This window comes from Bombyx mandarina, chromosome A1, assembly GCF_030267445.1.
Source record: "Bombyx mandarina strain Sakado chromosome A1, ASM3026744v2".
Lineage (NCBI taxonomy): Eukaryota > Metazoa > Arthropoda > Insecta > Lepidoptera > Bombycidae > Bombyx > Bombyx mandarina.
In genome coordinates this window covers 1,589,550-2,742,982 of record NC_143234.1, presented here as the reverse complement: position 1 = coordinate 2,742,982, position 1,153,433 = coordinate 1,589,550, and the positions used below count along the sequence as shown (strand labels likewise).

General features: G+C 38.5%; 19 protein-coding genes, 3 long non-coding RNA genes and 3 other non-coding genes across 88 annotated transcripts; 14 read left to right on the top strand and 11 right to left on the bottom strand.

Moving 5' to 3' along the window:
- Window positions 1-39,917: 39,917 nt before the first annotated feature.
- On the top strand, window positions 39,918-44,837 carry LOC114239621 (trypsin-1). The gene is made up of 5 exons (XM_028169912.2): window positions 39,918-39,993; window positions 41,317-41,689; window positions 42,498-42,756; window positions 43,745-43,894; window positions 44,682-44,837. Exons 1-5 carry the CDS (start codon window positions 39,918-39,920, stop codon window positions 44,835-44,837), a joined length of 1,014 nt encoding a protein of 337 aa, XP_028025713.2.
- Window positions 44,838-57,461: 12,624 nt separating this feature from the next.
- On the top strand, window positions 57,462-217,070 carry LOC114239600 (uncharacterized). 9 transcript variants are annotated; one of them, XM_089739658.1, is made up of 10 exons: window positions 57,462-58,822; window positions 124,607-125,218; window positions 127,914-127,973; window positions 128,500-128,601; window positions 130,148-130,240; window positions 176,725-176,956; window positions 212,074-212,258; window positions 213,546-213,711; window positions 214,825-215,046; window positions 215,121-217,070. In XM_089739658.1, exons 2-10 carry the CDS (start codon window positions 124,691-124,693, stop codon window positions 216,113-216,115), a joined length of 2,583 nt encoding a protein of 860 aa, XP_089595784.1. In that variant the 5' UTR covers window positions 57,462-58,822; window positions 124,607-124,690; the 3' UTR covers window positions 216,116-217,070. The 9 variants fall into 9 exon arrangements, with proteins under 9 accessions (XP_089595784.1, XP_028025687.2, XP_089595785.1 ...); XM_028169886.2 differs by having other exon boundaries at window positions 127,911-127,973; window positions 128,500-128,571; window positions 130,148-130,216; XM_089739659.1 differs by having other exon boundaries at window positions 127,911-127,973; window positions 128,500-128,571.
- LOC149499461 (uncharacterized) lies at window positions 112,806-120,906 on the bottom strand. The gene is made up of 2 exons (XR_016325688.1): window positions 120,165-120,906; window positions 112,806-114,580 (listed from the first exon to the last, which is right to left on the bottom strand). It is a non-coding gene; the product is annotated as an uncharacterized LOC149499461 (long non-coding RNA).
- On the bottom strand, window positions 118,743-119,944 carry LOC149499462 (uncharacterized). The gene has a single exon (XM_089739670.1). The coding sequence runs from the start codon at window positions 119,942-119,944 to the stop codon at window positions 119,075-119,077; it is 870 nt and encodes a 289-aa protein (XP_089595796.1). The 3' UTR covers window positions 118,743-119,074.
- A 29,887-nt stretch (window positions 217,071-246,957) lies between the features above and the next one.
- LOC114239569 (zinc finger protein rotund) lies at window positions 246,958-472,747 on the top strand. Of its 7 annotated transcripts, none has more exons than XM_089739668.1 (8): window positions 246,958-247,178; window positions 256,034-256,659; window positions 305,654-305,750; window positions 307,841-307,968; window positions 332,593-332,673; window positions 346,452-346,572; window positions 348,813-348,952; window positions 469,719-472,747. In XM_089739668.1, exons 2-8 carry the CDS (start codon window positions 256,486-256,488, stop codon window positions 470,730-470,732), a joined length of 1,755 nt encoding a protein of 584 aa, XP_089595794.1. In that variant the 5' UTR covers window positions 246,958-247,178; window positions 256,034-256,485; the 3' UTR covers window positions 470,733-472,747. The 7 variants fall into 7 exon arrangements, with proteins under 7 accessions (XP_089595794.1, XP_089595793.1, XP_089595789.1 ...); XM_089739667.1 differs by having other exon boundaries at window positions 305,651-305,750; XM_089739663.1 differs by lacking the exons at window positions 246,958-247,178; window positions 256,034-256,659 and adding exons at window positions 299,942-300,310; window positions 304,687-305,331 and having other exon boundaries at window positions 305,651-305,750.
- Window positions 297,454-297,526, top strand: TRNAM-CAU (transfer RNA methionine (anticodon CAU)). Its single transcript has one exon. It is a non-coding gene; the product is annotated as a tRNA-Met (tRNA).
- Window positions 472,748-475,143: 2,396 nt separating the features above from the next.
- Window positions 475,144-586,840, bottom strand: cher (filamin A protein cher). Of its 8 annotated transcripts, none has more exons than XM_028169794.2 (21): window positions 586,604-586,840; window positions 544,691-544,803; window positions 544,184-544,234; window positions 510,915-511,055; window positions 509,324-509,493; window positions 508,474-508,599; window positions 507,698-507,811; window positions 506,875-507,063; window positions 505,653-505,755; window positions 505,058-505,200; window positions 504,426-504,534; window positions 503,296-503,460; window positions 502,463-502,559; window positions 501,060-501,202; window positions 489,429-489,619; window positions 481,518-481,673; window positions 480,954-481,023; window positions 480,226-480,344; window positions 478,932-479,028; window positions 478,183-478,389; window positions 475,144-477,021 (listed from the first exon to the last, which is right to left on the bottom strand). In XM_028169794.2, the coding sequence occupies exons 3-21, from the start codon at window positions 544,185-544,187 to the stop codon at window positions 476,837-476,839; spliced, it is 2,529 nt and encodes an 842-aa protein (XP_028025595.2). In that variant the 5' UTR covers window positions 544,188-544,234; window positions 544,691-544,803; window positions 586,604-586,840; the 3' UTR covers window positions 475,144-476,836. The 8 variants fall into 8 exon arrangements, with proteins under 8 accessions (XP_028025595.2, XP_089595932.1, XP_028025593.2 ...); XM_089739806.1 differs by lacking the exon at window positions 586,604-586,840 and adding an exon at window positions 562,816-563,085; XM_028169792.2 differs by lacking the exon at window positions 586,604-586,840 and adding an exon at window positions 545,750-545,891.
- Window positions 573,119-579,092, top strand: LOC114239554 (uncharacterized). Its single transcript, XM_089739809.1, has 6 exons — window positions 573,119-573,176; window positions 573,591-574,362; window positions 574,705-574,804; window positions 577,228-577,332; window positions 577,865-578,020; window positions 578,890-579,092. Exons 2-6 carry the CDS (start codon window positions 573,602-573,604, stop codon window positions 578,941-578,943), a joined length of 1,176 nt encoding a protein of 391 aa, XP_089595935.1. The 5' UTR covers window positions 573,119-573,176; window positions 573,591-573,601; the 3' UTR covers window positions 578,944-579,092.
- A 5,813-nt stretch (window positions 586,841-592,653) lies between the features above and the next one.
- Magi (membrane associated guanylate kinase, WW and PDZ domain containing protein magi) lies at window positions 592,654-629,730 on the top strand. The gene is made up of 22 exons (XM_028169838.2): window positions 592,654-593,679; window positions 594,088-594,287; window positions 597,891-598,000; window positions 600,622-600,721; window positions 601,328-601,459; window positions 601,982-602,111; window positions 602,521-602,711; window positions 603,245-603,360; window positions 604,939-605,040; window positions 605,976-606,087; window positions 606,354-606,467; window positions 607,695-607,778; window positions 615,815-616,045; window positions 616,442-616,561; window positions 617,633-617,768; window positions 618,827-618,944; window positions 619,626-619,761; window positions 621,320-621,444; window positions 622,455-622,537; window positions 623,374-623,460; window positions 624,143-624,279; window positions 625,959-629,730. The coding sequence occupies exons 1-22, from the start codon at window positions 593,465-593,467 to the stop codon at window positions 626,138-626,140; spliced, it is 2,961 nt and encodes a 986-aa protein (XP_028025639.2). The 5' UTR covers window positions 592,654-593,464; the 3' UTR covers window positions 626,141-629,730.
- On the bottom strand, window positions 627,163-634,574 carry LOC114239612 (trypsin delta). The gene is made up of 5 exons (XM_028169903.2): window positions 634,427-634,574; window positions 633,597-633,768; window positions 632,750-633,005; window positions 631,500-631,608; window positions 627,163-630,564 (listed from the first exon to the last, which is right to left on the bottom strand). Exons 1-5 carry the CDS (start codon window positions 634,470-634,472, stop codon window positions 630,332-630,334), a joined length of 816 nt encoding a protein of 271 aa, XP_028025704.2. The 5' UTR covers window positions 634,473-634,574; the 3' UTR covers window positions 627,163-630,331.
- A 5,351-nt stretch (window positions 634,575-639,925) lies between these two features.
- Window positions 639,926-753,485, top strand: Itpr (Inositol 1,4,5,-trisphosphate receptor). 11 transcript variants are annotated; one of them, XM_089739939.1, is made up of 63 exons: window positions 669,352-669,494; window positions 670,457-670,681; window positions 676,194-676,314; window positions 676,933-677,003; window positions 677,865-677,980; window positions 684,137-684,256; window positions 684,865-684,982; window positions 685,762-685,874; window positions 687,977-688,207; window positions 689,163-689,275; window positions 689,829-689,969; window positions 690,280-690,364; window positions 690,899-691,059; window positions 691,772-691,937; window positions 693,047-693,190; window positions 694,483-694,627; window positions 695,813-695,969; window positions 697,073-697,175; window positions 697,978-698,156; window positions 698,697-698,852; window positions 699,941-700,138; window positions 700,859-700,965; window positions 702,111-702,137; window positions 702,454-702,533; window positions 703,412-703,540; window positions 704,452-704,609; window positions 706,313-706,360; window positions 707,408-707,567; window positions 708,132-708,273; window positions 709,671-709,792; window positions 710,218-710,349; window positions 710,884-711,021; window positions 711,721-711,924; window positions 712,439-712,554; window positions 713,568-713,703; window positions 714,153-714,303; window positions 714,589-714,732; window positions 715,528-715,544; window positions 718,966-719,086; window positions 720,721-720,863; window positions 721,440-721,621; window positions 722,298-722,409; window positions 722,884-722,992; window positions 723,924-723,950; window positions 725,139-725,279; window positions 726,340-726,431; window positions 727,186-727,312; window positions 727,440-727,553; window positions 728,411-728,553; window positions 729,834-730,014; window positions 735,167-735,396; window positions 736,414-736,512; window positions 738,705-738,842; window positions 739,648-739,840; window positions 740,601-740,723; window positions 741,985-742,157; window positions 743,066-743,230; window positions 744,260-744,437; window positions 744,904-745,127; window positions 746,388-746,553; window positions 747,569-747,729; window positions 749,005-749,169; window positions 749,725-753,485. In XM_089739939.1, the coding sequence occupies exons 2-63, from the start codon at window positions 670,678-670,680 to the stop codon at window positions 749,815-749,817; spliced, it is 8,253 nt and encodes a 2,750-aa protein (XP_089596065.1). In that variant the 5' UTR covers window positions 669,352-669,494; window positions 670,457-670,677; the 3' UTR covers window positions 749,818-753,485. The 11 variants fall into 11 exon arrangements, with proteins under 11 accessions (XP_089596070.1, XP_089596065.1, XP_089596068.1 ...); XM_089739944.1 differs by lacking the exons at window positions 669,352-669,494; window positions 670,457-670,681 and adding an exon at window positions 639,926-640,102; XM_089739942.1 differs by lacking the exon at window positions 702,111-702,137.
- On the bottom strand, window positions 643,341-646,817 carry LOC114252239 (uncharacterized). Its single transcript, XM_089739743.1, has one exon. The coding sequence runs from the start codon at window positions 646,815-646,817 to the stop codon at window positions 643,341-643,343; it is 3,477 nt and encodes a 1,158-aa protein (XP_089595869.1).
- LOC149499460 (uncharacterized) lies at window positions 659,310-661,618 on the top strand. The gene is made up of 2 exons (XR_016325671.1): window positions 659,310-659,903; window positions 660,587-661,618. It is a non-coding gene; the product is annotated as an uncharacterized LOC149499460 (long non-coding RNA).
- TRNAM-CAU (transfer RNA methionine (anticodon CAU)) lies at window positions 737,041-737,113 on the bottom strand. The gene has a single exon. It is a non-coding gene; the product is annotated as a tRNA-Met (tRNA).
- On the top strand, window positions 741,026-741,098 carry TRNAM-CAU (transfer RNA methionine (anticodon CAU)). The gene has a single exon. It is a non-coding gene; the product is annotated as a tRNA-Met (tRNA).
- A 3,703-nt stretch (window positions 753,486-757,188) lies between the features above and the next one.
- Window positions 757,189-766,766, top strand: LOC114239613 (trypsin, alkaline B). Its single transcript, XM_089739959.1, has 8 exons — window positions 757,189-757,346; window positions 759,751-759,881; window positions 760,463-760,548; window positions 761,638-761,702; window positions 762,694-762,893; window positions 763,693-763,852; window positions 764,480-764,631; window positions 766,631-766,766. The coding sequence occupies exons 1-8, from the start codon at window positions 757,259-757,261 to the stop codon at window positions 766,730-766,732; spliced, it is 984 nt and encodes a 327-aa protein (XP_089596085.1). The 5' UTR covers window positions 757,189-757,258; the 3' UTR covers window positions 766,733-766,766.
- A 2,126-nt stretch (window positions 766,767-768,892) lies between these two features.
- Wnk (Wnk kinase) lies at window positions 768,893-832,922 on the bottom strand. Of its 7 annotated transcripts, none has more exons than XM_089739950.1 (35): window positions 832,765-832,922; window positions 830,058-830,698; window positions 812,197-812,319; window positions 809,755-809,889; window positions 806,536-806,673; window positions 805,823-805,916; window positions 804,677-804,785; window positions 803,859-803,961; window positions 803,206-803,378; window positions 802,356-802,466; window positions 801,273-801,382; window positions 799,952-800,109; window positions 799,393-799,481; window positions 798,737-798,880; window positions 798,010-798,174; window positions 789,385-789,481; window positions 788,882-788,976; window positions 788,532-788,712; window positions 785,995-787,993; window positions 785,363-785,574; window positions 784,885-785,031; window positions 783,587-784,404; window positions 782,816-782,925; window positions 781,487-781,573; window positions 780,684-780,836; window positions 779,629-779,778; window positions 778,594-778,709; window positions 777,810-777,893; window positions 776,565-776,675; window positions 775,879-775,957; window positions 775,715-775,801; window positions 773,942-774,141; window positions 770,943-771,107; window positions 769,986-770,115; window positions 768,893-769,049 (listed from the first exon to the last, which is right to left on the bottom strand). In XM_089739950.1, exons 2-35 carry the CDS (start codon window positions 830,349-830,351, stop codon window positions 769,000-769,002), a joined length of 7,017 nt encoding a protein of 2,338 aa, XP_089596076.1. In that variant the 5' UTR covers window positions 830,352-830,698; window positions 832,765-832,922; the 3' UTR covers window positions 768,893-768,999. The 7 variants fall into 7 exon arrangements, with proteins under 7 accessions (XP_089596076.1, XP_089596077.1, XP_089596078.1 ...); XM_089739951.1 differs by lacking the exon at window positions 832,765-832,922 and adding an exon at window positions 832,374-832,725; XM_089739952.1 differs by lacking the exon at window positions 781,487-781,573.
- Window positions 832,923-833,838: 916 nt separating this feature from the next.
- Window positions 833,839-886,374, top strand: mon2 (Mon2 homolog, regulator of endosome-to-Golgi trafficking). 2 transcript variants are annotated; one of them, XM_089739957.1, is made up of 38 exons: window positions 833,839-835,412; window positions 835,957-836,088; window positions 838,551-838,733; window positions 839,649-839,778; window positions 841,134-841,234; window positions 841,585-841,710; window positions 842,820-842,899; window positions 843,667-843,805; window positions 844,133-844,247; window positions 845,016-845,147; window positions 850,430-850,526; window positions 851,902-852,030; window positions 852,595-852,665; window positions 853,030-853,151; window positions 853,715-853,834; window positions 854,520-854,706; window positions 856,371-856,504; window positions 857,282-857,393; window positions 857,527-857,568; window positions 859,104-859,231; window positions 859,780-859,992; window positions 860,528-860,703; window positions 863,846-864,008; window positions 864,718-864,862; window positions 867,103-867,245; window positions 868,257-868,364; window positions 868,945-869,079; window positions 870,341-870,488; window positions 871,227-871,329; window positions 872,383-872,530; window positions 873,642-873,803; window positions 875,306-875,404; window positions 875,854-875,957; window positions 876,592-876,737; window positions 878,120-878,227; window positions 878,803-878,902; window positions 879,176-879,288; window positions 881,301-886,374. In XM_089739957.1, exons 1-38 carry the CDS (start codon window positions 835,293-835,295, stop codon window positions 881,408-881,410), a joined length of 4,824 nt encoding a protein of 1,607 aa, XP_089596083.1. In that variant the 5' UTR covers window positions 833,839-835,292; the 3' UTR covers window positions 881,411-886,374. The 2 variants fall into 2 exon arrangements, with proteins under 2 accessions (XP_089596083.1, XP_089596084.1); XM_089739958.1 differs by lacking the exon at window positions 857,527-857,568.
- A 6,818-nt stretch (window positions 886,375-893,192) lies between these two features.
- Tua1 (alpha-tubulin) lies at window positions 893,193-894,701 on the bottom strand. The gene is made up of 2 exons (XM_028169961.2): window positions 894,483-894,701; window positions 893,193-894,400 (listed from the first exon to the last, which is right to left on the bottom strand). The coding sequence occupies exons 1-2, from the start codon at window positions 894,601-894,603 to the stop codon at window positions 893,274-893,276; spliced, it is 1,248 nt and encodes a 415-aa protein (XP_028025762.2). The 5' UTR covers window positions 894,604-894,701; the 3' UTR covers window positions 893,193-893,273.
- A 2,180-nt stretch (window positions 894,702-896,881) lies between these two features.
- LOC114239654 (uncharacterized) lies at window positions 896,882-946,333 on the top strand. 3 transcript variants are annotated; one of them, XM_089739938.1, is made up of 14 exons: window positions 896,882-896,901; window positions 935,754-935,851; window positions 936,895-937,043; window positions 937,589-937,718; window positions 938,302-938,415; window positions 938,889-938,940; window positions 939,339-939,496; window positions 939,681-939,778; window positions 940,185-940,339; window positions 941,131-941,255; window positions 942,035-942,132; window positions 943,171-943,365; window positions 944,142-944,354; window positions 944,852-946,333. In XM_089739938.1, the coding sequence occupies exons 2-14, from the start codon at window positions 935,767-935,769 to the stop codon at window positions 944,999-945,001; spliced, it is 1,722 nt and encodes a 573-aa protein (XP_089596064.1). In that variant the 5' UTR covers window positions 896,882-896,901; window positions 935,754-935,766; the 3' UTR covers window positions 945,002-946,333. The 3 variants fall into 3 exon arrangements, with proteins under 3 accessions (XP_089596064.1, XP_028025760.2, XP_028025759.2); XM_028169959.2 differs by lacking the exon at window positions 896,882-896,901 and adding an exon at window positions 899,914-900,083 and having other exon boundaries at window positions 941,134-941,255; XM_028169958.2 differs by lacking the exon at window positions 896,882-896,901 and adding an exon at window positions 899,914-900,083.
- Window positions 946,334-947,718: 1,385 nt separating this feature from the next.
- Window positions 947,719-974,327, bottom strand: LOC114239571 (uncharacterized). Of its 3 annotated transcripts, none has more exons than XM_089739935.1 (10): window positions 974,154-974,327; window positions 962,630-962,704; window positions 961,329-961,461; window positions 959,071-959,150; window positions 958,192-958,237; window positions 957,695-957,793; window positions 956,989-957,067; window positions 956,089-956,242; window positions 955,332-955,449; window positions 947,719-955,258 (listed from the first exon to the last, which is right to left on the bottom strand). In XM_089739935.1, exons 1-10 carry the CDS (start codon window positions 974,214-974,216, stop codon window positions 954,219-954,221), a joined length of 1,887 nt encoding a protein of 628 aa, XP_089596061.1. In that variant the 5' UTR covers window positions 974,217-974,327; the 3' UTR covers window positions 947,719-954,218. The 3 variants fall into 3 exon arrangements, with proteins under 3 accessions (XP_089596061.1, XP_089596062.1, XP_089596063.1); XM_089739936.1 differs by having other exon boundaries at window positions 956,089-956,233; XM_089739937.1 differs by lacking the exon at window positions 974,154-974,327 and adding an exon at window positions 973,740-974,125.
- Window positions 974,328-977,733: 3,406 nt separating this feature from the next.
- dop (microtubule-associated serine/threonine (MAST) protein kinase dop) lies at window positions 977,734-1,081,353 on the top strand. 11 transcript variants are annotated; one of them, XM_089739918.1, is made up of 38 exons: window positions 977,734-978,122; window positions 1,008,012-1,008,097; window positions 1,009,583-1,009,657; window positions 1,023,552-1,023,688; window positions 1,031,854-1,031,929; window positions 1,041,092-1,041,192; window positions 1,041,753-1,041,878; window positions 1,042,656-1,042,778; window positions 1,043,501-1,043,582; window positions 1,044,631-1,044,735; window positions 1,045,198-1,045,362; window positions 1,046,453-1,046,568; window positions 1,047,478-1,047,615; window positions 1,048,943-1,049,048; window positions 1,050,262-1,050,461; window positions 1,051,341-1,051,411; window positions 1,052,019-1,052,128; window positions 1,052,893-1,053,010; window positions 1,053,989-1,054,113; window positions 1,055,582-1,055,684; window positions 1,057,213-1,057,355; window positions 1,057,928-1,058,017; window positions 1,058,538-1,058,668; window positions 1,059,342-1,059,478; window positions 1,060,549-1,060,675; window positions 1,061,105-1,061,231; window positions 1,062,744-1,062,845; window positions 1,064,210-1,064,281; window positions 1,064,736-1,064,861; window positions 1,065,685-1,065,776; window positions 1,066,130-1,066,273; window positions 1,069,281-1,069,394; window positions 1,069,869-1,070,102; window positions 1,071,252-1,071,427; window positions 1,072,205-1,072,428; window positions 1,073,265-1,073,420; window positions 1,074,576-1,074,734; window positions 1,075,238-1,081,353. In XM_089739918.1, the coding sequence occupies exons 1-38, from the start codon at window positions 977,990-977,992 to the stop codon at window positions 1,075,358-1,075,360; spliced, it is 4,773 nt and encodes a 1,590-aa protein (XP_089596044.1). In that variant the 5' UTR covers window positions 977,734-977,989; the 3' UTR covers window positions 1,075,361-1,081,353. The 11 variants fall into 11 exon arrangements, with proteins under 11 accessions (XP_089596044.1, XP_089596051.1, XP_089596043.1 ...); XM_089739925.1 differs by having other exon boundaries at window positions 1,042,653-1,042,778; window positions 1,074,576-1,074,722; XM_089739917.1 differs by having other exon boundaries at window positions 1,042,653-1,042,778.
- Window positions 1,000,371-1,002,606, top strand: LOC149499459 (uncharacterized). The gene is made up of 2 exons (XR_016325675.1): window positions 1,000,371-1,000,943; window positions 1,002,253-1,002,606. It is a non-coding gene; the product is annotated as an uncharacterized LOC149499459 (long non-coding RNA).
- Window positions 1,002,821-1,004,107, bottom strand: LOC114252798 (uncharacterized; the record flags this gene model as incomplete). Its single annotated transcript, XM_028187442.2, has 1 exon — window positions 1,002,821-1,004,107. A coding segment is annotated over exon 1 (723 nt), but the record flags the coding sequence as incomplete, so codon positions are not given.
- Window positions 1,081,354-1,083,678: 2,325 nt separating the features above from the next.
- Window positions 1,083,679-1,152,881, bottom strand: LOC114239568 (uncharacterized). Of its 12 annotated transcripts, none has more exons than XM_089739926.1 (15): window positions 1,152,685-1,152,881; window positions 1,142,116-1,142,242; window positions 1,112,109-1,112,220; window positions 1,109,788-1,109,915; window positions 1,108,103-1,108,195; window positions 1,104,433-1,104,583; window positions 1,102,164-1,102,275; window positions 1,100,109-1,100,469; window positions 1,099,555-1,099,685; window positions 1,098,983-1,099,191; window positions 1,098,200-1,098,325; window positions 1,093,252-1,093,434; window positions 1,091,255-1,091,485; window positions 1,090,359-1,090,436; window positions 1,083,679-1,087,613 (listed from the first exon to the last, which is right to left on the bottom strand). In XM_089739926.1, the coding sequence occupies exons 2-15, from the start codon at window positions 1,142,170-1,142,172 to the stop codon at window positions 1,087,207-1,087,209; spliced, it is 2,379 nt and encodes a 792-aa protein (XP_089596052.1). In that variant the 5' UTR covers window positions 1,142,173-1,142,242; window positions 1,152,685-1,152,881; the 3' UTR covers window positions 1,083,679-1,087,206. The 12 variants fall into 12 exon arrangements, with proteins under 12 accessions (XP_089596052.1, XP_028025617.2, XP_089596055.1 ...); XM_028169816.2 differs by having other exon boundaries at window positions 1,091,285-1,091,485; XM_089739929.1 differs by having other exon boundaries at window positions 1,100,109-1,100,310.
- Between the last annotated feature and the right edge of the window lie 552 nt (window positions 1,152,882-1,153,433).

Sequence of the window (1,153,433 nt, the reverse complement as noted above, 5' to 3'; positions counted from 1 at the left end):
ACCCTGCCTATTTCTGCCGTGAAGCTGTAATGTGTTTCGGTTTGAAGGGTGGGGCAGCCGTTGTAACTATACTTGAGACCTTAGAACTCATATCTCAAGGTGGGTGGCGTATTTACGTTGTGTCTATGGGCTCCAGTAACCACTTAACACCAGGTGGGCTGTGAGCTGGTCCACCCATCAAAGCAATAAAAAAAAATTTATGAGTTCGACATTCAGTCAATAGTTAAGACAAGAGAGCTATTGTGATGAAAAAAGTTATATATTGACTTCGCCAATGTCACCTGTACCAAGAAAGGTATATGACTAACATATACTTGTCTCCACTCGCAGATAACAAATACATAGGCTTAATTACAAAAGTATAATCCATTAGCTCAATCCATTTAAGTCTAATAATTTTATACATTCCAAAGAAAATTGTTTCATTAACTCATTTCCAAAAAAAACCGCTGAAAACACAAAAAAAAACATTCGTCTAAATCAAAACGAAAATCAAAATTGTAAACATTCGTAATGTTCAAAGCATAAAAAAACGATCGTAAAACCTCAACATTAACAACCTTTTCTTCTCACCCTTTAAAACTCCTTCGCCATTGTGTCCTGCGTTCATTAAAACTGTAGAAAAACACCTCTGCGAGGGGAGGCCGCCCCGCGGGGGAGACACCCCCTCGGGCAGTCTGAAGAAGAAGAAATATGGATCAATAAAGAAATTGCTCGGTGCCCAATAGAGGCAGCGGCTAGCACTCACACACGCGCGTACGTCAACGCCACACGGATATCCGCGTGTTCGTGGCCGCGGATATTTTTTGTTCGTTTCGAAATTTAAAAATTTGATTATTTAGATTTTACAATTACGATTACTGATACATACGATTACGATTACGATTTTAATATGACAATTCTTATTTTGAAATCTGGCGAATGTTTTTGACCTAAAGCTTCGAGATTTAATTAAGTACCGTTGCCAAAAAAGAATAAAAATAAAAGAGTCCAAACACATTATATAGATAACGATATTTTTGTTGGCAAAGTAGATTTTTTTTTGCGAATGTATCGGTGGTCAACTGTAGGGTTGGCATGGAATTTTTTCTTTTACTATTATTATTATTAGTTTTGTGTACACGGATGAATGAGGTCACGGCGCACCTGGTGATAAGTAATTAAAGGAGTCGATACCCATCCTGAGATATAAGATCGAAGTTTCGATTCCATAGCATAACCACTGTCCCATCTTTCAAGCCGAGCCGCCTCGATTCTCCACGTCAAATATAGACAGAATGCTGGTACTTATCTCATCTTGGATTTTAGCTTAGCCACCAAATGCTGGTTGATAATAGTTCAACGTTCAAAGAAGGCTGCTGTCCATTCTTCAGTGAATCGTCAAGTCGTCTTTTCCGACAGCCCCAGGTAGAGCTGGAGTGGTATTATTCTAAAGACTGACACAACCTTTTTGACAATACTGCTTGGATTGCGTTGTGTGTGTGTGTGTGTGTGTGTGTGTGTGTGTGTGGGTGTGTGATAAAAAATCCTGTAAAGGACTTCCTTTACTGAAAACATGAGGAAGAAATGTGCTTCAAACTAAACGTAATGCTTTTGTTTCGCGAGATGAGAAATTTTTATTGAATTACTCATTAAGCAACAGTATACTCATACAACGACGTCATACTTAATGTACCATACATCGTCCAAGACATCTTGCTCCATCTCTGACTTAACATTTAAAAAAAACTCTCCAATGATTCTGAAACAAATTTCAGTTCTGCAGTTCAAGTTATAATGGCCGGACGTTTTGTTCGTCGGCAGCGTAAATGATGCAAAAACCCTTAAGAAATAAGGGTTGATGTACAAAAGGGGATGAGTTGTTATTGTTTTCGGGGGTAAGATGGATGGTTGAATGTACATAATTACCATAAGAATATAATGTATGTTTAATTGAAATATTAATTTTACATTAAGTTTTAGTTGCAATATACCATAAGATAGTATTGTGCCTATACCAGTACCTTCAGGCTCTATAGACTTTGACTCTGAAGCGATTTTAAATTGTGGCAATCTAATTTGGAATACGCAAAAACGCTTTTGAAGTCGTCGTGGCCTACAGGATAAGACGTCCGGTGCATTCGTATCGAGCGATGCACCGGTGTTCGAATCCCGCAGGCGGGTACCAATTTCTCTAATGAAATACGTACTTAACAAATGTTCATGATTGACTCCACGGTGAAGGAATAACATCGTGCAATAAAAATCAAACCCGCAAAATTATAATTTGGGTAATTACTGGTGGTAGGACCTCTTGTGAGTCCGCACGGGTAGGTACCACCGCCCCGCCTATTTTCTGCCGTGAAGCAGTAATGCGTTTCGGCTTGAAGGGTGGGACAGCCGTTGTGACTATACTGAGACCTTAGAACTATATCTCAAGGTGTGTGGCGCATTTACGTTGTAGATGTCTATGGCCAGTAACCACTTAACACCAGGTGGGCTGTGAGCTCGTCCATGCATCTAAGCAATAAAAAAAAAAGGATTCCCATCTCATCTGACATCAAAGCTTACTAAAACTCGCTGTTACTACAAGAGTGTGATGCTCAGCCTGATACATGAGAGTGATTGGTAGTACCGCCCTTTGAAATAAAATGCATATTAAGACATATAGCCACCATCATCACGCTGGTATGTACCACTAATTAAGACATATAGCCATAATCACCACGCTGGTATGTACCACCATCTCGCTTTCTTCCACCGCGAAGCACTCGCGCGATTTGCTTAGAAGGTTAATATAGTCGACAAAATGAACTTGGAGCTTTGAAATCTCGCACGTTGGGTGGTTGAATTCCCATTTTGAGGTCTACGGGCTGCAATAATCAGGTGGTTAACGAGATACCTCGGGACTGTCTATTGCTGTTAATTATTTTTTTAAGATTAATTTAATTTGCATTCAGTACCTGTCACTTGTTTTTTTCTGAAAAAGGTATTAATTCGTTTTTTGAAAAAAAAACCACGGCATGTTCTAAATTCGAAAAGCTTTTATTTAAAAGCTTTTAAAGAAAGAAGAGATTATTAATGTTACGCTTAAAATACGAAATATATATGTATGTATGTACGTAAATGTCGTTCTGTCTATGTGGGCTCTGTATAGACTCTGAAACCACTGGATAGATTTCGAGATAATATTCAAGAACTTTTACATAGACCTACTACTGGATAGTGATGGGATCGAATCAAATCAATCAAATCAAAGAGCTGTCTACTATTATTAGCTTTATAACTTCATTTTTTTCTTTCTATAGCACAAGGATTGGCTCGTGCGACTACCTAATGATTACTAAAACAAGTAACAAAACTTGACCGAGAAAACATAATTCAGAATGAAATCTTGACGCTGGTGGAAATAAGAACGAGCAGATACGGAGGCTCTTAGCACTCGGTCGCACAATGGCGGCGAGCTCAAGAAATATGTAAAACGCTACGGAACCGACGGCGATAGCCAGGGACGGAATGAGAATTAAAAAAAAAAAAACAAAAAAATTAAAAATCGAATCTAGGAAAAATAAAATCTTCTTTGTCTCCTCCTTATCCCACTAGGTAGGGTCGGCATAGCGAATTTTTCTATTCCATTCTCTTGCATCAGTCGTCATCTCAACACTCACTCCTCTCTTTATTTTTATTTTTTTTTAATTCTTAGATGGGTGGACGAGCTCACAGCCCACCTTATGTTAAGTTGTTACTGGAGCCCATAGACATCTACAGCGTGAATGCGCCACCCACCTTGAGATATAAGTTCTAAGGTCTCAGTACAACGGCTGTCCTGCCCTTCAAACCGAAACGCATTACTGCTTCACGGCACAAATACGCAGGGTGGTGGTACCTACCCACGCGGACTCACAAGAGATCCTACCACCAGTAAAGCGGCAGTATTAGTTGAATAATTTCAAACTGGTAGCTCCGTAATAATCCTCTAGCGAAGTCGACACGTCCGGATTTCCTGTTACGACCAGTAAAAGGTATTTTAGCTAAGGGTCAATCTTGAAATTTATCTAACTCCTTTTATTTTATTAATTATTATCTATCTTCCAATGCCGTCCAAAAATATTAGTTAACTTCACGAATGCTTTTAGCTGACTTTGACATTTGCAGTTCTGCATATCAGTATCGCTAGAGATAGAAGTATCGCTAGAAGCAGATAAAGATCTTGCTAGAGAAAGTGATACAGAAGGATAATCACGACCCTCAGAAGAATACGACGCGAGGAGCATATCAGCAATGGCTGGTAATCTGTTTAACTCTGGGGTCTCGTTTCAGACTTCGTTTGATGGTTATAAATAAAGAATAAGAAAAACATAAATAAGACACTCTCAGTCCACCCCCACGCGGGTTGCTGTCCGTGCCGAGGGTGGCGCGGGTCGAGGGGTGTTGGGGAGGGGGTGGCGTCCAACGCGGCGCTCCTTTTTACGTTCCATGCCGCTTCAGAGGAGCACAACATTTTCTTGAGTGTAACGTTTTAAGAAAATATCTTTAATGGTTTAGGTAAATCTTTTTTGTTGCTGTTACCGGGGCTGGCTCAAAAACTATTCTTTTACCGTAGTCTATAGTTATGAGCACGTTGAAGCAGGTTCTTAACCAATTTTAACCGGTTTCCACCAGTTTGTGCAGCGAAATGTTGCACAACATCAGTAGCTACACAGTGCGTTTCCAGAGATCTTTTTTGCCACGTACCATCCGGCTATGGAATGAGCTCCCCTCCATGGTGCTTCCCGAGCGCTATGACATGTCCTTCTTCAAACGAGGCTTATGGAGAGTATTAAGCAGTAGGCAGCGGCTTGGCTCTGCCTCTGGCATTGCTGAAGTCCATGGGCGAAGGTAACCACTCACCATCAGGTGGGCCGTATGCCCGTCTGCCTAAAAAGGCAATAAAAAATAAATAAAAAAAAAGCTACAGCTATGCAATTAACACCGGACTACTTGCTGATACACTGCGGAAGAAGAAGAAGACTGAATGGTGGTAGCCATAGTATCATATATATCATATCATCATCCATATAAGATAATAAATATGATGCATTTAGCTCTAACACTAGGAGCAGACTCAAAGACCCTCGGTAACCGTGTTCGTCGAACTCGGCAAAGAGGTCGACGTGCAATCTAACCCATGCATCAGAGCCCGCTGAGTTTCTCGCCGGATCTTCTCAGCGGATCGCGATTCCGATCCGGTAGTAGATTCATTCGCGAAACAGCTGCTTTTGAGTTGTTAAGTCTCCTTTGGAGGCGCTCGGGTAGGTGTTTTTATTTTTTATTGCTTAGATGGGAGGACGAGCTCACAGCCCACCTGGTTACTCGAGCCCATAGACATCTACAACGTATATACGCCGCTCACCTTGAGATATAAGTTCTAAGGTCTCAGTATAGTTAGAACGGCTGCCCACCCTTCAAACTGAAACACATTACTGCTTCACGGCAAAAATAGGCGGGATTAGCCAATCCCACCCCTCCTGGCTGAGCTCTTGTTCGCCCACCTGTGCTGGTGAAACTGGAAAGGCCTCCGGGCACCAGTAATGCCTCGAACATAAAAATAGACAATAAATATGACAACCGGTTAATTATTTTAATGATGTAACACCAAATGTTTATCATCCCCGACGTAAGAAGGTGTGAGCTCGGCGTCGCCTCAAGAATGCTACAATTTTCCTGAGTTTTCCATTTCTCGGCCCTCGCCCCCCTCTACGACTCCTCCGCCCCCTGCAGCGGCCGGTGGTGGGGGGCGGGCTGAAAAAAGAAAAGGACCCAGTGTTGCCTGGCAACGGAGACTGGGCGAATTATGTACTATAGATTCCTTCGTAGCTCTTTCGGGCGGAATTACTTTTTTATGTGGCTTCGAAATAATACGACATGTGAGGTTTAAGGCCGAGCTCACAGCCCCTCCCCGAGGGGTGTGGAGGTGCCGGATACAACGTCCATCGCTCAGGTAACGTTAAGTCAAATGATCGAAGTATGAAGTCGGTAACTATCTTTTACGTTTCACTAGATGGATAACTCGATGTACATGCTAAGTTTTTAAGAGCCCACGGACATAACAACGTAAATACCGTCGCTTTAAGACATGAGTGGATATTGGCATAGCCTTACTTAATTGAACTGAATATGAAAGAAATGGGAATAGGCCGAATGGTATCTACTCATATATCCTCATAATACTAGTATTACTTAGGACTAGTATTTAATCATTAAGTAGACAAAATGATAATTTAAGCGCTCATACGTGATATATTCTACAAAAGCGATAATATTTGACATTGACCAAGTCTTTAGTATAACAAAAAAAAGAAAAAAAAACTAATTTCACTCAGTAACAAAGTGAGAGATTGAAATTGACTCGATAATGCGAGATATAGGTTTTTATTTAAAATCACGCATTTAAAATAGTTTACATGTCGCATTTAGACTTGTTTTGAAACAATTTCAGACTTGGTGCGTGTAAATATTAATTATTAATATTATTAACACAACACGGCTAAGAATAATTAGTTGATATTTTAAAGAAAATGGTAATCTATGTATCTATATATATAAAATGAATTGCTGTTCGTTAGTCTCGCTAAAACTCTAGAACGGCTTTTTAGATTTGGCTAATTTTGGTCTTGAATTATTTGTGGAAGTCCAGAGAAAGTTTAAAAGGTAGATAAATAAGAAAATGCTCGGAATTAAATAAAAATATCAATTTTGTTTTTCCATTGATGTGTTCATGCGATGAAAAGCTTAGGTCTTTTATTTATCGATTGAGGCACTACGAAGTCTGCCGGGTCAGCTAGTCGAAAAAAAAAAAAATTAATGTGATTTTAAATAAAAACTGCGTTGGGTTTACGCGCGCTAAAGTACTTGTAAGAAACGTACAAAAAAACTGAGGAAACAGCTTATGTCCGACTCTTTGTATGCTAGCTAAAGTAACACTTAAATCTATGAAAATAGACTTAAAAATCGCTTGCAGCGAAAACTTTTTCTTTAGCTCCAACCATCAAAGACAAAAAGGCGTAAGTTAAATTAGTTTTATACGAATGTGTCCCTTGCACTAAATGCTTTAAGGATCATATTCGTGTGTTCGCTACTGGAGTTGTGAACCGAAATTATGTTCCGAGTTTCCCTAAGATGGAGGATTCCTCAATGTCGGTGCAGACCCCCTTTTTCTTAGCTGAGTTAATTTACATTTTAAATTGCACTTACATAGCCGGGCGGCGAGTTGCTATGTTTTATAACGGCCTGTATAATGTGTGCTTTATACAGGGTGGTGGAGACGGTTAAAAAGCTTTTTATTACTAATTTGTTCTTAATACAAACAGCGAACTTGAAGAATATAACAAAAAACATGTAACTTAAATCTTTGTGCCGTCGCCTTTTTCTAATAAACGTCTATGACGTACAGAACATATGCATAAACCTCGAACTACTGCCGGCACGCCGAGATTACATATTGAATAAATATTATTAATTGTTTACGTCACGTTAGTCCAGGCATAAAAAATGGCTCCATAGCATCCTGTGTTTTTGGAAATTTGTTCCAAAATAATAAAAGACATGCTTAAAAATTACCTACGTTCAAACTCACAATCAAAAAGAATCATCAGAATATCCCAGTCAAACAAACCCTTCCTCCCTTTAAATAATAATAAAAAAAAAACATTTCATAAATCGAATCCGGAAGTGGTGCTTCAATAAAAATACGTAAACGATACCGATTAGTTCTTGACAAGTTCAAAAGCTTTCGATTTTCAAAAACTGTCATGAGCATGTGTTTTTAACGAAAAAAAATTTACATTGACTGTCAATGATAGTGCAGTAGCTCTAATACTAAAACAATAAGGCCGAAGTTCGAATAATAAACAAAATTTGTTGATTTTTAAGTTGGTAACAGTGTCCGACGGAAGATCCAATTTTAAAATTCAATAAGTTAACGTTCTATAAATAAAGGTTCGACACCTTGTTAACTTATCATAGATTAGTTAATTTTAGATGTTCTAGTAAGAAATACCTAATAGCACTTATTTTTGACAATGATATAAATGTTTAAGTAATCTCTTTGATGCTCTATTCAGTGAACTCGTTGCTATGAGAGGCAATTTTAAAATGTAAGATCATGTTTATTGTTAGTTTTTCTCTCTTTGTATCACGCAATATTTTTTACTTTACCAAAGCGCTGATTTACATTTTAAAACGCGAGAAACCCTGATCGCTAATGATTCAAGCAACTCGAAATAACTTTTCTGACTCTCCGAACTTTGTCAGGTCAAATTTTGCTTCACAAAGTATTTGTTAGGCCAGAATCGGATTACAAAGAAAAACCTATTATAGAGGTGGAGTTTTGTTGATAGCAGGAATAACGATTACGTATCGAATATCCAAACTTGACACACTTTTAGAAATATGTACGGTTTGTGCTTTAACTTTTGGTTTTTAGGACAAATAGAAAACCGATCGAAATTGTATGTATCAGGTTGTCTTTGGCTTCTTAGACTTTTTAAACGGCTACAGATGCTAACACCGCTTCATTCTGTCGCTGCAATGAAGGGATCGGTGAGTAAACTAACCCGTAGACACAGCCCACTGAGTTTCTCCCTGGATCTTCTCAGTGGGTCGCATTTCCGATCCGGTGTTAGATTCTGCGAAGCACTGCTCTTGTTAGGGCTAGTGTTAGCAACGCCTCCAGGTTTGAGCCCCGAGAGCTCACTTATACGTTAGGGTTACGCGTCATAGCCTCTCAAGGCTACCAGCTTAGGGAGGAAAAAAAAAGTTTTGTACGGTTTTGAATTTTTGTTTTATTTTTGCTGTATAGTCGGGTAAACAAAGTCATGACTCACCTAGTGTTTAGTGGTTACCAAATATGATAAAGGCCACTCTTTGAATTTGATCATATGAGAGGGAAGTGTCAAATTCTTAAAAATAGAATTCGTTTGCTTGCTCTTTGATTTCAGATTGCATGACTTTTCAAGGCATAACAATATTGGAACGAAGTTCCTTATCGCGCGTTGTGAAAGGGGGCTAGACGGAAAAAATTCTTACGAAAAGTTGTCACGACACTTTTTGCTATAAATTCTTACGAAAAGTTGTCACGACACTTTTTAGATCCGTCATTCTGACCAATCAACGTGTAGGCGCTTATCGCGTGACATTGCTCGTATCCGATTGGTCCGCGTAATGAGTACAGTTTCTCGAGATAGCGTTTCAACAATAGTAATTTAGTTCATAGTATTGTCTTTTTCTTCTTCATAATGCCGTAATTTATTATTATATCTTAAAAAAAAAATTACAATTCCTTCACTAATTAATCGAAAGGAACTTCGTTCCATCCGGGTGTCCCTTGACACCTCTGAAGTTTTTTTATAAAGCTTAAAGGCTAATCAAAGCCTTAAAGTGAGTTTCGAAGTAGCTCTAACTACGCATCTACAAAATCATCTATTCTATGCCCAATAAAGGCGTGACCACACGTCGTCGCCGCGACATGTTGTAAGCAACTGTGCGTCACCTGTTGAATATTGATAGTGTGCTGATAGCTTTATGATGGGTTAACATAATGTTCTAAGATTTTGATAATTTTTTTTTGGTGCCACCTGGGCAATGGGATTTCGTTTTCTATATTATGGATATGATTTTTTATATTACAGAAGAACAAACAAAAGCTTTCGTCACGTTATACTTTCGCTGGAGAGAAAGTCTGTAGCTTGTCAAGAATCTATTGACATTTTAATTCTTTATTTTTTAAATTATTATTGCCAACTGACTTTGAGTTGACAGCAGTTATTAGGTAAGCACTTGTTTATTTTGACATAGACAGTACAAGTAGCTTTTATATAGGCATAAGTAATATTAATCTATGATTACTTATGTATTTAAATAGCGTTCTAAATTAGAAACATTGGCGTACTTAATTTAAATTAATTGCGATTCGGTAACGGCACATTCGTGCATCACAATTCCGGAACGCGCCGGATAACCGCGAACTATTTGCGAGGCAAATTTTTAGTACGACGTCACGGATATCCGGGGCGCGGAACCGTTCCCGGATAACCTGTGTAAATCTTACGTTAGAGTTTTACGTGTGCGAGCCGTGGCTATGTAGGAACGACTGGAAACACACAGTGAATATAATTTTTTTTTTTCTAATTCGTAATTACATATTTGAATTAGACTGTATATTTGTATCAGCACAGTAGCAGGCAAACAAAAACAGGGATACAACAGTTAAAATATATATTTTTTTAAAGAATTTTATTATATTTTATTTTAATTTTTAAAGAAAGTATGTGATATTAATTTAGAATACATTTTAATTGTATGCTATTAGTATGTTATTGGTTAGGTACGTAAAGTTCTAATAATTAATCGTACAAATAAACATATAAAAAATATATACTTTAGCGATCTAACTAAAAAATAAAGAATAAAAACAATAAATAAAAAATTTTATGATTCAGAATTTATATTAAGTTTATTTATGAATATTGAATTTTAAATTAATCCGCTATGATTACATTTTTTAATCTTGTCCTAGGAAATTCAAAAAGGAAAAAAAAAACAGAGTATAAAAGCAATAATATTCTATGGAACATAGTAGCAATATAAAAACGTTGTTTTAATTCATCCAGTTCTAAAATTCTTATTTATTCTAAAATGAAGTTCTTAATTCAAATCTTACGTACTGTTCTAATCTAAGCCAGCCAGTTTACGTACGTAACAATACAGGAAGGCGGCAATAATTCGCGGCTGTTTTCGCGAATTCTTCCCGCCTCGCGAGTCGACGGGTCGCGCCGCCGCCTTTCCGGTTCCGTGATATCTGAAACTCGCATCTATAACTAGTCACTTGTTACGATTTAAACATGGAAAGCGGCTAGATAAGCTTCGGTGGAAATTCGAAAATGGAACGGAATTTAGTATCTCGTTAGCCGACTTAAAAAAAAGGGATATTTATAATTTAAATACTGCTATTTAGTATTTTTTTTTGTTTTTGTTATTAGATTATTTTACTTTGGTGTTCTGATTCGCTCAAAGTCAGTTGTAACGTACGTCACAACTCATTTTGAGGCTTAAAACGATTATCCTTTTAATCCCGCTTAAAATTAGATCTAAAATAATTCGTACCAAAAATAATGATTACTATAAAAATATACCGGTTTGATTTTACAATTTCATTAACTCATATGCCTCAAGTACCTACATTTTAACATACCATATTTAAGAGCATTGTCATTCAAATACACCGCGCGTCTTACTCATTAGGCTTCGACGCTTCAACGTATTTCATGAATGACGAACAAACGCTCAAGTTTTCCTAAGTCTTCGTATTAAATTCGCTTTCAACAATACAAACAAGGTAAAAATAACCCTTTTCAATAACAATCAATAGACAAAGCGTGACCAACCCTTTGGCTGCGGCATATGGTCGCAAGGACCGCGGATGACCGTTGCTAGGGCTGTCACAGATATCTTAATAAAAAATAAATTTATTTTCTGCGTTAATAGTTTTGCTTTTTGTGGAGTGAAAGCTGGATTAGAAATGGAATTTGATTTTGAGCTTGCTGTGTATTTTTTTGTAAGCTATTGAACGTAGAAATTAGAATATTAAGAATTAGAATTGGAATATTTAAAAATTTGGCATTGTTGAAGTCAATTGGCAACGGTAACCACTAACCACCAGGTGGGCTGTATGATCTCCTACCTAAAACAGCAATAAAAAAAACTGAATTAAGTTTTTTATGGTACCTAAGTGTAATTTTCAATTTTACACAGTTGCTCTTTGGTGGTAGGGAAGATATTGAGACGACCTGTTTCTTCTTCTTATTAAGATAATGGTGAGCTTAGAAGGTGGCTGTTTCTAAAATAAAACAAAATAATTAAGATCGCATCGTGCAACCCTAAAGTATTTGTACAAAATATGAATTGTAGCTTAAAAATATTTAAAAACTAAATGTCTGCTTCCGTAACTATTGTTCGAATTTCGAAATATCAGTCATCAGTTTATTGGTTGGTTGTTGTGTGACCAACAATTATTGGTTGTGGTTTCTCGGGAGTTTTGAAATAAATTTGGGAAAATGGTTTTTTTTTCTTGACCCTTTTTAAATGTGGCAAACGATCTAGTTGTTACTGAATAACAAGCACTCACCTTCTCCTCGTCTAACTAACCTTTATAATAATCTAGTCAGAAAAGCTGAAAACCTTGACATATTTGGCGATTCCCTTCCAATATTCAGGAACAAAATTATACAAAGTTCTTGTTGAACCTCAGCCTCAGCCTTGGTCTGAGTACTCGGGTATTACTGTCCTTATTGTCTTTCTTTTGTTTTTAATTTATTATTATTATTAATAGTATTGTTAATCTCTATTGATATATTAATGTAATGCATGCTGTGATTGCCTCTAATTAGAGTTGCAGTTATCAATTGCTCTATACATGTCAATGTTATTTTATGTCTTACTGTAAACCCTGTCAGTAATCCTTAAATAAATAAATAAATATAGAATGCATAAATTACGTTTTATAATTACGGTTTTCAGTTTGATAAGATATCTGCGTCTGTCTCCAACTACATATGATATTCCGAAATGATTTAAAATCATATCGTATTTACAAGCTTCGATTGCGCGACCAGGTGGACCAAAATACCAGTTTGAACAAAACGTTTTTTATTTTATTTTCGTCATCAACAACGGTCACCATTGACCATCGTAAGCCGATAAAGGAGTAACAACAATAAGCTTCTATTACAAGCTGTACAGAACCGGTCACTGACTGACCCTTTCTTGCGGTCCCTTCGTTACGGGGTGAAAGGTCGCGCAGATGTCGCGGCATATTGTAGGAATTTTAATGTCCTTTTTTTAAAACATTAAATTTATTTTATTCAAATATTAATTTAGATTTTCGTAAAGTTTGTCTTGGCTCGAATGGGCCAATTTGCTCAACGCTAAATCTTTGCGTGTGCCCATGAAATTTGTGACGCCACAGCAAGCGACTTTTCTTTTTTTTTTCTACCTCTGCTGACAGCCTTGAGAGGCTATTTCAGCTTTACCCTAGCATGTAGGTGAGCTCTCGGAGTTCAAACCGGTGGTGTTACTAACACTGGCCCTAGCAGCTTCACAGAATCTACCACCGGATCGCAAATGCGACCCTCTGAGAAGATCCGGCGAGAAACTCAGTGGGTTGTATCTGTGGGTTAAATTATCATCGAGCCCTTCATCGAAAACGACGGGTTCGGCGAGGATGATGACCGGTGCTTGAGGTATTTAATGACTGCCAAACGCCGGAAGAAGCGGTTTCTAGGGTAGCTCGCTTAAAACTTCCCACAGAAGTCCGCCTACATTAGTGTCTGGCTTACTTAAAACTTCCCACAGAAGTCCGCCTACATTAAACGCGTTGAACAATGACTTAGTCGAACTGTAAATCCTGTTAGAAAACATTCGGTACCAGTCGGATACAGAACGTGTATATAAAACAATCGATGAAAAACCGGCATCTTTACGTTTGATTGAAATTTTATAGAGCGTTCGCGTGGTTCGGGACTATCGTACCGATTTATCGTTCAGGGGTGGATTCAGAAACGTAAATTACTTTTTTAAAAATTTGGTTGTTTGTAAAGTCGGTTTTCGGACGATACGTGATAACGTCAGTTGCAGAACTAACGGCCGTCTGGTTTAGTGGTAAGTGACATGGTCACTACACAAGTGGGTCGCGGGTTCGAATCCCGCCAAGGGAAGGATATTTCTATGATAAATATAAATGTCTTATCCAGGGTTATGGATGTATATTAAATATGTGTATAATAAAAATCTTACATTTATTTCCGTTATCTGGTACCTGTAACACAAGTTCTTTACGAACTTATCACGGGACCAGTTAACGTGGCGTGACTGCTAGTAAAATATTTATTTATTCGAAGTGCTAGCTAGCTCTGACGTCACACGAGAAGAGAGATAAACGTGTCACAAGCCAACACTTGGGCCGATCGTGCCTCTCTATCGCTTGTTCCGTGCTCTCGCTTGCACGCTCATACTCAGGCAGAACGTGACACTTTTTCGTGCGTGCAGCTGGTGTCGATTTATGAGACATTATCACGTACCACGTAAGTAAATGACCCAATTGCGGGTCATAACATCTCATAACAATCGACCGGCTACATGTCGGATGTTACTAACCTTTATAATCTCTACTGCTGTTTCTCAAATAATTGTCCGTGATAAAAAAAATATCACAGAAGAGAAAAGTCAATCAAAAAGTGCCCATTCTATTCCTCAAACTTACTCGTGCTCACCCTAATTGCCCTATTGAGTTCTGGCATTTAACTCACCAGGAACTTTCCTGTTCCTACCTTAGTAAGTTTTAATGCGTTAGTATTACGATTCTAGATTCTAATGCAATTGAAACCTGTATTTTAATGGGAGTCCAATGAGTACGATCGAGTAGATCTTATGATTTTGAAGTTCCCTTAAATTTACGATAAAAACAATTTATTATTATTTGCCATGATTTATGGATACATTTTTTAATGTGTTAACTTAAAATTACATCCCATTCGGAGCGCATTCTCACGACATCCGGATATTGACATAAAGGGAGTTTGTGTTGGAATGGAATGGGAAAAGACAAGGTTAAATTTAGATTATTGCAGATTTTGTTTTTCTTTTTTTTTATTGCTTCGATGGGTGGACGAGCTCACAGCCCACCTGATGTTAAGTGGTTACTGGAGCCTAATTTACAACGTAAATGCGCCACCCCCCTTGAAATTTAAGTTCTAAGGTCTCGTATAGTTACAACGGCTGCCCCACCCTTCAAACCGAAACGCAATACTGCTTCACGGCAGAAATAGGCAGGGTGGTGGTACCTACCCATGCGGACTCACAAGAGGTCCTACCACCAGTAAGAAGAATCCTTTTGGCTCGCGTCTATTGATAAAAAAAACGATTATTGCCATGCTGCTAGTTATGCCATATTTTAAGAGTTTATGCATGACTTCTACCAACCTCCATCCGGGTCATTGATAAAACTGATTTAACATCGATATTAAGCAAATCGTTTTTGAGAAATCCTCGAAGTGAATACTTAGATCACGGAGTTGTTCTAACTTAGCCTCGATTGAGTCAAGGCCGAGGAAGTTACGAGGTATCATCCCGGAATGCCAAATGTTTTATAATGTAGGTAGTATAATTATTTAACAGCATCTTTCGACTTTTCCAAACAAATTAAATTTACCATTACCATATAATATTGAACTAAAACATCTGAATACGTGTCTGCGTCCGTTTGAAATACGCAAGGGCATGTGAGTAGCAGTGTCGTGTCTATACAGTTTACTAGGCTTTTTATTCTACTTCGTTTCATTGGTAACGACTTATAAAATTGCGTACCTATTCCATTTAATGGTACCACGTTTGATGCGGGCCGCGAATGTCAAACTTGACCTTGAGCTATCTGTCAATTTTTTCAGCATTTTTTTTAAATATTGCTTAGATGGGTGGAATGAAACTAACAACTTCGTCTACAACAAATATTAAATTTGTTTAAGATTTTTTAAAGACTTTAAAACCTCAATGAAGGTCTACGCCGGAATAATTAGAACTATGTTGAACATAATTGGTACCTGATCTCTTTTTTTTTTTTTTTTTATTGCTTAGATGGGTGGACAAGCTCACAGTCCACCTGGTGTTAAGTGATTGCTGGAGCCCTTAAACATCGACAACGTAAATGCGCCACCCACTTTGAGATATAAGTTCTAAGGTCTCAGTATAGTTACAACGGCTGCCCCACCCTTCCAGCCGAAACGCATTACCGCTTCACGGCAGAAATAGGCGGGGTGATGGTACCTACCCTTGCGGACTCACAAGAGGTCCTACCACCAGTAATTACGCATATTATAATTTTCGGCTTTGATTTTTTTTATTACCCGATGTTATTCCTTCACCGTGGAAGTCAATCGTGAACATTTATTAAGTACGTATTTCATTTGAAAAATTGGTATCCGCCCGCGGGTTTCGAACACCGTTGCATTGCTAGATACGAATACACCAGACGTCTTACCCTCTAGGCCGCGACGACATCAAAACGGCGGAAAACTTACAGCGGATGAATGATTTGTGGTACAACAATAAATTTGTTTGGGTTATGCTATAAGAGTCACAAAAGCACGGTTACCCTGTTATCAGGTGCTCTGATGGCAAGGGAAAGGCGCAAATGAAATTGGTTTAAAAAAAATGGTTCGACCAAACCATAATTCTGAAGTTCTTAGAGATCTTATAAAAGAACTTTTCGCGGATCATTGATGAGATTGCCAATTAATTTTGTTTTTACAGTAATATGGTAGGATGTATTTGCAGTTTCATTAGTTACGACAAAAACTAAAGCAAGTATTCAAGATGTTTGAACATTTTTTCACAAGCTTCATCGTTCTAGAAACTTCATCGTGGAGTCGAGCTTGAGGCATCGTAGTCTCAATTGTATTGTCTCAAGCAACAAAGCGTATTAATGCTTGATCATTTATATTTTGATTCTTTTCTATTATATTATTTAGGAAAAGCTGTCTTCTGGAAGCCTTGATATGGTCACATTACTCCTTGCGAATACAACCTTAACCACTAGATAAACGGACTAGATCTATTGACGCTTCAGTGGTTTTTCTTCTTAAAAGCCATAAATACGTAAATACGCAAGATTCTCTGAAATTATTATGGTAACTTAATTTGGAATATTCCAATCTCCACAATCAATAGATCAACACCGGAACTCTTAGTCAGGGTCGAGTGATGACTTCATAAATAAAAATAATCGCCGTGTTTTTGTAAAAGCAATGAATCTAACGACAAAAGAGTTTGGTAAAATATTTGATAAAAAATTCATACGTTAAAAATTTCGAGATATTCATGTCATTTGCGTAAAAACCGGTTCTGCAGCAGCTGCTAAAGCAACACTTAATACGCAAGGAAGGGTCAGCCGGAACCAGAATGACCAGTTGATAGACAATAGGGCCTAGATTTGACCCTTAGGGTTGACCGTTCCAAAAAACCGGTATCAGGTTTAAAGGGTTAATACATTGTATTATTATTTTTGACTATCCAATTCTAATGGTCAGTTGTGGATCGGTTCTTAGTTGGGTTTGTTGTTGGAGTTGGTGGAGTTGTAGAATATTCAGAGCACGATAATTGGACTAAATTAGATTTTCTTTATCGCTATGTAGCTTAAATATAAATATTTATTGTGCAAATTAGAATCAAATAACAAATAATAAAGCTATTATTCCGAGCAAAAACTTAAAAACAATAGAACAATCAAGTATATTAAAGTATAGCGAAACGAATATATTTGGTAATAATAAAACAAAACTGCAAACCAGTGTTAGAAAACATAGACCATCTTATCTCAAGAGGTATCTCGTCAAAGAAATAAAATATATATTAGACGAGAAAATTGTGAAATATAAAAATAGTTAATTTTGTGTTTTCGTTAACATCTACAGTGCTAAATAAATGCGGAATGTGTAAGGTTTTTTTTATGATAAAAACATTGTGATGTATTTTTTAACAGGTAAGCTTGATTTTGGACTGTTTGGCGGGAACGCAATTAGCGAAGTTGTATTTTGTTAATTTAGTGTTTCTTTTGGTTCAAGTCGGAGTTCAAAGACGGGTAGGTACCATCATTCCGTGTATTTTAGAACGTAGACCGGCATTTTGGCTCAGTACCTAAACACTAAGATTGTTTTAATTTAATTTGATATTGATTGATTTGAAAATGCATATACAGTTTTATTTTTGAATTCTAATTGAGAAAAGTTGCTTTTCTCGCTAAAAGATTCAAAATGCAATCTTTTTTTTTATTGCCCGAGCAGACAGATGAGCGTATGGCCCACCTGATGGTAAGTGGTCACCGTCGCTCATGGACGTCAGCAACGCCACGGGCAGAGCCAAGCCGCTGCCTACCGCTTTTTGTTTTATTGTATGTTGTTATATTGTAAGCCATATGGAGAAAATACGATACGAAAGCCAATTAAATATATATAAATAAAAAACTGAAAACGAGGGACTGACATATGTATGTGTTAACAAAATGTTGGCATTCAAAAATGTCGAGCGGAAAATTGAAAAAAAAAACCTCATTCCTTCGTCCCGTGTCAAAAAAAGTGTCCCACAATTATCACCTCCTCGTTTTACTCGGCAAATAGAATTAGGCGTGAATTAAATTAGCACCGGTATTAACAAGGATAATGCCGGGTTCTTTCCGCATTTTTTTTTTCTCATCTCGTTCGGGCTGTGGGTTATTTTTTCCCTGACATCCCCTGACGCGGGAAATTTACCCGCCAATTTGAGAGACAAACGCTCTTCTCTTTTCAAACGTTTTTTCTCTTATTTTTTTTTCTTTTTCGTTTAGGGCCGTGGTGTAAGTGACTTTTCAACTTAACGATCTTTTTCATTTTATATTTGGTTGTTAGAAAAATGTTTTTAGGGATCTTTTGATTGTCATGAGAGTAATATTTTGAGTTTAGTTTAATTGTGAACTAGAGGTCCCGCAGTATTCGAAATTCGACTATAATTAATTGGAATTGTAAGTTTGTACACTATTATGATTGTATTTTATACTTCTATAATCACAAATTTCGCCAAGACTACACTATAAAAAATATTAACAAAGACAAACAATATTTAATCTATTCTCAATTTGACAACAAAATCCAAGAACAAAAGTTTGACAATAAATAGTATGCATGCGTGTGTGCGTCAAATACATGGTAGGTAGTGTGTGTAATGTTTTCTTTATTGATTTAATGTATCCTTTATGCATTATTTAAAAAAAATATTAGCATTGTGCACTTCTTCTCTATATTATCTGTAAGTGTGCAAAATTTCATACTCCTCCGTCCGCGCAATTTTCGTAAAAAGGGATACAAAGTTTTTGCTTCACCTATTAATATATAGATAACTCGAAAATCTGACTTTCTTTCGCTTGTATGACGATGATGATAATACCTTTGAGATATACTGTAGTGCTTTATTAAATGCCTAAACAACGAAAGCTCAGTACGATACCTCGTTTCGCCAAGTGTAAGCAATTATGTATTTCATCAAAACTGGTAAAAAAAAAACGACCTATGTATGAACCCGCCATAATTAGTGACGTTTAATTTTCAAATTTCAATTTGGAACAGCGCGAATGTCGCAATCACAACATTTATCCATAGAATTAATTAAAAAAATAAAACAAAGTTTTTAGTGTTATTAGATGAATTTTAAAGTACATTAAGACTCCTTCGATCGTTCCATCGGCAATAATAAGCGTTATTTGTCTTAAACTGCTTTTTAAGGGTAACATTTACATGAACATAGTATGATATATGGAACAGACATGACAATTAAAAAGTTTTTTTGTTTAAATTGTTGTGCAAGCTTCGGAAGTGTCAAAAATGATTGGGCATATTCCCACACGGGTAAATAACGCTATCCTAACTTTTTTTTTTCTACCTAAACTGAGAGCCTTTAGAGGCTATATCAGCGTAGCCTTAACTAGTAGGTGAGCTCGCTGGGCTCAAACCTGATGACGTTGCTAACACGAACCCTAGCAAGAGCCGTGCTTCGCAGATTCTACCAACGGGTCGAAAACGCGACCCACTGAGAAGATCCGGCGAGAAACTCAGTGGGCTGTGTCTGAGGTTTAATTTACTCGTCGAGCCTTTCGTCGCAAGCGATGGGTTCGACGAGAACGATGACCGGTATCCTACCTATTTTTACCACAAAGCATTCGTCTGTTCTGGCTTAAAGAGTAGTAAAGCCGTGAGGCTTCCACATCATGTCTCAAAATAGGTGACCATTATTATGATTCGAGTATTTTTGAGTATCTAACCGCTAAATAGCAGATGGCTGATGAGATACTAACTCTGTCAAAGCTTTTAAACGTAGTGTAATGTAGTTTCTAAATGCAATAGGTCTTATAAAAATAAATGTTTAACTAACGGCTTCCTTGAGACTGGAGATTGATTCGAAAATCACAGGTATCGGAATTAAATCAATATTTCTCTTTAGGCAAGAACGAGCTAAACATACAATACGTACCAAAATAATACCATGGAACCATACCATACCATAGCAGCAGAACTTTATCTCGGCGAATTAAGTATTAAGAGAGTATTAAGCGGTGGGCAGCGGCCTGGCTCTGCCCCTGGCATTGCTGAAGTCCATGGGCGACGGTAACCACTCACCATCAGATGGTCCGTATGCTCGTATGTCTACAAGGGAAAAAAAGCGTTAAAACACAAGCAAATATTAATTACAAAAAACGTATCGAAACATATACGGCTCTATTATTTTTTAAAACACCGTACAAAACTGCAAATACTATAAATCATCTCTAATATGATAAACTCAAAAAGTTCGATATTCAAAATTCTGAAGTAAATTAAATTCATTTAAAAAAAAAGAAGAATAAAAGACTAAAAAATGCATAGAAGGACATTAATTAATTGTAACACTCAGAAGCTTTCTTTGTCTCTGTCGTCGCTGTCTCTAACGTAAGGTTAACGAGTATTCGAGTTTGACAGCCTGTTAATAATACAATGACATTGTTAATGGCACGATTGGACCGTTAAGTCGCTAGCTGGTTCTCTAGGTAAATTGATTTTTCTAGCAGTTCTAGCAAGTTCTGAACAAGATAAAAAAGCTAATTTGAGAAAAACTGTTTTGCATAAGCAATCTCATCTAGATTTTCAACTAATTCCAAGTCTACAAAGGGCTTAAGAAAAGGGGTCTTTAAAATGTCAAAAGAAGGCGAATTTCCCTAAGGGTGAACCACCCCCTTAATTATATCTTTTAATGTAATGACTGAGTGCATTTTTACCCCTGCTGTACATAATGTATCTAAGGGGAAGAAACGAGGGTGGTTTAGGGTGTTCCGCTATTAATTGTAGATTTCTAATTTTTTCGAGGGCTGTGGTTTTACTTTTTTTTTATTTTGATTTTCGTCCATTTTGTTTCATTATTGGCTAAGTGGAAAATAGTTCTGGCCAACGTAATAATATAACTATTTAACCTTACTAGTACAGGACGGTGCTATGCGAAGAGTGAGGTCAATGACCTGCATCAGTTAGATGCAGCTTTATAAGTAGATACGATTTGATTAAAATGTGAGAGTTTTATCTTAATCTATTGATTATAGAAATATGGCATATTAGTAGATGCCAATATTAAGTTTTTTTTTTGTTTCTATTTCATACCCATATTAAATAGAATTCGAATTTGGAAACAAAAGAAACAATTCGATATCCCATAGTTCTTATTTTGATCGCGGAATACGTATCACGAATATTTGTAATTATTTATCAATTAAACAAATGGCGGTTCTGAGCATATTAATTGAGGTTATGTAAAAAATGACAGTGATACGATTACTGACGACAGTCGCACGTGCTCAGTCGAACCCGCGACTTCTCGCGAGATTGTTACCCAGGATACGACAGGGCTATGCACAAGTATAATTTATGATTTTAAAAACATAAATTGCCTCATCTATACTAATATATAAATCTACAGTGGTTTATACGGATATTCGTTATAACTACTGAAACATGCATCCGACTGACTTGAAACTTGGTATCCATGTACTTAATGGATAGGCTAATATTTATATGAGCGTTGGACTCCCTAATAATAATGATAATAAATAATAATGTTAATTTTAGATGCCCAGCGAAGCGGGCAATACGGCTAGTTATTCATAATATTATACATACTTTTTGTTTTGTTCTTATTTAATTTTCTTAATTTTTTTGCCTTCGGGATCTGCAAATACCTTTCATTTTTATTTTCGTCAGATCGGCCGTATGCTAGTCTGCTTACAATGGCAATTAAAAAAATCTTGGTTCTAGTATGAAAATAATCGTCCTAGTGTTGTAAACCCCAAAACTATAGATGCCAAAAAACTTAAGTGAAGGCTAAAGACCTTCAATCGCGCGCTTAGTCTCAATTGCATTGGAACATAGGCGTCTGTTTCATTTTAGAACTCGACATATTTAGTTGAAGGGAATCTTTTCGTTCGTAATTTAAAAAATGATTTTGAAAATAAGACAATTGCAGAAAATGTTATAAGACGCTTCGCTTTATTGCGATCCGAAGAGTGCGCCATTATTTTTTTGCCCCGACAATAATACCAAAAGGATAATTAATCGCACGGGTGGTGCCCGCCTTAATTGAATCTCTTACTCCCTTCCCCCCAGAGTCCCCTACGAAAAACAACCCTTTCTTATTTTTCCACTCTTTCCCCCTTGCAAGACGATAAATCCTTCTGAGAGACAGCCCGGAGATAACTTACCAAGTCACTTAACGTTTGCGTGAAAAAAAGTAATGCACATTACGAACCTTATCACAAAGAGGTAATAGCTATACTGTTGTTTCCTTCACTCTACGTCTTTTTAAACGAATTTAATCTCTAATGCAATGCAATAAAGTTACGGTTTGTGTGCATTTCTAAAATAAACGGCACATATAAATTTGTTATTCGAAACAAGAAAAAGCCTTTGCGATTCGTCATTGGAATTCCGCGGGCGAGTTTCGGCGCGCTTCCATTTTCAAAGCGGGGTAATTTTGAAATTAGAATCGATTTGTTTTTAAAACGTTGCACGGATTGATTACATAATATTATTTTTGTGTATCTTATTAATACTAGAGGTCCCGCAGTAGTCGAAATTCGACTATAATTAATTGGAATTGTAAGTTTGTACACTATTATGATTGTATTTTATACTTCTATAATCACAAATTTCGCGAAGACTACACTATAAAAAATATTATCAAAGACAAACAATATTTAATCTCAATTTGACAACAGACGTCAAGAACAAAAGTTTGACAATAAATAGTATGCATGCGTGTGTGCGTCAAATGCATGGTATGTAGTGTGTGTAATGTTTTCTTTATTGATTTAATGTATCTTTTATGCATTCTTTTAAAAAAATATTAGCTTTGTGCACTTTTTCTCTATGTTCTCTATAAGTGTGGAAAATTTCATACTCCTCCGTCCGCGCAAATTTCGTAAAAAGGGATACAGAGTTTTTGCTTCACGTATTAATATATAGATTTTTCTTTTTGGTTTTTTGACATTCTCTGTTTCGAAGTACATATTTGAATTTGATTGTGATTTTTTAAAATGTTTTCAATGAATATTCTTTTCAAGTGAATGTCATTTATCATTAGAGGAGAACTAAATGTCATAACTCTTATTTAAATATTAAAAAAATGCCTATGTTTACTGAACAATAATTTTTAATTAGCTCTAGATAAGAATTGACGAATCCTTTTAAAAGCTAATCAAGATTAGTTAATAATATTTATATATTACTAGCTGACCCGGCAGACTTCGTAGTGCCTCAATCGATAAATAAAAGACCTAAACTTTTGTATAAAATAAACTTAAAACAAACAAAAGGAATCCGTCCGACGGTGGACACATCAAAGGGAAAACAAAATTGTTATTTTTATTTAATTCCGAGCATTTTCATTCATTTATCTACTTTTTGAACCTTCTCTTGACTTCCACAAATAATTCAAGACCAAAATTAGTCAAATCGGTCCAGCCGTTCTCGAGTTTTAGCGAGACTAACGAACAGCAATTCATTTTTATATATATAGACTAATCGAAAAACACCAATAAAAATATAATCAGATTCTACCTAGGTGTTTATTTTCGTTCCCCGATTCTACGCGACGGACCCAGCATCAAGAATCTGACATTTAACAAGAAGACATTATTTGTAACAATAATTTTAATTAGGAAATTTTAATCAAAATTAAATTTTCTTCCTCGTTGTAAGATCGAGCGATGCGCACGTAGGAAATTATAGTGATTATATACATTATGGTATTAGGTACATGCCTTAAATACTCAAAAATTAACTAAAGTACGTATTCATATCATGTTCGTAAATAAGAATATTTTTTACTGGTGGTAGGACCTCTTGTGAGTCCGCACGGGTAGGTACCACCACCCTGCCTATTTCTACCATGAAGCAGTAATGCGTTTCGGTTGGAAGGGTGGGGCAGCCGTTGTAACTATACTGAGACCTTAGAACTTATATCTCAAGGCGGATGGCACATTTACATTGTAGATGTCCACATTTTTTACATTGTAGGGCTCCAGTAACTATTTAACACCAGACGGGCTGTGAGGTCGTCCACCCATCTAAGGAATAAAAAAAAAGATCAGGTACAAATTATGTTCAACATTGTTCTAATTATTCCGGCGTAGACCTTAATTGAGGTTTTAAAGTATTTAAAAACTCTTAAGCAACGAAGTTGTGAGTTTCATTGTGTAATTCAATTTGAATAGTATTAATACTAATTAAAAAGAAAAGCCGTTATAGAATTCCAAAATAGAAAATTTAATTTGAAAATCACGTTACAGAATAAAAAAAAAAATATCGACCGAATTAAAAGAAAACATTATAATTCAACAGTACAATAATACAGACCCTGACCTAAATAACGTGTTTAAACCAAAACACATCATACATTGACCCACAACCGAACGTATGTGAGGGTAAAGACCTCCGATATATTAATATTGTTTTACGAAAATTAACCTTAAGTTTGTATTGTGTTGATGTCAATTTTCAATGAGCTTTGTTCACATGTCTATTTTAAGTGTAACGTGATTCGGAAGTTTGAAGTTTTGTTTGTATTGACTACTACGATTGTGTTATGTATCTATCTTGAATCTTAAACTACATAATTTAAGAATCAATCCTTATCAAAAAAAGTCTTGTATAATTTTTGTTTTCAAAATCTATATTAATACTTTGAATTACAAATTTATAAGCGTTCTATAAATTTCAAAACCAAAACAATTCCACTGATATTTTGAATTTAGAATAGAATTGTTCTGGAATCGAAATTCGAATAACAAACATCGAAGTTGTTTATGTATGTATGTATGTAAGAATTATTTTGAATATAAATAAAAATGACAAAGAACACTCGGTTCGAATTTCGAAAAGCAATTTAAATGCGGAACGTTATCGAACGGCGTGAACAAAGCCCCCGCGCGCGAGATCTTGGCCCCCACCGCGATCTGTCTACTGAAAGGTACGGCGCACTTTTATTCTTGAGGGGCCAGCCCGTCCACCCCATTTAAAAGAAGCCATCTTGGGATTGGGTACCGAGGGGCGCACCCCCACGGAGGGGGGCGAGGGGACAGGGAGAACCACTTTTCTCGGCAAAGTGTTGTTTTAATTCCACCGAATATCTTTTCGTGAATACCTCAGTGGAACTTCAGATATAATTTTCTTGGGTAATATTTATACGTTTTAGGTGTATACTTGGTTGAGTTCTGGGAGACTGTGCAGAAGGTTTCGCTAATAATAGGACGGGAGGGCGGTAAGTTCGATGCGCAAATTTAATATTATTTCAGTTTGGTTTTCTAATGAGAGTTTTTAATCGATTTTATTAATTTATTATTCGAATGATATAAAATGATTATATACGATTGAGTATTCGACTTCAAGTGTGTGAGATCCTTTGAGTACCGGATTCGCAATAAGAACGTCGGGTATTTGACAACAAAAAAAAACAATCTGAAATATGATTAGATCTTTTAGTTGCGTTAAACAAAATTTCTTAATTACGATTCAGATTTCAATTAAAACTAAAGCTGTTTTAGTATTCACTCATTTAAATGAGAATAACAATTTATAATTAAATCAGAAATTGCGTTGAAAATTACAGAGCTCTGTATGTACACTTAAACAGATGCTACGTAAAAATAGCATTTTAAAAATGTTGACAGCATGCTTTTTTTTTGTTTAAATTTTAAACCTATCTTTTTGGAAATGCTTATTTAAAAGCGGGTGCTATTTTTACACGCTTTATATTAGCTTCACTTGTATGTATGTTTGTATGTTTGTACCTGACTCGTTTAGACGCGATTTGGACCCACTTTAAACGGGCAGATTTCATTCAAACTTTGTAGAGTTATCGAGGACCGATGAGAATTCAATATTTAAAAAAAGGGAAAATAAATTGATGACAAAATAATTAAAAAAATTTAAATTCAACTAAAAATGAAAAATGAATAATAGTTTAAAAGAACTAAAAAACACGCTTAGCAATGCGCTTTGCAACAGTGTAAAAAAAAAAATTATTGTAAAAAAAGCGTGGGGTGCATGGTGTTATTGGTTATAAATATTTTTCTGGCAGATATGAGTAGAAGAATTACTATTTCAATAATATCTTAAAAAACACCCAACGCTTTTTTTACAATTTTTTTTTTACACTATTTTCAATTTAAATTTATTATAATTTATTTTCTTTTTTTTGTTGAATTTTATATAAAGCTTGTTTTTTAGTTTTTTTAAACTATTATTTTTATTATTATCAATAATTAAGCGGTGTTCTTACAGATATATAGCTTTTCCTTCGTCATGGCGAGACGATATTTTATCTATCGATTTTAAGTATATTAATTAAACATGTAGACAAACCTGGTAGCTTATTAAAACTAGTGATGTTCGTTCTGTTGTAACGCAAAGCCATGTTGTCTTTTATTAGCTTGGTATATAGGTAACTTTGTATGCATCGGAAAATTTGAACGTCATTTTTAACGACTTTAAGACATCCCATAAACTTGGCAATTTCTACGCGTATTAACAACCTATGATAATGACAATAATTTTATAATTTCGCACTAATATCATGGCTGATATTAACATGATAAAAATAAAGATGAAATTAATAGCCAGTTGGATTTGCTACTTAAGCGTGCTTTTTAGTCACTAAACTACACATATTGTGTTTTCAAATTCATTTTCCATGGACTCCAGTAAATCGTCTTCAAAATTAATAACATATAGCATAAAATTAATTAGCATAAAATGCATTTTTTTACTGTTAATATCTGTTAAAAATTATATCAGTATGACGATCTTACGAAATGATTATTTATTGCCAGCGTTGAATTAGATTATACCTTAATTTATACTTACTTAATGGTGACTGAAATAAAATTATTTCGAACTAATATTGTAAGTGTTCATTGAAATTTCATAGGATAGAGTCATAGGATAGAGCTATTTATAAAACTATCATCACATTTTTATGTTTTAATGAACACTAAATTGAGTAAATAAAAGTATTTTAATTGAAAAATACAAACGCGTTCCCGCCACGCCATTTTGCAAATTCCAGAATATTCAATTTCGAATCAAAAGCTGTGTTCTTTTTCTAAATTCAAAAAATATAATAATAAAACAAAAAAACTTCGATTTCGGAACAATTAGCTTAGAAAATCGATTCTAGAACGTGGAATTGTAAATTCGAATCGTCCCCACTTTGTGATTCCACGGCATAGTTCGGCAAAGGAATTCCACTTGGGTCCACTAGCGGTGCGGTCCAGGTAAATTTTAATTTCTATGCAAATGTAAGCTTTCGTTCGGGATTTAATCTACGAGCTTTGTCGTTGACTGTGATAGAGCTCAAACTTAATGAAATAGTAAGGCGCCCGTCTTTTATGTTGTCGTTCCGTTTAGTGTTTGAAAATATTTAAAAAAATTCGTTATTATTTTTTTGTTGGTATTAAAACTAGATGACGTAGCCGAGATTAAATGTGATAATGTATGCGTCCCTGCGTTTGCCGCTAGGGGCGCTATTCCAATTCCATACAAATTGGAGTTAACTTTTACGCGATCGACAAGTTAAAAATTCGCACTAAGCACACTGATCGAGCTTTTACCTTGTGACTTAGACGTCACATTTGGAGACGGAAGTGGTAGGCAGCGGCTTGGCTCTGCCCCTGGCATTGCTGAAGTCCATGGGCGAAGGTAACCGCTCACCATCAAGTAGGCCGTGTGCTCGTCTGCCTACAAGGGCAATAAAAAAAAGACAATAAGTTGGCAGTGTCTACGGTGATACCAATATACATTTTTATATATTAGACCTATTTTAGACTTCAAACCGAACCCCTTGTGCTCTTTGGAGCCACACATCGACTCTACACACACACACATTCACAATTGAAATGAACACGTACAGTTCATACTTTAGAACGCGGATTACCTGCACATTACGGATGTAGGAAAACTGCGAAAATATAAGAGGAAAGTCGATTATAACTCGAACTGGGAGTGGCCGAAAGAATTCCGAGCGTTCCGAATGTTACCGCTACTATTTGTTCTCGATTCTATTAGATGAATTCATTGCTATTTTTGAGAATTGGCCAACAGTTACCATGGAAGTCGTCGTGGCCTAAAGGATTAGACACCCGGTGCATCCGTATCTAGCGATGCAACGGCATTCGAATCCCGCAAGCGGGTACCAATTTTTCCAATGAAATACGTACTTAACAAATATTCACGATTGACTTCCACGGTGAAGGATTAATCGTGTAATCTCTATGGGCTCCAGTAACCACTTAATACCAGAGGGGCTGTAAGCTCGTTCACCCATATAAGCAATAATAAAAAAAACACTATCCCTACCAAGAGCAGTGCTTCGTTGAACCTACTACCGGATCGGAATAGCGATCCACTGAGAAATTCCGGCGAGAAATTCAGTGAGTCTATACTTTATTGCATGGAGTATAATAAAAAGTAATCTGTCTGTTTATTGTTTCAGATTTTCTTGCAGCATCGATGCCTCTTTTATTGCCATTTCAAGGCATGCAGTCCATTCGATGGTGAGAAGTCATACGTAAATGCCAGGCGCACAGCTAAGCCGCTGCTTAGCTTCTCTCCTCTTCTGCTACTCAACGCAGATTTCCTTTGAAGAATGACGAGGCATCATCTAAACCAATTTCTCAGACTTTTCGCTAATGCGTAAGAAGGTTTAATAATAATAAACGGCTTTTTGTTTCATTGTACAAACAATAAAAAACGAATATTAAAATAGTTTAGTGTGTTTCATTTGAACTTTTAATTATTTCTTAAATGGGTGGACGAGCTCACATCCCACCTTGTGTTAAGTAGTTACTGAAGCCCATAGACATCTACGACGTAAATGCGCCACCCACCTTGAGATATCAGTTCTAAGGTCTCAGTATATTTACAACGGCTGCCACGCCTTTTAAGCCGAAACGCATTACTGCTTCACGGCAGAAATAGGCAGGGTGGTGGTACCCACCCACGCGGACTCACAAGAAGTCCTAACACCAGTACCTCAAATTAGTTGTAAGCATTTTTCGCATCAAGCATTCTTTTCGGATGAAAATTTCGAAAAAGGTTTATTTATTGAATTGTGTTAGATTTCGACAAATCGAGAACTCGTAGTAATTTAGTGTCTCGATATCTAAATCTCCAGACCGATTATCAGTTTTTGTCCTATTCATTTTCGTTCGAGCACCGTTAGTTGCAGAACGAGCCCGCACCGAAAAGCCGGCGAGATCACGTATGCCGATAACATTACCAAGTTTTCGCATTAGTACAACTTTTATTACACTTATCTTGCAAGGGGGGTAGCCAAAAATCTACTTAGATCCGAGCGATCTTTGTAAGTTCTAGAAGAATTTCGAAATTCGAACACAATTGTTCTTTTTTTAAATGTTTTTTATATATTTATTTATTGTTAAAGTAGAAGTAGAAACACAATCATAATTTGCTAACTAGCTGATAAAACCTGTATCTCAAGCTGCATGAGTGCTCCACGTACAAAGAATACAACAGCTTACTTCAGATACACAAAAATAGAAAATTACTAAACAAAAATTCAATTCAAATTCATGGATTGGATAAAAGTGACAATATGTGAGCTTAAAAATATAACAATTAACATTGTAATTGTAATTGTAGTATTTGTAGTAGTAATTGTAGTACCTAGTACTATTCTATCCTTATTGCGTGAACTAGTAAAATCTACCGTAAGACATATGATCGAACTCTTAATAGTACTACATAACGGCTGTCTACACCTACAAGCTGACAAGACACCTTCGAATCAGTAAAAACAAAAATAATGATTATATTAACAAACCTAAAAACAATGAATCTAGAATGATCTATGAACAAAAATTTCAAAATTCGAAATATCGAATTTCATGACATTCACACGACGTAGACATAAAATTCTATTTTTAAAAAGTACGTACGTATTTATAACGACTTTAATATTTTTCTTTTTTCGAGATTTCTCTTTTTATAATTCAGACGTAACTATTAAAACATTAACAAAATATTATACAAGCTTAAAACACAGAATTCGAACGAATGACCGAAGCTAAGCAAGTACGGAGAGGGAGTTTACGACAATGCCTATAAGAAAACGGGCGTTGTGTTATAAAATTTGCATTCGGCTGGCGGCGGGTAATGCAGGCGCAGGGAGGCTCGCTAATAAGGAGATAGCTTTTTAAATTAATAATTTCTTTCCACTTTTATTCCCGCTTTTTTACAAGATGTCCCTTGTCACTTGATCCAAATTAAATTTACTCCTGCCACTTATGACTACCAGAAAGAGAAGATTAGCGTGTATCTTCTGATAAATTTTGTTTTTAAATACTCAAAACATACTGGGTAAAATTTGACATGTCATGTTTTAGTGTAGTTTTTAAATTTGAAGGCTTCTTCGTAAATTTAGTATTTCTAGTACAACTTATTGCTGTCTTGACACTTAACATTTATAACTTTATTGCTATTTAGGTACAAAACGCACGTATTTGTGATCGTGTGTGATTAAACTAATGAATTTTGTAATAGTGATACTTTAGTATGTTTCTCAAAGTTTTTCCTCGTTACGTTATCTTTTATATAATATTATATTAAAAACGTTTCTTTTCTATTGAATTCGTACCAGATATTAGGATAATTCAGTGAATATATCCGTCTCTATTTAGTGAAAGCATTAGAAGAGGACGTACAAAGTGTCAAATATTAATAGCGAAAATTTAATTTTTGCATGTGTATATGATTTACATGCAACTTATCTTCGTTGGCTAGAAAGACAAGTTTTTAGTCCATCTGATGCGAAGCCGCCACCCGAGTCCCTGATACGACAAGATAAATTTACTCACTTCGATACACTGAGTTTCTCGCCGGATCTTCTCAGTGGGTCGCGTTTCCGATCCGGTGGTAGATTCTGCGAAGCACTGCTCTTGTTAGGGCCAGTGTTAGCAACACTTCCGGTTTGAATCCCGTGAGCTCACCTACACGCTAGGGTGAAGCTGAAATAGCTTCTCAAAGCCTTTATGGTAGGCAGCGGCTTGCTTGACTCTGCCCCTGGCGTTGCTGAAGTCCACGGGCGACGGTAACCACTCACCATCAGGTGGGCCGTGTGCTCGTCTGCCTACAAGGGCAATAAAAATCAAAGCATGCAAAGAAAAACTCAATCCGAGACTAGTTTGGGGCTCCAATTACTTTGTTCCGACGTGTGTCGCATTATCCAAACTAGGCCACGGTAGTTGCATTGCGACATCATAGCACTACGAATAGTCGTATTCATGAGTTTCGTTAGCTCCTTGACTTGGGCGATCGAATTAATATTTTTTGCAAATGTTTCATTCCACCTCCACGCTATGTCAGTATGAGCGGGGGGGTGTCCGACCTCTCTCCGAGGCGGAGGGGTGTACGTAACAGGAAAAAGGAGGGTTGGAAAATTTCCATTTTCTTACGTCTTTCGTACTCTGCAGCAGTTTTTGATTAACGGACGTCGAGGGCAAAATTTCATTATGTATTCATCCCCTTCGAGGCTTATTTACCCCCCCACCCCCCAACCCCCTTTATTGTTGTGGTTCATTATAAAGCTATTGTTTACGCAATTCTTAAGAATCGTGTTACTATTTTTGTAGATTCATGTGTTGGAAGATGAGCTGTTGGCGCCATAGTCATCCGTGTAGGAGACAAGGAACTTGAACCACAGAGTGAATATCAAAATATTTATAGTAAGATAGGAGTTGCAGAAATGTTTTTATAACGCTCGGAGAATAAATGAAATAAGAAGTGAAATTTCAATAAAACTTAACTAATAATTATGTAATGCTTCTTTCTGTATTTCCGAGGTAGAGGCTGTTTTCTTAATATCAAAATTGACAAAAAACGCCAGTTTTTAATACGCTTTTATTAGCTTGAGACGTATGTATTTTAGTATGTAAAGGAATCTTTGAACGTGATTTTGACCCCCTTTAAAACGTCGGATTAACTCTAAATTTGGTATACTTATTAAGAACCGATGACAATTCAATATTAAAAAAAATATTTAAAAAATTGAAGATAGAAGATAGATAGATAGAATAAGAGTTTAAAAAAACTAAAAAAATACACGACTTGTATAGAAAATCCAACTAAAAAATAGAAAATAAATTGCGTAAAAAAAGCTTTTTTACAATAAAATCATTTTTTCTTACACTATTTTTAATTCAAATTTATTTTCTATTTTTTATTTGGATTTTCTATAAAAGCGTATTTTAAAAAAAAAATAAAGTTTTTTTAAACTATTATTTACGTATTTAAATTAGTGTGCCGGGCTTAATCTGACAGATTTAGATCTACCTGTGCGGACTCACAAGACGTCCTACCACCAGTTTTTCCATTCAGGCCCATCATACGTCATCTCTGCATTCACACCCTTCTCTCGCGAGTACTGCTTCACAGAGTCCATCCAAGTTTTCTCAGAACGCGTCCCGGTAGTATAGACAGGAGATAGAATAGTATATAATATCGAATAATACATTGGAAATTGGCACGTACACTCAAGTACGTAAAGTCGAGAGTAAGTTAAACATATCCGAAATACAGGGTGGCCCATAAGTCCTTTGAAAAGTAAAATTTGAATAAAACGAACAGGGCGCGCGTGAGCGGTGCAGGGGAAGCGTGGGGAGTAACTTCGGTTTCTGGGAATTTAGTCGCGATGGAGCGTTTTACCGGAGCGGACCGTGCGTTTTGTGTGCGCGAGTTTTATAAAAACGACAATTCGGCAACCGTTGCGCGGCGTAAATTTCGAGAACACAAAGGTTTACACAACTTTGACGACACTCCAACTCTTCAAACGATTAAGAACTGGGTTGCTAAGGTCGAAGAGACCGGTTCGACGTTAGATAAACCGCGGTTGGGTCGCCCAAGGACGTCACGTACGGAACAAAACATAGACACAGTGACACAGTCTATTCGCGAAAATCCGACACAGTCAACTCGTAAGCGATATGTGGCTATGATCGAAGAGTTTTTCATACCAGAATTGCAAAACTTTTCAGGCTTTAATGCCAGGACGTGGTTTCAACAGGATGGGGCCACTTCTCACACCTCTAACACTGCTATGCCCGTTATCCGTCAACTTTTTCCTGGCAAAGTTATCTCTAAGAGAGGAGACATTTCCTGGCCTCCACGTAGTCCAGATCTGACGCCGATGGATTTTTTTTTGTGGGGCTACCTTAAGGCTAAAGTATACGACACAAACCCGCGGTCAATTGAGGCCCTAAAAGAAATCATCCGCAGAGAAATGACAAGCATTTCAGCAGTGACGTGCCGCGCAGTCATCGACAATTTTAGACGTCGTTTGCAAGAGTGCCGTGATCGCAACGGATTACATTTAGGAGATGTTATTTTCAAAAAATAATTCCCGTTTTTTAAGCTTTTTATGTAAATAAAAATTTAATTCATAATGTAATTAGTTTTATTTTAATAATTTTTTTTCATATCAAAGGACTTATGGGCCACCCTGTACATAACTACGTTTTGACATTAACATGTAGATCTCTATCGATGTGTGGAATAAAATAAATTCATATACAAAAAAATCGATTGTCTATGTAGGTTCCCTGTAGACGCTGTAACTGTAGACGATTTCGATGAAAATTTCAGGGAATCTTCATATCAGGTTGCTCTAGAAAATGATTTTGTGAGATCTGGTGGCGAATCAAAGAAAATTGAAGATCGGCAGAATTCACCGAACTCTGATCAACAATTGACTAGATTAACTACTAGATTTATATAGACTATTTATCCTTACTATACTAAATAAAAGTATATATATTTGTATCATGTATTATAATATGAGGTAAGTTATAAGTATCTATATGTATTGTTTGGTATCTTGTAATCTATACTAATATATAAATATACAGTGGTTTTTACGGATGTTCCGTTATAACTACTGAACTATGCATCCGATTGACTTGAAACTTGGTATCCATGTAGAAAATACACGTATATAATGGATATGCTAATATTTATATGAGTGTTGGACTCCCTAATAATAATGATAATAAATAATAATGTTAATTTTAAATGCCCAGCGAAGCGGACGAGTACAGCTAGTATGTACATATTATTACATGTAATGCTTACTGTATGCACTAGGTTTGTGTTCCTTCTCCTTTCCTTCTGCGAGCCTACTCGAAGAGATTTCAACATGAAATATGTGCCCTTTTACCCTGTATCCTTATTGTCGTGTTTCTTCTAACAGCTGTGTGTACAAAATATATTAAATAAATAAATAAAATAAATATATTAATAAGATTAATAATTAGAATATCATAAGAGATCAGCTAGGTAACGTAGCCAGTATCTAGGGAACTGTGCCTCCTTCAAGCGCATTGGAAGATCTGTTCTACTGTGTGAGTTGATTTATGTTAAATTATTTTGATTTGTTATAGAACTTTCTAATAAATAAAAAATAAATAAATAGATTTAGATACAAATTTTTTAAATGAACACTCTATAAGTTCTTAGTAAGAATCTTTGAACGTCATTTTGACCGACTTGAAGATGTTCGATCATAATGAAAATTTTCACACGCATCTAATACATGACGATGACAATACAATAATTAATACGCTTTTATTAGCTTCAGACGTATGTATGTTTGTAACGGAATCTTTGAACATGATTTTGACCCCCTTCAAAACGTCGGACTAACTCGAAATTTGGTATACTTATTAAGGACCGATGATAATTCAATATTTAGTAGGTAGCCGTTGTAACTATACTGAGACCTTAGAACTTATATCTCAAGGCGGGTGGCGCATTTACGTTGTAGATGTCTATGGGCTCCAGTAACCACTTAACACTAGGTGAGCTGTGAGCTCGTCCACCCATCTAAGCTATCAAAATAAAAAATAAAAAATCATGCCTTGTCGGATCCCCCGGATTTACTCTCGGTGCTTTTAGGTACCTCAAGCACGGGTTATTGTTCTCGTCGAAGCCGCCGCTTGCGACGAAGAGTTCGACGAGTGAACTAACTCATGGACATGGCCCACTGAGTTTCTCGCCGGATTTTCACAGTGGGTCGCGTTTCCGATTCGGTGGTAGACTCTGCGAAGCACTGCTCTTGCTAGGGCCAGTGTTAGCATCACTCCGGGTTGAGCCCCGTGAGCTCACCTACTAGTTAAGGTTACGCTGAAATAGCCTCTCAAGGCTATCAGCTTAGGTAGGAAAAAAAAAATAACTGGTCTTGCTAGTGTTAGCAAATTCTCTCAGGTTGAGCCCGTGAGCTCGCCTACACGTTCGGGCGTAGCTTGAATAGCCCCTTATGCTACCAGCGAATAGGTAGAAAAAGAAAAAAAATTGACGCCTAGCCAGCTTATAGCGGTCCTAACAGTGAATTTTTCACAGCCGTGGACAAAATGTCACAGCTAAACAGATAATTCATTGGCAAAGGATAATTTTCATAGCTCGGTTTTAGCCTTTATATTTGCAATCCTAATATATTTACGAAAAATTGAGGAGAGACGAATGAGAAAATAATTTTGCAATCAATTACAAACAGTTTCGACGGTGGTTTTAAATTTTATGAATGAAGATATTGAAGGAATGTGTCTGGCTAGACAAAAGTTTCGCTATTCGATAACAGATGGCAGGACCAATACATTATTTTTGTTTTGTATAGAAAACGAAAAAAATCAATATTATAGTGAACTTGATAATATTTTTTTCTTTCAATTCACCTTTATACAAAATTATCGTAAAATATCTTATACTTAAAAAGTTTGGAAATTTAAGTTCGAAATTATACTAAGAGATGGCGTTACACTTTCGTGTATTTTATCGTTTTCATAATAGCGTAATAGATGTCGACACTCGCTTCCAAAAAGCATTTTTGTTAAGGTTTAAATTAGTTAAAGTAAACATTTTTTTTTTATTTCGAGTTCGTAACCTGTTAAGACATATTGTAATCTTCTTTGGTCGTGAAATTAAGATCTATGTTTTTTTCCCTACCTATGCTGATAGTTATAGTCTTGAGTTGAGAGGCTATTTTAGCTTCTCCTGGACTTTTTTTGTTTTTTTTTATTGCCCTTGTAGGCACGCGAGCATACGGCCCACCTGATGGTGAGTGGTTACCGTCGCCCATGGACTTCAGCAATGCCAGGGGCAGAGCCAAGCCGCTGCCTACAAACGCTGCCTATGTGTAATTGACTTTTCAGAAATTCTGGAAAAGTTAAAAATACAGCAGGTATGTTCCGGTGTACTATTGGCAATACATTATTATAGAAAATGTATACACATACTAAATCAATAGTATGGAAATGATAGAGCATATATGTACAACAGCTTAGCCCTTGCCAAGACGTGACGAATATTCAACCCACTTAGTTTCTCGCCGCATCTTCTCAATGGGTCGCGTTTCCAATCTGGTGGTAGATTCTGCGAAGCACGGCTCTTGCTAGGGTTTGTAGCAAGTTCGTGGGGCTTCGTACATCGTCAGGTTTGAGCCCTGTGTTACGTTGAAATGGTTTCTCTAGAATACTCTAGACCATCAACTTAGGAAGGAAAAAAGAACGGACATTGCACTGGGCCCAGCCTTCAGAAAGGAAGAAGAACTCGTCCAAGAAGCAGAAGATTATCTATGGCTCCCTATTAAATACCCCTTTACTTATAACTCAACACACCGACTTCTACTGTACAAACAAAACTATTTTTACGGTTTAAAACTTCTTTTATATTATATATTATCTATATATTAATACGTGAAGCAAAAACTTTGTATCCCTTTTTCCGAAAATTGTGCGGACGGAGGAGTATGAAATTTTCCACACTTATAGAGAATATAGAAAAGAAGTGCACAATGCTAATATTTTTTTAAAATAATGCATAAAAGATACATTAAATCAATAAATAAAACATTACACACACTACATACCATGTATTTGACGCACACATGCATGCATACTATTTATTGTCAAACTTTTGCTCTTGACGTCTGTGGTCAAATTGAGAATAGATTAAATATTGTTTGTCTTTGTTAAAAATTTTTTAGTGTAGCCTAGGCGAAATCTGTGATTATAGAAGTATAAAATACAATCATAATAGTGTACAAACTTATAATTCCAATTAATTATAGTCGAATTTCGACTACTGCGGGACCTCTAGTTATTATTATTATGTACAAAGTTTTTATTCACGAATTTATATGAATTTTGGTAAATACTAAAAACCACGGGCCCAAGCAAAGTGTAGTTCATTTTCAGTTTTAATTTCGCCTGGTGTTCCGTACTACAAAAACTTCCGAACAATCCGGCACGTGTTTAAAATTGTGGCTTTTTATTATATCAGACGCTTGGAATAGTGTTTGCAAAAATCGACTCGCATAAAGCAATAGAATTAAAATCAAGAAAACGACTACTTTATTATTATTGGAATTTCTTTGTTACATGTTTCGTTTTTGTGGAGTAAAACTACAGATTTGTACGCACAGCGTTCTACAAAGTCGAAATTAGCCGATTGTCTCTTACTAGAAATCGATGTGCAACATTTATCGCCGGGTACTGTACAAGTGTTTTGGAGAAGCAGTGCAAGGACAGAACCAGGTAGCTGTTTACTTAAAGTGACATTATACTAGCTGTAATAATACTTTTAAATGTGACATACACTACCACCACAAAGATAGGTAGTAATTTAGTGATAAAATGGTCGGGTTTTGACGATCAGTACAATTAGTTGATTATTTACGGGGATGTCGAATGCCTTTATTATATCCCAGTTGTGTATTGTGGGTAATTTTTTTGCGTTATGCATCAAGCTCTTCAAGGGTTAGTTAGTTTGTGCTGATACAACATTATTTGTATCTTTATGTTATTATGATCATGGACTTTTCCTTTATACATAGGTAAGTAAAAATTTAACGTAAACGTTAATAGATAAGGAACGAGCGAACTAATTATAGAATTTGCAACGTCGATTTCTACATTTCACAGGTGTATTTTTCGTAGTCCTTTCAGACATGCCTGGGAATTCGTGAGAGAGATTGAGAGATAGAGAGAAATATAGAGAGAGAGTTGGAGAGAGACCGAGAGATGGAGAGAGAGAGAGAGAAAGAGAAAGGGAGAGAAAGAGAGATAGAGAGAGAGGGAGAGATAGAGAGAGAGAGAGAGAGAGAGAGAGAGAGAGAGAGGGGGATAGAGAGAGATAGAGAGATGGAGTATACTAAATTGCACGCCCAAACACAACAATGAAAATCAACCAATAAGGCTAGTATATTAGTATTATACGATATGCGTTTTTATCGCTAAAAGCGATCTTTTCCACGCGACCGTTTCTATTTAAAGAAATTCTGAAAAAGATACAGCGGGTATGTTGTGGTGTGGTAGCATTACTAGCCATGTTAAGAGTGAACTTTTAAAATAGACCAAACCTTTAAGCGTATTATTAAATAGGTAATGAAGAAAAAACAAATACAATATAATAATATATGATTATAAAAACATATTCTTCCAATTTCTCAGTTTCCTCTTTGAAGCATAATACCCATAGACACGGTCTAGTAGCTTCTCTCCGGATGTTCGCAATGGGTCGCGATTCCGATCCGGCAGTAGATTCAGCGAAGCACCGCTTTTGCTCGGGCTAGTTAGCAAATTCTCTTAGCTTGAGTCCGTGAGCTCACCTACCTGATTTAAACTTCAAATCCGACACCCCTGTATCCAAAGAACCAACACACAACCAGCACACTACAAAGGCCATCAATTAATGCGACATCCTATCGGGTCCAGCTGCAAATACCAGGTCTGAAAGGCAGATCAGCTATATCACAATACAGTACCCGGAGCTAAATGTCGCACATCGGCAATTGGAAAGATTCAATCGGCTAACTTCGGGTTCGTAGAGTGCCGTCTCTGTCGCACACTACGTATGTGACTTATTTATGATTGAGGGCTTACTTGTGGCCCAGAGGCCTTTCCAGTTTCACAAGGATAGGTGGGAGAGCCAGCTCAGCCAGAAGGGGTGAGATTTGCTAACAGATACCCGAACGCCTCCAAGGGAGACCTAACAACTCAAGAATAGCTGCTTCGCGAATGAATAAACTACCGGATCGGAATCGCGACCCGCTGAGAAGATCCGGCGAGAAACTCAACGGGCTGATGCTTAGGTTAGGAGTCGGACTGTTAGTGTTTCGCCAGACAGAGACAACGCTTTACAAAGTCGAAATTAGCCAATTGTCTCTTACTAGAAATCGATGTTCAATATTTATCGCCGGGTACTGTACAACTGTTTTCTGTCGCTGATGGAGGAGCAGTGCAAGGACAAAACCAGGTAGCTGTTTACTTAATGTCACATCATACTAGCTGTAATAGTACCTACTTTAATGTGACATACACTACCACCACAGAAGATGAGTGGTAATTTAATGATAAAATGGTCGGGTTTTGACGATCAGTAAAATTAGTTGAATAATTTACGGGGATGTCGAATGCCTTCATTATATCCCAGTTGTTAGTTTAACAAATAGTTTGTTTAGATTGCAAGCGTGACGAATCTCCGACGAATGATAATTTAAGATCGTTGACGCATTCCAACTGTGACGCATTACGGTAGAAACATGAATTTCAATTATACTAATCGATTTAAAGAAAAAAATAATAATAATAATAATCACCATACGATGTGAGTACAATCTGTAAATCGATTACACGCTTAATTAAATTTTTATATTCGATTTATAAAACGTTGAAGTCGTAAAAGCGCTACGTACGCCCCGAACACGCCGGTTGCTCGTGTCGTGTCGCTTGTTGAGGAATGGCTTGTGTTAGTGTTTTTTGCTTCGTATACGCTTTCGTTTCGTCTGCTCTCGCATCGGCCGTTGATTTGGAAAGTATGTTTGCCTTAAAAGTGTTTTTATGGTGCATCTATTTATTAGTAATTTATCTTTATATATAATATTTCTTTTGTGCGTGTGTTTGTCACTGAACTCCTCTTAAGCGGCTGGATATTTGAATCGGATCGGATCGATTTGAATGATTTTTTTTTGGGTTTGGCAGATGAAATAGTTTATATGGCAAAACAACGTTTGTCGGGCCAGCTAGTTAGTATATATATTAGTTATTTATTAGTATTAAGACTACTGGATTTACGCGAATAAGAGTTTTTTTTTGAGAATAACATAAATCGTATAAAAATGAATTATTTGTATATTAAATCAACTTTGTAGAGTAACATTTCGATATTGAGAACAATGGTTTAGTTGTGCAATGAAGGCATGCGAAATTCGTTTAGACCAAATCTACATCAGACGTCATTGAATTCTGTGTTGAGATGTTTGGAAAAGAGCAATTTTTTCGTTACCTATTGATACTTTAATACAAACTGTATTCCTATTCGCTGATAAGGCCACGTCTGTACAATCGATTTTTGATAGCACCGTTTTTATTAACGCTAAAACTCGTACAACTTTACGAGACCTAACTTACTTTATAGTAAACGTTTTTTTTTTTTTTCATTCTTTATTTAAGCCATACACCTATTAGGTTAAGTTGGCTATTATATAACAAAACAAAATAAAAATAAACATATTTAAACACATTGAAACAATAAACTTAAACAAAAACATTTAAAATAACTATATCGCTTAATTTACATCTTTCTAGAAAGAGCAAACTAAAAAACTCATAACTCTATCACTGTAATCACATTTAAAACCTGATACAAAAATATTATTATTATTATTATTTTATTGCTTTAATGGGCGAACGAGCTCACAGCCCACCTGGTGTTAAGTGGTTACTGGAGCCCATAGACATCTACAACGTAAATGCGTCACCCACTTTAAGATATAAGTTCTAAGATCTCAGTATAATTACAACGGCTGCCCTACCCTTCAAACCGAAACGCATTACGTTTCACGGCAGAAATAGGCAGGGTCGTGGTACCTACCCGTGCGGACTCCCAAGAGGTCCTACCACCAGTAATTACGCAAATTATAACTTTGTGGGTTTGATTTTTATTACACGATGTTATTCCTTCGCCGTGTAAGTCAATCGTAAACAGTTGTTGAGTACGTATTAGAAAAATTGCAACCTGCCTGAGTTCCGAACACCGGTGCATCGCTCAACACGAATATACCGGACGTCTTATCCTTTAGGCCACGACGACTTCAAAGACTAGACGTGTGTCTAATACGTATAATTTTGTGTTACAGACTACGATTTAATTATAATTCCATGGCAGCCCAACCCCAGACCAAGTCTAAGAGCTTTGGAGAAGTCCTTAGAGGACAGATTTGCGGAAAGCTTCGGTGAGGCCATTTCGAATGCCGATTATCACACGAACCACAAGAGATTGGACGTGGAAGTTTTCCGGCCGTCGCCTGTCCCTCCAGAAATAGACGAATACGAGACGAGCACAGTAAATCCCGAAAGAGACGAATATGATTATGGTAGTTTTTCGGGTGAAAGGATCGTCGGTGGTACGCAAGTCGATATCAACTTATATCCCTACCATGTCGCGTACGGCGATAACTGCGCAGGCGCTATAATCGATAAGAAATGGGTAATCACTGCAGCGCATTGTAAGTGAGTATGTACGTTATCATTTACTTACAAACAAATTGCTTCAACGTTGCTTTTTTTTATGAATGCTGGATTACTGGTGGCCCGGAGGCCTTTCCAGTTTCACCAGGATAGGTGGGCGAGCAAAAGCTCAGCCAGGAGGGGTGGGATTTGCTAATAGCTGCCCGAGCGCCTCCGAAGCAGATCTAACAACTCAAGAGCAACTGCTTCGCGAATGTATCTACTAGCGGACCGGAATCGATACCCGCTGAGAAGATCCGGCCAGGAAATCAGTGGACTCAGCATGGGCTAGGTTGCATCTCGAAATCTTTGCCGAGTTCGATGAGTACGGTTACCGGGGTCCCTACGCCTAGTGTTAGAGCGGAAGGCGTCTAATGCAAGGGCTATTGGATCTGCTGGATCCTTATGGACGTGGCTAGGGCGTCGAGGGTGAGCTTCAACGTATCTAAAGTCAAAACTATTATGCATTCACTTGGAAAGCATACTTATTGTTGGCAAACGAGATATTGTTTTTACCAGCTTAGTTTTTGTGTTATGCTCGAAGAACCAACAATCATATATGCAAACAAATAGACTGTACTTTTGTATTTATCTTTAGGGTTATACTTCTATAATTATATAGATATTAGATAAACAATAAATTGGTAACATCCCCAATCATTTCATCAAGTGCTTCAGAGTGAAATTTCTTGCATAGCGACATGCGATTTGGTGTTACCGTTTCCTTAACTTCTGATTTTACTAAAATAAGTATCAAAGGACTTTCGTGATACATAATAAAAATAACGTCTCAATAAAATTTAATTCTCAGCAAAAAGTCGACATTCATTAAGGCCGGCTCTAAGCACATACACAAAGGGAAGAAAGTGAAGATTAAGGAGCATTACATACATCCGCTCTGGGGCGCCAAAAATAAGGACCATCCGTTCGATTACGACTTCCAATTGCTGGAGCTGGCTGAGCCTCTGAGCTTCGACGACAATATTCAGTCTTTGAAAATAGCGCATATAGAAGATATGGTGGTCGGGAAGATTATAACGGTCACCGGTTGGGGTAACATAGAAGAAAACGTGAGTTTATCTGATAAATTTCTATGGTATCTTAATGTAGCCACGCCCTGAACACTGATCGTGTTAGGAACATAACCATACTCAACGTTACAAACTTTGGATAAGAGTTATTCGAAGAAACACACTTTGCACCATGCAGGAATTGAAAAGGAGTTAATAGAGAACTAGGAATGGAGAGAACTAGGAACTCTTTATTTATTTATTGCTTAGATGGTTGGATGAGCTCACAGCCCACCTGGTCTTAAGTGGTTACTGGAGTCCATAGACATCTACAACGTAAATGGCGCAACCCACCTTGAGATATAAGTTCTAAGGTCTCAAGTACAGTTACAACGGCGGCCCTACGCTTCAAACCGAAACGCATTACTGCTTCACGGCAGAAATAGGCAGGGCGGTGGTACCTACCCGCGCGGACTCACAAGAGGTCCTACCACCAGTAATTACGCAAATTATAATTGTGCGGGTTTGATTTTTATTACACGATGTTATTCCTTCACCGTGGAAGTCAATCGTGAACATTTGTAGAGTATGTATTACTACGTACGTAGTACTCTAAGGATTGACTGTGCTCCTGGCATTGCTGACGCCCATGGGTGACGGTAACCACTCAGCATCAACTGGGCCGTATGCTCGTCTGCCTACAAGGGCAATAAAAAAGGTAAATCTGCAGAAATACATTCAGTCAAATAATAAAGCTTTGATTTAATGTTGAATGGTAACGTGGCCAAATGAAGGTTAAATAAGTGAAGGAGAAATCGTATTTGTGGGTAGAGGAATTAAATCATGTTATCACAATTTTACAATAAGCTAATATTGTTACATAAATTCGTGACATACTTGAAGGGTTAGCAAAAGACACTATCCTCTAACAGTATAGTCCTAAATTTAAGCAGCACTGGCCTGCTGTAGTGATTTTGTTATTATTTATACCGAAAGCATTCATCACACTCATGAAACAAATACAATTAAAAGCTTTAAATATTTTCAGGGCCCCTACTCGAACGTGCTCCGAGCCGTAAGGATTCCTATAATATCCAAATCAATCTGCCAGAGTGTTCCATTTCCGTATTTCAGAGGAACTTTGTCATCTCGGATGTTCTGCGCTGGGTTTGCTGAAGAAAAGAAGGATGCTTGTCAGGTATGTCTTTGGCAATGTTAATCAGGATATTCTGTGCATGTTTGTCCTGGTTATTGATTGGTTTTATTATAGCAACGCTATAGGCACAGTCGATGTGCTACCCACTGCTGCGTGCTTTCCCCAAAGCTCGTTTGAAGAAGGACATGTCATACGCCTCTGGCAACTTCGTGGGTGGTAATTTGGAAGTCTGTTTTTTTTTATTGCTTAGGTGGGTGGACGGGCTCCCCGCCCACCTGGTGTTAATTGGTTACTGGAGCCCATAAACATCCACAACGTAAATGCGCCACTCATCTTGACATATAAGTTCTAAGGTCTCAAGTATAGTTAGAACGGCTGCCCCACCCTTCAAACCGAAACGCATTACTGCTTCACGACAGAAATAGGCAGGGTGGTGGTACCAACCCGCGCGGACTCACAAGAGGTCCTACAACCAGTAATAAAAGTCATTTGTTTCCACATGATATGGTCTCTTAATTTATTACAATTCAATAGATAATGGCACCTTACAGTATAGACTCACAAAAGTACTATCACTAGTGTAATTAGGCAAATTCTATTTATTGCAGTCTTAATTTTTATTAGGTGCATTACTACTAGGTACTACACGATTAGGTTCTACACGATTTTATTCTTTCATATTTTTATCATTTGTTTCGTGAGCATCTGTTACAAGCTACATCGAGTTTCCCTTTAGCTCCCCTATTAAGTCAAAAGCCCGGCTTTTTGGTCATAAAGTAAGGATTATAGGAAAATACGTAATTGTAGAAGTAATGTAATATCTTTCCAGGGCGACTCAGGCGGACCAGCGGTTTCAGACAATCGTCTTTTAGGCATGGTGTCCTTCGGCTACGGCTGCGCAACCCCAGGTTCCTATGGAGTCTACAGCAAAGTGGCGAAAGTCAGGCCCTGGATAGAAGAAGTGACCGGCCTAAAATTAGATTAGTCTTGTATTTACATAGTTATTGTTGATTTTGTTTTTTAATCTTATTGAATAAAGTTTATATAACATTTTCAAATAGTTGTGGTCGTTTATTGTGAATTTTAGTACAGTGATACCATCTGTTTGTCACAAAAGATGGAATCACCGTATCAAATATCAAAAATGTTCGCTTGTTTCCTGACTCAAAATAAGAAAGAACATAAAATGGGCCGTGGCGTAATTCCTAAGACTCTTGGTTTACCCGTAACGAATGCTATGAATACGTCGGGGCTTGAATGGGGGTCGAAAATGTGCCAATTTCGTCCAAGTACGTACCTGCCGTGTTCACGAACTAATTTCACGACGTAATTAAAATCACACGTGGATTATTTTTTTAATTGCACGGCTACGGGGAGGTAGTACCGCTCTGCCTATTTCTGGTGGTACGCAGTTTGGGCGTTCTGTTTTGTGGGGTCGAACACCCGATCTAGGTACAATTGGAACGTGGACCTGTTACAAGGGGATGGTGGTATTATTACCACCAGTGTAGACAGACGATGAGACGGATCCCTGGTAATTGGTCAACCTTGCTTGTGGACATCCGCAAAGCTTTTTTTTTATGATTGAAAGATTACTGGTGGCCCGGAGGCCTTTCCAGCTTCACCAGAACAGGTGGGCGAGTAAAGGCTCAGCCAGGAGGGGTGGGATTTGCTAACAACAGCCCGAGCGCCTCCGAAGGAGACCTAACAACTCAAGAGCAATTGCTTCGCGAATGAATCTACTACCGGATCGGAATCACGAGAAGATCCGGCGAGAAACTCAGCGAGCTGATGCATGGGTTGCACGTCGACCTCTTTGTCGAGTTCGACGAGTATAGTTACCAGTACGCAAAGCTATGGCCGTACCCAAGCCGTTTCGTTGCAATCAAGTTGTTATGCATACCAGATCTTTAGCTGCACATGCACGATATTTTACTGGTGGTAGGTACTCTTGTGAGTCCGCGTGAGTAGGTACCACCACCCTGCCTATTTCTGCCATGAAGCAGTAATGTGTTTCGGTTTGAAAGGTGAGGCAGCCGTTGTAACTATACTTGAGACCTTAGAATTTATATCTCAAGGTGGGTGGCGCATTTATGTCTATGGGCTCCAGTAACCACTTAGCACCAGGTGGGCTGTGAAGTCGTCCAACAAGCAAAAAAAAAAAAAAAATAGCTAGGGTGCTGGTGTGAGGACATAAGATGCCCTATCTTATCAGCACACTTTTCAGCACACTTTGAAGTTTTTTTTCGAAGATAACCTTCAGTTCAGTTTTGATGTATAAAACAGAATCCGAAACATCGATTTTGACTTGAACGAAGAAGGTATCAAATATCAGTAAAAGCCTCAGTGTTTTCATATTCGGAAAGCTTTATAGACTGAATAACGTAATTTTCAAAGCCACATACTTAAAAATTCACGCCACAGACATTTTCTTTTAGATAATAATCTTATATAGAAAACGATATATACCTATAGATATATACTGGTGGTAGGACCTCTTGTGAGTCCGCGCGAGTAGGTACAACCACCATGCCTATTTTTGCCGTGAAGCAGTAATGCGTTTCGCTTTGAAAGGTGAGGCAGCCGTTGTAACTATACTAAGATCTTAGAACTTATATCTCAAGGTGGGTGGCGCGTTTACGTTGTAGATGTCAATGGGCTCCAGTAACCACTTAACACCAGGTGGGCTGTGAGGTCGTCCACCCATCAGAGCAATAAAAAAAAAAACCAAAAATAGCTTTCTAAATAGCCTGTGTGTTTAAGGTATTTCCTGTACTTTCATATTAAACCGATTATAATTTTTTATTGTGCCGTATCAATTAATTTTCCTGCTTTATGTTTAATGAGGCAACGAGCGATACAAATCGATTTTAATGCGGCTTAATTTACATTTCACTGTTAATAAAAACATCGTGGACTATTATCATGCTTAGACTTAGTTTTTTTTGCCATCGCACATGTTATTCCAGATCAAGGAGACCTCTTTCTTTTCCAATTGATGGGCTCACAAGTCTTATCGACAGTACTTATCGAGTTCGTCTCAAATAATGCAACAGCCGTGGCTAAATAAATATTTTTTCGTACCTAATCGTCGGTAGCTTAAGGTGTTATATCAATTATGCGCGATCTTGGTGGGTGAGCTCACTGGCTCGATCTAAGGCAGCTAACACTAGTCATGTTAAGGCCAGTGTTTCACTGAATCTACCATCAAGCCGGAACCGAGACCGACTAAGAAAATAACTAGTCGTCGTGGCCTAAAGGATAAGACGTCCGGTGCATTCGTATCTAGCGATGCAACGGCGTTCGAATCCCGCAGGCGGGTACCAGTTTTTCTAATGAACTACGTACTTAAGAAATGTTCACTATTGACTTCCACGGTGAAGGAATAACATCGTGTAATAAAAATCAAACCTACAAAATTATAATTTGCGTAATTACTGGTGGTAGGACGTATTGTGAGTCCGCACAGGTAGGTACCACCACCCTGCCTATTTCTGCCGTGAAGCAGTAATGCGTTTCGGTTTGAAGGGTGGGACAGCCTTTGTAGTCGATCTTTTGCCGCCTGTTGTTCCGGTAACGACCCATGTCAATAGCACCAAATAATCACAATGGACGATCTTATCTATAATTCTTGTAGCACCAACAAGACAGCCACGCGGCAATATTAAATTAAGAGGAATTTCTATTGAATTCAACACGCACACAAGACAAAGACAATAAAGCCGTTGGCTTCTGTAGTCACTAGCATAAAACTAGTTGCATACAAAGGCCTGTTATCAAACATGTTCTTGAAGCTGCCTTGAAGCTTAATGGTTAACACCGTTATGTTAATTAAAGTTATAAAATGAAGTATGAAAGTTCGTCATCATATCTCAAGATGGGTTTCGGTACTCGCTGAGCGAAAGGTAGGATTTTTTTATTGTCTACTTGGGTAGACGTGCTCAATTGCCACAGTTTGGTATGGAACCACAAAAATTATCATGTTTGGTCTTGAAAGACTTCCAGAAAACGGCTTTGGCGTACAGGTAACTTAAGTTCATAGACATCATTAACGTAAATGGTGCTACATAGATTAGTACCTACTACATTCGTCGACATAATTCGTCGAATAGACCAGACCCACAGATAGCGCCCAATGAATTTATTTTTTATAACTAAATAGCGACCCGCCCTCGCTTCGCTTCGGAAACTGTAATTTATTATTGATTTCTCCACTATTTAATGGAGGTTATTATACATGATAACATAAACCTTCCTCTTCAATTACTCTATTTATTAAAAAAACCGCATCAAAATCGGTTGCGTAGTTTTAAAGATTTAAGCATACATAGGGACAGACAGATATAGGGACAGAGAAAGCGAATTTGTTTTATACTATGTAGTGATAATAATTTTTTTTTTTCCTACCTATGCTGATAGCCTTGAGAGGCTATTTCAGCTTCGCCCTAACGTTTGTAGGTGAGCTCACGGGGCTCAAACCTGACGACGATGCTAACACAAACCCTAGCAAGAGCCGTGCTTCGCAGAATCTACCACCGGATCGGAAACGCGACCCACTGAGAAGATCCGGCAAGAAACTCAGTGGGCTGTGTCTGAGAGTTAATTTGCTCGTCGAGCCCTTCGTCGCGAGCGACGGGTTCGACGAGAACGGTGACCGGTGCTTGAAGTACCTAAAAGCACCGTTAGTGGATCGGGAGGATCCGAGATGACGTGTTTTGGGCGACGTCGACTGCTTTCCATTCTGCCCGCAGGATCGGGAATGTAGTTACCGACGGCCACGATGAGAGGGTTCTCGTGTCGTGCCGCTTTATCGAAGTGGCGCATCGACGCTGACTGCAAAAACTTACTGACGGACTGTAAGTCCAGGTCGTCATGGAGGTCGACGTTCCTGACGAGCCACGGGGCTCCGACGGCTATCCTGCAAAAACGGGATTGAATAATCTGGAAGGATTTTAAGTGAGTGCGGGCCGCGTGAGCGAACACTACACTTGCATAGGTCACGACGCGACGGGGCGTATGCAAGTTTTGTAGAGTGTCACCTTATTTCTAAGGGATAAAATTAAAATATCATCCTAAAAAATTTATCCTAAAAATTTAAATTTGTCCCATAAGTATGGGTTTGATGCATTATAAGTTTGTCCTTGAAATATGCAATCACAGCACACTTGACACGTCTCCCGCCACTCGTGCTTACCTTAAAATTTGGTGAAGTCGAATTGAAACAAATGTCGTATAATGTGGTATCTATTGGGGGTTATCTGTGACCAGACCCCTTAATTAACCTTTAGGAGCCAGGCACTTCGAAATATAAATGAATTGCTGTTCGTTAGACTCGCTAAAACTCGAAAACGGCTGGACCGATTTGGCTAATTTTGGTCTTGAATTATACGTGGAAGTCCAGAGAAGGTTCAAAAGGTAGATAAATATGAAAATGCTCGGAATTAAATAAAAATAACAATTCTATTTTTCCTTTGATGTCCTCCCCGTCGAACCGATTTCTTTTGTTTGTTTTAAGTTTATTTTATACAAAAGTTTAGGTCTTTTATTTATCGGTTAAGGCACTACAAAGTCTGCCGGGTCAGCTAGTATTCAATAAAAATATTCAATAAACTCTAAGTCTCCTACACCAAAAAGCATCAACTATTAAGCGTTATAACAACATTGCGCGTCAATATTTGTCACATGTATTTCCGGATCAATAGATTACTTATTCACCCCACAATGACCTGACGTGACGGAGCTTTTGAATAAACTATACGTGTTAAGGCTCAGACCAGAGCTTTCCTAATTCGAACGACGCTTACATATTTTGGCGTAGTTTTGGAGAGCTATAAAAACGTAGGGTAGTTCTTTAGTATTTGTACTGGTATGTTACGAGGTAGTGGTCAGTCTGTCTATGCTTCTTGTGCATCATACGGTCCTCTGTCTAGGGTAGGACAATCTATCTAGTTTAATCTGACAGGAAAAGTACTTAAATGTCGTTAAAAGAAGAAATACGCCAAACATCATTGCATTTTTTTAATTGAATGGGTAAATGGTTTTGAAGACGTATTTGTTAATACCTATGGACATTACTATAAATGCTTTCTTAGGAATACTTGTGATTAAAGTAAAATAACAAATATCTGCTCGATGCGGGAATGCACCACTTAATCGAACACTTTTTTATTGATTAGATGAGAAGGATTGAAAAAAAAAGTGCGTGCGTACAAAGTACACATGTCAGAAGTGAAACTTCTTTGGCGAACTAATTTATGAATCTTGCTTATATTTATACAAATCTAAAACTTTGGATTTCCGAGACTTAGAGGAAGGGAAAAAGGAAGATATGTTAGAAATTTATATATTTATTTACAACTTCATATACTAGAAAGTATAAAGGCGGACTTAATGCCATAGGCATTCTCTAACAGTCTACCTTAGGGGAGTGCAGAGATGAACCTTGGTAGGTGTAGTATGGTATGTGTATATATAACATACACAATATTTATAGATACAAATACTCGTACTTAAATAAATACATAATTAATAATTATAAATTATATATAAATAATATAATTAAAAATAAATAATTGTCATTAAAATATTAAAAGTGTTGAAAATGAATATAAAGTATAAATTTAATTTTTTTAATTTATTTCTTCAATATTTACATTATTCGACGCGATTTCTATTGGTATTGTTGTGACTAAAGCATTATGATATGTAAAATATGCAATATAAGTTCGTGTTTCAACATTATCTAAATATCTTGTAAAAATAGCATCTATTGTCGTTCCTGAATTTGTACTTGGTGTGTTTGGATTATTATTTAGCTATCGACTAAATTTTTCTTCTAGAAAGTTAATTAATGGTTTGGAATTATCAACTGCAAAATTTATGTTAAAGTCACCACTCAAAATTGACTAATTTAATTTCATGCTATTTGATTAATGTTCCAAATTCTTTTCATTTCATTTCAATTCCTATTAACATTTTTCACAAAAAAATTATAAAATATTAGGCTGTATGGTATGATACATTTGCCTTTCCAGTTGGAAAAATACAACAACTACTACTACTGACATTTGACAAGTACTTAATTTCAATAGTAGTTTGATTTACTGGCGCCGTTTCTCATGTTTCCGATTGAGTGTTAAGTTAATTGGTGTTAAGTGGTTACTGGAGCCCATAGACATCTACGGCGTAAATGCGCCACCCACCTTGAGATATAAGTTCTAAAGCCTCAAGTATAGTTACAACGGCTGCCCCGCCCTTCAAACCGAAACGCATTACTGCTTCACTGCAGAAATAGGCAGGGTGGTGGTACCTACCCACGCGGACTCACGAGAGGTCCTACCACCAGTAATGAATATAGGCTGCTGCTCATCTCAACACAAAACTCTCTGAGTACGACGGTCTTTGTGAAATTAGAGTAAAAAAAATCGAATGGTTTTTTTTTGTGAAAACATCAGGAGTTTTATTAGCAAGTTGCTCCAACACGCCAGTTCCAATGAAATGTGAGGCGCCATCGAATATTCGATAACGCCTATAAATATTCGATAACGCATAAAAGTGTTTTAGATTCGTCCATCAGAAAGGCTTTATGGAAAAATCCTTTGGAAAATGTTTCCCTGTACGCCGACCCACCCTCTCTGCGCCCCCAATCCCCGCGGTACATAGCACACGTCCTGAATATAAACGTGCATACCAGATACCGCTGTCTGTACAAGTACTCTACTTATCAGAGGCTGAAATACATTATTTTGTCTATAAACAACTGTTTGCCGATTGGAAATATCTCACATAAGATTTACACTCAATACATAAAAAAATCTCATTCGCGAAGCAATTGCTCTTGAGTTGTTAGGTCTCTTTCGGAGGCGCTCGGGCAGTTGTTAGCAAATCCCACCACTCCTGGCCTTGCCCTTGCTCGCCCACCTGTCCTGGTGGAACCGGAAAGGCCTCCAAGCCACCAGTAATCTTTCAATCATAAAAAAAAACAAAAAAAGCTTTACAACGATACCTAAAATCATAGTTCAGAATATGTCATTTTAGGATGTGTATATAAAATTTCCTATAAAGTTTTATATTAAATCATATTTATTAACGCTTTGTCCTGTGTGGTACTGAGAACACATAAAATATCTTCCACAAAGATGATTTGATTGGCACCTGCAAATATTCTGTTAATTAATTGTGTCTAAGTTCTATTTTATCTTAGCACCACCCCATTTCTTTTCATAGGTATCTTATGGACTAAGGGATTCATCGAAGAATCAGTAACCAGTAATTACTAGTAGAATGAAATAAGCCTTAAGGGATATCGGGGATGGAAGCTTGTCTGGAAATAATTAAAAAAAAAATTAGGTTTTTCATTATTATTTTTCCTACCTAAGCTGATAGCCTTGAGAGGCTATGTCAGCGTAACCGGGTGAGTAGGTGAGCTCACGGGACTCAAACCGGAGTGTTGGTAACACTGGCCCTACCAAGAGCAGTGCTTCGCCAGAATCTACCACCGGATCAGAAACGCGACCCACTGAGAAGATCCTGCGAGAAACTCAGTGGGCTGTGTCTATGGGGTTTTTCATCTGTAATATCTAAGATTATCAATATCATTAAGAGTGTTTAGCAAATAAAGAAATGTTGGATACAAGAAAATACCACGATTTAGACTCGTCAGGCAACCAGCGATCCGCTGGTAGAGAGCATATTTGTATGACGCAATCTTGTCATATACCAATATGTTGTGTACTTCGGCCATAAATAAATCGTGCATCGCTTTGACCAGGACCACTGAGACCATTGAGACTTTGGTCTCGAAAATCCGGTAACCACTTAAAATCACTCTTACTGGTGATAAGACCTCTTGTGAGTCCGCACGGTACCACCGCCCTGCCTATTTCTGCCGAGAAGCTGTAATGCGTTTCGGTTTGAAGAGTGGGGCAGCCGTTGTAACTATACTGAGACCTTACAACTCATATCTCAAGGTAGGTGGCGGCATTTACGTTGTAGATGTCTGTGGGCTTCGGTAACCACATAACATCAGGTGGGCTGCGAGCTCGTCCACCCATCTAAGAAATAAAAAAAATCATCAGATAGGTGACGTGTCTCCATAAAATCACAAACTGTGAGAGCATCCACGCGCGAAACATGGCGCCATCCTATAATGTAATGATCTGACGATTTTGTATAAAATACGTATGCCCGACTGACTATGTATGCAGTTATTTTATATATTGACAGGGGGGCATCAGTGGGCCCCGGGGGATGACGACGACTGCGCGTGTGCGAGAGAGACGAAACACAATGATTAATACTAGTGCATATAGCTATTTCGCCCATCATTACGTTGTATTAAATCAGAGTTTGGTGCGTGTATATTTTAGGTTCTTTAATAAATACGTATTTACGTGCTTGAGCCGTGTAGCGGAAACATTCAATGCAATTTTTACTAACATTAAATCATTCGATAAAACTGGAAAATTTGGACTCGTATCAATGGCTGGCTGCAAGAATCAGGATTTGAGGAAAAATTGGCTTACCTTTAAAGTTCCTGTTTTCCTATACATATATAAATAGTGTTTGCTCGTGGCACGGAATTCCAGCTACTGCAAAATCGGGAGTTATGTAGTTTTACCGATGAAAGTTAGACCTTAGAGTCGAAAGAATATAAGTTTTATTCCCATGAGCGTTCGTGAAAGCGTATTATTTACCCGATTAAATTTGTTGCCTTGCTAAACACAAAAATATTATAATAATCTATATATAAATTATACGTGAAGCAAAAACTTTGTACCCCTTTTTACGAATATTTCGCAGTCGGAGGAGTATAAAATTTTCCGCACTTATCTATACTAATATTATAAAGAGATTTGTTTGTATTGAATAGGCTCCGAAACTACTGAACCGATTTGAAAAATCTTTCACTGTTTGGAAACTACACTATTTCCGAGTGACATAAGCTATAACCTTATTTGAAAAAAATTAGGGATCCTTACTAAAGCTCCAATAATGTAACCCAAAGTGTAAAAAAATTACCTAAAATATTCTTTACATCGCGTGCCCTGCGAAAAGTATTGATGATAGAATAAAATAATATACTACGACTTTGTAGAACACATTATTATTTACAAAAAGTTTAACGACAGCTTATTTCTAATTATTATAGTTATGCTGCAATAAGTGTTCTTTTATTTAAAAAAATTAAACAATGTTAAATATCGTTGAAATTTTTGTTAAAGACCCGAGCGGAGCCGGAGCGGGCCGCTAGTAGAGAATATAGAGAAGGAGTGCAGAATGCTATTATTTTTTTAATTACGCATAAGAAATACATTAAAATAATAATAAAAGCATTATACACACTACCATCTATTTGACACACACGCATTTATACTCATTTGTTTATCGTAGTCTGTGATCAAATTAAGAATAGATTAATATTGTTTGTCTTTAATCTTATTTTTCTATATAGTGTAGGAGTGGTAGGACCTCTTGTGAGTTTGCGCGAATATGTACCACCACTCTGCCTATTTCTGCCGTGAAGCAGTAATGCGTTACGGTTTGAAGAGTGGGGCAGCTTTTGTAACTATAATTGAGACCTTAGAACTTATATCTCAAGGTGGGTGGCGCATTTACGTTGTAGATGTCTGTGGGCTCCAGTAACCACTTAACACCAGGTGAGGGTCGTGAACCACCTTGAGACATGAGGTCGAAGAGTCACTATACTCTATACAAGCGGCCCTACTCTTCAAAGCATTTCTGCATCTCGATAAAAATAGACAGAGTAGTGGTACCCATAAAAGCTAACAATAGTCCTCGACCAGTCTCAGTTAATATCCTTGAAATAGTAGACGACAGTATCACATAGACATGGTTTAAGCAGATTGCTTTAATGCTGAATGAGAACCACTCCTCACAAGGTAATCTCTAAGCTGGTAATCACTACTAACTGTAAAGCTTGCCAATTTGACTGTTCCTCAAATTGTTGCCTTGGATGCATGACCGTGCTAGTCAGAGCAGTTTTTCCAATGCAACTTAAAGTTTATGTCAGTGCAGTTTTTCCAATGCAACTAAGAATTAATTAAATTGTTTCAAAGTCTGTCTCTGCACACGAAATGGCGTATCTATAGGCTCTTGTGATGTTAAGATTATCACTAACTGCGGTGCCTATTATGTGGAGTCGACACATCTTTTTTTATTGCTTAGTTGGATGGACGAACTCACAGTCCACCTTGTGTTAAGTGGTTACTGGAGCCCATAGACATCTACAAAGTAAATACCGCCACCCACCTTGAGATATGAGTTCTAATGTCTCAGTATAGTTACAATGGCTGCCCTACCCTTCAAACCGAAACGCATTACTGCTTCACGGCAGAAATAGGCAGGGCGGTGGTACCTACCCGTGCGAACTGACAAGAGGTCCTACCACCATTAATTACGCAAATTATAATTTTGCGGGTTTGATTTCTATTACACGATGTTATTCCTTCGCCGTTGAAGTCAATCGTAAACATTTGTTAAGTACGTTTTTCATTAGAAAAATTGGTACCCGCCTGCGGGATTCGAACACCGGTGCATTGCTAGATACGAATGCACCGGTCGTCTTATCCTTTAGGCCACGACGACTTCGCATGGCATCTGATTTTTGATGCCACTATGACAATGAACTATGACAATAGCTTTACCAAGTTTCACCCTAATCAGATAATTAGGATCATACAGAGGACAAACATACAAATAAATGTAAAGAAATGTAAATGTATTTTGGGATTTTTCTTCAAACAAAAGAAGAAAAGAAGAAAAAGTTGTTTGAAGAAAAATCCCAAAATACATTTACAGTTCTTTCTCGCCAGAGTCTCGTTTCGTACTTTGAGATTGTAAGTTCTATTGACCATACAACTTACACTTTATTTTTACACTTTACTCCCATAAAGATAAGCTTTCTAAATCCTTGCATAGAGGATGTTTATAACACAAAGTGCATCCATTGCCAAAATTCCAACCTAGCGCTTTCGGGCTCTGCCTATAAGGATCAGACATTTTTGTATTTAGGTATATAAAGACTACTCCATTGCAAAATGTTAAAGTAGATGTATTGTGTCATAGTAGAGTTTTTTATGTGAAAATTGGACGAAGCTCTGTGAAGCTGCCTGGGTACGGTCAGCAAAAAAACTTTAATAGAATGAATTACTTTTAATGCCGGTTTTTGTGGTAATTAACACTTCAAAGTCCTTAGTGTAGCCAATTAAGTTAAGCTCACACGGATTTCTGGAGAACCTTGAAAATTTGAGGTCTCGAGTATCAGAACCACATACATGAGCAAGTGGATCATGAGCCCATGAAGGCATCCTTTAAAACATTGCTCTCGAAATTAACAAAAGCACCTTGGTTTTCAAATAGCAATATCCTTAGATGGGTATTGAAATCTAAAAGTGTTGGTAATATACTAGGCTCTTTATTGGTGGTAGGGTGTCTTGTGAGTCCACATGGGTAGATACAACCACCCTGCCTATTTCTGCCGTGAAGTAGTACATCCTTGGGCGCAGCCTTATTCTGGCTCTTGGCGTCTGAGGACTGAATAAACGAAAGAAAAGAAGTCAATAAGCCCAGATTTAATTATAAATCAATGAGAAACTGTACACAACTTGTTGCTTTGGTTTTGTTTATTTCTTTATTGCGTCATTAGTCAAACTCCATGTACCACAGCCAGGGGCACAACCAACCCGCTGCCCACCACTGCTATTATTTTAGAACCTCGTTTCATGAATCTCCGTAGGGAAGAGTACGGTGGAGGTAAAATAATTAGAAATCTGGATGATCTTTGGCAAAAAATATTTCTGGGAACCCACTATGGATGAGGGTAGTGGTTCTAGACACTACGTACCAACTCTGACAGATGGTGCAATGGTATTTACTGTTAGGCATTCAAACAGTTATTTGAAAGAAAAAAAAGTTTTCTTTGCCGACCGTCCAATAACAGAGTGTGCACTTAATTATGAAATACACATTTTTGGGATCGCTACTTTGCATCATGGATTACCTACTCGATAGCTCGCAACGTGTAAGCGATATTGTGAATCTACCATACAAAGCTCGATTATGAAGCGCAATGTATTAATTTTTATGCGATTTACATTACTGCTTTGAAAGGCTTTCAGCAAACCACGTCTTCTACAGAAAACTCAACTAATTTCGGTTTGGATATCCGAATCATATTTTGCCCGTGTACCTACCAGTTCATTGACCTTACCGCCCTTGCTTGGCGTACATAATGTAATAATCTGCTTGCGCTGCAAAACCTCATTGTGCGTTAAGTTCGTACGTACTGCTAAATATCGATCCAAATTCATAAAAGCATCAACGAAATTTAATTACGTAAATTGTGTGTACCCAAATACGACGCACACACCAACAAACGACCGCGCTTAGAACGCTAGCTTGTCTAAAGCGAACGAGTTTTATTATATGTATGAACAAGTAAAATCATTATTTGATGATTCCGAGGTGTGTACAGTCATCGGGGTGGGTCGGGGGATTCGGGGGGACAGGGGTCCCTCATACCCCAGGCACAGGGAGGCTAGCCCAGTGCAGCAGCATTGCAACCAAGCGATTTCAGTGTGAACGGCGAGGTCTGTGACGCCGCGTGCTTTCCACCTACGCAACGCGCAAAAAATACCCCAAAAAGAACTATACAAAAGACTCGACCAAACTGTTCGGAACAAAAACGCAAAACGGCCTAAACAATTAAAATAATTATTAAAAGGAAGAATAAAAATTAAAACGAAATACATAAACCAATTTTTTGGTGTCAAAATTTCAAAAATCCGCGCGCATGCGTTCCGTTCGTCTATCCGGCCGCCGTCACATTCGATAGTTTTATGCAATAGACGCCATTCAGTTTTTTTTGTTATTAATATTCACATAATAATCATAAATAGTTGATAAGTGATTTTTAATCCGTATTCAGCAACACTTGAACTCTTGCCATAGACTTTTAATAAAGACCGGTTTTTTTTTTCTCTCGAAATAAGCTGTAACTCTAGTGTTAAGGGCAACTGAGGACGCTCATCTTGGAACCGTCAAAAGGGCTAAATACAACATCAACGACCTTCCGGGAGGAGCATCCTGAAAAAAGAAAAGAAATCTTCATGAGATCGCACAGGAGACGCACAACTCACACATGCGGTCCACAGTAAATTAAATGCGCAAGAAACACAAAAGACCGATGATTTCATAACAAAGAAGATAATTAGCGCATAAATAATTAAAGAAATCGCCATTTGACGATAAAGAAAAACGTTTTTTCGCAATAGAACAAGTTTTATGTTTATATCAACAGTTTTTACAAGGAAACAATAGAAAGAAGATTTTAAGCATTTGATTTCTTTAAGTATATTTAAACAACACTGGTTAATTTTGGAACTTTACGATTGATTTCCTTCAGTTTTTTTACACAAACTCTCTATATCTAGTGAAAAGTAATTTTAGTGACTCCGGACCTACGTTTAAGGCTAAGTATTATTAAAAAAAAGTTTGGCGAAGATTTGGATGTATTTAGAACAAGTTCATCGACCGATCCCGACTAAACGGAAGATGTACAAACACTAAACGAAACAAAATATTGTGCCTTAAATTGGCCTTAAAATTATTGTTAAAATAAGAAGAAAAAAATACGCCAAAAATTAACAAAAAAAAAACAAAAATACAAAATTTTATCTTGTTAAAACGACTTCTACATTTCTTTAAGAGTACAAAATTAAAGATAAAAATTACGATTAAGAATAAGTTCAATGTTTGCTTTATTATACCCGTAATTTTTTATATGAGTATGTAAAATTTAATGGGCTTAAAAGGGCTACATAGAAAAAAATCGACAATACCGTAGTAGAAGACATAGAAGAAGATATACAACTTCAAGAGGGAACAAAAACATCGAACTCTATCGAAAACACAGAGATTGGATCGAAACAAACCAGACTAGAATCGAAGGTAAGAATTATTGTACCATTTTTTCATACTCAATCGACAATATTCTGTTCTTCTGTAGTTTCGGAGGAAATGTGCCCGCAGCTACAATTAAAGTCATCGATTTTGTCTCATAATTTCTACTTAAAAATTTCGTTAATTTAGCCCAGCAGGTTAATTTTATGAAATACCATTATATTTCATGTAATGGCGACTAGCATTTACAGTTTGCGGTCTCTATCGTGTGTCTCGCTCGCTCTCGCCACGATTAAATTAAAGCGTATATTTATTGTCCTTTTTTAATTTTACACGTGGTATTCTGTCTTACATTGTTTTTACATTAAATACCTTTAGCATTAATATGACATAAGTATTTCACTTCTAATATCTATTCAGAATGTATTTAGTGCTTAAGTCATAGAAAATACTAGAAGTTCTTTTTAAGATGAAATTTTAATCTCCCAACTTATGCAATAGTGATATGGACGGTATCGTCGACTGCCAAGAATGAGAGTAGAATCATTTGGTTCGAACTTTCGTTTTCGTGAAGTCCAAGTTCAGGCGTTGTCGATGACTCGTGGCGGCTCTAGTGCGCATGCCCAAGTCATCGCAGTCATTGCCCAGCCGAATTATTGATTTCGGCCATGTTGGAAAACTGCGGGGCGCGGGGGGAAGCGTCATTTACCGACGTGATAGTTTTCACAACGCTCAATTATGTACGCAGGGTGGGGTGGTTGGGGGGAGAAAAAAAATACGTACATCAATATAGCGTCAGTGGTGTATTTTGTATTAAATTCTATAGTGCACGCCCTCGATGATCGAAATTTACGAGGGTACGTCCGATGCGCGATAGTTAATTTAATTATTGGAGTTTTCGAAATGTTCAGGGTAGTTTTCGAGATATTGAACATTCAGGGAATGCGATTGCATTTGCAGACAGACAGATTATAAGCCATCAAAATAATATTTAGTCGTTCGTGCGTTAGTGTTGCATGAACCTATCTCTTCTCGAATTGAAATTTCTTCTACTTGTCGCGTCGATTGAAAGAAAATGATCTTTGTTCTTTAAAACATAGGGTCAAGAACATGATTTTAAATAACTAAACATTAGAAAAATACAGTTAAGTTTGCTAGCTAGAATGCTGAGTCCTAAATATAAAAGTTCGATAAGGTACTTTTTTATTAACAATAAAAATATTAATAATATTCGAATAACTTGAGAATAATTGACTAATGGGGATCGGGTGATGGTGATTGGGGAAGTGGCAGGAGTTTAGTTGGGAAGTCCCACAGACACAATGCCCAGTATAATATACTAAATTTTTCTTCGGTTAAGGTAATTTGGAATTAGCGGAATCTTCGTAATTTTGCGTCGTAATTATTATTGCGTATTATAATTTGCGTAATTACTGGTGGTAGGACCTCTTGTAAATCTGCGCGGGTAGGTTCCACCGCCCTGCCTATTTCTGTCGTGAAGCAATAATGCGTTTCGGTTTGAAGGGTAGGGCAGCCGTTGTAATTATACTGAGATCTTAGGATTTATATCTCAAGATGGGTGGCGCATTTACGTTGTAGATGTCTATGGGCTCCAGTAACCACTTAGCACCAGGTGGGTTGTGAGCTCGTCCACCCATCTAAGCAATAAAAAAAAAAGTCAATTGTATCGCGAGATCTGACGGGATGGTTCTCCCGTCCTGTGTGCTAAGAAGTCGTATTCATTGAACTTCAATAAAAACAAATCACTGTAACATTCAAGTTATTCGAATTGATTCATATTGGCGTGTGAAAACGACATAATCGATTGAGCTTTTTTCTAGCTTTCCACATTAAGCTCGAGCCTCGTCGAGATCATTCAAGAGCTTTTTTCCGTGGCACGTGTACTGCGGTATTTTAATGGGACGTCATCAATTTCTCGCTCGTGCAAAAAGTAGTTTGCAGCGCTTCGTTTCGTTTCATTATTACTTGTTTACAAGGACCGAAATCATATTATGTATATGCAAGTAAATAGAGTTAAAGTCAATTTTTTATTTTTTTATTGCCCCTGTAGGCCGACGAGCATACAGCCCACCTGATGGTGAGTGGTTACCGTCGCTCATGGACTTCAGCAATGCCAGGGGCATAGCCGAGCCGCAGCCTACCGCTTAATACTCCCCACAAGCCTCTTTTAAAGAAGGACATGTCATTGCGCTCGGGAAACACCGTGGAGGGGAGCACATTCCATAGCCGGATGGTACGTGGCAATAAAAACCTCTGGAAACGCACGGTGGATGAACGTAGCGATTCCAGATAATATGGATGAACTCTGCTCCGATGGCGGGAGGTGCGATGATAAAAAGGAGATGAAGGGATCATCTCAAACAATTCCTCAGAGCACTCCCCATGGAACATACGGTACAAAATACAAAGGGAACCGAAGTCCCTCCGCAAACCCAGAGGTTCCAAACGATCCGTGAGGATGGGATTATCGACAATCCGGACGGCCCTCTTCTGTATGGAGAAGTCAAATGGAAGAAGCTGGATTTGGGAGCCCCGGCCCAGAGATGGGAGCAGTACTCCACGCGAGGCCGGACTTGTGCTTTATAAAGCAAAAGTCTTTGTCCAGGCGTGAAGTACCGCTTCGCTCTGTTGAGGACTCCCATCATTTTGGACGCCAACTTGGCTTATATATGAAATACGGTTTTAATTCTAAGCTTGTTTAGGTTTATTTTGGACATAACGGAATCAATGAAACACTTTGATAGCCTTTTGTTAGACCAGCTTAAACTCTGACGAATTACCCACTGAGTTTCTCGCCGGGTCTTCTCAGTGGGTCGCGATTCCTATCCGGTGGTAGATTCTGCGATTCTTCGTGCCAAGGCCAGTGTTAGCAATTTCTCTAAGGTAGCTCTAGCTGTAATAGCTTCTTAGGCTACCAGCAGATATGTAGGTAAAAAATCTGAAAATATTGTTAGTAATTTTTAAGTGATTTCTCTGAAAGTATTGTTTCCTTTTAAAGGTTAAGACATTCGATGTCGGCACCAGTATACCAGTGTTCGAATCCCACAGGCGGATACCTATTTCTGTAATGAAATACGTACTTAACAAATGTTCACGTTTGATTTCCACGCTGAAGGAATATAAACATCGTGTAATAAAAATCAAACCGGCAAAATTACAATTTTCGTAATTACTGATGGTAGGACATCTTTTGAATTCGCACGGTCGGGTACCACCACCCCCATATTACTGCTGTGAAACAGTAATGCGTTTCGGTTTGACGGGTGGGGCAGCCGTTGTACTGTAAAAACTGAGACCTCAGAAATCATGTCTCCAAGTATGTGGCGGTATTCACATTGTGATATCTATGTACTTAACCACGTAACCACTTAATATCAGGTGGCCCGTGATTACGGTGACTCGCGTAAGCAATAAGAAAAGCTTTTTTCTCAGTTCAAACCTCTTCACCGACGTGATGTCAAAGCTCTTCGCATACAAAGATGTTCGCATCAAAGCCGGACAGGACGTGGCAAAAATGATCAGTGTTAAAAGGCTAGTGATGTGACATAAAATAAATCATTGGATCATATCAATGAATCCGAGTAGTTTTTGCGATAAACAGTCAGATAGAATAACCTCTGCTTTCGGATTGCCAACCGTCATGTTTTCCGGAATTATATTCATTAGCGACCTAGGTTCTTAAAGAAATTTCATGGTTATTAATTGAATTGCAAATATTAAAGGAAAATTTTCGAATTCACATTTTTAATTATTTCTTAAATGGGGCTCAATCACTTCAGGCAGTGGTTACTTTATGATTCAGTCCTTAATTTCATTACAACCGTAATCTAATTAAGAATATTAACATATGTCATCCATTAGCCCTCTATAAAATATCTAATATTACGAATTAACTCTTATAGTTTGTTTGCGGTATTAACCCGAAATATCTTGTTGTACTTAGCAGAAGGCAGTGGCTTTGCTATGCTCCTGGATTTACTGATATCCATGAGTGACTGTGAGCACTCACCACCAGGGACTAAAGAATTTCTACGTTCTAATCATGCAGAACTTAGGAGAAGTCAAAAAGCTTTTACCTGAGAATAAGACCTCAAATACTGCTTTGCGTCTTCAGCACCATGATATATGTCAATCAATCAGGATTTGGATTCGGTAGTCGATACTACTGTATCATCATACAACACAAGATATTTGACAAATGCCTGAATCTCGCTTACGACATTTTCAAGATGAGCTTGCATATACCTAGTCAGGTCATAAATTCTGTCACATGTTTAATGTAAAATAATTGAAACAAGTTTATTCATTATGTAACCATTCATATACCAAAATGAACTTAACAAAACATAGATTCTTATGACACTAAAGTTTATTCAAAATGACCTCCGTGATTTTGAATACAGGCCTTCAATCTGCGCGGCCAGTCGTCTATCGCAGCACGAACGAGGTCCATGTCAATATCGGCGGCTGCCTAAATCGAGGATGTCTTGAGTGACTCCAAATTGGGATGAGGCTTTGAGCACGCCTTTTCCTCCAAGTGTTGCCATATCTTGTAATCTAACGGATTCAAATCTGGACTGGAGGAGGGCCAGTCTTCGTGCCGGATGAAGTCGATTTCACGCACCGCCAGCCAATCTTGTGTGCTCTTCGCTCTATGAGCTGGCGCCGAATCTTGTTGGAATACCCAGTGCCTGTTATTGAACATGGAATGAGAAACAGGTTCCACAAGGTTCGTCAGGACTGTATTTTGATACACAACTGCATTCGTTTTTACACCTTTCTCACAAAAATGTACCTCTGTTAAGCCCCAATAAGAAACTCCCCACCATATCATAAGCGAGGATGGAAAATGACCTCGTTGGACACGCGGAATACGGTTGCTCGCTTCTTCACTACTGTGTGCGTACACCTTATCATTTTGTTTGTTGTAGCTCTCTTCTACGGTAAAAAATTTTTCATCCGAAAAAAGAATTTCCCGATATTTTTTTCTCGCGTACCGCTCCAACAAAGCGTGGCATCTCTTCAGTCTCAGGTCCATTAGACGAGCATTCAAACGATGTCCTGTTTTTTTTCGATATGCCTGAAGCCGTAAGTCTTCATTTAACACCCTTTTCACCGTGGTTCTGCTTAACCCCATCTGAAGGGCCAACAGTTTCTGCTGACGTTTGGGATTTCTTTGAATTCGCGCCTTCACAGCTTTTATCACTGCTGGAGTCCTAACAGACCGAGAGCGACCACTTCTTGACCTGTCATCTACACTAGAGTCTTCATTGTATCGTTTGATGGTACGATAAACCGATCTTTCGGTTATATTAAAATTTTTCAGTATGTTAAAAATTTGAATTGGCGCGTAATCGCACCGATGCAACGCAATAACGGCAACACGGTCTTCTTTAAGCGTCCACTCCATATTTAAAAATGAGTAAAATTGTAAAAGTATAACATTTTTATTTTCATGAACAATTCGAAATTCGAACTTAATAAACTTTTTTGTGGCCAGCATTCTAAAAGAAAAGTTTTAACTGTGTGACAATACTTATGACCTGACTAGTTATACAAGTTCCGAACAACAACATTCGGACCGTCGGTCTACCGAGCAATATCACCACCTCCGTGGTAGATCTTCTCTTTGTCGTATACCTACACTACGAACCACTGCTCTAGCTAGGGCCAGTTTCAAGATGAAACCTATGAACTCATCTACCAGCCATAAAATTGCTGGAATATCCTCTTAGGATACCAGCGAATAATTAGCCCAAAAAAAGGAGAAAAGAGTTTTTGGCTGTAAGCACCTGGTTACTTATGCCCCCAGACGCTGTCAATGTCAACTGGCTTTAATGTCATTTAAATAGCCCGTCATATGAAGTGTCAAGTGTTGAATTCGAGTTTTTTTTTATCTGTAGTTAAAGTCTATTGTTTGATGCTAATTACGTTTGAGTAACTAGGCTCTTGTTGTCTGAATACTTATACACACAAATCTACTATGTCAGATATTTTTCAAGTGTGTTATGTAGAGCTCTCGAGTGCTCACTGTTGACACGTCGCTCTTTTTTTTGTATTTCGTTTGTATTTCGCAAGCCATTGACATAATTAAAACTATTTTTCGAAACTTCAGTAATGATAGGTTTAATTAAAAAATAAACTTAACAAAATTAGTTCATTAGAGAGTAAAATTCCGATTCGCATAAAAAAAATACAAACGAATTGAGAAACTTCGATTGTGATTGCGTGCAGCAGAGATGCGAATAATATGTGTATATTGTGATGGATATGTGGAGTAATGAATATGTTAGAGGAAGTCTGAAAGTGGCACCTGTGACAGAGAAGTTGAATAGTGCCCGTTTGGAATGGTATGGACATGTGATGAGACGAAATGAAAATGAAGTTGGTAAGAGAGTGCTAATTATCAATATGGAAGGATATAGAGGAAGAGGTAGAACTTAGAAGAAATTGATGGATTGCGTGAAAGACGATATGTGTAAGAAGGGAGTGAGCGAAGAAATGGTATATGATAGAGGAGTATGGAAGGAGAAAACATTTTGCGTCGACGCCAGCTGACTGATAGAAGGGCAGGAGAATGATGAATTGAGACTACCCTCAACACAGCCCAGAGCTTCTAGCCGGATCTTCTCAGTGGGTCGCGTTTCCGATCCGGTGGTAGATTCTGCGAAGCACGGCTCTTGCTAGGGTTCGTGTTAGCAACGTCGTCAGGTTTTTGCCCCGTGAGCTCACCTACTGGTTAAGTTTACGCTAAAATAGCCTCTCAATACTGTCGGCTTAGGTAGGAAAACAAAAAATAAAGAATTGAGAACCTTCCTTTTATGAAATCAGTCGAAAATATTTTTTGTTACTTTCAACTTTGTCGTAACCATAACATATGTTTGTCGGCTTTTTTTACTTGCACTATTTAAATTGCTTTCTTATTTTCAAATATCACCACGCAAAAAGACATGTATTCTAATAATTATAAATTAACGAACATAATTCAAACGAAGAGAACCATTAAATAAATATATTAGTGACTTGATATAACACGCCGTAATACATCTTCTAGAGATTTCTAATGTTCGCTGTGTCCCAGAAACGAATATACGCCTACGGACATTCAAACATTTCTTTCTATACCTAATACCTCTATATCTAGCTAAAATTCTACCAAGAACAGCCTAGCTTCTAAAAATCTAATCGCTTCCAAAATTACAAGCGACTTCGAAACTTCAAGCGATTACAAGCTGTATTCGTATCAGCAACAGAAACGGATTTTGTCTGAGATCCGTGTGGTAGTTAGGTTGTTTCAGTAGTGTTTCAGACGCGGCAGTACAGGCCAATGCACGATGCATACAACTAAGTAGGGACGGGAAGTGACTTATCTAACAACGGTTTATTACGGAGTGCTATTTTTTTATTATTATTTAACAAATTCTGTTTTTATACAATTGTTTTTTTTATGCGCGTAGATACGGGGAGACGAGCTTACATAACATTCAATGTGATGAGAATCGGTTGCCGGACCTTAGTGATGCGCGAACGTGGAAACAGACATTAGGTCGATCTTTTTATTAGAGATGGTCTTCATAGCCTTTCTGTCCTTGAAGGCAGAATCAGAGCTTTCTGCGCGGCAGAAATATATAGTAGTACCATAGGCAGACTCAAAATAAACTCAATAGCCCCCAAGATAGGTCTTTTTTTGCATTGATGCGCGTACTTTACTAATATTACTAACACCCAGCCCGTGAAGTGTTCAACACTATGTCGCAAACATAGCCAATAGACCTAGGTGAATGCCATCAATAACTTTTAGTCTCAATTGTACTGTGCAACGGCTGCCTCAAACGTCAGACTGCATCGTGGAAGAAATTTGCAGGATGGTGGAACCTGCCCACGCCCTACTACCTACCTACTCCTACCTACCTACAGTACTCAAGTACTTTGGTATGTACTCGATATATAACAGATACGTCAAATCATTGTTTCGTATTCTCGGAGAGGATTAGGTATCATATCAGAGAATGGGATTTATAAGTAGAAGAAGAAGATGAGCACCAAAATAGCAGAAGACACCGCTGGTGGATCATGGAAGACCCGTAAAAGGGGAGAATATAATATCAATGCGATCTGTTTAATATTCTGAAAATTTCCGAGTGTGACCCTCTGACTTCTAGTGCAGGATAAAATTCTAAAACAAACTTAAAGCAACAATAACGTTTTAACTATTAGAAAGGATCTCATTTTCACCACCTCTTTGTTTAGTAAAAGTATTATTAAAAAGTAATTAATAAGATTTAAATCACGGCAAGTATAACAGATATATGTAGTAACAGATACGAAAGTAGCAAGTATGCAACCGAGTGTCGTGCCCTGCCCCTAAGCGCTCGATATAGGCTAAAACATATTATTATATGCAAGACGTTTCTTGTACTACGCGAATTCTAGGGTTGTCGACTCGTCACAATGTTGCTTATTTTATAAATATTTTAATTTAGAAACCGTTCACGCTTTGTTGAGTTATTATTTTAGTTTTGTATGTTCTTTTCCTGATTTGTATATTGTTACTTTGTTGTTTGAGTGAAATTTACCCAAAAACTAATAAGTGTTTGACTCAATTTGGTCGTCTTTATTTAATTTTTTTAATTGGTTTCTATATTTCTTAACTAAAATACGGTTATTCGTAAATTAAAGTCAAAGCATTTTTAATTAAGTACCTAATTAATATTTTCTATTATGAAATCTTTACATGAGCTATCAATTTTAGCATTTTTTCTTCATTAATTCACACTAAAGAATACATAAAGATAAATTACGGCATCCATTGAAATAAATAAATCATAGTTCATTGTAAAATCTTTTTAAAGATATCAGATAAGTGAAGTAAATGTCTAACAAACGGTTAATACCTAAGGTCCTAGTACAGCCCTAGTCCCGCAGGCAAATATGAACGAATGTAAGTTGACTTAGAATAAGTATGTTCTGCAATCGAGGGACCGCCAGTGTTAGATCATAATGTGTTGAAACAGCATGCGCGCTACACTACACCCGTGCCACAATGAAAACTTTCCGATAATAACGAGAAATAACAAAAAAAATAGCATACGAATTAAAAAAGCGGCTAATTAAAAAAGCAATGTTAAATATAACGGGTGCGGTGCGACGCGGCTCGTAACGCGTTAGAAATTCGAAAATGTGAATTTTTTTATTTTTGTAATTCGAATAACAGTGCGTTTTTTTTTTTTTGTGAATCTAAAAATAGCTTGTCAATAAATAGTCTGCATTTATTAAATCTTTATCAAGTTCAAGAGTTCAAGATTTTTTTTAAATTGTCTTCGATATTTTAAATGGTGAATCAGTCGATAGACGCGCCCGCGTTATAATGGCCATATAATTGCGATTTTAATATTTGAATCACAATAATATTAATAAACATTTATTTTAAAAAAAATGTTCTTCGTTTAAAAAAATGTGAAGGAACGCTTTGTGAAGTGTTGGTTGGATTCTAAGGTTGGTTTTTATGTTTATTCCTGCTTAGGATAACTAATCGTGACGCCATTTTATTAGTATGCCAATGAATAAAGACTTTTCCTCTTTTACTTACCTCGTGAACAATAACCTAATGATACAGACGGAGATATCATAGTACTATTTTGCGGTCGATCTAAGAACATTACGTCTCTTAAACACATGAATTAAGAGTAAAATGAGATCAGAATTAACTCAAACTTATCAAAAATTCTGTCTAAAACCTCCCACGCATGCTTATATTAGATTTCATTAATAAAAATTATATGCATAATATATCAGTCACACAGCTTGCGCGGCAATTAAAATAATATAAAAACATCCTTAATTACTAAATGAACAAGTTTAATTTTTAAATAAGTATTAAATGAGAAAAATTATGTTAGCGATTCTCCATAATATACTTCAAAATATTTCAAGACCAAAAATATTAATTTTCATAAAAAACAGATTAATTTGAATTCGATTACGTAATGTATGGAACACGTAACTCTTAATTCGAATATGAAAATTATGTTCTAAATTTGATAATAATAATACACAAAAAAAATGTCTTAAGAAACGAGAATAGTGAAGCAAAGGTATATAGTGTGTCTCATTAGTTCCCGCTCCACGGAAGAGCTTGCCAGTATTGTTTATTCATGAAGAAAAGTATAGAACATAAGATACATATTAAAATCGAGAATGCTTAGGAACAAACTGAATCTCAATCCGAATCAAACCTAGCGCCATAATGTCGGGTAAATGCAAATTTCAAAAATGGAACGAACAAATTCCGCGGGAATAATAAAATAGTAACCCGCCAGGCGTAAAGGGACTTATCACTACGCATTAGAGACTAAATTAAATAGATAAGAGCTACAAGAAGGCGGGAAATTCGAAAAAAATATTTTTTGTTTATTGCTTAGATGGGTGGACGAGCTCACAGCCCAACTGGTTGTTAAGTGGTAACCGGAGACCTGTACAACGTAAATGGGCCACCCACTTTGAGATATAAGTTTTAGGGTCTCAGTATAGTTACAACGGCTGCCCCACCCTTCAAACCGAAACGCATTACTGCTTCACGGCAGAAATAGGCGGGGTGGTGGTACCTACCCGTGTGGACTCACAAGAGGTCCTACCACCAGTAAAAATAATATATTGTATTGCACCAGTAATATATTGCATTCTACAGGTTTTTTTTTCATGTATTGGCGTCTTTGGCTCGGTCAATTGAAAAATTATAGAATAAAATCTTTGTCATAGCATGTAATAGAATGAAAAAGTAATAGAAGTAAATAGTCTTTAAGTGAGTTATGTTACATATATCGCAACTCTATCTAACCCTACAGCTCCCGTTTGATCTAAGCTTTATCTAAATACATAATAAATGTGAAAGTTTGTGTGTTCGTTGAACAAGGCCGAACAGGATTTGGATGAATTTCGCACGAAATTGTATTCAGTGGATTGTGGTCGTGACTTAACACAAACAGATTTCCCTCTGAGTTTTTTGTCTCTCTGTTCCCTAGCGGCAAATGAAAGCAAGCTGTTCTAACTAAATACAAATTTGAGTTAACTTTAACGCGATCGAGAACTAGAGAGAGAGAGAGCGAGAGAGAGAGACAGAGAGACTAACGCTACGCACACTGCTCTAATGTTTTGGTCGAAAAATCAATTGACTGTCGCTCGAGATGATTGAACGAGCTCACGGCCAGCCTGGTGGATCACCAGAACCCAGTCAATTGACGGAAGGTGGACCTCCCTATTTCTGCTACGTCTTACAAACATGAAGTTGAGCACGAGAATGAGTTGCTCGCTCCGGGCATTTCAATATTGCAATAATTGTTACGTTATAATACCTCTTGTAAAAATGCATATTTAAAAAAAACTAATATAAAAAAAAAATCTAATCTATATCAAATCAAATCAAAAAAAAAATATTCAACATAAATGAAAGTACATACTTGTGGAACGTCAAAAAGAACTACCGCCATATATATTATTTATATGTAAAAATGAATTGCTGTTCGTTAGTCTCTCTAAAACTCGAGAACGGCTGGACCGATTTAGCTAATTTTGGTCTTGAATTATTTGTGGAAGTCGAAAAAAGGTTTAAAAGGTAGATCAATTTGAAATTGTTCGGAATTAAATAAAAATAACAATTTTGTTTATCCTTTGATGTGTCCCCCGTCGGACGGATTCCTTTTGTTTGTTTTATGTTTATTTTATACATTAGTTTTGGTATTTTATTTATCGATTGAGGCACTACGAAGTCTGCCGGGTCAGCTAGTATTTAAAAAAAAGACACGCTTGCCGAGTTTCTTCTTCTCAGGAGAGAAGAAGAAACTCAGCAAGCGTGTCTTTTTTGAGGCTAGTTTTTGTGAATTGGCGGTAGTTCTCTTTGAAGTTCAACAAGTATGTACTTTCATCTATGTTAAAAAAAAAAATTCATTTAAAGTTTCAAGTCAATCGGATGCATGGTTTAGTAGTTATAGCGAAACATCCGTAAAAACCACTGTAGATTTATATATTAGTATATAAATATAGATAAGCTTAATTAAGGTATGAAGAGAAAATATTTTATTACAAAACTAGCTGTTACCCGATTTTTCGTCCGCGTCTTAAAATAAAAATGTTACTGTAGTTTCCCGTAGGAATGATATGATTTTTCCTGTTTAATGATAGCCTATGTCACTCTATGATATAAAACTATTACGAATATCATTTATATACGTTGCGTGAAAACGAATAAATAAATAAGGGTTTTATTTTTATACGAAAATCGTCATCACTGAAGTACTACTGAAGTACATCACTGAAGTACTACATAGTTCATTTACAATATACCTTAAAATTTTACTGGTGGTAGGACGTCTTGTGAGTCCGCACGGGTAGGTACCACCACGCTACCTATTTCTGCCGTGAAGCAGTAGCACATTTCGGTTTGTAGGATGTGGCAACCGTTGTACTCTGAAAACTGAAGTCTTGTCTCCAGGTGGGTGGCGACATTTACGTTGTAGATGTCTATGGGCTACGGCAACCAATTAATACTAGGTGGACCATAAAATATCCTACGAGTACATTTAACAATGCGTCTTCGTCGCAAGTGGCGGGAAGTTTGATTTACCTGTCAATATTCGTATTAAATTTGTGGAAGAAATTGCTAGGGTCGTGCTAAAACTATTTTAAACTTTAGTATATTATTCTGTTTGTGTATTAATTAGGGCTGAGTTTTTGATAATTAGATTTAACTCCGATCCAGTGGTAGAGACATTTGCCAAGCGACTGCTCTTGAGTTGTTAGTAAATCCCACCTCACCTGTGCTCGCCCACCGATCCTGACGAAGCTGGAAAGTATCCATCCAGTGAAAAGTGAAGTGTCCGTCTAGACAATTATATTATGTGTATGCAAAAAACAAACAAACAATTACTATTTTCATGCAACTATGATAATACGAAAGCAATTATTCTTAAATAACTTTTTTTAAGTGTCGCCGAAATTTAAATTTCTTTATTTTGAATTATCCAAATATTTAAATTGCCGCATATCGCGATTTTAGGTACAAGAATGAATTCGAAAGAAACAAAAAAATATATGATTTCTCCATTACTAACTACCCTTCATATTGCGTAGACAATTCCAAATTACTTTTACCGTACTTAAGAAAATTTCGTGGTTCACGGCCTAATGTTGTCATTGCGTTAACTTAAACTAAAAAATTTCTATATTGATTTATTTAAATTATAAAAATTCATTATCTCGATTCAATCATCGCAAACCGTATAAAACTTTGTATTCGGTATCCAAGCAATATTTATAAGCTCCCCGATGACCCCACAGAAAAGAACTCAGCTAATTAGTAATGCTCGACTCATTGCCCTTTATGCTAAAATCTAACTATTTAAAATGCGGGCTGATGCAGCGCTAGGATTTTTGCCTAACTGTACTGTGATAGGATCGACCTAACCGTACTTTGAATGTTGAGCGCCTGAGTTTTTGAATAAAAAGACGACCTCGTCATACAGCTGAAGATATGCGATACTACGCGACGCTTCAAGAATATTTAAGATAAATCTATATGAGACCCTCACCACATTTCTCAAGGTAGACTGTGGATAAGATTAAGAACAAACTCAAACTAATAGTTTTATTAAAATTACAATTATCTAGCGATGCGGCTCAGGATTCGTTATGATAATCAATAAAATATTAATAACACTAATTCATTAAAACCGGCCACACGCTAAGTAGCATATGTACATACGTGCTAAAATCATTTCTTGGACAACTAAACACAATAAAGTTACGACTAATTGTAGAATAATTAAATACCTTCATATTATTCTAATTTATATTATTCTTTTATTATTTTTTATTCTCATTGTTCATTATTTCTGATGTATCAAATACTTCATAGTTTGCGCGGTGGTGGAAGACTAAGTTGTTGTAGTCGTTGACATTTGAATATTTTGGTGACTATAAACTATTTTTTCTAATATAATTCACAGAAGAAAATATTAAATTGTACCTACAAATGACGTGTATGAAATCCGAATAAACTCGTAACAACAGACGTCATTTATTTCATGAGATATCCTTAGCTGGCGATATCTTCGCTGGAAGTATAAAACACTCTTAACTAGGATATTGGCAGGTACCCAAGTCAAACCGGTTTACCAATATACTCAAGATATTTTACATACATATTATGTAAAACTAATTGAAAAATAGAATGTTATGGGGCTGTGTGTTAGAGAACCTTACTATTTTTTACAAAAAAAAATTTCACATTTACGACTGGATGTTATAAATCAGAGAGGGCATATCAAATATAGCCAGACGAACATAAGGCTTTTACGATTACTTACGAAGGATTACGTGAAAAATCGCGTGGGAAAAAGTTTTTGGTTTTTTTTTTCTGGATGAGTATGTGTCGCCAGATTTTCGATCCCCGACGGCACAACGGAGGCCATTGACTTGGAATGAACTAAAGCCTTCTTTTGCACGTCTAAGCCTCAAAAGTGGCGATTGAGGCGTATCGTTTCTCTCTGTGCTCATATTTACCCTTCGTACCGAGGTTTTGCAACAAGCAAGCAGATATTAACAACAGTGACTATTTATTCTTATTTAATTATATTATATTATTTTTAATTAATTATTAATTAATTAAAAATAATTTTAAATTTAATTATATTATTTTTATTTAATTAATTTAATAATGTCATTTTGTTGTCCTTTTCATAACTGTTTTTTTTTATTTTTTTATTATTCATGTTCTTTTTATTTTTTAATATATTTTACAATGATGTGTATTGGTCGGTCTGATGCTGGTGTGCGCGTCACTCCGCAGGTGCCGGCGGAAGATCAGCGCCGCAGTACCGATTGTCTCGATACTGTTAGGCATTGCTGAGCCGGTAACCATTTCCAAGCCTCGTTATTTTTGTTATCTTTTTTATTTATTTTTTGTACTTAATTTGTGTTTGGAATAAATGTTTATTATTATTATTATTATTATTATTCTACAGCCAGAGATCGTTCAACCTTTGACGTCGACAACAAAAAACACAAACAAATATTTGTGCTCTGGTTCGGTCCAATCACCCGTGGAATATAGCTGCCCTACCCTTCAAATCGAAATGGCTCTACGGCAGAATTGATCAAGATGGTGATACCTACAATAGGCAGCGGCTTGGCTCTGCCCCTGGCATTGCTGAAGTCCACGGGCGACGGTGACAACTCACCATCAGGTGGGCCGTATGCTCGTCTGCCTACAAGGGCGATGAAAAAAAAACCTATTCGCGCAGATTCGCAAGCTCCCTACCACCAGTAAAATCCCATAATTTCCATTATGCCACACTAATACCCGTATTGATTTCTGGGGCAGAGTTTGCTTATATAGATATAAGATCTCGAACATCTGTTCTTTATGAATATTTTAAACATTTTATTACACATCATCCAGCCCCTGAATTGGCGACCGGTTTTTTATGCGATCGTTAGGAATATTCTGCCCCAACAAAGGCTAGAGGATTCAATATTAAGGACGCGACGTGGTTTATGCGACGCTAACTAACCTAGCGCAAAACAACTGTCGTTCTATTGTTGAATTTTTCCGGTAAAACCATCATTCGACGTGGTATTATCAAAACATCAACTATTGTTCGTCGTGTTTTAGAAATTATCCACTTTCTAGCTTATAAACTTGTAGTACAGGCCACCGGATCTGACTCTGTCTAATTTTGTTGAAATACTAACCTATTACGAACAGTTCGCGGCTTAAGCAAGCGCAATGTGAAAATCTTTTACGTACAACTTCTCTGTTATACAATCCACTCATTGGAATCTAAAATTCAACTTAAGTACCAAAAAAAGCTACACTCCTACGAGAAACTCGTTCTGCCGATGTCCATTGGCAACTGTTGAATATGGTCTATTTATACCGCCAACGCCTTTTCGAGGTCTAAGCCTGATATATAGTTTAAAGGATTTTTCTCCCTCTTCGAACCAGAACGCATTACTGCTTCACGGTATAAATGGGCAGACTTTTACCATAGCACCACCCGCTACCGAAGTAGAGTACTTCCATAATACTTGAAGCCACTGCGTTCATCCACAGTGCGCTTCAAGAGATCTTTTTTGCCACGTATCATTCGGATTTTGAAGTCGTCGTGGCCTAAAGTATAAGACGTCCGATGTATTCGTATCGAGCGATGCACCAGTGTTCGAATATCAGGCGGGTACCAGTTTTTCTAATGAAATACGTACTCAACAAATGTTCACGATTGACTTCCACGGTGAAGGAATAACATCGTGTAATAAAAATGAAACCCGCAAAATTATAATTTGCGTAATTGCTGGTGGTAGGACCTCTTGTGAGTCCGCGCAGGTAGGTACCACCGCCCTGCCTATTTCTGCCGTGAAGCAGTAACGCGTTTCGGTTTGAAGGCTGGGGCAGCCGTTGTAACTATATCCACAGTGCGCTTCTAGAGATCTTTTTTGCCACAAACCATCCGGCTTTGCAATGAGCTCCCCTCCACGGTGTTTTCCGAGCGCTATGAGATGCTCTTCTTCAATCAAGGCTTGTGGAGAGTATTAAACGGTAGGCACTGGCTTGGCTCTGCCCTTGAAATTGCAGACGTCCATGATTGACGGTAACCACTCACCATCAGGTGGGCCATAGGCGCGTCTGCTTACAAGGGCAATAAAAAAAAAGACAGAAATGTCTCCAACCGTTAATAAATTCATCACGTTACACGGAAGCCATAAATAAATCCGGCAAATGTAATCTTTAGTTTAAAGTATAAAAAAATCTATTTAAAAAATTTTCACCTCCTATATTAAGTAATAAAATATAATAATTTAATAATGTTCCAACTGATTCGTGCTTAGAACGAATTACGTTGGATAATGAAATCATATCCGAGTCTGGTGACTCGAATGACAAGAGATATAAAGTCGTACAAGTATTAGTCGACTATAAAAAATTTAAAAATACATCTAAGTATAATACACACTAGAGATTTTTTTTTATAATTTGTGTTTTTTTTAAATTATATTTAAATACGAATTACATATTGATATTATATAATATTATTTGTTATTTTCTTTCAATAAAAAAAAAAAAGTTTTTGTTTAAGTTGATTATCGATAAAGTTGGTTATCGAAAACACGAATAAAGCAACATTTTCTGAAAATAAATCATAGCTAGATCAATTTATCGCCCCCGAAATCCTCTGTATGAAAATCGTTAGAGCCGTTACCGGTCACCGTCCTGTTCGAGCCCGTCGCTTGCGACGAAGGGCTCGACGAGCGAATTAACCCATAGACACAGCCCACTGAGTTTCTCGCTGAATCTTCTCAGTGGGTCTCGTTTCCGATCCGGTAGTAGATTCATTCGCGAAACAATTGCTCTTGAGTTGTTAGGTCTCCTTCGGAGGCGCTCGGGCAGTTGTTAGCAAATCCCACCCCTCTTGGCTGAGCCTTTGCTCGCCCACCTGTCCTGGTGAAACTGGAAAGGCCTTCGGGCCACCAGTAAACTTTCAATCATAAAAAAAAGAAAAAAAAAGGTAGTGTATGTAATGTTTTCTTTGTTGATTTGTTGTATCTTTTATGCATTATTATTTTAAAAAAATATTAGCATTGTGCACTTCTTCTCTATAATGTCTATAAGTGTGGAAAATTTCATACCCCTCCGTCCGCGCAATTTTCGTAAAAAGGAATACAAAGTTTTTGCTTCACGTATTAATATATACATAAGATATCTTCTATGTGCTAAATCTGACAGTACTGCGTGATACATCAAATTTCTTTATTTATTTTACATACTAATGCCTGTTGTGTCTGAATGTGTGCGTGAACAGTGCTGGATGCATCAAAACGATGTTTGGCGTCCGTGCCAAAAAACACAAACGAACTACGTGAGGAATTAACGGTTTTGATACTTTAAGCAGATTTCGATGGAGCCATGTGGTTGTCATAGAATATTGTCTTACAGGTTCAGCTATTGATAGTGAACAATCCACCACATTGATGACCCATTTTTTTTTCTTAGTTGGGTGGACTAGCTCACAGCCCACATGGTGGTTACTGGAGCCCATAGACATTTACGACGTAAATACGCCACCCACCTTGAGATATAAGTTCTAAGGTCTCAGTATAGTTACAACGACTGCGCACCCTTCAAACCGAAACGCATAACTGCTTCACGGCAGAAATAGGCGGGGCGGTGGTACCTACGCGTGCGGCCTCAGTAACAGACCTCTGTTGGGTGTACGACCCAGCATGGGTGGCTGGCAAGAGCTGGATGAGAGAAATCGAGGATCATGCTCAATAGCATGCAATTCGAGAGACCTATGTCCAGCAGTGGACTACTATGGGCTGATAATATAATCCACCACGTCCAGCTTGGAAGTTTATGGGAAACAATAAAAGGATAACTTTCCACCGAACCGCTTTGTTGAACCGGCAGACTTTCCCTCGCAATGCTGTCATTCAGGACTCGTATTTAGAGCTATCCTGCAAATGCCGTTAGCGCGATTTAGCTTTATACCGAATCTTTTCTGTTATATGAATTATTTACGGCTGAATTATTTATGATTCCTGGAATTATGACTAATAACACCCCAACGTTCTTCTTAATAGTGGTTTTATTACGCCACCTAATGTGTAAAATAATGGTTTAATAATTGAGCGCTCGTTGCCTAGCATTGGAAAACTATCCGACATTTAGCTGAGTAACTAGCTAGCGAAGTAGCTATTTCTGCCGTGAAGCAGTAATGCGTTTCGGTTTGTAACTATACTGAGACCTTAGAACTTATATCTCAAGGTGGGTGGCACATTTACGTTGTAGATGTCTATGGGCTCCAGTAACTACTTAACATCAGGTGGGCTGTGAGCTCGTCCACCCATCTAAGCAATAAAAAAAATAAAAAAACTATGGCTAATAACACCCCAACGTTCTTCTTATTAGTGATTTTATTTCGCTACCTAATATGATGGTAAAATAATGGCTTAGTAATTGAGCGCTCGCGCTCAAGCATTGGGCTACCAGCTAACATCAGATCTAGCTAGAACAGTGCTTCGCTGAACTTACGATCGAATCGGTCAAAACTCAGTGGATTGTGTCTATGGCATTACCAATGGAATACTGTATTTAATATTCAAATCTCACTTAAAATCCCACATAAACCGCCCCATCAAAATTAGCAATATCAAACAAAACAATAGACGAAATTTGTTTCTTTCAAATTCATATTTAGTTTTCAGATTACTTATCTAGCATATTATTATGCGATTTTCAACTACAAATTGAATGCTATAAAGATATAAATTGCTTGAACTTGTTCATAAAGATTGTTCCTGCATGGTACGTCATAGATGTTCATTTTATGTAATTATTCATAAAGAAGCACTCGTCCGTCCGTGTCTCGTAGAAATAGCACACATTAAAAAGAAACCTGTTTGTTTTTCTCATTTATCTTAATTATTGTAATGTTTTTAGTGTATAACACATATTAGTTAAAGATTATTATCGTAAGAAAATAATTGTTTTTTTTTCATAATCTTATTGCTCGAAATGGGTAGATTATAGTTAGTATTTGTGTTGCCGGTTACGGATAATTACGTAACTAAGAAGAAACAGTGCGTATTTTTTAACGTTCTCGATAGCGTAAAAGTTAACTCAAACTTGTGTGGAGTTGGAACGTTTGCCGCTAGGGGTGCTGTTTCAACTGCATACAAATTTGAGTTAACTTTAACACTATCGAGAGCGTTAAAAAACTCGTACTAAGCACACTGAGCATATGAACATTAACGCTTCTTTAGAGGTCTCCAATAAAAAAAATTTTACTTAAATATTTCTGTGTTATACTATTTTAATATTTGTATTTAATTTGTACATGTGAACCCCGTACTACTGTTTTCCAACTTAAAATGTTTGTTTACTGTTCACTTTAACGAATGTCGTCTGTCTCGCTCGCACCTTCAAATTTATGAGCGGGACGAATAATAAAATCTAAGTTGATTATCTTTAATTTATTCATCTAATTTAAATCGCGGATGTTAGATGCCGTTTCTATTTTTATGTTTCTTTCCGTAATGGTGTCGTCTCTAATGCAATAACTGAGTAATAAACAAAGTATTTGTTATTTACCGGAAAAAATAATGGTCAAAACTTAATAACTCTATATTTTTAATCATCGTTGCTCTTGTCGGTATATTAAGGCCAAAGTAATACTATTATTGTTTTGGCATCGGTACTTGATGCAAAATTCCAAGTTAATCGAACAAGTCTTGTAATCGGTAAAAATAGCTTTGTTATATTCCGCTACAGAACAATAGGTGTAAGGTCAGAATGACAATTAAACTTAAATGGCGGCCATCTTGTCGTTCTAGAAGTACATGGAAGTGGGGAAGCAAACGGTATTTTTTTTTAATTGCTTAGGTGGGTGTACGAGCTCACAGCCCACCTGGTGTTAAGTGGTTACTGGAGCCCATAGACATCTATAACGTAAATGCGCCACCCACCTTGACACATAAGTTCTTAGGTCTCAAGTATAGTTACAACGGCTCCCCCACCCTTCAAACCGAAACGCATTACTGCTTCACGGCAGAAATAGGCGGGGTGGTGGTAACTGCCCGTGCGGACTCACAAGACGTCCTACCACCAGTAAAGTAAGTTAAGTTAGTATATTATTAGACTTCACTGGTGGTAGGACCTCTTGTGAGTCCGCACGGGTAGGTACCACCACCCCGCCTATTTCTGCCGTGAAGCAGTAATGCGTTTCGGTTCGAAGGGTGGGGTAGCCGTTGTAACTATACTGAGACCTTAGAACTTATATCTCAAGGTGGGTGGCGCATTTACATTGTAGATGTCTATGGGCTCCAGTAACCACTTAACACCAGGTGGGCTGTGAGCTCGTCCACCCATCTAAGCAATAAAAAAAAAAAAAAAGACTTGTATACTAGCCCTTACTTCTTTGATACTAATGGACGTTAGCGTGCTTTTGATACTACCGCTAGCTATACGAAACATACAGACAACTAAACATCATGTGGAGAGGTTAAAGGATATTTTGTTTAAGCGCTTAATATGCCACATTTATCTTTGTAATGAAAGGTCCGTTTTATTTGATATCTGGTATTTAGCATCAACAATTCGATCTTTTTAACTGAGCCCATTCAAATAGCTAAAGAAGTTTTTTTTGTCATGATATTTTTTCCAAATTTTAGACTTTAAATGGCTCTAGTAATAAGTTTCAAAAATGTCTTTTAAGCCACATAATCTTTCACACCTCGATATATGGTTGATACAATAACTGAAACTTAACAAAAAGTTCTAATAATCTGTACGTATCTAACTGTGTGTAAATTCATCACAACCGTCTTAGAAACACCTAAATAATGAACCTTGAAAACACACCTTTGTATTTTGAAAGAATAGTTCAGAAATTCAATAAACCAACCAAGCGATATTCATTACCTCGATGTACTTGAATAATATTGATCATAAAATTTTAAATGTTGACCTAAAAAGTATCAAACACGTTCAGTCGAACTATAGTGGGGATAAAAACTTGCTCATACAAAAATAGATTGACGAAAAATTTACATTACCGTTTGTTTAGGAATCTCCGTGGCGCGTGCGCACCAATCGCGACCCACAGACCCATGTGTGCGAGGATTTAGGATATTTTTTACGTGTGTGCGTCATAGATTAGATAGATCCGACAATGTTTGGTTTCACAACTAAAATTCCTGTGTTCGAAAGAGATAGACATATTTTTCTGGTTCCCAGCGTTCGCTTTGATGTCTGATCGTGTTTCATATCTTATAAATTACATTTCAATATGTATTCGTACTATTTATTTTAAAATGATGGCGTTCTTAATTGAATACCTGCAACATAGATGTTTTTACTTCGTCTAATAAAAATCAGTCGATATTGAAACCGCCATTATCCGGCGGCCCATTTCTACCGCGAAGCTGACACTTTCAATTGAAACTTTAAGGATTTTAGGAAGATTTTAAGGTGGGTGGCGGCATTCACAGCCCTAGTTACTATTTAACAACAGATGTACCTTCATCTCATCCGCCATTCCGATGAAAAAAAATAAACCGATTTAAACCAATACCTTACAATAGCATCCATGAAATACCTACGTGGAAATTGAACATTTGCATTATAGATCGTGCACTAAACACATTTAATAATGTATATACCCATCGCTGTCTATCTTCAATTTAATCTATTTGAAGGTCAATCAGATCAAATAACTCTTGCATTAGACGCCTTTTTTCCTACCTATTCTAGTAACCTCAAGGGGTTATTCTAGATTCACCGAGCTTGTAGGTGAGCTCTCGGGGATCAAACCGGGAGTGTTGCTAACACTGACCCTAGCAAGAGCAGTGCTTCGCAGAATCTACCACCGGATCGGAAACGCGACCCACTGAGAAGATCCAGCGAGAAACTCGGTGGGCTGTATCTATGGGTTAATTTACTTGTCGAGTCCTTCGTCGCAAGTGACTGATCCGGCGAGGACGGTGACCGGTGCTTGAGGTACCTAAAAGCACAGTTAATGAATCGAGAGGATCCGTAATGATGTGTTTAGGGCACAGTTCTTGCTAGGGCCAGTGTACTCCCAGTTTGAGCCCCGTGAGCTCACCTACACGTCAAGGCGAAGCTGAAATAGCCTCTCAAGGCTATCAGCATAGGTAGAAAAACAGAAAAAGAAAGAAGAAAGACGAACTATAAGCTTAATAATCAACTATAAACATTATCGGACAAAGGTTGAGTCTGGCCATTCAACGGGGAAATGCCGCTAGCTTCTTGGGCACGCTACCCTGCGAGCGCAGCAATTTGGTGTCGATTTTCTAAATTTTTTTTTTTTTTTTTAGTTACAAAAAGAAAAAAATGTTTGGTATAAGTACCTATAGTTTATTAAGTAGTTTCTTGTTAAATAAATAAATGTTTAAATAAAAATTAAATTAATTCTTAGAATTATAAATGTACCTATAGGTACTGCAACAAAATATTAAACTCCAGCATTTAATAATAAATTAACATTGTAACTACCTTAATTTTTAAATCCATTTAATGTATTATAATTTTTATTTTGTTGTACATATTTTTTTTACAAAGTCTAAAAGAATTTGGTATATTCAAATTGATTCTTCATAGATTATTAATTACCAAAACTCGTCAATAGGTAGTTACCAAACAAAGAAAAGGTTAGACAGACAAACAAACAATGTAATTTTTATCGTTTTTCTTCTATACTAATAAATTCTTTTTCCATTAGAAGCCGACATTGTCATATGAACTGATGAACATAGGCTACTTTTTTAAAAAAAAATTTTTTTTTTTTGTTTCATGTGTGTTTTAATGTTTCCGAAGCGAAGCGAGGGCGGGTCGCTAGTTATTTATATTTTAGAACTTAGATCGCGTACTGATTTATAATACATTAGAACGACTAACAATTTGAAAGGTGAAATCTTGGATGCTTGATCTCACGGCTCTAATCTCGAGGTTCGTGCTCGGCGAATAAACGCCTATTTCTCATCGGTCTAAGGTTCATTCCGGCGTGCAAGGACTTCCGATTGATCACCTTTCGCGTATGCGTTGGGTTAAATTCAAAATTTTATGATTTCGTTTGCGAATATTTTCTGTGGCGCGGCTTCGTGTGAGCATCGGCGCGCGCCGCGATATTTTTAACATTAACCTTGGAGTTTTAAGATATTTTTGCTTCGGCACCTACTGCACTTGGCTTGGTTTCCAGCGAGGAATTCTCTTGAATACACACGGCCGATGCGATCGTCGGGTCAAGATCTGAAGCCGAGCAAGTTTCTTTGGGACCTCCAAATAAATAGTAACTATTTTTACTAATTACTAGTTGATCGTCGGGTCAAGATCTGAAGCCGAGCAAGTTTCTTTGGGACCTCCAAATAAATAGTAACTATTTTTACTAATTACTAGTTGAACCGGCAGACTTCGTAGTGCCTCAGTCGATAAATGAAAGACCTAAACTTTTATATAAAATAAACTTAAAACAAACAAAATTGTTATTTTTGTTTAATTCCGAGCATTTTCATATTTATCTACCTTTTAAACCTTCTCTGGACTTCTACAAATAATTTAAAACCAAAATTAGCCAAATGAGTCCAGCCGTTCTCGAGTTTTAGCGAGACTAACGAACAGCAATTCATTTTTATATATATAGAAAATAGAAGATTAAAGTTTCACTAGATTTGAAGTGCTTACTGGAGTCCCTAACTAAGCGAATCCTGCCACGCGCCTACAGACGAGCTGGAAGTTCAATACAGATCATAAAGCTTTGAAGAATTAATAAATGCGCCACCCACCTTGAGATATAAGTTCTAAGGTCTCAACTATAGTTGCAACGGCTGCCCCATCCTTCAAACCGAAACGCATACTGGTTGACGGCAGAAATAGGCAGGGTGGTGGTACCTAACCGCGCGGACTCACAAGAGTTCCTACCACCAGTAAAGCCTGTATCTCTCCTCTGCCATAGTCTAGTCCGCCCCATTAAATGATCCCCTGGGGGAGGGGAGAGGGACGCTTATTACTGCCCTTACCACAATGACATACCTAATAAATAATATGAAAATAAAAGTACCTAATATGAAGAAAAAAAAACGTATATTGAATGACGCACCACACAGTCACAGTTGATAGAAATAGGAGCATCCAAACTCCTCCTATGCGAATAAATAAAACGTTATTCAGCGTTTCCTGCTTATAACCGATTCTATATTTAAAATTTCAAAAATGGCGGTCGCTCCATCCGCCTCGCCTCACTCGGCGTACGCAACGAAACCGTGATAGAATAACTTTTGTTCGTCGAAATATTAGGTATAGTTTTGACGGATCGATAAACTATGGTAATATTAGGTATTGTCGAATTTAAAAAAAAAGTGTACTTTTGTGTTTTTTTTTTTACTAAAATATTTAAGTCCACAGAGTGCACACGCGCCGTTGTTAGCAGTGTAACATGAAATAGATGTTGATTTCATTGTTACAATGGTTTCCTAACACAAATAGCCAACTGAGTTTCTCGCCGGATCTTCTCAGTTCGTCGCGTTTCCGATCCGGTGTTAGATTCTGCAAAGCACTGCTCTTGCTAGGTCCAGTGTTAGCAACACTCTGGTTTGAGCCCCGTGAGCTCACCTACATGTTAGGGCGAAGCTGAAATAGCCTCTCGAGGCTATCAGCATAGGTAGGAAAAAAATATATAACACAGACCTTGTGGTACCCACATCAAGCAAGACGACCAATAGAAAATTCAGCAAGCACGGTTTGTTTTCAAGTAAGCTCTGAAGAACATTAAGATTTTTTTTGAATATTCCGGAATTTTCAAGAGTAAAAAATTATGTTTTCTGGTCACAAAGCAACAGCTCTTGATCCTGGCTATAACGCTAATTCGTTTCGTATAATCATCAAGTTATCATCGCCAAACGATTGTAACTTCTGGAAGTGACTAAGGACTGAATTAAAATGAATTAAATATAATATGTATGAAAATGTAACAAAAAAAATTATGTTCATTTTCTTGTTAAGCCTTTCTATTTATTGAAAACATTGGTTGTTGTTGCGATAGATACCTTTGCTTAAAATCATTAAAAATTATCACCTATGTGCAATAAGTGTTCTTTCATTCCTTCATTAATTGTCGATAAAAGGATAAAAAATGAACTATTACGTTTAAGTATTTTAAGTGTTATTTGTGTTCAAACTTATTTCTAACATTATAAATTCTGAATTAAAATATACGTAGGCAAAGTCGCGTGCAAACACTCGTTAGAACATAAAACTGCATCGCGCGTATAAACCGATCTAAACATTAAAAATAGAAAGCTGTAAGGCACGGTGTATACTGATTTGCAAAAACGTCTAGAAGCAAAACGTATATGTATTATTTAATGTAACAAAATTCTAATTGTTACCTAACACTATTTTTGGTAACAAAAGTTAGTTTTAATCGAGAAGCAAGATGTGTTCAAGAGTACACCGTACTACATCATAAATAAACATGTTACGAAAGTAAAAAAAAATGACATTAAAAAAATAACACCGCATATTGGTCTTACGTGATTTTATTTGGGCTCTCTTGTCTACTGTTAGTAGCATTGGGGGGCTATTCTGGCTTCACCGGATGTGTAGACTACCGCTATAAACAGTATCGAACATATAAAGTACATAACTGATACTCGACTAATAAATACTAGGTGCTTAAAAATACTAGGTGTCCGTTATCTAATCACAGAACGGTAATTAAATATACCATATAATTACCTTATTCTGTGTGTGACGAATGAGTTGACAAGGCAACTGTACTCGTCGAACTTGGCAAAGAGTTTGGCGTGCAACCCAACCCATTCATCAGCCCGGATCCTCGCCGGATCTTCACAGTGGGTCACGATTCTGATCCGGTAGTAGATTAATTCGCAAAGCAGCTGCTCTAGAGTTGTTAGGTCTCCTTCGGAGGCGCTCGGGCGGCTGTTAGCTATCCCATCCCTCCTGGCTGAGCCTTTGCTCGCCCACCTGTCCTGGTAACACTGGAAAGCCCTCCGAGCCAACAGTAATCCTCAATCATAAAAAAAAACGAGTCGACAACACCATTCCATATGTCTAAATTATTTTAATTCAAACAGATAAATTGTAACAGACAGACAATTTTTTTTTTATCGAAACTAAATAAAACAAATGATTAGCTTTCAATTATTTAGACTGACTGAGTCTACTCGTAAATGACATCTTGGGCGGTTCTGACTTTTGACCACAATTATTTTAGAACACTATTGTAAAATAGAGTCGATAGGAATGTCACATACATAAAAAAAAATGGAATATTTAGTCATTGTCTTTTTCTGATCATCCGATCGGTTATTATCTCTTCTATTGATCTAGATCATCTATGGCTTAGCTTTCGGCTCTACGAACTCAGGTGTCTTGTCGATCAAAAGAAACACTCACGAAATATGTGCTAAGTTTCTCTTTTTTTTCCTACCTAAGCTGATAATAGCCTTGAGAGGCTATTTCTCCGTAACCTTAACTATGTAGTAGGTGAGTTCACGGGGCTCAAACCTGACGACGTTGCTAACACGAACCCTAGCAAGAGCCGTGCTTCGCAGAATCTACCACCGGATCGGAAACGCGACCCACTGAGAAGATCCGACGAGAAACTCAGTGTGCTAAGTTTCTCACGAAAGACGCCGTCAGCTAAGTGGAATTCAGGTCCTTGACACATGGCAGGGAAGTCCCAATTGTTCCGTATAAGAGCTGCCTCACTCTTCAAGCTGAATACACGATGCTGCCGCCTAGAAATAACCAGGATCGGTTTTACACATGTCGCTGCAATTCCGATTTTTATCGGAAACCACATTCTATTCTACAAAAAAGCCCTCGAAAATCGTTCCTAAAAGTCCATTTAGCATCGACGACAAATCGTTCGATTACGCAACGATAAAGCTTAGCGTGCAGTCTGTTCTCGGGCTAACGAACACCAGATTGCCTTCTTTCGGCCAGTTAAAATAAACATTCGCGATATTTCCCAGCTCTTTCGAATGCACTCTAAGGTTATATACATCGGCAGTTGCTCCGTTTTGGTATGCTGCAGTTTCATTTCAATAACGGACATTTTCTAATAAAACGATTTATAGCAATTACATTATGATTTATAGAATGTTCGGCTAAGTCGCGTTTGTAGCTTAGCGACGCACCTCAGTCTCAAGATAGGTCTCAAGCTCTTCTATTCGTTATTTCTACTTAATGTTTACATCGGTGGTTTTTTTATTTTTTATTGCTTAGATGGGTGGACGAGCTCACAGCCCACCTGGTGTTAAGTGGTTACTGAAGCCCATAGGCATCTACAACGTAAATGCGCCACCCACCTCGAGATACAAATTCTAAGGTCTCAAGTATAGTTACAACGGCTACCCCACCCTTCGAACCGAAACGCATTGCTGCTTCACGGCGGAAATAGGCGGGGTGGTGGTACCTACCCGTGCGGACTCCCAAGAGGTCCTACCACCAGTGATTACGCAACTTATAATTTTGCGGGTTTGATTTTTATTACACGATGTTATTCCTTCACCGTGGAAGTCAATCGGGAAAATTTGTTGAGTACGTATTTCATTAGAAAAATTGGTACCCGCCTGCGGAATTCGAACACCGGTGCATCGCTACATACGAATGCACTGGCCGTCATATCCTTTAGGCCACGACGACTTATAGGATTTTTTTTATATTGCTGTCATCGATTTTGTTAGCCGTCTTAAGTGGGCTTTGAAGCTTATATTTCCAAATACTTCAGCTGTAATTCATTATGTTATCATATTCAACATAACTTAACGGTGCTTCGATAGAATAGAAATAGCGCTAAAGACTTGATAAGCTTGCGTATATTCAAGTTCAAGATTGTCTGTCTACAGGGAAATATCACTTGGGGACTACGGGGAATTGCCCTAAACGCTTTTAAGAGAGAAATAAGTAATTATTATAGTATAATTGCGAATTGGTCGGTCGTTTTGCGTAATGTCTTGAACGAACTAAAACCCGCTACGGTATGTTCTAGCTGCATTACAATAACGTACACAAGTCTAATGCAGATCGTAATGTACAAAGAATTGTTTATACGCACGGTCTGTTTGATGTTATAGGATTCAGTTGGACCGCCTTATAAATGTAGAGGTTTATTGATAGTACAGTATTGTATGTTGAGCTCTTAGAATAATTGTAAGGTTGAGCATTAAGGTCTCTGTGAGCTTCGTGAACCGTACTCGTCGAACTCGACAAAGAGGTCGACGTGCAACCTAACCCATGCATCAGCCCGCTGAGTTTCTCGCCGGATCTTCTCAGCGGGTCGCGATTCCGATCCGGTAGTAAATTCATTCGGGAAGCAATTGCTCTTGAGTTGTTAGGTCTCCTTCGGAGGCGCTCGGGCAGTTGTTAGCAAATTCCACCCCTCCTGGCTGAGCCTTTGCTCGCCCACCTGTCCTGGTGAAACTGGAAAGGCCTTTGGGCCACCAGTAATTTGTCAATTATAAAAAAAGAGCTTCGTGAAATCTATATATATTAAAAAAAATGAATTGCTGTTCGTTAGACTCGCTAAAACTCGAGAACGGCTGGACCGATTTGGCTAATTTTGGTCTTGAATTATTCGTAGAAGTCCAGAGAAGGTTTAAAAGGATAAATATGAAAATGCTCGGAATTACATAAGAATAACCAATTTGTTTTCCCTTTGATGTATCCCGTCGGACGGATTCCTTTTGTTTTGTTTAAGTTTATTTTATACAAAAGTTTAGGTCTTTTATTTATAGATTGAGGCACTACGAAGTCTGCCGGGTCAGCTAGTACTTAATATAAATGTGATGAGCTCAAACTCAAAGACAATATCAAAGTTAAAATCTGCGCGAAAAAGAGAAAGCAACTATAAAAACTTCACTAAAAAACTTTATTAATTATCTATGCTAATATATAAATCTACAGTGGTTTTTACGGATGTTCCGTTATAACTACTGAACCGTGCATCCGATTGACTTGAAACTTGGTATTCATGTAGAAAATACATGTACTTAATGGATAGGCTAATATTTATATGAGTGTTGGACTCCCTACACCAGTTGCGGGGGCGTTAATGATGAGAATCTTTGTGGGGGTGAGAAATAATAACGTTAATTTTAAATGCCCAACGAAGCGGACGGGTACAGCTAGTTTATGTATAGTTTTGTTTCTTAGATGAGTGAGCGAGCTCATAGCCCACCTTTTATTAAGTGGTTACCGGAACCCATAGACATCAACAACGTAATGCCGTCACCCACCTTGAGTGAGATAAGTTCTAAGTGTCAGCTTTACAGTTCAAATGCCTAAATATTCAACCGTATTCCAAACGTAACCAGATTTATCTCATTAAATAATATCGCGATTTAAATACTAAATCGTGGAATTTGAAAGTTTAAGACGTCTAAAGCCTCGACTACAACAAAGAATGAATGAGATAATATTTTTCGTTAACGGCCCATTGAAAGCGTTGCGTCGATTTAAAAACAACATGGCGTCTAACGCCTAATAACGCCATTGTCTCGCACCGGTAGAATTTTGGTTGCAAAACTAGCGCCCGCGCACACTGAGTCACACTGTACTGTGCCACAGTTGAGATCGATTCAGTGGTGAAGGGAACAAAACTATTGCATTTCTTTTTTCTCATTTTGTGAAAATTAATTTTGATGTTTAATTCAGTGGCATTACTGCGATGTTCATTTATCTTACAGTGAAACGTGGTAGATTTAAATTATAATGTAATTTGAAACTTTGGTAGCTTTGTAAGTGTTAATTTTGAAGAACATAATTCAGGATTCTTGGAGGACCAAGGACTTAAACAACAAAAACCTTTTTCGTTTATTTTCATCTAACCATCTTCTGACGCCATGCTTATTTCTGCTGTTACTCAGTAAACAGTCGACGTCGCCCAAAACACGCCATTTTGGATCCTTCCGATCCACTAAAGGTGTTTTTAGGTACCTCAAGCTTCGCTCATCCTTCTCGTCGAACCCGTCGCTTGCGACGAAGGGCTCGGCGAGTAAATTAACCCACAGATCTTCTCAGTGGATCACGTTTCCGATCCGGTGGTAGATTCTGCGAAGCACTGCTTTTGCTAGGGTTAGTGTTAGCAATGACGTCAGGTTTGAGCCCCGAGAACTCATCTACTAGTTCAGTGAATCTAGAAAAACCCCTCGTAGTTACTAGAATATGTAGGAAAAAAAGAACTATACTCATATGAGACTGTGATTTCGAACGTTTTTATTTAGAATTAATTAAATTTTAATTAAAAATTTGTAACATAAAATTTCGAAAATAATAATTTTAAATGTTGAATCATTGAGCTTACTGTTCGATATGAACTATGTCTGTAAGTGGGGGTACGGTGGGACCCGGTAGGCTGTACCTATACATTTGTACAACGGTGAATGGTGGTCGCTAGAAAAAATTGCGTCATCATAACATTAAGCGATTCTAGCCTCTGCACCTATACTTATAACGATCATAATCCCGGTTTTATTGCGTCAATATATTGTGCATGTGTTTGTTGATTTTCAATTAGCGTTTTCGTAATTGGTCGCTTGTGAAATATTTAGTAGTCGCAACGCTTAGGTTGATGTCACTTTAAAAAGTCACATTGAACAGATTGCTATTATAATTGATAATTAAACTATTAGCTGTACTAGTGGTAGGACGAATTGTGAGTCCGCACGGATAGGTACCATAACCCTGCCTATTTCTGCCGTGAAACAGTAATGCGTTTCGGTTTGAAAGGTGGGGCAGCCATTGTAGCTATACTGAGACTTTAAAACTCATGTCTCAAGGTGGGTGGCGGCATTTACGTTATAAATGTTTATGGACTCCGGTAACCACTTAACATCAGGTGGCCCGTGTGCTCGTCCACCCATCTAAGTAATAAAAACTAAATACAAAAATTATAAAATATTTTTGTCTCACTTTAATAAATTTCAATTTAAGAAGACAGGTACCTATCGTTACAGAGCAAATACAATGAGTATATTTGTTGATCCAATTAAAATTTGTAATTTATTTACAGATATAACACCGTATCTTTTGAATAGGTACTCACAATATGTAAAATGGTCGTGTGCTTATTTGACAAAGACCAAAAAACCATTCTAGAAGTTTCAACGTTGCATCCGAACTAAGCAAGATTGAGAAGCAATGTAACTGTAAAATTCATCAAATTGATAATAAGGCGCGTCTACCCTCGTATTAAAAAATAGTAAACAGTTACGATATGGTCTTCGGTTATTACGAAGACTATATTTTTATATGTTGTCAGCACGCGGGTGCCTATTTTGCCTATCCTTATAACCTTTCGCCTCGTGTGCTCAAGTATTCAGTTATCTTTCTTAATTACCTCTTCTTTTATTATGATTGATGGATTACTAGTGGCCTTTCCAGTTTCACCAGGACAGGTAAGCGAGCGAAAGCTCTGCTAGAAGGGGTGGGATTTACTAACAGCTGCCCAAACGCCTCCGAAGGAGACCTAACAACTCTAGAGCAGCTGCTTCGCGAATGAATCTGTTACTGAATCGGAATCGCGACCCGCTGAGAAGATCCGGCGAGAAACTCAACGGTCTGATGTCTAGGTTAGGTTGCACGTCGAACTCTTTGCCGATTTCGACGAGTACGTTTACCGGGGTCCCTAAGCCTGCTCCTAGTGTTAGAGCTGAAGGCGCCTAATGCAAGGGTTATTGGATCTGATGGATCCGTAAGAACGCGTTCTTCTTTTGCTTCCAAACACAATCTCTCGCTCATAATCTTCACTGCTTCGACTGCTTTGTTAGCACGAACTTTCAATTTCATTAAGCCAATCAATTCTCCAGTACGCAAACATTAAGGCGTATAAAATTAAAACTAAATCTAGAATACTATTTAAAGTATACAATGTTTTATGCTAGGCCGGTGGATGTAATGCGAGAGGGAGCCAACTGGTTCCGAGCTACGGTCGCATACTGTTATACTTACTTGTTATGTTACTTTACGTAACTTGTAGTCCGTTTTGTACATCAACGTTAATGAGTTAAATTCGTTTCAATTTTGATATTTAAATTCCAGAAGATTTCGCGTTAGAATAATTATGTCCGGAATGTTTAAGTGATCAATGACAGAGACAAGACAGGAGATATGGTCCGATTAAAAAAAAACAACTTGCAATAATCCCAAATCCCACATTTGACGGCCTTGCTTAATGTTCCCACATTTGTGCACTTTTGCTAAGGCTAAGCGGTTAATAAACCACCGTTACTACCCGGTTACCAAATAAACACTAAATTAATAAAATAAAGCAATTCACATAGTTTCACTGCTGGCGTTTTCCGCCAAATAGTCCACGGCTATTTGTAATAGACCCAGTTTTAAGGGTTTTCTAGGAAGCGTCGAAAAACTCCCGATGAACACAAAATCAATCTGAATTTTGGACAGAAGTTTTGTGTGGTTAATTAGTTTTATAGTATAAACACAATTCCGGCTTAATTTACCGCATAATCGTGAGAATGAATGAGATGGATCATTTAAAAAAGAATGCTCGTGAAATTTTAGTTCAATCTACATTTGACTTTCGGTTAATAATGTATTTACCTACCTACGATACTGAGGCTTAGTATACGGTTATAGTTTTTTGTTTTATAAATAAATTTGAATTTACATCAATCAAAATATGCATCTATGGTATCGATGCATTTCTGTCAGTGCAATAGTAATTTTTCAATGCCCTTCTTATAGAATCCAGGTATACAGAAGCTAATAAACTCTTCTTCTTCTGAAATTTTGCCTGCCAAAAAGTTGTCCGATTTTTGGAAAAAGTCAAAGTCTGTCGGCGCAAGGTCTGGTGAGTACAGTGGATGACGCAAAGCTTCCAACCCTGCCTTTCGTAGCTTAGAAACTGTCTGTTGTGCCGAATGAGGTCTGTCGTTGTCGTGTGAGGACGGGCGATGAACTAAGGCTGGCCAGAGATTCCCGAGATTCTCGATCATCACCATAATCGGTTGCTCTTGGCAGAGCAGTCGTGGTCATGTGGTATTTTTGCTTATTAAAGCCTTGACAGATGTTCTCCATAGTTCGCGAACCGAGGCCCGGCACACACACTCGTTAAGTGGGGTTTCAGTAAGGTCTTTCACCTAATCAGTCCAGTGCATGGAGATTCGTCCACGAGATCTATTACCATTGCTTCTCGATAACTGTGTCCAATTCCTCACATCCACAGTAATGCTAGTACCATTTGGTAACAGGCAGCGACGAATTATACCGGCACAAAACGAGATCACCAAACAGTGACCATGACTTTGAGAATTTCGGGAGTCATTTTAGGCTATAAAAATTAGGGCTTCACCACCTCCCTCCTTCTTCGTAGTCAGGTACTCAAGAGCGACTATGGTCAATTATGGAAAGCACTTGACCATCAAAGCTGGGGCTTTGTGCTTAACACACTAAGGCCGGAAATCCAGTCTGGACCACTCCGTAATGAACATAGACTTAGGACGCTTATGTGAGAAAACTGTTGAATCTTCTTTATTAGTAATTTAGGATTCTTCTACAGAAAGTCTTCATTTTTGCATATGCAAATCAAAGTAGGATTAAAGGCTGTAAAAAAGACATACCTACTATTATATCTTCCATCTGTTTCTAACTGGACTATTCTTTATCATTTTGTTCCAGTTACATTAGAATTAGAAGTGGATTTCAAATTAATAATAATTTATTTCAGTTTATGTTTTTTATATTACCAATTCTGAAAACATTTATGTATTTCATTGCTTTGATGGGTAGACGAGCCCACAGACCACCTAGTTTTAAGTGGTTATCGATGCCCATAGACATCAACAATGCCGACATTGAGACATAGCTTCTAAGTCTCGATTTTACTGTACAACGCCCCCACCTTTCAAAGCGGAACGCATTACTGCTTCACGGCAGTAATAGACAGGCTGGCGGTTCCTACCCTTATGAATTATGAACAGAGCGATAGATACATTAAATTTGGGCAACGCATGCTATAGTACCAACTATTAACTGATTATTAACCTTATCACGTGTTTTGCAACATAAACGATATGTAACGGATTTTTTTAAATAAATTATAGTCCATTCTCAGTTTCCGAATTCGAGGCCTTGAAGAGAAAAGTAAAAAGCTTTTCATAAATATCCTAGCTTAATACGGAGCTGTCCACGGACCACATGAAACTACAGCTGGATTATTAGCCCTTCTAACTCAAGACATTAATAATCAACGGACATTCCCGAGAGCTATAAAAGAGTCTAGAAAAACGATCAATTAAAACCGGCGATGGATACTAAATCACCGAGAAGACAATTTCATTACGACTAAACAAGATGATTTCGATTTTATATCGTAAGCAGTAAGGTTTCGATTCGCTTAGGTGTTATCATGAGGAACTTGAGGCTGTAAAATTTCAACACCATAACTCTAGAAACCAGCTCAAAACTGCATGTTTACGATTTTCATGAAGAGTCCAACAGTCGATGGAGATGTATCTTATTGGTTCATTTAACAACGAGCTCTTGGTCTACGTGGCTTTATGTTTTACAGGAGACAGTTAAAATTAGAAGGTGAATTCTGGCAACCCTGAACCATGAGGGTGGTTCACACTTGGAATGACTTTTGTCCTATGAAAATCAAACAAGCTACTGTTTGCTTCAAACTGCTTTTACGGTTTGATTGTGCGTTTTTTATGGTCAATTAATCTTTTCGAGTTATTAAAAAAAGACGGTAGTTGAAACTAGACTAGAAATAAGTTGAATGAAAACTGTAAATTTTTTGAGACGCCGGAAATAATGTGGTGACAATGATATTATTGCCTAGAAGGTAGTTTTTAGGATTTTGTTGTGAGATATCACATGGATGCTACATGCTAGATATGAGATCGAAGTTAGCGGTATTTTAGAGCTGCTGTCTAACCCTTCAACCCGGAATTCACAGTAGGTCAGTCGAGAATGGTTGTGCCTTTCCGTACGAACTAACATTAAGACCCGTAATAAAATAGACTTTTTTCCCTATCTATGCTGATAGACTTCAGAGGCTGTTTCAGCGTAACCTTAACCAGTAGGTGAGCTCATGGGGCTCAAGCCGGAGTGATGCTAACACTGATCCTAGCAAGAGCAGTGCTTCGCAGAATCTACCACCGGATCGGAAATGCGACCCACTGAAAAGATCCGGCGAGAAACTCAGTGGCCTGTGTCTATGGGAAAACAGTCTAATAATTCATGATGATTCTAAAAAAGTTCACTCAACTAAATTCTAACATCTAATAATATTTAAACGTAACCATATACAGTAATAATGCTCAACAACAGAGCGAAAGTGGCGGCACGTCTCCGCAATACTATAAAAATAAATTCTTGAACTAAAACAAAATTCCAATACCATAAACAAAACCAGGAAGACATTTTGTGCACCGCAGCGCTCCAAGCGGCAACGCTCGGTACTAGACGAGGGCGCGCGAACGACCGACTCTTACGTACGCTTTCTTTTCTCCTGTCCCTCTCGCGCCAACAAAAACATCCATAAATATTCGGCGCGAGAGCGAGACGGACGAGAAAAAATGGACGCACATGTGCGCGGGCGCGTGTTTTTGGTTTTATTTTTCGCAGTTCATTCAACTTTAAGAATATTCGCAGTGTGCGTTTTTGCTATCTTTTTTTATTGTTTTTTATTTTCTTTTCTCGGTGTGAGTCCTCTCGGAGATAGGTCGGCGCGTGGGCTCGTGCAGTGTATCTAAGGATTTCAAACGCGTTTTATGGATGCTTTTTAGAAGTACACAAGCCGGTTTGAATTTTATAGAAGTGCATTTCTCGTTCGAAAGAATCTCGGGCTCGTCAGGTGTTGCCAGCTTTAATATGTTAACGCCTTTTTAGTTTTGCTGTGACCTAGTAGCATTTAAGTGACTGTACATCTCTTCTTACAATTCGTCACATCACACGGATTCGCTTCTGAAACGGAGAAAAATAACAACTTGTCATTTATTGTAAACTAATACTTATTGGTCTAACCCACAAAAACAATTGCTGTTCATTATTGAGTGACAATTTCATTTAATCTCTTTTACAGCGGAATTCCTATCGACTCCTTAAATGACGTAGGTACATACAGATCTTTTATAATCACAATTTTAAGTCCACACTTGACCGGTTCATACGTGAATCATTTGCTTGTTTTAAACATTTCACTTTGAACGCACAAATCGGGGAATAAAAATGAAACCTAAAATATAAATAGTGTTGCCAGTGGCTGTATATCGAGGTATCCTGTGGTCTCCCTTGATGGATATCACGATTCCGGCTTGAAGCATAGCATAACCATTGCTACTATGAATTGCGGTGTATCTATTTCCCTGGTAACACCAGGCAGGATGTGAGAGCTCTAGACTTTTTGGCGGGAACACGAGGAGTGAAGTTGTATGATTTGTTTTATTTTGTCTATTTGATGTTTCTTAAGTTTAAATGTGTAATAATGGTGGTTTATTAACTGTTTGATATCTGTGAAAGTGCATAAATGTGGGAAAATAAAACAAAGCCGCTGGACGTAACTTTTCGGGATCCTCCAAAAAGTCCACTGAAGAAATCTCAGTAAATGACCACCATTTTACTGAGATTATAATATATGTCATCCCATATCATCTCATCTAATTTCATTTAATTTCATCCCAGTTGATTAATGTCTCAAATTAATAATCTTCATTTCATTTCATTTCACTCCATACATTATTCATAAAAATAAGAATATGAATTAAAATAAGACATGACTTAAACGTCTTAGTTACCAGGTCATAAAACCCCTTAAAAAAAGATGTGAGAGCTCTGTGCCTATATTTAACAGTTTTCGTGCACTTTTCAAACTTCCGTCCGACGCGGTATGTCCTTTTGTCATGCTGCGAAGGAATTTGACATGAGTTTTACATTCACTGCCTCTTTGACGTCAATCCTCCTTGGGTTATACCTGTATGTAGGTATCCATTGCAACGTGCCATAACTAGAGCCTTTTTTTGTTTTTTCTTTTTGAGTTTATCTTACTTCATGTGTACTTTACAAGCATGAAGGTGCTTTTTATGCTTACGTATCTGCTAGTAGCTTACAGGGGCGGTACGATCAGCACATACGGGAAAAAAAGTATTTTTGTTTTTTTTTACAATTCACATTCAAAATACGCCAGTTAAAGAAATGGCACTCACCTCGATTTGATCTCACGGTCAATTTAGGTAGGTACTCCGCATGTTTGTTTAGCACGTCATCACACCTTTCTTGCTTAAAATAGAAGTAAAATGTTTTCTTGTTCTTAGCAATTGATCTTCCTTTTTTATTAACCACTTCGTCACCATGGCAACGCCTCCGAAGATTTTTAATATTGTTGTAAGAGGTCCGATAGGATTTGAAGGTGCCACTTGACAGATTTCAAGTCGTCAGCATCTGGAGTGAATTTTTAAAATGTGCTAATAAAAAGATTGTCGGGACCATACAGAGGCTATTCTGGCTTCGCCATGGTTGGTCAGTGAACTCGAAGCTCAGTTCGAGATAATCTTCTAGCATCTGCAAGAGCAGTACTTGGCGGAATCTACCAAGGAAACTGTAGGTGCGATACTTGATCTTTCTATGCAGTAAAGAGCCATTCATTTTGTTAAACTATCCTTTAAGCGTTAAGATTACCGACGAATAATCCTATAAGGCGTTAGTGAAGTGTCATAAACAATGTAACACGTGTGGCGAAAACGGAACCTCCCTTTTTTAAGGTCGCGTATCAAATATATTTTCCTAAATTGTAAGCACTGATCCACAATGAATAACATAGTTTTTTTTTTTCAATAAAATTATTAGCAATATAGTGTTTAATTAACGGAATCAATTAATATAGGAATTTTCTAATCAATGTGCTGTGTAAAAAGATTTATCTGTTCAACCATGGGCAGGGTTGGCGATTCATTTGAAAATTATCGTGAATTTGTTACCTCGTTAAGCGTGTCCGAGATGATTGTTAGTTTGCCCTAGATACTTTAAATCCCCCGGCTTGTTGGGTAGAGAGATTGCTGCGCCTTGTTATAATATGTTATCGCTCTCAATTGCCCGTGATCGGACCAAGGTATCACATCCTCAATCTTACTGGACATGCTTAAATAATACATTTGTTATAATATATACACTTTTATTATGTTGTATAGATATTATTTGTTATTTATATTAGATTATAATGTACTATAAGCCCACGTGGGTAGCATTCTGTGCTTGATGGGTGGGAGTTTATCAGGCACTGGAATGAGCTATCTTCCGTGATGTATGCTAATGTTCGCCCCGAGTGCTATGACACGTCTTTCTTAAAACACGGCTTTAAAATAGTCCTCAGCGGTAGACAGGATCTAAGCTGTACCTCTTGCTTTACTGGAATCAATGACTAATGGAGATCATTCTCGGCCTCCGTACGTAATAATTAAAGAATATGCAGTACCTAACCGAAAATACATCCACTGGTGTTAATGACCACATCGAGTTGTTTATTCATTCCTCATTGTTTCTCGGGTCGCTTGGATAAAGCATCATCATTGTTTGTTGTCTTGGATTGGGCGATTTAATTTCCCCGGGCGAAGATCCGACGTCGGGTGAGAGATGCAAAGGTCCTTTACGCCCACTGTGTTTCTCGCCGGATCTTCTCAGTGGGTCGTGATTCGGTAGTAGATTCTGCGAAGTACTGCTCTTGCTAAAGCTAGTGTTAGCAAATTCTCTCAGGTTGAGCCCGTGAGCTCAACTGGAATATCCCCTTAGGCTTACCAGCGAATAGTTAGGAAAAAAAGAAAGGTCCTTTAGCTTAAAGCTTACCCGTTGGGCTGAAAAATATTATTAAGGGGTTTTTTCTTCCACGCTTTGTTTTTTTTAAAGTACCTCTGGCTTGACTTGTGTCCTTTCGTTGACCACATCTAGTTGATATCAATATGCAATTTCGAGGATGCGTACTCATCCAGTCTTTGATACGGCATACATCCAGGAACAGAGTGCCGGCGAAAACTAACAGGACGATAAAATAATAAAACAAAATTAAATAAAATTATTAAAAAAAAAATATATAATTAATTTTGTAGATAATCACAACCCTGTTCGACTTCAACGTATTTTACCGTTAGCCGTAATCTAGGGTTGTGTAATCGCAATATCGTTATATTGTAACTGTTACTCAGATTATTTCATTGTAATTTAGAAACTATTACTATACTTCACACGACTATGGGATAGCAATGTCTTAGGCTTTAATATAAAATTCTCTTAGAGTAGTCGATGGCTAAATTAGCTAACGGCCCGTCTGGTGGGCTGATCCAGCTCATAAACACGACAACCTGAATACGTTAATGCTTGACATTGGTAGTAATTAGGCAATGTGACCATAGGAGATCCTAAAATTTTTTTTTTTTTTTAATGCTTAGATGGGTGGACGAGCTCACAGCCCACCTGGTGTTAAGTGGTTACTGGAGCCCATAGACATCTACAACGTAAATGCGCTACCCACCTTGAGATATAAGTTTTAAGGGTCTCAGTATAGTTAAAACGACTGCCCCACCCTTCAAACCGAAACGCAGTACTGCTTCACGGCAGAAATAGGCAGGGTGGTGGTACATACCCGAGCGGACTCACAAGAGGTCCTACCACCAGTAAAAAGTTTTAGTTCAAGGTCCGAAAAGAAATTCGCGTTTCAATGATTCTGATATTAATATGTCTTGTAACGTTCATAAGTTCTTTGCGATGGACCAAGGTCTAACTCAAACTAATGAGATCGAGAATCTAGGTTAGATATCAGAGAATCAGTTAATTCATGTGCCATTGATCTGACCAAAGACAGCAAATGGTTGTAAAGTTGCAAAGTAAATAAAACAACATACGTAGCGAAACGATATTCCTAGTCATATGAATTACTAGCCGTACTCGCCCGCTTCGCTGGACATTTAAAATTAACATTTAAATTTTAAAACATTATAACATTAAAATTAAAATTTGAAGTCGTCGTGGCCTAAAGGATAAGACGTCCGGTGCATTCGTATGTAGCGCTGTACCGGTGTTCGAATCCCGCAGGCGGTTACCAATTTTTCTAATGAAATACGTACTTCACAAATGTTCACGATTGACTTCCACGGTGAAGGAATAACATCGTGTAGTAAAAATCAAACCCGCAAAATTATAATTTGCGTAATCACTGGTGGTAGGACCTCTTGTGAGTCCGCACGGGTAGGTACCACCACCCCGCCTATTTCTGCCGTGAAGCAGTAATGCGTTTCGGTTTGAAGGGTGGGGTAGCCGTTGTAACTATACTGAGACCTTAGAACTTATATCTCAAGGTGGGTGGCGCATTTACATTGTAGATGTCTATGGGCTCCAGTAACCACTTAACACCAGGTGGGCTGTGAGCTCGTCCACCAACCAAAGCATTAAAAAAAAAAACATTATTAATTATTGTCATTACTATTAGGGAGTCCAACACTCATATAAATATTAGCCTATCCATTAAGTACTTGTGTTTTCTACATGGATACCAAGTTTCAAGTCAATCGGATGCATGGTTCAGTAGTTATAACGGAACATCCGTAAAAACCACTATAGATTTATATATTAGTATAGATTGATTCAGGAAACGTGATGAAAACAAGGATAAGGAGCGTGGCTGAAATTATAGACCACTATTATCGAATAGAACATAGTCGGTCCTAAGAAGAAGTACTCACCTTCAAATGCTATACTAAAGTAGGAGATTCAAGGAAAATTGAACTTGACTATATCGCTTCTATGGAACTGGCAATTTGAGGTACCAGTTACATTAAAATTTCCACTTACATACGTCTATTGTTCGTGGCCTATCCTCTGCAAAACTAAGCCGAGTTTTATTGTACTACGTATAAGATGCATTATATCACTGCGAAGTGTAGATAGAAATAGCTGTTATCTAGACTTGTGGAGCCACGCATACATCGGGGTAAACTGATAAGGAATGTTTATTATAAGAAATGCTTTATTCATAGTCTAGTGGGATGTTTTGTGGATAGGATGTTACTATTGGTTGGTCACCACCCTTCCTATTTCTGCCGTGAAGCAGTAATGCGTTTCGGTTTGAAGGGTGGGGCAGTCGTTGTAACTATGCTGAGCCTGATACCTTATAAGACCTTATAACTTATATTTCAAAGGTGGGTGGCGCATTTACGTTGTAGATGTCTATGGGCTCTAGTAACCACTTAACTCCAGATGGGCTGTGAGGTCATCCGCCCATCTCAGCAATAAAATAAAAGATACTTTACTGTGAATATATAAACGTAGATAATACGATAAAACGTCTCCTAATATAGACAGGGTGTTTCAATCAATAGACACTAACTATGATTTTGTAGGTGACAAAGCCGTGTTTTTTGCGCAAATTAATATTTTTTTACAGGTTTGAATTTTCTTAAGCGATATTCCTTCGCCGTAAAAGACAGTAGTGAAAATTTTCTAAATACGTGGTTCATTAGAAAAAATAGCACCTACCGACAGGATTCGAACCCCGACACATTCGCATCTCTCGATACGAATTTAACGTCTTATCCATTAGACCATGATGACGTTTGCTTCTTTTAAGCTGATTTGATTGTACCGTAGTCAAATAGTGGGTAATACCAGTTTGCAATGCAATGCAAGTAAGGTACTGTTACGATACCCTCTGGTTCCTAGCTTTGCTTTCATCATCACCATTCCCGAATAGCGTCAGCACGTATGATCCTTTATTAGAGAACAATCCCCTCCCTAGTCAGTCAGTGCTATTCCTAATTCCACAAGGCACGGTTGCCGTCATTGTCGTCGTAAATCTTTATGTTTCTATTCCGTCAATAAAATACTTTTTTTAAAAGATCTTTTCTCAATTCCGTATAACAGTACACATGTAAGACATACCACTAATAACGAGGCGTGTGACTTCACAGGGGTAGGTTCTGATGATTTTGGCTATGAAGGACTAATGCGTTCCAGTTTGAAGATTAGAATTGTTATGAGACAGCACATAGCTTATAGTTTAATATTTTATCAAATAGACCATTTAACTAATTTTTTAAAACAAACACGATTCATATTCACCGTGAGCTCGCGATTGACAATAATTCATTGTTTTTTTTTATTGCTTAGATGGGTGGACGAACTCACAGCCCACCTGGTGTTAAGTGGTTACTGGAGCCCATAGACATCTACAACGTAAATGCGCCATCCACCTTGAGATGTAAGTTCTAAGGTCTCAAGTATAGTTACAACGGCTGCCCCAACCTTCAAACCGAAACGCATTACTGCTTCACGGCTGAAATAAGCAGGGTACCTATCCGCGCGGACTCACAAGAGGTCCTACCATCAGTAAAAAAGTAGCTATCCGTAACGGAACTTTTTAAATAATTCCAAACATGAAGCGTCTCAATATGACTGTTATCTAAATGCGGCCTACACACGACTACCAAAATCAGTGGCGATACAGACGAGGATTACTTTAGAAATGTTAGTTCTTTTCTAGTAGCTTTAATCAGCTTACGAACTTGTAGTATATAGATCAAAGTACGGCACTATGAATGGGGCATACGAGCTTTTTTTCCCGCTCGCACCGGGGCGGGGTTATCGTGGAAATGCGGTGGATTTTTCAAAATTTTATCTACCTTGTGTGCATACAGTGCGCACACACACAATACTAGAGCTGAACCGAACACCGATGTATGAATCGATCGATTAAAACAAAACGTTTGCAATATTATCACCAAGGCGCTGCGTCTTTGATTACTTGAGGCGATTTAACTAATTCTCATGACTGACGGTGCGTTCTATACAATGTTGTTTGTATGTTTTGTTGTTGAGTGCATACTACACATTACAATAGTTTTTTATATGTAATTTTTAAATGAAGCTAAGGCCCATCTTAAGTTTATCGAAGGTAATTGAAATCTGTCTTAGCGTTACTTTACGAAGAATGTTTGATTTCCCTGACATCCTAGTAAGGCATTTAAAAAACCACCTAGTGAGTTAAGATCAAACATTAAATTATCTGGTGTAATTCATTCGTATGGGCTGATAAATTTAGTATGCCGGTAAAATACTCAGAAAACCATACTACTTATCCTTTGTGGAACCTTATCCAAACTACACCTATGAGAAGAGAAAATATCTTCTACGGGTCAAACCTCATCACAACACAACAACATAGTTCAGTCATTGTTTGTTTCACGCAGAAAAACGCTATTAAGACATTTGAAAAAGTAAATGGTCTGTCATTTGTTCATAACATGAGCATAGTTAATAAAGCAGAAATAAATTTAGGCCTATTAAAGAAAATAAAATAAATAACTATATTTTTGAATTAATAATTTAATGTAAGTGAATGCTTGGGCGCATCTAAAAAAAATTTTTAAATTATTTATGTAATGGTTTTTGCCAATCTTGTAAAAGTTTTAAATAAATCATTTAAGCAGATATGTTAGACACCCACTCGGTGCTTTGGGTTAACTTTTGTATCCTAAATTGTGTTATTCTATCTTGAAAGTACCTAGGCATTTGCTGGATTATTTCAAAGCTGACTTGATCCAAGAGTTCCCTGTTAGTTGCAGAAAATATTTCCCTAGCATCGTCTTTACAGGATCAACGAAATATATTCATGAGTTGGCATTTGATGGTCTTCGAAAGCGTCTGCGCATCTGAGCATACCAATCGCTGTGTTGGCAAAGGCCTTCCGTATGGGCCAACTCTATTCAAAACTCGTTCAAAATTTCAATGGAGGAAAATTGAACTGTAGGATTAAGTGTATCATAGTTGAGCGCAGGGGTTCAAGGTAGAATGACAGTCTGTACCTAACTACCTACTGCTGGCGGGTGGTGTGACGGTAATCAGAAAAACACGAGATCATCTCAAAAAACTACACAGAAAAGACGATTTAGTGACGAGTCGCTAAGCTTATTAATGTTTTTTAAGGGTGGGGTATTTTGAGGCTAAGTTAGCTGCTTTTTTAATTTTTTTCCTCTACCTAATTGCTGGTAGCTTCAAGGGGTTATTCCAATTACGCGTGGTTTTGGTAGGCGACCTCACGGGGCCCAGCCGGCGAGGACTTGCTAACATTAGGCCTAGCAAGAGCAGCGCTTCGCTGAATCTGTCACCAGATCGGAATTGTGAATGAGCGGATCTGTTGAGAAGCTCAGTGGGTTGTGTCTATTGGCCCTTTTTATACTTTTGATTGCCCTATATGCCTTAGTTAGGGCGTACTCTCGACTTATCTGGTTTAAATAGTTTCCGAAGTAATTCCAAAGTGAATGAGATATGTTTTCTTGACCTGCCTTAATTTTATTGTATGGAAACTTTGCTATGGAAACTTCGATTTTAGTGTTACAAGTTGATTGATTATAAATAAAATTATTCTCACTCCAGTCGATGTGTACGTGTCTGTTAGAAGGACTAAGGTCCCATCTCTATAAAATAAACTAGACCAACCAATCCGATATATATTTATAAAGGACTTAAATTACTACTTCAAGCAAGGCAATATTATCTTAATTGATATGTATTTTAAGAATAAAATCCTATGAGGTCTCTAAGCAATTACAACACGTAAAGTCGAGACAAAAATGCATTTTTTCGTTAGAAAAAAGATAATAGTTCTCGATGTTTTAAATGGAAATTTTATATGAAGACTCGTCCCGGGGTGGTTGCTGTTTCCGCTTCGTCAAGGTATTTTTTCCATTATTATGTAATTCACAATTTCCATTTGTTTTAAACTAATAATAAGATAATTTCATTCGGTTTTTTTTTCTTTTTTGTGTTTTTTTCGTTTACGTAGATAAATTTTGCAAAAAAAAATTAATTTTTTTTTTCAAAATTTCCGAGTAATTTCGACTTTTAATACATTTTTTTTTTGTGCACTTAATTTTTTTGTTGTTAAGGTTGACGTGTGAATCTGTAAGGGCCGTAACCTAATTTTATGAACTTTGTACCTTTATCAAAATAAGTACTAAGATAAGAGTGCTCATTCTTTGCCAAGTACTTACGCGAATATCCGATAAGATCTAATAACACATTCTAGCGGAGTCTAATAAGAATTTATCGAAATTCTATCCAACACTAGATGTCGCGGTATTTTTTAATCGTGTAGCTGGCAAAGGGTTACTGTATTATTATGATAATGCTAAAGGCACGACCACACTGGCACATATCTTTTAAATATTTTATTTATTTATGAACTATACCTACCTATAAAATTTAATAGACGCAAGTTTCCTAATATATTTGGACTTGGATGATTTTAAGATGATTCAATAAGGTTACGTTTTGATGCTTAGGTATACGTATGAAGCTTAAATAAATTCCAAAAAAAGCAAAACGGACTGAAACAACTCATTTTTCAAAGTTATTTGATTGGCCTACTTTACAATACGAGGTGTTTAGGTACAGTGCGTAATCGCCGTTATTTCGATATTATGGAGGAATCGATCTGATGTCTGACACAGCCCATTGAGTTTCTCGCCGGATCTACTCAGTCGGTCGCGTTTCCGATCCGGTGGTAGATTCTGTGAAGCACTGCTCTTGCTAGGGCCAGTGATAGCAACACTCCCGGTTTGAGCCCCGTGAGCTCACCTACACGTCAAGGAAAAGCTGAAGCGGTAGGCAGCGGCTTGGCTCTGCCCCTGGCATTGCTGAAGTCCATGGGCGACGGTAACCACTCACCATCAGGTGGGCCGTATGCTTGTCTGCCTACAATGGCAATTAAAAAAAATAGCCTTTCAATGCTATCAGCATAGGTAGGTAGGAAGGGTAAGCTATTTATTATTGGTTTTGAAAGTAGACCCATAAGGCTTAACGCTAGCTTGTGGTCATCATTGTCTATGGGAAACAGCCGCTGTCTACAGTTATGGACTTTTCTCAAACTTTATTTGTACAAGGACATGGAATGCAGCTCAGACATGAACTATCTTTGGTGTTTTTTTTACAAGGGCCATGATATTTCTTGATAACTAGGTTTGAAAGGAGTCTTAAGTGACAAGCGCCTTGACTATCTCCTAGTATTTGCATTGCTAAATTCTACTCTCAAAGGCAACAAAAAAAATAATCTGTGTGGTTATTTATTAATTACAAACGGACGGAACAGAGTACACTAAATAATTAAATGACGAAAAATTAGAGATTCAAACTTTTTTTGATCGTGTCAAATATCACGATCCCTAATAAAAAGTTACAAAAAGACTTTTTTTTTTAAACATTAATGTTTCGACAATTGGATAACGTGTGTTTTCGTAATTGGGGCAAAAAATTCACCCCACGCGACGAGCAATAAAAAAAATCGATCTCCCCTATCGTTTGGGGCGCGAACCGCCAATTAGATTTTTTTTCTTTCATTTTTTTTTCACCGACGGTCGCGCGTTTTTTTCTCTATTGGTGTAATATTTTGGGGAGTTTTTTTTACTACTAAATGCCAACACTTTTTTTTTCAAAATTTTTGACACATTCACGGCTTAGGGTTGATACTTTTTATACTGATTGCTGGGTAGGAAGAATGCTACTGTTTTAACGGTCGATTTAATGAATCGACACGTGCTATTTGTTTAATATTAGGGTAACATTTCATTTTGACCCTGATAATAGTTTTTTTTTTTTCTACATATATAAACGAGGTCACAGCTCACCTGGTGTTAAATATCGGAGCTCATAAGCATCACAGTATGAATATTAGCACCCCACTTGACATGAGTTTCATGTCACATGTGACATGAGATTCCCTGATTTCGGAAATAAGATGGTCAATTGGAGTCATTTAAATATCATCCAGTTGTATGCTATATATGTGTGTATTTATTTTTCCTTTTGTTACATTTATCACGATAGCTGATAATAAATTGTTTTAAAACTAATAAAGTATAACTATTATAAATATGATATTGTTACGAGTGACGGTAATGATAATTTGAATTTTAATTACAAATTACTTAGAGATGGTACTTAATATATTATAATAATATAATGTAGAGCTTTCAATGTAATGAAGTCGTCGTGGCCTAGAGGATAAGACGCTCTGTGAATTCGTATCTAGCGATGCAACTGTATCGGTGTTCGAATCTCGCAGGCGGGTACCAATTTTCCTAATGAAATACGTAGGTACTTGAGAAATGTTCACGAATGACTTCCACGATGGAGAAATGACATTGTGTAATAATAAAAAATATGCAAATTTGTAATTTACGTAATTACTAACGCGGGACATAGACCTCGGATACCAGTGATATGTTTATGAGCTTAAAACCGGGCGGTCTGCGAACTTCTTCACTTTAGAAAGCTTTGATGGAAGAACCAGCTCACAGCTTTCCAGGTGTAGGGTAGTTAGCGGAATTGCTTAAAAGTTTTGTAACTTTTTATGAGACCACCCAGAAAGCTTATGTTCTGTCTATTAGTTTAGTATTCTGAGCTACGGCCGTTTGTAATAACAAAAAATCTGCACGAACTATTTTTGTTTTTGCTTTCGAAATTAGAGATGAGTGATGCGATACCAGGAGACAATCAACTGATCTTCTCAGCGGGTCGCGATTCCGATCCGGTAGTAGATTCATTCGCGAAGCAGCTGCTCTTGAGTTGTTAGGTCTCCTTCGGAGGCGCTCGGGCACCTGTTAGCAAATCCCACCCCTCTTGGCTGAGCCTTTGCTCGCCCACCTGTCCTGGTGAAACTGGAAAGGCCTCCGGGCCACCAGTAATCCCTCAATCCTAAAAAAAAAACAATCAACTCCATCAGAGAATCGTATCCGACGTACAAAATTAATACAAGTTCGTTGTTTTTAAAACTTGTGTTATTTCTATAATATCGATCGGACAAACAGACTTACAACAGCTCTGTATTCGGACGCCGGCAAATGTCACGGAATCGTACCATCAATAATATCGAACGGGTTAAGCTAACTGTTTACAGAGATGGACTATTTAATTTTCTTTAAAGAATTAACTTTATTTTGTTCTCTTTTTTCTATTCTATCTTCCAAAAATGATAAAACATTATGACGAAGGCTGTTGACACGGATATCTCAATTTTCAAACAGTTGACGGGGATATCTCAATTTTATGTCTCTCCATATAATTGAGTACGTATTGAAATCGGGAAACGATATGTTATGTTCCTGTAATGATTCTATACAGAGTCGCGTAAAATTTGATTTTAAATCTAGAATATTCTGAAATGTTAGTTAACTTTCTTTGTTTATACTAAAGCAAAACGATATTCAACATATTTTTAGTATTAAATTACATAAATGAATTATGAACTAACGCATTAACTTAAAGAACAAATTACACGTCATTACGGGTTCTCCCAATCCATTAACGGTGCTTTTAGGTACCATAAGCACCGGTCACTGTCCTCCTACGTCGCAAGCGACGGGTTCGACGAGTGAATTAACCCATAGACATAGCCCACTGAGTTTCTCGCCGGATCTTCTCAGTGGGTCACGTTTTCGATCCGGTGGTAAATTCTACGAAGCACTGCTCTTGCTAGGGCCAGTGTTAGCAAACTGATTTGAGGCCTGTGAGCTCACCTACACATTAGGGTGAAGGCCTTAGGTGTTAGCCTTGAGAGGCTATTTCAGCTTAGGAAAAAAATATATATTAAAAAGTATCTCTCCGCACTATCGAACTTTAACCCTTAACGTTTTCTTCCAAAAATGATTAAAAATAGGTCGCGGTGCGTGAGTCGGTCATTACGACCCCTTCCTTCGTTTTTATTGAACAAACCGTTTCGATAACGTTACAGTTGTACTACCCAACATTCTGTATTAAATATAACATTATTTGAGCGTACAGTTTTATTCTATCGTATTGTTTATACAAACCGTTAGCGTTGACGTAAAAGCTCACTGAGTTTCTCGCCGGATTTTCTCAGTGGGTCGCGTTTCCGATCCGGTGGTAGATTCTGCGAAGCACTGCTCATGTTAACGTAAATGTTAGCAACGTCGTCAATCTTGAGCCCCGTGAGCTCACCTACTTGTTAAGGATACGCTGAAACGATCTCTCAAGATCATCAGCTTAGGAAAAAAAAGTTGACGTAAATTAAAACTAGATGAAACGAAAAAGCGACACTAAAAAGAGACATACAGGATTTGGCACGCGAGAGAACGAGATAGAATACTTCGCGTTTCACTAAGAACGCCATGTGAAGTTCACGTATTATTTTTTAATTATCGACGCGTGCTCACAATAAGTCACGTTGAAGACTGAAATCAGAGGTCGGACTAGAGGAATTCGTTGGGAAATATTGTACGTTAATTATGAAGTAGATGAGATTCATGTCGCAAAGTTTGCGTGCTGGTCAGACTGTATAGGTTCTGTCTCTTCTAGTGGTCACGGTAACAATGTCGCATTCTTATTTTCATTCTTCATACTTCAATAATGACAGTATAATTTTGTTATTTAAGTCTATTGTATTGTAAATCCGTGCAACCGACGTATCGTAAATAAATTTTAGCGGAAACATTCTGCGCACTAAAGATACCGATTTTTTTTTCTTACTACATACATATAAGCACTAAAGTTCGGGAAATTTATATAGTGAAGGACATGTAACAAAATTTATCTTTTGACTAAGACAGTTTTTATGTATAAATCCTAATTAAAATTTTTGGAAACCGATTTTAAAAGTGAACTATCATGTCACCTTAATATAACAGTAAGCACAATATTTCCAACAACAAAAAAATCAAATTCGATCCTTATGTGATGGAGAAATTTACGAAGAAGATACATTAAAAACACACACATTCAATCGAATATAGAATATTCTTTTATAAATCAATCCAATTGTATTAAATCGGTTAGAAGTATCTAATCTCGATACACCGATTAAAGTTTATCGGCTTCTATCTGTTTGTTTGTTTGAGCGTCATGCTAAAATAGCTGTGTTAATTTTTAGCTTATCGTTTGAATTAAAAACAGTTAGGTAGATTTATTTTATTAACATCACAACTAATTATAAAAATATAACAGACAAGCGGCCCGCTCCGGCTTCGCTCGGGTCTTTAACAAAAATTTCAACGATATTTGACGTTGTTTAATTTTTTTAAATAAAAGAACACTTATGCGGCATAACTATAATAGTTAAACATATGCTGTCGCGACATTTTTTGTAGATAATAATGCGTTCTACAAAGTCATAGTACATTATTTTATTCTATCATCAATAGTTTTCGCAGGGCAAGCGAAGTAAAGAATATTTTAGGTAATTTTTTTACACCTTGGGTTACATTATTGAAATTATAGTAAGGATCCCCAATTTTTTTAAAAAAAGATTATAGCCTATATCACTTGGGAATAGTGTAGTTTCCAAACAGTGAAAACATTTTTCAAATCGGTTCAGTAGTTTCTGAGCCTATTCAATACAAACAAACAAACAAATCTTTCCTCTTTATAATATTATAAGTATAACTATAATACTATAGACAAAATTCCCGAGTCGTAGATGTTTAAACGAAAAATATGTAAAAATTAAATTGTTTTTTTAGGACATTCATTTTGCCTTCACCTACCACAACTGTAATTACGGGTTAGTGATTAATTAATAATTCATCGTCGATATGTTTCGTTCGTTGATTAATTACGAAAAATCGATTTTATTGATATCAATATGTGGTATAAGTTGACATTAATACAAGTTTTGAATAACAACATTAGGACTGTCGGTCACCTGAGCAGTCGCACCCGTTCGGTGGAAGATCTTCCATTAACTTAAAAACTCTTAACTTAGATATTTGTTACAAAAAAGTTATCATTCCAATAATAAAGATAATAAAGTATTAAATAATAATCATAATAAAGTAAGATAATAATAAAGTAAAGATAATAATAAAGTAAAGATAATAATAAAGTAAAGATAATAAAGCATTAGATTGCAGATATATGACTTTTTTTGCATATATTGATAGCCTTGATAGCTATTTCAGCTTCTCCTTGACGCGTAGGTGAGCTCACGGGGCTCAAATCGGAGTGTTGCTAACACTGGCCCTAGCAGTGCTTCGCAGAATCAACCACCGGATCGGAAACGCGACCCACTGAGAAGATCCGGCGAGAAACTCAGTGGGCTGTGTCTGTTTTCCGACGACCGTAATAACATCTTATAACAAAAACCAAACGCGAGATAAAATAGTAAAAGGAATTTTAATTATGTTGTCGACTAAAAACCGAACAGAGCACCATGACAATTATATCTATATATTAATACGTGAAGCAAAAAATTTTGTATCCCTTTTTACGAAAATTGCGCGGATGGAGGAGTATGAAATTTTCCACACTTATAGAAAATATAGAGAAGAAGTACACAATGCTAATATTTTTTTTAAATAATGCATAAAAGATACATTAAATCAATAAAGAAAACATTACACACACTACATACCATGTATTTGACGCACACACGCATGCATACTATTTATTGTCAAACTTTTGTTCTTGACGTCTGTTGTCAAATTGAGGATAGATTTTTATAGTGTAGTCTTGGCGAAATTTGTGATTACAGAAGTATAAAATACAATCATAATAGTGTACAAACTTACAATTCCAATTAATTATAGTCGAATGTCGACTACTGCGTGACCACTAGTTTCATTTAAAATTAGAACTATTTATTAATAATGTTGTGGCAAATTTTGTTCTCACACCCGATCTCTTAACTTACGAACGAACGAGCGGAACGTACATTTGTGAACAAAAAAAACGGATAAAACGTACATTTCGTTTGAACACAAAAGGCAAACCGGTATACGTACACAACTAGTTGCAATTGACAATGTACATTAAAAAAAAAAAAAAACAATTATAAAGAAGAAATAAAAGAAAACAATGACAGCTCATTTGACCCTTCCCGAATTATGCAAATGGCGGACGAGAAACACTTTTGATACCTTTTTTTGTTCTTCGATAAACAAATGATTTCTATTGAACCGGTTTTATAGATTTTTTGCGGACGTCTTTGTCTCTACCCTATTTCTATGGGAATATTAAGATTTCGCGATAAACGGTGGACGGATGTGAGAATGTGGTCCAATTAATAGCATCATGATGCGAGTCTTTGTTCTGAGGTGCATAGGAACTCATTCTTGCGTACGTGTCAGATGTACCTTGCAGATATATCTTTAAATATTTTTCCAGCTCTTCAAAATTGATCTATGGATCTGGCTTCTCTTTATGTGCGCAATTTTTAATTCTCAATTCCAGTAAAATAAAAAGAAAATACTATAGCTCAACCGACTCAAATGCAATGCTCTAAGACCCAAATCAAAATGAATATACATATAGATGTAAAGAAAAAACCTTTATTATTTCAAAACTATTTAGTTTTTAAAAAGGATTTTTATTCAGTGTCATTCAGTCATGGAGTAAAGTCTGTAATTGAGTAAAAAGGGAGTTGAGTTTTGTATAGTTTATTTTAATAATCTTTGATATTTGATATTAACTTTAAATAGAGATTAAGGGCTTGAAATTTTATTTCTTATTATATAACAGAAAACGCAATTAACTCTTTTATTGTTTATTCATTCTAAAGAACTCCATATCGTTATATAGATACCTAGAAAATACAATTAAAATCACCTAATTTGCACAAGAAAATCTCGGAAAGAATAAAAACGATAATCAGCGCCATCTACGTTCAGATTTTCGTAGGCCCGTGTCTAGCCACCGTGACGTCACACCCACACGCCACGCCTGTCCACCATTACAAGAACAATGCCTTGCTGCACTGGAGTTCCACTTCAAAGCTATACGATTCGATTCTATACGATATTAAAGAATCATCTCTTAGCTTTACACGGTTAGGGCCTTTGACAGAGTATCAATATCGCATACCAAAATGTACTTTAGTCAAAATCACACATGCCCGGAGCCAAATAATGTTTCGTCCGCTAGGCGTTTTAAGTTTAACAGCACTTGGGCGCGTGAGATGTTCTATTGTAACTATTGAGACCTTAGTACTCATATCTTAAGGTAGATATCTATGGGCTCCGGAAACCACTTAACATCCGTGAGCTCGTCCACCCAGCTAAGCAATAAATAAATCACAAAAAAACACGTGAAAAGTTTTTAAGATTCACGGACTGCAATATATTGTCGGTTAAGTTAAAAATGACAAAGGTCATTCATTACCTAGGTTTTCTTCTCTCTCTATTTAACAGGGAAGACAATTCTGTACATTAAAAAAGTTGGTTCCCGCAAACAGGTTTTATCATATTACGATTTTTACTATATCAGGGTCGTCCAGATAAACCCCAAAAAATATTTCATTATTATTTTCCATCGCGTAACTATCGCCACGCTTGCCCTGTGACACGCGCATTAATGATTTCTTGACATTATCTGTTTAAATCAAAGTAATTTGCGCTTTATAAGCTCACAATAATAATCAAATTCCTGTTGTTACGCGGTGAGCGGTTTTGTAGTTTTAAAAAAAACTTTATTTTAATATACACTGAATTTATTTATCCTTTACAAAAATCTGATGTTACACGGACAGAGTTACGATGTTATGAGCTTGAAGATTGATGACGAACTCTTTGGTTTCAAGGAGAAAGAGAATTTATACATGAATAGTATTTACTAAACAATTAGTAAATGAGTCATTTAGACTATGAACCGTATTGGTAAACATATTTAGAATCCGTAAGGACACAATTAGTAAATGACGGAATTTTACCGATGTGAAAGGAATACAATATTAACTAATGTTCTAATTCCAAATGAAGATCTGATGTAAAGTAAACAATATACATATGATTTAGTAACATGAGGAAATAAGCATGTTATATAGTAACATGATTTAGAACTTAAGAACTAAGAGTTAGAGTACATTATGTGTTTATGAGAATTGATATATGACTTAGGTACTAGTGTGAGGGGCATAACATAACACCTCCCCCCTTAAAACAAAGGTTGAGCGTTGGTGCTCGAACTTTGAGAATTAGGATTTTCTGGATTTTCGATGTCATCTTCGTCTTCGGAGATGCATGATGTAGGATGACCCATGTTGGTCATTGGAATTGAAATTTGTGTATTTCTTCTTCTTGAAGAATTATCAAAGCAATTGTTAAAAATCTGGATACATCCGCTATTTGACCTTCTTCGGGTTGCAAATGAGCATGGAAAATTCTTGAAGATTTTGTATAAGATGTATGTTAGCATTGTGATTCCAATCGAGAAATAGATCCATGAAAAACTTGATTCATGTTTCTTCATGAAATTTTGTGTTTTGATTTTCTTAATTTCCTCTGAATATTTGTCAATATGGTGCTTGATTTGTTGTAACGAGTCCAATGAGATCTCATTGATTGGAATTGGAATTAGATGTGGTATTTCAACATTTTTTAATTCATGGAAACAATCGTCAGTTGTTATATCCGGTGTGACGATTGGATACGTGATGTTTTCATTTGATGATTTAAATGCTGTGAGCGTGCTGTAGCCAGTATGGAGCTTGCAAGATGCTGGCAGCGTTATGATTCCTGATCCATAGAGTTTGTGGTTCGACACTTCACCATTACATTGAAGTACACATTGAGTTTCTGTGCTTAATACGTAGAGCCATTTATCACTTTCTAACTGCTGAAACGTTGCTATTTCCGCAGGAAATGATGTGACAGTGCATGATTTAGGAATTGATTTTGATTTTGCTAGCAGGACTTCAAGTTCACATATTGGTCTTGAAGTAGATTCATAGACGACCATATTTTTGCATAACCGTTGTCTCGATGCGAAATTGTTGCAGTTTTCCAACGAACTTGTAGAAACATACTTTTCTTGATTTTGATTAGTGGCTAAGAATATATGCTCTGGTAGGATGGTGGAGTGATATGAGGAATTAGGATGTTGTACAGGGATTGAATAAATATGATATAATTTAAAATTATCGATTGTAACTAAGGGAAATTCTAAGATGTATACGAGGCGATTTGAGTAAACATAAGCTGATAAGGTAGAAGAATCTAATAAGGTATGATTTTGTTGACCGTACATGAGGAAGACGTGAATATTGTGAGGATACACTTTCAAAGTTTTTAGCAAGGCGTACAAGAGATTCGTGAGATATGAATAGGGGTTTAAGATCTTTATATATTACTAATTTCCATGATTCTTCGTATGGGTATAATGTTCCTTCATCTTTAAAGAACAAACCTGATTGCGAGGTTAAAGGGTTGATGAAATTTAAACTTGCGTGGATTCCAGTGGTTGCCCTGGAATAGGCAAAATATTTCGATTATAATGATTTTGTATAGAATGTTGAATAAATTTGTAAACTTTGTAAATAAGGAGGTATATAAACATTTTAAAAATCGAACAAATAATAAAACTAATATAAGGATTTGAGAGGGTTTGTATAAAGGTATTTGTATCTTGGATGGCTGTAGATTGGCCTATCCTGTAAAGAAATATTTCTAACTTAAAAATAGAATATGAAATATAGTAGACTATAATTTTAACATAAATGAATGAATTTTGAAATATTAGAATTTAGGATGAATTATCGTTATTAGGATAAGGTCTAAGACGATTTGAGTGAACTAATTGGGTTTTTCCACCCTTTTTAATTAGGAAATTTTCATTGAAGCCAACACGAACTATTTCGTATGGGCCTTCCCATTTAGAATCTAGATTGTTAGGATTAGGAACTTTTAGCATAACTTTATAACCTATTTTATATTCTACAGAATTCTTAATTTGATTGTCATAGCGTTCTTTCGCTTTTTCTTTCATCTTTTCTAAATTTTGTAAAGCAGTTTCTCTAGAGACCTTTAAACGTTCGTTTAAGTCTTTTAAATAATCGCAAGCTGTGTAATCAGAGATTGGTTTTAGCGAGTAGAATGGACGAGGCTTAAAACCAAATAAGAGTTCATGAGGAGTATAACCCGTGGAAGAGTTAACTGAGGTATTATGACATAAAATAGCGAGAGGAATGATTTGATCCCAATTTTTATGACGACGATTGCAATACATGCGTATATGATCTCGAAGAGTCGCATGGAATCGTTCGAGAGCGCCATTTGTTTGAGGATGATATGCTGTATTGAATGTGTGATTACATCCGAGAAATTTTGTTAGTTGTTTAAGAACGTTATTGGTAAATTCGGTACCTTGGTCCGAATGAAAACGCTTTGGAACACCGAAGTGTTGGCAGAAATGTAAGATTTGTTTAGCAATAGTGACTGCTTCTTTGTCAGGAATAGGATATGCTTGAACAAATCTTGTGAGATCGTCTTGCAACGTTATGACATATTTATTATTATTATCACTAATTTCTGAGTATGAGACTAAATCCATTGATATACGCTCAAATGGTTCAGTAGATTGAGAGGTTATGACCATAGGTGCTTTAAAAGACTTACGTTGAATTTTATTTCGTTGGCAAACGACGCATGATTCTATGTATTCTTTAATGTCGTTTGTCATTCCTTTCCAGAAATATTCATCACGAATTTTCCTGGTTGTTTCTAAGATTCCACGATGTCCTGATAGAGGTTCATCGTGATAGGTTTTGAGAATATTAGGAATTTCTTCAGGCATAGGATAAGATATTTTATTTTCACAAATTATAATTTTACAATTATATGATTCAGCGATGTATGAAGATATATAAAGTTGTTCGTTGATTTCTAGTTTACACGTATTATCATTTTTAAGATCTGGAACGTACAATGTATCAATTTCATGTTTTTGGAGACATGAGAGAAGAGATTTAAAATAACTTTCAGAATCCCATGGATCGAAGTGTCTGGGTCTAGTGCATGTAAAGAATAAATTTTGATTATGATTTGAATTTAACAAATATACTTCGTATAGAGAGTTTTGATTTTCTAAAAATGATTCAGTTTGTGAACATAAACTGATAGCTTCATGAAATAGATTATTTTGTGAAGGAGGTTCACATGACATAGGAATAAATATATTTTTGTGCTTAACATCTAACAATTGATCTGGAGACATTTTAGTAAAAGAAGTATTTATATTGGTACGATCTAAGGATTTGTAATGTTCAAAATTTATTTGTAGATAATCGTCTTGATCATCTTGACTTAAATCTATTACGTTAGAGTTCATAATAGCTGGACGAGACAGAGCGTCCGCATTAGTATTCATTTTTCCTGCTTTATAAACTATCTCGTACTCGTATTCTTCGAGCTTGAGACGCCATCTTACGAGACGACTGCCTGGATCTTTGATTGAAAATAACCACGTCAGAGGTTTGTGGTCAGTAACGATTTTGAATCTTCTTCCGAAGAGATAAGGTCTGAAATGCTTAACTGCCCACACTATGGCAAGCAACTCTCTTTCGATAGTTGAATAATTAGACTCGGCTTTATTTAAAGTACGTGAGGCATACGCGATTGGCAAATCTTTGCCAATATCTCCCTGTGAGAGGATAGCACCAATAGCATGTAACGATGCATCGGTAGTTAATACGAAATCTTTGTTGAAATCGGGATATTGAAGAATTGGAGTCATGGTTAAAATTTCTTTACATTTATCGAATGCTGACTGCTGATCTTTACTCCATATAAATGGAACATCTTTCTTGAGTAAGCTCGTTAAAGGTTTAGTGATTTTGCTAAAGTTAGGTATAAATCTACGATAGTATCCTGCGAGACCTAAGAATGATTTTATATCTTTACACGATTTAGGAATAGGAAAGTTTTTAACTGCTGAAACCTTTTCTGGATTTGGTTTCACGCCTTGATTTGTGATGATGTGACCTAGATAGGCAACTTCTTTGCGCATAAATTCACACTTGTCGGGTTGAATTTTGAGACCATATTTACGGAGTCGCTCTAAGACTTCAGTTAGTTTTTGTTCATGTTCCTGAAGACTAGAAGCAAAAACGACTATATCATCTAAGTACACGAAACAACGCTCTCCCTGCAATCCGTACAGAACGCTATCCATAGCGCGTTGGAAAGTAGCTGGAGCATTTTTGAGTCCAAAGGGCATTCTTAAAAATTCATAGTGACCATAAGGAGTACTGAATGCTGTCTTAGGAATATCCTTTTCATCAAGTTCAATTTGGTGAAAACCTGATGCTAAATCTAGGGTAGTAAAATAAATAGAATGACCTAACTTGTCTAGGATATCGGTGATGTTTGGCAAAGGGTAACTATCTCCAATAGTGATTTCGTTTAATTTCCTGTAGTCTATAACTACACGCCATTTCTGTTTACCAGAAGCGTCAGACTTTTTAGGGACAACCCAAATGGGGCTGCTCCATGGAGATGAACTAGGTTGAATAATTTTTTGGTCTAGCATTTTTTCAACTTGAGATTTTACCTCTTTTTGATGAACAAAAGGAAACCTATACGTTTTGGTATTAATCGGAATGTCAGAAGTAGTAGGAATTGAATGTTTTGTATTGTTACTAAAAGACAGAGGTTCGTCTTCTAAATAAAAGATATCTGAAAATTTTGAAATAATTTTGTCTAGAGATTTTAGTTCTTCGTTATTTAGATGGTCAGTTCTCACGAGTTGACGAACTTTATCTCGTTTATCGTGGACGCCATTATTTAATGAGTTTGTAAAGTTTATTTGTGAATTAGCATTATTTGAGTTATTAATTAATGATAACGATTTAGTTTCTACTAATGGTAATGATGTGATCGTCTTATCACGGTCGCTTGAGTTGACACAAGTTATGAGGAATCTTCCATTGGAAACTGAGATAAGTGCATTCGGTATGGTCAACTCTTTGTCTAGGGATTGCTTCTCGACGAACGCATTACCATTACATATGTCTTTTGTAAAACAAGCTATGACAGTTTCAGATCGCTTTCCTAGAACTTGTTTACAATCGGACGGTGACTCATCTTTATCACCGAGAGTTGTTAACTTGTAATTTTTGTCTTTAAGACGCATGGTCTTAGATTGAACATAAATGGTAGCATTGAATTTGTTCATAAAATCGTTACCTAAAATACCATCTACACTGATATTTAAGTTAGCAACGTGAAATTTGAATTTTGATAGATTATCGAGGGACAGTTGTGCTGTACCAAAACTACGAATGGTAGAGTTAGTTCCAGATATTCCCACAATAGACACGATGTTCGATTCATCTAGAGGGGCTGTACCTATTTTGTTTCTATTAATAACAGAAATAGCAGCGCCTGTGTCGATAAGAAGGGTTACTGGTTGTCCTTCGATGTGAAACTTACAATAAAGTAGATTTTCTGGTGGTACATTGAATGATGATATTTTGTAAGTTTCTATATTAGATTGTTTTTCAGAGCTAGAAGTCGATTTTGACTGTGAATTCAAATTAATGATTTCGTTAGATTTAGGATTCGATTTAGAATTATATTTAGTTTTTGATTTAGAGTTAGATTTAGTTTTTGATTTAGAATTAGAATTAGATTTTCGTTTAGAACTCGATTTAGAATTTGATTTTGTGATTTTGTCAAGAGGTTCTGATGATTTTTGAGTTGAAAAAGCTTTAGGGTCTACAAAGGTCTCGAAGTCACTGTCTTCAGTTTGAGTCGCAACGTCACTAAGTTGTCTCCGATAGACTGCTGAACTATGTGAGCTATTGTTCTCGAACTGAGGGGTGAAAATAGCTGTTTGTTCCCGATGAACTGAATTAACAACATTATTTTCTGTGACCTGAGTTTGATTTTTATAGTCTAAGGCTTTTTGCTCATTGTGTTTGTTAAATTGGTTTAGAACGTCGTTTGATTTAGTATTGGGCTTTAAATATTCGCGGTTTCCGAAGCATTGCCCGTGAGTTCGGCCGCCTGTGAGTTTAAATTATTTATTTTAATTGAATTGTTGGGATCTTGTTTGTTTCTTTGATTATATTGTCTCTTACGACATTCTTGAATTAAATGACCAGGCTTCTTGCAATAGTTACATGATTTTAAGGGAGTTGAAACATTATGGTTGCCAGAGTTTGGTTGTGGAGTTCGAATATGTCTGGATTGACCATGATTTTGATATCGAATAGTGCTAGGGTTTATATTAAAAAGTTTTTGTCTAGCACTGTTCATATTTCGAATTTTCTCTTCCTGTATAGCAAAATTTCCGGCGTCAGTTAGATTGTTGAAATCTCTGGTTCTAAGCATTACGCCTATGTCAGAGTTTAAGCCGTTAATAAAAACATTGAGAGCTGTTTCCTCAGCAGTAATTTTACGTCCTTCTAGGGTGTTATCGTTATATTCGATACACAGTTTTTCTATTATTTTACTTCGACAAAGATTCACGCGAAGAAAATAGTCAGTTACAGTTTCTTTTGATTGTTGAAACATAGATTGTAGTTCTAACATAAGATGTCCTAACGTTTTGGTTTGAGAAAACTTTTGTATTAGGAAGCATTTTAAGTCAGACCACGTTGAAAACTGTTTGGCATGAACGTCTGATGAACTTGGCCCTGTGATTTTATTTAACGCGTATATTAAAAGAACCATCTGTTGTTGAACAGAAGCTAAACTAAACGCGGAGTCGCACGATCTGATGAATCGATACACTTGGCTAGGAGATGATGTATTGAATTCTGGTATTAATTGTAAGAGTGTAGCAATCGTAATTTCTAAAGCCATATTTTTGTTTTCTGCGCTAAACATTTTGAATGGCTTGATTTAAGAAAATGTATAATTTAAGAAATAATGAAAAAATTCTACCAAAAGTCGCGAATTTGATTTGATTTATGATGATTTAAGATGATTAAAGATTTAAGATTTGATTTAAGATTTTGTTCAATATATATGATTTAGGAAAGAGATTTAGGAATGTGTAACAGATTAAGGATTAAGGATGAATTCAGAGCATATAAAAACCACTTACCACAGTACAATAAAAATTAGATTCTGCATGTGGGCTCTCGTCTGTTCGGCGAAGTTATTTCAAAAGCCTTCAGCTACCGTGCTTGATTCACGTCGTCTTGCGGTTGCTGGCTGCTGCTGGGCGATGTGTGTCCCGTAGTTGCTGCTGCTGCTGTTGCTTGGCGATGTGAGTTCCGTCGCGATGCGGTGATGCACGTTAAAACTTCGTCTTGGCGATATTTCTATGCGGAATCCTACCGACTGCGCCAAATTTGTTACGCGGTGAGCGGTTTTGTAGTTTTAAAAAAAACTTTATTTTAATATACACTGAATTTATTTATCCTTTACAAAAATCTGATGTTACACGGACAGAGTTACGATGTTATGAGCTTGAAGATTGATGACGAACTCTTTGGTTTCAAGGAGAAAGAGAATTTATACATGAATAGTATTTACTAAACAATTAGTAAATGAGTCATTTAGACTATGAACCGTATTGGTAAACATATTTAGAATCCGTAAGGACACAATTAGTAAATGACGGAATTTTACCGATGTGAAAGGAATACAATATTAACTAATGTTCTAATTCCAAATGAAGATCTGATGTAAAGTAAACAATATACATATGATTTAGTAACATGAGGAAATAAGCATGTTATATAGTAACATGATTTAGAACTTAAGAACTAAGAGTTAGAGTACATTATGTGTTTATGAGAATTGATATATGACTTAGGTACTAGTGTGAGGGGCATAACATAACACTGTATTCGTTTGTGTCATTAATTGTGATTACATTCTTTCATGACCTCGGAATTATAATTGTGTCTAAGTAGCAAGATGGGTGTGGCTTCATTCGTACTAAACGTGTTATTAAATCATTAACTAAACTCTATGACTATTTGATAAGTCATCTTGAATCTATATATTAATACGTGAAGCAAAAACTTTGTACCTGTTTTTACGAAAATTGCCCGGACGGAGGAGTATGAAATTTCCCACACTTATAGAGAATATAAGGAAGGAGTGCAGAATGTTAATTTTTTTTCAAATTATGCATAGAAAATACATTAAATCAGTAGAAAAAACATTACCCATACTACCATGTATTTGACACGCATATATACTCTTTTGTTTATTGTTAAAGTCTGTGGTCAAATTGAGAATAGATTAATATTGTATGTCTTTAATATTATCTGTCTATAGTGTATGTAGGCTTGGCGAAATCTGTAATTAAATGTCGAAGTATGATCTTTGACAATAGAACCATGATAATGTTCAAGCTTACAATTCCAATTAATTATGGCCGAATTTCGATTACTGAGGGACCACTAGTGTTAGTAATTGTTTAAGGCTTCTTGTACACCGTAGATACTTAAAGGCGTGGGTCCCGGAGAGCCAAGTGTGGAAATAGCGTAAATTTGTTTTTACATAGAAGCCACGGAAAACAGCTATATAAGCTACAGTACAATATCAGTATTTGAAAAAAACTGTATAGGTACCTACAGTACCTGGTGGTAGGACCTCTTGTGAGTCCGCACGGGTAGGTACTAACACCCTGCCTATTTCTGCCGTGAAGCAGTAATGCGTTTCGGTTGAAGGGTGGGGCAGCCGTTGTAACTATACTGAGACCTTAGAACTTATATTTCAAGGTGGCTGGCGCATTTACGTTGTAGATGTCTATGGGCTTCAGTAATCACTTAACAGCAGGTGGGCTGTGAGCTCGTCCACACATCTAAGCAATAAAAAATTGTCTGAAGTATGTCGGGAATTTATAGAATAATTTTCGTCTCAATTGAGACGGCTGATTTGAAAGGGGGGTTCTTACGTTCGAACGTGACGTGAGTCGATCGGGCACGATTTTCAAGATGTTATTGCTGCAGCATTTGAATTCAAACTATTTTGTAGCTGATGAATCTGATCGATTTTCCAAATTATAAATCGATATTTTTCTATACGGATTATAAGGCTGGATTTACAATATATCCCCAAACTTTCTTCACTCAGCGACACACTAACTAAAGTTAGGTACCTACTATACGGACAGGAAAATCGATTTTTTCTAAGTACACCCAGAAGAGTCAAGCTCACCTTTAACCCTTTAACTTTGGTTGCAGAAATTACTTAACTATGAGACATACTAATTAAGTAATTATGTAACATTAGCTTATTATTGAAAAAATTGTGATAATTGTCGAAAACCGATTAACTTGAAAATTTCCACAAACTTCAAAGACCGATGACTACACAATTTCATTATCTTACCTTAATAATTGTGGCTTGTGGAGAATGCTTAAAGGTAGCGGTTTGGCTCTGCCCTTGGAATTGCCGACGTCCATGGGCGACGGTAGCCACTTACCATCAAGTGGGCCGTATGCTTGTCTGCCTATAAAGGCAATAAAAAAAGTAACCAAGATTACATGCATAAAAGCAATACTGTTTTTTTTAATGTCGATTTTCCAATAAAGCCAATGTCTGTTCATTATTGAAGTTACTTAATATAATAAAACTAATTCGGAATTAGTACTACATTGTTCCATCTTTCCCTATCTTCATATCAACAATAGCTGAAGAGTTAAAAAAATCAATTTAAAACGATACGTTCAAAATAACTAAGTCCTTCATAATCCTTATTTCGCTGGACCTCTTTGGAATTGGCCGAGTATACTTTGACATTAAGATACTTTGACATTTGACAGTAATAATGTCACCACGACTTCCGAGTTTGAAAAAAAAAAATTATTGATTAAAACTAGGAACGGCAAAAATCATTGGCAAGCACGATATTCGAATATTTTTTTAGAACGGTCGGTCGCCAAGTGCCATCTGTTATATGAATAACTGAACTAAGGACATTTTCATTTATTCTAAAATTAATCAAAACATTTATTGAGATATCTTTTATTGTTTTTTAATATAAATATTTCTTTATTATATATATATAATTATAATAAGAGTGCGGCTAAACAGACAAAAGATTACTTAACTAAAAACATTACTAAAAAATATTGATTTTGTATAATTTTTGTGTGTTAATTTTTCTATTAAAATAACTAAGTACCATCACTAATGTATAATGTTATAAGTAAAAAACATAACAAAAACTATAGGTAATACCAGAACTGATTCGATTTACTAAAATAAAACCGAACACGCTATAAAGTCTCAAAAAATAATAATTTGTTTTCAGTAATAGTAAAAACAACAAATACTATTTAATTGTAAGTAATTTTCTTCGTAAAACATATTTTCTAAATGCAATATTTTCGAAATTGCAAGAATTCAATGTCATTCAGTTTGAGGGTTTGGCTCTTAGTCCGCCATCTGTCGTGGGGTAGCAAAACAACAGTTTCCCTCCTCGGAAAATATTCACAGACTTCTGAGAACCTCTCAAATTTCGATACGAACCCTGCCAATAAGTTATTCAAAAACTCAAAACATAAACATGTTTTTAAGCACCAAAAACGAATGGACATTAAATACTTCAAATAATATTATAAATAAGCATTAATTGTTTTTTTTAAGTTCCTTGTCCGATTTAAAGTTCTGCCGGTGTAAGAGACGGTAGAAATAAAAAGTTTACATTTTCCCGTACGTTTTCTCGATTTTAGGTAAAAAAGGAAAAACTTGAATAGCATTAACACCGTTGGCTAGCCCCACGAGCCAGGCCCCGCCTGGAACGTAACAAAAAAAAAACCCAATCAGTCAAGAGGCGTCACGAAAAGAAATCCGAAAAAAAACTTCACGCGAAACAGAGCTATACGTAACGTGCGAGTGCGAGCGAGACGAATGTCATTAAGAAAAAATCACAAAGAAACGGATTCTTTTTCATTTCCTCCCTTACTAATAGCGGCTTAGAAAAAAACGGGGAGAGCTATCCGTCCCGCTTCGGCGTGCAGGGGAAGGATGGAAACGGGGTCGGTCGAGCGAGAGGGGCGAACACCCTGCGGCGTCCTTAGCGCCCTTTTAATAGTTGTTATGTCGGCCGTGGTCCGAGCGGTCCGCGATGCGTTTTTGGGGAAATCGAGTCCGAGTGTCCGGCGGGGCGCGGGGGCCGGGGCGCCGCACACGGGCTCCGTCGGTCGCCGGCCGCGCCGTCTTTTCCTTGACCGGACGCATTTTTCCGCGGAAAAAACGCGGGGCGCGTGCGCCCGGCGCCGGTGGGGATGTTCTTGGCCGCGTCTAAGGCGGCGGGGGCGGCGCCGCGTCTTGCTAGTTGGACCGGCGTCTTCGGCAGGCGCGCGCGTCCGCCCCACCCCGCAAGAAAGCGTCGCGACGCTCAAGTTTTCCACCAAGAAGTTAGTCGTCGCCCGCCCGCGTCTCAAGGAGGTCTCGCTTCCGCTTTCCTCGGCCTGACCTTCGCTTTTCCGGGGGTGACGTGACGCGAACTCTTTGAAAAAAAAAAAAGTTTTCGAACCGCGCGCGAACGTTCCGAAGTTACAGGCCGCACGTTGTTTGCAGGTCCGCGGAGACACCGGGCCGCAGCAGTGATACCGCGAGAGATCGCATGTCCTCGTCGTGACCATACGTCCGAAACTGGAATTAATGTTGAAATACTTCAATGAGAACATATCCCTAGCGCTGCAGGAGAGGTACAGGGACCTCCATGAGTATCGGAAGACGGAAGCGGTAGAGGAGGGTTCACCGAGGGAGGCCAAAGTACCGAAAATAGCGGAGGAAGGCGAACAGGTCGGCGGCGAGGGCGCCTTTGAGCCGAGCCCTGCGCCGCCGTACGGTCGCCTGCTGGAGCCTCCCAAGGAGGAGGACAGCTTCGTCGCCAGCTGGTTGCAGAACTCGTTCAAGATGACAGCAGCCGAAGCTAGTGGCGAGGCGGCCGCGGCTGGCAGCGCGCTGGACCTCAGAGCCGCGCCGCTGTCTCTCCACATCCCGACCCTGCAGCCGCCTGAGCCGCAGCGCTTCAAGATGCAAGACTTCTGGAGTCGCAGCCGGCCAGCCTCCCCTCACGAACCCATGGAGGCCCACAACCAGCCAGGCCCGGCGCCACCGACCCCACAGCCGCCCGCCACTCCAGATCACAAGATGATCACTGAAAAATTAGTCAATGAAATACAGGTGAGTGTTTAATTTATTTGCAAAAAAAAAACGCGCAATTTTTGTCCTACAAATTTGTTCTAAATCTAGAAATATGTTAAAAATATAGTTAGCAAAAAACTACAATAAAATAGGAATAAAAAAATTTTAGATTATATCACATAATCATATTGTTACGATATTATTCAATTAACGAACGCAACTTGTAATTGGTGAAAAGTGTTAATTGAATCCCGACGAAGCTTATAATTTTCTTTACGAGTTTTTCTTGTTCCGTCGGCGAAAAGACGCGCGGAAGAGTTTCAAACTTACCTGAATTTTAACTTTAGGTCTGCTAACGTTTTCCTCAATACTTAAAAAATCGGACATATAAATAGGCATCAAAATTTGTAGAAACAAAAAAAATTATGACGTCACAATTAAACGCGCCAATCACTATTAAACTCCTCGGAAATGTTTGTGATTCAAATAAAAATCGAACGTCTGTTCGACTGTAAGATATTCGTCGAACTGACCTCAGAAAAATCAAAAAAGGTCTCACAGAACACGTTCGAAATTCAAATGATCCCTTCTTCCTTAAAAAAAAAGATACACGTCGGGCAACATATTGCGCGTCTTTTGATGAACCAAGGAAAGGGTTGCGGGGCCGCTGCTTGAGACTTGTTATTAAATCGTTTTTGTCCTCGGCTCGCATCCGGTTTCGAAAAACGAATATTTAAATTACAATAATCTGTGATAATTCTATTATACGGATATTAGGCTATGATCAACTTGTCTTCGGTTTGTTTTTTAATGCGACAAATGTTTGTTTTGGCCATATGTCTTATTAACGGGTTCGATTACCTTTCCCTTAAATTTCGAACTTTTATTACACGTTCCGTTTTCGATTAGGCTGTTATATAACCGTTTTGTTATTACCGATTATTATGAATAATCTAAATGAAGGAATTACAGTTTTATTGTGACGAAATTTTAGTGCGCCAAGACGATTAAGCGTCATCTCATTATTTATAACATGTTATTATTTGGAAGATTACTTTGACAAAAAAATTGTTTAGTCTCGATCATGGTAAATTTTAATGATCACATGGTAAAGAATAGTCAAAACTCCTTGCGCGTAGAAAACTTTATAAATCGGATTCTAAGCCGACGATTGCCTTTGGATTCGTAATTCAAATGAAAGTTTTAAAACAAAAACAAAAAAAAACGGTTAAAGAACATTCCATTTTAAATTAGTTTCGGATACGCTCACCTTGCATTTGTCTATTTCCCACGGCAAGGATTAGGGGAAGCGGAATTGTGATTTCAAATATTTTTTATAAATTTTTTTTTCTACCGCTCTTTTGTTTCACGGAGGGGTGTTGACAGTTCGTTACAGCGGATCCCGTTCTCGTTTCAAACATATTTTTTTGTTTTAAAATTGTCAAGTTTGAATTTCGAACCGGTTCTATTTCCCGGTTTCAATTCTCATTCATTCGGAATATTATTTGTTTTTTTCGTGATGGCGAATTTAACGGTTCGAAAGCTATGTTGCAGTTTTGTGGTTTTTTTTTCACTCTCTCGTAACGCCTAGTTAAATTTTGTTTTGATTTATTAATATGTTCTTTGTTACGTTCTCGAGAGTTTGTTTTGCGAGTTCAAGTACGTTAGAAGAATTTATGATTAAAATCCCAATTAATTCTTAAATATTTTTTCTGTTGTCAAAGAATTATTCCAAGCGCACCTATGTACATACATATGTCTAATCTACAGCTTTATGCCTATTTACGGAAACCAGTGTAGTCCACCGTAACTTAGTTGGGGCTTGTAGATTTAAGCACTTTTTTCTAGAAGGATTAAATGTCCATTTATAATAAATCTCAGAGTCGATAAAACGCTATTTTAACCTTTATAATACGATTACGTAGATACCAAATTAACGACTTTTCGCCCGTGATAGTACGTCATGTGAGTCCGCACGGCTACCACTAGCCTGCCTATTTCTGCCGTGAAGCAGTAATGCGTTTCGATTTGAAGGGTCGGGCAGCCGTTGTTACTGTAAAAACGGAGACCTTCGAACTCATGTCCCGCGGTGGGCGGCACTTACATTTCAGATGTCTATGGGCTCCGGTAACGACTTAGCACCAGGTTGACCGTGAGTTCGTCCAGTCGTCTAAGCAAAAAAAAAAGAAAAGAAAACTTGATCTGCCCGCAATGGTTACCAAGTCATTGTGTTCTATAGGATGTTTAGCGTACTTGTGTCGAGTGATGCGATCATACCGGCGTTTAAATCTCAGCTAGCTAGGTAGCGGATTGGCTCTGCCCCAGGCATTGCTGAAGTTCATGGGCGACGGTAGCCGCTCACCATCAGCATGGGCCGTATGCTCGTCTATATACAAGGGCAATAAAAAAAGAAGCTACCAATTGATCTAAGGAAATAAGTACTTGACATATTTTCACGGACGACTTCCAAGACAGGCAGAAACTATGTGGAATTAAAAACAATTAAATTCTATTGTAAACCCAGATGGGTAGTTGCCATCATACTGCTTGGTTCTCTAACTAAGCTGATACGGTTCTATTTGAGGGCTGCTGTTATACAATAAATATGACTTCACTGCTTATCACTAAATGACCTGTGAGCTCGTAAAACAATCATGAAATGAAATCGATGTATATGTGTTTAATAATCTTGCGTTTTTTTGCACGCTTCTCCGCCTCTGTCCACGGTCAGCAGCAACAGTCGCCGTCAGCTGATTCTACAATGAGCGAGAGATCGCTTGTTCCGTTCGCACTGGTAATTACATATATATTTATTTTACTTTTTTTTTAAATATCCTATATGAATATCTAAAACGGGTCAATGCTTGAGGCGGGTACCGATTAATAAAGTACTAGCTGATACTTGCGAGTTTACCCGCGTGTTTAAGGAAACTGTCAGTGTAATTTCCGCTGGCTATGAATTGTATGTTTGGGATAAAACGTGGCCTATGTCCTAACACTATCAACGGAAAGAAGGACAAATACACTGTGTCATTGATAATGTGGCATCTAATAAAAGCTGATGACGTCACTGGTGGTGAACAGTCACCGTCGCTCACAAATACGACCGCACAAATAACGTCTGGAAATGCTTTGTGACGAAGCAGAGCTTCCAGGGTGTGGAGCTACGGTGATAAAGACGCTTACATTCCAATATCCAGAACACAGACTTCAAACGGATTCTCTTATATTTTACTCGGTAAAGAAAAACGAGGTATTTAGTTATAAATTAGCTTAAAAATAATACTAATAATAGTTTGTTTGTGTGTTTGTATGTCCAGCCCCAACAACAGTCGCCAACGACGGACGGGGCGCCGCTCGGAGACCGCGCCGCCATGTTGCCGTTCGCTTTGGTAAATTTCCTCAATAGCCTGAATATCGATGTAATTATTGTTTTATTTCAATTCTATCACTTCACTTCTCGCTTCCGTTACGGTCATTTGGAAATAGTCGAAAAACGATCCCAGATTTTTTTTAAACTAATCGTGGCATTGTAGTATCAAATTTAAAAAAAGAATCTGGTTCTCAATAAGATTCTAATTTGATTCGTCTAAAGATTTGAATAAGGAATACCTTTTTTGGACGTACGAGAAACTAACGAAAACTTTTTTCTATTTTCAAAATACCGTAACTTTTTTTTTAGTAAAATGGATTCTGCCTGTTTTTTTTTGGTAGAACATAAAAAAGATTTGAGAATAGCTTTATGTAACATTTGTATGACACTGCTTATAATTATTTTTTTATTGTGCTGATGGACGAACGAAATCGCAGCCTACCCGCTGTAAGCGGTTGCCTGAGATCATAATCATCAACTTGGGAAAGTTAATGAAATTGAGCATTATTTTTTAAAGTCAACTGAGTATTAAAACTACTATCAATGACTTAACATCTCAATAATTAAGAAAACTTTTCTGATTTCTCACTCTTTGGAACTGAGATAATAGGATGGTTGGCGGTTTATAATTTACAAAGTATTTAACCTCTTTAATTATTACGTGAAGATTAAAAAGAAGCAGGCAGAACTTGTTTGACTTTATTCTAGATATAGAATTCATATACTTCGCCACTTCTCGTAAGATCTTCTTGATTGCAAGTAATGCTCATAAAACAAAATCAAATGAATGAAAAATTTCCATATTTTTTTTCAAATTAATGGAACGTATTTTTATGTATCCAGTAGATTTTAATAGAAGCTTCACTGTGACTAGCGTTTACTGTAGAGAGAGCATCCATGTATTGTATAATTTTACATATGTACTAAATGTACTAAATTTTCAAAAAGGCCTACGCCATTATGGTCACGTTTGACATTTAACTCGCCGAATGCGACGAAGGATTTGACGTGCTACTTAACTAACAGGCAGAACGCACGGAGTTCTTTGCCGGATCTCCTTAGTGGGTCGCGATTCCGATCCGGTAGTAGATTCAATGAAGCACTGCTCTTGCTTAGGCAAATATTAGCATAGCCTCTCAGGCTGAGCTCACTTACCAAGCCGAGCGTAGCTGGAATAGTCTCATAGGATACCAGCGACTAAGTAGGAAAAAAATAATTACATTAAAAACATCAAAAGAGCATGACCATAAAGGGTACACAACATCTCTCGTAAAATTATAATTGAATTCACTTAAACAATAATTGGATTACCGAAATTCAATTATTTTCAAAATTAACATTCAAAAATACCTTCGGTTATTTTTATTTTTTTTAAACATAACAAAAATTATCGCTTTTAACCTTTTGGAAACTAAGTTTTAAAAGAGGATTGTTACCTTTTGAATAATAACGTGAATATTTCAAATGAAAAGAACAAAGGATACGTTCAAATACGTTCTTAATTTAAATCTATATAGTTTCAAAATTTAAAATTGTAACTAAATGCTCGTTAGTCGTTCGAAAGTCGATCGTGACGCGTTTGTTTTGTCTCACAGCAACAAGCGAGATCCGGACAGAGCATCAGCGAGAGAACGCTGGAGGAATGCTGGTCGACACTTCAGCGAGTGAGTTGGCATCTGTTTCAATGCGTATTGTTATCTTCCAAGAGTAGGGGTCGCGTTGTTGCCATTTTCATTGACGTTCTCAATTCAATTTTGAATGATTCTACGTTCTTTTTTTTAATTTGGTAAACATTAAATTTGATTTTCCTAAAATTATTTTCTTAAGTTTTTGCGTGAATTTGATATCGTCATAAAAATCGTTACAGCGCGAGCTCTAAAAGGGGTATTTATTAAGTTAACTATTTATTTTGAAGGTGAGTTCAAACTTTTTCAACTTAATCTAGCTCTAAGGTGTGAATGCAAATGTTTTATCGCGATATCACAGCCGATGGGCGGCAAAGGAAACGCCATTGTAAAGCCTAGGTTTTTTTTTTTTTCTATCTCTTATGAATATTCATCGGTAGGAAACGTAGCGCAAATAGATTTCGTATTCCGATTAAACGCCTCGAGCGATGAGAATTTGTTTTAATTTTACTTTTTGCCTTCATCGCAACTGTGACCATCTGCTTACAAGGTGGTGTATGATCCAGGAAGCGTATGCCTTCATTCGAGGTGCATCTGCTTTTACTGAGACAGTTACTTCGAATCGTTTTATGGAGAAATAATTTTGTATATATATGCATTAAATACTTACATTTTTAATGCTCTGCTCGCGTTACATACTCAAAATTATTTGTGTATACAAGCAATTGAAATGGGAATATTCTGTTTAATCTAAAAAAACTATTATCTATATCTATATATATATAAATGAATTGCTGTTCGTTAGTCTCGCTAAAACTCGAGAACGGCTGGACCGATTTGGCTAATTTTGATCTCAAATTATTTGTGGAAGTCCAGAGAAGGTTTAAAAGGTAGATAAGTGAATGAAAATGCTCGGAATTATAATAAATAAAAATAATAATTTTTTGTTTTCCCTTTGATGTGTCCCCCGTCGGACGGATTCCTTTTGTTTGTTTTAAGTTTATTTCATGCAAAAGCTTAGGTCTTTTATTTATCGATTGAGGCACTACGAAGTCTGCTGGGTCAGCTATTTTAGTGTAATATATTTTTTATTATTAATTTAAATTTAATTTCGTTATTTCGATAACATAGAAGTTCCTAAACGCAATAGGTTTATTTTAATTTTCAAATGATTTTATCATCAAGATTATTAATGATAGATACATTACGTTGCGTCAGTTAGGTTATATTAAAAAAAAATATTAAAATATGAAGAAACTAATATTACAATCGAAGAGAGACAGGTGGGTGTTTGAAATTTAAAAAAAAAATACAACCGACGCCCATCGCGTTACGACGGATGGAACAACAATTTAAAAAAAAAAAAATCGCAACGTACACAAGATTTGTACTTGATCTTTTCAAAACAGAGTTCGATGGAGTCGATGTCATTAATAAATTAAAATAGTTTTGTTTTTTTTAAAAAACTTAAGCATTTTAAAAATGAATAATTTTGTCAGAAATAGCTAGTGTTTTAAGTTATTTTTATGAGCGTTATTTAAGGGCCTCTTGTGAGTACCACCACCCTGCCTATTTCTGCCGTGAAGCAGTAGACCGAAACTTGAAGGGCGGGGCAGCCGTTGTAACTATACTGAGACCTTAGAACTCATATCTCAAGCTGGGTGGCGGCATTTACGTTGTAGATGTCTATGGCCTCCAGTAACCACTTAATACCAGGTGGGCTGTGAGCTCGTTTACCCATCTAAACAAAATATAAAAAATAAAAAAAAATTGAAATTGCATACACAAAAATCAGTGCACGAAAAATAAGTATTAGTAGTTTTATTTTGGTCTAGTTCGAAGTCAACTTGCGCGAATATGGCATGGGCCTACTACATACTTTAACCGTGAATGACAAACAAACTGCTACACACTGCATGATTAAATAGATATCCTTGTTTACATATTTTGAGGCACCCACGCAAGAAATAAAAATAAGAAAAAAAAAAACATTAGGATCTTCTCCACGAGGCCGATGTTCCAAACACAAAAGGCACGATTCAAAATTCGAATGTACATTTAAAAAAAAAAACTACAACATTTGCATGTCGATCTGCAATGAATTTATAGTTATTGCGAAGAGATTTATTATTGCACCGCTTTTACGAAAAAATCACAAACAAAAATGGACGATAGCCCAATTTGAAATTCAGATGTAGGGTGCTTTTACTCGAATAAAAGATAATATACACTGGTTACACTGCAAACGAAAATTGACATTAATACCAACGAAATTAAGTTGATATTCCAATCGCAATTGAAATACTGATAAGAGTTCACACTGACGCAGCAAAACATTGTTCCCTTTTTAAAAATGAGACGACTTTTGACGTTCAAGACATGTGTTGGTACTTTTTTTTTTCTTTTTTTTTTTTCTTTCTCGTAAAAGTATATCAAAAGTATTTTAAGCGATGCGGCCTCTTTTAATGTATGTACTTTTTACGTCGAGACGGGAACGTGTGTCGTGTTGGTCAATGTCAATTTTGAATTTAGAACCGTCTTATTTAAATTTGACAGATCGACTTTTTTTTTGTTTTATAATTAATACAGAGTACTGGTTGTTTTCCCAATCTTTAAATATAATTGAAATCGGATAATAGCTTTATTTTAATATGTGAAATAAAAGCAGGCACAAGTTTTTTTTCAAACGTAATACTTAAACATAACATTTGATTCTCTAGTAAATCATTGTGATGTTAATTTTGGTTAGTAGCTGGCTTTACCATCCGTGATCGTAAAGTTAAAAGTCCAATCATATTTGCTGAAACACATTTTTTAATTACTAAAAAGACATCTTGTTAGAAACTGTTCTTAATGACTTTTTTCAAGTCGAAGGGGTGGGGGGTGCGGGGCGCTCGGTAATTATGAAAAGTGTCCAACTAGGGTGGAAAAATATGAGCCGAGAACGTTTAGGAGATACCCGGTTCTTTTTTTTCAACTCCCTTTTTTGACCGGTTAACGAGCGAGAGGCTTTTAAAGTTAATAGGTTCGGAAAGCTTTTGATATGCTTTAAGTGAGTTCTAGGTTTTTCTTAAATGGCAATGAAATATATGCTATAATGTAAAACAGTGCTTTTTATTTTTTCGTTTTACTAAATGGATAGTAGAGCTCGCGGCTCACCTGGTCTTAAGTCGTCACCGGAGTCCATAGAAAACCTAACGCGAATGCCGCGCCTTTAAAGTATGAGGTCTGTCTCAAAGCTTATAACAGCTGTGTTATACTCATGGTAGTAATAGGCAGGAATATAATGCCGGCACGTATGGACACACAATACGCATCATCACCAGAAAACGGTGCTCTACGAGTCAATCATCTATATGAAGATTTTAGATAGAGTTTGTCGAACCTAAGACAATAGTTTTAAATAAAATCGGGTGAGGAAAACAGTATGTTCATCAAGGTCAAGCAACGTTAGGCGCGGTCAGTATTTGGATGGGTGAATATTTTCTTACGAATGTGAAATTATGAATATAATTTTAAATTTGGAACGCGAGTTATATATTAAATAGATTTTTCTATTTTTATTGCCCTTGTAGGTAGATGAGCATACGGCCTACCTGATGGTGAGAGTTTATCGTCGGCCATGGACATCAGCAATGCCAGGGGCGGAGCCAAGCCGCTGCCTACCGATTTCTTTGTATAGGATAACACTGTTCTATTTAATATAGATCATTTAACGAACTTGTTGAATTTCCAAGCGAAATAGCACGACTGTACAGATGTTGACTGTGTCATATCGAAAAACCTGAGAGTCGAATTCGAGGGTTTTTTTTTTGTTTTTTCATTAAAATCTAAGTCTGTACACACGTACCTAGCCTTGATTCCCGCAATTTAACCAAAGGGGAATGGGGGTGACTGAAAATCAGGGCTGTTCGATTTATGGACTTTGAACAGCATTAGCTAAGCCACCTTTTTTTTATTGCTTAGAGTTGGATGAGCTCACAGCCCACCTGGTGTTAAGTGGTTACTGGAGCCCATAGACATCTACATCGTAAATGCGTCACCCACCTTGAGATATAAGTTCTAAGGTCTCAGTATAGTTACAACGGCTGCCCCACCCTTCAAACCGAAACGCATTACTGCTTCACGGCAGAAATAGGCCTATAGGTGGTACCTACACGTGCGGACTCACAAGAGGCCCTGCCACCAGTAAAAAACCACCTCTCTCCTTTTGCCTTTTTTTTTTCTTTTCATTTATTTATATTTTATTTTATTTACTGTGAAAGGCAATAAATTTTATTATTATTATTATGCTTCCAATGCGTCCATAGTCGGGATGTGTCAAATAATTTAAAAATAAAGTTTCCATTACATTCCTTCTAATTACATTATTATCGAGTTTCAAAAACCTTAGATGTTCCAAGTTATCAGTTACAGAGTCAAGGTCAAGTGTGTCGCGTAACGCATGAGCCACGAACGGAACCTTCCTTTTTTCAAGTCGCTCAAATAAAACCGAAGCGAAGTTCCGCATTTTTCCTCATCTCAATCTCATTTCTCCTCTTAATCTCCCTCGATCTCAACCCGTAACTCATCCCGGTGAGGTTTTTTAGAGTAACCCGCAAAATTTATATCGCAATTAGCGGTGGGACACTTTTAACTGGGTACATTATTAGAAAAGTTTGTTGGGCGTTTAGGAGAAAAATGAAGGCGGAGCGTTACGCAAATGAAAAGTGAAGCTAGCGCGAGCTTCAAATGTTACAGCCTCGATTTGTCGATATCTCTATCTATACTAATCTATACTTCTATATCTATACTATCTATACTAATATTATAAAAAGGAATAATATATAATATTATAAAGAGGAAAGATTTGTTTGTTTGTTTGTATTGAATATGCTCCGAAACTACTGAACCGATTTGAAAAAAGTGACATAGGCTATAATCTTTTTTTTAAATTAGGGAAAAAAATTAGGGATCTTTACTAAAACTCAAATAATGTAACCCAAGGTGTAAAAAAATTACCTAAAATATTCTTTACATCGCGTGCCCTGCGAAAACGATTCATGATAGAATAAAATAATGTACTACGACTTTGTAGAACACATTATTAATTACAAAAAGTGTCGCGACAGCTTAATATGTCTAACTATTGTAGTTATGCCGTAATAAGTGTTCTTTTATTTAAAAAAATAAAACAACGTCAAATATCGTTGAAATTTTTGTTAAAGACCCGAACGGAACCGGAGCGGGCCGCTAGTCTCAAATAAGTTAATGCGTGACTGTTTGTTCACTGAAAAATATATTTATTAATGGATATAGTGGCTGGCGTACGTTTCGGAAAACGGAACAAATATCAAGCCCACAAATGTTCTCAGACAAAGTAAAATCCTTCAGTTGAGATAATCACATTTTTCAGACGAGTTATTTTACCTTAACCCGTATGTTTTTGGTTTAGTCGCTGCTAACTTGCATACGTGTCAATAGTCAAATCTATACTACCTAATATCTACAGTGGTTTTTACGGATGTTCCGTTATAACTACTGAACCATGCATCCGATTGACTTGAAATTTGGTATCCATGTAGAAAATACATGTACTTAATGGATAGGCCAATATATATATGAGTGTTGGACTCCCTAATAATAATGGCAATAAATAATAATGTTAATTTTAAATGCGCAGCGAAGCGGACGAGTACGGCTAGTAGTATATATATCAAGTCATAGTTAAATTTCGTTATATTTTTACCATAGAACGGTAACATGACATTTCAACAGCAATATTAACAAAGATACCTAACTCAGACTCTAATTAAAGAATAATCTAGACGGACAATCGGGCGTGCTCTTTTACTAAGTACAAAATGTTTGGTTGTGGTATGTATCCATTGAATTGACTTTTTTTAAGTGGAAAACTTTGGACTTTTTTATTACTGGTGGTGGACTCTTGTGAGTCCGCACGGGTGGGTACCACCATCCTGCCTATTTCTACCGTGAAGCAGTAATGCGTTTCGGTTTGAAGGGTGGGGCAGCCGTTGTAACTATACTGAGACCTTAGAACTGATATCTCAAGGTGGGTGGCGCATTTACGTCGTAGATGTCTATGGGCTCCAGTAACCACTTAACACCAGGTGGGCTGTGAGCTCGTCCACCTATCTAAGCAATAAAAAAAAAGGAAAGTATATTCTTGAGCATAGCATCCATATTTAGAAAAGTCTGCCTCACTTTGTTTCTTGCGAACGCTCCTCAACATTCGAAACTTGTAAAAACATAACATTTTTACGCGTTTTCGGACACCTGCCCCGTCGTTTTAAAACCTATGAATTTTTGATAAGTGAAATATTGTTTTTTACGAGTTCCTCGCGTTTTCGAGTTTGTGAATTCCAGAACAACGTCAGTCTGTAATTACAAAGGCAAAAGTTTCATAAATTTTAGACAGAGCATACACAGTTTTTTTTTATTTTTTTTATTGCTGAGATGTGTGGACGAGCTCACAGCCCACCTGGTGTTAAGTCGTTACTGGAGCCCATAGACATCTACAACATAAATGCGCCACCCACCTCGAGATATAAGTTCTAAGGTCTCAGTGTAGTTACAACGGCTACCCCCACCCTTCGAACCGAAACGCATTACTGCTTCACGGCGGAAATAGGCGGGGTGGTGGTACCTACCCGTGCGGACTCCCAAGAGGTCCTACCACCAGTGATTACGCAAATTATAATTTTTGCGGGTTTGATTTTTATTACACGATGTTATTCCTTCACCGTGGAAGTCAATCGTGAACATTTGTTGAGTACGTATTTCATTAGAAAAATAGGTACCCGTAGTACCCGCCTGCGGGATTCGAACACCGGTGCATCGCTACATACGAATACACCGGACGTCTTATCCTTTAGGTCACGACGACTTTTTATTTTTTAAGGCCACGACGAAATCTAATAAAAGCAATATAAAAAAATTGTCTATATTCAACTCTGATGGCCAATTCTAAAACGGATAAACAGAAATCTCATAAAAGCAAGTAAAAAAAAATTGCCTAAATTTGACTCTGACAGCCCATTCTAAGTTCTAAATATTCCATAAAAACTACACTTAAAATGACGCCACAAAAATATCACGTAGAAGTGGTAAATCTCAAAGCTCATTACACTCCCGATATTTAAATTCTAGCTATACAAAATGCAAATTCGTTATAAAATACGTCCCAATTAAACTTCTGTCTGGGGAAAGGTCAAAGGACTTATGGTGACGCTTCCAACAGCATACACAGGAAGACAAGAGCACACCGCGCCCTGGGTCCACTCGAATCAGAGAAAAACTCGACAAAAATTAGATTTCTTCGGGACAACAACGATTCAACCGTCTTGATACTTGTATAATTAAATTTGAAAATATTTATGAACGAGTCCTCTGGAGCTGTTTTTAATTTTTGTGTTGCGATAGAGAATTTCATTCCGGAAAACTAAATAAATAAATAAATATTTACTAACAATCAGGCCACGTTAACTGGTCCCGTGCTAAGTTCATAAAGAACCTGTGCTACAGGTATCAGGTAACGGAAATAAATGTAAGTATTTTTATCATACACATACATATATTTAATATCCATCCATAACCATGGAAAAGACATTTTATATTTATCATACAAATACCTTCCCTTGGTGGTATTCGAACCCGCGACCCCCTTGTGTAGTGACCATGTCACTTACCACTACACCGGACGGCCGTTGAAGTTAATGAACTAATGTTGTTGTAATTAAAGTAAGCATTTGTGATTTAGTTTGTTCAGTGGTTTTTTTGTATTCGATTTTGATTAGCCGTTAATTTCCTAAGTCGATATTTATTTATTTAGTTGCACCAAACAGTGATCATCAATACAAACCATTAATAAATTATTAATAAGTACATGACAGATGTCACTTCAATTATAGGTGCAATCGACTGCGCAATAGTTGATATACATAATAAGAATAATAATTCATGATAATATGATAATCGCTTATCAATGTAAACCTCATAACGATTGATTCCACGGCTTATATTGTTTTTTTTTTTTACCACACGTCTATAAAATAAAGAATAAATATAACAAAATTCAATGGAGACGTGTCGATAAGATTTTCGCTTTTTTTTATTAGTTGACAGCTCACAGCACCTTAGCGTTTTAACTGTTCAACTGTTCATAAGCTAAGCTCATCATCATCACAATCATAGTTTTCGGCTAGCAAAACAGTTAATTCGATTTTTTTTTTTTTCTTAGATGTGTGGACGAGCTCACATCCCACCTGACGTTAAGTGGTTACTGGAGCCATAGACATCTATAACGTAAATGCGCTACCCACCTTGATATACAAAGCTCTGAAGTCTCAGTATAGTTACAAAGACTACCCCGCCCTTCAAACCGAAACGCATTACTGCTTCACGGCAGAACTAGGCGGAGTGGTGGTACCTACCCGTGCGGACTCACAAAAGGTCCTACCACCAGTGATATTCGATAACGCGTTAACAAACAACATATTGATGTTGATTTTTATGTCAAGTATCAAAACCATTTGGTCGTCCTTCGTTCGGGAGCTAATGGCTCGTGCTCAGTAAAAAAGGCGACGACGCCGCGACGCCGGTTGAAGATAAAAATTAGCTGAAATTAAAAGAGGCTAACGAACGCTATTCTTGGCCGCCGACTCCGCGAGATCAGAGGACGCCTTTTCAAACACTTCTACTTAATTTTCTCGGTAATGTTTTTTTTTTTGCATGGACGGAGCAAGTTATTATGAATTTTAAGTGCCAGTAAAAGTAGATTTGAATTTCGTTTAGTTTTTTTTTAAATGTAAATTTTCATTCTAATACGATTTGTCAGCGGTCTCTGAAGTTATTAGCGGGTCGTATCGCAGAGGACCAACTAAAGTTTTTTTTTAATAGACTCATTACATTTGTGACGTACAGTTCGAACTAGGAATAACAAAGCATAGTTCAATTATTATGTAATTTGGCAAATGAAAATTATACTAAAGCCTCGGAATATATTTTTGTATCTATTTGTGTTGAGTGATTTCACTCATTTGGATTCTCTTCTCTATATTCTCTACTATCGGCCAGCTCCGGCTCCGCTCGGGTCTTTAACAAAAATTTCAACGATATATGACTTGTTTTATTTTTTAAATAAAATAACATTTATTGATTCATATCTATAATTGTTAGACATGAGCTGTCACGACACTTTTTGTAAATAATAATGTGTTTTACAAAGTCGTAGTACATTATTTTATTCTATCATCAATAGTTTTCGCAGGGCACGCGATGTAAAGAATATTTTAGGTAATTTTTTAATACCTTGGGTTACATTATTAGAATTTTAGTAAGGATCCCTAATTTTTTTCAAAAAAGATTATGGCCTATGTCACTCGGGAATACTGTAGCTTCCAAACAGTGAAAGAATTTTCAAATCAGTTCAGTAGTTTCGGAGCCTATTTAATACAAACAAACAAACAAATCTTTCCTCTTTATGATATTACTATAGAAGTATATATAAGTGTGGGAAATTTCATACTCCTCTGTCCGCGCAATTTTCGTAAAAAGGGATACAAAGTTTTTGCTTCCCGTATTAATATATAGATTTTTAGAATTCATTATTTAGCTGTATACACTAAAACGCGCTGTGAACTTCCACGGATACACACCACTGCTTACTTCTACAGCGGTGCGAATAACAATACTTATTTCGGTAACAACTTAACCAGTAACAAAACTGAGTGAATAAGGCACACAAAACGGCCAAGTCGCTAAAAACCAGTTACATAATAAGCCGGTTAAGTCACAGCGACATTGTACAATAATCGAGCGACGACAATATCGCCAACCTCTCATTAGGCTAACGTATCATTTTCACTGCACTGTTGGACTCCGAGTAAAAAGACCCGGGTCTTTGTACGTCCTAGGAACCCTACGCAAACAAAACTAAAACACCTGTTATTAATTCGTTTCACGGTTTTCTGTTACTAATTGCATTTCGATTTTTGCATTGTTGCTTCAATGTTGTCGATTTTTTTTTTTTTTTTCGATTATTCGCGTATTCCGTTCGAATTATAAAAATGGTTATTTCAACCGGTGCCTAAACATCGTTGCTAGCTTGCTTGTGTGGGTTGTCGTAATACAATATCGTCGGGCGACACTTTCGTAATGTCGCGATCATATTTAACTTTAATAGACAATGCTAAGTAATCAAAACTGCTTTCCTACGTGTCCTACGTGGGTTTTTTTCAATTTTGCGGTTAATAAAGTAACGATTTCATGAATTTAAACTTTCTCTAATTTTCCATTTTTAATACGCTTTTATTAGCTTCAGACGTATAGGTATATGTAACGTAATCTTTGAACATGATATTGTTCCCTTCAAAACGTCGGATTAACTCGAAATTTGGTATACTTATTAAGGACCGATGACAATTCAATATTTAAAAAAAATATTGAAAGAATTGAAATTCAACTAAAAAATGACATTTTTTTATAATAAAATCATTTTTTCTTACACTATTTTTAATTCAAATTAATTAAAATTTATTTTCTATTTTTTGGTTGGATTTTCTATAAAAGCGTATTTTGTTAGTTTTTTTAAACTATTACTTATTTTGTATTTAGCCATGTTCAGAATAAAAAATGCTTCATCACAATCAAGTCAATCACTAATTTATTGATAAATAATATATAATATTCATATAGATTTTTCATTTTACGCATTTGATAACGTCAACACGGATGATAATTCAAGTAGGACCTTTTTTTAAAATTTTAGAAATCGTACTTCTTTTGTATTTAATAATATTCTAATATCCAGGTAGTTTTCCTTTATTATTGTATTATATACTGATTATATTAAATTGTCGAATTTCAACTCGCATTATTAGAAAAATAGCAAACAAGATAGAATTTGAATCAGTGATTTACCTGTAGGAGGTAGGACCTCTTGTGAGTCCGTGCGGGTAGGTACCACAGCCCTGCCTATATCTGCCGGGAAGCAGTAATGCGTTTCGGTCTGAAGGGTAGGGCAGCCGTTGTAACTATACTGAGATCTTACAACTGATATCTCAAGGTGGGTGGCGCATTTACGTTGTAGATGTCTATGGGCTCCAGTAACCACTTAACACCAGGTGAGCTGTGAGATCGTCAGCCCATCTAAGCAATAAAAAAAATATATATATACGAATGAGGTTTGGGGTAGTTTTTAATGTATAACTCCTAATTTAATAGTGTTCACAAATATATGGTTATAGGACCACGTGCCTGTTGTCATGACAACAAATTTACTGTACTTATAATTACGGTAATATTAAGGTTATGAGAATTAAATCGAATAACTCGCTTTTGGCCCCAAATTTGAAAACGACCCTCGTTTACTAACTACAGATGACATGGACGTCGACGATGGACTGTAGTGTCAAATTTACTATAAAACTTCTAGACGCTTCTTGGCTATTCCAATAATGAAAAGGAGATAAAACCGTTAGAATTGTTTTAATTGGTCTAAGACTCACGAACAAACCAAAAATGTGGGTACATAGCAATAATTCGATATTTTTTTTGGAAAATACAGCTATTTATTTATATTTATATTGTATGTAGGCAGACGAGTACACGGCCCACCTGGTGCTAAGTGGTTACCGTCGCTAATGGACATCAGCAGTGCCCGGAGCACAGCCAAGTCGCTGCCTACAGTTGTAATTTCGCTTCAAAGCAATTATAGTGCCAATACTTTAGAACAGCATCACTTATTGCAATCGCAGACTTCTTACCCATTTAGCTCAATGAAAAAGTCGGTAAAGTTATTGTCGTCGAAAACGTAGGCACGTCATAGCGACTTCTGAATCGCACAGACAATGTCAGTGTCATAAACAATAAAGACTTAAAAGAATGACTTAGTAAGAAACACCTGGTTGTTCTACACGTGGTAATTTTGTTATTACCTCCGGCGCTTTTGCGGTGAGATTAAAATTATCCGCGTAAGCTTAAATATAAGCTTTTGAACGTAAACTTTTATCAAAGGCGGTTCAGTAGTTTCTGCGTGGTGATCGAATACTACACAAACAAATGATACACATGATTATTGGTTAAAAATCGGTAATTTTCAATCAAACAACGGTTAAGCTTTCAAAATTATATACATTGCTGTGCTTGTTGAAGTGCAAGCGGTAATGGAACGTACCTAAATTGCTCTCTATCAAGAGAAGACTCACTACTTTTGGTTCGAAGACTCTCATCCTCAATTAAATCCATTCCGTATACCTTATTGTAGACACATACCTACATCAAAAATCTTATAAATGCTGTAGTCAGATATGTAACTTGATACAAATAAAATCCTCTTTTTTTATTGCTTAGATTGGTGGACGAGCTCTCACAGCCTACCTCGTGTTAAGTGGTTACTGGAGCCCATAGACATCTACAACGTAAATGCGCCACCCACCTTGAGATATAAGTTCTAAGGTCTCAGTATAGTTACAACGGCTGGCCCACCCTTCAAACCGAAACGCATTACTGCTTCACGGCAGAAATAGGCGGGATGGTGGTACCTACCCGTGCGGACTCACAAGAGGTCCTACCACCAGTAATTACGCAAATTATAATTTTGCGTGGAAGTCAATCGTGAACAGTTGTTGAGTACGTATTCCATTAGAAAAATTGGTTACCGCCTGCGGGATTCGAACACCGGTGCATCGCGCAACACGAATGCAGCGGACGTCTTATCCTTTAGGCCACGACGACTTCCAGTCATGGTTCTCATGTCTGAGAGTCGTGACTGCCTTCATCCATGACTTTCCTCCACATGATGTTGTGTCATATTATCCTCTCTTTTACTCGAAGAGCATCGGTGGAATCAAAGCTGGTTCGGATCTGATCAGGTCAAAGCATTAGGCTTCGCCATCGTGATCTTTTCCATGTCTTCCACTTTGCCAATAATCATAATAATAGTCTGACTTTAATTACAATACATGATCTGACCTACTGCTACTACTTCCTTGTCCATGGTCATATTTAAATATCATCAGCTACTCTTCTACCTATGTAGAAGGTAAGGAAGCACGTGCTTATCATTAGACCTTGATTTAGTGTTTGAAAGGAAGCTGGAATATACGAAGTGTCTGTCAGAGACACGTACTCATCGATGGGGTTAAAAGTAGCCTATAAGAATATAGGATCCAAACCATTTCCATGACAAACTCTGCCAAAGTCGGTTCTGTCGTTTGAACGTGAAATCGTACCAAAGTTACTTACGTATATGTAAGACTGATTTGGATTAATTACGACTTGAACCTCTTATCGTGAGCACCCGTAACTTATTACCAATCACCAAATCAGGTATGTACTGAATATGTATGCTCTGAATCAGGTATGTACCAGATTCAGAGGACCAAACGTTAGTTCAACATACTACATCAGGTATGCACTGAATATATATGCTCTGGTACGTACCTGAATCATATGTACCTGATTTAGAGGACCAAACGGTCGCCGTCACCCAAAACACGTCACTTCGGATCCTCCCAATACACTATCAGTGCTTTAAGGCACTCAACACTTCAGTCCACGTTGCCATCCACACAGTCTAGGATAGACAGGAGAAAGTTATTAGAGGAGGTCACGACCCTCAGCATTGAGGTTTATCGACGCAAGAACGAGGAGGAGGACGTACTTCAAGCACCAGTCACTATTCTTGTCGAGCCCCTCGAATGCGACGAAGAGTTGGTCCTGAAAATTAACCCATAGACCATAGACACTGAGCTTCTCGCCGGATCTTCTCAGTTAGCAAGTCGTCAGGCTAAGCCCCGTGAGCTCGCCTACAATTCAGGTGAAGTTAGCATAGCCCCTGTGGAGGTTACTATGTAGCATAGGTATGGTATAGGTAACGCCTCCCTAAAGTTTGTTTGTCAATCATTTGTGTTTAAAAAATCATTGTTTTTCGAAAACCAATATGGCCACGGTGTCAATCGAACAATCAAAATGATCGCGCATAGTACATCTCTAAAACGCAATAGAGTAAACAAGAAACAGGACCACCTACGTGCTTTCGTGTTAAAAATAAACAAATAAAGTACATTTCTATAAGAAAGCTTCGAATGAGTCAAGTTATAAAAACGGATCGCGGAAAAAATATGCGTCAGTACTCGAGCGGTGCAATGAAAAACTGCACGTGTTGCCGTCTCGCTCGCACGCTCAGCTATCATCTACTGCGACCGATTGACGTTAATACTTTAACTGGAAATTTTGATTTCGTTCAAATTTTTTTTTTTTTTTTAATTTACTCACATATATTTAAATATCAACAGATTAATTGTTTTATCGAAAAAAAAATTTTTTTTTTAAACTTCAATTAAATAACGTATTTTTTGTCACAAAGTTTAGCTTCAAATAACGATGCGTCAATCGCCCTGTCGAATTTGTCGCCTCGAAAAAAGTTTGATCATGAAAAAACTCGGCGTTACGTAACAAAAGTATCAAGTGACATCAAAGGTCGATCTTTGAACTAAGGAACGGCGCGAACACAGCCAACTATAATAAAAAACTTAGCGGAGAGTACCTACACATAAGTGCATAACCTACACACAGGCCATAGTATAAGCAGCACGCCTACAAGCCACGGAGGAGCGGGCAGAAATTTTTTGCTGCACATTTGAAAAATACATTTTGACGTAAACAGACCTGCGGAACGCCGATAGTGTAAGAAAAAAATATGTCAAACTTTACGTTCTAAATTCGAAAATTGCTGACGTGTTCCGATTATCGATTTTAAATTCAGTGACTTTTGAGATGTGCCATCGATTAATTGTGATAATATCGGATACGATCGATCCATGCAGGTATTTATATTCACCATTTATTTATAAAAAATTCAAACAGTATCCTCATTGATGTTTTTAAATTAAAAGTCACATAAATTGCTCAACTTAACCTACATTTTTTATCTACACGTCCTATATAGAATTTAATGTAATTAAATTAAATCGTGTTACTTATTAATTACATACATATTTCATTTAAAAATAAAATATAATTGAATTTGAAGTCAAGCGATTTTACCCTACGACCTTGAATTTAAAAAAGTTGACTTCAAACTTTTTTCTTCTCATATTAGTCGCATTTTCAAATTTAGAATTACTTTAAGGATTTTTTTTAAAATTTGTAGTCACCTTATCGTATCTAGATTCTATTAATCAATGGAAATATTGGCGCCGTTTTTTACTTAAAAATATATGTTCCCTCTTCGAACGATGAACCTAAATGAAAGCTTATAGCATTACAGCTTATTACGATCAAAGCCTCTAGTTAAACGTGGTCAAAGTGACTCGGTAAGACGCCAATGGCTCAGTGCTATTACAACTACGGTCCGGGTTGAAGTTTCTCGAGTGTCTTAAAACTATACTATTGTGCACAGCGTGCTTGATCCCGCTGATGACTGTTGATAGCTCAAAAATGCCGCTTGTCTTGCGTCTGAATTATGGGAATGATGTCCAATATACGGATGGTGAGATGAAGGTCGGGTCAAAAAGCGATACGGCTGACCGTTGCTTTTGATTTTAGGGCTACCGATTTCATGGTATTACTACTGATGGTAGGACCTCTTGTGAGTCCGCACGGGTAGGTACCACCACCCTGCCTATTTCTGCCGGTTTGAAGGGTGGGGCAACTGTTGTTACTGACACCTTAGAACTCATATCTCAAGGTTTACGTTGTAGATGTATTTGGGCTCCATTAACTACTTAACAGCAAGTGGGCTATGAGCTCGTCCACCCATCTAAGCAATAAAAAAAAACTAGTACCTCTTCTTTTTTCGGCCGTGGAATTGAAGTTGCACTACACTATTATTATTATTTTTAAATCACATATAAGTGAATTACGAGAAATATAAAGCGGAAGACAACGTATCAGCAAATGTGCCTATTGACGTCTATAAAGTGACACGCGTTGGTCAAATTTGATGCTTGTCGAGTAGTGTGTGACGTCAGTGTTAGTACTTGAATCGGTAGAGTAAATTTTTGTTGTCGATATTTTTGACATCACTGGCTGAAATACGTTAGGTATCTATATATTAATACGTGAAGCAAAAATTTTGTATCCCTTTTTACGAAAATTACGCCGACGGAGGAGTATGAAATTTTCCACACTTATAGAGAATATAGAGAAGAAGTGCACAATGCTATTTTTTTTTTAAATAATGCATAAAAGATACATTAAAGCAATAAAGAAAACATTACACACACTACGTACCATGTATTTGACGCACACACGCATGCATATTATTTATTGTCAAACTTTTGTTCTTGACGTCAGTGGTCAAATTGAGTATAGATTAAATATTGTTTGTCATTATTAATATTTTTTTATATATAGTGTAGCCTTGGCGAAATTTGTGATTATAGTATGTGTACAAACTTACAATTTCAATTAATTATAGTCGAATTTCGACTACTGCGGGACCACTAGTTTAATAAAAAGCGTAGAACAGTTGAGTTTGATTTAAAAGAAAAATAGCATAGAGTCAAATTGTACTATAAGTATTGCGGCAGAAATAGGGTTGTTGCGTTCCGTGTTGAATCTAGGGCTTCGGATAAAAAAAATCGGATATATTATAATTTTAATAATACAAACCAACAAAACTTCGAGGGCGTTCTTTTTATAAACATAAAAACCTGAAGTCGAATGTTTGTATGTACCAGATTTAACAGATAACCCTGACGGCGCTCGCTTACAAAATAAGGTTATTTTTGAATAAAACGTGTCTTTTAGTACGACGTAAGGATGGTTAATTACCATGATTTTTTCTTCGAAGAAACAATAAATCCATCAGTTTAGTATGTAAGCGACTAAACTCACCTGCTGGTTAGTGGTTAACATCATCCGAAGCTCTAGAGTAACTATAGATACTCTATAGTGAGTCTATAGTATATCTATAGTATAGTATCTCTATAGTACTCTAAGATAACTATAAACAATCCAGTTCTCAAATTCTCATAGATTTGATATGACCATCGTAGCCAGAAAACTTATGAGTTAGGTATTTACTAGTGAAATTCAGCCACCCACCTTGAGATATGAGTTCTAAGGTCTCAGTATAGTTAGTTACAACGACTGCCCCACTCTTCAAACCGAAACGCATTACAGCTTCGCGGCAGAAATAGGCGGGGTGGTGGTGCCTACCCGTGCAGACTCACAAGACGTCCGACCTCCACAAAGAACCTGTTACCGGCAATCGGGCTTATTTTAAGCCGACGTAGATAGGTAACACCATCCTGCCTATTCCTATCATGAAGCCATGAGCTTTGGTTTACAGAGTGGCACACGGTGCACTGTCGAATCTACGTCCTCATGATGCAAGGGGGACGGTGGCTAACCATTAAACATTAGATGATCAACTAAATGGAAAACAAGTAAAGAAATTTTATTAATCATTGTCCAAGGTATACCAAAGTTTCACCTGTACGTGAACCGCGCTACGAAAGAACCCAATACTTGCTTCGAAAGAGGCTTGATACTGTGGCATGGCTGAAGTCAATTGGAGTTCAAGTCAATTGGCTTCGTTAATCAAGATGTTCCTGTCCAATCTTGGACAAGAACACCAGCGATTTGTAACCAAAATCCACAATAAAGTTAAAATAAAGGATACGTGCCGTGGTTAGTATCTCGCTAGCGAATCCAAAAGGCGTGGCCATTTTCGTACTGGTGGTAATACGTCTAGTGAGTCCGTACGAGTAGGTACTACCATCCCGCCTATTTCTGCCGTGAAGCAGTTATGCGTTTCGGTTTGAAGGATGGGGCAGCCGTTGTGCTGTTAAAACTAAGACCTTACATCTCATTTTACGTTTTAGATGTCTATGGGCTCCGTTAACCACTTGCGTTTCGGTTTGAAGAATAGAGCAGCCGTTGTAATTACAATGAGACCTTAGAACTCATATCTCAAGGTGGGTAGCGACGTTTACGTTGTAGATGTCTATGGACTCCGGTAACCATTTAAGACCAGGTGGGCCGTGAGCTCGTCACCCGTCTAAGCTATAAAAAAGAACCTATGTACTTAAGCATCACCTACTAGTAGGTACCTATGTACTTACTCAAATAAGAAAACATTACATTGATAAGTCTTGTTCTGAAACTTTTTTTAAGCATTGGTATCTGGTTCAAATTGATCGTATTAGACATTTTGTAAGCCCAGCGGCGTATGTGACCGTTTGCCAAAACAAATATCCCGTGCATCATATGCGTTGAGATCCACTCCTATCGCAAGCTCCATAGCAGTACGTACCTCTAACTTAGCTTCTGAAACTGCGTTCAAATGTCCTCCAGTATTCCCAGAACGATTGGACTACAAGATATCTAATAATGAAAGCTTTCGATTTTTGTTTGTTTAACATCCTTGACAAAAGTTATCTGCGTGTGAAGTCCTCATGGTTTTTATTTAATGCGCACATCGTCGATTTGATGGTGATGGTTCTCAAATATTAGATGGCTTACGGTTTTTTTTTATTGTCTAAATGGGTGGACGAGCTCACAGCGCACCTGGTGCTAAGTGGCTACTAAATAAAGCCCATAGATATCTACGACGTAAATGCACCACCCACCTTGAGATATAAGTTCTAAGATCTCAAATATAGTTACGTGCCATTAGTCCGCCATCCTTGCGCATGCGGTACTCAAAATAATTAAGAAAAGAACGTATCCTCGTCGCTTGAGTCGCAAACGTTTTAAAGTCAGGGGTTAAAGACGTGAGCCCCTTTTTTCAGTTAATGAGTGAAAATTGAGATTTCTCTCTCACGGTGCTTTGTTTCTGAAAATGGTTTTAAAGTAAAAGTGGAACTATTTGTCGGTCATTTGGTATCTAGGGGCTTTCTGGGGCGATTTTTAAAGCGCTTTATTGGACAGTCGGCGTATACGAACCCTCCTACGAGTTAATGTTAAATGGTTACCGTAGCTAAAAATATCACCACGTAGGGAACATTACCTATCAAGCGTAGATGCGCTGGCTGCTTTAGTTACCCCGCGGCAGAAGTAGGCAAGATCGTTGTAGCCGGATAGCTGTCTGGACTTGCATAAACCCTACCACAATTATTGCGCATTCTTTTTAATTTCGTTATTTCCCTATCAAAATAAGATCCTGTTCCTTAAATTGTAAAGTAGTTCATAAGCATGGCATTGGTACGTATTTACAAATAATTAATGTTGTACACAATCTGAAAAGAAATCCTGGTGACCATGCTCAGAATTTACGGTGCAAGTATTAAAATTATCGTATAGTTATCAGTCCTTAATATGTGTCCAAAATTCCATGTTGGTAGGACGATTTGAAGTCATTGGAAATGACGTTCAAAGATTCTGTTACATAGATAGATAGGTCTAACGCAAAACCGCTGTCGTCCAAAGCATATCTTGTTGATGCTTTTAGACTCTCCAAGCTTCTCCGGTCCAAGAATTTGACGTGTAACTTGGGATAGGTTAGGTACAAGCCCACGGAGTTTCTCGCCCAATCTTCTCAATGTTAGCAAATTTACTCAGGTTGAGCCCGTGAGCTCAGATACCCGTCCAGGCGTAGCTGCAATAGTCCCTTAGCGTACCAGCGAATGGGTAGGAAAGAAATAGATTGATACGGATAATTGAAACGTGTTAAAACAGACATTCTGACATGATATTTGAGTCGCATCACTCACTATTAATAAGCCACGAAAATTCTCTACCAAAAGTGAAAGTCAAAAATAGTAAAGTATCTAGGTACATGCCTAAGTAACTTTTACTTGAGGTAAGTTTAAGTCACTTTCTCCGGGCACTAAGTTGGGCTAAGTAAACAAGTTCGCATCGAGTTCTCATTGACGATGTACATTAAAGTTTAGTTTGAGACATTTTTAGAATTTTCCGACAATTTTTAATTCACAAGCTATGACAACAATCCGATAGATACTCGTAACTAAATCCATCCAAGTATTCCCGCGCTCTTATATTTTCCTACCTAAGCTGTGTAGGTGAGCTCACGGGGCTCAAACCTGACGATGTTGCTAACACGAACCCTAGCAAGAGCCGTGCTTCGCTGAATCTACCACCGCATCGGAAACGCGACCCACTGAGAAGATCCGGCGAGAAACTCAGTGGGCTGTGTCTGTGGGATAATTTACTCGCCGAGCCCTTCGTCGCAAGGGGTTCGACAAGAACGATGACCGGAAGGTAGATCTCCCGCGATCCAGTTCGCTTAATACCAGATCGGGCGAGAGCTCGTCTACCCAAAAAATAATAATCGTCTGGCTTATAGTCTACTAGATTGGATCACCTTCATATCATTCAATTATTTATATAGCTGAATTGAACCGACTTCCTCGCCACGAGACACCACAGTGTAATCTGAGCCGCTTCTTTGACTAAACATTTCCAGAAGTACTCTGTACCGCGACCGTCCGCCTGCTTACGTCGACGTCACGGTCACTGACCCCGTTTTATCTCCTTATCAAATTGCAAAAATATCTCGTGCTTTGTGTGTTGTTGTAAAAAAAAAATGACTAACGCACACAGCGTTGTAATAGGTCAGGTATAACGCACACAAGCGCGCGTGCGGATGTAGATTGCTTTATTGAATTTTTTTTTTTATTTTTTTTATTGATGCTTTATTCAATGCTGGCATCGCGCACAGAAAAAAACGTGTCCATTGCTGCGTACGCGTCACACGAAAGATCCAAACGCCTCATTGGAATATTTGAAAATACATTGCGGGTTTTTGAGGCGATTGAGACATCGACCTCATACCTCAAGTCGCTGGTATTGATTGACCCAAGATAACGGCTACCGATGCTACAATCTTATTGCAGCTCACGTTTACTATTTCGGCGTATAATTGCCAATGCGGTCATGGTTGTCACGTGAAAGTTTTTATAAATTCTTCATACAAGTTAAGACCTTATTTATGATTGGTAAAATAGCAGATTGCAAATATTCACTAATAAAAAGAATTGAAGAGTAATAGTTCAAGAGGATTACGAGGATTTGTAGCCAGCGGCTTGACTCTGCCCCTGGCATTGCTGAAGTCCATGGGCGACGGTAACCACTCACCATCAGGTGGGCCGTATGCTCGTCTGCCTACAAGGGCTATAAAAAAAGAAAAAACCAAAATCTAAGATATCATCTACGAGTCGTATCTTAAAGAAGAACTGTATGTTCGGACACAAAGTTCTGCATGCGTCCTTAACCCCCAATTGGGGATTATCTATATTTGGTGTCTTAACAATTGGTGTCTTAAGTGTATGTTAAGGCGAATTCTCATTATTTTGTTCGATACAAGAAACTCACTTGTTGGCAACCCTAGAAATAAATCGATAAAATATGTTCAAAGGTTTTCACGAGTCAGTGATTAATGATACACATACATAAAATTGAGGCTCACGATTATTTTGTACAATTCACGTTATTTAGATTTGGAAGGTAGGCTTTTTAGACGATAAGTAGATTTTTTTATTGTTTATAGAAATGTTAAAGGCAATATGTAATTGTTATTATTACTATTTAAGCTTTCATTTTTTTACGATATAAGTTAGTAAAATCAAGCAATCTAATCCACACGCGATCTTTTCCTTAATTATATTTCATAGCGTGCAAAAAAACAGTTAAAAAAATTTTTTTTGCCTTTCCTTCTGTCTATCTCGCTTAGGGTTATCACGTCACTTTTTAAGCATTAAACATGAACCTTAAGGAGAATTTAGTAATTTTTGTCGGGCTTAGCGTGTCATAGACCTAATTAAAAGAACTTTAATGGCGGTAAGTGGTCTTCGTCGTCCGTGACCATTAGAAGTTTGGTAGTAGTCCCTCGATCACCGTCCTCGCCGAACCCGTCGCTTGGAACGAAGGGCTCGACGAATAAATTTACCTATAGACACAGCCCACTGAGTTTCTCGCCGGATCGTCTCAGTGTGTCGCGTTTCCGATCCAGTGGTAGATTCTGCGAAGCACTGCTCTTGCTAGGGCTAGTGTTAGAAAATTCTCTCAGGTTGAGCCCGTGAGCTCACCTACCCGTCAGCGCGTAGCTGGTATAGATCCTTCTAGTGAATAAGTAGTGAAAAATGTAACCTTTTTTTGTTTGTTTGTAAAGACGAGAAAAATATCTGCCTCGCTAACTTCATCAATAAATAAACAAAGTAATTCCATGAAAATACCATCATAAAAACCGGTCACTGTTCTGTAACTTTATATAATGTACAATCGTTAAATTATCACTTGCACAAATTATCGAAATACTCGCAAAATTTTTCAAGTATTATTATGAAAAATATGAAGCTCGCTACGTTCTATAAAAATATCATTCAATTCGAGTCCTTGATAATCAACAATCGGACAGAGATAATTGAGTAAATTAATTCTAATTAATAAAAAAAATATAGTCACTCGATACTTTGTTGCCCATCTATAAATATCTTAATACGAGTACTTGACCTACGACTCTGTCTTTGACCTACATTAACAAGTATCTAATATTTTTTCATTGCGACCATAACATATATTTGGAGAAACGTAGTATTTGGAATAATAAAAAAAACGAGCAGTTGTTTTTACGTAGAGATAAGCGAGTGCTGATAATGTTGACTTCATAAAAAATACTCATCTAATATTACTAGAGGTCACGCAATAGTCGAAATTCGATTTTAATTAATTGAAATAATAAGTCTAAACATTATTATGGTTCTATTGTCAAAGACTATTATAATTCTATAATATAATCATAGTTTTCGCCAAAACTACATTATAGATAAATAATATTAAAGTCAAACAGTATTAATCTATTCTCAATTTGACCACAGACTTTAAACAATATCAAGGAGTATATTTTTATATATGGGTTGAGTCAAATACATGGTAGTGTGTGTAGATTTTTATTTATTGATTTAATATGTTTTTATGCATAATTAAAAAAAAAATTAGCATTCTACACTCCTTTTCTATTGTTCTCTATAAGTGTAGGAAATTTCATACTCCTCCGTCCGCGCAATTTTCGTAAAAACCTTGTATCCAGTTTTTGCTTCACGTATTAATATGCCTATTAGTATAATTAAAACTAATTTTACCGTGTCAAATGTCGATGAATAAGATCTTAGTGGTACACTTTAATGAAAACCGTAAAGTATATTCTAAAAGTCACAAATAATACAATGACATTAATAAACTTGAGATAAAATCCGTAAAATTATTTTTAATTATGCATACGGCTCACTAAAGTCGAAGCAAATACTTCATCTAATAACTTAGTGGCCAAGCGCTTAACAAAGTAACAAACAATGGTTTTTATTTATTTGGGAAACAAACAGTACAATACAAAAATATTATAATATTTTAAAAAAATTGCTCAAAATTCAAATTCAAATTCTAAATCATTTATTTCAACTTATATGTCAGCATAACACAATTGTTAAATGTCAAAATATAAATAACAATGTTAACTCTACCACCGGTTCCAAAAAAAGCCTCAGTCCTGAGAAGAACCGGCGAAACAAACTCAGCGGGCTAAGCTCAGCTAAAACAATAACCAAATATGTTTCCACAATCAAAATCACATATACATAGATAGAAAGTGAACAGAGAAGAGAAATTTAGAAATTTAAGTTACAAAAAAAATACAAAAGTAACACGATACGCACATACCTATTATTTAAAAAAAATTTTTTTTTTCCGATAAAAGTATAGCCATGATGATATACAATAAGGTAGACTGAACAAAGTTGTAGGTGTTTGTTCTGGCTTCGAATTTATTACAAAGTACTAAACTTGTATCAAATAAACTCACTCATCAATTAATTTATTTTATTCTGGTACTCGTTCGAAGCTTTTCATTGTATCAATAAAACGCCTTGATTTTATTGTTGTAAAGGCAGTACTTCGCCAGAAATAGCGTCGTGATGCGTACGGTCTCCGACTGCGACTTATCATCAGGTCTACCGAAGAGTTTGTAGGTTTGAAAACCAAAAAAAAACATACTTAAAAAAAAGTGCGTGCGTACAAAGTACACATGTCAGAAGTGAAACTTTTTTGGCGAACTAATTTATAAGTCTTGCTTATATTTATACAAATCTAAAACTTTAAATTTCCGAGACTTAGAGGAAGGGAAAAAGGAAGATATGTTCCCGCCAAAAGTCTGTCAAATGTCAATTTCAAACCTCAGTGTTGACAGTCACAGTATGTTTAGATTCCTAAATTGTAAATGACTAATATTTTGCCAATTGAATTGACTAATTTAATTTCATGCTATTTGATTAATGTTCCAAATTCTTTTCATTTCATTTCAATTCCTATTAACATTGTTCACAAAAAAAATATAAAATATTAGGCTGTATGGTATGATACATTTGCCTTTCCAGTTGGAAAAATACAACAACCACTACTACTGACATTTGACAAGTACTTAATTTCAATAGTAGTTTGATGTCACTTCCGTTGCATACCTGCGTGACGTTCTGTAAAAATTTTACCTTCATGCTAAAGAAGTTTCACTTCAAAAAAATACATAATTAAAAAAATATATAGTTTTTTTTTGTTGTTACTGCTATAATAGAGGGTAAGTTTGATGTTAAAGCATTATTGTGTTGCTCATAGACAACAGAAATCAGGGCATAGTCGAGTCAAAATATCCAAATTTTTCAATTTTTAGTTATTCAAATAGAACTAGCTCTTTTCGTTTTGAAATTAACTTTTGTTTCGATTTGAAGGCAGCCGTTGTTACTATACTGAGGCTGTAGAACTTATATCTCAAGGGGGGTGGCGCATTTACGTTGTAGATGTCTATACGCTCCAGTAACCACTTAACTCCAGATGGGCTGTGAGATCGTCCAACCATCTAAGCAACAAACAAACAATTTTTTTGGCTATAATTTAATTTCGCTTAAGAGTAGTTTTCGCGACACGCGAAAAACTGAAAAGAATATCAACTAATTAATTTACGAATTATATTAATTAACTCCATAAAATTGTTAGTGAATTCAAAGAAAAAAACAAAAAGATTTTGTTGAAATACAAATTATAAGTCGATTTTTTAACAGATCATATCCGACTTTTTGCCTCCAGAGAATAAATATCCTTCGGGATCGGTTGTTTTAGAAAATAAAAGTCCCCGGGTTAAGTGTTAGACGCGTGTGCGTCTGCGTGCTTGTGTGCGTGCGCTTAGCCCGGCCGGGTCAACGAACTCGGCGACTCGCATATATTTATTTATGTGTACACGTGCTCGGCGCAGGACCCGTTTTAATTCCGTATTATTCCTCTTTTCTTTTGAAGCCGACTTAAAATCGTCGAAGCTGGAATGCCGGGTCTATTAGTTTTATGTGGGCATTCAGACGTTGTACATAGATTAAAGTATTTTTAATGGTAGGCAGCGATCTCTGGGCCGGGGCTCCCAAATACCAGCTTCTTCCATTTGACTCCATACAGAGGAGGGCCGTTCGGATTGTCGATAATCCCATTCTCACGGATCGGTTGGAACCTCTGGGTCTGCGGAGGGACTTCGGTTCCCTCTGTATTTTGTACCGTATGTTCCATGCGGAGTGCTCTGAGGAATTATACGAGATGATACCGGCATCTCGTTTTTACCATCGCACCGGCCGCCACCGGAGTAGAGTTCATCCATACTACCTGGAGCCACTGCGGTCATCCACAGTGCGTTTCCAGAGGTCTTTTTTGCCACGTACCATCCGGCTATGGAATGAGCTCCCCTCCACGGTGTTTCCCGAGCGCTATGACATGTCCTTCTTCAAACAAGGCTTGTGGAGAGTCTTAAGCGGTAAGCAGCGGCTTGGCTCTGCCCCTGGTAATGCTGACGTCCATGGGTGACGGTAACCACTCACCACCAGGTGGGCCGTACGCTCGTCTGCCTACAAGGGCAATAAAAATGGTCGAAGTCTGAGTTGTGACGAAACTTCAACTAGCAGTGAATTTGCAGTAGTTAGGTAGGACGTCTTGTGAGTCCGCACGGGTAGGTGTCACCGCCCTACATATTTCAGTCGTGAAGCAGAAATGCGTTTCGGTTTGAAGGATGGGGCAGCAGTTGTACTTTTAAAACTGAGACGTTACAACTCACGTCCCTGGTTGGGTGGTGGCATTTACGTTCTAGATGTCTATGGGCTCCGGTTACCTCATCCACAAATCTAAGCATTAAAGTCTACATAACCATGGTTGTGCTAAGCGAATAAAGCCTAAAAAGGCATCAATTCAAATTCGATCTTTTAAGGGGACACAACCAGGCATATCACTCGATTTTTTATTTGGTCAAATGCGATCGATCGGATAGCTAGAGAGACGAACCCTAGATTTGACAATGATTACTCCGGGTCATATGTAAATAATAATATGTGGTTTTATTGACGCGACCGCCCAAATAAGGAGTGTAATGTTTTCAGAAGTATATGAGTTTATTAATATGCAACATAACTCCTGAATGCTTCGACAGATTTGGATGAATTGTCGTTCGAATAGGCAGTACTGGATCGGTCGTTGAGGCGAAGCTTGGGGCAAGCCTACGCCCAGCGTGGACGTCTTTGGGCCAAAAGATAGTATAGTGTAAATTTTGGCGAAATCTGTGATTATTTTATAGAAATATAATAGTGTTTGACAATAGAACATAGTGATGTTTAAGCATACAATTTCAATTTATTGTAGTCGAATTTGGACTGTAATTTTTAAAGACTAGACGATAACCGAGTTTTGCTTGTTTTTTTTTTTGATAACGCCATCTTGTTGTGTCTTTAAAGCGGTTAGTTGCCCTCAATTAAGAAAAATAGTATTATTATTCGCCAATAGATGTCGGGAAGAGTTGATTATTGAAAACACGAATAAAACAACATTTTCTGAAAATAAATCGTAGCTAGATCGATTTATCGCCCCCGAAATCCCCTGTTTCCCCTAGTTTCCGAGATTCATATTATATATATTTTAATATACAAGAATTGCTCATTTAAAGGTATAAGATATAGTGTGAATTACTCAAAATATAACGATAAGTATCAAGTACCTATGTAGGAAAAAAAATCTCCCATCCGCGATCTATTTTGGTGTGCACCCCAACAACCGTTGGAATTACACGTAGATGTAATGTATAATGGAAAAGTTTATCTTAAATAGTCCTACAAAAAAAACCAACGGTATATATTTAGCTTTTAATTGTAAATCACAGTTCCCAAAGCGAAACGAGAGGGGGTCGCTAATGCTTCATATTAACAATCGATCAGTCTTTATCACGAAAGCAGTCGACGTCGCCCAAAACACGTCATCTCGGATCCTCCCGATCCACTAACGGTGCTTTTAGGTACTTCAAGCACCGGTCACCGTTCTCGTCGAACCCGTCGCTTGCGACGAAGGGCTCGACGAGTAAATTAACTCTCAGACACAGCCCACTGAGTTTCTCGCCGGATCTTCTCAGTGGGTCGCGTTTCCGATCCGGTGGTAGATTCTGCGAAGCACGGCTCTTGCTAGGGTTCGTGTTAGCATCGTCGTCAGGTTTGAGCCCCGTGAGCTCGCCTACTAGTTACGGTTACGCTGAAATAGCCTCTCAAGGCTATCAGCTTAGGTAGGAAAAAAAAAATCCTTATCACGGGTTCCAACATAAAAAAGGCGATTATTAATTTTAAAAGGTATTAATTAAGTGATTAACATACAATGTAATTGCAACGGCGCATTATCGATTAAAAATGCATATATTTTTAAGTCGATACGATTGTTTTAAAAAAAAAAACACGACAGAGTTCGTCGCCCGTGACCTTAACACTGATTTAAATGCAGCCGAGGCGATCGTAAGTGACCTAACTCAATGTATGCGTGATTGGGTCGAAAAGTGTAGGTACATTTTTAGCACTGCAGAGCGTAATGATCGTGTATACGGCCGTCTGGTGTAGTGGTAAGTGACATGGTCACTGCACAAGGGGGTCGCGGGTTCGAATCCCGCCAAGGGAAGATATTTGTATGATAAATATAAAATGTCTTTTCCAGGATTATGGATGTATATTATATATATGTATGTGTATAATAAGAATCTTACATTTATTTCCGTTCTCTGGTACCTGTAACACAAGTTCTTTACGAACTTAGCACGGGACCAGTTAACGTGGTGCGATTGTTATTTTTTTTATTGCTTATTTGGGTGGACGAGCTCACAGCCCACCTGGAGTTAAGTGATTACTGGAGTCCATGGACATCTGCAACGTGATTGAAGCCACCTAACTGGAGCCGTAACTTCTGCGAACAGTAATTACGAAAATTAGAATTTTGCGAGTTTGATTTTTATCACGGCTGGACCGATTTTGACGAGACTTTCACTGATAGGTAGCTGCTGATATAAGGAGTAACTTGGGCTACTTTTTTAGACTAGCTTCGCCCCGCGGCGTCGCCTGCGTTACGACAATAACCGCGGGTAACATCGCGGAACTCAGCTTTTTTTTTATTGCCTACATATGTGGACGAGCTCACAGCCCACCTGGTGTTAAGTGGTTACTGGAACCCATAGACATCTACAACGTAAATGCGCCACACACCTTGAGATATAAGTGCTAAGGTCTCAGTATAGTTACAACGGCTGCCCCAACCTTCAAACCGAAACGCATTACTGCTTACGGCAGAAATAGGCGGGGCGGTGGTACCTACCCGTGCGGACTCACAAGAGGTCATACCACCAGTAATTACGCAAATTATAATTTTGCGGGTTTGATTTTTATTACACGATGTTATTCCTTCACCGTGGAAGTCAATCGTGAACATTTGTTAAATACGTACATACTTCATTAGAAAAATTGGTACCCGCCTGCGGGATTCGAACGCTTTTGCATCGCTCAACACGAATGCACCGGACGTCTTATCCTTTAGGCCACGACGACTTCAGCTGTCAATAATAAAATTTAATGTCTAATGTTCGAAGCGAAGCGAAGCGAGGGCGGGTCGCTAGTTTAATTAAATAAAAGTCAGGCTCTGTCCACTTCACAACCGACCTTATGCAAGTCGCGTTCACACTCAAAAAGGGTGAATTCAATAATGTATTTTTTTTTCTCTATTTAAGTTAGATGTTTTAATGCGTGCTGATTTTATCTAAATGTAAGATAATAAATAAAAAATCTGTACCAAGTTTTGATGTCGCCAAAAATGACGTTCAAAGATACGCGTGACGTACAAACAAACATAGCTATTAAACGCCTTTCGATCTAAACTCAATAAACGTTCCAGCTAGAAGGGTGGGGGAGATATTGTACAGTATGACATATCCTTATTCAAACGAGGCATGTGGAGAGTACTTAACGGTAGGCAGCGGCTTGGCTCTGCCCCTGGCATTGCTGAAGTCCATGGGTGACGGTAACCACTCGCCATCAGATGGGCCGTACACTCGTCTGCCTACAAGATTTTTTTATTGATGAACGATGGATGAACGAGCTCACAGCCCACATGGTGTTAAGTTGTTGCTAGAGTCCGTATCCATTGCGGCAATTAACATAGAGCTTTCGGTAAAAATTTAAAAGTCGTAGGAACAGTGTTCATTTCCTACTAGCTGGTGGTAGGACGTCTTGTGAGTCCACACGGGTAGGTTTTTTTTTTTATTGCCCTTATTAGCAGCCTAGCTAAGTAAGTAGAAAAGTTAAGACTTCGTCTATTTTTGGTGGCCACTTAACATCAGGTTGTTTATTTACTGCGCTAGATGCCGTAGGAGGAAGCATTTTGACAGCTGGTCGACCAGTCCTCAAGAGAAATATGATGTTGATGAAACGTCACTCACTCGCTCGAGTCCCCTAAGACGACTCAGGAGACGGGTCACAGAGTCACCGCGGCCCCCGATAACGCACAAAGAGAAAGCTAACGACCTCAAAGCCTTGAGGAATATTTTTATTTATAAACATTCTCGGTAAAATAAATGTTTCCGAAGTGAAGGAGGAACGCGCGAGCTGAGCCGCGCCGCGATCTCATTGAAGCTATTTTTAATAAGCTATTGCATTGAAGGGATATGGCAATTTTTGATGTAGGTACGATTTCTTTTTGGCCGCCATGCTGACTCGAAGCTCATAATTAAGCTGAAGGGCGATCGAACTTTGTAATAATGTTGTTAATAAATAGGATTAATTTTAAATAATAATAAAATATGTAGGTTTTTCTTAAGTGGTTACTGTAGCCCATAGACATCTACGACGTAAATGCGCCACCCACCTTGAGATATAAGTTCTAAGGTCTCAGTATAGTTACAATGGCTGCCCCACCCTTCAAACAGAAACGCATTACTGCTTCACGGCAGAAATAGGCGGAGTGGTGGTACCTACCCGTGCGGACTCACAAAAGGTCCTACCACCAGTAATTACGCAAATTATAATTTTGCGGGTTTGCAACTTAAATGTCATCAACATTTAAGTTGTTGATATGAGCTCCCTTAGCCTTAGGACCCTTAGCCTGTTCACCGAACTAAGCAATAAAAAAAAAACATAATTGCTCTCATTAAAAACTAATATTTCTCTGATTTTGCGTGAAAATACATCGACTATTCTCTTGGTGAAGCGTTTGCCATATTCGTGTAAAAAAAAAACAATAAATTTATAAGCCTTAACAGATAATTACTTTAAATCGAGACAATAAATCAGAATTTACAAGTGGGGGTTTCAAATAAAGAATGTCCAAGTAAACATTATTATCACGGGCCCTTGAAAACTACGATAAAAATGTTAAATAAACAGCTAACAACGAAAGTAAGATAAAAAAACATCAAGCTGGCAAATTTCATACATTCGTGTTTCGGGTTGCCGTATTCGCGGACAAAAATACCGCGTTCCCTATATCTCGGGGGTGTTGCAAGTGCTATCGTCACGCGTAGCCCGAAGACTACAGGTAAGATTTTAGGAACAGAAAAATCTGTAGAGCTTCTTTTTAGACGGACCAGATACGCCTCACTCTCAACACTTCAGTCTAAGTTGGTACCCACATAGCCGAGGATAGGCAGGAATGGCGCAGGATAATCCAGAAGAATGTTAGAGACCCTCAGCACTGAGGATTATCGACGCAAGTAGGAGGATCAGAATCGGGAAAGGTGAGGTAAAGCGGGCAACACACTGATATTTTTCTTCTCGCTGATAGACTTTTAGGGACTATAAGAGTTATTCCAGCTACGCGCGGACGGGTAAAGAGCTCACGGGCTTAATTTAAGCATTTTTACACGATTTTATTTCTTCATCGTGGAAGTCAATCGTGAATATTTGCCAAGTACGTATTTTATTAGAAAAACCGGACGTCATATCCTTTAGGCCACGACGACTTCATAGCATTGACAACCCGCCTAATACATAAGCCAACCCCCTTCAAACCGAAACGCATTACTGCTTCACGACAAAAATAGGTAAGCCGGTGATACCTATCCGTGCGGACTCAGAAGACGACATATCACCAGTAATTACGCAAATTACAATTAGCACCGAACTAATCCAACATAATTGACATGAATATAATTATCAATTCAATTTCTTTCGTTGATAATATACGGCTGTATAGAAAGAATCCTTTGCCAGCCCTGTTTAAATAAAAAAAGTCGAGGCTCAACCGTCTCCCGTCACAGCACCGTTCTATAAATACTCAATAGAATGGTTATTGCATAACATAATATAAAAATTCATTACACGTTCATTTTTCTTCGATATGAACGTTAGGCGTTGCATCACCGCTCACACACACAGACACACACGCTCGCACACAATATATTCGCTTCACAAACTTGCTGTTCGTATGTCACGCGTGCACACTCTCGTCTGTGTTAGTGAGTTTTAAAAATGGAATATCCTTTGGTGTTTTTTTTTCGTTGTTTCACTTTCTTTAAAAGATTGTTCCTTTTTCGAATTTCTTATTTGTATCTGAAGCCACAATGCGTTGACTTTTAAATGCTTTCGCGCCAAAATCATTGTTATTATTAAAATGCATTAATACACGCTAGTACAATCTTTGTATTTAATTGAAAACACAGATACTACATAATTTGACTGTTTTAATCGGCTAAATGTTTTGAAGCTCCATATTTCAGAGCGGATGATTTCAATCTTGTGTACGAGTTGTTTCGGTGTGCGAGAGATGTATACGTGTGAGTGATATCTCGGAAAGAAATGAGGTTATCTGAATGCGCCTGTCATTGTCTGCTTGTTAGCACTCGACGCGAGAACAAAAGTGGAATGGAGTTGAAAACGAAAGCTTTTAAATTGCAACATCCGCTATCTTAAGTTTAAGCTAAGGCTTATTAGTGATGTAACATTAAGTCGGTCGAGTAGCTCAGAGCTTATATGATGCCAAGTGAAAGCATAAAATAAAATTGATATCAGCACATAAAATGGGCAGATTGAACATGATTATTTCATTGTCAAACGTAGAGACGTCATCAGTATTTAAAATAGAAGACGATTCGTATTTAGAGAGTGAGTATTAAAATAACAAATAATTCTAAGGACGAATTATGGAGAAGACAAGATTGTTTATGCTATATGATTTTCATTTTTGACCATTTTAGTAATCAGGTGGTGTTCCTATTATTTGTTTACGTTATAGTTAAATTGAAGCAAACTAAAGCGCATGTATATAATTACAATACAATTAGAAAAAAAAATTAAAAAACAATTTTTTTTAGTACTAACATCGACTCTTGGACGTCGCGTCACGCACACACTCGCCGCTCCGTTTGTTGACATAGGTCAGTGTCGGCCGTTTTTATTGTGTACTTTTTGTTTGCGGCGCGGCGGTCCATTCTTGTGTGGACACCTAAACGCGGAGCCGGGGCTCGGTTACACGATTTTAGCGTCTAGTTTCTTTTGTAATTTGAATTGCGACGTTCGATTCACATTGTCATATACTTTACGAAAAAAAAAAAAAAATGGTATATTAAAAGCGAATTTTGAAGGGTCGGTCATTACGGATCCTCCCGATCCATCAACGGTGCTTTTAGGTACCTCAAACACCAGTCATCGTTCTCGTCGAATCCGTCGACGAAGGGCTGGACGAATAAAGTAACCCATAGACACAGCCCACTGAGTTTCTCGCCGGATCTTCTAAGTGGGTCGCGATTCCGATCCAGTGGTAGATTCTGCGAAGCAGTGCTCTTGCTAGGGCCAGTGTTAGCAACGCCTTCAGTTTGAGCCCCGGAGCTCACCTATACGCTACGATAACGCTTATATAGACTCTCAAGGTTATCAGCATAGGTAGGAAAGAAGAGTGAATTTTGAAGGGTAGCTGTAATTTTGTGGGCACAGGTCTGTCTATTTCTAAAGAAACAGTCGTCACTTCCGGTTAGCGCGGCGGGAAGGTCATTGAACACATTTGAGACTCACGCAAGACTGCGATGTTTGTGAGACTAATAATTATAGGCACATAACTTCCTTTTTTATTTTTTTATTGCTTAGATGGGTGGACGTGCTCATAGCCCACCTAGAGGTAACTAACTGGTTACATCCACAACGTAAATGCGCCACCCACCTTGAGATATAATTTCTAAGATCTCAGTATAGTTATAACGGCTGCCCTACCCTACCATCGTGAACATTTGTTGAGTACGTATTTCATTAGACAAATTGGTACCCGCCTGGGATCCGAACACCGGTGCATCGCTCAGCACGAATGCACCGGACGTCTTATTCTTTAGGCCACGACGACTTAATAACTTGTTTAATTCACTCTTGTGTGTGTACTGAAAGAATGAAACCAGTAATCATACATTACGATTCCCTTGAAGATCTATGCGCTTCAGCCAGTGTATCCGTTTGACATAATCGCCGACGATTGCACGCGATAACAGAAAAGTACCAAGAAGATTCTAGGCCATTATTTAATCACGAACTGATTAACTTCAATCGCACGGGGAAGGACTAAAAACGATTTAGCGCTTATTTACGACGATCTAAAGATGTTGTCACAATTACTGAATGGTGAGTGCGGAAATAGAGTGCTAACCCACACAGCCCACTGAGCTTCTCGCCGGTTCTTCTCAGTGGTAGATTCAGCTAAGCACTGCTCTTGCTAGGGCTAGTGTTAGCCAATTCTCTCAGGTTGAGCCCGTGAGCTCACTAACCGTCTGCGAGTGTGCATAAGGGCAATTATTTTTTAATCCAAGATCCCAGAGTAGGCAAATGTAACGACGTTTGGATTTAGTAAAGGAGCATTTGGAGGACAATAACCTCACCCAGACGAACCGACCAAATAAAGGCAGCTCTAAGCGGTCCCATTAACGAGTGCACAAGACGCGTTGCCGTACGCGAGGAATGGCAACGTCTGGTGAAGCGCACCACCCGAAGTAATGACCACGACCACTCTGCCAAGAGTGCATGCGACTGAGAAGCGAGAAGGATGCCGAAGACTGAGAAAAGTGGAGTGGTTTAAGTAAGAAAGCGGACCTTGGCACTAAACTGGGAAAACGCTAGGAAGAAGAAGAAAGAAAGAAGGAATAAGATCCACACGGTGAAAAGTGGATACCGGGGGCTTTGGCATTTGAGCGCGTTAACTTTTATATTGCTCGCGCCGGTCAAGGCCGGTTAAGTATTCACCGATAAAAATGACTAATGTTTACATTCGCAGATACAATACTCTCTCGTGTTTACTTTAGATTATTAAAAGTTTAATTACGTATAATATAAAAATGAATTGCTGTTCGTTAGTCTCACTAAAACTCGAGAACGGCTGGACCGATTTGGCTAATTTTGGTCTTGAAATATTTGTGGAAGTCCAGGGAAGGTTTAAAAGGTAGATAAATATGTAAATACTCAGAATTAAATAAAAATAACAATTTTGTTTTTTCTTTGATGTGTCCCCCGTCGGACGGATTCCTTTTTTTTTGTTTTAAGTTTATTTTATACAAACGTTTAGGTCTTTTATTTATCGATTGAGGCACTACGAAGTCTGCCGGGTCAGCTAGTTACGTATAAAAAACATTTGCGTGTTTGTTCGGCTGCTACGGTATGACATGTTTTTGAGTGTGATTTCGAAACTAAAAAGTTTAAGCTTAGAATTGAGTTGTTTTGTGTTACCTACTACACATGCGTCGCGGCTTCACTCGTGCTATTCCACTCGCTAAGTTGTTTGTTTCTCTTGTACATAAAATACCCATCATATAGCAATGTATCTTTATTGTTACTAGTGGTCGCCTAGTGGTCGAAATTCGACCTTTTTTTTTATTGCTTATTTGGGTGGACGATCTCACAGCCCAACTGGTGCTAAGTGGTTACTGGAGCCCATAGACATCTACAACATTAATGCGCCACCCACCTTGAGATATAAGTTCTAAGGTCGCAAGTTTAGTATAGTACGGCTGACCCACCCTTCAAACCGAAACGCATTACTGCTTCACGGCAGAAATAGGCGGGGTGGTGGTACCTACCCGCGCGGACTCACAAGAGCTCCTACCACCAGTATATAAGAGGTCTAAAACATACATTAGCAAATAACAGTAGATAAAGTTAGGCAATCCAAGCGCTTTAGTAACAGAAATCAACGTAATTACTTCAGTGCGCCGCGTAGGGCACCGGTGACCTACATCGCAGTCAATGTACGGCAGATGAAAAAAATTGATAGGATTTTTAATGGCACATTCCATTCACGTAAAATACGCTCCTAGTGGGCGTCTATTCCAAATTCAAAATCTAACCGACGCTTATAACTCGGCGATCGTTGAGTCGTATTTCAAATTTCGATTCGATTACTATTTTTTTTTAAAAGATTCCAAAATCGAATATCGTTTGTTTTCTTCTTTTCTTTTAAAAACAAAACAAACAATCTCACACAGCGAAACAACGCAACCCGAACAATTTAAAACAACATATTGTCAAACTGTTATTAATTACACGTCGAACAAAACAACGACTGTAAAATGCTAATAGTTAATTTAACAGACTGTTTAAGCAAATTTCAATGACGGCGTTCCCGCCTTTTTTTCAATGCACGCTTAAATACCGGCTAGTGCGGGAAGTGATAAGTTGATAATTATCGTATCGACACCTGTTATCAGAGCGACAAGGTAAAAAGTATAAAACTGTCGCCATTTTGAACGCGTGGGAACTATACGCCTCGGGCTGTTTTTAATGATTTCTTTGGAGGGTGTTTCTTTTTTTTTTACATGTTTCATAAGAGTTTTTGTTGGTGCAATTGGCGATCAATGAACTTGATTGTAAGCAGTCATTTTACTAATGACGATATTGTGGCTCGCACGGTTAGGTACCCCGACTCCGCACTTATGCTGCGAAGCAGTGATACGTTTTGGTCGAAGAATGAGGCTGCCGTTGACATCTGAAAACTGACAATGTCAAACAGGCTTCGCAAAGTTTTTGCTGTTTGATATTGCTACCAAGATTAGAGAGCTTCTATACAAACTGAACTTAACTGATGCTTTTAGCTGTTGATTACCAAACGAATCAGAACGAACGAAGCTGACTATATGACTATGAGAATAGTTGTTCAGGAAAGTTAATTTAAGATGATTAACTTTGTGGGCTCAAGTGTAGCGCCCCCCTAACCCCCCTCAAACAAGATACAATTTTCCAGCATCTCTCTTCTTTAACCTGCTAAAATGCTAAGTGCACTCTTCATATGCACTAAATTCTTTTCGGTGTTTTGCGATCAATATGAAATTACAGTTATTTAATAAAATTGTGTGGAAGGGAGTGGAAGGAAAGAGAAGTCGAGGAAGATCGCCAACCAGGTGGACGGACATTTTTTTTTATTGCTTGAATGGGTGGACGAGCTCACAGCCCACATGGTGTTAAGAGGTTACTGGAGCCCATAGACATCTACAACGTAAATGCGCCACCCACCTTGAGATATAAGTTCTAAGGTCTCAAGTATAGTTACAACGGCTGCCCCACCCTTCAAACCGAGACGCATTACTGCTTCACGGCAGAAACAGGCAGGGCGGTGGTACCTACCCGAGCGGACTCAAAAGAGGTCCTAACACCAGTAAATTTGGACATTGTCAAAGAGTTCAAAAACACCAGCGTCCCGGGCGCCATTAAGCAAGCCGAATGCAGGCAACATTGGAGGAAGCTGATGCAGAAACTAGACCAAGATGGTCACGACCCTCAGTCATAAGGAAGCGAAGAAGAAGAATAAAATTAAGAAGAAAACAACTCCATTGAAATTTTTAATTTCCTCCAAATTTGTTTCCCGAACGGAAAGGAATGATGAAACAAACAAAAAAAAAACCAAAATCGGTCAACACAGCGCCATGACGCACCTTCGTGAACTTGACTTATTTGCGTTTGAGCTCGGATATAAAAATAAAAGTGCATTTCGCAGCCCAGTGCCCGAGTGACCGATATTTTTTTATAACGTTGTGCAACGCCCTCGATTGTTCAGTGATTCATAATTAATTGTTTGCTTCAACGCGATCATTTTTACAAGTCATTGATTTTATGAAGAAAAAAAAATGTATAATTTCATCGAGTGAAAACTTTTAGAGCCGCTGTGATTTCGAACTCGTAGTTAGAGACACAACGTTGAAAAGAGACAAACATACAATAGAACAGGGACAGAATACGTCATCTAAAGATTACGCTTCCAATACGGGTGAATCGTACTAATATTTCTTTGCAATAGATGGGCAGATGAGCTAAACACAAAAAAAAAAATTATTGCTTATATGGGCGGACGAGCTCATAGCCCCCCTGGTGTTAAATGGTCACTGGAGCCCATAGACATCTACAACGTAAATGCGCCACCCACCTTGAGATATAGGTTCTAGGTTTCAGTATAGTTACAACGGCTTCCCTACCCTTCAAACCGAAACGCATTACTGCTTCACGGCAGAAATAGGCGGAGTGGTGGTACCTACTAGTGTGGACTCACAAGACGTCCCTACCATTTGTAATCGGGACTATTAGACGCCAACCAATTCAAATCTAAATTTAAATCGAATCATTCCAAATTGGTTGTTCTAAATTCAAAGTTTGAACTGGCGACCGAAAATTTCAGATTCTCAATTCAAAAAGGTGCACGTACGGTATAGAAAAAAAGAAAAACTAAAAAAAAAACTTATCGACACTGCTGCTTTTCCCGGAGGGTCGAAACTAATTTTTCTTAATAGACTCACAACGATTAAAACGGAAAAATTAATGTGAAATGTCCGGGGCATATTTCACGGATTTTTACGTCGGCGGCGCTCGGAAATTTTTACGCCGCGTAATTAACACGGAAGGGTTTGTCTTGTCCTTAATAACCGTGTCGCGTTTTATGAACGTTTAAAAAGTTGAATCTTTCTTTTTCGAAATTCGAATGTCCGAATTTTAACAATCTCTGGTTTATGTTAATTTAATATATCGAGTTTTGAAAGGCTATTCGGTTTAAGCGTCATTTTGCTTAATACGCGACATTCATCTTTACAATTAAATATCCTTTTTTTTTTTATTGCTTAGATGAGTGGACGAGCTCACAGCCCACCTGATGTTAAGTGGTTACTGCAGCCCATAGACATCTACAACGTAAATGCGCCATCCACCTTGAGATATAAGTTCTAAGGTCTCAATTATAGTTATTTGATATTAGCATCAACAATTCGATGTTTTTAATTGGATTCGGCATCAAGCAGCGTCTATTTGCTATAGTACAGTCTCAAATGGTGGACTTCTTCGGACACGTTTCGCGACGAGATGGCCGGTCCATAGAACGCCTCGTTGTACAGGAAGCGTTGCTGGTACAAGACCGCGCGGGAGGCCACCAATGCGGTGGACCGACCAAATTAAAACTGCAGTGGGAGGTCCCCTAAATGAGTGCAGTAGAATGGCCTCGAGCAGGGAGAGATGGCGTGACATCGTGAGACGCATCAAGTCTGCCCCTTCCAACACTACATGACGATCACGACCACTCTGTCAAGAGTGACACGATTGAGAAGAAGAATTGGACTCCAATTAAGTTTACCGGATTCAAATAGCTGAAATTTTTGTTATGATATTAGCCCACGGGGCTCTAACCTGACGATGTTCCTAACACTAGCTTTAGCAAAAGCAGTGCTTCGCAGAATCTACCACCGGATCGGAAACGCGATCCACTGAGAAGATTCGACGAGAAACTCAGTGGACTGTGTCTACGGGTTAATTTACTCGCCGAGCCCTTCATTAAAATCTATCGTGGCAAGAATGTTATCCTTATTTTTCGAGTTTTGGAATTTATCCTTATACTGTTAGAACAAGATATTAATACGAAGTAACTGTATCTGTCCGTCTGTATCGCGCCTAAGCCATTGAACCGATTTTGTCGAAATTAGATATGGGAAATAGTTTGAACTCTGGGGAGAAATATAAGCACTTCGCGCTACGCGGATATCGGTCTCCGCTCGCGCGATGCTAAGTCCAAACAGAAGACGCTGCAGGTTGAAAGCTAGTTTTAAATAAAAAGATACAATTGGTAGTTTTGTAATTTTCTATTTATCTTATTCTGCATATTTTGGATTATAGGTGAATATTTCGAAATCGTCAATAGTGTATCGCGACGAAAAAAGTTTGAGAATCACCGATATTTGATAGCTGAACTTAAAGTTCATTTGCATTTCAGGATATTAAACTAAAAATCACTTCGAAGCTTGCCCTTCCGAATTTTGAGGCGCTTAAATGTAGTTTATTTAGACTTGGTTTCGTCTTCATTCAGAAATAAAATCTAAATGCATTAGGAACTTAAATTAAATACAGCCGAGCTTAGAATCCGGGACCCCTCGATATTTTAAGAAACATAAATTCTTTCGCGATTTCTTAGTTGCGTGACGGCGACGTGTAGATCCACTTTCTAACACGCGTGAAAGGGTTATACTGCAGAACAATAAAACTGGACATTGAAAATATTTTATTTTTTTTGGAATTCTGTTGATTACGATGATGTCGCTTCTGCTTCAACATGTCTGAGGTATACGGAACCTACAGATTTTCAACGCTACCCATCCAAAGGGGACTGCTATTTTAAGAAATAAGTAGTAAATTATACTGATATCTTGATGGAATTGTTACTTAAATACACGATGTAGATGCTAAAAGCATACACTTACACGTAATAAAAGAGGACGAGAGATAGAGAGAGAGGGAGAAAGGGAGTGAGAGAGACAGTGAGCGAGAGAGCGAGAGAGAGAGAACTGATTCAGGGAATATTATTAGTTGACTACATGAGTGAAACTAGTACTTAGTGTTAGGGCATACTCATCACCATGCAAATAATGCCAATAGAAAATATTCTAATTATTTACATAATGTAAACGATTCTTTTTTTTAAACAAATTGTTTAATACATATATGTATTAATTAGCTATTCGTTTTAATTATTAACAATAGATAATTGTATTAAATGATACGTTTAATACATTATCCTGGTAATAACAAAACATTGTTCGTTCAAAACAAGGAAATCGATTTGAAAAATAAATTGACTTTAATACAAATTTTTTTAATTAGATTTATGTAATTATTATTGGTTTTATAAAACGTTTTTCCTGTGTTTTACTTTAGTTGCCTTGCAGACTTTGTCTTAGATCGCGGCGTGTCTGTGTGTGTGCGTGCTCCACGATGTGGAACCATAATTCGGATTTACTATTGGAGGTAACAATCTTCAGCATATTTGGCTTCTCGAAGCGCAACCCTATCCCGGAGGTATTTTAAAACCAATTAAAATATCAATCGGCAAACAAGAAAGCTCTTATAAAAAAACTGTTGGCATGTTCCATCGATTGAATTAATGACGAACTACGATAGATTACAGATAGTGGTTTTTTTTTGTATTTCTTATCTTTGTTCTAGTATTTCGGTTTTAAACATTAACAGCGCAAGGAATGTCAAGATGTTCCTGAAAATTTCAAACTATGATACACCGCGGCTCACTCATATATCTATATATGTAAATGAATTGCTGTTCGTTAGTCTCGCTAAAACTCGAGAGCGGCTGGACCGATTTGGCCAATTTTGGTCTTGAATTATTTATAAAAGTCCAGAGAAGGTTTAAAAGGTAGAAAAATATGAAAACGTTCGGAAAAAAATAAATAAAAATAACAATTTTGTTTTTCCTTTAATGTGTCCCTCGTCGGACGGATTCCTTTTGTTTGTTTTAAGTTTATTTTATACAAAAGCTTAGGTCTTTTATTTATCAATTAAGGAACTACGAAATCTGATGGGTCAGCTAGTATTTGTATAAATATATATATTTTTTGGAGGAGACCGATTAAATCGAATAACCCGCGCCACACTGAGATAATATTTTATTTTGATATAATACAAAATGTTTTTATCTTTTTATAATGCCATAAATAAAACTTACATTTCGTCTTGTGATAAAAAAAATATTTCGTCTAACTAAAAATATGTTCCGATTTATTCACTTCGAAAGCTTAACCTATTTTCGTGGCCGCCACTGTACGATTGCGTGTTTCGAGTCGTTTCTTTGCGAGCGATCTACCGAAGGGCTTATATACATATAATACGTATATGCCAGTAGATTATTACTAGATTAGAACAATTTAGAAACATGGCTACAGGATATTGATAAAACTGTAAAGTGGGTGACCTCGTGTATATTTTTATTGCTGTAGATGTGAAGAGTTCAAGGCCTATCTAGTGTTCAGTGATCTAATTCCATAGACACCGTCGCATGACTGTCGTCAAAATCGTCGGATTTGAGACCAGTGGTCGAAGTCATCATGGATTAAAGGGCAAGAAATCCAATTTACTAGTTAAGAGCGATGCTCCTATCCTGGCCTCTTAAACCAGGGTCGGCAGGTACCAATTTTTTTTATATCACGCTGTTGGAATAACATTGAAAATGTAATTTGAGTAATACTTAGAATACAATACGGCATTCACGAAGTGATGTCCACGGACTTCAGTGACAACTGAAAACCAGAACGTGAGCTCGTTCTACCCTTCTACGGTCTATGCAAGAGTAAAAAAATAGGCGATACTCTAAATTGCACACGGGTAAAAACGTTGAAACGACAACCCTACAAGACTTGTAGAAGATATCGACTAGCGTACGACGGTCGAATTATTCTAACATTTTATACATGATTTAGTAAGTTTCTACGCATTAAATTGTTACTAGTAGTCCCACGGTAGTCGAAATTCGACTATAATTAATTGAAATTATAAGTTTGTACACTATTACGATTCTATTTTCAAAGACTATTATACTTCTATAATCACTAATTGCGCCAAGACTACAACACTATAGGAAAATATTAATAAAGACAAACAATATTTAATCTATTCTCAATTTGACCACAGACGTCAAGAACAAAAGTTTGACAATAAATAAATAGTATGCAAGCGTGTGTGCATCAAATACATGGTAGTGTTTGTAATGTTTTTTTTTTATTGATTTAATGTATTCTTTAGGCATAATTTAAAAAAATATTAACTTTCGGCACTCGTTCTATATAGGTATAATTATTCTCTATGTGTGTGGGAAATGTCACACTCCTCCTTCCGCGCAATTTTCGCAAAAAGGGATACAAAGTTTTTCCTTCACGTATTAATATATAGATAACTCACGTCAAGGACCTCATGTAAGGAGGGATAAGGGTAAGCAGAAGTAAATTGTTACGCACTACCTCAGTGAATCGTGATTCCGACCCGGTGGTAGATTCAGTGAAGCACTGCTCTTGCTAGGGCTAGTGTTAGCAATTTCGCTCAGGTTGAGCCTATTAGCTCACCTTCCAGACGAAAATTAGTTGAAATAGCCCCTTAGCCAAACTATTAGGTAGGGTAAAGAAATTACGCATAGAGCTTATATTGACCTATAAACATTTGTCCCAAAGCAAACATACTTCATTGGATCAAGCATTAATAAGCTCCTTCTTCGAATGTAGCTTAGGAATTTTGTAGGCAGCGGTATGGCTCTGCCCCTGGCATTGCTGAAGTCCATGGGCGACGGTAACCACTCCCCATCAGGTGGGCCGTATGCTCGTCTGCCTACATAGGCAATAAAAAACAAGAATAGTCCTTACGTACGTCCTAAGCAGCTATATCACTGGAATAGTCAAAAAACATTGGTCACAGCTCACTATCAGACAAGCAGTATTTCTGCCTCTGCCTTCAGCGCAATACAAAACTGATACCAGCTTCAAGGACTCATATTTTTTTCCTACCTATGCTAATAGCCTTGAGAGGCCATTTCAGCTTCACCCTGACGTATAGGTGAGCTCACGGGGCTAAAACCGGAGTGTTGCTAAAATTGCCCCCAGCAAGAGCAGTGCTTCGCAGAATCTACCGCCGGATCGGAAACGTGACCCACTAAGAAGATCCGGCGAGAAACTCAGTGGGAAGGACACATCAGAAACTCTTCCAGAAAGTAACTGATAAAATCACAGGTCTCAAACGGCTTAAATAAAAATATAAATGAACGTAAACCAGAAACCACAACGTCCTTGTTCATAAACATTGTTTATAACGACCTTATTAACTAATGTATATTTATAAGTTCAATGTTTTGTCCTTTTCGTTCACGGGCAGCTTTGAACGCGATCGAATGAGACAAGGCACGGTTTGAGCTTAGGATACACACTGTATTTTATAGTAAAAACTTCCCGCTATCTATCGTTTATAAGAATTGATTTTAGTGTTGACCGAATAGCGCCTATTTTATACAGTACTGGCATTTAAAATTAACATTATTATTTATCGTTTTTATTATTATTATGGAGTCCAACACCCATATAAATATTAGCCTATCCATTAAGTACATGTATTTTCTACATGGATACTAAGTTTCAAGTCAATCGGATGCATGGTTCAGTAGTTATAACGGAACATCTGTAAAAACCACTGTAGATTTATATGTTAGTATAGATAGTATTAAAGGGACGTATATATTTAAGATCGGCTGTGGCTTTTAGAACTAGAGTTAAGTATACGTGCTGACGGGTTTGGCAGGGCTTGGATTAGCTTTTTCCTGTACTTTATCGCTAGCCTAATGGACTATTCCAAATACTCACGGATAGGTGAGCTCACGGGCTCAATCTGAGAGAATTGCTAACACTAGCCCTAGCTAGAGCAGTGCTTCTCAGAATCTAACACCAAAACCGCGACCCACTGAGAAGATCCGGCGAATAAACTCAGTGGGTTTTGGATCAACGGTTGCTTGAGTTTCAATAAACTAAAATACTTAGTAATTTGGTGTTCAAAACAACTTCACTTATCTGCACGTTGTAATAATCTGTCTCCTCGACTGCTTCTCTATCGGTTTAAGTATCCGTTTTCCTTCTGAATTATTAAACTAATCATAAAATCGTGTAACAAAAAATTGCGATAATTAATATGAACAACTAGCTGACCCGGCAGACTTCGTAGTGCCTCAATCGATAAATAAAAGACCTAAGCTTTTGTATAAAATAAACTTAAAACAAACAAAAGGAATCCGTCCGACGGGGGGACACATCAAAGGGAAAACAAAATTGTTATTTTTATTTATTTAATTCCGAGCATTTTCGTATTTATCTACCTTTTAAACCTTCTCTGGACTACCACAAATAATTCAAGACCAAAATTAGCCAAATAGGTCCAGCCGTTCTCGAGTTTTAGCGAGACTAACGAACAGCAATTCATTTTTATATATATAGATAGCAATTCATTTTTATATATATAGATAGAATAGATAGATTACGGTAATACATAATTTGCTTCGCGCTGTCAGATTATACAGTATTTACTTTAATACGGTGTTAAAATTGTTAATATCAAACTGTCACTTAAATATAGATACGATAGTTGAGTTAAATGAAAAAAAAACCAAACCTAACTTAATTACAAAAAAATGTTTAACAGTAATTCATTCGAACTGTGTATAATATTGCTCGAACTGTGTATAAATCGTACACAGTGTAGTTTATGTTGTGTATAAGCGGTGTTAGGTTTCGCGCGATCCGGCCTATAATTTTGCCTGGGTTTAACGCATTGCTTCGAAAACACAGCTTAGATAAGGTCGAATTATACCGCTCCGAAAATTATTTATAGCCATATTTGTGTATTATTTTGTGTAAGTTATAACGTTTTTGTTCGCTAAATACACTAAACAAGTTTAAGGAAACTTAAATTTATTTTTCTTCTTGCTTTAGTAACGCGCGCGTCGTGCCTTATTGCCTTAATATATTTTGATTTGACTTCTTGGAACCGATCATATAGTTATTTTACGTAAAATACGTTCAAATATCGATATAGTAAAATCAAGCAGGAAGGATGTTTAAAAAGCTTTTTTAAATTTCAAAATTAATAAAATATAGTATTTTGATTGGGCCTTAAATTTGTTCCTCTAGATGAGTGGATGAGCTGATGGCGCATCTGGCATATATCAGCGCCCTTAAATAAATATATTCTGATAAATAAAATAACTGTATAGGCATGGTTAAGGAATAACATCGTGTAATAAAAATCAAACCTGCAAAATTATAATTTGTTTAATTACTGGTGGTAGGACGTCTTGTGAGTTCGCACGGACAGGTACCACCACCCTTCCTATTTCTACCGTGAAGCAGTAATACGTTTCGGTTTGAAGGGTGAGGCAGTCGTTGTAACTATACTGAGACCTTAGAACTTATATCCCAATCATCACCTATAACATCAAAACTTAGTGAGCTTGAAGTAAAATTATCCAGGACGGCTGGTCGACCCAAAAGTAAAGCTACCACAAAATCACTTGAATACCATTCCAAATAATGAATTAATTTTTATAGATAGCATTTAATAAAACATAGTACGCTCTCTGTCTAATTCGGTATTTAAATATTACAACAAGACTAATAGTTAATCGATTTTCATTGTCCAGGACAAAAACTAGCCCTTTATCGATATTTTATAAATTGCGTAATTACTGGTGGTAGGACCTCTTGTGAGTCCGCACGGGTAGGTACCACCACCTCGCCTATTTCTGCCGTGAAGCAGTAATGCGTTTCGGTTTGAAGGGGGGGGCAGCCGTTGTAACTATACCTTAGAACTTATATCTCAAGGTGGGTGGCGCATTTACGTCGTAAATGTCTATGGGTTCCAGTAACCACTTAACACCAGGTGGGCTGTGATTTCGTTCACCCATCTAAGCAATAAATAAAAACAACACTTTGAAAGCTATGAAATGGTGCTTCTCATAACTTGTTTTTATTCGCGCCAAGAAGTGATCTTGGTGATTTCTTTAAATAATCACATGCGATTAATTACTATGTTTGTCAAATATTAAAATCGGGTAGAGAGTGCAATGCCCGATTTTTTTTTTATTGCTTAGGTGGGTGGACGAGCTCACAGCCCACCTGATATTAAGTGGTTACTAGAGCCCATAGACATCCACAACGTAAATGCGCCACCCACCCTGAGATATAAGTTCTAAGGTCTCAGCATAGTTACAACGGCTGTCCCACCCTTCAAACCGAAACGCATTACTGCTTCACGGCAGAAATAGGCGGGGCGGTGGTACCTACCCGTGATTCTAATGATTACTAAGATAGGCATTATTTCTCCAATGTAATCGAGATTTCAACCTAGTCTATATCTAGGCGGTTTTATTACAAGCACCGCTTACCGCCGACCACCATGAACTCATCTTCCATAAACAAAAAAAAAAGTATCAAAATCACAAAAGTATCAAATTATTTTTCTCCGCAGATATTCATGCACAAAAGCGCCATGCAGATGCACGCCCGGGAGCTCCAGCGGGGTCTGGGGGGCGAGGTGAAACCCCACCAGTGCCAGCAGTGCCTCAAGTCGTTCAGCTCGAACCACCAGCTGGTCCAGCACATCAGAGTCCACACGGGCGAGAAGCCGTACAAGTGCTCCTACTGCGACAGGAGATTCAAGCAGCTGAGTCACGTCCAGCAGCACACGAGGCTCCATACAGGTCAGCTGAGTGAACAATCAAGTTACGCTTATCAGTTCGAAGAGTGCATTCAAAAATGAATTTAATACTTAAACGAATAAGCCATAAATTAGAACGAACATCGAATTTTTTTAAAACAAATCGATTATTTGAAGTTAATCGCGCGTAATTCTGTCATACAAAAATCGTATTATGGCAGAACCTTTTACCCTTTATACCAGCGGTCTGGGAGCCGGGGTAAATTACCCCAAATGGGATAAAATGAAATTTTAGGTGGTAAAAATGAAACTTTTGTGAGTACAAAAAAACATATAAAAGTGAAACTTCTTTAGAATGGTTAAATCTTTAGTTATTGTTTTCTTTTCAAAATTATCATGGGGGCTATAATATGAAAGATACTAAAAAGAAGCGATTTGGTTTTTTTTTTTGCTCCGCCAACTTACACAAAAATATTTTGGGGTAATAATTAAAAAAGTTCCCCGACCGCTGCTGTATACTAACGAATGGCCGCAGAATGCGTTGAGAACAAACATAAATCTTGATTATCGATAATTATTCGGGAAAACATCGATTTTTTTTTACTCTCCTGGCGCTTGGCTTTATGGCACTATCATAGAAACCTTCCCAAACAGCTGTACAAAACAATACTACGGGCTAAGCGATCCGGTAATACAAAGAACACAACCAAATGTTTGTTTCAGAACTTGTCTACGACAGTCGTATTCGAAATTCGACCGTAATCTTTAACACCTAAAGACTTAAATTCCTTTGATGTGTTACATTTAAATTTTTCCTTTATTGAAACTTTAAAAATAGAATTACATTTTAATAGCAAGTCGAAATTTATTTATTTACTTTTTCATCGGTGTAAAGACCCGGCAAAGCAAAGAACACAAAAAAAATGTTTAAGTACAACACTTGTCTTCGACAATCGTATTCGTAATTCGACCCTAAATCATTGACTTCACAAGACTAAAATTCCTTTGATACATATTTAAGTTATGACATTTAAATTTTTCTTTCATTGAAACTTCAAAAATAGAATTACTTAAATTTTAATAGCAAGTCGAAATTTAAATATGTTTTTTTTTTCATTCTATTGAGTTTGGTCAGACTATGTGGGCAAGAAAATAAAATGTTTAGCTATATCAAATTCTTCTTGTGCGTATGTTGTATTCAAGTTAATCGGAAGTTTTTAAATCGATGAAAATTACGTTGATAGGTGATGTATTTTGTATGATTAATAAATAGAGATAAAATTAATTGAAGCTAGTTAAAAAAAACACGGACCGCTTCGAAAAATTAACATCACCTATTTATATTCTATTTATGTAGTTACGTATCAGTGTAGATACCTATAATTCCTCTAAAATTTCGAAAATCCACTTAGTAAATATTTTTTTTAGAGGTACCGATCAGCTGATTAAGAAATTTCGTTTTGTTGCCGGTTACGGGTTATCATCAAATTTTCAAAAAGCCCGCCAATTTTAAACAGTACCCACCAATACAGGTATAACTGAATCTAAAAACGCGAAGTCGAATTAAAAGCATTCTAGAAACATCGATTACAACGCGTTCGGAACACGCGGAACGCGGGAACCAGACATTCCAAATTTAAACGGCGTCCGTCTCCATCGAATGATATTCGAGTCTTAAGTCTTAACGTTTATGATTCCGACCGTTAAGTGGAACGCTTGTATTCATTCGAAATAAGAATCAGAATTTACTGTATCAAACGGAACTATTAAATAAAGGATTTACCTTCTCAAATAGGTACCTATATTATCATCGATAATTATATTGTGCCAATTTGTATCTCAATGTCGTCACGTATTCTAAATTTGAAAAGGGGACGTTAAACCAACTCTAATGTTTTTTTTCTTCTGTAGTACCCGCTTATCATCAAGCGAGTTTCACGCTAAGAAGTTCATAAAAAATAAATTTAAGAAAAAAATTAAAAGAAAAAAAATATTATTAATAATTTAGTTTTTACAACCATTCCAAAAATAAAACGTTTTCAACTACTATATTGCTTACGTCACAAAACCGATTTATTTAGACTCGATTACGTTAGAAGTCATACAATACACACATCGCGTAACTAACGCCGAATCAATACATACATCGCCTTCTAAGAAATCGAGCGAGTGGAACGCTAAAATCTAGTTAAACGACTTTTGCAATTAGAACGTCGCACGACACTATTGGTCGGAGTTTTCACGTGAAAAAATACGACACGCCGTATACGTGAAAAGAGTAGGAAAAAAAACCGGCCAATGGCCACGGGCGGTTCGCGCGGCGGCCAATCACGGGCCTCGCATAGCGAAACGTAAACGTACGGCAAGAAAAAAATTGAACAGAAAAAAAAAACGAGAGTCGTTCACGTGTTTTTCCACGTTTCGTCTAGCCAATGGGAGGCGCTGACGTACGCGCGCACATTCGTTCGCTTTCTGAATTTTGTGGGAACTTCTATCCGCATTCGAAAATTTTAAATTAGTTTTTGGTTAGTTCGGTTCTAGTCAATTAATTTCGACGAGGTTTTTTTTTGTGTTCGAAATTTGAATAAACTTGCGATATTTTAGTTTCGAATTTCGAGTTGTACCTCATGCAAACTTTTTTTTTCATAGCAATATTTTTAAGGGTTTTTATGTCCTGGTAACTAAGACCTTTAGGTCATGTCTTATTTTAATTTATAATCTTATTTTTATGCAGAATGATTATATGGAGTGAAATGAAATGAAGATGATTAATTTGCGACATTAATCAACTGGGATGAAATATAATCTCAGTAAAATTGTGGCTCTTTACTGAGATTTTTTTGGAGGATCCCGAGAAATTGCGTCCAGCGGCTTTGCTTCATTTTCATACATTTGTGCACTTTCACAGATATTAAACAGTTAATAAATCACCGTTATTACACATTTAAACCTGAAGAAACACTAAATAGACAAAATAAAACAAATCACACAACTTCACTCCTCGTGTTCCGCCAAAAAGTCCCATAGCACTATCTATAGAAAACAAAGCTCAGATTATGCAAACTTCAATTATACCTTTAATGTTGCCAGCGACTTTAATTAAAGACCTGCCCATAAATGCAGGTTTAAATAAAAATTGTCGTATTTCCCTCGCAGGCGATGATGTCTGGTTGTCATTATGTACGTAATGATTTTTTAATTGTCGTCAATTACAGAGACAGAATACACGCGACACGTATTTGTTCCAATTAACATTTAAGGAAAATTATTTAGTTGTAAAACGTTTTTTTTGGTTTACTATATCGCTTATTGCTACAGATCGGTAGACGGCTCACCCGATGTTAAGTCATTATCGGAGAAATGTGGTCGAACTCTTAATTATATTATGTAACAGCTTTGAACCAAAACATGATTGCAGAATTTAGTATAGTATAGTGCGCACTTAAGTGCTTTGAAGCATTCCCTGCGACTATTGACGGTCAAATATCAACGTAAACCTTAATAACGCTCTCTTTTTTTTTTCAATAAGGCAATCGGCTTTATTGTTGCCAGTGTCAACTAAAAAAAAACCCTCAATCATTACGCAGATATACTTAAAACAACATCATTCATCGCGTTCCCGCTAAAAACACAAAACTTGTATATTTAATAAAACGGAACCATTCTAAATTTAAAAATGTTAAATTTGTGGAAAGTTTTGCCGATTTTCCCGCGTAGTTTTGCACTTTTGTACGTAGCCAATATTTTTTTCGTGGAATCTTTGATGACTCGTTCATAACAGGACGCGGCTTGAGATAATCTTATTGAAGGAGTTTTTGTAGGAAAAAATGTTTCATAACATTTTATGCAATGACTACAATACTACTAATTGTAGTACTATAAATCAAGATACCTAATTACCTAATTTAATACAATTTTAATTTTTATTAAAATTCTTCTTCTTCTTCTCAGTCGTGTCACTCTTGACAGAGTGGTCGTGATCGTCATGTAGTGTTGGAAGGGGCAGACTTGATGCGTCTCACGATGTCGCGCCATCTCTCCCTGCTCGAGGCCATTCTACTGCACTAATTTAGGGAATTTATCGTCATGGAAGTAAACATTATTATTAAAATAGATCATGAAAATTTGCTTTTGCTCCAACGAGATTGTAACTATCCGAATTAATTACGTAAATGTAAAAAGGAGACTCCAAATTTAAAATTCGAAATAAAAATCGAATTCCGTCAAGCGAACGTCAGTCGGCAAACAAATACAGGAAAGATAAAAGATGGCGTAGGTATTCTTTTTTGTTTATTATTCGAACAGGTCGATTGATTCGTCGGCCGCGGTCCGCGGGACGCTACGACGAACTTCGCGTACACACAGAAGTTTTTGTTTATCCGTAAGAAAACTGATGGAAAAACGTTCGACGTTCGAAATTTATTCTTTTGTATTTTCGTTTTGAAATTTTGAATTGTTCCAGAATTGTTTGTTTTGTTAATAGGTATGTACGCGGATTGAGGATTACAATTTGTTTATTTTTAGAAATATATATTTTTATTAGTTTGTTTGTTATGTTTTGTTACGTACTTTGTTACGTTTTGAATGTTAATATGCCATTAATAGATATAGGAAAATAACAAATTTTATTTAATAATTGTCATTAACTTATGACTGTCATCAGTAAGCGTTGTAGTGTAATTTTCGTAACACATATATAATGCACATACATTGCCTTAATCTCGAATATTTAAGGACTATATTTACGAAAGCACCCATGAAATACCAGCTTAAAACGCTTTATTATATTCTGAGTATTAGCTATGTATTTGTCGATGTCTTTACGTTTAAGCAATGGTGTTTTTATATAAATATCAGTAGCGATTTAAATAGCACTATCAAAAGTATTAAGAGATGTTTAAATTACAAGGATATTAAGAAAAATCTTTTTTTACGGTATTGCTTATTGCTACAGATAGGTGGACGAAAATACGGCTCACCCAGTGTTAAGTCGCTACCGAAGAAATGAGGTCGAACTTTTTTTTATTGCTTAGATGGGTGGACGAGCTCACAGTCCAACCGGTGTTAAGCGGCTACTAGAGCCCATAGACATCTACAACGTAAATGCGCCACCCACATTCAAAACAACCACTCTTAATTGTATTATGTAACATTATTATTGCTTTGAATCGAAGCATGATTGCAGAATTTAGATATAAATAAATATCAGTAGCCATTTAAATAGCATTGTTAAAAGTATTGTGTGATGTTTAAAACGGAATTCCAAGGATGTTAAGAAAAATTTTTTTTTTGTTGATATCCATATGTCCACCCTATGAATAATAAGAACCACAATAGATGCGAGCACCGCTGAGCGCTCGTGATAAGGCCATTTAATTGATTAAATTAAAAATTTTAATTTACAATTTAAAAACATCTTCCAAAACAAAAACTCGCAGGTGAGCAGACGAAGTTTCTTGAGCTTCCGCTCAGGAAGCTCGATATTAAAGGAAACTTTCAGTCGAACGTGAAAAATTCGGAAAGAACAAAGGCTTTTCTTCTAGAGTAACAATTCTAGTAATATCTTTAAGATTTTTCCGGAATGTTTCATTTAGATTCACGCCTTTGTTCTTTATAGTAAAAACGTTAACCTAAAAAGCTATTCTAGGACTTCTGACGCGTAGTATTCATGCGTTCACGGTTCACCATACACTAAGCGTTCACCGGTTAACCTTTCTCACTCTTCCGGGAGCACTACTCAATTCAAGACCTTTTTTTTTATTGCTTAGATTGATGGACGAACTCACAGCCCACCTGGTGTTAAGTGGTTACTGGAGCCCATAGACATCCTACAACGCAAATGTGCTACACACCTTGAGAGCTATAAGTTCTCAGTATAGTTACAACGGTTGCCCCGCCCTTCAAACCGAAACGCATTACTGCTTCACGGTTGAAGTAGGCAGGGCGGTGGTACCTACCCGTGCGGACTCAAGAGGTCCTACCACCAGTAAAATAACACATCATTTAAAACAAATTTTACGGTTTTTATCACGACAACTGTCGTCCGTGACGAAGCGCGAACTGTAAAGTAATCGAAACGTTTTAAACATAACGGCCGTCTGGTGTAGTGGTAAGTGACATGGTCACTACACAAGGGGGTCGCGGGTTCGAATCCCGCCAAGGGAAGATATTTGTATGGTAAATATAAATGTCTTTTCCAGGGTTATGGATGTATATTAAATATATGTATGTGTATAATAAAAAATCTTACATTTATTTCCGTTATCTGGTACCTGTAACACAAGTTCTTTACGAACTTATCACGGGACCAGTTAACGTGGCGTGATTGTTAGTAAATATTTATTTATATTATTTATTTATTTATAAAAAAACCGTAAAAGTTACTTTAATTATGACCAAAACCGAACGACATACTTGTCTAACAGAGTGTGGGAAAAATAAAAATAAAAAACTCGCCGTCGTCGTAATAAGGTGTCATTATCCGAAATCATCATTAAGTCGCTTATGTCCGTTCTGAATCTGGTCGGCCTCACACCCCGTGTAAATAATTGTATGTACCGGTACATAGCTGCAGGGGTGGGGGGGCGCGGGGAGCGCGGGGGACGCGGGATAGTGAAAATCAATAAAGTCATCGGAGAGCGCCGATGATTCGCCTGGACGCCACTTCATCTGTGTACTATAGTTTTTATCATCACGCCATTGGCACGAGAATGGGCGCGACAGACGCGTATGTTTTTAGTTCCGCAATGATTTAAGGCAAAAGGGGCAAAAGTGTACGTTGTACCACCTTGGTATATGAGGTCTAAAAATTCTAGTCCTTTTTTTTTATTCTTAATGCACAAAACAAAACTTGTACACAGGCGGACTTAATACCATGGGCATTCTCTTCCAGTCGACCATAGGGTGGTGCAGAGATAATGCATGGTAGGTGCATCAAACAACAACAACAAAACAAAAAAAAGAACAAAATCAAAACAAAAATCTTCCTTAAAGTAACATCTCAGTGTTATAGAATACACAATATAATCTTAAATAAAGGTACTTGTATAGATTACATATGACTTTGTATGCATAAATAAGCATACTACAATTGAATATACCTATATATAAAATAGTAAAATGCATACATACCTACACATAATTACACACAATATAATATGCATGTAAAGTAATAATATATAAATACACATGAAAATACACAATTCAGTATTATAGTTACCTTTACTGGTGGTAGGACGTCATATGAGCCCGCATAAGTACCTTTCCTATTCCTGCCGTAAAGCAGTAATGCAATTTCTTTTAGAAAGGTGAAGCAGCCGTTGTACTGTAAAAACTGAGATTCGGAACTCATATCTCAAGGTGAGTGGCGGCATTTACATTGTAGACGTCTATTGGCTCCAGTAACCACTTAACACCACTCAGGCCGTGAGCTCGTACCCATCTAAGCAATAAAAATACAGGGTACCAACTTATAATCAGTCGGTCATTAACTCCTCTCCCTTCATAAGCTTACAAAATGAAATGTGTCTCCAAATAAAGTTTCTCTTATTAGCATGTCTTACTTACTAAAATTTTACATCAGAGATGAGACCCTATTTTTTATTGCCTTAAAAAAAGTCCTAATTAAAGGAAGTGTATTTTTCTATGTATCTTACCTGAAAGCACCGTCATTTGTAATCCTAACAAAAAAATGGTCCCGTAAAAATTTCATTAAAATAGTTTTGTTTTTAAATCAGAAATAACCGGATAAATACATCATTCGACATAATTCGTGTTTTACTAATGTAAAATTACAGGCTATATGTAATTATGATGTAATTAATAATTAATTTTCAAATAATAAATTCGTTTTGTTTCAAAACCACAATATTTAAATCAAATTACTAAAATTGTAATTCCATTTTCAAACGTAGAGCATTAAATTTAAAAATGTTTTTGTGTAACGCACGTCATAGAATATTTCGAAATTGGAACATCGATACGAATTTAAAAGACAAAAAAAAACACAGTCAATTCAAAATACATTTTTAGAAAAATTCAAATTTAGATCGGTATACGTTTCATTTAAATAAACCCTACAGCTATTGCAATATAACTTAAATTCCCTTAGCACGAATTTAATAAAACAAACTAAATTCGTACATCAAATTCGCGAACCGCAGCTTCGTGTATAAGTATTAGTGTATTGCCTAGATGCAAAAACCGCAATGCTCGAACGTGTTACCTTTATACCATATTAATATTCGAATTATGAATTTTATGCGAATATCAGAGCGAAATGATTATGCTAATTGAATTTCGATCTTATGTTTGAGGTAATTAGATTAGATTCGAGTTTAGCTTTTCGTTGTCGTATGCGCCCTGTCTTCATCGGAGCTGATACGTATTATTATTAATCTAAATAAATACGTGTTCGCGACTGGTCCTTGTGCTGGATGTTTCTGAAAATGAAATCTTATGTTGCTAGTATGATGGTCTAATGTTCTATGGACATTTTCTTGTCACTGATCCCTAAGGCCTATGTACACGCGTGAATAGTATTTGAGATCGTAAAATAAGGTTGTCACGTATAACGGATATGTCGAATGATGTTAAAATAAATAAAGTTAATATGAATTGAATTGAACTAGAGGTCCCGCAGTAGTCGAAATTCGACTATAATTGATTGGAATTGTAAGTTTGTACACTATTATGATTGTATTTTATACTTCTATAATCACAAATTTCGCCAAGAGTACACTATAAAAAATACTAACAAAGACAAACAATATTTAATCTATTCTCAATTTGACAACAGACGTCAAGAACAAAAGTTTGACAATAAATAGTATGCATGCGTGTGTGCGTCAAAAACATGGTATGTAGTGTGTGTAATGTTTTCTTTATTGATTTAATGTATCTTTTATGCATTATTATTTTAAAAAAAATTAGCATTGTGCACTTCTTCTCTATATTCTCTATAAGTGTGGGAAATTTCATACTCCTCCGTCTGCGCAATTTTCGTAAAAAGGGATACAAAGTTTTTGCTTCACGTATTAATATATAGATATCGAACACTGATATGACGGCCTTAACTCAAAATTGAAGTTATGTTTTTTATGAAGTATTTTCCGCGTCTTTTCGGGTATACGATTAAAATCACTTTTACGATTTTAATCTCGCGTTTAAAATATATTTTACGCTTTGGACGTCACGGATGATTGACTCAGCAGTAAAGCGCGGTAAATACGAGTTAAGTCGAAAAGTATTATAGAATATTCTTTTCGTGGTAAGATGAAACCAAGAGAAATGAATAATTAACGCGCCGCAGACCACCATTTTGAAAAATCCTCGCAGCAGGGAACGAACCACAGTCCTCTGGGACCGCGAGTAATTCGCGCACGTAATCCATCTTATCATTTACGAAAAATTTTAATGGAAAAATTTGTCCGGGCGAAAGGAATCCACATCTCGTGGGAGTTGTAAAGATTTGGAGGGGGAAATGTATGTACCTACATACAGGATTTTTTGTTTTCATTATGTAAATATGTTAATATAAATCGCCTTTGAAAAATGTTTATTGTTCTAGACGGCTGAAAAACTCAAAGTCTGTTTCTTTTGTAGTCGTTATTAGAGTTATGAGGCGTTACAAAGCCAATGCCATCACCCACCTTGAGGCATGAGGTCTGTTTTCTCTCCGATCAAGATGTGTCCTACTTTGCGTCAGAAACAGTGTAAGCTTAATATTTCTCAAGCGATTCTATTATAGATCAATGCTTTTTGGAGACCTTATGCTAAATGTATCTAGAAAAAGACGGGACCAATTAAAATTGACACTTCGAGCTGATGTCTTAACGTAGTGGTCACTTATGACTGAGCACGTTCAACTTTAAGACTAAAAATAACGCGAGAGATAAAAAAAACAATAAGTGAATTGCGCTCATGTTGAATAAGGGGTCTTATTGACCCCTCATCTATGCGACCATATAACATATATCACAGACCGATAATATTTCTAATATTAGGGTAGATAAAGATTATTTTCATGGCATACCCAACGCCACGTCAAAACTGTACTGTGTAAGAATGGATACAGATGGAATGGATACGGCCCTTTAAAATGAAAAGCACGTGTATATCTTGTACGCTGACACATGTCATATCGGATTCCCCGATATCTACTCTCGGTACTTTTAGGCCCCTCAGACACTGGTCACCGTCCTCAGAAAACTAACCCATATACACAGCCCATTGAGTTTCTCGCCGGGTCTTCTCAGTGGGTCGCGACTCCGATCCGGTGGTAGATTCTGCGCAGCACAGCTCTTGCTGAAACCAGAGTTAGCAATTTATCAGGTTAAGCCCTTTAGGGCACCTACCGTGTGCGTGTTGCTAGAATAGCCCCATAGGCTCCCAACTAATAGGCAGAGGAAAATGTAGCAGTACCACCAGTGGACCTAGACAGGATCTTAGTAAAAAAAATCGAATGAAATACGTAGGTAGATAACAAATGTTCACAATTGACTTCCACGGTGAAGGAATAGCATCGTGTAATAAAAATTATTATATTATTTTTATTAAATTATAGTTATAACTATACTGAGATCTTAGAACTGATATCTCAAGGTGTGTGGCGCATTTACGTTGTAGATGTCTATGAGCTCCGGTAACCACTTAACACCAGGTGGTCCGTGAGCTCTTCCACCCGCTTAAGCAATAAAAAAATATACCGCTAGCCGAGCTTCCAGTATTCATATTATTCCTTCTCTACGGTTAGAACTCGATAATTATTTACCACAAATCGGGTTCAACACAAAGTTTACATAAAGAAAAAACCTTAAATTTTAATTAGTAAAATGTAAAAGGAATACACCAACTAAATTTCGCTAAGACTTTATATTTAAAAAGCTTTGGTGAGCTTTTTCGTAAAATGAAAGCTTCGAAACGAAAACATTCGTAATTTCCATTATTGGTTCATCTCGAAGGGCTTCGGTTATCTTTTTTTTTTGTCGCTTTCTACGTTTTCCATTCAGTCCTTGCGCCGCCCTCCAGAAAAGAGGGTACAGTACAACGCACTCAAACAAATAAGATACTTGAACATATCTTTTTAAAACAAATATGTGGTCTTTACTTACATACTTACTATGTACTTACTACTCTCTTTAATATGAAATTTAAAGTACGGGAAAAAATCTTAGGTACATCTATTATAACAATTTTTTTTATTGCTTATATGGGTGGACGAGCTCACAGCCCACCTGGTGCTAGGTTACTGGAGCCCAAAGACGTATACAATGTAAATGCGCTACCCACCTTGAGATATAAGTTCTAAGGTCTCAGTGGTCCCAGTGTAGTTACAACGGATGCCCCACCCTTCAATCCGAAACGCATTCACGGCAGAAATAATCAGGGCGGTGGTAACCTACCCGTGCAGACTCAAAAATCAAATCTCACTTCAAATTTAATGTTATAAAATATATTGGAAAACTAAAGCCTTATTATTGGTCTTTCAAAAACGGACATAATTTTAATGGAGTTGCCGCAGTTAATAATGCGGCAAGTATCAACATTGTTAGGTCAGTCTACACGTAGTCTATTTACAGAAGGCCGAGATGGAAAAAAGGTTGTTTCGCGCGATCGGCTTTTATTTGATTTCACCAATGTTTGTGATCAAATTAGTGCGCGCTGCTACTTCTTGTTACTGACTTGGTTAAACAATTTAACTCGGTTTTAACTTTAAAAACCATCGTTTTTTTAAATAGAAAACTCTTTATTAGATAAAGAAAAGAAGTATTAGTACTGTATAGTATAGTATTGATAAATAGAGCATTTCGGTGGTATGAAGTCGTCGTGGCCTAAAGGATAAGACGTCCGGTGCATTCGTTGTTGCGATGCACCGGTGTTCGAGTCCCGCAGGCGGGTACCGATTTTTCTAATGAAATACGTACTTAACAAATGTTCACGATTGACTTCCACGATGAAGGAATAACATCGTGTAATAAAAATCAAACCCGCAAAATTATAATTTACTTTATCACTGGTGGTAGGACCTATTGTGAGTCTGCACGGGTAGGTACCACCGCCCTGCCTATTTCTGCCGTGAAGCAGTAATGCGTTTCGGTTTGAAGGGTGGGGTAGCCGTTGTAACTATACTGAGACCTTAGAACCTATATCTCAAGGTGGGTGGCGCATTTACGTTGTAGATGTCTATGGGCTCCAGTAACCACTTAACACCAGGTGGGCTGTGAGCTCGTCCGCCCATCTAAGCATTAAAAAAATTAAACCTGGAATTCCGTCAAAATTTAATAAGCCATTTTTGTGTGTTTGTATAACAGACAACATATATAAACATGTTTTATATATATTTACAATAGGTATATTAATCTACTAATGCTAGCTTTACACGGTACCAATATACTTCTCGACGCCTATTAAAAGAACACATCAAGCATCGCAGCCCAATATAAAGGTTACACGAGGTTACAGAAAGTTCATAATTTAAAGTAAACGAAAGCTTTTAACCCTTGCTTTTTTTTGGACCCGAAAGAAAACGAAAAGTTATCTTTCAATTTAGTTTTCTGATCGATTTTCGTTGGGATTTTTTTAAAAGCCAGTAAGATGTGTTTTTTGAAGTGAAACTTCTTTAGTCGTCGAACCCGTCGCTTGCGACGAAGGGCTCGACGAGTAAATTAACCCACAGACACAGCCCACTGAGTTTCTTGCCGGATCTTCTCAGTGGGTCGCGTTTCCGATCTGGTGGTAGATTCTGCGAAGCACGGCTCTTGCTAGGGTTCGTGTTAGCAACGTCGGCAGGTTTGAGCCCCGTGAGCTCACCTACATGTTAAGGCGTAGCTGAAATAGCCTTTCAAGGGTATTTCAGCTTCGCCGGTAGTAGATGAATTCGCGTAGTAGATGATCCGGTAGTAGATGAATTCGCGAATCAATTGTTCTTATTCTGATAGGTATCCTTCGGAGTCAAGCAGCTGTTAGCAAATCCCACCCCATCTGCCTGAGATTCGGATAAAACTGAAAAAGACTCCCTCAGTAATCTTTGCTTCCTTAAAAAAATTACTGCGACCTAGTATATGTTACTACAGAGCGACGAACGTAATTCAGAGGTCATTGGTGACCATGAAAAGCTTGTGATAGCTTCAAGAATGTTCTGCATATATAAGTATAATGGAATTCGAATAAAATTTAAAAACAATATTAAAATGTCGACTAAATAATTTAACTTAGTCGTCCGCGACCACGTAAACTGAAAATCGAAACGACACAAAAAAAGTAGGGTGACAATAAAAAAACGCGAGACTAAACCGTAAAAGTACTTTTAATTTTGTCCTACGACTTAAGAAAACCGAAAGTAACACAACTGTCTATGTCAATGTCGTTCTTACGCCGGTCTAAAAGGTTGGGATTCTGTTTGACTAAGCAATTGACACTCCTCATGACTCAAGATGGTTCATCAATCAAACGAGGATTGCAGAGATTAATCAATGGCTCAGCAACTTTGCTATGCCCCTGGCATTGCTGACATCCATGAGCGACGGTAACCACTTACCATCAGGTGGGCCATATGCTAGTCTACACACAAAGGCAATAAAAAAAAAACAGAATGTAGCCACATCAATCGGCTTCCGCAACCACTTACTAACAGCGACACTTCTGCATATACAAAACGTAATTTCCGAAGATATACCTAATGCTTACCGCCCGTCTACTTCCAAGCACTCAGATGTTCAAATATCATCGAAGGAGGCCCCCCAGACAGAGCCCCCGGGCCCCAGATGTCGCGAACCATTTTTGACGGAATGGGCTTTTGCCTAATTTATTTTTTGTCACCTTCTTTTGCCCGGGTAAATATTGACGTGCCCAAGTCGGGAGTAATGTGGATGCTCCTTTTATTATACTCGACTGTGATAATCGAATCGTATTGTCAAACGATTGAATATATCGTAACTTCTTCATAATAGTTAAATCGCTATATGAACATTCTTAATAAAGGAAATAAACGGTAAATGTAAATTATTACATCATTTTATTGATGTCCTGTGTTGCATGGACGAACCCTATTGGAGGGGTTAAAAGCTATTTGGTTTAAGCGACATTTTTGCAGATTTACAGGATAACCATTTAAGGTTTAAAATTTAGAAAAAATATCAAAACAAAAAACTTTTTCAGTTATTCGATTGGAGTAAGCTTAATTGAAGTTCGATTAAAAACGTTGAGTTGTTGATGCTAATACTAAATAAAATGCACCTTTAATTACAAAGATAAATGATGCGTATTAAGCGAAATGTCGTTTAAACCAAATAGCTTTTTACTCCTCAATATCATCTCTCAGTGTGGCTTACATTCCAATGTGATTGAAAATAAACCAACGTTTTATATTGTTTTCAAATTTGATAGAACACTTGGAGGATTTTTTCAAAGATTTTAACAACAAAAAAAACTGTAAAAACCATCAGTCATCAACTAGTCAAAAATACTCTCAGACACAGCTCACTGAGTTTCTCGCCGGATCTTCTCAGTGGGTCGCGTTTCCGATCCGGTGGTAGATTCTGCGAAGTACGGCTCTTGCTAGGGTTCGTGCTAGCAACGTCATCAGGTTTGAGCCCCGTGAGCTCACCTACTAGTTAAGGCGACGCTTATATACCTAGCCTCTCAAGGCTATCAGCTTAGGTATGAAAAAAAAAATTAAAACAAAAATCCTATCCACGTTAACACATTTCTTCGATTCCTTCGTTTCGTATCTCAGTTCTTTTTTTTTCCCCGGAACCGGACGTTCGGCCCGGTGATTAGGAAATTATATTGGGGCGCGAAATTTCTTCCATTTTTTAAAGGTGACGCTCGATTGGTTATTAAATCTCTCCCTCTTTTAATTGTCTTTGAGGATATTTTTTTTTTATTTCTTATAAATTTTCATGGCAAACGAATTCTATGACATTAATACAATTCTTTATTGGCAAGTGTTCAAATATATGATGTGTCTTTGAGTCACACTGCATATATTTTTAATATTAGTCCTCGATTTTTTTCTAAGCGCATACAATATTGGTGAAGCATTATTTTCTGTTCCAACGTACAATGGGGTACAAATTTGAATTCGTATCAAATTTCGTATAAGGGTAAAGGAGATGCATGATCGCGTTACAATTCTTTTTTTTTTCATTGCTTAGATGGGTGGACGAGCTCACAGCCTGGTGTTAAGTGGTTACCAGAGCCCATAGACATCTACAACGTAAATACGCTACCCACCTTGAGATATCAGTTCTAGGGTCTTAGTATAGTTACAACGGCTGACTTACCTTTCAAACCGAAACGCATTACTGCTTCACGGCAGAAATAGGCGGGGTGGTGGTACCTACCCGCGCGGACTCACAAGAGGTCCTACCACCAGTAAAACGCCTAACACATTTATGTTATACTAGCGGACCCGGCGAACTTTGTTCCGCCACACGGTTTGTTTCAAATGCATCAACCGGTCAACTTCAAAATTTTACTTTATTTAAACATAGAACGTTTAGCTGTCAGTTGCGTTTTGTTATTCCATATCAGTTTCGTTTTGTTATACCACGTTTTAAGTCACGTGCCACGGGAACGTGATAAAAAGTATCCTATATCCTTCTCCTGGTTCTAAGCTACCTCCTCACCAATCTTCAGCCAAATCAGTTCAGCCGTTCTTGAGTTATAAATAGTGTAACTAACACGACTTTCTTTTATATATATAGATGTAGATGACAATACAAATTCACTGTTAGCTGTAATAATCCATCCGAATTCATAGTTTAACTGAAATAGTAAAACAAATATTTTATTTTGTATAACGTACCTACGTAAACCTTCGATATTCGTTGCCCATCTATTAGCCGTCCGATCGCCTAATTGATTTGTTTAAAAACTCTTTACTGTATCAATTGAAAGAAAAAACAACTTATTTATAATAATAGATTAAAAAATTTATTGCACGCCGAAGAGAACACCACTCCAAAAAAATTAACCGCAAGAATCCAAGAAAAAATCCAAGAGAAAAACGGTTGATTTGAATAATATCGAACACATTTTTTTAAATTTCGATTCCTTATAGAATAATATTTCAAGATTTAAAAACAACAGCGACTGATTCCCCTTGGGCCATATGGCTCGACGGCCAAAGGGTTCTTGGAGACGGCGTTGAATAAAAATAATAATTAAAAAAAAAACCAAAAATTGTCGTTATTAATAACCTTAATTAATTCACTTCATTGTTACGTAATCAAATAAAACAATTTCTTTTGTTTTGTTTTGTTGTTGTTTTTGTTTCATTGTATTTGTTTTTATGCTTCCCTCAACGTGTAGCTTATTGTTTTGTGTTTTGCAAGTTTTCGAACAACGTTGAGAACACAGCTTTACGAAGTGAGAGTCTCATACTTATTTTCGATAAAGAATTACTATCTGGTATCTAACCAGTCACTTTTATTTTAATTCCCATTACAGATTCTCATAATAGATACTGCAACATTAGTAAGCATCTGCTTACTATGTATATATTTTTAATACTGCTTATATTCGTTATTTACCTAGTCGTCAATACAGCTATACAAACTGAATTTACATAACATTTTGCTTATCATACAAGAACAAGATAATCATGAAAACAACTAGCCCACTGAGTTTCTCGCCGGATCTTCTCAGTGGGCCGCGTTCCGATCCGGTGGTAGATTCTGCGAAGCATTGCTCTTGCTAGGGCCAGTGTTAGCAACACTCCCGGTTTGAGCCCCGTGAGCTCACCTACACATCAAGGCGAAGCTGAAATAGCCTCTCAAGGCTATAATAATAGGTAGGAAAAAAAAACAAAGATGTCGGATACATTGCAATTGGCGCCAACTCTTAACCGAAACAGCGCCAAAAAACATGTCGATTCGTTAACGTTTACGTATTTGGGTTTAATTGATTAAATTTGTTTTTTTAGACTAAAGATCTGGACTTGAGGTAATAACTATCGTTCGTAATCAAATGAAAAACTTCAAAATCATCTAAAAAGGATTTTTGCAAGTCGTCGACGTATGTATGTGTGGATATAATAAGTTTTTAATTTCGTTTCTGTTTTATTCCTTTTATTAAATGACGAAGGTACGTGAACAACATAGTCGTAGACATATAACAGATTATACGTCTTTTGGCGCCATTTTTACTAACGAATGTCGAATAGGAACAAAATTTATTATGTTAAATTTATAGTTCTCAATCGTGATCTTTAATGAGGTTTATATTACGGTAACATGTGCAACGCAGTGCACATGCTGTTTAAAATACCGGTACAAAAAAAATCTGTACGTCCGTAATGACGGTAGTTTTCCGGTATTTACGGGAGAAACGCCGAATTTATTTTCCACGGGATCGGACGCGCAGCTGTCGCACGAATCGATTTACGATTATTCGATTTTGTTAAAATACTTTATCGAATCGATAAAACCGATCGAGTTTTTTTTTTGTTTTTGTTGTCATATAAAAAAAATTATCACATTTAATTACATTGATCAAGAACAGTACAGAAAATTAAAACAAAACAAACTTTTAAAATTCGAATTTCCAAAACAAAAACAAACAAAACGTTTTTTTTTTTTTTTTCAAACAATTCATAAAGACAGGAATCCCGCAAAGTGACGAGAACACGCAAACTCGCTCCCGTTCTCTTTTCAAACCGACGCTTTTGTTTTTTTTTTTTTGTATTCTCTTCAACTTGCTACTTAAGACAATTCTTCCATTCTCCCAAAGCCGTTTCTTTAATTAGCAACAAAGAATAATAGGTCTGCCTGTTCCTTTTTACTTCATTTTTTTTATTTAATTTAATTACAAGCACTCGAGAGAAGACAATGGTTTTAATGCGTTCAGCCATTACGAATTGTTGTGACATGCTAATTTTTGTAAGTCCTTTGTGTGTTTTCGTAACAAACGTTCCTTGTCACGGATCGATGGATCATTTTTGTTTTAATGATTTTATTGTGTGGTAGTAGTCGAAAATTATTTTAATTAGCGATACACAGGGGCAACCATATTAATTTCTCTCGCACATTCTATAGAACAAATTTAAAACTATTAACATTTGCAAAATGACAACATGCAAATAATTCGATTTGAGAGAGAGAGAAAAAATCAGTGCTACCAATACCGCGGAGTTATAATTATAAAGGCTCTTACATACGATGAACGCACGAGATCCAATCAATAAGTCGGTCATATCTTCATAGTTCTCAAACTAAACATCCCGCGTTCGCAGGTAAGTGCACTATTATGTTATTATACACGTTCAAAGTTTCATCACTCGCCTCGAAGTAACGGTACGTGACTAGTTTTGACACAAGCTTGACGCTGTACGTAGGGATGATCCTTTATATTAGAGACAAAGTGAGTTTCGATTTATTTTTAAATTTGTTCTATTTTTATTCGAATTAGTTATGATTTTTTTTTCGATCTCTATTTGTTTAGCCCTTTGACTGCCTTGTAGGTCACCGGTGACCTACGCGGCGCACTGAAGTAATTACGTCATTATCCTGTTACTAAGGCACAGGAATATCTAGTAGACCTTGCAAAAGACGAGTCCGTAGATACTAAGAATGAATCTATTTCTAAAAGACCCTAAAACACATAAAAGAAAGCAAATTTAGGAAATCCCGGCGACTTAGTAACAGAAATCGACGTAATTAATGCGCCGTGTAGGGCACCGGTGACCTACATAGCAGTGAAAAGATTAAACTAGTATTATCTGGTTTAATATAAATCTTCAAGCGGCTTGGCTCTGCCCCTGGCATTTCTGAAGTCCACGGGCGACGGTAACCACTCACCATCAGGTGGGCCGTATGCTCGTCTGCCTGCACGGGCAATAACAAATAAAAAGAAGACACAAATACGAGGCAATAATCTTTACACGCAAATCCCGAAAATTAAATATCTTTGTTAGAGATCTTTATGGAGTCATAGTCGGATACGGATGGTACCATATGAATACTAGAGTCTTCAATTCCGAGTCTCAAGGTGGTGGAATTCACGTAATGCTTCCCATGGGCTCCGCAAAAGCTAACCACACGACTAGCCCGCGACTTGTCATCAAACAAAAATGACCCGTATACTCAAATCAAATAGACTATCATTTAGATTATCCGAACCTAAATGTCACTTATAGACTTCCAAAGCAATGTATGCATTACTAATGTAACAGTTATGTACTATTACGCTACCTAGAAACAATAAAAGTAATAGCTCAATTGTAATAGGTAATACATAATTTATTCATATATTTTTTATTCAATTGTAGACGGTTGACGATTGAATGAATTCAATCGCGATCACGAAAACTGTAAAAGGTTTTTTTTTTATTGCTTAGATGGGTGGACGAGCTCACAGCCCACCTGGTGTTAAGTGGTTACTGGAGCCCATAGACATCTACAATGTAAATGCGCCACCCACCTTGAGATATAAGTTCTAAGGTCTCAGTATAGTTATAGATTCGAGATATTTAAAAAAATATATGTCCAAAACAAGAGATGAAATCGTAAAATTAATTTTATTTGAATCTATGTTCTGCCCAACCGAAAAAAATACTAAATGTCTTAATTAATTATAGTGTTGAGACATTAAATCGAGGTAGATACGTGAAGAGGCAACCTCTAGCAACAGATCCCGTAAAATCTATTTTACAAATTGTTTTAATCACTCTTTGATTCGATCTATCGCCCTAACTTTACGCAACTTTCTAAAAAAAACTTTCTCCTAATAATTCGCTCATCCGAAAGACGTTTTTATTTTACTTTTTGCGCTTAATTTAAACTCAATAGATACTCGAGTTAATTGCTCTTCGCTCCTTTCAAGGATCGAAGGCGAATGGTTTTCATCATTTTCCCTATATTTTTTGGCATTCTTCAAGGGGCGGGGCGTAGAGACCATTGTAAGAAATCGGTGATTAAAATTCAATTTTCGAACAATCGGGCCCGATGTGTTCGCGACGTGGAGCGGTGCATTTTAATTGGACGAACCAATTGTGACGTAGCTTCGCTAATTATTATTATTCGAATAATTCGAATTTAGATAAAAAAAAAAAGAACAAACATTGTTACGTTTGGAACGCAAAACAAATTTTAATCCTGTGTTAAACAAAACAAAAAAATGTTTACCACGATTTTTTAAATTTCGAACGCCCAACGACATCTTTATTGCCAACGTTCTAAATTCGAAAACGGAATAGTATGTACAATAATTTTTACAAACACAAAAAGTTTACAACAATAAAAAGTAAGAATAATAAAAACAACATAACAACCGTAGTAACTTAACCCTTCACCGGCGACCATATGCGCGGCGATCCATCAAATTAGTTACGTTACCGATAAAAAACAATACTTCCTTCCAAAGCCGGGGTCCGGTCACAATGACCCTTTCCGCTATAAAAAAAACATATCTATCTACCTGCGAAACACAAATTTGGATTTGCATAATAATGTGTTTTGCACACTATTATTTCGGGGTTATTGGCTAACAAATGCGCATTGTGGTCATGCAGCTGCTTGGGTCATTGTCCACTGGAATTCGGATGCGCTTACGGGTATAAAGTACCCTTGTCATAGGTCAGAGGGTTGGAGCCATTATTATTACGCGATGAGCTCCAAACGAGACATTCTGTTACAAACTTATTCGTCGCATTCATTAAAATTATTATAATGAAATAGGTTTACTGGTATCAATCCAGCTTCATTACAATTAATTGTTGGGTCGATATCGTATAGACTTGGGTGTGTAGAAATCGTGAAATTATTGTTCTGTGCATAGGATTCAGTGTTTTATTAAACCATTCAATGGTAGAATGAGTTGGTATGACCTGTGACAAAGAACCCCGTTTCTAACTAACTATAATTCGGTAAAAGACGCGTTTTGTAAATATTTTACTACAAGTAACTTAAGATTATGTATAGTCTCAAAGCAAGTGGCGTTCGTGTTACGATGTCCATGGGCTCTTTTAAATGTGTAACGGTTTGCGCTGATTTTCTAGACACTAACGTAAGTCAATCGAAAACCAAAAAAAGGAAAGAACCAACATCCTAGAATAAAAGCAAAGAATATAATACGTATTCAAAATAATGCATACGTTAACGGTCGAACATTAACAGTTCCCTTTGCATTAGTATAGTAATTAAAAAAGCGAAAGAAGAAAAAAAAACTCGGCACAGATTGACAAGCCGGACCCTTCGAACCGGACGAGCCAGGTAAGGGTTAAATTGAATAAAATCGGGAGACAAAAAAATGTTAATAACGAGGGTTAAGTTTTAGCAGAATTTTATTAATGCTATTTGATATCGTAACATGCCGAGTCTATTTTATTATTTCGTCACTGCCATAAATAAATATCGATTGTGAATTATTTATTCGTATTATCGAATAAATAATTCACAATCGATTACACGGCTAATCAAACTCGAGAATATCCGTAAGTTTGTGAAATAAAATCGATTCATGAATTATAATGAACATAAATACATCAATAACATATAATTCATAATAATAAAATGACTTCGACCTTTTGAACAGAAACAACAAGAAATTTTGAATTTCGAATCGAAAAGAATTCAAAGTTGAAACATAAAAAAAAACACTGCTGCATTCAAATCTTTCATTTCTTAGTTAAGAACTAAGCAAAATGAGAATTCAAAAAAAAAACCACATCTCGAGCACTGAATGCTCAATTTAACCTGAAGCTGCCTTTGAATTTTTAACACTCAGAAGTCTGAAGCCTCGTTATATTCTTTGCGAAATCTTCGAACTAAACTAGGGCTGTGGTAAAAATTGGCGGGAAAAACGAGCTTGATTTTCTTCGTAATTCCAATTGATTCTGAATTTAAATTTGTATTTTTTTTTTCGCTGCCACATATTATTACGGCAAACAATAATCCAATGAAATTCTGTTCTGATTTTAAAATCGCTTTGACATTAACAAAATGAATGATAAATAAATTATTAAAAGTTCTATGATTCTCGAATGTTCGATCGGAACGTTTTATCTAACACAAATAAAATAATGATGGGTAACAAAATTTATATACATATTTGCATGATACAAGCAAAACATATTTGCATGATACAAGCAAAACTTCTCTCTCTCTTCTTCAACCCATGTCAACCTAATGCAATGGGTGTTGCTATCTGTACTCCATTCCATTGTATTACCAGGTATTTTGACCAGGTCCTTTCTTTTTTTTTTAGATGGTTGGACGAGCTCACAGCCCACCTGGTTTTAAGTGGTTACTGGAGCCCATAGATATCTACAACGTAAATGTCGCCTTGAGATATGAGTTCTAAGGTCTCAGTATAATTACAACGACTGCCCCACCTTTCAAGCTGAAACGCATTACTGTTTCACGGCAGAAATAGGCGGGGTGGTGGTACCTACCCGTGCGGACTCACAAGAGGTCCTACCGCCAGTAAACCACCAGTCTTTGGTTACATACAAACATAACATAACCTGATTCTCTTTCAACGTCACACAAATTTGTTAATATCCAAATTCAACTTTCGAACGATGGACGCGCATTGAAAAAAAAAACGGAAACCGTAAAATTACCGATAAACAAAAACCCTAAGTAAAAAAACAAATAAACAAAAACCGCCGTCGTCTAAGCGTTAGCCCTGTCCTACGAGAAAACTTGCCGAGACCAACTTTGCCCGTTCGCATTTTTCCCATCGCTCGGGCTAACGGGCATTTTCTTTTTTTTTTTAATTCTATTTTTAACTGAATCTCTCCGGGAATCTTTTTACTCGTTGAAACGTGTAGCCCCTTTCAGGAGTTGGCTGGCTATCTTTCTTAACTTGACTCGACTCGAACAAAACGTTACAGAGTCGAATTAGATGTTTTTTTTTTATGCTAAGTTTTTTATGTTATGTCGTCGTGGCCTAAAGTATAAGGCGTCCGTTGCATTCGTATCTAGCGATGCAACGGAATCCCGCAGGCGGGTACCAATTTTTCTAATGAAATACGTACTAAACAAATGTTCACGATTGACTTCCACGGTGAAGGAATAACATCGTGTAATAAAAATCAAACCCGCAAACTTATAATTTGCGTAATTACTGGTTGAAGGGTGGGGCAGCCGTTGTAACTATACTGAGACCTCAGAACTTATAACTCAAGGTGGGTGGCGCATTTACGTTGTAGATGTCTATGGACTCCAGTAACCACTTAACACCAGGCGGGCTGTGAGCTCGCCTACCAATCTAAGCAAAAAAAATGCTTTCTTAAACTGTTTGTAGCGTTAGGAATTCTAATTCATTTTAAACTCTAAATTCAATGGCGACTATTCTTGTGTCTCGGTGCTATTCTAATATCGGTTAAGAACGATATTTAGCAGACCGTTAAGGCTAAAATAAATCCAAAAAAAAAACTAACTAAGAACTATATTTATTGTTAGTACAAATTTTCATTAATATGTCTCTCTTACACCTTAGCACTCTCATCAAATACAAGACAATTAAAAATTGAAACTTTATATTGAACGTACGAAATTAACATTAACGCGAATAATAAATCTTAAATAAGTCTCCACGGTTTTTTCTGTCGCTCGGAAACTCCTTAAGTTTTTATTCGACCACTGAAGCATTCGCGAGATAGCGCGCGCCGCGATGAAAATTAAAAAAAAATGCGAAAAAAAAAAAAGAAGAAAAACCAAAGACGACGCCCGGATAAAGCTCGCCGAGAACAGAGGAACGATACTTTTTATCGCTTTTAACTTCGTTAAGGGAATTCTTGGAGTAACAGTTGTTTTTTGCGCGAATACAATTAAAAAAGTTTTAAGAACGAATTTCGTCTTAAACGATCGGAGTGGTCTTGTTCTTTAAGATTTCTTTCAATTTTGGACCATCGATCGTCACGACACAAAAACACACACAAAAAAAGTTTATTCTAATACACACTGAATTTATTTATCCCTTACAAAAATCTGATGTTACACGGAGAGAGTTAGGATGTTATAAGCTTGAAGATTGATGTCGAGCTCCTCAGGTTACAAGGAGAAAGAGAATTTATACACGAATAGTATTTACTAAACAATTAGTAAATTAATAATTTAGACTATATACTTTTTTGGTAAACATATTTAGGATCCATAACGACACAATTAGTAAATGACAGAATATTACTAATGTGAAAGGAATACATATTAACTAATGTTCTAATTACAAATAAAGATTTGATGTACAACAAACTATATACATATGACTTAGTAACATAAGTAAATAAGTATGTTATATAGTAACAATGATTTAGAACTTAAGGACTAAGAGTTTGAGTACTATGTGTTTATAAGAATTTATTTACTAGTGTGAGGGGCATAACATAACACCGGCGAATGGATAATAAGAAGTATAGGAAGAACTTTTAACGAAGCACGATACAACAAAAGAAATGTGTTTCGGTTTGAAGGGTGGGGCAGCCGTTGTAACCATACTGAGACCTCAGAACTTATAACTCAAGGTGGGTGGCGCATTTACGTTGTAGATGTCTATGGGCTCCAGTAACCACTTAACACCAGGTGGGCTGTGAGCTCGTCAACTCATCCAGCAATAAAAAAAAAAAAAGATTTGCTGTTATTGCCTTAATAGGCAGACGAGCGTACGACCCACCTGATGGTGTGTGGTTACCGTCGCCCATGGACGCCCATGGATGACAGACCCAAACCGCTGCCTACCGTTAAGTACTCTCCACAAGCCTCGTTTGAAGAAGGACATGTCATAGCGCTAGGGAAGCACCGTGGAGGGGAGCTCATTCCAAAGCCGGATGGTACGTGGCAAAAAACATCTTTGGAAATGCACAGTGGATGAACGCAGTGGTTTTAGGTAGTGTGGATGAACTCTTCTCCGGTGGCGGGCGGTGCGATGGTAAAAACGAGATGATGGTATCATCTCAAACAATTCCTCAGAGTACTCGTTCGAACCACAGTCGTGTTTAAAGTAATTGCTTCAAACTTTATTTCGTTTTAGCGAGATGAATACTGTATGTGACGCTTCAAAACCAATTATATAGATGTATTGACAGACACGCAACTATTTATATTAGTAGTCCCCCAGTAGTCGAAATTCGACTATAATTAATTGAAATTATAAATTTGTACATTATTATGGTTCTATTGTCAAAGACTATATCTATAACCACAGATTTCGCCAAGGCTAAACTTTGGACAAATATATTAATAAAGACAAACAATATTAATCTATTCTCAATTTGAAAAAGTTTGACAATAAACAAATAGTATGCATGCGTGTGTGTGTCAAATACATGGTAGTGGGTGTAATGTTTTTTTTTCGATTTAATATATTTTTATAGTAAAATTAAAAATATTTTAACATTCTGCACCCCTTCTCTATATTTTCTATAAGTATGGGAAATTTCATAGTCCTCCGTCCGCGCAATTTTCGTAAAAATGTATACAAAGTTTTTGCTTCACGTATTAATATATAGTATTAACATGTACACGCATGATAACCGAAAACAAAATGGCGACGTTATCCAATATTTAAGCGCAGTTCAATTGGACTGCCGCTCGCATCGCAGGTGGAATACTATTATATTTTTTACGGCCGCTGCCCACCCCGAAATAGTTGGGGGCGAGGGGGCAGATAGTTGGGGGTGCGTGACCCGCCCACCCCCGAGGGTGGCGCGCGCGGGGCGCTCCCCCTGCAACCATGTGTGCACGCAAATTCACGCTCACCAAAGTCCGATAATTTAAATTTTCCCCAATAATGTCGTGATTATCGTCGCGTTAATATTTGTTTACGGACTTAATTATTAATATTATTATTAAATTCACTTATATCAGATATTAATGTTAGTAACAGTGATTTCTTAAAAAACTGGTTCTTCTTTACTGGTGGTAGGACCTCTTGTGGGTCCGCACGGGTAGGTACCACCACCCTGCCTATTTCTGCCGTGAAGCAGTAACGCGTTTCGGTTTGAAGGGCGGGGCAGCCGTTGTAACTATAATTGAGACCTTAGAACTTATATCTCAAGGTGGGTGGCGCATTTACGTTGTAGATGTCTATGGGCTCCAGTAACCACTTAACACCAGGTGGGCTGTGAGCTCGTCCACTCATCTAAGCAAAAAAAAAATAAAAAAAATGTTAGTAAAAATGTAGTGACAAAAAAAAGAACAATATACATACATTAAAATTGTAATAGTTGATCATTACGAGCATATTTTGTGGACCTCTCTACAATTATTGAGAAAAGTTCCATCAAATCTCGAAAATATCATCATAGGACGCTGTTGTTTATTTTTTATGTAGGTATAGTTACATTATGTAGGTGTGTGTCCGTCTTACTATACCTATCTCATCATTAACGCAATTTATATTATTATGACTCTCAATAGTTTAAGATCAAAGTTTGAGGGGCATACCTAGTGCGACACAGCCTAAAAAAAAGCAAATTTTGGAAATAAAAAAAAACTAATATATCAATGTGTATTGAAATATAAAAGGTATGTTTGTACATAATTTAAGAATAAACAGTAATATTCTCTATAAAAAAAAAATTAATGTTTTTCGAGTTACACCTGATCTCCGACGGAGCTAAAAAAATTGTCCTTCACTGGAAAAAAAAAACAAGATTTATACAATAGAGAAAATCGGCCAGAACAAAACAAAGTAACATATGAATGTAATTAACACGGTCGGAGTCAACTGAATATGCAATATGAAGGATACTTCTAATACTACTTAAATTAAACTTAAACAGCATAAAAAATGAGAGCAGCTTTCGAAGAAAAATCATACGGAATCGGTTCAACCAAAAAAGAGTTTTAAAACTCTTTAAAAAAAAGCAGTCAAAGTCAGCTAAACTTGATTTTGATTATCCGCTAAATTTAATGACGACATTGTATCTTAAATACAAAAGTTTCGAGGTATTAAATCCTCCTGAACATGATGTGTTTACTAAGTACAGTTTAGAATATTTTTTTATTGCTTAGATGGGTATACTTCACACAATTCAAAGTCCTAAACAGGACATAACATAAAAACACATCAGTTAAGGAGGCTTCACTGGTGGTAGGACCTCTTGTGAGTCCGTGCGGGGAGGTACCACCACCCTGCCTATTTCTACCGTGAAGCAGTAATGTGTTTCGGTTTGAAGGATGCGGCAGCCGTTGTAACTATACTCGAGACCTTAGAACTTATATCTCAAGATGGGTGGCGCATTTACGTCGTAGATGTCTATGGGCTCCAGTAACCATTTAACACCAGGTGGGCTGTGACCTCGACCCATCTAAGCAATAAAAAATATTAACGAATATTTTAATATCATATTTATTTCCCAGCTAACCGTGTACGGACGGCCTAACATTTTCATAATGCTTAACACAAGAATGTTTTATGCCTACGCGTTCAAAAGGCTCTTGTAGTGCAGGGAAGTACTTTTGTATGTAAATCAAATGCGTAGGCATTAGACTGCCTAGGTCCCAGCCGGTTGCCTCTAGGTTTTACCGTATCTCAAATAGAGTTATTCGTATAGCAGATTTAAATTTTCGTGGCTTTATATTTTTGATTTCTTTGCTTGTTTAGTTGTTTCATTCTGACAATTTAGACTTTAGTTTTTTTTAATATTTCATTTGTGTAACATAATCTATATATTGCATAATACATGAAGCAAAAACTTTGTATCCCTTTTTACGAAAATTGCGCGGACAGAGGAGTATGAAACTTCCCACCCTTATGTTGATATTTTTTTTTAATTAAGCGTAAAAAATCCATAAATCAATAAAAAAAAACATTACACACCCTACCATGTATTTGACAACACGCGCATGCATAGTATTTGGTTATTGTCAAACTTTTCTTATTGCTTATAGTCTGTGGTCAAATTGGATTAAATATTGTTTGTCTTTATTAATATTTGTCTAAAGTGTAAAGTCTTGGCGAAATCTGTTATTATAGAAGTTTATTAGTCTTTGACAATAGAATCATAATAGTGCACAAACTTACAATTTCAATTAACTATAGTCGAATTTCGACTACTGGAGGACCACTAGTATTACTTAGATACGTAATCACAATGTCAAATTTATTTTCACTTTTATTTAATCCATTTAAATATTATTATTTTAGTATGTATCTTTGATGTCATTATTTTATGTGCAAGAACATAGAATGTTATTTAAACACATAAATAAGTTACGGACATTAAATAGCAAAGATTGAACGCGCCAATAAAAATGAACCATTAGAATTAACATGGCGGGACTGTGTAGGGTTGCCAGCGTAAAATATTTACAGAAAATGTATATTTTTTTTCTTTCTTGCGCGATCTCTTTATTTGTGATTGTTTTAAAGCCTGGGATCTTAAAGGAATCTCAGTTTTTAGCCAAGATAGAAGTTTATGTCCCTAATTATGGCGATATATATGTATTTTGTTATATTTGATTAGAAATGGTGGTGTTGAAAGTCTCATTAAAAGAAAAACACGATTTCTTGTTTTAAGTAATTATAGTAAAGTAATTTATAGTGTTTTTTTTTTGCCTTTACTGCCTCAGTCTATAAAAATCCTTCGTCTTAATAAACCAATAATGAAAAGTTTGTTTGTAACTTTGCTTATTATGAATTGAACAATAACACGATGGAAGGGCACTCTTCTGAAAACGTAATAAGAACAAAAAAAGAGTTCTAGTAAGTTTTTCATGACCAATTAAATGTTTGCCAACAATAGATTTATGACTGCTACAGACAATCAAATATATTATTATCTTAGATTTTATTCACGGCAAAAAGTAGGGGCCGCGTTTTTTTTTTTTTTAAATGTTAGCTGGTAACCATAGATACCATCGCGCATCGTGAATCGTCGAACTGTGCTAAGGCGAACGCCTTTCCCTTCGTCTGCGTTTATTCATAGTGAAATAACAAAAATAGCCATAGACAGACCGTCCAATTGAACTTGAGCTCCGATTTCTCTCGCTTGTATTAAAATGTTAGCGATTTCTCTCTACAGGAAATCTTGATGAATTAATGTTTTGTAATGCTATTCAGGATTTTCTAATGCCTTTATATTTGTTATTCGCTCGGGTTGGCAACACTGAAGTTTCTAATTCAACAGCGGTATATAGTTTGAAGGGTGGTTTGACAATTCAACCCTGATTTCCGTGGTCCTTAGGATGATTGAAGATACCTCCCAAGAATATTAGTATTGGTATCGATAAGCATATAGATTACCTTACGTTACTTACCGGAGCATAAAGACAACCCCAACTAGCTTCCACTCATTCTGAGGAATGACATAAAATTGACATTACATTCCTATGCAGTTGTGCTAAGGGCCCGCTTAGATAATATAGTGTAAACGCCACCCTAAACTATAAGGATTAAAGTCTAAATTCAAATGGAATAGATCAAAGTGACAGCTTCGCGAAAGACACAAGCGAAGCTATAATGGTGGCTTTCATAATAAATAAATAAACCCGGAAATTTAACTATTTTCTTTAAGTTTTAATATTGAGTAGTAAACTTCACAAGGGGGTAGGGTAGGGATGAACCTAGTCGCATAGATACAATATTACTATCCCCCACCCTGGCCAATACCCTGAGCCCCGATTTGCCGAAGTCGAGCGAAACATAAAGCTTTTTCTCATAAATTTTAAGAGACGGAAGTTGTCTAACACACCGTAGGGTCAAGATAAACTGGTGTTCTAACGCGTAGGTTGAACTGCTTGAAAAATGGCGATCGAGCCACAATACACAGTACAACGAACCTGAAGGAACTCGCGCGAGATTAATACGTATTTAGAATTTAGAAGAATCAGAATAAAACATATTACAAAAACTAAAACTTAAAAAATAAACATATATATAAATTTATAATATCTAAGATCTGCCTCAAGAGGATATTTGAGTTCTTCGGTCGCGTTGCCAGAAAGAGCGGTGACAATCTTGAAAAATTGATGGTAGCTCGCAAGGTTGCTGGCAGAAGATCTCGTGGCCGCAATCCAATGCGCTGGTCCGACCAAATCCGCACCACTCTGGATACAACAGTCTACGATGCCATAGACACGGCCGAGAACAGAGGAAGATGGCTAAACATCATCCAGAGAAGGATAATAGGAGGAGATGGTCACGACATGAGGAATGCGACTCAGGGAGGAGGATAGCATAAAAGACTAAATACCATTTTCGTTTTTTCAATCAAAATTTAAATAACACCAGAACAAAAATCGAATTGGTGATATACTTTTATTTTGGCGTAGGGTTCAACATACTAAAAACGCGGGTAGTATCATAGGTTGCGGCTTGGCTGTGCCCCTGGCGTTGCTGATGTCCTTGAGCAACGGTGCTCATTCACCATCAGATGAGAATGCTAGTCTGTCAAAAGTGGCAATAAAAAAAATCGAATATACGTTATAGTTAGTTTGTAATTTGTAAGCCCGTAATGTACAGCAAATGTAGGTGAAGGACTGCCCTAAACACGTCATTACGGATCCTCCCGATCCATTAACGGTGCTTTTAGGTACCACAAGCACCGGTCACCGTCCTCGTCGAACCCGTCGCTTGCGACGAACGGCTCGACGAGTGAATTAACCCATAGACACAGCTCACTGGGCTTCTCGCCGGATCTTCTCAGTGGGTCGCGTTTCCGATCCGGTGGTAATTTTTTTTTTATTTTTTTATTGCCCTTGTAGGCAGACGAGCACACGGCCCACCTGATGGTGAGTGGTTACCGTCGCCCATAGACTTCAGCAAAGCCAGGGGCAGAACCGAGCCGCTGCCTACCTCTTAATATTCTCTTCTGCGAAGCACTGCTCTTGCTAGGGCCAGTGTTAGCATCACTCCCGGCTTGAGCCCCGTGAGCTGACCTACACGTCAAGGAGAAGCTGAAATAGCCTCTGAAGGCTATCAGCATAGGTAGGAATAAAAATAATTAATAATTTCTTAAGAACTTGCTTTAAAACCAAACTGTATCAACGGCGTCGAGGGAAGGATATGACATCTGATTCAGCTACCTAATGACATTGACTATATTGAATATACCGCGTTCATTATAGACTCGCTTCATTATAGTTATATGCAGTTTAATATAATAGGTATACTATTTACTTTTTTACGTGGATCTCCGTAACAGAAAATACCAATTTACCTTAATTAAGTTGCATAATGTTTTTTTTTCATTAGCGTAATTATTCATAATTAAGCATAAAAAAAGAATAAACAATAAAAGACTTAATTGTGTTTTTTGTGATATATTAAGAAAAAAATATTTAAAGCCACTCTCTCTTTTTAAAAAATTAATATTAACAATTAAACATTATTAATAAACTATACAAAACTGGAACTCTCTTTTTACTGAATGACAGACTTCACTCCGTGACACTGAAGACAAAATCCTTTTTTAAAACTAAAGAGTTTTAAATATTAAAGGTTTTTCTTTAATATAAATTGGATTGTAATAGTGATTGTTCTAAGATTTTGAAACCGAACTTACCACAGTTTTTCTGCAGAATTAGGCAAGAGTAACACATTTACTCATGAATGTGTATCTTAACGTTTCATTCAGAGCACTCTAAGTCTAATATCTACCAGTTATCGCTCAAGCGAGGTCACCTAACATCTCCTGACCTGTACAGTCGTAACAGAGTATCACCAAAAACAATGTGCGAAATTTATCGCTAACGTATTTACGAATTTTTACCAAAAATCAATATCAATAAAGCCTTGTTCGGACTAGGCGAGTATTTTAGTCGAGTACCGAGTAATTTAGTAGCTAAATGTGTCTGAGCACCAAAAATTTAGTCGTGTAGGTTAGTAAATAATTTAGTCAAGTCAATCCATTTTGTTCTATTTTTTTCGGGCGAGTAGCGAATAGTTTAGCCACTAAACTACTCGACTAAAATACTCGCCTAGTCCGAACAAGGCTTAAGAGTGCGTGTTAAATTTTCGGAAAGCTTTTTGAACCGAGCACAGATTCGAACTCTCCTCCCTTTGTTAGCTGCAGTACGGCCACGTTTTAACCACGTAATAGAACTCAAAGATACAGTTATAAAATTTACTGCCTATAAATATAGGGATCGAACTATGAATGCTGCACAGCGCACATACTTCGAAACGAATGGGCCGATCACATGTTTTGTGGGTATTAATGAAAATTCTGTAATTTCTTCAGTCAGCGCCGCTAAGACTAATCGCTATATAAGTTCAGCGTGAGCTTTCAGAAATGGAAATCCCTTAACAAACAGCGATTGAATCTATTATAAATACATAATACATAGAGCCGCAGTACATAGCACATAGTAATTCCAATCGTGAAGGTATATATATTATTATATATTTTTTTTATTGCCCTTGTAGGCAGACGACCATACGGCCCACCTGATGGTGAGTGGTTACCGTCGCCCATGGACTTCAGCAATGCCAGGGGCAGAGCCAAGCCGCTGCCTACAATATATATTATATATATATTTAGATTTTCGCTTAAAACGCTTCTTATTACATACAGTTTTGTGTTTTAAAGTCATTGTTATGCATTACCAAAAATTAACCATCTATTAGATTTTTTTTTATTACGATTTAGATATTTTGCATACTTGATGTTTTTGATAATTATGATGAAAAAAGTAAAAAAATAATACTATTATTTAATACAACTCTATCACCGATACCTAAGGTGATTTTTAATTAAAAAACACATAAATTAATAGATACCTTTTCGACAAATATAAAATATACAAAAGCTACTTCAACGTAATCACGTAATAAATAACAAAAAAAAAAAACATATTTTTTTTCCTTAATAATTTGACACAATCATCGACGCATTGTCGCACAGTAACAATACCAATTCGAGCATGTATATCTATAGTACTCATCTAGGAAATAATTCTGCAATATCTTTGTGCATGCGTACATACTAACGCATTCTTCGCGAACATGCAAACACACACGCACATACAAAATAAATGTACTTAACCGACACAGGCACGCGCGGCTGTGTGCGTCAGTCAATGACCTCTGCATGCTTGCACTACAGGCTAAAAGAGCACGCTCGTTTTATTATGGTCTTGTTTAAAAAAAAAATTATGTTTAAGCGACCATTTCTTTCAGCGTTGGGATAGGTCCAGGATTTCGCGCGAGCTCACTAAGCCGTTTCGTAACAAACCAATTTTTTTTTTTGTTATTCACTAATATTAGGGCGTGACTGTTCAAAAAATTATTGTCAATCAAGCATTGTACGGGAATTTTAAATGTATCTGTATTTGAAAATGGAACGAATTGTTTTAGTTTTCGATTGTATAGGGCTGCGTTTTTGGCGCGCGAAAGAATCCGATCATCCAGGTCATTGCTCTCGGCCGAGTAAAAGTATTTCGGTTTTGTTTTAAAATCGGAACCGAACGGTCGGTCCGGCATTAAGGTAGGTCAGAGATTCGTGACGTCAGCAATTCAAAACAGTTTTTTTTTCTTTGTAGACAGACGCACGTAACTTTTAAAATTACGCCACCGGAAATTATGGGAATATTTTAACAGGATTTTTTTGTGTAAAATTAGTTTGCCATTAAAATAAAGTCTGACACGTAAATTAACTTTAAGCATTAATTAAAAATTTTAAACATGAACAATTACGTAAGCAAGTAACTAAACTTAATATTAACGTGCGGCTTAGTCCCAAACACATTTTTTTTTATTTCTCTCTTTGTGTTCGTATAGGTCGTGATTTTGGCGCGCAACTGAAACGATCCGGGTCATTCGGTTGTGGCTCAGGAACCGGTCCCCCGTGACCGTGGTTGCGTAACCCTTTCGGTTACCGTTAATGTCGACGCTCCAACCGGGAACTACACGTTCGATTTTCGTATTTTGCATTTATTAGTCGCCATCACCGGCCGTTTGAAAATCAGAACGATTTTATTGAATTTCGAACGTTTTAAAAAATCGGTTTCAAATTTTGTTCGAAGACGTATAATGGGTTTTTATGATAAGATTTGTAGCTGAATCGGTGTTTGTCAGACAAATGTGACCATTTGGCATATTATGTCAATGTCTAAGTTCGAATTTGACGTCAACTGTCCCGCCATAGAGATCAGATTCAAACAGAACGGTTTGAACTCAGAAAGCGCGTTACAATTATTATGAACTGAAGATAGGGAGAGTAGTAATGAAAGTTGTATAGATTTTTCTATACTAATATTATAAAGAGGAAAGATTTGTTTGTTTGTTTGTTTCGAATAGGCCCCGAAACTACTGGACCGATTTGAAAAATTATTTTTCCTTTAGAAGCCGACATTGTCCCTGATGAACATAGGCTACTTTTTAAAAAAAAATTTTTTTTTTTTGGTTTCATGTATGTTTTAATGTTTCCGAAGCGAAGCGAGGGCGGGTCGCTAGTTTTCAAATAAAGCTACCATTTCGTACGAGCATCGAAACAGTGCAATATTTTGAGATCACAGGCCCGTATCTCCTGTTTTATGGCTGTTCACATTATCAAATCTAAATTTAAAGTTGAATCACTTATACAGAAAGTCGAATTAAAAATGAATTGCTGTGTTTTTTATTTATTAGGTCGTGCTATAAAGCTATTGTCATCAGTCCTCGATGCGCGCGTGAATTTTCAAGTCGATCAGAGGTCTTGAAGGTGGTCAAAAATTATGTTGAAAGATTACGTTACATCGATAGAGACGGGACATGATAATTAAGAGCGTGTTAAAATTAAAATTTGTCTGTTTGTTTGTTTGTTTGTCTGTGGTGCATTTATACAGCTGTTCGATTACCTAAAGCGTTGTGTAGCCTCTGTTGGTCCTTGAGAAGAAAATTTGTAATATTATCACTATCGTTCAACAGATGGCGCGCGCTGATTTCAAATTCACATTCCGTACCTACTTATTAATCCTTTTTGTTTTATTGCTTAGATGGGTGGACGAGGTCCCAGCCCACCTGGTATTAAGTGGTTACTGGAAATCATAGACATCTACAACGTAAATGCGCCACCCTCTTTGAGATATAAGTTCTAAAGTCTCAGTATAGCTACAACGGCTGCCCCACCCTTCAAACCGAAACGCATTACTGCTTCACGACAGAAATAGGCGGGGCGGTGGTACCTACCCGTGCGGACTCACAAGAGGTCCTATTCATTCATACAATTCATAACCAATTCACAAAAAGACTGTTTTTAACACTGGTTCACACGGTTCCCTTCGCCACCAGGCGAGCGGCCATATAAATGCCATCTACCAGACTGCGGGCGGGCCTTCATCCAGCTGTCGAATCTGCAGCAGCACCTCCGGAACCACGACGCCCAGGTCGAGCGGGCCAAGAACCGGCCTTTCCACTGCAACATCTGCGGCAAGGGCTTTGCCACGGAGAGCAGTCTGAGGACCCACACGGCCAAGGTCAGTATTTAATTACAACTGAATCTTCTCTTCTTGCTTCGGTTTCCTCAATACTGAGGGTCGTGACCACCTCCTCGCAACAAGAGCTTTTTTTTTTTTATTGCTTAGATGGGTGGACGAGCTCACAGCCCACCTGGTGTTAAGTGGTTGCTGGAGCCCATGGACATCTTGAGATATAAGTTCTAAGATCTCAGTATAGTTACAACGGCTGCCCCACCCCTCAAACTGAAACGCATTACTGCTTCACGGCAGAAATAAGCAGGGCGGTGGTACCTACCCGCGCGGACTCACAAGAGGTCCTACCACCAGTACCCTTCCACTCGATTTTCCTCTATCTGCCGCCGAGTGTAGAGCATCATGAACTGTGGTGTCGAGGGTAGTGCGGTACTGATCAGTCCAACGTGCAGGGCATCTACCTCGTGGTCTTCTTCCGTTTACCTTACTTCACACTTGTATCAAATTTTGAGAAACAGATGCCTTCAACGCCACAATAAAAGAATTACTGTTACGAAACCAAAATTTAGTTTTTAAACCTCCATAGAGGTTGCGTGAAATGTGAATACCTCTTTAGCATTTTATTGGCTATTAACAGTGTCACTGGCAATGGCACTTTGGTCTTTCGGTACTGAAAGCTGATGGTATACCAACCTCATACTTACTACCTCTTGTATGAGATCCACGCTTGACCGCGACTCACTGGCCTGTCTGTGATAGCAAGGGTTGTCAACATTGACGTAAACTCTCTTTACTAGTAAAGGCTTGATCATTAATGTCATTCTATACATTTGAGACTTCAAGCTCTCGTGTCTCAAGACAAGCTTAAGCTTAAATTCTCGTGGACTTTGATAACCATTCAATATAAAGCAGTTATAAAATAATATTTTGCGCTAATGTCTCAACCCTAGTCCATGGACGTAATATCAATTTATAATTCAGCTCGTCGTAATATACAAATGTTCAATTTAGGAATGTTTTACGAATTCACGTCATGGCTCTTTCCGGATCATATAGTATTTAGCTAATAAATTAATTAATTAATTTTATTATTTTTCACTGTTATAAAACTTTTAAAAATTATTTTTTTCAACTTTTTTTTATAGAAATAAATTACTTTTTTCGTTTCATTCAATTTGTAAACGTTAACTTTTCTTTATTTTCAAAAACGAAATTCAAGTTTTGGCTAAAATTTTTATTTCAAAATTCCCTTTCGACTTTTTTAATAATGTGTTATTTATTTGTGATGCTAACATTTTGTGCTATGCCCCCATCGCCTCCTCGACGGCACAGGAGCTTCAGCTGCACCTTGGTGTTTTGCAGCAACACGCGGCTCTCATGATAGGTGGCGCTACTGCCACTCCATGCCCGATATGCCACAAAGTTGTGTTCGGGGGCGAAGCCCTAGTTGAACACATGAAGAATACACACAAGGACCCGAACGCGTCCGGCGTTGCCAGTAAGTTCGCCGAATCGGACGTTCGGTTTTTAAATTTAAATCTCTCTCGGAACAGGATTTCGATTGTGTGCAATGTATTCTTTTTTTTTTGGAACGTTTTTCAAAAAAAGAACATCAGTTTTCCAATCGAACTGTATTTTTTTTTGAAAAACTTTCGAATTCTAAATTTAGATTAAGAATCGTCTCGTTTGTTCGACGCTTCGAATTTAAATTTTCGATATTTATTCTTATCATAATACTATTATTAAAATTTTTCACTAAAATCGGACGTTTACAAACCAGATTTAATAGTATTTAAGTCTAGCCAACTGGATGTTTGTTTACATAAGAAGGTCTCGCTCCGGTCATCGTCACATATATTCTTTTGGACGTACCGTACATAATAGGTGCTTACGAACATCGGGACACAAAGTATTTTCGCATTACAAAAGCTTCCAGTTGGCACGAAGCCACAAGGGGTGTTGGTTGTGAAATCAACGGCGAAACAAAAACGTATCGTTTCCATAAATTTTAACATGTAACTTAATAAATAAGTGCCGTCGGAACGCCATCCCAAGCAATGGATGTTGTTACAGAACCATTATAGGGTTCGCTCTGTGTTTTCCAAACATTTCGTCTTCGTTATATTCAAATACACATTCTTCGGTTCGCGTTCCGAAACTATCACAACACAATCATGTTTACGTTTTCTTATTGACATTTCGTTGTTTTATTTGTTACGTTTATCAGTTTCTTGTTATGATTTGCGTAAATTGATTTTGTTAATGCCTACTGGTTTTGTTATTTTATGTTACGTCATTGACGTTCTGTTTCGAAATTCAAAACGATTTCGAATATTATTCGTTGGTTAATTTTTTTTTCTTTTTCTTTTTATTCCGACCACTCAACAAATTAGCTTTAGAACAAATAGAGTAAGACAGGCGACTTTTTGTGTGATATCAATAAATCTCTTACAAAATAAAGTTGCACAAGCTCACCCCCCCCCCTCTACAAACAGAAAAAGTCGTCTACTGCAATATATTAAACTAACAGCAACTAACCTGAGTTTTTTTCTTTTTTTCCCCTCCTCCCCCTTACCTAACCCACTAACCTATCCTGGTGGTGTCGGCACAGGTCCTCCTGCGACATCACCGTACCCAGCTCAAACTAAACCTACTGATCCTTATATAGCCAAGCGGCGGACCGCGAACCACCCGTGTCCTGTCTGCGGTAAACATTACGTCAACGAAGGGTCCTTGAGGAAGCATTTGGCCTGTCATCCAGAGACGCAGCTCACCAGCGGCCTGCGTATGTGGCCTTGCTCCGTCTGCCAAGCTGTGTTCACGCACGAAAGCGGTGAGGATGCGTGCGGTCTTTGAAACAATGCCGTCAATAGACTTGGTCTTATAAGTGTTTATATCTGATTACAGGACTGCTGTCCCACATGGAGCATATGAGGATGGAGCCTAAACACCAATTCGCGGCTCAGTACGTGCTGTCCCGCGCGGCCGCCGAGCGCCGGGAGCGAGACATCCTCGCGGCAGTGTCGGCCTCCGCTGGAGGATCCGGCCTCCTCAACCTCGCGCCGCCCTCCCCCGCACACTCAGACTCCTCGTCTAACGGGCGACTGTCTTCATCAGCCGGCTCCGAAGCCGGAGCGGCTGTCAACAAACTCTCAGATTTATTGCGCTCGGCGAACAACGGGCATCAAGCATACGGAGACGAGAGGGTCGCGGCCATCGCAGCGGCCGCAGCGAACATGATGGCGCAGCCCGGGGAGGGGCCGAATGCGGTACAGGTGGCCGCCGCGAACCTCGTGTCGGCCATGAGGCAGCAGCTCGCCCGGGAGCCGCCGCCGACGCAGCCCCCCGCTGATAATCCACCCGCGCCCTCCGAAGCCGCCCTCAGGATCCAGCAAGCTGAAGCCCTACTGCGGAGTCAGGCCGAGGCGTTGCGACTGGCCGTCTCACAGGCCGCGCAGGCGCAGGCGCAGGTCCACGCCCCTGAGGCCGTCAGTCCCTTGAGACACAACGGAGGATTCCCACCGCAGCCACCGAACGACGCGACTGGGCAGCTGTCCCCAGAGCTGGTCGAGGCGTTCCGGATCGCGCAGGAACAGAGACTGGAGCAGGCGCTGCGGCTGCACGACCCGAGGATGTTGGGCTTCAACCTGCCATCGCCCGTGCAGCAGGCGGCACAACAGGCGGTCGCGGCACAGCAGGCGGCTGCGGCACAACAAGCCGCGCAGCAAGTAGCACAAGCCGCCCAAGCCGCCCAGGCCGCCCAGGCTGCCCAGGCTGCCCAGGCCGCCCAGCACGCGGCCCAGCAAGCCGTCCAACAACAGCACATGCAGCAGCAAGCCGCCCAGGCCGCCCAGCAAGCAGCGCAACAAGCTGTCCACCTCCAACAGAACCCGCAACCATGAAAATTCACCTATTACTAATCCGACGCGATTTCAATACATCCAATAGTAGTTAGTGATTTATGGAATATATACAATTATTAATTTTGCGAACGAAAAAAAAAATAAAAAAAAATATACATACATACATATATATATTTCCATAGTATTTTTAGAACGAAACATTTATTTGGTCTATCGGAGCATAAATCGAAATCGCCTCTGGTTAGTAATCGATTTTATTAAGGCTACGATTTTATTCAATTACAATCGCCATACAATCGAAACAAAATCGTTGAGTTCACTTTGACATTACATAAAGAAAATTCAACAAACGTAAATAATTGATTATATGTTTATACATATATAGCTCTAACCGTTGTATATAGAGGAGTTAGCGGAAACAATTAATGTAATGTAAATAATAAATAAATAAATAAATATATATGTATTAAAAGTAAAATTGACAAAAGGAATTAAGAAAAGGAACAAAAACTCGCCCGAACAATTTAGATATAGTCAGACTTCAACAAAGGTTTGTATGATTAGTGCAATCTTTTTAAACATAATTATATTGTTTATTTGTTTTTATTGTATTTTACACTTTGTTTTTCGTGTTTAGTGCCCTTAGTGCTAATTTATGAAGTGCCAAAACTGTTTTTAAGCACTCTCTTTAAGCACCGGATGGAGCTTTGCGAACACGTAATCGACGATTGGTAGTTAAAAAGTTTTTTTTTTGTTTTTTTTTTTTAACTTTTTCATGCAATAACACGTCTTATGCTAGTCACATTTTGAAGCGCGCATATATTTATTTTCATATACATATAATATAAAACATACATATTTTTTTAATTTTTATTTTCTGTTTTATAATTTTTTTTTTGTTTTGAACATTTTATTTTAAAAAAAAGTTTCATATTATATATTATTTCAAATGCCATACTAGATAATAACAATTGTAAATATATTTAAATTAAAATACAAAAAGCTCTGTAAACAGCATCGAAGCTTCAATGATTGAACTTTTAATTTTATAATTCGAGATAGATAAAATTAAATATTTGAACTATTTACAAAAACAAAAGTCTGTATCGAAAAAATATTTCCATACAGAAGACTGCCGATTTATTATCAACATATTAATTATTATTTTGTAAATACATTTTTTACTAATACAAAAAAAGATATTGGATTGAATTTATGTAACGGAAATTCAAATGTTTTATCGAAATTCTAATTTTATACGATAGCTTAATGCCATTAAGTGGTAATGTACAAGAAAATAGCGACTTCTCACTGAACAAGTCACGTAGTCCACCAACGGACACTAGACGGGGGCGGCGCCCGGGCCCGCCGGGACCGCGCCCCCGACCCGACACGAGACCCACACGAGACATTCTACTCAACACGGATGCTCAGCCCAAGTTCATAATTATACATAATTATTTATCGTTTCATTTTCACATTACAATACGTATTTTTAAATGTACACACAATAGCCCAGATGATCATATAAACAAATACATTGGAGTACAATCATGTGCTCGGAGTTGCCATTGCAATAGTCTTACAGTAATATTTCGGGTCCGCGGACAGCTTGCCCCCCCTTGGGAGCTGCCCCCCGGGGACGATGGGGGACAGGGGGGGGGGCAGACTTTGCGCGGACATTTTTTTGTTTTTTTTTTAATACTAAGGGAATGTCAAGTGTTGCCGAATTTATTTAATGTATTATCATCATGTCTTATAAATGTAAGGAAGAGGCGGACTACAATGATTTTTGATTAGAAAGACGTTTCCTGTTCGTTGTTTAAATCGATCGAGAATTCTTGTAGTCCGCGCCGTATGTGCGTATATTCGTAATAGTTAAGATAAATAGTAAGCTGAACTTTTAATGTACGTAATTATTTCATACTTGTATTATCAACATCGGGACGGATGGTACGGGAACTCGCATACCGAATCGCCGTGCCGATGGGACGTAATAATAATAATAATAAAAAAAAAAAACAAACGAACAATAGCCCGAATATTGTATTTTATGATTTCACTTGATTTCTCAATTATTATTCGTTGAACACACAAAAAGATTTGGCGGGTTTTTTCTATTATTTTTCTTTTTATTTTGGTGTGAAACGGCCAGCAACATCGGACGCGAAGCTCTAACTATTGGTACGTTTTCTCGGAAACGTTTGGAGACGAGAAAAAAAAATGAATCCACGACCACAGAATAACAAACAGATTATGACTAAACATGAACCAGCATTTGAAAGATGATCGCTATTTATGTAAAAAAACACACACACACACACACAAAAAGGTCCTCATAAATAAATACTTGTAAAAGATAAATTTTTTAAATGTAACAACAAAAGAAGTTCCTATCAAAATATTGTATAAAATGTATTGTTTTTTAAATTTAGGTCTTAGTGGAGAGAGATGGAGGTGGTGAAAAAATTTACGAACGTTCGGATATTTTTAAAAGTTATTTAAAACTAAAAATACGAAAAAAAAAATTATAATTAAAATTAATAATAATATTAATATTAATGAAGAATTATTGAAATTTATCGCGTCCGGGCACCGAACCCGGGCCGAGATGTACAAAAAGAAAGCACGGCTCGTGAATCCTAAGATTAGATGTGTAGATCGCGATTTACGTTTCCCGGGAAAGTGTTCAAATCTGCGACGCGATTCCGTGGGATTAATACACACTAAAGCATGCTTGTGATTGAAAAATTCAAGCATGATTTTGGGAGATTCAAAATTTAGACGCGGTGATGTGACGCGTAATGACGCGGTCACGCGGAATCGTGACGCAGCAAACTGTGATCAAAAAAAAAAAGCGAAATAGTCATATCGTGTCAGCGAGGATGTCCGTTACCTTAAGTTTTCAACAATTTTTCAATGTAACAAAATAACAATAACAACAAAACAAAAAAGCAAAAAAAACATCTTTTTCTACGCGTTTCTATTTTATTCTTTTGTTTTTTTTTTACGAAAAAAAATTAAAAACCTATCTTCTTAATTAATAGATAAATACGTACATAACTAAAACGCGGTTCACGCGTTGTTTGCGCGCGTTCTCCCGTAAGCGTCCGCGTTATAAGCGCTCGCGCTATAGCGGCTCAGCTTTACGGAAAACGCTTGTATTAGTGTCAATAGGTCGGATTTCTTTCGAATTAATAAACTACGTGGTATTTTTAATGGCCACGTCGCGTGCGTCATGTGTGCGCTGTCAGCTGACTCTTTACATTTAAATGGATACGACACAATTTTTTTTTAAATATACTTTAGTTTAATTGGCTAATTAAAAAAGTTGATTCGTTACGTTTTTCAAAGGTTTCGTTGTTAAAGATGAAGATAACGAAAAGATAAATAAATAAATACAATAAAACGCGAATGTTTTTCAATAAGTTACCAGCGCGCGCTGCTTCTCGCGTTGGAACTGATGATTAAATTTGAGATATTCGCGTTGGGACAAACATCGATTCGGGTCTGACAACGACGTATCGATTACATTACATTATTTTTGAAGTGAAACTTCTTTAGGCGCATGAGGGCAAAATTTTTACAGAACGTCACGCAGGTATGCAACGGAAGTGACATCGAACTACTATTGAAATTAAGTACTTGTCAAATGTCAGTAGTAGTAGTTGTTTTATTTTTCCAACTGGAAAGGCAAATGTATCATACCATACAGCCTAATATTTTATAATTTTTTTTGTGTAAAATGTTAATAGGAATTGAAATGAAATGAAAAGAATTTGGAACATTAATCAAATAGCATGAAATTAAATTAGTCAATTCAATTGGCATAATATTAGTCATTCACAATTTAGAAATCTAAACATAATGTGACTGTCAACACTGAGGCTTGAGATTGACATTTGACAGACTTTTGGCGGGAACATATCTTCCTTTTTCCCTTCCTCTAAGTCTCGGAAATCTAAAGTTTTAGATTTGTATAAATATAAGCAAGACTTTAATAGAATAAATAAATTAGTTAGTAGAATAAAGAAAGAATAAATTAGTTCGCCAAAAAAGTTTCACTTCTGACATGTGTACTTTGTACGCAGGTACTTTTTTATTATTAATTAATTTAAGAGTTATTCAAACGATGTGTTGACGTTAATTGACGAAGTTAATATGAAGTTTCAGAAAAATCGGTTATTGTTGTCGATAAATACGGGGGAAATGCAATAGTACAAACAAGCCTTGAATGAAGGCGGATGATCAAGACATCCTCTGTGTCTTCGTACATGAGACAATATGAAGTCACGTCAACACGTTAATTGTTGATTAATATTAATTTCGTTTTGAAATAACTTGCCGTTGATTTTCCATTAAACATCCTTATTGTCTGTTATGAAAGAAAAAAAAAACATGATTTTTATAAACGCTTTTTCGTTTAAGTTTGTCGTGATTCAGCTTATTTTTTATACAATAGTTGAATTTATATTATATATTATTGAATTTATAGTAGTCAGGATAACCAAGTTTTCAATTAATATATCACAGTAGTTGCAATGTATCTTATAAGTAAGTTAGTTATGTAATGTAATGCGAGGGGGTGGGGGTAGAATTGAAAAAAAAAACAAGATTTTTTTTTTTCAAGTCGACTCTGGATGATGGAAATTAAGCAAGTCTTTCGTAACCGGTCAATGAACGTGCTTAGTTTTCGTCATTTTTAGACAACGAAATAAGAAAAAAAAACAATAAAACATTAAATACAAAAAAAAAATAGTGTTCGTGTATGTACTTAATGCCATAGTTAATGACAGTTATTACTCGTGTTTAAGGGAATACGCCCTACAAACAGCGTGTCGTATCCATTTCGAAGTGAAGAGCCACAAAAGTAACTATATAATTTTGGAAAACAATAAAAAATACATTTTGACGACAAATTTTTTATTTTTGTTTTTCATGAGAAAAATTAAAAAAAAAACAACAAAATAAAATGTTCGAAAATTTTAAATTCACATAACGGTAATGTTTATTGTTCGCTGACAGCGTATTTAATATTGTGTCTACTAAATCGCGCGCCTAGACTCGGTGTCACTATGGCATTTACGTTGTTACGTTGTGTAAACAAAAAAATAAAAGTTTTTGTTAATGGTTATAACGAATTAAGCGTTGATTTGTTAGCGTTAACGAACTCGTTTTCCAATTGGTGTAATTTCTAGTCTTGTTTTTTTTATTTTTTTTATTTTTCTTTTGTTTGTTCACCGTGCGTGCACCAAAATCGTGGTTCGAAACTAAAATTAATTTTCGAATTAAAAAAAAATGTAACAATAACAAAAAAATGTTTCGTATAACAATAAAAAAATTGTTCGGTATTGGGAACGTAACAAAAACGATGTGTATATTAATAATAATAATAATAATAATAAATTCAAAATTTCGGTGTTGAAAAAATTGAGAGAAACTTGTAAAAATTCGATTTGTCTAGACGTTTTAGGATTAAAAAAAAACTACTTATTAGATAAATGAAATTCGTTTTCGGCATGTGTATTCTGAATGTAAATAAATATTAGAAGAAAAGAAGAAGTTAAGAATGTTGTAATCATTGTAGGTGATTACTGAAGTACGTGTCGGCATAAAGACTAGAGCTTAATGTTACAAAACGTAAACAAACAAAATAACGCTCTCGTCGCAAAAAACAAAAAAAAAAAACTATGATATCACGAGTGTTCACAAACTTGTTTTGTTAATTTTAATTAAGTTTTATCTTTTTAAATCGTCTCATTCTGTATAGAGTTGTAATTCGAAAGTTTTTATTTTAGTTTAGTTTAATATAAAAAAAATAGCTTAAAGTTAAAGATGCCATGTTTTTTTTTTCTAACTAATTAATTATTTCTAGAGTTAAAATTAATATGTTTATAGATTCTATTTTTTATAAAGGTTATATTTTTTTTTTCGTAAATCTAGTAGTCAGTTCGTAAATAAAATAATAGTGTTGAATTTATTTTTTAAGCGATATATATATTACATTTAACGTATAAATTTTTCTTAATTAAACAAATTAATTAACCCTTTATATTTTTATTTTATTTAAAATGTTATTTTGTGTATTATTATTTTTAACAACGGAAAATGCTTATTGTGTCATTGAGAATAGTGACTATTATCGCCGAAACGGTTAGCTATAATTATTTAAAAAAATAAAAAAGATGATTCAAGATGTGGCATTCTTATTTACCAAAAATAAAAAAAATTAAAACGAAAAATATGAATTATTCTAATATAATATTTTTAAGTTTACTGTCCGCCTTATAATAGTTGCAAAGGCTCATGGGCATCAACAATCAAAGCCGGTCTGCTAAAATTTGTACTAATTGATGTACCTAAGTTTGCTTAGTCTAAGATTTAAAGACATAAATATTATAGAACGTAAAACTTATAATGTATTTACTGAAATAAAAATACGAAGTAGCTATTAAATTATATTGCTATTTAAACAATTGAAAACATTGAATTTTCCTCGTGTTGCCGTAATGTGAATACCGCCGCCCGGCTTGAGATACGAGCTATAGGTATTATTTTTTTCCCTACCTATGCTGATAGCCTTGAGAGGCTATTTCAGCTTCGCCTTGACATGTAGGTGAGCTCACGGGACTCAAACCGGAGTGTTGCTAACACTGGACCCAGCAATAGCAGTGCTTCGCAGAATCTACCACCGGATCACCACCACTGAGAAGATCCGCCGAGAAACTTAGTGAGATTTAGGTACTGTGTAATTAGTAGAAATCTATACTAATATTATAAAGAGGAAAGATTTGTTTGTTTGTTTGTTTCGAATAGGCTCCGAAACTACTGGACCGATTTGAAAAATTCTTTTACCATTAGAAGCCGACATTGTCCCTGATGAACATAGGCTACTTTTTTTTTTTTTTTTAATTATTTTTTTTGGTTTCATGTGTGTTTTAATGTTTCCGAAGCGAAGCGAGGGCGGGTCGCTAGTTAATTGATAAAGCAAGAAAGAATCTTCGTTTGAAAACCGACCTTAGAAGATAGATTCTGATAATTTATTTAGTTTAAAAAGTAATGAAAATACAATTTGTAGTAGATAGCGCCTATTTCAAAGTTTGACATAGGTATTATCATTTCGTAGTGAAAGTTAGAAATTTTTCGGAAGATAACAGCTAAATACGGGCACGGAACAGCGCCCTCTATTATCTGATAGTGGAACTGCAAAGTTTTAAATGAAAAATAGTATGTGTATAGTTTTCGTCATCTAAATGGCAATGGGATTTCGTGGCATTTTTTCAGTTAGTGAGTTTGCCACGCTTTTCAAATAATAATAATTATTATTAAATAATTATTATTATTTGAAAAGCGTTAAAATTGTAATTAGTGTTTTATTGGTAAAGCGCCATCTCTTAGGAGATTATGAACCATTTGTGAAATTGTATGAAAGCGCCATCTACAAATATAATAAGCAACTACTAAAGAGTTCGTCTGAATTCACTAGCTTACTATAACTGATCACAGATGTCACAATATCCAACAATAGAAAAATATTCTTAAATAACAGATGGTGCTGTAAAATACACAAAAATCACACCTAGGCATGTGAAAAGCTCCTACATAGAATCGAAAGTCAATGAATGTAATTTATAATAAGGAAGTGAAAAGAAACACAATTATTAACCAGTAGCGTAAATAAAGGATACAAATCTAATCAAGTTACACTACATTTAACTAGCCTTTTGTGTATGGGCTTTAAATGATAATAAATTTGAATTAAAAATTGTGTAAGAAAAAAATATTTTATTGCAAAAACCCCTATTATGGATAAAATGGATGCCATTTTTGAAAAAGCGGAGCAAGATCGTTACGACGTAACTAAAGAAAACAGTTTTGGCGCATTTGAAATAAACTGGGTACACAAAAAAGCTTGAAGTTGTCGTGGCCTAAAGGATAAGACGTCCGGTGCATCCGTACCGAGCGATGCACTGGTGTTCGAATCTCGCTGGCGGATACAAATTTTTCTAACGAAATACGTACTCAACAAATGTTCAGGATTGACTTCCACGGTGAAGGAATAACATCGAGCAATAAAAATCAAACCTGCAAAATTATAATTTGCGTAATTACTGGTGGTAGGACCTCTTGTGAGTCCGCACGGGTAGGTACCACCGCCCCGCCTATTTCTGCCGTGAAGCAGTAATGCGTTTCGGTTTGAAGGGTGGGGCAGCCGTTGTGACTTTACTGAGACCTTAGAACTATATCTCAAGGTGTGTGGCGCATTTACGTTGTAGATGCCTATGGGCTCCAGTAACCACTTAACACCAGGTGGGCTGTGAGCTCGTCCACACATCTAAGCAATAAAAAAAAAAAAAAAAACTCGAAATTTGGGTGCCTCACGGGCTCACTGAAAGAAACCTAATGAACCGTGTACTCGTTTGTGATTCTTCGTCACGACGTAATGAAACCGAACCATTTTTGAAGAAGCTTATAACTGGTGATGAAAAGTGGATCACGTACGACAAGAACGTGCAAAAAAGGTCGTAGTCAAAGGCCGGTCAGGCTTCAGAGACTGTGGCGAAACCCGGGTTAACTCGCAACAAGATGAGGCTGTGTGTGTGGTGAGATTGGAAGGGCATTATTCATTATGAGCTGTTACCACCAGGCAGGACCGTCGATTCAGAACTCTACTGCGAACAACTGATGAGATTAAAGCAAGAAGTTGAGAGAAAGCGGCCGGAACTAATCAACAGAAGGGGTGTGGTTTTTCATCATGATAACGCCAGACCCCACACAACTTTAGCCATTAAAAAAAATTAATAGAGCTTGGCTGGGAAGTGTTAATGCATCCGCCGTATAGCCCTTGCACCTTCACATTTCCACCTGTTTCGGTCTCTTCAGAATTCTTTAGGCAGTGTCAGGTTAACATCACGAGAGGACTGCTAAAACCATTTGTCGCGGTATTTTGATCAGAAGCCCAAATTTTCTATAGCAATGGGATCGTGTCCCTAACTACAAGATGGCAAAAAGCTATCTAACAAAACGGTACCTACATAGCTAAATGTAAATAAACTATATTAAAAAATGTTGTGAATTTTTATTTTATTTTTTTATTGCTTAGATGAGTGGACGAGCTCACAGCCCACCTGGAGTTAAGTGGTTACTGGAGCTTATAGACATCTACAGCGTAAATGCGCCACCCACCTTGAGAATAAGTTCTAAGGTCTCAAGTATAGTTACAACGGCTGCGCCGCCCTTCAAACCGAAACGCATTACTGCTTCACGGCAGAAATAGGCAGGGTGGTGGTACCTATCCGTGCGGACTCACAAGAGGTCCTACCACCAGTTTAAAAATTTCATAAAAAACTGCGATGAAACTTTTCCCCAACCTATTATTATATTGGTCTTATATATATATATATATATATATATATATATATATATTGTTTTTTCTTCTCATAAATACAAAGTCTCATCAACAAAGTCTACGAACCGTGTTAATTGTTATAATATTAAATAAATCGCACTAGGGAATAACAAAACTAAACATAAAATACTAATATGTTACGTATTTACGTTGACTGTTATTTATCGAAGTTGGACTTACGTGGATATGACTTTTATTTTAATTATCATCTCGATATTAGCGATAATAAAAAGAACGTATAATACTGCAATTATTACAAACCTGCTTCATTCTCAATCAAAGAGGATGAACTTCCAAAGCTTAATCTTGTTTGTATCTCAAAACAGTATGTCAGTAACGTCGAAAATACGATGCTCGATGTCTTTAACAAATACCAAACCAACCAAAAATAATGTTTTGTGATATCCTTTAAACTAATACATACTACAGTGAATATTATTTTATTTTTCATTTACAAATATCTTGTGTGGCTAGTAAACGTATCGTGCTGATGTCCAACACCAGCACTAATGACTTAACATCACATGGTTAGTGTGCTCTTCCGCCCACAAATAGCAATAGAATATGTATTTATTTTCTTGAACTGGGTGCTATAAATCATACGGTCTATTGTCCTAATGTCATAGAACCCTCACGATTTTTTTTATTGCCCTTGTAGGCAAACGACCATACGGCACACCTGGTGGTGAGTGGTTACCGTCGTCATGGACTTCAGCAATGCCAGGAACCAAGCTGCTGCCTACCGCCAACCACTTGTCGAATTTTAATTAAAAAGAAATAGTGTCGACTTAACTTAAACATTACACAATAGCGATATGTTATTCTGATGCAGCTGAGATTTCGTCTACATATCTTAAGGAGGGCAGGCAGTCTAGAAGGGCAATTTATTAAAAAGAGGCAAATCAATTTTAATTTTGTTCAGATATTAATGCTACTGACAGAGTATAGCAAATGATAGGGAAAAATGGTAGAAACTAGAAGAGGCCTTGACCAGTGCCAGGGCCCATTAAAAAAAGTCCTACCATATGGTAGCACTTCTTTTAATCTATATTAAAAGGAAAATACAAGTACTAGCAAATAAGAACCAACTTTTGTATTTAGATTTACTATGTTATTTATTGGAATCGGGAAACAAAGGCTTTTATTTTTATTGCTTAGGTGGGGGGACGAACTCACAGCCCACCTGGTTTTAAGAGATTAAAGGAGCTCATAGACATCTACAACGTAAATGCCGCCACCCACCTTGAGACATGAGTCCTAAGGTCTTAGTATAGTTACAACGGCTGCCCTTCAAACCAAAACGCATTGCTGCTTCACAGCAGAAATAGGCATGGTGTTGGTACCTACCCGCGCGGACTCACAAGAGGTCCTACCACCAGTATGTCTTATCATTTAGAACACGACAACTTCTGATATTAATGATTTTATGATTATTTTATATTAAAGTTACCAGGCATATCCACGCTATTACCTCAGTTTGCGTGCTGCAGTCTACGCGCACAACGTTCTAGGCGTGTTTTTTTTCTGAAGTTTTTTTCAAACAGACCACATCCATAATTTTCATTCTCGCGAGCTTTTTTCAAGCATCAGGGGCGCTTAAACTTTTTTCTTAGGTAATTTTTTCATGTATTTTCATAACGTATTTTTCTGTTTGTTATTATATGTGATGTATATATCTTTTGCATCTTTCCCGTTTGTTTTAAGTTCTTTGTATACATTTTATTTTATGTTCATATTATTTATCATCATATTTAAACGTTTCAAGGAAGAAGGTGCAGCCGATCTGCGAGGTTTTCCGTGGTGATGGATCCAACGCGTGCTTTTCCGGAATAAATTGATAATTATATTAGGGGTGTGAATTTTTTTGAATAAAAAACAAATTTGAATTAAAAATAATTCAAACGCAATGACTTTTATTCGACGCTTTTCGTCTGGACTCTTTATAGTAGAATTATCATTGGAGGCCAACGAGAATCCGGCACGCCTGATGGTAAATAGTCATCGTCGATTATGGATATGAGCAATAGAGCTAATCCTTATGTATACTCTAAGAGAAAATCTCTTAAAAGGCACTGTGGATGAACGCAACGATTATAGGTAGTATAGATAAACTTTGCTCTGACAGCTCTGCTGCAAGGCGATAACAAAATTGATGAAGGGAGCACTCCCAAAAGGAACATTCGGTACAAGGACACAGAGAGTAAACAAAGCACATAAGACTACGAATACATTTGTATGCTGTACAGGTCTTGGATTCTTCTTCTTCTCGTTTCGGCTGCCTTCACAGTGAGGGTCGTGGCAGCCTCCTTACAATAAGAGTTTATCCCGGACAATTCCACGCCATTTGCTTCTATCTGCCGCTGAGTGTAGAGTATCGTGAACTGTGGTGTCGAGGACAGTGCGGATCTGGTTAGTCCAACGTATCGGACCTTGGGGTAGCTGATCGAAAATTCAATTTACTGCGCTATCCCACATCCTAGTGGTTTCTATTGCCCGGACCGCATCTTTTAGATACGGTCTGTGGTATCTGTAGTGTCATCTGGTATTTATTGGATCTAGTATTTGTAGGATCAGGTATCTGTAGTATCTGGTATTTCTGGTATCTAGAGGTAACGATCATCCACGCAGCTCAGATTCGATTCGCGCCAGTAGTAGTAGTAGTTGTGGTTTAAAGATATCTCCCATCGGCTGCGTTCTATCAGGGCCTTACAATAACCCCCCATTATTATTTATTTATTTATTTATTTATTTATTTGGGAAACAAACAGTACAATTCAAAACATACAATATTTAAAAAAAAAATAGCTAAAACAATAACCAAATATGTTTCCACAATCAAAATCACATATAAGTAGACAGTGAACAAGAAGAGAAATTTAGAAATTTAAATTACAAAAAAACAAAAGCAACACAATACGCACATATCATTTTATACATTAACTCACACTATAAAACTACAACACTTATCGGGCCAAATCACCCTATAAACACTCCAAAACAGCTTTTCTATATGCTACAAGTGACAAGCAAAAGATATCAGCATTAGAGAACTTAGCATCATACAATCTACAAGATCTACGGACAAAAGAGTTAGAAGCATATTTCGTTCGAGCCGTGGACATGTGGAAGGTCTGTTTAGAACGCGCGGAAATACGACTACATTTAAATGAAATTTTGGAAAGAAGATAGCTAGAATCAATCTCGTTATTTATTATTTTATATAAAAACATTTGATCCCTCAGTAGCCTGCGATCCACTAGAGAGACAAATTCTGTCGGTTCTGGAGAGTTAAAGCGACGACAATGGTATAAAAGATGCTTAAAAAACTTTTTTTGGACTCTTTCTAGTCGCTGAATATAAATATTATATTGGGGGTTCCATGTGACGGAGCCATATTCCAATATAGACCGTACAAAACTGTTGTACAACAGAATCAAAGTAGATGGTCTTTTAAAGTCTTTACCAACTCTAAGTATGAAGCCTAACATTCGAAAAGCCTTATTTACTATTTCATTAACATGAAAATCAAAAATCAAACTGGAATCCAAATAAATACCCAAATCACGAACAACTGTGGTCCGTACCAAAGTTTGACCATTAATAGAATAGTCATACAATATATTCGATCTTCCACGTGAGAATGTTATAATAGTACACTTATTAGTATTCACTGTGAGTAAGTTATTTTGACAGTAAACAAATAAGTTGTTCAAATCATCCTGTAATTCCAAACAGTCGTTTAAGGACTTTATAACTTTATATACTTTTTTGTCATCAGCGTACATAATGAATTTGGATTTCCTGAAAACATTCGAAACGTCATTGACATATATATTAAATAACATAGGACCGAGATGAGAGCCCTGAGGAACTCCCGAGGGAACAGGTGCAAATGATGAACAAAAACCATTGAAAGTCACAGCCTGACTGCGATCTCTAACATAAGACTCAAGCCATCGCAGCAAATCACCGTGGACCCCAAGTACATGCAATTTCTCAATCAAAATGTCAAAATTTATTCGATCGAACGCTTTGGAATAATCCGTGTACACCACATCAACCTGACGACCATCCTCCATGGAGCTCAATAGATAATCCAAAAACTCACAGAGGTTTGTCTCAGTAGATCTATTATCTGACACTTAGTGCTTAAATGATTTTCGTCATAAGATTTTATCTATTAATTATAGTTTAAAATGAGAATATATAAATTAATATCACGCACTATCATCCGGCCCAAAATTAGGAATCCCTCTATTACAGGTACCAGAGACTGACACACATACTTATATACGTTTAAATATATACGTATATATATATAATAAAGACCCAGACATAGAGCAAACAAACCTGTTGATCACACGAATGTTTGCCCGATGTGGGAATCGAATCCACGACCCTTGGCACAACAGTCAGGGTAACTATTTCCCCTCCGAGTCATTTTATATACTACATCTTGAAAGTCTGACCGCCAATGCTATTTCAACATCTTCCTCCAGTCTTTTTAGAACTAGTGTCTCTTCAGTGGGACAGTTATCTCTGAGCTCCTTTTTTTTCCTACCTATTCCAGTAACCTCGATAGGTTATTCTAGATTCGCCGAGTTAGTAGGTGAGCTCACGGGACTCAAACCGAGAGTGTTGCTATCACTGGCCCTAGCAAGAGCAGTGCTTTACAGAATCTACCACCGGATCGGAAACGCGACTTACTGAGAAGATCCCGTGAGAAACTCAGTGGGCTGACATGAGCTATGTCAACTGATCATCATTAGGGGAACGTAATCGAACTTTTTTTTTTAATTGCCTTTGTAGGCAGACGAGCGTACGGCCCACCTGATGGTAAGTGGCTGCCGTCGCCCATGGACTTCAGCAATGCCAGGAGCAGAGCCAAGCCGCTGCCTACTAAACCTTGACAGATTGACGTGACAACGTCTTGTAATTCGATGGAGCCGGCTGCGTGCACGCAAAAATGAAACCATTCCATCAGTATTTTCTTATGACGTTGTCACGTTCAACTATCGTCAGTAAACCGACTTTACAGACAACCGATTTTTGAAGTGAAAACTTCTTTAGAATCGTTGTGATTTTAAACCGGATGCAACGGAAAAAACGACAGGTAAGAGAGACAAATACAAAAATGTGTAGGATGAAGCCAGCAAAGAATGAGACAGAAATATACATACTATTTAATACAGCGCCATCTGTGAGATTTTTTAATACTAACGTGTGTATGAAAGCTCTTGTAGTGAATTTTAATTTAGGATTATACGTGAAATTAAAATATCAATTCACAGAGGGCGCTACCTTACAATTATTTACTAATGACAAAATTGTACATATACTTAAGACGTTTAGGATAATTGTATTTTAATTTTGGAAGGTTTCACTTCTACCACGTGTGAATTTGCACACATTTTGTTTTTTTTCAATTTTTTTTTTTACTTTCAAATGTTCACATTCCCTGCCTTCCTACACGCCCAACGCTTTTCTAACAAATAATATTATTATTTCAATCGCATATTAATATCTTCGCGTTCAATTATAGTACATTAAAACTACTCTATTAGCGGTATGCATGCAGAATTCAACCCTATTCGGAACGCACAAGAACTTTATGAAAGCATTAAGTGACATACATCATTGCTTCATTGCGATGGACGCGTAATGTCAAAAGTTCATTGGCTTTTTTCCTTTGAGTGAGTGTTTTTGTAGAAAAATAGTAAGCTCGAGTTAATAGATCGTCTAATTATTGTTACATTGTTTCATATGCGGTCATACTTATATTGCTCGGGTCAATGGATTTTATCAAATTAAAAATTTATGTGTGGGCGATGTTCGATGTAAATACGCAGAATAAAAGAAGAGGGTCGTTTTCAAATTTGAGGCCAAAAGCGAGTTATCTATATATTAATACGTGAAGCAAAAATTTTGTATCCCTTTTTACGAAAATTGCGAGGACGGAGGAGTATGAAATTTTCCACACTTATAGAGAATATAAAGAAGAAGTGCACAATGCTAATATTTTTTTAAAATAATGCATAAAAGATACTTTAAATCAATGAAGAAAACATTACACAAACTACATACCATGTATTTGACGCACACACGCATGCATACGTCCGGTAGTAGATTCATTCGCGAAGCAGCTACTCTTGAGTTGTTAGGTCTCCTTCGGAGGCGCTCGGGCAACTGTTAGCAAATCCCACCCTTCCTGGCTGAGCCTTTGCTCGCCCACCTGTCCTGGTGAAACTGGAAAGGCCTCCGGGCCACCAGTAATCGTTCAATCATAAAAAAAAAAAAAAAAAAAAAACAAAAAGCATGCATACTATTTATTGTCAAGCTTTTGTTCTTGACGTCTGTGGTCAAATTGAGAATAGATTAGATATTGTTTGCCTTTGTTAATATTTTTTATAGTGTAGTCTTGGCGAAGTTTGTAATTATAGAAGTATAAAATACAATCTTAATAGTGTACAAACTTACAATTTCAATTAATTATAGTCGAATTTCGACTACTGCGGGACCTCTAGTTCGATTTAATTCTCATAACTTTAATATTACAGTAATTACAAGAACAGTTGTTGTCATGACAACAGGGACGTGGTCCTATAACTATTTATTCGGTTTTTTTTTTCCTACCTAAGCTGATAGCCTTGAGAGGCTATATCAGCGTAATCTTAACGACATTTTACTTCGCCTGCATATCATCGGGTAGATATTCGTAAACACTTAAATTAGTTTTTTTTTAAGGTATTTTATGACCTGGTAACTGAGACCTTTAAGTCATGTTTTATTTTAATTTATATTCATATTTTTATGAAAAAATTATATTATGGAGTGAAATGAATAAAGATGATTAATTTGAGACATTAATCAACTCGGATGAAATTAAATGAAATGAAATGGGATGAAATTAATCTCAGTAAAATTGTGGTCATTTACTAAGATTTTTTCAGTGGACTTTTTGGAGGATCCCGAGAAGTTACGTCCAGCAGTTTTGTTTCATTTTCCCACATTTGTGCACTTTTACAGATATTAAACAGTTAATAAACCACCGTTATTACACATTTAATCCCGAAGAATCACTAAATAGACAAAATAAAACAAATCACACAACTTCACTCCTCGCGTTCCCGCCAAAAAGTCACACTTAAATTATGAGCATACATTAAAAACTACCCCAAATCTCATTCGTATCACTGGTTGGAAATTCAATTTCTAACTTGTTTGCTATTTTTCCAGTAGCGCGTGTTTAAATTCGGCAAGTTTATTTAATCAGTACCTATTTAATACAATAACACAGGAAAACTAACTGGATATTAGAACTTTATTAAAAACAAAAGAAGTACGATTTCTAAGCTTTTAAAAAAAGTTCCTATTTATATTGTCATCCGTGTTGGCGTTATCAAATGCGTAAAATGAAAGATATAAATGAATATAATATTTATCAATAAATGAGTGATTGCCTTGATTGTGATGAAGCATTTTTCATTCTGAACATGCCTAAATATGGAAATGGAAAATTAGATAAAGTTTAAATTCATGAAATCGTTACTTTTTTGTCCGCAAAATTGAAAACGACCCACGATCGCCTCTGAGGCTGAAAATGAAATTGAATAATAATAAAAAAAACTATGATTTTACCGGTTCTTATTACGTTTTTCAATTTAAGTGACGTATGACCGACTATGATTCTGTCTATCATGATCGTGATGACATTTACTGGTGATAGGACCTCTTGTGAGTCCGCCCGGGTAGGTATCACCACCCTGCCTATTCTGCTGTGAAGCAGTAATGCGTTTCGGTTTGAAGGGTGGGACAGCCGTTGTAATTATACTGAGAACTTAGAACTCATATCTCAAGGTGGGTGGCGCATTTACGTTGTGAATGTCTATGGGCTCCAGTAACCACTCAACACATAGGTAGGATGTGAGATCGTCCACCCATCTAAGCAATAAAAAAAATATCCTTAATTTCGCTTTTGTAATACTTTACAGTTTTCGTGGTCAAGTTCAGTCATCCGTAAATATAAACGCAAGATTAAACCGCGGTAGTAGTGAGTTAGTTATTTATATCTAGGACCTGAATCGATTAAGCTATTGCTTGGACTAGGGTCGGACTCACGCAAATGTCGCGTCACTCAGTAGGGATGTCTTACCTTTGGGGACACGGGCGATTGAGATCAGTGGTTCTCAGGATTTTCTTTTCATCGACCCCTTTCAAAATTTAGTTGGTTCCGTAAGACCCCCGGTAGGTACATTAGAAAACTCCCTATTCGGGGCGGTAAAAGTAAATAGAAAAATAGCTTAATATATTTTACGTGTTATCTTTAATAAAATATGTAATTTTTATTCTACTATATATTTACTTAATGTGTAATTAAAAAAATTACAATGGTTTTTGAAAAAGTTATTAAAAATACATTTTTTTTTTCAAACCCTGTATAAAAATAGATTGCCGCTGATGGTAGTATCTGCGACACAAGCCATATGTGGTGAGGAGTCCAGAGTGCGAAACCTCTTCACAATACGAGCAGTATCTGGTATAAAACTGACCCCTAACTCAGCTAACAAAATTTTCTTAAGGTGTTTATCGAAGCTTTTCGCTATCAATTGTTATTGTTGTTATTATATTACAGTCGTAATATACTTTTAATATAAAATTAAACATTAATAACCTACAATGACAATCACAAAATAGGCATAATTTTAATGGGAGAGATGTACGTACTCAACAAATGTTCACGATTGACTTCCACGGTGAAGGAATAACATCGTGCAATAAAAATCAAACCCGCAAAATAATAATTTGCGTAATTACTGGTGGTAGGACCTCTTGTGGGTCCGCGCGGGTGGGTACCACCGCCCTGCCTATTTCTGCCGTGAAGCAATAATGCGTTTCGGTTTGAAGGGTGGGGCAGCCGTTGTAACTATACTGAGACCTTAGAACTTATATCTCAAGGTGGGTGGCGCATTTACGTTGTGGATGTCTATGGGCTCCAGTAACCACTTAACACCAGGTGGGCTGTGAGCTCGTCCACCCATCTAAGCCATAAAAAAAAAAACTTGATGGATTGACAATTTACAATCGAAAGTTAATAAATTTCCGTGGAACCCCGCTTACGATTTGTGAACCTACATTTTTTGTCACACCAACAGGTATACTCCGGTCGAGTCTCCCGCGGACTCCTGAGGATCTGGACCGCTCTGGGAACTAAGGATTGAAATGAACGCATCCTAGAACGTTTCCCCTCTCTACCATTAAAGGTTAAAAGCATTTAACAGTTAATAATAACGTGTAACAAAAAATAATAAGACAATTAAATTCATCCAGGGAGCTGATATTCTCATATGAGAATTAATTTTCTATGCGTCTATTGTTTTAAGCTGTTGTAGATAGTATGAAGCGCGGAACAGTGAGGGTGACTGTGAGTTTTTCCATTTCCGTATAAAATTCAGATAGATCCCGATTTTTAACATGCTGTTATTAGTTTCTTATATATGTTTTTGTTTGTATATAAAAATGCGTATGAAAAATGTATGTACTTGGAATATAATTTTTACATACTTCAAGAAGTCCGATTAATTATTTTTAAACATATGGGGAGTGCTCTGAGGAATTATTTGAGATGATTCTATCATCTCGTTTTTACTATCGCACCGCCCGCCACCGGACTAGAGTTCATCCACACTACCTGGAGCCACTGCGGTCATCCACAGTGCGTTTCCAGAGATCTTTTTTGCCACGTACCATCCGGCTTTAGAATGAGCTCCTCTCCACGGTGTTTCCCGAGCGCTATGACATGTCCTTCTTCAAACGAGGCTTGTGGAGAGTATTCAACGGTAGGCAGTGGCTTGGCTCTGCCCCTGGCATATCTGAAGTCCATGGGTGACGGTAACCACTCACCATCAGGTGGGTCGTATGCTCGTCTGCCTACAAGTGCAATAAAAAATATATTCTGCTATACTGACGATGTTTAAATGGTAATTTTAAATAAAATTTCAATGATTCTATGTAGGTACACATCATTTGTTTCTGAAATAAATTATTTTCATTCATTCATTAATTCATTCAGTCATTTCAATCAAGCGTGGCCATTTAAAGTTTTTACAAAGAATCATCCGACATCAACCACAGATCGCGACTGTACCTACTTTTTCAGTTCTAAATAAGACTTTATTCATTTTGAATTGTCTCCTACGATACAGATAAAGTGTGGTCACCAAACAGGCTGTATATATAGAATGCAGTCACGTAAAATCGATTGTCGCAAGTATCAAAACGGTTAGAATGTTTGTATATAATGTCTCACCTGAGCGCAAGCGTGAAACATTGTTGTGGTGTTGAAAAGATAAGGCGTATCGATGTAATTACTATATTTTTTTTTATTTTAAGTTCGACATCTGTTCATAATATGAACAGTTTATCTATTAAAGTTTTACAAAAAGTATAATTGCGTACACACGTGCCCCGCGGTTACACTTGAATAAAATCGAATTTTATTATTTTCTTATTAATTTTACCTCTTATCTTGCTGTATAGGGATTTGGCATGAGTTTTACGATCAGCTTGGCTTTTTTTCCTTAGCTATGCTGATAGCCTTGAGAGGCTATTTCAACGTTGCCCTAGCGTGTAGGTGAGCTCACGGGGCTCAAACCGGGTGTGTTGCTAACACTGGCCCTAGCATTAGAGCAGTGCTTCGCAGAATCTACCACCGGATCGGAAACGCGACCCACTGAGAAGATCCAGCAAGAAACTCAGTGGGCTGTGTCTATGGGTTAATTCGCGGACGACGGACGAGGACGGTGACCGGTGCTTGTGGTGCCTAAAAGCACCGTTAGTGTATCGGGAGGATCCGTAATGACGTGCTTAGGGCGACGTCGACTGTTTACCATTCGGTCTACAGGATCAGGTATGGTCGTGAGTTAAATTTTTACTCTCAACGAGCCTCAAGAAGTTTCACTTCAAAAAAATTAAATATGTTTTTTAAACTCGGAATTTATAATGCAATTGAGATTTTAATCTCGAATCTCAAGTGCCGTTGTGTTGTCTACGCGCTTAGCATCAGGTGGGCAAGGAACTGAGCCTGTCTACTGAAAACGTTCGCACAGTAAATCGACTGTTTCTGTCCACCTCGTTAAGCAGCGAGCGTGAATGTTTTTAAACACGTATAATTTTGATATTGTAACGTCTTCGCATATGAACCGTGGATGATATAAGAACAATTTTATTAGAAAAAACTATAGAAACGATTCTTTTTTTTCAAACCTTAGTTTTCTTAATAATACATTGCGATCATTGTGCATCTTGTTACTTACTTTAAAAATATTTTTTGGTTATGTCACAGAACTTGCCGATATCTTCATTATTTCTTGACACTTGGTGGGTAGTCGTGCAAAGAGATTGCGCAGCACGGAACGACGACAATAACTTTTTTTTTTCCTTCCTAAGCTGGTAGCCTTGAGAGGTTATTCCAGCGTAACCTTAACTAGTCGGTGAGCTCACGGGGCTCAAACCTGACGACGTTGCTAACACGAACCCTAGCAAGAGTCGTGCTTCGCAGAATCTACCACCGGATCAGAAACGCAACCCACGGAGAAGATCCGGCGAGAAACTCAGTGGGCTGTGTCTGAGGGTTAATTTACTCGTCGAGCCCTTCGTCGCAAGCGACGGTTTCGACGAGAACGGTGACCGGTGCTTGAAGTACCTAGGAGCACCGTTAGTGGATCGGGAGGATCCGAGATGACGTGTTTTGGGCGACGTCGACTGCTTTCCATTCTTTCCGCAGGATCGGGAATGCGACAATACCGAGACGACTTCACTCTTCCTAAGTCAGGCAACGAATGTGATTCAATTCAACCCGAGCGAGGACACCTCGACTGCCGAAGCACGTCACCCGAAGTGAGCCGATGTATGACGAATTTTTTTTATTTATTGCTTAGTTGTGTGGACGAGCTCACAGCCCATCTGTTTGTTAAGTGGTTAATGGAGCCCATAGACATCCACAACGTAAATGCGCCACCCGCCTTGAGATATAAGTTTTGAGGTCTCAGTATAGTTACAACGGCTGCCCCGCCCTTCAAACTGAAACGCGTTACTGCTTCACGACAGAAATAGGCGGGGCGGTGGTACCTACCCGCGCGGACTCACAAGAGGTCCTACCGCCAGTAATTACGCAAATTATAATTTGCGGCTCGCATCCACTAGGTGGCGCGCTTTTGCTTCGTTTGTCGTGTCCGGACGCGACATATAGAGACTTGTCTGGAAGAGATCACTGTTATTCATAACACTATAGTAGTTTGTTTTGTCAATTGTGATTGTCACATAATATTAAAACTGGTACGCATGATGCCCATATGATATAATGCATTCATTGTACCTCATGAACTTCAGCAATATCAGGGGCATAACAAGCTACAACTAGAAGCTAGAGCACCCTATGATTAAAAAAACATAACCTTTATCAGCCTCGAGGTTGACTCCCTTCCGGTAAACTGCTTCCGTTTGTTTTCAAGAAATTCCACAACTATAAATTGATCTTTTATCGACGCAAATCCATTGCCAGTAAATACGGTAGGCAGCGGCTTGGAGCTGCCCCTGGCATTGCTGAAGTCCACGCTAGCCTCTCACCATCAGGTGGGCCGTATGCTCGTCTGCCTGCAATGGGCAAAAAAAAACGATTGATCATCACAATTTCGAACTAACATAGCAGCGACTCTATTCTATTTCTAATCTAAGGGCTAAGCCACACGCCACCGAGCGGAAACGTTGACATTTCTATAAAGATACAAGTTACGCGTTTTAATAGGTCTCTATCGTGCAAAAAACAGGTGTATTACCGGAAAGGTCAGGTGTGCTTGACCTGCGAGCCACAACGGCTTAACGATAACGCAAGGAAATATAAGGTTTATTTTTATTTTTATTAGAAACGGTGTAGTATGGTTTGACCTTTACAAAGATGGCTTCGTTTTGGATGAATAAGCGCCCTAGGTAACTATGATGATGTGCTGACTGATACTTGTGGTAGGACCTATCATGATCCGCGCGCGTAGGTACCACCACCTAACCTATTTCAGCCGTGAAGTAGTAATGCGTTTCGATTTGAATGGTGGGGCAGCCGTTGTAACTAGAGATCTTAGAACTTATATCTCAAGGTGGGTGGCGACATTTACGTTGTAGATGTCTATGGGCTCCAGTAACTACTTAACACCAGGTGGGCTGTGAGCTCGTCCATCCATCTAAGCAATAAAAAAATAAAAAAAAATACAGTAAGTAGGGCAGAGCAATTTGTCTGTTCATCCGAAGATTATTTGAGAGGGCTCACCGTTCTCGTCAAAGAGAACTGAGTAACTGGTGATAGTATTGACTGGTAGTGAGCCCACACGGGCAAACCTATTTCTGCGCTCAGGTGTCCCAGTTTGAAGGGTGGGAAGACCGATATATCTCGGTATGGGGGGCGGTGTTCACGTTGAGATAACCATAGCGTCCACTTTCCAAACACTAGTTTGGGAGTCAAGTTGCCTATTCAAGTGAAATAAACAAATGAAGAAGGCGGCGATAATCTATCATCATCGGATCCGTGGTTTGGTGGTTGGTATTGGTGGATTGGACGTATTGGACATATTGGTGGGTTGGTCGTATTGGATGTATTGGTGGATAGGATTAAAAATCTATGATGATAGCAGATCGGTTGTGCTTATGCCCAATTTAATAACGGTAAGATCTACTTTACATCATAGAAGCCCTATATTTATGAAAGTAAGCTAAAAACGAACAAAATAATGTTTATTTGTCGTCTTTCGGCTAATTATGTTTCATGAAATATAACACGTCAATATTGCATTAGCCTAATTGCATTATCCCTATATATACATAGGCATAATCGAAGCTTTTCTTAAATTATATATAAATACTGAAATGTCAAGTTCGGCATTTTCAATCCGATCTCCACCCGTTTCTTTCTTGCTCGTTTAGCCGCTATAAACAGAGAGGGACACCTACATTGAATCCTATCTTCAAACCGAGATCCGTGTTGCCTCTTAATAAACGACCAGAGAAGCTTAACTTTTTGACTGCCGTGTAGGTCACCGGTGCCCTACGCGGCGTACTGAAGTAATTATGTCTATTTCTGTTACTAAGACACCTGTATTGCCTTCTTTTGTATGTTAATGTAGGTTTTAGTTTTTTTTAGGTCTCTTAGAAATAGATTTTTAGAATTTTATGGTAGGCAGCGGCTTGGCTCTGCCCCTGGCATTGCTGACGTCCATGAGCGACGGTGACCACTTACCATCAGGTGGGCCGTATGCTCGTCTGCCTAAAAGGGCAATAAAAAAACTAGATCATTCTCAGTATCTTTGGATTCATCTTTGCCAGAGTCTACTAGATATTCCGGCGCTTTAGTATGAAGATCGAAGAAAGAAATCAACATAATTACTTCAGTGCGCCGCGTAGGGCACCGGTGACCTACACGGCAGTCGAAGGGTTAATGAACAAATAAATAAGAATCGACTTTTTATGATTGAGGGCTTACTGGTGGCCCTGAGGCCTTTCCAGTTTCACAAGGACAGGTGAGAGAGTAAGGGCTCAGCCAGAAGGGGCGGGATTTGCTAACAGCTACCTGAGCGCCTCCAAGGGAGACCTAACAACACAAGAGTAGCTGGTTCGCGAATGAATCTACTACCAGATCAGAATCGCGACCCGCTGAGAAGATCCGGCGAGAAACTCAACGGGCTGATGCTTAGGTTAGGTTGCACGTCGAACTCTTTGCCGAGTTCGACGAGTACGGTTACCGGGGTCCCTAAGCCTGCTCCTAGTGTTAGAGCGGAAGACGTCTAATGCAATGGTTATTGGATCTGATGGATCCGTAAAGACGTGTCTAGGGCGACGACGGTGACTGGCTCCTGCGTGGTCAGGACTCAGGGAGTAGTCAGGGGCGGCAACGATAAGATATAAGAATCGACTGCGATTGTATGATCACAAACGAGCCGACAATCCTGAATTTGAGAATCAAGTTCTGCTTTGCTTTAAGAAACGGCTTAGTAAGTGGGTCGTGTGCTTGTCTTCTATGCATTCATGGTAATATTCTACCAGAACAATATTCTCTTGGAATTTTCTTGTTGATAATAAAAAATATTCGAACGAGTGTGAGTAGGCAAGGGCAGTGATGGTTCTGTACCCGAAAATAATTTTTTATTACCTATTTACTGCTAGTAAGCCGCAAAATTATAATTTGCGTAAATACTGGTGGTAGGACCTGTAGTGAGTCCGCACGGATAGGTACCACCGCCCCGCCTATTTCTGCCGTGAAGCAGTAATACGTTTCGGTTTGAAGGGTGGGGCAGCCGTTGTAACTATACTGAGACCTTAGAACTATATTTCAAGGTGTGTGGCGCATTTACGTTGTAGATGTCTATGGGCTCCAGTAACCACTTAACAGCAGGTGGGCTGTGAGCTCGTCCACACATCTAAGCAATAAAAAAAAAATTAGTAACCTCAACAAACTTTATCGAATGTGAGTACATATTGAAAGATAGGATTTAAATCTCAATCGTATTGTTTAGTGGCCGTTGTAGTCATGACATCGGATCGCTTAAGTAAGCTATAGATATAGGTGGCATACCGGTATCTCTCCATAATGCAATAAACATTATTAGTTGAGAAAATTTGCGATTTCTATTACAAAAATATTAGTGAATGTGGAACCATATTGCGTATACGTTTTCAGAGGAATTCGCCTGTAGGATGTGAACTACGTCATCGTCGAATCGATACGAGTACCTATATAATAATAATAAAATCATTTATTGCTTTTTAGACAGATTTCGATTAAAACATATAGATAAATAAAATAAATCTATACTAATATTATAAAGCTGAAGAGTTTGTTTGAACGCACTAATCTCAGGAACTACTGGTCCGATTTGAAAATATCTTTCAGTTTTAGATAGCCCATTTATCGAAGGCTATAGGCTACATAACATCACGCTAAGACCAATGCAAGCGGAGCATCAATAAAGAATGTTTCAAAATCGGGATTTTAATCCCTTTTGAGAGCTTCCGTTGGGTGCGCTGCGGAAACGGTTAAAGTTTCGCGAAAATAATGTATGAGAGAATTGTTGCCCTTTAAAAAATCTAAAAAAAAGTCCAGCATATTTTTTTTTCTTGCTTAGATGGGTGGACGAGCTCACAGCCCACTCCTCACTCCTGAGGATCGCGACTGCATGTGACGTTCCCTTCCCCCACAGTGTTCAATCATGGGTGGTGTCGTTTCGTGCAACCTCTTTGACAGGACATAAGACCTACGGCGACTAGACGCAGACTAAGAGAGACACTTGACAAGAATTCAAAAATAAAGAGAGAAATGGAACGAGGGCGTACGTCACTAGCGGCAGGCAGTACTTTTTCTTACTTCCTAAAAGACGGACACGAACCAGACGACAAGGAACTAACCGACCGTTCAAGCGGTCCTTCGACCGTTCAGGTGGCATGGACCACGTCGTACAGATTACCACCAAGTGCTTTCCTTGCTAGATATAACCATCTGACTGGTGTTCTGCCCACGGCGCGTTTGCTCTCTATGCGACCCGCAATTATGAGCTTCTCTAATCCATGTCTGGGAGACCGCAAGATGTGTCCGAAGAAGCTCATAATACGCTCCCGGCAGATGGTTAATGTGATTACGGAACCCTAAATATGATTCTGTAATTGGTTTTAAACTAGGGTGACACGATCACATAGTTACGATGCGACAGCCGATGTAATCTAGCGAAAGTTTGCCGACTTTTGTGAGAAATAATAGTTTTTATCAATTTTGATTGTAAGCGATGTGCGTGTGAAATTAATATGGTTACGGCTTGTTATTCGTTGAGTGGGTAGGCAGAAAAATATTTGTTTTGCTCTTGTAGGCAGACGAGCATACGGTCCACCTGATGGCGAATGGTTACCGTCGCCCATAGACTTCATCAATGCCAGGGGCAGAGCCAAGCCGCTGTCTACCGTTACGTACTCTCCACAAGCCTCGTTTGAAGAAGGACATGTCATAGTGCTCGGGAAACACCATAGAGGGGAGCTCATTCTAAAGCCGGATGATACGTGGCAAAAAAGATCTCTGGAAGCGCACTATGGATGAACGCAATGGCTCCAGGTAGTGTGGATGAACTCTACTCCGGTGGCGGGTGGTACGATGTTAAAAACTAATTGATGGGATTATCGACAATCTGAATGACCCTCTTTTGTATGGAGTCAAATGGAAGTACCTGATATTTGGGAGCCCTGGCCCAGAGATAGGAGAAGTACTCCACGCGAGCCCGGACTTGTGCTTTATAAAGCGAAAGTCTTTGTCCCGGCGTGAAGTACCGCTTCGCTCTGTTGAGGACTTCCAGCATTTTGGACGCCAACTTGGCTTTGCCTTCTAAATGACTCCGAAATTGGACATAGCTCGAAATGTCCCAAGTAACCCGATACTCTCGGAAGGTTACAGGGATACTCCTTGGAATTGCGGCGCCATGACAAAGAGGTCCTTGCGAACGCACAAACTTGTGTCATTAACGGGTTGAATTGAACCAATCACTCAGTTATCATGCTTTATTAGTAAGGATTTTGGTCCAACAAACTTAATCGGAGTATGCTTAGCTAGAAGCCGACGGACATACCATGGATACGAATTTAGATAAGAACTTAATTCTAAATTTTATTTATTTATTTATTATTTATTATACTTATTAAGCCCTTCAAACAGGCTCCCATAAATAGTTTGCGGCCGAAACAGATCGAATATTAGTGTAAGGATTTACTTAAAACACCTAAGTTGAACGATCAAGCTTACTATTAGCGTTCCTTATAGTCCGGCCACTATAAGAACATGTTTCTGGCGTGTCATTTTGTATGTAGCTTTTACGCAGCTTTGAGTTTGCCACGAAAAAGAATTGTTCACTTGATCATTATTTAATTGAGAAGTGATTATCATTGACCAATAAATCATTGTGTTAGCTCGGAATGGATATTGTTGATCGCGTTTAAGTTGTTTGGTTGATTACAGTTTCTCTGCGGCCGGACTGTAGTGTTGAAGTGACCTGCGATGACCTCAAACAATTCTATAAAGCTTCTTTCATATTATTATCCCGTTCATCTGATTATTAACGTCGCACATTTCGCAAATTATAATTTGCGTAATTACTGGTAGTAGGACATCTTGTGAGTCCGAAATAAGCACGGCCCTGATTATTTCTGCCCTGAAACAGTAATGCGTTTCGATTCGAAGGGTGGGTGTAACTATACTAAGACCTTAGAACTTATATCTCAAGGTGGGTGGCGCATTTACGTTGTAGATGTCTATGTCCAGTAACCACTTAACACCGGGTGGGCTGTGAGCACGTTCACCCATCAAAGAAAGAAAAATAAAAAAGAGCAGAGTTCATCCACACTACCTGGAATCACTGCGTTCATCTACAGTGCGTTTCCAAATATCATTTCTGTCACATACTATTCAGCTTTGGAATGAGCTCCCTCCCCTCCAGAGCGCTATGACATGTCCTTCTTCAAACGTGGCTTGTGGAAAGTACTCAGGAGTGGACAGAGGTTGGTCTGTGCTATTGATACACCATCAGGCAGACTGTATGCTTGTCATCAGCTAATAAAGGCGTAAAAAAAAAACCTATTTTTTTTTATACTTGAGACATGTCTTTGTTAAACTGAAGAAGACTTTTTGGATAGTATTAGGGGTTAAAGTATGAAATTTCCGATTTGTCCTAAAAAATTGAAATTCGTTTTTTTTTTTTCATTAACATATTTATTCAATCAAAATATCTACCATTATTATCTATATATCGTAAAGAATCCATTTTTCATCACATGTCACAATTCGATTCAATACTCCTTCATTTCTGTATCGATTCAATAAGGCAACTCAAGTTTCAACACGCGTTTCTTTCTGCAGATCAGTTAAATCATGTTTTTATTTTTTATTGCCTAGATGTGTGGACGAGCTCACAGCCCATCTGGTGTTAAGTGGTTACTGGAACCCATAGACATCTACAACGTAAATGCGCCACACACCTTGAGATATAAGTTCTAAGACCTCAGTATAGTTACAAAGGCTGCCCCACCCTTCAAACCGAAACGCATTACTGCTTCACGGCAGAAATAGGCGGGGCGGTGGTACCTACCCGTGCGGACTCACAAGAGGTCCTACCACCAGTAATTACGCAAATTATAATTTTGCGGGTTTCATTTTCTATGTCAATTCGAAGTACCTATTACAATGAAACGGCAATTTCATACTTTAACCCCTATTATAATAATATTGGCTATGCTACGAACTGCCAACGTATAATTTAAAAATGAATATAAATCGTTCTAGAACGCCCTGGCAACATTATAGTCAAACATAATCTACTGTGGATCCGTGGTCTAGGTGTTTGAGTCAATCGCTAGATTTTATCTTCAGCTCCTTGGCACCCACTGCTGGGCATAGACCACAACTTTTTCATGCCATTCATGTTTTAAAAAAAAATTCCAACAGTTTGATCGGGATTTTTTTCTCTTGTCGATCTTACAGGTAGCCTATGATAGAGCCTGTTGGTGTGTTGGATTCACCCACAGTACACACAGCTGAAACTGTAATAATTTCCAAATCAGAATCAGTATTTGAAAGAAAAAAACATTCTTATTAAATTAATCTTCATAATCTAATTACCGTTTTTTTTTCTGTGCTACAAAAGAATGAATGTACAGACATACGTGCGTCCCTCTCTAACGTGGAACGTATGTGATGAAAACGAGCCGATAGTTGGGTACCTCCTTTTTGCGCGTAGTCTGCGCGCTTGGGCGGCACATTTCTGTTCAGACAGCGACGTGCAAGGAGTCTCCTTAGTTATTTTTTTTATTTATTTTTTTAAATTATTATTTAGTTAATACACAACTACCCGTAAGTTCTTTAGGGTCATATATTTTTTAGTACAGATACTCGTATTTTAACAACAGTGACAGAGAGGTATATTTTTAAATCATGCACGATTGGTGGATTACTTGGCTTAAAAATTATTTAATATTGCATTGTGAGAATCAGCCAGTGAAAGCACATATAAAATCAATAAAAATTTCGACTGTCGATACGTAGTTGAAATAACTTTTTTGGAGTTGTTTTCTTCAGACAAGAGCAAGCCTTGAATTAGCTTTGAGGCTTGTGCATCTTAAATCTTAAATTCATTACGACAGAATACAGTTTATAAATTTGAAGTATAGTCTATAGTTTATTTATCGAATAATTGAACACTTTGATGATTAAAATGACATTGCTCAGGGCTTGGCTTCATTTCATTCACTCGTGCTCAATTATTCCGGACAAGAAATGACTTCTTGTAAGTACTGTCGTAATATGCTCATCTTATCTATTCTTCTTATATTATAACTATTTATACAATTTATAATCTTATATTATATAATATCATCGCCTTTTAAGTCTGTTACGCTGACTACTGCGAATTATGGGTTCCATCCCCCTTTTAACTTTGAAATACACTTATTCGGTGAAATAATTCATGCACGCCTAATCATACAATGAAAATTAAATGAACTAGTCGTGTATATACATCGTATATGAGTTAATAGACAAAGATATAAATGTTATGAAAAAATATTAAAACATTTATTTTATTGTCATATCGACTCCATGCATGTCTTTGCCTTACGCAGATGACGGGCGGCATCGCGCGGTCAGTTTTTGCCCATCATCCAAACTGGACGTTCCAAGTTCAAATTCGAAAATTGGAATCCAAGGGTGTACGATATTTGAAATTTTAAATTTCACCATCAAAGAATGACCGTTGGTATGTATTCGATTGAAATTGTTTTTTTTTGAAACTTTAATTTTATTCTATTTTCTTTTCTTTGTTTTTCTTTCAACCGAATTCGTTAATTTCAGATAATAACTTTTTATCTTATTATCTTATTAACAGCAATGATATTTTCTAATTTTTATTCTTTCATTTTGTTTTAATTTCAATGCGAGACAAAATTGTCATGAATAAAATTTAATTGTCTAACTTTTTTTTTAAATATCAAAACTCAAATTGTTTGTCTCCATTTGAACTTTAAATGTATTGCTATCAAAAATAGTCAATATACATACAGTTTATTCAAAACATTTTTCTTTGATTGCAAAAAAAAAAAACTCCTCCATTGGACATTGCGTAACTATCCCATAACCTACCACAAGCGACGCGAATTAAAATCGAACACACCACGTCTCGTAGTTAGTTATAGAAAAAAAAAAAAAAGCTCCAACAGAGACAGCGCTCCGCTGAGCAAAAACTGGCTGGACGGCATGAAATATTGGTAGAGCGAGCCTTCTGCTGTCCTGAAGGCTGCTTTGCAAACTAAGGCCCCACCCACACTAGAACGCCCACAAGCAACGCTACCATCTCGCTCTTACACAACCGAACCTATACTTCCGTCTCTTCCTAGCAAACGACGCCCATAGACTCGCGGCCACAGGTTTTTAGTACAGGCAAAGGCATCGCCGCGGACGGCTCTGGCTCGGTGGAGCGCAGATAAAAAAAAGGAATCGAAAAAAAAAAATGTTGAGTTTTTCACGATGTTTTTTGTCTATGGCTGTGTGATAAGTGAATAGTGTCAGTGGGTTGTTTTGACTGGTTTTTTTTTTTGGATTCGTGATCTTGCAATGGTTTTCGGTTTGAAAAGGTACGTACTTACGTGTCCGGGATAGTTTTTTATATAAATCGTGATATTAAATTTTAGATCTAGGTACATATAAAGTTGACTAATAATCTGGTATTTCACATATAAACGATATGAATGAGCTTACGTTTTGGTCATAAGATATGGAGGGTTTTGTGCGTATTATATATACTACGCAAAAGAACATAGAACCTAACAAGTAATGTTGAACTATAAAGATAAATAAAAAAAATAGCATTTACGTACTAAAGTAGTCGTTATTGTTTAAAAAAAAGTTATTTTCGAAATCGTGGCCTAATTGATAAGATGCCCATTTCATTCGGGTCTGGGGAAGCGACTATACCGGTGTTCGAATCCCGCAGGCAGGTACTAATTTTTCTAATGAAATACGTACTTAACAAATATTTACGATTGACTTCCACAGTGAAGGAATAAAATCTAATAAATTTGCTTAATTAGATATTAGTGGTACTGCATTGTAAGCCAATTCGGGTTCTTATCACCAATCCGCTTATTGCTTTTACGAAACAGTTTTTTTTTATTGCTTAGATGGCTGGGCGAGCTCACAGCCCACCTGGTGTTAAGTGGTTACTGGAGCCCATAGACATCCACAACGTAAATGCGCCACCCACCTTGAGATATAAGTTCTAAGGTCCCAAGTATAGTTACAACGGCTGCCCCATCCTTCAAACCGAAACGCATTACTGTTACACGGAAGAAATAGGCGGGGTGGTGGTACCTACCCACGCAGTTAGTAGGTAATGCGTTTTGGTTTGAAGACAGCTGTTTTACTATTAAAACTGAGATTTAGAAATCATTTCTTAAGGTAGCGGAACTTACACTGTTGATGTCCACTTGACGAAAAAAAAACAGATTGGACTACAGTCTATTATTATTATTATTATTTTATTGCCTTTATAGGCAGACGAGCATACGGCCTACCTGATGGTGAGTGGTTACCGTCGCCCATGGACTTCAGCAATGCCAGGGGCAGAGCCAAGTCGCTGCCTAAAGCAATAATGCCTAAAATAATTAATGCAGTTTGAAAGCTGAGATTGCTGTCGTGCCGTTGGGACCCCAGCCTCATGTCTCAAGAACGACAGCATTGAGGTTGTGATGTCTACTTAGTAATTCCGGGTGCTAGCTAGCTCGACCTGTAGTGCACAGTGCAATTGGGTATTGAGAAATTCAATCATATAGTCAATGGTTTTTTTTCCTAACTGTTGATAGCCTTGAGAGGCTATTTCAGCTTCACCCTCACTTGTAGGTGAGCTCACGCGGCTCAAACCGGGAGTGTTGCTAATACTAGCCCTAGCATGAGCAGTGCTTCGCAGAATCTACCAGCGGATCGGAAACGCGACCCACTGAGAATATCCGGCGAGAAACTCAGTGGGCTGTGTCTATGGGTTAATTCACTCGTCGAGCCCTTCGTCGCACGCGACGGGTTCGGCGAGGACGGTGACCGGTGCTTGTGGTACCTAAAAGCACCGTTAGTGAATCAGGAGGATCCGTAATGACGTGTTTAGGGCGTCAATGATTGGTAAGGATGCATGTAAAAGCGAGTGATATTCGAATTCTGTTTCCAGCGAGCCACACCAGCTTTGGCAGCCAAAGTTGAGCGATCGCTCGTTGCTTATTTCAAAACTTTTAAATCATATAGCGAAGGGTGAATCAGTTTATTTTTCTGAAACTACGTTACGGTAATTAGGTACGTACCTATAAGATTTTTAATGGAAATCTTTATTAGCGAATCTTGATTCGTTCAAGATTATCAAACTTGAGATATAAACTTCAAATCTATAACGCACTGGCTTAGAGTTAATTATACAGTATGAAGTATCGTGAATTTTTTTTTATTTTTATTTCTTAGATGGGTGGACGAGCTCACAGCCTACCTGGTGTTAAGTGGTTACTGGAGTCCATAGATATCTACGACGTAAATGCGCCACCCACCTTGAGATATAAATTCTAAGGTCTCAAGTATAGTTACAACGGTTGCCTCACCCTTCAAACCGAAACGCATTACTGATTCACGGCAGAAATAGGTAGGGTGGTGGTACTTACGCGCGTGGACTCACAAGAGGTCCTACCACCAGTAAAAATAACTGCTAAATTTTAAAATGACGGCGTTCCATCCTTCTAAAGGGAAAGTTTAAATAAATCCTTTCTTAGAGTATGCTTAGAATATAAAGGTTGCGACAGCCATCGAGTCTGTAACGAAAGGTTGTCGATTCAGAGTTAATTAATCACTCAATAAGGTTAAATTTTTATTTTATTGCGTAGATGGGTGAAGGGCCTCTTACTGGTGGTAGGACCTCTTGTGAGTCCGCGCGGTTAGGGACCAGCGCCCTGTCTATTTCTGCCGTGAAGCAGTAATGCGTTTCGGTTTGAATGGTGGGGCAGCCGTTGTAACTATACTGAGATCTTAGAACTTATATCTCAAGGTGGGTGGCGCGCTTACGTCGTAGATGTCTATGGGCTCCAGTAACCACTTAGCACCAGGTGGGCTGTGAGATAGTCCACCCATCTAAGCAACAAATAAAAAAAAGGAGCTGACGGCCCGCCTGGCGTTAAGTGGTTACCGGAGCCCATAGAAATCAACATCGCAGTCTGAGATTTTTAGTACAATGCCTGATCTTCACGGTATAAATAGGCAGGACAAGCTTTCGGGCTTTTCGGTAGGCAGCGGCTTGGCTATGCCCCTGGCATTGCTGACGTCCATGAGCCACGGTAAACACTCACCATCAGGTGGGCCGTATGCTCGTCGGTCTATAAGGGCAAAAAAATAAACAAAAAACAAGAACCCACCAATAATCACACGATGGTATTCTAATCTGTACTAGGTAGGTATCCCTTCAACGTGGAAGTCATTCGTGAATATTAGCTAAGTAGGTATATATATCATTAGAAAAAACCCAAAACACGTCACCTCGGATCCTCCCGATCCACTAACGGTGCTTTTAGGTACCCCAAGCACCGGTCGTTGTTGTCGTCGAACCCGTCGCTTGCGACGAAGGGCTCGACGAGTAAATTAACCCACATATAGTCCACTGAATTTCTCGCCAGATCTTCTCAGTGGGTCGCGTTTCCGATCCGGTGGTAGATTCTGCGAAGCACTGCTCTTGCTAGGGTTCGTGTTAGCAACGTCGTCAGGTCTGAGTTATTTTTAGTGACAGGTGAGCTCCCGAAATTTGGGGGTTCTGCAAGCGTCGTGACCACGTGTAGACCGGTGAATTTAATATGTTAAGAACTGATAAGTCTGTCTTCAAATATATTTTTTTTATTTACTTAGTACTGGCATAAAAAAAAAACGTATTCAATTGAAGTTCAAATAATTGACGAAGTTTTATGGTTACGATATTTATTTCAGTTTTTAAAATTTAAATGGCTCTCTCTCTCTCTCTTTTGAAATTGAAAAAATATCACTTAAACCAAATAGCATTTTAACCCTCGGTATGTGGTTTAAAAACACTAAAAGGGTACGCATAAATACTACTCGAATTAAAAATTTCATATTTTTTCTTTAACCTATTGATACAGGTCATTAAATGGACCAGATATTAAAGGCAACGTTATAAAATTATTTTATTGTCATCGTTGCTTGATGCATGTGCAAATATCTATGTATTAGGTAATACGTTAAGCTAAAACTTTGTACCCCTTTTTACGAAAATTGCGCGGACGGAGGAGTATGAAATTTCCCACACTTATAGAGAATATAGAGAAGGAGTGCAGAATTCTAATTTTTTTTTTTAATTATCCATAAAAGATACATTAAATCAATAAAAGAACATTACACACACTACCATGTATTTGACACACACACGCATGCATACTATTTGCTTATTGTCAAACCTTTCTTATTGCTTTATCCATAGATTATACACTTAATATATTCGAGGCTTTATCTATGGTCAAATTGAGAATAGATTAAATATGGTTTGTCTTTATTAATATTGGTCTAAAGTGTAGGTAGTCTTGGCGAAATCTATGATTATAGAAATATAATAGTCTTTGACAATAGAATCATAATAATGTACAAACTTAAAGTTTTAATAATTATAGTCGAATTTCGACTACCGGGCGATCACTAGTTGAAGTTAATAGGATAACTTATCGTTCAAAGATTCCATTACATACAAACACACATACATAAAAGCGTGTTAAAAATATTATTTACTCGTAAATAGAGACAGCCTATTATTTAAGTTAAATAACTCCAAGTTCAATGGATACACAAAAAAATCTAATTAAACGCCCGTTCTGAGATTTATAATAATTATTGTACAATTAAAATTTGAACAATGGAGTTCACGGATAATCTGGACGATTCATTTTAAACGAAACGGCTTTTAGCTGCCGCTTGTGACGTTTGGTTTAAGGCATAAACTTTCTACACGCTATAGACCAGGGTAGAAGCCTTTAAAAATAATAAAAAGTGAAAAAAATAACTTATATACCTGAGTGACCTAGCCCATCAATAGGTATCTGAAATATATGAAATATAGATGATAATCGACCAAAAGTTAGTACTATTATTTTTTTTGGTTTTAAAAATTATCGACACTGGTCCACTAAGACCATAGTTTTGACAGACAAAAATATTTGTTATTTAATGAATATGTATCGAAAGGAATTAACTAGTGCGAGTCGCATCTGGGTATTGGATTAAGCGTGCACTATATAATACGTTTTCGTTAAAAATAAAGAGCTTAATAAGGTTCGTCGATTACTACGTTCAATGTCAACTAATTGTAACTGTTGTGTTGTGTTGTGTATGTGTTGTGTTAATAATTATAACAAAACACGGCTGTACATTTTTTTTAATATTTAAAACGCACCCGTTAATTTTGAGCACATTAAAAAACATATAAGTACGCTAAAAGACATAATTACGAATACTACATTACAGATTCATCTCGAGTTATTATCACTAGATAATGGCCGGTTTTTTTTTTATAAATTGTATTTTTTAGAAATTATATTTAAATACAATTAACATATTGATAAAATGTTTAAATATGAATAATATTTTTCGATCTTACCGACAGATTAATAATAAAATATGAACTGGTTGCTTAAAGAAAAAATCAAAATTATCGATAAAGTTGATTATTGAAAACACGAATTAAAACAACGTTTTCTGAAAATAAATCGTAGCTAGATCGATTTATCGCCTCCGGAATCCCCTGTATACTAAATTTTATGAAAATCGTTGGAGCCTTTTCTGAGATTCAGATTATATATATATATACATATATTTATATACAAGAATTGCTCGTTTAAAGATATAAGATATATCGGACATCTTGAATACAGTTACAGTTTTCGTGGTCACTTCAAATTAGTTTAAATTAGGTAGAGGATAAAACAACAATAAAAAATTTCTAGAGAAAAACTGACTTTAATAGGTCTCTACAGACTAGGTGGTGTGATGACCTCCGAAGGGTAGACGGCAAGACGTCGATGAGGATTAGGAGAGGCCTATGTCCAGCAGTGGGCGACTGTGGGCTGATGATGATGATGATGAATAGGACTCTGAGTACCTTGTAGGTACAAAAAGTTGAGTCCGCGATTACATGAATGTAGCGATCAATTTGCCGTTAGCGAATAGAGTAAAACCTTTTTATTCGTGGGCTGTATGTTCCGTAAATATGCCGAGGAAACAGAAACCGTGGATATGCAAAAGCGCGTTTACAAAGCATATTCGGTTGCATACCTACATATTGGAATCCTTTTTATCAATGTGTATGTACCGATGTAAAGATTGTATTCGCGAATAAAAAAAGTTTAGCCACGAATAAGGGAATTGAGAGCTTTTTTTTAATCAGCAAATAGTAAAACCGCGAATGAAGGAAGCGCGAATAAGGAGCTTTTAATGTACTCCGCCAAACTGACAAAACCGCTTTGAGCTTTAAACTTGGACCATCATAATTGAGACTCATAATTGATCCGTTAACAAAATGTTCGTTTTATTTCACGATTCACTTGTTCGATTATTATTTGACGAGTTAATTAATTTCGTGTTGGAAACAACTGCATTATTGGATAAGGTTGCTTATTAATATTAATTCAATTAAAATTTTGAAATTCGTTATGAAGTGAATTGTCGCAATTGGAATTTTATGTTAGGAATTATTGATGTTATCAATATTGTATTTACGAGCATAGCAATTAAATTGTATTCAAACAATTTTTACGGCTTAATGTTACGTTTTAATTTTTTTAATTACATTATTATGGATTTTTCGAATACTTTTATAAAAATAAATAGTAAATATATATAAATATTTACTAACAATCACGCCACGTTAACTGGTCCCGTGCAAAGTTCGTAAATAGCTTGTGTTACAGGTACCAGATAACGGAAATAAATGTAAGATTTTTATTATACACATACATATATTTAATATACATCCATAGCCCTGGAAAAGACATTTTATATTTATCATACAAATATCTTTCCTTGGCGGGATTTGAACCCGCGACCCCCTTGTGTAGTGACCATGTCACTTACCACTACACCAGACGGCCGTTAAATTTTTATAGCTTTATAGTTTTGGTGGTCACGGATGACTAAAGTGTTATTCATCATATTATGCTATACCGCCCGCCACCGGAGCAGAGTTCATCCATACAACCTGGAGCCACTGCGTTCATCCACAGTGCGTCTCCAAAGATATTTTTTGCCACGCACCATCCGGCTTTGGAATGAGCTCCCCTCCACGGTGTTTCGCGAGCGCTATGACATGTCCTTCTTCAAACGAGGCTTATGGATATTACTTAACGCTACGCAACGGCTTGGCTCTGCCCCTAGCATTGCTGAAGTCCATGGGCGATGGTAACAACTCACCATCAGGTGGGCCGTATGTTCGTCTGTCTATTAGGGCAATAAAAAAATAAAAAAAGCCTAAGAGGCTATTTCAGCTATGCGCGTACGGGTAGGTGAGCTCACGGGCTTAACGTGAGAGATTTTGGTAACACTTTGGTAACACTTTCTCCACTATTTAATGGATGTTATTATACATATAAAGATGGATCGACGAAATAATAGCAGCAACTGGAAAAGAATGGAGAAACAAAGCCAAGGATAGGGAAGAGTGGAGCAAGCTGGAGGAGGCCTAGACCCGAGTGGGGTTCCAAACACAAGTTTATATTTAATTTTGTAATTTTTATTTGATAAGGTGTTTTTCTTCTTTTTCTTTCTTTGTTTTTGGAAATAAAATTGACTTATTATTATTATTATTATTATACATATAAACCTTCCTCTTCAATCGCTCTATCTATTAAAACAACCGCATCAAAATCCGTTGCGTAGTTTTAAAGATTTAAGCGTACATAGGGACAGACAGATACAGGGACAGAGAAAGCGACTTTGTTTTATACTATGTATTGATAATGATCTGTTGAATATATTTCAAATATTCCATTCAACTGATACTTACTTCGAACCAATCATTATTATTATTATTATTATTATTATTATTATTTAGTCCGCAAGTGAACCATGGTGCAATGGTTCAAGTACCGATATTAGAATTATATTTGTCTATAGTGTAGTCTCGGCGAAATCTGTGAATAAATAAGTATAAGTCTTTGAGAATACAACGATAATAATGTTCAAATTTATAATTTAAATTAATTATAGTCTCGTATTTCGACTACTGCGGGACCATTAGTATCTATAAGAGACCGCAAAATTATAGGAGACAATGAACTGATTACCGCTTCCCGTAATCACAATACGATTACCGCATTTCGTGCTATCGCTTCGATACCATTGTGGGAGTATGCTGTGTGATCAATGACGTCATCATCGGAGGGCGGGTCCGGTGGGCGTGCCGAATGGGCGTGGCTTAGCGGTCAATGAACCGCACTTACACGTATAGTTCACATGTTTATTGTCGATTTGCAATTCAATGGTCGTACGCCGTTGATAAGGCGCTAAGGTATAGCCGGTTCGAGTCCCTGGTTGAATTAATTAATGTACCATCGATGGATAATTTAGATTCATGGTTACTTGACTGGTTTTTTTTAATGCCTAAACAAGTAGGTACATTGTTGCAGCGCAATGTAACGCGATTTTGGGAATCGTGTCTCAGGGTGGAACCGGCAATGGAACGCGAGCTTACAAAAATAACTTTTATTTGTGGTAGGACCTCTTGTGAGTCCGCACGGGTAACCACCACCCTGCCTATTTCTGCCATGAAGCAGTAATACGTTTCAGTTTGAAGGGTGGGGTAGCCGTTGTAACTATACTGAGACCTTAGAACTCATATCTCAAGGTGGGTGGCGCATTTACGTTGTAGATGTCTATGGACTCCAGTAACCACTTAGCACCTTGTGGGCTGTGAGCTTGTCCAACTATCAAACAAACAAAAATAAAAATTGGATACTTTTAATTGAACTTCAATTAAGTTGACTCCATTCAAATACCTAAAAAAGTTTTATTGTCGTGATATTTTTTCTAATTTTTAAACTTTAAATGGCTCTCCTGTAAAGTTGCAAAAATGTCGCTTAAGCCAAATATCCTTTCACCTTTCGATATTATAACATACATAAAGTTGCATAATAGTTTATATCAGCATAGGTAGGAAACATAGGTGTTACTATACTCGAGACCTTAGAACTTTTATCTCAAGGTGGGTGGCGCATTTACGTTGTAGATGTCTATGGGCTCCAGTAGCCACTTAACACCAGGTGGATTGTGAGCTCGTCCACCCGTCTAAGCAATAAAAAAAAAGAAAAAAGAAAAGTATAATGAAATATTATCTTAACATGTTCAAAATAAAAGCCTTAAATAAGCAATTATTTTTTGTTACAAGAAAATAAAAGGTATTTTTTTTTGTTTGTTTCAGATGCATACGTGGCTGCAAAATTGTTTGACAATACATAATATAGTTTAACTAAACCTCCGAGCGCAATGAAGTTTATTGTTGATTTAAAATCGAAATAAAAATATTGGTGCCCTGCTCTCGTCAATGTCAAATAAAAATATCTCGATCATGCTTGTTCAAAGTACGGTTGATGTTTGTATTTAAAATACTTTAAATTTTGGTGTAATCAAAAGAAAAATTAAAAATAAAATGACTTACTATAAAAAAATAATTAAGTAATAGTTTTTAAAACAATATTATAGTGAAGAACATTAGATAAATGCTCAAATAAATGAACAAAAATCAATGTGACAGTGAAGATTTGTAACTTTAAATTTCTAATAAATACCCAATGTTCTATTTCATGACTTGGTTCTCGTTTGATTAGCCATTTTCCACCTGAACATTCCAGAATTAAATTTGAAAATGGATTTATGAGTGTTCGCGATACGAACTGCAGCATGTACACCACGTGGTACAGCCGTGGTGAAAGTGGGATGCATCACCACCAAATGGGGATGTACCACCACGGACCCCCCATGATCAAGACCGAAGCGGGGGTGAACAGTGACTGCATGATGGCAGTCGATTACGCCCCACCGATCAAGGTAAACCTTTTTCCAATTAACCTATGCGCCTATTTTTTTTTCCTACCTAAGATGATACCCTTGAGAGGCTATTTCAGCGTAACCTTAACTAGTAGGTGAGCTCACGGGGCTCAAACTGGAGTGTCGCTAACACTGACCCTAGGAAGAGCATTGCTTCGCAGAATCTACCACCGGATCGGAAACGCGACCCACTGAGAAGATCCGGCGCGAAACTCAGTGGGCTGTGTCTGTGGGTTAATTCGCTCGTCGAGCCCTTCGTCGCAAGCGACGGGTTCAACGAGCACGGTGACTGGTGTTTGTGGTACCTAAAAGCACCGTTAATGGATCGGGAGGATCCGTAATGACGTGCTTTGGGCGACGTCGACTGTTTACCATTCGGTCTACAGGATCGGGTATGTAGGGCGCCTGGGATGAATTGGGTTAGGTATATAGTTTTTACTTTTCCGATTAAAAATATGCAAGTATCATTATTTTAAGGGGACACAAAAATGTCAAATAACAGTCAATAAGGAAATGGCACATTGACGTTTATGCGCTGACAGGAAATGGAGTGCAAAACTGCAAATCTAAAATTACTAACCACTTAATATCAAATGATCTGTATGTTTATTAGGCCATCTATAACAAAAAATTGGCCCCTATCTTAATGGACCACAAAAGATTTATCCCGGCTGGTAAGCTGTAAACAAAATACTGGACTACATTGGAGTATAATAGAAGAATTACAAAGATCCACTTATCATCAAGCGGCTAAACTACTCAGTAGTCAAACGCTCATGACAATTCAGGGCAGTCGTTTAAAGCTCTCAATTTTTTTCTCCTCAACAATTTATCATCAAACGTGAAAATCTATTAGTGACATGAAACGAGCTTTCGAACGAGCTTCTGAAGTTGCGTAATCAACCGTTAAGCTTTGCTAATTAATTACAAACGATTAATTGAAAGCTTCAATTAAATTTAAACTATTGTTACCAGTGATTACGTGTTTTATTTAGGGCCGATTTGAATTTTTATAATTTCAAGAGATAGCAGGTGAAAATTTCGGTCTTGTTTTTACCGTACTAATAGAATTTTTACTTTCTGGACGCTTTTATATCTAAGTTCGATCTAAGTGTATTTTTTTTATTGATAGGTGGACGAGCTCACAGCCCACCTGGTGTAAGTGGTTACCGGAGCTCATAGACATCTACAACGCAAATGCGCCACCCACCTTGAGATATAAGTTCTAAGGTCTCAAGTATAGTTACAACGGCTGCCCCACCCTTCAAACCGAAACGCATTACTGCTTCACGGCAGTAATAGGCAGGGTGTGGTACCTGCCGACTCACAAGATTTCTTGCCATCAGTAAAATGGAAGAAAATATCTGAAAGTGACATCTCGAGGACTTTTAATAGACATTTATTTCTTTTAATTTAGTTTACCTGCGGACTCACAAGACGTCCCACCACCAGTAATACGCAATTTATAATTTTGCGGGTTTGATTTTTATTACACGATGTTAATCACTTCATCGTGGAAGCTCTTCGTAAACTTGTGTCCAGTACGTTTTTCGTTAGAAAAGATTAATATTAGGTAGTTTAAAACTTATAACACACACTTAAATAGCAAATGAAAGAAACAATTAATTTCATATTTTCTTATTCTGTTCTTATACTGGTCAAAATATTAGCCTTAGTCTTAGTCATCGGTTTTTGAGGCATATGGCAAATATTCAAATTTATCGAACGTCTTCAAGTCCTAGAAAATAACATTTAAAAAAATTCTGTTACCTTCGAAGCTAATAAAAGCGTTTCAAAATCGGTAACCGTCTGCGGGATTCGGACACCGGCACATTCGGACTTTTTGGCGGGAACGCGAGAAGTGAAGTTGTGTGATTTGTTTTATTTTGTCTATTTAGTGTTTCTTCAGGTTTAAGTGTGTAATAACGATGGTTTATTAACTGTTTAATATCTGCGAAGGTGCACAAATGTGAGAAAATGAAACAAAGCCGCTGGACGTAACTTCTCGGGATCCTCCAAAAATTCCACTGAAAAAATCTCAGTAAATTACCACAATTTTACTGAGATTATATTTTATCCCATATCAGCTCATTTCATTTAATTTCATCCCAGTTGATTAATATCTCAAATTAATCATCTTCACTTCATTTCACTTCAGATTATTATTTTTCATAAAAATAAGAATATAAACTATAATAAGACATGACTTAAAGGTCTTATTTACCAGGTCATTAAATCCCTAAAAAAAAAATAAAAAAAACCGGCACCTTCGCATTGCTCAATACGAGAGTGCACCGGGCGTCTTATCCTTTAGGCCACGACGGTTGCATGGTTCATTGCCTCGTAGCGTGATCGCCCTCCCTGTACGAAAAGCCATAGCGACTCCGAAGCCTCCTCGTTCATTCACTGGACCAGTTCATTCATCAGCATCCACCGGAACAGGTGTCCAAAGTCAACAGTTAACTAGTTGATTACCCACGTATTCGAAACGTGACGAGTTTTTGTCAGACCGCAGACTCCGCCGCATGGACCCAATAGGAAGTCAATCAAAAATAAAGAAGAGGCTGTGAATAAATTTCGTTAAGTTAGAAACGGTTGTTTGCTTGTGGTTCCGTATGCTGATTTTGAAATAGAATTTCTTTGGAATAAGCTTACATCTCAAGGTGGATGGCGCATTTACGTTGTAAATGTCTATGGGCTCCAGTAACCACTTAATACTAGGTGGGCTGTGAGCTCGTCCACCCATCTAAGCAATAAAAATAAAAAAACAAATTTCGACCAAGGTTATGGGACGCGATTTCTTTCGACAATGCAACGAGTAACAATTGTTCATTTTTAAGTACATACCTTTTTGGCTTTGCGAAGCAAAAGTTCAGTCTTGTTTGGAAAAGGGCTCTTTCACCTCTGGGCTGAGACCGAATGATATTATTAAAAAAAAAAACTAAAGGAGACTCTGGAACATTCTTCCAAAGGGACTTAATAAATAAAAATCAAGTTATATTGTTTCTCTTTAGTAAACCAACCGGCGAATTTGCTGATTCAATGAATAACGCGTATTGAAGAGTTTGCTTAAATTACCTTTTGAGGTTTTGAGGGCAGGAGCCAAAAAATATTTAATTGCAACTACGGGAGGTTTTCTATAGGAAATCGTTAAACTAAATTGAACAATGATATCACAGTTCATTTTAACAGTCTGCTCTGTCCAACCTGAAATGGAAAAGGTTATAACTACTTAATTTCCGAGATAATTTGATATCTTGTATCATATCGCTTGTATTTGCAGCGGTAGTTAATAAAGAACATAAGATATTCGATGGATTCCTGAACCTTACCGACGACATTTTCAAGATAATCTTGAAAAAGGAAGAATAAAAATTTGACCGACGGTCTACTGAGAAACCTCACCCACTCGATGGAAGATCTTACTTTTGTCTGTGACCCTCATATTTATGATTGGAACAAAGTCCATACAAGTTTCCGTGTTTGTTTAAAGCTGCTTTCAGATTACGTTATACTATAGTACCATATATATTATATGCAGCGTATACTTAGCCAATAATATATGTAGGATTGGTAAGAACGGAACGTATGACAGAGTGTGAAACGGAGCGTTAAGATGTGAGTGAGAGAAAACGGAAAGAAAGGGAGAAGAGAATGACAGACAGAATGACAGAGAATTGGAAGATGGCGAAGACGGTTGAAAAATGAGCAAGACGTAATAAAAGTGTTCATTATTAATTACCTGATTATTATTATAATAGAAGATTTTGGAACAGAGGAAATTTTATTTTATGCGCTGCGGTCCCTGTTGTACATTTTTATAGTACAGTACAATGTGAACGTGTCCATAACGTATGGTGTGTGATATTGTTGTGCTATGAGCTATATACTTACTATATGCGATTATATTATAGCGTAGTCTGAAAGCAGCTGAAATCTAACGCTTTTTGTTTCGCTAATAGAGTCAATTCAATTTCGTATTCGACTAAGCGAGTCATCTGTTTGATGTTCACGAATAGAGGTCACGAATCGCTTGGTATAATGTCATTAGTGGAGTACATAGATGAACACTATGATGAGGTCCATTTTTTTATTTTATTTTTATTGCTTACGTGCGTGGACGAGCTCACAGCCCACCTGGTGCTAAGTGGTTACTGGAGCCCATAGACACCTACAACGTAGACGCGCCACCCACCTTGAGATACAAGTTCTAAAGTCTCAGTATAGTTACAACGGCTGCCCCACCCTTCAAACCGAAACGCATTACTGCTTCACGGCAGAAATAGGCAGGGCGGTGGAACCTATCCGCGCGGACTCACAAGTGGTCCTACCACCAGTAATTACGCAAATTATAATTTTGCCATAGACGCCCTAGACGAAACGGTCCAAACAAAACCACTTCGCGGTACCCTGATCGCGCTTGATGCCAAGCCATAGACAATCGCAAGCAACCGTGCGTGACAGTTTTAAGATAACAACACAGGTTGTTTGCGTTTTTGTCGATGGTTTTTGTTGGTGCGGAGTCATGGACCTGAGCTGTAGGAGACCAGGGAAGTGACAGGAAGGCACGCGCGACCGTGTGACGTCATTGCTTCATAAACTTGCTCGCATTGAAGATTTTATTGAGTACTGGCATTTTTTTTATACTGATAGCTTTGAGAGGCTATTTCAGCTTCACCCTAACATGTAGGTGAGCTCACGGGGCTCAAACCGGAAGTGTTGCTAACACTGGCCCCAGCAAGAGCAGTGCTTCGCATAATCTACCACCGGTTGGGAAACGTGACCCACCGAGAAGATCCGGCGAGAAACTCAGTGGGCGTGCTGGCATAGTTGAAGTTCGGTACCAAAGATCGTTTGCTGTATTTATAATCCACGAACTGTGATTTCACGTAGTATCGTAGGTGTCCACGTTCGTATTTTGAAGAATTAATATTTTATTTTAATTTTTGTCAGACAAACAACAGTTGAAACTATTGAAAATTATAAGAGGCGCCAAAGTGGTTGATGAATGAACAAATTTGTTATTTTTATTTAATTCCGAGCATTTTCATATTTATCTAACTTTTAAACCTTCTCTGGACTTCGACAAATAATTCAAGACCAAAATTAGCCAAATCGGTCCAGCCGTTCTCGAGTTTTAGCGAGACTAACGAACAGCAATTCATTTATATATTATATAGACTATATATTATTATATAGATGAAAATTTCGGATTTATAACATTCACAAAGGACAGTCTATCGAGTCCATAAGTAATATTAAATAATAACAATAAAAACACGAGATTAAACCTTACCGTTGGCTTTAGTTATGCATAAGTCCCGCCAAAAGCCGAAAGAAATGCCATTACCGAGGTAATAAGCTTAATACTGTCGAAGCCATCTCTAAGTTCAGGACCTTCGACAATCCGAACTAGCTTCTATCAATAGTATAGTATCGTAGCAAATCATAGTAGCCGGTCGATAGATTCGATTTAATTTCATTTTATTATTGTGTTACTTTTCTTGAATTTGACGGAGTTTGAAGAAACAATCGGGTCTTGCGGTACGTTTGTGTGACGACGTCTCTGTGAGATCATTAATCAACCCTCCAATCGGGGGTTGGATGTGAAGGCTATGAACATTGTATGTGACAAAATATATACACGCCAATATTTAAGCATATTAAATTTATACAGCGTTTGATTTAGTTTTCACTTATATTTTGAGGTTTGAGTAATTTTGGCACGCAATAGAGATTTCGACTTTATGTATCAATGTAGAAGACGGAATCGTACAAGGCTAGCTTGTCTGCATGTTTGAAGGAAAGCAAATCTATACTTCTATACTAATAATATACCTATATTATAAAGCTGAAGAGTTTGTTTGTTTGGACGCGCTAATCTCAGGAACCATTGGGCCGATTTTAAAAATTATTTCAGTGTTAGATAGCCCATTTATTGAGGAAGGCTATAGGCTATATAACATCATGCTAAGACCAATACAAGCGGAGCACGAATAAAGAATGTTTCAAAATCAGGTTTTTTTCCCTTTTGAGAGCTTCCGCTGCGTGCGCTGCAGAGACGGTTAAAGTTTCGCAAAAATAATGTATGACAGAATTGTTCCCCTTTAAAAGATAAAAAAAAGTTCGCGACAGCATATGTCTATATGTTAAGGTTCGCTCACTATAACGTTTTTTATGCTAACCAAATTTGTTCTAAAATAAAGCATTACTTGTGAACTATTTCACGCGGACGAAGTCGCGGGCAAAAACTAGTATAATATATGCGTAGATTAGGTTATTAATGTTCTGAAGGGAAACAATCATTTCCCTGCACCCTGTATATGGTTCGTTGATTGAAAACATAAACACTTTATAGCTAAGCATTTAAAAAGACTAGAGGTCCCGCAGTAGTCGAAATTCGACTATAATTATTTGGAATTGTAAGTTTGTACACTATTATGATTGTATTTTATACTTCTATCATCACAAATTTCCCCAAGCTACACTATAAAAAATATTAACAAAGACAAACAATATTTAATCTATTCTCAATTTGACCACAGACGTCAAGAACAAAAGTTTGACAATAAATAGTATGCATGCGTGTGTGCGTCAAATACGTGGTATGTAGTGTGTGTAATGTTTTCTTTATTGATTTAATGTATCTTTTATACATTATTTTAACAAAATATTAGCATTGTGCACTTCTTCTCTATATTCTCTATAAGTGTGGGAAATTTCATACTCCTCCGTCCGCGCAATTTTCGTAAAAAGGGATACAAAGTTTTTGCTTTAAAGTTTACTGGTGGTAGGACCATTTGTGAGTCCGCGCGGGTAGGTACCACCGCCCCGCCTATTTCTGCCGTGAAGCAGTAATGCGTTTTGGTTTGAAGGGTGGGGCAGCCGTTGTAACTATACTGAGACCTTAGAACTTGTATCTCAAGGTGGGTGGCGCGTCTACGTTGTAGATGTCTATGGGCTCCAGTAACCACTTAACACCAGATGGGCTGTGAGCTCGTCCACCAATCTAAGCAATAAAAAAAAAAATTGCTTCACGTATTAATATATACTTAGTAGATACAAAGTTACGAAATAATTTACGGTCCACTAAACAATGTTGATATATACAGTGGTAAGTTTTAATTATTTTACGATTTACCCGATCAGTGGCTCGTGCCCCGGTGATTTTTTTAATTAATGTCCATAAATAATTGCCATTGACTATAATTTATTTAATTTGAAACAAGACAACCGATGAAAAATAATCATGACGGATTTATCTATGCAGATCGGAACAACGTGTAAATAGAATAAAATGGGCAGTGTTTATGAACTACGCCATCCGCTTAACATCAGATAGATCGTGAGATAATTCAACAATCTATGCTGCTGTTTATCTAAATTGTCAGATTTTTGTACAGATATTAAACAAAAATACAGTAAGCAAATAAAATAACGTTCTACTAATTTGATTTTTTGTCGTATTATTTTTCTACTTAAAAAAGGAAAGAATTGTTCTTCTTTTCTGACTATTGATCAAAAGGTCTATGCATCACTCATATTACCCCCTATCAGGCAGAAATCCTTACAAAATCTCATTTTAAGAACACGTCGTAACACTTTATAAACACCAAACAGAGAAGTGAATTTTTCTATTTTTTATAGGTTAGGTGGGTGGACGAGCTCATAGCCGACCTGATGTTAAGTGGTTACTAGAGTTCATAGACATCTACAACGTAAATGCGCCACCCACCTCGAGATGTAAGTTCTAAGGTCTCAGTATAGGTACAATGGCTACCCCACCCTTCGAACCGAAAGGCATTACTGCTTCACGGCGGAAATAGGCGGGGTGGTGGTACCTACCCATGCGGATTCACAAGAAGTCCTACCATCTTATTTACCTCAATATGCCTGAATACCAGTTCTGTAATCGAAGGTTTCCAGCGCAAAGACAGCTGGGTGCTCGTCACCCTTTATATCAATGAAAAGTTTCTCTGTTGTCTCATGCGACTGCAACAAAACAGTAATCCCACGTCATTACGGATCCTCCTGATTGATCCATTAACGGTGCTTTTAGGCACCACAAGCACTGATCGCCGTCCTCGACGAAGGGCTCAACGAGCGAATTAGTCCAAAGAAAAAGCCGACTGAGTTTCTCACCGGATCTCCTCAATGGGTCGCGTTTCAGATCCGGTGGTAGATTCTGCGAAGCAATGCTCTTCCTAGGGTCAGTGTTAGCAACACTCCGGTTTGAGCCCCGTGAACTCACTTACGTGTCAAGGCGAAGCTGAAATAGCCTCTCAAGGCTAATTTCAATCGTGAGCATAGGTAGGGAAAAAAACAGTTCGATTTTCGTACAATTAAATGTGCTCACCGGCGCTCAATCCTGGCTGCCTGTAGCGATGTATTATCAGTGCTAATGCTTGAGCAAAAGTTACGTTAAAGCCGTCTCATTTGTGACAGTTTATTGAACCTTTATCAGGCAACAGCTGAACAATATTAATAAAACATTATCGCTGCGATTAAAAAAAGCAATGGACATTGATATCGCGCCGTGGAACGCTATTCATTGCTTAATTCAACTTGTTAATTTAATTACCGAGCTAGTTAATTAAGTAAAAAAAATATAAAGCTATGATTTATTTTACGATCCAATTTGCAGTACTTACGTAGTTTGAGTATGGCATTACAAGCAGCTTACAGCAAAATTGATGTTAAGTACTTTTCATAGCCGACATACCTTCGAAACTCGAAGTCAAAAATTAGTATTTAATTTATAATCTTCGTAGATGACTTACGGCCCAATGGCGGGAGGTTATGAGGGGCATAGTCAAGCCACTGCAAATCGCTCAACCGAATTGTTTTATTTTACCTATCTGCCAGTAGCCAGTACCTAATGAGAAGACGTGAACGGTAGGCAGCGACTTGGCTCTCTCCCTGGCATTGCTGACGTCTATGAGTGACGGTAACTACTCACCGTAAGGTGGGCCTTCTGCTCGTCTGCCTACACGGGCAATAAAAAAAAGACGCGGCGAGAAATCCAGTAGATTGTGAGTGCGACTCCAGTAGAACGTCGAATTTTCGTTCGAAGAGTTCGACGAGAACCCTGATGGGTACTTGGGAATTCCTCAAAGCATTTGGCTTTGGAATGAGCTCCCTCCATGGTGTTTCCCGAGCGCTATGACTTGTCCTTCTTCAAACGAGGCTTGTGGAGTACTCAACAGTAGGCAGCGGCAAGGGCAATAAAAAAAAACAACAATAGTGGATCAGGAGGATCCGAAATGACATGTTTAAGAAGAAGAAGTGGCTGTCCATTGCCCCGTTGTCTGAGTTAGGTATCTACCTTGAACTGCATTCTAAAGGTAGCACATATTTCAAACCAGAACGCATAACTTATTTTGAAGAACAAATTAGCGGTTATTACGAGTTGTTAATTCTTTTTTTCCCTACCTATTCGCTGTTAGCGTAAGTAGTGCTTCGCAGAATCTACCACCGAATCGGAATCACGACCCACTCAGTGGGCTGTGTCTGTGGATCCGTATAAAAACTATGTATATAGATTATTGATTTAACAAATAGAAAATCCGTTTACAACGTTCCCACCGGTGACCGGGAGACGGAAATGTGTGTGATCCATCGAATCATTTCGGTTGCGCTGTCCTCGCGTTACGATGCCATTTGGGGAATTGGGGAATCGTAGTGAATCGTCTCGATGATGACCTGAATGGATACACTTTTCATTTGTCGCACACTCACATGCTTGCCATAACGATGGTAAAGGTAACGCGTAATAATGTAATAAGCTTAAGCAGAGTTCTAATAATATTAATATTCTGAGGAATTGTTCGAGATGATGTCGGCATCTCGTTACTACCATCGCACCGCCCGTCACCGGTGTAGAGTCCATCTATACTACTTGGAGCCACTGCGGTCATGCAAAGTGCGTTTCCAGAGGTCTTTTTGGCACGTACCATCCGGCTACGGAATGAGCTCCCCTCCACAGTGTTTCCCGAGCGCTATGACAGGTCCTTCTTCAAACGAGGCTCGTGGAGAGTATTAAGCGGTAGGCAGCGGCTTGGCTCTACCCCTGGCATTGCTGAAGTCTATGAGCGACAGTAACCACTCACCATCAGGTGGGCCATATGCTCGTCTGCTTACAAGGGCAATAAAAAATAATAATAATAATAATAGGCTACCAATAAGTTACTAGATAGGGTTAATTGATTCATCTAATTATTTTTTTATGCAGCACTATGAGATAGCTTTTTTTCCCCAACCTATTCGCTGGTAGTCTTAGAGGCTCTCCCAGCAAAGCTTTTTTTTTTCCTACCTAAGCTGAGAGCATTGATAGGCTCTTTCAGCGTAACCTTAATTAGTAGATGAACTCACGGGTCTCAAACCGGAGTGATGATAACACTGACCCTAGCAAGAGCAGTGCTTCGTAGAATCTACCACCGGATCGGAAACGCGACCCACTGAGAAGATCCGGCGAGAAACTCAGTGGGCTGTGTCTATGGGTTGGAGCAAAGCTAGCATTCGTCTGTAGCTACTACAACAGAAACCTTTAACTTTAAAAATTTATTTACTTATAATTTTCAATGATACATTTAAGCTTCTCACCAAAAGCTTACAAAGTAATTTTCATTCGGTATATCCGTCCCGTCAGCCACAGCTCCGTATTCTTAGGGCTCGCACACACGCGCGCGTCTCTAAAACAATTAATTTAAAAGACTAACCGTGTTCTTTCAGCCGCACGTCACGATCATTAATATATACCGAGCTTTAGGGTTGGCAAAGATACGATTATTTCAACAAGACTTGGATAGATTAGGAATAACGTTTTCGTTTGGTGTAAACAGGGAGAACTAATTGTAAGCGTGAAGAGATTCAACTAGAAATAAAGCTTCATTAGCTGATTAGGGGATAAATTTGTACTTTATTCCTATACAGATGCAGTCATCCTTAATGTCAGGCGATTGTCCAAGTTTTTAGGCAACACAACGGTGTTCTTTTTATTGCTTCATAGGGGAACGAGCTCACAGCCCACCCGGTTTGAAATGGTTGCCAGAGCCCATAGACATCTACAATGTAAATGCCGCCACCCACCTTGAGATATTAGCTTTAAAGTCTCGGTTTTTAAAATACAACAGCTACCCCTTCCCTTCGAACCACAACGCATTATTGCTTCACGGCAAAAATAGACAGGGTGGTGGTACTTGCCCGTGCGGACTCACAAGACGTCCTACCACCAGTAATAAAAAATAAATATCAAAGTGTTTTGTGACTAACTCTTTGTTAGCATAACCTAGTCTATATTTGGCGTGTTCCAATCACGCGAACCAGTCTGAAGACTGGGGCAGCTGTCTAAAAGATACAATTGTGATCTCAAACTCATGTATCAAGGTGAGCTTCTATAGGATCTAGTTTCAATACCAAGCATGCTGATCTGATTACTTAGGTTTCTTCTTCGAACTATTGACAAAGTGATAGGGGTCGCTATGAAGCTCTTCGTGGATATAGCTACCTTGATGACTTTCTTAAGTGGGGGGCATGTCTTATATTGGCCAATATTGGTCTAAACAAGGCTACATTACTTAGCCCTTTGACTGCCATATAGACTGTCATATAAAACTGTAAAGTATTTGTCAGAAAATACAAGCACAAGACGAAACTGTAAAAGCAGTTTGAATTACGACTCGTCAAATCAAAGGAAATATCTAAAAATCTATACTTAATATTATAAAGCTGAAGGGTTTATTTGTTTGAACGCGCTAATCTCAGGAACTACGGGTCCGATTTGAAAAAGTCTTTTAGTGTTCGTTAGCCCATTTATTGAGGAAGGCTATATGTAATATACCATCACGGTAAGACCAATACAAGTGGAGCACCAATAAATAATGTTTCAAAATAGGGGCTTAAATAGCTTATTAACATTCTATAATTCAAAAATATTTTCACTTTCTATGTAAATGAAGTGGTAGGTAAAATTGAGCGTTATGCCAAAGTAACTATTCCACGCGGACGGTGTCGCGGGCAAAAGCTAGTAAGATTATACATGTATTGGTCGTTCGCGAAATAGGAGTTCTATTACTGAGTCACCTCCGTTGAAATTGTATTGTAATGAGGAAATAATCTCCGAGGAATTCAAAAGAAACTGTCTGTGCCCAGGCAAATTGTGGTTACAAAACCGGATTGTGTTATCGAGTAACAACAATACTTGTCAGTGCTGCGTAATAAGATGAAAAAATATGAAAACTGTTTTCGTGTTTAGTGCGTTTTATTGTAAGGTTATACGAAGTTTTTTTTATTGCTTAGATAGTCGGATGTGCTTATAGCTCACCTGGTGCTTAAACCTAACCCACCTAAGGAATAAAAAAATAAAAAAAGTGATTGCCTGAGTCCATAGGCATCAACAACGTAAATGCCACCACCTTGAAACGTAAGTTCTAAGTCTCGGTTTTTTAGTACGACTGTCCTACCCTTCAAACAGAAATTACTGCTTTATGATAGAAATATGCAGGGCGGTAATAGCTACGCGTGCGGGCTCACAAAACGCCCTACCACCAGTTTTTTATAGACAAACGATCTGGGTCTACTTGGAGTTAAGAGCTTACAAAAGCTAAGATAAATTAGAAATCTAGTTTCACCGCCATCACTATATATCAATAGAAATAGCAGGCTATGACTTCACTTGCATTAGACCGTATGGTTTTTTGTGGTGAGGCTTCGGAGAGCCCTATGTCCAGCAGTCGACGTCTGTGGGCTGATAGAATAGAAATAGAATAGACCGTGTGATTAGAGAAAAGCAATAAAAATATTTTCCGACATTTAACCTTGAATGATGAACTAGACAAAAATAAAGAAGGCGAGGGTGCGCATTAATTTGGTTTTCGTCTTGAGCGATACTTCTCCGTCATTCTTTTCTTTTATGATTGAAGTATTACTGGTGGCAAGGAGGTTTTTCCAGTTTAACCAGGACAGGTAAGTCTCAGCCAGGAGGGGTGAGATTTGGTAACAGTTGCCCGAGCGCCTTTTTTTATGATTGAAGGGTTACTGGTATCATTTGATTGTTGGTTTTTGGAACGAAGTTCCTTATGGGACGATGCGGAGGGTTACCCTAACCGGGAAAAAACGCCCGTAACGTAAGATTTTTATAAGTAATGCACACAGTGTACGACTTAACTTTGTAATAACGTACAAAAAATTACAGTTTTTATCGTTCATTGACCACGATCTCAGAGCATTCGTTTGCGCAATACACTGGCCGTTTTCCAATTACAGCACAAGAGCGCATTATGCGGCATAATGCTCAAGTAAGCTTCAGCATAATTCGGCATTTAGAAAACTACCATTAAGTAATGGTTAATTAAAGAGCATAATGCAACTCAGTGACTCACAATGCCGAATTATGCTGAAGCTTATTTGAGCATTATGCCGCATAATGCGCTCTTGTGCTGTAATTGGAAAATGGCCACTAACTCTTATGCAAACAACCGTGAATGAAGTGTACCACAATAAGTTCGCGCGTTACCGTCCGTTACCGACCATGGGTTGTTGCGAAACCTCCTATAATAAGGAACTTAGTTCCTATCCGTTGTCCCACGTCACCACACATCTTTTTTTTTTGGTGTGTTGCTTTGAAATATTTACCATTTAAACGTTAATACCAATCAGTGTATTATAACAATATCAAAAACAAAAGCCGTAAGTAACCGCGGCGAACGCGATCAAACTATCAAAGTCCGTCTTTCCATTCAGAGCGAGGGGATGATAGTGAAAAATCGTTTTTCCGCTTTTTTTGTCGTCGCCCTGCGGAGGATGTGTGCCACGCCTAAACTGGGACATCTCAGCGATCTGTTATCATCACGCTGAGCGATTAGGGGAGCGCGCAGAGAGACGTTGCGTTAGATTTGAAACTGAACCCCACAATAGGGATGTTGAGTCGTGCTTTCTGTTTTTAATTTGTCATGCAAAATGTATGTTGCCCGAAATCGAAATAATGTATGAGTGACTTAGAAATCTTTTGATTCTGTTGCTATGATCTACTTATGTTGCGTCACTACTATTATGAAACGAGCCGATATTCAAAATCTTTATTTTCATGAACACTAGTCTAAAACGAAGCTCTTATTTATCAAGAGGGTATTCGAAAATAAAAAAGTTTCGTTCAAATATATTTTTTTAATAAGAAATACATGCGAAGGCTCGAACCCAAATACACGTAATACATACAGGTTTACGAATAACTTCAACGTTAACGATTAACATCGATATATTAATATCGATAGCTAAAATCGAATCGACAAAAAATATTCAATTACGTTAATACAACTAATTTATATCAAGATTAAACCTTGCTGAAGGGATTTTTTTTACCTGGGGAACTGAAATCACGCCCTCTTCTCGATTTTTGACATCGTAAGGTGTGAGAAACGAGAAAAAAATTCCCTGAAAAAAAGCTTTAAAACGACGCCGCTAGATGGCGCTGTACAACAGGTAAATTATGAAATCGTCTTTGGTGAATTAATTTCTTCAAATAACAACGTCAATTAACAGTCACCCTTTTCGACAATAGGAATAAGGTCGAATATCCAAGGGCTGTAATTTCATACTGAAAATTTCTTATCTATTATCTATACAGCCCTTTCAAGTTAAAAATTCAAATATTAATTGATCGTGGAATTATCGTCCAAAGCTTGCTGTACTCTGAGAAAAGATATTCATTTAAGTATTTATATATAAAATTTTACAAGTTTCTCGTCAAAAAAACACAATTTTACGTATGTATCCGAATTAATAAAATAAAAACAAAATTTTTTTGTAGCATAGAATATGATCCTATTGTCTGTCACGTAATTTTCTTTAGGTCCCTTTTTACGAAATGGCGTATCATTAATTGTCGTGTCAATAACGATGTCCGTAGATTTAAGCGCGGCTTAAATTCGGATCCTCATATTCTTTGCATTCTCCTTGAGAGAACTAAAAACATCCTTGGAAATAGTTAAAGCACTGTTACTTTGAAACCTAAGCCATGGATGTATTACTGCGCTATGACTCACCGGATATGACAGCCGTTGTAACTATATTTGAGACCTTAGAACTTATATCTCAAGGGGGGTGGCGCATTTACGTTATAAATGTCTATGGATTCCAGTAACCACTTAACACCAAGTGGGCTGTGAGCTCGTCCACCCATCTAAGCAATAAAAAAAAGTATGCATATGTAACAAAACAAAAACAAACACAATCAGATCACGTATCGTCTTAAATCCTCTTAAACAAAGATACTGAGTCACGGAATCAAACTCGGAACCCATGGCGCAAGGCACAGACCAACTAGTATTAATATGCTTTTAAAGTAATATACTTTTTGTTTTTTTTTTTCCTCTTTATGGCTTACGAAGTGTATATCTGCAAAAGAATTGCGCTTTTTTTTTTTTTAAATCTGATTCAAATTTATTTCGAAAAGCCACGGGTGTGATACTTTTGTGTTGTTTGTTTTGTGCGCTATTCTCAAAACTTGTCGAGAAAGATTTGAATCGATCATTAGGTGATATTGGTTGAGAATAAAATTAATAAATTTGCTGCATAAAAAGCAACGTGGAACATTTATTGGAGCAGCTAGAACAGAAGACGGCTGACAGTACCCAGATTTTTTTTTTCCTACCTGTGCTGATAGCCTTGAGAGGCTATTTCAGCGTACCCTAGCTTGTGTAGGTGAGCTCGCGGGGCTCAAACCGGAGAATTGCTAACACCGCCCTAGCAAGAGCAGTGCTTCGCAGAATCTACCACCGGATCGGAAGCGCGACCCACTGAGAAGATCCGGCGAGAAACTCAGTGGGCTGTGTCTGTGGGTTAATTCGCTCGTCGAGCCCTTCGTCGCAAGCGACGGGTTCGGCGAGGACGGTGACCGGTGCTTGTGTTGCCTAAAAGCACCGTTAATGGATCAGGAGGATCCGTGATGACGTGCTTTGGGCGACGTCGACGGTTTACCAAACGGTCTACAGGATCGGGTATGTAGTTTCCGGCGGCCACGACAAGAGGGTTCTCATGTCGTGCCGCCTTCTCAAAGTGGCGCAGCGATGCCGACTGTTGATACTTACTGACGGGGTCGAGCTCCAGGTCATCGTGGAGGTCCACGTTCCTCTGGAACCATGGTGCTCCGACGGCTATCCTGCAGAATCGGGATTGTATAACCTGAAAGGGTTTCAAGTTGGTGCGGGCCGCGTGAGCGAACACTACGCTTGCATACGTCATGACGGGGCGTATGCAAGTTTTGTAGAGGGTTACCTTGTTACGGAGGGACAGTTTGCTTCGTCTACAAAGCATTGGGTAGAGTCGTCCTAGTATAAACGCGGCGCGATCGCGTACCGTTTTTACGTGGGGACGGAATGTCATCCCTCTGTCGAGGGTGACGCCTAGGTATTTGACCTTCGAGGCCCACGGTATGGGCTGGTCAAAGAGAGTGATGGGGCTAACGGCGGAGGTGTTTACGCGCCTATTGGGGAGTGAGGTGCTCGAAATGGTATTCGGAGGGCGACCCCTTTTGAATAGCACCGCTGTGCTTTTCGTGGGGTTGATGTCTATTCGCCACTTCCGGAACCACTGTCCCATGGTGGTTACTGCGATCTGGAGTCGCCGATGAAGCAACGACATCTTCCTACACGAGTAGTAGATAGCCGTGTCATCGGCGAAGAGCGCTAGATGGGTCTCCGGAGACCGGGGTATATCGTTGATATACAAGCTAAATAGTAACGGGGAGAGTGCGGAGCCTTGCGGGACTCCGGCTGTCAGATGACGGGGACGAGAACGAGTTCCCTCTACTCGATATCGAAACGAACGGTTCGACAAGAAGTCTCGTATGATGAGCACGAGTCTGTCTGGCACTCCCATGTTGTACAGTTTGTAGATCAAACCGTTGTGCCAGACTTTGTCGAACGCCTTCGCTACATCGAAGAAGAGGGCGCCGGTCGGGATTTGTTTACGCCTATTTAGCCCTATTAAGATGTGCTCCGTGAGGCGATGCACTTGTTGTACGCACGAGTGTTTGGCGCGGAATCCAAACTGCTCGTCTATTAGAATTTTATTCGCGGTAACGAAGTCCCAGAGGCGTTTCCGAAGGAGCCGTTCGTAAATTTTGCCTATCGCTGGGAGGAGACTAATCGGACGGTAACTAGCGGTTTCATTATTCGGTTTGCCCGGCTTGTGTATACCGATAACGTCCGCTTCTTTCCATACCGCCGGAAAGATGCAGTGCGTCATAGCGGCATTTAAGATGGTAGCCAACATTGTTATCAGTTGGACTGGTAAGAGTTTTAACGCGCGGTTGCGGATGCCGTCGGAGCCGGGTGCCTTCTTAGGTTGAAGGTTATCTATTACTTCTCTAACTTCGTCAGAGGTAATGGGGGGTAACGCGTCCGAGGGTGGCAGGGAAGCTCTGCGCTCGACCTCCCTGTCGACTGCCTCGGAGTGTTCGGGGTCCACGTATTGAGCACGGTGGTGCACGGTGGTGCACTGCTCTTGCAGTGCATCGGCCAGCAACTCTGCCTTGTCATCGTCATCGAAAGCCGGTGGTTGGCCTGAAGGGCGTACGAGAGGAGGCATAGTAGCGGTAGTTTCGGACTTGAGAGTCCTTGCTAGTCGCCAGTATGCTTGATGAGAGGGCGCAGTACCCAGAATGGTGCTTTAGCAGTTTTAAAGATTACTGTGTGTGCTTAGTGAGAGTTTCTTAGCGTTCTCGATAGCGTAAAAGTTAACCCAATTTTGTATGCGATTGGATCAGCGCCCCTAGCGGCAAACGTACTGTTATATATCCCTACCGAACCCTAAACTGCTGACACCCTCGAACCGCTGACTAGACGGTCCGAGGTAGAGACTTGATAGGAGACCGGAGAACGGGCAGTAGTCAGTGAACTGTGTTAGAGTACGGGTGCGGCTGCCGGGATTACTCTGAGAGTCATTATCCAATTGTTCAAAATCCAATAAATAGTTGTATCCTAAGAGTTTTCCTTTTTTAAAACGACCTCAGAGAGAATTCCCATAGCAGTACGCAAACGATCACGTTCTATACAAATATGAGGTAACTTTTACGTTATCTAGAACGTTAAAAAACTCGCAATAAGCACACTGCATACACAAGTTTCGACTAACATTAGGAGCTTCGGTATTGCGAGCAAAATCACCAGCTCTGCCCTTTATCGTTCCAAAAAAATTAACATTAGCTAAGGTTAACAAAATTAATAGTGGTTTTTGTTAATTAATATTTCCTTCGTCTTATTCATACACCGTCAGCTAGTGTTTCATTACGTACTGAAAATCATAGACAATTTAAAATTTATATTCAATTATTTGTATTTTGTTGTATTACGAATCACTAATGCTATATTTTTTTATTGCTTAGATGGGTGGACGAGCTCACAGCCCACCTGGTGTTAAGTTGTTACTGGAGCCCATAGACATCTACAATGTAAATGCACCACCCACCTTGTGATATAAGTTCTTAGGTCTCAAATATAGTTACAACGGCTGCCCCACCCTTCAAACCGAAACGCATTACTGCTTCTCGGCAGAAATAAGCAGGGTGGTGGTACCTACCCGTGTGGACTCCCAAGAGGTCCTACCACCAGTAAAAAATCTTCTTTACTTCGATACTTAATAGGATCTACTTTTTAATACACGACTTTTTATCGACTACTTCAAAATATGTCTCGTTAGCAGCAGCGCTCCGTCGAGAACGGCAAAAGCGAAAACTAATAACGAAACGTAAGCCGACCTATTTAAAAAGTCTCTGAAAACATGAAATCTCTCTTTACCAACGCCACCTCGATTCGGTCGGTTATTCCTCAACCCTTTACTGCGCATGCCTTCATACAAGTACGGCGAAGGAAAAAAACACAAATTTTATACCGGGCAAAGTTTAAACCTATACTTTTTTTTCCCCTCTCGAGCATTTTTATGTCGAACCTTTGTATGTGTGAGTTCGTCCGGTTTAATTACGTATTGACTTAATTTGCCTGTGAACCTTGTATCTGGGCAGTAGCCGGCCAGGTTTTCGTGTGAAAAATCCAATTTCCTTGCACAGTTACAGTTTCTCAGAGGCCGGTTCAGTGCATTCTCGGTTCAAGTGCGGTTTTAGGTTATTTTTGGTGGGAAAATTTCGGTGGTTTTTTTCGTGTGTAAAGTGCAGAAATGAGAACGTTTTAATTAATGGGCTGTCTGCGTGATCCCGTTGGAAAATGTGAATCAGGTGAGTCGGTTTCGTTAGGGCTTGTATTATTGTTTTCCTTTTCGCGGATCAAATTTGGTTGGGCTTGAATCAAATTGAAAGATCAAAATCTGTTGTCAAATAATGTTATGGTTTGTTGATAGTATTGTAGTCTAAGAATATACTAATGTAATTATGTGTAAAATAAAAATGTTTGTTGCTTGTTTATCAAAACTTAATGACTCTTATATTGTATGAATAGATACTTTTAGTTAAGACATTTTAAAAGTATGTAAAATGAGCCACCTGTTTGTTAGCATGAAAATTTAGTTCTTCTTAAAATACATCAGAACATACACATCATATACATCAGAAAAATCAGATAACAAACAATTTAATTTAGGTTTTTTTTTAATTTTAAATTCACGCCTAGCGTGGACTTTAGGCTTTTCTTGATTACGATAAATCAGTGCCTAAATTAAGAAGTCATAAACAATACGATAGTAAATAAATAAAAACAAAAAAAAATACAAAACTCACTACAAGTGACGTCATTTAGGGTTGTGACAAACTAGGAATTTACCATATTTTTTAAACTCACAAATACGACTGGTCTTTTGATGCGTTGTGATAGACGTTTAGCTTGATGTTTAATTCGATTTCATGAAGGTATAGCCGCATTATCATTTTGATGTCTAGTCGCCCACCTATCAAGCACATTTTTTTTAATACATAGTTTTTAAAATGATTGATACTTGAGAATTAAAAGTAATTGAGCGATCCTTTGAATTAGAAAAAACTATACGGCCCCTTAAGGAGTTCGTAGCGATGGGCATAACTTACTGAGTTAAAAGAAGGTGTTACCTTACTATTTTAAATTTGTTTGTTATATTTTGTATTTCTTGTATTAATTCTTATTCAGTAGTACCTACATGCAGTCGCGAAGTATCTGCCCTCTAGCTGTCAGATCTCCGCGAATTCCGTAACCCATTGATATATGAGGGTCTACTTCTTCTTCTTCTGAGTCGGTCTATTCATTGCTGAAGGTCGTGTCTAATTTGAAATGTGGACCACTCGATGCACAACGCTTCCCCACGTCTTCCTCTCCTCAGCGGTCTTTATAGCCTCTGTTTTTTTTTATTGCTTTGATTGGTGGACGATCTCACAGCCCACCTGGTGTTAAGAGGTTACTGGAGCCCATAGACGTCTACGACGTAAATGCACCACCCACCTTGAGATATGTTCTAAGGTCTCAGTAGAGTTACGACGTCTGCCCCACTCTTCAAACCGAAACGCATTACTGCTTCAACGGTAGAAATAGGCAGGCCGGTGAGTGCTTTAACCAGATATGAGATATGAGGGTACAGTCTGGTTTATAGGTAAAGTTGAGGCTGTTACGCTTTTCGAACGCGTGAGGCTTCGCACCAGAAAGAGGCTGGATGTTGGTACCTACCCATTCGGGCTTGAATCTAACTAATCTAATCTAGGTTGAAGTTATCCCAAATGGTGTTACGTACTTATGGGATTTACAAAAAAAAAGCGGTTGCGGAATTTGAACACGGGCTCAGTCGCATCGCTTGGTACAACATCAGACGTCATATCTTTTAGGCCATTACGATTCCTGTGTACCTTTTTCGTCTAATTAATAGTAATGTTGCTGGTTGATTGGTAGAAATTATCTTAGGCATTCAGTCCGCCAAGACATGCATGAAGTGTAATTTTTTTTTTATTGCTTTTATTGGTGGACGAGCTCACAGCCCACCTGGTGTTAAGTGGTTACTGAAGCCCATAGACATCTACAACGTAAATGCGCCACCCACCTTGAGATATAAGTTCTAAGGTCTCAGTATAGTTACAACGGCTGCCCCACCCTTCAAACCGAAACGCATTACTGCTTCACGGCAGAAATAGGCAGGGTGGTGGTACTCACCCGCGCGGACTCACAAGAGTCCTACCACCAGTAAAAAAAAAAATTCACCTCAGCAGCTCTAGCATGCCGTTTTTGCTGCGAGACAACAGCGAACAAAACGCGATTTTGATTCGAGCGTGGGTTAAAGTAGCTTTTTAATGTTTCAATCTTCAGTGCCACGAATTGACATTGTTCAGCCATTAATTTGAAACATTCGAATTTTCCTGTGCTCTGTCTCTTTCACATGCACATAAAAAAGCAAGTGAAAAAAACCAACCCCTTCGACATTCGATTTTGGAATTCGACCTCAAAGAAAATACGTTCGGAAACGCGTAATACCCTAAAATTTAAAGATATTTGTGATAAAGAAATCATTCCTCACTACGCTCAGTATTCTAACTTCGAATCACTCGTTAAACTCGTGAATCAATCATAGAATCCTTCGCTTGCTCGGAATTCAAAATCAACACTCCAAACAATAAAACAACTTTCTTCGTCTCTTGTTTCACAAATAACTATTATAATACCAGAGTATATTGGTGTGTGCTCATGGCTGCGAGACTGCTACAGTTTGTCAAATATAACTTGATATTTGAGAAGAAAAAAAAAAACATTATTCAAACATAGTGCACTAGGTTTGTGTTCCTAATTCTTCTTTCCTTTTGCGGGCCTACTGGAAGAGATTTCAGCATGAAATAAGTAGTGCCCTTGTACCCTGTATCCTTATTGACGTGTCTTTTCTAACAGCTGTGTGTACAAAATATATTAAATAAATAAATAAATAGTTCGATTATCGAGTTTTTCGAACTTAGCTATAACAATTTCACTCTATTAATTGTCCCGCGTATCAAGCCATATTTACCATACTATACCTATGCTTATGAACATAGATTAAAGTTGAATTGCGTTTGCTTGTTCTTAATGCGGTCAAAACCTTTGTAATGTTCTGATTGTGACGTCACACAAAGCTATCGATTAGATTCAGAACGAAACCTGAAGTCTACATTTGCTCTCTTCAACTTAGTCTGGGTTCGACGATGAATCCAGACCTTTTCGGCAGATGGCGCTAATCTTTAAGTATGTTCTAAATTTGAATTTGTGGTAAACGTATTTTTTTTTTTTTTTTTTATTGCGTAGATAGTTATACGAGCTCTGACCCCACCTGTGTTAAGTGGTTACCGGAGCCCATAGACATCTAGAACGTAAATGCCGGGTTGTTGCTTTTTTTTCCCTACCTAGCTGAGAGTCTTGAGAGGCTATATCAGCGTAACCTTAACTAGTAGGTGAGCTCACGGGGCTCAAACCTGACGACGTTGCTAGCACGAACCCTAGCAAGAGCCGTGCTTCGCAGAATCTACCACCGAATCGGAAGCGCGACCCGCTGAGAAGATCCGGCGAGAAACTCAGTGGGCTGTGTCTGTGGGTTAATTTACTTGTCGAAGCCTTCGACGAGAACGATGACCGGTGGTTGTTGCGTTTCTGTTTGTTGTTTTTAAGTAGGCGAACACACGCGGTAGCGCAAGTTGTGCTTTAAAGCTATCAGAACGTGTGAAAAGCTTTATATTTGTTGCAATTTTTACAAACCAAACATTTGCCTTGAACCGCCAACACTGTTCTTCGGGCAGTATTTTTTTTTATTTATTTTTTATTAATTTATTTTCGTACGTAATGAACCGAATGTCTTACAATACCATAAAAACATGTTTTATACGCGGTCAACGTTTATGGGTTACGCCTTCACGCGAAATCTGTACGATGGTGAGTCGTGTAGAGAACACAGGATTTCACTTTTAAATTTGTTTCACAAAATCGTATTATATTGATTTTTTTTTATTGCCCTTGTATGCAGACGAGCATACGGCCCACCTGATGGTAAGTGGTTACCGGCGCTCATGGACAACAGCAATGCCAGGGGCAGAGCCAAGCCGTTGTCTACCGTAAACTTACTTTTTACTTTAAACAGACTTACGTGAGAGCGTCCCATTTAATAATTGACGTTCGCAATATTTACCCGATTTCATAGACAAGGGTTAATCTTCACGGTACCTTTTTAGCGCTCTGACATTATGTCAGACAGAGACTCAGCTGGACCATTGACAGTATTAATGTCCCTGACACCTGGTGTTAAGTGGTTGCTGAAGCCAATAAACATCTCCAACGTAAATGCGCCACCTACCTCGAGATATAAGTTCTAAGGTCTCAGTAGAGTTACGACGGCTGCCCCCATCCTTCAAACCGAAACGCATTACTGCTTCATGGCTGAAATAGGCAAGGTGGTGGTACCTACCCGTGCGGGTTCATAAGAGGTCCTACCACCAGTACCACCACTTGATGATAAAGTTCTACAGATTAGTGGTAGAGCGCTTAATTAACTCGCACTAGAGTACCATCGTTCTGTTTCTGCCGCGAACCAGTCATACGGCTTGTTATTGCTTAGATAAGAGGACGAGCTCACGGCCCATCGGGTGCTAAGTGGTTACCGAAGGCCAATAACAACGTAGACCCACCTTGAAACATGAGTTTAAGTGTCAGTTTTATAGTACAACGACTGCCCTACCTTTAAAATCCAAAAATTACTGCTTCACGACAAAAATTGGCATGAAGGAAACCACCATCCTGTTTGACAAGTCAATATTAATGGCAACGCTTGATTGATATTTAAACACTCTGTCATAAGGAATCAAACGAATAAAGAGAAAGGGAATTGGACAGCATTTTTAATAGGTTCTTAATACTGTGCGATCTTTTTCGGGTGGTGAGTTACTAAGTAAAGAAACAAGAATATTCTGACGTGAATTGCAAAGATGATGAATTTGTATTCTTAAAAAATATTGGGCTTTAACTTAACCAAATGATTATTAATATTATATTACCGAAAACATCTTTTTTTTTTATTGCTTAGATGGGTGGACGAGCTCACAGCCCACCTGGTGTTAAGTGGTTACTGGAGCCCATAGACATCCACAACGTAAATGCGCCACCCACCTTGAGTTATAAGTTCTAAGGTCTCAAATATGGTTACAACGGCTGCCCCACCCTTCAAACCGAAACGCATTACTGCTTCACGGCAGAAATAGGCAGGGCGGTGGTACCCACCCGCGCGGACTCATAAGAGGTCCTACCACCAGTAAAAATCTTAGATGCCGCTCGCAACCCCAGATACCACTATAGATAAATAAATATGTTATGTTAAATATTTAAACTTATAATTTCTATGGTTGTAATTTGTTATGTGCATCAATAAAAAAATAGATATTTAGCAATAATTGGTCGCATAGTTCGAGATCATATATCGTCATCTTTGGATTAGTTTTATTAGAGTGTCATTGTAATATGAGATTCTGATTCTGATATGAGATACAAGCCCACTGAGTTTCTCGCCGGATCCTTTCAGTGAGTCCCGTTTCCGATCCGGTGGTAGATTCTACGAAACACTACTCTTGCTAGGGCCAGTGATAGCAACACCTCCGGTTTGAGTTCCTAGAGCTCACCTACACGTTAAGGTCAAGCTGATATAGCCTGTCAAGGCTATCAGGATAGGTAGAAAAAAAAGTTAGATATAATTGTGTTGAAACTACTCTACGGGGTTAGCCCCTATAGTTTCTTATGTGTTCACTTCAGCTTCGTTTCGCTTCGCTTCAGCTTCAGCTGCATTGTATGCTACCATCTCGTTATTCAAATAAAACCGTATAGGTAGTCAGCGGCTCATATTTCCAGGATCTTATTACCTCCCCGAGCATATTCACAAGACCATAAGTAAAAGATGCCTGGAATCATCCATGCGTTCCAATTTGAAGGTTTTGCTGTGTGCTATCTATACACAAATGATACTTTGATTTACGTCCAGTGATTCTCCCGTTGCTGTGACTATGTGACTATTTTCTTTTTCTTGGCCTTATTTCATATTATGTGGAGTCGGCATGGTATATCCTCTTGTCACGCTACATAGGAATTTGAGATATTTTTTACGACCAGCAAGAATTTGGGATGAGTTTTACGGCCCTATTGGCATTTTACTGTTACGAACTTTCATAATCTATATATATAAAAATGAAACCCGTTTTCCGTTGTCACGACATAACATGAAAACGGCTTGACCGATTTGGCTAATTTTGGTCTTGAATTATTTGTGGAAGTCCAGAGAAGGTTCAAAAGGTATAAAAATATGAAAATTCTCGGAATTAAATAAAAATAACAATTTTGTTTTCCCTTTGATGTGTCCCCCGTCGGACGGATTCCTTTTGTTTGTTTTAAGTTTATTCTATATAAAAGTTTAGGTCTTTTATTTATCGATTGAGGCACTACGAAGTCTGCCGGGTCAGCTAGTTTACTTATAAAATCAAAAATATTTAATTCGTTTTTTTTTCTGGATTTTCACACTTTTTCAACTTCAAAACGCGACGATTCTAAGATCCAGTAACAAACCGACGGTCAGTTTAATGACTATTTCTATCCAAACATCCTGGGCAACTTCTGAGACCACCACGCGGAGAGCTTTCGAAATAAATTAAACAACAACAACAACAACACATTTTGTTCGCGTAACCATAAAATCAGCATTTCTATTCATCCTCGAAGGATTGGCGCTCGTAAATAAATAAGCACTCCCAAGAAGAGGCGGTGATATATAATGCACACAAATCGTTTACAAGTACCACACAAATGATTCACGATGGGAGATGAAGAGTTGCGTTTTAACCGTCTCGTTACATTTTATTTGCATATCAAAATACCGAAGTGGTTAGTGCACTTTTAAATCTGCGATTTGTCTTATCGGCGGGCATTTTTGGGGCTACAAACTTATTCACTGTTTGATGTTGTGTGGTTACGAAGCTCATAGATACCACAACCGTGCTAGAGACATGGGATGTAAGTGAATTACTTAAAGGCACTGTTTATTGTTCGTTGTGTCAACAGACTATGCGCAAAATAAAACCGCGCAATATTGTTTCCACATATTACTAAATATAACCTTGGTCAATGCACATTGACACGTGCCCCCGGATATACTCGACATAGCGTTATCAAAAAACGTAACTCTGAGCTTACACTCGATCGAAGTAGTTTCAGAGTTAGATTCAGACCACCGTCCCGTCGTTATGAAGCTCGGTCGCGCTCCCGACTCCGTTCCCGTCACGAGGACTGTGGTGGATTGGCACACGCTGGGCATCAGCCTGGCTGAATCTGATCCACCATCGCTCCCGTTTAACCCGGACTCTACCCCGTCTCCTCAGGATACCGCTGAAGCCATAGACATCTTAACGTCACACATCACCTCAACATTAGATAGATCATCGAAACAAGTTGTAGCGGAGGACTTCCTTCACCGCTTCAAATTGTCCGATGATATTAGGGAACTCCTTAGAGCTAAGAACGCCTCGATACGCGCCTACGACAGGTATCCTACCGCGGAAAATCGTATTCGAATGCGTGCCCTACAACGCGACGTAAAGTCTCGCATCGCCGAAGTCCGAGATGCCAGATGGTCTGATTTCTTAGAAGGACTCGCGCCCTCCCAAAGGTCTTACTACCGCTTAGCTCGTACTCTCAAATCGGATACGGTAGTAACTATGCCCCCCCTCGTAGGCCCCTCAGGCCGACTCACGGCGTTTGATGATGACGAAAAAGCAGAGTTGCTGGCCGATACATTGCAAACCCAGTGCACGCCCAGCACTCAATCCGTGGACCCTATTCATGTAGAATTAGTAGACAGTGAGGTAGAACGCAGAGTCTCCTTGCCACCCTCGGATGCGTTACCACCCGTCACCCCGATGGAAATTAAAGACTTGATCAAAGACCTACGTCCTCGCAAGGCTCCCGGTTCCGACGGTATATCCAACCGCGTTATTAAACTTCTACCCGTCCAACTCATCGTGATGTTGGCATCTATTTTCAATGCCGCTATGGCGAACTGTATCTTTCCCGCGGTGTGGAAAGAAGCGGACGTTATCGGCATACATAAACCCGGTAAACCAAAAAATCATCCGACGAGCTACCGCCCGATTAGCCTGCATCGATGCATCGATGACATTCCGCCCGCATATAAAATCAGTCCGTGACCGTGCCGCGTTTATTCTCGGTAGACTCTACCCCATGATCTGTAAGCGGAGTAAAATGTCCCTTCGGAACAAGGTGACGCTTTACAAAACTTGCATAAGGCCCGTCATGACTTACGCAAGTGTGGTGTTCGCTCACGCGGCCCGCACACACATAGACACCCTTCAATCTCTACAATCCCGCTTTTGCAGGTTAGCCGTCGGAGCTCCGTGGTTCGTGAGGAACGTTGACCTACACGACGATCTGGGCCTCGAATCTATACAGAAATACATGAAGTCAGCGTCGGAACGGTACTTCGATAAGGCTATGCGTCATGATAATCGCCTTATCGTAGCCGCCGCTGACTACTCCCCGAATCCTGATCATGCAGGAGCCAGTCACCGTCGACGCCCTAGACACGTCCTTACGGATCCATCAGATCCAATAACCTTTGCACTAGACGCCTTCAGCTCTAGGAGCAGGCTTAGGGACCTCGGTAACCGTACTCGTCGAACTCGACAAAGAGTTCGCCGTGCAACCTAACCCATGAATCAGTTCGCTGAGTTTCTCGCCGGATCTTCTCAGCGGGTCGCGATTCCGATCCGGTAGTAGATTCATTCGCGAAGCAGCTACTCTTGAGTTGTTAGGTCTCCTTCGGAGGCGCTCGGGCAGCTGTTAGCAAATCCCACCCCTCCTGGCTGAGCCTTTGCTCGCCCACCTGTCCTGGTGAAACTGGAAAGGCCTCCGGGCCACCAGTAATCCTTCAACTATAAAAAAAAAAAAAAAAAAATTGACACGTGCCATATTCGTCCAGTTCCAGCTATATATGTACTCATTTAATATCTAATATAGATTTTATGTACTCTGATACGTTTGGAAAGCGAAACCCTGATTTTATGACGTTTTCTTTCTGTTATAAAAACTAGTTTCGGAATCAATCGATCACAATAATGTTAAAGCACCTCTAACAGTCTGTTCATAGAAAATTCTTTTTTATTTTAATATACCGTAGAACTGACGGTCGCTGGAACAGACGGGTTCTCGAGTGGAGCCCGCGCAGTTTAAAACGTGGCTAGGTGGTGCGATGACCTCCGAACGATGACCGGCAAGAAGTGGATGAGCAGAGACGTAAGACCGGGCTCATTGGTGTGGATTGGGAGAACCTATGGCCAGCAGTGTACGACAGTGGGCTGATGATGGTGAAACGTAATGTCAGCTTAGATGTTGTATTCTGCTTACTTGCCGTCTTGAAGATCAGCATACCTGTTATAATAAAGAATCGACCATTTCTCTCTCATTAGCAAGAGAGGCCCAGGAATTTCGGTAACCTATTTTGTCGACTCTACCTTGTCTCCCGGTCGATGAGCATTATGATATTAAACAAGCAATGGCTATCACGCTGACCGCAAAAGTCGACCGCAACAATTCCACTGCTACCGGACGAGAATGGTGTAATCACAGTGTATTTTATACAAATAACAGACTATAGTGTAGGGGGTTTTGAAAGGTCTGGTTGGTACAAATCAAACGAATGAATTATGTGTATTTTTGTAAATCCAAACCAACCCAATGCTATTGTGTCCAAGGTCACGTCACTGACGAATCAAACCAGCATTGATGATTGGAAATTATACAATTATAAATTCCCAAAAATTTTTACAGCCTTGTGGCAGTAGTAATGGTCACAAAGCAATGGTTCATGATGTCACATCCTTGAAATGGGGATATGCGAGGGAAGAAGTGAGACGTTATTGAGACTATCCATTATATTCATTTAATTTTCAATTCATTATATTTTTTACTGGTTGTAGAACCTCTTGTGAGTCCGCACGGGTAGGTACCACACCCTGCCTATTTCGGCAGTGAAGCAGTAATACGTTTCTATTTGAAGGGTGAGGGCAGCCGTTGTAACTATACTGAAACCTTAGAACTCATATCTCAAGGTGGGTGGCGCATTTACATTGTAGATATCTATGGGCTCCGGTAACCAGTCAACAGTAGTTAGGCCGTGTGCCCGTCCACCAATATAAGCAATAAAAATATATTTAGAGGTGCTTTGTTATCGCCATAGTAGGCAGTCTAACACCGCGAATGGTTACCGTCGTAAGGACATGTCGTAGCGCTCGGGAAACACCGTGGAGGGGACCTCATTCGAATTTATTTCACGTATATATCTAGTGTTATAGACTAACATGAAGGCTTATTCTTCTGCTGACTTATACGCATTAAAGGGTAAAATATAAATAAGATCATGTCGGATTTCTTAAATTTTTAAATTATTTGGTGTTCGACGTTTAATTCGGGCATCCACATTACGCCGCAGGTCATTACATGCATTAAAAACAACCAAAAACAATACCGTCTTGATGACGGTAGGAAAAAAATTCAAAAAGTACATTCGTTGGCGCGAGGGAGGGAGACAAAAAACTGTAACTGTTGCCATGTCGGAAAGAGATAAAAAAAAGAAGCGTTGAGCGGAAGTCGAAAACGGATCGAGATTGCGGAACGAATTTCGGTATGATTAAAGTTTCTTATTAGCTATTTTCGTGTCTTACTTTTGTGTGTTTGTTCGTGTTTGTTATAATTTTGTTACTCCGTTATATTAGTGACTACCTTTTGCCCACGACTTCATCCGCGTGGAATAGTTCACAAATAATGCTTTATTTTAAAACAAATTTGGTCAGCATAAAAAACGTTATAGTGAGCGAACCTTAATATATAGACATATGCTGTCACGGACTTTTTTTAGATCTTTTATAGGGGAACAATTCTGTCATACATTATTTTACCGAAACTTTAACCGTTTCTACAGCGCACGCAGCGGAAGCTCTCAAAAGGGAAAAAAACCTCGATTTTGAAACATTCTTTATTGGTGCTCCGCTTGTATTGGTCTTAGCGTGATGTTATATAGCCTATAGCCTACCTCAATAAATGTGCTATCTAACACTGAAAGAATCGGACTCCCTACCGGACAAATCGGACTAATAGTTCCTGAGTTTAGCGCGTTCAAACAAACAAACTCTACAACTTTATAATATTAGTATAGATGTACATGATTATATCGTTAAGATGATAATGATCGTTCTCACGTTAAGTCATATAATAAATAATCTTCAAGGTCCTAAAGATCTTTATGGGCATGTTAAAATTGTTTTTATTAGATTATTTGGACAGACGAGAGATATTTCATTTTTCGAGTGAAATTCATTTTAGTGGTCAGTTTTGTTAAGAATTTCGGAAAATTAAAAGCGTGCTTATATCTTGTAATAAAATGTAAATAAGGAAAAAAATATCCGTTCAGCACGAGAGCTTCCGATGAAAGTCAAAAGCTTTAGTCAAAAGCTTCAAAGATAATTTTGTGATCTTTTCGGCGTATAATTTCAAAAAGCGATCGATATTAAATTGATTGCCTGTAATTTTGTGGTTATTTTTTTTAAAGCTACAGAGTAAACAGGTCGGTTGGTTCTTAGTGGTCGACTTTACTGATGGAGAGTGCTATACCACAAAGTGCCACTAAGTTAGTCGAGCCGAGAAATTACTTCTATTGTTGGACATTTTACTATAATAATAATAATAATAAAAGCCTTTATTCAGACGCAAAGGATATTTACAAATAATAAACTTAAATTAACGACTCTGCCGAGTCGATGACATCGACAACTTCGTCTGTTTGCCCAGCTTTGGCAAAGGCCTCCTCCATTTCTTTCCACTCTACTCGGCTTAGAGCTTTCCTTGTCCATAGTTTTCCTGCTACCGTCTTTATCTCGTCTTCCCACCTCCGAATCTGTCTGCCTCGTTTCCTTTTTCTATCTCTAGGGTACCAAAACACTATGCTTTTGTTCCATTTTTCGATGCCTCTTATTGTATGTCCTGTCCATTGCCATTTTAGTTTCCGAATTCTAGTTGAAACATTTTGTATCTTAGTGCGACCTCTAATGACTTTGTTTCGTACTCTGTGGACATTTTACTATAACGTCCACCAAATTTGTAGGCGAACAAAACTTCAAACTTGAATATCCTTGGAAACGATTTTATAGGATCTCGGATATAGGGTAAAAGTCATCATTCCCGAAACAAAAACTGGGATAATATACACATTTACTTATACCTAGCCAAAGAACATGAACATGTACGTGCCACACTTGCTTGAGACGTGAGGTCTATGTCTAAATTGCACAACGGCTGTCCCACCATCGAAACAGAAAGCGGTAGGCAGCGGCTTGGCTGCGGTAGGCAGCGGCTTGGTTCCGGTAGGCAGCGGCTTGGTTGTGGTAGGCAGCGGCTTGGCTCTGTCCCTGGCATTGCTGAAGTCCATGGGCGACGGTAACCACTCACCATCAGGTGGGCCGTATGCTCGTCCGCCTACAAGGGTAATAAAATAAAAAAACGCATTACTGCTTGGCGGCAGAAATCGGTAACGTGGTTTTTTTTATTGCTTAGTTTTTTTTTATTGCTTACATGGGTGGAGGAGCTCACATCTCACCTGGTGTTAAGGGGTTACTGGAGCTCATAGACATCTACAATGTAAATGTGCCACCCACCTTGAGATATAAGTTCTAAGGTCTCAAGTATAGAAAGCATGAAAGAATTTTATGAATAAACTAGCTGACACGGCGGACTTCGTAGTGCCTTAATAAAAAATAAAAAAATTTTTTTATACTATTAATTTATAGCAGTTGCAGTCAGCATTACAATCAAAACGAAGCTTATTAGTGGAACATTCACTTCATAAGTCGTGAATCTGCTATTGAATTCAATTACATGGCGGACGGTGACCGCGTGGCATTTGATCGGTATATGTCAAAAGTTTTGAGTAGAGATAGAGTTGTTTTGACTATCTCTACTTTGGAGTCGCTGAACAATGTTTAGGATTCGAATTTGTTGTCTTCTTTTCGATATCAAAATTCAAATTTAAAATTAACAAAACTAAAACACTACTACACTATCTTGAAGTGTCTGAACGCACTAAACATGGAATTCTTATAAAATATGGCAATCGAATTTTCTACAACAAAAAAAAACTACCAAATTAAATAAAATATTGATATAACATTCCCGATGAGATGTCCGTCAACACAAACTTTTGACAGCGGCATATTAAAATGAAAGGTCTCTTAGAAATCTTAATACAATAAGTATTAACAGCTTGATATAAATAGGAATATATACATAATTCAATCACAGCAATCACTTTTCGATTTTTAAACCTTTTTTTTATGAAATAGAACATAAAAATGTATCATATAAGCAATATATTTCATACCGTAACTTCTCTCGTGCATTATCCGAAACTATAAGTTATAGCGGAAGACGGGGTACGGTCCGCAAAACAAGAACAAAAAAATTACGTAAATTTCATGTGACTGAAGTCAAAGTTTTACGGAGATTTATGTATTTACGTATGTACGAATTGTATATTAGTCTATTTCACGTTATTCTTTAAATACGTTGTTTTATTTTAACTAGTGGCCCCGCAGTAGTCGAAATTCGACTATAATGAATTGAAATTATAAGTTTGAACATTATTATGGTTCTATTATAAAAAACTATTTATTATACTTCTATATTCACAGATTTCGCCAAGACTACACTTTAGACAAATATTAACAAAGACAAACAATATTTAATCTCTGAATTTGACCATACACTATGCAATAAGAAAAGTTTGACAATAAACAAATAGTATGCATGCGTGTATGTGTCAAATACATGGTAGTGTGTGTAATGTTTTCTTTATTGATTTAATGTATCTTTTATGCGTTATTTTAAAAAAATATTAGCATTGTGCACCCCTTCTCTATATTCTCTATAAGTGTGGGAAATTTCATATTCCTTCGTCCGCGCAATTTTCGTACAAAGGGATACAAAGTTTTTGCTTCACGTATTAATATATAGATAAATAAGGTTTCACTTAATCTAATTTAACATTCTAAGGGAGCTAAACATCCGAAAAAGGCTCTCTTCCATCTGCCGGGAACGCGTTATGAGCTTCTTCGGACACATCATTCGGTCTGCCAGACATGAATTAGAGAAGCTCATAATTGTGGGTCGCATAGAGGGCAAGCGCGTCGTGGTAAGAACACCAGCCAGATGGTCAGATCTAGTAAGGAAAGCACTTGGTGGTAGTCTGTACCATGCGGTCCATACCGCCATGATCGAACACAATGGAAGAACGTTACATGTGGTCGCGATCCTCAGCAGTGAGGGAACGATACAGAAGCAGAAGAATTTAACATAGACTGGTACTGGTACTGGCGTACAATAAATATTGATGTAAAAGATTTTGCCACGGCAGAAATAGGCAAGGTGGTGGTGGTACCTGCTTGTGCGGACTCACAAAACACCCTACCACCAGTTAGAGACAAAGTGACATATTAGTTATTAGATTTATATTTATTGCATTTAATACCATTATACATTGGGCGAAAATTGGGCAACGTCACAGCTTAGAATGAATTAGACCGTAACTTTATCGAGTCTGAAAGAAAAAAGTTAACATTAAATAGATTTATCAAACTGTACTTTTTAACTATTTTTCATATTACGATAGAACATTTCAAATTGGTTCTAATGTGTTACCGTTAAGGACGATGTTTCTTTGAACGCTTGAACTAACAATTGTTATCTGTGGAATGAATGTTATTTCAGCAAAACATAGATCTTAAATATTTTTTTCTTGCTCCTCGTCATAATTGTCTATGCTTTTGTAATTTTTTGCCCCTACCTATTCGCTGTTGACTCCCAATGTCTATTTCTGAGATCTACCCACAGATATTGCAAAGTTTCATGTTAAGCTACAGCGTAGTTGTATCTCTCTCTTTTTTTTTCCTGCCTAAGCTGATAGCCTTGAGAGGCTATTCCAGCTACGCCAAACGGATAGGTGAGCTCACGGGCTCAACCTGAGAAAATTTGCTAACACTAGCCCTAGCTAGAGCAGTGCTTCGCAGAATCTACCACCGGCTCGGAATCGCGACCCACTGAGAAGATCCGGCGAGAAACTCAGTGGGCTCTGTCTATGGGTTAGTTCGCTCGCCGAACTCTTCGTCGTAATCGACGAGCTTGGCGAGGACGGTGACCGGTTCAATGAATCTCGTATCTACCATATGAATAGATGTTCCATTATTTGTCATACTAACTCAGTGATGACTGGGTCTAATACAGTGATTCAATAAGCATATTATTTTTAATAACTATGTCATCGTTCATTCAAATTACATTAGAAAAGTTTTTATTTCACGCCTTACTTAATTTAGTGAGTATTTTTGCTTTTCAAGATCAAGGATTATGTGGATCAGCTAATGAAGGTTGATCGTTCTTTAACTTATCCAAAGACAGAGGCACAGACAATCTACAATCTAAAATGATACGAAGATGTTTGAGGATTGGATTTACACTGACAGTAACATTAGACATCAAGATAAGCTACCATAAGTGAGCAATTGATTGATTGATTGAATTGAATTGAACACACTGTTTGTACGATTTGGCTATAAAAAAAAGCAAACATCTTATAATGATATAAATTCTATATAAAAGAAGTCTTTGTGTAGAACTGAAGTAATACTAAAGGAAAGTACTGAAATAAATTCATTGAATTTTTCATGTATTTTCGGACCGTACCTCCGCCTTACAGTGCAAGACATATTAAAAGGAATGATTCGAATTTATAATTTTAAATTTTTATTCTTTGAATTCGTAATACGTAATTTTATATTGATTTAGGGTATCAAAGCTTTCCTCAATGTAGTAAATTAAGAGTATCATATCGCAATCAACATTTTACAGGTATTTGTTGCCAACTTTCACCTTTTTCTAGAATTTATATTTCGTACCTATACCACACTAGGTATGCCCACAAGTGCTGAGCCTAAGTAGAAGTTGAAACTTTATTAACGTTGTTATTGATAGTAATAACAACGTTAATAATAATGTTTCTATACTAATACTAGCTGACCCGGCAAACATTGTTTTGCCATATATAAGATTTCTAGGAAATTTCTAGTGTAGAAAAAAAAACTATCTTATTGTAAGTGTGTAAGGATGTGGTAAATGAGTGAAAGAAGTATGTAGTGCTGTGAACGATGAGGGAATATATAATAAAAATAACAAAACCTCAGTCAACCACATAATACCTCATTATAACAAAAAAAATATTCAAAAAAAAAATAGGTTAGGGGTGGACAACCCTAATCACTTAGGGGTATGAAAAATAGATAGTAGCCGATTCTCAAGCTTACTGAATATGCATAAAAAATTTCATGAGAATCGATCAAGCGGTTTCGGAGGAGTATGGGAACGAACATTGTGACACGAGAATTTTATATATAGTTATTAGATTATAAAGAGGAAAGATTTGTTTGTTCGTTTGTATTGAATAGACTCCGATATTTTTTTTTATTGCTTAGATGGGTGGACGAGCTCACAGCCCACCTGGTATTAAGTGGTTACTGGAGCCCATAGACATCTACAACGTAAATGCGCCACCCACCTTGAGATATAAGTTCTTTGGTCTCAGTATAGTTACTATACTACTGACCAATTTGAAAAATTCTTTCATTCTTTGGAAGCTACAGTATCCCCGAGTGACATAGACTATATTCTTTTGTTTTTTTTTTAATAGGGATCCCTGCTAAAAGTCCAATAATGTAACCCAAGGTTATTCAAAACTATGTTTATAATTTTCTTTTTTTAGTAAGCCGACGCAAATAGAAGGATTGATGTGTGTGTATTATGATTGTTAATTTGGAATTTTTTATTAAAGACCCGAGCGAAGCTGGAACGGGCCGCTAGTAATAAATAAATCAATCATCATTATCCTGCCCTTCTCCCAGTCACCTGGGGTCGACGCAACATGTTTTCCCCTTTCACACTCTTCTATCATATACCATTTCTTCGCTCACTCCCCTCTTACCCATATCGTCTTTCACACAATCTATCCATTTCTTCTTAGGTCTACCTCTTCCTCTATATCCTTCCACATTCATAGTTAACACTCTCTTACCAACCTCATTTTCATTTCGTCTCATCACATGTCCATACCATCCCAAACGCGCACTCCTCAGCTTCTCTGTCACAGGTGCCACTTTCAGTAATAAATAAATCAATAATAATAAATAAATAAATGCAGGCATTCAAGCTGCTTCTTGTCACCCAGCGTAAAGTATGAAAAAAATCCCAAGCTATTTATGAGAGGATAAAATGGTTGTTTATAGTTCTGGAGTCAAGCAGCTGCTTTTTAAACTACATAAGTACGCAAAACGAGCTTATTAATGGCTTCGATGATTCGAGCAACTTCGATTTTGACGAGCCCTAGACATAATTAAAACTAATTTTACGGCTTAATCTCGCGTTTTTATTGTCAGTATATTATGCCGACCTCTCGTATACGGATGTCCGAATTGTATCGTATCATGTCGTGTCGTATACGTGTTGTCCCGGACGATTTTTTTTTCATACGTGTCTGTTGACGTTTGTACAGCCTACCGAGATTTTAGTGGTTATAGATGGCACATAGATGTCATGACATTAATTTCCCCTAGCTTACTTCTTCAAGCTCGATATACACTCGCGAATCTAGCTTAATATGATCTATAATATATATAGATAGATAGATATATAGAAACTATAAATCCCCTTTTAATTACCTGTGCAATGTCGTACAGAAGGTAGGGGCCTTATCATCGTATTTTAAGTGATAATCATCACTAGATGATGACGGAGCTTTGCTCGGTTTTTTTTTGATAGCGCCTTCTTGTTGTGTCTTTAAAGCGGTTAGTTGCCCTCAATTAAGAGAAATAGTATTATTATTCGCCAATAGATGTCGGGAAGAGTTGATTATAGAAATAACGAATAAAACAACCTTTTTTGAAAATAAATTGTAACTAGATCGATTTATCGCCCCCGAAATCACCTGTATACTAAATTTTATGAAAATCGTTGGAGCAGTTTCCGAGATTCAGATTATATACAAGAATTGCTCGTTTAAAGGTATAAGATTATAATGGTAGATCTCTAAGCAAAGAGAAATCTTACACTGCGATATCATTTCAATCGAATTAATAATGATAATATCGTTGATAAGGCATTTACGGTTTTAACGCATGAACACACACTGTCTGTACATGCAACATTACTAATTTATAGCTACAAATATGATTAATTAGTTTGGCTATCGATACTTTACTTGATACCTAATTGGATGATACGGCATACTTGCATAAGCTGATGAAATTATGTTCAAATCTTTGTTACCTTTTCCCTAAAGATAACATCCCGCTTATGACATTGAGTGTCAATTTTAGTCTTTCTTCAAGTGTGGTATGAAAATATTCATCATAGTCAAAAAACGACTTGTGTGTGGCTCTAATATTGGTGTTGATCATGCTATGCCTTCCCAGGACGCGGAAAACATCGTAGAGCTGTGTTTGTTCCAAAGCTAAACGAATATATGGCAAGAAGATCTATGGAAACGGACAGTGATTATCGGAGTGTTTCCAGGTAGTATAGATGAATTCGACTCTGACGGTGTATGGTAAAATGGAAATATGGGATCGTCTGAAATAGTTCTCTAGAACATTCCCCAGGTGGATCAACAAAAGTCAGTAAGAACAGAAGTCCGTAGACTAAGATCCTCCAATTGATCTACTTCAAGATTAAATTTCTTGGTATTTTCTTCGGTTTCCACGTGTCGCGAACAAAATGGTCACGGATTACGAAAATTTGTGGGTTTACGTGACCACAAAAAGTGTAAAGCATTTGCGACACCTGAAACAATGTAATGAGAATAAAAAACTTTAATGTAAACCCTAAAAATAGTTTTCCTTGTCTATACTAATATAAAAATCTACAGTTGTTTTTCCGGATGTTCCGTTATAACTACTGAACTATGCATCTTGACTTGAAACTCTGTATCCATGTAGAAAGTTCATGTACTTAATGGATAGGCTAATATTTATATAAGTGTTGGACTCCCTACACTAGTTGTGGGGGCGTTAATGATGAGAATCTTTGTGCGGGTGAGAAATACTAATGTTAATTTTAAAAGCCCAACAAGGCGGACGGGTACAGCTAGTTAATTTATATGAACAAAAGCGATCACGCATTAACTTTCTATCATCATCGTCATCATCATCAGCCTATAGCAGTTCACTGCTGGACATATAGGCCCCTCCAATGGCATGCCACTGAGCACGATCCTGGGCTTCTCAGATGCAACTCTTACCAGCCACCCTGCATAGATCGTCAGTCACTCCACCCAGCCTGAGGGCGTCCTGTACTACGTCTGCCAGTTCGCGAACTCCACTCAAAAACACATTTACTCCAACGGTTTTCGGTTCTCCGGCCAGCCTATTACCACTTCAGCTTACTAATCCGCTGTGCTATGTTGATAACTTTCTATACCGCATACTTTTCATCGTGGGCGTCTCATAGCAAATTGAACACACGTCAAAAAAAATTATATCAATAATGAAAAAAAAATGTCTACCAAATATTAATAAATTTTAGTCATTTTTTTGTCTCGAAGTGTATTCTCAAGTCGCTCAAGCTATAAGGGCGTATGTGTGATATGAGTTCGGATCGTAGTGTACACGTGACTCGTATGTGTGTGTGCGCGAGGATTATATTTTATTATATACTAGAATTGAAAATATTTTTTAATGGAAACAAAGGATATTTTTATTTTTCTGTTTTTATTCGTTTCTTCCATGAGTGAACGAGCTCACGGCTTGCCTAGTGTTGAGTGGCTACCAGATCCCGTAGACATCAAAACATGAGGCAGAGGTCTCAGTTACATCGTATACCTGATGCGTAGCGGATATAACCAGGACGGTGGTACCTACCCAGGCAGGTCTAAAACTAGTGATTTTTAACACGACCTTTAGAATCTACCAACAAGGGTAGGCATTTACAATGAGAATTTAATGAAGATCCGATTCTCAATCTAAGCACTGTCAGATAAAAAAATGGACATTTCGTACAAGAAACACTATTGACATCCAAAGTATGAAAGTATTGTCATTACAGAACTTCCCATAGACACAGCCCACTGAGTTTCTCGCCGGATCTTCTCAGTGGGTCGCCTTTCCGATCCGGTGGTAGATTCTGCGAAGCACTACTCTTGCTAGGGTCAGTGTTAGCAACTCTCCGGTTGAGCCCCGCGAGCTCACCTACAAACGTTAGGGCGAAGCTGAAATAGCCTCTCAAGGCTATCAGCTAAGGCAGGAAAAAAAAAAAAACAAATCAATATTAAGTTTTCTTTTGATTTTTTTTATTTATTTCAAATATTCCATATGTTTTCCGATTTTAAAGTTGAAACACGGTATTCTTTTTTAAAATTCAAATCAGTAAATTAGTTCCAAAATGGAAAATTAATAAAACCTCACGCAGTACATACAGCCAGCACTCCAATGCAATCGAGTCCAAATGAAAGTACCAACTGGGATTAACTTGGGAAACGAAGGCTATTCTAGCTTAGTGCTTTATCTAATATCCCTGTATTTTAGAACTGAAGCTGGATACGCTCACATGCAGAGCGTCACCTATTTTGGTCTAGGAATACCTAACAGAAGAAGGAGTAGAGACGGTTTATGTTGATAAATTTTAGGTCTATTAAAATAATTTAATTTTTGACGATCTTTGTCGGTTAAGATGCTATCTCTGAGGCTTTGCATGTTTCAGCGCATTCATCAAAAGACAATAGAGCCAAGAAATACAATGTCATTGTCATGTACGTGCACGTCGTTATAAGAACGCAATTTTTTATAATAACTAATCGTGGAAATTGCACACTTCTGGTCCCAAACTAGGATTCTCTGTATCTGGGAACTCATAGGTATAAACTTAAATACGTATAAATATTCATATATTTATACGTTATTATTATTTTATATTTATATATGTATATGTATGTATTTGTGTAAGTGTATTTGTGCATATATGTATTTAAATTTACGTTTATGTATGGTACGTATATATTTTTAATTTAATATAGATTTCATTGCACCTACCCCTATTTTCTCTACACCTTTGGTTGACTGATAGACAATGCCTTAGGCATTAATTCCCCCAATGTAAACTTTACATGAAGTACCATAAATAAACATATTTATAGATAGTAAACATTGAGATAAAGAGTTCGTTCGGTCTGGGAAACGAACTCAGGAGCCAATTAAGGCGCCAATAGCTGCGCCGCAAGTTCTCTAATATTTCAAATGCTTTACAGTTTTCGAGTGGAACAATTCAGACATATCAGAAAAGTAATATTAAAAGTGGTTTTAATTAAATTTGATCCTAAATAATTTTTTTAAATACGACTAACCGCTCCGTTGTAAGCTCTGTTCCGACGCACACAAACAAAACACAGGGAAAGCGCACCTGTGTAGCGCAGTCTTGAGAATAATTTTGTTGCTTTTATATGTATTATGTATGTATATGGATATACATTTTTACTTGCATTTTACGTTTTTTTTTCTGTGTACACATATACTTAATTTATTATGTTCGGTTCCTAAAACTGTCCACATATCGAACTAGTGAGCGAAATTGGAAAATTGTGAGAAAAAATGCTTAGAATAATTATGAAAACAACATTTCTATCGAAAAAAAGTATTTATTATAAGTCATCTTTCAGAAGTGATTCTTATTTTTGCACACAAAGCTGTCGGCCTCGGTAGCGCAGTAGGCAGCGCGTAAGTCTCATAATCTTAAGGTCGTGAGTTCGATCCTCACCCGGGGCATCGTTTTTTGTGTCATTTTCCTGTCGCCATTTAAAATGGTGCATTGCAGTAAATAATAATAAATTTGGAATATGGAATGAATATTTTTGAAAAAAAAAACTTCAAGAAATCATTACACACTTTTAAGTGAATCCTTGAGGGGTTTTTTTTGTACGCCGACTTTATTTTATTCACTTCGGATCTTAAGATGCACTATGAAAACGATCGTAGATACATCACCAAGCATCAAGATAATATGTTCTCTGGTCTCAGCTTAGTTTAACACCACCTAATCTTTTCCCGAGAGTATCACAAAGGGCGTCTAAGAGTTTGATCGGAGAATGAGCAGCAGCGCTCTCTGAGTTTTGCACCACCAGACTGCGACTACCAGCCTAGATTTACTTATGCTAGGTTAAGAGTATTGTAACTATCTGTTTCTACCGCGAAACAGTCGCGCATACAGCTTTAAAGGGTGGGGTAGCCGTTGTACTAAAAAACTCTGTCTTAGAATTCATGTCTCTAAGACATAAACCATCTTAGTGGAGGGCGGTATTTACGTTATAGATGTCTATGGGCTCCGTCAGCCACTTAAAACCAGATGGGCCGTGAGCTCGTCCACCCAACTAAGCAATAAAAAAGCTAAAAAGAGATAACCATTTTTGTTTGCTTAGATGGGTGGACGAGCTCACAGCCCACCTGGTGTTAAGTGGTTACTGGAGCCCATAGACATCTATAAAGTAAATGCGCCACCCACCTTGAGATATAAGTTCTAAGGTCTCAAGTATAGTTATAGTCTAGCCATTATACGATATAATTGAGGCTTCCATGATGTCTCGATGTGGGTAGCGCCATTGATTTTGTTGATGTCTATGGGCGCCGGTAAACGCTACTAACGGGTGAACCTAGAGCTCCCTCATGTAACTATGCATTTTTTTCCGAACACACCCTTGATTAACAAAATGTTTTCTACCCGTAATATGAATTTATACCGTAGTTTCATAATCTCAGCCTGTCTACTGTCCACTGCTGAACTTAGGCATCTCCAACTGATGTCCAGTGCTACCGGTCCGTTGTCACTTGCATCCAACGTACTGGTAGAGTAACTAGTAGAGGGCCGTCTTATACTGCGCTTGCCAGTACGGGGTTTAAGTGGTTTAAGCATTGGTAAAGAGAGACTTAGGAATGATTGAGGAATTATTCGAGATGATACCATAATCTTCTATATCAATATCTATACTAATATATAAATCTACAGTGGTTTTTAGGGATGTTCCGTTATAACTATTGAACCAAGCATCCGATTGACTTGAAACTTGGTATCCGTGTAGAAAATACATGTACTTAATGGGCTATAATATTTAGGCTATAATATTTATATGAGTGTTGGACTCACTACATCACTTGCGGGGATGTTAATGATGAGAATGAATGAGGTGGCAGGACCTCTTGAGAGTCCGCGCGGGTAGGTACCACACCCCCGCCTATTAGTGCCGTGAAGCAGTAACGCGTTTCGGTTTGAAGAGTAACTATACTGAGACCTTGGAACTTATATCTCAAGGTGGGTGGCGCATTTACGTTGTAGATGTCTATGGGCTTCGGTGACCATTTAACACCAGGTAGGCTGTGAGCTCGTCCACCCATCTAAGTAATAAAAAAAAAAGTTTAGAAATTAACATCGAACAATCACAGGCTTGACCGTTTCATATAGGATGCGAAGGAGATGTGTTTTAATAGATGCATAAGGCGCTATGTAGCTATGAATAGAACGGGATTAAAGTCTTAAAAAAGTTATCAAGATGGCTAAAATTTTCAAATAAATATTTCAGACGTGCACTCTCATCACTTCAATAAAAAATACATTAAAAAAAGGAAAACCATAAAAGCTGCCGTCTTGCAATGCGTTATCATTTTTATATGTTCCCCCCCTGTGCCGTTCAACCCCGACCCCCCTATGCACACACTCAAAAACCTCCCATAAATGGGTTAAAGAAAATGTGTCTACCTGGAAATATATAGTGCATGCTTTTTTATTCCTCCTACATTTTCTTTGCCATCCAAGATTCTCATATCGCCGATATAAAACTGAAAAATACATGTGCATAAATCAAACGAGAATAAATCTTAGCACACATAGAATAAGTTCGAATATGGAACACTTTATATAGCGCACTCACACACGCTCGAGCTTCACGAAACGAGTCTACTTTTAGAAAAAAAAAAGTGCACACATATAAATTGCATGCAGCTCGAAAGGGATGCACTCATAGTCGTAAAATACACACACTAACATGCTAGTCGACGCACACATTGATAATACGTTTCCAGTCTAGACACACGAACGTTATAATACATGAACCCGAGCACATGTGTGCCTAAGAAACCCTTCTATGTGTTGCGAAAATGCTTTTCCTTGCAGCAACCTCACGGGAAGAGTTCCACAGCGAATACCTCGCGGTAAAGACTGCTCGTTCTGAAATTTTTTGAAATTCGAAAAAAATATTCCATAAACAATAATAATAGTAGGGAATTCAAAAAACGAATCAATTGATTTGTCGCGGTGCTACATTCAAAACGCTTCACCCGCTTCGAAAAATGCGTTCCGAATTTGAAATGAATTTTGAACAACAAAAAAAGCCGTCGGTGCTAAGATGAAAAAATGTCGTTCGCGCCAAATAGCTGATTAGTGATCGATTGAAATTAACGTTTAATTGAAAATTTTTGTCTTTGGTCGCCGACTCGAGGCTTAAAGCGCGTGTTTACCGAATTAGTGATGTAAATGTGTTCGTTTAATGAGTGTCCGTATGTGTGAGTATCTGTGTGCGTTGTCACAGAGCTGTGAACATTACGTTCGCGTGATAATATTCGCGGCATACGATTGCGACTCATGCTAACTTCAAAACGTCCGTAATTACAAATTTAATTATCTTGTGTATTGTTTAATTATTTTATGTTTGTTTCGATTGATTTTCGTTATTTACATAAACAATAAACAAAACATTCAAATGATTGTTTGTATTGTTGCGAAACATTTCCATAGTGAAGATTTGTTTTAATTCAAAATGATTTTGCACGAGATATTAGTATTCCTTGCTTCCGTTACAACAGTGGCATTATGTTTCATATTTATATATTTAACTTCAAATTACATTACATGTAAATCTTTGAAGCGCTTTTAAATTATTAGGCATAATAATATTATGGGCGTCATTGTTTTTTCCAATCCACTTTTTATCACCATTTAGCAAGCATTATTTTCAGATTGAACGGAAAATTATCCAATCCACATTCTTATAATATAAACAAATTCCAACAAGAAACTGTGCAAAATTTCTTGTTTGATGATAATCCTTTTTTGTAAAAACTCTTTCTTGTACAGAATCTTATATAGCAAAAATAGCTTACAATAGGAGCTTTATTGCTTATTAGAAATTCACATTTAATAACCGTAAATTCATTTTATTTTTTAATATTATTATTAAAAGTTACCTTGTCTGCCGATATTTTTGAAGGCTAAATATTTGTTCTATGGCCTAATGACCTAATCATGACATTATTAATGAACATGACAGTGAATAATGAATTAAAGAGTAAAATCATTTGAATCAACAAAATCGAATTATAAGCACACAGTAAAGTTGTGTGACTGAAATGATGATCAATAAGCTTGACCATCAAATTATAAATAAAGGATACCATAGTGTAGATTGTTACCCTTAGTTCAGTCGTGCTCCCCATGTCTTTTTTTTTATTGCTTAGATGGGTGGACGAGCTCACAGCCCACCTGGTGTTAAGTGGTTACTGGAGCCCATAGACATCTACAACGTAAATGCGCCACCCACCTTGAGATATAAGTTCTAAGGTCTCAGTATAGTTACAATGCACCCTTTAAACCGAAGCGCATTACTGCTTCACGGCGGAAATAGGCAGGGCGATGGTACCCACCCGCGCGGACTCACAAGAGGTCCTACCACCAGTAAAAAGTGTCTGAGGGTCGTGATCACCTCCATCAATGAATGTCGTCCTCACGATGTTAAGCCATCTCACCCTGTCATCTACTACTCTGAGTGCATTGTAGACTGTGGGATCGAGGATGATGTGGACCTGGTGAAACCAATGCATTAACTTCGTCCCCGCGATCTCTTTCTAGCTTTTGATCTAGTTATTCAAGATTGGGTCCGTATTTCTCTTTTTTTTTTCTACCTAATCTGATAGCCTTGAGAGGCTGTTTCAGCGTAACCTTAACTAGTAGGTGAGCTCACGGGGCTCAAACCGGAGTGTTGCTAACGCTGACCCTAGGAAGAGCAGTGCTTCGCAGAATCTACCATCGGATCGGAAACGCGACCCACTGAGAAGATCCGGCGAGAAACTCAGTGGGCTGTGTCTATGGGAAGTTCTGTAATGACAATACTTTCATACTTTGGATGTCAATAGTGTTTCTTGTACGAAATGTCCATTTTTTTATCTGACAGTGCTTAGATTGAGAATCGGATCTTCATTAAATTCTCATTGTAAATGCCTACCCTTGTTGCCCGTTAATTCGCCCGTCGAGCCCGTGACCGGTGCTAGTGGTACCTAAAAGCACCGTTAATGGATCGAGAGGATCCGCAATGACGTGTTTTGGGCGACGTCGACTATTTATCATTCGGTCTACAGGATCGGGTATGTCGGATGGCATATTTTAGTATCACTTGCCAAGCAATTGTTGTAACATAAAAAAAAACAATTCCCTTCTAATACGAGCATCGAAAGAATCGATACGAGTAAGATTTTTATTTAAGTATGCAGGTCGTCTAGATATTTTTAGGGTGACAAACATTTTTAGCCCAATATAGCTTGTGACCTAGTTTCAGTCATTTCCAAATGGTTTTTCCAACATTACTAATGGACAGCTCACCTGTTGTTAAGTGGTAACCGAAGCTCGTAAACAGCGCAATGTAACTGCCGCCAAATTATATTCTGTGACGGATGTGTTCCAATCTATTTGCTTGATGGCTTCGTGATAGAAATAGGCAAGAGAGTGGTATCTATCCACGCAGGCTCGCCTGTAAATGCGTTACCTGTAGCAAAACAAATCAGGCATTTGTTTTTAGTTTTTGACGTGACAACGTCTTATAATTCGATGGAGCCGGCTGCACGCACGAAAAAACATGACTCATGCGGCGTTACCTCGCTCTGAGGCGTATTTTCTTATGACGTTGTCACGTTCAACTATTGTCAGTAAACCGACTTTACAGACAACCGATTTTTTATTATTATTATTTTAATCTCATTATTCTTAACGAATACTCCACTGTTTTTTTGTTCGCGGACGATTAAGGTGTTATTCCTCGACATATTATTTTGTTATTACTGGTGGTAGGACCTCTTTTGAGCCCGCATGGTATGTACCACCACCCTGCCTATTTCTGCCGTGAAGCAGTAATGCGTTTCGGTTTGAAGGGTGGGGCAGCCGTTGTAACTATACTTAGACCTTAGGACTTATATCTTAAGGAGGGTGGCACATTTACGTTGTAGATGTCGATGGGCTCTGGTAACCACTTAACAGGAGGTGGGCTGTGAGCTCGTCCACCCTTTCTAAGCAATAAAAAAATATTATTTTGCTAATTAATGTCTAATTTGCAGAAAATTATATTGACTAACGCGAAAAAAAAATTAAGCGTAAAAATTATTTTATTATTATTATTATTTTATTATTACTTGCGTTCTGGCAGATTATTATTATTATTTTATTTTTATGTATCCTATTTTTATATACCAACACTTAATTAATGTATTCGTTCAATGCTGGTAAATCGATAAATCGGGATAGTAATTAACTATTCAAAGTAGATATGTTAAAGTAAAGATAGTGAGTTAAGGCGATCCCTTCAAAGTAAAGTTGAATTACGGTGTATTTAACCAAACAAAGATTCGGTTATTAAAATTAAAATTAAACGAAACACATCATATATCAAAGAACAAATTATACAACAAATAGAAATTATAGAATATAAGTAGAAATTAAACAAATTTCGGATAATATATTAACAACTCCACGTACCATCCGGATTTGGAATGAGCTCCCCTCCACGGTGTTTCCCGAGCGCTAAGACTTGTCCTTCTTCAAACGAGGCTTGTGGAGAGTACTTAACGGTAGACAGCGGCTTCGCTCTGCCCCGGGCATTGCTGAACTCCACGGGCGATGGCAATACTTTTAAAAGTCGTCGTGGCCTAAAGGATAAGACGTCTAGTGCATTCGTGTTGAGCGATGCACCGGTCTTCGAATCCCAGGCGGGTACCAATTTTTCTGATGAAATACGTACTCAACAAATGTTCACGATTGACTTCCACGGTGAAGGAATAACATCGTGTAATAAAAATAAAAAAATAAAATTAAAACTCACCAACAGGTGGGCCGTATGCTCGTCCGCCTACAAGGGCAATGAAGAAAATCATAAATAAAATACAACACAAATAATGCTTGTTGTCTTTTTAACAATGCTTATAAAATATGCTAGAGTTATTGAATATTGTTGCATTTGACAGATGACCAGTGTAATGGGACCTGGGTCCGAACGTAGCTTAGCCCCTTAGCTAACAATGAACATGCAGGAAGAAAAAAAAATTAAAAAAAAAAGTGACTAACTTTAGTTCGTATAGGAATCTTATAAGATAAACAAAAATATGTTCTAACTGGATACTATCAATCTAATTGGATACTCAAATGCAAAACTCTTAAACTGACTACTGCAGGTAAACAAGCGGAATCAGTCCATCATGCAATGTCGCATCATGCAATTTTCGAAAAAATTACCTTCACAATGAAATGTTTTTCAAAGTGGATTCGTATGATTGGAAATGCGCGTTACAATAATATATACATAAGAGTTAAATGGAATCTAAGCATTCTGTCGCACCAATTAGGTTTTAAAAGCAAAATTTTCACACATTCGTTTTATAAAACGCATATAACTTTTGACATTAGGTTCTGATTTTATTTCGAGCATCACTCTTTATTTCCTCGGCAAGCTATCTTTAACTGTTTAAATAACTGTATAATACAGTGAGCACATCTATACAGAGTAGTAAAGCCTAGAAGTGGCATAGTGTCGATCAAAACTCAAATAATTACAGTTATTCCAAGAAACGGGTGAAGCGTTGATAGTGTAACAGAATTAATAAACATATTTTACTTTCAACAGCTACAGTCCAGGCACTTCCTACCCAACGATAGTTCCTATTAATACCTACATTAAAAAATAAGAAATATTTATTTTTATTTATATATTCAAAGAAAATTATATCAAAGTTAAACATTATATTTGTATTAGTGTTAGTGCCAATAAAACAAAATGTCGGTGAAGTTATCAAACGTATTCCTGAAAAGTCCGATTGACTTACAAATGAAGAAAGAATTCGAAGAATTTACAAATGAAGACAACAAAGTTGATCAGAATGACGGCAATAATTCAAGCGATTGTATATCTGAAGCCAGTGATCTAGAAAACAATGGACCTAATGATGAATCAACTAACACAGCTTTAGATTATACAGAAAATACACTATCGTACAACCCAGTTGCAGATTTCATCAAGAAAGAGTTACTACCAGAGTTTGATTTCGCAAATCCATTTAGAACCCAAAATTTGGCGTTCAAAGATGACTTCCAGAATTGTCGATCTCCGTTCCTATTGCCTACTCAGCTGTATAAGAGTTTCCTGGCCAGTCTTGGCAAGAAAAGGAGAAACGTAGCAGATTGCTATCCTTTGTACCCGACTAACATGTTCTTTGCCAATGGTTTTGGGTTCGAAACATCTGACGAAGAGAATAACGACACAATGCGTGAGGTAATTAACGTAGTTTGGGCGGCAGGCTGATTTTTTAAAGCAATATCCATGTTATTATTGGCTAAAAGTTTGTGTATTGGAAGTTGCGTCAAGATTACAAATAAGATAATTAAATCGGCAGATAGAATTTTCGGGATCTTCCAGCTGGGAGCTTCCAATAAGTCCAACTTTCTAATAATATTTGTCTAATTAAACCAATTGGAACTACATTCTATTTTAAATATTTCGAATAGCAATACGGAATCGAATGATATTATACTAGACATTTAAATAGATCTCTTTAAATTTCAATGGTAATACAAGATTCTGATTGTTTCAGAAGGCGGGTGCATCATCGGCGTTTGTTTGGAGCGGAGGGGGGGTGACCGGTGGAGGGGGCCAGGAGCAGCAGACCGCGCAAACCGCCGCCGTGCCAACAGGTCAGTACTTTCGACATCTTGATTTATTTTTGTATTAAAGTATAAAATATATTTTTTTTTTTCTAAAAAAAAAAATACTTTTCATGCCACCACCCTGCCTATTTCTGCCGTGAAGCAATAATGCGTTTCGGTTTGAAGGGTGGGGCAGCCGCTGTAACTTACTTGAGACCTTAGAACTTATATCTCAAGGTGGTTGGCGCATTTACGTTGTGGATGTCTATGGGCTCCAGTAACCACTTAACACCAGGTGGGCTGTGAGCTGTGTCCACCCTCCTCCTCCTCCTTGCGTCGGTTTCCTCATTACTGAGGGTCGTGGTCATGGCCTTGAAACAGATTGTTTTTTATAGTGCACCGCCATCTGTTCCTATCTGCAGCTGAGTGCAGAGCATCGTGCACTGTGGTATCCAGGGCTGCACGAATCTGTTCCGTCCAACGGGTCGGGTTCCTGCCTCTTAGTCGCTTACCCTCGACCTTTCCAGTGACCATCAATTTCTCTAAGTTGTCACTGTCTTTCCTTGCGATGTGGCCAAAGTATTCAAGAATCCTTCGCATGCAAATGGTGGAGAGTCTAGTCCGGATCTTCAACTGAGCTAGGATGGATAAATTGGTGCGGCGTGCGGTCCAGGGAATACCCAACATCCTCCTCCAGCACCACATTTCGAAGGCATCAATCCGATTGCTGTCAGCTTTCTTTATAGTCCATGTCTCTGCTCCGTATATGAATATTGAAAACACTAGTGTGCGGACTAGGTTGCTCTTGGTGTTCATAGAGATATTTTTGTCCTTCCATATTTTGTCCAGCTGAGACATGGCATCTTTTGCCATCCCAATCCGTCTGCGAATTTCCGGTTCACAAGAGCCATTGTTGCTGATGTTGGAGCCCAGGTAAACAAAGTTGTCCGTTACTTCTAAATTAAGTGTACCGCTGAGCTCCAGTCTGCCTGTGCGATCAACGATCATGACCTTTGTTTTAGATCTGTTTATCGCGAGTCCGAGGTCTTTGCTAATGCGCTCCATCCTGTCCAAGAACTTGCCCATCTCGATTTCGCTGGCTGCCAGGAGAGTGGTGTCGTCAGCGTAGCGTAAGAGATTTTACAGCCTCCGACGGTAATACCACCATCCCATCCATCGCATGTTTTCCTGACGATGTATTCGCCGTAAATATTGAACAGGATGGGTGACAGGATGCAGCCCTGCCGCACGCCCTTGTGAAATTTGAACGAGTCAGATGCAGTCCTATCGATTCTCACTACTCCCTGGCTGTTGTAGTATAATGACTGAAGGAGTGCAGTAAGGTGGCGAGGGACCCCCAACTCTGTGAGGACATCCCACAAGCAGTTCCAGTCAACACAGTCAAAAGCCTTACTATAGTCAACGAAACACATGATGACCGGCGTGTCGAATTCGTAGCACTTTTCCACAATCTGTCTCACGTTCAGTATTTGCTCCCTCGTGCCCTTGCCTTTTACAAATCCAGCTTGTTCCTGCGGGATCTGCCAGTCCAAATAGTAACGAACCCTGCTGTTTATTACATGCAAAAGAATTTTGCTAGCGTGAGAGATGAGGGCCAGGGTGCGGTAATTATCACATTTTCTAGTTGAATCTTTCTTGTGCAGTGGGATAATTACAGACCGCGTCCAGTTTTTGGGCCATTCACCGTTTTGCCATACGTGATTGCAAATCTTATGGAGTACGTCCAAGCCATTGTCACCAAGAGCCTTGAGGATCTCCGATGTGATATCGTCAGGTCCGGGAGCCTTCTTTGATTTGAGCCGGTCGATTGCACCTGTTACCTCTGATCTCAGGATATTAGATATTAGATATTGTGTTCACCCATCTAAGCAAAAAAAAGATTTCGAATTGCTTTCAGGATGAAGCAAAGATGTAGTGTAAAAAAATAGTCTAGTACATTGTCGGATTGATTCTATCCAAGATGGCCGTTACTACATTTCGCTCTCGATCGAGACTCCCTGTCTCATGAAATTTCGCTGGGTGATGGTTAAGAGTTCGGTAGTCACCGAGGATGGAACGAATGTCCGGCCAGTGGTTGGCAAGGGTATCCAAATCCAATCCAAACTTACTTGTTTCAGGCACGACAGGCGGCGGCGGGGCTCAAGGTCTGGTGCACTGGATGTCTGTGATGGCAGAGCACATGGGAGGGGGACACAATGACCCCTCCCATTACGCGCTGCCTCCATGGAATAACGGCGGAGTCGATGTGAGTAAATACAAAAATATAAAGTTTTTTTGTAGACATTTCAGAACAGAAGCGTCATCTCATACCTGCCAATGGTATCTCGGCTTATATAAACATACATAGCTGCTTAAGCCGTCGTCCAATGACCACTAAATATATTATTATGATAAGACAAGTACGATCATTATCTTTTAAACGAAGTCTCACCTAAATTCGCATAGTAATATGTGTTCGAATAAGAGGTTTAATTTTTATGTAAGCGAAATGATCGCATGTTTATTTAATTGTAAAGAGGAGGGATGCCATTAATAATGGAAAACAATATCAGCTAAATGACTGCCAAGGCTATGCTTACCGGACCGTATACTTTTTCTAAAATTTTCCCTTACCAAACCGCACATTTACGGCTGTTTGTCCTCAATAATTTCACGAATTATATATTAGAGGCCTTAAATCGATTCCAGTCAATAATATTGGCAAGTACCTTGTCTTTCACGTAGATACAAAGAACAACAATCTCAGGATCAATAAGTAAATAAAGAATTTGCGTTGTAAAAATGTCAGTTGAGATGACCACAATGCATTTGAACTAAATTATAACTTGAAATAGTTTAACCTCTAATACTCAACTAGCATTATTAGACCCCTTGGCGTTCTGAAGAGTTTTCATCTATGCTGATATCCATTGGTACTATCGCAACAGTCATAAGTTATTCTTGTAGGCAACGGAGTAATCTAGAACCTGATTCGAATTTCTTTAAAATTTCTGAACCTGAATTTTGTAGTAAAACTAGATATCATTTACCAAGGTAGAGAATGTGCCGATCAACACTATCTATGCCTAATTATTTTGTGTAGCTAAAAATGTGGATCAATTCGATGACCAAGGACCATAGTCTCCAGTAATTATTTAACTTAAGCCGCAGAATCAGCTAGTTTTCACGTTTAAAAGAGAAAATTTCGGGGCAAAACTACCTAATCGAGAAAAGATCTCATTTTCAGAGTCAATAACAAAAGCACGAAATTCTCAAGCTCTGCGTTTAATAGCAGTTGGTGAAGTTACATTAGTTTAAATATTATGCAAATTGAATAACGTTGGCCATTATCTACAGATTCCGTGTTAATTGTGTGAACTCTTTGAATGTCTTGCGATATGAATTTCTGCGATCGTCAGTTTGCGTCTAACGGATGGTAAGGGCAGGTGCAAAAAGGCCAATCGTGGAACGTTGCTAACATATGACATGTGGTTCAATATATATATAATTTGTTTTTATTGCTTATATGGGTGGAAGAACTTACAGTCCAGCTGGTTATTAAGTGGTTACTGGAGCCCATAGATGTCTACAACGTAAATGCGCCACCCACATTGAGATATAAGTTCTAAGGTCTCAGTATAGTTACAACGGCTGCCCCATCCTTCACGGCAGAAATAGGCAGGGTGGTGGTACCTACCCGTGCGGACTTACAAGAGGTCCTACCACCAGTATTTACCAATATAACTCAGTTGCTCCAAGTCGCATATAATTGAATAAGTACAAACCCAGTTGTTTCTTTCTTTTGTATCTTCATAACCGAATATACTTCTGTGTCAAGGAAAACGTTAAATTTTTTTCTCACGTCAAAAAAATAATTTGCATTCCAAACTCGAACTAGATCATTTATTACTAAGCGAAATAATGAAAAGAATAGAAATCGTGCATCTTTTAACAAACAGACAAAACCTGCTTAGAGATTTTGTACGCGTCATTACTGTAACGCAAGAAAACATAGTTAATTTAAAGCTGTGAAATAAAGCTGTGATCTTTAATTCGTTTCAGATAAATACTAAAATCGTTTGTAACATTGGCAGAACGAATTGTCAACCCTTGCAATTTTGTGATAGCATGCTGTGACGAAAAATTATGCAAATTTGTTATGGACTTCCTAATTTCACATAACCCTTAAAGGTTTGCGATTACGAACCACTTTTGCTTGCGCTATTAGGATCGGGCCAGTTATCTAACTGTAGTAGTTGGTACTGTGTGATAGCGTGCATTTTTCTTTGGATCTCGCTCAGTTTTATGTAAAGTGGTGATGGATTAGGCAAATGCCTTGATACTCGCAAGTACCAACGTTATTTGATTAATCATTTCCTATATATTTTGAGGTCGTTTTAGATTGTTCTCACATATTATTTTGCATAATACTTGCTCTGAATATTTTGAAAATATGCAATTTAATGTATGCCACGAGGTCATTAAGTGCAGATTATTGATGGCAACACTAAAGCTTGGGGCAAACTGTATAAATTTAAAATTCGTGGGAAATTTTCTAGAATACTCTAATGATATTATAATTGCAATGAAACTACATTTTTTCGAACAAGTTTATAGGGTCAAATATGATGTTCCAATACAGAATCATTTTTTTAAAGAATTAGCTCCAATGTTCATCAAGTCTTTTTTTTTATTGCCCTTGTAGGCAGACGAGCGTACGGCCCACCTGATAGTGAGTGGTTACCGTCGCCCATGGGCTTCAGCAATGCCGGGGGCAGAGCCAAGCCGCTGCCTACCGCTTAATACTCTCCACAAGAGACATATCATAGCGCTCAAAGTATTTCCCCACTGAAGTATCAGTTCGGTTGTTACTTGTTACGTCCATGGGTAACCGGTTAAAACCAGATAAATTTAGAGGGATTTTTGTAAACAAAATCTAGGAGGTGTTTCTTTTTAAATGAAAGAATGAATCAACAAACCTTCAACAAGATCCAAGAATTACAATCACCCATCACAATTTACTAACTAATAATTAAAATATGCACATACATTTTTAATACAAATATTTTAATGCCGCGATGATAATCACGAACACGCTAAATACAGTTATATCGATTTTATCTAATGAAAACGTATTGTGTACACAATATTCTGTGTACGTGCGAAATTTTCGCTTCCCCGCCTCGATACACGCGAGCGAACTCGCGCGATTTAATTACATATGAAAATTGTTATCATTCGTATGTAATTAGATTTTATGGGCCTTTTATTTTGTATTAGTTACATTGCAAGTGCCCAATTGGCATGCGGTAGGAGGTTTTAAATATAATAGTAATGAATAACGACGTGATCTACTAATTAGTCAGCTTTATTTTCTATGGTAATACAGTTGAAGCGTGATTGAGGGTAGGTGGCAATAATTTCTGACATTAATGCAATGTGCCCAATAAAAATACTATTTATTATTGGACTGGACTGGGTCCATATCTGAGCCCATAGATATGACAACGATAATGGCACACCGGTCACCGTCCTCGTCGAACCTGTCGCTTGCGACGAAGGGCTCGACGAGTAAATTAATCCATAGACACAGCCCACTGAGTTTCTCGCCGGATCTTCAAAGTGGGTCGCGTTTCCGATCCGGTGGTAGATTCTGCGAAGCACTGCTCTTGCTAGGGCCAACAACACACCCGACTTGAGCTCCGTGAACTCACCCACACGTCAAGGAGAAGCTAAAATAGCCTCTCAAGGCTATCAGCATAGGTAGGAAAAAAAAGAAGATAATGGCATCATCCACCTTGCACTAAAGGAGGTTCTCTATAATACTGCATTATGCCTGGCTTATCGTTAACACAAGAGTTCATCGCGGCAGAAATAAAACAAATGCTTATATATCTTGCGTGTGGATTTTTAATACGAACAAAACATGTGAGAAATTAGAGAAAGAATGTCGAAGCAGAATCGGGGATGAAGAAAGAAATCGGGATGACATCACTATGGATAGATAGATCGCTTCTAATGATAGAAAATCTGTCAACATCGTCTATTGTGCGACAGGCCTCCAAACAAAACAGTAAGACTACTATAGTACCTACCACCAAAATCTATTCGCTATTAAATAATATATCACGTTTTTTAATAAGCATTTTTATGTTCTCAATTCAAAAAGACTTATCTCGCGTATCGTCCTGTTCGTGAATTACAACACCGCGCAAACAAAACGCGATTATAAAGAAATACATTTTTTCTTTACGATAAAAAAATTGCCAACAAACCGTTTCTTGACTTGTGCGTGTAACGATAGTTTGATGGAACCGTCTGTGCGTAGAGAGAGCAAAAAAAACAATACAGAAATGATCACTGCTTTATTACACGGTGGGGTCGCCAGATATTCATCAAAAGTTTTGTGTAGAATAAAAAAAACTTGTCCCAAGTCTTTTTTGTATGTAATTAAAGATCGGTTTTTGCGAGACGTCCTCGTGTCGCTACCGTTATTTATAGATGTAGGCAGTAGGCAGCGGCCTGGCTCTGCCCCTGGCATTGCTGAAGTCCATGGGCGACGGTAACCACTCACCATCATGTGGGCCGTGTGCTCGTCTAGGCAAGGACAATAAAAAAAAGTGAAGAATTCTAGGGTCTGATTGCCAGGAACCTCACTTGAGGCAGGATTCGGACCTCAGTAGTGTGGTCTAAAATTGTTTCTCCCTGTCTCTTTCAGGGGGAATCTATTATAAGGGCAGCACTACTATACCATCACAATAATAATTGAGATTTTTCCTTAGTCCCTGGCTGGATAGAGGCCTTAACTTTGGGATGTCTACGTCATGCCAAGTGGGGCTAAGCTCTTGTACCTAATGGAATATTAAAAAAAAAATATGTTCACATACCACACAAATCTTCGTAAGGAATGTTTTCATAATCTGATAAAATACCTTGAAAGTCTAAGAAATACGAAGTCTTCAACGGTATTTGGTTGTTCATACGTCTCAGACCTATTGTTCAATAACTGATCCTAGCTGTTTCTGCCTCACTTCCATCTAAAGTTCTATAGTGAACTCCCATTGTGGTCTTTTGGAGTTTCTGTACTAAACTGCCCATTTAAAAGACCATAGCGAAATAATGCAGAGCTAGCTAAACTGCAATATTTTCTCCGGGTTTTCGCTAGTGTTCGAAAACATAATACGAAGATAATATAATCAAATAAAAAAAAACGAATATATCGGAATACTTTATAGTTTTCGTCGTCACGGACGATGGAGATATTATTGATCGACATTTGAATGTTATGCTGTCTATCTTTGCTATGAACAAAACGAACTACTTCTAGTGGTACTGGTCTACTGGTGATAGGACGTGTTGTGAGTCCGCACGGGTAATTACCACCACCTTCTGTTGTCTGTTTCTGGTGTGAAACAGTAACGCGTTTCAGTTTGAAGGGTGGGGCAGCCGTTGTACTCTTAAAACTGAGATCTTTTTTTTTCTTTTTATTGATGGACAAAACAAATTTCAACCATAGAAATTTAAGTTTAAATGTTTAACATAACAATCGGGATTGCAATTCAAAACAGGTAAAAATATATAAAAAAATCTCATAGCTCTTGTCTCAAATTTGGTGGTGGCATTTAAGTTGTAAATGTATATGGTCTCGGTAATCATTCAACACCAGTTGGCCGCGTGTTCGTCTACCCATCTAAGCAAATAAAAAATAATAGTTTAAAAAAACTAACAAAATATGCTTTTCAGGATATTATCAAAATAACCCTTCTACTCATATCTGTTCATAAAATATTTATAACGACTGATACCATGTACCACACGCTTTTTTTACAATAAAATCATTTTTTCTTACACTATTTTTAATTTAAATTTATTTAAATTTATTTTCTATTTTTTAGTTGGATTTTCTATAAAAGCGTATTTTGCTAGTTTTTTTAAACTAGTATTTATTTTTCATTTGTTAGTTAAATTTCAAAATTTTCAAATTTTTTTTTTAATATTGAATTGTCACCTTTCCTTAATAAGTATACCAAATTTTGAGTTAATCAGACGTTTTAAAAGGGGTCAAAATCATGTTCAAAGATTCCGTGATATCCTAACATACATACGTCTGAAGCTAATAAAAGCGTATTAAAAAGACTTTATATGTTCGTCTTCTACGCGTTTCTAAATCATTATTCTGATTGTAAAGTAACTTGAGTATTACCTGGAAAGCTGCAGGAATGGCCTCTGTTATAGTGCCGTCAAAATACGATACATAACACGTGTGTAATGCCGAAGCATTAATGTTTTTCATACAACTTAATCAAGAGCGGGGAAAGACAACTTTTTTCGAAAAAAAAAGTATGGCTTCTTTATTTTTTTGTATGAAATAACAATGTTTTGCTTATATGGTTTTAAACGGTTTTTGTTCGTTATACATATAATAGTTCGTTAATTTGGAATGCACATCTATCTATAGTATTGTTAATATATAAGGATATCTTTCAGGCTAGGACAAGCTTTTAATTGATCAGGTATCTTGTCGGATCCTCTGCATCCATTTACGCGGTTTTTAGGTTCTTCAAGCACCGGTTACCGTCCTCGTCGATTACGACGAAAAGTTCAAAGTGCAAACTAGCCCATCCAAGCCAGTCAGTTTCTCCCCGGATCTTTTGAGTGGATCGTGATTCCGATCCAGTGGTAGATTCTTAACTGCTCTTTATAGGCCCAGTGTTAGCAAACTCTATCAGGTTGAACCCATAAGCTTACCTACCGGACCGTAAGTAGCTGGAATAGCCCCTTAAGCTATCAACAATTGTTTTGGGGGAAAAAATGACCGGGTAATAATACAAAAAAAATGACGTTAATATTTTCTTAAATATTGCACTATTTGTCTTACAAACATTTCCAACTAACTAGAGGTCCCACAGTAGTCGAAATTCGACTATAATTAATTGGAATGTAAGTTTGTACACTATTATGATTGTATTTTATACTTCAATAATCACAAATTTCGCCAAGGCTACACTATAAAAAATATTAACAAAGACAAACAATGTTTAATCTATTCTCAATTTGACCACAGTCGTCAAGAACAAAAGTTTGATAATAAATACTATGCATGCGTGTGTGCGTCAAATACATGATATGTAGTGTGTGTAATGTTTTCTTTATTGATTTAATGTATCTTTTATGCATTATTTAAAAAAAATATTAGCATTGTGCAGTTCTTCTCTATGTTCTCTATAAGTGTGGAAAATTTCATACTCCTCCGTCCGCGCAATTTTCGTAAAAAGGGATACAAAGTTTTTGCTTCACGTATTAATATATAGATAACTAAAAACTTCATGTGCAGTTTTACCCCCAAAATAATGAGAACTATTAAAATGTTCTCACAGGAAAGGCGGTTGCCACCGAACGCACCATCAAAGATCAGCTTAACAATTATTAAATCTTAACCAACTGTCAAATATATATAACATATTAATTACTGCACGTCAAATCCAATTATGCACGTGCATTATTTGAATAAGACGTATGTTAAATCATTCGTCAAAATCGCCTTAGGGCTAAAGATTGTTTAATATATATTTTTTTGAACTACCCTTCACATTGTTTTGTGGGGATGTGCGCTGAGCCGAGTCATTTTTCGTCTGTCTTCGCAAAGATTTTCCGGTTGATTTAACGATAGATCTCTATTGTCATGTTTTATGAAATATCGTTGGTTCGTACCAGGTGTGGTTAATGGTATTATCGTGAGACTATGCTTGTTAATATTTCATTAATTGTTGTTAAGAAATGATTTTCAAAATGTTCGAGTTTAGGGTTGGACCGACTCATTTAAGCTCGTACCTATGGATGACGTCAGAAGTGACTAAGGGTTTTCTTATGTCCTCGTCGAACCCGTCGCTCGCGACGAAGGGCTCGACGAGCGAATTAACCCATAGACACAGCCCACTGAGTTTCTCGCCGGGTCTTCTCAATGGGTCGCGTTTCCGATCCAGTGGTAGATTCTGCGAAGCACTGCTCTTGCTAGGGTCAGTGTTAGCAACGCTCCGGTTTGAGACCCGTGAACTCACCTACACACGTTAGGGTGAAGCTGAAATAGCCTCTCAAGGCTATCAGTATAGGTAGGAAAAAACAAAAAGGCTAGCATCATAGGACAGTAGCAACCCTGAGGAGGGTTGTGTGTTGAAGTCAGGCAGGCGTCAGTCGTAAAACTCATGCCCAATTCCTGCGCAGCACGATAAGAAGATATGCTGCGCCAACCGCACATAAATTGGTATAAGGACAGGAAGAAGAATATTTGAAATTTATGAAAAATTGCCATCTGAAACGGGTCGGTGTTTTCGCAAACATATCCTCAACAAGACTAGTGTTTTCTTTAAAAACGTAGTCCCTGAGAATTTCTAAAATCAATTTTCGAATTGTACTAATGACTTCTTCTTCGAATCGCCGTGAATAAAGCACGACAGAGGTTTCTTATTTCAAAGTTTTCTGCTCCAAAATATACTAAAATTAATTAAGCAATAATTTGATCATACTTGTATGTTATGTTTTAGTCAACAAACCAATGAATACTCATTAAGCAACAACATCACTTGCCGGTGTTTCTAAAATAAGTATTTAATGTATAGTATTAATATATAGACAAAAAGAAAACAGTTAAGCACAATTTTCTCGGTGGTTGTTATCAGACAAGCACATTTTTTTAAACACAAACCAAATTTATTACCAACTAAGGCTTAGATATACTCTATTTCTTTTTTTAAAGTCACAAAGATAGATAAGAGAATATCCAATTAAATTGAATCTAATGTTAAAGGTGCCGGAGATTACGTTCCTATTTCGTTTATCAAGAGACCACTACTTAAAAGACATAAGGTAGAGTTTCGTCTGACTTAGGGTCGATTCGACCAAACAAGAGTAAATCTTATTCTTAGAATAACTCGTCAGTTAATCGAGAGTAAATCAATTTTACGTTTTACCATCTACAATTCTAAGACTATTGGGCTAAAATACGCCAAAATCGAGTTGACGCTGCGTACCTAGTCAGGTCATAAGTATTGTCACACAGTAAAAACTTTTCTTTTAGAATGCTGGCCACAAAAAAGTTTATTGAATTCGAATCTCGAATTGTTCATGAAAATAAAAAAGGTATACTTTTAGAATTTTACTCATTTTTAAATATGGAGTGGACGCTTAAAGAAGACCGTGTTGCAGTTATTGCGTTGCATCGTTGCGGTTACGCGCCAATTCAAATTTTTAACATACTGAAAATTTTGAATATAACCAAAAGATTCGTTTATCGTACCACCAAACGATACAATGAAGACTCTAGTGTAAATGACAGGTCAAGAAGTGGTTGCGCTCGGTCTGTTAGGACTCCAGCAGTGATAAAAGCTGTGAAGGCGCGAATTCAAAGAAATCCCAAACGTAAGCAGAAACTGTTGGCTCTGCAGATGGGGTTAAGTAGAACCACGGTGAAAAGGGTGTTAAATGAAGACTTAGGGCTTCGGGAATATCGAAGAAAAACAGGACATCGTTTGAATGCTCGTCTAATGGACCTGAGACTGAAGAGATGCCGCGCTTTGTTGAAGCGGTACGCGGGAAAAAAATATCGGGAAATTCTTTTTTCGGATGAAAAAATTTTTACCGTAGAAGAGAGCTACAACAAAAAAAATGATAAGGTGTACGCACACAGTAGTGAAGAAGCGAGCAACCGTATTCCGCGTGTCCAACGAGGTCATTTTCCATCCTCGCTCATGGTATGGTTGGGAGTTTCTTATTGGGGCTTAACAGAGGTACATTTTTGTGAGAAAGGTGTAAAAACGAATGCAGTTGTGTATCAAAATACAGTCCTAACGAACCTTGTGGAACCTGTTTCTCATACCATGTTCAATAACAGGCACTGGGTATTCCAACAAGATTCGGCGCCAGCTCATAGAGCGAAGAGCACACAAGACTAGCTGGCGGCGCGTGAAATCGACTTCATCCGGCACGAAGACTGGCCCTCCTCCAGTCCAGATTTGAATCCGTTAGATTACAAGATATGGCAACACTTGGAGGAAAAGGCGTGCTCAAAGCCTCATCCCAATTTGGAGTCACTCAAGACATCCTTGATTAAGGCAGCCGCCGATATTGACATGGACCTCGTTCGTGCTGCGATAGACGACTGGCCGCGCAGATTGAAGGCCTGTATTCAAAATCACGGAGGTCATTTTGAATAAACTTTAGTGTCATAAGAATCTATGTTTTGTTAAGTTCATTTTGGTATATGAATGGTTACATAATGAATAAACTTGTTTCAATTATTTTACATTAAACGTGTGACAGAATTTATGGCCTGACTAGGTATGCTCTTACACTATGCCGTTGAACAACAACATTTATTTGCCGGATTTTATTTTCGTTCAGCATTCACTCTGCTATTCGCGTATTGTTATTCCCAGCGTAAGTATACTATCGTTTACGAAAAACGCCTATGGATTTACTCGAGATTAAAATCATGGAATAGGTTATTCCTCGTATAGTTACTCGTGTATAAATTTAAGCTGGGTCGTATCCACCTTTAGAGATAGGCGAGGGACTAAATGCATACCTTTGACGTAATCTACTAAGCATTGCCAACCCGCTTACGTTCGCAAACCCGCGAAATACCGGTACTACGAGTATAATCGTAAATAACACTTTCAATAACACCCAATACCGTATAATTGTATCGTTCAAGCATTTAACACGCGATGCTGTCAAAACACTAAATTATACACATACATTAGGCACGTCAGACATGTGAGCGCATTTGTTACATTACTTCTATATTTAGTTTTCATTTCACACAGTTTTTTTTTTGTAATTTCGTTAAAGTTCAACAGTGATTGTTACGGTCGTTCACTAAGGGACTTGGAACTCACGCTGCTGCGATCTTCAACTGTTCAGATTTACCTTACGTAAACCCGTGCTCTTTGTAAACGTGGGGCAACCTGAATATGTACATTCATCTATACTATCTATATATATACTTCTATACGTGTATACTTATACTTTACTTACATATATAATATTATAAAGAGGAAAGATTTGTTTGTTTGTTTGTATTGAATAGGCTACGAAACTACTAAACCGATTTGAAAAATTATTTCACTGCTTGGAAGCTAGACTACTCCCGAGTGGTATAAGCTATAATATTTTTTGAAAAAATTAGGGATCCTTACTAAAACTCCAATAATGTAACCCAAGGTGTAAAAAAATTACCTATAATATTCTTTACATCGCGTGCCATGCGAAAACTTTTGATGACAGAATAAAATAATGTACTACGACTTTGTAGAACACATCATTATTTACAAAAAGTGTCGCAACAGCATGTCTAACTATTATAGTTAGGCCGCAATAAGTGTTCTTTTATTTTTAAAAATAAAACAACGTCAAATATCGTTGAAATTTTTGTTAAAGACCCGAGCGGAGCCGAAGCGGGCCGCTTGTTTTGTATATTTAGTGTTTAGAAGGCCGAAGAGATTTGCGAGCCTTTAAGCTCTAGATACAAGCGGAGAGAACGAACGAACGAACGATTCTAGATTAGTAAGGTCGTGAACTATTATGGCGATGCTAGTTCTCATCGAGCAACCTCCTTCCGAATTCAAAATCTCCAAATTTAATAGTAAAGATTCAATAGTTCCGTCGTTCGAACTAAGATCACAAAACGTAATAAACTTATCGACAAATAAGTCTTCGCTCACAATGAGAGTTCACGTACACGAGACTACTGTGGCCACAGTTTTGACAGCACGAGAGACCGGCCCGGGAAGATTAATGAACGTTATACTCATCGCCGTAATGACGCGCCCTCCGTTCCTCTAATGACGTATAGTGCGAGGTGACCATGTTTTGCGGGAAATTTGGGAATTTATTGGGTAGAAAAGGATAAAGTTTTTGTGGGCTTAAATTTTGTTGATATTAAAATGTTAGGCACGTGTTTTGACAAGAAAATAAACGAGTATTTAATGACATCAACAGGTACTCCTAATTATTTGGCAATTACGAATTTATTAGCATTTCAATTCTCTTTTTTTTTCGAATAGATGAGAAAACGTGAAATGATGTAGAAGTAGGTCTTGCATTCTCCCGTCGCAAAGCTGTCATGTCTTCCAGTGTGAAGGGTAGTATTGCCTTTGTGTTGTCTGTAGACTCCGGTAACCACTTAACACTAGATGAGCTATTTATCCACATAGTAGAATAAATTCATTTAATAATACAATAAACAACTCTGTTCCATGGTTTGTTTTTCCTGAAATTCCCGCCCACGTAGTGAAATTCAAAGGCCTATGTGTAGCAAAGCTTATATTTTCGACGAAAACTAGTTAAATCTATGGAACAATATCAGTAAAATTTGATTTTTAATTGCTTCGATCAATAAGACAAACAGTCCGCGACAGTTCATTAGTGAAACAAAAGCGTGGTCACAACGTAGCCATCCTTGCTTAATGTCTTCGGCGTTGAGAAAAAACTCTGGCATGTTTATCTTGGCTCGGACGGAGCGCCATCGCGAATTGCCCCCGTGAATTTCGTGTTGCTTCGAACGTATTTAGAGCTTTAAGTTTAGGGTATTATAAATTGCTTCAGCTTTCATGAAATTGATTTATTACACTAATATTTTACTTTACTGGTAGGACCCCTTGTGAGTCCGCGCGGGTAGGTACCACCACCCCGCCTGTTTCTGCCGTGAAACAGTAATGCGTTTTGGTTTGAAGGATAGGGTAGCCGTTGTAACTATACTGGGATCTTAGAACTTATATCTCAAGGTGGGTGGCGCATTTACGTTGTAAATGTCTATGGGCTCCAGTAACCACTTAACATCAGGTGGACTGTGAGCTCGTCCACCCATCTAAGCAATAAAAAAGAAAAACAATACTACTATGCTTGGAACATTACAATTTTGCCCACTCAAAAAACATTCGCTTGCAATACAAGCATAAATAAGATTTGTTTTTATTTATTTATAAATAGACAATGACAAATCAGTTAATGATGCCTTTTAATTAATTTAGTTAATTTGATAATTGTTGACGAGTTTTAATTAATTTTTTTTTAATCGAAATACGAAACAAAATTATAAATCACTGGCGACCGGCCCTCGCTTCGCTTCGGAAACTGTAATTTATTATTGATTTTTCCACTATTTAATGAATGTTATTATACATATAAACCTTCCTCTTTAATCACTATCTATTAAAAAAACCGCATCAAAATCTGTTGCGTAATTTTAAAGATTTAAGCGTGCATAGGGACAAACAGATACAGGGACAGAGAAAGCGACTTTGTTTTATACTATGTAGTGATTAGATTTGTTTTTTCGTTTAGGCAAAGGAAAAACTTTGATGCACTATTTTTTCCCGTGTTTTCCAACCGTATCCCTTGTAAAAACAAAACTTAAGCTAATCACCTTCAACACAAAAGTAATTTCAATCTTGTGGTGCCAGTGATGATGATGGTACAGCCGCGATGCCATTACATAGTACTCAAATGATGTCTATGGGCTCCAAGAGTCGTGTACTACCTGGCAGTGAACTGATCTATAAATCATAGACCATAAATAAATAAAAACATGTTCCAAAACGTTTTTATTCATATGGCCAATAGCTGTAGCTAATCTGTCAAATAGATACCGGAATTAATTGCGAATTGAAAATTCAATTGATTATAACAGTCGACAATGCATATCGGCAAAATAATTTCAAAAAACAATAATGAACAATTATATCAAATAAATAAATAATAGTTTAAAAAAACTTACAAAATACGCTTATAAAGAAAATCCAACTAAAAAATAGAAAATAAATTTTAATAAATTTGAATTAAAAATAGTGTAAGAAAAAGTGATTTTATTGTAAAAAAGCGTGGGGTGCTCTTCAGGATATTATCAAAATAACCCTTCTACTCATATCTTTTCATAAAATATTTATAACTATTAATACCATGACATTTTGAAGGGGGTCAAAATCATGTTCAAAGATTCCGTTACATACTAACAAACTAAATATACATACGTCTGAAGCTAATAAAAGCGTATTAATAACTTGGATCGCTCACTCCGGCCCTGGATCGAGTTAATCGATTTTACTCAGGACGAGTCTAATTTGGTGGATTAATCGTGGACACCCTTGTGCACGCCTAATTTCCTTGTCCATGGCTCGTTGTAATTGAGTATTGTTTTGTTATTTCGACCAATACATTGTTTTATATTATCCGCTATGATGTACCAAACTAGAATATGACAAGGAATGTTCAGTGGTGTGGCTTCACCAGAATGAATGCACCGAGCTTTTAATCGAGTAGGTTCTGCCGTTTTTTTGTGTCAGGCAAAGTATCTACTGTGATCTAACCTCATGTTGAAAAGTTTGAAGTTTGTCAAAGGTTTGAAGGGTGGGGCGACCGTTGTAACTATACTGAGACCTTAGAACTTATATCGCAAGGTGGGTGGCGTATTTAAGTTGTAGATGTCTGTGGGCTCCAGTAACCACTTAACAGCAAGTGGGCTGTGAGCTCGTGCATTATGCTCATGCATGAGGTTTGCGAGTGCGTGGGCTATTGGATATTTGAAGCGGATCGCGGGCCAAAATATGTTTTTAAATTTTGTTGGTAGTCCCCGCACCTCTATAGATGATTTTTTTATGCCACGTTCGCCTTACTAAAACAACTTACCCGTCCGTTGAAACAGGCTTTTTGTTTTATTTTACTCATAATAAATTCAAAGCATTTAGTGACTATAATACTGACGTAACAGATCTTAGGTATGCAAGCGTTCCGATGGCCAGTTACTGACTCATTAGCAGCTCAATTATGATCAGCTCTATACTACAAGTAAGATCATATAATACTATAATATTGTCACGTTTCATGATGATACTGGTGGTGGGATGATACTAGTACTGTCAACCGACACTGTCACCACCACTAAACTGTCAAGTTCGAGCGCTTCGCTTAAGTTAACTAGAGACGTAACTAAATAAATAATAAATAAATAAATATTTACTAACAATCACGCCACGTTAACTGGTCCCGTGCTAAGTTCGTAAATAACTCGTGTTACAGGTACCAGATAACGGAAATAAATGTAAGATTTTTATTATACACATATTTATATATTTAATATACAAAGGAAAAGAGCCCTGGAAAAGACATTTTATATTTATCATACAAATATCTTCCCTTGGCGGGATTCGAACCCGCGACCCCCTTGTGTAGTGACCATGTCACTTACCACTACACCAGACGGCCGTTAAAGTATGTTAACAACAAAAATACTAACGCATTAAATAAAAGTTATTCAAAGAAAACATATTATTATGTAGAAGAAAATCGGCACACCGTCAACAGACTAATAACAATAAAAAAGTTTCGTGCAGTTTATAGCCGTGAGGAAGCCATATATCGATTTTCGAAGTGTTTGCTCATTGCTGTAGTTCCTTAGACTGGACTCTTGGGTGCTCTAAGGTAGTTTAGTACACTTATTGTATAGGTTAGGCTAGCTATATAGCTATAGTTGATACAGTTAGAATTGATTTTGTTTTTTTTATTGCTCTTGTATGCAGACGAGCATACGGCCCAACTAATGGTGAGTGGTTACCGTCGCCCACGGACTTCAGCAATGGCAGGGGCAGAGCTAAGCCGCTGCCTACCGCTAAGCGCTCTCCACAAGCCTCGTTTGAAGAAGGACATGTCAAAGTGCTCGAGAAACACCGTAGAGGGGAGCTCATTCCAAAGCCGGATAGTACGTGGCAAAAAATATCTCTGGAAACGCACTTTGGATGAACGCAGTGGCTCCAGGTAATGTGGATGAACTCTTCTCCGGTGGCGGATGGTGCGATGATAAAAACGAGATGATGGTATCATCTCAAACAATTCCTCAGAGCACTCCCCGTGGAACATTCGGTACAAAATACAGAGCGAACCGAAGTCCCTTTACATGGCTCTTTTTTTTTAATTGCCTTTGCAGGCAGACGAGCATACAGACCCGCTGCCTATAAATCACAAGTAGTCACCCAATGAGTTTCTTGCCGGATTTTCTCAGTGGGTCGCGTTTCCGATCCGGTGGTAGATTTTTTTTTTTTTTTTTATTGCTTAGATGTGTGGACGAGCTCACAGCCCACCTGGTGTTAAGTGGTTACTGGAGCCCATAGACATCTACAACGTAAATGCGCCACCCACCTTGAGATATAAGTTCTAAGGTCTCAATTATAGTTACAACGGCTGCCCCACCCTTCAAACCGAAACGCATTACTGCTTCACGGCAGAAATAGGCAGGGTGGTGGTACCTACCCGTGCGGACTCACAAGAGGTCCTACCACCAGTAATTACGCAAATTATAATTTTGCGGGTTTCATTTCTATTACACGATGTTATTCCTTCACCGTGGAAATCAATCGTGAACATTTGTTGAGTACGTATTTCATTACAAAAATTGGTACCCGCCAGCGGGATTCGAACACCGATGCATCGCTAAACACGAATGTACCGGACGTCTTATCCGTTAGGCCACGACGACTTCTAAGATTCTGCGAAGTACTGCTCTTGCTAGGGCCTGTGTTAGCAACACTTCCAGTTTGAGTCCCAAGAGCTCACCTACACGCTAGGGTAAAGCTGAAATAGCCTCTCAAGGCTATCAGCGTAGATAGGAAAAAAAAAAAAAACAAGTAGTCACATCCTAAATGTTTTGTTGTTCATTCGTATCTGTTCGCTTAATTACTTTTGACTTAAACGTTTTTATTGAATTTTAATTTGACCCCTGATACAGTACTTACATCACGATTTTTTATTATAGTATAACATATTTTTTTTATTATGAACCTTTGGGTCTACGGAAATACTTTGGTTCTCTATGTGTTTTGTACCATATGTTCCACTTGGAGTTCTCTGCTCCATTCCTCTTCTTTTTACCATAACAACTGAAGGAAAAAACGCCGTTGAAAATTTCCATACAAAATATGTTGCGTTCGTAAATATGTTTAAAGTAATGTCGATTAAGTAAAATAAAAAATCTATAATGCCATTCGATTCTATACTCTGACATGATAAGAATAAAGGCCAAAAAACTCAAAGAGGACAACTGTAGTTACGACACCAGAAACAAAACAAATTGCAATTGTGCATTTTTAATATTAAAAATAACTTTTTAAAAGCTTCAAAAAAAAACATCTGATCTCCGCACAGAGTGAAATTGAACTTCCAAAAAAACATCGGATCTCCGCACAGAGCAAAATTGGTCCCTGAACTTAAATAAGACATAACTCTAACACCGGGCCACATCTATCATCACATTTATCAGCTTATGACGTGATATATCAATGATAGACAATAAATAAAGCTTCAATTCAATATTATGATGCGCTCTACAATAGCTTAGTTCATAACGCGTCGTATTATTGGGGTTGTAAATTTTGAGGAGAAAGTCTTTTGACTTTATTTGGATAGGGGTGATGTTCTTAGGTAAGATTACGCTGACTGAATGGATTTGATACTATAGTTTAAACATTTATCAATCTGCGGAATTAATTTCAATCACAGAGATATATAAAATTTACTAGCGATTTTATTGTATGTGGAAACAGAAAAATAAATTCGACTATAAATATTGAACACGACATTAAAACAACGGGAATTATTATATTAAGAAGTATCAAACTAAGTCGATCGCGCTATACTATAAAAAACAAATTCTACTATTTAATTCTCATATGGTGACAACATAATTTAAGATCTGCAAGGGTTACATAACCGCTACACGCTTTTGTTTATTTTTTTTTAAAACACTGTCAATAGGATGTTTTTATCCAAGATTTTAGTTCTTTGTGTGCTTGAGTTGTGAGATTATGATGATGCTGGGAAGGAAAAAAAAACGACGTTTTTTGTCAGAACTGTTTATAGGATTTTTTAGTATATAACATTCTAATACAGGCCTTGACCTGGCACGATTATAGTCTGAGGACAACTTTTTTATGAAATTTTCTGATTTATCTATACTTCTATACTAATATTATAAAGAGGAAAGATTTGATTGTTTGTTTGTATTGAATAGGCTCCGAAACTACTGAACCGATTTAAAAAATTCTTTCACTGTTGGCAAGCTACACTATCCCCGGGTGACATAGGCTATATTTATTATATTTTCAAAAAAATTAGGGACCCTCACTGAAACTCCAATAATGTAATGCCGTGTGTTAGTTCATGTTTAGTGCGTTTACTCTTCGTACGATATAAAATTTACTTTGCTACTTCAGTAACTGTTGCAAGCACCCAAGATGAAAGACAGACATGCTCGGTTTAAAATTTGAGAATTATATTTTTTTAAGATTACCATGCAATTTTCTGGAACATAACAATACTTCGACTTTTCCTCCTACTACGTACATCCTAGCCTATTCTCATTTCAATCTATTTTACATCAAGGACACCAGATAGGCAACTACGGAACACATTATTGTAAGTGGTTACATACGACGAATGAGACGAGCTTTACAATGCAGGAATAACGTCATGTAATTAAAATCGCAGATTATTTATCTGATGATGGAATAATGGTTTTTTTTAAAACATTGCTTTTTATTCGGGCAAATTGATTTTTGAAAAATCTAATGATGCAATTATATATACATTGAACTTTGAGAGTTTGAGTCTCATTCACCTAACCAGCCATCCAAGATCCATCCACTATAAGTAAATCACGCTGTATTTTAGTTGAGTAACTACAGAAATAACTATGACGAAAACTCATTAACAAAACCCGGTGCTAAATTGTGACGAACAAATAAATATCCATTTTACGCATCACAGTTGCAAACAAATAAATATATTGGCTCACCACACCGAGTATCATTAGCTCATATCGTTGCGAAGCGAAACAATGAGTAATCAATTGCATAGAAAATGTTAGCGGATAATTACACCGAAACGTGCCGGCTACATGCGACGAATTTTATTCGACGCGAATAAATTCAATATTGCTGATGTGTTTGTAAGTGAAAATATAAATTTGTGAAACGTTACAGGCTGACTATTGCCTATAGCAGTGTTCCATGCCATTATCAAAATAAGCGAACAGTTGTAATTATGCTGAGATCTTAGAACTCATATCGTATCGGGTATTGAAAAAATTACCTATAAAGCGAAATTACATGACAGCTTTTCTGCTGCAGTTGGTAATCCGGTGTTACCTCACCCTCGGTAGGATACATCATGCTGTATCATTAACAAAAATATAATGTTTAGGCGATCAGAATTTTCATAAGTATCTAACTTATTAGCATTATTATATCTTCATATTCTTCTATATATAAAAATGAAATGCTGTTCGTTAGTCTCGCTAAAACTCGAGAACGGCTGAACCGTTTTGGCTAATTTTGGTCTTGAGTTATTTGTGGAAGTCCAGAGAAGGTTTAAAAGGTAGATAAATATGAAAATGCTCGAAATTAAATAAAAATAACAATTTTGTTATCCCTTTGATTTCCCCCCGTCGGACGGATTCCTTTTGTTTGTGTCTTTTATTTATCGATTGAGGCACTACGAAGTCTGCCGGGTCGACTAGCTTAAAATATTTATTGTTCAATTCGTCGTGCAAAGTCGGCACGTATTCCGCAGGCGATCTGTCTTAGGGCGTGGACAGACAAACAGGGCCGACTCATCACATTAAATTGTTACAATGTTCATCTGAGTATGTGCTAGTGAATTTGGCGAAACTAGCGTTATTCATTAGTTTTAGTAGGTTTTGTTTTTCACTGGGACCGTCCAAACTCAAATAGCCGCGGGGACCTTGTAGGAGGTTTGGCCCCCGGCACAGAAAAAGAGGTTTTTTTTTACTGGTATCTATAGAATCAGGATTTTTTGAGATTCAGGGTGAACCAAACCTGTAGCTTTATGGAAGACAGCTTGAAGGCCAACGAATTTACTGAAAAAAATACGGTTATGAGACTAAACATGTGTATTTCTAGCGATAGCCATCACAAAAGGGAAGACATTTGTTAGATAAGTTTACATATATGCAAGCTCTGAACAACAACAATCGGGCCATTGGTTTACCAAGCAATTTTGCCGCTCGATTGAAGATCTTCCCTTTGTCGATTACCTCCGAATATTCAAAAGTGGAAAACTAAAATGTAGGAAGAAATATTGTAACGAAAATCGCCTGCATTGTATTGGATTCTGAAAACATTTATTGTTTACCCATCCAAAAGTAGCGTTATTGTTTTAATCTTCCAATGACTGACATCATATTTGTCAAAATCTGATACTTGTAGAACGTTAGATCATCTTATATCAGAACGGCGCTATAGCCTTCGACTTTACCGGTAATGTTCAAAATCAGCCCGACATTTTTTTCTTAAATTCTTCTCGTTAGGCTTATTAGTGGCTTAAACTAAGAAATTGTCGAACGGGCGTCACCCGGATAATCCGACCGGAAATCTCGCCTCGGGCGGTTCCTAAGGACGCCACATAACCAAAAAAATTATAAATATTTTGATCATTTATAATTTATATATATATAAGTTTAAGTTCTGTTTTGGTAGGCAGCGGCTTGGCTCTGCCCATAGCATTGCTGAAGTCCATGGGCGACGGTAACCACTCACTCACCATCAGGTGGGCCGTATGCTCGTCTGCCTACAAGGGCAATAAAAAAAATATTGGGGGCTTCGGTTTCAAAATGGTCTACTCAAATAAGATCGTCACACGTCGTATGGCTTCAGTAAACTCCTTTTGATTCTAACTCGAACGGTTCTCAGAGTGATCCATCTTGGAAAACGTGGACAGAAACTCCCTTGGACTTGTTACTCCTTGGGTAATGTGTCGCTACACTTAACGTCGACAATATAGAAGAGCTCGATGAACTATATTTAAATCGCAATATCTATTCAATCTAGCCTTTATCCTCCAAGAGTGGAATAAAAAAAACAAAAAAAAATTGCTAATGACTTTATCACCGGTTCCGTCACGGAGAAGCAATCAAAATCTGTAGAGAAATATCGTCAACCCTGATCCGGGTATAATCTGTAGGCCGGTATATCTGTCAACGTCACGGGCAGACGAACATGTCTGATCGTATCTTCCGGGGAGACGTTGATGCGATTTTTTGATGGCTTCAGGACTGCTAGCCTTCAGAAACTATTTTAGTTGGTCATTATAAATCGGTGCTAAGCCTACTTACGAACGTAACGGAAAAAAACAGGTTTGAACATTTTCTACATTATAACTCCTCTTTGAATCGCCAAGATCTTTTTTTAAACAAAATACGAACTTTAAGAACTTGACTGAAGTTATCACGAAAATTAAACAAATTAAAATCAGAGGATAAGAAATACATCAATTATGGTAAAACGTCGATTACAAGATGCACCCTAAATATTTCAAACTAATAATAAAATATCCTATTATTCAAAAAATTTCATCATCAGAGAACCATCATCACCAATCACTAATTACTGAATTTGTCAATAATAATTCACTTTGATCATCAGAAGAACCACCGTCATATCTAGCAGTCGTTTACCTAATCTATCGAATTTAAGACGCACTGTACGAATACGTATGAAAAATCACGTAAAAAAGTGTATATTTCTTAAAGTTTTTAAAACAAACCACCAATTCTATTTTCATTAAATAAATAGTTGTATAATCTGTATAAATAACATATCGAACTATTACTTAGATAGAATTAACTTAGTTGTCAAAAGGTCGTTGTCCCGAGGCGTCGCCCCGCGTGTCTCCGTGATGTATGGTTTGTGATGCGGCTGCGCTGCTAATGACAGCATCCGAGGGAGGGAACTCGGTTTGACACATTTCGAAAAATAAAAATTAACCAATAAAAGATAGGCTGCTTCTCTTAAAAAAGAAGGCAAAGGGAATTTAATGCAAGTATTTTTTTTTATTGCTTAGGTGGGTAGACGATCTTACAGCCCACCTGGTGTTAAATGGTTACTGGAGCCCATAGACATCTACAACGTAAATGCGCCACCCACATTGAGATATAAGTTCTAAGGTCTCAAGTATAGTTAAAACGGCTGCCCCACCCTTCAAACCGAAACGCATTACTGCTTCACGGCAGAAATAGGCACGGTGGTGGTATCTACCCGCGCGGACTCACAAGAGGTCCTACCACCAGTAAGAGTTAGACCTAATGTTTTCAAGTGCACGTAACATTAGGGCCATATCCGTGAATGCTTTCTATTATTATTGAGTATCTCAAAGCTGCCTAGTTCTGCCGCGAGGAAGGCGTTCATTCCGGTTTGAAAAATACAATTTATACCTCGGTTTCAATGGCGGGGTTCACGTTGGATCATCTCGCATCTACACAATCATGTAAAAAAATGTTCTCACTATAACTCAGTAGCTTTCGAATCCAACGCGTATTATTTTTTTCTATAGGGCTATATACCAGTTGTAATCTGTGGTTTGAGTATCCTTGGAAGTACGCGAGCTCCCATTGAGGATATGTGAAAAAGATATTATATATAATCACTTCTATAATTTTTTATATCCACAATGTGTGGTTTAAAATTATCCTTGAAGCTATTAAAATATCTTGCTTAATAGAAACTGACCGACCATCTATGTCTTAGATCTATCTCGAGACACATCTTAGGAATAGGCATCGAGTTATCAGGGAAAGGGTAGTCATAAGTTTTACGAAGGACTAGGAACGACAAACTCAACGTAGTTTTAATTTGTTATCAAAGACTATACAACGTTAACGCCGCCCCATGTTTGGGACACAAAGCCAATAATACTTCAGTTGTAACAATACAATAAAGAACATCACCCTTCAAGCCGTAACGCGTGACTACATCACGGTATAAATAAGTAGGTTTGCGACACCTACCCGAGCGAACTCACAATACGCCTTACAACCAGTAATTTCTAACAATAGTAATGAAACTAATCTTAGACTAGTTTTCTTTGCAAAATGAACCAACCAAGAATTTATAATTCTTGTTCCGAGTGAAGATTCGCGAACGCTTAAAGTGACTATCTCACTGTCCAAATCTGACCTTCCAATAATTTAGTATGACGTCTTTAATACGCAGGTTTGAAGTAACTTCCCGAACCAAATATATTCTAGGGCACAGCGCTCCCATGTTATTGATTATCTATACAATGTTATTTCTAGACACGACAGCATAATATTTTACTACTCTACACACATGCACTATACACACACATACAAAGGCTTATATATATGACACACTACCGCAGCGTATGTGTTGAACGTATAGAAGAAAAATACTCGCGTCTCGCAGTTTTCTTCGGAACATAAATTCAGTGGAGCGGTGTTTATATCAGAAGTTTTTGTTAAAATTTTTGATCCGTACTTTTGATGTACTTTGAAATAGGAATCAATAGATGCGTTCATTGGTGTCCGGGAATCGTGGATAAGACGCGAATGTAGACCTTAGCGAAAATTCCGATTCCTATAATGTGACGTTACGTTGATCAACATTGTTTAAAATTGGACTCTTTGTTTAAAAATTAAATCGGCAATAATCCTTTCAATTTACCTATTCTCTGCGCTTATAGATAACTATATGTTAAAGTTAACGAAAACAAACTTAATAAATATATTAAAAAAATGCACAAAAAACGACTCCACGCATCTCGATGCCTAGAAAATTCCGCACGAACACAAGCCCAAACGTCACACACGATCGCCTATCTTTTTTACACGTGACCTGCTAGAAAGAGACGAAGGAACAAGAAAGGACTAACATTTTATATGTTGGCCGGGTCATGGATATAAAAATCGTTTTGCACATACGTATACTGTATATGCTATTACAGCCGCACAGGAAAGCATTAGAAATCTCCAATAATACAGAATTATTGCTGCGAGCATTGTGCGACGCCATTTTATATAAAAGGATTTCATCTTAAGCGTTATCTTTTCTTTCATTTTGACAATTTCGTGAAAATAGACTGTTATATTTCATATCGTCTAAGAACAATTATTTTAGCGTCCGAATGATAGCTTTTTACATTAAATGTGATAGAAGTGGCCTTGGTGCGCCTTTCTTCCTTCCTTCCTGGTGGCATTTCTGGTTTCCTTGAATGACTGTGACCAATTATCAGCGGGCTTCGTCTAACTTCTAAATCAATGAAAAATACGACAGTAATTTCAACAACAATTTTATTTTGTGATAATAAAATCAAATTTTATTGTAAAATTAAGTACGAAGGTAACATTAGAATTCAGCTTTATGGAAAGTGACGTCATAAATCGCTAAACACATGTTTTTGCTAGTCACCATAGAAATCATTGAAATTAAAAATGCCTAACTCATTTGTTTCGGAACGTATTAATAATGTTTTTGTAATAAGAAATCATACTTTTTGATAAATTTGACAGAACCGTAACGTCATTTGTCCGTGTCACGTAATTAGAAGCAACGATTTTCTTAACCTAAAAAGTTTTTCTAGTAATTCAACCATTACCAAGTACATTGACAAACATGAGATCAAAGTCCCAATTGAATTGCATAATGCTTGTCCCGCCCTTTGAACCAGAACGTCTCACTGCTTTGGAGCATAAATAAGCAGAATGTGGGTAGTGATACGTGACGAATATTTTAATAAAAAGTAGAGATGGGACTGGTGGTAGGACTTCTTGTGAGTTCGCACGGGTAGGTACCACCGCCCCGCCTATTTCTGCCGTGAAGCAGTAACGCGTTTCGGTTTGAAGGGTGGGGCAGCCGTTGTAACTATACTGAGACCTTAAAACTTATATCTCAAGGTGGGTGGCGCATTTACGTTGTAGATGTCTATGGGCTCCAGTAACCACTTAACACCAGGTAGGCTGTGATCTGGTCCACCCAACTAAGCAATAAAATAAAATAAAAAGATGGAAGTAACATAAGATTTGTTTGTCCAACAGCACTGTCAACAAAAGGATGGTCTGGAATACGCCGCGTGGTCTCGACCACGGGGCGCTATGGCCATCAAGCAGGGCTATGAGGTGAGATGGCGTAGATATTGACGACTGATAGAATGTTCATTCCATAGATGAAAAGTTTATTAAAAGTAGATAGTGTAATTAGATTGCAAGAATGCTTTTTCGAACGGAAAGCTTATTAGACGTAGATACTGCAAGCTCTTAAAATTCTTCTTTATTCTTTATTGTACACACAGTTAATATAATAAAATAATTGCGAAAAGTTATAAAATGGCGAGCTTAACTCAACAATTGAGTTATCTACCAGCTAACCGTTCTTAAAGATGGAGAGCTTTACATAATTTAAAATGTTCATTTTAAATTTCACTCAGGCTTCTATACGGTTGATTGCTAGAATGTTCATTCCAAAAATCTACCGTAGTTTATTAGGCGTAAATGAAAAATTATTGTACATAGATGCACATGCTCTTTTGTTTTTTAATTCAGTTTATAAGATGTACCACTTCAATGTATAGTTTATTTTCAAGACTAAGTGTGTGTTTTTTTTTTTTTTTTTTTTTTTTTCCTACCTATGCTGATAGCCTTGAGAGGCTATTTCAGCTTCGCCCTAACGTTAGTAGGTGAGCTCGCGGGGCTCAACCGGAGAGTTGCTAACACTGACCCTAGCAAGAGCAGTGCTTCGCAGAATCTACCACCGGATCGGAAACGCGACCCACTGAGAAGATCCGGCGAGAAACTCAGTGGGCTGTGTCTATGGGTTAGTTCACTCGTCGAACCCTTCGTCGCAAGCGACGGGTTCGACGAGGACGGTGACCGGTGCTTGTGGTGCCTAAAAGCACTGTTAATGGATCAGGAGGATCCGTAATGACGTGCTTTGGGCGACGTCGACGGTTTACCATTCGGTCTACTGGGTCGGGTATGTAATTTCCAGCGGCTACGATGAGAGGGTTCTCATGTCGTGCCGCCTTCTCAAAATGGCGCAGCGATGCCGACTGTAGATACTTACTAAGGGAGTCGAGCTCCAGGTCGTCGTGGAGATCCACATTCCTAAGGAACCAAGGCGCTCCGACGGCTATCCTGCAGAATCGTGATTGAATAACCTGAAGGGATTTCAAGTTGGTGCGGGCTGCGTGAGCGAACACTACGCTTGCATACGTCATGACGGGGCGTATACAAGTTTTGTAGAGAGTTACCTTATTACGGAGGGACAGTTTGCTTCGACTACAAAGCATTGGATAGAGTCGTCCTAGAATAAACGCGGCGCGGTCGCGTACCGTTTTTATATGGGGACGGAATGTCATCCCTCTGTCGAGGGTGACGCCTAGATATTTGACCTTCGAGACCCACGGGATGGGCTGGCCAAAGAGAGTGATGGGACTAACGGCGGAGGTGTTTGCGCGCCTACTACGGAGTGGGATGCTCGAAGTGATGTTCGGAGGGCGACCCCTTTTGAAGAGCACCGCTGCGCTTTTCGTGGGGTTGATGTCTATTCGCCACTTCCGGAACCACTGTCCCATGGTGGCTACTGCGATCTGGAGTCGCCGATGAAGCAGCGACATCTTCCTACACGAGTAGTAGATAGCCGTGTCATCGGCGAAGAGCGCTAGATGGGTCTCCGGAGACCGGGGTATATCATTGATATACAAACTAAATAATAACGGGGAGAGCGCGGAGCCTTGCGGGACTCCGGCGGTCAGTTGACGGGGACGAGAACGAGTTCCCTCTACTCGATATCGAAACGAACGGTTCGACAAGAAGTCTCGTATGATGAGCACGAGTCTGTCTGGCACTCCCATGTTGTACAGTTTATAAATTAAACCGTTGTGCCAGACTTTGTCGAACGCCTTCGCGATGTCGAAGAAGAGGGCGCCGGTCGGGATTTGTTTACGCCTATTTAGTCCTATCAGAATGTGCTCCGTGAGGCGGTGCACTTGTTGTACGCACGAGTGTTTTGAGCGGAATCCGAACTGTTCGTCAATGAGAATTTTGTTCGCGGTAACAAAATCCCAGAGGCGTTTCCTAAGGAGCCGTTCGTAAATTTTTCCTATCGTCGAGAGGAGACTAATCGGACGGTAACTAGAAGTTTCGTTTGTCGGTTTGCCCGGCTTATGTATACCGATAACGTCCGCTTCTTTCCACACCGCGGGAAAGATGCAGTGCGTCATAGCGGCATTTAAAATTGTAGCCAACATTGCTATCAGTTGGACTGGCAAAAATTTTAGCGCGCGGTTGTGGATGCCGTCGGAGCCGGGTGCCTTCCTAGGTTGTAGGTTGTGGATCGCGTCTCTAACTTCGTCAGTGGTAATGGGGGGTAACGCGTCCGAGGGCGGCAGGGAAGCTCTGCGCTCGACCTCCCTGTCGACTAACTCGGTGTGTTCGGGGTCCGCGTGTTGAGTGCTGGTGGTGCACTGCTCTTGCAGTGCATCGGCCAGCAGCTCAGCCTTGTCATCGTCATCGAATGCCGGTGGTTGGCCTGAAGGGCGTACGAGGGGAGGCATAGTAGCGGTAGTTTCGGATTTGAGAGTCCTAGCTAGTCGCCAGTATGCTTGGTGGGAGGGCGCGAGTTGTTCTAGATAACTATGCCAATTATCGTTACGCGCGTCGCTTAAGCGGGAGTGGACTTCGCGTTGTAGACGACGCATCCGAATCCGGTTTGAATGCGTGGGAAGACGATCGTAGGCCCGGATTGCCGCGTTCCTAACTCTTAAGAGATTCCTAAGATCGGGGGACAGTCTGATGCGGTGGAAACTGTCCTCCACATCGACTTCTTTAGAAGATCTAATAATCGCGGAAGATATGTGATCGGTAATGATGTTTATGGATTCGACGGTGTCCTCGGGGGATAGATTCGAATCCGGGCCGTAAGGGAGGATTGGCGGAGCGGTGTCGGCTAGGCACGTGCCCAGCTTATTCCAATCCACCATGGTCCTCGTAACAGTGACTGGGTTGTGGGGGCGACCGAGCTGCATAACGACAGGTCGGTGGTCTGAGTCGAGCTCTGACATTGCTTCGATGGAACGCAAGCGCAGAGTTACGTTCCTAAGCAATGCCAGGTCTATAGTGCTCGGACGGAGCGCGATGTTATACGGATAACATGTTGGAGTTGGGGGACCGACTATTTCAAAGGTGAGGTCGTCTATAAACGCGTCGAGACGCCTACCGTTAACGTTAGTACGATGGCAGTTCCACCTAGTGTGGTGGCAATTTAAATCGCCTGCCAGGATGACGGAGTCTCCCATGCCGAACAGTGACTCGATGTCACTGCTCAGAAGGGGCTTGTCCGGGGGGAGATAAACGGATGCGATGACGATCGGCTGGTGTCCCGTCAGCGAGATACGGCACACTGACGCCTCGATATGTGAGAGCGAGGGAGTATCGAGAGGGACAACGTGCAGGGCCCGCCTATAGTAAATGGCAGTCCCGCCTTTGGAGGCGGTGAGTCTGTCATTCCTAACCATGACGTAATTCGCGACTTTCGGGTCGCGACGCGAGGGCTTCAGACAGGTTTCCTGCACTAGTAGAATATCTACAAGATTATCGCGGAGGAATTCGAAAATTTGATCGCGTTGCCGCGCGAGTCCGTTAGCATTGTAGAATGCTAACGTAAGGGAATACGGTTTTTCTCTACCTTTTTGCGCCATTGATTACCGGTAAAGATTTTTATAAAGTGCGGGACACGGACTCGTATACGTCCATGTGATCGAACGCGGCCGCGAGTCTCTGTTCGGGGGTTACCGACCTACGTATCGCGTCTGCGAACGATCGCAGACGGTCGAAGTTAACAGCGGTGACGAAGTCGCGCACGAGCGCGAAGTCGTTGACGGCAGAGGGTTGCGGGGGGCGGAACGCGGGCGCGGGGCGAGGTGCGAGCAGGGGCTGGGGCGCGGGGCGTGTCGCGAGCGGGGGCGGGGGTGCGGTTTGCGTTCCCGCCTTCGTATACGGCAGCGGCTTTTTCCACGCTGAAACCGTGGGAACTGCAGCCGGCACGAAGGCAGGTTTCGGCACTGAGGGTGCCGAAGTCTTTGGGCCGACGGTTCGCGGAGCTGGGAGGGTTGAACGCTTGCGCGGAGCCCTAGGACATCCACGGTAGTTCGCGGGGTGCCCTTGCTTAAGGCATAGGACACAGCTTGGAGGTTCGGTCGCGGTTTCCCTAACACGCGAGCAATCTAGTGTGGCGTGGTCGCCGAGGCACTTTACGCAGCGGGGGCGCGCGTGGCAATTACGAGCCGAGTGGCCGTAAAGCTGACATCGGTAGCACTGCCCGGGAGTGTCACGCTTATGGGGGGCTTCGATCGAGATCCCGGATAGGCCGCAAATTGTCGTGAGACATGCGATCTTCTTTTTGGCCTCCGGGGTGGGTTCTAACGCCACGAGTATCATATTATAGGGCTGTTTGCCCCGCCCGCTGTGCATCCGGTGCACACTAACTATCGGGAGGGCCTGAGCGGTCAGATCCTCCTTAACATAGTCTATGTCCAACTCCTTGGGGACTCCGCGTACTACTACGCGGAGCTCGCGGTCCTCCTGAAGAGCATAGGTGTGGAAACCTATGTTCTCCTTTCGGAGGTATGCTGAGAGGGCCCTATGGTCGCCCGGCGTTGCGACCTTAATCTGAATCCCATGCGCGACGTTACGCGCATGGGTGTAGTTAATTTTATTTGCCTGAAGGGCCTGGGACACGCGATTCCACGCTGTCTTCTCTTGAAGTATCAGCGGGGGCGGGGCAGCTACTTTGGGAGCGGGCGCGGGCTTGGGACGCGGCGGCGGGGTTACGCGGCGAGCGGAGTCCGACTCCGGTGTCACGACTACCTGCGGGCGGGAGGCGGTCGCGGATTTAGTTTGCTTCGTCGTGGAGCTCCGGGACTCCACGGCGCGAGTACGCTTTTTTCCGCGCGTTACGGTTTGGAACCCATCCGAAGTTCCAGGCTGAGGGCTTGACGCGGATTCGAAATCCATCTCCGATTCGGTATCGGAGCCTGAACTCGAAACGATCGAGGTCGCGACGGATGAAGCGCGCGATGACGTAAACGACGCGGGCGCGGGGGTGGGGGTAGCGTTAGGCGCTACGTGAGCCGCATCGTGGGAACGTGCGCTCGAACTTGACGCGGCGGCGGGGGGCGCGCGGCGTGCCTCCGAGGCACGTTTGAGATACGCGGCGACGGACGCGGGGGGGGAGGGATTGCCACGGGCGGCCCTAAACTCTAGGTACTCGGCCCTAATTGACGGGTACCTATCCCGGAGGAACCCGACAATATCACTAGCGTCTTCTTTCTCCATTCTTCGGTCTTCTTGCCCGGGGGGGGCGGCCCCGGGACTTTTGTTGAACTCGCCGAAAGGCGAGGCCCCGGATAGGATTTGTAACCCCCCTGTGCTGCAGGACAGCAAGGAGCAGGGGGGGGGAATGCCTATGCCGTGAAAACGGCAATCGGCGGGGAAAAGGAAAGGAACCCGCTCGGGCTGTATAGTGCTACAGCAGGCAGAATCGCGAGCGGGGGTCTAGTCTTGAAAAAGACTGTTGTTTTTGGGAAGGGTTAGGAAATCGCTAGCCTGTGAGTGCCACAGGAAGCTGAACGTAGCGATTGGTTTTGCCTTGAAAAAGGCAGTTGGTAAGGGTGGGTTCGCGGTTACAAAACTTTAGCGCACAAAAATGGATCTCGATACGCAGATCGCAAGCGACCAACGGATCGGCACGTCCGCACTACTGAATTGTACGCACGATGTATTCACGGTCACTACACTGTCGAGCACAACTGTGAGTTCAGAGACGTAGCTCGCAAGCGGGCCACGGATCGGAAAGCACGTCCGCGCACGACCGAGTCGTGAGCGAGAATGAATTGTGGTTTTTAGTATATATATACTACCACATAAACCCATCCTAAGAAGTTTAATTCTTAGTTGCATGTACATAGACATATGTGTAGAATATACTGAGACTATACTGAGACCTTATAACTTATATCTCAAGGTGAGTGGCGCATGTACGTTGTAGATGTCTATGGGCTCCAGTAACCACTTAACATCTGGTGGGCAGTGAGCTCGTCCACCCATCTAAGCAAATCTTTGTACAATAATAGGAGAATGGGCAGTTTTTGGTCAATTTTCACGTAACGTTAAACACGTAATGTCAAATGTTCCGTGAAGCATTCGTGGCCTAATTAGCAAGACGTTCTGTGTACTCGTAACGAGAGATACTACTACGCACACGTCCTTACGGATCCATCAGATCCAATAACTGTTGCATTAGATACCTTCAGCTCTAGCACTAGGAGCAGGCTGAGGAACCCCGGTAACCGTACTCGTCGAACTCGACAAAGAGGTCGACGTGCAACCTAACCCATGCATCAGCCCGCTGAGTTTCTCGCCGGATCTTCTCAGTGGGTCGCGATTCCGATCCGGTAGTAGATTCATTCGCGAAGCAATTGCTCTTGAGTTGTTAGGTCTCCTTCGGAGGCGCTCGGGCAGTTGTTAGCAACTCCCACCCGTCCTGGCTGAGCCTTTGCTCGCCCACCTATCCTGGTGAAGCTGGAAAGGCCCCCGGCCACCAGTAATATTTCAATCATAAAAAAAAATAAAAAAAATAACTACTACGCTGTGACTTAACCTAAAAGTGTGCAATATCTGTGGATAGATCTCAGAAACAGACATTGGGAGTCAGCTAGACATAAAATCTGTATTTCATCTCGCATAACCTTGTGCATATGCTACGTCATCAAGGCACAGTATTGTAAATATTTTTTTTTTTTTTTTAATAATAATAATAGAAAAATAACAATAATGGTATCGCCGGTTCTGAGATTCCGAGATACATTATTAAACGAGGCTTGTGGAGAGTACTCAATGGTAGGCAGCGAATTGGCTATGCCTCTGGTATCGCTGACGTCCATGAGCGACGGTAACCACTTACAATCGGGTGGGCTGGATGCTCGTCTGCCTACAAAGGCAATATTTTTTTTATTAAAGTACGTAATGTAGCTCAGTCATGATGAGTGATGATGGACGGTGATAATAAGAAGAGATCCAGTCTTGTGCGGCATTCGGATGCTATATTTATTTCGTGCTGTGAGTCTAACAACGGATGTCTCACATAATATGCTTAGTTCGGCAAATCGATGTTATTAACCGACTTCAAACAAAAAAATAGAAGGAAGAATTTTTTTTGTAAAATAAATTTTACTCTGCATTGTATCGAGTACTGACTCAAAAAAAATAATTGTTGTCTTTCATCTAAGAGGTCAATGGCGTTCGTTTAAATTTACTTCTGAATTTAGTTGATGCGTGTTGAAGTCTTGGTGTAGGAAAATTTTTGAAAATAGATTTTTTTTTTAACTCCCTGCACATTATTTAGTTGCAACTAATTAAGTAAAATTTTTAATCATTAACTTTCTTCATTATTGATCTTGTTTTTGTTTTCAATATTTTCTGTAAATGTAGCTGATATTAATTATTAATGCAATTTTTCCCTTTTTCATATAATTATACTATGTATGTTTGTAATGTGCATAGTAACTGAGTGACTGCATTCATCATGTACTGTGTAACTCCTCCGGGTATATGACAAAAAGGTCCTCATTTGCAACTGTCCCCCGCAGGCGGTCACGCCCACGTCCGTTGTTCCTTGCACTTCTGTAGGGCCCTGTCATCTGTCGTGAATCCCCCTCTCAAGACTCATCTAATTCCTCTTAACTCCTAAATCATTGCTCAGCGGAAAACTTGAGTTAAATTTACCGGTGGTAAAGACGTCTTGTGAGCACGCACGGGTAGGTAAAACCGTCCTGTCTATTTCTGTCGTAAAGCAGTAATGCGTTTCGATTTGTGGTGTAGCACAGTGTGCTTAGTGCGAGTTTCTTAACGTTTTCGATAGCGTAAAAGTTAACTCAAATTTGTATGCAGTTGGAACAGCGCTCCTAGCGGCAAACTTACGCAAACGATCCCATTCCATACAAATATGACCTAACTTTTACGCTGTCGAGAACGTTAAAAAACTCGCACTAAGCACACAGGTTTATAGTATAAAACTGAGACTTAGAACTCATCTTTCGTGTTCTCGCGAAAAACTACTAATAGTTCCTATTGCACTCTTGAATGGAATAAAGAATGTCACTTGCGTCTAGAATAATCTGTTTACGGATTGGTTAGCTTAACATTTTAAAATTCCTTATAAAATACCTGTATTAAATAAAAAATGTTTTTCTTTTGTTTAAAGTTGCCATAAGTGGCGGATAGATGGCTCTTTACTAAAGATTTATTTCACCGGACGTTTTTACGACCCCACTGTAAAAATTCGCCGACGAATATCGCGACCTAAATTTACTTTGTTGCATTTTATGTTAACGCTGCATTATAATCTAGATTCTGCAATAAATAATTAAGTGCAGTCGCATTGACAATGCACGCTTAAATAGTTGTAGCAACATACCCAAGCTCAATAAAAAATCCACTGCATTTTTCGAATACACTTCTGTAACTAAATGTACATGCGAGATTATTAATGAGTTTGTTTGCGTTGCTTTTATTGATTTTCCTTTGAAAATTTTCGGTGAAAACTGATCATGACATAGTTTTGTATTTATACATATTTCGCCTTCTGTAACAACTTAACACATGGGTGATGGATCTAACTTGAGCACACGTCATTACGGATCCTCCCGATCCATTAACGGTGCTTTTAGGCCTATGCGCCACTCACGGTGTCTCCCGAGACGACGTCCTCCGGGATCTTCCCGGGGATTGGATCCCGTCCTATTGTCAGGACGGGTACCGGCGACGGCGAGCCTGCGGCGCGCATAGTGCGGTACCGTAGGTTTCGTGGAGTCGGAGTGGTGGAGCTCAATGGAGTTTAGTCGGTAGTCGGTTTTGCGGGGCGGGTCCTGCGTGGTAGACGCCGGGCAGCGCCTCGCGCGCCTTTCTCAAGACGTAGTTTCCCGGTAGGAATTGGAAGAAGAGGAGGACTTTGGTCTTCCTCTTCTCCCTCTTCTTCTCTGGAGGCGCCGGAGTCCGACATAACCCGGTCTATTACCCCTCTCGACCGGGTATCCGTAAATGGATTCCCCAGCGTATAAAAAAAAAAAAAAAAAAGGTACCACAAGCACCGGTCACCGTCCTCGTCGAACCCGTCGCTTGCGACGAAGGGCTCGACGAGTAAATTATCCCATAGACACAACTCATTGAGTTTCTCGCCAGATCTTCTCAGTGGGTCGCGTTTCCGATCCAGTGGTAGATTCTGCGAAGCACTGCTCTTGCTTGAGTGTTAGCAACACTCCCGGTTTCAGCCCCGTGAGCTCATCTACAAGTCAAGGCGAAGCTGAAATAGCCTCTCAAAGCCTATCAGCATAGGTGGGAAAAGAAAGCTTGAGCAATAAAATTTATCATAGAATTTTCCGTGCGTGAAACTTTGATCTGTGAGCTTCCATGACATTCAATACAGAACTAGAGATTAGATTCCCGATAATTTTTGTCTCAGAGATTGATTGGAACCTCTGGCTATAAGGCTTATGCGGGAATTCCTTTAGGATGTCATTTAAGAAAATTCAAGACCCTGGTTCTAAAAAAAATTTTTTTTATTTAAGTCTTTATTTCACCCCGCTACTCACCAGCCAGGTCTGTAATTCCAAGTTAGGGTGTATCAGTAGAGGTACGGAACAAGTTTTCAGCTTGCCTCAAATACCTCTACCCAAAAATTGTTGCCAACTTCTCCTACTATTCGCGCAACCTAACAATGGAGTTCACCCCCGAGGTCCTAATTAACCTACATTACCGTTCTAGATATGTTGTTTCCTTTATATCCGCCAACCTTACTTATCATTACCTTCCGAGATTGAAGCCGTGTCATTTAGTTTAGCGTTCTCTGTGGTGAGTCAAAACTGAGCTTGAATGCTGCGTCAGTGCTGTCAATAGGTCATGTGATGCAAAGCTGCCACGACGGAGATGTTTAACCTCTAGATAGAAGCTCCCCGTTACAAGCTCTCTTGTCCAATATATGGCTAAAAGTTTCCCTTCAATTGCGTCACGAAAACTATTCGTAAATTTCACTTACAAATTAATTACAGTTCTCGATCTTCATACTCATATAACCCTTGAATGTCCGAGGGAAAATTAAATTTCAGATCTCGTCGCCAGAGGGCGTTATCGCGGGCCTAAATTAATTTGTAATGTATCGGTCTTTGGGACCGAATAGTTCCGCTGATTTATCGTTGTTTTGTCTCGGCCGTGGCGGGGTTAAGTTATTGCGTTACTTATCGTAATTATGTATGTTCGTATTTGAATATCGGTGGTAGTTATAAACTGCGATGATACCACCACCCTGCCTACTTCTGCCGCAAATCACTCACGCGCTCCAGTTTGAAGCCTCAAAAATAATACGGAAACAAAAATCGTATAGGGGCACGACATGAGAACCCTCTTGTCGTGGCCGCTGGAAACTACATACCCGACCCGGTAGACCGAATGGTAAACCGTCGACGTCGCCCAAACAACGTCATTACGGATCCTCCTGATCCATTAACGGTGCTTTTAGGCACCACAAGCACCGGTCACCGTCCTCGTCGAACACGTCGCTTGCGACGAAGGGCTCCACGAGCGAATTAACCCATAGACACATCCCACTGAGTTTTTCGCCGGATCTTCTGAGTGGGTCGCGTTTCCGATCCGGTGGTAGATTCTGCGAAACACTGCTCTTGCTAGGGTCAGTGTTAGCAACTCTCCGGTTTGAGCCCCGTGAGATCACCTACAAACGTTAGGGTGAAGCTGAAATAGCCTCTCAAGGCTATCAGCATAGGTAGGATAAAAAATATAGCGTTAAAAACGCCATCTAAAAGCCAACAGTTTTGGTAAAGGTATTGGGTTTTTTATAGGCGAAGTTAAGGACATTTTCCTGTACCAAAATGCAAATGCTTGTGCCAAAAACTAATTTGTATTTTCTCTTAAATTATAAAATAGCTTTCTAAGTTTAGTACACATACTGTGTATTAACTTAAATGTGACAATTATTCTTCATAATCGTTCAGAAGATCTCAGTATCTCAGATACTAGAACGAAGAGCGGCTATTAATCAGACTAATTCTACATCTTCCTCAGTATTATTTAGCTTATTTTCTAATGCAATCCTTTTACTAGTTCCAATGTAAAAATTGGCAATCCAAACCGTGCGTGTTCAAAATATGCTGTACCACATATCACCGCTTTATTTATTGCCATTTATTGCGCACCATCACACATGCAAAAATGCCAGCATTTTGGCTATTCTGCTAATATTCCTTTCAAACACAAGATTTAGTTATTTGTTGCTATCTTTCGCGTACCCTTATGTAAATAAACATAAATAAATATCACTGACAAAATATAGAGGAACGTCCGTAATATTTTACGAATTAATCTGCATCTGGGGTGTCCAAGCATTTGTTAATTAATCTCAAGACAATCGCAAAACGTATTAGCAACGGTCGATTTGTCCGGACGGCGCGCGGCGTCGTGGTTACAGTAAATTACGATCGCCGGCTCTCGTCCGGTTAAAATATTAGTTTTGGACCGTCCGTGATGTTGCGAATATAAGTTTTATAATAATATATTTATATCCACAGAGTCGTTACTAGCAAGCGCATTTTGGGCATTATCTCTTGAATAGTACCATTGTAGCTAGGGCGTCTTGTTAGTCTGTATGGGTAGGTACCACCACGTTTGCCTATTTCTACTGCGAAGCAATAAAGAATGCATTCCAGTTTCAAGGATAGGGCGGTCGATGTTTTATAATAACTGACTTAGAGGTCATGTCTCAAAGTGGGTGGCGGCATTAACGTGGCTGATGTCTATAGGCTCCAATGACACTCAACACCAGGTGGACTATCAGCTCGTCATCGAAAAACTTTAATAAAAATAAGTTTCCGCGATTCGTGAGCATGATACTTTTATAGTGATTTATACTTGGTAATATCTTGCATTCATGCTTTCCGAAGGATTCTTTCGTTGATATAAAAAATATATTTTTGGTGTGAATAGCTGTTAAAATATTTAGGCAGTCAAACAAAATTGCGGTACAGACTAGAAACCAATAGTGTTGGAACAAGGGACCCTATTTTCATTTTCCTGGTTATAGATTACATTCAGAGTAATTTTAAGAAAGATAGAACAAAAGCAAAACATTTTCAAAGTCACTAGTCAAAATAATTAACATAGAAATCGAAGTACTTTACATACACGAAAATACTACATATAAAAAGATTCGCCAAAAAAGTGGACGTATCATCTCTACAAATGTTACTAGTCGGAACAAAATGACCAATGGTTTTTGCCGATCGCCCGGGGCAAGTGACAAGTCAACTGGTAACCAAGTTCCAAATAAGTACTACCCGGGCTTCGTACACACGGCTGCTAACGACGTACAACTATTTTATTGGGGTTTTCTTTTAATGAACGAGAGGAGTTCGCCGTCTGAATTGCTCTGCAGCTAATTGCCCGTAGTCACTATCGTAGAAAGGTGTCCATTTAGGTTGATCGTAATCTCGCGTTCAGATAACTTTTCCGCTGACCTCCGAACTGTCAGTATTGCATCGCAGTACAAGTTAAAGTGACGAATCACTATTACATTATAAAAAGAAATTACTAAGTTATTTTTAATCGACTTCAAGAGTAGATTATATATTCAGAGTGTGCATTGTTTTTGTTTTTTGTATACTAAAATTATAACATAATATTTTAATAATAAAGAAAATAAATGAAAGATATATACCGCAGAACTAAGTATCGGCGTTGTTTAACCATAAAAACAGTGTGTGACACAACTCAAAATGATTTATCCGACCGCCTTATCGGAGCTCACTTGCACATTTAGCAGTAAGTGACCACTATTGTTAGTTACCCTTTGTTAACATTATTAATATTCGCGACAGAAAGGGTGTGTAGTTATTATTATAATTTTGAAGGTAGTTAGTTATTAATGTTCACTATGCGCTTGGTTTTGTTGATATAATTTTATTTAGGCTATTTAGTGTTGATTTAATTTTATTTTGATTTTTTTTATTAATTGAATGGGTGGAGGAGCTCACAGCCCACCTGGCGTTGAGTGGTTACTGGAGCCTATAGACATCTACAACGTAAATGCGCCACCCACCTTGAGATATAAGTTCTAAGATCTCAGTATAGTTACAACGGCTGCCCCACCCTTCAAACCGAAACGCATTAATGCTTCACGGCAGAAATAGGCAGGGCAGTGGTACCTACCCGCGCGGACTCACAAGAGGTCCTACCACCAGTAAAATTCAAATGTTTCGGTAGAAAACACGCAACTGACTTCCACATCTTAAATTAGCATTGTGATTTTTTTCCTACCTTTACACCGGTAGGCTATGGGGCTATTCCAGCTACGTCCGGAAGAGTAGATAAGCTCACGGACTCAACCTGAGAGAATTTGCTAACACTAGCCCTAGCAAGAGCGTTGCTTCGTAGAACCTACCACGGGATCGGAGTCGCGACCCATTGAGAAGATCCGGCGTGAAACTCAATGGGCTGTGTCTATGGGGCATTGTGACGAATAAGATTTAAAAAAAGCTTTGACGTTCTGTCCACTGTTCAATTAAGCAATACAACTTTAGTAACATTTGGTTGGGTTCCTCAATAAAATACTGATGATATATTAGGCATTTATTGCACACCTTGCTTAGCTGGCGGTAGGCGAACGACTGCCCTCGCAGGAACGTCGGCCGTCGACATCGCACATACATACACGTCATATAGCATATGCAACATATGCGTCATATGCAACATATGCGTCATATGCAACATTGTATATTATCTACACTACACAAAAATCCTACTCTCGCTTAAAATAACCACATCCTTTATTCTTTCAGGCAAAGATGAATGCGGGAGATGGCACGATCGGCGGTCACCAGAAAGCTGACGACCGTTTGGGCCATCACCAGTCCATGAGCCAGATGCTGTACGGAACGGGCCTTGGACCTGGACGATCTGGTAATTATCGTGAAATTCTTCTTCTCACTCTTATCCCACAATAAGTGAGGTCGGCGCAGCGTTTTCTCTTTCTCCATTCAGGTCCATCATACGTCACCTCTGCTCTCATATATAATTTCTTTTTCTTTTTTTTTATTGCTTAGATGGGTGGACGAGCTCACAGCCCACCTGGTGTTAAGTGGTTACTGGAGCCTATAGACATCTACTACGTAAATACGCCACCCACCTTGAGATATAAGTTCTAAGATCTCAGTATAGTTACAACGGCTGCCCCACCCTTCAAACCAAAAAGCATAACTGCTTCACAGCAGAAATAGGCAGGGCGGTGGTACCTACCCGTGCGGACTCACAAGAGGTCCTACCACTAGTAAATTAAGTAATATTAGTAAAGTATAAATAAATACCTACAGATTCTAAGATCATTTGCTTGCTCAATTCAAACAACTTGATGGCACAGTGCGTTATATTGAGCCTTATCAGCTAGGCTTGTCGGTCGTAAGTCCGATTTCTACTTTAGACACATTAGCTTGCCGATCCGGCTAGACTGCTTTTTGTTAGGGCGTTTAATATCCATTATACATAGCTACGTATATGAGGCCGTCAACGCCAAAGTGACCTAAGCTTACCATAGTTATTTTGGAGCAATGAGGTTCAAGTTCTCATGAATATGAGTAGGCAAAAAACAATATCTGTTATCTATGGGTGAAACTATGGGTAGGTCAGTTTTGCATCAAAATTTATTACTTTTTAAATACAGTGAAATATACACAACTAGCGACCCGCCCTCGCTTCGCTTCGGAAACATTAAAACACACATGAAACCAAAAAAATAAAATAAAAAAAAATTAAAAAAAAGTAGCCTATGTTCATCAGGGACAATGTCGGCTTATAATGGAAAAAAAATTTTTCAAATCGGTCCAGTAGTTTCGGAGCCTATTCGAAACAAACAAACAAACAAATCTTTCCTCTTTATAATATTAGTATAGATATAGATTATAAGCATAATTATGAAAAATTGTAGGCTAGGCCACTTTTTCGCTGACGGCCTCATATATTGAAACATATTTAAGTCTGTTTATCAGTCTCGAATTCCCTTAGTAGAGGGAATCAGATAACCGTGTCTCGGATCTGACTATTGAAGTTATACTTCTATAGGCGCGTTATGAAAAATTGATGAGAGTGAAATTTTACGATGCACGCGCACCGTGACACAAAATTAACAGAAATGAAGTTGCCCACTAAATCGTTCAATACGACCGATGTAACTTGGCGAGTCTGAATATAGCCGCAGGTGAACTTTCCGAACCGTACCGAGAATTACCGAATTTATACGACGTCAAGAAAAGGGATGTCCAATATGCGTGTTTGAGGATGTTGTTTAATCGATTTTTTTTCAAATTGATTAAAATTTTAATAAATAAAAAAGAAATAAATTTCATAAAAATAGAGTATAACTTCTTACGCGCGTAGGTACATAAGTACACGCACCTTTTTTTTAAATTTAATAAACTTATTACCTATCCCGATCTTTTGCTCCAATTGGGTAACTCATAGGAATCGTAACAAGAAACCACTGCTTCAGGTACAACATCAAAGTTTCGGTTTTAACAAACACGCTGTTTTAAAAATGTACATAATGCCATGCTTTGTCTCTTTCTAACCCGTTTGAAGTTGAGTAACAATGAACAAGACATAAAACTACCTACATTTATAAAGTAGTTTTCATTTCATACAAACCGATTTACAAAAAAAGCGTCATCTGTGTGTTTAGTGCCAGTTTTTTAACGCTCTCGATAGCGTAAAACAGCGCCTCTAGCGACAAACGTAGGCTAACGTTCAAGCTCCATACAAATTCGAGTTAACTTTTACGCTATCGAGAACGTTAAAAAACTCGCTCTACGCACACTGAGGTCATTTAAACGCACTCTTTTTTTATTGCTTAGATGGGTGGACGAGCTCACAGCCCACCTGGTCTTAAGTGGTTACTGGAGCCCATAGACATCTACGACGTAAATGGGCCACCCACCTTGAGATATAAGTTCTAAGATCTCAGTACAGTTACAACGGCTGCCCTACCCTTCAGACCGAAACGCGTTACTGCTTCACTGCAGAAACAGGCAGGGCGGTGGTACCTACCCGCGCGGACTCAGAAGAGGTCCTACTACCAGTAATTACGCAAATTATAATTTGTTAATTAATGGCTCCTAGTTAATGGCTCATTTTTGTTTGTTTATTTTCAGGTTCCTCATCGTCGTCACCAGTAGGCACGAATACTGGTAGCGGGCTGCTGGTGGTGCCTCAGCCCTTGGGCAAGGGCCCCACCAAGTTGCAGCCACTCCACGGTCACGCCAGGAAATACCACTGCAAGATGTGCCCTCAGGTATGTACTAGAAATAATCAATCGATAATGACAATGATCCTTACGTTCTTATACTTATGATTTGTTTTTAAGTGTTTTTCATGACAGAGCTAATTTTTAGCCGGCAAAGGTAGACAGACGATTTCTCCTTTTATTATTGACTTAATGCAAATCTAGCCTACTGAGTTTCCCGCCGGATCTTCTCAATGGGTCGCGTTTCCGATCCGGTAGTAGAATCTCCGATTTGAGCCCCGTGAGCTCACCTACTAGTTAAGGTTACGCCGAAATAGCCTCTCAAGGCTATCAGCTAAGGTAATAAAAAAAAAAGCCAATCAAACTATTTCTATAAAATATTATCACGATTTAATTATTTTTAAGAGCTACTAAACAAAACAAAAACATCTACCGTGACAAATTAGTACGTACTTTTACTGGTGGTAGAACGTCTTGTGAGTCCGCGCGAGTAGGTGCCATCTTCCCTATTTCTACCGTGAAGCAGTAATGCGTTTCGGTTTGAAGGGCGGGGCAGTCGTTGTAACTATACTGAGACTTTAGAACTTATATCTCAAGGTGGATGGCGCATTTACGTTATAGATGTCTATGGGCTCCAGTAACAACTTAACACCAAGTGGGCAGTGAGCACGTCCACCCATATAAGCAATAAAAAAAATTGTTTTGTCTTGATCTATTGTGTTTAAATAAATCTGTAAATTATATTCGATGAGTTGACAGCCCAGAACTTAAATACAAGTTAATATATTATTATATTATATCTAAGTTATAGTACAACCGACTTTTCGCTCCCCGAATATGAAGAAATACACGCTAACTTTAGAGACAACTGTCGGTTGTTCGCGCCGAAATGCAATGACAATGAGCCGCGGCGGCTGCATCATCAAAATACAATTCGTCAACAATGTACCGACAGCAGAAAAAAAATTTATTTCAAATTTGTTTAATTTCATTGAATAAGTTAAATATTAATATTGTGGTATGCAGCAGTTTGTGTTCATGGCATTTCTAATGTTCACGAGCGATGCCAACTAATTACCATCTTGGCAACGGTTAGGTCACATCGTTTTAATAATTTCAAACTCGTGCAAGAAAAATAAAATTATATGACGTCACAAAAATTAAAATTAGGTTAAAATTCTTTGAGATTTATACTACATAATACAAATACAAAACATTTGTGTTGCAGCTTGTAAGTCAAATACACGAAAAATGTAGTACCATACTGGAATCCATGGACATCAGAATGTCAATGTTGCCAATAATGAGACGTTATTTCGGACTCTCGATTTCATCACATAGCTGCTAGCACACTGCATGCATGTGACTAAGAGAAGTGTGGAAATGGTAGTGCAAGGTAGAGGGGGAAGAGGTCGACCGAAGGAGACATGGATGGAGTGTGTGACGATATGAGAGAAAGAGGAGTGAGTGTTGAGGTGACGGCTGATAGAAGAGAATGGAATAGAAAAATTTGCTGTGCCGACCCTACCTAGAGGGATAAGATAGAGACAAAAAGAAGAAGAACTGCTCAAATCAAATCAAATCATTTTTTTATTATTCAACGTAATGAAAGTACATACTTGTTGAAAGTCAAAAAGAACTATCGCCAATTCACAAAAACTAGCCTCCGTCCTGAGAAGAAATGGAAAAAAACTCAGCGGGCATGTCTTTTTTTCTTTAAATATTAGACCTTTTTTTTTAAGCTAGCACACTCAAAATGGAACACACGAATGCCTCGTCGCAGAAACGGACAGATGGTTGTGAATTTCTGTTTTGCTATCTCTACTCGAACTGCTGTCCTGCACCGATCGTTAACTTTCTATTTTGTTTTTCGCTCAAAACTCATTAATTGATCAACTAACTGATGTTTAAATACGCCGTTTTGAAGACCACATTAAAGTACACTTAGCCGAGAATAATTATTAAGAATTTTAGAGCCAAATGTTCCGTGGGGAGTGCTCCGGGGTATTTCAGATGATTTCATCGTTTCTTCCTTACTACCGCCCGAGCTGCCATTGGAGCAGAATTCATTTCTGTTGCCTTTAAACACTGCCCATGAATTTCTAGGCACTTTTTTTTTCCTACCTAAGCTGATGGTCTAGAGAGAACGTGTCAGCGTCGCCGGGCTAGTACGTGAGCTCACGGGGCTCAAATCTGACGATGTTGCCGACACGAACCCTAGCAAGAGTCGTGCTTCGCAAAATCTACCACCGGATCGGAAACGCGACCCACTGAGAAGATCCAGCGAGAAACTCAGTGGGAAAAATCGCAGTGGTGAGACCCGTGTGCAAAGAATATAAAAAAAAAGAAAATTGGTAAGAAATATTTACCAATTGTATGACGTTCAAACTGAATTGTAGAATAAAGTTGTTATTGAATTTAGTTGTTGCAAGAGAATTGCAAATTCTCTCAGATTGAGTCCGTGAGCTCACCTAATCGTTCGGGCGTAGCTGGAATAGCCTCTTAGGCTACCAGCGAATAGGTAGAGAAGAAAAGCTACGACTTTTCACACATTTCCAAACTATAGAAAATGTTCGTTATACACATTCATCACATAGAAAATTAGCAAGACTGTGTCACCGATTCTATCATTTCAAAAAGTCCTAACACAAATTCGCTATCACATTAAAAATATACAAACACAAACGAATGTCGAATCCCAAAGAATGGGAAGTCGTTGTGCCGTTAATATTTCTAGAAATAGGAATTAAAAACGGTAAAAGTTTACTAATCAGTTCGGTGCGGGAATCCTCCGGCATTCCCCGTGGTGCATTGAGGGCCGGCTGACAAAAAGCTGCCTCGTTTGATAGTTGTGTAAATTTACGGAATCCCGTGGACGAAATTCGCTTTTGGATTCGCCGGCCGTCAGCGGTGCTCAATCTTTGAAAGAAATTTAATATTAAATTAGGTCTTAACAGACTATCAGTGTTTGTCAATTTTGAAATACTCAAATTTGAACTTCTTCTTTTACAATAAAATAATGTGTATATTTAGTCAGTTTCTTTGTGTTGCAAGTGTGCGGTGGAATTTATAGGGTCACAGATTGAGAATAGTTACGTATTTTGGCTTGAAGGTGGGACAGCCTTTACACAATACAACTGATATTTGTATTCGATTTCTAAGATACTCGTATTACGTATTAATTTGTGCCCTGCTAACGTTGACAACCACTGGAAAGGAACACCGGTAGCTTTTTGTTTGATAAAACCGCCCGACGCCAAAATGTTAAGCCGAAAAATTCGGATAACGGGACATAATTATTGTATCGAAATAACTCAGACTACAATCATACACACGGACTTTTGGCGGGAACGCGAGGAGTGAAGTTGTGTGATTTGTTTTATTTTGTCTATTTAGTGTTTCTTCGGGTTTAAATGTGTAATAATGGTGGTTTATTAACTGTTTTAATATCTGTGAAAGTGCACAAATGTGGGAAAATGAAACAAAGCCGCTGGAGGTAACTTCTCGGGATCCTCCAAAAAGTCCACTGAAAAAATCTTAGTAAATGACCACCATTTTACTGAGATTATATTTCATCCCATATCATCTCAATTCATCTCATTTAATTTCATCCCAGTTGATTAATGTCTTCATTTCATTTCACTCCATAATATAATTTTTCATAAAAATATGAATATAAATTAAAATAAGACATGACTTAAAGGTCTCAGTTACCAGGTCATGAAATCCCTTAAAAAAAATCATGCACACGTAGTCTTCGAAACAATGAAATGAAGCCGGAACGCGATGACACTTCGATAAGGCGATGCGATATTATAACCTCATCATCGTGGCGACCGCTGACTGCTTCACGTAACGTCATCAGAATCCACACGACCCACTAACACTGAACTAGTCACCTTCAGCTCTAGTATTAAGAGACCTATAAGATCAGCTAGTTGAGTTTCTCACTAGATCTTCTCATAATGAATTCATAATACATGCATTGGCGAAGTAGTCGCTCTTAGCCTGTTAGGTTTTTATTGCTTAGATTGATGGACGAGCTCACAGCCGACCTGGTGTTACGTGGTTACTGGAGCCCATAGAAATCTACAACGTAAATGCGCCACCCACCTTGAGAAATAAGTTCTAAGGTCTCAGTATAGTTACAACGGCTGCCCCGCCCTTCAAACCGAAACGCATTACTGCTTCACGGCAGAAATAGGCAGGGTGTTGGTACCTACCCGAGCGGACTCACAAGAGGTCCTACCACCAGTAATATCTCCTCGAGCAAATGTAAAAGTCTGTTCGTGACCAGCTATTATTCCTTCCTAATAAAAGGAAGACCATTTTAGAACAACGTGCTAGCGTATGTTCTGTGTCTTGACTCTTGGCATACACCACAATCAACAGTCCAGTTATAAGGTATAGAGTAAAAAAAATCGAGATATATGACTAATTTTTTAAGGGGTTGAACATTTTCAAATCGTGAACATATTCAATATAACAACACCTTCGATCAACAATAGTACCTAACAATAGTTACTATTGTTGATCGAAGAACAACACTGTAGACTATAGTTTCTGTACCTTGACTTTTGGCATACGCCACAATCAACAGTCCACTTACTTACAAGGTATAGAGTAAAAAAAACGACATATATGACTAATTTTTTAGGGGTTGAACATTTTCAAATCGTGAACATTTCAACATAACAACATTAAAGTTTAGTTTTCAAAACAGAACGTCGCGGTTGACGCAATTTAATTCATTCGGTACTATAGATTAGTGTATGTACATATTATTGAATACCAATATAAGAACGAAACAAATTTAGAACGTTAGGCACAAAAAGTACAACACTAGTGTTGCTAGTAAATTCGTCTAGACAATAATTAGCAAGAGCCCAAGAATCATCTAAGGAAAGATATTAGTCGCAGTATACCTATCCATTATTTTATTTATTTATAAATAATATTTTTTTGTTTGTTAATTCCTTTTTATTTATTTATTTTAGGATTACCGACAGGGTTTACAGTAAGACATAAAATAACATTGACATGTATAGAGCAATTGATAGCTGCAACTCTAATTAGAGGCAATCACAGCATTAATATATCAATAGAGATTTAACAATACTATTAATAATAATAAAAAATTAAAAACAAAAGAAAGACAATAAGGACAGTAATAACCGATTTAATATTACTATTACAGTATGTATTAAATTCCGCGGAAGCTCAAAAGATCTTATATTTATTAATAGTTCTCTAAGTGCTTTTTTAACTTTCGCAGCTATTATTGTCTTGCACTTTGTTAGGGGACAAGTCAGAATCGAATTTCAAATATATACATGAATGAATGAGCTGGCTCACCTGGTGTTAGGCGGTCACCTTCTTCCACGATACCGAAGCCTCAATTACATTGTATATCTGTTGTACGATCGATCAATTTGGAACATCTTACTGCTTCTCGGCGAAGATAGCCTGCATAATAATACATACTTATTTTAATACGCTTTTATTAGCTTCAGACGTATGTATGTTTGTAACGGAATCTTTGAACATGATTTGGACCCCCTTCAAAACCTCGTATTAACTCTCAATTTGGTATACTTATTAAGGACCGATGACAATTCAATATTTAAAAAAAAAATTGAAAAAAAAAACTCGAGCGAATTGAAATTCAACTAAATAATGAAAAATTAATAATAGTTTAAAAAAATAACAAAATACGGTTTTTTACAATAAAATCATTTTTTCTTACACTACTTTTAATTCAAGTTTATTATAATTTATTTTCTATTTTTTAGTTGAATCTATAAAAGCGTATTTTGTTAGTTTTTTTAAACTATTATTTATTTGACAAAGAGGTGCCATTGCATTCGATCCTAGCTCTGTCTCTGTGGCGCGAAAGCTAAAGCTAAAGCTCACTAAGCAGTACAACAGCGCCGCGATCAAACGCCAAGACTGCGTATCCTTGGGATAATGGACTCAATTTGTCACGAAATGAAAATCGTATTTTGTCCGGTGACCGTTCGGAAATTCGGGACGCGCATACAATAAGTCCCTTCAATATTGAAAATGTAATGCTCTACGCGTTTAACCAGACCGTTTTGACGATCTGATGGATATTAAAGGGTGGGTGACCATTTCGACTGGTGAAATGATATTTGGTTTGAGCGACATTTTTGCAACTTTACAGGAGAACTATTTAAAGTTTCAAATTTGGAAAAAGTATAATAACAAAAAACCTTCTTCAGCTATTTGAATGGGGTAAGCTTAATTGAAATTAAATTTAAAACGTCGAACTCTTGATGCGAATCACTACATAGTATAAAACAAAGTCGCTTTCTCTGTCCCTGTATCCCTATGTATGCTTAAATCTTTAAAACTACGCAACGGATTTTGATGCAGTTTTTTTAACAGATAGAATGATTGAAGAGGAAGGTTTGTATGTATAATAACATCCTTTAAATAGTGGAGAAATCAATAATAAACTACAGTTTCCGAAGCGAAGCGCGGGCGGGTCGCTAGTAGCAAATAAAACACACTATTAATTACAAAGATAAATGTCGCGTATTAAGCGAAACCTCTCGATATTATGATTATACTGAGGAATTAAAAGATGATATGGACATGGAAAGGGAACGCAGGGCATTAGCTGTCAGAGGGAATGTAGTGGCACAAAGATTTGCAGGTTGTTCAGTGCCGGTCAAAATTACCCTCTTCACGGCTTACTGCCAATCCTTTTACACAAGCGGTCTTTGGGTTACTCATACCCAAAAAACGGATAATGCCCTGCGCATACAATATAATAATGCCTTCAGGGCGTTGTTGAGGCTTCCACCTTATTGTAGTGCATCAGGCATGTTCGCCGATGCGCACACGGATGACTACTTCGCGATAATGCGCAAAAAGGTGGAATCCATTATTCGTAGAGTAGGAGGAAGCACCAACAACGTCTTGAGGGTACTAGCTGAAAGATTGGATGGCCCGACCCTGGGTAGGTTCATCAAGTTGCATGTTCTACATGCTGCTTGATGGGGCTGCCAGGGCCGGAGTTGATTTATTTATTTAAATACTAACATAGTTCGTAAGTTCTTTGTAATAATAACACAATATGAGACTGATGTCTTGAAATAAAAGGGTTTTATTTTATTTTATTATTTCAAATGAAAAACATGAGTTTTACTAAATAAGTCATTGATTTCAACAAAAACTAAAACGATATCTTCATCTATCATATCAAGCAACGTTTCGTGTCTAAGGTCGTTCAAATGACACAGAAGTCGAATACAAAGTTAATAAGAGAAGACCTTGGAAGGTCAGCAGAAAAAGATTCTTAAGACATTTACATAACTAAAAAAACGGTCGTGTCATAATAGAGATCGCATAATATAAAATAAAAACAATACAAATAATTTCCTGTGCCTTTCTTCAACAGTTTTTTTTTTCGTATGCTGATAGCCTTGAGAGGCTATTTCAGCTTCTGATTGACGTGTAGGTGAGCTCACGATGCTCAAACCGGGAGTGTTGCTAACACTAGCCCTAGCAAGGGCAGTGCAGAATCTACAACCGGATCGGAAACGCGACCCACTGAGAAGATCCGGCGAAAAACTCAGTGGGCTGTGTCTATGGGTTAATTTACTCGTCGAGCCCTTCGTCGCAAGCGACGGGTTCAGCAAGGACGGTGACCGGTGCTTGAGGTACCTAAAAGTACCGTTAATGGATCGGGAGGATCCGTAATGACGTATCTTCACCGGTCTCTTCTCATTGTTTCTTCGTATTAGCAGACGAGTCGGGAGGGAGGCCACTGAAGCTCCTAGACTACGTAAACTCTCTCACTTCTAGATCGAAGTCTCATGTGTATGGTATATCAACTGGGTCTTCGAACCAAAATACGCAAACTAACAATACGCCTTTCCACCAGACAGCCAATGCAACGTTCACATAAGCCAGTAATAGCTTTTTATTTATTTATTGCTTAGATGGGTGGACGAGCTCTCAGCACACCTGGTGTTAAGTGGTTACTGGAGCCCATAGACATCCACAACGTAAATGCGCCACCCACCTTGAGATATAATTTTTAAGGTCTCAAGTAAGTTACAGTTAAGTTAAGTCACAAGTAACTTTGAACTAGCGATAAATTACCTAAACAAGACGATTAGTTATAGAAAGTTTACACAATACAGTTGAAACTATGTGTCATCTCTTTTACTCCTTAAAATATTACACACAATCCGAGACCCACTTACAACACGAAATCAGAATGGAAGATCTGAAATCACCCTCTCACGCACAGCGAGAGGGTCCGTTCTCTAATGACGTCATTAGTCGCAGCAAAAACTCCACCGTGGACTGAACGAGGAACCCATAAATTATATATGGTGTGAGACGCATGCATTTTCATATGTAAAGCTTGATTTCGGTATGAAAAGTTCGAGGCTCGATCGAAATAAGCTTTATCTTCTGTATTGTTCTGATAGGCGAAATGGTGTCCGAAAGTGCTCTTTTAATTCACTGAATGCCTTCATAGGCAGACGAGCATGAGGGCCACCGAATGGACATGGATTTCAGCAATGCCAGGGGCATAGTCAAGTCCCTGTCTATCACTGACCATTTGGGAAAAACCTTGTTTGAAAAAGGAAGTCGCAAAAAATCATATTGCTTAGGTGCTTACCTGGTGTAAAGTAGTTACCACGTTGAGACATGACAACGGCTGCCGTGCCTTGTGCCTTTCAAACTGAAACGCATTACTGCTTCGGGCCAGAAATAGACAGGGTGGTGTTACCTACCCGTGGGGACTCACAAAACGCCCTACCATGGTAACACAACCACATGCAGTTGCAGATATTTATATTATGTACCTATTTTAGTTGATTTATTACACAGCATAATTTCTTCATCATCGGAAATCGTTACTGAACGCATGTGTGGACATTATTTATGAAATATACATATTCTATTTCCTCTCCGTATACCTCTTTTTTTTTATAAACAATTACAGTAATTCAAGTACTTCAAGTCTTGTCAAGCTTAATATTGCTTTCATGACACCCACTCTTTCTTTTTCCCCTGTTTAAGGGAAGGCCCTGTAAATGCTTCTGTTTCCGTAATCAGGATTATTAATTACTTAACAATGCTCACTACGCTATTTGCCTACAGAGCCTTAAAATACATCGCGGACTAAACGGTGTAACAATAAAACGTTATCTATATTTACTGCTCTATTAACTTTACGCGCTTTTAACGATATATAGTAATGTCGTAATTAAACTTAATTATTATATATTAAAAAACAACTGCCTACCCCAACAACGGTATAGCGTGATGCCACATGTGCAGATGAAGTGATAAGGGCAGGTGCAGAACGCGTGCAAACCTCATTTGTAATTAAAACTTGTCGCGGTGCTACTATCGGCAACTGTCATTATGTATGGCCATAAAAGTGAAGTTTTATGTGAAATATTTTTTATCTTACAATGACATTAAAGTGACAGTGATCTAATTCGTAAGATGTGTTGTAAGGATATTGTGAGTTTGCACGAAAATAACCTTGGTTCTGTCTATTTTTACCGCCAAACAGTGCGTGCCTTTTTGATTATATTTTTTCCTGCCTAAGCTGATAGTTTTGAGAGGCTATGTCAGCGTAACCTAACAAGTAGTTGAGCTCACGGGGCTCAAACCTGACGACGTTGCTGACACTAACTCTAGCAAGAACAGTGCTTCGCAGAATCTACCACCGGATCGGAAACGCGACGCCCTGAGAAGATCTAGCGAGAAACTCAGTGAGCTGTGTCTGTGGATTAATTTTCACGACGCACTCTTTGCCGCATTTGACGGGTTCGACGAGAACGGTGAGCGGTGTCTGAGGTACCTAAAATCACCGCCTTTTTGAAATATAGAACAGCCCTTATATGATACAATTGCGACTCTGAATTCGTGTCTGATGCTCGTGACATACACGTTGTGATGTCTATGGGCTCCGGCAACCAATTTCTACTAGATATACCAAAAACTTTGCCAATACTCATCTAACAAAAAGAGTTCGCCAATATCGGGATTCCGTGGGATTATTGAAAATAGAGGAAGAAGTAGACCTTAGAAGAAATGGATGGATTGCGTGAAAGACGATATATGTAAGAGACCCCTCTTACACATATCGTCTTTCACGCAATCCAGCGAGTGAGCGAAGAAACGGTACATGATTCAGGAGTATGGAAGGAGAAAACGTGTTGGGCCGATACCAGGTGACTGGGAAAAGGGCAAGAGAATGATTATTGTAAGTAGCAATCATTGTAAGTAGGATATCATAAAAAATAACCCAAAGCCATAGACCACTTAAGATACAATTTATCTGAGCAATTAAGACAGTATTCGTAATGCGCCTGGTATTTTTTTAAACAAATGTTTTAATTAAAACAGTTATTAGTTTAGTTATTAGTCTTGTTTACGACACAGGCCCTCACGCTTATGAACAATTACAGTTCATATAATTCCTATTAATTACTTATTTTATTTAAACAAATTGAGTAATAAAATTCAATGAATAGGGCTTGTAATATGAATTGATACCATTTGCATTGTGTTTCAGACATAGTGAAAAATTGTACCGGATCTGCTTGGGACCGATAAAGTTGAATGATTAAAATTATTGACCGTATTTCTATGACATTGAACTCGAAAAATTTTGAATCAAACGTACAATTTTGAACGATATTAAATTTCGACACGCTTTTTTTGTGGCCACAAAAGCCGAGCAAGCGTTAGGCGGAGCGTGCAATTTTTTTTTACATAATCATGAAAATACCTCGTTTAAGGGACCGCTATCGGTACAAAGTACTTATTAACAATTTAACATACAACAAGCAAATTATCTTTTTAATTACGTTTCATAAGGAAATGAATTGTTACACGCATTCATTTATTGAATAAATATATTACGTTATTATTGTCTTCTTTTATTGGTCGATGTTATGCAAAAGAGCTTAAATACGATATAATTATATAAAAAATATAAAATGTATACATTGTCATTGAATTATTGTTATTTTTGGAAATTACAAACATTAGCCTCGAAAAATAACATTAAATCTTAATTTATGTAAAATAACGAGCATAACTCCCAGGATAAATTATTATCGTAGCGAACCAAATAAATATCTTTTAAGCAATGACAAATTGATCTTAAGTACGCTTTGCCCGAACGCGTTTCTCACATACAAAATATACGGAACCATCTGTCGCGAGGCGGAATGTTTTATTCAGTTATAGCCATTAGAATTCTTATGCAAAATTCTAGTATTGTGATTGTGCACGTTGACATAATACCATCAATCTGCTGTTTGATTTGCAAGTGTTGGGAAACGCTTAGATGCGGTTCGGTCTCTATCGATAATCGAGCGATTTCTTTTATTTTTAGGAGATCAATTTTAACATTATTATTATTATTTATTCTACATACTTATATAATATAGACGTATTTTATTTAATTTGAAGAACATTTCGTTCGCAGTGGTGCTTCAGTTGAAAGCTACGAATTACAGCTAGAAACGAAAATACGTGTAAACCAAAATCATTTTGCCGTAGAATTAAGTAAAGGAATCCATAATTCGTTCACTCAAATTTAAAGCTCTAGCGTTGGACATGCGCATTAACATGTATTGTACGTGTTAATAGTAGTGATAGAATACTCTCAAGTTGAAAAAAACAGCTAATGGAACTGTAACACTATTTTTTTAAGTAGTCTTATAGTAAGCAATTAAGAAAGTTGTCACAAGTCAGCGTACCATATTAAAAATTCTGCCGTGAAACAGTAATGCATTCCTGCTCGAAAAGTAGGGCAGCCGTTGTATTCCAAAACTGAGACAGACTCATGTCTCAAGGTGGCATTTACGATGTAGATATCTATCGACTCCGGTATATACTTAGCACCAGATGAGCCGTGCGCTCGTCCACACATCTTAGCAATAAAAAACCTCAGCGGTAGGCAGCGGCAACAAGAAAATCATACAATAAAACATCGATAAACCAGTCGATATTATAAATCTGTCGCCCATCACTAATCTTCTATAATGATGGATTATCTTCCGCGATTCGTTGCCACAATAGCTTCGCACCGCAACGCTTATTAGAACACTCTGTGCATTGTCATTGAAATGTTCACCCGCTCTCGGCCCTTTTTAGTATAAGCGTGTTTTCACTTGCGTTTTAGAGATTAGTTTCTGAATTACAAATATGCGCCCGTTCTTGCGTCTTGGAAGATTTAACGACCGCCAAAATGATGGGTATAGAACGAAATTAGGACAAATTATAATTTGCGTAATTACTGGTGGTAGGACCTCTTGTGAGTCCGCGCGGGTAGGTACCACCGCCCTGTTTATTTCTGCCGGCGAAGCAGTAATGCGTTTCGGTTTGAAGGGTGGGGCAGCCGATGTAACTATACTTGAGACCTCAGAACTTATATCTCAAGGTGGGTGGCGCATTTACATTGTAGATGGCTATGGGCTCCAGTTAACAGCAGGTGGGCTGTGAGCTCGTTCACCCATCTAAGCAATAAAAAAAATTAAAAAACATTCGGTTATTTAATTAGACAAATGACTGCCGTGTAGGTCACCGGTGCCCTACGCGGCGCACTGAAGTAATTATGTCAATTTCTGTTACTAAGCGCCTGAACTGCCTAACTTTGCCTTCCTTTGTTGGTTAATGTACGTTTTAGTCTCTATAAGTCTCTTAGAAATAGATTCATTCTCATTATCTTCGGATTCGTCTTTCTCAGAGTCTATCTCGCTCCGGGCACTTCAGTATTGCAATAATTGTTACGTTATAATACTCATTGTAAAAATTAATATTTAAAAAAAAATCTAATATTAAAAAAAGGCTAATTTAAAAAAAAAAGACTTGCCCGCTCAGTTTCTTCCCAGTTCTTCTCAGGACGGAGACTCGTTTTTGTGAATTGGCGGTAGTTCTTTTGCCGTTCAACAAATATGTACTTTCATTTATGTTGAATAATTTTTTTTTGATTTGATTTACTAGTTATTCCAGCGCCTTAGTAACAGTGAATCGTCATAATTACATACTTGAGTGCGCCGCGTAGAGCACCGGTGACCTACACGGCAGTCAAAGGGTAAATATTAATGAGTAGAAAGGAAAAAGCAATGCTGGTGTCAAGCGATGCGTCTTTGCCGCAGTTCGAAAAGCACCAGTCTCTTCCTGAAGGTGTCGTAAAAAGCGATTAAGGTATAGAGGTATTTAGAGAGTCGGCAGCAAGGTTCTTTGAACTACCAGCGCATTATGACTTAGGCTGGTGCTTGAGGTGTCTATTCAGAAGTCGTCGTGGCCTAAAGGATAAGACGTCCGGTGCATTCGTGTTGAGCGATGCACTGGTGTTCGAATCCCAGGCGAGTATCAATTTTTCTAATGAAATACGTACTCAACAAATGTTCACGATAGATTTCCACGCTGAAGGAATAATAACATCGTGTAATAAAAATCAAACCCGCGAAATTATAATTTGCGTAATTACTGGTGATAGGACCTCTTGTGAGTCCGCGCGGGTAGGTATAACCACCCTGCCTATTTCAGCCCTGAAGCAGCAATGCGTTTCGGTTTTAAGGGTGGGACAGCGATTGTCCTATACTATGAAGACTTTGACTTCATAATGTCAGGATTAAAGGCGGCGTCAACTTTGGGATGTCCATTGGTTTCCGTAACCACTTCAACCCAGGTGACAATTCTCCCAATAAAACGTATGAAAAAATAAACAATAAAGTTCTATTAACACTGTATATCGCGTAGGACCAGTCTGGGCGTCAAGTCAAATCCAGACTGTGTTTATTAAGAATATTAACATAAAAGAAAACTTTTATTTTTGCTGTCAACTAAACATTTTTGGAGTTTACTCCTTTAGAATCGATTTACATATATAGGCCCGGGGTATGAAAATTATGGGGACCAAAATCGTACTAGCATGTCACACGAAATGCGTTATGCGCCTGATTGGCTCCTGATTGCGTGATGCGTGCGCGCGCCAATCAAAATCGTACTAGCATGTCACACGAAATGCGTTATGCGCCTGATTGGCTCCTGATTGCGTGATGCGTGCGCGCGCCAATCAAAATCGTACTAGCATGTCACACGAAATGCGTTATGCGCCTGATTGGCTCCTGATTGCGTGATGCGTGCGCGCGCCAATCAGGAGCCAACGCGCGGCCGCGTTATCGCAGGTGACGCCGGGCTGCTGCGCCGGCAGTCCGCCACAAAGCCTCGTACTGATCGCGCGTTTCTCTCATTATTGTATTTTCATATATTTGTTAGTCGTTTGTTTTGTGTCTCGTTAATTTGTTAATAATCTGTAGTGTATCGTGTTGTCGTAATATAGAACTATTTCTCGTATTGTTTCGTTTAATTTTTTATATCCAGTAAACTCCAGTCGTGCGTCGGAGCGGACACACACACTTTTTTTTTATTTATTGCTTAGATGGTTGAACGAGCTCACAGCCCACCTTGTGTTAAGTGGTTACTGGAGCCCATAGACATCTACAACGTAAATGCGCCACCCACCTTCGATATAAGTTCTAAGTTCTCAGTATAGTTACAACGGCTACCCCACCCTTCAAACCGGAACGCATTACTGCTTCACGGTAGAAATAGGCAGGGTGGTGGTACCCACCCGTGCGGACTCACAAGTGGTCCTACCACCAGTAATTACGCAAATTATAATTTTGCTGGCTTGATTTTTATTACACGATGTTATTCCTTCACCGTGGCAGTCATTTGATAAGTACGTATTTCATTAGACATTAAATATAGACTCGGCTCAATTGTTTTTTTTTTTTGTAATCGAAATATCGACGCTTAGATTGTTCTGCAAACGGTGCCCGAAACATAAACACACACACACAGCTTCTAGAAGCAACGTCTGAACAACACACGTAAAGAGTAAAAACATTCCTAAGACGCCGCGAACCGCAAAGCTCCTTGCGGTCTACAGGCAACGTTGAGAAGTCTATCAACATGTCTGCAGAACCACACGTCGGCTGAGCCGTTCCAAGGGTTGTTTCGGTGGCGTTGTGTTTGAAATTTCCGAGCTTAAGTAGCATTAATGCGACTTAAACGGAACACAAAACGCTAAGTACGATGAAGGCATGTTTCAAATTTACAAATGTATTATTATTTACTAGCTGAGTCCCGCGACGTTATTGTCGTACCGCGGGTGACGCCGCGGGGCGAAGCTAGTCTTAAAAAAGTTAAGCCTAAGTTATTCCTTATATCATCAGCTACCTATCAATAAAAGTCTGGTCAAAATCGGTTCATCCGTTCCAGAGGTTAGCCGGAACAAACAGACAGACAAAACTAAAAAATAAAATATTTTGGTATATGTACCTACTGTGGTATACATACTTACGCATTTTGTAAAAAGTTGTTATTTTATTATTACAAACAGACGCTCCAATTTTATTTATTTGTATAGATTAATTTATAATACGAATTAGTGCGTGAATACCGCAAGCTATGTAACAGTTGTTCCAAGCTTTGAAATCAGCAACAGGCACGCATCGCGGCAGCAAATAGGCAGGATAGTTTTGCCTATCCGTGCGGGTCAACAATGCGCCAGACCGACATCACGTTATTCCTTCGTCGTTGAGGGTAATTTGTGATCATGTGCTATGTTCGCATTTCCACAGACGAATCGGTATCTGTCTGCAGAATTTCAGCCTTGCGATAATAAGCTACCGACACCCCGTACTTTATCTTCTATGGCGCTAGAAACGGATAGATATTTTCCCGTCACGAGAATAACAACTGTACAACTAGTGCTCAGAGAAATTACCTCAAACCTAAACATGACCTTCAGAAATGAAGTTTCCGATGCGGAAGCAGCGCTGGAGGAAGAAAATAAGGACCTTTAAAAATTATAAATCACCGACGCCCATTACAAGGAGATTAGCATAATTCATCCGATCAATACATCCAATAGCATCCCACGATACAAAATAGCGTTGCCTTCACACAATGAACTAAAAAACCGGTAACAAGGAAGTACTTAACCCTTCGCGCCCCCAACAATAGATCAATGCGCAATAATCTTATAATAGGACTGTACGATTTCGCCCCTTCAAGTATAAATGAATAGGCCCATTGATGTATCGGGATTTGTTGACAGCTGTTTAGGGTTAGCACGGAATAATGTCAGGTGAGTTTTGATCGCCGATACGTTAATTAAAAAGACGGAAAGTATAGATTATGAGCAATGAAATAACTATTGAGACAATTGTGTTGATCCGCAAACGCATGAATTCAGCGTCGGAACGTTACTTCAATAAGGCAAAGCGTCATGATAATCGCCTTATTGTTGCCGCCGCTGGCTACTCCCTGAATCCTGATCACGCAGGAGCCAGTCATCGTAGTCACCCTAGACACGTCCTCACAGATCCATAAGATCTAATAATCCTTGCATTAGACGCCTTTAGCTCTAACACGACAACAAGAGTTCGACGTGCAACCTAACCTAACCATCAGCCCGTTGAGTTTCTCGCCGGATCTTCTCAGCGGGTCGCGATTCCGATCCGGTAGTAAATTCATTCGCGAAGCAGCTGCCCTAATGTCATGTCATTGTCATGTCATTTATCAAGTCTCAAATTGGATGACGGCATCCACGTTATTATGTAAATATGCTTCGAGAATCACTTGACATAAGTTGGCCAGCTCGTCCAGTCGTCCAGCCATTTTCTGTGTGTTACTCGACGAGTGTATAGTGATAATATTATGAAACACAATCAGTCACATATGACGTCATACGCTGGGATCTGTACTTATTTTAAGGCGAAAATTTTCAATGGTTACCGGAGCTAATAGAAATCTACAACGTAAATGCCGCCAACCACCTTGATATGTGAGTTTTTTTTACTTTTTGATTGCCCTTGTAGGCAGTCGAGCATACGGCCCACCTGATGGTGAGTGGTTACCGTCACCCATGGACTTAGGCAATGCCAAGGGCATAGCCAAGCCGCTGCCTACCGTACCTATAGTTCTAAGGTCTCCGTTTTTACAATACAACGGCTGCCCCCACCCTTCAAACCGAGACGCATTACTGCACGTCAGAAATAGGCAGGGCGGTGGTACCTACCCGTATAGGATCACAAAAAGTCCTACAACCAGTATTAATTTAATTAAAATATCATGTAACTATATTTTAGTTTGTTTTACTGTTAGTGTCCGATACGAGAACGATTTCAAAATGCGTCTTAAATTCTTTCATTGCAAAATTTAAAACGTCAATTAGATCAAACATCATTTTTTATTCAATTCCGAATCAAACTTGCGTTCTACTAAAAATATACGGCGACCCTTAAAAATATTATATTTCATCAATACATTTCATATTAGGGTTGTAAAATCGAAAATCACAATCGGTAAATGGCGTGCCGATACAATGGACGCGTGCGCGACAAACGTCAATAGATCAATGAGCTGTTAAGTAATTTGATATTCTTGAAATACATTTTTTATATCCATTACACTTGTCGAAAATATTCAAATGTCTACGTAAAACACTTTAGCCGCCCGCGACCACGAAAACTGTCAAGTATTTGAAGCATTTTACTGCTGGCAAGACCTCTTGTGAGTCCGCACGGGTAGGTACCACCACCCTGCCTATTTCTGCCGTGAAGCAGTAATGCGTTTCGGTTTGAAGGGTGAGGCAGCCGTTGTAACTATACTTGAGACCTTAGAACTTATATCTCAAGGTTGGTGACGCATTTACGTCGTAGATGTATATGGTATCAGTAACCACTTAACACCAGGTGGGCTGTGAGCTCGTCCAATCATCTAAGCAATAAAAAAAAACATCTAAAACAATAAGCAATATTTTTTTATTACTAAAATACCATATCATACTATAGTTACTATATTAGTCTGTTACTGTAATAATATGTTAGATAACCGTCCCTACGTCCCTACGAACCAAAGGGTGAACAGTCGTCGTCGTCCAAAAGACGTCATTTCTGATCCTTCCGATCCCCTAACGGTGCTTTTCCGGTGCTTTTGCGGTACTCCAAGCACCGGTCATCATTCTCGTCGAACCCTTCGTCGTGCTCGACGAGTAAATCAACTCATAGCACACACACAGCCCACTGAGTTTTTCGCCGGATCTTCTCAGTCAGTCGCGATTCCGATCCGGAGGTAGATTCTGCGAAGCACTGCTCTTGCTAGGGCTGTTGTTAGGCCAGGCTAAGCCGGTGAGCTCGCCTACACGTCCGATGAAGCTAGGATAACCCCTCGAGGTTTACCATCATCAGCTTATAATAGTCCACTGCTGAACATAAGATCTCCAATTGCTCGCCACTGAACCCGATCCTCGGCTTCTTTCATCCAGCTCCTACCAGCCACCCTGCACAGATCATCACCTCACTCGAGGTTAGGTAGGCAAAAAAGAAAAAAACTATATTATTTCATAGTTTTGTTCAGCCGACCTTACTTCTTTACCTAAGAGAGTTCGCTGTTCAGGACTTTCGTTGACTATTAAAACATCTCTTCGAACTTTTTGTCGAATTCCAAAATGTTTTGTTTTTTAAGTATATATATATTTTTTTCTTATCACACAAACTTAAGAATAACGGTTCTGAAGGATACCTCAAATTACAATTCAACTAAACTAGTTCGAATGGTTGCCTCAGACAATGATCGCAATTAATAAAAGCACCGTACATTCTCACGACTTCTTCCAGGATTCTAACAGATTCATTGTTCGTTGCTTAATAATAAATAAAAAAATTATACCCTAAACAAAGTCCGTGAAAAAAAATCAGTACCACTAAGACTGCGCATCAAAACCGGTATTCAATTAGACACACAATGAAATTAAACAGGGACAAGTTGAGTTTAATTATTCACACGAATATACAGGAGGATACCGATCGTGAACAAAAGAGCAGAAAGAAAGAAAAAACCCTAGCATCAAATTATACATCAAATTATACATTCGGCTATCCTTAAAATAAAAGTGAATACAAACACACGTACTCGGAAAGACAGACGTGTTTTAAATTATGTAAAAATTCGCGAATTTACAAAGGGTTAGAACTAGTTATGTAAGGAGTCACCGTGCGAAGATGCCGCCAAAAAACAAACAGACGCAAAAACCGCGATGTGCGTAGTGTATTAAAAAAAAAAAATATATATATATTCTGTATTGTCTATAGTTTTGCATACGTTGAATAATGTCTTCGTAAGAAATATCCCTTATCGCGCTTCCCACAAGTACGGTATGCAAATTAGTGATGATGCTTAATCTTTTATTTTAATGGCATCTTATTGTGTCGGCTCAATAGAATGTGTATGGGGAGAGAGGATTTTATAAAAAAAAGTTTCCCGAAAAAAATTATTAATCACTCGATACTCTATGCAAATTCGAATCTGTTTTAGAATGTGGGAATCTTTGTCTATGCTGGTTTTTAGGTTGAATATTTTGGGGAGTAAAATATGGCCGTTGGTGCGACGGTTTTTGTATTTAAAAAAAAAACTATGGGGTCGGATTTTAATAGAGAACGCAGAATTAGTTAAGAAAAGCATTTGCTAGAGAAATTTAAGTCGTCGTTGCCTAAAGGATGAGACGTCCGGTGCAATCGTATCGAGCGATGCATATGGTGTTCGAATTCCATGGCGGGTACCAATTTTTCTAATGAAATACGTACTTAGCAATTGTTCACGATTAATTTCCACGGTGAAGGAATATCATCGTGTTGTAAAAATTGAACCCGAAAAATTTAATTTATGTGATTACTGGTGGTAGGACCTGTTGTGAGGGCTCGGGTATCCATTTAACACCAGGTGGGGTGGGAGCTCGTTCACCCATCTAAGTTATAAAAAATAACAATAGAAATCATTGTATTAATCGATTTTTAGTTCATGAAACATTTGCGCATTAATAGAATATTTTGGGATGTCACAGATTAAAAATAATAATTATAGTAGATATGTACATGAAATTAATTTTTTTTTTTCCATTTTCACCTTAAATATGGCTTGCTTTTTTTTATTGCTTAGATAGGTAGACGAGCTCACAGCCCACCTGGTGTTAAGTGGTTACTGGAGCCCATAGACATTTACAACGTAAATGCGCCACCCACCTTGAGATATCAGTTCTAAGGTCTCAATACAGTTACAACGGCTGCCCCACCCTTCAAACCGGAACGCATTACTGCTTCACGGCAGAAATAGGCAGGATGCTGGTACCTACCCGTGCGGACTCACAAGAGGTCCTACCACCAGTAATTACGCAAATTATAATTTTGCGGGTTTGATTTTCATTACACGATGTTATTCCTTCACCGTGGAAGTCAATCGTGAACATTTGTCGAGTACGTATTTCATTAGAAAAATTGGTACCTGCCTGCGGGATTCGAACACCGGTGCATCGCTCAACACGAATGCGCCGGACGTCTTATCCTTTAGGCCTCGACGACTTCTGGTATAATAGCATTTCTTGATAAATAACTATAATGTAATAATTGCACAAAGAAAAATAAAAAGGTGAATTCTTAAAAATTTTCTATCTAAATTTTCGCCGTAATGACCAGCTCTTTGCTGTCCAGATCCACCAAATTCCTTTGACCTTCAATAGGCGTCGGATCACCCGCGTTGCGTCTTCGGATGTGTTGTCGTCTCGAGAATTCTTTGAGTATAGCAGCCAGGTCTACGAGCAATGTGCTCGCCCAGTGTGACTACAACCACCCAATCAGTCGGGCTCTCAGTTATCTCTCTATGTAAATCTCCTCATCCTTATTCAATCTCGCAGGGAAACTCCGCGCCTAGTCCTGTCAAATCTCTGCAATAAAAATGAGGATTTCGATATATTACAACATATTGACGTTAATTTTAATTGTTTCAGGTATGTTCGCGAAAACAAGGTTTACTTATCCAAAGGTAATTTATGAAAAACTATACAATCTATATATATAAAAGAAAGTCGTGTTAGTTACACTATTTATAACTCTGGAACGGCTGAACTGATTTGGCTGAAAATTGGTGAGGAGGTAGCTTAGACCCAGGAGAAGGACATGGGATACTTTTTATCACGTTCCCGTGGGGCGTGACATAAAACGTGGTATAACAAAACTGATATGGAATAACAAAACGCAACTGACAGCTAAACGTAATGTATTCTATGGTTAATTATAGTAGAATTTTGAAGTTGATCGGTTGATGTGTTTGAAACAAACCGTGTGACGGAACAAAGTTCGCCGGGTCCACTAGTACTATTATAAAATTGCGTGAATTTTTTCTTAAACATTCGAAGTTATTTTGTTACTAATAGTTAAATCAAGGAAATAAACTATGATTTTTTGATTAGGCGTATAACGTCTACGTATTATTACAAGACGTTCTCTTCCATTATTATAAATAAACTAGGTTTTGCCCGCGATTTCGTCCGCGTGGAATAGTTACTTTGACATAACGCTAAATTTTACGCCCCACTTCATTTACGTAGAAAGTGAAAATATGTTTGAATAATAGAATGTTAAGCAGCTATTTAAGGTACCAAAATCACGCTTTTTAATCGATTTTAAAAGAGGAAGTTATCAATTCGACCATAATTTTTTATCTATTATGTTCACTAAGTTCTCGAAAATGCTTGAACCGATTCTTTCTGATAATTATTTTTTATTTATTTTTTTTGTTCGAAAGTGTAGACTTCCGAATGGTCCTGTAATCATCAAGATCTGATGATGGGATCCTGAAGAAATCCAAAAAAATCTATTATTGTCAAAGCCTATCTTGAAGTGATTTGAATGTTTCAATGTTGTAATGAATAACGTATTTATTTGGATAGGCATTAATATCATCTTAATAAAAACACCTTCACGAATAATGGTTTATTTTAGAACAAATTTGGTTAACATAAAAAACGTTATAGTGAGCCGTTATATTATATGCTGTCGCGGACTTTTTTTTAATATTTTGAAGGGGAACGAACAATTCTACATATAATACATTATTTTAGCGAAACTTTAACCGTTTCCGCAGCGCACGCAGCGGAAGCTCTCACAAGGGAAAAATATCCCGAATTTAAAACATTCTTTATTGTCCGTTGTCCGTTTATATGTCCTTTATTGTCCGTTGTCCGTCCGTCCTGTGGTCCGCTTATATTGATCTTAGCGTGATGTTATATAAGCCTATAGCCTACCTCAATAAATGAGCTATTTGATCCTGATACAATTTTTCAAATCGGACCAGGAGTTCCTGAGATTAGTGCGTTCAAACAAACAAACAAACTCTTCAGCTTTATTATATTAGTATAGATAAATAAAAACAAATATAGTAAGTAAAATACCTACGGCATAAATTACAAAAAAATAATTAATGCACCCCTCATGAATGATGTAACGGGGAACTAGTAACGCCATCTGTTGTCAGCCAATAAATTTACAATTAGTCCGATGGATCGATAATAGATGGCAGTAAAGTCGGAACTGTCTAGAATTAAATTATAGAAGAGAATGAAAATTCTTAAATTTATCAGACGAAGCGAACATTTGTTGTACTATTTTTGATAATAAAATAACAAAAGTGAACACGCACTTAAGCAATTAATAAAAAATTAGAACTGAATATTTTCATGAATCAATGCATGCCTGTCTTGTTTTAAATCGTTGTGAAGTCAAAAACGGTGATGATAGTGACAATGTTCAAGCTAATTTAATCTAGGGATGATTGATATTTAAGAGTAAGTAAGTAGTACTTTTAAACTATTCTCTGTTCCTCGTTATATAATTTAAAATTTTAAAACAAAAAGGATATTTCTTCAATACGTATTCGACCATTTTTTTTCCTAAGGCCCGAAATTTCCATTGTCCCGAATTCTGATTCGCTTTTCGACAAACAAGAAAGTACCTCTTCTCATTAAAACTCTTAAGCGTTTGAGCGCCTTTCTATAATTTATTTTTCATTGATTATATGAGACGACAATCTCACATAGCCATCAAGAACATGAATGCCGCCACTACCTTGAAAAAATACTTCTAAGTCTCAGTTCTACAGTACAACGGCTGCCCCACCCTTAAATCAAAGTACATACCAAAATAGGTATAGTCTGGTATAATAGGTGGTAGTCAATCCATGCCACCCATGACCGAGCACTGTGGAGGAACCTCACATGTGGTCGCGATCCTCAGCAGTGAGGGAACGATATAGATCAGCGGTCGGGGAACCGGGGTAAATTACCCCAAATGAGGTAAAATGAAATTTTGGGGGGTAAAAATGAAACTTTTGTGAGTAAAAAGTATACATTGAACTGAAACTTCTTTAGAATCGTTGTGATTTCAAATTATAATGGGGGCTGTGATATGAAAGATGCTAAAAAGAAGCGATTTCGATTTTTTTTTGTTCTCCGCCATGGGGTAATATCAACTTACACAAAAATATTTTGTTGTAATAATTAAAACAGTTCCCTCACCGCTGATATAGACAGATACGTACCAAAGACACACTAACATATTTTTTATTACTTCAATAGACATTAATTACGTATCTCATTTGAGAAATGACATTCTCAATACGTAATTACGTATTTTCGATTTTAATAAATACATCATCAGTCTATTAGCTACAACGAAATAAAATAACTAAAAGCCTCAACTACATTTCAATACCCTAATACTTATTTATAGCTCCTGTTTTTAACTTTTATTAGCTCCACTTTAATTGGCTTTAAATAGCTGGGGGCGGCTTATGTCCAACAGTGGACATCGGTAGGCTGGAAGATAGAAGATAGAATTGGCTTGAACCGTATCTGTGTATGTAAATGAAGTCATTCAACGGAATTTACGGCGAGTCCAAGACGACTGATTAACTTGAAAACTAGCAAGCAGATCTAGGATTGATATCATAACAATAATTAAGTGCTTTGACCTAATAACCCGACCAGGATAAAAATACGATTACCTTAATTATATTATATAATTTTCATTCGACGTAGGTACAATTTAATATTGTTTTTTTTTATTGCCCTTGTTGGCAGACGAGCATACGGCCCACCTGATGGTGAGTGGTTACCGTCGCCCATGGACTTCAGCAATGCCAGGGGCAGGAGCCAAGCCGCTACCTACAATTTTAATTTAAACCATGTGTGTTTAAAATTTCATATATCTTTCCTAATCCGAGACGAGGTCACAATTTGACGTCAACGATAATGATTGGCGCCATTTTTCTAAACAGCCCATAAATTATGGATTTACGATTTACGCCCGTAATTAATGGGTTTTTATTGGAAACGAAAAAAAAAATCAAATATAAAATCTACATCCGCGGGTTTGTTTGTTTAAGTACTGTTGTATGAGCTTTAGCTCTGAGACACAGCCCACTGAGTTACTCGCCGGATCTTCTCAATGGGTCGCGTTTCCGATCCCGTGGTAGATTCTGCGAAGCACTGCTCTTGCTAGGGTTCGTGTTGCCAAGGTCCTTAGGTTAGAGCTCCGTGAGCTCACCTACTCGCTCGGCGAATCTAGTATAGCCCCTTGAGGTTACTAGAATGAGTAGGAAAAAAACAGATGGCGCATGAGATTACCTCAAACTGTATATTATAACATCCAGCTATAATCGTAACGAATCCAATTTGGAATTTTTTATCCGTAACATCTTTTTTTTTTTTTTTTTGGTCAGGAGGAAATCGCCGGACTTCCGCCCTTTTCTGGGGATACTGGGCGGGGTATGTCAGAGTCGAACTGACTAAAACCTCCTGTCGCTCAACAACCAACGTCCAAACCTCGCATGAGACAGAACTCATGACAAGGCAAAGGGGGAAAGTGAAGCGTTTAGTGCGAAGCACATCTCTCCCATCACCCTCCCCCTCGGGACGCCGGACTGGCGGTCGTCGGCGCCACGACCACCAGCCCTCTCGGTCGGCAGACTGTCCGAAGCCCGCCTAGATGGCGCCGGTTAGAGTGGGTTACCCTACGGAATACCCCGCTGGGCCAGAACCAGCGTGGGTCGAGGATAGCCGGCCTTCCATCACCCGGATGCTCTTGCGTAAAACGCGTGCAGAGCAGCTTGCACGTCGTCTTCTTAGGCCCCCCTCGCCGGTCCCCAGACCGACATGTGAGGGGGGCCCGAAACACTTAGAGGGCCAGGGCTTGGGCGAAATCCGCCTCCCTGGCCCCCGCTCGACGGCGGCGGGATTGTGCGTCTCTCACGCGCCCCGCCGCCTCCTTCTGCGAGATGGTGCACTCGCAGAAGTCGAGCATCGCCTTCCACGACTCGTCGTCGCCGAGCATCGATGCCACAACACTCGGCAACGACAAGTCGGTTCCTATTTTTGCGACGAGGACACGGCGCCACCCCTCCCATGCGGGGCAGGCGACGAGCGTATGCTCTGCCGTGTCCAAGTCGCAACCACAATGGTGGCACTCTGCCGTCGGCTCGGCTGTGATCCGGTGCAGGAACTCACCGAAACAACCATGCCCAGTGAGCACCTGCGTAAGCCGGAAAGTGAGGCGTCCTCTGTCAATCCGTAACATCTGGGAAACTATTTTTTTTTATTGCTTAGATGGGTGGACGAGCTCACGGCCCACCTGGTGCCAAGCGGCTACCGGAGCCCATAGACATCTGCAACGTAAAAGCCGCCACCAGAGAGTTATGTAAATCAATGGCCACCACCCACCTCGAGATGAGTTCTAAGTGTCAGTTTCAACAGTAAACAGCTGCCTCCAGCCTTCAAACTGAAACGTATTACTGCTTCACGGCAGAAAGAGGCAGAGTGGCGGTACCTGCGGACTCACAAGACTTCCTACCACCAGTAAGAACTAGTGACCAATTTAATATTAATAAAGGCTATATGTGACTTAAAGACAATTAAATGTATTCCCAGTTAACGAAAACGTGCTCAACATGTAAATCTCAATTTGAAAATACTATAAATTACCATACTATATAATGTTATTACATATTAAATACTATATATTAATAAATTCCAAACTCATTACTGGTTATATAGAATAAATTCAAAATATTAATTTTTGCTTACCAAACAAGCTATTGAAATAGATGCTCATTTTTAAGATTCCACTTACATAATTATGGTTTTAAGATATGATATACCTATATAATAATAATAAAAACTCACCTTCAGGCGAGCAGTATGCTTGTCTGCCTATAGTAGCAATAGTAGCAAGAAAAAAGTTATGACGATTAAAAGGAACTAGAAATTTCCGTAAAACAAACAAATTGAATGAATGACCTAACAAACCTAACTACGGAAACATTAAACTATCCAAAGCATCGGATGATGTAAACTTTAATGAAAGAAATTAAGCTATTTCGTTTAAAACTTTCAAAATGAATGTTAAGGGAATATCCATTAAAACGGTAACAGATATTATTTTTGTAGTATTTTTGGTAGGCAGCGGCTTGCTGACGTCCATCTGCGACGGTGACCACTTACCATCAGGTGGGCCGTATGCTCGTCTGCCTACAAAGGCAATAAAATAAAATAAAAAGATAAAAAAACTAAAGAAACTTGTACTTGTGATAAGCATAATTTGATAATAAATTAAGTGACGTTAGCTAAAAATTACGCGATTCCCAATACGTACACGTATATATATTTATAAATTAGCATGCTAAGTCTACATGCGTTTTTGTCTAGCATTATTAGCGCGTGTTACATACAAAAGAAGCGTCTATGCCACTTCACGCTAAGCGCAGTCACTCACACACACGCGCAGCTGCGACTAGCAAACGTCCGCGACTCCGTTCGTACTTTATAACTTTAAAAATAAAATTTTAATATTTTACGAATATCAAGTACGGGCTCTTTTTAACGCAACTTACAGCAATATATTGATAACCGTAAAAACATTATTTATTATAAAATTTATATGAGGAAGTTTATTAATCGATCACATAAAAACGGCTAAACTGATCTAGATGTGGTTTCGCAGAAAAATAGATACGGCCGAAAATAGGGCCCATCTGATGGTAAGATGGTAAGTAATTACCGTCCCACATGCGCGCCAGCATGTCAGGATTACAGCCAGGCCGCTGTTTATTGCTGAGGACTCTTTGCTAGCCTCGTTTGAAGAAGGACATGTCGTAGCGCTCGAAAAACACTGGGAGGGGAATTCATCAATCACTGTATACTCTTGCTATAGTAAATACGATAATATTCTCATTGCTTCATGCTACTAGACTAGAGATTGACACGAGCAACTCCATATTCCGTGAAAATGCAAGGTGCAATTTTATTTTTACTTTAATGCAATGCTATATGTAAGATAATTGTATATTTCGAAGTCGGTGAAAATCACGTAGAAACATGCCGTCACACAGATACAAGTCAAGCCCATAAAAGCGGGTCAAATGGCAAACGCGACACTCGCTACGATAGATCAAGAGAATAAGGGTCATATCACTTATATCAACTCTAAAACGGATCGTAACCGTATCAACTCTAGCCATTTAGTATTATTTGTATGAAACTGCCTACTGAAAAGCACACTAATCTAAATCATAAAGTAAACAATTCGCCTCGGAACAAGTACGAACCGCGGTGTGCCGCATGGTCAACCAACAATCCCTGCGCTTACGGCTCATAGTATCCGCGCTTACGTCTGTCTTCCGCCACATTTGCATCTCTTCCTCCACCCTTGCCCCTCTCACATCTCCTGCCTGGCAGTAAGCTGAGTCGACGTATCGGAGCTGATGATCCGCTTTGGTTACGTGCTTACGTTAGGTTGACGCTTGTTTGACGGCGAGGTGAAAGGCGATACGGTGCCAATCCCTTTCCGACTTGATATGTGTGCTATGACCCTAACAGTGGCAATATAAATATGGCTGAAATAGGTATCTTAGTAATAAAATCCATATATTTTTCGTTCTTGTAAGCGTCACCATAACGTAAATCATAAATAACTGATTGATATGCCCCGCTTGCCCCTGAAGCCGTATGTTACATAAAAACGATTGTAAAGTAGAATCATCTATCTAGCATCAGATATTTGAAGCGCTCCCACTTGTCTTTGATTTAAAGAATAGCTTCTACCAGAGTGGCACCTGCTGAATATTTAAGTTTCGATAATTTGCTTACACGGCACGTGTCCTATGACTAATACGGAACTTTCGGTAGGCAGCGGCTTGGCTCTGCCCCTGGCATTGCTGAAGTCCATAGGCGACGGTAACCACTCACCATCAGGTGGGCCGTATGCTCGTCTGCTTACAAGGGCAATAAAAAATAATTAAACATGTCGTATGCACAATGCAGAAACTATCCTTGAAGTCCAAACGTCGATTGTCCAAAGTTTCAACTGAATCAGGTCAGGGAAACACAAACGCGTAGAACCAGAACATAAAATCAAAATTAAAAACATTATTTCAAATAAATAAGTGAACAGAATCCTGTACAATTTTTCACTATTATTAGTTTTTAGTATACACACACAAAGATTTATTTTGTCTAATCGTAAACATAAACAAGATGTATCTGTGTGCACGCCCACAAACGTAGTGCGGATGAGATACGACTCGCAACTAGTGAGTTGTGAGGTAGTGCCGGCTAGTGTCGAGTATTTTGACGAATTCCAAATAGGGATGCGACGTTGTAATTTATTCGGATAAAATATACGTGTGCGGATTTTAGGTCTTTATTTAATAATTTTGTAGGCACATGAGCAGATCAAACATCTCATGGTGAGTCGTTACCAGGAGCACAGCGAAACCGCTGCTTACTGGGTTGTACTCTCATTGCTATCTTTCTATGTTTGTTTCGTTTTATGAAAGATTTGTCCTGTACTAATTAATAATGTTTAATCTGTACATCAGTAGACGACTACAAGCTTCTACTCGGTGTTAATTAAGTCCATATTCGACAACATGATGAACATTTCCAACTTAAGATATAAGGTTGAAATTTCAATTGTCAAATTTTATAACGTAAAATAACCTTTTCAATCCTAACGTGCTATTGATGTAAGCAGAATGGTACTTACATATAAGTGCAGGTTCACAAAACGCCTTCTTTTTTTTTGGTCCGTGGGCCGAACCTCCTACGCCTAAGGGGCGCGGGGCATGTTAATTTACCACCGGATCGGAATCTAGACCCACTAAGAAGACCCGGCGAGAAATTCAGTGGGTTGTCAGTGTTTTGAATTGGTCAATGACGTCACGACTCCTTGTATTAAATGATTACAGAACCCATAGATATCACAATTTGAGTGTCATCACTGAAACTTGAGACTTGTCTCAATTGGATTTTACGAAACCAAATGAATCCGGTTATCTTGATCGGTTAAGCAAGCAAATGATTTACTATACATTTCATTAATCCGGTAACTTAATGAAATGAAACTCATAATGACACATTTAGTAGCTCCTTGGCTACTGTGCCAAGGTCGTAGGTTCGATTCCCACATCGAGAAAACATTCATGTGATGAAGAAGTTTCATTTTACTTATCTGGGTTTTTAACATGTACGGATACCAGTCTGCGGTTGCCGTAGTACCTGAAATCCTAGTTTAGGAGCAGGTGATGTGTATAACACGTGTCCGGGATAAATTAATATGTAGCTAAATAAGTAATTAAATGGGGCCGTCAACGCAAAAGTGGTCTAACCCACAATTTTTTACATTCAAGCTTATATGTGTATTGAAATTTATCTATCTATATATATAAAAATGAATTGCTGTTCGTTAGTCTCGCTAAAACTCAAGAACGGCTAGACCGATTTGCTAATTTTGGTCTTGAATAGTTTGTGGAAGTCCAGAAAAGGTTTAAAAGGTAGATATAATTATGAAAATGCTCGGAATTAAATATTTAAGTTTAACAAAAGTTTAGGTCTTTTATGTATCGATTGAGGCACTACGAAGTCAGCTAGTTTAAAATAAATAACAAATTTTGATGCAAAACCGACCTATCCATAGTTTCACCCTTAAATAACAGATAGCTTTGTAAACATTATTTTTGCGCGTATTGTTTTTTTGCGAACTCAAATTCAAATTCATGACAATTCATGAATTTGAATTATTTGATGATGATGATCAATATCATCATCATCAAATAATTGCCTCCTTATTAACTATGGTTAGCTTAGGCCACTTTTGCGCTGACGGCCTCAAATAAATATTATAAGTTTGTAAGTATGTCAAGCCTCAAAGGCAAGGGTTTTTTTTTTTTTTTAAGTTACTAACATAGATTGAGACATGATTGAACATAGATGAGCTGGGGTGGCTGCCGATTAGGCGACGTCGAGATTGCCACATTCTCTCTTTTCTCTATTCTATTCTTCACAATCCTGATGCCCCTATCTATCTCCGTGAACGCTTTGATTATCTGATTCCTGACGGCAAAGTTAGTCGACAAGCTACTTCTCTTCTTTTAAAAACTCCCATACACAGCTCTAGTCGCTATAGTGGCTCTTTCACAATACAAGCAGTGCGATTATGGAATTCTCTCCCTCAACCTATTCGTGCTAGTTCTCTAGAAGTTTTTAAGAGTCAAATGAAGAAAGATTTCCTGTCACTTTAATCGTATTTAAGTTATTATTTTATGTATTTTTATTTATATATATTTTTCATTTAATATTAGATTTTTTTAATGCTTAGTTTAAAAATCATGCTTTAATAGCTCTTATATTGTACACTATTCCCCTCTTATACATCGTATTTCTCTCTGATAATGGTTTGCTAGAAGAAAACTCATGAATGAGTTAAGCTCGCCTTTGTACATAGTATTTAGACATTCTTTAAATCTGTTTTTATTGTATTTTCTTTTTGTGTACAATAAGTATAAAATAAATAAATAAAATAATAGATTTTAAGTAATTATTACTAACAAAATGTTATGGTTTAAAAAAAAAAACTGAAATAAAGTACTAATAATAATAATAATAATTAACGTTGGATACGCTATAAATTGACTCCCGCGACTGGTTAACACCAAAGAAATCTATGGTAAAAATATCCGTTTCTAATTGTGATATCCGCGTATGATGTTGATGTCACAGCACTAAGCCGCCTCTATTTACGCTGCTCCCGCGCACAGCGGGGCGGGGGGTATCCAAACCTGATGTTCGGTCTACGCTGACCTTGTATCAAACACGTCTTACATCATAATACTTCATAATGCCTTATTTCGATTAGTCAATAAAGATAAAATGAGCGTTATGTTATCTAAATTTAAGATCCAGAATACTCTGTGATCGTTTTATAATAGTTACGTCGTTATGTAATTACGTCATGAATCTTTTAAATTCTTGAGTCTCGGGCCGTAATCGAGTGCTTTAGACTTAATGCGTCTCGTTTTAAGAACTTATTTGCTATAACTCGAGTTGGTGGTTACGGTTTACTTTTGTTGATTCAACTGGCGCATAGAAACTCGTCTAGAAGAGATTGCTCAGGTTTTTCCTGATAACGCTTTCCGCGTTTATTTTGCACTTGAATTTATTGATTTGCCTTTGGTCGATCAATACAAAAGCCACTTTGTGTCAACAGCTAAGGTCGCAATCTCCTTTGGCTGTCGCACCACTCGTCACCCAACAGTTGATTTTTACCAAAACCGACGAATTAACCGACAGCGCGTAATGAAAAATCAGAGGCACGACAATTGTGGTTTGCCTTAACAATAAGTCGCAAAGTGGGTGACGGCGTCCATGTTGGGATGTCTCGACGGGCTCCGCTGATCATTTTATACCAGGTGGGCCGTGAGCTCGTTCAACCATTCAGACGTTTCTTGAAGCTGGTGATGGTAGGACCACTTGTAAGTTCGCATGAGTAGGTATCACCGTTCTACCTATTTCTGCCGTGAAGCAGTAATGCGTTTCGGTTTGAAGGATGGGGCAGCCGTTGTAACTATACTGAGACCTTAGAACTTATATCTCAAGGTGGGTGGTGCATTTACGCTGTAGATGTCTATGGGTTCCAGTAACCACTTAACACCAGGTGGGCTGTGCGCTCGTCCACCCATCTAAGCAATAAAAAACCCTCCGAATCGGATCGCATCGGCGACCTTGAAGGCAGGAATGGTAGGTGGCAAACTGGTGTTTCCCGCGATACAACCTACCAATAACATTGACGTAACAAACCAATTAATTCCGCCAACTAATTCACCATCGTCATGTAATAAAAATAACTTATCTTTGAACCATCGATCATAATCCGAAATCAGGTTTTTTTATAAACGATAAATTATAAATACTAATTAATTATAAAACTTCCGTTAATTAACGAAATATAAATTTTACATAATGCAAACGTGTAAGTACGTGCGTGACATTAGATGTATGAATTATTGATATCTTATATATTTAAACGAGCAATTCTTGTATATATATATAATCTGAGTCTCAGAAACGGCTCCATAAAATTTAGTATACAGAGAATTAATCGGGGAAGCGATAAATCGGGCTAAATACAATTTATTTTAAGAAAATATTGTTTTATTCGTGTTTTCAATAATCAACTTTATTGATAATCAACTTAAACATAGACTTACTTTTTTTATTGAAAGAAAATAATAATAAATAATATAATATCAATATGTAATTCGTATTTAAATATAATTTCTAAAAAACACAATTTATAAAAAAATTATATACTCATCCTTTATTACATAATGATATGTAGAATTGGGGTCGTCGCGGATAAAAAAAAGTATTCCACTGTTGTACTTTTATTGTTCTCTTCCAAAGTCTTCTCTGTTGTTATAATTAAAAATTAACTGACGCCTTTTTCAAGCCTTGCTCATTGAATCCTCTTTGGCATCTTCCTTTTCTCTGTCATTCTCTTTTCCCTTTCTTACAATTTTCATTCACCACAGATCATCGGGCTATCTGTGTCTCTCACTTAAGTATATCTTAGCGCTCTGTTCTTACCAAACTAAGAGAGAGAGAGAGAGAGTATTCTTAATTGTACCAAAAAATAATTTAACTTAAACAAAATTAATTTAAAAAAGTACAATTGGCGTTCTTATCGCTAAGAGCGATCTCTTCCAGACAACCATCAGGTGGACAAGAATAATTTGGAAACGAATTAAATAAGTAAATAATTAGCTTTCAATTAACCCTTGTCGCATCAAAAACATCGGAAACGATACTAGCAGGCTCCCAGACACATTAATCAATCCTTCTCTTGTAATAAACTCGTGGTAGGGGTATTTTGAGCATAGGTACAAGCACGACCCATTTGTGCCGGGAAGCAGTAACGCATTCTGGGTTGAATCGTGGCACAGCTATTATCCAAAAATATTAGTTTTTTCCGAAACAATTTCACTTTTTTGAATATATTTATGTTAATTTTTTTTAAATATTGAATTGTCATCGGTCCTTAATAAGAATGCCAAATTTCGAGTTAATCCGACGTTTTGAATGGGATCAAAATCATGTTCAAAGATTCCGTTACATACTAACATACGTATGAAGCTAATAAAAGCGTATTAAAAACTTCATCATTGTCTATATAGTTCAAAAAACAAGGAAATTCCCGTTCATGAAAACTAATATATAAATGAAATAATTGTTTTTTTTTACGAAATAAAGTTGAGATGTGAAATTTAATTAAATTTTTTAATTGCATTAATTACAATGTTGTCCGATTTTAGCGAGTTTAATATGTTTAGCGTTAATTAATTTTTTCTCGTTTACCATTGCGGACCGAGCTGATGGATGTAGGTACATACTCGTATTTATGACTACGATATAACTGGTTTGTAGATATATGGTTAAGTATCATAATTGTCGTTCAACTAAATCATTCTTCTATGTTTTGTTTTAAACAGCAAATCATTCCAAAGCAGATGTTTTATTTCTCCTAAATTAAAATGCACTCAGTCTATCTGATGGTAAGCGATTTTTTTAATGCTCAGTTGGGTGGACGAGCTCACCCTGGTGTTAAGTGGTTACTGGAGCCCATAGACATCCACAACGTAAATGCGCCACCCACCTTGAAATATGAGTTCTAAGATCTCAAGTATAGTTACAACGGCTGCCCCGCCCTTCAAACCGAAATGCATTACTGCTTCACGGCAGAAATAGGCAGGGTGGTGGTACCCACCAGCGCAGACTCACAAGAGGTCCTACCACCAGACTAACATGCGAGTACCTACCTAAAACGCGTGTTCGAGAGCATCACTCAAACCTACTGTGATCAAATTACACTGTGACACTGACAAATATGTTTTGTTTTTGTGCGTTAAAACGACTAAGTCCTTTGAAATAAACCGATTACATAATTATTAACATGTTTATATATCAATTTTATTATTTATGAGCGCTAATTGATGTATGCGCAATTAAAATTCATAGGTTTTCGAAGGACGTTCGCCTTCGGAGTTATAAAAATCGTTTTAAATCAAAAGTTCATTGACAAGACATACATTTGAGAACAGCTGGATCAATTCGGGAGAGGTACGGAGAACAAAGCTATAAGGAGGAAGGGATGACCCCATCCTGATATTAGATAGTTGAAAAAGCCAGTAAATTAAAATTGAAAACTTGCTAAAGTATGGCTAGCGCAGTGAGTGGTAGAGGTGAGGAAAAGATGAAGGTAGATTTCGATGCTTAAAAAAATTTTTTTTTTTTTTATCATGAAACAAAAATCGACAAATGAAAATTTGGCGGGAGGGAACTAGCATTTTCTTATCTGCGAATAAAATTTTGCCTGGCTGTAATATATATTTAATTTTCTCTTCATCGTCTTAATACTTATTCTAATTATCCTAAATTATTCCAAATTTATAGAACAAGAGCGCCCTAAACATATAGTTTCAATACATTAGAATTATTTTGAATAAATTAATCCGTCACAACCGTATTCTGATTGTGTAAATATGAATAACAGTAAAATGACTCACGTATTCATAAAACCAGTCAAAAAGACAATAATAAAACACACTGACCTAGTATTATGGCTAGTAAACAAAAAAAGTACCGGCAAAAACAAGAATCTACATATTTTTTCGAAAATAAGTTTTTCCCTCGTTTTTAATGGGACAAAAAACAAATATGGCGCGCGGCCGCGTTCAGAAAAAAGCGTCGAGTCTAGTGCGATCGGAAATGATTTTTTATTAATGTTTCGATGATAATGAAAGTATAATGTTTTTCTTAGTATTTTTATGTTTATTAGTAGCACGTGTTCTGTTCTTAGTAATAGAATGTTGTAGTCAATTATTTCGTAGGAAATTCCTTAAGGATTTTGATTGCCGAAGACTAAGTCAAGTTCCACCTGGTTTTATTTTTATTTTATATTGCTTAGATGGTTGGACGAGCTCACAGCCCTGGTGTTAAGTGGTTACTGGAGCCCATAGACATCTACAACGTAAACGCGCCACCCACCTTGAGATATACGTTCTTAGTTCTCAGTATAGTTACAACGGCTGCCCCATCCTTCAAACCGAAACGCAGTACAGCTTCACGGCAGAAATAGAAATAGATAGGTACCTACCCGTGCGGACTCACAAGAGGTCCTACCGCCAGTAAAAAAGTAGTTACTGTCGCCCATGAACATGCTCATGTCAGGGATGGAGCCAAGTTTCTACCTATAACAATGGAGGAGGCGAACAGGGATCAATAAACCAATTCTTTTTTTTATATAAAGTTCTGGATCAAAGATATATCTTGAAGAAGTATAAGTTCTCAAACACACATAGATTACATAATATTAGAATTAAAATAGAGGACGCATACTCTCTTGAAAAATCCTAGCACAGATTTATAAGTTAGCTACAGAAGTAATGTAAGGCATTACCAACATTATGAAGCGACTACAAAATGTCTGGTGTCATTCTTGACAAACATTGGCCAAACATTTTGATTGGATCAAAAGTCGTGCTTCAACAATATCTTAACAATAAAATTGACTACTAATGTTCGCGCATCACCGAATATCGTAGACAAATCATTTAAAAACGTGAGCATACATCTTTTATAAGTTTGTTATAGTCATTGACGATGTCAATAAAATTACAATAACCATAGACACTTGTTAACATTATTCACTTAATGATGTTCCGAAAAATGAGGGGTGTTAATTAATAAATATATTTATTTTAAGATTTCAAATGCCTTAATGCCTTACCGTTCACGCTCACAGATGATTATGATCATACGTGCCAAAGAAAACAGAAGCGAAATTAAACAGTAGCATAGTTTTCATTCAAAACTTGCCACGACGTCCCCCCCAATAAAATGGGGCCCTGCGATACATATACGCACATATATGTATGTACAAACTTTTTGCTCTCATTGATTGACGTGTAGGTATGTATTAGTTTGTGCCACAGTGACTAATGTGACCACGTCTCGGATTCTATGGATCCCTTTTCAAGCCAATTTAGCGACTAGGAAAGTCCGGTATCTGTCTTTATCGCCACAAAAAACGACGAATATTTTTCTTTCTATTTTTTTTTCTATTCTATTTTCTCCTGATAGTTGTAGTTAGCGTGTCGGGTAGGCATATGACACAAGAACGCCCAGACCCGAAATGTCCGATGTCTTCAATTTAAAGCAACTCTGACTCGCTGTCAAACGTAAATCTTGTGTTTTCTTCTTGGTTTCTCCATCGTTCCCTCACTGCTGGGGATCGTGACTACATGTGACTTTCCTCCACAGTGTTCGATCGTGGGTGGCACGGACCGCATGGTACAGACTACCACCAATCGCTTCCTTAACCAGATCTGACCGTCTGACTGGTGTTCTGCCCACACGGCGCGTTTGTCTTCTATGCGACCCGAAATGATGAGCTCCTCTAATTCATGTCTGGGAGACCTGGCATGATGTGTTACACCGTCCCTAACCAACTATTTCTGTCTAACACGAGCGTAACAAAGATAGAACGACACGTTAAGCTTGCCGGTCTGGTACAAAATGTATACAGGGTCTTACGACAATATGCGCCCGGATGGAATCTTCCGCTGCCTGTATCTATTTATTTATTTATTTAATGGATCACCAACATATGAAACACTGGCTTAAACATAGGGTACAAAAATATCCAAACAAGAGATGTGCTCACTTAATTATAGGTAATCACAGCTAACATCTAGTTCTAGTACCAAATGATTATAAAATTAATTAAATCTGAAAGAAAAAACAAAAAATAAAAGAAACAAAAAGAAATCAGATAAAAAGTTTAAAAAGAAAAAATCCATCAATAAACTACATAAAAACAAATAACATGAGAACAATTAACATTGTTTAGGAGCTAAATAGTTTCTAATTTTTTTCTTAAAACTAAACAAGTTTTGAGCAAATATGTCCAGGAAATATATGCAAATATATGCCGTAGGACTGACGATCGCTGGAGCAGACGGGTTCTCGAGTGGAGACCGCGCAGCGGAAGACGTAACGTGGGACGCCCCCTGGCTAGATGGTGCGATGACCTCCGCACGGTGGCCGGCAAGAAGTGGATGAGGAGAGCAGCAGACCGGGCTCAGTGGTGTAGATTGGGAGAGGCCTATGTCCAGCAGTGGACGACTGTGGGCTGTTGATGATGATGATGATGATGTCCAGATCCAATATACGATGGAGGTCGCTATATAACTTACACATTCGAGTCAAGGGTGCGTTAAGGCCTAGATTGGTTTTATATCGTATCCACACAATGACAGTCCACAATCGCATCTACGCGTAGTCCACTGGAATTTGTTTCAGTCTTCATCTACCTATCGCGATATTCTAATGAATATTTAACACTTTAGTCTCATGTCTTGTTAAAATCATGGAGAACCTAACAACAGGTTTTCGGCTAAGCTACTCTAGACCTGACCTCTCGATCCTCGGAAAATAATTCTAAATAATATACTCCGGCATCAAGCATCTGTCATCATCAGCTACACGGCCGCCCTCACACCGAAGTAGTTAATTATTAATTTTTATATTTGTTCTTTTTTTATTTGATTAGTAAATAATCACACAGAGAATTGCCTATAGAGATCACAACATGAATGAACATCTTGAGACATGAGGTCTAATTCTCAATTGTATTAAAAAAAATTGCTTAGGTGATTACCGGAGCCCATAGACATCTCATCTATCTAAAACCTAAATACCGCCACCTACCTTGAGATATGAGTTCTAATGTCTCAGATTTTACAATAAAACGGCTACCCCATCATTCAAACCGAATCGCATTACTGCTTCACGGCAGAAATAGGCATTGCGGTGGTACCTATCCGTGTGGACTCACAAAACGTCCTATAACCAGTAAAAAAGTTACCACCAATAGTTATACAAGCGGCTGTCTCTCGATGGCAAATCTCTATCTCCATGTTTGTCTATGTCAAATAATGGTGCTAGCCGTTCGGACTTTCTAGACTTTCATCCACCTATAATTACGTAAATATATAAATTTTAAACAGAGTTGATTTATATTACACGATGTTTCTTCTTTATTTTGAATTTTAGTCGTGAATACGTGATAAGTATGTAATTCATTTGATTTTTTTTTACCTGCTTGCGGGATTCGAGGGTCGCTCGATCGTTTTATCGTTTAGGCCACGACAAATACAATCTCTTGGTTAGAAATAGAAAGGAATTGTTCGAGATGATACCGGCATCTCGTTTTTACCATCGCGCCGCCCGCCACCGGAGTAGAGTTCATCCATACTGCCTGGAGCCACTGCGGTCATCCACAGTGCCTTTCCAGAGGTCTTTTTTGCCACGTACCATCCGGCTATGGAATGAGCTCCCCTCCACGGTGTTTCCCGCGCGCTATGACATGTCCTTCTTCAAACGAAGCTTGTGGAGAGTATTAAGCGGTAGGCAGCGGCTTGGCTCTGCCCCTGGCGTTGCTGAAGTCCATGGGCGACGGTAACCACTCACCATCAGGTGGGCCGTATGTTCGTCTGCCTACAAGGGCAATAAAAAAAAAACAATTAGGACCTAAATCATCTTCTTTGTCGGTTGCGCTCTAGGCAAAGTAGTCGTGGTCATCACTTCGGATGGTGGTGCGCTTCACAATACGTCGCAATTCCTCGCGTACCGCAGTCTTACTCGTCTTATTGAAATCATATCTGAATTTTTTCGATTCATATTATCTTCAACTAATTCCGTGACACCATTCCGTAGCCAACTAGAAGAATATCTTTAATAATTACCAGTGCCTCATCTACTTTCTTAATCATCAATTAGTAAAATATATTTCTAAGATTTATGTACAACCTTAATTTTAACAGTATAGAACATTACACCATTAAAATACTACATTAAGTACATTACAACGCGATACTATATATGATTTTTCGTAACAACGAACAGTGTTTAAAATATTCACATTCGCCACAACATTACAGGACGGTGTAAAAGAAATCCTCTTCGATACTGTACTGAACATTTCCATAACACAAAAGTCTTACGCTTTAAAAATCATAATAATATTATGCTCATAGATGACATCATCTTTGGAATATAATAATATGTTATGTAACATTACCTACACGTAGTAAATAATGTTTTTAGTATCTTTTCTAACCGATTGCACGCTCCACCGGATGCCATACCAATTAATTTATACTCGGATTATTTAGAGGAATATTGATTTTGAGATTACTTGCGTTATGATATACGTTCAGTAATGTCAGAAATAATTTTAACCGGTTTTATAATAGGGTAAATCGTACTGTTATCGACATGCCCTTTACTTGGAACAACATATGTTTAAAAATCTTACAAATAAGATCGTAAGGGTGCGTATGGGTGGACGAGCTCACAGCTCACCTGGTGTTAAGTGTTTCAGGAGCCCATAGACATCTACAACGTAAATGCCGCTACCCACCTTGAGATATAAGTTCTAAAGTCTCAGTATAGTTACAAAGGCTACCCTTACAAACCGAAACACTTCACGGCAGTAATAAGCAGCGCGGTGTACCTACCCGTGCGGACTCACAAGAGTTCCTACCACCAGACACCAGTATTAAAACTCCATTCCCGGGTAAAAATCTCTCGATTATCACTAGTTACGTGCGTTTCGAATACATTAGATAAGACGTAGGACCTCTTGTGAGTCCGCACGGGTAGGTACCTATCTATTTCTATTTCTGCCGTGAAGCTGTACTGCGTTTCGGTTTGAAGGATGGGGCAGCCGTTGTAACTATACTGAGAACTAAGAACGTATATCTCAAGGTGGGTGGCGCGTTTACGTTGTAGATGTCTATGGGCTCCAGTAACCACTTAACACCAGGGCTGTGAGCTCGTCCAACCATCTAAGCAATATAAAATAAAAATAAAACCAGGTGGAACTTGACTTAGTCTTCGGCAATCAAAATCCTTAAGGAATTTCCTACGAAGTAATTGACTACAACATTCTATTACTAAGAACAGAACACGGTGGGTGGCGCATTTACGTTTTAGATGTCCATGGGCTCCAGTAACCACTTAGCACCAGGTGGGCTGTGAGCTCGTCCGCCCATCTAAGCAATAAAAAAGGCGTTTGATTGCTGTTTTTTGTTTGTTATTAAATCTGTTCTTGTACATAATAACAACAGTCAAAATGACGTTTAACATCCCTGTACGTACAAGCACTTAATTTATCGCCTTTCAACTAATGTTTGGTTTCGACCTTGAAAGTTTTTGTTTGTCTTCAATACATGCCAAATTACATGTCGGACACCTTAATCTGTTCATTAAAATCATTACGAAATGATTATTATCTTTTGATTATATTATATATACAATAAAAAAAATATGTGTATATATGTTTTTGTACTTGATAAAATATACCAGTCGTTTCTTATGGCTTATCCGTTGCTTGTTATTGGCTCCCGAAATTATGTCTTTAACCGACTTCAAAAAAGAAGGAGGTTCTCAATTCGACTGTCTGTTTTTTTTTAAAGTTTGTTACCTCATAACTTTTGACTGGGTGAATCGATTTTGATGATTCTTTTATATTATAAAGCTGACGCTTCCCGTGTGGTTCCATTTCAATTCAGTCCAGTTCTGATAATGGTATCGATGAGAAAACCATATAAGTCTTAAATTTGCATTAAGTACGTGCGCGACAAATAGATGAATAACTCAATAACTCAATATCACGCCAACTGATTTCGATGATTATTTTTTTTAGAGTATATTAATTTGTTTTGGAATATCTTTTTTTTTCTATTTGAAGTCGGTTTTTGTTAAAGCATGTCTATTTACAATTATATCGTTAAGCTATGGGTAGATACGTCTATGAATAGTTAGACCTTTCTATACTAATATTATAAAGAGGAAAGATTTGTTTGTTTGTTTGTTTCGAATAGGCTCCGAAACTACTGTACCGATTTGAAAAATTCTTTTTCCATTAGAAGCCGACATTGTCCCTGATGAAAATAGGCTACTTTTTTTATTTTTTTATTTTATTTTTTGTTTCATTTGTGTTTTAATGTTTCCGAAGCGAAGCGAGGGCGGGTCGCTAGTCGTGCAGTAAAATGAAAATGGCCCGGCAGTTTCACTAAATCCAGGTCTAGGCATAAGTGGAATAATAATACCCCATGAGACGGATCTTTATAAACTAGATTCCCCAAGGTAAAAAAGGTCCAAGCATAAGTGGGGTGGTCATATAGATAAGTAATTCATTAGTAGTCGTTGCAGCAAACCTCAGGGAAGACTTCGCTGGCTGTAATTCGGCAGATGATGAAAGTAGACCTCTCACGGCCCATGATCTACTTAACCGGTTACCAGATCGTGAATATTAGTCACAGTCGTCCTGCCCTTTCTGTCATAATTAGGTAATGAGAAAGCCCATCCGAGCTTTCGAGACTTGAAATTAAAGATTAATAATAATAAAGGAATTGTTTGAGATGATACCATCATCTCGTTTTTACCATCGCACCGCCCGCCATAGAGTTCATCCATACTACCCGGAGCCACTGTGTTCATCCACAGTGCGTTTCCAGAGATCTTTTTTGCCACGTACCATCCGGCTATGGAATAAGCTACCCTCCACTGTGTTTCCCGAGCGCTATGACATGTCGTTCTTCAAACGAGGCTTGTGGAGAGTATTAAACGGTAGGCAGCGGCTTGGCTCTGCCCCTAGCATTGCTGACGTCCATGACCACTCACTATCAGGTGGGCCATATGCTCGTCTGTCTATACGGCAATAATAAAAAAAACCTAATTATAATATATCAATTGCAATTAATACTATTTATGAAGCGTACTTTTTTGATTAAAAAAAACATTAAACCAGTGCGGCTTTGAAATATATAAGCGTTTTTTGTGTGATTCCCGAAAGACGGAACAAATAGAAAAGGCATGCTTGCATCAATTTCGTGTGTTGAGTTACTGTTGGCCTGTCGTATGGTCTGGCTGGCCTATACATGGATATGACGAAAAGAAATTCGATTCAACCGTGAAGTTGCACAAAACAAATACAGCTTACTGTTTTATCTATGCAAATACTAAATATATTATATACATGTAAATAGTTTTCTTCTTCGTCTGTCAAACAAGTGTCTTTCTTTGCTTTTGTTTAATAACTATTGACGAGTTTTATTGTGTCAAAAAGTATTTTAAATATCAACAAACAATTAATTAATGTTTGTATTAGTGGTTAATATTATTATTAAGTATTATAATATTGATTTTTGTCTCGTTCGATAGTGATTAGGTTGTTCGACACTTCGCCCTATTAGCTTTTTTCGCGTTAGCTCTTGATCTTTAATTCACTTCAGCAGACATCGATCGGATGAATTTTGCTATGTATAGTATATATATTTTTTTATAAATGAGCGATTACTGGTGACCTGGAGGCCTCTCCAGTGTCACCAAGACAGGTGGGCGAGCAAAGGCTCAACCAGGAGGAGTGTGATTTGGTAACAGCTGCCCGAGCGCCTCCGAAGGAGACCTAATAACCCAAGGACAGCTGTTTAGCGAATGAATATACTACAAGATCAGAATCGTGACCCGCTGAGAAGATCCGGCGAGAAACTTAACTGGCTGATGCTAGGGTTATGTTGCACATCGAACTCTTTGCCGAGTTCGACGAGTACGGTTACCGGGGTCCCTAAGCCTGCTCCTAGTGTTAGAGCTGAAGGCGTCTAATGCAAGGGTTTTGGATCTGATGCATCCGTAAGGATGTGAATTTTGCTATAATTTTGGAGATTAAGATCTTATAGACACTTTGGTCCGGGTAACGGTCGTCCAGGCTGTCGGGTCTGGTCTTTGATTTATCGTTTATTGTGAAAATCTGTTGCCTTCATTGTCCCGCTTTATAATCTCAATTATCTTCACTACTAAACTATTTATTTCAATCGGTAAACCGTATACCTCCATGATAACCCAAAGTTTCCATACCTTAAAAGAAATCGAACCTTGGCCCAGTTGACGCCGTTCTAGATAATCATTTGAGACCACTGATCTGTGACGTGATGTCATAACTGCGTCAAGGTTATGATGATTAACCAAGTCAATCGAGGGTGTACTATGAAATATTAGAAAACGGTATACATAAATTGGTTTTGGTATTGAAACTGGCATTTGTCTTCTATTTCATTCGATGCTATGGATATATTTGTTATGAAAATATTGAAATTTGATTGATATATAGTTTTTGTTCAAATTAGTTCAGTTATTCTTACCGAAGTCTCCGAACAATAAACGGTCAGTTAAAAATAAATCAATAAACGTCTCATATTCAATGATCCCAACGTAGGATCCTCTGCATCATAACATCTGTAGACCTTCAAAGCCCACATACCGCATGCGTTGCCAAGGGCGGCTACGTCGTAAGAAGTTCGAACCCCTGCCCAAAAAACAATGATCATTTACATAATGAAAACATACGAGGCAAAAACTGGGATAGATACAGATCCCGATTTTTTTTTCTATAGATGAACAGTTTCTAGGTCCAGATGTCAAGTGGTTACTAGAGCCCATAGACAATTACAATGTAAATGCCACCGCCCACCTTAAGATCTAAGGCTATCTCTCAGTTTTACAGTAAAGGATTGTCCCACCCTTCAAATCGAATCGTTACTGCTTTGCTGCAGAAATTGCTAGAGTGGCGTTATCTACTCATGCCAGCTCAGAGGACACAGCAATAAACAGCTACTAATTTATTAATTTATGAATTTGATTTTTGTTACTCGATCACTTTATCTTCATCGCGGGATTTGAGCCCTGGCGTAGTAACATCGCTCTATAAGAGTACACCGGGTATTTTATCCACGACATTTACTGAATAATTTTATATACCACACACTGTATCGGAGCCTTGGCACTGTGGTCAGACTCACAAATCAGTAATACCCCTAGGCGATATAAACGAAGTTAGTTTAAAAACAAATATTATGTATATAAATAGAGATTAACCACGCTTGCTCTGCACACGTATTTATAATTCATCAAGACGCGAAGCTCTCTGAATCAAAATACATTTAGGTATGTCATTGCACAAAACTAACTTCTGAATTCGAATTTTACCATTATGTAATGTCGCGTATGTAATGTCGCGTTAGTTTAGATTAGATTTACGTAGAAGTCCTGAAAAATGGAAATTCGATTCAAATATTTTTTTTTAATCTATAAAAAAATATTTACTTTGACATACAGCAGCACATCCACAAAAGTCCAACATCAGCAGCGATACATGAAATACTACAAGTGACATAGGGCCGGGCAAGTGTTCCGCACATGTTCGAGCATTCCACAAAGACGGGGTTCATAATTTCGGCGCACTTCTGATAAATCTATGTACGATTTAGTATAAGAATTCGACAGGGTTTTTTCTATGCCTCACAGTGAGTTCGAATTTTTTTTTTTTTTTGGAAATGTGTGGATATGCTCACAGAATGCCTGGATAAGCTTCCGCCTAAGGTTGCCCCTTACATCATAGGTTTACATTCGCCTTGAAACAAAAGATCAAAATTTTGACGATTTACATAAACTGACCACCTTTCACAGGATCATAGTGCTGATACCTTTTCGGGTGGGCTCAAAATGCCTACAAAAAATCACTTCATTCTGTTATCGTGGAAGTCGATCAACCACTCCGTCTCTCATACGGAAATCCTCTGGCATTACGAGTATAAAGATAATTGCCTCATTGGTCAAGGTTATTGACTCTGAGAACAGGGTACCTGAACCTGTAGTGCAATGCTGTAGTGCGGTCCGTATCTTGAACGGAGTCAATCTTTGTTAAGGATATCACTCATTTAGAGATTGAACGAACCTGTTTTGTCTCGAACGCATATTCCCAGTGCCAACAATAATTTTTTTATTTATTTATTGTTTAGATGGGTGGCCGATCTCACAGCCCACCTGGTGTTAAGTGGTTACCGGAGGCCATAGACATCTACAACGTAAATGTAAATGCGCCACCCACCTTGAGATAAGTTCTAAGATCTCGTATAGTTACAACGGCTGCCCCACCCTTCAAACCGAAACGCATTACTGCTTTAGGGCAGAAATAGGCAGGGTGGTGGGTACCCACCCGCGCGGACTCACAAGAGGTCCTACCACCAGTAAAGTTTGTCTCGAACGTATGTTCCCAGTGCCAACAACCCAGAAGACGATCCCAGTTGGGACTGTGACCCGTCAAACGTGACTATAACTTTATAGATCGTTCAGAATAAAACTATGAACGCTTAATCCTACCCGAAAACGTGTTAAAACGTGATGACCGGTTTGAATCTGTGATACGAAGCAATTATAAAATCTTTTGTTTGATGCCGAAACACACGGCGCGTGACGGTGATGAGTTCCGGCATGGCGTGGGCAAAACAAGGCCGTGATATCACTCCGTGTACTTCCACATTACTGGTAGCAGTTCCCCGATGATAATGATGCGGCTGTTCTTTGAGATAACCTTGGGTATTGCTGACGTTAGTGTGGATTGTAATACACGTGCATTGAGGGTCACACACTGACACAATATTGATAAAATTGAAGTGTGTACGAAGATATATAGATGGGAAGACAACATGCCTGAAGAACTTCACTGGATAGAACTGCAGTGGATTAGGGATGATAACCTTAACCCATGCATCAGCCTGCTGAGTTTCTCGGCGGAACTTCTCAGCGGGTCGCGATTCCGATCCGGTAGTAGATTCATTCGCGAAGCAGTTGCTCCTGAGTTGTTAGGTCTCCTTTGGAGGCGCTCGAACAGCTGTTAATTAATCCCACCCATACTGGCTCAGCCTTTGCTCGCCCATCTGTCCTGGTGAAACTGGAAAGGCCTCCAGGCCACCAGTAATCCTTCAATCAATTAAAAAGATGATAATCAAATCCTGTTAGAGCTCAAATTCACTTGGCCTCTTGTAATATTTGAAATATTTAAAAATTGGAAGGTGTAATACCGTGACGTATTCGGTTCAGTATGACGGATGAGAAAACCATTTACACTATATTCAGACTTCGATTACATTTAACACCATGTATGCCGTAAGCTTATTAGCTCGACGCCAAAGTTTTCTCTTAAAAGTAAATAATTTAGAATTTCAAAACTCGTACATGGATAAGTGGGTCCAAGATCTAATCCTATTGTACAGTTTAAAAATGATTGAGACCCCGAAACAACGAAAAAAATCTTCCCATGGACGAAGTCTCAAAATGCGTATCACCTCCCCACGGATTTACGAAAAAAATTGTAAAAAATAAGCAACACCTGTTGCTCCTACGCATCCGTTGCCAGGCAACCGCGCCATCTTGCGCCAACCAACATGGCGACGCACCATCTGTCATAATTCACCTTCGAAACTAATTACAGTGGCGAAATATTATTAATTCGACAGTATATTATGTATTCATATCGTGATTTAATATACTACTGGCGATACAAGTTATAACAAGTACCTACGTAATATTAAATGAAACAAAATCCGGCCACACTTCAAATTGCCGGTTTAAATGTGTAATGAACCCATTCGTTCTAGTGAAGTAAATGAATTATTTTTCATGGAACCTTTGGATATTTAGCCCGTATTTAGATTAAGCTGCTGCTTGGTGCTTATGTCCCGCACAAGTCAGCAAGTCAGCACCATCCCTTCCCTGTTTCTCTGAAGCACACATGCTCCCTTCGGAGAGGATAACAATGTAATACTGGTGGTAGGACCTCTTGTGAGTCCGCTCGGGTAGGTACCACCACCCTGCCTATTTCTGCCGTGGAGCAGTAATGCGTTTCAGTTTGAAGGGTGGGGCAGCCGTTGTAGCTATACTTGAGACCTTAGAACTTATATCTCAAGGTGGGTGGCGCATTGCCGCTGTAAATGTCTATGGGCTCCAGTAACCACTTAACACCAGGTGGGATGTGAGCTCGTTCACCCATCTAAGCAATAAAATATAATATATATAGACATTAAACTCATCTCCAAAGACGGGCGGCATGCACGTGATTGGATATCACTACTCATCAAATCTACCTATTAGCTGATCTGCCAATGTGCGGCAATAAATATTTATTGTATCTCTGATAGTGTAAAGTCATTAGAAAATATGAAGTGCGCCGAATCGATTAGTTTCGGTAAGCAATCCGTGCTGCCCTGAAGGTTACAAAAGCAGTACCCGAATTTTTTAGTTTTAATATTACATGCAAATTAAGTGATGAATAGAATGATATACCAATCGCAAAATTTTAGTAATCCCCTAATTAGACCAAAGGCTAAGGTTGATTTTCTTCCGAGTTGTGGCCAGTTGTAGTCGGAGAGCATCGTTGGTTGTGGATAAAGGGTAGTGCGGATTTGGTGAGACCTACCTATTTAGCTGCGCTCTTGCGATCTTTTGCTTCCACTTTACCAGTAATCACCAGATTTTCAAGACTTCCTCTTTCTTGACGGTACTCTAGGATTCGCTTGAGACCGATGCCAGAAATACTTGATTTGATTTTAAGCTCTGCAAGTTAAGAAGCTACAAAACATACAGAAGAATAACTCAGAAATACGACATAATCAAGAATCGGTTTAAGTTTGTAAATGACATATGATAAGTGGGGAGACATAAAATTTACAGCATCGGCAAAGTTCAACAAAAAGCGGAGATATCCGTGTGTGTATCAGTTCAAAAAAATTTTAGGAATTCACAAAACTGTACACCTAACCCACAAGGCAATGCCCTGTGCCCTAAAAAACTGGACTCGCCTTACGTAATCGTACGTAAAAAGGACAAAAACACGTAACGGGTTCACAGGACGCGGCAAAAACTGAACTAAAAAATATTACTCGAAACAGGAACAAAAACGTAACAATGAATGTTTTTGCAAATGCCCAAGATTTTTCTTAGCACGTGTTTCGTTTTTCTTGTGTTTTTTTTTTTGGACGTATCATTATTGGCTTAGGTCGCGTATTTGCGTGTGTCGTATTGTCGTCAATGTCAATTGATTTCTTTTTATTAAGAGGAGATACGTGGCGTTATGTTTCTTGTTTTATTTTAGAGTGACATAAGTCTGAGGTTATGTCTAATTTGTAATTTTTGCTATGTTGATTTTGAGAGGACGGTTGGCAAAGGTTGGTTGGTTTGTACATGCTTAGTTCATTGAGACAGTAGGTCATTGTACTGGGAGAGGCTGTATGCACCAAACACTATGTATGTACATATCTTGCCTGTTTCTACTGTTCAATCTGCGCTTGAAAGGCGACATATCTGTTACATTTGAAACTTTATATCTCAAATCTATTTATTACGTTTAGCAATGATTTCCGAATTTACATTTATATAAAAAAATGTAAACAGTCTACAAAAAGTTTTAGCTACCTTACGTAGCGTTTAATAACAAGTGAAATTATGAAAAAATCGAGCAAAAACCCCCCTCACTAAAGTACGGATTTTTTTTTCTTTTAAAATTTTAAAAACGCTCAGAATCTGCGCTCGCGCGTTAGCAGGTAAATTTTTGGGGTTCGCAGGTAGAAAAAATCTTTTCTTAGATCATAGAAAAAAATGGGTTGGCTCGACGACCGGCGACGGAGGGTGTTACATGCGCCTACGATTCATCTCTACGCGTGTTTCGAATGCTCTTAATACTTGACATTCCAAGCGCGCTGCCACAATAAATTTATATTCTATACCAGATAATAGGAAGCACAATCGTTAATGCCAAATACATTTTTGACAAAAACTGACTGAGAACTAAACTGAGACCCAGTGGTACTGCACTATTATATGGCATTCACACTGAAATTTCGGTACCCGCTTAAGCCCAGTTGGGCCGTAAACCATGAACAGGTTTGTGTTTTTCTGGTTTGGGTTTTCTGATTCATGGTTTGTGGTTTTTGTTCAAAGTGAATCTTGAACGCTAAATTTCCAATTATAAACCATTAGGTAGTTGAGTTACGTAACTTTTTTTTAGGGAACTAATATTGTATGTTTTTTTTTCTCTACCTAATGGTTAGTAACTTAAGGGGCTATACCAACTTAACGCGGACCGGGTTGTATGTTATAATCAACAAAGTCGATCATACTCTTTTTCTTGTCTCCACCTTATCCTACTAAGTTGGGTCACCACAGCGAATTTTTCTATTCCATTCTCTTCTATCAGCCGTCATCTCAACAGTCATTCCCCTCTCTCTCATATCCATGTCTTCTTCGGTCTATCTCTTCCCCCTCTACCCTGCACTACCATTTCCAGACATCTCCTAGTCACATGCATGTTCTCGCTACGCTTCACATGTCCATACCACACTAACCATCTGAGCTCAGAGGTTAATTTTCCAAAATGCAAAAGTATCAAAACCGTTTACGTCACACAATCTCGGGGGTGGGAACTATCTAACAATGCGCACGCACACATTCAAGAAATACACCGCCAACAGATTTATGAAGGCACAACTTGCGAGATATTCGTTTAAATACTTTACGAAATGTTACGTCATAAAAGCTGTATTGCTGATATCTCAGTTTAAGCTCGAGCTTATAAGTCGCAGCGGTGTTCACGAACTGTCGATTGAGAATGATAACCAGAGCTTTTTTGGGTTTTTTTTTTGACGTTGTAGGTTTTACCTTGTAATGGTCCCCACCATTGACACTCCACGCTAACGTAGAAGTCGAAATCCCGATTACATTGCAATATAGAGTATTTTAGCTTTTAAATTGGAATGAATGATTCCTTAGTGAACCCTAACACAGTATAGGGTACCAAAATATGCTCACAAAATTGATTCGCTATTATTATCACACTAAGCTTCGAGCCAACAATATTGTGATATTGAAAGACGCTTGAAGTCGCCGTGGCCTAAAGGATAAGACGTCCGGTGCATTCGTGTTGAGCGATGCACGGGGTGCTCGAATCCCGCAGGCGGGTACCAATTTTTCTAATGAAATACGTACTCTACAAATGTTCACGATTGACTTCCACGGTGAAGGAATAACATCGTGTAATAAAAATCAAACCCGCAAATTATAATTTGCGTAATAACTTGTGGTAGAACCTCTAGTGAGTCCGCGCGGGTAGGTACCACCACCCTGCCTATTTCTGCCGTGAAGCAGTAATTCGTTTCGGTTTGAAGGGTGGGGCAGCCTTTGTAACTATACTTGAGATCTTAGAACTTATATCTCAAGGTGGGTGGCGTATTTACGTCGTAGATGTCTATGGGCTCCAGTAACCACTTAACACCAGGTGGGCTGTGAGCTCGTCCACCCGTCTAAGCAAAAAAAAAAGGAGCTTAATATCACTGCGTTGCTAGCGTGTTTGCAATATTTAATTTAAAACTTATATAACTTTGAACGTTCATTGTCAAATGCTACTTGTTAAAAGCCAGATGAAGTAACCTGTGTTTTGGGTATGACACGGTACGAAATTTATATCTAATCCGAAATATCGGTTCTAAAACAATTTACTAAAGTGCTTCTTTTTAAGCTAAAGTTGATCATCTAAAAAGAGTTTGGTTATAAAAAGGTACTTAATTTAAAAATAATTTTTAGTGCCTTTTTTTCAAGATGCAGTATTTGTTTTGACGAATATAATTAGTTATTCGTAATTACTAAAACTTCAAAGCAAGCAAATATTTAATATTTCGGAAATCGGATAATCAAATAAGCGATATAATGGATTTCGGGAGTGCATGTCTTGCAAAAAACCTCATATTTTGTATTTAAATAAAGGTTTTTTTAAACGAACCACACGGAAGCTTACGAAATGAGTTACCCATTTCATTCGCCTCAACAATCCCTTAAAAGAAGTTTCCTATTTTCGTAAAATTATCTACTAATTTGATATCCAGCACGCTAATTTTAAATCGAATCCCAACTGAAATATTATTTTTAAAATTTCCGTCATGCGAATAACAATACATTAAGCGGTCAATCTTAAACGTGTAGAAATAAATCTGAAAAAAAAACAATACAAGACAATCACAAAATTTGTGTATTTGCGATTTTTTTTATTGTCCGTATAGGCAGACGAGAATACGGCCCAGCTGATGGTGAGTTGTTACCGTGGCTAATGGACTTCAGCAATGCCAGGAGCAGAGCCAAACGACTACCTAAAAAACCGGAGCATTATTTTCAAACCGCGCTACAATAATCGAAACACACGTAGGAACTATATAGGAACAAGTTTCTGCGGTTCACTATTAGTCATGGTCATTGTCTAGCTGATACTACGAGTAAATTTAGCTATCTGTGCACACAAAGTGAATCTTGGACGCTAAATTTCCAATAATAAACCATTAGTTGAGTTACGTAACTTTTTTTTTAGGGAACTAATATTGTATGTTTTTTTTATCTCTACCTAATGGTTGATAGCATATGGGGCTTTTTTACTCTTCTTCTTGTCTCCAGCTTATCCCACTAGATGGGGTCGACACAGCGAATTTTTCTATACCATTCTCTTCTATCAGCCGTCATCGCAACACTCACTCCTCTCTCTCTCATATCGTCATTCACACACTCCATCCATGTCTTCTTCGGTAGACCTCTTCCCCCTTACCTTTTTTTATTTATTGCGTAGATGGGTGGACGAGCTCAACAGCCCACCTGATTATAAGTGGTTACTGGAGCCCATAGACATCTACAACGTAAATGCGCCACCCACCTTGAGATATAAGTTTTAAGGTCTCAAGTATAGTTACAACGGCTGCCCCATCCTTCAAACCGAAACGCATTACTGCTTCACGGCAGAAAGAGTCAGGATGGTGGTACCTACCCGCGTGGACTCACAAGAGATCCTAAAACCAGTAATTACGCAAATTAAAATTTTGCGGGTTTGATTTTTATTACATGATGTTCTTTCTTCACCGTGGAAGTCAATCGTGAGTATTTGTTGAGTACGTATTTCATTAGAAAAATTGGTACCCGCCTGCGGGATTCGAACACCGGTGCATCGCTCAACACGAATACACCGGACGTCTTATCCTTTAGGCCACGACGACTTAAACCTTGTATACATCTCCTAGTCACATGAATCTCCTGTCTATCGATACATACTGACAAGCCTAAATGTATTTAACTGTATCTTATCGAAGGTTGGACGAAACAAAACGCTTATAGAAGACTAACTCTAATCGGTTTAGTTGTTACAACAATCTACTCAAAATTATACGTGTCTTATTATATATAAAAATTTATTTTATTCTAAAAGATAATTAATCGTTCGCCAGATGAATTGCCCATTAAAATTGCTGTGATAATTTATGTGAGTACATACCTAGCCTGAGAGCACCGCTTATCTATTATCTACCGATTTTAAATTAGACGAATTTAGACGTCTAAATCTTCCTTGTCTGAGATTAAAAAAATATACTTCTAATAAATATACCACTGTCGCGTAATATACGATTTTTTCTTTATTTTTCTATTGCCCGTGTAGGTCCACCTGATGGTGAGTGGTTACCGTCGCCCATGGACACAGGTTTAATACTCTCCACAAATGCATTTGTTTCAAAACTAACGCCTTCTGCAGCACTTTTATGAGAAAGTATACCAGAAACCATTTCAAAGCTGCTTTAAAAGCGATGTTAAGAATTCAACTCATACAAACGAAGCGGGAACAGAATACGAACTTCGCGATTCCGATCCGGTAGTAGATTGATTCGCGAAGCAATTGCTCTTGAGTTGTTAAGTCTCCTTCGGAGGCGCTCAGGCAGTTGTTAGCAAATCCCACCCCTCCTGGCTGAGCCTTTGCTCGCCCACCTGTCCTGGTAAAACTGGAAAGGCCTCCGGGCGACCAGTAATCTTTCAATCATCTGACGGCTCACATTCAAATCACATTAACTCAACCTGAGAGAATTAACATTAGCCCTAGCAAGAGCAGTGCTCGCTGAACTTTACCGGATCAAAATCGCGACCCACTGAGAAGATCCGGCAAGAACCTCAGTGGGCTGTGTCTATGGGCAAGGTTGGTGTTTAAGCCACTTGATCGTCATGTAGTGTTGGAAGGGGCAGACTTGATGCGTCTCGCGATGTCAATGTTTGAGCCACATCCACTCCAAAAAAAATACAAGCATTTCATTTTATAATTCTGACAGCCTAGCTACACTTGATGGATTTTATTTTTGAAGTTCTCTGACAGTAATACCGATGTTGAGTCCATGTTATTTTTTTTTATTGCCCTAGTAGGCAGACGAGCGTATGGCCCTCCTGATGGTGAGTGGTTACCGTCGCAAATATACTTCAGCAATGCCAGCCGCTTAACCAAGCCGCTGCCTACTAGATTGTACGTCATTTTGTTTACTTCAGACGAGGGTTATAGCCCTTACGGGTAATAAATACAGAGATTCTTAGTTATAGAAAGTGATAACTTGGAAATCTCGTTTATTAAAGCCAAAGGCAAACCAACTGTGCTCAAGATATTAATTCGAGGGAACGTAAGGAAGTAGGTAATTAAGGAAATACGTTAAAACTAATTATGTCGAAAAAGTAGTGGCTTAGAGAAGACCAGATATCATAATAGCATATAGGTTTCCTGTTACCCACAGCTCCGCCCACGCAGTTATGGGAAAGTGTCAGTGTAGTTTCCCGTGGGGACGAGATATTTTTTCGGGATATAAGGTAGTCTATGTCACTCTCGCGAGACCTAAAACTGTCACTTAAAAAAAACATGTCAATCCGTAGTTTAGTTTCGATGTGAAATAACAAACAAACAAACACACTTCTACATTAACTATGTCTATGACTTGGCTCATTGACTATGATTTGTCCTTCTTCAAACGAGGCTTGTGGAGAGTACTCAACGGTTAGCAGCGGCTTGGCTCCGCCCCTGGCATTGCTGAAGTCCATGGGCGACAGTAACCACTCACCATCAGGTGGACCGTATGCTCGTCTATAATAACCTAGCGGGCAATGGGTTTCGGTTTGAAGGGTGGGGCAGCCGTTGTAACTAAACTGAGACCTTAGAACTTATAGCTCAAGGTAGGTGACGCATTTACGTTGTAGATGTCTATGGGCTCCAGTAACCACTTAACACCAGGTGGGCTGTGAGCTCGTCCACCCATCTAAGCAATAATAAAAAAAAAAAAACATTTCTGAAAATACTCCGAAACACGTGTATTTATATAAACGTTATTTATCTAAAAATAATTTGTGAATTCGTTGCAACTTTTCTTGGAGTTAGCCGAAACACGTCGACCTTGAAACTTGGCAACCACTGAACAAACTTAACGAAACGCACAGATATGAGCTTTATCAACAACGTTATTTATGAAGAAATCGAGAAACTGCTTTGCTCGAACGGCAAAATAAAATTTGTATAATACGGTAGTTAGATTTGCAATTACAATATATGTAATTATTAACGTGTGTGAGTTTTTAAATAATACTCGTAAAATGTTTTATTGTTCATGTCGTTGAACAAATAAAATTAAAATGTTTTTCGGGTATTTTTCACTGGAGATCGTGATAATGAGAAATGCTTCTACGGATTTAATTAAATTTTTTTAGGTGCTAAAAGAGCTCACGTCCCGTGTAGTGTTCTGTGGTACCGGAGCCCATAGTCATCTCAGTGTCGATGCCGCTACTCACTTTGAGACATGAGGTCGTGATCTCCATTGTACTTTCCAACGACTGCCCCTCCCTTTGAGCCGGATGCGTGATTGCTTCATGGCAGAAATAAACGTATGGTGGTACCGAACTGTGTGGGTTTATAATAGGCTCTACTACCAATAAATACCAGTTGAGGATCGCGGTAATCCGGTTTAATTATTAAAGAACGCTGTAGCCTGTTCTCTGGTGTTTTTTTTTTCCTACCTAAGCTGATAGCCTTGAGAGGCTATTTCGGCGTAACCTTAGCTAGTAGGTGAGCTCACGGGGCTCAAACCGAAGTGATGCTAACACTGACCCTAGCAAGAGCAGTGCTTCGCAAAATCTACTACCGGATCGGGAACGCAACCCACTGAGAAGATCCGGCGAGAAACTCAGTGGGCTGTGTCCTCAGTCCTGTGGGTTAGTTCGCTCGTCGCAAGCGATGGGCACGACGAGGGCGGTGACCGGTGCTTGTGGTATCTAAAAGCACCATTAATGGATCGGGAGGATCCGTAATGACGTGTTTTGGGCGGTTTTTCTAAACGTGTGTGATACCTATGGGAAGTGACGGGGTGGTACTTTTCTAGGACTTCTGTTTTCGCTGTGCCATTGTGCTACAAACAACAATGATGATCTAATTGATTGATCTAATTCATAGAACAACATCAATACATCCTTTACGGAATACTCAGTCAGTACCGCACTGGGGAACGTAATATGTAGTAGAATCACAATGTACCTGGTGGTTGATCGCCAAAAAGGTCCCCTTTTCGAGAAAAACGCACTTTTGTTCCAAAAAAAACTCTCACGATATACGCGGTGCTGTTTTTTACGTGTGCCCTGACGTTTTATTGATTCTGCTTACGATTTTATTGTTGTAAATGTGATTTTTTTTATTCCAATTTTATTAAGATTTATAAGTGGGTCAATAATTATCATTGTTGAATCGTTCGGTACTACAATAGTTTGTTAAATGAATGGTTTAGTGTGGCGGAATATGTCGCACACCTGTTATGTGTCCGGAGTCGGTAGATTGTTTCTTGTGGAAGGACGCGCTGTGGACGTGTGTTCTTTTACTGGTGGTAGGACCTCTTGTGAGTCTGCATGGGTAGGTACCATGCCTATTTCTGCCATGAAGCAGTAATGCGTTTCGGTTTGAAGGGCGGGGCAGCCGCTGTAACTATACTGAAACCTTAGAACTTATATCTCAAGATGGGTGGCGCATTTACGTTGTAGATGTCTATGAGCTCCAGTAACCACTTAACATCAGGTGGGCTGTAAGCTCGTCCACCCATCTAAGCAATAAATAAAAATAAAAGATCCTGAACGGGCAAGTACCAATACTCTGTCTGGTTTTGCCGTCAAGAAATCAAACATTCTGATTCGAATCCAGACCTTTGGAACAGTTCCACGGCAGTCGACATAGAGTCACGAATCCTGAATGATACCTTGATGCCGCGGATAACTTGGATAAGAAGTTTCCAAAGCAGTGGATGTCTATAAGCTAATGATCTGGAGCGATGTTCTCGACTGCTCATCTATAGTTTTTTTTTTCAATTGCGATGTATGTTCGAAACTATATTTTGCTCCAAACTTGTCTACTTTTAAGCTCTGGATAACGAAGCCAATCAAACAATGATTTACTAAATTACTTATTGAATATCTGAGAAATATTGTCGCCATTTATAATTCGTTTATTTCCCTACAAAAGAGCATAACATCACATCTGCAGGCCAGTTCAGAGTCATTTTGTTGGCTTTACAAATGCCCAAGACTCGCCCTGTCGTCGTACGCACTTATCCCATTCCGTGCCATGCTAATAAATTTTAAGTCCATGCCATGAATTCCCTTCAATACAGCAAAACTTCGAATCACTCTTTGGGTGCAAGCCGTATTGCTAATGCCATGACTTTGAATTGTCACTGTAAAATACACTCTAACAAACACGATTAAATGTTACAATTCCTTGTATTATTCGCATATTGTAAGTCATTAAGTCTTAGGGGATGCTATTCAAGATGTTGCAGATGTCACTTAATTCCGAAACAACATAAGTACCAATTTCGACTTAGGCGAATAAACTTTTGATTCTTACTCAAAAAGTACATTATACCACAGCAGTCAAAGTTCTTTTAAGTTCCGCTTTTCAAAAAGGATGATTGCAGGTAGAGAAATTTGAACGTTTCGAAGGGATGATAGAAAAAATAAGGGTCGTATTTAAGATACAAAGGACTGCGTCGGCGTCACGCTGCGCGATGGATGGACTTCGGATGCAGTTTGAGATGCTGACACAGATTTGAGAAACTTTAAGTTTAGACAGTTAATTAAATACGCCTTGCGAATGTTAGAGATGACGAAGGTCTACCTGATGTAATGACTGGTTTTGTTGATAATAACGTTGTTTCACGAAAATACCCCCCAACGACGAACTTTGAAATGAAAATATCCAAAGTAGGCCAAGATTTTAAATTAGCGATGATAGGCATTGGAAGCAAGGAGCATTTGATGATCCTAGAAGTCTTGCAGAATTGCAGAAATCTGCTATTATTCTGTGTAACCTCACAGTGACAGCTCACTATCACAGCTCAGCACACACACAAGCTCACACTAATAAGCAGATCAAGATAGTTGAGATTGGCCACGTAAAGACAGCACCACTTCCAACTCCAAAATATATATCTATTATTCAATTCCCAATGTAGACAGGGACAAGGTATTTTTAAGTACATAGTAGATATTTTTCTGTTGCAGAGGCTATTTGTCGCTCTTAAATCTTTCCAGCTTCAAATTTTAGGTTCAGAACGCTACTTAGTTATCTTAGTTATACTCGTATCTAATTAATAACTGAAAATACCAATACCTATCTTTTAAGATCCTATGACCTTGGGTTTATCAACTTCTTATTGCAAGGTAGTGTAATGTCATATTTTTAGCGATGTAACTGGAGAACTAAATAGCTTTTTGCAAATCCCTTCTGAAGTTCAGACTGACAATAGAATTTCTTGTGTTAATAATCTGGTCACACAAAAATCGGTTCTTAGCTATTATATGCAAATGATTTCAGTTCCAAAGATATTGGTTGTTTTAGATGGATCGATCATACACGGATGGCACAGTCTATATCCGAAGTACTGAAAAGCTAATAGTTTAATTGAGGCAAATGATACCCGAAGACGGAAACAGGATAAGATTCCAACACAAGATAGGTATAATTATGAAATTATAGGATAAAACAAACATGGCATTTAACTGCCTATTTCTGCCGTGAAGCAGCAATGCGTTTTGGGTTTGAAGGGTGGGGTAACCGTTGTAACTATACTTGAGACCTTAGAACTTATATCTCAAGGTAGGTGGCGCATTAACGTCGTAGATGCCTATGGCTCCAGTAACCACTTATGTGGGCTGGCTGTGAGCTCTTCCACCCATCTTAACAATAAAAAAAATTCCTTATTTCTACCCCACAAACTGGACCGTATTTGCGGCACAAATAGGCAAAACGTTAACAAACCTTACGTCATTACGACCAGATAATTGATTCATCGAAGGAAACATAAAACTGATAAGTCATCCCAAAAAGAACATCTGCATTAAAACAATCGAATTTAAACAAACACGAAAAAACCGATCTCCCACATTGCCACTATAAAATAACATAAAAAACATCATTGTCCGTAAACGTGAATAAATAAGGTTGAAAATCAATGCTTATAGTTGTTTTTTTTTTGTTTATCTACAGAAAGACTATTATATGTTCCGACAGGAAGACGGAACCTATTTGATTATAAGCATAAAAACCGAACCAGGTGTATTTTAGAAACTTTAGTTTTTTATTTAAAGGCCACTTCTTTTGTTTGTCCACTAATATTTAGACTAAGGAAAACTGCTAACCCTTTGGTGCGGTAACGACCGCTTTTTTGGCGCCTGAAGTAGTTTTTTCATCTTCTTCTTCGAACAATTGAAAAAAACCAGTGTACCATTTTAAAAAGTGAAAGCTCGTTAAAAAGTTCGGAAGCAAAAAGTTTCGGCGTGCTTTTGGTAGTTTTATCGCTGTGTTTTTATGACCAGTAGTGTCTGTACGTTTCGCTATTGTTTGCTTTCTGTTCAATCGCTTCATTTCTAATCGCTCTATTGTTTTGCTGTTTCATTTGGGCTACTTCGTATTTGTTATGTTTTAAGCTGTTTCTTTTCAAGGTCATCGAATATGGTCAACAGAGCTTTTTTTTATTGCTTAGATGGGTGGACGAGCTCTTTTCTTATTGCTTAGATGGGTGGACGAGCTCACAGTCCACCTGGTGTTAAGTGGTTACTGGAGCCCATGGACATCTACAACGTAATTGCGCCATCCACCTTGAGATATAAGTTCTAAGGTCTCAGTATAGATACAACGGCTGCCCTACCCTTCAAACCGAAAAGTATTACTGCTTCACGACTGAAATAGGCAGGGTGGTGGTACCTACCCGCGCGGACTCACAAGAGGTCCTACCACCAGTAATTACGCAAATTATAATTTTTGCTGGTTTGATTTTTATTACACGATGTTATTCCTTCACCGTGGAAGTCTATCGTGAACATTGATTGTCAAGTCATCTTGAAGTTAGACGTGAACATGCTGAAAGTCCTATCTATACTTTACTATCTTGCCTATTTCTGTAGCTAAAACATGCGTAACGACTTAAATAATGGGCAACCTCATGGGAAGATCTATGGGCTCCGGTAACCACTTAACACCAGATGTGAGCTCTTCCGCGTATCGTGTAATAAAACTGTGCAAGTTTCTCGCCGGATCTTCTCAGTGGGTCGCGTTTCCGATCCGGTGGTAGATTCTGCGAAGCACTGCTCTTGCTAGGGTTCGTGTTAGCAACAACGTCATAAGGTTTGAGCCCCGTGAGGTCACCTACCAACCCGGTCACGCTGACCACCTCTAGACCATCTGCTTGCCGATGATGGTACTTGTTAGGTCTCCTTCGGAGGCGTTCGGTCAGTTGTTAGCAAATCCCACCCCTCCTGGCTGAGCCTTCGCTCGCTCACCTGTCCTGGTGAAGCTGGAAAGGCCTCCGGGCCACCAGTAATCTTTCAATCATAAAAAGACCATCAGCTTAGGCACAAAAAAAAGAGTGCAGTTCGATCAGTCGCGAGGACTGTATTATATTATATCAAAAAATATTATAGTATTAATTATTTTATTTCGCGGTCTTTCTCTGAATTCCAAGGAAGTCAATATATTCTAATCTTGCAATATGCTAAACATGAATGTTAATTAAATGGTAATTTTTATTTTATGTTTCACGCAAATTTCAACAGAAGCGAGCGCAAATACACATGCATTATACAGACAAGAGCTGATCCGGACAACGCAAAATGTACAGAGAAACGGTAATAAGAATTTTAATTAAAACTAGTTAGTGGTCCCGCAGTAGTCGAAATTCGACTATAATTAATTGAAATGTTTAAGTTACTAGTTTGAACATTATTATGATTCTATTGTCAAATTCTAGAATCACAGATTTCGCCAAGACTAAACTTTAGGCAAATATTAATAAAGACAAACAATATTTAATCTATTCTCAATTTGACCACAGACTATAAGCAATAAAAAAAGTTTGACAATAAACAAATAGTATGCATGCGTGTGTATGTCAAATACAGGGTAGTGTGTGTAATGTTTTTTTTTATTGATTTATCGTATTTTTTATGCAAAATTTAAAGAAAATATGAGCTTTCTGCACTCCTTCTCTATATTCTCTATAAGTGTGGGAAATTTCATACTGCTCCGTCCGCGCCAATTTTCGTAAAAAGTAGAAAGTTTTTGCTTCACGTATTAATATATAGATAACTCGAAAATCATGTTCACTTGATATACTTAATAATATTATTATTTAGACATCCTTGTGTGTCGCAATGGGAATTTCGAAAAATATCGACTTCGGCGATCACGCAATACAAAGCTACACAGACGTGCCTCTGGTGATTCGAAAGCATTGACCCCCGCGCCCGTTAATTCGTAATTGTGTTACATTGCGTGACAACGAAAATATCATTCCTAAAACACAATTCACTGTGATTTCTTTAACTTTTACCAACGTTCCGGACAAATACTGTCTTTAGTACGATATCTTCCATTTTTAGTACCAAGCAAATATAGAAACGATAGTTGTTTGGTGACGGGAGTCTTAAAACAGATTTGTAATATTTACCAGCTGACCAAAAACCAGAGTCTAATGGCAGAACGTTAATACTATTAAAATCCGGGAAGACACACGTAGATAAAGAGGGACCCCTTCTCTCCCCGCTTGAAAAAGACATCGAAGCAGTTTCAAAAAACCGAGCCACCATCAAAACTTTTTTTCATCTTTTACTGGTGGTAGGACCTCTTGTGAGTCCGCGCGGGTAGGTACAACCACCCTGCCTATTTCTGCCGTGAATCAGTAATGCGTTTCGGTTTGAAGGGCGGGGCAGCCGTTTTAACTATACTGAGACCTTAGAACTGATCTCAAGGTGGGTGGCGTATTTACGTCGTAGATGTATATGGGCTCCAGTAACCACTTAAAACCAGGTGGGCTGTAAGCTCGTCCATCCATCTAAGCAATAAAAAAAAGCATGCAAACGAATGATGCGAATCGTAAATCATTTAATAAATTTCGAACGGCTTCATCTTATCACACGTAATGCAGATACAATTTGGAGAAAAAAAAAAAAGATCTTAGTCTCTCAACTTGTTTTACCTCAAATCCGGTTTATACATTTGCGTGATGGATGACTGGGCACATGCACGCGCGTTGCCGTCCACCACGAAATACTCACATCCCGCCTCTTTTTTTGTATATCCAATTCAAACAGCGTGCAATGCCGCTTCTGTTTCAACACTCGAAAAACAGCTAGCTTCTACACCATCGATGTACGCTGCAGAGGAATTAGCGTCGAGAACTCGACGCGGCACTGTCATTATAATGATGAGCCATAGATTGAGTAGACCAAAATGGCGGGCTACCAAAATACAGGTTCTGTAATGATGGAACACGTAGAAATTAGACGTTGTAATAATATTCTTTTTTCAAGGTGAATATGAATTATTATTGTGAAGCATTCCTGGACGTTTGTTCAGACTTAAATATAAATAATAATTATTGAAAGTTTTTTTTTTAGCAAGTTATGGTGACGAAGGGAATTGTTTTTAAAACTATTTAATTAACTTTGTTTTTTTTTTTATTTTTGAATGTTACCTAGCACCACTATTTTTATATGGATGTCGAAGAACACCGCTACCAAAATCCGAATACCTATTTTAAATCTATGAGACACACATATATTCAAAGGAAAAAAAGCTTTAAGGCAAAATAACGGATAATATGTAGGGATATCATTCGCATATGTGATCGCAAAATGTAATATAAATTGTGTAGTAGCCGCTAAATAGCGTGTATCTATATACCTATGCGTAAGTAATATGCATCGCCCGTATTTGATTGCTAAAGAACGCTTGAAATTATTAAAGGAATTTATTGAATCAAATAATGTTATATAAGAATCCACTGAATTAGATATGCATCTATATTCCATCACGTTCGCTAGCACGATTCGATAGAGTGACCTGATCATTAGATGCATACGTAATATGCGCATAAAACGCTAAGAGTTCTAGTTTAAGGCTGTCTAAAATTAATGATAGCTTTGAACTTGATATCTGTGGGGTTTTTTTTTTTGAAACCAACGACTACTCGCAACCCCTGTGTTGTTACAAAAACATGATATTCGTTAGTAAGATTGAGTGCGGGCGATTGCACTGATTACGAACAAGAAACACACACTAGTATTAATTTTATAAGATTAAATTTTCTTACTATAAAAATATACAGAACCAACATGAAGAACACGCTCAAGCGGCATGCCCGACACTACAATATATTCAACTTATAAACTCGTGTTCTTAGTGCGAGTTTGTTAACGCTCTCGATAGCGTAAAAGTTAACTCGAATTTGTATGAAGTTGGAACGTTTGCCTACGTTTGCCGCTAGGGGCGCTGTTCCAACTGCATATAAATTTGAGTTAACTTTTACGCTATCGAGAACGTTTAAAACTCGCACTGAGCACACACTAAGGAACTAAGATGAACATACTGCTAATTATTGAAGAAACTTTCTGTGTAAAAATCTCTGGCCTGATAAAACTAAAATTTATGTTTGTATCAGCATACTAATAGCTACTACTATAGCCAATGTTACATAGAGAACTCAGGCTTTTTTTTTTTATATAATTATTGTATTAGGGTTCCACACAAAAAATTGAAACTTATGAAGTATTAAAAAATCCAATTCAAATAGAGAAAATTAATATCAGAGACAACCACAGAAAAGCAGCGACAAATTTATTTATTTTTTAATATATCTCTTGTAAGTGCAAATAATATTGCGTCAAAATTTAATTAATTATCTATGGCCGGGTGTTTTTTTTTTGTGAATGTTTCAATGAGTCCCTGGATAGTTTGGATTTATAATTATTCGAATCTGCAGGTGGCGTTGCGATCAGATTCCAGGATATATTTTTAGATCTTTATACGCGATATCTTTAAACTATCAAAAAGCGTGATAAATACAACCGAAAAATCTTTTAAATTATAAAGGTAAAATAATCCTAGAAAAAGGGTCACATAATAATATTAAATTATTATTTCTAAGATCATTCGTCGACAGATTGCATAGAAAAAACAAACAATATGGAAATAAGTACTTGTACTCACACACAAAACACTTGCTAAGATATGTTAGAGATAATATAAATAATACAAGAAAAAAAATCATTCAGATGAGATCAACATCCTGCTTCCGTAACCACAGGTGAATTGATTCTAAAAAAAAACATCTCAGCCGATTGTACTCAACCCCTTGCTTAGGATTCGAGTGAAAAAAAAACGATTTTGTCTTATCACAAAAAGGAGCATACAATAAAATTGGATTCAATTTTTTTTAAAAGAACACAAATACAAGACACAAAGTACTTACATAATCATTTTTTATAAATATTTAAATCGAGAAAAAAATAGTGTCTTTCAAACATACAATTTTAGCGTATTTTTCCTAATTAATAATACATTAAGATTACAATGAATATTTTAAGGCTAAATGAATAGGAATGGAAAAACTCAAGCGCGTCAATCATTAATAATAAATACACAAAAACTTGGTTGAAGAAAATCGAAAGTGTTTTACAGGTTTAAAAAAAACAGCATACCAATAAAACCTTTGTTACATTATTGGGCCCTATTTATAAAGCACAGATTACTAGGACACACCGAAAAGTATTCTTAAAAATACATTATTTGTAGGCTTTTACAAGCGTCTTTGTGTGACCTAGTCGAAGACAATACAGTCCTTTGTATCTATGGGCAATTTAATCTTCGGGTTTTTTATTGTTTTAACTTTAGAGATGAATTATCAGATACAAATATGTTGGTACGACAAGTTATAATAAACAGACTCCTTAGTTTGTCATTTTAATAGAAATATTAGCCGAACTGGGCCGTTAAGAATATAATATTGATTTAGTTGCCGTGGTCACTACTAGTCTTGAGAACTCACATAAAAAATTAATAACTGAGTAAGAATAGTCAACGAAAGGTCAAATATTTTGGCGGGATATTTTGTTAGCCACCTAAATTATTACTCTTTTGCCACAGATAAAATATCGAAACATCAAATTTTGATTTAAAAAATTTTCGTTTTTCACACCTAAATAATTTTGTTTCTATATTTAAAAAAAATATTTAGCATTTATCGCCGATTAAAGAATCTACTTATTGAAATACCACCCCTTGAAAACTTGACCATTGGGTTGCAACGCAGCATCTGCTCTTAAACCCCGCATTGTGCCGTCATTCTGTATGCATATTATTATAATCGCCAACTCCATTGTCATTTGCGGACCCTTCGTTAACGTTGGACACTGCTAGTTAGGACCTTTTAACGCTAAAGCTATTACTAAGTTACGGCTCAGATAAAGCAACGCGCTCTTTAAGTCATCAATGTAGTCAAGGCGCGCTGATCGATTCCTGCCGGAACCAGGGCTGCATACAATTAAACACCCTCATTTACGTCTGGTCAATGACAGCCCCGTTTTAATCAATAACTTCTTTTCGCGCTCGGCGTCCTTGGATTTTTTCCCCGGCGCGACTTTTTCTGCGCGTATTTCGTTCATTATGTGTCAATCGGGCCGCGATAATTTTTTCGGCGAGATACTCCGATATCGTTTTACCTTAGTAGCCTTACCTCGTTTTCGTCGATTCCGCAAAAAGCTCAGCAAAAAAGGCAAAAGCTCGGCCAAAAAATCGTCTACCGAACAGTATCTCGTATCGGCGGTCTTGTAGCCATTTTAATTATTATTTAATGCCGAGGGACAAGCACGTGGCGAAGCGCACCGTCTCGCTTCCCCTACAGCCCGGTATGCGTCCCGACCTCTACCATCCCCCTCGCACCCAGCCCACTTACACACATAAAAATCGTGAATAATAAAAAAATGTGTACACATTTTTTTCGCTTAGCCACCGCTCGGCTGTGTGCGTGCGGCCTCACGCCGTCGGAGCGAGAGGCCACTAGCAGACAGTGCGATGCAAACTGTTCCCCCTCTCCATTTTTTAAGCTCCGCTGTTAATGTTTGCGTCCGTGTGATTTTTTTCGTTTTTATGTGTTAGTGTACCCCTCGCGCGGTGTAGTTCGCTTTTTCTACTATAGATCTGAATTTCAGTCTTGTTTTTGCCGCGTCGGTCTAAAGGCGGGCGAGCGGGCGTTTTGTATTGCATTTTTGTGATGAGATCGGGCGCTAGTTGCTCGTAGCGCACACTTCTCCTACACGAACGAGTCAGCGTCTGGAGAGGCCGGCTCGTAGCGACCACATGTCGTCTTGAGGACTCCTCGCTAACGCTACTGCAGCCAGTGCACACGCGAATCCCCTGGTGCGAGAGGGACAAAACGCTCCATCACGTGTAGATTATCCACAACTATAATTTTATATAGCACACTAAAATATTGAGCACAAAAAATCTGGTAATTTGGATCCTAGTAACGACGTTTGGCATTCATAATTTTACCGCAGGGTCAAGAGCACGACTCGCCTTTTTTCTTGGGCCGAGATTTTTTTTAAATGTTTATTTTCGAGGAACACGTGGATTTTTTCAGTAATTTTGGGTTTAAAGCCCCGGACTGTTGCCTTTCGGACGTGTTGTGACGTTAGTGTTACCTTATTATGTGATATATATTTTAGTGACATTATAATAGGAACAAACTGTGATAATATAAGTTGGTGATTGTGAAGGTTTTCGGATAGTGACAGGTACGTCAGATTTTATTTTACATTTTTTTTTAATAAATGAAAGCGAGCTTGCTGTGTTTTATGGGTGAGAGGGGTGGCCCTCCCTCAGGGGAGAGGACTTTTACGTAACAGCCCTCCCGTTGAGGTGGATGTTGTAATTGCGAGCGCCTAAGCCACCGACTGTCAAACGTGACCTTGAACAACGCACGGACTATAAATACGGAAATATTTTCGGACTATGCACGTAATGTTACGTTCGAATTAACTTTACGAGTTGTTTTACTGTGCCTTTGTCGTCAAACAATGTTTTTTTTTTGTTTAAACAAAACACAACTCGCTCGCTTTCATATTTAGTAAATAAATGACGATCTTTATATACATATTATTTTCGTCCGAAATGCTGTCAACGTACTAATTCATTTTTTTATTATTTAAAATTTCAAATTGCATCGCAAAGACTGGTTTTGTTATGTTACCAAGGAGGATGCTATACAAGTATTTTTTGCATAATTAAACTCCAACTACACCTGTCACCGGCTGCTTAAGCTAAAATTATAACTACCCGCTTACATTTAACAACGCTTAAACGTTGAGGTGATTTTTTTTAAATTATTAGAAACGAAAAGAAAAAAAAAATGAAAATTTAAAAACATAATTTTCAAATATTGTACATCGAAAATAAATAAGGAAATGGAATGAGTTTCTTGTTTATAATAAAATTTTAAATACGTACGTTGAGTACTTGTGAGATAAGTAGAATTCGTGACCTTGTAGACTACGGTTCACTCACCACGCTGTAGGAAACTTTAGTACACTTAAAATTCAGATTTAACTTTGAAGAGTATAATTAATTCATCAATTAATCTCTGTAAATTCTTAATTTAAATTAAGTAATAAAAATGATGCGTTCAAAACAATTTACGATAATTTATATTTAAAAAAAAAACGACATAACGAACCCTATATAGTTAATTATCTTTAAAATATTAAGTCTGAACGAACTAGTAATCATTACGGATCGTAGTCAATCAACAAAGGGGCCCTCGACATTGTAACAATACTACGGTGATATAATTAAAACGTACTACTTATTGCCCTGAGATAAAGTGCAAAATCGTTATGCACATATAACCTGTACCCGCAAATGTAATTTGGCTGATTCTGTATACATAGGTACATGTAATTACGTCTTTGACATTCATCGGTCTTAGCACAGGTGAATAAAATTCAAAAGTATTCGTTGAATATGACCGAAGGAAAAATAATGGTGATCCTTAACAATAGTACTGGCTTGATCTGCGATTGGTTCTTAAAATTGATAACCTAAAAATTGTAGTTCTAATTTAAAAACCAATGAAAAGCGAAACTATATATAAACGATACAGGATTAAATCTTTTTATTATAAAAAATTTGCAGCTGATTTAAAGTAAGATTTAATGTATATAATGTTCGTAAATGTTAGCACGATTGTTAGGTACTTACCATTGCGATTATCGAAGCCTTATTCGATCCGGCATGTGGGCTAGATCGTTGACACAACCTACGCGACGACTCGTCACCTGCCCGCCAAGATAAAAACCGCCATGTTTTTTTTTTAACACGATAAATCTAGTTCAAAAATAGATACGTTCCATTCAAATTCGATTTTCGAACATCATTAAGGCTTATAAGAATGTTGAATTGAAATTTTCGTTGGACATTGCCGGCGTCCTTATTTTAAAACAGCATTTCGGATGAAAAAATCCGAGGTGATGTGTTTGTAAAATGTTCTAAAATTGTTTCAGCCCAATGAAAACGGAAGATCTCGAAACAATTCCATGACGTAAAGCAAACGCAAAATCGAATAAGACATATTTTTGTAAAGATAGTGCCAAATTTTATATACAAATTTAGATAGAAATAAATTAGACAAGATGATGGAAGGAAGGACCATCGATTACAGGCCGGACGGTGGTGGCCTTGACTACCACAATTCCCCGTTGATGGCTGAAATACCAGTAGACAATTATTCCCATATACATAGAAGCATAGAGCACCTAAGATCAATAGTGCCAACGCCTTTAGACCACCACAGGCATCTAGCAACGAATCTAGCGGACTTGAGACGGTACGAACATCCTGATGAGATGCCGGAGATTAAGCCTTCGGTTTTGAGGTTGAGCGAATTTAAGAGCGGCTTGCAGGATATGAGGTCGCACAACGAACAAGAGAACGACTCCCACAGACAGCTGACGTCACAAGACGACGGCCCCAAGGGTTACAGCGCGCCTTCGACTCCCCTATCAGAGAACGGAGGGCAGAACATTCAAGAAGAAAAGGTAGGAGTGTTTCAATGTTTTTTTTTTTTCGAATACATTCAAATTGAATCAATCATTAAATCGTCCTTGGCACTTCGGAAGTGTCGGAATTTGACGTGACGCTGCTTAATTCGTCAGTTCAAGGATCATGTACGTTATGATCATTATAAAAATCACGATGCGAGTTTGTTCCGCGTTCGAAGCGATTAATCTTCGAGATGATTCTCACAGTTGAAGTTGCGTGAGAAAAGGATAGCGCTATTTGTAACGTAACGCTGAACGACCCGTATTTTATTCCTATAAGAGAGATGTATATATTCCTTAGAAGATTACCGACAGGGAGTCCACTGAGTTTCTCGCCGGATCTCCTCAGTGGGTCGCGTTTCCGATCCGGTGGTAGATTCTGCGAAGCACGTCTCTTGCTAGGGTTCGTGTTAGCAACATCGTCAGGTTTGAGCCCCGTGAGCTCACCTACTAGTTAAAGTTACGCTGATATGGTCTCTCTAGACCATCAGCTTGGTAGGAAAAAAAAATCGCCTAATATTAATCTGGCACCCCATATGTATTAAGGCATAAGTCAAAATAGCTGTATTTGTTATATTATATTTACTCGTAAAAATGCTTGTTACAATGTTATTTTCATAAACAAAAATCGCAATCAGAAACTATTTCGAAGTCTTATAAGAACTCGAAGCACATTCGTGAACATTATTACAACATATTCCATTTACAAACGCACGCGCTCGAAAGTAAAAGGTCGTAACTTGAAAGGCGAAATTCTGAAATACGAATTTAAGTCTAACGAAATAAAAAGCATTTTTCTTGAACTCGAACGGGCCTGTTGCTCCGGTTTTCGATCGAAATTATCGAACGTAAATTTTATAACTAGGCCCGTATCTCGTGTTTACACAGTCAAGTTCAAGATTCGTGTGTTGCGGTCAATCGCGTGTTGTACACACGATTTTAATCGCAATTTCAACCAAGCTTAAAGCCCTTTTTCGTATTACACTTTTTGTTAATCCACATTGTATCATTAAGGTCGATTTTTGATTGACTTCTGCCCCCAGTTTGCGTATTTTTCTATGCTTCCTTGTTGTTTGTGTTATATAATATGTATTACCAAAATAACTCTTAATATTTGACTGTAAAATTATAACGTGTCAACAAATCAAACCTTCCTGCTATAAACACATAGTTGAATTTTAATCGAGATAATTGTTTTAAAAAAAAGTATATACCTACATTTATATAATTAAAAATATCCTTCACTGCATAGCGATTTTTAAATACGGTTTTATTAGCTTCAGACGTCTGTATGTAACGGAATCTTTGAACATGATTTTGACCCCTTCAAAACATCGGATTAACTCAAAATTTGGTACCTATACCTACTTATTAAGGACCGATGACAATTCAATATTAAAAAAAAATTAAAGTCAACTAAAAACTGAAAAATAATTTATAATAGTTTAAAAAAACTAACAAAATACAATTTTATAGAAAATCCAACTAAAAATAGAAACTGAATTTTTAAATTTTAAATTTTAGAAAAAATGCACCCCACGCTTTTTTAAAATACAATAATTTTTTCTTACACTATTTTTAAGTCAAATTCATTAAAATTTATTTTCTATATTTTATTTCGATTTTCTATAAAAGCGTATTTCGTTAGTTTTTTTAAATTATTATTTATTCTTTCGCATTTCTGTCTTGTAACTAAACTCGTTATGTTAAGGACTAAGTCATGTAATATTGCTGCTTTAAAATTGGTCTGCTATTATTAATTATTCTCTTTGTTTATTGTTATGAACATTGTACACTTAGAAGTCGAAATTGAAGTCGTCGTGGCCTAAAGGATAAGACGTCCGGTGCATTCATATCCCGCAGGCTTGTGCCAATTTTTCTAATGAAATACGTACTTAACAAATGTTCACTATTGACTTCCACGGTGAAGGAATAACATCGTTAAATAAAAATCAATTCGCAAAATTATAATTTGCATATTTACTGGTGGTAGGGACCTCTTGTGAGTCCACACGGGTGGGTACCAACCACCCTACCTATTTCTGAGTAATGCGTTTCAGTTTGAAGGGTGGGGCAGCCGTTGTGACTCTCAGATCTTAAAACTCATATCTGAAGGTGGGTGGCGGCATTTACGTTGCAAATGTCTATAGACTACTGTAACCACCTGACACTAGATGGGTTGTGAGCTCGTCTATCTAAGCAATAAAAAAATGAAATAAAAAAAAACCACTGTAGCATTTGTACAGTATTTATATTTGCAGCTTTTCATAAACAATCTACTGACAGTGTTAGCGCACGGCTCGCCTGTAAGTATGAGTTAATAAAAAAAAATAGTTTGAAAAAACTAAAAAACACGCTTTATATAAAATAAATTTTAATAAATTTAAATTGAAAATAGTGTTAAAGTGTAAATGTAAATACTTAGTGTTATTAAAATTTATTTTCAATTTTTTAGTTGAATTTTACATAAAGCGTGTTCTTTAGTTTTTTCAAAAAACTGTCATTTATTTTTCATTTTTTGGTTATTTTTTCTATGAAAGCGTATTTTTAAAACTATTAAGTACTTTAACATTAATTCCTGCCTTATCGACTATAGATAAAAATTATATAAATTGGCAAAAATCTTATTTTGAAAATTGAATGATGGAATAATCTTATCAAATTAGTGTATTGTCATCGGTCCTCGATAAATCTACAAAGTTTGAATGAAATCTGGCCGCTTGAAGTGGGTGAAAATCACGTCTAAAGGAGTCCGTTACAAACATACAAACATACATAGAAGTGAAGCTTAATATAAAGCGTGTAAAAAACAACTTTAGTTCAACAATGAAAAGTGGAAAAAACGTATCATTAAGAGACTCATCGCATCAACGGCGGGATTCCGAAATCATTAATCCTTCGCTTCTTTAATGATGCTGAAATGAAGAAAAAAAAACCATCGTTACACACACAATAGTTTGTCCCGTGTAACCTTTACTTGACCCGCGCGTTGTTCAACCTTGGCCGTCAAGGCACATCCGTGCTCATCGAGAAACTAACTTAAAGTGTTTATTAACATTGCACTCACTACCAGTAAAATTTTGTTTAACACGTTGACTGCAGTGTAGGTCACCGGTGTCCTACGCGGCGCACTGAATTAATAATGACGATTTTTCTCTTCGATTTACATAGTAATGGAATGTCTAGTAGACTGGAAATGACGAATCCGCAGATACTAAGAATAAATCTATTTTTTAAAAGACCTTAAAGTCTAAAACATACATTATTTTGATTCGTCGTACGAACCGTAACCTGTCTAAGGAGTTAACCCTCTTGTCGTGGCCGCTGGAAACTACATACCCGATCCAGTAGACGGAATCCTCCTGATCCATTAGCGGTGCTTTTAGGCTCCACAAGCACCGGTCACCGCCCTCGTCGAACCCGTCGCCTGCGACGAAGGGCTCGACGAGCAAATTAACCCATAGGCACAGCCCACTGAGTTTCTCGCCGGATCTTCTCAGTGGGTCGTGTTTCCGATCCGGTGGTAAATTCTGCGAAGCACTGCTTTTGCTAGGGTAAGTGTTAGCAACACTCCGGTTTGAGCCCCGTGAGCTCACCTACTAGTTAAGGTTACGCTGATATAGCCTCTCAAGGCTATCAGCTTAGGTAGGGAAAAAAAATGGTTTTTCGAAAAAAAATAAAAAAAATCGTAAAAAAATGTTTCGAAGAATTAATTACGTAATTAATTTTACAATTTTTAACATTTCTAGTTCGTGCTAATGACGTTAGTAATCAAATCTTTGGTCGTTCGCGTCCAAAAGAGCTGTAAAATATTTGAAACCGTCGCCGTAAAATGGACACAATAAAAGCGCGTAAAACCGTAAAAGTTTAACTTATAAGTATTGCTCTACTGAAAACATATGGACTTATAATGGTCTGAATTAAATGATATTTATTATTATTTAAATGCGTCTGCGAGAGCAAAAATTTAAAAATTAAAGTGTTATCTTAACAAACGCGAGCTAAGCGTATCTTACTGAATAGTGAAACGTGTCGCAATTTCAGAGCATTGAGAGCATTTGAGCTGTAAGATCTCCTTCGGAGGCTCTCGGTTAGCAAATCCCAACCCTCCCGGCTGAGCCTTTGCTCGCCCACCTGTCCTGGTGAAACTGGAAAGGACTTCGAGCCATCAGTAATCTTTCCTTACTAAAAAAAGCGTACCACTACAGTTTCTGGAATAGAACCGTGCTTTACAAAAATTATTGCAAATTCTCACGTAGGTACACCGATGAGTAATTCGTATTGCAGAAGACATGCTTGTCTAAATATTTATTTTTACACGATAAGATTTTAAAATGTGTAGCTACTAGGTAGATACGTCCCGAATTGAAAATGTCGAGTACGCGTTTTTATGCCAAATGATGAGCTGTAATTTTTTTTTTTTTTTTTGACTTAAGTGGCTAAAATTACGTAATTAATTATATAAACTGAATAATTAACATAGAATATGTTTTATGGCTTTGTGCTTTGTCCTTCTTCAAACGAGGATTGCGGAGTGCAATCATTAGTAAACAGCTGAGCACTCCTGCCATTTCTGATGTATCTAACGACGGTAACCACTCACCGTCAGATGGGTGGTATTATAGTATGTCTAGAAAACGCAACAAAAACTTACGTACACAAGCTCTTTGTACTTATTTACGCTGTCTCTACATACACAAATTACAAAACAAATATTAAAATTGCAATAAAACAGCAGGTTACATAGTTAATTAATCAATACACATAATATGTGATTGTAAATAAAAAAAAATAACGCAATTAATAATAATACAGTCAAAATCTGTTATAACGACATCGAAGGGACTGCTCATATTCAGTCGTAAAAACCGATAGTCGTAACAACCGGTGATGTTTAATGTGTATCGTGCAAGTACAAACAAATCGATAGGGAATTATTGGAAAAATATATTTACATAATACGCGATTTTTCTTCAATATTAATTTGTTTTCTTTTTCTTTGCAACATTTTGAAAGTTTCACGAATAACTCCACAAAGTTTTGGTGCGTCTTTTGTATAGATAAGTAACAAACTAACTGAAGAGATATGAAGAAGCGGGCTTTGACTACCGCATGCACGTGTTTTGTTTCTAAGAATTAGAAAAGACCCTACACTAAAATAAATCCTATTGTTTTCTTTACTGATTTTAAAAGCCATTGAAGACAAATGTGGATACCTATTCAAATTGTTTACAATACAGCTTAGCCGGTCGTTCTAACAGATCTAATTCTCCGAAATATTAGTTAAATGTGGTCGTTTTATGAGGTATGTCGTTATTACCAATGTCGTAGAAAGCAATATTTTTAATAAGGCGGTCATATGGCATTCAGCCGGGACCTTTGTTCTAGGTTGTTATAACCGGCATGTTGTATTAAACGATGTCGCAGTAAACGGTTTTGACTGTATATAATAATAATAATAAATAATAAAAATCATTTATTGCCTTTCACATCACAGAAAATAAAATGAAATACAAATAAAAGAAAAGAAAAAAAAAAGAGAAAAAGGCAAAAGGAGGTGGCTCAGCTATTGCTGTTCAAGGTTGATAAATCGAACAGCGCTGATTTTCAGTCACCCCCGTTTCCCTTTGGTTCTTTGCGGGAATGAAGGCTAATTACGTGTGTACATACTTAGAATATGGTATAAATTAGTAAAACTAGTAAATTATAAAAATTTAAGAAAAAAAACAAAACAAAAATCAAATTAAATTGTGATAATATATAATAATAATAATAAATGTTAACAATTTCCGCGGTAATTTGAGTCGAACTCAATAATTTGATAACAGTCGGCTGTGACCCGGTAGACACACGAAACCGCGCAAGGTCGACCGATAACGCACCCTCGAGTTATTTAATACGTACGTTACGTAAATAAATTATAATGAACGAAAAAAATAATATTTACTAGACTAACTAACTGACCCGGCAGACTTCGTAGTGCCTCAATCGATAAATAAAAGACCTAAACTTTTGTATAAAATAAACTTAAAACAAACAAAAGGAATCCATCCGACGTGGGATACACCAAAGAAAAAACAGAATTGTTTGTTTTTATATAATTCCGAGCATTTTCATATTTATCTACCTTTTAAACCTTCCTGGACTTCCACAAATAAGTCAAGACCATAATAAGCCAAATCGGTCCAGCCGTTCTCGAGTTTTAGCGAGACTAACGAACAGCAATTCATTTTTATATATATATAGATATATATGTCGAAGGGATCCGACAGAGAACCCAAGTTATAGACATAGCACAGCGAATTAGTAAGCTGAAGTGGCAATGGGCTGGCCATATTAGCCGGACAACCGATAGCCGTTGGGGTAAACGCGTTCTTGAGTGGAGACCGCGAACTGGAAAACGCAGTGCAGGACGCCCTCAGGCTCGGTGGAGTTATGATCTGTGCAAGGTGGCTTTTTTTTTATTGCTCAGATGGGTAGACGAGCTCACAGCCCACCTGGTGTTAAGTGGTGACTGGAGCCCATAGACATCTACAACGTAAATGCGCCACCCACCTTGAGATATAAGTTCTAAGGTCTCAAGTAGGTATAGTTACGACAGCTGCCCCACCCTTCAAACCGAAACGCATTACTGCTTCACGGCAGAAATAGGCAGGGTGGTACCTACCCGCGCGGACTCCCAAGAGATCCTACCACCAGTAATTACGCAAATTTTAACTTTGCGGGTTTGATTTTTATTACACGATGTTATTCCTTCACCGTGGAAATCAATCATGAACACTTACTTGTTAAGTACGTATTTCATTAGAAAAATTGGTACCCGCCTGCGGGATTCGAACACCGTTGCATCGCTCGATACGAATACACCGGACGTCTTATCCTTTTTAGGCCACGACGACTTCTGGCAGGAACTGGATGAGAGAAGCCGAGGATCGTGCTCAGTGGCGAACAATTGGAGAGGCCTATGTCCAGCAGTGGACTGCTATAGGCTGATGATGATGATGTCGAAGGGTAAAAGGCTACTGGGCTTAAGCGACATTATTTCACTTAATACTCGACATTTCTCTATGTAATTAAAGGTCCGTTTTAATTGGTATTATCATGAACAGTTCAATGTATGCAATTGAACTTCAAAAGTTTCCTCGGTTCAAATAGCTGCAGAAGCTTTTTTGTCGTGAATTTTTTTGTAAAAAATTTTAAACTTTAAATGACTCCCTTGTAATGTTGCAAAACGCTTAAGCCAAATAGTCTTTCACCTCTCGCTGCATATAGATACTAGCGGACCCGACAGACGTTGTCCTGCAAAAATTCATTCAAGTCGACCCGGCCGTTTAGGAGTTCAGTGACAAACACAAGCACAGAAGAATATATAAATATTTATATCTAGGTATATAAATAAATATATAAAATTGTTATACTTATATTCTCGTACATTTATATAACGGGTCAACCGTAAAAGCACGTCTAATTTAATCTTAAGGATAGGAATTATTCTGGTTCTCAGGAAGTAAAACAGTCTTAGCTCTTACTTAGTAAAGATCTTAATTCTAGTTTCAAAAACAGTGCGTATTAGAAGCCTGCAAGAGTATTTAGGACCATCGAGTTGCCTTTTTCAACAACTTCCGGACTACTGCTACTTATTATTTACTTTTATTACGTAGTTATTACTAACATTTTACTGGTGGTAGGACCTCTTGTGAGTCCGCGCGGGTAGGTACCACCACCCTGCCTATATCTGCCGTGAAGCAGTAATGCGTTTCGGTTTGAAGGGCGGGGCAGCCGTCGTAACTATACTGAGACCTTAGAACTTATATCTCAAGGTGGGTGGCGCATTTACTGTTATAGATTTCTATGGGCTCCAGTAACCACTTAACACCAGGTGGGCTGTGAGCTCGTCCACCCATCTAAGCAATAAAAAAATAAAAATAAAATAGTCGCAGTGAAAATTTTCAGCTGAATTTTCGAAAGATAGGATTATCGATGTTCCAATCTCATCTCGGAATATTAGCGCTGAGCTAAACCTTTCTAGCTCTAAGACTTGTTGGAGCCGTTGTGGTTTGAAATTCGATGAAACCGAAGTGAAACTCGTAAAGCCAAACTAAAAAGAGAGTAATGATATATAATTTTACTGAGACAATTAAAAAAAATTGAAAATTTATAAAAAAGGCGCCAAAATCGTGATTGAATGAAAAATGCACAGATGATATAAATAATGAGCATATGCGTTCCGTTTGACGCTCTGAAGATCTTGAACATCACAGTATTTTACGTGAAAAGTAGGCCCCAAATATATTACAAACTCGTGTCTTGTCTTAAATTTTATTATTGAAATAGCATTGCACCTACTTCGCGGGAAAATTTGGTTTGCAAAAACCAGTCTCAATGCCACGAGATCACCGAAAATTTTCAGATTTAAATAATTCATATTCCCCTTTTTTTACGTAAGGCGTTATCTTGATTTGTTTAAAAAAAAAACGTTTACATTTTGAAATTTATCAATTTACTAATATTACTGAATTTCAATACAAATATTTAATTTCGATACATATGTACATACGTTGTAAAGTTGATATTGTACTAGTGTCACGCTTAGGGAAAAGGTAGATCAAGATATCCTACACATAAGAATATACTTCTCTTTCAGTATAAAAAAATGCATCCTTTACATAGATAAAAGCGTGACCGAAATTCCAGACGATCCTAACTTGCTAAAAATCAATTATATTATATAAATATTAGATTATATCTAAAAACACAAACAAAAAAAACAAATTTTCTGTTTAGAAAAAAAAGTTTTCAAAAATCCTCAATAAAATTTTGGACACTGTAATTTTCGTGCGATTTACTAATCAAATGGTGAAATAATGAGTAAGGGTTAACGTGAAGTCACCCCAAGCTGAATCGATTGCAATATCGACCAATAATTTGATGTCAGGACAAACATTTATTGTAATCTAAATGTCGAAGTCTCATTTGTAAATCCGCTAACCCACTCTTCGCGCGATGGCTTCGCGGCAAAACCAGGCAAGATATCGGTACCTACCCGTGAAGCGTATTACCTACGCTTTAACCACGAGTGAGGCAACCCGTACAAAAAAAATCAATTTCATTATTGTCGAAAAAACGATCCACTATAACAAAAAATTAAAGGCTAAATATTATTGTTTAAAAAAACAACCAATATGGTTTGGCCCTTATTAATATTTTTTGTGGCATGACCTCGAAAATAATGCCACCGAAATCATACTTTCAGTAGCGTCCTCCGAAATTCAGTGTATTCGTAAAATACTCATGAAATTCAATAAATAAAATTACAATATTTCACAACGAAGCAGACCGTGGGTGTTACGGCATCTTACTATTTAATAATTGAAAAAAAAAAACCATTTTTGCTGTGTGCAATTAAAAAAAAATGGCATCATTGTATTAAAATAGACAACTTATTGTTTCTATTGTTTAATATCCATTATCCAAAATCTATATAATATATTTCATGATCAACACCATGTCGAGCGTCTGCAGAAGGCATTTGGGAAAGACTTAAAAAAAAATTGTAATAATTAGTCAGATACTAATGTGTTAGGTATTTAAGTTACTAAAATAGATTATAGCAATTAGTTATACTAGCAAAATGTAGTTTTTTTCTGGAAATAAAGATTAAAAAATTACAATGTCAGATTTTCTTTTTGGATCCTAATTGAATTTCAAGCTGAAGCCTGAGAAGTTTCGGCGAAGTCTCGACTAGACACAATACTCCATAGATACAGCCCATTGAATTTCTCGGTGGGTCGCGATTCCGATCCGGTGATAGATTATGCGAAGTACTGCTCGTGCTAGGGTTCGTGTTACCTTATTCTCTCAGATTGAGCGCGTGAGCTCACCTATATGTCCATGTCCGCGCCAGCGAATAGGTAGGAAAAAAACACATTAAAGAAGAAAAAAACATTAAGTGCAGAATAGAAAATAATAAAAAGCGTAGGAGTGAGACTAAAGAGAAGATATTCTACCGAGCGGGTGAACTTATATACATTTTTTTATTTAGAAGACAAACTGTGAACTTTAACTATACTTATAAAAACTAACTGTAAAGTTGTAAAACTAAACACCATTGAAATGTCTCCGCATTCAAATATCTAAACGTCTGTGGCGTAGCATCGCCTAGAATTAAATAATTAATACAAAAAAAAACCAACACAACAACATTTAAAAAAAAAAAGTAGTAAATAGAAAATAATCAGTCCAAAATTTGCATTCAACCATCGACTGATTGATGTTTTCCTAATACTAACAACACGCAAACTTATCTTGAAAATTTGGTTGGCAAGATTCAGAGATCTGTCAATTATCTTGTGCTCTGTAATAGATGCCCGGTTTTTTTTATCTATTTAAACCTATGCTGATAGTCTTGAGAGGCTATTTCACAATTTAATCTGAAAACATCGAAGATTTAAAGTATTCTTGTTAACACCTATTTAAAGCTATAGAAGAAATATCGAGTGCTTTTATACACTTAATAAGATAGCACAGTCGCTAATTTTATAGTATACTAGCTGACGCGGCAGACTTAGTAGTGCCTCAATCGATAAATAAAAGACCTAAGCTTTATCCGTCCGATGGGGGACACATCAAAAGAAAAACAAAATTGTTATTTTTATTTAATTCCGAGTATTTTCATATTTATCTACCTTTTATACATTCTCTGGACTTCCACAAATAATTCAAGATCAAAATTAGTCAAATCGGTCCAGCCGTTCTCTAGTTTTAGCGAGACTAACGAACAGCAATCCATTTTTATATATTATTATATAGATTTAAAAGGAATTTGATTTAATTATGCATAAGCTTAAAGAATCTCATCCTCATAATACCTACTCACTTACAATGTGGAACAATAATTATATACTGTATATTTTACTATGTAATATAATATGTAGTATAATTATTGTTCCACATTGTAATTGATCAGGTTTATTACCAGAATGAGATTATTTAAACCTAAACATAATTAAATCAAATTCAATTTAAATATGCTATGCTTTATATATAAATACTACTACTACATGCATACATACTACACATACCTAGGTTAAAGATAATTGAATTACACAAAGCAAATAAAATGTATGATTATAAATAAAATAAAATTAACTTCCTAATCAAGTTTTCATATGGATTTTATGTTTTTTTTTTATGTAACGAAATAAACTATTAAAAGTTGCACGTATCGGATTTCATCTTCGTTATTCATATTTAAATAAAATTATCTTTTTTAAATCAGATAATAAATAACATTTAATTATTTTTTTTTGCACGCGGTATTATTTAAAATTCGAACTACAATCGGTAGTTCGAATTTTACTGGTGGTAGGACCTCTTGTGAGTCCGCACGGGTAGGTACTACCACCCTGCCTATTTCTGCCGTGAAGCAGTAATGCGTTTCGGTTTGAAGGGCGGGGCAGCCGTTGTAACTATACTGAGACCTTAGAACTTATATCTCAAGGTGGGTGTCGCATTTACGTTGTAGATGTCTATGGGCTCCAGTAACCACTTAACACTGGGTGGGCTGTGAGCTCGTCCACCCATCTAAGCAATAAATTAAAAATGGCATTGTATTGTCATCCTTTCTATACAGTTAAATAGTCGAGCACTCCTATTTAAAGGGTAGGCCGTTAAAAATATTTTAATCTGATATATTTCTGTCGTCTTTTGGGGCACTAAATAGTGGACGGTTAACACTACCAATATGTATGTTTAAAAGTTGAGATCAGTAAGAAAGTCGTCCATTACTCGCCGCCACTGGTAGGTTGAGTTAATAAAAAATATCGAAGATTCCAGATAAACTGTTGTGGTTCATCTTTTCGAATTGCATTTCTCCAAAGTTCGAATAGAGCGGATCGATAACTCAGTCGAATCTATCGATAAAAAAACCGAATCTGGTTTCCCGCGCGAATAGCGCCCGCCGCGCCCGGCCGAATCCGCCTCAAGGCCACATTCCGATTTCAAACCATTGTCAATGTCACCGCCCGTATGACGGATGTGTTCTACGTTTGAAATCTGGAGCGTTTTTTTTTTATTTTTTTTATTTGCTTATTTGTAATATTAATTTGAAAATAGAATTGTTTTCTGTTTTTAACCTTTTTTGTTTTGTTTGACCACAAAAAAAAGTAGGTAATACAAATATAGGTTTTTTTTTATTCGTGAAAAACTTTGTAGGCAATCAAATTAACATACGTATAATAGTGGTAAATTATTTTGTCGCGAACAAAAACTGTTTACCGTTCGTGGTACAGTTTTTTTTTTTTTTTTTTTGTTATGTCATCTATATAATTAATCTGTTTAACATTATTTTTATTGCGGTCATTGACTTTTCGACTATTTTTAGTGTTTGGATTTTAAGGGTTTTTTATTTTTATTTTTTATTTGAAACATATATATGCTAATACTATTTATGATATCGTAAATTATTATATCTAGATTGTTTTTATTTGACACTTCTAAATATATATATCCATAGATATGCAATAGTTAACAGACTAGAGAGATCTTGATTATTTGAGGTATTTTATTGGATCACATGGGCTTTTAAATAAAACTTAGTAATAATTGCCTCAGAACTTTTATGTCAAAATTTAAACGGTTTAAATCTTACGTCTCACTCAGACTACGAACACGAAACATGGCTACTCGCGTTCCCGCCAAAAAGCTCTTTTAATCTTTCACAAACAAAGGCGAGATTTGTGTGAACCTAAATAGGGCCATTGGTGACTCGACGTTTAAGTCTATTTCGGTTCTTTTCACAAATCTTCAATAATCCTGAGAAACGGCGGACCGAAGTCACAATTATTACATCGCTATAACGGCTGCTCACTGAAATCAGAACGCATTAATGTTTCCTGCCAAAAATAGACAAATCCTTTTTAAAAAGTATATATTAATTCGTTGGTCTGTTCGAAATAAATTAACATAGACATCGAAATCTCGCAATTTATTAAATTGACAGCCTCGCTTAATAAATTACAATAATTCGAATAAGATTTTTTTTTTTAAATCTAAATCCTATTTATTAATTACGTTATATTATGATTTACATAAAATAATTACACTTATAGCCGGCGTAATTTATTTTCATAGATATTCAAAATGGCCGCTTGTAAGAAAGACACTTTTAATCATATTTACGCTTCTGGTTTTAAATGTTAAGCACGTAACGCATAAGATTGAATTTTATTGATTAATTAATTAATTTTGCTTGATTTATTTGATGCTGTTAGCGCAATTTCTCTATTTAAACGGGCTAAAGGTGATTTTTGAAAAGCTAAGATGTTTGGAGGCAAGCAGTTTGCTTCTTAATATAGTATGTTAAGTTTATATTTATAATTACGTATATATACCGGTGATATGTAATATATTTCAGTTGTTTGAAGGATAGTCGATAATCGAATATAAATGAGGCTTACATGACAAAACCATTTTATCATAGCTAATAAATAAAGTTTTACAAAATGCGGGTTTTGTTCGAATCAAGATATGTATTTGAATGTTTTTTTTTTTCTTGTACGCAGACGTGCATGTGGCCCACCTGATTATAAGCAGTCACTGTCGCTCGTGTACAATATGTTCGCTCATGGTATAATGTCAATTAGCAATTAGCAAGGGTTTTTTTTTTTCACAAACTAATTATCACCGTGTTAATATTACGCGATACGTGAAAAAATGAGATAAACAAAATGCCAGCACAACAACTTGGTCATAGCGATCATACTTACCTTATTGGTGGTTGAGGGTCTTACGGCTGGATACCACCACCATGACTGTTTCTGTCGTGAAGCAGTAGAGCAAGCAGCTCTTTGAAGGGCTGGACTGGCGTTGTACTTTAAACCAGAGACTGTATTTACCAAAGTCACAAAACGGATGGCAGTATTAAGGTTGTTGATATCTATTGGCTCCAGTTAATACCATGTCTATGGGCCGTAAGCTCATCCACCCATCTAAGGTAGAAAAAAACTTTTTCTTCTTTTTTTAATTACATTGGTGCGGTTCACGTGCGTTAAAAGTAAAGCTTTATTTGTCTGTCTCTTTCTAGTGTCGCTTGTTCGTTTCAATGAGTTTCAAATCACAATGATCCTTATGAACTTTAATCTACAAAAACGCCTAATTCTGTTTCAAGACACATACAAATACTGACCTCGGCCTTTTTTCATAGGCATATTCAATCTAAACTATGTCTATCCCTTTCGTGTTCTATCCAAGACGTCTTAAGAGACAGAGATAGAAATATTTTTTTCAAAACTATGTACCACCCTTTTTGTAATCGCATAGAGGCGTGGACGTGCTCACTGCCCGCCTGCTTGTAATGATTCCCGAGGCCCGTAACCACGAATGTCATATATCTCTTTAAGAACTAAACGGATAGAATAGATTATAGTACTAACTGCTCACACATTAACTGTTAATATGTTAATAAGGCTTATCTACACTATACGACACCTGCATGTTCGTATATTAATTTAACACCTGTCCGTAATAAGTCCGTTTGAAAAAGTCTAGATGTGAACACGGCTACATGTGTGGAAACTAATTTTCTAGATTTTATTGTGATTTCGAGACATCTCTTAGCCTATTTTGGGCTGCTGTTTTGAGCTATTCTGAAAAATTATAAGGTTTTTTATATGTTTATATTTTAATTGCCTAATGGTAAGTTGTTATCGGAGTTAACAGACATTTTTTTCATACCTATTCACTGGTAGGCTAAGTGGCTATTCCAACTACGCCTGGACAGATAGGTGAGCTCACGGGCTCAACCTGAGAGAATTTGCTAACACTAGCCCTAGCAAGTGCTTCGCAGAGTCTACCACCGGATCGGAATCGTGACCCTCTGAAAAGACCCGGCCAGAAACTCAGTGGGCTGTGTCTATGGGTTAGTGCGCTCGTCAAACCGGTGACCGGTGCTTGAGAGGCCGAAAAGCACCGAGAGTTTTTTTTATTGCTTATATGGGTCGACGAGCTCACAGCCCACCTGGTGTTAAGTGGTTACTGGAGCTCATAGACATCTACATCGTAAATGCGCCACCCACCTTGAGATATCAGTTCTAAGGTATCAGTATAGTTACAACGGCTACCCCACCCTTCAAACCGAAACGCATTACTGCTTCACGGCAGAAATAGGCGGGGTGGTGGTAGGTACCTACCCGCGCGGGCTCACAAGAGGTCCTACCACCAGTTTATGAGTTAGATGGGTTAGTTCGCTCGTCGAACTTTGTAAATGCGTTTGTGCTTTTTCTTACATACGGAGTTTCGTCGACGGTTCATCTGTTGAGTGATACTGAAAGTTAAAAACGACCGCGACCGGCCTTTGAGACATGAGGTCTGTGTTTCACGCGGCGCTTTAAGGCTATCTGTTTTGGACTATAACTTACACATACCACGTAATCTCTAGGAAAATATAATTAAAAAAATAAATGAACAAGAAACGTTATCCAAAAATATGTTTTAATTTGACGAATTTTCTTGAGCGACCGAACGTCTTGGTTCTAAGAACGATTCGTTTTTCTGAAACGTTTCAACGGACCCGCCCTATCGTACGCAACACCGACCTTTATTTCTTTCAACATAAAGCTTAATTTTCCAATACGTATGCTTTGGAAGCGGAAAAATTAATTTTGTTCGTGTGTAATTTTGATTGACACCAACCATTACGGCCGAGTAGGTATTGCGTCATTCGAAGAAACTGAAAATAATAGTGTAACCACGTCTCTTGATTATACATTATACACCCTAAGTCCTTGACATTAAGTACGATTTTGCTTTAGCTCTTCAATATACAAAGTTATTCCGCGTTAGCAACGTTAAAGACTAGACAAACCCAATCTTTGTGCAGTATGTAACCTTCAAATTCAATGATGTGAACGAAATAATAAGAATTTTAAAATAAAAAGACTTTTATTAAAAATAAAACGCAGTCTTTTAGATTATTAATTCAAAAATTAACAAGTTGTTTTGCATTGCTATTCAAATTTTATTAGCATTTTTGGAGTAGAATTCTTGAGACTAGCTTCGTAACTGCGAATAATTTTTATCTGTGAAAATTAAATATTTAATTTCAGTATTGTAACATTTATTGATTTTAATAAAGTTTACGACTGATTGAATATTTACATTTTATGTTTGTATTATCTCGGATACGTCAGAATGCTCATCTCCCCGGAGACCACTAAACAACACCTGGGCTGTTCGCTCGTCCGCCAAGATAAGGCAATAAAAATACTCAAAAATAAAAGAATTAAATTAAAAATAAATTCTCAAAAAATAAACTCATTATTCACACAAGCTGCAATTAAAATAATTACAAAAATAATTGAATCGACAGAAATAAATCCTTGAACATTTTAATAATTATTATCTTGTCCTCTAAACATGTGTACAGTGAAGAAAAAATACCCTTGAAAAACTCAATTAATCAAATTCACTGGTGAGAAGGTAATTACTGAGATGTTTGCCAAAAGTCAAACAGATAAGTCTGTATCAAAATTAACAAACAAACATTTAATCATAATTTTTTGATTTTTTTTTACATTTCAAAACATTAAGAAATTCAGTCTTAGAATACAAAAAATAAATAACAGATTTATTATTAATTTGTTTAGATAATAATTTTTGTATTTGGCTTTTTCTTTTTGGTGTTGACAAATCGAAATGAGCATCTAGGGACCCCATAGCAACTAACAATTATAGGTATGGGTTAGCGGTAATTATATTGCAATTATTGTTACGTCAGTCTCGGGATTGTCGGGCTGTCGATAGCACGTTAGGTTGTAATCCCAATATACGTTAGTCACTTAACTGAACACGTGTCTTATTAATCCTTATATAGAGACTCAACAAACATACGCGCCAACATTTTACCGTCAAGTTATCTAATTTTCGGCGTCCGAACCCGCCATGTTGGTCGTAACGAAATCACTGTAATCTTTTTGACTATCACGCGATTTGTCTGTCTCTGTGTTCTCGTGAGGCGCGCCGCGGAGAATATCGCTTCGGGCCCGACTTGGAATAATCGGGTGTGCATCATTTTCAAATTTTCTAAGACACACCTCATAAACTTTCTATACGTTTTCAAATGTTTTAATCTTATACCTTTAAACGAGCAATTCTTGTATATTAATATATATAATCTGTATCTCGGAAACGGCTCCAACGATTTTCATAAAATTTAGTATACAGGGGATTTCGGGGGCGATAAATCGATCTAGCTACGATTTATTTTCAGAAAATGTTGTTTTATTCGTGTTTCGAATAATAATACTATTTTTCTTAATTGAGGGCAACTAACCGCATTAAACACACAACAAGATGGCGTTATCAAAAAAAATACCGAGCCAAGGTCGGTCATCGACTAGTAGGAATTTATCCGAAAACGTGCTGTAGATTTCGATGTATACAATCGGGTGATTGAAATTTAATAATAATGTGAGGAAAATCCGGAAAATTCTAGAATTATTTTTAGAGCAACATAATGTATTATTGTGACGACGTAACAAGCACTAATAGCATTGAACATTGAATGAAAAGGGAACATTAAAGTTAGTTTGGGCTAAAAAGGCGGATCCAAACATTAAGTTACCAATTTATCTTTGGTGTAAGCGAAAGGAACTACACACTGCATTAAAAACAATTAAAATTTATAGGAAACAAAAATAAATCCTCAAAACACTCCAAATGATGGTCATATGACGCACGTTCTTGAACTAAGTTGCTTATAATAACCATATATCCGATTGTTTAACTTCCTAGATACTTCAACTCATTCTTCACTAGGCGTCTCGCGACTTCACCCGTGTTCAATCTATAAAAATAAATGTTTGTAGGTAGGTTTGTAGGTTTACTGGTGGTAGGACCTCTTGTGAGTCCGCGCGGGTGGGTACCACCGCCCTGCCTATTTCTGCCGTGAAGCAGTGATGCGTTTCGGTTTGAAGGGTGGGGTAGCCGTTGTAACAATACTGAGACATTGGAACTTGTATCTCGAGATGGGCGGCGCATTTACGTTGTAGATGTCCATGGGCTCCAGTGACCTCTTGGCGCCAAGTGGGCTATGGGCTCGTCCACCTCGTGCATTTGAACTATACGCAGTCTATTTTTAATGAAGCTTTTTCGTTTTTTAACGAGTACGTAAAGCAATTTTATGCCGACAGTATAGGGTTATAATTATTAAAGTTGTATAATTGTAAAAATTATTTATAAAAAAATTAGTATATTGGGACCACACGGTAAGCAATCGTTTGTATTGTATATATAAATAAAAAACTGAAGTTTTTAAAAGCATTTGTAATGCTGCTATTTAACAAAATTTTCAATTTTAAAATAGACAATTCAGATCGTGGCGGTTGCAACACTGAAATATTATATCGGGAACTCATTCAACAAAGAAATTAGGGCAACAATATCGGATTCTATCTGTCCAGGCAACTCTAAACAGAATTTTGACGGAATCCAAATGGGGCCGTCGTCCCAAACACCTCATATCGGATCCTCCCGATCCGCTATCGGCATTTTTAGGCACTCCAAGCACCGGTCACCGTTCTCTTCGAACCCGTCAAATGCGACAAAGAGTGCATCGTGAAAATTAACCCACATACACAGACTTTCTCATCGGATCTTCTCAGTGGGCTGCGACTCCGATCCGGTGGGAGATTCAGCGATGGCCTGCTCTTGCTAAGGCAGATGTGAGCAAAGTGAGGTCCAGGCTGAGCTTCGTAAGCTCGCTTACGTCCAGTGATGCTAGCAACAACCCCTTGAAGTTACTAGCACTAGGTAACCAAAAGACGGAATGAACTGAACGGACGGAATATTGGGTTTGGGTTTGTTAATGACTTGGGCTTCACCTCGCTTTTGTTTATTATTTTTTATTGCTTAGATGAGTGGACGAGCTCACAGCCCACCTGGTGTTAAGTGGTTACTGGAGCCCATAGACATCTACAACGTAAAAGCGCCACCCATCTTGAGATATAAGTTCTAAGGTCTCAAGTATAGTTACAACGGCTGCCCCACCCTTCAAACCGAAACGCATTACTGTTTCACGGCAGAAATAGGCATAGGTGGTACCTACCCGCGCGGACTCACAAGAGGTCCTACCACCAGTAATGTGTCGGTGTCTTTGTTAAACACGTGCGGGCTTGCAGTTTCTTTTTTATATTGTATTACTTTTTAAAAATCATATAACAGTAACAAAAACTTATCGTAATTAAAATTTGACTTTAGTTGCGAAATTACTTTCTGCATCCACTCTGCGTTCCAATGAATATATCACGCTTTCTTCCTCCACGTCACTTATCTCTCTTCTTGGTATCTATTCTGCTACTATTCTTATCCATACTCCAAATTCGACCAGCCCATTCCCACTTTAACATACCGGCTCTTCTTACAACGTCACTTAAAATATAGTTATTGTTTAGTTATTTAAAAAATACCGGACTAAAAATAACTGGTTTTTTACTTCCTAATGTTAAAAAAAAAACGTACCAACATCTGCTGTTCCAATTTAAATATATTTACTATGGACGCATTAATCATGGTCACAGTAAATAAATTCCTGTCAACTGAAATGTCATTCAATATGAGATTTTGCGGTTAGAGGCCTTTAAAATAAGCTTCTGGTGTCGGTTACAAGCTTCGGTCGTTAGATTCGATATTAAGCTTATTGGGAAGCTTACAGAGGAAGCGTTCTTTGATCCCGTGATGGAAGTAGTAGAAGTTTTGGTGGTAGCATCAAGAAAACAAATCTCACGCAACGAAATGCAAAGCTCTGGCGTGGAATCTATGAGAGATTTTGCTAACAAATGTCTATAAAACAAAAGGCTAAGATAAAAAAAAAAACTCAATGGCTATTACTGGTGTTTAGCAAAACCTGTTTTTTGTTTACTAAATATTGATTGAAAAATTTCGTTTTGTTTTTCTATGAAAAACGTCAATAACTAAACAGTACAAGAGTGTATCTTGAGGTGTTTATATTCGAATTATTAGATAGAACACTAGTAACATTGCGTTATATGAATGTCTTGACATTGCCACGGATATATGCTTCCCATTTGGTATACCACGTCACAATTACACCTAGATCTTTCTCAGAGTTACGATCTTTGACGACCAGGATAATATAAAATTATCATGTTTCTTTTCCAAGTTGTAAAACTGCATTTCTGAATAATCAAAGCCAATAATCGTCGTCCATTTGAAAGATCATCGAAATTATGTCGGATGTGTTGCGCTAAATCTTTTCCAAAACTAGTAATGAAATATCAAAAAATAGCGAAAAAGGCAAAACAGAGCTATTTTTCAAGGCTAAAAAGATCAAAATAGACAGCGAATCAAGGATTGAAATCTACCAGATACTTGGTAGACGCCACTTTGGACATCTCGGGGCTTTGCTAAGAAATTCTTCAATGCACGCGATATCGCGATATATCCTATTATCCGGTTAATTTAATATTTATCCACTGATAAAAAGCTTACACGATTGCTTGCCGAACCATCGTGGCACGTAGCTGACATTTCCTTCAAGCCCTCTATTCGTTTGTTTTACGATAACAATCAAGCAGATTCCAATAGGGGCACTTCGAATATAATAAACAAGCAGCCCGCTCCGGCTCCGCTCGTATCTGTAATAAAAATTTCAACGATATTTGACGTTGTTCTATTTTTTTAAATAAAATAACACTTATTGCGGCATAACTATAACGACAATTTTTGTAAATAATAACGTGTTCTACAAAGTCGTAGTACATTAATATATTCTATCATTAATAGTTTTCGCAGGGCACGCGATATAAAGAATATTTTAGGTAATTTTTTTACACCTCTGGTTACATTATTGGAGTTTCAGTAAGGATCCCAATTTTTTTTCAAAAATAATTATAGCCTATTTTACTCGGGAATAGTGTAGCTTCCAAGCAGTGAAAGAATTTTTCAAATCGGTTAAGTAGTTTCGGAGCCTATTCAATACAAACAAACAAGCAAATCTTTCCTCTTTATAATCTATTTTAGGTAATTTTTTTACACGTTGGGTTACATTATTGGAGTTTTAGTAAGGATCCCTAATTTTTTTCAAAAATGATCATAGCCTATGTTACTCGGGAATAGTGTAGCTTCCAAACAGTGAAAGAATTTTTCAAATCGGTTCAGTATTTTCGGAGCCTATTCTATTGTTCAACAAACAAACAAACAAATCTTTCCTCTTTATAATATTAGTATAGACAAGAAAACGACTCAAGGCCCAAGAAAGTAATAAGGCTTTCCTATCTGTTCAAATCATTGAACGAAGTGAGCTGTGAAGGCCCAACAAGAACCTGTTCATAGATTTAAGAAAAATGTCAAGATATGCTAGTCCAAAAGCGGAGTGGGGATACTTAGTAAATTAGAATAATATTTAGTAATAAGAATGCACAATAGGTATAGTGTACAAGGCATATATTGTTTATTTATATATTATTTTAATATATATTTTAGATATTATATATTTAATATCACTACATAGTAATAAAACAAAGTCGCTTTCTCTGTCCTTATCTCTGTCCCTATGTATGCTTAAATCTTTAAAACTACGTAACGGATTTTGATGCGGTTTTTTAATAGATAGAGTGATTGAAGAGGAAGGTTTATATGTATAATAACATCCATTAAATAGTGGGGAAATCAATAATAAATTACAGTTTCCGAAGCGAAGCGAGGGCGGGTCGCTAGTTTAAAATAAACATATTTAATTAAATTTATGAATATTTACTAAATGGCTCTATGTTAAAACAAAACGTCCGTTCTCGGCGGCAGTTTCCTTTCATTTCCATTTTTGTTTTTATGTTCCTTTACAATTTTTACGTTCATGTTATTTTGCAATCAGAGAATTCATTTTGCGATTTGAATTCGTTTCGCGGGCTTTTTGACACTGTCTCATTTGAAGTTCAACAAGTACGTCAAATGTCATCGAATTTCCGAGCAAATATTTTTTTTTTTAACTTCTCTGGACTTGTACGCTACCGTTTATAAACGCGTTATTTAGCTTTCGTCTACCGGTTACGTGGATGGCTTTTCTGTCAGTTAGCACGCGGATTAAGCATGTTTAGTTTTTGCTATAGACTGTCAGTTTAGCGAATTGGTCACGTGTGAACGAAGAGATGTTATCACTGGTCCGATTGTAATTAAACATCGGTTTAATTGAATAAAATGAAAAAGTATAGTTATGAACAACAGCCAATAGCACAGAAGACCGGTTTTCCCGAACAATTTATATTTACTGGTGGTAGGACCTCTTGGAAGTCCGCACGGGTAGGTACCACCTCCCTGCCTATTTCAGCCGTGAAGCAGTAATGCGTTTCGGTTTGAAGGGTGGGGCAGCCGTTGTAACTATACTGAGACCTTAGAACTTATATCTCAAGGTGCGTGGCGCATTTACGTTGTAGATGTCTATGGGCTCCAGTAACCACTTAACACCAGGTGGGCTGTGAGCTCGTCCACTCATTTAAGCTTTAAAAAAAATATCCCCTTAACAATTTTGGAATAGCCGCGAATTCCGGTTACATTTTAATAATGGTTTCGTAACAATACGTGATACGAACAATACATGTTTAGGACATGAAAACGCACCTTATTCGGATAAGTTAGAAGTTGATTTACGTTTTCCCAACGATTGTGTTAGTTACGTTTTGGGTTCTGTTCATTTACGTGCCACAATTATCAATCTGGTTTCGGAAAACGATTGTTGATTGAATAAATAAATAAAAATATGTTACTAATCCTTTACATTTATAGTGTTCTTAGAAAACAAGCTCTTGAGGTCGATTGTTAATTGCTGTGTAGAAAAACAAGGCACTATCAAAATAGGTACCTATCGTTCGAATTCTTAATTGTTACGTTATAATACTCATTGTAAAAATGAATATTTAAAAAAAATCTAATATTTTTTTTTATCTAATATTTAAAAAAAAGGACTTTTACTTTTAAAAAAGGACTTAATATTTAAAAAAAAAGGACAATTCTTCTCAGGACGGAGGCTAGTTTTTGTGAATTGGCGGTAGTTCTTTTGACGTTCAACAAGTATGTACTTTCATTTATGTTGAATTTTTTTATTTTATTTGATTTGATTTGATTTGAATACGCACAACAAGGTTTGATTTTATTACACGATATCATATTCCTTCACTATTGAAGCCATTAGTAAACGTGATAGATACGTATTTACAACAATCGGCACTAAATGATTTAGAGCCCGGCAAAATCTTTGACGACGAGTCGACAGGGCGCGTCTTGCCTATTAAAACATAGACGCTGCAATTGTAACTCAAATAATTGAAAGGAAACATGTGAAAGACGATTGTATAGTAATTGGTGATATTTTCTTAAGTCTTATTTACTATACTTGAGACCTTAGAACTTGTATCTCAAAGGTGGGTGGCGCATTTACGTTGTGGATGTCTATGGGCTCCAGTAACCACTTAACATCAGGTGGGCTGAGAGCTCGTCCACCCATCTAAGCAATAAATAAATAAAAAAGTCTTACCTTAGCGGATTGGAGTAAGGCTAGCCATAACATCTAGTCATCATCATCTAAAAAATAATTGAAAATCAAAACACAATCGTCTATTTAAAAACGAATCGAATTATAATCGTGTCTTTATCGATTACTCGTAATATAAATCATTCGATAACACGTTGCCTGACATAACAACGAGTCGTTTTGTTACGAGAAAGTTAAACAAAGCACACATTACGGACGCTAGCCTAGTTCTGGTGTCTCATTATGAAGTCGTACGATATAATGTCGTTTCTCAAGATCGACTTGATGTAGGACGTAAAAATAAACAGCGAAGCTTCATTCGTATTATTTAGGGTCACTGCAATCTAAGATATTTTTGTTCTTTTGTTTATACCCTGAACGCTAAATGATCTTCAAGCGAGGCTTAAAAACTTTATTAACGGGCCTCATGGTCCCTGACAACAGCGAATCAACCAGTGCGTCGGTACGTTGTCACCGGCAGACGTACTGATTTGTGCATCCTTCCTATTTATTTCGGAAATCCGCGTCCAAGTTTACCAGATTGAAATATTGGAATGTAATTGGTCGTCAGTGTTATAAAGTATTTTATTTAAAATGCTCAGTAAACAAATATCATGATATTTTTACTTAATGCCTAAGAGTACCTCTTACAGTCCAATAACTAATAAAAAGCCTTTGTATTTCTTGCAACCATTAGCAATAGTAAAATTTTTTAAATTCTTATAATATATAAATTTATACACATATTGACTTTTTTTCATGTACCTATTTGAAAGAACCTCTCCTTTAGTGATGGTTTTGTCCAACGAAAGTCAACGTTCCCTATGCTGGACCACCGGTCTTACAATCCAAAGGTGACTTTAATTTAAAAAGAAATGTGTATGTACAATGCACAAACCTTAACAATACTTTTACCCAATGGCCACAATTTATTACACTTACATCGCGCTATTCCGAAAAAAATATACAAATGTAATATTGTCTCATTTGCATTTGCATACTTTGATAGAACACTAGTATGCCGTGCATCTGATCGGGACTTTTTATAATTTCTGACACAAACATCTTTGTGGACTCGGTAATATTTTTTTTTCTTACCTAATCTGATGGTGTTGAGAGACCATTTCAGCGTAGCCTTAAATAGTAGGTGAGCTTACAGGGCTCAACACTAACCCTAGCAAGAGCAGTGCTTCGCAAAATCTACCACCGAATGGGAATCGCGGCCCACTGAGAAGATCCGGCGAGAAAATCAGTGCGCTGTGTCTGTGGATTAATTTACACGCCGACCCTTGGTCGCAAGCGACGGATTTGACGAGGACCATAACCGGTTGGTAATGTGGTGACTTTACCAAGCATCGGAACGATTTTTTTTTCCTACCTAAGCTGAGAGCCTTGAGAGGCTATTTCAGCGTAACCTTAACTAGTAGGTGAGCTCACGTGGCTCAAGCCGGAGTGATGCTAACACTGACCCTAGCAAGAGCAGTGCTTCGCAGAATCTACCACTGGATCGGAAAAGCGACCCACTGAGAAGATCCGGCGAGAAACTTAATGGGCTAGATCAGAACGAGAGTTACGATTGACGCCTTCGACAACAACAAAATGTCGATCGATCCGTAATAGAGGCGGCGGTGTGGCGAGCGCTGACGTCACGGTCGCATTTAGCGTGACCTTCATGCCGTTCAATGCCAGAATTAGGCGGCGCGTCACGACAGCTGCGAGCGCATCCACGATACACTATTACGTCAATCGTTCTTGTGTGATTGTTAATTTGTGAATTAGTTATATTAATAATATTAATAAATATATAAATGTATAATAATAATAAAGCCATTTAATCCAAATCTCACTCTCGATTTATAACACAATGTTTGTTATTAAGTTGTAGCTCAAAACAAAAGAAAAAAGAATTAGTTATATTACGAATCAGTAATTTAGGGTGTATTATGCAATTGGTGCATCCTTAGACTTAGTTATTGGTATAGCTGTGGCGTAGCACAATTGGATTGGGTTCGGTGTTCCGCGGCAGAAGTGGACAGGATCGTGATACTATTTAGAGAGAGACAGCATACCCGATCCTGTAGACCGAATGGTAAGCAGTCGACGTCGCCCTAAACATGTAATTACGGATCCTCCCGATCCATTAACGGTGCTTTTAGATACCACAAGCACCGGTCACCGTCCTCGTCGAACCCGTCGCTTGCGACGAAGGGCTCGACGAGTTAATTAACCCATAGACACAGCCCACTGAGTTTCTCGCCGGATCTTCTCAGTGGATCGCGTTTCCGATCCGGTGGTAGATTCTGCGACGCACTACTCTTGCTAGGGCCAGTGTTAGCAACACACCCGGTTTGAGTCCCGTGAGCTCACCTACACGTCAAGGAGAAGCTGACATAGCCTCTCAAGGCTATCAGCTTAGGTAGGAGAAAAGAAAGAGAGAGACAGAAAGAGAGAAAAAAGAGAGAGGGAGAGTATGCTATATTGTACACAAAATAAATAAAAATGCGAAATGCGAAACATTAAATACAAAAAAGTACAATTGGCGGTGTTATCGCTAAGAGCGATCTCTTCCAGGCAACCATCAAGTGGACAAGAATCATTAGGAAACAAGTTACACGCGGCGTACTTTACTATTAAAATATATACATACATATTATCTACCTATATACACATACAGTATATATAGATATACATATACAGTATATATAGATATACATATATATTTATAAGTATACAAATATGAACAAGGTAATAAATCATTTAGGTTTCCGACACACAACGACTTCAAAAGTTACCATCGCACCGCTCGCCATCGAAGTGAAGTCGATCCATACTACCTAGAACCACTACGTTCATCCACAGTGCGTTTCCACAGATCTTTTTTGCCACATACCATCCGGCTTTGGCTTGAGTGACGGTAACCACTCACCATCAGGTGGGCCGTATGCTCGTCTGCCTACAAGGGCAATAAAAAAACAAAATTCCCAGTCTTGGTCCGCAGTTAAGTAGAACATTGAAGGTTTAATATCTCAAACCTAACAAAGGCTTCGAACGGTCATCCAAACCCTTAGTGACTGGCAGAAAGGCGCCTCTTAAAACGCCTGCTCTTGCTAGTTTTGGGGCTATAAAATTAATTATTTTGATCCCTAGTAATTAATTACACCCTATTCGAGGGTTCAATCCTTTCAATCATAGTAAGTTTTAAAATGAGGACTAGTGATGTGCTAGTCAATATTTTATTGAGCATTTTACATTTCTGTATTTTTTTTTATTTTTCTTCATTAATTGACTATTAGGCTGATGCCCGTGGACATCAACAATACAAACACGTTTTTATCGTAGCTTAGTACTTAGGAACGACCCATCAATCTCTCATAGCATCGAATTACCTTTTACAATTAGGTTGTGAATTGTGACCTCATATTTCATAATTAGCTAATTCATAATTTGCTGACCATGATATGAATGTTAATAAAATAAGTAGTCGAAATTCGACTATAATTAATTGAAATTATAAGTTTGTACGTACACTTAATATTAAGATTCTATTGTCGTGTTTATACTTCTAAAATCACAGATTTCGCCAAGACTACACTATAGACATTTAACATTAAAGGTGAAAAATAATAACCTATTCTCAATTTGACCATAGATTTTAAGCAATCAAAAAAGTTTGACAATAAACAAAGGGTAAATATATGTATGTGTGTGTCAAATACATGGTAGTGTATGTAATGTTTTCTTTATTGATTTAATATATTTTTAATGAATAATTTTTAAAAAATTATATCATTCTGCACTCCTTCTCTATATTCTTTATAAGGATGGGAAATTTCATACTCCTCCGTCCGTGCAATTTTCGTTAAAAAGGGTACAAAGTTTTTGCTTCACGTATTAATGTATAGATTCTGCCTCGAACCTGCACCCTTTGCATTAGGACATGCACTATACCGCTAGGTCACGTTCATGATGACACACTAAGGGTGGTCCCACTGACCATGTGACCTGATTTTTTTGCGTCAGCACACACCTGCCAGAAGCCCCATTGAGCTTTTCGCAAGCCGGATACACTTCACGGCTGACGAAGCTTTCAGAAACTTCGCGCGAATTAATTTAACGGATCACTGCTTGTTTTAGAGCTTTTAAAAAGTTTTTTTTTTTTTTTTTTTATTTAGATTCATTCGGGCTTTAGAATTCGATGTGTGCTCGATTATCATATTTCTAGATACTAAACTATAAAAACTAAATTATGCTTAAATAGTTCGAGGTTTAAAATTTTTATGGAGCTTACAATTTTTCAACAACTCACTTAAACAGTCTTGGTTATAAATATTATAACTAAAGAAAAAAAAAAAAACTAAAAGTACGATGCGACTCTAAAACATATCCCACGGTAAATACAATTTAAATATCACCATTTTGTCTCTAAAAAACGAAATGCTTTCGTGATTATTACCATAGGTTTCGTGGAGTCGGAGTGGTGGTTCACCCTATGACTCGGGCTGACTCACCTTTCACTAAACAGCGTGCTGATGTCTATGGGCTTAATACCAAATAAACTCGTCTACACATTCGATGCTAACGCGAAATAAGTTTTATTATACTAGACCCAAAATTATGTATTACAGTTTTATTATATTAGACTCAAAACACCAATATTATATACCAGATATTCAAATGGGCTGATAGTTATTAGCATGCAAGAGCAGCGTTCGGAAGGGCCTGGTTAAGGTCCGGTGCTAAGATAAGCCCTTAATGGCAAAATTAGGCATAGATAAGGCTCTCCAAAGATAAGGCCGGGTTAAGACGAACCTATAGATCAGATTAATTGGACGAATTTACGATTTCCTGAGAAATTTGCTTGATAAATCCTTGAATATGCTCTAGTTGTAGTAATTCCACGCGTATGGTCTTGGGTTTAAGGTTCGATACGACATGGACTTAACATTAAAACCCGTTAACAAAATAAATAAAAAATAGATGAGAATAAATCACGCACAGTTATCTGACCCCGAATTAGGATTCCCTGTGTGGGTACCAGAGAAAGAACTCGACAAAGACTTCGACGTGCAACCTAACCCATGCAACAGCTCGCTGAGTTTCTCGCCGGATCTTCTCAGCGGGTCGCGATTCCGATCCGGTAGTAGGTTCATTCGCGAAGCAGCTGCCTTTGAGTTGTTAGGTGTCTTTAGGCGCTCGGGCAGTTGCTACCAAATCCCACTCCTCCTAGCTGAGCTGACTTTTGCGAGAAATTCCTCGTATCAATTTATCGGTCACGCGATATTTTATACCAAAATCGTTCATCCTACCACCATCGAAGTTCAATTATTGTTTTACGTAAAACAATAATTGAACTTCGATGGTGGTACAATCAGCAGACTTCCGCAATCCTGAAACGTTTGAATCATCTTCAAGCATAACACAGTCGTTTAAGTATTATTTTTCTTTAACGCTAAAAAACTTAGTTCGTTGTAAATAATTTTCATGACTAAATCTTCTGAAATAAGATCGATTTTTGTGTGACAACGCAAGCCCACATGTCTCGCAGCCGTCTACCTCTTTGTTTGTTTAGACATCAAAGGACCTAAAACTTAATCATCCTAATTAAAATAACAGATCGTTTTTTCTTCAAATTTTAATTCAATTTTATTTAAATTTATACGAAAAGAATAGTATTTTAAATATAGAACAGCTTTTTTTTTTAAATTTCGTATAAATTAAGAAACCTGATATCTCATGTATGTAAAAAAAAATATTTAGAACATTACACATTCTTGATTTAAAATAGAATAAAAACTCTCAGTGCTTACATTAATTTCCTACACATGCAAAAGCCCGGTCTGACTCTATCACCCGTATCTTTAGTCGTTTACACAAGCTTAACTCGACTCGACTCAACCTCCAACGCGCGTTTTGGTATGATTAGTCGTAAAAATAAACTCCACTCAAACGTCCTTGGAAAAATTTCCTAACCGGAGTGAAGTGACCGAACTGTCAAGTTAAGGTACGTCGCGACGTACCTTGAACGTTCCTCAAGGCTGGTTTTCTATCGATGTCCAAATAGTATGTGGACCGCAAATGGAAATATATGATATTGTTGTGCAATGGCCTGGATCTGTGCATGATTCCCGCATATTTTGATAATTTAAGTTTGATAATATTTATTAATAAAGTAAATAGTTCGAGGTTAGACATTTGAAACTCTTTATTTTATTTACCTACATAAGAGACATATTTTACTTACTACCTGATAAATAAAGTCAATGCGATTATAAGTTTTATTTATATAATAATAAACTGGTGGTTGTGGAAAAGCACTTCAACAACACGATGCAACCAAAATCACACAAAAGCGGCGAATAAAAATACAAAGCCGGATCCGAAATCTAAAATAATAATAGGTTAGAAAATAAATAATACACTTTCAGGTTTACCGCACGCACACATATTTACGAATAACTCAGCAACCAAAACATCAAACAAGTTCATCTAGTGTCAAACAGACAGCGGCAGGCAGCTTGACTTTGACATTAAACAATGACCATAGACTACAGAACTCTATGGGTTTGATGCTAGCTTGATCAAATTTTCATCATTATTACCTCACTCGAGGACAGTTGAGGAATATTGTAATGGTCGACTAAAAATACCAAACTCGAGTAAGTTTGGAGGGCATTCTCGAGCATCATCGGATGAGTTAAGAGTGGAGGACTATTTTACGAAACGTCTAAAGATACGGGCATATATGTGACTCTGTGAGAATGCATATCGAGGAGTAAAAGGCTATTTAGTTCAAGCGACATTTTTACAACTTTGCCAGAGAGCCATTAAAAAATTGGAAAAAATATCATAAAAAAAGACTTCTTTAGCTATTTGAATGGAGTATAAACTTTATTTAAGTTCAATTAAAAAAGGTCGGAATTGTTGATGCTACTCGTAATACCAAATAAAACGGACCTTTAATTACAAAGATAAATGTCGCTTATTAAGCGAAATATCGCTCGAAATTAAATAGCATTACACCAGTCGATATATTTGAGCCCTATACAGCTATCTATCGCTTGATACAGCTCAAAGACGTAAAGGTCATTGACTCTAATAAAAGAGTAACGAATCTATATATTAATACGTGAAGGAAAAACTTTGTATCCCTTTTTACGAAAATTGCAGGGACGGAGGAGTATGAAGTTTCCCACACTTATAGAGAATGTAGAGAAGGAGTGCAGGATCTTAATATATTTTTTAATGATGTCTAAAAAATACATTAATTCAATAAAAAAATATTACACACACTACCATGTATTTGACACACACATGCATGTATACTATTTATTTATTGTCAAAGTTTTGTTCTTGACTTCTGTGGTCAAATTGAAAATGGAGTATTGAGAATAGATTAAATATTGTTTGTTTTTATTAATATTTTTCTATAGTATGGTCTTGGCGAAATTTGTGATTATAGAATTATAATGGTATTTGAAAATAGAATCATAATAGTGTACACTTACAATTTCAATTAATTAAAGTCGAATTTCGACTACTGCGGGACCACTAGTATAATAAAATATCCCGAAAAACTAATAATTAAAGATGACTTTTATCATTAAATATTCGTATGACGCACATCTTCAGGCAATTAAACTGACAATTGAATTTTAAGTAATTACCGTTCGTGTCTGTACTATGCTCTAAATGTATCGGTTTCGTAAATAGTAAAACATTTCAAAATATCGATTGAGATGTGCAATTGATTTGCGTTACGTTTAAATATTTATTCCCTTTGACTCGGTAAGTAGCGGCTTGGCTCTGCCCCTGGCATTGCTGAAGTCCATGGGCGACGGTAACCACTCTCCATCAGGTGGGCCGTATGCTCGTCTGCTACAAGATCTATAAAATAAAAAATAAATCATTCGCTGTACCCCTTTGCCTTCCAATAAGCGATTTTAAACAAAAAATCAAAATGTCCCAAAACGTCAACAATTAGACTGATTATCTTGGTGTTTAACACAGAAATTCGCCGGAGATTGTTCTGAAGAATTGTTTAAATGATCCCTTCCTTCAGCTACCACAAAGATTTCCTTCGTACCACATGCTTACCATCCAAACGCATATTTCAATTTCAATAAATGTAACAAACTCATGTCCTCGGTAATTGAACGCTCTCCTCAGAACGCGTGCTTAGTGGTAGGCAGAGGTTGACCGCCGCCTTTGCATATGACCAGGAGCGATAGCCACGTATTAAGATCAAGCGAATTTGAAGCTATGACCGGCCAATTGCCATTACGCGTTTGGCTATGGCGCTTAATCTCTGGTGAGTGACTTCGTTTCGGATGTGATCGTTCACAGAAACGCCAACATTGCAATTTTTATTTTCTACCTATGCTGATAGCCTTGAGAGGCTATTTCAGCTTCACCCTAACATGTAGGTGAGCTCACGGGGCTCAAACCGGAAGTGTTGCTAACACTGGCCCTAGCAAGAGTAGTGCTTCGCAGAATCTACCACCGGATCGGAAACGCGACCCACTGAGAAGGTCCGGCGAGAAATTCAGTGGGCTGTGTCTGTGGGTTAATTCGCTCATCGAGCCCTTCTACGCAAGCGATGGGTTCGACGAGGACGGTGACCGGTGCTTGTACTTAGTGCCTAAAAGCACCTTTAATGGATCAGGAGGATCCGTAATGACGTGCTTTGGGATTTAGCGGGTGATCCCACGAGTCTGGTAGCGATCGGACCAAAATCAAAATTAAATCAAATCAAAATTGTCAAAAAAACTTAAAACGGAGAACATAAAATTCCCCTCCCTTAATTCAATTTAACAACATACAACTAAGCGATTTCATTCAATCTGTAACCTCCAAATAACCGTTAATATAAGCTCCGATATTTTAATTCTCACAGATCAATAAAATGCAAAATCAAATCCAATATTAGGCACAATTTATCATTGTCGCGCATTGTGTATAAATGCATACATTGTGCTCAAACGCATTGTGCAACACAATATCTCACGAAAGCCCAATAACAGCGGATTGCGTAAAAAAAAAAAAACAATTTCCTTAGATACTCAAAATTTTGGATTCCCACGGAGATGGATCACGAATGGCTCATCCAAAAATAGCTCTTATCTTTTTGTTTTAAGGTGGATTTTGGTTTGTGAGACATGTAGCATATGTGACGTCACCTGTGGGGTCGTGGGACAGGTCGTAACAACATCCCTCTTAAGTCTCGCACATCCTGTGCGCTTTTGAATCTGCGACGTGCAGGGTATCAAATTGTTAAACGCGTTATTGTGCAAAATCAACATTCAGCCTTGTATTTCATTAGTTTTAGCGTTACTACTCGTGATAATGATGCAAATTTCGAATCGTGGCCGCATCAAAACATCGCCATTTTACTTATTAACCGACTTCAAAAAAGGAGGAGGTTCTCAATTCGACTGTATGTTTTTTTTAATGTTTGTTACCTCATAACTTTTGACTGGGTGAATCGATTTTGATGATTCTTTTTTTTAGAAAGCTGACGCTACGCACGTTAGGGTGAAGCTGAAATAGCCTCTCAAGACTATAAGCATAGGTTTAAAAAAAAACCCGCTAAACTATTCTGAAGATTTCCTAAATATTTCATCCAAATCGGCTTAACCGTTGCGAAGTCTATAGGGAACATACGTACGTACACATATCCACCTATGCAATTATAGAACAGAAGTATGTGAGATTTGGTATAGTTAAAGATGGATGGTCCCCTGTGCTTTATCATAATACAGCATGAATAAGAAATGGGAAATACACATCTTTAATAATATTCAAAATTAAAACATTAATTAATTACTGTTGTATTTCAAACACTACGGCCACTAGTTTAAACATATTTCAAAGTCCAGGGGTCGCACGATTTAACAGTTAATAAAACAGGATTATTCTTTAATTCAAACACTCGGTAAAACCCAACCCTATCATAAATTAATGCGGAATTAATTACAGCTTCAAATATGATCGAAAGAGATAGTAAATAGTTTCTAGTTTATATGGAACACAATATACTATTTATGTAATTAGTGTAGTCACACCAAAACCTATTCTTCAAAAATATAACTTAATTGTGTTCTATGATAACTATAAACTACATGTGTTTAACGTTTCGATACGGAATAAAGTCACAAGAGTTCTCTTTTATTGAGCCCAAACAGATTTGGACAAAATATGTAAATAAATAGCGTCGGAGCGCCTAACCCTCACGTCGTCGTGGCCTAAAGGATAACACGTCCGGTGCATTCGTATCTAGCGATGCACCGGTGTTGGAATCCCGCTGGCAAGTACCAATTTCCCTAATTAAATACGTACTTGACAAATGTTCTCGATTGACTTCCACGGTGAAGGAATAACATCGTGTAATAAAAATCAAACCCGCAAAATTATAATTTGCGTAATTACTGGTGCTAGGACCTCTTGTGAGTCCGCACGGGTAGGCACCACCACCCTGCCTATTTTTGCCGTGAAGCAGTAATGCGTTGCGGTTTGAAGGGTGGGGCAGCCGTTGTAATCATACTGAAACCTTAGAACTTATATCTCAAAGTGGGTGGCGCATTAACGTTGTAGATGTCTATAGGCTCCAGTAACTACTTAACCCCAGGTGGGCTGTGAGCTCGTCCACCCAACTAAGCAATAAAAAACTAAAAAATTATCTACATTTTCGACGTTGATTTTGATGTAGGTAAATCTATTTGTCACATAAGATCTAAGATGACCTGTAATAGGGGTGTTACCAGATATTTATTTCACGAATCTTTTGTCGCAGTAATAAGGTTTAGTTTTGATTGGCTTTTAAAATAAAACAAATATTTTTGATTTTCGTAACCCTTTCTATGACCCTGGCAATATATATTTAAAATAATAAAAGTATAACGGAGACTGACTATAACATTTAACATGTAAAGAGTATTTTTAGTATACAAATAAAATTGAACAGTTTCTATGTACATACATATTTAATTTATCACTATCCCTCTCTGATCATAATGTATACGATTTTTAAAATATTACCTTTATGTTTACAATAGCAAGGTTCGGTTTCCACTAAATATTGTAAATATGAAAGTGTCTTTCTTATTGAAGTACGATTTTAACTCCTTTGCCTTAAAAAAAAAAATAAAAAAATTTTGGAATCGTTCACATCTAAAATATTCCTATCTCTACAACATTACGACGATCGACAAATAATATTATGGTTTTTTTTTAGTCCGCCAAAACTTATACTCAGAAAGGGACGGCTGCGTAACCTCGCAGGAGTGAAAGAGACGCACGCACAATAGAAACCGCTTCCGGTGTGGCGGCACGTAGACATGTTTTTTTTTTAAATATTGCTTTTTTGTATTGCGGAATATTAAGTACATTTGTAGGTGAACTACTTGTTTATAATATACATATATAATTATTATGCATACGTTCATATTAAACTTTCAGCTACCTTTTTTTTCTACCTATGCTCATTGCCTATTTGAGCTTCGCCCTAACACGTAGGTGAGCTCACGAGGCTCAAGCCGGAGTGTTGCTAATACTGACCCTAGCAAGAGCAGTGCTTCGCATAATCTACCACCGGATCGGAAACGCGACCCACCGAGAAGAAACGTCGAGAAACTCAGTGGGCTGTGTCTATGGGTTAATTCGCTCGTCGAGCCCTTCGTCGCAAGCGACGGGTTCGACGAGGATAGTGACCGGTGCTTGAGGTACCTAAAAGCCCAGTTAGTGGTTCGGGAGGATCCGAAATGATGTGCTTTGGGCGACGTCGACTGCTTTCCATTTGATCCGCAGGATCGGGAGCATCGGCCCATCAACCTCCAGAAGCCGTCGATAAAAAAATCCTACTCATTACAATAATTATCTTATTCCATCTTGGTGATCCCTAAGTTTTGTAAGTGCAGTTAATTGTAACTACATTTTTAGGCCATATTTTTATTGCAACTGTTTTCTTATAGGTATTCCCTTTTTTATTATACGGTAATACTATTTAAGTAAATCCCACCTAATCACAACGAGATAAGACTCATTAACCAGTGTACATCCATCCAAAACTTAGCCTCTTGTGATCCTGCAATATTTCAAGAAATTTCAATGAAATATATATACATTGTACCTGATTAATTAATCACGAAAAAAATCCTTTTAAAATCAATCTGTTCTAAGAACAATATTCGTTTGGAGTTTTTTTTTTGGTGGCATCCACTTGTTTATGGGAAAATGAACGCAAAATGTACAATGCGATAAGGGCGATAAACGCTGTAACCAAGAATTCATTTTGAATAACTCAGCAAAATCCAGTTATATTTGAACAGACGAACGGTCTTTGTTGCAATCACACTAGTTTAGATTTTCCTTTAAATTTCGATTGGTGCTTACGCCGTTATGTTTACATGGTTTATTCGACGTAAGGGCTCCCGGCGGAAATCGTAATGGGTCCTGGAACACGGAATAACGATGGAATCCAATGATTGGAGATGCCACTGAATAATAAATGATTTTGGATGTGGTATCTGAAATGAATAAGTTATTTAAAACTTTAATGGCTGTCGAAAGCCAGTCAATGTGCTATTTCAATGAATGTACTTAAGTACGTATTGCTAATTATATAAACAAACATACTCTCTGAGCTTGAGCCGGTACATTGGGAGAACTATGAATCTTCGGCGGTGGATCTTATGAATATGCGATAGGCATTTCATAACCAGCCAATTTCTTTTAATATAATATGCCAAATTTTTTTTTATTGCCCTTGTAGGCAAACGAACATACGGCCCACCTGATGGTGAGTGGTTACCGTCGCCCATGGACTTCAGCAATGCCGGGGGCAGAGCCAAGCCGCTGCGTACCGCTTAATACTCTCCACAAGTCTCGTTTGAAGAAGGATTTTATTCACTAAAGTTTCACAGTAACACAATGCGTGATTAATAAAGTTGTACCTATAAGTTGAAAAAGCGTCGCGTACCTACTTGTGGTTTCGAATTTAAAAAATGGTTTGTAGTACCGTGTAGTATATTGTAGTACCGTGTAGCATTTACTGGTGGTAGGACCTCTTGTGAGTCCGCACGGGTAGGTACCACCACCCTGCCAATTTCTGCCGTGAAGCAGTAATGCGTTTCGGTTTGAAGGGTGGGGCAGCCGTTGTAACTATACTTGAGACCTTAGAACTTGTATCTCAAGGTGGGTGGCGCATTTACGTTGTGGATGTCTATGGGCTCCAGTAACCACTTAACACCAGGTGAGCTGTGAGCTCGTCCACCCATGTAGCAATAAAAAAAAAAAACATTGGTGAAAACAATGATATCTGAGTTAAATTATATTCTAATATACACCTTTCTAGTTTTTTTTATTACTTCGATGGGTGGACGAGATCATGCGACCCATCTAAAAAAAACTAAACTACTGTAAAAACGGAGACCTAAGAACTCATATCTCAAGGTAAGTGGCGCCATTTACGTTGTAGAAGTCTTTGGGCTCCGGTAACCACTTAACATCAGGTGGGCCGTGAACTCGTCCACCAATCTAAGCAATAAAATAATGATAATATTAAATAAAAATCATAATTAATAATTAATTAACATCTCGACCTTTAGTCACTAAGATGCCCCTAGAGGGATTAAGTCAAAGGCTTGGTGGCACATGAACAAATCTTTTATTTAACCATAAATTCCATATAAAAACATTTTAACGAAACATACTAAGTTAATATGCCACATCCAAAATTTTGAAATCGACGACAATAACTCGTCTATATTTGCTGTACAAGACTGAGCAGTTTTAAAAGTACTTAAAATGCATACAACGATGCGGGAAAAGCTTGCTGTAAACCTATATTTAGGCTTCGAATTTTTACTGGTGGTAGGACCTCTTGTGAGTCCGCGCGGGTAGGTACCACCACCCTGCCTATTTCTGCCGTGAAGCAGTAATGCGTTTCGGTTTGAAGGGTAGGGCAGCCTTCGTAACTATACTGAGATCTTAGAACTTATATCTCAAGGTGGGTGGCGCATTTATGTTGTAGATGTCTATGGGCTCCGGTAACCACTTAACCAGGTGAGCTGTGAGCTCGTCCACCCATCTAAGCAACAAAAAAAATATATATTAAAAGTGTTGAGGTCCGTTCCGACCTCTCGATTCATGGGCGCATATACAAATTAATGCATGTATGGAAGTCACTGTGGCATATGGATCACACTGCTATGACCGTTGGGCTATGAGTCCGTTTGTCCATCGCTGCCAATACCCCCGTCGCTTGCGACGAAGGGCTCGACGAGTAAATTAACTCTCAGACACAGCCCACTGAGTTTCTCGCCAGATCTTCTCAGTGGGTCGCGTTTCCGATCCGGTGGTAGATTCTGCGAAGCACGACTTTTGCCAGGGTTCGTGTTAGCATCGTCGTCAGGTTTGAGCCCCGTGAGCTCACCTACTAGTTACGGTTACGCTGGAATAGCCGCTCCAGGCTACCAGCTTAGTTAGGTAGGATAAAAAAAAAGCCACCAATGACGAAACTTTAAAAAAATCACTCAAACCAACAACGGTAAAATGAAATTAGATTTTTTTAAAAGCACAGATCATCCTCGCTGTAGTGGTTGACTTTTTCTTGTTTCTTTTTGTTTTTTGTTTTTTGATCTCATTGATTTGAATGAAATCTTAGTTTTGTTGCAAAGATATCAATTTCGAAATTCACAATGAACGCTGAACGTGACATTTATTTTAGACGCTCAGCGCGCAGGGTTGGCAGGCGGCTATTGTAAAAAAATATATTGTTAAGCTTTAGTTTTTATCACGGCTATCGATTGCGTATTATTAAAACCTTTTTGTGCTTTTTTTTCAATGAGATTTTTTCACGATTATAAACTTAATTCGATTATTCAGATTATTCACATTCGATCATTCATAGAGATTAATCTCGAAACTATTGCATTAAGAATTACAAACGATTCGAATCGTTCGAATTCAGCACGATAATTCGGCTCGTTTGACTTCATTTTCATTTAAAGTCTGTCTGTAAATTTCAGTAACCATTTAACATCAGGCGGGCCGTGAACTAGACCAGGGCCCTGAAACCGCGATACTTTAAGACAAATATTTTTTTGTAAGGAAACTACTTAGCGATATCTTGCAACGGGATGCCCCTAAACTTATATGTTGTTAAAGTTAAGGCAATTAATTATTGTGTAACTAAAAACAGAAAATAAAAAAATAATAAATCATACAAGTCTTTATTTGTTATAGATAAATTGACTAAATTTTATCAATTTGTGGTTTCTGAAAAATTAGAATATCCTTCATTAAAATTATATATAGGATAGGTAATATATTACTGCCATCTACAAGAGCAATGAGAAACTAATCGAAGCGAAGCGGTATAGTGGCCGACGCCCGTAAACATTTTTGTTGAGTGCTTGAGTTGCTATAACTAATTTATGTGTATTATCTGTGAACAAGACTTTGACGATCATCGCAAAAAAGAAACTAATTTCCTCAAATCTACATTTAATTAAATACATATTTATAAAAGCGCTAATTTTAAATAATCAAGTTGTGCCTTGGTATCTTTCTTTATTCGACTTATTAATTATGAACGTGGTTAAAATTTTTAAGAACCAATTAAAATATTAAAACATAACTCACGTCGCCGTTACCCTGACAGGGCGCGCGCGACCGAAAATTACACGTTAAAAATCGAGTTTCAACGGACAAATCCACGGCAACCGTTCAATGCCATTATTATAAACGATTTTTTTTCTTCATCGGGAGCACGATTTCCAACTTTTTCGCTTGGGTGACAAATCACGAAAAAACTATATAATAACACACAAAAAATTTATATAAATCTCAAATTCAACTTTACGATCTTGCGGTTAAGGACCGATTTTAATCGCTCGCGCTGCTCTTAAGTAGGTCTCGGCCGTGTAAAGATAGGAAACGGTCGCTTGACGATGAAAATGATTTTGAGCACGCGTGAGCACCCCGCCGCGTTCGAAATTTAAATAGTATTTATCGTTTGATAATTTCGGGATTTTTAGTTTCGTTACACTGGTTGTTTAGTTCAGATGAACGCCCACTGAGTTTCTCGCCGGATCTTCTCAGTGGACCGCGTTTCCGATGCGGTGGTAGATTCTGCGAAGCAGGGCTCTTGCTAGGGTCAGTGTTAGCAACACTCCGGTTTGACACCCGTGAGCTCACCTACATGTTAGGGCGAAGCTGAAATAGCCTCTCAAGGCTATCAGCATAGGTAGGGAAAAAAACAGATGAATAGATAGTAAAACTATTTTCCTATAACGATGAACAATCCTGATTTCATAAAGAAAAAAACCTTTGTTGCTGCTTCACTAACCAGTATGTGGAGAGTCCGTCAGATTACTAGATTACTTAACCAACTGAAAAAAAAAAGTAATTTCAAATTGATATAATAATTTATTTATTTTATTTATTTATTTATTTATGTACACACAGAAAACAAGACACAGTACAGAGTAATAGGAAAATTAAGTACAAAGGCACTGCTTATTTCTTTGAGAAATCTCTTCCAGCAGACCTGCGAGAGGATAATGAGAATAATAATAAAAAGTGATAAGTGTGTGTAGAACAAATAACACATAACTAAAATAACAAATACAACATGAGAATGTTAACTGGGGAAGGCGTATTGTATGAATTTTCATAATGTTCTAAACAAAACACAACTGTCATGTCAATAACAATGTGATTTTCTCGTAACAGGTTGCTAAAAGCAAACGCACTGTACTTTACGTACTTAAAGATAACTGGTACATTGGAAACTTCTTTCGTAACAAGACAGTTATTGATAGAGACATGGTATATGAATTAAGGCATATAGTTTTTTTTATGGAGGAAGTTTTGGTGGTGCAGAGTTCTTTCGACCCTCACCAGGTCAGATGGGTGAGCACGGTCTCAGATAGAAATGGCGGGACTTGCTAACAGCTGCCCGAGCGCTTCCGAAGGGGACCCAACAGCATGAGAGCTTTTGCTTTCCGTATTAATCCACTACCGGCTTGCTATCTCGGCCCAATGAGAGAATCTGGCGAGTAATTTAGCAAGCAGGAGCCGGACGTGAAAGGAACTCTATATCCTACTGGATACACGGGCAATTACTGTACTGCTCTAGTAACCACTTAATACCAGGTGGGCTGTGAGCTCGTCCACCCATATCTGTATATATATAAAAATGAATTGCTGTTCGTTAGTCGCGCTAAAACTCGAGAACGGCTGGACCGATTTGGCTAATTTTAGTCTTGAATTATTTGTAGAAGTCCAGAGAATGTTTAAAAGGTAAAGATAAATATGAAAATGCTCGGAATTAAATAAAAATAACAATTTTGTTTTTCCTTTGATGTGTCCCCCGTCGGACGGATTCCTTTTGTTTGTTTTAAGTTTATTTTATACAAAAGTTTAGGTCTATTATTTATCGACTGAGGCACTACGAAGTCTGTCGGGTCAGCTTGTAAGCAATAAAGACTATGAAATCGTATTGATCTTAAGCTTAGTAGCGTAATTCTATGACGATCACAGAGCCTGTCATGTTTGGTAACATTGCCGCTTGATTTCCCGCTATTTACTCAGATTATTCGGTTCTTTTCAATGGTTAGCGCAACTCTTAACGCTTCGATGGCGGTGACATTGGCGGGCGAACTAAGTTTTTGCGGCAAACACCAAAAAAATTAATACCGCGATTTGAGGTCGTAGTGGAAAATATCGCGTTTTCATTTATCGAGTATCCCCTGTTAATATATATTAAGTTCTGTATTGATTGGTCTGATCGCTGTATCTGACTATGTCACGGAATTTTTCACCGACTTAATCGGATTAGCACGAAAATTTGCACACTTATCAAAAGCAAAGCAATAAAACACAATTGACCTTAATCTCCTTATGAAAAAAGGGTGCGTGTACTTATGTACGCGCGTAAGAAGTTATACTTTATTTTTATTAAATTTTTTATTTTTATTTTATTTAAATTTTAATCAATTTAAAAAAAAATCGATTGAACAACATCCTCAAACACGCATATTGGACATCCCTTTTCTTGACATCGTATAAATTCGGTAATTCTCGGTACGGTTCGGAAAGTTTACCTGCGGCTATATTCAGACTCCCAAGTTACGTCAGTCGTATTGTAATGAGCGATTTAGTGGGCACCTTCATTCTGTTAATTTTGTGTCACGGTGCGCGCGCATCGTAAAATTTCACTCTCATCAATTTTTCATAATGCGCCTAAAGAAGTATAACTTCAAAAATGGAATTATTGAATCTGACCGATCTAATGTATGTGGCAATTGTTCAGATTTGAATATAGACCTGGGAACCTAATGGATCTATATCCAATACCCCTAATTTGTATTTTAGACTAGCGACCCGCCCTCGCTTCGCGTCGGAAACATTAAATTTTATTATTGATAGGTGAAGCCCGCCATGTTGCGCGCGGTACGACACTAATTGCGGGTGACGCCGCGGGGCGAAGCTAGACTAAAAGAAGTCTAAGTTACTCCTTATATCATCAGCTACCTATTAGTGATAGTCTGAGCAAAATCGGTCCAGCCGTTCCAAAGATTAGCTGGAACAAACAGACAGACTAAAATTCTTAAAAATGTTATTTTGGTGTATGTACCGTATATATATTCATATGCATGTAGTAAAAAGCGGTTATTTCAATACTACAAACAGACACTCTAATTTTATTTATATGTATAGGTGAAACGGGCTGTCTAAAGTTCAGTGAAAGTTCAAATTTAAGAAACGTAAATCCGGTGGAATATTTTCAATTAGACACAAATCTAATATGACTTCATGAGTTACTCCTGTGGGTAGATGTCACTGTATTTTCTTAAGCTATATTTACAATTTCAACCATCGTTTGTGTAACGAAAACTAAAAAAAAAAAACATCGATACTAAATATTATTAGGTATCATAAGATTAGAAACACAAAACAAAACAAAAAAAAAAAGGATAATAATTAACAAATTCAACAATAAATAAATCAATTAATCTGAATAATCATTTTAAAATGATCAATTCGAAACGATAATCGATTTAATGTCAATAAGAATCGTATAAAAGATTTTAATCGATTCGGAAGTTGGTCGTCGAATTGTTTTGTTCGAAATCTTTTCCTTATTTCAGATGTTTATTGCTTCCCTGATTGTTTACAAAGTGTTTGAATTGATGCTTTAATTGACTAATTATTATTTGTATGTTTCGTTTCATGATTGTTACTGATAACAAAAACAGTTATCATTTTATTTTCTGTTAATTAGTACTTTGTTATAATATTTGATTATATTTTTATAAATCGCCTTCCTATATGTATTATGTAACCATATATTTTGTGTTGTTGATGGCAATGATAAAAATCTTTAATAATAGTACATACAGAATAATAGGAAAAAGTATTGCATTATCACTGCAATACTGTATAACAATTTTATTTTTTTATATTTATTAATTTTCTTATTAAATAATAATAAATTATAAACAGATATGTCTACATGGCCCACTACTCACTTCCAATACTATAATTGCTATCAATAACAACAATCCCATGAATTTTTGATTTGAATTGACTCTTAACTAAGTGTATCGGTAGGCAGCGAAGAACTGCTACTGAAGTCCATAGGCGATGGTAACCACTCACGGTCAGATGGGCCGTATACTCGTCTGTCTACAAGGTCAATAAAAAAAGTATTACCCGGGGAGAAGCTAATTTGTTTTGGATTTCGCGACAAGCTTCATCACAGTAAGAAAGTCGAGGTATCCGATTCCTTAGACGTCCTTTGAAAGCGCGTGATAATGGAACCTTAAATATCTCTAAGCAATAATCTGAGACGGGCTGTTAGAAAAACCATTTCAAGTTCTACTGCATTGCTTAATAACTCTTAAATCAACTAAAAGAAGTCGATTGATGCCAGAATAACAGAACCTAAAGACGGATAAATTTCAGTGCTAAAATACCGCCCTGAACAACAGAAAGTGTGTCAATAGATTCATGATAATTTTCACCAGCCCTGTTCAAAGAATCATAGGCGGTATAGTAATGTGCGGATGACAGTATCAACTGAGAAGAGCACATTTTATGCGTCACGTCACGTGACCGTGCAGATGCTAGATAGATATACTAATATTATAAAGAGGAGAGATTTGTTTGTTTGTTTGTTTCGAATAGGCTCCGAAACTACTGGACCGATTTGAAAAATTATTTTTCCATTAGAAGCCGACATTGTCCCTGATGAACATAGGCTACTTTTTTTTTTTTTTTTTGGTTTCATGTGTGTCTTAATGTTTCCGAAGCGAAGCGAGGGCGGGTCGCTAGTTTAATATAATACCCACGCGATCCTCGATTCTCTGGTCTGATGTCGATGGTCTAACTCTTCTGTCTTGATCAACAACAATAAAATCGTGTGGGCTTCAAAAAAGACAAGCGCAACAAATCAGGGGAGGTCCAAATGGTCCCACGCGAAATTGAGATGCGTTTAATGCCATATGAGTTCGGTCCGGTCACGAGTTCTCAGTCATGTCATGCCCTACGTCAAGGAAGAGCTGAGAGGATAAAATTCGACGAGGACTTATTTAATTAAAATAATATCTATTTTATTTTGTTATTTGAAAGCAATTAATATTGTGACCAAAACCCCATCGCGCAAGACATTGCCTATCGGAAATGTCGTTGGATAGGACACACTACGGCGCAGCGAAGTCAACACAGCATCAATCGCGTTTGAGTGGCAACCGCTTGGCAGGAGAAGACCTGGTCGCCATGTACACACTTGGCGACGCTCCATGGAGAGTGATATTACTGCCAACGTGACCTGGAGTGATTTCAAGGAGCAAGCGCAAGACAGGGTCCAGTTGAGACAACTTGTAAGGGCCCTGTGTACCAGCGGGGTACCCTAGGACTACAACAACAACAACAATTAATATTAAGTAAGATTTTGTGTTGCGTACCTTCTACCGTGATTTAGACATACATAATAATATAGTCGAGGTTGAATCATTGGACTGCCCTGAAATAATAAACTTCGATCGGGTATCTCAAGATGAAAGGGTCTATTTACGCTGCGATATCCTATTGATGCCGGTAATTACAAAAAAACGAATACATAACATTTGTTACTGGTGGTAGGACCTCTTGTGAGACCGTGCGGGTAGGTACCACCACCCTGCCTATTTCTGCCGTGAAGCAGTAATGCGTTTCAGTTTGAAGGGTGGGGCAGCCGTTGTAACTATATTTGAGACCTTAGAACTTATATCTCAAGGTAGGGGGCGCATTTACGTTGTAGATGTCTATGGGCTCCTGTAACCACTTAACACCAGGTGGGCTGTGAGCTCGTCCACCCATCTAAGCAATAAAAAATAGTAAAATTGCTAGTATTCTTTCATCTGTAAATCCTGTTCGAATGTAAATATGCTTGAACAAAAATGGAAAAAGTAACCGGAAAAAAATACGTAGGCCCCTCCGTTTCGTGAAAATTAATCCCCTTTACAAGCAAAAACTATGGTTTGTCACAGAAAATCCCGCCCCGGGTCGTATCCTGAGATAAACAGTCGAAATATATGTCGGCAATTAATAATATTTTACAAGGCAAAAACGTGGCGGTCGCGGTTTCTACAAAGAAAAGCGCCCCTTGGACTTTTGTTTGGACAATCTATTCTGCTGTCGTGTGTGTGTGTTTCATTAATCTATTTGTATTTTAAAAAAAGACGATGCAGCATTTTAATTACATTTGTAATCCAAAATAAGTTAGTAATACATAAGCGGTAATGTATTGACGGTTGGATGCATTGTGAGCGCGCAGTGTACTATGTAGGTAGGATGGAACAGCCGTCATACAATACAATTCCGACTTGAAACTCAAGTCTCAACGCACCATATTAACACTATGAGAACCGGACTTCGCTGACTACTTTATGTAATAAAAAACATAAAAGTAAGTGCTTAAATTTAAAAAATCTTTCCAACTTTGATCGAAATGGAGACGCGAATAAGAAACGGATTTTTTTGAGCGTGATTAATTTTCTGAGAGTTATAACATTTCCTTCTTCCAAAGATGTTCGAAAGAGTGGTCAGTGGTAGGCATGTTCTTAGTTGTGCCGGCACAGTACTACTGTTACCTATTAACATTAAGTTTGTGCTGCAACGCCTTCCAGTACTGTAAAAAAACTATTTAAAACAACGACTTACTACACGATGCTGTTCTTTCATAATAAAAGTTATCAATGACTTTTCTTTTTACAATTATTTTTACATCGGTGTGATGTGATATTGTGTATCGCTTAACCCAGCATACATTGTCTTAAAAGAACTGATATGCTGGAATGACTGGTTGCTCGGTCTGATGCGGGTGGGCTCCTCTCTCCGAAGACGCCGGTGGAAGATGAGAGCCGCAGTACCGATGAGTCGCTACTATTAGGCATAGACCTTTGACCTTTTCCAAGACTCGATATTTTTCTTACCGTTTTGCTTGGATTAAATGTTTAGTCATTATTATCATCATTATTACATTAAGTTCAGGTTTATTTCACACATCTGTCAATCTACACTGGTTGTTGTATTAATTATTATTAATATAATTTTCTTCGGTGTATATTTTTGACTACGAGAAAGTCTGTATTTTGAACGGTAATCAAACTCATTTCAAAGGAAGCCAATTTTATGAGTTTTTATCAAGAATGCCTGCAGTTTTTAAATAACTAATATCAGTTTAATGCCACTAAGACAATCAAATAAAAAAAAACACCCAAAACGAATAATCTCTATTTGACACGCGCTAAATCCGCCTCAATCCCTTTTAAGTCCGAGGACACACGGAGAAGATTACAGGCACTCCCCTTGACTTGACGAAGGGCGAGTGACCGTCATTATGAACGAGGCCTATTTGTACAGACCTTACCGCGAGAAAACCTGCAAATGTGACCTGCCCTTTAAAAAGTTTTCCGTTTTTGTTATCGTGTAATAAATGTATACTGTATCAAAAAAATTGTGTACAAGAAAACCTACCTATTTGTTGGTAGCCTATTCGCGGTCGGGTTCATAGTTTAATCTATGGGCATGGCTACATTTAGCATAAACCAAACCAGCCCTTCTGGGATAATTTTATGATGTTCAAATGTTTTTGCTGAAAACACCTAACTTGACTGAGAAACTTAGACTGTAGCAGTTCAACGTAAAAGTCGCTCAGCCCTAAACACGTCATTACGGATCCTCCCGATCCATTAACGGTGCTTTTAGGTACCACAAGCACCGGCCACCGTCCTCGTCGAACCCGTTCCTTGAGACGACGGGTTCGGCGAGTAAATTAACCCACAGACAAAGCCCAAGAGTTTCTCGCCGGATCTTCTCAGTGGGTCGCGTTTCTGATCCGGTGGTAGATACTGCTCTTCCTAGGGCTAGTGTTAGCTATCAGTATAAGTAGGGGAAAAAAATGTCGCTCGTGTATCCGGAATTACTTCCAAGGGTAATGTCGATTGAATAGATTCAAAATGATCTGTCCTGCTAGAACTGGAAAGGCCTCCGGGCCACACCAGTAAACATAAAAAAAGATTCAAAATTATTTCACCAAAAGATAACTACGTTACTATTAATCTGAGCGAATCTCTCATTTGTTTTTTTTTTCTAGTTGCCTGTATAGGCAGACGAGCATACGGCCCACCTGAAGGTGAGTGGTTACCGTCGCCCATGGACGTCAGCAATGCCAGGAATAGAGCCAAGCCCCTGCCTTCCGTTCAACACTCTCCACAAGCCTCGCTGGAAGATCAAAAAAAAAATTATAAGATTTTGGCAATAATAGTTTCTGATCTTGATGTTCAAACACCAACCACTGTTATGTTATGTTACAGAGAGCAAGTTCAGTTTGTTTCCATTACATTTAATTTGCATAATGAAACCGTGATCTTAATCTAATTTATGAGGAAACAACGAAATCTTCAACCGTGAAGCTGGAGACTGTGATTAAAAACGGGGAAAAACATGATTGGCCGAATCGGTGGTGCAGCAGTTAGAGATCATGATTGTTACGCCGAGGGTCGTGGGTTCGATTCCCGGATCAGACAAACATTTGTGTGATGAACACGTTTTTTTTTTGTCTTTCTCTGGGTGTTTATTATATATGTATATAAGTATAATATGTTATATCTCTGGTATCCATAACACGGAGAATCCTAATTTGGGACCGAATGACCGCGCGTGATTTGTTATTTATTATTATTTGCTGTAGGAAGCGATTTCTAAAGATCATCTGGATATTTAAATACATCTAAAAGTATTGACAGTTTAGTTCACTACAATACACTACAAACACATCAAGGGTTCACCGTTCGTGGCCAAGGTAATTAATTAATTGGAGTGCTTTGAGGAATTGTTTGAGATGATTCCATCATCTCGTTTTTACCATTGCACCGTTCGTATAGTAGAGTTCATTCATACTACCTGAATGCACTTCGTTTATCCACAGTGCGTTTCCAGAGATCTTTTCTGCCACGTACTTTGCAATGAGCTCCCCTCCACAGTGTTTCCCGAGAGCTTTGATATACCCTTCTTCAAACGTGGCTTGTGGAGGGTGCTTAACGGTAGACAGCGGCTTGGCTCTGCCCCTGGCATTGCTGAAGTCCATGTGCGACGGTAACCACTCACCATCAGGTGGGCCGTATGCTCGTCTGCCTACTAGGGTCATAAAAAAATAAAAATACGAGTAAACTGCTGCCCCACCCGTCAAACCGAAACGGATGATTGCATCACGGCAGAAATAGGCGGTGGTGGTACCTACCCGTGCGGACTCACAAGACGTCCTACCACCAGTAAACCATCCTATTTTAATAATCATTAGAACTTTAAACTCAATAATTGTGGCTAGTCTTTTTCATCGTTGTAGCTTTTATCCTTAAACATTACTTTTTTAATTAACTTCACAACGTGATCACGATTTAGGTGTTTTGTTTTTTTGTTGTTGTAAAATATGAAACAGCAACAATAAGTAATCTTCATCTTACTTAATACCTTAAAATGTTTTTTTATGAAGGAGATTTTTTTTATTATATACATACCTTAATTGAATATGAATAGATGTAAAGAATAACACCGGCAACCGGACTAGCAGGACGATGAAAAAAACAAAGTTATTTTCCAATGTTTTTTTCGTATATTCTTGAATAAAATCGATCATTTATTCATTTTTATTCAGACATAATTTTTTATTTGTAATAATAACATCTATGATTGCGCTTGCATTTATTTAAACAAACAAAAACAAACCGTTGCTTAAACATTAAAAACAGATTCATATTAAAATTAAATGTTTTTATTGCTTTGGATCGCGTTACTAAAATCGATTAATTTTGACACATATTGACGTCACACAAAAACAGATCACAACCTGTCATTTGACACGTGACTATTCTGTATTTGTGTATAATCTACGGCAAGGGTTCCCAAACTTATTTTGTCTACTGTCCATTTTGAGAATAAATTATTTTTCAGCGCCCCCATTTTTTTACTTACATAAAACCACTGTAGCGAGAGCTCAGTCGGTGTCTAAAAGTCCTCCTAGATGAAATTACAAATCGCCTCCTAAGCCTCTACACAACGCACCCTTTTTCTGGGTCTCTTACCGTCCCCCTTTAGGCCTGTAGACATCTACAACGTAAATGCGCCACCCACCTTGAGATATAAGTTCTGAGATCTCAAGTATAGTTACAACGGCTGCCCTACCCTTCAAACCGAAACGCATTACTGCTTCACGGGAGAAATAGCAAGGGTGATGGTACCTAAACGTGCTGACTTATAAGAGGTCCTACCACCAGTAAAGTAACTTTGGGAAAGGCTGATCCATGGAAAGGATGTTGTTTAACTTAGCACCAAATGTCGTCACACATACTGAATATACGTTCGACCATTTCCAAAGTAGTTCCAATATTAGTAGTAGTTCCAAAAAGTAGCGCCAATTTCGAATACTACTTGCTGTATTTTTCTCTCTTTTGTCATTTGTAAATAGCTCCAAAGATTCGACTTCGTGAACTGCACTTTATACAGTGTGAGTGGAGCTCCGTGCCCAATGGAATAAAAAGTTATATCGAAGGGCTCCAAAACTATTTCCATATCGAATATCGTACTAATTTATTCATTGGTTTGGACTTGTAAGCATTACAAATAAACTATTATTTTAGTATGCTATTTTACGTAAAGGGAATTATGTTTTGAGCTGCCAAAAAAACACCAACATATCTAATGCTCTTACACAACGTGATAATAGGGTGTTGATAGATCGCTTGGATCTATTGACATCTTTATTAACTTGGACAAGGAGTGCACCTTTTCTGATGTCTGCAGGTCATACATCATGTTATTTTTTACAGCTACATATATAGTTTTAATGTATTTTATACAATTGGTCTAAATTAAACTGTTTCCTATCTAGAACACCATAAATATCTAAATATTTATTTATAGGTAGTCATCCCTAAGGTGGTATTGAAGTCATTATTAATCTACAATGTTTCAATACTATTAGTTTCACCTAAGCGAAAAAGAACTGTTATAATGAAATTCACTGAGACGTCTATATTAGTATTTCATTCCTCAATCTCGAAAATTTTTATCCTCGAAAATAAAATGTTGAATGTACCCATAGAAACTCTTGTATTTAAGTAATTACCATCACCACAGATTACAATACAGAGCTGACGCATACCGCCGGAAGACGCGTAACGTCACACCATTTTATCGAATTCCTCTACATCAATCGATCCTTCACGAAGTCCTATTAAAAGTCAGCCACCACCTCGAATTTCTAGCCTCATGCCATTAAATAGTGCTCCAAACTTTAATTATGTTCCGGCTGTGACCAATTGGGTTCGTGTCTCGAATTATCTGGCGAGTCATGCAGCTAGCTACTGAACTCTCCGATCTGTTTGGAATCAAACGATGTATCTTCAACAACGAAACAAGCTTTATCATCCTTATCCAAGACGAAATTCAGTTCAATTTCATTTGCAACAATGCCTTCATTGGCTTCATTTCGTTTGACATCATCGGACAGAATTCAATCGTTGGCTGATGATGTAATCTGAACTTTATTTGATTTGTCTTTGAGATCATTGTCGGTTGTTGCGATCCGTTCAATGCGTACTTCGTGTTGTGCCTGATGGAACGTGGCCTATAGCCTCATTGTTGTGTGAATAAAACTTATCGGGGAGATGACGCGACGATTTTAACTTAGAAACTAATTTGGACTATCACAAAAAGTATCAATGGTGTGCCGAAACATACTATTGAATGAGCGAACACTTCGCTCATTTTATAATCAACTCGGCACGTGTAGACATTTGACACTGCTTGATATGCAGCACGCGAACTATTATTTTTACTATCGCGTATTTACCTTGTTTTGTTTTAAAATGAGATTACGATAATATTCTGTTTGTCTGTTTAATTAAACATTTCTGGTATCCAACCAGAGAGTTCTTTTGCTACTATTATTTCATTAAATATCTCTATTGATATTGGAGCTCATTACCAAGAACGCTCTAAACAGCAATCTCAATATTCAATCAAAAAATAATCTTTGGACTAGAGTTTAATTCTTAACGCTCTTAGAGGACTTTGTCTTTGAAATCCTTTTGCCTACTTCTTTGCTTTTCCCCTTATATCTCGAAGATAAATCATAGGGCGGTTAGTCCAACGATCACAGAGGCACCGATAGTTAAGGACAAACCACATTGACGATCTATGCGAATAAAAAAATCATTTAATGGTTCTCAAATATGTTCCTTTTCTTTGGAATACAAATCGCACACACATACACTTGTTAAATCCATTATTAATTAAATCCGCAACGAACGGCTACTAGTCGAAGTTTACTGGAGGTCATATCTTATGTGCTCGTCTACAGAATAAGTATTAGGAAGTGACGCTGAGCCGTGAAACAGCCGTGACGCTGGCATCCTGAATGTAGACTTGTGTAAATTAAAAAAAAACCTTTGATCTTGCTGCGATTAGCGTTATTTGTTCCGGCAACCGAGGATGTCATCCAAGGGCGAAATTCGCTTTCCGCTGGTGATGTATAGGGAAATTTGTTAATAAGTGGAGGCTTTTTGAGGTCGGCCATTTTTTTTAAAACACTTAATTATCACGGAACCAAATGCCTTTACTCAAGTCTTTGAATCGTATTGTTAATATATAATAACTTAAGAGAATTATTTACCGGATATCGTGTCGTTTGGAAATGAAGTCATAGTGATTTTTACATTATTTCTAATCCATTCCAATCTATATCTGTCCTCTTCGTAAAGCAAAATCGGATTCTTTTTTGGGAAAATGGCCTTGTGCTTCTGCCCTTGTCGCATGTAATCATTAAGAGTACTTAGGAGTGACCATTTTGCCCTTTAGAATGTAACGCACGAATGCTTCGCGTTTCACAATGGCTTGATTGGGTTACGAATGCGGCTTATTAGCAATAAAACCACTGAGAGATTTCGGAAGAAGCCTATTGTTATTGAAACCTCTAGTTAAAGATCAGCAGCTAGATATAATTTGCCGGAGATATATTGGTTGGCTTCTCTGGTCGACACATTTTGTTATAAACCAAAAATTAGAGTATACTCGTGCTAAATTAATTTTTATTCTTCATCCATCTGTAAGCATCCGTTCATTTGCTATGCATGTACGCAGTAAATAGATATTGAATATCAAGAGTTTCTGGATGATATATTTTAATTGATGATTAATCATTACCCCAACTCGGTTTATGACTGTAAAACAACAATTAGAAATGTGTATTAGCAGAATACTAAAATTTTCTTTTCTTTTATTTTCAGGTGTTCGGCTCCAAGGCCGACCTTCAGCTCCACACGCAGATCCATCTCCGAGAAGCCAAGCCCTACCGGTGTACGCAGTGTCCGAAGGCTTTTGCCAATTCGTCATATCTAGCCCAGCATTCCCGTATCCATTTGGGCATAAAGCCTTACCGCTGTGAAATTTGCCAGAGGAAGTTCACTCAGCTGTCCCACCTCCAGCAACACATCAGGACGCACACCGGCGACAAGCCCTACCGTTGCACGCAGATCGGGTGCACGAAAGCGTTCTCCCAGCTATCGAATCTCCAAAGCCACAGTCGTTGCCACCAAACCGACAAGCCCTTCAAATGCAACTCTTGCTATAAATGTTTCACACACGAGAAAGACTTACTCGAGCACATCCCCAAGCATAAAGAATCGAAGCACCTCAAAACGCACATATGCCAGTACTGTGGGAAAAGTTATACGCAAGAGACGTATCTCAGTAAGCACATGAATAAGCACGCGGAGAGGGCTGACAAGCGGCCGCCTATCTCGGCGTTAGGGCTGAGCGGCTTGAATAGGTCCCTAGCTGCAGCAGCGCCGACGGCCGCGCCCTTCGCAGACCATCCATACTGGCCCAAAGTCAGTCCTGATTCGGCAGCCCACATGTCCGACGAGGGCGGGTACCATCAGCAACGTGAAAGCGACGACCACCACGAGCAGCAGATGCAGCAACAACGGGCGCTGTTCGCTCAGCACGAGAGCCAGGACGACAGGATCCAGCCCCCCGTGTCTTCCGCCGCGAACTCCGCGTTCACGCCGATAAACTCGATGGCCCCGCATTTGAATGGTCTGTCGCACCACAGCGCGTTGCCGACTCGGCCCTATCTCTACGACCCCCTGCACTTCCAGCAAGGGAAGCAGCAGCCCGGCTCCTTCCCAAACCAGCTCATTTCCTTACACCAGATCAGGAATTACGCGCATCAGCCCTCGGCGTTGCTGCCCGCCGAACACATCCTACCGCACGCTCTATCGCACAAAGATAAACAGTAACATTATCGCCGTTTAGGTACACCACTTTAGTACTTACGATGGTATTACTAGTTATAAAAAACAAATTTTAACGAAACATAATTTAGAATCTCTCTGGATGTAAGTGCGTTTATAGTGAATGCACGAAGGGTTTTTATTCGCCGTCGACGGATGAAATTGCATTTCTAGGGAATACATTTTTTTTTTTGTTATTACAATTTAATGCTCTAAATTTTTGGGTAGATATTCAAATTTATCGGTCACGAAGATTGGCTAGTTACGTTCACTGATTACGCTTCAGTGGAGCGGTCGGCTCTCCACGTTCTACTCGTAGACTGATCAGCATGACGAACGCAAGCGATCTTCGATCTCCGTGAGCCAATGCTGACGAGTCTGCGAATACGAACTGCTCATTCACAACACTGCTCCACGTTAGCGTAATCACCGAATCGTTGATATTAAATGGCCTAATTGCGTCATAATAACCATAGCATAATACGCATTCCCAGTGAGATTGAGTTATTTAAACCGGCCTTCGTCTCGTGTATTGCATTTTGTATTTTAAGTTCTTGCTAAACAGATCTCTATGATTACATCACATTTTTCACTCAGTTCCTACTTAGGTCGTATTTTTTTTTAATTATTTTAGATATTCCTTTAAATTCTCCTTCAAAATTTATCTTCGTTCGTGTTGGATCGAAAATAGAGCGTTATTGTTCGTCAAACATACTCATTGTGATCGTTTATTGCATCGTATTTGTGTTGTGATATTTTCGATTCAAACACGTGAACATTCAAAAGTGTAACACTGGTTCTTGTTGAAAAAATGCTCATTCATCAGATAAAATTATTTAACTACATTAATAATGTATCGTTAAATCTTATTGTTCTGTTGATGGAACATGTTTTCCCATTCTAATTTAAAACATTGAGTGGCCAAAATTGTCTTCATTGTCTTCTCACACGCAGGGCGCATTTTTGTATATAAAAACATGTAAATAATTTACAATTTTTCGAGAGAACCTTGGGATTTTTATTGTTTTTTTTTTATTATTATTATTATTATTATTTACGTTTACTTAATTCTAAAATGCTTATGCTCAATTATATTAGCATTAAGGTGCATCGGGGTACAGGAAAGACACGGAAATGTTGTATTATAATAATTTCATTGTGTGTGTGTGTACTTAATTGGCCGACAAACAACACTTCGAACGGAGGTTTGTGTTCAGTTTAAGTAGAAATTAAATTTACCCTCAGATATAATTGACGTCACACTGTATGTTGCCCTCAAACAAAAATTACACTTGGGTACAAAAAGTTCGTTTAGATAATCTCAATGTATACGAACAAATTTGATTTTATTATTATTATTATTATTATGATTAATTATTTAAATAAATAAACGGTTCGTAGTAGAGTTAACGAAATGAAATGTGATAGGAGACGGGAATAAGGGAAGAATGCTATTTTTGGAAGAAATTGTTCGATTCTTTGAAAGATCCTTTTTTTTTGCTGTTTCGTTTTGTTAATGAATTTAAAAATGGTAACTTAGGTTGTGGTACCCGTAAGGCGTCCGGTCTGTCTGTCTGTCACAATTATAGCCAAATATAAGTTCTTGTAGATTGAAGGGAAATGATTCTGAGCTTGTTCCAGTGCACAATGCGAGGGCGAGACAAGCCTCTGCAAAACAAAATTCTCGTGTCGAATGAAAAAAAATAATTCGACGAACAAAAGTACCAGTTAATTTTGATTTTATTTAAACGAATTGCGATTTTCTCTCTCTCTCTCTCTATTGTAAGTAGAATTGTGATATACTATTATTGTGTGTATTTGTTTTATTTTTTATTAAGTTAATTTGTAAAATTATGAATACGATTTAATTTTGTAAGTAGGTACGTTCTTTTCGTTATACGTTAGTTCTTGCTTCTCAGCATCCTCTGTTTTAGATTATAGACGAAAGTGAACGAAAACAGTTTTTTTTTTTGTTACTTAAAATCAATTAAAAATTAATTAAAAACTATGCCAAGAAACTATTTTCTTTTTGTTTTATTTATTAACACGCTACACCTGCATATGAAAGATACAACAACCTGACAGCGACATCGTAACAATTTGAAAACTGGTCATAAATTTTAATAATGTTGTAACTATACTGAGACCTTAGAACTTATATCTCAAGGTGGGTGGCGCATTTACGTTGTAGATGTCTATGCGCTCCAGTAACCACTTAACCCCAGATGGGCTGTGAGCTCGTCCACTCATCTAAGCAATAAACTAAAAAATCTTATTATTTATGCCAAAAAAACAAAACAAAATTTCGAAAGATTAAATAGTAGCTCACTTATGTCATAGTCGATCTGCATTAGCTGCAAGTCGTTAATTTTGGCCCCAAATGACGTCACACGTAACAAAAATTACGCTGATCATGATATGAAGTTTGTTGGTTACTTTTCCTAAATCATTATCGTCAAATTAAGAGGAAATGCTAATTACATTAACTAAATACATTAAAAATATACCGGCTGATCAGACATGTATAGTTAAAAAATTTGATATGCGAAACAATCTGTAAAACATTGTTCAAATTGGATATTATATTTCTTCAGAGATTTTCAAATATTACTCTGACAACTGTATCGTGTTTCAAGCTACATTTAACAAACTATAGGAACTAGAGGTCCCGCAGTAGTCGAAATTCGACTATAATTGCAATTGTAAGTTTGTACACTACTATGATTGTATTTTATACTTCTATAATCACAAATTTCGCCAAGGCTACACTATAAAAAAATATTAATAAAGACAAACAATATTTAATCTATTCTCAATTTGACCACAGACGTCAAGAACAAAAGTTTGACAATAAATAGTATGCATGCGTGTGTGCATCAAATACATGGTATGTAGTGTGTGTAATGTTTTCTTTATTGATTTAATGTATCTTTTATGCATTATTTTAAAAAAAAAATTAGCATTGTGCACTTCTTCTCTATATTCTCTATAAGTGTGGAAAATTTCATAGTCCTCCGTCCGCGCAATTTTCGTAAAAAGGGATACAAAGTTTTTGCTTCACGTAATAATATATAGATGTAAATTCAATCAATTAACATTGATTACACATACAAATTAATTAGTCATCCACGTGCACCGACCACTGATACGAAAAATATATATTGCTATATTTATTATACATTCTTGATAAAATAATGCAGTCAAAAAGCGGTGATGTAATTTCGCTCACTCCATGCAAACGAATTGCTTGCAAAATATACAGTGTTTTTTTATTGCTTAAATGGGTGGACGAGCTCACAGCCCACCTGGAGTTAAGTGGTTACCGGAGCCCATAGACAGCTACAACGTAAATGCGCCACCCGCCTTGAGATAAAAGTTCTAAGGTCTCAGTATAATTAATTACAACGGCAGCCTCAGCCTTCAAACCGAAACACATTACTACTTCACGGCAGAAATAGCAGGGCGATGCTACCTACTCGTGTGGACTCACAAGAGGTCCTACCAGCAGTAATTGCGCAAATTGTAATTTTGCGGGTTCGATTTTTATTACACGAAGTTATTCTTCACCGTGGAAGTCAATCGTGAACATTTGTTAAGTACGTATTTCATTAGAAAAATTGGTACCCGTCTGCGGGATCCGAACACCGTTGCGTCGCTAGATACGAATGCACGACAACTTTACACTAAATCAAATATAATTTAAACGATACTTGAACAAAATTCATCTTTTGTTCATTTTCTCGAAATTAGATTTAATAAGATTTAGGAAACTTCTAGAATCACGAAAACTTAAATACAGCGAAATTAAAAAAATAATAAATAAATAAAAATCTAATTTTGAAAGAAGGAACAGAAATACGAAATATTAGTTTTGACTTAAACATTTACATTTAGAATGAAATGCAGTTTGTCCCCTTCGCACATTCTTCAGACAGCCCTGAGGTACGAAACGGTGGTATAATTTCTAAACTTCTTCCAATCTCGCCGCAGCCGATGTAACAAATTGAAAACATTTTTGCAATCGCTCAATCAAGCTAAGCTTTACGCTTAAAATCGCATACGTTCACGGGACCCTTGAGATAACCTTCATTTTGAGGGCTTCATTGAATTAATAAAAAAATAGCTATCACTTTTTTAAATAAAGTTTTTCAAAATAAAAAGATTACGTACATTATTATTGTTGTTATGTTATTCTATACATTGACGGGTCACTTTATAAATAAATCATCAAAAATAGTTTACCAACCTAGAAAAACATACTGAGCACTTAAAAAAAATTAACTGAGAAAATACGTTTTTTTTAAGTCTCTTAAAAAGTAAGATTGCGCTTTCTGTAAGCTTGCAGGGTCGAGTTATGCACAAGACAAAAAAATATTAAATGATTTCGAGATACATTAATAATATCGAAATAAAACAATTTTCTAGAACTTTCCACTTTTATTCAGTTAACAGTCGCAAAATACATCGTAATTAATCTTAAAATAGGTATTTACATTACACTGGGGTCTTTCTACCTACGTAGGTAAATCAAATCATACACAAATCATACCAAGAAAAATTAAATAAATATACCTAGTAAAAAAAAAGCAATAAATATACGCTAACTATATATTATGACGATACAAATAATGTTATTAACTACAAAAGACAAATTTTAACATAATTTTACACAGACGTCGACAAAGCATCTCCGAACACCAAAGAGGGAGTATTTGTAAAATGCCTTATAGAAATTCAAGATGTTTTCATTCGAGAAAATATGAGTTGATAGGAATATTTTTTTGAAGAAAATGCAGCCCTATTTTAGATAACGCATGTCTAACGATACCTAATTATCAATAAAAATAATATAAGTGCCAAACAAATGTACACATTTTTCAAATAAATCTAATGTCTTGGAGGTGGCCAAATTTTAATGGTTCCGTTAGATAAGGTTAGCTAGTACAAGCGTGTTAATAATTCTTCTTTGGATCTAGTAGGCAATGGTTTTGATGGCGAGTTTTGTACTAATTGAATAAATTTCAAACATCTCGCTTCTTTTGTAAAATATAAATGGTATTCGTATGAATCCGTCGATCTGGCCTTGTCTCAGTTTTATTTAGTGAATTATCTTGTCTTTTATAGTTAGTGAACGAAAAACTTCTTGTGGCAAAAGAGAACCCTCTAACGTTGAAACTTTTCATAGATAAAAAGACGTAGAAGTTCCTCGAAAAAAAAAAGAAGAACAGATTTAAGATTGTTTTTCTTTATTAATTGTATCGTGGCGCGCCTAAATTAAGTCAATTAAAAGGGAATATTTTTATTATAATACTTTTATATGTATTATCATTTAGTCGCCCTAATTACTAAATGAGAAACATATAAATACACATAAATAATATATCAGGACATATATATATTTATAAAAAACAGCATACTCTTTCTTTACTTCACTTTTCGAAAACTATTTCAATGGCCGACTAAACTTAAATGGATAATGCTTGGGTTAGAAGTACAAAAAAAAAAACAATTCTTACAAATAATAGGAAAATTTTGAGATTTTATTTAAATAATATTTGTTGGATTTTGTGTCAATTAAAACAGAGATCACGTTAAAATAATACCAGTTAGAATTTGACGTAACCATTTCGCTTTTGACTTTAGAAACTATTCAATGGGACAGATGCAGAAAATTAATAAAGAAAAATCTTACCTAGCTTCTATGATAGCAGCATGCAAGAAGCTTACATATCGCACATGCGGTGCGATAACGTCACTTATGCAAATTATGTAATTTTTCAGGAGAAACGTTGAAAAATCCAACATTTTATTATAAAATTCTTATATAGTTCTGCTAGATAGACTATAGTAATAAAATGATATAATTTAAACTATAAATTTAAAATTTACCAGTAAAAGCAAACATCTCTCTTGTGATGACTATTAATGAATGACTATTAAAAAATGTATTTTCTCATAGTCAGTTTCAGTGTTAATAAAAATTGCTTAAGTGACTTTAAAGCACCGTATGTGTGATATATTCATTTAAGTTTTAAGTTGGACCAAACTTTCTAAAGTGTGCAATTTAACTCTTAGCAGTCAAGAGCCTTGCATGCTGCCCTGCTAAACCCTTAAACCTCAACTTTGTAAGGGGATCCGGGAATGTGATCATCCCCCCACTTCACAATCACGATGTAGTCCCCCCTGTCCCTGACGACGTACCAGCACTCGTAGTTGTTCTTACCCTTGTGCTTCAGCTGGACTTCGTCGCAAGGACCTTTGGGTCCGTAGATTCCGACATACAGGATATTGGTACCTGAAGACAATGCAATAAGAGTAATTTTCTTATCACAGGAGCGGATCTTTTTGGAACGAAGTTCCTTATGGGACGATGCGGAGGGGTACCCTAACTGGGAAAAAACGTCCGTAACGTAAGAATTTTATTAGTAATGCACACAGTGTACGAATTAACTTTGTGATAACGTACAAAAAATAACATATTTTTTTATCATTCATTGACCACAATCTCAGAGCGTTCGTTTGCGCAATACACTAGCTCTTACACAAACAACCGTGAATGAAGTGTGCCACAATAAGTTCGCACGTTACCGAATGACCGTGGGTTGTTACGAATCCTCCAGTTTTATTTTCTTTACACCTCGAATAGAACTTAAAATTAATATTTTTACAATAAAGAACTTCGTTCCTATCCGGTGTCCCACGACACCACATATCTTTTATATTCAAGCTCACGACCCTACTGTTTGCTACTAGATACCAATGGACATCACAAAGAGAATGTTGTTAATCAACTGTTAGGATTGAAGGATGGGATAACTGTTAAATACTGTACCAGAAATTTCGATCTTTTTTTTTTATGATTGAAGAATTACTGGTGGCCCGGAGGCCTTTCCAGTTTCACCAGGACATTTCGATCTCATGGGTGGTGGTAGTTAGGTTTGTAATATCTATAAACTCATTAACGACTTAATAATACCACCAGATGAGATATGAACAGATCTGCGATATCACAGTAAGCCAATATCAGAGTCAGGTAGATCGATGTCACGACTTTTTCCCCTACGTATTCGCTGGTAGCTAAGGGTCTATTACAGCATTTCGTGGACGGATAGGAGAGCTCACGGGTTCAATCTGAGAGAATTTGCTAACACTAGCCCTAACAAGAGCGGTGCTTCGCTGAATCTACCACCGAATCAGAATCGCGACTCCCTGAGAAGACCTGCCGAGAAACTCAGCGGGCTGTGTCTATAGAACCACGCCGGGACGAGCAGAATGCTATAATTTATAAACCATATAAATTATTCAAGGTTTTTTCAAATGTTAGCACGTCCGGGCGTCTACCGATTTTCTTTCCAGATGACGAACACAGCCCCAATTTTATTGGCGTTCAATAGTCTCTATTAATTTTCACTGATTTATCGTGTTAATCTATGGACGACAGTTAGGGGATATTTACCAGCGTCTCCGGCGTGAACTGTAAACTGATTGTGCTTGTTGAGGTAGGCCTTCTTCAGACCCATTCCCTTGCTCGTGACCTTGGTGGCGTCGGACTTGAAGTGCGGTAACACTGGACCTTGCTTCTGGGCAGCCTTCGACACTTTCTGGACGGTTTCGACTGTCACCGACGAGGTCTCCTGGGCACCGATCTCAGCCAGATTACCACCTGTTAGTAAGTTAAATAAGAATAAGTCGTCGTGGCCTAAAGGATAAAACGTCCGGTGCATTCGTATGTAGCGATGCACCGGTGTTCGAATCTCAGGCGGGTACCAATTTTCCTAACGAAACACGTACTCAACAATTGTTTACGATTGACTTCCACGGTGAAGGAATAACATCGTGCAATAAAAAGCAAAATTATAATTTGCGTAATCACCGGTAGTAGGATCTCTTGTGAGTCCGCACGGGTATGTACCACCACCCTGCCTATTTCTGCCGTGAAGCAGTAATGCGTTTCGGTTTGAAGGGTGGGGCAGCCGTTGTAACTAAACTTGAGACCTTAGAACTTATATCTCAAGGCGGGTCGCGCATGTACGTTGTAGATGTCTATGGGCTCCAGTAACCACTTAACGCCAGGTGGGCTGTAAGCTCGTCCACACAACTAAGCAATAAAAAACAAAAAAAATCGATTAAAACTTTCACTGTTCGTTCGGTAATCGATAAATATAGTTTCGGACTTAAAAACATACAGCTAGTCAAATCTCATACCAGTAGCTTCGATTTTGAAGGGAGATCCGACGATGTGAGCTCCGTTATACTTGATGCTCATGTAATAGAAGCCCGGAGATAAAGGAGTGTAGCGGACCTGTGTAAATACAGTTTTCCTTAGATTAAACCTTTAAAAAACACTCGATCTCTTGAGGAAAGAACGTTGCGTTGTTTATACCAGAGCAAACAGTATACGTCGGATAGCCATTACGCTGCTCTATTTCTCGAAATTAGAAATACTATCCCTCAGTAGTCGAAATTCGACTATAATTAATTGAAATTGTAAGTTTGTACACTATTATGATTCTATTTTATACTTCTATAATCACAAATTTCACCAAGGCTACTCTATAAAAAAATATTAATAATGACAAACAATATTTAATCTATTCTCAATTAGACTACAGACGTCAATTTTAGGTAGCGGCTTGGCTCTGCCCTTGGCATTGCTGAAGTCCATGGGCGACGGTAACCACTCACCATCAGGTGGGCCGTATGCTCGTCTGCCTACAAAGGCAATAAAAAAAAAAAAGTCAAGAACAAAAGTTTTACAATAAATAGTATGCATGCGTGTGTGCGTTAAACGTTAAATACATGGTATGTAATGTGTGTAATGTGTATCTTTTATGCATTATTTAAAAAAAATATTAGCATTGTGCACTTCTTCTCTATATTCTCTATTAGTGTAGATAATTTCATACTCTTCCGTCCGCGCAATATTCGTAAAAAGGGATACAACGTTTTTGCTTCACATATTAATATATAGATATCGTTTTTAATACAGATCTGAGGATTCTTGATTCGTATTTTTCCTAGTCTCGACTAGAACTTTTAGATTAATTAACTAAACTACATCATCTAAATTCGACTATAACTGACTCCTTAAACAATTCGAATTAATTTATTTTTTTACGCTTGATCTTTTGTTTTGGTGTCAGGGCTTTGGCAAATTGATGTCTTCAAACAAGATTACACAGCTAGAGTACACATTAAAAAAACAAAAAGTAAATCAGTTGCTAAACAAAGAATAAAATTATTGCAAGCTATTTTGTCTTTGCCTATTAATTGATATATAAAATACATCCTAAAAGTTACAATTTGAGGTATTAGGAACTTCACAATTGAATAAGTAACGCAACAAGAAATCCAAATCTCTACTGTTAAGTTCACCTTTGTAGATGTTGCAAATACGAGAGTATAGCTAACGGCATGATGCCATACACTTAGATGCAAAAAAACCGGTACTGTCCTTATATTTTGTCCAAATTAAAGTCGATCTATTCTGAAAATTTACCTTATAACCCTCTTCGACTTCGGTGCAGTCCATGGAGACTCTGGAAGGTCCGTCCACGGTGACGGCGAGGATGCCAGCTCCAGCGTTACAGGTGTCAATAATAAGGTCAGTTTTGGCACCTACAAATAGAAAATATGAAATTAACGGATCGAATCGAATTATTGCAATTTTTGAGAATCCATTGGATTTATTAAACTAACGTAACATAACTAGAAAGTCTTATATATTTGCTGATCCAATTATCAGTTTTACAAGTGGAAGAGCTTGTAATACCTACTAAGGATACTAAAGCTATTAACCAAGAAGATAATCTATATATATAAATGAATTTCTGTTCGTTAGTCTCGCTAAAACTCGAGAAAGGCTTTACCGATCTGGCTAATTTTGGTCTTGAATTATTCGTGGAAGTCCAGAGAAGGTTTAAAAGGTGAATAAATATGAAATTGCTCGGAATTATATAAAAACAAACGATTTTTTATTTTTCCTTTGATGTGTCCCCTGTCGGACTGATTCCTTTTTTTTAACTTTATTTTATACAAAAGTTTAGGTCTTTTGTTTATCGATTTAGGCGCTACAAAGTCTGCCGGGTCAGCTAGTTTTATATAAATAGTTTCGTTCTATGCTCCATTTTATTTGAAAAAACTTTAGCTGCAGATGAAATTATTAAAACCGCAGTGATACTGAGGAATGACGAATACAATCACAGTGCGTTATCGAAAGCCACTCACCAGTCTTGACTGTTCCCAGACCGGGTCCGTGAGCGTGAACCGCAGCCGGATCAGCGTCATCCTTGCCGACCTGGACAAATAAGAGACTACTTAAAACCCTGGACCTATTGATTTCAATCGACCAGATTTTTATTACCAGGTTAAGACACTTTTGGGCCCTTATTTTTATACCGTGGACCGTCACACATTTGTGACCAATTTATCTTATCTAATTGAATACGAATGTTTTCAGAAGATAAACGATCACTCGACATAAAGTAGTGACTTACAGAATAAAAACAGAAACAAACAAACAATCAATGATTGAATTAAGGTCTGTACCAATTAGATTGTAGGTACTTGGCGAACACATTAAGCCGGCAATAAGCCTGGCAATTACTTGGATCCTAAAATATATTGAAGTTTATTTTTCATGCATTTCAAGACCTACATCACATCTGAACGTATACAGTTATTGAAAATACTAGTAAAACAGTCAAATCGCTGCGTACTTAAAAGGTATTTAAGATTGACCAATCTGCGAAAAGTGAAATAAGCCTTAAATTTAAAAGCGTAAGGACCAACCTTAATCCTCAAAGGTGAAGCAGGTATGTGAACGCCGTTAAACTTCACGTTGATGTTGTGGACTCCGTTCTCCCTTGGCATGAACCTCACCGAGTACTGGTCGCCATCGATGTTCTGGATGAAGCAATCGTCGGTCTTGCCCGATGGCGAAATGACCTGGAGGAAACAGCCGGTTTTTTCGTTAAAATCTTATCATGTACAAGTATTACATTAGCACGCTTTCTAATCTATTTTTTCTGATGGAATTCAAAAACATAATTCCATCAAATAATCAAATGGGTCAGTTTATACGAATAGTGGACTTATTTAAGAATGTCCGCCAGTGACCAAGAAAACTGTGCAGTATTCAAAACGGCGGGAATGACAATAAAAAAGGGATTCCATTAAAAATTGCCTCATTATGTCCATCCTTTTTCTCTCTATCTATTCGCTGGTAGCCTAAGAGGCTATTTCATTTACGCCCTGAAGAGTAAGTGAGCTCAGGGGTTCAACCTTAAAGAATTTGGTAGCACCAGTCCAAGCAATGTCCATTAAGTAAACTGAGGTTTTGTAGACAGCTGTGAATAAGATTACAATGTAAGGGAATGCCGAGAGAAACGGATTTCGATATTTCGATTTACGACGCTTTCAGTAATGCCATATTAGTTATGACTCCCTCCCTTAACTTATGAGACAGTCCTGAGATTATAAATTGACGATGCTTGTAGCTGAAAGTAAGTATGGTACTTTTTGACGAAGCATGTTGCTGATAACTCTACTTCTGTAATCTGACGAAGCGTGTTGCGGATAATAACATGTACTTTTAGGTTAGGAAAATTTAAATAGATTAAAAAAAAATATATATAAATGGAACAGATGTTAGCAAAGTCTCTCAAGTAGAGAGGCCTGTGAGCCCACACATCTGGTAAAGCTAGCATAACCCCTCGACGTTACTAGGAATAGGTGAGAAAAAAAAGGATTTTTATAAAAACCTACAATGCCTTTACATAATTAGTAGTACCAACAAAGTGATCACCAATTCAGGGAATCGAAATGACTAGAAGGTACGTGATAAATGACGCCTTAACAATAGATAAAAGCGACAATGCAATAAATAGTTGACAATATCTTAAAATTTAAAACAAAAATAATTGAATAATAATAATACATTAAAAGAAAATAAAAATCATAAAATTCAGAATAAGACGATTTCAGTTACAAAAGAAAATTTGACACGAATAAAGTATTAACTTTATTCGTGTCAAATTTTCTAATTATTAGAGGAAAAAATAATAGATAAAAGATGACTATAAGTGATTAGATCTGTTTTGATTGGATTTTATTTAGTCAGGAAAGCATGAAATACATCCAGCTTGGATATACTTATGGGTAGACAAGCTCTCAGCCCACCTGATGTTGAATAGCTACCGCAGTCCTTAGACATAGCAACGCCAACGCTGCTTGAGACATGAAATCCAAGTTTCAAGCCCTTCAGACCGGAAACAGGCAGAATGGCGCTACCAATAAACAAGTACCCCGGAAATAAACAACAAAAGTGGAATTAAATATGAAGGCTCACCCAAGACTGAATCTTTAGGTTGCCCACAAACGATACATCTTCCAATAAAACTAAGGGCGATATGATTTATCGCGGGAACATGACACTGGTCGAGCGAACATCAGCGGACCCGGATTTATGATGGATGGTTTTAACGCCACATTATGAGAACGCTGTTTTTTTTATTTATTCACTACCTCATTTTCCTGCCTTTACCTTAATAGAAGAAATATATGAGGCCGTCAGCGCAAAAGTGGTCTAGGCTTACCATAGTTAGTATGGAGGCAATTAGGTTTGAATTTGAATTTGAATAAGCAAAAAAACAAAACCCGCAAAAATGATGTTTGCAAAGCTATCTGTTATCTATGGGTGAAACTATGGATAGACCGGTTTTTTATATTTTAAATATATATCTTATAAGTTTGAATATAAAAAAATTGTGGGTTAGGCCACTTTTGCACTCATGGCCTCATATAATGAACAATTGACGGTGAATGAATTTTATCACGATTTTAATCGTATGTGGCGATAACAAAAATTAAATGGTATCATAGACATCCTCCGTAAGACGAGATAAAATTGTATTTCCTGACTTAAGAAGACCTGCTCTTTACTATAATTGTAATTTTATTATTTTCACTCAGCTATTTCTTTTGTATCACTTCTCTTGGACGTTTTTTATTGGTAGTGAAAAGAAATGTGCGCCCCTGTTTTTTTTTTATCAAAAGTTTTAACCGTTTCTTAACTATTTCATATTTTTCATTGCATAAATTGGTAAACGAATTTACGACCCATCTGGCGTATAGTTGTCATCGGGTCTGTGGACATCAACAAAGTAAATACTTCCATTCTGAGGCATGAACTCGAAGTCTCAGTTTTACAGTATAAAGGCTACCTCACCGTTCAAGCCGAAAGGAATTATCGCTTCACGGCAAAGATATGCTGAGATTCCCCGCAGATTCCTGTGCGGGCTTTATACTTGAGTCGTCTATTATCAAAGGTGGCAATCTGTGCATTTGGACAAAAAATTTTTATTGATATGTCAATACAAATTGATTTGAATATAATCGTCTCCTTCAAAGAATACGGTTCAAAACCTGCATTAAATAAAGGTTAATAGTTAACCTGTTATTTATCTAAGATGTCGTTCCGAAGAGTTTTGTGACTGCCAATGGAATACAAAGTCAATAATTCGTTTTTCTGATTTACCAATCATTGTCCAAAAGTCAGATTGCCGGCTTTGATAATAGTCGACTCACTTATCCTTATGACCAACGGGCGGCAGTATTGAAGTAGTTGAGCTATGGGCTCTGATGACCACTTAACACCAGGTGTGCCGTGTGCTCGTTCAGCCGTCTTAGCAATAGAAATACGATTTGCCGTTACGATAGAAGTTTTTATTATACCAATAAAAAAAGTTGAGGTTAAATTATTAGCTATAAATAAAAGAAAAGTGGCACACGTGAAAAACGTGAAAAACGATTCAAAGCGTTTTGAAAAAGGTCAGGTGGAATTCAAAATTACAGACTGTTCTACTAAATATTCTAAATACAAGATAAGGTCAAAGAACAGAGTCTGATACCAAAAAAAAAATCAATCCTCAGCAACAGAAGCTCTATCTAGTCAAGATTACAAGTTTCCTTCGACAATCTTACGATTCCGGTATATTCTACAAAGTATTTATTTTATTTTATTTTTGTATTGCTTAGATGGGTGGACGAGCTCACAGCCCATCTGGTGTTAAGTGGTTACTGGAGTCCATCGACATCTACAACGTAAATGCGCCTCCCACCTTGAGATATAAGTTCTAAGGTCTCAGTATAGTTACAACGGCTGCCCCATCCTTCAAACCGAAACGCATTACTATCCGTACCTACCCGTGCGGACCTACAAAAGGTTCTATCACCAGTTTATTACAGTACTCGAGCTTATACATGTTTTTGTTCATAATTTTTGATAGTTTGGTCGATTTTTCATAGATCACTCTGAATATTGATGATAATAGTACACAGCAACATTCTGTATCTTTTTAAAACTTCTCTAGATAAAAACGATTATCTAGAAGGTATGGTTTTAGCGACACAGCGCCTATTGTACAATTATACTTGCCTGTTGTCTGTTGTTTCAATTTTAATGGGTGTAAGTATAATCTCTCTCTATAAATAAAGACTGATAAACGTTAAACTCGTCAGAGAGAATGCCGGAGCGAGTACTACTACTATTTTTACACACACTTCACTTTAATTAGCAATACGAAAAATTTCAATACAAAAGATCTTAAATCACTCGATTTAAACGTCACTGCGCCAATTCTAATACACGAATGGATTTTTCTTCATAAAGCAAATACTAATTTCATGTAGTGTACTGAGAGGTTTCTAAAATCAGTCTGTGATTCCAGAATCATGTTATCCGATGTCCTCGTCACTAGCTCTCCTATGTTAGTTACAAGATTATCCTCAAAAACTCAGTTACTGAAAGAGATTAGTTGGAATTTCTAAGAGTAAGGTTATTTCTACTTAAGGATTCTACTACTGTAAATTCAACTCTTTGTAACCGAGTTTTGTGTGGATAAACTGTACCTCAGAACGCAATAGATCTATCGGTGATGCGGCTACTGGCTTTTTCAGGAAACCCTTTTCGTTCGACGTCTGAAACAAAAACAATACTTCATCTTGATTCTCCAATTTCTCGATTTTGATCTCCCCAGGTATCTGATTCATGTGACGGAGTGTAGAATTCGTTATTTCTAATTTCATAGATTCCCGTTTTGGAATTCCATTTCTTCTAGTGGTTACTGTTAATCTGTTCCGATATCTGGAATTGAATACTTCTAACAGCAGCTCTTATATTACAGAATTCACACAGAACAACTAATTTTAGTTCTTCTTTCTTCTTGTACAACGTTAAGTACTTCTCTAAGTGGACTAGAGCACGATGGATTTATTTCTTAGGGACGCTTTCCATCACTTCTATACAGTCACTGACTAATACTAGCGTTTATTATTTCATCCGTGAACTTATAATTAATTCTAGAAATCTTAATTGATTATTAGCTTTGTTGATAATTCTTTGTTTTAGCTTGCAAAAAAGAAACTACGTCAGAATGTATATCACATGTTAATATTTCTGTGGATTTTCAACACAAGGACGACGTGAAGAATTGTTTTGCTGTATAAAACATATATAGCGTATAATACACTTCTAAATACACAAGAAAAACAGGTGATTATTGTAAATGATTAATTGTGCAGCATTTTATTGCTATGACTTTACAGAACTTCAAAATCTATTTTTTTAATAGTCAATTTCATTCACCGTACTTGTGCTTTTTTCAATAGGCCGAGAATATTCTGATATGTTCACTTTCAAAATTACCTAATATGATCTTACTTTGTCTATTGTCTATTGCATACACATTGTCACTTTTAAATAAAAAAAAACATGCTCTTCAACTCTAATTTTTAACATGCTTTTGAATCTTTAAACGTCATTTTTACCAACTGTAGGACGGCATCAAAGACCGAATAAAATACAGTAATTTTATGGATTCACTCTAATATCCTGCCAAATAACATCAGGATAGAAAGAGGGAATTAATTGTGAATTCGCCTTTCTATAGAAGCGTGTTTTTTCTTAATTTTCAAACAACATCCATTTCTTTTCCTGCAGAACGTCAAATTATTTCATGACGATATAATTTTATCATCCACTTGTGAACCTTGATTAAGTCTACTTAATATAAATAGTTAAACTTAAATTATATTATACATACTACAATGTTTTACTTCGATAGTCCACTCATCGAAGTATATATATAAACAAAAACATCAAATTTCGCTCATATGAAAACAAATTCCCCTCTCGGCTGATATCCAAAATCTGACAAAAAAATGTAATAAAACTGACCGCGCGTGACCTCTCGCACCAACCATAACACGTGTTCAATATTTCGTAAAAGGGACGCAACACCATGAATATTATTGGATCTACGTAGTGTTAAAATTAATGCGAAGAAAGCCTGCCAGTTCGAACTACTAAGAATTATTCTAGTCACGTCATATCATAGTCCATGTTTATTTCTCTGGTTACTTCGAGAATTGTTTGAATAGGCGAGTTTTTTTTTTTTGCATATCCGTCTAGGATTGGTAAGAGTGGAACGTGTGGAATGTGGAAAAAAATATGGAATGGCGCGTTAAGATCTGAGTGAGAGAAAACGGTAAGAAAATGAAAAGAGAATGACAGAGAAAATCATGATGACGAAGACGTAAGTAAAATAAGTAAGGCTTAAAAAAGGTGTCCGATAATTTTTAACTAAATATATTAATAGAGAAGACTAGCTGTACCCGTCCGCTTCGCTGGGCATTTAAAATTAACATTATTATTTCTCACCCCCACAAAGATTCTCATCATTAACGCCCCCGCAACTGGTGTAGGGAGTCCAACACTCATATAAATATTAGCCTTTTTTTTTTTTTTTTAACGCTGGGGAATCCATTTACGGATACCCGGTCGAGGGGGGTAACGGACCGGGTTATGTCGGACTCCGGCGCCTCCTGAGAGGAAGAAGGGGAGAAGAGAAGGACTGAGGTCCTTCACCTCCCCCAATTTCTCACAGGAGACTACGCCTTGAAAAAGGCGCGCGAAGCACTTGCCCCGCAGAACGACTACCGACTAAACCCCATCGAGCTCCACCACACCGACTACACGAAACTTACGGTACCGCGATGCGCGCCGAAAGTCTCGCCTTAGGCGGTACCCGTACTGATGTTAAGACGGGATTTCATCCCCGGGAAAATCCCGTAGAACTTTGTCTCGGGAGACACACCGTGAGCGGCGCACAGGAGCCACCTTGCACCGCTTCACCACCGGACCAACAGTCGAGTGCTGGGCGCCCCCGCACCCGGCACTCGATAGTCCCTACGAGGGCTGAGCGGCGGCCTCTCGCACGCGCCGTCCACCCCGCCTTCTGCGCTGAGGAGCCGAAGAGGCGTTCCCTTTCGCGCTCCTCAGCCTCACGAAGCGCCATGACCAAGTCACAGAACCCAGCCATGGCCTCCCACGAACTCCGGTCCTCTACCATACGGGCGACGATAGCCCTCAAAGAGAGGTCCTGCCCCAACACCGCGACGAGGTTTCGCCGCGGGTGCTCCCACCGTGGGCACGCTTCTAGCGCGTGCTGGGCGTCATCGTTCGGGTGCCCGCACTGGTGGCAGCCCGGATGTGGCTCCCTTCCGCAGACTCTCCACAGATACCTCCCGAAGCATATAAATATTAGCCTATCCATTAAGTACATGTATTTTCTACATGGATACAGAGTTTCAAGTCAATCAGATGCATGGTTCAGTAGTTATAACGGCACATCCGTAAAAACCACTAAAGATTTATATTTTAGTATAGATTTGAGAATAGAACAATAAAAGCGCAACAATAGAACAGTGTTACTTTATGCACCACAATCCCAATTCTACATTCGTAGATTGGCGCTTCTATTTACTGTATACTATCAACGTTGGCGGTAAAAAATGCAAATGAAAACGACAATTTACTAAGAATCCTACAGGAGGACCGTCAATACAACGACGGTAGTTTCACAATTAAATCTATATTTTAGTGCATTAGACCGACAAACGATTTTACGGTGTACTTTCTTACATTAGGTACTAAATTTGCAATTCGGCTATCTTATTATATAAAACCGTCTGACTGCTTCATGGCAGAAAGCGTATAGGCTTACTAGCCATACTGATTCAGCACGCCCTGCCACCAAAACCAATAGGGCTACCACGCATGAGTAAAGGTAATTCAGAAGCTGTTTATGGGTGGAATTGCGTCTTGTAGCACGGGTAGGTACCCAACCCTGCCTATTTTCTATATACCCTGTGTCTTTTTTTGTTTTTTTTTTATTGCTTAGATGGGTGGGTAAGCAAACAGCCCGCCTGGTGTTAAGTGGTTACGGAGCCCATAGAATCTACAACGTAAATGCACCACCCACTTTGAGATATAAGTTTTAAGGTCTCAGTATAGTTATAACGGCTGCCCCACCCTTCAAACCGAAACGCATTACTGCTTCACGGCAGAAATAGGCGTGGTGGTAGCACCTACCCGTGTGGAATCACAAGAGGTCCTCTACCACCAGTAATTACGTAAATTATAACTATGGAGATTTAATTTTTATTACACGTTATTATTCCTTCACCGTGGATGTCAATCGTGAACATTTGATTAGAAAAATTGGTACCCACCTGCGGGATTCGAACACCGTCGCATCGCTCAACACGAATGCACCGGACGTCTTATCCTTTAGGCCACGACGACTTCTAGAATACGAGTTATATACGAGGATTCTGTTTAAATCAGTATAGATAATTTACCGTCCCGTTCAGGTTGCCCTTGGCGCCGTTCATCCTAATGTAGAACTGGGTTGGTTTATCCACTTGAGCCGAGTCCGGGAACTGGGCCACTTCGAGGAGATAAGCGTCTCCGGCGGCCGGCGAGATATACACCTTGAAGGGCGAGTCAGGGATGTGTTGCTCGTTGAACTTCAAACCAATGCGGTATTCGCCTAGAGGAGAAAGAGGATAGAAAATTAATAACAAAATAGTTTTTTTTTTTTTTTTTATTGCTTAGATGGATGGACGAGCTCACAGCCCACCTGATGTTAAGTGGTTACTGGAGCCCATAGACATCTACAACGTAAATGCGCCAACCACCTCGAGATATAAGTTCTAAGGTCTTCCTATAGTTACAACGGCTACCCCACCCTTCGAACCGAAACGCATTACTGCTTCACGGCGGAAATAGGCAGGGTGGTGGTACCTACCCGCACGGACTCCCAAGAGGTCCTACCACCAGTGATTACGCAAATTATAATTTTGCGGGTTTGGTTTTTATTACACGATGTTATTCCTTCACCGTGGAAGTCAATCGTGAACATTTGTTGAGTACGTATTTCATTAGAAAAATTGGTACCCGCCTGCGGAATTCGAACACCGGTGCATCGCGTCATACGAATGCACCGGACGTCTTATCCTTTAGGCCACGACAACAATAGTGGGGGGATTGTAAAGGATCGTTTATAACCTTGGTCATTACAATCACTCAAGAGATTTGTAAACGTTAGATTGAATCGAAGCTCTTAGAGCCAAAGAAATCTTCGTCTATATTTGGGTACTTTTGAGAAGAGCCGTGCGTCCAGTCCAGAGATGTCGGGAGCGAACCGCAGGTGCAAGGGGTGGAATTTAGGACCCTACCGACTAAACGACTCCCCTACAATTTTTCGACGGCCGATCTTCGCCAGGGGTCAGAGTAGGGGGAGTTCCCGCGGTCAACACTACAGACCAGACTCGTGACGCCACACCGATACTCGACCAACTGGTTGTCAAGGCGATCGTGGTGGACCAATGATGCCGGTCTTCGCGGTGCGTTGGCTGTATCTGACGCCAGTACTAATAGCAGCGTTTGTAAGCCTTTGATTGCAGTCTAGCGCATGGGAGATCGGCCATTATTACAGTACATAGGTCGCTAAATTTTTAATGACCAACTAAATCAAAGACCTTCATTACAATTAATACGAACTCAGATTTCAGATGTTTACGTCTGGTATAGAAACCATTGACGTACGTTCAGTTTTGTTTATTGCATTCTATGATAAAACAAATGGCCCATATGGTGTTCAAGTTAGAATTCATAGGTATCAGGATATTAGGACGTAAATTCCATTACTCATCTGGAGACAGGAAGTCGAAATACGCTCCATCTATTGCGGAATTTCAAATCGTATATTATCGAAGACCAGCGTCTATTGGTCGTCAAAGGTTCAACTGTGCACCTGACCATGTTGATGTCCTTGAACAACGGTGACCGCTGACCATCAAATAAGCTTATTGGGGCAAGCTTAAAAAGGATTCCAATGGCGGTGCAACAGAAATAAAGCTGAACAACGATGATTCCTGAACATCAGATAAACTTATTAAGGCAAGATCGAAAAGGATTCCAATGGCGGTGCAACAAAAAAAGATTATTGGAACGAAGTTCCTTATGGGACGATGCGGAGGGGTACACTAACCGAGAAAAAACGTCCGTAACGTAAGATGTTTATTAGTAATGCACACAGTGTACGACTTAACTTTGTAATAACGAAAAAAAATAACATATTTTTTTTATTATATATATTTTTTATAAATCATTGTGAATAAAATAAAGTTGATAACTTTGTAGTTTTTATTTATTTTTATCAATAAAAAAATCATATGTATACCCGAATAATTATTTTCTTTATACCTCGAATAGAACTTTAAATTAATATTTTTATAATAAGGAACTTCGTTCCTATCCGGTAACCCACGACACCACACATCTTTTTTTATTTGTCTATTGGCTCGTTAATAAAAGCCACACGTCAGTGCTGAATACTTAAAGTATTTGATAAAACAATCGATCAAAGACGTTCCGGGCCTTTATTCATGTAAATAAACATGGAAACAGTGACGGTTTTTTTTAGTAAAACATCTCTGCGGTGGTCATATTGTTACCGCCGGCAGTTCACTGACAGTTTAGCATATTCACCGTTTTTATCCCTTATTTCGCTGATTGCACAAAAAGCTCTCACGTTTTTTAGTTTGAATCGCCTATAAGGTGGGCTGCACGAAGCCTTTTGATGTAAAACAGAACTTAATCATTCGTTTTACGTTCTAAACTGAGTTTAGTTTTGTTCGCGCCTTTTTTACTGAGCTCAATGGATGGTGGATGTGAGGTGTTAACTGGTTACGGAGGAGGTTGAAGATGTGATCGCTGCGGCCGTGAAACGCTTAGTCGAAAAACAGCTGTCCCATGATGAAATGTAAATTTGCGTGAATTGCACTTAATTCTATGTAAACATGCCGGGCACTAAGGTAGAATATGATTTGATCAAGACTTTATGTTCTGGATGTCTATGGGCTCCGGTAACCATTTAACACAAGGTTGGCCGTGAGCTCGTCTACCCAACTAAGCAATAAAAAAAAATAAAAAAAAGAATTGTCCGCCACTCTTGAAACAAACGACCTGAGTCGTCATTGCCCTTTACAAACAGTAAATTATCCTATTAATTTGACCACTTTTACCCTGCACAGAGTATTTCAATATTAAATATGACATACTTACATAATCAATAGGTACATCCTTATTGTTGGCAAAAAGAAATGGATAGTAATAAGTATTAATGTTTTATTTATTAAATTACACATATTTTAGAGTATGAATGTGGAAGGATATAGAGTAAGAGGTAGACCTAAGAAGAAATGGATGGATTGCGTGAAAAACGATATGGGTAAGAGGGGATTAAGCGAAAATATGGTATATGATAGAAGAGTATGGAAGGAGAAAACATGTTGCGCCGACCCCGGGTGATTGGGAGAAGGGCAGGATAATGATGATGATGATGATGACATATTTTAGAGTACTTAAGGTGATGTCAAGTGGTAAAAATGACGTAATTCTAGAACATTCAATAATAATTAAAAAAATGAACGTTGGTATAACTCTTTCGTCGTTATACTGTTTATAAGTCATTAGATATTTGTTGTAAACTGTTTACAGAGCTTGATCTTTTGCAAAATGCCGAAGAGTGCAGTCAAATAAGTGAGCGACAGAGATAGCGCTCTATGAGGCCGAAATTACTCGATTGTCTCTTTCAAAATGCCGATGTGCAATATTTATCGCCGGGTACTGTACATAGTAAAATTTTTAAGGTTGTTTTTTTTTAATTTTTGCCACGTACTCATTGTAGGAAGCGGCAGTTGCAGTATACCCAAGGCATTTCGAACATTTACCATTAGTTATGGCGAGGTCTGACAAGGATTCATAAGTATTTACGGAAGCAAATTAGAACACAGAAAAGCTTTAAATTATTAGGGAAAAAAATCTTATTTCCCAAGTTTAACTAGCGGTAGGTATTTTTTTTTTTTTTTTTCGACATACGTAAACCAGCTCACATTCTAGAACATTTGCCAACTGACTATCTCGCCGGATCTTTTCGGTGAGTCGAGATTCCGATCCGGTGGTAGATTCTGCGAAGCACTGCTCTTGCTAGAGCTAGTGTTAGCAAATTCTCTCAAGTTGAGCCCGTGAGCTCATCTACCCGTCCCTAATAGCCCCTTAGGCTACCAGCGAATAGGTAGGCTAAGAAAAAGCTCAGCCGGAGGTGTGGGATTTGCTAACAGTTACCCGAGCGCCTCCGAAAGAGACCTAATAACTAACTAATAACCTAATAACTCAAGAGTAGCTGCTTCGCGAATGAACCTACAGCAAGATTCCTTTGTCGTATCACTCTTGTCAGAGTGGTCGTGGTCATCATTCAGTATCATTGCTGTGGGCAGATGTGACGATTGTCATTTCTATCGGTTTGTGGTAAGCCTGGTACACTCATAACAGTAACTAAGCTTTTTATTTTATTGCTTCGATAAGTGTACGAGCTCACAGCCCACCTTTTTTTTTATTATTGCCCTTGTAGGCAGACGAGCATACGGCCCACCTGATGGTGAGTGGTTACCGTCGCCCATGGACTTCAGCAATGTCAGGGGCAGAGCCAAGCCGCTGCCTACCGCTTAATACTCTCCACAAGCCTCGTTTGAAGAAGGACATGTCATAGCGCTCGGGAAACACCGTGGAGGGGAGCTCATTCCATAGCCGGATGGTACGTGGCAAAAAAGATCTCTGGAAACGCACTGTGGATGACCGCAGTGGCTCCAGCTAGTATGGATGAACTCTACTCCGGTGGCGGGCGGTGCGATGGTAAAAACGAGATGCCGGTATCATCTCGAACAATTCCTCAGAGCACTCCCCATGGAACATACGGTACAAAATACAGAGGGATCCGAAGTCCCTCCGCAGACCCAGAGGTTCCAAACGATCCGTGAGAATGGGATTATCGACAATCCGAACGGCCCTCCTCTGTATGGAGTCAAATGGAAAAAGCTGGTATTTGGGAGCCCCGGCCCAGAGATGGCCTGGTGTTAAATGGTTACTCGAGCCCATAGACATCCACGACGTAAAGGCGCCACCCACCTTGAGATATAGTTCTAACGTCTCAGTATAGTTACAACGGCTGCACAACCTTCAAACTGAAACGCATTACTGCTTCACGGCAGAAATAGACAGGGTGGTGGTACCCACCCGCGCGGACTCACAAGAGGTCCTACCACCAGTTAAACGGTTAAACGGTTGATTAATCAGTCATAGTTAAACCCGCCTCGGATCGAGCCAAATAATGATGTAGGCTATGCAAAGTGGTAGTGTTGACATGCTCCAAGTTCGATGCCCGGCTCCTCGTCGTTTCTTATTAAAGCTTTTTTTATATGAATAAAAACATACATTTTCATGTTTTTTGCGGAGTCCTTTCTGCAGGTGGATACCCAGTACGTCGATCAATCAATTCTCAATCTCGAATACGAATCTACGTAAATTTCGGTATACCATTGATTTAGGCATCTGGTTTTAGATAGTTTATTATACATAAGTCGTCGTGGCCTAAAGGATAAGACGACCGGTGCATTCGTGTTGAAAGATGCACCGGTGTTCGAATCCCGCAGGTGGGTAAAAAAATTTCTAATGAAATATGTACTTGACAAATGCTCACGATTGATGATACTGTAATAAACTGGTGGCAGGACCTCTTGTGAGTCCGCGCGATACCACCACGCTGCCTATTTCTGCCGTGAAGCAGTAATACGTTTCGGCTTGAAGGGTAAGGCAGCCGTTGTAATTATACTTGAGACCTTAGAACTTATATCTCAAGGTGGGTGGTGCATTTACGTTTTAGATGTCTATGGAATCCAGTAACCACTTAACACCAGGTGGGCTGTGTGCTCGTCCACCCATGCAAGCAATAAAATAAATAAAAAAAAGAACTCAAAACTCAGCAGTTAGACGCGCTAAGAATTGTGCCACCGAATCCGTCACTCCAGCAAAAATGATGATCTAATATTGAAAAATAAATGCTATAGCTTATACTTGCTTATAATTAATTTAAATTTCATTGATCTTAATAGTCAACTAGATGATGACCGAGCTTTACTCGGTTTTTTTTTGATAACGCCATCTTGTTGTGTCTTTAAAGCGGTTAGTTGCCCTCAATTAAGAAAAATAGTATTATTATTCGCCAATAGATGTCGGGAAGAGTTGATTATTAAAAACACGAATAAAACAACATTTTCTGAAAATAAATCGTAGCTAGATCGATTTATCGCCCCCGAAATCCTCTGTATACTAAATTTTATGAAAATCGTTAGAGCCGTTTCCGAGATTCAGATAATATACATATTATATATTAATATACAAGAATTGCTCGTTTAAAGGTATAATATAATATAAGATAAGATAATGTGTAGGGTAGTTAAAATCATCTGGTTCGCCTTTATTTTGAGTCAATTAAAATGATTTGAAGACACCAAAGTCGCGGAATTCAACTTTTAGTACAGAATTCCTGGGCCATTGTCTTTTCTCGGGAGAGCCACGAAAAAAAAATTAACGAAAACCCGACAAAGAACCGGCTCCCCTTTCATCTCCCGAATACTTAACAAATGTGATTTGATTAGAAATAGGTTTGTTTGCTTTCGAAAAACAAAACCAATGATTTTTGCTACGCGTCCATTTTATTTTAGAACGTATTGTGTGGTGATTCGGTTTTGCGATGAGTTTAATAATTTTGATCGTTTTTTTTTATTAATACGCTTTTATTAGCTTCAGACGTATGTATGTTAGTATGTAACGGAATCTTTGAACTTGATTTTGACTCCCTTCAAAACGTCGGATTAACTCGAAATGTTGGTATACTTATTAAGGACCGACGATAATTCAATATTTAAAAAATTTAAAAATTGAAATTCAACCAAAAAATGAAAAATAAATAATAGTTTAAAAAATTTATAGAAAATCCAACTAAAAACTAGAAAATAAATTTGAATTAAAAATAGCATGGGTTGCATGGTATCAGTAGTTATAAACATTTTATCAACAGATATGAGTAGAAGGGTTATTTTGATAATATCCTGAAAAAGCACCATACGCTTTTTTTACAATAAAATCATTTTTTCTTACACTATTTTTAATTTGAATTTATTAAAATTTATTTTCTATTTTTTAGTTGGATTTTCTATAAAAGCGTATTTTGTTAGTTTTTTTTAACAATTTTTTTTGGCTTACGTTTTATTTTTCTGATGTACCGTTAGTGTGGCGTTGGTTAGGAGATGTCAATAATGAACGGTTCTAAGAGCACCACCAAATTCCTAGCTTGACTGACATTGACAACGGGAATAAAGGACCGAATGAATCAATAGATCAATAAGTTACAATGTCAATTTATTGAAATTTTTAATTGCTTAGTTGGGTGTACGAGGTCACGGCTCACCTGGTGTAAAGTGGTTACCGGAGCCCATAGACATCTACAAAGTAAATGCCGCAACCCACCTTGAAATATGAGTTCTAAGGTCTCAGTTTTTACAGTACAAGGGCTGCCCCACCCTTCAAACCGAAACGCATTACTGCTTTACGGCAGAAATAGGCAGGAAATAAATAAATAAATAAATATTTACTAACAGTCACGCTACGTTAACTGGTCCCGTGCTAAGTTTGTAAAGAACTTGTGTTACAGGTATCAGATAACGGAAATAAATATAAGATTTTTATTATACACATACACATATTTAATATACATGCATAACCCTGGAAAAGACATTTATATTTATCATACAAATATCTTCCCTTGGCGGGATTCGAATCCGCGACCCCCTTGTGTAGTGACCATGTCACTTACCACTACACCAGACGGCCAACAGGAATCTATCCAACAGCGAACTGCTATATAAGCTGATGATAATGATGATAATGACATTACGCGACCCTATGATACATTAGCTTCCATAATCATTCACTCGAAACCAATCCTTCCAATCGACGGTACATGTAAAAACGAAGTTAACAAAACCCATAATAAATAAAGAAGAGGCCCGTCATATATAAATACTAAAACACGAAACGTGACCCAATAAGTCGGAATGGCAAGTCGGCCGGACGCCAGGGCCCATTTAAGGCGAAGTCATCCGAACGATTCCAAAATACAAAAAGGAAAAAATGAAAGCAAAAAAAAAAAAAAACGACGCAAAGGAATTATGCTTTCATTAGCAAAAACGTTTATCGTAAATCGCCGGACAATCACTGGCCACTAAGAAAACGCGACAACCATTAAGTTTGAATTTCGTAAAAAGAACGAGTCGTTCGTTGATGCAGAAGAAAAAACAAAAAAAAAAAAACGACTACATCAAATTCCGAGTTTGAAAAAATTCGCTCGAGCATGCGACTTTGCGTTTGACTGTGGGTTCTGTATTGATATTTATTTTGATTACACGTTCTAAGATCAAAAACAAATTGTGACTTTTTTTCATAGCTGAGTGAAAGATTTTACGGCCCACCTGGTGTTAACTCCTTCAGACGTGGAACCGAAGTCTCTATTGTATAACTGCTCTAAAGCTCTTCAAATTTGAGCTTTTCTATCAAGTCGGCCCACTACTAGTAAATAATGGAAATCTAAAACTTTTGCGGGCTACATTTTTATATCTTAATGTTATTATTTTATCGTGAAAGTCGTTCGCAGGCAAGTTTTTTTCTTTTTATTGCTTAGATGGGTGGACGAGCTCACAGCCCACCTGGTGTTAAGTGGTTACTGGAGCCCATAGACATCTACAACGTAAATGCGCCACCCACCTTGAGATATAAGTTCTAAGGTCTCAAGTATAGTTGCAACGGCTACCCCACCCTTCAAACCGAAACGCATTACTGCTTCATGGCAGAAATAGGCAGGGTGGTGGTACCTACCAGCGCGGACTCTCAAGAGGTCCTACCACCAGTAATAATACGTATTAAGTAATAATACCTATTAAGTAAAAGTAATAAGTCAATACCTATTAAGTACGTATTGCATTTGAAAAATTGGTATCTGCCTTCGCGATTTAAAATCTGGTATACCTAATTGATTCGGTTGGTACCACTCCACTGAGCGTTATATAGTGCAAAACATGACTGCTTTAAAATTTGATATTTATTTAACTTAAACAACTTTCAAAAATGTTTGTTAGAAAAGTACACAAGGACTTTAATTTAAAAAATTCCTACACGATTAAGTAGGCTTGCCAGTACAATTTATAGTTTTAGTTTATTTTTATTCTTGTTAATTTAGGAATTTTATTTTCTCGAAGTACTGCCAATGCCTTGGTTTCATTAGATTTACAATCGCCAATTAATACCGGATTTCATTTGATCGTATTGACTAACTACTTCACGGATGGGGCCAGGGAGGCGGATCTCGCCCAAGCCCTGGCCCTCTAAGGGTTTCGGGTCCCCTTCACATGTCGGTCTGGGGACCGGCAAAGGGGGCCTAAGAAGACGACGTGCAAGCTGCTCTGCACGCGTTTTACGCAAGAGCATCCGGGTGATGGAAGGCCGGCTATCCTCGACCCACGCTGGTTCTGACCCAGCGGGGTATTCCGTAGGATAACCCATTCTAACCGGCGCCATCTAGGCGGGCTCCGGATAGCCTGCCGACTGAGAGGGCTGGTGGTCGTGGCGCCGACGACCGCCAGTCCGGCGTCCCGAGGGGGAGGGTGATGGGAGAGATGTGCTCCGCACTAAACGCTTCACTTTCCCCCCTTTGCCTTTTCATGGGTTCTGTCTCATGCGAGGTTCGGACGCGGGTTGTTGAGCGACAGGAGGTTTTATTCAGTTCGACTCCGACATGCCCCGCCCTTCATCCCCAGGGGAGGGCGGAAGTCCGGCGATTTCCTCCTGACCAAAAAAAAAAAAAACTACTTCACGGATATAAAGAGGTCTAATAGGGCTTAGACCGCGCACCATCACAGTACAATTATTGGAGTTATATACGGTAGCCATTGACTGCCTTTTGTTTGACTGACGTTAGAACACTCAATCAATATTTAACTTAAGTCAAAATTAGCTAATGTATTTAAGAAGCTTTTTTTTTAAATTCTCCGGTATTTTTACTTTCGAAATAAAAGAACTCACTTTGAGAAAAACTCATTGTCGAAAACAGGCCGGTGAGACGTCATCGCGTTCGAAATTTGAAAATTGATTAGATTAAAACAATAATTTCCGCGGAACTCCGAGAACACATGGAACTGTCAAAACGGTCAGTTATAAATTCTGGCGCGCTTTCCTACCATTGGCCGAGTGGCCGGTGGGCGGAGTTGCCGTGTTAAGGAGCGGTATTTATTTATGAGTTGCATTTCATGTGTTTTTTTTTTCATTCTAGCGTACGTACACTCGATACGTCTTAGGGTGGGAGGTATTTGAATTGCTAAATAAATTGCATTAGCTGTAAAAGACTCGAGCGAATGTTTTGCCGGGAAACTAATTTACAACTGTGTACATAGTTGTAGGTTGACACTTTCTTTGCATTTCACGTGACGATGTCGTATTTTAAAAGAACAAACATATCCGCGTCATCGGTAATATAAGTCGATTTTCACGCGAATTATTATTAACAGCACTACCAACATAAGAAAAGAATGTACTGGTAATGTAAGAAAAGAATTTACTGGTGGTAGGACCTCTTGTGAGTCCGCGCGAGTAGGTACCACCACCCCGCCTATTTCTGCCGTGAAGCAGTAATGCGTTTCGGTTTGAAGGGTAGGGCAGCCGTTGTAACTATACTGAGAACTTAGAACTTATCTCAAGGTGGGTGGCGCATTTACGTTGTAGATGTCTATGGGCTCCACTGACCACTTAACATCAGGTGGGTTGTGAGCTCATCCACTCATATAAGCAATAAAAAAAAAGTAGAATTTTTAATTTAAGAAAACATATGAATATTATCATTGCATAGACGCGAGTGATCATGCCTAAAAGCCCAATGATGTTGTGAATTAAAAAAAAACTTGAGCAACGCGATGTAACTGCCAATTGTACTATCAGTTCCGTTCTTCAAACCGGAGCACGTGTTTACAATTTCATATATCTTTAAATTAATACGTGAAGCAAAGACTTTGTACCCCTTTTTACGAAAACTGCGCGAATGGAGGAGTATGAAATTTCCCACACTTATAGAGAATACTAGCCGTACTCGCCCGCTTCGCTGGGCATTTAAAATTAACATTATTATTCATTGTCATTATTATTAGGGAGTCCAACTCATATTTAATAAATATTAGCCTAAGCATTAAGTACATGTATTTTCTACATGGATACCAAGTTTCAAGTCAATCGAATGCACGGTTCAGTAGTTATAACAGAACATCCGTACAAACCACTGTAGATTTATATATTAGTACCTATAGATAGAGAAGGAGTGAAGAATGTTTTTTTTTTTTTATTATGTAAAAAAATGCATTAAATCAATAAAAAAAACATTGTGTTATGTCAAATACACGCACTACACACACTTAAAAAGATATATACTCTGTGTTTATTGACAAACTTTTATTATTATTTAAAGTCTGTGATCAAACTGAGAATAGATTAATATTGTTTGTCTTTAATATTATTTGTCTATAGTGTGGTCTTGGCGAAATCTGTGATTGACAATAGAACCATAATAATTTTCAAACTTATAATTTCAATTAATCATTATCGAGATTGGAATACTGGAGGACTACTTCAAATTTTAATATCCATAATTACGATCTATAAATGTTCTCTACCACCAGATAATTTAGACTCTTTAAGATCATTGATGCGATATGTTGTAAGTATCTCAACTCCATTGGCTTGAAGTGTGTATATGAGTATATTATGGCATAGCATAGCATAGTATTAGCATAGCATTTAGTATATAACATAATTAATGTGTAATCTCGTATGTCCCCCTAATAAGGCGGCCCGCCCAGAAACATAGGCTTCTTCATAATTGTAAACTAGGATTAAGATGATTATTAAACATGGAATACACGCAAGAAGACGTTTTCCTTTAACACCTCCCAAAAAACAACATTACAGGATACGTCAAAGGCTTTACTCACCAGGTTCGTCGACCTTGTAGGACACGTCGCAGGATCCGTCCTTCCTGTCCTTGAAGTCGATCTCGGCCTTGCTGGGCCCCTCCAGGGAGATGGCCAGCTGTCCGGCGCCAGCCTCACGGGTCCAAACGTTGAACTCATTGAATCTAGGGGATTACAAAGAACACTTTGGAGATTGTATCCAAAGAACTGGTCTCCACATCTGGACCTCTGGAGTTGAGTCTGGAGTTGAGTCTGGAGTTGGACACTTTTTTTTTATTGCTTGGATGGGTGGACGAGCTCACGGCCCACCTAGTGTTAAGTTCTAAGATCTCAGTATAGTTACAACGGCTGCCCCACCCGTCAAACTGAAACGCATTACTGCTTCACGGCAGAAATAGGCGGGGTGGTGGTGCCTACCCGTGCGGACTCACAAGAGGTCCTACCACAAGTAATAACGCAAATTATAATTTTGCGGGTTTGATTTTTATTACACGATGTTATTCCTTCACCGTGGAAGTCAATCGTGAACATTCCTCAAGTCAATAGTATTCGTCAATTCATTAGAAACATTGGTACCCGTCTGCGGGATACGAACATCGTTGCATCGTTAGATACAAATGCAACGGACGTCTTATCCTTATAGCAACGACGACTTCTAATAAATTTTCATTTTCATTACATTACGTCTTTGTGGGTAGAACTTCAGCGGTCCCTACGCGTGTTTTCCTGTTAATGAATTTAATTAGGTATATTTTATTCAAATAGTATTCGGTCTGTCTTTCTGTGGAACATTCTAGAATGTCTCATTCCTCATTCTCCTACTCTTCTCCCAGTCACCTGGGGTTGACACAATATGTTTTCTCCTTCCGTACTCCTTTATCATATACCATTTCTTCGCTCACTTCCCTCTTACACATATCGTCTTTCACGCAATCCATGCATTTCTTCTTAGTCTACATCTTCCTCTATTCTATAGCCTTCGACATTCATAGTTAACACTCTCTTACCAACCTCATTTTCATTTCGTCTCATCGCATGTCCATACCATCCCAAACGCGCACTTCTCAGCTTCTCTGTCACAGGTGCCACTTTCAGACTTCCTCTAACATATTCTTTTCGTATTTAATCTATTCTCGTTACTCCACACATCCATCGCAACATTTGCATCTCTGCTACATTCAATCGCCTTTAATCCGCCATTTTAGTCCGGGTGCAATCGCTAGAACATCTCAGAATTAGAATAGAATAGAATCTCAGAATAGAATTCTAGAACGTCTCAAACTGTCAAATGAATACAATAAACGTTTACTTGAAGGTAGTTTTAAATCGATGATCAATTTAATGGACGTGCCAGATTTAGATCGAGAAGTTATCGCACGTTAACCACTTTCTCGTCACGTCTGTGATGGAACACTGTAACGTACCTGCCAGCTTCTCCTCGCTCCAGACCTCCACCGCCGGCCTTCACCAAGTGAGCGCCAGAGTCGCGGAGAGGACCCACAGTAAACTGGAACGGCGATCCTGTGGGGGGAAAGCCGTCATTGGATCAGCCATAGAACTGCATCCGTGGGAGTATAGGTGAGGGGAGTATGGAAATAATGATCATATTGACATAATTTGACAAGGCGCTATTTGCACGTCAGTAACAGTTCTAAGAAAAGGCCCTTTTCTGAAAGAGAAAACATCTGAAAGGGGTATTAAATCTTCATTTATAATGAATTACTCAACAATATAAATCGAAATGGAATAACACAAAGTAGATTTGTCTGAAATTTATTAAATGTCGAATGAAACGAGATGAGATAAATTGAAACAGCGGTCCAATGAAGTAATGAAAATTCGCAAGACTCTACTGGGCTTTTGGGGGAGTCTAAGAATCCACGTCCAACGACTATATACTAACACTTGCACACGTCCAGAGTCGCCACACTATTAGTAACATTTCGTTGTACACAACTTCTCCTCGTGTATCCAAAGAATCAAAGACCTCACTTAAATGTCAATGTCAAGTTAGAAGGAGAACATCTGAATTTCAAGGAAATGTTTCGGTAGCTAAGATGAAGCGTAAATTGGCGAAGTCGAGTAGTCTGTTTGTATGTTGTTTCTCTGGATGTGAACGAACTTACCGCCCATCTGACGTCAAGTGGCTACGCAAGGTCTGCGAGTGGAGCTCGCACTAATCTTTAACCAACATTCAGCTTTTCATTAATAAACAGCTAATTTCTTAAACACATCTTTATTTCACACACGAACCTACCGGGAATATGGATTTCCCTGTATTTTACAGAGACGGTGTGAACGCCGAGTTCCTTGGGCACGAAGTGAACGGAGTACAGGCCGTCTTCGACCTCCTGGATTTCAGCGTCTTCGGAGACTCCCCCAGGGCTAGTCACGGTGGCGGCTAGGTCGAATGATGTGATACCTGTAAAAAGACACAAGCGACAATGAGTTCCAAACAGAAACAATCGAACCGAAAGTAAAACTACAATCTAAAGCTCTATTTTGGGGTATTCATCAGTAAATCCGGCAAAAAAACTAGGAACAAGTTTTCAATATGTCTTCTCATAAATAGTACACTATTCTACAATTTTCCCCTGTGTTATGCGTACCGCCAATAGACATATTATACAAGTAGAAGTAAATACGCAGAGATCTTTAATGCCAAATATGAGAGACCAGAAATTTAACTGGGAGACTGCATGTTCAGATTCTAAATCAATTACGAGAGAAGCTATGCAAGAGCATTTTCTTAACAACAAAATTCGGACCATCTGGCCTCGTCCTGTTTGTATTAGTTATATCCTTTAGATATGGCTGCTGGGCTGAAGGTATACATGCTTATAAGAATTGTTTCTTTCTTTTTATATATTTGCACTGCTCTTGCCAGTTAGCTAGAGTTAGCAAATTCTCTCAGGTTGAGCCCGTGAGCTCACCCACCCGTCCGGGCGTAACTGGAATAGCCTATTACACTACCAGCGAATAGGTAGAGGAAAGAAATGGTGGTACCTAATCGGGCTCGCAATATGCCCCACTGCCAATCCAGAGAAGATGAACACAAGTTCCGAGAGACATTTTACTGGTGGTAGGACCTCTTGTGAGTCCGCGCGGGTAGATACCACCACCCTGCCTATTTCTGCCGTGAAGCAGTGGTGCGTTTTGGTTCGAAGGGTGGGGAGCCGTTGTAATTATACTTGATACCTTAGAACTTATATCTCAAGGTGGGTGGCGCATTTACGTTGTGGATGTCTATGGGCTCCAGTAACCACTTAACACCAGGTGGGCTGTGAGCTCGTCCACCCATCTACGCAATAAAAAAAAAAGCCCGCATCAGAACCGTTGGTCTGCCGAACGATGAGACCATGACCTTGCCTTAAAACTATCACTCACCAGGCATTTTGAAGGTCAGTTTGCAGTTGGTGCCCACTTCGGTGAGGGGGGCGGAGTCGCGGTGCCTCTGTATCTTCTCGCGCTGTCTGTTGCTGCCTTCACCGGTCACCTGTGGACCGAAGCAGAGCATTCCTTACAGTAACTATTTTTGTCTTCTTTCTTCTTCTCCATCGCTCCCTCATTACTGAGGATCGTGACTCCGTTTCAGCTTGTCGAAACATGCTTATGTCTTACTTTCCGCAAAAACCTCTTCAAGTTAATTGCAGACTTTTTATTACGCTAATTCATTAGACCAGTTCACAGCGTAATTGGTATTGAGTTAATGGAGTGCGTGGACATCACAGCACGAATGCCGTCGCCCAGTTTGAGACGTGAGGTGCTTTGTCAGTTGTCTAATAAAAATAGAATGATCGAAATCGGTTTACCTATAAATATGTTCTGAGGTAACACATATAAAAAATGCCCTTGAATTGAGAATAGCCTCCTTTTTTTAAGTCGATAAATATTAGCATAAATGTGTTTTTTAACTAAGTTGCCTTTATTAGAATTTCATCTGCATTACCTTTGGTTGACTGGTAAAGAATCCCTTAGGCAGCCGCCAGGGTGATATATACATGCATCAGGAAAAGTACCTTGACGGTGAAGGGAGATCCCTCGACGTGGTGATCAGCGAATTTAAGGTTGACGATGTAGTATCCCGGCTCTGTGGGCTTGTAGCTGATCGCCAGCACGCCGTCCTTGCTGTCAGCGCACTGGATTTCCGCTTTACTGGGACCTGGAAGGACATAATCCTCACTCACGACCCACTTGATATCCAGACCACAAATTATATATAGAACTAGTTGTACCCGCCCGCTTCGCTGGGCATTTAAAATTAACATTTTATTTCTCACCCCACAAATATTCTCATCATTAACGCCCCCACAACTGGTGTAGGGAGTCCAAAACTCATATAAATATTAGCCTATCCATTAAGCACATGTATTTTCTACACGGATACTAAGTTTCAAGTCAATCGGATGCATGGTTCAGTAGTTATAATTATAACGGAACATCCGTACAAACCACTATAGATTTTTAAATTAGTATAGATTATTCATCTGGCAATTTCTCATAGATTATTTTGGTTTCACGACATGTAATGACAATGAACTGCATCAAAACACTGATTTCAAAGAACCTTTATAGAGATGAATTTATAATGCTAATTTTAGGTGATCTCCATACCTTCGATGGAGAGGGAGAGACCGCCGTAGCCAGCGTTCCTGGTGTCCACGGAGAACGTGTTCTCGCACTGAGTCTTGCCTTCCTTCAGAGCAGTTCCGGAGACCTGCCACATGAGGAATTGGTTGGTTTTAATGTACATTGAAATTTTGATTATTCAATATCTGTATATCTTTTTTTTATTGCTTAGATGGGTGGACGAGCTCACAGCCTACCTTTGTGTTAAGTGGTTACCGGAGCCCATAGACATCTACAACGTAAATGCGCCACCCACTTTAAGATATAAGTGTTAAGGTCTCAGTATAGTTACAACCTTTTAATCAATGGGCCAATTTAAATATATTTTTTGGCGTGTCGCCTATTGTTTAACTCTTATTATAATAAATATGAATCTTTATTTATAATAAATATTAGAATAGATAAATATAAAACAAAAAAAAGTTAAGAATTCACATACAAGTTTTAATGTAAGATAAAAACAAACAAGAAAGAAACAGAAATGAGAAAGGCGATGAAATAAATTCAATTTTAGAAATGCTTGGCGGGCCGCGTGTTTCTCATCTTTGTCTTAGACTAATACTATGAAAAAAACATGTGTGCAATTCACACGTGGTAGAAGTGAAACCTTCCAAAATTAAAATACAATTATCGCTCTTAGCGATAAGACCGCCAATTGTACTTTTTTGTTTTTTTTTTAATGTATCGCACTGTTTATTTGTTTTTTGGTGTACAATAAAGAATACTCTCTCTCTCTCTCTCTCTCTCTCTCTCTCTCTCTCTCTCTCTCTCTATCCTAAACGTCTTAAGTATATGTAAAATTTTGTCATTAGTAAATAATTGTAAGGTAGCGCCCTCTGTGAATTAATATTTTAATTTCACGTATAATCCTAAATTAAAATTCACTACAAGAGCTTTCATACACACGTTAGTATTAAAAAATCTCACAGATGGCGCTGTATTAAATAGTATGTATATTTCTGTCTCATTCTATGCTGGCTTCATCCTACACATTTTTGTATTTGTGTCTCTTACCTGTCGTTTTTCCGTTGCATCCGGTTTGAAATCACAACGATTCTAAAGAAGTTTTCACTTCAAAAGTAAATTATGAGCCAAAATTCAAAGCGAAATAATTGATGTTAAGTGGTTGGTTACCAGAGCCCATTCAGGTCACAACTTGAAGACCCTCATGGAGGAATGTGAAGAAGTCATCCACTAAGCTACAAACCTTAACTTTCTTAGCGTCACCGACTTCTTGCTCGTGGACGGTGATGTTGAAAGGAGAGTTCTGGATGTGGACGCCCATTTTCTTGACGGAGACGATGTGCTGGCCGGCCTCGCGAGGAGTGAAACTGATTCCGATGTTCCCAGACGGCAACCGTTTGAGGAAGCACGGCTCCTCAAGGCCGGAAGGAGCCTTAAGGGATTGACAATGGAAATTCAGATCATCACATACGTATGCCTTTCAATTTGAAATCCGAATCGCGCTAGCTAAACTGTTGCAAAAATACCCCTTACTAAAACATCTGTTTAGCATTTAGTGAGGATGTTTTTTGGAATGAAGTTCCTTATGGGACGATGCGGAGGGGTACCCTAACCAGGAAAAAACGTCCGTAAGATTTTTATTAGTAATGCACACAGTGTACGACTTAACTTTGTAATAACCTACAAATAATAACATATTTTTATTACGTATTTTTTATAAATCATTGTGAATAAAATAAAGTTGATAACTTTGTCTTTACAAAAAAAAACTGCTTTTAATTTTTTTTTATCAATAAAAAAACCACAATAAAAAATGTATACCCGAATAATTATTTTCTTTATACCTCGAATAGAACTTAAAATTAATATTTTTATAATAAGGAACTTCGTTCCTATCCGGTGTCCCACGACACCACATATCTTTTTTTAATTATTTTATTGCATAGGTGGGTGGACGAGCTCACGGCCCACCTGATGTTAATTAGTTACCGGAGCCCATAGACATCTACAACGTAAATGCCGCCACCTAACTTTAGAGATCACCGGATGTATTAGATCAAACTTACTTGGATGGAAGCGTTGAGACTGCGAATGTCATTGTCATTGACTTTACCGGGTAGTGTGACCTCGCTGCAGCTCCCGACTGAGATTTGATTCCTCTTTCGGCCCTCGCCGGTCACCTAAAAAAACCACAAACAATGCATCTTGGTCATTAGCTGAAATTTAGTCGAGTTTTTTTAAAAGATTTAAATTTGAAGGTCTCCGTTGCTAAATCTCTAAAATTCTATACAACAAACAAAAAAAACATCGATTAGTATATCTCGGATTCACACAATGGAAATCTACAAAGATAATTCACTTCAGACATATAATTTAAAATGATGTACGATTTTCAACTATAACTTAAGGTCTCAAAGCTTACACCATTTTTAGGCGAACAACTTAGCACATTTTGACTAATTAATTAAGTAGGAAGATAGGAAATTGGGGCGTCCTAAACGAAAGTGAGAAAGACGACATACGGCCCACCTGATGGTGAGTGGTTACCGCCGCCCATGGACTTTAGTAATGCCAGGGGCAGAGCCAAGCCGCTGCCTACCGTTAAGCACATTCCATAAGCCTTGTTTGAAAAAGGACATGTCATAGCACACGGGAAACACCGTGGAGGGGAGCTCATTCCAAAGCCGGATGGTGTGTGGCAAAAAAGATGTCTGGAAACGCACTGTGAATGAAGGCAGTCGCTCTAGGTAGTATAGATGAACTCTACTCTACGGGCGGTACGATGGTAAAAACGAGGTTGGGATCATCTCAAACAATTCCTCAGATCACTCCAATTAATTACCTTGGCCACGAACGGTGAACCCTTGATGTGTTTGTCGCCGAACCTGACCGAGATCTTGTACTCCCCAGGAGCGGTGGGTAGATAGGACACGGAGACGGTGCCATCCTTGTTGTCATGGCAAGTTATCTGGTGGTCAAAAAAACAGATGGTTAGAAGTTCTTGATAGGTATACTATCTTCTCACCCACTTCGAGAAATGAGGTCGACAATCCCAATTGAATTACAAAACAGTTACCCCACCTTTATATTAATAACTGTAAAATCCAAGACTTGACCACCGACAGGATAATTTAGCAATATGAAGTAACTGTATTAGTAGACATATGAATGTAATTAAACCAATTTTCACAGCTTAATCTCGGGTTTGATTCGTCCGTGACTATATACACTGAAAGCAGTATGAAAAGTGGCCTTTTTTTCATACCTATGCTGATAGCCTTGAGAGGCCATTTCAGCTTCGCCCTAACATGTAGGTGAGCTCACGGGGCTCAAACCGGAGTGTTGCTAAAATTGGCCCCAGCAAGAGCAGTGCTTCGCAGAATCTACCGCCGGATCGGAAACGCGACCCACTGAGAAGATCCGGCGCGAGAAACTCAGTGGGCTGTGTCTGTGGGTTAATTCGGTGACCGGTGCTTGTGGTACTTAAAAGCATCGTTAATGGATCTAGAAGTGGTCTTAATTATGTCTACAACGAACAAAAATGCTGCATTAATGAATAATGATTCATTATATTTTTAGAGGCCTTTGGACCTTACAACTTTATTGAATGCGACTCTGCGTTACGGTTCCATAACAGAAGCTCCTAACTAGAGATGTTGAAAATGAATCTTTAAAAAAGTGGATGGACCTACCTCAGCTTTGCTAGGACCCTCAACGGCCATAGACAGTCCACCTGCACCGGCGCCCTTCGTGCTGATGGTGAACTGGCTCGGCTCTCCACTAACGCCATTGATCAGACCTGGACCGTAGGCGGTTACGTAGCCCGAGGAAATGGAGTCAACATGGAACTTGTACGGGGAGCCTATAAATCAAATCGGTGGCTTCAATTAGTATACTTCTTGATAACTGTGTTTATACACTTAAAATTTTGAAGTTAGCTACGGTATATAGCTAACTATAGCACTAAGCTATAGCACTAAGCACTAACTAATCATGCTATATAGCATGTGTAATATCTTCTCTGTGCTAAATCGGTAGTATCCATTTATGGTGGCAGTCATTCGTAAACATTCGTCAGGTTTATATTACGTTCGTATATTATTGCTGGTGGTAGGACCTCTTGTGAGTCCGCACGGGTAGGTACCACCGCCCCACCTATTTCTGCCGTGAAGCAGTAACGCGTTTCGGTTTGAAGGGCGGGGCAGCCGTTGTAACTATACTGAGACCTTAGAACTTATATCTCAAGGTGGGTGGCGCATTTACGTTGTAGATGTCTATGGGCTTCAGTAACCATTCAGCACCAGGTAGGCTGTGAGCTCGTCCACCCATCTAAGCAATAAAAAAAAAAAAAATGATTCGGTATCAGTCTGTAGGATTCGAACACCGGCACAGTTGCATCGCTCGATAACAATGTACTGGGCATCTTATCCTTTAGGCCACGACAATTATTTGGGTAAATTTATCCTATTAAGATTAATCGTCAAGTATAACCACTAATCTTCGTGTGAGAGCTCTGATTTGATTTACTTAAACGCATGAATCCATAGACACCAAAATCGGTAGGGGGGTCAGTAGACAACCTATCCGTTAGAACCCATAATGCGACTAGCCACGAGTTAACAAATACCTGATTTTATAAATTAACGTTTCCATTTCATTAGTTAGCCTTATTCTTTTAACCGTCGTGCGTGTTCGTGAGCTTCATACACGTTTATTAAGTCAACGATCTAAATAGTGACAGTGACAAGTCGTTGTGGCCTAAAGGATAAGACGTCCGTCCGGTGCATTCGTGTTGAGCGATGCACCGGTGTTTGAATCTCAGGCGGGTACCAACTTTTCTAATGAAATACGTACTTAACAAATGTTCACGATTGACTACCACGGTGAAGGAATAACATCGTGTAATAAAAAACAAACCCGCAAAATTATAATTTGCGTAATTACTGGTGAAAGGACCTCTTGTGAGTCCGCGCGGTTAGGTACCACCACCCTGCCTATTTTTGCCGTGAAGCAGTAATGAGTTTAGGTTTGAAGGGTGAGGCAACCGTTGTAACTATACTTGAGACCTTAGAATTACATGTAGATGTATACTTGTAGATGTCTATGGACTCCAGTAACCATTTAACACCAGGTGTGATGTGAGCTCGTCCACCCAACTAAGCAAAGAAAAAAAGAAAAAAAAAGATGCTTACGTCAAGTTGTTTCTAATTTATTTATTGACATTGTTAATGCTGTGACGACTCATAAACTCTGTTCTTTCATCTAAGGGCGTACAAGGCCTACCTTGGACGTGTTCTCCGTTATATTTGACGTAGAGCTCGTGAACGCCTTCCTCGCGAGGGTCGTATTTGATGCTGACGGTACCATCGCGGTTATCTTCAATGACAGGCTGGTCAATGTGGCCGCTGGGCATCTTTACTTCGGCTGCGAAACGAAATGTCCAATTAAATTATTTCATCTAAGCGAATTGCGGCAGTTTCTCCTGTGTAATAGGAATCATTTTTGAGTGATGTTTAGTGATCGGTGTGTAAGCTTTCAACCCATTTAAAATTTTACGCCCTCTACAAATTACAAAGACTGAAAAAGTATTATGTTCAGTATTCTATTTAAGCTCGATATCTAAATTATATTATAATATATAAAATAAAAATACAAATCGCCGTGTACAATATAGAAAGAATCTTAGATGAAAATGTATCCGAGAGAACTTTTCAAATGTTACTCTTTTTTTTAAGCGCCAATATTTTTCGTTAAAGTCACATTATAATTTGTTTGAGAGCATGGTGTCGCCGCATATTTTCGCGATTCTGACGTCGCTTTTGCGTCAATACATCCAGAAATAAATTGACAAACAGCGGTCTTTATCAATTCGGCGACAGGTTACAATGAGAATTTTGTAACCGTTCAGTGATGTTATTATATAAAATAACACGTAGTTCATCTAAAAATAATGGTTTTAGTTGGCCAGGTAAAAATATGTAGGAGGCGTTAATTAAAATACATGTCACAGACAAAATCAATCGCCGGAAGCCAATTTTTTAGGGTGGCCCCTTAGAGGGATTCAAGATGCCTGAATAAATTTGCCCAGACAAGCTCAGCTGTGGTAATTAAAATCCAAAAAACTTGGTTACACTCAATTTTACAACAGACACGCATACAATATCTATCGATTGTCTGTTCTTTAAAAGCGAATTTTTTTAAGAGTAAGGTATTTTTTAACCATATAAAATAAGAGTTCGGCATTATTGTGAAAATACAAGAAAACGAATGTTTATTTTATGAATAAAGTATTTGAACATCCAATTAGTGTATTTCTTTATAGTCATAAAATTCAAATAATAGAATCAAAAAACGGATAAAGTAAACGAAACACCAAAAGAAGACACAGAGAAAGTCCTTCACTATTGCCATAGTTGCAATGGTGACATAACCCAAGGAGGGTTGATGTCAGACAGGCGGTCGGTCGCAAAACTCATGACAAATCTCTACGCGCAATATTAAAAGGACATACTGCGCTGACCTCAAAGAATGTGGACCAAGAATAAGAAGAGAAAGAAGATACATTAACAGTTCATATCGAGGGGTGTAAGGCGGTTTGGTTTAAGCAACATTTTTGTTTAATACGCGACATTGATCCTTATTATTAAAGGCCCGTTTTATTTGGTATAAGTATCAAAATTTTGAGGTTTTTAATTGAACTTCAATTACCCCATTCAAATAGCTGAAGAAGTTTCTTTGTCATTATGTTTTTTTCCAAATTTTAAACTTTTATTGACTCTGCTGTAATGTTGCAAAAATGATTGCTTAAATTGCCTTTCGCCCGTCGATATGATTTGAGAAAGGGAAATCTTGATAGAAAAATATAAGGAATTCACGCTGTGATGTCACGAGTTTACTGGTGGTAGGACCTCTTGTGAGTCCGCACAGGTAGGTACCACCACCGTGCCTCTTTCTGTCGTGAAGCAGTAATTCGTTTCGGTTTGAAGGGTAGAGCAGCCGTTGTACCTATACTGAGACCTTAAACTCATATCCCAAGGTGGGTGGCGCATTTACGTTGTAGATGTCTGTGGGCTCCAATAGTCACTTAACCTCAGGTGGGCTGTGAGCTCGTCCACCCATCAAAGTAATAAAAAAATATGCCTGAGGTAGGCGTTGAGTGGGCAAACAGTAAACATGTTATATCTTGTTAGTGCAATTGAAAATGATCCAAGCACAACCAACCTTTTCTGGAATCAATGTGATAGATCGTCACAAAGTTGAGTGGAGTGAACGTGTATCCAAAAGCGCTTTTGTTGAAGGATATTTTGTGTGTTTCCGCGTAAACTGTTGGCGATTCCTCTTTATCGACCTCAGATACAGAGAAATATTTCTTCGTCGTATCCAAATAGAACTGGCTTATATCTTGCCAGGAAACTTCTTTTTCGTTGAGGCCAACGAGGGAATTCCAAAGGCCACTCATAAAAGCCATCTAATTAGCATTAATATATTTTTTTTATAGCTTGAAACAAATTTACGAATTTTGTGTATAGCTTTTACATGTTTTATTTGTGTGTGTTTGTGTGTGTTTATTATGTATCTAATTTGTGCTTTAAAAATCGAAGATTGTTATTTGGGTTTTGTAATTTGAGGTATTGCTTTAAATTTCAAAGCGACCACCAGATTTTCACGTCTAATTAGAGTAAAATGTCTATGATGTCTGAATCATCGTATCTATTTTGTATTAGGGTAGAACGTGTTATGAAGATGGTAGATATATTACGATTGTTCCATTAGCATCTTAAAATTTTTGTTTACTCAAAAATATGCAACAGGCTCTATTTAGATATACACAATGCTTTTAAAACGTTGTTGCGATATCTATCCAGATACCAAAAGCAAACCGTCACAGATTGAATGGAAAAAAAGATATACTCTTTAAATTTTATTCTAAATCAATATTAGCAACTGTGATTTAATTTCAATGTGCAATAATCTTTACATGGCATTGATTTTTGGACAACACTTATTCAATCCATAATGTATATTATTACTTTGGTTAATTATTAAGTACTAGCGGACCGCCCCGGCTTCGCTTGGGAAGTAGCGCTCGCGATTTAAGAATTTTAGGTAATTTTGTTACACATTGGGTTACATTATTAGAGTTTCTGTAAGGATACCTATTTTTTTTTGAAAATATAATAAATATAGCCTATGTCACTCGGGGACAGCGTAGCTTTCCAACAGTGAAATAATTTTTTAAATCGGTTCTTTAGTTTCGGAGCCTATTCAATACAAACAAACAAACAAATCTTTCCTCTTTATAATATTAGTATAGATGTATACAATGTTTTTGTTTTTTCATATTTTATTTTGTCATTCTTTTTATTTATATCAAATAAATTATTTACTGCGGTGTATAATGAACCCATAACCTAGTTCAATTTATTTTCAACCTTTCCACAAACGAAATAATAACTCATTTCAATTAATAAGAAGTAGTAGTATAAATTGCATGGCAACAGTTGTAATTGAAATTTCCCCTGGACCTTATTTAAATACAATTTACAAAAAAAAATATCACCAGAGAGGCGGACCGAACATTAAAATGACAATTACTCTTATTTATTTTCTTAATGCCAACAGACTTATCGAATGAATTCGTTTTTGAACTCAATAACTTAATAGAGAGGTTACATAATAACAAAAAGTCCAATTTTTGTATAAATAAAATCCTTTAAGTCTATTTCTGCTCCTCACAAAATAGACAAAATAGGCACGCGTCGAAAACACCTTAACATTTCATAAAATAATTGAGCTATAAAATATTTTTTTAACGTTTTTCGACAAGTTCTCGAAGCAGTTTCGACTATTAGCAGGTGCTAAAAGCGTTTTATATACGAATACTGATATCTTCGAGTGTTGTATCGCGGCATATTTTATTATTATTGCTTGTGTTTTGTTCCGTATGAAATTGAACGGTGTGAGCCGAATTAATTTCTGTTGTTTTTTAACAAAAAAGAATCGGTACTAAAATAGCAATAGCAGCTTAATCGTTAAGCTACGATTAAGCACTGGTTTTGAGATAATTGCACTGGTGGTAGGACCTCTTGTGAGTCCGCGCGGTAATGCGTTTCGGTTTGAAGGGTGGGACAGCCGTTGTAACTATATTGAGACCTTGAATATCTCAAGGTGGGTGGCGCATTTACGTTGTCAATGTCTATAGGCTCCAGTAACCACTTAATACCGGGTGGGCTGTGAGCTCGTCTACCCATCTAAGCAATAAAAAAAAAAGAAGCAAATTATTATACAATCTATAGGAGGAATTTTATTAAAAGCCTTCATCATGGAAGTGATTCATGAACGTATTAAATTTAATAAAAAAGGAGTTTTTATCTGCGGGATTTAAACAACGGTATAATCGCACGACTCGATACGATTACAAAAAACGTCTTATTAACCTTTAGGCCGTGTCAACTTCGGAACCTTTGCCCAAGGAAAGCCAATAAAGAAAAAACCATTACATTTAAATCATTCACGCATTGAATCATATAGCACGCGATTTCAATGGAAACCAACAGCTAAATTAACATAATAATAACGCAAATGATATTTTAATACAGTTAAAAAAACACGTTACGTTTTTCCCAAAAACGTGAACGTCCGTTAGATAAACGTCGTCATAAATCGATACTGAACAAACATAAGATCGATTAAGGTCGATGTTTTAGGCACGTTTCCAAATCGATATTATTTTAAAGTTATCGTTAAAAGATATGTCCGTTTGACATCCGCCAAATGTATTACACCAGTGACACTGGGGAATTTTCGCCAACGATTATATGTATTAATTATATATTTAAAGGGTCAAATTCACTCAAAGCGCAACGGCAATGGCTGTGTTCGTAGTTTCCCAGCGACTCCTTATTGGTGGTAGGACCTCTTGTGAAGCAGTAATGCGTTTCGGTTTGAAGAGCGGGGCAGCCGTTGTAACTATACTGAGACCTTAGAACTTATATCTCTTACTTATATCACTTAATACCAGGTAAGCCATCTAAGCAATAAAAAAAAGAAATCGAATCAAAGATGAGGAGATTCGCAGAAGTATCAAGGTGAGTGACATTTATAGAAACATTTAATTTCATTATCAACATCAACTCACAGACGTCCACTACTGGACATAGGTCTCATCCGAGATTCGACACAATAATCGAACCAGCACCTGCATCCAGCAGATTCCTGTGACCTTTAAGAGGTCCTCGAACCACCTCGTATGATACCATTTTTCAGTGCACGGAACTTTTCAAGAGAACTTTTCGAGAGCTTTTCAACCCAGCGGCCATCTCTTCTTCGAACAATGCGCCCTGTACTTTGTACCTGTACCCTGTTACATGTCCTTCTTCAAACGAGGCTTGCGGAGAGTATTAAGCGGTAGGCAGTGGCTTGGCTCTGCCCCTGGCATTGCTGAAGTCCATGGGCGACGGTAACCACTCACCATCAGGTGGGCCGTATGCTCATCTGCCTCTCTGCTCAACCACGTAATCTTTTCGACTATGTTGTCATGGTTCTCTTTCGAATATCTTCATTCCTGACTCGATCTCGCAGGGAAATTCCGGGCATAGCCCTCTCCATTGCTTTTTGAGTGACCCTTCTCATAAGGCCCATTGTAAACGCCTGTTTTTTGCCACGTACCATCCGGCTATGGAATGAACTCCCCTGCACGGTGTTTCCCGAGCGCTATGACATGTCCTTCTTCAAGAGAGGCTTGTGGAGAGTATTAAGTGGTAGACAGCGACTTGGCTCTGCCCCTGGCATTGCTGAAGTCCATGGGCGACGGTAACCACTCACTATCAGGTGGGCCGTATGCTCGTCTGCCTACAAGGGCAATAAAAAAATAAAAAAACGACGACGTCTCCTAATCCTATGCCATCACTGGCTACAGACACTTGTCAAAGACTTTTCCGTCGTGGGACTTTTCCGTCAGCTTGGAACGGAATGCATGCGTTGCAAGTTGCTAGTGCACCGCAAATGACCACAACTGCATAACTACCCCACCATTAAAATCGAAAAGCATGATTCCTTTGCGGCAGAAATAGGTGGAAATCTGTCTTCAATGGTATAATCATAATATGTCCTACCACTGCTCTAAAATTGCCGCAGAAGCCCTCACACGAGCAGCGTTGGATCAAGAGATCAAGAATACCAACCAGGTCAATGCACTAAAATAACATGTTGATGTAATAATTTTAAAACGCAATAATTTACGGTATTCGAAATCAAAACACGCACTCATCATCGCTAATCCTAAATGTTGAAGATTTATTCCGTAGCTACAGATGAAATTTCATTTTTATCATTACAAATTAGTCACAGTCCTAGTCGACTTTAAAAAAGTTATCGTTCGTTATTAACGTTAAGATCCGTGTGTGTTATAAGCGACACTTCTTTGTGACAGACTATATAGAAGTATACTACTATATACTCGTTTTTCAAAAAGAAGCCCCAAAGGAGATGGACTTGGCAAAGTGCCAACAAAGTGACACGGAACGAGATCGATTTCATCATGGCGGATAAGAAGCGAATATTTACGGACGTCTCAGTGGTCAACAGGTTTAGTGCCGGCAGTGACCACCGACTTATTCGAGGAACCCTAAATATCGACATAAGGCTTGAAAGAACCCGGTTGATGAGATCGACTCTGCGCCGGTCTCTTCCCCAAATCATCCAAGTTTCCAAGAAGTTCCAATTGGAACTTCAAAATCGATTCAGTCTGCTGGATCCCACTGAGGACGTGAACGACGTGGTGGAGAACATGGCGGCGACACTACGTGAAGTTGGCGGAAGATACATTGGATCACAGCGGAGAGTTCGTGAAGCCAAGCTAACCCCTGAGACTCTGGCATTAATGAGGAAACGACGAGAAGCCACTCCATCCGCAAGAGCTACAGCAGAGTACGCAACCTTAAATAAGGACGTCCGCAGGATGGTGAGGCGTGACTACCGTAGCTTTAATGCTAGACGCATTGAAGCTGCGATAGAGCGCAATAAAGGCCTTAAAGCCCTTGTACGGACGTCTAAAAGTGCTCCTCTGCTTAAGCTTAAGCGAGAAGATGGTTCTATAGTTACTTCCAAGCCAGAAATCTTAGGCGAGGTCGAAAAATATTATGGCAAACTCTACGCAATGCGCACTTCTCTACCTACACCCGCCAACCGAGCTAGTGACAGCCGAGCACCGCTTACTCGGCATTACTCGGATGATGTCCCGGACATCAGCATCGGGGAGATTCGGATGGCCCTGGAACAGCTCAAAAATGGTAGAGCGCCTGGTGAAGATGGAATTACTACGGAGCTGCTGAAATCCGGAGGGGTTCCTATCCTGAAGGAATTACGGAGCCTGTACAATTCCGTCATACACAATGGGACTACACCATTGGCGTGGACAAGGAGTCGGGTCATGTTGTTCTTCAAGAAAGGTGATAAAACTTTGTTGAAGAACTATAGACCGATATCTCTTTTGAGCCACGTTTACAAGGTCTTTTCCAGGGTCATTACTAATCGTCTCGCCCGAAGGCTTGATGAATGCCAGCCACCGGAGCAGGCTGGGTTTCGAAAGGGTTACAATACCGTAGACCATATTCACACCCTCAGACAGATTATAGAAAAGTCTACAGAATATAATCTGCCACTTTGCGTGGCTTTCGTGGACTACGAGAAAGCCTTTGACTCTATCGAGACCTGGTCAGTTCTGGAATCCTTACAGCGATGCCAGATAGACTATCGCTATATCGAGGTGTTGAAAAGTCTATACGAAGCCGCGACGATGACCGTACAAATCCAGGATTGCCAGTCTAGACCTATCAAGCTGCAGCGGGGTGTCCGACAGGGAGATGTTATATCTCCGAAACTGTTCACCGCTGCACTTGAAGATGTCTTCAAGACGCTGGACTGGAAAACATGTGGAATCAACGTCAACGGAGAGTACATGTCACACCTTCGATTTGCCGATGACATAGTCTTAATGTCGGAATCGCTGGAGGACCTCAGTCGTATGCTCAACGATCTCAATGCTGCTTCCCGATGCGTGGGACTGCGGATGAACCTTGACAAGACGAAAGTCATGTTCAATGATAAAATCGTCCCGGGCCAAGTTCCCATCTCGAATGTAGTCATTGAAGAGGTAAAAGACTTTGTCTACCTCGGTCAGGCTATCCAGCTTGGCCGGGGTAACTTCAATACAGAGATTGAGAGACGCATACGACTGGGTTGGTCGGCATTTGGGAAATTCCGTGCAATCCTCACCTCGCAAATTCCTCAATGCCTGAAGACAAAAGTCTTTAACCAGTGCATTCTCCCCGCTATGACCTACGGCGCGGAAACCTGGACACTGACGGCAGGGCTGGCCCATAAGTTAAGAGTCGCACAGCGGGCGATGGAGAGAGCTATGCTAGGTATTTCTCTAAGGGACAAAATCCGGAACGAAGAAATTCGACGGAGAACGAAAGTCGACGACATAGCTCTCAAAGCTAGCAGGCTGAAGTGGCAATGGGCCGGTCACATCTGTCGAGCCAGCGACGCCAGGTGGGGGAGGAAAGTCCTCGAATGGAGGCCACGGATGCGTACAAGGAGCGTGGGGCGTCCTCCAACCAGGTGGACTGACGACTTAGTGCGCACAGCGGGAAGTCGTTGGATGCGGAAGGCGGAGGACCGCATTATGTGGAAGGCATTGGGGAAGGCCTATGTCCAGCAGTGGGCAGATAAAGGCTGATGATGATGATGATATAGAAGTAAACGGCGATTGGTCCTAAAATGAATTTCTACTATAAGTCGTCGATGGCATTGAACAACACGTGACCTCTTGATGGCCCACGGCTTACAAGTCTTTTAAAGCTAATCTGAAGGACAGTTCGTAGCTCTCAGCACACAGCGTGGTGGAAACTTTACTTTTTTTTTTCTTTTTTTTTTATCTAAGCTGATGGCCTTGAGAGGCTATTTCAGCGTAACCTTAACTAGTAGGTGAGCTCGCGGGGCTCAAACCGGAGTGATGCTAACACTGACCCTAGCAAGAGAAGTGCTTCGCAGAATCTACCAACGGATCGGAAACGCGACCCACTGAGAAGATCCGGCAAGAAACTCAGTGGGCTGTGTCTATGGGTTAATTCGCTCGTCGAATCCTTCGTCGCAAGCGACGGGTTCGACTAGGACGGTGACCGATGCTTGTGGTACCTAAAAGCACCGTTAATGGATCGGGAGGATCCGTAATGACGTGTTTTGGGCGACGTCGACTGTTTATCATTCGGTCTACAGGATCGGGTATGTAGGTGATTTATAGAGCATTCACCACGATAGCATTCTCGTATAAGCGGTATTTTTCTGACAATAACAACACGCCAAACAGCGCCATCTAGACGTATTTCGATTCGATTTAAAACATTTCCTTAGTCCTAGATTCAAATAAATTTCCGCAAATTTATCTGGTTTTGTTTTCGGAAGATAAGACAAAAGCAAAATGACATGTAAACGTCTTTTTAGCTGCTGCGGTTACGAGCGTATTATTATCGCTCTCACTTCTTAGACAAAGTGAGCACTTAAATTCATAAAACCCTCAGATATCTAGCATCAAAGACTCGTCCGAATGTTTTCCGGGTACAGGAGCAGTTGAGATAATAAACATGTCTGCCGGCATGAGATATTATGTGCTGGAGCATGTTGGAGATTCGTGTTTTCATTTCGTTCGTGGCCGTTTCCAGCTTGCGGAATAAGGGGAGTAGATGTTTAAAATTATTTTTTTCATTTCTCAGAATTATTTTGTTGTTAATCTAAATTGTTATAATGCAGTTAAATCCATAATGCATTGAAACTTTACACTGGACGAGCCCTGACCTTTCTCACCCACCGATCCCGATAAGTTCATTAAACTCCTAAAACCAGTGACTAATCAAGACGAAAAGAGTGCCTAAACCGTAGGAGATAGAGATCAAATTAATGAAATGGCACTTGTGATTTAGTGAAAACTGACAGTGCCTCGTTAGGATTAATGTAAGGATTTTTATTTTTATTGCTTAGATGGGTGGACGAGTTCACAGCCCACCTGGTGTTAAGTAGTTACTGGAGCCCATAGACATTTACGATTTAAATGCACTACCCATCTTGAGATATACTTAAGTTCTAAGGTCTCAGTATAGTTACAACGGCTGCCGCACCCTTAAAACCGAAACGCATTACTGCTTTACGGCAGAAATAGGCTGGGTGGTGATACCTACCCGCGCCGACTCACAAGAGGTCCTACCACAAGAACGGAACAATTTGCGGTAAATAACGCGTATTAAGGCATCGTCTGGGCTAAGTTGACGATCCTGGTGTGGCGGTAGCTATCATACAAGTTCCGAACAACAACATTCGGATCTTCGGTCTACCAAGCAATATCACCCGCTCGGTGGAAGATCTACCTTCGTCAGTATTCCCAAACATGATATTTTCTGAAGTATCAGTAACAGCTGTAGTTACCTTCATCGCAACGACATGAATAGCTTAGGTAGGTATCCCGTACCGGTCCCATTTTCCCCGCGGGTGGATCTCAATTACCCCATATGGTATCGGGTAAAAAGGAACGCTATTGTTTTTTTTAGTTTATTAATATTTTTAGTAAAACGTTGATATTGGAGATTTTTTTTTTGTTATCAATAAGTAGATAAGCAAAGCTTACGTTTCAGTAAAAGTTGATTATGCTTATGACTTTTTTCTATTAGTTTTGAACATTTGAAGTTAAGTGTTCCCAATTACCTCCTACGCATAATCGACTTTAGAAAGATTACTTAGAAAGATTCATCAACATATAAACCCGCAAACTCATCTGGTTTAAAAAAAAATGATAGATACTAATTGGAATTTTATTATTGTCCTTGTAGACGAGTATACTGGCCACTTGATAGTAGATCACAACCTCGATCATGGACGTCAGAAATACCACAGACATAGCCAAGCCGCTGTTTATAGCAAAAACCTACTCTATGTGTTATGATGATAGCTATTTTATTTATGTGAACACTAAAGAAGTCGTAATAAAACAAGACAGCCCTAAAGCGCGAATAATCTTGATTTATTTTCCACCTTAAAATTATCGCGTGCGAGTTTAATTTAGAACCATTATACAACGGATTTAATGTGTTACGATAATTAACACATCGTCCGAGCAATGGACTAGTTTCACCAGCATACTGAGAGAATTAAATCATTACTTACAATAATACAAGTAAGCGATTTCATCATGACATAAACGTCATATGACGTGTAGGTGAGCTCACGGGGCTCAAACCGGAAGTGTTGCTGCACTGACCCTAGCAAGAGCAGAGGTTCGAGCAGAGCTTCGCAGAATCTGACCACCGAATCGGAAACGCGACCCATTGAGAAGAGCCGACGAAAAACTCAGTGGGCTGTGTCTATGGGTTAGTTCGCACGTCGAGCCCTTCGTCGCAAGCGACGTGTTCGGCGGGGACGGTGACCTGTACTTGAAGTACCTAAAAGCACTGTTAATGGATAGGGAGGATCCGTAATGAGGGCGTTAGGGCGTTAGGGCGACGTCGACTGTCTACCATTCGATCCACTGGATCGTAATGTGACTGGCGGCCACGACAAGAGGATTTTCATGTCGTGCCATCTTCTCAAAGTGGCACAATGATGCCGACTGTAGATACTTACTGACTGAGTCAAGCTCCAGGTCATCATGGAGACCCACGTTCCTTAGGAACCATTCATTCAAAAACCTATTAAAAATTAAAATAAACACTAAAAGAAGATAGGTAGATATAACCTAAGGAGGATTGATATCAGACAGGCGGTCGGTCGTAAAACTCGTGCCAAATCCCTACCTAGACCTCAAACAATGTGGGATAAGGACAAGAAATGAAAGAAGATAAAATAAGGGTTCATGAGAAAGGGAAATCTTGATAGAAAAAAAAAGTAAAGAAGTCACGCTGTGATGTCTAGGAGGTGAGTGTTGAGTCGGTGAATCGTAAACTCGTTCTATCTAGGTAATGTAATGGATGTACATACTACTGGAGATATAATCCGAGGAGAGTTGACTTGAGGCAGTCGTGATACTAACACCAGTTTGCTTAGTGTGAGTTTTTTAACGTTCTCGATAGCGTGAAAGTTAACTCAAATTTGTATGCAGTTGGAACAGTGCCCCTAGCGGCAAACGTACGCAAACATTCCAACTGCATACAAATTTGAGTTAACTTTTACGCTATCGAGAACGTTAAAAAACTCGCACTAACAACACAGATCCGATGTAGCCCCAGATAAGAGGACACGCTGCGCCGAACCCATGTAATGTGGGATAAGAAAAAGAAGAATAATTTCAATATTTGCTTCACTATATATTGCCCACGATACACACACGTCAATAAGTTAATCACTGGAATAAGGACAAGAGGAAGAAGAATCTCAATATTAACGTCACAATAATACACAGTACATGGTACACACACGTTATTAAATAAGTTCACTTCGATTTAAATATTGAACGTATGCACCCGGCTTTAGGCACCAAGAAATCGAGAGCGCCTCAAAATACGCAAGACTTATAAACATCCGCTATGCGACATACGACTAATATAATTTCGTATGCAATTTTACTATTTCACATTTATTTACGTAACTGGAACACGTTTAGGAAAGATAACACGCGCTGTAGGTACATACAAATGGAATCCAAGATTTTCGTAATCAAATTTAGCACGATGTAGTTCAGGCTCTTATCGCAGGCAGATCGAGTTAAACGCGAATCAATTTAGTTACTAAACTAATTGTGATTCTTTCATTTAGTATTTTATTCGGTTTATGAATAACCAAGATATAATTACGGGAAGTAATTAAGTACAATCGCTTGCCGCTGGCCTCAAATAGCCCAAGATAGAGACACATGGTATTCTTTAGAGGAGGCCTCCATCTTCACTTGAGAAGGGGTTCAAGCTGTAACCATACTTGAGACCTTAGAACTTATATCTCAAGGCGGGTGGCGCATTTACGTTGTAGATATCTATAGGCTCCAGTAACCACTTAACACCAGATTGGCTGTGAGCTCGTCCACCCATCTAAGCAATAAATAAAAAAGTCATGCAAACAAACTTCTATATTCACAATTTAAACTTTTAAGAAAAAAAGGATTATCTAGATTTATACTTTTTAAAAGAAGAAAAAGAAAGGGAAAGGGAATAAAATTAAGTGAAATACGTGTACCCTTCTACTCATATCTGTTCATAAAATATTTATAACTACTGATACCATGCACCCCACTCTTTTTTTATACAATAAAATCATTTTTTCTTACACTATTTTTAATTCAAATTTATTACAATTTAGTTTCTATTTTTTTGTTGAATTTTCTATCAAAATGGTCTTAGTTTTTTTTTAAGTACAACGGCTGCCCCGCCCCTCATACCGAAACCCATTAGGGCTTCACTACAAAAATAGGCATGGTGATGGTACTTTCCCGTCTGGACTCACAAGGCGTCCTACCACCAGTAACAGTCTTAAGATTTCGATTCTTTATTGTCTATTGGCTTATTTATTCTATCATCTTTTGCCTTGAGCTTACCCATCTAGCTAATAAAAGACAGTCAAAAATCCCAAGACTTCAAAATAACATTTATCTTTTTAAAATTCAACTCTTTCGAACATTCTAAAGAGTTAAATTATACATATAAACACGCACGCGAAAAGATTAAAGGAGATTTTTTAAATTTTATTTGCTTTGCGTAATATATCATTGGAAAAAAACGCTGTGATTTTAAATTTATTCGAAAGTTCGTAGCTATGATTCTTGATATTAGGAGACGAATCGTCGTGGCCTAAAAGATAAGATGACCAATGTGCTTGTATAGAGCGATTAAGCAAAGTCAGTGTTCAAATCCCGTCATACCCGATCCTGTAGACATACCCGATCCTGTAGACCGAATTAACAGTCAACGTCGCCCTAAACACGTCATTACGGATCCTCCCGATCCATTAACGGTGCTTTTAGATACCACAAGCACCGGTCACCGTCCTCGTCGAACCCGTCGCTTACGACGAAGGGCTCGACGAGCGAATTAACCCATAGACACACAGCCCACTGAGTTTCTCGCCGGATCTTCTCAGTGGGTCGCGTTACCGATCCGGTGGTAGATTCCGCGAAGCACTGCTCTTGCTAGGGCCAGTGTTAGCAACACTCTCGGTTTGAGCCCCATGAGCTCACCTACTAGTTAAGGTTACGCTGAAATAGCCTCTCAAGGCTTTCAACTTAAGTAGGGAAAAAAAAGGCGGACGTGGCTTACCGGGCTGGGGTGGGCTGTGTCTGAGGGTTGCACGTCCGCCAGGTCGATGCCTAATACTTATAATCAAACTGCGTAATAGTCGGTATTTCGACGCTCCGCACTTTCTACGCATTAAAAGAGAGTCTATCTACACACAGTTCGCGCACAAAAGGTTATAACCGCTAGGTAATATCTCGAGCACTGCTAGGGTTGCCACACGTATGGTTGGATCCCATTTATTTGAACATTTCGTACCTTAAGAATTTAAGTGGCTTAACCAAAAATTTTAAGAAAATGATACTTATACTTTGAATGACTTATAAATATGTGCTCTATAAGTTTATATAAAATTAAAAGTTTTTAAAAGTCAAAATTACATTTAAATTTTAACCTCGAAAAGAACAAAGTGCACTTTCCATCTTTTTTAAGTCAAGCGCATATTTTAAGCTTTAAGGTACGCGCTTTAAAGCTTAAAGTACCGAAACTGTAAAAAATAAATTTTTGGCGTTTACCCAAAAAAACTATCATTTTGGATTAAGTCACTTGAAATCTTAAGGTGCGATTTCTCTATTCCATATTCCGGACAAAAGAAATTTCAACCTAATGACTCAGAGCAAAGAGTTGTCATGTAGTAATCTTTAAAAACAAGGAATCTCCCAAAACGATATTCTATATTTATATGCATATATCTCTATTCGCAAATAGCTATTAAAAATAACTTCTAAAAGTCCCGAACGATTTAAATCGTGACACAATTACGAATATTAAATAATTTTATACATCAAATTCGTAGCTATATTAATATACACGATTAACGTCCTTAAGCCATCGTGACACAGTCGAAAACGATTTTATAATGTACTCTCCAGTGGCCCAGCAATAGCGGATGCGTAATTTTGTTACGAATTCTTGGCCGCCATAGCTGTTCGACACGGCAGAGTGATCCACAGATTATTTCTGATGTACACTGATGTATTGAAATTGCAATCTTCCAAGGAATATTACGTTCGAAAATACTAAGATGAAACGATTGTATAGCCGGTGGAAATGTAACGTTGATTTCTGATTTCTCGCGGAACTTCAAATACTCAAACACGACTTGTGATAATATTATCGTCTTTTCGCATTAAAAGTGTTGTACAGTCTCCCAAAAATATTCGAAATTGAGTTAATATGCCTAAATATTTGGTATCACCAGTATTTTCCCAGAAATACTTTCAAAAGAGCGTAGTTTGGGTTTTTTTTTTGAGTTTACCTATATTTTAACTACTATTAACAAAATTAATACATAATTTTTATCTTACCTTAAAAGATAGATAACGTAATTGGCAAAAAAAAACGTTGCAAATATGATTAATATCAAAAATATTAAATAAATCTTTAAAAAACTCTCCTGTAAAATTAGTAAGTTTTGAGATTATACAGTTTTAATGCGAGAAGATGATATGTACATATATATTTTATTATCATTCGAAACCCTAATTCATCACATGAATGACGTCACTCTCATACAAGAGAGACTTGTCCAAAGACACCCGAATTCTCAACTGAACTATACGATCAGTGCTACTAAGTAATTAATAGTTACTTCTAGTGCTTACGTAAGTACGGTAATTTTTCGAAACCGCATTCTATAGCAAAGTCCAACCAGAGTTCGTTAGCACCATTAGGTTTTATAGTAATGGTTACATTGCGGGTTATGAGAAAGAGTATTATTTTTTTTGTTTTTTGTTCGATCGTGAGTCTAACTGAAGGGAAATGAGCAATGGATTGATTTTTGGGGCTGATCTTTCAATAGAACCTCGAGCTGTTTTAGACACGTGTATTCCTTTTGACCATTCAGGGGCAAGAGACGGAGGAGAAATAATTGTATTACCAACTTCAAATAATAAAATTTTTATACATAACATGTTGGACAGACATACAGACGGACGACGGACAGATGCAATCGCCTCTGTCCGTCGTCCCTCCTGTTTGCTTAGTGCCAGTTTTTTAACTTCTCGATGACGTAAAAGTTAGCCCTTAACGGCAAACGAAGAGAAGCCGTTCCAACTCCATACTAATTGGTGGTAGGGCCTCTTGTTAGTCCACACGGGTAGGTACCACTACCCTGCTTATTTCTGCCGTGAAGCAGAAATGCGTTTCGGTTTGAAGGGTGGGGCAGCCGTTGTAAATATACTGAGACCTTAGAACTTATAGCTCAAGATGGGTGGCGCATTTACGTTGTAGATGAATATGGGCTCTAGTAACCACTTAACACCAGGTGGGCTGTGAGCTCGTCCACCCATCTAAGCAATAAAAAAATACAAATTTAAATTAACTTTTACGCGATCGAGAAGTTAAAAACTCGCACTAAGCACATTGGTTCTCCGTAGTACTCCAAGATCGCGCTTATATGAAACCCCAAAATTTCTCGGCTCACACAAATATTTTACATCTTTTCTTTTACTCGTTATTTATCTAACATACACTTTCAGGCTGAACTATTAAAACAAGCTGTCTCATTTGAAATATCTGAACATCAAACGCGTTCCCGGGATGACATGTGTCGTGCGAAATTCGTTAATGTGGGTATTTTAATGTCACGCATCATTTGAATTAACGTTTTATACGCGTAAACGCGATTCCGATCTAGGTCGATGTTTCGCAATATGAAACCTTGGTGCTTGGTTTTCGAAGTGGACAATGGAGAGGCCAATGCAATTTACTGCTAAACAGGAAAACGAGATATGGAGGACGCGCTATAACCACGAGTTGTATGATATTTACAAAGATCCTAATATCATAACAACTATAAAAATTGGACGCCTACGATGGGCAGGACATGTGGTTCGAATGCAGAATACCAGAATGCCGAGACAACTGCTCTATGGCAAACCAGAGGGCCGCAGAAGTCGTGGCAGACCCAAACTCTGATGGTTGAATGGCGTCGAGCGCGACCTCAAAGTTATCGGTGTCAGGAACTGGAAGGAGAAAGCCCTGAACAGAGCAGTATGGAGAGACATACTGGACCAGGCTAAGGCCCACCCTGGGCTGTAAGGCCTAAGATGATGATGATGAATACAATCTACGGTAAGGTCGTTTTTGAGGAGTTATTGATAGGACTTCATTACTTATGACCCAATTCTGAGAGCAAAATTGAGGGCACATTATTGACATTTGGTCGTCGTAGCCTAAAGGATAAGACGTCCGGTGCATTCGTGTTGAGCGATGCACCGGTGTTCGAATCCCGCAGGCGGGTACCAATTTTTCTAATGAAATACGTACTCAACCAATGTTCACGATTGACTTCCAAGGTGAAGGAATAACATCGTGTAATAAAAATCAAACCCGCAAAATTATAATTTGTGTAATTACTGGTGGTAGGACCTTCTGTGAGTCCGCACGGGTAGGTACCACCGCCCTGCTTATTTCTGCCGTGAAGCAGTAATGCGCTTCGGTTTGAAGGGTGGAGCAGCTTTTGTAACTATACTTGAGACCTTAGAACTTATATCTCAAGGTGGGTGGCGCATTTACGTTGTAGATGTCTATGGGCTTCAGTAGCCACTTACCACCAGGTGGACTGTGAGCTCGTCCACCCATATAAGCAATAAAAAAACATATACACACTCTATTGATCTGGAATAACCCGACTCATCTAGACAAATGTTTCTTTTCGATTGGATTGCGTTTTTGTCCGTGTCCCGGGACTGTCAATTGACCTCGTTTTCTTACTTTTAAACCTTTTATTCATACGTCCATCTTCTACCAGTGACTTACAGATTTGCTTTTTTTTTCATTGCGGCCTACATGAAGTTCACTGGTTACCAAATCCCATAGAGATGGTCACTTGAATTTTGAATCTCGTCATACATATTGAGACATGAGGTCGTTTTCTCAACTGTATTATATAACGGCGGCTCTCTTCTCAAACAGGAACGGCACCACCTTTAAACAATCTGTCTTCTTTCTCCGTATCACAAATACAAATTATCTCCTCCTTCCTTGAGCTTTCCACTCATTCTTTATAATCACTTGGATGACATCGGAAGAGTCGGACATTGGAAGAGTCTACCTATCATCATCATTATTCTCCTGACCTTCTCCCAGTCACCTGAGGTCGGTGCAACATGTTTTCTCCTTCCACACCCCTCTATCATATACCATTTCTTCGCTCACTCCCCTCTTACAGACATCGTCTTTCACGCAATCCATGCATTGTTTCTTAGGTCTACCTCTTCCTCTAAAGCCTTCCACATTCATAGTTAAAGCTCTCTTATCAACCTCATTATCATTCCGTCTTATCACATGTCCATACCATACTAAATGCGGAAGAGTCTACTCATAAAGCTAAATTTGGCATACCAGATTGTATCCCAGTCCCAGCAATATCATCATGGCAAAACGTATGTCTTAGCGCCATTTGATAAGTTTACGCAATTTATTAGCAGACGAGCATACGGCCCAACTGACGGTATGTGGTCATCGTCACTCAAAGACATCGTCAACACCATGGGCGCAGTAACTGCTGCCTACCGCTTGGCAACGCGAATGATTGCACTGCTCATCAACATTAGCTTCACTTTATTTCGATGTCCATTTTCATGTCTCTTCCAGATTCTGCTAAACATAAATAAGCAGTTCCGTGGGCGGTCTTCGACATCATCAAAATATAGTGAAGAGATAATTTTCTTCAAATATAAAAATATATTACGGATTTCTGGCTCCAACGATACGCACGCAAGGGAATATAATAATATACTGATCCAATAAATTCTCAATGTAACGTTTGTATTGAAATAAAGAATACATATTTATGGTTCTTTTAAAAAGTTTCCGACATTCGTAAAACTTTAGATGGAGATCGAGGGATTATAAATGATACGTACATACGTTATATTATATATCGTGGGGTGATAGGTATTTGGCTTAAGCGATATTTTTGCAACTTTACCAGAGATCCATTCCAAGTTAAGAATTTGAAAAAAAAAAACATAACAAAAAAACTTTTTCAGCTATTTCAATGGGGTAAACTTAATTGAAGCTCCATTAAAAACATCGAACTGTTGATGCTAATATACCAAATAAAACGCGCATTTAATTACAAAGATAAATGTCGCGTATTAAGCCAAATTTCACTTAAACCTAATAACCTTTCACTTACGTGTTTTAAGTGGCCTAAAGGATAAGACGCCCGGTCTACTGATATAGGTGCAACAATGCAATTTTTTATCGGGAAATTGTACGGAACTTCTATATGTACTCACTCTTATCACTGTATTAAAATAGTCTACCTATTTACGTTGACTCTCAACGCATTACAGTCGATTGTTCTTCCGGATCCACTAACGGTGCTTTTAAGTACCTCAAGCACCGGTCATCGTTCTCGTCGAACACGTCGCTTGCGACGAAGGGCTCGGCGAGTAAATTAACCCACAAAGACAGCGCACTGAGTTTCTCGCCGGATCTTCTCAGTGGGTCGCGTTTTCGATCCGGTTGTAGGTTCTGCGAAGCACTGCTCTTGCTAGGGTTCGTGTTAGCAACGTCGTCAGGTTTGAGCCCCGTGAGCTCACCTACTCTAGCTCGGCGAATCTAGAATAACCCCTCGAGCTTACTAGAATAGGTAGGAGAAAAAAATTTAAAAAAATAACAGTCGATCGATCTGCTTTTCAACTCAAATTTAAAATCACTTTAGGACAGTCCGAAGTGGTATAGAAACGGGAATATTAAAATATTTAGTATACACCTCTGTGTGGCAATATCCTTTATGTTATTCTTAAGACCTTGCCGATATATCTCATCGATAAAATAGCAGTTCGAGTCTTTAATTTATCAAAATTTCAAAGCGTCAATGGAAAACCTATAAAAATGATGACCATTTATTTTATTAATTTGGAGAGGTTATATTTAGTTTAGAGAATGGGTGAAAAATAAAGGTATTCTTAGATTGTTTTGAATTCTTTAATTAAAAAAAGTATGTAAAGCGTTTTATAGTTTTTTTTATTTTATTTTATTTTTATTGCTTAGATGGATGGACGAGCTCACAGCCCACCTGATGTTAAGTGGTTACTGAAACCCATAGACATCTACAACGTAAATGCGCCACCCACCTCAAATACGTGTTTTTATTACGTGTTTATTATAGCTAATATCCGTCACGTTATTCTGTAGTTCTCGTAATCACAGACTAACTTTAAATTATTATTTGCACATTTATCTGACGGCAGCCTTCAGGGGTTGTTCTGACTTCACCCGACTGGTGGACAAGCTCACGGGGCTCAACCTAAAAGAACATGCTAACATCAGCCCTAACTAGAGCAATGCTTCGCTGTATCTACCATCGGATTGAAAACGCGAGCAATGAGAAAATCCGGCGAGAAACTCAGTGGGTTGAGTCTAACTTTAGATTAATTGAAATATCAGAAATGCGCAGTTGAAATTTTTTGTGTGTGTTTGGTGGTTTAAATATCTAATTAGATCCTGTAAGGTCGCGTTGTAATTGGGCTCAATTTTTATTTCAGAGCAGAGAAGAGATTGTGGGCTAATTTTATATAATTCACATTCAGATTTTTTCTTGCGAGAAATAGACTTATACTAGAGAATGTAGACATCAGAACTTGTATATCAAATCTATCCATCCATCTTTTTTTTTTATTGCTTAGATGGGTGGATGAGCTAACAGCCCACCTGGTGTTAAGTAGTTACTGGAGCCCATAAACATCTACAACGTAAATGCGCCACCCACCTTGAGATATAAGTTCAAAGGTCTCAAGTATAGTTATCTAGTCTATCTATTATACTCATCTTGAGACAAAGTCTGGTAAATTATATAACTGCCCCCCCCCCTCTTTAAAACCGCGCTTCGAGACAGAAATAGAAGGGATAATTATTCTTACTCGCATGGACTTAGATTACGCCACATACGCAAAAGAAAGTTGATATTAATAGGTCGAAATTTATAAATGTTTAATAATTTAAGAGACGATTTACGACTTGTCTAGCGCGATAATACTTAATTTCTCACTTTAGTAACATTCTTTCTTTTAGTGCGGTTATGAAAGCCGCTATGAAAAAATATGGTACATAATTTTTAAACGATCACACAAAAAGCGTTTGAAGTTATGTGGTGTAAGTGGTACGTAGTGGTGGTGGTATTTAAGTGTCTTTGAAGGCTAATTTTGAAACAAAAGTAGGTTTTTTTTGGGTAAAATTTTAAACGACCGCCTTAATTTTACGAACACAATTTTTATGTCGCACGTATGATTATCACAATTTTTTTTATACGCTTTAAAAGAAAGAAAAAAAAGAACGTAGCTATTCTACGCTCTCGTAGTCCCGTAGCGTCGTAGCACTCACAAACACAAAACATATAAAATTTTATTTTGGATAACTTTTTTTTTTTCAATTTTTTATTTAAACTCACTATCGACCACAGAGCACACTAACTTTTCAAAAACACTTTGTTTTTTTTTTTTTTAAATAACTTCCAGATAGCACCGTCTTGTAAGGCGCACGGGAATAAACTAAATACTGGTCCGACTTTGAAACATGAATATTATTTTTGTAAAATTCATTAATTACGCGGGGTTTTATGAATGTCGGAAGGATGGTTATTTCGGGTGGAGACGATAAATTAATGGTCCGTTATTGGTCTATTACGAGTTCCTGGAGCGTAGTAGACACCTGTTTTTTTTTAACAATAACTATTTGCTGATGTCGTAATTATAGTCATTCGCGAATGTTAGTTTTTGCATGGCTTAAATCCTCAGCAACTCAGGACTCAAGTGTCCTGTCTATGCATACCAAGTTAATAAAAGATTGTCTGTAAAACCTTATATAGTTAGACGCTGATTTGTTTTACGAAGAAGCGCTTTGTAATTTTTCAGTTCATGTCATGGGTTACGAGAATTAATTTTAATAAAAAAAAAATTTTCTCTCTATCCATGAACATTATTACTTATCGCAAGGGATGAGCTTAGAAAAGTTTCATACTTACATTTTCGATTTCTTAAAAATATTTGAGAAAATAAGCTAAACTTTTTTTATAAGTAATTAAATGCGAACATAACTAAAAATCACTAAAATCTCATCTACAGTGGTGACTTCCATTCTTCTTCGTGTCATTGACACATCAAAAGCTTTGGCGCAAAGCTCCGACAATGAATGCGTACATACAAAGCCCGACTACATACGTTAGAAAGGTGTTCATATCAAAGTAACATCATATCGTCTTCTCGCATTAAAACTGTATAATCTCAAAACTTACTAATTTTACAGGAGAGTGTTTTAAGGGTTTAACATGTGATATTTTTAATATTAATCATCTTTGCAACATTATTTTTTTCATTTTTTACCAGTTACATTATCTGTCTTTTAAAGTAAGATAAAATTATGTATTAATTTTGTTAATAGTAGTCAAAACATAGGTAAACAAAAAACAAAAAAAAACTAAACTAAGCTCTTTTGACAGTATTTATGAGATAAATACTGATGATACCAAATGATTCTGCATATTAACTCAATTTCGAATATTTTAGGAAATTGTACACTTTTAATGCGAAAAGACGATATGTAGAAAGACAAGTCACTGAAAAAGTATTGCACTACATGTAAGATGGTTTCTGGTGGAACTGTTGAACTCTAGTATGTTCTTCAGCTTACGAGACTCACAGAAGGTGAACTCTGCTTTGGAGGTTCGGTGGTAAAAAGAAACGAGGTTCACTTTTCATTAGTAGGTAGAGGAAGGTATTTTTTTGGGAAGGAACGATCGCTGCTGGACCAGACCTTACCATCCGGTACCACGTACCATCTGGCTTTGGAATGAGCTCCCCTCGACGGTGTTTCCCGAGCGCTATGACATGTCCTTCTTCAAACGAGGCTTGTGGAGAGTATTAAGCGGTAGGCAACGGTTTGACTCTACCTCTGGCATTGCGAACATCCATGAGCGACAGTAACCACTTACCATCAGGGGTGGGCCGTCTGCTCGTCTGCCTATTTGGGCAATAAAAAAAAAACCTAGGAGGCCTAACAGCTCAATGCTACTTGGCGAATGCCTCTACCACTGGTCCAGATGGAAGATACAGTGAGAAAGTCAACGAGGGCCTTCTCTCCGGTTAGCTTCATGTTAAACTCTTCGGCGAGTTCGAGTTCTGTAGTGTGGATACTGTCACCAGAACTGTGAGTGGATCGGGTCAATTCCTAAAGGGACGACCGCAACCCCCATTCCTCCCAATAGTAAACCTCTCAAATATGTAGTGAAGAGGAATATTAAGAATCAATAGAGTCTACTTTTGCTGCGATGTTGTACCGTAAACGTTTTCTGATTAACTCAAAAGCAAAGAAGCGACTCTCTCCTCTATCTCCTTAACATTTTTTTTTATTGCGCTGTAGGCAGACGAGTATACGGCCCACCTGATGGTGTGTGGTTACCGTCCATGAGCGTTTTTTACTGGTGGTAGGACCTCTTGTGAGTCCGTCCGGGTAGGTACCACCGCCCTGCCTATTTCTGCCGTGAAGCAGTAATGCGTTTCGGTTTGAAGGGTGGAGCAGCCGTTGTAACTATACTGAGATCTTAGAACTTATATCTCAAGGTGGGTGGTGCATTTACGTTGTAGATAACCATGGGCTCCAGTAACCACTTAACACCAGGTGGGCTGTGAGCTCGTCCACTCACCTAAGCAATAAAAAAAAAGCCAAGCCGCTGCCTACCGTTTATAACTCTCCACAAGCTCTTTCACCGCTGTTTTGCAACAAAGCAACCGACTTTGAAGCTGTTTTCATTAATAGAAAAAGCGAGAAATTATAAAAAATTGGGGATGTGTGATTTGCAAATAATTCGGATAAAATAGCTGAATTATGAGAGTGTAAGTTTAAAAAGCTCTTCATGTAGTACGCTTACAAAATTAAAATATTAAATACGATTTAAAAAAAATAAGAAAAAAGACAAAGATCATAGTTATAAAATACATAATACAACAACTGTACAATAACTGTTGATAAGGACAGCAGATTAAACAGAAAAATGAGCCAAAAACGAAACAGAAAGGTGTCCAAGATATAAAAAAAGAAATAGAGGAAGACAACAATGTAGATGGAAAGAAGACCTCAAAAATTTTAATTAAAAATCAAAAATTACTGGTGGTAGACCTCTTGTGAGTCCACAAGGGTATGCACCACCGCCCCGCCTATTCCTGCCGTGAAGCGGTAATGCGTTTCGGTTTCAAGAGTGGGGTAGCCGTTGTAACTATACTGAGATCTTAGAACTTATATCTCAAGGTGGGTGGCGCATTTACGGTGTAGATATCCATGGGCTCCAGTAAACACTTAACACCAGGTGGGCTGTGAGCTCGTCCAACCACCTAAGCAATAAAAAAATTAAAAAACTTCCATATTTAAAAGAGGTAAGAAAATTAACAGGTATTAAGTGTTCACCTATAGACATCTGCTAATGCCACCTTGGGATAAGAGTTCTAAATCTGAGTTTTTGCTGACAGCTGCCCCACCCCTCAAACCGAAACGCATTACTGCTTCACGGCAGAAACAGGAAGGGTGGTGGTATCTACCTATACACGCTCACAGGACACCCTACCACCAGTAAAAATAATGATAAGTAATGATAGTTTCTATTCATTCCTTTCCTGCACGGTACCAGACCTTATTTTTCATTTACACTATCCAGCTTCATAGCATTTCTTAAGTGTCATGGTGTGTGCTTCTTGAAAAAAAAAAAAACTCTCTAAGTTAATCTTCCTAATTGAAATAACTTTTACGGATTAATCTTGCGTGGTTTATTGCGATTATATTCTTTTTCATGTTTCCCTCCTACTTATCCAGCTCGGTATTGTGTGACGTTGCCATATTAAGAGCTAAATAGCCCATGCGAAAACATATGAAAATAAGGAGATTTACTAAAACTAACACGAATCATAAAACCAATTTACGCGCATTAAAACCGTGAATCAAATAAACATTCCGGAAGATGTCCAATCCGTGAAACGTTCCAGAAACATCAGATGAATGAGTTTTGGCATAAAACTGGGCTGCTTAATCTAATGATATCCGCCATCGCTTGACCTGCCGTCTTTAATTACTAAAACTCTACTATATTAAAAATATAACTCTACTCTATTAAAAATATAGGTATAGTTATAACGTCTGCTCCACCCTTCAAACCGAAACGCATTACTGCTTCACGGCAGAAATAGGCAGGGCAGTGGGTACCTATGCGCGCGGACTCACAAGACCCCCTACCACCAGTAATTACGCAAATCATAATTTTGCGGGTTTGATTTTTGTTCCACGATGTTATACCTTCACCGTGGAAGTCAATCGTGAACGTTTGTTGAGTACGCATTTAATTCGAAACATTGCTACCCACCTGCGGGATTCGAACACCGGTGCATCGCTCAACACGAATGCACCGGACGTCTTCTTATCTTCAGTCTAAGAAGCACAAGACTAACACGAGATCCTCTGTACGTATTGTGAATTCGCTTTAGTTTTAGACTGACAATTACAAAATTACAAGACCCGAAATAAATACACGAAATTATCTAAGTCAATAAACTATATTAATATACGTGAAATAACATGCGTTCGCATAATAAAATGACTCAGTACAAAAGTATTCAATTTTTTTTTACAGCGTTTTTAATTTTTCGTCACTCACTCTGAAACCGTGCCAAGCGTTAGATGTGTAATTTTATTATATGTGATTATTATAATAACGTTTGCCCGTTATAAGTATTGTATAAATAAATGTCTCACTGCGATGATTCCTCTACGTAACTGACTTGGATACTGGTCTTTTAAAAGACACATTCAGAATGGCGTTTTCTTTTTCAATGTTCCTATGGTTAGCTTGGATTTTTTGGACGGTTCGTTAACTAGTAATAATCGCGAAAAACAAAACCGAATCTTTGCGCCTTAGAGATTTATAATACGACATCGAATGGCTTCGGAATTAGAAAACTGCGCACTGATGTAAATGACGTATTTTCAGCTAAAAACCTTGTCTACGCCCTATATGTATAATAATATGTTCATGGTATTATTATAGACAATCGCCGATAACCCTGACGTAACTTCTTCTCCTTCATAGCGTTTTCCCAGTCTAATTCGCTTCCAGAGATCTTTTTTGCCACGTACCATTCGGCTTTGGAATGAGCTCCCCTCCACGGTGTTTCCCGAGCGCTATGACATGTCCTTCTTCAAACGAGGCTCGTGGAGAGTACTTAACGGTAGGCAGCGGCTTGACTCTGCCCCTCGTATTGGTGAAGTCCATGGGTGACAGTAACCACTCACCATCAGGTGGAGCGTATGCTCGTCGGGCAATAAAAAAAAATTTAAAAAAATGCTAGGGTCCGCCTTGGTGATGGTGGACCGCGTTCCCCCGACCGCTCTGGGGGAAGGTGTAACGCGGCGCCATCAAAGCGGGCTCTCGGCCCGCTGAACGAGGGAACCGGTGGTCGTGTCGCTGGCGGCCACCGGTCCGGCGTCCGTGGGACGGTGGGATGGATGTAATGTGCTCTGCGTCAACCCTGTCCCGCCGTTTCAATAGCCCCGACTGGGCTCCGGCCCGGTCCGAGGTAGGGCGCCGGTTGTGAGCGGCAGGAGTTTTTAGTGAGGTTCAACTCCCACATACCCCACCTGCCGCGCGGGTGGGGATCCGGCGATTTTCTCCTGTGGAAAAAAAAAAAAAAAAAAGGGTCCGCCTTCCTACTTAAGCTCCTCCGCTTTTCCCGGTATTCGGCATTTTCTGGGTGAGGTTATTCTCGTCTAATTAGAATGACTCTATTCTAACCCTGATACAACTGTACATATTTAATTAAAAAACAGAGCAGTTCTTGATAGGTCCATTAGAAATAAACAAAAGTGTTAATTTATTTTAAATGCAAAGTACACCCCAGGGTCCTGAAACTACCATAGTTTAAGACAAATATTTTTTTATGTATGGAAACTAGCGACATCTTGTAGCGGATGCCCCTAAACTTATACGTTGTTAAAGTTAAGGTATTTAATTATAGGATAGCTAAACAAAAAATAATAATAATAATAAATCATAGAAATCCTATTTGTTATTGACAAATTAATTAAATTTTATCAATGTGTAGTTTCTGAAAATTTACAAAATCCTTCATTAAAAATAAAATATAGGATAGGTAATATGCTACTGCCATCTACAGGAGCAATGAGCAACTAATCGAAGCGAAGCCGTCTAGTGGCCGACGCCCGTAAGCATTTATGTTGAGTGCTTGAGTTGCTTATCTATAACTAATACTTCAGCTCTAATACTAGGGGCAGGCTTAGGGACCCCGGTAACCGTACTCGTCGAACTCGACAAAGAGGTTGACGTGCAACCTAACCCATGCATCAGCCCGCTGAGTTTCTCGCCGGATCTTCTCAGCGGGTCGCGATTCCGATCCGGTAGTAGATTCATTCGCGAAACAATGGCTCTTGAGTTGTTAGGTCTCCTTCGGAGGCGCTCGGGCAGTTGTTAGCAAATCCCACCCCTCTTGGCTGAGCCTTTGCTCGCCCACCTGTCCTGGTGAAACTGGAAAGGCCTTCGGGCCACCAGTAAACTTCAATCATAAAAAAAAAAAAAAAACTAATATTTGAATATCTAATATTTGATTAGTATTGTTAATTTTGAGTATGTTTCAATGATACTATGTACACATATGGACTTATTGTTGTCTGAAATAAAATAAATCATTCATTCATTCATTCATAACTTTTTTTTTTATTGCTTATATGTGGTTACTGGAGCCCATAGACATCTACAACGTAAATGCGCCACTCACTTTGAGGTAAAAGTTCTAAGGTCTCACTATAGTTACAACAGCTGCCTTACCCTTCAAACCGAAACGCATTATTGCTTCACGGCAGAAATAGGCGGGGTAGTGGTACCTACCCGTGCGGACTCACAAGAGGTCCTACCACCAGTGATTACGCAAATTATAATTTTGTGGGTTTGATTTTTATTACACGATGTTATTCCTTCATCGTGGAAGTCAATCGTGAACATTTGTTATGTACGTATTTCATTAGAAAAATTGGTACCCGCCTGCGGGATTCGAACACCGTTACATCGCTACATACGAATGCACCGGACGTCTTATCCTTTAGGCCACGACGACGATGGTACACCCGTTTTCATAATTGTTGAGAGTATTTTGACATTTATCAATAAACAGTTGTCAAACGGTACTTAGGTCGTTGTTTCAATACATTACAATAATGTAGCGTAACTTGAAAATTAAATTAATTTCTTTTTTTTTTTTCAATTGCATTTCGATGTGTCTGTTGTATTTTTTTGCTGTCGTGCAGTATGGATCTGAGTATTCGGCGACGAAAGTTAAGCATGAAAGAGGAGTGCACGCGGCAGAGATGCGAATGTTGAGATGGATGTGTGGAGTGACAAGAATGGACAAGATAAAGAATGAGTATATCAGAGGAAGTGTGAAAGTGGCCTCGGTAAACAACAAATAAAGGAGCGGACGGTTAGTGTGGTATGGACATGTGATGTGTAGAGAGAAGATGCATGTGACTAGGAGATGTATGGAAATAGTAGTGCAAGGTAGAGGGGGAAGAGGTCGACCGAAGAAGACATGGATGGAGTGCGTGAATGACGATATGAAAGAGAGAGGAGTGAGTGTTGAGATGACGGCTGATAGAAGAGAATGGAAGAGAAAAATTAGCTGTGCCGACCCCACCTAGTGGGATAAGGTGGAGAAAAAAAGAAAAGTGTCTGTTGTATTTTTTTTAATTTTAAACAAGTTTCGCAATTAAGATTTTTACATAACCCACAAGCTTGCGAGCGTTTAAATCGCTGTCTTGAAATATTGTGTTTTTGTACTTGCAATTAGCGCGCACAGAACACGTATTTCTGGTCTTCGAGCCGATCCTGACGTGGCTTCGAATTCCTCAAAGTTTTCGTTATTTATGAGATGACATAAGAAATATTAACATACTGTTTCCACATACCATATTAGTAACTGGAACGTTTTTTTAATACGCTTTTATTAGCTTCAGACGTATGTATGTAACGGAATCTTTGAACATGATTTTGACCCCCTTCAAAACGTCGGATTAACTCGAAATTTGGTATAATTATTAAGGATCGTTGACAATTCAATATTAAAAAAAATATATTCAAAAAATTTAAATTCAGCTAAAAAATTAAAAATAAATAACAGTTTAATAAAACTAACAAAATACGTTTTTATGGAAAATCCAACTAAAAAATAGAAAATAAATTTTAATAAATTTGAATTAAAAATAGTGTAAGAAACAATGATTTTATTGTAAAAAGCGTAGGTACATACATATCGATATAGTCAAAAACATTTTATGTCAATCAATGTGGTCCAAAAGATATTCCAAGTCTATTCATATCGAGCAATACTGCTGATCACAAACATAACGGCCGACTGGTGTAGTGGTAAGTGACATGGTCACTACACAAGGGGGTCGCGGGTTCCGCCAAGGGAAGATATTTGTATGATAAATATAAATGTCCTTTCTAGGGTTATGGATGTATATTAAATATATGTATGTGTATAATAAAAATCTTACATTTATTTCCGTTATCTGGTACCTGTAACACAAGTTCTTTACGAATTTATCACGGGACCAGTTAACGTGGCGTGACTGTTAGTAAATATTTATTTATTTATTTATTTATATACCAGGATGAGAAAAAAATATCGTTTTAACGTATACATGAAAAATAGTATTCTGTAACGTAAAACTGATGCTACTTTTACTGCGAACGCGTGCTTCTGTTCACCCAGAAAAGAAAATTACAAGCGTGAAGATACGATAAAAAAACCACAAACAGGAAAAATCAAAAGAATTTTAAGAGACAGAAATGTAAACGCCACGAACTATTAGCAAGATGTTTCCGGTTCAAATAAGAAGTGCCAGACGGTGTCACTAAATATAACACTTATGATTTTTTTAACAAAAATAATAATGTAACGTGTTAAAAAAATGTTTCGAATTTAAATTCTGTAACGACTCTCCGGTTTTATGTTTCTCTTAACTCAAATGTGCCAACTTACCAGCGGGAAACGAGATGTTAAGTGACTATTTGATAGACGTCACAGTATCAAATGAGATCATTTTCATTAAGCAATGACGGTTTCAATTTCCCGGAAGCCATTACAAATCAATATTAAGGGTGTTTTTAATAATACAACCTAGGTTTTTTTATGTTTGAGAGATTTGCCGCCTTGCCTATTTCTGCCGTGAAGCAGTAATGTGAGAGATTTGCCGCCTTGCCTATTTCTGCCGTGAAGCAGTAATGGGTTTCGGCTTGGAGGGTGGGGCAGCCGTTATAACTACATTGAGACCTTAGAGTGGGTCTCAAAGTGGGTGGCGCATTTACGTTGTAGATGTCTATAGCCTCCAGTAACCACTTAACACCAGGGGGGCTGTGGGCGCGTCCACCCATCTAAGCAATAAAAAATAAAAAAGATTACTTGCGGCCCGGAGGCCTTTCCAGTTTTACAAAGCAGGTGGGCGAGCAAGGGCACAGCTACCCAAGCGCCTTCAGAAGAGACCTAACACCTCAAGAGTAGCTGCTTCGCAAATGAATCTACTACCGGATCGGAATCGCGACGACCTAGGTCGGAAATTATCAGTGATATTGTTTTGTCAGATTTTTCGGCGAAAAGGCACAGGTGTGCTATCTCACTCTCTCCCACCTCATTATGGTAATCATTGACATCTCTATACAGCCCATAGCGGTCTAGTTTTTTTCTTGATAGGTACTACCTAAGCCGATAGCCATGAGAGGCTATTTCAGCGTAACCTTAACTAGTAGGTGAGCTCATGGGGCTCAAACCGGAGTGATGCTAACACTGACCCTAGCAAGAGCTGTGCTTCGCAGAATCTACCACTGGATCGGAAACGCGACCCACTGAGAAGATCCGGCGAGAAACTTTGTGGGCTGTATCTATGGGTTACTTCGTGGACGGTGACCGGCGTTTGTGGTACCTAAAAGCGCCGTTAATGGATCGGGAGGATCCGAAATGACATTTTTTGGGCTCGGTATAGGTGCTGAACAGAGGCCTCTCCAATCGACCTCCAGTGGGGCCGGTCCGCTGCCACTTGCATCCAACGTGACCCAGCGATTTTCACTAGGTCGTCATTCCATCTGACAGGTGACCGTCTCACACTGCGCTTGCCAGTACGTGGTCTCCACTCAAAGATCTTTCTGCCCCATCGGCCGTGTCGTCTACGCGCTATGTGTCACTACAGCTTGTTAATCCTATGGGCTATGTCAGCAACTTTTATTCTTCATTTCTCCCCGACCTCTCTCTAATGTGGCAAATAGAAATCGACGCGACGATAAACTATGTTTTCCAAAATCCAAATTTATTATACATTAAAGACTAATAGTATACTAGGTATGAGCGTTAAGATATTTAATAAACTACCAAAGAAATTAAAAAACCTAGACGATTTTCATTTTAAGAAAAAACTAAAAGATAACCAAGCTTATTAGTGAAAATTATTATCACACAAATGATTTTCTTAGGGACGACATTGAAAATATATGGATTTTTAAATTAATAGTTGAATGAGTGTCAAATTATAATATAATATCATAATATCTTGCACTGCACTAAAATTCGCATGTAAAAATGTCGATTTGAAAGCATACACGCTGCTTTTAACTTCTGTAATAACTCATTTTCACTATGCTTAACGAATAAATGATTTCTTTCTTTCTTTGCCTACTGCTGTTTTTATCCTATTGCTCAAAGTAGGGGGTATTCATACCCTCAAGGTACGGTTCTCTGTGGGCACGATACGGCGTGTCGCTTGGTATGATGGGACACCATATTTGTGGTGGTCATGACGAAGATATCTGGGTAAGGTCTGAATTGCGCTAAGGAAATTTTCAAGATTGTCTTTTCATTTTTATTCTCCCTAGTAAGAAACTGCATTCATATTATTTATGGATTCTGTTAAGTCTGAATATAGTTTAAACTGTAAACTTGTATAACCTACATCTTACCATCTAATTTGCTGACTTCGTTTCTCTTGTATACGGTCTATAGATTTATTAGAAAACTTAAGCTAAATTAGAAAACTTTTACACCCTTTTAGCGCCATCTATGCATCATAAATGGAAACTTTAAAAATTAACGGAACAAATTTAAATTAAATTATGAATTTTATTTGAGTATAAGTTGTCAATAACAGTATTTGAACGGATATCAACGAGACAAAGACTGCGGTACCACTCATTTGCAAGTATGAGATATATCAATAAGTTTTGAAATGTACGTAGTCATAATCGCAATACAACAAAAATGCGAGTTGTATAACGCCATCTAGTGATTTGAATTAACCTATGTTGGTTTTTTTAGAAATATCATATAGAAGCGAAATAAAATAAAGATATTGTTGTACAAAATATTTTCTGAATCATTGCGAAGATTTGTATACTGAACAAAATATGTGACTTGTCCAAATCAACACAACGGAAGTTTAAGCATTGTTGTCAGGTGTATTTTAAGCGTTACCCCGTCGAAATACAGCCCAGTTTTCCGTTGAATAGCTAATCCCGGCAGACGCAGGGTCATTAGACCGCAGACGTCACTAAGACTTGAACATGTTTACCGTTTTGTAAACACAACACCTGTTCATATAAAACATATTTTTGCGTCACTCACGATTTTAACAAATACGTTAGGCGCATAAATTTAACATTTAATGTGAATATTTTAGTCGACACTTGCGTTTAAATGATAAGAAATGTCTTCGAAGTTGCTCGAGAATTTGTATGTGAATTGCTCAAATGCCTATAGTCTGTACACTGGTATCGTTGACTGAAGTGTCATATTAAAACTTTGGGAAATTCTAATAATACTCTTAATCTTGTAATTTTGATTTGTGTTATTATATTGAAAACATCTTTATACAACTAATGTAATATAATACTTTACTATAATAAAAAGTCTATTTTCTGCCATCTAGCGGTATTCAACGAAAGGTATAATACAAACAAAATGGCATATGAATTTGAAACACAACACGATAAACTTACACGGTGAACCAACAGATGGCGCTTTATAATGTTTTCATGCGAAACCAGGACGCAATACAAAAAAAAACCAGACATAACTTTATGCAATCAACACATACATGACATACACATAAATGTAAATAAAATCGACATAAAATAGAGGACGTATACAAAAAAGTATAGCAAAACCCATTCAATGAAAATGTAAAAACTTTAAATTAATAATTCATTATGAGAATAAATGCTTAGGGTTCCTCTCATACCCATGATGTTACTCCTTATACCGCTGTGTCGATACCAAGGGTGAAAATAGTCTGAAAATTTTATAATAAAAACAATGGAATTTTATTATAATATCGACATGTATTTCTATTTGAACCACACGTGAATTTCTATTTATAAAAATACACAGCTCGTAACCAAAACTTTCATTACCTACCTAATCCATAAATTTTTATAAAACACATCTAGAATGATATTTCATCCAAATCATTATTCATACATAATTATGTTTTAGGCGTTGTACAATAATAAATTTTGAATTTTTTTTACTCGAAAACAAAACTATCAATTCGGACCAAAAACAATTATTGGTGGTTTGACGTTTTGGAAATTCCTGTCGACTGTCAATTAAACTTCGACTTTAACAACAGTAGTGACAGAGTACAGATTAAGTATTATGTGGTATGGTCAGTTCGGCACAATTTTTAGAAGGACCCTTAATTCCTTCAAATTCATTTTCTTTCAAACATAAAACGTTAAATGCATACCTTCTAGGAACTGTCTTGTTGGTAGACGCAGGGAGACCTTCAAAGAGGACGCGTAAGTCGAGTCTATATACCAATGCGGATCCCGCTGGTCACCCAGCCTACTGGAACTGCCCCTGTAAGGACAGAAAAAAAAACTTTATTTGATTAACATAATTGAAAAATCAATTCCTAAATACCAGTGCCTATCATTATAACGACTTTGTTTTTGCAGACCTTAATTGTAACCGATCATAGTTTTACTTTTTTAAATTTTAGAAATTATAAGTCACACCTTATATCTTTAAACAAGCAATTCTTGTAATATAAATACATATTTTATATAATCTGAATCTCGGAAATGGCTCGGAAATAGCAATAGATTTTGAAAAAATTTAATTTACAGGGTACCTATTTCGGTGGCGACAAATCGATCTAACTACGATTTATTTTCAGAAAATGTTGTTTTATTCGTGTTTTCAATAATCAACTTTAACGATAATTTTGATATAAATTTGATTTGATTCTTTAATAACCAGTTCATATTTTATTATTATTCTGTCGTTAAGATCGAAAAATATTATTCATATTTTATCAATATGTAATTCGTATTTCAAGTTATTTCTAAAGAACACAATTTAACAAAAAAAAGAAAGGAGCGAAGCTCGGTCATTAACTAGTAAACGTGCAATAGAAATACACTAAAGTAAAAATAAAAGTATCTAAAAATTAAGCAAAAATACACTAAGCTTTTGCGGCTGTCGCAAATGCTATCAAAATAAACGTTAAGATAAACATAAATTCAATAAAAATCGTGACAAAAACCCGTTACACACAAGTAGTTAGGGTGAAATTTAAAACTTTTTTTTACAAATAAAAAGTTTAAAGACATTCATTGTTTATTCAAGAAGTGCCTAAAACTCGAGTTAAACTTTAAATTTAACGCGAGAACCCTAAAATAATTGTAAATGAACAAAAAAAAGAACATGGTTATAGGTTATGATGAATCAAAACAATTTGAAAAAGAAACGCCTTCACGAAATTAATAGCAAAACGTTCAAAAAAGTTACTTAAAATAATTACCCTGGATCCATTTTGATAGGCTACACGCGAATTTTAGTCATGAAATAAAAATTTGCGAACGCATTTTCTTAATATAAAAAAACTACATGTTTCCTTCGTTCATGTGTCAAACCAGAACTATTTTCGTCTACTCCAAGTTCACGCCGGTTGGACTAAAACATAAATATCTTTCATCTTATATCCGCACGTCGCAGACATTACAAACTGAATTGCCGACGGCAAAGTACGGAACTAATGGTTTTTAATATTAAAATGGGACACTAGCGCTCTTTGTTACAGCAAAATCAGTTGCAAGGTGACAATGCTGAAATTTTCAGTGAAGGTTTGTGTCAAGATTTTACATTTTCACATTATTCGCCACGGTAACTAGATGGCGCAGACGAAAGTTTCATTCAGCTGTTGATAGATGGCGCTATTCTTCTATCTAAAAACTTCGATCAGAAACCAATAGATGGTGCTAGTGAGAGATAAAAATCTAATGCAAGTAAAATGTGGATAAGTGCTTAGTGCGAATTTTTTAACTTCTCGATCGCGTAAAAGCTTACTAATTTTGTATGGAATTGGAACAGCGCCCCTAACGGCAAACGAAGGAGAGCTGTTCCAACTCCATACACGGATCTTCAAATCTAGGAAAATTAATAAAAATCTTTCCGATGTCCATGTTAACGGCCCCTCTGGTCTTAAGTGTTTACTCGAGTTCATAGATATGAAAACGCAAATCCAATGTCTTTTTTTCCCTACCTAATCGTTGGAAGCCTTAATGGGCTATTCCAGCTACTCCACGATTTGGAAGATGAGCTCACGGGGTTCAGCCTGGGAGGGCTTGCTAACACTAGCTCTAGCAATAGCAGTGCTTCGCTGAATCTACCACCGGATCAGAATCGCGACCCACTGAGAAGATCCGGCGAGAAACTGTGGTGTGTTTATGGGCTAAGTTGCACATCGAACATTTCGTCCCATTCCTACCCTTCAAACCGTAACACTGACTGTTTCGCGCCAGAATTTAGGGTGAGGTTTTGTTTTGTCGTCGCTGAACCCTCTCGATAGGAAAGCTTTAAGTCTCCGTAAAAGTATTTTACGGATTAGTCCCCTGTCTTTTTTGTTTCCGACGTTTTCAATACCTTACAAATTTCGTGGTCACAACAACCTAAGCCTTTTTTCATGGTTCGCGTTTCTTCTTCGATGCACAACTCTCAAGTAGCTAGAATACCAGAGATAACAGAAAATAATAGAAAATAGAATAAATTTGATTAATAAAAGCAGTGGGATAAACATTTAGGAAAGAATTAAACTTTTAAGTAACTATGGCGGTACGTTTATTGGCGTTTGAATTATGTGCTAACTACAAGCGTAGTCACCGTGTCATTTTCTATGAAAATATTAACCTATCTTTGCACATAGAAACAACTTACAGTATCCTGAGGTTTGGCTGTTCATTTGCTTTGTAGATTCATATTTAAAACAGAAGAACTCCAAAGCCTCGTTCGTCACTGGCTCGGGGGGAGCAAAATGGTATGAATTTATTTATGTGTTAATTTATTGTTCCTTCAGGTTTAAACGTAATACATATGGCTTATTAGCCGTATGTGTAAAAAGGATATTAGTATTGGAAAATGTTACAAAGGTTGATTGGAAAGGATGGTTTTGCGATTTTTTTTATTCTTACCGTTTAAGTAAGACATTTTAAAATGGCATTCCATTTAAATTTGTTTCATACCATTTGATTACAGTTTCAAATAAATCAAGTTAATTTCATTGAGCTTCATATAGCATACCTTTAAGTGTACTAAAATTAATAAGAATTTAACACTCTAATGTCGACACTGGCAACAATAGCAACGTAAGAAGTCAATTGCCATACTTTTTTTTTCTTCCTTGCCATCGAGTACCACACGAGGAATAAATTAGTTTATGTAGCGAGTGTTTGTCAAGTCCTTTAAAAAGGTTGGCAAAGTTGTACAGTGCATGTTGACAATCTTCAGTTTAACTATATAGCAAGTTATTTTTGACAAGAATTTAACAGCACCCGTGGACATAATGGCGGGAAACGCGATCAGCGAAACGCTGCGAATTTTTTTATTTTGTTTATTCAATGTTTCTTCGGGATTCAAGGCGTGATAAAGGCAGTTTATTACCTCATTAGCATCTCTAAAAAGGCATAAATGTGGAAAAACAAACAAAACAAAGCCGCCGGATTTGGCTTCTCGTAAAAAGTCCACTGGAATTTCAGTAATTATCCACAATTTTACAGACTTTATTTCATCTGATCTCGTGTCGTTTCAATTAATGTCGTCCCAATTGCTTTAAGTCTCAAATCAATCAGCTTCATCCCATTTTGCTTCAAATCATTTTTCACTTAACAGAATCTAGGTATCTACATATATAAAAATGAATTGCTGTTCGTTAGTCTCGCTAAAACTCGAGAACGGCTGTACCGATTTGGCTAATTTTGGTCTTGAATTATTTGGGGAAGTCCAGAGAAGGTTTAAAATGTAGATAAATATGAAAATGCTCGGAATTAAATACAAATAACAATTTTCCGGACGTATTCCTTTTGTTTGTTTTAAGTTTATTTTATACAAAAGTTTAGGTATTTTATATATCTATTGAGGCACTACGAAGTCTGCCGAGTCAGCTATATTTATCAGTATGTATATATTTATTAATTAAAGGTTTTTATAAACTCGACACTGACAACAATGGCATCACAATAAGCCAAATGCCATACTTAAAAAACAAAGAAATAGGAAAACGACACCCGTCCTAAATCTAATCTGTTCCTGGTGGTAGGACCTCTAGTGAGTCCGCACGGGTAGGTACCACCACCCTACCTATTTCTGCCGTGAAACAGTAATGCGTTTCGGTTTGAAAGGTGGGACAGCCGTTGTAACTATACTGAGACCTTAGAATTTACATCTCAAGGTGGGTGGCGCATTTACGTTGTAGATGTCCATGGGCTCCGGTAACCACTTAATACCAGGTGGGTCGTGAGCTCGTCCACAAACCTAAGCAATAAGTAGAAATGTCTAGAGTGGAAAATTTGTTATGAATGAAATTATAAGAAATCTGAATCAAAAAGTCACTATTCCTTTTCATTAAAAAATCATGTACTTCTAAGCCTTCTTAAACGTAAGCAGTAGTTATATTCTACGTTATGATTGGTCGTCTAGCGTCTGCATGACGCTAAACTTAGGAATGCTTTCAATTTTAGAATAGTTTCACTGTTGGTATTTTGGTAATCTATCGTGTATGACTTTTCAAAAACAGTCGCGCAGACGCACGTCGCGTTGTTGCTAGTGGGTTAATCTGTGGAGAGTTGACTAGCGTTGTTTTCGCACTGCAAAATCGTGCACTCCCGGCTATGACCAAAAACCGCAATTTAATCCAAATCTCTATCTATCTTCTATCTATCAGCCAACAGACGTCCGCTGCTGGACATAGGCCTCTCCCACGCCTCGCCACAACGATCGGCTCTGCGCTGCTTGCATCCAGCGGATCCCCGCGAACCTCATCAGGTCATCGGTCCACCTTGTAGGAGACCTACCCACGCTACGTCTCCGGTACGCGGTCCCCACTCGAGAACTTTTACGCCCCCAGCTGCCAACTTTTTTTTTATTGCTTACATGGGTGGACGAGCTCACAGCCCACCTGGTGTTAAGTGGTTACTGGAGCCCATAGACATTTACAACGTAAATGCGCCACCCACTTTTTGAGATATAAGTTCTAAGGTCTCAGTATAGTTAAAACGGCTGCTTTACCCTTCAAACCGAAACGCATTCTGCTTCACGGCAGAAATAGGCAGGATGGTGGTACCTACCCGCGCGGACTCACAAGAGGTCCTACCACCAGTAATTACGCAAATAATAATTTTGCGGGTTTCATTTTTATTACACGATGTTCTACGAGATCTGTTCTACAAGCAATGTGACCTGCCCACTGCCACTTCAACGTCGCTATACTCTGGGCCATGTCGATTACCATGGTTTTCCTGAGAATCTAAGCATTTCTGATTTCATCTCGAAGGGAAACTCAGAGCAAAGCCCTCATCATTGTTCTTTGGGTGACCTTGAGCCTTCTGATAAGGCCCGTTTTGAGCGACCAAGTCTCAGTGCCATATTATGTCATCACTAACAACACTGGTCAAAGACTTTTGTCTTGAGACACTGTGGTATTTGTGATGAGAAGCGAAGATGTGAAGAGTAGGTAGAGTGTTGATTAGAAATTGTGCAATCCTGGCTATGACCAAAAACCGCAAATTATGTCAAAAGCAGTTACCAATTATTTCAAGATTAGTGCATTTTGTAATCAATCTATCTATCTAACTATATATATAAAAATGAATTGCTGTTCGTTAGTCTCGCTAAAACTCGAGAACGGCTGGACCGATTTGGCTAATTTTGGTCTTGAATTATTCGTGGAAGTCCAGAGAAGGTTCAAAAGGTAGATATGAAATATGAAAATGTTCAGAATTAAATAAAAATAAAAATTTTGTTTTTTTTCCCTTTGATGTGTACCCCGCGGACGGATTCCATTTGTTTGTATTAAGTTTATTTTATACAAAAGCTTAGGTCTTTTATTTATCGATTGAGGCACTACGAAGTCTGCCGGGTCATCTAGTTAATAAATAAAGAGCAAATCAACTTGTTCATTTTACGACTGTTTTCCCAAGCAGCATTGGCCTCAATTATTGTGTCACCCCATCAGTCAAACAACACAGCTAAAGTTCAGCTCGGATACTTGTTTTGAGTTGTAGGGCGTATGAAGCTATTTACTGTCTCTGCTAATTTCTGACGCAAATCAATTGCGTTCTACTTTAAAAGAATAGGATTTGCTGCCCTTTGGACGGTTACAGACTATCCAGTGAAGCTCAGACAGACAAGCTTTTTCTTTACCTATTCGCTAGCTTAAGAGGTTATTTCAGCTACGCCCTGATGGATAGGTGAGTTCACGGGCTCGACTTGAGAGAATTTGCTAACACTAACAAGAGCAGTGCTTCGCAGAATCTACTACCGTATCGGAATCGCGACCCACTGAGAAGATTCGGCGAAAAACTCAGTGGGCTGTGTCTATGGGACACGCAAGCGTATCTAATGAACCCCTTTGAGTACACGTCTTACTTATCTTTTTTTCTGTTTCATATCTTTTACTTTTAAATGTTCCCTGTTCGTTTTTGGTTATTTTACTAATTGAATTCTTTAACAAGAATGATACAACTGAAAATGAGTGCCGAGGAAGTGTCGCGCTGCGAAATTCTTCGGTGTTATTGTAAAGCGTATCTGAAGCCGCGATGAACGTTGTTAGAAACGAAAATAAACCGTGTTATTGTTACGGCAGCTGTTTTCATTTGAAGATTAAAATTCTTGGAGCCGGCCGGGTGAGCGCCGGAGAAATTTTTATTAAAGCACATCGTTTTTGGATTTCGACATCTGTTGCGTTGTGGTAAATAAGAGTGGACTGTATTTATTGGTTTTGATATCTTTATTAGTCCTTATGTGACAAATTAAAGATATATATGAATGTATGAAATACTAGCTGTACCCGTCCGATTCGCTGGGCATTTAAAATTAACATTATTGTTTTTCACCCCCACAAAGATTCTCATCATTAACCTACACCAGTTGCGGGGGGCAACTGGTGTAGGTAGTCCAACACTCATATAAATATTAGCCTATCCATTAAGTACGTGTATTTTCTACATGTATACCAAGTTTCAAGTCAGTCGGATGCATCAGTAGTTATAACGGAACATCCGTAAAAACCGCTGTAGATTTACATATTAGTATATATAGAGTATAGATGAAATCGATGTGTCGTCCTTGGCGGCTGGAATTGAAAAGGAGAGTGTCATAGCGGACGTCATACGTTGACACTTTTGACGTTCCGAATTCAAACAACATCCAACATATTATGCAAGAAGGAGCACTGTTTATAAGTTATTAACAAGTTGTTCTTTTTTTTTTCAAACAGATCGTGATATGAATATTAGAACAACAATTTTTTTTAACTAGCTTCAAAATTATGACGACTCGAAAGATAACAATTGGATATAATATTTTCAGTACGTTTGTAGTTGATATCTGAGTTCACAAACTGCTATCTTTTTTTCCTACCTATTTTAGTAATCTTGATAGGTTATACCTACTAGATTCACAGAACTAGTAGGTGAGCGCACGGGGCTCTAACGGGAGTGATGGTAACACTAACCCTAACAAGAGCAGTGCTTCACAGAATCTACCACCGGATCGGAAATACTACCCACTGAGAAGATTCAGCGAGAAACTCAGTGGGCTGTGTGGGTTAATTTACTCGCCGAACCCTTCATCGCAAGCGACGGGTTCGACGCGGACGATGACCGGTGCTTGAGGTACCTAAAAGCACCGTTAGTGGATCGGGAGGATCCAAGATGACGCTTAGGGCGACGTCGACTGTTTACCATTCGGTTCACAGGATCGGGAATGACAAACTGCCTAACCATGGCTTGGACTCTTTCATTTCATATCATAGCTGTGGCGGTAGCCATCATACAACGCAAGATAATTGATAGATGCCTGAATCGCGCTTACGACATTTTCAAGCTAAGCTTGCATATATACTTACAAGTTCCGAACAACAACATTTGGACCGTCGGTCTACCGAGCAATATCACCCGCTCGATGGAAGATCTTTCCTTTGTCGTATATCCCTACAATAGCCTGCTAAGAAAACTCTGATTTTTAGTTTTAATATATATATATATATATTTGAAAAATAAATTAATTGATCATGATAAACACAATACGTTTTAATACGGGACTTATTATGAAAACATTATGGAAGCTATAAAAGCAAACACGCTCGATTATTCCAAACATTTTACGTTTAAAATGGCGACGCTGTAAATACATCGCAATGAATATTCTCACTGCATGTAGTGTGCAATAATGAACCAAGCTAAAAATGTATCCTATTAATATCTCTTCGAATGTTAGAACGTTAGCCTTCATACGATACTTTGTATTTTATTTTAAAGGCCTTCATTATTTATCTTATTTTAACTTTAAATAAAGTCGTAAAATATTTTATATAAATTAGGTAAATCTGTTCATAAATAAAGTAGTTATGATAAACTAGCTATCTCTATGTAACGTCTACAGATCCCACGATTTGATACAGTGACGTCAAAGTTCTTATCCGATAGACGCGCCAAGGAAAAGCGATACATGATCCCACAGTCTCGATCTCTACCAAAAGCTTAAAGTTTAGATATTTTTGAATTATTGACTGCGCTAGATCGTTGTTGACTGTACCTACTATCCGTCGTGGCAATTTTTCTAATGAAATACGTACTTAATAAAAAATGTTCACGATTGACTTCCACGTGTGATAAAAATCAAACCCGCAAAATTATAATTTGCGTAATTACTCACTCAGAAGGGAATAACATCTTCACCAATGAAATAGATAAAATTGAATGTGTAAAATTTAATATTTTTATTTGTGTTTTTATTGCATAAAGGCGTCCAAAACAAATTCGATCGTATAATTTTCATTGGCGCAGACATCTGTCCTTGTCTTACATTACCAGACCGCAATAATTGCATTTGTATGTTTGTGTCGCGACCGCTTACAGTAATCGCTTATTTTAATCGTTGAACTAATGAGACGACTGTAGTTAATTTAACAGTGGTTCTCATTGTTACTTTGATAAAAAGTTTTTTTTATAACCTTATAATTTTTGCGGCATTTGGCCGATCACCGGTCTCAATACAAGGAACTTTCGGGATTTTTTTTTCTCCTACCTAAGCTGATAGCCTTGAGAGGCTATTTCAGCGTAACCTTAACTAGTAGGTGAGCTCACGAGGCTCAAATCGGAGTGATGCTAACACTGACCCTAGCAAGAACAGTGCTTCGAAGAATCTAGCACCGGATCGGAAACGCGACCCTCTGAGAAGATCCGGCAAGAAACTCAGTGGGCTGTGTCTATTGGTTAATTCACTCGTCGAGCCCTTCGTCGCAAGCGACGGGTTCGACAAGGACGGTGACCGGTGCTTATGGTACTACCTAAAAGCACCGTTAATGGATCGGAATCGGGAAGTTTCCACGAGATCTGTATTAAACTTTCAATTGTTTTGAGATTAAAAATTTAAACACATTCGAATATAGAACAGTTCCAAATTCAAAATTGCCGGGAAATATAGAAACGCCAGAATTTAAAAGGCTTGCCTAGTAAGGACGCGAACTCAGAGGCCCAAACATTCCGTTCTAATAAGCAGATGAGTAAAGTGTCATAGTCGTCTACTGTAAAATAGTCCACTCAAGCCTCGCTGGAAATAGGACATATCATAGCAGTCCGATATTACTGCAGAGAGAGCTCAATTCAGAGCTCTAACGTGGTGTAAATGCACTTTATTTTATGTAATTGACTTCAGGCAAAACAATGATGTGACACAGGAATAAGTCTTTTCAGTTACTTTGTCGTTGCTCAGAACAGCTCAGTGCGCTTTTTTTTTATTGCCCTTGTAGGCAGACGACAACACGGCCCACCTGATGGTGCGTGGTTACCGTCGCCCATGGGCTTCACCAATGCCAGGGGCAGAGCCAAGCCGCTGCCTAAAGATAAGTCCAGAGATAAGCACAGCGCTGCACGTTTCACGTGAATGTGCTTTATAAATATACCAAAATCGAAAGCTTTCAAACTTGCGAACTATCTTCAGACGATTTCCACAACGGTTAGTATTCAATAAATCATGTTTTATTCACACGTGTAAGATTTATGAGACAACGCATGACGATAATGATTGACAGCCATAAGTCTACCCGAATTGTGTGTGTTGATCTTATAATGATCTTTTAATTGCTTTTAGGGTGAACAAGCTCACAGCCTACCTGATGTTAAGTGGTTACTGGAACCCATAGACATCTACAACGTAAATGCCGCCACCCACCTTGAGATATGAGTTTCAAGGTCTCAGTATAGTTACAACGGCTGCCCCGCCCTTCAAACCGAAACGCATTACTGCTTCGTGACAGAAAGAGGCAGGGCGGTGGTACCTACCCGCGCGGACTCACAAGAGGTCCTACCACCAGTCCCTGTCTGTTAATAGAATCGAGACGCTTTTTGGAGTTATCTGGGGGCACTAATTAACGAAAAGTTTTAAAAGGTACGAAAGGGAAGCAAAAAAAGATTGGGAAGCACTGGCCTAGACGAAAATATAATGTAATAGTTTAGAACGTAACAATATATCTGGTTGATACGCATAGTGAATCTGTATTAGGTAGCGCCAACGCCAGCTTTACGTGTTCACGAAAAATGAATTTCGCAAAACAATGTGTGGGTTATGTTAGGAAACTGATTTCCGCCTATCACTTTTATTTACATATTTCACATTACATATTGTTTATTTAAACATTTCTTAACTTTTACGGCTTTTTTGAAGTGAAACATCTAATGCGTCTTCCAACAAGGTTGCGTTAGAAGTTTAACGCTACCATTCTAGAAAGAGACAGAGTGCGTGACACAGACGCGCAGACACGTGCGTAGTATAACCTATTACAGGCCAGCGCGAGCGTTAGCAACGAGTAGCGTCCAGTATTATAATGTAGCATTTATAAATATATTATTTATTTTTCTATCTATAATTTAAAATATATATAAAATAAATGTTGAAGATGTCGCATATCTTATACACAGCATTCCCTATTTCAAGAGCAATCTGATTTAAGGATGAAAAATGAAGCACACCACAATAAGTACTACACATCGAAAAAGAAGTTTCACTTCATTCACGTGTACCAAGTTGCACCTTTTTTCTTCTTTTTTTTTAGATTTTGTTTACTTCATACAAAATTTAAAGTATGAATACCTCACGGAAGTAATAATTTATTCGTTGCTTAAATTTTGATTCGTAATAACTTGCGAATCTTTTTGTCATCGGTGTCCGGTTCTGCTTTGTGACTAAAATAGGGGAGATTATCGAATTCCCCTGCTTTAATGATTCCTGTGGTTTTTATTATTACACTATTATTATTTGTAGTATATTCTGCTCGGAAATATTTTTTTTTTTTTTTTTTTTTTTTTTTTTTTTTTTTTTTTTTTTTTTTTTTTTTTTTTTTTTTTATTGCTTAGCTGTGTGGACGAGCTCACAGCCCACCTGATGTTAAGTGGTTACTGGAGCCCATAGACATCTACAACGTAAATGCGCCACACACCTTGAGATATAGTTCTAAGGTCTCAGTATAGTCACAACGGCTGCCCCACTCTTCAAACCGAAACGCATTACTGCTTCACGGCAGAAATAGGCGGGGCGGTGGTACCTACCCGTGCGGACTCACAAGAGGTCCTACCACCAGTAATTACGCAAATTATAATTTTGCGGGTTTCATTTTTATTACACGATGTTATTCCTTCACCGTGGAAGTCAATCGTGAACATTTGTTGAGTACGTATTTCATTAGAAAAATTGGTACCCGCCTGCGGGATTCGAACACCGGTGCATCGCTTCAACACGAATGCACCGGACGTCTTATCCGTTAGGCCACGACGACCACAAATATTGGTTGTTCGTGTTATAAAATCGAGGAAACTGCGGTGCGTCTCACGGAAACGAGTGGGTGTTGATTAACGAATCGAAAGAGACGGAATTCATTAGCGTATTAATGTATCAAATTCTGCTCGTTTTTTTAAACATTATTTTTTATTTATTTATTTATTACACTTCATATAAAATTTACATTGGCGGACTTAATGCCTAAGGCATTCTCTACTAGTCAACCAAAGGTAGTGCAGAGTAAATAGTGGTAGGTGCAATGAAATTTATATTAACAAAAACATACACGTATATATACATGCATAGATACATACATACACACATACATACAAACATACATACAATAGTTTATACAGTATTAAAAGGAATGTATTAATAAATTATTCAATTTTATATAGATTATTAAATTTTAATCTTTTAGTTCTTGTTCTATTGTTCTTAACCGACAGACGAGCTCGCGTCCAATTTTGCCTGAGTCTTACAGTGCACTTAGTGTGAGTTTTTTAACGTTCTCGATCACGTAAAAGTTAACTCAAATTGGATTTAGAACAGCGCCCCTAGCGGCAAACGAAGGCAAATTTGCATACAAATTTGAGTTAACTTTTACGCTATCGAGAACGTTAAAAACTCTCACTATACGCACAGAGGTCGTAGACATCATGACAGGTTGGCGCCACACACCGCGGCAGAGGCAAGATCAACTTCTCAATTTTAATAACAGTAGTTTTCAAACTGAACGCTAACATTTAGCATGTAGTGACAGAAATAAACAAGATCATGGTACTAGCCCGTGAGGACTCACAGTTCGCTCTAAAGCCAGATAGCTCATGCATTGGTGTTCCAACGAAAAGCTCTGTATACTTTTCTCAAAACTTTTTATATATAAGGAAAATTGTTATGTTTTATAAAAAAAGTTTAGTATTGTAGTAAGTGTAGTAGAAATGCAGTATTGTGGTTTTCTTCATTTATCATTCTTAAATCAAATTTCTCTTTGTAATAGGGAATGATATGCATAAGAGCAACGACCTAGATAGCTTTGTCCTTTCCCTCTCTCCACGGTCGAGTGGTTCGCGAGACGCTCTGTCTATTTTCTCACTCTCGCTCTTCCTAAATTGCATCTTTTCTCTCTAGCCGTAACGAATCTGTCGCGAGTTTTAATCTCAACGGCTCTAAAGAAGTTTCATTTCAAATTTACGTTCATTTATTGCTTAGGCAAGTGAAAGGGATTTTTTTGTTGTTGTTTAGATGGATGGACGAGCTCACAGCCCACCTGGTGTTAAGTGGTTACTGGAGCCCATAGACATCCACAACGTAAATGCGCCACCCACCTTGAGATATAAGTTCTAAGCCCTCAGTATAGTTACAACGGCCGTCCCACCCTTCAAACCGAAACGCACTACTGCTTCACGGGAGTAATAGGCAGGGTGGTGGTACCTATCCGCGCCGACTCACAAGAGGTCCTACCACCAGTAAATCATCAGTAAGACATCAGGCATAAGTGTTAAATGTATGTTTCTGATTCACGCGAAAAGAAAACACGAAGCGTGCATGTGTGAGACTTTAAAATCATTGCGTTGAGTGGCGCTGACAGGTGATCTGGCGCGGCGCCCGGCTTCGGTCCTCTCGGCTTCAATGATTGACGGCAGAAACGCCAACCAGAACCATCCGGCGGACGTCAATTAAAACAATTAAACACTTCGGACAGATACACTTTGAATCATTATATTTTTTTTCGCAATTGTGTAGTAGCTCGAGTTGTTTTTTCAATCGCTTGCTTTCAGTAATTTTAATGGCCGCCGCGACTCTTCCTACGCTAAATTAATGGATACATATCACAGCGCGAATGTAGTGGCCCATCATTGGATATGAATGCAAAATCGCAACGGCACTGTACAGTTGTTCTACCCTTCAAACTGGGGGTGAGTAAAATACGCTTACATGTCAAAGTATTCGAGGAATTTTAACACTCGTTTTTTATAAAATAATTCGCAATAGGCCGTCTTCTAATGAGGTGATCTCTTCTAGGCCACGACTGAATCAAAGACTAGTGTTACGGTCATAATAAGCAAAATAGGGACTCAATAAAAAAGGCACAAAACACAAATGACCCTGGTTTTTAGTCTAGAGATTAAAGACAGGTTTTTTGTTTCAGTTTGGCTCCAGACTGTCTGTCAGTGGGAATATTCACGCAGAATGTCTACATCAATAACATCTACGTACGTGTTGCTATGAACAATTTTGAAATCACAACCGGCTATTATCTTGCATGCATTATTTGGTTAATTCGCAAGGATTATTATTTTTTAATTTTTTTCGGGTGGGGGCCGAACCCCATGCGATGTATCCGCACTTAGGGGGTACCCGGGGTATGTGGGTCTTGACGTTCTGCAGATGTCGGGAGCCGCCGTGAGCCCAAGCATGTTTTTAGGTCTCTACACACTAACTCCCTCTGTGCTCTCTCACCCGACGTCCGATATCCGCCCGAGGTCAGAGTAAGGGGGTTCCTGGGGGTGAGCACTACAACCAAACTCGCGGCGCCACCCTGAGGTCGCCCGACCGACGGGTCGTCGAGGCGAATGTCGACGACCAACGACGGCTATCTCCGCGGTACGGCGGGCCGACATAACTTCAGGTAACCACACACTTTCACTTTACATAGCAAAGGAATACATATACAGGAAACAATCCGAAACAAGTGAGTCGTAAGCTTGATTGCTCATCTAGAGCAAAAACTATAAATTATAACCATGAATCTTTTGATCTAAGTCATTACATCTTCTAATTTAATCCCCTAAATCTTTTGATTTTTCAACAGGGAAAACTTCGATGACTTTAGAAATGACCTGGTATAGCCTTCAAACTTAATACCGAGGTCACTGCGAAGTTTCCAGGTCTCGAGTACTACGACCTGAAGTCCGAGGTCGGACTCGGGAAATGTGTTTGAAGTTGTATCGACGGTATGCTGACGTCTATGGGCGACGGTAATCACTGATCATCAGGTGGGCCGTCTGCCTACAAGGACAACATAAAAATCTTTTTTCGATAGTCTATCTTGTCCTGAATGGCAGCTCCGGTATCGTGAACACGGGCGTCGGTAACTGGTTTGAAAATGGCTTTCTTAATTATGTAACTATTTTCTGTGGAAACACATGCAAAGAATATTTGTTACACGGCCGAGTAAAAACTCATTTATGAGTTTTTAATTTTTTTTAAACATACTAATGGCGCCAATTTGTAACCAATATTGTATGTATTTCTAAAGATCATTCTAAATATCATTCTCAGAAAAAGTTACTCACTTTTCAGAATCAATTAAAAGAGCTACCTTTTTAAGTGAATTAAAAAGCTAGTAATGACTAGAGTAATATACACATATATTTTTTATTATTTATTGCTTAGATGGATGGACGAGCTCACAGCCCACCTGGTATTAAGTGGTTACTGGAGCCCATAGACATCTACAACGTAAATGCGCCACCCACCTTGAAATATAAGTTCTAAAGATCTCAGTATAGTTACAACGGCTGCCCTACCCTTCAGACCGAAACGCATTACTGCTTCACGGCAGAAATAGGCAGGGCGGTGGTACGACCCGCGCGGACTCACAAGAGGTCCTACCACCAGTAATTACGCAAATTATAATTTTGCGGGTTTCATTTTTATTACACAACCTTCACCGTGGAAGTCAATCGTGAACATTTGTTGAGTACGTAATTAATTAAAAAAATTGGTACCCGCCTGGGATTCCAAAACTGGTGCATCGCTCAACACGGATGCACCGAACGTCTTATCCCTTAGGCCACGACGACGACAAATATTTTCTTTAGCAGTTCCCAATTCTGAGGAGCTCAATGTTTCAAGTATTTAGCTCTATTATAAATCTAAGCGTGTGTGTGTTTGTGTGTGTAATTCAAAAGAAGATTGAAATCAATTAAGTACACGATTTCACGTAAAAAGACATTTAAGAAAGTGTGTAAAAGAAAATGTAAACTAAGTATTCATTATCATTTCATGTCGTACCTATTTAAAAAACTAATTACCATTCCTTTATCTTATAACAATGACAGACACGTGTCAACGCGGTCTGATAATTTGACATTTGACGGCGGCCATCTTGAGTTTAGCCATTACTCTTGTTGCGTCAAATGTCAAGACAATTTTACATTTAAATGAGTGTTAATTTTTTTTTTCAATCGGAAAGTGAGTGTAGAATTACGTACAATGATATCATCTGCATTCTTTTTATGATGCTTTGGTAACATTAACTGTGAAGAAGGTTTTTTTGTTAATCATTAAGAAAACACTGATTATCCAAACCTCATAAAGTGTCTAATGTCTAGTCCCAGATAATACTTACTAGGCTGCACTAAAAGTATCGGGAATGGAATATTTCCACTGTTCCTGTCATATTAAAATCTTTTTAATTGAAAACTCCTTGGTTTTAAAAATCGAATACCATTTATTTATTTAAAAAAAGATTCTCGGTCTTGTCACGAGGTTTTGTCAAACTTGGGTAGTCGTTGAGAAAATGGAATTGACTCGAGAAAATTCAAGAGCGATGATTTATTATGACTTTCGAAGTGGTTTAACACAAAAACAGTGTGTTGACCGGATGATTTCTGCATTTGGTGATGAAGCCCCATCCAAAACCACAATTTATCGCTGGTTTGCTGAGTTTCAACGTGGACGTGTCAAGCTCAGTGATGATCCCCGTCAAGGTCGTCCAAAAACTGCAGTCACCCAAGAAAACGTTGATGCTGTGCGTAAGCTGATTGAGGAAGATCGACATGTGACATACCGCGAAATTCAGGCAACTTTAGACATTGGCATGAGTCAAATACAAATAATCTTGCATGAACAATTCGGTGTAAAAAAGTTGTTTTTCCGATGGATACCGCATTCGCTCTGTGAAGAGCAAAAAGCGGCTCGCGTTACTTGGTGCGTCAGAACTCTCGAAAGATTCCACGCAAGATCCTCAAATGCTGTATACAACATTGTATCAGGTGACGAATCCTGGATATACGCGTACGAACCCGAAACAAAAAACCAGTCACGAGTTTGGGTGTTCGAAAATGAGTTAAAGCCAACAAAAATTGTTCGTTCACGGAGTGTTGCAAAAAAAATGGTGGCCACGTTTGTCTCCAAAACCGGCCATGTTACGACTATTCCTCTTGAGGGACAAAGAACGGTTAATGCAGAATGGTATGCTAGCATTTGTTTGCCACAGGTCGTTTCTGAACTCCGTAAAGAGAACTGCAACCGCCGCATCATCCTCCATCACGACAATGCGAGTTTTCACACCGCGCACAGAACAAAAGAGTTTTTAGAGCAAGAAAACATAGAATTATTAGACCATCCGCCGTACAGCCCCGACCTAAGCTCTAATGATTTCTATACTTTCCCTAAAATAAAGAATAAATTGCGTGGACAGAGATTTTCATCACCTGAAGAAGCTGTGGACGCCTACAAAACGGCCATTTTGGAGACCCCAACTTCCGAATGGAATGGTTGCTTCAATGATTGGTTCCATCGTATGGAAAAATGTGTCAAATTTCGCGGAGAATACTTCGAAAAGCAATAAATACATTTTTAAATAGTAATGTTGTGTCACTTCGTTAATTCCCGAAAATTTCAGTGCGGCCCTCGTAATGGTCGGATAAAATAATTGTGAATCTCTTCATATTTCTTTTCTTAATAAATTAGATAGAGCTATATTTATAAATGTAGCATGGTATAGGATACTTTTATCGTTCTAAATAACCTGATCACTCTGCTCAACCAAAATATGAATATTTAAAATCGATTCAGAAGTTAAGCAACTATTTATCCTAAGAAAATGAAATCAGCTATATTAATTTTCTAAATTAAAAGCTGCTGGCAAAATCAGAGGGCACAATTAACAATAAATATTTAGGTTCTGCCATACTTACAATACATCAAAATTCAAACGAAAAGGAAACTAATGTGTGTAATTAGTGTATTAGTTTCAATATGCGCAATTCCAAAGCTGATATCGACTTCAGCTATTATCTGAGAATAAAATATAATTCTATCGAATTGTCATTTGAGACAATTTGTAAATAATTGTTTCTTTACAATTATTGGTTCTAGCAAGTAAACTATTTTATCTGACAGTTTGGTACACGCTGTTTTTAATAAAAAAATGTAATTTTTTTAACGATTACCGAATTGAAAAAAAAAAACTCCTGATGAATTGTAATGTTTTAGTACTACTTTTATTCTTATATTTGTTTTCTATATAAGCTTTTAGACAGTGGTGAATAGCTACCGTTCCTCATACACATCATCAATGCCATTGACATTGCCAAGCCACTGAATATCGCTTAAGAATCTTTTTAAATCTACTACCTAGAAGGACATGGCATAGTGCCCGGGAAACACCGTTCAGGGAGTTCAATCCAGAGTCTAAATTTATTTAATAAAATCATAAAGTAATTTTACAAAATAAAATAAGATAAAAACTTTTAATGACTGGCAACAACACAAAATATGGCTTCGTAACGGCCGTAACTAACTTACCTTTACTGCGACACAACACAACACAATCACTAAACTAATCTAGGACTAAACCTACTAACCAACTAAAGCGTCTACGTCTAGTTGTAGCTAAGCTTTAATATCGCACGTCTGTATGCGGCGATCGTGTTGGTTTGCCAGATTGAAAAAATACGTGTTTTTAGGGAAATTTTTGTGATTAGTTTCTTTTCTGAATTTAAAATACTGCCCAGGATTTTTCTTGACAAGAACTTGGTTTCCACTCTCTTTCTCTCTGTCTCTCTACCCTCTTCTATTTTACTCTAATAATTCATCCTGAAAAGACGTCATAGATCAAATAATTATGTGTTTAACTTTTGTACATATTATTTTAACTTAACGTGAAATTATTATTCTAATATTCTTTTAAGTAGAATGTTTGAATAAATATGTTTATTAAGTGCAGTCGTGATATAAGTATTTCAATCAAATTTTGAAGAAAATTCAATAATTTGTGTAAGTTAATGTGCAATTTTCTTTTTTAATCTCGTGGAAAATACTTTAAGCTTTGTTTTAAATTAACGACATCACTATCAAAGAGCCAAAATTATTATTCACTTCTCGTTAATTAAGGTCTAAAGCAGAAAAAATGTATTGGAAAAATATCATCTAAAACATATACAGGAAAGAAATCATAAAATATTTTGGTTATCGTGAAAAAAATATTTGTGCTTTTTTTGTGAATGGCAATCCGAAACACACAAAATGCGTTACCATTCTATAAATACGCGTAGAACGCCGTCGTCGAGATTCTTACGTTAAGATTTAATAACGCTACTGTTTCGTATCAAGGAACATAACTTACGATAGATTTTTATTGCTCTTCTTGTGTTCGAGAAGTTCACAGTTCGCCCGGTATTAAGAGCAATACACCTATCCCCCTGATAACGCTGATTTCGCCTTTACACGGTTTGGGTATATTAAAAATGAATAAAAATTGATAGTTTTACTAATTTATACCATATTCTAAGTATGTACACACGTAATTAGCCTTCATTCCCGCAAAGAACCAAAGGGAAACGGGGGTGACTGAAAATCAGCGCTGTTCGATTTATCAACATTGAACAGCAATAGCTGAGCCACCTCTTTTTGCCTTTTTCGTTTTTTTTCTTTTCTTTTATTTGTATTTCATTTTATTTTCTGTGATGTGAAAGGCAATAAATGATTTTTATTATTATTATTATTATACATAATTGCATATTCGCATATACATGTAGCTGAGAATATTTTTGGTTTTCACTAATTTTGGCAACACTGATGTTAATAACGTAGGACTCCCCGTATTGTGAAATACAATATACATTTAGAAAAATGTGTACACTTGATATTCATATGCAAACGTAAAGTAGTTCATGTAAAAGCAGGGGGAAAAAGCTCATATTTTTGATTACGAGTCCAAATTAATGTATTAGATCTGATAAGTCATCAATTTTATAGTTTTTTATTTAAAAGTCTTTATGTGTAATCTGTGTCAGAAAATGAAAAAAGCGTTGTATGTTTGAAAACCAAAATATAATATTATTATATTTACGACTTTATGTAACGGCTGAAAGAATAACGGATGCTGTTAATATTTTTTTTCATGAATGAAGCCACAATATTCTTAAGAAGGTTTTTTGGTAGGTTTTAATAAATGTTCGGTCGTTGGCACAGGACATGGTGGTTTGGTGGTCCGCTTATCAGCTTTCCATCGGGCGCGGTGTTCCAAAGGACGACTCCTTTGTTTTTATCCATTTTTTGTGGAACATCGGCTACGTCTGGGTCCTGAGGAGCACCCTTTGTGGCGGTAGCCAACACAGAACACAAGATATTTGACAGATGTCTGAATCTCGCTAACGACATTTTCAAGACAAGCTTGCATATATACAAACTAGCTTTTGCCCCCGACTCCGTCCGCGTAGAATAGTTTTTTTTTTTTTTTTTTTTTTTCCTACCTAAGCTGAGAGCCTTGAGAGGCTATATCAGCGTAACCCTAACTTTAGTAGGTGAGCTCACGGGGCTCAAACCTGACGATGTTGCTAACACGAACCCTAGCAAGAGTCGTGCTTCGCAGAATCTACCACCGGATCGGAAACGCGACCCACTGAGAAGATCCGGCGAGAAACTCAGTGGGCTGTGTCTGGGAGTTAATTTACTCGTCGAGCCCTTCGTCGCAAGCGACGGGTTCGACGAGAACGGTGACCGGTGCTTGAATTACCTAAAAGCACCGTTAGTGGATCGGGCGGATCCGAGATGACGTGTTTTGGGCGACGTCGACTGCTTTCCATTCTGTCCGCAGGATCGGGAATGTAGTTACCGGCGGCCACGATGAGAGGGTTCTCGTGTCGTGCCGCTTTATCGAAGTGGCGCATGGACGCCGACTGCAGATACTTACTGATGGACTCTAAGTCCAGGTCGTCATGGAGGTCGACGTTCCTGACGAACCACGGGGCTCCGACGGCTATCCTGCAAAAACGGGATTGAATAATTTGAAATGTTTTTAGGTGTATGCGGGCCGCGTGAGCGAACACTACACTTGCATAGGTCATGACGGGGCGTATGCAAGTTTTGTAGAGTGTCACCTTATTTCTAAGGGACATTTTACTTCGCCTACATATCATCGGGTAGAGACGTCCTAGAATGAAGGCGGCACGGTCGCGTACCGTCTTAATGTGGGGGCGGAATGTCATCCTACTGTCGAGGGTGACGCCTAAATATTTGACCTTCGGGGCCCACGGTATGGGCTGGTCGAACATCGTGATAGGGCGAACGGCGGGGGCGGGGGTATTGACGCGCCTAGTCGGGAGGGGGATGCTCAGCGTGGTGTTCGGAGGGCGACCCCTTTTGAAGAGCACCGCTGTGCTTTTCGTGGGGTTAATGTCGATGCGCCACTTCCGGAACCACTGTCCCATGGTGGTAGCTGCGGTCTGAAGTCGTCGATGAAGCAACGCCTTCTTCCTACACGAGTAGTAGATGGCGGTGTCATCGGCGAAGAGCGCCAGATGGGTCTCCGGAGACCGGGGTATATCGTTGATATACAAACTGAATAGTAACAGGGAGAGGGCGGAGCCTTGCGGGACTCCGGCTGTGACGTGACGGGGCCGGGAACGCGTTCCCTCGACTCGATATCGGAACGAACGGTTCGACAAGTAGTCTCGTATGATGAGCACGAGTCTGTCTGGCACTCCCATGTTATACAGTTTGAATATCAAACCGTTGTGCCAGACTTTGTCGAACGCCTTCGCTATATCGAAGAAGAGGGCTCCTATCGGAATGGGTTTCCGCCTGTTCAGCCCTAGTAAGATGTGCTCCGTGAGGCGGTGCACTTGATGGACGCACGAGTGTCTGGCGCGGAATCCAAACTGCTCGTCTATAAGAATTTTATTCGCGGATACGAAATCCCAGAGGCGTTTACGAAGGAGCCGTTCGTATAATTTGCCTATCGCCGGGAGGAGACTGATGGGGCGGTAACTCGCGGTTTCGTTATTCGGTTTGCCCGGCTTGTGTATGCCGATAACGTCCGCTTCTTTCCACGCCGCGGGAAAGATGCAGTTCGTCATAGCAGCATTTAATATCGTGGCCAACATCGTTATCAGTTGGGCTGGTAACAGTTTTAGCGCGCGGTTGCGGATGCCGTCGGAGCCGGGAGCTTTCCGTGGTTGTAGGCTATCGATCGCCTCCTTAACCTCGGAAGTGGTAATGGGGGGTAACGCGTCCGAGGGCGGCAGGGAAGCTCTGCGCTCGACCTCCCTGTCGACGAACTCGGTGTGTTCGGGGTCCGCGTGTTGAGTGCTGGTGGTGCACTGTTCTTGCAGTGCATCGGCCAGCAACTCTGCCTTGTCATCGTCATCGTAAGCCGGTGGTTGGCCTGAGGGGCGTACGAGAGGCGGCATAGTGACGATAGTTTCGGACTTGAGGGTCCTAGCTAGTCGCCAGTATGCTTGGTGAGTGGGCGCGAGTTCTTTTAAATAACTATCCCAGTTTTCGTTTCGGGCGTCGCTCAAGCGGGATTTGACCTCCCGCTGTAAGCGACGCATCCGAGTCCGGTTTGAATCCGTGAGATATCGATCGTAGGCCCGGATTGCCGCGTTCCTAACTCTAACGAGGTCCCTAAGATCGGGGGAAAGTCTGATGCGGTGGAAGCTATCCTCCACATCGACTTGCTTTGAAGATCTTGTGATCGCCGTCGAGACGTGATCAGTGAAGATGTTTATGGATTCGACGGTGTCCTCGGGGGATGGAGTTGAATCCGGGCCGCAAGGGAGGATTGGTGGAGCGGTGTCAGCTAAGCACGTGCCCAGCTTCTTCCAATCCACCATGGTCCTCGTATCTGGTTCTCGGTTGAGTGGGCGACCGAGCTGCATGACGACAGGTCGGTGGTCTGAGTCGAGTTCTGACATTGCCTCGATGGAGCGCAAGCGCAGAGTTACGTTCCTCAGCAGTGCCAGATCTATTGTGCTCGGACGACGCGCGGCGTTGTACGGATAGCACGTGGGGGTCGGGGGGTTGAATATCTCGAATGTGAGGTCGTCTATGAACGCGTCGAGACGCCTACCGTTCACATTCGTGCGATGGCAGTTCCACCTAGTGTGGTGGCAATTTAAATCGCCTGCCAGAATGACCGCGTCCCCCATACCGAGCAGTGTCTCGAGGTCACTGCTCAGTAGGGGTTTGTCAGGAGGGAGATATACGGATGCGATGACGATCGGCTGGTGTCCCGTCAGCGCGATGCGGCACACTGACGCCTCGATATGTAAGAGCGAGGGAGTATCGAGAGGGACGCAGTGCAGGGCCCTCCTATAGTAAATGACAGTCCCGCCCTTGCGGGTGGAGAGTCTGTCATTCCTAACCATGACGTAATTCGCGACTTTGGGGTCGCGACGCGAGGGCTTTAGGAAGGTCTCCTGCACCAGAAGGATGTCGATGAGATTGTCACGTAGAAACTCATAAACCTGGTCGCGCTGACGCGCGAGTCCGTTAGCATTGTAGAATGCTAACTTCAAAGAATGGGGTTTTAATCTCGCGTTGCACGCCATTGATTACCGGTAATCAAACCAGCGTGCGCTGGACGGACTCGATGACGTCGATGTACTCGAACGTCGCGTTTAGGCGGTCTTCGGCCGTGACCGCTCTGCGCATGGCGTCGGCGAATGCACGCATGCGGTCAATATTTATCGCGGCGATGTAGTCGCGAATAATTGTGAAGTCATTTGAGTGCGCGGGGCCGGGGCGAGGCGCGGGACCGGGCGCGGGCGCGGGGGCGGGGCGCGGCGCGAGTAGAGGTTGCGGCGCGTACCGCGGTTGGGGTGCCGGTGGTTTCCCTGCCAGCGTGAGCGGCAGCGGTTTTGCCCACGCGGAGACGGTGGGCACCGGTGCCGGCACGAAGGCAGGCTTCGGCGCACGGGGCGCCGAAGTCTTTGGGCCGACGGTTTTTGGAGGCGCGTTGGCCAGACGCTTCCGCGGGGCCTTGGGGCATCCGCGGTAGTTGGCTGTGTGGCCCTGCTTTTGGCAGAGCACACAGCTCGGAGGTTCGGTCGCAGTCTCTTTGACCCGCGAACAGTCGGCTGTCGCGTGGTCACCGAGGCGTAGAATAGTTACTTTGGCATAAGGCTATATTTACCCCCCACTTCATTTACATAGAAAGTGAAAATATTTTTGAATTATAGAATGTTGAGGAGCTATTTAAACCCTTATTTTGAAACATTCTTTATTGGTGCTCCACTTGTACTTGGTCTTAGCGTGATGTTATATAGCCTATAGCCTTCCTCAATAAATGGGCTATCTAACACTGAAATAATTTTTCAAATCGAATCAGTAGTTCCTGAGTTTAGCGCGCTCAAACAAACAAACTCTTCAGCTTCATAATATTAGTATAGTCTGAACAACAACATAAGGATCGTCGGTCTACCGAGCAATATCATTTGGTGGAAGGTCTTCCCTCCGTCGTTAAATCCACACCTTCATAGCTTCTCCCGGACCCATGCGTTGTGTGTTACGCGGAGGACACGTTTGTTGTGGTCCGAGAAATGACTACTGTGAATCTGCCGGTCCTCTCTTCGGAGAATTCGTCGTCGATAAAATCCGAGGATCGGCCCCTGAGGTGGCGTTTAAGAAATTCGAGACCGTGCTTTTTCACAGGACCAGGAGAGCGTGACCGCCATAATTTTTTTTTTTACCTATGCTGATAGCCTTGAGAGGCTATTTCAGCTTCACTCTAATGTATGTAGGTGAGCTCACGGGGCTCAAACTGGAGTGCTGCTAACACTGACCCTAGCAAGAGCAGTGCTTCGCAGAATTTACCACCGGATCGGAAACGCGACCCACTGAGAAGATCCGGCGAGAAACTCAGTGAGCTTCACTACCATTGGAACTTACGCGGTCACTTCGAGAAGCTGGGACTCTGGTTGATTGCAACGGCCGATTCCTTGAACGGGACCTTTCCAAACGTTGGGGGAGTCGACACGGTGGTGTACCGCTTCTACGTAGGGATGATGTGGCTGTGTGTCGCTGAACCAGCGAAGAGTACTGGAGTAGGGATTTCGCCTGGCTTCGGGCCCTATAAGAGGTTCGTCCTGCTCTCCAGTGACAGTTACTGGATGAAATCACGCAGCGTCCTATCATCAGCAGTCCAGCATGCTGTTATGAGACCAAAGATGGATGAAGTATAAAAGAAACACCAATATTCAAAACGTTCATGTGTTTCTAATTAATTCTACGAATCCCGAAGCTCTCACGGAATATAAATGTTATTATAATATCTGAAACATTGACACATGTTTACTCAGAATTTAATGGAACAAGTATTTTCCTTTCATCTAAACACATCCGCCGCTTATTTCGTATCAAAAACGATTTATAACTGTTTACCAAGAAGCATTTGCTTATTTATATTTTTCGAATGACGGATGGTACGTCTATAATATCGCATTCCACAGTTTCGCGACTTGGCATAATTAAGCTCCTTTCAGACTACGCTATAATATAATAGCATATAGTATATAGCTCATAGCACAACAATATCGCACACCATACATTCTTATGGACACGTTCACACTGTACTGTACTATATATTATTGGCTAACTATACGCTGCTATAATATATGGCCCCTTAGTATGACGTAAGGAAGCTTCATGCATCATACTCTTTAGTTTGAGCCCAATATTTGGATGTTACTCAATCTACAACACACTTAAAGCCGAGAGAGCAGTTTATCAAGTACTACAATAGTCCACGGCGCATTGTTTGTTGTTTTCCGGTCTCCCCGGACTACAATAAATTCGATTGAATTATCAATTGAATAATACCCGCAAAAGCTTGATTATGCACCGTTGTTTAAATAATAAATCGTCTAATGGCAGCGACATAATGAATGTTATTAGTATCCGCTATGCGAGCCCGTGAACCGTGAATCTGCTACTTAAAAAGTACTATTACCTACTACGTACTTCCTCAACATCCATTTGTAGAAGTAAGACTACCTGCGGGTTTTCGTATGAACTGCCCTACTTTCTTATACCAGGATATGCAAGATAAACAATTTTTAGACGAATACACGAGCTTAAATGGATACCGGTGGCCCATAGATATCAACAAAATAAATGCGGCCCATATTGAGACTTCGCCTACAACACTCCGAGAAGGAAAAGGGGTTTGGGGGATGGGGTGTTCTTCACACTACGCATGTCATAAAGGCAATCAAGGCATTCACGATAAAGGAATAATATACGTTGCTATCGGCGTTGAGAGTTCTGTATCTTTAGTACAGAACAGTAGTTCTATAGTACAATAGATTCAAATTGGACAGCATTACTGCTTTGCGGCTGAATCAGCCAGGGTAATGATAACTTACTACTCGTTAGAGCTCACAAGATGCCCTCCTAATAGTAAAAAATAAAATTTATTACTACTATTGGATGTTACTCAGTAGTTACTTCTAATATTCAATGCATTCCTGTTTGAAGGCTTTTTTTCCTACCTAAACTGATAGCCTTGAGAGGCCATTTCAGTGTAACCCTAACAAGTAGGTGAGCTCACATGGCTCAAACCTGACGTCGTTGCTAACCCTAGCAAGAGCATTGCTATGCTGAATCTACCACCGGATCGGAAACGCGACCCGCTGAGAAGATCCGGCGAGAAACTCAGTGAGCTATTTCTGTGGGTTAATTTACTCGTCAAGCGCTTCGTCGCAAGCGACGGGTTCGACGAGAACGATAACTGGGTCCTCTGATCTGGTCCTGAGCCCTCTTGTCCGCACGGGTAGGTACCACCACCCTGCCTATTTCTGCCGTGAAGCAGTAGGTAATGCGTTTCGGTTTGAAGGGCGGGGCAGCCGTTGTAACTGTACTTGAGACCTTAGAACTTATATCTTAAAGTGGGTGGCGCATTTAAGTTGTAGATGTCTATGGCCTCCAGTAACCACTTAACACCAGGTGGGCTATAAGCTCATCCACATATCTAAGCAATAAAATAAAAAATATATAATATGTAAAAAACATGCTTTCAATTTACATACTCTAAGGAAAATATATGTACATACATATATTGCAAAGTACTTTCAAAGATCTTTTTTAGTTGAGCCGGTCGAAGTCAAGGCGGTCTAACCCATTTAAATCCAAGTTTGAATAAATCCAAAATAAAAACAAAGTTTCTTCCTCATAATTTTCTTTACAGAAGTGATCGCTATTGGCATCGCTCGTAAAGACTGCGGCCACCATCACGCTTGCCTTATGTTCATCTGCTTTCGAAATCGATTTTCATTAGTATTAAAACATAAGTAAGTATATTCCATCCCTATTCATACGTGCTGTTTGTCAGTTTATGATTTTCAAAACGTATAAATTAAATAAATGTCTTTAATATAAAATTATAGACAAAATATAACAAAATAAATATCAAAACAAAAGTGATCTTTTTTTTTTCTCGTACAAATATAAGACCGTTTTATAGAAATTTGTTTGTTTAGTGAAGGTATCAAAATATATTTTGTTTTTGATACACTGAATCGGTTTTATTTTTACAGTGCTGACATTTCCGTCCTGATGTCTATGGACTCCAACTTTAACATTCGGTGCAGGACCAAAACAATAAAAAATACACAAAAGAGGATATTTAAATTTAGTTGGTATCGTCTCATTTAAAAGCTTACGATTCGACGTAAAAACTCGCATGGAATATACAGTAGGCGCGCGAGTTCATGTCCATCCTGAGGAATACGGTAGTGCTGTGACCTCGTTAATTATGGTAATGTCGATAATAACTACCGATTTAGTCAACAGCTGTCAATTTGGTTTAATGTAACATAAGGTCATTTTGCAATTTATGAAATAAAATAAATGTGATAAGTAATTACTTGCTTATTTCTAATAGAGAAAAATATTTTTTAAATTCCAATTCAATCACTATCAAATAAAAAGACAACCGACAGATCAGAGTCGGAATCAGAATGTATCTTTTTTCAGTAGGTTTTTTTCTACTTGAACTTGTTGGAAGCGGAGTAGTCATGGTTAAATAACACAATACCGTTAGCGTAAATTATCGATATCGATAAGCGCGCGTCACAACCGTCAAGGACAACACTCGATGTCAGACAAATGCGGGGAGGTGGCCAAGGTGGGGCGAGCTGTCCCCCGCGCGTCGCCTCTGGCCCTGATGGACATGAATTCGCGCGCATACTGTACTTCATAATGACCATAACAGAAGTCGGAGCCGTAACTAAGCAACCCGCAAAACCAAACTACCATAATTAAGTCTAGCTATTTTCGAAAAAGTCATACCATTTATTGTATTTTTTTAAGTTTTCGCTAGTCATAGACATAATTAATTTAATTGCTTTAAAATTAATTACTTTTATGATCGTTCGTGACCATAAAAACTGTACAATACTAGAGACGTTAGAAGTTATATGATGACAATTAAAAATAAAAGCGCAAGGCTAAGCCGTAAAAGTAATATCGCTTTTGATAGCTATAAGGTATCGTCGGATTTTCGCAGTGGGTAGCAATTCCGATGTCTTGCACTCTTGCTAGGACTAGTGTTAGAGCAACGTCCTCGAGATAAAGCCCCGTGAGCTCACCTACTCGCAGGTTACAAGATTAGGTAGGAAAAAAGGCTAGTGTTAGCAATTCTCTTATGATGAGCACGTGAGCTCACCTACCAGTCCGCGCGTAGCTGAAATAGTCCCTAATGTTACCAACAACTAGGTAGGGTAAAAAATAGGTAAACTCCGCTGAAACCACAGGCACTTCTAGTGCCTTAATAATAGCAAATTCAACATGAAAAAATAACATTTGTTTAATATAAAACACCTGTTTATTTTCCTGACATCGATAGAATGTTCCCTTTGAAATGGCGACCACAACTCATTGAGGTTAGTTGTGTCTTTAGTATTATGTTACGGCTGCTCCCTTAAGAAGACAGAAATTTCCCAAAGTCGCCCTAACTCTGCTTTTATGTGATCCAGTGATCGAAATTTGACTCAAATCACTAACTAAAGAATTTAGTTTTCTTTTTGTATTACACCTTGTCTTTTGTTATGTTATCTATTTTTTTATATTTTGATTATTAAGTTCATGCCTATTAAGCAACAACAGTATAAGTTATATTGACCAATATGTTGAGGAGAAGATATAAGTATTTTGTCTTTTCTGATATTTGTACAGATGTTATAAATACTAATTTTGGACCAATCAATAAACTTTTTTTTTTAATCAAACGAGGGTGATTTCTTTATAAAATTTCCACCCAGTATCATTCGAACCAATAATGCAATGATTTATTATAGAATAGTCCAAAATGGAATTGAACTTCGACAAAATCTTCAGAATAGCAATTATTTCGCAAAAATTCAGTGGCACGTACCCATACACGAAGAGAGACAAAAAATGGGCAACGCACTTTATTCTAATGCACGGAGAGCTCACTATAATCTGCATGTTATTCATCTACAACATTATCGAATTCGATTTAAAGGCCGCCGATTATTCGCAAATGTGCCGAAACATGTGCCTGTCCTTCGTTTACTTGGTAATCACGCTTCTCTACATCAACATGCTTTATTATCAAAGCAAATTGAGGATGTTAATTGAAACCATGAAGGCTGAATATGAAATAGCGAAGACGATGTCAGAAGAAGAGCAAAACGTGATACTTGAATACGCGAAAAAAGGCCGATGGCTTTGCCGAGCGTGGGCGATCCTGACCACATGTGGCATGGCCCAGTTTTTTCTCAAGAGTATTGTGTCCACGATTTATTCGGCCATTCAGGGTAATTTCAGAATATTCCAATATTACGAAGTGATCTGTCCAGAAGCTATCGAAAGACACAGGAATAACCCAGTTATATTTATAACCTTGTACTTTTGCACATTCTTCTATTCATTGTATACTTCGGCATTGTATACAAGCGTTTTGCCATTGGGCCCAATATTCTTGTTACACGGCTGCGCTAAGCTCGAAATCGTCAGATTGAACATTAAGAACTTGTTTGATAATGACGATTACGTAGTTCAAGAGAGACTTAAGAAGACCGTACTACAAATGCAGGAAATATACTGGTAAGGGTTTAGTTTTTTAATTCATAAATTACATATGAAAAGCTCTGAATGCCTTTTGGCTAAGACCTCGGTAAGAGTGTGCCACGTATAAAATATGTAGTTTAAATTTAATACGGACACCACCTAATAAATAATCTGTATATAAAGTACGATGATGTATTGATCTGTCTCTAAGAACAAATTTCAAAACTTGTTTGAAGAAGAAATGGATGACCATGCTGCTTTGTCAACATCGCGCAAGGGAACTCATTCCAAAGTTTTGTTAAAAATCTATAAAACCGCTCTTCGTATAAGTAGAGGCTAGAGCTACCTTAGACACTAATACAGTGTACTTTTTTACAGTTATTCGCATGAGATAAACGAATGTTTTCAAATATTATATGAGTTTCTACTGAAAGCCACATCCCTGGTCTTACCCATCACGATCTTCGCAGTTATACAAGTAATTCTCGTTCATTATCAAGATATTTCTTATGCTTCATGTTTTTTAATACTTAAATACACAATGAAACGTTTGTAATCAAAATAAACATTTTACGGACAGCCTCGAAATGAGTTGTAGCAAATAATGCTTTATAGGAATCTAGACAATAAGACAAACAGTTAATTGGTCCTACTTTAATATTCCCAGTCTCTATATGATTTGAAAATATTGTGCTATAATAACAGTTGCTGGGTAATTATTGACACCGTCTTTTGTTATTTATTATTATTGTTTCTGCTTCTGCTCATTGCTTCTGATCATTGACAATTAAATTATCTGTCAAACTATCTGCTGCTAAAACTAGCTCATTGTGATTTAATAGCGTAACTCAATTGCTTGTTTGTGTATCTTAATGAAATATGCTCTTAAATTATGTTATTTAATTGAAAATTGTAACCTAGAATGAGAGCTTAGAATTTTGTTTGAGGAATATTATTATTTTTACGGATTAGCCAATACCAGACCATACTTATCCTAGTATTTCTCGAGAAGTAAAGAATAAATATTTAAAGAGATATGAGGCGGATATCTTAAATATATTACAAGGGCTACGCTATGTTTCCTAACTGCTTCACATCAGAAACAGGAACAACCAATTTTGTTTTCTATTGTATAATTTTGCTTTAACTATAACATTTTCATGCTCATGATTATACCTAGTCAGGTCATAAATTCTGTCACATGTTTAATGTAAAATAATTGAAACAAGTTTATCCATTATGTAACCATTCATATACCAAAATGAACTTAACAAAACATAGATTCTTATGACACTAAAGTTTATTCAAAATGACCTCCGTGATTTTGAATACAGGCCTTCAATCTGCGCGGCCAGTCGTCTATCGCAGCACGAACGAGGTCCATGTCAATATCGGCGGCTGCCTTAATCAAGGATGTCTTGAGTGACTCCAAATTGGGATGAGGCTTTGAGCACGCCTTTTCCTCCAAGTGTTGCCATGTCTTGTAATCTAACGGATTCAAATCTGGACTGGAGGAGGGCCAGTCTTCGTGCCGGATGAAGTCGATTTCACGCGCCGCCAGCCAGTCTTGTGTGCTCTTCGCTCTATGAGCTGGCGCCGAATCTTGTTGGAATACCCAGTGCCTGTTATTGATCATGGTATGAGAAACAGGTTCCACAAGGTTCGTCAGGACTGTATTTTGATACACAACTGCATTCGTTTTTACACCTTTCTCACAAAAATGTACCTCTGTTAAGCCCCAATAAGAAACTCCCAACCATACCATGAGCGAGGATGGAAAATGACCTCGTTGGACACGCGGAATACGGTTGCTCGCTTCTTCACTACTGTGTGCGTACACCTTATCATTTTGTTTGTTGTAGCTCTCTTCTACGGAAAAAATTTTTTCATCCGAAAAAAGAATTTCCCGATATTTTTTTCCCGCGTACCGCTTCAACAAAGCGCGGCATCTCTTCAGTCTCAGGTCCATTAGACGAGCATTCAAACGATGTCCTGTTTTTCTTCGATATGCCCGAAGCCCTAAGTCTTCATTTAACACCCTTTTCACCGTGGTTCTGCTTAACCCCATCTGAAGGGCCAACAGTTTCTGTTTACGTTTGGGATTTATTTGAATTCGCGCCTTCACAGCTTTTATCACTGCTGGAGTCCTAACAGACCGAGGGCGACCACTTCTTGACCTGTCATCTACACTAGAGTCTTCATTGTATCGTTTGATGGTACGATAAACGAATCTTTTGGTTATATTCAAAGTTTTTCAGTATGTTAAAAAATTGAATTGGCGCGTAACCGCAACGATGCAACGCAATAACTGCAACACGGTCTTCTTTAAGCGTCCACTCCATATTTAAAAATGAGTAAAATTCTAAAAGTATACATTTTTATTTTCATGAACAATTCGAAATTCGAATTCAATAAACTTTTTTGTGGCCAGCATTCTAAAAGAAAAGCTTTTACTGTGTGACAATACTTATGACCTGACTAGGTACTTTCTAATTGCAAAAAATAGGTATTTTTTTTTTGTTGGGAGGAAATCGCCAGACTCCCACCTTCCACTGGGGATGACGGGCGTGGTATGTTGGAGTCGAACCGACTAAAACCTCCTGTCGCTCAACAACCCACGTCCGAGCCTCGCAAGAGACAGAACTCATTAAAGGCAAAGGGGGAGAGTGAAGCGTTTAGTGCGGAGCATATCTCTCCCATCACCCTCCCCCGACAAAAATAGGTCTTCTTCTTTTTCTCCACCTTATCCCACTAGGTGGGGTCGGCACAGCAAATTTTTCTCTTCCATTCTCTTCTATCAGCCGTCATCTCAACACTTACTCCTCTCTCTCTCATATCGTCATTCACACACCGTGTGATTGTACTCCATTAGATAACATCTAGTGCTTTTATGATTTTTAGGCTCTCGGCCGAGGTCAGTTCATACCGGAGTTCTTCGCCTTCATCTTCGGCGCTTTCATGGTTGGGACGACCCCGTGCTACTACAGCAACATGCTCATGGAAAAAGTACAGTAAAACACTATACAGGGTGTCTCTTGTGAAAAATCATGAATCTTAAAAATGCTTTTTGAACGACTTCCTTTAGGACACGACGACTCGTGCCTAACAAAAAGCAAAAGGATAAAGACGTCCGGTGCATTCGTGGTGATCAATGCATCGGTATTCGAATCCCAGGCGGGTACTAATTTTTCTAATGAAATACGTACTCAACAAATGTTCACGATTGACTTCCACGGTGAAGGAATAAAAGTATGTGATCAATTTGAGAATAGATTAAAAATTGTTTTTAAATAATATTTTTATCTAAAGTGTAATCTCGACGAAATCATTTTGGTGATTATAGTCTTTTACAATAGAATCATAATAGTGTACAAACTTATAATTCCAATTAATTATAGTCGAATTTCGACTACCGGGGGACCACTAGTTATTATAATTAAACACTATAAAAACTGAGGCCAATTGTCGTACTGAAAGTAAAAAGAAGAAGATAATAATACAAAAGGAGAAGATAATAAACCATCTTTTCGTTCACCAGAGTGAAGACGTGCGCATGACATTGTATTCCTGCGGTTGGGAGACCCGCTTCGATCTCAATACGCGGAAATGTATAATACTGATGCTGTGCCGGGCGCTGCGACCCGTCTCTATCAGGACTATATTCCGATCAGTCTCACTCACTACGCTGACCGATGTAAGTATGACGACTACGGCATTCACCACAAATTACGTCACAATGCGAAAGGAAGCGCGTGTTATGACATTTATCACTTTCGTTACTAAGTAATTATAAGTTACTGTTGACGTACGTTATCGAAGCCAAAAGTGCCACAGGCAATGTCAATAAGTTCATAAATAGATAAAGACAAAGCATCTAAGTGCAACTTTCTCTTACGTAAAGGAAACGCTTGGAAATAGACTGTTCTTTTTAATCAAAAGCTCAACTACAGTAAAGTTCAGTGATTTTAGAAAATTTTCCATCATCGGGCCCGTCAAATAAATTGAGCATAAATAGAATGATTCTTCGTTTTATTAGCTATTGTATATTCATGAAGTGTACATATTTCGTGAATCCGCATCTACCGTACATGCTAATGTTCCTTCGAGATCGTTGACCCCGTAAACGAATCTTGCTTTACAATGCGCGCGCTGCAAACATTTACGGACGTGACTTTTTCGCCGGTACATACTTTCATTGATCGTTAGCAACAAACCAAATCAAAGTCCAGATTTTAAGTGATGCTTAAGTGAAGTATTGTGGTTCACTATGATCGAAATATCATTTTTTTGTACAATGGTTGACCCTATCATTCAAACTGGAACGATTTATTCGCGCGAAGTAGAATCACCTGGTTTAGTTGGTGAGAGTTGAGACATGAGCTCTAAGTTTTCATTTTACAGTACAACGGCTGTCCCACCCCTCGGACCGAAACGCATTACTGCTTCACGGCAGAAATAGACAGGGTGGTGGTACCTACCCGTGTGGACTCACAAGACGTCCTACCACAAGTAAAAACGGCTTAACGACATTTTTATTTCGATAATTGTTCTTTTTGTTTCCAGGTGTTCCAGCAGGCCTACGCATTGTTCAATTTATTAAACGCGGTGTGGAATTAAAAGATATTGTAGTAGATGACTTGAATAAAATAATAAGATATATATATATATAATTATAATAATTTTGGTCTTGAATTATTTGTGGAAGTCCAGAGAAGGTTTAAAATGTAGATAAATATGAAAATGCTCGGAATTAAATAAAAATAACAGTTTTGTTTTTCCTTTGATGTGTCCCTCGTCTGACGGATTCCTTTTGTTTGTTTTAAGTTTATTTTATACAAAATTTAGGTCTTTTATTTATCGATTGAGGCACTACGAAGTCTGCCGGGTCAGCTAGTACGATATCATTTTTAATTATAATACATTTTAATATCATCAAGGCACTTATCAATAACTGATACTATTTTATAATAAAGCGTAGGTGTACCTTATATCTTATAGGCTTGGTCCCTGAAATCTGCAGACCGTAAACGCATTGACGCCTTTGAGATGAGGTGCTGGAGAAAGATGCTCCGTATTCCGTGGACAGCATTTCGGACTAACGGATAAATTTTGGCAAGAACCCAACATCTCCTCACGACTGTCATGCGAGTGTCTCCGCAGAGTCCTTGGATCCTAGGTACCTCAAGCACCGGTCACCGTCCTCGCCGAACCCGTCGCTTGCGACGAAGGGTTCGACAAGTACCCATAGGCACTGAGTTTCTCGCCGGATCTTCTCAGTGGGTCGCGTTTCCGATCCAGTGGTAGACTCTGCGAAGCACTTCTCTTGCTAGGGCCAATGTTAGCAACACACCCGGTTTGAGCCCCGTCAGCTCACCTACACGTCAAGGAGAAACTGAAATAGCCTCTCAATGCTATCAGCATAGGTAGGAGAAAAAGAGTCCTTGAAGGTCACATTGCAAGGATGGTAACAATCTCGAGAGGCTCATCGGACCGGTAAAGTGGATGGGAAAAGCTCTCGGAGGTGCAACTCAATATGTTGGTCCGACCAGATCCGCACCAATCTTGATTCCGCATTTCACAACGCCCTCCACACCGCCAGAGACTAGAATGGAGAAAGATCGTACGTGCGAAGGTGATACAAAAGGGTAGTCACGACCCTCAGCAATGGCGAATAAGACGCAAGGAGAGATACTACCTTATGTCAGCGTAAATAGCAGACTATATCTTATCCAGTCTCTTGTTATCTTACGCTATCGAAAACGTTAAAAAACTCGCACTGAATACACAGACAGAATCTTGAGACGCCAGAACGTGAATGCTGCTAGCCCTAGCCACTCAGGGCGATAAGGACTAATTGTCACTCTTTAAATACTACAAGATTAAGTAGAATTTTTTTTATTGCTTCGATAGGTGGACGAGATCACAGCCCACCTGGTGTTAAGCGGTTACTGGAGCCCATAGACATCTGTCTACAACGTAAATGCGCCACCCACCTAGAGATATAAGTTCTAAGGTCTCAGTATAGTTACAACGGCTGCCCTGCCCTTCAAGCCGAAACGCATTACGGCTTCACGGCAGAAGTAGGCAGGGCGGTGGTACCTACCTGTACGGACTCACAAGAGGTCCTACCACCAGTGAACGACCAGTCTACGATAATATTGTCGTTTGCAACATGGCGTACAAAACGGGAAGACTGCTTCTAAGAATGTTTTCTTAATCCGAATGACCGTAGCCATTTCAAAGTCTTACTTCGCATCCGCTTACATTTATATCTGTGCCAAAATGAAAACAATAAACCATTTTATGTTCGACACATGTCCCCGCGTCCGGTTCGAAAACTTCAATTAATCAAATATAATCTATTTAATTACACTAGTATTCGCTCAGAAGCCAAAATGCATCAATGACACTTCAAGATATAGTAATTTGATTTATTACATTTTCTTTGTCTGTTTTATTATTGCAATTTCCCTACTAAATTGGAAAAATCATTTTTTTTTATTGACAACACTAACGCTGTGCAATAGTTGGTATTGCAAAAAAAATCGATTTACCTTTAATATGTAATTAAGATGTTCATCTATTATATAACTCTCTTTACATCTATATCTTTTTACACTGGATGGATGAATCATATCATGATCCGCCTGCTGTTAACTTAATCTCGGAGCTCAAAGACAACACAACACTTCTCACCTTAAAAAATAAAATCTAAATCACAATGTGGCAGTATAACGGCTACCCCACCCTTAAAACTGGAAGGCATTGCTACTTCGCGGCAGCAATACTTTAGAGCTGACTGACAGAATCTCAGTACCGCAATCCTACATAAATTATAATTTAATAATAAATTTTAATGTATTTCAATTCGGAAAGACACTGCATTACGGCGTATAGATATAAGTCTAGAAAATTACGCGGGAATTAATGTAATCTGCATTGCTGCTGCAAATAAGTATCAATAAATCATTGTCTCATCAACATCGGCCTAGACTATCAGGCCTTAAATGTAGGTCGACTTAGATAAATCGTGGATGCCCGTTCAAAATCCATCACGAACCGCGACATTTTGATCGGTCCAGTAAATTACTAATTTTCCGGAATATTTGTCGTATAATAAAGTCTAGCATTTGCCCGCGACTTCGTCCGCGTGGAATAGTTCACAAGTAATGATTTATTTTAGAATAAATTTGGTTAGCATAAAAAACGTTATAATGAGCGAACCTTAACATATAGACATATGCTGTCGCGGAATTTTTTTAGATCTTTTAAAGGGGAACAATTCCGTCATATATTATTTTAGCGAAACTTTAACCGTTTCCGCAGCACACGCGGCGGAAGCTCTCAAAAGGGAATAAAACCCCGATTTTGAAACATTCTTTATCGGTGCTCCGTTTGTATTGGTCTTAGCGCAATGTTATATAGCATTCAATTCATGTTATATATATTCAAATCGGCCCAGTAGTTCCTGAGATTAGCGCGTTCAAACAAACAAACTCTTCAGCTTTATAATATTAGTATAAATGAGACATTTTTACAAAACTAACAAGTACGAGGCTCCTCGATTGGCTTGACGACAAAGCGGCCATATGATTTAATTCTGACCGAAACTTTGTAAGAAATAATAAAAAAATTCTTGTATTCGAATACGTGTAATTTTTTTTCATCTTGATAATTATAATGAGTTGTTTAAAATGGGCCCAAAATGAAGCCACCTATTCAAATTCGTTTAGTTCAATTTAGATATTATTTTACACACTTTACAAACTTCTAAATAATTTAAAAAAAAAACGTGGTTTTTTTTTTCATAGGTTGTTCGAAAATACATTTTTATAATTTTTCCTATAGTATTTTCCAGTCACGATTATATGCTATTGTGAAACATGCCATTAGGTATTAAAAAAGATAAAATATAGCTCTGGTTGTAGGTGCTCCTACAGTCACTAAGCGTTCATTGCACAAGCTGTTTAGTCTGTGGTAAAGAAACGAAAAACCCGCCAAAAGTGAAACGTAAAAATTGTACTCTTACCTAATATTTTAATTGTAAAATGTTGAATCTATGATTGCTAATTCACTTAAAATACAACTTGCATAATTATAGCGTTGTTTAATTAAACATCGACATGTGTGTACTTGGTACGTCGACACTGCCCAAAACTCACTATTAGTCTTTCATAAATAGCATCCCAGAATTAATAGGTCAGAAAAAGGATTTAGAGTATGTACATAAATAAATCCAAAATATTTTTGGAAAAATGGCGGGAAAACGATATTGCTTAATTCTTTTAAATTATTAGAATGACATCTATCTACTAGTGTGATAACCAGCCAAATACAAATAGTCCAACCATAGAGATTTTACTGCAACTTCTTACTTAAAAAATACGAAAAAAATTATCCCGACCTAATATTTGCGGCCAGTGTGAAAGCCCTACTTTATCTGTCACAATAAATAACACGTCCAGCGCTCTAGCGGATTACAAAAATACATTGGGTTCGGCTGGTTTTTAATTAACGAATGCAGGAAATTCTTTCGTGACGCCATGTTTTATTTACGGCATCTTAATATTTCATTGATTAGTTTCTTCAGCATTTGCGTATTCGTGTCAGTCTCGTAACACGTTTTTATTTCGGAAATTTTGTAATATAATAATGTACTTCGTTTCGCTCGTTTCCATGACGAGATATTGGCGATTGTCCGAGTATCCAATATCGCGTGATAACTGGTTGTAGGGAGTATTGTGACAACCATCGCTTCAGCTATTTCTACCGCGACATTGTAATCTGTTGCAGTTTGAAGAATTGGAACAGTCGTTATACTAAACAATTGAGACTCAGACCTCATGTCTCAAGGCGTGCCGCGGAAATCACACTGTGACGTCTTTGGGTTCGGGTAGCCATTTTAAGACCATGTCAGCTGTACATGAGACGTCTGTGCAAAAAAAAGTTGATCCATTTTTTTTCTTTCATTCATACAATAAAGACTGAGCTAAACTGAGTGTAATACGAGACTCTTAACAACTACGTAAACGTAAATACGTCAGATGAAAGTTTGTACCGCACTAAATAAGAAGTATCATAGAGCTTTGGTAACACAATGGCGGTGGCAGAAAACGCATAGGTACCAAAGTAACCTTAAAAAAATCTCTGGAAACGCATTTATATTAACGTGACAAATCAGCAGCGAGACGGTAGATAGACGAGAGAAAAGCGTCATTAAAAATCACTACATAGTATAAAACAAAGTCGCTTTCTCTGTCCCTATATCTGTCTGTCCCTATGTATGCTTAAATCTTTAAAACTACGCAACGGATTTTGATGCAGTTTTTTTTAGTAGATTGAGTGATTGTAGAGGAAGGTTTATATGTATAATAACATCCATTAAATAGTGGAGAAATCAATAATAAATTACAGTTTCCGAAGCGAAGCGAGAGCGAGTCGCTAGTATTAAATATTTGTTAAGATTTTTATATTTCGTTGTTGCTAACACTACCTCTGTCTACGCTACAGATGTTCAGATTTCAACCTTCACGAGATTAAGGTATCATTGAAATTCTATGACAGGATATATTCAATGCGCACACTATACTTACTGGTGGTAGAACCTTGTGAGTCCGTACGGGTAGGTACCATCACCCTACCCATTTCAGCCATGAAGCAATAAGGCGTTTCAGTTTGAAGGGTAGGGTAGCCGTTGTAACTATACTGAGACTTTAAAACTCATATCTCAAGGTGGGTAGAGGTATTTACGTTATAGATATCTATGGGCTCCGGTAACCACTTAACACCAGGTGGGCTGTGAGCTCGTTTACCCAACTACGCAATAAATAAATAAATAAATCATTTCATTTTTCCATTCTTCGCATAACTTCGTATTCGCTCTCAAATATCTGACCGATCTTCCGCAGAACGTTCTAGACCGCGCTGCACTTACGCATTTAATGATTACGTACTTAATTAAGACATTACATTACTCTTTATTTAATGGTAGTAAAGATTTATACGTTTGTCACGTACACGTCATAATTCTTAACGAATGTGACACGATACGGGCCGCGACGCATTTATAACGCAGGTGATAGATGCGATTCTCGGCTTCAAGAGCTGTACCAAGAGTTGCTTTAGTAAATTGTCATATTCCTACTGTTACGCCGGTAAGAGTAACGCCATCTATCGCCGAGTAGTCGAACGAATATCGAAGGATCTAGTAGCACCTAGGACGCTCGAGAAGTACAACGCAATCTGTTGTCAGATAGCGGAAACAATACTGGAGATGTGTGGAATATTCTCGATAATTCTAGGGATGTGATATCGACTATAAAAGCGTTGCAGAGATGGCACGCAGTCAGTCAGTAATCGGAACTAATCGAAGCGAAACAGCGAACGGATCACCTGAAGCGAAGCGGAAGAAGCGAATTGAGAGTTTTAAACTGTTTGTCGTGTGTTTTAAGTGTTCTATAAGTGTTGAATACAGTTTTTAGTTGTACTTTGGTGGAATTTTATTTATCCCGAACCCCAGCGCGTAACATTACTATAATATTTATTCTCAACGACCGCCACCGGAGCAGAGTTCATCTATACCGCCTAGAACCACTGCGTTCATTCACAGTGCGTTTCTAGATAATTTTTTTTGCTATCCAGCTTTGGAATGAGCTCCCCTCCACAAGGTTTTCAGAGCGCTATGACATGTCCTTTTTTAAACAAGGCTTACGGAGAGTACTCAGCTGTAGGTAACGGCTTGCCTCTACCCCTGACATTACTGACGTCTATTGGCGACGGTAGCAGCTCGCCATCAAGTAGGCCGGAATCTCGTTTGAAAAATATATACAAAGGTAGCGAGTGTCAGAGCGCGGATAGAATATATTCCATAAACTATTATTGTTTTTTTATGGCCTGTATTCTAATCCTTTACGGAAATTTTCGTTATCACATATCAGGCATTAATGCAGAGTACGAAATCAAAACCCACAACTTAAGTTCAGTTAGAATATGAGATCGCAATTATTCTTCATACTATGTAAAGTGTCATTAATTACAAAATTCCTTTGCGAAAACACCGAGCTTGCGACAAAACAACCTTGTCCTATTTCTAGACTAATTAATAAAGGAACTAAAATGTAAATAGTTTACTGGTGCGCGTGTTTTGAATGCGTTCAAATAGCAAAGATAAACGACATTACAATTTTCTCCATTATTATTCAGAGACCTGAAAGCCGCTTCGGGGTATAACTATAATCAATATGTGTTTCATTAAAATATGTAATTTGGAGAAGTAAATATTGGTATGCAATTAAGTAATTGTTAAAATTTGGATAGATACTCTAAGAGTACAAAGAATGCGCCCTGGGCCTACATTTTTGAACACACACCTACTGGTGGTAGGACGTTTTGTGAGTCCGCGCGGGTAGATGCCACCACCCTGAACCGTGATCACTTCTGCCGTGAAGCAGTAATGCGTTTTGGTTTGAAGGGTGGGGCAGCCGTTGTAACTATACTTGAGACCTTACAACTTATATCTGAAGGTAGGTGGCGCATTTACGTTGTAAATGTCTATGAGCTCCAGTAACTAGATGGGCGGTGAGCTCGTCCACCCATGTAAGCAATAAAAAAAAACAACAAAGTTTACGTCCAAAAGACTTAGCCTCGTATTTGTACCTACTGTATACAATCGACATGTTTTATCATTATCATATTTATTTCATCTGATACAAGACATTACGCGTAAACATTACTGCTCTAAAGCCTAGAATAAATATACTCCACTGTAATCTAACGGTGTTTACATTAATAATTTAAAATTATTTATCTATCCAACATTATATTCACGTCACTTCATAAATAAACGGTTAGCTTATTTTTAAACAAGTTCAGTAGAGCAACGAGCTTTTTGATAACTTCGAAAGATTTCAGTGGTAATGTATGCGAATATTAAATGTAACAGTACACCATGCACGCTTCAATATGATGCCTCTAAAATGGCGACGTCATTTATAGAAATCGTCCTACACAGAAAAATCACAGACGACACGAAATAATCGGATACACAAATCCGAAAATATCGCAGTTTTGCTAACTGGTTACATCACTGGTTGCCACTCAATATTCTGGCCGTTTAATATAACTCGTAAGTTTTACGAAACCCTACATTTATGCCAAGTCAGATTTTAATGTGTATCGCCGAGCTCGCACGATTTGGCAAATCGGACGCGGCACGGCGACTCACGGCGTCTTAGGTATTGTTCGCCACAATTTTTAAGGAATACTTTAAAATTCTTACCTTTGTTCTGTTTAGAAAAACTCACAGCACAAACTGATAACACTGTTAATTTGACAGCAGTGTACAGATCCTTTAGGCACTGAATTAAAAAAAAAAACAAGTCGGTTCAAAAATGGCGCGAAAAACAGCGTTAACTTGACACCGTGACGCGTTTTATAAATTAAAGAATTAGATAGTGGTTATGTTAGCTAATATGCAATGTGTTTCTGGCGTCTGCGTCCAGCGTACATACGTGACTAAGATCGAGTCATGTGCCTTTTAATATAAAATTTAGGTGGCAGGGAAAATGCGGTGCGGTAGGTAACGGTGTAATTTTGGCTAACATCATAAAGGCATGCCTGCATGGATGGAAATAATAACTGGATGGGTGATCGTGAGTCATGGGTGGTCTGAATGCGTGGATCTTGTTTTCAATTTGTTTATAGGTCGTGATAAAGAATGTCATCTAATCGAAAATGCTTATATGTCGCCTGTTTCAATGTCACCCGATTGATTTCAATAAAATCGCAATACTGTTGTCATATTTGACAGAAACACCGACGGCAGACGGTCACTGCCGCGAATTAAATTCAACCAGGAATAAAGGCAGATTATCCTCCTGTTATTATTCGTACGTTCTATCCTTAAGCCTCGTTCTAAAAATGACCTAAGTACCTAGGACGCTTAACGAACGCCATAATAGTAATCTCATTCGACTTCTCATTTCATTTCGAGGATGTAATTTCTTCTTCTTCTTGCCCTTAGGGTCGGCCCAACATGTCATCTTTTTACATTCAAGCCTATCATACGTCATCTTCATCGTCATCTATCATACGTCATTCACAACCATTCTATCGCATTGTCAAGATCCACCAAACCTTTTACGACGCTTCCTCGCATTACCGTCTACTTTCAAACCCTGTCTTTTTTTATATGCCCTTGTAAGCAGACGAGCATATGGGCCACCTGATGGTGAATGGTTATGTAGGAAAAAAAGCTTATGTAGGAAAAAAAAACAAAAAAACATAAAATCTATGTATTAGTTAGCTGACATGTCAGTAAGCTTCCTTGAATTGCTGCCAAAATCTGTAAAAGAGCTTTAATTTAATTGGATGAACGATACGAAAGTGCTTAGAATAAGAAGAAATCTAAAAAACCATTTTCTTAATTATAGGAAACTTCTAAAGAATTTTTTTTTATTGCTTAGATGGATGGACGAGCTCACAGCCCACCTGATGTTAAGTGGTTACTGGAGCCCATAGACATCTACAACGTAAATGCGCCACCCACCTCGAGATATAAGTTCTAAGGTCTCAGTATAGTTACAACGGCTACCCTACCCTTCGAACCGAAACGCATTACTGCTGCACGGCGGAAATAGGCGGGATGGTGGTACCTACCCGTGTGGACTCCCAAGAGGTCCTACCACCAGTGATTACGCAAATTATAATTTTGCGGGTTTGATTTTTATTACACGGTGTTATTACTTCACTGTGGAAGTGAATCGTGAACATTTGTTGAGTACGTATTTCATACGAAAGTAGGATATGTGGCGACAGACTACGATAAAAGGAGGTAGATTGAAAATTTTAATTTTTTTTATATGGAGCACATGCACCAACTATTGGCCTATATTACTAAATGGCCAACATTTGTTTTTTTTTTTATTCAAAGTTACACTTGTCACTTCAATTGACTAGCATTTTGAACACAAGAAATAGCTCTTGTAGAACCTTCGCTGTCATGAGTACCATATTCGTCTAGGCGATCGCTTTCTTTGAACCTTCATCGTGTGTTATTATCAGCTAGCCCTGTTTATGTTTTTCATCATGCACGATCTGCCCAAAAATCTCTAGCTTATATTGCTTAATTTTGCTTGAAACCAGTTCACCTGAAGTGAAGGATAAGAGGCCGTTAGCCGTACCGGATGATAGAAATTGGAAGTTCCCTGTGTCCAGCAGTGGATAATTCGGTAATGGGACGATGTTGATAATGATGGTTGAACCCCATCTGGACCCTGAACTGGGCTGGACTGGACACTGTGAATGCCTTTTTGTGGGTGCTCGATTTGAGTATTTTCCGTTTCAATGCAATCTCTGCCGGTCGCAATTATTGACAATAATTGTGATTTTTAAAACCCCCGTTAGTAGATTATTATATTATTTAAATTGTTGGTTGGTCATTTAGTGTTATTTTGTTTACTTTCAATCCACTAGGAAGTGTTTTGTGACCTGACAATTTTTAGCTGAATTTGATAACCATCACAGATGCAAATCTAATCTATCTACTATTACTTATTGAATTTTAGAAATAATGTTATTAATAGGTATGCCATATATAAACGGATCCTCAGGGTGGCGGCGACAATTGAGACAATTTACATCCACACGAAATATTATATTCTCTTTAGTACACGTTACGGTGGGTAGAATACGAATGCAATCGAGATATGCTAACCGCCGGTATTTATACAATCATCTTGACCTATTTAAATACAAACTTAGTAGGTAATATTAAACATTGTTCATCTTAATTATTCTGCTGATTATTTACGTACAATTATTATTTAATAATATCGAATTATGTAACATAAATAGCATTAAGGCTTATTGCGCCGTAAGGTTTATTGCGCCGGAAGCTGTCAAGCGGAAGGCGCCAATAAAATATTATAAGTATAAAGAAATATGAATGAACTATTTACTTGATTATGAAATTACTAACTATATTATAAGATAATAATAAGTTCTATATATTTCCTAAGTTCGTAAATAATTAATTATGTGAGGCCGGAAGTGTTGCTCGATAACACATATCATGTGTCTGTATCAATCAATCGTTTCGTTAAAAAAGTAATAATAAACAAATTTATTAATACATAAAAAACACATACCTACATATTAATGTTAAAATTAATAAAAGCGTGTTAAAAAGAAGTTCTCATCTTTCGTACGAAAACTGAATACCTTTTATCCCTTTATCTTTCTTTTTTTTTTCCTTAGGTGGGTGGATGAGTTGAGAGCCCACCTGGTATAAAGAGGTTACCGGAACTTATAGATATCAGCAACACAATTACCCTCAGACACTTTGAGACACGAGTTCTGATCTCAGTTTTATAGTAAAACGACCTTCAAACCGAAGCAAATTATTGCTTCACCGCAGAAGCAGAAAGAGTCGTAGTAGCTACTCGTGCAGACTCACAAGACTCTCTACCATCAGTGTGCTTAGTGCGAGTTTTTTAACGTAGCGTAAAAGTTAGCTCATATTTGTATGGAATAGGATCGTTTGCGTACGTTTGCTGTAGACACTGGTGGTAGGACCTCTTATGAGTCCGCGCGGGGAGGTACCACCACCCTGCTTATTTCAGCCGTGAAGCAGTAATGCGTTTCGGTTTGAAGGGTGGGGCAGCCGTTGTAACTATACTTGAGACCTTAGAACTTATATCTCTAGGTGGGTGGCGGCATTTACGTTGTAGACGTCTATGGGCTCCAGTGACCACTTAACACCAGGTGGGCTGTGAGCTCGTCCATATAAGCAATAAAAAATAAAAAGTTTGTCACTGGGGTCGCTGATCCAACTGCATACAAAATTTGATTAACTTTCACGCTATCGAGAACATTAAGAAACTCGCACTAAGCCCACAGTAAGCATCCGCGAATTTGTTAGTCTATGTAAATTGGATGATCTTAAGCATGCATAAGTCTAATATATATACATGTCTATTAAATAATAAGGTAAACGTTACTGTAACCAAGAGGTAATTTAATTTCGAATCGACATTGAGAATCTCGAAATGAATTTCAACTTTCGTAATTTTTAGAAGAAAAATACCTATTATATGCCTATTACATTAATAATGTCACGTCCCAACGGCTGCTTCAAATATTTGCGCGCTGTTTCCAACTACATTTATCCATTACGAATGTTCATTAAATTATTTGATTGTTCGTAAAAACTTCTTTATGGAATGCAGGAACATTTGGTTAGCGATACATAATTTACGCTATTTTTGCGGCAACCGATGAGTGTGTTATAAATTCTTTGTAATTGTCGACCGGTGCCTACGTCATTATGTGTTTAAATTTAAACGAAACAAATCCCTGACGACACCTAGGGATCTCATAATGAAATATTGATGCTTAATGAAATATTTTTGGCTCTCAGTTCGACTGGTTTCTATGGAGCTTCCCCTTCCGAAATCTTTTAGAAATATATATATACAAGGAATAAATTTGTATTATGGCGGGATTTAGCCCTTCTTTTTTTTTCACATACATATAAACAAATGTGTGTTCTACCGTGGTACGTGTACGTCGACTCGCATCACAGCTTTCGATATTCATCTTTCCCCGCATAGCCGTATACACGGGTGGCCTTCAGCAAACTCATTGCCAGTTGAACCAAAATATTTTAATTTATGCTATAAAGAAGAGCTGTGTATAGTCTATGCCGGACGCCATATTAGACCTCCTGCGTACATACTACACTGTTGTACATGAATACCATACACAGCAATATAGATGTTCTTTGTCAATTTAACTACGAATTAAAAGTCATATTACCTTCTGAAATAACAAACATTATCGTGGACCTGCATTTATTTGTCAAAACATTTCATTGACCTCGGAAAACTTGGATCGTGGGTACGTACGGTTATACGATAGAACTAAAATGTTGTCCGCTGGATGCAAGCAGGACCTATTTGTGGCGAGGCTTGGGGTAGGCCTATGTCCAGCAGTGGACAGCTGTGGGCTGATAGAATAGAACAGAATGTTTCAAGGCGGTTGATATCTATGGCTAAAACTATTTAAAACCAGGTTGGCCGTCCGCTATTAATTTCTGAAGAAAAGACGAATGCAGGAATGCGGTGCACCGCCATCTATTGAACGTTGTTGTAAGTCCGTAACTTTTTAATTAAATGTCACTTTAGGGACTATCGGAGGTTCACCTTGTAATTGAGATGACTGCAGGTCACAAACTCCTATCATTCATAAAAACCCTGCGGAACGTATGTGTTTTGTACCGTATGTTTTAAAGGAAGTCCTCTGGAGAATTGTTGGAAATTGTATCGTTTCAAGTAGCGGATAGTAAGCATTCGTACTTTCTAGAACCACGTTTTTTTCGATTCCCGAGTTCTGGAATTAACATCCAAACAGTATTTATCCAAGCACAATTTTCTCTGTCCACTGGTTGCTGGCCTAATGCTCGTGTGGTATCAAAGGCAATAAATTATAGAAAACTTCATAGCATTTATTCATATTTTCTATTACGATTTTGATTTTCATGAATTCTAAAAGTACGCCATCTATCGATGAATTTCACAACTCTAATAAATTCATGTCACTAAGTAAGTACCTACCTAGTTATTTTGTTGATTATTTTTTATTTGCACCTGGGGTGTATTATTACCATTATCATTATATATAGCCAGCGAATGAGTGATATTTATTTTAGAGGTCGTTACTGAAATGTTGAAGTACGTAAATGTACAATGTACATCTTACAAACTTATGATTCTACAAGTAATTATATAATAATTTCCTTGTTCAGAAAACTAATTTTTTTACTACTCCTTGATATTTTATCATCTTGGACTTTTACCTTGGGATATTGTTAAATTTGAAAATGATCCACTATCCGAATACAATACCCCAATACCCTATTAATTTTTTTTAATAGGTTTTTATGACCTGGTAACTAAGACCCTTAAGTCATATCTTTACCCTATTAAAACAAGGACCGTATATAGATTAAATACCTGATATTAAGATTATATAGATTATACATCAAAATATTAAACTGTGACACAAATTTTATGCAATGGTTGTCATAACAGAATCGATTAAAAAATTTTTTTTTTTAATAATTCATAAAATAATCATCTCCATACCCTTTACAATGGCTTGATTTATGTGATTTCAGATAATCTAATTGTATATCATAAAATATTAGCCAGAAGTTAAACTGAATGCGTACTTACTTCTAAAGAGGAAATAGTCAAACTAAAACATTCGAAATAACAAAATTGCTCGATGAGGACAGACGTCTCAATCGATTTATGATACAAAAATGCAGTCAAACAACTCTAGTAGGACGTTGAAAGTTTGATTGTGTGCGTACTATACGTTAGTGATTTGATGGCCCACAAACAATTCTAAGCAAAACGATTAACAATTTGATTTGTGTATTAAATATGCATTCATTTTACTAAAATCCATCAAAGGGTTCCATTTAGTTTTAGTTGCACTTATAATTCTGGAAGAACATTTCATTAACGCGCTAATAAGTGAGCTAACAACTGTAGCTTCTTACTATCTAAACAAACAGCTGTACTTGTGTGCCTACACACTTGTTGCACCTACTTTCAAAGACAGAATTTTACCCAGTACCTAAGAAAGTGAAACTGTTATTATAAACAAATAGTGTTTAATTAAAGTGAAATTCGTTTAATTTACAGTTAATATGTGTATTAACGTGAGGAAACCCGACTTTAAATCGTTATCGTAAAAGTTCGTTACGATGCACCTGCAGATCGCTGCATTTAATTGATTGCATCTTATAAATAGAGCACACAATGGTGTGAGCGTAATCCTGTTATTTTTCAACCAAGTGCCATCAACATAGGTGAAACAACACGAGCGAACAAGTCTGAAGGAATCAAGCCAAAAATGAGTCATATGCGGTCGCTGGCATGTTGATGTTTTGTTTTTTACGAAATACCAGATCGATGAGTAAAATCATGAATACAAAGACCACGGCTGTATAGATAAGTCATATGATGTCTTCTGAAAAATGTTTTAAATTTGGAATACCAAGAAAAACGTGTTGTTTTGGAGGGTTTTTATTTTAAAATTTTGTGTAAAATGTCATAAGGTTGCTTTAAAAATGGCACAAAGCTCAGTGGATTCAGACAGATTGTCTTCAGCTGGAATTTCGACACATAGTTCTGGTACTGCTGGAAATGTAGGAGGTTCAGTAGTGGGCGTAAGAGCTGGAGAACCAGGCCAGAAAAGACAGGATGAAGATGACTATGATTTGGGACCCCTGCCTCCGATGTGGGAAAAAGCATTCACACCTGCTGGTGAAGTTTATTTTATTGAGTAAGTTATCAATTAATTCAGTACAAAACCACAGCTTTATTAATTTGCAGCATATCAAATTACACAGAAAAATGAATAATGTCTTTAGTCCTGAAGGCATTAACAGACCGTTATGACTGTCGGTACTTGAACCATTGTACCATGGTTCACTTGCGGACTAAATAATATTAGTAATAATAATGGTTGGTTCAAAGTAAGTATCAGTGGAATGGAATATTTGAAATGTATTCCGCTGATAGCTACTTTTAATAAATGTATATTTTTTATTTGATTGGTTTTGTTAATGTTAAGTATATTTCAATGATACTATGTACACATATGGACTTATTGTTGTCTGAAATAAAATAAATCATTCATTCATCATTCATTTAGTATCTCACATGTGTTCGTATCATCTTCAACCCACAGTAACAACACTGGTACTTCGCACTGGCTTGATCCAAGACTCGCAAGGGTCCGTAAACACTCTCTAGGGGAATGTGGTGAAGACGAGCTGCCATATGGCTGGGAAAGAGTGACAGACGAACGTTATGGTTCATACTATGTTGACCATATTAATAGAAGGACCCAGTATGAGAACCCTGTACTCCAAGCAAGAAGATTAAGAGGTATGTATGACTAATATACTACAAAGGTATTGCTGTACATTATGATTTTATTAGGGACTTTCTGATACTTTTATATACATTTATTAAATAAGTGTTAGGAGATTTGTTTGTTGTTTGTTGCTGACTCATCAAAGCAGGAGTATGGCAAATTAAAAATATGACATTTTATAGTTTAGATTTGAAATTAAGCTGTACTCAAAAATAAAGAATTAAAATATTATTCATTATTCATATATTATTCAGATTTCATTGTCAATACCATTTATGATAAACTAATAAAAATAATTAAATTAAAGTAATATTCATTATAAGCTCAACCAGTGAAATAATACTGCTTATTATATAGATAACTAGAAATTTCAAACAATTAAGAACCTTTTATTGTAGACTTATATTAATTTGGTTTGTGTCTCTTTTTCTTTGAGTAATATGAAATTAATAGAATGACCTATTACTTATTCCATGAAAGTTGTTTTCCCGAAAGATTTGTCACAAGTTAAAAAACAGAAACTATGTTTATCTTTCATTTATTTAGCTACCTTGAGTTTCAAAGGACCAGCCAAATATTTATAATTTCTTGTAGAAAGTTGTAGGTTTCGTCCCAATAACTAATGACGGCCCATATTTTTATATTGAGCTCTTCAATTTCAATGTTTTTTGAGCATTCTTAATACATACACAGATATGATGTATTGTAAACACATGGGTTGGTATCGCCAACCTGGTTGTTTATCTTGAAGTGATCCGGTTACCTGTTTGAAGAGTGCGACAGGCATTCAATGTAGTTAATGACCTTTTCAGTCTCAGTTGTTCCTTATGTATTGGTCCATTCGGGTAACCCCTGAAATCCAGGTGGGAGGTGAGCTTACTTTTTTTTTATTGCTTCTACAGGTAGCTCATAGCTCACCTAGTGCTAAATGATCTCCGGAGCCTATAAATATCAACTACGTTAATGCCTCTCAGTTTTTACAATACAACGACCGCCCCACCCTTCAAATCGAAACGCACTTCTGCTGCACAGCAAAAATAAGCAGGGTGGTGGTACCCACCTGTGCGAGCTCACAAGACGCTCTACCGCATGTACTACAATATGTAAAAAGCATTCTAAGCTACATTCTAAATATTGATGTTGGCAAGTGAAACAAGCACCAGAAGCCAATTTAGGTTCAATTTTTTTTTAAATTTGCCTCCAACGCCTTAGTTTTTGATTTGGCCAATGTCACAATATGCACAAAAATGACAGGTGCTTAGAAAAAAGAACTAAATACAAATAAATTTGATCAGTTTATCTATACGCAAATCTATTTTAAGAACAGCACAAGTGTGCTGTTCTTAAGTAAGTTAGTCGTAGTCTTAAGTAAGTTAGTAAGTTAGTAAGTTAGTCGTGTGCTGTTCTTAAGTAAGTAGTTCTTAAGTCTAACTTAAGTAAGTTAGACTAACAACTTTAAAGATAAATATTTATTAGTAAATAAAAAATTACATATAATATTTACATGTGTAGAATATACTAAAGTTAATAGAGAATTAATATTAATAGGCTGAGGGATGTCTTTTGGAAGGATACCATAAAGAGGGGTCACGATATTGGGGCAGTCAAAGAAAATGTGCTCATCCTATAACCATACCCTCATCCTATAACCATACCCTCATCCTATAACCACACCCTCATCCTATAACCACACCCTCATCCTATAACCACACCCTCATCCTATAACCACATAGGGTTAATTTATTTCCACTCGTTACCGAGTTGTCCGATGTCCGTGTGAAATGTGCCGCATATATCCCCAGCGTTTTCCATCAGACAATCTACACTTTTTTTTTATCCTACCTAAGCTGATAGCCTTGAGAGGCTATATCAGCGTCGCCTTAACTAGTAGGTGAGCTCACGGGGCTCAAACCTGATGACGTTGCTAGCACGAACCCTAGCAAGAGCCGTGCTTCGCGGCAGAATCTGCCACCGGATCGGAAACGCGACCCACTGAGAAGATCCGGCGAGAAATTCAGTGGCCTGTGTCTGAGGTTTAATTTACTCGTCGATCCCTTCGTCGCAAGCGACGGGTTCGACGAGAACGATGACCGGTGTTTGAGGTACCTAAACGCATCATTAGTGGATCGGGAGGATCCGAAATGACGTGTTTGGGGCGACGTTGACTGCTTTCCATTCTGTCCGCATCTAAACCTTAGTCTTAAGTAATAACTCAATACAGCTAATTCATCTGTTAAACGGACAAAGTAAAAGCGCAAACACGTTCACTAAAGCGTAACGCGGCATTAATTTTAACGGTATGCATGTTAAATGGTTGCACTCACGCAATTAAATAAATACACCGTCGTATGTTTTGTTCGGAATCTTCAAATAATATCTTTATGGTCTTAAAAGTAGAGACTATTTTTCATTATTTGATTATTATTTTTTGAAACCTTTTAGTTTTACTAGTGTTGGTTGTTTGTGCTGTTTAGTAATGTCTTAGTTTAATGACGTACTAATTGGACTTCAGCCAGTGCGTGTCTTTATCAGCTAAAATGGATTGACACGCTTACGGTCCAATGGTAATTGATTTATCCACCTTCTCCGGTCGTAGCCTCACTGCTGAGGATGATGGGCTCGACAAAAACGATGCAGCAAACTCTTCCGCTTGCTATAATCTTCGGACTGATTCTTTGACATTGGCACTTTGAGTTCTTTAACCATCACGTCTGACCAATGTGTAGGGCTCTTACCGTCTACACTGCCCTTAATTTTTCAAGACTATCTGACCGCCATGTGACCGAAGCACTGGTATACCCTGCTGAAGCATATCCGGATGTTAGAAATATATAAATATATACCGGATGTTAGAAAACATAATATTCATTGATAATGAATGTCTCATGCTGAGCTTGAGACATGAGGTCGAATTCTCATTATATAACGGCTGTCCCAAACTTCTAACTGATACGTATGACATTCGCGGCAGCAATACTGTGCTACCTATCCGTTCGGGCTTACTTCCCTACTATCTGTAAATGACAGTTGGCGACCTCAATTCGCTGGTACAGGCAACCCTGCTATAACACGGTAAATACGTACCTACAAATTCCCGTGTTGTGCGGAACTGCGAACAAGACTAGAAGCCAATACAAGAAGTAGAGAATTTTTTATGAATGAAACATCTATACTATTATTCTAAAGCTGAAGAGTTTGTTTGTTTGAACGCGCTAATCTCAGGAACTTCTGGTCCGATTTGAAAAATTCCTTCAGTGATAGCCCATTTATCGAGAAAGGCTATAGGCTATATAACATCACGCTAAGACCAATGAATTGATAACTTCCTTTTTGAAGTTGGTTAAAAAGCGTGATTTCGATACCTTAAATAACTCCATGCTATTATTGAAAAATATTTTCACTTTCTACGTAAATGAAGAGGCGGGTAATAAATAGCGTTATGCCGAAGTAACTATTTCACGTGGACGAAGTCGCGGGCAAAAGCTAGTTTCAAATATGCTGATTTCAGAAATAAAGCAAAAGAAAAGGATCATTCGTAAACTTGTTTAGAAATCAAGCGGAAGATATGTTTTGTCCATTGATTAAATAATCGAAAACTATTTATTCTTTTACAGCGGAGAAACTTGCTGCCGAGAACACCAGTAACGGTCAGACCAACGGCCCGACCCCCGGGGGAGAGTTGCGCGGGAACAGATTAACAGTAAACCTCACTAAGGGACCACAGGTTCGTAACAAAAGAATACTTTAGACAAAGAACCACGAAGGGCTTTCAGGGACACAACCTTCAGCAATGAAGTATGCGACTAAGAAGAGAGACAAATTGATTTAACGCTGTTTTTATATTCCTACCTATGCTGATAGCTTTGAGAGGCTATTTCAGCTCCTCCTTGACGTGTAGGTGAGCTCAGGGGGTTCAGAGGTGTTGCTAATACTGGCTCCAGCAAGAGCAGTGCTTCGCTGAATCTACCACCGGATCGGAAACACGACCCACTGAGAAGATCTGACGAGAAACTCAGTTGGTTGTGTCTATGGGTTAATTTACTAAATGGGTTAATTTACGTCGAGCCCTTCGTCGCAAGCGACGGGTTCGACGAGGACGGTGACCGGTGCTTGTGGTACCTAAAAGCCCCGTTAATGGATCGGGAGGATCCGTAATGACGTGCTTAGGGCGACGTCGACTATTTACCATTCGGTCTACAGGATCGGGTATGAAACGCTGTAATAAATCAGTGAGGAAAGAAAATTTAAAAAAATAATCCCATCTGACGTATTAATATGTAACGGTGAATACGATAAGGTAACAGCACAGTCGTGCCATTAGCACGGTCCTCTGGTAGTGGATTCACGAATTAGATCCGAAAGCACAATTGTACAATTCGGAATCACTTTGTAATAAAGCAATGAAGTTTGTTTATTTTTTTTTATGATGGTGAATGGTTATGTAGGAAAAAAAAACATAAAATCTATGTATTAGCTAGCTGACATGTCAGTAAGCTTCCTTGAACTGCTGCCAAAATCTGTAAAAGAGCTTTAATTTAATTGGATGAACGATACGAAAGTGCTTAGAACAAGAAGAAATCTAAAAAACCATTTTCTGTATTATAGGAAACTTCTAAAGAATTTTTTTTATTGCTTAAATGGTTGGACGAGCTCACAGCCCACCTGGTGTTAAGTGGTTACAGGAGCCCATAGACACCTACGACGTAATTGCTCAGGCGGAACGTGACACTTTTTCATGCGTGGAACCTGTTGTTCATCGAGTTATAAGATCGTTATCACGTTAAACCGGAGACCCTTTTTGTTTTTCTACGAGTACCTAACCTTTTTTTTTTCGGACCGAGAGCCGAACCTTCTACGACGTCCCCGCGTCTAGGGGGTATGTGAGACTCAACGATCTGCAGGTGTTGAGAGCAGATCGCGGGCCCAAGGATTTTAGGGCCCACCCACTAAACGACTCCCCTGCACTCTTACACCCGACGTCCGATCTCCGTCCGGGGTCAGAACCCGTTCAGAGTAGGGGGGTTCCCGCGGTCAACAATACAACCAGACACGCGGCGCCACCCCGAGGACGCCCGACCGACGGGTCGTCGAGGCGATAGTCGACGACCAACGACGTCAGTCTCCGCGGTACGGCGGCCTTACCAGGCCGCCCGGGCGGTGCCGTTGGTGTTCCGGGATACCCCGCTGGGCCAGAACCAGCCTACCGGGTCGGAACGCGATACACCGCCGACCGGGTTGCTCTTCAACAGTATGTTCGGCGACGACAGCGACGACGAAAATGCGGACCGCATCGCAGTCCGCAGCCGCCGACGCGCCGTCCCGTCCTCCTGGTGCCAGCGCGCTAGAGTGACGGTAGCGTGCGGCGCAGCCTCAACCCCCTTAGGTCGCCCCGTGACCATCACCGGGAGGAGACTGCCTCCTACTACAACGAGTACCTAACCTAACCTAACCTACCCTGTGCGTCTTGGCTAAAATAGGCCACGTCGATAATTCGATCACCGACTGTTGTCTGTTTATCTCTCTGTATGTAAATGCGATTATTCACCAAGGATTAATTAAACAAATATGTCAATGATTTTATGAACACAAAAAAAAACAATTGCATGACATCAACAAAAATATGGAAATCGCTTCGTATTGTTGATATCGTATTTCTTGTAATTAGAAACTGCTGTATAGTCTTGCGGTATCTTCATACTAACTGCCCGTGAATATAGATATTAAAACTAGGTTTCTCGTAAAAAAAGCTTTTATTGGAACTCGTGTGTGGGTTCTTTTAAGTACCAATATCCGGATATATGACATGGATACAACAGATATCAATAAATAATCTAAAAAAGTAGTCAAATTAAAACTAGGTCCCCCGGTAGTCGAAATTAGACCATAATTAAGTGAAATTATAAGTTTGCATACTATTAAGATTCTATTGTCAAGACTATTATACTTCTATAATCACAGATTTCATCAAGACTTTAGACAAACATTAATAAAGACCAACAATACTTAATTTTTTTATTTTATTGGTTAGATGGGTGGACGAGCTCACAGCCCACCTGGTGTTAGGTGGTTACCGGAGCCCATAGACACCCACAACGTAAATGCCGCCACCTACCTCGAGACATAAGTCCTAAGTATCAGTTTTAACTGTACAACGGCTGCCCTACCCTTCGAACCGAAGCGCATTACTGCTTCACGGTAGAAACAGTCAGGGTGGTGGTACCTACCCGTGCGGACACAAAAGAGGTCCTACCACCAGTATAATGAGTACTTTTTGGACTCGATTTGTATGTTACCGATTACGACTGTAGTAAATAATTATGTTTTTTTTCTTTTCTTGTCTTCTAGGGTCTCGGCTTCACGTTGATCGGCGCCGAGGGTATACCGGAAACTGAAGGATACCTCCAGATACGCAGCATAGTCCCGCACAGTCCTGCCTGGATTGACGGTGCGTCTTTTAAACCTGTTCCAATCAATAGCGTCAATCAACCTGTGTAAAAAAAAAAGATATGCTTAATCAGCAATACCGAAGTAATAATTAATTTCATCTTTTCATGGATGGAGTGCGTGAATGACGAATGAGAGAGAGGAGGAATGCCCACTTTTAACGGTACAACGGCTGCCCCACCCTTCAAACCGAAAAGCATTACTGCTTTACGGCAGACATAGGCAGGGCGGTGGTACCTACCCGGTCGGACTCACAAGACATCCTACCATCAGTAATTACAGAAATTATAATTTTGCGAGTTTTGATTTTTATTACACGATGTTATTTGGCATTGCTGAAGTCCATGGGCGACGGTAACCATTCACCATCAGGTGGGCCGTATGCTCGACTGCCTACAAGGGCAATAAAAAAAAAAATAAAAAAAATATTCCTTTCAATCGTGACCATTTGTCAAGTACGTATATCATTGGATAAATTGGTACTTGCCTGCGGGATTCGAACATTGATGCATCGCTACATACGAATGCACCGGACGTCTTATCCTTTAGGCCACGACGCAGAGATAAGAAACGCCGTCTTTAAAAAAAATATTTTCTATTTTTCCAGGCGAACTAAGACCCGGTGACGTCGTGGTTGGTGTAGGCAATCGCGGCGTGCGCGGCCTCACGCACGAGATGGTCGCGCAGATATTCCAGTCCATCACGCCGGGGACCGAAGTCAGCCTGCACCTAGTCAGAGGTATTACACTTTCTTCCAGCCAGACACGGAACGAACTCACGAGCGCTCCGTTGTAAAAAATCAGACATTTTCCGAATTTGAATTTGGAATTATCTTCTTTAAAAAATTTCTTAAGGGATTTTATGACCTGGTAACTAAATCCTTTAAGTCATGCCTTGTTTTAATTTATATTCTTATTTTTATGAAAAATGATAATATGGAGTGAAATGAAATTAAATGAAGATGATTAATTTGAGATATTAATCAACTAGGATGAAATTAAATGAAATGAAATGAGATGAGATGATATGGAATTAAATATAATCTTAGTAAAATTACAGAGAAGTTACGTCCAGCGGCTTTGTTTAATTTTCCCACATTTGTGCACTTTCACAGATATTAAACAGTTAATAAATCACCGTTATTAGACATTTAAGTCTGAAGAAACACTAAATAGGCAAAATAAAACAAATCGCACAACTTCACTCCTCGCGTTTCCGCCAAAAAAAAAAACCAAAAGACTCTATAAAAAACTTTTTTCAGGCTACCCTCTGACGTTCGATTCAGAAGATCCGAACACTCGGGTGTTGAGCACTTTAGCAGTGGACGCCACGGCGCCGCCCTCATCCGACGCTGTGGCGATGCAACAGTTAACTAGGGCCTTGAGAACTAGGTAAGTTTAGCTATATTATTGTTCAATCATATTTAGTTAAAGCTAATTAAAACGGGTTAACATTAATAACCGATTGCAGACGAAATAATTGATATTTGATACGATAGCAATATAAAAATGCAATCAAAAAACTAAATAAGACAAATGCTTATATGCGACGCGCAATGTAATGCAATTAAAAGTGAACCGCCGCACGGCGTCAATGCCACATGGGTTCAATGCCCTACGCTCTAGATTGCGGGTCGAGTACGAAGCTTAGTGCAAAATAAATGTATATAAAGATATATTCGTACATAAAAATCATAAAATCAAATTATTATATTAATGTACAATATAAATCATAAATGATAAAATCAGGTTAAAGTGACATAAAAATGTACAGTATTTTAATGGTGACGTTTGTGATCAGATTCAACTTGGATTCTCCGAACCACGAGACGGGGGCGCAGTCCCGCGACGAGCCGGACAGCTCGCCGGGCGCCGCGCACAGCCCGCGCCGCCTGCTGTCCCGCTCCTTCGACCTCGACGAGCTGGGCGGGGCCGACGCCGCCGCGCCCCCCCGCTGCCCCTCCGCAGACCATCTGCTGTCCCTCGCTACCGGTACGCGCCCTGCCGCCTTCTGTTTCCTACCTATGCTGATAGCCTTGAGAGCCTATTTGAACTCCTTCTTGACTCGTAGGTGAGTGTTGCTAACACTGGCCCTAGCAAGAGCAGTACTTCGCAGAATCTACCACCGGATCGGAAACGCGACCCACAGAAGATCCGGCCAGAAACTCAGTGGGCTGTGTATATGGGTTACTTTTCTGGCCGAGCCCTTGACTGGTGCTGTTTTCATGAAATCAAAATCTTGTAACTTGCGTAAATATCGTATAATCTTCGGTTAGCTCATGTATGCTTTCAACTAGGGTCTAGTTATTATTTTAGAAAGAGTTTCTTAGTAGAAAGAGTTTCCAAAGCTCAGTTTCTTCAAAACTCCTAAAGCTTAGTCTCGGCGGTAGGCAGCGGCTTTTCGGTAGACAGCGGTTTGGCTCTGCCCCTGGCATTGCTGAGGTCCATGGGCAGCGGTAACCACTCACCATCAGGGGGGCCGTATGCGAGCGATCCTAAAGCCTCGTCCGGTGTTGTGTTGACAGAGGTGCGCGCTGCGGACGGCGAGCCCGGGCGGGAGATGCGGGTGAGGCTGCGCCGCGGGGCCGCCGGCTTCGGCTTCACCATCGCCGACAGCGTGCACGGACAGAAAGTTAAGAAGGTGAAGCTCTCAAGTACTTTTTATATTTATTAAACTATTGCATAGCTTTTATCGCGGGCCTTGAGCGCGGCGACCGAATCATGAAATTCCGTAACGAAAAAAACTAACATCCCTCACTCCGCCTACCATATAGCTCGCGTTCAACACATTCACGCGTTGCGCTTGTGTAGTGTTTGTGAATAAGCGCGTGGCGTGACGTTACACTGCATGCGCATCATGAAAAGTCTGCCCATCTCTCTCTCGCGCGGTCTAGCTTATGAGTGTGAAGGGGACAGTTAAGGTTTTGCCTTTATTAATATTTAATATAGCGTGGTCTTGTTTTAATATTAAATTATCATTGTCTAATTATAATTGCATAAGTTGATAAAAAATGCTTTGCAATAGCTTTACCGCGGCAGTTCCCGAGTGCCACACGTTTGTTTTTTATTTATTTATTTATTTAAGGATTACCAAAAGGGTTTACAGTAAGACATAAAATAACATTGACATGTATAGAGCAATTGATAACTGCAACTCTAATTAGAGGCAATCACAGAATGCATTACATTAATATATCAACAGAGATTTAACAATAATAATAATAATAAATAAAAGAAAACAAAAGAAAGACAACAAGGACAGTAATACCTGAGTACTCAGACCAAGGCTGAGGCTGAGGTTCAACAACAACTTTTTATAATATTGTTCCTGTATAGTTACGTTTCTTTTCACTTTACAAAATATTGAGACGTGGCAGTCAATAATCAAACTTGTAATAATTTGCGCCTGCGTTCTGTTGGAAGGCGGCTGGCGTCAGTCGTTTTAAAAAAAACACAAGTCCTCCCACAAAACGCTCACAATAAATGTTTGTATAATACCTCTATTTCAGTTCTTTTAATAAATGCTGACACTGCGCGAAACGACTGAACTTTACGGACTGAACTGGCGTTTACTGCACTGTGACTATCTGTCAGACCGACTGACTGAGACTAAGAAAGACTGTGGAACCAACTGTGGTTTTGTTGCAGTGAAATGATACCACCAATTACAATTTTATATTTAATCAGCTGACCCGGCAGACTTCGTAGTGCCTCAATCGATAAATAAAAGACACATCAAAGGAAAAATAAATTTGTTTGTTTTTATATAATTCCGAGCTTTTTTATATTTTGTCACCTTTTAAACTTTCCCTGGACTTCCACGAATAATTCAAGACCAAAATTAGCCAAATCGGTCCAGTCGTTCACGAGTTTTAGCGAGACTAACGAACAGCAATTCATTTTTATATAATATATAGATTAAAGAGCGAGCAAATACATATGTTAATAGCGGAGCACCAGCGTATGTCTATCTCGAACTCAACCGAATGAAAACATTTTGCGATGCTCCAACGCAGGGCCGCACTCAGCGCAGGGCCGCACTCAGGCTCGCTACAAGACTGTAAGACTGAGACTGACACGATGACTGAGACTAGGCCGATGATTGAGACTTGCATGATGACTGGTTGGCTCGATGACTGTGAGACGCCCACGAGGCCGCCTCCGTTTTTATATTATTCTATAGTGCTTGTCTAGTATTGAATAACATCATCACTTGCAGGTGTTGGACCGCAGCCGCTGCGCGGGGCTGCGCGAGGGCGACCTGCTGCTGCAGATAGGGGACGCGGACGTGCGGCACGCCTCGCACCAACACGTCGTGCAAGTTCGTACATTTTCTGCCTTAGCTGATGGTCTTTTGAGATCATTTCAGCGTACTCTTAGTAGGTGAGCTCACGGGGCTCAAACCTGACGACGTTGCTAACACTGATACTAGCAAGAGCAGTACCTCGCAGAATCCACCACCAGATCAGAAACGCGACCCACTGAGAAGATCCGGCGAGAAACTCAGTGGGCTGTGTCTGTGGGTTAGTTTACTCGCCGAGCCCTTCGTCGCATGCGATGGGTTCGAAGGGTACTCCGGTGGCTATCCTACAAAAATAGGATTGTATTCTTTGAAAAGGTTTTAAGTTTGTATCACTATGCCTAGTGCATGTTTTTTAACGTTCTCGATAGCGTAAAAGTTAACTTAAATTTGTGTATGCAATTGGAATAGCGCCCCTAGCGGCAAACGTAGGTAAACTTTCTAACTGCATACAAATTGGAGTTAGCTTTTACAGTATCGAGAATGTTCAAAAAAACTCACACTAAGCACATTGTAAAATCAACTGTACCAGACTGCTGCGTCGTTATCAACTTATGAAATATTAGCGATTTTATTTAGTAATTTTTCTAGATAAAGCACTTAAGTTAGTGATAAAGTCGATATTTGAAAAAAATTTGGTAAATTTATTCTCCCGTCTAAGAGATCGGCCCACCGCTCTGGTGAGGCTCATCAGCAATCCTAAAATAAAATCGACATCATGCTTGGTCACGATTTGTAAGAGCCTATAGACATCCAACTACTTAAATACCGCCACCCACCTTGAGACATGAGTTCTAAGGTCTCAGTTTTAACAGTATGATGGCTGCCTCCTCAAACCGAAACGCATTACTGATTAACGTCAGCAATAGACAAAGCAGTGGTACGTAGCTCAAAAGACGCCCAGCCACAGTAAACTATATAGTATATACATATCGCAAGAACACGCTGATCTGCAGGTTCTGAAGGACTGCCCCGCGCTGCACGAGACGTCGCTGCGGGTGTGGCGCCGGGGCGGGGGGGGCCGCGCGCCCCGCAGCCGCTCCGCCACCCGCCCGCACCCCGCGCCCGGTGAGCGCCCCTACCTATACACGTCATCAACAAATGTGCAATTCCCTAGTCTGAGAATATTCCACACATCTGTAGTATTGTTTCCGCTATCTGACAATAGATGGCGTTGTACTTCTCGAGTGCTCTAGGTGCTACTAGATCCTTCGATATTCATTCGACTATTCGGCGATAGATGGCGTTACTTTTACCAGCATAACAATATTAACAAAAGAGTTTTTTGTTGATGACTTAACATAGTGGTAACGTGTAATTGTTAATATCGACAGCGGCGTCGGGCGGAAGCCAGCTCGGCCGCAGCAAGACCCCGACGGCGGAGCAGCTGCGGTCCCCGGGCGCACCCGCGTCCCAGCGCGACGGACTCGACGGCGCCATGAACTCTGGTACACGCGCACCGAGCACTCGCCGTCTTTATAACTGAATTATTTATTTATTGCTTAGATGGGTGAACGAGCTCACAGCCCACCTAGTGTTAAGTGGTTATTGGAGCCCATAGACATCTACAACGTAACTGAATATAAGTTCTAAGGTCTCAAGTATAGTTACAACGGCTGCCCCACCCTTCAAACCGAGACGCATTATTGCTTCACGACAGAAATAGTCAGGGTGGTGATACCTACGCGTGCAAACTCACAAAAGGTCCTACCACCAGTAAATAGAACTGATTAATGGAATTGATCACGATAACGAAACCTTTTTATTACGTAGATGGCTGGACGTGCTCACGGCCTATTTTTGCATGGTTACCAGGCCCCATAGACATCAACATAAGGTTTACGTCTCGATTGTATAGTAAAACGGCTGGAACATCCTTCAAACCGCAACGCATTACTGCTTCGCGGCAGAGAGCAAGGCGGTGGTATCTACCCTTGCGAACTCACAGGGTCATAAGGGCACGATTAATCGCTTCTAAACAGGAAATATCATATGCATAGTATTATTATACTACTAGCTGTACCCGTCCGCTTCGCTGGGCATTTAAAATTAACATTATTATTTCTCACCCCCCCCAAAGATTCTCATCATTAACGCCCCCGCAACTGGTGTAGGGAGTCCAACACTCATATAAATATTAGCCTATCCATTAAGTACATGTATATTCTACATGGATACCAAATTTCAAGTCAATCGGATGCTTGGTTCAGTAGTTATAACGGAACATCCGTAAAAACCACTGTAGATTTATATGTTAGTATAGATCAGGGGCTCCCAAACTTATTCGGTCTACTGCCCACTTTGAGAATACATTATTTTTTTAGCGCCCCTACTTTTTCACCTACTTAAAAACCACTATAGCCAGAGCTCACTCGGTGTTTAAGAGTCCTCCTAGATAAAATTACAAATCGCCTCCCAAGCCTCTACAACACAACACCCCCATTTTTTTCTGGGTTTCTTACCGCCCCCCTTTAGGCCTACAGCGCCCACAAGGGGGCGTTATCGCCCACTTTGGGAAAGGCTGGTATAGATGATAATACGTTTCAACAATTTAATCTTACATTTGTGAAGATTTATTCTAGCGGTGAGTGGTTATAGATGTCCCCCCACCCTCCCCCCAAGCTCAAACAAACACTCAGAAGAGTCGCTTATTGATCACGTCTGTGATTGTGCAGTGGAGGCGACGTACGCGGTACCAGAGCACAAGGGTCGGGACCGCGAGAGCCTGATGGACCGCCGACGCCGAAGCAGCACCCCAGGTTAGCACCCCTCACCACTCATCACCAAATACAATTTTTTTTTCCAACCTATGCTGATAGTCTTAGAGTCTATTTTAGCTTCTCCTTGACGTGTAAGTGAGCTCTCGGGGCTCTAACCGAGAGTGTTGCTAACACTGGCCCTAGCAAGAGCAGTGCTTCGCAGAATCTACTACCGGATCGGAAACGATCAGAACACAGCCGAAAAAAACCAAACACTAATATCGAAATTTATTTTAATTGGACTTGTAGGCGGACGAATATACCCCCCCACCCCCCACCCCCCTCTGGCGGTAAGTGATAACCGTCGCTCATGGACGCCAGCAATCCCATATTTATGAATTTAAAAAACATCGTTTCTAATGTTGTTATTTTGTATCATTCTTGGTATCTCCGCCCACTGACTTTCTCACTGGTGGTAGGACCCCTTGGGAGTCCGCACGGGTAGGTACCACCACCCCGCCTATTTCCGCCGTGAAGCAGTAATGCGTTTCGGTTCGAAGGGTGGGGTAGCCGTTGTAACTATACTGAGACCTTAGAACTTATATCTCAAGGTGGGTGGCGCATTTACGTTGTAGATGTCTATGGGCTCCAGTAACCACTTAACACCAGGTGGGCTGTGAGCTCGTCCACCCATCAAAGCAATAAAAAAAAAAAAAAAAAAAACTGAGTTTCTCACCGCATCTTTTCAGTGGGTCGCGTTTCCGATCCGGCGGTAGATTCTGCGAAGCACGGCTCTTGCTAGGGTTCGTGTTAGCAACGACGTCAGGTTAGAGTCCCGTGAGCTCACCTACTAGTTCGGTGAATCTAGAACAACCCCTCGAGGTTACTAGAATAGGTAGGAAAAAATAAAACAAAAAAGGGTATCTCGATCTCTGGACGGACTATTGTTAGCTTAGATTATGTGGAACTAACAAAACTGAAATTGAAAGTGAAATTTGTGGCATACATCTTTCTATGTTCAGACTTTTGAAATTGAAAATTTAAATCTATTATTTGTATTATTATTACTTTTGTTGTTTGTTACTGATTTTTTTCTAAACCCCATTTTTTCACATACTACATTTGTAGACGCGAGATAAGCAAACTACGAAATATTTGAAATTTGGTCGTTGCAAATGAAGGACACAGACTGCGGGAAGAAACGATAAGAAGCGGCAGTTCTGCGTTAAAGGAAGGATGCACAATACCTTTATGTAGTCCTTACTGCAGACTCGTACCACTTCGCGATGAGAAACACCAACGATTTCACTTATTTACGTATTTAACATAACAAAGACACGAAGCGCGCGCGCGGTTGTTCAGCCATATTTTTTCGTCTCGATGTCACCACACGATCTCGCTCGCACGCGTCCGTAGGTAAAGTGCCGGAGTGGGATGGGACAGGATTTGCAAAACCAAATTAAAATGTTGCTATTTTTCGAAACCTAAACTAACTAAGTTTTAAACCAGCGCAACCATTCCCCCGGGCTTGAAGGGACGCCTTCAAAGTATTATCTAACTAAAACGTGTATTATCTAACTAAAAAACTAAAAAGTGTATTATCTAACAAACGAATAACAATAAATTCAAATAAGTACGCTACGTTTATCTACTACTACGCTATGTTCCTACAAGAATTAAGAATCTATACTATATCTATATACAACTAACCTAAATAATATGAAAAATCTAAATGAGCTACTGGTTGGGTAGTGGGCAGAGTCGCACCACGGGACGCAAATACGATCCGATCGCTGTCTTAACCCGTGCAATGCGTGTAACTCCCGTAGAGTCCGGAAACACTTCTTCCACGACACCCAAAGGCCAGTGTAGAGGAGGCGAATTATCGTTAATCAGAATCACCACCGAGCCGACGACGACTGGATCGACCGGCGTGTTCCATTTGCGGTGTGATTGCAACGTATGAAGGTATTCCCGTCTCCAGCGCTTCCAAAACGATTGAACTAACTTGTCTAGCAAATCGTGTCTAGCAAGAGTAGTTAAATTTTCATCGATTTCTTCCGCAGGCAAGCATTTCAAAGGCGTGAGATTCAAAAAATGCGCAGGAGTTAAGGCAAGCGGTTCTGAAGGATCACTAGAGAGTGTTCTACATAAAGGTCGTGTATTCATTACCGATTCGATCTGAGTGAGAACAGTACATAGCTCTTCAAATGAAAGAATTGTATCACCTATAACGCGATATAGATGAGACTTTAAGCTTTTGATATTAGCCTCCCAATTCCCGCCAAAATGGCTAGCTGTCGGTATATTTAGGGACCATTCAATGCGATTTTCAGCTAAGACGTGACCAAACTCTGTATTATGATACTTTGAACAAAGAAATTCATGAAGTTCTGAAAGCTTGCGTTTAGCACCTATATAATTCGTTCCATTGTCCGAATAAATTCTACCCACCGGGCCTCGTCTTGATAGGAACCGCTTGAAGGCTCCCATGAAACTAGCTGTGCTTAAATCACCAGCCAGTTCTATATGTACCGCGCGCGTAGTCATGCAAACAAATAAACACACGTAAGCTTTGGTAGAACGAATACCTCGCCCACGTGTTATGGTAACCTTGAAAGGGCCAGCATAATCTGTACCCGTGTGAATGAAGGGTTTAGCGGATTGAACGACACGACAAGAACGATGATCCGCCATTTCAGGGAATGTTGGCTTAGGACGAAGTCGAAAGCAAGGCATGCATTTGTGTATCCTATTCCTAATTAAATTACGAGCAGAAAGTATCCAATACCTCTGACGTAAGAGCGCCATCAGCAGGTCAGGACCGGCGTGACAATTTAATTTATGATGATATTCGACAAGTAAATTCAAGATCGGATCTTTTCTCGGAAGCAAAATGGGATATTTCTCGTCGTAGCTCAAGTCAGAGTTTCTTAAACGTCCCCCTACTCTAATTACTCCATCTTTAAGAAATGGTTTTAAGTGTCGAAATGCAGGGCTACAAACTTGACCTTCCTCGAGCTTCGCGATCTCAGCGCGAAAATAAAACCGTTGAAGTTCACGAAGAATTAATAACTCAGCGAACTCATAATCCGATGCTGACATGCGATATCTGTGAGGTAACAATTTTACAAATCGACAAACGAAAACTACACTGCGCAATAGTTTAGACCAAGATGAGATACGATCTCCTAGTGATAATATAGGAGATTTTTCATTTAAAGTAGCGGCGAGAAAAGTCTGTTTCTTTTCTTCCGGCGCCTCAAGCTCTACGGAAGGATTAAAAGGAACAGCAGGCCACTGCGCGACATCCAAATGTGCCCAAGGGGGGCCACTAAACCAAAGCGGGTGATTAATTATTTGGGAAGGAGTGAGGCCACGCGACAAACAATCAGCGGGATTGTCTTTACCAGACACGTGATATAGATTTTGTGGAGATAAATAGCCTTGTATCTTCGTCACTCTGTTAGCCACAAAGGTGCTCCATCGATGAGGCGATGAATGTGTCCAACAAAGTGCGACTGTTGAGTCTGAAAACGCGAATATATTGCGAAAAACAATGCGATTTTGACAAGCGACTACTACATTTTTTATGAGCTGAGCGAGTATGAGAATCGCGCAAAGCTCAAGTCTGGCGAGCGACACAACCTTTTTAGGAGAAACCTTTGATTTTGCTGTTATCAAACGTATTGTATTATCATTGTTATTTTGAACGTGAAAATATATCACCCCCCCATATGCTTTCTCACTGGCGTCCGCGAAACCTAAGATAGTCGCGATGCTGTCGACGTTCATACCTACGTGACGTGGGATCTTTATATGAGAAAGCAAAGGAAGTTCTTCTTTGAATCGGCTCCACATTTTTACTATATCTTCGGATGGAGTGTCATCCCAGTCACAATTGCTCAGCCACAACTGCTTAATAATAAGTTTAACGAACAGGACGACCGGTGCAACAAATCCCATGACGTCCCATATTTTAGCAACACATGACAGTATTGTACGTTTAGTACAAATTTCAATCGGAGTGTCAATTTTTATACAAAATTTGTCCGACGTAGGAGACCAACACAAGCCGAGTACTTTATGCTGGTTCGACTCATCGAACTCCTTGACACCTGGCAGGCGATGCGACGGCGGGATCGAATCTAACACTACTTGTGAGTTACTCGTCCACTTCACCAGCTCGAACTGACCGGCCTTCATGAGACCTATCATCTCAGAAGCGGTCGATATGCCGATGTCTTCAGTTCGAATTGAATAAACAAAATCGTCCATATACAGGCTAGTATCAATAATTTCTCTGGCCCGCGGGTAAGCGACACCTTCATCAGCTGCCAGCTGTTTAATAGTACGCAACGCATGAAAAGGACTAGACTTAAGCCCGAAAACTACACGATTAAATTCGTAAACTTGTAATGGTTGTTGAGGAGAAAAACGATATAGAATGCGTTGAAAACGCCTGTCAGATTCTCTGACTCCAATACTCAGAAACATCTGACGAATGTCAGCGGAAAGGGCAACCGGAAACAAACGAAAATTAATAATAATATTAAATAAATTTCCTTGGAAATTTTGTCCACGATATAACAGATCATTGAGCGAAACATTAGTAGTAGTCTTACAACTACCATCGAGTACGACTCTTAATTTGGTTGTGACCTTATCTTGTCTGATTACACCATGATGCGGAATAAAATAAGAAATATCTGAACTGTCACAATCTACAGCTGAGAGATAGTTCTTCTCTAAATATTCGAGAATGATGTTGTCGTACGCTAATTTTAGTTGCGGAGAAGCTTGCATCTTTCTCTCTAAGCAGTAAAATCGATTTTCACTCGCTTGACGCGAATTACCGAGAGTGTTAACATCACCTTTAAAGGGCAAAGCCACCACGTATCGTCCGTCACTATCTCGTGTGGTAGTACTGGTATAAAACTCCTCAGACATTTTGTCCTCGGGGCTGAGTACAGACGGCACGTCTACCTCCTCTAATTCCCAAAACTTCCGAATTGTGGAGTCTAACGGGTCTCGGGTACAGCAATATGAAACGCTCTCGTTGCTAGCTACACGAACGGGAGCGTCACCAACAATAACATAACCGAGGATAGTCTCTAACGCGATCGGCGAGGCATGCGAAGGCCGTCCTTGAACCTTGTTCGATAAGAGCAGATGCGGGAAAATCGAAGCTCCAATCAACAGTTGGATCGGGCCTGGGTTAAAGTAAGTATCGTCTGCCAATGCTATGTCTTCGAAATTCGATAAAAGAGAGGCATCAACTGTGGTAGTTGGTAAACGTTCAGTAATTTTATCTACTACTAACGACTCCATAGTATAATTTACGTTACGATCGAAACGAGAATAAAATTTTATTTCTACAGAACCTTCAATTGTTTTGCTAGAACCTCCTATTCCCTTTACTACGGAACAAGCAGGTCTATTATTTATGTTCAAACCCAATCGTCGACAACAATCACGAGTGACAAAATTGCTTTGAGACGCGCCATCCAACAACGCGCGTACACAATGCTCCCTACCACGTGAATCAATAATAACTACACGTGCGGTCGCAATTAGTACCGTAGTAGGACTGCGTAAGATGCGGTTATAACCTTTCGATAAAGTGCACAGCGTTACGTCATCCGTGCTGACGCGAGCTGGAGCAATGCCCATATCATTTAAGCCTACCGAATAAGGCATGGAGGGCCGTGCGACAGCCGATGCTCGTGTACCTGGTGACTGCGTGCGTCTAGCATTCGAATGCGCTTTACTCGCGACGGGTTCAATTCCGAAACATAATAAAGTGTGATGCTTAGAATTACATTTTTTACATAAAGAGGACGACCTACACGCGGAAACACGATGACCGCTACTTAAACAATTTATACATAAATTGTTCGATTTGACGAATTGAAACCGCTCATTCGGTTTATAACTATTAAAAACCCTACATTTATAAATGTGATCATGTTTGTCACGACACAGACTACATACCGTTGACTCAGAACTAGATGTATAAGCCTGTGTAGATGATAACTTAGAGTCAAACTGCCTTTTGTTGGCAGCCTTGGGAACCGATGACATGCGCTCTAATACTTTTATGTGATCACGAACAAAAGACACTAGATCTACAAACAATGGTATTTCGCATCCCTTATTATTTAAGCGCTGATAGGATTCAAACGCACGGGCAGTGTCTGTGTCTAATTTTTTAAGCGCTACATGCAAAAATGTAAAATCCGATAGGTCATTGACCTTCAAGTTTTTTAAAGCGGCTACCGACGATGCGAACTTGTCCAAAAACAATTCTAAATTACTAGGCTTCGCAGAAGAGATAGGTTTGAATTCAAATAATTGATCTAAATACGCAGTAGCAGATAGACGTTTATCTTCGTATTTGCTATTTAATAAATCAAAAATTAACGAATAGTTTTCGGCGCTTGGAGTAATTCCCGCGCATATGGAACGAGCCCTGCCGGTTAATTTGCCTATCAAATAATAAAGTTTCTCAGAGTCCGTTAACGATGTATTATTATGTACGACATTCCGAAAGCTAGAGATAAACAAAGGCCAGTTTTTTATATCTCCATTGAATTCGGGAATTTCTATTGGGGGTAGTTTTGGAATCCTATGTTGACCAGCCAGCGTAACGTGATCCCCCGTTTGCGATTGCGATTGTAACCTTTTGGCAGCTCGTTTCACGCAGCCTAAGAGATCCTCAAACGCCGTAAGAGGTTGATAATTAACTAAATAATCGGGATTAGCCTTTAACTCCAACATGATTATTTTATCGAGCACACCCTCAAAATCCTCACGCAATGAATCTACTGTTTCAAAGTCGCACAAAAAAGCGTCAGCGTTGAATGACTTTGAATCCATATCTCTAACTTGGCTAGAAATGCTTTGCATGCGGGAGAATATCCTATCTCTTTTGGCATATAACATCTTTAAATTAGTATCTGAAGGTGCCATTTTAAGATAAACGTAAAATAAATATTTCAAATTAACAAACTAACGATATTCGAAGCGGCGGGAAAGGTAAACACCTACCTACGAGTACAAATTTATGCGAATAGTACAAATGTTAATAAATATTTTAGAGTAAAAAACTAAAGATAATATTCGAAGCGGCGGGTGTTTATTAGCACACAGGAATACGCTACTACCCGTCGCCTGGCGTTTCCTATCTATCGCCTTTTACGATATCCCAGGAAGAGGCGGGAGTGGTGCTATTCTACGTAAGGTACCCGACACCACACGGGGAACCTACACTGAATACCTAAAACTAATGTATGCGGCCGGCTCGAGGCGTACGCTCGACCGGTGATCTAACAAAGTAATAATATAAGAAACCAGAACGCGGGTTTTCTATCTAACTAATTTGATATTGTAAATAAGTGAATTAATTGTAAGAATGTGAACGAAAACGATATTTAAGACCAAAGCAGGAAAAGCGATATTTTTTCGAAGTACCTACTTGGTACGCGGTTCTAATTATATTATTATTAGGTAAATTAGGTAACCTAGGCAATGGTTGGCGCTGATTTAATACGAATCCGGCTCGTTTGGACCAAAAAATGTAGACGCGAGATAAGCAAACTACGAAATATTTGAAATTTGGTCGTTGCAAATGAAGGACACAGACTGCGGGAAGAAACGATAAGAAGCGGCAGTTCTGCGTTAAAGGAAGGATGCACAATACCTTTATGTAGTCCTTACTGCAGACTCGTACCACTTCGCGATGAGAAACACCAACGATTTCACTTATTTACGTATTTAACATAACAAAGACACGAAGCGCGCGCGCGGTTGTTCAGCCATATTTTTTCGTCTCGATGTCACCACACGATCTCGCTCGCACGCGTCCGTAGGTAAAGTGCCGGAGTGGGATGGGACAGGATTTGCAAAACCAAATTAAAATGTTGCTATTTTTCGAAACCTAAACTAACTAAGTTTTAAACCAGCGCAACCAACATTTAAAAAAAAACCACAAAAACAATACAGAATAATATCTATGTATTAAACCGTAAAAAATCACCAATGAATCCAGTGTTTTTACTAATTTAAATAAGAAGAAATAAAAATTAAAATCCCAGGCGGTCGTCTCACTCTCCCGACGGTGACGCCTTGGACAGAGAACGCGTGGCACGAGAGAGACAACTGGCTGGACAACGGCAACGTGCAGAACTGGAACGGAGCGCCCTGGGAGGGAGGGGACGCCTGGAACGGGAACTGGGGGGAGGTCCCCACCCCCACCGTGCACGTCGACGTGAACGCGCCCTACTGGAGGGGAAACGCCAGTCTAGCTGATAGTAGCGATAATGGAGGTCAGTTTCTACACGATGGAAGAACATACCTGTTTTACTAGTGGTAGGGCGTACCACTACCACCACCCTGCCTATTTCTGCCGTGAAGCAGTTTGAAGGGTCGGGCAGCCGTTGTAACTATAAAAAACGGAGACTTAGAACTAATGTCTCAAGATAGGCGGTGACATTTACATGGTTGATGTCCATGGGCTCTGGTGACCACTTAATAGCAGATAGGCCGTAACCTCGTCTACCTATCTTAGCAATAAATAAAACTTAAAAACTTAGCTACCGTCCACAGCACACAAGTCTTTCTTGTTTTCACGAAGGATTATCTTCACATCTCCTTTGAAGGACGTGTCATAGGACCCGGGGTAACTCCTGAAGGGCAACACTAAGAATAATTTCATTGTTCAGGTTTCCCAGAAGACGGGATGCTACACTCACCGACCACGGCGGCCATCGGCGGTCTGACCACGCACAGACAGTCACCGTCCGCCAACAGATTGAGGCCGCATTCACCGGCCAACTCCACTGGTCAGTGCTGACAAGGGATGCGTAATTTAAAACCTAAAATTAATGTTTTATGACAATTACGTACTTGAAGTAGCTATTGTTATGATGTTGAGTAACGTACACCAGTCGCATGTGACTAGACTAGGCTTTGCTCATCACATCCAATCAAATGATTAGATGAACATTTGCGAGAATGTAATTCATAATACAATAAAAAGTGCACGGGCACGTACGCACGCCAATCTGCGGCGCGGCCGGTGCGAACATATGCTCGATTAAATAATCCTGGAATATGACCACAGCACCACCCTTGGCTTGGGTCCACTCCAGACCTCGCTCAAACACATCCTCTATAGTGGACAGTAATCATTGTAATCAACAACAAAAATATATTTTATAAATATTCCATTATAATATATCTACTCTTACCTATTATAAAAATCTACTTATATTGATGTAGATTTTGTCGAGCGACATCAAAAAAAAAACAGTGCGCGTGCGACTTGGCGCACATTAATGAAGTGAAACTTCTTTTTTGATGTGTAGTATTGTGGTTTTCTTCATTTTTCATCGTTAAATCAGATTGCTCTTGTAATAGGGAATGCTGTGTATATATTTTTTTCCTACATATGCTGATAGCCTTGAGAGGCTATTTCAGTTTCTCCTTGGCATGTAGGTGAGCTCACGAGGCTCAAACCGGTAGTGTTGCTAGCACTGGCCCTAGCAAGAGCAGTGCTTCACAGAATCTACCACCGGATCGGAAACGCGACCTGCTGATAAGATCCGGCGCGAAACTCAGCTGATGATGATATGAGATGCGACATCTTCAACGTTCACATTATATATACTTTAAATAATAGATAAAAAAAAAATTGTAAATAAATACTTCTCTAAAATATTGGAAGCTACTCGTTGCTAACGCTCGCGCTGGCTTGTAACAGGTATACTACGCGCATGCGTTCGAGTGCCACCCATTTACTCTCACTCTGTCTCTTTCTAGTTGGTAGCGTTAAACGCTTAACGCAATCTTGTTGGAGGTCGCATTAGAAGTTTCACTTCAATAAAAAATTATTAAAGAAGTTCGTCTTCCAGGTCGTCTGCGCAGCCACTCGCCATCCAACAACAGCGCGACGGAACGGCTCCTGGCCAATTCGCCTTCGACCAGACTGCGGAGTCAGTCTCCGTCAAACAACTCTTCCAATAGTCGAGTAAAGGGATCGCCTCTGAGGTACATCTCTCATACTTGTCATACTTCTGATACTATTAATCTATAAACGCCAGCCCTTTCAGTATAATTGTATATATACATTGCTTTGATGGGTGAATAAGATATCATTCTATCTAGTGTATACCGGACGTAGACATCTCAGCGTAAACGTCGCCAGCCCGTGCCATGAGATAATAGTCTCATTTGTCTAACGGCCGCCCCACCCCTCAAACCGGAACGGGTGATTGCTTCGCTGCAGAAATAGGTAGGACAATGGTAATTATTCGTGCTGGTTTATCATACGGTCGACCACAAGTAAATGTCGATTGGAAACTGAATTAATTTGATATAATACTAAGAGAACGCAGTCACTCTTCACGACCCCCACTGGGAGTGATGACTGCATTTATAATACTATTTATTTAAATAATTAATAATTGATCTTCACATCAGTCGAACCGACGGTAGTAGTTTCTCTGACCTGGTAACTAAGACCTTTAGGTCAAGTCTTATTTATTTATTTATTTAAGGATTACCAACAGGGTTTACAGTAAGACAAAATAACATTGACATGTATAGAGCAATTAATAACTGCAACTCTAATTAGAGGCAATCACAGCATGCATTACATTAATATATCAACAGAGATTTAACAATAATAATAATAAATAACTAAAAAAAACAAAAGAGCTATTTTTATTTATATTCTTATTTTTATGAAAAATGGAATGAAATGAAATAAAGATAATTTGAGACATTAATCAACTGAGATAAATGAAATGAGATGTGATTATATGGGATGAAATATAATCTCAGTAAATTGGTGGTTATTTAGTGAGACTTTTTCAGTTGATTTTTTGGAGGATCCTGAGAAGCTACGTCCTGCGTCTTTGTTTCATTTTCCCACATTTGTGCACTTTCACAGACATTAAACAGTTAATAAACCATCGTTATTACATATTTAAACCTGATGAAACACTAAATAGACAAAACACTAAATAGATAATATGTACAGCGTGTTACTAAAACACATTTTTATTAATTCCTAGTAAATATAAATAAATTCATTTTTTTATTAGGTTACGTGAATCTTCGCCGCCGAGACACATGCACTCGCCGTTGAGACAGTCGCCATCTTGTTACGACGCCGACTCATTGGCTCAGTCCAATACCGTCTACGTGCCGAACTACCCGCAGGTTAGAAATTAATTATTAACTAACTTTATAAGTTACTACCCCGCTTCGCTGACCATTTAAAAATAACATTATTATTTATTATCATTATTATTAAGGAGTCCAACCCTATATAAATATTAGCCATTGACTAACATAGATGACTGAAAACCCTTACCAAAACTTCATTTAATGAGTGAACTCTGGAGAACAGCTGTCAAGGCTTCAGTAAACAAGGATTCCACATGACCACGACTGTTCTGCCAAGAGTAGCCGCCTATGATGATGATGATGAAGTCACGGTGGGTTTTGGCAATCATATTGGAATGCTTAGAGGCTCTGACACCTGCTTAGTATAATATGACCAATGGGCTGTATATAAAGCATGTATGTTTGAAGGGTACAAATTATATCTCAAGGTGAGTGACGCATTTACGTCGTAGATGTCTATGGGCTCCAGTAACCACTTAACACCAGGTGAGCTATGAGCTCGTCCACCCATCTAAGAATTTGTTTTTATCAAAAAACATAAACTTTTTTATGGTAGGCAGCAGCTTGGCACTGCCTCTGGTAATGCTGAAATCCATGGGCGACGGTAACCACTCACCATTAGGTGGGCCGGGTTCATATATAAGGGTAATAAAAACAAACGTCTATATAAGACCTGAGGATGAGCGAGGGGTCACAAAAGTATTTCGTTCACAGGTCGAAGCCGGTGGCACGACGGACCCTGAGGCGGACGTGCTGGTGCGGCTGGGGCGCGGAGCCGCGGGGTTCGGGTTCAGGATCGTGGGCGGCACTGAAGACGGGAGCAGAGTGGCTGTCGGCTACGTCGTGCCGGGTGTGTAAATACCCTCAAAAATAATATCGTAATACTAGCTGACCCGGCAGACTTCTTAGTGCATCAATCGATAAATAAAAGACCTTAACGTTTGTATAAAATAAACTTAAAACAAACAAAACGAATCCGTCCGACGGCGGACACATTTTTATTTAATTCCTAGCATTTTCATATTTAACTAACTTTTAAACCTTCTCTGGACTTCTACAAATAATTCAAGACTAAAATTATCCAAATCGGTCGAGCCGTTCTCGAGTTTTAGCGAGATTAACGAACAGCAATTCATTTTTATAGATATAGATTTAGTTATGGATTTTTTGTTGAGGACCACTCAACTAGATAATATCATCGTGCTGTTTCTTTCAAAGAACGGTGTCATGCAACACAGCAAAGTCTTATTTTCTGTATCATAGCAGAAACGGCCGTATTCACACTGATTACCGCTGAGCATGGTAATCATTAAATACTAAGTGAATTGAGAACCCTCTTTCCTATGCAACCGGTCATCGTTCTTTCTCGCTTTCGTTCTCAATTAACGAGTAAATTAACCCACACACGCAGCCCAGCCCCAGTTTCCGATCCGGTGGTAGGTTCTGCGAAGCACGCCTCTTGTTAGGGTTCGTGTTAACAACGTCGTCAGGTTTGAGCCCCGTGAGCTCACCTGCTAGTTAAGGTTACGCTGAAATAGCCTCTCAAGGCTATCAGCTTAGGTAAGAAAAAGAAAAAAACCTATGCAAAATGCGGTAGTAGCATTTATGGCGCAAGAACCGCACTCCCGATATACTAGGTTGAAATTTCAATAGCGCGAAACTAAATGGATGTGTTCATGCAACAAGCGCGCACGCATAACGAGTACATTAGTATCGTGTAATAAAAATCAAACCTGCAAAATGATAATTTGCGTGATTACTGGTGGTAGAACCTCTTGTGAGTCCGCGCGGGTAGGTACCACTGCCCCGCCTATTTCTGCCGTGAAGCAGTAATGGCGTTTCGGTTTGAAGGGTGGGGCAGCCGTTGTAACTATACTGAGACCTTAGAACTTATATCTCAAGGTGTGTGGCGCATTTACGTTGTAGATGTCTATGGGTTCCAGTAACCACTTAACACCAGGTGGGCTGTGAGCTCGTCCACACATCTAGGCAATAAAAATAAAAAAAACAAAATGTGGTACACGTGGTAGAAGTGAAACCTTCCAAAATTAAAATACAATTATCCTAAACGTCTTAAGTATATGTAAGATTTTGTCATTAGTAAATAATTGTAAGGTAGCGCCCTCTGTGAATTGATATTTTAATTTCACGTATAATCCTAAATTAAAATTCACTACAAGAGCTTTCATACACACGTTAGTATTCAAAAATCTCACAGATGGCGCTGTATTAAATAGTATGTATATTTTCATTCTTTGCTGGCTTCATCCTACACATTTTTGTATTTGTGTCTCTTACCTGTCGTTTTTTCCGTTGCATCCGGTTTGAAATCACAACGATTCTAAAGAAGTTTTCACTTCAATATATATATATATATATTGTGTAGTAACAAGTTGTTCGTCCGACAGGCGGGCCGGCGGAGGGGCTGGTCCGCGCGGGGGACCTGCTGACGTCAGTGGACGGCGTGCCCGTGACGGGCGCCACGCACCAGCGCGCCGTGGCGCTCGTGTGCCGCGCCGCGCACCGCGGACACGTAAGGCGGCCTCGGCCTTGGACTCCCTCAACGTTACTTCATGACCTGTGACGTCATTGGTGCTCTATTAAAAAACAGCTGACTAGATTGCACACAATGACGTCTAGCCTAACTTGAAGTAACGTTGAAAGATTTGCTTAGTTTTATAAAATATAAATCATTGCTATAAAAAAATCGTATGAGAAGACAGAAAGCAGTATGTTCTGCAATCAGTGCCCGGTGGTGGTTAATATTAAGAATGTGAACATTTTCAACGATCTACGTAAAAAATAATTAGGATCTTTTAAATTTCTTCATGATTGGAATTTTCATGTCAAAATATTTATGGCGTTACTGCCACGTATGACGAACGTATTTTCAAAGAATTAATTGTCACGTTACTGTTTTAATGTTGTCATTGCAAAAACCTTCCTTTCGCGTATAGAATAACGTACAAAATCAAACTACAAAGAAACATTTGTGTTCTAGATTTGAGCAAAATTTAGAAAGTAACGAATTTTGACAATCGTGTTATTTTACTAATACTTTATTTTAAAACGTTTTGTTCGCAATGTTTAATATATTTGTTTTTTTAAAGGATTTTATGACCTGGTAACTAAGACCTTTAGGTCATATCTTATTTTAATTTATTCTTATTTTTATGAAAAATGATAAGATGGAGTGAAATTAAATGAAATGAAGTTGATTAATTTAAGACATTAATCAATCTGGGATGAAATCAAATGAAATGAGATGAGATGATATGGGATGAAATATAATCTCAGTAGAATGGTAGTCATTTACTGAGATTTTTTCAGTGGACTTTTTGTAAGATCCCGAGAAACTACGTCCAGCGGCTTTGTTTTATTTTCCCACATATGTGCACTTTCACAGATACTAAATTGTTAATAAACCACCGCTATTACACATTTAAACCTGAAGAAACAATAAATAGACAAAATAAAACAAATCACACAACTTCACTCCTCGCGTTCCCGCCAAAAAGTCCTTTAATATATTTTTGTGCGCAGGTGACGCTAGGGGTGCGACACAACCGAGCGGACATACAGGCGATGGGCGTGCCGGCGATGGTGGCGCCGCACACCCTGCTCAAGTGAGATCAACAATAGTTTTGATTGAAGGCTTACTGGTGGCCTTTACAGTTTCACCAGGACAAGTGGGCGAACAAGGATTCAGCCAGGAGGGGTGGGATTAGCTAACAGCTGCCCGAGAGTCTCCGAAGGAGACCTAACAACCCAAGAGTAGCTTCGCGAATGAATTTACTACCGGATTGGAATCGTGACCCGCTGAGAAGATCCGTCGAGAAACTCCTCCTAAATAACGCGTTTAGGGTGCTGGTGGTGCTGCCCCGCTTTTGTAGCGCATCAGGGATGTTTGCAGACGCGCACATAGATTGTTTTTACGCTACCATGCGTAAGAGGTGTGCATCTCTGGTAAACAGAGTGAGGGCCAGCTCCAACAGTATCCTGAGCATGATCGCAAGCAGGCTGGACTGTATATACATGGGTCGCTGTGGTACCATCTCCCATGGGATGTTACCACAGTAATTCATTGTGATCTAAATATAACTACTAACATAGGTCAAGTTTTATTAACAATTTATATGAGTCATGGATACTTGAAATAAAAACATTATTATTATTATTATAAACGGCTGAACCGATTAAAATTTTTTTGTATCCGATTGAGTGGCGTACTGAATGATTTAAATTCACAAATCATCCCGGCAAATGGCCTTGCAGTCGGTATCTGGGTTATTTATCTACACTGCAACTAAACGGCTGGACCGAATTGAATTTTTGTGTATGCATTCACAGTCCCGTAGCTTTCATAGTGTCTACAGATCGCGACAAACTAACTTGAGTTAACAATGAACATAAAGTACAGTCTGTACGATAACATACAAACTAACGTGTTCGTTCCCCGCAGCTCGGACGCGGCGCCGCACCCCGCGCCCGCGGCGTCCTACAGCATACTGCACCCCGCGCCCCTCTACCCGCCCGCGGCCCACCAAATGTAAGGAACCTCACCCACTCCACACCACTACATAGTTATTTCCAAGCAATTTTTTTATATTTGTTGTCATGTCGATATCAGGGTCAGTCCTGGCAACTGGAGCAAATATAGTCAGTGTAATTACAAGTTTGTGTGGAGTCCAAAATCAAATAACTAAAATAATGTTCCGTGTTTCTAGTAAGCTAATTAACATTTTAGTTATTTACTGTTTCTTGTAAAATTGGATAAGAAGAAATTTAATTATATTTTTATCTTGAAAAATTTCTGATTTTTTTGCTGACTGTACCTGAAATTGTTTTCTAAATATATTCAAACATTTTTATTTTTATCAAACACCTAACTGTCTGCTCTATTTTCCTATTTTCATTGATCACATTACAATACAAATATTGTACCCTGTGCTATGCTTACTTTAAAGTACTCCATTATAGTGTTACAAATATAGAATAATCTATCTCTAAATATTGATTAAAATAGATACAATCTCCCCTATAGACATCAACAATGTAAATGTCCCTACTGACCTAGAGACATGAGTCTCAGTTTTTACAGAACAACAGCCGTCCCACCCTTCAAACGCATTACTGCTTCACGACAGAAATAGACAGGGTGGTGGTACCTACCCGTGCGGACTCACAAGAGGTCCTACCACCCGCTTATTAATTGTCGGTGTGTGCGGCAGGTACGGAGGCGTGCAGTACGACGCCGCGCCCGCCAGCTGGGCCGGGGTGCCCTATGACGTCACGGTGACGCGCAGCGACGGCGAGGGCTTCGGGTTCGTTGTTATATCGTCGACCAACAAGGCCACGAGCACCATAGGTACGTGTGACACATATATACATACATCATCTATACATCGGAGACGGTCATTAGTTTCGTAGCAAAACGAAACGCGGTACGATTCCCGAGAGATGGCAGCACGATCGAGATGTCGTCGGAATCGGCTAACTTCGTGCTACGACAGAGCTTGGCCGATAGAGGAGTTTCTTCATTTCCAGAATAAAATTAAAAATACCTACCTTCTTATTAAATCAAATCAATAAAATATGTTTTATTTTAATTTTATTCGTCAAATAAATTATTCTAATTTAAGATCGTCGAAATACACTTTCGGTATGAGGAAACAAGATAGCCGCCTTCTATTCCATAGATAAAATTTCATTTACTACAGTGGTCCACCACCAGTAATTACGCAAATTATAATTTTGCGGGTTTGATTTTTATTACGCGATGTTATTCCTTCACCGTGGAAGTCAATCGTGAACATTTGTCAAGTACGTATTTCATTAGAAAAATTGGTACCCGCCTGCGGGACTCGAACACCGATACATCGTTAGATACGAATGCACCGGATGCCTTATCCTTTAAGCCACGACGACTTTTCATGAAATAGTGGTCCCCGCAGTAGTCGAAATTCGACTATAATTAATTGAAATTATAAGTTTGTACACTATTATGATTCCATTTCCACATACTTCTATAATCACAAATTTCGCCAAGACTATACTATAGAAAAATATTAATAAAAACAAACAATATTTAATCTATTCTCAATTTGACCACAGACGTCAAGAACAAAAGTTTGACAATAAATAAATAGTATTCATGCGTGTGTGCGTCAAATACATGGTAGTGTGTGTAATGTTTTCTTTATTGATGTAATGTATCTTTTATGCGTTATTTTATTTATGAAATATTAGCATTGTGCACTTCTTCTCTATATTCTCTATAAGTGTGAAAAATTTCATACTCCTCCGTCCGCGCAATTTTCGTAAAAAGGGTTACAAAGTTTTTGCTTCACGTATTAATATATATAGTCGGATTTTTTATTAGACGAAGTAAACTGACGTTTACTGTGTTGTCAGTTTTTGATGAAATAAAAATAGTGTTGTGACAAAGTGAACGATTGAAAAAACTCCTGAATTAATGAAATTGCCTCGATTGTCTAGTGAATAGTTAGTGTGCCGAACTGCCGATATCGGGCACGGGGTTCGAATTTTAGCCGTGCTTTGTACATACCAACGAGTTTTCGACGAAACATTATGTTCCTATGGTATCTACCTGTACTGAATACCGAGTGTTTTAAACATTAAGAAAAACATTGCGAGGAAGCTTGTAAGACTGTCCTATTTCCAATGCATCATATAGTTGAAACTATAGATGTATAAAATATAACAATTATAGGTACATAGGTAATGAAAATAAAAAAAACTGATTGTAGTTACATACTACTAGTAACATATTATTATATTGGATCACTTTAATACAATTTTATTGTAAAATATAAATAATATTCTTTTATAGTTTGAAATTAATGAGTAACTCTTCACACTCATTGTTCATTTATGTGATTGAACGAGAACTGAACGCATCACTATTACTTTAAATATAGCAACATTATTTCACAAAGTGACATTAGCTACTGTCAGCTGGCTTCGTCTAATTAAAAATCCGACTATAGATATTTTAATGGAACATCAAAACATGATCGTTTCCAGGTCAACTAATCCCGAACTCTCCAGCGGCGCGCTGCGGGCTGCTACACGTGGGGGACACCATCATGGCCATCAACCACGCGCCCGTCCGCAACCTCTCCCACCCCGAGGTGGTGGCGCTCATCAAGCGCTCCGGCACCACCGTCACCCTCACCGTGCTGCCGCCGGAGACCAGGCTCGACTGACGAAGGCTCTACTGTAGCTTCGAAGGCACGTACTAGTGCTGTTCACAGCCGATAAAAAAAAATCGATACTTTAACTTTCGATAAATACGCTCGGAATAGTGATGTCCAATCTACGATGTTATTAGATAAATATGACTGTGACAGAAAAGTGACGACTTCGGTGAAATGTAGTTTATCTTCGTTCTCGAATCGAGCATGAGGACTCATGAGCGAACTCTGCTCACAGATAAGCTCGGTGGTTAGTTTTTAAAACGAATTGAAAAACAGCTTTAACCCTGCGGCAGCTGCGTAGATAATAATTAGTGCTAATAAAAACTATCGATTTCTTCCGAGTACAGTAAACGACCCGTCCTTTGAAAAAAAAAAACATTACGTATTGTTGCTCTTTTTCTTCGTTTTTAACTTTAATATTACGTAGTAATATATATTTTTTTATGTAGATTATAAATGGATTTACAATCTATTAAGAAATAAAGATTAATAATAATTTGAATTCGAAATCATTGTTATCAATAAGTAAGTCAGTAGGTAAAATGTATTCTTCAAACACATACACACGTTGAATAATTATAAACAAAAAAATGGTTAGCATAATAATAATGTAATAGTTGTAAATAATGAAAAATAAAAGGAGTATCTTTCTTGGCGCTGCCATAACTTCACGTGATAGTGGTATTCATCACGTGTAGTGATGTCCATGGACCGCAGTAAAGCATCGGACATGGATCAACGAGGAGAGCTTCGTAATAAATTAATTTAAATGTGTTTTGGTGACTGGTGATTTAAACGTGTCTTAGTACTACGCTTTGGAAATTATAATTCGTTATAGTCTATGTGTATACGGATGAACGAGTTCACGGCCCAGCTGATGTGATGTGGTTGCCGGAGTCCATGGACAATATTACCTGAATGTCGTCACCCAGCCTGGGACATGAACACAAATTGAACAACACCCTCCAAATTGGAGCGTAACCACTCGTCTGGGTTACAGTACGTCTTCCATTGCGGTAATTTAAAAAATGTTTGGGTCATCGTTACGCGATGTTGATCTTCCATCGTGAAAATTATCCAATGAACGCGATTTGAGTACATAATAGAATAATTAGAAAAAATATAAAGGCCAGTGGGATTCGAACCACGGGACAGTCGCATCGTTTGATGCAAACGCACCAGGCGTCTTATCCTTTAGGCCACGACGACCTTGTTATAGTGGAAACAAAAAAAATCTTAGCAGGGTTTTGATTAGCACGACAAATGTACTGGTACAGTAACTAAAGTCGCATAGCGGTTTACGGTCAGAACCAAAAGCGACATGACCGAAATAAAAAAAATAAAATAAAAACAAAGCACTTAATAGTTTGTAAGGTGAAATATTTAGTTAGACCACCGAATTCAGATGATATTTTGATACTAAATTAAAAATAAACTTAGTTAATGAATATAAAAAAAAGAAAAAATTCTTATCGTAGAATGAGTGAATAGTGGAAATGTTAGTTAATATAATTAAAGTACAGAATAAAGGGGAGAAAAAAATTAGCTAATTTTTGCTAATCTGAAATACACAAACCGAAGTCGACTTGAGACTTGTAATGGAATTATTTCATTTAGTAATAATATTAAAAAATCATTAAAAAAAATGTAACATGTTACAGTTTATTTAATGCACTTTTTGTAAAGTAATTACCTAAATATTACACTGTTGTGTGACGAAACATAGATATATACATATATAATCTTTTTATTCGAATAAATTTCTTCTAAAAAAACAATAAGATGTTGAAGTTTATTATCATTGTGAGATATAAACATTGTTATATAAAAGTGAAGACTACTATATGTATGTATATAGCCATTACATTTAATTTCGAATTAAAATTTTGACCCATAATGAATTTAAAATGTTAAAAAAATTAAAACGTTAAAACTAAATTTTTGAAGTACTTTTACCTGATATTAAACATTTCATGAAATTTAATTAAACCTAAAAATTCAGAGCCTTCATTACAAAATCAACTCTGCTATTGGTATGATAGTGCAGGACTAAAACAGAATTACCAGACGGATACACACCCATTCCAGAAAAACTAAAAGTGGATGAATTCATTCTGCAACAAAATTATATTTATATACACCGTGGTTATCATAACTCTGTTTATTTTTACCTTATATAGTCTGCGGTACAAATTTTTCAAAGGAGTGTCAATTCAAAAGCAACTTTAATTATACTTAAAGTACTACTTACTTATACTATAAGATGGGGGAATGAAATATACAGACTAATAGTTTTTTGCAATTAAATTAGGTTGTAGTAGTTACACAATCACACAGGTGTGGTCACACGAAATTTTCAGAATTTCCATGAAAATTATGGACGCCCTATCCAACCTTGAGTCTTCGAGCAAAAAATAAGAGCGAAATCTTCGAACAATTAATCAATCCATACGATAAATCAATATTTTATATGGCTAATGAGATAATATTCGCAGACAACATCTTCAGGGTGGCAAATAGAATGTAGGAGTGTTGAAAAATTTGTATGTTACAGGAAAAAATAAATGCATGATTTTATTTATCAATACGTTGACATTTTGAACTTGTAACGGTATACATAATACCAAACCCGTGAGCGCCACTAGTCTGAATTTATACGAAGACCCACACATTCCAGTGATACCCAACCTGGGGTACGCGAACCCCAGTGGTCGGGGTCTCATTGGGGACACGTGAAATGTATATTGGTAATAGCGGAAATACCAAGAAGTTAAAACAGTTGACTTATAAATACATTATTAAAATGTAATATGTCTACATTCCAATGAAGCTTAAAACTAATAACTTAATAGAAGCCGACCGACCGATAGAAACGAGACGCATTTTTAGGTATCAGGGGAGGGACATTCATTAATGAAAAGTTTTATTAAGGGTAACGTATACAGTAACGGAGAAAAGTTTGAGAAACACTGGTCTGAACGAATTTCATAGAGATTCATACAAATCAGTAAGGTAGCTTGCCGTCTAAAAAGTCTTACCAGATAAAATATATTATTAATACATATATGTACATCATATAAAAATGTTATTGATTATTATACCATAAATGTTATTAACTATAAGCAATTTACCAAGTGCCTTTTGTAACCGTCGTCTTGCCTCGTCAGATTTTGTAAAAAACAAAAATAAATATATTTTAATATTTAAAATGGAAATGTATCCAAAGATGAAGCTCAATTAATATCAGCACTAAAAAAAATTTTTTTTTTCACTCTATGTTATGCATTAGATTAGATTTTTAAGAGCTATATTTTTTTTAAATGTCTTACGGTATCATAATTAAATTGTTAAAATATAATGACATTATGAAATTCGATTCCATTTGTTTATTTAAGACTGAATACCTTTTATTTTACTTTTTAGGTTTCTATGTCCCTTGTATGTTGATAAAGTGCCCATGTAATTAATGTAGCTTTTGCGAAATATTTCTTAATGATTTTGTAATTTTTTTTTTATTATTTCTTTAATGTCACATTTTATGTATATTAGTCATGATAATGTATAATTAAAACCTCTCAATAAATAAGTTTATTCGGAAAGGCAGTTTCATTCACAAAACAATAAATACAACAAGTACTTATGTACTTACCAAATAAATTTATTTTGATAAATCTGAATTAAAATTGTTGGTACACAAATAAAAATATACACAAATAAAGGTACACAAATGATCAGACTTATGAACTTAAACCCTAATTTATTTATTTATTTTACTAGTGACGTCATCAGTCAAAACAGCAATGAGTTGTTGGCCTATTAATCGGTAAGTGGCGACGTAAGTACTTAAAGATATCATTCAATTATGCATGACTGTGGGAAGCGGAACGTTTTGAGTGAGAGAGATGAATGTATGAGGAAGAACGGGACGGAAGGGAGAAGATTAAGATAGCGATCGGGCATTATGAGCACTGAGCAAGTAATATTAGGAGTGTGAACATTTTACGATGCGTGTTAACATATTAAATTTTGTTACTTTTCCAAAAAAATGGTAATTTACTTTGAGCTAATCCCACATTACTATTTTAAAGAAATATACTTTTCCATTATATGTGTATTATAAGCCTCTTCTGGTCTGTTGATTTAATGATTGGGACTTCTTAGAAGACTTGCTTTAAAATGATAAAATCTTCTAAAATTAATTTAAAACTGTACAGGTGCTATCTTCGCTTCGGAGCCACTCCTTCCAGGCGCGGTAGCCACCTGCATGATCCAGTTGGTATAGGTGTCGATTCTGGTGAAGACATCGGGGTGCTCGTCGTCACCGCAGCCCTCGTGGTAGGAAGCAGTGCCGACTAGAACTTGGCCGATGACCATGGGCGCTCCGGAGTCGCCGAAGCAAGTGCTGCGGCCGACCTCGTTGGCGCAGATCACGCCTAGATTGAAGTTTAGTCAATAAATAAATAGTTCAAAACTTATAAAGAAGTTTTTGATGTGAATAGCAAGATTTAGTCCCGGCTCATTGAATCCTCACGAATAAACAAAACCCGTAATACCACCCTTAAAATAGCTTACTCGACTACCAGACATCGGATAATATATTGCCTAATCCATGAACCCTGAAATGACGAAGTATTTAAATAACAAAAAAATGGTGCGCGTGCGACTTGGTGCACGTGAAAGAAGTGAAAATTCTTTTGCGGTGTGTAGTATTGTGGTTTCCTTTAAGTTTCATCCATAAATCAAATTACTCTTGTAATAGGGAATACTGGGTATAAGAGGAACGACCTATGGTAGAATTATTTTGTCCGTGCAGTTTGGGTCATAAATAATCGGAGCGGTGAAGCGAATATTTCGCTCTCTCTTCCACTCACGAGCCTACGGACGGGCGGGCATAGTGACGCGCATTATTGTTTTCGATAAGCGTTATCGATAGTGTATTTCGTTTTGTTATTTTGTGGGTTAGTGATAAAAATAAAAGTAAAAATCACTAATCGAACACTTATATAGTTCGCCTTGTCCTTTTCCTCTCTCTACGGTCGAGTGATTCGCGAGACGCTCTGTCTGTTTTCTCCCTCTCGCTCTTCCTAAATTGTATCTTTTCTCCCTAGCCATAACGAATCTGTCGCCAGTTAAATTTGACTCTCAACGAGCCTAAAGAAGTTTCACTTAAAAAATCTGAACAAAATTACAATTACTTCTTATATTCATAGAAGTTATAAATCTCGTAAGCGTAACCACAAACACGACGAGTTTGGTCATGTTTAATCTTGAAAAATTATAGTGTATTTCTATCAAGTCTATATTGTGTTTGCTAGTAAATAATATACAAAATAAAAAATATGTTTCCAGAATGTTCTGTTCGACTTACGATCAGAAATGTCGACTTTAGTAGAACCACTGTAAATGGCTTTGCATCGCTCAATGTTGATCTTTCTTTGGGTGATGGTTTTCAGGGTCTCCAGCTGTGGACCGCCTACCTAAAAGTTGAATATTGAATTGTTACTTAAAAAATATTTCAAGTGACTCACAATTTAATTTAAAATATGGTCGATTATTATTATATACTAGCTGATCCGGCAGACATCGTAGTGCCTCAATCGATCAATAAAAGACCGGTCCAGCCGCTCTCGAGTTTTAGCGAGACTAACGAACAGCAATTCATTTTTATATATACAGATAGATAGATAGATGATCGAAAGCATGCTAGAATTCAGAAGGAGTCTGTGTCAGTCTGACAGATTTAATGATTTAATCACGACTATGTTTTTGACATTAAATGTAATAGTATTTTCTACATCGGCCTTCCTTAACCTAAAAGTTCCTCCTAGGTTATGGGGTATCGAAAAACATTAGATAAGAAAAGGTAGATGCAGCCGCAAAATAATTATTAAAATCTTTAACAGAGACACTGAATCCGTGTGAGAAACGAATCCGTGCCTTGTGGTACAATTTGTTTTGGGATGCAAGAATTGCTGGGGGCACGGAGGCCTTCCCATCTTCCAGGATGAGCGTGTGGTGCAGCAGTCAGCGTCACTTAAGCACCAGACAACGAAGCAAAGAAGCAATAATACATGAAGCTGTAATTATATTCACTAGTAGGTATTATCTATTAGAAATACATTCGTTTTGAGTTTTTTAAAGCACATATTTATCTAACGCGTGATGTGAAACAGATGTTTCCTCTAATAACCGATGTCCGTCTAGGGTTGTCACGTTACGAGTTTTTGAAAAATAAGAGTACAAAAAATATATCTCTTAAAATAGAAATAAAAGAAACTATATTGTGGATTCAATAATATAAGTAAAGTTTCATAAAAATTTAAAAGCTTCGCTACATTTTTTCTGGTATTATGACGCCTGCACTTTCGTGATAAATCATACCTTTATGTGGCTTAATTCAAAATTCTTGTTTTTTTGTAAACACCAAAAATGTAATTGAATTGTAACTTTTTAGTTTGTCGTTTTTAATACTATAAGATTCACTGAATAAACTCAAGGTATATATTCCAATTAACATCAGCTATGAGCCCTAATAATCGCTCAACATTTGGTGAATCATTACCTGGTTTGCTCATGTAAGCCATATATATTTTAACTGAACACATTAAAAGTACTTACGTATTCAAAACCCCAGCTAACGGTGGTAAGAGAAGTGCCATCGGGGATAAAAGTGTTTTGAGGAGGAAGGAAGAGCACGTTGACCGTGTTGCTGATGCCCAGGGCGGTAGCCAGGCGGATCACGGCAAGATCACCAGACTTTGGCTCTTCAACGTACCCAGGGTACTTGGTCACCTGTCCTACACGGACCACGGTACCACCGGATAAGCTGTTGGTAGAGCCAGCTCGGATCTCCATATTATCAAGGATAGCGCCACTGCAAAAAATCCCAAAAAGCTATCAACACAAATCATTACCCTAAGCGTAATGGGACACAAAAATAATTCGTGTCAGTATCGCGGTTTTGTGTAGTCCAATTTAGGCTCTAACTTAGGCGTTACGTTGCAAGTTTAGCTCATGAGTTCCTTGATCAGGATCGGGCCTATCTACATTCATCACGTACCTACACAATCTTTATCGATATCACCGCATATTTTAGCCACTGTAACTTGGGTATGTAGATACATTTGGGCAAAACGTATACAATTTCAGTATGAAATGCATCTTACAGATTTTTTTTTTTTTTTTGCTTGTATGGGTGGACGAGCTCACAGCCCACCTGGTGTTAAGTGGATACTGGAGCCCATAGAAATTTACAATGTAAATGCGCCACCCACCTGGAGATATAAGTTCTAAGGTCGCAAGTATAGTTACAACGGCTACTCCACCCTTCAAGCCGAAACGCAATACTGCTTCACGGCAGAAATAGGCAGGGTGGTGGTACCTACCCGTGCGGACTCACAAGAAGTCCTACCACCAGTAAAATAGACATGATAGAAGGTTACAAAAAAGTTAATGCTTTACTCACGTGAAACAATAGCCTGAAGTCACTACGTGCCAAGATGAGATCAACGAACCTACGCATCTTTGTACTCTGATGGCAGGCCTGGGGTAATAGTACACCAGGGCGACGATGTACGGAAACTGCTCTATGGTGGTGTGCTCACCGCCCACGAGACGAGTGTTGGGCGCTGCCGATACTGAAAATAATAATTTCATTCATAATATTATCCTAGTGAAAGCGACAATGTCCTTGGAACTGTAAGAGCTAATATTCAAGAATCTGTCCGTCTCCAAGATTTGCCAACTTCGTACATATATTTTTTTATGGTTGAAGGATTACTGCTGGCCTAGAGGCCTTTCCAGTTTCACCAGGACAGGTGGGCGAACAAAGGCTCAGCCAGGAGGGGTGGGATTTGCTAACAGCTGCCCGAGCGCCTCCTCTAACCTAACAACTCAAGAGCAACTGCTTCGCGAATGAATCTACTACCGGATCAGAATCGCGACGCGCTGAGAAGATCCAGCGAGTAGCTCAGCGGTCTGATGCATGGGTTAGGTTGCACGTCCAACTCTTTGCCGAATTCGACGAGTAGGGTTACCGATTGTACAAATATCATTTCTACACACGTACGTAGACGTTGCAAACTGTGCTTCCTTTTCTCCGTGGGTAATGAAACTGAATGCCAAATCCAGAAAAATACTCAGCATCTTTGGTCATGCCAATATTTTTTCGAGGCCCTTCATGTGGATCTTTTGACGATAAATCTCACGTATGTAGCTACAACTTGTCTTGACAGGATTCGCCTTCATTAGGGGCAAATTATAAAGATTATTTAAATGACCTGCCTTTGAACTTACCGGCGGCCACAAATGCGAGCGTCAAGTACAGCACCTTAGAAGCCATTTTCCAACTGACCAGTTATCACTAACAAAAAGTACATGTCCGTTCATCTCTATTTATATATATTGATCAGAAAATTGGCATAATCGTCATATCTATCGAATGATACAAGTATGTACAGGGTATTTCAAAATAATAGCTTGAATGGACCTCGAAATAACGAAAAAATAGGATTGCAAAATGTTATTGCTTTAACGGAGTAGACTAGCTTGTTAATTTTAAAGAGATTTTAATGGGATCGTATACCTACTTGTAGCATTCAATTCCATTTCCCTGACTATTTTCTATCGCAAAGTCATAATGCCGCTTAAAAGTGTAAAACTTGCCTATTCCGGGCAAGTTACTTTTGAATATAAATTGGAGATGTGACAGCTCAACATAGAATTATTAAAATAAATAAATTTGAAGTCGTCGTGGCCTAAAGGATAAGACGTTCAGTGCATTCGTGTTGAAGCGGTGCACCGGTGTTCGAATCCCAGGCGGGAACCAATTTTTCTAATGAAAGACGTACTCAACAAATGTTCACGATTGACTTCCACGGTGAAGGAATAACATCGTGTAATAAAAATCAAAACCCGCAAAATTATAATTTGCGTAATTACTGGTGGTAGGACCTCTTGTGAGTCCGCATGGGTAGGTACCACCACCCCGCCTGTTTCTGCCGTGAAGCAGTTATGCGTTTCGGTTTGAAGGGTGGGGCAGCCGTTGTAACTATACTTGAGACCTTAGAACTTATATCTCATGGTGGGTGGCGCATTTACGTTGTAGATTTCTATGGGTTCCAGTAACCACTTAACACCAGGTAGGCTGTGAGCTTGCCACCCATCTAAGCAATAAAAAAAGCAATAATTCGAGATTGGAATCAATTAAAAAATCATCATGCTGTATAACACAACCCTTGTAGCATGAACATTAGCTTAATGATAAAATGTAACATTAATCTTGCACGTACGCTTTTATCTAAGTCTGCGTAAAATTATTTGATTACAATCAAAGCCTATTAATAATAATATTATCACTAATAATAATTTCAGTATTAAAAGCTTAAATAGCACGCTATCATTCACATTTTTCATGTGATAAATCCAGTGTGGTTTGACCCAATAACGAAAGTTCAATTCAAAAACGTAATGTATATGTTCAAATTTATTTATGATTAACAATTTTTCTAAATTAAGTCGTCGTGGCCTACAGGATAAGACGTTCGTTGTATTCGTATCTTCCGATTCAAAGGTGTTCGAATCCCGCAGACAAGTACATACTAATTTTTGTAATGAAATACCTACGTACTTAACAAATGTTCACTATTGACTTCCACGGTGAAGGAATAACATCGTATAATAAAAATTAAACCCGCAAGATTATAATTTGCGTTGTTAGTGGTGGTAGGACGTCTTGTGAATCCACACGGGTAGGTACCACCACCCTGCCAATTTCTGCCGTGAAGCAGTAATCCGTTTCGATTTGAAGGGTGATGCAGCCTTTGTACTGTACTGAGACCTTAGAACTCATATCTCAAGGTGGGTGACGGCATTTACATTGTAGATGGCTATGGGGTAACCACTTAACATCAGTTGGGTCGTAACCTCGTTCACTCAACTTAGCAATAAAAAAAATAAAAAAAATGGCTATCAATGGCTGTACAAAACAAACACACATTCTAAATTGTTTGCAATTTGGTCAATCCGCCGCAGACATCGCAACGCAGTATGTACGAGAATCGAGCGAAAGAAAATGAATGAGTCCTTATCATCAATATACATGATAAGTACTCAAAGACCATGTACTACTACTGATTTTCGTTAATGCTATACTCGAGATATTGTTATAATACACTTAAACGATTCGGAGATGTATAATACATAAATGTTTGAATCCCCGACAGAGTCGCTCAAAAGAACACCATCGTTTTCGTAACTTAGACAACAAAGACACTCCTTCCTGCCTCATTCCAAATTGCAGTCTATAAATATTTCGGCTCATCGAATGTGGTCAGTTTTAAAGAACTTAGTTGCAAGCACTTAGGCTATCTATAAAAAAGGGCTTTATGTAGTAACAAAAGTATGCTTAAAGCCCAAAATACCCCTTTCAGTTTGTGATCCCGGCCTGAGAACAATATTTTCGTGTACAACCAGTATAATATATGTATATCAAAGGGTGAAAAGCTATTTAGTTTAAGCTACATGTTTTCAATTTTAAAGGAGAGCCATATAAAGTTTAAAATTTGGAAAAAAGATCATAACAAAAAAACTTCTCCGCTATAACAAAAATTTCAACGATATTTGACGTTGTTTTATTTTTTTAAATAAAAGAACACTTATTGCAGCATAACTATAATAGTTTGACATATGCTGTCGCGACATTTTTTGTAAATAATAGGTAATATGTTCTACAAAGTCGTAGTACATTATTTTATTCTATCATCAATAGTTTTCGCAGGGCACGCGATCTAAAGAATATTTTAGATAATTTTTTATACTTTGGATTACATTATTGGAGTTTTAGTAAATATCCCTAATTTTTTTCAAAAAAGGGTATGTCACTGTAAAACCTATGTCACTCGGGAATAGTGTAGCTTCCAAACAGTGAATTAATTTTTCAAATCGGTTCATTAGTTTTGGAGCCTATTCAATACAAACAAATCTTTCCTCTTTATAATATTAGTATAGAGTATAGATAGAGTAAACTTAATTGAAGTTCAATTAATAACATGGAACTGTTGATGGTTGATACCAAATAAAACGAATCTTTAATTACAAAGATTGATGTCGCGTATTGAGCGAAATCTCGCTTAAACCAAATAGCATTTCACCCCTCAGTGTATAGATATTGTCATGTCTGTCAATAGTTCGTTAATCTACATGCTGTTGTTAATGTCCATGACGATTGGCTAGGTAGGCCATTACCGTTTTCTTCGATGCGAATGAGACATTTGCGATTTCTCATGAAAACGTGAAATTGAGATTACGACCTTATATCTTGAGGTAAACGGTGGCGTCTTCAATATTCAGCGGAGCGCTCGTAAGCCCGTTCCTTATTCGGCTCAAAAAAGTGTAATACCTCTGACTAGATGCAGGGTGACTTCGGTCTCTGGCGTGATGTACTGGAATATCTGCGCGACCATCTCGTTTCCACTTTCCACACACGACCAATTTCATTGAGAAGATTCTGTCCGGCTAAGGATTCGTAAGAAAATAAGTAAGAAGTATTTGCTGGGTGGGAACGTGGAAACCTTATCACAATTTTTATTATATGAGTGAAAGAGTTCAAGGTCGACCTGTGGTTGTGGTTACCGGAGACCATGCTTACTTACGGTTACCACGGTTACTGGTGGTAGGACCTCTTGTGAGTCCGCATCGGTAGGTACCACCACCCCGCCTATTTCTATCGTGAAGTAGTACCGTGGGGTAGCCGTTGTAACTATACTGAGACCTTAGAATTTATATATCATGGTGGGTGGCACATTTACGTTGTAGATGTCTATGGGCTCCAGTGACCACTTAACACCAGGTGGGCTGTGAGCTCGTCCACCCATATAAGCAGTAAAAAAAAAAACATGGACATAATACAAGAGGTCGGACTCTCAATCTTAACATATAACGGCTGATCTTTTAAGCCAGTGTGCTTAGTGCTTAGTGCGAGTTGAGTGTCGTGCAGACTTAAAATGGCGTCATCCCCGTCTCTTCGCCTGGATGTCATAAAAGACGACGGGGTTCACCAGAGATTACTCTAAGTATTACGCCAGCGTACTGCGATTGCTAATAGGCAAGTACCATATCCTGCCTATATCTGCCGCGAAGATGTCATTCGTTCAATGTGCTTAGTGCGAGTTTTTTAACGTTCTCGATAACGTAAAAGTTAACTCAAATTTGTACGGAGTTGGAACGTTTGTCTACGTTTGCCGCTTTAAGCGCTGTTTCAACTGCTTACAAATTTGAGTTAACTTTTACGCTATCGAGAACGATAAAAAACTCGCACTAAGCACACGGAACAAATAATTACGTTGTAGAAATGGGATGTTGATACTACCGACAAGTATAGAATCACAATATGCCCTATTACATGTTTCCCACCAACCAGTAAGGACGTATTTCATTTTTTACATACGACTGAAAAAAATTGTTCACTAAACAGAGTAGATAAATTGCTATGTACATAAATAAATATTTTTTAAACGCAAACTAAATCATGTGGATGTTGCCATACTTACCTAATGTCCGTTCTAAATGTTTGCATTTTGCATTTTTCCTATTTCCTCCAATTTTTTTGCCTAGATGGGTCGACGAGCTCACAGTCCACGTGGTGTTATGTGGTTACTGGAGCCCATATATATCTACAACGATATAAGTTCTAAGCTCTCAACATAGCTACAACGGCTGCCCCACCCTTCAAACCGAAACGCATTACTGCTTCACGGCAGAAATCGGCAGGGTATATGGTACCTATGCGCACGGACTCACAAGAGGTCTTACCACCAGTAATTTCGCAAATTATAATTATGCGAGTTTAATTTTTATTACACGACGTTATTCCTTCACCGTGGAAGGCAATCGTAAACATTTTTAAGTACATATTTCATTAGAAAAATTAGTACCCGCCTGCGGAATTCAAACACCATTGCATCGCTAGATACGATTGCACCGGACGTCTTATCCTTTAGACCACGACGACCTCGTCTCCATGGTATTGTAAGTTATAGAGGTAAATTGGATGACGTTTTAACTTGAAACTAGTTTTTTCTGTGAGAAAAAGTTTTATGTGCGATTCGACACATGAGCTTAAAGCAAAAACTCTTTAGAAACTACAGTGAAACACAATGACATTAACTATCAAACGAAATTATTGGTGTTAAATTCTCGTGGCAATTTTATGGAATGCAAATTTTTTGTAATTTTCGATATATTTCTTTGAAACACAATTAGAATGGGAAATCACAATATTAAAGCGGCACAAAATAAGTTTTGTGACAAACAAATTAGTGCAGGCGATGTGGGAACATTTTCAAATGGCTCTACTATAAGAAAATTCACAAAAAATCAAGGGCCAGGAAGACCAAGAAAAACAGGAAAAATACAAAGCTCTCGTGAAAAAGATAGCATTAAGCTGTCACGATCTGATATACAAAGAATTAAAAACATGCTTAACGAGAGTAGACCTGTAATGTTAACACTTATGGATCCGAACAGAACTAATTTGTATCCCCAGAACATCTATCCATTGAATGGATCTCTTTCTGAAAAGTATTACAAAAAAACTTCAAAAACATCATGTCGAAGAGTAAAATCAAACCCGTGTTCTGATTTCTGTCCTGAATGTCATTAAAATCTATTATTTACAGCTTCAAAAATAAGCATTTTTAGGTTTTTATTTGTGAAATCGTTTTAGTTTTTAACTGGTTATAAAATTAACTTGACGTTTGCGTTACGTTCCACGGGTAAACGAAACTCGATTTATAGCAACACAGGCCACTGGCGCGCCGTCTTCGTGTTCCGAGGTGATCCGCGCGTGTCATTGGAAATAAAGTTTTCTTAATGTTTTCACTGCGAAATTCAATAGTAATTATATCAAATTAATAAATCGTGTGTAGTGATTATGTGCTGTTATCTTGTGAGTAGCTGAGGTGTACGATAAGGGTAAGATAACTAAAAAAATATCTACTTGTTCGTGCTGAACTGTCGGTAGTTTTAACTATGTTTTTGCTGAGTTTCCCTATTTTTAAGTTGAAAAATAATTTTTTTTCGAGAAGTGATTTGGAATTTTAACGTAGATTCTTTAGTGTGATTTTGTAAAAAAGCAGTTTTGTAAAGGAAGAATATTTTAAATAACATTGTACTTATATTGTTTCAGTTTTGACTTTTAAATCATTGACATTGATACTTAAGTATCTCATGTTTAAGTTATTTTCTTAGCCACATATATAACGCTGGATATTGTTTTGAAGTTGAAAAAAATTTACATCTTTAAGTAACCACCTACATACTATAAAGATAACTAACTACCTACCAAAAAGAAAAGTTAATTATTCAAATTATCTCCTTGAACTCATTAACTGCAGTATGATCTTACATTGGAAAAATATATGTAATTGACTAATTAAGTCTGTGAATCAACATTAAGTATATAAATGAAAGTGAACTCCATTAGTAGCTATTAATGACTTAGTTTAAATTAATATTTTTCATAAATATAACTTTAAAAGTTATATTTTGTTACAAATTTTAATAAAAATAATAAATGATTACAATTTTGGCAACAATTCTTTTGATTGATTCATAATTTAAATTTATGACAAATTTAAAATCAATGAATAGTTTTATGTAAAAAAATCACATCATCATAAGGCTCATGTTTTTCTTATAAAACGAAATAGAGGTGTGCAGAGAAGTCATAGAATTTATTAAAAAATTAAAACCGATCTTATGTCCAGGATTGTTATAGTAATATATACACACTTGAAAGTTTTTTGTTCTTAACTTTAAAATGTTCAAAGTTGTAATACAACTATGTTGTTACAAATAGTAAGAGGTGACACCTTAAGGAGAATTCTATATTATGAACATTAAATAATGGAATAGAAATAAAGCTATGCAAACTAATAATGACCCCTTCAATTCTAGATATAATTAATTTAGTTAATGAATATATTATATCACTATTAATTAAGTATATATGACTCGGCAGAACAGCAATAGAAGTTATTGATTTATAGAGTCCAAGTTTGTTAGAAGTATTTTCTATTTTATTTTTTATATCTAAAGCTGAATTATATCAGTTTTCATCTGTTCATTATTTTGGATTTGAAATTATGTTATGAAAATTAATTCATGACGATTTAAAAATGGAGTTGACGATACTTCATTTTTGCTTTATTTATCCAAAGTATTAATAGAAGTGTACATAATTTCAAAGTTTCAACGACAGATCCACAGAAAAATATGTTTCTTTGGTAACGATGAGTGTAGTTGGACTCATAAGTAATGGTGATAGGTACAGATAATGTTCCGTACAGTAAGATACACTACCTACAGTACACTACCTAAAATACTCTACTGGGGACCATGGAACAGGTTCAGCATACAAGGGAAAAATAATTCTAGACATTTATTTGATATTTAATGACTATATTCCCTGATCTTAAACACAGTTCTGAGTTCTACATTTATAATAACATGACCTGAAAAAATACAAATAACAAACTCTATATCCAAACAAGAAATACAAAATCAACCTTATCTTTGAACCACTAATGAATATTCTTGTTTACTCTGAGATGGCAATAGCAGCTACCTTTTTAAAATAAACAGAGATTGTTTCATCAATCTGGAGGTTATGTATTAAAAATACTATGTAAAGTTGCGCCTTCCTTAAATCCTAGTTGATTGTAAGTAATTGTTATTAGTTTCTATTTTTAGCTATGAAATTATCATTAACTCTACAGAATTTTTATAATTCAGAATTTATACATATTAAACTCTAGTAATAAATCCTAAACGTATTGATAACCTTGTGCTACTCGTAAAATAAAGTTTTCCTCAACAACAATGCTTTATCGCTAAATAGCTATTTTCTAATTTTAGCATAATTTGAATGAATACAGCATGTAAACTGCACACATTTTGTGTTAACCGCTGATATGGACATGCCAATCAGTTGATGACATAACAATTCAATCTCCCACACACTCTTTAAATGTTCTAAATGGTTGTTAGTTAATAGAGGTTATGCACAGTGTGTAAATTTTCTGCTGTAAGGATTTTTTTATTGTTACTCAATTATCTAGTTTCTATGATAGCAAGCAGTAAAAATTTTTCAAACATTAATAAAAATCACGTTCAAGGGGTGGTAGGCTAATATTGGGTTTTATAACATCAAAATACTTAGTGAAGATGATTAATATGTTTAATCATCGAGATCAACTTTAAAATAATTAGTAGTGATTGTTCATCTCCTGCAAAGCCAGTGAAGAATCTGCGTGACGTACGTGAACAATGACGTCATTATTCTGTGGGTTCAGTTCCTGATTGAGTAAAAAATTTAATCAATAATTAATTGGCTGCATTTTGTTTATGCCGTAACAAAATATAAGACAGAGATAGAGAGACGGTATGCTTTATTGTACACGAAATAAAAAAAAATGCGAAATGTTAAATACAAAAAATACAATTGGCGGTCTCATTTATTTATTTAGTTGCACCGACAAAGTGATCATCGATACAAAACATTGCCAAACTGACAAAAGTACATGGCAGATGCGCCTCAACTATAGGTGCATTGACAACAAAACTAAAAAATATTGTACACGACCCGGTCTGTATGGCTGTTTCCGAGTCGTGTGATAATATTTTCTGCTGTCTGTTTGTGCGCTGGTAGAAGACGGCTGTTTCTTTCGATGGGTTTCGGCTTCTGTAGCGAGGTTTCACAGGTAACTGTCTGGTTCACTGGTAGCTGATTCACTGGTGGTTTTCTGATAACTGTACTATTGGAGAACTGCTGGTAACTGTTTCTGTCTTGCTGATGTTTCTTTGTCGGAGAGCTTCTGAGAACTGTTTCTGTCTTGATGATCTGCTGAGAACTGTTTCTATCTTGCTGATGTTTCTTTGTCGAAGATTCACTGGGAACTGTTTTTGCCTATAAATGGCCATCCTTTTATATTTATTTCAGTACCCCATCTCGCGACGCGCTATCGACGCGCCACTTTCGGGGGTCCCTTGATCTGTATGTTACCGTAGTGAAAGCGCTCCACAAATCGTTCCTATTGGTCTATTTACATTCTCTGATCTGATACACTAACATATTGACTATAAAATAACTTAAGATTATACATTTATTACGTAATCACTTATTAACGGTTAAATTAAATCTATTTGTTTCTTAAACTGTAAAAAACCCTATTTCGTCCTGCACATTACTCCCGCCGTGCGAGTCAGTCGCATTCTTCTCGGTGCAGGATGGTCTTTTTCGATGGGCAGGATCAGTAGCTTTCGTACTGGTCTCCGTAGAACTCCACCCTTGGTTCTGATGTCTACGGTGCGCCCCACGTTGTCGGGACCTGGATATGTCGCTATCACTTTTCCCTCGCATGTGTGTATTTCGTGACTGGCACTTCCACTTTTCATGGCGACGCCTCGGCCATAAGGCTCCCGCCGGTGCTGCAGCTGCTATATTTACTTTATCCATTGGTTTTGTTGTTTCTGACGCCGATTCCGTCGGCCAGGAGTCCTCTCGTTGGCGTAGGAATTCTGTCCCTCTGAACCATCTATGTTCATTTTGGTACGACATTGGGACGTCTCGGGTCACGTCGTCGGCTACGTTGTGCTTCGTGGGTAACCATCGCCTCCCGTTTATTGTTGAATTGTGTTCTATAGCTGTGAGGCGTTGGGCGACGTATGGTTTGTACGAGCGTGATCCCGTTCTTGTCCATCTTAACACTATCTCACTGTCGGTCCAGAAGGTCTTCGAGGTCGGCTTTCTTTCGTGTTTTCGACGAAAGTCTGTTGTTATGTGCACTGCATCTTTTAAAGTTTTGAAGTTATCCAAGTAGTCATCTACGTAGTGTCTGTTCTGTATTGCGACTGCCACCTCCGGGTGCGTGGCTTCTTGTTTCTGGGCGGTCAAGTTCTTTACATATATTGCTGTGGAAGGAGAACTTGACGCCCCGAAGATCAACGAGGTCATTCTGTTTTCTTCTGGGGGCTTGTCATCACGCTGATCTTTGCGCCAGAGATAACGGAGCGCGTCTCTGTCTTCATGTCTCAATTTCACTTGCATGAACATCTCCTTGATGTCTGCTGTTACTGCTATATTATGCTGTCTGAATCGCATTATCACTCCTGGTAGTGATTGGAGTAGGTCCGGTCCCTTAAGCAGCATATCATTTAAAACTACCCCTTTTGTTCTGGCGGCGGCGTCGTGGACGACTCGGAGTTTTTCCGGCTTTAGGGGGTTCACGACGGCGAAGTGAGGTAGATACCATGTTCTGTTCTCTGTTTTTGTTTTTGGAGCGGGCTCAGCGTAGCCTTTCGCGACGAGTGCTTCCATCTGTTCTGTGTATTTCTGTTTCAGTTCCGGATTACGATCGAGTTTGTTTTCTATATTTATCAGTCGCTTTAACGAGTTATTGTAGTTGTCTGGTAGACTGACATTATCTGTTTTCCAGAGCAGAGTAGTTTCGTATCTTCCATCTGTTGTGTGGACTGTATTGCTGTTGAGGATGCGAAGCGCCTGTTCCTCTGGGTCTGTTTTTGGTCTTCTTGGTGTGATGCATAGCGCATCCATAGCGAAATACTGTTTTACCAGATTTTCTATTTTATCATCTTCCTGGGTTTCGTTAGCATGATTTATGTAGTTTACATGGTGGCCTAGGGTACGAGTGCGACCTCCATGCAGTACCCAGCCTAGAGGTGTCAGTGACGCTATTGGCTGATTCCTGTTGCCTCGTCTAACTTTCGAAGCTAGTAACATGTGCCAGTTGTCTTGGCCAATCAGGATTCCAGGTTTCGGGTTCTCGTACGTGATGATGTCACTGATATCTCGTAGGTGCGAATACTCATCTATCTGTTCCTTTGGTATTTTTTGTGCTGTTACTTGTAGGTCGTTAACTGTTCTCGCTTGTATTATTTCTTTTCGACTGTTGAGGCCTCTGAGCGTGAGGTTGACTCTTCTTGACCTTGTTTCCATTGATTTTATGTTGTTAATCGCCTGTATGTGTAAGGGATCGATTGGTCCTGTTATTCCAGTCTTCTTGCAAATGATTTCGTCTATGAGTGTCACCGTTGATCCATCGTCAAGCAGCGCGTATGTATCAACCGTGCCTATCGGTCCTTGTACTTGGACTGGGATTATTTTCAAATAGGACTGTTTCTGTTTTCCGGTCCAAGCGGAATTAATGTTCTCTGTTGTTTCCTTGTCACTGTTGTCTGTTTTTTCAATTTTTCTGTCGAAGTGTAGCATCTTGTTGTGAGTATATTTGCAATCATTAATGCCACACGTCTTCGGTTTACAGTGGTGGGTTTTATTTCTATACTTGAGACATCGGAAACACAGGTGTTTATTCTTAGCGATGTCCCATCTTGTGTTTGAGTCTGCCTTCTTGAATATGTAGCAGTCTGTTGTGGTGTGTTCAGTGTTGCTACATACCGGACATTTAGCTCGTGATGGCTTCTCACTGACTAAGTGAACGCTCTGTGCGCGTCTGTTATGTTGTGCGGGCTGCGAGTAGTGCCCCGCCTGTTCAGGCTGTGCATAAGGGCTGCACAGTTCGGCTTCTCTTTTCATGAATTTTTCAAATTTAATTAGATCCGGATCCTCCTTCGGTTGTACCGCGGTGAAGTCGTAGTATCGGTAACGTAGTGTTGGTGTGAGTTTTTCTAACATTGTTTTGGTAGTTTCCGGATTATATAAGTAATGTGTGCAATTTAATGCACGAAGCGTAGCTACGGCGTTGGTCACCTTACTGGAGAATATACAAATGTCTCTTGGTGTTTCTGTTAGTCTTGGCAGAGCTCGTAGCGTGTCTAGCTCCGTTATGGCTATCGTTTCCGGTCTTCCGAATCGCGCTTCTAGACTTCTTATGACGTCGGACGGATCAGCATTTGTTATAAGTAATCCGTCAACGGCTTCCTTTGCCCTTCCTTTCAGGTTCCTTCTGAGTCTGTTTATATTTTCTGTTTTTGTAAAGGAGTTCATTGTCTCGTGATAGGCTGCGCGAAAGGATAGCCAGTCTTGGTGATTGCCGTTGAAGAATGGCAACTCTGTGTATCTTGGTTCGCGGGCGGCTTTGACGGCGAGTGTTATTGCTGCGGTTAGATCTGAGAAGTCTTGTTTGTCGCAGGTTCCCGCCGGTTTTTCATTATGCTGGTCGTCATTTTCTGTTTTTGTGGGTTGGGTTTCCAGCCACGTGCCCACTCTTTCATCGAGTTCTGACTTACTGTATTCTGATTCGCTGTTTTCGTCATCAGATCCAGCTTCGAGCGTGGCCAGTCGGGCGGCTGCCAATTCCACTTGTAGGCGGGCGAGCTCTTCTCTAGCTTTGGCTATCTTCTGTTCTTTTCTGTTTCGCGACCGGTCAGTTTTGACTGTACCGGCGCGCTGTTTTGTTGGCACGTCATTCTGTTTGACTATATACTGTTTGACGGCCTCTGTTTTTGAGTTCCCAGGTTTCTCTGCGAGTTTCGTCGTGGCTTCCGTGTTGGCTGTTGCGCACGATGATTCTGTTGTGGGGGCTACCAGACTCATGACGGTATTCGCGGTTGTTTCTGTCCACATGCTCTGTGCTGTAGCTGTGGTTTCTGAGGGCGGCGACTGTTTTGTTTCGATCCGTCCTCTTCCTGTTGACCGCGTTATCGGCATTGTTCCAGTTTCCTTTTCAAAACGTATCCTCTACCCGGCTCGAGAGAATAATGACATGTGTCCTCTATCCGGCTCGAATGGACCATGAAATGTACACGACCCGGTCTGTATGGCTGTTTCCGAGTCGTGTGATAATATTTTCTGCTGTCTGTTTGTGCGCTGGTAGAAGACGGCTGTTTCTTTCGATGGGTTTCGGCTTCTGTAGCGAGGTTTCACAGGTAACTGTCTGGTTCACTGGTAGCTGATTCACTGGTGGTTTTCTGATAACTGTACTATTGGAGAACTGCTGGTAACTGTTTCTGTCTTGCTGATGTTTCTTTGTCGGAGAGCTTCTGAGAACTGTTTCTGTCTTGATGATCTGCTGAGAACTGTTTCTATCTTGCTGATGGTTCTTTGTCGAAGATTCACTGGGAACTGTTTTTGCCTATAAATGGCCATCCTTTTATATTTATTTCAGTACCCCATCTCGCGACGCGCTATCGACGCGCCACTTTCGGGGGTCCCTTGATCTGTATGTTACCGTAGTGAAAGCGCTCCACAAATCGTTCCTATTGGTCTATTTACATTCTCTGATCTGATACACTAACATATTGACTATAAAATAACTTAAGATTATACATTTATTACGTAATCACTTATTAACGGTTAAATTAAATCTATTTGTTTCTTAAACTGTAAAAAACCCTATTTCGTCCTGCACAAATATATATAACTAAAACTAACATTTGATTACTTGTGCGCTAAGAGCGATCTCTTTCAGACAACCATCAGGTGGATAAGAATCATTAGGAAACAAATTACACGTATCGCACATACAATTATTAGTCTGAAAACAAGCGAAATTGGCGACGCTTTAAACGCCCTGTCGCATTACTGACTCTGTGATTCAAACTCGTCTGTAATAATACAGTGCCGAGATGGTAGGCGGGGTACAGTCGACGAGACAACTACATTGCAATAAATCTAAAACTTATCGAGTTTGGAAACTGCGACTCCGTGTTTACGAGGCTCGCCGCCCGATAACGCCAGACCACGAACGGAGTCAACGTAGATTACGTGACTCATTGTAAACGATTAGCATTGTCTATACAATTATTGTTTCAGGGTTATTACAACATTGGCAATAACCAGCCATCTTACATGATCATATTTTAAATGCATTCGCGAATTAGCTGCTCTTGAGTTGTAAGGTCTCCTTCCGAGGCGTTCGGGTAGCTGTTTGCAAATCCCTCCCCTCCTGGCTGAGCTCTTGCTCGCCCACCTGCTCTGGTGAACCTGGAAAGACCTCCGGGCCACCAGTAATCCTTCCATCTTAAAAGAAAAGAAAATTATTCAAATCGAGCAAAAGACAAGCAGTCTTGGCGGCCTCAATAAGATTCAGTGTCAGATTCGTATGTATTTACATTATGAATATCTAATCCACCGGTCTAATCGTCCGGGATGAAAAATATAATTACCAAATTGTTTTCTTTTAATAATCAATTTAACTTTATTGTAATCTGCTCATCGGGGGATATCCGAAACTTTTTGTCATAGTTTTGTAACATTTTTCAAAGGAAAAAAGGTTTTTAACAGTTAATGAATGAAGCTGGGTATACCTGATTTATTACTATGCTTATTAGATGAAGTCGTGTTAGCATATACGCGATTTCAAAGTTTCAATTACCGTTACAAAGAAAACAAATGTATATTGCTTCCGTAGTTGCAAATATTCGCGGCGAGGCGTATATTTCCGTTTTTCTCGTAACCGCTTTGCCGCTTGAAAATATCTCGTCATTACTTTGAAAAGCAATGAAGAAATTCACGAAAATACTCAGCTTCTATTTTGTAATTCCTAAACATTGTTGAGACGAAGCTATTTCAAGAAGCTAAATCGAAATACCGGGAACGGTATGAGAAGTCTTTGATATTACGTTCTAAGTTCAAAGAATGTTTTTTCTTTCAGTACTTTGTTCACGACTGTTTTTGTTTGGAGAAGTTTTTATTCCTTTACGCCGATCGACTTGTAAACAGAGTTCGTATATATCTTTACGTGAAATGAAGAACTAACTTATTAGCTTTAAATTGACGGTCTTCTATATTTTTTTTCCTACCTAAGCTGAAGCCTTGAGAGGCTATATCAGCGTCGCCTTAACTAGTAGGTGAGCTCACGGGGCTCAAACCTGATGACGTTGCTAACACGAACCCTAGCAATAGCCGTGCTTCGTAGAATCTACCACCGGATCGGAAAGGCGACCCACTGAGAAGATCCGGCGAGAAACTCAGTGGGCTGTGTCTGAGCGTTAATTTACTTATCGAGCCCTTCGTCGCAAGCGACGGGTTCGACGAGAACGATGATCGGTGCTTGAGGGGTCTTCTAAACGCTAAAGCTAAGTAATTTTACAACTCCTGCATCAGACATATCTTAGAGTTGGAGCCCCATGAAGACCAATTTAGTTCAGGTTGCTTAGACCTACATCACTACTAAGTTTAAGAAAATAGAGAGAGAAAAAAACTGGTATGAAAGTTCTTCCTGCGTAAAAAATATTTATTTTTATTTATTTATTTATTTATTTATTTGGGAATATATGGCATTTTTCTATTATTGCACATGGAGAAGAGAGAGGCCATCCTAGAGCAACTTGGCGTCGCTCGGTGGAGCAGGAGCTGGGTTTTTTTTATTGCTTAGATGTGTGGACGAGCCCACCTGGCGTTATGTACCAGAGCTCATAGACATCTACAACGTGCCACCCACTTTGAAATATAAGTTCTAAGGTCTTAGTATAGTTCCAACGGCTGCCCCACCTTTCAAAACCGAAACGCATTACTGCTACAAGGCAAAAATAGGTAGGGTGGTGGTACCTACCCGTGCGGGCTCACAAGAGGTCCTACCACCAGTAGGTGACTTGGGCATGACGTGGGAGGAGCTAGAACAGACTGCCCAAGACCGATGTGTATGAAAAGATTTGATTCGAGCCCTACACTCCAGCAGAGGGTAATAGGAAAGAGAGAGAGAGAGAGAGAGAGCACATGGAGAAGTTCTGTCTGTTGTGAGTGGTTACTGGGGTCATGCAAACACGACAAATATGAATGCCAATCACCATTGTAGCAATTGTGTTGTTGAGCAAGCAGCATCCTCGTTTCCAACCGCATGATTGTTTCGAGAAATTCAGAACAGTGTGCTTAGTGCGAGTTTCTTAACGTTCTCGATAGCGTAAAAGTTAAGTCAATTTTGTATGCAGTTGGAACAGCGCCCCTAGCGGCAAACTTACGCAAACGATCCCATTCCATACAAATATGAGCTAACTTTTACGCTATCGAGAACGTTAAAAAACTCGTACTAAGCACACTCAGTTGTATTTACACGTGTGCGATCATATACCGAGCATCGTACAGTTGCTAGTAAAAATGTAATCTATCTATATATGTAAAAATGAATTGCTGTTCGTTAGTCTCGCTAAAACTCGAGAACGGCTGGACCGATTTGGCTAATTTTGGTCTTGAATTATTTGTGGAAGTCCAGAGAAGGTTTAAAATGTAGATAAATATGAAAATGCTCGGAATTAAATAAAAATAACAATTTTGTTTTCTCTTTGATGTGGCCCCCGTCGCCGCGTCGGACGGATTCCTATTGTTTGTTTTAAGTTTATTTTATACAAAAGTTTAGGTATTTTATTTGTAGATTGAGGCACTACGAAGTCTGCTGGATCAGCAAGTGCTTAAAAAACAACAACGTTTGTATAATTCCCACATGTCCCATAATACTCACTGTGCGCACATGTACTTACGTCCACATGAAATTAACCAAAGCGTCTCGTTAACAAGCCGTAATGGCACTAATGACCGGTTTTGTGTTCGTATGCTAAACTAAAACACTTGATTGTTTTGATTTCTGCACTTGTTTAGTTAATGAGTCCGAACTTTGGCTCTGTATAATTAATGTTTTTATTCGATTTTGCTAATTGTTTTCATTTGACGATTTTATTGTCTTTGATGGATTATTCTAAGTTGCTACTCACTCTTAATGTACATATTGGAGTCCGTTTTTACTCGTGGCCTTTTGAGCTCGCATGAGTAACTACAACTACCATGCCTAATTCTGCCGCGAAGTGATAATGCATTCCGGTCTGAAAGGTGGGGCAGTCGTATTAGTAAAGAACTGAAATCTCTAGGTGGGTGACGGCATTTACGTTGTTAATGTCTATAGCCTTCGGCAACCACTTAACACTAGTTGGGCTCTAAGCTCTATTACTAGTTTAAGCAATAATAGAAAAGCTCAGTTGGAAATCCCTTTTGACCGTACTACCGAAGGAGTGTAATGTTTTTCGACCGTTCATATAACTAAACGTTGTACAGCATAAACCCAAGATGGGCCGGTTCTGTGTGCTTAGTGCGAGTTTTTTTGACGTTCTCGATAGCGTACAAGTTAGCTCATATTTGTATGGAATGGGATCGTTTGCGTACGTTTGCCGCTAGGGGCGCTGTTCCAACTGCATACAAAATTGGCTTAACTTTTACGCTATCGAGAACGTTAAGAAACTCGCACTAAGCACACTGTTCCATGATATGACGCTCGTATCTCGGTATACCAGTGACACTGCCTGGGCGGCATGACAACCCGGCGATCGAGGTGACTGAAGCAGTAACCCATCCCACCTTGGCTGAGTACTGTCTCGGACGAGAGTGTAATGAGTGACCTGTTCTATCTTGGTAATCCCAGATACCCGGGGGCCCACTGCACGGCCTTCACATAGGCGTTTTGGTTAACGTTAAAAAAAGACGAGTCCGATCTGATCTGCGCGTCCAGGACACGATTTTCCTCCTCTCAGACGGGACAGGCTGTGAGCGTGCACTTCGCTGTGTCCTCGTTGCAGTCATAATGGTGACACTCCACTCTTCGGCCTCCTCCGTTTCATCCTGTAATGAGATGCTCGATTTCTGCGACATCGTCGTCTCACAGAAGGTCCTGGGCAGATCTATATCTATACTAATATTATAAAGAGGAAAGATTTGTTTGTTTGTTTGTTTCGAATAGGCTCCGAAACTACTGGACCGATTTGAAAAATTCTTTTTCCATTAGAAGCCGACACTGTCCCTGATGAACATAGGCTACTTTTTTATTTTATTTTTATTTTAATTTTTTGGTTTCATGTGTGTTTTAATGTTTCCGAAGCGAAGCGAGGGCGGGTCGCTATTCTCTATAAGTGTGGAAAATTTCATACTCCTCCGCCCGCGCAATTTTCGTAAAAAGGGATACAAAGTTTTTGCTTCACGTATTGATATATAGATTTTTACTTTATTCCCTCAGGATTTTTTTTACGGAAAAGTAGAGGGTAGTTAGCGCAATACTAAATTATCGATGAATAAAGTCTTAATCATTCGTGCAACTATGAAAAGTAAAATATTCGAAACTACGTACATTATAAGATTAAAATAAAACTTATCGTAAAATCGTATCGTGAAAATAGTTTTCATCGAATCGACAATCTGTTTATTATAGGTACAGAATGTTTTTTTTGGTAAATGTGAAAACCCAAAGATTGTTTCGTCCAAGCGAGACAGTCATTTAAGACGGACATAACTTTGTTTAAAGGTGTAAATTACATATCAATGCTTCTAATTTAGCGTGATGTTAGTGAGTTCGTCAATGCTGCTTATTTATTTTTAAAGGTCTTTAAGATATTGTTGTTTATCTTGTTTAGAGATACGGAAACAAATACTGTATTTTTTGTGTGGTGATATTTTAATATGAATCTCGTAAAAATGTGACAATTTTCTGGATTATTGAAGATTAGAGGTGCGCACTGCCTGATCCTTTCAGCTTATTCATTTCCTTTATACCGAATTCGGTGTTGAAGACTAACCTTTTTTTATCGCTTTAATAACAGATTAGCCTATGGTCCGTTTGGTAGAGTGGTTAACGTCATCGGCGTTAGCAATACCAGGGACATAGCCAAGACGCTGCCAACCTTGTTGCCCTGGAAGCTTCTACATTATCTTTATTGCTGAACAGAGCACTGGATACATCGTCCTAAGACCCCGCACGGGTAGACCGTCTCGCCTATTTCTGTCGTCAAGCCGTCATCCGTTCCAGTATGAAGAGTGCGAAGGCCGTTATACTGTAAACTTGAGACCTCGACGTCATAGAAGTCGTCGTGGCCTTAAACACGTCAGGTTTGCTCGTATCAAGCGATGCGACTATGACAGTTTAAAATCCTGCGGCGATCGCCATGTTTTTAATGAAATACGTACTTAAAACCACAATGAAGGAATATCGCTAAAAAATATTTACGTATATACTATACTAGCCGTACTCCCCCGCTTCCCGCCCGTTTCGCTGGGCATTTAAAATTAACACTATTATTTATTGTCATTATTATTAGGGAGTCCAACACTCATATAAATATTAGCCTATCCATTAAGTACATGTATTTTCTACATAGATACCAAGTTTCAAGTCAATCGGATACATGGTTGAGTAGTTATAACGGAACATCCGTAAAAACCACTAGATATATATATTAGTATAGATAATTGAGATATAGACCTCAAGTCTGACGGTGGGTGGCGGTATTCGTGCAGCGATGTCAACAGGCTTCGGTAACCACGTAACGATGTCTCAATTATATTATCTAGCGGCTTTCCCGTTCTCCAAATGGCACAGACGGCGCTGCGAAGGCCATGAATTAAACTGCGGGCCCGTTTGCCGTCGCCAATTACGGCGAGAAAAAAGCGATATATACTCGTACAGCAACAGTTAATAAACTGTCGGCAATATTAATTGACTCGGCCTCACTCAAGCGGTCGATCAAATAATATTCACTGGTAATAATCGTTTAAATTAACCACTGTCATGGGAGGATACTATCGGTCGTCGTAGGATAATTTTTGTAATGAAATACGTACTCAACAAATGTTGACGATTGACTTCCACGGTGAAGGAATAACGTCGTGTAATAAAAATCAAACCCGCATAATTATAATTTGCGTAATTACTGGTGGTAGAACCTCTTGTGAGTCCGCACGGGTGGGTACCATCACCCAGCCTATTTCTGCCGTAAAGCAGTAATGCGTTTCGGTTTGAAAGGTGGGGCAGCCGTTGTAACTATACTGAGACCTAAGAACGTATATCTCAAGGTGGGTGGCGCATTTACGTTGTAGATGTCTATGGGCTCCAGTGACCACTTAACACCAGGTGGGCTGTGAGCTCGTCGTCCACCCATCTAAGCAATAAAAAAAAGTCGTCTGGTCCAATAAAATTTACGAACATCGATGGGAACTGATCAATGAAACCCAAACTTTTTTTAGTTTTTTATTAGCGTCATGTTCGTGTACCCTTCTCGGGTACTTGTAGGCGAGGTAGCCGTGGTGATGAATGCAGTCTGATTGACCCAAAGTGTAGAGTAGCCTAAAATAGGCGTATGTGTCGAATGTAAGATTCTTTTTTTGGGTCAATAGAAAATCACTTAGGACTTTCACTGACGCTTTGTTGTAGATGGGTATATTGGATTTGAACTGGTTAAAATCCACTGTCGCCAAACCCGCGTCTGTGCCTTGGATGGGACAGAACTCTTTTGAGGCAGGCTAATAAGATTCATATAAGTTTCTCTCCCTAAATAACTCCCGTGACTGACATAGGTGGCATTAATTATCTATGCTAATATATAAATCTACAGTGGTTTTTACGGATGTTCCATTATTAACTACTGAACCATGCATCCGATTGACTTGAAACTTGGTATCCATGTAGAAAATACATGTACTTAATGGATAGGCTAATATTTATATGAGTGTTGGACTCCCTACACCAGTTGCGGGGGCGTTAATGATGAGAATCTTTGTGGGGGTGTGGAATAATAATGTTAATTTTAAATGCCCAGCGAAGCGGACGGGTACAGCTAGTATTCCTACATATCTGAAGCTATTTTCATGAACCAAGCCAAGAGAGTTAGGTTTTGGTGCGACCTACATAAGGTGCAGTTAATGAGATAGTTCGTATCGGGTTCTGGGAAACCAAACTCGAATACTACCACTACTACTGCCGGTCCTGAAGCAAACGAAACACATTGTTCTTCCTTGTAAATACGAAACAGTTCGACGACCCTTTTTCTCTGTTGGCCAATCGATTTCCTTTTTTTTGTATACTACCGATTGTTGTGTTGCGAAGAAGAATGAATGCCTTTGGACACAGATTTTCCCTTCCCAAGAAAAATGTCAGAAGCATAGCAAACTTGATACACACGTGAACGTAGTAAATTAATGTAAATTTTGAAGCGTCGATGACCGTGCGTAAATTACTGCTGTTCTCGAATGTTAAGAAGTAAAACAAAAATCGTCGTTGTCAAAGCAACGTCGTCAGGTTTGAGCCCCGTGAGCTCACCTACTAGTTAGGGTTACGCTGGAATAGCCTCTCTAGGCTACCAGCTTAAGCTAAAAAAAAACTGCTATGTGCACTTTTTGAGATTTTTACTTTTTGACCTTTTCGTATAGTTCACAGCCCTATCTACCGTATAAAAAAACTGTTATGTGTCTATATTTATCTATAGCTTTCATTTGATAGAGTTCTTAAAAATTCACTTTCATATAAAATTTTATACGAAAATGTTTTTACTCGTTAATTCAAAATAGAATTTTTGCACAAAGCAGATTTTGGTTTGACAACGACGATATAACAAACGATACACTGTTCAAATTGACAACCCCCTCATTTTTATAAATACTAGCGGGCCCGACATACGTTTTACACAGACGCTGTACCCAAGTCTTAAATACGAAAATTTCAAACTTTAATTATAAAATGTGAATTAAATAATAATTTTTTTAGTGGCCCGAATTGTGTTTCTAAACCATCCAGAGTGCCACCCAAACGCATACAAGAAAATTCATTCAAATTGGTCCAGCCGCTTAGGAGGAGTTCAATGACATACACACGTACAGTAGAATTATTTATAAAAATATTAGCTGGCCCGGTAAGCGTTGTTTTGCCCTATAAATTATTTCTAGGAAAGATAAATAACCTAGATACCGACTGCAGCGCCATCTGCCGGGCTGATTTGTAAATCTAAACCGTTCTCGTATCCACTTGAAGGTACACAGAAAATTTCATTAAAATCGGTTCAGCCGTTTAGGTGGACTTCAGTGACATACACACATACAGTAGAATTATTTATATCTATATATTAATTTTACGAATCAATTCAAATAATTATAGTCGAATCTCGACTACTGCGGGGTCAATAGTAAAGATAAGTATTCTATTTAAAACCGTCGTGTCAGAATTTCAGAATTCAACATGCTGTGCTTGTCTGCGAGAACGTATTAATTACACCCTCTGTATGCAAATGCAAAATTACATACCCGATCCTGTAGACAGAATGGTAAATAGTCGACGTCGCCCAAAACACGTCATTACGGATCCTCCCGATTCACTAACGGTGCTTTTAGGTACCACAAGCACCGGTCACCGTCCTCGTCGAACCCGTCGCTTGCGGCGAAGGGCTCGACGAGCGAATTAACTCACCGACACAGCCCACTGAGTTTCTCGCCGGATCTTCTCAGTGGGTCGCGTTTCTGATCCGGTGGTAGATTCGGCGAAGCACTGCTCTTGCTAGGGCCAGTGTTAGCAACACTCCGGTTCGAGCCCCGTGAGCTCACCTACAAGGCTATCGGCATAGGTAGGAAAAAATAAATGCAAATGCAATATGTATCTAAGCGTGTTGCTGTTGCTAGGTAACCTAACCGAGCGTCTCGGTCAGACTTCATATAAAAACGTGTACGAGAAATCAACTACAGATAACCTTGAGCGTTCGCATATCTTAGTACAGGATGTAACGCCTCTAACATAGCTGTTTCATCTTCTTGACAATTATCGTTTTTTTTGGACCAACTCTGATGATTAATCGAATAGGAAAAACGGATGATTTTTATATGTCACAAAATTGTCGTCCGACTTTCATTAAGCCTTTGACTGCCATATAAATCACCGGTGACCTACGCGGCGCACTGAAGTAATCATGTCGATTTATGTTACTTAGCACCTGTTTTGCCTAACTTTGCTTTTTTTATATTGCTTAGATGAGTGGACGTGCTCACAGCCCACCTGGTGTTAAGTGGTTACTGGAGCATATAGACATCTACGAAGAAAATTTCCCCACCCACCTTGAGATATTCGTTTCAAGGTCTCAGTATAGTTACAACGGCTGCTCCGCCCTTCAAACCGAAACGCATTACTGCTTCACGGCCGAAATAGGCAGGGCGGTGGTACCTACCCGCGCGGACTCACAAGACGTCCTGCCGCCAGTAATAAAATAATTTTAAACTTGAAACTGCTCTCCTGTAAAGCTGCAAAAATGTCGCTTAAACATAATAGCTTTTCACCCGTCGATATAAGAATGTGTGACAGAGATCAAAGACCGTGCTGATTGCGTTCACCCATTCTTCAACACATCAATTAATTTCGCAAACACATTGATAACACGTTATAAATAGTGAGAAATAGTTTCCGGGACACAGTTCACGTGATAACCGCTATGTTACTTCGAGGTATGCTTTGCAAATCAATTAATGATGTAAGTCTTATTATTTATTCGTAGGATGTAATCACTATATATAGGTATAAAAATGAATTGCTGTTCGTTAGTTTCGCTAAAACTCGAGAACGGCTGAACCGATTTGGCTAATTTTGGTCTTGAATTATTTGTGGAAGTCCAGAGAAGGTTTAAAAGGTAGATAAATATGAAAATGCTCGGAATTAAATAAAAATAACAATTTTCCGGACGGATTCCTTTTGTTTGTTTTAAGTTTATTTTATACAAAAGCTTAGGTCTTTTATTTATCGCTTGAGGCACTACTAAGTCTGCCGGGTCAGCTAGTAAATAAATAAATAAATTATTTATTATGATTACCAGCGGACCGCCCCGCCCCGGCTTCGCTTGCGAAGTAGCGCACGCGATGTAAAGAATTTTAGGTAATTTTGTTGCACATTGTATTAATTACATTATTAGAGTTTCAGTAAGGATCTCTAATTTTTTTTTAAATATAATAAATATAGCCGGGGATGTCACCCGGGGATAGCGTTGCTTTCCAACAGTGAAAGAATTTTTTAAATCGGTTAAACAAACAAATCTTTCCTCTTTATAATATTAGTATAGAAGTATAGATTATAGAGTCGACGGCTTAAAACTGTGGATGTCCATCGCGAACTTTATGCAAAAAAGGCTTTTTGCAATGAATTATTATTGTATTCAACTATGACACGAATAAAAACATTTTAATGATTTATTTTCGTTCTTAATTCATTATTCGTTTTAGAACATCCGATGTTCGTTATAAAGTATGTAATTTGATTTGGTTTGGATTCGTTCGCGACCTGAAATTGAGAAATTATTTTTTAAAACAATTTAAAATATATGATGATGTATGTAATTTTTCTCAAACAATACACATGTCTCTTAAACAAAAACAACAAATTTCTACATTAAATTATTGTTCGCGTGATAAGATTCATCTAGAGATGTCTATTCTAGTCACGTAAATGTGAGATGAAATGCTTGGTTATTATAATTGAAAACGTGTCGTCGTCCGGGCATATTCATATATGTAATAATAAAAACGCATCAGCATTACCGTTTGTTTGTAGATTTTAAGCTATTTATTGCGGGTTTATTGCGGGCTTTGAGCGCGGCGACAGAATCAAGAAATTCCGTAACGAAAATAAAACCTAACACCCTCCACTCAGTCTACCATGTAGCTCGCTTTCAACACATTCACACGTTGCGCTTGTGTAAGGTTTGTGAAGCGCGCGTTGTGACGTCGCACTGCATGCGCATCATGAAAATCTGCCCATCTCTCTCTCGTGCGCTCCAGCTTATGAATGTGGGGATCGTTAATGTTTTGCTTTTGGTACTGTTTACAAATATAGCGTGGTTTTATTTTATTATTGTTTTAATATTAAATTATTATTGTCTAATTATAATTGCATAAGATGATAAAAAATGCTATACAATAAATAGCTTTACCGCGGCAGTCTCCGAGTGCCACAAGTGTTTTTTTTAATTGCGAACATGGCTAAAAGGGCTATCTGCCAGCTCGGTGATAAGCCATTGCCGGGCCCTATAGGCAAAACTGAATGCCCATTCCACGATGTTATTCCTTCATTGTGGAAGTAATTCGAGAACACGAGTTAAGTACGTATTTCATTAGAGAAATTAGTATATGTTCACGGGATTCGAACATCGAAAAGTTTGCATCCGTTGTCACAAGTACCTACAGCGGGCATCTTATTCTGTAGGCCTCGACGAGTTCATATTGATATCTCCGTAGATCGTGTTATTAGGTATTCTTTGAGGTTTGTTACAATCTTAAGATCATTGAAAACACTACAGCTTAAAAAATTCAAGATTTATTTAAATTTCACGTAAATGTAAAATGAAATATTGCGTAAAATGATATGGTATTTGACGGCGTTCCACAATTGATTTTTTAACTTATTTGTACGTACCCCAAATACACATACATAGAGATCCTAATTCTTGAGGCTGGTTTTCCAATGTAAAATATTCCCGGTTTTCAACAGGAGAACCTGTTATGACGGAGAACCGAGAAAATAAGAACTCCAAACTACCTTGGGTTAAAAATTAAAACAGTTTCTCATCCAAGTGATTCTGGTCATAATATTAGTAATAAATTCGACGGTCCTTGATACGTGTGCACATTTACATGTCCCTTAAAGTCGATGGAATTTACTTTAAACTAGCTGACCCGGCAGACTTCGTAGTGCCTCAATCGATAAATAAAAGACCTAAACTTTTGTATAAAATAAACTTAAAACAAACAAAAGGAATAAGGTAAAAGCACTAATGCTGGACATTGAACTAAAAGATGACACTTTAAAAAAAAAAAAATTCTAATAAGGAAACTAAACACTTAAATAACATTGCTATTGATGTTAAAGACACCTAGTACCATGTATGATACATTCTCAAAAGCTTGCGTACAGTGTTAGAAGCAAATTTCAAAATGGCATCAGTTGACAACAAACAATGTGAGCAGATTGACGTTTTGCGCGTAATTCTTAGCATTTTCCTTAAGCCATCTGACTTTTAACAGGTATGATTTTGTCTTATATTTATAATTATTGGCTACTGTTGGTTTCGATATTATAAATGTATGAAATTATTGACTTATTAGGACCATTTCCTTGTTATTTTGGTTTGTTTTTGTACAAATTTTAAGTGGTGTTTACTATTAGTACCAAAAATGAATCAAAACCTAAAAGATGACACGTGTGTCTTCTACTAGGGTTACATCGAACTGAATTTGTTAGCTTAATTTTCTTCAAATTCAGCCTTTATGTTGTAAAACAAAAGTTTCAATCTGAGTTTCGTTCATTTTACACTAGTCTAACTAAACGAAGACAGTGTCAACTATTAGGGTATACTAGATGTCAACTATTAGTATCAATTAATTTCAGCTTAAGTTTCGAGCACGATGCCGCCAGTAAAGGGTCAGATGTTTCAATACTCTGAAGCCAATATTGAAGAAGCCATAAAAGAATATATATGTTTGAGGGTTTACTGGTGGCCCTGAGGCCTTTCCAGTTTCACAAGGACAGAAGGGGCGGGATTTGCTAACAGCTACCCGAGCGCCTCCAAGGGAGACCTAACAACTCAAGAGTAGCTGCTTCGCGAATGAATCTACTACCGGATCGGGATCGCGACCCGCTGAGAAGATCCGGCGAGAAACTCAACGGGCTGACGCTTAGGTTAGGTTGCACGTCGAACTCTTTGCAGAGTTCGACGAGTACGATTACCGGGATCTCTACTCCTAGTGTTAAAGCGGAAGGCGTCTAATGTAAGGGTTATTGGATTTGATGGATCCGTAAGGAGGTGTCTAGGGCGACGACGGTGACTGGCTCCTGCGTGGTCAGGATTCGGGGAGTAGTCAGCGGCGGCAACGATAAGGCGATTACCATGACGCATTGCCTTATCGAAGTAACGTTCCGACGCGGACTTCATGTATTTTCTGATCGGTTCGAGGTCCAAGTCGTCGTGTAAGTCGACGTTCCTCACGAACCACGGGGCTCCGACTGCTAACCTGCAAAAACGAGATTGTAGGGATTGGAGGGTGTCTATGTGTGTGCGGGCCGCGTGAGCAAACACCACACTCGCGTAAGTCATGACCGGCCTTATGTAAGCTTTATAAAATGTCACCTTGTTCCGAAGGGACACTTTACTCCGCTTACAGATCATGGGGTAGTCTGCCGAGAATAAAAGCGGCACGGTCGCGGACTGATTTTATATGTGGGTGGAATGTCATGGATGCATCCAGGGTGACTCCCAAGTACTTGACCTTCCTGGTCCAGGGTATGAGGCGGGGCGTTCCGACAGCTACTGCGGCAAAGAAATTTGGAGTTCCACGAGTAATTTTATTAAATAAAGTCAAGGGAAAGAACGAGAAAAAATACTCGTAACATGGGTAAAAGCTATGGTCAAACAAGGGTTTCCAATATGAAAAGATAATTTACAAGATAGCGTTAAGTAAATAGTTGATGATCTTAAGATTGATTATAATTGTTTATAATAAAACTAACGTTAAAGTCGTGTCTATTATTAGTGCCAACTGATGTCAACTTTTGGTGGATTTGATTTTCGATGCTGTCATCTTTTAGTGTCTATGGCAGAACTAACAAGTTTGTAATTTTTTGTAGAAACTACAACAGTATTGAAATATTTTATATGAAAAAATTGATCTCTAAATGTAGCTCTAACAGTAAAAAAAAAGATTTAATATAATTTTTGATAAATACATTTGATAACTGAGAATGAAGTTTGATTTGTCCTTAAAGTGTCTAGCATTAGTGCTTTTACCTTACGTCCGGAAAATTGTTATTTGTATTTAATTCCGAGCATTTTCATATTTATCTACCTTTTAAACCTTCTCTGGACTTCCACAAATAATTCAAGACCAAAATTAGCCAAATCGGTCCAGCCGTTCTCGAGTTTTAGCGAGACTAACGAACAGCAATTCATTTTTATATATAGAGATAGAAACGTTGAGTGTATTAAAAAAACGTTACTACCGTCAACCAATAAAATGCGTCGCAAAACAAACAAAGACAAGACAAGACAAAAAGTGTATCGCAAGCGAAACCGGAGTCAGCTGAGAGGTATTTTCAGAGTACAATGAGGATCAAATTTAAGAAACAGAATAAACAATGTAGCAACGATTTTAACATCTTGGGTTTAGAGGTTATTTCGTTAAGTGTGACGGGGCCGAAGATTTCTTAGATATAAGTAAGGTTACCAGTAATTATTATTATATTTTTTTTCGTCATGTGATGATCGCTAGCCTATTTTTTGCTTGCTGTGAGGACAGAAGAGGTCACGGTCTACTTGGTTTTAAATGTCTAGAAGGGGCGTGAGGTATGTGGGACTTGACAGTCTGCAAATGTTAGGAACAAGCTGCGGCCCCAAAGATATTTTAGAGCCCTACCCACCAAATCCTTGACGCAACCCTTGTCCCAAACTCTCACCGACGTCAGTAATTCACTACGCGATAGTCAATAACTACGTCGGCCGTCTCGGTACGATAGCCCGTCAGATCAACCCAGGCGGTGCCACAGGTGTCCCGGAACACCGCTGGACCAGAACCAGCCTGCCAGATCGGATCGCGATACACTGCCAACCGAATGCTCTTACACAGCAGTTCCGTGGGACACCCTTTGTGCAGCGCGCTAGAGTGTAAGTAGCGCGCCTCGCAGCCCTGCTCCTTAGGTTGACCCGTAACCCTAACCAGGGGAGGTCATGCACAGAATTAAATACTCCACATGTCTTACATTCCTCACTCTTTTTAAAGTTTTATGTATGAATAAGCATGACCCATCGATTTTGACCCACATAACCCACATTGACATATTAGATCGAAGTCGCTGTGCGGCCGATATACTTGGATGTTCGTACCATCGCATGCGGGATTACATAAGGCACTATCAGTATCTCCGTAGCACAGGTTTAGAACGAAAGATGCATCGTAACTATACACATACATATTACATAAATAAATGTACATGACATAGAGATTTGTTAAAATTAAGATTTCAAATTTATGTCATAACACCCTCAATGCTCGAGGTTAAAAGATATTTGCTGAAAAATATTTAAATTTTAATTCTGTATTTCAATTTTCTCTGACGTTTCCTTCTTAATACGACTAGACATGCTCCGCGGTATGGCCTGCTTTAAATTTCGTATTCGCAAAGAATTTAACTCATTGTGTTTTTTCGAGACAAAATGTGTCTTTTATTAGTCCATAACCTACAAGTAAATTTGTGAATCTATTGTTACGTAAGTACTCCGCATTGTGGCGTTTAGAATGTGAAACATTGGAATCGTTGGCGAGAATGTGTTTGTGCTAGAATGATGACCACCAACCACGATCCTTAGTCATGACGGACACGACTAAGAAGAAGAAGAAATTCCAAAAAATTACCAGCTTGCAAACACTATCGAATGTATTATAGTATTATAGATATACCAGGCGTAATCTCATCTATCGGAGGTATTACATTATATTACAATCTGTATGCGAATTTACATTCAAATTCGTTACGAGATTTTTGCGGAATATTAACAAATAAACAGACTGACAGCCGTCGTGGCCTAAATGATAGGACGTTCGGTGCATCCGTATCTAGCAATACACCGGGGTTCGAATCCCGCAGGCGAGTACCAATTTTTCTAATGAAATATGAACTTAACAAATGTTCACGATTGACTTGCAAGGTGAAGTGTAATTCCATCGAGTAATAAAAATCAAATCCGTCAAATTACAATTTGCGTAATTACTGGTGGTAAGACCTCTTGTGAGTCCGCACGTGTAGATAACGCCACCCTGCCTATTTCTGTCGTGAAGCAGTAATGTGTTTCGGTTTAAAGAGTGGGGCAGCCGTTGTAAGTATACTGAGACCTTGAAACTCATATCTCAAGGTGGGTGGCGGCATTTACATTGTAGATGTCTATGGGCTCCGGTAACCACTTAACACCAGGTGGGCTGTGAGCTCGTCCACCCATCTATGCAATAAATAAGGCTTTCAAATCTATAATATGAATATTATAATATAATACAGATCGTAGTCTTACAGATTAATCCGAGCCGACGCGGACTCGAAATTAGTGTCGAAGGCAATTCAGTAGGATTACGTTTTGTTAATTAAGAGTGAACTTCGGACATTCGGCTTAATGTAATCGAGAATATTCTGGAAGCAGGGATTTGAGTTTAATTTGCCCTTCAGCTTATTAATCTTTAGGAGCAGCGTCAACTGCTTCATGAATTAGATTATTGGAAGTGTAGACAAATTAACGCACGCATTTTGGCACCTTTTACTTGATGCTAAATGTTATTAGAATTGACTTGACATAGGAATCACGTTCTTACTGGTGAGCTTTTAGAAATTGCAACTTATATACCCCCCATTCAAGCCTGAGATTGAACTACCATTATATTGTTTTACGGGGGTTCGACCCTTCTAACCAGACAGCATTAATAGGAAATAGGCAGTACGGTCATACCTATACATCCGAACTAAATACGCTTTACAATCAGTAAAACACAACCCCCTAATACCACATCATGGAAGATAATCGATTATGAATACTGTGAATATCTGGATAACCTGTCTGCATGAACAACCTCTACAGTGAATTTCCCCTCTGTGATTGTTATTCTTCGGTGCTGTGATGGGAGTCCGCAACGGTAGCCCCATGTTGGTGCCTCGTGCTTTGTCCATAAGCAATGGTCACCATTGCTCATAGGCTCATCAGCCTTCTAAACGAACTAGTGGTGGGGGCTGGTCGAAATTCGACTATAATTAATTGAAATTATAAGTTTGTACACTGTTATTTTTCTATTGTCAAAGACTATTGTACCTAGTCAGGTCATAAATTCTGTCACATGTTTAATGTAAAATAATTGAAACAAGTTTATTCATTATGTAACCATTCATATACCAAAACGAACTTAACAAAACATAGATTCTTATGACACTAAAGTTTATTCAAAATGACCTCCGTGATTTTGAATACAGGCCTTCAATCTGCGCGGCCAGTCGTCTATCGCAGCACGAACGAGGTCCATGTCAATATCGGCGGCTGCCTTAATCAAGGATGTCTTGAGTGACTCCAAATTGGGATGAGGCTTTGAGCACGCCTTTTCCTCCAAGTGTTGCCATATCTTGTAATCTAACGGATTCAAATCTGGACTGGAGGAGGGCCAGTCTTCGTGCCGGATGAAGTCGATTTCACGCGCCGCCAGCCAGTCTTGTGTGCTCTTCGCTCTGTGAGCTGGCGCCGAATCTTGTTGGAATACCCAGTGCCTGTTATTGAACATGGTATGAGAAACAGGTTCCACAAGGTTCGTCAGGACTGTATTTTGATACACAACTGCATTCGCTTTTACACCTTTCTCACAAAAATGTACCTCTGTTAAGCCTCAATAAGAAACTCCCAACCATACCATGAGCGAGGATGGAAAATGACCTCGTTGGACACGCGGAATACGGTTGCTCGCTTCTTCACTACTGTGTGCGTACACCTTATCATTTTGTTTGTTGTAGCTCTCTTCTACGGTAAAAAATTTTTCATCCGAAAAAAGAATTTCCCGATATTTTTTTCCTGCGTACCGCTTCAACAAAGCGCGGCATCTCTTCAGTCTCAGGTCCATTAGACGAGCATTCAAACGATGTCCTGTTTTTCTTCGATATGCCCGAAGCCCTAAGTCTTCATTTAACACCCTTTTCACCGTGGTTCTGCTTAACCCCATCTGAAGGGCCAACAGTTTCTGCTTACGTTTGGGATTTCTTTGAATTCGCGCCTTCACAGCTTTTATCACTGCTGGAGTCCTAACAGACCGAGGGCGACCACTTCTTGACCTGTCATCTACACTAGAGTCTTCATTGTATCGTTTGATGGTACGATAAACGAATCTTTTGGTTATATTCAAATTTTTCAGTATGTTAAAAATTTGAATTGGCGCGTAACCGCAACGATGCAACGCAATAACTGCAACACGGTCTTCTTTAAGCGTCCACTCCATATTTAAAAAAGAGTAAAATTCTAAAAGTATACATTTTTATTTTCATGAACAATTCGAAATTCCAATTCAATAAACTTTTTTGTGGCCAGCATTCTAAAAGAAAAGTTTTTACTGTGTGACCTGACTAGTTACTTCTATAATCACAGATTTCATCAAGACCAAACTTTAGACAATATTATTAAAGACAAACAATATAGATTGCAATAACAAAAGTTTGACAATAAACAAATAGTATGCATGCGTGTGTGCGTCAAATACATGGTAGTGTGCGTAATGTTTTTTTTATTGATTTAATGTATTTTTTATGCATAAATTAAAAAAATATTAATATTCTGCACTCCTCTAAATTCTCGTATAAGCGTGAGAAATTTCATACTCCTCCGTCGGCGCAATATTCCTAAAAAGGGGTATAAAGTTTTTGGTTTACGTGTTAATATAATATATTATAGATAAAATTATAAAACCCTACCACGATATGTCTACGGACGATATAAGCATGGAACTTCAAAATAGTCTACTATACTGGTGGTAGGACCTCTTGTGAGTCCGCCCGGGTGGGTACCACCACCCTGCCTATTTCTGCCGTGAAGCAGTAATGCGTTTCGGTTTGAAGGGTGGGGCAGCCGTTGTAACTATACTTGAGACCTTAGAACTTGTATCTCAAGGTGGGTGGCGCATTTACGTTGTGGATGTCTATGGGCTCCAGTAACCACTTAACACCAGGTGGGCTGTGAGCTCGTCCACCAATCTAAGCAATAAAAAAAAAAAGTAGATTTAAAACATAAACATTAGATAAATACACAATAAATTATAAGCAACTAACAGGAAAACATATTTCAGTCACCTAAACCTTGTCATACCTAAAACAAAGGGTTCTTAAGAATCTTGTTTTCTGTTCCGCCATAATGGTTTTCTCTTTGATGCATGTTATGTAAAAGTATGTGGGATCTAACAATACGTAGACCGCTCGCGTCTCCGAGTGTTATGACACAGTTTTAAACGACTTCAAAAAAGGAGAAGGTTCTCAATTCGACTGTATGTATATTTTTATGTTTGTTACCTCATAAATTTTGACTGGGTGAATCGATTTTGATGATTATTTTTATTATTAGAAAGCTGACGCTTCCATTTCAGTTTAGTCCAGTTCTGATAATTGTATCCATCAGAAAACCAAGTCTTAATTTTGCATTAAGTAGGTGCGACAAATAGATGAATAACTCAATAATTCAATACCACGCCAACCGATTTCGATGATTATTGTTTTTAGTGTATATTAATTTGTTTTTGAATATCTTTTTTTTGTTCTATTTGAAGTCGGTTTTTGTTAAAGCATGTCTATTGTTAATTAGACCGTGTACTGCCAAGTTTCTATTTGGAAAAGTTTTACGTGCCTGAACTGATTTGTGCGGCTTGATACAAAAGACATCGTCGGTCGGACGGTCGTAGGCATCACAATTGAAAAACGGTCGGATATTCAATTCCTTGGGGGTTTGCATAATTCTGAAATGTTTACAGATTTTATATTACAATGAACAGGATTTCCTGTAACATATTTGGTACAATATTACTTAGAACAAAATAATTCTTTGACTCGGAATTGACTGAACTCTAGTTACAAGAAATTCACCTGTTACCTTACCGGTTGTTGGTGCTTATTGTCATATTAATTTCGATTATGATTCATACAAGGCTTAGCAAAGATATTTTGTCGTCGTTTTGAATCTACCTAATCAACCTGTCATAATTAGACGAATTTAAAAACTAAAAATAACTAAAAAGTCTGCAGAGCGTGCCAAAGATACAAATACGCGAAAAACAAAGTCTTCCGTTAGATAGTCTGGTGTTTAAACTGAAATGAGTCTTGAAAGCAAATCGCAGCGTACTTACTGTTTGAAATATGACTATCATGAAACTACACAAGAAATGAAGTAAACGTTTTTTTTTGTTTTTGTTTTTAAAGATGTACATTAAACTGCAAAAATACCACAAGAAGCGCAGTTTGTGTCCGTGGACTGGTGTAATTGGTACACTAGAAAATATTACGCAAAATTGTGCTCTAAAAATGTGTTAATTTTTCAAAATATTTGGACACAATTTCATGGGTAGTGAATTTTAGTAAGATATGATAAAAGTCGAGTTTCTTACTTAATTTAGCGATAAATTTGGTTTAAAACTAAAACAATGAGATACTGAACATTTTCGTAGTAAAAAAAAAACTAAAATCAAAGATTGTTGTAAAACTTCTACATACCAGTGTATAGATATAAACACTGGAAAGGAATTAAAGAATTTTCACAATTTTACAAACGGTCAACTGGTTTCTTAAAGGTTGGAAATGCAATTTAAATGTGTGGCTAAAATCCATCAATCACTCACAACGGTCACTAAAAATAACTAAACACTAAATCTCTACGCTTCTAGGAAAAATAGTTACTCCAATATACCATCAAATTATATAAAATGAAACCCTCGGAACTTTGACTAAAAAGCCATGCAAAGAATTTGATAGGTACTGCATCACACAAAAATTGGATAGCTCTTTTTTTTTTAAACATATTAATTTAAAGATAAAGAAACAAATTGGGACGTTAAATAGGTCAGTACAACATATATCCGTATATGAAGTAAATATTAGTTTGATTGAGTTATGACCGGCTCACGATCTGCTGACAAACGTTTTGTTTATAATAGACCTAGAAATGAGAAGAGCGCCAAGTTTCGTATAGTAGTAGTTAATGAATAGATTCAGCTTGAAAACAATATAAAAAACGAAATTGTTCGAAATGCAAAATGAGTCTAGACAAAAAGCGCCAGTAGTTATTGGAAAAATAAGGGAGAAATCAAAGTTTACATAAACAAATTTGTATTCTGGCCAAACTATCCATTTATTACATACAAATCGTTATCGCGTTTTATGTGTTAATTTTTCCTGTAAACTCTTGAATTGTGACCTTATATTCGTTCACAAATATCGTTTAAAAGTAATTGTTGTTCAATGTAATTATTTAAAACCTAAATTATTTGGAAATCACGCCTCAAATATCTTTGAAAATATTAGTAGTATTGGGGACTGTTGTAATTAGCCTTGCTACGATTCCAAGCTTTATCGCAAATCAATCAGCCGTTTTAGTTAGAATATCAGCAAAATGTGTTTTTAATTGTAAGGTATGTTGAGCTAATGAGGGTGCTATTACCTATAACATCGGCCGTGCATACGATATAACGACAACTTTCGAACTTTCTCTCCTATTGCATTTTATTCTGCATACCTTGAAAATTATCTCTTTATACGCTCTAATTCCCAAGTTCCAGCAACTGACTTCGTAAATAGATCCACGTTGTTCGTGAACAAATAGACTAACCCTTCGATCCAGGTCACTGAGCGAAATAAGAATAAATAAACTCTCCCTAGCCCTCCGCATTTAGCCATTAAGCCTTTTCAAGCGATGCCTGATTACCCATAACGCGCAAACTGTGACACATATCGATTGGCCTTTTATCTGCGTCGGTCCCGGCTTGGATATCGCTAGTTTCAGATTAAATTTCTCACCTAATGGCCGTTTTGGCTTTGAGTCGGTCCAAAATATATAAAAAAATAAGATACCTGTGGTAATGTTTCGGCGTTCTTTACACGTTCAAGCTAAACATCAGTTTTAATTTGTTTCATTGTTATTTTAAATCATCCTTTTTACCAATGATTTTGAGATCAATGTTTTCTTCGTTCGTATTTAAAAACAACTTATATAGCACGTCAGGAATAAGCAATTATTGCTAAGGCCACATTTAAAGTAAGATACATTTTGTCGCGATTTGTATTTACATGTTGTGATGTTGAATTTGTAGACAATATGATCTGTCCCATCAGTTGCAAAGTTTTATTTGAAAATGACAACTAATTATTTATCCATTCTTTTATCCTTATCATTTTATTTATACATTCTTATTCGCTACGCCTACAAGGTTTCACTCGAAAATTCTATTGAAACAACAGTACTGATCAATCCAATTGATTATTATATTGATGATTTGTAACTAAGCTATTGACTTTGAACTTGGTATTCATAGGGGCCATAATTAAATTTGTCATAATAACATTGAAGAAACTAATGAAGAAATTAATTACCAAAATTTATCAGGCCAGAGGTGATTGTTGTAGTCAAGTAAAGTTTTGTTCGAGCTTAACAAAACTTTAAAGCATACCTTGCACAAATTGCGTTTTGATTAGAATATTGTGAGTTTTATTTTATTTGATTTAGTAATGAAAAGCCACAATCTCTCGTCCACTCGGTTCAATGAGGCTGTGTTTTGTTTAAAGCCTGATATGACTGTAATCTAAGCACCCGATCAATAAAAATATACCATAAACCATTTTGTTGACATGTCCACTTCTGTCATCACAAAATGATGATTACAAACACCAAAATATTACATATAATGAAAGATTTCACTATAATTCGGTGCGCAATTATTTTGATCCTCAATAGTCACGCCATCAAACCATTAACCTCAGTCCATAATGTCATGCAACACTGAACGTGTAAAGTATCTCCGGAGAACTTTTTTTTTTCTAGATTTTCGTAGATTTATTACAGATGGTTATAAGTACATATAAAAGGCTATGTTACTGTGTTCTATGTTTTGTATTATTAGTAATCGGTTATTACTTCATAGACTTGAAGCGTGCGTGGTATAAACTTGTACTCCATATGTTCTATTTCGTGTGTGATATGCTTAAATTGCTAATGAAGCTTATAGAGTTGTATTGAACGAGCTACAGCTTATTACCGTGTGAATGGGTAAGTGTATGTCAAACTTGTGTTGTTAGTAGAACTAGTGATCATATGTATCTATACCTCTATAAGCGACAGTCGAGCTTTATTTATTTATATTATTTAGGAGGAACAAATGACAAAACAAATTACAAATTTAACATCTGCTATTTTATGACTCATTCTTAACTTTCGTGGAACTTCTTACCGTTGTTTTTGTATTGTTTTCTCGTCAATATTGAACGTATTCTATTTCGTGGAAGTAAATAACGTTGTTATTTTATCGCATTCTTTTCGAATGGACACGTGTGCCTGTGTACCGTCCTGTTTGTCGGACTTACTCAGTTTATCGTTAATCAATTGCGAAGGAAAGTTCTGTTCTGCATCATGTCAAAACGGAAAATTAAAGTTATCATTAAGTGATAAACTTAAAATATTGCATGCATTTGAATCCGGAAAATCGCGAACTGAAATTCAGAGGTGCATTAGCGAAAAACTCGGGTTAGTGAGAAACCTCTATAAGCGAGAATGAGATTGTGCTCCCTTGAACTCTCGCTTATCCAGGTTTGACTGTATTCATACGAAGTAATATCATCTGGTCTAAAATTAAACACCGCAGTATTTATATAGAAAAAAATAATGTGTAATGAATATCTTTCATCAAGGTACTGTACTGCAGGAATAGATACATGTGTGCTAACTTATTGATTCTTCCAAAAAGCAGCTATAATACCAATACATACAATTGAAAATCACGGCTCTCCGTTCATGTTTTTATTTTCATTAATTAAAAATACCTTCAGTAAAATAAATCGTTGTAATGACCCAATAAGAGACTTATGGGCCAATTAATTTTGAAGCTCTTCTCTTCTTCTTCAACCCGTGTCCACCCAATGCTGAGTGTAGGTCTCTTCGAGTGCACCCCATTCACTTCGTTCTTCAATCTCTACCGACTACTTTGATAGGTCATCGGTCCACCTCGTAGACTGTCTGCCCACGTTACGACGTCCAGTACGAGGTCTCCACTCCAGTACTTCTGTGCCCCATCGATTGTCAGTGCGACGGCATATGTGGCCGGCCCACTTCACTTTTTCCGAGCAATCACTTTGGCTATGTCAGTCAAATCAGTTCTGCGGATTTCTTGCTCTTCTCATAACTGTCTAAAGGCACAGCTTGGAAACGGCTAGCATCGAACTTGGGACGATTTTGTGAAGCTGTCCAACCACACATTCGTATAGAGTTTTTGCGCGTGACACATTCCATTAAATAACTCTGGTACCAGGGCCCTGAAACTGCGATACTTTAAGAAAAATATTTTTCTTGTATGGAAACTATCGACATCTTGTAGCGGATGCCCTTAAACTTATCCGTTGTTATAGTTAAGACATTTAATTAATGTGTAACTAAATACAGAAAATAAAAAAAATAAAAAAAATCATACAAGTCTTTATTTGTTATAGACAAATTGATTAAATTTTATCAATTAGTGGTTTCTGAAATTTTACAAAATCCTTCATTAAAAATAAAATATAGGATAGGCAATATTTTACTGCCATCTACAGGAGCAATGAGAAACTAATCGAAGCGAGGCCATCTAGTGGCCGACGCCCGTAAACATTTTTGTTAAGTGCTTGAGTTGCTTATCTATAAATAGTTTATGTGTATTATCTATGCTCGTTACAAACAGTCGTTGTCTCTACATCTCCACCCAGCCATATCAACATGACTATTCTTACAGCAATAATTGGAAATGTTTACGAAATCAAGTTGCAATAGTAATTTAGAAACAAATTAAGCTACATTTTGTGTCGGTTGCATGTGTTTTATCTCGACGTAACGATCGGAAAATCTCGATGTTGATCTGATAACGCGCATCGTGAAGCGTGCCTAATGAAATATAATATACATTGTATCGAAAATAGTCTTTTTTCCATTAGTGCGTTCCTTCAATTCTATGTTAAGCTTTGCCTCGAATATACCACTCGTACAGTAGGATCCTAGAGAACTAAGACTAATTAAAAAGACGGTGAAGTGAACCTTCCAGGATTCTTCAACAAGGACCGGTTTTCATGAACTTGTATCACTTATATTTGGGTTTGGGTGTTACTTTGCTTATTACGCTCACAAGGTGTGATGATAGCTATCATAGAACACAGCATATTTGACAGACGTTTGAATGTAGCTAACGAAATTTTTAAGATTCGCATAGGTATATACAAGTTCCGAACTTTTGGTCTACTGAGCAATTTCTCTGGCTCGTTGGAAGATATTTTTGTCGTAACCTGCTTAAATAATATTATATATCAATTCTATCATGAACCCCCTTTATAATTTTCAACTATCGAAGACTGTGTAGATCATCAACGATCATTAGATATTTTGAAAGGTGGGTAGTCGGATATGACACATTGGAAATCACCAAGTTTTTTTACTGTATTACCAAAATTGTGCTCCTTATTGAGGTAAATAAAATTATTATATAGGCAGCTAGACGTAATAATAATATGGCAACTTACTTCCATGGATTTATTTGGTTATTTGATAAGGTGCGCCATAGCTCCGCAGACAAAAGGCGGTCGTATCAAAGCGTGTAGTTTAACAATACGCCTTGACACTAGTAGGTACAATGTGTTGACATTATCAATGTCAGAACTGATGGTTGCATTCACTCATACTGCATTAGCGTACTAAAATACTTCGGTTCTAAGGTTCAAACAGCTATATTGCTTAACAGCGGAAGTTATTTAATTTTCCGTGGCACTGTTTGGAATTTAAGTGTACGTATTATACAAAATCAAAAAAGAAAGACTACATTGGCTACTTAAAAAAATACTAAAATGTTGGAATGTTTTATCTCAATTAAAATTTCGTGTCCATCAAAATTTAATGATGTAGGTGTTATTATTTTTATCGCGGAATCAGTAACGTTTCATGGCTAGATTGACCATGATAAATTTAATTAACTTACAACATTATTATCATGGAAAAGTTTAACAGTGTTTTTGTTGTGATTATTTGTATAATAGCTTAAAGAAAACCTCCGGGCCTTAAGCGGTAAGGTATGGTAAAATCCAACGGAAGGTATCATTGTTTACGACGAAATACCTATCTTTTTTTTATTATTGCGTAGATGTGTGGACGTGCTCACAGCCCACCTGGTGTTAAGTGGTTACTGGAGCCCATAGACATCTACAACGTAAATGCGCCTCCTACATTGTATTTATAGTTTATCTATATATTAATACGTGAAGCAAAAACTTTGTATCCCTTTTTACGAAAATTGCGCGGACGGAGAAGTATGAAATTTTCCACACTTATAGAGAATATAGAGAAGAAGTGCACAATGCTAATATTTTTTTAAATAATGCATAAAAGATACATTAAATCAATAAAGAAAACAATACACACACTACATACCATGTATTTAACGCACACACGCATGCATACTATTTACTGTTACTTTTGTTCTCGACGTCTGTGGTCAAACTGAGAATAGATTAAATATTGTTTGTCTTTATTAATATTTTTCTATAGTGTTGTAGTCTTGGCGTTGAAAATAAAATCATAATAGTGTACAAACTTACAATTCCAATTAATTATAGTCGTATTTCGATTACTGCGGGACCTCTAGTTAAAATTATTGCGCCTTAAGATAAAAGCAACATAAGTCTAACATGCATTCGCATCATGACCTTAAGTTTCAAACCTAAAAGCATTTCGGTGAGGTTGTCCATTATGAATTCACAAAGGCACCCACTTTTTATGGTGTGGAAAGTTTAAAGCGCGTAAGTGCCTAGTGTAAGTTACGGAAGCTTTTAAGTTGAATGATAACAAGTTATGTTATATGAGATCACCCGCGTTAAAGTAAAAAATAACAAGAGTGGATCATCGTTTGAATTAGGTTTTTATTCCCTAGCGTGTAGGTGAGCTCTCGGGGTTCAAACCGGAGGTGTTGCTAACACTGGCCTAGCAAGAGCAGTGCTTCGCAGAATCTACCACCGGATCGGAAACGCGACCCATTGAGAAGATCCCGCGAGAAACTCAGTGGGCTGTGTCTATGGGTTAGGTTACTCGCCGAACCCTTCGTCTCAAGCGACTGGTTCGACGAGAACAGTGACCTGAGAATTTAGTAAAAGGCTAAAGAATAAGAGCGTCAGCTGCGTGATACCACACGTGACTCACTCTCACTAGTGCTTATTCACTACGACCCTACATGGGATGTATATTACCGCCCTTACTTTTTGCTGCGAAACAGAAAATTCTATAAATATATAAATACATACAAAATTATTATTATTCTTATGTTCTTAACTAAAACTAATTTTACGGTTTAATCTCGCGTTTTTTTTAAATTTATATTATTACCGACATCTAGAATACTTTACAGTTTTCGTGGTCGCAAAAGACTGTTATCGTATAATATTAGTTAAAATAGTTTTAATCATAATAACATTTAGCTTTAGTTATAATTAACTAGTGTGAAGAACTCCGTTTCCAACAGCCAGTAAAAATAAATACACAGACTGCTGTAGTCGTTCACTAAATTCTGTACTGATTTATTTGTAATTTCACTCTTACACATTTTGAGGTACGTGCTCATTGCAAAGTACACAGCTTTACGTGTTTTTTCGAACTGCTCCCCAGGGCCCTGAAACTGCGATACTTTAAGACAAATATTCTTTTTTGTATGGAAACTATCGACATCTTGTAACGGATGCCCCTAAACTTATATGTTGTTAAAGTTAAGGCATTTAATTATTGTATAACGAAACACAGAAATTAAAAATTAATAAAATCATACAAGTATTTATTTGTTGCAGACAAATTAATAAAATTTTATCAATTAGTGGTTTCTGAAAATTTACAAAATCCTTCATTAAAAATAAAATATAGGATAGTTAATATGCTACTGCCATCTATAGGAGCAATGCGAAACTAATCGAAGTGAAGCCATCTAGTGGCTGACGCCCGTAAACATTTTTGTTGAGTGCTTAAGTTGCTTATCTACAACTAATTTATGTGTATTATCTATGCCGCTACCTTCATTTCGTTCACCGCAGTTATTATTAATATTCTTCGTCTCCACTACCGTCATCTCTGTCACCAACAGTGTTGCCACATGTCAATCCGAAAATTGTCTTAGCTTGAACGTGTTAATTTTGTATATTACATATATATTTTTTATAGCTTAGATTGGCGGTCGAGTTCACGGCCCACCTGGTGTTTAGTGGATACCGGAGCCCATAGACATCTACAACGTAAATTCCGCCACCCAGCTAGAGACGTGAGTTCTGAGGTCTCAGTTTTAACAGTACAACGGCTATCCCACGCTTCAAACCGAAACGCATTACTGCTTCACGGCAGAAATAGACAGGGCGGTGGTACTCACCTGTGCGGACTCACAAGACGTCCTACCACCAGTAAAAAACACATGTATATATTTTTTGACAGCAAACCTTACACTAGTAAAAGTAGTTTTAATTACGTCAACTACTCGTGAAATCCGAAGGTAATTCTATATTGTGTTCTTTGTTGTCAGGTGTCGTTGCATGGTGGGGGAGAGGAGAAGGCAAGAGGATGGGGGACAGTTTCTTGCACCTGGGGGACATTGTCTCCCTCTACGCGGAAGGGACTGTTGCGGGATTCCTCAGTACTTTAGGGTAACTAAGTTCAATTCTTGATTTACATACAGATTTTTGAAGTACTACCCACCCGCGTGTAAATCTGGCGACATAAATCGCGCACATCAAGATACTGGAATTACTTGCGCATTAACCCTCCGTTGCATTATTGTTGTTGAATTCACGTTAAATCATATCTACCATTATCCACCAGGCCACCCACCTTCGAAACTTTTTTTTCTTGGGTGGATGGACGAGCTCACAGCCCAACTGGTGTTAAGTGGTTTCTGGAGCCCATAGACATCTACAACTTAAATGCCGCCACCCACCTTGAGATATGAGCTCTAAGGTCTCATTATAGTTACAACGGCTGCCCCACCCTTCAAACCGAAACGCATACTGTCTTTTTTTTTCTATTAACTCCAAATTCCACAGCACGTCTTAAAATGTACTTTAAATCCATTGTCACTGAGCTGGAATCACCGGCCTGATAAAAAAAAACACGTTTACTAATCAAACTAGCATTCTTAGGTGTTTAGAGTGACGTCACAATTAGCTTAGCGCTCGTGGAAAATATATATAAAAATATCTTATAGGTACTGATTTATGTGCCGTTTTTAGATATTGAAATATATAGATTTTTTATTTCTTCCTTAGGTTGGTAGATGACAGGTGCGTGGTCTGTCCAGAGGCTGGCGACCTGACTGATCCACCCAAAAAGTTCCGAGGTACGTTAAGTAATTACGATGATAAATAAATAAATAAAACAATCGGCCATTAACGGAACCAACGTTCTTTAATTTGTCTCGTGTCGCCCATAATGTTCTAGAAGAATCGAATTACATTGTGTTATTCTGCTTTCTTAAACTGTGGTATATACTGTAATATCATGTTTACTGCCGGTAGGACGTCTTCTGCGCTAAGACCCTGCCTATTTCTACCGTGAAGCAGTATGAGTTTCGATTTCAATAGTGGAGCAGCCGTTGTATTGTGAAACTGAATCTTAGAAGTCACTGTTTATGTCGATGGACTCCAGTACTCACTCAATATAAACTATAAAAATTAAAAAGAAGTACCTCTTCAATTTGTATACGATTGCTCACGTTCTGGCTCGACGCGGTACCCTTGTTCTATAATACAACTGATATTTCAATTTTATTGCTAGATGGGTGGACGAGCTCACAGCCCACTTGGTCTTAAATGGTTACTGGAGCCCATAGACATCTACGACGTAAATGCGCCACCCACCTTGAGATATAAGTTCTAAAGTCTCAAGTATAGTTACAACGGCTGCCCCGCCCTTCAGACCGAAACGCATTGCTGCTTCACGGCAGAAATAGGCAGGGTGGTGGTACCTAACCGCGGGGACTCACAAGAGGTCCTACCACCAGTATATTTTTCTAGGCAGCAAAATAGGTACATTGGAACGGATCTTGTCATCAGTGCAGTGTGCAAATTGGAAGGTTGGGATAGGCATTATAATTGTAGCTTTGACTTCATATATCAAAGTTGACGGCTGCTTTCGCCTACCGGCCCCAAAATACATATTTGCATCATAAAACTACTGATTAAGCTTTAATAAATCGCAGATTGCCTGTTCAAAATATGTCCCATGAACCGGTACTCGGCTCAAAAGCAGTTCTGGAATACGGCCAAGCAGTCTGCGAACCCTAACGCGGACACCGGACTGCTGAAGAGGTTACACGTAAGTTCATCTTTAATTGGTGTACCTAAGGAAAGCATCTTTCAAAGTTCAAAGATTTGTGTGACGTTCTTCTCTTCTTCTTCATTGTTCCCTCACTGCTGAGGATCGCGATCATATCTGACTTTCCTCCACAGTGTTCGAGCATGGGTGGCATGGATCGCATGGTATAGACTACCACCAATCACTTCTTTAACCAGACCTGACCGTCTGACTGGTGTTCTGTCCACGGCGCTCTTGCCCTCTATGCGACCCAAAATGATGAGCATCTAATTCATCTCTGGGAGACCGCATGATGTGCCCGAAGAAGCTCATAACACGTTCCCAGCAGTGCGTGTCGTGGGCTTATATTAAACTCGAATTGTGGGTAGGATTGATTTAAAAATCACGATTTCAGTATTATCAAGTCGCGCCAATAAAGAAACGAATCTAAAATGGCGGCGGCGATCATGCGCTCTCACTCTGAACTATTGCTGTCTTTAGTCGCACACGGCGCGAACTGCATGCAAAAAAATATCAGTTCTGACTTTGTTGTTGAGTTCGAGTTTTTTCACTTTCGAGTTGTGCGACTTAGATGACTGGTAGCAAAAGTGTCTATGCAAGTCACCTCCCCCTCTGTCAGGGCATAAAGTAAAGTAAAGTACAATACGACCGATGTATCTTGGCGAGTCCGAACTTCGCGCAGAAGGCTGCGCACAAACGTTTTTAGGAACCAAATGGTGGCATGACCGACGTGCGCGGGGCGGAGGTCTAGGCTAGGGATTGACTCTGTGTAAACACAATCGTCCCTTTATTCAATCAAATATCGCAATCGATTTTTATCGATTTAGAATTTATTGATTTTTGTTTTTATGAGATACTGAACGAAATAGATTTACAAACTTATTGAATGTTGTCGTTAGTAAGCGAGACTTCATCTTTAATAAAAAAAAAAAACTAATAACACTTTATTTTCTTGGTTGAAAGACATGATTTAGTTGAATATCAGCTATTTATAAACAACTACTACACTAGGGACTGTTTGTGAATATTTTAAACCTCCTATAAAATGGAATATAAATATATTTTTTTATTTAAAATTTAATCAATTTGAAAAAAAATCGATTGAACAACATCCTCAAACACGCATATTGGACATCCCTTTTCTTGACATCGTATGAATTCGGTAATTCTCGGTACGCGGTAATGTGTCTCACTCACACGCTAGCATTAGTGTCGTGTTCGCGTCGCTATCTCTGTCTTGAATACGGGCGGCTACAAAAGTTTTCATTGATTTGTTATTATTAAACTGTTTTTGTTTAGTGCTCAGTTTTTTGTTTAGTTTTAAGATTGTTTGTGTTTAAATTTGTTTTAGTATTAAGTGTCCCTTGGCATTTATACTATTCGTTAAACCAAAGCATAATAGTGTTTTAAATCGTCGGCCGACAAACATAATTATTGATTTTTTTTTAAAATGAAAAAGAAGAAGGCTTAAAAGATGTTGACAGTTTTATTTAGAGTTGCTAACGCAACTGGTATATCGCAACGCACAGTACAGCGGATCGCAACTGAAGGCAGTGTTCGGGCTTACTTTCGAATTAATTTAATTACGTTATTTTTACAGCTTTCTGTCATAATTTATTATTCTTTTACTATCTCTCTTTAATTTATTACGTTATTTTTATAGCTTTCTGTCTCATAGTGTTTTGATATTCATTTTATTTGTACTTGGTACCTGTATAATTAGGGGCATTTTAAATCGTATTTTGATTTAAAAAAATTAATACTAATAACACTTTTTTTTACGAGTATACATGCGCGAAAGTTCACCTGCGGCTATATTCAGACTCGCCAAGTTACGTCGGTCGTATTGTATATTCTCATTTGTTTTTTTTTTTTTTTTTACAATGAACAACTTTTTCTTTCTATCTTTCTTTTTATTTGTTGACCCTACCATCAGTCAGTGCAGGTACATAGACGCCATTTTCGGTTCGTTTCTTTATTGGCGCGGCTTATACAAATGATTCCACGTGTTTCCAGCTTTTTTTTTTTCCTACCTATTTTGATCGCCTTGAGAGGCTATTTCAGCTTCACCCTAAAGTGTGTAGGTAAGCTCACGGGGCTCAAACTGGAGTGTCGCTAACACTGACCCTAGCAAGAGCAGTGCTTCGCAGAATCTACCACCGGATCGGAAACGCGACCCACTGAGAAGATCCGCCGAGAAACTCAGTGGGCTGTCTATGGGTTAATTCGCTCGTCGAGCCCTTCGTCGCCAGCGACGGGTTCGACGAGGACGGTGCTTGTGGTGCCGTTAATGGATCAGTGTTTCCAGTGTAGAACACAGAACGTTATGAAAATCCAACTCGAAACTAGACCGAGTTGAACGAATAATATAAACTAGTACAAAATACGTAGTTTTTGTTTATTTATCCATTGGAAAATGTACACGTGAAAATCAGTTTCGACTTCATCTAAACAATGTTCTTCGATTGACCCAAAAAACTATCCATTAAAACGCAACGCATTAAAAACGATTCCAGTCAATTTCGCCGAATGCTAATTTAAGATCAACGATCCAGCCGAATTTTTAACGTTCGAAATAAATATTAAGTCTTCGGTATTATTGGATTTGTCTGTGATTCGAAGCGGGCGTTAGGTGAATCTAAACACAATGATACCGCGTGAGATCACTTTTGTTATTAGACTGGATTAAGTCTAGGAAAAACAATTTCGAACCTAGAATGAGAATGTCGGAAGCGTCTTTTTTTATTTACATGCATTGTTATTTATTACATCTAGATTAGCCTATATATCTATGTAACGGAATTTTATAACGTAATTATTACCAACTTCTACGTCAAGCAAATCTGAACTAATTTCGCCTCTATAATACTAGACATAGAGTTTATGGGTTTCGAAATACATTGGGCATATATTGTTTTACTATAGCTATTGTAGCGTAGATATTGGATAAAATATCATACCCGACCCAGGTGACGTATCATCATTAGTAACTTTTTTTTTCCTACCTATTCTAGTAACATCGAAAGGTTATTCTAGATTCACCGAACTTGTAGGTGAGCTCACGGAGCTCAAACCTGACGACGTTGCTAACACTAACCCTAGCAAGAGCAGTGCTTCGCAGAATCTACCACCGGATCGGAAACGCGGCCCACTGAGAAGATCCGGCGAGAAACTCAGTGGGCTGTGTCTGTGGGTTGATTTACTTGCCGAGCCCATCGTCGAAAGCGACGGGTTCGACGAGAACGATGACCGGTGCTCGAGGTACCTAAAAACACCGTTAATGGATCGGGAGGATCCGAAATGATGTATTTTGGGCGACGTGGACTGTTTACCATTCGGTCCGGAAGATCGGGAATGAACTATTTGCAACGCAAAGTCCCCGTCGTCTCCAAAATATGTCTTGTCGGATCCTCCGGAATCAATCTCGGTGCTTTTACACTCCAACCACCGATCATCGTTCTCGTCCAACTAAGAATTCGACGAGTAAACTAATGCATTTATACAACCCAATGAGTTTCTCGCCGGATATTCTCAGTGGGTCGCGATTCCGATCCAGTCGTAGATTCTGCGAAGTACTGTTCTAGCTAGGTCAGATAGTAAATTTTCTCACATTGACCCAGTGCGAGAATAAATGGAATAGCACTGTAAGCTACCAGCGCATAGGTATGGAAAAAAGAAAAAAACAGATAAAATATTCTTTAGCTGAAAGATTGTGTGGTAAATATATTTACCATATAAATTATTTATAACTCGGAGCTTACTGCGTGCTTTAAAATGTATCATGTAAATAAATGCCATAAATATTTGCTTGCTTTTTTTTGGTATTTGATATCTATGCTAATATTATAAAGCTGAAGAGTTTGTTTGTTTGAACGCGCTAATCTCAGGAGCTACTGGTCCGATTTGAAAAATTATTTCAGTGTTATTAGATAGATATTAGATAGCCCATTTATCGAGGAAGGCTTATAGGCTATATAACATCACGCTAAGACCAATACAAGCGGAGCACCAATAAAGAATGTTTCAAAATCAGGGTTATTTTTGAGAGCTTCCGCTGCGTGCGCTTCAGAAACGGTTAAAGTTTCGCTAAAATAATGTATGACAGAATTGTTCCCCTTTAAAAGATCTAAAAAAAGTCCGCGACAGCATATGTCTATATGTTAAGGTTGGCTCACTATAACGTTTTTTATACTAACCAAATTTGTTCTAAAATAAAGCATTATTTGTGAACTATTTCACGCGGACGAAGTCGCGGGCAAAAGCTAGTTATTTATAACTCGGAGCTTACTGCGTGCTCCTTAAAATGTATCATGTAAATAAATGCCATAAATATTTACTTGTTTTTTTTTTGTATTTGATATAAACAATGTGAGAACAAATAAAAAAAACTTTTAGTTGAGTCTGTTAAAAAAACAAATCCATATCAAAGAACAGCATATAAAGCAATCATAATAACATAAACTATCAATATATTATATCCATTACCTCTCGTATTCATAAAAACGTCCAATGACACAACATTTAGAATGACAAATTGTAACATTAAAAAGACGGATCGTTCAACGTTGGTTCCAGTGAGGGAATAAAAATATCAAACGCTCGTAACCTGCGATTATAAATAATTAATTAAAAACATTTATCGGACGGATTGAATCGCCTTCACACAAAAAAAAATGTTTAATTCTTCATCTTCATTTTTTATCTTTGCCACAAACTGGTGTCAACCCGTAAATGCATCGTATCATGAATACATCTATACTATTTATACTAATATATAAATCTACAGTGGTTTTTACGGATTTTCCGTTAACTACTGAACAATGCATCCGATTGACTTGAAACTTGGTATCCATGTAGAAATACATGTACATACGGAATATGTTGTCCCATTCGGTGTCGAGACCCTTGGTCCATGGGGTCCTAGCGCTATAAGGCTTTTTAAGGAAATAGCAAAAAGGTTAGTCGACATCACAGGAGACCGAAGAGCTGGCAGCTACCTTGGACAAAGAATTAGTCTTGCTATTCAAAGGGGGAACGCTGCCAGTATCTTCGGAACCTTGCCTAAAGGGACTCCTTTTAATAATATGTTTTAGTTATTAAATTATTATTTTTTTATAGCTTAATGTACAGTTTAAATGTTCTTACTTGTAAAATGTAAATCACAGAACCAAAAACTTAATGAATAGGCTAATATTTATATGAGTGTTGGACTCCCTACACCAGTTGCGGGGGCGTTAATGATGAGAATCTTTGTGGGGGTGAGAAATAATAATTTTAAATGCCCAGCGAAGCGGGCGGGTACAGCTAGTATAATTATAAATATAATTTCTTTCTGATACAGACTAGTATACCGATGGTTGTCACTGTCGCACATGGATATCAACAGGGCTGCCAAGCAATGCAACATATTTTTTTGTTGCCTTTTTGTGCAGACTAACATACGGCCCACCTGATGGTGAGTGGTTACCGTTATGGACTTCAGCAATGCCAGGGGCAGACCCAAGCCGCCCTATCAAAAACTGGTAACCGTTCAAACCTTCGTTGTAGAAGGATCTATCATCTTAGCGCTAGACAAACACGGTGGAGATCATTTCAGAGCGGTTGAAATACAGATGACGGTTTTATAATTCATCAAATAATACCTCAGACCACCGTCCCTTAATCAATAACATTTATTATTTCAAAATTTTACTTTAAAATCTGTGTCTTACAAAGTAACATAAAATTCATTACTTATTTATTTGGCGTTCCGATCAACAGCCATACGATTTTCAGATTAACATATGCTCATATTCATATGCTCGTAATAAATATATATATTAGTTAAGTCGATCTCGTCTGGGCGTAGTTGGAATAGCCCCTTAGGATACCAGCGCCCATGAATCAGCTCGCTGAGTTACTCGCCGGATCTTCTCAGCGGGTCGCGATTCCGATCCGGTAGTAGATTCATTCAAGCAGCTGCTCTTGAGCTTTTAGGTCTCCTTCGGAGGCGCTCGGGCAACTGTTAGCAAATCCCACCCCTCTTGGCAGAGCCTTTGCTCGCCCATCTGTCCTGGTTAAACTGGAAAGACCTCCGGGCCACCAGTAATCCTTCAATCATAAAAAAAGGATACCAGCGAAGAGATAGAAAAAGTATCGATATCCGATTCGTTACAGCATGCCGCTGAGATCGAGAAGAAGCAGAACGATTTGGAGAATAAGAAACTTCTGGGGACTGTCGTGCAGTACGGCAGCGTCATACAGCTGCTGCACGTCAAGTCCAACAAGTATCTTACGGTGAGTGTAACCTTGTCTTTATAAATGCGCTCAATTAGAAACTACTTTTTTTTATTGCTTAGATGATTGCACAAGCTCACGACGCACCTGGTGTTAAGTAATCACCGGAGACTAGACATCAACAACCTAAATCCACCAGTAAGGTGTTGTTAAAATAAAGAAGGCTATATTTAAGAAACTTTATTTTAGTTTATTGCATTGATGAATGGACGAGCTCACGGCCCACCTGGTCTTAAGCGGTTACAGGAGCCCATAGATATGTACAACGTAAATGCGCCACCCACCTCGAGATATAAGTTCTAAGGTCTCAGTATAGTTACAACAGCTGCCCCGTCCTTCAAACCGAAACGCATTACTGCTTCACGGCAGGAATAGGCAGGGCGGTGGCACCTACCCGTGCGGACTCACAAGACGTCCTATCACCAGTAATATGAATATAACATATAAATGAAAAAATGTGGTTCTGTTTTGTGCTATGCGATAAACGGGAAGCTTCACTGCGTCCCCTAGCATTGCTAAAACCTACCTTCAGATGGACTCTACGCTAGTTTGCTTTTAACTGTCCACGGAACCTTGCCAGTTGGTAATGTCATCGTTAATAATTGCAGGTAAATAAGCGACTACCCGCATTGCTCGAGAAGAACGCGATGCGGGTTCATTTGGACGCTAACGGAAATGAGGGCTCCTGGTTTTACGTAATGCCTTTCTACAAATTGCGGTCGACTGGTGAGTAGACTTGACTCGTGACGTCACTGCTTGAATTCATCACTAGTCTTCTGCGACCACGTGTACTATGTTTTTTTTGCCGTTGCATACGAGCATACGGCCCAACTGATGGTGAGTGGCTAACGTCGCCCATGGACCTCAGCAATGCAAAAAATATACCATTAATATAAAAATATACCCAATGCCAAATTCTATATATAATTATACGAAATGTCCGAAATAATATAATGACAACAAAAATAAAAATGAAAACTCGATATTAAGAGGTAAACGTAGTTTTAATATATCACAACGTGATTGGCGCTTACCTTGAGACATGAGGTCGAAATTTTATGATGAAACGACTACCTCATTCGTTAAACCGAAACAACTGTCAGCTTCCCGTGCAGACGCGCATATCGTACACAGAGTTAATAAAAATAAATCGAAGTGTCTGTTTGAGTAATGCCAGTGATGACGTCATTTGAGGCTAACAAATGTTGATTGTTAATATCGATAATTAAAAAATATTTTTCATTAATAAAATTAATTATTATTAGGCAATCATCTAGCCTTTTCTTAGAAATGGTTATTTAATAATAAAAAAATAATAAACGGTCAATGCTCATTGTGCGCTTTAATGATACTTAGCGAAGAATGAAAGAATTCACTTCACAATGACATCAGAAATCGGTACCTTCTCAAACAAAAAAAAAACAATATTATTTTTTCGGTTACTTTCCATTGCGTAGTTTTATGGCTTAATGATAATACCAATATGTAGTATTTTCTGTGTACAGGGGACAATGTGGTGGTCGGTGATAAAGTGATAATGAACCCGGTGAATGCGGGACAGCAAGTGTTGCACGTCTCCTCCAACCACGAGCTTCCGGACAACGCCGGCTGTATGGAGGTTAGACAGACGCTCTCGTAATTAAAGACATGAGTGGATGAAGGGGATATGATACAATTTGTTAACCTATATATATTATACGTGAAGCAAAAACTTTGTACCACTTTTTTATGAAAATTATGCGGACGAAGGACTATGATATTTTCCGTAGGGAGTCTAACGCTCATATAAATATTAGCCTAACCATTGAGTTATATGTATTTTCTGCATGGATACCAAGTTCCAAGTCAATCGGATGCATGGTTCAGTAGTATAACGGAACATCCGTAAAAGCCACTGTAGATTTATATATTAGTATAGATAATACTTTAAATCAATAAATATAAACATTAGATACACTACCATGTATTTGACATGCACACATTTATATCTACCCTTTATTTATTGTCAAACTTTTGTCATTTATAAAGTCTGTGGTCAGATTGAAAATAGGTTAATATTGTTTATCTTTATTAATATTTGTCTAAAGTGTAGTCTTGGCGAAATCTGTTATTATATAATAGAAGTATGATAGTCTTTGACAATAGAACCACAAGAAAATTCAAACTTATAATTTGAATTAATTATAGTCGAATTTCGACTACTGCGGGACGACTAGTTTTGAGAAAATGGGCAACAAACTTTTGTTACTTGTACTTTTTCTTTGTACATAACTCCATCACATGCAATTTCTAAAAGTAGACTTTAAACCCTAAGTTTTAAGGTCTAATATGGTTTATAGGCACATAACCCGGTCGCCGTCCTCGCCGAACCTGTCGCTCGCGATGAAGGGCTCGACGAGTAAATTAACCCACAACCACTGGCCATGGAGGCGGATCTCGCCCAAGCCCTGGCCCTCTAAGTGTTTCGGGTCCCCCTCACATGTCGGTCTGGGGACCGGCAAGGGGGGCCTAAGAAGACGACGTGCAAGCTTCTCTGCACGCGTTTTACGCAAGAGCTTCCGGGTGATGGAAGGCCGGCTATCCTCGACCCACGCTGGTTCTGGCCCAGCGGGGTATTCCGTAGGGTAACCCACTCTAACCGGCGCCATCTAGGCGGGCTTCGGACAGTCTGCCGACCGAGAGGGTTGGTGGTCATGGCGCCGACGACCGCCAGTCCGGCGTCCCGAGGGAGAGGGTGATGGGAGAGATGTGCTCCGCACTAAACGCTTCACTTTCCCCCCTTTGCCTTGTCATGAGTTCTGTCTCATGCGAGGTTTGGACGTTGGTTGTTGAGCGACAGGAGGTTTTAGTCAGTTCGACTCTGACATACCCCGCCCAGTATCCCCAGAAAAGGGCGGAAGTCCGGCGATTTCCTACTGACCAAAAAAAAAAAAAAACCCACAACCACTGAGTTTCTCGCCGGATCTTATCAGTGGGTCGCGTTTCCGATCCGGTGGTAGATTCTACGAAGCACTGCTCTTACTAGGGCCAGTGCTAGCAACACTCCCGGTTTGAGCCCCGTGAGCACACCTACATATTAGGATGAAGCTGAACTAGCCTCTCAAGGCTATCAGCATAGGTAGAAATAGATAAAAAAGCATAACATAACACCTTTATGTAATGTAAAAACTCAAAAATCTTAAAAATGGTACTTAACCCCTTCACACACTCATGTCTTCAATTACCGTCAAAGGACTCATTACTAAAGCCTGAAGAAAAGTCAACGTCTTAAGCTGTATCAGGACGACCGTGATCCGTTTCAGGAATTTTATCGGATCCGGCACTTAATTGAACCACGAGCTCTTCTGGACTAACAAAAATACAATACTTAATTTGCTATTGTTTTAGAAAATTCAAATGCAATGCATCGTGATCAGACCGTGAGGTCACTGACCCCGGCCGACCTCAGTTAAAATTTATTTGTCATACAACGCGTGCAGTGTAAAAACATTATCTCCGATCTTTCAAATCGAAATGAGTGTTATCTTTGTAATAGAAACAGACAGAGCTGTGGCTAGGATTTGTGCTGAATTAACGCTAGTGCTCAAGATAAGAATTAGTGATGGCAGTAAAGAAACCGAGGCGTGTTACAATTATATATGACTACTATGTCATTATAGTCCTCTTCAAAATCGACATCCCAATCGATCCCAAACATTCAATATCAAATATCACCCACAGGTGAACGTAGTCAATTCCTCCACATCCTGGAAAGTGACCTTATTTCTCGAGCACAAAGAGAACCAGGAGGAGATATTGAAAGGTGGCGACGTCGTGAGGCTGTTCCATGCAGAGCAAGAGAAGTTCCTCACTATGGACGAGTACCAGAAACGGCAGCACGTATTCCTGAGGACCACGGGTCGATCCAGCGCCACCGCCGCCACCAGCAGCAAAGCGCTGTGGGAGATTGAGGTATGTAAATAGTTTTTATCACATCCGGTAAAAAAAACATTATTTTTTATTTTTTTATTTTGCGGATGCCCCTAAACTTATATGTTATTAAAGTTAAGACATTATTGTGTAACTAAATATAGAAAAAAAAAAATCATAAATCATACAAGTCTTTATTTGTTATAGACAATTTGATTAAATTTTATCAATTACTGGTTTTTAAAAATTTACAAAATCCTTCATTAAAAATAAAATATAGGATAGGTAATATGTTACTGTTATCTACAGGAGCAATGAGAAACTGATCGAAACGAAGCCATCTAGTGGCCGACGCCCGTAAACATTTTTGTTGAGTGCTCGAGTTGTTTATCTATAACTAGTTTATGTGTATTGTCTATGGTTCGTGCAATACTATTGTTAGCAACGTCTTGATCGCTCTATATCGTCCGTCAGCTTCGAAATAGATGGTGTTAGTTATTGTTCACGCTAGTTTCAATTAGTGCTGCTATCTTCCAAGAGATGGCTCTCGCTATCGGCAAGTGCGGTCGTAGCGGCATGATGGATCATGAAGCCGGTTTTACCTGTCAATGACAGATGATATCCATTTTTTTTATTGCTTTGATGTGTGGACGATCTCACAGCCCACCTGGTGTTAAGTGATTACTGGAGCACATAGACATCTACGACGTAAATGCGCCACCCACCTTGAGATATAAGTTCTAAAATCTCAGTATAATTTCAACGGCTGCCCCACCCTTCAAACCGAAACGCATTACTGCTATACGGTAGAAATAGGCAGGGTGGTGGTGCCTACCCGCGCGGACTCACAAGAGGTCCTACCACCAGTTAAATTACGCCTATATCGTGCTTTTTTTTTCCTACCTAGCTGAGAGCCTTGAGAAACTCAGTGGGCTGTGTCTGAGGGTTATATTGTGCTATGATGTGACGTTGATGAGATCCCGCGTCCTTGTCCCAGGTGGTGCAGCACGACCCGTGCCGCGGCGGCGCTGGACACTGGAACTCCATCTTCAGGTTCAAGCACCTCGCCACCGGACACTACCTGGCGGCCGAGGCGTGCAACCGCCCACAGTTAGTAGCATATTGCCGTTTTACGTGTACTACCTGAACACAAATATGTTCATATATGGTGGAAATCCTCCTCCTCATTGCTGAGAATCATGATGCGCCCACCTGTGACCTTTTTTTTGTAGAAATCTTAGAAATACTTAAATGATATTTTTTTAAATGTTTCAAAACTCTTGTGAGGTGTGGTTAACTTTAAAAAATAAATATACCAATTTTAAGAACTAAATGTGTGGGTAGTATGTAATAAAGCTCTAAGAAATCCGGAAAGCGAATAACAATACAGTTGCCTTGTACATACTATTTTGTAACTTTTGTTTTTAATTACATATTACATTTTCTTAATTTATTTATGTAATTTTGCCGTTTTAATTATTATTATTTATCAAAAAGGGATGGTGTATGCGCGGTGATGAATCAGCAAGTAAGTTGAAATTGAATAAGTGCGAAGTGACGATGATAAAGTTATTGTCACAATATTCATCTCTGTGACATCCTTCACTAACATTATTATATTAATTTGAACCATATGTGACTACAGTTAAGGTTTATTTCACAGCGACGGGCCACTAGAAGCGGGCGAGCCGGCCTACCAGCTGGTCCCTGTCCCGCATTCATCGGAGATCGCAACACTTTTCGAACTGGACCCGACCACGATGACGCACTCTGACGCCCCCGTGCCGCAGAGTAGTTACGTTAGGTAGATGTGACTTTTGAAAGCTAATGTCCCCTACGAGATGGGTTAGTAAATGAGATGCAAGTCAGTGGAATTAACGATAGGGACACATGTTCCACGGGCAGTAAGCTCCTTTCATTAAATTGCTTTCAAGGGCTTTTTTCGACATACTACTTTTTTTTAAGGGATTTTATGACCTGGTAACTAAGACCTTTAGGTCAAGTCTTATTTTAATTTATATTATTAGTTTTATGAAAAGTGATAATATGGAGTATTTTTTTTACTTTTTGTGTATATATATAATAAAGATTACAACATTTAATTCCGATTGTAGATTACAACATTTATGCACGCACACATGGGTCCACTCAACGTCGATACCAATTGACAAAGATGAAGAAAAACCGGTTATGTCAAAGGTGAGAGTATTCTTAAACTTGGACTTTGTGGATAAACTCCACCTTCAGACATGAGGTCAAGTCTCAATAAAATATATGTATATTATACCTGAAACCGGAACGCATGACTCCTTCGCGGCAGAAATAGTCAAGATGGTGGTACGTCTGCCATATACATCTATGTCACTGATGGATTAATTTGAATCAATGAATCAGATAAACAGGGCCGCCCTCGACATCTTCCTTTGCGTTTCATCTCACAAATCTGACTAATAAATTTGGCCTTTAAATTTCAAAGTCATTATCATTGAATTCAAGATGTCCGATTAACTTGACACACGAATCAAGTACCGATGACAATGCAATAAATAATTAAATTTTTTTCATTATCGACTTTCTGTCAAGATGATTTTTTTTTATTTAAATTTTAAATAGTTTTAAACAAACACACAGCCTACTAAAGTCACTCGAAGATAGCTTAGAACCACGCCTGCTATACTTAAACCCGGATAAACTTGAAGGTCCGGCCTGCATCACGCATTCCTTGTGTTCCAGGTGGGGTGCTCGTTGGTGAAAGAAGATAAGGAAGCGTTCGCCCTGATATCCGTGTCGCCGAGCGAGGTCCGGGATCTGGATTTCGCCAACGACGCCTGCAAGGTCCTCTCTGCGCTCTCCACCAAACTGCAGCAGGGCACCATAGAACCCAACGAGAGAAAGTTAGTTGGGACACTCGGTTTGTTTATCAAACGCGCTCTGTACTGACGTGACGGGGACGCCAGCCCCCAATCAGAAGACTGCGACCGGTCCTGTGCACTCGCTGTGATCATCAATACTCACAAATATATATATCGATAGGTGCCCACGCGTTACTTCAGTAAAAAATCAATCAGTAGTAATTACATATATACACGCATACGACTGCCTATATTCTCTGTAGGGAACAGCCGCTGTAAAATACTACAGAGACTTCGCCATCGACCATCAGTGGTGGGATGTCTGTACACGTAGGGCAAGCTTTCTGCCCATCCAGAATAACTAGTGGTCTTCCGATAGTCGAAATTCGACAATAGTTGAAATTATAACTTTGTACACTATCATGATTCTATTGTCAAAGACTATTATACTTCTATAATCACAGATTTCGCCAAGACCACACTTTAGTTAAACAATATTAATAAAGACAAACAATATTTAATCTATTCTCAATTTGACCACAGATCACAATAAGAAAAGTTTGACAGTGAACAAATAGTATGCGTGTGTGTGTCAAATACATGGTAGTGTATTTAATGTTTTTATTATTATATATTTTTTTCTTTTCACTTACCACGTCTACTGAGTAAACCTATTGAAACGTACTTACACTGTGGACAGCACGGGAGATAGTCTGGTAGTTTCAACATTCTACATACATTAATTTCATTTCAGAGCACTGACGTGTCTGCTTCAGGACATAGTGTACTTCATAGCGGGCTTCGAAAACGAACCGAATAAGTCTGAAGCCTTGGACCTGGTCGTCGAGAACCCGCACAGAGACAGACAGAAGCTATTACGCGAACAATACATACTGAGGCAGCTGTTCAAAATATTACAGGTCAGTACAGTGCGTAGTCACAGCACGTGAGCGGACCCTATAAACTACTAAACAAAAGCAATGAAGCCTTAATATTTGTTTTAATAATTTTATTATTAAAGAAGCAATGTAAAGCAAAGTACGACCGTGCGTTAATTGTTTTGAATGTTTTACATTACGGGCTATGTAGTAAATATTAATTAAACTTCATTTCGATCTAATTTTCTACGTTTACACTAATGAGAAGCATAAGTTCTGGTCAAACATAATTACAAGCTTAACCTTGTGTCCCAAGATCGCTGGCGGCCTTTATATTGTAATGTCTGTGGACTTCAGTAATTCATTTAACAGACAGACCGAGAGGTTATCCACCGATAAAGACTAAAAAAAAAACAGTTTATAAAGTCATCTTTTTGATGTGAAACATCTATAGCCGCCCGTAAAACCGGTTTCTGGTGTGGCGAATCATGCTGTGGCGACGCGTCGCCACGCTATGTTATGGTATATATATACAGTCTATATGCAGTAGTGTGTACGGTGTGGCGACGCGTCGCCATGCGCAATCGACTGTGCGATTCTCTCCCACTCGATCCGGCGTTAAGCCATCTCTCTCGCTACACTGAGCTCGGATACCTATAGTGTATACTCCGTAGTGTATACAGTGTTGTTTACTACAGTACACATAACCTGTGTTTTACTTGAAAACAAATTATTTTTTCGTAATATTTTATTTTATCATTACGACATATTTAGTTCCTATCACAATCTGTTCTTTTCTGCATATTACTTTTACAAAATAATGTCGATGTTTCACATCTGCTAGGCGTCCCGTGACGGCTACCATTTTCTTTTTTATTTTTATTGCTTAGATGTGTGGACGAGCCCACCTGGTGTTGATCGGTTATTGGAGCCCATAGACATCCACAACGTAAATGCGCCACCCACCTTGAGATATAAGTTGTAAGGTCTCAAGTATAGGTACCACGGCTGCCCCACCCTTCAAACCGAAACGCATTACTGCTTCACGGCAGAAATAGGCAAAGTGGTGATACCTACCCGCACGGATTCACAAGAGGTCCTACCACCAGTAACAGTACAAGTAGAGATGAGGACGTTTAAAATTCCTCCAGGGTCCGTTCCAAGAGCCAGCCGACGGGGAGCCTTTCCTCAAGATCGAGGAGCTGAACGACACGCGCTACGCTCCCTACAAGAACATCTTCCGGCTCTGCTACAGGATCCTGAGGCTCAGTCAGCAGGACTACAGGAAGAACCAGGTTGGACATTCCCTTCAATACCATGGCGTCCGTAAAACTACCAAAAGGACTAGAGAGTTTATTAACTATTAAAACAGTTTGGGAGACAACGAGAAAGGCAAGATCGTCCATCGAATTTTGTACCGTATGTTCCATGGGGAGTGCTCTAAGGAATTGGTTGAGATGATACCATCATTTCGTTTTTAGTAGAGTAGAGTTCATCCACACTACCTGCGGTCATCCACAGTGCGTTTCTAGAGATCTTTTTTGCCACGCACCATCCGGCTTTGGAATGAGCTCCCCTCCACGGTGTTTCCCGAGCGCTATGGCATGTCCTTCTTCAAACGAGGCTTGTAGAGAGTACTTAAAGGTAGGCAGCGGCTTGGCTCTGCCCCTGGCATTGCTGAAGTCCAAGGGCGACAGTAACCTAACCGCTCGCCATCAGATGGGCTGTATGCTCGTCTGCCTACACAGGCACTAAAAAAGAAAACTAATTTGCTTTAATTGTAGTTGTTCAGAACTCGTATATATGTAAACTTATCTTGAAAATATCGTTAGCGAGATTCAGACTTCTGTCAAAATATCTTGTGTTCAATAATAGCTACCAACTACAACAGTATAAGTTAAGTGTCAATTAACAATGTGCCTTTGACTAAACAATGGTCTGTAATGCATCCACGACGCTGAAGCAAGCGTTGTGTTCAGTTGTGAGGGGCATGTTATTGTCATGTCTTAAGTTTTTCAACAATACATCATGAGTGCCACGATAATATGTTCTCAAAACGAGGTTCGAAGAGAGTTCCGATATTGATGATAACCATGACGCTTACCACTCATTCAGTCGCGAGCAACTACTTAGGCAGTACAGACCTTCGGCTTTCATTAATTGTCCAAAGATAATTTTATTTTTCGATGGATGAATGTTCCGATGGATGTGTGGAGTAACGAGACTGGATAAAATACGGAATAGATATGTTAGAGGAAGTCTGAAAGTGGCATATGTGACAGAGAAGCTGAGAAATACGCGTTTGGGATGGTATGGACATGTGATGAGACGAAATGACAATGAGGTTGGTAAGAGAGTTTTGACTATAAATGTAGAAGGATATAGAGCAAGAGGTAGACTTAAGAAGAAATGGATGGAATGCGTGAAAGACGATATGTGTAAGAGGGGAGTGAGCGAAGAAATGATATATATGATAGAGGAGTATGGAAGGAGAAAACATGTTGCGCCGACCGTGACGACTGAGAGAAGGGCAGGAGAATGATGATAATAGTTTTATTTTTCAATGAATGGTTTATTCGTTTTTCAGGAGTACATAGCGAAGCACTTTGGGTTCATGCAGAAGCAGATAGGGTACGACATCCTGGCTGAGGACACGATCACCGCCCTGTTGCACAACAATAGGAAGCTTCTGGAGAAACACATCACAGCATCCGAGATCGAGACCTTCGTAGGTGAGGCGCACACGTCACGGGGTCGGCCAGCGGGCTGTTGCATATGCAGTGACGTCAGAGTTGTAATCTATATATATTAAAATGAATTGCTGTTCGTTAGTCTCGCTAAAACTCTAGAACAGCTGGACCGATTTGGCTAATTTTGGTCTTGATTTATTTGTGCAAGTCCAGAGAAGGTTTAAAAGGTAGATAAAAATGAAAATGCTTGGAATTAAATAAAAATAACGATTTTGTTTTTCCTTTGATGTGTCCCCCGTCGGACGGATTAGTTTTGTTTGTTTTAAGTTTATTTTATACAAAAGCTTAGGTCTTTTATTTATCGATTGAGGCACTGCGAAGTCTGCCGGGTCAGCTAGTAATCAATAACACCCTGGTCACTGTCCATTCGTATTCGCTGGTGTTCGTTATAAGCGAAGCTTACGGTGGGCAGCGGCTTGGCTCTGCGTCTGGCATTGCTGAAGTTCATAGGCGATGGTAACTACTCACCATCAGGTGGGCCGTATGCTCGTCTGCCTACAAGACGGGCAATAAAAAAAAAAGTAAACATGTTTGTCTGATCTGGGAATCGAACCCGTGACTCGGTCCCGTAGTTAATTACTGTACTACGAGTCGAGTCAATTTCACCAATAATGGTATAGTCTACTTAGCCTCCAGTATTGTGTCTGTATGAATATTTAAAACAAATCTAATATTAAAAAAAAAAAATTACATGCCCCTGAGTTTCTTGCCAATTCTTCTCAGGAGGACAGAGGCTAGTTTTTGTGAATTGGCGGTAATTCTTTTGACGTTCAACAAGTATGTACTTTCATTTATCTTCTCCTTCTTCTTCTTCTCTCTATATAAAAAATGAATTGCTGTTCGTTAGTCTCGCTAAAACTCGAGAACGGCTGGAACGATTTGGCTAATTGTGGTCTTGAATTATTTGTGGAAGTCCAGAGAAGGTTTAAAAGGTAGATAAATATGAAAATACTCGGAATTAATTAAAAATAACAATATTTTTTTCCCTTTAGTTCCTTTGTGTTCCCCGTCGGACGGATTACTTTTGTTTGTTTTAAGTTTATTTTATACAAAAGCTTAGGTCTTTTATTTATAAATTGAGGCACTACGAAGTCTGCCGGGTCAGCTAGTTTTGAATAAATTTTTTTGGATTTGATTTGATTTGATTTGTGGTCTGATATCTTGCAGGTCTGGTCCGGAAGAACATGCGCACCTGGCAGTCCCGGTTCCTGGACTACCTGAGCGACCTGTGCATCTCCAACAAGAAGGCTATTGCCGTCACGCAGGAGCTCATCTGCAAGAGCGTGCTCTGCGCCAACAACTCCGACATACTCATCGAGACCAGGTCGGTGGACTGCGCCTTCTCAATGTAACACACGACGCGAAAGCTTTGAGGTCTACTACCGTGTACGTCTTGTGAGCACGCACTGAGGGGAACACTGCCTATTTCTGCCGCAAAGCAGTAATGCGTTTCTGTTTGAAGAATGGGGCAGCCGTTGTAACTATACTTGAGACTAGAACTTATATCTTTTTTTTTTTTTTTTTTTTATTGCTTAGCTGTGTGGACGAGCTCACAGCCCACCTGATGTTAAGTGGTTACTGGAGCCCATAGACATCTACAACGTAAATGCGCCACACACCTTGAGATATAGTTCTAAGGTCTCAGTATAGTCACAACGGCTACCCCACCCTTCAAACCGAAACGCATTACTGCTTCACGGCAGAAATAGGCGGGGCGGTGGTACCTACCCGTGCGGACTCACAAGAGGTCCTACCACCAGTAATTACGCAAATTATAATTTTGCGGGTTTCATTTTCATCTCATTCATCTCAAGGTAAGTGGCTCATTTACGTTGTAGATGTCTATGTAACCACTTAACACCAGGTGGGCTGTGAGCTCGTCCACCCATCTAAAATATAAAAAATAAAAAATTCCAAATTAGACTGTGAAAGTGGTCAAAAAGTCAATTTACTAAAAAACACCTAATTCTTTAGTTATGGATGATATAGCTGTTGTACTATAAAATTGAGACTTAGATCTCATGTATCAAGTTGGGCGGCAGCATTTATGTTGTCGATGTCTATGGGCTCCGATAACCACTCAACGCTGAGAGACCCATGAGATCGACATCTAAATAATAAATGAAAAATACGGTTATATTTGAATAGAAAATTTTCGATAATGAAAACAAACACTGCTCAATGGAAACATCCCTATTTTTCTCTGATTTATTGCTGCGGGAACAACAGCAGCCCAGACCAACTAAGCGACATCTGGTGGCCTGAAACATAATCTGCCTATCTATCTAATGTAATTTTGTCATAAAGATGTTAACCACAGCCAAATTTTTATTTCGTGATGTCTATTGATTTCGATAACCGTTCGCTGTGATTTTTTTGTGTCGTACTTTTTATATAAAATTATTAAATTGATTAACCCATTTACAGGCTGGTATCCATTAAATATAAAGAAAAAGGAAAGATGTCGGACCCCGATGAATCCAAGTGCAGCGTGGAGCAGAGAGTCATGCTGTTCTGGAACAACAAAAAGGTAATGAATATTTTATTAATATTAATAAGACTTTGTTGTCTGTTCTTTTGTTTATTGTTATTTAAATTTATGATTTTTTTTTTATTACTTTTGCCACACAACCCACTGAGATTCTTGTCGGATCTCTTAATCGGATTACGATCCGATGGTAGATTCTGCGAAGGAGTGTTAACAAACTCAAGTTGAACCCCGTGAGCTCACCATGTCCGTGCGATGTTTGAATAGCGCTTAGTAGCAGCAGACCAATGAAGTAGGGAAAATAAATGTTATTATTGTAACGCCGGTAAGTGTTACGCCATCTATCGCCGAATAGTTTAACGAATATCGAAGCACCTAGTAGTACCTAGAACGCTCGAGAAGTACAACGCCATCTATTGTCAGATAGCGGAAACTACTACTAGAGATGTGTGGAATATTCTCGATAATTCTAGGGATGAGGTATCGGCTATAAAAGCGTTGTAGAGATGGCACGCAGTCGGTCAGTAATCGGAACTACTCGAAGCGAAACAGCGAACGGATCACCTGAAACGAAGCGGAACAAGCGAATTGAGAGTTTTAAAGTGTTTGTTGAGCGTTTTAAGTGTTCTAAGTGTTGAATACAGTTTTTAGCGCATAACATTACATTATTTCGAAAGGAATACTTTACAGTTTTCTTGTCTGGGACGACTTAACTGTTATCCGTCGAGGTTTGACTGTTGTGCTGATTCTGGCAACAAATAAGGGAGATTGAACAGGACGAGCTATTTAAATTAGATCTTCGACTCGCGAAGACCGATAAATGAACTTGATTACATTGTTTCAGAATCAAAGATACCTGACGGACCTCGCGGCCGAGGCTCGCCTGGATCCCAACAGCGAGGCCGCCGCCATCCTGGACTACTACCGGCACCAGCTCGACCTGTTCTCGAACATGTGCCTCAACAGACAATACCTGGCGCTGAATACGCTGTCTCCACAGCTTCACATCGACCTCATATTGTTGTGAGTGTGACAGAGGATATGCGAGAGACGGGAGATGAAACGTAACTAAGCGACAAGTGATCCTAAATATATAATAGCCTAAAAAAACTAACAAAATACGCTTTTATAGAAAATCCAACTAAAAAATAGAAAATTTTTTTTAGTAAATTTGAATTAAAAATAGTGTAAGAAAAAATAATTTTTTGTTGTAAAAAAAGCATGGTATCAGTAGTTATAAATATTTTATGAACAGATATGAGTAGAAGGGTTATTTTGATAATATCCTGAAAAGCAGCCCAGCGTACTTTGTTAGTTTTTTTTAAACTATTATTAATTTTTCAATTTTTAGTAGAATTTCCAATTTTATCAATATTTTTTTAAATATTGCGTTGTCATCGGTCCTTAATAAGTATACCAAATTTCGAGTTAATCCGACGTTTTGAAGGGGGCCAAAAAAATCATGTTCAAAGATTCCATTACAAACATACATACGTCTGAAGCTAATAAAAGCGTATTAAAAGGTGTCAATCAAAAATGAACCTTAAACACGGACATGCACAGGTGCATGTCGAACTCATCTCTGTCGTACGAGGTGCGCGCGTCGTTCTGCCGGCTGATGCTGCACCTGCACGCCGACCGCGACCCGCAGGAGCCGGTCACGCCCGTCAAGTACGCGCGCCTCTGGACCGAGGTCATCGACCGCATACACATCCACGAGTCAGTACACATGTTTACTATTTTAATTATCATTTTTGAAGTGATGAAGTACAACGTCTTTTTTGAAGAAGTGCAACTTCTTTAAGCGCGTTGAGAGTAAAATTTAAGTCGTGATACGACTAAAGAGAAAAGATAACAATTTTAATTATCATTTTTGAAGTGAAACTTCTTTGGGCGCGTTGAGAGTAAAATTTAATTCGCGAACATTCGTTATAACTATAAAGAAAAGATACAATTAATAAAAGCGAGAGTAAGAAAATAGACAGAGCGTCTCGCGAACCACTCGACCGTGGAGAGAGGGAAAGGATAAAGCGAGCTAGTTCGTTTCTCTTACACACTATTCACTATTACAAGAGAAATTTGATTTAAAGATGAAAAATGAAGAAAACCGCAATACACCGCAAAAGAAACTTCACTTCTTTCACGTGCACCATTTTTTTTTTCTTCGACGGGCTAACGACCTCACAGCCGTCGGGTCCAGTGGCCGCTGCCCGCCCCTGATGAAAATGTCAATTAATAAATGGTTATTTTTTTGATTAGAATTTATTTTTCTCCTACCTACGCCGAAAGTTCGGTTTTCGTCCCGCTCTACAGGGAAGAAAGTCTAACTTTTCCTCCCTGGGTACTGACAAGTGCGCATGCGCGTCAGTGTCTACGTCTGCTCTCACGCACCTAAAATTCTCCGCCATTGTTGTGCTCGGGTAATTTGCAATATTGTGTTTAGTGTAAAAGTGAAATAAATAAAAGGCAATAAAATTTAATAGTGAAGTCTTAAACAAAGCTGAGTTCATCAGACAGTTCGTATTCAATTAGTAGTAGTTTATTTAAAAATTAAAAAACAGTTAAATTGATTGTTTTTATGAGTACGGGGGCTTCGCCCCCCCTATCCCCGGCCAGGGCTTCGCCCCTGGACCCCGGCCCGGTACTCGACGAACTTTCGGCCTGGAAGGAGAAAAAATAGTATGTTCACCGCGGGAGAAAAGTTGGACATTTCCGCCCGCGTGTTTGCTACGCAATTTTACACGCGGGGGGAAATGTCCTACTTTTCTCCCTTGGTGCTCAATGTACTATAAAAATTTAAATTTCAGTTACCAATGCGTGAAGGGGGGCCCAGACGCGAACAGAGAGAAGGTAAAGGAACAATTCGCTCGAACGATACGTTTCGTCGAGAAGTACCTCTGCAACGTGGTCAGCAGAACCTGGTACTTCAGCGACCACGACCAGAACAAGTTGACCTTCGAAGTGGTCAAACTCGCCCGGGAACTCATTTACTTCGGATTTTACAGGTACATAATGAAACAGAATTAAACATATATCTCTCTCTTTCTCTCTTAATATAAAGCTGTAATCGTCACGTAACGGACGAGGTTGTTGAACCCTTGTCTGTTTATATGTGTATTGTAATGTTATATGTAGTTGACTTCAAGAAGAACATGGTTTTTGTTTATTAGGTATTTATTTTATTATTATCGTGTCAGAGATTGTTAGCGATATTTTTGTCTCCGAGAGCGTCACTAACACTCATTAGTCTGAACAAAATTCTTTAGTTAACTAGACAAAAATTTTTTTTGTTAAAGCTCTGATCCGGTGCTTAAAAGAGTCGGTGGTCCGTAGCAACAACACCACCGTCCGCCTTGGGACACTGGTGTGAAATTCTCTTATTAAATATTAAATATTTAACTATACTTGAGATTTTAGAACTTATATCTCAAGGTGGGTGGCGCATTTACGTCGTAGATGTCTATGAGCTCCAGTAACCACTTAACACCAGGTGGGCTGTGAGTTCGTCCATCCATCAAAGCAATAAAAAATAACAGTACACGTATTTTTTGTTCCGAAAATGATCTATGCTTTTCCTTTTATGAAGAAGCACATTGTGACAGATCCAGGATACATCGCGGGAGGGATGTGTTCACCAGTGCTCACTGCTGATGATTATCTATAGTGTAGTGACGTAAGCGCGCCGCTGGTGTCTAATCCTGGTACTTGAATGTTTCCGTTCAAAGCTTCAGCGACCTACTCCGTTTGACGAAGACCCTGCTCAGCATCCTGGACTGCGTCACCGCCATGGATCTCCTCAACGAGACCAACGCTCTGTCCGGGGAGGTCGAATGTGAGTAACATTCAAGTCGATGATCCGCCACTGAGTTAGAGCCGCCGTGGCATACTAGTTGTCGTCGTAGCCTAACGGATAAGGCGTCTGGTGCATTTGTATCTAGCGATGCACCGGTGTTCGAGTCCCGCAGGCGGGTACCAATTTTTCTAATGAAATACGTACTTGACAAATGTTCACGATTGACTTCCCCGGTGAAGGAATAACATCGTATAATAAAAATCAAACCCGCAAAATTATAATTTGCGTAATTACTGGCGGTAGTACCTCATGCGAGTCCGCACGGGTAGGTACCACCGCCCTGCCTATTTCTGCCGTGAAGCAGTAATGCGTTTCGGTTTGAAGGGTGGGGCAGCCTTTGTAACTATACTGAGACCTTACAACTTATATCTCAAGGTGTGTGGCGTGTTTCCGTTGTAAATGTCTATGGGCTCCAGTAACCACTTAACACCAGGTGGGCTGTGAGCTCGTCCACCCATCTAAGAAATAAAAAATAAAAAGTGTGTGTGTCCGCTCCGACGCACGACTGGAGTTTACTGGATATAAAAAATTAAACGAAACAATACGAGAAATAGTTCTATATTACGACAACACGATACACTACAGATTATTAACAAATTAACGAGACACAAAACAAACGACTAACAAATATATGAAAATACAATAATGAGAGAAACGCGCGATCAGTACGAGGCTTTGTGGCGGACTGCCGGCGCAGCAGCCCGGCGCGCATTTCGTGTGACATGCTAGTACGATTTTGGTCCCCATAATTTTCATACCCCGGGCCTATATATGTAAATCGATTCTAAAGGAGTAAACTCCAATAAATAAAAAAAAAACGATTTGGCTCAGCTAGTTTAGCGTGACACCATTCCTATTGCTACCTATTTCTACTGCTTAGATATATCTTACGTCCCGAGGTGGATGACTGTAGTCATGTTATGATGCCCAGTGACCGATTAATACAAGTTGAGCTATGAACTCTTCTACACAGCTACGAAACTCCCTCCCTAGTACAGACTGGGCTGAAAACTGGAGTGTCAGGTTGAGAATCTACGAAAGATTTTAAACGAGATTTGGGGGTAGGTAGTAATTTGTTTTTAAATGAAATCTATTATTACATTAAGGATTTTTTTGTTTACAAGCAACACAAGAGAAGGAGTCGCCACAGCGTAAGTATATCTGTCAAACGACTTGAAAGTGCGTCTTGTCGATATCTGGCAAGATGAGTTGTAAGAATTTCCATAAATAGAGGCTTATCTATGAGCATTAGTGAGCTGAATTCTGGTCTACCTAAGAAATTAATTTCGGGTCACCATGCTAGAACGGTTACTATTTCAAACTCTTACTACTAGACTGTTATCATGCCAGCTTTGATATTTATACGACTGTTAAATACTTCCATATAAATTGCTTTCTTTTGGAGAAAATTGAACTTTATGATAAATAATTTAAGGTGCATGTTGCATTGTACAATATTTGTTCCAGCCGAGGGCGGTGTACTCAGGAGCATAGGTGACATGGGAGCCGTTATGACTTCGATAACACTCGGATCTGTCGCTAGAAACGTAAGACCATTCATAATCGACCTTACTTCAATTCAAATGTCATTAAATCGGAGAGATTTTATAATAACTACTAATAATCTTAGTTTAATTTCCGAGTCTTTAGTTATTTCCTAAGCTGGTCTTTCCTGGTGTCTTACCTGATGACAGTGGTGGATTTACACTAGGGGCAGTGCCCAAGGCGGCAAAATTTTGAAAGGAAATTTTTTTTTAGGTTTATCGAGATTGCTCAATATAATTAATTAATTCTAATAATTAAAAAAAATATTTTTATTGATAATTCAAGAAATTTAGTTCATCCATTATTTGTGAGTTATAATTTTGGCACTTTTAGTAAAAATTAATAATCAAAATGATTTGATCAATTTATTTCCTTGGAGATTTAAAATATGTAATAATATTTTTTTTATTTTCTGTAATTAAAGAAATTTAATTAGTTTATTTTTTTATGTATTATAACTATGTATTATAACCCTTAGTCAAAATTTATAATTATTAGGAAAAAAACAAATATTTATTTATGTTTTTGGAATATGATGATTATGATAAAGTTCCTGCAATAAATTAGTTATTTTGATTTTGAAAAATAAAATATATAAACTATAAGTTTAGGTAAAATTCCGGTATTGGGGCGGATTTTTTTCCGGTGCCCAGGAGCGGCATTAAGTTTAAATCCGGTCCTGTCTGATGATATGGCATACGGTAGGTGTGGAGAGTCGCCTATATGCTACCCAAAATAAGAGGGAAAAACACTAGCTTTAGGACGTAGAATTAAAAAAAAAATTAGCTGCTCTTCGAACTTTAGAGTATAGTGTACTGTACGCAGTACATTTGTGACAATGACAGTGAAAAAAAAAAAATCAGTTCTACTGTTTGTTCAGCAAGTGGGAAGTACCGCGACCACCCCGGGAACGGGCACCGGGCTACAGAGAAGTGCCTCCGCCCTGATGCTGGCCAGGGAACATCCCCTAGTCATGGACACGAAGCTCAAGATCATTGAGATATTGCAGGTGAACGAGAACTCAACCCGTATACAGGGTGTGTCACACCACTAAACAAATTACATTATACTATTTATATTTTAACTAGCTTTAAACGGGGGCTTCGTCCGCGTGACCAAGGAATAGTGTTAAATAATTACAGATAATACCACAGTTTTTCTTGAGAATGAGTTACAATTCCTCAATAGATTCCCCTTTTCTTCCTCTTGCCCATATTCCACATTACATGAGGTCGACGCAGCGTGTCCTATTATCATGCACTGTTAAAAGGGCTACCTCAGAACTCTTGGCTCAAGATGTGTGACGCATTGACGTTGTAGGTGTTTAGGGCCTCCGATGACTACGCAATACCAGGTGGGCCGCGAGCTCATCCGAGTGGACTATCTAAGCAATAAGACATACTGCATAGTTATCTGACAATAGTTAAACGACCGACCACCTGCTTCACGTCAACCCTCCTTCGGTTCTATCTCCAGTAGATCCACAGCAAAGTGCCAGAGGAAGGAACCGTTTCTGTTCATACTTAGATAACTTAAATACTAACTAAAAAGATCTAGTAACGTCTAGAACGCTTGACAAGTACAACGCCATCTATTGTCAGATAGCGGAAACACACATCGAAAATACTCGACTTGTGGAGAATATTCTCGACAATTCTAGGGATGTCGTATCGACTATAAAAGCGTTGTAAAAATGGCACGCAATCAATTAATAATCGGAACTACTCGAAGCGAAACAGCGAACGGGTCACCTGAAGCGAAGCAGAATAAATGGATTAAGAATTTTAAAGTGTTCTAAGTCATAAATACAATTTTAAGTTATACTTTGGTAGAATATTTATTTATCCCGAACCCCAGTGCGTAACAATACTTTATGGCTTTACCTGAATGCTTTAATTACATGGTTATTGAAACCCCCAGTTCATCCTCGACGTAAGACTTGACTACCGCATCAGCTGTCTGCTGTCCATCTTCAAGAAGGAGTTCGAGCAGGCCGGGGATCAGCGCGCGGCCGACTCGCTGGGCCGGGCCGACGTGGAGGCCATAGGGCTGCAGGCCGAGGGCATCTTCAGCTGCCGGTCAGTTATCCATGGACGCAGCCAATTCATGCTGCCTTTAAGGCTTCGTCAAACAGAACGCGTACTTAGCGCTGCGTTTTAACGTCGCGCTCTTTACACTTCACACAAATTGTTTAGATGAGCCCAACGCTGTTTGACGCAACGTAACGCTAAATCATAGTGTTTTTCGATGGCAGTGTGAAAATTTAAAAGTATTAAGATGTCGAGTGATTCAGATGTGGCATTGTATAAACATGGGTATTTACTAACAAATTCTATCATTTTTTCTGGCATTATCCAGTATTCAATCGGACGCTAAAATAAAATTTGTAAAAAATTACAACACTTGACGTCAAAGCGTCCTAACGCCGCGACAGAGCGCTCTGTACTTATAGCGGTGACGCTCTGTTTGACAGTACATTACTATGATAGTACAACACATCTCGGCGCGCGCTAAGTACGCGTTCTGTTTGGCGAAGCCTTTAATTCTTGGGAATAAGGTCGAGAATACTTTCTGACGTAGATTACGAAAGCTACACACAAGTTTGGCGCTAAACACGTAGTGAACCAAGTCGTTTTTTATATGAAGCTTCTTTTTTTTCATTTTATCGATCCTGTCTGATGGAAGTACGTGTCGTAATGTAGTCATAGCCTAAATGTTTCAACGTTTATTTTTGTGTGACAAAGCGCTTATTATCTATCACCTTCTATATGTCTTGTACTCTTAAGTAGATATAGTAAATAAGAAATGAAATGGACAAAATTCACAAAAAATGCGTCATGACCTATCATGTACTACAGCCCTACCTGTTTCTGCCAAGAAGAAATTGGCGGTTCCGGTTAGTTGGAAGACTCCGGAAGAATGCAACAGCACTTAAACAAATCAATATGGAATTCAACCTCATGTTTCAAGGATTCCAGTAACCGCTTAATAACAGATGGACCATTAACTCGTCGGCGTACATGAAAAATTAACAAAGTCTTACTTAATTTTAGTAACCGATTCTTTGTATCTTCACTTTTCTTATCTGAAGCTTGCTATGAATCCTGTTTACACGCATACACTGTCTCTAAGTGTAAGCAGGACGACAATAAAGTTTCTTTGTTAGTAATAGACATTCTATTTTCTACACACTTTCCTATATAGTCTTGTAGATGGGTACTAAAGCATGACTATGTCGGTGTTTGGGAAAATAATTTTAACTGCAGTTATGTGATTTTATTCATCATGGTGTAGGGAAGGTTTTTACTGGTGGTAGGACCTCTTGTGAATCCGCGCGGGTAGGTACCACCACCCCGCCTATTTCTGCCGTGAAGCAGTAATGCGTTTCGGTTTGAAGGGTAGGGCGGCCGTTGTAACTATACTGAGACCTTAGAACTTATATCTCAAGGTGGGTGGCGCATTTACGTTGTAGGTGTATATGGGCTCCAGTAACTACTTAACATCAGGTGGGCTGTGAGCTCGTCCTCCCATCTAAGCAATAAAAAAAGGGAAATTTAAAGGTACGATGATGTAGTGTATTGCGAACGCGCGGATATCCGTTACGCCCATTTGTGCCGTCATGACGTTTTCAAATATATTGAAGTCACTATTTATCGACTTGACTAAAAATGCAATCTGCAAAACAAAAACAAACTTAAATAATGAACAAAATCACAGCACTGCTGTAATTGAGGGGAACTTTAACAGACTTTTGTAAATTAATTTCATAAAAACATTTCAGAGCTGTACAAACTGTGCCAGAGAGCTGCCTTCCAAAAAATGTAGATTTGTTAGTAAGATAATAAAAGTATTGCACGATAACATCTATCGCTTCGTATAACGCATACTGACTCGCATGTACCTAGCTTTGCACCGCCTCCACACGTCTCAAGGAGTCAACACTGACCGCCTAACAGGCGATGGCTGTGTGACGTTGGTTTGAAAATATATTAAATGGTGAATGGTGAATACATGGCAAAATAATGGAAAAAAATCCAAAAATTTGGACAATTCAGATAAAAATAGACTCTATTTTAACTTCAGTACGAAATGCTGCATGGTTTTAAATAGCCTATAGTGTTCGCTCAATTATTTAAATTCGACCTTATGGTGATAACTTACTACTAACTAACTACTACTTAACTATGGTGATATCAGTGATAACTTAAAAAAAAGTTTAATTTCACGTCTTAAATTTTATCTTTTGTTCCATTATTTAAAGGTGGAAAACAAATGATATGTTTAAAAAAAGGCGTTGATATTACTTGGCTGCTGATCAAATGAGATATAACACCAAACTTTAATATGGTTACTATATTAAAGATCACTTAACAAAAAGGCAAATCTATTTTATTTTAAACACAGGAAAAAATCTAAAAGCTAGAAAGTTCTGTTTTTGAGAAAGTAGGTAGCTTTCAAAAAATTATGTCCATAAAGCAGTCACAGATGGGAAAATAATATTTATACTTAAATTAACCGATTTCTGTTTCAAATATTTTCAGCACTAACCTATCTATTTGAACTGGATAAAGCAATCCTATACTGCTCCGCTTTTTTGCCGTTTCGGGTGAATACTGAATCCGATTTAAAACTAACCAATCCTTACCCTAATACCAAAATAAACCCCCCTTTGAAAATAACATTGAAAAGACAGTGATGTGAATGTGATGATTTATATCCCTTAATCCTGGTTTTTAAAGAGTAATCTATATCAAACTAATTCCGAGTTGACCCCAATCAACGATTTCTTATCTTTTCAGTGTATATTAACAGCTTAACCCTCCATTGTTCTTCTGCGTAAAGGGATTGAAATTAAAATGTGTAACTGAAACTCCAGGGACGGCTTAGACCTAGACGAATGCGGGGGACGCATGGTCTTACGCGTCCTCCTGCAGCTGTGCTCGCAGGGAGCCTCGGCGGCGCTCGTCTCCGGAGCCCTAGCGCTCCTGTTCCGACACTTCAGCCAAAGGCAGGAGGTTTTAGCTGCCTTCAAACAGGTTTGTTACACCTTGACAATGTAGCTTAAATCTAAGCATTGTACTCGTTTTGTGCTAGAATAGTTGCTTTAAACTTTGTATTTAAAGAGTTAAATAAGTTATACCAGCGATTAACTCTTGATCTAATCGAAGTACATTAGCGTGACTTGTAGGTCTACCTAGGAAATATCTGTTCCTATCTTGTTTATCACATATTGTTCCAGAATAGAACAATAAGTAATCTGTAAAGTTAATCTGTGAATTAAAAAAAGGGTTGTGTGGTTTTATGAAATCACGGTAAAAGTGAAACTTTTTTCACATTATAGACATTTAACTCTGACAAACAACATTTACATTAAACACTGACAAAAACAAACAAAATAGCGCGGAGCACTGGCTCAAATGAGTAATAGTCTATACACTACACGGTCAGCTGCTGCGAACTATAGGCGCCGCCATATTGGCCTTGGTTGCTCTGACGAGCGCCTTTCACTTTATCCCCACTCCGTGGCCGACCGTCACGCGACATGCAACACACAGACGAAAAAGTTTGAGACGATGTAATAAGGCTGCTGCGTGTTTCAGGTCCAGCTCCTGGTATCGGACGCTGATGTGGAATCGTACAAACAGATCAAAGCTGACTTGGACTTACTGCGGCAGAGCGTTGAGAAGTCCGAGCTCTGGGTCTTTAATAAGGGACGAGCTGTCTTACTCGATGAACTTGCCGGTGTGTGCCGCGCTTATGTTACCTTCTGTATGTGCTGGTGCGGAAGTGCGTGCGTGCGTGCGGGCGTGCGTGCATACGTCTGTGAAAATTGTATTTTAGGAAATGTTCGAAGCTTCAAACCAGAAAACATTAAAACAATGAAAATAAATGAGACGATTGTATCAATACGTTTATTCTAAAATTATAAAAACTATTCAGTTTATTTGTAAAATAATGAAACCGGTCGTGAATAGCATTTAGTAAAATTTAGATTGTGGTGTAATTTCCATAATAAATATTTCATACAAACCATGATTTCTGACCAAAATCAGCCCAATTGTTAGAGGCGTTCTCAAGCAATCCGCCATCGCACAAATGCCAATTGATTTTTGCATAAATATACTTTTAACTACTTCACGCGGGCATACAAATATTGATATCCTTTTTTTTATTGCCTTTGTAGGCAGACGAGCATAAGGCCCACCTGACGGTAAGTGGTCACCGTCGCTCATGGACGTCAGCAATGCCAGGGGCAGAGCCAAGCCGCTGCCTACCATAAATCCTTATTCGCCCCGACATTCCAGAAGCTAATATGTACGAAATGTTATTTTACTCATTTATTAAATTTTGTTGTTGACGTTCAATAACGTAATAGCCTAAGTGGCACTTTCAGTTACATCGCTGGCTGGCTGGCTGGCTATAGTAGAATTATTTTGTCCGTGCAGTTTGGGTCATAAAAAATCGGAGCGGTGAAGCGAATATTTCGCTCTCTCTTCCACTCACGAGCCTTATGGACGGGCATAGTGATGCGCATTATTGTTGTCGATAAGCGTTATCGATAGTGTATTTAGTTTTGTAATTTTGTGGGTTAGTGATAAAAATGAAAGAAAAAAATCACAAAATCACTAATCGAACACTTACACCACATATCGCCGCAGCAAGTTAACGAGAACGGCAGAAATTAACACTTTGTAACTTTTCGGGATCTATTCTTATTTTAGTGAAATTTTTTAACACATTGTTGATAACAACACGTGCAAATATTATTTTGAACAAATTCTGCCATTTTGATACAAAACAAAGGAGTAGCCATTGTGTCACTAAAGAAATTCAGAGAACGAATGCATAAAAACATATTTCTCTTCGACATAATGTAATTGCAGGTAAGTACAAATTACTCATAACATGACAATGTCTCACCACCCTCCGAATATCCCCCACCACCGTGAACCTGCCTTTGATGACTCATTTGTCTTTATCGATAATGGCGTTGCGCCCGCGCAACATGCTCACCGCCATAGCTGGGCTATGTTTTATGACCCAAACTGCACGGACAAAATAATTCAACTATAGGTTGGTTGACGACTGCTATGCTACAGATGCGTTGAGCGTGTGACAACAAGGTTGCGTGCGCGCAGGTCCGTCGGGCGCGGTGGGGCCGGGCGGGGCGGTGCTCGAGCGTAACGCGTCGCTCGACAACGTTCTGGACACTTCGAGAACAGCCAAACACGACCACAACGAATATAAGAAGATTAAAGAGGCGAGTCGCTTTCAGATATCGAGTCGGAAACGAAATTATTAATTTTAATCTCACTTCTGCGTTATTTTGTAAAACTCAACTTTATTTACTAATAAAGGATTCAAATTCAGTATTTCTAACAAAAATTAACATTACTTCAGTACGCCGCGTAGGGCACCGGTGACCTACACGGCAGCCAGTGCGTTAAATTAAAGTAATTGTTCACCCGAAATCTTTACTGGTGTGGGTGCACCCTCCCTATTGGACAACTATGGAAACAGGTACTGAGACTTGAAGGATACCCTACTTAGTATTCTTAGAATTTGATTAATTCGCCACGCGGTAAGGTCAGACAATTACACAGCTTTGTTTTATGTTAACGCGTTAACGCGAAATTTGACACAGTTTTGTAACAAAAATGTAAAAAAAACCTTGCGTTTATGCAGATCCTACAGCGCATGATCAAGTACTGCACGCACGGCAACAGCGGCGCCGGCGACTGCGGCCGCCCGCGCCGCCACGAGCAGCGCCTGCTGCGCAACATCGGCGTGCACAACATCGTGCTGGACTTGCTGCAGGTCGGTCGCGCGCGGTACACACCACTGCGCTTAGTGCGAGCTTTTTAACGTTCTCCATAGCGTAAAAGTTAACTGGCGGTAGGAGCTCTTGTGAGTCCGCACGGGTAGGTACCACCACCCTTCCTGTTTCTGCCGTGAAGCAGTAATGCGTTTCCGTTTGAAAGGTGGGACAGCCGTTGTAACTATACTGAGGCCTTAAAACTTATATCTCGAGATGGGTGGCGCATTTATGTTGTAGATGTCTATAGGCTCCGGTAACCACGTAACATCAGGTGGGCTGTAACATCGTCCACCATCTAAGCCATTAAAAAAAAAACAATTTGTGGGGAGTTCCAACTCCATACAAATTTGAGTTAACTTTTACGCTATCGAGAACGTTAAAAAATTCGGACTAAGCACACAAAAAACCTCTTTCAATAATGGAACTTTTATCAAAGGGTAATGAGGTTATCTGTTGTCGCAAATCGAGGTTTGAGGTGAAAGCCTACAAAATCGCCACCAATTAAACTCAACAACAAGTCTTTCCGAACCCAGGTGCCGCACGACGAGGACGACGCAGCAATGGATGAGCTGCTGTCGCTAGCTCACGAGTTCCTCCAGCACTTCTGCCACGGAAACCAGCAGAACCAGACGATCCTCCACAAACATCTCGACTTGTTCCTCAACGCGGGAGTAAGTATGTCACCGTCGCGGCACAGATCTATCAACAATAATAGTACAGTAAATATTGGTGTTGCTGTATTTTTTCCGTTATTTATTTATAAAAAATAAATAATATTATTATAAATTATTATTATAAATAATATTTATAAAAAATAAATAATAGTATAAAAAAACTAAAAATTACGTTTTTTTTTTTGTGTATCTCAGGAATGTGGACAAGATTCACAAAAAAAATATTTTATAATAATTATGGACGACAATATTGATAATAGTATTACGCTTTTTTTTACAATAAAATCATTTTTTCTTATACTATTTTTAATTCAAATTTATTAATTTTTTATTTTCTATTTTTAGTTGGATTTTCTATAAAAGCGTATTCTTTTTAGTTTTTTTAAATTATTATTTATTTTTCATTTTTTAGTTGAATTTAATTTTTTTCAATATAATTTTTTTATATTAAATTGTCATCGGTCCTTAATAAGTATGCCAAATTTCGAGCTAATCCGACGTTTTGAAGGTGGTCAAAATCATGTTCAAAGATTCCGTTACATATTAACATACATACGTCTGGAGCTAATGACAGCGTATTGAAAAAGTATCCTTGTTATGTTAGCTAAAAAGGCAGGGAACCGTGCGGTTCATAGCTGTTATCGTGGGATATGGCACCGCTGCGTCATTGTCATTGTCAATGTGTGGTGGACCCAGATCCGAGAGGCGCAGACGGTCTGCGCGATCTTCAAGGACAACGCGTCGCTGTGCGGGCACGAGGGCAACGAGAAGGTGGTGGCGCACTTCGTGCACTGCGTGGAGTCCCGCGGCAGGAAGCCCGACTACCTGCGCTTCCTGCAGACCATCGTCCACGCCGACAAGCAGTACATACGGAAGAGCCAGGACTTGGTCATGCAAGAGGTGTGCAACACAACTCTTACTTAATTAATTTGATCGACTCCTTAAAGGGACCTCGTTCTGCATAGAACTAGAAATATAATTTTTGAAATTCTTAGATAATAGTTTTATTATATAAATTGAATTAAGTTTTTTCTGTTAATGTGAAAATATCTGCTATTATTTATTATCATTTTGGATATATAGTGTATATGATTTGCTTTTTTTATGTAATACAAACAAATACGCACAATTAAATATGTACTTGCTTTAGGTAGCACTATTTGTTACTCACGGCTATGCTCGTGTGGTTACAGAAAATTGTCGGTATAGTGTCCCGTGGGAATGAGACGTTTTTTCGGGATCCAAAGTGCCCTGTGCCACCTTCCTGACCTAAAACTGTCATTTTAAAGAATCACGTCAGTCCACTGCGTCGTTTCCACGTGAAAAAAGGACAAACAAACACTCTTTCACATTTATAACATGAATATATTAGATATACGGATTATATATGAATTTCTTCGTTGTTTCATCACAGATGGTGAACGCCGGCGAGGATGTCTTGGTCTTCTACAATGACAAAGTTTCGTTCAATTACTTCATACAGATGATGAAACAGTACAAAGAGAAAGGGGAAATGCCCGAAGCTCTTACGTGAGTGGACACCCTGTGTTACTAATACTAGATCACATACTAACTACTACTTCAGAGGATCTTGAGATGCTGTAGTCTAAATCGGATTTACATATCGCCTTTTCGCATTAAAAGCGTACAATTTCCAAAAATATTCGAAATTGAGTTAATATGGGTAAACATTTGGTATCACCAGTATTTTTTTCATAAATACTGTCAAAAGAGCGTAGTTTAGTTTTAGTTTTTTTTTTTAGCTTTCGCTATCATTTGTAAGAAAATTAATACATACTTTTATCTTACTTTAATAGACAGATATTGTAACTGATAAAAAAATGTTGCGAATATGATTAATATTAAAAACATCATATTTACGTTAAACCTTTAAAACACTCTCACCCTACAAAATTAGTAAGTTTTGAGATTATATGGTTTAATGCGAGAAGACGATATCATTCATATACTGAGACCTTAGAACTTTATCTCAAGGTAGGTGACGCATTTACGTTGTAGATGTCTATGGGCTACAGTAACCACTTAACATCAGGTGGGCTGTGAGCTCGTGCATCCATCTAAGCAATTAAAAAAACTAAGATTTGGGAAGACCACGTAACAATTAAACAAAGCCAACTGAAATTAACGCCATTTTCAAATATATTCATTAACACTGTTGAATTATCGTCTCATACTACACTATAATACCCTATCTATATAATAAAGATTTTATTTATATACTAATATATAAATTTACAGTAGTTTTTACGGATGTTCCGTTATAACTACTGAACCATGCATCCGATTGACTTGAAACTTGGTATCCATGTAGAATATACATGTACTTAATGGATAGGCTAATATTTATATGAGTGTTGGCCTCCCTACACGAGTTGCGGGGGCGTTAATGATGAGAATGTTTGTAGGGGTGAGAAATAATAATGTTAATTTTAAATATACATTTTGTTAGCTTATCTTTGACGACACGAACAGTTCTGTATTGAATGTGGGCTTGATAGTGACATGGTTGAATTCACCACCAGATACCACATCCAGCTCGTGAAGCTGCTGACGTGCTGCACCATGGGGAAGAACGTGTACACGGAGATCAAGTGCCACTCGCTGCTGCCGCTGGACGACATCGTGTCCGCCATCACCAACCCGCACTGCATCCCCGAGGTGACGGCTGCCGACTGGGAACCTTAGCTTGAGGGCAGACGACCGTGTATCTTTTGTCCAGCACGGTTTATTTATTTATCTTTTCAATTATCTGCAACATATCCAGGGGTTAAAGACTATTTGGACTTTTTGGCGGGAACGCGAGGAGTGAAGTTGTGTGATTTGTTTTATTTTGTCTATTTAGTGTTTCTTCAGGTTTAAATGTGTAATAACGGTGGTTTAATAACTGATTAATATCTATGAAACTGCACAAATGTGGGAAAATCAAACAAAACTGCTGGACGTAACTTCTCGCGTTCCTCCAAAAAGTCTATTGAAAAAAGGCCCGTTAAATGACCACCATTTTACTGATATTTATTTCATCATTCAAAACTTCATAAAATTGTCTAGACATAGATTTCCAAGCAAAATTAAAACTACACATGACAACTGAATGTAATTATGTTTAGGTGAAAGAAGCGTACGTGGGCTTCCTGAACCACTGCTACATCGACACGGAGGTGGAGATGAAGGAGATCTACAGCAGCAACTACATGTGGGACCTGTTCGAGCGCTCCTTCCTGCAGGACATGCACGCCATCCTGCAGAGCGGCGCCGCCTGTGAGTACCCGCTTTATTACTGGACCACAAGGACAAAAGAATTATTATTTTAATTTTTAGTACGAGTCAATATTATAACCTGTACTATGGCTACCGGACCACATAGGTAAATTCCGTTCCGCATCCCGAAATATGAGCTTGAGTTTTATCAGATCATGAACCAGGAACATATGACTGGCAGAACTACGCGCGACTAGGTAATGCGACTAGACCTCATGTCCGAGGTGTACAACTACTATTTAGTGGCGTGTGTGGGTTCCGGCTCACCCCCCTCCCCTCCCCCAGGGTCGGACGTGCCGTCGTCGTCGCACAAGCCGTCCACCACCAGCACGCACCGCGCCTGGGTCAACTACGTCACCGACGTGCTCATGCACACCATATGCACGTTCTTCAACTCGCCCTTCAGCGACCAAAGCACAACCGTGCAGGTAACTGTCACTGCCATTGTCTATATACACTCTACATTTAAATTGTATACGTTTTGAGCAAGGATGTTACTGGAACATAAATCGACTGTGGCTTGATGAGTAAGTCTTTATAATTTTACTGGTGGTAGAACCTCTTGTGAGTCCGCACGGGTAGGTACCAGCACCCCGCCTATTTCTGCCGTGAAGTAATGCGTTTCGGCTTGAAGGATGAGGCAGCCGTTGTAACTATACTGGGACCTTAGAACTCATATCTCAAGGTAGGTAACGGCATTTATGTTATAGATGTCTATGGGCTCCGGTAACCACTTAAATTAGGTAGGCCGTGAGCTCGTCCACCCATCTAAGCAATAAAAAATTGTAGATTTGCGTATTTTCTAGCAATATTCCCCACGATATTGTCATATATTGTAATCTTCATAATTTCGATTTTGAATTATGAAATCAAATTTGTATTGGGATTTAATAGCAACACTATCACTATTGCAATTTTTATATTAAACACACCCACGTCCTGTCCTAAAAAAGGACCTTTGTTTTTTTCAACTGTCAATAATTAAATTTAAAATTGTAAGATGTTAGTTCATTACAAACAATTCAGGACAATTTCGTTTATTGAGAGAATACTAGTATTTAGAACTTGATCAAAAAAGAATGATGAAGTCCCCCAAATCGAATCTGCGCTTGCCAAATCACATTACTAAAACAATCAGATCGCTCTATATTTGTTGTTAAGTATTTACCCTCTGCAATTCACGAAACTTCATAATTATATGCTATTCTCCTATGCTACCGCTGGACCTGGAATACGACTGCGTGAGTGTTGAAAATCTATTAATTCCGTAAAATATTTGAATTCAGTGCTATCACATATATTGGCCATACTAATATTCTAATGCAGATGCGAGTAATGCCATCTGTTGTCAAATAGCAATAAATGGAAATCTAAACTACTAGTAATATAATATTTCAGAAAATTGTAGACATAAGCGCCGCAGAGACTACACGAAGGTAGTTAGTATTACTCAGTTCTATAGTAACCGGCAAACATCGTGAGCAAATGACCTTGACTGCGCAGAACCGAATTTTAGATCACTTTGGTGGTGAGGGTGAGGCGCGACGGCAGGGGACATCGTATCGAGCGCGTTATTGGTAGATCAGTCGAACCTTGCGTCCCGCACCGCATTCCGCATTCCGCTTGCTCCCAAAAGTACGCTTGCGTACAGTGAAAAGTCTATCGTTATTAATCGTTAAGTTATATTTTGTTATAATTGCTTGTTGACTTTGTTGCCATTGCTATTTGTTGAGTGTTTGTTGATTTTTTATAAAAAATACACTATGCCGCGACAAACTGGTGTAGGATTCAAAAGAAAGGGTAGAAAAATTGTGTACGACGTATATTGCTTCATTATAAAACAGGGGAAGAATGATATTATGGAAAAAGTAAAACAGACTTCGGAAGCAACAAAAACATCAGTGAGTACTGTTAGGTGCATTATTAACGAAGCTAAAGGCTCTGGCTTGCTCATCGTGCTTGGGACTCCGGGTAAGAAAAGATCAGGGAAGAAGAAAGTTACCGGAATGGATAGTTTCGTTCAATCTGTTATAAAAAGATGTAATCATAATAACTACATAACAAGCAGCGAAACTCCGTACCGTAGAAAGGCTTCGAAAATTTTAAAGAAGATATACATTTTAATGGCTCGGAATGAAGTTTACGACGAATTATGAAAGAGCTAGGCTTCAGATGGAAAAAAAAACAGAAAATAATCGGAAGCTGGTAATTGAAAAAAGTAACATTCGATTACTACGAATCGAATATCTTAAAAAAATAATTAATTATAGACAAAAAAGAAGATCGAACCGACTGAGTCGTAAACTACACCGATGAGCCCTATGTCGACTTATCACGATGATGGCGACTCGGGTGATGAAAACAGTGATGATGATAATGGTCAAGATTATGATAACGAAAAAAAATTACAAATACCAGCTTCGCTTCAACTGAACGAAGACCTGGCAACAGCTCTAGTTTTGACTTAATAGAAGGAATATCTATTTTACCCCAAGATTAAATTATTATAATTATTAACCTATATTTTTTGTTGATGTTCTAATAAATATATAAATAAATACATATGTTGATTTTAATAATTTAATTGCATTATGACGCAGAGTAAATAATGTTTTTGCACGTGAGTGTACCATGCGCAAACTTACCCCCACTACGTCAACAAATGCTCAAGAAGTTTGCCGGCTATTATACTCGACATAGATAATACACATAAATTAGTTATAGATAAGCAACTCAAGCACTCAACAAAATGTTTACGGGCGCCGGCCACTACATGGCTTCACTTCGATTAGTTTCTCATTGCTCCTGTAGATGGCAGTAACAAATCACCAATCCTATATTTTACTTTTTATGAAGGAAACCACTAATTGATAAAATTTCATCAATTTGTGTATAACAAATAAAGACTTGTATATTTTTTTATTTTTGTTTATTTTCTGTCTTAGTTACACAATAATTAAGTGCCTTACATAACTTTAAAGAACATATAAGTTTATGGGCATCCGCTACAAGATGTCACTAGTTTCCATACAAAAAAAATATTTGTTTTAAAGTATCGCAGTTTCATTGCCCTGCTATTCAAAGCGGAACAGCGGACGGATTCTCTAATTACTAGTGCACAACAATATCTATAATATCATGCCTGTGCCTATTTCTGCCGCGAAGAAGCAGTGCGTTATATTTCGAAGCTAAGCTCAAATCAAATCAAACTTTATTAGCTAAAAGACGGCTTACAAAGTTGTTGATAGTTATTTTATAGAACAGCGTGTTTCTACCAGGTCGGCGTGCAAATATTATTCAAAACTATTTACATTAAATGCATGTCAGTAAATATATTAATTATCTAGAAGTCGTCGTGGCCTAAAGGATAAGACGTCCGGTGCATTCGTATCGAGCGATGCACCGGTGTTCGAATCTCGCTAGCGGGTACCAATTTTTCTAATGAAATACTCAACAAATGTTCACGATTGACTTCCACGGTGAAGGAATAACATCGTGCAATAAAAATCAAACCCGCAAAATTATAAGTTGCGTAATTACTGGTGGTAGGACCTCTTGTGAGTCCGCACGGGTAGGTACCACCGCCCCGCCTATTTCTGCCGTGAAGCAGTAATGCGTTTCGGTTTGAAGGGTGGGGCAGCCGTTGTGATTATACTGAGACCTTAGAACTATATCTCAAGGTGTGTGGCGCATTTACGTTGTAGATGTCTATGGGCTCCAGTAACCACTTAACACCAGGTGGGCTGTGAGCTCGTCCACACATCTAAGCAATAAAAATAAATAAAATTAAAAATTAAAATATCAAACAAAAAAATAATTTAATTGAATAAGAATTAGTTATTTACGTCATAAAACGAAAACAAAGAACAGAAAGAAGCGAATTTAATATTAACATAATGATTTATCATTTAAAAAATCGTTACCCGTATAATAACATCTTAAGGTTACTCTTCGTATATACGGTGTTACTTATAATATTTTGTATTCAAGTTTAACAATATTTGCTATGTGTATGTGCATTACTATAATTCTCATGTTGTATTTGTTATTTTAGCTGTTCTACACACACTCATCACTTTTAATTATTATTCTCATAATCCTCTCGGAGGTCTGCTGGAAGAGATTTCTTAAAAAAATAAGCAGTGCCTTTGTACATAATTTTCCTATTACTCTGTACTATGTCTTCTTTTTTGCGTGTACATTATAACGTGTCTGTGTCTGAGGGTTCGGTGTATCTACCGACACACCTTTATAATTTGTAACTGTTTTAACCTCTCACTAGTATCTTATAACTATTATTGTAATTTAGCTTATTTTATGTTTTATATATCTGTGTCCAATAAACACAATATTGTTAATTGTAATTTGTTTATTTTATTGGTGTAAGTCTCCCAGAGCAGTAAGTGGTGGCGCCCTGAGATCTCCCTCACCGAGTCTCCTGTTCACCGGTTGTCTACCGAGGGTGATGTGTCAAGAAGTGGTGCGACTCGGCCCCGTGTCTCTCGACCTTTAGACCACATTTTGGGGAGTGACGCGACTGGACCTCATGTAACATCCGCATACCCATAGGCACCCTCAGACACAGACACGTTATAACACAAATAAATAAATAAGGTTAATAATTTTTTCAAGTTCTTTTTCAAGCTAAAACGTTGCTTGCAGACTCGTCAGTCGATCTTCGTGAAGTTACTCCAGACGACGTTCAGTATATACCAGTGCCCGTGGCTCACGCCGCCGCAGAAGCTGAACGTGGAGAAGTGTATACGGACGCTCAGCGAGGTCGGTGAGTTGCAGCAGCCTCCCCCGGGAAGCCTTGTCGTCAACGTGTCCAGGACATAATACCCCCGATGCTCAGCACATATTATCATTATTCATTAGTTTCCAATTATTATACTGTATATATACAGGCTGACTGATTGAAAATTTTATATATTCAAGGACATGATAATTCATGGTCACATGAAGAAATACAAATGAACTTGTACAGAGAAAACCTTCATTCAATTAATTAGTTAAAATTTGATATTTCTGGATACCGATCGGCGCCCGCGCGCGTTTTGTTTCGAGGCTGAATGGGTGCGCAGGGTGGAGGTGCGCGCGGGGTTGAGGCCCCGCCCGGCGGGTGAGAGCAGGGTCGCATCCAATCAGTGTGCCGCGTTCAAATGATGCCACGATTTTTTTTTATGGGAATTTATGACCTGGTAACTAAGTCCTTTAGGTGAAGTCTTATTTTAATTTGAAAACTTTTTTATATTAAAAATTATATTATGAAATGAAATGAAAACAAAATGAGATGAGATGATATTATGGGATGAAATATAATCTCAATAAAATGGTGGTCATTTACTGAGACTTTTTCAGTGGACTTTTTGGAGGATCCCGTTAAGTTACGTTCAGCGGCTTTGTTTCATTTTCCCACATTTGTGCATTTTCACAGATACTAAACAGCTAATAAACCACCGTTATTAGTTATTACACATTTAAACCTTATAAAACACTAAATAGACAAAATAAAACAAATCACCCAATTTCACTGCTCGCGTTCCTGTCAAAAAGTCCGATGCCGCGATCGTCGACCGGTATAAAGAAAACAAGTACCTTGTCGCGTGACCGGCTAATCTGTTCCAATACGCGCGCGGCGCGAGTGACCACGCTTATTGTTTTTAGTAGATAATTAAAGATAAATTAAGCAAATATTAGGCATCTACTTTTTTTAGAACGAGAATCGAGTACTGAGCACTCTATATCAATATGTAAAGTGTTCAACCAGTCAACCTGTATAACTAATATTGGATAAGAATCCTTGAAGGTAGGAAACTTTTTAGAATGTTATCCTGCCGTATCCGATGTGCATGCTTAATGGCAATAAAGTCTACAATAAGTTGAATATCAAATCGTAAGAATAAAAGGGATCGCAATGTGCAGCCCAAATATTTATACTACTGCACATTGCGAAAAACGTCCTACCGGTAATGGGGTCTTGCCTACCGCACGGGTAGCTACCACCGCCCTGTCTACTACTGCCGTGCAATAGTAATGCGTTTCGGTTGGAGGGTGGTGTGGTCGTTGTCAGAGCTGAGATTTAGAACTCATGTATCAAGGTGGTTTTACACTGGTGGTAGGACATCTTGTGAGTCCGCACGGGTAGGTATCACCGCCCTGCCTATTTCTGCCGTTAAGCAGTAATGCGTTTCGGCTTGAAGGGTGGGATAGCCGTTGTAACTATACTGAGACCTTAGAACTTATATCTCAAGGTGAGTGGCGGTATTTACATTGTAGATGTCGATGGGCTCCAGTGACCACTTAACACTAGGTGGGCTTTGAGCTCGTCCACCCATCTAAGCAATAAAAAAAATTAAAAAAAAATGTGGGTGGTGGCTGATCACCTATTAAGTCCATAAAAAATATTTTTGACAGCGAAATCTCGCAGTATCGCGATCCCGCTGGAGCTCGAGGCTAAAATACAGACAGTGTTCGAGAAGGCTGCCGCGCTGTCCCGCCAGACCAGCAAGTGGCTGCAAGCCTCGAAGACCTCAAAGCTTGAGAAGATGGCTTCGCAGGTGCGTTTCTTAAACACGAGTCATTGTTTACCCGAAACCTTTCCTGGGGCGGGGCGTGGTGACCGCACGTTCAAATTTAATTTTCAGAGATTTCGTATTATAGAAAATGTTTTTTTTTATTGCATATATGGGTGGACGAGCTCACAGTCCACCCGGTGTTAAGTGGTTACTGGATCCCATTACAACGCAAATACGCCACCCACCCTGAGACATAAGTTCCAAGGCCTCAGTGTAGTTACAACGGCTGCCCCACCCTTCAAACCGAAACGCATTACTGCTTCACGGCAGAAATAGACAAGGCTTGGGTACCTACCCGCGCGGACTCACAAGAGGTCCTACCGCCAGTAATTACGCTAATTATAATTTTGCGGGTTTGATTTTTATTACACGATGTTATTCCTTCACCGTGGAAGTCAATCGTGAGCATTTGTTAAGTACGTATTTAATTGGAAAAATTGGTACCCGCCTGAGATTCGAACATCGGTGCATCGCTCAACACGAATGCATCGGACGTCTTATTCTTTAGGCCACGACGACTTCAATTATTGTTGTTAAAATAGTGTCGCGTGTTGGCAGTTGAACTTGCAGAACGATAGGTCGGTGATGGAGGGTCTACAGGAGATCGTGTCCCTGCTGGAGGAACAGCTCCGGCCGCTGCTGCAGGCGGAGCAGTCGCTCCTGGTGGACATCCTGTACAAGCCGCACCTCCTGTTCACCAGCCCCGCCCAGCCCGACGCCAGCGGGATCTTTATATCACGGTATGTGCTCACACAGCTTCCATTCCGTCATAGGAATATATAATCAACAAAATGATTCAGTGAAATATTATAAATTTAAATAGCAGTAAAAAAATACGTACATATTTAGTTGCTACCAAAAACAAATTAATCATTGACGTAAAACAAAAAACATTGCATATGTTATGTGCAGTGGTCGGAGTAGGTAGATTGATTTTATATACTTGCGTCATGATATTATATTATGGACATGCCATTTTATCCATTATTTTTAATCCTCAACGGATACAATTTCTATATTTATGAGATAAAGTAACAAAAAGCCCTATCTAAGTTTTGTCTCATACTGACAAGCGTCATTTCTAATTCAACAGAAAGGGACAAAATACGGTGTAACTATTCCAAGGCGTTTTTGTATAAAATAAAATACTGATTTCTTTCACCATTAGCTAGCACTGGTAGCGTAGATTAATATTATTAATACGTTATTCACCTTAAACACAGATTCATGCTAATTTCAAAATTCCGGAACAAATATCACAATAAATATGAAGTTCCGGTATTTTGGAGGCATATCCATATTGTCCTCTACGTTTGAAGTCGACGACCTTAAATCAATCTACCTACTCCGACCTCTAGTTATGTGTCACAATATTTATCAAGGTCCATACATTTTCGACCATAAATGTATTTTCAGATTAATACGTCACACCGAGAAGCTTCTAGAAGAAAAAGAAGAAAAACTGTGCGTGAAAGTCCTACGCACGTTGAGAGAGATGATGGCTGTTGACCCGGAATATGGCGAGAAGGTATGCTTCAGCTGGTACACAAATTAATCATCGAAAACCATCGAAAGTACCATCAACAACAACAAAAAAAAATGTTGATGGATGCTCTATGCATTTCCTTGTTCCGCCTTGTTTGCCGGGAACGCGAGGAGTGAAGTTGTGTGATTTGTTTTATTTTGTCAATTTAGTGTTTCTTCAGGTTTAAATGTGTAATAACGGTGGTTTATTAACTCTTTAGTATCTGTAAAAGCACACAAACGTGGGAAAATGAAACAAAGCTGCTGGACGTGACTTTTCGAGATCCTCCAAAAAGTCCACTGAAAAAGTCTCAGTAAATGACCACCATTTTACTGAGATTATATTTCATCTCATATCATTTCATTTCACTCCATATTACCATTTTTCATAAAAATAAGAATATAAATTAAAATAAGACTTGACTTAAAGGTCTTAGTTACCAGGTCATAAAATATTTTTTTTTAAATTTGTCGCCAGGGCAACCAACTGAGGAACAAGTTGCTGTCTCAATATTTCGTGAACCGGAAGTCCGAGCCGAAGGTCCAGCCCCCGCCGCCCCCCGCCCCCGCCACGCACGGGCCCGGCGGTGAGCACCCGACAACCTAACAATACACTAGAATGTTTAGTTTAAAAATATGCATACATTAACAATATTAAGTACATATCGACGCTTGAAAGGCAAACGTGACTAAGCGACAATGCGCGAAATTTACAGTAGACTAATTTAAAGTTGAAATACCTGAAAAAAATTCTATTTTAACGAATCTAGCTGTAGGATTGAAATGATTTTAATAGACCTAGAAATATATATTTTTTGCGCATCGAAAATTGTTATTGCCTATCATTTATGTATAAAGCAGTTATTGTCGCTTAGTCACGTTTGCCTTTCAAGCGTCGATATGTATGTCCGGTACTAACACGTTGGTTCAAGTACAGATATTACAAAGAAACTATTGAAAAATTTTGGGTTTTTTTGTGCTTATGGTATTGCGGGGGTACACGGTCATCACTTACGATCGTATTACGTAACTGCCAAGCGAAAGTCTGTAACGTTAGCAGATGTGAGGTACTAAGGTCGACGACCTATTTAAATAAATAATTTCAAATCGCGTCTGGCAATACCACTGTCAGTGATCTGCCAAGTAAACCTTTCTCACATAAGACCGAAATAATTGTTTTTTATCATTTAAAAAAAACATGCATATTTTTAAACTAATACAAAATTCGGCAAACATCTAACGTGATCTAGTTTGCACAATACTTAGATGTAGCTAATCGTATCAATTAGGAAAATTAATTAGTAATAAAGTTTTTTCGATTCCTTTGACTATAGAAAATTACGTAAGTCTTAAAGAAAATATTTTATTACAAGAAAAAAATCACGTCACTAATTCTTAATTATATTGTTTGACAAAAAGTAAACGAGTAATGGAACAAAAACTAGACGGCACATACAGTAATGGATCGTGTAGAAATACTATCATTTTTTTTTAATTGACAACATGCATGCCCTCCAGATAAACATCATCAACAGCTGAAGCCAGGTGGGTGGTGTGCCGAGTGAGGGCTCTGTGTTGTCGCCAGAACCATACAGTCGGATATTTGACTAACTAAAAGCAAAATATGAAACAATAACTAATAGTCGAAATCGGATGTCTGTGTCAAACTTAACATTAATGGCCTTTATTAATTAATATATTGCTTATAGTTCTTACACTAATAATATAATAATTTGGTCTATAGTGATTACATAAAAACACTATGTAATGACTATTTTTAATATGTAGTGTGTTTGATTAAATTTCTTATTAGATATTGAAACAATGTATTTTTGTATGAAAAATAATATACAATTAAATACTTGAAGATTTTGTAATCTATGAGAATCTAAAAGAGTATTACATAAAGTTGGAGATACAATAATAATATATTTTATTAATTCGTAGATAAATAGAAAGTAGCCCGCTATTGAAATGTCAGTGTTAAAACGAAGGCCGTTAAGTACAAATTGGCTCGACAGACAATACAGTAACTGCTGTCTTGTGCACAAGTCAGATTAGAGCAAAATTTGAATTAATCTTTTGACCTGTCAAATATCCGATGTTATAGTTCAGATTTGCAGCTATTTTGCTTGTTAACCACCCCATTATTTTATATAGTATCCCCTTGTTTATTGTAACAGTACAGTATACTACACAGTGTTTTGGAAAAGTAACAAAATATATTATTTTAGCACACGCCGTAGCTAGTTGTTCGCCTTATAATTCCCTGATCGCCATCTTGACTATTTCTCTTCCGTCCCTTTCTTACCCATACATTCATCCCTTTCACTCTAAACGTTCCGTTTCCCACAACGTTACGTTTATTTTGAACAATACAGGATAAGGAAAATTGTCACAAAGGTTTTTGTTTTTAAAAAACAATGTTATTCAAGTGTCGTGGCATGTAATGTTCTCACAGCTCCAAATTAAAATGTACAACAATTTCGCTGAAGCTAAATGTTTTCTAAAATATAAATAATATAAAAACTATATTTAGGACCGCATGTTAAATCTGTAATTATCAAAGTAATGAGACCCTCTATTAATATATCGAATAAGAGCTTGCTCGTTGTCTGTTTATTTGTAAAAAATGCACTTACCGCTGCCTGTTGCAAAAGCTATTTGTAATATAATATTCGATATTTTACCGAGATTAATTCGAGATTAAATGAAGTTTATTACACGATACAGCTAAGGTCTTGATGCGGACCGGCCAAACTCTGGCGCAAGTCCAAGCACACCTGGACAAGGAAGGCGCCTCTGACCTGGTCGTGGACCTCGTCATCAAGAGCACCAACCGCCCCGCCATATTCCTTGAGGCCATACAGCTGGGTAAGTTCACGTGATTTTTTTTTAATTCTTTTAATATAACTTATTATACTTTTAAAACCGACCGACGACTTTTAAAATAACCGACTGTACGCACGTTGTGTTCACACCCAAAATGATGTATTCATCATTTCTATTTAAATTAAATGTTAACGTGTGTAGATGTTATCCAATTGTGTGAATGTAATAAATAAATTAAAAATTAAAAACACTTATTATAATTAATAATATCGGTAATAAAATCAAACCCGCACAAAATCTAATTTCCGTAATTACTGGTGGTGATAACGTGTCTTGTGAGTCCGCACCGGTAGGTACCACCACCCCGCCTATTTCTGCCGTGAAGCAGTAATGCATTTCCATTTGAAGGGCGGGATAGCCTTTGTACTGTACTTGTAAAACGGACACTTGAAACTCATGTCTCATGGAGGGTGACATCATTAATGATGTCGATGGTGACCACCGTTGACCACCTAACACCAGGAGGGCCGTGAGCCCGTTCGCTAATCTTAGCCAGTAAACAAAAATTTAAAAAACCCAATGAATATAACAGATTTATAATGATATAGTTGTAATTAGAACTAGTATTACGGTTTAATCTCGCGTTTCGCCCACAACTGAGCTAACCAAAAGTGTATACATGGTTAGTTTATATGCTCTCGAAGTGGGTTCGGGAGGTGTACCAGCGAAATCTCTATACTCTATACTCTATATTGAAAGACCTTGGCTCATCAAGAACTTCCGTAAATAAACGAACATCTAAAGCCGTGCTATTAGGTTCCTGTTAAAACTGGCCGTCAGGGACAGGAATGTGAACAATGGAAGTGAGAATGACGCGTATTGATGGAGGCCCTTGAAACACCCCACTTTTGACCACTTGAATTCTCCAGATAATAAATAGCTGGGGTATAACTCGCTTTTCCACCAGCCCTATTTCTGTGGTAACGATATATAGGATGCGGAATCGCTACCTACTGTGGAGACTTCGATCGATTCATAGAGCTGAATGCAAATTAAATATCTATATTTCCAATCGAATATATATGTTAATCGAATTTTCCAGGAATCGCTCTTCTAGAAGGGGGCAACCCTATAATACAGCAAAGCATTTACACTAAACTACAAAACGGAGAAATATCTCAAGCATTTTTGAAGGTAACTTCATTTATTCATTCACCTATCTATATATTAATACGTGAAGCAAAAACTTTGTATCCCTTTTTACGAAAATGGCGTGGACGGAGGAGTATGAAATTTTCCACACTTATACAGAATATAGAGAAGAAGTGCACAATGCTAATATTTTTTTTAAATAATGCATAAAAGATACATTAAATCAATAAAGAAAACATTACACACACTACATACCATGTATTTGACGCACACACGCATGCATACTATTTATTGTCAAACTTTTGTTCTTGACGTCTGTGGTCAAATTGGGAATAGATTAAATATTGTTTGTCTTTGTTAATTTTTTTATAGAGTAGCTTTGGCGAAATTTGTGATTATAGAAGTATAAAATACAATCATGATAGTGTACAAACATACAATTCCAATTAAGTATTATAGTCGAATTTCGACTACTGTGGGACCTCTAGTACATATTATATCTTGTCTTGTCTTGTGAGTCCGCACGGGTAGGTACCACTACTCTGCCTAGTTCTGCCGTGAAGCAGTGATGCGTTTCAGTTTTACGTTTACAATACATTATAGATGTCTATGAGCTCAAGTAACCACTTAACACCAGGCGGGTCTTGATCTAACCCACCTGTCTAAGCCATTATTTTTTTTTATCTTACGTTAATTGAAAATATAATTGTTCCACTGTTCGTAAACGATTTCTTAAAGTTTAGTAACCAGGCAGGACTCTTAACAGAATTAACCTAATCATTCTCGTTCTCACCAGGTGTTCTATGATAAAATGCGTGAAGCACAACAAGAGATCAGGTCGCTCGCGGCCAGCAGCACCACCGCCGCCGGCGCCGACAAGCAGCGGGCCCCGCACGCGGACGCCAAGAAGCCGCTTGAAAACGGTAACTCCTCGACCTCAACCAATGTCTTTACCATGACCAATAACTATCACGTGTCACATAACAATCATTAGCGTATTTACAAAGAGCTGTATGTCACATACTGTGATATTCGTTTTTATTGCTCCAGGGGTGAAGTCGAGTCCGGGGCCGCTGGTGGTGGGCGAGGAGATGGATGAGGAGGTGAACAGCGCGTGCGGCACCGCGGTGCACGCCTACTCCGACGTGCACACCATATCGCACGGTAACTGTCGCGCACTGGCCCGCGCCGGACCGGGTGGTGGAATTGTTTGAGATTATCCCCTCATCTCCTTTTTATCATCGCACCTCCCGCCATCAGAGCAGAGTTCATCCATATCATCTGGAACCGCTGCGTTCATCGACAGCTCATACGTTTCCAGAGGTCTTTTTTGCCACGTACCATCCGGCTATGGAATGAGCTCCCCTCCACGGTGTTTCCTGAGTGCTATGACATGTCCTTCTTTAAAAGAGGCTTGTGGAGAGTATTAAATGGTAAACAGCGGCTTGGCTCTGCCCCTGGCATTGCTGAAGTCCATGGGCGACGGTAGCCACTCACCATCAGGTGGGCCGTGTGCTCGTCTTCCTACAAGGACAATAAAAATAAAATAAAAAAAGACCCAAGTACCGCTCTTACTAGGGCAGATGTTAGCAAATTCACTCAGGCTGAGCTCCGTGAACCCTAACAACCAAAAGGAAGCCTCTGCAGGCTACCGTAAGATAAATGAAAAAAAAATTGGCTTCCCTACTATTTTCAAATGGGGCGGATACTCTCGTTGAACTTATCTCATGGTGGGTGACGCATTTACATTGTATATGTCCATGGGCTCCAGTAACCACTTAACATCAGGTAGGCTGTGAGCTCGTCCACCCATCTAAGCTATAAAAAAAAAACCTTTATTTTTTATTTTTTTTATTTTATTTTGTATATCATATCTCAGACACCAGCAGCCTTTTTTTTCTTTCTTTTCTTCTCTTTTCTTTTCCACCAGCATCTCATGTTCCACTCATTTAATTACTAGATTGTATTTAGATAGAGAGAGATAGATACATCCAGTAGTGACGCGAGGTCTGCACCCGCAGGTAGCACGGCGCTGGAAGAGATCATGTGCGAAAAGAAGCGGGAGTCCAGCAACTCGGACGTGCTGCCCCCCAAGGTGGCCGTCATGAAGCCCATACTCCGCTTCCTCCAGCTCTTGTGTGAAAACCACAACCCTGATCTACAGGTGATTATAATAAATAATAATAATAATAATATTTATTCAAGCCTCTTAAAATACAAACACGTACAAGAATTCTTAACACTAGTATAATAATATACATGGCTTTTTTATGAGGTATACAATAACAATATTCCCTGACTTTTATGCTAGGAAAACCTGTGACAATGATTATTATGACTGTGACTCTCCTATTGAACCTTGATGCGTCTGCAGATTTTCAAGTTAATCCTGCTTCCTGAAGTTAGTAAGAATTATATTTAAAAACCATTAAATAGATAGATTCTGTTATCTACCATGATGACCGATGGCAACACTCTAACGCTTTGACCGTCCTGACCAGCATAACATTAAGATAGAAAATTATTATCATAATTTTTAGTTTGACTTAATCTAAAAAATCGTGTTATTTCAGTTTTAACACTAGTCTATACATATAAATAAAATTGGAGTGTCTGTTTGTAATATTGAAATAACCGCTTTTTACTACATGCATATGAATATATATATTGATATATATTTTGAAGTCGTCGTGGCCTAAAGGATAAGACGTCCGGTGCATTCGTGTTGAAGCGATGCACCGGTGTTCGAATCCCGCAGGCGGGTACCAATTTTTCTAATGAAATATGTACTCAACAAATGTTCACGATTGACTTCCACGGTGAAGGAATAACATCGTGTAATAAAAATCAAACCCGCAAAATTATAATTTGCGTAATTACTGGTGGTAGGACCTCTTGTGAGTCCGCGCGGATAGGTACCACCGCCCTGCTTATTTCTGCCGTGAAGCAGTAATGCGTTTCGGTTTGAAGGGTGGGGTAGCCGTTGTAACTATACTGAGACTTTAGAACTTGTATCTCAAGGTAGGTGGCGCGTCTACGTTGTAGATGTCTATGGGCTCCAGTAACCACTTAACATCAGGTGGGCTGTGAGCTCGTCCACCCATCTAAGCAATAAAAAAAAAATAAAAAAAAAAAAAAAATATATAAGATACATACACTAAAATTTCATTTTTTACAATATTTTTCTGTCTGTCTGTTTGTTCTGACTAATTTCTGGACCGATTTGGGGGGACTTTCACTGATAGGTAGCTGATGATATAAGGAGTAACTTAGGCTACTTTTTTTAGACTAGCTTCGCCCCACGGCTTCACCCGCGGTACGACAATAACCGCGGGTAACATCGCGGGACTCAACTATCAATAATAAAATTTAATGTTTCCGAAGCGAAGCGGGGGCGGGTCGCTAGTAAAAACTAAATTTACTCGGATTTTTTCTGTCATACAGAACCTACTAAGAAACCAAAACAACAAATCGAACTACAACCTCGTGTCGGAGACGTTGATGTTCTTGGACTGCATCTGCGGCTCTACGACCGGCGGCCTCGGACTCCTCGGACTCTACATCAACGAGGGGAACGTCTCTCTTATCAACCAGACGTTGGAAACTCTTACTGAATACTGTCAAGGTGATCCCGCAACACGCGTCTCATAGGAATTAGTTCGTTGTGTACTGATTAAGTCTTTTCAAGATTTCTGAAGTGAAACTTCTTTAAGCGAGTTGAAAGTAATATTCGTTACGGCTAGAGAGAAAAGATACAAGTTAGGACGAGCAAGAGTGAGACAATAGACAAAGCGTCTCGCGAACCACTCGACCGTGGAGAGAGGGAAAGGATAAACCAAGCTAGGTCGTTTCTCTTATATACAGCATTCCCTGTTACAAGAGAAATTTGATTTAAGGATGAAAATATAGAAAACCACTATTGTGCCACTATTGTGAAACTTTTTCACTTCTGTCACGTGCACCATTTTATATAAAGGGTGTCTTTTTTACAAAACAAGGAAAGCTAAACTTTAAATCTAAAACAGAATTGTATAAATACTCTCTTATTACTCTATACTATTTTTCAAGCTCGATTGTAATCCAAACTGAAGCAAATTCTTCTTAATCTATGTTCCTAGTCAGGATTCGATCTCGTTGATATAGAAAAAAGAACACTATTTTTACACTAATAAGGGTCATTTCTTTGGCATTGCGTTTTAATTGCAAAAGAACTTTTCTTGACTTCCACGGTGAAGGAATAAAATCGTGTAATAAAAATCAAACCCGCAAAATTATTATTTGCGTAATTACTGGCGGTAGGACCTCTTGTAAGTCCGCACGGGTAGGTACCACCGCCCCGCATATTTCTGCCGTAAAGCTACTTAATGCGTTTCGGTTCGAAGGGTGGGGTAGCCGTTGTAACTATACTGAGACCTTAGAACTTATATCTCAAAGTGGGTGGCGCATTTACGTTGTAGTTGTCTATGGGCTCCAGTAACCACTTAGCACCAAGAGCTCGTCCATTCATCTCTGCAATAAAAAACAAAAAAAAAATAACATGTGTGCAATTCACACATGTTAGAAGTGAAACCTTCAAAAATTAAAATACAATTATCCTAAATGTCTAAGTATATTAGTAGTAAAATTTTGTCATTAGTAAATAATTGTAAACCACCTTTTATAGTATGAGGTGGCCCTCTGTGAATTGATATTTTAACTTCACGTATATCCTAAATTAAAATCCACTACAAGAGGTTTCATACAAACGTTAGTATTAAAACATCTCACAGATGGCGCTGCATTAAAAATAACATACTTTATACGTATGTTTTAAAGTATGTAGGAACTGAGCATTCTGTCTCACTTTTTCTCTCGATCTTTCTCACTTGCTTGCTCCCTACTTTCACTCCATGGCTAGTTGCTTCATGCTACGTTCGCCCTGTCTTATTCTCTCGCAATCGGTCTCGATCGCTCTCTCTCTCTTTTTCGACACTTCCGTTGCATACCTGCGTGACGTTACATCTGTAAAAATTTTACCCTCATGCGCCTAAAGAAGTTTCACTTCAAAAACACGAGCCTTATTCATAGATTTTTGTATCTAACTTAATCGTCGTGTGGAGGAACCTTTATTTACATTTTAATATTATTATTAATATATTTGTTCAATTATTGAATCGTATATTAATGACAGATTGAGTTATTGTGCAATAATTAATGATTTTCTAATTTATAAATGTGTGGTTTTGATTCTACATGAATGTTCATACACAGTGGAAGTTGTTTATGAATTTTCTATATCAGTACACGTTTAGAAAATTTGTCGTCACAAGTGCACCGAGAGTCTCGCCTGTTAGGCCACTGACTCCAGGTGAAGTCGGAGTGTAATTGAATATGCAATTTAGAGAAGGGCACATCTCTGAAAATGTAAAATGTTCAGGAAATGTAAACAAAAAACTGATTATTTTCTGAAGCAGTGTAAAATTTAAAATATTAACTTTTGAGATATATTTTAGTGTTTAGTTAGCAATTGAAAATTACTGGAATTATTATAAAACGGGTGTAGGTGAGCTTCAAAACTACATGTATATGAAAAAACGTATTTCACAAAATATGCGACATGTGCCCTTTTCGAAATTGCATATTTTTTATTTTATTTTATTGCTTAGATGGGTGAACGAGCTCACAGCCCACCTGGTGTTAAGTGGTAACTGGAGTCCATAGATATCTGCGCAAATGCGCCATCCACCTTGAGATATAAGTTCTAAGGTCTCAAGTATACCTACAACGGCTGCTCCGCCCTTCAAATCGAAACGCATTACTGCTTCACGGCAGAAATAGGCAGGGCGGTGGTACCTACCCGCGCGGACTCAAAAGAGGTCCTACTACCTATTTGCCGGCCGTCTGGTGTAGTGGTAAGTGATATGGTCACTACACAAGAGGGTCGCGGGTTCGAACCCCGCCAAGGGAAGATATTTGTGTGATAAATAAAAAATATCTTTTCCAGGGTCATGGATGTATATTAAATATAAGTACGTGTATAATAAAAATCTTACATTTATTTCCGTTATCTGGTACCTGTAACACAAGTTCTTTACGAACTTAGCACGGGACCAGTTAACGTGGCGTGATTGTTAGTTAATACAGTCAAAACCGTTTACTGCGACATCGTTTAATACAACATGCCGGTTATAATAACCAAGAACAAAGGTCCCGGCTGAATGCCATATGACCGCCTTATTAAAAATATTGCTTTCTACGACATTGGTAATAACGACATACCTCATAAAACGACCACATTTAACTAATATTTCGGAGAAATATAACGCCGCTTCCAGGTCCTACAAGAAGGTAATTGCCAAGGCGAAGTCGGAGCACGTCGCTAGAGTTGGCGAGCGATTGAAGAGCTATCCCTCCGGGAGCCGTGCTTTTTGGTCGCTCGCCAAAGCTGCAGAAGGAAACTTCTGCAGGTCTAGTCTCCCACCACTGCGCAAGTCCGATGACAATCTGGCCCACAGCGCGAAAGAGAAGGCTGACCTTCTGGTCAAACTCTTCGCCTCGAACTCGACTGTGGACGACGGGGGTGCCACACCACCGAACATCCCCCGGTGTGATAGCTCCCTGCCGGAAATCTGCTTCACACAGTGTGCAGTCAGGCGGGAGCTCAGACTCCTGGACGTCCATAAGTCGAGTGGGCCAGACGGCATCCCCGCAGTGGTTTTGAAAACGTGCGCCCCTGAGCTGACACCTGCGCTAACGCGTTTGTATCGCCTCTCTTATTGCACTAACAGGGTTCCGTCTTCATGGAAGACTGCCCACGTCCACCCTATCCCCAAGAAGGGTGACCGGTCGGACCCATCGAGCTACAGGCCTATCGCGATAACTTCCTTGCTTTCCAAGGTGATGGAGCGAATTATAAATACACAACTCCTGAAGTATCTTGAAGATCGCCAGCTGATCAGTGACCGACAGTACGGTTTCCGTCACGGTCGCTCAGCTGGCGATCTTCTTGTATACCTTACTCACAGGTGGGCTGAAGCCTTGGAGAGCAAGGGCGAGGCTCTTGCTGTGAGCCTTGATATCGCGAAGGCCTTCGACAGGGTCTGGCATAGGGCACTTCTATCGAAGTTACCATCTTACGGAATCCCCGAGGGTCTCTGCAAGTGGATCGCTAGCTTTTTGGATGGGCGGAGCATCACGGTCGTTGTAGACGGTGACTGTTCTGATACCATGACCATTAACGCTGGCGTTCCACAAGGTTCGGTGCTCTCCCCCACGCTTTTCATCCTGTATATCAATGACATGCTGTCTATTGATGGCATGCATTGCTATGCAGATGATAGCACGGGGGATGCGCGATATATCGGCCATCAGAGTCTCTCTCGGAGCGTGGTGCAAGAGAGACGATCAAAACTTGTGTCTGAAGTAGAGAACTCTCTGGGGCGAGTCTCCAAATGGGGTGAATCGAACTTAGTTCAATTCAACCCGTTGAAGACACAGGTTTGCGCGTTCACTGCGAAGAAGGACCCCTTTGTCATGGCGCCGCAATTCCAAGGAGTATCCCTGCAACCTTCCGAGAGTATCGGGATACTTGGGGTCGACATTTCGAGCGATGTCCAGTTTCGGAGTCATTTGGAAGGCAAAGCCAAGTTGGCGTCCAAAATGCTGGGAGTCCTCAACAGAGCGAAGCGGTACTTCACGCCTGGACAAAGACTTTTGCTTTATAAAGCACAAGTCCGGCCTCGCGTGGAGTACTGCTCCCATCTCTGGGCCGGGGCTCCCAAATACCAGCTTCTTCCATTTGACTCCATACAGAGGAGGGCCGTTCGGATTGTCGATAATCCCATTCTCTCGGATCGTTTGGAGCCTCTGGGTCTGCGGAGGGACTTCGGTTCCCTCTGTATTTTGTACCGTATGTTCCATGGGGAGTGCTCTGAGGAATTGTTCGAGATGATACCAGCATCTCGTTTTTACCATCGCACCGCCCGCCACCGGAGTAGAGTTCATCCATACTACCTGGAGCCACTGCGGTCATCCAAAGTGCGTTTCCAGAGATCTTTTTTGCCACGTACCATCCGGCTATGGAATGAGCTCCCCTCCACGGTGTTTCCCGAGCGCTATGACATGTCCTTCTTCAAACGAGGCTTATGGAGAGTATTAAGCGGTAGGCAGCGGCTTGGCTCTGCCCCTGGCATTGCTGAAGTCCATGGGCGACGGTAACCACTCACCATCAGGTGGGCCGTATGCCCGTCTGCCTACAAAGGCAATAAAAAAAAAAAAAAAAAAGAATCAGATCTGTTAGAACGACCGGCTAAGCTGTATTGTAAACAATTTGAATAGGTATCCACATTTATCTTCAATGGCTTTTAAAATCAGGACAGAAAACAATAGGATTTAGTTTAGTGTAGGGTCTTTTCTAATTCTTAGAAACAAAACACGTGCATGCGGTAGTCAAATTCCACTTCTTCATATCTCTTCAGTTAGTTTGTTACTTATCTATACACAAGACGCACCAAAACTTTGTGGAGTTATTCGTGAAACTTTCAAAATCTCGCAAAGAAAAAGAAAACAAATTAATATTGAAGAAAAATCGCGTATTATGTAAATATATTTTTCCAATAATTCCCTATCGATTTGTTTGTACTTGCACGATACACATTAAACATCACCGGTTGTTACGACTATCGGTTTTTACGACTGAATATGAGCAGTCCCTTCGATGTCGTTATAACAGATTTTGACTGTATTTATATTTATTATACTTATAAAAAAATAATAAAAAATAATGCGTTTGTCTCCAGGACCGTGTCACGAAAACCAGAATTGCATAGCGACGCACGAGAGCAACGGGCTGGACATCATCACGGCTCTGATCCTGAACGACATCAACCCGCTCGGCCGGACGCGCATGGACCTCGTGCTGGAGCTCAAGAACAACGCGTCCAAGCTGCTGCTCGCCATCATGGAGTCCAGGAACGACTCCGAGAACAACGCCGAGCGGATACTGTACAATATGAACCCCAAACAGCTGGTCAGTGCAAGAATTTACGAATTCTTGTAAATAAATAAAAAATCTATTATTATACTTTTAACTCCGTAGAATAAATCATTACTGGATGAATAATTATTGATTTTAAGCAAAAAAAAAACTACGCTTGTTTAATGTTTATTGACGTTTTACATTTAATTTTGTTCAGTCGTTTTCGCACTCGTGCGCATTGTGGATATTATTAAGTGTTTCATTGCGATATACCTGCTTATTATATATGGTTGTAATATAAAGTATAGTAATATAAATAATATTTAAACTGATGATCATGTTAAAGTGTCAGTGCATTGACAGCAAAATCATATGATATAACCTAAAATTCTTATCTTATTTTTTAAATATCTCTGTATCCCCATGAACAATGTTGATTTTAATTTGTTTATAACAAAAGGGAGTCTGTAGTCTGCTATTTAAACTTAATTTCATTACTGTCCTTGAACTTCGTTTAATGGGCCATGCAATTTATGGAGAATGACCTATGCCCTTTGATTTCAATTTGTATGTTGTTAAAAATGCTTATTGAAAATCTTCTACCACCGTTTTCGCGAATAACGTAATTTTGGGACAAATCGGTGAAAGTATTTTTTCTATATTTAAAGTGATATTCTTCCAATTAATATTCGACCATAATCAATGATACCTCAAGCGGTCGTCGTTCTCGTCGTACCCGTCGCTTGCGACGAAGCGCTGGCGAATAAATTAACCCACAGACACAGCCCACTGAGTTTCTCGCCGGATCTTCTCAGTGGGCTGCGTTTCCGATCCGGTGGTAGATTCTGCGAAGCACTTCTTTTGCTAGAGCTAGTGTTAGCAACACTCCGGTTTGAGCCCCGTGAGCTCACCTACACGTCAAGGAGAAGCTGAAATAGTCTCTCAAGGCTATCAGCATAGGTAGGGGGAAAAAGGTACCTATAAGGTACAGTACCGTATAAGGACTTAGTAATTTTCTAACATTTCATTTTTTGATGACAATGGATCTGAATGTGGTTGTGGTCCCAGGTTGATGTTGCGTGCTCAGCCTTCCACCAGGAGCACGGCGCGGACTCGGACTCGGAGAGCGAGGACGACGCGCCCGCGCAGGCCGTCTCCCCCAAGGAAGTGAGTGCACGCAACTGTCCCTTCTGTGCAGACTAAAATCAACTCTATTTATGATCTCATAATGATTATTATCATAGAACAATGAACAAATATCATAGAACGGGTACCAATTTTTGTAATGAAATACACGTACTTAACAAATGTTCACGATTGACTACCACGGTGAAGGAATAATATCGTGTTATAAAAAATCAAACCCAGAAAATTATAATTTCCGTAGTTACGGGTGGTAGGACCTCTTGTGTGTCCACGTGGGTAGGCACCACCACCCTTCCTATTTCTGCCGTGAAGCAATAATGCGTTACAGTTTGATTAGCAGGGCAGCCGCTGTACTGTTAAAAATAAGACCTTGGAACTCATGTCTCAAGGTGGGTGGCAGCGTTTACATGGTAGATGTCTATTGGCTCCGGTAACCACTAAAGTGGGCCGTGAGCTCGTCCACCCAAAAGAAAAAGATACCTTGATGATTTGAAGATAACGTAACTGAAAATTCTTGACTGCAATACAATGTACTTACAAAAAACGTATTGCCCCGGGTGAGGATCGAACTCACGACCTTAAGATTATGAGACTTACGCGCTGCCTACTGCGCCACCGAGGCCGGTGTGAACATGAGCGAAATAGGTCATCGTATCGTTGAAACTCTATGTATAAACTTTAATAGAAAATTCAGTAAAAAAACTCAGTTTTTTTTGTCTTTACTTTGGGATTCTGTAAAATATAGTGTATCTATTTATATTAAATTTCAGTAGAAAAACACATTTGTTTTGTCTTTACTTTGGGATTCTTAAAAAATATAGTGTATGCTATTTATATTTTTGGATTTTAAAAAAAACCATTAGCAACCTAGCCGCTCGCGTCCACGAAAATGTTGCAATATTCGAAAAATCTGAATTATAGATAAAAGACAAGATTAAAACGCATTTATATTATTATTACTTTTAATCATATTTACAAACTCGCAAAAACCGAAGTGAATGCCATAATTAAAATTTAATGATTCGTAATAATAATTTGTTTGTATGTACATCTTTATGGGTCCGCACGGATCGGTGCCACCGTCCTGTTGTGGATTTTTGTCGCGATTTAACATCAGATTGGCCAGCTATATGTCTAAAAAGCTACCTACGATGCAGTATAATAATATTTTTTATTAATTAAAGCCAAATTCCACGCCCCTGTAATGTCGAGACAGCAATCATACAGTAGTGTGAGTCGTGAGATAAGACAGTTTTTTAGCTCTCGTTTGATAAGAATCTAGTATTTACTGTATGTACAGGTCATTCATAAAGTTTATCATTTTACGTTATTAGTGATCTGTCAATGTCATTGTTATCAGTCGAATCCTCGGTGAACTATAGAATTGTATGCATTTTGTGCTAAATGCCGCCACCCACTTTGACATATAAGTTCTAAAGTCTCAGTATAGTTACAACGGCCGCCCCACCCTTCAAACCGAAACCCTTTACTGCTTCACGGCAGAAATAGACAGGGCGGTTGTATCTACCCGTGCGGACTCAAGAGGTCCTACCACCAGTACAGCCAATGCAGCCTCATGTCTCAAGGTGTGTGGCGCTAGTCATGTTGTGATGTTTGAGCTTCGGTAGCTCCTAGAATATTGTGTAAGTCGTGAGGTCGTTAGCTCATCTTGGGCAATAAACATAAAAACTTATATATATAGGATTGGTAAGAACGGAAAGTTAAAATGTTAGTGAGAGAAAACGGTAAGCAAGAGATAAGAGAATGACAGAATTACTTTTATTAGCTTCAGACGTATGTATGTTAGTATGCAACGGAATCTTTGAACGTGATTTTGACCCCCTTCGAAATGTCGAATAAGCTGGAAATTTGGTATACTTATTAAGGACCGATGACAATTCAGTATTAAAAATATCTTCTTTATTATAATAATTAAATAAATAATAGTTTAAAAAAACTAACAAAATACGCTTTTACAGAAAATCCAACTTAAAAATAGGAAATAAATTTTTAGTAAATTTATCGCCGACCCGATATCTAGTTACTATTGTTGATCGAAGATGCAGTTGGAACGTTTGCTTACGTTTGCCGCTAGGGGCGCTATTCCAACTCCATACAAATTTGAGTTGACTGTTACGCTATCGATAACGATAAAAAACTCGCACCAAGCACACTGAACCCTCGCCGAATTTGAATGAAATTTTTTGTGCCAGGTGGGCCACAACATCTACATACTGTGCCACCAGCTGGCGGCGCACAACAAGGAGCTGGCGGCGCTGGTGCGAGCCTCGCCCGCCGGCCCGCACGCGCTCGCGCTGCAGTACTACCGGACTCACACGGCGCAGATCGAGGTACGCATAAGAACTTGGGACCTCAGGTCTTCGTCAGAGCGAAGCGTCTTCGGGATTAGGCAACGAGTCCTCGCCATTAACAAGGGACATTGCGACTTCATGTCTTCATCAGAGCGAAGTGCCTTTGGACTGTGGCAACGAGTCCTCGACTTTATCAAGGGAAGTTGAGACCTCATGTCTTCGTCAGAGCGAAGCGCCTTTGGAATTTGGCAACGAGTCTTCGACTTTAACAAAGGGAAGTTGTCCTCATGTCTTCATCAGAGCGAAGCGCCTTTGGAGCTTGGCAACGAGTCCTCGACTTTATTATCAGCAAAAATTTTATAGCCCTTCTTACGAAAACTGCGCAGACGGTGGAGCATGAAATTACCCACACTTATAGAGAATAGAATAGAATAGAATAGAGAGAATATGGAGTGCAGAATGATTTTATTAAGAATAAAAATTAAATTAAATTAAAACAAAAATATTTTTACTACTTTGTATTTGAAATACACCCACCACGCATATATACTCTTTTCTTGATTGTTAAAGTTTCTGGTCAAATTGAGAATAAATTAATATTGTTTGTCTTTAACATTATTTATCTATAGTGTAGTCTTGGCGAAATCTGTGATCAAAGACTTATTAGTCTTTGGCAATAGAACCAATAATAATGTTCAAACCGCAGGACCACTAGTGTCTAATTAAATCTCGCGTTAAAGTAGTATCCTGATCTAGTTTTGTAACGGCATCCTATAGCAAGGAATAAAATTTCAAATCTGATTGTAATAATGTATTCCTGCCCCCGCGGGGGGTCGGGGTGCAGATCGTCCGCACGGACAGGAGCATGGAGCAGATCGTGTTCCCGATCCCGGAGATGTGCGAGTACCTGCCGGCCGACAGTAAGCACAGGGTGCTGCAGAGCGCCGAGCGCGACGACCAGGGCAGCAAGGTCGCGGACTTCTTCGCGAGGCTCGACCACCTCTTCCACGAAATGAAGTGGCAGAAGAAATTACGAGGTATCGACTCCTATTTTTTTTTTTAAGTGAAACTTCTTTAGAATCCTTGTGTGTGATTTCAAATTCGATGAAACGAAAAAATAAGTCCATAGATATAAGTTCTAAGGTCTCAAGTATAGTTACAGCGGCTGCCCCACCCTTCAAACCGAAACGCATTATAGAGAGAGTGGTGGTATCTAATCGCACGGACTCACAAGAGATCCTACCACCAGTATTATGCTAGTTTATGCTATTCAGGGGGCCAACACCCAACACCCCCTGCACCCTTTCACCCCATGTCCGAAAAAAAACGAATGAACTGAGAGTCGTGGCTTCGATTCTTAGTTCGGGCTATTAATTTAAAAATTACTAAAACATTACACACACTACCATGTATTTGACACACACACGCATGCATACTATTTGTTCACTGTCAAACTTTTCTTATTGCTTACAGTCTGTGGTCAAATTGAGAAAATAAATATTATTTGTCTTTATTAATATTGTTTAACTAAAGTGTAGTCTTGGCGAAATGTGATTATAGAAGTATAATAAATAGTCTTTCACAATAGAATCATAATAGTGTACAAACTTATAATTTTAATTAATTATAGTCGAATTTCGACTACCGAAGGACCACTAGTATACATAAGTGTATGTGTGTGTAGTCTCTGGTTCTTGTAGTAATGAGAGTCATGGATCGGACCCAACCGACCAGGTGTGATTGGTCTCCGATTATACATTAATTTATTGAGCAACTCCACCCGCCTTTTGTTCCCAGGACAACCTCTTCTGTTCTGGGTTTCATCTTACATGTCGCTGTGGAGTAACATATTGTTCAACTTCGCCGTTCTGATCAACGTCATCGTGGCCTTCTTCTACCCGTTTTCAGACGAGAACCCTCGTGAGTAATAATTCCTGTTAATTATAATGTATTCGCGGTCTATATTTGGGTAGATTGGCAGACCGACAGGACTTTTTGGCGGAAACGCGAGGAGTGAAGAGTGATTTGTTTAATTTTGTCTATTTAGTGTTTCTTCAGGTTTAAATGTGTAATAACGGTGGTTTATTAACTGTTTAGTAACAATTATTATCGTAATATCAGCTTGAGAGAAAGATGTGATAGCTTCATTTTGTTGCCATTTGTAATTGCATGACTGAGAAAACAATGTTATATAATGACCTATTTCACTCGTCCCTACATCCGCCTCGGTGGCGCAGTAGGCAGCGCGTAAGTCTCATAATCTTAAGGTCGTGAGTTCGATCCTCACCCGGGGCAATACGTTTTTTGTATTTTTATTTCTTAACAAATTTTTAAGAATAAAATAAAATTGTTTTCTCTGTCTATTCAGAATGTGTTCTTGTATTGTTATCTAAATTTGTTTCAAAGGAAATAAATGCATTCCGAATAGTAGCTGGTGAAGATTACAGAATCTAGAATACGTTGTACAAGTTTTTATATGCTAAAGAGCACAATACAGGCTACATCTTATGTCTGAAGCTTCCTTAACCACTTAATGTCAAGTGGGTAGTGAGCTTGTTTACGTTTTAACATTTAAAAAATATAAGTCTGTAGTACTCACACGTTTCAGATAATAGCCACAAAAAAAAACCGGTAAATACAATTTCATTATCATCAGATTTTGTAATATGGTTTCTTATTCAGTTCTTGTTCAGTTAGTATTACTCTACTAACAACATTATTATGGATTTATGATGGCCAGAATTAAATGATATTTATTTATTTATTTATTTTATTTATTAAAAGTACCATGTCCTAGTGGGACTATTTCATCTCCGACCGACGTCGATTCCTACTTCGAGATGTTCCGCGGTATATATGCGACGCTATGTACGCGTGTGACAGTAGACATCCTTAATCCCAGGGACATCTACATCCGATGGAGGGTAGAGATAAGGATTAGGACAGAGGAAGGATTTTTTATGGCTTAGATGGGTGGACGAGCTCGCGGTCCACCTAGTTTTATGTGGTTACCGGAGCCCATAGACACTTACAACGTAAATACCGCCACTCACCTTGAGACAACTAAGGGTCTCAGTTGTTACAGTACAACGGCTGCCCCACCCTTCAAACCGAAACGCATTACTGCTTTACGGCAGAAATATGCAGATTAAGTAGTGTAGTGTCGTGTGTGCGCGCGCAGGTCTGGGCCAGCACGTGTCGCTGGCGGTGTGGGCGGCGAGTGGCGCGGCGGGTGCGCTGGTGGCGTGGGTGCCGCGGGGCGCGGGGGTGCGCGCGCTGCTCGCCTGCGCCATAGTGCGCCTGCTCTGCTCCGCCGGCCCCGAACCCACGCTCTGGGCGTTGGCTATGCTCACGGTCAGCACTGCACTTAACAAATACTCAATACCCCCCCACCCCCAAATTTGTATGCAGTTGGAACGTTTGCTTACGTTTGCCGCTAGGGGCGCTGTTCCAACTCCATACAGAGCTTAACAGAAAAGTTAACTCAAAGGACATGGGCCTTGAGTTAACTTTTACGCTATCGATAACGATAAAAAACTCGCACTAAGCACACAGATCCTGGGCAGATAACAATTGTACTATAGAAATGAATCCAGTTAGTGTGCACGGATCAAATCCGCCATCCTTCTACAGTATCTGGTACTGTAGTTATGAAACACGAGAAAGACTCATCACTATCATGAAGTAGCCCGTGAGGTCGTCTCATGTCAATTCATTTGAATATGTAATAAACAGGAGTCGTATATGCCCACTCCCTCAACTAAGAAGTCTCTTAACATTGTCAAAGTAGGCATGCATACCTTTTTCAATACTACAACTCAGATATATATTTATCTCTTTCCTATACTAAATGAAATTGAAATGAAATTGAAGTGACAAGCTTCACACGACAAAGAGGTTAGGTTTTTCATCGTTGCACCGCAAGGAAAATCCGAAAATATTATTACTACCTGACCCGGCAGACTTCGTAGTGCCTTAATCGATAAATAAAAGACCTAAACTTTTGTATAAAATAAACTTAAAACAAACAAAAGGAATCCGCCCGACGTGGGACACATCAAAGGAAAAACAAAATTGTTATTTTTATTTAATTCCGAGCATTTTCATATTTATTTTACCTTTTAAACCTTCTCTGGACTTCCACAAATAATTCAAGACCAAAATTAGCCGGTCCAGCCATACTCGAGTTTTAGCGAGACTAACGAACAGCAATTCATTTTTATATATAGAGATATAAGTGTACTGATTTTTTTTAATTTCAGATAATAGTAAAAGGTATCCATCTAGTCAGCATAATGGGTAACCAGGGTACGCTGTCCAAGTCGACGCGCAACGTCCTCACCGACCCTGAGCTCCTCTACCACACCGTCTACTTGTTGTTCTGCTTTCTCGGGATATGCTGCCACCCGTTCTTCTTTTCTGTCCTGGTAGGTCACATATCGATATATCGATAGTATCGATAGTAGCTCTAATCTTAAAGTAACCCTACTCATCGAACTCGAAAAAGAGTTCGACTTTTTGGCGGGAACGCGAGGAGTGAAGTTGTGTGATTTGTTTTATTTTGTCTATTTAGTGTTTCTTCAGGTTTAAATGTGTAATAACGGTGGTTTATTAACTGTTTAATATCTGTGAAAGTGCACAAATGTCCTCAAATCCTTCAAAAAGTCCACTGAAAAAATCTCAGTAAATCACCACCATTTTACTGAGATTATATTTCATTCCATATCATCTCATCTCATCTCATTTAATTTGATTTCATACCAGTTGATTAATGTCTCAAATTAATCATCTTTATTTCATTTCATAATTTTCCACAAAAATAAGAATATAACTTAAAATAAGACATGACTTAAAGGTCTTAGTTACCAGGTCATAAAATGCCTTAAAAAAAATAGGACAAAGAGTTCGACGTGCAACCTAACCCATGCATCAGCCCGCTGAATTTCTCGCCGGATCTTCTCAGCGGGTCGCGATTTCGATCCGGTAGTAGATTCATTCGAAGCAACTGCTTTTGAGTTGTTAGGTCTCCTTTGGAGGCGCTCGGGCAGCTGTTAGTAAAAAAAAACCTTAAAGTAGCCTCTTCAAGCAGTTACCAAATCGTAAATTTTATTAATTTTTGATACAATAGAAGAAATTTAACGAAAACTTCAATCGATATTGACAATAAATAACAAATCTTGCACAGACACAAGTTCGAGATTGTTTAGTATATAAAACAACATACGGACCGATGACGTATTTAACGTATTTATATTGCATGTGTGTGAATGAGCACGCAACCTACTGCAGTGGTTAACGGGGCCCATAGATATTACAACGTGCATGCCGCCTCCCACCTTGAGACGTGAGGTCGGTTGCACATAGCGGCGGTCCCCCTACCCCCCTGACGCGTCGGTCCCCCTGACGCGTTGGTCCCCCAGACGCGTCGGTCCCCCTAATGCGTCGGTCCCGTACAGTTGCTGGACATCGTGTACCGAGAAGAGACGCTGCTTAACGTGATGCGGTCAGTGACTCGCAACGGGCGGTCCATCCTCCTGACGGCCGTGCTGGCGCTTGTCCTGGTCTACATGTTCTCCATCGTAGGCTACATGTTCTTCAGAGACCACTTCCTGGTCAACGTCGATCGGTTGGACGGTGAGTACTCCGAGCTGGGTAGAAGATTTAAATGAAGTTTTATTAATATTTTCGACGTGTTCCCGGGAACATGTCGAAAATCCCCGGGGATTTAAACAGGAATTATTATTCAAATCTTTACCAATACATATTAAAAATGTGAAAACTTATTTGGATTTTGGCTTGAATACCTTGTTCTTCTCAATCACGCAAAAATTACTATAGGTTTTTTTTTATTGCTTCGATGGGTGGACGAGCTCACAGCCCAGCTGGTGTTAAGTGGTTACTGGAGGATTTACAACGTAAATGCGCCACCCACCTTGAGATATAAGTTCAAGACTCTCAAGTATAGTTACAACAGCTGCCCCACCCTTCAAACCGAAACGCATTACTGCAGAAATAGGCAGGGTGGTGGTACCTACCCGGAGCGGACTCACAAGAGGTCCTACCACCAGTAAACACAAGGATATTGGTGCGTCCCCCCCAGACGACGACGACCCCCGCTTCGAGGCCGACAGCTGCGGGCGCGACCCCGCCGACAAGTACCGGGGGGCGGGCGGGTGCCGCGCGGCGCCGCGCCTGGTGTCGGTGGGGGGCGAGCTGCGGGAGCGGAGCTGCGACTCGCTGCTCATGTGCATCGTCACCACGCTCAACCAGGGCCTGCGCAACGGGGGAGGCATCGGGGACATCCTGCGGGCGCCGGCCAGCTTCGTACGTACATTACATTTGAAAGTGAAACTTCTTTAGAAACGTTGTGATTTCAAACTCGATGAAACGAAAAAATAAGTCCATAGAGACACAAACACATAAATGTATAGGATTCAGCCGCGAGAGAATGAGATAGAACACATTAGACGTTCTCAGTGTAGTGTTTTTTTAATACAGTGTATGAAACCTATTGTAGTGGATTTTAATTTAGGATTATACGTGAAGTTAAAATATCAATTCACAGAGGGCGCTACCTCGTACTATAAATAAAAGATGATTTACAATTATTTACTAATGACAAAATTTTACATATACTTAGACATTTAGGATAGTTGTATTTTAATTTTTGAAGGTTTCACTTTTACCACGTTTGAATTGCACACACGTATTTTTTTTGTTTTTGCTGACGTGACTGGACTAGCACACGGCCTACCTGGTGTTAAGTGGTTACTGGAGCCCATAGACATCTACAACGTAAATGCGCCACCCATCTTGAGCTATAAGTTCTAAGGCCCCAGTATAGTTACAACCGGCTGCCCCGCCCTTCAAACCGAAACGCATTACTGCTTCACGGCAGAAACAGGCGGGGTGGTGGTACCTACCCGTGCGGACTCACAGGAGGTCCTACCAGTAATTACGCAAATTATAATTTTGCGGATTTGATTTTTATTACACGTGCATTATTCCTTCACCTTGCAAGTTAATCGTGAACATTTGTCAAGTACTAAATATTTCACCCGGTTCCCCCGAGACCGCTGTCCCCCTCCGGTCCCAATGTGAGGGGGGCCGCGCGTGACATGGTATGTGTTGCAGGGGCCGCTGTCAATTAAATATTCCCACCGGCTAGCTGCCCCCCCCCCCCCCTGGTACTCGTGCGGGGGGCGGCGCGTGACTTGCCATGTTTTGCTTTTTTTTTCCCCTACCTATGCTGTAGCCTTGAGAGGCTATTTCAGCTTCGCCCTATCGTGTGTAGGTGAGCTCACGGGGCTCAAACCGGAATGTTGCTAACACTGACCCTAGCAAGAGCAGTCCTTCGCAGAATCTACCACCGGATCGGAACGCGACCCACTGAGAAGATCCGGCGAGAAACTCAGTGTCTGTGGGTTAATTTACTGGTTGAGCCCTTCGTCGCAAGCGACGGGTTCGACGAGAACGATGACCGGCGTGTGTTGCAAGAGCCGTTGTCCATTGAATATTCTAACTGGTTCGCCGCCGCCCCCCACCCCGTGTGGGGGGCGGCGCGTGACGTGTCGTGTGTTGCAGGAGCCGCTGTTCGTGGCGCGCGTGGTGTACGACCTGTTGTTCTTCTTCGTTGTGATCATCATAGTTCTCAACTTGATATTCGGCGTGATAATCGACACGTTCGCGGACCTGCGTAGCGAGAAGCAGCAAAAGGAATTAATACTTAAGAGCACCTGTTTTATATGTGGTTGGTATATTTGTGCGCGTCACGAGGGTTCCTCCCGCCTTGGGTCAGTGGTCTGGCTAAGTAGGTGATCTAATCCGTACTATTGTTTGTATGTTTGTCCTTCTTTCACGATAGGAGAAGGACCCTGGCACTATCTTGGTAGCTACCTTTTATCCCGAAAAACATCTCATTTCCATTAGAAACTACACTGTCACTTTTCATTGACCACGCGGGGTAGCTGTGATTATACGAAGAAGAATATTTGTTGTGTGTTTGTTTGTTCGTAGTGACGTTCGAACGTGGAACAGTAATATTTCATGAAGTTTTTACTTGAGCTAAAGGCTTGAGAAAAGTAGAGAGACGTGAAGAGAGTGTGGAGAAGAGTAAAAGAAATGAGTTCAAAGAGTTTTAAAAATGTCCGACTTCCCCGATTTTACAAATTATACCTATAATGAAACTGGGCAATAGTCGGTATTTCGACGCTCCGCACTTTATACGCGCACTTAATAGCGCTCCGCACTGAATAGAGTCGATTTATCGACGGTTCACACTCAAAGGGTTAATGTGATAATGATGCCTTACTAGTTTAATCTTCTGATTCACTCAGCATAAAACTAGATCGCTTTTCTGGTGTAGTGAGTAGAAACTCAGTAAGCCACGGAGTTCGAATTCGATTCCCGATATCGGAGTAAATAGAAAACATATATAATACAAAATAGTATTTAGTTTTAGTCTCGTTTGTTTGGTTTCGGTACTCACAGCACACACACACACACACACACACACACACACACACACACACACATACACACACACACACAACCACACACACACACACACAACCACACACACACACACACACACACACACACACACACACACACAACCACACACAACCACACACACACACACACACACACACACACACATACACAACCACATACGTAAACATACATGCGCACACACAAGGTGGGGACGTTTATTCTATAGTTATTTTTGTTTTCAATACTCTACAGTGAATCATTTCCTGTTCCAGGGTTGAACAGGTCAGCCTTTGACAATAAGACAGTGTCCTTCGAGGAACATATAAAGAGTGAGCATAACATGTGGCACTACCTGTACTTCATGGTGCTCGTGAGGGTCAAGGACCCCACAGAGTTCACCGGCCCCGAGAGTTACGTGCACTCTATGATAAAGGTCAGTATCTATGAGGTCGGCTGCTGCCAATGTTATGACCACTGGCAACTAAGAGCACTTTTATATTTACCAGATAATGATCGAGCTTTGCTGGGGTTTTTTTTTTATAAATTGTGTGTTTTAGAAATTATATTTAAATAATTACATATTGATAAAATGATGAAATATGAATAATATTTTTCGATCTTACCTACAGAATAATAATAAAATATGAACTGGTTATCACTACATAGTATCGAAGAAAGTCGCTTTCTCTGTCTCTATATCCCTATGTATGCTTAAATCTTTAAAACTACGCAACGGATTTTGATGCGGTTTTTTTTAAGAGATAGAGTGATTGAAGAGGAAGGTTTATATGTATAATAACATTTATTAAATAGTGGAGAAATCAATAATAAATTACAGTTTCCGAAGCGAAGCGAGGGCGGGTCGTTAGTTTAAAGATAAAATCAAAATTATCGATAAAGTTAATTTTTATGAATAAAACAACATTTTCTGAAAATAAATCGTAGCTACATCGATTTATTGCCCCCAAAATCCCCTATATACAAAATTTTATGAAAATGGTTGGATCCGTTTCCGAGATTGCTCGTTTAAAGATATAAGATATGGCCCCTTTGTTTTTGTCTAATATACTGAAATCAGTGGAGGTAGTATGTCCTGTGATCCCAAACGGGTAGGTACCACCGCTCTGCCTATTTCTGCCGTGAAGCGTTAATGTCTTTCGGTTCGAAGGGTCGGGCATAGTACAACAGCCTATTGTACAACTGATACTTAAGACTTATGTTTGAAGACGGGTACTGGCGTTTACGTAGTGCTGTCCATGGGCCCCACTAACCGCATTGCAACACTAGGCTGTGAGCTTGTTCACCCATCTGCACTATAAAAATGAATTGCTGTTTATTAATCTCGCTAAAACTCGAGAACGGCTGGACCGATTTGGCTAATTTTGGTCTTGAATTATTTGTGGAAGTTCAGAGAAGGTTTGAAATGTAGATAAATATGAAAATGCTTGGAATTAAATAAAAATAACAATTATGTTTTTCCTTTGATGTGTCCCCCGTCGGATGAATTCCTTCTGTCTGTCTTTTATTTATCGTTTGAGGCACTACGAAGTCTGCCGTATCAGCTAGTGTTTTATATAAATTCATTGGTAACACATACCTTCGACAATCGTGAGACTCCATACAGTTATTGCTCGCGAACCCCTGCGCTATCTGCGCGGGGTTCAATGCTGCGGTCCACACGCACTCAGCGGTCCCTTTGTTCCGCCAGTCCAACAACTTGGACTGGTTTCCGAGACTGCGGGCGCTGTCCCTGATGGGCGGCGGCGAGGGCGAGGGTGGGGAGCTGGAGCTGCGCGCGCTGCAGGCCCAGCTGGACCGCGCGCACCGCGCCGTGGCCACGCTCACCGACCTGCTCACCGACCTCAGGGACCAGGTGGGTGCAAGGGGCGTTGGGGGGGGGGGGGGTAACACACAAGCGACTGCCAACCCAGTATTGTCTCATTTTTACTAGTGTTAGGATCTTTTGTGAGCCCGCACGGGTAAGTACCACCGCCCTGCCTATTTCTGCCGTGAAGCAGTAATGCGTTTCGGTTTGAACGGTGAGGCAGCCGTTGTAACTATACTGAGACCTTAGAGCTCATATCTCAAGGTGGGTGGCGGCTTTTACGTTGTAGATGTCTATGGGCTCTGGTAACCATTTGACATGAGGTGAGCTGTAAGCTCGTCCATCTAACTACACAATAAAAATAAAATAAAAAATGCTTATCTATGCCATTAATTTCGCCGACCAAAGCGCCTTAATTCACAGAACATCGTATCATTTTTGTCACTATTTACTAGTTTTGTTTTGATACATTAAAATTCTTTCTTCTTTATACATTAACATAACCAATCTGCTCGGCCGAAATGAGACGAGTGACCGTAGCCGTGGATCAGTGTCGCGTCTCAAAACGCCCGACCTCATGCAGACCTCACGTTGCCCGCACAGATGACCGAGCAGCGGAAACAGAAGCAACGCATCGGCTTACTGAACTCGACCTCGGCGTACCTCCAGAACTTGCAATTGAACCTGCCACCGTGAGCGACACGCCGGCCCCGCCGCAGCGACGCACGACTCTCGACCTTAACTACATCAACATTGGATCGAAATTTGAACGACACTTGTTAAATATGTACACACATCTTCAAGAATATCCTTTACAAACAAATCAAATCACATATCGTCTTTTCGCATTAAAACTGTATAACCTCAAAACTTACTAATTTTACAGGAGAGTGTTTTAAAGGTTTTTTATTTTAACATGTGATATTTTTAATATTAATCATATTTGCAACATTTATTTTTTAATTTTTTACCAGTTACATTATCTGTCTTTTAAAGTAAGATAAAATTATGTATTAATTTTGTTAATAGTAGTCAAAAACTCAAAACATAGGTAAACTAAAAAAAAAGAAATAAAACTAAACTACGCTATTTTGACAGTATTTATGAGAAACATACTGGTTGAAAAATACCAAATGTTTATGCATATTAACTCAATTTCGAATATTTTTGGAAATTTTACACTTTTAATGCGAAAAAGCGATATAATTGGTTAGATAAGTTATAATGATTGTTAATTGAACCGTACCGTTCGTTCTATAAGCAATATACAGCGTGTTCAATTTTTACACTAATACTATTATTCATATTTTCGATATTGAATTTAGATCTATGTGGTTTTTCGATTCATTATTACCAGCAGCCTCGTGCGTCCCTGCTTCAACACAACGCCCTCAGCCAAAACATAGAACAAGACATTCCATCGCACAATTGTTACCAAGCAACTTCGATTTCCACTGAGACGCTCCTGCGATTTATACTAAAACATACTTAATGATAATAGGGATAAAGCTCACATTGGAATATACGTAATCGTAGAATCTATCAGATTTTATTTTGTAGTTAATAGAAATATCTTATTTAAATAAGAAATTTATCTAGTTGTAGTGTCGAGACATATCTGTCATGATATTTCATGTACTTATTAGATCGTTGGATTTGTTATCGATTTTATTATTCTCTTTTAATTTTACGAATATACATACACATACACATCCCTCCCATTTATATATTACTTAAGTAGAAACCATTAAAAACATTTTTAAATAAAAATGATATTTTCGACTTTAAATACTTATATTACATTAGTAGTATTACATAAGTATGTTATATGTGCGCACGAATCATACACATATTTTTGTCATTTTATGTCAAAAAAAAACATAACAAAAAATTCGTCAATTCTCAATCAAAATACATCAACGTTGAAAAATTTGTACAGTAACGGGATGTCTAGTCCGAAAATAACGCTCAACTCGAATATTTGACGTCATATGTAGGTAATGTACCTTGATTGTGTTTTTCGAAACCGAATGAGCATGAGGTCGGTGACCTCACGCCGATCTCTAGGGTGAGGTAGTTAACACGTAAATACTTATTGAAATAAGCTCATACAAAGATGGACATGTGATCACATTGATTGCAGTATACTTAAGACGCTGTTGTTCTCAGAACTTTGTTCTTTTTTGTTAATGTTCATTGTTGTTCTGACGGAGGAGAACCTTGAGGGGTACTGGAGGAGGCTGTGCCGTACGGGAGAGTCAGAGATTGTTGACGCGTGATTGTTTGACTGAGGAAGCGATCACTCGCGCCCTCTACGATTTGTGTACTTAAACAGTTTTATAGTTTGGGAGAAATGGATAATGATCGATTTAAAAATTGCAACTTTAAATATTAATTCAATAAATTCACCGTGTCTATTTTTTCTTACAACAAAAAAAAAACTAATCTATTGTCATCTCTGTACGTAGTAGAGTCACTAAAAATGTTCTTTTCTCTCTCTCTCTCTCTCTCTCTCTCTCAAACATTACGTTATTTTTTGTAATCATAGTTTTAATTACAGCAGTCTTTTTAAAATCCACTAAAAAACTGAATAATTCGGTTTAATAGCCTCTGTCTGCCCTACTCCCCTTCGGAACACGCGTGTAGTGGAATAAGCTCAATATATTTACTTACTTATCTACATTAGTTAGAAAACTATCGAATAAATTTAAAACAACACTATCGTTCGAACAGTATCTTTTGAAGATCTGAATTGCGTTTTAAAAATTAATTACTCTTTTTTGTTGTATTTTCTAAATGTTTAATTATTATTGTGTGTGGTAGTGTTTTTTGTGGTATATATATTTATATATTTAAAACATTTGCTTTTGTTAAGTTTTCTAAAGATTTTTATGTAATTTGAAACAAACAGTTTTCTTTGTAAATTTTTTTACGAATGATCACAAAAAGTGTTTATATAGCAAGTGATATTTATTTTCTCATTGGTATCTCGACAAACAAAAATATATGTTAGTAGAGTACTTTAAAATTATTAACATAATTTATGAACACAACTAGAATGTTCTAATAGTGTTTGAGACAAAAGGTTTGCAGTTTAGATCATCTCGGATATATATATGTTAAATTAGTTTGTTTAGAAGCTAAAGCTTAATAAAAAAAGTTATTATGTATCCAAACGTTGACTGCGGAATGGATAGGGCCCTGGCCTTCTCGAAGTCTCCGTTACAAATACTAACTTCAATTATGAGAACGCGCAATGTATTAAGTAATAAATAATAAACTAGTTTAACACTGACAAATGGCGTCTCTATAAATAAAATTGCCAGTGGAGAAAATTCCAAGTGTTACCAATAATTATATTTATTGATGAAACTACGGCTGGTGATATATCAGTTTAACCTTACTAGGGTTACTTAATTAGTGAAATAAAGCTATCTTTTTAAACTTATTTACATAAAATAAAATTGAAGTTCACTATAAGTGCATTTAACTTTTAATTTGACTTTTAATACAAAACGTATTAACGTGGTTTTAAGCGAAAATATGGCGTATATCTAAATTATCATCTCAAAAAGATAATACTTAGAGATTAATAATATTTTGTAACAATTTTCTAGTTTAAAATTAGTTACAGATCATTTAAAAAATTATGTACTTAAATGAAAACAATTCACCCTATGTCTTTGAAACGACTTCTATCTATATAAAAGTTCTCTAACTTTCTATTTTTAAAAAGTCGGTTGTAAACATGAAGTTTTCTGCTCAATACGTGCTCGAAAAATTACACAATAGCTTAGCAATACGAAATGCTAAGATATCGAAATTATCTTTTACCGCTAACGCCATCTGTTGGTTAGGTAGCAACTCAGTAGCGCCATCTATGAATTGTATGATCGAACTTACTATTCCCTAAAAAGTATTCGACCAATCTATTTTTTTATGTCTATATCTACTGTTTCTGTAAACGAATTCTAGTTTTTTAATTAATACATTTTTATATTGTAGAGTTTTAGAGAAATATTTATTTTCATCGCACTTATACATTCCTAGTGTATATTTTATATATTATTATTTACTTTCTTTTTTCATGATCTATATTCGAATCTTGAGGTGGTTGCTTCATAGAATTTAATAGTTGAATAGTGTTTTTGAATATTAAACTTTACTCCCATCTAAATTAGATGTATTCTTCTTGTAAGCGAAACCTCGTTTTTATGTCATCTCGTTCTATTAGATTTACGAATGTAGAGATATTATAAAAGTTATTATGTTATTTGGGAGTTGACTGGTCGGTTCTTAGGCCGATACGAATCGGTTTTTTTTTTGTTGTTGTATCAAAACCGAAATAAAGATATGGCACAAATTGTGTTTTTGTTTTTCTTTTGTTCTTTTTATTGGAGATAAGATTCCGGCAGCCCGTGACTAACGATGTTATCTTCCTCACATTATCCTATTAATCGGTAAGTTTAATATCTAATAAGTTTTTCGGAAATTTCATGTCGGCTTTATGGATGAATCAACAATTTTTGTAAATACCGCAACTCTTATCTGATATCTGATTAATATATATATAAAATGAATTGCTGTTCTGAAATCTATTACAGTAGAAAATTATTAGGTAAAATAGGTACTTAGGCCTTTCTGTTAAATAATCTGGTTTCCTGACACGACAGTTTACTAGGGTTGACAAAATTTTTGGCTTTCTTAATTAATTTTTTTTACGGGGTATTTTGTAGCACGTTGTATGCAAATCTATACATATAAAAAGATAGTAAAGTAGATAAATATGAAAATGCTCGGAATTAAACAAAAATAACAATTATGTTTTTCCTTTGATGTGCCCCCCGTCGGACGGATTCCTTTTGTTTGTTTTACGTTAATTTTATACAAAAGTTTGGGTCCTTTTATTTATCGATTGAGGCACTACGAAGTCTGCCGGGTCAGCTAGTCTGATAAAAGTTTCTAAAGAGAGTGTCGGAACGTCACTTCGCCGTGGCGCGGCCCAGTACCTTCATGTTGGGATGTCTGCGTCGGTGAGATGAGTAACCACCAGGAATAAAAATAAAGTAAAAAAAATCATCGAAGAGTTTAACGTGACACTTAACTTAAACCCATTTTAAAAAATTATGCGCGTGCAATTTGGTGCACGTGAAAGAATAGAAACTTCTTTTGCTGTGTATAACTAGTCAGGTCATAAGTATTGTCACACAGTAAAAACTTTTCTTTTAGAATGCTGGCCACAAAAAAGTTTATTGAATTCGAATTTCGAATTGTTCGTGAAAATAAAAATGTATACTTTTAGAATTTTACTCATTTTTAAATATGAAGTGGACGCTTAAAGAAGACCGTGTTGCAGTTATTGCGTTGCATCGTTGCGGTTACGCGCCAATTCAAATTTTTAACATACTGAAAAATTTGAATATAACCAAAAGATTCGTTTATCGTACCATCAAACGATACAATGAAGATTCTAGTGTAGATGACAGGTCAAGAAGTGGTCGCCCTCGGTCTGTTAGGACTCCAGCAGTGATAAAAGCTGTGAAGACGCGAATTCAAAGAAATCCCAAACGTAAGCAGAAACTGTTGGCCCTTCAGATGGGGTTAAGCAGAACCACGGTGAAAAGGGTGTTAAATGAAGACTTAGGGCTTCGGGCATATCGAAGAAAAACAGGACATCGTTTGAATGCTCGTCTAATGGACCTGAGACTGAAGAGATGCCGCGCTTTGTTGAAGCGGTACGCGGGAAACAAATATCGGGAAATTCTTTTTTCAGATGAAAAAATTCTCTCAAAATTTTTCATCTGAAAGCTCTCTTGAGCTACAACAAACAAAATGATAACGTGTACGCACACAGTAGTGAAGAAGCGAGCAACCGTATTCCGCGTGTCCAACGAGGTCATTTTCCATCCTCGCTCATGGTATGGTTGGGAGTTTCTTATTGGGGCTTAACAGAGGTACATTTTTGTGAGAAAGGTGTAAAAACGAATGCAGTTGTGTATCAAAATTCAGTCCTGACGAACCTTGTGGAACCTGTTTCTCATACCATGTTCAATAACAGGCACTGGGTATTTCAACAAGATTCGGCGCCAGCTCATAGAGCGAAGAGCACACAAGACTGGCTGGCGGCGCGTGAAATCGACTTCATCCGGCACGAAGACTGGCCCTCCTCCAGTCCAGATTTGAATCCGTTAGATTACAAGATATGGCAACACTTGGAGGAAAAGGCGTGCTCAAAGCCTCATCCCAATTTGGAGTCACTCAAGACATGCTTGGTTAAGGCAGCCGCCGATATTGACATGGACCTCGTTCGTGCTGCGATAGACGACTGGCCGCGCAGATTGAAGGCCTGTATTCAAAATCACGGAGGTCATTTTGAATTAACTTTAGTGTCATAAGAATCTATGTTTTGTTAAGTTAATTTTGGTATATGAATGGTTACATAATGAATAAACTTGTTTCAATTATTTTACATTAAACATGTGACAGAATTTATGACCTGACTAGGTAGTAGGTATTCCTCATTTTTCATCCTTAAGTCAAATTCCTCTTGTAATAGGTAATGCTGTATAAGAGAAACGACCTAGCTGGCTTTGTCCTTTCGCTCTCTCTCCGGTCGAATGGTTCGCGAGACGCTTTGTATATTCTCTCACTCTCGCTCGTCCTAAATTGTATCTTTTCTCTCTAGCCGTAACGAATCTGTCGCGAGTAAAATTTTACTCTCAACGCGCTTAACGAAGTTTCACTATAAAATAAGACTACTGTATTTCTACATTAGACCATTAGAACGATTACTAGGATTACTTCGTAGCGGACAAAATGTTCACAGCCTAGTGAGTTTCTCGTCGGATCTTCTCAGTGGGTCACGAATCCGATCCAGTAACAGATTCAGCTAAGCGCTGCTTTTGCTAGGGCTAGTGTTAGCAAATTCTCTAAGATCGAACCTTTGAGCTCACCTACTCGTCCGGGCGTAGCAAGAATAGCCCCCTATGCCAGAACCACAATGCGTTATTCGCTATACGTTATGTGGGTTATTCGCGCGCATACTTCGAAGTGTGGGGAGTATATTCGCCAATATTCGCTTTATTCGTACGCATAGCACATAAGCACGAATAGCAAATACGCGTATCCGTCGACTAGTCGGTTTTTTGACACACTTCAAAGGACGCGAATAAGGCAAATATGCGCAATTGCGCATCGACTGGCTACACTTCAGTAAGTTATTCGCTCGCTTGTGGCGGTCGTGTATCGACGTGTCTTATAATCATCCACCAGCGTTTTCTTTTCGGTCTTTTAGTAACTTTGTACTTGTACAACAAGTACTGATAAGAAGAATTGAGGAAATAATAATTTGCGGCAACTCTCAACACGACTATCGCTCCACGCAAACAACGCACATATTTGCCTTATTTGGCATAATTCAGCGTACCAGTTCGAAGTGTGGATCGCATGTTTGTTATTTGCGCACAACGCAGCGTGGTTCCGGCATTAGATTACCAACGAATAGGAAAAAAAATCAGAATGATATACCCGTACCGTCGCATCCCCTCTAATAGACCAAATGAGGAACTTCGCAGTTAAGTTGGATAATATATACCCGTAATGCAACATGCATCCCTTCTAGTAGACCAAACGAGGAATTTCGCAGTTAAGTTGGATTATAAGCGGATACGACTCTCATGTGAACAAACCTTTTTTTTATTGCTTAGATGGGTGGACGAGCTCACAGACCACCTGGTGTAAAATGGTTACTAAAGCCCATAGACATCTACAACGTAAATGAGCCACCCACCTTGAGATATAAGTTCTAAGGTCTCAGTATAGTTACAACGGATGTCCCACCCTTCAAACCAAAACGCATTACTGTTTCACGGCAGAAATAGGCGGGGTGGTGGTACCTACCCGTGCGGACTCACAAGAGGTCCTACCACCAGTAAAAGAAGAAACCTGTGAAGGGGTCATAGCTGTGACTTGGGCAGGGGTCGCATCCCCGTAGTTTCAGTACTTATCGTTCATTAACCGTACAGATTGTTATCATTAAGAACCCCTGGTCGGAGGAATACGCTATAGTATTCTCACGAAGACATACAAAGGTGATTCAATTGAACATGATAAATGGTTTTATCGTGCATCGATAAAAATGATACCAACATCTAGGGCGCAGTGTTTTTATAACTTCACAAACACAATGTTGTGTGCGGTGGTCATTTTGTCGTTAATTCTGTGCTGTAAGTCTTGCTTTTATTCTTTTGTCAAAAAGAAATGATTATGCTGGTTTTATGTTTTCGAGGAGACAATTAGTTTCCTTTTCCCGAAGCTGAAATAGCCTTTCAAGCCTATTAGCATAGGCAGGAAAATAAAAAAAAATATGTGCATTTGAATTATATATATAAAAAAACGAAAAATCTCATAAACATAATGTCTTAATAGAAAATGTAACATACAATATAATTATAGGTGGAATGATAATTAACTCATGTGGAATGTTCAGGTAGATACAGACAGTCCTTTTAGGATTAACGTAAATGACATTGTGAGTCATCAAATATAGTGTAACAATGCGGTCTGCATAATGATATGCTAAGTTAGCACTTGTTAAGTCTCTTTCCGATGGCACATTCTAATTCGGAATTTCAAAGAAAGTATCCGCTTTTTCTGAAACATTACTAAATTTGTTTTTCAGTAAATGGCTTTAATATAAAATGAATTTTAGAATAAATCCTGTTTTATAAATAAAATTTTTTTTTAAGAGCGTCATAGCTCCTTGTAGTCGCATTTGACGCCAACGGTATGCTTAGTGCGAGTTTTTTAACGTTCTTTATAGCGTAAAAGTTAGCCCAATTTTGTATGCAGTTGGAACAGCACCCCTAGCGGCAAACGTAGGCAATCGATCCCATTCCATACAAATATGAGCTAACTTTTACGCTATCGAGAACATTAAAAAACTCACATTAAGCACACAGAACTATCTACCATATCGTTTAACGGCCGCCGACCACAATGCACATTACTCACAGTGATATACGTTCAGTCTCATACCTACAGTATTTCATGACAAGCAATGACAACATCTAGTAAGTCACGAGTTTCGCTTTCAGTTCGTAAATTTAGTACTATCTCTCAGGATATATGACAGATGCGAAATACGAGACCAAAGGAAAATCATCCTTAAACTTTCGAAGAATCAATACAATATAAGATACACGATTTTATTAAATACAAGATATTGCAAAGCTAATATAGAAATATAACGAGGACAGTATGTTAAACTTAGACGTCGAAATCGGAGTAGTGTTTTTAATCCGTCTATTTTAAGTCAAAGTGTTTGTACTGTGACTTATCTATCTCCAGATTAGTAAAACAATTTGGAAAAGGTAACATTTTATAGAGAGAGCGAGAGATAAACTATTCGTCCCGCTAAACCACTAAATGTAATTTAGACAATTCTTCCGGGGCAGCCCGGAAACTTCATTAAGCTGGCGTTTTAAGTCGTCGTGGCTTAACGGATAAGACGTCCGGTGCATTTGTGTTGAGCGATGCACCGGTGTTCGAATCTCAGGCGGGTACCAATTTTTCTAATGAAATATGTACTTGACAAATGTTCACGATTGACTTCCACGGTGAAGGAATAACATCGTGTAATAAAAATCAAACCCGCAAAATGTTAACTTGCATAATTACTGGTGGTAGGACCTCTTGAGAATCCGCGCGGGTAGTTACCACCACCCTGCTTATTTCTGCCGTGAAGCAGTAATGCGTTTCGGTTTGAAGGGTGGGGCAGCCGTTGTAACTATACCTGAGACTTTAGAACTTATGTCTCAAGGTGGGTGGCACATTTACGTTGTAGATGTCTATGGGCTCCAGTAACCACTTAACACCGAGTGGGCTGTGAGCTCGTCCACCCATCTAAGCAATAAATAAAAAAAACAACTTAAAAATGAGCACTCGAGCTAAAAACGCAAGAATTAGAACGTAAACCGTGAGATTAGTAGATTAGATACGATTATCGCGCGGTTCGTCAGCAAAGTAAGATTCATACACGAGTGTTTACTCAGGATAATCTACAAGCAATTACTTATTTATACTTACTTTTATTTTTTCCGATTTTTTCACACGATAAAGATAAATACAGAGAATGATATACATATCAGTAACACGATATTACCGATTCCTTGAATATAGCTAGACTAATAAATTTAATTAATAATGTCCTATTCGTTTTTTTTCTATACAGCCGTATCTTTATATGATTAAGTTAATTAAAGTGTTTTATATGATTAAATGGTTAGTTGTCGTGCATTTACTCTAGTAATTTTCACGAACTCCAACACGTCCGATCAACTATTAAAAATATACATATAATAATAATATACAAAGAAACCACTATTTATATGAATAATAATAACCGTCATCATATAGACTATACATTAGACACTGTATAGCCATCATACTAAGACTATACATAAATAATAAAAATATTACGTTACGGACGTTTTTTCCCGGTTAGGGTACCTCTCCGCATCGTCCAATAATAACATCGTTCCAAAAAATATCGATATATTTCGACTCGCTTATACAGCGTGTTTTTTTTAAGCTGTTCAGTTACCATACCTACTTTTGTTTACTCAATAGCACAAGCAAGAGATCTGAGTCTCGAGTTTGAAACGATAGCAGCCGTCCCGCTTCCGCTGAACTCCGGATCTGATACACGCATTATTGGGGGCTCGCCTACCACAATCGAAAGATATCCCTACACAGTTCAGGTAAATAAGTAAACGGTAATTATTAATCAAGTCTCGTTGACCCGGATACGAGGACCATTTGACCGTCTAAGGCATAAACTAAATTCAGTTACCCACCTTGAGACAGAGTTAGAAGTGAGAGAGCAAGACAATTGGACACCAAATCACAAAATTAAAAAATATAGTCAACAAGTAGATATATTTTTAAAGTAAGAGGTTTTATCGCTAAAAGCGATCTCTTCCAGACAACCATTAAATTTACAAAAAATCTAGAAAAGATAAAGGTACAACAGGCATGTTGCGATGTACTATTCATTATTATAATTTTTTTTTTATTGCCCTTGTAGGCAGACGAGCATACGGCCCACCTGATGGTGAGTGGTTACCGTCGCCCATGGACTTCAGCAATGCCAGGGGCAGAGCCAAGCCGCTGCCTACCAAATGCCTATTAAAGGGTCAATTATTAAGATTCCGTACACAGAACCCTTTAACGCCAATGAAATGCTTTCTGGTCGAAATAGGCTTATGGCACCCTAGTGGTAATACCTACCACGAGTGCTAGATAAAATTTACTAATTGATATATGCAATTTCATTATTCAGGTTTTATACAACGGTCAATTGTCGTGCGGAGGCTCGCTGATCACCAAGAGGCACGTGCTGAGCGCGGGACACTGCTTTATAGACACGTTAGTGCAACATTTGTATACATATCAAGGCTATTTAGTATAAGCGACATTATTGCATCTTTACAGGAGAGTCGTTTAGAATTTGGAAAAAATATCATAACAAATATACATCTTCAGCTTTACGAATAGAGTAAACTTAATTGAATTAAAATTAAAAACATCGAACTCTTGATGGTGATACCAAATAAAACGCTCCTTTAATTACAAAATGTCGCGTATTAAGCGAAATGACGCTTAAACCAAATAGCGTTTCATTCCGCATCCCATTTAGTAAAGTAGAAAATGGAGTTTAGTTTTACATAATTCAATAATACCGTGTAAAATAATAATTTAAAAAGCCTTTATTTTCTTTTTAATACGCTTTTATTAGCTTCAGACGTATGTATGTTAGTATGTAACGGAATCTTTAAACATGATTTTGATCCCCTGCAAAACATCGGATTAGCTCGAAATTTGGTATATACTTATTAAGGACCGATAACAATTCAATATTTAAAAAATTGAAAAAAAATGTATTCAAAGAATTGAAATTCAACTAAAAAATGAAAAATAAAAAATAGTTTATAAAACTAACAAAATACACTTTTGTAGAAAATCGAACTAAAAAACAGAAAATAAATTTGAACTAAAAATAGTGTAAGAAAAAATTATTTTATTGTAAAAAAAAGCATGGGGTGCATGGTATCAGTAGTTATAAATATTTTATGAACAGATATGAGTAAGAAGGGTTATTTTGATAATATCCTGAAAAGCACCCCACGCTATTTCTTCCCGCTATCCCTTTCAATTTTTTTAGTTGCATTTTCTATAAAAGCGTATTTTGTTAGTTTTTTTAAACCATTTTTTTTTAATGTGTTTAACACAGTCATATTTTTTCTTAATGACAGACAGTTCAGCGAATCTAACTAAGATAAATGTATTTTTAAAAACTAAAAAGTTTCAAAAGGTTTTACACAAAAAAGGTTTTTCTTTACATACAAATGAGACGCAGCCTGATAGTGTGATTGTATAGTTAAATTGAATAATGCTAAGGTAAAATTATTTTGCACGTCAAAAATCATGAATATAAATTTTAATTTTTTTTGTCAGTAACGGCAACGTGGCCAGTCCCACATTGTTCAGCATTCGTTCCGGAAGCAGTGTTCTATACTCTGGTAAGTTGTATTTAAAATAATCCCGATCCTGCGGACAGAATGGAAAGCAGTCGACGTCGCCCAAAACACGTCATCTCGGATCCTCCCGATCCACTAACGCTGCTTTTAGGTACTTCAAGCATCGGTCACCGTTCTCGTCGAACCCGTCGCTTGCGACGAAGAGCTCGACGAGTAAATTAACTCTCAGACACAGCCCACTGAGTTTCTCGCCGGATCTTCTCAGTGGGTCGCGTTTTCGATCTGGTGGTAGATTCTGCGAAGCACGTCTCTTGCTAGGGTTCGTGTTAGCAACGTCATCAGGTTTGAGCCCCGTGAATTCACCTACAAACGTTAGGGTTACGCTGAAATAGCCCCTAAGGCTATCAGCTTAGGTAGGATAAAAAAAAATTAAAATAACGTTAATATCTTTTAAAATTCCGTCAAGGTGTATAATAATAAAATTATAGTGGCGTGTAACGGTGGTAGATTCTGCGAAGCACGGCTCTTGCTAGGGTTGGTGTTAGCAACGACGTCAGGTTTTAACCCCGTGAGCTCACCTACAAGCTCGGCGAATCTAGAATAACCCCTCGAGGCTACAAGAATAGGTAGAAAAAAAGTGTGTAATGATATAAATTATCGTGTATTCCGAGAAGTTTGTTTAAAATATCATTTGCGCATCATAAAATTAATAAAACAATTTTATCATTGATAAATTTTATTTTAGCTCATTGCACGCCGACCCTGCGATAATGATAATGAGGGATTCTTTTGCTTGGCACTCTGCCTTCTGTTGCCATGATTACACCGATATATATATATATATATATATATATATATATATATATTTTTTATTGCTTTACGAAAATGTACAAGTATTTAAAATGTACAAAATTATAAACATTTTCTTAACGTGCTACTCTTTGTTTGTAAACTAGCTAATCATTCCGGCGCCCAAGTTTCAAAGTATCAGATCCGACCGGAGTATAATGTGTTAACTCCTCGTTTCCACCAGGGGGGAGTATCCACTCCGTGTCTACGATCATAGTCCACGAGCGATACAACGTCCCAATCAGGGACAACGATATTGCTGTACTGGTATTGTCTTCTCCTGTGACCCTGAGCGCGAGCGTGGCGCAAGCTCGTATACCGGTGCAGTGGGCGGAAGTACCTGACAATTCCTCGGTTATCCACGTGGGTTGGGGCAGGACTAATGTAAGTTTTTTTTTTAAATGAGAGCAAAAGCATCGAGTTGAAATGCCGTCCATTCGCCGTCCTGAATTAATTTATGTTTAACTTTAACTTTGTCTATTTCTATTATAACTTATCATGGTTTGTAGATATAAAAAGCTTTTAGAATCTTAATAGTCTTTAGTAGTAATATAAACGTGGGGAGACTCGCATATTTATGAATTTTAGTTTCCCGTGCGTCTCTATCATCATTTTCCTGCCCTTTTCCCAGTCACCTGGGGTCGGCGCAACATGTTTTCTCTGTCCATACTCCTCTATCATATATCATTTATTCGCTCACTCCCCTCTTACACATATCGTCTTTCACGCAATCCATTCATTTCTTCTTAGGTCTACCCCTTCCTCTATATCCTTCTACTGTCATAATTAAAACTCTCTTACCAACCTCATTGTCATTTCGTCTCATCACGTGTCCCTACTATCCCAAACGCGCAATTCTCAGCTTCTCTGTCACAGGTGCCTGTTTCAGACTTCTTCTAATATATTCATTCCGTATTCTATCCATTCTGGTTACTTTTTTAATTATTAATTATTAGTTGAATTATGGATGAATGAATGGTAAATTACATAATATTATAATATCTTGCACTGCACTAAAATTCACATGTCAAATAATGACAACGCATACACTTTGCTTTTAACTTATTTAATAACTCATTTTCACTATGCTTGGCGAATAAATGATTTCTTTCTTTCTTTCTTTCTCTTTCTTCCACACATGCATCGCAACATTCTCGTCTCTATATAGACACGATTTGTCCAGGTGAACGTAGCTCAAGCTTCTTCAGTCCTCAACGAGGTTGAGGTTCGGATAGTCAACAGGGATCTCTGCAGGACTCGGTACCAGTTTCTGGAGAGCGTGACCGGGGATCCCTTCCCAGTCACCGTAAACATGATCTGCGCGGGACTGCTCGATATCGGAGGTAATATTACCTTTAATATACGTTACTCTTCCTCCCTTCCTCATTACTGAAAGGTCGTGACTCCCTGGCGCCGTCAATCTCTCATGTACAATTTCCCTCCATCTGCTACGATCCTTGGCTCCGTGGATTGCATCTTAGAACCTGATGTTTAGATAAGATTGAATTTGGTCAAACCCCACCCGTTTCCCCGTCGCCATCAGCTCTACGAGATAGTTACCTTCAATAAGTCTATGTAGTATGTGTGTACTATGTTACATGGGTATTATATATGTACTAAGATTATTTAAATACAGTTACTTCTCTATAAATTATTTCCAATTTGTATATACGCAATTTTTTTCAATGCTTAGATGGGTGGACAAGCTCACAGCCCAACTGGTGTTAAGTGGTTACCGGACCCATAGACATCTACAACGTACATGCGCCACCCACCTTGAAATATAAGTTCTAATTCACCATTCACCCTTCAATCCGAAACACATTTCTGCTTCACGGCAGAAAAAGACAGGGCGATGGTATCTACCCGTGCGGACTCACAAGAAGCCCTACCACCAGTAACATAAGTATATAGATAATTGAACTCAGTTGAGCAGAGGTTCGTTTTGTAACAGTTTTCCTATGTTACAGGCAAAGACGCCTGTCAAGGTGACAGCGGCGGTCCCCTGATATACAACAACATCGTGGTGGGGCTGACCTCGTGGGGCTACGGGTGTGCGGAGCCCATGTTCCCGGGCGTCAGCGCCAGAGTCTCAAGCTACACTAACTGGATTAACAATACGGTGAGCGCTTTGTAATTTCGCTCGCTTGAGAATTCTTTTATCGGCTATTAGATTATCGATATATCGCACCTTTACGATTGAAGGGGATTAATTAAAAATTCTTGTTTTTTTTTTTGTAAACCCCAAAAATCACGTCATAATAAATGGACGTTTATACGCTTTTCGCTGACTGTTGCGTCGAAGTGCGTGAGTTCGATTCCCGCATCGGGCAAACATTCGTGTGATGAACAGTGTGCTTAGTGCGAGTTTTTTAACGTTCTCGATAGCGTAAAAGTTAACTCAAATTTGTATGGAGTTGGAACAGCGCCTCTAGCGGCAAACGTAGGCAAACGCTCCAACTCTATACAAATTTGAGTTAACTTTTACGCCATCGGGAACGTTAAAAACTCGAACTAAGCACACAGGTTTGTTTTGCTGTTTGTCTGGGTATTTATTATCTATATTTACATATTTAAACGTATATAAATATGTATGTCAGTCTGCGGTACCTGTAAAAAAGGGAATCCTAATTTGGGACCATGCGTAATTAGTACCTAATTATTATTATTATTATACGCCAATAAATCACATACGAAGATCTTGTTACATGAATATATAGGAATAGGAAATAGCCGTATTATGCAGGAAGAGCCTTAGCTAACTAGCTTTAAAAAGATAAGAAATATTCATATTACTATTGTCCCAATTTATCTAAGGTATCATGTCTGAAATCAACCTCACCACAAACTATGTTTCAAGGTTCACAAAATCGATTATAAAAAGATGTTATATCCGATAATATCTTACAATCGATTTACATATTTATTTCCTAATCGATCCGACTTATCTCTTATCGTGTCGTATCGTTTCGAAGTCAATAACAAAATAAACATTCAATTTCGATAGCGGATCTGTTGTGGTGCCGACATAACGATCTGATATACAGTTGAGAAGTCGGTTATCCGGTCACGTCTTGGAATGCGTGATGCAGCTTTTTAGGTTACCTCGATTATATTATTGGGTCATAGATTATTTGGAGGTACATCTCAATTATTTTTTTATTGCTTATATGGGTGGACGAGCTCACAGCCCACCTGGTGTTAAGTGGTTACTGGAGCCCATAGACATCTACAACGTAAATGCGCCACCCACCTTGAGATATAAGTTCTAAGGTCTCAGTATAGTTACAACGGCTGCCCCACCCCTCAAACCGAAACGCATTATTGCTTCACGGCGGAAATAGGCGGGGTGGTGGTACATACCCGTGCGGACTCCCAAGAGGTCCTACCACCAGTGAAAAATTTTAACGTAGATACCACAATTTTGTTAAACTGCATTTGCAAGGATGTTGAAGATAACAAGGATATTTAAAAGTACTAATGGTATCTCGTTAGCCGAATTTGAGCTGTAATTAATTGAAATTATAAGTTTGTACATTACTATGATTCTGTTGTCAAAGACTATTATACTGGTGGTAGGACCTCTTGTGAGTCCGCGCGGGTAGGTACCACCACCCTGCCTATTTCTGCTGTGAAGCAGTAATGCGTTTCGGTTTGAAGGGTGGAGCAGCCGTTGTAACTATACTTGAGACCTTAGAACTTATATCTCAAGGTGGTTGGCGCATTTACGTTGTAGATGTCTATGGGCTTCAGTAACCACTTAACACCAGGTGGGCTGTGAGCTCGTCCACCCATCTAAGCAATAAGAAATAAATAAAAACTTCTATAATCATAGATTTTGTCAAAACTGCACTTGTTTAAATATTAATAAAGACAAACAATATTTAATATATTCTCAATAATTCTCAAAAGTTTGACAAGCGATCTAATGTCTTATTTTTTTTAAAGTAAAACGTCTGCCCTACCTATCGAACCGAAACGCATTACTGCTTCACGCAGAAATAGGCAGGGCGGTGGTACCTACACGTACGGCCTGACAAGACGTCCTAGCACCAGTTATTACGCAAATTATAATTTAGCGGGTTTTATTTATATTACACGATGTTGTTGCTTGTCGTCAGGTGACGCGGTATAGCGGCGGGGCTGCGCTGGCGGGCGGGGGCTCCGCGACGCTCCTGGCGGCGATATTGTCTTTTATTGTGACCACCTATCATTCGTTTTAAATTTAACGAGATTTTAATATATTGTTGATTTTTACTCGTTTTTTTATTTTATTAGAATAGAAAAGGTTCTTTATGTTAATTTAGAAATGAACTCAATTGAAACTAGTTACGGTTTAGTGCCTACAGACATCCTTGAAACAAGAGTTCGAAGTCTCAAGTGTGTTTGTAGCGGGCAACTATCATAGAACGCAAGATATTCGACAGATGTCTGAATCTCGCTAACGACATTTTCAAGAAAAACTTAGGTATAGTAACCGGCAAACATCTTGAGCAAATGACCTTGACTGCGCAGAACCGAATTTTAGATCACTTTGGTGGTGAGGGTGAGGCGCGACGGCAGGGGAAATCGTATCGAGCGCGTTATTGGTAGATCAGTTGAACCCTGCGCCCCGCACCGCGCCCTCATTCCGCTCGCTCCCAAAAGTACGCTTGCGTACAGTGAAAAATCTATCGTTATTAATCGTTAAGTTGAAAAATCTATCGTTATTAATCGTTAAGTTATTTGTTATAATTGCTTGTTGACTTTGTTGCCATTGCTATTTGTTGAGTGTTTGTTGATTTTTTATAAAAAATACACTATGCCGCGACAAACTGGTGTAGTAATCAAAAGAAAGGGTAGAAAAATTGTGTACGACGTATACTGCTTCATTATAAAACAGGGGAAGAATGATATGGAAAAAGTAAAACAGACTTCGGAAGCAACAAAAACATCAGTGAGTACTGTTAGGTGCATTATTAACGAAGCTAAAGGCTCTGGCTTGCTCGCTGTGTTTGGGACTCCGGGTAAGAAAAGATCAGGGAAGAAGAAAGTTACCGGAATGGATAGTTTCATTCAATCTGTAATAAAAAGATGTAATCATAATAACTACATAACAAACAGCGAAACTCCGTACCGTAGAAAGGCTTCGAAAAATTTAAAGAAGATATACATTTTCATGGCTCGGAATGAAGTTTACGACGAATTATGAGAGCTAGGCTTCAGATGAAAAAAAAAACAGAAAATAATCGGAAGCTGGTAATTGAAAAAAGTAACATTCGATTACTACGAATCGAATATCTTAAAAAAATAATTAATTAGACAAAAAAGAAGATCGAACGACCGAGTTGTAAACTACACCGATGAGCCCTATGTCGACTCATCACGATGATGGCGACTCGGGTGATGAAAACAGTGATGATGATGATGGTCAAGATTATGATAACGAAAAAAAAATTACAAATACCAGCTTCGCTTCAACTGAACCAAGACCTGGCAACAGCTCTAGTTTTGACTTAATAGAAGGAATATCTATTTTACCCCAAGATTAAATTATTACAATTATTAACCTATATTTTTTGTTGATGTTCTAATAAATATATAAATAAATACATATGTTGATTTTAATAATTTAATTGCATTATGACGCAGAGTAAATAATATTTTTGCACGTGAGTGTACCATGCGCAAACTTACCCCCACTACGTCAACAAATGCTCAAGAAGTTTGCCGGCTATTATACATATATACGATTTCGATTTATCGAGTTTAGCCCGAAGGGCTTGACGAGTAAATTAACCCACAGACTGCCCACTGAGTTAGTCGCCGAATCTTCTCAGTGGGTCGCGTTTCCGATTATTTCCGATCCGGTGATAGATTCTGCAAAGCACGGCTCTTGCTAGGATTCGTGTTAGCAACGTCGTCAGGTTTGAGCCCCGTGAGCTCACCTACTAGTTAAGGTTGGGCTGAAACGGTCTCTCATCAAGACATCAGCTTAGGTGAGGAAAAAAAAGTAGCATTCAATTTCGCGGCAGAAATAGACGGGACGGCATTACCCACTCCTGCTCGCTCCCAAGTACTACCCCCCATTACCAATAAAATCCAAGATAATGTTTTGTTCTCCAAATATCCTTAGTCACTATGACGAACCTTCTTAGATACGTTTTTTGTTCCACCTCCAGTACATTCAAAATAAAACTCTTGTTTTCCCTATCTGACAATAGATGGCATTGTTCTTCTCGAGCGTTCTAGGTGCTACTAGATATTCGAATATTCGGCGATAGATGGCGTTACTCTTACCGGCGTAACACTCTTTACACAAAATAAAAAAATGTATTTTTTTTATTCGCACTACCGATCCGCATATACAATTCGGACTCATTAAAATAAAATAAAACAAAACGTTTAGATATCACATGTGAATATTTAATTTACGAGTAATGATATATAGCATTATATTACACGTACAATAAATATATAGTATAAGGTACAAGGTGAATCGCTAGGCATGTCATAACTGCGCCGCCTCCACCGATAGCAGCACCATCTGCCGGCACAGCGCTGCAACCAACGGACGCACGTCAACGCAATATTTTTTTTATTGCTTAGATGGGTAGATGAGCTCACAGCCCACCTGGTGTTAAATGGTTACTGGAGCCCATAGACATCTACAACGTAAATGCCGCCACCCACCTTGAGATATGAGCTCTAAGGTCTCAGTATAGTTACAGCGGCTACCCCGCCCCTCAAAACGAAACGCATTACTGCTTCACGGCAGAAATAGGCAGGGCGGTGGTACCTACCCGTGCGGACTCACAAGAGGTCCTACCACCAGTGATTACGCAAATTATAGTTTTGCGGGTTTGATTTTTATTACACGATGTTATTCCTTCAGTTTTAAGACTTTAATACACCTCTCCCCCCTGTTCCCCCTCTCCCTTGCTGGACATCAGCAGTACTTCATCTGCTATTGGTCGATAGCGCGAACCGTTAACATTACCGTCCTTAACCCACTGAGTTTCTCGCCGGATCTTCTCAGTGGGTCGCGTTTCCGATCCTGTGGTAGATTCTGCGAAGCGCGGCTCTTGCTAGGGTCAGTGTTAGCAACTCTCTGGTTTGAGCTCACCTACACGCTAGGGTAACGCTGATATAACCTCTCAACGCTATCAGCATAGGTAGGAAAAAGTTACTGTCCACTTCAACCCAACTATTAGACGAGAATTATTTAGTTCAATTTTGATCTATATATGTAGGCTGTTGTCTAAGTTGACTTACGCCTCATTATTAGTTACCACAATAGAGATTGAGGGGAGGGGGGAGATGTGGCTTGATGAGAGCGCATTGATATCTCGTGATCAATGGTCAGACAGATTTTTTACAGACCGCCTGGTGTTAGGTGGTTACTGGAACCCATAGACATTTACAATGTCGCCACCCATCTTGAGATATAAGTTCGTGGCCTCAGGTAGGGAGGGTCATACAATGAGGGAGACTCACCTTTGTCGGTGAGCGTCTCGTCGAGCAGCACGTGCGCGAGCAGGCCGCCCGCCAGCACCCGCCCCCCCGGCCCCACCGCCGCCCCCCTCCACCGGGACAGCTCCTCCGAGCACGGCACCAGCTCCGCACCCTGGGGGACACAGCATGAAACCGTGTATTACTTTAGGGTTCTGTGTATCTGTAGTTGTATTCATTGTTGGCGCACCAAACGATCTATTCGTTGTCATGTTTTTTTATTACCCTTTTTTTATTGCTTAGGTGTGTGGACGAGCTCACAGTCCACCTGGTGTTAAGTGGTTACTGGACATCTACAACGTAAATTCGCCACCCACCTTGAGATATAAGTTCTAAGATCTCAGTATAGTTACAACGGCTGTTCCACCCTTCAAACCGAAACGTATTACTGCTTCACGGCAGAAACAGGCAGGGCGGTGGTACCTACCCGCGTGGACTTACAAGAGATCCTACCAACAGTAAACACCCTTGTAGGCAGACGAGCATGCGGCCTGCCTGATGGTGAGTAGTTACCGTCGCCCATGGACTTCAGCAATTCTAGGGGCAGAACCAAGCCGCTGCCTACCGCATAATACTCTCCACAAGCCTCGTGAGAAGAACATGTCATAGCGCTCGGGAAACACCGTGGAGGGGAGCTCATTCCATAGCCGGATGGTACGTCGCAAAAAAGATCTCTGGAAACGCACTGTGGATGACCGCAGTGGCTCCAGGTAGTGTGGATGAACTCTACTCCGGTTGCAAGCGGTGCGATGGTAAAAACGAAATAATAGTGTCATCTCAAACAATTCCTTAGAGCACGTTTCGTTACATTACCTTAGCAGTACTTTCACGAAGAATGCCTAAAAACTTTAAATTACAGTTACATTGCCATCGCACAAGTCCTCGCGCTGTGGTCCTGACAAATGGAACTTCGGTAGATTACATCTGGTGGTGGGTACGTACCGGTGGCGGCGCGGGGACGCGCGGCTCGGGCTCGTGGTAGGCGGAGAACCCGTCGTGCTGCAGCAGCGGCAGCCGCGGCTCCAGCACCACGCACGCCGCCTCGCCCAGCACCAGGTACCCGCCGGCGCCCTCCGTGCTCTCCGCGCCGACGGTCTTTGGACTCTCCTACATTAACATTATTGTTTAATATTAACTTTTCATACATCGTCTTCTCGCATTAAAACTGTATAATCTCAAAACTTACAAATTTTACAGGAGAGTGTTTTAAAAGTTTAACATGTGATATTTTTAATATTAATCATTTTGGCAAAATTTTTTTTTTTACCTGTTACATTATTTGTCTTTTAAATTAAGATAATATTATTAACTTTGTTAATAGTAGTCAACACATAGGTAAACTAAAAAAAACTTAAACTAAGCTACGCTCTTTTGACAGTATTTATGAGAAAAATACTGGTGATATCAATTCATCCCGTATATTAATTCAATTTCAAGAATTTAGGTAATTGTACACTTTTCATGAGAAAAGACATGATTAATGATTACTCTTTCTTGGGACATGAATGAGTCAGCGCGGACACTGTATCCACTATGACATTTCAAAGTGCTCGGTGCGCTCGTGGACCTCGAGGCCCTGAACTTGAAAAAGAAAGAGAGAGAATATTCTTTATGGTATAACAAAAAAAAACAATGCGAAACATCTAATATATAAAGTTCTCGTGTCACGGGGTGATTGAACTCCTCCGAAACGGCTCGACCAATTTTCGTGAATCTTAGCATGCATATCGGTCAGGGTGGAGAATCGGACAACATATATTTTTCATCCCCGTAAATGTCCACTTCTAAATTTTTATTTTTATTTTTAAACAAAAATTTGTTTTTATTTTTTTATAATACAGCATACAAAAATACATACCAGCCTAAAATTTCACCCCTCTATGATCAACCTTTATTTTTTATTTGTTAATTAAAAACTTTAATTTTTTTTGCAAGAATTTTGTTCTTATTTTGTCATGACTTAGAATAAAAAAAATCATATAATAGCCGGCAAACTTCTTGAGCATTTGTTGACGTAGTGGGGGTAAGTTTGCGCATGGTACACTCACGTGCAAAAACATTATTTACTCTGCGTCATAATGCAATTAAATTATTAAAATCAACATATGTATTTATTTATATATTTATTAGAACATCAACAAAAAATATAGGTTAATAATTATAATAATTTAATCTTGGGGTAAAATAGATATTCCTTCTATTAAGTCAAAACTAGAGCTGTTGCCAGGTCTTCGTTCAGTTGAAGCGAAGCTGGTATTTGTAATTTTTTTTCGTTATCATAATCTTGACCATTATCATCATCACTGTTTTCATCACCCGAGTCGCCATCATCGTGATAAGTCGACATAGGGCTCATCGGTGTAGTTTACGACTCGGTCGGTTCGATCTTCTTTTTTGTCTATAATTAATTATTTTTTGAAGATATTCGATTCGTAGTAATCGAATGTTACTTTTTTCAATTACCAGCTTCCGATTATTTTCTGTTTTTTTTTTCCATCTGAAGCCTAGCTCTTTCATAATTCGTCGTAAACTTCATTCCGAGCCATTAAAATGTATATCTTCTTTAAAATTTTCGAAGCCTTTCTACGGTACGGAGTTTCGCTGCTTGTTATGTAGTTATTATGATTACATCTTTTTATAACAGATTGAACGAAACTATCCATTCCGGTAACTTTCTTCTTCCCTGATCTTTTCTTACCCGGAGTCCCAAGCACGATGAGCAAGCCAGAGCCTTTAGCTTCGTTAATAATACACCTAACAGTACTCACTGATGTTTTTGTTGCTTCCGAAGTCTGTTTTACTTTTTCCATAATATCATTCTTCCCCTGTTTTATAATGAAGCAATATACGTCGTACACAATTTTTCTACCCTTTCTTTTGAATCCTACACCAGTTTGTCGCGGCATAGTGTATTTTTTATAAAAAATCAACAAACACTCAACAAATAGCAATGGCAACAAAGTCAACAAGCAATTATAACAAAATATAACTTAACGATTAATAACGATAGACTTTTCACTGTACGCAAGCGTACTTTTGGGAGCAAGCGGAATGCGGAATGCGGTGCGGGACGCAAGGTTCGACTGATCTACCAATAACGCGCTCGATACGATTTCCCCTGCCGTCGCGCCTCACCCTCACCACCAAAGTGATCTAAAATTCGGTTCTGCGCAGTCAAGGTCATTTGCTCACGATGTTTGCCGGTTACTATATCACTCTGAATTTTTCACCCCTCTACGATCAACCCCTATTTTTCCACCCCGATTTTTATTTTTTTTATTCTATGCACAGATCCGCAATAAGGTTGCAAGATGGCAATCAAATATTATAATTGTAGTACGATAAATTCTTATTCAGAGTTTATAATTTCAAGTTCCTTTAATTATGTTTTTTCTTAAATTCAATTTGATCTCCCGCCCTCGCCGGTCGACTATTGATCAACTATCAATCGATCAGTTATCCCCGCCAGGTGTCACCACTCATCCAGCAAACATGACGTAGTAGGGATGAGGACGAAGCCGATCTCCTGTTTACTCACTATACATTTTTCAGCCATGTTTTTTGGTTATATTTGTGTATCAATCGTAGCAGTGACTGTTATACCTATTATTTTAATTTTTCTGTGCAACTCTCATGTTAATTTTACTGTTCGTTAGTCTCGCCAAAACTCGAGAACGGCTGGACCGATTTAGTTAATTTTGGTCTTGAATTATTTGTGGAAGTCCAGAGAAGGTTTAAAAGGTATATAAACATGAAAATGCTCGGAATTAAATAAAAATAATAATTTAGTTTTTCCTTTGACATGTCCCCCGTCGGACGGATTCATTTTGTTTGTTTTAAGTTTATTTTATACAAAAGCTTAGGTCTTTTATGTATCGATTGAGGCACTACGAAGTCTGCCGGAGTACTACGAGTAGTAGTCGCGGGGGTGGTTACCGTACCGGCGTGTGCGGCGTGGGGTCGATGATGGCGACGAGCGCGCCCCCCAGCGCGTCGTCCAGCAGGTAGGTGGGGCCCCGGCGCGGCGTGATGACGTACGTGTCGGGCCCCTCCTCGCCACCCTCCGCCCCCTCCCCGCTGTCGGCCCCCTCCCCGCCCTCCGTCTCCTCGCCGCCGGACCCCGCCTCGCCGCTCTCCTTTTCTAAACGCACCAAGTAACTCACTTTAATTCTAAATTATCACCTGAGCCAATGTTGTTTATAAATTGTAATCTTGTTTAACACAATTAAGGGCATCGTACGAATAGTTCCTATCTATATATTAATAAACGTGAAGTAAAAACTTTGTACTCCTTTTTATGAAAATTGCGTGGATGGCATATTATGAAATTTCCCACACTTATAGAGAATTTAGAGAAGGAGTGCAGAATGTTAATATTTTTTTTTAAATTATGCATAAAAAATACATTAAATCAATAAAAAACATTACTCACACTACCATGTATTTGACACACACACGCATACATACTATTCGTTATTCAAAACTTTCCTTATTGCTTATAGTCTGTGGTCAAATGCAGAATAGATTAAATATTGTTTGTCTTTATTAATATTTGTCTATAGTGTAGTCTTGGCGAAATCTGTGATTACAGAAGTTTTAAATAGCTCTTGACAATAGAATCATAATAGTGTACGAACTTATAATATCAATTAATTATAGTTCGACTACTGCGGGACCACTAGTTAAAATAAATACAATAAGGTCAAGTTCAACGAGTATATTAGTATAACCATGCGAGGACTCATTACACAGGTCATCAAATAAAAATGTGTGTGATGTAAATATAAATATGTTTTAATAGTTATAAAATAGTGTCGTACCAATTTAATTGCAGTTTTAAATTCAGATTAATAATTAAAATCATTCTTCGCCCGATGATGAAAGGACAATGGAATGTATGGGTATCAATAATTGTACCACTATATAGTTTCATGTTTTTTCATATAGTTTTATTTATTTGATAGATAATATCATTGTCGAATATAATTTTAATTATCAGATTTTTAGAACTTCGCAAACATATTATGTATTGTGCCTTCATTCGTAGCGAGGTTTTTAACGGGAACGCAGAAATGTCATGTGGCGCTCTTAAATTATATTCAATATTTTAGTGTTTTGTGGTGTTATGACTTTAGTCAAAAACTCAACCACACACACAATATCAAAACTTACAATGTACACAGAACTTAACGCTAGCAGTATATTTTTTTAAAAGTGGAACCGGCATAAGATTTTTTTTTTTTGTCGATTGATCCGTTTGGACAGACGAAGGATACACAGCCCATACAGCCAAGCCTTCCAATTATTTTTTAGCAAAAAGTCATGTTCGTTAAATCTATCCTGCTGTAGAGGTAATTTTTGTCTGTCTGTACAGTATTGATTTCATTCCTTTTCCATTCATTTCATGCCAAGTTTCAAAAACTTATAATGCGTTTTGTTATCAATGATCAACATTTAGTTCCTATCATTTTTCAAATATGTTTTGTTTTTTGTTTTTGCAGAGTTTTAAAAATATAATAAATACACGAAAATATATGGATTGTTACCCTTTATAAATAAGACAACTCTTATAAGGAAACAATAAAAAATAATGGTGGTACAAAAACTGCCGTTCTCCTTGAAGACTAACTATTGACACAGATTTCGTTTATTTTTATGAAAATATGGAAAAATATTATTTTATTGGCAACACTAAGCCGCAGCTCCAACAGTACCTGCGTGCTGCAGCAGCCTGCACAGCGAGTAGCCTGCGCACGGCGCCGCGCGCGAAACCACGAACCGCCCCGCGCCCCCCACCTCGCCTGCAACAGCCGACACGGTTACTGCACGGCCACCCCCCCCCTCAACCGGCGCCATTAAGTATCACAAGAGTTCGTACCTTCGTAAGCGTTGACGGGCGTGTCGGTGTCGCTGGACAGCAGGTCGTGCTCCTCGGCGCTGTGCTGTATGAACACGGCCTGTAACAAGACACGGGGGGATGTTAATAAATACTTTAACAGTTTTTTTTTTCCTACCTAAGCTGATAGCCTTGAGAGGCTATTTCAGCGTAAATTTAACTAGTAGGTGAGCTCACGGGGCTCAAACCTGACGACGTTGCTAACACGAACCCTAACAAGAGCAGTGCTTTGCAGAATCTACCACCAGATCGGGAACGCGACCCACTGAGAAGATCCGGCGAGAAACTCAGCGGGCTGTGTCTATGAGTTAATTCGCTCGTCGAACCCGAGAACGATGACCGGATAACAGTTAAATACAGTTCATTCAAAGATTATATTAAAAGCAGCGAATTATAATTAAATGACACGAACAACTATCTACATCACACTTATGTGCATTTATTTATTTATTGCTTACATGTGTGGACGAGCCCACAGCTCACCTGGTGCTACGATATAAATGCGCCACCAATCTTGAGATATAAGTTCTAAGGTCTCAAGTATAGTTACAACGGCTGCCTCACCCTTCAAACCGAAACGCATTACTGCTTCACGGCAGAAACAGGCAGGGCGGTGGTACCTACTGGTGCGGACTCACAAGAGGTGCTACCAGCAGTAGAGAGGCTACCTTGGGCGGCGCGTGCTTGTAGTGGAGGCTGATCTTGCTGAGCTCGTGGTCCAGCTCCGCTAGCTGCGACACGTGGCGGGACTTGTGCACCTCGCTCGCCTCTACGTCAGACTGTTGGAACAGAAAATAAAATTAAATAAATCCCTTTTTTTTACTGCCCTTGTAGACAGACGAGCATACGGCCTACCTAATGGTGAGTGGTTACAGTCGCCCATGGACTTCAGCAATACCAGGGGCAGAGCCAAGCCGCTGCCTATCTATGTGTCATGACATGCCCCTTTACCATCTTAAGAAATTATACTTCTGCGTGTATATAGTACCATATTTCCAGCGACTTTATACATTTTTTTTAAATTGCCTTTGTAGTCCGATGAGCATACCGTCGGTCGTGGCCATCAGTACGCTAGAAGTAAATCCAAGCCGTGATCTATTATTCAACTTATTATAAAGACTAAAAGCATTTAGTGAACCGACCGAATAGTGAAGACGTCGTGGCCTAACGGATAAGATATCCGGTGCATTCGTATGTAGCGATGCACCGGTGTTCGAATCCTGCAGGCGGGTACCAACTTTTCTATACGTACCAAATGTTCACGATTGACTTCCACGGTGAAAGAATAACAACGTGTAATAAAAATCAAACCCGCAAAATTATAATTGTCGTAATTACTGGTGGTAGGACATCTTGTGAGTCCGCACGGGTAGGTAGCACCACCACCCTGCCTACTTCTGCCGTAAAGCAGTAATGCATTTTGGTTTAAAGGGTGGGGCAGCCGTTGTACTGTAAGTTAGAACTCATGTCTGAAGGTGGGTGGCGGTATTTACGTTGTAGATGTTTGTAGGCTCCGATGACCAATTAACATCAGGTACGCCGTGAGCTGGTCTACCCACCTAAACTATAAAAAAATAAAGAATTCGCACGACAGAGCACTACGTCTCTCTGAAGTTCTGTACAATACAATTCAAGATTACAATTTAAGTCTCAACACAGGTGGCGGGCCGATCGGATGGCCGATAATCCCATTCTCACGGATCGTCTGGAACCTCTGGGCCGGCGGAAGGACTTCGGTTCCCTCTGTATTTTGTACCGTATGTTCCATGGGGAGTGCTCTGAGGAATTGTTTGAGATGATATCGTCATCTCGATTTAAAAAAAAAAAAAGTGTTGGTACTCCAGTCTCGGGGCGCTGGTGATCGTTTGGCAACTTCTATGTCATAACTGCCTCTAAATCAAAATTATACATACCTTAGCCAAATGATGCGTGTGCTGTCGATGCGTTGGCGACAACGCTGGACTGTACTCGAGCGGAGAGCCGGGAGACACCGGACCCTGATTAACACAGAAATTCATCAACATATTTTTTTAAATAATCACTCAAAAAAAGCACTACTTTGACCCATACAAGTACCTTCACCCCCCCCCCCCCTCTCGTGTCTACCACCAGCCGTACGTTTGGGCTCGAAGTGTGGGACACCGGTTTTGTAAACATCGATCCAAGTAGTGATATCTATGGGATTCCCATAGCTCGTCTATGAATCTATCCATTTTTCCAATCAATTCTAGTAACCTCGAGGCAGTGTTACCAGGTTGGATTGAAAAAAATACACTGTTCCGCGTGTAAAATTACAGTGCACCTGGCATCACTGCCTCGAGGGGTTATACTAGATTCACAGAATGATATGTTTCTACAAAGCATAGGTCATTCACATAATTAAGTCGTCGCGGCCTAAAGGATAAGACGTCCGGTGCATTCGTGTCGAGCGATGCACCGGTGTTCGAATCTCAGGCGGGTACCAACTTTTCTAATGAAATGAATGAATGAATGAATGGAGCAGCCATTGTAACTATACTTGAGACATCTCGAGATGGGTGGCGCATTTACTTTGTAGATGTGTATGGGCTCCAGTAACCACTTAGCACCAGGTGGGCTGTGAGGTCGTCCACCCATCTAAACAATAAAAAAAAAACTAAACTGACAAAAATGTGAAATAATCACACAAACCTAATACTATAGGATATTGTAACTTACGCTGTTCGATATAGAGGCCAACTTGTGTTGCAGGGACATCATGTAGTCGTTGTACGAGTGACTCTTGTTGGGCGTGCTCGGCTGCGACGAGCCCGTAGAGTTGACGTTGTTCATGCCTGCAGACAGACCGAATGTCTCTTGTTAACCGACTTGTAAAAAAGGAGGAGGTTCTCAATTCGACTGTATGTTTTTTTTATGTTTGTTACCTCATATCTTTTGACTGGGTCAATCGATTGTGGTGATTATTTTTTTATTAGAAAGCTGACACTTTCAGTGGTCCCATTTCAATTTAGTGCAATTCTGATAATGGTATCCATGAGAAAACCATATAAGTCTTAAATTTGCATTAAGTACGTGCGCGACAAATAGATGAATAACTCAATATCACGCTAACCGATTACGATGATTATTGTATTTAGTGTATATTAATTTGTTTTGGAATATCTTTTTTTTTCTATTTGAAGTCGGTTTTTGTTAAAGCATGTCTATTTACAATTATGTCCGTGTGTAATACACGTTGTAGTTCACATCACATTCACAATTTTTGAAGTGAAACTTCTAATGCGACTTCCAACAATGCCAGAGAGAGACAGAGCGAGAGTGAATGCGTGGCACTCGACCGAATGTGCATAATATACCTTACAGGCCAGCGCGAGCGTTAGCAACGAGTAGCGTCCACTATATTAATTAAGTATTGAAAAAAATATATATATATTATATTTATTTTTCGATTTATATTTTAAAAATATTATATAATATAAATGTTGAAGATGTCGCATCTCTTATACACAGCATTCCCTATTACAAGAGCAATCTGATTTAAGGATGAAAAATGAAGAAAACCACAATACCACATACCAATACACATCCGAAAAGCAGTTTCACTTCATTCACAATACACCAAGTTTTTATATCAAAGTACTTGAACTTATGTTCTGGCTCTGATAGCAGGGTGAAAGTAGTCCTAAACATATAATTTGGCCCGCAGTCGGTCCCTTCTCCGGGCCCCCTCTCCCCCGTCGTGACGTCACCCACCTATGTCGATGTCGACGGGCCTCCTGGCGAGCGAGACCGCCCGGTGCGCGACGAGCTGCGAGAGATTCTGTCCGACCAGTCCGCCCACGCCCAGCTTCTGCCCGCCCATGAGGGTCTGCCCGCCTAGCGATAAGTTCTGCCCGGCTAAACCTGCAGAAAATACGAAAACGTTTAAAACTGCAAAAGCATTTTATAAATTTTTTGATGAACAAATATTTCGTCCTAACCTATTCAACTCTTTGCATTACCAAGTTAAAATATTTTACACACGAAACAAAAGAAATATCAAGGAGTTTTAAGGTTATAAGGCAGAGAACATTAATTAGTAGTTGGATCGACTATATTATCATATGAGATGTTTTGGCCCAAGTTACTTTTTTTTTATTGCCCTTGTAGGCAGACGAGCATACGGCCCACCTGATGGTGAGTGGTTACCGTCGCCCATGGAATCCAGCAATGCCAGGGGCAGAGCCAAGCCGCTACCAACCACCAAGTATTGCGATGGATAATAATTATTTATCCAAACGTTTGTTACTTAGTCATGCAAAAATGGATGAATGGATTTGGATGTATACATATGATACTTTATGTTATTGATGGCATTCGAGTAATTATATTACCCGGGCAATCTGCTACAGTAAATATGAATGTTAACTAATTTCACTTAGTAAAGGATCTAAATACTGACTAGTTATTAACGTCCCACAGAGTACACAAGCAACTGTTGTATATTCTGTAAGCGTATCATTATTTATAAATTAAAAAGTTGACTTGGGTGCAGACGTAGGGCAAGTTTAGTATAACGTGTAATAATTAACTAAACAAGTTTTATTCATTACTAGCGACCCGCCCTCGCTTCGCTTCAGAAACTGTAATTTATTATTGATTTCTCCACTATTTCATGGATGTTATTATACATATAAACCTTCCTCTTCAATCACTCTATCTATTAAAAAAAACCGCATCAAAATCCGTTGCGTAGTTTTAAAGATTTAAGCATACATAGGGACAGAGAAAGCGACTTTGTTTTATACTATGTAGTGATATGTATATACCCAAATTGTGCGTAAGATTCTGCCCCATTAGATTCTGATTGAGCGCCAAGTTGTGAGCCAGGCCGATGTTCTGATGCTGGAGAGGAAGTCCCAAGCCCAGCAGCGGCCCGCCCAGCTGTCCACTGACCGACGTCTGCAGGACTTGTTGCTGAGCTAAAAAAACATTAAGATTACATCCACCCCTTTTTTCCCCTACCTATGCTGATAGCCTTGAGAAGCTATATCAGCGTTACCCTAGCGTGTAGGTGAGCTCACGAGGTCAGTCCGGAGGCGTTGTTAACGCTGGTCCTAGTGCTTCGCAGAAGCTACCGCCGGATTGGAAACGCGACCCACTGAGAAGATCCGACGAGAAACTCAGTGGGCTGTGTCTGTGGGTCAATTTACTCGCCGAGCCCTTCGTCGCAAGCGACGGGTTCCGTAATGACGAGGTTCATCACGTGACAGTATCATTTTGTTTAGAAACAATTGTTTAATCTTAAAAAGAACAATGAAGCTAAAGGATGAGGTTGCTGTTTTTTGAAGCGGATCCAACCGTAAATTATCTACATCAAATTCTATTTTAATTAGGGACATAATAATTATTCTAATTTTTTTATTAAATATTGCTAATCGCCATTGATCGCCACAGTGACGCATGTATGTCAGCTGTTTGCCATAACATTTCAGTTAATCGTCGTATATAAGAGTGAATATCTCTGATTCACATTGCACAGGGAATCTCAGATCGGGGCCCGACGACCATGTGGGATTTTATATCGAACAGCGGACATACAAGTCGGCTGTGGCGGCCCGTGGCAGCTCACCTAGGAGGTCGTTGGCTGTGGCCAGCATGGGCGGGTAGTACTGCTGCGGGTACTGCGGGCCCAGCACGCCGCCCACCACGCCGGGCGCTGGTTAGTCGCCACACGACACAATCGCATTAATAATATTATACGTACTAAACATTCATATCAAGCGACATTCGATTATTTGCGAGCTTTTAAAGTGCAAACGTTAAGCCGCTTTCAGACTACGTCATAATATAATATATTCTGAAGTCGTCGTGGCCTAAAGGATAAGACGTCCGGTGCATTCGTGTTGAGCGATGCACCGGTGTTCGAATCTCAGGCGGGTACCAATTTTTCTAATGAAATACGTACTCAACAAATGTTCACGATAAAAATCAAACCCGCAAAATTATAATTTGCATAATTACTGGTGGTTAGGACCTCTTGTGAGTCCGCACGGGTAGGTACCACCACCCTGCCTATTTTTGCCGTGAAGCAATAATGCGTTTCGATTTGAAGGGCGGGGCAGCCGTTTAACTATACTGAGACCTTAGAACTTATATCTCAAGGTGGGAGGCACATTTACGTTGTAGATACCTATGGGCTCCAGTCCCCGCTTAACACCAGGTGTGCTGTGAGCTCGTCCACCCATCTAAGCAATAAAAAAAAACTTATGGGCACGTTCACACTGTACTATACTATATATTATTAGCTAGTATACTATATGGCACTATAGTATAGTGTAGTCTGAAAGCAGCTTTACATCGTTCTCCTGCCTGTACAGCGTGTTCTATTATCAATTAAATAAATAAGCTATTATTCGCGAATGTGATCGATACAATAACGACCGGTAGACGTGTGCCGTGACTCATTAACACACTGACTGCCGTGTAGGTCACCGGTGCCCTACGCGGCGCACTCAAGTAATTATGTCGAATTCTGTTACCAAGCGCCTGGATTGCCTAACTTGGCCTTATTTTGTTTGTTATTATGTGTTTAAGTATTTTAGATATCTTAGTAACAGATTCATTCTTAGTATCTTCGGATTCGTCTTTCCCAGAGTCTACTAGATATTCCGGGGCATTAGTAACAGAAGTCGACATAATTACTTCAGAGCGCCACGGAGGGCACCGGTGACCTACACGGCAGTCAAAGGATTAGGAATCGTCTTAAGTCACTTTAACTGAACACAAGAGACGATTGAGCAAACATGAGACAACTTTAGTTCCACGAGCGTTACAGTTAGTGCAGCGTATACTCAATATATAAATTAATATGATTTTCAAAGCAAAACGCTAAACTAGCAGACATACTCCTTTAAATAGTTGAATAAAGCTAACAAGACAAATGTGCATTGATACATACCGGGTGGATTGTTATTGAGTATGGTGCTGTGGAGGCCCAGGTCTGGCTGCGGGAAGGTGGGCTGATTGAGAAGTCCCAAGAGATTCGGACCGGACAAATTCTGTTGCTGACTGGAATACATGACAACATTCTATATACAAAACTATATTACAGTTCTCAGAGCGAGCTAACTTTTCATAATTTTCATTTCTAATTATCACAGTTATTGTCTTAAGTACATGTGTCAACTCTTTATTACTCTTACTTAATAATATTTCTTTTTTTAATTTGCGTCTATTTTGTTTTTACTTTTGTATTGGTGCCATATAAAGCATTAAAAAAAAACATTTATAATATGTATCTTTTGCAAGAAAATCAAAATAAATAAATGTGTTTTTTTTTTTACATATTCGGTTGTAGCTTAATAGGGCAAGAGCTATCACTACCAATAAATGAATCTACCATCTAACCGGAATCGCGATCCACTGAGAAGATTCGCCGAGAAACTCAGCAGGTTGTCTATGGGCTAGTTTGATCGTCAATTTCGACATAAAGATAATTTTTTGTTCGTTTAGCTTGGTTTTTAATGTTGTTTTTTGTTTGTTTTTATTTTATATTTATATTAGAAGCTTTTTAATATCAATATTATGGGAGTGATCCTTTGAAATAAGTAAATCACTCCCATTCAACGACCTTAAGTTAGGACTTTCTCCTGTGTTACACAAACTTATAGGAGACAAAAAAATTAACCCTATTCTAAAGCACAGAGTTTACTAGTATGAGACAACTCACTTCATAATATTCTGTTTGAGCAACATCCTGTGTATGTTCTCAGCATTAGGCATGGTGTCAGCGACCCCGGGTGTTGGGATTATGTTCTGGGGGGCCGGTGCCCTCGCGGGGTCGACCAGCCCGGCTCCAAGAACATTAAGGCCGAGGTCGTTGCCCATGGGCGTGCCAGCTTGACTTAGACCAAGCAGAGGACTGTCCGTTGCAATCTGCAGGGGCGTCGTCAAATTGGGCTGCAGCATCATCGGGTTGATGACATTCTGGATGGGCACGCTGGATACCGGTACCGACATCGGTATGCTAGTAACTGGTTCCGGTACTGGCTCGACCCTCTCGGGCTGGTAGGTAGGAACTTGTGTCTCTGGCAGGCCATTGACCTGCACCTCCCTCAGTTCTTTGGCTAGATCCTGAAGTCTCTCAGGCTCCGGTATCACAGTCTTCTCCTCGGGTAGATTCTCCCCGCGGTCCACTACTGGACTGACTAGAAATCTGGATATCTTCCTTGTGGGTTTGAACGGTTTCCGGTCGCTGCTCTGGGACTCAGTACTGCCGGACCGTTCAGGAGCCGTCGATCCGCCGTCCGACTGGTTGGAGCCTATAGACGAGGCGGTGCTGATCTTCCTGGCGAGAGTATCGACTCGTTCGGGCGCGGGTTCAGCCCGCGGTTCCGCTTGGGTTTCAGTCTTCTGTTCGGGAGGATCGTACGCCAGTTCCGCGGCGATGTTGTCGTGGCTCGCGGTCGGCGTGGTGCACTCCGAGTTGTCCTGGTTCGAGTCCGTCAGGTTCTCTTCTCGCTCAGTCGTTTCTGAATCGTAATCAGTCTGTGGAAACAGTAGCAATCAAGTTGAAGTTTAGAAATCTTTTTTTTAAGGGATTTTATGACCTGGTAACTAAGACCTTTAGGTCAAGTCTTATTCTAATTTTAATGAAAACTTTTTTATATGAAAAATGATATTATGAAATGTAATGAGATGAGATGATATGGGATGAAATATAATCTCACTAAAATAGTGGTCATTTACTGAGACGTTTTCAGTTGACCTTTTGGAGGATCCCGAGAAGTTACGTTCAGCGGCTTTGTTTCATTTTCCCACATTTGTGCACTAACACAGATATTAAACAGTTAATAAACCACCGTTATTACACATTTAAACCTGAAGAAACACTAAATAGACAAAATAAAACAAATCGCACAACTTCACTGCTCGCGTTCCCGCCAAAAAGTCCTTTGGAAATCTTTGTTATGATTCGACCATAGGATACAGAATATACAGAATGGAGCAGCGCTCGGGCGGTCGTACCTTATCGATGTTGAGTCGCAGCGCGGAGTGGTGCGCGTGGCTGAGCACGGGCGTGGCGGCGGGGTCGGCGATGAGCTGCCGCACGATGTCGCGGATGAGCTCCATGAACGTCGCGCTCTGCCACTCCGGGAGCAGGTTGTTCGACACCTGCAACACGCTCGAGATGTACTGCTGTACTGGGTTCAAAACACCCGAGAGGGACTTTACTGGTGGTAGGACCTCTTGTGAGTCCGCGCAGGTAGGTACCACCGCCCTGGCTATTTCTGCCGTGAAGCAGTAATGCGTTTCGGTTGGAAGGGTGGGGCAGCCGTTGTACTGTTCAAAATGAGACTTTACAACTCATGTCTCAAGGTGGGCGGCGCATTTACGTTGTAGATGTCTATGGGCTCCGGTAACCATTTAACACCAGGTGGGCCGTGAGCTCGTCCACCCACCTAAGCAATAGAAATAGAGATTGAGAAACGGGGCGTCGACTCACGAGATTGCTGGCGATCTCCTCCGGGTTGACGTCGGTGACGTCGAACTTGAAGGTAACGGTCTTGGACTTGGACTCGAGCTGGCACTCCACCCCGGTCCCGGCCTCGTTCACCTCCAGCACCGTCAGCTTCGGGAGCTTGTCCTTTTCCCGGGAACGCTTCTTCGAGCCCCGAGATTTCTTCTCGTTCGTTACCGGCGATGAAATGGCTGTGCCTAGTAAAAGTTTACATGTCGTTAAGTATGTAGTATCATGATATATTTCTTATGAAGCTTTTTTTTATTGCTTTGATGGGTGTTAAGTGGTTACTGGAGCCCATAGACATATACAACGTAAATGCCGCCACTCTCCCTGAGATACAAGTTCTAAGGTCTCAGTATAGTTACAACGGCTGCCCAACCCTTTAAACCGAAACGCATTACTGCTTCACGGCAGAAATAGGCAGGGTGGTGGTTCGGACTCACAAAGGTCCTACCACCAGTAATTACCGCAAAATATAATTTTGCGGGTTTGATTTTTATTACACGATGTTATTCCTTCACCGTGGAAGTCGATCGCTAACACTTTTTAAGTACGTATTTCATTAGAAAAATTGATACCCGCCGGCATTTTCTAATAAATAAATAAAAAATTACCTTCGGCTGGTGTGTCAGCTTGTTTCTCATCAACGGAACCCAACTCTGACTGTCTGACTGCATCTGCAGGTACACTGCTGGAGGGTACGTCCGTCATTGGAGTTAGGAACTGCTCCTTTTGACCACCGTTCACGTGGAAGCCGGTCTCTTCCAAGTTCAACCTCTGGGGGAACGACTCATGCGGCGCGGGGTGGGATGGGATCGGCTGGGGATGCGCCGGAGTCGGGTGCGACTGGGCTGCCGGTATCGACTGTATCGGCTGACTGATGAGTTGCGTTGGCGGGATGGCCTGGGACTGCGGGATGGATGGAACCTGCTGCGGCTGCGACAAAGGTTGGGAGATCGTAGCGTTTTGAGGCAGGACCTGAGCGGGTTGTTGGACAGTTTGCATGGTCTGCGGAACTGAGTGCATGGGCGGAGGCATGGATTGGATTGGCATAGTCTGAGCCATGGATGCGGGCTGCATCGTCGGCATCCCCTGTGTGGACTGCGGGAGCGACTGAACAGGCTGCGAGATGGAATGCTGTATGGGTTGGTTCGGTTGAGGCAACGCTTGCACGGGCTGAGGCATCGACTGGACCGGTTGAGGCACGGACTGCGTGTGCATGGGCTGGGTCATTTGTTGAGGAATACTTTGTGCGACGCTCATTTTCTGCACATTATCTTGCATGGTCTGCGCCATTGAGGACGGAATAGACGACTGCATCATCTGCATCTGCTGGTTTTGTTGCTGGTACATCTGCAGGGGATTCGAAGTATAGTTCTGCACGGGCGTTCCCTCGTGACTAGATATCTGCCTGTCCTGTTGGACAACGTTGAAGTTCTGCGCCATTTGCAAATTGTGAGGAAGAGACTGCCCCTGCATCTGATGCACTTTATGGTGGTAGGGGTCCTCAGACTGAAGAGTCTGTTTCTGCAGATCCAAATACTGATGTTGGTACTGTAGCTGATCGACTGACACTTGTTGCTGTAGGGCTGGCTTCTGATAGTCCTGCATCATCATCTGCTGGTCGTGTACGTCTGTGGTGGAACTGATCTGGCTCTGCTCTGACGCTTGTCTCTGGTACATGGGCCGTTGGGCTCGCAACATCTCCTCCATCTTCTGTTGTTGCTGACCGATTAGTTGTTGTTTCTGGGCCAAATACGCAATATTCTGCGGGTCTATGTACTTCTGTTGCGCCTGCATCTGCCACTCTTGTTGAGCCAAATACTGCTGCTGCAACGTTCTCAAGTGCTGCGGGGAGAGCGTCTGTCCGGGGATATACAGGTGCTGTTGGTTAAGCATTTGCTGCTGCAACGCATACTGTTGTTGCGCCAGCATTTGCTTCTGCATATTGAGTTGCTGCTGCACTTGCGCGACTTGCTGCTGGGCTTGTTCCACTTGCTGCTGCTGAGCGAATATAGCAGGATCCACGGCCGTCAACATCGGCTGAACGTAGTGTTGGTTCTGCTGTATGGATACGTTTTGTTGCTGCATCTGCATCCCTATCAAGTTTTGCATCTTCTGTTTCAGCTCTTGCTCCTGAAGTTGTTCGTTTTCTGTTTGCATGGGTGGCACCGCGGTCTGCGCTTGAGTTTGGGGTTGGGTTTCAGATTCAGACTCCTTTCTTGTTTGCAACGTTTCTGGTCTATGAATGATTTGAGCTAAAATATTCTGTAAGTTCTGCAAGGAGGGATCTAGGATCTGATTGTTGACCACGGACTGGGGAGCGTTCATGATGTGCTCCTGTGTTGTCAGTTGTTCTTCAAACTGCTTCTGCTGGATGGCGGCTGCCTGCTGAGCAATGATGTTCTGTTGCCGCTGGATAATCTGCTGCTGTAAGACTTGACTCTGGTTGTTGATCTCGGCGGTCAGCTGCTGGTTGAGGAGGTTCGGTTGAATCTGATTCTGCGAAACTGTCGGTTCGAGGATCTGCTGGGTTTGTTGTTCCATCAACACCTGCCCTTGGACGGTTTGTTCCAGCATGTGCTGGTTTAAGAGATTCTGCTCCATTAGGGCCTGGAAATAAAATCACAAATAATTGCAATTTGTAAGCGAAATTTAACCAAATTTAACAATGTCTCTGATCAGTCCTGCACATTATGGAAGGCTATACTTTAATGTACATGTTCTAATATCAGAAATCTATATACATATATATATATATAAATGAATCGTTGCTGTTCGTTAGTCTCGCTAAAACTCGAGAACGGCTGGACCGATTTGGCTAATTTTGGTCTTGAATTATTCGTGGAAGTCCAGAGAAGGTTTAAAAGGTAGATAAATATGAAAATTCTCGGAATTAAATAAAAATAATAATTTTGTTTTTCCTTTGACGTGTCCCCCGTCGGACAGATTCCTTTTGTTTGTTTTAAGTTTATTTTATACAAAAACTTAGGTCTTTTATTTATCGATTAAGGCACTACGAAGTCTTTCGAGTCAGCTAGTATAGATATATTTCTTTGTAGAAATACACAAAGACCTGAATTCACGAGAAACTTGAAATCAGACATATCTGTATGTAATTACTGTTTATGAAATTAAATAGTTTCCGTACTTGCTGTTTCAGCTTATGCTCGAGCAGCGCATGCTGCAGATGCTGTTCTGACGGCGACATCCTGGCCTGCATCAGGTTGTGCTGCAGTAGCTTCATGGCGGTCTCCTCGTTGTTCAGCTGGTGGAACTGTTGCTGAAGCAGTTGCTGCTGAGCCTGCAGGAGTTGGGATTGTTGGCCTAGCCTGTCACAGAAATTGGGGAACTCTCTGTACTAGGCAACGTGTCGCGAGTGATCTCTCTGACAGTCTAGAACTCTATCTAACACTAATACGATCGTCTCGTAACTTTATGAATGATTCCTCGAGGCATTTAAGTGCTTAAAAGTTCTACAGCAAGAGTGGATATACTTACTGGACGGCTGCTAGAGGCGCGGGCCCCACTCCGTTCAGCAGGCCACTCTTCACTTGTTCGACGGGCCCAGGCTGCTGATTCTGCATCATCTTCATCTGCAAAAGATACATTTCAGCGTTTCCCTTCGACGTTCGCGACCCTTAGACTATAATTAAAACTATTTTAACGATTTAATTTCGCCTTTTTCATTCATTATAATTTACGTTTTGAATGCTCACTACAGTTGTATCACGATTGATCGTCCATTATAGTTTAGAAATTATAGGTATGTTTATAAACATAGAGAAACTTCCGCGTGATTATTTTATATTGCTTTAAATGTGGGGACGAGTTCATGACCCATCTGCCATTAAGTGATTAACAGTTTCTAGACGACACAGCTCGAACACGGCCACTCAATTTTGAAAGATAAGATCGACCATTCCATTGGATCCCATCAAAATCCCAATAGGCACGTCTGACTTTTTTGTCATAATTATAATTTATGGCCGAAATCAACTCACCTGTCGAAGTTGTTGCTCAAACATCTGTTGTTGTCGATTCTGTTCGATCATGACTTCTTGGTTGAACAAAAGTTGAGCTTTCTTCTCGGTCCGTTCACTGATGACATAAACGATAAAGTAACGTATTATGTACATAATAATATGTAGATTTGGTAAGAACGGAACGCATCACGAAAGCGTGGAACGGAACGTTAAAATGTGAGTGAGAGAAAATTGTAAGAAAAAGAAAAGAGAATGACAGAGAAAATCAAGATGGCGAAGACGGTTGAATAAGCACCGGAGCCACTAAATTCAATGGTTTGGAAATGAGACATTCATTGGAAATGCAGCAGATTCTAAACATTTTTGACTCATATCCAGCAATAAGTCTTCTCAGCTTAGAGCCTCGTGAGCTCACCTGCTCGCTCTGAGAATCTATTATAGCCTCTCGAGGATACAAGAACTAGTGGTCCCCCAATAGTCGAAATTCGAATATAATTAATTGAAATTATAAGTTTAAGTATCATTATGGTTTTATTGTCAAAGGAGACGCCATAGCTTACCACCACAACCACACATAGAGACATGAGTTCGAAGCTTAAATTGCATCGTATAAAACCTATCCAACCGTTGAAACAAAAACATACGACTCCTTCACTAACTTGTAAATAAGAATACGAGAAATTGATGCCTGTAGCATTATGGATGGTGAAACCCGATCCTACGGACCGAATGGTAAACAGTCGACGTCGCCCAAAACACGTCATTTCGGATCCTCCCGATCCACTAACGGTGCTTTTGGGTACCCCAAGCACCGGTCATCATTCTCTTCGAACCCGTCGCTTGCGACGAAGGGCTCGGCGAGTAAATTAACCCACAGACACAGCCCACTGAGCTTCTCGCCGGATCTTCTCAGTGGGTCACGTTTCCGATCCGGTGGTAGATTCTCTGAAGCACTGCTCTTGCTAGGATTGGTGTTAATAACGTCAGGTTTGAGCCCCGTGAGCTCACGTACTCGCTCAATTACGCTGGCATAGCCTCTCACGGCTACCAGCTTAGGTGGAAAAAAAAAGATGGTGGAAACTTGTTTGGTTATTGTTTTAGCTAATTTTTAGTATATTATCTGTTTGTTTTGTGCTGTTGGTTCTCCTAATAAATAAATTAAAAAAAAAAACACCATGACAACTAAGAATCCAATAGGTGTTGTATTCATTACAGCCACTGACGTATCTAATTATAACGATAGCTATAGCTGAAATTATAAATAAACGTATATAGGAAACCGTTGATAAAAACTGATAAGGTTTGTATGTATTAACATAAAAGGCGTTGAATACAGCTGTATTTGATTTGAATATATAATCTAAGCACTGCCACGCGCACGGTCTGATAATTGGGTAGACGTGTCTTGTTTTACTGAAAGAATATATTAGGTGATATTAGGCAATGAAGTTTGAGATAGCTGATTACTGATTTCGATTAGAGTTTGGATTATTTCGAAGGCATTAGGGCCATCTGATGTTGAATATTGACCATTACCCGTGAACAAGGCCAAGTTAGAGACACTGAGGAAGAGAGACAAATAGCATATTTGGCTAAAAACAAAACCGGCATTAAACTAAAATCTCATAATCTGTATATTGAGAAACAATCCTGCAATTTTAGATTACGAGTAATAATACAATACACTTCATATAATATTACAATAATTACGTACCTACATAATAATCAACTGTAATCCGCTTACCGTGTCAAAATCACAACTCAAACATCACATCACTTCCAATTTCATTTTATTACGTGCTTCTAGAAATATTATCCGTTCGAATTGCACGATTATATTGTTTCACTCACTCATCATATTAACATTCAAAACAAAGAACAGAATAGAACAGTCGATCTATGCACAAAAGACATTCGAGAAATTTATCGATACGACACACTTATCATAATAATAATATGACCAAAACAAGCACCAAGAATAAGAGAGATGTTGTTTTTTTATTTATTTTTTATTAAATTTAAATAATATCCTTGAAAGAATACCTCTGTTTGTGTGCATATTCGATGAACGTGTAAAAACGTTATGAGTCTAGTTCGTTTGTGAATATCGTGGATCGTAATCTTACACGATATAGTGTTTATAATTATAGAACAATATGACGATTCTTATCTATAAATTTAAGAACACTTATTTACTTTTTTATTTTATTTTTTCACCATTACACCGTCAAACGTTGGTGTTTAAGCTGTGTGTATTGTTTGAGATAAGCATAAAATTTCCAGTTCGGTTAATTATAATTTATTTTTTGAATGTCCTTATAAAATTTAATATGATTTAAATTGACCTCGTCATGAATTCGGGTACAAGGAAAACATCTTTTTTTTTTCTCGATTACACGAAACATTTTTTTACTGCAGCGCGTGTTAGCTTAATAACTTAATATAAGTCGCAAAATGATAAATTAATACATTCACAGAACAATGGAATTCAATTGGTTAAACAAGATAACTCAAAAGAGCAAGTTATGTGAATCTATTCAACTATTTCTAGAATATTTTTTTTAAATTTATTTATTTTTTATTGCTTAGATGGGTGGACGAGCTCACAGCCCACCTGGTGTAAAGTGGTTACCGGAGCCCATAGACATCTACAACGTAAACGCGCCACCCACCTTGAAATATAAGTTCTAAGGTCTCAGTATAGTTAGAACGGCTGCCCCGCCCTTCAAACAATACACAATATACTTCAAACGATACAAATAACTTATTGTGAGCATTATATGTCTTCGGTAATTGCTTCTTTAAACGAAATCGACTTAATAGCTAATATAAATAGAAAGTAATTTACTTTTCAAGGTCAACTTTAATAGAGGGCTTTCACTTTTGTTCCCGTTAGCATAATATTACTTTTAAAACTTTTACAGCAGTAGCTAACGTAGGACAACGGATGGTTGAGTCGCGCTAACGACATTTTCATGTTAATTTTTCATTTTGAGTTCCAAAGAATAAAATTCAGTTACCCGGAGTTTCTCGCCGGAACTTCTCAGTGAGGCACGATTCCGATCTTGTGGTATATTCTGCGAAGCACCGCTCTTGCTAGGGTGAGTGTTTTTTTTTTTATTACTTAGATGGGTGGACGAACTCACAGCTCACCTGGTGTTAAGTTGTTACTGGAGCCCATAAACATCTACAACGTAAATGCGGCACACACTTTGAGATATAAGTTCTAAAGTCTCAAGTATAGTTACAACGGCTGCCCCACCTTTCAAACCGAAACGCATTACTGCTTCACGGCAGAAATAGGCAGGGCGGTGGTACCTACCCGCGCGGACTCACAAGAAGTCCTACCACCAGTAAAAAGTGTTATCATATTCTCCCAGGTTGAGACCGTGAGCTCACCTACCCGTTTACGCGTAGCTTGAAAATCCGCTTAGGCTACCAGCGAATAGCTTGGGGGAAAAAACATTCGCAACTTCAGTCACCCGAGAAATTTCGTTCGTTCAGTTGTAGTTAGTTCAAAACTGTTTTATTTCTCAACACTATCACAAATTTCTACAAGCTAAACAGTTATTAAATATTCCCCCTCGAATGTTTCGGTTTAGTCACAGAAATATATAATAAATTTGATTTGAATACATCGAGCCGGTAGATGACATACTGTTTCTTCAATACACGATGCGCAATTGTTACTGCAATAAGATTGCGTCACGACAATTAATCACGCGCAACGAACCGTACAATAATCATGTGGATTAATGACGCGCGTGTGTGTTCGTTACGCTAGGCATCATTTATTGATACTTGAATATCGAAAATTTTCAAGCCAGTGCCGATTCAAACCATTTTTTTTATTGCCTTCGTAGGCAGACGAGCATACGACCCACCTGATGGTAAGTGGTCACCGTCGCTCGTGGACGTCAGCAATGCCAGGGGTAGAGCCAAGCCGCTGCCTACCATAAAGTACTCTCCGCAAGCCTCGTTTGAAGAAGGACATGTCATTGCGCTCGGAAAACATCTTCAATGTGTCCATTTTAAATAAAGAATCATGATGATCGTTAGGGATATGCTTTTGTCATAGATAATATCTATGTCTACTAGATATGCACAAAAAAAACACTCGTCTTTATTGACATTAGATTATAACAAGGGACAAAGGGACAAAGGCATTGCTAAGAAAAAGTTCTTGGGAAAAAAGTTTACGCCGATCAGATACTAACTGGAGGAAAACAATTAAAACAGGCTTTAGAGATCGAAATAGTTACATTTCGGTATCAGTGTGCTTAGTGAGAGTTTTTTAACGTTCTCGATAGCGTAAAACTTAACTCAAATTTGTATGGAGTGGGAACGTTTGCCTACGTTTGCCGCTAGGGGCGCTGTTCCAACTGCATACAAATTCGAGTTAACTTTTACGCTATCGAGAACGTTAAAAACCTCGCACTAAGCAAACAGAGGATCAGTGACACTAGTCTTACGTTCAGTTATGACCCGCTTGTCCCTGCCAAAGGGTTCCTATCCCCCGCCCCTAATTTCCCACTTGTTGAGGTGAATACGTGATAAGAACGCTGGGGTCGATGTGCCAACTACGCTGCAAATAATTTGTGTGCTCCATCTATATTATACCAATAGATGATAATAAACTCAATAACATAACAATTGCGATGAAATTGAACCAGGAATGTTGGCCCTATATCAGATAGAATGGAAGACAGGGATAGGAGGTCAGTAAAACAATACGCTATTCAAGAATACATACATTGATGATTGAGTTTGTGTTTTTTCTTAATAATACAGTTATACCCTTGTTTTTTTTTTATTAATAAATAAATATTTACTAACAATCACGCCACGTTAACTAGTCCCGTGATAAGTTCGTAAAGAACTTGTGTTACAGGTACCAGATAACGGAAATAAATGTAAGATTTTTTATTATACACATACATATATTTAAGATACATCCATAACCCTGGAAAAGACATTTATATTTATCATACAAATATCCTCCCTTAGCGGGATTCGAACCCGCGACTCCCTTGTGCAGTGACCATGTCACTTACCACTACACCAGACGGCCGATAGCATTCAATGTAATCGCATATTGAACGGCACTGTATGTTTTAAAAGTTTTGAAAGTGTGTTTATTAAACTTAATTAATGTGTGGTTAGCATTATATATTTTATTACTAGAGTAGTTTTTCTCTCTCTTTTTTTCAAACAGACAAATACCACATAATTAAAACTGCGATTTCGATCCGGTGGTAGAGTCAGCTAAGCACTGCTCTTGCTAGGACCATTGTCAGCAAAATTCTCTCAGGTTGAGCCCGTAAGCTCACCTACTGGTCCGAAAGTAGCTGGAATAGTCCCTTGTGCTACCAGAGAATAAGTAGGGGGGAAAAGTACTTTTATGATTTAATCACAGACTAACTGTGACCATGAAAAAAGGTATTCCGAATGTCTTCATAAAATTTTATGGCAAGCGAATTTAAAACTTAAGTTCTTTTAATAAGGTTTAAGACTCACGAAAACCGACGAAAATAAAACAACAAATAAATAATAGTTTTATGGGTAAAGTCCTAATATTCAACTAATTAAAATAATTGAAAATTATTTATTTCAATTTGATTGTCATTAAAATTTACATCTGAAAGTCAAAATACAAATAACTTTGAAATTCAAGAGTAAAAAATTATTTTGAATATATCTATCTAGGTATCGACAAAATGTACCTTTAAAGCAATCCGCATTGTTTTCACTAACGACACCCAGATTACACGAAGCGTAATGATTAAAAAACATTTATGCAACATTCACAATCAGACAGTCACAGTCCAAAGCGCGCGATTTCCAAACAAAATCCGATATTAAATTGTTTTCCTTATGACCCCCGGGTGACCCCCGCCCCCCTGATCCTCGTTCTGTCCCCGCCCGGTCTGGTCAGTGCTGAAGCGGTCTCGCATGAAACCGTCCGATCGCGGGTAACGTCAAAGATTCAAAACTGAGCGTAACATTGAACCGTCAAACATTACGTGAATAAGTTAACGTCCGAAGAAAGGCATCGCGTGTGCACGAAGAATGTTTGCGTTGTCGTGACTACGAGCGGTTCTGCGCGGCTGCTGTCACAGGGCCGGCACTGTCAATGTCAGTGCAGTTTTCTTTTTTTTTCTGTTTTTTTTTTGTGTGTACTATGGAGTTTAGAGATAAGGACCACCATCTTATATAGGGTACAAGTTGAAAAGTGTCCATATAGAAACAGCAAGTTACTGTTGGAAGCAGTAGTGAATTTACACTAGGGGCAGTCGGGGCAAGTGCCCAGGTCGGCAAAATTTTGAAAGCGAAAAAAAGGTTTTTATAATTATGTAATACAATTAGGTAGGTATAATTATGAGTCACCCTTAGAGCCAAATTTATAATTGTTAGAAAAAAACAAATATTTATTTATGTTTTTGGAATATATAATGATAGCAATGATAAAGATTCTGCAATAAATTAGTTTGAAAAATAGAAAGTTTAATTAAAATTCCATTATGTATTGGGGCGGATTTTTTCTGGTGCCCAGGAGCGGCATTCAGTTTAAATCCGGCCCTGGTTGGAAGACTCACCGATATAGAGATAATGTAGGAAATGAAAATTATATTAATATAGCAGTTTTAAACAGTCTAATATTCTGGACTGGAGTAAAGTGTGGTAGTATATGGCGTTGTTTTTAAAATCCTTCCACTTGCTACAGTGGCGCCACCTTAGCTGATTCACTTTCAGCGGACACTTTTTAATACATTGAGATGGTGTGTTCCTTACCTGTACCCTACACAGTTTGTACTGTATCTATCTTATAGTGCGCACTAAATCTATGTTACCGAATCTTTAAAGCAATTCAAGTTAATTTCAAGAGGCCCTATTCAATTTAAAATTTGCAAACGTGAGACAAAAGTGTATTTACCACTACGGCCTAATATCCTGAACCCATATAACCGGGAAAAAATATATAGTGCAATTTAAGTTAGACCTCACGGCACAAGGTGGATGGCGGCATTTAGGCAGGTATACCGCTTGAGATAAATCGCACAAGTCTTAAAAAAAAATTTGAAATATTTATTACTTTTATACTATCCAAATATTAAAAAACAACTTATGGATTTTTTTTTATATATTCAACAATCGATATTAAATTAAAATTTAAGCGACAGCCCTGAACCAAGGTTCATTCGTTTCAGTGTCACGTGATACAAACGAAAGACTGCTATAAAAATATGTTTCTACTGTACCAAGGAATAGCATTGATAGAAACCATTTGTTCGCGAAAGATTCTCGTACAACAAGTCGAATTAGAATCTTGATATCGCCAAGATTTGTTGTAATAACCGACAGTGGATTTGCAAAATATTTGATTGTTCTATTTTTGTACTAAACGAGTCACGCGAGTCGAATGTAAAACCGATCGTCTCGTTAGGTTAGCGAACCTGAGCCCCGGGTTCGTTTGCTGAGGGGAAAAGACTTTTTGGGCGGGAACGCGAGGAGTGAAATTGTGCAATTTGTTTTATTTTGTCTATTTAGTGTTTTATCAGGTTTAAATGTGTAATAACGGTTGTTTTTATTGACTGTTTAGTATCTGTGTTAGTGCACAAATGTGGAAAAATTAAACAAATCCGCTGGACGTAACTTCTCGTGATCTTACATAAAGTCCACTGAAAAAGTCTCAGTAAATGACCACCATTTTACTGAGATTATATTTCATCCCATATCATCTCATCTCATTTCATTTCATGTCATATTTCATATTAATCAACTTCATTTCATATCATAATATCATTTTTCATATAAAAAAAGTTTTCATTAAAATTAAAATAAGACTTGACCTAAAGGTCTTAGTTCTTAGTTACAGGGCATAAAACCCCTTAAAAAAAGTTTGTTGAGGGAGCGCTGCGTATGGGCATTGCAGCCCTTGCTACGTCACAGGTGAAGTCATCCTACTCTCCAGAGGTGCGTCACTGCAGAACAACCAGCAGCCGACCATCTGGTGGTCGTCCCACCACAGCTCTCAACGACGCCTCAAGATTTAGATTATGTCATATTTATTTTGTTTTTTTGACCTTGTTTATTTTATTCTTGAAAATTTGAAGATTTCTTTTAAATATTATTTTTAATTTTTTATAAAACAAATTTGTCATATTTATTCGGTCTGTTTGTTCCTTTTTGTTTTGTTATTTGATAATTGAACGAAATAATAGGATTATTAATAACAATACCTACTAAAAAAATAAGGCAGAAGATAATAATAACTTTAGTTACATTAAGCATTTATTAATACAGAAAAAAAATCGTTTGTCAAACAGCAGAGAACGTGGTGTTTTAACTGTCCTCTCTTTGTCTGTTTGTGTGTAAAGGCATACCAATAGTAAACAAATAATCAAAAGTTACCCCTCGAATAAAGTGGGTTATGCAGACATACTCTATTTGCATTAAAATGTATTAAAAAAAAAAAAGGATATACAAAAAAGAGGTACATTTGAAGAGACCTACATTGGGTGGAAGTTGGGGTGCATTGTGTGGACATGGGTTAAAAGAAGATATTTAAAAAAAAAAACTCAATATTAGTACAGCATCTCCAAACTGCGAGAGCATTAGCTTATTATCTATTACAGGACTCACCGATTTAAGCTGATGAGTTGCGATTTCAGCAGCTTGGAGACGATTCTGGTGTCCTCCTCCATGATGAGGCCGGTCTTGGCCATCTCGTTGGCCACCTCCTCGCAGTCGTCGTGCTCCACGTCGAACTCAAACTGTATCGCTTCGTTCTCTTTGTGCGTGTACGACCTGCCATTACACTTTAGTTTACATTTTTAGTAGACTTTTAAGTGAAAAAGAAGGTAGTTTCCAATTTGCGCTGTTGGTTTTATTTTTCAATAAGGTAACGTTGGTAGACATTTTTCAGTCTCAATTATAACCAGACTCTTGAAAGCAATTCCGTTGCGACATTTTGAAGCGTAGGGTGCATTGACCTCGAGCGTCATGATTGCGTTACATTGCGTGCAATTCAAAAAGCTTCATCGTTTCCTACAGGCCACCGTTTTCGACAAAGATACCATTACAATTCATCAGACATCTGCGAAAACTGACTTATACTGGTGGTAGGACCTCTTGTGAGTCCGCGCGGGTAGGTACCACCGCCCTGCCTATTTCTGCCGTGAAGCAGTAATGCGTTTCGTTTTGAAGGGTGGGGCAGCCGTTGTAACTATACTTGAGACCTTAGAACTTAAACCTCAAGGTGGGTGGCGCATTTACGTTATAGATGTCTATGGGCTCCAATATCCGCTTAACACAAGGTGGGCTGTGAGCGCGTCCATACATCTAAACAATTTAAAAAAAAAAATCTCACCGTTTTTTGGGGTCGATGATCTTGAGACGGAACTGTATTTTGGTTACGTCCGAGGACGTGACCAGGTCTCGGTCGACTATCTCCAATCTAAGTCCAATGTCTTCGCCGAAGAACTCGTGGTTTAGCAGATCTTTCACTTTTGGCCTGTTAACCGTAATGCTTATATTAATTTGTCGAAAATAAAACTGACGTAGGACATCCGTTTTGACTTTTAATTAAAATTAGCAAGCAGTCGCATCCAAATTATCTTTTTGAGATAAGCTGGCAGACTTTCATTATAATAACTAGCATTCTACTCTTGAAATCGAAGCCTTTGAATGTCTTGTCGTTTGTCAGAAATAAGGGGAGATATTAGTATATTAGTACCAAAGACTGCGGGATAATCTACTGCAGGGAGCAGGCCAACAACTGTGTGGACGTGTCTTGTATGTGATCTTGCATGCATGCATGACTTCAAGACTTCAAGAACGTGCATGACTTTAAGAAAATCAAGAGTTTCATATCGACCGGCATGAGTACACACACCACTCAGATACGAGTGACTCGAGAAGAGGCTGTATCTCAGCAAAACGTCCTATACCTAATAGTAAGGACATCGATTATTTTCTTTTAAGCATTAACTGAGAGATCTAGTTAGATTGGTCAAGTCCTCTCACCGATCAACTTTATTCGGCTTTATGCACGACTCGATGATCTCCCTCACCTCGGGGATGGTGACCTTCTCCAAGCTTTGAGGCTTCACGCCCTGCGAACAATTTTAATGTCTCTGTTAATGAATACACCACTTAATTATAACGGGATTGAAATAATTACTCGTTGAACTCTCTCTTTATCAAAAACTATGAACGTGATAGAATTACATTCATTAGTAAGGCTAATAACACTACGGTAGGAACAGTTGATTTGGTTATTTTGACAAAATTGTGGACTAAATTGAAAAACTACATTGTTTTTGCTCTACATGAGTGAACGAATTCACGGCCCATCTGTTACTAAATAGTTATCAGAGTTGTGGCATCACTAAGGGGCCACCGCCACCCGCCCATAGACACGAGGTCCATTCGAGCCGCGACTGTATCACAGCAGGCATGAGCACAAGGTGTCTATATGTGTAGGCCGATACACCCCACCTTCCCATATACAGTGGTACTACCCACAGTACAGCTGCTCGCCCGGTGGCGGCACCGTGTCGAGCGCGTGCCGAGTGGGACCTACCGAGACGACCTTCTTGTAGATCTGCGCGGGGCTGTTGCACTCGCTGTAGGGGTACTCGCCGGTGGCCATCTCCAGCATGCACATGCCGAACGCGTACACGTCCACGGACTCGTCGTAGTGCTCCTCGTACATCTCCGGCGCCATGAACTCGGGCGTGCCTGCACCGAAGATAATCTTAATTTTAAGCTATTGCATTAATTTTATCGCGGGCTTTGAGCGCGGCGACTGAATCAAGAAATTCTGTAACGAAAATAACCTGACATTCCCACTACGCCTACTATGTAGCTCGCGTACAACACATTCGCACGTTGCGCTTGTGTGGTGTTTGTGAATAAGCGCGTGGCGTGACGTCACACTGCATGCGCATCATGAAAAGTCTGCCCATCTCTCTCTCGCGCGGTCTAGCTTATGAGTGTGAAGGGGACAGTTAATGTTTTGCTTTAATTAATGTTTAATATAGCGTGGTCTTGTTTTATTATTAAATTATCATTGTCTAATTATAATTGCATAAGTTGATAAAAAATGCTATGCCATAGCTTTACCGCGGCAGTTCCCGAGTGCCACACGTTTTTTTTTTTCTACTTAAGCTGATAACCTTGAGAGGCTATATCAGCGTCGCCTTAACTAGTAGGTGAGCTCACGGGGCTCAAACCTGATTATGTTGTTAACACGAACCCTAGCAAGAGCGGTGCTCCGCAGAATCTACCACCGGATCGGAAACTCGATCCACTGAGAAGATCCAGCGAGAAACTCAGTGGGCTGTGTCTGAGGGTGCAGTCTTAATAATTAGCAACTTAGTCTAACAAAGTCATTCTCCTGCCCTTCTCTCAGTCACTTGGGATCGGCAGAGCATGTTATTTTTTTCCACACTCCTCTATCATATACAATTTCTTCGCTCACTCCCCTTTTTTATTATTGCTGAGTTTGTGGACGAGCTCAGAGTCCACCTGCTGCTAAGTGGTTACTGGAACCCATAGACATCTACAACGTGAATGAGCCACCCACCTTGAGATATAAGTTCTAAAGTCTCAGTATAGTTACAACGGCTGCCCCGCCCTTCAAACCGAAACGCATTACTGCTTCACGGCATAAATAGGGAAGCTGGTGGTACCTACCCGTATGGACTCACTAAAGGTCTTAACACCAGTACCCCTTTTACACTTATCGTCTATCACGCAATCCATTCATTTTTTTCTTAGGTCTACCGTTAGCCTTCCTCTAAATTCATCGTATTTCGTCTCTTTCGGTCAAAATGGAAGTTGACCGGTAATGAACGAGACACCCTGACACCGGGAGGGCGGCGAGGGCTGGCCGTACATACCGATGACAGACTTGGCGAAGCTCCTGTTTTTGAGCGTGGCGAGGCCGAGGTCCCCGATCTTGACGCTGCCCGTCGTGCCGGTGATGAAGATGTTGTCGCACTTCAGATCTCTGCAACCAACACACAACCCTGTACACAAGGCACCTCGTAATTTCGTTCCCAACTCTCAACTGTTACTGGAAGACAGAAGAACGTGATTTCGGACTTTTTTTTTGTTTCTTTGCTTAGATGGGTGGACGAGCTCACAGCCCACCTGGTATTAAGTGGTTACTGGAGCCCTTAGACATCTACAACGTAAATGAGCCACCCACCTTGAGATATCAGTTCTAAGGTCTCAATAGAGTTTCAACGACTGCTCCGCCCTTCAAACCGAAATGCATTGCTCTTCACGGCAGAAATAGGCAGGGTGGTGGAACCCACCCGCGCGGACTCACATGAGTTGACTCTCAACTCTGGTCTCTCAACTGTTGCTCGAAAACGGAGAAACGTGACCTCGGGACTAAAATACATTAATCCGTTGTTCTGTTACTGTACTAGCAAAAGGACAAACCAACGCATTTTTTTAATCTTAATCAAATATCTATCTATACTGATATTATAAAGCTGAAGAGTTTGTTTGTTGAACGCGCTAATCTCAGGAACTACTGGTCCGATTTGAAAAATTCTTTCAATGTTAGATAGCCCATTTATATTTAAATACTTTTACGAATATTTTATGTACACATAAATGAAATGAAATACCCCATCTCTACTGATTTTTTTATAATGAGTTTCCAATATACTCTATAGTCTATGGTATATATAGCACGTTGTCTATGCCTTTCGACATAATGTACTCTGCTTAGTCAGAATAACAAATCAAGGTTAACAATCCTTAACACCGTAATATTACGGATAACGGAGAGGCTTATGAATGAAACTCTTCTGAAGATTTCACAAATTATCAGCTTACAAAGTACACATCTTCGTTAAACAGTTGACCCAGTGAATGATGTGTCGTGAACAGTGTTGATACCTAACGCGTACTGTACGCTTACAAGTCAGTTGTTTAATTTTTCTGTAATAGTGCAGTGTGTATTATACCTGTGTATTATAGGCGGAGTTCGTGAATGTAAAAAATTCAGACCCTTGAGTATTTGGCGGCACCACGACTTCAACACCTTCGGGTTGATTCGCTTGAATCTCCTGAGGTAGCTGTTGAAACAAACAGAGTCTAGATTAATAACGTTATTCTAATTATTTCGTTTGTAGGTGAACTTCAGTCTGGTAGATGAAAGTATATAAAATAAAAAAATAAAAAAAACCTTATGTTTTTTGCAACCGATTTTTTTATTGTTTGGTGTAATTTCAATCGACCCTACAAAATACCAACTACTAATTTTTTTTACACTGATCAGAACGCTCTACAGTTGGAAAAAGTCAAGTAAATTATTTTTACTATGAATATAGTATGTTAGCGAGGTTACCAGCGCAATACTAACACAAAGTAAGCATTTATGTTACGTAATCATCTGTCCAACTTTATTATCCAATTGATTATTATTTTTATGGCCTCATCAAAATCCTATTCTGCAAAAAACGAAATGTTTCGAATTTTACGCTACACAAACAGCCTGCTTTTTGTACAGTGACGTCAACGTTTGCATCGTATAACATCAATTCAGACTATCGAATTGCGAGAAAGAGACAAAACAAACTATCTGTTAAATCTCATCAGCCATTATTTTTTAATAGATTCGTTATTATATTTAATCTGTTTTATAGCACAGCAAGTTATTTGTAGAGTTCATTTTAATGGGAGATTTCACTGAAATTAAAAGGTTAGGCACTCTGGGAGGTGTTTGTTTACAGCTTTCACCCTCAGGTTGCAGCACAGTGGGCTTGTTGAGCCGTGAGAGTCTGAGAACCATGTCCGAGCCGGGGGGGTACTAACGCCTTGAGCGTCCCGGAGAGCATGAGCTCGGTGATGAGCACGATGTTCTTCTTCTTGGCGACGGTCCCCTCCCAGTAGTTGTAGAAGCGGACGATGTTCGGGTGCTGCAGCTTCTTCAGCATGTCGGCCTCCTCGCGGAAACGCAGACGCTCCGTTTTGTTCAATTTTTTCTCCTGCGGTTTTCAAATCGAAAATTAATAATTATTTTTTACTGGTGGTAGGACCTCTTGTGAGTTCGCGCGGGTAGGTACCACCACCCCGCCATTTCTGCCATGAAGCAGTAATGCGTTTCAGTTTGAAGGGCGGGGCAGCCGTTGTAACTATACTTGAGACTTTAGAGCTTATATCTCAAGGTGGGTGGCGCATTTACGTTGTAGATGTCTATGGGCTCCAGTAATCACTTAACACCAGATGGGCTGTGAGCTCATCCACCTATCTAAGCTATAAAAATAAAAAATAAAAAACACACGAGGGTCTATTAATTTAAAAACTTTCATTCGTCAATAATATTTTGACTTCATTGACTTTTTATGTATTATATTCTTAAATGAACGTTAGTCGTCTCTAAAAAGTAAATTAACGTGTTTTCGATTCACTAAGAATACCACTCTCATTTTGAGGATAAGTGTCGATACATAAGCGTGGCCACTTACGAGTAACTCGCACCAGGCAACGGCGACGCCGGTCTGGGTGTCGAGTCCGTGGTAGACGGTCTTGAAGGAACCGCGACCGACTTCCTTGTCGTATTTGAAAAACCTGCAAATCAAAATTTAAAACTTCAGACGCGGCGGGGTAGCACTAGTCCGACTATTTCTGCAGCTAAGCAACGCTTGCGTTATCGTGGGGTAAAATAGAGCTAATTCAATTCGAATAGAGAGATTTCACCGGATATCTAAAGCCAGCGGTATTATCATTGTCTATGAACTACGGTAAGCCACGAGTTAGCCTACCGTCCAATGTCTACGCCAGGATAATGCCATGAAGAATTGATCAGAAAAGTCCTGTTACCGCCACACATTACCTTCTGCATCAAACGAGAATTCTAGTACTCAACACGTAATCAACTTTCAAACATATTCTATCTCGTTCTTTCGAAAACAAAATAATTCCCTATAGATGCAAATTTTTGTCTCTTTCTAATGTCGCTTTCACGTTTCATCCAATTAAAAATCGCGGCATTGAGGAAGTTAAATGTTATTTTACTGGTCGTAGGACCTCTTGTGAGTCCGCACGGGTAGGTACTACCACCCCGCTTATTTCTGCCGTGAAGCAGTAATGCGTTTCGGTTTGAAGGGTGGGGCAGCCGTTGTAGCTATACTTGAGACCTTAGAATTTATATCTCAGAGTGGGTGGCGCATTTACGTTGTAGACGTCTAAGGGCTCCGGTAACCACTTAACACCAGGTGGGCTGCGAGCTCGTCCACCCATCTAAGCAATAAAAAAAAGCACTTGGAACACAAGACGCCCGTACCTGCCGCACGGTGATACTCCGATCGGCTCCTCCTCATCTTCCTTGTCTTGCTTCTGTTTGTCTTTCTCTTCGAGCTTCTCCAGCTCGTAAATAGGACCGTATTCTAGACCTGAGAAAAGAGATCAAAAAATTCATATTCCTTATTTGTTAGGTCCTAGATTAGGGCCAGCCTGGCGTGAAGTAGCTACCGAAGTGAAAGGGTTACCTGGAGCATTAAGGTCGATTTTTTTTTATTGCTTAGATGGTTGACGAGCTCACAGCCCACCTGGTGTTAAGTGGTTACTGGAGCCCATAGACATCTACAACGTAAATGAGTCACCCACCTTGAGATATAAGTTCTAAGGTCTCAGTATAATTATAACAGCTGCCGCACCCTTCAAACCGAAACGCATCAGAAGCGAGAGTTAAGCCGTCAGTGTTCATATCCGACCTGAATTCCACAGGCAGGTACCATCGTTTTGTGAGTAAATATGAACCCAACCCACTGGTGGTTTTCTACTGGTAGTGGGACTTCATGTGGGTCCGCACGGGTACGTGCCACCACTGCGCCTGTTTCTGCCGTGAAACAGTAATGTGTTTCAGTTTGAAGGGCAGAGCAGCCGTTGTACTGTAAAAACTGAACCCTAAGTATTCATGTCTCGAGGTGGGTGGCGGCATTTACTTTGTAGATGTGTATGTGCTCCGGTAACCACTTAACACCAGGTGGTCCGTGAGCTCGTCCAGCCATTTGAGCAATAAAAAAAATGTAAGGATAAGTCCGAAAATCCTCTATATCTACGAAGCCCTGCAGTTTCAGTCAGTGGTGGGTCGGTTGTGGGACAATAGTGCACTGGTCAGAGGGCCACTTGCGTTGTGACGTCTATTGTGAATATATATTATTATCTTTGGAAGCCAGACGAGCATACGGCACACCTGACAATGACTGATCACCAGCGGGTCATTGCTAAGCCGCTTCGTGGCATAAGTTCAATTTATAGACGGTTCTCTACCTAAATCTTGTGATGTGTAAGATTGTTTTTTTTTTGTTCGAGTGTTCCTTTCGTTTTGTCAAATGTCAAAGCACAGCGACGCTAAAGGTGAATTTTAACTTCAACGATAATCGTTTTAATCTCATACCATTAGTAGTAGTATAATGTGCTGGTTTACCGTTCTGAGGCTCTTGGGGCTGCCCCTCATCAGCGGCGGCGCCGTGGCGGGGGAGACCCTCCTGCGTGCCGGTCGCTATCTGGATGTTCTCTTCCTGCAGATCATTTAAATGGCTCATCAAAACTTTCATAGCCATAAAAAAAAACACTTTTTTTTGCTGACGCTACTTATTTTCGAGCGACGATAAGCAAACAAGCAAACGACTTGGTTCTATAAGATTATTATTACATTGAGCTTTACTATTGTAAAAATTGCAGTTACTCGAATTTTTATCATAAGATTGTTTTTATTTTAATTAACTCGTAGTAAGCTGCGTCATGCAAACAAACAGTAATCGACACCATTAGTAATGTTAACAAACGGCCGGTTGCGAGTCGTCACGTAGCAACAGTATGAGTAATGTTGGCCCAACAAATTCCTTATACAAAAACTGCGCCAATGAATAAATTTCATTGAAGGTCACAGGTACCACAACTTGAATACCATCGTCACCCGATCTCATTTCTTGTTTTTTTTTATAGCCCTTGTAGGCAGACGAGCATACATCCCACCTGATGGTGAGTTGTTACCGTCGCCAATAGACTTCAGCAATGCCAGGGGCAGAGCCAAGCCGCTGCCTACCAGGTTCGACAGGATGATCTGAACGTGTAGTCAAGTACAGATCAGTCTGCCTCGAACGGTACGAGAGCACGTTGGAGACCATCGCTACTGACCAGATCCTGTTCGGATATGAAGGCGTCGTCCTCCAGCCTGGCGACCAGCTTGTTCCCGCTATCGTCCAGCTCAGGGTCGCAGAGAGCGCCCTGACCCGAGCTACGCCGGCGGAACCCGCCCACCACGGGCTGACTCGCCTAAAAGAAAACGAATAATAAAACCAACACATCACTACATAGTATAAAAAAGTCACTTTCTCTGTCCCTATATCTGTCTGTCCCTATGTATGCTTAAATCTTTAAAACTACGCAACGGATTTTGATGCGGTTTTTTTTTAATAGATAGAGTGATTGGAGAGGAAGGTTTATATGTATAATAAAATCCATTAAATAGTGGAGAAATCAACAATAAATTACAGTTTCCGAAGCGAAGCGAGGGCGGGTCGCTAGTTTTACTTATAAAAGGATAAAGATGAATCAAACTTCCAGACGGTAGTATCGTTCTCATTGGTGAAGTGTATTTCTAATCTACACACTATTTTGATGACAGTCTGTCATTAATTACACCATTAAAAACCTCTGCTGATTGTTTGTGTGCAAACAGCATTGTGCTGATTCGGGTTAATGACCATTTATTTATTTATTTTCCTTAAATATTGTTGTGTGTGTTCGACTGTGATGCATTTGCAGACACTGTTCTCTGTCAAACACAAGATTACAGTTTCGTTTCTATTTATATTAAAACTATCCTTGAAACACGAACACATAGTGCACTGCGCAATTCATTGATACTAGAGGTCCCGCAGTAGTCGAAATTCGACTTTAATTAATTGGAATTGTACATTATTAAGATTGTATGTTATACTTCTACAATCACAAAATTCGGCAAGACTACACTATAAAAAATATTAACAAAGACAAACAATATTTAATCTATTCTCAATTTGACAACAGACGTCTAGAACAAAAGTTTGACAATAAATAGTATGCAATGCGTGTGTGAGTCAAATACATGGTATGTAGTGTGTGTAATATTTTCTTTATTGATTTAATGTATCTTTTATGCATTATTTAAAAAAAATATTAGCATTGTGCACTTCTTCTCAATATTCTCTATAAGTTTGGAAAATTTCATACTCCTCCGTCCGCGCAATTTTCGTAAAAAGGGATACAAAGTTTTTGCTTCACGTATTAATTCATTGATATAAGACCATGCCAACCCATTTATTAGTAAAAAAATCTACTAACTTCTCATACTAAAATGAGAGTTCAATCTACATTAATAGGGTACGTAATCAGTCGTTCAATCTATACAGAACCGGTAAGCACATGACCACTTTGAATACATTTTCAATGTGTCACAAAACCAGTAATCATAACATTTCATCTAAAATAAAACAATGTTTCTTAGCTAATTTAAAAAGAGACACCCCTATCTCGTGTATAGTTGTTTTCTTTAGTACACGTGACCATTACGCTTCACACGTAGCAATGAGAGGCAACTGAGAAGTGCCCAGGATAAAAACTTTTTTTATTTTATTTGTATGGGTGGACGAGCTCACAGCTCACCTGATGTTGAGTGGTTACTGGAGCCCATAGACACTTACAACGTAAATGCGCCACCCACTTTGAGATATAATTTCTAAGGCCTCAGTATAGTTACAACGGCTGCCCCGCCCTTCAAAACGAAATGCTTTACTGCTTCACGGCAGAAATAGGCAGGGTGGTGGTACCTACCCGCGTGGACTCACAAAAGGTCCTACCACCAGTAAGTAATAGTAATAATAATACATAATACATACTTATAATAATAATATAAAATACATATTTATAATATAAAATAAATACTTTACAAAAAACAAATTAAAATATTAAAGTAAATATTCACTATACGAAGGTAAGTCTTGATATGTCAACAATTTTATAATCGAATTTCGATAATTTTCTGAGCCGGATAAATATTAAAAAAAGATACAAAAACAGCACAGACCAATAAACCATTTATAATACTAAATAAAAAGAAAATAATAATGTAATTTTCAAGTTTTGTGCATCACAAATTGTGTACAAAAAAAACCCGACTTCTCTTTTATTTTATTTATAAAATGTATTAAGTCGAAATATCTAAATATTATCGCGATAAAAATCTCAAATCTAAATACTTATTCGGAACATATTGCGAACTTGACATTTAAAGGCGATGATAAAAATAATAGCGTTTGTTTACAAATAGACAAACATCTTGTTTTGAATATTATTACAACAGTTTTAAATTATTTTCTCGAAAACTGCAAACCGTTGCATAACTTTATTCTATAATCGATGAGACAGTTGATTTTATTTGATTTATTCAACGTTCGTTTGCGTAAAAATACAATAATAATACATCAGAAAATATATTTACAACATAAGCTAACTCATACATTATAATGTTATTAATTTGGAAACAAATTCGTGTTAAAATTGTTAAGCTTAAAATAAAATTGAAATATTTATTCCAATGATTATTGAATAAGTATTGGTTACTAGAATAAATATTGGATTTATTTTATAACAAATTATGCTCCACGGTTTCTCTCATATATAACTCGTAAAAAGGAACTAATGATCATGACGGTTCGTCTCTTCCTTGCTGCTTTGTAACAGACAAACAAACCAAGAAACACTCACGTATCGCGGTGTCTATATACACTTTGTATACAAAGAGCAATTCATTCATTCATTCATTCATTCATCCATTCGTTCATTCATTCATTCATTCATTCATTCAATCCTTCAACCAGTAAATCGGTCCTATATATCGAGGGGTGAAAGGGTGGTTTAAGCGACATATTTAAAACTTTACAGGAGAGCTATTTAGAGGATACAATTTGGAAAAAAATATGTTTTTTATTGCTTAGATGGGTGGACGAGCTCACGGCTCACCTGGCGTTAAGTGGTTCCTGGAGCCCATAGACATCTACAACGTAAATGCCACCACCCACCTTGATATGAGTTTCTAAGGTCTCAATATATTACAACGGCTGTCCCACCCTTCAAACCGAAACGCATTATTGCTTCACGGCAGAAATAGGCAGGATAGTGGTACCTACCCGCGTGGACTCACAAGAGGTCCTACCACCATTAAAAATAGTTCTCATAACGTAAAAATCACAACGTAAACGTCATAAATATTTCTAATGGATCAAAGTTTGTTAATCAAACCTTTTCTCAAAAGTTTTAAACAGGAAGGAGAGGATAAAAAAATTATCCGTTCAAGCATAGAGATAGAGTACTCACTACGCTTGTGGTCATCGAGTTGAGCATATCAAAGGTGTTGCTCTGCTGAGTGTGGATGATGGCGAGCGCATTGTACGGCCTCGGCCCCAGGACCGGAGCCTTCATCACGCCGACCTCCCCTCCGCCCACCACGACCTGCAACATAGCATTGCAATGACAACTACAAACTAATTCCACAAGAGTCTCATAAACATTTCAAACATCTATATAGAACCGGTTAACACAAGACCAATTTGAATACATTTTCAATGTGTCACAAAACGAGTAATCACAACATTTCATCTAAAATAAAACAATGTTTCTTAGCCAATTTAAAAAGAGACACCCCTATCTCGTGTATAATTGTTCTCTTTAGTACACGTGACCATTACGCTTCACACGTAGCAATGAGAGGCAACTGAGAAGTGCCCAGGATAGAAATGTTTTTTTTTATAGCTTCAATGAATGGACGAGATCACAGCCCACCTGGTGTTAAGTTCTTACCGTAGCCCATAGACAATTACAATGTAAATGCTGCCACCCACCTTGAGATATGAATTCTAACGTCTCAGTATAGTTACAACGCCTGCCCCGCCTTTCAAACCAAAACGCATTACTGCTTCACGGCAGAAATAGGCGGGGTGGTGGTACCTACCCGTGCGGACTCACAAGAGGTCCTACCACCATTAAAAATAGTTCTCATAACGTAAAAATCACTACGTAAACGTCATAAATATTTCTAATGGATCAAAGACTTCAAAGATCAAAACCTTTTCTATTTTTCTCAAAAGTCTTTCAACAAGGAGTGACTGCTTCGTGGCAGTAGCAAAAAGGGTGGCGGTAACGTAAATTTTGCGTATTTGCTGTCTAGTGCACGATATTTTCCCTTTTTTTTCCCTAACTAAGCTGATGGTCTAGGGAGACCATATCAACGTAACCGTAACTAGTAGGTGAGCTCACGGGGCTCAAACCTGACGACGTTGCTAACACGAACCCTAGCAAGAGCAGTGCTTCGCAGAATCTACCACCGGATCGGAAACGCCCCCCACCGAGAAGATCCGACGAGAAGCTCGGTGGGTTGTGTCTGAGGGTTAATTTGCTCGCCGAGCCCTTCGTCGCAAGCGACGGGTTTCGACGAGAACGATGACAGGTGCTTGATATACCTAAAAGCACCGTTAGTGGATCGGGGATTCCTATTTTCTCTTCTCGTAAGGCTTTCGATAAGTAATGTTTAGAAGAATTGGTACATTCATGATGGTTAGAATAAACGACACATTACACATATAAATATATTCAATTAAAAAACTTAAAGTGTTAGCCTTTGTTGCCTGTTAGCGCACCTGACTGCTGCGCCCTAGTACGTGGGTTCGATTCCCACATCGGGCAAACGTTCGTGTGATGAACAGATTTTTTTGCTCATTGTGTGGGTATTTATTATCTACTAGCTGACTCGGCAGACTTCGTAGTGCCTCAACCGATAAATAAAAGACCTAAACTGTTGTATAAAATAAACTTAATACAAACAAACGGAATCCGTCCGACGGAGGACACATCAAAGGAAAAACAAAATTGTTGTTTTTATTTAATTCCGAGCATTTTCATATTTATCTACCTTTTAAACCTTCTCTGGACTTCCACAAATAATTCAAGACCAAAATTAGCCAAATCGGTCCAGCCGTGCTCGAATTTTAGCGAGACTAACGAACAGCAATTCCTTTTTTATATATATACTAGCTGACCCGGCAGACTTCGTAGTGCCTCAATCGATAAATAAAAGATCTAAACTTTTGTATAAAATAATAAACTTAAAACAAACAAAAGCAATCGGTCCGACGGGGGACACATCGAAGGGAAAACAAAATTGATATTTTTATTAAATTCCGAGAATTTTCATATTTATCTACCTTTTAAACCTTCTCTGGACTTCCGCAAATAATTCAAGACCAAAATTACCTAAATCGGTCCAGCCGTTCTCGAGTTTTAGCGAGACTAACGAACAGCAATTCATTTTTATATAGATAGATAGACTAGTTGACCCGGCAGACTTCGTAGTGCCTCAATTGAGAAATAAAAGACCTAAGCTTTTGTATAAAATAAACTTAAAACAAACAAAAGAAATCCGTCGGACGGAGGGGACATCAACGGATTTTTTTTTATTTAATTCCGAGAATTTTCATATCTATCTACCTTTTAAACCTTCTCTGGACTTCCGCAAATAATTCAAGATCAAAATTAGCCAAATCGATTCAGCCGTTCTCGAGTTTTAGCGAAACTAACGAACAGCAATTCATTTTTATATATATAGATATAAAGATTAATGTATTCATATAAATGTATATAAGCATGTGTATGTGTGTGTGTGTGTGTGAGAAGCTGCTCTGGTACCCATAACCCAGGGAATCCTAATATGGGGCCGGATGACCGTGCGTGATTTGTTGCCAGTTATTTAAGTGCGAAACTCACTTTAAACGTCTTTTCCTTGCCGTGTATTGTTTTCTCCTTGGTGGGGATCACAGCGGCGGGGTCTAGATGGTGCGCGGGAGGCTGCGGGATCTGGTGGCCGTGCCCGTGAAGCCCAGAGGTCATCTATAGGACAACAATATCCACATTTTACAAAAAAAAAGGGACACATGGCAATTTCTAACTAGAGACTTTTACTGGTGGTAGGAAGTCTTGTGAATCCGCACGGGTAGGTACCACCCTGCCATTTCTACCGTGAAGCAGTTATTTGTTTTGGTTGGGACAGCCGTTGTAACTATACTAAGACCTTAGAACTCATATCTCATGGTGGATTGCGGCATTTACGTTATAGATGACTATGGGCTCCGATGACCACTTAACACCAGGTGGGTCGTGAGCTCGTCCACCCATCTAAGCAATAAAAGAAAAGATTTGGCATTGGCAATGTTTATTGGCGACGGTGACCTTTTAAAATTATGTAGGCTTTACTCCTTTTGTTAACATCAGATGAATGGACAGAGTTTCGACTTCTTTACGATTTATTTGCTAAATATAGATATTATAACGACATAATATAATAATATAATGAATGGTATACACGAGATTCAGATATAAAAGTAGTATTTATTAAATATAGAAAATTCTAATTATATTTTTTAAATATATCAGGTCTGCTTATAATATATGTAGTTAGTAACCTCAACTGAATACTAATAACTACCATGTCTGATCTGAACCTATTATTTACGGGCTCCAGTTATCCTCTTAACATCAGGCGGGTCATGGGTACGATTGCCTGTTAATAAAAAATACAAATACTAAGCCAACTTAAAAAAAAAACAGCTTTATAAATTGTGAATAAATACATGATGAATTCAAGTGTACCCAGGTTTATCTACCCAATAATGCGTACGTATATAAAACATAAGGACTTTTTGGCGGGAACGCGAGGAGTGAAGTTGTGTGATTTGTTTTATTTTGTCTATTTGGTGTTTCTTCAGGTTTAAATGTGTAATAACGGTGGTTTATAAACTGTTTAATATCTGTGAATGTGCAAAAATGTGGTAAAATGAAACAAAGCCGCCGGACGCAACTTCTCGGGATCCTCCAAAAAGTCCACTGAAAAAATCTTAGTAAATGACCACAATTTTACTAAGATTATATTTCATCCCATATCATCTCATTTCATTTAATTTCATCCCAGTTGATTAATGTCTCAAATTAATCATTTTCATTTCATTTTACTCCATAATACCATTTTTCATAAAAATAAGAATATAAATTAAAATAAGACATGACTTAAAGGTCTTAGTTACCAGGTCATAAAATCACTTAAAAATATATATATACATATACCTAGTCAGGTCATAAATTCTGTCACATGTTTAATGTAAAATAATTGAAACAAGTTTATTCATTATGTAACCATTAATATACCAAAAGAACTTAACAAAACATAGATTCTTATGACACTAAAGTTTATTCAAAATGACCTCCGTGATTTTGAATACAGGCCTTCAATCTGCGCGGCCAGTCGTCTATCGCAGCACGAACGAGGTCCATGTCAATATCGGCGGCTGCCTTAATCAAGGATGTCATGAGTGACTCCAAATTGGGATGAGGCTTTGAGCACGCCTTTTCCTCCAAGTGTTGCCATATCTTGTAATCTAACGGATTCAAATCTGGACTGGAGGAGGGCCAGTCTTCGTGCCGGATGAAGTCGATTTCACGCGCCGCCAGCCAGTCTTGTGTGCTCTTCGCTCTATGAGCTGGCGCCGAATCTTGTTGGAATACCCAGAGCCTGTTATTGAACATGGTATGAGAAACAGGTTCCACAAGGTTCGTCAGGACTGTATTTTGATACACAACTGCATTCGTTTTTACACCTTTCTCACAAAAATGTACCTCTGTTAAGCCCCAATAAGAAACTCCCAACCATACCATGAGCGAGGATGGAAAATGACCTCGTTGGACACGCGGAATACGGTTGCTCGCTTCTTCACTACTGTGTGCGTACACCTTATCATTTTGTTTGTTGTAGCTCTCTTCTACGGTAAAAAATTTTTCATCCGAAAAAAGAATTTCCCGATATTTTTTTCCCGCGTACCGCTTCAACAAAGCGCGGCATCTCTTCAGTCTCAGGTCCATTAGACGAGCATTCAAACTATGTCCTGTTTTTCTTCGATATGCCCGAAGCCCTAAGTCTTCATTTAACACCCTTTTCACCGTGGTTCTGCTTAACCCCATCTGAAGGGCCAACAGTTTCTGCTTACGTTTGGGATTTCTTTGAATTCGCGCCTTCACAGCTTTTATCACTGCTGGAGTCCTAACAGACCGAGGGCGACCACTTCTTGACCTGTCATCTACACTAGAGTCTTCATTGTATCGTTTGATGATACGATAAACGAATCTTTTGGTTATATTCAAAATTTTCAGTATGTTAAAAATTTGAATTGGCGCGTAACCGCAACGATGCAACGCAATAACTGCAACACGGTCTTCTTCTTTAAGCGTCCACTCCATATTTAAAAATGAGTAAAATTCTAAAAGTATACATTTTTATTTTCATGAACAATTCGAAATTCGAATTCAATAAACTTTTTTGTGGCCAGCATTCTAAAAGAAAAGTTTTTACTGTGTGACAATACTTATGACCTGACTAGTTATATTAAATATACTGTTGCACATACATAATTCGAAGACAAAAACATCCGTCAATAAAATTCTGTTGTTCACTACGCAAACTTAATTGATAACTCCGAAACAGTAGACGTTCATACACAAACAAATTAACATTAAAACTTATAATTCACATGAATCGTATCGATATTACCGGATCCAAACATTGAATCATCCGATTACACCGAACTTAGAGAACAAAACAAAATAAAAAATATTAAAAAAAAAACAACTAATCACTGCATGCGATCAATGCATTTATCAATCGATATATCATTATTCACAAACAATACAATCACGGGAACAAACGTTTCGATGTTTAAATTATAATTTTTTAATTCAGTAACGCTCTTATAGTAAGGATGCATAGAGATGCGGTGACGGCGAGCTAATCTCGACTGAATGGGAAGAGCCATACAATTACATTGTGATAACGGAGAGATGTCTCGACTGCGAACGTTCAAGTTTACATGTGTGCGTATTCGTGTACTGATATAAGTGATATTAATAACACAACAACGATAGCGGGATATATGGAGTGGGCAGAATCGAAGGTTAAACATTGGCATCGTAACAGGATCATGCCGATCGAGGCAAATTTATTGGGATTTGCATATCAGATGACTTAACTACGCAACAGTACCGACGGCGCAATGTACACGAAACTCCATAATGATTTTTTACCTACCCTACTTAATTCGTAAATTGAAGAGGCAGTTGAGTTGCCGCATTTCAGCTGTAGTTTTTTTTTTTTGTCCTACCTAAGCTGGTGAGCTCACTGGGCTCAAACCTGAAGACGTTGCTAACACGAACCCTAGCAAGAGCCGTGCTTCGCAGAATCTAGCGCCGGATCGGAAACGCGACCCACTGAGAAGATCCGGCGAGAAACTCAGTGGGCTGTGTCTGAGGGTTAATTTACTCGTCGAGCCCTTCGTCGCAAGCGACGAGTTCGACAAGAACGGTGAACGGTATTGAAAGGCACGATTCATTTGCGGACTCGTAATTAAATTAAGCGCACTGGCACCGTCATAAGGACTAATTCGGTTCAAATAAGGAATTAAAAATGAAAACGACATAAGATTAACACTGAATGTCTCACTATTAAAGATTATAACAAACTGACTACGGATTACAGAATTTCCGATCTCAACAAATTAACGTTAATATAATGAAGTCACATACCGTAATTTTCTCAGATTAGACCTGTCAAATTTAACCTACATTGCTCGGTTAATATTTGAATGTTCCATATAATTTTTGCACGGTTAGCACTGTTGTGCATCGCAAAAATACACGTTGCCACTAAATTAGATAATCTGCAGGAAACTAACTGCTTCAACTATTCTGCAATTGAATGATGATAGAGCACCAAGTGGCCCCGATGGAATGATACATATTTTTATTTTAAGTACACAAATATATCAAATACACGGCGTGGTAACAAGATTTAGAAGTTTCCTTAACTTTTAGTAAACACAACCTTCTAATACCACACACGGTTGCAAAATCAATCTATTTTTCATCACAACAAAAGCCGTCCCATTGAAACGATTCAATATGTTTAACCCAAACTTGGATGTCCAAGTCTCAAACTAAATTAAACTTAAGTCTTCAACAATATTTATAAAAAAAGATATAAATAACATCGATATCGTCGAACTCAAACCGAATATGCATTATTAAGAATAACTCAAAAAACTGGTCAGATCTTCATAAAATTTAAATGAGACCACACGAAAAACACCATATTTCAAATAAAAGATCTTCAAATCGGTTTTGATAAATTCTGAGGCAACACATATAGAAAAGAAATACTGTCGAACTGATAAACCTTTTGAAGTTATACTTCTTTAGGCGCGTTATGAAAAATTGATGAGAGTGAAATTTTACGATGCGCGCACACCGTGACACAAAATTAACAGAATGAAGTTGCCCACTAAATCGCTCATTACAATACGACCGATGTAACTTGGCAAGTCTGAATATAGCCGCAGGTGAACTTTCCGAACCGTACCGAGAATTACCGAATTCAAGAAAAGGGATGTCCAATATGCGTATTTGAGGATGTTGTTTAATCGTTTTTTTTTTTCAAATTGATTAAAATATAAAAAAAAAGAAATAAATTTAATAAAAATAAAGAATAACTTCTTACGCGTGTACATAAGTACACGCACCCTTTTTTTTTATAGACTATGATTTATCTAGTCTAGTCTAGTATCTAATCATGATCATCTTATAAAGTAGTCTATGATTGATGTTCGCCATCTCAGCTTATAAAAATATGAGACTTCAACAACCGAACGACTAAGGCCACAGTAATGTTTACCGTAATTACTGATTACCAAGCAGAGATCGGATGATATTTATTTTTAGATGCCGAGGGTTCTAATAACAAAACTCGTTAACGCTTGACATTTTGACATATTGCACCTTTAGAATCAAAGTGGCTTAATTCAAAATTCTTATTTTTAGTAAATTCCAAAAATGTTACTGACGAATAGTAATTTTTTAGTTATTCAATTTTAATACGAAAGAGTTTTTTTTTAATTATTATCTGGGTGGACGAGCTCACAGCCCACCTGACGTTAAGTGGTTACTGGAGCCCATAGACATCTACAACGTAAATGCGCCATCCACCTTGAGATATAAGTTTTAAGGTCTCAGTATAGTTACAGCGGCTACCCCACCCTTCAAACCGAAACGCATTACTGCTTCACGGCAGAAATAGGCGGGGTGGTGGTACCTACCCGCGCGGACTCACAAGAGGTCCTACCACCAGTAATAACACAAATTATATTTTGCGGGTTTGATTTTTATTACACGGTGTTATTCCTTCACCGTGGAAGGAAATCGTGAACAATTGGTACGTATTTCATTAGAAAAATTGGTACCCGCCTGCGGGATTCGAACACCGTTGCATCGCTAGATACGAATGCACCGGACGTCTTATCCTTTAGGCCACGACCTTTGTCCTTTTCTGGATTAAAAGGGACTGTTTAAATTTTATAAACTCTATCAGTTTACAGTGGAACAGAAGAAGCTGGAGCTGAGGTCACGTTTGCTGACCGAAAGCCGTTAAGACAGAATGTTAGAGTTCAAAATCCATGATCTCAAAAAAAAGATTGACTTACATAGAAGACCCGGACCAAATGTAAACTAATATCATCAGCAGAGACGTCATAACATCACATCCAAAACGATCAACACAAATATTAACTCACTACAAAAAAATGAATCTAAAAAAAAGCAATACGATTTTACTCAAATTAAAAATTTATATAACCGTTGTCATTGAAGGCGCTCACTCGAATAACGCTGAAGACATTTTAAAACAAAATCGACTAATGATTAATGATTTCCAGAAATCATTCTGCCTGTATTAACGATTTCGGAGAACATAATGACACTTAAGTAAGTTGCTCTCTAATTACACTTATCAATTTATTTGTTTCACACGCGCTCACCGACCTCATTATTGAATTGAAAATCGCATTTGATATTTTATGTAGGGCCCGAGACGGTATTAATTTTGTAGGCTTGAATCGAATTAATCGAAATCTATAATAAATTAAAAAAAAATGATAAATCGGTTGATTTGATTCATAAGCATACATTTGTCATCATTGAAAACTTTGGAGTACCCCCCTAGTTTTTAATTTAATTTCTAAACTAAAGTTTCATATCGTCTTATGGATTTTGAAATCGATAAATATAAATTCGCACTCATGATGCTAGAATCTTGAATATGTTAGGTTTCTTGTGAAACCTATTATTCATATTTCATTGTTGAAAATAGGTAAAAACATTAACCAGAAAAATCATGAACATAAAACTAATTCTTCAATCGTACCAAATTACATATTATGGCCAACTTTCAAATCGATTCTAAACTATTATAGCAGACGTAAGCTAAAATCGATTTTCAAATATCGCATTTTATACTTATTCAATAGTGCACATATAGTGCATTTTGAATATGACACGTCATTTCGGATCCTCCCGATCCACTAACGGTGCTTTTAGGTACCTCAAGCACCGGTCATCGTTGTCGTCGAACCCGTCGCTTGCGACGAAGGGCTCAGCGAGTAAATTAGCCCACAGACACAGCCCACTGAGTTTCTCGCCGGATCTTCTCAGAGGGTCGCGTTTCCGATCCGATGGTAGATCTGCGAAGCACTGCTCTTGCTAGGGTTAGTGCTAGTAACGTCGTCAGGTTTGAGCTCCGAAAGCTCACGTACTCGCTCGGTTACGCTGACATAGCCTCTCAAAGCTCTCTAAGCTTAGGTAAGAAGATTTTTTTTAATGTTGCATGCACAAAATCGCCAGGTCACAAGTTTATTCGTTTCATAACCATCGCCATTCGAAGTTTAACTCGGTATACCTCAACAAGGGTTCCGTTTCTAATCTTGTGTCGAATATCGTTAGTTTATGACTACCATAAATCACATTATTAACTGAACTAATGGCCACAGTTAACGAATTATCAATATGATTAGAGATTAAATAAAGGAAAGTACTTTTTGTCTAATATAACACATTACTACTTGGCATAACCCTCCTCATGTCGATCCTGCTCTGATCGAGTGCTCTTTTATCTGAATTAAAAAAAGAAGGCTTTCGACTGTATATTTTTATGTGTGTTATCATCATCATCATCATCATCAGAACTTTTTCTATGTGAACAGATTTCGATCTTCTTCTCATATACTCCCGTTTAAATTCTATCAAAATCTTATTACTACTTTTAGAGTTATCCTTAATAATTCTAATTTCATTTCCATTGACTACATTGCTGAAATATACCCTTTTTATTTTGTCGAAGCCGGTTTTCTTTTTTGTTATTTTTTGTTTATCGATTTGACTACTGATGCCTCGGAGAGTTCCAGCGCTATTATAGGAACCCTTTGTTTTGGTGACATAGTTAAGTACAATGGCAACGAGGGTAATGAAAAGCTGTACTTTCTGTCTCCTCATTTCTAGTCTGATCACATTTTCGGACATGCATATGGTATCACGTTTTATCGGATCCTCCCGATCCATTCTTGGTGCTTTTAAGCTCTCCAGACACCGGTCGTCGTTCCCCACCGTCCGTAGACACAGCTCACGGAGTTGCTCGCCGGATATTCTCAATAGGTCGCGATTTCGATCCGGTGGTAGATTCAGAGAAGCACTGCTCATGCTAGGACTACTGTCAGCAATTCTAAGGTTGATAATCGAAATAATAATTATAATAATATATAAATTATAATAATATTATTTATTATGATGAAAGATGAAAGGCGATTGCATGCAGCAGAGATGCGAATGTTGCGATGGATGTGTGGAGTAACGAGAACGGATAGAATACGGAATGAATATGCTAGAGGAAGTCTGAAAGTGGCACCTGTGACAGAGAAGCTGAGGAGTGCGCGTTTGGGATGGTATGGACATGTGATGAGTCGAAATGAAAATGAGGTTGTTAAGAGAGTGTTAACTATGAATGTGGAAGGATATAGAGGAAGAGATGGATGGAGAGACCTAAGAAGAAATGGATGGATTGTGTCTAAGACGATATGGGTAAGAGGGGAGTGAGCGAAGAAATGGTATATGATAGAAGAGTATGGAAGGAGAAAACATGTTGCGCCGACCCCGGGTGACTGGGAGAAGGGCAGGATAATGATGAATAATATTATTTATTAATAATATGATAATAATTGAAATAATAAGGTTGATAAGGAGCGCAACAATACGCGCAAAAATAATGATTATCAAGCCAACTGTTATCTATGGGCGAAACTGGATAGGCCGGATTTGCATCAAAATTTATTATAAGTATTTTAAATAAATTGCAATATACATATAAACATGATTATGAAAAATTGTTGGTTATGGCACTTTTGCGCTAGCGGCCTCATTTCATAATGCCCGGCAAGGAAGGAAGATGAACCTACCAACAGTATGGCGTCTCCCGCCTTAGCGAGAGGTGATACTTAAAAAATGTCTAGCCAAAATCCAAGCTGCCAATTCTAGCTACAAATATATCGACGACACGGCGCGTCTTGGAACGCAATCCGAAACGCAAAACGTGATTTTTCAAAAAAAAGTTTGTTTGTACACTATAACATCATTTATTATGACACAGTCAAATTTATAAAGTTTGTCTTGATCAAATATTGTGCACGAATCATAAATTCGCCTTAAAATACAAACACAACACGTACGATGCGTTTAAACTTATATAAGTTTTGAACAAATTTATTTTGCACGACAAATAAGTTTTGTAGTACTTTTTAAGTTGGCCGTGTCAATTGAACAAACTGTTTAAAGTTGTCCTAACCTTACTTTTTGGTTATTTAAGTTTTTTTTTTTTTTCGTTTACCCAATGTTGCATTGTTGTCGAAAGCTTATTGGGTAAGATTACTTCATCGACGCGTCCGTGGTCTGCTGAACCGATATCCTAATCATCGAAGGGGAACCTACTTTACACCTACTGTTTATTATAATGTAATATGTAATACTGCGTATTACTAGTGGTAGGACCTCTTATGAGTCCACACGGGTAGGTACCTCCACTGTCCACCACCCTGCCTATTTCTGCCGTAAAGCAGTAATGCGTTCCGGTTCGATTCAATTACTCTCTCTCTTATTTTATCCTTAGACGTGTGAATAGGCTTACGGCCTACCCGGTGTTAAGCAGTCACGGAAACCTATAGACATCGCAATTTGAATGCCACTACCAACACCGAGATCCCAATCTCAATTGTGCAGTGGCTTCCCTTGGACACGATTGTTGCCTCTCACAGGATCAGATCAGTTTTACTCAATAGTGATTTAGAGGCTAAGAAACTAATGGGATCCATTATTAAGCATTATTTTAAGATATCTCATACGCTATCATCTGACCCTGAAAAAGGATTCCCTGTACTGTACCAGAGACTGATCTACTACAAAATATGCATGTATAGATTTTAAGCGGCTCGGCAAAGAACAGATAAACCCGTTCATCACACGAATGGGGAATCGAACAACGACCCTCGCCCCAGCAGTCAGGGGCGCTAGCAGCATTACCGAGTCAGTCACTATACTGTTTGCCTTCTATAAAACAACGATCGGGAAAGAAATGTCGTTTATCACACAAGATTTCAACATTCGAATCAAAAAGGTGTCAATGAAAAAAATGTATTAACAAATATTGAACACACACAAAAACACACACACACACACGTATAATGTCCTAATTTTTCGGTAATGTCCAAATACCAAAACGCATTGACATGTTCCGTTGTTTATTTATGCAACCTACTGGGTGGCGATACGAATTAAAGTTACTTACAAAATAAAGGCTTTTTTTAATGTATTGAGATTTCTAAGAATGGATACCAAACCGTACTCGTCGAACTCGGCAAAGAGTTCGACGTGCAACCTTACTTAAATATCAGTCCGCTGAGTTTCGTTTCGCGATTCCGATCCGGTAGTAGATTCATTTGCGAAGCAACTGCTCTTGAGTTTTTGTAGTCGTCGTGGCCTAACGGATAAGACGTCCGGTGCATTCGTGTTGATCGATGCACCGGTGTTCGAATCCCGCAGGCGGGTACCAATTTTTCAAATGAAATACGTACTCAACAAATGTTCACGATTGACTTCCACGGTGAAGGAATAACATCGTGTAATAAAAATGAAACCCGCAAAATTATAATTTGCGTAATTACTGGTGGTAGGACCTCTTGTGAGTCCGCGCGGGTGGGTACCACCACCCTGCCTATTTCTGCCGTGAAGCAGTAATGCGTTTCGGTTTGAAGGGTGGGGCAGCCGTCGTTACTATACTTGAGACCTTAGAACTTGTATCTCAAGGTGGGTGGCGCATTTACGTTGTGGATGTCTATGGGCTCCAGTAACCACTTAACATCAGGTGGGCTGTGAGCTCGTCCACCCATCTAAGCAATAAAAAAAAAAATAAAAAAAAAAAGAGTTGCTAGATCTCATTTGGAGGCGCTCGGGCAGCTGTTGGCGAATCCCACCCCTACTGGCTGAGTCCGTGCTCGCCCACATGTCCTGGTGAAACTGGAAAAGCCTTCGAGCAACAAGTAACCCTTCCTTCCCAAAAAACACAATAGTTCCCGAACCGAATATTAATTAACCATTAAATTGCCTCTAAATTGTACAAACTCAAAGTTTTTTACGCTTCTCTAGTGATCCTTCCCTCACAAAAAAAGGGATTTCTGCCAAATCAAGGCAAATCAGCCATGATATCATTTCCTTCGACACGGTATCCTACCCCAGGGTTACTACAAGGAACCGACCCTACCATAGGCGCGGCTAGAAGCTCAACTTGATCATTGATTCAATTGATTCACAAGCGCAATAGAAAGACCGCAATACCTAACTGAGACCTATTCTTTTATCACCCGTCTCTAGAAACATACGTCTTAACACCCTTTGCGATAAGAACGCAATCGCGCATACCGCGGCTAGTGCCAGAGCTATTATGAGAAGTAGAAAGTGAATCTAGATATTTTTTCCCGCATCAATCTGCCGCGGATTCTAAAATCACCGGGAAATTATCCCCTAAACTGATACTCGCACAAAATCCATAGCGAAAACCACTGCATCGCGACACAATATTTATACCATGAAATTTTCTATGAAATTCAGTTTTAATATTCTTTCTGACTTTAATATTGAACTCGTCGGCCAGTCCCCTTAGGATTACTCATCCTCCTCGCCAGTATCAAATGCAAACAAATACACTAACGACACAATATTCGTGGGACGCTTCGGTTCGGACTTCAGTCAATTTGTATTTTTATTTATTTATTGCATAGGTGGGTGGTTGAGCTTACAGCCCACTTGGTGTTAAGTGGTTATCGCAGCTCATAGACAACTACAACGTAAATGCCGCCACCCACCTTGAGATATGAGTTCGAAGGTCTCAGAATATTACAGTTAGAACGGCTGCCCCACCCTTCTAACCGAAACGCGTTACTGCTCCACGGCAAAAATAGGCAGCGTGGTGATACCTACCCGTGTGAACCCACAAAAGGTCCTACCACAAGTAATTAGACAAATTATAATTTTGCCCGGTTTGATTTTTATTACACGATGTTATTCCTTCACCGTGGAAGTCAAGCGGGAACATTTGTTGAGTACGTATTTCATTAGAAAAACTGGTACCCGCCAGCGGGATTCGAACGCCGGTGCATCGCTCAAAACGAATGCACCGGACGTCTTATCCTTTAGGCCACGACGACTCAAGTCCAACTCAATTTTAGCCGAGGACCCGTCCAGACACACAACATAGATAGACCTATCTCTGTTAATTTTTAGTGAGTTCATATCACAAACAGTTGCATAAATAACAACAGCGGTACATGTCCATTCATTTTAATGTTAGGACATACCTGTACCAAAACGATAGTCCACAATAACATTACCGATATAATTTGATTTCTTAATAATTTACATTTTCATTGACTACTCTTCGATTGAGTGTTGCAATTTAATATTTTGATATAATGGAATAGTTTTCATTGAAGTTATTGGGAAACGTCATAATTATGTGTGTTTAAAACCACCACCACCAACCACAGCTGGGAACCAACATCCTACCTATTTCTGCCATGACGTTTCCGTTTCTTCCAGTCTGCACAATAGCTATATTATAATGCTATAAAGATTATTTTCTGTCAAGGCGGGGGGGTGACATTCACTTTTTGTGGTACCACTGGACTACGGTAAAGACAACACTAGATAGACCGTGAGCTTGGCGATTTTTTTTTCTGTGCTTTTCTTCTTTTTCTCCACCTTAACCCACTAGGTGGGGTCGGCACAGCTAATTTTTCTCTTCCATTCTCTTCTATCAGCCGTCATCTCAACACTCACTCCTTTCTCTCTCATATCGTCATTCACACACTCCATCCATGTCTTCTTCGGTCGACCTCTTCCCCCTCTACCTTGCACTACCATTTCCATACATCTCCTAGTCACATGCATCTTCTCTCTACGCATCACATGTCCATACCACGCTAACCATCCGCTCCTTAATTTGTTGCTTACCGGGGCCACTTTCACACTTCCTCTGATATACTCATTCTTTATCTTGTCCATTCTTGTCACTCCACACATCCATCTCAACATTCGCATCTCTGCCGCATGCACTCTTCTTTCGTGCTTTACTTTCGTCGCCCAACACTCAGATCCGTACAACATGACAGGTCTAATGATCGTTTTGTAAATTTTTCCCTTGCTATTACTTTAGAATAATGATTTTCACGGTGTAGCGTCGTTATTGATTCTTTCGATAAAAATACAGACTTAATGATGGTGTATGATCATCGTCGCTCTTGGACATTAGATGCATAGCCAAGCCTCTGCCTACTATTGGTATTGTCGTTGCAAGTTTATCATCAACAGTTAGCTCAGTAATTCGTCAGCCCTCCAACCAAGAGATTTTTTTTTGTTTAAATTCAATAAAAATATTAACACGGGAGATTTAGCGTTACTTCTAATTAATTTACTTCCTAAAACAGCAAAATAGGGAATGTTCTTTTTAGTTCTAGTGTTTATTTTTTTATGAAAATTATAATTGTTGCTATTACAATAAATGTTCTACATTAATTAATTATGTAATTGCTTAATCACTGGTGGTAGGAGGTCTTGTGAGTCCTCACGGGTAGGTATTATATACCCTGCCTATTATCTACCGTGAAGCAGTAATGCGTTTCGGTTTGAAGGGTGGGAAAGCCGTAAAAAACTGAGACCTTAGAACTCATGTCTCAAGGTGGGTCGCGAAATTTACGTTGTAAGTGTCTATGGGCTCCGATAACCACTTAACACCAGGTGAGCCGTGAGCTCGTCCACCCATCTAAGCAATAAATAAAAAAAGCACCTTTGTTGCCAGACATATTTATACACATTCGAAATAAAGAACAAGTCCTTACATCCAGACTCTGGATATCAAATATATTAGCCCCGGCAAGGACCGAAAACGGATGCTGTGGTATGACAGCCAGGTAGTCAAACCCATGCTAAAGCAACAATTCACCAACAGCCATATTTTTACACTATGTACTTGCCTTCTTCGAAATCATTTGAATTTGGGGTCCTCTGAGGTCCAGTGGCCACACGTATTGGACATATAGTCTTACATTACATTAGTCTTATGACCGCAAATGGTTAATAGTCTTAGTAATAAATCTACAACTTTTTACAATCAATTTTATTCCAAGTGAAATCTAATTCAATTCAGTTATTAAGAACTCATCATTGACGAGGAGCTCGAGATAATTAAATGGCTGATTTACCAGGAAAATAGGTAATGGAAACAATTTATTGATACAAAAAAAAAGAATTCCTACCTTTTAAATCGTTTCGTGATCACGGAACCGTTACGTTTGGGGGGATATTATGAAACCGAATATCGATTAAATCAACTGTTTTAAAGCATGTTTTGAAGCTAGCGTTAATTTCAAAAATATCGTTGAAACATTTACTATGAAAAAAAGAAAAAAGAATAGAAAAAAAAAAATCACTCACATAGACCTGTAGCGGCGTAGCAGGGCTGATATCGGATCGCAAACAATCACTACCCGACTTCTGAATCTCAATTAACCCGCAGACTTCTCCTACGCGATTTACCAAGCCGCCGTATTTCGTATTGCACCGACTTTGTCGAACGATTCAACTAGTGTGCATTGATCACGTATGTCCTTACGTTATATGTGTAATTCGGGCGTAAACATTAGTGGCGTAGGTTATGAGTGTATCGATGAGAGGGACCCAAGTCGTACACAGATGACACATATTGGTTTTTTTTTCCTACCTAAACTGATGGTCTAGAGAGACCATATCAGCGTAATCTTTACTAGTAAGTGAGCTTATGGGACTCAAACCTGACAATGTTGCTAACACGAACCCTAGCGAGAGCCGTGCTTCGCACAATCTACCACCAGATCGGAAACGCGACCCACTAAGAAGATCCAGCGAGAAACTCAGTGGGCTGTCTGTGCGTTAATTTACTCGCCTTCGTCGCAAGCGACGGGTTCGACCAGAACGATGACCGGTGCTTGGGGTACCTAAAAGCACTGTTAGTGGATCGGGAGGATCCGAAATGACGTGTTTTAGGCGACGTCGACTGTTTACCATTTGGTCCGCAAGATCGGCTATGTAGTTTCCGGTGGCCACGATGAGAGGATTCTCATGTCGTGCCGATTTATCGAAGTGGCATATAATTCGTACAGCATTATGTCCAACAGCAAACGATTTTTATTTTTTAATGAAAACTTTCAAAAGTATGATGATTTGTCTGTTGGTCTCGCCAGGACTGAGATGCTCTCGTCCACCGTTATTTTTGTTAATCAAACATCTAATATTTTGAAATGACTCTTCCATTTGCTGTCTAACACAGTTTTTAAACATTATAAGAAGTAACACGGCAGACAAAAAATTGGAAAACACGTAGTTAAAAACTCCTCCGCTGTAAGCTCACACTTAAGCCAAAACATTTCGACATTTCGTACCTATTTCGAGTATCAGAGTACGTACCTACAGATGATACCTTATAGGTAATACACTATAATAAACAACGGCTAATATAAACAATATACGTTGCAGGTTTAACTAGAAACGCTGGATTTACTCAAAATAAAAACCCTGATTACTAATGTCTATAGAATACCGTCACTTATGTTGCTTGGTGTTATAGTTGATACAGAAAAAAAACCCGAAACACTAGGAACGCTAAAGAGTATATCTAGTAAGAGTTGCATTGAAGAAAATCGGTATAATTAGAACGCAGACTCATCTGCAGATGCAGGCACCCGGAAAAAAACGAAATACATTTTCAATCCACATCTAACGAAATTCGAATTGGTGTGGTATTTATCAAAATAAAACTAAAATATAAATTTATATGGCCTTAATTAACGCAGCCCGGAGGATTTGTTCGTGTGAGAGTTTACCACAATTCAAATCCTGTACGCGAGCACAGCGAAATATGTACGAAACACGCGTTTACGAGCGACTTTTAAAGTGAAGGTAGCGAGGTAAGTTATCAAACAAATCCGAAAATATTAGGCAACCGAATACCCCTTTTCTTGCCCTATCTAAGAGTTGACAACATCCTTATAATACTATGGGGCTATAATATTGAGCTATTCCAACAAAGCCCAAACGGGCCGGACAAAACATTGTAAAAAGTACCTATTTGTTGTTAATAAAATTAAAACTTTATAATTTATGTTTAAAAACTCTAAAACAATTCATCCGCTTTTTTTCCTACCTTGAGAGGCTATATCAGCGGAACCTTAACTAGTAGGTGAGCTCACGGGGCTCAAACTTGACGTTGCTAACCCGAACCCTAGCAAGAGTCGTGCTTCGCAAAATCTACCACCGGATCGGAAACGCGACCCACTGAGAAGATCCGGCGAGAAACTCAGTGGGCTGTGTCTGGGGGTTAATTTACTCGTCGAGCCCTTCGTCGCAAGCGACGGGTACGACGAGAACGATGACTGAACTTTCATCCACAGAAACAGAACACAGTTGTCGGTGAATCGGCTCTTCGCTTACATTGGCCCCAAATGACGTCAGGTCAACCTGCATTCGAAAAGAGCTCGCTTGGCTATTTTGTAAGAATAAAACAGCGCGGTTTCTAAATATTGAAAATGAAACTTAACCCCCTTCGATTAATTCATCCACAGGATAGAACGTTAAAATATCTCGGTTATTTCAAGTTCTTTCCCGCAAAGCTCCCGAGACGTCCTTGCCGAGTAGACTTAGACGACAAAGACAAATACTAGACACCTGAATAATTAGTCTACATATCATACAAGGTAATATGTAGGTAGTTCTGCAATTAATCAGAAAAGTTCATTAGCTGACAGTATATTAAACGCTGCGAGCGGAGATAAAATGGTTTTAATCTGTTGAGGACGTACTTACCTTACTTGTTGTGATTATTTTAAGCTGTTATTTATTTATGCTGGTTATTTCATTTTGTAGCTTTTTATTAATTTATTGTGTTTATTAACAATGTTTATTAAAAAAAAATCCAAAACGCAGTTTGTATAATGGCAATGATGAATCAAAAACGATTTCAGATTTCATCTCGCCAAATCATTACAAATTACTTAATGTTCAATTGAATGTTGGATTACAAGAATTATAAGTCATTTTTTGTGATCATGGTTCAACATGGCCAGAACATTAAATCAAATCAAATCAAAAAAAGTTTTATTCAACATAAATGAAAGTACATACTTGTTGAACGTCAAAAGAACTACCGCCAATTCACAAAAACTAGCCTCCGCCCTGAGAAGAACTGGCAAGAAACTCAGCGGGCATGTCTTTTTTTTTAAATATTAGTTTTTTTTTAATATTCATTTTTACAATGAGTATTATAACGTAACAATTATTGCAACATCGAAATGCCCGGAGCGAGCAACTCATTCCCAGTTTGTGCAATCTTCTAGATAATCATTGACTTTATAGTAAGCTTTATTGCACAGATGTTCTTTAATAGTTTTCTTAAGCCTATGTATATGTAGGTTCTGAACAACAACTGAAATTTAATCGAAACACATAGATCGTCTGCTCATCGAACCCTGAATATTTCTGGCGCGATGCAGTCTAGCCTACCGATCTGAAGGTGAGTTCATTAAAAAAAAAATTCTAATTGGGTCTCATAACTCAAAGTTAGAGGTGCTAGCTATGTGTGATCTCTGGTAATCATTTTTAACACTAGTGCCTTCTTTCGCCCCTCTAAATAAAAAATCTTAATTGTTGTCTTTATATTCTACCGTCGAATTCGTAGGAATCGCTTAGCAAGCTAATTAAGAAATCAGGATGAAATCACTGGAAGGATTAAGATTAATGATATCAAAACGCATCATAACAGACGACTAGGAAGTCATAACTGAAGCAAGACTTTTTTTTTGCTTATACGGGTGAACGAGCTGACAGCCCACCTGACGTTAAGTGGTTACTGGAGCCCATAGACATCTACAACGTAAATGCGCCACCAACCTTGAGATATAAGTTCTAAGGTCTCAAGTATAGTTACATCGGCTGCCCCACCCTTCAAACCGAAACACATTACTGCTTCACGGCAGAAATAAGCACGGTGGTGTTACCTACCCGCGCGGACTCTCAAGAGGTCCTACCACCAGTAATAATAACTATTGAAATGTTACAAATATAATGTATTAACTCACCTGTCCATAGCGAGAGGACGCTAAATGCACATTCCTGTTCTTAAGCAAGAAGTCTGGCCTCTTCCCCAGACCATAGTTGGTTTTATTCTGAGATATGAATTTCTTTGGTCTGTCCAGTCTTTCCGTGGAGCCCGTTTCCTCCTCATCGTTCCTCTTCGAAGTGGAAGGGACCGCCCTGTAGGCTCCCCTAGTTCCTCTGATGGTCTTTTCCGGCGACTTATCCTGTTTCCTCGTGATAAGATTATCTTTCCTCTGTTTATTCCGTAGAGACACATTCGAAGACATGTTTTCCATGTTCGGCCCATCAATATTACATTAATCTCGTATTTTAAAAATAATTCATAAATAGCAATTCCGTTTCGATTGTTTTTTTTTTTTTATTAATTCAATTAAAAATATATTTATAATTTATATAGGAGTATATGGTTATTGTATCGTTAATTATACTAAATGATTAATAAATAAATAGCTTGTCCGTCTTTTGATTCTCTCTCGCTTGTTGGCATCTTCCCTTCGGTATCACTGCCCAAATTATTATTTTTTATACTAACAAATAAACTAATTACAATCTAAGGAAATTAACAGTCTTCAGGAAGAGTTTGGAAAGTTTTATGTTTTGCAGGTTTATTTTGGATGTTCATCTGAAACAAGGATACAATAATTTTTATAATGCAACACTTTTTACCGCTACTCCAATCCACAGGGAAATCCAACCATGCTGACAGACAACACTGGACTCCTCTTTCCTCTCCCCCTTTTAAGAACTTTAATAATAGTACTTCATTAAATGAAATTACTCCAATAAGACTGTCAAAGTCCTGAAGTCTTGTTGATCAAAACTTCAGTGCAGTGGTGTGTGTGGATCTTACGGCAGGTAAAAGAAAGTAATGATTGCAGTTTTATTTTTAAATAACGCAGGACATAACGATTACATTTGGGAGTCCTTACTATAGAATATTCTTTTCTGTTCTTTTTGTTGTAACATTATACACAGCGGTGGGACAGCCGCTATATTAATTATGAATACAATTGATACTTCAAGCACATGATGTACAGAGGATGAGGCCATTAACATTGTCTATAGGCTACAATAATGATTTAACAACAAACACACTTCACTGTTTTTCCATCATCCATAAATAGCAATTACTTTGCGTATTTATTATTTTCATCTTTCTACTAATTCCTACTTTGATTAAGCTAACATCATTAATGTTTAGAATGCTATAAGACATTAACTTATAATCACACAAAATTACAAACTTTGTGATAATAAATCCCTAGGGCACAGTTTCACATAGGGACACTTTTTCAATTGCATAATATCAATACCTTTAACCTGGAACATATCACTGATTTACTATAAAAATAGGACAGCCTGGTTGCCTTGATCAGATTTTTTCAATTGTTCAACATAGAACATCCAAGGATTCCATTCTATAATCCAAACAGTTACAATTATAAAGTTACAGATTCACAGAAAGGCATAAACACTAATTGCTTAGCTTGAGCACCTCCTAAATTATTACGCTGACAGTATAGAATATTTATTAATCATTCTAAAACCTAACAAGATGGGCATATGATACTCCATATTACACAGAGGGCATATTACACAATACAATGTTCATGTCGAGACATTGTACCAATACAATTCAGTTCAGTTCAGCATTCATCATTTGCAATGAGCTTTTCGAATTGTCTTAGCACATAAACTTTATACTTAATATCAATCAGATCAACTATAAAAACTAAAAGCCTAAATTATATTTTCATCTTTCGTCATTACATTTATGACTGGGACTATCATTTGACTGTTTAGACAGTAAGTTGTCAACATTAAATTTAATCACAAAGCAGCAAACTTTTTTCTGTTATAAAAATAAATCATAAACAGAAACAAATTCAATTAAGTATTAAAGTTAAGAAGGAAAAAAATTTAATGATATTAACTTGTAATTTTAGATCTCATGGTAATCAATTTTACAAAATAGTTTTTATTGGCATGTAACACCTCACTGAAGGTCATCAAATAGGCCTAAGTGTGCATAGCAGTTTTTTAAATTGTTTCTCAGTCTGCACAGAATTGCAAGCTCTATTATTTAGTTGTTAAGTGTTAAAACCGCGCGTTAATAGCTCCTGTCGCCAATATTAACTCTGTATTATTTACAAATCGCGGCACGAACGTGTATTGTTTACAGATTATAATATGATATGAATGTCTCAATGTAACACATCAGTTTCGTACACAAAAATTAGAGCACGTAGCTTCCACAAGCACAAAGCAGTTCAATAATCTCAAAGGAATCTACTTACCAATATATTATAGGACGGTAGACAGAAAAACTAGGTGCCGGCACATAAACCATAATAACGATCAAATTTCTCAGCTAAAGATGATGTTTCACTTTAGTTCCACGTTTATTAAACAACCGTTGCGCTCTTAGACTATCGCGTTTCATACATATGTGGGTATATCTAGACTTAGGCCATTCTGTTGCAGTGAATGGCGCATAGCTGAATAAAGTTGAATAAATAAGAGTAAAAAACTAAAATGACAGCACGTCAAGCTCGCAGAGGAGTTTCTTCGGCCCAATAACGGTTACATTCCACGTTATCGGCATAGTAACATACGACCACCTTTTTAATGCCTCACGAACTACACATTACATTTGCTAAATTGATATCGTATTCTATAAATACTTACGAATAAAAATCTGGAATCACACCATTGTTTTTTCTTCTGCACAATCAGTGATCGATGTTGCTATAGTTGAAAAGTTCTTGCCAAAGTCAGATGTGGGTCAACTTAATTGACATCGTTTCTGTCATTTTATATGTACGTTTGACTACATGGCCAAACGAGGTCTGAAAAGAGAGCCTTGATTATTGAGCACCTAGTAAAGCTGCGTCTCATGTTGTCGAGATTAATGAGATGACGGTCTACGGCTTCATCTTACTTTTTTGCCTATGAAAATAGTCACCTGAATCGAGTCTAGTGTTAGTAATCGTGAACTAGTTCTTGTCTCATTTGTGAACAGAAAAAATTCCAGCTGGATATTATTGCACATTGGTAACATATAGGTCGCAAATGTTTAATTGTAAATTCAGAATTGTATAATTTTAGGGTTAACATTATTTTAACATTATTATTTTATAACCTTTATTTGTTTTGAGCTGGCTTAACACGTTCACCAAGTCTCAGCTAAAGTAAACACATTAATAGAAAGGAAATATTACCATAATATGCGTATTAATCTAGCTTGATGAAGATGAAGGTGAACTGTACATGAAGACGAGTATTTAGTCATGCCATTACATGGTTCAAGATTATATAGGTCTAGCTAGCCGAGAAAATGTAAAATTAAGTAATAACAATCGGCATGGTTTTAAAATGTTCGTACTTGCGTGGCAAGTGCTATTGAGTGGTGGCAACGTGAATTAAATAAAACTGAGCATAAAGAAGTGTGTTAAATACACTTAACAATCTCGAACATTTGCTTTGAAATTTTAATTAAAAAAATTGACCAATTTCACAATGAAAATTGGGAATTAATTATATTTTGCTTACAACACTAGTATTATTCCTTTTTACGCAAGTGTGACAATATAAGTTAAACGGATCATTTTTTTCCTCCTGTTCTTTTTTCATTTACTACATCTACTAAGGAGATTCATAATTCGATTTGTGCTTACAATTTAAAGGTTTGTAAAAAAACAATTGTAACTTTCGTATAACATTGTCTTTTCATTCAGATTAGAAGGTTTTAGGCCTTGTGTTTTTCCTGTCACTAAACATCTTCATTTGAACGTTCTGAAATCGTTTTTGGTTCGATAATTTTACAAAATCATTCATTTATGAAGTAGCTTTTTTAATACGTTAACATCATGAAATTATAAAGAATGGCGTAGGTGTAAGTCCATGATTACAACAAGGAATACTATTAAAGGGTAGACGACTGACAATACTTTTTTCGTGGTGTGCGCGTAACTTCCAAAAGTCTATACTTATTGAATACGGATAAAAGTGTAAAATCCAGTATCTACTTAATTTTAAGGAGACAAGGGTGTCATGATTAAATTTTAGGGTAAGAGTAATGTCCACGACAAACCTAATGTTATGGAAACTTCCTGCAACCTCCTAGAGCTCCCTTCTCATTTACATCCTTTGACTAAAGGAATCCTGGTTTGCCAAAATATATGTCAGCCTGGATCCATTGCCACTATCTTCCAGACTGAGTTTTGCACCACACTATCACAATTTATGCAGATAATTTGGCAACGAAATATTTTATAAATATTTTTGATAGTTAAATCTCTGGCTTAGAATCTCTCATCTTTAAAAAACGCACTGCAACTCTAAATGAGCTAAATAGTATGAATGGACTGACCTTTTGTTATATAGGTATATATCGGGGCAAGGTGGCTGAAATTGACGCGAAATAGTGGATGAACTATCGAGTAAAAGCGTACAAAATAGTTTGGCCAGTCCTGAACCGACCAATGGCTAAGCATAATTGAGCATCTATTGAAAGCTAGTTCAATTAATTAAATCTTAATTATTAAGTGTATATCAAGTGTATTTAAAAGCGCTAGTTTGTGAAAATAGTTTCACAAGCTACATTTCGCACTTTAATTAACCGTGTACGTATTGTTTATAAAAGTCAAAATCCCCTTTTCGCATACTGTGTGACTGCCTGTGCTTTAGGTAGCAAAAGATATTCACTGATCGATCGCCGTGAAGGATATTTTAACAAATCTTATACGTTTGAAGCCAATAAGTAAAAAATTCAAAACTAACTTAAATTTTGGTCACTAATAATAAATGATGTAAATAGCAAGACTATCTCTATCCATATTATACATATACTATCTAACTCCATATTATTCATTAATACTGCAAAATATATATAATTTGTGGAACATCAATGACGGTTAATGGCCACCGCTTATTATTCACCATACAACATATTGTGTTAGCTTCACATATTTATTACTTATGACTTTGGTTTTTGATCAGCACTTGTCTCATGTTTGTGCCACGAATTATTAATTGCAGCTGAGTTGTCAAGTAAACAAACTGTCACTTCACATTGATGTTACGCGTTTTGTGCCGAACAAAAAATTTCCGAACGAATTATGTGATGTCGATTGTGTACACGGCATAATTTTTGTCAATTTTTTTTCATAAAATGTAAAGTGAATAATAACATTGTAACAATAACAAAACAAATCATGGCATTCGTGAGTGCCGTAACCGGAGATGATTCAACAAAGAAGTTCATGGAAGTCCTTCAGAACGACTTTAAAAATTTAAGTTTGGAGACCAAGAAGAAATATCCTCAGATAAGAGAGGTTTCTGTTTTTATTTGACTTTAAATACTAAAAAGTAGTTAAATTTAACTGTGATTTTCCATAAATCTATAAACGTAAAGTTTAAGCAAAAGAGAAACTGTGTTCAACACTATCCTTAATCCTTTTCCTTTACTAGCCGCAATTTAATTAGCCATGTTCAAGGTTCTATTGCACGGAAACACTTTTATATGATTCGCAATGCTTACCAAGTTAAAGAGTAATATTTAGTATAGAGGTCAGAGAATCTTCCATGATTATAGTTTGAAACTACTGCACAAAATGTGAACAAAACCCTCCGAGCAAATAGTGCCTGAAGTATTTGTAAATTACATTACCGTCACTCTATCCACCAATTCCTATTTTGGCTTACCAATCCGAAGTTTACCAACTATTCTCAAAGAGTTCAAAAGAGTCACGTTAGACCTACAGTCGCATATAAAGCTTAAAATAAAGAGTAGAGTAAAGTATGGTCTTTCCTTTGCAATAAAAATATTACTTCAATCAAGAACTTCTCAATCAAAGAAGCATTGCATTAATCTTTCAGGCTTGCGATGAAGCTATAGAAAAACTGTCTTTAGCCTCTAATAATCCACAAGCTTCACTGTATGGTGTTGTTAATCAAATATTGTATCCATTGGTGCAAGGTTGTGAATCAAAAGATTTGAAAATTATTAAGGTAAGTTTCTACAGTTTTATTTATTTTAAATTTCCTCTAGTACTCCAATGAAAGCAAATGTGGTACTGCTTTGCTTGCCAATGAATAGGACACGCAAACACTTTGCATAGCAGGAGGAGGAACCTCTGACCTCTTTTATAAAATTGAAGCAATAGCAATGTTGCTATTTCCTTTAAATTAAATAAATGATGGGGAGACCTTATTTCGCCGAGCAACAGATTATTGTTTCGTTAACCAGAAATCCAAATATAGCCATTCATAATTTTGGTACTAGTAAGGCTATTTTAAAATTGTCACATATCAGTGCTAAATTACTTCTATTCTTTGACTGCTACCACTATAGACATATCATACCAATTTTTCTAATGAAATACACACTTAACAAATGTTCACGATTGACTTCCACAGTGAAGGAATAACATCGTGTAATAAAAATCAAACCCGCAAAATTATAATCTGCCTAATTACTGGTGGTAGGACCTCTTGTGAGTCCGCACGGGTAGGTAACACCGCCCCGCCTATTTCTGCCGTAAAGCAGTAATGCGTTTCGGTTTGAAGGGTGGGGCAGCTGTTGTAACTATACTGAGACCTTAGAACTTATATCTCAAGGTGTGTGGCGCATTTACGTTGCAGATGTCTATGGGCTCCAGTAACCACTTAACACCAGGTGGGCTGTGAGAAGCAATAAAAAAATTAACTATGGAATCATGTAATCCAGAATCCTTGTGTTGTGTAAAATCAAAAAGTATAATTGAATTCTTTAATTATTATATTTATTAATCAACTAGCGACCCGCCCTCGCTTCGCTTCGGAAACATTAAAACACACATGAAACCAAAAAAATAAATAAATAAAAGTAGCCTATGTTCATCAGGGACAATGTCGGCTTCTAATGGAAAAATAATTTTTCAAATCAGTCCAGTAGTTTCGGAGCCTATTCGAAACAAACAAACAAACAAATCTTTCCTCTTTATAATATTAGTATAGATATAATTATTAATTAATCCCTGTTTTAATTTTGCACCACATATTATGATTGTATTATATAAGCTGATACCTATGTCCAGTCTCCATATAAATTTATTGAAGTTACATGCAGTTAACAATAAAACTAAGAATGAACTGTATAAAGATAATTTTATATTTATCTGATAATTTATATGTATTACCCATACATGTTTTTTTACATTTAATCTCAGTAAAACATGGTTTATACATTAGCGTGATAAAAATATTTGAAATTTAGTTATGTAAATTACATTAAATATAATCAGAATTGATTTTATTTGTTACTAGCTGACCCGGCAGACTTCGTAGTGCCTCAATCGATAAATAAAAGACCTAAACTTTTGTATAAAATAAAATGAACAAAAGGAATCTGTCCAACGGGGGACACATCAAAAGAAAAACAAAATTGTTATTTTTATTTAATTCCGAGCATTTTCATTCATTTATCTACCTTTTAAACCTTCTCTGGACTTCCACAAATAGTTCAAGACCAAAATTAGCCAAATCGGTTCAGCCATTCTCGTGTTTTGCGAGACTAACAAACAGCAATGAATTTTTATATATATAGATATATTCCAGAATCTAGTATTTTCTTTAGTTCTTACAAATTATAAGTATAATTAAAAGTATTTTTACAGATACAGAAATCACATTTATTATTTAAGTATTCAACCATCTAGAAACACATCGTTTTTAAACAATGTGTTTCTAGATGCTACTGAGTATTTGAGTTAGTCAAGGCGAATTCATTTAAATCTGTATTTTGTACTGAAAGAAGTCTGTTTTAGAGTTCTCAATAGGTTCTGCCTATCTGCCTGTCACATTGGCAAGAGAAGACCCTTTTATATTATCATCTTCAAAACAATTTTTTTTTAATAAAGTGTTAACAATGAGATTATTGCATAAATAATGTTTAACTTATAGACTAAAGATCAGACTCTTTTAGTATTTAGGTCAAAAAGAAACTGCACAAAGATCCAAGTACCAAAGTATGGATATATTAAGATTCAACTGCAGCTGTTACAACTTCCCATCCAGTGACATATTATAACTATGATTAATGTGTGTAAATACATCATAATTTATGTACTATTTGATTCGATTTCCTATTATAAAGATTTATACAGAAGAGGTTGCTTTCAATATAGTAAATACAAAATAGCACCAGACTCCTTAAAAATATATAATATTACACTTTTTTTTTTCTACTATCTCAATTTTCGGAAGAGAGCGGCTTATCTCTGCCCCTGGCAATACGTCCATGAGAAACGGTGACCACTCATCATCAGGTGGGCCATATGCCTACCTACCTACAAGGGCAATAAAAAAATAAAATAAAAACCATTGAAACTAGAAAGGTACTTTTAGGCAACTTGATGACAGCCTTTTTTGACTCCACAATATTTACAACACTAAATTACTCAAAAAAAATTTAATATGTTATCTCTCGTCAGTTCTGCCTAGGGACTATCCAGCGTTTAATAGCTCAGCAAGGGATAGACGCGAAAGGCGCAAGGCATGTGGTGGACTGCTTATACAATCTAGGCCAGGCCGGGGTCTTAGAGCTAAAGTTGCTTCAAACTGCCGCTTTGTTGATGACTACCTCTGATTTGGTACATGGAGACACGTTGGCACGGGTAAGCAATGAAATAATATAATTAAGTAAAACCACAAATATACATTATATAAGACACTGTGATCTTTATTATAATATCATATAACTTATTATGTATTGTTACCGGTGGTAGAACCTCTAGTGAGTCCGCACGTGTAGGTACTACCGCCCTGCCTATTTCTGCCGTGAAGCACTAATGTGTTTCGGCTTGAAGGGTGGGGCAGCCATTTTAACTATACTGAGACCTTAGAACTCATATCTCAAGGTTGGTGGCGGCATTTACGTTGTAGATGTCTACGGGCTCCGGTGACCACTTAACACCTAGTGAGCTGTGAGCTCGTCCACTGATCTATGCAATAAAAAAAGAAAAAATCTAAAGGGCGATTTTCGTTCAACTAAGTGTTAGCAATGTGAGTTTAATTGTAGATGTAGATGTATGTTGTAGATAGTATAAGCCGCGCCAATAAAGAAACGAATCGAAAATGGCATCTATGTACACTGACAGATGGTAGGGTCAACAAATAAAAAGTTGTTTATTTAAAAAAATAAAAAAAAAACAAATGAGAATGTACTTTATTTTACTTTCCGCCCTGGCAGAGAGGGAGATGTCTCATCTGGGATGCAACTTGCGCAGACACTTTTGCTGCCAGTCATCTAAGTCGCAAAACTCGAAAGTGAAAAAACTCGAACTCAACAACGAAGTCAGAACTGATATTTTTTTGCATGCAGTACGCGCCGTGTGCGACTAAACACAGCAATAGTTTAGAGCGAGAGCGCATGATCGCCGCCGCCATTTTAGATTCGTTTCTTTATTGGCGCGACTTTTAACAAAATCTATGACCCAATGATGCCCAAAAGGTCGTAAACACCATTAAAATAAATAGATCACAATATCTCGTAAGCAGCTGGCAGAGTTTTCTTGTACAAAAATTTTCAGACAATGGTGATGTGTATGAAGATGGTATCTACAACGGAGACAAGGGATATTAGCACGAGTCACGCCGCAGCCGCCACTGTGAGGCAGCTCGTCGCCTTAGTTTTTGAGAGGGCACTTGCTGAGGCAGATGGTAATAAACATTTATCGCTTCTCATTAACTTTTTTTTTAAGGGATTTTATGACCTGGTAACTAAGACCTTTAGGTCAAGTCTTATTTTAATTTTAATGAAAACTTTTTTGTATGATATTATTAAATGAAATGAAGTTGATTAATATGATTAACTTTATTATGATTAACATGGCATGAAATGAAATAAAAACGAAATGTAATGAGATGAAATGAGATGAGATGATATGGGATGAAATACAATCTCAGTAAAATGGTGGTCATTTACTTAGACTTTTTCAGTGGACTTTTTGGAGGATCCCGTGAAGTTACGTTCAGTGGCTTGTTTGATTTTCCCACATTTGTGCACTTTCATAGATACTAAAAAAAAAAAATCATATTTTTAAAACGTTTTATTAGCATTATTTACGCTCCATCATGTTAGTAAAACTAAATGAAACGATAGTTTCTTAAAAAATATATGACTTTACTTTAAAAAAAACCAGCAATGAAACACAAAATCAAAAACAGCTGATGCTCGGGTCAACGAACGCCCGGGCGTTCAAAAAGTCTTCACATATTTTTTTTAAAGGGATTTTAGGACCTTGTAACGAAGACCTTTAGGTCATGTCTTCTTTTAATTTACCTTCTTATTTTTATGAAAAATGATAAAATGGAGTCAAAATGAAATGAAGATGATAAATTGGAACCATTAATCAACTGGGATGAAATTCAATGAAGTCAGATGAAATATAATCTCAGTAAAATGGTGGTCATTTACTGAGATTTTTTCAGTGGACTTTTTGGAGGATCCCGAGAAGTTACGTTCAGAGAGAGGCTTTGTTTCTTTTTCCCACATTTGTGCACTTTCACAGATATTAAACGGTTAGTAAACCACCGTTACTACATATTTAAACCTGAAGAAATATTAAATAGACAAAATTAAATAAATTACACACTTGACTCCTCGCGTTCCCTCCAAAAAGCCCTCATTAATTTACGACAATCTTTTAAGTATGGCTTTATTTCAAATTGTAAATTTTTCAATATTTTGTTTATTTATTTGTTTTTTTTTGGTCGATTAAAAAAATTTAAAAATCACAATCGGATCAATGGTTCAGAAACGCATAAAGGACAAATATTATTCAATATATTGTATAATTTTTTATTCTCTGTACAGTTATCTTAGATGATTTTTTAAATATATGAATATTTGAGCTATTTCTTGAACTCACGAAGACTCCGCTATGCTCACTACATAATATACTTAAAATTATCTTGTTACAGTTGTCTACAAAAAATGTGATGGGATAAGACTGTCTTGTAAATACTTTTTGATCAGACGTACTCTTTAAATGTTTATTGTGTTCTAATTTCAGGTAATCTAAAAGTGAATCCGGCCGATGTTAGATTGCAGAGTAATAACAAAGCGCCAAAGGACCTCAAACCGTGTGCCGTTGATGCCTATCTTATTTTGCAAGTGAGTTGTTATCAAACATCATTTGGTAGTTCGCTCGACTAGACGTTGGAGACAATATTTATTTCGAGGCGATGAAATGTACTAAGGATGCATCCTCGTCTCTTTAGCTGAGGGGACGGAATAATTGACATTTTGAAAAAAAAATTACACTAAAGTTTCCAATAGCTTCAAAACCAATTAAAAAAATGGTAGTTAACTTTTTGTCATTGCATATATATGTATACATATATAAACATCATCGTCACAGGCCTCTCCCAAGTTTCGCTTATATACATACAGATAATTGTATTTTTTTTTTTTTTAAATCCAAAACCCCAAAAGCGTATTACGAAAATCTAATTTGATTCCAGGATATAATTCAGTTAATAAACGGTGACGCCGCCCACTGGCTCGTCGGCATATCGGATGTGCCCAAGACATTCGGTCTGGAGTTACTGGACACAGTACTTACTGACTTCTCACCGGTTTTCTTCAAGGTGATTATTAATTTTTTTTATTTGATAGCACTGTATTAAGGTATATAAAGTATATAATAAGGTAACTTTGTGTTACTTTTAAGTTTCTCTCGTTTCTAGTTTGGAGAATGGTCATTAAGCTTGTTTTTTTTTTAAATTTTTTTCTACATATGCTGAAAGCCTTGAGAGGCTATTTCAGCTTTACCCTAACATGTAGGTGAGCTCACGGAGCTCAAACCGGAGTGTTGCTAACATTGGCCCTAGCAAGAGCAGTGCTTCGCAGAATCTACCAAACGGATCGGAAACGCGACCCACTGAGAAGATCCGGCGAGAAACTTAGTGGACTGTGTTAATTCGCTCGTCGAGCCCTTCGTCGCAAGCGACGGGTTCGACGAGGACGGTGACCGGTGCTTGTGGTACCTAACCATGGTGGTGTTGTACCTTATGTTCCATGGGGAGTGCTCTACTCTGAGGAATTGTTCGAGATGATACCGGCATCTCGTTTTTACCATCGCAGCGCCCGCCACCGGAGTAGAGTTCATCCACACTACCTGGAGCCACTGCGGTCATCCACAGTGCGTTTCCAGAGGTATTTTTTGCCACGTACCATCCGACTATGGAATGAGCTCCCCTCCACGGTGTTTCCCGAACGCTATGTCATGTCCTTCTTCAAACGAGGCTTGTGGAGAGTATTAAGCGGTAGGCAGCGGCTTGGCTCTGCCCCTGGCATTGCTGAAGTCCATGGGCGACGGTAACCACTCACCATCAGGTGGGCCGTATGCTCGTCTGCCTACAAGGGCAATTTAAAAAAAAAAAAAAGCACCGTTCATGGATCGGGAGGAACCGTAATGACGTGTAAAGCGTGATGCGTCACAGACAGAGCAATGTAACGAAAAGCGGTAATGTATTAACGCTTGCATGATGCGGATGTATCGAAAGTAGCCCGTGTAGACTGGAGACGCTTCCAGATATGCGACGGACACGATCTCGGAGAGAGCATCGATGCCCCAATAAATAAAATATTACAGTAAACAGAATGACCATCACGACCCCTTATCACTTCGAGACGCGGCAGATGTTTGTATATAATAATTGTTTCTCGTAGCCGTTTATGTACGTTTCTATTTCAGATATCCGAGTTCAGGTTCCTGTTGAAGGAGCACGTTTGCGCGCTGATAATCAAACTGTTCTCACCGAACGTCAAGTACAGGTAGCTATCTGTGACGTCACACTACTGCTGGAAACGAGGTGTCTGGCATTGCTGTTGGAAGATGTCCTGTAGGTTCAAATCAAGAATGAGTACCACGTTTTCGTCATTGACCTCTGCTTGAGACTGTGAGAAGACAGAGACTATTGGCCAACTACCCTCGTAGTCTTTTCTTTAGTCTTAGACACAGTCAGAACTACTTTGACCGTTGCAGACGAGCCGTTCGTGATCACGAAAACAGTAAATTATTAAAATTATTGAAAACATCATAATTTAATTGTAAAATGTAACTTATGATAAACTGACATGAGGCTGACGTGAGGCTGACATGTAATTTATTTTTTATTTTTTATTTATTGCTTAGATGGGCTCACAGCCCACCTGGTGTTAAGTGGTTACTGGAGCCCATAGACATCTATAACGTAAATGCGCCTCCCACCTTGAGATATAAGTTCTAAGGTCTCAAGTATAGTTACAACGGCTGCCTCGCCCTTCAAACCGAAACTCATTACTGCTTCACGGCAGAAATAGGCGGGGTGCTGGTACCCACCCGCGCGGATTCACAAGTGGTCCTACCACCAGTAATTACGCATATTATAATTTGCGGGTTTGATTTTAAAGTTGGAACAGCTTCCCTTCGTATCCGCTAGGGGCGCTGTTCCAATTCCATACAGATTTAAGTTAACTTTTACGCGATTGAGAAGCTAAAAAACTCGCACTAAGCACACAAAAATCATGCCCGTGTGATATAATCGTGTTAACCATTCCAGGGCTGCGTTGACGGCCCTGCACATCCCGGGGGCTGCGGGCGCGAATGGGGGCGGAACACCCGAGCGCCCGCACTTCCCCGTCACGATGAGGCTACTCAGACTCGTCTCAGTAATTCTGCACAAATACCACTCTTTACTTGTGAGTATGACGTTAATTAATATCGATATAAGTATTTCGTATCGATTTTTATATTGACATAAGTAGTTCGTATCGATTTTTTTATCGATATTTTTTTTAAACAAATTTTGGTAATTCTTTACGACTACTTGAAATTGTCTTATCGGCACGTATGAATCGCGAGATGAGGTTGTATAACGATTACTGTTGCATAAAACTTATAACATAACTGACGCCAGTGCAAGCATATACCAGTAAACATATTTCGATTGAATCGTATGGACTGATTACTCGTGGACTAGGTAAGATCATTTGTGACATCATTGTACAATAAACATTCTGTTCCAGGTGACGGAGTGCGAAATATTTCTGTCGCTAACGATAAAATTTCTAGATCCCGACAAGCCGTTGTGGCAGCGAGCTTTAGCTTTAGAAGTTTTACACAAGATGACAATACAGCCCAGTAAGTACGGTCTTAGCGAATAAAAAACAGATAAACTTGATCTTAAGTCGAATTCGATCCTAGACATAATTATAAATTGGGTGTTAGGAGACCGCTTACGAAAACTAACGATAGTACTAATGACACTTTTGATAATGGGACGGAAAAAAAACGTTTTATTATTTACGCTCCGTCATGTTAGTACAGTTAAATGAACCAATGTTTCATAAAAAATACATTACTAAAAGAAACAGTAATGAACAGTAAATCAAAAACAGCTGATGCTCGGGTCAACGAACGCCCGCGGGTTCAAAAAGTCTTCACATTTTTTTTAAGGGATTTCATGAACTGGTAATGTGTAGACCTTTACGTCATGTCTTATTTTAATTTACATTCTTATTTTTGTGAAAAATGATAACTTGGAGTGAAATGAAATGAAGATGATAAATTTGAAACATTAATCAACTGGGATGAAATTCAATGTAGTCAGATGAAATGTTATGGGATGAAATATAATCTCAGTAAAATGGTGGTCATTTACTGAGATTTTTTCAGTAGACTTTTTGGAGGATCCCGTGAAGTTATTTTCAGCGGTTTTGTTTGATTTCCCCACATTTGTGAACTTTCACAGATATTAAGCAGTTAATAAACCACCGTTATTACACATTTAAACCTGAAGAAACACTAAATAGACAAAATCACACAACTTCACTCCTCGCTTTCCCGCCAAAAAGTCAAAAGTCTTTACATAGTGTGTTCGAAGTAAGTTCGTATGCGCGTTGTGCCCAGAGCTGCTGAAGTCGTTTTGCGACTGCTACGACATGAAGCCGCACGCCACCAACATCTTCCAGGACATCGTGAACGCGCTGGGCGCCTACGTGCAGAGCCTGTTCGCCGCGCCAGGATCCACCGCGCCCCCCGGTGCGTGTGCAACATCCTTCTTTTTTTTTTTGGGCCTGGGGCCATACGCGTCTTTAACTACTGACAATTCGATAAGTCGTATGATCGTAAGAAGAGGCGTTAAATTCTTAATTTGTTGTTCATGGACCTCAGCAATGCCAGGGGCAGAGCCAAGCCGCTGCCTACCATAAAGTACTCTCCGCCTTCCTCGTTTGAAGAAGGACATGTCTCATGACCACTTTTATCATAAAACCTACCCAGGTTCAATTTATTCAGAAAAATCTGACGGGCATAAAGACGACGGTTCTGTGTTGTGTGACGTTCATACGTTAACACCAAAATTATACCTGACTTTAGCGTAATCGAATGTCGGAGACTTGAATTGGATACTTCCTCGATGATTACGATGAAGAGTTCAATTATCGAACTAACCCATAGATACAGCCCAGTTTCTCGCCTGATCTTCTCAGTGGGTCGTGTTAGTATTAGAAAATAATCTCAGGTTGAGCCTTTGAGCTCAGGTACTCGTCCAGGCGTGCCTAAAATAGCCCCCTAGCCTACTAGCGAAGAGGTAGGGAAAAAAAGAAGATACAAATTTAAATCAGACACAAATGAATCAAGATACCATTTATTATACGCTATCTTCAGGGAAGGTTGAATTTCGAACTTGTCAAAATATATTTAGTTCTGATATTTAAAAGATAAGACCTCAAGACCAATACGTACAACATTCACCCGTGTTATGTATACACATAAGTGTTCTATCTCGTTCTCTCGCAGGGTAAATCCTACCGATGTATTGTTGTCTCTTTTTAGTGTCAAATGTTTTATTTTAAATCAGAGAAGTTTTCATTTGAATCGTGGACGACATTATGCTTCCGTAGTAGAGGTTTAATTACGCAACGTCATCTAATTGTTCATCAGAAAAATCATGGTCAATCTTCGGAATTGGACCTACAAACTCATCGGATCTGTACTCTCGGAGGGTGGCATACTCTTCAGGGTAATAATAGTCCTCGTCGGAAATCGTGATGTTGAAATCTTTTATTGACCCAGTGGTTCCTGAGAATATAAATTAAATTAATCCTTACAGCTTACAAAAGCTTTTAACATACTTCGTAACATAATTTAGCACAGATAATCTATATCTATACTAATAATATATAAATCTACAGTGGATATTCCGTTATAACTACTGAACCATGCATCCGATTGACTTGAATTTTGGTATCCATGTAGAAAATACATGTACTTAATTAATAGGCTACTATTTATATGAGTGTTGGACTCCCTAATAATAATAACAATTAATAGTAATGTTGATTTTAAATAATTTTAAATGGGTGAGTACGGCTATATTAAATATAGAGCCTTGCTGAGAGTATTCAATGGTAGGCAGCAACTTGACTCTGCCCCTGTCATAGCTGAGGTCTATGAGCGATGGTAACTACTCGCCATCAGGTGAATAATACAATATTTGCTGCAATATTGACTGCACAAATTGCCAATCTAAAGATGTCTATCGAGTGGTAAAACGTTATTTGGATTAAGGGACATTTTGCTTAATACGCGACATTTACTTTGTAATTAAAGGTGCTTTTTATTTGGTGCTTAGCATCAACAGTTCGATGTTTTTAATTGAACTTCAACCATGTTGTTGCTGTAGTCCTAGACTACCCCGCTGGTACGTAGGGCTGTCACAAGTTGTCTCTTTCTCCTTGTCATCAGTAAAGTTGCAAAAATTTCGCTTATACCAAATAGCTTATATCTCAAGGTGGGTGGCGCATTTACGTTGTAGATGTCTATGGGCTCCAGTAACCACTTAATACCAGGTGGAAGGTGGACTGTGAGCTCGTCAACCCATCTAAGCAATAACAAAAAAAAAGCTTTTCACCCCTTGACGTGATAATCGTACGAACCGTGGTGGTGTGCTCTCAAATCTAAACTGTCCCATCGACTGGAGATGTTCAAGGAGTCGAATTTCGCGAAATACACCATTAATTGGAGAAGCGAACGACAGATTATGCACGATTCGAAGGAACGGAAGCGATTGGAACGTCTCTCGGTAGGGCATCCTAATCGTGGGCTGGAAAAGAGATTAAATGTATTCAGTCCAACGATTTTACTGGTGGTAGGACCTCTTGTGAGTCCGCGCGAGTAGGTACCACGACCCTGCCTATTTCTGCCGTGAAGCAGTAATGCGTTTCGATTTGAAGGGCGGGGCAGCCGTTGTAACTGGTAGGCAACGCGGCGCCCCCGATCGGTTTTTTAATGCGCCCTCGCTGGACTAATGTAAATGTATGATAGCCAGATCGATTTACTTACTCTTGTCAAACGGCGATATACAGCAAGTAGTCAGTTGAGTTTAAGATTGTGCATAGATTAGCAGTTTGCTAACCTTGAGCGTATCTAATAACACGCACGTATTTTTTGTTAGTGTGTGATCATATTTCGAATAGACCACGCGTAGACCGGGCATTTAAAACTACCAAGTAATCCGAAATAATTATTTTCTTTCAAAACCCTTCATGGATAAATGTAAAAGAAAAAGAACATATAATTTAACGAAGAATGGGAATGAAATATTTGAAATTAAAATACCGAGCAAAGCTTAATGACTTCAGATAATTGCTTAAGGACCGGGAACTCTAAATATATCCCCAATTATAAGAAATTAGCTGAATATATGGACACCCAAGTTTCACACAAAATTATATGTATCATTATGTATGACACCAACAAAATAAAGTTATAAAAAATCAATTTTTTTAATGCCTATTTATTATACCTGTTGATTATCTGTAAAATATGCGCTCTCGGTGATTTTCAAATTTAGTATTGCGCCCTTAAGGACAAACAGGTTGCCGACCCCTGCTATACTGAGAGCTTGCGGACTCACAAGACGTCCTACCATCAGTAAATAGTCGCAATCGTATCGTACAAGTCAATCGTTGTAATTACGTACATGCAATTCTGAGTACGCAGTACATAAGTCCACATCGGTTCGACGGCTTTCATGCAAGTTCCAGGGGAGAAACGTCTCGTGCAACGTATCTTGTGGGCTTGTATTTTCGCATTCATCATCAGGGTGTATCTGTTCTCTGAAGAGTTTTTTTATTGCTTAGATGGCTCAGCTCACACTCAAAAGATGTTAAATGGTTTCCGGAACTCATAGACATCCACAACGTAAATGCCGCCACCCACCTTGAGATGTAAGTTCTAAGGTCTCAGTATAGTTACAACGGCTGCACCACCCTTCAAACCGAAACGCGTTACTGCTTCACGGCAGAAATAGGCTGGGCGGTGGTACTTATCAGTGCGGACGTCCTACCACCGTTAATTACGCAAATTATAATTTTGAGGGTTTGATTTTTATTATACGATGCTATTCCTTCACCGTGGAAGTAAATCGTGAACATTTGTTGAGTACGTATTTCATTAGACAAATTGGTACTTACCTGCGGGTTTCGAACACCGTTTCATCGCTAGATACGAATACTTGGTCCTTTAGGCCACGACGACTTAGAGATAAACGATTAATTTATAAATATAAAATTCGAATGGATCAGACAGAATTGAAAAGAAAATTCGTGTTGCGGTGTGTGCTTCTGTGGATAGCCCTTAATACCACATAGTCTGGCTTCAGCAAACTCTGTAGCTCTATTGAAAAATTAAGTGAATAATAATTATTTTAACGTTTGTTTCTCGCTGGAGCTGGTGTTGAAAATTCAATAAAATGTTCTAAAGTTGTATTTTAATTGCTTTACTGCATATTCTTGAATAATTTTTATTTTTGCATTGCACTTGAAGTTAACTGGACTACCACACCACGATTTTAAGGTTAATTCTAGAAATGTTATCGTAAAAATTGTCTCATAATAAGTCATGAGAACGGTTCTAAAGAACTTACGTAGCATATCTGAAATATTTTTTTTTAGTCCAATAGGAAACGTTAATGTTATTGCTTGTAGAATAATTACTAATCTCAAATCCATGGCTGCCTGGATTGTGTGATTGAAAACGTCAGCGAGTTAAAATACACAGATTAACAAAGTTTGCCAACCTGCTGTACGATAGCGCAGTATTATTGAATTTTAAAGTTTAGAAGCTTTACTGCCAATCTCTAATGAGTTCACGTTTTTTTTTAAATGTTGCCCGACCACCGTTCAATTTGGCGGGAGATTACAAAACTAAAACGTCAAAATCGAACTTTTGCCATCTATTTTTAAACGACTTAAAAAAAGGAGAATGTTCTCGTTCTCATTAGGTTCTTTTTTATTTGGTGGCGGGGAGGGGGGAATTATTTGGCGTCTTAGGAGCCCGTACGGGTAGGTACCACCACCCTGCCGATTTATGATGCGATGAGCGTTCCCGTTTAAACGGTTGGGCAGTCGTTAAACTATAGAATTGAAACTTAGAACTCATGCCTCAAGAAGGATGGCAACATATTTTGAGCAGTGCTTCGCAGAATCTACCACCGGATTGGAAACGCGACCCACTGAGAAGATCCGGCGAGAAACTCAGTGGGCTGTGTCTATGGGTTAATTCGCTCGTCGAGCCCTTCGCCGCAAGCGACGGGTTAGACGAGGAGGGTGACCGGATACATTGTTGACGTCTATAGTTTAACCGACTATATAAAATAAAATACAGTCAAAACCGTTTACTGCGACATCGTTTAATACAACATGCCGGTTATAATAACCAAGAACAAAGGTCCCGGCTGAATGCCATATGACCGCCTTATTAAAAATATTGCTTTCTACGACATTGGTAATAACGACATACCTCATAAAACGACCACATTTAACTAATATTTCGGAGAATTAGATCTGTTAGAACGACCGGCTAAGCTGTATTGTAAACAATTTGAATAGGTATCCACATTTGTCTTCAATGGCTTTTAAAATCAGGAAAGAAAACAATTAGATTTATTGTAGTATAGGGTCTTTTCTAATTCTTAGAAACAAAACACGTGCATGCGGTAGACAAAGCCCGCTTCTTCATATCTTTTCAGTTATTTTGTTACTTATCTATACACAAGATGCACCAAAACTTTGTGGAGTTATTCGTGAAACTTTCAAAATGTCGCAAAGAAAAATAAAACAAATTAATATTGAAGAAAAATCGCGTATTATATAAATATATTTTTCCAATAATTCCCTATCGATTTGTTTGTACTTGCATGATACACATTAAACATCACCGGTTGTTACGACTATCGGTTTTTACGACTGAATATGAGCAGTCCCTTCGATGTCGTAATAACAGATTTTGACTGTAGTAACTTATATATTTGGTCACAGGTACATCGGCGATACCCCAGCAATCGGGGTTCTACTGCAAGGGAGTCTGGCTGCCGCTCTGCGTCACATTCGAGCGTGGTACAGCCAAGGCTGTCTAGTGAGTTCAACGTTCTCGCCGCATGCTCCGCTCGTGGCCGCTACCTAATCAAAACTGCTTTTACGATTTAACTTCGCTTTTTTATTGTCGCCGTACCTGGCAGTCGCGTCCGTGATCAGGAAGTAATGTAATGACAATAAAAATGCGAGATTGACCCGTATTAGTCCTTGTAAGACCTTGAACGCCAGACTGGAAACAATGCTTAGCACAGGGGACCGCAGCGGCTGATACCCCGTAACCCCCAATAAGCCGGTTTCAGGGGGTCACAAGGTATACCGCGAGAAAGAACACCTCAACGATTTTTGGACGGTCTTGATATACTGGTGCGTCCCTAGAGGACAGTATGCGCCGTGGACACATGGCGTCCGTCATGGCGTTCAACGTGTTAATTATGTCTATAATTCGTGATTACCGAAGGAAATTCTAAACTGTTAAATATTTATTTATTTATTTATAACTTCTTATACTAGAAAGTATAAAGGCGGACTTAATGCCATAGGCATTCTCTAACAGTCTACCTTAGGGGAGTGCAGAGATGAAGCTTGGTAGGTGTAGTGTGAAGGGGATATTACTTAAACATATATTATGTGTATATATAACATACATAATACATAGTACTTAAATAAATACATATACATAAATATATAGATATATATAAATATATATGTCGGCACACGTCAGGGATGGCTAAGCGGTAGTTTCGTCATCACTCGTATTCGATTGAACTCAGTTTAGTCAATAAAACTTTTCAATAATAGTTAGTGAAACTCAACACACACAACTTTCACAATGACAGGATAAACCGACAGTTTCGTTGCACATACCGACAGACCGACTGACTGACTGACTGACCGTCAGAGACTCACTGCTGAGACGGACGGAATCACTGTCTGACACGAATGCCACGACTCTGTCCACGTACCGCCATTTTATAACTGTGGCGTTACGGAGTCTACCCTTCATTTTGTGATATTTATCAAAACAACATTTCATCATTTAAAATAATAATCAAAACCACCGTCTTAATATTACTAAAAGTCGTCAACCACGACACGGCCATTCTGTCACTTTGACGTTTGTGTATCGTTGATATTCCGAACTATTGACCCGGATGCGACATATACATATAAAAACATATTATTATATAAACAAATATTATCAATTAGATGACGTGAATATTATCGTTGTCTTAAATTTCATTTTTGAAGACACGGTCTAAATTATGAAATTTTACCGGCTTTTATTTGTATGCGCTCCGATAATCATTTTAATACGAATTGACAGAGAGTTAGTTGGTTTTAGCAATAAACTACGCCGTCAAAGCAGATGCTACTAGTGAGATTTCCTCATAATAAAATCGTAAATGTTTGATCAGCATAGAGATGCTGGATCGAACCGAGGCCCCTACGATCCAAGACGGATACGGCATCTCTGTCGCCTACGCGTGCTTGATGGAGATCATACGGTCCATAGCCATAACCGTGGAGGGGTCCGAGTACTTCAGGTAACACTCACAATTGAAATGAACTTAATTATAATTATTTTTACGGCTCAATTTCGTGTACATTATATGTGACGTTTTGAATACTTGCAGCTTTTAATTTCTGTATAAAAATAACCGCAAATATGAAGTAATATTTGTTCTCATTCGCGAAGTAGCTGTTCTTGAGTTGTTAGGTCTCCTTTGGAGGCGCTCGGGCAGCTGCTAGCAAATCCCACCCCTCTTGGCTGAGCCTTTGCTCGCTCACCTGTCCTGGTGAAACTGGAAATACTAAACAAATTAATAAACTACCGTTATTACACATTTAAACCCGAAGAAACACTAAATAAACAAAATAAAACAAACCAACACAACTTCACTCCTCGCGTTCTCGCCAAAAAGTCCTGTTTTTATAGTAGTATTTTTTCTGAATATACCCTATTTCCGACAGCTTTAGTTTAGCGATTACTGATAGTACAGTCACTGGGTGTTAATTCGATCGTTTGGAAGTCATTGTTAAAATATTTTATTCTCATGGACCCTTTGTTTGGACACAAATATATGCTTTTTTTTTTTCGGTATAAACAGGTTACAAGAAATGTATGAAGATCTTCATGACGGCGATGAAAAAGAACTCAATTCAAATAAAACTAACACAGGTATAAAATATTAAAATAAATATTCAGCATCAAATCAATCAAATAAATAAATTAAAGTTACATCAATCACAGACAAAATGACGGAAAATCGCCTTAGATGGTATGGCCATATTATGAGACGGGACGACGATCATGTGGTGAAAGTCACATTGGGCTTGTCAGAACAAAAGAAAGGTAGAGACCGCCCGCCATCGACCTGGTGGTCAAACATCGAAAGAGACCTAAAGAAAGCCCAATTGCCAAAACCGACAATCTATACATGTATATGAGACCTGTTCTTTAGGCCTGAAGTGAGAATCGAACCGCTGCCCCTCGGCCAACTAATCCGACTATTGCGTCACTAAAGGAAGCTTTTTATTTTTAGACACGGCCACGATGGAGCAGAGCTTAACCAGTAACGGGCACAGCGTCGAAGCTGATCAGAATTCGAACGTAGTTCAATCGGCCTCCGACGATAGCGACAAAGAAACGGAGCTGAGATTACAGGTCTGTATGTTACACGCGGGCAGCGAGGCCAGAGATGGCTAACACATACACACGTCTGCCTTACACACTAATACACACAAGCACGCAAATATAAACACACGCACGCACGCACGCACGCAAGCACGCACGCACGCACGCAAGCACGCACGCACGCAAGCACGCACGCACGCACACAAGCACAAGCGTTCACGTATCTAAAAATATTTAAAGGCAATTTTTATGTATTTACTTTGAGTGTCGTTGATGGTATGAATATTATTCCGTGAAAATTGCCAAAAAATATTTCATACATATTAAAATATACATAGCTTTTCGTCAAAATTTACGAATTCGAAAAAAAAAGTTCATAATATTACGTGCTGCCTTACAGCGTACAGCACCGCTAGTGATCAGGTGAACGTATTGTTTGTTAGTTTTAAGTGACACGTATACATTGTAGGCAGCGGCTTGGCTCTGTCCCTGGCATTGCTGAAGTCCGTGGGCGACGGTAACAACTCGTCATTAGGTGGACGGTATGTTTGCCTGCTAACAAGGGCTATAAAAAAAATTGATTTTTTTTTTAGTTGTTAAAGTCTTCGTGGTGCGGCCTGGTGTGGGGCTTGTCAGTGCTGGCCGACGCGAGCATCGGCGAGCTGGAGAACATACTGCGCGCCATACAGACGCTGGCCAGGGTCAGCGGCAAGGTCAGTGTTAATGCCTATCATTGGAGCCGGTTATGGGGGTGACCTAACCGTTTTACTGTACGATGGAAACACTGGTCACATGAAAAATGAAACAATCACTTCCGCAACCCCGCTTGTCTTCATGCCCAGATTTTTTTATTGCATAGATGGGTGGATGATGGGTGAGTGAACCGAAGATCGGGTTCAGTGGCGAGCTTTGGGGAGGCCTATGTCCAGCAATGGATTGCCGCAGGCTGACGATGATGGGTGAACGAACTCACGGCCCACCTAGTGTTAAATTGTTACCGGAGCCCATAGACATCTACAACATAAATGCGCCACCCATCTTGAGATATAAGTTCTAAGGTTTCGAGTATAGTTACAACGGCTGCCCCACCCTTCAAACCGAAACGCATTACTACTTCACGGCAGAAATGGCGGGGTGGTGGTACCCACCCGTGCGGACTCACAAGAGGTCCTACCACCAGTAAACTGCATCGTTCCTGTAGAAATGCTTTATTCCTTTTTTCTGTTCTTATCGAATAATATTGGATGCAACACCACATTGAAACGCGTTGCCGAAGCCGAAGCCGTATAAAACCGTCCTGCTATTTAAACCGGAACGCATGACTGTGCTATCCACCATGCCACCAGCTCTCTCAACGGTCAAGTTACCCTGTGCACTCGGCGGTGCTCCCGTGTGCAGGTGGGCGTGTCTGCGGGGCGGGACGCGTGCGTGGGCGCGTTGTGCCGCAGTGCGCTGCCCGCGCAGTACGCCGCCGGAGCCCTGGGCGCGTGTCCGTGGAGACGCGAGCCCGCCGCGCCGGAGCCCGACTGTCGGCACCACGTCGTGTGGGTCGGGACGCCGCTGCCCTCGGCCGCGCCGGCCTCTGGTAACTATACTCACTGATTACACGAACGGCGATTGCATGCAGCAGAGATGCGAATGTTGCGATGGATGTGTGTTAGAGGAAGTCTGAAAGTGGCACATGTGACAGAGATGCTGAGAAGTGTGCGTTTGGGATGGTATGGACATGTAATGAGACGAAATGAAAATGAGGTTGGTAAGAGAATGTGGAAGAATATAGAGGAAGAAGTAGACCTAAGAAGAAATGGATGGAAGAACGTGAAAGACGATATGGGTAAGAGGGCAGTAAGCGAAGAAATGGTATATGGTAGAAGAGTATGGAAGGAGAAAACATGTTGCGCCGACCCTAGGTGACTGGGAGAAGGGCAGGATAATGATGATGATGATAATTACACAACCTCCGTGGTTAAAAAAATTGACCTTCACCCTCCATTCGGAGGTAAAGCTAGTGAGAAGTTCGGTAGGCAGCGACTTGGCTCTGTCCTTGGCATTGCTGAAGTCCATGGGCGACGGTAACCACTCATCGTCAGGTGGGCCGTATGCTCGTCTGCCTATAACGGCAATAAATAAATAAAGGTTGTACTGTATACAAAAGAAAGTGACGCGAACGTTTAAGCAATATTCTCTTCTTTTGTTTTTCCCTACCTATTCACTGGTAGCTACGCCCGGACGGGTAGGTGAGCTCACGGGCTCAACCTGAGAGAATTTGCTAACACTAGCCCTAGCAAGAGCCGTGCTTTGCATAATCTACCACCAGATTGGAATCGGAACCCACGGAGAAGATCCGGCGAGAAACTCAGTGGGCTGGAATATTCTCGAAGTCTCATCGCGACCCTGCGAATTATGAGATTAACTAATGACCCGCCCTCGCTTCGCTTCGGAAACTGTAATTTATAATTGATTTCTCTTTCTCCACTATTTAATGGATGTTATTATACATATAAACCTTCCTCTTCAATCACTCTATCTATTAAAAAAACTGCATCAAAATCCGTTGCGTAGTTTTAAAGATTTAAGCATTCATAGGGATATAGGGACAGAGAAAGCGACTTTGTTTTATACTATGTAGTGATGACGAATACGCGTTTACATATCTCAACAGGACTTTATGAAGTCGTCGTGGCCTAAAGGATAAGACGTCCGGTGCATTCGTGTTGAAGCGATGCACCGGTGTTCAAATCCCGCAGGCGGGTACCAATTTGTCTAATGAAATACGTACTCAACAAATGTTCACGATTGACTTCCACGGTGAAGGAATAACATCGTGCAATAAAAATCAAAACCCGCAAAATTATAATTTGCGTAATTACTGGTGGTAGGACCTGTTGTGAGTCCGCGCCGGTGGGTACCACCACCCTGCCTATTTCTGCCGTGAAGCAGTAATGCGTTTCGGTTTGAAGGGTGGGGCAGCCGTTGTAACTATACTTGAGACCTTAGAACTTATATCTCAAGGTACCCACCTTTACGTTCGACGCATTTACGTTCTAGATGTCTATGGGCTCCAGTAACCGCTTATCACCAGGTGGGCTGTGAGCTCGTCCACCCATCTAAGCAATAAAAAAAAAAAAAAACTAAAATTTGCCCATAATATTACCTTCATTTCCATGATGTTATTGTATACTCTCTGAGGATGTCGCCAGCTGATCCACATACAAATAAAAACACGCTTGTATTAATACACGACACCAGGACAGCAGCAGTCCTTCGTGATGGTGACGTCAAGACACGTGACCGCCATGAAGGCGCTACTGTGCGCGGCGCAGCGCGACGGTGACGTCATACAGCAGGCCTGGTTCCCGGTTCTAACCACGCTGCAGCATTTGGTATGGATCTTTTTTGTTGTCCGCTTAGATAGGCGAAGGGAAAGTAGTACATACAGCCAAGTCTTTAATATTATAAATTTATAAGACCTTGTTTTTTATAAATCAAATAACGACAGGTATTAGAGTGGTAGGAATTTGAGACTTTGGATAATTCGAAAAAAACATGACACTTGTGCATTTTCACATTTACGAGAAGCTTAATAGTTAGTTAGGTTTACTCATTAAGCCCGAACAAAAACTAATTCGGCGAATAAAATATATTTCTAGAAAAACTTAATATAAATAATCATCATCATTCTCTTGCCCTTCTCCCAGAGTCACCTGGGGTCGGCGCAACATGTTTTCTCCATCAACACTCCTCTATCATATATCATTTCTTCGCTCACTCACCTCTTATCGTCCTTCACACTTTTTAATAATGTTACCAAAAATTTCGTAAAAATAATGCCGCAAAAACTGTAAATGAATCTGAACTGATTTTGTTTGGTTAGCGGAGTCCATGGACATCAACTTGAATGTTGAACTATATTGAAGAGTGACGTTAAAGTTTTAATTGTATACTAGCTTACTACTTAGGCTACTAGCTTATTCACCATAAAAACAGATTCCTATCTATTCGTTGGTAGCCTACGGGACTACAGCTTCTCGCGGATGGGAGTCATTAATCTAATAATTTCATAAATAAACAAATCACTTCCATGGATATGAACCATTTCACCAGTGCCTGATATACAATAATAATAAATATCAATTCATCCCGAACGTTATCCGTACCAGGTCTGGATCTTGGGTCTGAAGCCATCGACTGGTGGCAGTATGAAGGCCAGTCGCGCCAGTGCAGACGCCAACGCGGTCATGAGCACGTCCGCGGTAATGGCAGACTTGCCCGGTGAGTTCTTGAAAACTTAAGATCCCCGAAATTAATAAATAAATAATCGATTTAATGTTTCGTGTTATCGATATTAAATCGATTATACTGTGACGATGTTATTGTGTTTATTCTCCTGATGAAACTTTTTCAGTTCAGCAAGTTCCCGTCGCAGAGTCCCTCGGAGTCATGAGCGGTATAAAATATAAATAAAATACATTTGTTTTAATTACTGTATCTAATTGGAATTTAGAATTTATTTCCAAACACCACTGGTCCCACAACTATGTACCGCTTGCATAAAAAAAACTCAAAATTTAAATGTCATTATGTTGTTAATTTACTGACGTACTCATAAATGCTGACCACGTTCGGCTGTGGCCATCAAGAAATATATGAAATTGTTTCATTTGATGTTATTACTCGCGCTCCACCTAGCTTCTCTCGACAACTAATAACCCTAGTTGAAGTTCCAAAATTAATGCATCCCGTTCCAAGTCGACCCGGAAACACTGTTCGAACCCATAAATCACGAACAAACAAACAAAAATGTTAACTTTATGCATTAGATGACTTGACATAAATATTTAGGAATTTGCAAAAAATATATACTTTTCTGTAAACTGTACTCGTTAAGACAAATTTAATGTCACAATTGAATTTACAAATAGAGTTGTTTGCAGGGTGTTCGCCATTGTATTGATATCTGAATTCACACATATACAAATTTTTTTAAACAAGTGAATAGAAAGCTTGTAGTCATAAGAGCCATTAATCAGAATCATATCTTCTAAGCCGTTCTTTTGTAGTTATAAAGACCAGGAAGGAGCCATCATAATTATATTTTCTTAATCATTCCTTACTCAATATTATTGTTTGTTAAGGTGATGCTTTCGGCATTAAAAAAAGAGATTGATTAGAACTTTTCACTTAAAATTATATTTAAGTGTGCATTGAAATTTTAACAGATCTGCAATTATCATTACAATTAAGAAAAAGTGGTCTTAATTAATGAAGTAATTCCAAATAGATACATAATGTTTAAAGGAAGTTATGATTTAAGCTTGTGTCATTCACGAGGCACTGGGTTGGAGCTTGCTGGCGATTCTATGCCTTAATGTACATTGATTGCACTATAAAATAGGTTTACACTCTTGTGACGTCATTGCTCTGTCTTTTTTTTATCCCACAAGCGTTCAGCACTATTGTGTTGTTGCTTTGTTTGTTGTGTTCTAGAGTTGTCCTTTAAATGTCATTTTGACACGTGGCGTTTGAAATTGGTGCATGTGATCTCGCTTTCTTTTTTACTTTTATGAATTTTTTTACAGTTAAACCATCCCTATTTTAAATTTAGAATTAATTTTGCTAATCTTTTAATGTGAAATTAGGCAAAGATATTTCAGTCGAGTACCAGTCTCAATTCTCTATTCGTCAATGGACTTTTTTTTTGTTTGTTAAGATCTTTAAGAAGTGATTCTAATAATTATAAAAGTTGAAGATTGTTAAGTTTTTATTTTCGAATTACCTCAACAAAACAAAATATGAAATGGTTATTACTTATCAGACAAATTTAAACGGTTGACAAATATCGTCTATAAAAAAGATACACTTTATAACGTATAAATGGAAAGAATGAGAAACTATCGTGAATTGTAAATGGAAGATAGTCCTTGTTGATTGCATGTACATATAGTGTAGTCCCGGGAGTTTCATACCGGTGTCTTATAACAGCTCTGTCAGCAATGCTATCCCGGGTGTTCGAGTCTTCCAAGGACTTGGACGACGTGGCTCTGCACCACCTAATCGACGCGCTGTGCAAGCTTTCCAACGAGGCCATGGAACTGGCTTATTCAAATCGGGTAACTCAGTAGCTAGCTGACTTTCTCAATAGCCTACGTTGTGTGACTTTTTTTTATTTATTGCTTAGATGGGTGGACGAACTCACAGCCCACCTGATGTTAAGTGGTTACTAGATAGTACCCATAGACATCTACAACATAAATACGCCACCCACTTTGAGTTATAAGTGTGTATTTTATCAAAGAAAGTGATGTTGGATCCTGTCTATGGGCTTCGAACACAGAGAGAGATGCATCATTCGCCAAGCTCAGGCCAAGCAGAATTGAAACTCGTCTAAGCAAATAAATAAAAGAAAGCAAAGTCTCTGTAGTTGATCCTATCGTTCAATCAAACTGGCTTTATCAAGATTCGTCATTGCATTCGTAGGAAGCGGCTTGGCTCTGCCCTTGGCATTGCTGAAGTCCATGGGCGATGGTAACCACTCACCATCAGGTGGGCTGTATGCTCGTCTGCCATACACGGGCGATAACACATGCCAACTTTCATTTCCATAAAGAAATTTTCCCCTTAACGAGATGTTATCTAATGCAAATCTCACCCTTTGCAGGAGCCATCGCTGTTCGCCGTGGCAAAACTTCTAGAAACAGGTCTGGCGAACATGCACCGGATAGAGGTGATGTGGAGACCCATCACCAACCACTTGTTGGAGGTGTGTCAGCACCCGCACATCAGGATGCGAGAGTGGGGAGTGGAGGCCATCACGTATCTCGTTCAAGCAGCATTCCAGTACCACCATAATAATCCCGTTCATGTAACTGATGTGAGTGAAGGTTTTGTTAGTTCGCTTTGGCTTTCTCTTCTTCAACCAGTGTCCACCCAATGCTGAGTGTAGGTCTCTTCGAGTGCACCCCATTCTCTTCGGTCTTTTGCCTTTCTCATCCAATCTCTACCGACTACTTTGACCAGGTCATCGGTCCACATCGTTGGTTGTCTACCCATGTTACGACGTCCAGTACGAGGTCTCCACTCCAGTACTTTTGTGCCCCACCGATTGTCAGTGCGACGGCAAATTTATTTATTTATTACACTTCATGTAAAATTTGCATTGGCGGACTTAATGCCTAAGGCATTCTCTACCAGTCAACCAAACGTAGTGCAGAGTGAATAGTGGTAGGTGCAATGAAATTTATATTTTTTTTATATGTGGCCGTACTTTGGCTATACTGGCGAATAAATGAGCTACTGGTTCGTTAAGAACGTAGATACATTATGTGTGCGGCTTGCAACGGCCTACATTGTGAGTCCCAAAGCTGGGCTTAGTGGTGGACGTCAGCTCAGAGCGGGGCTTGTGTCAGGCCCGGTCCCGGCTGCTGCTGGAGCCGCTGGCGGAGCTGTGCTCGGTGCGGCACGCGGACGTGCGCGCCCGCCAGCTGGAGTGCGCGGCGCGGCTGCTGCACTCGCGCGGGGACCAGCTGGGCGCCGCCTGGCCGCTCATGATGCAAGTCATCTCCGCCATCTCCGAGCACCACAGGTAACGCGGCACTCGACGCTGACACCCTCACAATAATTATTACTCTGATTTATTTAGATTATGTTTGAATAAAAACATGTGTCCGAATTTGGAGGATTAACATGGATGTTTTCCATTTTAATACGCTTTTATTAGCTTCAGACGTATGTATGTTTGTAACGAAATCTTTGAACATGATTTTGACCCCCTTCAAAACGTCGGATTAAATCGAAATTTGGTATACTTATTAAGGACCGATGATAATTCGTAATTTAAAAAAAATTTAAAAATTGAAATTCAACTAAAAAATGAAAAATAAATAATAGTTTAAAAAATATATATATAATACGCTTTTATAGAAAATCCAACTAAAAATGGATAGTAAATTTTAATAAATTTAAATTAAAAATAGTGTAAGAAAAAATAATTTTATTGTAAAAAAAACGTGGGGTGCTTGGTATCAGTAGTTATGAATATTTTATGAACAAATATGAGTAGAAGGGTTATTTTGATAATATCCTGAAAAGCACCCCACGCTTTTTTACAATAAAATTAATTTTTTCTTACACTATTTTTAATTCAGATTTATTAAAATTAATTTCCTTTTTTTTAGTAGTATTTTCTATAATAATATTATAAAGAGGAAAGATTTGTTTGTTTGTTTGTTTCGAATAGGCTCCGAAACTACTGGACCGATTTGAAAAATTCTTTTTCCATTAGAAGCCGACATTGTCCCTGATGAACATAGGCTACTTTTTTTTTTTTTTTTACTTTTTTTTTTTTGGTTTCATGTGTGTTTTAATGTTTCCGAAGCGAAGCGAGGGCGGGTCGCTAGTTTTCTATAAAAGCGTATTTTGTTAGTTTTTTTAAACTATTATTTATTTTTTTGTGTACTTTAAGTAATTTTATATGGAACGGTAAATAGCGATCAAAGAATACTGCAGCGACAGAAAATTAATTTTAAGACGGTATTTTTTAAAGTAATCATACTGTATACTAGTCGACCGGACAAATGTTGACATGTTCATCCAGCTGTTTAGTACAGATAAATAACCTAGATACCGACTGCAGCGCCATCTGCCGGGCTGATTTGTGAATCTAAACCATCCAGGGTACCACCCAAAATGCATACAAAAAAATCATTCAAATTGGTTTAAGAACCGTTTAGGAAGAGTTCAGTGATATAAACACGTACAGTAGAATTGAATCTATTTTAATATGTAAATCTACAGTGGTTTTACGGATGTTCCGTTATAACTACTGAACCGTGCATCCGATTGACTTGAAACTTGGTATCCATGTAGAAAATACATGTATTTAATGGATAGGCTAATATTTATATGAGTGTTGACCTCCCTACACCAGTTGCGGGGGCGTTAATGATGAGAATCTTTGTGGGGGTGAGAAATAAAAATGTTAATTTTAAATGGCTAGCGAAGCAGACGGGTACAGCTAGTCACTACATAGTATAAAACAAAGTCGCTTTATCTGTTCCTATATCCCTATGTATGTTTAAATCTTTAAAGCTACGCAACAGATTTGGATGCGGTTTTTTTTAATAGATAGAGTGATTGAAGAGGAAGGTTTATATGTACCTAGTCAGGTCATAAATTCTGTCACATGTTTAATGTAAAATAATTGAAACAAGTTTATTCATTATGTAACCATTCATATACCAAAATGAACTTAACAAAACATAGATTCTTATGACACTAAAGTTTATTCAAAATGACCTCCGTGATTTTGAATACAGGCCTTCAATCTGCGCGGCCAGTCGTCTATCGCAGCACGAACGAGGTCCATGTCAATATCGGCGGCTGCCTTAATCAAGGATGTCTTGAGTGACTCCAAATTGGGATGAGGCTTTGAGCACGCATTTTCCTCCAAGTGTTGCCATATCTTGTAATCTAACGGATTCAAATCTGGACTGGAGGAGGGCCAGTCTTCGTGCCGGATGAAGTCGATTTCACGCGCCGCCAGCCAGTCTTGTGTGCTCTTCGCTCTATGAGCTGGCGCCGAATCTTGTTGGAATACCCAGTGCCTGTTATTGAACATGGTATGAGAAACAGGTTCCACAAGGTTCGTCAGGACTGTATTTTGATACACAACTGCATTCGTTTTTACACCTTTCTCACAAAAATGTACCTCTGTTAAGCCCCAATAAGAAACTCCCAACCATACCATGAGCGAGGATGGAAAATGACCTCGTTGGACACGCGGAATACGGTTGCTCGCTTCTTCACTACTGTGTGCGTACACCTTATCATTTTGTTTGTTGTAGCTCTCTTCTACGGTAAAAATTTTTTCATCCGAAAAAAGAATTTCCTGATATTTTTTTCCCGCGTACCGCTTCAACAAAGCGCGGCATCTCTTCAGTCTCAGGTCCATTAGACGAGCATTCAAACGATGTCCTGTTTTTCTTCGATATGCCCGAAGCCCTAAGTCTTCATTTAACACCCTTTTCACCGTGGTTCTGCTTAACCCCATCTGAAGGGCCAACAGTTTCTGCTTACGTTTGGGATTTCTTTGAATTCGCGCCTTCACAGCTTTTATCACTGCTGGAGTCCTAACAGACCGAGGGCGACCACTTCTTGACCTGTCATCTACACTAGAGTCTTCATTGTATCGTTTGATGGTACGATAAACGAATCTTTTGGTTATATTCAAATTTTTCAGTATGTTAAAAATTTGAATTGGCGCGTAACCGCAACGATGCAACGCAATAACTGCAACACGGTCTTCTTTAAGCGTCCACTCCATATTTAAAAATGAGTAAAATTCTAAAAGTATACATTTATATTATTTATATAGTTATATTTTTTTATTTTCATGAACAATTCGAAATTCGAATTCAATAAACTTTTTTGTGGCCAGCATTCTAAAAGAAAAGTTTTTACTGTGTGACAATACTTATGACCTGACTAGGTATAATAACATCCATTAAATAGTGGAGAAATCAATAATAAATTACAGTTTCCGAAGCGAAGCGAGGGCGGGTCGCTAGCCGTTAGCTATTTATAAAAAGATAAGGACGGATACATACAGAGCGCGAACATCCTCACTGGCAGTTAAATATTGAATAAGATTTGTTTGTTTAGTTGATACTGTTAGCGGTGCCTGGACCTACCCTCAGCTCGCAACTAATGCCGCCCACGTCCCACAGCGAGCAGCTAATCAGGTCGGCGTTCCAGTGCGCGCAGGTGGTGGCCGGCGACCTGCTGGGCTGCGCCGGCCCGCGCTGCCTGCGCCGCGTGCTCAACACGGCCGCCGCCTTCGCGCTGCAGACCAAGGAGCTCAACATCAGCCTCACCGCCGTGGGACTCATGGTGAGCTCGCCCCGCGGACCTGGCTCGTTGCCCCAACCACTTCTACTGTCTTGGCATATCATATTGTCAGTGTCAAATGTCTTCGATGTAAAAAAAAGAAACAAAAACACATGGTTCTTTTTTTGTAATAGACAACACGCCCTTATTAGCTCGATATGTTTGTGTGTTGAATTTTTTGACGTAATTTTCGTCAAATTCAAGGTATCAGATTTAATTTGAGCGCACACAGTGAGGACCGATGACAAAACAACAATTAAAAATAAATGTAATGTTTTAAATGTTTTTAATTTCTAAACAAAATATGTTCAGTATATTGTGTTTGTATAAAGATGTGGTTATTGTAGACATATTTTACTGGTGGTAGGATCTTTTGTGAGTCTGCACGGGTAGGCACCACCACTCTGCCTATCTCTGCCGTGAAGCAGTAATGCGTTTCGGTTTGAAGGATGGGGCAGTCGTTGTAACTACTGAGAGATAGTCAAAGAATATCCGTTTATTATATACTTCGCTAACAAGTAACTAATTCTATCTATGTATGTCGATGTGGTGAATACCGCTGTATATAAGTGCTGAACGTGTACTATACTACGATTTGAGTGAGTAAACAAAACAGTTACAGGAGTGATGTAAAAGTGCTGATGCGAAGGCGCGCGTGCCCTGTACGATACATGACTCGTACAATAAAAAAAAAACGTATTGCCAATTCCAGTGGAACATATCGGACTACCTGTACCACAACCGCGACAAGCTGGTGGCGGCGCTGGCGGGCGACGCGGCCGCGTGTCCCGAGGCGCCGCAGCACGACGAGCTGCCGCCGCTCGACCGCCTCTGGATGTGCCTCTACATCAGGCTTAGTGAGTGCATGATATCATACCAGACTACCTTCCATCTCCAAACGAGGCTTGTGGAGAGTAACGGTAAGCAGCGACCCGGCTCTAACCCCGGCATTGCTGACGTCCACGGGCGACGGTAACCGCTCACCTTCAGGTGGAACGCACAAGTGTTAAAAATGGTTACCAGACCTCACACATAGCTAGCACCTCTGGATGTGCCTCTACATCAGGCTTAGTGAGTGCATGATATCATACCAGACTACCTTCCATCTCCAAACGAGGCTTGTGGAGAGTAACGGTAAGCAGCGACCCGGCTCTAACCCCGGCATTGCTGACGTCCACGGGCGACGGTAACCGCTCACCTTCAGGTGGAACGCACAAGTGTTAAAAATGGTTACCAGACCTCACACATAGCTAGCACCTCTGGATGTGCCTCTACATCAGGCTTAGTGAGTGCATGATATCATACCAGACTACCTTCCATCTCCAAACGAGGCTTGTGGAGAGTAACGGTAAGCAGCGACCCGGCTCTAACCCCGGCATTGCTGACGTCCACGGGCGACGGTAACCGCTCACCTTCAGGTGGAACGCACAAGTGTTAAAAATGGTTACCAGACCTCACACATAGCTAGCACCTCTGGATGTGCCTCTACATCAGGCTTAGTGAGTGCATGATATCATACCAGACTACCTTCCATCTCCAAACGAGGCTTGTGGAGAGTAACGGTAAGCAGCGACCCGGCTCTAACCCCGGCATTGCTGACGTCCACGGGCGACGGTAACCGCTCACCTTCAGGTGGAACGCACAAGTGTTAAAAATGGTTACCAGACCTCACACATAGCTAGCACCTCTGGATGTGCCTCTACATCAGGCTTAGTGAGTGCATGATATCATACCAGACTACCTTCCATCTCCAAACGAGGCTTGTGGAGAGTAACGGTAAGCAGCGACCCGGCTCTAACCCCGGCATTGCTGACGTCCACGGGCGACGGTAACCGCTCACCTTCAGGTGGAACGCACAAGTGTTAAAAATGGTTACCAGACCTCACACATAGCTAGCACCTCTGGATGTGCCTCTACATCAGACTTAGTGAGTGCATTATATAATACCAGACTACCTGCCATCTCCAAACGAGGCTTGTGGAGAGTTAGAGTAGGCAGCGGCCTGGCTCTGCCCCCAGCATTGCTGACGTCCATGGGCGACGGTAACCGCTCATCATCAGGTGGGCCGTATACTCGTTTGCCTACAAGGACAATAAGAAAAAAAAAGACTTCGGTTCCAGCGTGAAGCTACCGGTCATCGTTCTCGCCAAACTCGAATGGCTCGGCGAGTAAATTAACCCACAGACGCGGCCCACTGAGTTTCTCGCCGGATTTTTTCAATGCGTCGCATTTTCGATCCGGTAGTAAATTCTGCGAAGCACTGCTCTTGCTAGGGCTCGTGTTAGCAACGTCGTCAAGTTTGAGCCCGTGAGCTCATCTACTTGTTAGGGTTACGCTGAATTGGTCTCTCAAGACCAGGATCGAAAGATTTAGTAACACCTAGAACGCTCGAGAAATACAATGCCATCTATTGTCAAATAGCGGAAACATAATACTCGAATATGTGGAATATTCTCGATAATTCTAGGGATGTTTGGAACCTCTGGGTCTGCGGAGGGACTTCGGTTCCCTCTGTATTTTGTACCGTATGTTCCATGGGGAGTGCTCTGAGGAATTGTTCGAGATGATACCGGCATCTCGTTTTTACCATCGCACCTCCCGCCACCGGAGTAGAGTTCATCCATACTACCTGGAGCCACTGCGGTCATCCACAGTGCGTTTCCAGAGGTCTTTTTTGCCACGTACCATCCGGCTATGGAATGAGCTCCCCTCCACGATGTTTCCCGAGCGCTATGACATGTCCTTCTTCAAACGAGGCTTGTGGAGAGTATTAAGCGGTAGGCAGCGGCTTGGCTCTGCCCCTGGCATTGCTGAAGTCCATGGGCGACGGTAACCACTCACCATCAGGTGGGCCGTATGCACGTCTGCCTACAAGGGAATAAAAAAAAAAAAAAAATGTAGTATCGGCTATAAAAGCTTTGCAGAGATGGCACGCAGTCAGTTAGTAACCTGAAGCAAAGCGGAAGAAGCAATATGAGAATTTTAAAGTGTTTTAAGTGATCTAAGTGCTAATACGGTGTTAACTTGTACTTCGGTATATTTGTTTACTTATCCTATACCCCAGCGCGTAACATTATTTTGTCGTTCCCGCGACCAGGCGAGCTGTGCACGGAGCCCCGCGCCCCGGTCCGGCGCGCCGCTAGCCAGACGCTGTTTAGCTGCATCGGCGCGCACGGGGCGCTGCTAGGCAAGCCCGCCTGGCGCGCCCTGCTCGCCGTGCTCTTCCCCATGCTCGAGCAGGTGGGCCGCCGCCGGGACCACCACACCCTGTCACTAACTAGTACACCTGCAATAATACCTGAGCTATCCCACACTTCAGACCGATATGAATGAATGAACGAATGAATGAATGAACGAATGAATGAATGAATGATTTATTTTATTACATAGTATCATTGAAACATACATAAAATTAACAAATCAATCAAATAAAAAAGATACATTTATTAAAAACTAGCTGACCCGGCAGACTTCATAGTACCTCAATCGATAAATAAAAGACCTAAACTTTTGTATAAAATAAACTTAAAACAAACAAAAGGAAAGGAAGACGGGGGACACATCAAAGGAAAAACAAAATTGTTATTTTTATTTAATTCCGAGCATTTTCATATTTCTTTACCTTTAAAACCTTCTCTGGACTTCCACAAATAATTCAAGACCAAAATTAGCCAAATCGGTCCAGCCATTCTCGAGTTTTACCGAGACTAACGAACAGCAATTCATTTTTATATATATAGATAAAGATAATTATCAGTTGAATACATTTCAAATATTTCATTCAACTGATACTTACTTCGAACCAACCATTATTATTATTAGTCAGCAAGTGAAAGTATAATGGTTTAAGTACCCCACAGTCATAATGGTCTGTTAATGCCTTCAGGACGCTGTTAATGTACCAATGTTTTGAACCCAATACCCAAAGTGAACCGTGTTCGGTATAATACGATAATTTAGGAGAGGGAAGGACTACCTGGAGCCACTGCGTTCATCCACAGTGGATCTCTAGGGATCTCTTTTGCCACGCACCATCCGGCTTTAGAATGAGCTCTCCTCCACGTTGTTTCCCGAGCGCTATGACATGTCCTTCTTCTAACGAGGCTTGCGGAGAGTACTTAGCGATAGGCAGCGGCTTGGCTCTGCCCCCGGACATTGCTGAAGTCCATGGGCGACGGTAATCACTATTCAATAAAAAAATAAAAATTTAGAGTTATGTTGTTTTAACCCAAAGTATAAATTTTACTAAAGGTCCAGAAACAATCGAACATTGCGAGCTGCGAGAAGGTGGACACCGGGGAGCACATCCTCATACATCACACGAGGAACACGGCGCAGAAACAGTGGGCGGAGACCCAGGTGAGCCCCCCGGGGAGCCCCTGTGTCGGTGTGGGCCGGGCCTCGCCGGGATCAGGGACGAGTTCTACCTAACGACAAATATGCTGACAGTTTTAAAAATCAAATTCATAGTAGACAATGACAATTACAAAATGGCCACTGAAAGAACGCGCCCGCGACGGAATGTGTAATTACAGGCAATGGACGACTCGCCTTTCAATCTCCAATTCACCCACTAACGAATGCATTATTTTTAACTATATTACTAGCTGACCCGGCCGACTTCGTAGTGCCTCAATCGATAAATAAAAGACCTTAACTTTTGTATTACAATAAACGAAAAACAAACAAAAGGAATCCGTGCGACGGGGGGCACATCAAAGGAAAAACAAAATTGTTATTTTTATTTAATTCCGAGCATTTTCATATTTATCTATCGTTTAAACCTTCTCTGGACTTCCACGAATAATTCAAGACCAAAATTAGCCAAATCGGTCCAGCCATTCTCGAGTTAGTTATATATATATATAGATTTATAGTTTTGCACTGTTTCTCTTGTTCTTTACAATTAAATTTTAATCACCTTTGCTCCTGCCGCCAGGTGCTCACGTTATCGGGGGTGTCGAGAGTCTTCCACTCCCGCTTCCAACTCCTGACGACGGTGGGAGACTTCAATAGATCCTGGGCGATCCTGCTGGGCTACATAACCGACTTCGCCTTACAGAAGAGTCACGAGGTGAGATTAGAAGTTCCTTTGAAGAAATTGCTATTTCAATTAATGCGGTGTTGACCTTGAACGGAAACACTCTGTCTCTTCTCGTGGGTGTCTTTTTTTTAAAGGGATTTCATGACCTGGTAACTAAGCCCTTTAGGTCAAGTCTTATTTTAATTTTAATGATAACTTTTTTTATAAAAAATGATATTATGAACTGAAAATGAAGTTGATAATTATGAAGCATGGCATGAAATGAAATGAAAACCAAAATGAAATGAGATGAAATGATATGGGATGAAGTATAATCTCAGTAAAATGGTGATCATTTATTGAGACTTTTTCAGTGGACTTTTTGGAGGATCCTGAGAAATTACGTTCTACGGCTTTGTTTTATTTTACCACATTTTTGAACTTTCACAGATATTAAACAGTTAATAAACCACCGTTATTACACATTTAAACCTGAAGAAACACTAAATAGACAAAATAAAACAAATCACACAACTTCACTCCTCGCGTTCCCGCCAAAAAGTCTCTCGTGGGTGTCGTGAGCGGCTAGGGCATTCCATACACCACAGTAATGTGATCGACAACTACCAACCTGCCTGTATCTAATGCACACGTTCCGAATTATAGGATGGGGCAACCGTTCTACTATACAAGTAGAGCTTGGGTCTCGTCTCAATAGAGAACGAAGGTTTTCAAAGTGTTATTGTGCTGATTGTCCTACAGTGAACGGAAATTAGCTCTTCTGTACATCTAAAAGAAAAACAACTGTACCAATCCGCTTCGCTGGGCATTTAAAATTAACGTTATTATTTCTCACCCTCACAAAGATTCTCATCATTAACGCCCCCGCAATTGGTGTAGGGAGTCCAACACTCACATAAATATTAGCTTATCCATTAAGTACATGTATTTTCTACATGGATACCAAGTTTCAAGTCAATCGGATGCACGGTTCAGTAGTTATAACGGAATATACGTAAAAACCACTGTAGATTTATATCACTACATAGTATAAAACAAAATCTCTTTCTCTGTCCCTATATCTTTCTGTCCCTATGTATGCTTAAATCTTTAAAACTACGCTACGGTTTTGATGCGGGTTTTTTTAATAGATAGAGTGATTGAAGAGGAAGGTTTAAATATATAATAATATCCATTAAATAGTGGAGAAAACAACAATAAATTACAGTTTCCGAAGCGAAGCGAGGGCGGGTCGCTAGTATTAGTATACATTTCAACTTTCAATTTAAAAACATCGACATTCCCCGAGCAGGTGTCGGTGGCGGCGCTGAAGTCGTTCCAGGAGGTGGTGTCGGCGGCGGGGCGCGCGGGGGGGCTGCCGCGCCGCGTGTGGGACGCCGCGTGGGCCGCCTGGACAGACATCGCCGCGGCGCTGCCGGACCGACACCGCGAGCCCCCGGGTGAGCCGACCGACCGCCGCCCCCACCCCTCCCGTGTAGTGCGTGGCGGACAGGAGCATAGCGGATGCTCCACTGCAATGAAGACTTCAACCTTTTTTTTATTGCTTAGATGGGTGAACCAGCTCACAGCCTACCTGCTGTGAAAAGGCTACCGAAACACATAGGCATTTACAACGTAAATGCCGCCACCCACCTTGAGATATGAGTTCTAACCGGAGTACCGGTGCCCTCCGTGGCGCACTGAAGTAATTTTGTGGATTTCTGTTACTAAGGCCCCGGAATATCTAGTAGACTCTGGGAAAGACGAATCCGAAGATACCGAGAATGAACCTATTTCGAAGACTAAAACAAACACAAAATTGCAAAATCCACATAATTACTTCAGTGCGCCGCGTAGGGCACCGGTGACCTACACGGCAGTCAAAGGATTAACCCTATTTAAAATCATAGATATTTTGCTTTTTTTTATTCCCTCACGGACTCAACCTAAGAGGATTTGCTAACATCAGCCCTAGCAAGAGCGGATATTTAGTATAAGATTCCAGAATTTACATTTCATTTCAGCGTGCTAGTCGTAGAGTTCGCCGCGACCCTTAGTCCATATCATCTGTCGGACAGGGTGAAGTGGAGGTAACTTGTGAGGGCCCGATATACCAGCGAGCTACCCTAGGACTACTACCATCTAATCTAAAGAATAGGTAGTCTTTTAAAAAAATATTGTCTTAATCATGATTACAGTGACGGAAGACGGCAAGCCAGGCGAGGAGTACGCGCCCTCCCAGAGCTTCCTCACGACCCTCGTGCAGATATTCCCGCTTATATTCCAGCACATACGGCCCACGTGAGTGGACATCATGTGGCTTTTTTTTTCTATTGCCCTTGTAGGCAGACGAGCATGCGGCCCGCCTGATGTGGGGAGTGATTACTGTCGCCCATGGACTTCAGTAATGCCAGGGACAGAGTCAAGTCACTGCCTCCTGACCTATGTCTCACACGACCCTTTCTGCTGCACCCATGCTTTCTGGTCTGAAAAGAGGAACGGCCGTTGTACTATACAAGTGGTACTTGAATCTCGTGATGTCGGGTGCTGGCTCACGGACAATGAGCTCGTCGTCCACCCATCTATGTAATACTTAAACTTCGTGGACATATGTTCACAAGATTTAGGAATGAAAACTTCACAAGTACTCGTTTCATTATCTTACCCACTATGTTTGTTTCTTTTTAGAGTCGCCTTTTCGTTTCATCAGATTTCACATAACAACGTCTCTAAAGGTTTTTTTTAAACAAACTATATTTGGCAGGAGAAAAAAAACTTGAAAACGCTTAAAAGGTTTAAAAGATCATAATAGTGTTGTTACCTTGTTCAGATCACATACCCGATCCTGTAGACCGAATGGTATACAGTTGACGTCGCCCAAAACACGTCATTACGGATCCTCCCGATCCATTAACGGTGCTTTTAGGCACCACAAGCACTGGACACCGAACTCGTTGAACCCGTCGCTTGCGACGAAAGGTTTGACGAGCGAATTAACCCATAGACACAGCCCACTGAGTTTCTCGCCGGATCTTCTCAGTGGGTCGCGTTTCCGATCCGGTGGTAGATTCTGCGAAGCACTGCTCTTGCTAGAGTCAGTGTTAGCAACACTCCGGTTTGAGCCCCGTGAGCTCACCTACACACGTTAGGGCGAAGCTGAAATAGCCTCTCAAGGCTATCAGCATAGGTAGGAAAAAAAATAGTTCGGATCATCAGAACATACGACACATCCTCGTCTATCCTATGTGACAGCTCCTAACTCTTAGCCCCATCTTCACGTATGATGGGCAGTAGTAACATTGGTTCACTCTTCTGTATGACAACGTGGTACCGAGCTGTGTGGCTGGTCGGCAGGTTCACGGCGGCGGACGTGGAGCGGCTGGGCGCGTGCCTGGCGCACGTGTGCCGCATCGAGCCCTCCGCCTCGGCCTCCGCCCTGGACGGGTCCGCCGGGCTCGCCGTCAGCCTGCACGCCCTGCACTGCCTCGACACCGTGCACAAGGTTCATAGCGTCACGTCACGTCATTGAGTTCAAATCATCATTCTCCTATCCCCCTCCCAGTCACCTGGGGTCGGCGCAAAATCTCTCCTTCCATACTCTTCTACGATATAGTATATATATTTGAGACCGCGCGGGTAGGTACCACCACCCTGCCTATTTCTGCCGCGAAGCAGTAATGCGTTTCCTTTTGAGGGGTGGGGCAGTCGTTGTAACTATACTTGAGACCTTAGAACTGATATCTCAAAGTGGGTTGCACACTTACATTGTAGATGCCTATGGGCTTCAGTAACCACTTAACACCAGGTGGGCTGTGAGCTCGTCCAGCTATCTAATAAAAAAAAACAAAATGTGTGCAATTCACACGTGGTAGAAGTGAAACCTTCCAAAATTAAAATACAATTATCCTAAACGTCTTAAGTATATGTAAAATTTTGTCATTAGTAAATAATTGTAAGGTAGCGCCCTCTGTGAATTGATATTTTAATTTCATGTATAATCCTAAATTAAAATTCACTACAAGAGCTTTCATACACACGTTAGTATTAAAAAAATCTCACAGATGGCGCTGTATTAAATAGTATGTATATTTCTGTCTCATTCTTTGCTGGCTCCATCCTACACATTTTTGTATTTGTGTCTCTTACCTGTCGTTTTTTCCGTTGCATCCGGTTTGAAATCACAACGATTCTAAAGAAGTTTTCACTTCAACAGATACAGTTAAATAAATGTTTGCTTTTTTTTTTAAATATAATTTTCTTAGCAAGAACCCTCTCTTAATGAAAGGCAAAATTTGGTCAGATTTTGATCAGAAGGTTGCGTGTTCATATCACGTCGGGGTCACCAGTTTGGGAAGGCTTAAACGACAAAGTGGAGATCTTCCACCGAGCGAGTGATATTTGCTCGGTAGACCGACGGTCCGAATGTTGTTGTCCGGAACTTGCTTATCTTGAAAATGTCGTAAGTGAGATTAAGGCATCTGTCAAATATCTTGCGTTGTATGATGGCTACCCGCCACACAAAGACCTCTAGATTACTTGTACAGGTTACTTAGATAATATTTTATAATTGACGTTTACGACATTCTGACTGTCCGTAATGGGCGTGTCCCCAGGAGGCGCTGGTGCGGCACGAGCTGCTGGGCGCGATGTTCGTGGCGCTGACGTCACTGGCGGGCGCGGGCGCGGGTGCGGGCGCGCGCTGCCTGTCCGCCGCCGTGGCGCTGTACCGGGCCGCGCCGCAGCCCAGCGCCCCCGTGCTGCCGCATCTCTTGCAGGTAACATCATCGCTTACAGTCACCTAAAAGTACTACACACAGTACACCTAAAGGTACCTGCCGCTCTGTGGTTTCCTCATACTCAATATACAAACGAATACACATTTTAATACGCTTTTATTAGATTCAGACGTATGTATGTTAGTATGTAACGGAATCTTTGAACATGATTTTGACCCCCTTCAAAACGTCGGATTAACTCGAAATTTGGAATACTTATTAAGGACCGATGACAATTCAATATACTTTTTTTTAAATAAAATAATTTTTTCATGCACTATTTTTAATTCAAATTTATAAAAATTTATGTTCTATTTTTTAGTTGCATTTTCTATAAAAGCGTATTTTGTTAGTTTTTTAAACTATTATTTATTTCTTTGAAGTTTTTATCCCTTCACTGGTACGTCATCCTGCGGACCGATTGGTAAACAGTCGACGGCGCCCAAAACACGTCATTTCGGATCCTCCCGATCCACTAACGGTGCTTTTAAGTACCACAAGCACCGGTCATCGTTCTCATCGAACGAAAGGCTCGACGAGTAAATTGACCCACAGACACAGCCCACTGAGTTTCTCGCTGGATCTTAGGCGTTTCCGATCCTGTGGTATATTTTGCGAAGCATGGCTCTTGCTAGGGTTAGTGTTAGCAATAGGGTTGCCAGAATTTAGTTCATTACCCGGGACAAATAAAAAACAAAATTATATATTGTCATTCTTTTTTTGTATATTTCTTCGAGGAGTAAGTCAGTTTTGACATATTTTTATTAATATCAATACAATTGTAATCGTACGGTTCGAATACGGGACAGAGTCAGTTCCGCCGGGACATTTTAAATTAAGCCTAAAATACGGGATACCCCGGAAAATACGGGACGTCTGGCAACTCTAGTTAGCAACATCGTCAGGTTTGACTCACCTATTTGTTAGGGTTACACTGAAATGACCTCTCAAGGTCATCAGCTTGGGTAAGAAAAAAAGAAAAAAGGGACGTCATCAGAACATTAAGGATCGTTATTATTGTAGCGAGATATGTGCGACCAACAAAACCGCGCGGGCAGGTACCGCCGTCCTCCCAATATCTGTCACAAAACAGTCGTACCTTTCGGTTTGAAGGTTGGAACGCTTCTTGCACTATACGACGAAGACTTCATATCCGTTTAATATCCACTCCCACAATAGCACCGGGCCTGCAAAGTCGTTGAGTTTAACAGATAGTGTGTACATACATTTAGTTATTGCTATATCATACCAGATCTTTTATTTATTTATTTCATAGATGGATGGACGAGCTCACACCCATACTGGTGTGAAATGGTTACCGGAGCCCATAGACATCTACAACGTAAATGCCTTGAGATATGAGTCCTAAGATCTCAGTATAGTTACAACGGCTGCCCCAAACCGGAACGCATTACTGCTTCACGGCAGAAATAGGCAGGGTGGTGGTACCTACCCGTGTGAGCTCACAAGAGGTCCTACCACCAGTAAATCTCTCCGAGCAGGCTCTGCACTCGGCGGTCAAGAAGTGTGGGCAGGAGAAACGTCGCAGACCCTCAGAACAAGTGGACGAGGCGTCGCAAATAGCGGCCCTGCTACTACAGGTAATGTACTGCGAATAAACCAGGTAGTAAAATACGAGCTATGACACTAAATTAAACTAGAGGTCCCCCAGTAGTGGAAATTCGACTATAATTAATTGAAATTATAAATTTGAACATTATTATGGTTCTATTGTCAAAGTCTATTGTACTTCTATAATCACAGATTTCGCCAAGAACAAGCTATAGACCAACAATATTAATATATTTTCAATTTGAACACAGACTTTAACAATAAACTAAAGAGTAGGTATGCGTGGGCGGGTGTCAAATACATGGTAGTGTGTATAATGATTTTTTTATTGATTTAATATATTTTTATGCATAATCTCCTCTATATTTTCTGAAAGTGAGACAAATTTCATATTCCTCCGTAAGCGTATTTTCGTAAAAAGGGGTACAAAGTTTTTGCTTCACGTATTAATATATAGATATTTGTACGCCACAACAAGGTATTGGAAACTGGTCTACCACTAGCGAGAGAAAAGCCAGACGACTACAAAGAGTTCTGGGAGACGCTTCCCGGAGTGCTCGAGACGTTCCTGTTTGAGCCACCGTGAGTATTACACACACATCGCCTTAATCGTAAACGTCATTTCGGATCCTCCCGATCCCTTGACGATGCTTTTAGGTACCTCAAGCACCGGTCATCGTCTTCGTCGAACCTGTCGCTTGCGACGAAGGGCTCGACGAGTAAATTAACCCTCAGACACAGCCCACTGAGTTTCTTGCCGGATGTTCTCAGTGGGTCGCGTTTCCGATCCGGTGATAAATTCTGTGAAGCACGGCTCTTGCTAGGGTTCGTGTTAGCAACGTCGTCAGGTTTGAGCCCCGTGAGCTCACCTACTAGTTGAGGTTACGCTGAAATAGTCTCTCGAGGCTATCAGCCTAGGTCATCATCATCATCATCATTCTTTCCTATTACCCTCTGCTGGGGTGTAGGGTTTGAATCAAATTTTTCCAATTACATCGGTCTTGGGCAGTCTGTTCTAGTTCCTCCCACGTCATGCCCAAGATCCTTAGCTCCTACTCCACCGAGCGACGCCAAGTTGTTCTTCCTCTTGCCAGACACTTTCCAGCCTAGGTAGGAGAAAAAAAAACAATTTAAAGTTTCACTTCAATAAAATAAAATAAAACCAGCTGCACAAGTAATGATGATGTTCAAGTTGAATTATTTAATTACATTCGAGTACGGGGATGGGCGCGGGTGCGGGCGCGCTCGTGGCGTGCGTGCGCGGCGCGGCGCTGGCGGGGCGCGTGCCGGGCGCGGCGCTGGGCCGCCTGCTGGCGCTGGTGCGGGCCGCCGCGCTGCACCACGCGCCGCCGGACCGCACGCGTACGTATGCACCCCGACCGTTGTAGCCGTACTCGTCGAACTCGACAAAGGGACTTGTTGGCAGGAACGCGAGGAATGAAGTTGCGTGATTTGTTTTATTTCCCTATTTAGTGTTTCTTCAGGTTTAAATGTGTAATAACGGTGATTTATATAATAGGCGGGGTGGTAGTACCTACCCGTGCGTCGTCACAAGAGGTCCTACCACAGAAGTCAGTATTTTAAAATAGCCCTTTACCTCCAGAGCCCGTCCCCTCAAATAGAACCATCCAAGACTGTCGATTCATTCAAACAACTAATATACCACTTGTCGTATGCTGATGGTACTATAACAAAACCTCTCCCTGCAGTGCCAATCATAACTATACCGAATTCAATCACAATACAGATTGTGATAGGGACGCATATTACTTCTTTAATGGTGATAATAATAAATACTTTTCAAGATGCATGTTATCCACCCTCCAGACTCTGTTAATGGCCCATAAGCTTGCAACCGATACTAAGTGAAAGTACTGTATTGACATTCAACAAGTCATTTTTCTTATTACGTCAGTTTTCCTCGTCGAATACAACATGTCAAATCATTAGGGTAATAATTTAATAGATTTAAAAATGTCAGTATTGGCTGTAATTTTCAGTAGCTCATGAGCTACATTGACAACACACCATCAGATGGGTCGTACCCTCATCTATTTACAGTGGCAATAAAAGAATCATCATAAGTTCTCAAACTTTATAGGGGTTACGGAACCTTCTGTGACACAATTGTGAATCGCAGAAGTTTCCAGAATATCTGTGTTATTCGGTATGGCTTATTTCACAAGAATGAAGTGCATAACCCCGTTATTTAAAGCAGAGTTAAGATGTTAAGATGGCACCTTTGGAACCTGTCTGCAATAATACGTCAATAGAGTCTAATGTAGAATGACTTCTCTTGTCTTTTCTCTCTTCTATGTGTGTATGTGTGTATATGTATGTGTACGGATATTTCATATATATTTTACTGAATAGATACACCGCGCGTAATTCGTTTCCAATTGATTCTTGTTCACCTGATGGTTGTCTGGAAGAGATCGCTCTTAGCGATGAGACCGCCAATTGTACTTTTTTTGTATTTAATGTATCGCACTGTTTTTTTTTTTTTGGTATTCTATAAAGAATACTCTCACTCTCTCTTTCTCTTAATTGGTGTTGATTAAAATGAGAGCACACACTCTGTATACTTAATAGAAGTGAAACTTCTCTACTGACATATAAAGCGTGAGTCTTCTATCTTCTAAATGCGCTCAAAGATGTTTCATTGCTCCAACTCACACAAACCTATATTACGTGTGCTATTTGTTAAACGAATTTAATTTTAAAGCAAGTTTTATGTGCGACAGAGACCGACCAAGAACTGAAAGAGAGGGAAGAATTCGCCCGGACGTGCTTCGAGACGCTACTGCAGTTCTCTATGGTGGAGAACGTCGACTCCATATCCGGGGATGACAGTGAGTATTCGTATGCTTTAATTTTATACAATTTCAATTACATTTTACTGGTGGTGGGACGTCTTCTAAGCCTACTCGTGTAGGTACCACCGTCGTGCCTATTTTTGCCGTGAAGTAGTAATGCGTTTCGGTTTAAAGGGTGGGGCAGCCCTTGCACTCTTAAAACTGTGACCTTAGAACTCACGTCTCAAGGTGGGTGGCGGTATTTACGTTGTAGATGTTTGTAGGTTCCGGTAACTATTTAACACCAGGTGGGCCGTGAGATCGTCCACCCATCTAAGCTAGAAAAAAAAAAACTAAAAATTCAAACATTTGCGTCAACTACTAATCGCACTCAAAGGCAAACAAATAAGCCATTCCCGAATCAACGCTTTTTTAGTATTAGGATTAAGAGAAAATATTGATTGATTTTTCTGTCTCAAATATCGACCTCATGTCTCAGGGTGGACGGGCTTACGTCACTCATGTCCTACGGACCCTTTAATACCCCTTCAATAGATCCAATCTTAATGACATTAGCGTAATAACAATATCTATGTATATATTATGTAAACATAAGATTGTTTTATTTCCAGATGATTCTGACCCGCTAGCCATAATGACGTTGCTGGACAGGTTCCAAGAGATCATAATGAAGTATGCAGAGGACGAGCACGATACAGAGCCTCTGCCAAGGTTCGATTCTTCTATTACCATCATTAACTGAGGATAAGAGATTAAGCACTTTTTGGTGAACGGTGAAGAAATATCGAGATGATGGTGATAATTCAATACCTCAAGCCTCAATGTTGATACCTAGTTTCCCATAAACACCTCATAGTGAGCCAGAAACATTTCATGATCATATTGGTTTACAATAAACAAGCATAAGATTATAACATCCAAATGTAACAATGGAAATTCTGATGTTGTGTTAAATAAATTAATTTGTTTAATTTTCACGAGCAGACATCAACTGTCGGAGATATCGTTCGTACTGAAAGCCATAGCGACGCTGGCGGAGTCCATGAAGAAAGCGCCCCCCGGGAAAGTGGACGCGGCGGCGTGGCGGAAGTTAATAGGTAATTGTACTGTAACTTCACTAATGAGATTACTTGAGATTATAAAGCGGCGTTTCGCTTAATACGCGACATTTATCTTTGTAATTAAAGGTGCGTTTTATTTGGTACCAGCTGATTTTACCCGCGGTTGTTGTCGTACCGCGGGTGACGCCGCGGGGCGAAGCTAGTCTAAAAAAGTAACCTAAGTCACCCCTTATATCATCAGCTACCTATCAGTGAAAGTCCCGTCAAAATCGGTCCAGCCGTTTCAAAGATTAGCCGGAACAAACAGACAGTCAGACAAAAATAAAAAAATGCTATTTTGGTACATGTACTGTCCCACCTCGTGATCGGAGGCGTTTGCGTCGGGGTTGACGTGACCGGTCTCAGGTACCTCGCCCTCGAACTGGATGGTCGGTGGAGCTTCCGCGCTCACTTTGAAAAATTGGGTCCTTGGCTGGTGACGAGGGCCGGCTCCTTGAGTCGGCTTCTTCCAAACGTCGGGGGTCCCGATCAGGTAGCGCGCCGCCTATACATGGTGGTGGTGCGGTCTATGGCACTATACGGCGCGCCCGTTTGGTGCCAGGCCCTGACCAGCGACGTCCGCAGCGGGTCGTGGCCATCCGAGGATACCGCACCGTCTCCTACGTGGCGGCGTGCTTGCTCGCCGGGGCGCCACCCTGGGACCTGGAGGCCGGAGGCGTTCGCTGCCGACTACAGGTGGCATAGCGATCTCCGCTCTAGGGGGGAAGGGCGCCCTGGCGAAGGTGTACTTAGAGCGTGGAGGCTCCAATCTCGGCGGTCCGTGGTCTCGCCGTTTGGCGGACCCGTCAGCCGGCCCCCGTACCGTCCGGTCCGCCCGGTTCTCGCTGACTGGGTGGGCCGCGACCTTCCGGCTTACGCAGATGCTTACCGGCCACGGTTGCTTCGGCCGGTACTTGCATAAAATAGCCGGAAGGGAACTGACGGCGCAGTGCCACCATAGCGCAGACCGCGACGAGGATGACACATTGGAACACACACTGGCGTGTTGCTCTGGACTCTAACATGTATTTGATACACAGTACACATACACACTGTCAAACTTTTCTTATTGCTTATAATCTGTGGTAAAATTGAGAATAGATTAAATATTGTTTGTCTTTACTTATATTTGCCTATAGTGTAGTCTTGGCGAAATCTGTGACCTATAGAAGTATAATAGTCTATGACAATAGAATCATAATAGTATCACAAACTTATAATTTCAATTAATTATAGTCGAATTTCGACTACCAGGGGACCACTAGTTTTAACAAATACCTAGAGGCTACAGAGGTATGTTTGTGAGAGCGGTGTAATAGATGGTATTGTCGACTGGGTCCCCGAAAACATCCCAAGAGTGCTCTCTATTAGGTTATATGTTGACGCTTGAAAGGCAAACGTGACTAAGCGACAATGCGTGAACTTTACAGTAGACAGTACAGAGTACAGTAATTTAAAGTTGAAATACCTGACAAAAATTCTATTTTAACGAATCTAGCTGTAGGATAGAAATGATTTTAATAGACCTAGAATTTTTGAAGTTATACTTCTTTAGGCGCGTTATGAAAAATTGATGAGAGTGAAATTTTACGATGCGCGCGCATCGTGACACAAAATTAACAGAAATGAAGTTGCCCACTAAATCGCTCATTACAATACGACCGACGTAACTTGGCGAGTCTGAATATAGCCGCCAGTGAACTTTCCGAACCGTACCGAGAATTATCGAATTTATACGATGTCAAGAAAAAGGATGTCCAATATGCGTGTTTGAGGATGTTGTTTAATCGATTTTTTTTCAAATTGATTAAAATAAAAATAAAGGAATAAATTGGATAAAAATAAAATATAACTTCTTACGCGCGTACATAAGTACACGCACCCTTTTTTTTTTGCGCATCAAATATTGTTATTGCCTATCATTTATGTACAAAGCAGTTATTGTCGCTTAGTCACGTTTGCCTTTCAAGCGTCGATATAATCTTACTCTATGGTATGACGTTGTGCAGACGCGTATGGTGGGTTGGCGCGGCTGGCGGCGAGCGGGCGGGCGAGGGGCGCGGGGGGCGCGCTACGGGCTGCCCTGTTGCACTACGCCGCGCTACTAGCGCCGCCCTAGGCTCGCACACACCGAGCCGCCCTCATTCCACAAAATGGCCGAACTATATAACGTATGACGTCACTTCAGGCCACAACTAAAGGCTTCGTTAAACAGAATGCGTACTTAGCGCCGCGTTTTAACGGCGCGCTCTTTACACGTCACACAAATCGACTCGATGAACCCAACGCTACTTGACGCGACGTAACATCTGCAAATCATAGTGCCTTTCGATAGCAGTCTGAAAATTTAAAAGTATTAAGATGTCGAGTTATTCAGATGTGGCATGGGTATTTTCTAACTAATTCTATCAATTTTTCGGGCATTATCAAGTATTTTAATACACATTCACTCGGACGCCAAAATAAAATTTGTAAAAAAATACAATGCCTGTCATCAAAGCGTCCTAACGCCGCTACAGAGCGCTACGTACTTATAGCGCTGACGCTCTGTTTGACAGTTTATCTATACTAATATATAAATCTACAGTGATTTTTACGGATGATCCGTTATAACTACTGAACCGTGCATCCAATTAACTTGAAACTTGGTATCCATGTAGAAAATACAAGATATATTCATATTTATATGAGCGCTGGACTCCCTACACCAGTTGCGGGGGCGTTAATGATGAGAATCTTTGTGGGGGTGAGGAATGATAATGTTAATTTTAAATGCCCAGCGAAGCGGACGGGTAGAGCTGGTATATTATAGTTATAGTAGTACAACTCATCTCAGCGTCATAGCGCGCCGTTAGTTTAGCGTTCTGACGCGCGCAAGTACGCGTTCGGTTTGACGAAGCCTTTACAACTTGCACTAACACACGAAGACTAAAACGTTTAGTGAATTAAAATATAAGTAATTAATGTTAAACGATGAATAGTGGTTTAAATGATTGCTTTAAATTATTCATAGTTCCCTGTAAGTACTTTCCCTTTGCCTATCTAGATAGGTTAAAAAGTAAACAACGCCATCTTGCGTCAGTGAGACGTAACCTTTACTATCCCATAGAAGACTTTGTTTACGGAAGATTTAAATTTTTGAAATGCATGATCCCCTATGATCCTTATTTAGCCAAGTAATTTGACATAAGTAATTACTGAACAGTATGTCGGGTGTGAGATTAAGGGACTGTTAACAAAACTGGTGACTAGTGGTACTAGTGGTAGGACCACTTGCACCGCACGGGTAGGTACCACCGCGCTGCCTATTTCTGCCGTGAAGCAGCAATGCGTTTCGGTTTGAAGGGTGGGGCAGCCGTTGTAACTATACTGTTATAACTATACTAACTTATTCTTATCTTAGAACTTTATATCTTAAGGCTCCGGTAACCACTTAACACCAGGTGGGCTGTGAACTCGTCCACCTATCTAAGCAATAAAAAAAGTTTGGTGCCAGTACGGGGAACCCTTAACGTAGTAAAATTAAACAAAAATCTCACTTAAATATCTATAACGTGATATTATTGCATCTTGCACTGCGCGCAATAGAATTGAAAACATGGTGCACGGGTCAACGACCCTATTGCGAAGACTCTTTCGATTGCCGCCCGAATTCGAATCCCGCGATTATTGAATAAATAAAATGAAAAATATTCACTCAAAGACGAAGTTATCAAACCGTATAGTAAGTAGGCTATCTTTTGTATATTGTGTTATATGAAAAACAATATGGAGAGAAAAATGATATAGATGAAATTATATGAAATCGAATGATTTGAAATTTAAATCAATTGGAATTAATATTAATGAAACGAGATGAGATGAGATGGGATGACATATAATTTCGGTACCATGACATGGGGTAAATTGGGATCCTGGGGTAAATTGGGACAAACCTGCGGAAGATTCTCAAAGTACCTGTAGCACGGAATCTACCTAATTTTGTTTATGTTAATATTTATCAATGTATAGAAGAAAAACCAAGTTAACTATGGAAGTACTACATATGAGTTAAATTGGTCCCAAAAATTCGTCAAATTAAATTGAAAATAGTGGTTGAAAAGTGCATTTTAAAACAGCTTAAAGAACTTTTAAAAAAAGTAATATTATCTTTGTTTTTTCAATAAGATCACAGTTTATATAAGTTTTTAATACACCTGGAAATACCACAACAAACGGTAAGTTGCAATATTCTCATTTTAAATACAATATTTCGACAAAATAAAAAAATTATATTTTTTCCTTTCTTTTTGGGGAAAATTGGGACGTTTGTAGGGTAATTTGGAACGAGACTGGAAAAATTAGGGACGAGAAAACACAAAATTGGAACGCCAAAAGACAAAATAGGGATGGCTTGTTAGGGTTGTCACTGATATCTTATAATAGATTTTTTAGCCTATACTATCACTTAATTGCGTGATGTAAAGAAGGTTAATGTGTTTATCAGTTAGTTTATGTAAGTATTATAGGTAAAAGAAAAGTATATATATAATTACTTTTTTTTGCGACATTTACCTTGTAATATCTGCCCGGTCGTATGTTCTTTATAGCAATAAAAAAAATTAAAAGTTAAAAGAACTCAAACGAATCAAAACTTTTGTTATTTCATAATCTATTCACGCGTCGAATCATGATTTTGTTAACATTCACAACGAACACACACAAATAAAAACAGGCCTCAGATTTTAAATGTAACATTAATAAAAAATCCGAGATATCCAATTATGAGTGAGTGAATTAATTGAGTTTAGTTATTTAGCTTAGAAAGAATTTCTTTTATTTTTGTTATTATTGGCAGTAATCAGATAAAGCTGTTTTTTTATCTTATTCACCTGATATCTTACTCTTGCTCAAAGATCATTTTGAAAATGTTGATTAAATAAAATTGTATTAATGCATTTCCAGTCCTTTTGTTTTCTATTTTTTATTCTATTTTATGATTTTGTTTCAGAGTTGTGATTTTTAAGGAAATTAAATAATAATTTTCTAAAATACAACTTGCACATACTTTTTTTGATCATTGTATTGTTGATTATCATTCACGTCACATCGCTTCGGAATAGAAACCAGCTTAATTTACACTATGTTGTGTATTGTGCTTAAATTATGGATTGTATTCATCATTTCGGTCCATATAAATAATTATATGGCACCTACCTATATATCGCAGTACTGCGAGTTGACAACCCTTACAAATATCCCAATTTAACCCTTAACCGTGTCAATTTACCCCGGACGCTGGGTAAATTGGGACGGCCATTATTTTACCGATTATTTCTTTAAAATGAATAATTAAAATAATGTAACGGTTTTTATCACCTAGGTACGTTCAAGACTCAACTTATTTCTTTGGTTGAGCAGTGACTATTTAATTGGAACTATTTTAAAATTCAATCTGAAGGTCGATTTTGTCCCTATTTACCCCATTGTACGGTAAAATGTTAGTAAAATACGTACTAAATAGTAAACGGTAAAATACTGAGAATTATTCAGTGGACTTTTTGGATGAACCCGATGAGTTACGTCTAGCGGCTTTGTTTGATTTTCTCATAATCTGCACTTTTACAGATGTTAAACAGTAAAAAAACACAGTATTACATACTTAAACTTGGAGATACACAAAAGTAACAAAATAAAACAATACACTCAACTTCGCTCCTTGTGTTCCCGCCAAAAAAATATTATTTTTATTTAGGGATTTTATGACCTGGTAACTGAGACCTTTAAGTCATGTCTTATTTTAATTTATATTCATATTTTTATGAAAAATGATATTATGGAGTGAAATGAAATGAAGATGATTAATTTGACACATTAATCAACAAGGATGAAATGAAATGAAATGGAATGAAATATAATCTCAGTAAAATGGTGGTAATTTACTAAGATTTTTTCAGTGGACTTTTTGGAGGATCCCGAGAAGTTACGTCCAGCAGCTTTGTTTCATTTTCCCACATTTGTGCACTTTCACAGATATTAAACAGTTAATAAACCACCATTATTACACATTTAAATCCGAAGAAACACTAAATGGGCAAAATTAAACAAATCACACAACTTCACTCCTCGCGTTCCCGCCAAAAAGTCCCCAAAAAAAGACAAGTACCACATCTCACAGATTAAATATCTTTGAGGCAGAGGCTACACTTTTTACATGCCAGTGATTATGTTGATGCTTTGAAAAACCACAGTAAATAAATATATTTTTAATATGTTTTTTTATATGTTATAAATATGTTTTCAGATATTTTTTAGTAACCACTAATTACTTTTTATTTAATGCCTATTGCGCCTCAGCGATATACGAACTCAAGACAATTACAATCATTACTATTGTTAGGTTACTGTACTGTAAAACTGTGACTCAGATCTCAGGTCTCAAGGTACGTAGCGGAATTTACGTTGTTGATGTCCATGGGCTCCGATGACCGCTTAACACCAAGTGGTCTGTAAGCTCGTCCACCTATTTAAGCAATAAAAAAAATTGTAGGTATTAAGATAGAAAGATTCCCCATTCCGGCTTCAGCAACAATACCTTTGCACCCTGTATACAGCATGTTGTTTCTTACCACTCAATTATGTATTGAACACTATTGAAATAAATAAACATTTTACGAATTCGTCTTTATTGTAGGCGTATTTAGATTCAAGGTCGATTGAATTTAATTTAAGAAAATCATTTTTTTTATTTCTTATTTCAAAATCGATAGCGGTAGCCATATTGTTCATAAACATTAGCTTTAAGGTAAATTTCACGTTGTGATGATATTTGTTTTATAGAAAAATGAAATAATAAAATGTACTTTATTGTTTTCATTACTTTCCTCTTCATATTAAATGTTTTTATTTTTATTTATTTTGGGAAAATATCACAACGTGAAACTTAATTAATGAAACTTATTGAAACACAATGTAAATAAACCTTCCATTTTCACTGTTTGTATTCAGATTTTTTATTTAAATAAATGTTAAATAGTTGTCATTTTTGTGTTGATGTAATCTGATTACATCTGTATTTGCGTGTGAATAAATATATTAACTGACCGTGTGAGTATGTTTTATTTTAGAATCTCCAATACCCTTTTTCAAGGTGGGAACCTGACATCCTATCCTTGTGTCTGTTGTATGCATCTACGGTTCAAGTGTAAGTGGTTAAAGCCTTTGGTACCGATAATGCTCGCTCTGTATGTGATCTACATATTCTTTAATCCATTCTCATGTCTATTATTATCACTAGCTGGTTCCCGCGGCTTCGCTTCACCTAAAAAAATCTATCATAGTTTTGAAGTATGTTTATTTTAATTCTGTTGATCTTTTGTTATACACAAATTCAATAAAAGCGGATCTGTGATTCAAAATTTAAAAAGGTCCAACCATATTAGTCGGTGTTCCAATGCTGCGACATTATCACTACATAGTATAAAACAAAGTCGCTTTCTCTGTCCCTATGTATGCTTCGGTTTTTTTTAATAGATAGAGTGGTTGAAGAGAAAGGTTTATATGTATAATAACATCCATTAAATAGTGGAGAAATCAATAATAAATTACAGTTTCGGAAGCGAAGCGAGGGCGGTTCGCTAGTTTCATATAAATTCCAATTATTTTTCAAAAGATAAAAATCACTGCCACCTGCGGGAGAGTCCGCCACTAACGTAACTATGTTCGTCGGGTGGTCATGTCGTATATTTTGATATTGTATCTGCAAAGTTTCATAACTGTTCGGCTAATGGTTCTCGAGTTTTTGGGTGAATATACAAATAAAAATACATTCTTTTTTATACATAGAACAATAATACATTATTTCCGATATTTCGAATACCCATAGTTTTCGTGTTCACTGACCACTAAGCGTCGACATTTGAATGTTATGCTATTTACCGCCTAATTTTATATATAGATATTCTATCGGAAATAAGAAATGCGATTTGAAATAATTGACATACAGCCCACATTAAGCCTTCTCACTGTAAGGTCTGGCTTTTTAAACTTATAGTAGGTGGAAATAACGTAGGGGCCAAGGTCGGTACAGTGTTGGTCATGCTCTAAATCATAGTTTCGTCTATTTAATATTGAATTGGAATTGATCTGAAATTACTGCTTGTTGAAATCTCTTTTAGTATACCTATTTGAAAGAGGAAATCAAATTGCAGTTTTGACATGTTTATAACAGTTAAAAGGAAAATAAACAAAGCCAAAAACAGCTCCTGAGATAATATAATGAATATAGGGCACAATAATGACGTAGTGTTGTTGAATATGAATATTTTTTACAACTCCGCGAACGGTAACAGAGTGGGGACATTTTCATTATGGCGTTATTGACATACTTATCTAACTAAACATCTTGTGTTTTTGTTGAAATAACAATTTATTTTGACCTATTTAATGTTTTCTATTTTATTTTAAACGTTACTGTGTAGCAACAATAACAGGTAGGTGATAAATGGCAACTATGTTACGGATGCTTCTAAAAATCTTTCATACCTACTTCTAATGGCTTATTTTAATAAGAGAGAGAGAGAGAATTCACTTTATTGCACATCAAAGCACAATTTACATTCAAAAACAGTCAACAAGCAGGTAATACATTTTTTTTTGTTTTTTTTTACCCATGCTGATAGCCTTGAGAGGCTATTTCAGCTTCGCCCTATCGTGTGTAGGTGAGCTCACGGGGCTCAAACCGGAGTGTTGCTAACACTGACCCTAGCAAGAGCAGTGCTTCGCAGAATCTATCACCGGATCGGAAACGCGACCCACGGAGCAGATCCGGCGAGAAACTCAGTGGGCTGTGTCTATAGGTTAATTCGCTTGTCGAGCCCAAGTCGCAAGCGACGGGTTCGACGAGGGCGGTGACTGGTGCTTGTGGTGCCTAAAAGCACCGTTAATGGATCGGGAGGATCCGTAATGACGTGCTTTGGGCGATTTGCGGCTTACGATTCGGTCTACAGGATCGGGTATGTACCTAGTCAGGTCATAAGTATTGTCACACAGTAAAAACTTTTCTTTTAGAATGCTAGCCACAAAAAAGTTTATTGAATTCGAATTTCGAATTGTTCATGAAAATAAAAATGTATACTTTTAGAATTTTACTCATTTTTAAATATGGAGTGGACGCTTAAAGATGACCGTGTTGCAGTTATTGCGTTGCATCGTTGCGGTTACGCTCCAATTCAAATTTTTAACATACTGAAAAATTTGAATATAACCAAAATATTCGTTTATCGTACCATCAAACGATACAATGAAGACTCTAGTGTAGATGACAGGTCAAGAAGTGGTCGCCCTCGGTCTGTTAGGACTCCAGGAGTGATAAAAGCTGTGAAGGCGCGAATTCAAAGAAATCCCAAACGTAAGCAGAAACGGTTGGCCCTTCAGATGGGGTTAAGCAGAACCACGGTGAAAATGGTGTTAAATGAAGACTTAGGGCTTCGGGCATATCGAAGAAAAACAGGACATCGTTTGAATGCTCGTCTAATGGACCTGAGACTGAAGAGATGCCGCGCTTTGTTGAAGCGGTACGCGGGAAAAAAAAATCGGGAAATTCTTTATTCGGATGAAAAAATTTTTACCGTAGAAGAGAGCTACAACAAACAAAATGATAAGGTGTACGCACGCAGTAGTGAAGAAGCGAGCAACCGTATTCCGCGTGTCCAACGAGGTTATTTTCCATCCTCGCTCATGGTATGGTTGGGAGTTTCTTATTGGGGCTTAACAGAGGTACATTTTTGTGAGAAAGGTGTAAAAACGAATGCAGTTGTGTATCAAAATACAGTCCTGACGAACCTTGTGGAACCTGTTTCTCATACCATGTTCAATAACAGGCACTGGGTATTCCAACAAGATTCGGCGCCAGCTCATAGAGCGAAGAGCACACAAGACTGGCTGGCGGCGCGTGAAATCGACTTCATCCGGCACGAAGACTGGCCCTCCTCCAGTCCAAATTTGAATCCGTTAGATTACAAGATATGGCAACACTTGGAGGAAAAGGCGTGCTCAAAGCCTCATCCCAATTTGGAGTCACTCAAGACATCCTTGATTAAGGCAGCCCCCGATATTGACATGGACCTCGTTCGTGTTGCGATAGACGACTGGCCGCGCAGATTGAAGGCCTGTATTCAAAATCACGGAGGTAATTTTGAATAAACTTTAGTGTCATAAGAATCTATGTTTTGTTAAGTTCATTTTGGTATATGAATGGTTACATAATGAATAAACTTGTTTCAATTATTTTACATTAAACATGTGACAGAATTTATGACCTGACTAGGTAGTTTCCAGCGGCCACGACAAGAGGGTTCTCATGTCGTGCCGCCTTCTCGAAGTGGCGCAGCGATGCCGACTGTAGATACTTACATTCTTGAAGAGTAACAATTAATCACCCACAAATTATCTTATTCAGTAGTACAGTCGATGCTCAGAAACAAATGAGCGTGACCCGTGGATAGTACTGACGTTATAGACCCTCTGGACATCGGTAACCGCTTATCTCAAAAGAACCGATAACTACCAAAACAAAAACTATCACAAAGACAAACAACCGCTTTAGGACAGATTTTTCCTTGGTACGCTTTGAAACGAGGAAGGCAAATAAACTAATAAAACAAGCCAGACTATATCGCTGGGGGAAACTGCAGTTATATTTAACTGTATCGGTTCAAAGACCCCCAGACTCACACGTTTGTCTCGAAATAGATAGCGAAACGCTTTCTACTCTCTCGTGAACTAAATCGATTTTGATCTTATATCTTCCTTCGGTTTTGAAAATGTATTCAGAAAGTGAGAGAACATTTTCAATAATATTAATTTACTTGAAGTACCTTATTATTATGCTACTCTCTTGTGGGGTTTTTGGAAGTAGCGATAAAGGGAAGATCTTCCACTGAGCGGGTGAAGTTGCTCGGTAGACTAACGGTCAAAATGCTGTTGTCCGAAGATTGTTAACTTGAGAATCTTGTTAGCAAGATTCAGCCATCTGTCAAATATCTTGTGTTATGTGATTGATAGCTACCCGCTAACGTGATCTCTCTACTCCACTTTTGTTACAACGCGTCGAGGGAGCAGTCAATTTCCGGTTGATTTATTATTTGAAGACCGATATCAGCTTGGGTTATTTCTCTTATGTATATGCTTCTAGCTCTGTTACTTTTACTGACTGAGAATGTTTCGTATTATCACATTGCTATTTTCGCTTAATATAATTCTGTGTGGCTCTGTCACGTAATCTTAAGTTAAACAAAGACGAATAGATAAATTTGCTTGTTCAGAAATATATATGACAAATCCTATTCATACTAAATGAGAAAAATGGGAAAAATTAAAGCTACCAATTTGTTACGGTTATCAGAAATAAGGAAAAACATTATACAAAATATTTTTGTCCGTTTACTTCGAAAGCTGAAAGGATCAACAAGGCCTTATATAGAATTAACATGATAACAGTTGGCCATGACCAAGTAAAGCGAATGATCTCATCTTACTCCCACTACATGTTACAAGTGGACAATCTTGGACCTATTACGTAGGTATATTTGTTACTGTCGTCAACAAGTTAAGTCATTGATTATACCCTGTCAGGTATGTAGTGAACCTTGAATTCATATTCAGAATTCATGCTAAACGGGCTATAAGGAATATGATTCTTTTACGTCATGTAATATTGTGTTGACATGTTTTGACATTACAGTAACACTTTGACAGTAATCAGTAAAGTATTTTTTATTGAAATTTAAGATGCCATGTTAATAACTATTTAAATTTTATTTTGGCAATTTAGTATTAGTTAGCAGCCCACGACCTGCTCAGCTCTTTCTCGGCCTACAACGACTGCTATGTATAAATCGAAAAGAAACTCGTGGCATTCTAGACACACCGGCAGTTAGTTCAATTTATTACATTCATAGGTACATATGTGACAGTATTTCTACAGTTACTGAATTTAATATAGGTATCTTGTATATCTTTATTCTAATAAAAAAAAAATAACATTACCAAATCTTCATTTTTGTTGTATTTTGTTACATTTTCATTTAAGTTTTACGTATTGAATATAGATAATTTATAAAATCTATCTCGGTAATATTAGCCGTTTTTCTCGATTATGCTCAGAAAATGTTTCATATTAATTTACTGTATATGAATGGTCGTTATTTAATAAACATTACTTTGTGCATCACTTTACAAAAAAAAAAAAAATACTCTAAGAGCTGCTGGAGTCATGGTCCAGACGGCTGGCTGATCCTTCGGCTGGTCGTAGGACCATCGAGGCGATTCGCCCGGTCCTTGTGGATTGGGTGAATCGTGACAGAGGACGCCTCACTTTCCGGCTCACGCAGGTGCTCACTGGGCATGGTTGTTTCGGTGAGTTCCTGCACCGGATCACAGCCGAGCCGACGGCAGAGTGCCACCATTGTGGTTGCGACTTGGACACGGCAGAGCATACGCTCGTCGCCTGCTCCGCATGGGAGGGGTGGCGCCGTGTCCTCGTCGCAAAAATAGGAACCGACTTGTCGTTGCCGAGTGTTGTGGCATCGATGCTCGGCGACGACGAGTCGTGGAAGGCGATGCTCGACTTCTGCGAGTGCACCATCTCGCAGAAGGAGGCGGCGGGGCGCGTGAGAGACGCACAGTCCCGCCGCCGTCGAGCGGGGGCCAGGGAGGCGGATCTCGCCCAAGCCCTGGCCTTCTAATTGTTTCGGGTCCCCCTCACATGTCGGTCTGGGGACCGGCGAGGGGGGCCTAAGAAGACGACGTGCAAGCTGCTCTGCACGCGTTTTACGCAAGAGCATCCGGGTGATGGAAGGCCGGCTATCCTCGACCCACGCTGGTTCTGGCCCAGCGGGGTATTCCGTAGGGTAACCCACTCTAACCGGCGCCATCTAGGCGGGCTTCGGACAGTCTGCCGACCGAGAGGGCTGGTGGTCGTGGCGCCGACGACCGCCAGTCCAGCGTCCCGAGGGGGAGGGTGATGGGAGAGATGTGCTCCGCACTAAACGCTTCACTTTCCCCCCTTTGCCTTGTCATGAGTTCTGTCTCATGCGAGGTTTGGACGTTGGTTGTTGAGCGACAGGAGGTTTTAGTCAGTTCGACTCTGACATACCCCGCCCAGTATCCCCAGAAAAGGGCAGAAGTCCGGCGATTTCCTCCTGACCAAAAAAAAAAAAAAAGAGCTACATATCGTTATTTCTTACTGGCTTTGATATCTTAATTAAGACACTTATTTTGATTCTATTCAACGTCTAGTGTAAGTTCTGGTCAGTTTTTATCAATGTACCTCTATGTAGCACTTACCAGATAATTTTTTTTGCCAAGGGCTGCTTTAAATAGTCTACTTGTAACTATACTGAGACCTTAGAACTTACACTCGTCAACCCATATGAGCAATAAAAATAAAATAAAAATATTCGTGAACCTGCGAGACTGGATTTCTCGCGATAGGTCTGAAACATTTGAAATCATGTTCCATGCTAACATCGTGCCCCAAATACAGGCAAGAAACAGTCATTATTGAGCGAATGCGTGACGTTAGGTACATAGGTACCTACCTACTTTCCAAGCAGTCATTTTGCTAATATGGATGTTTCTGAAGCAACGAATTTAGATTAAAAGGGCGATACCTACCTACCTACTACGATCACAAAGACTACATTACGGTATTTGCCCATTAATATACTATTGCTAATGAGTTCAATTAAAGAAACAGCTTTGAGCGCAGTTTGTAATCATTTCATTATTTAAATGCGATGTCGGAACATCATGGGACTCGTTAAGCCTGCCCCCTCCAATATACTACATGACGCTCACGAGTACTTTGTCATGAGTGAAAGCGATTAAGAAAATGAACAGGAAAAATAAAAAATAAAAACTTTTCGATACATCATTTTTTTTATTTAATTTCACCGGAATGTAAAACGGTGCGAGTGCGCCATAAAAGATATTTCACTGGCTTAGTACTCTTCGGCTCCCTCACCCTCGCCTTCAGCGGAGTCCATGCCGACTTCTTCATAATCCTTCTCGAGGGCAGCCAGGTCCTCACGGGCTTCGGAGAACTCTCCCTCCTCCATACCCTCACCGACGTACCAGTGCACGAAAGCACGCTTGGCGTACATGAGGTCGAACTTGTGGTCGAGGCGAGCCCAAGCTTCGGCGATGGCGGTGGTGTTGGACAACATGCAGACGGCACGTTGAACCTTGGCCAAGTCGCCTCCGGGCACCACGGTGGGTGGCTGGTAGTTGATACCGACCTTGAAACCGGTTGGACACCAGTCGACGAATTGGATAGTACGCTTGGTTTTGATGGTAGCGATGGCCGCGTTCACATCCTTGGGTACGACGTCACCACGGTACAGCATACAGCAAGCCATGTACTTGCCATGACGGGGGTCGCATTTCACCATCTGGTTGGCGGGCTCGAAGCATGCGTTTGTGATCTCGGCGACGGAAAGCTGTTCATGGTAGGCCTTCTCGGCAGAGATGACTGGCGCGTACGTGACCAGTGGGAAGTGGATACGGGGGTAAGGCACCAAGTTAGTCTGGAACTCGGTGAGGTCCACATTCAGAGCGCCGTCGAATCTCAAAGAAGCAGTGATCGAGGAGACAATCTGTCCGATGAGACGATTCAGGTTGGTGTAGGTTGGGCGCTCAATGTCGAGATTACGGCGGCAGATGTCATAGATGGCTTCATTGTCGACCATGAAAGCACAGTCAGAGTGCTCAAGGGTTGTGTGGGTGGTGAGGATAGAGTTGTAGGGCTCGACGACGGCAGTGGAAACCTGAGGCGCGGGGTAGATGGCGAACTCCAGTTTAGACTTCTTGCCGTAGTCAACGGAGAGACGCTCCATCAATAAGGAAGTGAACCCAGAGCCGGTACCTCCACCGAAGGAGTGGAAGATCAGGAATCCTTGCAGACCGGTACACTGGTCAGCGAGCTTGCGGATTCTGTCCAAAACCAAATCTACGATTTCCTTTCCAATGGTGTAGTGACCACGGGCATAGTTGTTGGCCGCATCTTCCTTACCAGTAATAAGTTGTTCTGGATGAAACAACTGTCTGTATGTGCCAGTGCGGACCTCATCTGTGTAAAAAAAAATACATTTAATATTCCTTAATCTGGTTCAATTAAGCGAAATTTTTTGTCTAGTGTTCGTAATACTGACCAACAACAGTAGGTTCCAGATCGACGAAGACAGCACGGGGTACGTGCTTGCCAGCTCCGGTCTCGCTGAAGAAAGTGTTGAAAGAATCGTCTCCACCTCCGATAGTCTTGTCTGTGGGCATCTGGCCATCAGGCTGGATGCCGTGCTCCAGGCAGTAAAGCTCCCAGCAGGCATTACCGATCTGGACTCCGGCTTGGCCAACGTGTACAGAGATGCACTCACGCTGTTTAAAGAAAAGAAAAAGATCAGAAAATACGTACTAATCAACGATAGCTATGTACTAGGTTTTTAATAAAATTATAATACATTTATTCATTGGCTCGATAAATTTACGGTGAAAGGTGAAATCACCACGTCACGCTTTCCCTGTTCAATAAGGCGGCAGATTATCTAGAACATTTCATTTTCAATACAGATGATATCACCGGCTTCAAATGAGATCATCGACCATGTGTCCGTGACTAATATGCATTTATTAATAAAAATCGAAGTCTCATTAAAAACATTTCTGCTAACATATTTAAATTCACTAAATGTTTTTGTGGCTAACAAGATTTGATCGATCAAGGGCGTGGTAGCGGCACCTTGAACTAGACCACAAAAACGTCGGCAGACGGAATTTAATCGAAACAAAAAACGACTAAACTTACTAAGCCATTGGGATTTTGAAACAAAAGAAGAATTAGGAGATTCTTCACAAACTAAATCTTTCGAAATTTAATTGACACTTATCGAACGTGGCCGTCATTACGTACACAAAATGGTGGCGTGATCGACCGGCATACGATGCCATGAATTTATTAAGTAATATACATAGAAGAATTTTAAAATTGAAGAAATGAAATAATTAAGCAACTCACCATTTTGATTTGAGTTTTTTTCTATGCTTAAATGTAGAATTAAATTATAATCAGTCGTCGTTCAGCGCGACCGGTTAAGTGGCTTGCCAAACGAATGTGAATGCGGAGAAAACCGTTACAGCTGCTTATATAGGATCAGCGTTCTGGGGGAATGACGCTATCCGTGCTGTGTTATGATTGGCTGAAAAATTGCCGCACCGGAATCTCCACCAATAAGGTAAAAGCTGCATTATATCACCATTGCAGGAATAATGTAGGTTGGTTGGTGATTCACCGGCGACAATTTTATTTTAGTGTTGTACATTAACTTTCTGCTCATCGACTGTCACTAATTTTCGTTTTAAATTTCCTTTTTACTTTTTAAAAATTTCAACCTTTCTTTATTGAGAATGATTATTTTGAATATTAGTCTTAGTTACAGCCAAGCCGCTGTGTAGGCCTAAATATTGTTTTCAAACACTGTTCGAAGAAAGACATTTCAAAGTCAAAAGTCTTGTGATAATGGAGGATATTCATCCTAAGAAGCGGTCTGAGAAAACCCTGAGTTTGTACAATTTAGAGGCAAAATGGTTAATTAATATTCGGTTTGCGAATTATTTTTTTGGGAAGGAAGAATTACATGTCGACCGAAGGCCGTTCCAGTTTCACCAGGACAGGTGGGTGAGCACGGGTTCAGCCAGCAGGAGTGGGATTTGCTAACAGCTGCCCGAGCGCCCCCAAGAGATTAAACAGCTTAAGGGCAGCTACTTCACGAATACATCTATTACCAGATCGGATTCACGATCCAAAGATCCTGCGAGAAACTTAGAAACTTTTTATAGATGGGATCACCTCATGGTCATTGAAATGAACCTTTACTGTACTATTTCTGCCTATTAATGCCTATTTCTGCCATGTAGGAGTAATGCGTTTCGACTTGAAGGGTAGGGCCATTGTACTGTAAAAACTGAAACCTTAGAACTCATATCTCAAAGTAGATGGCGGTATTTACGTTGTAGATGTCTATGAGCTTCATTAACTACTTAACACCAGGTGGGCCGTGGGCTTGTCCATCCAACTAAGCAAAAAAAAAACCTAAGTTTTCGAAATTTGAGGTTTATTTATAATTTGATGGTTGATCCATAAAAGCTGAGACAACCGACCTGAAGCATTCGGTTTGTATAAACATTAAGAAATCAACCAGTCGAGATTTTCGTCATGCTCGCGATTCACTTCTACAACCGCTACAACTGCGGCTAGAGAACACTGCAGCTTAATACAGTACTATTATTTGCAAACGAAAAAAATCTATTTGAAATTCCATATTGAAAGCATACTTAAAATAAGCAGACTTAGCTCAAAACTAATTATTTTCAGAATGATAAAATTTTAAACAAAAATTGGCACAAGTTACAATTAAACCGATAAATGTGCGGTTGCGATGCAGTGTCCCAACACTAAAAGCTTAACTCTGTGTGAGTGTCGACTGGGTTCCGCGGGGCCGGCGCGGTGGGGCTCCCACGCGACCACTGCCAGAAACATTTTGTTCATATGTGTGCAAAATCAATATGGAATTGAAAGTATGTTTTTTTCGAATACTACTCTTAATTTCGCCAAACTGTGAATTATTATTTAATTTTATAGTGAAATTAGATTAAACTGTATAGTTTTATGGTAGTAAAATTACGTTTTTGTATGTGAAATCATCCAATCGTTTCCAAACGCACACATCGAAAAATTCACTATACACAACACAATGGTACTTTAAACCAGGGCTGCTCAAAGCATGGAAGGCACGGATCGCGTCTACTATTTGTGCAGTCAGTAAATGTTGGTAAATGTATTTAAAAATTGTGTAGCATCAACAAGGAAAATTAGATATTTAGACATACTAATAAAAGTCCGTTTTTAATCAAAAATACAAGAATAGGATGACAGTACCTATCCGCTGTAATTATTGTTTTCTTGAAGATTAAATGCATTAGTTCTTTGGAATATGCCGTTAATTAGCATGATGTTAAGTGATTCAATTGACTGTTATTATAGAATAACACTCCAAACAGGCATATAATGTTAAGATATTATACGCTCGTACTAGAATGTTCGGTCATCGCTACAGATCTGTTACACAGTAATATATTTACACAACGTCTCTCATTATTGCTTGTTTCTTCTTTCAGACAAAGACAGAGTTCTTCATAAATTTAAGAATGGTCTTTTTTTTTCGGTTCCTGAAATCTCTAGTTTGGACATCCCTGACCATAGATGAGACCATCATACACGCGAAAAAAACGTGTAATCTATAGAGAGAAAAGTCTGTTCATTTAAAGTTATTTAAAAAGCAAAACAATATATTATTATATAGCTCTGTTCGAGTTTCGAGTTATCATTTTTTGGTCTCCCATTTACATATATCCGAATATCGCTTCTCCTGCTCGTTTTTATTTTCAAGCTATTATCAGCCTGTTTATCTAATCAATCATTCAACTACCTACTTAATTCGCTCTGAACTTCTAAATTATCTCTGTTCGGAGACTCCATTTTCTCCAGTCTGCGAGTAGTTGAAATAGCCCTTTAGGCCACCAGCAAATAGGAAGGACAAAAAAGTATATTTTCTCAAAAAGTGCCAGTCATTTTAGCCAATACTGTGTAGACCTTTTCTTGTATAAATTTTTTTATACGTATGTTTTTATTAACGTTCGACTGACACGTACCCATTCTAGGATTAAGTTACCATCAGACCGCTTGAGTGGTACCATAATATAGCATTGTTTTGATCTTAACGGAAGCACACACAGTCTTTAACTACCTACGGTCTTCGTATAAAATAGATGAGCATTGAGCACTGCATGAAACCTTTTGAATTAGTGCATGAACTTCGAGAGTGAAAGAAAGTAGAATGTGGATTCGTCGGATGGCTGCTTGGTGGACTAGTGATAACCAATAAGGCTACTGAAAAGATATCACGAATAAACTATCCAACTTAATCCGTTGTTTTAGGCAACTTAGGTAAAAGCGTGATTGTAAGTCGTAATATATCCAATGAGGTCATGGAAATATACCGTGGGCTTAATTACATAGTATGTATAACATTGTTCTCACGAATGATGGTCACGGAAAAGTGATAACTGTAAAAGTTAGTAGTGCAATCTATCAAATTAATTAAACCCTTAACTGTAGCTATATTATTATGTATATTCAATAAAGATTAAAGACCATGACGTATGGGTTAATTTCATACGGTCAATACGTATCACTTTCCTCGGAATTTCATGTTTTTTTTATCATATTACGTCAAAAGGTTATCGTGTGATTTGCAATGCAATATGTTCAGCTTTTATTTAAACATGTCAAAATATAACATGGGGTGTGAAATAGAAATCTTCTGCCACTATTGGATCGTATAGAACAATAATAAGTTGTCTACTAGATAAGTACTATAAGTGCTACAAACTATAATAAGTGCCACAAATTGTCGGTTTAAGAGACATCGTTTTTCCAACGAACGATTTTCGTATCAGCCACTTTTGAAATCAACTACATAGTGTTTCCTGAGTGCTATGACATCATAGTTTCCGCCAAAACAAATTTGAAAGAAATCCTTCTCTATTAACAGTAGATTGGCAAAGGCAGTTAGTTACCATCAGCTTAGCGGTATATTCGGCTATACAAAACTTTAGTTTTAAATTTGACTCTCAGGTTGGAATTAGTTGTATTTTAAATGTGCATTTTACAAATCTAATTTCATAATTGTTTTCGATAAACTATAGGTGGAGTCGCGGGACACACCCAGTGATTTCAACATTAACAACTGTGCGCATAATAACACGAAAATAATTTGACAACCCCTTTTTTATTTTAAAGTCTAAACTTTTACTGCCATCTAGTACAACAAGACAGAACTAAATATACCAACTACGGATGTTGGGTTCACTTTCAATATGTACGTTTAATCGCGATATCAGATCGCTAACTACTGCCATCTGTGAAAATTTTCAGAAGCTTAATAAAGTTCGTGAAAAGCTTGTTTTAGCCAAGTTCACTAGAATGGAGGAGGAAGCTCACATTCCGAAGCAAAATCGAGGTTATTGAAATTTAAAATTTAATTTAATTTAAATTTTTTGAAGTACCAATTTTCGAGTAATAGTTTTTTATTGTTAAAGCTCAGGCCCTCCAACTGGTCCCTAGAGCGTGTAAACGTTACAACTATAATAATATGGAAATAAGCGGAATGGTAGCAACTATTTTTTAAGTCTCGCGTCACGCACCTAATTAATCTAGTTAATCTCTATATACATATATTTGTACTATACCTTTATGAGAGAAATAAACAAATTATTATTATTATTACCTACTACATTCAACTCCAAGTACACGACTGAAAGAGTTCGAATAAGAAATAACTAAAAAATCATCCTTTTCAGACATTAATAACTTTTATATATTTATGGTACATGGATTGCGGTCATACTTGTGAATATGTGCATATTCGTAACAAAATATTTTTCTTTTTAATTTAATTTCTTGAAACTAAAACTGACTCACGACTATTTCTGTTGCGAGCGCGGGGATCGAATGCGCGCGCAACTTGCTTCATTCCGCGCGCGAACGCAAAAGCGCGAGCGCCACGACACGACGAATTTTAAAAACGAAATATTATAAAATAACGTATTTATTTACCAAATGTTTGTGTAATAAATTGGAGTGCCGTTCAAAGTGTGTTTGTGCTTTGTTTTGTGAATACAAAAGGATTGTCGCTACGGTGAGTCAATGTAAAGTCAAATACATGAATAATTTTCACGGTCATTATTTCATTTCTAAGGTTTTATTTTCTGAAGTTTCATTGTGTTTTCTTAGAATATAAGATGGATTGAGCTTTATCAGTATGATCAGTAATTACTATAATGAAGCATGTGATACGGAGATAACATTAATTAAGGAGTCTTTCCGAAAATTCTTTTTTTTTTAATGCGTATTCAAGTTTTGCCGCGCAAAGAATTATTCGATTTATTAATAATATTTGCTTAGACATAATTATGTATAAGAATTTCGCTCTGAATATGTTTTGTTGTCAGAAAAATATTTCATCATTTTATTAAAGTTATTGTTACCTAAACTATTTATTGTAATAAATGATTGTTCTATCTCTGTTTTGTTCCATAGTACGTGTTCTCAGCGTGAATATGGATTATGCAACCATTTTTTATTAATTTATTTACTCTACAGTTCGTCTTTTGTCTTGTTATCTCCAGGACTAATTTTGTATGTACATCTTTTTTCTTTATATGTAGAGCTGTTTAGATAAATCTAAATAGAATTACTCTTAAAAAATCAACCTTCATATACGTAATTTTGTATCGATATTTTACATGAGCTACAAATACGCAATAATGGAGTTGTGGGCACAAAATGTTTCAAACTGAAGATTAATATTATATAAAATTATGGCAAACAATATTGGACTGATATTTCTAATTCCAATATCAATACCTAATTTAGATGTGGCGTTGATCTGTATCTCTTTCGTGAACTAAAAATCGAATTGGTAAGTAGTTCTGATTGTTTAAGCTACTCCAAATAATCCCGGTTTCCCGATACCCCAGTGTTTCGTATGATCCATGCGTTGTGTGGTGCCAAGTTTTAATATTAGCGCCGCTGATGTCATCATATTAATGTTTACATACGTACCAGTTTTGTGGCTTCGTGATTAACGGGGCTGTGTTCAGATTTGAGGTGGTTTGAGTGAGCACAAAACGCTTCTAGCTTGGATGACTTCAAAGATGAAACAAAAAAATAGTATAGATAGTGGTGGTAGGACCTCTTGTGAGTCCGCGCGGGTAGGTACCACCACCCTGCGTATTTCTGCCGTGAAGCAGTAATGCGTTTCGGTTTTGAAGGGTGGGGCAGCCGTTGTAACTATACTTGAGACCTTAGAACTTATATTTCAAGGTGGGTGGCGCATTTACGTTGTAGATGTCTATGGGCTCCAGTAACCACTCAACACCAGGTGGGCTGTGAGCTCGTCCACCCATCTAAGCAATAAAAAATAAAAAGATAGGACGCTTATTTTGCGTAATGACGGAAGGGTGTTTGATAAGCGCGTATAAATAGGTAAGTCTATTTTAAATATTATTGCTATCTGTGTTCGAATTGGATGGTAGCCGACTTGGAATTTCTAGGTCATGCTTATAGATGATCGGTGGAAATTTTGTTGTCGCCATCAACAACAGCTAGTCATTAAAGCGTGCACAGATAGCCGTGCGGATTTGGAGAGTGCGACTGTTGTCGAATAGTTCAATCGAATTCATGTCACAAAACTTTACGTTTTTCGTATATATCTGTTGATATTATTTACACATAGAACCTTAAAAACCAGGCGGTCTATTCTTCTGTTATTACACTGCTAACAATCCTGCTAACTATCGAGAAAAATGTAGCATGTAGGTTGCATGCTACTTCCTCCGGTAACTCAGAAACCTGGCCATAAATAATTTGGGTCCAACACGAAAACAGCCTCATTTTTAGCTTTTGCTATGGATAAAATCATTCTTAAAGTCCTCTGATTTTCAGCACTAGTCTTCTTCGGGTTTTCGTAGTGGGAGATTGCAGTATATATGGTATAAGTACCTAGAGTACTCTATTCCTACCAAGATAAAAGATGCGATGATGTTTCTCTAGATAGTCACTAGACAGCCAAAATTTGATTAATTGAAGAGGAAGAATAACAACACATTCAGTTCTTTTCTTAAAAAAAATCCCCACTTACCAATAAATCAATTTCAAATACGACCGCTGATGATGCGAACCCATGACGCAATGTTTCTCGAAGGCAATTGCATCAGCTCGAAACTGTTGAGTAAACACAATTTCAATGGAGTTCCAATCGAGTCCTGGAAACGTGCGGTCAGAACAATCTGAGTCATTAAGGCCGTTCTGTTGTTCGCAATATCCAAGGCTAATATTTATTAAAACACAAAAATATTTATGTATTATGAGTAATTATGAAATATTAAGGACAAGGTCACAGTGTTAAGGAGTAAGATATTTTGTTTTAGTCCTTTTTTTTTTACCTATGCTGATAGCCTTGAGAGGCTAGATCAGTTTCTCCTTGACGTGTAGGTGAGGTCACGGGGCTCAAACCGGGAGTGTTGCTATCACTAGCCCTAGCAAAAGCAGTGCTTCGCGGAATCTCCCACTGGATCAGAAATGCGACACACTGAGAAGATCCGGCGAGAAACTCAGGGCTGTGTCTATGGGGTAATTCAACTAGGACGATGACCGGAAGTAATCATTTTTTGTTTTACACATTTGAATACATAAAGTTCCTTTCACTACGTCAGTAATAGTATTTTCTTCGGTTTTCGCTGATCATGAACATAATTAAAGCCTCTTTCACGGTTTTATCTCGTGTTTGTATTATCAATATATTATTTCCGACTTTCCGAGTAGGTTTCCGAATTATTTTACAGTTTTCGTGATCAAAATCACGTATAATATCTGAGTTACTTGTTCTTTAAAAAATTGGTTAAGGGATTTTTAATCCTAGATTTGAAAACTCAATAGGCAGGGCAAAAAATTATTCTGGAGTTAACCGAGCTTCAAAATCACAGACCTGTCCTAGGTCTTGCTTTTTTCCCCCTACCTAATGGTTGGTAGCCTAAGGGGCTATACCTATAGCTTCGCTGAATCTACCACCGGATCGGGCGAGAGACTCAGTGGGTAAGGTCTTGCATTATCATCACAATTTCGAGAATTATCTCAATTGCACTTTGGGAGTTAACTTTTTTCTAATTCGCGTGGCAGAAGGTTCAATCTAGCAAAGCAAGAACCGAATCGTGGGACTGCGTTAAAATAGGACTGTTCCTTAAATTAAATAATCGAAAGTACCAGGCAAACAACAAAATGATGAAACATTAAACAAATGCATAAAGAGAATGCAAGCAGATATTGAGGTGAAGTGATAGAAAGTTGGCGGTTTATGCAATGAAGTCTGGACATGAGGGCGTCAGATATCGCAACTGAGAACACAGCTTTCTATGACTAAGATAATCTGCACCGATTCCACAATAACTCACAGAAAAAAAAAGGTTCAACAAGAGAAGAAACACGTTGAGTTCGTAACCAAAGTTTATGAACGAAATTGAACGAATATAAGTATCTATGTCAGTCTCTTTAATACAGGGAATCCTAAATTGGGGCCGGATGACCGAGTTGTTTTTTTTTTTTCCTACCTAAGCTGGTAGGCCTTGAGAGGCTATTCCAGCGTAACCTTAACTAGTAGGTGACCTCACGGGGCTCAAACCTGACGACGTTGCTAACACGAACCCTAGCAAGAGCCGTGCTTCGCAGAACTCTCCACCGGCTCTACCACCGGATCGGAAACGCGACCCACTGAGAAGATCCGGCGAGAAACTTAGTGGGCTGATGATCGAGCGTGATTTGTTCCAAGTTACTAAATCTTTAGTCATTTACTAATAAAAAAAATCTGCATGCTGAATTTTAAAAAATCAGACAGAGTACGAAACAAAGTCATTAGAGGTCGCAATAACATACAAAATGTTTTAACTAGAATTCGGAAACTAAAATGGCAATGGACAGGACATACAATAAGAGGCATCGAAAAATGGAACAAAAGCATAGTATTTTGGTACCCTAGAGATAGAAAAAGGAAACGAGGCAGACAGATTCGGGGGTGGGAAGACGAGATAAAGACGGTAGCAGGAAAACTATGGACAAGGAAAGCTGTAAACCGAGTAGAATGGAAAGAAATGGAAGAGGCCTTTACCAAAGCTGGGCAAACAGACGAAGTTGTCGATGTCATCGACTCGGCAGAGTCGTTAATTTAAGTTTATTATTTGTAAACATCCTTTGCGTCTGAATAAAGGCTTTTATTATTATTATTATTACTAAAAAAGATCTCTTTCATCAAACTTCTTCAAGACGTGTATGGAACTCTGAAGTGCTTATGTTCATCGGCGTACACTTGTGGTTTTAAATTAAGCGACAATTCCAAGGTCCGAAAGACCTCGTCATCCGACAATTTCCCTTTTTGTAAAACAAACACGTGTAACACGTCTCGACGTATCTTTTAATATTCGCGCAGGGTGCTCGCTAAAGGCAGTTCGCAAATTCGCCCGGCGTCGCCACGAAACTTTTACTTGCAGTACTCACGTTACAAAGCTTTTAATAATGCTCATTCGTTCCCATCCTTACTACGTTTGTTTTATTAAAAGCATACTAATATCCCATGCAGTAAAAGTGTATGCAGATTAGCCCGTTTGAATTCCAGTATACTAGTAGTATTGGAAGAAGAAATACACCGACTGCCTTACCTGTTAGGCGACAAACATTTTAAATCTATTACATTAAACATGCATAATGGTAAATAAATAAATCATATCTAAAACCTTAAACAACTAATTCTATATGACATTAAACATATAGGAAATAATAGGAAAACAAAAGTCTATCTTTAGTTTGTAGCGATATCATGTAAGTAGTCATCGGCATGGGCAGTTCCAAATTTCCTTCACAGCTTTCCGTTCCTGTCATCTAGATTGGATCTTCTAACGTTTTCCGTCATAATTTTGGCTCATTGGACTGAAGAATCATAAAAGTGTACTACTACTACTTTTTTACTCGTTCGAAACTGACTCTACCCCATTCGCGATATCTCGTGACCTTGGACGCATTATAAATTCACCTGCAAATCAAGACAACTGGAAAATCTCAAAGTCAAAACTTGCACTGGCGGAGGCGAAAATAAGGTGTACATAAAATTTCAGACGTATCAAACATTGTTACTAAAATAACCCAAGCGAGACCGTGACACGAATAGTGCGCTCCTAAAGTGTGCTAATGTGATATTCCTTTTATTTCGTCTGGTCTTGGGCTCAGAATGACCTTATTTGTAATGGACAAAGCCGCATGTTTTCCTCGAACCAATGGTGGGAAGGAAAAAGCCGTACGATTGCCTTAATAATTTTGACCTAATTTTTAACCGACTGTCGAATGAGGTCCACAAAATTTCACAGAGGTATCAAAATTCTTTGACACGCTCTACAGCGCAAACCTTCTCATGAATTCGAGCATATGATGCGTCATTAGATTCGTCTCGGTTATAATAATGAAAAACAATTAATAAAAGTATAAATACATCTGTGTGTAAATTAAACATAAATAAATATCTAGTAGGTAAATAATATATTGGTGCACTCGAGTTTTTTGTTACATTTAAATGATTTCATTGAAGTCATCATTCATTGATGTCATTTCATTGAGCCTAATGTTTGGGAATAATATGTATTCACAAGTAAATTTGATGACGATGACGGAATTATATCGTGCAATCAAATTGTGCTACAGAGAGAATATTTGCAAAATTGTATTTTCTAGTTTTGAGAAACAGACCTTGCTATGGATGACATATATGTTAGTACGGATAACTATCGCAATCTCGCAAACGTGTGTTGTGATATATCCATGCGTTCACATACTCTATCACCCCACATACATCCGCTGTTGGACATAGGCCTCATACAAGCCACGAAGATCAGTCCTGCGTTGCTTGCGTCCAGCGCAAATCCAGCTTACATGCGCACCTAACTCTGGATTTATTAATGGAATTCTAAAAGCCTCGTGCCCGTGATTCATCAACGCAGCCAAATTGCGTTTTCAGAAGCATTTTCCATACACCTTAACCTGTGACGTTTAATTTAAAAATAAAGTTGAACACAACGTAAATACATCGAAATATCTGCCGTAGTCCCAACACAGAGAGTTCCCCGAAATGATGTTGTCTATATCTATACTAATATTATAAAGAGGAAAGATTTGTTTGTTTGTTTGTTTCGAATAGGCTCCGAAACTACTGGACCGATTTGAAAAATTCTTTTTCCGTTAGAAGCCGACATTGTCCCTGATGAACATAGGCTACTTTTTAAATTTTTTTTAATTTTTTTTTTTGGTTTCATGTGTGTTTTAATGTTTCCGAAGCGAAGCGAGGGCGGGTCGCTAGTCATCTATAATTAGCTAGTCGCCACACTGTTATTTCGGACTTACCTTTGCTGTGGTGCCAACTGGGCGTCTGCAGATCAGGAAGTTGCGTCCCTGATTGTGAAACTACAGGTGACTATCACTACCTAGTTTTGTACCAATCGACGAGGTAGACCTGGATAGGAAGGAAAGGGTATTAACGTGTCCTGCTTCAAACGAGCCTAATGGAGAATACATAACGATAGGCAGCAGCTTGGCTCTGTCCCTTGCATTGTTGAAGTCCATGGGCGACGATATCCACTCACCATCAGGTGGACCATATGCTCGTCTGCCTACAGGGGCAATAAAAAAAACTTAAAAAAACTTTGCTTCAAACTTGAAAAAAAACTTGCACTTGCATAGAGCAACTTGATTTGATAGTAAACGTCGGCAGTAAACATATTTTCTTTTTAGAACGATATGATAAATCATAATACCAATTGTGTTAAATCATCGAAATGGCTCACTGCTGCCGACGGTAGATACTTACTGATGGATTCCAGGTCCATGTCGTCGAGGAGGTCCACATTTCGGATGAACCATGGGGCATGGCATAGGTCATGACAGGGCGTATGCAAGCTTTGTAGTGTCACGTTATTTCTAAGGGACAATTTACTTCGCTTGCAAATCATCGGATAGAAGCCTCAAGGTTGATGGCGGCATTTCTGGTGGTCATCCAACAGCAGTTGCGTCTCGAGTTCGTTGACCCATCTGGTTCAAAAATAAGTAATTTGTTATATTAACGCTTCATTTAAAATCTACAATGACAGAAGTTGTTGTAGTTTTCAACAAAAAAAAGTTACTTCTTCAACATTAAAAGCGACATAAATCATTATATTTCACTTTGTCGTTGCGTTATGAACTTTTTTCTTTACTACATCCTGTGTCGAGACGTGTCGCTTTATACATACTTTTACGAGCACGTAAATCTATATGAAAATAGTTTATATTTAACTGCTCCTAGTTTTCTTATTCTTGATATGGATCATTAAATAAAAAATAACCAACGAAATGTGTACGTGACGTGGTTGATCGAGTTAGTTAATACTTTGACGATAGAAACATTGCTAGATCACTACATAGTATAAAACAATGTCGCTTTCTCTGTCCCTATATCTGTCTGTCCCTATGTATGCTTAAATCTTTAAAACTATGCAACGGATTTTGATGCGGTTTTTTTTAATAGATAGAGTGATTGAAAAGGAAGGTTTATATGTATAATAACATCCATTAAATAGTGGAGAAAACAATAATAAATTACGGTTTCCGAAGCGAAGCGAGGGCGGGTCGCTAGTATTGCATAAAGCTGTTTTTTTTGCCGAATACCTACATGATGCGAAAACAAAATGTCTTAACTGACTATTGAACACTTGCTTTATACGTACGCACTGCGAATACCGAGAAGTGGTTTTAAAAATACATTATCAGTAAACAGATAGTGTTTGGACGCTGTATTTTATTTTTCACTTGAATCGAAACCACATGACTTGTGGCATGACCTTGCGTAATTCGTTCGCGGCGAATCAATTAACATTTATTAGGTTTGTTTGTGGATAGTTTTAATTGGTGTGCTCGTGATGTCGCCTCTGAAATAATTGCCGCGTGGTAAACCGGGCTGGTCGCGAAATGGGTTTTTAGACAACACACTCGTCAAGATTCGAACCAATTGTCAAAAAAAAAACCGCTGCTTCCAAATTAGACTGTGAATGTGGTCAAGATGTCAATTTACTAAAAAACACCTAATTCTTTAATTATTAATGATTTAAGGTCATGCGACAAATGCTCTAATAGACATAATATGCTGTCTATATCGAAATCAGTGATTCTTAATATTGACATTTTGGAGAAGGTTTTTCTTGTGGAACCATCAACGATAGGTGGCGTGCGAGTAGTTTAAGCTGTGTTATCTCATACATTTAGCGTTAGCCACGGCGCAGCATCAACAGCTTTCACTAGTCGATTTCTAAAAGGATTTACTCACAAGCAAAATCTAGATGAACAATTCGCTAAAGTACCAGCTTTTTTTGCTTATATGGTTGGACGTGCTCACAGCCCACTGGTGTTAAGTGGTTACTGGAGCCCATAAACATCTACAACGTAAATGCGCCACCCACCTTGAGATATAAGTTCTAAGGTCTCAAGTATAGTTACAACGGCTGCCCCACCCTTCAAACCGAAACGCATTACTGCTTCACGGCAGAAATAGGCAGGGCGGTGGTACCTACCCGTGTGGACTCATAAGAGGTCCTACCAGCAGTATTAGATACTTATACAGCAGTATTAGATGTTGGATCCAAGATGTATATGTATTCTTGTAGCGTACCATTTTATTTTCGTACCACGTTATTACAGTAATTGAACAGTGACTGTTCCATTTTTCCTATTTTCGATAAAATAATTCAACATTCTATGTCCACATTGTATCTATATTATGGCAAATTCGTTATTGTTTTAGTTCTGTGCTAAGAGCGCGGTCGATTTTTCTTATCCTCCGAATCCTGTGTTTTTTATTGCTTAGATCGGTGGACGATGTCACGGACCACCTAGTGTTGAGTGGTTATCGGAGGCCATAGACATCTACAACGTAAATGCCGCTATCCAACCTTGAGACATGAGCTCTCGTGTCTCCGTTTTTACAGTACAACGGCTGCCACGCCCATCGAATGCAAACGCATTACTGCTTCACGGCAGATATAGGCAGGTTGGTGGCACCTACCCGACTTTTTTATTCCAAGAGAGTCGTAGTATATTTTAGATGCGGAACAAATGTAGAGGCTGTTTTAATAATTTATAGATGCACTGATGATATCACCGTATTGGTGTTTCAAGTAAAACGCTTTTAACGTCAACATATTCAGACAAGTTTCGCAGGATTCGCCTGTCGGTAGGTATGCAATAACCAGTTTTTGTTATCAGTATATAGTTAGTACGCTGTGTGCCGTTAAATATTCTCCTTTTAAAACACAAAATTGAACCCTATAATTACAGAGTTTGATGTTGGTCGCGTAAATTATCCCTGTTTTTTGATAGCAAATTAATTCCATATGCACGATCTTTACGAAGCAGCATCTTAAATATTCGGCAGATAAAATTGTAGAGATTTTTTTGGCTTTAACGCTTAAAAATTTACTTAAAAGCTACCATTCCAAATGATCTACATTTACAAATTGGATAAAACGAGAATACTGTATCGATAAGTGACAAAAGTTATAGGTCGCTAAAGTTTTTAGAATTTGGAGTCGAAGCGTTTTTTCTGATCTCGACTGATAAACGTTGCAAACACGCGCCCGGTATTATTACGACGAAACCTGTTTTTGTTTGGCACACCGCGGCACCGGCTCGCGAATATGTAATAATAGTCTGGCTTCGAAGGCGAACTCGCTCCATTGCGACTGCTAGTACCTGTGTCTGAGATTAGTAGAAACGGATTTATTAGATTTTACAACGCGCGCTTTGTAATAGCCTCTTTAGGAAACGACGGTAGTTCCACTATTTTGCGTGTTTCAGTAGTGTTGCCTATAGATGCTAGTTGTTCTAATGAGAATTTGACCCATGTTACAATATGGATAGAAGTGTTTGCACTGTGATATCTAGGGTATGGTCACCACTAAACGTATAGGTAGCACTTAGAGTAATAGCATACTGGTGGTGGGACCTCTTGTGAGTCCGCGCGGGTAGGTACCACCGCTCTGCCTATTTCAGTAGTAATGCGTTTCGGTTTGAAGGTTGGGGCAGCCGTTGTAACCACGGAATAGATAAATAAGGTCTATTCCGTGGTTGTAACTATTGAGACCTTAGAACTTATATCTCAAGGTGGGTGGCGCATTTACGTCGTAGATGTATATGGGCTCCAGTAACCTTAACACCAGGTGGGCTGTGAGCTCGTCCACCTATCTAAGCTATAAAAATAATAATAATGAAATTCTGGGCCTTCATAGTGTGGCATCATAATTCTTTAATATTGATTACCTAGTGCTTACATTAGTACATCGCCCACTGCACATTATCTACTTATAACGTTCATTCATTCACAAGTTTCTCCTTGGCTTCAGTTGTGTGGGTGCGAAAAACGAGACAGATAGATCATACCCATAAAGCTTGTAAGAGACAGATGACTTGTAATTGTACGCGTAGCGTATTCTCGTTTCTTTTTTTTTTTAAAAACACCCAATTGTATTCTAGAGTTTTTATCTACTCGGTTACATTTTGTAAATTTGTCTAGAATTGAGGTTGTACATTTTGAGTTTAGAGAATGAGGTAATTTTTTGGAAACGACCAATGATTTAGCAAGTTTTTTGTGGGTGCTAATTTAAAAAAAATACCAAGCATCTCTCACATATGCTTGGTATTTTTTTTAAATTAGCACCTACAGAACCTCAGTTCTTCAAAAGCACTTTATTTTATTTTCTCCGCTATTTTTATCATGAATTGCTGGAAACTCAGCTCGAATGTTGTCGATTGCTCGTCTATTGGTCAAATAAATTTGTAAATCTAGACATATTTTTATGTCTTCAAGGTCTTTGTCTTCACGCTTATGCGTAACTTATTCTGAATTTATAACGCTAAAGCTTACAGGAATTCTAAGGCCTCGCGCTGAGCTTTTGAACTGCATCCGAAAGCTTTGCTCGTGGAGGGGGCTCAAGTGCATCTTGCGTGTAGGAGTGGCAAGGATATCACGGTAGTGCAGGTCCCGTCTAAGCACTTCGACCGACCATGAGGTTTATATAAATAAAATCAACTAAACCAGCGCACAAATATTGCCATTGGAAACTTTTAACGAGAGCTTAAAATTTATATTGGCCATATATTATATTATGTAAATACTCATGGATTACGAAATACAGTATTACGCATCGACTTACTCCTGAACAGTGACGTCAGTCAGATGACACTTCATTAATTATTCACGTATGCTTCATTCATGGTTTATTGAATTAAAAACAAACAAATCATATACATTTAAGTCATTGCAATTATTAATTTGAATTTCATGAAAATATGTACGATATTTTTTATATGATGAGCAGTGTTTTATTGATCTGTGGTAAAGAGGGTAGAATTGTCGATATGTCAACCCTATTTTCTCACAGCCCACCTGGTTTTGTAGATGTCTATGGGCTCCAGTAACCAGTTAACACTAGGTGGGCTGTGAGCTCATTCTAAGCAATAAAAAAAAAACTTTTTCAAATGATTAAATTTTGCAATGTTTATCGATAGCGCACGTAAATGAACCGGTTTTTGTGTAACACCGCCCTCAGTCAGCGGTTGCCATCCGTGGGCGGATTGGTTACAAGAATCATGCCTACGCTACTGACGCCACCAAGGCGCTATGTGAAATAATGTTTATATTTTAATTAGATTCCATAAGGCGGAAGGATAAAAATATACCTACCAGAGAGGATAAAGGATTCTTACTACCACCAGTAAAAGAAGATTTTTTTATTGGTGGTGGTCGCGGTGTTGTTGCATCCGCAATTTAACTTCGCTTTCCACTACGGGGCTTTTTATACATTTATTGGACAGAAGAGTGAATGGTTCACCTAACCTCATGGACATGATAACGATAATCGTCGATAATAATCGATCGTCACAAAGCTTGAGATATGAGGTAAAACCTCAACTGCCTTCATCATGATTGTCCGTACTCTTCAAACCAGTACCAAACTCTTTCTAGCAATTTTATCACCCATGCCTCGTCAGACAGGGAGCCTACACCCGAGCAGAGGGGGTTGTTTTGAGGCCCGATCTCCGGCCCCGTAAGGGGACGCGAGGACCCGATTCAAGCCAGCACGCGCGGTTGCTTCGTCGCTGAAACAGGCCAGATTGTGGTTTCGACCCGTGCGAGCTCACAATACGTCCCACTTCTATTCCGTACTTGGTATTCATCAACAGCGTTTGACCGTGTGATACACTTGATGGCAGACGCGTGGGTGATCTCACTAATACGAGGTTGTATTAAATTAATTTACCGCCCGCATTTCCAGATGTCGTTAGAGTATCTTCGCACTCATTCATTCCGACCGGGCAGCGTCGCGTGTTACATAGCAATTATTATTTATATTTAACTGTATATTTAAAGAATCTGACATTGAAATGGTATGATACAGGAGTATCAAAGGGGAAACCAAGTTGTGCCGACCCCAGGTGACTGGGAGAAGGGCAGGACAATGATATTCGAAAAATATGAAATAGTTCAGAAGCCTTTAACGCATTGAGGCCACTAGCTTCTAGATAGCAGTGTTTCTTTGTTTTTATTGCTCTTGTAAGCAGACGAGCATACGGCCCGCCTGATCGTGATTGGTATGGTCATGGACATCAGCGATGTCACAGGGTACAACCAGCCAAGCCGCTGCCTACCGCAGCGGCTTGGCTCTGCCCCTGGCATTGCTGAAGTCCATGGGCGACGGTAACCACTTACCATCAGGTGGGCCGTCTGCCCGTCTGCCTACAAAGGCAATAAAAAAAAAAAAGCCGCCTACAAAGATATTAAGATCTATTGACAATCAACAACAACAAGATAATCAACATTCATCCCTTTTACAGACACTATTGTTTAACCGCGGTCATGATGCTTTCAACAGCCTAAATAAACATGGTGGAACTCTTGCAATACAAAAATCGTCTTAAAAATCCTTTAAATAATAGTGTGTTTGCAATGTGGATATGTGTATTTTTTTCTCTGCCTATTCGCTGGTGGCCTAAGGCGCTATTCCAACTACGCACAGACAGGTAGGTGAGCCCACGGGCTCAAATTGAGAGAATTGGTAACAATAACCCTAGCAAGAGCAGTTCTTCGCAGAATCTGATCCACTAACGGTTCTTTTAGGTACCACAAGCACCGGTCACCGTCCTCGTCGAACCCGTCGCTTGCGACGAAGGGCTCGACGAGCGAATTAACCCATAGACACCGCCCACTGAGTTTCTCGCCGGATCTTCTCAGTGCTTCTGCGAAGCACTGCTCTTGCTAGGGCCAGGTTAGCAACACTCCGGTTTGAGCCCCGTGAGCTCACCTACACGTTAGGGCGAAGCTGATATAGCTTCTCAAGGCTATCAGCATAGGTGGGAACAAAAGAAAAAAGAAGCATAATCTACCACCGGATCGAAATGGCGACCCAATGAGAAGATCCGGCGACAAACTCACTGAACCAAATGTAAACAGACGCGGAAGTTTAAAACGATTCATCCTTTTCCCTGCACCAGAACCAATTTACGAACGCAATCAGCCAGCTATTTGAATTGCTGACATCATAATGACGCGCCGAGACCTCGGGGTGACTCTGTTTATTTTAAGAATGTTACAGACCCGATATCAATGAAGTAATTAACTTCCGTCCGAAGACATTTAATTACGATTTAAAAGTTCAAGAGTTCAAACTTGTAGCGCTGAAACTTCTCTCTAGGCCTTTAACACGTCTGCATCTGGTCAAACATAGGTACTAATAAGGTACTAAATGTCTATAAAAACTTAATTCCAAATCTAGTCCATACATGTTAAGCTAGTTAAACTTTAAACTAATTATTTCATTCTTAGGAAACTTCCCGAAATTGTTCAAGCTCCTTGTTCCAAGAATACCACAGGAATATTTCTGTGAAGAATGCCTTCATTCAAAACGAAGGATAAAAGCTCTTTTAAAAAATAGCAGCAAGCTATATTTCTAATAACGTTAATGTTCAGAATAAAGCGTTTTTTTATTGCCCTTGTAGGCAGACGAGCGTACGGCCCATCTGATGGTGAGCGGTTACCGTCGCCCATGGACGTCAACAATGCCAGGAGCAGAACCAAGCCGCTGCCCACCGTTAAGTACTCTCCATAAGCCTCGTTTGAAGAAGGACATGTTAATAGAGCTATTTTTATTGTTTTTCTCCTTAACAGTTAGTGTTCTATCCTTTAGATCGAAATGCATAACCACTTCATGTTAGAAATAGAGTATCTCATGTAACTACCACTGAAAATTTAGACTATTTCTAATTCACATTTGAGTATAATAAAAACTTAAATATCCATAACGTGAACAAATTAAAAGATAAAAAACACAACTGATAAAACATTGCTATTCTAGTCTTTTCTACGTAAACCCGATGTGAGTAAAAGAGACGGCTACATTGTTTGAACGTCATTAACTAGACAGATTATCATTTATGGATCTGACATTGGAGTTACCTCACAGGAAAACACGACTTGACCTTAAATGGTTAAATAAATTTACTTTTAAAACATGTGTTTCATTTTTGTTTGGTTAATGTCTTGTAAATAGGTATTATGTGGTTTTTGGAAAAAATATCTCCGGTATTACCACTTGTGGTGGTCGCTGAAGAGCTATTGACGATGAATCTTATTCGGATTGGTGATGATAATCATCATGTAGTAACTCATTATGGTCTGAAGATATATTTTTTTATGATTGAAAGATTACTGGTGGCCCGGAGGCCTCTCCAGTTACAGCAGGACAGGTGGGCGAGCAAAGGCTCAGCCAGGAGGGGTGGGAGCTGCCCGAGCGCCTCCAAAGGAGACCTAACAACTCAAGAGCAATTGTTTCGCGAATGAATCTATTACCGGATCGGAATCGCGACCCGCTGTGAAGATCCGGCGAGAAACTCAGCGAGCTGATGCATAGGTTAGGTTGCACGCCGACCTCTGTGTCGAGTTCGACAAGTACGGTAACCGGGGTCCCTAAGCCTGCTCCTAGTATTAGAGCTGAAGACGTCTACTGCAAAGGTTAGGTTTAAAATTAAAGTTATTTTTCACTATGTCACGCAACTATACCGTGGCTTGAATCCTGGTTCCAGCCTCGACCATGCCTATTGAATGTTCAAATCAATAAATATTTTAACGCTACAATTTAAATAATCAATGAATATCCTTTCTGTAACGACGTAAGGACTTGGCCACATGCGATGCTCTTTATAGTTTTTTTATGGATAAAGTTGAAATGATTTCTGTTTTTAATACAGTTTTATTAGCTTGGTCTGTGTGGATGTAGCGGAATTTTTGAACGTCATTTTCACGAACTTCGAGCGTCCGAATAACTTGAAAATTTGTACGCGTGTCAAGAATCAATAAAACAATAATTTATAAGTTCACTCTAATATCCGGACCAAACGAAAAAAAAAAATGATTTAATTGTAAGTTCGGTTTGCTATTTATGAGTTTTTAGTTTTTAAGCCACATATTATATATATTTTTGTGTTAGACAAAATTTACTTACTGTCTACCTTGTGCTAAGTGGCGACTAGAGTCCTTTCACATTAACATGAATATTGGCATTAGCTTTGAGCAAAAGCAATCGTCAAGCATATCCGTAAGGACTAACAATGGGCATTATCACCAGTACTGATGATAAAATTTGGAGAAAAAAGTCGACGTCGCCCAAAATACATCATTACGGATCCTCCCGATCCATTAAGAGTGCTTTTAGGTACCACAAGCACCGGTCACCGTCCTCGTCGAACCCGTCGCTTGCGACGAAGGGCTCGACGAGCGAATTAACCCATAGACACAGCCCACTGAGTTTCTCGCTCTCTTCTCGATGCACTGCTCTTGCTAGGGCCAGTGTTAGCAATACTCCGTTTTGAGCCCCGTGAGCTCACCTACATGTTAGGGCGAAACTGAAGCTGACCTCTCAAGGCTATCAGCATGGGTAGGGAAAAAAAAGGAGAAAAAATAGTGAAAGTTTGGTAAGAAAGCAAAGTTTTCTTCTCTTTTTTCTTTTGTCTTATTTCTCTTTGTTGTTCGACTTTTCTCTTTGTTCTTTTGGTGATTCTTTTAGTTAATATATTATTGGTTCTATCATTCAGATTTTATTGATATAAAAATTTATACGAAAATTTAGATTTTCATAGACGCAAAAGATGTAAGGATCACTCACATTTTATTGTGTTTTACTACGTTTCCTTAATGCACCTATATTATAGTAGAATGTGTCTCACTGCGATCAATAATTATGACTAATTATATAAGAACCTCATTTCGATCGAACCTTGCCGGACCGTAATTTACAGGATCTTACATCTCAAAAAAGATTCACACTGTGTACACTTCTCAGTATGACTAACTCATTAGCAAAGAAAGGGGCCAGTGTTCGCTGTGTGAATATCGATCAATGACCTCAGTGTTTTAATTAAATGACGCTTCACGGGTAGACAGAAACGTTAAAATGATAATCAGGATACCATCGACTCGTGTAGACGGCCCAACAAAAAAGTTGAAAACAACAAAGCGTTTGTAAAAGCTCTCTGTTAACAAGTATCATAGATTTTGGATATCTTCTAGTGGTAGGACCTCTTGTGAGTCCGCGCGGGTAGGTACCACCACCCTGCCTATTTCTGCCGTGAAGCAGTAATGCGTTTCGGTTTGAAGGGCGGGGCAGCCGTTGTAACTACTTGAGACCTTAGAACTTATAGCTCAAGATGGGTGGCGCATTTACGTTGTAGATGTCTATGGGCTCCAGTAACCATGTAACACCAGGTGGGCTGTGAGCTCGTCCACCCATCTAAGCAATAAATAAATAAAAACTTCGGCTATGATGTTACAGAAACGCTAACGATATAAGTTCAAAATCTGAATGTATCGTGAGTTCAATGGCCTACTTATCAGGTAAGATTAAAGTACTTTACTGATTCGCAAGACGAAGGCTCTGCTAAATACGTAATAGCGATTAGCCAAAGACAATGTAAACAAACTTCAATATTCTTGACAAGTGTGGTTTTTTTTATTGCTTAGATGTGTGGACGAGCTCACAGTCCACCTGGTGTTAAGTGGTTACTGGAGCCCATAGACATCTACAACGTGAATGCGCCACACGCCTTGAGATATAAGTTCTAAGGACTCAAGTATAGTTACAACGGCTGCCCCACCCTTCAAATATGTATATACCTACATACATACCTACGAATGATCCTGAATGGTGAATTGTGACTTGGAATTGATACCTTTGAACCGCAGACTGGAGATTCTGAATGGGTACTGCTGTGCTGTCGAGTTGTGCCGTAAAGATGCTAGCTATGTATCCACTGGATTTCATAGGAGTTTATCCAATGCAGCAGAAATGCTTAATATAGGCTATAGCACATACAATTAAAAGAAAAAACCTTTTTGTGAATCTATTAAGGATTTTTTTTGTAAAATAGTGTAGTCAGGAAGTGTCCAGAAGTAATCAGGAAGAGTTCTTAGTTAGTGTCTTCCTCTCTCTCTCTCTCTCTGTGTCTAACAAACCTGCACTATACCAGAGATGACGTCATGAATTATTATTCGCATCTACTTTATTCCATACCTCCGATCAGCGGTTTACAAAAGGCCCCTAATTTAATATTTTCTAAGCGGTTTATACCCAGTATCTTCGCAATACAAAAATAAAAAGTTCGATCATAATTACCGTGACTTCGATTGCGTGTCTCAAAGCTATTCTCATATCTTAGAAGCTATATTCGCTCTGACACAGCCGTGATTGATGCCTGAACGTCTAACGGCTGATAGACTAATGACTTATGAGAGCATTATATTCGAAGTCGTCGTGGCCTAAAGGATAAGACGTCCGGTGCATTCGTATGTAGCGATGCACCGGTGTTCGAATCCCGCAGGCGGGTACCAATTTTTCTAATGAAATATGTACTTAACAAATGTTCACGATCGGCTTCCACTGTGAAGGAATAACATCGTGTAATAAAAATCAATATCAGCGTAATTACTGGTGGTAGGACCTCATGCGAGTCCACACGGGTAGGTACCACCACCCCGCCTATTTCTGCCGTGAAGCAGTAATGCGTTTCGGCTTGAAGGGTGGGGCAGCCGTTGTAACTATACTGAGACCTTAGAACTTATATCTCAAGGTGGGTGGAGCATTTGCGTTGTAAATGTCTATGGGCTCCAATAACCACTTAACACCAGGTGGGCTGTGAGGTCATCCACCCATCTAAGCAATAAAAAAAAAATGTTTCTATTAGCAAGGCCTGGAAAACTGGCAAGTATTTATCAAAGCAACAACGCCGATGTCATTAAGCCAGACAACATAAGCAGACACGACGTGAAGAAGAAACAAGCATTAGAATATGACGTGATTGCTGCTAAGAAATTTTGACAAAGACTGTTCTTACAGCCAATGTTATCGGCATAACGCTAAAGTTATCTGTACCCTTGACCGCTATTCGACTTATGACATCATCATAACTTGTTTGCCTTTTATTTCTTTGCCATATGTCTCCCTCCCTTTCACTCTTGTCAATTTACGCAACTGTCTTGCTTTAGCGATTTGAATCTGCTATTTTGGAGAGTATTTTTTTATTATTTTTGTTTCGGAGAAGAAATCACGCCTCTTTGCGCATCGGGTTAAAAAAGGTTTTGGTTTTATTAAACACGTTCCTGGCCTTCATTCAAATAACTATGGGTCTTAATTTCGAGATTTTAGTGAGTTGCTATCATTCATGAAAACTTATGTTTACTAAATATTTGAAGCGGTCTTTCGACTTAAGCTCATTAAAATGTTTCGTATGCTAATTAGTTATGTTACACAAATTCATAAAGACCTTACAAAACAACATAACAGATTGATTACATAAGGTTGTTTAAGTTCCGAGAAAATGTTTGTCCAAGTCTAGAATAATGCAACAGATAAGATAAAGTTTTACAAGATCTGTGGTAAGTTCAAGACCACAGATTAAAGTCACAATACCATTGTCCTACGGTCCTACCCTTTGCAGCAGATATAAACATTTTTTTATATTCTCTCGTATTGACTTGCAACCTACTTGAATCCTTGACTCGCCCAAGCACCTCTAAGTCATTAAGGTAATCAAGTTTATTCTACATTCATTAACGAAAAAAAAAACATCCGACATTCCAATTCGCGCCCGAAACTAACTTCGTGGGTGACGAGTTAACGCCTCCACTGATTATGAAATGTCTCGTTGAATTGGGCTTCGTCTCATGACATTTTAAGTTCGGTGTTTAAATATTTGATTAATCATTTCCGAGGCTGTTAAGGTCTTAAAGTCTTTGTCACCGCCATAGATATCTCCACGACTTGCCCTTTGAGTTTTTGTTTTAAAGCTGCACGAGATTTCGCTATAGATTTTATTCTCCTAAGAGGAATGTAACAATTCCTCGTATGAAGAGAACATTTTGATGTGGAAATACATAGGATTACATTTATTGAATAAAGTTATCGCTTCAAAGAAGTTGGAATATTTGTCAAGATATTTCCAGGACATAATGAATAAAAGATGACCAAATTTAGTTTTTTGATATAAACACCGTTGTTTAAATATAAATAGAAATAGATATCGAGTTTTGTCTTTTGTAACTGTCAAATATGAGTCGTCTATTATCAAAGGCGGCAATCTGACTTTTGGACAATGATTGGTAAATCAGAAAAACGAATTATTGACTTTGTATTCCATTGGCAGTCACAAAACTCTTCGGAACGACATCTTAGATAAATAACAGGTTAACTATTAACCTTTATTTAATGCAGGTTTTGAACCGTATTCTTTGAAGGAGACGATTATATTCAAATAAATCTGTATTGACATATAAATAAAAAAAATTTGTCCAAATGTACAGATTGCCGCCTTTGATAATAGACGACTCATATAATACATCAAATTGCTAGTATGGCCATCTTTTTTTTCTTAGATGGGCAGTCGGCTCATCTGTTTGTTGGCCGCTAGGGGCGCTGTTCCTATTTCATACAAATTTGAGTTAACTTTTACGCTATTGAGAAGTTAAAAAACTCACACTAAGCACACTGAGGTCGTTGTGTAGTTGTATTACGTATTGTGAGTCCGAACGGGTAGATATCATAATCCTGTCTATCTCTGTCGCTATGCAATAATGTGTTCAATTATAAAGTGTGAAAAATATAAGTTTATTCAAATACTCTTTAATTGCTGTAGCTGAGCTCACGGTTATCTGTTGTTAATTGGTTATCAAAGCCCATACACATGACAACCTCATGCCGCTACTCATCCTCAGATCGAAGTTTCCATTGTTTTTCAGACCAGCTGTCATACTCTTCAAAACGGTGTAGAAAATCATAATAATCTCTTTATTGAAACTAAAAAAAAACAAAGAGTATATGAAAACAGTATCTTGAAAGTAATGTTTGTTTACCTTTTGATCTTAATTTAAAAAATAACAGCTAATTAACAAACGAATATTACTAACCTTATATTTGATCAAAGGAATAAAAATTTTCTTTTCGTCACATAATTTAGAAAATCGCCTCTAAATCAGCTAAATGTAAAGTCCAAATTCGTGTACAACTATGCTGTGTTAATTAACTATGTTTACATAATTCGGTTAGTTGTGGACGAAAATAGAACAGGGTTAGTGGCTCCCGGTTCAAAAGGTTTCATAACTGACAGGCTATTTGTAGTGAAGTTTGTTGTCTATCATTTTACAAGTATATTGCGTCTGGCATCGTCTGGTCATCTGGTATTAAATAAACGATCAGAGCCCACAGATATCGCAATGAGAATGCTGACTACACTGGTTTGAAACACGAGACAAAAGTCTCAATCCTGTTGTAACGACTGACCCAAACCACGATTTAGTTATGACGTAATTTTGGTGGGCTTTGTTATTTCTTTATCTTATTAAATCTGAAAAATAGTTTATCGTGGTTCGTCAATAATAGTTACAAATTATCATCAGCCCACAGACGTCCAAGGGGGACACAAGTCTCCCCGTAGTTGGACGTGCGCTGTCCGCATCTAGCCGTTTCCCGCCACGTTTAGCAGGTCGTAATTCAGAGCGGACAATGGCCAGAGTACAAACTTTTGTAACACACATTGCAATAATATAAATCGGGTATACGAGATCGAAAATAGGTATTCAAGAAAAGAAAAAAAAGCTTACAAGATCTTGCAGGATAAAAGTAACAGTCTCCTTGATTTAATGTTACAGAAACTCGATCCTTCAGCCTGATGTCTCTCAGTATCCATCTTACTGAAATTAACCTACTATAGCACTGGCTAAGTCTACATCGTTTTCGTTATTTAGCGGAGTCCATAGATAACCATAGATTAACCAGTTAAAAACCGCTACCCCGCTTATTTTATAGCACAACATTATAGGGACATTCACTGTCCCCACATGTCGATACGTAAGTGCACTATTATTAACATCACATTAGGTTTCGATCGGTTGGAAATCCGCCGATTTCCGCTTATACCATAAAAGTAGGGTTTATTTATTTATTTTATTTATTTATGTACACACAAAAAAGAAGACATAGCACAGAGTAATAGGAAAATTATGTACAAAGGCACTTCTTATTTCTTTAAGAAATCTCTTCCAGCAGACCTGCGAGAGGATTATGACATTAATAATTAAAAGTGATGAGTGTGTGTAAAACAGCTAAAATAACAAATACAACATGAGAATTATAGTAATGCACATACACATAGCAAATACTGTTAAACTTGAATACAAAATATTATAAGTAACACAGTATATACGAAGAGTATAGAACACTGATCATTCGGTTGTTGAGAGATAGAATTGTTTGACCTTGTATTTAAAAACAGAAACAGACTTGCAAACTCGGATGTCAGCCGGCAACGAATTCCACAGTGCATAGTAAAGGCGTGAGAATAGAAATTGGTTGAAAGGGTTGATGTTTCAGGTCTTGTCACATTGCACCCGGACCGAGATGCGCTCAACTCAGTGTCCAAGCTTGTACCGACTATGCACATGTCATCCTTTCCGGGAGTTTCATATTCAGACCGCGTCGAAACAGAACGAAGCGTGATTTTATTGTAAACAGCTTAGTAATCTCATGACTGTTCCCTGTATGGATCATGTCTGACAGTTTGTCATTACAGTTTGATTAGTGCCATCGATTTAATTGGCGTGACTCTTTTTTTTATTAATTAGTCTTCGGAAATTCCTAAAGGGCTATTGCGGTTGAACGGGGATGTGAAAATATTTTGGCTGTCACCTTTCGGCCTAGAATAGATCGTAAAAGGAGATTAACAGATTTACCGAAAAATTTAGCGTTCTCTACCTGTTTTAATCAGCGTACTGCGATCTACAACCGAAACTTGCTGTGTATTTCGTCACAAAACAGTAATGTCGTCGGATTTCCCAGACCTACAACATTATCGAGAAAATCTCATACATTATAAAGCCTCATGTCGATTTTCCAGACATACAATATAATCGAGAAAAGCTCATACATTATAAAGCCTCATGTCGATTTTCCAGACCTACAATATAATCGAGAAAAGCTCAAACATTATAAAGCCTCATGTCGATTTTCCAGACCTACAATATAATCGAGAAAAGCTCAAACATTGTAAAGCCTCATGTCGATTTTCCAGACCTACAATACAATCGAGAGTAAAGCCTCATGTCTCGGGGCGGTTCGCGGGGTTCAGTGTGATGTCTTCGACAGCCGCTAACACCAGAAGGAACTCAGTTTGTTCAACCATCTCTAAAATAAAAAAGGAATTCATTTCCACGATTGTTAATCGTGTAGTGGCTTCGAAGTCCATAGGTGATCGATGACCCTATTAATTTCTGTGCGTCATTAAAAAAATATAACTAAAACTAGTAAAAGCATTTAAATTATCCGAATTATAATGAGATATGCGTATTAATGAGGTTCGTGGTCTTCGGAATAACCTAACATCTGCAATTTTTATCAACAAAAAAAACATATACAAACACATTAAAAACAAAACAACACATTAAAAAACAAAACAAGAAACAAATAACAATAGGTAAAACTGACCAATGCCAGTCCCGGATTTGGCATAAAAATGATAAGTATAAAACAAAACTAAAGGGTACCGGCTTTACTATTTCGGAGTTTCTGACGAAAGCGCGGCACGACATTTTCATGGCTGCACGGAGTAGATTCGGCATGAAGAAGGTCTGGACCAAGGATGGCTGTGTCTACATTCTGGGAGCGGATGGCATCAAACATCGCGTCGTTACACATCGAGATCTTAATCATCTTCAAAAGAACACATCGGAGGCAGTCCCTGAGGTTGATGCTCATAAGCGTGCTGTTACAAAACCGGCTGTGGTAAAGGCAAAGCGCGCTGCTGCTAGAAAGTGATAGTGATAATCTTGCTTCTTGTTTGTTTCCTTTCTTGTGTATAACAGGATTAACAGGTGACAAAGTGAAATTAACTTTCCTTATAAACTTTTTAATTATTATTTTTTATGATTTTTTTACATTTTATCGTTAATTTTGTTTATAATTTATAATATTAATAATGTAGTATTCATTTCAAACTACCTGTTTTTTGGCTTATAAGTACCTAGCCTTTTGTCGGTAGGTACATTTAATTTTAAATTTAAATATTTGAGTGACAGTGACAGTGCATGATATTGACAATTTTTAACTGTCAACTTTCAAGTGGCAAAAGGATCTTCGTCTATACAGCTAAATTACACGTATTAAGTTTAAAGCGAAGCTTAATAAAGAAAACGTCGAGATGAATTTAAGTATACTGTAATCTTTTCACTGCTACTCATGCTTCTGATTTGTATTTCTTTAATTTTAGTTTCTTTTATTTATTTATTTTGTTTTCTTTTTTTCTTTTTCTTCTGCTTTGTATTTACTATTTAATGTTTTCATTTTCTAATAAGATTATACTACCTAATTGCTACGTATATTTTATATAGGTATTCTATTTTGCTACTTTGATTTTCTTTTATTTTGTTATTTTGTTTGTCTTTTGGCTTGTTTTGTCTCTATTATAGTTAAATTAATTTTCATAGACACTTTCCCAGTTGGTGGGTATTATTAATTTGTATATATATTCATAACCGTATTGATATTTTGATATTGTGTATAATATATATATATATATATACTTTCTCTACTTATATGCTCAACTCAACAGATACAAGTGAATCTGAAACTTTTTATTCAGCAAACAGCGACAACAGCGATATTAGTGTGCCTTCTTTAGCAGAAACATTGTCTTCACGGTTCTCTGGTGTTCCTAGGAATTTTAATGTCGTTCATATCAATGCCCAGAGTATTCCGGCTCATTTCCCTGACATGCTGGCAAGTTTTGATTCTAAGAATATCCATGCTATACTTGTGTCAGAATCTTGGCTTAAGCCATGTCTTCCGTCTACATCTTATACCATTCCTGGTTTTCAACTTTTTAGGAACGACCGTATTACTGGTGGCGGTGGTGGCGTTGCCATTTATATCCGTTCATATTTTAATTGTACAGTTGTTAATGTATCGGCACAGCCTACACCGCCATGTGCGGGCGAGCACTTATTTCTTGAAATAGAACTTCAACACACGAAGATGCTACTTGGTGTTTATTATTGTCCTTCGTCAAGTATAGATTTTTTTACTTCTTTTGAAACTTTGCTAGAAAACATAATGCCTTCATATACTCATACCATTATCATGGGTGACTTTAACACATGCCTCCTTAAAAATAATTCTCGCAGTACTTTATTTCACTCGATGATCGAATCGGTAAATTTAACTATTCTACCGTTGAACTCGACACATCATTTTCCAAACTGTGCTCCTTCACTTCTTGATCTTATTTTCGTTACTTCTCTTGATTACGTGGCTGACCATGGACAATGTTCAGCTGACGCTTTCTCATATCATGATCTCATTTTCGTCTCATACAAAGTACGACCTCCTAAGGCTAAGTCAAAAATTCTTCTGCTGCGCAGTTTTAACGGTATGGATATTGAAAGTCTTCGAGAAGATGCAGGCAGCATTGACTGGACTGCTTTGACGTGTTCTACCTCAATCAATGAGAAAGTTGATCAGTTCAATGCAAAATTAACTGGTCTATATGACAAGCACGCACCATGTCGACCAGTAAGAATAAAACATTTGCCAGCGCCGTGGCTTACTAATGAAATTAAAAGTATCTTAATCAAGAAGGCGGCTGCTAAATTAAAATATAAGAAAAAACCTACCCTCGAAAATGGCACAAATTATCACCGCATCCGTAATCACTGCAACAGGGTGTGTAGGGATGCACAACGCCAACATATCCATAGTGCTGTCGAAAATGGAGATCCAGCTAAAGTCTGGAAATTTCTTAGATCACTGGGGATTGGAAAATCACAACATAACACTCATTTATCTCATTCGAGTATTGATTTATTAAATCAACATTTCTGTGCGTCGTCCGATTTTGATGGGACAACTAAATCAAAAACATTAAATCATATTTCATCTCTTCCAGTCCCAAATTGCTCTCCATTTGTTTTTAATCACCTAACGGCTTGTGATGTTAAGCGGAGCATATTATCTATAACTTCCAATGCAGTTGGAAGTGACTGTGTCGCCCGTAATATGATCCTTCCTATCCTGGACCAAATCCTTCCCGTTATCTGTCATATCCTCAATCACTCATTATCTAGCGGCATCTTTCCAAAGGCTTGGAAAGAAGCACAAATTACACCACTGCCAAAAAAGTCGAATCCTATATCCTTTTCAGAATACCGTCCAATTTCCATTTTACCGTTCCTTTCAAAGGTTTTAGAACGCTTGATTCACAACCAGCTCAATGAGTTTCTTACAAGGAATCAGCTTTTAAACCCTTACCAATCCGGCTTTCGTCCTGGTCATAGCACAGTCACAGCCCTGGTGAATATTACGGATGCCATCAGACTTGGCATGGAGAGTGGGAAACTGACGGTGTTGGCATTGCTGGATTTCAGTAATGCATTTGGCACCGTTGATTTCGACATACTTCTAGCCATCCTTAGCTCCATTAACATATCTCCGACCGTGGTTGATTGGTTTCGAAGTTACCTGTCTGGTCGCCGACAGCGTATTCACTGTGAGAATGCCTATTCTTCATGGTGTGAAACGCACGTAGGTGTACCGCAGGGTGGCGTTTTATCCCCTTTACTTTTTTCAATTTTTATAAATTCTATTTCTATACAACTTACTTCTTCCTACCACCTGTATGCAGATGATCTACAGATCTATACACAAACTTCTTTGTCAGAACTGACCAACGCGATGAAGACGCTGAATAATGACTTATCAATATTATCCCGTTGGAGTAATTCGCATGGATTGAGGGTGAACCCGTCGAAGACACAGGTCATTGTTGTCGGCAGTTCAAGATTGTGCTCGAAAGTGAAATGGTCGCAGCTTCCGGCTATTTTATTTGATGGCGTACCAATTCCTATCAGCGATACTGTGAAAAATTTAGGAATCTTAATTGATAAAAACCTTTCATGGAACGCTCAGATAAAAGAGGTTAGCCGGAAGGTGTTTGCAACAGCTGGATCTTTGAGACGGTTACGAAATTTTCTTCCAACTGCCACTAAAACTGCGCTTGCACAATCTCTCCTTCTTCCAATTCTTGACTACGCCGATGCCAGCTATACTGATTTAACTGAAACACAACTTGATAAACTTGAGCGGCTACAAAATTTCTGCATAAGATTCATATTTGGTTTACGGAAATATGATCATGTATCTGAATTTCGCACTAAACTCAAGTGGTTACCAATTCGCCTTCGCCGCAATACTCATGTCCTTTCATTACTATACTGTACTCTCTTTAACCCCCATGCCCCCATATATCTCAAAGAACGTTTCGAGTTCCTACGTGATACGCATAATTTTTCCCTGAGATCATCGGATAGCCTGAGACTGAAAATGCCGGCGCATTCATCATCATTCTTTGATCATTCATTCACCGTCCAGGCGGTTCGATTGTGGAATGCTCTGCCGGATGCAGTGAGAAGTGCTCAAACTTTAAACTGTTTTAAAAGTATGGTGAAGGAACACTACTTATCTTCTTAGTGCTGTTTGTTTGCATCATCATTTATTATTTCCATACTGTTGATGTATTATGTGTATGTAAGTATATTAGTATGTATTGTGTGTAAGTATGTATATTGGTATATAATAATAAGTATATATTTCATATTATATGTAAACGGTATATATTTTGTTTATTGTATGTATATATTTTCTATAACGTATTATCTATAGTACACCGCAACATACCTGCTATATTTTTTTATATTTTCCAGAATTTCTATAAATTATACGGTTGTCTGGAAGAGATCGCTTTTAGCGATAAGACCGCCTATTGTACAAATTTATCTGTTTTCTGATTGTTTTTTTGAATGTAAATTGTGTTTTGGTGTGCAATAAAGTGTATTCTCTCTCTCTCTCTCTAAGTATAAAAACCAGGTATTTAATGGTGATAGGGCGTCTTGTGACCCCACATGGGTAAGTGCCACCACCCTGCCTATTACAGCCGGGAAGTTGTAATACGTTCCGGATTCAAGGTTGCGGCAGCCATGGTACGAGTACTATAGAAATAAGACTTGAGGTCATGTCTCAAGGTGGGTAGGTGCAATTGCATTGCTGATGTCTATAGGCTCCGGTAACCACTTTACACTAAGGTAGACCCTCAGATCCGTCACCCGTCAAAACAATAATACGAAAAAAAAAACTAGACTAGTCTAAAATTGTATGGTACTGTAAATATACCAAGTATACAAGTTTCTCGCCGGATTTTCTCAGTGGGTCGCGTTTCCGATCAGGCGGTAGATTCTGCTAAGCACTGCTCCGTTTGTGTTAACAATGACGTCAGGTTTGAGCCCCGTGAGCTCACCTATTAGTTCGGTGAATCTAGAATAACCCCCTCAAGGTTTTTTTTTTATTGCTTGAACGAGCTCACAGCCCACCTTACTGGAGCCCATAGACATCCACAACGTAAATGCGCCACCCACCTTGAGATATAAGTTCTAAGGGTCTCAAGTATAGTTACAACGGCTGCTCCACCCTTCAAACCGAAACGCATTACTGCTTCACGGCAGAAATAGGCAGGGTGGTGGTACCCACCCGCGCGGACCCACAAGAGGTCCTACCACCAGTAATAGTTACTAGAATAGGTAGGAAAAAAGTTATTCCAAATATAAAAGTATGGGTGTCGAGAACTGCCTTAGAGACGCGTCGATCTCGTAGGTGACTTAGCATTACGCATATAACGGGGTTTGTGAGATTACAGCTGAGATACTAAGTATGTCCTACCCCTTTGAGGAGTATCTAAATAGTCGGCGCTTTAGAGCAGCGCGCCGCGCACTGCCTAACCTCGAGTCGACTGACCCCCGGAGGAATCATCCGATACAGCTCTATATATGTGACGAAATCTGAAATTCCCATTAGCGCGATTCGGGTTTATTACAAATTTCTCGTTTCTACATATCCCTCTTTAGTGGTGTTTTGGTCTAATATTTCATATAATGTGTCATTGCGTCTAGATCTAATGTCAACGTTAATAACACGTTAAGTTTTAATTGAGGTATGCATCTGGAAATGTTTGAAATTCGTCTGTTTCACATTTCGGAACTAATGTCTGATATTTTGATATTTTTTTCATTCTACCCACATTCATCCAAATTCCAATAATCGTACGACCATTATAGAAACATTCTCAGTTGTTTTTTTACTGATTATATTTTCTCGGCAGACACCCACATTATCTGTTGTGTTTGACATCAATTTATATTACGATGGTGTTTAAGCATCCGTGCCAAATAATTATGGAAATAAATAAACTGAGCTAAGACTACATACTTTAAACAGTTTAAGCCCGCGTTTTTTACTGTCGTCAGATTATTTCTGAGACGTCGAATACTTTACAGCGTTCGTGATTTTTATGAACTACTTACTTACTACCCACGGCACACTGAGTTTCTCGCCGAATCTTCTCAGTAGGTCGCGATTCCGATCGAGATTCTGCGAAGCAGTGCTCTTGCTAAGGCTAGTGTTAGCAAATTCTCTCAGGTTGAGACCGTGAGTTCACCTACTCGTCCGGGCGTAGCAGGAATAAGAGCCTCTTAGGCTACCAATGAATTGGTAGGGAAAAAAAACTACTACCTAAGAATGTAGTTTTAATTATATTTATGACGGATCTATTTTTTTGCTATGTTAAGGGTATTTTGTAAGCCCCTACACATCCTGTCCACCATCAGCCGCGTAGCAGGAATGCGAACTGAAGAAAATAACGATAGTCTTTATTAAAATTAAATTGACTTTATTTTATTTATTTACTGCGTACATGGGCAAAGGAGTTCACACCTCATCTGGTGCAAAATAAACAAAAGCCCATCGACATGAAAAAAAAAAGAATACACACAATTAATTTACATAGCTTAAAATTTTTAATTAACACAGCCTCCGATATCAATCCATTAATTCAATAATCGCAGTCAGTAGGCTTTAAAAAAATATATGAGGGTCGATTTTTTCGTACCAGACATTGCCGCGCTCACGGGTCGATTTCTCCTACACAACCCGCAGATCTGACTACCTGCCATATAAACTACATACGTAGACCACTCACTGAAGAGCACATCTGAAGGCGCGTCATGATAGACCAGTGTGACACGCACTGGCTTCCCCCGAGACGACTGACCCCAATTAAACTAACTCACTCTGTGTATATATACGCAAATATTGAAAAATGTCATTACCGCGATTCAGAATTTTCGTGATAATGTCGAAAATTGCTAAAGGGTTTTTGGATATTCCGACATCTAGATATAGATTACACAATTGCCTAGTCAATTTAATGGAAACTTAAAGCGCGTTGTGTTGTAATTAGTGAAATTATTCAAATTGAAATGTTGTTCAGGAACTTTTTAGGTCTAACTCTTGATGTTTAAAGTCTTTGAAGTAAAGCAATCTATACATAACCGGGAAAAGCTTGTTAACCGATTTCCTTTTTTTTTGTTATAAGTTAGATACTTATATTTAAGTAATATCGTAAAAACTTTTTTCGCATAGTTTTTTTAAAATGTCAATATCAAAGCAAAATGCAGTATTTTTTTTATCGCTTAGATGGTTTGACGAGCTCACAGTCCACCTGATGTTAAGTGGTTACTGGAGCCCATAGACATCTACAACGTAAATGCGCCACCCACCTTGAGATATAAGTTGTAAGGTCTCAGTATAGTTACAACGGCTGCCCCACCCTTCAAACCGAAACGCATTACTGCTTCACGACAGAAATAGGCAGGGCAGTGGTACCTACCCGCGCGGATACACAACAGGTCCTACCACCCGTAATTACGCAAATTATAATTTTGCGGGTTTCACTTTTATTACACGATGTTATTCCTTCACCGTGGAAGTAAATCGTGAACATTTGTTGAGTACGTATTTCATTAGAAAAATTGGTACCCGCCTGCGGGATTCGAACACCGGTGCATCGCTCAACACGAATGCACCGGACGTCTTATCTTTTAGGCCACGACGACTTCAAAAGTATCAGTCGAATGTAATTATTACGGAGCCAGTGGTTAAGGTCGAAATTCGATCACTCGGTGAATATTATTACGAAATTAATATTTGATAAGTGAATGAATGAATACGTTTTTGCGCGGGAAATTAGAATAAATGCTCCGTTAGAAATTTGAGAAGTTATCTTACAAAAGAATCAACCTGTATAATTACACTTTTGTGATTTGTACAAATAGGAACTTGTTTTGACGTAGTTTTTGTAAAATACATAATATAAAAAAATTAATGTAATTACAATATCTTAACCTCTCTTTAATAGCAAGCCGAACTAAGCAGTCCATTAATGTTTTTGTTTAATTATAGTGATCTAAATCAAGATACTAATTTTTGTTACACTATTTTTAATTCAAATTTATTAAAATTTATTTTCTATTTTTTGGTTGGATTTTGTATAAAGGCGTATTTTGTTAGTTTTTTTAAACTACATATTACTTACTTTTAATTTTTTTAGTTGAATTTCAATTTTTTCAATTTTTTTCTTAAAGTCAAATTATCATCGGTCCTTAATAAGTATACCAAATTTCGAGTTAATCCGACGTTTTGAAGGGGGTCAAAATCATGTTCAAATATTCCGTTACAAACATACATACGTCTGAAGCTAATAAAAGCGTTTTAAAAAGAGAGGGTCGATTTTTTTCATACCAGACATTGTCGAACTCGATGGTCCATTTCTCCTACGCCCCGCAGATCTGACGACCTGCCATATATACTACATACGTAGACCACTCACTGAAGAGCACATCTGAAGGCGCGTCATGATAGACCAGTGTGACGCGCACTGGCTTCCCCCGAGACGACTGACCCTCGACAAAACTAATTCACTCTGTGTATATATACGCAAATATTCAAAAATGTCATTACCGCGATTCAGCACTTTAGTAAATAACTCATCAAATTATTTAGTGTTCTTTAAATATTTTTACATGTACAAATAGCTCATTAAATTATCTGTTTAATTGAAATCTAATATACGGTTTTTTTTGTGATAATTAATGAAAAATATGCTATCGAAAGTTTAAAAGCATCTCACAGTACTTGTGAATCTTGTGATTGACAACAGTCGATTCTACCCTATTTTTTTATATATTTCTTCGAATTGTATTGTTATGAAGACCGAAGATATTTGTGAAGCCTATAGTTCAAGATAAATTAGTTGATGACTGTTTAAGAAAAATCGTATCAATGTTGAATAAATAACATTATTTAAAGAAAAAAGAAATTAAGGAGAGATTATATTTTTACTAGATAATTTTAGCCTTGTGTAGAATAAAAACGTGATAGACATAAATTGAATAGAGTGTAAGCTTTTCCATATTTACTAGGCGTTATTTTATGTTTTATTTAGATTTAATGGTAGCTATCTACAAAACTGGAACCCCGGCAAAGCTTCACTCCATACGAATACACTGAACAATTAATAAATTAGGCCATTAATGCTTCGACTTAATTGTTTGTCATTTCGTCACCTAGTTTCAATAGATTGATTTAAAAATTATACCATAGTATAAATACTTCTGTTGCTGTCAAAAAGACATTGTCGCCTTTATAACTACTTAATCAACTTCGAAAACCTTGACATAAATATAAGCAAAACCAAATATGGCGCGTAAGGGCGACAGCTGTTCAAACGTCACAGATTTTTTTATTTGTTTTTATTTACGTATTAAATGACAAAGGAATTAAATTTTTAATTTAAAAATTCTTCAACAATTATTTTCCATTTCTTAAGTAAGACACGCAACTATTTGAGTAAATAAACCTCTCGTGGATGTACAATTTCAAGAAACGACCAGTGCTCAGTCGCGTCACTCTGGACCATTAACTGTACAGACTTTTTACTAAAACTATACATGTGATTGTTCACATGTTTGACAATTGACTATTGCGCAGTTTAATTATAACATAGGTATTAGGTATAGATAGACCTGTACGGGCGTGTCTTAGCGCGCGCATGCTTAACTTTTTTAATCTATTTATACTAATATTATAAAGCAGAAGAGTTTGTTTGTTTGAACGCGTTAATCTCAGGAACTAATGGTCAGATTTGGAAAATTATTTCAGTGTTAGATAGCCCATTTATCGAGAAAGGCTATAGGCTATATAACATCACGCTAAGACCAATGCAAGCGGAGCACCAATAAAGAATGTTTCATAAGCGGGTTTTTTTTCTCTTTTGAGAGCTTCCGCTGCGTGCGCTGCGTAAACGGTTAAAGTTTCGCTAAAATAATGTATGAAAAAATTGTTCCCCTTTAAAAGATCTAAAAAAATGTCTATAAGTTAAGATTGGCTCACCATAACGTTTTTTATGCCATAATTTTTTACATAGATAAAAAAATATACGAATTGATAATTTCCTCTTTTGAAGTCGGTTAAAAAGCGTGATTTTGGTACCTTAAATAGCTCCCTAACATTCTATTATTCAAAAATATTTTCACTTTCTACGTAAATGAAGAGGCGGATAGTATTTAGCGTTATGCGGGTTATGCCAAAGTAACTATTCCACGCGGGCGAAGTCGCGGGCAAAAGCTAGTAAGTTAATAACATTGATAAATAACCGTTTATTAATAATTTTGCTGTAAATTTAGCATTGACATTTTTTTTTCAATAATCCTTTAAGCTTTTCTACAAAATATGTGAAATTAAGCTCAACACTAAAAGGGTTAATATACATTGTACATACACTTGTTATTGAATAGCATGTGATAATGACATTTATAAAGACGACGCGACGTCAGGGATGTGAAAGGAAAGGATTCCATTAGTAGCTTCGCCTTGAGTAAGATACAATGAGGACTCACAGTGTTGTAATATAAGCAGTAGTGCAAAGTTAATAGAGTATTTTTTTCGGTTCTCGCGGACCCCGAACACAATTAAAACGTCTTTTACCGTAAGTTCATTATACGACAAATTATTATTGATAACTTGGACAAAGTGATTGTGACAGGCAAAGTAGAAGGAAAGAGACCCCGCGGCCGATTACCTAGCAGTTGGTGTGATCAAATAACCACCCTAACTGGGCTGCCAGTCGCAATCGCCATTCGAGAAGCTGAGGACCGGACGAGGTGGAAACAGCTCACGAGACAGGCCACGAACGGTCAAGTTTCAGAGACACGACTTTCAGCAATGAAGAAAGCGACGAAGAAGAAGAATACGAAAAATTGGTGCTTAGCTAACGCACGCGCATAGCGTCCGTGTGTTATGAATATGAAAACTCATGCAAAATAAAACTTGCAAACTTCAAGATATGATGTTGGTTCTATATGTGTGAAATAAAAAAAAATACCGAAAATTAGGAGATACTTAACACATAAAATAAAATCTTAGTCGTCCTTGACCGCAAAAACTGTATTTTTCCTCCCCTTCCTAATCGTTGGTAGCCTAAGAGGCTTCTTCGCGTACACCGATTAATGACGTCATGAGCTCAACCTGATAGAATTACCAACGTTGACCATGAAGCATGTCGTCGCATTTCGATTGAAGGATCGGGCATGCCGTTGTACTGTAACGGAGACCTGAGGACTCATTACTCAAGGTTGGGTGGCGGCATTTACGTTGTTGATATCTATTAGTTTTAACAACTACTTAACATCAGGTGTAACTATACTGAGACCTTAGAACTTATATCTCAAGGTGGGTGGCGCATTTACGTTGTAAATGTCTATGGGCTCCAGTAACCACTTAACACCAGGTGGGTTGTCAGCTCGTCCACCCATCTAAGCAATAAATAAAAAATAAAAAATTTGGACCGTGAGCTCGTCCACCTATTTAAGGATTCGTACTTTTTTTTGTTTTACATTTACCAAATATCAAAATTTCACTATTCCAAAATACATTACAGCACTATTATATATCATTAATATTATATATAATAGTATATTTAATACATGTATGTATAATAAAATAACTAATTACGGTTCGTAATTTTATTCTAAGATATATAACGCAATTGTAGATATTGACATTTGAAAGTCGCACAGCTATCTTGATCGTTCATAAAATTATTTCATTATTAGACCGAATTATTTATAATAAGTTTTCGTTGAATAAGCAACTCCAAGATTTTAAAGGCGTATCAATTTTATTATTCGTATAAATGAATTGAACCGAAACTTACCGACTGTGAGTAATATGAACTGTGTCACGAAAGCTCGTCCTACGCACTCGGGCACCGGATTGAGTTTCCCTACCAAATACGGATATAATCTTGTATCGATGGTGTCTGTACCTGGTATATATTATATACTATACTGGCTATTACATTATATTTAGTGTCACATTGGGAACGAACGGTGTGTCTACACTATCATTATTAGCGCTCGATTAGATTGTTCCAAGTTGAATGAATGAATGAATGTAAACAAAAGCATATTTTAAATTGTATAATGTTATCAAATACTCCAGAAGGAATGAACAATATAAGACTTAATTGCTTTTTCTGTAATATAATATGAAAACAATATTTAAAACTCTTAATCTGTTTTTAAATTAATATTTTAAACAGTATCCGAACATGCAATACAAAACCGCTCTCCTCATTGAATGACAGACAGATGACAGATGACAATGAATACGTCTAAGTTTTTTTTTTAAGCAAATTTTTTTTTTTTTTTTTTTATTTTTAAAGGTCTTATATGAGTCGTCTATTATCAAAGGTGGCAATCTGTGCATTTGGACAAAAAAATGTTATTGATATGTCAATACAGATTGATTTGAATATAATCGTCTCCTTCAAAGAATACGGTTCAAAACCTAAGATGTCGTTCAGAAGAGTTTTGTGACTGCCAATGAAATACAAAGTCAATAATTCGTTTTTCTGATTTACCAATAATTGTCCAAAAGTCACATTGCCGGCTTTGATAATAGTCGACTCATATACTAAAGGTTTTTTCTTTACTGAAACAAAAAAATACTTGTTAATAATACTGGCCGGTACAAAACGTCAGGTGATATAGCAAAGGGATCATAGGCTGTGGAGCTGGTTTTAATCGTGTGCGAGTACTCGCCTACTCGCCTACTCGCTACAAACTTTTGAATATTTTAATCGCAGTTTAGAACAATCTTGGCGAATACTGTTGTTGTTACGTCATAAACAAAATATCTCTTTTCTCTTGTTACAGATAATCTTGCAAGATGGCCACCAAATCGTACAGCAAACACAAAGAATACAAGGAGTTCTCATCGAGCGGCACCGTCCCGTACACCGGAGAACAATTGGGTATAAATATTTCCTATCCACATTGAATTTTTGAAGTGAATCTTCTTTAGGCGCGTTGAGAGTAAAATTTAACTCGCGACAGATTCGTTACGGCTAGAGAGAAAAGATACAATTTAGGAAGAGCGAGAGTGAGAAAATAGACAGCGTCTCGCGAACTACACGACTGTGGAGAGAGGGAAAGGACAAAGCGACCAAATGAATTTCTCTTATACACAGCATTCCGTGTTACAAGAGACATTTGATTTAAGGATGAATTTAAGGACCAAGTTGCACGTGCACCTTTTTTTTATGAAAGAGGGATTAATGGTGGCCTGAGGCCCTTTCCAATTTCACCAGAACAGGCGGGAGAGCAAAGGCTCAGGCAGGAGGGGTGGGATTTGCTAACAGCTGCCCGAGCGCCTCCAAAGGAGACCTAACACTCAAGAGCAGCTGGTTTGCTCTGAATGAATGAATCTAGTACTGGCTCGAATTTTTCCTATACCATCGTATACGTAAGAGCAACGCGGTTGTCATGGTAATCCTTGCTATAGCACTATCAATACGTGGACGAGTGAGGGAGGGGCACAATAGAAGTAACACAAGCAACTCTTTATGACGCCAAAATGCAATGCAATGTTTTTAATTTTTTCTGAATGACATCTTTTCGCTAATATTACGGGCCTCGTCTGCTTGTAATTTGAACTAAATTATTCTTATTTTAAAGTACAATTTTATTATTTTCGGTAACTTAGGTCTCCCACGCGTGGATTGTAGATGAGGATCTGGTCATAGCAGTCCGCTGGACAAGCGGGAATGGTATTTGCAGCGAAGTCAGGGGAAAGCCCCAATACACCAGTTTTCAAATCCCGAAAATAGTTACTAATTTTTTTTCTAAAGAACTTATAGTGTGTTCACGAATGAATAACACGGAGCGACAACGTCGTGTGATAAATATCAAACCCGCAAACCATTAAATTTTCGTAATTACCATCCGATTGGGACGTAGACAGTCTTCCAACTGCCGTTAATGACGAAAGTACTCTAACAAACATGTATTCCCGTAGATATGATTAAGTCCGAGCTACTCCCGAAAGGCAGTAAGCTGAACTCGCTCGGGCGCGGTGGGGCTGGTACAAGGGAGTACCACTACGAGTACAAGGAGGAGACACTTCCTGCCGGAAAGTATGACAGGAAGGACTATAGGGCTGTTGAGGTAATAACTGTTTTTTTTAATACGCTTTTATTAGCTTCAGACGTATGTATGTAACGGAATCTTTGAACATGATTTTGACCCCCTTCAAAACGTCGGATTAACTCGAAATTTGGTATACTTATTAAGGACCGATGACAATTCAATATTTAAAAAAATAATTGAAAAATTATATATTTAAAAAATTGAAATTCAGCTAAGAAATTAAAAATAAATAATAGTTTAAAAAAACTAACAAAATACGCTTCTATAGAAATCCAACTAAAAAATAGAAAATAAATTTTAATAATTTTGAATTAAAAACAGTGTAAGAATAAATGATTTTATTGTAAAAAAAAACGTAGATAAATATGAAAATGCTCGAAATTAAATAAAAATAACAATTTTGTTTTTCCTTTGATGTGGCCCCCGTCGGACGGATTCCTTTTGTTTGTTTTAAGTTTATTTTATACAAAAGTATAGGTCTTGTATTTATTGATTGAGGCACTACGAAGTCTGCCGGGTCAGCTAGTTTACAATAAATCTCACGGGTCCAGTCCGATTTCCAGGAGTTCACCATCCCTCCGAAGACAGCCGAAAGCAGCACTTACTACTACCAGAAGGAGGAGCGGGAGCTCCCGGCCCCGACCTGTGGAACACGCACCTACAACTATGAGTCCAGCCTCAGCTCTACACCAGGTAAGCGTCCGCTATGCTGTCTAATAAACTGAGGGCATATATTCGAGAAATAAAATATACATAATAACAATAAACCCTTTCATCATAGGAATGTTTGCTCGATGTGGGATTCGAATCCCACATCGACATCCCACGACACTTTGACTCATCAGCCACGGCCGCTAACCACTGCACCATCGAGCCAGTAGATCCTAAATAAAAAAGGGTTGTGTGGTTTTATTTTCACATTATAGACATTTAACTCTGACAAACAACATTTACATTAAACACTGACAAAAACAAACAAAATAGCGTGGAGCACTGGCACAAATGAGCAATACTCACTGTCTGTACACTACACGGTCAGCTGCTGCGAACTATAGGCGCCACCATATTGGCCTTGGTTGCCCTGACGAGCGCCTTTCACTTTATCCTTACTCCGCGGCCGACCGTCACGCGACATGCAACACACCGACGAAAAAGTTTGAAACGATGTAATAAAATTTTCACTTTAATAAAGTGCTGTCAGCCCTAAGTGGACTGAGAGCGCTTCTGGTAAGCAATAAGGTGTTTAATCACACCATAAAATAACTTCACCCTCCAGGCTATTCGAAGGTGAAGAGTTCGAAGACGACCAAAGATCTGACGCAAAACGTGGAAGAGCTGGACTCTCTTCTCGACGACCTACAGAAGGATCAAGAGCGACAGCTATACAAGAGTGAGTGTGCACAAAACTATTTCACCTATTATACTATTGTAAGGCTCGAAATTATGCCACTTGTCCTAGATAAGATCTGTCATTGTATATGCTTGTTGAATATGGCGGTCGAATGAGTGCGGTTACTGATTTTCATGGGCCACCAGACGGGCTCGGCTGGATCGCATGCAGCGTACGTACTGATAGTCTGAGTAATAAAAGCACTGACTTCTTATGAACAATTGTATTTTGTCTGAATTACAACATTTAATTATATTCAAGTCTGATTGAAGAGTACTGAAGACGCGTCCGTTCGCGTGTGAGGCGCTTGGGCAGAGAGCGAACAGAGTAGTTGAATGACAAAACTGAACATTAACATAGATTATTACGGCTTCGTACTGACCTAATACAGATAAACAATTTCGTTTCTACAGAGTAATAATTACATGTGAATTTGCGTGAACAATGCTTATTTAGCTCAATCCTGATTCCAGGTGGATACACTTCAGATACAGCCGAAAGCACATCATTTGACTACAGACGAGGGTGAGTTTTGATCAGTTACTTTTGACCAGTCCGCTCGTGGCCACACTAGCAGCGTTCGCGATAAGAGGGTTATAATGTCGCACTGCTTTTTCACAGTATCGTTCTGACGCTGCCTTTAGGTTTACTATCGGTTCTATGAATAGGTATTATCGAAAAATTTGAAAAAAATATTGCACACTTTTTCACGTTTGAAATACTGATCTGTTGTTTTATTTATTTATTTTAGTCATTTTAAAGCAACATGCTCATTAGAAATAATAGTTATACCGCAGTAAAATTGCTATCCAACGTAGCATTAACGATAATATCGATATTACATCAATTGACCAAACTTTAGTTTATTTTCCATCTAAGGCCAAATTTGATTAAAACTGTGAAATTTAAATTATGATTACTAGAACTCCAGTGAAGCCTACTCCGTCAAGCGGATATTCGACCCTGAAGCGTGAAGAACGGCTGGAGAGCTCCTCATGGGGGTCGAGCCCCCCGCCCCCTGTCGCCTCAGTCCCCGCTCATTCCTCACTACGACAAGAAGTCTATAGAGAGGAAAAAACCGGTCAGTATGGTTCATTGGGCTTTGTGTATGTAGACTATAGGTTAGGTGTCTCAAGGGTGCGTAAGAAGGGACCCGCCAATCATTTATAAGGGTTAGCGATATGAGAATTGAGATGAATACCAACTTCCAAATATATTTTTTTTGTTTCGTTCGCACGTGTTCGATCTTTAACGTTATTTTCCAGAGTCCCGTGTGATCCCGGCTCAAGTCCCAGCCGCTGTGCCGCAGCTAGTGCCGGCCCCGACCTGCACCCATTGCCACCAGCTGCCAGCCACTGGCACGGTGAGTTGTGAAAGACACTGATAATGCGTCATTACGGATCCTCCCGATCCATTAACGGTGCTTTTAGGTACCACAACCACCGGTCACCGTCCTCGCCAAGTGTAAATTAACCCACAGACGCAGCCCACTGAGTTTCTCGTCGGATCTTCCCAGTGGGTCGCGTTTCCGATCCGGTGGTAGATTCTGTGAAGCACTGCTCTTGCTAGGGCCAGTGTTAGCAACACCTCCAGACAGGCTAGTGTTAGCTCCCCGTGAGCTCACCTACATGATAGAGCGAGGCTGAAATAGCCTCTCAAGGCTATCAGCTTAGGCAGGAAAAAAACTGATAATGCTTCGATGAACAACAGCAACTAAGTTCGACAGTAGATAAGAGAAGAGCAACTTCTCACAAAGACCTTGTCCACAGCTGTCGCGCAGCAGCACCCCCATGAACAAGGTGACGACTACAGTCAAGACCTACACGTACGAGGTTCCGGCCGACCAGGACCCGACCACCGTGCCCATACCGGTCGCCGCGGAGCACCACCACTCCTACGTCAGCTCCACGGACAACGTGCGAACGTGAGTTCAAATCTTGAGATCGCTTAAACAGCTTCTTGAGTGCGAGAAGTGAGACTTCTGTTGTTTCTGGCTATGAGCACAAACATTTAGATTCAAATAAAAAAATGAAAACGGACTTCTAAAGAGGAGAGAGAGATGAAGGTTTTTTCTTTTTTATTGCTTAGATGGGTGGACGAGTTCACAGCCCACTTGATGTTGTCTATAGACATCTAAAACGTAAATGCGCCATCCACCTTGAGATATAAGTTCTAAGGTCTCAAGTACAGTTACAACGGCTACCCTACCCTTCAAGCCGAAACACATTACTGCTTCACGGCAGAAATAGGCAGTATGGTGATACTTACTCGTGCGGACTCACAAAACGTCCTATCACCAGTAATTACCACAAATAATCATAAAATATCTTTGCATCCTGTGTGAGGGAGTGGTGGTATGAAGCAGCAGAAGTGTGTGGTGAATAGCCATCACACGATATTTGACTGATGGCTGAATCTCGCTAACGGCATTTTCAAGATAAGAACTGGTGGTAGAACCTCTTGTGAGTCCGCGCGGGTAGGTACCACCGCCCTGCCTATTTCTGCCGTGAAGCAGTAATGCGTTTCGGTTTGAAGGGTGGAGCAGCCGTTGTAACTATACTTGAGACCATAGAACTTACATCTCAAGGTGGGTGGCGCATTTACGTTGTAAATGTTTATGGGCTCCAGTAACCACTTAACACTAGGTGGGCTGTAAGCTCGTCCACCCGTGTAAACAATAAAATAAAAAGGGTATATTTACTTGTTGTGTTGTAGTAGCGTCAACGCGGTACCGGCCACGTGCTCTCCCTGCCCCCCCTGCCCCCCCGCCGGCGGCTGCCAGTACTGCTCCCACTGCAACTCGCAGATACGCGAGTACAGGACGGTCACCACCACCGACGGTAAGCTCAACACTCAACACCCTGCCTGCGGAATGATTTTTGAGGGACTTCCAGGCACCGCGTATGAGGTATTTTTGAGGCAAGTCCAATCTTGCCTCAAAAATTGTTTATAGTGTGCCTGAGACATTATACCGTCCTCATCGAACCCGTCGCTTGTGATGAAGGGCTCGACGAGCGAATTAACCCATAGACACAGCCCACTGAGTTTCTCGCCGGATCTTCTCAGTGGGTCGCGTTTCCGATCCGGTGGTAGATTCTGCGAAGCACTGCTCTTGCTAGGGCCAGTGCTAGCAACACTCCGGTTTGAGCCCCGTGAGCTCACTTACACGTTAGGGAGAAGTTGAAATAACCTCTCAAGGCTATCATCATAGGTAGAATTAAAAAAGAAATAAGCCTCACAAAAGTCCGTTTATGAATACACCCATAGCATAAGGAGGTGATAGTCGCTCACGAAGCTTTGCAGTAAACATGTTAAGCGCGACTGATTTTAGTAAACGTATTGTTTTGGCTTAGATGGTGGAGTGATCGCCGGAGCCCATAGACATCGACAGCGTAATTGCCACCACCTACCTTGAGGTTACATGAGTTATAAATGTCAGTTTTACAATACAACGATTGCCCCGCCCTGCATACTGGAACGCGGTACTGCTTCACGGCACAGGTACCTGCTTGGGCTCAGAAGACGCTCAACCACCGATTAAAACGTGTTTCATAAAACACCTTCACACAGCAAGGGGTTGCTGAGTCACGGTGATGCCAAATTGTATCTTTCATTGCAGTAAGGGACCGCAGCGGTGACCGCATGGTGTACCCCACCCCCGCCCCCGCCGAGACGAAGCTGCTCCCGGTCGACCCCCGCCCTGGACACGGCCCATATGTAAGTCGTTAGATATTTTTCTGCAAAATTAAACTATGGGCCCGCACATTACATCGCAAGGACAAACCGCCTGTATGATTGTTAACGAAACAACGTCGCGTCATACATTGATGGCTGTGATTGGCCAACGATGACGTCATACCGCACGAACCAATCACAAAACAGGAAACGCAATAGTGGCACCAACTGTCAAAATTTTAAAAATTATAACATGATGAAAAAAGATGGACGCGCATTTCAATTCTATATTTGTAAATTAATTAAAAATAATATAATGAGTATTTGAAGAAGTAACGCATTTATTCATTTTCTTGGCCACCTCAAGATACATTTAAGAAATAGACACAACAGTGATAGTTGTAGAGAAGCCTTGTTATTTAGCTCTAATTAACACACTACACCTTTTACGAAAATTGCGCTGACGGAGAAATATGAAATGAATAAGAAAAGTTTGACAATAAATAAATAGTATATATAAGCAATAATGTTTACAGGCTGCGTAGAAATTGAGAATAAATTAAATATTGTTTGTCTTTACTAACATATTATTATATCTAAAGTAGTCTTGGCGAAATCTGTGATTATAGAAGTACATTATAATACTCTTTGACAATAGAATCATAATAATGTACAAACCTATAACTTTAATTATTTATAGTCGAATTATTATTTTGACTCCTAGTCGACTACTATTTTAATTAAATATGCATCCAATTATGGAGAAACATACATTTGCATAGCTCCAGTTGGATTAAAGCATAGATTTTGAATTAAAAATAAACCTTCAAAATCGGATAGTTAGTTTTGAAGTTCATCCCAGACCAATATCGTGACGCGTGTATTAAGTTTAATAAATAAAATAATGTATTATCTTAAGCATAATATTAATATTATAGTACTTGTGAATATAAAATTGAATTTTAGCAAAACATTACGACAACATGTCAGAAAATGACGATGTGGGGATTTAAAAAAAATGGTCTTTAGCTATTTCTAATGCTCTGGATTTTCATGAAGGCATTATTCCCTCTGTCTCAGGGTCCATCGGGCTACAAATACAGCGAGACGACGTACTCCTCGCACAACGCGACGCAGCGCTTCCCCGCCTCCCCCTCGCCGGGCCCCTTCCCCCGCGGCTCCACCCGCTCCCCCTCCCCGCTGCCCCCCTCGCCCCCGCACGACCAGCAGACGCCCAAGAAACTGGACGATCTACTCGCCGACTTCCCTGAAGCTGTAAGTGGTTATTAAGCTAAGCTATTGAACTATGTTGATATTTTTACTGGTGGCAGGATCTCTTGTGAGCCCGCACCGACCAAAATCAGAGTTGAGTTTCGTTAATTTTTTTGTTTATTTCTCAGATAGATTTGAAGTCGTCGTGGCCTAACAGTTAAGATGTCCGGTGCCTTCGTGTCGAGCGATGCACCGGTGTTCGAATCCCGCAGCTAATTTTTCTAATGAAATACGTACTTAACAAATGTTCACGATTGACTTCCACGGTGAAGGAATAACATCGTGTAATAAAAATCATACTCGCAAAATTATAATTTGCGTAATTACTGGTGGTAGGACCTCTTGTGAGTCCGCACGGGTAGGTACCACCGCCCTACCTATTTCTGCCGTGAAGCAGTAATGCGTTTCGGTTTGAAGGGTGGGGTAGCCGTTGTAACTATACTGAAACCTTAGAACTTATATCTCAAGGTGGGTGGCGCATTTACGTTGCAGATGTCTATGGGCTTATTATGTTGTATAAACAAGTTTGTTGAGTTAAATTTAAATTCCCAGAAAACTAAACCAACTAAAAAGGGGAAGGTACTCACAAATGATTGCTTGATATATTTTGTGGTCTTCTGTCCCCGGGGCACTGTTCTGGATGCTGGAGTTTAAGACACACGGACACACGCACAAGTTGAATAGCAAAGTTTTGCGAAAAACAGTATTTTTGAATTAAATAGCCTTTTTTAGATAATGCGCGCGCGGTGCGAAAAACTTTTACTATTCCTTTATTCCAGCGCTTTCCAACCCAGCCGGATGGCGTGGTCCGTCGTAAAACGGAAGTGACGCACGAGAGCTCCACCCAGTCCCGGGACGCGCCCAGCAACAAGTCGACCCTAATCGCCGGCACCAAGAACGTGGCCGGGCCCGCCGTGTACTACCCCCCGGGACACACGCCCTTCGCCAAGAAGGACGCGCCCTTAGTGACGTCAGCCGGATACCAGTCTAGCGTGAGTAGCTTCTTAGTAGCTTAACAATAACAGCGGTTCTAAAATTTTAAATCATTTTTTTTTTTATCATTGACTTTGTCAATGTTCATGTCAATGACACTTTTTACCGTCGCTTGCGACGAACGGTTCGACGAGTAAACTAACCCACAGACACAGTTCACAGAGTTTCCGAACCAGTGGTAGATTCTGCGCAGCACGGCTCTTGCTAGGGTTAATTTTAGCAACGTCGTCAGGTTTGAGCCATGTGAGCTCACCTACTCATTCTGTGAGTCTAATATGATCCCTCGAGATTACTAGAATATGTAGGGAAAAAAGACCACTTTTATCATATGGGCTACGTGTCGTTTCGTTAAAAAAAAAATACAATCATAAGTAAACAATATAGCATTAAGTATGGGCTCAAATGTATGGGCTTAGATCCCAATAATGAAAAATTGTACCCAAAAAAAATGTCTGTGGGTTGCCCGGCAGTAATATTTGAGGGGCGCATGTTGCAGGCGATGCAGGGCGGCGGCGCGTACGCTTCCGGCCGCGGCATGTACGAGTACGAGTCCGGCTCGCGCATGAAGGAGAAGCACTCCGAGAAGAAGACCGCCGTCCCGATCTGTCTGCCGCTGTGCTGCGCCATGCCTTGTGTTATCATGTAGATCACCGTATTTACGCGGAAGTGCATTGAAATGTAACGGTTAACGTTAACGTTTACTAGAAAACTCCCACAATACAACCCCAACAAATGATAGAAAGAAATGAAATCAAAACAATATTATTTTTTTGTCAATTATACGTAATATGTGAACTTAGCCCACTGAGCTTCTCGCCGGATCTTCTCAGCGGGTCGCGTTTCCGATCCGGTGGTAGATTCTGCGAAGCAATGCTCTTACTAGGGCCAGTGTTAGAAACACTCCGATTTGAGCCCCGAAAGATCACCTACACGTTAGGGTGAAGCTGAAATATCTTCTCAATGCTATCATCATTGATAGGGAAAAAAAATTAATTGATGAAATTCAATTTTATCGCCTGGCCCGTAGTAACTAAAATATTAATTTGTGGACTTGCCGTTGCTTGCAATTCAGTATTTTAGTAGCGTGAATCAGTATCGTATCTTCTATTGAATTATAAAAAATGTCACAATGTAACATCTAAGTGGTTGTATTGTGGTTTTACATTTTGAATCTGATAAACTACAGTAATGAAAACTAATTAAAAATATATTATGTTGAATGTTACACATGGGGGTATTAAATTCTTTTATTCATTTTAAAATTTTTTAATCTGCATTCATTCGAGTTTTCGATATAACAAACGTTATAAAAATAAAACCACCTTTACATTTCATTGCATTTATTTAATACTAGAGTAACTCTCAAACAGTAACTGTAAAAGTCAAGTGTTTGGTACCTATTGCCTAAACTTGCAGCGCTAGATATCATGCTGTCAGTATCACTTGACAAACTTGAAAGATGTCAACTTGACGTTATCCACAACATTTTTTATATATTACCTACCTACCTATAAACTTTATGAGTTCAAGTAAATAAAATATGTAAAAAGTTCAAAATAAAATAACGCATAAAGAATCCCATTGTAAAGTTTGGTAGTAAAATTTACTCTAGGCACATAGGTACATGTTGAAATAAGAAATAAGGGACGTTTCTTCCGTGAATTTAGTTACCTACTTAATATTTGCAATTAATCCGAGAACAATTAAATTTTTATTGATTTGTTATCTAAAATGTGAAATTTAATAAGGCTATTATACAAAATCATATGGCTTAGTTTTTAATGTAAGAATATAATTGAAAGAAAGTGTAGACTTAAGTATACTATATTGTAACAGAACTTGAATCTCCAGATATTTTAATCAATTTTATTGTTGTGAAACTAATAAGTGCCATCGATGGAATTTTTTTAAGTTACGAAATTGTGTATAAATAGACTATTTATATGTAATTTTTTATCAATAAAATTTATTAACTGAATTTGTTTTTGTCAGTTGAGAATAAGTTACTATTAGGATTACAAGTGAATTTAAAGTATTTTTTATTGATGCCCTCAAGGAAGCAAGTATATCTTGGTATAACTGTGACCAGGGTCATCTGCTTCCGCTTTACAGATGGTTCAGGAGCCAAACCCTCAAGTTAACATTATATTCTGATTTGACTAAGTCAGTGGTGCAGCAGTTACCATAGCACCCTTGTTGTGCCGAGGGTCGTGGGTTCGATTCCTACATCAGGCAAACTTTGAGTGATAAGCAGATTAGTTTGCTCTCTAGGTTTTATTATTTCTATGTTTAAAATTATGTAGGTTGGCATCTACCTACCCTACCCATGAAACGGGGAATCCTAAATTGGGTCGGCCAGATCACTGAGCATGACTTGTTCTCAATTATTATATTCAAGTACTGTGGAGCACATGATTCTGTAATAAACTCGGTCAAGACTTGAGAAACAATAAATATAAAAAATAACATCATCAACATTGTTTTCTCTACACAATTTTTTTATGAAATTGTTTGTGAATTCCCCACCTTATCTGAAGAAAACTACTATATCAAATCTCATACTGAAATTCTTACAAGGCAGATGGTTAAATATCGTTTATTGCTTTTAGCCAGTTTATTGCATTATTGTCTTTCCTTATTGACACAAGTTCGCATTCTAGCAAGGTAACTTTGGCCTCCCGAATCACAGGAATTATATACCCGAATTCGAGACAAATGATTACATGTATAACCACTGTGCTACCTTTCAAACGAGACCTCATAACTTCTTCGCGGTTGAAATAAGCAACAACAACTTGTGAGCTAACCGTACGCCCCACAATGTGTTCCTTTCTCAGAAAATTCTGAAGAAATTCGCATAGCATCGGTTCCTACGCCTAGCACTACTGGACTTTGATGTTCTATAAGGCTTGAGCTGTTCGCGACATGAAGGTATGCACGTGTCTTTTAGGTGCTTTTTCTTCCTACCTATTCGCTGGTAGTCTGAGGCTATTCCAGCTACTCTCGTACGGGTAAGTGCTAATTTGCTAACATTAGCCCTAGCAAGAGCAGCGCTTCGCAGAATTTACCACTGGATCGGAATCGGGACCCGCTGAGGAGATCCGACGAGAAACTCAGTGAGTTGTATCTATGGGTTATATTTCAGAAATTATTTAGAACAGACAAATATGTATGAGCTTAGATCCCCTTGCCCCTAGGAAAAATTGTACCCACAAAAAAAAATTGGGGTAGTTCGCTTAAGGAACTCTTCGTCGTGATCGAAGAGTTTAGTGACCGGTGCTTGAAGGGCCTAAAAGCACCGATTTAGGTGCAATACTCCTTTTGATATCATGAAAGGTAAGTCAATGAAATAAAAGAATGTAATCGTAATAAAAACACATATATTTCGCTTTTATATAATATTTTACCAAAGTTTCGGATCGAGTCCTTGAAGGCAGCCTGCGGATACCTATACAAGCTCAGTGCCCGGCGTCGCCCGCGCCCCTCGTACTTAAGGCCTCTCCCTCCGCGCACACTTCGCCTCTGTCTAATCAACGACAAACCAACACGCGTTTACACTAAGTATATAGTTCAGAGCGACACACAACCAACAAACATTTCCTCTTTACATTTTCACGTGGAAACAACCACACGGACGAGCAACTTAAAGATAATTGAGATAGTATCAATCACACGCGACCCATCGAGATTCGCTCGAAACTGCGAATGTGTTATAATATTTCAAAGAGTAGAGTGATTTACAGAGCGCTCATTTGTTTTTTTTATAATACCTTCAGCGAACCTTCACATTCGTAATTACGGCCGCGTCTACGACGGACCTTCGCGCAAACACGCGACAAATCAACTAGCATCACTTTTGGTTACAACATATCGGGATGAATTTTTTTTATCAAATCACTAAATCCACAATTCTCATGGAATGAAACATGTAACGGAAAGAAGAATAGAAAAAATTTGGTCAAATCTATTTATTGATACCACACACACACATAGCGGAATGCCACACGTGACCAACAATAATGAACCCTGTACACTCGAGGCTGCGCGAGCCAAATTTATTCATGTCTTTTCAACACTGTACTTAGAGCGTGTTTTTTAACGTTCTCGATAGCGTAAAAGTTAACTCTAATTTGTATGCAATTGGAACAGCGCCTCTAGCGGCAAACGTAGGCAAACGTTCCAAGCTCCATACAAATACGAGTTAACTTTTACGCTATCGAGAACGTTAAAAACTCGCACTAAGCACACAGATCTTAACGAAACGTCACTTCATTAAATTTCGTGTATCAAAACGCTGTACCCTAGTTTCTAATAGAGGGACATACGTGGTCCCATGATAACTTTGATTCGAATTCGAAGCATGTTTACGAACTCCGAAACAAAACATACTTGAATGTACCATTATAATAGATAAGAGATTTTACGGTATCATATAACACTCCCTATAGCACGGTATTATTTTACAACACGGTTCCACTCTAACACGAAAAGAAAAATTCTCCAAAACCCTGTTATAACGCGGTGATTTTACAACACGATAAAGAAATTTTCTCATATAACACGGTTTCGCACAACGCGGAACTTTGTAGGAACGTATCTACCGTGTTATAGAAGGGTTACCTATAAAATATTTTACAATTTTAATACGCTTTAAGTACTTTACGATTTTACACGTTCTGGTAAAACGTAAAATAACGTTAAGAGATCTCTGTGTCTCGGCTAGATAGTATGATTATAACGACTTTCAAATTTGATATTGATTTAGATATGACAAAACGGATATAGTCTTAGAGACAATTCGCCCGATTCTTTACTAAACAAATAGAAAAACATTTTTCTTCAACGCCCAAACAATCGTACAACAAAATTAAAAACTAAAAACAACAATACGATTACTGCTCATCTCTAGACGTGATCGTTTGCCTGATGCGACAGAGCGGTCCCTTGGCGCCGCACTCATACGCTCATCTCCGATATAAATCACTTAAATCATACAATACTATACAAATCGCTTTATGGGACAATATCAAATTCGTGAAAATGTCATTAAAAATTGAAACAAAAATTTAACAAAGCTGTCATAATTTAGCGCGTATAAAACGAAGTTTGTCACTATTGGGAATCGAACAATTTTTGTAAAACAAACACTCAATTTTGTTGTATTGCAGTAAATAATTAATTGTACGCTTGTAGGTTTTAAATTTGAGAAAATTTTGCAACTTCACACGGCAGAGCCATTTAAATTTTGAAATTTGGAAAAAATATAATAATACACAAACACAAAAACAACTTCAGCTATTTGAATGGGGTAAACTTAATTGAAGTTCAATTAAAAACATCGAACTGTTGATGCTGATAAATGTTAATACCAAATAAAACGGACCTTTAATTACATAGATAAATGTCGCGTATTAAGAGAAATTTCGCTTAAGCCGATTAATAACCGGATAATTAACCTTTCGATATAATCGTTTAAAAAAAAACCCGAATGATTTAAATTCGACCGAAACTCTCGATTCTGAATCCCGAGTGTTTTCGTTTCGCTTTGTTCTCAAATACACAAATACACCCTGTATTTTTCTATTAAGACAGCGCCCACAGTCGCGTACAGATCAATGTTTAATTTTTTTTTTAATCTACATAATTCAACAATTGTTCAAACTGGTAACTAACCACCGTAACACTAGAATGTATCGAAAATGTATTACGAAATAATATTCTGTGATAACGTTAAAGTAGCGCGTGTAGACAATTTGTGTGCTTAGTGCGAGTTTTTTAACGTTCACGATAGCGTAAAAGTTAACCCAAGTTTGTATGCAGTTGGAACAGCGCCCCTAACAGCAAACGTAGGCAAACGATCCCATTCCATACAAATATGAGCTAACTTTTACGCTATTGAAAACGTTAAAAAACTGGCACTAAGCCCAGTGTGCCTAATGCAAGTTTTTAACGTTCTCGATAGCGTAAAAGTTAATTCAAATTTGTATGGAGTGGAACGCTTGCCGCTAGGAGCGCTGTTGCAACTCCATACAAAGAGTTAACTTTTACGCTATCGAGAACGTTAAAAAGCTCGCACTAAGCTCACTGATATGCCATGTTCGCTTTCACGTTATCGGTTGAGGAGGCAGTCCACGCAGACGAGATAATTTCAAAGGCACCCTTCATAAAACTGTATTGAGACACACTCCGCGGAACATTGGTCACAATAACGTCAACATACCGCTATGACAACGACAATGTCCCATAGTTTCTGTCGTCTAGCGGAACGAATTTGAAGTCGGAGCCTCAATAAGCTTTGGGCCATCATTGATCCCTCAAAACGAAACGCTTTTTTGCTTCGTGGTATAAACGAACATCAGTGTGCTTAGTGAGAGTTTTTTAACGTTATCGATACCTAGCGTAAAAGTTGGCTCATATTTGTATGGAATGGGATCGTTTGCCTAAGTTTGCCGTTAGGGGCGCTGTTCCAACTGCATACAAAATTGGGCTAACTTTTACGTTATCGAGAACATTAAAAAACTCGCACTAAGCACACTGATAGTGGGCAGGTATACGTGAGGTGTTTAGAAAACAACTGCCTACAGACTGCACAATCTTGCTTGGGGCGCGGCGAATGTGAATCAGTGAGCTAATCCGTGTAACGTTAGAAATACATTCATTTTTATACATAAGTATATATGAGGCCGTCAGCACCGAAGTGACCTAAGCCAGAAATTTTCAAATTCTTTTGCTTAGATAATGAAATTTATTTTAAAAACAATCAATTTTGATGCAAAACCGGCCTATCCCTAGTTTGACCCATAGATAACAGATTTGTAAAAATGTTTATTTTGGCGCGTATTGTTTTTGCCAACGAAGCAGTGTAAGAGTAAATTAAAACCTCATTACTTCCATACTAACTATGATAAACTTATGCTACTTTTGCCCTGACAACCTCATATGTCTAATAACATAATTTTACTTGGTAAACGCACATTTATTTCGTTATTTATTAACCAAAGAAATCAGAAATTCTCAATCAATTTTTATTTACAAGGAATCACATTTTTTTTCAATTAATATTATAACGTTTCTTTATTACAAAAATACACATATTTTCTTTTTCTTCTTTTTGGTCAATCTTCTCTTTGTGCGTCTTGAACGCTGGCTCGCGGAGGGGCGGGGGGACTGGATAGGTTGGGGGGAGGGTGTGGGCGAGCCCGCGTCCCGACGTCCGTAACTACACTCAATTATTATTATTATTATACACAAATCGAACACATCGGAATATCGCCGAGTGGTGGCGATGCTGTGTGCGTGACAAACACACCCATTAATACACCGTGGAGTGAATACAGATTGACACTTCACAATCCCAATTGAACTTCCGAATCTGCTGACCGTACCGTAGATTGGGGGGAATATGGACTAGGGGTAGAATAAGGACAAGTCTGGGTTGTTACAATGCTTTTGTGAGATTTAAATTTGTTGAATTGAAAAGGCTTTTATTTAGTGCTTATGAATACTAAGCAGTTTAATTTAGTCATCAGAGCTTTGTGACTGATTAAAGATATTGAAAAGTTAATTACCTAAAGGTAACTAACTACCTACCTAACAACTAAACAGTGCCACCCCTATCGAAAAACTCTATTGTCCCCATACGTGACCCGAATCACCCCAAAAGCCAAGGTGGATCAGGTCAAGCTAGTTTTTTAAGTTTTATGTATATTTGTCAATGAACTATGCATAATAACGCATCGTATATGACAATTTTAACCTCTGGAACCGTTTTAAACTCAATTCTATTGGTATCAACCTAAGCAAAACCGCTGAAATGTGTGTTGGAATTGGAAAGCGTCCCGATTCCCCCAATCTACTGTACCAAAGTTTTAGTACCGTCAACAAAAACAACTGAATTAGTTAAGCTAAATTTTTTAAATTTACTTTTAATTCACCGTCGGCAACATTATGTTGTATGCGTGGATCCATTATTTGTATATACAATTGTAACACTTTAACTAACTACGTTAAGGTTTATTTTCCTTTGTTTCATCACATTCGGGTACGAGAGGCTGCTGATTGTCTATCAAATGATGCCAATCATTATAACGAGTGAGAGCACTTCTTAAACTAACATTTCAATATAATGAATGCGTGTCGAATTTTTTTTTTTACAAAATATCTTGATACTTTGCTTTCAATACGTTAACGACTTCAGAGTACAGTTGACAGCAAACAGAGTTAATTTATCGAAAAAATCTGTACAGTTAACAAAAAAGAAAAAAAATCATTTTGAAAGCAAAACATCAAATACAAAAGGTGATATCACAAAACGTTAAAAAAAAAAAGACAATTTTCACATAAGTGTGACGGGACATTTCAAACATCAAACTTAAACATATGTATATACAACTTAATTGCAAACAAACATACATATTCCGTTTCGCTTAATCATCAATCAAGATCATAATTACTTATTTTAAAATCGTTCAATCGGTATTTTATATGACATTAACGATTAATATCATTAACCACTGAATAATATCGAATAATTCTATTGGATTTTCTTTTCATGTCAAGCTGTAAACCAATAACGGCGCACGAGGTCATATGTGCTTGATCATTGTGAAGGATCTAATTTGGTTTGGCCACAAATGACGTCACACGCAATGTAGCCGGTTTTCGGACAAAACTAGAACTGTCCAATTTCCTATTGACGTGTAACAACAACCCTGCGAAAGCGAGGCATACTATAGGGGCATTATTGGTAGAAGCGTGTACAATATAAAATTTAGTATAAAAAATCAAGTTATTATTGTGAACCAAAGGTGTATAGCAAGACAGATTACAAACGATCTCCGCTTTCGTCCGAAAATACTGACAACGTTAATTGAATAGCAATGGCTCGTTGTGGTATTAAGAGAAAAAAAGCCCGACAATAGAGCTTTAAAGTCGGATTTCGACTTTTCAAGTCGCACTTCCAAATTTAAATTTAGTAGTAAAGCCCAGAAACAAAAACTAGAGATAAATAAGTACAAAGCCGATGTTCTATACAGAGCTGGTGTTTTTAGTAATTTTAAAAGTAATTTTTTTTTTATTTTATATCATCATTTATCGGACGGACTATAGTCACACTCCGTATAAATGTAAAACAAGTTATGCAAGAGTGAAGTTAATAAAAGATACATTTAAAGTCCCAATAAGTATTGACAAAAAAGAACCATTAAAAAAAACCTTTTACAATTTTTTAATATGTAACATTGTTGAATAATATAATAACTTTAACGAGAATTTTATATTATAAAAATTTTTGAAACATTTTTGTAGCGGACCGAATTGTGATTCTAAACCATTCTCGAACATTCCACTTGAATAGGCCTAAAATCGGTCAACCTTTTACGAAGAGTTCAGTCACACACGCCAGAGAAGAATTGTATATATGAAACTTTATTCTTACATATCTACTGTTATATGTATGTGTGGTATTTGTTATTGTCATGTAAATCATTACTTAAAGTAATCATAACTATCGATGTTAATTAACAAAAATCGACCGGGGTTGTTGTTACACGTTGTTCGATGCGTCGTGTGTCGGTTTTGTACTGGAGGAAGCTTTAGAGTTTGGTTCCTTTCAAATTTACAGTAGTTGATGTCGTATTTCACAAAACTTAACGTTATACAAATTGGTGACACCTTCAAAAACATATCCTAGGAGAGTACCAGGTGTTCGCGTCGTGTGCGAGCGAGAGGGGGGGCGGAGAAAGCGAGACAGAGTCCGTATTTACATATTCGAGCGGCACCGGTGTATATATACAAGAGCGGGAGCTTACGTAACTAATATAAGGGCACTTGGTCGGTGACCGTTTGGCACAGGTTCGGTCGGATCAGTCGATGACGACATACGGCAGCGCCAGCACGTCGCCCAGCGTGGCGCACTCGTGCCACTCCGCGAACTGCGCGGGGCGGGGCGGGCGGCCCAGCGCGTCCACCGCCGCGCCCGCCGCCGCGCCCGCCAGCGCCGCCCGCAGCGCGCCCTCATGCTCCGGCAGCGCCAGCACGGGCGCGCGGCTCATCTGCGTGTAGTCGTAGCGCGTGCTGTCCAGCGCGCGGGAGCACAGCGCCACCAGCGTCCGCCCGTCCACCGTCTCCTCCTTCTTCTCCGGCTTCACCTCTTTCGTTCTCTCGACGGTGCGGTGCTCCTGGGGTTCAGTCTCGAACTGCTCTTCGACTTCCATCCGAGGGTGAGGCTCGTTCTTGCCGAACTGCGTCTCCTCTTCGTTGGAGAGCAGCGGCGCCTTGAGCCGCTCGCTTGGCTCGAGGCTCGGGACGCCAACCATCTCGGACTCCACTTTCGAAGAGTCTGGTTTAGGTTTACCGTCGGGCCGGTCGTCGAGTCCGGCCTCTGGATCGGTATCCGGGTCTTCCGGCTCCCGCTTCACCACCGGCTCGTCTACCGGATAGGGACGAATCGGAGGCGGCGACGGGGGTGGAGGCGGCGAGGGGGGCGCAGGCGCGAACTCCGTCCACGGTAGGTGCGGACAGATCGGAACCCGCGACATATTTTTGACACAGTAGTCGTCCGCATAATCTGAGTAATTGTACAGGGGTACGACGCTGGTAAAGAGATCGGGGTCGTCAAGTCTGGCGGGGGGCCGCACCGCGAAGGGGTGGGGCAGGGGTGGCGCTCGCGTACCGTTGACGCCGGGCACGTACGTGTGGTGCAGCGCGTGCACGTGCAGCGGCTGCAGGACCCGCCGGCTCGCCGCCGGACAGTGCTCGTCCTCTTGCTCCTCCCCGCACGTGCACTCCACGCCCTCTTCCTCCATCTCGGAGATGAAAACGGGCGCGGCGGGGACCGGGGTCGTCACCGCCGGCGCCGGAGATGAACCGTTGCGAAGCGGGGAGCTCACCTTTACAGGACATGCTGAAAGAAAATCTCGTTTCAACCTTCACCTCTCCGGTTGTCTGGTAGGAAGTTTATGTAAATGATTACTAACGTTCAGGTTCAATGAGCATGACGTCAGGCGAGGCGGGCGGGGAGGCCGCCGGGGAGCCGGGGGAGGGGGGTTTCCCTCGTGACTGAATCTGTTCTAGCAGTTCCTTTGTTGTCTTCACCTAAAGAAAAAGAGCCTTTAATCTGATTTTAGTTTACAAACATTAATACACCCAACAGCGAGAAGGATCATCAAAAATACATAAAATATTATGAAAATTAAATAGATAAGTAGATCTTATTCGTGTATGGATGTAATGAACGGAAAGCACAATAAAACTACACGTGCGGCACATGACGATACTTTTTAACTGACCTAGCTTCAAGCCTGAGTGGATAGGGCTGCCATTTTACAATAATATTGAATTAAGTATCCGTTTTTTTTTCTACCTATGCTGATGGCCTTAAGAGGCTATTTCAGCTTCTCCTTGGCGTGTAGGTGAGCTCACGGGGCTCGAGCCGATGTGTTGCTAACACTAGCTCTAGCAAGAGCAGTGCTTCGCAGAATCTACCCCCGGATAGGAAACGCGACCCACTGAGAAGATCCGGCGAGAAACTCAGTGGGCTGTGTCTGTGGGTTAGTTTACTCGCCGAGCCCTTCGTCGCAAGCGACGGGTTCAGCGAGGGCGGTGACCGGTGCTTGAGGGGTATCAGTGAGCCGAGACTAGCTCTATCGCAATAATCTTATGACCCATAATTAAAATTCACAAAAAGGTTGAGGCATCCTAAACTCCATATAGTCTATTGTGTGTGTGCGTTACCTTCTTGCCCCCGGCGGGCGGCAGGCGGTGCACGAGCGCGGCGTAGGGGTCGGGGGGCCGGGTCCCGTTCCGGCGGTGGGGGGCGGCCCCGTTGCGCGCCCCCCACCCCGGCTCCGCTGTGGTCTCCGAGCCGGACCCGGCGCGACTGTGAACTCTGACATTAGTACAATGTTCCATTCATTATTCCTGTTCAATTCTTCATACAATTTTACTATTCTAAATGGTTTTAAGAACCCACACTATGGGTTAGAAAAAATATGTTTTTTTTTAGTCTTTGGTGAACAATCACAGTCTTATTCCGTCAACATGATTTACGGCTTCCGGCCCATCTGGGGTTAAGTGGTTACCAGAGGCCATAGATAACCGGTGATGGAAAAAACACATCAACAAAATAAACACAGGCCGTCTATTAAATTCTACATGCATGTTCTCAATTTTGGTAGTGGAGTTTTGACCGACTCAATAGTGCAGTAGTTAAGGGCCCTGAGTGTTGTGCCGGGGGTTGCAGGTTCGATTCCCACGTCGGGCAGATATTCGTGTTATGAACAAGTTTATTTACTTTTTGTGTAGGTGTTGATTTTCTGTATATGTATTATTACAGAGACCAGGCTCCCCTCGACCGGCAACTTGTTTTGTAACTTTAATAGTTTTCATTAACAGCAGATCGAAATTGTTTTGTCAATTTTTTTTGTTAATTTAGTAAAATATATTTAGGCCAGTTCTGTGTAATTTCTATATTTTTTCAACGTCCTCGCATCTGTTCGATACATATATATTTATTATATTATATTATATAAATATGAATGTTAGTCTCTGGTACCCATAACACAGGGAATCCGAAATTGGGGCAGAAGACAGAGCATGATTTGAAATAAAAAAATTAAGAATTTATTAACACACCTTTTTTTCTTGGGTTTTTTGTCTCTCTTCGCTTTTTTCTCATCATATACCGCTTCGACGGATGGCGGCCTTTTCACGGCTGGAAACACAAACAATCATTCGTTTAAATGTCACATAGACACGAGATGATCAACTTCGAAGGATAGATCTTGATCTAAACTTGAAAATTTTAAAGGAAAACAATTTTACTCTTTATTATAAAAAAAAATGCTGGAATAAAACAAAAATAAATCTACATATTTGGTAGGCGGTAGGACCTCTTGTGAGTCCGCACGGGTAGGAAGCAGTAATGCGCTACAGTTTGAAGAGTGGGGCAGCCGTTATAACTATACTGAGATCTTAGAACTTATATCTCAAAGTGGGTGGCGCATTTACGTTGTAGATGTCTATGGGCTCCAGTGACCATTTAACACCAGGTGGGCTGTGAGCTCGTCCACCCATGTTGCAATAAAAAAAAACTATTATGCGATGGCACCCATCGGTATCATGTCACGAATACGGACCACGCTTTAGTGACTTGAGGTAAAATTTTAATGTCTTACGTCACTCAAATTTCAAGTAAGATCAGCTAAGTGAAGAGGGCCAGACTTGGACTGAACGTTGGACCCGAGGCGACAGAGGACGGCGACCTACCTGTGATTGGGTCGCACTGTGGCAGCAATGAGGAGTTAGAGCTGATGATATGTTAAAAAAATTGGACACATACGTGGTGTGACAGGTTTGTGCGGTACGACAGCTGGTGGAGGAGGAGGATCGTCGTCCACCAGGATCACGTCCTGCGAGTCCGACTCGTACCCACCCCATGCTGGAAGAAAACAAAAATAAATCAAAATATTTGGTGGGTTGTGAGTCCGCACGGGTAGGTACCACCACCCTGCCTATTTCTACCGTGAAGCAGTAATGCGTTTGGGTTTGAGGGGCGGGGCAGCCGTTGTAACTATATTGAGACCTTAGAACTTATATCTCAAGGTGGGTGGCGCATTTACGTTGTAGATGTCTATAGGCTCCAGTAGCCACTTAACACCAGGTGGGCTGTAAGCTCGTCCACCCATCTAAGCAATAAATAAAAAAATTTACTTCAATTTCTTTTTCGCTGACCTTATTTACCTATTGGGAACGTTACTTTCTAAGGAACTGATTGCCTTGAGTACTGTCGGCAAATATGATTAATTAATTTATTTATTTATTTTCTAATTTTCATACCTGGCCTCGACAACGGTCTTGGACTGGACAATGCCGGACTGGCCACCTGGAATATATATAAAAAAAAAGTTTTGCAAAATTAGTTTGAATGGAAACAAAAAGAGAGTTTATTATAATTAACTTTGATTTGAAATTGACAATATTGAAATGTCAATATTTTTAATTAGGTCACGACCGACATGTAACAAAAAAATGTGAATTATTTTTCTAAGTATTGTCAAGCGAATTTCTTAATCCTTTGACTGCCGTGTAGGTCACCGGTGCCCTACGCAGCGCACTTAAGTCATTAAGTCGATATCTGTTACTGAGGTCTGTCTGGAATGCGTAACTTTGCCTTATTTTGTTTGTTAACGTATCTTTTAGTCTTTAAGGCCTCTTTGATATATCGTCTTTTCGCATTAAAAGTGTACAATTTCCAAAAATATTCACCAGTATTGTTCTCATAAATACTGTCAAAAGAGCGTAGTTTAGATTTAGTTTTTTTTTTTAGTTTACCTATGTTTTGACTACTATTAACAAAATTAATACATAATTTTATCTCACTTTAAAAGACAGATAATGTAACTGGTAAAAAATAAAAAATTAATATTGCTAAGAAGATTATTATTAAAAATAACGAACGTTAAAAAACCTTTAGAACATTCTCCTGTAAAATTAGTAAGTTTTGTGATTATACAATTTTAATGCAAGAAGATGATATATATTCATGCTCAGCATCTTCAGATTCGTCTTTCCCAGAGTCTACTAGATATTACGGCCGAATAGAAATCGACATAGTTACTTCAGCGCACCGCGTAGGGCACCGGTGACCTACACGGCAAATAACGTATTAATGAATTCAATGGTTCTTGTCGAATCGACGTACTACAAGGCACTGACCCGGGACAGGGCAGGCGACGTCAGCGGAGTGTTCCCTCCAAGCCGACGGATCTGCCGCTCGGCTGACGAACGATTTGATCCTAAAACGGAACAAAAGTTAATACAGCATTCTCTAATTTTATTACCAATCAGACGAGCATTCGGGCCATCTATGGTTAGTGGAGACGGCAGCAATGCCAGGAGTGCAGCCGTTGCCTACCGTTAAGTACTCTCCGCAAGTCACGTTTGAAGACATGTCATGGCGTTCGAAAAACACTATCCAAATAGTATGCATGCATTTAGAAATCTTTTTTTTTTTTTAATGCTTAGATGGGTGGACGAGCTCGCAGCCCACCTGGTGTTAAGTGGTTACTGGAGCCCATAGACATCTACAACGTAAATGCGCCACCCACCTTGAGATATAAGTTCTAAGGTCTCAGTATAGTTACAATCTGTCTAGTATAAGTCTAATATAATACTAACAAACCTTATTCACGTACTCATAGCTCGTTATTAAAACCTGTCGATCCAGTGGATACATTGAACTAAATAGTACTACCAGAAAACCTTTACATAATAATACATTAAAAATAACGTAACAATTAAATCTAGTAACGGATACATTGCGGGCCGACCTTGGCCGATTTCATAATGAAACAATTCTGCATCAATACCAAAAGGACGAAAGTTAAATTTTCGTATTGATTTTAACGCGCCATCGACTATCTAATGACCACATATCTGATACATTAACCGATAGAATAATGCCCTAATTGTGTGTACACTAAACAACAGCTCACGAAACTTTAGTTATTACACAGCCATGACACAGTTTTATATTCAGCACATCGTAATAGAGATGTGTTGTTGGCAACACTTTTTTGCTTGTAAGCAAAGAGTTGAAATGCACAATAAAATAGTAATTGCTCAATTAGAAAACTTTCAAATCTGTTGGATAAACGCACGTTATCCTTTGTGCCACCCTCAGACACAGCCCACTGAGTTTCTCGCCGGATCTTCTCAGTGGATCGCGTTTCCGATCCAGTGGTAGATTCTGCGAAGCACTGCTCTTGCTAGGGTTCGTGTTAGCAACGTCATCAGGTTTGAGCCCCGTGAGCTCACATATTAGTTAAGGTTCCGCTGATATAGCCTCTCAAGGCTATCAGCTTAGGTAGGAAAAAAAATCATTTGTGACGTCATCAATGTAGGGTGAAAGAGATAGTGATATGCTTCTCGTACCCAGTCCTCTTTTAAACCTAGCTTTATGTTCAAAGTTTCTCTACAATTCTCTAATAAGAGAGTTAGAAGAGCGTTACAGATTCTTCCAGTATGCGGCAATATGTTAATCCAGTTCAGAAAATTTACGTGGAACCTTCCGGCACGCATCGACGGGACGGTAATATGCACCCGAACTAAGCTATCAAATTATGTTTTAGTTTTAGAAGCGCAAACCATCTAGATTTTTTTTTTAATTTCAAATTCGTTAAATCACGTTCAAAAGTATATAAGAAGTTTATTTGTTAACCGTTTTCAAAAACAAATATTTTAGGGTACGTACTGAAGCTATCACTGGTTTAAGAAAAACGTATAGAGCGACATCTATCGTTCAACAGTGATAGCTCTTAGCGACATTTGTCTGCTAATAGCAGAAATAATTGTCTTTTTTCGGTACCTATTCGCTGGTAGTCTAAGAGGCTATTTCATCTTCGCGCGTACGTGTAGATGAGCTCCCGGGATCAACTTGAGAGAATTAGCTACCACTAGCCTTACGCAAAAGCAGTGCTTCCCAGAATCTACTACCGAATCGTAATCGCGACCCACTGAGAAGAACCGGCGAGAAACTCAGTGTGCTATGCTATAGGGTAATTATGCGATATTTATCTAATTATTGAAGAAATCTGACTAAAGAAATTCCGATTCAAGAATGTCCTGCCAGTTTGGTGAAGAAAAGTAATGATGGATTAGCAAATCAACCTTGAGACGTCCAGCATTGAGCAGCAAAAACAATCTTGGACCGTTATCTACTTATTATGGACCATTCTCAACAGTCTAGATTTCCGGTTTTAGAACTTGCGGTTTCAACAAAAATAGAAAACACTGCGCAATGGACATGGTACAATTTAGCTCGCGAAAGCTATACCAAAACCTTCGCATCTTTGAGAACCATTCAAAACGTGGACTGCAATATTATGTTCAACAAATTTGAGGCTTGCATGAGAAATAATTTGTACTCGTAATATTATGCCTTAAGTATAATAAAAAGTTAAATTAGTAATTACCTGTGTGCCCCGGTGAAGCTACAGGTATGACAAGGTCCCTCCATCTCTTGACTAGGACCTTGGCGCGACGCGCTAGAGTCGGGTCTGAGGTCTTCCGCCTTAACTCATTCACGTGCTTGCCAAGTCTGGTGGTCTGGAGACGTGATTGGAAAACGATTTAAACATCTTCTATTAAATACAACAAGAGATAGTGATACCAGTGAGAGATACCAATGTGCTTAGTGCGAGGTTTTAACGTTCTCGATAGCGTAAAAGTTAACTCGAATTTGTATGGAGTTGGAACGTTTGCCTACGTTTGCCGCTAGGGGCGCTGTTCCAGTGAAAAGTATTAAAGACATGTCTGCCCACGGTTATTTTTTTAAATATAAAGCGTTTTCTTTTTTGCCTATCTATTCGCTGGTAGTCTGAGAGATTGTTTCAGCTACGCCCGGACGGGTAGGTGAGCTCATGGGCTCAACCTGAGAAAATTTGCTAACATTAACCCTAGCAAGAGCAGTGCTTCGCAGAATCTACCACCGCATCAGTAGAGAAAGTCCTCAGTAGAGAAGATCCGGCGAGAAACTTAGTGGGCTGTGTCTACGTTCGCTCGTCGGAGAACTCGACGAGGACGGTAACCTGTGCTTGAGGGTCCTAAAAGCACGGAGAGTAAATCAGGAGGATCCGACAAGACATGTTTCAGGCGATGGCGGCTTTGATTTGCCCCGTCGCGGTCGGATAAGGATTTAGAGTCCATGGCCTAATGGTTCCACTGTCCAGGGCACCCTAGTCGGGTCGTGCGACTTTCCCATGTGTCGAATCCTTGAACAACCGCATCTACAATGAAGGATCATTAGTAACATCAAACACGAACGAGCCCAGCGTATTCTAAAGGGAACAGTGAATCATACCCTCTATTAGCAAATAAATGTAAAGTGAAATTATGACAACGATCGTATCGTTGCATTAACTACCTTATCGCGTAACGCATAAGAGCTTTTATCACATAATACATTTTATATTTCGATGCCTCCAATGAACACTACTCTAACTCCAAATTCGTAGGTTTACTTACAGGAGGAGTGTTTAAACGAAAAAAAGTTGATAAAATCTTTATTGTTGCAGATATATTTATGGCTTTTTCTTGTGTAACTAGATGATTTACTCTCGCTTCGAACCCCATCAATAATAAATTTGTAATACTTTTAAAATAGTGAAGCGATTTGCGTGAAAAACGAAAATTTCAAAATTTTGAGTTAGAGTAGTGTTCATTGGAGGCATCGTTTTAATCTTGTATTGTTAAAACTATTGAAAACATTGTTTACCTCCAACAGCTCTTTTGTAATATTGATTTTTTCCAAAATGGATATGATTTCGTTAACGGCGTGCATGTCCAGAACCTGAAAAGGATAATGAAAAATAATTAATACTAAAAATAATATAATCATAGAATTGATATTCTTTACAACAGCAATGGTACAACATTATTATTTGTGTTGTATTTTTTTAATGAAGGAAGGATTACTGGTGGCCCAGAGGCCTTTCCAGTTTCACCAGGACAGGTGGGCGAGCACGGGCTCAGCCAGGAGGGATTGTGTGATCTACAAACTAGAGCGATATGCCAGTTTTTGTGAATGCAACGTCCAAACGCAAAATTCAAGGTTCGCATTATCGAGTAACACGAGTGAAACCGCAGTTTGCACCAAGTCAATAATTTTTGCAACATTAATATAAATTATTTATTAACAATATAAAAGTATTTGTATCAAGATTCGCTTAGAAACTATATTCTAAAAACAATAAAATCATTTATTGCCTTTCTTTCAAATCATATATTAAAATTATTATTACAGGTCAATAAACAAACTAAGGCAAAGGGAGGTAGCTCAGCTGGTGCTATGGTGAACTGGATGTATCAAATAACAGTTATTTTCAACCACCCTCTTCCCACCTGGTAAAAACAATATTGAATTACAATAATATAGTGGTTTTGTATTTTCTCCTGACAATTTATTATTATCATTTACTTTATCATAAAGCAAGAATCATGTACTTATATTGGTCATGAATGTAATTCCTTGCAACAACGTTACCACCCCACAACACATAATCTTACTGTTTTAAAAGCCGCAACGATTATATTTCAGAATTTCTAAAAAGTTCTTATACAACACCCTTTACAGTAATTTCTAGACAACTGATTGACCCATTACGGATAAGACCACCAGATCTCAAATTATTATCCACATCCGGTGTAAAGATCACAGAGGCGCTATGATGATTGTATTTATTACCTTGTTGCGTTACAATTAATGTGATGCAAAATATAAAAAAATTATACCTGCCTACGGGATTCGAACACCGGCACACTTGCATCGCTTGATCCGAATGCACCGGACGTCTTATCCTTTAGGCCACGACGAATTACTCAGTCAGCGAACTCATAAGTTAGAGAACGCGGGCAGAGAGGGGACGCCCGCAAGTTTTCGCGTTATGATACGGATCAAACAACAATGAACTTTAAAGATACGCATTTGTGTTTAGTTTACAAAAATTAACATTGTATTTTGTTTATCTTTGTAGTAGTGGAATTATTACGGTACGGGCTTCAAGAACCCTTCTCTTTTAGTTACTAATGGTTCAATGCGACTTTTTTTTTGCGAACGATGACGATCCCAGTAATGTGTAAATTTGATACCGTCTCATTAATTGGTAGGCAGCGGCTTGGCTCTGCCCCTGGCATTGCTGAAGTCCATGGGCGACGGTAACCACTCACTATCAGGTGGGCCGTATGCTCGTCCGCCTAAAAGGGCAATAAAAAAAAATACACTGGCAATGGTACGGCGGACCAGTGCCGATTTATTTCTCGAATATTAACAAGGCAATGTTAATGACATAGTTCAGCTCTTACAATACAATCGGTCGCGGGAGTGTATTTATAGACTAGTTAGTAAGTAATAAAGAGTTTATCAATTTACATTATTGACTGGAAACATAAATAACATGTTTAATACGTAGTGCAGTGCAATGTGGCGAGTGCGTGACATATTTCATTTTAAGTCTCAATGTTCAAGTCGGAATTTATTGATTGTTCATTCATTTATAACGCTGAGATCTTAGAATTTCAAGTACATTCTGCAAATCCGGAAATAACAAATTTTTATCTCATCATATTTATCCGGGCCGCATACGTTCCGGCCAGTTATAGCAAGGCACTTCCAGAATGTGATCGGAATTTGAGACCAAGCATATTGCCGAGAAAATATAGATAGAACGTACTCAATAAAAGTTCCCGTGAAAATTTGCGTAATAAGGTACTGGTGGTAGGACCTCTTGCGAGTCCGCACGGTTAGGTACCACCACCCTGCCTATTTCTGCCGTAAAGCAGTAATGCATCTCGGTTTGAAGGGTGGGGCAGCCGTTGTAACTATACCTGAGATCTTACAACTTATATCTCAAGGTGAGTGGTGCATACAAGTTATAGATGTCTATGGGCTCTAGTAACCACTTAACAACAGGTGGGCTGTGAGCTCGTCCACCCATCTAAGCAATAAAAAAAAGAAGATCGTTCGTGTTCTTCTGACGCTTGCGTTGGATATGCATACCTAAATTCGCCTTACATTACGCCTCTGGGCTTACATAACTTTAAGCAGTTGCGTACTTGAACGATGGTGTGAATTGCGTCGACATCGCCCAAAACACGTCATTACGGATCCTCCCGACCCATTAACGGTGCTCTTAGGTAGCACAAGCACCGGTCACCGTCCTCGTCGAACCCGTCGCTTGCGACGAAGGGCTCGACGAGCGAATTAACCCACAGACACATCCCACTGAGTTTATCGCCGATCTTCTCAGTGGGTCGAGTTTCCGATCCGGTGATAGATTCTGCGAAGCACCGCAGTTGCTAGGGCCAGTGTTAGCAACACTCCGGTTTGACCCCCGTGAGCTCACCTACATGTTAGGGTGAAGCTGAAATAGCCTCTCAAGGCTATCAGCACAAGTAGGAGAAAAAAAATTTAAATTGTTTTGCGAAAACTTCAAAGAGTCGTTCGTATCATCAACCTTGCACTTGACCATCAAAAACGACAGAGATTATCTGTAGTATCCGCGGTCGTTAATATCGGCATCCACCTTGACACGTGAGGTCAAGTCGCAATTCTATTGTCCAACTGATGTCCCATCCTTCAAACCGAAACTCATGAGAATCGTGAGGCAGTAATAGGTAGCATACTGGTACCTTACCGTGTGAGGTCACACAATATACTCAACAACTAAGAAAAATAGTTAATCCGACTGAATTTAACGTTCGCGGCGTTCTCCCATCAAATAATTAATGTTTGCTTGGGATAACTAAATTCGTCCGGCTAATAATACAAGATTTTGACAAAAAACGAAAATCAACTTCCAAGAAATAAAGGGGGGGGGGGGTATATCAATCAAGAACGGACTCAAAAGTCAATGAAATTTTCATTATAAAAGATAAGTGGAAAACTGGTCATGTGATATAATTTTCATGACAAGCACCAGCTTTCTAATGATATCATCAAAATCTAAGTTCACCAAGAAAAAAAATTACAGACAAGAAACAGATCGAATTGAGAACTCGTTTTTTTGATGTCGGTAAAAAATTACTAAATTCACAACTTTACATGTTGTCTTCTCCTTTATAAATAAGCTTCAAATGCACTCTGACCAGACGAAACACAGAGTAAATCCTACGTTATTATTCATCAATATCAAGTTTACGTTTTAATCAAGTTTACTGTTAAGAGAGTTTTATAATGTGATAGAGAATAGCCGACCGAGTTTCCCGCCGGATCTTCTCAGTGGGTCGCGTTTCCGATCTGATGGTAGAACTGCTCTTGGTAGGGCCAGTGTTAGCAACACTCCCGGGTAGAGCCCCGTGAGCTTACCTACATGTCAAGAAGCTGAAACAGCCTCTCAAAGCTATCAGCATAAGTAGGGAAAAAAAAGATAGAGAAGTATGGAAGGAGAAAACATGTTGCGCCCGCTCCAGGTGACTGGGAGAAGGGCAGGAGAATGAAGATCCGTTTTAAAACAAACATAAAAAACGTAAGCTTTAATATGAAATAAAAATAAAAATACGCTGATAATAAATCCTCTTTTTATTGGCATCAACCGCTGACGAACCTTGGCTCGACCATTAATGATTAATATTGGAAATTAGCAAAACCAGGGACACTGCTGAACCTCTGTCTGTCGCTAGGCCTCCATTTATTTCTAAAGTTAAAACTATCACCCACTTAAACGAAAATTACGTATTATAAATTAATAAAAGATCATGTGAAAGTCTTCTTTATATGATTATGATTTTGGCGTTTTACAGTACAGTGTGCTTAGTGCTAGTTTTTTAAAGGTCTCGATATTGTACAAGTTAACTCAAAATTGTATGCAGTTGGAACAGCGCCCCTAGCGGCAAACTTAGGCAAATGTTGCAACTCCATACAAATTTGAGTTAACTTTTACGCTATCGAGAACTTTAAAAAACTAGCACTAAGCACACTGGCCATTTGAAACGTAATTATATTTACCTAAGTATGGCTGACAATGAATTTTATTTTATAAATATAGAATCCTTTTTTATAATTCACTCATTTGTTTATCGATTGGCGTTTTGTTTTCACTACTCTATTCTCTGTCATTATTTGTTGCTCTAGTGCCGGTATAACCAGCATTACTGCGGATATGGACTGTGAGGAACTAGACACAATAATGAAGCTCACTAATCTCTGGCTAGCCTTGGTTAATCGCTCGTCCCCACTGATTCCACACGACAACGCTCGACCTCATAAGGTCCAAGAGACGGTCTCTAAGCTTCAAGAGATAGAGTTTAAAGTTTTGCATCATCAACATGCAACGAAAGACTTCTTCTTTTCAAATTTTTGGACAACTTTTTAGCAGGAAAAACAATCAATACCCCAGAGGCATTACAAATTCCTTTGAACAGTCTGTTGGTTCCCGGGTACCGGACTTCTTCAAGAATAGCATTAAAAATTAAAAAATAACAATGCGTTGGCAGAGATACATCCATATCATGGTTGCACATTTTTATATATAGGAATAAAAATATTTATAAAAAAATTGACTAAGCTGTGTGTACTAAACGACAATTTCGTAAGTAAATACCTTAATATTTACAGCACATAGTATTACATGGCCAAAATATTGACAGCATGTCACTAAGTAGGCGGCTTCGACGGAGTCTAAGATCTATTTCATTCTCCATTTAAATATGATAAACTATATAAATATACGTCACACACACACACGAACGACAACTTTTGTTTTTGCTTAAGGGCTGATCTTCTTCCGGCCTCTACTAAAACTTCCATATCTCACGACCGAATTATTCTCGGTAGCCGTGAGTGATCCTGAAATCGTTAAAACGGCCAAGAGTCGGTATTTATGTTTATACGCTAATTGAACTAGGACCGTGCGAGTTTAATCACATTGAATAAAACAGTCGAAGAACATTTCGATTGGCGAGTAGCGTATTTGGCGAGACGGAAAATGCACCTGTTCTAAAGTAATTAGTTCGTATCGCGCCGCGGCGAACCTGATTATAAATTAGCTGATACCCTAGGCGAACTTAATCGGGCTATAACCGAATTCCAACTAGAGAAAATCCCGACCATGATTTAAGACGTATCAACAATCAAATCCTGTCGTACATTCTGAATCCTGTCCGTAGCTAAAACCTTCGACACGATTATTCCCAACATAGTTAATCAGGTAAACTTACGTAAAAATGGTTTGCGGAAAACTTTAGAACTCTAATGCCGATACCTAAGTATCGCGAGAGCACGACGAACTGTGTGCTTAGTGAGAGTTTTTTAACGTTCTCGATCGCGTAAAAGTTAGCTCAAATTTGTATGGAATTGGAAAGTTTGTCTACGTTTGCCGCCAGGGGCGCTGTTCCAAATGCATGCAAATTTGAGTTAACTTTTACGTTATCGAAAACGTTAAAAACTAACACTAAGCACACACTGCTCTACTTGGTGTTGAGGGGTAATCCCTTCCGCTACTTTATTCACGACATAGCCAAGTGTCGTCTACATCAAGACAAGTCGAAGACTACAACTGCAATTGCTGCATTGCTGTCCCGTCTTTTCATACTGTAATGCGGTATTCCTTTGGAAAGTACCTAATTAAAATACATAACCCACATTAACCAATTATGAAAAGCGCCAATCAATGCTCTCTCAACTGATGAACCAATATTGCTCAAGTCCCCAAGAAGTTCGTTCAACAAGATATGAACAACTTTATGAACAAAAAAAAACGAAATTTAACATATTTTGACTAAATTTATTTATATTTAGTTTTTAATTTGCATGTTTTGAATGCAAAATTTAAACTTTCATTATGTACATTTGAAAGTTTAGAAATACACTTTTAATATAAATAGTTTTTTTCTAAATAATTCTATCCAAACAATTGGAAATCAAGTTTAGTTGTTATACAATAGGTTTAATGTTTCAAGGTGGCGACATTGTGACGTCTTATGTATTCCAGTTACAACTGAATATCAGATGGGCCATAAGCTTTCTACTCGCACGATGTACAAAGTTCAAAAAACATTGACACTTAGAAGTTACATGAGGGGGAATATAAAAATGTATGCAGCAAAGAAGGTATAAATAAATAATAAATAAATAAATATTTACTAACAATCACGCCACGTTAACTGGTCCCGTGATAAGTTCGTAAAGAACTTGTGTTACAGGTACCAGATAAAGGAAATAAATGTAAGATTTTTATTATACACATACATATATTTAATATATGTACATCCATAACCCTGGAAAAGACATTTATATTTATCATACAAATATCTTCCCTTGGCGGGATTCGAACCCGCGACCCCCTTGTGTAGTGACCATGTCACTTACCACTACACCAGACGGCCGTTCAATATGGCCGGTATGGATACGTGTTGCTGCATTTACTTCTAATTTGAAGAGATTTTTTATAAAAAAAAAAGTGTATTGATCGATATTGGTCTGGCATAAAAGAAAAAAAAAAAATTGAATTTAATGACTCGCATCTTAATATCATGTAAAAGCTTGACTATGGCTCTATCATTACCAATACCCATAACTTGACCTGATGGTGACTACTTAACAGTAGTAAGGCCTACCCATTTGGAAAGATATTTAAAAAAATACAGTATTTTACAAACATTTCTTTATCAACAACTAATTATTTGTTCACACTACAGTCGAAAGAGGCATTTTTCTTTCTAGTGTTAACACTAAACTTAGTTTTACCAAACTTCACTCGGTAATCATCAAAAGTTTTCGCTCAAAATCAAGATAATATTGTAATTTTATTCATTTTGTCATCCACTGCAAACAAATTTTCAGTGTTCATAGGCAAAATAATGCAAATAGCACAAGAACCAATACAAAATGTTTCATAAAACAAAACGATTGTGTCCACTATTGGTAAGTTTTATGGCTCTGTAGTGGTTTGTGTAGCAGTAAAAAATAACAACTGAAATTGGAATATTATACTTCCTTCAATCGATGCATTCAAGACGATGCATTAATAATACTTACAATAAAGAATGTTTACTTTAAGTAATATAAAAAAGTTTACAATTTAATTTTTTTGTAAAAGAATGAATTTGTGTTGATAAATTTATTTATTTTTTATTGCTCATGTGGGTAAGCGTGGACAAACTCACAGCCAGCTTGGTGTTAAGTGGTTACTGGAGTCCATAGATCTACAACGTAAATGCGCCACCCACCTTGAGATGTAAGTTCTAAGGTCTCAGTATAGTTAAATATTTAATGGGTATCAGTACTTGGACCCTGAATTCCATCCTTGAGCCCACAGTCCGGTTCCAACATCTACGGACCGTCCAGCTCCGTCGAGGCCCCCGCGCACCCCTTCGGCGCGGCAACCTCGTAGGAGCTTGGGCCCCCAGCTCACAAAAAAGCGTTACTTGTTTATCAACTTTATTCTTTATTTATTGTCCTTTATCTATTTCCTTATAATGATCGAATTAAATATGAGTCATAATTTCCTTAAGGTCACAGCATCTTTTATGATAGCTCTCCATCTTAAACTTCATTGCAATGATTGCGTTTAAATCAAAAAACCTCATCCTTCTTTCTAACTTGCAGTTCCCAACACTGCTTGGGCAGCCCTAGCGACTTGGTTATCCTGGACTATGACACTTTAGCAATGGTATTTATTTATTTCTATCAAAATTTTACTGGACTATATTAGTCTAGCTAGAAGCTAGAAGAGTGATTTTAAAATCTTTATAAATTTTACAAGAGTATATGAAGCTGATATAAAGAACAGGTGAACAGTTTTAAATGTATCAATTTAACAAAAAAATTCATTGCTTTCTTGACCTAATGTCATTAAATATTTCATATACTCTATTTAAATATATATTGTCATTTTTGTCATGTCAATTTTTGCTGCTCACACATTCTACATTAAAGGGCTCAAAGTAACAATTTTCTCATGATTAGCAGTACTAGAAACTGGAATATGAAATAAGAACACCTAGATGCCAAATGCAAAATATTTTGGTACATTAGTCACTAAGCTAATGGAGACAACAAATAAAATGTTGGTTCGATGGCTGTCTTACTAATAACACAGCGATTGTCAATTGTTCTACGATCAGTATTTAAAATTATAGAAAAATTAGAATATTAGAATTATTACAAAAATTATAAGAACATGGTAGAAGAAACTCAAAAGGGACAGATCACATAATCATATCGAGTTCTACAAAACAGATAAGATCTTCTGACCCCGAGTGTTATATTACCTAGTTTAATTATAGTTTCAACATCAAAATAGTCTTACAATGGTTATCTATTTCATGTCACATTTTAACCATTATCCTTATTGAAACATGTGACTATGTACCACTAATAATTTAGTAAATTTACTAATATTAATAAATAAAGGTCTTAAATAAAATATTATCAATTTGAGACATGTTTTTTTTATGTTGTGTGTAGCATTGTAGTTAATAAGACCTAAGTATTTAAGCCTTATTTAATAAGGCTTTGGGTTAAACTGAAATCAGAGTTAATCTTTCAAAAATACTAGTTAGCTTGGCCGAGATGGCTTTCACACTCAGCTTCAGGAATATAAGCAAAACCTTTTCAACAAGATGCCACAACAAAATATTAATTCATATTTATTTTTGTACAGCATGGCATATAATGAAATTTTGACTTTTAATTACCATACAGTTACTTGAAAAATAAACAAAATATCTATATTAAACAAAACAGTTTTATGCTATTATACTGAATATTGTGGGTCTATTTAGAGCTGTTAGTAATTTATAGTATTCAAAATTACTATACTATATACTATACTGTATAATATACTATATACTATACTATATAATACACTATACTAAGTTGAAATAAATGCCTTTATATTTGAATTCACACACTAGGTATGCAGATGAATGCCAAAAGGCAGAAGTCCAATGCGCTGGTAGGACCATATACACTACTCTCAACTCTTCAATCTAAGATACTATCATCGCAGTTGAGAATAGACAAGAGCTCGAGCGAAACTTATTCAGGGAGGCCAGACCCTCAGCATAGATTATCAATGTAAAGAAGAGTTATATAAATTGATATGCATTGATGTCAATATCCTCTAAGGTATTGTATTTGAAGTCTTAGTCCTTTTATTTTGGACAATAGCAATAGTTGCTTCTCCATTTTAATTTCTAGGACTATATTTGATGGAAACTGGTAAGTCACTCATGCTCGCACTGTTACCTGTTTTTCAGTAAGTAAAGCAGTGACAACACCAAATCCATAAGCACCGTATGTAACTGTTACATTTTAAGTGTTTAAATGGAGTTTTTAAGTAATAAATTGAGTGACCATGCAATTATGAGTGTAAATATTTTAGGCTAACAACCCACATAATTGGCAGCCTTCTTTTTTAGTAATATCATAGAACACTATATTCATAACCTATACTCTTGGAGGAACCAGTGACTTTCTAAAATTTACTAATTTTATATCAAAATATAAATTAAGTTTGAAAAGAGACATTTAATTGAATACTAATTTTACCACAATTCCATGTCTCCCCGTGATCATGGTGCTAAAAACTTTGCAGAGATATGTGGAACTTAATACAAATAAATGAACGGCAAAAACTTGCGTAACAACATGAGATTATCTTGAGAAACTTTGTCATTCTCTATGGGTTTTTTTATTACGTTTATTCCATGGTTTATAGGTAAATAAACTAAAGACTCAGCTAATGCTACATAGTCACAGGTGCTCTCGGACATCAGTAATGCCAAGGGCCTCTGTCTATTGCCAATCTACAATTTATTGAAGCTATCTATTCACCACATAGTTCAGTAGGATTTTTTTCTAAAGAGTAATGAATATATTCATAAGCTTTCGCATTAATATTATCAGACAGTTGTAGATAGTTGGAAACTTTAAATAAATTGGTAATCACATTTAAGTAAATGTAGAATGTATGAATGAATAAAATATAAATCTTGAATAAAATGAGTATTTTTTTGTTATCATTTTGCATATTATGTTATTGCCCTTAAGTAAGTTTATAACAATTTAAATCCAATATTGAATTTTCAAATGCTGTACATATTTTATGTTTCAGTTAAAATTTTAAAATTCACTCTCATACAGACCTCTATGCTCTGGAAGTTTCTGTTCATCTTATCACATATTCATTTTGGTTTCCGAGAACCTTACATGTTGACATTAAGATTTTCATACACCGGTTGTATTCAAGAATCAGGAAGCAATACACATGAGTTATAGGTTAGAGTTTAGAGACTATAGTTTAAGATTTTTTTAGGGATCTGCCAAAGATTTATAATCTTAAATCAAGCCATGCGGTTTCAGCATGATACATTATTAAGAGTTTATAGTCGTTTTTTTTATAAATGGGTATTATTTAATAGCCAGTTTTCTGTGAAGTATTATTGTATGTTTTAATGGTTTGATCCTTGGGGCATGATGACTGCATTTGGCCATGGTGCACATGGACATGCTGCCATTTTAACCAAGATGCTTGTGCCTTCTAGCTACTATTTCAGTTCCTGTTTAGAACTGACAGAGTATTCATTCATTGTGGATATCAGACATGTAAAACGCTAATCACCTGTAGTGATAAGAGACAAAAAGATAACAATTATAGCCAATACCTTCACATAGATGTTAAACACTGACCAAGCTATCAACAAGCCAGTCTCAATAACAAATTCGTGGTGATTTTATCATAATCTGTATCAATTCGATTTATGAGGAAATAACGTGTAATTTGAAATTCGCAAGAAGAAATAACACGAGCAAGTTTACCAGAAGACCACGTCTGCCATCAGCAAGCGCCAAATTGACCACTAGAACACTACAGCTACGTACTCACGTTGGGTTAAATATTGGTTTAACAAACAAATTCCTGAAGCGACTCCGACAAGATAGCATGGTGAGCCTTGGAAACCTAAGGGAGGTCACGCGTGGCACAATTCTATACTTTCACGTTGCAAAATTTTTGGCACTAGGGACGGAGGGACGGGACTGACAACGTCAGTGGCCCCTCCGAGCTCGTAACGGACGTATACAGTTGCGACAATGCTGCTCTATCACCGACATATCACTCATATTCACATTATAGAAGCAACGATCACTCTCACACGACAGCGCGCACCACTGGGGACTTCCGCGGCGGTCTCCCCGCTGACCGAATCGCAACATTGAATCGGATGTCACGGGCTCGTGGACCGTTTTCGTATCTCGATCACTTTATGGAACATACGATGATCAAAACACGCAAACTTACATTGTAATTGTTATCCAACGCATTCAGAAGTCGATTACTTAGTTCATGAGCGTTATTACTCATTTATAAACCAAAATATTTAACTAAATACGACGAACGTGTCTTCGGCTGCGTCGTAATGGCGGACCGACGACTACGTATGCCCGTGCCAGGGCATTTTAGCCGAATAATTCAGCTGATATCTACTGAGGCGACGCACACTCGTGTTTTTCCGTTTCTTTTGACGGATTAACTTTAATTTCGCATAACTACGCACTAGATGGCGCTGTCCACCATTTCAAATGTTGGTTTCAATTGACTAATTTGTCTTGGCCAAACAGCTTCTGATGTTACCATTATTTAATCAATTTGATTTTAGTGTTTTCTTAGCTACATCCGTATGAACAACAAAACTTTAATTTATGATTTTCAATGCATTGGTAATATTTTGCAGATTTAAACAGAAGCATGGTAATACCAATTTTATTTATAACAATGTTATCTCAATAGATGGCGCTAAGCATTTTGTGTGTTTGAGAGAGAAGATATTTTTTACTCTCTCACATAGGAACAATTTTACCAGAGCAAAGTTATGTTATTTTCTGTGAAATATTTCTTAGTTTCTACCTATTTTTTTCCAATTTTACCCATGAACCAAATGTAAAAAACAGGAACAAAATGTTCTGTATAATTCTAAAGTTTTTATTTATTCCGTAACTATTATAACGTACGTCACGTGGTATTAAAAAAACACTACAAATCGCAATGTCAGAACTGGGCAATACTATTTTCGGTTCTATTGAGAGTCAATGAATAAACGGCAGGATTGCCAGTTTTAGAATACAGTATAGGTATCTCAGGTGAATTAGATAAATCATGTAAATTCACAACAAAGCAAATCTAACTAATAGTTCTTCGGTCTGTAATACAGATAATGATAAATAACATAAATAAATCAGATATTACAAGAACAAATAATATAATTCCAATTCAATAAAATTTAACATATTATAAAAATGTTTCTTTTGTTATTATTAACATCTATTGCTTCGGAGTAATCTAGTTTCACCATGTCTATCATCCCGAAAGTTATTTAGAGTAATCAAGATATTCTTTGCATATAAAAAGTAAGTACCAAAAAGAGATGGCGGCGCTCCTGCTCTCAGAGGTTATTCAATTCGCAGTTTTAGCTTCAGTTATAGCTGCTATTAGTGGGCGTGGGCTGATTGAAAGTAATACAAAGCATGGTTTTTCTAAAATAAATGACAGCTTAATCTCCAGGAGCAATGAGCAATTACTGCTAATCACAATATAATTACATCACGACAGGAGGGTTTCAGAAAGGTATTCTTCCGGGAAAAAAGGAGATTACTAAATCGATGAAAACCTATCCATATTTAAAATATATTATATTAAAGTAAAATATCTACAACAGAACTTAAGGACATAATATAGATTCTAGAATGTCTTTCGTTAGACGATCTCACGGCACACTTGGAATTAAAAAGTTATTGGAGTCCTATACTGAAGCCCTGCCTATTAGAGGTTTGATCATAGCGCACATTCCCCAGCTCATTTGAGCCGGCAAGTTAGTCTCAAATATAAGATTCAATAACTGTGACAAACTTGTGGCAGCTCCTTATGTTAGATATTCTATTAGTGCATTATCAATGGATTAGATTCGTCCTACGTTTCTACCATCAGTAAGGCTTTTCGTGTCTTATCTATGGTTCTAGAGGAGCTATAATTTATAGAGCTGACAGTACTGAGATTGAAAAAAAAAGTCTATTATTAAGATAAGTGTAATAATTATCTATGGTATGCTTTCGGCGGCGGCATCTGTAAAAGTAAGCAAACATGAAAAAGTGAAACAAAGCCGATGAACTTCTAGTTCTTCTTTAAGGCTGACCTAAGCAGCTCACTGAAAAAATCTTAGAATTTTTTTCTCTACCTATCCCCAGGTAGCCTAAGGGGCTATTTCAGCTTCACGCGGTTACTTAGCTCATGGGCTCAACCTGAGAGAATTTACTAACAGTAGGCCTAGCAAGAGCACTGCTTTTCAGAAGTTACCACCGGATCGGAAATGCTACTCACTGAGAAGATCCGGCGAGAAGTCGGTGGGCTCTGTCTATTAAGTTAGGTCACTCATAATCGTCGAGTTCGAGGAGGACGGTGATTGGTGTTTGAAGAGCCTAAAAGCACCCAGAATGGGTTCGGGGGTTCCGACAAGGTATGTTTCGGGCGACGGCGGCTTAGTGTTACCCCGTCGCCTGGGTCGGATATGATCAGTAAATAACCATCATCTTACTGAGACTTTATTTCATCCCATCTATTTAAAGCCACAAATTGAACAGTTTCAAATTGTAAATTAAAAATACATACTCCTTACGTATAAATTAGATTAAAACTAGGCTCGAAGGTCTTGTATCCGTTGGCCGTAAACAAATGTTATATTAACAACATTTCTAATTACGTGTATACCACACCACACCTTTCTATTGAGTTTAGAAAATACCTATGACTCGAACTGACACAAAATATCTATGGCGATAATGGCCACAAGCTGTTCCAATACCTATTCTTCCAACCATTATTTTATACATTTTGTTTGAAAAAAAAAAAAACAGTTTACAGTTAGTAAACTGCAACTGCAAAATATGCTACTGGCCTTTTTATTTCTCGCTGTTATTTGAATTAAAATCAATTTATGGTTTAATCTCGTGTTATTTTTGTAATTTTAATATTCCCAACGTTTCGATCATTTTACACCTTTCGCGGTCAAGGCGATCCACCAATGGAAATAGAATGAATTTAAGCTAATATAGAAAACGAGACATGCAAACGCAAAACCAACTTGGTTTAATTAGCTACATTTCGTGAAAACCTACGATATGAATATTATTGTTTAATAATTTGTCTGATTGGTAGCTCTGAAAAGAAAGAGAAGCTTGGTACTTTAACCTAGGCCCCAGTTAAGAAAGTCTTTTTTAGCTTCGCAATCTTCTTTGCTGCACTAAAACGTCAAAGTCTGTTTCTAATACAGTGAACATGTAATCCCGTGATACGGTCACAATCTGTTCGCTGTTGTGTTATATTTATTAAATGGTTATGTTATGTTGTGATATTAATATTATGAGCAAATGACTTTTTTTCATAGTAAAACTCTTTCTGCCTTAGTAAGGTATTTGAGATCATGGTCTACCCATGGAACCCTTAGATTTTACAACGTGAACGACGCTACCTCACTTAAAACAATCTTTAACCGTAGAGTATAGCAGTTGTCCTATCTTCCAACTTGGAACATACGATTTTTTAGAGGCAAACATAGACCGAATAACCTAAATTGACTAGACTCTCTTTCATGCTCCTATTATGTATCCTTCTCCTTCTCCTCAATCGAATTATACAACGAAAAGGTAAGAGAAAAGGGCTTTGCAGGCAGTTCATTGATAAGTACAAAGTATTGAACGACAGCTGAGAACGTGGCGAAGTAAGAGTATTGAAGTCAAAGTACAGAGTAGCCAAAAATAGGTTTGTTATAAAATGATATTTGGTATCGATACGTTTTGCCTATCCCTACTTTTCGGTTTGTAGTGTCGGCAGTGTTTGTGTGACGGATGCCAGTTTCTTTAGTCTGTGGACTTGGAATGTGGACGGAGTGTTGCAAATAACATGGCATAGCATAAAATAAATAATATTTGCATTTGCTGTGCGAAATACATTATTATCTAAATGTGTCGATACGTTTCGTTAAATATAAAAGGTGTCATGTGAAAAGACTGCGACTTTTAATTCTTTGCGCAGGGTAATAAATGGGGGTAGCTTTTGTGATTTTTAATGTATTGTGGTGAGTGGAGATGGATCGGCGTTGTTCCCAGTCCGTTCGGACGCTGGTTTTCGACGATTCGGACTCCGACGCGTCTAAAAGCGGGCAGAAGAAGGATTTGGCTTCAACAGGAGCTCCTTCGTCGTTGAATCAGAGCGCTGAAGGTGCGTGAAATGTCGATATTTTGTTATTGTGTAGGTACACTGTTTGTTTTCAAGGTTTGACCGCGGTCAGTCGAATCTGCTTGAATGAATGTACGGCGCTAGTCGTTGCGCGTGAGTTATTAAACGAAATGTGGAGAAAAGCTATTCAAAATGAATTGAAAGAGCACCTCAGTTGATATAAACATGAATTTCATACTTTCTGAAATAGATTCAGATTTGTTTCGATGATAAAAATAAACAAAACCTTAACGATTACATTACTTAATGCTTGTTTCTCCAATGTGCTTTTGTAATTACTTTCTGATATTTTTATCTGACAGGTAAAGAACAAACAAACAAACATGTGTATGCATAATAATATAATTCAAGATATACATATGCAGTGGAACGGGACCAAGTTTCACTTCTTAGTTTTATTTTCATGAACCCATCAATTTCCCACCACTATCAGCTGTTTTCATCTAAAATATATCTATTGTTTCTTAAAGTACACATTAAGTAGTATTAAAAAACAAAGCTATTTCATAATTAGACACACTTTTACAGTTTTTTATTTGGATTTCTCCTGTTCATTATTTTTGATGCTTAAAATACTTTGTACAGTGAAGTATGTGGTAGCAGACAACTAAGGTGTAATTCATACAGGTCTAAATATTGTACTAACTTCCATCTTATTAATGTGAAAGTGTCTGTTGTTTGCTAATTCTTCTTTCTTATTGAAAAGCAACAGATTGAAATGATTTTTTTAAAGTGATAGTTTCACTTCAGAACAGTGACATAGGCTATCTTTTATCCTAAAAAAAATATCTCATTCGCATGGGAAACAATAGGAAAATTATTAAATTTTCTAGAATCAGACAGGTGAAGCTACAAATAATAGCTAGTTTTCTATATATGTATATGGATCATAGATATTTTTAGGTCTTAAAGTAATAAGCATGACATTGGGTTATAAAAGTACTTTTAATAATGTGTTATTTTAATTAAACACTGGTGACCCGTCCTTGCTTTTCTTCAGAAACATTAAATTTTATTATTGATAGCTGAGTCCTGCAATACTACCTGCGGTTATTGTCATACCGCGGGTGTCGCCGCGGGGCGAAGCTAGTCTAAAAAAGTAGCCTAAGTTACTCCTTATATCATCAGCTACCTATCAGTGAAAGTCTCGTCAAAATCGGTCTAGCTGTTCCAGAGATTAGCTGGAACAAACAAACAGAAAGGCAGACAAAAAATAAAAAAATAAAAAATTTGGTATATGTACTGTGGTATACATATTTACGCATTTAGTAAAAAGTGATTATTTTATTATTACAAACAGACACTCCAATTTAGTTTTTTTGTATAGATGATTTGAGTAAAATGGAGAAAATAAAATTTTGTTATTGTTAGTCTGATAACCATTTACTGGTATTCACAGAGTTGTGTTGGTAGGTCACACTAGTGTAAAATAAAAATGTTAACCACAAATATGTTATTCTCACACCTGAACAATAGCAATGCGCTCTGTGGTATGGTTCTACATGCTCTGATAAATTCTAATCTAGAGTAAGTGTGAGAAAATCTAAGTTGCCATCATTTTATAATAATAATTGATGTATAAATATACACTGTACAACACATTGTCAATTAATTTGAGTAATATGTTCTCGAGATATGATATTCTAACTGGTAGCTGGGATGACTGAATATCATTAGTCCATAAGTGGTGATACACATTCTTGATGAGATTTACCAGATCTATTAGTGGTTTAGTGTTGTAAGTAAGGGTAGAACCTTTAAACTGCTATTTTTTGCCACAAAGCAGGCATCCCTTTTGGTTTGAAAGGTGATACAGCTTGTCGTAGAGTAAAATTGAGACCTCAAGTCTGTAGTTAAATGAAAATATTTATGTTGTCATGTCTATACAAGCTCCTAACCATTTCATATCAAGTAGGCTAAGCTGAAGGTAAGAAAGGAAGCTAGGTGTGGAAGGAACACACTTATGTGTGTCAGCTTAAAAAAAAAAAACAGTTTTTACTGGCTTAACTTATGAATAAATCAAAACATTTACTTAATTGCGACAAAGAGATAGTACAATAAGAATATTTAATAAATAAAGAGCTTGTCCCGGATCACCGTGGGAAAATCAGAAATTATTGTAACCATACTCGGTTGTGTTTACTAACGTTGTTAATGACATGTCGATTGTTGTAATAGCCACTCACTCACTTATATCTTTTTTGTTTGATAAAATAGAAATAAACGAGTACATACAACAGAACTGGTCATGTTGATCAAACAAGCTATGAATATTACATACATACAATGCATCAGCATTTAAGTAGAATTTTAAATGTGTGCATACAAAATTATAAAATTCCTTACTTAGTTATTATGGATAAACATAATTTCAGAATAACCTTTATTAATGGTGAGTTGTGCAGTATTCATGAAAATGTATGTATTAAGTGATTGAGGAGAAATGAACACTGTTCAAGTTGTGGAAATGCATGTTGACATGTAACTTACCCATTCAAGATGATAGCAATCCTCCAAGGCTGAGCCCCTTGATTTCGCTCACTACTGAAAATGTAGCAAGAATAGCCCCTCGAGGCTACTAGCAGCTAGGTGGGCTTCTTGTAAGTCCGCACGGGTGGGTACCACCACCCTGCTTATTTCTGCCGTAAAGCAGTAATGCGTTTCGGTTTGAAGGGTGGGGCAGCCGTTGTAACTATACTGAGATCTTAGAACTTATATCTCAAGGTGGGTGACGCATTTACGTTGTAGATATCCATGGGCTCCAGTAACCACTTAACACCAGGTGGGCTGTGAGCTCGGTGAGGGCGGTGGTACCTATCCGCGCGGACCCACAAGAGGTCCTACCACCAGTAGATGTTATGTTCCTTAAAGCACAGGATTGGCAGCGATATTCGTCAAATTTGTTGTTGTTGTATTGTGTTTTCGGATGACAGGATAGCATTTATGGTATCAGTTAGTAGTCCGGTTTAAGCCGTGAAAAAAATCATGCTCAGTGTAGTTCGGTAAACATTTAAAATGAATTTATCGTTGAGAAGGAAAGCATTGATGTGGGAAGTTGAAATAATTGTTTTTTTTTTATTAAAAATTTTAATAATCATAAATAATTATATTAACAGTTAATAAAATGTGGCCGTGCCTATTTTTTCATGTTGCGTGTCTTTCGCCGTGCTTAATCTAGGTCATTAGAAAAAAGTTTAATGTAATTAAATTAACAAAAAGCATGTACAGAAAGTAATTAAATAGTGTGTGAACTAGGAAGTATAACAAGGAAGTAATTTGAAAGCGTTAGTGTCAGCAAATTCATGGAAAATACATAATATTTTTTGGGCTCGCCCACTGACACACATTCATTTATTTTGGTGAATTGAATAACAAAATCGATTTCCGTCTCACTACAGTTCTTCATAGTAAGCAATGTATCGCAATTGCAAAAACCGCTATCTCTATGTATAAGGCAAAATGGTTTTGCAATTATTAACTTTTTCAAATTTAGAACGAGTCCGAAATATTATAGTCGTTAAAGACACGTCTCCGAATTCGAAAGTTTAAAACTAAAATTTCGTGTGTTGCTACATCGGAAAAAAATTCCCACTCACACGGAAAATTGCTTTTTCTCTTAAATTTAACTAGCATTCAACAGCTAAACTAAGTTTGCGATCCTAAGACTTAAAGACTAAACTATATGTCCATTAAGGGTGGTATCTTTTTATCTTATTTTTATTGCATAGATAGGTGGGCGAACTTACAGCCCATAGACATCTACAACGTAAATGCCGCCACCCAACTTGAGATATGAGTTCTAAGTTCTCAGTATAATTACAGCGGCTACCCCACCCTTCAAACCGAAACGCATTACTGCGTCACGACAGAAATAGTCTACCCGTGGTGGTACCTACCCGTGCGGACTCACAAGACGTCCTACCACCAGTAAAAATACCTCAAAGGGTTAATGATGAACAAGTTGATATAAATTATTCGAGTTTACATGATAACTTGGATGACGCCCGAAATGATGCTAATCACTCGACAAAACGTTTGGGTCGTTGTTCGTTATCATGGTTCTTCCACGAATGCTGAAAATTCAGCCGGGCATCATGTAGTCGTCGAAGTCGTCGTGGCCTAAAGGATAAGACGCCCGGTGCACTCGTGTTGAGCGATGCACCGGTGTTCGAATCTCAGGCTGGTACCTATTTTTCTAATGAAATACGTACTTAACAAATGTTCACGATTGACTTCCACGGTGAAGGAATAACATCGTGTAATAAAAATGAAACCCGCAAAATTATAATCTGCGTAATTACTGGTGGTAGAACCTCTTTTGGGTCTGCGCGGGTGGGTACCACCACCCTGCCTATTTCTGGCGTGAAGCAGTAATGCATTTCTGTGCTGAGTTACTCCTTACATCATCAGCTACCTATCAGTGAAAGTCTCGTCAAAATCGGTACAGCCGTTCCAGAGATTAGCCGGAACAACCAGCAGACAGACAGACAAAAATTTAAAAAAATGTTATTTTGGTGTATGTACCGTATATATATTATTATTCATATGCATATAGTAAAAAGCGGTTTTTTTTCAATATTACAAACAGACACTCCAATTTTATTTATATGTATAGATTATGCCATTTTCGGAATTATAGTTGTAGGCAACTGTAGCAAAAAAAAATCACTTCACACTGAAATAACTTACTCAATAATGTCTATTTTGCGCACGATTTATGTTTCATTTAATTACCCGATCATTATCTACTATTGCTACGATAATTAAACAAAGTAATTGACCTTGGCTTGCAATGTGTGCACACATTGGATACACCACAAAATATATTATATACCTAGTTCATAAATATTTTAAACTAGCGACCCGCCCTCGCTTCGCTTCGGAAACATTAAATTTTATTATTGATAGGCGAGTCCCGCCATGTTGCGCGCGGTACGACAATAAATTTTTGTCTATGTACCGTATATACTTCGATCAATAATAGTACTAGATTAAGGATCAGGAACAAAAATAAGACGCTCCAGTGGCCACGTTTGCAGACACGAAAACATCTTCATTTCTTAGAAAAAAGTTTAATAATGTTAACGACTTCAGTTTATTATAAACCTTAAAACTTAAACATAAAGTTTAATTACCATTGAAAAATATATGTATTTAGGTCCTTTCGTCAGAAAAAGAATATTAAGGAATAAATTTAAAATGTCACTTGAACATAAAAAGTCATCAGTACAAAAATATTTATTCTAAAATGATACATAAAGCCTAATTTATAAGGTTAAAAATATTTGTTTAAAATTTCGTGCTTATTGTATTGTGGAACTAGATGTAGTTCTTGGTATTACATTTCAATGCTCAGAACACAGTAAGTATTGAAAGACATAGAGTTGCAGAATATACATATTTGTTTTAGGTTTGTTTTGTATGGTCGCAACTATTTTTGACCGATTCAAAAAAGTAGTAGATAATATTTTACATTTACGCTATTACAACAAATAGGTGATAAAAAATAAAATTCAATAAAGTAAAAAAAATATGAAAGGAAACACGAAACATGTTTTCCACGTATTCTTTATACAGAAGTAATTTAAACAATAATGTAGGTTTAATTACCTTTAAACAGATTCAGTTTGTTATAAAGCTGTCTTTTAGAAGTCATTTTTATATGAGTGGTTTCTTTTTTACAAATATAATGTAATCTTATATCAATGAATTTTTCTATAATCAGTTTAATTTAGGCTTATTTTATGGCTGTGTTCGTTTCCCCCAGAAAACAAATCCTTTTCAGCATATACGCTTAAAATATTTACACATACATATAAAGTTTTTTTAATACTTTTTTGCATTGATTTGCCACCACCATTGAACAATTCTAGAATTTTTATAAGGGTTCTATATTTCTTCTCCTCTTTCTTTCGCGACAATATATATCCATTGTGCACAGCGACAAGGGGCTACTAGGAAATCTACAAACAAAAATAACATTATAAAATAACAAAACTACTCTATGCATTCCCTGTTCAAGAATAGGTGATGTTTGTCACAATAGTTGGTGCCTTGTTGCAAACATTGGCCAAACAATTACAATATTCGTAAATTGTGTTTTATTTACAATATAATTGTGTTTATTATTTTATGAAAAACACTTAATAATATAAATTTACCAAAAAAAGATATTCCTTCCAAAACCTTGGTGTTACGGTGGTTTTTTACTCAGTTTTTGAACGCGCAGTGCAGCGTTTTGACGTCTTAGTGTTGGCTATGATTGGACCATACTAATTTGAAATAAGACCACAAATAAATTTGTGGTCTTATTTTTCGGGCCGTTTTTGAAGCGTTAATCGCGAATCTAGTAGTATTATTGATCGAAGCGTATATATATTCATATGCATGTAGTAAAAAGCGTTTATTTCAATATTACAAACAGACACTCTAATTTTATTTATATGTGTAGATAATTTTCATTTGTGATTTCAACCTTTTGCTCTGCAAAGAGTTATTTATTTTATGAAATGAATGATTGATGAACCTCATAACTGAGAGATGGTGCGGGGCACGTTATTTCTATGAACTCGGGTAACCACTTAATATCAGTCGGGCCATGCATCATCTAGTCATCTAGGGCAAAAGAAAAATGCCGATGCCATTAAGTTGGTTTCAAACTCGCGTGATGGCAATTTCGAGTAGAGATAAAAAAATTAGTACTGATTTAATTAAAATATTTTGTAACTAAATCGGGAGAAAGCAGTCATAATAGTATAAGCGGTAGGCAGCGGCTTGGCTTTGCCACTGGCATTGCTGAAGTCCATGGGCGACGGTAACCACTCACCATCAGGTGAACCGTATGCTCGTCGTCTGCCTACAAGGGCAATAAAAAAAAAAAAAAATTATTTAATGGTATGCATTTATAATCAATAGGCACATAATCATTTATGTAACACAATTGTGCATGTGCTTTTAAACAAATTCCTGGATTTGTATTGTGAAATTAATCATACTAGAGGTCCCGCAGTAGTCGAAATTCGACTATAATTAATTGGAATTGTAAGTTTGTACACTATTATGGTTGTATTTTATACTTCTATAATCACAAATTTCGCCAAGGCTATCTATAAAAAATAATTAATAAAGACAAACAATATTTAATCTATTCTCAATTTGACCACAGATGTGAAGAATAAAAGTTTGACAATAAATAGTATGCATGCGTGTGTGCGTCAAATACATGGTATGTAGTGTGTGTAATGTTTTCTTTGTTGATTTAATGTATCTTTTATGCATTGTTTTAAAAAAATATTAGCATTGTGCACTTCTTCTCTATAAAATTTATAAAATTTCATACTCCTCCGTCCGCGCAATTTTCGTAAAAAGGGATACAAAGTTTTTGCATCACATATTAATATGCTTTTAAACAAATTCCTGGATTTGTATGTTGAAATTAATGAAATATAGACGTCCGATCGAACCCTGACCCGGTTGTTAATATAAATATGGCGTGACCTTGGAATAGTTGCACCGTGTTTTGTCTTTCGCATTGGCAGCTGGCTTCGTACACGATCGACGCGGACCAAACATGGTGTAACTGATTTTATTATTAAAGGCATAAGCTTCTAATTACTTTACAATCATTATCACGACAATGTCTCGTCTCAGCAAGTTCGTTTTGGTATGGTTTTTTTTTCTCTCGATGTCTTGACGAAGTTACGGGCCATTAGGGATTGAGTGAGTTTGACGGGGAATTGACCGAATACTTAACTCGAGGGTGGGTATAAGGTCGAAATTTCAAGACAAATCAATGGAAAAACAAAATTGTTATTTTTATTGAATCCCGCGCATTTTCATATTAATTTACCTTTTAAACCTTCTCTGGATTTCCACAAATAATTCAAGACCAAAATTAGCCATATCAGTCCAGCCGTTCTCGAGTTTTAGCGAGACTAATTTTTATATATATAGATACTAGCTTTTGCCCGCGACTCCGTCCGTGTGGAATAGTTACTTTGGCATAACGCTAAATTTTACCCGCCTTTTACCACCCAACCTTAATATATAGGCATATGCTCTCCCAGACTTTTTTTTAGATCTTTTAAAGGGGAATAATTCTCTCTTAGATTACTTTAGCGAAACTTTAACCGTTTCCGCAGCGCACGCAGTCGCTGAAGTCGTCGTCGTGGCCTAAAGGATAAGACGTCCGGTGCATTCTTGTTGAAGCGATGCACCGGTGTTCGAATCCCGCAGGCGGGTACCAATTTTTCTAATGAAATACGTACTTAACAAATGTTCACGATTGACTTCCACGGTGAAGGAATAACATCGTGTAATAAAAATGAAACCCGCAAAATTATAATTTGCGTAATTAAGTACTGGTGGTAGGACAACATGTGAGTCCGCGCGGATAGGTATCACTGCCCTGCCTATTTCTGCAGTGAAGCAGTAATGCGTTTCGGTTTGAAGGGTGGGGCAGCCGTTGTAACCACGGAATAGATAAATAAGGTTGGAAAGGCATTTGCTCTAATTTTGTATTAGAACCAGTGTCGCCGCTTCATCCCCACTATTTTAATTTCTACACATACACATACTGTGATTACAAGTATTTCGCACACAACAAAAACACCCACACATAAATCTCAGGACAGATATTCGTTCGCAAACTAGCACAAAACACCCGTAGGCATACACACTCACACACGCAAAAAGGCAATAAAAATGTTCATACACGCTAGTGCTTGATAAAATCGATATTCTTTATAGATAAATTATCTGATGAATGAATGGAGAAAATGAAACATGAAATAGATATTGAAAAAGAAAACTATTTTACTTTTATTAATTACAAATAGTCACTGTTCCTGGAATAAAACGTATTTGTTAAGCAGTTGGCGCTTGCTATTAATTGCGAATGAATTTTTCAAAACTAAGTGTATTCTGATTTTTTTATGGTAAAATCATTTTCAGTAAAATGTTTAGAGCAAATAGTACTCGTCTTTGTCTCCAGTTTCCTCTACCTGTCACGTCAATCCATTGTTCCCTGGCGTTAGGTTCTTTAGGAAACCTAAATTTTTTTATTTACTGCATAAGTCAAATAGCATTTTACTTAGATTTTAATACGTCTTAGACAATATAGTAAATACCCGTAAATGAGAGGTCTACATGTCCCTCTATATTATACCTTCACATTAATTCAATGATAATAATTCAATAATAATAATACATATTTATTTTACTCAAAATACGTCTCACTAAGAATATACTAGGTATCATTAATTAAATATAAAATAATGCAAAAATTATCCATGTCAAATGTAAATATAGTCGAGAATTCTGTCGATGATTTTATTTCAACCACATGGTCACCTCACTATCGACAAACTACCACGGCCAATCAGGGCAAAGGCCGAAATTTCAAAGATTGAAGTGTAGAGAACGCAATGCATGTAGTACATTGGAAGCTGACTTGGTCATTGCGTTCATTGGGGAGTACACATCGCGCAATGTATGTGCTATTTATAACTTGCTGCAATAATATTGTTAATGTTTGGAATTTCATAATGCTCAGTATATTTTTATGTTTTAGACAAATAATATTGTAATTAAATGGTAATTTCGACTTACCGATCGAAAGATATACCTCCTCGCTCTATACTTGAGGTCTCATTTTTTGTTTTACAAGTTATAATTGCACAACACGGCACTATAAGGCGGAGATCTGTTCGCCCAAGTATTCCAAAGCGCACTAAACGCGGTGAATGAAAGAATCGGTCGAGTTATGTTTGTATAATCATAACTGTGGCACGCTTGCCCCGCCTACATTACCATTCCAACCTTATTTATCTATTCCGTGGTTGTAACTATACTGAGACCTTAGAACTTATATCTCAAGGTGGGTGGCGCGTCTACGTTGTAGATGTATATGGGCTCCAGTAACCACTTAACACCAGATGGGCTGTGAGCTCTTCCACCCATCTAAGCAATAAAAAAAAAGGAAAAAAAAAACAATTTTGAAACATTTTTTACCCCTTGCATTGATCTTAGCGTGATGTTATATAACCTATATAGCTTTCCTCGATAAATTGACTATTTATCACTGAAATAATTTGTCAAATCGGACCAGTGGCTCTTGAGATTAGCGCGTTCAAACAAACAAACTCTTCAGCTTTATAATATTAGTATAGATGATGATATGATTCTAGTACTTTTAAGATTATTGTAACACATACCGGTGAGTTCTGTCGAAGCGCACCGAATGCAATCATATACGTGTCGCTAACCATGACTCTGTTTCGAACCGATTGCCCTTCGAGTCGCAGCACGATTGATAGATTTTATTATCTCATCTATCGCCACCGGCTATATTCGATTGAGGCGTGTTAATTTCTGGTATGCATCACATATAGGTCATGTTTTATTTAAATTATGTTGTTCAAGAACACGAAATGCGGTAGGTTTTTAAGTCGTCGTGGCCTGAAGGATAACACGTCCGGTGCATTCGTGTTGAGCGATGCAACGGTGTTCGAATCTTAGGCGGGTACCAATTTTTCTAATGAAATACGTACGGAACAAATGTTCACGATTGACTTCCACGGTGAAGGAATAACATCGTGTAATAAAAATGAAACCCGCAAAATTATAATTTGCGTAATTACTGGTGGTAGGACCACTTGTGAGTCCGCGCGGATAGGTACCACTGCCCTGCCTATTTCTGCCGTGAAGCAGTAATGCGTTTCGGTTTGAAGGGTGGGGCAACCTTTGTAACTATATCGAGACCTTAGAACTTATATCTCAAGGTGGAAGGAATTTAGTATTATTAAATAATCACCGATCGTAACCCAGTTATTTAAATACACTATAAAAATGTAGTGTCTCGCCGTTGCCAGCACACAATATATGACTACCCGTCATATACAAGTTTCCAACAATAACATTTGCACCGTCGCTCTTACGGACGATTTCACCAGCTCCATTAAACCTCCCAAAACAGAATCGACGCAGTGAGGCTTGGAACTGCTTGTGTATTTTCTTCTTCTTTCTTTCCTATTACTCTCTGCTGGAGTGTAGGTCTCGAATCAAGTTCTTCCATTTGCATCGGTCTTGGGCAGTCAGTTCTAGCTCCTCCCACGTCATGCCTAAGACGCCCAATTCCTGCCCTACTGAGCGACGCCAAGTTGTTTTGGGGCAGTTTTTCTTCCTTTTGCCAGACACTTTCCAGAGCAGTGCTCTCTTGGATAGGTGGGTAATGTGTGACCAATATAATGCCACTTCCGCGTAAGGATCCTCCCTCCTTACTGCTTGCGTATCTATATATTAATACGTGAAGCAAAAACTTAGTATCCCTTTTTACGAAAATTGCGCGGACGGAGGAGTATGAAAATTTCTACACTTATAGAGAATATTGAGAAGAAGTGCACAATGCTAATATTTTTTTAAATAATGCATAAAAGATACATTAAATCAATAAAGAAAACATTGCACACACTACATACCATGTATTTGACGCACACACGCATGCATACTATTTATTGTCAAACTTTTATTCTTGACGTCTGTGGTACAATTTAGAATAGATTAAATATTGTTTATCTTTATTAATATTTTTTTATAGTGTAGTCTTGGGGAAAGTTGTGATTATAGAAGTATAAAATACAATCATAATAGTCTACAAACTTACAATTCCAATTAATTATAGTCGAATTTCGACTACTGCGGGGCCACTAGTTACTTTAAAAACACGCAGGTCATCTCTACTTGAGACATGAGGTTGTAGTCTCAATTGAAGAATTATCGCGTAACAGCTGTGCAACTATTGAAATCAGAACGTACCCATCACGCACGTTCATAGCGCTATCAATAATTACGTAATTAATTTTGATAGTTTGATATTTATTGTACAATGTTATTCCTCATTTTGGGAGTCGTTCTTGGACACGAATTAGGCTGGGAAATATCCCAGCCTAATTAGTGTCCAATAGGACAGATAGAGAAGACATACAAACGAGTTAACGCATATGTCCAATTTTTTTTTTATTGCTTATATGGGTGGACGGGCTCACAGCCCACCAGATGTTAAGTGGTTACTGGAGCCCATAAACATCCACAACGTAAATGCGCCACCTACCTTGAGATATAAGTTCTAAGGTCTCAAGTTTAGTTACAACGGCTGCCCCACTCTTTAAACCGAAACGCATTACTGCTTCACGGCAGAAATAGGCAGGGTGGTGGTACCCACCCGTGCGGACTTACAAGAAGCCCACCTAGCTGCTAGTAGCCTCGAGGGGCTCACAAGAGGTCCTACCACCAGTAATTACGCAAATTATAATTTTGCGGGTTTCATTTTTATTACACGATGTTATTTCTTCACCGTGGAAGTCAATCGTGAACATTTGTTTAGTACGTATTTCATTAGAAAAATGTCCATTTCTATCATGTCCTATCCAGCTTAGAAAGGCCTTCGGGCCACCAGGTATCCTGCCGTCCCAAAAGAAACTGTTACTCCTAAAATATGAGTATCAAAATTGGATGAAAATCGGTACTTGACTAATTCCCAGAAAAATTGCTATCTTTTGTACGCAATTTACAAAAAAAAAAACGTTTATTGCGTGAATTAATTTATGTTTCATTATAACTGTATCGTTTGTTTTTACAACATTTGAGATTTCCATATTGTAACGTGTAACGTTAATGATACGACTTGATGTAGGTCAGGTAGCGTTTTATCGTCACGTTTTAAATTGGCATAGCAACCAATTGCTGGGCTCTGTTGCTTTAGTAAGATGCTCTGCCGACTCTGGAGCTTGTAAGGACACTTTATTTTGTGTACTTAATTGATGACATGACTGAGTAACTGAAAATATAGTGGTCTGCGAGTTTCGAAGGCATGTCCGAAAAAGTAGTGCATTATTCACTCCACCGGGCTGCAGGGCGGGATCGATGGAGACAGTTGGTTGACGAAATCGGACGGAGTCACGATCCTCGGCAGTGCGGAACCGATCGAAGAGAGAGAGAGAGAGATTCAACTATAAAAAAAAGGCTTTGAAATAACAACCTTGATGGAAAAATATTAAACATATTTAAGTTAATATGCAAATAAATGATATTGAAATTTAGTTCAATAGTTTTCGAGTTGTGCGAGAGAACAAAAAGACCGACAGCAAAAAAATTTTTTTTTTGTTTATTTTCCGTTACTCCTGTTTTTTTTTTATTGCCTTTGTAGGCAGACGAGCATACGGCCCACCTGATGGTGAGTGGTTACCGTCGCCCATGGACTTCAGCAATGCCAGGGGCAGAGCCAAGCTGCTGCCTACCGTAGTACCGTAGTCCTGTGTTTAGTTATTCCCTTTTACTTTTCATCACTGTTCTTTAATGTACAGATACAGCATCTATGGGTTTGTATTAAAATTTATAGACAAATTTAATCTTGCAACAAACGGTTAGTTGATTAAAACAAAGAATTTCTTTTTTAATTGAATTTGATTGTTTGTTTTATTGAATCTCAAAGGTCACACACACTTTTCTTTTACAGATTCCTACAATTTTATTTCGTGTGAAATGAAACGTAAAATTCAAGAAATATTTTTATAGTAAAATTGACGGTAGGTTAGCACTAGTGGATGTTAAAACTTTGGGAGAACTTTTTGGCGGGAACGCGAGGAGTGAAGTTGTGTGATTTGTTTTATTTTGTCTATTTAGTGTTTCTTCAGGTTTAAATGTGAAAGTGCACAAATGTGGGAAAATGAAACAAACCCACTAGACGTAACTTCTCGGGATCTTACAAAAAGTCCACTGAAAAAGTCTCAGTAAATGACCACCATTTTAATGAGATTATATTTTCATCCATCTCATTTCATTTCGTTTTCATTTCATTTCATTTCATGTCACATTAATCAACTTCATTTTATTTCATAATATCGTTATTCATTAAAATTAAAATAAGACTCGACCTTAAAGGTCTTAGTTACCAGGTCATAAAATCCCTAAAAAAATGAAAACTTTAGTCTGCGCCCATAATAACTGTAAAATATTCGAAACGTCCGAAATAATATTATTAAGATGATGATAAAAAGAATCGGGACACTTTAAACTGTAAAACTGTATTAATGATGTCCGCGACGAAATAAAAAAAAAATACTATTTTAAACTTCGTTACGCAAAAGGCAAAAGGAAAATACTCAAAGGTTTTAAAAATGTCATTATCTTTCTTACCGGTGCTATTGGCGGTTTGTGTTTGTGAACTTTCGCATTTCCGATAAAGCTCGCGTGGGAGATACGAAGGTCGTTTTCACTGACACAGCATTCACCAATTCACCAACACAAAACTTCAATTGTAACACCTCACGTCCAACTTCATAGTTTATGTTGTTTGATTGAGCTTGATCGTCTTGCCCATAACAGATAGTTGATTGAAAGGAAAAGAAGTGAAAGCGGGGACTTGGCATTAATCGTCCTAATAATGTTTCCTATGTTTGTCCAACATTCGGCCAACATTTCAATGTTTTCGATCCTGCAGTAGAGAGTTGGATTAAATCTTGACTTAAAACAGTTATTGTGTTTCAGATGTTCAATCTATTAATGACAGACATGTTTTGCGGTCGAAATATAAGGAACACTGTTACTAGCCGGTCCATGACATGTTAGTAGTAGTAGTATCACTTGTCCACTTATTTTATTCCTAAAATAACAGTCTTAATTATTATTATTTTTTGCGTAGTTGGGTGCACGAGCTCACAGCCCACCTGGTGTTAAGTGGTTACTGGAGCCCATAGACATCTACAACGTAAATGCGCCACCCACCTTGAGATATAAGTTCTTAGGTCTCAGTATAGATACAACGGCTACCCCACCCTTCAAATCGAAACGCATTACTGAATCACGGCTGAAATAGGCAGGGCGGTGGTACCTGCCCGTGCGGACTCACAAGAGGGCCTACCACCAGTAAAAAGTATTATTAACATTTACGTTATTAAAACTAATTTAACGTTTAAATTTGTGTGTGTTTTTTTATTTACACAATGTCAAAGAAATGACAAATATTCGTAATGACGAATAATCTTATAGGTTCCGCTGAGTCATCAGCTGGCTTTTCGGTTACATCGGGAAGGTTCTCTGCAACTATTCTTCGATCCGCTTTGATGTCTACACATTACGAGAACAACAATGTTCCTATAAAAAAACTACAACACAATAGCGACTCCAATGTTTTTTTGTTTAATTCGTGACCAATACCTAACAAGACACTTGGATCGTACCATCTGTAACAAGAGAGTACTGTAAAAACAATCTATCAAGAACCAGTTGTTCGTCGTTCGTGAGATGTTTTTTCGCGCGACGTAACTGATCAGCCATGTTCTGCCCACATTCTGGTCCTTTACTACGAGTTTTAGATCAGACGCGCGGATAACGCGCGATTTTAGTATCGAATCAGATTCTTTTGATTTCTAAATTCGACTGAATTGGTTTTTAGTTCACCACTTTACAAGGGACAGTAGCAGTATTTCATTATATGGGTCGTCTATTTTGTCTTTGTATGTCACATAGATGTGTAAACATGATCACATGGTGCTAAGTGGTCACGAGAACCCGGACATCACAGCTTCAATGCCGATGTCGGAGGATCAATTGTATTATAAAATGTACCAACCCTCAAACTGAAATGCATCTACTTTTTGGCTGAAATAGACACGCACAGAAATGTTAAGAGTATGTGGCTTATCCTACACAAAAATTGGATTGTTAATTCATATTGTTACTATATTTAGCACTCGACCTAATAGCAATATGAGATGGGGAATAAATACTAAATATACTTTAAAAATCTAGATTAATCAATTTTTTTTTCCTGTTCTAGTAAACTCCAGGGGTTATTATACTAGATTCTGCGGGCGACTAGGTGAGCTCACTGGGCTTTAACTTTCGCTGCTTCGCAAAATCTACCACCAGATCGGAAACGCGACCCGCTGAGAATATCCGACGAGAAACTCAGTGGGCTTTGTCTTGGTTTTGGATTGGATCGGAATTTTTGATTGTAAAATCAATCAAAAATTGTATTAATTATATGCATACTCTCGCGAACAAATGGTACGCAGCGTTTTCGAGTTTTTTCAACGTTTTGGCAACGTTTTCAATGTCGTGACGTGGACGTTTACGTAATCGTTTCGGTTATTTGTTTTGATACGATGCGATCCAAGAATAGTAAGCACGCTCGGTAATGCATAAATGAAATTTCCGAATATATATAAAAAAATATGATCTTGGCTCAGGTTATGTACGTGTTTAGTGGGTGGGCCCTAAAATCCTTGGGCCCGCGGTCTGCTCACAACACCGTGCAGACCGTTGAGTCTCACATACCCCGCGCGCCCCTTTTGCGCGGGGACCTCGTAGGAGGTTCGGCCCTCTACCCGAAAAAAAAAGGTTATGTACGTGTGCAATTTACTCGGTTAAAACGATGTAGATAGATGATGTATTTGTTTTCGGTGTGCTTAGTGCGAATTTTTTAACGTTCTCGATTGCGTAAAAGTTAACTTAAATTTTTATGCAATTGGAACAGCGCCCATAGCGGCAAACGTTCCAACTCCATACTAATTTGACTTAACTTTTATGCGATCGAGAAGTTAAAAAACTCGCACTAAGCACACTTTTGTCTGTTCTGTCTGTTTGTCGTATTATAAAATAAATATTTATATATATTTATAAACTGGACTGGTTAGTTTGTAAGAGCATATTCCGGATACCGAGAATAACCGGATACACTAGTCTGCTGTCTGTCAAGTGTCAACATTTCCAGCGTCCAGCGACAAGCAGTGTTGTCAAGAATTTTATGAGATCTAACAAAATTCAAATAGATACTAAATAAAACAAGTTAATTTCACGCATGGCACATGCATAACTTTATGTACCGTACGGTCCATGTATAATTTTAATATAAAATTTGACGGCAAATAAACACAATATTCAGCTGCCGACGTATAATACGACGACTTAGTTGTTTGTCGACCACGAAAAATGTAAATTGTTCGAAATAGCAGAAATATAATGAATAGCTGGTGGGCCGTAAGCTCTTCTGCCTACAACGGCAATAAAAAAAATCGCGTTGTGATATGTGCTACGGCAACCAATTCCAATGGATCACCGAATGGACTGTGTGACCTTTCACATATAAACATAAAAAAAAACACTTGCAAAGTAAATACGCATAATCATATTTACATACCAAATATTCAGAACAAACATTGCAGGATAAATAAAAAATATATTCATTACATTCATTTGATATACGTTAAAATTCGATTTGAAATCCGAATACATATATTTTTTTTATCTGCATATTTGAAGTAAGCCGCGACTTGGCTTATCAATATACACGAGTAACCTTCTTTAATCGCCACAAGGTGCGTATCAATCCCAACTGACATTGCTGTGAAGCGAAATTACAATTACTAGAGGTCCCGCAGTAGTCGAAATTCGACTATAATTAATTGGAATTGTAAGTTTGTACACTATTATGATTGTATTTTATACTTCTAAAATCTCAAAATTCGCCAAGCCTACTCTATAAAAAGTATTAATAAAGAAAAACGATATTTAATCTATTCCCAATTTGACCACAGACGTCAAGAACAAAAGTTTTACAATAAATAGTATGCATGCGTGTGTGCGTCAAATACATGGTATGTAGTGTGTGTAATGTTTTCTTTATTGATTTAATGTATCTTTTATGCATTATTTAAAAAAATATTAGCATTGTGCACTTCTTCTTTATATTCTCTATAAGTGTGGAAAATTTCATACTCCTCCGTCCGCGCAATTTTCGTAAAAAGTGATACAAAGTTTTTGCTTCACGTATTAATATATAGATAATTTTAATTTTGCAGACCTTACGAATCGAATATAATCTTGAGTACGTACTTTAGATTCAAGGAATAATAGATGAGCAGTATCGCGTTTGAACAGCGTAAGGGCAATGTGAATAATTTAGCGTTAACCCTTCTAGTAGAGTTGATTGCTCTGTGCCTTTGTTAGAAAATCTTTAAGATGTTATATGTATATATGTACTAGTATTGAGTAGATAAAAAAACGCGTGAAATTTATGTGGGCGAGAAGTGAAACTTACAGAAGTAGTCTATCTCGTTCTCTCGCATGTTAAATTCTAGGTTTGTCTCTTTTTTATTGTAATGTCATTTGTTCGTTTCATTGAATATCAGATATCAGAAAAATGAAACCGCAATCAGACTGGTAAAATAAATAATAGTTTAAAAAAAACTAACAAAATACGCTTTTATCGAAAATGCAAGAAAAAAATAGAAAATAAATTTTAATAAATTTGGATTAAAAATAGTGTAAGAAAAATTTTTAAAATTAAAATTTATTTTGGTTAGTTTTTTTAAACTAATATTTATTTTTCATTTATTAGTTGAATTTCAATATTTTAATTTTTTTTCTTCTTTTTTTTAATATTGAATTATTATTGTCATCGGTCCTTAATAAGTATATCAAATTTCGAGTTAATCCGAAGTTTTGAGGCGAGTTAAAATCATGTTCAAAGATTCCGTTACAAACATACATTACATACGTCCGAAGCTAATAAAAGCGTATTAACAAGGTAATGTTGAAAAATGTTCGTCACAACACTAGCTAGTCTATTTCTGCACAGGTAATTCCAGCGAAGTCATTGTGCGTTCCAATTTGAAGAGCAGCTCGTCCGATGTACCAATGGATTTGAAACTTTAATCTCATGTCTCAAGGTAGGGTATTGGTAGGGTAGGGTATGTAGGCGCCAGTGTTGGTTGGTAAGCGCTTAATACTAGGTTGTCGTTAAATACCAAATGACGCTTGAACAAAAAAAAGAGCATATAGAACAACACTAATATTAAATATTTTGTCTGCATAAAGAATCGAATGCGATATCATATTAAATGGTTCATTTTGATTGTGGTACCAAAATCGAAAAGCAACATTCATTTTCCGACATGGATATAAATTTTGTCTTGTCGAGTTTGGTAAGTTTCGTAATTCAGTCATATTTTTTTTTATAATTGAATGTTTACTGGTGGCCCGGAGGCCTTTCCAGTTTCACCATGACAGCTGGGCGAGCAAAAGCTCCCTAATAACTCAAGAGCAGCTGCTTCGCGAATGAATCTACTACTACCGGATCGGAATCGCGATCCGCTGAGAAGATCCGGCGAGAAACTCAGCTGGCTGAAAAGAGTTCGACGAGTACGGTTACCGGGGTACCTAAGCCTGCTCCTAGTGTTAGACCTGAAGGTGTCAGGTACATCGAACGCAGCCGTACACGTCACCCGCCAGCCGTCAATCCCACGCAACAGCTGATAATAATTGCATTACATTGCTTGCTATTCTAAACCGTTGCTAAAATAAATTGTGCATTTTTTCTTCGTACGTAAAATGTCTTTATATGTGTCCCATAAAATAAGTTGAAAAAAAATAACACGTTCCTTAGTATGAGAGCTGAGACAAATATTTGGCAGGAAGCCCGCTCTGCCCACGTGGTATGTAAGCGTAACCGCAATCGTGTGCAGTTTCAGTAACGAGATATACATGACGTACAAACAAAACATGTTATTTTTATACGTATTTATTTTCTATTTATTTGGGAAAGTAACAGATATTTTTTTAATACCCACGCACAGTCGTCCCGCCCCTAGGATTCACTGTATTATTGGAACCAGAGATTTATATGTATACATATAAAGAAAAACCTTTATTATTTAAAACTTTTTAGTTTTAAAAAAGGGTTTTCTACATTGTCATTCAGTGCCATGTAGTGAAGTCTGTCATTGTCAGTATACTGTGTAATTTCAAATATTAATTTTAAAAGAGATCTATGGGCTTAAATGTTGTTTTCTTATTATGTCACAGAAAAAAATTAAGCCTTTTATTGTTTATTCATTCTAAAATAATCCATATCAAATGTTAACATGTTTATAATAGATAATAAACACCCAGCCAAAAAACAAATAATCCTGTTCATCACACGAATGTTTATTCTATGTGGGAATCGAATCCACGAGCTAGGGCGCAACAGTCAGGGGCGCTAACTGCACAACCAAGTCATATGTTGAACAATAACTATGATAATACGATGTAGTAACAGTTTATTATACCAGATGTTACCAGTTTTAACTGGTAACTCTCTTCTGTTGATGCACTGTGTTGTTTCACACGTGAACATTTTGACCTAGAACAAACAATTTTCAAGTGTTTCTTGAATTTTAATTTAAACCAAAACATTTTAATTCATTCAAATTAAATAGAAAAAAAACTTTCGTATGTAGGTCGAATAGTATACATTATAACAAGCCATGTCGCTACGTCAAGGTTCGTTTAATGGTATGTGGAGTACTTTTACCTACGATTGACCTTTGATTCGTACTTCTATATATATAAAAATGAAACCCGTTTTCCGTTGTCCCTACATAACATGAAAACGGCTTGACCGATTTGGCTAATTTTGGTCTTGAATTATTTGTGGAAGTCCAGAGAAGGTTTAAAAGGTATAAAAATATGAAAATTCTCGGAATTAAATAAAAATAACAATTTTGTTTTCCCTTTGACGTGTCCCCCGTCGGACGGATTCCTTTTGTTTGTTTTAAGTTTATTCTATATAAAAGTTTAGGTCTTTTATTTATCGATTGAGGCACTACGAAGTCTGCCGGGTCAGCTAGTATATTATAAATGTGAACGTGTATTTGTTTGTATTTTTTTTTATTGCTTAGATGGGTGGACGAGCTCACAGCCCACCTGGTGTTAAGTGGTTACTGGAGCCCATAGACATCCACAGCGTAAATGCGCCACCCACCTTGAGATACAAGTTCTAAGGTCTCAAGTATAGTTACAACGGCTGCTCCACCCTTCAAACCGAAACACATTACTGCTTCACGGCAGAAATAGGCAGGGTGGTGGTACCCACCCGCGCGGACTCACAAGAAGTCCTACCACCAGTATATGTTTATATGATTATTTGTTCGTGTTTTATATGGAAATAATGCAATTGCTTGACTTTTTTTTTAAAGTAAAAAAAAGCCTAATCCTATTACATAGGCTTATTAATACGCTTTTATTAGCTTCAGACGTGTGTATGTTAGTTTGTAACGGAATCTTTGAACATGATTTTGAACCCCGTCAAAACGTCGGATTAACTCGAAATTTGGTATACTGATTAAGGACCATGACAATTAAATATTTAAAAAAAAATTTTGAAAAAATTTAAATTCAACTAAAAATGAAAAACAAATAATTTTTTTACAATAAAATCTTTTTTCTGACACTATTTTTAATTTAAATTTATTAAAATTTATTTTCTATTCTTTTGTTGGGTTTTTCTATAAAAGCGTATTTTAGTTAATAATAATAATAATAAGCCTTTTTTATTTCTTGTTTTACAATCTTAGGTGGATTATAATATTACATTAAACAACTAATATGATTTTTGTTAGCAAGTTAGCTTAAATTATGTTAGTAATATAAGTACGTGTATTAAAATAAATATAAATTAACAAGAAATCCCGGTTTGGGTAAAGGCCTCCTCCAAAGACTTGTGTATTAAGAATCCTGCTCCAGATTTTTCCGGGTGAAGTTCCAATGTAGCAAAATATAAAAGCGTTGTGTTCTTCTATTTGATACCCTGTCATTTAACTTCCGAAAGTCCCACGATATCGTCATGTATGATGACAGTTAGTATATATATTTATTTATTTATATATCTATTTTTTTTTGTATTAGTGACTATGCTTTATCAGATTTTGTCCAAGTTTTTAAGGTTGGGTTTGAGTTTTGTAACTTTGGAGGGTTTTGGTCGTAATCTTCCACGGTGACCAGCCGGGTTGGAAGATTTTTTTGTCTTTTTTATTGAAGTTTGTTTATTTGTGGTATCAGTGTGGAGAGAGGGGGTTAGTTGTTATGTATTTTTATTCGTTGTCAAGAAGTTCAACATGCTTGGTTTTATAGCTTTTTCGGTGACACTATTTGACCTTATGACCTTGATTTTTGAGTCAGACAGTTGTTGTCTTCGATCAATAATACTACTAGATTCGCGATTAGCGCTTCAAAAACGGCCCGAAAAATAAGACCACAAATAAATTTGTGGTCTTATTTCAAATTAGTATGGTCCAATCATAGCCAACACTAAGACGTCAAAACGCTGCAATGCGCGTTCAAAAACTGAGTAAAAAACCACCGTAACACCAAGGTTTTGGAAGGAATATCTTTTTTTGGTAAATTTATATTATTAAGTGTTTTTCATAAAATAATAAACACAATTATATTGTAAATAAAACACAATTTACGAATATAGTAATTGTTTGGCCAATGTTTGCAACAAGGCACCAACTATTGTAACAAACATCACCAATTCTTGAACAGGGAATGCATAGAGTAGTTTTGTTATTTTATAATGTTATTTTTGTTTGTAGATTTCCTAGTAGCCCCTTGTCGCTGTGCACAATGGATATATATTGTCGCGAAAGAAAGAGGAGAAGAAATATAGAACCCTTATAAAAATTCTAGAATTGTTCAATGGTGGTGGCAAATCAATGCAAAAAAGTATTAAAAAAACTTTATATGTATGTGTAAATATTTTAAGCGTATATGCTGAAAAGGATTTGTTTTCTGGGGGAAACGAACACAGCCATAAAATAAGCCTAAATTAAACTGATTATAGAAAAATTCATTGATATAAGATTACATTATATTTGTAAAAAAGAAACCGCGCATATAAAAATGACTTCTAAAAGACAGCTCTATAACAAACTGAATCTGTTTAAAGGTAATTAAACCTACATTATTGTTTTAATTACTTCTGTACCTAGTCAGGTCATAAATTCTGTCACATGTTTAATGTAAAATAATTGAAACAAGTTTATTCATTATGTAACCATTCATATACCAAAATGAACTTAACAAAACATAGATTCTTATGATACTAAAGTTTATTCAAAATGACCTCCGTGATTTTGAATACAGGCCTTCAATCTGCGCGGCCAGTCGTCTATCGCAGCACGAACGAGGTCCATGTCAATATCGGCGGCTGCCTTAATCAAGGATGTCTTAAGTGACTCCAAATTGGGATGAGGCTTTGAACACGCCTTTTCCTCCAAGTGTTGCCATATCTTGTAATCTAACGGATTCAAATCTGGACTGGAGGAGGGCCAGTCTTCGTGCCGGATGAAGTCGATTTCACGCGCCGCCAGCCAGTCTTGTGTGCTCTTCGCTCTATGAGCTGGCGCCGAATCTTGTTGGAATACCCGGTGCCTGTTATTGAACATGGTATGAGAAACAGGTTCCACAAGGTTCGTCAGGACTGTATTTTGATACACAACTACATTCGTTTTTACACCTTTCTCACAAAAATGTACCTCTGTTAAGCCCCAATAAGAAACTCCCAACCATACCATGAGCGAGGATGGAAAATGACCTCGTTGGACACGCGGAATACGATTGCTCGCTTCTTCACTACTGTGTGCGTGCACCTTATCATTTTGTTTGTTGTAGCTCTCTTCTACGGTAAAAATTTTTTCATCCGAAAAAAGAATTTCCCGATATTTTTTTCCCGCGTACCGCTTCAACAAAGCGCGGCATCTCTTCAGTCTCAGGTCCGTTAGACGAGCATTCAAACGATGTCCTGTTTTTCTTCGATATGACCGAAGCCCTAAGTCTTCATTTAATACCCTTTTCACCGTGGTTCTGCTTAACCCCATCTGAAGGGCCAACAGTTTCTGCTTACGTTTGGGATTTCTTTGAATTCGCGCCTTCACAGCTTTTATCACTGCTGGAGTCCTAACAGACCGAGGGCGACCACTTCTTGACCTGTCATCTACACTAGAGTCTTCATTGTATCGTTTGATGGTAGGATAAACGAATCTTTTGGTTATATTCAAATTTTTCAGTATGTTAAAAATTTGAATTGGCGCGTAACCGCAACGATGCAACGCAATAACTGCAACACGGTCTTCTTTAAGCGTCCACTCCATATTTAAAAATGAGTAAAATTCTAAAAGTATACATTTTTATTTTCATGAACAATTGGAAATTCGAATTCAATAAACTTTTTTGTGGCCAGCATTCTAAAAGAAAAGTTTTTACTGTGTGACAATACTTATGACCTGACTAGTTATAAAGAATACGTGGAAAACATGTTTCGTGTTTCCTTTCATATTTTTTTTACTTTATTCAATTTTATTTTTTATCACCTATTTGTTGTAATAGCGGCAATGTAAAATATTATCTACTACTTTTTGAATCGGTCAAAAATAGTTGCAACCATACAAAACAAATCTAAAACAAATATGTATATTCTGCAACTCTATGTCTTTCAATACTTACTGTGTTCTGAGCATTGAAATGTAATACCAAGAACAACATCTAGTTCCACAATACAATAAGCACGAAATTTTAAACAAATATTTTTAACCTTATAAATTAGGCTTTAAGTATCATTTTAGAATAAATATTTTTGTACTGATGACTTTTTATGTTCAAGTGACATTTTAAATTTATTCCATAATATTATTTTTCTGACGAAAGGACCTAAGTACATATATTTTGCAATGGTAATTAAACTTTATGTTTAAGTTTTAAGGTTTATAATAAACTGAAGTCGTTAACATTATTAAACTTTTTTCTAAGAAATGAAGATGTTTTCGTGTCTGCAAACGTGGCCACTGGAGCGTCTTATTTTTGTTCCTGATCCTTAATCTAGTACTATTATTGATCGAAGGTTGTTGTTTATTCTTTTTTGGTTTATTTACTAGATTATGGATATTTTCAGGAGATATTGAGAGATTTCTCTTATTTGTTATATTCTTGTCTTTGTCTAGTACTATAAGTTTATCGTATTTTATTATGGCAGTGTTTCCTTTTTCTCTTTCAATCTGTAGTTGCTTTTGTAATTCTTTTCTTTTATTTAGTATGTCCCGCGGGTAATCTTCCTTTATATAGTATGTTGTGTCTTTTAGTGCATTTTTTTGTTTACATATCTCGATTTTTAATCCTAGATTAGAAAGAGTGACAACAATTGGTCTAGGTCTTTCTCCTTTTTTTCCAATTCTCTTTATTTCTTGTATGTCTCTTCGTTCTATGTTTAACTCAAAGTATTTTTTTGTAAATTCTACCAAAGTATTTTCCAAGTTTGAGTATGATGTCTCTTTTTCGTCTAATCCGAACAATACAAAGTTTCGTCGTCTTGCTTGTTTTTCCAAAAAATAAAGACGTTTCTCTTGATTTTCTACTTTTGTTTGGAGGTTGTCATATTTTTTTTCTAAAATTGTAAATTTTTCTTCCATTATGCTATTTATATTTTGTGTTACCTGTTCCGTAACTTTTTCTCCACTTCTTTGTATGGCGATTTTTTGTTCATCTAACTCTTTTTGGATGTGACGAAGTGCATTCATAATGTCCTCCATAATTTGTGAGATGCTTTGAATAAAATTAGTAAATTATATTTTTATATTTTTATAGCACTGGTAGTGTCATCTAGCGACTATTTTCCTATATATTTATTTCCTTTTCTAAACTAATTCATCCAAGTGATAGCTTTTGTTTGCAAATCTATCGATAATGTTTCGTTGTTTGTAGGACGTAGTATATCGAGTTTAAACAGATGGCGCTGGTTTTGATTTATTTAATGATAATTGCCTAATCATCAAGTATAGATTTAGGTTATTTTTCTTCTATTTGTATTTAGTCCACAATAGTCCACTAATATTCACACTTTGTCACTTCCTACCGCGATTTAGTTCGTTTAGGTAATAATTTTTCGTAATTATTGTCCATTTGCCCCAACAAAATGATAGTTTGTTATTACAGCTATTCACTATTTATAAGCAGATAAGTTATTATTTCACTATGTTGTAAATCATGTCTTTATAAATCCATAATATTCTATTCCACTGGTTTTTAAGCACTGATTTTATTTTTAAATCTACAAAATACTCGGAGCTGATGTTCGACTTGACACAGTTCCGCCTACCCTCGTATTTTAGTTACTTTTCTTAAATTATTTTTTTATCTCGAAAATAACATTTCGTTCTCACGGGAAACAATATAGAAAATTTTCATAGACCACGCGGATAAAGCCGCGGGTAATACCTATGTAATATTAAAAAAAATGCATTGCTCTTTTTGTCTACGGTGTATTAGAATTATTGTGTTTTTTTTATTTATTTTTTATTGCTTAGATGGATGGACGAGCTCACAGCCCACCTGATGTTAAGTGGTTACTGGAGCCCATAGACATCTACAACGTAAATGCGCCACCCACCTCGAGATATAAGTTCTAAGGTCTCACTATAGTTACAACGGCTACCCCACCCTTCGAACCGAAACGCATTACTGCTTCACAGCGGAAATAGGCGGGGTGGTGGTACCTACCCGTGCGGACTCCCAAGAGGTCCTACCACCAGTGATTACGCAAATTATAATTTTGCGGGTTTGGTTTTTATTACACGATGTTATTCCTTCACCGTGGAAATCAATCGTGAACATTTGTTGAGTACGTATTTCATTAGAAATAATTGGTACCCGCCTGAGATTCGAACACCGGGCGCATCGCTCAACACGAATGCACCGGACGTCTTATCCCTTAGGCCACGACGACTTCAAATGTCATGTTATAACGGTCATTTCGGAATAAAGACGACCAAACAGAAGAACCGCTTTCTTATGTAAATCAGTAAAAACGGTCTTGAGATGTATAGAGAATATATTGTTATTTATATTGTGGAGAATACACTTCGGTAAACATTACAGTTGTATCTCTGTAGGGTTGTGATGTTCAAATTGATGAACGATGGTTGTCACTTTCAGGAGATTTTATTTATTTATTTTTTATTTATTAATTTGGGAAACCAACGGCACAAAATAAACATATCGTCGTTGTCAAACCAAAATCTGCTATGTGCACTTTTTGAGATTTTTACTTTTTAACCTTTTCGTATAGTTCACAGCCCTATCTACCGTATACAAAAACCTCTATGTGTCTATAGCTTTAATATTTATCTATGGATTTCATTTGATATAGTTCTTAAAAATTCACTTTCATATAAAATTTTATACGAAAATGTTTTTACTCATTAATTCAAAATAGAGTTTTTGCACAAAGCAGATTTTGGTTTGACAGCGACGATAAAAGATTTAAAAAAAATTAGCTAAAACAATAACCAAACATGTTTCCACCATCAAAATCACATATAAGTAGAGAGTGAACAAAGGCAAAAGAAAAAGAAATTTAGAAATTTAACTTTACACAATCCATAAACTTGTTTGCCGTCATCGAAGGTAAAGGTATTTTATTTATAATTAATTATAGATACTTTTTTTTTATAAACAAGTAAATATTTACTAACAATCACGCCACGTTAATTGGTCCCGTGCTAAGTTCGTAAAGAACTTGTGTTACAGGTACCAGATAACGGAAATAAATGTAAGATTTTTATTTTGCACATACATTATTTAATATACATCCATAACCATATTTTTTTTTTTTGTATTTAGTCGAGTTCAGAATAAAAAATGCTTCACTCATTTATTGATAACGTTATATAATATTCGTTTATATTTTTCATTTTACGCATTTGTTAACGCCAACACGGATGACAATTTAAATAAGAACTTTTTTTAAAAGCTTAGAAATCGAACTTCGTTTGTTTTTAATAATGTTCTAATATGTTATAATATCTAATAATTAGTTTTCCTTTATTATTGTATTATATACTGATTAAATACAATTGCCGAATTTCAACACGCGTCCTAGTAGAAAAAAATAGCAAACAAGTTAGAATTTGAATTGCGATCCAGTGATACGAATGAGATTTGGGGTAGTTTTTAATGTATAAATAACTCCTAATTTATCAGTGTTTACGAACATAGAGTTATAGGACCACGTGCTTGTTGTCATGACAACAAATTTACTGTACTTATAATAATTACGGTAACGTTAAGGTTATGAGGATTAAATCAAATAACTCGCTTTTGGCCCCAAATTTGAAAACGACTCTATTATATTATGATATTTTCGCGCTACAAATAATTATGAGAAATAAAATATAATTATACAATTTTTAAAGATATATTCGTAGCGACGTATGAGACACACCTACCAGAGCATGAGTGATATAATGTAACAAAGAACTGGTATTATCTGTGCGTACACTGGCCTTGTAATCGAAGTGATTAATTTTTTTTTTGTTTATGTTAATTTTGTTTTAATTCCGGCGCGAACGTTCATTGAACTTTTAGTGTGTTGTTTTAATATTTTAATTTGATTACTAATATTAAATGTGTGTATGTATGTATATCGACGCTTGAAAGGCAAACGTGACTAAGCGACAATAACTGCTTTACACCTAAATGATAGGCAATAACTATATTCCATGCGCAAAAAAAAAAAAAATTTCTAGGTCTATTAAAATCATTTCAATCCTACAGCTAGATTCGTTAAAATAGAATTTTTTTCAGGTATTTCAACTTTAAATTAGTCTACTGTAAAGTTCACGCATTGTCGCTTAGTCACGTTTGCCTTTCAAGCGTCGATATGTATATGTGATTGTGTATATATGTATATATATATTTTTTTGTGTATGTATTTGTAACTTAATATAAATTTAATTGCACCTACCACTATTCACTCTGCACTACCTTTGGTTGACTGGTAGAGAATGCCTTAGGCTTTAAGTCTGCCAGTGTAAATTTTACATAAGTGTAATAAATAAATAAATAAATAAATGGAATTGTTTACGTTGAGTTATTATAGCGAAAAGCAAAACTGAAGTTAAAAAGGATCGAAAGCGTTGGTCTTGCGAGTGTTTGTTTGATGCATAGATTTGCGGTCTAGCTAACGGGCCATCTGGTGTTAAGTAATTATCGAAGTTCATAAGCATCACGACGCCACTAGTCCTACGCAGCTGCAGACATGAAGCAAAAGTCTGCTGGTCTCTATCTACTGGTGGTAGGACCTCTTATGAGTCCGCACGTGTAGGTACTACCACCCTGCCCATTTCAGCCGTGAAGCAGTAATGCGTTTAGGTTTGAAGGGTGAGGCAGCCGTTGTTACTCTACTGTGACCTAAGAACTCATAGGTAGGTGGCGGCATTTACTTAACACCAGGTTTGGAGGAATTGTTCGAAATGATACCGGCATCTTGTTTTTACCATTACACCGCCCGCCACCGGAGTAGAGTTCATCCATACGTGGGCTGTATGCTCGTCTGCCTACAGGGCAATAAAAAAAAAAGTTGGGCTGTGAGCTCGTCCACCCATCAATGCAATAAATAAAAAATACTATGCAAGCTATACACTTGAGTGTTTCTCGGGTAAAACCGATCTCTATTGTTTATTTTTCAACTCTTCGATTTACTCATTCTGCCTGTCTACAGTTGTACTTAGATCAAATGTCCATTTTAACACCTCACCCGAATCGTATTATTGTTCGGGCCGAATCTTATCAGCCATTGAAACGATGTCGGTCACCGAGCCGGCTGTCGAGTTGAATGGACAAAGCCTTTGATATCAATGAAAACATGTTACGGGATTTAAATTATTATTATCACTAGACGATGACCGAGCTTTGCATATTTTTTTTTGATAAATTGTGTTGTTTAGTAATTATATTTAAATACGAATTACATATTGATAAATTATAAAATATTTCAAGATCGTTTAGGCAATTTTAACGTGAGTTAAAAAAACACAAATATACAATTCATTTTCTTGGTCTGACCTTAAACCAAACACTCATTGGCTTCGGGTGGCTTGAGAACGACATTTGCTGAAATAGCTTTAGTGTTATTGTGTCTTTAAAGCAGTTATTTGCTCTCAATTATGAAAAAAATTATTATTTTATAAATGGATTAAAGTTATGTGTTGTTTGTTACAGATGCCGGCAAGAGTTTGCTCACGAATCTTGTGCGCATGCGTCGGTCAGCGCTCGGAAAGTCTGCACCCACTCTCTCGGTACACGTGGTCAGTTGTTTTTTTTTTTTAATTGAATTATAACTTGACTAGCGACCCGCCCTCGCTTCGCTTCGGAAACATTAAAACACACATGAACAAAAAAAAAAAATTTAAAAAAAGTAGCCTATGTTCATCAGGGACAATGTCGGCTTCTAATGGCAAAAGAATTTTTCAAATCGGTCCAGTAGTTTCGGAGCCTATTCGAAACAAACAAACAAACAAATCTTTCCTCTTTTTAATATTAGTATAGAAGTATAGACTAATATATACTACCGGAGTACATAGACGTCGGAACGTGCGTACCGGACTGATTGAGAAACGGAAATAACTTTTACGTAAAACTCCAAAGGGAAATGTATGATTTTAGGAACTTATGAAAGAGAAGTGTTCGCAGTTCACAGGTAAAAGTGTGTGTGTGTGTGTGAGAGAGAGAGAAAGAGAATACACTTTATTGTACACCAAAAACACAATTTACATTCAAAAAACAGTCAAAAAGCAGATACATTTGTACAATAGGCGGTCTTATCGCTAAAAGTGATCTCTTCCTCCTGTGTGGAGGAAAAGTGGTCCTTAGAAGTATTTTATCTCTTTCTCTCGTCGCGGTATATTCAGGTCTGAAACACTGAATTGTCCCCATTTGACCTGATCATGTTCCCATTGCTATAGAAATTTTGGGACTTCTGATCAAAATACCAGTCTGTCTGCCAGTTTACGTCGTCAAAAAATGGCTAGTTTTGTTATCATTTCTAACAAATCTAATTGTCTTGGCTTTACTATGAGCCGTCGAGAGCATTACTTTCAAGAATTTCCATATCATTGCTGTCAAATAACCTTGAATGCTTTTGCTATTTGTCCACGTAAAATTTAGTTCGTTGCGGTCTCAAAAGATTTGTCCGTGAGCATTTTAAGGCACACCCACACAGGACACGAAATGACAAAAATGTTCAACTAAATTAGCGAGTTGACCTTAGGTTTTTTCCTACTCAGTTTTTCACATGATGAATGTTCCATGTTCTTATGAAGACGTTTGTTTTGTCTTTTCGAACGGGAATTGCACTGCAATGCATTTTTTTGGGTCCAAAATACGCGCTTTCTAAGCAGTAGTAAGTAAACAAGCGGAGTAAAAAAAAAATTTTTTTGCTCACCTCACAGCCCACCTGATTGATATTAAGTGGTTACTGTGTCCCATAGACATCTACAACGTAAATGCGCCACCCACCTTGAGATATAAGTTCTAAGGTCGTCTCAGTATAGTCACAACGGGTGCCCCACCCTTCAAACCGAAACGCATTACGGTGCCTACCCGTGCGGACTCACAAGAGGTCCTGCCACCAGTAATTACGCAAATTATAATTTTGCGGTTTTGATTTTTGGCAAATGTATGCTCTGTTAGGATCAAGATAATTATGCTCTATGAAATCTCCCTAGTTTGTATTCTCGAATTCTATTTGACACTCGCCCACACGTCCGTTGATCACAATCTTTAATTCTCAGAAAGAACAATGCGTGGTATCTCGCAGACCGTCAAGATTGCCGCCTCCGCCTCCGCATCACAGGCTTTCACTTGTGGTGAGTTTATTTGCGCTAATAATAAAACTGTACGCGAGAAAAATCTGCACGTGAAAATCGTAATTGCGTTAGAATCGAAAAAGACGCTGGTTTCTGAAGATAAGTAACGGAATCTTTATGAATTCAATCCTTAATAGCATTAAGTCTTTTAATAGGGAATACAAGTCAATTGAGTTTCTCGCCGGATCTTCTCAGTGGGTCGCGTTTCCGATCCGATGGTAGATTCTGCGAAGCACTGCTCTTACTAGGGCTAATGTTAGCAACGTCTCAGGTTAGAGCCCCGTGAGGTCACCTACACGCACAGCGAATCTAGCATGACAACTCGAGGTCACTAGAATAGGTAAAAAAAGTCCTTTCAATTTTCCAGTTTTGTAATGGAATTAAGCAGGTAGGAGCAATAGGTTGGTACCGGCTCGTAGTAGCCCATAAGACTGCTTGTGCAAGACAAGTGGCTTGTCATTGCCCTTTGCTACCTTGAGACGGGTTATAGTATCGAGTTCTTTTCTTACTGTGTTTTCTGATGTTGAGAAACTTAGAAATTGTTTAAAGCATTACTCAACTGATGGACTCTACATATTCTTTGTCGCGAGAAAAAGTTACAGAATTTGTTACCCGATTTTAAACTAATATCAGTCATCGTGGCCTAGAGGATAAGACGCCCGGTGTGTGCACGGTACCGAGTGAAGCGTCTGGGCCGATGTTAGAATCCCGCGGACGGATACTAAATTTTCTAATAAAATACGTAATTAGTACACGTTCTTGAATTACTTCCACGGTGAAGGATCGTGTAATAAAATAACGTGGAGTAATATACAAACCGTTCGCACATGTAGGTACCACGTCACTGTCTATTTCTTCCGTGAAGCAGAAATATGTTCCAGATAGATGAGTGGGACTGTCGTTACAACATACGATTGAAATTTAGCCCTTACGTTACAGTGATATCCACGGGCACCGGTAACCACTACAGATCTTACTTATTTTACTGGTGGTAGGACCTTTTGTGAGTCCTCGCGGGTGGGTACCACCACCCTGCCTATTTCTGCCGTGAAGCAGTAATGTGTTTCGGTTTGAAGGGTGGGGCAGCCGTTTTAACTTACTTGAGACCTTAGAACTTATATCTCAAGGTGGGTGGCGCATTTACGTTGTGGATGTCTATGGGCTCCAGTAACCACTTAACACCAGGTGGGCTGTGAGCTCGTCCACCCATCTAAGCAATAAAAAAAAAGATCTAGTGGGCCGTGTGTATGGTCAATAGTCTCGGCAAAAAATAAATAACAGAACTTGCCGTATAAAATCATCAAGATTTGTTTTCTTTTTGTATTATAATGTGGAAAGGTGGTGCTCGATAAGATTGGGTATAAATAGTACAATGATACCCAGATTTCGTTCGTGTCAATATCGATCATCAATCTTGTGATAAAAACCAAAAGGAAGTGAAATCTTGTTTGCTTTTTTACGATCATAATTGTCGAGCTCACAGTGTAACCTACTATAGATACTACTGCTACCTACATATGTATGTATGTACCTAGTCAGGTCATAAGTATTGTCACACAGTAAAAACTTTTCTTTTAGAATGCTGGCCACAAAAAAGTTTATTGAATTCGAATTTCGAATTGTTCATGAAAATAAAAATGTATACTTTTAGAATTTTACTCATTTTTAAATATGGAGTGGACGCATAAAGAAGACCGTGTTGCAGTTATTGCGTTGCATCGTTGCGGTTACGCGCCAATTAAAATTTTTAACTTACTGAAAAAGGACAATACCCAAAAGTGGGCCAACTTCATGACAAAACTATTTGTACTTGAAAAACTATGCCTTATTTTTTCATGTTGTTTAGTTTATGTATCAACATTTCTTTCACCCTGGCATTGTTGCAGATTGAAGGCCTGTATTCAAAATCACGGAGGTCATTTTGAATAAACTTTAGTGTCATAAGAATCTATGTTTTGTTAAGTTCATTTTGGTATATGAATGGTTACACAATGAATAAACTTGTTTCAATTATTTTACATTAAACATGTGACAGAATTTATGACCTGACTAGGTATATACACACTACTTGCTCAAAATAGCGCATATACGAAAGAGCCTACTACTATTGACGGAATATAAGGAAGAGTCCGCACGGGTAGGTACCATCGCCCTGCCTATTTCTGCCGTGAAGCAGATGAATGCCTTTAGATTTCAAGGGTGGGGTAGCCGTTGTAACTATACTGAGACCTTAGAACTGATATCTCAAGGTGGGTGGCGCATTTACGTTGTGGATATCTATGGGCTCCAGTAACCACTTAACACCAGGTGGGCTGTGAGCTCGTCCACCCATATAAGCAATAAAAAAAATGAGTAGATACTATAGATACTATTGTATCTCTGTATATGTACATTGGATCTCGTATCAAATATACTTCCGCCTTGATGACGTCATGACTACAAGCCTTGAAAGGTGAAGGTCAACGTACTTAAAGACAATCCGTCTATCAATATTAATATATAACTATTTGTGTTCGGAAGTATTACAAACATGGTCATACAGTTGAATTGAATATAAATTGGTTAGTTTTTTTTTTTGTTTTTAGTTCATCGTTAAATATGCGGAATTGCGAATTAGGCTTGATGTGGAACGTTTGAATGACTGTTTCGTTTTTAAACTGTGTTGTCTGGTGTTTATTTTTAGTAGGCGAATATAAAAAATAAAATTGTTTATTTTGATTAATTTTTATATTTAGCTATTTGCATTTTTATTCGAATACCAGCGGCCCGCCCCGGCTTCGCTTGGGTAGTAGCGCACGTGATGTAAAAAAAATTATGTAATTTTTTTACACGTTGGCTTACATTATTGGAGTTACAGTAAGGATCCCTAATTTTTTTTAAAGTATAATAAATATAGCCTATGTCACCCGGGGATAGCGTAGCTTTCCAACAGTGAAAGCATTTTTCAAATCGGTTCATTAGTTTCGGAGCCTATTTAATACAAACAAACAAACAAACAAACCTTTCCTCTTTATAATATTAGTATAGATTATTCATAATTATTTGTAACATAATTAAATGTGTTTACTGACGAAGAAGTCACTTAGGCGAGCTTCGACTAAGAAAGAATGAGTTTGTTGAGAAATTTGATTAAAATGTATTTGGAAACTGTATACACCCGTCTCCTTTCTCACCTCTTTGAATGGAACGAGAAAGGGACAACTGTAGCTCGAATTAAAAGTACTATCGTATTTTCCTTTTACAACTTGCAAAATTGTAACGATAAAAAAAAACCTCTGACTACGTTATCTATCTATCTTCTATCTCTATGTATAAAAATGAATTGCTGTTCGTTAGTCTCGCTAAAACTCGTGAACGGCTGAACCGATTTGGCTAATTTTGGTCTTGAATTATTTGTGGAAGTCCAGAGAAGGTTTAAAAGGTAGATAAATATGAAAATACTCGGGATTAAATAAAAATAACAATTTTGTTTTCCCTTTGATGTGTGCCCCGTCGAACGGATTTTGTTTGTTTTAAGTTTATTTTAACAAAAGTTAAGGTCTATTATTTATCGATTGAGGCACTACGAAGTCTGCCGGGTCAGCTAGTACATAATAATATATAAGCGGTCATCGGGCCTCAAATTAGGATTCCTTGTGCTATGAGCACCAGAGACTGACACACCCTCATATATATGTTGAAATATATATGTACTTATATAGATAATAAACACCCAGACAAAAAGCAAACAATCCGGTTCAGCACACGAATGTTTGCTTAATGTGGAAATCGGACTCACGACCCTCAGCGCAACAGTCCTCGGCGCTAACCACTGCACCACCTTTTTTTTGCTTCCTAAGTTGATAGCCTTAAGAGGCTATGTAACCTAACAAGTAGGTGAGCTCACGGGGTTCAAACCTGACGACGTTACTTACACTAACCCTAGCAAGATCAGTGCTTCGCAGAATCTACCACCGGATCGGAAACGCGACCCACTGAGAAGATTCGCCGAGAAACTCAGTGGGCTCTGTCTGTGGGTTAACTGCACCACCGAATCACCAATATTTTGTATTTCTGATTTACGCATCAAATGTATTGAATGTAATTTAAGGAACCCTAACTAATTATATAAATATACATAAAAATAATATTTATTATGTAAACAAATGATTAAATAAGACAAACATGTTAAAGTCCTTGATGAGACCACAGGAGTAACGATTGGTACTTGTTGCATAACGTCGTCCCGTGTTATCGACGTAGGGCTGCCTGTTTCTGCCGTGAAGCAGTAATGCGTTTCGGTTTGAAGGGCGGGGCAGCCGTTGTCACTATACTGAGATCTTAGAACTTATATCTCAAGGTGGGTGGCGCATTTACGTTGTAGATGTCCATGGGCTTCAGTAACCACTTAACACCAGGTGGGCTGTGAGCTCGTCCAACCATCTAAGCAATAAAAAAAAGGTCTATTAATGTTATTCACATCATAGAAATTGAGATGTTTATAATTCGTTTGAAAGGTTTTAGATATTAATTTCCCTTTGTATATAACTAAAATTTATGAATTCAGTTTGAGAGAAACGATTTTTTTATTTTTTTATTCTTACCCAAAAATAGCATACGTAACACCCTGCCGATTATTAGGTTTCCTTATCAGGAACACTTTTGATTCTTATTATATGATTACATTTATGACGATAGATAAATTATTATTTATTGTTGTTCTACTACTTAAACAAATCGGCATCAATAAATCGTGATAAACATCATAACGTTCGTATGTTCTTAAAAATAAGGATCTGTTTTGGAGAACCTTATTAGGTACATAGGGCTATCTGCTGTCGGCTATGTATTTAATTGAGCACAAACGAAAAAAAACCTCCCGCGCTTTTTTACGGCTTAATAAATCCTATAAGAGACAGTAAAATAAAAATAAAAACACACAGAAGCATACATTTCTTTTTATTATTATTTTTATAGTTTAAAGGACTTTCAAACATACGTTCCTCGACATAGAAAATAAATTCGGGTATAAAAGTTGATCACATAAATCAGACCAGTGGCTCTCAAACTCTGATAGATTGCGTAATATATTTTTGTCTATGTCAACTATACTATAGTGACTATACTGGTCAACCAAAAAAGGACTAATGGAATTAGATGATTTTTAGTGTTAAGGTAGAACCCGTAGGGGGAGTAGATATCCGTCTACTTCTTCCGAGAAGCAGTTATGTGTTCCGCTAGGAATGGTGTGACACTCGTTATAGTATTAGAGTTTTCGGTCACATTTCTTAAGGTGACTCAAAGATAGCAAAGAAGTAATTGTTCGGATTATATAACTCGCATCTCATTACGTGTATTTCTAGTGTTTATAGATTTTGATTTTTAATTAGGTAATGAACGACAGACGCCGATATCATTGGTCGTAAAAGAATAATATTCAAACACAGCTTTGAACATTGCGACTATTGCCAGCCCTGTTTCCGATAAACAATAAGAAAACTGTAAACGCTTTACACTCCAACAATGAAATTAATAAACTTTAGAAATTTAGTATAATCGATGATACCATGTTACATATCTTTGTTTAATCATACATTCGTATGCATTGTCAGGAGGCGCGAACTGGACGACAGACGAAATAGACTGAAAAATGGATCGCCTCCCACCATTTTTTACAACTTTGTGGGTGGTGTTCTTACGTGTAATTTCTGTTTGCGCACATTTAAGAACAAGGTAGGCTACCATAGCCATATTAGAGCGCACGAGAGGCGCGGACATTAGCCTTTAAGTTATTGAACAGAAAATTTTGGTTGCCGTTGCCGAAACCGGCTTGGAACCACGATGATGATGATGATTGTCAATGAATATGTAGTTACAATTTCAAGGTCTGAGCGCCCGTGAAAATTTGCTACATTCATCTTCTTCGTCCTAATGTTTACCCGATCTAATGCCACGGTCCGCTTTTCAACTTCTTCACTTTGCCTGGTTTTCAGTATCGGGTGAGGTTATTCTCCTCCATATCCGCCTTTACCACATATAACATAGATCGAATTGTCTTCAATAATTTACGTTGGCACATGAGCAAGTGATGTAAAGAACAATGAAATCGTAAACCGCACTGGTGAAAATGCTTCAATTAAACGCGGTTTATTTCACGAAGAATTCGCATCTTTTGCATGAGAGACGTCGCGTGAAACAGCTGAGCCACACAACGTTGCTATACCACCTCCTCCTCCTCCTTGCGTCGGTTTCCTCATTACTGAGGGTCGTGGTCATGGCCTTGAAACAGTTGGTTTTTTATAATGCACCGCCATCTGTTCCTATCTGCAGCTGAGTGCAGAGCATCGTGCACTGTGGTATCCAAGGCTGCACGAATCTGGTCCGTCCAACGGGTCGGGTTCCTGCCTCTTGGTCGCTTGCCCTCGACCTTTCCAGTGACCACCAATTTCTCCAAGTTATACCACCAACCACTTATTTACTGTATACAAAACGAATACCGGCATTGAAACGTTTAACCCTTTGCGGTCCTAAGTCTAATTAATGTAAGACTAAACTGTATGTCCAATACGTGTGGACTATGAACGTCAAAGAATTAATATTTCAAAGATTAGGAAGGAAGAGCAAGGACGGTGCTGTGGAGATATCCTGTTGTCTCTCTCGAGCGTTAGTTACCAAATGGCGGTAAAGTCAGGATCCATGAAACATCCTATTTTGTACGAACCTAGCAGATTTAAAACTTTAAACATTGTCGAAGGGATTCGCAAGTTTCTTGTTATAATATAGACATGTGTATTCCTGTAATATGTGTTAGACAAGCCATGAACTCTTTGCGTCTACACTAGTAACTGGTACTAGTGGTAGGATCTCTTGTGAGTTCGCACGGCACGGGTAGGTACCACCACCCCACCTATTTCTGCCGTGCAGCAGTAGTGCTTTTCGGTTTGAAGGGTGGGGCAGCCGTTGTAATTATACTGAAACCTTAGAACTTATATCTCAAGGTGGGTGGTGCATTTACGTTGTAGATGTCTATGGGCTCCAGTAACCACTTAACACCAGGTGCGCTGTGAGCTCGTCTACCCAACTAATCAATAAATAAATAAAAAATCGGGCGATCATGACATTTCTTTAACTATACACAATATTTTTCAATCGAATTAGTTTAACGAACTGTAATAACTAGAGGTCCCGCAGTAGTCGAAATTCGACTATAATTAATTGGAATTGTAAGTTTGTACACTATTATGATTGTATTTTATACTTCGATAATCACAAATTTCGCCAAGACAACACGATGTAAAATATTAACAAAGACAAACCATATTCTATTCTCAATTTGACAACAGACGTCAAGAACAAAAGTTTGACAATAAATAGTATGCATACGTGTGTGCGTCAAATACATGGTCTGTAGTGTGTGTAATGTTTTCTTTATTGATTTAATGTATCTTTTATGCATTCTTTAAAAAAAATATTAGCATTATGCACTTCCTCTCTATATTCTCTATAAGTGTGGAAAATTTCATACTTCTCCGTCCGCGCAATTTTCGTAAAAAGGGATACAAAGTTTTTGCTTCGCGTATTAATATATAGATATGTTAAACTATGTACTACAGAACCACTAGAGCATTCATTTATCCAAATGTCAGCTGCATAACAAATTTTAATACAAACAATTTACGATGAGACATGAGTATGTTTGTTTGTCCTCGAACGTACAGATTACGTAACGTAATGAATTTTCTATTTGTAAGTCTGTAACTGTGTTTCGTTTATGGTTGTCAAGTCGCAGTTCAGCAAAAATAACCAACTTTCCAGTTTATGTAATTAATTGAAGTACCATTTGTACTCGCGTTGAATTTGAATCGTAAATGCCGGTTACATACAAATGAGTAGGGCGTATTTTGAATCATCATTATCATCAGCCCACAGTCGTCCACTGCTGGACATAGGGCTCTCCCAATCCGCAACACTGAGCCCGATCTTCGACTCTCCTTATCTTCCACCTCTTGCCGGCCACCGTTCGGAGGTCATCGAACCAACTAGTCAGGGGCGTCCCGCGATATTTTTTTTTTCCGTTGCGCGCTGGCCACTCGAGAACCCGTCTGCTCCAACGATCGTATTTTGAATAGGGTAGGCTATATCGGTTCTTGGTTACTTTGGTCACATTGCTCGGCGGTCACTAGACAACCTTGAAAGATTGACTGTGGTGGGCAAGGTAAAAGGGAAAAGACCCGCCGGCCACCAAACCGTTAGTCAGATCAGATAATTGCGCTCACTGGACTCTTCGTTGCGACCGCCCTGAAAGAAGTCAAAAACCGAAGGAAATGGAAGCTGATGGTACAAAGAGCCACTAAGGGCTTTCAGGGGGGGTCGGGACCGGGGTCGTATCCGTGACCTGGCCCACTAAGAGCTAGGGGTCCCACCCGTTTTGTGCGGGGAGAGACCCAGACGTGGGGTGGCGTGCTTGGCACGCTCACCCGCAATAGGAAGCCGGGTGATTGTAGACCGCGTTCCCCCGACCGCTCTGGGGGAAGGTGTAACGCGGCGCCATCAAAGCGGGCTCTCGGCCCGCTGAACGAGGGAACCGGTGGTCGTGTCGCTGGCAGCCACCGGTCCGGCGTCCGTGGGACGGTGGGATGGATGTAATGTGCTCTGCGTCAACCCTGTCCCGCCGTTTCAATAGCCCCGACTGGGCTCCGGCCCGGTCCGAGGTAGGGCGCCGGTTGTGAGCGGCAGGAGTTTTTAGTGGGTTCAACTCCCACATACCCCACCTGCCGCGCGGGTGGGGATCCGGCGATTTTCTCCTGTAGAAAAAAAAAAAAAAAAAAAGAGCTTTCAGGGACACTACCTTCAGCAATGAAGTATGCGACTAAGAAGAAGAAGGTTATATCGGTCGATTAACGATAGATTGCGCGTTTGCTTTGAAGAAAGATTTTGATCTCATTATGCTACGGATATTGTGAATTCGAAAACGCCTGACGAAAAAGACTGACAGCCCTACAGTCATTAACTTCCGTGTTACCACACGGCTGAACCCAAAGGTAAATAGCTTAACATCGATTTTTGTTTTTTGAAAATTCGGTTTTTTTTTTGCATATATATAAAAAAATGAATGTGGTTATCTTAATCTAACTTTTTATTGCTTGATTTTGTCCGGCTTATAATCGCGTCGTGAATACAATGCCGCTTATTTAGCTCGAGACATACAATGACAGTCTCAACTGCGTATATACAACAGCTTTTCGATCCTCTAAGCTGGAATGCGTAACTGCTTCTTGGAAAGCTAACAATCATGCGTTGTTGTTAACTTGACTCAGGGACGCACTAGCATGCCCCATCCGAGGGGCTCCTATTAAAACCGACAAAAGTAAGAGAATCATGAATTGCCTTTTAAGGTTAAGGCTGAACCGGCAGGGCATTTATGGGATTAGGGTAGCCCCATCAACCCCATCAAAACTACTCCCCTGTCTAAAAAAGGTCTCACTCACACATCACACTCACAATACCAATAATAATAGATACATCATCCATTTTTATGTATTTAAGTGTTACGTCGATATTGCGTTAGTGAACACGTGTTAAGTTGGTATGTTTTTTTATTTTTAAAGATCACACGCATTGCACTTTGAGAAACATTGGTCTAAATCGTTAACTTATTCACTCGGTTATCATTTTAGTTTCAATAAGTTTCATTAAGTAATAATAATAATAATAATAAAACGTACGACTGGAATTTTAGAAAACGCTTAAAATGGTGTTCACAAACTTAAAAAGTAAGACACTGCTTAAGTCTGTTTACAGTGAAAATGTACTTAATATGAAAGTCTAGACGCCCGCAAGTAATGGTATTACAGCCAGACCCTACGAGACTGCCGTAATTAATTGGATTCTTAGAAATAATGGACGCATGGTCGCTCTGCGGTTTTCATTAACATATAAAACCGAAGTTATATAGAGAAAAGTATTCATTTACAAAAAAAAAATGTTTTGATAAATAACTTAAAGGCTGCCTCACTGCTTAGTGCGAGTTTTTAACGTTCTCGATAGCGTAAAAGTTAATTCAAATTTGTATGCAGTTGGAACAGCGCCCCTAGCGGCAAAGGTAGGCAAACGTTCCAAGTCCATAAAAATTTGAGTTAACTTTTACGCTATCGAGAACGTTAAAAAACTCGCTCTAAGAATACAGGTAGCGTCGGAGCTCGACTATACAGAAATGCTATTACTACGTTTATCGGTAACTTAGAATTTTAACCCACTCGCATGTTCCCAACTACGGCTCACCACTGTGGGTAGTTCATAACCCGGTAAATCCTAATATATCATTATAATTCTTCTGTCCGTGTGTATGTTGGTGAACTCCTAAACGGCTTAATCGATTTTGATGATTTTGTTTTGTAGGTTCAAATTTTGATGTATGTATTGAGTTGGAATAGCGCCCCTAGCGGAAAACATTCCCTACGTTGTTCCAACTCCATACAAATTTTATTTAAAAAACTCTCACTAAGTACACGGCTCTATGCGACATGATAAGAAGACACGCTGCGTCGAACCCACGTAATGCGGTATAAGGTCAAGAAGAAGAACGGCGTATCGTCATCCCGCACGAGTCAGAAACATAAACTCTTATATTCTATGAATAATAACGTGTTTTTTTTGACCTTGATAATACGCACTGTCGCAAATCGCGAGCACACTAAGATTTTCGACTTCTATGTCCGTGAGTCATCGAGCTGTGTAATGCCAAAGATCTGCCTCAAGGTGAAACGTAATGACCGTATCTACGAGTAGGTCGCGTCGGTAGTACATACGGTCGAAATGTTACTGGTTTTGCACGGTGAAGGCAATTTCAATGGCGTGGTTAGTTTTGTGTCAACTGATGGAGTAGTATTGTTATAAAAGGTTATTGGAAGATTATAGGAATTACAGTGCGTAGATTGGTCACAGATGAGTCTGGACTGGCCTAAGTATTATTAAATTGCTATTGTACTCTCATAACCTTGAAAGGTTTATCTGGATTAATAGAACAACAATTGAAGTAGTTAGTTTCAAGACTTGTTACTTAAATTTAATGGATTATCCAATCACTATTTTTGTGAAATATCGTCTGTGGTATGAGCGTAACCATATTTTACTACCTAACTGCCTATTATCTAATCAATTGCTGTCGTAAGCTCTAGTGACAATTTCTACTTTTTTTTATGATTGAAGGATTACTGGTGGCCCGTAGGCCTTTCCAGTTTCACCAGGACAGGTGGGCGAGCAAAGGCTCAGCCAGAAGGAGTGGGATTTGCTAACAGCTGCCCGAGCGCCTCCGAAGCAGACCTAACAACTCAAGAGCAATTGCTTCGCCAATGAATCTACTACCGGATCGGAATCAATCGCGACCCGCTGAGAAGATCCGGCGAGAAACTCAGCGAGCTGATGCATGGGTTAGGTTGCACGCCGACCTCTTTGTCGAGTTCGACGAGTACGGTTAGCGGGGTTCCTTAGCCTGCTCTTAGTGTTAGAGCTGAAGGCGTCTAATGCAAAGGTTATTGGATCAGATGGATCCGTAAGGACGTGTCTAGGGCGTCGTCGGTAACTGGCTTCCGCGTGATCAGAATTAGGGGAGTAGTCAGTGGCGGCAACGATAAGGCGATTATCATGACGCATGGTCTTACCGAAGTACCGTTCTGACGCTGACTTCATGTATTTCCGGATTGAATTTCTACCATGAATGCTCTGTCCGCGTTTGCAAATACAATTGAATCTCGGTTCTGATAACCGATTAACATCAGAGGATTAAATTACCATGTTCTATCACGCCGTTTTAAAATCTAGAAGTTTCCTAGAAGTCCGGCAACAACTGCCAATCCTCGCCACGATCGAATGACCGAATCGCGTAGATTACGAACGAACAAAATGATATTCACAAGATTTCTATTCCAATTAAGTTCGATCAGAATCTAAGCGATTGAAGGCCACGAGTAAACAACGTAACAGGGGCTCATTGCTGGCTGGCAATCAAAGTTTGGAAGTGAACTCAAGTGGAACAAATCTGTTAGAAGTCCTTGCTGAATATTGGATACACGTGTATATTTTTATTGATTTAGTTGAAGTTACAGATATTGGCTTTTGGTCGGGAGGGAATATAAACGTCGAAATATTTTTATGGCTAACCGTTCTTAAAGCTCACCCTTTTTAAGAACAGTTAGCTGGTAGATAGCTCAATTGTTGAGTTAAGCTCGCCATTTTATAACTTTTCGCAATTATTATATTGTATTAACTGTGTGTACAATAAAGAATAAAGAAGAATAATAAAGAAGATATGTAAATGTGGTATACATTATATACCATGTAAGTTAAAACCGAAACAGTAATCAACATCTTATTTTGGAAAATCATTTTACTCTGTCTTGGATCAAAAATGTAGTATATAACCCGACTACCAGCGGTTTCCAAGCGCTATGATATGTCCTTTAAACAAAGCCTGAATAGAGTCCTTAGCGATATTCGCGTGCGACTTTTTCTTCCTACCTAATCGACGGTAGCCTAGGGGCCTATTTTTTATTTATTGCTTAGATGGGTGGACGAGCTCAAAGCCCACCTGGTGTTAAGTAGTTACTGGAGCCCATAGACATCTACAACGTAAATGCGCCACCCACCTTGAGCTTAAGTTTTAAGGTCTCATTATGGTTACAACAGCTACCCCACCCTTCGAACCGAAACGCATCACTGCTTCACGGCAGAAATAGGCAGAGCGGTGGTACCTACCCGTGCGGACTCACAAGAGATCCTACCACCAGTAAGCCATTCCAGCTACTCGCGGACCGCGCACGTACGAAAGTCCTTTCGGTCAAGTGGCTTGAAGTGAAGAAGTATCGTGACTGATTTACTACACGGTACAAGATTATAATTCTATCGTACTTATAATACGGTCATAAACACTTAATCTAACAAATTTGGAAATTCCGTAAGCCCATAAGTTTTATGTTTGAAGGTTATGTAAGATATGATCTTGTACACGCCAATTTAAATCATAATTGTAACGTTTTAAAGCTTCTATTCGCTAATAGCTTGGGAAATGCGTGGCGAAGGATCGTGATAATCAGTGGACGTCCAGACATTGAAGTTCTTTATGATAACTTGTTGCTAACGCTACGAAAATATGAAAAGCCGCTTTTATTATATGCAGGTCTTCTGTGATAAGAACTGTGCCCAGTGCACAGATTTCACTGTAAAATTGTTATATACGTCGTTGTGGCTTAAAGCATAAGGATATCATGTACCATTTCTTCGCTCAGTCCCCTCTTACATATGTCGTCTTTTACGCAATCCATCCATTTTTTCTTAGGTCTACCTCTTCCTCTTCCTCTAAATTGTAATTTATACTAATATTATAAAGAGGAAAGATGTGTTTGTTTGTTTGTTTTTTTGTATTGAATAGACTTCGAGACTACTGAACCGATATGAAAAAATCTTTCACTGTTTGGAAGCTACACTATTCCCAAATGACATAGGCTATAATCTTTTTTGAAAAAAACTTAGGGATGGGATCCTTAGTAAAACTCCAATAATATAACTCAAGGTGTAAAAAAGATACCTAAAATATTCTTTACATCGCGTGCCCTGCGAAAACTATTGATGATAGAACAAAATAATGTACTACGACTTTGTAGAACAAATTATTATTTACGAAAAGTGTCGCGACAGCTTATGTCTAACTATTATAGTTATGCCGCAATAAATGTTCTTTTATTTAAAAAAATAAAACAACGTCAAATATCGTTGAAATTTTTGTTAAAGACCCAAGCGGAGCCGGAACGGGCCGCTTGTTCCTAATAAATTGAGCTTGTTAAAATATTTGTTGAGAGTTACTTACTGTATTTTTTTCTAGAATGTCTAGAATGTTCTGGTATGTTACGTTTGTTGTCAGATCGGGTCAGGGAGGTGCAGTTCCCCGGGCACTGGTCCGCTGTCTCCGGCCGAGGGTCCGCGATGGCCTCACGCTCACCACCCGCACCCTCTGCACCACGCGCTTCTCTCGTCCAGCGTGAAACGCGGCAAGGAGCTGTGAGTACCTTGATGTGATTTAACTATCTTTTTCACTACATAGTATAAAACAAAGTCGCAAGTTCTCTGTCCCTATATCTGTCCCTATGTATGCTTAAATTTTTAAAACTACGCTAAGGAATTTGATGCGGTTTTTTTTAATAGATAGAGTGATTGAAGAGGCAGGTTTATATGTATAATAACATCCATTAAATAGTGGAGAAATCAATAATATATTACAGTTTCCGAAGCGGAGCGAGGGCGGGTCGCTAGTCTTCTATATTATAAAGCTGATGAGTTTGTTTGAATGCGATAATCTCAGGAACTACTGGTCAGATTTTAAAAATTCTTTCAGTGTTAGATAGCCCATTTATTGAGGAGACTATAGGCTAACTATATTTAATATAGGCTATAATAATATCATGAGACCCATACAAGTGGAGCACCAATAAAGAATGTTTCTATAGCCGATCGATAGTTTAAATAAATATAACTTATGTTTCCGATGCACGTATAGTAACATTTTGGCGTCAGTATGTTTAGTGAGATTTTTTAACGTTCTCGATCGCGTAAAAGTTAACTCAAATTTGTATGCAGTTGGAACAGCGCCCCCTAGCGGCAAACTTAGGCAAACGTTACAACTCCATACAAATTTGCGTTAACTTTTACGCTATCGAGAACGTTAAAAAACTCGCACTAAGCACACAACTGTGCAGTAATACAAAGTATTGCGCCATATCCTGAACTTATAAACAATCTTTTAGTCTCGGTACTCGGTGATTATTCATCGCACCTAATTTATTATTATTGAAGATAAAGTTCGTTCAACTTTATCTGAATAGGAATATGAAGATATATTAACGCTATGTTAAGTAATCGATATAGTTTTCAGCTAAGCATGGCCAGAAAACTGTTTCGAGGCTTACATTTTAAAATCTCTTTCTTATTTTTCTTTTAGTTGGACAAACAAAAGTTTGCCTTTGATACTCAGCGGCTTCGGAGCCTTTCCTACTTTCTGAAAGGGTTAATGAAAGAGACAGCAATATCTATTATATTAATACGTGAAGCAAAAATTTTGTATTAATTTTTACGAAAATTGCGCGGACGGAGGAGTATGAAATTTTCCAGCGCTATGACATGTCCTTCTTCAAACGAGGCTTGCGGAGAGTACTTTATGGTAGGCAGCGGCTTGACTCTGCCCCTGACATTGCTGACGTCCATGAGCAACGGTGACCACTTACCATCAGGTGGGCCGTATGTTCGTTTGCCTACAAGGGCAATAAAAAAAAATATATATATAGAGAAGAAGTGCACAATGCTAATATTTTTTAAAATAATGCATAAAAGATACATTAAATCAATAAAGAAAAGATTACACACACTACCACGTATTTGACACACACGCGCGTGGATATTATTTATTTATTGTCAAACTTTGGTCAAATTGAGAATAGATTAAATATTGTTTGTCTTTATTAATATTTTTCTATAGTGTAAATACAATCATAATAGTGTACAAATTTACAATTCCAATTAATTATAGTCGAATTTCGACTACTGCGGGACCTCTAGTATTTTGAAACACCCGCGTTTCGTTTTAAAAGCTTATCAAAAATTCACACTAGCAGTAACGTTTGATCTGTCAACTATCCTTTTGTTAAAGCGGTCGAAACTTGTTAATACCGGTTTGTAATTTATACGGAGCACTCTCAATAGAGTTGTCCATTGTTTGGCCATTGTATCGTCTGCGTTTAAATTGGTAATTGGCGTAGTGGCGGCGTATAGAATAACAAATGTCTGCTACAGTTTCGACTAGGGTACATAGGGCTTCACAATTTTATTCACTATACCTCACCTTACCTTTATTCACTATGCCTTAGAACTTATATCTCAAGGTGGATGGCGCATTTATGTTGCAAATGTCTATGGGCTCTAGTAACCACTTAACACCAGGTGGGCTGTGAGCTCGTCCACCTATGTAAGCAATAAAAAAAAACACTGGACAAAAACACTGGTCTAGATAGGGTTGATTCACTGTATCCCGGTTTTTTTGTTGCTTTGATGGTTGGACGAGCTCTTGGCCGTTTGGTGTGAGTGGTTACTGGAGTCTACAGACGTCAACAATCTACATTGAGTTCTTGAGTTATAAGTCTTATGTTTTTATAGTATAACGGCTGTCGCACCTTTCAATCCGAAACGTGTTACTGCTTCACGTCAGAATTATTCAGAGTGGTGGTATCTTGTAGGAAAGCAGTAGTAGTGTATTAATATCCGTATTTGGCTTGAGGGAAACTCTGGATGTCACCAATATCTAAGATTTGTTAGTATGGGATTCGAACTTAAATCTTTCGTCGTTCATAATTAAAGACATTGTTATATTGGTGTTACGAACAGCCCCTCATCCCACTGAGTTTCTCGCCGGATCTTCTCAGTGGGTCGCATTTCCGATCCGGTGGTAGATTCTGCGAAGCACTGCTCTTGTTAGGGCCAATGTTAGCGACGTCTCCTGGTTTGAGCCCCGAAATCTCACCTGCACGTTAGGGTTAACTGACATAGCCTCGCAAGGCTATCAGCTTAGGTAGAAAAAAATAGACCCATGCGTTGGACTGATCAAGTAAAAAACCTTACCAAAACCCCACTTACCCAGTGCGTGCGCTCGGGGCTCAAACCGGAGGTATTGCTAACACTAACTCTAGCAAGAGCAGTGCTTCGCCGAATCTACCACCGAACCGTAAGCGCGACTCACTGAGAAGATCCGTCGAGAAACTGTGTGTTTATGGGTTAATTTACTCGCCGAGCCATTCGTCGCCAGCGACGGGTTCGGCGAGGGAGGACGGTGACCGCCACCTTGTGAGAGCGAGCCATCATACAACGCAAGATATTTGACATATGCCTGCATCTCGCTTACGACATTTTCAAGACAAGCTTTCATATATACAAGTCCTGAACAACAACATTAGGACCGTCGGTCTACCGAGCAATATCACCCGCTCGGTGGAAAGTTTTTCGTCTTTATACCTACATCGTCTTTGAAACAGGGCGATTATTATTATAATACCATTGAGGCTTTGACCTCGTCTCACGATCGGTTCTGACATTCGTGCTGTGGTATTTACGCATCACCGCAGCACGAAGTTTCGTATTACCACATGATATTGAATTGTACTACTCTATTATTAAACACTAGCGATCCGCCCTCGCTTCGATCCGGGAACTGTAATTTATTATTGAATTGAGTATTTTGTGGTCGTCGTGGCCTAACGGATAAGACGTCCGATGCATTCGTGTTGAAGCGATGCACCGGTGTTCGAATCCCGCAGGAGGGTACCAATTTTTCTAATGAAATACGTACTCAACAAATGTTCACGATTGACTTCCACGGTGAAGGAATAACATCGTGTAATAAAAATGAAACCCGCAAAATTATAATTTGCGTAATTACTGGTGGTAGGACTTGTGAGTCCGCACGGGTAGGTACCACCGCCCCGCCTATTTCTGCCGTGAAGCAGTAATGCGTTTCGGTTTGAAGGGTGGGGCAGCCGTTGTGACTATACTGAGACCTTAGAACTATATCTCAAGGTGTGTGGCGTATTTACGTTGTAGATGTCTATGGGCTCCAGTAACCACTTAGCATCGGGTGGGCTGTGAGCTCGTCCACACAGCTAAGCAATAAAATAAAAAAAAAAAAAAAAACTTATTGAACTTTTTAAATACAAATCTGGTCCTGACTGTAACAATCACAATAAAAAAGAACTTATCAAACAAAAAATCTAATCTTTCCCCGTCTTATATTCACGGTTCACTATTTTGGCGATAATTACTTACATATAAAAGATAGATATATGCTGTATCTTGCGAGATTTTTTGTAGGTCTACTTAAGATAAACATTTCCATTATCTTCTCTATATAAAAAAATGAATTGCTGTTCGTTAGTCTCGCTAAAACTCGAGAACGGCTGAACCGATATGGCTAGTTTTGGTCTTGAATTATTTGTGGAAGTCCAGAGAACGTTTAAAAGGTATATAAATATGAAAATGCTCGGAATTAAATAAAAATAACAGTTTTGTTTTTCCTTTGATGTGTCCTCCGTCGGGCCGATTCCTTTTGTTTGTTTTAAGTTTATTTTATACAAAAGCTTAGGTCTTTTATTTATCGATTGTGGCACTACAAAGTCTGCCGGGTCAGCTAGTACTTTATATAATAATAAGTGTAACAACTCCAACGGTTTTTGAGGCGCACGCCAGAATAGCTTGGAGATGACAGATTTTTTTACTTTTTACTTGACTGTTATCGTTATATTTTTGGTAATTCACACTATATCTTAGTAAATTATAGTTTAACTGTCATTCTGATGTGTAAGCTATATTAGTGTAAAGTTTCATCAACATCCATTCAGTAGTTTTTGCGTGAAAGAGTACAAACATACATCCATCCTTACATTCTTACAAATCTTCGCGTTTATAATATTGGTAGGGTGTTGTCGAAAAATAAAACAAAAGAAAGCAAAACAATCTTAGCCGATGTCAAATGCTTAGAAAAACAAAATTAAATTAATAGTATGTACCTAAATATGAATTAACCCTTTGACTGCCCCATGTAGGACACCGGTGCCCTACGCGGTGCACTGAAGTAATTATGTTGATTTCTCTCTTCCATCTTCTGATTAAGGCACCGGAATATCTAGTAGACTCTGGTAGACTGGAATTCGAATATACTGGGCATGAATCAATTTCTAAGAGACCTAAAAGACTAAATCAAACATTAAAAACGAAAGAAGGTAATGTTAGGCAATCCAGGCGCTTAGTAATAGAAATCGACATAATTAATTCAGAGCGCCGCGTAGGGCACCGGTGACCTACACGGCAGGCAACGTGCTAAGGCTGTTAATAAAGGCTTCTTTATCTTTATCTTTATTATTTTTTTTAAAATATAAAAGCATGAAATAAATGTCTTATTAGTATTATTATACTATCTATGTTTATTTAAAATCTTATTAATTACACAATATATTTCAAAAAAGGTATTAAAAAATATTACGATTTTTAAAAAATACTATATAAAAATTATTATTACATATTGTTATTATCTTTATAGAAAATCATTCTAGAACGATAACATTATATCTAATGACACAATCGTATTGTTTACATGTCAAACCGAATCAGAAACAAGGATATGTGAGTACCGTTTATTGATTTATTTAATTACATTGCCCGTCTCGAGTTCAATGAACCGCTTGAACGATATCGCAACGTTTAGAATTGAAGTGGTATAACTTAAAATTTTTAAGAAAATGATTTTTATACTTCGAAAGATTTATAAACATGTATTTTATTGGCTTAAAAATTAAAGTGTCTTTTACTCAAGAAAAGACAAAATGATGCCTCCAATGAACACTACTCAAACTCAAAATTTTGAAATTTTCGTCTTTCACGCAAATCGCTTCACTATATTAAAATTATTACAAATTCATTATTGATGGGGTTCGAAGCAAGAGTAAATCAGCTAGTTACACAAGAAAAAACCATAAATATATCTGCGATAATAAAGATTTTATCAACTTTTTTTTGTTTAAACGCTCCTCTTGTAAACCTACGAATTTGGAGTTAGAAGTAGATAGTGTTCATTGGAGGCATCGAAAAATACTTTTTCCATTTGTTTTAATTCAAGCTCTTACTGTAGTGTAACATCGAAATCGAAAAATAAAAAAAATTAAGGAATATAGATTAGGCCACTTCAATTCTAAAGGTGCGATGTAATATCCGACGGATAAAAGGTTTGGTTTAAGCAGCATTTCGCTTAATACGCGACATTTATCTTTGTAATAAAAAATGGTTTTTATTTGGTACTAGTAATAAACAGTTTGATGTTTTAAATTGAACTTCAATTAAGTTTACTCCATTCAAATAGCTAAAGAAGATTTTTACTTATGATATGTTTTCCAAATTTTAAATATTAAAATTAAATAGCTCTCGTGTAAAGTAGCAAAAATGTGGCTTAAATCAAATTGCCTTTTACCCGTCGAATTATCGTTCCCAAAGAAAAAAACAATCGGGATCAGGTTTTGTGATCTCGAATGTTCTAAACCGAAGGTGACGTGAAGTGTTCGAAGATTACGTTCTTTAAAGATTAATTCAATTAGCTGTGACGTCACGGAAAATGACCCGGCTTAAATGATTTATTTTTTGATGCGTCTTGTTTGCGTATTAAAAATGCTATTGACTAGGCAGCTGGCTGGTTAACTAATTTGATTTTGTCTTTTATATTGATCGAGTTTATGACACTCCGAAAGTGTTTGTTTTTTTAAATTTTATTTTTATTGCTTAGATGTGTGGACGAGCTCACAGTCACCTGGTGTTAAGTGGTTACTGGAGCCCATAGACTTCTACAACGTAAATGCGCCACACACCTTGAGATATAAGTTCTAAGGTCTCAGTATAGTCACAACGAAACGCATTACTGCTTCACCGCAGAAATAAGCGGGGCGGGTGGTACCTACCCGTGCGGACTCACAAGAGGTCCTACCACCAGTAATTACGCAAAAATTGCTCGGAAAAAGTGGAAGTGGGTCGGCCACATATGCCGTCACACTGACAATCGGTGGGGCACAAAACTACTGGAGTGAAGATATCGTACTGGACGTCGTAACGTGGGCAGACAGTCTACGAGGTGGATCGATGACCTGGTCAAAGTAGTCGGTAGAGACTGAATGAGAAAGGCAAGAGACCGAAGAGAATGTGGTGTACTCGAAGAGACCTACACTCAGCATTGGGTGGACACAGGTTGAAGAAGAAAATGACACGCCTGATCGTTCCCATTGGACGCCAACTATGACGAGGGCATAGTCAAGCCGCTGCTAATTGTTGATTTTATTTAAAAAAATCTTAAGGTCGGATATTTTTTCTGAAAACAACCTTATATTTATATCTTCGTGTGCGTGTAGATGTTTGATACGTTATGGGTAATTAAAAGATGATATCATCGGATATTCAACTCTTATGTTTGTAATGTTGATTTACAGAGCTGAATACTGATAATCAAATTAAAATGTACATAGCTTATATTGCAAGACGTGACGTGATACTAACAATGTTCACTTTTCGGCAAAACGGATACAAACATAGTATTCAATTCTCATGTATATTCTAATCGTCGTGGCCTCGAAGATAAGACGCCCGGTGTAGTCGTATCGAGCAATGCGACTGTACCGGTGTTCGAATCCCACAGGCAGCTACTAATTTTTGCAATGAAATACGTAACTCATGTTCACGAATGACTTCCACGATCTTGGAAATAGCATTGTGTAATAAATATCAAACTAATTTTTTTTTTGTTTTGTTTTGGGGACGGCTTTAACGTTGTGATGTCTACGGGCTCATCACCAGATGATCAATATCTCGTTTATCAATGACGGATATACCTAATGCATTTTATTATTGCTAATATGGAGTCTATGTGGCACATGTATTGGTGACGTCACGCAGGCGGCCTGTCGTAAATAAAACTCATGCCAAATAGTTATACATGATAACATGATAAGAGGGACATGCTGTGCCGACACCACGCTATGTGGGATAAGGTTAAGAAGAAGTATTGGCACACCAGTCACTTGCAATAAATACGTATTTTATAACTCGCAGAGAAACACATTGGGTGTAGAATCTGCAGGGTTTCGACTTTGCTGGATGACACATACTTGCAAATTGGAAACATTCAAACAGTTCAATTGGTAACATGACATACGTAAGTCACGTTGCGATACGACAACATTAAGGCAAGCCACGATAAGACAGATTTTTCTATTAGCGGATATGTGGAAATTTACCAAAGGCCGGAAAGGAAATTTACCACAATTTTGACATTCAATTAGATCTCGTTATTTTGGCCGGTCATGGTCACGGGTAAACTGAAGACTCCGGGTAGGATTTTAGATACAACTGTTTACGCTCTTTCCAGTCCGGTTTTGACCGACACCTTGGTCATGTCATCGAATATCGGCGATAACATCCAGAACGACTAGAAAGAGGGTGGTTTTTTTTTGTCTGAGCCCTTTAGGTATCAGTCTTGATAATGCAGATAGCTGCGATAGAATAAAACAACTGATGTAATTTTAAATAGCAGGCGATATCTGAGGTGTCGACATTTTTTTCTTTAAATGATTATCATGTTGTCTTCTTGTCAACAGCGACGGTCGCAGGTGGTCGGTGGCATCGCTGCCCTCCTCTGGTTACGGGACCACGCCGGGCAGCTCGAGTCTATCAGTAAGTGTTCAAACACTACCGGATGATTTGGAACCAAATTAACGCATTATAAGAACTGTCTGCTTAGTGCGGGTTTTTAACGTTCTCGATAGCGTAAAAGTTGGCTCATATTTGTATCGAATGGGATCGTTTGCGTACGTTTGCCACTAGGGGCGCTGTTCCAACTGCATACTAAATTGGGTTAACTTTTACGCTATCGAGAACGTTAAGAAACTCGCACTAAGCACACAGGGGTGTTGTTAAAATTTTGAAGCCCTAATTTGTGAGCGTATTGTGATGAAGATTCATTTAAAGCTATGACAAAGCAATCTTTATTCTTGACTACCTCCACTTTTACATAACATTGACAGCTCTAACCATCGACAGTAAGTGACAAGCAAAATGATGCCGCTTTTAAAAAATCTTACAGATCTATTCAAACAAAACTACTATTTTTATTATCATTCCACATATAAGTGCTGAGAAGCAGTCGTGCGATCCAGTTTCGCAGGGTTGCGATAGCCGTTCTAACAACAAAAATACAGCCTATTTTTCTGGTTTGGACAGAGATTAGGACAACATAACCATTGCTAATCAACGAACCCTATAATTAAGTCTGTTAATTTAGGCCCTCGATACCACCTACTATGCGATATAATAGGTCAAAAATGTATATTGATAAATACTGAGGGTATTCCATCGTAAGCCACTCGACTGGTCTCCACTAATTATGTTTACGATTCGCGTATAAACATACCTTAAAAAATACAAATGTATTGTGTAAAGTGAAAATGTCTTTTACTTTCCCGATACGATTTCTCAGGCGTAACGCACCGTTGCGAATTCCAATATTTCTGTTCTTGCTTCATTTTAGATAGGGTGAAATTTTCGAAGTTTTCGTGGCCTAAAGGATAAGGCTTCCGCTGCATTCGTATGTAGCGATGAACCGGTGTTCCAATCCCGCTGGCAGGTACCGGTTTTTCTAATGAAATACGTACATAACAAATATTCACGATTGACTTCCACGGTGAAGGAATAACATCGTGTAATAAAAATCAAACCCGCAAAAATTGTAATTTGCGTAATTACTGGTAGTAGGATCTCCTGTGAGTCCGCACGGGTAGGTACAAAAAATATGACTCTTCGGTACTCTTTTTTTTTCCTACCTAAGCTGGTAATCTAGAGGGCTATGCCAGGGTAACCGGGCGAGTAGGTGAGCTCACGGGGCTCTAATCCAAGGACGGAACCTTAGGTACTCGATGCGAATGCGGCGTTTTCAAAGATAATGAGACGCCACTATGTTACCCGTCAAATATTTTCCCGGATTATAATGACTGGGACACTGGGATTCATTTGTGTACGATCCCTCTTCGTCAGTTCTGGAGCCCACTGAGTTTCTCGCCGGATCTTCTCAGTTGGACGTGTTTTCGATCCGGCGGTAGATTCTGCGAAGCGCTGCTCTGGCTAGGGCCAGTGTTAGCAATACCTCCGGCTAACAGCATAGATAGAAAAAAAAGTCAGTTCTTTTTTTTTTTATTGTTTAGATGGGTGGACGAGCTCACAGCCAACCTGGTGTTAAGTGGTTACTGGTTACTGGAGCCCATGGACATCTACAACGTAAATGCGCCACCCACCTTGAGATATAAGTTCTAAGATCTCAGTATAGTTACAACGGCTGCCCCACCCTTCAAACCGAAACGCATAACTGCTTCACGGCAGAAATAGGCAGGGCGGTGGTACCTCCCGCGCGGACCCATAAGCGGTCCTACCACCAGTAAAAAGTTCTGGAAGCGACTAAACCGTTAACGATTCTAGAAATTGTTCAAGAATTCAAATTATCAACTTTCGAATACATATCTGAGGATGAGATGTTCCGTCATCTGCACATATCGGTTGTGCATTTCTAGAATTCATTTTGCCAGCTCCTTGCTCTTTTGCTCCTTTGCTCTTTTGCCCAGCTCTGAAATGAAACACACTATGTCTCTTCAGCACCCAGACTCGTCCTTATTCAAATGCAGTTTGAAGAGACTTAGCATTTTTTTGATTGCTCAGATGGGTGGACGAACTCATAGCCCACCTGGTGTTAAGTGGTTATTGGAGCCCATAGACATCTCCAACGTAAATGCGCTACACGCCTTGATATATAAGTTCTAAGATCTCAGTATAGTTACTTGGGGTGAGCTGCGCTGTCTGGTTGCAGTGTTGACCGCGATAACCCCCCTACCTCATCCGGGTTCTGACCTCGGAGGGGATCGGACGCTTGGGCGAAGAGTGCAGGGAAGTCGTTTAGTGGGTGGGCCCTAAAATTCCTTAGGCCCGCGGTCTGCTCCCAACACCTTGCAGATCGTTAAGTCCCACATACCTCGCGCGCCCCCTAGGCGCGGGGACCTCGTTGGAGGTTCAGTCCCCGGCCCGATGGTGGTACCTACCCATGCGGACTCACAAGACGTCCTACCACCAGTAAACCAGCATATTGGCTATTATAACCTTGGCATGACTATGAGACAAGAAGTAAACATCAAAATATATTCCATCAACAGAACACAGCTACGTGATGTATATCTTTCGTCTTGTAACTAACAATAATTCCCAATAATGATGCAGTGATTTAATGATGATGCAATTAACACTATCAAGAATTTACCTATCAATGATAAATTTTTTGAAAGATAAAGTCGTGATTATTTTTGTGTTGAATGATTATTTAATAGAATATTTTGAACATAAACTGCGATTTGGGACTAATTTACGAAGTTTCTTTTCTTCTACCTTTTTTTAAATATTAATTTCGATTGTAACGCCGAAACCATTGAACCTATTTTATGAAACTTTTGTGTTTAATATTTAATGATTAAACGTATAAGCTAATATAAATTTTATCTTATCACGATGACGGGAATATGAGCTATAAAAATCCACATGGTGAGCTTCGGATTCAAGCAAGCGTTTCTTCTAGCGGTAGGACTAATCTATCACAAATGCAACTATAGATGTGTCGTACGCATTTATTTAGCATATTGCGTACGGTGGGATCACGGAGAAAAATAAACCAAATGCAAAACATTAAATGTAGATTGTAAAATAGGCGGTGGGAACTTTTTTCCTACCTCTAAGCTGGTAACCTCGGGGTTTATACCGGAGTAACCGGGCGAGTAAGTGAGCGCACGGGCCTCTAATCAGTCTGCTTAGTGCGAGGATGTTAACATTCTCGATAACGTAAAAGTTAACTCAAGTTTGTATGGAGTTGGAACGTTTGCCTATTTTTGCCGCTAGGGGCGCCTTTCCAACTGCATACAAATGTGAGTTAACTTTTACGCTATCGAGAATGTTAACATCCTCGTTAAAAACGTTAAAAAACTCGCACTAAGTGCACTCTCGGTTGGTGTGGAGGAGAATCATCTAAGGAATGAAATTAAGCGCGGTGTACTCTATAACTCACAAATATAATGATAATACTATTTATTTTTCACATAAAAATAAATTTACAATTCATTCATGAATTTTCCATAGTAAATACTTTTGTTGTATGTATCAAAATCTATGGTCTCTTTCGTTATGATGACATAGTTTTTCGCAACCTTTTTGTTTTTACCGAATAAAACATAAAATGAATGCGTTCGAAAGACCATCATGGTAATTTTATGACGTAATTTCCTTTATTTTTACACCCAGGAACACGAAGGTACAATATTGGTAATGGCGTGTAAAGACATTTTGTGTTTGGGTGGTGTTATTTATCGTCCATAACGTGAGCTTTTCAAGGGCTTGCGGCGTTTTATTTTTGCACTAAAGCTTCGAATGAACTTACCTCTACTATGTTTGTTATCTGAGCATTACAACATGTCTTTCTTCAAACGTGACGTGAGAAAGAGTATTTTGCGATAGGCAGTCGTCGTGGCCTAACGGATAAGACGTCCGATGCACTCGTGTTGAGCGATGCACCGGTGTTCGAATCTCAGGCGGGTACCAATTTTTCTAATGAAATACGTACTCAACAAATGTTCACGATTGACTTCCACGATGAAGGAATAACATCGTGTAATAAAAATCAAACCCGCAAAATTATAATTTGCGTAATTACTGGTGGTAGGACCTCTTGTGAGTCCGCGCGGGTGGGTACCACCGCCCTGCGTATTTCTGCCGTGAAGCAGTAATGCCTTTCGGTTTAAAGGGTGGGGCAGCCGTTGTAACTATACTGAGACCTTAGAACTTATATTTCTAGGTGGGTGGCGCATTTACGTTGTGGATGGGCTCCAGTAACCACTTAACACCAGGTGGGCTGTGAGCTCGTCCACCCATCTAAGCAATAAAAAAAAGGCAGTGATGTGAACGGTACAATGCCGATGATTGATCTAATTTAACTATTAAGTCGCATTTTCGTGTACTTTTTAGTTTGTATGAAATACTACCCGCGATTACTTTAAATTCTGTTTTTTTTGTAGTACCGCCATTTCACTTTTATTCTCACGACGTATTTGCACGTGCGTTTTGTGTGCTATTTCACGGAAAGCGTTAATTGATTTCAAAATACGTGAAAATAGCTCGACGTGACTCAGGACTTACCGAGAACTGGTGTTTAGTCAAGTGTTTGTGCCTCTCTGATAATGGTTTTCAGATATTTGATTTAGCGATGTGTCATATAGTTTCTGGTATTCTGAATCGTCCAAAGAAATGTGAAAGTTTTATTCGAACAATATGTTTAACGAGAAACAGGGAATGCTCGCTTCGCACTTAAAATAAGACCTTGCACAGACTAATGAAATTTATAAACCAGTTTTATGTTACGGCGTTTCAATCATCTAACCCATAAGATGTTTTTATTCCTTCGGATCTTGTGAGGTGATGGATAGTTTTATACAAGAACTCATCCTTATCTATTCCTATTGCGTAATATGTTTATTGAATTTTGTTTTAAAAACCGTTTGCTACGTGTTTTTATATTAGGTGTCGTGATGGAATCAGGGCCACAACCATGTCGTCTTCCTATGAACTTAAATTTTCTGCAATTTAAAAAAGTTGCTTCCATTTCATGTGAAATATTTTTCAGAGGGCGCTCAAAATTCTGCTGATAGCTTTAGCAGAAACGAACCAAAATTCATCAAAACAAGGGTCATTGAAAGTTTCTTAATAAATTTTTAGTTCAAATAATGCACACGAATATTACAGGTAATACAACTAAAATCATTGATTCTTTTCTTTTGTAAGATACTCCATTTTGCTTGCCCTTAAGAGTAACAACCTAGCTGGGGTGTATAAAAATACAGTCGTGACGAACTAACCCTTCACACTCGGTTCATGTAACTTCTCTTCAGAGTATTCCTTAAGCGACTTGTCTTTTACAAATGGTCTTGAGAGATGGGTCGTATGCTCGTCGACCGATGAAGGCAATAAAACATATCCTTTATCTATCGGGAAAATCGATTCGGGTTGCGGGTCCTCCTTAAACCAAAACTAAATGGACACTATCACAGATTTTATGTCATCATAGTGGCCATAGTCAATGTTGCTATCCACTAGAGGACAGGAAGGAATGGAGGAACATGGGCCAAACAAAAGTTCTTCGTAAAGGTCACGACCCCCAGCACTGAGGAACACGATACAAGGAGAAGGAATGGCTATAGAGAGCATATCTAATTATCTGGTTGTAGAACGTATTGCAGCTGACCTGGTACGACCAATTTTTGTTTGAGCTAAATGTAACCTTGAAAGCTAGAGCAGTCGGACTGTGTACAGTTGTGTGAGTGGTGACCGTACAGTTGGCTGCAAAAGTGAATGGGTGATCCAGTAAAATAACCATTTAAACTTATAATAATAGGTCTTAACCCATGAAGTTGCCGTCTTATAATACTGGCCATTTGAAACGTAATTTATCTATGGGTGACAACGAACACAAAAGAAATGTTATTTAAAAAAATTGTAATTCTATTTTCAAATTCAATCTTTGTTTATTGATTGGTGCTTTTTTATCAATATGGACGCGATAAAAACCGAAAAAAAGCGAATAATTATAGAATAAGAGTTCTTTCGCGGTAGCAATGCTGCCCAAACGGCTCACAATATTAGTGACGTGTATGAAGTGCACTCTTAAAACGGACGCACCACTCTTTATTGGTTTGAACGCTTCCTATATGAAGATTTTGATCTACGAAAAGAAGCCCGTGGTCGCTGGAAAATCAAAGTCTTCGACGGTTTAAAGGCGATAGAGGAGGCTGACGATACTCAACCTACTGTTGTGTTAGCAGCGGCTTTCAATGTTAGCATCAAAATAATATTGTCAATTTGCGTCAAATTAGCAAGGTAAAAAAACTTGATAAGTGGTGCCGCATGAACTGAACGATCGCCAGCGCGACGAATGCGTCAATGTATGCCTGGCATTACTTAACAGATACACGGACGAAGGGATTTTGGCTCGCATTGTCACTTGCGATGAAGAATGGATTTGTTTTTGTTAATCCTAAGGGGGTAATCATGTTGGTTATATTCTGGTTTAGCATCTAGGCAAAAAATCATGGTCATATCATCATAACAGCATGTTGGTCTAAATCAGCCTTTCCCAAAGTGGGCGATAACGTTCCCTTGTGGGTAAGAGACCCAGAAAAAAAATGGGGGCGATTTGTAGAGGCTTGGGAGGAGATTTGTAATTTCATTTAGGATGCCTCTTAGACACCGACTAAGCTCTCGCTATAGTTGTTTTTAAGTAGGTGAAAAAATGGGGGTGCTAAAAAATAATTAATACCCAAAGTGAGCAGTAGACAAAATAAGTTTGGGAAGCCCTGGTCTAAATGGCGACAGCATTCATCGTTCTCCTGCCTTTCTCCCAGTCACATCATGTTTTCTCTTTCGATACTCCTCTATTATATACCATTTCGTCGCATATATCGTCTTTCACGCAAATTTCTTCTTAGGCTTACCTTCCTTCCTCTGGCGCCGGCATTATTATTGCGAATTTGTACTGTAAGGAGCTTGTTCACAGTGATGGAAAAGATTGTTAATCTCGTCCGAGTCGGGTGTGTAATTAGAGGCGGTCACAATAAGAGCGTTCTGACACTTTTGATATTTTCACTTTCTCTATTTTTATTCATTTACCTCCAAGCGGTCACAGGATTATAAAAGGATTAAGGTATTATATACGCTGTTGTGTTGCGACTGTACCGTGGTTGATTTTGACCAAAATATCTTATAGTAGGCGGAGTCGCTCTCCTTATTATTACGGACAAGTACCTTATAGCTCTAGCTGAAACTGTTGCGCCTACGAAAAATAAATATATAACCTTGACAGTACTAAATAATATTGTTTACAGTATTTTTGCACAAAAGGAGATTCTTGTCGCAATGTTTTCTAATAATTCAATAATGTGCCAAATTGAATAATTGTAGTCATATTTAGGAAACACTTGAATGTTGTTTACCGGTTAAAAAAAATAATGAATATGATTAATGATTCATTCACAGGGTGTTGATCGTTTTTTTTAACAGCTATTGTAATAAAAATAACCTATCTATTTATTGTAATGCACACCTTTACTATACAGCGTGTGGTCATAGTATCTAATTTTATTGTAGCATTTATTAACGTGAATAAGTTACATGTATTGAAGTTAAGTCGCCGTTATGGTCTTCTTATACAATATGATGTTGCGAATTCTGTAATAGTTTGTTCCTAAATATTTGAAATTAAGTTTTTGTGATAAAAATAAAGAACAATGATAAAAAGATAGAAAGACCTATTAATTCTTTAATGAAGTACATTTTTTTCAATATCGTTAATTTTGATTCTGCTATAAAGAAATGTTGTGACCAACTAGAATATGCCTTAGTTGAATCATGCGTCATGCGGTTGAAAACTACGCACGTAACACAATATTTTTTCATATTTTTTAAACGTATCAATACCTAACACGGCAGAACGGAGTGTGTCCACGAATGCTCAGAGTTATATTTTATGTAATCTATTCAGTGTTAATGACATGGCTCAGGACAGGTAATTTACAAACCTTTTACCATTAGTGTAAATAAGTGAAATACGGAACCCGAATGTACCGTATAAATGTTTCTTCCTTCTTGGAGTTTGTGAGTAGTTTGAAAATAATTTATGGGTATTTTGTGGATAATATGGAGAAGAAAAGCTACGAACAGAAAAGTATGGCAAATTCTAGGGAGGGCCTTCGCTAAAGAGCGATCTTGATATACAGAAGTAAAGGCTTTTAAAATTTGTTTCAATTGTAAACCGTTGTAAGCCCTTGAAATGCGTTAATGATATCTTCAAATAATTTTGTGTTGTAAAATATATTCTTTAGTGGAAAATATCTTTTTTAGGTATATTAGGGTACACTCACATTAACATTTTCTACAGTAAAATCATAGTTTAAATCAGACTGACTAGATCATCTGTATTAAATTCTACGTCTTTCGTTTTTCAAAACGGTTGATATCAAAATTCAAACACGACATCTGCATCCCTAATTATAAATTCATTTAGTACGTTCCATAAATAAATTTTGTTTGAATTCTCCAACGATGACCCAAATTTGTCGCGACAATATCGCCTCAATCTCGAAACGTTATGTGGCTGTTTTGGCTCGTGCTCTTAACAAATGACTTGGTCGACTAAATTCTTTCTTGTCCGGGGAAAAAGGATAATTAATGGGCTAAGATTCTGAAGTTTTTGTGTGAATTCCCTTTTTTTTTTTTTTAATTGCCTTTGTAGGCAGACGAGCATACGGCCCACCTGATGGTAAGTGGTCACCGTCGCTCATGGACGTCAGCAATGCCAGCGGCAGAGCCAAGCCGCTGCCTACCTGCCTTATAATTATGTGGTAACTAGGTAGTAAGAGTTTTTGCACGTTTTCTCGAAGTTTTTGGCAGCAAAACTGCATTTTCATCTCTAGTTTAGTTTTTAAACGACCTGTTCGAACCTCTGGTGTCGATGAAAGTTTATTGTAAAACAAACATTAGCGTCAATACTTGAGCCGCAATGTATACGTTTGTTCCAATAATTTTTTTTATTGCTTAGATGAGTGGACGAGCTCACAGTCCACTTGGTGCTAATTGGTTATTGGAGCCCATAGACATCTACAACGTAAATGCGCCACCCACATTGAGATATAAGTTCTAAGGTCTATAGTTACAACGGCTGCCCCGCCCTTCAATAAGTTAATGTAGGACTCCTCCGCTCTGTTGCAGTCACAATGCTCGTCCCAGGAGCGGTTGCTGGCCGTGCAGACGGCCTGCGACCCGCAGCCCCGGGCGCCGTGTCCTCATTGCCAACATCAGAACTCGCTCAAGTAAGTTCTAGTTTAATTCTATTGGATCAGTTAAAACGTCTATATTAATCTGGTATCCTTGGACAATATTATTCCCTGTAATTCTCGTGAATTTTCAACTACATTTCCAATATCTTCTGTCTCTATTTTTTTTCCTACGTAAGCTGGTAGCCTTGAGAGGCTATGTCAGTGTAACCGAGCGCGTAGGTGAGTTTACGGGGCTCTAACCAGAGGATGTTGCTAACAGTAGCCCCAGCAAGAGCAACGCTTCGTTGAATCTACCACCGGATCGGAAACGCGACCTACTGAGAAGATCCGGCGAGAAACTCAGTGGGCTTTTTCTCATCTTCTTGTTCTTGTTTCTATCTCACATTATATTCGTTCGGAGTAGCATGCTGTCCCTCATTAAAGCCATTCGATATGTTAACGGAAAATTCCAGCACTAGTATTTGGTAATATCATTAAATTCGAAGGGTCAATACATTTTACTATGAGACACAGCAAGATTTGAAAAAGGAGTTTGCCTATACAAATGCTTCAAGAATAAGAACTTGTTTTAATATCCGTATTTTCTCTTGCAGCAGTTCACAGGGCAGCGGTATGAACAACTGGGCGTCCCTTTCGGATAGCGGCGGCAGTGGCAATGCTGGAGCCCGCGCGCCCTCACCGCAGGGCTTGTCACGACGGGTCCGGAGTCGCAGTCTTAGGTGAGGCCATGCTTACTAATCCTCTTAATGAATGTTTATTCTTTTTAGCGAATCAATTATAGCAATTGGCGTGTAGTAAAGGTCACTGATTCCAAAAAAAAGGCTTTTTCGTTTTTATTGTTTGGGAATTATCTGTGTGGTATGCGACAAAGGGAAGATCTTCCACTGAACGGGTGATAATGCTCGGTAGACCAACGGTCCCAATGTTGTTCTTCGGAACTTGTATATGTGTAAGTTTATCTTGAAAATGTCGTAAGCGTGATTCAGGCATCTGTCTGTTCTGGCTGCCCACCACATCTAGACAAGTTCAGACTTCTATTTTCATTGTAATGAATCGACTACTCCACCCAACTTTGAAATGTAATAAGATTAATTTTAAACAATAAAAATCTCGTCAAAAATACGCCTCAAATTTACATTGTGTATATTTTTTAACTACCTGTGCTGATAGCCTTGAGATGCTATATCAGCGTTACCCTGCTGTTTAGGTTAGCTCTCGGGGCTCAAACCGGAGGCGTTGCTAACACTGGCCCTAGCAAGCGCGGTGCTTCGCAGAATCTACCACCGGATCGGAAAAGCGACCCACTGAGAAGATCCGGTGAGAAACTCAGTGGGCTGTGTCTGTGGGCTAATTAACGCGCCGAGCCCTTCGTTGCAAGCCATGGGTTCGGCGAGGTGACCGGACATTGTATCAACAACGGCTTTGCTGTTGCTTAATAAAGCCCTTTTATAAATTGCACCTTCAGTCTATAGATATAGAGTGCATTGTTCCAGCAGTCCTTCCCGTTCTATCGGCGGCTCGTCGGGCGGGGGGTCCGGCTCGCGGGACGACGCCGTGTCGGCCATGTCGTCCCTGTTCGCTGCCAGATTCCCCGCCGCTCAGAAATCTATGGACGACAAGTTTGTGTCCCATATTTATCGTTAGGGTCACCCCGAAATATTATAATTGCCCACAAAATCGTGGTATCGCAGCGAGGATTTATTGTTTTGCCATAGGTAACCTATAACACGGTAGGTACGTTCCTACAAATTCCCGCGTTGTGCGAAATCGTGTTATACGAGATTGTAAACATCTTAGCTATAAATAAATAAATATTTACTAACAATCACGCCACGTTAACTGGTCCCGTGATAAGTTCGTAAAGAACTTGTGTTACAAGTACCAGATAACAGAAATAAATGTAAGATTTTTTATTATATACATACACATATTTAATATACATCCATAACCCTGGAAAATACATTTATATTTATCATACAAATATCTTCCCTTGGCGAGATTCGAACCCGCGACCCTCTTGTGTAGTGACCATGTCACTTAACTACACCAGACGGCCATACCCATATATTGTGTGTTCATAGTGCATAATGTAATTTTCGAAATAATTTTAAACAAAAATCATGTTATCGTGTTGTAGAAGTACCGTGTTATAAGAGAGTTTACGAGATTTTTTCTTTCCCTGTTAAAGCGGAACCGTGTTGTAAAATACCGTGTTATAGGAGGGTAAACTGTATCGAATTTATCCTAACAAAATGCCAATAATTAGATAGTTTACCCTACTCATAAAACTTTATAAAATACGTAATACCTTCGATAGCATACTGAATGTCAAATGTTTCAGATTAAGAGGACTAATCGATGAGCTCACGGAATTGGATAAGAAACCCGATCGGCCGCCTATAGAGAGATTCGTACAGAGACAGGTATACCTTTAGAAACTGCTGATACGATTAACGTATAGCATTATTGTAGAATTGGGATCGTGGCGCATGAAATAAAAATATCCCACTTCTTTTTTTTCTCCACCTTATCCCACTAGGTGGGGTCGGCACACTGATTTTTCTCTTCCATTCTCTTCTATCAGCCGTCATCTCAACATTCACTCTCTCTCATATCGTTATTCACACACTCCATCCATGTCTTCTTCGGTCGAATTCTTCCCCCTCTACCTTGCATTATAATTTCCATACATCTCCTAGTCACATGCATATTCTCCCTACGCATCACATGTCCATACCACGATAACTATTCCATATTATGTTGCACTTTTATTGCTTTCTACCAAAATGTTCTCTGTTATTATAATTAAAATTTAAGTTACACCTTTCTTTTAGAGGAAGAGGTAGACCTAAGAAGAAAATGGATGGATTGCGTGAAAGTCGATATGTGTAAGAGGGGAGTGAGCGAAGAAATGGGATATGATACAGGAGTATGGAAGTAAGAAGCATGTTGCGCCGACCCAAGGTGACTGGGTGAAAGGACAGCAGAATGATGATGAAGTGACATCTTTTGTACGCCTTGCTCATTGAATCGCCTTCGCCATCTTGCTTTCTTTCAGCCATTCTCTTTTCCCTTTCTTACCATGTTGTTGAATGAATGAAATGAATGAATGAATGTTGGAATTATTACCAAAAATGTCACCCTGTCTGATTAAAACCAGTAGTATAATTAAATTAATTAGTAAATTCAACATCGATAATAAATGCCTTTTTTTTAAAATGACTAAGTTAAATACTTGATCGGTGACGAGCGTCAACAACAAGATATCATAATTAAATCACGACTTATGACGTCATCGCCGTTAAAGTGCGCGCGTGCGAGAGAGACAGATATATTATAGGGAGATATATTCCCGCTCCACCCACTATTGTTCTTAAGTCCTTTTATCGTCTACCGTAAAATTGGAATATATGATGAAAACATTTGACAAGCGGTTAATTGTAACTAAATACGCAGATATTCGGTACATAGGTTCTGGAGATGGCTCGCGACTGCCTCCACAAGTCGGAATCAAAGCAGGTGACCAGCACCTACTTCTACGACATGGCGGACAGTCTGGACCGGCTACTTGCAGAGGTGAGTTCTTCCACGCGACCCTCAGTCCAGTATCCAGGGGTATACACAGCCCACTGAGTTTTTCGACGGATCTTCTCAGTGGGTCGCGTTTCCGACCCGGTGGTAGATTCTGCGAAGCACTGCTCTTGCTAGGGTTCGTGTTACCAACGTCATCAGGTTTGAGCCCCGTGAGCTCACCTACTAGTTGAGGCTACGCTGATATAGCCTCTCAAGGCTATCAGCTTAGCTCCTCCATTGACCATAGCTTGAGGACATTACTCAGCTCTGGAGGCAGGATCTTGCCAAGATATTATAGTCTCAAGTATAGTTACAACGGCTGCCCCGCCCTTCAAACCCCAACCGCATTACTGCTTCACGGCAGATATAGGCAGGGTGGTGGTACCTACCCGCGCGGACTCACAAGACGTCCTACCACGAGTAAAACCCTTCTGCAGCATGATAGTATCCGGTTACATTTTGCAGACGAGAGAGAAGTCAGCCGAAGCGGGTGGTCAGGTGGCGCCGCTGGTCAACCGGCTGATCCTGGCGATGGCCCGGCCGGCGCGCCTGCTCGAGTGTCTGGAGTTCGATCCCGAGCGGTTCTACAGGCTGCTGGAGGCCGCGGAAGGACACGCCAGACATTTGCAGGTAACATGAAAGAAATTTATAAAGGCGCAACCGAAAATACTTTGTTTTAAAAACCTTTGGATGAAAGGACCGGTGTGCATGGTGCGAGTTTTTAATACGCTTTTATTAGCTTCAGACGTATGTATGTTAGTATGTGACGGAATCTTTGAACATGATTTTGACCCCCTTCAAAACGTCGGATTAACTCGAAATTTGCTATACTTATTAAGGACCGAAGACAATTCAATATTTAAAAAAAAAATAACAAATTCGAAAAAATTTTAAATTCAACTAAAAAATGAAAAATAAATAATAGTTTAAAAACACTAATAAAATACGCTTTTATAGAAAATACTACTAAAAAAAAGCGTGAGGCGCATGGTATCCGTAGTTATAAATATTTTATGAGTAGAAGGATTATTTTGATCATATCCTGAAAAGCACTCAACGATTTTTTTACACTAAAATAATTTTTTCTTACGCTATTTTTAATTCAAATTTATTATAATTCATTTTCTATTTTTCTATAAAAGCGTATTTAGCTTTTTTAAACTATTATTTATTATTTAATTTAACGTTCTCGATAACGTAAAGGTTAACTCACATTTGTATGGAGTAAGAACAGCGCCCCTAGCGGAAAACGTAGGCAAACGTTCCAACTGCATACAAATTTCAGTTAACTTTTACGCTATCGAGAACGTTAAAACTCGCACTAAGCAAACGGGTCGTCAGTTTTCTGGTGAAATGGCCCTGTATCCCTCGTGCGTAATGTCCACCATAGGGTCCATAGGGTGACCACGAATACATTATTTTTTTCTTTTTTTTTATTGCTTAGATGGGTAGACGAGCTCACAGCCCACCTGGTGTTAAGTGGTTACTGGATTCCATAGACATCTACGACGTAAATGCGCCACCCACCTTGAGATATAAGTTCTAAGGTCTCAAGTATAGATACAGCGGCTGCTCCGCCCTTCGAACCGAAACGCATTACTGCTTCACGGCAGAAATAACCGGGGTGGTAGTACCTACCTGTGCGACCTCACAAGAGGTCCTTCCGCCAGTAATTACGCAAATTATAATTTTGGATTAACATAGTCTACTTGATCCTCAGGGCATAACAGACATTCCACAGTACATAATCCACAAGCTGGGACTCTCCAAGGACCCGCTGGCCGAGCTGCACGCCCCTCCGCCTCCTCCCCTCCCGCAGAATACCTCTCCTTCCAAGTAAGATAATCATTCTATGCTTAAGTTTTATTTATTTATTTTTATTGCCCTTTTAGACGAGTATACGGCCCACCTGATGGTGAGTGGTTACCGTCGCCCATGGACTTCAACAATGCCAGGGGCAAAACTAAGCCGCTACCTACCAGCCAACTACGAGATGTTTATAAAAAAAAAGCCCTCTGAATGGTAAACGTTCTTCCAAATCGATAGAATCTAAACGAGGTGTGCTACCTACCTTTCATGTTCCATCATTAAACCAGCTCGATGGTAAAATAAATATTAATGTATGTCTCTCTCTCTCTCTTGATTCTCTCCCTTTTTGTCTTCTCAGTCGCGTCACTCTTGACAGAGTGCTCGTGATCGCCATGTAGTGTTGGAAGGGGCAGACTTGATGCGTCTCACGATGTCGCGCCATCTCTCCCTGCTCGAGGCCATTCTACTGCACTCATTTAGGAGACCTCCCACTGCAGTTTTAATTTGGTCGGTCCACCGCGTTGGTGGCCTCCCGCGCGGTCTTGTACCATCAACGCTTCCCTGTACAACGAGGCGTTCTATGGACCGGCCATCTCGTCGCGAAACGTGTCCGAAGAAATTCACCATTCGAGACTGTACTATACCAAATAGACGCTGCTTGATGCCGAGCTCCTGAAGTATCGAGACATTAGTACGAAAGTCGATCCACGAAACTCCAAGCATTCTTCTCCAGCACCACATTTCCAGAGCGTCTATTTTCTTCCTTTCCACGTCTCGCACGGTGTCCACGTCTCAGCAGCGTATAGAAATAATGAGAATATAAGTGTTCTAACGAGCCTGATCCTTGTCTTACAATTTTACCTAAATTCCAGTATGATACAATAATTTAAAGGAAATTTATTTTTTCAATGTACTATAAGATTGTGTCTGTTGCAGGCTTCGCGGCCGCCAGTCGCCCCCCGGCTCGAGTTCGGGGGCGCCCCCCTCGGAAGCCGACTACCAGGTCATAAAGCTCATATCGAACGGAGCTTACGGAGCCGTGTATCTAGTCAAACACAAACAAACGAGACAGAGGTGTGTGGTAAATGCAGATAGCTTTGTTTTTAAGTAAAGAAAGGACCGGTGTGATTTGAAACTAGATGAAACGAAAAAGCGACACTAAAGAGAGACAAACATATCGAGGAGTGAAGAGCTATTTGGTTCAAGCGAAATTTACATTTGTAACTTCGCTTCGCTTCGGAAACATTAAATTTTATTATTGATAATTGAGTTCCACGATGCTACCCGCAGTGATTGTCGTACCGTGGGTGAAGCCGCGGGGCAAAACTAGTCTAAAAAAGTAGCCTAAGTTACTCCTTACATCATCAGCTATCTATCAGTGAAAGTTTCGTCAAAATCGGTCCAGCCGTTCCAGAGATTAGCCGGAACAAACAGACAGACAGACAAAAATATTCATATGCATGTAGTAGTAGTAAAAAGAGGCAATTACATTTCTCTACGGCCTTCTATAATCACTTAACACCAGATGAACCGTTAGCTAGTTTACTCATTTAATCAATAAATAAAAATTGCCTGCTGTACAATGAAATATAATAATTTTATAGGTATAGTAGATTGGGGGAACAGAGATTAGTTAGAATAGGGACAAATCTGGGATGTCACAATACTTTTGTTGAGTTGCTAGATTTAACTTTGTTGAACTGAAAATGATTTTTATTGTGTATATTTTGTAATGAACTATGTATAATAACGCATCGTATATAAAAATGTAAGCCTCCGGAAGCATTTTAATCTCAATTTTATTGGTATTACTCTAAGAAAAACCATTGAAAATATGTGTTGAATTTGGAAAGGCTCCAGATTCCCCCCAATCTACGGTACGCACTTTTTAGCACGTCCGAACTGTTTTTCTTCTTTTTATTGCCGTTGAAGGCTTATTACCCATCTTATGGGAAGTGGGTACCGCGGAGCCCATGAGTGTGGTCAAACTCTCAGTGGTCACACGCCGCAAGAATGGTTGCTTCGCGCTAGATATAAAAGAAACGGTGGCAGCTCTCCAGAGGGATCCACAACACTCAGTCAACTTACTATTTTTGCTGGTGGTAGGACCTCTTGTACGCACGGGTAGATACCACCAACCCGCCTATTTCTGCCGTGAAGCGTTTCGGCTTGAAGGGTGGGGTAGCCGTTGTAACTATACTGAGACCTTAGAACTGATATCTCAATGTGGGTGGCGCATATACGTTGTAGATGTCTATGGGCTCCAGTAACCACTTAACCACACCAGGTGGGCTGTGAGCTCGTCCATCCATCTAAGCAATAAAAAAAAGGACCAATTTTTTTCAAATCCTCCTTCAAATTGAATTTCTGTGGACCGTCATTAAGGAGGAGGTTCCCACAGGTTCGCTATGAAGAAGATCAGCAAAAACAATTTGATACTGAGGAACCAAGTGGAGCAGGCGTTCGCCGAGAGGGACATCCTCAGTTTTGCTGATAATCCGTTCGTGGTGAGTCCCTTACCAGCTGCGTACGTGCTGACTGACGTTGAGGTTCTCCGGGTGTACTAGTGTAGGACGATGCCACAGGGTCGGGGTTCGAATCCCACAGGCAGGTCTTATTTTTTCTAATGAAATACGTACTTGACGTTCATGAATGACTTCCACGATGAAGAGAAAACAATTGCAGTTAAAGGAGGTTTTGTGACAGTCAAGCTCTGATGTCTATGAGCCCTGGTAACAATGGTGACGCCGGGAGGGCCGTGAGCTCAGTTACCCCACTCTTCAAACCGGAAAGCATATGCTGCGTCATAAATAGGCAGGGTGGGGGTACGGGCTCAATACGATACTGGTCGTAGGACCTCTTGTGAATCCGCACGGGTAGCTACCACCACTCCGCCTATTTCTGCTCTGAAGCACTAGTGTTTCAAGGTTGGCTGTGAGCTCGTACACCCATATATGCCATAAATAAAAAAAAAATATATATAGTATAGTAAATATATATGTATAGTATATAGTGGTATTGTGAAATAATTTTGTTCTGATCTTTGAAATTCCCACTTATTCGTAAGTTGTAAGCCTTCGTCATTGGCTAAGTATATATTGGCGGTGCCACCACTGGATCGTTTTGTTACAGACTCCCCGTGTTAGTTAAAGTAATGATACATCTCTTTCAATCACCACTGGTGCTGAGTAAGCATTGTGAGAAATCTCTTGGTAATAGTTACCGACCGAGAGTCACTCAGTCGTATTTAGTCACCCATCGGGAGCGGTCTTGAACAATATCTCCTTTCTGCCAATTTCTATAATTTAATCGTTTTTGTAATTAAACTAATAAAAGTGAAATCTCTTCTTCAAAATTCCTTTTGAAGTGAAACTTCTTTAGGTGCATGAGGGTAAAATTTTTACAGATGTAACGTCACGCAGGTATGCAACGGAAGTGTCGAAAAATTTTAATACAGCGCCATCTACGAGATTTTTTGTAGTGAATTTCAATTTAGTATTGTACGTGACGTTAAAATATCGATTCACAGAGGGCGCCACCTCATACTATAAAAGATGATTTAGAATTATTCACTAATGACAAAATTTTACATATACTTAGACATTTATGATAATTGTTTTTTGAAGGTTTCACTTCTAACACGTGTGAATTGCACACATGTTTCTTTTTTTTAAAAACCTAATCGGGAGACCCCGCATAACAGTTCGTTGTGCTGTGCAGGTGACGATGTACTGCTCGTTCGAGAGCCGGCGGCACCTGTGCCTCATCCTGGAGTTCGTGGAGGGCGGCGACTGCGCCACGCTGCTGCGCGCCGGCCCGCTGCCGCCCGACATGGCGCGCCACTACTTCGCCGAGGCCGTGCTGGCCGTCGAGTACCTGCACTCCTACGGCATCGTGCACCGCGACCTCAAGCCCGACAAGTGCGTCTTCTCTCGGTGTACTTAAAGCCTAAGTACTCTTCGTGAGCCTCCTTTGAAGAAGGACATGTCATAGCGCTGGAGAAACACTGTAGTTAATTAGGGGGCTAAGTCCGGAGCCGGAGACTTTATTGAGGCTAAGCACAAATACAGTTATATAACTAAACTAGCTGTACCTGTCCGCTTCGCTGGGCATTTAAAATTAACATTATTATTCCTCACCCCCACAAAGATTCTCATCATTCACGCCCCCGCAACTGGTGTAGGGAGTCCAACGCTGATATAAATATTAGCCTATCCACTAAGTACATGTATTTTCTACATGGATACCAAGTTTCAAGTCAATCGGATGCACGGTTCAGTAGTTATAACGGAACATCCGTAAAAACCACTGTAGATTTATTTATTAGAATAGATTCGCCAAGCTCATCTTGTTTAGCACAGGCTGTGACGGAGCACGCCCCGCCCCTTTCTGCCGCAAATAAATTCAGCTATTTGGTGACTTTAATTTTGTGCCTCGAAAAGAAATGAAGCATTTACAACGTGCAATCAAGAGACAAAGTGGTTCGGTTTAAAATATCTTTGAAATTAAAAAGAAATGATAATTAAATAAACATTTATAAAGTTTTTTTCACATTTTTTTTTATTGCTTAGATGGGTGGACGATATCACAGCCCACCTGGTAAAGTGGTTACTGGAGCCCATGGACATCCACAACGTAAATGCGCCACCCACCTTGAGATATAAGTTCTAAGGTCTCAAGTATAGTTACATACTTGTAATGTTTTGTAAAATATAAATACGTAATGTAAATATAAATGTCTAATGATTTTAAATATAATTTTTTAATGTGTAAATTTAATAGCACACGACTTGTTTCAGCTTGCTGATCACGGCCACCGGCCACATCAAACTGACAGACTTCGGGCTGAGCAAAATGGGACTTATGTCGTGTACGTAGAGACTATAATTGTTTTACATGTTATTAGAAAAAATCTTTACCGACCTTCTTATTTGACATTTATTGAAGAACGGAAATGACAACAAAAAAGAGACGAAGAGATATTTGTTTTGCGCCAGAACGAAATAGAATACTTCAGAAGGATTAACTTTGATCGCACGTGAACGTCTTTGTTTTTCTCTGCAATTAGGCATGCGGTCTGTGGTTCGAATTCCGAGTGCACTATACGTGTGAAATATAAAAAAAAAACTTTTTTTTTAATGCTTAGTTGGGTAGACGATCTCACAGCCTACCTGGTGTTAAGGTTATTGGAGCCCATATACATCTACAACGTAAATGCGCCACCCACCTTGAGATACAAGTTCTAAGGTCTCAGTATAGTTACAACGGCTGCCCCGCCCTTCAAACCGAAACGCATTACCGCTTCACGGCAGAAACAGGCAGAGTAGTGGTACCTACCCGTACGGACTCACAAGAGGTCCTACCACCAGTAAATTTTTGAAATAAAGTTTTTTTGAAATAAAACCTTTTTTATTATTGTATCAAGTTTGTATATTGATCTGTTGAAAATTGTCTCAAGTTTTCACGTGTGTTTACAGTGGCGACGAATTTATACGAGGAGTACGCCGACAGAGAGGCGCGGCAGTTCTCCGACAAGCAGGTCTGCGGCACTCCCGAGTACATCGCGCCGGAGGTCATACTCCGACAGGTCAGTCTGGCGCGCGGCACGGCAAGCACCCAGACCTACATCATCCACTTGCATCCATTTAAATTTGCGTAATTCGTTTGAAACCTCTGGGTCTGCGGAGGGACCTCGGTTCCCTCTGTATTTTGTACCGTATGTTCCATGGGGAGTGCTCTGAGGAATTGTTCGAGATGATACCGGCATCTCGTTTTTATCATCGCACCGCCCGCCACCGGAGTAGAGTTCATCCATGCTACCTGGAGCCACTCCGGTCATCCACAGTGCGTTTCCAGAGATCTTTTTTGCCACTTATCATCCGGCTATGGAATGAGCTCCCCTCCACGGTGTTTCCCGAGCGCTATGACATATCCTTCTTCAAATGAGGCTTGTGGAGAATATTAAGCGGTAGGCAGCGGCTTGGCTCCGCCCCTGGCATTGTTGAAGTCCATGGGCGACGGTAGCCACTCACCATCAGGTGGACCGTATGCTCATCTTTCTACAAGGGCAATAAAAAAAACACTGGTGGTAATAATACCTCTTGTGAGTCCGCACGGGTAGATACCTCCGCCCTGCCTATTTCTGCCGTGAAAAAGTAATGCGATTGAATTTGAAGGGCGGGGCAGCCGTTGTACTGTAAAAACTGAGATCTTAGCACTTATATCTTAAGGTGGGAGGCGCATTTACGTTGTAGATGTTTATGGGCTCCGGTAACTATTTAACCACCATATTGATGCGTGATGCGTGCTCTCACGCATCTATGCAATAAAAAAAAAATCCTTCCGCTCCAGGGCTACGGGAAGCCGGTGGACTGGTGGTCGATGGGAGTCATTCTGTACGAGTTCCTGGTGGGATGTGTGCCGTTCTTCGGCGACACCCCCGAGGAGCTGTTCGCTCATACCGTTAATGGTAAGTAGGTCCAGTGGGGGTTGCAAACTCTCAGTAATCGTTGTGTTCTGGCTGGGGGATACCTAGAGGAACTGTACCTCATCCCTTCCGGTAGATGTTGTTAGGAGAGTAAAGAATCTGAATATATTATTATATAATAGCATGCTGTTGGTGCTAGCTTGAGCAGTTGCACCCTGCCCAGACACATGGCGCTGTAACCGATTAACACTAAACATACCATAACGGGTCAAATGACCCATTTTGAACTTTTGCATTGAAAATTCACGTATCATCTTATTGCTTTTGCACATTTAACTTCATGATTTTTTCTTACCAATTAATATACTATTTTTTTGTTTTGTTTATTTTGAGTAATACCTGTCGGATACCGTTATCTATCTACTATGGTAGAAATAGGTACCAGTTAGTGTTGGTGTGATTAGTTTTAATATCACATGAGCCATGAGCCTTCTCATCCATACCATTATCAACATTATCCGACCAGTCTGTTATCGCATAAAATCCTTCAGCTCTAAATAAGATCAGCTGAAACAAATAAAAATTATTATTTGGTTTAGATGACATAGAGTATAAACGTTATTACTTGGTGTAGATAACATAGAGTATAAATATTATTACTTGCTGTAGATGACATAGAGTCCAAACATTATTACTTGGCGTAGATGACGTAGAGTATAATCATTATTATTTGGTGTAGATGACATAGGCTACAAACTTTTTTATTTGGTGTAGATGACACAGAGTCCAAACATTATTACTTGGTGTAGATGACATAGAGTATAAATATTATTACTTGGTGTAGATGACCATGAACATTATTACTTGGTGTAGATGACATAGAGTATAAATATTATTACTTGGTGTAGATGACATCAATGTCAGAGTATAAATATTATTACTTAGTGTAGATGACATAGAGTATAAAAATTATTACTTGGTGTAGATGACATAGAGTGTAGACATTCTTATTTGGTGTAGATGACATAGAGTGGCCGTCGGAGGAAGACTTTCCGATTGCGGTGGAAGCGAGAGCCATCATCACGGAACTCCTCGCGCGCAACCCGAGGGACCGGCTCGGGACTGGCGGCACCCATCAAGTCAAGGTCAGTGCAGACTCTAGTCTGGTCTCGCAAGAAGGGCACTCGACTAGGACGCACTAGGCATCTATATGAAATGTAGTATAAAAACACTTAGTAATCTTGAGTTCAGGGATTCGCACTTGAGATATGCAAGTTTATGGTCACCGTCATAGGCTACAGCAGTGCAGTAGTGTGTTGCACGACATAAAGCCACTTTTCAGCACTCCACATCCAAATGTTTACTAGTAGCAAATAGTAATAGTCAATCTGTATTATACTATTACTTATTAATAAACAGAGATTCTTTTTTTTTAAAGATTGGTTTGACAACTTAACCTTTCAAGTCAAGTCGGGACTTTTTGGCGGGAACGCGAGGAGTGAAGTTGTGTGATTTGTTTTATTTTGTCTATTTAGTGTTTCTTCAGGTTTAAATGTGTAATAACGGTGGTTTATTAACTGCTTAATATCTGTGAAAGTGCACAAATGTGGGAAAATGAAACAAAGCCGCTGGACGTAACTTCTCGGGATCCTCCAAAAAGTCCACTGAAAAATCTTAGTAAATGACCACCATTTTACTGGAACTATATTTCATCCCATATCATCTCATTTCATTTCATCCCAGTTGATTAATGTCTCAAATTAATCATCTTCATTTCATTTCACTCCATATATAATTTAAAAAAAAAAATATGAATATAAATTAAAATTAGTCATGACTTAAAGGTCTCAGTTACCAGGTCATAAAATCCCTTTAAAAAAAATCAAGTCAAATCGTATATGTTCTTCTTAAATTCTATTGATTAATTAGTTGATTGATTTGAAACTGCTAATCAATTAGGATGTAATTAAATGAAACGAAATGTGATGAGACGAAATTAAGTCTTAGTAAAGTGGTAGTTTTTTACTGAGACGTTCTCAGTGGACTTTTTAGAAGAACCCAAGCGTCCAGCGGTTTTGTTTCATATACTCACATTTGTGGGTAGTCATAGATTATACTCCGTACAACTAATACCGTACCGTAAACAAATACACAACAATGCACACTTTCGCTCCTCGCGTTTCCGTCAAAAAGTCAAGAGCTTCGTCGATAATCTATCTTATCTTCTATCTATATATATAAAAATGAATTGCTGTTCGTTAGTCTCGCTAAAACTCGAGAAAGGCTGGACCGATTTGGCAAATTTTGGTCTTGAATTATTTGTGGAGTTCCAGAGACGGTTTAAAAGGTAGATAAAAATATGAAAATGCTTGGAATCAAATAAAAATAACAATTTTGTTTTTCCTTTGATGTGTCCCCCGTCGGACGGATTCCTTTTGTTTGTTTTAAGTTTATTTTATACAAAGTTTAGGTATTTTATTTATCGATTGAGGCACTACGAAGTCTGCCGGGTCAGCTAGTTAACGAATAGAACTGTTTGCCCACGTGTGGGCGTGCACTAGTCCCCGGCATCGCCCGCCTGTCTGCAGTGAGGTGACGTAACTTTTTCGACAGGACCACGTTTATTTCTACGGCTTGGACTGGAACAATCTGCTCAGGAGGAAGGCCGAATTCATACCGCAGCTGGAGAACGACGAAGACACCAGCTACTTTGACAGTGAGTTTTTTTTTGTTTGTTTGTATGTCAAATTTCTATCGTGGTACCAGGGTTGTCGCCCGCAACAGATTAAAATATTTAAATACGTGATTGCTATTTAAACACGTCTTATAAAAAAGAGGTTTTTAAAAATCAACGACTCTGTGCTGTGCCAATGATATTGTCAAGGCCCGTGAGCGATGCTGTTTACTTATTATTCTACAGGGTAGGTTGCACTACGTTTTTGAATATATATGAACGAAATATACTTTTTTTATTGCTTAGATGGGTGGACGAGCTCACAACCCATCTGATATTAAGTGCTTACCGGAGCCCATAGATATCTACAACGTAAATGCCGCCACCCACCTTGAGATATGAATTCTAAAGTCTCAGTATAGTTACAACGGCTGCTCCGCCCTTCAAACCGAAACGTATTACTGCTTCACGGCAGAAAGCCGTGAATTTGATTAATTATCATCTTATTGTATTAATTAATTATGCTTACAATGTGTTGAGATAGCTAGACTACCTAAACAAAGTTAGAGTACATTAAAAGTTAGAGGATAAGGAAAGGTTAAGAGTTACACGGTGGACAGAGAACGCAATATATTGAAGAATGACGTCAGTGTTCAAGCGCGCTGTAATAACTTTGCTCTACTGTTGGAGCTCAGCAATATATTCAATACAATACAGTGATTCCCCTTATAAAACATTACTCTTATAACGCGTTTTCATATTTTACGATTTCAGTTTCTCGTATAACACGGGTATTGCCCCACATAACGCGGGTATTTCACACGTTATATTTCTGTACTGTGAAATTTATATTTTTTTTATAATTTGTACACTTCATGAAATTAATTTCGCGTACTTTTGCACATTGTGACAATTGTTGTTGTTAAAAAATTAAATTTAATTAATTTATTTATTTTGTGTTCCCAGTTTTTGAATTGTAAAAACCTTGGCTAAAGTGTATTATGTTTGTACATAATGCGTTATGTGAGGTCGCAAAACCGCGTTATGTGAGAATATTCGAACAATGCGTTTTCTATAACGCGGAACCAATCTACCGTGTTATGGGGGGGGGGGGATTACTATATATTAATTAGCAGTGTTCATGAGTGTCGTGTGAGTGGATAGTTCCGAGGTACACGTCTATACGGATCCATCAGATCCAATAACCCTTACATTAGACGCCTTCAGCTCTTAACACTAGGAGCAGGCTTAGGGAACCCGGTAACTACTCGTCGAACTCGACAAAGAGTTCGACGTGCAACCTAACCTAAACATCAGCCCGCTGAGTTTCTCACCGGATCTTCTCAGCGGGTCGCGATTCCAATCCGGAAGTAGATTCATTCGCGAAACAGCTACTTTGGAGTTGTTAGGTCTCCTTTGGAGGCGCTCGGGCAGCTGTTAGAAAATCCCGCCCCTCCAGGCTGAGCCCCTTGCTCGTCTACCTGATGAAACTTCAAAGGCCTCCACCAGTGATCTCTCAAACACAAAAAAAAAGTTCCGAGATGGGCACTGAGCCGCGTGTGGTGCGCAGGTCGGTGCGAGCGTTACAACCACAGCGAGGTGGACACGGACGAGGCGGCCGACGCGCCTGACGACGGAGTGTTCGCCGCCTTCTCCAGCACCTCACCGCAGTGGAGGAGGCACCATCACTCCTGCGCCGAGCACGACTCCCGGGTACATATCTTCGCGGACCTTGTGTCATTATTATAGGTCGGAGTAGGTAGATTGATTTAAGGTCGTTGACGTCAAATGTAGAGGATAATATGGATATGCCCCCAAAATATTGGAACTCCATATTTATTGTGATATCTGTTTCGGAATTTTGAAATTAGCATGAATCTGTGTTTAAGGTGAAAAAGGTATTAATAATATTAATCTACGCTACCAGTGCTAGCTAATGGTGAAAGAAATGAAATACTCATTTATTTTATACAAAAACACCTTTGAATAGTTATACCGTATTTTGTCCCTTTCTGTTGAATTAGAAATGACGCTTGTCAGTATGAGACAAAACTTAGACAGGGCTTTTTGTTACTTTATCTAATAAATATATAAATTGTTTCCGATCAGGATTAATTTTTTTTTTCTATTAAAAAAAAAAATCATGGATAAAATGAAATGTTCATATACCACCTACTCCGACCACTGGTCATTATACTTCATGTATTTTTAAGGAACTTCTCTCTTGTTTCACCTTGGGTCAAGTCATGCAGCAAAAGGTAAATAAAACATTATTCTGCGTATAGAGCACGGACAGCTGGCCTGGCACACCGGACAGCGCCGGGCCGCCCACGACGCCCACAGCGCCTCTGCATCATCATCATCCGAAATGTCCTGTAAGTTCTATATCCACAGCCGGGAACTTCGGCACTGTGTTTATTGGTATAAATCGAAATTCTCACCGTCTGACCAATTTTTTTTTTCTTTTACCTTAGCTGATGGTTTTGAGAGACCGTATCAGTGTAACCGGGCTAGTAGGTGAGCTTGCGGGACTCAAACCTGACCTTGTTGTTAAGACGAACCCTAGCAAGAGCCGTGCTTCGCAGAATCTACCACCGGATCGGAAACGCGACTCACAGAGAAGAACCGGCGAGAAACTCAGTGGGCTGTGTCTGTGGGTTAATTTATTCGCCGAGCCTTTCATCGCAAGCGACGGGTTCGATGAGAACGATGACCGGTCGTTTGGCCTTAAGTTTTTTTTTATTGTCCTTGTAGGCAGACGAGCATTCGGCCCAGCTGATGGTGAGTAGTTACCTTCGCTCATGGACTTCAGCAATGCCAGGGGCAGAGCCAAGCCGCTGCCTACCGTGGTCGTACCATACCCGGTCCAGTCGTTGATCTTGCTCTGTGTGTCAGGTGGCGGGCAGCAGCCAGCAGGTGTCGGCGGAGTCGTCGCAGACGGACAGCGAGGACGTGTCGCCGGCCGCCCGCCGCCGCGCGCCGCCCCGCCTGCACCTGCCCTCCGCGCTCGCCCTCACCCCCCGACTGTTAGTACTCCGTCCCGCACCACCAACATTCGCGGGCTCTCACCAGGATATTCACATCTCCGACGCTCCCGACCTGGAGGAAAACATGACATAGCTATAGCAATGTTTTGTATAAGCCGCGCCAATAAAGAAACGAATCGAAAATGGCGTCACCTGCACTGACAGATAGTAAGGTCAACAAATAAAAAGAAAGATAGAAAGAAAAATTTAGTAAATTGTAATAAAATATAAAAAAAAACAAATGAGAATGTACTTTACTTTACTTTATGCCCTGACAGAGGGGGAAGTGTCTCATTTGGGTTGCAACTTGCATAGACACTTAAGCTGCCAGTCATCTAAGTCTTACAACTCGAAAGTGAAAAAAACTCGAACTCAACAACAAAGTCAGAACTGATTTTTTTTGCATGCAGTACTCACCGTGTGCGACTAAAGACAGCAATAGCTTAGAGTGAGAGCGCATGATCGCCTTATACCAGAGTAGACAGATGAAACTGTCGATATTGAACATTGCTTCATTGATTGATAAATAAGACCTAATCGAAATGCTTGTGCAAGTAGTAAAATGTGAAAATCTTGTTGAGGTCCCGTCAAATAATAGTATTTATAACCTAAATAGATGCGTAATTTTAATTGTCCATAAATGGGTAAATGACTGATGTGTTTATTCATTCAGTTCGGACATCCGAAGAGAGGACCGGAGCATAGACAAACCGGATAGAACGGAGAAGACGAAGCCGACAGCCATCATGGCGGCTAAGTCTATGCGGCGTTCGGCCAGCACTTCAGGATTGTCTCTGGTTATACATCCAGGTAACGTTTTTAGCTTTTATCTTTATTATTATTATTTAAAACTAGCTGACCCGGCAGACTTCGTAGTGCCTGTTAAGGATTCAAATCTTCGCGCCACCGCTCCATATCGTTATGGCGTCTCATCGGCGTCTACTGTCTGGAATCTATGCCCACTATTGCGCACACGCCATTAAATTGCAATTTTTGTAAAAGTATTTTTTAATGCATTTTTTACAATTTAAAATAAAGTACACGTTATAAGTCGAATTATCGTCATTTAATTTAAAATCCATACCTGGCCCCTACATGGTCCTTCGAGCCGGATGGATATACTTACCAGCTCATACTTTGTTGAAAAAGAACATTACATAAAATACATAGAAACAACTAATGATGAAATTACCTAACATCAAATACCTGATAATAATAACACAATGTTAAACAGTTGTTAAACGAGAAGCTCAGTAAAATAATGACAAATTAACATGTAAATAATAATGAATTTTGTGATTAAATTATAAATTGTACACGTTATTAACAATGAAGGATTAAATTACCATTTTGAGACAGAACAATGTGGGTACATAATATTTTATCAATAAATTTAAGTCGATGCAAAATGTTACAAAACTCTAAATCGATAAATAAAAGGCCTAAACTTTTGTATAAAATAAACTTAAAACAAACAAAAGAATCCGTCCGAACATCAAAGAAAAAACAAAATTGTAATTTTTATTTAATTCCGAGCATTTTCATATTTATCTACCATTTAAACCTTCTCTGGACTTCCACAAATAATTCAAGACCTAAATTAGCCAAATCGGTCCAGTCGTTCTCGAGTTTTAGCGAGACCAACGAACAGCAATTCATTTTTATATATATAGATAAAATAGTTCATCATAAGCTGCATCATAAGTGCTTGAGTTAAGTTCTAGGATGAATATCGGCTTTGTAGTGTCTTATGAGCCTTCACTTAGCCGAGGAAAGTTTTTTAAAAGCGTTTTTAATATTTGTTTACGGCCATTAGAAACTAGACCATTTAGCCAATTATTTATTTTGTAAAATCGAGTGCATATATTGTTTGTCGACAGCCGACGACAGCACGCTGAGCGCGGGGGCGGGTTCGCCGTGCGCCGGCAACACTTCCTCCACCAACTCCTCGAGGGACTCCTCGCCGTGCAGAGATCCGCCTTCGCCGTTCGCTTTGCCCAATCATTCGTAAGTGTTGAGGTTTTTTTTTATTGTTTAGATGAATGGACGAGCTCACAGCCCACCTGGTGTTAAGTGATTACTGGAGCTCACAGACATCTACAACTTAAATGAGCCACCTACCTTGAGATATAAGTTATAAGGTCTCAAGTATAGTTACAACGGCTGCCCCGCCCTTCAAATCGAAACGCATTACTGCTTCACGGCAGAAATAGGCAGGGTGGTGGTACCTACCCGCGCGGACTCACAAGAGGTCCTATCACCAGTAAAATTCTAATTCTAATTCAACCATCATATTTTATTATTATTATTGTGTTTAAAAAGCTTGATATCTCCAACAGCTTTCTCCATTATCCTTCAACTTTCAATTTTAAAATAGCAGTATTCTTGGTTCGAACGTAAGTTCAATATAAGTTTTTTTTTTTTTTACTTTTCCAGTTTGATCCAAGCCTCGAAACCGCCGATGGTCGTGCGGCGCGGCCCCCGCGGGTTCGGTTTCACGATCCACACGGTCCGCGTGTACTACGGCGACACGGACTACTACACCATGCACCATCTCGTCTCGGTTGGTACCGTTACGTTACGCGCTGTGGTTCCGGATAAATAAAAAGCTCCACCAAAGCACAAATTAAAACCGTATTAGCACTTAGAACACCTCACAAAGACAGGTGATCCTTTCGCTGTTTCGCTTCTAATAGTTCCGATTACTAACTGACTGCGTGCCATCCTTACAACGCTTTTATAGTCGATACGACATCTCTAGAACTTTCGAGAACATTCCTCACAATTCGAGCACATTCGATGCGTGTTTCCGCTGACAATAGATGGCGTTGTACGTCTCGAGCGTTCTAAATGTTACTAGTTCCTTTGATATTCGTTTCCGCTATTCGGCGATAGATGGCGTTACTCTTATCGGCGTTACAATACTTGTGGCGCGAATATACAGGGTGCTCGAAATGTCAAGAGAAATATTGAGTGTGGTACCGCCACAGTTTTACAGTATAAGAACCGCCCCACCCTTCAAATCGGAACAGGTTAACGCTTCGCGGCAGCCATTTAAAGTATAAAATTTAGAAAAAATATCATAACAAAAAAAATACCACTTCGGTTATTTTAATGGGGTAAACTTGATTGAAGTTCAATTAAAACATCGAACTGTTGATGCTAATACCAAATAAAACGCAGCTATAATTACAAAGACGAATACTGTGCTACCAGCAGACCAATTTTTATAACAAACCTCTCACTTCACATATGCGTTTTTTATCAAAGATGTAATAATATTTTTTTCGAGTTGTCACCATATTGGTCTAATACGTATATTCTAATATTTAATCTATACTATCTATATCTATACTAATATATAAATCTACAGTGGTTTTTACGGATGTTCCGTTATAACTACTGAACCGTGCATCCGATTGACTTGAAACTTGGTATCCATGTAGAAAATACATGTACTTAATGGATAGGCTAATATTTAATTAAATAATTTTAACGGCCGTCTGGTGTAGTGGTAAGTGACATGGTCACTACACAAGGGGGTCGCGGGTTCGAATCCCGCCAAGGGAAGATATTTGTATGATAAATATAAATGTCTTTTCCAGGGTTATGGATGTATATTAAATATATGTATGTGTATAATAAAAATATTACATTTATATCCGTTATCTGGTACCTGTAATACAAGTTCTTTACGAACTTATCACGGGACCAGTTAACGTGGCGTGATTGTTAGTAAATATTAAATATTAGTAAATATATCAGCGTTTGTAGGGACACGTAAGCGCTTGCGCATGCAGTTATTGCATTACACTGCACCAGTTGCCCGGCGCCGGTCTTTATGTAAACACATGTACCATCTTACGGAATAAACGGTGTTTTCATAAAGACCGGCGCCGGGCAACTGGTGCAGTGTAATGCAATAACTGCATCCAAAAGCGTTAGACTCCCGAAACCAGTTGCGGGGGCGTTAATGATGAGAATCTTTGTGGGGGTGAGGAATGATAATGTTAATTTTAAATGCCCAGCAAAGCGGACGCGTACAGCTAGTTAATTAATAAATCGAATGTTCTAGGCCGTCAACGAGCAAGGCGCGGCGTGGGCGGCAGGTTTGAGAGCCGGCGACCTCATAACGCAGCTGAACGGCGAGTCGGTGCAAGGGCTGCTGCACACGCAGGTCAGACTCTGAAGATTTCCTATAAGACGACATTATATCGCACCTTTAGAATTATAGAGTGTCAACCCTAAAAATGTGTTTTTTGGTAAACATCGAATAAAGTTTTCAAATCGAAAAGACAGAGCGTGGTATGGACATGTGATGCGTAGAGAGAAGATGCATGTGACTAGGAGATGCATGGAAATGGTAGCGCAAGGTAGAGGGGGAAGAAGTCAACCGAAGAAGACATGGATGGAGTGTGTGTTGAAATGACGGCTGATAGAAGATAATGGAAGAGAAAAATTAGCTGTGCCGACCCCACATAGTGGGATAAGGCGGAGAAAAAGAAGAGAGAGTGAAAGAGACCGATGGATAAGTTTGTCTCTATATAAGCTACTATTGGTCATTTGATTACTAGGAGTCGCTGAAAAGGGTCGTTCTAGGTAACTTTTTTAATTAAAATCGAAATTTAAAAATTTTAAAATTGTTCTCTATAATTCTAAAGGTGCGATACCTATATACTGAAGCTTGAATTTCGTGTACCCCACCCATGTATCCCACCGCTGCTACCAATTTGTTATACGAAATTGAGAAAGGATCTTTTTAAAAAAGATTTTTATAATGAAACAGACATCAAAGATTTACGACGACAATGATGGCAATCGTTCCGTATGGAATTAGGAATAGGACTGACGGGGTAGGGAGGGGATTGTTCTCTAATAAAGGATCATAAGTGCTGACGCTATTCGGGAAAGTTGATGATGGAAGCAAAGCTAAGAACCAGAGGTTATCATAACAGTTCGCGCGAAATTAATATATGAATAGGCTACCGGCGAATGAGTAAGAATTTTTTTTTATCGTGACGGTTAGATTTCATATCATTTAAGCATCATCTACCGTCAGAGTACATTGCGTAGTCAGTTCCTGAAATTCTCGTTTCCGGAGATCTTTTCAGTCACGAACTGAATCCTGGAATATTACCACAGGACCATGACATGTCCTGTAAACGAAGCTTAGTAGGAGTTCATGGAGGAGGACGCCGTCATCTATGTTTATATCCTTGTTAATGACGATAAAGAGTTACTAACTGGGTCGTAAAATTGTCTTCTTTCGTCTTGTAACAGATATATAAGGCCAATGTCAGTTTTTGACTAACGTCACTTGGGGTTATTGCAATTCAGCAACGTGTCTTGTAAATTAGGGATGTCACTTATAACTATTTTTTAAATATTATGTAGCAATTGAATAATTGTCCAAAAAGTATGCCCATAACTCGAAATTTGTTGTCGTAATGCGTAGTATCTATATGAACAAGTGTATTTACTATACGGTGACAATCTTATGTGAACCGTTTGGTCTTATTGTAAAATCGTTTGTATTCGTAGGTGTTAAGGTTGCTATTGGCAGCGCCGCATGCGACGCTACGAGCGACACCACTGGATCAGACAACTATACAGGTATTCAAAACTGTTGACACATTCTACAATTTCTATTAATAACTAGCTGACCCAGTAGACGTAGTGCTTCAGTCGATAAATAAAAGACCCGAGCTTTTGTATAAAATAAACTTAAAATAAACAAAAGGAATCCGTCCGACGGGGGGACACATCAAAGGAAAAACAAAATTGTTATTTTTATTTAATTGACAAAGAATTGAAAAATTGAGTCCTTTTAAACCCTCTCTGGACTTCCACAAATAACTCAAGACCAAGATAAGCCAAATCGGTCCAGCTGTTTTCAAATTTTAGCGAGACTAACGAACAGCAATTTCTTTTTAGATATATATAGAATTAATATTAAATGTTTTTTTTTTAAATTACCATTTAGCCGACTTAACCTAATAGGTTATAATAGGTGTATGGCTCTAATAAAGAATAAAAAAAATAAAAATGACCATTTTCATTATTGAAGTCTGGTGGGCGTCGCCGTACCAGCGGCGGGAGGAGGGCGTACGCGCCCCCTCGACCTCGGCCCCGAAGACGATGCTCCCTGTTCAGGAGGATATCCACCAAACGCGCTACACAGGAAATGCATCAGGTAAAACATACATTCAGTTTCTTCTGTTAACATTTTTAAAGATGGCACCCATAGACACAGCCCACTGAGTATCTCGCCGGATCATCTCAGTGGGTCGCATTTCCGATCCGGTGGTAGATTCTACGAAGCACTGCTCTTGCTGGGGTCAGTGTTAGCAACACCTCCAGTTTAAGACCAGAGAGCTCACCTACACGCTAGGGTAACGTTGATATAGCCTCTCAAGGCTATCAACATAGGTAGTTGCAGTGATGGTTTTTTTTTTATCCCTACCTATGCTGATAGCCTTGAGAGGCTATTTCAGCTTCACCCTAACGTGTGTAGGTGAGCTCACGGGGCTCAAACCGGAGAGTTGCTAACACTGACCCTAGCAAGAGCAGTGCTTCGCAGAATCTACCACAGGATCGGAAACGCGACCCACTGAGAAGATCCGGCGAGAAACTCAGTGGGTTGTGTCTGTGGGTTAATTCGCTCGTCGAGCCCTTCGTCGCAAGCGACGGGTTCGGCGAGGACGGTGACCGGTGCTTGTGGTGCCTAAAAGCACCGTTAATGGACCGGGAGGATCCGTAATGACGTGCTTTGGGCGACGTCGACTGTTTACCATTCGGTCTACAGGATCGGGTATGTTAAATATGTATATTTACGATGCGATTGTGCCGGTTTTAGAATCTCGCAGGCAGATACCAATTTTTCCAATGAATTACGTGCTTAATAAATGCTCACGAATTACTCCTGCGGTATAGAAATAATGTCGTGCAACAAAACATATTTTTACTATATTTATTAATCAAAAAAAATGTTATGAATAAATTTGTATGTAACCCAGATGGTGTCGGGCGAGGCGGTGACGTCAGCGCCCCCCGCCGCGCCCCCCGCGCCCCCCGACGCGCCGTTGCACGCCAACACGCACTTCCAGAGGTGATTTCATTTTTACATAAGTTAATTGTCTGGACACTAGTACCCTAGCCAAAACTTCATTAAATAAATCATTTTTATATTAAACTCGTGATCCATTTAAACCTTAAGAAACATCAAATTTGAATGAAGAAATAAAATAATTTTCAAAGCTATTGTTCTTGCGCTCCTGTCCCCAAAGTTATCGCTTATTGTTGTCCGATGTAAGGAGTTCAGTTCTTAGACAATTATTAAAATCCGCTCTGCTACAGGTTTTATCCGGAACCTGTGATGGCAACCTGAGAAGCACAAGAGAACCTGAAAAGAACAAGAGAATAGCGATCATACAATAATCTCAGTGTTGCCATACATTGCAGACCGTCGTCGTTACACGGGCTGAAGCACAAGCTGGTGGGCGGCGCGGAGGTCCGTCGCTCTTCGCTGCAGCACATGCCGCTGTCCCCCCTCGCGAGGACGCCTTCCCCCTCGCCGCAACCCCCGCCCCCTGCCTCGCCTACTAGGTACAGAACCGCTTTACAACTGCATCGAGATATTTAGCGTCACCGACACTGATATAATAACTACAGAAACACATTAATTATTGAATTATTATTTATTAATAACGGATTTAAAATCAGGTGGGCCGTATGCTCGTCTGCCTACAAAGCGTCCGAAATGATGTTTGAATCGCGGGACCTACTATGAAATCGTTAATAAAATTCAAATTAGATAATTTATAATCTTGATTGAATTTTGTATTAAGATCAAATCAGGTTTCACATGCTCGCATTTACTCAATGAGAAAAAATATGGCTTTCAGATGACAATCACCACATCTAATAAACATAATACCATGCTCGATACGCCCTCAATGTTTCTTAGTTTCATTTCATTCCCTCTGTAGTAATGGAAACGAACATGATTTTTGAAAAGCGTAAGGTGAACTGGTGGAAGGACCTCTTGTGAGTCCGCACGGGTAGGTACCACCGCCCTGCCTATTTCTGCCGTGAAGCAGTAATGCGTTTCGGTTTGAAGGGTGGGGCAGCCGTTATAACCATACTTGAGACCTTAGAACTTATATCTCAAGGTGGGTGGCGCATTTACGTCGTAGATGTCTATGGGCTCCAGTAACCACTTAACACCAGGTGGGCTGTGAGCTCGTCCATCCATCTAGCAATAAAAAAAAAGTCGCCTGTCAGTCTGTGTCCCAACAAGTGAAATATGGGGCATGAAGATGTGTTTTATTTCACTAAATTTTATTAGTGTTATCAGGACATATGTACGTCTTAATACAACGGCTCTCAACCTTTTTTAGTGCATGATGCACTAAACTATTATATGCAAACCCGCGAACCCTAACTTGAAAAATTGTTTATAGTTGAAACGATGGTAGGTGTGGGGTATATTTCTTAAAATAAACATTATTAATTTAGTAAATGCATTTACATGCTTAACAATAAACCGTTGTATATTTAATTGTATAGTGATATGGAATATTCTAGAATGATTGAACAATAATAAAAGACTTAATTGCCTTTTCTGTAAAATACTAAAAAAACAACATTTAAAACCTTTAATCTCCTTTTTAAATTATTATTTTAAACAGTATTATTGAATTATGTACAACTGAACTCCTCATTTTTCTCAATTACAAACAGGTCAGTGAATTTGTCTAAGATTTTTTTTTGAAGTTATACTTCTTTAGACGCGTTATGAAAAATTGATGAGAGTGATTTTTTATTATTAATTAGTATATTTTGAAATTTACGCGCGCACCGTGACACAAGATTAACAGAATGAAGTTGCCCACTAAATCGCACATTACAATACGACTGACGTAACTTGGCGAGTCTGAATATAGCCGCAGGTGAACTTTCCGAACCGTACCGAGAATTACCGAATTTATACGATGTCAAGAAAAGGGATGTCCAATATGCGTATTTGAGGATGTTGTTTAATCGATTTTTTTTCAAATTGATTAACGCTTAAATAAAAAAAAGAAATAAATTTAATAAAAATAAAATTTAACTTCTTACGCGCGTACATAAGTACACGCACCCTTTTTTGTTAAAACTAAACAGTTTTACGTAATAAAGGTTTTTCTTTACATATCTACAACAAATTTACCCCCAAGATGTGATCACTTGGCTTACCTCATTTAAAAACACAGTATTTGTATATATCGCAATACACTCAACAGGAGCGTACGGATGCATCCTCTTGGTCGTGACACGGTGGTTGAGAGCCGCTGTCTTAGTCCCACAATCATATTATTATTGATATAAATCAATGTTTGTCTGTTTGTAGATTCGTATAGCTATTTTAATAGTATTTTAAAATCCGAAAATGATCTCATGTGCTTTCGCTAATTTGGACACTAGGGACATGAAATTATCTAGGAAAGACAGAATATTAATTGAAAAAAAATTGGCTTATATTGACGTTAACCTCAGAGAAGCGTAAATATCATGTTCCGTTTGTTTTGCTATTGTTATTGTTGTCTATATACAATGTGTTGTCTATATAATATACATATATTAATGTCAGTATTGCTTAATATTTCGTTTGAATGAAATTAATGTGTAAACCCCCGAAATATTTCAGAAGATGTTAAGTTTTTGTTAAAACATTGAAGAATTCTGAATATCGAAACAAAATCATAATCATTGTGTACGTGTTTGATATCTGGAAAATCGAAATTATGTACTGTCTTTTTACATAGTATATTTTCGAGAAAATCACATCCATGTTTAAAAGCATGCGAACTATATGCTTAGAATCTAATTTACTATCAATGTTTCATGACTGATTAGTCAGCCGTGCAGAACTCCGATGATTTCTAAGAACTTCGAGAGCGATCGTGTTCGCAATAGAATTTTTACTATAGCATCCTCTAACAATACACTATAATATTTGTTCGTAATTATTTTCTACATATAATTGAATCATAAATAATTTCAATAATTTTTTACATATCACATACATTCATAATTAAGGTGTGCAAGTAGCTATAATTTTTTTAAAAGGGATTTTATGACCTGGTCACTTAGACCTTAAGTCGTGTCTTATTTATATTCTTATTTTTATGAAAAATGATAAAATGGAGTGAAATAAAATGAAAAGAAGATGATTAATTTGAGAAATTAATCAACTGGGATGAAATGAAATGAGATGAGATGATATGGGATGCAGTATAATCTCAGTAAAATGGCGGTCATTTATTGAGATTTATACGGTGGACTCTTTGGAGGATCCCGAGAAGTCACGTTCAGCGGCTTTGTTTCATTTTCCCACATTTGTGCACTATCACAGATACTAATAAATAGTCAATAAACCACCATTATTACACAAACAGTAGATAGACAAAATAAAACAAATCACACAACTTCACTGCTCCCATTCCCGCCAAAAAGTTCTCTGCACGTAGCTAAATGTTTTCGTCGCACAGATTAAAAATCGTTTCATTATGTTAATCCGTCGATGAGCTGGCAACATTTATTAAGCATTTTGTGACTAATACCGGCACAGTCGCGTGGAGGCCCGCAGTCCTTCGCCGCTCGCGACGCGGGAGTGCGGGCGCCGCGCCTGGCCGAGACGCGACCCCGCCTCCCCCCTCCTCCGCCGGGCGCTCTCGCCCGATAGGTACGTGCGCTTTATTCGCATGCGCTTAGAGTGTGTTTTCGTTTGCTGTCCATAATGCTTTGTAGTCATTTCATCTCTCATTGAGTGTTTTTTATTTATTTCAATATTATAGATCTAATAGAATTGCTCGTTAATTTATTTTAAATTTGTTGTGTGCATATTGTGAAACAAGAAGTCCTTGTTAACTTGCAAATAAGTAGCATTTTAAATTGTAGATGTATAATAATTATACATTTGTCTAACTTTGTTGTATTCTGCACATGTATAATGTATGTAGAATTGATAATGGTTTGGGTTAGAATTTTTAATGTTTGGTGTGGTTAGTTCATAAAGTTATAATTTTATGTGAATCTCAAATTAAACGAATGTCAATTTTTTTTATCGGTTTAAAGTTTAATTACTTGATCATAAAAACGCAAGAACATTTAAATTGGTTGTGATGTGGTTGACAATTTTGGTAAACCCTACCACCAGATTACACCCACGTTCAGCTGAAGCCAAGTGTTCGATATCGCCCCTGTGCTGCGGGGGGGTGGTGGCGGGCGTGTCGGTGAGCGCGGGGAGCACGCGGCGCGGCGGGGTGTGGCGAGCGCCCGCCCCCGCACCCCCCACTCCGCCCCCCCAGGACAAGCCCGACGAGCCACCCCTGCCCAGGATAGCAGAGGAGAAGGATTCGCCGACGCATCACGCCAGAAACTTGCCTAATAGGTAATATATTGGGTGTTAGGAGACCGCTTCCGAAAACGAAGACAGACAATAGTACTAATAACACCTTTGATGATGGGACGGTAAAAAAAATCGATACTGATTTTAAAAAAAACATATTTTGATTAGCATTATTTACCCTCCATTATGTTAGTACAGCTAAATGAAACGGTAGTTTCATAAAAAATACATAACTTTACTTTATAAAAAAACCAGCAATGAAACACAAAATCAAAAACAGCTGATGTTCGGGTCAACGAACTCCCGGGCGCGGCGCGGCGCAGACTCGCGCGATCGCACAAATACTTATTTACAACATTTGTCTAAATAACTAACTTATCTACTTTGTCATTAGTACTATCTTTTGTATTCGTTTTCAGAAGCGGTCTCCTAATACCCAGTATTTATAGTACACCTATTCTGTTACTATACAATATAAAATGCCTATACTATTTTCGTATACCTAACTAAAGATTATTACCAAATTTATAGTTTAAAATTTCCGTTTATATGACAATATCCATATTTGTACATATCGTTCATATAAATTACTAGCCGTACTCGCCGGCATTTAAAATTAACATTATTATTTATTGTCATTATTATTAGGGAGTCCAACACTCATATAAATCTTAGCCTATCCGTTAAATACATGTATTTTCTACATGGATACCAAGTTTCGAGTCAATCGGATGCATGGTTCAGTAGTTATAACGGAACATCCGTAAATAACTACTGTACATTTATATATCAGTATAGATAAAGTCAATTGATTTGTTTTCAACGTTTTATTTATTTCAAACTAGCTGACCCGGCAGACTTCGTAGTGCCTCAATCGATAAATAAAAGACCTAAACTTTTGTATAAAATAAACTTAAAACAAACAAAAGGAATCAAAGGAAAAACAAAATTGTTATTTTTATTTAATTCCGAGCACTTTTATATTTATCTACCTTTTAAACCTTTTCTGGACTTCCACAAATAATTCAAGACCAAAATTAGCTAAATCCGGCCGTTCTCGAGTTTTAGGGAGACTAACGAACAGCAATTCATTTTTATATATATATAGATCTTTTTTAAATGAAATTTACATCTCTTAGTCGAGAGATGACAGCACTTGTCGTTGTTCCACTGAGGTTTGTTTGCCCGCAGCCCGGCGAGGCAGGCGACCCCCAGCATCTTCACGTCATCTCCGAAGACCAGTCTGGACAAGTCTCCGTTCGACGCGTCCGCCTCATTCGCGTCCCTGTCCCTCTCCGACGAGTCCTACATCGCGGATTCATCCGCCAATCTCTCCGTCTTGGATACGTCCAGGGACCTCTTTATCGGTGTGTATGGACAACGGTATCTGAAGTAGGTCATCGAAGGCTATGGTGTAGCACGGCATATCGAAGTAACGATATCGATACCACTACCAGTAATATTCGTAAAAAATTGTGGATGGAAGAAGGATGACGGTATTCATAAATACGATCTCTTTAGGCTCCTGTAACCACTTAATGCCAGGCGGGCTGTGAAGTTATTCTCTCGCCTGTGGAATAAAAATAGCCGCGAGTTTTACGGGCATTAATTATGCCTTGGCATAAACAGGTAATAGACATATCTCGATCCAATTAGTCTGTTTGCAATTTCAAATAGAAATGAGCGCATTTTTTTTTTTTTTTACCGGCGTTTATTGACCTCAGCAATGCAAGGGGCAGAGCGGAACCGCTTCCTACCATTAAGTACTCTTGAGTAGAATTCAGTTTTGTTTCAATAATATGTATTTGAATTAATGGGTGAGCATGCATATAGCTTTTTATTTATTTTTTATTGCTTAGATGGGTGGGCGAACTCATAGCCCACCTGGTGTTAAGTGGTTACTGGAGCCCATAAACATCTACAACGTAAATGCGCCACCCACCTTGAGATATTCTAAAGTCTAAGTCTAGTTCTAAAGTCTCGAGTATAGTTAAAACGGCTGTCTCACCTTTCAAACCGAAACGCATTACTGCTTCACGGCAGAAATAGGCGGGGTGGTGGTACCTACCCGCGCGGACTTACAAGAGGTCCTACCAACATATTTTTTTTTAATAATCCGGCGACGTCTTCCTCTCCATCATCAGACGAGTCCAGGACGAGCACGGAGCCGAGCGTCGCCGACGAGAAACCATCAAAAGTAGAACCTCCAGTTATCGAGCAGCCCAAAGTTCGGAAGAAGTCTGACTCGAGTCTTAAGGAGGAAGAGTTTAAAACGAAAAACAAAAAAACGGAACTCAAGAAACAAGATTCGTTGAAGAAGATCGAAGTCAAGGATGAACCCAAAGTGGAAGAGAAAAAAGTTGACAAGGTATGAAAAAAAAATATCGATAGAAAACATATCGAGTACATTTATATCTTTGTATCGAGTGTTTGAAATTGTGATGCGTCACCAACCTTCTTTCCTCTCATTTCAATTCTATCCGTCTGTCGGTTGTGTGAAAGAGAACGCTATCGGAATTAAAGCTGGCCTTAGTACTAGAATAGCTATCATGGAACACGAAATATTTGATAGATATCTGAATCTCGCTGACGATATTTTCAAGATAAGCTTGCACATATACAAGTATTGAGCAATAACATTCGGGCTGCAAATCCCACCCCTCCTAGCTGAGCCCGTGCTCGCCTACCCTGGTAGAACTTGAAAGGTCACCGGGCCACCAGTAATGTTACCTTCATAAAAAAAAAAAACATGTGGCCCTTTGGTCCATAGAGTACCGCTCTCGACTCCCGCTTGGCTGAAGATCTTCCCTTCGCGTTGGCTTCCAAAGTGTTGAGTCTTTTCAACGCGCGTTTCTAAATTCCACCCACGACTATATACTGGGTGTTAGGAGACCGCTTCCGAAAACGAAAAATTTGTAAAAGAAACACCGCGCCCGGGCGTTCCTTGACCCGAGCATCAGCTGTTTTTGATTTTGTGTTTCATTGCTGGGTTTTTTTAAAGTCATGTATTTTTTATGAAATTATCTTTTCATTTAGCTGTACTAGCATGATGGAGCGTAAATAATGCGAATAAAACGTTTTAAAAATAGCGCTTTTTTTTAAATGTGCAACACTCGTATATGCTATTTTGATATACATTGAAGCGCACTATACATCGCTGACTGAATTACCGCTTAATCTTATCACAAGAATTTTCCCAATCAGCCAATGGAACGAGCCGGCTCGGTAAAGAAGGTCGAGAAGGATATGAAAAAGGCGGAGAAGGCGGAGAAGAAACAAGATAAACAAGAGCCGAAGAGGACAGAGTCCCTGAAGAAGATGGAGGGACTGAAGAGACAGGAATCTGTCGAACTAAATAAGGTGAGACCAGTGTTGTTACTGCGAGTGATCTTGAGCTCTGAGTAACGCGTAACGCATGTAATTTCGGATCCTTCCGATCCACTAACGGTGCTTTTAAGTACCTCAAGCACCGGTCATCGTCCTCGTCGAACCCGTCGCTTGCGACGAAGGGCTCGGCGAGTAAACTAACCCCCAGACACAGCCCACTGAGTTTCTCGCCGGATCTTCTCAGTGGATCGCGTTTCCGATCCGGTGGTAGATTCTTCGAAGCACGTCTCTTGCTAGGGTTCGTGTTAGCAACAACGTGAGGCTTGAGCCCCGTGAGCTCACCTACTAGTTCGTTAAATCTAGAATAACCCCTTGAGGCTACTAGATTTGGTAGGAAAAAAAAACGCGTAACGGTCTTGTATACAGGGTGTTCGAAGATCGTCACTGAAGCCGTTTGTCATTTAGTATATCGTGGTTGCCTGAGATATGAGGTCAGAGTCTGTGTCGTACTCTAAACCTGCTGTCCCACTCTTGAAGTTGGAACTCATAGTATATGAAATATGTACTAGGGCATAAGATTCTCATGCGGACTCTGAATACCTGCATGTGGGAATTTAACATTATCACAGTCGCCCTGCTTGATACGAGCATACTCAGGGACCTGATGTTTTAGGCCTCGACGAATTCACTTACAATATTAAGTATAAACGTTAAAAAGGTTTTCTTTGCGTTCCATTGCGTGCTGTGCAAATAAATCTACAAGCGGATAACTCTGAGCCTGATAAGATCGCAGTCGCAGATGCGTGCCAATGGTTTTCCTGTACACCAGACAGGAACGTGTGGCTACTTCGCTTGTAGTGGTACCAAGCCACCGTACCGACGCAACGGCTGCACGTTTTTACTGGTGATAGGACCTCTTGTGAGTCCGCACGGGTAGGTACCACCACCCTGCCTATTTCTGCCGTGAAGCAGTAACGCGTTTCGGTTTGAAGGGTGGGGTAGCCGTTGTAACTATACTTGAGACCTTAGAACTTATATCTCAAGGTGGGTGGCGGCATTTACGTTGTAGATGTCTATGGACTCCAGTAACCACTTAACACCAGCTGAGCTCGTACACCCATTTAAGCAATAAAAAAAGCCGATTGTCGGAGAACTAACTAAAATCTCAAAGTCGCGTTTCTCATTCAGTCTCCAGAAGCGGTCGAGAGCACGGAAGCTCGCAGCAAAAGCGTCGTCAGTAAACTGCTGGGCGTGATGGGGCGGCGCTCCACTAAGGACCGGGACGACGACGAGCATCGCCTCTCCAAGAAGCACGATAAGCACGCCAAAAGAAAGGTGAGCACGCAGGTGAGCCCACGGACATCAACGATGCCGCCATTCGCCTTCAGAAATTAAGTCAATGCTCTTGTAGGCAGACACGAGCATACGGCTACCCTGATGGTGAGCGGTTACCGTCGCCCATGGACGTCAGCAACGCCAGGGGCAGAGCCAAGCCGCTGCCTGCTTTTACTTCTACTGTCTGCTGTTTTAAGTGTGTTTGTTTTTATAACTACATATAATATGTAGGATTGGTAAGAACGGAACGTATGAAAAGAGTGTGGAACGGAGCGTTAAGATGTAAGTGAGAGAAAACGGTAAGAAAGAGAAGAAGAGAATGACAGACAGAATGACAGAGAGAAAAGAAAGATGGCGAAGACGGTTAAAAAAATGAGCAAGGCGTAATAAAAGTGTTAATTATTTTTTAAATTATTATTATAACAGAAGATTTTGGAACAGTGGAAGTTTTATTTTATGCGCTGCGATCCCTATTCTACATATATAATTTTTTGTGGTGACCGTGTGTGTGTCAGGGCGGCAGTACGCCGGGCCAGCCCAGGCCGCCGGAGCCGGCGCCGCCGACGGAAAGAGAACCAGAGGACAAGAAACGTAAGAACCGCGGCCGCGCCTCCAGCTCCTCGTCAGGAGAGAAATAGACAAGACAATAATCACCCTTATGGCGAACGCTTTAAGCTTCGATCTCGCTTAACCGCTACGGCTTTAGAAGTTTGAAGGTAAAGCCATAAATAAGTACACTGGTTTTCTAAACAATGAAAAGAATTTTTTTTAATTCGTTTGAAATATGAAGCAAAGACATTTGTGGAACAAGAGTCGCACGTGACATATTGTAGGTTGATATTGACATGCCAAAGTTAGTGTCAATATTGTATCTCGTAGAGACTTTCAAACTAATCGGATCAAAAAATGTTATAAAAGATTTATAATCTGTCAATAAAAATAAAAAAACGGGAACAAAAAACCGTAGAGTCAGTGTCGAATTCGAACGTAAATTATAATTTAAAAATATCGGAACAAAAAATTAATGGAGTGGCTTATTCTAGATTGGTGGATGTCCAAGATCCTTTATAAGTTAATAACTCAATGACCTGTAGTCTATGGATTTTTTATTTAATATATTTAATCGACAATCCTATGATCTGAAAGTTTGCTTCATGTTTTGATTCCTTAAACTATTATTGTTGTGTATTTGTGATAATGTACGTAAAAAATGCTTAGATAAAAACAATGCCAACGATAAATACAACTTATTTCTAAAGCCGTACGGTTCGATTTTGTATAAATATGTGTGTGTTCAAATTAGCGCGAAAGAGGCATACATACATGATTAAACTAGGGAAGATGGTGGCGATGAATTGTTGTATATTTTGATTGAAATTCGTCTTTTATATTAATAATTAATAATAATAATATTAATTAAATGTGTGTTAATGCTGATTTTAAAATCTTCATAACCGTTTGCTGATTGATTGGGCAATGTTTTTAAAAGGCCTCTTTCTCTATGTCCATTATTGATGTTGTGTATGTATTTCGTAAATATAATTAAAATTAAAAGTATGTAATTAGTTATTAACGCTGTAAGCTTCCGTTTAGACTGTTTCTAGTTTTTATTATCGTCATTATTAGGGAACCAAAAGTTTTTTACGTATCATAAGTTTGGTCATTTTCCTTGTTGTTGATTGGGTAATAGAAATTTCGCGAAGGATTTTTTAGATTTTGTAACACTAGTATTTTTATAAGCCGGCGTCTTGAATAATTGACTAGATCCGATTTCACGATTTAGAAGTTGATAACAAACAGTGTAACGTCAGAAAAACAATTACATTATTATTTTTTCTTTTAAGTTTTCTATTAACTGTTATCTGTGTAAATGTTTTGACACGGAACATTGATAAGACATATGTATGGCTGTTTTTAATAATAAAAAAAAAGGTTATAAATCCGAAATATCTTAACGTCTCAGAAGTGGATTCAATAGAAAAATCTCATTACAGCATCTTCGATTTGTTGAAAGGTTCAAATAGAACATGACAAATGCGTTTGGTATTATGACTAATTTCCCAAAACCCTGTCGGTATGGGTAGGACTTAGCTTCAGAGCAAAGCGGCTTAGGTGATCACCCAAAGCTATGAGAATTCATCAAACACAGATTGGACAACAATGTCAAGAAAAAAAAAGATCTTTTTTTTTTATTTGACGACACCGGTCTGGTCACCCTCCAGCCACATCTGTCACCCGCATCACTATTATCTTGCACACGAATGACGTTTGACATGTAACGTCACTGTCATAATGACAGTATTGAAAACAAAAAGAATTGCAATTTTTAAGAATTGTTTTTTTACATTGTCGTTATTTGTTTTTTGCGTCTTAGAATTAGGAATAGTATTTTTAGGTTACTTACTTATTAATTTTGATATGAAATACAATATTCTTTTATAATTAACAAATAGCGTTAGTTATCACTCTGTCTACTTTAGAACGTTAACATATGTATTTCTCTGTCATTCTAAATAATAAATTTTATCAGTTATAGAGAGGCAAGAATATAGGATTAAAATGTAAACTAATGATGAATTACAACTTATTGAAGGAATCAATTAAATAGTTTCTAGTACAACATATAATTCCGTATATTTATAAGTTGGATGATCGAAAATGCAGCCCTAAGTATAATCAATTTTTTTTTCAGTCTAGAATAACTCTATAGATTATTTTTAATTTAAAATAAATAAAATAATGCAAGCAACGTTTTAGGATTAGTTTTAAAACAAAACTTCGCTTTCTTCAGCTAAATTGTGATATAAATATAAAGTTTTCATTATGGATTTTTAATTCATTTAACAAAAACAAAAAAACTAAACGAAAAAAAGCCGTATTCCTATAGCGTTTAGGTACGTAATTGCCGCGTTATATTTCGTTTGATAAACTTCATTAGTGTGTTTCATGTTTGAGAGAATGATTTTTTTTTCTATGTACACGTTACATTTTGTATGTTTTTTTGTTTGTTTGATTCAGTGCCATACTTGCGAACCTTTGCTTCATAAACATCAGCCCGTCTGTAATCTTAATATCGAGCGAGGGTCGAAAGCTTTGGAAGAAAATGGCTTAAGTGACATTTTTGCAACTTTACAATAGAGCCATTTAAAATTTAAAATTTAGAAAAAATATTTCATAACAAAGAAAAATTCTTCAGGTATTTGAATGTGATTAAACTTAATTGAAGTTCAATTAAAAATATCGAATTGTTGATGCGAAAACCAAATAAAACGGACCTTTAATTACACAAAGGTAGTTCGGTAGGCAGCGGCTTGGCTCTGCCCCTAGCATTGCTGAAGTCCATGGGCGACGGTAACCACTCACCATCAGGTGGGCCGTATGCTCGTCTCCAAGGGCAATAAAAAAAAAAAAACAAAGACAAATGTCGCGTATTAAGCGAAATGTCACTTAAACTGAATAGTTCACTTCACTCGTAGATATATACGGGTCCCGTTTTAATGACTTTGAGGTCGGTCAGATGAGACTGGAGACGTGGGGAGTTCAAACGACCGAGCGAGTTTTAAATCGATTTTTATTAATTTCCTACGATCTCTACAGATGCACTATCTTTTTTTTTAATTGCTTATATGGGTCTTTAGGGTGGACGAGCTCACAGCCTACCTGGTGTTAAGTGGTTACTGGAGCCCATAGACATCTATGAGGTAAATGCGCCACCCACCTTGAATTAGTTACAACGGCTGCCCCACCCTTCAAACCGAAACGCATTCCTGCTTCACAGCAGAAATGCGCAGGGTGGTGGTACCTACCCGTGCGGACTCACGAGAGGTCCTACCACCAGTAATTACGCAAATTATAATTTTGCGGGTAAATGTGCCACCCACCTTGAGATATAAGTTCTAAGGTCTCAGTATAGTTACTTACATTAATACTCAGACGTGACCAGACGGGTCGGTCCTCCAGAAATTTAGTTGGCCATTTCAAGTAGTAAACGCTTTTGTAATAGAGAAACATTAAAGTCTTCGGAAAATTTCATAGGAACCGGGAACTGGGTGTTCGAGGTTGCAAAAGATGATCAGTAGAAGTCAAATCTACGTATGAACTTGAAAGAATCGATGTTCAAGAGATCGTATTTTAAAGTCTTCTTTTTTTCGCTACCAATGCTGGTAGCCTTAGAGGACTAAAAAAATCAATATAAATACGTTTTAGGAGGTTCAATATAGCGTCTTCCTTTATTTTTGATTTGTATCTGTTTAAATAATAGTTTTACATGTGTGTGTGGTGTGTGTGTCTGTGTGTGTGTGAGTGTTGACTGTGTGTGTGTGTTTGTATGTAATTTTGAATTTCATTTATTCATCACATTGTCGGATGATTTTTTTCTTAATTTTTGTTTTTTAATTATAATTAATTTTTATTCTTTAAAAGGTTTAAGTACAATTTAGCTGTTTGTGAAATGATATTTATTCATTGAATAAAATATAACATAACAGTTGACAATTTTTTTGTATTTTTGTGAACACTTTTTCCATTCCTCCACTGTTGCCTTAGCAGTCCGTTTCATTAGCCAAGCTTGTTGAGATATAACTATTCGACATTCGTATTCAGCAAATGTTATAATTTATTTGATGAATAAAAATTTGTTCGGATTTTACAAAATCAATTTCGAAATTGGTCGCCTGGTCATTTAAAAAAAAAAAACTTCGCTATATATTTCATTACATAGTACATTCCATTTTTTTTTAATTCACTTATTGCATTAACTTTTGATTGCTTGTTCTGTCTTGCATAATTAGCAAGAATATACAAGCAATTAAGAATATTAGAACAATTTTAGTACACGCTTTCTTATTGTAGCTGTTGTTTTAATCAAAAATATTTTTAAAAGGAATTGAAGCTAATTTGCTGACTGTTTTTTTCTCCGAAATGTCCGTTTAAATACGTACGTATGATTATTTGTAATTAGTGCGAAGAAGTTGTTCGAAGAGAATCTGTGTTCTTGCAGTAGGGTATTTGACTGCACACAAAAAATAATAATCAAAAACGGTATATTTCTAAGGTGTCATTGAAATTACAAGAGTTTGTAATAATTATGTAGATTTCTGTTGTCGTGTTTTAATTTTAAAATGAAAATCATTGGCTCGGTCAAGTAGCAACAATCGCGTGGTGCACTAGCTTGTGACGTCACGCGCGGGCAAACATAATGCCAATCGCGACGTACTTATGTACATATTAAAAAATACCTTATTACGTGATGTCACTTCACCGAGGTCATGTGAGTTAGAAATTATCGCGCGAGAATTTTTTTTTTTTATCCTACGTATTCGCTGGTAGCCTAAGAGGTTATCAGCTACGCCCAGGTAGGTGAGCTCACGGACTCAACCTGAGAGTATTTGCTAACACTAGCCCTAGCAAGAGCAGTGCTTCGCAGAATCTACCACCAGATACGAAACGCGACCCACTGAGAAGATCCGGCGAGAAACTCAGTGGGCTAAGAATAATATACGCAGTCAAATACTCTAATTTATTAAATTTAAGAATACAATTATCAATGGCCCCTTTTTTCGGAATAAAAGGTTCGTTTTGATAGATAAATAAATGAGACTTTTTTTTCGACTTTTTTGTATTGCGTTATATAATATATAGATGGTGTTTTCCGCGATGCAATACATAACAGCGATAACGCATTAATATTAATGCTCCATACAAAATTGTTTCCGGACCACAGGCTTGGTTTTTGATTTCATTAGGATTTTTCCATTCGATGTAATTAGTTTTGGTTGTGTTGTAATCGTCAATGTATGTATGTGTATAATGTGTTTACATATTCACGGGTCCAAGACACATTTTAAATGTTTTTTTTCGGTTTTACGGTTTCATAATGTTATCTTTGTTAATATTATGCAATTTTTCTTGTCGTATTTACGTAAGAATGTATTAAGTTTTTCGTCATGTAATAACAGACGTGATGTTAATCCCTTTTTTTTTAATACATTTTACTGGCTTGGAAACAAAGTCCTTTAAGCCAAATCAGTATTTCTGTTTCTTCATTTCACATTATTTAAATTGAAATCACTGTGTTCCCATTATTTTATATTAATCTCGGATGTTGCCAGTGTATAAAAAAGATTATAAATAAACTGAATCAATGGAAATAAACTTTTGAAACATGGATTTTTAATTTATGGAATTTCTTATAATACAGTTATGTTTACAATATGTTCGGTAAAATAAATAGAAAAAAAAAACAATACGTAGATTATATTTTATTGAAATAATCATTGGAACAAAGAACAATGCGTATTATTTCTGAAATTCATTGTTTTATTTTTATCTTGTACATAAACAAAATCGAGCATTGCGATTGAAACACAACCAAACTAATAATTGCTTGTCAGCTGTGACTAATATTTGTATTTTAGAGTTTTAGTAACTAAAGCACTTTTTTTTTATCAATAATTAGGAAGCCATTTTTAATAGTACTGCTGTATTATAGAAAAAATAATATCGTATTAAATGTTGAATGTGATTTATTATTAATTAAATTAATTAGTAATGTATAGTGCAGGGGAATTATTTTCTCTAGAATAAATTTAAAATATGATTCGATTTGAATAAACTCATTGATGAAATGTTACTCATGGTTTTATTTGTTATTCGTATGTATTAGTTTCGCATTTTTTCTGTATTAATCATAATTAATATGTGTATATTTATTTTATTTGCCATTATTAACACAAAGTCATTTTTGAATCATTTCTGAATTAGATCGAATGTAATTTAAAAATATAAGTTATCAAAATTACTTTAACTGTTAAATCTAGTGTTTTTTATTCTAATAACTATTATTATTTGCAACATTTCGATTTTCTTTCTAGCTTTGTGTTTACGGATGACGACTAACTTGATTATAACCAATATGTATATATAACCAATGAAAAGAAAAATGAGCCATCGCGGGAAGGCTGGCAGATGTGAAACATTGATATTATTTTGTACAGGCTTATGGTGAAATCCAAAAATTAAATATTAATATTAAGAAACAGTCACTTGCGTATGGCGACAGGTCGCCACACCGTAAAAGCTACTACATATAGACTATATAATTATGTAAATACTATCAAAGCCACCCACCCATCGGTTTTACGTGCGGCTTTATTTATGTACACATCAAGCCGTAAAAGTATTGTTAATAATGTCTACGAATCTTGAAAACCGATGATAATACCAAATACACGTTTTAATATTATATTATTGCACACGCCAATTGCCTGTATTGGAAGTATGGGGTATTGCACACTTCAGTGTGCTTAGTGCGAGTTTTTTAACGTTTTCGATAGCGTAAAAGGCTAGTCAGATTTGTATGCAGTTGAATCAGCGCCCCTAGGTGCAAACACGGGTATATGTTCCAACTCCATACAAATCTGAGATAACTTGAACGCTATCGAGAACGTTAAAAAACTCGCAATAAGCACACTGAGCGGAATGCTAGATAGCGTCGTGCCGGAAATACGACCAGTGTTGCCGCTGGGCAAACATTGGGTTGCCGTACTGGAGAACAAAATCTACCGTATTTAAACAAAAATTGCCGTACAAAGTAATTCAAAATTTCAAATTTCAATTAATAGTATTTTATTATTTATTTTAGACTAGAAATTAAAACAGTATTTATTTTTCACTCCTCTCTTCCCATCAAATCTGTATTATTGCCTAAAGTAAGTTCAGTTTCAATAATCTCATTTTTTTCGTATTTGATGGTTTTTTTTCATATTATTATTCATTTCGGGGGTTGGCCTAAAGTTCGCACAGTTTGAATGCTTTCTGACAATGCACTGCTTTGGTAATAATGTTCCATTTATGGTATATGTTAAGAGGCGGTTTCTTTGTTTTGATTAGGTTTACTGCATTGAAGATTCTTTTTTTTTATACACATTTTATACACTATCTCACGTATCGCTACACTGCACTTTTTCAAAAGTTAAAATTAAGCTACACTTGCTAGTATAAACAATGAAACAAGAGCGAGGCGGCGAGGCGACTTGAGGAGAGGACTTAAAGAGCAGGCGTTGTAGATTATAGGGAATTCCTTCTCGCCGGATCTTCTCAGTGGGTCGCGTTTCCGATCCGGTGGTAGATTCTGCGAAGCACGACTCTTGCTAGGGTTCGTGTTAGCAACGTCATCAGGTTTGAGCCCGTGAGCTCACCTACAAAAGTTAGGGTTACGCTGATATAGCCTCTCAAGGCTCTCAGCTTAGGTAGGAAAAAAAAAAAAAAAAAAGGGAATTCCTCGTACCAAACATGCAACATTGTCTATTATAAGAGTTGGATGTGTTCATGTTTACGCAAAAAGTATCCACGTCCTGTAATCTCTTTGGATACATTAATTATTTTTTAACTTTATTGTCTTGTTAGCCGACTTAACCTAATACATAGGTGTATGGCACTAAAAAAGATTAAAAAAATATGCTCTTGTTGCCGTATTTTAGAATACGGCAATGACCACTCTGCCGTATGCCGTACAATTTGTCTTTTAGAAGCGTGATTGCCGTACAAAACGGCAATTGCCGTACATTTGGCAACTCTGAATACGACTGCTTATTTGAGCCAACCTGCGTGACGACCTGCCAATGGTATTAAAAATAGAAAATAGAGGGTAGTTGGATAGGAAAGGTTACTATTGTCAGTGGAGCGTATTGCGAGTCTGTGGGTAGGGACGATCCTGCCCATGTCTGATGCGAAATAGTCACGCGTCACGGGTGGGAGAGCTCCTTGAGGGGGCGGCGCGGCGGTGCTACGAACGCACGATACGAAAAGACAAAAATATATAATCGTATTTTATAAACAAACTTTTATCATGTAAGATCTTCGATCTTAATTATTTGAATTTAAGAGTCATCACCGCACATTTTGCCTGTGCCCGCGATTGAGTCTAAAGTCGAATACGGATATTAAAACAACAAAATATTTTCCAATGTTTATTTAGTGTTCATTTCGATAACAACTGAAAACGGAGAACGCTAGTACAAATCCGTAGCAAAGCTAAAAATTTATTTTAGATACATTTTGTTACCTATCGTTTCTCTACGCTACACTGGACAGGGCCTGCTTGTTTTTGTGCGCAGAAAATAATAAGAGGAACTTGAATGAAATATATATGGTACATTTAAATGATTTGATCATATTATTGTGTCTGTCGTTGTTAATATACTCGGCTGGGTTATGTGTAGGTATTTAAATAATACAAAATTTTACCAAACGAGAAAAATGATTTCATCTTCATAAAATGAGCAATGCAGTCGAAGTCAATTGAATAAGCATTATTAAGGATAGCTCAAACACCACCGGTTAGATTTTGAGTAAGTTTCGAGTGAGCTCTCTAATGAAAAAGAATTACCAAAGACGGTTCATCGAGACAAAAGTAAAATGCATTCAAATTGATAAAGCTCCCCTCTTTTTTTAAGTTTGTTCAAAAATAAACAGGTTAGTAGCCCGCGGTGTTTTTTTTTATGAATGAAGGTTTATTGGAGTCCTAGAGGCCTTTCCAGTTTCACCAGGACTGGTGGGCGAGCAAAAGCTCAGCCAGGAGGGGTGGGGTTTGCTAACAGCTGCCCGAGCGCCTCCAGAGGAGACCTAACAACTCAAGAGCAACTGCTTCGCGAATGAATCCACTACCACTACCGGTGTATTACCGCCCGCGTTCACAAAGCCTGTTGCTATAGACTTTCTAGGGTGTTTGTAATATGACGTCATTAAATATAGTGCGTTCTCTCTCTAGTATTAAACTAAAACTCATTTCATTGTTTGAACTGAAAGATTTTAATTATGATATGGTGGAACTGCTTCTATGCGACCAACCTCAACACGCAGATGTTGAAGGTGGTGGTGGAATACATAACGGATCATTTGACTGCATGAAAATTATTAACACGAGAACAGTTTGTTCTAAAGTTTTATGGAGTTTTTAAAAAAAATGAATAATTTTAGTTTAGATCGATATATTTCCAAATTTCGACAATGTATTAACCACTGCAGACACATTAATATGTTCCAATTAAATTTTTTAAGAGTTTAAGCCAATACATTTTATCAGAATAACATTACGGTGAACATTTAATTTAAAAAAAAAACGCAACATTGAAATTGAGAAATACTTTCTAATATTTATTACACAAAAAAAAACCGAAGAAAAAAAAACACATATTTCGAATATCATATTCTACTTCAAAGAGTTTTTCATCTAATTACCCTGTCTACAGAATCCCAAAATCATATTAAGTACTTATATCTTGACAATTTCCAAATTTATTTAAATGTACATGTCTAAATATCAAGGTGTCTTCAAGGTCGACTTAATTATTGAACTAGGAAGTAGATAGACACGCTATCTGGACCGATCTTCAACAAAAGTAGTTTTGTAATTCGATTACTAGGTAGTACTCAAAATTGGGTTAAGTGGCGAAAAAAATCACAAGCTAACCTTAAAGAATCCATAACAAATTAATTATACAGTCAAATCTTGTCATTTCCGAATTAAAAAAACAGCTTTTATCACAATATATATTGTTCAAAATTCTGTACAAGACATCGAGTGTATCTCCTGTGTAACGTGTATATATTAATATGTACACGGGTTGATATTGAAGTTTAAATTCAATCAAGACAAGAACAAAATCAAAATTTAGTTTACAAGAGAACAAAAATAAAGTTTCCAACATATAATACGTAAAACGAACAAGTAAACTAATCAAAGTTTAATGGAAACGAAAACAACAATTTATTTTATTAAAAGTCAGATCGTTTGAAGCATTTTTCCCTGATTCGTTTTATTAAGTTATCGTCCGGAGTTAACTTCCAATCGAAGGTTCTAGGGTCCTCTTCATTGTCTTGTGATTGCGATTCGAATAGATCACTAGAATGGTGTCGAACTTTATCTGGCTTACGTTGCCTCCGGATGCGTATTTCGTCACTGTCTTCTTTTATTTGAGGCTGCTTCCAGACGTGCTCATTGGCTCTCTTCACAGTATTTGGCGGTGAAAAATAAGAGAAAAACGGACTAGAAGCGTTGTTTTTGTATTTTTTTTCTTCGTTGTTCGTTTCAAGGAATGAAAAAGTATAATCAGCATCTATGACTTGTTCACGAACGTAAGAGGTTATGTGATGGCGTTTTATCGAAGAATTGTCGACTTGTTGTGATGGTACTAGCTTTGTTTGCGATTTTTTAACGAACATAATGTAATTGTAGTATCTTTCAACGTTTTCGGCGCATTTGTAACAGATCGTATTAAACGAATCTGTTTCCTCGATGACTATTTTCAGACAAACTAAAATTTTTTCCACCATGTTAGTTCTGCGACAGTAACTTCCGTATAATGAAACGTTAAATTCGGTTTCGGATAGACATAAACGGCATGATTTGAATGATATCTCCATGTTTAATTTAACACTAAACAATCTATGAATCACTGTTTTCAGATTTACTTTGGCGCCAAAAATGACATTTATTGAAGGGTTGACAGCCGCAATGTGCTTGGTTAACAGCGTTCGATTTTTGTTTAATTTTGAATTGGCCAAAGCTTAATCATTAAATATGTGTTTGCTAAATTAAAAATAACTCCGTCGTAAAAATCTACGTTGGACGGCTTTTCATTATTTTATGTATACTTTGCAGCTTGCCATTAGTACAATTACGTAAGGTATTTTTAGTCGGATTACGTTTTTTAGTTTTATGAACAGTTTCTGTTGCTGGACTTACAACGTAAATTGTTTGGAATCATTTGCTATAATGAAAAAAATAATCTTAGCAGCATCTATGAAATTGGGGCTACATCTCGTAAGCTTAAAATCATATTCACACATTAATATTATAACATGTAAATTAAGTTACTATAATTTACGGATGCTAAATCCATAACACCATTACATAATGACCTTATTGTTAACATAACAAAAACGTAAACATTCTGCTTAAGTTAAATATGGTGAGTGGCAACACAGACTACAGGTATACAAACTGATTCGATAAACTAAACGATTGAAGACAAAAATAAATTAATCTCGTTTAGGAATAATTATTGTTGGCGACTTTAAAATTAAGATATATCAACACCAAACTACACGGCTATATTATGATTTTCGACTTTCTACTATCACAAGCCACCACACTCCTATCATATAGACAGTGATCGTCACAATAATAAATTACAAATAAATATACATATAAATACGGTAGTCGTTAAAAAGCGAAGCTTTTCATGTTTCAGGTTATAAACACTGCAATTTAAATTTTCCTACTTTCCTTGTACTTTGTAACTGTAAATTCATATGTTTTACCTTTGCAATGCTATTACAGAATGAATTGTCGTACAACTTTTGCTAAATTCATACAATACTTTTATGTGTTACATCATAATTAATAATGTAGTTTGTAATAATAATAATACCAAAGCCAAAACATATTCATTTACAGTTAAAAGTTATTCTAGAATCCTGACTAAACGTTGTCTTCCTCTTTTTTGCCCCAGAATTTGTCGAACCTTGTGCGAGCGCGCTCTAGCACCTCTGCAGCAGTAAGACCTCCTCCTGCAGTTGGTGTTTCATTCACAACGGTGGTGTCGACCACTCCCGGCGCTACCTGAGTTGCCTCAGTAGGTTTCTTAATCACTTCTTTCTCTTTAATTGGCTCTTGCGTTGGAGTCTCGGGGGTCAGTTCGTTGCTTGTCATCCCATTGAAGCCGTTGACCTTGTTCATGTCTAGGGTCTTGGTTTCGTCAATGGGAGTGAGGCTGACGGGTGTGGTTGGGGTCTTATCGGTGCGTTTGCTAAGGCTAGTCGGCGACTCACTTTTCAACTTCAACGATCGTATCGGAGACATCTGCTGGTGATAGATCGGAGCGATTTCTGTAACATCATTGACAGTTCGTAACTTTTATATTCCTAACGATTTGAATGTTCAAGGAGTTTCATATAAAATTGAAATTTTGATATATATATATATATGTTCCATATATTAGCGACATTGTAATGCGACCGTTGTTGTTAATATGAACCTTTCTATTTGAAACTCCCGTGCAACATTTAAAGCACATTTATTCTGCTAACTGCTTCTAATTATGCCAATCTATAGCAGAAAGCCTATGATTGTTGTATTGGACTACTTTGGTTAAGCTTCGGGGAAATACAAAGTTTTATTTTGATTGCCCTCGTAGGCAGACGAGCTATGGCCCAATATGGCTTTCATAATGCCAGAGGCAGAGCCAAGCCGCTGCCTACCGCTAAATTAAACTGCCTATTGCCTAACTCAATGAAATACCTATTCTGCAATAGACATAGAATTCCTTTATCACTTTCTAAAAGATAAGTCTTTAAATAATTGATCACTAAATACATCAAAATATTATCAGTTCCAGACCAAAAACATGATGAAAAATTATCTAAACTATAAACTTTTCATTGATAACTTAACAGACAGTAGTGATTCTAGTTTCGTTTTTCTATCACAAGCCACCTCTAAACGAATTTTCTAAGCAGTTCGTTCCATTTCTCATGCTGAACTCTTACCTAAGAAGTCGGAAATTTTCTAACACATTTATCATGCAAGCGACTTTATTAGAACAAATGGATGAACGTGGAAGTCCGTAAAATTTATTATTAGTTTATTAATTTACCCCTTTGTAATATTTATAAATTTTTTACTTAACAGCGTGATACCTAGGAACAATTAATTACAATTGAGGGTTGTTAAGAAGGCTGAAATTTATTTGATTGTTCAATAGTAAGCATCAACTGAAGGTAACGCACTGCTTTCCTAGAGAAGTGGTGCCGTGACTTATAGTCGAAATCAGTTTTATGATCCCAATAGTTGATATGGCAATATCGCCATGATGCTGAATAGTCTTGCTTAGATGGGTGGACGAGCTCACAATCCACCTGATGTTAAGTGGTTGCTGGAGGCCATAGATATCTACAAAGTAAATGTGCCACCCAAATTGAGATATAAACTCTAAGGTCTCAGTATAGTTAGACTCGAAAAAAAACCTTCTCCGGTCGATAATTTGTTTTCGGGACGGGATTGCCAATAGAACGAGCAGTTCTGTACGTTAAGCAGACAATCAATTAGATGGTATACAGGCCGAATTAATTTGAAATCATTGCTGTTTGCTATCCAAAGCATTTGACTATTATCTGGTTTATTAAAATATTTTCTTCTTGTCTTTCATCGCACTATGTGGGTTCGGCGCACCAAGTCTATAGTACGACATTTCTCTATTCTCCGCCTTCTGCTCTTTCACACAGTAGCCTTTATAACTATTGGAAAATATAAAAATTGTAAATATACTGGTGACATATCGTATAGTATTTTCGCATGGAAGAACGATGCCATTCTACAGTACCGCAGCAGTAGCATGTGACGTTTGCGACAGAAGTAATGCTCGATAGGTAGAGTGCGACAGAGATAGCGCTCTACAAAACCGAAGTTAGTCCAGTGTCTCTTTCCAAATGTCGAAGTGTAACATTTAATGTCGGGTACTGTACGTATTTGTACTGCGAAGTGATTCGAGCATTTCGACAACTAGGATAGCTGTTTTATAGCTGACATTAATTTTTCAAGGGGGGCAGTGGTATTTATGATATTCATGGATTCCATTAAGCAGTTAAGACTAGAAGGACTAGCAGCATCTGTCTATGTAGTGAGAACGACAACCCAAAATTTTGCGTGCTGTTACTTGCATTGCTAAAGTTCGCAAAAGCCAAAGTGAACGGCTCCGTTACAGGTTCTTGCTCTGCTGTTTTGGTTGGGCACCACAACGTTTGGCTGGCTGAATACGACTCACACAAAACTTAATCAAGCTATTTGTATAGTTTCAATGAAATCCTACCAATCAACAAACCACTCGGTCTCCCCGCTTGGACTCATAACAGAGCGAAGATATATCGCATTGTCAAACTAAAATATTTTTTCGAACGCTAAAAAACTAAACGCCAGCGACAGAACTTAGATTATCAGCAAACGGTATCGGAGCTTAGTGTGTCCAATCAAATATGTGGGACGAGTTTATCTGTTTTGGCTATAGCTTGTTAAATAACTAAGTAACGGCACGATTTCTCTAAGGCACCACAATTTTTTAGTTATCAAATTATGTGTCATTTATGGTATTCTCGAAATATGGTATCCCAGAAATATATCATCACAGGAGAATTTTATTACTATTAGAACACAGTGAAAACTTTTCAAATAGCACCCCGTTTTGCGTTAGAAGACATCATGCATTGTGAACGATCGTAAATGACATGAATAGAAACGATAAGAATCAAAGTGCGCACAGTGATAGTGTATGCAAACATCGAAACAGACACACACAGACAAGTGTATACATACGTGGTCGTCGCTTCAGCAGAGTACGGACAAAATAAATAAAAGCATCTTTTAGTTAATTGATTAACACAATTTAATCATGAACTAGTCAATAATTATAATAATATAAAAACAGATTATATAATTTTTTTTCCGTGTCGGGTCGTGTGTCGTGCTTATGTGGAAGCGATCTTTATAAGAGTTTCCTTATAGAGGTCGCTGTCCCATGACGCTATGTCACACTGATAGTGTATGGCCGATGGTCTAGGCGGTGGCTGTGTTCGTCGTACCTGCCGGCTTCACGATGACACCCTCTTCGGCTATGGAGCCACTCTTAAACTCAGAGCTAGGGCGCTTAATGCTCTCATCTGAAATATGGTGAGCGTTTGTATGATCTGTGGCGTCGTGGTGCGATGAATTACGTTCTATGTCTACGGAAACGTTCAGAAATTGTATTTTTGACATTTGACGTTTTCAAAATTCAAATATTTCAGTAGACAGAGATTTTTTAAACGGGACAATGTAAAAATAAATCTTACAAAAATATGAAAACGAATGTTAAAAAAAAGTATGATTCAAAATCTCAATGCGTAGTCTCGAGTATTATTTCTGTAACTAACAATGCACATGACAAATCCGTGTTCGTGTCAGTGTTGCAAGCTCTACGCTCCGTTACACTATTGTGGGGTGTCTCAAAGAAAACGTCTCATGAGTTTTAATGAGTCAAGTGTCAGTGGCATGACGGTGTGACGGCTTGTTTAGCTCTATCTATCCTATTTACTGCTTTACAATTCACAAATCTTGGGTTAGTGGTATTTTAAAAGAGTATCTCATTCTTAAGTTGATATAGCGGTCATCAAATAACCCGTTTTAGACAAGGAAGGAAAAAAAGGACCGGCTATTGAATAAGATACTCATTGTACAGGACTTGTTTCATGAAACCGATTTTACGAATTTGTGTTGAATTTTTAAATAGAAATCTAACACATATTTCTGCTTCATAGATTATCTATACTAAAAAAGTCATGAGTACAAAGAAGATAATTTTTAATATTAATTACCTTTTTTTTATTCGGTAGCTTACAAACATTAAAGATGAGTAGGAGGACAATAAAAATTTCGTAACATCAGTTTCAGTTTAAAAAAAGTATAACTCGAAAAAAAAAAACTCACGACTAAAACCTACCTACATTACCGATAAATTTACGCGGCTCACCGTTTTTAACGTTTTGCGTCACCGTAAACGTTTTCCCGGTGTCCAGAGGCACTGTCCAGTTGACCGGATCCGGGGAGCGCATGTTCATCTGCTCCGGGGATTTGACCCGGGTCGGTTCAGGCGGAGACTTGACCACGGGCGAATCGTCGAAGAAATGGTCTTTAGCGACCGAAGCGCTGCGGTGCGATGGTATTTCGTCATCTAAAAAATGAGATTCAATCTAAGATCAATTACCGTAAAGCACGATGCTCTGGACATGTGTTCAGTGTACTTTTGCTCCTGGATGATCATAACGGTGTCTCTTGGAAAGAATTGCTTAAAACAAAACCAAAAAAAAAAATAGATCCGGAAAAAACCAAAAGCCTTTAACGGCACATGCAAATTAAAATTTCTAAGAAGTAGATACATCTAGTAATCGTGCATAGACACATAGTACACAAATTATTATATTTTGACGGAATCTGACAACGATTTTCACTTTTAATGAGTTCGCGATATTTCGACTGTTTTTTTTTATGAAGGAAGGATTACTGGCGGCCCCATATTTACCAGGACAGATGGGCCACAGCCAGTAGGGGTGGGATTAGCTAACAGCCGCCAGAGTACCTCCGAAGGAGATGCAACAACTTAAGGGCAGCTGCTTCGCGAATGCATCTACTATCGGATCGGAATCGCGACCCGCTGAGCAAATCCGGGGAGAAACTCAGCGGGCTGTTTCAGCAAGCACCAAGATCACGGATAGACTGAAGACTGCGGGTAGGATGTTAGCAGCAAACAAAAATTTCTACCCTCTTTTTAATCCATTTCTGGGTGTTACCACTGCAACTCGATGATTAGTCGTGACATACCATTACTTTAAAAACATAAATCGAGAAACATATCGCGAACCCGCAGTAGTGAAAATCGTGGTAATAACGCCTTAAACAATAATGTGCATAATGTAGATAACCACATATACCATTTAGCTAAACGAACACATTTCTATACTAAAATACACATTAAAAACACATGTATTTCCGATATAAGATCATTAGAAGCTGACTTCAATACAGACGTAAAAATACTGAAACATTCATATTAACAATATGTTTGTTGCACATTGTCATCAGATTGCATTAGAGAAAACTGTAATATCATTCATTTATATAAAGAAATCGACACTATTACCATTGAATTTTGTTTTATATTTAAATCGGATCGCTGTGTCAAATAAAATATATACTTTGTTGCCTTTTATATTAGTATCCAGTATTGATTTATATTTCTGTATATACTATTATTGATTGAAATTTATCAGCAAATGCTAGGATTTAATCGGTAATTTCATTAATTGACAATATAAACACATAAGAATTGCAGTTACGCAAATAACACACATATACGTTTTGTAACTATAGGGCGGTGTGCAATGTGACACACAGACAGCACGGACGTACAATCACACGGACGTGTGTAGCGAAAATGCGATGTTCGGTGCGTGCTCCGGCGGTGTGACCTGGCGTTGCGTAGACGCACTGATGCCAAAAAAAAAAATCCTATTAAAATCAATAACAAAATTTTTCGATTTTGAGACGTAAATTGTTTGTGCGGAAGGATTTTTTTCGTTTGAAATATAATCATAATAATAATTTCTCAATATTTTGTCGTCCCTTTCAATAGTTAGATCAATATGTTATGCTTAACAATCACTCTTATTAGTGAATGATACTATCATTGAGAATCAGAGATTTGTTTCAGAAATCGTATGACTCTCACTTCAACTGTAACATATTATATATACACAATACAATTGAAAGGGACAGCAAATAATAATAAAAAAAATATACACATCGACACTGAAGCCACATTAGGCCGTACTGTACAGATCGCCAATCCATAATCTTAAGCCCAAACTAATAAAGCTCTATCACTGAATACTCCAACAACACAGCGCGTCGACGCAACATTACAGTCACCTTTTTACGCACCCAATTTTATGCCGATTTTAGAGACGCTCCGGCTGCGGCGGCCTCTGTCCGAGGCGCTCAGGTCACCGTTAGCCTTGGCCTCGGCCCCATCAGCCCCAATTTTTCCTGAAGGCGCTGATGGTGAACGCCCACCCCTTGTCGTCGACCTAACTCTATCACTACTCCCCTTATTCAACGGCAAACCTACAAGAAATTTATTCACTACTAACTTTCTGGCTGCTGAGAGCGTGGCTCAAAAGACAAAGTGTTATGTCGACATTTATGTAAAAAAAAAATGGTATACATGATCAAAGTTAATTAAATATTTTTTTCAATGAGACATTTAAAAATCATAGTATACGAGCCACTATCTCAAAATCTGGCCAATAGGGAAGGAACAAGCAACAAGCAGGAAGACAACATTAATTAAATATATATTTATAAATTTCACTATATCTATTTGAAATCTAGACAACCAGTTCAACGTAAACTTTTAAGGAAGACAGATAAAACACACATATAAGAAAAGAAAATATTTATAATCATTCCATTCTAATAAAAATAAATCCTTTATAAATCTTTTATAAAATAAATTCTCGTATTGTTATTTTAAATTATTACAATATGTGTCGATAACACAGATTTGGAATTTGGAACAATACGATTTTTAGGCTGGTATGACTTTGAAAACTCCACAGTAGGTAAAGGAATAATTTATGTAAATATATTTAATGAAATATTGAATAGTAAATTAAATATTTGTTTTTTTTTAGGTATTGCACAGATGGAAGACCGAGATAACGATCCAACTGGTGTAAAGTGATCAAGTTGTATTGTATACTTAATGGCGGTCCAAATTTTTAAGATCGGAACGAAATAAGATTGCTTTGCTGCAGAAACAGGTAGGGTGGTGGTGCCTACTCGAGTGTGGTTCCAATACCCGGCATTAGAACTAAAGAAATAGGTTATTTACTAAGTAAAATATCACCTCAACTTTGAGTAGCTAATACTTTATATTGGTTTATTATAAAATAGAACTTCATTGCGTTCATTCATAGCGGCTTTTGGCCCTCAAACGTAAACTATTCCATTTATGGTCGATCTTATAGTTTGACAATACTACTTTTAAGTTTAACAAGGCAAAAATACGTCAGAAAAACTAGTGGAAACATTTAAAAAGACGCTCGCTCGATTGACGATTGACGCCATTTGCAGTTGGGTTCAGTGAACCTTTCGTCACGCGTCACTTTGTTTTTTAACAATCAATTTTTTTTGTTTTTTGTCGTTTAGCCCATAAAATTAGATACATTATTTGGATGAAATAAGACGCTCTATTTATGTTTGTTACGTAAAAAGTAAGTGTAGACGCACAAAAATGTACTCTTATTTCATTAAATGTAGTTTAAAAATGTATATAATTTGTAGTAAATAAAATGCAAAGTCGTTGTCGCTTGTGTAGTCATTAAATGTTAATTTAGTTAATTTCACAACTCTTTTTGCACGAATGCGGATAAACTGATTTATAAAGGTCATATAATTACATTTCATGTTTTTATAACTAAGTAGGTAGTAAAAGAGTTTATTAGAACTGATATTTTATAAAATGACGACTTCTTTTTTAAAATTCGTGAATAGCTTGCATTCTGTTCTTTTAGCCAAACCTTCTTTACGTACTTTTTTGTGTGTTTTTGTGTGTACTATCGATGAAGAAATGAATTGGATTTGATTTATCTGAAATTGGTTATGAGATGAGAATTTATATAAAACGAGCTGACATGAGATGAATTTGAGTGAATGCACCTTATATAGTTGACGCAAATACATGCCCGCTGACGATAAAACAATATATTTCAGCTTCGTAGATTGTAACTACATACTATTACAACTTTACCGGTGGTAGGACCTCTTGTGAGTCCGCGCGGGTAGGTACCTCTCCTATTTCTGCCGTGAAGCAGTAATGCGTTTCGGTTTGAAGGGTGGGGCAGCCGTTGTAACTATACTGAAACCTTAGAACTCATTTCTCAAGGTGGGTGGCGCATTTACGTTGTAGATGTCTATGTGCTCCAGTAAGCACTTAACACCAGGTGGGCTGTGAGCTCGTCCACCCATCTAAGCAATAAAAAAAAATACTTTGTAGATGTCTATGGGCTCCAGTAACCACTTAACACTTTTAGCGGTAGGCAGCGGCTTGGCTCTGCCCCTGGCATTGCTGAAGTCTATGGGCGACGGTAACCACTCACCATCAGGTGGGCCGTGCGCTCGTCTGCCTCCAATGGACTGTGAGCTCGTCCACTCAACTAAGGAATTAAAAAAAACTACATATTATTACAATCAATTTAATAGGCTGAACGTTTCGATTTTTAAATTAAAACTAATGCTGCAAAGCTCTTTTAAATAATTACTATTTATTTTTATGTCTTTAGCTTAGAATTGGCTTTATGCAATCATGGCCTATAGGAATAGTCGCGTCTTTAAGACACTTTAATCACGTCTCTGGCTGGTTACTTTTACTTCCATTATTCTTTATTTATCTTTTTTCATTATGGCAACCGGTTTCTTGCGTTGCCATTGTTGGTAGCCCTGAGTTTATTAAATCTCAGCCTCAATCAAATTAATCTTTTAAATGAGAAATTTGGAATAAAATAAAATTGATTTATCTGAATCCTTTAATCAGTTGGGCTGAATGAAATGAAATGAATTAAAACTAGATGAGATGAAATGAAATAAAATAATGTCCCAATGAATTTTACCACGCCTTAGTGGATTTTTCGGAATAACTCGAGTCCGTTAATCCGTCCTGTGTCTTTATTTTATTTATCCACACGAACAACTAAACCAACGGTCGGAGAACTTTTTTAATTATTACCCCGAAATATTGTTGCGTAAGTTGATACGAGGGCTGCACTAAAAGTATCGGGAATGGAATATTTCCACTGTTCCTGTCATATTAAAACCTTTTTAATTGAAAACTCCTTGGTTTTAAAAATCGAATACCATTTATTTATTTAAAAAAAGATTCTCGGTTTTGTCACGAGGTTTTGTCAAACTTGTTTAGTCGTTGAGAAAATGGAATTGACTCGAGAAAATTCAAGAGCGATGATTTATTATGACTTTCGAAGTGGTTTAACACAAAAACAGTGTGTTGACCGGATGATTTCTGCATTTGGTGATGAAACTCCATCCAAAACCACAATTTATCGCTGGTTTGCTGAGTTTCAACGTGGACGTATCAAGCTCAGTGATGATCCCCGTCCAGGTCGTCCAAAAACTGCAGTCACCCAAGAAAACGTTGATGCTGTGCGTAAGCTGATTGAGGAAGATCGATATGTGACATACCGCGAAATTCAGGCAACTTTAGACATTGGCATGAGTCAAATACAAATAATCTTGCATGAACAATTAGGTGTAAAAAAGTTGTTTTCCCGATGGATACCGCATTCGCTCTGTGAAGAGCAAAAAGCGGCTCGCGTTACTTGGTGCGTCAGAACTCTCGAAAGATTCCACGCAGGATCCTCAAATGCTGTATACAACATTGTATCAGGTGTCGAATCCTGGATATACGCGTACGAACCAAAAAACCAGTCACGAGTTTGGGTGTTCGAAAATGAGTTAAAGCCAACAAAAATTGTTCGTTCACGGAGTGTTGCAAAAAAACGGCCATGTTACGACTATTCCTCTTGAGGGACAAAGAACGGTTAATGCAGAATGGTATGCTAGCATTTGTTTGCCATTTGTTTGTCGTTTCTGAACTCCGTAAAGAGAACTGCAACCGCCGCATCATCCTCCATCACGACAATGCGAGTTCTCACACCGCGCACAGAACAAAAGAGTTTTTAGAGCAAGAAAACATAGAATTATTAGACCATCCGCCGTACAGCCCGACCTAAGCCCTAATGATTTCTATACTTTCCCTAAAATAAAGAATAAATTGCGTGGACAGAGATTTTCATCACCTGAAGAAGCTGTGGACGCCTACAAAACGGCCATTTTGGAGACCCCGACTTCGGAATGGAATGGTTGCTTCAATGATTGGTTCCATCGTATGGAAAAATGTGTCAAATTTCGCGGAGAATACTTCGAAAAGCAATAAATACATTTTTAAATAGTAATGTTGTGTCACTTCGTTAATTCCCGAAATTTTCAGTGCCGCCTAGGTATTACCCCATGGCGAAGAACAAAAAAAACGAAATTGCTTCTTTTTAGCATCTTTCTTAATAAAACCCCCATGATAATTTTGAAAAGAAAACAATAACTAAAAATTTAACGATTGTAAAAAAGTTTCACTTTTTACTCACAAAAGTTTCATTTTTACCCCCCAAAATGTCATTTTACCCCATTTGGGGTAATTTGCTCCAGTTCCCCGACCGCTGAACTAAACGGTTAATAAGCCACCATTATACCACGTCTAAGCCTAAATAAACATTCGTTAGTTCCTCGTGTTCCCGCCAAAAATTCTTCTAGCCCTGAAGGTGCCAGAAACGCATAAAGACTCAGCGACATGAATACTGTGTCTTCACACAACATTAATAACATTACGAACATCAAAGCGTTTACAGCTAATTCAATCATGGTTGCGCGTGTGCTAGAGGTTTTTATCGTTGCTACAGACGGGCAAACGAAATTCAAGGACAAATTAGCTTTCAGCTATGAAAGCCGCTACTTACTTCGAGATATGAGGTCGGGGTTTTCATTTATTTATGTGTTTATTACTAGAGTGTTATCTGCCGCTTCGTGCGAGTGGTTAAGGCAAAGTGTTTGTCTAGTCTCCCGTGGTAATGTTTTTTCGGAACAAAAGGTACATTATTCCTTAGGCCAAGACGGCTTTTGGCTTGTAATTGCGATTAAAGAGTATCCTGCCTTTTAACCCTTAAATCGTGACAAAGATAAACTCTGTATGGTGCTATTTACCCAAGCGGGTTTAAAGTAATAACAGTAGTCTTCTGGAAGATATTGTTAATCGTGTACATACCGCTCGGTTTGATGGGTCGCGCGTCGTGTCCGTTGGGCGCGTGCTTGAGATGCGCGGGGGCGGGGTCCGCGGAGCGGGGGCGGCGCCGCGGCGACTTGAACGCCGAATTCTCACCGGTCTTTACTCCTGAAGGATATCACTTAAATACGTACGCTTCTTAACATTGAGACCGCTTTTGTTACAAGCCTCGATCCATTAACGGTTTTAGGTACCTCAAGCACCGGTCACCGTTCGCGCCGAACCCGTCGCTTGCGGCGAAGGGGTCGACGAGTAAATTAACCCATAGACAGCAGCTTTTGTAGGCAGCGGCTTGGCTCTGCCCCTGGCATTGTTGAAGTTCATGGGCGACGATAACCACTTACCATCAGGTGGGCCGTATGCTCGTCTGCCTACAAGGGCAATAAAAAAGATAAAAAAGACACAACCCACAGAATTTCTCGCTGGATATTCTCAGTGGGTCGCGTTTCCGACCCGGTGGTAGATTCTGAGAGCACTGCTCCTGCTTGGGCCTATGTTAGCAACACTCCCGGTTTGAGCCCTGTGAGCTCACGTACACGTTAGTGTGAAGCTGAAATAGCTCAAGGCTATCAGCATAGGTAGGAAAAAGAAAAAAAGGAAAAAAAGTTACAAGAGACGGATTACAAGTTTACGAGACTAGCCTATGGGGTGTTGGTGGCCATACTTGAGATTTGAGGACGAAGCTAGTGTGTCTGAAGTTTTCTGAAGATTGTCCTTCATTATTCGAACGGCAGTGTATTTCAAAGACCCTTTTAAGTAACGTACCATCTAAAGCAGCACCCTCATCGAAACTGTGTCCCTGTAACTTCTTCCTTTGCTTCTGGGGCGAGGTCTTGTGAGGGGAACGCTCCAGGGCCTTCGTTTCCTGAAGTTTTGCGTGGATCGACTGATGGGGCGCCGACCGGAAAGATCTAAACTTCTTAGGGGATTGGTTCTTGGACTCTTTGCCGTCTTTTTCGTCTCGAGGCAGCACCCTGAAGAGTATTGGTGCGAGTTCAATACATATTCGGTATTGGATTTTCAATTATTAATCAAAAATTATTGACAGAATTTATTATTATACTTTACTATGCAGAAGCCCTCAGCGCCGTCCGTTTATCAAAGATTAGGTGGTATGTTTGTTATTTTAATATGGCCGCTAGGGGTTATGATGTGCTTAACTACTGCTTGCGATGGCTTTATTTGCTATTCAAGCCATTCTCGCTTAGTACCAGCTTTTGCCAACTATACTTATGATAAAATGGATCCGCTCCAAGGGACACACGAGTATTGTATACAGATTTAACTGAACTTTAGAGCTGGATGTGACTTGGCATACCATTATGTGCATCACTTACTTGTGATTGGTGGAAGCGAGTGATAATGCCGACAGCGATGATCTGCGGGACACTTGGTACCACAGCTCGATTTGCTTATTGTAAAGCTGAGTGAGGTGTTCTGGCGCCAGTTCCGTGCCCCAGCCGCGGTACTGTCGATCAATGCCTACTTTCAGTATGGTTCAAGCATGACTATGTTTGTGGTCCGACTTTGTAAGTTCAACCAATTAAAGTAATTGGTTCATAACGTAACACGAGCGCCATAATTTTAGTAGAATAACAGAAGAGTTTCATAAACGAACAATGACGATTAGCTTTAACATGGAAACATCATAAGATTTCCAATGTGGGAATGAGAGCGCATTGTTCTCCTAGCTTGGAAATTGTATGAACATTGTTTTACGTTCAGAGCGAGGTGAATTAATTTACGGCTATCGTCTTTTTGGTAATGACTATAATTCATTGTGAATTTTAAACCGAACCTTTGTAAATGTTTTATTTACATAAAAAAAAATGCTAATTTAGAAATAATTCTATGCTATCTTCATAAATTTAGGAAGGATTATGGCGCAGACCTTGTACTCGCCGGCACGCTTGCGCAAGTCCAGAACCTCCCTGTACCAAGAGTCGCCTTGCGCCAGCCCCAGGGGTTGCAGACCGGCCGCCCGCAATGTACTGGCACTGTCCTCCACACCCCCACCCTGACCCCCCTCCCCAGAACCCTGATTCTCCCCCAGCATCCTCTCGCTCGCCTCCTCATTCGACTTCCCTTTACCCCTGCATTTTGTAAATTTCCCTTTAGACGCCTCATACACGTATTGAGAGAACGGTCTAAATTTCTTTTTGTACTCGCTTTTGTAACGTTTCCTATTATCTTTGGAACGATCCTCCCCGTTGGATATGAGGGCCGATAGCGCGTTACGGAACGTCGATTTTCTGGAAAATTCCATTTAAGTCTTAGACGGTTGGAGTTGTTGTCTGCGATGATGATGCGGCAACAGAAACGACTCGCGCCGAGCCGGATTAGTACAGACATGCTTCAAATAATTTTCAAGCTCGCAATGGTGAGGGTTAAGATGTTTCAATTAAGAAGAGTCTAGAAGGACCGACAGAACAGATAGTGTGGGCTCACGCCCTGTGACGTCAATCATTTCGGTGTTCAAGTGTGGTGATACATCGACATACAAAATCTAATCAAAACATTTTTGGACGTTCACACCAACAGTGCAGGACATTGAACATTAATTAAAAAAAATATTCTATTTAGCTTTCATTCCGTACTAGTTAATTTCGACTAATCTACTCCGCCTAGACTAGACACCGCCACCGCCACCGTGAGGAGATTTGAAAATGTTAAGCAAATATCAAAAACGAAATTTAGACTCAGTTCTGCTTCTTTTATTACTTGTTTTTTTTTAAAAGTCGAGGGCAGAACATGAACGTAAAGAGAACCTAGACAACATTTTGCTCCGTGATAATATTGATCTTCCTAAGAACGAGAATGTTGCAATGAAAACTAAATAGTTCTTAAACTGATCATATTATGGACCAATACATAAGAAAAAGTTAGTGAAAAGATAATAAAGAAAAGGTATTGATGGGTAAGTTTTAAATTCAAAAGTAACATGCTTAAAACGATAATAAAAGTGAAATTGTAACTAGTATTGTAACGTTTTAATGTCGACTGTTAAATTTCTGTAATGATGTAGTAGGAAGATAGTAATCTGTTTGTAATTTAGGAAGGTTCATTTCGTTACCCTATTTCGTTTTACCACAAGGTTCTTTTTACGTTCAACAAAAAACAAAAGCTGAACACATTTATAGAAAGCCATGTAGCAATACATTTCGCTCAAGATATTTCTTCACCTGTAAAAGTTACGAAATTATTTATCTCACAATGTTTAATATATTTCAAAACATTATTTACAGTTAATTGTTTGTATGTTGCACAACATCCGGCTTTTAACGGATTTTACATATTCGTGTTTAGTGTCATGATAATCACGTGTTATGTATCTGTTAGTTCATGTTTATGAGGTTAGCTGAAATGGATAGATGTAAGTGACTGTCCCCTGTTTTTTTAATTTGTGCCGTATTCCCTTGCAAAAAAGCTGCTTTAGCTAAAGCAAAGCTCAGTGACAGTGCATTTCATGTGATTTTATTTAAGCTCTGTCGTTCGACATGTATAGACTGTTTCTTATGTACAATGTCACCAAATTAATACACATTAACCTTGATAATTATAATATACATATTACTATACTTTATATGTAAATAAATAAATTTTAACGCATGCTAAAATATATTAAGGAACAAATGAAACAATCTATTAAATTAAACTAAGGTAATACAATTTGGAAGGCCTTTTAATGGATTTCGTGTTAAGCCAAAGCTGGACCAGTATATTTTTACAAACATATTGATTTCTATTGAAATTAAGCATGTATTTGTAGAAACATACTGAATTCATATAATTGGAATTAAAATTATACTTCATAAGTGACGACTCTATTTACACATTAATGAACAAATGTCTGGACTATGAGAAATCAATGTCATGTCATCTAAATATATCGACTTATGAAGTATATTTTTGATCGAAAATATAAATTCTTAAAGATTATTTTTACCTTTGGACCCCTGGTTTCTGGCCGTTCCACAAATAGTCTTCGATATATCGTTTATGGCCCTCGTCGTGGTCACCATCCACGTGGTTCATGAGAGGCTCAACCTCAACTGAACCTGAAGATAACCTTTCGTAAAGTCAAAGTCGACAAAATGATAATTTCATCTGTAGATATTATAGTTTAACTAGAGTGTAGTGTAACAATAGTGTATCGTTTGCAATTTGTATAAATGTTATGGTAACTTTTTTTGCCTGAATAATACATCAAAACAATTATCTATTTAGAATACTTTTATATAATAAGCTAGTGTAAGATAAACCTTGATGTAGTTGATTATATCATTTGTAGTAGCAATTAGCGAATTCGGGCAACCGCTCTTTTAGAAAATATTAGATTAGATCTTAATAATATAAGTCATCAAGTAAGATAAGTCTATCTGGTAATTAATTAGAACTAGGATGAGCAACACCCGGCCGAGAGCCGCTTAAGCGACCGGCCAAAAAAATTTTTAATTTAAATAGGCCCGTTGATTAAAAAGGTTGCTCACCTCTGAATTGAAACAATTGAAACAAACAAAATAAATCAAAACTTTGCGAGCCATATTATTATCACCTTGCGCAACAGGTATTAGTTTAATACCATCTGCAGCCATAGCTATATAGATATACTCACCTATTTTATTAGCTAGATTCATAATTTATAAGTTCTCACTCTAATTCCGGGTATCTTAGTATCATCCTGCCTATTTTTCCTACCAATGAAACATTCGATCTTGTGTCTCTGACATTAAGTCCTCCAATCTCAAGTTGGATACGGGTTACGTTATTGTGTTTATGTTTTGTAATGACCGGTCAACATTCGTTGTGCCCTGATCTGTTATTCTCATCTTGGCTATTGAAAACCGCTTCGATTGTCACAGTTCAATAACATTCTGTACACGGAACTAGTTTTTCAACAAAAAAATTATTTCAAAGGCTTTTTGTAAGTAAATTTCACGGTGTATTTGTGAAGTTTGCTTTCAACCGTCTACATTTAAATTGTGTTCTGATTATTTCTTTAAAAGAGCCGTCATTATTTTGATCTTTATTATGGAAACGAAAATGTCATCTTAAAAACAATAGATTACTTTAAATACCCTATTTTTTTCGGGTGGGCCTTAGGACATATACGGAATATGTGCTAAAACATTGCATAGCCTCTTTCCTGGTATCTTTAAAGCTTTTCCCAAAGAGGACAAATGTCTCAATTTGCGATCTGTCATAAAACGGCCTGGATTTTGTAAAATACTCCGCAGTGTTTTATATCTGTATCATTTTATGAGAGCCCGGCAATTGCCGTTATAAATAAAACAAGTAGTTCACCTATTATCATAATTAAAGCTTTAAGTGTACTAAGTAAAACAGTACGTTTCTATTTACATAGCTATTATCCAGATTGCCTGTTGCCTCCCTTAGGACCGCAGCCTCACCCAACTAATTTGAATATCTCAGAACTTCACGCCTGTATCGTGTAAACAATTCAAAGGCAGATCCGCAGCAGTCTCGCCTGTGCGGTTTGATGTGAAATTTTAATGACCGCGGGCGCCATTTGCGCGATGAATTTTAAGTTGGATGTGGTATGAATCGTGTTGTAGGAATCATGTAAATTCTTAGCATTTAATGTATACACCTCGCCGGTAGTGCCGGTATTCTATCGGATTGTCTATACAAGAGTGTCTGACACTTCCAGTTCAAGTTTGTAAGTTTTATGAGATCCTTTTCTCTTCTTCCTTCGTTTCTTCGTACGATTTTTTTTTTCTATTTTACAAAAAAGACTGAACTGAAGTCATCATCAGCCTTTATCTGCCCACTGCTGGACATAGGCCTTCCCCAATGCCTTCCACATAATGCGGTCCTCCGCCTTCCGCATCCAACGACTTCCCACCGTGCGCACTAAGTCGTCGGTCCACCTGGTTGGTGGTCGCCCCACGCTCCTGGTACCCATCCGTGGCCTCCATTCGAGGACTTTCCTCCCCCATCTGGCGTTGCTGGCTCGACAGATGTGACCGGCCCATTGCCACTTTAGCTTGCTAACTTTGAGAGCTATGTCGTCGACTTTGGTTCTCCGTCGAATTTCTTCGTTCCGGATTTTGTCCCTTAGAGAAATACCGAGCATAGCCCGCTGTGCGACTCTTAAGTTGTGGGCCAGCCCTGCCGTCAGTGTCCAGGTTTCCGCGCCGTAAGTCATCGCGGGGAGAACGCAATTGAAGTTGAAGTTTACAATTTTACTTTACCTTCAGCAGCCGCAGCCTTCTTCAGGGCCCCCATGGAGATGCTCTTCCTAGGTGTGGTATCGTCTTTGGGCCAAGCGAATTGGTTCCTGTACTCGGTGCTCACCATATCAGGCTCCTTAGCGACCACAACCTCGCCCAGAGCTGTGGTGGCCTGTCAACGTAAGATAATTTTAATAGGCATATAAAATCTATCTATATATATAAAAATTAATTGCTGTTCGTTAGTCTCGCTAAAACTCGAGAAAGGTTGGACCGATTTGGCTAATTTTGGTCTTGAATTATAATATTTGTAAAGGTCCAGAGAAGGTTTAAAAGGTAAATATAAAATAACAATTTTGTTATTGCTTTGATGTGTCCCCCGTCGGACAGATTCCTTTTGTTTTTTTAAGTGTATTTTATACAAAAGTTTAGGTCTTTTATTTATCGATTGAGGCACTACGAAGTCTGCCGGGTCAGCTAGTGTAATGTAATGTGTAGGTCCTGCTACTTGTAGTAAATAGTATGAGATAGCATCTCAACTTAAATTCGCTAAATTTAATTTTTATAATTATGGTTTCTATATTTAATATTAAGTTCAGTATTCGAAAATTATCAAAATCGGACGTGTGATGTTCAAATCGATGTTTATACAAACTGAGAGCTAAAAATACACGTACTCCGATGAAATCAGGTACTAAATTTGATATCACAATCACTAACATTCTCAAGGCAATATTGCTCTTACTGTTTCGTGATAGCTATTAAAATACATAACTGGTGTCGGCCGAACAATTACGTAGAATTTGTGAGAGCAATTATCATTTATCATTGTGGCTTCCGTGATTGAAAATTGCTTAATGCAGCTAGTGCGTCTGATATCTGCAAATGACCTCGTAGATATTAATACCACGGCGTACCACACGATTTGAGATTGAAGTCCCGTTGTGTAGATTTTTTTACTCCAAACAGAAATAAACGTTTGACTTAAAAATTTACCACTGACATTAGATTAATAAAAAAATTCGCGATCTTGCTGAAATTGCTGTGAACCGCACACGGAAAAACTTAAACACGACTGATTCATTAAGATAATTTCGATGATAACGATGGTTATTATTCGGATGACGTGTTTTTGTTAATGCATCAATACTAGGCTACACTAAAAGTATCGGGAATGGAATATTTCCACTGTTCCTGTCATATTAAAATCTTTTTAATTGAAAACTCCTTGGTTTTAAATATCGAATACCATTTATTTATTTAAAAAAAGATTCTCGGTCTTGTCACGAGGTTTTGTCAAACTTGTTTAGTCGTTGAGAAAATGGAATTGACTCGAGAAAATTCAAGAGCGATGATTTATTATGACTTTCGAAGTGGTTTAACACAAAAACAGTGTGTTGACCGGATGATTTCTGCATTTGGTGATGAAGCCCCATCCAAAACCACAATTTATCGCTGGTTTGCTGAGTTTCAACGTGGACGTGTCAAGCTCAGTGATGATCCTCGTCAAGGTCGTCCAAAAACTGCAGTCACCCAAGAAAACGTTGATGCTGTGCGTAAGCTGATTGAGGAAGATCGACATGTGATATACCGCGAAATTCAGGCAACTTTAGACATTGGCATGAGTCAAATACAAATAATCTTGCATGAACAATTAGGTGTAAAAAAGTTGTTTTCCCGATGGATACCGCATTCGCTCTGTGAAGAGCAAAAAGCGGCTCGCGTTACTTGGTGCGTCAGAGCTCTCGAAAGATTCCACGCAGGATCCTCAAATGCTGTATACAACATTGTATCAGGTGACGAATCCTGGATATACGCGTACGAACCCGAAACAAAAAACCAGTCACGAGTTTGGGTGTTCGAAAATGAGTTAAAGCCAACAAAAATTGTTCGTTCACGGAGTGTTGCAAAAAAAATGGTGGCCACGTTTGTCTCCAAAACCGGCCATGTTACGACTATTCCTCTTGAGGGACAAAGAACGGTTAATGCAGAATGGTATGCTAGCATTTGTTTGCCATTTGTTTGTCGTTTCTGAACTCCGTAAAGAGAACTGCAACCGCCGCATCATCCTCCATCACGACAATGCGAGTTCTCACACCGCGCACAGAACAAAAGAGTTTTTAGAGCAAGACAACATAGAATTATTAGACCATCCGCCGTACAGCCCCGACCTAAGCCCTAATGATTTCTATACTTTCCCTAAAATAAAGAATAAATTGCGTGGACAGAGATTTTCATCACCTGAAGAAGCTGTGGACACCTACAAAACGGCCATTTTGGAGACCCCAACTTCCGAATGGAATGCTTGCTTCAATGATTGGTTCTATCGTATGGAAAAATGTGTCAAATTTCGCGGAGAATACTTCGAAAAGCAATAAATACATTTTTAAATAGTAATGCTGTGTCACTTCGTTAATTCCAGAAATGTTCAGTGCCGCCCTCGTATAAGTATAATGCAGCAATGTTTTTAGTTGAAAATCGAATAAAAATTTCAACACTGCTTCACCATGTATGTACGTAATCTTGTGTAAGTACTGTACGTAATTTTGTTGGTATTAATTTTAACCGGTTGTCGAATAGAAAATGTTCTCGATGCGGGGAGTTTATCTTGTTTCATTTGCGTGATACTTACGGAAGTTAGTTATGAAAGGTACGCGTATGACTCTTTTGAGTATGTATATTGCAAATTGTATGCGAGTGTATGGAATTGAAATTTTTTTCTTCTTAAAAATTGAAAATAGACCTAGTAATAGACCTAATAGTAATAGACCTAATAGTAATAGACCTAGTAATAGACCTAGTAATAGACCTAGTAATAGACCTAGTAATAGACCTAGTAATAGACCTAGTAATAGACCTAATAGTAATAGACCTAGTAATAGACCTAGTAAAAGACCTAGTAATAGACCTGTTTCGTGCGTCGAAAGTAGCTCTAATTAGTTAGCTCGTCTAGGCTACCAGCGCGATTAGGTAGGAGAAAAAAATAGATTGCTTCGCAGGGGCATATACAGCATAAATTATATGTACACGCTTTTAAATTACCCTCTATCTATCAATGTAACGGAAAACTTCCACGTTTATTTTTATTTTTTTTATTTTTATTGCCCTTGTAGGCAGACGAGTTACCGTCGCCCATGGCAATGCTAGGCCGCTGCCTACTTTTTTCCCAAATTTCGAAAAATCCCGATTAAGACGACAATTTACGCACGCGTATCGATCAATAACGATTTAATAATCTTATCACGTTTACCTATTGTAATCATTGTCAAAAGATGGCTTAAATGCCTCCATTAATTTTGATACAGCAGCTCGGAATGTCAATCGCTTTGTAGCATAACATTTGCCTCTTTCGAACCGGACATAAGTAGTTTGCGTCAATTCACTCTTACGCGCGTACTTATGAAGATCTTTGAAACCTGATTGAAAAATTTTACGCATTGTTGTCTGTATGTTGCATCACTATATAGTATAAAACAAAGTCGCTTTCTCTGTCCCTATATCCCTATGTATGCTTAAATCTTTAAAACTACGCAACGGATTTTGATGCAGTTTTTTTTAATAGATAGAGTGGTTGAAGAGGAAGGTTTATATGTATAATAACAGCCATTAAATAGTGGAGAAATCAATAATAAATTACAGTTTCCGAAGCGAAGCGAGGGCGGGTCGCTAGTTCGTAATAAACAAATAATACCTTAGGTTCGACTGTATCAGTCCATCTTGGTTGTCGGGGCCCTTCAGACTTGCTACGGCGTCCAGCGCGATCATCGTCATTCCTTTGCGCGCTCTGTATACAATATTAAACAAATATTGATGGAGAATAAATTGTTTTTTTTTTATTGCTTAGTTGGGTGGACGAGCTCACAGCCCACCTGGTGTTAGGTGGTTACTAGAGCCTATAAACACCCACAACGTAAATGCGCCACCCACCTTGAGATATAAGTTCTAAAGTCTCAAGTAAGTTACAACGGCTGCCCCACCCTTCAAACCGAAACGCATTACTGCTTCACGGCAGAAATAGGCAGGGTGGTGGTACCCACCCGCGCGGACTCACAAGAGGTCTTACCACCAGTAAAAATTTTGCATTTGTAACGCTTGAATATGGAGACGGTGAATTAAATTCAACGTATTTGCTCTAGATTTGTTGATGCTTTAGTGCGAAACAGGGTCTGGTACGCCTCTATAACTCCCTTGTGGTGGATAAAGAACGATTAGGCTGATCCGTCGTGTGGAGGTCGTAACTTCAATGTGATTTAATGTAGGAAAGAGATGAATGTATGCAAAGAAAGTGGACATCTTGATTTTTGTCCGTGCATGCGCTGTTTGCAAACCATTCGAATTTATGTGGAATGTCAAAATGCGGTGACAGATATGAAATTAAAATTAATTAGTTATGATATAAAATTTCTATAACTAGAGGTCCCGTAGTAGTCGAAATTCGACTATAGTTAATTGGAATTGTAAGTTTGAACACTATTACGATTGTATTTTATACTTCTATAATCACAAATAAAATATTAACAAAGACAAACAATATTTAATCTCAATTTGACAACAGACGTTAAGAACAAAAGTTTGACAATAAATAATATGCATGCATGTGTGCGTCAAATACATGGTATGTAGTGTGTGTAATGTCTTCTTTATTGATTTAAAGTATCTTTTATGCATTATTTTAAAAAAATATTAGCATTGTGCACTTCTTCTCTATATTCTCTATAAGTGTGGAAAATTGCATACTCCTCCGTCCGCGCAATTTTCGTAAAAAGGGATACAAAGTTTTTGCTTCACGTATTAATATACAGATATTTCGAATTGTATTTAATTCGACACAAGAGACATCAGAAAGTGACTAGAAATCTCACAAAAATATTGATACGAAATCTTCTCAATACTGACTCTGTTCGTGACATCACTATGAGTGACGTCATTTGGGGCTAAAATGTCCGGTAATGATTAGTCATAAGTGACACGTATATTTAGTGACTTATACATTTTTATCTTGTACATGTTTTGTAGATATCAGTAGAGTGTTTTGGAAACGAGGATTTTTTTGTAATGTCAAAATCATTTGAAGATCTAATAACTTTTCATAATGTTAAACTCCGATTTTCAATTATCAACATCTAGTTTAGTTTACATAGGGTTGGTACGCAGTTCGAAAAAAATATTTACAAATCTAGAAGTAAATGGGAATTCTCTTTGTTAATATGAGTAATGTCTTAAGTACAGTTCATCTCTAGGCTGAGCCCTATGAGTTTGTTTACACGTCCCGTGAAACCAGGATAGGTGCTCGAGCTTAGAAAAAAACAGTTCATTTTCGTTATTGAATTATAGCTTCATAATCAAGTTAGTTCTCGAATTTCTATAGTCACCGACCCTGGCGCGATCTGCCGCTGATCCTTGAGGTCTGATCCCGTCAGCAGGTACAGGATCGAAGAGTTCATTTGTCTTGTAGGCCACGCCCGGATACTTCTTACGACGAGGTATGGCTGGCTCTATTGGACCTGGACAGAAAGATTTGGTCAATATTGTTAGTTTTCAAAGTAATGCCTGTTTCTGATGCCAAGAACTTCAAGCAATATGAGTCAATGAGTCGTCCTGGTCTAAAGGATAAGACGTCCGGTGCACCTGTAGCGATGTATCGGTGTTCAAATCCCGCCGGCGGGTACCAATTTTTCTAATGAAATACGTACTCAACAAATGTTCACGATTGACTTCCACGGTGAAGGGTAGATACCACCACTCTGCCTATTTCTGCCGTGAAGCAGTAATGCGTTTCGGTTTGAAGGGTGGGGCAGCCGTTGTAACTGTACTGAGACCTTAGAACTTATACCTCAAGGTAGGTGGCGCATTTACGTTGTGGATGTCCATGGGCTCCAGTAATCACTTAACAACACCAGGTGGGCTGTGAGATCGTCCACCCATTTATTTATTTATTTAAATAAGTACTGCCACATCACAAACATCTAACATTGAAAATAAATTTAAACTATTTAATTTATGGCCTGATGCATGTGACAACAATGGCGTACATAGCATTGGCAATTCATCGGCTCGAAAATGGAATACAATAATAATAATAAAAAAAACAGTACTAAGTATTTGTTGTAATTTTAATAAAAATGTCTAAAAATTTCATGTCATATCAAAAAGAAGAAAAAAAGAAGAAATGTTAATACAATGTCAAGCAACAGCAAGTCCAGTTATAGAACAACAAATGATTAACGATTAAAGTTAAGGTGCGTTTTCTCTTTCCTTTCCTACTTTGTCCTTAAATACACGCAACTTGTCGTGGAACACATCAAGACCGGGCATTACTGTGATAAGGGAATGATACTCATCAATCATTCTACGGAGAGGTGCCTGCCGTCCCAAATTAGATTTTACAGGTGGGGTGTAGAAAATATATTTGAGTTTCCCGCGAGGATAGGTACGGGGAACCTTTAAAGGCATGTTCATCTAAACAATAATAAAAAAACTACTTAAGATCAGGTGGGCCGTGGGCTCGTCCACCTATCCAAGCAATAAATATATAAAAAAAGCAATCTTGTGTAAAGGGTCGAATAGTCGTAATAAATACAAGGTTTAATTAGTTACGTATATGTGTTATTTAGTTTTTTTTTAATTAAACTGCTGTGTGCACATAAGACAATTACCTAATATAATTTATATAAAGCATAATTATTATTTGTGCATCGAATTAAGGCGCATGGCACCGTTCACTTATACACATTAGAATATTACAATAGCATTAGATAATCCAAATACTTTCAATTTTTTTTATCCTACCTATGCTGATAGCCTTGAGAGGCTATTTCAGCTTCACCCTATCGTTTGTAGGTGAGCTCACGGGCCTCAAACCGGAGAGTTGCTAACACTGACCCTAGCAAGAGCCGTGCTTCGCAGAATCTATCACCGGATCCGAAACGCGACCCGCTGAGAAGATCCGGCGAGAAACTCAGTGGGCTGTGTCTGGGGGTTAAACTACTTTCAACTGTTTTGAGATTCAAAATTTAAACACTTTCGTATATAGAACAGTTCCAAATTCAAAATTGCCGCGAAATATGGAAACGAAAGAACTTAAAAGGCATGCCTAGTAGGTAACATTTTATGCGGCGAAGCAAACATTTTGAAGTATTGCCCTAGTCTCAAGAATACAAATATTATTAAACGAACAAGAGTGGGTCATAGTAAAATTAAAAGCATGCGTTTCCAGACGGTGGAAGCGAAACTTTCAGAAATATTCTGCTTCTCCAGGACAGGTGGGCGAGCAAAGGCTCAGCCAGGAGGGGTGGGATTTGCTAACAGCTGCCCGAGCGCCTCCGAAGACCTAACAACTCAAGAGCAGCTGCTTCGCGAATGAATCTACTACCCGATCGGAATCGCGTCCCGCTGAGAAGACCCGGCTAGAAACTCAGCGGGCTGATGCATGGGTTAAGTTGCACGTCGAACTCTTTGCCGAGTTCGACGAGTACGGTTACCAGGATCCCTAATCCTGCTCTTAGTGTTAGAGCTGAAGGTTTCTAATGCAAGAGTTATTGGATCTGATGGATCCGAAAGGACGTGTCTAGGGCGACGACGGTGAATTGCTCCTGCGCGATCAGGATTCGGGGAGTAGTCAGCGGCGGCAATGATAACGCGATTATCACGGCGTTGCTTCCTTGTAGCAAACGGCCATACTTATATACCATACTTACCCCTTGCGATGGGTAATGCTGACGGTGGTGTGGGGGCAGGCTGCTTCACCACGCCCTGTTGCTGCTCTTTGAATTCGTGCCATCTGTACGTGCTGCGGTATTCTGAGTGCAGCTGCAATGAAGAAGAAACCTCAATTAAATCTGGCGAAAGTATACTGGTAGGCATTAGCATCGGCTTAGTGACCGCGTTTGCGATTCTATCGTGACTTATAGATCAAATGACTGATTCTGATGTAAGGTTGGTTTACATTTTTATTTATTTATTGCTTAAGCGGTAGGCAGTGGCTTGGCTCTGCCCCTGGCATTACTGAAGTCCATGGGCGACGGTAACCACTCACCGTCACATCCACATCAGGTGGGCCGTATCCTCATCTGCCTGCCTACATAGGCAATAAAAAAAAGCTTAGGTGGGTGAACCAGCTCAGGGCCCACCTAGTATTAAGTAGTTACCGGGGCCCGCAGACATCTATAACGTAAATGCCGCCACCTACCTTGAGGTATAAGTTCTAAGGTCTCAGTATAGTTACAACGGCTGCCCCACCCTTCAAGCCAAAACGCATTACTGCTTCACGGCAGAAATAGGCAGGGTGGTACGTATCCGTGCGAACTCACGAGAGGTCCTACCACCAGTAGGAGGGAAGAAGAAGAAGAATTATATTGAATTCACTTTTTTTTGGGACCGGAATTCTAACCTCCTGCGGGGTCCAAGCGCGTAGGGGGCGCGCGGGCTTATGTGGGACTGATTCGCGAGTCCGAACCGCGGGACCAAGGCTATTTTTAGGGTCCTACATCACTAAGCGACTCCCCTGCACTATCACACCTGACTTCCATTCTCCGCCCGCTGTCAGAACCCAGCCAGAGTGGGGGGGGGAGGGTCACGATCACCTACTGTTTGCTAGTGGTAGGGCATACTGACAGGATACAGTCTGGGTACTGGGTACAGTACTACTTATTTCTGCTGCGAAGCAATAATGCGTTTGGATTTGATGGGCAGGTCAACTGTTATGTAAAGTTATTGAGACTTGGAAGGGTCTCAGGCTGGGCAATAACATTCACGTTGTGATCTCTATAAGCTCTGATACCTAAGACGATAAAAATGACAGCGGAAAAAGTATAATGGGTTTTCTAGTGTTTCTACGTTGATTCCATCTCATTGCATTGCATAATTCTATCAGATCTTGTGAGCTTTTTAAAAATAAATCCGCAAGGAGGTTGTGCAGATTGTATCTTCGAAAGTGAGACATTCAGTGATTGGAAGTATTGCTCTCCCCTCGTCTATATCCTGTCTAGCTATTTCAATCTGTCTGGATCTAACGTTCGGAGGAGTGAGCCGTAAGCCGGGGATATTTTTCCGCCATTTCAACCTCAATATCAATACCGCACTTGAACGAGTTTACGTAGCAATAGTGATGTGGGGATTTACGTTGTCGATGTTTTAGAATATCTATCGATGGTTCGATAGTTGTCGGTTATTTGTCCATTTTCCCAAGAAAAAAAAGGTTTATTGAATAGGTTTGGGGTTTGCCGTGGTCCATGATGTAAAAGTTTAGGTTTTTGGACAGCTTTGTGTCACTCACGAAAGTTTGGCAATTTTACAAAATTATTTATGTAATGAATTGTGTGAGCATTATTAGTTGGTATGAATATTGTAGTCTACATTGACTATAAAGCTGTTTTTATCACAAAAATTATAAAATTTCATCACGTCGTAAATAATTTTGTGTTGGTTTTGGGTTTACAGAATAACTTTGATTAAAATAAATCATTATTTATATTTTTCATTCGATTTAGTATTACGGTGTATTTATTTAGTTTTTTAAGTACATATTTATTTGTACATAATGATCTTACTGCGCTTTGTGGGTTGATGCATTTTCATTCGCTGAAGTGGCTAGTGAAGTTGTTACGACGATAAGAAAGTATCTTTAGTGGTTTTTTTGAACTAAATTAATGACACAGACATCCTTTACCGGATTTCTTTAGATTGATGGCGTTTTAATGTCTAGGAGTTCTAGTGACTTTAATATCCGGAGGATTGTGATCGCCCAAGCAGATCATAAAAATTTCATCGTTCGCTCATCCCTACCGCGTGCCTACATGGTTATAAGCGCTAATTTTCCACTACTGTGCATATCGAGACGGTAGTTCAATGACTTTTCCAATAGTGATGTAGTGAGAGAGTTATCGATAAAAAAAAGAATAACTATGTGTGCGTTTTTTTAATATATAATGAGACGTATGATCATTTTCCAGTGTTAAGTGGTTATCAATTATCACAAATGCCGTAATTGTTTTTGTGATGACTGTCCCACCCTTAGATCCAGAATGAATGGCTGCTTCGTAATAACATAAGCAGGTTGGTGATACCTACCCGTACATATACCCATATTCTGAATATTAATGACGTGTATTATGTACATTTTGTGGGTTAGATATTATATATGTATATATATTATATACCCGCACATATTTTTTTATTTTTTTTATTGCTTAGATGTGTGGACGAACTCACAGCCCACCTGGTGTTAAGTGGTTACTGAAGCCCATAGACATCTACAACTTAAATGCGCAACCCACCTTGAGATATAAGTTCTAAGGTCTCAGTATATGTAGTTACAACGGCTGTCCCACCCTTCAAACCGAAACGCATTACTGCTTCACGGCAGAAATAGGTAGCGTGGTGGTACCTACCCACGCAGACTCACAAGTGGTCCTACCTCCAGTAATTACGCAAATTATGATTTTGCGGCTTTGATTTTTATTACACGATGTACGGTATATATGGTACATAATATGTCATACGGTATCTTCCTTAATAATGGAATTCAATCGTGAACCCATTTAGACATTTATTTAAAAGATCTGGAACATGCTTACGCAATTTGACGGTCGAATTTTAGATCACGAAAAATCTAAAAAAAGCGTTCATCTAAAAAAATTTCTAACCTAAACTCTATATTACGTCATGTATTCACGAGAAACTTCGATCGATCTTCAGAGGCTCCCGCTGGATAGAAAAGTGACGACTTGCCGAGATGTGTAATAAAATTGAGACGACGACATTGGTATACACAAACACGTACTGGAATGGAAAGTGAATATCCATTAAATAGACGGCGACGAAATTATTCCGAGCACAATCACTTCGAGATTAGGGTGACACGATCGTCAGTTTTATATTGAACACTGTTTGGAAATAGCACTTCAGGTGAACGTCTTTGCTTTTGAAAGCCTTTGAGCGCGAACCGTCGATACATCGACTCTCTATTAATGCGTATCCGGAGCGTCGGAATACTGACTGTTAGCGCAGTTTGATTATAGGTATTAGGTATCGGCCTGAACAGACGTGTTTTAGTGAGCGTATGTATAATGTTTTTAAATAACTTAATCACATCTATAAATAACCATTTAAAATTATTTTGCTGTGTATATAGCATTGATTTTTGTTATGGTACTGTGGGTGACTCACATTTAAAAGTCGTCTTAGGTTGTGATATAAAGTCTTTGCAAACACAAAAGTACACAAAGAAAGTTTTTATTTAAGACGAACACAAATATAAAGAAAGAAGGAGAAAGTAACAAGAAATAGATAGTCCAAGCAACACAAGCGGTACACGAAACAAAAAGCAAAAATTATAAAAGGCGTAGAACATAAAAGATAATACGGGATGCGCGCTCCAGACCTATTTAAAAATCCTTTAGTAATTTCTGCAAAATATGTGATTTAGTATGTACGATATCATACGCATATGCTTATATAAAAATATTATAGTTAAAATATGTTTTTTTAAATACAACCGTGTGTTTATCAGGCGCAGTAACAGAAGGGTTTTTTTATTGTTTAAATGTTGTTTTCCATAAAAAATTTTTTGGCGTAACCCGTTTGCGTATCGGTCGAGGGGGCAACAGACCGGGTTATGTCGGATTCCGGAAGAAGAGCGAGAAGAAGAAAAAGAGGAGGAAAAGAAGAGGTCCTACCACGCAGAACCGACTACCGACTAAGCTCAACAAGTTCACCACACCGGCTGGACGAAGCCTACGGTATCGCATAGTGCCCGCCGAAAGCCCACCTTCATCGGTACCTGTCCTGATGATAGGCGATTTCATCCTCGGGAAAATCCTAAAGAATGCTTCGGTTTGAAGGGTGGTGGGCAGCCGTTGTAACTATACTTGATACCTTAGAACTTATATCTCAAGGTGGGTGGCGCATTAACGTTTTAGATGTCTATGGGCTCTAGTAACCAATTAATACCAGGTGGACTGCGAGCTCGTCCACCCATCTAAGCAATAAAAAATAAAAAAAGAACGTCGTCTCCGGAGACTGTTTATTGAGCGTAGCTTTAGTGAAAAACAATCTCTTGTGTCTTTTTTTATATTTACCTATAGGGAAAACAGTGGCACGGTTATTGTAGATTATAGAAAAATACAAAGCCTAACTGTCGAGAATGATAGATTTTTTATTTTATTTTCTATTCTTAGATGGGTATTAAATGGTTACCGAAGCCCATAGACATTTAAAACGTAAATGCCACCAGCCACCTTGAGATATGAGGTCTAAGGTCTCATTATAGTTACAATGGCTACCCAATCCTTTAAACCGAAACGCATTACTACTTCACGGCAGAAATAAGCAGGGCGGTACATACCCGTGCGGACTCACAACACGTCCAGTACGTAGTATTTATCAAAGGGATATGTAAATTTCATTATGGATCGCTCAATACCGGATTAAATCCGCTGGAGGCAATATCCATTTAAACGTCGGCCAGACACAGCCGCGCTCCTTTCTCCGGGAATTCATATTACGTATATTCACGGTCTCACACACACGTCCCCGATGTGGAAATATTGTGAGAGTCACCCGAGAATTTTCGACTAAGATGTAATAGTCAGTTTTCTGTGTGCCTTGTTTGGTCTGTGGCTTCAAATCGATTTCGAGGCTTCTGCCGTTAAAATAAGGTTCGGTTTGCGTTGAATTTATAGGCGATTTTCTCAGGTTGAGTCCGTGAGCTCACCTACCCGTCCGGGAGTAGCTGGAATAGCCCTTAGGCTACCGGGAAATATGTTAGGAAAAAAAAAAACGCGTGAAGAAGACATGGATGGAGTGTCTGAATGACGGTATGAGAGAGAGGAGTGAGTGTTGAGATGGCGGCTGATAGAAGCGAATGGAAGAGAAAAATTTTCTGTGCCGAACCCACCTAATGGGATAAGGTGGAGAAAACGAAGAAGTTAACAGTCAATAACTAACGCTTAGTGTTCTTGTCAATGATATCAGCGGCATGGCGGTGACATAGCCAACCACTATAATTTCATTTCAAATAAGGGTTGAAAAAAAAAAGTAATTTTCCAAAACTCGAATAAAAGAATTACCTAATTCAATAAAATTTACCGTTGCAACTCGGTTCTCTGTTACAGATATATTATATCTACAGAATATTTTATGAACAGATATGAGTAGAAGGGTTATTTTGATAATATCCTGAAAAGCACCCCACGCTTTTTTTACAATAAAATCATTTTTTTACACTATTTTTAATTCAAATTTTTTAAAATTTATTTAAAATTTTTTTGTTGGATTTTCTATAAAAGCGTATTTTGTTAGTTTTTTTTAACTTGTAACGTGCGGAACCGATATATAATAAAAAAAATCCTCGCACGCTAAGCGGAACCCTAAAGTGTCGACCAACGCCGCGCGACCGACACCTGCGCAGGATTCGTAAAAATGCAGTCAGTGAGTTTCGAAAAATTTGAATAACGCGCATGCGCCGGTCGCTGCACAAAATTATTAATTTAAAACTATCTTACCTTGTTATACCTTAAGTTGTAACGATTAAATAAATGATTAACATTAAAAACTATAATATTTATTTTTCATTTTTTATTTGAATTTCAATTTTTTCAATTATGTTTTTAATATTGTATTGTCATCGGTCTTTAATAGGTATACCAAATTTCGAGTTAATCCGACGTTTTGGAGGGAGTCAAAATCATGTTCAAAGATTCCGTTACAAATCAAATCAAATCAAATGAAAAAAAAATTATTCAACATAAATGAAAGTACATACTTGTTGAACGTCAAAAGAACTACCGCCAATTCACAAGAACTAGCCTCCGTCCTGAGAAGAATTGGCAAGAAACTCAGCGGGCATGTCTTTTTTTTTTTAAATATTAGATTTTTTTTTAAATATTAGATTATTTTTAAATATTAATTTTTACAATGACATTGATTGTACATGTGTTTTGGGTGTGTGATTGTGATGATTTTACATTTTTACATACTAACATACATACGTCTGAAGCTAATAAAAGCGTATTAAAAAACAAAAGAGTTCCCCAAGAAAATTACAAGCTCGAACGAAGCGTATAGAAGTGAGGCAATCATCATGGTCACCATAGCAAATAATTATGTTCGCACGTACAATTAGTATAGTCCGGCCCGGCGCGACGCTCGTCGAGCTCTGTACTAATAACCTACATATCGGTGAAATTGCCAATAAAACGATATACGTGTTTTATATATTTAGGTATTAATCAGGACAATCACGTGGCCTAGTGGGGCGTTCGTCTGTTCTTGTTAAGTATGTGTGCGTGTGCCTACGCGTACGGGGTATATCAACAAATATAGGACAGTGTGTTAATAGTAGCCAAGTGTTTCACTCGCGTATCCCTCGTATCTAACAGTTCTAATATAATGTTATGCCGGTAAGAGTAACGGCATCTATCGCCGAATAGTCGAACGAATATCGAAGGATCTAGTAGCATCTAGAACGCTTGATAAGTACAACGCCATCTATTGTCAGATAGTGGAAATACACGGGATTACTGCTGACCCGGAAGCCTTTCCAGTTTCACCAGGACAGGTTGGCGAGCAAGGACTCGGCCGGAGCTAGTCTAGAGTAGAGCCGGAATAGCTACCCGAGCGCCTTCAAAGGAGACTTAACAACTCAAGAGAAGCTGCTTCGCGAATTAATCTACTGCCGGATTGGAATCGCGACCCGTAGAGAAGATCTGGCGAGAAACTTAGCGAGCATATTATGTTTAGGTTAGGTTGCACATCGAACTCTTTGTCAAGTTCGACGAGTGTGGTTATCGGGGTTCCTAAGCCTGCTCCTAGTGTTAGAGCTGAAGGCGTCTAATGGTGTAAGGCGTTAGTCTATGGCGTTAGGCTATTGGATCTGATGGATCCGTAAGGATCGGCGTCGACGGTGACTGGCTCCTGCGTGATCAGGATTCGGTGGATATATTAGATATAGTCTCCAATAGATGTTAGAACAAGGTGTCATTTGCTTTGGAGTCGCCGCTATCCCCTACTTTATACCAGAGTGCATCGGTCGGAGAAGTTAGTACTGATCGGTGAGGCCTCAAATGGCGTGCCAAAGGCTGTATTGTAAGTCTTTCTCAATCCTCGATATTATTACTGCGAATGACCGTTTGTATGGTGCCGGTACGATTACGTCTCACCGGCACTAGATGGCGCCTTCTTCAAGTGTTCTCATCAATTGCGGACGCTTTTTCTCTTAGCCCGATTACATTGCAGAATAACGAAATAGTGTAGGTTTTTGAGTCTTTCAATAGACCAAGAACGCCATCGTATGCAGTGATAAATAAAATGAAATAGGAGAAAATTCTTAAGTCATAATGCAATAAAGAAATATTATTTTAGTGCTCTGAGGAATTGTTCGAGATGATACCGGCATCTCGTTTTTACCATCGCACCGCCCGCCACCGGAGTAGAGTTCATCCATACTACCTGGAGCCACTGCGGTCATCCACAGAGCGTTTCCAGAGGTAGCTTTTGAATGACGGCTATGGAATGAGCTAACCTCCACGGTGTTTCCCGAGCACTATGACATTTCCTTCTTCAAGCGAGGCTTGTGGAGAGTATTAAGCGGTAGGCAGCGGCTTGCCTCTGCCCCTGGCATAGCTGAAGTCCATGGGCGACGGTAACCACTCACCATCAGGTGGGCCGTATGCTCGTCTGCCAACAAGGGCAATAAAAAAAAAAGATCCGTTTTCGCATAGTCTCATAAACATAATTAAAACTGAGTGTATGTTTGAATCTCACGGCTTTTTTTTTTGTTATTTATATTATTTCTTGTCTTAATATAGCAAATAAAAACATAAATACATAAGATACAAATTATTCATAAGTCAACGAATAACAAACACCTTTGCCGTCAGTGACCACGAAAAGTCGTAAATAATTCAATGAAAATGGTAGACGTCAGATTAAATCGTAAAAGCAGTTTTAATAATAAAAAAATTAACTGACTCATAAGCTTTATCGTTCGTTATCTTAGGCATATAAGCAAAGCCGTTATCTATACCAATAATGACGTCACTAGAGGTCAGTAGCATGTATGTATGTCGGAGCGAGAATGGACTTAAACAAACAAATCCCCCCCCCCTTCCCCACATATCCAAAAACAAACCCCTCCACGTCCCGAGCGCTATGACATGTCCTTCTTCAAACGAGCCTTGTGGAGAGTACTTAACGGTAGGCAGCGGCTTGGCTCTGCCCCTGGCATTGCTGAAGTCCATGGGCGACGGTAACAACTCACCATCAGGTGTGCCGTATGCTCGACTGCCTAAAAGGGCAATAAAAAAAGACAGGGGAAGTGATAATGGTACCTAAATTTTACGTTCATGCATCAGCGATGTCAGGGTCATACTACTAAGGACTTGGGTCTTCGTTGGTCATAGAAAACCGTCAAGGTTGGTGCACTCCAGATGCGAATGGTACGTGCCTAGAATTATTTCTGGAAACATACTGCAGACGAACGCAGCGGGCCTTGTTAGGGTAGGCGAAATTATAAATCAGACAAAAATTTGTGAACCTATGATATATCAATACAAAAAATCTCAAAAAGGGACATCCTTAGACCGCTTCATATATCCCTGGTGGTAGGACTTCTTGTGAGTCCGCACGGGTAGGTACCACCACCCCGTCTGTTTCTGCCGTGAAGCAGTAATGCGTTTCGGTTTGAAGGTTGGGGCAGCCGTTGTAACAATACTGACACCTTAGAATTTATCTCAAGGTGGGTGGCGCATTTACGTTCTAGATGTCTATGGGCTCTAGTAACTACTTAACACCAAGTGGGTTGTGAGCTCGGCCACCCATCTAAGCAAAAAAAAAAATTTGGTTCAGAGACTTGCCAAAGAAATCTAAGAGAGTCTTAAATTAGGTCAGATGATATGTTTCGCGGAACGTTTGAGGGCTCTTGGAGTGTCGTCACGACAGCCTTAGGGCCCCGTGCATCTCGTTAATGGCCTTGTTTGTGCTTTTTTTAGTACCATGCTAATATTGAGACCGCTAGAGTAATATTTCATTTGGTTAAAATTTACAAATGCGAAAAAAAGATAGGGTTAAAATTAAAAATACACGTACGTTCGAATCTAAGCGAGTTAAACCATAAAATAAATGATAGTTTAAAAAAACTAAAAAACACGCTTTATATAGAATTCAACTTCAGCTTTTTAAGATATTATTGAAATAATAATTCTTCTACTCATCTGTCACAAAAATATTTATAACTAATAACACCATGCACCCCACGCTTTTTTTACAATAAAATAATTTTTTTTTTACACAATTTTCAATTTAAATTTATTAATATTTATTTTCTATTTTTTAGTTGAATTTTATATAAAGCGTGTTTTTAAGTTTTTTTAAACTAATTTTTTTTGTTATTGAATTGTCATCGGTCCTCGATAAATCTACAAAGTTTGAATGAAATCTGGTCGTTTGAAGTGGGTCAAAATCGCGTCTAAAGGAGTCCAGTTACAAACATACATACAAGTGAAGCTAATATAAAGCGTGTAAAAATAGCTTTAATTATGTTTATAATTCACGAAAACCAACGAAAATACTACTTTTACAGATATTTCTATTTTATAATATAATTATCGTTCTAGATAGGAATGAGCACACAGCGTGCCTATACTATTTCATAGCTACGAAAGCTATTTTATATATATTAATAGGTAGCGCAACTTGGCTGCATCTTTTGCGAAACCACATTAAAAATTTCGACCTTGTCTTCTAGAGGGTGGTGATATCAGGACCGGGATGTCTATGGGCCCTGGGCAAATTTAAACACCGGTGATGCGATAAAGGACTATGCCCATTTTCTATAGGCGTTTGGGCCCCTAAAAAAAGTTGTCGGGTGATGATGATTTTAACTTAATTTGATAGACAAAGAAATATCGTTTCATATTCAGAAAACGATTTTTATATTCTCACCCAGGTTTAAGAGAAATCTGTTTTTTTCTGCAGCTAAAATTAAGTTGTTAATTGTTTTCTTCGAAATCAATAATCGCTCTCATCATTATTTACAGTATTAAATAAGTTAATTGTGGTTAATGTTGCTAGAAATAAGCCCTTACGTACATTTTATTATTATTATATCCTTATAATAATAATAGTGTATTTCTTTTTATTGCTTTTTGGGGTTTTTGACGTCAACTTGATGAATAGCACATTGAGTGAGCGTGAATTTCCGCAGACCTTTTATCTTGAAAAAAAAACAGTCACTGCTATGTTAGCCACAGTTGTATTCCAATGCCTCAATAATCGTGAACAACGATTATTGACATTTAATACACAAAACAACACCCAATTTGTATATTTATACATCACAATAAGCTATTAAAAAAACATTAAAATAAAACTTCAAGTGACGCTTCACTCGGGTTGCTGCCAAAACTCTCTGATCATATATAAGAATAGAGTAATGGTAGGCCATTGAGATTTTTACTAATGGAATCATTAATATCTAAAAATATTAAATAATTCATGGTTTTAAGTAATAATTATTATTACAATACATAAATATTGAATTTAACAACAATAAACTAAAATGTCTGTGAATTATAACCATTAGCAATTTTTTTAATTTGTTGTTCAAGTCACAGACAACTCTTTCGTTTGTCATCATCTAGGTTTACTATAAGGCTGTATGGGCTAATTTTCCCTTTGTCTATTGGCGAATTTAAAAGCTATGGCACTCAGTTTTGGGATGTTATCAAATAAGTAATTTATTTTTTTGTAAAACAATGCCAGGGTGAAAGAAATGTTGATACATAAACTAAAAAACATGAAAAAATAAGGCATAGTTTTTCAAGTACAAATAGTTTTGTCATGAAGTTGGCCCACTTTTGGGCATTGTCCTTTGTATCTATTATAAAATGGATACGTGTTCTTAGACATGCTTGATTATAATATTTAGATCGCAATGTTATCATTACTAGAGGTCCCGCAGTAGTCGAAATGCGACTATAATTAATTGGAATTGCAAGTTTGTACCCTATTATGATTGTATTTTATACTTCTATAATCACAAATTTCGCCAAGACTACACTATAAAAATATATTAATAAAGACAAACAATATTTAATCTATTCTCAATTTGACCACAGACGTCAAGAACCAAAGTTTGACAATGAATAGTAGGTATGCATGCGTGTGTGCGTCAAATACATGGTATGTAGTGTGTGTAATGTTTTCTTTATGGATGTAATGTATCTTTTATGCATTATTAAAAAAATATTAGCATTGTGCACTTCTTCTCTGTATTCTCTATAAGTGTGGAAAATTTCATACTCCTCCGCCCGCGCAATTTTCGTAAAAAGAGATACAAAGTTTTTGCTTCACGTATTAATATATAGATATAGCCTCTCAAGGCTATCAGCATAGGTAGGAAAACAAAAAAAAAAAGATATTCTATGTATTTCTTTTAATTTATATTTTATGTATTAATTTATTTTATATTATCACCTCGCTTAATAAGCATAGTTAGACAGCTAGTATATTATACAATGTGTCCGAGCACCATTGTCGGAGACTTAAGGGCGATAAAATATGGGGATTTTTATCGACAAATCACTATCCCAATTTTCTCTTGGCCTCACCATACTAGATGGCAGTCATTTTGTTTTTTTTAATTCCCAGCTCAAGTGCTGCACTGATTTAATCATTGCTATGGATGTAGACGTTTTAGGAATAAGAAAGAGGTGTCATTTGAAAGCTATAAAATTAAATGTAGACAATCAATTTATGATCGTCCCACCTCGTTCAATCCATGTTGGATAGGTGTCATTTAAATAATTTCTTACATTGGCCGTAAAGCTTCATCTAATTGGAGTATCATTCTCGTCCTATAGGTCAATGGTAATTCACTTAATGCGTCTTGATATTCAATTTGCAAGAATTCTAAAAATCTTGGACCATTCAATGTAGCTGACTAATTATGATATCGTCTATCATTCCAGCCAATACATTCACCGAAAACTTGTGCTGAAAGTTGGGTATCACTGTGTATGTATACCACAATGTGACCAGACACGTGACTGTCGATAGCGCCTTTATTCCGGCCCATCATCTTATTTACTTTCACCTTGGGGAAAGTAGCGTATTCCGCGGGAACGGCCCATTGTTTCGTACGAACAAAGCTGTTCCATAAACGAGGTGTGTTTTGTTATGGTTTATTACGAAATCAAGTTGTTATTGGCTGCGACGCGAATTTATGGCCGTTGTATACGTAACGAGGCTAAAGCGTGCAAGTGGCCGAGCCGGGACGGTGTTATTTTTATTGTTCGCCTACTTATCTACTACTATTACTTGTGGTAGGATCTCTTGTGAGTCCGCACGGGTAGGTACCACCGCCCTGCCTATTTCTGCCGTGAAGCAGTAATGCGTTTCGGTTTGAAGGGTGGGGCAGCCGTTGTAACTATACGGAGACCTTAGAACTTATATCTCAAGGTGGGTGGCGCATTTACGTTGTAGATGTCTATGGGATTCAGTAACTACTTAACACTAGGTGGGCTGTGAGCTCGTCCACCAAGCTATGCAATAAAAAAATTATTGCCAATAGACCCTAAGGGCTATTCTGGCTTCATTTCGATGCGCGAGCTCACGGAGTTCAGCTTGAAGGAACTTGCTAACATCAGCCCTAGAAAAAGTATTGCTTCGCTGAATATACAACTGGGTTGGAATAGCAGCCCACTGAGGAGATCCGACGAGAGACTCAGTGGGTTGTGTCTTTAAGGAATTCGAAGGATTGTTCGAAAGTGGCCACGAGAGCGATAGAGAAACATAGGGGGCGTTTCCTTTCCAGGGTCTGACCAATCAATCAATCAATAAGCTCTTTATCCTAAGCTTTTAGGACCGTTGATTTATGAATTGGATATTTTACAGAATATCTGTCAGTTCAGTTGGCCTATCAGCATAGGCCTCCTCTAATATCTTCCATTGTTCTCTATCTTTAGCAACCCGGCTTATCGACTTTATTTCAACCTCCCAGGGTCTGGTGGTATATGACAATAAACACCGACACTAGCAATCGAATTAAAAACGGCAAGGTGCGAATATAAATAAGTTAATAAAAACTAAGCGAGAGTTTTCAGATAACTGTCGGCGATCACGCGGCTTCTTTTCCAAGGTGAGTTGCGATTGTGAAACAATTGTCTGCTGGTTGCATTCACTCGAGACGAATGTTGGCATAAGGTCGTTTCGTCGTTTAGAGGACTTTTAAGGTTATAACTTTGTCTTTAATTAAACTGGACACGTCTGTCATTATTGCTTAGATGGATGGACGAACTCATGGCCCACCTGGTGATTGTGGTTACTGGAACCTATGAACATATCTACAACGTAAATACCATCATCAACCTTGAGATAAGAGTTCTAAGGTCTTAGTTTTACAGTACAACGGCTGCCCTACCTTTCGAACCGAAACGCATTAGTGTTCTATGGCAAAAATAGGCAAAGTCGTGCTCTCCGCGCGGACTCGCAAGACGTCCTACCATTAATAATTACGTAAATTATAAATTAGTGCGGGAACATTTATAATTATAATATTATATAATTTACCATTCATTCATCCATAATTCAACTAATAATTAAAAATTCCATTTATTTTCAATGTCGTCCCTAAGAAAATCATTTATGTGATAATAATTTCCACTAATAAGATTATCTTTTAATTTTTTCTTAAAATGAAAATCGTCTAAGTCTCTTAATTTCTTTGGTAGTTTATTAAATATCCTAACGCTCATACCTAGTATACCTACTGTTATTCTTTAATGCAGTTTTGGATTTTGGAAAACATAGTTTATCGTCGCGTCGATTTCTGTTTGCCACATTAGACATTGTTCGAAACCAATCCGTTAGTTTTGAATTTTTAACCCGGCAACACGGGTCGCGATTTGACGGTGCCGTCGCGATTTGACATCTGTCACTTTGTCTTGCTTCTCGAACGGGACGGTACCTGTATATTGACGGTCTACGCTAAAGTTTTGTATCATCGCTAATCCTTATCCATTCCTGCCCTATACCCTTCTCCCTAAGTGATACGGCGTGAGAAGACGAAGGCATCGGTTCCGGTGAGTGATTGCATGATATTTTGTTAAAATAGTACATACGGCACCGCGAATCGCGGCACATGTTCGACGCGCACCTCGTGCTGGTTTCCGTAGCACTAGGCTGCCACGAGGTCGCTGGGTTCGAATCGAACAGACATCTTGGTGAATCTATTGGGACAAGTTTTAACCAAAGATGCAACTTCTTATATATATATAGACAAGGAAGGGTAAAAAGTTTATGCTTTGCAAAATATGGCTTGCAGCTGTCGGCTATTGCCAATCCAAACATAGACCTTAAACACCTTTTTTATGCCTTAAAAACTTGATAATTTTGCGTTGAGTTTCCCCAGAAAATTATTCCATATCTAAGACAGGATTCAACTACACCACGATATGCAGTTAGTAAGGCGTCTGTGTTTAAAATGGAGGATAATTTAAAGAGTGCATAGGCCGAGGAGCTGACACGTTTACACAGTCCGTCTGTATGAGATTTCCAATCTAATTTGTTGTCAATTTTTACACCGAGGAAATCTACATTTTCTGTTTCATATAATATATGATTGTTATTATTATAAATGGTCAAATTTATATATTAATTTCTTTGATAAAATTGCATAAATTTTGTTATGTCTAAATTAATTATTAAATTATTTAAGTATAATCTACATTTATTGCTGCAACTTTACACTAAAACCTCATCTTGCCAGACAGAAAATGTGTTGTTGCTTCAGAATTATCATTTCACGTCGAGAGTAAATGAGTCGTTTTCAATATTGCGGCCAAAACAATAACGATTACGTGAATTTCAACTTTCTCTAATTTTCCAATTATTATTTTTTGTATTTAGGTGTGTTTTGAATAAAAAATGCTTTATCACAATCAAGTCAATCACTCATTTATTGATAATATTAAATAAGATTCATAATTTTTTTTTCCTACCTATGCTGATAGCCTTGAGAGGCTATTTCAGCTTACCCTAGCGTGTGTAGGTGAGCTCACGGAGCTCAAACCGGAGAGCTACTAACACTGACCCTAGCAAGAGCAGTGCTTCGCAAAATCTACACCGGATCGGAAACGCGACCCACTGAGAAGATCCTGCGAGAAACTCAGTGGGCTGTGTCTGTGGGTTAATTCGCTCGTCGAGCCCTTCGTCGCAAGCGACGGGTTCGACGAGGACGGTGACCGGTACCCGGTGCTTGTAGTGCCTAAAAGCATCTATTTTTCATTTTACGCATTTGATGACGTCGACACGGATGACAATTTAAATAGGAACTTTTTTAAAAAGTTTAGAAATCGTACTTCTTTTGTTTTTAATAATGTTCTAATATCCAGTTAGTTTTCCTTTATTATTGTATTATATACTGATTAAATAAAATTGCCGAATTTCAACACGCATTACTGGAAAAATAGCAAACAAGTTAGAATTTGAATTTCGAACCAGTGATACGAATGAGATTTGGGGTAGTTTTATATTTAGGGTAGTTTTAGATAATTACGGTAACATTAAGGTTATGAGAATAAAATCAAGTAACTCGCTTTTGGCCCCGAATTTGAAAACGACCTAAATAGTGATATTGCTGTTTTTGACCACAAAATCTAAAATCGGCTTACGAGAAATCATATTAGAATAAGGCACGCGGAGTCTTCTGACGATACCGCTATCAAAGAACCGTGAGATAACGTAACCATAAATACAGTTAGCTACAGAACTGTACTGATACAATAAGTTTTACAATTATGTGAACAGTCGCACCGCCTGCCACCGGAGTAAAGTTCATCCATACTACCTGGAGCCACTGCGGTCATCCACAGTGCGTTTCCAGAGATCTTTTTTGCCACGTACCATCCGGCTATGGAATGAGCTCCCCTCCACGGTGTTTCCTTGTCACATGTCCTTCTTCAAACGAGGCTTGTGTAGAGTATTAAGCTGTAGGCAGCGGCTTGGCTCTGCCCCTGACATTGCTGAAGTCCATGGGCGACGGTAACCACTCACCATCAGGTGGGCCGTATGCTCGTCTGCCTACATGAGCAATAAAAAAAAGTTGAATTCAAGTTATTATAACAATAATCTAGATGGCGCTACCTAGTTACTTTATTAAATATATTATAATATGTTTAACGATCCAGCATTAATCTAATTCCAATTCCAATTCAAATTCCGTTGTGAATATTTATGCATTTCCACCTTCATAGAACATTTTTCTTGTCTAAATTTTTTTTTTATTGTTTAGATGTGTGGACGAACTCACAGCCCACCTGGTGTTCAGTGGTTACTGGAGCCCATAGACATCTACAACGTAAATGCGCCACCCACCTTGAGATATAAGTTCTAAGGTCTCAGTATAGTTACAACGGCTACCCCACCCGTCAAACCGAAACGCATTACTGCTTCACGGCAGAAATAGGCAGGGTGGTGGTACCTACCCGTGTGGACTCACAAGAATTCCACCAGTATTAAATTCCTTAGTTTTAACAGCATATAAGCTTAGGGGCATCTGCTACAAGATGTCGCTAGTTTCCATACAAAAATATAATTTGTCTTAAATTATCGCAGTTTCAGGGCCCTTGGCGCCTAGCTTTGACGTCGATAGGCTGTTCGCGAGCTAGCGCAATGAAAAAAATACCTAAAATCCTCTGAGCTAGGGCATATTATACTAACTAAGTATCCTCTTCCCTCGTCTCCCGTTCACTGTGACGACAACGGATTCTTCAATTAACCATATAACTGTCTCGATGGGTCATTTTTACAATTACGTCTCGTTACGCCGGCACCAAGGGTCTTAATTGTAAATTTGAAAAAGCGTGTCAATGTCAACCGTAATAACTACCGCTTAAAATTGAAATTGCGAAGGCGTGTTTTTTTTATTATTTTCACGGTTAATGCGAATTAAATTTTTCATAACCGAAACACTTTTCTTACCAAATACAAAATGATAAAACGCAATCTGGTGAAAGCTAGTATCGTATTCACAAATGTACAGTTGATTGCAAAAGTGCATGGATAGTACCTTCGATCAACAATAGTAAGTTAGTAAGTTACTATTGTTGATCGAAGGATAGTACAGTGAAAAAATCTAATGAATAATTTATAGCGCCATCTCTTATTAATAAAATGATACTAATACTTAGTAGTATTTTATTCTTGTAATAATAAATTATGTACATATCATAAATTATGTACAATTTTTCTAATGAAATACGTACTTAACAAAAGTTCATGATCGACTTTCACGGTGAAGGAATAACATCGTGTAATAAAAATCAAACCCGCAAAATTATAATTTGCGTTATTACTGGTGGTAGGGCCTCTTGTGAGTCCGCGCGGGTAGGTACCACCACCCTGCCTATTCCTGCCGTAGGGCAGCCGTTGTACCTATACTTGAGACCTTAGAACTTATATCTCAAGGTGGGTGGCGCATTTACGTTGTAGATGTCTATGGGCTCCAGTTACCACCTAACACCAGGTGGGCTGTGAGCTCGTCCACCCTTAGAACAGGTATTAATGGTTAGTAAGGTTGGTAAGACCCTGTCACATTAAATAGTTGACTGGGAAATTTAATTATTAACGTAATTATCTACTTCATAGTAGACGAGGTTCAAATTCTTCAGCTACTTTCTTGGGAAATTCTTACTTAATACGTGAACATTTTATAACTTTTCTTAATTACTGAAAGCTGGCGTTACCATAAAAGATGTACCATCTTACACATATTAATGCCAGGCGGTCATTAATTCCCATTTGAAGCTCTGTGTCCAACAGACGCTTTTTTTATAATAAAAACATTTTTTCTTACACTATTTTTAATTCAAATATATTAAAATTTATTTTCTATTTTTTAGTTGGATATTCTATAAAAGCGTATTTTGTTAGTTTTTTTAAACTATTATTTATTTTTAACAGAATAAAAATAGAACTGCATAATATAACGTAGTGTTTAGTATAGTAATTATTTGCATTAAAACCAATTAGCAGTGGTCAGTTTTTTTCTTTCTTTTAAGAACGTTATAGTCCGTTTGTTAATTTTAATCGATTTTCTTTTTTTAAATCAGTCAATGACGAGTATACGATACGATAATAATACACTTGAAATATGCATATATATTTTGTTTTTTTTTAATGTCAATAACAAAGCCAAATCTGAAATGTAATACGTAAAATGAGATAAACATCTCGGATATCACACGGTACAGTGATTGCTATTGAATTTCTAATTCTTCTACGAAAACTAGCTGTAGTAGCCTTCAAGAAATTTTATATGCACTAGCGTTAACACGAAAATCTACCTACTGAGTTTCTCGCCGGATCTTCTCAGTGGGACGTGACTCTGATTCGGAGGTAAATTCTACGAAGCATTGCTCTTGCTAGGGCTAGTGTTCACAAATTCTCTCAGGTTGAGCCCGTGAGCTCACCTACCAGTCCGGGCGTAGCTGAAACAATCTCTCAGGCTACCAGCGAATAAGTAGGAAACTTCGAAACGCCAAAAACATTGCAATGGTTTTAAACGCGAGAATAAGTTGTACTAATAGCTTTTAAATATTCAACTGTGTCTTCTATATCCGTAGCTGAATCGCACTAATGATGTTTTCATGTTAGGCTTGCGTTATTTCCGAGCTAAAATAAATATTCTAGTTCCGGACCGCAAATACGTACAGCAAATGTTCACGATGGACTTCGACGATGAAGGAATAACATCGTTTGATAAAAATCAAACCCGCAAAGGGGACGGCCCAGTTCAGGCCCAAAGCGGACAATAGATTAGAGAAAAAATACTTAGTGCATTAATTTTGTCATAAATAAATATGCATTTACTTTCTTCCAAATAAGCGCCACTACAGTTTACAATAAGTAGTTTAAAAAAAGTAACTCTATTGAAAAAAACAAGAATTTTATTTTTGCGGGAAAAATATTGCCAGCTTCAAAACCTTTTACGTATTAAGTAAACATTTTAAGTACATATATAAAAAAAACATATAAATAAATCATTTTAAATATTATCATTAATCAATCGATTTTAATCGATTTTAAGCACATAAAATAACATCAAAGACATACCCATTGGACTTTAACTTGTTAGTATACTTGAGACCTTAGAACTTATATCTCAAGGTGGGTGGCGCATTTACGTTGTAGATGTTTGTGGGCTCCAGTAACCACTTAACACCAGGGTGGCTGTGAGATCGTCCACCCATCTAAGCAATAAAAAAAACTTGTATTGTTATTTAAATATGTACAACTAAAACAAAAACATTAAAAATAAAATATAATGTGTACTCGTAAAAAAAAGATTAAGAAATAAATCCAATATCGATTATTTAAAAAAATGATCGATATATGAATTTCATGTAATTATTTTTCTTTATACTGACAACACTGATTTTAATCTGACTGACTGAGACTTCGCTTGCTGCTTGTGCTTGCGTTCAAAATGGATGTGTTTTGATTTTTCTTCGATTTATTTTGCTTTTATCAATAACGTTTCATACTACGGCTGAAAACCATTGTGTGAATTGTGGTTTTAACCTGACCGAGATTTAAAACCGTGTATATGCTCTCCTGTGCTATTTTTAGATGATTTACTAATTGTGTATGAAGATGAAGAAAAAATAGAATAATATAGATATTTAAAGAAGTATGTGTGTTTTTTATACCCTAATAACTACAATTGGATAAAAATACATTAGGAACATCTTAAACATTAAAAAAAGAAAAGTTTTTGAGGTATTTATATAGAAAATTAACCTCAAAACGAGTTTTTTTATTTTTATTATATTTTTTATAATAGTGGCGTCAATTTCAATTTATTTTTTAGATATCTAATACATTTAAGAACTTGAATCAGTCCATTTTTATAGTAATATTTGATGTCCACCTTGGGCCTAGCGCACTATGGAGAGTGGGCATTCCCCTTTGCGTAATTACTGGTGGTAGGACCTCTTGTAAGTCCGCACGGCTAGGTACCATCACCCTGCCTATTTCTGCCGTGAAGCAGTAATGCGTTTGAGTTTGAGGGGCGAGGCAGCCGTTGTACTGTAAAAACTGAGATTTAGACCTCATGCCTCAAGGTGGGTGACATTTACGTGGTTAATGTCTATGGGCCCCCCGGTGACCATTTACCACCAGGTCCACTCATCTTAGCAATAACAAAATAAGAGTTGGATGACGTGGAGAGTCGACCTCCGTGCACGACTCATTGACCTCGCCTGTCTCATTCAGGGTTCAGAGGTGGGTTATTGGTGACACGAGATTCGTCGGCTGGATTTCCATATACCTCGTCTACAATACGCAGTGTGACATTAAGAAAATTTCAGCTAACCCAAACAAAAAAAAAAGTTGAAGAATAGTGGGAACAATTGAAATAAAATTACTTGGCTTATTGAGCTAGAATTGAATTGGAGTTAGTTCTGGATATGCATTGGTTAATTAAATAACAAGAATACGCAGGTAGAACGCGATTGATTTTTAATAATTCGTATTTTGGAACGCGCGGTTGAAATATTAAATTTTTAATTTTGCTATGATTGAAAAATGAGGTATATCAATGAAATAGTAAAAAATCTATAGTAATATTATAAAGAGGAAAGATTTGTTGGTTTGTTTTGAATAGGCTCCGAAACGACTGAACCGATTTGAAAAAATCTTTCACTGTTGGAAAACTACTACGCTATCCCCGGGTGACATAGGCTATATTTATTATATTTTAAAAAAAATTATGGATCCTTACTGAAACTCCAATAAAGTAACCCAATGTGTAAAAAAATTACCTAAAATTCGTTACATCGCGTGCACTACTACCCAAGCGAAGCCGGGGCGGGCCGCTATAGTAAATAAGATAATAATAATGTTCTTTTATTTGTTACGAAAATCGTGTTTAAGTAAACCTTAATATTTCACAGATTGCTAGCTAACATCGTTTCAATACTCAGGTCACAGGTCAACGAACAAGTAATACTCACTTCTGAAGCCCACCTTAAATGTCTACTTTCGGCTAAAACACTTCGCTCCATGGTTTATTAAATTTAAAAAAAAAAAGAATCACAACCACATCACACCATCACTGAATTTAAATACACACAAAAAAATATAGCGTTTCGTTTTTCGTTAATAATAACAGTGTTTTCGTTACAAGTATTTCGTGAATAGGAACGTCCGCGGCGCGCATGCGCTGTGCCCCCTCTGATTCAGTCAACGCGATATGACTCGCGTCTATGTAAATTCACGTGCATTTTTGTTGTCTATCTCAATGAAATCATCTTACACGGCCCGCTAACAGCTGATGGAACATTAGAAATATCTTCGGCCACGCTCCATCGGGTTAGTGTGCCAACGCCACTATACCGTTCGTCACTAGAGACTAATCATTTACTTGTGGCCCCGTTTTGCATCTAAGTATCTATCGATCAAAATATCCGCGTAGGATACCGATAATACAAAAAAAAAGTAAATTATTTTATCAAATATTCTTGTTAATTTGTAACACTAGTTTTGTAGCCAAATATAACGTTAGAAATATAAGAAAACTTCACATAAAAACACAGCACTACTTTTAAATTATGTATCACTCGAAAAATAATATATGTTATCTGTGCTACTATCGATTCTGAAAGATTTTTCTTTTATTACAACGTGACGCCGAGGCACAGGGCGATGGCCGACTAGGCTCGTTCTGATCGCGTGGGAGTGGTGGCCGGCGGAGCGGCAGGTGGTGGGATCAATACCACAGTCTAGGGCGCACGCAGTGACCGACCGGCGCCTACATCCAACCTATATTTGAACTAGAGTAGGTATAGGGCATGTTAATTAAACAGCAGCGGGGAATAATATTTACGTCTCAATTGAGTGATGAGTTAATGTTGATTATTTATCTGTGTACAAATTAATTCATTTGCTTATTACTAAAGTTTATATACAAAATCGTTAAAATTATAATTTTAGCATATTTGTATTGTTGTTTTCTTTTTAAATTAGAACCTGGGACAATAATTAGCATATTTTGACTATGTAGCACGCCGGTCGTGAGTACAGTCTTTTAACGACACACAAACGTCATGGTCGCGTGTTTAAAGCTTAGTTATGGCGGTAGTTGTTTTTATTTAAAGGCGTGTAGTGGCTTTATTACAGTTCGTTCTTGAAGAATCTTACACGTCATTACGATTCCTCCGGACCCATTAACAGATCCGAAGCCGGAGCCGAATCCGTCGCTTGCGACGAAGGGCTCGGCTCGAAATCCACTAAATACTTAGTAAATAACCAAGATTTTAATGTATGGATTATATTGTTCTAGTGTGAATCTCCTCATTCCTGATTTGATCTGGCACACTCAACACGCAATCGTCAAAGACCTCCATCTTGAAATACGGAGGGTAAAGGTAAGAAGCACCATCTTGTATAGGAAACGAGTTGAAAAAGTATCCGCCGGTAAGCGGCAACTTATTGTTGGAAGATTTACTGAAATAGTCCTAGCGTTGGAAGCTTTATTATTATTTTTTATTTCTTAAGTGGATGGACGGGCCTACCTGATGTTAAGTGGTTACGGGAGCTCATGGGCATCTACAACGTAAATTCCGCCACCCACCTTGAAACAAGTTCTAAGATCCCACTTTTAACAACGGCTGCCCCGCCCTTCAAACCGAAACGCATTACTGCTTCACGGCAGAAATAGGCAGGGTGGTGGTACCTACCCGTGCGGACTCACAAGACGTCCTAACACCGTCCTAACATCTGGAAATTATATGAATATAGCAGTTTTAAACAGAGTGAGGTGCTGGATTAAAGTGAAATGTGTTAATTTATTATGGCGCTGTTTTTAAAATCCTTACACTTGTTACTACGGCGCATTGGCTTCCTTTTAGAGGACACTTTAATATGGTACTTCTTAGTTCTATCCTCCATGGCTTGAGACGCTCCGCTATTGGGGAGGAGAAAATTCTTCGAGACGCTTATCCGATATCAAATTATGGAAGGTAACATAACTGTTAACAAAGGGTTTAAATAGGGTACCATGATATTTTCGAGATTAGATGGACCTTTACTCAATCACTGTAGAGAGGTTCACTAAATTTGCTCGTAATGGACAACTATTGCAATTGTATGTATGTATTGTTTGTCTTTTCTTTTGTCAAATCTTTACTAACTTATTGTTAAGAAATCACTGTTACTAACGTTAATATGGATTAATATTAACTGAAATAAATGAATTAGTAATAATAATATTGTTTTATTCTTTGACATATAATTAAAAGGGCATTCCGTAGACGTAAATACGGCTGTCCATGCCTTGAGGGCGTTCCGTGAATAGCTTTACTGCTTGTCTAAAATAAACAACTCTGGTAAATATTTGTATACTCCTTTATTTGTATCTATCTACCTTCATAATGAGGTTACGCGGCCCTCTAGGCTACGTATGGGTCTTTCAGCTTGTTTCTGGTGTGAGGCAGTCGTGTGTGGTAGCTATTTAGGGGCAGCCATTAGCAGTAACTAGGATAGCATGAAAGATATTTGAGAGATGCTTGGATCGGTTACGGGACTTTGGTTGGAGATGAGTTTGCATATAAGTCCGTCACATTTCGATTTTCGGTCTACAAAACAATATCATTCGCTATGTGGAAGGTATTAGCTTTGCCGTTTCTCCCAATGTATATATCAATTGGACGTCCCACTTCGTCTGTAATGGAGAATGGTGCTGTTCAGTTGGCGGAATGGTCATAGATAATACACATAAATTAGTTATAGATAAGCAACTAAAGCACTCAATAAAAATGTTTACGGGCGTCGGCCACTAGATGGCTTCGCTTCGATTACTTTCTCATTGCTCCTGTAGATGGCAGTAACATATTACCTATCCTATATTTTATTTTTAATGAAGGATTTTGTAAATGTTCGTAAACCACTAATTGATAAAATTTAATCAATTTGTCTATAACAAATAAAGACTTGTACTTGATTTCTTATTTTTTTCTTTCTGTATTTAGTTATACTATAATTAATGCCTTAACTTTAACAACATATAAGTTTAGGGGCATTCGCTACAAGACACCGACACAGCCCGCTGGGTTTCTCGCCGGATCTTCTCTGTGGGTCGCGGTTCCGATCCGGTGGTACCTAGATTCTGCGAAGCACTGCTCTTGCTAGGGCCAGTGCTAGCAACACACCCGGTTTGAGCCCCGTGAGCTACACGTCAAGGAGAAGCTGATATGGCCTCTCAAGGCTATCAGCATAGGTAGAAAAACAAAAGCCATTTGCACGAGAGATTAAACCTTATTGGTTATATTTGGTAGGTTTTTTTTAGTGAAGTTTTAACGTCAAGGCCATTACGTATCGTATTTTCACGTTCTTAATACTGTTGCTGTTCACGGAAGATGGTGACCATCAGTCGGCTTCCGATGTGAAATGCTCGAAGCTAATGATTGAAACGTAAATTTTCAACAATAGAAAGCTTTAGCCGTTACGAAGATTAGAGAAACAGTTTTCACTATAGAACTTGAAAGCCGTATTTAAGCTTCAAGCTTTGACGGTTATGAAAAGGCTTTTGACTGGTCTGTTAGAAGTAGATAACACTATTGTTCGGCTTAGGTCGTACAGACAGTCACTATTATAGTTTATTTAGCTTTGACCTTTGAAAACATTTATTTTATATTTATACTAGCTGTACCCGTCCGCTTCGCTGGGCGTTTAAAATTAACATTATTATTTCTCACCCCCACAAAGATTCTCATCATTAACACCCCCGCAACTGGTGTAGGGAGTCCAACGCTCATATAAATATTAGCCTATCAATTAACTAAATGTATTCTCTACATGGATACCAAGTCAATCGGATGCATGGTTCAGTAGTTATAACGGAACATCCGTAAAAACCACTGTAGATTTATATATTAGTATATAGATTACAATTAATTATTATTATTATTATTATTAGTGAGAAAGCCCATTGTCCTTTTTAACCGACTTAAAAGAAGGAGTATGTTATGAATTCGAATGTTTTTTTTATAAGTGTTACCTCAAAAAAAATACCTACTGCTAGTGTTAGCAACGTCCTTAGGTTAGAGCCCCGTGAGCTCACCTATTCGATTGGTTACGCTGGCAGAACCCCAGCTTAGGTAGAAAAAAAAGGCAAAGGAAGAATGTGAACTTAAATCTGAACCAAGCAATTTCATCCACTCGGAGGAAGATCTTCCCTTCTTCGTAACCCCCAAAACGATATAAGTATTGTTACCCCGGTAAGAGTAACGCCATCTATCGCCGAATAGTTGAACGAATATCGAAGGATTTAGTACCACCTAGAATGCTCGAGAAGTACAACGCCATCTATTGTCAGGTAGCGGAAACAATACTAGAAATGTGTGGAATATTCTCGATAATTCTAGGGATGTGGTATCGACTATAAAAACGTTGCAGGTATGGTATACAGTCAGTCAGTAATCGGAACTACTCGAAGCGAAACAGCGAACGGATCACCTGAAGCGAAGCGGAAGAAGCGAATTGTGTGTTTTAAGTGTTGAATACAGTTTTTTAGTTGTACTTTGGTTTTCTTTTTCTCCACCTTATCCCACTAGGTGGGGTCGGCACAGCTAATTTTTCTCTTCCATTCTCTTCTATCAGCCGTCATCTCAACACTCACTCCTCTCTCTCTCTCATATCCTTATTCACACACTCCATCCATGTCTTCTTCGGTCGACCTCTTCCCCCTCTACCTTGCACTATCATTTCCATACATCTCCTAGTCACATGCATCTTCTCTCTACGCGTCACATGTCCATACCACGCTAACCGTCCGCTCCTTAATTTTAGTTGTACTTTGGTCGAATTTTATTTATCCCGAACCCCAGCGCTTAACAGTATCATCATTGAAATACTCCAAAATGAAAAAATGAAAGGCTTGCTTTAGTGTCAAAAGTTCAAGGTGACATTAGAAGCGAGGTCGGCCATTACCCTCGGAGCTGAACCAATGAGAGCGCGATTTCGAATATAACGACCAATCGGAGGCCGGGGGAGGTGACGCGTTATTGGCTGATATGTTGGAACAACAAAAGTGACAGATTCATTATTATGAAAATTTTTGTTTATTTATTCTATACAATTGACGGAAATGTAATTTTAGGCTGGAGTTTTTTTTTCGAAAAGACTTGTGTTCACGGATACTCACGTTAGCTTGTTAGCAAGAGCACATGCGTTAATTCAATTAAGTTTTATAGTTTATCAGTGATAAAAAACGGGTTTGTGAGTGAGTAATTTTTCTAATGAAATACGTACTCAACAAATGTTCACGATTGACTTCCACGGTGAAGGAATAACATCGTGTAATAAAAATCTAACCCGCAAAATTATAATTTGCGTAATCACTGGTGGTAGGACCTCTTGGGAGTTCGCACGGGTAGGTACCACCGCCCCACCTATTTCCGCCGTGAAGCAGTAATGCGTTTCGGTTCGAAGGGTGGGGCAGCCGTTGTAACTATACTGAGATCTTAGAACTTATATCTCAAGGTGGGTGGCGCATTTGCGTTGTAGATGTCCATGGGCTCCAGTAACCACTTAACACCAGGTGGGCTGTGAGCTCGTCCACCCAACTAAGCAATAAAAAAAACCGTTGCAGTTCAGAGCAACGCCATTTCAACTTCTATTCCTAGTAAATTAAATAGAAAAAGTGTTATATAAATAAAAAAAAACTATCAGAATATAATTATTGATCAAGAACCACAAGAATTTATCGTCAATTAAGAACGTGAAGGTAGCTAGGGAGTCGAACCTTCGCAATACAATTGTAGCACCGCACTGAATAATATATTAAGTTAGACCCCTAACGATATTGTTCCTAATGTTGTGTTTTTATTCCTTAGCTCACGGCCCACCTGATGTTAAGCGCTTACCGGAGTCCATGGACATGAACAACGTAACCGACATCGCCCTTGAGACATGACATCTAAGTACCGGTTGACCTGCCCTTCGGATTGATGGAGATTGATTCGCGTCAGAAATAGGAATAGGAACCCTACCCTAAACAAGACATTTTGTCACTTTTTTTTTTATCAGGAGGAAATCACCGGACTTACGCCCTCCACTGGGGATGAAGGGCGGGGCATGTCAGAGTCGAACTGACTAAAACCTCCTGTCGCTCAACAACCAACGTCCAAACCTCGCATGAGACAGAACTCATGAAGAGGCAGAGGGGGGAAAGTGAAGCGTTTAGTGCGGAGCACATCTCTCCCATCACCCTCCCCCTCGGGACGCCGGACCGGCGGTCGTCGGCACCACGACCACCAGCCCTCTCAGTCGGCAGGCTATCCGAAGCCCGCCTAGATGGCGCCGGTTAGAGTGAGCTATCCTACGGAATACCCCGCTGGACCAGAACCAGCGTGGGTCGAGGATAGCCGGCCTTCCATCACCCGGATGACATCTTGTCACTAGTATATTTTTAAATACTAGCAGCTTAATTAGCTGAATGCGTCTGCCGCTTGAGATTTGGAGATTCGGTCAAGCTTATTCTAGAGAGGTCCAATGTTGGTGCTGATGTAACATTTATAAGAGCCTGCTACGCAGTTACAAGTTTTGATCTATGCTGGTAGCCTTGAGGTTATACCAGCTTCGCCCAGCGTGGAAGTGAGCTCACGGGGCTCAGCTTCGCGAATTTGCTAAAACCAGCCCTAACAAGGCCAGTGCTTCGCTGACTCTATCACTGGATCGCTGAGAAGATTATAGAATTTCCCCAATGAGGATGTTTTACTTAGTTACAATGTTCTACTTGGTTTCCGTAAGTGTCCTCCTAAAGAGATTCAAAACCAATTCTATCAGTCCAGAGACATCCACTGCTGGACATGGCCTCCCCAAGCAAGAAATTACATGTGAGACCATTTTCACGCCCATTTACGAATTCCAAACATTATTCGCAAATATACCGAGGGATGTCAATGGAATACTGTTTTGTCTAAGATTTTTAAGGCTTTAAAGGCTTGTGTAATTACTGGTGGTAGGACCTTTTGTGAGTCCGCGTGGGTAGGTACCACCACCCTGCCTATTTCTGCCGTGAAGGAGTATGCGTTTCGGCTTGAATAGTGGGGTAGCCGTTGTAACTATACTTGAGACGTTACAACTTATATCTTAAGGTGGTTGGCGCATTTACGTTGTGGATGTCTATGGGCTGCAGTAACCACTTAATATCAGGTGGGCTGTGAGCTCATCCACCCAGAAGGAAAGCAGTCACTATCGTTCATAGATATCAGCAATTCCAGTGGCACATATAAGCCGATCTCTAATGTTGAGGATTCTCCTCGTTATGTTTGAAGAAGAACATGTTATAGAGTTATAGCATTGTGCATGGACGGAGCTATTCCAGGTAGTATCGATAAACTATGCTTAGAGGTGGTAAAAAGGAGACGAAGGGTTCATTTCCAACGATTCCTCAGGGTTTGTGTGGCGTATTGCATGTCCGCGTGTGCACATACCACCACCCTGTCTATTTCTGCCACTAAGCTATCACAAGTTTCGGTTCTCGGTAGGACGCCCGTTATACTTAAGGGACTAAGATCTCATGTCCCAAGGTAGGTTGTGGCATGAGCGTTGTGATATTTATTTCGATAACTACTATCTTCTCAGTGGCTCGCGATTCTGATCTGGTAGTAGAATCAGCACTGCTTTTACTAAGGCCGATGTTAGCAATCTATCAGGTTAAGCCGCTGAAATAACCTTTTGAGGCTACCAACGATAAGGCAGGGAAAAAAACATTAAATGTTAGGCGATAACGTCTATGCAATGGATTAAAAAAGGCACAATTCTAAATGTCTGGTCGGTCCCGTGCTAAACACACAAAGAAGCCATATACTGTAGGAAATTAGGTTCTATTTTTGGGCTGACCCGATCAATAGCTTTATGCGAGGATTAAATTAGCCTTGGGTATGTAATATGTAGTCTAATTTGTTATGGCGTACGTTAACTAAGCCAGCGTAGTTGTAGACTGATGAGTTCATACAGGGCCGGACTTAGCGGCGCAAGTGTCGCCCGGGGAATGGTGAAAAACGCCGCCTCATTAAAAATGTATGGAACAGAAAATAGCAGTGCTAATACTCGTAGTAGATAAAGTGTCTTGATCTATCTAAAAGGGCTTAGTGAATCAAAAACTACCTTAATCGTTTGTGCATTAGGATTGATTATGATAAATTACATGTATGTAAAATCGGGTACTGAATTAGAATAAAACGATCTTTTTTCATGTTTCTCTTAGTGGTGGGGTTCCCGGTTTGGGATTGGGCAGGTGCTGTTCCACTGGGTGTTGTAAAAGACAACTAAGGGAGTTCTGGCTACCGTCTTAGGTTCACGATAGTTTTCACAAGGAGGGTTGGCGTCAGGCAGACGGCTGGTGATAAAACTCGTGATAAAAAAAAATTACTGGTGGTAGGACCTCTTGGGAGTCCGCACGGGTACCACCACCACACCTATTTCTGCCGTGAAGCAGTAATGCGTTTCGGTTTGAAGTTTGGGGCAGCCGTTGTAACTATACTGCGACCTTAGTACTTATATCTCAAGGTGGGTGGCGCATTTACATTGTAGATGCACTTAGCACCAAGTGTTCTATGAGTTCGTCCACCCATCTAAGTAATAAAAAAAGGTGAAATTGTGGGGTACATCTAGTCGGTCGTGAAGGCAATAATGGCTTACCTTATCGACGGGCATGGAAGGGCACGCTCGGCACAGGTTCCAGAATGACCCGATCATCTGTGTTCCGCCTCGGGGGCTCCTCGCTCGCTGTTCACGCTGAAGACTTCACTGCTTGGCGCATCCGCTGCTGGGGGATTACAAGGAACATGTGAAGGTGCTCTGAGGAATTATTCGAGATGATGTACCATCATCTCGTTTTTACAATCGCACCGCCCGCCACCGGAGTAGAGTTAATCCGTACTACCTGGAGCCACTGCGGTCATCCACAGTGCGCTTCCATAGTTCTTTTTTGCCACGTACCATCCGGCTATGGAATGAGCTCCCTCCACGGTGTTTCCCGAGCGCTATGACATGTCCTTCTTCAAACGAGGCTTGTGGAGAGTATTAAGCGGTTGGCAGCGGCTTGGCTTTGCCCCTGGCGTTGCTGAAGTCCTTAGCGACGGTAACCACTCACCATCAGGTGGGCCGTATGCTCGTCTGCCTATAAGGGCAATAACAAAAAGTCATCTTAACTAGATTCGTAGGGCTGTCTCGTGCGAAGTCCATGGATACAGCGACAACGGTAAACACCTAGAGCCACGAGGGCGTAGTCTAAATTAAAATGAAAAGAAAGAGGACTGTTTCGCGGTAGAAATGTCAAGAATATCTACTCACGCAGCCTTATAATAAGGTCTACCGGTAATCGATGTTACCAGCGTTTGGAAAATCTATATATTAATACGTGAAGGAAAAACTTTGTATCCCTTTTTACGAAAATTGCCCCGACGGAGGAGTATGAAATTTCCCACACTTATAGAGAATATAGAGAAGGAGTGCCGAATGCTAATATTTTTTTAAATTATGCCTATAAAATACATTAAATCAATAAAAAAATTATTACACACTACCATGTATTTGACGCACACACGCATACATACTATTTATTTATTGTCAAACTTTTGTTCTGGACGTCTGTGGTCAAATTGAGAATAGATTAAATATTGTTTGTCTTTATTCATATTTTTCTATAGTGTAATCTTGGTGAAATTTGTGATTATAGAAGTATAAAAGTCTTTAACAATAGAATCATAATAGTGTACAAACTTATATTTCAATTAATTATAGTCGAATTTCGACTACCAGGGCATCACTAGTAGAAATAAGTCGGCAAAGTACCTTTGAGAAATGTTCTATATACACTGTATTTACAGAAATAATTAAGGATGAAACAATTTCGATATTGTGATATAGAATTTATGACGACTTGTTCCTTGTTATTTCTCCATTTATATTGGCTTCCAACTATTTGTGAACAGTGAATAGTTATTTTTGTGCGTGACTACACTATTACAGGGAAACGCTACGCAGAAAGTATGTATGGAAATAAACATTCACCAAATTATATCTAAATCGGCTCAAATTAAAATCAAATCAGGGTTCCAATAGCCTAGAAAAAATATTCTGCTGTAGTAATATCCTGAACGAATTACCGACTTTCTAGACCAGTGTTTCCCAACCTTTTTTGTGCTATGCCCCACTATAACATTTCAAAAATTTTTATGCCCCCCATACATAACTTTTAACATGAAAAAATCGATTTGTTCACTTAGGAAACATAAATGATAGGTTTTAGGAAGAAATCAATAGGGAGTTGTTATCAAAACACAGTAAGTAATATTTCAAAACATAATAAAAAATTGAAATTCAAATTCAAAATTTTAATATAGACTAGCTGACCCGGCAGACTTCGTAGTGCCTCAATTGATAAATAAAAGACCTAAAATTTTGTATAAAATAAACTTAAAACAAACAAAAAGTATCCGTCCGACGGGGGTCACATCAAAGGAAAATCAAAATTGTTATTTTCATTTCATTCCAAGCATTTTCATATTTATCTACCTTTTAAACCTTCTCTGGACTTGCACAAATTATTCAAGACCAAAATTAGCCAAATCGGTCCAGCCGTTTTCGAGTTTTAGCGAGACTAACGAACAGCAATTCATTTTTATATATAGAGATTTTCTATATTAATCTATTGCGACTGCCCCTCTACATTATCAAATTGCCCCCCTGTGCTGCTCTAGGCTGTGGAGGGAACTTTTACGCGCCAAAACCCTAATGTCAATTTTCTATCGTTTTCCTCTTGCCAATTTTTTCCCGATATTTCGGCCATCTTGTATTGGTCGTTTAGCGTTCGTTGACTTATCGTTTCAGCATTTTCATGTTTCTTGAATAAGTGAATAATAATCTTAAGAGAAGGTAGCTCTTAAAGAAGTCTTCTGCAAGTTCGATGACCTCGCATCAGTTCAATTGTTTTCCATTGCGTGCCGCCATTAAAGTGAGCACAATGTATTATAGTATTTTTTTGTCTTCCCATTGTATTTACGAGAATGTTTCCTCTACATCCATTAAGTAGGTTATGTTTCAGTGATGGTAAAACATTTTTTTATTTTATTTATTTATTATTTCTATACAGTAAGCTGTCTTAAGACATTCAACCGTATTTTTGAGAAAAACAATATTAGGCGGTGCATTCACAATGTCCATTGACATGTCCATATCAATTAATCTACAATATATCTAGTAGATCTTGAGGCACTCTTCTTCTGAGTCTTCTTGTAGTCATTTGGTTGTCCATTAAATGCTTAGCAAGGTTATTCGGATGGGCTTCCAATCTTACACAATAGGCTTTAGCTCGATGGATTACTTCATCTTTGACTTTACTTATGGCAAGATCATAATGGATTCATTCATTTGTAACATACCATGGTGCGTTCACTATCATCCTGGGCATTTTTGATTGATAACATATTTAATGATCTAATAAAATTCCATTACAGTTGAAACTGATTGGCTGTATAGTGGGTCAATAGGTGTGGTCGCCGATAGTAACACAAGTATCATGGAGTAGATTAAACACGAAAGAATGGGTCTAGTTATTGGTCTATTAAATATTTGATGTGGGTGTTTATTGTCCTTTAATTATGTTAATGACGGTGTGGCGCTAGCTATCATATAACACAAGATATTTGACAGCGGATGCCTTTATTTTACCGCTGGGCAATCCAGTTACGGATACCTGGTCGAGGGGGGTAATGGACCGGGTTATGTCGGACTCCGGCGCTTCCAGAGGGGTAGAGGGGGAGAAGAGAAGAACCGAGTTCCTCCACCGCCCCCAATTTCGCATAGGAGACTACGCCTTACAGAAGGCGCACGAGGGATTGCCCCGCAGAACTGAATGTCGACTAAGCCCCATCGAGCTCCACCACACCGACTACACGAAACTTACGGTACCGTGGTGCGCGCCGAAAGTCTCGCCTTAGCCGGTACCCGTACTAATGGTAAGACTCTCATCCCCAGGAAAATCCCGAATGGCCTCGTCTCGTGTGACACACCGTGAGCGGCGCACAGGAGCCACCTTGCGCCGCTTCACCACCGGACCAACAGTTGAGTGCTAACACGAACCCTTGCAAGAGCCGTGCTGCGCAGAATCTACCACCGGATCGGAAATGCGACCCACTGAGAAGATCCGGCTAGAACCTAAGGAACTGCAGTGCGTGCCGAAAAAGGTATTTGACAGATGCCTGAATCTTGCTTACGACAATTTCAAGATAAATTAAATTCAAGATTAAATGTTACTGTGGGCTTATATGAAATACATTGGCTTATTAATACTGACGCGCCAGGGAATGCTTTACTATTAGTGCTTACTACAGAGAGCTCCCCTGTAGATATAGTCCATAAAAATACTGGTGGTAGCACGTCTTGTGGGCCAGGTATCACCACTCTGCCTATTTCTCCCGCAAAGCTGTCATGCGTTACGGTTTGGCTGGTGGGGCAACCATCTTGCTATACAGTTTTGTAAATACTTAGAAAACAGAACTTATAGAATAGAAGAATAGAAATACAGTTTTCAATACAATTTTCGTATTTCGCTTTATCTTTCAATCAGTCGTATCTGCAACTCACTCAGACCTAATGCAATTCTTTTCTAGCTATTACAACACGTTGTTTGTGCGAGCACAATGAATTGCTTTTATTTCATTTCCATCAACTAGAAACTGTAGCTGAAAGTTCAACGCCTTTAAATCCAAAAGTTCTTTCAAACAATGCGCATTTTTATACAGATTGGCATCCTTCCAAACGCTAAAACGATAAATAAAACTCACGTATCCAGTTGTCTTGCGTTACATAAAATTTAGATGAGGGTAATGCACTTAGTTACTTTGGATCTGAATGTAGTCAGATGAGAAGCGTCTTGAAGAGCTAACGTAATCCATTGCACGAAATTATACATACTGATACATACTAAGCATTTATTTTTAAAAACATATCTGTCATTAATATTCTATTGTATTGATTCTAATATGAACGTAATCTATATATACCTATCTATATACATATATAAAAATGAATTGCTGTTCCTTAGTCTCGCTAAAACTCGAGAACGGCTGGACCGATTTGGCTAATTTTGGTCTTGAATTATTCGTGGGAGTCCAGGGAAGGTTTAAAAGGTGAGAAAATATAAAAAAAGCTCGGAATTATATAAAAACAAACAATTCTGTTTTTCCTTTGATGTGTTCCCTTGATGTGTCTTTTATTTATCGATTGAGGCACTACGAAGTCGTCGTTCTACGAAATTCGTAAGCAACATATTTTAGCAGTAGGCAGCGGTCTTGACTGCGCCCCGGGCATTGCTGATGTCAATGAGTGACGAGAACTAAATATCAGGTGGACCGGATGCTCTCTCTATCATCATCATAGTTGGTTACGCAGAGCAGTCGTGGTCATGTGGAATTCTTGCTTATTAAAGCCTTCTCAGATGTTCTCCATAGTTTGCGAACTAAGGCTTGGTGCACGCACTCGTTAAGTGGGGTTTTAGTAAGGTCTTTCATCCGATTAGTCCAGCACATGGGGCTTCGTTCACGAGATCTTTTACCATTTATCGCACCTCCCGCCATCGGAGCAGAGTTTATCCATATTATCTGGAACCGCTGCGTTCATCGACAGTGTGTTTCCAAAGATATTTTTTGCCACGTACTATCTGGCTTTGGAATGAACTCCCCTTCACGGTGTTTTCCGAGCGCTATGGCATGTCCTTCTTCAAACGAGGCTTGCGGAGAGTACTTAATGGTAGGCAGCGGCTTGGCTCTGCCCCTGGCGTTTCTGACGTCCATGAGCGACGGTGACCACTTACCATCAGGTGGGCCGTATGCTCTCCTGCCTGAAAACGCAATAAAAAAAAACCGTTGACCCTACCCTGAACAACAAATTTCTCGTTAAAATCTGCTGTTTTTTGTTGTTATTAACTGACTTCCATAAGCGACGGTAACCACACACCATCAGGTGAGAGCCGTCTCTTGGTCTGCATACGGAGGCAACAAAAAAAGGTAACGATTCATCATCAGTGAGTTCACGTGTAGCATTGAAAACCCTGACTTTCGTTTTCGATCTAATTAAAAGGTTTTTTTAGTCATTGCAGTATGTTAATCAAGAAGTAAGAATTCCATTCGCGGGCGATAAAGCTTTTGTGGAATTCAGCCAAGTTCCTGTATCGATTCTTCAAGTATCTGGGGGTTAAGTCAAGTTCCTAAGCGATGGGTTTCTGACGAAACCTTGCATGGCTCAAGTACTTGGCGGCTAATAGAATCCGAGCTTGTGCACATCTGGAGAATTAGTGCACTTTAGTTTACAAAGGCATTGAGGGTATTGCTCTTCTAGATCGAAGGTTTCTTTATCATTGTTTTTAGCGCAAAGAGCTTACGGCCTATCTAACGTTAGATTTACTGGTGGTAGGACCTCTTGTGAGTCCGCACGGGTAGGTACCACCACCCTGCCTATTTCTGCCGTGAAGCAATAATGCGTTTCGTCTTGAAGGGTGGGGTAGCCGTTGTAACTATACTGAGATCATAGAATCTCAAGGTGGGTGGGCATTTACGTTGTAGATGTCTATGGGCTCCAGTAACCACTTAACACCAGGTGGGCTGTGAGCTCGTCCACGCATTTAAGTAATAAAAATTAAAAAAAAAAAAGTACACCGGAGCCCTTAACATCACCACGCGAATGAACTCTAAATTGTATAATGCAGAAGCTTTCCGAGCTTAAAGATCGAAACGCGTTACGACAGCTTCGCAGCAGATATTGGTAAATAGGAGGTAATATAAATCGGTAGGCAGCGGCTTGGTTCTGCCCCTGGTATTGCTGAAGTCCATGGGTGACGGTAACCACTCACCATCAGGTGGGCCATATGCTCGTCTGCCTACAAGGGCAATAAAAAAAAAAGTGGGACCTACCCGTGCGGCCTCACAAGACCGTCATACAACCAGTATAATTTTAACAGTTTTAATTTGTATTCCACATTTGGTGTCGATCTGAAGGATTCGGATCCTGTTATATGCAGTTGCAGATCTTGGCACACGCGCACAATGCATTTTGATCTTAACACTGACGATATAAAAGCTATTTTTTGTTACGGCAACTATCCATGAATGGTGTTTAATTTGAATAGACGTATGTACTTACTTACTTCTTACATAGATTTGTTACCAATATCATATCATCTATATACATAAAAATGAATTGCTGTTCGTTAGTCTCGCTAAAACTCGAGAACGGCTGGACCGATTTGGCTAATTTTGGTCTTGAATTATTTGTGGAAGTCCAGAGATGGTTTAAAATATGAAAATGCTCGGAATTATATAAAAATAACAATTTTGTTTTTCCTTTGATGTGTCCCCCGTCGGACGGATTCCTTAACAGTTTGTTTTACACAAATGTTTAGGTCTTTTATTTATCGATTGAGGCACTACGAAGTCTGCCGGGTCAGCTAGTAGATATTATAAATATCATGTTTATTAAGCGTTCGGTAAGGCTACACCCCGAGGTTACTAGCAGTAGGTAGGGAAAAAAAAGAAGTGTGGCTATGTGTCTCGTAGTGGGGACCACGCTACCCCTCTCGTGGCCACTGATTGTACGTTCAATGCAGAAATCCGATTAAGGGAGTCAGGAGATGATATTCTCTCGCTATTCCTGGTTAACTTCCTTTACCTGGTGACCTAGCACTGAACCACTGACTTTTATAACACAGGTTTTCCTAGCATAAAAGTCAGGGAATATTGTTATTGTGTACCTCATAAAAAAAACATGTATATTATTATACTAGTGTTATAAATTATTGTATGTGTTTGTATTTTAGGAGGTTTGAATAAAATATTATTATTATTATTATTTAGAATTTTGACGTATCGAAATAGGTAATCAACTTTTTCCCTACATATACGCTGGTAGCCGAAGAGTCTATTCCACCTACTCTCTCGGATGGGTACGTGAGCTCACGGGCTCAACCTGAGAGAATTTGCTAACACTAACCCTAACAACGCGACCCATTGAGAAGATCCGGCGAGAAACTCAGTGGGCTGTGTCTATGGGTTAGTTCACTCGTCGAACTCTTCGTCGTGATTGTTGAGTTCGACGAGGAAACTTAGAATTTGTGTACGCTGTCTTCAACGGATGCATCGTTCGAAAATATTTGTACATAATAAAAAGCGCTTCGGGTATATCTAATGTCCATTCCCCCTTTGTATCAAAATAAAATAGATTGGTAAAAACTATTTTACCATATATGGATATGAATGACAAAAGGAAGATCTTCCACCGAGCGTCTGAACGTGCTCGATAGACCGACGATCCGAATGTTGTTGTTCGGAACTTATACAATACTAGAGGTCCCGCAGTAGTCGAAATTCGACTATAATTAATTGGAATTGTAAGTTTGTACACTATTATGATTGTATTTTATACTTCTATAATCACAAATTTCGCCAAGACTACACTATAAAAAAATTAACAAAGACAAACCATATTCTATTCTCAATTTGACTACAGACGTCAAGAACAAAAGTTTGACAATAAATAGTATGCATGCGTGTGTGCGTCAAATACACGGTATGTAGTGTGTGTAATGTTTTCTTTATTGATTTAATGTATCTTTTATGCATTATTTTAAAAACATATTGGCATTGTGCACTTCTTCTCTATACTCTCTATAAGTGTGGAAAATTTCATACTCCTCCGTCCGCGCAATTTTCGTAAAAAGGGATACAAAGTTTTTGCTTCACGTATTAATATCTAGATATGCAAGCCTATCTTGAAAATGTCATAAGCGAGATTCAGGCATCTGTAAAACATCTTGGGTTCTGTGGTGGCTAGCGCCAAACGTGTACCATTGTGACGTTTGTGTCTGGTTAAGCGTTGTTAATGATAAATCGGATCCGAAATTAGGTTTATTCAAAATAAGAGGCTGTATATTTAAATATGATGCGGAATCGTCTTCAAGGTCAGAGTTTGTTACTGGTTTAAGGAAGTAACTAAAGCTGTTGGGGTGATTCTTCAGTATACCCCTTACGGAAACGGAGATAAGAGTTTAAGGTTTGTTGAAGTATCAGCACATCTTACATTACTATTTGAGAGACTAAGCAAAGATTTCCCGGATGAAAATATTATCTATCATTATCCTATCCTGGGGATATATATACCATCTCCAAACAACGCTAATATTAATCTCGTATTAGCGTTGCTGAAGATGTTCTTATCCATGCCATTCCGTCTCACCCATAAAGTCTGCAAAGCGCAGTTTTAATTTCTTCCATACTCTGCAAGTGGTATCATCAGCCAGGCTTATGAGAGCTTCAAGCAAACATCTGAGTAGATTTGTACATGACCTCTTGACTTTATCTGTGTTAGTTTCACTTAAACGATATGGTGTGGCTTAATCCCGACTGGTATTCCGTTTCTGGGTAGATTCAAGTTGGAGTGTAATTTTGGAGAGATTTTGGAGATTTTGGATTGGAAAGTAGCTGGTGAAAGCCATCTAAACTATCATTTGCAGAAGTAAGTGACAGTTCTCGAAATAGCTCTTTCGAGTTCAATAGTTTCAGGTAATAAACATAAGTGCTCTTGTAATGTCTTGAGTTGAAGTGGAATGTAATATTTTCTTCAGCTAATGAACTCAAAGACTACGTACTGATAATGTTTTTATTATGTTTGAGAGATTACTGGTGGTCCGGAGGCCTTTCCAGTTTTACCAGGGCAGGTGGGCGCGCAAGGGCTCAGCCAGGAGGGGTGGAATTTGGTAACAGCTACCCGAGCGCCTCCAAAGGAGACCTTACAACTCAAGAGTAGTTGCTTCGCGAATGAGGATAATATGTATTACTATTACGTATTAACGGGCGGAGTTTGCTACTTTCTGTTTTGATTGATTGATTGATTAAAAATTCTTGATTGCACAAAAATACTGTACAAAGACGAACTTAATGCCATTCAGGCATTCTCTTCCAGTTAATTCTCGTTGATGAAGTGAAAGATTCAAGAAGTGAGTAGCTGTGATGAAGTTAATACATGGCGATAATTTAAAGAATTATAGTAGACATGAGTGAAAATAAACACAAAGTTATGATTACATTTACTTTAGGTTAAATAAAATATCCAAGTTCTGAGGATTTCTAATTAGCAACTGCCACCTGATTGGAAGTTCTCAGTGTAGCTTATGGACATCGGCAATGCAGAGAGGCAAGCAAAGAAACAGCATAAGTGTATTTTAATAATTAATTTGAATAACGAAACATCAAGTGAATTGTAAAATCTGAAGGAACGTGCCAAAATGGTCTTTAGAATTGCACTATTGATGCAATGGTATAATTATAAGGACACTCGTGAGGTGAGGTGGAGAAAAGGCAACGAAAATTCTCCAAAAGTAAAGTAAACAGGTAATGATTATTTTTTTTTATTTTTTTATTGCCCTTGTAGGCAGATGAGCATACGGCCCACCTGATGGTGAGTGGTTACCGTCGCCCATGGACTTCAGCAATGCCAGGGGCAGAGCCAAGCCCAAGATTAACTCAGAGCCAAGCACAGAGCCAAGATTAACAAATTAATTATATAAAACGCTCTACGAATTTCATCTCTAGAAATCGAATTAAAATTCCTTCATAATTTGAAAGCCGTTGCATATAATTAGACTCTATCGGAGCTGATCATCCACTGTAATCTAGAAAATTGAATTTGCATACAATCGGGCGACCGAACACTCTCATAAACTTTAATAGCGTCCACTAATCGTTCTTATGGCGTCCCGTGGGACGTGGAGGACATATGACATCATTAGCTCAACGGATCGTGACGTCACCAAGATCCTATACACCGCTTTATCAGTTTGCCGTTCTATATAACGTTGGGTGTATAATAGACAATTTATATAGACCATCGAGATAGAATCAGTGGTGGTCTGCCTGTTGAGTGATTTGAACGTGTTTTAAGATTAAAAAAAATGAACGTCAGACACATAATTGGGAAAAACAGAATGTTTCGGCAGCCTTTGCCTATCGTGAGATTGGTAAGTTTTTTTTCATTTTGAAGTTTGAAGGGTGTGTCTGTCAGCTGATATTAATTAACTCGGAAATATGCTTCTGTAAATGTAAGCTAAAATATTGGCCGTATAAAAAGTATTTTGGTTAACGGCATGGAAGATACGACACATTAAATCGATTTACGGACGTCTTAAGATAATTATTGAATCAATGTTTAAAAACTTACGAAATTAATTCTCCCAGCTCGTAACGGCACAAGTATTTGTATCAGCACCGTTTTTTTAACTAAACGATTTGTATGTACCGGGTTTTTTTTTAATTATTTTATATATTTTTTTGGTTGCGGCAAGCGAACGCGGCCCGGCCTGTCTTTTTAGCGCTGGACACCGGCGTGTTGGAGCGACTGCCGCAAAACCCGGCGAAAAATCAATACCTACCCCCGTTCGTAAGCCCGCATGCGGAACCCGACATGAAATGAAACACAAATCCCCCATTTCCGTATTATGTTGTCGGGTTGGAACGAGACGGAGACACGTTTGTCGTATAGCCGGCTAATGTCGCCGTTCCCGCCAATGAGCCGCGACAAAATGGCGGGTGACGTTTGACAGTTAGGCGTTTGGAATGACGTTTGATCGTGTTTAATTTGATTTTGTATTGTCTTTATCGATTTTAATGGCTTTATTTCGATAGTAAATATGAGAAGTAATGCTCGAACCGAGCTCCCCTTTTGGTGAGAGCGTTCGTTTGATGATTTGTTTTTTGTATGAGGTAATGGAATTGGCTGTTTTAGCTCTTATATCGAGAGCAATAGAATCTAGATTAGATTGCAGAAGTTGATGCACCATAATCTTATTTAATTGGTAATTTTTTACCGATACTGATATTTTCTAAATACTTATTAACTTCAAAGCGATGTTGATCTATGGTACAATTTGAGTATGGCTTATTGAATTCGAAGCAGTTTGCTTGACCTAG

Coding starts and splice junctions, on each gene's coding strand:
- LOC114239621 (XM_028169912.2), top strand. CDS start 39,918: ATGGCTTGTGTTAGTGTTTTTTGCTTCGTATACGCTTTCGTTTCGTCT. Junction 42,757..43,744: donor GGGGTAACATAGAAGAAAAC/GTGAGTTTATCT, acceptor AAATATTTTCAG/GGCCCCTACTCGAACGTGCT. Junction 43,895..44,681: donor AAAAGAAGGATGCTTGTCAG/GTATGTCTTTGG, acceptor ATATCTTTCCAG/GGCGACTCAGGCGGACCAGC.
- LOC149499462 (XM_089739670.1), bottom strand. CDS start 119,944: ATGTTTAGCGCAGAAAACAAAAATATGGCTTTAGAAATTACGATTGCT.
- LOC114239600 (XM_089739655.1), top strand. CDS start 124,691: ATGTTGAAATACTTCAATGAGAACATATCCCTAGCGCTGCAGGAGAGG. Junction 125,219..127,910: donor AATTAGTCAATGAAATACAG/GTGAGTGTTTAA, acceptor GTCCACGGTCAG/CAGCAACAGTCGCCGTCAGC. Junction 215,047..215,120: donor TGTGTTCACGCACGAAAGCG/GTGAGGATGCGT, acceptor ATCTGATTACAG/GACTGCTGTCCCACATGGAG.
- LOC114239569 (XM_089739663.1), top strand. CDS start 304,837: ATGTCGGTGAAGTTATCAAACGTATTCCTGAAAAGTCCGATTGACTTA. Junction 305,332..305,650: donor ATAACGACACAATGCGTGAG/GTAATTAACGTA, acceptor TGATTGTTTCAG/AAGGCGGGTGCATCATCGGC. Junction 305,751..307,840: donor AACCGCCGCCGTGCCAACAG/GTCAGTACTTTC, acceptor TACTTGTTTCAG/GCACGACAGGCGGCGGCGGG.
- cher (XM_028169790.2), bottom strand. CDS start 513,099: ATGGCTTTTATGAGTGGCCTTTGGAATTCCCTCGTTGGCCTCAACGAA. Junction 501,203..502,462: donor GAGCGAGGAGAAGCTGGCAG/GTACGTTACAGT, acceptor GTAATCCCCTAG/ATTCAATGAGTTCAACGTTT. Junction 477,022..478,182: donor AGTTCACGCCGGAGACGCTG/GTAAATATCCCC, acceptor CATTGTCTTCAG/GTACCAATATCCTGTATGTC.
- LOC114239554 (XM_089739809.1), top strand. CDS start 573,602: ATGGAATTGAACTTCGACAAAATCTTCAGAATAGCAATTATTTCGCAA. Junction 574,363..574,704: donor CAAATGCAGGAAATATACTG/GTAAGGGTTTAG, acceptor ACTTTTTTACAG/TTATTCGCATGAGATAAACG. Junction 577,333..577,864: donor GCAACATGCTCATGGAAAAA/GTACAGTAAAAC, acceptor TTCGTTCACCAG/AGTGAAGACGTGCGCATGAC.
- Magi (XM_028169838.2), top strand. CDS start 593,465: ATGGCACAAAGCTCAGTGGATTCAGACAGATTGTCTTCAGCTGGAATT. Junction 605,041..605,975: donor CGCACCAACACGTCGTGCAA/GTTCGTACATTT, acceptor GCTGATCTGCAG/GTTCTGAAGGACTGCCCCGC. Junction 624,280..625,958: donor CAAGGCCACGAGCACCATAG/GTACGTGTGACA, acceptor GATCGTTTCCAG/GTCAACTAATCCCGAACTCT.
- LOC114239612 (XM_028169903.2), bottom strand. CDS start 634,472: ATGGCTTCTAAGGTGCTGTACTTGACGCTCGCATTTGTGGCCGCCG. Junction 633,769..634,426: donor GCTCGCATTTGTGGCCGCCG/GTAAGTTCAAAG, acceptor TATTATTTTCAG/TATCGGCAGCGCCCAACACT. Junction 633,006..633,596: donor ACTTCAGGCTATTGTTTCAC/GTGAGTAAAGCA, acceptor GATTTTTTGCAG/TGGCGCTATCCTTGATAATA.
- LOC114252239 (XM_089739743.1), bottom strand. CDS start 646,817: ATGCCGATAACGCGGTCAACAGGAAGAGGACGGATCGAAACAAAACAG.
- Itpr (XM_089739939.1), top strand. Junction 720,864..721,439: donor TTGAGAAGATGGCTTCGCAG/GTGCGTTTCTTA, acceptor GCGTGTTGGCAG/TTGAACTTGCAGAACGATAG. Junction 728,554..729,833: donor ACCACAACCCTGATCTACAG/GTGATTATAATA, acceptor TCTGTCATACAG/AACCTACTAAGAAACCAAAA.
- LOC114239613 (XM_089739959.1), top strand. CDS start 757,259: ATGATACCAACATCTAGGGCGCAGTGTTTTTATAACTTCACAAACACA. Junction 759,882..760,462: donor GATATCCCTACACAGTTCAG/GTAAATAAGTAA, acceptor TTCATTATTCAG/GTTTTATACAACGGTCAATT. Junction 763,853..764,479: donor GGGACTGCTCGATATCGGAG/GTAATATTACCT, acceptor CCTATGTTACAG/GCAAAGACGCCTGTCAAGGT.
- Wnk (XM_089739950.1), bottom strand. CDS start 830,351: ATGGAAAACATGTCTTCGAATGTGTCTCTACGGAATAAACAGAGGAAA. Junction 809,890..812,196: donor GCAAGGAAAAGACGTTTAAA/GTGAGTTTCGCA, acceptor GCTATGTTGCAG/GTCGTGGTGGGCGGAGGGGA. Junction 780,837..781,486: donor CACAGCCAACGACCTCCTAG/GTGAGCTGCCAC, acceptor ATGTTTTTTTAG/CTCAGCAACAAGTCCTGCAG.
- mon2 (XM_089739957.1), top strand. CDS start 835,293: ATGGCATTCGTGAGTGCCGTAACCGGAGATGATTCAACAAAGAAGTTC. Junction 859,232..859,779: donor AACTGGCTTATTCAAATCGG/GTAACTCAGTAG, acceptor CACCCTTTGCAG/GAGCCATCGCTGTTCGCCGT. Junction 878,228..878,802: donor CTCCATATCCGGGGATGACA/GTGAGTATTCGT, acceptor TTTTATTTCCAG/ATGATTCTGACCCGCTAGCC.
- Tua1 (XM_028169961.2), bottom strand. CDS start 894,603: ATGCCCACAGACAAGACTATCGGAGGTGGAGACGATTCTTTCAACACT. Junction 894,401..894,482: donor TCTGGAACCTACTGTTGTTG/GTCAGTATTACG, acceptor TTTTTTACACAG/ATGAGGTCCGCACTGGCACA.
- LOC114239654 (XM_089739938.1), top strand. CDS start 935,767: ATGGCCACCAAATCGTACAGCAAACACAAAGAATACAAGGAGTTCTCA. Junction 937,719..938,301: donor CAGCCTCAGCTCTACACCAG/GTAAGCGTCCGC, acceptor TTCACCCTCCAG/GCTATTCGAAGGTGAAGAGT. Junction 938,941..939,338: donor TCATTTGACTACAGACGAGG/GTGAGTTTTGAT, acceptor TATGATTACTAG/AACTCCAGTGAAGCCTACTC.
- LOC114239571 (XM_089739935.1), bottom strand. CDS start 974,216: ATGAGTAATAACGCTCATGAACTAAGTAATCGACTTCTGAATGCGTTG. Junction 962,705..974,153: donor CGTTGGATAACAATTACAAT/GTAAGTTTGCGT, acceptor TATCCTTTTCAG/GTTCTGGACATGCACGCCGT. Junction 957,794..958,191: donor AAGACCGTTGTCGAGGCCAG/GTATGAAAATTA, acceptor GTTTTCTTCCAG/CATGGGGTGGGTACGAGTCG.
- dop (XM_089739915.1), top strand. CDS start 977,990: ATGGATCGGCGTTGTTCCCAGTCCGTTCGGACGCTGGTTTTCGACGAT. Junction 1,061,232..1,062,743: donor CCATGCACCATCTCGTCTCG/GTTGGTACCGTT, acceptor CGAATGTTCTAG/GCCGTCAACGAGCAAGGCGC. Junction 1,070,103..1,071,251: donor GCCAGAAACTTGCCTAATAG/GTAATATATTGG, acceptor GTTTGCCCGCAG/CCCGGCGAGGCAGGCGACCC.
- LOC114239568 (XM_089739926.1), bottom strand. CDS start 1,142,172: ATGATCGGGTCATTCTGGAACCTGTGCCGAGCGTGCCCTTCCATGCCC. Junction 1,099,192..1,099,554: donor CTCGCTTCCACCAATCACAA/GTAAGTGATGCA, acceptor AATACTCTTCAG/GGTGCTGCCTCGAGACGAAA. Junction 1,087,614..1,090,358: donor TGTCATCGTGAAGCCGGCAG/GTACGACGAACA, acceptor ATGATGTTACAG/AAATCGCTCCGATCTATCAC.